This window comes from Stenella coeruleoalba (genome assembly GCF_951394435.1).
Source record: "Stenella coeruleoalba genome assembly, chromosome: 2".
Lineage (NCBI taxonomy): Eukaryota > Metazoa > Chordata > Mammalia > Artiodactyla > Delphinidae > Stenella > Stenella coeruleoalba.
Genome location: NC_137147.1, coordinates 136,073,101 through 137,226,533, shown reverse-complemented (window position 1 = coordinate 137,226,533; position 1,153,433 = coordinate 136,073,101). Strand labels below are relative to the sequence as shown.

Below are 1,153,433 nucleotides of genomic sequence, written 5' to 3'. Positions count from 1 at the left end.
CCCCGTGAAAGCCCTTTCTTCCTCAAAACCGAAACTAAATGACTGCTTCTTGGAGCCTCCCCAGGAACCTCTGTCAGAAGGTATTGCTCCCCTGTCCAGGGGCCATAGAATTGTATTTATCTTTCTATTTTAGTACGTTTTACAAACTGCCTGGCCCTGTGGTTAGTTTGAGACACAAACTAGCTGGAGCCGGCTTCCACTTGCTCTCAAGACCAGTTGGTTCTCTGCAACTCTCCCAAAGATGTCACACTGGCTCCTTGAAATTGGCCATGTGGGAATATTCATACCACGGGAACTGGCAAGTGCTGCACTAGAGCATTTTTTCCCTATGGAAAGCTGCTGGTTAGACATTCACCAGTGCACCCCAGTTTGGGTAGGTAGCCTTCTCTTCCACCCCGAAAATCGACTCACTGAGGTCAGCCTTACTCCCTTCCTCAAGCATCTAGCATGGTGCTTTGCTCAGAGCAGGCTGTTCACATCTAGATGATCAGCTTCTGGAAATGCAGTGTAAGCAGAGGGCCACCCAGGAATCCACTCATTCCCCAGCTATGAGCCCAGCCCACGCTCAGCCCCTGGCTGCGGGCTGTGCAATGCAGGTTTCTGCACTCTTAACAGAGAGACCGGGCCCCACCTGCTGAGAGTGAACAGGCAGGGCTTCATGGAAACAGGTGATGTCTAATCACCCTCGGCCTCCCTGGATCCCTAAATCTTACACAACAGAGAGGCTTCAGTGACTCCGGAAATGCCCCAGGCAGTTCAGGTCTTGGAAAATGCAAGGTGGATGGTTAAACCAGCCCAAGCAGCATTGATCATCAGCTTACTGGTGGGGTCCGAGGGTTCCATCCAGTTCCCTAAAGCACTGTCTGTACTTTTCAAGGGAGATTGCAAGCGACAGAGAGGAGGGGGAGAGGTGGACCTGGGAGATGCTCTCACAGGATCCCTGAGCCCCCAGGTGTGCGGCCGTGACCCGCAATGCGCCCAGGTCTGTGCAGGGTATGGGGGTAGGGGCAGGTCCTCAGAGAACCGACAGGCTCAGCCATGAGACCAAGCCACTCACACCACAAGACTGTACGGCCGTCCGCACTCGCGCCCAAGTGTGCCCTGGAAGCTCGTACAAGAGGCAGGGGCTGGGTCCCCACCCCCCTTTTCCCCACCCCAGTGCTCAGTCTGCAGGTCATTCTGAATCATGTGCATTGAAGAAATCAATCTGAGTTCTGGCCTTTTGCACTTAGTTTCCCCATACGGACAATGAGGTACCTGAGCTTCGTGGGCTCAGTGATGTCCCTCCCTCCGCATAAGGTTTGCCACCTTCTGTTTCTGGGTTTGAGCCAGCCCACAGCTCAGGAAAGACTGAGTGTGCAGGGGGTTGCCCCGCCCCCTGACCTGCCCCGCCCCCCGACCCTCCCTGCCTCCCTGGCTCTGCCCCAGTGCAAACCAGTGTCTGCTGCCTGGAGCTCACCCAGCTGGCTGGGAGCACCTCCAGTGCCTGCCTGTGGGGGCCGAGTGATGAGCACGAGATGAGAGGGAAACTCAGCACATGTCCGCACCGCCATCCCTCCCGCAGCTTCCTCGACTGGAAGGTCGTCAGAGGCACGTCAACACCCTGGCAGCTTCTCTTCTAGGCACACACGCAGAGAGAAGGCTGGGGGGCGCCTGGACCCTGCAGAGCCAGCCTGCGGTGGATGAGAGCCCAGTCACAGGAGGGGCACAAGCTGGCCTGCACCCCACCCAACAGTCTCCAGGTCTCTGGGGAGAAAGGGGGCAGAGAAATGTTTCTTACCGGAATTTTCTGCCTCCTAGACACTTCATAATTCGTCTCCTTTCCTCCTTATCATAACTCCATGGAGAGATGCTCTGCACTCATTTTTCAGATGAAGCTCAGTGAGATGCCATGTCTTGCCCAAGGTCACTCTGGCCTCCGGGACGAAGATCTTTATGGAAGACAGCTCAAAGGGACTGAGCACCACACTTTGACCAAACCTAGGAAGTAGGAACCACCCATACACTTGCTCACCACCCAGATTTTTACAGGAAAACAGTGGAGTCCGCCCCTCCTACCTCAACTAATTGTGCCACTTACCGGAGGGCCATACCATGCGGTGAGTTATGGGATATGATAAAGCCTTTGTCCTTGGTCTGGGGCAATGAGGAGGCTTTGGAGCTTTCAAATGTGTCCGTGTGGTGAGGAGGGGGCCAGTAAGTGGGGGAATGGCTTGGTGGTGCAGCGGTGGCCGCGGGAGACCCATTGGAAGCTGTTGCAGGGGTCTACACAAGAGATGATGATGCTTTAGAGGCGGGTGGTAACAGCAAGAGGCAGAGAAGCGGGCGCACTCCAGAGACACGAAATCAGCAAGGGTGGGCGATGCACTACAGGTGGGGGTGAGGGAGAGGGAAGTCGAGGATGGTTCCAGGTCCCACTCTGTGGAGACCTGGGTGGAGAAGACCTGATCTTGGGATCTGATTGATAAGACTGAGAAGACGTGCCCAAGACGTCCCAGCCAGCTTCAGTCCTGGACTCCTGGTCAGTTTCTGAACATGCAGCTCACACTGAGCAGAGCAGGGTCCGAGTGAGGGGCAGGGGGCGCTGCTTTCTCTTGGTCCCCCTAGTGAGACCCTAGAGACAGACCCAGGTCATCACGGTGTGCTCCACGCGCATTCCATAGTATCCCCCGCAGTCCATGGTGCACAGGGGTCCCGACAACATTTTTGAATTCTAATCTGTCTCTGGGAAGTTATGCCTCCTGGGAACTCAGATTCCATCTCTGTTTAAAGCATTCATACTGACGATAAAATGATATCAGGGATGCGAAAGATCTTTGGATAGTACCAAGCGTAAGTGAATACGAAGTGTTTTGATTACAAAGCGTGGGGTGGGGCTGAGATATGAAGATGAGAAGGAATAGTGTCACAGGTGGCAGTGGGGGTGGGAGCAGACACAGCCCAAGCGCAGGCCTGGGAAGGGGACAGGGCAAGGCCATTGAAAAGGAAAGGTGGGTAGACCAGCTAAGTGCTTTCATGTACATTCTCTTGCTACTCAAAGTTCACAGCATCCTTATTAAGGGAAATATCATTTCCTCATCTTTCAGATAAGGAAACAGGTGAACGCAGTGGGACAAGGTGTCCACGCTCACCAGTTCCTAAGTGGCCAAGCCAGCTCTTCTCACTCTCAAGCAGCCAAGCCCTCAACAGATGTAAAATTGCTTCCCAGAGTAAAAGCTAAAGGTGGCTTTTAGAGGATGCCAGCCTCGCCAGGAACTAGTTGAGGGGAGGAACTAGTTGAGGGGAGGACTTTTGAAGGTCAAGTCTAATAACCCAGGGCAATTCTGAGAAAGGAATTGGCCTTCCTTGAGTTGGGCCCCAGCAAATAAGTGTGCTCTCCTCATTTCAAAAGCCCGCGTCTCACAGAGGCAGTGGGCAGGCCAGAGGGGTGAGGTTCTGCGCACGTGACTCTCCTGCAGCCGCTCTGGAGGGGCAGTAGGCATGGAAGACGCTGTCTGCTGATCAGCTGCTCGGGCAACACTTAATTGCTTCCCTGAACCTGAAACATATCAAACTGCATAAATAAATGTGCTTTAAATTATTAATAAAGGCATTTACATCTGAAGCATGAAAATTAATTTAATTTCTTATGCTAAACTGGCTGGCATGGCATGTGATTTGAAGATTCAAAGACACAAAGGACAGGGAAGAAAATGATGGGAGTTGCGTTATCTTGGGCATTTTGCATTTAAGTTCCTAGAAAATAATAAAGAAAGAAGGAGAGGAAAGAAAGGATGGGAGGAAGTTCTCCTGCAGACCCAGATGAAAGCCACTTCAACACGAGAAGCAAGAACGGAGAAGCCACTTTTCCCTGGGGCTCCTGCATGTCGAAATGCCCTGGAAGATCCAGGGAGCCTGCGTTTCTGGGAAGGCTGAATTGCTTGGCTTTCGCAAGGGCAGACATAATTAAAGCTGAGGTTGGGATGGGTGCATCAGATGAACTTGGAAAGCAGGCTTGAAGCATCAGCTAATGCCTGTGTGCCTGGGGGGACGGCACCCGGGGACCCCCACCACCTGCCCACAGCTCACCCTGACACTGTCAGAGCACCATCCCTTCGGCTTCCAGAAGCAAGGTGGTACTCAAATAGCCCTGAGTCTGAACCCCAGCTCGGCCACTTACTAGCTGAATATCCTTGACCCAACTTCTCCTCTCTGAGCCTCAGTGTCTTCATCTGCAAAGTGGGTTAATAGTATCTATCTCACAGCATCTTGGTAAGGATGCAGCATGGCATTGGGGAATTGCTGAACCCTGAATCCAGGCATTATTAGGGCAAGTGATACTCCCACCCACGTTCTCAGTATTTTTGATATCCACTGATAATGCCCAGGTACTTTTATTTTGTAGGAGAGAGAGTAAAGGAGATGTTGGATTGGGGGCTTGGTCTGAGGAGAGAGCAGAGAAAGAGAGATGATATGGGACTTCTCATCCAGCCCCTGGGACTGGGTTGAGTTCTAAGATCTAGAAGCTGGAGAGTCAGAAGTCGAAAGGTTCTGTAAGACTGTGGGCAGAAACAGAGCTGCCCTGGGGCCCATGGAGGTGGAGAGGTGCACCCTCCTCTCCTCCGCCTGGAAGGTCTGTGTGCCAGTGTTCAGTGTCCTGGTGGAGGAAGGCGGCCCCCTCACAGACCAGGGGTCATGCTGGGTAGCGGCAGTGGCCACAGACATGGGGATTCAAGCGGAAGAGGAAGGGTGGGGTAGACACCGAGAGTGACGAGGCCCCCAGATACCCAGGGAACACTCAGATGGAGCAGCGGGGGCCAATGCGAGCAAATGCGCCAAGGTTTTCTAGTCACCGGCTGGGGGGCTGGGACACCTGGAATACATCTCTGAAATGCCTGTCATTAGGTCAGGCATACAGTAGGTGTCAATACAAGTCAGCTCCCTTCCCACTCCCCTTCGTTCCTGTCTTGTGCATTTATCGGGTGTTTATCTTTTCCCTTATCCAGTCTCCAGGGGAGTCAGGAGTTAGGGTTCTGTACTTTAAACCCCAAAGAGAACCAGGACAAATCCTAACGCACCGACCAACACTTACTAAAACACCAGCTAACGCTGAACTCTGCATTTTCCTTTTAGTAGTTGAGTCAGTGTTTTTACTTCTAATTCCCTTGAGCCCCAACCATCACCTTGTAAAGTAATATTCCCTACTTTACAGTAAGGGAAACTGAGACCCGAGGAAAGTGACCTGTCCAAGGTCATGCAGCTTGGAAACAAACCACAGAGCGGGGATTTAGCCTGTGGTGCTCTGACGGTGTGGAGAGGGTCAGGCTGAGCTGGGGCTAAATCCCAGCCCAGACTCTTAACGGTGGCCATCGCTGGCATGGGGTCAGCCCTTACCGAGTGCTGTGCACCACGCTAAAAGCTTTGCAAGCAACACCTGTACATCTTCACAAAAGCCCTATCACGGAAACACTCCTGTTATCCCTGCGTGTAGAAAGAACACTGCTTTGGAAAAGCTGTTTCCTTTCCTCTAGTCTAGTGAGTAGAAAGTCAGGATTCCAGCAGCTCAGGCCAGAGGCCATGCCTCTAACTACGAGGCATACTGCCTCTCACTTAACAAATTCTGCTTCCCCGTCTGTGGAACAGAACTGATGACACTGAACGCGCAGAGCTGCTGCGCGGACCAAAGTGGGCCACAGCGCCCGTAACACAGAGTGAGCTCTCAGAGGACGCGTGTTCCCCTTCCCAGGCCACGTGGCTTCCCAGACCCAAGCTGGGCCCAGAGGATGGAAATGAAAAGACAGACCCAAGACGGGTGACTGAGCAAGGAGTCCTCTGCTCCCCGGTGGGACGGGTGCCGGCCTCAGAGTTTGGTACCTGCCCAGGACCTGGGCATCTGCCTCAGCCCTGCCCTGGCTCTCTCTGCCTAGCAAGGGGTAAAAAGCACAGCTGGTCCTTTTTTCAACGATTTCCACTTTTGCTGCAATCAGTTAATGCCCGTATCCCGTTCTCTCTGCCGTGTGCTGTTTATTTCGCTATTTCTACCAGTAAAGGACACGGCTTAGTTGAAAGAATGGTGGCTGTAGCGTGAAAAGGGCCTGCATTCGAACCCTGTGGGGCCTTGGGCAGGTTACCGTGACTCTGGGCATGCCAGGTTCCTGCCTGGCAATGAAAGGCTCCCTTACCTAAGGTTACGGCTAGCTGCGCGTCGGGGCCGTGCCGTCATCGCCATGGCATCACTGCTGCTCCAGCGACTGCCCTGGATGCAGTCTCAAAGGCAGCACGATGGAACACAAAGGTCCCGTTTGCCGTGGGAATAGGTCTAAAAAAAAGGGGACACCTGCTCCAACTTTTTTTAGTAGTTTTCTTTCTCAGATATTAGCCTTCCTATTTGCCTTTGAAAACACTTCCAAATTGCAACACCGTAAAAAACGTTTCTTAACTAAAAATGTAAGTAATGCTTATTAAAGACAGTATGTTAGTTTAGGTTGAATGTACAATGCAGGAGGACATTATATTATCCAGCTTTAGATTTTATAGCAAACGGGGCCTCCTCTTGTAATCACAGTATGAAGTCATTGTATAGGACTTGAAGAATAGTTTTCTATTTTACAGTATAATAGAGGTTTACAGATGTTGCCTCTCTTACGGCACGCTTTTGGTCGCTGCTTTGATTTAGCCGTCATTGGGACGTTTGTTGGGGATGTCATCGTCAGTGACTGCATGACACAGTATAGTTGCTAAGAACAAATTGTTAAGAGAGCAGGGTATTTCTGAATCCCACATATTTTGTGCTGGGCTTGGGAGGAAACATCCCATTTATTCAGAAATTGCTTTCACCCCGAGTCAAGCATTCCACCTGGAGGACGGGAATAGCTGAGCTACACACTGGCTTCAGTACTGTCCTCTCTTCCTTTCTGGGTCCCCTCTCTGTCCCCAGGTGAGTGCCTCTGAGCCCCCTGAAATTGTATGTAAACCTGTATCGTTTTCTGGGAAAGTATAAAAGAGCAGGAACCAGACTCTCGCTCGTCCTGGCTGTGGCTGTCCTCAACCCCAAACTCCCACATCATGGTCCCGCCCTCAGCCTCCTGGTCCCCTTCCTCCTCTCAGCCCAAGAGCTCAGCTCATGGTTGGGCTGGGAGTCTGGCCAGACCTGATCCCTAGCTCCCCATACCACGTGGGCCTAAGCAAGTCTCCTCGTTTCCTCATCTGTAAGACAGGAATGAGCCGTCTACCCCTGGGGATGATGGGACACCGCTATACGATGTTGTGACAGTGATTTGTCCACTGTGAAGAGCCGTTGGTTATTATCATTATTCTATCTCAACTAGATGATCAGCAGACACTCATCTAATTGGATTCATTTCTCCTAAAATAGCCGTGATCCAAATGGAAGGAGGAGCACTTGGGTTTCAAAAGATGAAGTTGTAGGGCTTCCCTAGTGGCGCAGTGGTTGAAAGTCCACCTGCCGATGCAGGGGACGCGGGTTCGTGCCCCGGTCCGGGAAGATCCCACATGCCTCGGGGCGACTGGGCCCGTGAGCCATGGCCACTGAGCCTGCGCGTCCAGAGCCTGTGCTCCGCAACGGGAGAGGCCGCAACAGTGAGAGGCCCGCGTACCACAAAAAAAAAAAAAAAAAGATGAAGCTGTAGAGGAAGGAAGCTCTCTCCTCCTCCCCATTCCCACCTGCTTGCAGAGAATGGGATGCCTCTCCTCTCCCGCTTCGAGGTGAGCTGGGGAGGGGGCTTCCTGAGGGCACGCTGACCCGAGTGGTGAGCCCACCAGTCCTGGGCTGGATCTCGGCTGGGCAGGGGCACAGCAACCATGAGCCATTCCCTGCCCTTCACTTCCTGTGCTCGGGTGTGAGGGCCCCATGCTCCCTGCTCCCAAGGATGCCGGGCGCTCACCTGGCCTGTAACGTGCTGAGACTGGGCCTTTTTGGAACCGTGGCCCAGGGGTGCAAGCCACCCAGGTCAGACCCTGGAAGGAAAAAGGGGCAAGGGGCTCCTGAACTCCTAACATGCTTCTTACTGCGCCGACTATATCTCAAGTAGTAGAATGTCAGACCCTGACTTATTTATTTGTTCAATAAACATGTCCTAAGCAGTTACTACAAAGCCGTTTCTATGACAGTCCCTGGGAGTAGGGAGATCAGAGGAGGAAGAGAAGGAAAATCTCGACTAATGGTCTCATTTTCTCTCTCACATAAATTCTTCTCTGTTTGTGTCATACTGGGTTTCTGTTTCTCCCCAGCACACACACATCCTCTCTCTCTCCACACACACCCGTGCACGCACGCACACACATCTCACCCTCTGCTCTCCTGAGAGGCCCCCTGGCCGAGGCTGCGTTCTGGAAGCCAGAGGGAGCTCAGGGGGAAGAATAGGTCGATTCAGCGGGAAGAGCATCCTCCCCTCCCCCCGCCCCCTCTCCTCCCCCCTCCCCCCTCGGGCCTGCTCTGAGTTCCTCCCTGTGCCGGACCAGCCTCAGTGGCTCACCCAATCCTTGTTCTGCTGCACGTCAGTTTCTAAGATTCAGGAGAAGAAAAAGACAGAAAGGGAAGCGTGGGAAGCCCAGCTCGGGGCTGGGGCGGGGGGCGGCGGGCAGAGGGGAAGGGGCCCCCCCGGCTCGGCTCAGAGCAGAAGTTGCTGATGCGCTGTGGTCGCCTTGCGGTTCAGGCCCAGAGGCTCATGCAGGCGGCTGTGGGGAGCGTGATAACCGGCTAGCTGATTCGCAGAAGCTCTCAAGGTTTTGTAATAGAAGGTGAGAGCACAAAGCCGGAGATAGCAAGGTGCAGCGGTGACAGTGGAGGGCAGGCCCGAAACCCGCCACCCTCTGGCACGGGAGTGCAGGTGGGACCACCTCAGAGCAGAGGCCATGGATCCGCGTGGAAGAATTCACTTGTCCTTGACTGGGGTGAGGCTGTGACAAGAACAGAGATGAGCTCAGGCGGTCCCTTCCTGGGGGTCCACACATGTCTTGGGCCACAGGCCACCTGCCGCAGGGGTCTCCTCCCGTGCTTGCCATCTCAGTGTAGACATGACCCTGGCCTGGGCCGCAGCAGGACTGGTAAACGCACAGGGAACGGATGCCTGGGAGGGAGGGCCCGACAGGAGGCAAGGCCTAGTGCCTCAGACACCCTCAAAGTGCAGACAGAGCCACTGGGGCAAGGACCCACTGATGCTTCTTGGCCATGGGACCGTGTCCTTGTTCCTTACCGTGGCATTCAAGGTTGCCTCGCTCTGGGCCAGCCTACCTTTCCAGCACCATCTCCTTCCACTTGTCCCATGGACGTGGTTGTCCCCCCAGACCGTTTGCCTGGCACACCACATACCTAGCTCTTTGATGCCTCAGTGCCTTTGCACCCGCCAGTTCCTTTGCCCATAATGCTCTTCCCTCTCCTTCCTGCCTGGATGATCCCTCAGGAAACTGCTCAAGTGTTTCCTCCCCTGTGAAGACTTTCTTTGCCCCCCAGGGAAGAACTCACCCAGCCCCTCCACCAGGTGTGCCCATGCAGTCGTCTACTTTGCACACTCCTCCACCAAGACCATTTGTTTTCCTCTTGGTCTCTCCTCCAGGCTGTGAGGAGAGGGACTGTGTCTTAATTTACATTTCACTCCCAGACTCTAGGTCAGAGTCTGGCATTTGGTGGTCACCTGATATTGATGGATGGATGGTTAGATGCATGGATGGGAAGGATGAAGGGAGGATCCAGGCAGGTGCGCCTGGGTAGGGCAAGTACTTCAGAGCCCACTACCTCCAACTGAGGGACATCCTAGGACCTGTACTCAGGCTAGAGGCCTGGGGTCCTCTTTCTGCCAGAAAGCCCTCTCCTCATACTTGTCACACTGTCATGCCTTGAATCCCAAGTAAGTGCTTGAGGCCTGCAAAGTGGTTTGAACCCCAAAGCCTTCGAGGGCACCCTGGGAACCCAGCTTTCCCCTTAGAAATTCCCCAGAGGATGGCAGGCGCTTCCCCTCGGCACGTCCCAGCCTGCTCTGCACAGCGAAGGAGACAGGAGGGTTGATTGGCCGCAGGTCAGTGCCATTACTCACCCCCACCCAGGCCTGGCTACTGACTGCTGTGTCCCTCCCTCCCACACCCCTTAGAGTCCCCCTGCCCAGGACTGAAATCTCAGGGCCCCTCCCACGCCTTCGAGTGACCTCAGCGTCCAGCCCCAGCAAGAGGCTTCACCCCCAGAGGCATGAGCTTCTCAGAACAGACACCAGCCTTGCCCAGAGCAGATGGGCAGGGCCAGGAGGTGGGCAAAGGCCCACTACAACTGGCTTAAACCAGACTTGGCCGCTTTTACTCTGTCTGAGCAGTAGAGGAAGTGAGTGGCTCACACCGGGTGAGTTGGAGCGGTCAGCGGTGTCTGGAAGCATTTTCTACGGCTGGATCCACTTCTGAGCACAGGGGAGACACGGCCTACATCCTGTGGCCCCTCACGGGACAGGGCCCACCACCAGCCCGCAAGAGACACTCCAAAAGGCAGCCATCACCTCCTGTCTCCTCAGCCCAGACCTGGACCGACCTTGTTTGGTGGGGACCTTCAGAGGAGTGAGGGAGCTCTGTCAACTTTCCTGCCCTGGACACACAAGGGTTTCCAGAGAACTCTGTCCACCTCTGTGTCCCTTCTCTCGAGTTCTTCAGAGAACTATTTATGCTCCTGGCTTGTGGGCAGCCAGACTTGTGGTGGGTGTCCTCCCTTCTGGAATCTTCCATCTCCACCCTTCTCCATGAGCATCAAAGCCAGGCTGCTGCACCTCCAAGAAGGAGGTGCCCATGGCAGCCGGGGCCGTCAAGTCCTTGCCTGGTTTGCCCTGGGAGGCTCACGCTGCAAAGACACAGCCAGGCCTCTGCTGGGCCGCCCGCACAGGCCACCTCTCAGCCCTGCCTATTTTCCTGGACAGAAACAGGCCTTTCCTGCTCCTCTAACCCCATGAAGCCGAAATGCTCCTCAAAGAAGCAAATGAGAGGGGAAACCCAAACCAAAGACACCTACAGGGTGTCTCAGCTCTGGGGAGAAGGAGCTCAGCAGTGGACGTGAGTCCTGACCTCCTGTTTCCCGGCTGTGCCGTGTTTGGGCAAATCCCTCCTCTGAACCTCAGTTCCCTCCCCTGTAAGATGGTCATGAGCCCAGAAAGCCTGTGCTCAGGGTCTTTTGGAAGCCGTTGGTGAGATTTGGATTCTGAGCTTAGGAGGGATGGCACATAGTAGGTGTTCAACAGAGAACAATCCCCTTCCTGTCCCTTCATTGCCCACGTGGGTTTAGGGTCTCCACCTGGAGCACTCAGGCCCTGGGAGCCCACCCAGTGCTGAATCCCGGCTGGTTACGCCTTGGCAACTAATCTAGCCTGTGTGACGCACCCTCTCCTTTCGGTGATGTCGGCCCAGTCACGGTTGTCACATCGGAGGGCCGTCAGGGAGCTGCACGAGAGGACACAAGCAAAGCATTTAGTGCAGTGACTGGTATATAGTAAGTGCTCAACGAACGCTGGTGGCTGTGTGGTAATTTTTTTCCCACACACCGAAACCCAAGCACACGGCTCTCCTCCTTGATGCTAGAGTCACAGACACCGTGGCCCCGGGGGCCCAGGAAGAGCCAGGTGGGTGTGCTGCCCCAGCCCAAGCCCTCAGAAGCTGCTTCATCAACCACATCTCCCCACTGAATCAACATAACCTGTGGGTCAGGAACACCACCCCTCCTGGGGTCAGGTCAGGAAAGGTGCCGGTGAATTCACAGAACTGGAGAACATTTCCCTGCAAGCTCACCACCTGGGCCCAGGTGCACTGGGAGGTGTGTGGAGAGGCAAGCCTGCTCCGTGCGGCCGGCCCGTGGCCAGGGTACCTGGTGGGAAAGCAGAGGCTTGGAGCAGCAGCGGTGGAGCTGGGGGAAACCCAGAGACTGTTTCACAGCGGAGAAACCCAGGTTCAAGAGGGAAGTGAATGCACCGGTTCACTTGACTGCCGATGCTAGCTCACATCACTGCTTTTGCCACCTTCCCACAGGCCAGGACGCCAAGAGATCTTCCTTCATACTCAGACATTGTACAATTTTCATCGCTTTTGAAAAGGCATCGTTTTTATGGCTGACCTCTGACCATTTTGTTCCTCAACTTTTTGTTGTGATCAACTCTTCCGAGGTGAAATTCGCATAACATACCATTAACCATTTTAAAGCGTGCAATTCAGTGGTATTAAGAGCATTCACAATGCCGTGCAGCCACCAGCTCTCTCTACTTTCAAAACTTTTCATCACCCCATAAAACGCCCCGTCCCCATTAGATAACCCCTCTCCGCTCCTGCCCCCTCCTCCAGTCCCCTGGTAACCTCTAATCTGCTTTGAGTCTCTATGGATCTGCTGTTCTGGGTACATCATAAAAAAGGAATCATACAACATGTAGGTCCATCCACTTACAATAGGCATCAACGTTTCTTTCCTTTTATGGCTCAATCATATTCCATTGTATAGATATACTATTCATCCACGGAGGGACATTTGGATAGGTTCGTCATTTCTGAACGTACAGGAAGATTGAAAGAATAACGAATGAGCACCCATTTTCCCACACCCCTGACTCAGCAACAGGGTCTGGACCAGGGCAAGGCCAGTGAGGTGTTCTGGCATGACGCTGAAGGAGGGGCTCGCTTCTGGGGTCTGCAGGTGGAGGGTGGACCCTGAGAGGGGTTGCACCTGAGGCATCTCGCCAGCCTCATCCTAGTCTTGGGCCTGTTGGACCATTTTAATCTGTTGCCATACTTGCTTTATCCCGCTCTCTAAACAGTGGTGTTTGCTGAAAAGTTTGAAGATGGGTTATGGACCACATGACACTTCACTCCTCAGCGGCTCTGCTCGCATCTGCTCCCAAGGATGTTGTGGGTAGTAACAGATCCATTTCCCGCTGTGATTCCATGTCGCCTCCATCCCCCATCCATAGTCACATTTCCCAACTGCCACAAGTACGTCTTTAACAGATTTTTCGTTTGGTTGGTTGTTCGGTTTGTTTTTAGCAGGATCTGATGAAGCTTCCCACATGGGTCTCTTTCACAGTAAAATGGCCTGGGTTTCCCCCTCCACCCCATTGCACAGGCCATCTGAAGGGTCCAAACATTACAGTCTATTAGATGGCCCACACCGTGCATTTGCCTGATTGTTTTCTCTTGCTGTCATTTAACCCGTTCCTCTGTCCCCTGAAGGTCCCGTGGCCTGTGAGTTGGGGCTAAAGGTTAAACATTTTGGCAAGAATACTCCACAGGTGAGGTGTATTCTGCACACCGCCTCACATCGGGAGGCCTGTGATGCCAGGTGGTCCTACTACGAATGGACGATGCTAAGTTGATCAGTTGGATAAACACGTGGCCACCATAGCTCTCTGTTGTAATGGTCATTTTCCCTTTTTAATTACTAAGTAAGCCAGGGGGACTCTTAGCAGCTGCACAAGTATCCTGTTCCCCAACAACCCTTCTTCACCCACTGGTTTTTAGCACCTATGCACGATCCCTGCCCAAATCAAGAATGACACTGGACGTTGTGAAATGGTGACTTTCTAGCTTTATCATTCCTTCTGCAGTTCTCAGCTGGCATTCTTTTGTAAAGAAGAGCTTCCCACTTCCCCACACCTTCCCTCTTTCTCTTATACACACATACACACTGAATTGGTGGATTTTTCTATCTGTTTCATGTGAAATTTTAAGCAAATTTTATACTTGTTTAATTAATGATAGCCATTATTTTTTCTGATGCTCAGAAGCCCCAAATTTCACCAAAGGGATCCCTTCAAGTCTACTTCTTCTTTTTGACCTGACCCCACTGGTTTTTAAGCACATCCTTACTTCTTGGAACAAGAAGATGTCCGAGACTTACCCTGTACTTTCCTTTCCGCAGATCTGGAATCAGCCATTTCTCCAGAAAGGTTGAGTTCCTTTTGGTGGGCAGTGGTCTTAGAAATCAAGACTGGTGGACACTGGGTGGTCTCATTACTCCTGAGCTTCTTGCTTCTATGCTCTTTCAGTGGGCAGAGGTAGGAAAACTGAAATCAGTTTATAATATTACCAGTTCAAATTTAATAGTCGTTTTTCTTTCTTGACTCTTTTGTTGTTAATTTAATATTTGAATCTCTTTTCTCTTACACAGAAAATCTTGGTTTCTACTAGCATTAATATATGTACTTATTTGCTTTATGTTACGATGTTCATAAAACACTTGCAAAATTACCATACCATCGTTACTATTAACAGTAAATGTACTAAGTAAACTTAAGACTTCTTTGTAGTTTTATTTGTCCTTGGAATATATCCCACCACAGATGTATGGTCAAGGTGTATTTTTCAAGTTACTTGAAATAATTCTTTTTGCTGTACGGTTAGGCTCTCAAATTAATTTACAGTCAGGTTTATTTATTTATGTTTGTGAACTATTTGTGAGTTTTCTTTTTTCTCTGTATTTTAACTTGATTTAATTTTTTGAACATACAAACCATGTACACGGTTAAAAACACAAAACTATATTAAAAACCATGTTTGGAGCAGTTTCACTCCCACACCAATGCTCTCCACGCTGTTCCTACACCCCCAACCCATTAGTTTCTGGTTTATTCTTCTTGTGTTTTTTTATGTATGTGTGAGTGTACGTGTTCATATATACATACTGTTATTTTCCCTTCTTTCCTACAGAATTTATGTTAGGGTGCAGATGAGAGTCCATAGAGTTCTGGGAGAGAAAACAATTATAAAGGAGACAAATTTGCTTTTGAATCTCAGATCCACTCCCTGCTAGCTGTGTGGCTTGAGCTAGTCACATAACCTTTCTGAGCCTGTCTCCTTATCTGTGAAATGGAATAACAATCCCGACCTTGTATGGTTTGGGCTAGGATTAAGATCTTTGTCATATCACATTAAAAATTAAATTCTAGATAGAATAAGGAGTAAAATGTCAAAGACAGGGCTTCCCTGGTGGCACAGTGGTTGAGAGTCAGCCTGTTGATGCAGGGGACACGGGTTCATGCCCCGGTCCAGGAAGATCCCACGTGCTGCGGAGCGGCTGGGCCCGTGAGCCATGGCCGCTGAGCCTGCGCGTCCGGAGCCTGTGCTCAGGAACAGGAGAGGCCACAACAGTGAGAGGCCCGCGTAACGCAAAAAAAAAAAAAAAGTCAAAGACAAACTAAAAGAACATTTTAAAAGTATATATTTTTTTAATATTACACCTTTCTGTGCAGGACACAAGCCCCAGAATACAAAGAAGACTGAGGTTGCTTTATAAAGATGCAAAACAACTCAATGACAAAGAACACCCCAACCAATGTTAAAACACAAGTAACAGACAAGGCGAAAGTGTTTGCAATATATTTAAAACACATCAGGTACAACCACTTTGAAAAACTGCTAGGCAATTTATAATAGAGCTTAAACATACACCTACCCTGTGACCCAGTTATTCCATTCCTAGGTATTTACCCAAGAGAAATGAGAACATATGTCCACACAAGGACCTGTGTAAAAACATTCACAGACGCTTTATTCATAATAGATCCAAACTGGAAATGACCCTTATGTCTATCACCAGGACAATGGGTGACCGATGTGACAATGAGACACCACTCAGCAATTAACAGGAACCAACTACAGATACATGTAACAACATGGATGAGGCTCAAAAACAGTATGTTAAGCAAAAGAAGCCAGGCATGAAAGTGTTTATTTGTATGGTTCCATTACGGGAAGTTCGGGAAGAGTCAAATCTAATAGCCCATGATAGAAATCAGAACAACAGCTGCCCCTGCGGGTACTGACCGGGAAGGGGCCTGAGGGAACTTTCAGAAGCAAAGAGACGTTCTGCACCATGATGTGGGTGATGACTACCTGCGTGTGTACATTTGTCAGAACTCTTCAAAGTCTACCCTTAAAATATACATATTTTACTGTATGTAAAATATACCTCGATTAAAAAGACAGTGGATTAAACAGAGGATATATAAAGAGCTCCTAAAAATCACTAAGAAAAGGATAAGTACTATAGAAAAATGGGCAAAGACTATAAACAAACAGCTCATTATTAGAGAAATATTTATGTTCAGCTGACAAATGAAGAAGAGGCACTCAGCTTCACAAGGAAGCTAGGAAATGCGTGTTACAACAAGGTTATGTTTTTACCCATCAGGCTGACAGAAGTTTAAAAGATTAATAATATCAAATGTTGGCACGAAAAGAAATCAGGGAAACAATCACTCTTATGAACTATGAATTGGTGAAAGTTATTAAAAGACAACTGGGTAGTACCTATCAAAATTTAAAACATACATGCCCTTCGACCTAGCACTACAACTCCTGGAAATCTATACAAAAGAGGAATTATTGTAAATCACTATATTTCTGTACCGTGGAGTGAAGTAGTTCTATGCGTACCAATATGAAAGAACATATAACTAAATGAACAAAAGCACAATGCAGAATATACAGTATAGCATGATCCCATTTATACAAAAAACACCTAAGTGTATAACTACACGTATACACACACACACACACACACACACACACACACACACATATATATAAATGTACAGAGAGGGGACAGGAAATATTTGCTTTAAGTGCTGACAGGGTTATTTCTGGGGAAGGGTATCAGGGGTATTTGGTAAAGGAGAAGTTTCCCATATTGCACCGAATGTTTTTAGTACCATTTTTAAAGTAAAAGTGTATTTCTTTACTCTTGGTGCCATTGTGAAAACAAACATAAACTCTTTGATGCTAACTAAGGACTTATGAAGGAATCAATGAATGTATATACTTAGCCCTCTATAGATGTACAGCATCGTCCAAGGGGTGAAAGGACCCCACAGAAACGTGTCCCATTCAGATCTCTGTACATTCACCTTGTGATGAGCACGAGATGCTAGTCATGGAAATACAGTCCCTCCTGTCATCCAACAGGCACTGGAAAACATCCGACAACTGAAGTGTGTGTGTTCAAATGTATTCTTACAGGGGTGGTGGGCGTGAGGGCTGGGGTAGGGGGAATCCTTTCCCTGAACTTAATCACATAGGTTACCAACCCCTTACAGGACCCTGGCAGCCATGTGTGTTTTGAAGATCAAATTTGACGATTTTAGTCAGTGCTAGTGTACAGAGTCTGCTTGTTGTATAGTACTCCTGGCAGAGTCTGAGGCAGCACCTTATGGTCAAACACAAAACATTTCTGCAGCAAAATGCATGAATATTCATACCGAATATGAAGACCAGATAGCCACAGGTCAGTTCAAGTCAGATTATGCTGTCAAATGATTTTGTGCTAACTTGAAAAAAATCAATTTTTGGTGTTGGAGATCTGTCTGGATTTTGGAATTGTGGATAAGGGACTGTATTGCAAGTTCATCTCTAACTAAACCTTACTATTTTTTTTTTATTGAAGTGTAGTTGATTTAGTAAGCCTTTTAAAAGCAATTTCTGACAACGTAATGTCAGTGTGATGCGCCTGTAATTTTTTTTTTTTCCCTTTTTTTGGCCACGCTGCGCGGCATGCGGGATCTTAGTTCCCTGACCAGGGATCGAACCCACGCCCCCTGCATTGGAAGTGCGGAGTCTGAACCACTGGACCTCCAGGGAAGTCCCCTTTTTTTTTTCACACCTGTATTTTAATATCGTTCATCCTCTCATAACTCAATGGTCACCATCAAGTTAAGGAATTGTTGGCGCCCCTGTGGCTGGCCTTAGTCACGCCAAATAATTTCCATGTCTGACCCAACTGTATTAAGATTAGGGAACCTACTGTTCCTACAGTAGCTTTTGCACTTTTTCATTTTCTACTCACTTCTAGGAAATGATATAGGACAAAATCCTATAGCATAGTCACATTCACACACGACGCAGGGTGGACTGAACAGAAACACTACTCAAACCACACTCTTCCGTGTCCAGGCTCAGATCTTCATTCGTTAGTTGATGTGGGGAAATCCAAAGTCAGTACATGAATGTCGGCTCCAGCTCAGCTGGGTCTAACACAGAAAATTTCATATTGCCAGTTCTCATGGGAGTCAGGGCTTTGAATCTATGCTACCCATGTGATGCGAACTCCCAAGCCAGAAAACAGAAGTGGTACCAGGTTTATAGTGCCCCCTGGTGGCTAGAAGAAGCAAATACAAATCCTCTCTGGAGTAGTGTTCTCACTCAGATTTGCCAGAGAAAAACTACAAAAAAACCCGCCTCCGCACTCAAAGCAATGAGTCACCATAAGCAAGAGTCAGCAGAGACAACAAGCAACAGATTTCAACCAGAGTTTCTCAACCTCAGAGCTATTGACATTTGGGACCAGATAATTCTTTTCTGTGGGGTGCTACCCTGAGCATGTTTAGTAGAATACCTAGCCTCTACCCACTAGATGCCAAGAGTGTGGGTGCACGCACACACACACACACACACACACACACACACACATCTGTTTTGACCACCAAAAATGTCTCCAGACATTTCCAAATATCCCAAGGGAAAAATACTGCCCTCACTTGAAAACCACTGATTTAGATCCTCAAAGGCTTAAAATATTAGAATAATAAGATAGGTCATAAAATAACTATGTATGACATACTTAAAGACTTAAAAGATGGAACAGAGAAAAATGACCAAGGAATAAGAAACTACCAAAATTTACAGGCAGATGTTTATAAAGGCTCAAATAGAGCTTCTGGAAATGAAAAAATATAATCTTTGAAATTAAAAAATTCAATATCAGACACAGATAAAGAATTAATGAATTAGAATAGAGATTTAAAGAAATACCCCAACTGCATCAGAAGAGGAAAAAAAAACTGGAAAATGTGACAGAGAGGATAAAAGATAAGGAAAATATGATACAGAGGTTAAGCTACAACTAACTGGAACTCCAGAAGGAAAGAATAAAGAGAATGAGAGAGAGGCAATATTTGCAGAGATAAAGCCTGAGATTTTTTTCTGGGTACGTATATGCAGGAAGTCCTGAACATACCAAGCTGGATGAAAACGCAAGTTGTTATGAGCTGGATGTAGGAAAGCTGAGGACTGAGCCTCAAGGGCTCATTGTTGAAACTGGGGTACCACTCAAAGCCAAGGGTCCACAGGAGGGCCATACTGGCATCACTGGCACGAATGTGGGAGTCCTGCAAAGGGAGTAATCCTGTGGACAGTGACCTGAGCTTGGCCTTGAAAGGTGTTCATCCAATGTCGAATCAAGAGACTTTGATCTGAGCCCTTTATTTTACAGGACAACCCGGGAGATTAACAGGAGGTGGGATGTAGAAGGGCAGAGAGGAAATAGGAAAGCAAGGGAAAGAGCATAAGCAAAGGTTCAGAGGCAAGACTAAACACTTCATGAGCAAAGGACCAAAAGGAATACTGTTTGATGGATTGGGGATATTTAAGAGAGGAATTACAAAACTGATTGGACGGACACAGTGAAACTAGCCTGGGGAAGTCCCTTGAGAACTAAGTATCTGTGTTTAGACTTGAAACTGTAGGCCAGGGGTTGGCCAACTACAGCCTGTGGGCAAAGTCTGGCCGCTGCCTGTTTGTGTAAATAAAGTTTTATTGGAACACAGCACACCAGTTCATTTACCTATCGTCTCTGGCTGTTTTTGTACTACAACAGCCGAGATGAGTAGTTGCCACAGGCACCACCCCATTTGGCCTGCAAAGGCTAAAATATTTACTCTCTGGCTCTTAACAGAAAAAGTTTGCCGATCCCTGATCTAGGCAGGGGCAGCCAGGCGGTGAGGCCTTTCAGCCAATAACCAAGATTAAGAGGTTAAACCTGGAAGTGGCTGAAGAACTATGGTTTTGTAAGAAGAGGAGGGAGAAATGTCCCAACCTTTATCGACTTCCTGCTGAATGCCATCCCTCCTCCCATATTATTATTATTACTTCTCGTAACCACCCTGCCTAGAAGCTATTACTATTTTTTTTTTTCAGAGATGAGGAAAATGGGACCCAGAGAGGTTAAGTGATTTACCCAAGGTCAGCCGGTATTTCAGGCAGAGCTGAGATTTCATTTCAGGTTGGTCAGATTCCAAAGCTGATGCCCTTCCTACCACACCTCACTACCTTTCCAGGCACTGTGCATCCCCGACGGGGGGGGGACAGCCCCAGGCCGATGAACTGGCTACTGCGTGTCATACACAGCAACAGTTCAAACTGGGATGGTGGTGGTAAATATTTACCTCCTCTCTCGAAAACAGATCCAGGGGCCTACTCTGACCTGGGGTTGGTGGCGGGGGGGGGGGGGGGCACTGGCCCAGGGCTCCTCCAACAATTGCTCCCAACTTGTCCAGACATTGGCTCCACCCTGGCCCCCTCCATCCCATGCCTCCAGAGCCAATAGGCCAAGAATGCCTGTTGTACAACTTCCCTCCAGCCTCATCTCACAGCACGATGCTAAAGGCAGTTGGGCCATACGATAACATCTCCATACCTATGAAAAAACACGAGGGTTGGCGGCCCTGTGCCGTGCCACCCACAAGAGATGGCCCAGTTGATTTGCAGTGAAATTGCAACACAGCCTCTGCTCCTGCCCCAGCTGGATCCCAGGCCCTGGAGCAGAGCCCATCAGGGCTTGCTTCCACCCCCAGCCTGGCTCCTGTTTCTCCCATGACTAATCTGAATCCTCACCTGACAGCTACCGTGACCACTCTGTCCAGATAGGGCCTAACAGAACTGCTTTTCGGTTTTGCGGTCAAGCTGGTTCTTGAAATTTCCCCAGAGTTCCAGCACGGTTGAGTCTGTCTGTGGGGAACTGTAACTGGCTGCCCCTTAGAGTTGAGCTTGAGGTTGAGGATTTGAGAAGCCAAGAGAAAGAGGTTAGGAAAGTATGAATTCTACCCAAGGCCTTGGTTATCTATATTGTCGTGCGACATAATGGAAGTCCCTGCACTGGATCCCAGTGGATGGGTCTGTTCTTTGTCAGCTATCCCTTGGCCAGATACCATGCCAAATAATCTCTAACCCCCAGTGTGTCCATGAGGAAATGGGTGTAAACATAGGCAGACAACCTCCCCAGAGAAGATGGGAGGAACCCTGTGACCCCAGGCCTACTGACAGCCTCCAATGGGCAATTGCTATACTCTCCTACTCTCCTGTCTTGGGAAACAGAGATTTATGTCACCTCCAGGGACACTGGGCCCACACCTGCTTGTATGCTGAATTGCTGGCTGTCCCAGATGCAGAGGGACAGTGGGAAGTGAGAGACACCGGCCCAGGCTTATCCGGCCAGCCTTCCACAAACACAGCCTGTTGACCCCTTTGCTGTTAGCCACAATGTGTGCCCACAGGGGGTGCTAGAAGGAAAGGGATGGGGGAGCCAGGAGAGGAAAAGCGAGAAGAGGTTTAATGAGCATTTATTATGTGCCAAGCTCAGCACCGGGCACATACAGCATCATTACATTTATTCCTTATGTGGTGAAGTAGACATGATTTATTAGACTATACACGTGCATCCCTGAGACATAGCACAGCATAAATGTTAAGGACTGTGGAGGTAGCTCCTCCTGGATCCCAGCTCTGCCACTAACTGCCTGCGTGATCTCAGTTAACTCACCTAAAACATAGGGGTTAAAAAATGTGAATCACTGCGTGTGGTTGTTACAGTGATTAAATGAGATAATGTACATAAAGTACTTAGAATAATGCCCAATACACAGACAGTAAAATAGTTGTGTTAATTAACTGTGATTTTTAAAAAACTCATTATTCTTATTTTACTGTTGAGGAAATTGAGGCTCAGAGAGGAGCCGTGACCTGCCCAAGGTCACACAGCTAAAGAATGACAAATGCTGGGATTCACCTGCAGGTCTATCTGATGCCACTACCCCCCATTCGAAGATTCTGAGTCCATGAGGGTTGAGATATAAAGAGAAACTTGGGCGCCCTTGAGCCTCAGGGAAAGATGGCTACAAAGGCACCTGCCAGGGGCTGTGGCTGTCCTCAGGAAGGGAGTGAGTCAACCTCACAAGGTCATGGGGTGAGGTCCCCTGGGAGGGGCTCAAGGTTTCTCAGCACCCCCGGGGCCCAAAGGGAACCCAGGTGGGGAAATGGCTCTGGGTGACAGGAGTCTGCCCATCCCTGAAGGCCAACGAATGATTATGCAGAAAGAGTGGAGAAGAGAGCTCAGCCTCCCGGAGGGCAGGGCCAGTGATGGTGAAAGAGCCCCTGGCAACAGATAAACAGGAAGGCCTGTTGCCCACTACCAGACAGATGCACAGATGCACGAGCAGCCCTCACACGTGAATGGTGGTACCGAGGCATCACACAGCAGCTCGAGATCACAGCGGCAAAAGCCCCTTCAGCGGAGCATCCCTCCTCAACCGGTCCACGCCCAGCCACAAAGTGGGCCAGGCCTCTGGCACCTGGAGGTACACAGCCTTCCTGGGCACCCATTTCTCCAGCCATGAAATGCAGGTGATCAGACCCAGCTCCCAGGGCAGTTCTAAGGACTGAGGTTAGATTACAGTGTGAGTAACCTTCCCCAGTACACAGCTCATGACCCCCTGCTCCCCACTGCACCCCTGATGCTCCTGGCCAAACTGTCTCCCACTCTCTCAAAGAGCTGGACTCAAGATGGGTTTCTACCGAGCTTCTCAGACCAAGGTTCCTGGAGGGCAGAACTGTGCTTTTTCCTATTTAAAGCATCCCCACCCTCTCCCTAGCACTGTGTGTTGGCCCACGCCTGATGGAGAAAAATAGTTCAACTTAAACATCCCTGGACAGGTACAGCCACTAGCCTTGTCTCCAGTGTCCCTGGGGCCAATGAACGGTCTGAGCTACCTCAACAGAAAATCAATGGCTGCTCTAAAGGTCCTGCGTCTGCATCATCTGTGGTTACAGGCCAGCACCACTTGCGGAGGAGGTGGCACAAGGGATTCAGTCACTGACTAGGAGCCAGATCTGTGGCCTTTGAAAGCCTCACGGGCCAGCCGGAGCCTCTGATTCTGCGTTGTTGGACTTCTGCCTGCTTTACAAGCAGAGCCCAAAGCCTCCTTAATAAAATGTGCTATCTGCGTAATGAATGTATTTCTAGGGCATTCAAGTTCAAAGCCAGTACAATACTGGCAGGCAGGCAGGAGAAAAGAATGGGGAGACAGGATGGGAGCCGGGGACCCCCTGAGCCCAGCAGACGTGTTTACCAAAAAGGCCTCCTCATCGTGGGATCCCTGAGACCCAGCCCTACTGCCCAAGCAGGCTGGGCTGTGATCGCATCCAGCCCCCTCCTGAGGCCCGAGGCACACGGGGTGCGGGGCAGAGGGCTGCATCACGTGCACTCTTTGGATTCCATAATTGTTGCTCTGAAAATCTGTCAGAGGCTCTGAGGGGCACCAAGGCAGTTCTTTGGAAAACAAGCAGACGGCAGTGAAGGGAACCAAAGCCTCAATTACACTGGGGACAGAAGCCTTTGAAAAGAGATGGTTTAATGAAAAGGTGCTGTCAAGGGCTAACCGTGTGGAGGGCAGCCTGTCCTCAGCTACTTTTCTCCCTGTCCCCCCTGTCCCCACCTAGTCAGGAGCCAGCACTGCAGGCCCCAGGACTTCAGTGCCTGAGGAGTAACCCCTGCAGGGCTGGGAAGGAAGGAGCTGCAGGGCCAGGTGCACAGGCCAGCTTCCTGCGGGCCCTGCTTGTTGCCTGGAGTCTGTCCCCTTACCCAGCCTGTGACCTGGGTTCTGGACCTGTGGTCCCCCCTGATCAGACTGGGTGGTGACCCAGGCTTGGAGAAGACAATGCAGCCACAGTATTTTTCTGCAGTCTCGTTCATTGTTCGACCAAGGGGACTTTCAGTATATATTTAATCTTTATTGAGTAGTTACCTTGACAAGTAATTTCTAATTTAATCTTCAGACGATCCTTTGAGTTGCTTACTGTATGATTCCCATTTTACAGGTGGAACAACTGAGGCACGGGGAGGGGAAGCAACTTCTCCTCAGTCTCACAGCTAGTAAGCAACAGAGCAAGGATTTGAACCAGGCAGTCCGGCTTTAGAGCGACCGTCTCGCACTTTCCTCCTAGTTTAGCCCTCTCTAGTTCTGATACACTGTCTTGATCAGCCTTCCAGACTGATTCCTGACCCCACCTGTCACCCCCAGGTGCAGTCACGCCTGCTCCGGGGCTCTGCCTCTCTGTCTGCAACCCACTCTCCCCAACCAACACTGATCTTCTTCCTGGATCCGGGAGCTGCTGCCACCTACAGGCCTCGTGTGCAAAGACACCTGAGCTCTTAGAGGATCTCAGGGCAGAAGGGTGGCCCGGGGACCCAGTGCCTGCTGTGCTCTACCATGTGGCTAAGCGGTGGCACAGGGCTGAGAGCTTTAGTTCTGGAGAGTTCTGCATCTGGCCCCTTCTGCAATGACAATCTGGACCCCACAAGGAAAAGAAAGGGTGGTGGGCTCTACGGGGAGACATACACAGTGGTGGGAGATGAGCCCCCAGAGAAGCCTTTACCATCTGGGACGAGTCAGCCTCCTGGTGCAGTCCCGCCTAAAGACAGGAATTAATTGAGCTCAGAAAGAATATTTCCCATTTCTGTACTACCTTCCTTTTCTAGCTTGCTAAAGACTTTAATGACAGCACCATAATCCAGCCAGAGGAAATCCATGAAGCCGCGAATGTCCCCGTGCTTTAGAACTATGACGGACTCTTCTTTTCCAAGTAATCGGTAGGGTCTACATGGATTAGGGAGAGATCAAGAGAGCCAAGATCTATGGGGACAAACAGATTTAGAATCTGCAGCCAAAATTTAGACTGAGCAGCAAAGCCAGGCATTGTCTGCCAAGGGACGGGTCTAGTCCGGGAGGTTTTATTTCTAGACTTGCCACTGGCTTGCTGTACCAGCTGCAGAAGCCACCTCCCTGGGCCTCGGTGCTGATGCCGTATGTGAAGAGAGGAAGGGGGGAGGGGAAAGGGAATGAGAGGTAGGCACTGTGCAAGGTGCTTTACATCAGATACCTCCCAAGCCCCCAGGTGGCAAATATTATATCCCTGTTTTAAAAAGGAGGAAATGGACTCAGAAAGGTAAACCCAATGTCACACAGCTGGACTGCAAATCAGTGACAACAATGGTAACAATAATACCAGTATGATAATAATCATCAATGTTTATATAGTGTATGCTGTGTTCTGGGCAATATATTAACTTGTTTAGACCTCGCTAAAAACCATTAGGTAGGTATTGTTATCCCCATTTTACAGGTGAGGAAACTGAGAAAAGATCTGTAACTCCCACCTAGTGCCAGCAGCACCACCGTCCTTCCTCTTCGTGTCACAGAACTGCCATGAGGACCAGAGGTATTGGGGAGCAGAAACCATGTTCCTCCAGAAGAAAGGGGCCCCTGGGCCTGCCTTTGCTTCCTTCTTAGAGTGGGTCCCCCTCAGGCCATGACAGTCACTTAACCTCTGTTGATGAGTTGAAAGCCCAGGGGCTCACGCATGGTTATTATTATTTTTCCTGTGTCCCCAGAAAGCTGGAGTGAGTGGCCTCAGAGGTACAGAGCACAGCTGGGAAAAATCTTGGAAGAGAGGCGTGGAGAACAGATTTTGCCGTGAATGAGGAATGGATAAGTGAGTGGGGGAATAAATCTGAGATGGACGGTTGAGAATGGAAGGGTAGGAGAGGGAGGGAAAGACTCCTTAGCCAGGACCCAGGAGCTGGTCAGGGAACCCTCCAGTGCCTGAACACCTGTGCCTACCACCCCAGGACATGATCCTTCTCTCTGATCCCCTAAGAACTGGGATCTACAGGCCCAAGGTCAGGTTGGGCATAGCAGACACCTGAGGTAGGAGTAGGCAGACTGAATTTTGAGACCCACCTCTTCTACTTACTCCCTGTGTGGCCCTGGATGGTTACGTAACCTCTCTGAGCCTTAACCTCTTTCCTCACCTGTAAAAGGGAGATTACATCCTTGCCTTACAGAGATGATGTGTGAATTAAGCACGGTAATGTCCAGACGGTCCTAAGCACAGTAGTGACCAGCCTCCAGGAGAGCTCAGTAAACTTTGGCTACAATTATAAGCTGTTATAAAAGCACTTGGCATGGAGTAAATACTCCACAAATAAGCATCATACAAGTGTAAATAATTATTAATTATTATGATGACTAATCATCATTATTGTTGATGATGAACGTGAGAACTGCTGTCCAAATGCCAGCTCCCTCACTCAATCTGTCTGCAGAGAGTTTTCACTCCTCAACAACAAAGAAATGTTCACGGTCCCTTCACAGCCCCTGAGCAGCACAGCAGGGGCCGGTCTCACCCAGGCAGGTGATGTTCATCCAAACGCACCCCGTCTGTTAAGGTTGCTTATGATTTGCATCTACTTAGCTCCTCTGCCTCTGGGTTGTTAAATATTTTGGATAGCACCTAAACAGAGCACCCCTTTCCGATTCCTTGAGTCCTGGCTCATGTGCAACTAGGCAGACATGCACACAGAAAGTGACCCGAGGAAGTCCTGGTCAAGTTCCCAGAACTCTGCCTCTGGGGCAAGACAGGTAGGCAAGGAGCAGGCTCTCCTGAGCATACAAATCTCACCAGCATCCTGAAAAATGAATCGCAGCAAGGCCTGCAGAGGTACCGAGGGCCTAAGTCAGCACCCAGCATAGCAGAAACTCAATACATGGATGGTTGGATGGTTAAATGGATGGATGGATAGACGGATGGATGGATGGATGGATGGATGGATGGGAGGGAGTATATTAATCATGCCCTTTTACTTTCTGTCTTTCTGATGCTTTGACATCTGGGATTTTGCTGATCCTGGAGGGTCTGCAACTCCCAAGGCTAGTCAGTTCTTGGAGGTGGTCAACACACCTTCCATAGGCAAAACAACCAATCCCGAGGGCTTATCCCACCCAACTCCCCCTTCCCCTTCCCCCCAGCCACCTCCTTTATCAGGCTCTCACTCTTTGGGACACTATCTACCTTCCCTCTTCACCCCCCACCCCCCACCCCACTCCCGGCCCGGGGCCAGGTACCCGATTATTAGGGACAGTCCCTATGTCCCAGAGCACTGTTGAACTCATTCAAACTAGCCAATCCTGAACCATCTTACCTTGCCTCATCTGTTCCTTCCCTTGGTAACCACAGTAAAGACTCTAGCCCACATTTTTCCCTCACTCCTTCTGCCTCTGGACCAACACGGGTGCTTCCCTACGTAGCCCCTTGTGGCACGGCATGCCCCCCCTCTGGGGGACTCTGAGTAATAAACTACCTTTTCAATGGCAATCATCTTCTGATCTGTTGGCCTTACCATAGCTGAATAATAATAAAACCTACATTTTAGAACAGGGAGGGGGAAGGATAGAAGGAAGAAGGAAGGAAGGAAGGAAGAAATTAACCTGGGCCTCAAGTTTCTGTAGGAATGATCTGATCCACAACTCTGTTCTATGCTTTGAAAGAAGCCGCTTCCCCCAGCAGACTCTGGATGTGTTTGGGAGAATATCCCTCCACAGTGCCATAGGCCAGCAGTTATTATAACACACTACCTTTGGGGACAGACTTGGATTTGAATCATGACCCTGCTTTCCCCGGCTGTGAGACCTTGGATAACTGACTTAACCTCTCTTGACTCATTTCCTCAACTATTACATATACATAAAAATATATACATATTATAACATGCCTCATCTCACTCTAGCATCCAAGCATTTGGAAGGCAGGTACCTTGTGGTACCTTCCAGTAGATAGGTACCTTCCAGGACCCAGGACCCGGCTCAGAGCACGCATTCCGTAAATAATGAATATTATCACTTGGCTATTCTGCGAGTGCCATCTGATAGCAAGGTTGTGCAACTTCTTTACCCAGAAGCCCCCGTTTGGGTCTCTTGGTCTCAGCATCCCAGAAGGTGTTTCAACCTCTCTGCCCAGTCCTTGGCCCAGAGTCGGGGTTCATCAGGCAGAAGGCTTGCTGTGCTGTGTGAAGGAACTAGAGGGGCCCTGTACCCCACCACGTGCTTGGATTTCCACGACCCTGGACCCATGCTGACCCGCTTCCTGCAGAGATGCTGTGTGGCTTCCCCTGTTGATTTTTTTTTTTTTTTTTTTTTTTGCGGTACGCGGGCCTCTCACTGTCGTGGCCTCTCCCGTTGCGGAGCACAGGCTCCGGACGCGCAGGCTCAGCGGCCATGGCTCACGGGCCCAGCCGCTCCACGGCATGTGGGATCTTCCCGGACCGGGGCACGAACCCGTGCCCCCTGCATCGGCAGGCGGACTCTCAACCACTGCGCCACCAGGGAAGCCCTCCCCTGTTGATTTTAAAGTGAGGAGAGGCAGGACCTTTAAACTGGAATAGCATTTCCATTTCCCCATCTCCCCCGTACACCATCGCTCAGTAAAGATGGCTAATTTTAAAATGGCTGCTCTTATGATGGACGAGATTAATGGATCTTGACGAGCCGCCAGTATACCAACTGCTCCTGCAGCCATGATGAAAGCTAATAATGTAGAAAATTCTGCCAATTCCTTTAATTCATGAATATTTAAGCCTGTGAAAAATCTGTCAGATTATATCATTTTTTTCTGGTGATTTTCTGCCTAAGTACATTCGTGGCAGCCTGCCAGTTGCTCAAGAAACTTCAGCAGGAGGAAAATCATTTTTGTTGTTGTTGTTACTAGGGGTTGCGTCTTCCTGCTGAAAGTATCCCCCCTCCCCGTCCCAGGATAGAGTCAGGTTCCCTTGACCCAGCCAAAGGCAACCCCTGGGATTTTAACTCAGCAGGCATAGATTCTTCTAACCCAAAGGTTGGCAGGGACTTTTGAGAGCAGAGCCCATGGTTTTCAAATTGTGTTCCACGGTACCCAAGGGTTCCTCCAAGGGTCCCAGGGGATCCCTGGGAGGGGTTGGGCTAGAAATGCTGGGTGGATGGAGCTGTGGGATGCAATCCCCACTTCCACCCAGCAGTTCTGCTTTCTGCATTGAGGTTCCATGTAATACTTCCCCGGGAAGAAATGTAAAAGGGGTATGGAAACCATCGTTTGGCCCACCCCACCCCTCAAATAACAGATGGAGAAACTGAACCCTCCACAAGGGTAAGTAGTTTGTCCATATCACCGAGAACATGAGCAGTGGCACCTGAACTGCAGCCAGGGTCCCCAGCTCCAAGCCAGCTCGCTCTCCTTTCCAGCACCTTCTGGCCGACCTCTTGACTGCCCAGGACAGCCTATGTGGGGGAAGCAGGAAGCCCTGCTCGGGTGGGATGGCCACTGTGGATGGGGCTCTCGGAAGCCAAGATGTTTCCTCACAGAGACCAGAGAAAGACAATGAGCTCGGTTAGCAGCTTGGGAGGGAGGGCCAGGCCACTTCAGAGATTATCGTTCGGGGATTTGGCTGGAGGAAGGAGCGAGGTGCTTTTTATAGGGACTCCAGTTCCTCGTTTTGTTCCCCTCGGGTGATTCTCTGAAGAAAGCCGGCTCGAGTCAGCTGGCAGCCGGGTGAGGCCAAGGTGGCGGGGCTGCGATGGCCCCGGTTCGGCGCTTGCCCCAGCTGGTCACGTCCTCACCGGGGCAGCCCACACCCTGCCAGGAGCCCAGGTCAGCCTCCATCCAAAATCAACAAGTCTTTTGTGCTTCTCCTTTAGACACGGTGTCATTACAGCAGACATGCACTGGCGGCGAGTGGCGACCATGAGGCAACTTTTGAAGGATCTCAGATGCGCTTGGCGGCGGGTCCTGGAGAGCGGCGTGAGGAACCGCAGCCCCACTTGACCCGTGCCGGCCCCCAAAACAAGGGATTTTCAGAAGTCATGAGTGGTGTGTCGGCAGGGCATCCATGCCATGTCGTTCATCAGCTATTTCCTTGATAGCGGGTTGCGTTTTACCACCAAGACGACCGACTGACTCATGAGCCGGTTACTTAAAAAATAAATCAATACTTGAGGCCGGCTGTGCCCGCCGAGGAAAACATGTCAGGCTGCAGACAAAATGGGCCCCTGCTGCTTTCCCGGGTGGTTTCCGTTTTTTCCTCTTTTTGTCTTCTTGTTTGAAAACTATGAAAGTGAAACCACACACCTCGCCTCGGGAGCTGCTCTGTTCACAGGGCAGCCGGAGCAGATGGGTGGGGCCGAGGTTTCACCGCAGCATCAGCATCGCCCCTAGGCAGGTCCCTGGGTCCATCCACCGGGCTGGAACCCAGGCCCCGCTGTGCCCGGCTCTGAGCAAGGCCCAGCGCAGGGAGGTGGCCGAAATCTGACGTTAGGTGACCACAGCACGCGGCCCGGAACCCACTCAGGAGCGGCCGGCTTCATCCTCTCAACAGATTCAGGAGGAATAGAGCGATATCCTCGAGTTATAGGTGAGGAAATAAAGGCTTCTCGGTTTAAGATTCGTGCTCTGGTCCCATACGTAGTAAGGAGCAGAGTTGGGGTTCAAACCCAGATTTGTCTGATTCCAATGTCTTTCACCTTCCCGGGACTCATCGTATCACAAATATCTAACATTTTGAGTGAGGTCTGTGGGCTTGTTTCTAGTGTGATTAACACTGCCATAGCCCTTTGCCCCCCCACCAAGGCTGACATTTAAGCTTGGGAGGCACAGAGTCAAGGATGAATTAGACAATTGATGGTTTCACTGCGCTTGTGGTTAACACCCTCAAGCAGAAGTATGGGGTGTTTATGGCAGGGGACAGAGGGCCTGGCTTGGCCTGGCCTGAGCGGCCTGAGGCATGAGTAGGAATTAAGTGGGCAAAGCATTCCTGGCAGAGGGAAAGGAAAGAGCAAAGGCCCTGAGGCCAGGATGACAGTGTGCTGGGTGCTAATGGAAGGCCAGGGACCCTGAAGCACACAGAGTATGGAGGCCTTAAGGGTAGAAAACTTAGCAGGGCCCTTGAAGACCAAGAAAATAATTAGGGGCTTTATTCTAACAGCAAGGGGCAGCCACTGATGGGTTAAGTAGCAGCATAAATAGATCTGAGGTTTTTTGAAAGGATCCCCTTTGTTCTTTTATAAACAATAGGCTGAGGGGCAGGAGTGGGTGTGGGGAGAGTTGCTGAGAGACCAGAGATGCTGGTGGCTCTTGGTTTAGGGTCTGGCCAAGGGCACAGGCAGCTTCTCTCCCCATCATCTCACCTCACTGTGCCTCAAAGATGCTCGCAGGGCTCAATCAGCTAATAAAGGTCATCTCATGATCGGGGACTAATTTTATAGACGTGGAAGTGATGCTCAAAAGGGCGGAATGACGACCGCAGCCTGGCAGCCAACGAATGGCCCTCTGTTCTCTCAATCCCGTGCTGCTACCCATCTCAGCACCTCTCTGGCCTGGGAAGAGTCAGCTCCAGCTGGGGTTGGGGCGACTGCAAAAGCAGCACCTCCTTTCCTCTTCTCCCTCCTGTCTCCACACTAAGTCATTTTTATTGTTTGTTTTTTTTTGCGGTACGCGGGCCTCTCACTGTTGCGGCCTCTCCCGTTGCGGAGCACAGGCTCCGGACGCGCAGGCTCAGCGGCCATGGCTCACGGGCCCAGCCGCTCTGCAGCATGTGGGATCTTCCCGGACCGGGGCACGAACCCGTGTCCCCTGCATCGGCAGGCGGACTCTCAACCACTGCGCCACCAGGGAAGCCCTAAGTCATTCTTTTGAGCAGTCCCCTGTGTCCCCTTCAATAGGCTTTTGAAATCTGCTTAGCCAATTTTCATCAGTATTGAAAACTCTACTCTGGTTCAGGCCTCCCTGCCTTAGGCTAGCAGTTCCCTCCTCCAGGAGGGCCTCTCCGGGTCCTGCCTTACCCAGCTGGTGGTTTGTTGCCCAGTGGAGACCCAGTTTTGAGGAGGGCTCGGGAATCCTTCCCCAACTCCCACCTTCCCCTGCTCTGCTCACCCCAACCTCCTTCCCAAGGATGGATGAGTCCAGGGCAAAGGGACAGCTGCTGGCTCTCCTCCTCCTCCCTTGGTAGCTGGGCCAGACCCTCTGTCCTGGCCTAGAAGGCCTCAGGCTGGCTGGGCCTCTAGGTTTGGGGACAAGTGCCCTCTCCTGCCCTCTGTCTGACCCTCCCTCGACTGTTCCCACCCCCTTACAGGACAGAGCAAGGCTCAGATCTGGGCCCTAGTGTGGGTGAAAGGATTCCCAGAGCCCCATTCTGGGCCCGGGCACCAAGGTGCCAACTCTGTAACATGTCCCTTTGGCTGGCCTGCTCCTTTGCCATGAAGAGCCCTCGGGGCACTCGTGAGGAAGGGCAACATTTTGACCTAACACCATCCTCAGAGCACCGTAATCCTGCCACCATTTCGAACCCCCATCCTATAGATGGGGAAGTAGAGGTTCAGAGGGGCTAAGTAGCCCACTTGCTGCTAATCGGAAAACAGCAGATGAAATCAAGCCTGTTCCTTATAGGCTTCCTGGCTGGGTGCGGAGGAGGGAGAGAGGAACCCTGAGGGGCTCTGTCCCCATCAGCCGGCCCGTGGTGACACCCGCAGGACCCCAGCACACACCAGACCTACAGAGGCCTGGCATCCCATCCTAACAGCCAGCACGGGGCCAGGGTCTGGAGACTGGAGGGCCCATCATCGAGGTTCCTGCGGAGAGCCACCGTCAAGCCCCAGCAGCGGGTCACGCCCCCCAGCTCAGGGTCCTCAAGTCCCAATACCCCAGAGGGCATCAGTGTGAGAAGATGATGTGTGACTAACGTTTAGTTACTCCGCTCTCCTTGGCAGGGTTTTCAGAATCTTTCCCGTCAGCTCTGGACGGGAGCACCCCTGGCCCCCTTCCCTGCTGTCACCCCCTCCCCAGTCTCCCTCCCACCCTGGCACCCCAGCACCACTCAGAGAAGGTCTCTCTCTACCTTCCGACATCTGGGCAAACTTACTTACAAGACCGTGGTGGGAGGGACCACGGGCGGGATTTAGGCACCAGCAGGGCTCTGGCAGGGTAGCTGCCTCGCTCACCGAACAATGCCCCCACCGTGGGGCAGCAGGGGTTCCTGCGAGGCGGTTAATTGCCTCCAGGGCAAGGAGGCCAGGGTCTCCCCAGGGCCAAGAGGCCTCTCCCTCATCCCTGCTTCTCAGCCCACGTCCCCACCCTCACCCAAGCGCTGGGCGGGGGCTTTCACTTCCTGGCTCTGCTGGCTGAGGATGAAGAAGCTTCTAAACGTCTCTAAACATCACAACATAGGCCCTGTCTTCTCTTCCTACCTTACCTCCCGGAAGTCTTCCTTAATTCGTTTTATACTCCAGTCAACCTGAGTTAGTTGCCGTTCCCTAAATAGGCCGAGTTCTCTTACCCCGCTTCACCCTTGCACATACAATGTCCTCCATCCCACCCCACTCCCAACCATGTCGTCCGGGGACACTTCTCTCCGTGTCATGCGTGTTTCTAATGAAGTGCCACATGGGTTGGCATCTGTCCACTGACGTGATGGCGACCCCCACCAGACCAAGTTCCTTGAGGGCAGAACCATGCCTTTTCGTAGTTAGAAGCATCCCAGCTCTCTCTCTCTAGCTCTGTCTGCTGGCCCCAGTGGGTGCCCAATAAAGGAGGAAGGAAGCAAATGGAGGAAAAGGGGGAAGACTCTAGGGCTCACAGTCCTCATCTGGAAGACGGGATAAGTGCCTCTTTGTCAAGATTAGGGAAAAACTGAGACAACACATGCAAAGCGCAATGCCTAGGACACAGCAGACGCTTTGTAAATATTTGTGGACAAAATTAAGGCAGGAAGGAGGCAGTGCATGGTGTTCACAGGAAGAAGAAATTGGAGAGGAGGAAAACTGGAGGCAGAAGGGGAGAAAACGAATTCTTCATGGGCACCAACCACATACCAGGCACTGTTCCAGGCCCTAGGTATACTCAGTGGTGGAAAAAAACCACAAAAAACAATATTGCTGTACCCATGAACTTACAATCTAAAGGGAGACAGAGCACCATCTTTATCCCAGTGTGAGATGTGGGCATTGCCATTCTAAGACTTTATTTACTTCCCATGGCCTCCAAGATCAAGGCCAATCCCCTGAGCTTGCATTTGTATAGCAGGATAGATAGACTACGCTACGTAACAAACACCCCCCCAAATTTCAGTGGCTTACACAAGTTTATTTGTCATTCACACAAATCCACACGGGTCCAGACACGATCTCGCCTGTGTGGACCCTGTGTTCTGGGCTGCTCTGCCCCAGTAGCACCTCCATGTGTCACTGCCCATCTCTCTTCTGTTCAGGTTGGTAAGGTTGAAACCCCAACCTATACCAGAGCCCTTGACACCCACTCCCGTTCTTGTCCAACTGGCTGATACTGGTGGACCCTGCGATTCTGACATACTGAGCTAAGCTGTGCTGTAAGGTTTGGGGAGAGAGGAGGGAAGCAAGGTGCTTGCCGAGTTTCCTTCAGGACTCATCCTCTCCGCCTGAAAAATGGGCAGAATTGTTCTTGCTGCCTTGGACGGGGAGAAGGATGTCTCTTTCTGCCTCTGGAAAGAATCCACCAGCTAGAATCTTCACTCTCCCTGAAGACCAAGGGCAGCTGTAGGCTGTGAAACAGAGAGTGGAAAGAAATTGGTCTTGAGGTTGGAAGCCCTCAGCCCATGGCCACAACGTGTCAGCTGAAGGGGAAGCAAGCCATGGAGTTCAACATAAAGAAGAGGAAACGAAACCAGCTCATCTCCCTGGTTCCCTCCGTGCCACTGCATGTGCATTAGAGGATAAATCAGCTTGTACTCTTCATTTCTTTTCCTCTTGGAGGTAGTGGTAGGGCTGGGGGTGAGTAAGCCATATGGTTCCCCAATGTGGTCATGGTCAAGGTTACTGGACACTTGGTTCAGCCCCCTCCCTGGCCCGTGAGAATGAGTTCCGCATCCTCTCACACCTACCACATCCCGCCCCTGGCAATCCCCTCTTGGCTTTTGCTTCCCTCTCCCAAGTTCAAGTCAAAGCATGGTCGGCCCCTGCCCCCACCCCGCTGGCCCAGGCAGCCCCTAAACAGAGCACAGGGTACGGTCCGAAACCACATCTTGCAATGCGATACACTCCATCTGTGGAAAGACTGATGCAATTGTGGGTAAGAAGTCATTTCTGCTGATGAGAAAAACCACAGCCACCCAGTGGAGGTGAGAGGGCAATCCATCAGGGCCCTCAGGGCACACCCTGAGGAAAGGCACAACAGAGAGCCCTCAGGCTTCCCAGAGCAACCCAGTCACACCATGGCCGTGGGCCAGAGAACAGAACCCCGGTGCACGGCTGCCCACTTGCTGAGATGCAGCAGGTCCGGAGTCAGGAGGGAGGCAGGGCTGCTGGGAAGGGTGGGGTCGGTTCAAAGACACCAACTCTTCCGGGGACCCCCGGGTGATCCACCTTTCTCCTTGTACAATATAGAGGTGGATGTGTGAAGTTCTTGGAGGAGGCCAGGCAGCCGTGATAGGAAAAGTCTTCTCCGGGTGCCGGGTCTGGTGCCCGGACCAAAGATTGGAGCCACCTTGCTGCTCACCACACTGAACTGGAAGCATCTGTGTCTGCCTCTAGTGAATAAGCTCCTACAGCCTGGGCAGGTACCCAGAAACATACTGAGCTGCATCTGAAGTCCCAGGGACCAACAGCCTTCACGCTGCCATCTGGCTCCTCTGGCATGCCTGCTTTGGGTGCCTGACCTACTGCCCATTTCCAAGGGCCACAACGCCCAGCTCAGCCACCTGCCCCATGAACTCTGCCTGAGCTTGTCCCCCTGGCTATGAGGGATCAAGCCAGAGACTTCCCCTCTCTGGGCTGTAGCACCCAGTCCCTCCTCACAACCTGGTGCTTGCTTCCAGGAGCTGGCAAGGGATCGTGCGGTGCCTCGTGACAGTCCCGTACTGGGTTCTTTTCCTATATCTTCATCATGTCTCCACCTTCAACATAAGCCATTCTAGATAGGGGCCAGAGATGTTAGCCCAGCCCAGAAGCAACACCTCACTTCACCGGACCTTGACATACCCCTGTAAGGGAGGCATTATTACCCCATTCTACTGGAGAAAAAACTGAGGCTCAGAAGACAATATAACCCACAAGGACACCAGTAACTTGGGGTGGGAGGATGCAAACTCTCTTCAAACTCCCTGCTCAGAATTCTCTCCAGACCCCAGCCCACCTCACTCAACTTCCGTCGTGGGGTCTCTTGATGAGAACCAAAGAGGTGAGAAGCCCTCTAGGAAGTGTCAAGCAAAATGTAAGAGGAGAGAGCAGAGCAGTTCACCTTCCGAACCTGGAGGTCACAGACCCACAGTGCCAGGAGCCAAGTAAAACAAGTGCCACTGCCCCATCTTTACTGCCCTTACCCCCCAGGCTGGAGGGCCCCTCCAGCACCATTAAAGGCAGAGCTTAGCCATCAGTATGCAAGCCTGACCCCTGGTGGCCATAACCTTGAACTGCATGGCCGGCCAAGAAGGCCCAAGAGATCAAGGGGCTTGGCGCTCACAGTCAAGCCACAGATTGGGCCAAGTGCTGAGCCGCAGAGCGTATAGATCTGGCTACACCTCTCAGCCCTCTAGTCGGGGTGACTCTGGAACCCCAGGCGGCAGGGCCTTGGTAACCAAACCCCTCACATTGCCAGCTCTTGGGATGTGCTCATGAGTCATGAATCCCTCATTGACCTGGGAGGCAGATAGAGTCTTAGCCCCTTTCTACAGATGAATAAACTGAGGCCACAGCAGTGAAAGAAACTCCCTAACTCCAGTCAGGGAACCAAAGACAGATCCTACACGTGAACCCAGATTTTCTTTTCTTTCCTTCCTTCTTTCTTTCTTTTCTTTCTTTTCTTTTTGGTTGCGTTGGGTCTTCGTTGCTGAGTGCAGGCTTCCTCTACTTGTGGCAAGCGAGGGCTACTCTTCGTTGCAGTGCCCGGGCTTCTCATTGCGGTGGCTTCTCTTGCTGTGGAGCACAGGCTCTAGGCACAAGGTTTTCAGTAGTTGTGGCACGCGGACTCAGTAGTTGTGGCGCACGGGCTTAGTTGCTCCGCGGCATGTGGGATCTTCCCAGACCAGGGCTCAAACCCGTGTTCCCTGCATTGGCAGGCAGATTCTAAATGACTACACCATAAGGGAAGTCCCTGAACCCAGATTTTCTGATTTAAAAGGCCACCCCCTCCAATTTTCCTAAAATCTCCACCCTTTGGGTCACTAAAGGCAGGAAAGAGATGGGGGAACATGGCCTCTAGGACACCCACAGACACCAAATAGATTTATTTAAAATAAAATAAATGTATTTAAAATAAATGCCTTTATTCGAAATTAAAGAATTTATTTAAAATAAATGTACTTAAACACATTTATGTAAAATAAAACACCTGCAAGATAGCTTTCCACCTTCTCTTAATAGCCCATGAACTAGGACAGTTGATCTGATAAACTTCGGGCCCAGAGGGGGTGGACAAGACTAGGGTTGCCAGATTTAGCAAGTAAAAATATGAGATGTGCAGTTACATTTGAACTTCAGATAAACAATGAACGCACTATATGGGACATATTTATGCTAAAAAAAGTATTTGTTGTTTATCTGAAATTCAAATTTAATTGTATGTCCTCTATTTTATCTGGCGGTCCTAGACTAGGTGCTATTTGGGGATGGGAGAGAATGACAACTAGTTTGGGTGTTCCGGGAACAGCCTGGAGGCCTGTTAGCAGGGAAACGTGAGGAGGGGAGAGAAGGCAGTGAAGCTGGAGACCCAGGCAGGAAGATGGGAGCCAGGCTTTGAGCTGGGGAGTGACATGGTGATGCCTTTCTTTTCTTAAGGATTATTCTGACACCCACGTGGAATATAAGAAGGGGGAGCAGTAGGTCAGGGAGGGCTGGCAGGGATGCGGTTCACAGGGGCTTGCGTGGGAGGTGGAGGTTGTGGAAGTCGTAGGTTCTGGACGTATTCTGAAGCTGGAGCCCGCTGGAACCCCACACTCAGACTCTGCTCCCTTTGATCTGGTTTCTTCTCATCTTAGCTGTTCCCAATTCTGCCCCCTCAACCACACGCCCCTGACTTTCCAACCTCAGTCCTGACTTATGTTGTTTTCCTCCCCACGCTGTGTCCTTCTCACCCTGGTGTCATCTGATCGGGGTGTCCCTGCTCCTCGTTGGCAGGCAGGTCCACAGAGGGAAGGGGAAGGGAAGTCACTTTGTTGTTTTTCGTTCCCACTTCAAGGCCTCTGTGCCCCCCAAAGGACCCAGCCAAGTGGCCAATGTCCAGCTTTCCTGACAGAAGCCTGTCCCTCTGCACACGACCGAGAACCTAAGCAAGAAAGGCCCCTGCCAGCCCTCCCCTGGAAGCAGGAGGCCCAAGGGCCCCTGAAGAGGTTGTTGTTCACCCCTCATGTCTCAGGCAGGGTGAAGATACCAGCACTCCAGGCCCCCGACACTGCTCCTACCGACCCCGCTAAGTGCAGAACAACCCCCAGCTGCACTGCACACCTTTTCCCCTGAATTGAACCTCAGAAGGAGATGGAAGAAGACGGTCTTATGGCTTGAGGTCAGTAGTTTTCGAACTCATTCCCGAATGAGACCTTTGTGGAGGGGAAGGAGGGGCATCTCCAGGAATCGTCCCCCACGTCAGCCACATTCGTTCCATTGATACATGTTTTGTAAACTGGGGGTCCTGGTAAAATCCTTTTTTTAAGGGTCACCTATATGCACCTGAAATCCGTGGACGGTTCCACGTGGTGAGGCTTTGTTCTCTTGTATAAAGGCTTCCTGGGTTCAGCTTTCCCGGCACCGTATCACCTGAGCCCTGCTCCCTTAGCTTTTATTCCCGTCCTGCCATTCTCCCTGAGACTTTAAGTCCTGGTACTGCCTGACTCTGTCTCTGATGGGCTCCGTATCAGAATCCCTACAGCAGTCCCCTAACACCACCTTGGCTGCGGATTACACAGCCCATTTTACAGATGACATCACCGAGGCCCAGAGGCAGCAGAACCTGAACGGCATGCTGGGAGTCTGATTTTGGATGCTGGCCCTCGGTGGGCTCCCACTGTGGCCCCAACCCCCAGCTCCCTGCCAGGATCCCCATCCAGGGCACAAGAGTCCCAAGTCTTTGGATGGCCTGACTTCTGCTAGAAGGGTTTGCCTCGGAGCTGGGAGCTCCCTGGGGGCCATGCTCTAATCAGAGCAGCCCAGACTGGCCCATAGGGAAAAGAATGAGGTTTCTGGGGTCTTGGCCCTGGAGACCAAACATGTGTGACCTCCTCTCTGCAGCACCCAGGGGCCTGTTACATGGCAGGAGAGACATGCTGGGGGCCAGCTTCCAGCTGAGAGGGGTGCTCGGTCAATGCCAAGAGGAGACGTAAAGCCCTACGGACAGCAGCCTATTGAGAACCCACGCACACGTCCTGTGCTTCAACCACCAGGGATCCCACCCCACCACCCTGTGACCACCCTTCACCGGGCATCAGAATCAAAACCACAGATGCTCAGACGGCACCCTCTGAAGTTCAGTTGACACAGGGTGAGCCCTGGGCCTTGGGATTGTTTGAAAGCTGCCCAGGTGATTTTCTGGACAGCCAGGGTTGAGAACCACAAGCTGGTCCAGCTTCTCCCTTGGACCAGAGGGAGACAGAGGAGGAAACTGAGGCCCAGAGGGAAGAGCTGGTGACACCTTAGGACTAGGACCCAGGACCCAGGACCTAGGACTAGAACCCTGGAGCCAGGAGTCTTTGCACCCCAAACCAGTGCACCCCACAGTATGCAGGCCCGGGTTGGGACATGGGAAAAGGAACAGGGAGAATGCACACCCTGGTTACTGGCCCCAGCAGGAAACTCTGGCCTTCCCTCCCGTCCTCGTGCCAAGTCTTCCCTCTTGGATTCTTCTCTGTGAGTCAGACAGTGGAAAGGTGACCCTGGGTAGGCAAGCACAGCCGTTTCAGTTAGCAGTTAGCAGTTTTGAGCACTTACTGTATGCAGACACTCTTGCTAAATACTTTGCTGGCATTCTCATCTAGAGCAGCAGTCCCCACCATTTTTGGCCCCAGGAACCTCTTTCATGGAAGGCGATTTTTCCAAGGACCAGTGGGGAGGGGGGATGGCTCAGGTGATAACGCGAGCGACGGGGACCCACGGGGAGCGGCAGATGACGCTTCGCCGGCTCTCCTGCCACTCACTTCCTGCTGTGCGGCCCGGTTCCTAACAGGCTGCGAGACCGGTACTGATCTGTGGCCCAGGGGTTGGGGACCCCTGGTCTAGAAGATCTGCAGGTTTCTGGCCAGAACAGTTCCCCTTTCCCCAAGAGAAAAGTGCAAGCTGGTGTCCGTTGTTGGATGAATTGGGTAAAGAACCTGTGGTTTACGTATATAATGGAATATTATTCAGCCACAAAAAGGGACATCCTGCCATTTGCAATGACATGGTTGGATCTTGAGAGCATTATGCGAAGTGAAATAACTCGGATGGAGAAAGACCAATGCTGTACGATCTCACTTACATGTGAAACCTAAAAACATCGAACTCACAGAAACAGAGAGTAGACGGATGGCTATCAGGGCCTGAAGGGTGGAGTAAATAGGAAGAACTGGTCAACAGGTACAAACTTTCAGTTATAAGATGAATAATGCACAGCATGGTGACCACAGTCAATAATACTGTACTGTGTACTTGAAAGTGGCTAAGAGAGCAGATTTTAAATGTTGTCGCCGTAACCACGACAACGACAAAATGGTGCTTATGGGAGGGGAAAGACGTGTTAACTAACCTTATGGCGGTAAGCACCTTCTAATATATACGTGTATCAAATCATCATATTGTACGCTTGAAACTTACACACTATTATACATCAGTTATATCTCAGTAAAGCGAGGGGGGGAATGTAAGCTGGGTCTGCCCTACTTCAGTAGCCATGCCCTGCTTAACAAAATCCAAAAAGGCCTTGCTTGGAATTTCTGTCTGATCAGCAAAGAGCTTCCGTCCTTACTCAAGGCAGGCAGCTCCTGGTCCGACTCCAAGCCCGGCCCTGCCTGGCCTGAGCTCTGGAAAGCACGCAGCACAGAGCTGAGAGTCAGGACGTCTGAACTCTAGGCCAGGCTCTGCCATCGGGTGCCTGTGGGACAAGCCGTTCTCCTTCTCTGGGCCTCAGTTTCACCGTTCATAAAATGGGCGGGGTATCCATCCAGGATATGCAAATTTGTTCTGGGCAAAGCCCACGCTATCTTCACGTAAAACTGCACGTGGGACACACAGATTATCACGGACCCGGCAAAAGCAGCAATGAGGCTCTCAGGATAGACACATGTAGCCCTCTCTCCCCACTCACTCCCTGAGAAGCTCGCTGGAACTCCCCAAAGCTTCACTCTGCATGGCCAGTAAGGTCGCCTTTGGTTCTGTCACCTGGGATTGAGGGGGGACGGGGGTCAGGGGGAGATAGGGGTGGTGGTTAGGCATCTGAACAGCAGGGGCCGGCGTTCCTCTTTCCCAGAACAACCAGGGAAAGAAATTTCTTATCCATTTGGCATGACTCTTTGTAGCTAAGGAGGTAGCATGACAATTCAGGCCAGTGGCACTAGGGTAAGGGGAGGAGACATCGGGGGGCAGGTGGGGCCTGGCAGCACCCTCAGTTCCCATTCAACAGATTTCCCTTTCTCTGCAGTATGTGGGCCAGGGTGCCCCGCCCATAGATCCCCATGAATACGTGGGCTGTTTCCTAATCTGTGAAATGGGCACATCAGGGCTGTTAGGAGGATTGTAGAGAGCAGGCAGAGGGCTCAGAGCAGGGCCTAGCACGTCTCCAGCAGTGACTACTCGTTGCTGTGGGTTTCCGTGTTGCTATTTTGCTCCCTTGTGGTTTGTATGCTCCTTTGATTGGGTGGCGGCAGGGGAGAGTCATGTAATTCTTAGAGCTGGTGGAAACCTCATTTTAGAGATAAAGAAGGAAAGTGAGGCTCAGAGAAAGAAAAGGCCTTGCCCAAGTTCACGCGGTGAGTCAGAACCAAGCTGGGGCTCGGACCGAGGACTCCAGCCTCGGGGGAGCCCTCCCCGCCGGCAGAGCACACACGGCCGGTTTCCTCCTCAGCTCAGCCCAGCTGGCCTGTGTGGACTCGTCCTCCCACAGGCTCTCTGCCCATCAGCCGGTGGTGAAACCGCTGACCCCGGGGGCGGCTTCGGGTTCCCGAGGCCCCATCGGCCGCCCCCTCGGAGCATATACTCCCTTCCCTGCAGGACCAGGGCCTGTAATTGCAGTAACTGCCCCCCGGGGAAGGGGAGCCTGGGCTTCATCCACGCGAGTCAGGTTTCCAGGGCAGAAACCTCAGGCAGAGCCACATCGAACAGCCTCAGCCTCGTCACCCCTCCCCACAAACCACTTCCTGCCCCTTTCCTGGCACCAGCAGCCTGAGGCTCGTGGCAGCTGCACGGCCTCGGTCTCTGCTGCTCCACCGGTCCCAGCCCGCTGCAAACCCAGCCAACCTCCCACCCGCAGGCGGGGGCAGGAATCTACTTGTCCAGGTGGAGGGGCCGTGGGCTGGGTCACGGAGGCAGTGGGAAGTCCCACCGGGATAAGCTAAGCCCTGGCTGTTCATGAATCCTCAGTCACTGTGTGTAATTTGATTGTCCCGGCATCCTCCATGTCTCCCACCACAGAGGGAGGAGCAGAGATGCTGGGCTGGCCGCCCCCTGCCCATCCAACCAGGGGCCCAGCTATGCCCATTTCTCCACAGGAGGTTGTAGGAAGAACAGAAAGAGCACAGGCTTTGGAGGCAGACAGATCTGAGTTTGAATTCCAGCTTCATCATCGCCTGACTGTAACTTGATCAGGGCTTTACCTTTCTTAGCCGATGTTTTCCCACCTGTAAAATGGAGAGCATAGTATCACCTCTTCCAGATGTGTCAGGAGGAGTGACTGAGCTAATACACACAAAAGCCTACAGAGTACCCAGTACATAGTAGATGCTCAGTAAATACCGGCGTCCTTCCTCCACCACAGTGGTGCTGGTGAAATGATGACAGGCGGCACGGTGTTAGGAAGAGCCTCCAGTGGGAATCAAGAAACTGGATCCGGTCCTGGTGCTGCCTCTGACTTGCTGTGTGACCTTAGGCCAGCTGGACAAGCTTTCTGTTCCTCAGTTTTCTTGGGCATAAGTGTGGGGATGGGCCAGATGGTTGCTGAGGTCTCTCCCAGCTTTGACACACTTGGGGGCTTCATGCTGATAGGACAGTGACACAGGGGGAGAGGGAAGGTGAGTGGAATGTCATTATCACCATCATCAGAGAGATGGTGCAGTTTACGGGTGCAAGTGACACAGGGCTGGGGATGCAAGCTTGCTCCTATGGGCACAGGAGATGGCCCCCCAGGGACACAAGCACTAGGTGAGGAGACCATCCTGCACTCAGGACAGGTGGGCTCTGAGCACTTCCCTCCACCTGCCGCTCTCTGGAGTCAGACACGGTGGGCGGGGCACTGAGGATTCCAAGAAAAACTGAGGCTTGTCTCTGCCTTTAGGGAGCTCTGCCGGGCAAGGACAGACTTCCAGGAGATTTTGCTAGGGAGGACAGACTTCTCGACGCATGACCAATAACAGTGTTAACAATTATAAAAAGACATCATGACATTTATTCACTGCTCACCCCAGGTCACGCCCTGTGTTAAGCCCTTAATGGGCATCATCTCATGTAATCCTCCTGACAACCCCAGTGACGTCATTATTACCATGATTTCTACTCTGCAGTTGAAGGAAACAAAACGCAGAGAGATTATGTTCCCGGGCTCTGGGCTAAGCCGCGGAATGGGGATGAGCGGCAGGCTCAGGGTAGGGCCCCCCACAGAGCAGAGGTGTGAACCAGGTGCCAAGGGGACCCAGAGGAGAGGACCCCTCTTTCTGCTGAGGGTTGGGAAACGTGGCCCAGAGGTGGGGCATCTGAGTCAGGTGACATTACAAGCTCCCCTGTATCAGGCTTTTGCCAACATCATGCACTTCTCAGGCTTCAGGTGGGATTCCCATTCAGTCCACACTGCCCACCCATGTGACAGGTACTACTTTTATTCCTGTTAGACAGAGGCGCAGAGAGGTCAAGACCTTACCTGGGGCAGTGGGGAACAGGGGCCAAAGAGAGGGAGCCGCTTAGAGCAAGCATGCTCAGGAAAGAGCAGGTGTGGCTAAAGCCTTAGGTGCTGGGAACAGAGGCTAGACAGGTAGGCAAGGCCAGGTCCTAAGCCCCCCCCCACCAAACACACACACCTGGGCAAGAGGGAGCCCAGGTACTCACCTCACACTAGAACTTGATGTTCGAGCTTCGGGGCCTCCGCCTCCTGCAGTTTCCAAGGGGGTGGCCGTTACTCATCTTCTCTGTGACTTAACACACAAAGACTCTGAGTAAGCAGACAGATCATGGGGCCCCTAATCCCCTCACACCCAGAAAGCTGGGGAGAGGCTGCGGTGAGGGGTCTGGAATCTGTGCCCTCTGGGAAAGATGGGGAAACCTCATTCCACCCTCCTTCCCAAACCAGTAGAGCAAAATGCCAGCGTGATTCATATTTTGAAGACGCAGAGTAAACAAGGCCAGAGAAGAGATTAGGTCTTTGTTCCCTGGGATGAAAGACAGTTGGAAAAGCAGAGCTGAAAATGCTGAAACCCAGGGTTGGCAAACAGAAAATTAGTGGCAGATTAATTTCATTGCCTCACTGGGGAGTGGAATCTTGTACATTAAGTACAGGATTAAAGGGAGATTAATTTCCCGTCTCACCAGGCCTGGAGGGAATTCACAGGAGTTCTGTGCCTTTGGGGAGCCGGGAGATCAGTTCCAGTGGAGGGGCAGCCAGTTTTCTCCCGGGGGGTTGCGGGGTAGGGCAGGACAGGCTGTAGGGTCCCAGGCCCCTGACAGCTGAGAGGGAAGCACTAAGCTTTCAGAAAACTGGAGCCACTACAGTCATGACCCCTCTAGGTACCATTCCAATCCTGCAAAGTTCTGTTCAGATCCATTCCATCCTACTCACAAGCCCTCTGTGTATCCATTCTGTCCTTCCTTCCCTATAATAGTTAATCTTTATAAAGTGATTACTAAGTGCGAGCACTTTCCTTAGAATCAGTTGGTTTATCCTTGCAATAAACCCAAGGGGAATTGCTATTATTATCCCCATTTTACAGATAAGAAAACTGAGGCAGAGAGAAGCAAAGTGGTAGCGCTGGTAAGTAAGCAGAGCCGGGATTTGACTCCAGCCCGTCTGGAAACCAAGTCTGTGCTCTTCACTCCTGCCTCTCCAAACACAGGGTTTGCTTTGACGGAGCATGCCTGAACTACGTGGTGCTGTCTGGGCTATTCCTGGTCCCTGCCGCAGCGGCCAGTCTCAGAGTGAGCCCCGCCCTGCCCACATCCCTCACTCACACATGCACCATCAGATTCTGGCCAAATTGGAATCATCTCGGGCAAGGAAGGTCGTCGCTGGGCCTGATGCGGTGGCCCTGGGTTGCAGCTGCTACAGGTGGAGAGCAAGCCAGACCCAGCAGAGGGACCCACCCACCCACAGAGTCAAACCTGGCCAGGGGTGGGTGCTGCTGCTGCCCTCACTGCGGGGCGGGTGGGGTGGGACAGCCCAGGGCCAGCCAAACCGCAAATGGCTGCTCCAGCTGCTTCCTAGACCTGCGGTTAGGACATGGACCCAGAGAAGGCTGGTCTAAAGGAAGGAAGGACTATGGCCTGCCAGCTCACTGCAGCCCAAACCGCAGTGTGGCGAAGACAGGAAAGGTTTGATAAGACGCCCAGCTGGGAGCAGGGATGTATGAGTAGGTTCTGGAAGGACCTGTCTCTCAGCAATGGCAAATAGCCTTCAACTTACAGGTCAATGACAGTCAGTTGGTAGTGGCTGCCTAGAATTTACCCATGATGCCAAAGTCATACCCTGGCTCAGCAAGGAAGAGATCTGTGATTGATTAGCAATGTCTGCTATGGGTGCAGCATGACTGCAGCATATTAACCATCCTTGTTAGCGCCATCATATGGCACTCAGAACGCTTCCCAAACAGCTTCCTCTCCCACTCTTCTCCCATCCTTTTCACCTCTAGCCCCTCCCAAGTGATTAGGGTTGTCTGACCACATCCTTGAAAACAATACATTATTACACGCTCAGGCAGCCTTTGTATATCGTGTTCCCACTGCCTCCATCCTCACCTGCCTGATGTGCTCATTTTCATCCTTCAAATCTCTGTCCTGGCATTACTGCCCTAATCTCTACATTCATGGAGCTCATCACTTTCTCTTCTGTACATCACAATCAACAGAACTAACATTGCTGAATGACTCCCAGGTCCAGCACGGGGCCAAATTCATTCCACGCATCATCCTCACAACTCTTTAGACACGCTGCATTATGTCCTAAAACGATCCCGTTTTACAGATGAGGACCTGACACTGAATGATGTTAGGAACTTTCCCCAGGTCCCCCAGCTGGGCCGTGATGGAACCAAGATCTGAACCCAGCTTATCCAAATCCGGAGCCCAGATTTTAATCATCGTGCTGTGACCTGGCTATTGCCTTCTCTCACTAGATCACACCAAGGTGTAATCTTTTATTCACACATCTGTCTCCCTTTCTAAACAGTTCCTTCTTGGATGGCAGAGGCCATTTCTCTCTCCCATATCCTCCGCAGCTAGCTCAGGGCCCAGCACACAGGAGGCACTCTATACATGTTGGTTGAACTGGATCTGACAAAGTGGTGGAGGGCTTACTTATCCTGTCCCCTGCCTTGTGTCTGCCTCAATCCGCCTCCCCGGACTTGCCTCAGCCCTGCCTGTCTGATCCAGGCGGTGGGTGTTTAGTAGAGCCTAAGGGGGGCAGAGCCTCTGTGGTCTCTGCCAGGCTGGGCAGAAGCCCGAGTCTTTTTGATGTGGGTGATTTATCTCTTCAGAGAGATTATAAGCTCACGGTGGAAAAGGACAACGTATACGTCTTCCCTTTTCTTTTACTTTCTTTTCTTCCTATTTTTTGCTTCTTATTTATTGAGTGCTTCCATTGTATCAAGCTGGGGCTGGGTCCGAGGGAACATGTCCCCCTCTGGATGCAGTGTTATCAAAGTGGGCTCTGTGGACAATCTGGTTTAAAACACAGATTCCCTGACTCCCCCCAGCCCTTCACATTCTGATTCTGTAGGACCAGGGTAAAGCTCTGCACTGCCCAGCTTTGACAAGACATTTCTTTCTTTCTTTCTCTAAACATAAATGTATTTGTTTATTTATTTATTTTTGGCTGCATTGGGTCTTCATTGCTGCGCGTGGGCTTTCTCTAGTTGCGGCGAGTGGAGGCTACTCTTCGTTGCCGTGCACGGGCTTCTCATTGTGGTGGCTTCTCTTGTTGCGGAGCACGGGTTCCAGGCGCGTGGGCTTCAGTAGTTGTGCACGGGCTTAGTTGCTCCGCAGCATGTGGGATCTTTCCGGACCAGGGCTCAAACCCATGTCCCCTGCATTGGCAGGCAGATTCTTAACCACTGCACCACCAGGGAAGTTCCCTACAAGACATTTCTGATGCAGGGCCACCAGCAGCCACCGTGCGGTAGAAATCCCCAAGTTGTCATCCTAGCCATCAATGGTGCTGGCAGCTCAGTGATGACCTGAAGGTCTGGCTGTGCAGGGAAGGGGGTTCATTGGGTATCCTGGTCTTCCCACTGCCTACAAGAGGACTGAGGGTCCTAATTCCAGCTATTCCTCTTTCAGACAATTTAAACATCTCTTCCCTGGGGAATGCTCTCTGGTTCCTCAGGCTGGGTTCAATGCACCCTCACTTCTCCAATCATAGACGTGTCTCACTGTGATCGCCTGGTTATTTGTCTCACACCCACCCTAGACTATGAGCTCTTTGAGGGGAAAAGATTCTTCTTAACTGATTTTGTCTACCCAGAGTTTGTTGAATCATCACTGGTTTTTCCAGTCTTATGACTGAGAGATGATGCTGACTGGTGATTTAATTAGCAAGCATGCCTACCACCAACCGTGTTCAGAGCTCCCAGGAATGGTGGCGGTGATGCAGGCCTTGCAACCAGCTACTTCTGGGCTCCCCTCGAGGGTCTCGCTATCAGCGGTGTGACTTGGGATGAATAATATGCCTCTCTGAGCCTCCTGTAAGATGGAGGTAACTACATCTGTACCTCACAAGGCTGTGGGGAGGAACAGATGATAAAGCAACTCTAGGGGCCTGGGAATCCACCTACCCTGCCATGGCTGAGTCCCACCTCTTGTCCTGGGACCCTCCCAACTGGCCACGCGCCTGCCTGAATGTCCTCTTCCAGCAGGCTGTTCCTTGACGAGGCCAACCTGCCCCTGCCGGGCCCTAGTTAAGGCAGAGATTTTCTGTCCATGCTCTTAGATGAATCATCATTTCCTTAAGGCTGAAACATGTCTTTTCTAAGTTGTGGGCAGCACAGGACATGATTCCCCAAAAGGTCCCAAGCTTGATAAGCAGGCATTGGGCTTAGTGACACCTCTGCAACCTGGTCCCATGCCCTCCCGACGGGCCGCAGGAGAAGAGTGTTCTCTTCTCAGTATTTCCAGGTTCCCCTGGAAGAAGCACAGAGCCTTTATGCTAGGGAGCTTCCCAGGGCAACTGACACCCTGGGGTGCGGAGGCACGTTCCACTGCTGATTCACGTGATTTGAGGAGTGGTGTGGGCTCCTCCCAGGCATGGACACAGCAAAGGGAGACCCTGTTCCCCACCAGCAAGGGCAGACGTTCCCCTTCCTTCCACAGAGCTGTGGCGGGCATAGCAGACGGTACAGCAAAGTGAGATGCACAGAATTCAGAGGAGCATCGCTCTGGACAGAACTTATGGACAGGAACTAACATGTTGTGAGGACCTCCCGTGTGCCAGGCACGGGGCTGAGGCCGTTCATACACACCATTGTCTCCTTGACCCTTGGGCTGATCCTAAAAGGTAGCCTCGTTTTACAAATAAGGACACTGCGGTGTAGAGAATATAAGTGGCTTGAACCTGGTGCGTGAAAACTTAGCAAACATCCAAGATCCAGACCCCTCCAACTTTGACTCCAGATCCTTCTTCCCCCAGAGCACAGGGAAGGGTCTCAGTTCTCATGGGCTGGAATGTGGTCTTCCAGCTTCTTCCCAGACAAGCTCCATCCCACCCTCCCCCGAGTGGGTCTCACCCAGATCCAAGTGAGGAAAGTCTGAGTCCCCAAGCTAGCAGGCCAGGAGCCAGCATGTTCCAAACCCGACCCTGTCACCCAGAGGCTGTTAACAACTGCCACTCCTGCAGGAAGCCACGTATCAAGGTACTCACAGCCCAGGCCTTAGTGGCACAGGGACTCAGGTTTGAGTCCCAGCTCCTCTAGCCTCCAGCTGTGTGACTTTAGGTAAGTTACTTTCCCTCTCTGAGCATCCGTTTCCCCACTTGTGAAACTGGGAAAAGAATCTTTAGTTCAGAGGGTTGTACACATTAAATCAAATAAAGACTATACAAAGTATCTGGCACATAGGTAGGGCTCAATCAATGCTGTTTATTCTCATGAGTTCCTCGGAAGGTAACACGTCCTCAACAGGATGAAGCATCTGCCCCTTCAGCTGCTTCTGTTTTCCTCTAGTACCTTATCTCCCACCAGGAAAAGAGATCACTGAATATCTGCAGGCAGGAGAGAGAAAATAACTAAGGAGGACCTGGCTGCCTCTACACAGTAGGTTAAATTTTTATGAAATGAGAAAATTCTCTCACCCAGTTCCAAGTTCCTGGGCTTAATGAGCCCAGTCAGAAGGAAAACATTCACTGCTACCCTCGGGTGGGCACGTGGGCAGGAAAAGCAGGTAGTCCCTGGTGCCCGCCAGTCTCAGGCTCGCCTAAGGAGAAGAGAGCATTTCCTCTGTGATGTCAGGGGTCAGAGGTGAAAATATATTGAATTTTCTTACAACAGGGCTCACACTTAAATGTACTTCTAGGCTCTAGGAACAGTCGGGATTTGAAAAGCCAATGTATAAGAGCAATTCTACCAGGAGATCAGGAGGTATCAGCGATTCGAGGGCGAGGACCCAAGAGCATGTGTATAAATGCTTGAAAAAATCCCTGGAAGTTAGAGGCACCAGTAGCCTGCTTCAAATATCCTTGTGACCATTCGTCAGGCCAAGTCTTGACCATGTGCATCAGAGTGTCTTGAATCTCACAGATCCTGCCTCTGCAGACATGGCTTCTAAGATCAAACAAACGGCCTTTTGCAAAAACTTGCGAAAAACAGTTCCTTGTCTGAGGGCAGCAGGCGAATGGAGGCACTCGATGCCTGCAGGTGAGAGGCTGGCCAGCTCCTGCATTTCAGGGCCTCTTTGCCAAGGTCCCACTCCTGCCCTGGCCAGCCGATAAAGTCATCACAATGACCAGGTGTGTCTAGGGGGTGGGGTGCGGGCAGGTCGAGGAGAAGGAGCCCTATCCCCTGCTGCTACTTCAAGAGCTCGAGGCTCCCACAGACAAACAGCCCAGAGTTACCCCAACCCCTCCTAATGGAATCAGACTGGCTTCAGATTCGAGCTCTGCCACTGGCTGCGTGGCCTCAAGCAAGTCACTCAACCTCTCTAAGTCTCTGTTTCCTTCTCAGGCAAATGAGGAATATACAACTACCTCACTAGTCATCGACTGGATTAAATAATAATGAATGTGCCTGAGATATTGTTTGAGATCATGATCTGAAGTCTGTTATTATTTATAATAGATTCTCACCAAGGAGAAGGGGTTGGGCTGCCCATCCACTTCCTCCCCAAGGACCCACAGCTGCTGTCAGTGTACCCTCTAGGGGCTCTTCCCTCGTCACGACAGTCCTGTCCCCAATATCCACCTCACCTGGATGCCACCTGCACCCTCTGTCATCCCTTGGCCTCACCTCACCTTCAGAAAGCAAGTGAAACGTCCCAGCACCAGCTGGGTGTGCGGAAGGGAAAACTAGGACCTCCGTGGAAAAGACCAAATGGGGCTTTGGGAAGAATTACAGCTAAACTGGAAGAGACTCAGGACCTGGAGAAGAGGAGACCTTGGAAGTCAGGGCACAGCTGACTGGGGAGCAGCTGGGAAGTTCCAGTCCCAGCTCTGCCTAGACCCTGGGTAGAGTAAGGAGGAAGCAGTCAGTTAAGCTGCTGAATGAATGAAGGGAAGAAAGAGCCTCAGAGGTGGGGAGGGCAGGTCAAAAGGAGAAAGAAGAAAAACTGGCAAGCAGGAAGGGGGAGTGTCTAGAACAGGAAAGGAGATGAAAGGAGGGGGTACAGGCTCCCAGGGCGCCCACATGCCGGCCTGCATATCAACCTCAGGGAGGGCTGGCTAACCTGGAGGCCAGGAGGGGCTACTTTCCCTGGCCCGTCGTTCCAGCACCTTCTGCTCTGAATATTTGATGGCCTCACGGGAAGGGTAGCGCTTCCCAGGTCGGTAGCGCTTCCCAGCGAGAGGTGGACGTGGAGCCAGTAATGATTCCCCCTGGGTCCTCTCGAGCAATAGCCGTGCCTACATCTGCAGACCAGCTGGGCTCTCCCTCCTCGGCACGGCCCTCTCCATCCAAGCACTGCTGTGAATTCCAATTGAAGCCCACAACGTAAGAGCCGTGGGTCTCACACGGCTAGTGGCTGGAGCTGGGGCGCCCTGCTGCATGGCCTGGCCTCCATCCCACCTGGGCTCCTGCCAGACCCTCAGCCTCCTACTGAGTTCACCCAGCATTTTTCTCTGGGCAGAACAAGCTTCTGGAGAGGTCACAATGCTCACTCGTGCCAGGCGCTGGCATCTGACACCTCCATCATCTGGGAGACAGGCAGACAGACCCATTTTACAGGTGAGGAAAATGAGGTTCATAGATAGCAGCTTGCCCAAATCCGCACAGCGACTTGGGGCAGAAGCAGCACTTGAGCCCGTGATTCCCAAACCAGTGCTCTTTCCCACAACACCAACCGCTTCATATCAGTCTGTCATTTGTTTGCACCAAAAGGTGAAAAAGGAACAAAAAGGCAGAACAAGGAACAGGCTAGCAGTCTGGAAACACGGATCCTCCCAATGTCAAGTCCAAGGAGAGAATGGGCTATTTACTTGTCCCTACTTCCTATCCTTCAGGGTGGGCCACCTACATCCTCAGTTTACAGATGAGGAAACTGAGGCTCGAGGAGGTTAAAGAATTTGCCCCAAGCTTCGTCACAGCAGCCCTGTCCACAAGACACGCTCATTAGACTCCCTACCTGTCTCCTAGGCTTCACTGGGGACCCCACTGCTGTGCTCTTTGCTGAGAGGACACCAGAGGGAAAGATCTTGAGGTCCCTGACCTGGAAAAGCCGGCGGCATTAAGGAGGGCATAGAATAATATCACTCCCCGCAGGGAAGTTCCCTGATTCTCCCAGCCTGGGTCACAGCTCAGTTACACACTCTCTTTGTCCCCTGTGCTTTCCCTTCATGGCCTGAATCACAGGCCCCATGAGATGTTGGTGGGATTCTCCATTTGAAGTCTCTGTCCCTCTTCTAGAGCATGCAGGGCCCAGGTCCACCTGGCCCAGAACAGAGCCTGGCACACGGAGCTGCCCATAAACACTTAATCATGGAATGAGTGCATGGATGGATGGATGGACGGACAGACAAGCGACGGTTGAAGCAGGCAGTGGAATGGGAGGTCAGAGAATAGAGAGAGGGGAGTAGAAACTCAGAAGCCCAGGGGAAAGTGTAAAAGAGAAAGGTTCCTTGTATGTGTGGGTAGGGGAAAGGAGCAAAGCAGCGGCCAGTACCTAGAGCAGAGTTTACTGGAAAGAGACAAGCCCGCGGCCACACGGAAAGAACAGTCAGGAGACCAGGGTCAGTTTCCACTGTGTTTCCAACTTGCTGGCAACCTTGCTGGGGTCCTGATCCCCTCTAGGCCTCAGGCGTTTCTGCTGTAAACCCAGAGGGTGGGGTTGACCTCACTGAGGTCCCTTCTATTCCCAAAACCCCATGACTAGGCCCAGCAAACGGCTCTCAGAGCTTTCTCCCTCAGGCCCAAAGCCCCAGCCCCCAGGGGCCCTGAAACCCTGCTGGGACTGACCCTGAAGTGGCCACGTGTCTGCAGAAACCTATGATTTCCCCTAAATTACCCCAAGCCCACTTGAGGTCTCCAGGCCCAGCTGTGTCTTACTCACAGCCACAAAGCCTGACTCTTGACTCTGAGACTTTGGGCAAGTCACTGTGCGCCTCGGGGTCCCCATCTGTGACACGGGACAGGAGCTCTGTACCATCACCCACCCCCACCCCCAAGTACCTTGAGCTCGAGGAGAATGAGGTTTGTGCAAGAACTTCGGCTCAGTGAAGCTCTGGCTGCAAAGGTCTGACATTAGCATGGAGAAAGTTGTCTGAGCTGTCCTCCCCTCCCCGGGCCTCTCGTGCTCCCCTAAATGTCCTGTGCCCTGGGAGCCCCATCCCCTTCAATGATCCTAGTGTCAGTGACGGCGGCTCCAGTGTTACTTCTTTCCCTGGGTGTGTTAACGGAGGGAAATCCTCTGACAGCCAGATCCGGGCTCTCTAACGGGGCAGTTTCCTGCCAGGAGTGAAGGGAGCTGGCAGCACCAGAAGACATTCAGAAACCGTCATTCAAGCTGCCCACCGGGCCTGCTCCTGAGAAAGGCCCCGGGTCCAAATGTCCCCCCAGCAGGAGCATCTCCCCGAACACCAGCATCTGAACCTGAGCGGGGCTGTGCTGGGTGGTAGGAGAGGCAGAGCTAAGGTGCCCCAGTGCTTCTTGGACGCCTCTCATCCGCCCCTCACCGCACAGACAGGGTCTACCCGAGCGGTGGACGAGAGTCAGTCCCAAGCCCCCGACTCTTAACTGCACGTGCTGTCTTCCCAGCTGTTCCCCAGGTCACAGTGACGTGACTGTGGCAGAGGTGAGCAGCCCCGCTGAGTTCATCCACCTGCAGCAGGGGGGCTAAGAACCGGACCAGGCCCGCAGCCCGCCCTGGGGGGTTCAGGATGCCACGCCTCCATCAGGAGGGCTAAGATTTGGGAGCCCAGTTCAAGCTGTCTTCTATCTGGCTGCAGAACACCCCCATCCCTAATGAAGTGTCAGCCCCTTCACTTTCCAGCTCTCAGCTTCTCCCCCCAAACCCAGAAACCACGCCCTAGTTTGGCCTTGGACGCCAAAAGAGCAACCCCTGCTGGTGGCCAGATGTTTGCATCATCAGGCTCTGACGTTCAGACATCTTAGGGCCATCCGGGCAGCAAGATGGGCAGTGGGCACAGACAGAGGAAACTGGATGACCATCTATCCCTGACGCAGGTGGCAAAGTCCCAGAGGGAGAGCCCTGGTGCCCAGTCTTCAGGGGCCCTCCGGAAGTCCCCTAGCCCCGCCCTCCCCAGAACACTTTCTTCTGCTCAAATGAGGCTTTCGATGCCAAGGGCAGTACTTTTCCCGTCCTCACGCTCGTGCAGACTGACGTGAAGCTGAGTGATTCTGAAAGGCAGAGACCACTCAGGGCTACATGAGTAATCTAGGCCTTCCCTCTACTTCAGTCAAAATCCCCTTCCCTTGGGGACGGTAAGGCGGAGAACAATCTGATTGTCATGCACACTCAGGTGTGCTGACTATCGAGGGGGTGAGGAGAGGTGGGGAGGATTACTTTTTAGGTATCTTGCCGACCCCAAATAGAGGGAGGAATCTGAGGCAGTTCACCAACCCATGAAACCAGACCGGAAGGCAGTTAAAGGGAAGGGACAGGGGATTGGCAGGAGTTCCCCGACATCCCTGCCAGGGTAAGGACCTCCACAATCCATCAGGCATTTGGAAGGTTAATCCTAGAATTACAGCCCCTCAGAGTGGGAAGGACCTTACAGGCCAGGGGGACCCTTGGGGTATATGAATGCACGTACACCGACACGCATTCACCACTTTGGATGCAAACTGCTGAGGGAAGTCTGGGGAGGAGAGCTAGGCTGATGGAGAGCCCTGTGTCATACAACTCTCTCCTGCTGGAAATGCCCAAAGGGGCCTTGGAGAAACTCCAGAGAGTGCAGAGGGGTTGGCCTGCTGGACTCAGCCTTGGTGGGCGAGCTGTTCCGTCTCAACCAACAGAAAAATGCCACGAGAAGGAAATGGCAGCCGCTGGAGCCCGCAAAGAGGTGTGTGTACAGCAGCCCATAGCGGAGTCTGAAGATGTGTGTTGTAATAAAGGATGAATCATGAGACGATGATAAGCAAATTACAGGGGCAGAGCCACAAAGCAAATAGCCCTCTCTGCGCACTCCGTAAGGGTCCTACAACTCTGACTGAGGCCACGCGGAGCGGCGAGTCGGGGGTGAAAGACTGACATTCCGCCACACCCAAATGTTCGCCGCCACCAATCCCCCTCGGCCTATTGATGAGCGGCGCTGTGGGCCAGGCGCCTGTGCTGGGCATCGCAGGGCACCCAGCTATGACTCAGGTGGGGTCTGTCCCGCAGAAGGGGTGTTGCAGCCACATGCGCAAGCCTAAGTCAGCTCAGAACGCAAACGCGTGCCCTGGGATGCCAAGGACAGCGCTCTGCAGGTTGGTTATCCTCTACCGTTGGTGCAGACAGCACGGAGCTGCTGCGTATCAGACCTCCAGGCAGGGCCCGCCCACGGCGCGAGGCACTCACGTTATAAAAACCTGCCCGGCCAGGCTCTGAGAGGTGGATTTGAACAGAGGGGTAGGAGGATTGGTTGTTACTGAGCATGTAGCATGAGTAGGCACAGTAAATAAGGTATCTCGTTTACTCACAGTGGCCTGAGGAGGAAGGTATTAGCATCTCCAGTTTACTATGGAAGAACTAAGATTCAGAAAGGTTAAATGACTCACCAAAGCCACACAGCTAGAAACTGGTGTGACCTCAAAGCCCTTGGACAAGGGAGGGGGGGTGGAGGGAGCTGAGGTTAGAGTAGGTGGTGTCTGGGAGCCGGACTTCTAGCTGCCCCGCCCCCAGCCTCGTGCCGGCCCCGCCCACTCACAGCTTGCGCGCTCTCACACCGCTCCCACCCAGCACACGCGTTTAGGGCACAGGGGGCAGCCCGGCCCCACCAGGCGTGGGGCACGTTTGAATTCTTCCCCCACCAAGAGGCAAAGGAGGGAGAATCTGGCCCTTGGAGGTGCCTCCCCAACTCTTCCCTCACCTCCGCCAGTCTGCTGCAGCCTCCGCCTCCCCAAGGTCATAGACATCAAAGATTCATCAAAGCTGAGGCTCAGCAAAGTGTGTGCTTCACATCTCTAAATGTGCTTCTTCCCAGTGAAAAATTCAGTGGAAGACGCAGGGAGTTAAAGCGGGGCGGGGAACAGGTTCAGGAAGGAAGCAGGGAGGGAAGGAAAAGAAAAGAGAGCTACCTCTGAATTGTGGTTCTGCTGAGTCCACCCACGTTTACTGAGCATCTGCCTCAAGAAGGACCCTGAGCCAGGCACAAAGTCAGGGCTGTGGAATACAGTCGCACAGGCTGTGCACTGCACAGCTCCGGGGGATTCATTCCCAGAGCCAACAGAGGTGGTTCTGCAGAGGAAGCCGGCTGGCTCCTGTCCAGATGGTTTGGGAGTCGGGAGGCCTGGCTTCTGCTCTGCCACTCATTAGTCATCTAACATTCTCATGTCCAAACGGGGGGGGTTACAGTACTCACCCTTCTCACCTCCCAGTGTCCCAAGGAAGACATGCACTTTGTAAACTGTTGTGATAAAGAGAGAGAAAGCAGATAACTCCTCCTACAGAAAAGCCCAAACAATGGATTCGGGAATAAAGAGGAAGATGGGACCGCTTCCAGTTGGGGAGACTGGAAGGGTTGATATTTGATCCAGGTTGTAAAGAATGAGGAGGAGTTCTATAGGCAAAGCCAGTGGGATAAACCAGCAGCCCCGGCAGGGCCAGGCAGAGGGACAGTGTGGGCCAAGGCCTGGAGGTGGGAACGAACAGCTTGGGCAGAGGAAGGGAAGGTCTGGTTTGGCCTAGGACGAGGTGGCACAGGGAGTAGGGAGGGGGTGACATGGATTTAGTCTCCAATAAGTTGGCCAAAGACCCCAGGGTCACTGCAGGGAAGGCCTTGGGTGGCCCACAAGTGTGGTGAGGCGTCAGGAGCTTGTTCACCTCTGCCCCTCACCGATTTCATCACCTTAGATGAGTCACAGCCTCCCTCAAGCCTCAGTTTCCTCATCTGTAAAATGAGGATTTCAGACACAGTGATCTACAAGTTCCTCTTGTGGCTGATTTGGTCTGTACTTCCAGTTCTAAGAAGCTGTTTCTGTTGACCATGAGATGTCACAGGAAACTTAGATTGACAAGACATGCGCCTGGCTTTCCCATTTCCCAGAGGGCACCCCCATCCTTACCCCACACCCCCATTTCAAAATAGTCTCCTGTGACTGTGCTCCATGGACGTGAGCCTATCTGCAGTGACGCTACGCCTTCCTCCTCGCTGGAGACCAGGCTCAGCACGATTTCTGCTCCCCCCTGCAGACAAGCCAGGGGTCCCCACAGCTGGAACGGCCCCTGAGCCAGCAAACAGCCTTCACAGCCCTGACGTCATTGGCTCAGACCCAGGAACCCCCAGGGAGAGCAGCTGCACCCCACACACCACACACCCTGCACACCAGCATCCCCAGGCAGATCGGACCTGAAGTCTCCACTTCCTGGCCAGGCCTGATGGCCCTCGGTGAAAACCAGAGCAACCCCTATGAGCTGTTCTGTAACAGCTGACACCTGGGCAGGGCTAGTGGGCTTCCTGCTGCCGGGGCAAAACCCTCCCCTCCCCCATGGGAACTATGATGCTTTCTCAGCTCGACCCTGGGGGCAACACAGAGAAGTAGTGGCTTGTGGCTTGGGCCTTGGGGTCAGTGGTGTGAGTTGAGATTCTCAGTTCCACTCCTGGCTAGCTGGATGAGCTCGACCTTGAGCGACTTCCCTATCCTTTCTAAGTCTCCGTTTGCTCCCTCCCATAAAACAGGAAGAATATTGATAACATCTCTCTTCTAGGGTGATTGTGAAGATGAAATGTAATCTTTTTTTTTTTTTTTTTGCGGTACGCGGGCCTCTCACTGCTGTGGCCTCTCCCGTTGCGGAGCACAGGCTCCGGATGCGCAGGCTCAGCGGCCATGGCTCACGGGCCCAGCCGCTCCGCGGCACGTGGGATCTTCCCGGACCGGGACACAAACCCGTGTCCCCTGCATCGGCAGGCGGACTCCTAACCACTGCGCCACCAGGGAAGCCCGTAATCATCTTTTTAAGGTACCCTACCCAGGCGCCTTAAGGCCCTGAACATAATAAGGGTTGAATGGTAGAAGATGGAATTTGCTGGTGGGGTGTTCTCGGACCAAGTGGAGGGTTTGCCACATATCGAGTGGATCTCCAAGGTGAATCCTTCAAGGTGTGACTGGCGGGGGCCCGAAGTTACAGTGCTCTGTGCGTGGCTCCACAGCGCCCTCTTCCTACCAAGCAAGGCCACTACCACGGCCAGTGCAGCCCACAGACTTGAGCGCCCCCCAGTGGCCGCTCCTCTGCTCTCCTGGCACTGCGGCTTAGTTCCTGCAGCACTCTGAAGACTTCGGACAGCAGCCGGTGCCCTTTGTCCGGCCACAGAAAGATACAGCAGCCCAATTTCAATACCTCGCAGGCTTCTCAAGATTATAGTCCCCCCCAAATTAAAAGAGAGCGGTTTTCTACCTTGAGCATATGAGTTATGTTAGAAAATATGAAGAAACCAGATAAATGATTAAAAAAAAAAACCCACAATGGAGGGTGAGGGAAGTTAGGGTGGAGAAAGAAAAAAATAAAGTCTATTTTCCACAAGCTGCATTGCAGGGATGAAGTGAAGTGGAGAACAGGGAAATTTCAGTTCCTAGATCCACTCCTGCAGACTTCGTCTAAAGAAAGAAGAAGAAAGTCCTGCTGGGACAGGGAACTTCAAGCCACGGGGGGAATGCAGCCTGGCTGGCATGTTTGTGAGCAGAGGGGGCCCCAGGGAGGAATGCAGCTTATCCAGCCCCTCCTCTCAGGGATGGGCACCCACACCATCCCCCGCCCCTGGGATCTTAGCTGCCCTTTGTCAGTTGGCTGCAGCTGGCTCGGGGCCCTCCCTTTAGCGAGGTCAGCAAGTGCCTTTAAAGTCAGGATTTTAGAGCAACCCCCAAATGCTCGGGTGAGAATGACTGAGCGTTCCCTAAAATGAGGACGGGCAGATGCACACTCGACCTAAGAGTTCCGACAAGTAACCCAAATGCTTCCATCCTCCAGATTTCTAGGGTCACCTTTCCTTTAATAACCCCATAGCAGCAGTCCAAGCATTCATCTCCTGTGGCAGCGGGGGGCGCTGGGGGGTGGGAGACAGTATTTCCTGGGATTCTTCTCCATGGATTTCTAAGCCTCCCCGCGGAATACGAACATGTTCCTAGGACAGTCTGGCTGTTTCTTATTACTTGACCTCCCTGCCCCCAGACACAGCTCCACTCCAGGGGGGTCACTGCCTACCATCTCATAATTTGATTCTCCAGGCCACGGCACCCGCCATTCCCCTTGCTGTGTCATCTCAGTCCTGGACGCAATCCAGCATCTCCACCCTTGAACTCACCTAAGACCAAGCTGATATTTCAACACAATTTGACTGAAGGCTTAGGAGTGAGATCTGTACAACATGGAGACTAATTACAGCTGCTACCAGAAGTTGTTCATCTTAAAGCTCCTAATGAAAACCTGACCTACAGTCTGCCCGGCTCCTAGCAGGATTCCATGCAGAGGGGAACAGCCCCATCTCCAGAAGCCCCGGGAATCTCTAGGAGTCTGTAGACCTTGCAGTCCACTCATGTTGGCCACAGAGAGAGGAGAAAATCCTTCCCTCCCCAGTGCGAGGCCTGTGTCCTTTGCGGCCCTAGGACATTCCTTTCCTCCTAGAGAGATCCCAGGCCCTGCAGGTGTGGTCCGAACACCGGGGTCCAGACGTGACAATCAAAATGACTCCCGGTTTTCGGTGTCACCCTGTTTGGTGCAACAGCAGCTCAAGTCCAGTTCCACACACAGTCACCCCTACCCCTCCCCAATCTGCGGGCAAGAGGGTATGCGGCTCCCACGTCCATCTCGGCCTGATTCTTGGCTCCAGATATCTCGGGAGAAAATGTAAGAAGAGAGGACACGAACCCACTGTGAGAATATTGTAAATCCAGGTGTTGGATGGGGGAGTGGGGTGCAGGTAGGACCCTAACTCCACGGGACCAGACTCTCCTAACATACCAGGTACATTCTTAACAAAACACTGAACATCTCAGCCTGCAGACTCTGCCTCTGTTGCACTTCCCTCATGTTTCAGAGATTCCCCAAGGAAAATGGACAGGTACTTGCTGCCCCAAGGAAAAGGCTGCAACAAAGAGGTCACTCCCGGAACTGCCCAAGAGATGAATTCCAATCTCCACCTTAGACTGCTTCAAATGTTTACAGGTCCCCAGAGGAGTTTTCCAGCTCCAATTTTATTTTAAAATCCAGGCTCTACCAGGTACCCCATTAAATACATGGAGAATTGAGGAACCCCTCATCAAATGTAAGGAGAGAAGAGGCATTCCATCAAAATTCTCTTGTTCTTCATCATCTGGCTCCTTTTCAGTCAGGATTCTCCTCTGGAACCCTTTCTCTCAATAACCTATCATCTTTCTATCTATCTATCTATCTATCTATCCATTTATCTACCTACCTACCTATTACCCCATGACAGTCTTTGCTGAAATGGCCACGTTTTGCATCAAGAATTCGGAGGCACTGCAATCACTCACGGGTTAGTCTTTATTATTGTTTTTTTAACATACATACATTCATTTATTTATTTTGGCTGCGCCAGGTCTTAGTTGCGGCATTCAGGATCTTCGTTGTGGCATGTGGACTTCTCAGTTTTGGCATGCAGACTCTTAGTTGTGGCATGCATGCAGGATCTAGTTCCCCGACCAGGGATCGACCCCAGGCCGCCTGCATTGGGAGCGTGGAGTCTTACCCACTGGACCACCAGGGAAGTCCCACAGGTTAGTCTTTAAATTCTGAGTCTTGTCCTGCTGATTCCTACAGCACTCCCCCCTTCTGTTCCTATCACTTCCACAGACTTTAGTCAACTTCCGGAACTAGGATGATTTGCTTTTCTTCAAAGAAAGCATTGTGCCTTCTGCAAAATGTCTATTTCTTCTTTATTTGCATCACTTTATTAAATTTAGAATTTTTCATTTTTAAAAATTTGAAAAATACCAAAAAAAAAAAAAATACTCACTAGGAAAGAATAGTGTCCCATTCCCAACACCCAGAATTAAAAACACTGTTAACTTTTTGGCATAACTATGTTCAGGGTTTGCTACAACAGTAAACAGAAAAAAAATCATTGTATACTTTTTATTGTAAAAAATATACATATGTTCATTATGAAGAACTTAAGCAATGCAGAAAAGTACAAAGTTAGCTATCACCCAGAAATAACCATTATTAACATTAGGTAAACATCGTTGCAGATAACTTTCTCTGCATTATATGAAGAGAAAGCCAAATAATTGGATACATATGTAAAGAGAAAGTCAGAAATACTTTAATAAAAATGGGATGATACCATATATGCTATTTTAATTAAAAGTATTAAATTTAATTTTACATGAATTTATCAGCAGAAAAAGAAACTGAAATGAAACAGAAGAAATTATTGAACTTCGAATAAATGTTCTTTATCACAAAAAAAGTTTTTTTAAGATTCCTGTAAGGTTAACTAAAGAGATTATGAAAAAAGCATTATATATTGTAATCAATATTTTCTTAAACTACATGTTTGTATGATAAACAATATCAACTGATTCCCCACTCTGTATTTTCATATCTCCTTTGATTTTTCTATTTTTATTATATTATTTTAATAAGGTTTATGATTTCGTGTTTGATAACCATAACTCCCATAGTTGTTTGAAATTTTATTTATTTTTTATTATTTTTTTATTTTTTTTGCGGTACGCGGGCCTCTCACTGTTGTGGCCTCTCCCGTTGCGGAGCACAGGCTCTGGACGCGCAGGCTCAGCGGCCATGGCTCACGGGTGCAGCCGCTCCGTGGCATGTGGGATCCTCCCGGACCGGGGCACGAACCCGTGTCCCCTGCATCAGCAGGCGGACTCCCAACCACCGCGCCACCAGGGAAGCCCTGAAATTTTATTTTTAAATACATTTCTGGTCACCATCAGTCTTTCTTAATTCCTGAATCCTCTGCTTTTATTCATAACTTATTTGGCTGGATTTCCTTATCAAGTAGAGCCCACTAAGGGCTCACATCTGCTGTGCTCACGAGTTCTCTTACATTTGAGAACGTGTGTCTGCCTGGTCTTTGTACTTAAATGATAGCATGCCTGTGTATTACATTCTTAGATGACACTCTATTCCTCCCAGAGTGTTAGAGACATTATTTTATGGTCTTCGGGGATTGATGATTACGTTACAGAAAGATCACAGTCAGCCTGATTTCCTCCCCCTCCCCCCCCCATCATCTCACAACCCTTGTAGGTGATTTGCTTTTGCTTTCCTGATATCCAAAGATACTGTTTTCTTTATCCTGGAAGTTCAACAGCCCACCTAAGCTATGTTCAGCAATGAGTATTTATAATCACATCTTCCTGGAACAGCCTATGCTCTTTTGATCTGCAGGATTATTCCTTTCTTCATCACAGGGACGCTGTCTGGTCCATCTTTGAGGACATTCTCTTTATCCTTCATTGGGTTCTTGAATTCAGGCAACACCTGTTAAGATCATATTGGAGCATCTCCATCTCAGTTGATATCTAGTGACTCCGCTCTAATTGCTATAATCTCTTTCTCTTTTTCTTCTACCTCATTAAGCCCGTTCTCTGTGTCAGTAATCTCAATTTTGTCTATGTTCAACTGTGTCAGTTCCTTGCTGGCTCTTTCTAATTTATTTAGTATATGTGAAGATTTGGGTCCTCCATTTATTTCTGTAGCTTTGCAATCTCTCTCCCATTCTGTTATGCTCTCTTGTACCTTAGAGTTAGAATTTATGGATTTACGAAGCTGTTCTATATATGAAGCGTTAGTGGAGAATCCCCTTCTGTTTCATGAGTATCTTTTCCTCTAAGTTGGGTACTTTCCTCTCTTGGCTATAGCACGTTTGTGTAGTTGCTGTGTTTTCTGTTTATTTTCTTTCCTTTGGAGAGTTCTGGACTTCTTGTTGGCACTGATATAGTGACGGCGCTTCTCAGCGCTTTTTGCCACACCTGAGACCAGTTGGTTTGGTCTCCTGACTGAGGCTTGGGGAAAGCATTTCTGGCTACTTTTCGGAATCCTGAGGGATGGTGGAGGGTGCGAGGTGAGGGGGAGCTGAACTCAGGCAAGACACACTCTTGGTTAGAGTAGCTGGGTTCTGCTTTCTCTTCCAAAATTTGCTAAGTGGCCTGGCCCAGGGTTTTCTCCATCCGCTTTGAAGATGTGCTCCATCACCATGGGGAAGAGCTGAGCCATGGGTCTCCCCCGTAGTTAGGAACGTAGCCCTGAAGCCTTCATTTCTGTCGGGGGGGGGTCACCTCCCTCTCTACTGTCTCCAATTTCACATCCCTGAAGCTTTCCCACTACTCCCAAGATGGAAAAGGAAAAGGGGAAGGAAGCCCAGTCATTTTGCATCTCTCCAGATTGGAGGTCTTCTTGGGGAAAAAAAAAAATCTAGATTTTTATCTACTTAAAGAGAAGCCTCACTGTGCTGCATCTCTCCATCCCACTCCAGAATCTTCTTTTCTTGGCCATCAATACTAACATTCATGGGACCGGGACATGTCTTTCCTCATGTAGCTGCTGTCAATGATTGCTTGCTTATTGGAGTTTACAATTTTTAATTCATTTTTTTAAGTATTGCTGGAGGGAAATTCTGAGATTGGGCTTCCATTTCCCATATTCCCCAATCCCTCTAACAGTTTTTGTAGCTTTCCTAGTTTTAATAATAATAGTTAACACGCACCAAGTGTCTGTCATGTTCTAGACCCTGGACTAAGCTCTTTGTTATTCACTGCCTCACCAAATTCTCCCAACAGTGCTTTAAGGAAAGTATCATCAATTAGTCCCATTTTAAAGATGAGAAAACTAAGCCTTAAAAAGTTTAAATAATTTACCCAAAGTCACCAGCTAGTAGGTAAAGCCTGGACTGGCTAGCCATCAAACCTCAGCAGGGAGGTTAAAAGAATCCCCTTTATTTTGATCTCTCTGTGTCTGTACTGGGATGGCAAGAGACACTGCAGGCAGCCCGGGCTTTTATGTAAGAAAAAGAATAACGTTCAGGCTGATTATGACCTGGAATGACCCCCACCTTTTTTCTGAGTGACAGGAGAGCCTGTGATTCCTTGACATTTCCTGTGTCACAGTAAAATGTCCCTTGGGATGTAGCAGCTGGAGGGTTACTGAGTCATGGCCTCAGGCTGCGTGTATGTCTCCTCCTTCTTGATTTTTCTGGCTGGAATTTGGAAGCTTAGAGGCACAGCAATAGCTCAGCTTTGTCCTGAGAGCGGTTCCAAGTTTCAGAAGAGAGACTGGAATCTAAAAGTCTATAGCTGGGGTTATATCCCAGTGGTCCCACATCTAACCCAGAGTTACCTGGACTTTTCCACGAAAGTCAGTCTTGGGTGGAAATGAGTGGGTACTTTCAGAGGCTGCAGTATAACTGAAGGGTCCCTTCTAACTGTGAAAAGCTCCCAGATTTTCAACTAAAAAATTCATGGGGGGCTTCCCTGGTGGCGCAGTGGTTGAGAGTCCGCCTGTCGATGCAGGGGACGCAGGTTCGTGCCCCAGTCCGGGAAGATCCCACATGCCGCGGAGCAGCTGGGCCCGTGAGCCATGGCTGCTGAGCCTGCGCGTCCGGAGCCTGTGCTCCACAACGGGAGAGGCCACAACAGTGAGGGGCCCGCGTACCACACACACACAAAAAAAATTCATGGGAATTTTGCTTTCGACAGTTTGAGTTTATATTAAAATCTTCCAGGAAAATTGACCTAGCAGGAAAATATGTTATGCTCATTCTGCGGTTTGCTGCCCTGGCACTCTGCCTCTTGTGAGAGGGTGAAAACGTACCCCTCTCCACACCCATCTCAGCAGCTATGGGTCTTTGTGGTTTCTCAGTTCAGAATAGGAAAAACTTACTGTCTTAGTCAACTTGTGGAAGTGAACAAACAGGGGAGGATCGCTTGCCTGGAAGGTCTGCCTCTCCCAGCTCACCAGCCCCGGCCAACTGCCTGGACACACCAGCCGGGCCACACGCAGGGGAGCCAGCTGCTTCTCCCCAATGCGTCTCCCGCCATCACCTCAGAGCAAACAGGCTTTCCACAGATAATCCCCTACAGACTCCTGGAGTTGTCGCCCACATCCTCCAGCCCTAAGTCTTAAAGTCACCTACACAGCGGGAGGTGCTTTGAATTCGTTACCTTTAATCTCAGCAATGCTGCAAAACGGGTGTTTTTGTGCCCATCGTGCTGAGTAGGAAACTGAGATGAAGAGGCTTGCTTTCAGCCACACGGTCGGTGAGGGGCACAGCAAGATTCAAACGTGTGGAAGTCTTACCCCTCCCCGCCCCCCGTGAGAATCCTGCACCTGAGCGGGTGCAGAGGTGTGGGCTTTACCTCCTGGGAGCCTGAACAGCGGACAGTGTGAGGTACACTTAGAGTCGCCCCACCGCTGCCCTGAGGGTCACACTTGTGCACCTCCTCCTCTTTCCCTTAGGGTGAGATTTTTCCTATGAGAACTTCTGGTCTTCATGTAAATAGACCTCTAGTGGCCTGAGACCCCAGTCCCGCAGGCCAACCCTCTTTCTGTGGCCTTGCCCAGGATGGTTGCAGACTCACTGGGTAGCAGGGTCCTTTTCCATTGGTAAGTTCTCGTTGCCCTTTAGGGGGTTCCTCTATCCCCTTGCAGTCATCCTGGACTCCTAAACACCCCTTTACATCACTAGAAACTGTGCTGGTGCTACAAAAGCTACAAATGAGTGATGCAGCACTGGAGACCACACGGCAGGGTTGCAGACGCACACACACGCAATACACACATAATACACACACACACACACGCATGCACACACACTCTGAAAAGTTGAACAGCACTAGGGGCATCATTCGGCAGTCTGTGCTCAGAGCCCTGTGCATGATGCTGGGAAAGAGAAACAGAGGAGGGAGATAAGATGTATTTGGGGCGGGGGCTAATCAGGGAAGGCTCCAAGGAGGAGGTGAACTTAGAATTGAGCATGGGGGGTTCTATCAGTCTTACGTTGTGGTGAAAAGTGAAAGGAGAATGGGACGAGCCAAGGTGCAGAGCCATGAAGATGCTGGAAGCTGCATCTTCCAATTAGAGGAAGGGGAGAGGAGGGGATACCAGGCAGGGGGAGGTCAGCCTTGCATCTAGGGCTGCTGCTCCACTTCTCTGCATGCCCTGCTTCTCCTCACCCCCCACCCCACCCCAGCCACTAAGGGGCAGTGTAGTGGGCACCAGTGGGTGACTGCTTCAGGTCTCCCATTCTCTGGGAACAGCCCTTGATGGATGAAGGAGAGGGCTCCCAGGCTCATAAGGGTACTCCAAGACCTTTTGCCCCAGGCAAGGATGACACCCCTGTCTTCCATGCTGGGCCAATCAGACTCTCCGCTTAGAGTCTGATTAAAAAGGGAGAGATAGATTAAATAGATTAAAAAGGGAGATACAAGGGGATGGCTGGGGCAGAGGGAAGGTTCACCAGCTAGAGGCTGCAGGTCCCAGGAGCAGCCTGGCTCTGCCCTCCTCAAAGCAACTCGCCTTTGACTTCTGGAATGCCCCAGGTGTCTTCCAATGAAGTTTCTCATTTTGCTTCAGTCCACTAAAATCGGTTTCTGTTGCTTGCAATAAAAATAACCACAGTCGATACAGAGGGGAGGCGGGCAATTTTCTCATTGAGCATCCACGAGTGCTAGGAAAATTAACCACGTCATCTGTCTTCCTCCTCTCAATAACCACGTGTGGTAGGTACTATTATTCCTATTTTACAGATGAAGAAACAGGCTGGGCTCCCAAAGCCACCGTATAACGTGCCCAGGTGCAGCCTGGGAAGGAGTGCCGTTGATGACAACCCAACCTTGGTCTCTCTGATTGCAAAGGCTATTCTCTTTCCATTCTTCCACACTTCCTCGTGTCTCCCCACATCCATAAACCCAGGCCTGATGTTGATATTATCTTGAGGTCAAACCCAGTTCTCTTTGGAGAAACCAGTATCCTTTTTATTGTTATATTGGGGTAAAATACGCATAAAATTGATCATTATTGTTATGTTGCACATTCACAATGGGGTACAACCATCATCACTCTCTAGTTCCAGAACATTTTCATCATGCCAAAAGGAAACTCTATACCCACTGAGCAGTCACTCCCCATGTCTCCCTTCCCCCACCCCAACCTGGCAACCACTCGTCTACTTTCTGTCTCTAAGGATTTGCTGACTCTGGACTTTTCATGTAAATGGAATCATACAATACGTGGCATTTGTGTCTGGCTTTTTCTGCTTAGAATTAGGTTTTCAAGATTTATCCACATGGTAGCGAGTTTCATTACTTCATTCCTTTTCATGGTTGAATAATATTCCATTGCCTGGATATACCACATGCTATTTATCCATTCATCAGGTGATGGACATTAGGGCTGTCTCCAACTGTTGGCTATCGTGAATAATACTGCTCTGAACATTCACTTATCGGTTTTTGTTTGAACATCTGTTTTCGATTCTTTGGGGTCTATACCAGGAGTGGAATTGCTGGGTCCTATGGCAATTCTATGTTTAACTTAATGGGAAACCAATATAGTTTTATGTCTTTCTTCTCTTAAAAATTTCCAGAGCTTTCTCCCCAACAGCAAGGTACCATGGCAAAGGACAAAGAAAAGCAATATTCAGAGACAAGAAAGAAGCTTCCTATAAAATTTTGAAAAACAAAGAACCATTTCTATGACTGGCTGAAGGTTTACCAAGGGAAGGCACAACACTGAGTACTTTATGCAACTCTTTTGAATGCCCAGAACCTACAGGAGCAGAGTAAACTATGTTATCCCAACCTGGGACCTGGAAGGGGCTGGGAGGGTCCTCTGGCCAGGGACACGCAGCATCAACATTCATCTGGGTTCTCACCACCCTAGCAGAGTGGGAGCAGGAGGGGAGTGAGTGTAATGGCAAATTTGCATTTCAGTTCCCAAATACAAATTAAACCCAAAGTTGTCATCAAAGAAAAGATGAAGATGAGGATCAAAGTAATTCCACACTCCCAGAAACGGAGAGATTACAGAAAGTGAATTGAACACAATTTTAAAGAGATTTTGAAAGGTGTTAATGCAGGCTAATGCAGTTAATGAAGGTTAAAAAAATAAGTGCGGCTCAATTAGCATTTTCAGCTAGAAAAAGGAGAGCTTTTTGCACCTTCCCTTATATCAAAGTCTGGATTCTTCCTCTTATGAAAAGACAGCCTCCATTATTTTAAAAGGAAGAAGAGATTAAAAATAGATTTATGATAATTGCTTCATCCATAATAGTAACAATTTATTTTTCTGCTTCTAAACTCAGCCTCATAACATATGGTATATTCGGCTGCCCCCAAGCAGTCTTTGAAACAGCACTGTGAGAGGGTGAGGGTGAGCTTTGTAGAAATGATGATTAAGATCAAGGTTTCAACTTTCAGCTGGACTCTCCTCTTCTCTCGACATGATGGGAAGAAAAACGACCACAGACAGACCCACAAAGTCCTGGGTTTGATCTTTTGTCCAGTTTCCACTGCTGAATATCCATGTATGTGTAATAAACAAGAACCAAGCAATCGGCCCTCCAGCATCACTGGTGGTCAGGGAGTCTGCAAGGTGGTTTCCAGGGGGAGGCAAGGGCTGTAAGGACGTGGATGGTCTCCTGGCAGTTTCTCCGAAGACAAAATAAAGTCTGGGGAAGTAAAAGGCAGCAGCATGCCCCAGGTGGGTGGTTTTCTCCTGGAAGGGAGAGATGGGGGCATGGAGGTATGGTCAACCAGGAATACCAGGTGCATAGGGTGGAACCAGATGCCGGTAACAAAGGGCAGTGGGCCAGGCAGGAGGCAGAGGCCGGATCACACACAGTGGAGTCAGGGAGGTGCCCAAGCGATCTTCCAGTGTTACCAAAAGTGGAGTCCAGCTGCTCGCTGCTCTAAAGCCAATAAAGAGCAAGATTGGCAGAAAGGAAAATTTGCTTTATTTTGGAGGTCAGCAACTGGGGGTTGTGGGGGAAGGAGGGCAGACTCATGTATTTATATTAATTTGTCCCATGCTTTCCCATCCAGAAACTTCCACCTGTAGGACAAAATTATTTTTTTCACTTTTTCTGTTTCATATTCTTTTTTAAAATTGAAGTTATAGTTGATTTACAATATTATATTAGTTTCACGTGTACAGCATCGTGATTCAGTATTTTTACAGATTATGCTCCATTACAAGTTATTACAAGATAATGGCTATCATTCTCTGTGCTGTACAATATATTCTTGTTGCTTATCTATTTTATGTATAGTAGTTTGTATCTGCTAATCCCATACTCCTAATTTGTCCCTCTCCACTTCCCTCTCTTCATTTGCAGCCACTAGTTTTCTATGTCTGTGAGTCTGTTTCAGTTTCACATATACATTCATTTGTATTATTTTTTAAATTCCATCTATAAGGGATATCATACAGAATTTGTCTTTCTTTATCTGACTTATTGTCACTAAACAAAATATTCTCTAGGTCCATCCACTTTGCTACAAATGGCAGAATTTCATTCTTTTTTATGGCTGAGTAATATTCCATATATAGCACATCTTCTTTACCCACTTGTGTAGGACAAAATTATTACCATCATTTTTTCTCAACAAAAATATCTCCATTCTTTATACTTTCTCTCTCCAACAACACATATCCTACTTGCTGTACTTACTGAAATGCTTTCCTTATCATTTTTACATATTACAATGTTTAACCCCTAAAAGCCTTAACAAAACCAAGAAACAAGTAACTGAACGATTACATCAGCATTTTCTGATTGGCAAACTTAAGAACATATTCCATAACCTCTAAAAACATACATTTTTTATAGCATAATTTCTCTTTAATGTGGTACAAGATGTGTGTTTAAATAAATCCAAGCCCTCTTTCCTCTTTTTTTTTTCCCCTTGGGTTGAAATTTTACTAATTAACCCAAGGCTGAAGTCTCAGGCAAAGTGGGCTGTGTCTCTATTTCAAGGACATGATAAAGAGTTAACTTCAAGCTTTCTCCTAGGCATATTTTTATTTTTTCAGGGTCAGAATTCTGAAGAAAGTATTTTATCAAGCCCGCTTTCTCTAACTACACATGCAAAAAGAGCCAGTTTTGGAGTTTCAAATGAGTTTCATCTTAACCAATTTTTTCCCAGAGTCTAAAGAATACTGTTGTCATACAGTGTTAAAAAAAAATCATCTTTGGGGCTTCCCTGGTGGCGCAGTGGTTGAGAGTCCACCTGCTGATGCAGGGGACAGGGGTTCCTGCCCCGGTCCGGGAGGATCCCACATGCCGTGGAGCGGCTGGGCCCCGTGAGCCATGGCCGCTGAGCCTGCGCGTCCGGAGCCTGTGCTCTGCGACGGGAGAGGCCACAACAGTGAGAAGCCCATGTACCGCAAAATAATAATAATAAATAAATAAATAAATAAATAAATAAAGCATCTTTCTTTTTCTTTAGTCATGGTTTCATAGCTTAAATTTTTCTAATGAAATGAACCTGAATTGCCCATTTTACAAACGGCAACAAGAATACCAATCATACAAATGGAATATGCACTCACACACCAGAAGACAGAACTACCACAAATCCTCCTAGAGGATGATTGATAGAGTCCCAAACAAACACTTCCCCAACATGAATGGTCCTCAATGGCAGATAGAACCAGTTGGCAAAAAACAGGAAGGACCCCCAAAACAAATGGTTTCTGCAGCTGCTAGGAACATCCCCCCAAATCCCCTTCTCGGGGCCAGTAGCCACGAGCAGCGGGCTCATCACAGCCATCCCGGCCCATTGTCATGGCCAGTGGCTCTACTCTCTAAAACCCAGGCGAGCCAGATGCCGTAAGAGCGCAGCCGTCCCACGTTGGGCGCAAAAACTTGTTATCGAAAGTGGGGCTCTAGCTGCTCACCGCTCAAAGCCAATAAAGAGGAAAGGTCGGTGGAAAGGAAAGTTTGCTTTATTCTGGAGGTCGGCAACTGGGGAGGACGGCAGACTCATGTCCAAAGACTGACTCCCCGTCTGCTGGGGACCAAGTTAGGGAAGTGTAGTAACTCCCAACACAAAGGGCTTTAGGCCTCCCCAGGCATCAGAGACATGGGCATCAACCACAAGCAAACTCTTCTGGCGGGGCACCTGCCCCCTTAATAATATATCCTGGGCCCTGGAAAGAGAGAGGAACAAGGTGCATCTGTTCTTATGACACAGGGCTTAGGTTTTTTGGGGGGGAGGTGGGGGGTGGGAGGGGGTTCAAGATTTGGGTGAATGATTTTAGGTAGAAAAGAGGAAAAGTTTCAGAAGTGACTGAATCATGGTGCTGACTGGCCTTGGCCTGTCCCTAAGAACAAGCCAGTCTTTGAAAGCTAGTCTAATGTGAAAGGAGGCAAATGGCCTTCAATGCTGATTATTGGAGACACCTGGTCAGGGCACCGGGCTAAACTGGGGCTGTGGTTCTCAAAGTGGAATCCGGAGGACTCATTAGCAATGCAAATTCTCAGACCCCGCCCAGCTGAACCAGAAACCCTGTGGGAGGGGCCCAGTGGTCTGTGGTGATTCTGCTACAAGCTCCAGTCTGGGAAGCGCTGAACTAGAGAAAAGCGTGGTTCCAGCTGGGCCCTTGTCTGTGCGGGGTGGTGAGGGTCCAGGAGCCAGGGAGGCACTTAGAAGAGCTGTGGGAGCGGGCAGCGATCCTTCCCTCTAGTCTGGCCTTCAGGAGTCAAGAATAATGGTGGTGCTGATAACGGTGGTGATGAAGATGAAGATGGAGACCATCATAAGATGCTTCTGCTGTTGCCCATCTACTGAGCACTTACCGCTTGCTAAGTAGCATACGAGCACTTCTCATTCATTCCCTCACTATGAGACCCATTCTACAGATGAACAAACAAAGGCATGGAGAGATTATGTTTCTTACCCCCAGTTCACACAGCTAGCCAGGTGCAGAGCTGGGGTTTTTATGCAGGTCTGCCTCCCTCCAGAGTCCATAGTGCCATGAACCACCAAGTTATCCAGTTAGGTGTCTGCAAAGCTTTTAAAAACAATTGCTCAGTACAAACACTGTCAGGACTTCCCGAGTATCCACAGAGTGTGAGGTTCTAAGGGCAGGAGCCAGATGAAAAGAAAACTCTCCTCTGCTCTCCACCGCCAAGGAATTCCAGCACAAAGATTCTGCCTCCCACAAACAGATGCATCCTTGTCATTTGCAGATGTACTATTCTCGATTTGGGTTGTTTGCTGGCAACCCCTAAATTCCAAGGTCTGTAATCAGTGGCAGTTTTGCTGAGTCACACATTTAACTCCCAGGCCCTGCAAGGCCAGGGTGGAGGAAGAGACCACTGAGTGGGCGTGAACAAGAGCCTTGTTCGGGGCCCCTCTTGTCTCCTGTCCCTTGTTCTCTTCAGGTGCAAGGGCCACTGGACAGTGATGGAGACTTCGCTCCCTTTGGGGAAATGCCCCAGGAAGGAAGCCCGGAACTCGTGCTATGGTGATATTCATGACTACGCTTTGTGCTGGTGTCAGGATGCAGCCCTCCTAGGGTCTGCTGCTTTCTGCTAGTCTTTGCTTATGACAATAATAGTGTGTTTGAATTTATGCTTCTCTCCAGCTGCCCCCAGGCACAGAAAGCTGCCATGTGTCTCTTACCCTTCCCTGCCCCCGACTCCCAGCCCTAAGTTCTCCTGTCCTCACTCATTCCACCACGGTGGACATCACATCCACACCATCATATGTGCACACATGAGGCTATGAGCCACTCAGGGGCAGGCCTGGTCCCAACTGTCTTTGTTCCCCCGGCACCTAACACGTCAAGGGGCCACGGGAACGTGTTTGTTGAATGGATACATGCATCAATACTTGGTGGATTACAAACGAAAATAACACTTACCCTTACCCCTCCACTATGGTTTGACTGTGAGGAAAACTGAAGGCCAGAGAGGGTAAGTGACTTGCGCAAGGCCAAACGGTCCCTGGATCCCTTACTCCTGGTCCAGAGTTCTGCAAAGCATCAAGTCTGATACCTAGACTACAGGATAAACTCAATCCATTCTAATCTCTCCACCTGTGCCCCTTTGGCTGTGTGGTTTGGCAGCAGAGCTGAGGCAATTCCCTCTTTCCCTGGTACTCCTACACTTGAGGAGTTTACGTAAAGAACCTGTCTCTTACGGCATCTGTCCCATCTGCAGACAGAAGTCAGCACTCAGGCCTTCTATTTCGTTATCACAAGTGGATGGCCGAGCTATGCTTAAGGCATCAGTGGCTGAAGGAAATCAGTGAATGCAGAAGTGTGTTCCCGTACACCTCCAGTGGTGGGAAACTCCATTCCCTTTTTGGATAAGGCTAATGTTGACATTTCTCCAACTCGTTCTGCGTGTCCCCTCGCCTCATGGGTCCTGGTGGAGCCTCTGCAACCTCAGAGAACCCACGCGATCCCCCTGCCCACATGGCTCCCCCCAGTTTGAAGACCACCACTTTCACTGCAGCCAGAGTCCTGCAGAATATCGTATTCTTTCTGTTATTATCAGAGGCACTCTGGCTGGAAATGCTTCGCATGGTGGAGGGAAGACATGTTTCTGTTCTTTATTCATCTCCCAGGTTGGACTCCGAGCCCTCCCTTTACGCCATGTCTCTTTTCGGTTTCGGGTTCCCTGGGGCTGAGGTCTCTGCCTTCCCCTTAATGAAGTCCATATAGCATCCAGGCCTCCGTGGGGGCCTGGCACAGAGCTGGCCCCAGGCTCAGGGCACAGGCAGGGGAGCAGAGGAGTGTCTCAGGTTGGGGGGCAGGCCGCCTCCCCCCTGTGCCATGCAGACTTTGCAAATCACCCAAATAACTCTCTCCATCCAGGAGCCATGTCTTTGCTGGGGGAAGGGAGGTTTAAATTGGTAGCTTCCGAACATAACAAACTCGAGACCAGACAAAGGCTGCGGAACAGCCCCCGTGGGAACCCGCGGTTTTATGAGCCCGTCATATTTACTATTATCCAATGAGTCATCGGCAGCGTGTTTTCATTTTGAGGCTGCTGGACAAATAGGCTCTCATTGGAGCCACTCTTAATCCATTATTTATGCCCACTCTTTGTCCTCTCCAGCACAGCTCTGCAGACGGGAACCTCACTCTTCACCAGACGCGTTTGCTGGCCTAATGCGTATCCTTCATTTCAAGTGAAGCCCGTGGCGCTTAAAAATAGCAAACTAGGCAAACACTGATTATGAAATTTCTAGCTGATATTTCCCTTGCCTTTCATTAGGGAGAAGACTAGCATTAAGTGAACCCACAAGTCCAATGGGTAGAAATTGAGAATGCTGTGTTTATGACTTCTGCTGAGAACTGTTTCCTAGGAAGCTTATGTTGGTACTGGAACAACTGGGATCGACTATTTGAATCTACCTGTTGTGCCTAAGGATTGCTTTGCCAAAGCCCAGGAAGGAGGAACAGTTAGCTAATTAGTAAATCGTCCTCAGGTTTGCACTTATATTGGAAGAACAAATCACTTCGGAGTTTTCAGAATTGGCCTATATGTTTTGTGCCACGGGAAAGAAAACAGAAGGTTTATGAAATTTAAAGTGACTCATTGAATCAAAATTTGCGCTATGTTATTGGCCACTAATGACCCGTCACCTTGGCTAAACAAGGAAACGCTTTATTTTCTAAGCAGGAGGACGATTGGTGTCTAATTGTCCTGCTGTTGCCACTCAGAGGGCTGTGTCACCTGGATCAGGCAGAAGTCTGGCACCCTGGGGGAGGCAACTTGGAAACCCCTTGTCAGGTAACTACACAGGCCTGGAGGGGGATTGAGTGATGGGTGGAAATGTGAGTGGACGGCTGGTAACAAGAAAAGGTTCAGGAGGCAGGGCAGTGGATGGCGAAAAGGAAGCACATGCTAGGTCCAGTTGGATTCTCCCTGGAGTTTGAATCTGGACTAGAGCAACAAAAAGACTAAAAGTCATTGGCTCTCATTTGCACTAGCAGTAGTAGCAGCAATGGCAGCTTTTCAAGAACTGTCCTTTTATCAGTTCCCCCTGTTTCTGAGACCCATATGCCACCCCGTACATTGTCCTGGTTCCAGGCCCTCTGGGCTGGCTCTCCAGCCCTCCCTTCAATTCCATGAGCTCAGCCACATCTTTCCAATAAACTCCTTATGCTGACATTAGCCAAAGTGCTTTCTGTTGCTTGCACCCAAAACTCCCTAGCAGATAAGAGCTGAAAAATGAAAACAAGAGAAGAACAAATACCAAGATCAAAGGCCCAGTGATCCAGGGGGAGAGTTGAATCAGAGAAAGAGACACCAACCCAGAGCCCAGGGCATGTGAAATCAGAGGGAGCGCTCAAAGGACGGGTTACTGCATGCCTAGAAGCCCAGACATCATTCTGTCAGGTAGATGATACTGTTGCCAACATCTTAGATCCATGGATGGTAAACTGTGAGTCACTCCCAACCTTGAGTCTGAAAGGTGCCACATACAGAGTGACAGCTCTTAATCCACAAAGTGCTTATTCTAATTTTGACCAATGGTGGGAGGTCAGGTTAGAAAGATAAATACGCTTTCTGCCTAGGATGATTTGAGTGTCATTGGAAGACAACAGGGTGTTGGATTTGAATTACGTATTTATTCATTAAACAAACGTTAACTGAGCTCCTGTTCCCTGCAAATACCTGCTCTGGACACTAGGGGACAGCAAGGTGACTAAGTCACAGGTCCTGCTTATGAGCTTGAGGAAGGACAGTGTACACACAGCACTATCCAGTAGTGTGTGACACGTGCCAAGCGAACGGAACACACACGGAGCTCAGAAGAGAGGGATCCTTTGAGTTGAGAGGAGAGAGGAAAATGGTGGGAGAAGCTGGCATTGAAGCTGCTCCTTGAAGGAGAGGGAAGGTCTTGCTAACAGCAATTCCAGACACACAAAAGTGACAAGCGGGCTAATCTGGCTGGTGCACCCGCAGTCCCGCCGGGCAAGATGGGGAAAGTAGGCTGACATCAGATTGTGGAAGGCCAGGCTGGGAAGTCTGGATTTTACCTCTACTCAACAGGGAGCCAATAAGGGCTTAGAGCCAGAGAGGAACACGATCAAAGCAGTGATCTGCAGAGAATCTCCCGGCAGCAACCTGCAGAGCAGACAGGAGGTGGGGAGGATCTGAGCATAGCTCAACCTGCTTGGAGACTATTACAATAGTCCAAGCAGGACCCTTCACCTGAGACTAACGGCGGGAAGACAGAGGAAGACAGAGACGAAAACCCCTGACGATGGAAGGGTTCGAGAGGCCTGGCATTGGAGAGCAGGCAGGTGTGGAGGGAGAGGTTGAACCAAGGGGACCCACAGGGTTTTGACCAAGATAGCTGCTCAGTTCCATTCAAAACCCACACATTTCCTGAACACTTGCTATGTGCACAGCCTGGACTGGGGGTAGGAAGGGATTGGTGAGGCGTTAGTGTGGGAAAGGAAATGATGGGAAGGCCCAGGTCCTGGAGGGCCTGTGATACCATGCTAAGGAGCTGGGGCTGCTTCCTTAAGACCAGGGATTATCAAACTGTGCTCTGTGCATCCGAATCTCCCCTTTAGCAGCAGTGAGGGGACACTGTGCCTCTCAGTCCCCCCACTGCCAGTTTACTTGAGTGAAGTCTTGGGGGTAAGAGAAGGGAATGGCAGCCAGAGGAAGATGTACGACTGTTACTAGAAGTGGCTATGCCTGAAACCCTTAAGCCTTAAAAGGACAGTTCTTAAGCAGTGTAAACCCAACAGCGGATGGTGCCAAGCTGCATTTGCTTCAGAGCAAAATGGGCACCCTATCAGGTTTTACTCCAGATAAGACATTCATAAGAGTGTACAGTCCAAGGTCCCAAATCACACCCACGTAACACCCCTCACGAGGGGCCAGCACCCCAGTCAAGGCTGAGCTGTCCCTTTCACCATCTGCAGTGTGAAGGGTCAAAGCCAGGCCCACATGTCCCTTTGGCAGTCTTCACTTCCTGACTCCTGGGAACAAAACTCAGATAAGAACAGACAGACACACAGATACACACAAGCACCACCAAACACGTCCCTAGGAGAAATAATAATATACAAGTGGGGAACAGAGTCTCTCCAAATTCAGAGGGAGCAGTTTTCTTTAACTCCATAGGGAAGCAGTTGGGTCCCTTATACCCAAGCAGAGTACAAAACAGAACATTTAATACCAGCTTGAAACATCCTGTGATCGGGGCTTCCAGCAGAATGATGAGTGCCAGTGCTCTTGGCTTTCAGCAGCCCCTCCCAGACTCCGCCGTAGGCGACAACCACTTAGAGTCCCTAAAGTGGTGGTTCTAGTTCGGAAGAGTTTCCATGCACTTCCCATTGGTCACCTGGTAATAGAAGGTAAAGGTACTGAGTCTCAAAAAACGTGGAATAATCAAACACCAAAAGCAGGGCTGCGATTCAAACTCGTTCTGTCAACCAGTGGGCATTCGGCCTTCCTGGTGAAGGGCTGATTGGCACACGGTGAGTTGTTGAACATTGAAGATGGCCTTGATCTTGGGCGAGCGAGACATGTCTAATGTGAGATGCTCCATCAGTAATGAGATTACACAGGTAGAAACATGTTTCTGCCTAATACTTGGGACTTGGTGTCTAAGTCTTTCAGATTCAGTAGGTGGTCAACATTGGGTCTTGCAGCAGCTGGGCCTGGCTCCCTTGACCTTGTATGAGCCAGCCCAAATGAAACAGGCAAACGTATTCAGTATTGAGTGCCAACTCCACTGTGATGACCAGCAGCAGAGATCCGTATTAGCTCTCTCAAGCATATTTCCCTTGGCTCTATGTTGGAGGGAAATTCAGAACTGAGATCTTGAGTAGAAATGTGATTCCCCCTCACCATCTCAAAAAAAAAAAAATTGTGGGAGAAAAGCGAAGCAATCGTTTTTCATTTCATTTTCTCTGGTTATGAAGAAAGTGGGAGGGGAGGAGTCTGTGGACAAGAAAGGCCAGTTGATTGGCAGGATAGTTTCTTTCATTTCCAGGCTATAAACTCACTGGGGCCCAGATAGGTCAAGTGACTTGTCCAAGGTCACACAATTTGTGGGACCAGAATCCGGACCAGAATCCTGCTGCCTGACACTCAATAAATGATTCTTGCCTCCTTTCCACTTCCTGCATCATTATCTTGAAGACCATACATGCACACGCGCACACACACACCCACACACACACACACACACACACACACACACACACACACACAGCCTCTAAGAACAAATTAAGTAGACTCTGGGGTGACTTGTCATAGCATCAGTCACATCATCACAGGTGGGGAGTTCTTGAAAGGTTGTTAGCAAACTAATGAATTCTATAATGGCTGCTCAATAATTCCCAGGGTTAAGGTGAGCTCCCAGAACACACATTTTTCGCTTGAAGAAGATTGAATTAAAACCATGTGTGTGGTGACCTTGACAAGCTGTGAGCACTGCCCTTTTTTCTGAGAACATTTTCACTAGGAAGAACTCATGGAGATGGAAGGCCAAGGTTACCTGAGGAAGCAGACCTGGGGAAAACACCTGAATCAGGTGATTAAAGAGTGAGCACCATCTCCCATTCGGCACTAAGTCCCCAGCATCGCCAGGCCCACCACCGTGGTCCTAGGCAGTCAATAACAAGCTCTGAGTATCCACTGTGTGCAGGGCTCAGTCTTGCATACTGACAGAGGAAACAAAATTAGAAATATGGCGCCTGGACCCAAGAAGCTCTTGCTTTGGTTGGGCGACACGGTCCCTGTTTTGGGACACCTCCCGGGGAAGACAACGTTCCCTACCTTGGGAAGCTCTCAAATTCATTGAAGACATATGAACTTTTGAAGCTCCCGGTTGGGTGGAGAAGACAAGGACTGTGCCCTTGGGAAAGACCAACCCATGTGTTTGGACTGGAGGGAAGGGAAAAAGACAGCGCTTGCCCTTGGGGACCCTGCAGACTGATGGGAAGGATAGAGTTTCTGCTCTGATCAGGGAGGGGAGTGGCCCTTGGTCTCAGGGGAAGATAACTTCACTGGGGTCCCCTTCTCTAGTAGGGAGCTGGGTCCCAGAAAGTGATGCCCACACGTGTGCATCTGCCTGGTAGCATCTTGCCTGGAATAATCTCTTATATGGATGCCTATTACTATTAACGATTTTCTTCAAAATTCATAACCCAACTCAGAATACCACATTTAGCCTGGTCTCCACCTGTACCTGGCACCTGATTTATCCCAGCCCCACGAAGACTTCATCCATCAACCCATGGAGAAGCCAGCCTCTGGAGGGCAGGATACTGGGGCCTCATTCTCAGACACGCCACAAACTCTTTCATCCCAGGCAAGTGGCCCTAGTGCCTGGCAAGTCCAGGAGAGGATGGGCCACGATGAATTTTTCAGAGGCAGCAATGGAGATGGCCGTCCAGCCCTAGTCTCAAGAGGCCCAGAGCCGACAGGGGGAGAAGTCAAGGGGACCGTTAAAATTCACTTCTGTATTTTCACACTTTTTCTCATGTGACTCTTGCTTCCCAGGTCCTATCAGCCTTGGGGACCAGCGGTGATTCGAGTGAGAATCGCAGAGGTTTCTGGATTTGAGCTCCACCCAGTTCGCTTCCTGGGCTCCAGGTCCCGGGTCCTGCCTTCCCCAAAGGCCCGGATGACATGCCACCCATGACATGACATATTTCTGTTTCTCCAGCTCACAGCTCCTCTGCTACTGCCCTCACAAGTAGATGTGCCTCTTTCCACCAACCTTGACTAGTTGCTTCTACTGACTACAGCTCATTTCCAGGGCCCATGCTCAGCTTCCCAGGCCACTTTCCCTAGGAACTTAGAACAAGGCCCTCAAGGTGACTCAAAGGGCCCTTTGAGAAACACACTCACTGGCCAGTGTCAAACCTGAACTGGTCACCCACCCAGGGTGTCATGGACTTTGATTTTCTCCTATTTCAAGTTCAAGTCCCAGCTTTCAGGGGACCTGGTAACCTCTTCCTGGCCCCCAGGACATAGTGGAAAATTTCCATTTTGTTTGAAAGTCTCAGTTCCAGTGTAGACACAGCTGCTCCTGTGTTCCAGCATTTCTGAGAGGAGGTTTCCTGATTATACCCCGCACCATGACCACACTAGTTTATTTACTTTATCAAGAAATTGACTTTATTAAGAAGTACCGCCTGGAAAAAAATCAATAAACAATTCAATAAGTCAGAAAACGTAGCCTAATCACTGTGAGTTAAGGTTTATTGGGGGAAGAAAGTTGTTCTGACTTGTTGGATAATCTAAATTCTGGGACAGTTTTAAGTAAATACTGATTGGTAGCTCATGAGCAAATCCTACCCATCTCTGCTAACACAACAACGCATCAGGGTCTTCCGGGGCCAGCTTCCACGGAGAGCACACAGTTTCATGTTGCCCTTTTGGACTCAAATGCACAGTGACCACTGATTTGAACTGGGCTTTCTGAGTAGTGGGAGCAGGTTAAAGGTCTCTGGGATTTCAGAAAGATGGAAGAGGAAAAAAAGACTGAACTGGGAGTCGGAGGATTTGATGTCAAGCTGTGCATCTCCAAGGAAGTCATTTAATCTCTCGGTTTCTTCATCGATAAAATGAGGGAAATGATAATCATCTTGTGGATTATTCTAAGGTTTGTGAAAAGAGACATAAAAGGGTCAAACTAAAAGAGATGTCAGATGGAGCGTAGCCACGTCTTTCTCCTCCTGACAAAGTGTCTGTGATCACTGAAGTGATACATTTTGGGGAAGAAGAAGGAGGAGAAGGAATGGAAGAGGAGATAAAGAGGAGGCAGAGGGGGCTTCCCTGGTGGTGCAGTGGTTGAGGGTCCGCCTGCTGATGCAGGGGACGCGGGTTCATGCCGTGGTCCGGGAAGATCCCACATGCCACGGAGCGGCTGGGCCCGTGAGCCATGGCCGCTGAGCCTGCGCATCCGGAGCCTGTGCTCCACAACGGGAGAGGCCACGACAGTGAGAGGCCTGCGTACCGCAAAAAAAAAAGAGGAGGCAGAAGAGGTCTATCTCTACCAACACTGAAAATATGACGGAAGGAGAGGGGCGGGGAGAGAAGGAGCGAGGGAGGGTGAGTGGAGTTGGCTGACCAGAAATGTTGAGGAATTCCTGGAAAAGAGTAAGCAGAAGGGACTAAGTTAACAGAGGAACGAGTGCAGAGAAAAATCACAGTCCAAGAGACGAGGAGTCTCTTAAGAAACAAATAGAGATTCTTACGTGCAAATGTGAAGAGACAGCCAAGAACCACTGAACATCTGAGGAAAACCCACACTATAAAATAGAGGCCCTGAGCTCACAAAGATGGAATTGCATCCATAGAAGAAACAGAAGACAAATTTAGAATAATAACTAATATGTTCAGAAAGAGTCAAGATGATGACACGCATATACAGAATAAAAAGTTACAATGCAAAGCAGCAATTCTTGAACATGAAAAACATGATTATAAAAATTAAAATCAATTAATAATTCCAATTAATAAGTTGGATGGTGGAGTTGGCGAAGTCTCCCAGACACAGAGGGAATGGCCAGAGATGACTGGGGGCAGCGGGGTCCTTGGGGAGGGGTGTTCTGTCAATGCTGGTGGAACCTGAGAGGTGTTGTGGGAGAGGCACCCTGGCATTATGGAAATGATTCTTCCATCATCACACCAACACTACTTGTGAGAAGTCAAGCCCATTTCTGTGTGAAGTATGCAAGTGTAGCCTTCAGCCTAGTCCAAGTCAAAAATATTACATGTTCAGAATCAATGGAATCTGAGTTAGCCACATCTGAGTGCACAGAGCTCTCCAAGGACACACACACACACACACACACACACACACACACACACACACACACACACACTCGGCCAAACTCCTGAGCTTGCTGAGTGGAAGGCTTTCCTTCTGCAGATTCTAGAGCCCAATGCTCTCTTTGCACAGATGAGGAAACCGAGGCTCAGAGGGGCAGAACTGACCTCTCCCGGCTCCCTCCCTACCCATATACCTCGGTCCAGCCTTTCAGAAGACTCCTGGGAGTCCAAGTTCACAGGGAGGTGCGCGTGCATCTCCCTGGAGTCTGCCCTGCCACTACTTCTCCTTCCCTTTGGGTTGAAGCAAGCCCTGGGACCTCAGGCAGCAGTCTGGCCCCGTCGGCAGCTCTGGAGAGGAGGAGTCCTGAGAGCTGCCTTTATGTTTGGGCAGCAAAGGAAGAAGGAGACCAGCTGCTCCTGTTTCTGCCACGTGTCAGCTCTTCTCACGGGCCCCAGATAAGGGCTCTGCTTGTCTGTCAGGTGGCATCTGGACCCAGCTGGCTCTTATCATCCCTGACCCCGACTTCTTCAGTAGGTACACTTGCCCTTCAGATTTTAGTCCCCCTAGACCATCATCCAAGGCCCACTGTCTGATTGCTCCTCCCTTATTCTGTGGGTTCTTCCAGAGGAAGGAAGGAATCTAAAATCTATAAACCCCTCCTATGTGCCAGACCCTCTGCGGGGCATTTGACATACACCTTTTCTTTTCTTCTTCTTTTTATCGTGGTAAAATATATATAACAAAAATTACCATCCTAACCATTTTTAAGTGCACCATTCATTGGTATTAAATATAGTCACATTGTTAGGCAACCATCACCACCATCCATCCCCATGACTACAACTGAAACTCTAGACCTATGATACAATAACTCCCCATTCTCTACTTCCCTCAGCCCCTGGCAACCACCATTACACTTTCCGTCTTTTTTATTTTAGCTGCTTTTCATACCTCATGCAACTGGAATCATACGGTATTTGTCTTTTTATGATCTGTTTATTTCACTTAATCTAATGTCCTCGAGCTTCATCCATGTTGTAGCATATTGCAGAATTTCCTTCCTCTTTAAGACCGAATAATATTCCATTGCCCGATGTGCCACATTTTGTTTATCCAGTCATCCATCGCTGGACAATGAGATTGTTTCCACCTTTTGCCTATTGTGAATAACGCTGCTGTGAACATGGGTGTACAAATATCTCTTTGAGACTCTGCTTCCAATTCCTTTGGGTATATATCTAGAAGTGGAATTGCTGGATCATAGGGTAATTTTATCTTTAATTTTTCTGAGGAAACATCATACTCTTTTCCACAGTGGCTATACAATTTTACAATCCCATCAACAGTGCACAAGGGTTTCCTTTTCTCTACATCCTCACCAACACTTGTTTTCTGGTTTTTGATCATACTCAGAGCAACTATGTGATATAAGCATTCTTCCTCACATTTATACATGAGAGAATGAGTTCAGAGAGGTTAAGTAACAGATAGAAAGCCACACAGCCAACAGATGGGGAAGCCAGGATTCAAACCATGCCTCTCTGACTCCTTGTTCCTCCTGTCCTCAGGCCAGGAGTCTTCCAGTGAACTTTGAGTCTCATAAGACTTTTCTGGGAAAGAGCATTTTAATTGGGGTGACAAGTCACACAAATTTGGGACTTGGATTATCTAACTCCAGGTAGCAGGTAACTAATGGCCAAGTGGGGGCCTTGCCATGAGATTCTAAGCCACTTGATCAGCGAAGCTTCATGGAGAAGGCAGACTCAGCTTATTCCTAAAGGGCAGGCAGGCAGAATTTGGAGAGCCAGAGAGAAGGAAGGAAGGCTATTCCAGGCTTCCCAGGCAAGATTTTAAGTTGCCTTAAAAAGTAAAAGACGGTATCTCCATCTGCCTTTAAAGAGGGCCAGGGGTGTAGAATAATTTATATCAGGGAAAGATTACATTGTGGCCTGGATCCCTTTACTGACAGAGTCTGGTGGTAGAGCGGGAGCCACATGGAAAAACTGATCACGATGAAGGGAAACTGACATGTGAGAGCTTCTGCTGGTTCCTCCTCATGCTTTTGATTTACAGAAACGGGTCCCAGCCCAAGTAGAGGGTGGAGGGCCGAACACTGCTCTTCTTAATAAAGGAAAGGAATCCTGAACTTCTGGGGGCAGCCCAAGGGAGAGGAGTGGAAAGGGGAAGAGAACAAAAAGAGGGAGAGATGTGGGGAGGTCCCAAGGGAGTGAGGAGCCTGGAACCCAGGGGCAGATGGAGGGCCTGGGGGAGGACAGGTGGGGGAGGAGCGGCCTCGGACCTTCAGAGCAGCCATGAGTGACATCCAAGTTGAAGTTCACTGTGCTATGTGGTGACACAAATACACACCCATGATCCACCATGGAACAGGCAACAGCCTAAAGTTGGATTGCTGTAGGGATTCCAGGTGGAAGGGACCACACCACAGTTTTCCCATTATTCATGAAATGGGGACCTGCAGCAGTGTTATTTAAATAGCAAAAGCAGACCCCATACATGGGGGAGTTTGGGGACAGTCGAATGGCTCCCATACAGATTACAAAAGCAGAGAGAACAGTGGAGACAAACTGTATGAATGAGGTTGATGGCTTTTCATTCACAGGCAGAGCCTTATCCTCATCCAGCCGTGGTGGCTATTTTCATCTAATTTTATTCAGTAGGTCTGCGGCACCATTCCTGTGGCCTGGCAACTGTCACAGTCGCTTTTGAATAGCAGCTGAAGCTTGTACATCGACAGTGCTCTCTGGCAGCACTGTTCTGAGCACTTCAAGTATCAACTTAATCCTTGCCACCTCCCAATGACATAGCTTACTATGCTTATCCCCATTGTGCAGATGAAGAAACTGAGGCACAGAGAGGTTAGGTTACCTACCATGATTACATAATAAGGGGCATAGTTGAGATTCCACCCTTGATGGTCTGGCTCCAGAGTCCCACTCTTAATCATTTCATTATACTGCTTCTCTGTAGCTCTCCAGCTCCAGCCGCTGCTGCCTCTTTCCTTTGCTACTAGATGGAGGGACTAACTACTTGGAGAATAACAGTGGAAAACCCACAGACCCTCACGATTCATAAAGATTTAAATTTGTCATCAATCCAAAGGATAATATCAGGATAAGTGAGTGGACGAACCAAGGAAAAAGGTTCCAGCTCAGTAGAAGGAAGACCTTGCTAGCATGCTGAGTCATCCAGATGAATGCAGTCTCAAGAAGTAGTAAGCTCCCCGTCATCAGAGGGATGCAGGTGAGACTTCCCAACAGCTTGACGTGGATGCACACTTAGCTATGGGAGCTGGTAAGTTTCTCTCCAACTTGAGATTCTATGACTCCAGGAAATGTTCCTGATCTAGAAGAAATCACTCAGAAGGGTCAGACACCAGGGATCACAAGAATCCACAGGCTTCGAGTTACCCAGGGTTTGTTTTATTGTCCATTCCTGAAATCTCCTTCCTCTCTCCTTGTCCACTTGGTTAACTCCTACTCATCCTTTAGGGCCCAACGTGAATGACACCGCCTCCAGGAAGCCTTCCCTCCTCATTCCATTCCTACTAGGCATAGGGGTCACCCAGGATCTCCCCACTCTCTGCTTCTCTCAATTACCACGTCTTTCTGATTATAGGTCAGTCTCCCCCTGTAGACAATGAGCACCCAAGGGCAGAAACCAACCCCTATTTATGTCTCTAAATCCACAGCTCTCAGCTTGGGGAACGTAGTCAGCAGGATCAAGCCAATTCAGCAACTATGTCTTTACTACCAGTCTATTCTATTCTACTCTGGTTATCTGTGTTTACAGACAAGCCGTCTCTCTAGCACCGCCTCACTTCCCCCTTGAACACCAAGCTCCACTTTCTCTCTCCTGCCATCTGACCTGTGCACATTCATGGTTGGACAATGTCAGGGGCTCCCTCTTGGCTTAGTTCTCCCGGGTCCACATGAGGTGAGAGGTGGCCAGATTCCCAGCAGCGGAGCTCTTCAGCATCCCACAGCCGTGAGGGCTGGGAGCACCTTACTCATCTCATGCCTGTGGTGGGTGCTTGGACGCAGATTCCCCCTTAATGAAGGTCTTGCTGGGAGGGCTGTGGCAGGCAGGCTTCGGCAGTCAGAGGACAGCTGCACCAAGGTCACACCCCTTCCCCGGAGGACCATATCTGATGACTGATTGAAGTGGAGAAATGTGCATTAAAGAGTTATCATAAACACCTGTGGCTGCCCTCCTTCAAAGGCCTGCTGGCAAGGCTGGCCCTGGGCTGGCATCAGGGAACTTGGGTTTTGGAGGGTCCCCACCAATCCCTGATAAGAGTGGCTCCAAAAACAATATGCTTCATGCTGAACACCTGTCTTCCTCCTGCGAGTCGGGAATCGTGGTACGGGGCAGGCAGAGAGGCCTGTGCGGCCGGCCCTCCCCCCTCCTCCCGACAGAAGCCCTGGGCACTGAGTCTCCAATGAGCCTGCCTGGTTGGCAACACGTCACACGTGTTGTCACAGTTTGCTGCTGGAGGAATTAGGGCATCCTGTGTGACTCCACCCGGAGAGGGTTCTCGGAAGCTTGTGCCCGGTTTCCTCTGGACTTCCTCTGTATACTGTTCCGGGCTGGTTTTGCTTTGCGTCCTTTCGCTGTAATAAATCATTGCTGTGAGTACCACCGTATGCTGAGCCCTGGGAGTCCTCCCAGGGAGTCATCGAACGTGGGGGCCTCCAGCACCGGGTGTAAAAGGCCATTTTGGTTTCAGAGCTCTGTGAGAGTTGGACACACTCTCCCTCTGCTGCTTCTATCCCTCTCCTTCCAAGGATGTTGATCCCCAGGGCATTTCTAATTAATATCCTGACTGCTAAACTCTGTCTCAGAGCTTGCTTCCCTGGGAACCCAAACGTCAACAGATACAAATGCAGCATTTCAGGGCCTACAAGTCAGCAGGAATTTTGTTGTGTGTTAATTTCATCATCCCAACAACCCTATCAGGTTTTTCCAGAGGAGGAAATGGGAGCTGGGAGACGGAAGTGACTTGTCCAAGGTCACACAGCCAGTGAGCATTAGAGCTGGGATGGATCCCGGTCAGGATGTTTCTGAAGTCTGTGGCCTCTCCTGAACTAGGCTGCCTTTTACCTGTGGCTCTGAAGGTCCAGGATTCTTCCAGGCTCAAGGACCAGTGAGCAAGCATTCTCCAGTAAGATATTCCAAGAGGCATCTGGGAACCAGATCTGGGCAGCCATGAGTGGGAGAGAATTCCAGTCCCAGGAAAGGGGGCAGAATGCTTTCTCTCTCCCTGAAGGACTCTGAGGAAAGGATGAGTAAACAGAACTCCTGAAAGAGGGATAACTGGAATGCTCACACCCACCTGCCCGCACACCTGCACCCTCTGGCCAGGATCTCAGACCTCCTGGGCCTCAGAGCCTAGCCCTGGAGTCTGTGCAGAGGACACGAGTCACACAGGGACTCATCACCCATTGCAGCAGCCACGGGAACAGCCCAGAGAGTGACAGCGCTGAGAGGAACTTGGCTTCAGGCAGTAGAGAGGCTGCCACTCCGCAGAGGCAGCCAGGCCAGCTGTCGACTCCAGAGAAGATGGGGCTGCTGGGAGACGTGACAGACGGAGTCCCGGGGAGCTCGTGAACCCCATCTGTCCACGGCGGGTGGGGGAGAGCCGCCCCCCCAAGTGAGACATGGGTTACAAAACCAACCCTTCTAAAGGCCACACAGGGGCCCTGATGTCCAGCTCCGTTCCACAGAGGTCAGAGGCCCGAGGAGGTGTTTTGGGGTGCCCCAGGGTGCCACCCGCCTCCCTCTTCACAGAGAGCGGCTTCATCTCTGTGCTCTGTGTTACCGACAGGCCTGCCGATGGCGGGGATTTCTCAGTCCCCCAGTGGAACAGCACATGGAGCCGGGAGCTGCCCCAGGTCTGAGAAAGCTTTCACCCCCAGGGTCTTCCCTGTGCCGGCCTCCTGCTTTCAGGCCTCCATCCCCATTTCACACTGAGTCAACAGGAACACCACACGTAGCCCCTTTCCCCTGTTCCACAAAATACATAAGTACATAAGCAAACGCTTGCCCAGTTATTCAGATGCCCAGTTGAATTTACTGAAGCCCTTGGGGGAGTCCCACATCGCAGGCCTTACTGTCAGCGACTTAAAAAGCCCTCCTCCCTTTTCTGTCTCCTCCGATCCTGAAATTCACATGCAAATGTAAGGGACCCAGAAAAGACAAGACTATCTTAAAAAAGAAGAAACAAAGTGAAGGACTTAACACAGCTGATTTCAAAACTTATAGGGTGAAGGAAATGGGGAGATATGAGTCAAAGGACAAACTTCCAGTTATAAGATGAACAAGTTCTGGGCATCTAATGTACCGTATAGTTAACAATACTGTATTGTATAATTGAAAGTTGCTGAAAGATTAGATCTCAAATGTTTCCACCACACACACACTCACAAAAAGGTGATGGAGGCGTTAACTAAGCCCTATTGTGGTAATCATTTCACTATATATATATATATATATATATATATATATATATATACACGCATGTATCAAATCATCACGTTGTACACCTTAAACTTACACAAAGTTATATGTTGTGTATCAATAAAGCTGGAAACAATTATTTTAATTTTTAAGAAACTTATTACAAACCCACAGTAATCAGGACAGTTAGGTACCAGCATAAGGATAGACATATAGATCAATGGAACAGAATTGACAGTCCAAAAATAAACCCATACATCTATGGCCAATTAATTTCAACAAGGAAGCCAAGATGCGTCGATGAAGAAAGAAGAGTCGTTTCCACACATGATGCTGGAATACCTGTATACCATATTAGAACCCTTACACGTTGTTGCCGGGGATCCAAAATGGTACAGCCCCTGTGGAAAAGAGTTTGGTACTTCCTCAAAATGTTAAATATAGAGTTATCACATTTAATATTTCTTCATAAGCAGGAATGTTCTTGGGATAAATACCTGGGGATGTGACTGGGATGAAGCAGAAGTTGGAGGAAGAAGTAAAGCTGTGATGCTGGCCAGTGACAGGCCCTGGGCTGACCCTGTGGGAGCTCTGGAGCCGAAATGACCCATCAGAGTTGTCCTGCATTGGACCAAAATAACCGATCCTTATATGCCCTCCTTGATCAGTCATCAGATGGGGCATCCCCTCCAGAAGGGCATGACTGTGGGCGAGGCAGCCCTCCACAGCTAAGACAGCCCCCAAAGGTGGCCTGCCGACCACCTTCCCAGCAGCCGAGGCAAAGCCTTCGTTGATGGGGGTCTGGGTGGCATGTCTCCCTGCCCACCCTGCTGGGGGTGGAGGGATCCATTGCTGTGGAGCAGAAGCACCCAAAGCCCAGTGGAAGGGTGTGGGGTTTGGGAGGTGAGGGGGTCGGTGGCGGGGAAAGGTATAAGCAGTAAGGGAACAAAGACACGGCAATGACAGATGCCCGGAGACCTGCCCTGTGGAGGTGGTGCTGGGACACAGGGATGGGAGGCAAGCTGCTAACCGTCTCTGGGAGGCCTAAGGGGCCTCTGCTGTGAGCGGGTCAGCTGGTGCAGGGTTGGCACCTAAAAAAGGCTGGTGGGAGCTCTGCTGCGGGCTGGAGCCTCTGTGGTCACGGCATTGTGCACTCAGTGATCCCCAGTGCCGCAGTGAGGCTGCCAGGTGTGCTGGTTGGGAGTGTGTGGGGGGGAGAGGGGAGTGGGTCCTGCCTCTTTGGATGGAGTTGGTTAATCCATTCAGGGACGCTCTGAGCTATTTCCTGAGTAAATAACTCTCGGGCAGTTATGCACCTAAAAGCAGACCAAGTACGGGAGTGAACACAGTTTCAGAGGCGCTGCAGCAGCACGTCTCCCAGGAAAGGCTGGCAAAGCAAGGAGAAGCCCAGAGCACCGCAGGTGGGAAATGAACACTTGGGCTGCAGCCCAGGTGGTGCCAGTGATTAGCTGTGTGACTTGGGGCAAGTTCCCTGACTTATTTGGCTTTAGTCCTCCCCACGGTTAAATGAGAAGGAACCTAGATAGCCTCTCAGGGGCATCCAGCGCTAACCCACAGGACTCATCAGGAGTCCTGCTGAGGAGCCAACAGGAAACCAATCGGGAAGGTTCTAAGGCTCGTGCTCCCCTCCACCCAAAGGCCCCAAAGGGCAAGCCAGGGCTGCCCAGGGTGCTCACCACGTCTGGGCCCTCACACGCCACTGTGCCCACCCTCTCGGGCTCTAGCTGCAAATTGGTTCACATGAGGAACACGAGCCGCCCAAATCACTCATAGGATGGCTCGAGCAAAAGCAATTAAATGCTTTCTTAATTGCAGGATGGCAAGAGGTTAATGAGTTACTATAAAAACCAGTCCCTGCCATCTGGTGGCTGTCACCAAAGCCCACATGCAGGGAGGCGATCCCAATTTGTAAGACAGGACGACGGGATCACTCCAAGTCAGGAGAAGGGGTGCAACCTCGGGTGCCAAGGCTGGGGGCCCTAAGCAGCAGAGCCCAATGCGGCCCAGCCGGCCTCCAGACGTCCCCGGGCTGCACAGAGCTTCAAAACCAAGCTGGAGGGAAATCAGACAGGGAGCCAAAATCACTCATCAGCTCCAACACTGGTTTTCTCTGGGATTCGGCTCTAGCGAGGGACGGCCGACAGCCACTTGCTCAGCGCTAGCCAGGAGGAGAGGAGAGAAAAGCGACAGCTGAGAGAGAAGCCAGCCAAGGCGGAGGGAGGGACAGACAGAGGCAGGGATGCAGACCCTGCAAAGACAAAGAGATGCAAACCAGCCTGGACAGAAGGAGAGACAAAAGAGAAAGGATGAGCGCTGAGATGCCAGGAGGTGGAAAATGACAGTGACACAGACAGGCCGTGAATGTGAGAAGTGGATGAAAGGGCAGGTAATTTTCTAGAATCAGAGATAGGAAAGAACCTTTGAGGGTTTTGCTTTGTTCTGGGCAGACGTGTTCTCTCCAATATTCTGCAGCTCCCAGGAGTCAAGGAGAATGGCCCTTCTCCCTTGGAGGATGTGAAGAGGAGGCATTCAGGGGGATCAGCCTCCACTCTGCCCCTGACTAAAACACACACACACGTTTATACATGTGCACGTGCACACACACACACACACACACACACACACACACACACACTGATACACACCATCCCAGGCACAGCCAGTTCTCACTGGTCAGGAGCCACTTCTCCCCGTGTTGAGGAGGCCACGGGTCTCAGGCTGTCTCTCCTCTTAGCTCTGGTCCCAGAGGTTCCATTTGCAGCCCCAAGCCTGGCGGAAGCAGGTCTGGTTTTCTGGTACAAAGAAGAAGGAAGCCAGAGAGGCTACGTATCCCAAAGGCTGCAAAGCCAGTGATTTCCATGAGGCTAAACTCACTGCTGGCCCTCTCTGCCATCTTCTAGAAGTTGGCTGAGAAATAGAGAGATCACCCCTCACCTGTTCTTCTAGGGTCAGACTATTCTTCCAGGATGAGACCTTGAGACACTCACTTCCCAGGATTTTAGAAGTTTCCCCTCCCAGAGCAGGTTCTAACTGGCCACAGTAACAATATAGCAACCTGCTTGCAGTGAGAGGGTGGGACTCTCTCACTGAGAGTGAGTGGGATGTCACCCACTCCACCATCACTGCCCCCCGCCTTTGAGGACCACGGCAGCTTGCTCCTGAAGGCCAAGGTCTCAGCTTGAAACCAAGCCCCATGGCCCAAAGCAAAAACAAACAAATAGGGATCTGCAGCTGGAAGATTCCAGTATCTCCATTTTTCACAGTATCTTTTGTCCTTGATTTTCCCTTCTCCTCTCTCCCACTCCAGTGCCATTTGGCCGACACACAGAAGACTCTGTACCCGATGAACTAGAGACACAAGGAAGGTCTCGCTAATCCATCCATCTTACCAGAGGTTAGAGATTGCCCTAACATCTCTAGGGGAATTTAGGGACGGGATTGTTGGTGTTCCAGGGTAAAATTAGAGTTTGAAATTCCTTGTCTACACGTGGGATCCAACCAGCACAAGAGATGACCATCATTGTCTCTTTTATTTCCAGCAATAAACCAGAATCCTAAAGCTGTCTCTAGCTGACCCCACCTAGCCAGCTGGTGGGTCCTGTGAGGACTCATGTCACCCCCCCCTAAGTCTCCCAGCAGAGGTCTGCCAGGTCTATGAATCGGGTCTCCCTGATTCTGGTCTGGGCAGCAACCTGGGTCCACCAGCTGTACAGCCGCAGTGCCACTGGGTGACACCCAGGAGCCAGCAGGGCGTCAGCAGTAGTTCTGGGGAGTGATTTTTTTTTTTTTTTTTTTTTTTTTGCGGTACGCGGGCCTCTCACCGCTGTGGCCTCTCCCGTTGCGGAGCACAGGCTCCGGACACGCAGGCTCAGCGGCCATGGCTCACGGGCTCAGCCGCTCCGCGGCATGTGGGATCTTCCCGGACCGGGGCACGAACCCGTGTCCCCTGCATCGGCAGGCGGACTCTCAACCACTGCGCCACCAGGGAAGCCCTGGGGAGTGATTTTGCTTGTGGTTCTTCCTTTTGTCCCTGTGCCTTTAGAAGGTCCGAGTGTTCTTCTTCCTCGGGATTCTGTGAGCCACTCAATTGCTTTCCTGTTTCCAAAGAAAAAGAGTGGTCAGGCACACACACGAGAGAGACAGAGACACAAAGACAGTGACACAGAGACAAAGAGACAGAAAGAAACAAAGGATGAAAATACTCTAATCCTTGGAACTGTCGTTAAACCATAGGCACTGGTCTCTGTCCCTCTTCTGCTCCCTCTGGACTGAGCTTTCTGTCCTCAGCCACGCTCCTGGAGGCCCCATGAGTTCAGAGCCCAGTTTTGTCCCGTGGCTTCAAACCTTACCCCTCAGGCTGGAACAAATACCCAGTCCCTGCTCATTATCAAGCCACCCTCCTTCTACCCGCTGCCCACACCTCCTCTGACACAGAGAAACGTACACACACGTGTACACACCCCACACCCACCTCACACACAACTACTCTGGCTCGTGTTCCACTCTGCATTTTCCAAAAGGCATTGCTAGAAGGGGACGCATTCCATCCTCCAGCTCCTGGTCTGTTCGTGTTCAGCCCCCCTCAGGACTGCAGGGCCTCGGGCAGGGGAACCGGGAGGGAGCAGAGGGGGTCGGCATACAGAGTCTGAGCTGTTACGTGGAGACCAATCGAATGCAGCTCACGTCTACTCCATGATTTTAAACGATGGGAAATCAGCACTCCAAACATTGGACCCAAAGGTTTTTCTTTCACTTGCTACTCTGGAGGGGTAATTTTCATCCAGGTGTGGCATGTGCACAGCCAGGGACTCCTGCCAAGTCATCAGATGCCTCTGAACTCCTCTTGAGCCAACACCTAACTTTCTTCTTTTGGGCAAGCTGGGGCTCCTTTGTGAAGAAGGGTAACTCAATGTCACTTTGAATGAATGAATGAATCAGAGGAAAGAGCTCCCGTTAGAGGACTGATGGTGAACATTTCAGGGAATTTTAGAAAGCTCAGCCCTGTGAGAAAACCAACCACCAGAGGATACTCTAAAACAAAATACAAGCAAATACAAGGTTGAGGGAACATTCTGTGCGCACTCAGAATGTCAGGGAGCTCAGAGGAAAGGACAGATTGCTGTTGGAAGGTGACATCGAGATGTGTGTGTTTCCCCCAGGGCCGACTGCTGCGGTAACTTGCTCTGCGTAGCGGCCACTCCCTCCCTTACGACACCGTCCCAGTCAGCCGATCACAACTGCCCGGTCCATCTTGAAGCCTGTCGGCTATCTAGCACTGGCTGCTATGGACGTGACTCACTCCCTGAGATTCTCTGGGGCAGCAGTTGAGAACTTGGCTCTGGAGGGAAAAGCCTTGCGGTTTGAATCCTGGCTTCCCTGCTTGCCTTCTCTGGGCTCCAGTTTAAAATGGGAACAACAACAGCAACTCTAACAGTGTTCTTGCGAGGATTAGATAAATTGATCCATATGAAGGTGTATTAGTCCGGGTTCAGCCGAAGAAATAAAACCAGTAGGAGATATACACTAAGCGGTTTGTTGCAAGGAATTGGCTTATGTGATTGTGGGGCTGGCCGGGTGAGTCTGAAATCCACTTGGAGGCCGTCAGGAAGGGCCGGCTGGAACTGAGACGCCGGCTGAAGCTGCAGGCCCCAGGTGGAATTTCTTCTCCTTCAGGGAAGCCTCAGCTCTGCTCTTAAGACCTTTGAACTGATTGAATCAGGCCCACCCAGCTTGCCTAGGATCATCCCCTTTACTTAAAGTCACTGGTTTGGGACTTTAATGACATCTACCTTCACAGCAACACCTAAGTTAGCATTTGGTTGAATAACTGGAAACTCAGGCCTAGGCAGAGTGACATATAAAACTGCCCATCACAGAAGGGTGAGCACCGTGGCTGGCTCCTGGTAACCCATCACTCAAGAACATTCAGCTATTATTTTTTTTAGGATTCAAAAGCATCTACTATGAAGTTGACATGATGAGTCAAGCTTCCCCCCTCCATCTTACCTGACCCATAGCTTTCTCTTCCTCACTTCCAAATCTTCTTCCAAAGAAGGCTGAAGACTCACCCTAAGGAGTCAAAAGGAAGGTGACCCTCTTCTATTCATCCTCTCGGCAAACACTGCCTGGGCACGCTCTGTGCCAGCTCAGGTCCAGGAGCTGTACGTGCAGATGCAGGTACGAGTTAGTCCCTGCCCGCCTGAAGGCCTGGACGCAGCGACCCACCCTCCGTGGTTCCTCTCGTCTGGTCACGCACGCCCTGCCCGGCCTGTAGACCTCCTCTACAGCTGTCCTCCATCAGCACCTGACTAAAGGGGCAGACAGCAAGTCCAAACTCTGAACTATGCACCCACCCAGAGGGGCACTTTTTCTAAATCACTCTAAGAAGCCAAGAAGCTAGTGCATTTAACCACAGACATCAACAGAAGGGAGATGCTCCCCAGGGAGTCACATGCTATTTAACACAGGACACCCCAGTTCCCCGTCACAGGGCACACACATGATGCAGTGAAGAGCATGTCTCAGCCCCTCAGAGTATTTCCACTCCTATTCTGGTCTGCAGGCCCTTCTAAGCACCCACCTTGGTGGCCTCTGCCCTCTATTGATCATTTCCAGTTCCCCACACCCTACCTCCTCCAATTCCCAGAGAGGCCATGCTCTGTCCAGTGGCCACTGTGATCCCACTCCTTCATCCCAGGCCGAAGCTGCCCTGCTCCATGGCATGGTGACGGTGCCCACTAACCTAGGACAAACGTGTCCCAGGGCCATGGTTCTCCTGCCAGTCTACACTTGTCCAGTTCTCATCCGCCCTTGCAGAACCCATGATGGCCCAGAGAGCTCCCCCCACCCTTTCCAGGAGCTCAACTTTCTAGTTACATGAGGTTGGCAGAGTTAATTAACCTGTCTGAGCTTGAATTCCTCCTCTAAAAAATAGATATGATCATAAAACCCATTTCAAGGAGTTGTCATGAGAAGCAAGTGAAATAACATATGTGAAGTACCTGACACGTGGAACCCTGTCCATCTCCCGAATGCCCAGCCTCCCTGGCCAGCCCTTGCTGCCCACCCTCCCTCCAAGCTTACATGATATGGATCGGGTACATGAAGCCCACACTTAACCCACCTGATGTCATGGCATCCTAGCTCCGGCTCACCAGTCTCCAGGATACCACAGCATGGGGAGAAAGAGTATGTTTGCCTTCACATCTGCTGGGGAAGGCCTCCTACCCACAAGTGGAACCTGCAATAACATGAAGGGTTTGAACCGTCAGAGTTGTGATCAAAGGGAGACTGGGGAGTTTATGACAAGGAACTCATTTCATGAAAGAATGAGAAGCAGATGTAGCCTTTCCCCTTCCCCCCAACCTGTCCAGGACCCCAACAATATGGGCGGCAGTGCAGAGGACCCCAGCCTGTACTGAACCCCAGCACAGAGGAAGAACTCTGTCACCTGTCACACACTGTATCAATGTTAGTCCATATATTATAACTTAATTCCTCCCAGCTCCTGGGAAATGCAGCGCCTGGGGTGGACTGGGCTGGTTCTCTCCACCTGGCCTTGGAGAAACCTGCCTGTCCTCTAGAACAGGGGCATACCGGCCAAGGAACTTCCACAGGTGGGACCCTCAGGACCCCATCCCTCCTGCTGCAAGACCGACAAGGGGATCTAATGGCGGGCAGGTTTTGAAATCTCAGCCTTATGGAGATTTGGGGCTGGGTAATTCTTGGTCTATAGTATGTTTAGCAGCCTTCCTTGCCCACTCCTCCCTGGATTCCAGTAGCACCCACTCCCCAGTGGTAAGAACTAAAAGTGTCTTCAGACATTGCCAGATGTCCTCAGGAAGCAAAATCACCCCAGACAGAACCACAGAGCCCAAGTGCCTGCTGTGCCCTGGGTGCCCTTTTGAGTCAAGCAGCTGGAGGTCTTGTGACCCTGTGACTCTGGCCACCAGCAAATGGACAGGATCTCCGTCCTGGACCAGCTTCTGTGACATCACTTGGTTGGGTCAGGGCTCTTCAACTGCATGGTGACTCCCCACCCCTGACCAGGCTTGCTCTGGGTTTGGGGGATTGGAGTAGCATGTCATGGAAACAGGATGCTGGGAAGAAAACAAAGAGAAATAAATGCAGCAGGGACCACAGAGCAGGAGGTCCCAGCTTCCTGGAACCCATTAGATGACCAGTTCACTCTCTCAGCTCTATAATTCCACCTTTTCTACGACGATGACATACTACCTTTTAAATCATTTTTAAAGCCTTTATTTAAAGTAATTTATCTACTGCTAAATAATAACTATCAAAAGCTGTATTTCCCAAACTGGGATTTTTCATTACTGGTGTGAACAGGATATGTTATTTTTCAAGGATGTAGTTTTGTTACCAGACTGGGCCATTTTTATTTCATGCAAGTCAAGTGGGCATGGGTAATAAAATAAAAATAAAAACAGAAGGGAGCTAGTTATATTTTTTTTAATCCCACCGTTTTTTCAGAAGAAAATAAATCTGCCCCTTCAATCACTCCCACCAAATTAAACTTTCCATAATTATTGTAATGCAACATACATATAAATAGTACATATTATATATATAGTCACATGTATTTTCACCAAAATGTAGTTATGCTATATTTTTCTGCAACTTGCTTTATCACTTAACACAACTTTCATCAGTGACCCCTCCTTCCTGGTTGGTGTCTCAGGAACCTCACTGCCCGGTTCAAATATCAGCTCTGACTTTGCACAGCTGTGTGATCTTGTGGAGGTTAATAACCTCTCCGTGCCTCTTTTGCAACGTGTGGATGATGACAACATCATCTACTTTATGAAGACCTGAGTGAGTTAAACAAGGTCATGATGGGAAGCACTCAGAACAGTGCCCAGCAAATACTCAGAAAAATGTTACCTCCTGCTACACGGATCTACCTTCTTGTTAAGAGCTGAAGAGGATTCCACTACACAGATATACCATGCTCTGCCGTGGAAATTTAAATTTGTACAAATGTTTGCTCTTGTAAGCCATGGTACAATGAATGCCCTTGTACTTACATCTTTACTCATTCATGCCATGGTTTGGGAGGATAAATTCCTAGAGGAGAGATAGGGGGGTTATTCAGTAAGCGCATTTTAAGTTTATATATCTATTGAGATATTACCTTCAAAAAGGTTGTGAGGATTTTCATTCCTACCAACAGTGTGTGCGAGCTCGTTTCTTCACTCTCAGCAGTTCTGAAGGCTATCAATCTTTTTAATTGGGTAGGCAAAAATGAAAACAGTGCCACAATGTTGTTTGCATCCATATTTCTTTAATGATTAGTGAGATCAAACAATGTTTTTTCTTCCAGTTTTAGATATCAAATAATTAAAAATTTTTTCTTCTTTTAAACAATTTCTCATTCTAACTCCTCTTGCTATTTTAAGATGTTGGGGGTAAGAGTTTATTAATTAATTAATTAATTTTTGCTGTGTTGGGTCTTCGTTTCTGTGCGAGGGCTTTCTCTAGTTATGGCAAGCGGGGGCCACTCTTCATCACGGTGCGCGGGCCTCTCACTATCGCGGCCTCTCTTGTTGCGGAGCACAGACTCCAGACGCGCAGGCTCAGTAGTTGTGGCTCACGGGCCTAGTTGCTCCGTGGCATGTGGGATCCTCCCAGACCAGGGCTCGAACCCGTGTCCCCTGCATTAACAGGCAGACTCTCAACCACTGCGCCACCAGGGAAGCCCTAACATTTTTTTCTTCTTGAATGGACCATCTGTATAGTGTGTGTGTGTATGTGTGAATCCTGCATTTGTCCATCTATGTTGCTTCTGATTGATTTGGAGGAACACTTGCTATAGTATGGATATTTACAGTTTTCCTGCTAGGATGTATAGCAAATAGTTTCTCCCAGGCTGTCATTTATGTATTTATGTTTTATTTATGGTGCCTTTCATGGTACAGTTTTGTTTTGCTTTTTTAAATTTTTAGGTGGTCCAATATGCCAAATTTTTCTTTGTTGACTTCTGGATTTGGTGCCAGACTTAGAAAGGCCTTCCCCACCCCAAGACATAGAGATATAAGGATCGAGACTGAGATATATGACATATGCCCTCCACCTGGACTTGTAAGACTATATATGTGAGATTATCTGTAAAACTCTATTAGAAAAGGATGACAGCTCAGATTATAGGTAAAACGAAACAATCTTACATATACATAGTCCTATATTGCCTTTTAATTTGTTAGTACTGTATATTTGATGCACAAATCTTTAATCCATCTGGAATTTTTTACTGTAGTATGACGTAGGTACCTAATTTTATCCTCTTGCAAATGACTAGTGATTTGTGCCATGGTTCAAAGTGTCTTTGCCCTCCAAATGGCTCACCAGAAGGACTAAGGGTCTCTGAACCTGAGTCAGACTGGCCTGGAAGAAAAGGGGCTGGGAAAGGAGTGGTCTTCCCTCCCCTCTGCCCGTCCTCCCTCTACATATATCACCTCCCTCGGCAACAGCAGGTGTCACTGAGGCTCTTGAACTCAGAGAGCAGGGCCACGCAGGCGGGCTGCCAAGGGGGCCATGAACACTCCATCACTGAACACAGCATTAAGGGAATTATCAGAGCCTGAGCTATGGTTACCCCGGGACCCTAGTAACTTATGTGCCCAGAGAAATCATTTTCCTGGATGTTGCATTTTAGGCAGCAAGGAGGCTCCGGTGACCCTTATATCATCTGTTCCCAGGTTTCTGTGAATTTACACAGGCTGGCTCCCCACAGTAGAAAGAAATCTGATTACTGGTGGAATAACTTACAGGTAAGGGGACCTCCAGTGTGTGCCCACCCTGGCTGCAAATCCTCAGAGCTAGATTCCAAGGAAAGTGAACTGGTGCTCAGACCAGGACGCCTCGCAGGGCAGGCATCCTTCCTAACCTGGATGTGGGCAGGAGAGCAGGTGGGCTTTAGAAGAACGGCGGGTCATCAGGGCCCAGCGAATGGAAGGAACATTAAAATGCCTGGGTTCTTCCTTCTACTAACCACCAGGATGACTTTAGCCTCTTGTTTAACGTCTTTCTTCAGTTTCACTGTCCAAAAACATGGGTTAACATGGATTAAGCCACATCCAAGGGACCGTGCTATGAGTTTTAAACACAAGCCTCCAGTTTTCACAACAAGGATGAAAAGTGAGAATGAGTATTCTCACCTTACACATGTTGAAACAAGATCAGAGAGGTTCAGGAAATTTGCCCTTCTGGAGTTACCTCTCCAGAAGGTGGCAGAGCTAAAACTGAAACCCCCGGCGAGGCCCGCAGCTTGAGTGCCTTCCCAGCATCCATGTTCCCAGCTCAGAAGACACCGGAGGGTGTTCATAGAGAAAGCTTTTCCAGGCTTCCCACAGAGGCCATCTGGGGAGGTTCCTGGGGCTCTTCCCTCCCTTGGCTTTGGTGTGACCTTGGTCCTGGAGACACACGCACACTGAGTCAGCTGTGGCCTGGTCCACACAGCTTCTGGGCACTCGCTGCACACCAGAGCCCAGGTCCTTCTAGGGCTGTGTGTAAAGAAAGGAGGAAGCAGGCCTGCCCGAACCTGAGGGCTACACATCACGTGTGTACGTGGGCAAAAGTTAAATCACAAGCCAAATGTTACATCGGATATGATGCTCTATGCTCTCTCTACCTCAACAAAAATATCCTCATCATAACAAGACATAAAAAGTTAATGAAGTTGTGGCTTCTATATGACTGAAAGTCTTCCATCGAAGACAAATGAACTTAATTATCACTGTGTGCATCTGGCTGTTCCATTAATGGGCTGGTGATATTTGGATAAGTATTAAAATAAGGAGAGCCATAGCTCATGTATTATTTTATATTTATTTCTTTTATTTTTTGCCTTCACTTCAGCAAAATCTCCAAGTATGTTCATTTTCACAAAACATTATTCCATTGACAATAATCATCTAATAATTACAAAATAAAATGTATATACAAAGGGAATAACTGTGAATGTACTTTCATTTTTAAAATACCTTAAAATAAATGTAAAAATTGGAAAAATTATAATTCAATATGAGTTTAGTAAAAATTATTTCTCTTCTAAAATATTTTAAATTGCTACCAAAGTTACAAGGCAAAATATAAGTCATAATTAATGAATACAAACTATTTTAACCAAAGGTACTCAAAGAAAGCTGAAACTTTTTAATTTCTTGAAAATTTAGATATTAAATATTTTTATAAAAATAGAACAATTTGCAATTCTATGATTCAGGGTCCAGCTAGTTATCAGCGTAAGGACCTAACGTCACGCTTCACACATACGACGTCTGGAACTGCACATATATACAAATCTAAGAGTCATATGAATTGCTTACTGTAGTAAAATATGCTTCAGTGTCCATGCGCAAGTGTCGTGAACACTGTGTTCATTCTTATCTCCAGAACCAGGAATTGGAACATGAAGAGAAACAAGAAAATGAATGTCTGGCATGCCGAGAAACAATAATTTTCTATACAAGAATCTACTGCATTCAAGCTGAGAGGAAGGATGTGACAAGTTAATTAATTGGCCTTTCTCTTACCCAAGCACTTCTCCTGTTCAGATTCTCCGGCTCTCTGAGGTGGTACCTGCCTCTGACATTGTTGGAAGTGTATGGCATTCCACCTTCATGGGATTTGATGCGTTTTCCAGGACATAAGGCAAGAGATGTGCAGAAGGGTTTCCCGTGGGCCTAAATGGTGATAGTTATAAGGGTTGGTCTTTTAGGGTTACAGATTGCTGGGCCAGCCCTGAGCTCCAGATCCCAAGTATCAGAGGTGTGTGTGTGTGTGTGAGAGAGAGAGAGAGAGACAGAGAGAGAGAGAGAGAGAGAGAAAAAGAGAGATTCAGTGCCCTCCAAAGTATAAAGCCCAGAGCCAAGGCCCCTCTATTCGGGTTTCAGGGTGGTGCAGGAAAAAAAAAAAAAGGTTTGGAGGAGTCTCAGGATCCCAAAGACCGATCCCAGGAAGACTCACAGGACTCAACACACAGTCATATTCATGGCTATGATTTATACCTGCAAAAAGATACAATGAAAAATCATCAAAGACAAAGGGGCATGGGGCAACATCCAGATGCAAAGCTGGCCCAGCTTCCAAGAGTCTTGCCCCAGTGAAGTCACACAGGACACACCTCACTCCCCAGCAATGAGCTGTCCTGACACATGTGAAATGCTGTTTCCTAGGGAAGCTCATCAGAGACTCAGTGCCCATGATTCTTATTGGAGGAAGGAGGGAGGGAGTGCTGGCCACATAGGCACGTCTGTCTGCCATGTACCAAAATTCTGACTCCCGGGAGGAAGGCAGGTGTTCAGCATGAATCATACTGTTTGGACAGTTTAGGCAGAGTGAGCCACTCTTCCCAGGGAATGGGGAGAACCCTTCCCTAACCCAAGTTCCCCATTGCCAGCCAAGGGACAACTTTGCGAGCAGGCCTTCTAAGGAGAGCAGCCTCGGGCAGCTATAACTCTTTTCTCCACAGGAAGTAATTGAGGTGTGAAAGGTGGAGGAAAGGGAATCCTTTTCATTTGACCCACCCTTAAATTCCACTTAACGTGAAAGCTGGGACTGGCCTGAGCAGAGTGAGAGCTACCTCACAAGGTTAATCCAAGTAGCCACATGCAGTCTGAATGTGCTCATTTTCACTTGAAACAACACCCCCTTGCATACACACACCATAATTGATTATCCAGTCGCCTAGAAGATACTGACAGTATGACAGCATTTTTTAAAAAGCTCCTATTCAAGCATATCTAAATAACATACTGTTCAGGAAATTCATAGGTGGTTAAACTATTTTTAAATGTAAAGGAATTCAAGACAATTTTTCCCCGAGGAGGGGAGGGGAGGGAGGCAGGGATGGGAATCAGAGAGGAAGGTACACTCATTAGTAATGTTCTTAAGATGGGGGTAGGTTCATTTTATAATTATGGCTCATAATGTCACATGAAGTAAGGGATGAATACATATATTCTTTCACAGGTACCAAAAAATACATAGGAAAACATTTTAATTTTTAAAATTTACCATCTGGGGACTTCCCTGGTGGCGCAGTGGATAAGAATCTGCCTGCCAATGCAGGGGACATGGGTTCGAGCCCTGGTCTGGGAAGATCCCACATGATGCGGAGCAACTAAGCCCGTGAGCCACAACTACTGAGCCTGCGCTCTAGAGCCTGCGAGCCACAAATGCTGAAACTCAGGCACCTAGAGCCCGTACTCCGCAACAAGAGAAGCCACTGAAACAAGAGAAGCCCGTGCACCGCAACGAAGAGTAGCCCCCACTCGCCACAACTAGAGAAAGTCCGCCTGCAGCAACGAAGATCCAATGCAGCCAAAAATAAATAAAAATTAAATCTTTAAAATTTACCATCTAGGCAATGGTAAGGTGTCCTTTCTGACCATGGACGCATGTGAGGTGGAATTTTTAGTGCTGATCACTCAAAACTAAAAGACATTGTAATTTAACTGACATAGAAGCACACGGTCATATTAAATCAAATGACGTTAAGCTTAATATTCTCTTATTACTGACTGGTTGTAAGCCGTTCTGTTTTTCTCACTGAGGATCTTGTTTTTGTGAATCAACTTGATTTTTATTACTCTGCATTTCCTTGTTTATTTCCATTTTGGGGTAAATAATTGTTTGGTTTTCAGTATATTTATTTTTACAGTTACATTCTATTTATGATACCTGATATTGGTTTTCTATTTATGGTAAAGATGCAGTGTTTCCTTTCAAAATAAGTTTATACAAGCTAACATTTGAGATAAATTAAATACAAATGTTAATCAAATGACAGAATGAGTGGTATAGGGATGTAACAAAGGTCATCTAAGAGGTAAGTGAATGACACAGCTGGGAAAACATGGTACAATTAATTGACATCCAAGTATCTATCACCCAAGTTCTACTTTGTTAGGTTCTATGGGAGTCCAGAGAGTTACAAGGATGTGTGTGTATGTGTGTGTGTGTGTGTGTGTGTGTGTGTGTGTGTGTGATGATCTTTATTCTTAGATTCTTTTCCACCTGGAAAAGCAACACACACTGCTGTACCTAAGGAAACAGTTATCGGTGAGGTTTTTTTGTTTTTGTTTTTGCGGTACGCGGGCCTCTCACTGCTGCGGCCTCTCCCGTTACAGAGCACAGGCTCCGGACGTGCAGGCTCAGAGGCCATGGCTCACGGGCCCAGTCACTCCGCGACATGTGGGACCTTCCCGGACAGGGGCACGAACCCATGTCCCCTGCATCGGCAGGCGGACTCTCAACCACTGCGCCACCAGGGAAGCCCATCAGTGAGGTTTTAATGCCAGTGCCTGCGGGGGCCGCAGAGAACACTGAAAAGGGGAAAGCCCAAGGTTTTAAGACAGTAAGTGTGAAGTTATGAGTCAGACTGCCTTTTAAAATGCTTTCTAGACATTAGGCTATAAACATGCCCCTTACTTCCAAGGGCTGTGTACAAATCCATGCGCCTCCGGTTGGCACCACTAGTTTATTGTCCTAGATACACTTTTGCTTTCCTAAGGCAGGGAAATAGGGATCAACTTTAAAATCATAAACCAACAGCACAAGGCAGTACCTAATAGGGTCTGTCCCACTTCTGTATTATGTCAGGACTTGTGGAAAAAGGCCTTACCGAGAGGATTTGTCTCACCTGCCAATGGAAGCAGACAGTACTGTTTTAGCAGATCTGAACTGATTGTGTTGTCCTACCAGAGGTGGTGGGTGTGGACGGGCCATGCTTGGACGACACCAAGAAGAAACACCCTCAGGAAATGTGACCCACGAGTGATGCAGACCGCAGTCTTCTAACATTCTCACTTCCCCTATCCCACAACCCCCTCAAAGCCAATGGGCAGTAGAAATGACTGATGGGAAGCCTTAAATAAATAATTGTACATAACACTGCTGGGGACCAAGCAAAGGAGAATGATAGATGCCCTCAACAGCTACATCCCATCACCCAGACCCAAGGAGATGACCACTGAGAAGGTCAGACCCTAAACATAGAATTCTGAGGCAGACTGTATTACTGAAGCCATCTTAGTATCCAAGCAAATTGGAAATATATTTAGGAAGAATGAAAGGAAGCAATAAGAGACTTGTTCATTGACTTAACAAACCTTCACCGAGTCCCATCTAGCCCTAAATACCGGTATAAGTAAGTTAGCTTCAACTTAAGGGGCGCATAGAAATGGAAGAGGACAGGTATATAACAGTTACCAGTGTGATACAATGTGATGATCGTGCTATGTAATAATACCACATTCCAGGAGGGAAAGAGCCCGGATAAGGGTAGTTCACCCTGCAGGAGAATGGGTCTGAAAAGGATCATTAGTCTTAATGACTCTTGCTGCCTAGAACAGAGTCCAGCACATAGTAGATGCTCAATAAATATTTGCTGAAGTGTTGAATAGATAAGAAGCCTGTGATAGGCTAGATAATGGTCCCCCAAAATATCCACATCCGAATCCCTGGAACCCATGAATATCACCTTACTTGGTAAAAGGGATTTTGCAGAGATGATAAAGTTAAGGATTTTGAGATGGGGAGATTATTCTGGATTATCCAGACGTGCCCTAAGTATATCACAAGTGTCCCTGTAAGAGGGAGATCTGACACACAGGCAGACCCGGGGAAGACAATGTGACCACAGAGGCAAAAAGATTGACCACAGAGGCAAAAAGATTGACCACAGAGGCAGAGGAGTGATATGACCACAGGCTAAGAATGTCAGTGGCTACCAGGAGCTGGAAGAGGCAAGGAAAAGGATTCGCCCCTGGAGTCTCCCAAGGAAGCACAGTCCCACTGACACTTGGATTTAGGCCCATAAGACTCAATTCAGATTTCTGGTCTCCAAAACTGTAAGAGGACAACTTTCTGTGGTTTTAAGCCACCAAGTTCGTGGTAATTTGTTACAGCAGCCACAGGTAACTCATACAGCCACTGCTCCAAGAAGAAATTAAGGCCGAGGGAGCTGCAAAACTGTCTGGGCAACGCCAAGTACTTCGGAGAGCCTGGGGAATTTGAGCTGAGGCATCCTAAGATGCAAAAGGAGCCGGAGAAAGATGAGTCTGGCTTGGCTGTACAGGATGGATGGAAGACGGAGAGACCAGAGGCAGGGAACTCTGCCAAGAGGTTCTGGAGGCAGCTCAGCGTGCAAAGGAGATGAGAGCCAGGCCTCGGGGATTAGCAGTGGGGACGAGAGAAGGGGCGGGTACAAAAGAAATTTCAAAGGCAAAATTGATGGAGCTTAGTGAGAGACTGAATATAGCAGATGAAGGAGAAATTTCTTCCAGCTGTTAGAGCCAAGACTGGCAGAGAGGAGGAAATTGGAGCATAGGGGAGACATTTCTAAATGTTTCTAACAATAGCTAGTTCATCTCAAAACTATCCCAGTGCCATGATTTGAGCTACTCGTCCCGTCAAAGAAACAGCTAGGGGATCAACGCTCTTCATGGCTGGCCACCAGTGGCTGGAGGGGCATGCTATCGCCAGAGCTGCTTGTTACAAAGTATGGAAGAATTCCTTCCAGCCGACCTCCTGATCTCCCCTCAACCTAATGCCTCCCAACCCTAGATTTTCAGAGTGGGGCTGGGCAGGAGAACGGGATGGAAGGGAAGGAGGGAGGAGGAGAGAAGTGGAGGTGGAAGGGAAAAGTAGAGGAGATGACAAGAGCTCAGGTCAAGCACACCCACAGATATAATCCAGCTGCTGTCTTGCCAGGGGCACTGACTAGGGTCCAAACAAGCCATCAGAATGAGTTTTAAGCCCTCACAGCTCCATCAACAGGGCCCTGGTTCTCACTTGCTGCTCCTTCCATCCCTGAGGACCCTTGAAGTAAACAACCTTTTCACCAGAAATACAAGTGGATTCTGACACACTGGGAGGCTGCAGAGTATGGAGAAGCTGGTGGAGGGAGCAGGCCCTGGCTGGAGGAGAACATCTGATAGAGAACATCCCCTCAAACCGGAACTACCCAGAGCAGGGAGCGGGGCTCAGAAAAGGCAGTGAACCCAAGAAGCTCATCTCCAGAGATCGTGACTACAGCCAGGGAGGATATGAATAATAGCAGGGCTATTATAATAATGGCAGTGCCCCAAGCACTCAGAACCCACTCCCACCCTGTGATCCCCTGACTCCCACTGGGCAATTCTGCAGGTGCGTCAGCTACCTGTCCTGAGCAATTCTCCACTCAAGAAGGCCACGGCTCTCAAGTACCACTTTGTACAGAAGCCGTCAAGGCTCAGTGTTCATCTTGGCTTTGGGGGTGGGGATGGGGGAGGTGGAGAGAGAAAAGAGAGAGAGATTCCTGTGTTTATTTCTATCTTAATTATTGAGCATCTCCTGTGTGTCAGACACCTGTTAGATGCTTAGAATATTCAGTGAATAAAACAGGCCAAGGCCCTGTCCCCATGATGCTTATAAATATTACCAAAAAGCCTTTGAAAATAAGCCTGAGCAGAAACTTGAATCAGAACCAAATCTCCATATTTTCCAAAAGGATTGAACCGGCGAACGTGCAAATGTTCTCTGGACCAAACCAAGATTTCTTTCCATTTGAGTCTTTCTTCTCTTTGGGGGCTCAAGCAACCTACTGGATCACAGAAACTCACATGGCATGTCTCTTCCGACAAAGTCCCCAGAGGAAGTGCTACCATTACCGAGAAGTCAATTTAATTGCACTACTCTCCAGCAGTATTACTTTTTCCTTGCCCAAGCCTCTTCACGGGTTCATTCACTCATTTGACAATGATTTATCGAGGGCCCAGCACGTGCCAGGCGTGGACAAAGGGCTGGTAGTCCAGCAGGTGCACACCATCCATTAGCTCTCACTCCCTGCCTTGGCCACTGGGCAGGGCAGGAATGGCAGCCCTGGTCAGACAGTCAGAAAGCTGAAGGTCAGCCCACAGTAAGAACTGGCTCCAAGACCCAGGCTTGGCAAGTGGCAGAGCTGGAAAAATAGTCCCAGACCCCTGGTTCCTATTCTAACAGCTTCTCCCACACTCTACCCAGTTCCATCACTGAGAACCTGCCCAGCAGGCTTTTTCACTCCCATTTTACAGACAAAAAATGGAGGCATAAGAAATGTCAGAGCTTCCCTGGTGGCGCAGTGGTTGAGAGTCCGCCTGCCAATGCAGGGGACACGGGTTCGTGCCCCGGTCCGGGGAGATCCCACATGCCGCGGAGAGGCTGGGCCCAAGAAATATCAGAATTTATCCCAAGCTACACAGCTTGCCAGATCGAGGCATGAGTCCTGATCTCATGACTTCAACATTTTCTTTTCTCTTAATGTTGAACTGCTTCTCTTTGTTCCTGGTATCTTGTCCCCCGCCTCCCAAAAAATCACACACACACACACACACACACACAACCAAAAAATAATAATAATTAAGTTAAATTAAAAACAGAAATGTCTTTCCTGCTCTCTAGAATCGGGCGGCAGGCAACAGCCAAGCCTCCCGAGAACACTTAGTGATTTCCAGGGGAAATCTGACCATCACTAACATCCAAAGATACTGCAATGTTTTCAATTAGGGGGCTGAGTGCTCTGGCTTCGGAGGCGAGGGAAACAATGCAGAGTGCTCCAGGAGAGGAGGACTGACCTCTCTCAGAACCCGCTCTGTTCCCGGCTAATATGTCAATAGCCTCTTAAATGGAACGTTATGTGTCTGGGATTTTACTGTCAGACTCATCCTTTTTGGGTAGGGTTCAGGGTGGTTTTTTTTTTTTTTTTAATCTAAAGTTGATTGCCTCTCTCATTATCAAAGCCACCATCCATCTGTTTCCACTTTCTTAAGGGCTGCAGCAAGGAATTGAGCTGGAAATGTGTTTTTACTTGAGGTTTTAGGATTCCCCTCCTCCCGCCTTGTTGAGGGTTGTTCAAGTTTTAATGTTGTCACTGCAATATGATCTTCCAGTAGTGGGTGGCCCGGCTGCGCCATTTGAAACTAATTTACAGCTTCATCTGGGACTATCGTCACTTTAAATTAATTAACCAAAAAGTACCAAAAAATTATATGATGGGGGGAGGAGGGAAGGAAGGAGATGGGGGAGAGTTGAAAACAGTGAGAAAGGGCTCCTAAGCTTGGCTGGATACTGCCCTTGGGTACAAAGGGCAATCTTTACTTTCCTTCCAGCCCACCTTCTGAAACTAAAACACACACATACACCATAAAAAATCCAGTGTGTTGTCTTTTGAAAGGTTTCTTTGGGAAGATAAGAACTCTGTGTTGGCTTCCACAAAGCCAAGGCAAAGCTGTTATGAGGAAGAAAGGTAGGTAGGCCCGCCACCAGCTGATGGAAACTTCTGCAGCACACAAGGAACGCTGGAGATGAAAGGATGGTGGGAGTTGTGGACATGGGGTGGGGAAGGGTAGGCTTCAGGGGAGGGGGACAGGGCAGGGAGGGGGCATTCACCTCACCGCTCCCCAGGAGCAGTTCCTTCCCCTTCTGTAGGAGAAGGTCATCCGTTCCTCTCACATTCGATAAGTCTGTATTAACCCCTTATTATGTGGCAAGCACTGTGGGGAAGGAAGAGACTTCAAAAGGCTTATAGGATTCATTAAAGTGACAACCAGCATCTGTACGGCTCCTAGAAGTCTCACACGTTCTCACTTCAACCTCACCACAGCCCCGTGAAGCACGCATTATCAGTCCCTTTGATAAGGGAAAGAACCAAGGCTCAGAGAGGTCAAGAGGCTTGCCCCTGACCACACAGCTATGACGTGACAGAGCAAGAATCCAAACCAAGGTCTGTGGCGAAAACCTATGGTCGGGGATCATAAACGCAAAACAACGAGGACAGAAGGGACATTACATCGTCGGGTGCCTCCACACGAATAGGATCTGGAGTCCGCGGGCTCCTTACTTTTCTGCAGTCAAGTGTTCTGGCCCCCCTGCCATCTTGAGACTTGAGCTGGTGATGTGTCCAAACCAGGCGGCTCTTTGACCAGCTCTAGGGAGTTCTGGGCCCTCAACACCGTGTGAATCTGTTGATGACAAAACCAAGCACTTCATCTCTGGGCTCGATTTGACTTTTCCAAAGCTGAAACACGCAGAGTGTTTGAGCAGCAACAGATTATAATCTATCTGCTCTTCCAGGGCAACAAGTATCTGAAAGTAATTTGAGAGCCATTAACCGATGCTTGCATAATGCCTGGCTCACACCAAATACCAAAAAAAAACACTGGCTAGGATTGCTACTCCCCACATCCTCCCTCTTCCCCACCTCGAATCTCAGAGTTGGACAGACGAGACCTTAGATACAAAGGTTGGTCCTCAGTCCCACAAAAAAAATATGGATAGCTGTTACAGAATTAAGTAACCTACAGTAACACTTAGCACTCAGTGTATATAGTAAGGGCTGTTGCAGTACTTTAAGTGAAGGAAGTCTCAACACAGCCCTGTGAGGTTTTTGATTACCCCATTGGATGGACAGGGAATCTGAAATAAGGATGGGGGAGACATCCTTTTGCCCAAGAAATATCCAAACCCAGGCAGCTTGCCTCCCAGCAAGGCCTCTTAGCCATGATGCTATTTATCCTGCCCAAGTCCTCCCTACCATCCCGAGCAAGTGGTTATCTAGCTTTCCTTGAACACCTCTGCGATGGGGTGCTCACTACCTCCAGAAACAGCCTCTTGTTGCCTTTGAGGACAGTTCTGTTGGATAGAAATTACATCCTGATGTGGAGATGAAATTTCACTTCCTGCCATTTCTACCCATTGTTCCTGATTCTGACCAGATTCCCCCACGCCAGAATAACTTTAAACTCTTTCCTCAAACTTCATAGGCACAGGGGACTTATTAAAATGCAGATCTGTCTCTAGAGATCTGGGGTGGGGCCTGAGGTTCTGCGTTACTCACAAGCTCCCAAGTGATGGTGACACTGCTGGTCCAAGGATCACACTTGGAGGACAGAGGTCCTAGATGAAGAGCAGGGTCCAAACCAGCCTGCCACCTGTCTCTATAAACAACATTTGACTGCAGTACATCCACGCCCATCTGTTTACATATTGTCTCCAGCTGCTTCTGTGCTACAGCAGAGTTGAGCAATTGCGACAGAAACCGTAAGGCCCACAAAGCCTAAAATAGTTGGCCCTTTACATAAAAAGTGTGCCCACCCCTGCTCTAGAGGACCACCCTGCAGACCTGGAGGAACACTGCCCTGCCCCCTTCCCAGCTCATCTCAGGCCTCAAGTCCCCTCAGCATCGTGGTGTCTAACTCCCGAGCACATTCAGGTTGGTCGGAAGCCCACTGAAAGGAGAAGAATCACCCCAAATACTGATTGGCAGGAGTGGGCGGGGACCATTCACTCCCCGTTCCTGAGGTTCTATTCTCTGTTCCCCCTCCCCTCCCACACTCTCCACTGCTCCACAGACTCTCCTTGGGCTTTCTGCTTAATAATTGATACCAATTGCTGCTACCAATGTCGACTCTCCAGTGCATTAGGAATTCTGCACCCGGGCCGATGCGGATGCAGAACAGGCCTCCCCTTCCTGCGGGCAGTGGAGGGTCGCTGGGAGTGGCCAGAGATATCTGGCCATCCAGAGATGCATCTCAGAGCGAGAGGCCAGGGACCCAGGCCTGGGAGGTGACCAGAGGCCTATTCATTACCCCCAGGACCACAGCTCCCGTGACCTCAAGGCCTGTGCTCACTGCAGGGTCATCTCTGGTGACTGGGAATGGCTCAGAGGGGCCTCCTTGCAGCTCAACAAGGAAGCCTTAAAGACATGGCTCTTCTCTTAGCAAGGCAAGAACCCCTAAACAGGGCTGATTCAGGGCTGAAGAAAGTCCCTGCTATACCTCACACCTGCTTTTTAAAAATGCCTTTCCTTCTCTCAGCATTGTCCAAGAGAACTTTCTGTGATGAGGAAATCTACCCGTGCAGGCCAATATAGTCACTGTTAGCCACATGTGAAATATGTCTACTATAACTGAGGAACTATATTTTAATTTTAATTAAGTTAAATAGCCACACATGGCTAGTGCCTACTGTACTGGACAGTATAGTGTCCAGTTCATGTATCAAATTCATTAGAATTTTATCCCTTCAACTCTCTGGGGCCTAGTCAAAAATTTCCCTAGGGAGAAATTACATTTTGGAACCAGTAACTGGTTCCTCTGTATGAATCTGGGCACTGAGAATACTGGTTAATTTGGGGAGGCCAGAGAAAAGGGAGCTGGAGGTCACCAGGACCCAGAGAGGGAAGAGAAAGGGCAAGATCAGGCCAGTTAGAGACCAAAAAATACCCCAACTTTGCCAACTTGGGGCCCCGCTGGGACCTTGAAGGTGACCAAGTTTCTACTGACAAACGTGATACTTGATAAATGGAAGGAAGGAAGGATGAGAAGGAAAGAAGAAGAGATGGTGGACAGAGAACTGATTCATCGTGTCCTTAGCTGTCCTGGAAGCTAGTTTAAGAAATAAAATCATAGGGACTCCCCTGGTGGCACAGTGGTTAAGAATCCGCCTGCCAATGCAGGGGACATGGGTTCAAGCCCTGGTCCAGGAAGATCCCACATGCCGCGGAGCAACTAAGACTGTGGGTCACAAGTACTGAGCCTGCGCTCTAGCGCCTGTGAGCCACAACTACTGAAGCCCACACGCCACAACTACTGAAGCCCATGTGCCTAGAGCCCGTGCTCCGCAACAAGAGGAGCCACTGCAATGAGAAGCCTGCGCACCTCAACAAAGAGCAGCCCCAGCTCACTGCAACTAGAGAAAGCCTGTGCACAGCAATGAAGACCCAATGCAGCCAAAAGTAAATGAATAAATAAAAATTTTTTTACAAAAGGAAAGAAATACAATCATAACAGCTGAGACAACTGGAAAGCAACGAGGTCTTCATTTATGGCCGTGCTTTTTTTTTATTTTTTTTTTTCTTTTGCGCCGTGCTGCTCGCGGGATCTTAGTCCCCAGACCAGGGATGGAACCCAGGCCATGGCGGTGAAAGTGCTGAGTCCTAACCACTGGACCACCAGGGAACTCCTCAGTGCTTCTGAATAAAACAGAAATTCCAGTGGGGGTTGAAGAAAGCTTGGGAGGAGTGGGAGTCGGCTCAGGCCAGGCAACGGGTAGATTTAGTTTTGACTAAAGGAAAAGAAAAGTCACTCTTGGGCGGGAGGATGACTTGAGCAGACGGGCAAAAGCGGGCTTTGAAAGCAGCCTGGTTAAGCGGGCAACAGATCCCAGCCACCTGGGCAGGGTGACGGGCCAGCGGCAGGGAAAGGACTAAGGACGGATGGCGGCCGTGGAGCCAGACTTGGGGGCCTGGACAGCTCCAAGGCAGGAGTTTGGGCTTCCATCGTTTTCTTGCTTTCTGAGAAAGGAGGAGGAGTGGTCCAGGGTTCCTGCAGAGGTGTCTGAAAAGGCCACAGAAGCAATGCCAAGGGTCAAGGGTGGGAAGGAGCCAGTAGCTGGGCACAGTAGGTACTGGTACCATTCATGCAGGATGTGGGCTCTAACCGGCAAATGACACCTTCTCAGAGCTGCACTGCGGTCTGAGACACTTCCTGTCCAAGCCCTGTTCCTGCCCTCTCTCCTTTCACAGGTGTCACACCCCTGCCTGCTCCTCGGCCCTCATCCTCCACAGGTGTTTCCCCCAGTAAACTGTTTGCGCGTCTAATTCTACCTTGGGGTCTGCTTCTTGTAGGACCTGAAATAACAGAGTAAGAGACAGAGAATCCTATTCTCTCCTAAGAGACTATACTCGCCTTGAAGGTTGAAGCATCCCGCTAACCAAACAGCCCCTGACAATGTCTCCGGGACATAGGAAGTGCTCAGGACACACTTACAGCATGAATATGCATGGACCGCGGGGAAGGGGTCAGGCCACCAGAAGCTGGGGCATGGGAAAGCACGTCACACACTCTGCCTGGGCAAAGCCCAGTGACAGTGCCCAATGTCCTCCCCATCCTGTTCTCATCCCGCTCCCTTCTGGTAGTGACCCCCAAAGTTATGAGCAGTGTGAACACTCCTACATCAGAGTCCCTGGGGGAAGTGGGCCAAGCGTGCTCACATCTGAGACCCAGCCGCTTCACTTTTCTCAAATATGGGCACCAAATGTTTCAAACTTTTGATCCTGGAGCGATAACAGAACTGTGAGGAATGGGGAGAAGGGGAGGGAAACCGCAGAGAGGGGCCGAGTCCTTGGTAATGTTTTCCAGGGTTGGGGAAAGAGTGGGGGAGTAGAAAGGGCATCTGTCACCTCTAGTCCCTCCCCCGCCACAGCCTGCGTTGTTAGGAGTCAAGGCCGGCACAGGAGGCACGTCCACACACGTCATTTAGTCCCCAGGTTCACCCATTCCATCGTTTAAATCTGGGCTTTTCAACCTTGGCACTCACACCGTTTGGGGCCTCTTCATTTCTTGTTGGGGTTGGTGGGGCTGTCTTGTGCACTGTAGGGTGTTTAGCAGCATCCCTGGTCTCTCCCCACCAGGTGGCAGGACCACTCCCCACCCCCCAGCTGTGAGAGCCAAAAATGTCTCCAGATATTGCCAAATATCGCTTGAGGATCAAGATTATCCTGGTTGAGAACCACCGATTTAAATCAGCAGCAGAAATCCCACTTTGGACAGAATAAAATAAATTCGAGTCCTGTGGACTGTTTTTCTCCCCGTCAATCTCCCCACAGTAAGTGCTGTTTTCAGATCTTATCGGGTCTCTGCTAACCTGAAACTCCCAAAACGGCCCTTTCCCGACCAGGTCCAGGGGGTCCCCAGCCCCTCCCCAGACTCCGGGACCGTCTCTGTGTGTCCAGCCCCATCTTATCAAATCCCATTGGCCTGGCAGCCCAGCCGAGCCCAGCAGACAGCCACAGTGGGGCTGCCTGGCTAGAGAGTCTTCAGATTGTCTTAGTTATGTATGCCAGTGCTTTCTGGTGTGGCTCAATAATGTAGCTCTGCTTCCCCTCACTGCATTTAAAGGGAACTAATCCTAGTAGGGATTATGTTTGCTGCCCATCGCCGAACATCTCTTGATTTATTTATTCATTCAACAAATAGTTATTGAGTTCCTTCTAGATGGCAGGCAACGCGTTAGGAGCTAGGGATATAACCGTGAATCAGACAGGTACAGCCCTGCCCTTCCCAGTGCGGGGAGGTGTGGGCTCTGAATTCAGACCTCTGGGGTGTGAGTCCTGGCTCCACCATCTACTAACTGGCCGACCGTGGCACATTTTTGATGTAGGGCTCAATTCCTTCTCCAACATGGAGATAATGATGGTTCCCGCCTCAAAGGGAGGTGAAAATTAGATGGTGGGAGGCACAGAAAATGCTTAGCATGGGGCCTGGCACGTGTTAAGGTAAGAAAGAGCTCACTCTGTTGTAGGCGTTATCATTGTGATTATTCAAGACATTATACTCATGACGTTAGAGTCTGGTGGGAGAGACAGACAAATTTAAGCTACAATTATACAGAGTGTGAAAAGCGGCCTGAGAAAAAGATGCAGAGAACTCAGGTGGGAGGATCAGGTTCAGGGATGCTTCTGCCAGGAAGAAGTGCTGCCTAAGTTAAGACTTCAAGCTTAAGTAGAAATGAGCCAGGGAGAATGAGGAAGCGGGAAGTGCTGCAGGCAGAGGGAAAGGCCTGTGTTAAGGGCTCAGAGACCAGAGCTTGGGGGTGGGGACCCGAGTGCTCAGGAGGGCTGAAGGTGTAAGCTGGGGTTACACCCATCAGCCCTGTGGGCCATATCAAGGTGTTTGACTTGACCCTAGACCAATGGGAAGCCATGGGGAGTTTTCAGCAAAGCAGGGGCATGAGCAGATTGGATTGAGAAAGCTCACTCTGGCTGGAAGAAGGAGAAATGTGTGGAGGGACAAAGCTCCCAGTGAGAGGTGACGATGGCCTGGTTGGAGGAGTGACCGCAGGAATGGGAGGAGGTAGATGGGTTCCAAGTCCACAGAGCAGCAGACTTTGTGATCAGTACAGCTCCAAGCACGTGGTAGATGACCCATAAATACCTGAAGGACAAGTGAGTGAACAGGGTGCAATAATCAGGTCTTTGGGGGATCACGCTGAGCCCAGAAGGGCCCCCAGAAATTCCTGTAACATCCAGCCCAGGGGCAGCTTCAGGAAGCAGATTAGAAACAAAACTGAAAACGCCTTCCTCCCTGCCTAGTCTTCCCCCACTGGCAGCCACGAACTGTGCCGATGAAGAGAGGAGGGGCAGAGACAGAGAGAGAAAGGGAACGATTGTCAGGGCAGCCAGAGAAGAACAACAAAACACGGCCCGGCTAGAGGGGCTGCCATCTGTGGAGACGCTGAAGAAATTAGGTCCAGAGTCTGGAAGGGCAGGAGCTGAGAGGAACCAGATCAAAGGCTCCAGAGATCGGGCTGCAGGCACCCAGGGCTGGCTGATGACACATGAGCTCACGCAGGTAAAGCGCCTGGTATGCAAGGCGTTCTGCACGTGTTTGGGTTTCCAGGATGGAGAGCCCACAAGCCCGCCCCCCGCGGTGCAGAATGCCAGCTGGAAGCTTAAAACAGGTAGTCTGCAGCAACCACCAGAAAGAGCAAAGTTTTTTAAATATCGATTTTTAATTAGACAACTAATTCTCATAAAACTTTAAAACATTACAGATAAGGCCAAAGTCCCCGTGCACCAACCTCCGTTCTGCCTCCTCCCTCTCCTCTCCCCAAAGACGACCACCCCTCATTTTCCTGAGAATGCATCCTAGCCTCTTTCTATTTATTTACACGTCCACATAATGTGCCCAAAACAAGCTCATAATATTGTTTTGGAGGGAGTTTTATTTCCTTGCTTGCTGTTGTGGCTGTGAGTAGCTGTATCCTCCACCTACAATTTGCTTTCCTCATTCACAGCATGTCTGGAGACCTGCCCAGGTGGGTCCCCAGGGATCTGCCTCACCCTTCCTAATGGGAGCACTGTATGTATCATATATTATACTTGGTGGATTTGGCCTGTGGACACTTTAAACAAGGGGAGAAAATCCAAAACACCTCATCCTTTAAGGATAGTATGGGCTAAAACCGAGAAGTATCTGTTTTTTAGGACCTACTGTATAGCACAGAGAACTATAGTCCATATGTTGTAATAACCTATAATGGAAAACAATCTGAAAAAATATACATATACATATAAAACTGAATCACTTTGCTGTATACCTGAAACTAACACAACATTGTAAATTAACTACACTTCAATTTTTTTAATTATTAAAAAAACAAAAAAGTAGTATTAATAGTGCCTGTAGCTAGCACCAATAGAAATCAGATTATTTTCATGTCAGGTGATAGTTGTTAGAGATATCTCAAAACATAGTTTATATTCGTATCTAAAATTTCCATAGTTATTAGCCTGTCATGAAAGCTTGTTATTTAATAAACATACATTTTTATATAATTTTTTTTAAAGATTAAATCCCAAACAAACTATCTTCAAAAAACTCTGGACAAGGCCCAGAATGGTAGAGTCAGGAGGGGTCTCGAAGCTTCAAAGGAGCTGGGGCAAGTGTCCACCCTCCACAGTGAGAACCACATTTGGGGAACAGTTCAAATGGATGATTGAAAAGAGTTGCCATGGGTGAGAAGCTGGGCAGAGAAATTGCTTCCAGCCTTGTGTATGCTGGGCTTAACTGATACCACACCCAGCTGAGGTCTTAAAAGAAGATTCTCTCAGCCTTTCCTTGGGGTGGAATTCCAGCCCTACACTGGGGCCCAACCTGATTTCTGAGCTCAAGCACAGGGACCTCCTTCTAACGCGCTGGCAGAAGGGAAGATGAGGTGACCAGGAGTCAGTGGTTTCTGCAAATGTCTTCATCAGGCCACGCTGACCTGGCTCCTCACCCACAAGCACACAACCCACTCGCTTCTTGGAGAGGGAGGGGTCTTAGATCATTGTGGCTTCTATACTGGGTCCCTTCAGATCACACCCGAGTTTGGACGACAGCCCAGGCTAGATTCCGTAAGACACGTCAGGTCAGAGGGTAAAATCAATGCAAGGCCATGGATGCCGAGGTGAAGCCGCAGGGGCTCTTGACTGGCCCTACACACAGACAGCGAGGGTAGTCAGCGCACTCTCTCCCCGGTGATGCCTGATGTTCTGCACTACAGTTCCAGCACTTGCTAGAGGCCCTTTCCTTCATCTTCTTTTTCAAAACTAAACTGTCCTCCAACCCCACTAGCCTGAAATTCAACCACCTGGGTTGAACACCCAACACACCCATGTGGATGAGCTGGGCAGGATGAAGACCCACAGAGAGAGACCCAAGGAGATGCCAGGCCTGGGCTGCCACCTTGGCTTCAGGTCACTGACTTTGATACCTACAGTGGGTTGCAGGCTCGCAGGTGCACACTTTTCCCATTACATAAACGGGAGCCCAACAGTGCCCTGCCGACTTCCCAGGGCTACTGCCAGCTCAGCATGAGCTCTAGGTGTGCTGTCCAGATGCGCATGGGATGGGGGAGCTGGTAACATAACTCTGCACTAAGCCTCAGTTTTCTTATCCACAAAATGGAATAACAAGAGCCTCTACCTACCTCATAGATGGTTATGAATGATGTAGACGCTGCAGGAAGCACCCAATAAAAGGGAGGTGCTACTAATCATAACTGAAATAATAATGATGTATAACGTAGATTATGAGCATGAGAGTCTGAGGATTTAGCCTCCAAGCAGACAGAAGTTCACTGCCCCTGAAGATGCCAGGTTCTCGACTCAGCTCTTCTGGTAAGAGGGAGGCCCCACCCTGATGCCGGCCCTCCAAGCCTCCACTGCCCCAGCTTTATCTCAGTCCTCCCAAAGTCTCCTGACCTTGTGTGACCTGGGCGCTGCCATGACCAAGCTCAGCTGTAACTCACTCAGCTACCTCCACCCTGGACCTCAGGGTGGCCAAGAAACTGCACAGTGTGAGTGGTAGGGTGGCCCCCTCCCACCTGGTTAGTGCCCAGCATTTACAACAACAATGGGGTGACTGTCCTAAGGAGGCTCAGGGGCTTGCAGCTGGGGGTCCCCCAGAAACCTCAGGATGGTGGGCCAAGCAAGAGGGTAGAGCCTTTACGGCCCCTCCTTCGGTTGTGTTTAATTCTGTTGGCTCCCAGCCAGCACCCACCCGTGCCATATTCCCCTTTCCTCCTCCCTGAGGCCCCGCACCGCACCGGATGTCTGAATTTTATCTTGTCCCCGCTAAAGCCTGACATTGGAGCCTCTCTACCTCCCTTACGCTAAACTGAAATAACTTCCAGAAAAACTCACAAGTGACCCCGATCTCCTGCTGAAACGAGTGGCCTGATCTCAACTGTGTGGCGAAGGTGGGGTTGTGAGCAAGTCACCCCCAGAAGTTCAGAAGGTCGGAGCTCAAAGGCCAAGCCCTAGCCTTTCACTTACCAGATGAGAAAGCTGAGTCCCTAGAGAGCTAGCGCTCACATCACAGCTAGCAAGGGACCACGTGTCTTTTGACCCTCCCCCCCCCCAAGCAAAATAAACCCCATCTGGATACCTGCAGCATGCTTTTCAGCAAAACATGGCTATAAACCCGTTCGCAAGTCTGTCTTAGGTGGGATCCCTTGTGGCTGTGGCCTTTGATGAGAGTCATCTGGGCAGATTCCGCGTGAAACGTGGCCTTGGGGGTTCGGGTCAGCGGGAGGTGGCGCCTGGCAGAGCCCTGCGTTCCCCACCACACACCCGGAAAAGCGGGGCGGGGGGGGGCGGTGGTCCGGGATGGCGGGGCGGGGGCTCCACGCGCCCACAGACCCCGGCGGCCCCCTCTTCCTGCCGAGGTGTTCAGGTCTGCACTTCCGGCCATGAACGCGCTCGCCGGTCCTCGCTGCTCTGGAAATTCTGGGAATTTCCTTTGAAGTCTGGGAGCCCTTTCATTCGGGCGCCCTCTCCTCTAATTCCTGCCTAAGCGCTGCGGTTGGCCGAGCGGTCTCCGGCAGAGGAGACAGTCCCACCCCCAGGCCCCGCAGGCCGCTCTGCGTCTTTGCTCGGGTGCGCAGCGCCACCTGCGGACCGATCGCCGGTCCCTTTCTAGCCGAGGGTCTGGTCGATCAGCGGGGACCAGAGGCCCAACCGGCTTGGTGAGGGCTCAAGACAGCAGCCGGTCTCACAAGCACAGGGTTCAAGGGGTTCTGGGTTCGAGGCCAGCTGGACAACTTGAACTTAGGTCACCTGTGAGCGCCACTCCGTGCACAGATGGAGGACTCACTCAACTTCCTGAGCTGCTGGGAGGACCACAAGCAATTGAGCTTAGGTCTTGGGCAGTGCCTCGCCTCCTATCCCCCAGTCTTGCCACACCCCTCTTCCATGCCCACCACTCCCCCTCCCGAGACACCTCTGCCTCCCTGCAACCTCCCTCAGCGCTTACCAGTGCAGCCAAATCTAATTGCTGCTAAGCCTCAAAGCCCCCTCGGCAATCCTGAATGCCATCTCCCCAGGACAAGGACTCCCCTTCCTTCTAAGGTGACAGTCAAGCCAACACGACGGACAGAAAGGCACAGTCTGTGAGCTGAGCGAGCACTGACGTAGGAGTCAGGAAACTGGAATTCAGTAAACAGTCCTGTGACCTTGGATAATTCACTTACCCCTCTCAGGGCAATTTCCTCAACTTTGAAAAAGGGGAAGTTCTGTTTATATCTAAACATCTTGATTAAAGTTCTCTTTCCAGGGGCATCCCTGGTGGCACAGTGGGTAAGAATCCCCCTGCCAATGCAGGTGACACGGGTTCAAGCCCCAGTCCGGGAAGATCCCACGTGCCGCAGAGCAACAAAACCCATGTGCCACAACTACTGAGCCCACGAACCACAACTACTGAGCCCGCGTGCCACAACTACTGAAGCCCACGCGCCTAGAGCCAGTGTTCTGCAACAAGAGAAGCCACAGCAACGAGAAGCCCGCACACCACAACGAAGAGTAGCCCCGTCCCACTCCCTGACCCTCCTCCTGGGTTGGATTAGTACAGGGCACCACCACAAACTCATCCCCCGGACGACAGACCTGGGGAGGGGCAGCATGGGCTCTGCCCCTACATCTGAGAGTTTTCAGAGACCACCTCTACTCTCCATCCCTCCCACTGCACAGCCCTCCTTTCCCCCTTCATCCTGCCTACTTCTCTGCCTTCTGCTTGAGCAACCTGCCCGCCACAATGTGGCTGCCAGAATGGCCACCCAAAACACAGTTCTGACCAGGTCACTGCCCTGTGCAACACTCCAGTAGCTTCCAAGAGCCTTGAGGGTGCAGGCAAAGATCCACACACTAGCAGAGAGAGCCCTTGACTGTCTGATCCTGCTGCCGTCTCCAATTTCAGTCCTGTCCCTTCCCACCTTAGACCTGAGAGTCCCCTATGTGAACCTGCCTGTGATTCCCCCCACCACCAGCACTCCGCATCCCTCCACTTCACTTACAGGGACCCCTTTGCCAAAGTGGCCCCCTCCCTCAGCATAGCCATGTGACTAACTTCTGCTCTGGGCCTTCTCCCCCTCCCCAGCTAAGCTATCTTGTCTCTGTGCTCAGAGCCCCCGTACTTACTTCTACCACCTCCCCTAACCATGTGATGTTAAAATGTCATTCAGTGTTCTTGTTGTTCCAGTTAGGTGTCTGTCTTCCCCCTCTAAATCGTGAACTCCTCAGAGGCTGTCTTATTCATCTCCAAATAACCCAGGTGGCTCCTGGGATCTCCCAGCCCATTTAGCTCTAGTTTATATGAGCCTCGTGGAGGACACGGCTAATTGCCTACCCAATAGCCATTTTCTGAGCCCTCCTTAATGACAGAACCCTGATTTTGTTCAGGGAGGCAATATGCCCGACTGAAATAGTCTCCTTCCCAGACTCTCTTGCAGCTAAGCGTGACCATGTGACACGCCCCGAGCAGAAGTCACTGGATGGGGCTTCTAGGACAGCTTTTCAAAAGAGGACAGATTCATGCATCTGACCTTTTTTTCCTTCCCTTTTTCCTTTCCTGGAACATGGGCAAGATGTCTGCAGGAGAGCAGCTACCATGCAACCATGAGGACCGAAGCCACACAAGTAGAGCAGTAAGATAGAAGGAACCTGGGTCCTCCATGATAACCTTGAGACACTGTACCAAGTCCTTGTTTAAACCCCTCTTTGGAGGGTTTTCTCTAACTTGCAGCTGAATGCAATCATAACTGATACAAACTATTTCCTCACCCAAGAGAATGGGCTCACATTCTCATCATCGCCACTGAAATTCAGCTCCTACTCATTTTTCTTTTTCATCCTGGAGCCTGAAGTGACAAGCCACAGCCTTCCATTTTCGCAATTTCACAGTGGGAATTAGGTTAAGTGAAAATATTTTCAGTAAAGACACAGACAGGCTACATTGTAGCATCTCACATTTATTCAGACTAAAGAGTAGCGAGCCTCATTCTTAGAAGTCCTTCAGCCACTCCGCACCCCTAGGGAACATATTCTGATCACATCCATTCGTGTAGTCCCCAGCTTCACACCCTCTTGCCTCCTCTCCCCTCTTTCCCTCTCCTCTGATCTCCCCAGCCCTCGAATGAGCAAAAAACGAATTCTTCCACGTTCTCACTCACAGCAACTTAACTATCACCTCTGTGGCTTGGACTCCTATGAGCACCCTCACCTTCTGTCCCAGTGGCTTACCAAGCTATTATTCCAAAGCTATTTTTCCTCTCTAAGCTGAATTCTGTTAGTAGAGGTTAAGAGCACTAATTTTTCACTCTCACTACATTTATCTTTCCATCATGTTTCACACAATGTAGGGGCTCCATAGTGGGTTGAATTGATTGAAGGGAGCCCTGAGATACACACGCTGCAATACTCAACCACCTATTTTAAGAGGTGCCATGGCCTCTAACTCAAAGGAATAATTCTCCTGTGAAAAATGTCAGGCCACATAAAAGAAAAGATTGGTGCTAAGATCAGACAGGTAAAAGGCAGATAGCAGAGAGGCCCATCAACTGTCTGTCCCTGTGCAAGTCACACTCGGTCTCTGGGCTCAGGTTTCCCATGAAGAACTTAGAATGAAGTTAGAAGGAACTTTAAATCTCATCTTTAAAAAACTAAGAATGATATGAGACCCCTTTATATATTGGGGATATTTTTCCATTCCTTAGACTGTGCCCTTTTTTCTTGATTGATCTTGACAAATGTTTATTTTTAATCTTTTCAAAACACTTATTTGGGGGATTTTAAAAAATTACCTCCAGTTTATGTTTCTTTTCTCTTTCTTTGCTTATCTTTATTATCACTTTCCTATACTTTCTGCGTTTATTCTAACTTCTTAAGTTTGATGCTTGGCTCATTAATTCTTAGGCTTTCTTCATTTCTAGTATAAGTATTTTTAAGGCTATAAACTTCCCTATACATATTGCTTTGGCTGCATCATCATGTTTTGATATGTAATATTTTCATTAGTGTTCAATTCTAAGTATTTTCTAATTTATGATTTCTTTAACCCATGAGTTATGGAGAAGTGTTTCTTTTTTTAACTTCCAAAATAATGGGGGGGTTGTAGTTTCTTGCCATTATGATTGTTGATTTAATACTTAATTACATTGTGATTAGATAATGTTGTTTGTATGACAATAATCCTTTTGAAATTTATGAGGCTTACTCCATGGCCTTTCTTATAATTAATTTTCATAAATGTTCTATGTGTATTTGAAAAGAACGTGTGTTCTCTTTTTGTGTGCAAAAGTCATTACTTTTCTATTAGGTCAAAATTTGTGTTGTTCAAATATTCTATATCTTTGTTAATTTTTTATCTACTAGAAAAATCAGTTAATAATAGAGGGATGTTAAAAATCTACTTTGATCATAAATTTGTGGATTCTGTCCATTTTTGCCTTACATATTTTAAGGCTTTTTTTGGGGGGGGGTTCATGTCACTTGGAATTGTTACATCTTTCTGGTGAAGAATGTTCTATCATTATGTGATACTCTGCTTCTGTGAGTTACACTGTTTTCCTTAAATACTATTTTGTCTGACAGTAATATCACCACACCATTTCTTTTCTTTGGCTTAGTATTTTCCATGCTTTTACATTCAGCTTTTGTGTATCCTTATGTTTTAGGTATGTCTCTTGTAGACGGCACATAAATTTTGTATATTTAAGAAATAACTCTAAAAATCTTTGTCTTTTACCAAGAGGTTTTAAGCTACTTTATATTTATTGTGATATTTGACATATTTTAATTCATTTTACCTATCTTATTTTGTACTCTAAAAATGTACCACTCTGGCGTGGGATATTGATTGTGGGGGAGGCTATGTGTGTGCTGGGGGTAGGTATAGAGGATATCTGGGAACTATCTATCTGTACTTTCTGCTCAGTTTTACTGTGACTTCAAAACTTCTCTAAAAATTAAAGTCTATTTTTTAAAAGAAAAGGAAGGGAAAGAAAATGACAGGCCCAGATCAGGTAGCAATCAACTCAAAGTTCACTGTGAAAGTCACTGTGAGGGTCTCTGTGGAGACCCTCATCTCTTTTACGCACAAGGAAGGACTCCTGGGCTAAAACTCAAGTCCCAGATCTAATAGTAAATGTGGCAATGCTACCAAGAAGACAATTTTCCCATATCAAAGTCAAAGCCTTCATAGCAAGAGTGGGACCCTGAGATATGGAAGAGACGACATTGGGTGAACAAGCCTGAGAATGTTGAACCCCAGATGCCCTAAGTCCTCAGGGCAGAAGAAGCTCCCTTCTCTTCGCTAGAGAAGAGTGGCCTCCTGAGGCCTGAAGACCACGGATAAACCTTACCTGAGACAGACATCTCCCGAAATGATTCTTGGCTTTCTCAAGATCTTCCCGTACCATTACTTGTTGCCTTAGGCCAATAACCAGGGTCAGGATTCGGCACAGCCCAAGAAGAGAAAACAGTCCCTCCTCTGGGAGGAAACTGCTCACGCATTGGAGGAATGGCAGCACCTTGCTGCTGAACACCTGCAAGGATCATGAGACCATGTGTGGGAGTGGATCTTGAGAGTTTGGGCTCACTCTACTCAGCTAAAGATAAGGTTGAATATCTTTTCTATTTATTGACATGGGAACATGTCATAACTCAGAGTAAGTGTCTTGGCAAGAGCTTTGGAGCCAGCCCTAAGATACTGCTGAGGCCTTATTCAAGGCTGGACTCATTGATGGCCTATGGCCCAGGAGGTGGAGATGCTGGAATGTTTGGCGTGATATTGAGGAAGGGGTAGAATTCTCAGGAAGGTGGGGATGTTAGAATGGATGTATTATATAAAAGCACAGAGTTCACTTTGTTTCCTCAAAGCAACCAGAACCTCCCCTCATTATAAGGCAATAAAGATGGCACTGGAAAGGGGTTCTCCAGCATCTTTTAGAAGCTCATTGGTGGTGGGGGTAATTCTCTGCAGGACAGGGTTGAAAGTAGCAGATGCTGCCATGGACCTGGGATCCCTAGAATCCTTGTGGAGATGACAGGATTCCAGACAGGCTGATGCTAAGGAGAGCATTCAATCAACAGCAGCAAGGTGGACATAATTACTATAATAGGCAGCAAGGCTGGAGTGGCAATCAAGCCACCTTGACCTGTCGGGATCTTGGTGACTGCTAATTGGTCATGCTGTTCTGAGGGGCATGATAGATAGGCAGTGGACTAGGGTGTTATTTGACGTGTATAACAACAACAAAAAAAAACCCTGAAAAACAAAATACTAAGAGCTAGCAAGCAGAAGCTGCCACACTGGAATGCCGTGGTTCTGCATACAGTTTCCAGATCTAAGTCAGCTCACAGACCTGGGGCCCATGGATTGAAGAGGAGGCCAGATCTCCTTGAGAAAGGACCCAGTACTATGATCCCAAGTATATATGATAAACCATTTTCTGATCCCTTCCCAAAGAGTCCTGCAGTCAGTTCCTATGGTAACTGTGCAGGGAAAAGACTTTTCAAGGAATCTTGGACACAGGATCTGAGCTGACACTGAGAGCAGGGGAGCTGAAATGCCTCTGTGGTCGCCCAGGTAGAGTGGGGACTTATGTAAGGCAGGAACCACAGGATGGTAGTAGGCGTGGACCCTCTCAGATCACATCCTTGGTCTCCTCTACAAAGTGGTGATCGTGACAGCACTGGTCGCAGAACTGAGAGATCTAAATGACACGCTCACAAGTCCACATAATCATCTTGGCCAGTGATAAGTGCCCGATTATTTTACAGCTTAATAATAAGAAAACTGGTCCCTAAACCAATCATGGAAAAGCAGAAAAATAAACACAGTCTTCTCACCTAACCAGTCTTGGGTACTACCTGACACTGCAAGTTCCCCATGGGAAGGGGCCATGCCTTCTCCTCAACCTTTCTCAGTTTCTCCCAGTATCTCTGCTCTCCAGTTTAAGAGATTATTTCCCCATGGCATCAATGTGGAATGGAGCACACTTGACTAGGAATCAGGAGCCAGGGTCCTAACCCTGGTTCTTCCCCAGCCAGCGATGTGACCTTGGGAAAGTCCCTCACCCCATTCAAGTTCCCAGTGTAAAATAAGCAGGTGAATTGGATGCCCACCAAGGCCTTTTGTTCATCTCCAGGACCCATAGACTTATCAAGACCAAATTCCAATGCATACATCTTTGGGGCCTCAGCAGTTCAAGGAAACTAAATTGAGTTACAATGGTCTCCTCACAGAGACCTTCGAGTGACTGCCTAACACAAATGACCAACTCGTTTCTGCTGGTAGGTAGCCTTCCAAGTTCCCAGGTACACTCAGCACAGAGCTAAGGGGCCAATGTGACTTTTGCCTCGTGACAATCCGTGAAGCATCTGTTTCCCACTCTCACCTGCACCCTCGGGCACGCCACTCTTCTGCCATCCAGTCTCTGCTTTCTGCCATCTTTGAATTCTTCATGACCCCGAACCTGCCATTTGTATCCTCTTTGTGATGCTGTTTGCTGCCCAGGCAGGAGAGGAGATGGGAGGGAAGCAGGAAGCAGGATGGAGGCCCCGCGAGTCAGGCTCTCAATGGAGCCCGTGGGCTCCCTTTAATCAGAGACAGGCCAAAGCCTGGTTAGCCCAAGAATGCATACCTTAGGCAGATGTCTGCCTGCTGCTTCTAGAAAACTTTTATAGCAGCACTTTCTCCTCTCAGACTTTTGGCAGAGCTCTCACCATTTCTTCATATTAATAATGAAAAAAGAAAAACCCTCAACGAATGTGCAGTGAAATGAATCTGCAATTAATTTTAAATAAGCTTAAAATTCCATTGAAATGCCCTCCCTTAGTATTTTTATGGGAAATGGTTTTTGCTAGATATGCACACCATAAAGATCCCGAAACATACGATAGACAAAATCCTCTTAGGCATGCGAAAGGATAATTTGGTTTTTCTCAAAGCAACATTAAAAAAATAATAAATAAGGGATAGAAATAATCCAGCTTTTAAGGAAATATTAACCACTAACCTATAAACTATCCCCAAAAGCAATCTCTCTACTCAGGAAATTTAGCATATGGTTCTCTCCCAGCTTAACCCTTTTGCTTTTTCACATCTTTATGCATCTCTCCCTTAAGCCAAATCACGTAAAATTCCTCATCTCAAGAGGCCTAAGAAGGTCTTTTCTCGTGCATCCAAAATCAGCAACGACCCTAAGGCCAGAGGCTCCATCCTTCGCCAGGCTGGTCTGGCTGCAGGTCAGCCACACCCCAGCCAGGAGGGGCAGCCGCTCCAAGGCTCTGGGAAGCTTTCTTTTCCCCGGCCTCTGGGACATTTTCCAGATCCAGTTCCCAGACCCCTCACCCCTATCTGATCCCAGGCCAAAACTTGGCTCCAGTAATAACAAAGAGGCCCAGAAGATGAAAAGCTGAAGTCCTTTCCCCTCCAGTTGAAACCAGGTGTAATGTTGGCAGGGAGAGGTTCCAAGCTCCAGAGAGCCATATGAAGGCGCGCTAAGGCAATAACCTGAAAACGAGCCCCATGTGGGGCAAGATGCCCAGACCTTTCACTTATTTTGCTATAAATGAGTTTCCTGGGGCAAAACAATTTCTTCCTTCAAAGAAAATCATAGTCAAAGGCCGAGGAAAGGATGGGGAGAGGGGGGAAAGTGAAAGGGGAGGAGAGAGAGGCAGGAGGGAGGAGCCTCTGGGTGGATGGCCCAGGGCTTCCCAGAGAGCTCAACCAGGCCCCTACGAGGGATTGTAAACTCCCCCCTTGATGTTTGCCACGGGAGCCGCTCTAGGAGCTTTGTCCAGCCTTTGGGCTGATTCTATGTCCCTCAGCAGGGAGACAAGCCGTTGTGGTGGTTTGCCAGCCTCCCAGAGGGCTGGACCTCCTGCTGCAGGCTCCCAAGTGAGGTGTCAAAATCCCAGAGTAAAGCCTCGGGGGTGTGCAAACCGCAGGCTGAATTAGAAGGCTGCTCTCACCTTCTGCCTTGGTCACTCAGATGCAGGGACTTAAGAAGGCAACCTTCAGGCCTGCCTGCCAGGAAACCTTTGATCTTCTTTTATCATCTCAGGGTCACATGTATTTGGAGCTTTTGGACTTGACCACAAAATGAAAGCCAGACAGCATGCCAAGCTGCTTCCGCCGGGTCATTTAGAGTGGACAGCATTACAGGTTGAGCCAGAGCTGGTAGCCATCAGCCCAGGAAGGGATGTCTTATGCAGTGACCAGAAATGGAGACACGGAGGAGGGCAAAGGATCTTTACTGCCTTGGGTAACAGCTCATTCAGGTAGGGAAATATGGTCTGGCTGGAGGCTGCCACACTTCCCAAGATCTCAGCAGTCTCCTGGATCTGGAACCACCATGTGGAGCCCAGCACACTCAATGCCAGACCAACCACCATATCCCTCTGGTCAGTTTTACCTTTAACTGCAACTTGGAGAAGGCTGAATCCTCGCTCCAGCACATCCGTCCTACCAAGACGAAGGGAGGGGTTGAAGGATTCATTTGTCAACAGGTATTTATTGAGCACCTACTGTGTGCCTAGTATTGTTGCAAGCACTGGGGATATAACTGAGAAAGAAAAGGTTCTTTTCTCCAAGGAGTTGCTGCTTGGGGTACCAGAGTATGAATCCGCAGTCTTCAGAAATCATCCAACCTAACAACTCCCTTTGCCAAGGGGCCCCAAGGCCCAGAGAGTGGCAGGGCCTGCTCAGAGCTACCCAAAGCATGAACTGGGTCTCCTGCTCTCTAGAACAGTGTTCATTCTGCCACCCCACACTCTTACTCATCAATCTCACAAGGCTTTATGGATCATCTACTGTGAACCCAACCTGAGGACCCAGAAGACCCAAAGATAAGGCAGGAAGTGGGCTTCAGGATTTGAATCTCAGATCTGTCATTTAATATGTGACCCTGTGTGAGTCATTTAACTTCCCGAGCCTCCTCTATCAAGTGGCATCTGACAGCAACTAGCTCCCACTAGTGAAACTGTTATAAGACTTAGGGAGAAGGTTTGTCTACCTCCCATGGCTCAAGAACAGCTATGTAAATGCTGGACGCTATTACTAGGTCATGGCAACTGCCCTTCCCTCAAGTAGAGAGTCTAGATGAAAAGATAGAACATGGGCAATGTGGTTAGAATGCTGACACCCAGATGCGTGCCATGTGTCAAATGACTGGTGCAGAGGAGGGAAAGAGAATCCCATCCTTGACTTCCTGAAGGTGATGGGGCTTGGCCTGAGCACTAATGAATGGGTAAGATTTGGATCATTCTGAGCGGGCTGACTATTTCAGACTGGAAGGGGCCTTCGTGATCATGTCATCATTCATTTATTCTTTCACTTGTTCATTTGACAAATATTTATTGAGCAACAATTATGTGCCAGGCCCTGCTCTAAACATTAGAGGGATAATGGGAAATAAGATAGGTGATGTTCCTGCCTCCATGAAGTTTATATTCTAGAAGGGGAGACAGTCAACAAATTAGTAAACGTATAAATTAAAAAGAGAATTTAAGGAGTAGGTTGATATAACAGAGAAAAATAGGTAGGGAGGAGGCTTCTTTAGATAGGGAGGCCAGGGGAAATCTCTGTGATGCAGTGGGGTTTTTTTTGGAGGATGCAGTGACATCACTTGCTCAGGATATACCACTGAGAGGAAAAGAAAGCAAGGTATCAGGATGTCTTCTGGGTTTTGGGTTGAAGCAGTAGGATGATGATGCTGTGTTTTACTGAGATCCTGGGTTCTGTTTGGAGCATGCTCTTAGATATTCAGGTCAAGAAGGACACAGGGCTGGAGACACACAAATGGGACTCATCAAAATGGGAGATTAAAAGTTATGGGGCTGGGGGGCTTCCCTGGTGGCGCAGTGGTTGAGAATCTGCCTGCCAATGCAGGGGGCACGGGTTCGAGCCCTGGTCTAGGAAGATCCCACATGCCGCAGAGCAACTAGGCCCGTGAGCCACAACTACTGAGCCTGTGCGTCTGGAGCTCGTGCTCCGCAACAAGAGAGGCCGCGACAGTGAGAGGCCCGTGCACCGCGATGAAGAGTGGCCCCTGCTCGCTGCAACTAGAGAAAGCCCTCGCACAGAAACGAAGACCCAACACAGCCAAAAATAAATAAATAAATAATTTTTTTTTTTTTTTAAAAAAGCTATGGGGCTGGGAGAGATCACTAGGGAGAGGATAGAGAAAAAGCAGAGGACCCAGAATCAATGTCTGAAGCCCTTTGATATATAGAGGTCAGTTGAACAGAGAGACTGAGAAATATTGGACTCTGTGGAAGGATGAAAATTAGAATATGGTGGTATCAGAGAAGCTGTAGCTCATTCAGTTTCATTCCCACAGAGAAGCTGTGGCTCATTCAGTTTCATTCCCACCTCCTTGCAATGAGCCTTCCTGCCCACAAAGAGGATGGGAAGCCAAAGAATATTATACCCATGCTCCCCTCCAGCTCGGATCTGCATGTGACCTAGCTTTCTCCAAGCAGGTACACTAACTCACAGTTTGGAAGACGGGACATAGCACATATCTGTTGCACCTCCTGGCAAGCATGGCCATGCGGGCATTTGGTTTTTTGGAACAGTTGTAGCAGAGCGTCCTGGGAGTCCCTAACTTTGTGAGTGTTGAGAGGCAGGTATGGAGCATTCCTTCAGTTGGCATGGACTACAGCAGGGGCAAAATGGACCCAGTTGCAGCATCCCAGCCATGGCAGAGGCAGCAGCTCCTGTGACAGGCCAGTTCTTCAGTGTTCTTCTCAGAGGTGTTTCTGCTGGATCAGATGTGGAGGGTGACAGTCTCCAGCTGCCTCTCCAACCTTTCCAATGCTTTTATAAGCACTGGACTCTCCCTATTAAATCTCTTTCTGCCTAAGCTAGCTAGGGTGGATTCTGTCATCTGCAGTTGACCCTCAGATGAGTCAGAAGTAAAGGGAAGAAAGTATTTAATAAAGAAGGGAGTAGTCCACTATGCCAAACACTGCAGAGAGTTTAAGGTGAGAGTAGGAAAGCTTTTGGATTTGTCAGCATGAAAGTTATTGGTGACCTTGATGTGAACAATTTCAGTAGGAGGCAGAAGAATGAATGGGAAGTGTTGCATTGGAAAACACTCTTTTGAGAAGTCTGGCTGATAAGAGGAGATGAGATATGATGCAATAGCTGGAGGGAAATGCAGGCTCAAGGAGGAGTTTTTAAAGACCGGAGACCTTAGAGCATTTCACCTGCTGAAGAGATACTGTAGAAAGAGAGGAGATTAATCACACAGGGAAAAGAAAGGATTGTCCTTGAAGGTAAGGAAATAGGATCCAGAGTGTGTGGAAAGGCTGGCGTTGGAAAAGATGAAAGAATCTTCCTCCATTATAACAACCTCTTGGCATTCAAAAGATGGAGGGCAGACCAACTTGGCCCCAGAGTTTGTGCAGGGATCTGAAAGGGATAAAATAAGAGGAAGCTCAATTGTATAGAGCCTTGAATGCCAACCCTTGAATTTAGACTTCCTCCTGCAGACACTGGGTTTTGGGGCCAAATGCTTCCAGCCAGAGAAAATATCCGAGGAAGACCCAAATCAAGTCCACTGAAAGGAAAACCATTATCAGCCTAACTAACTGGGTACATTGCCAGTTGTTGGGCTGGCATCAGAACTGGGGTAGTGTTTTGAACTAAGAGCAGTATGATGGATAGAGCACCGATTTTAGGTTCAGATGGATCTGGGTTAGAATCCTACCCCTTAATAGATGTGACTTTGGGGAAGCTATTCAACTTTTCTGAGCTGCCTCTGTAAAATCGGAAGAATAATCATCCCCCTTGGAATGGATACTGTAAAGATTAGATGCTATTACATACCTTGCCTAGTACCTAGGAAGTGCTTAATGAATAGTAGCTGCTGGATCGGAATTCCTGGAAGAGGGGCCTGGAATCTGCATTTTTAATAAGTTCTGGGAGGTTATTCAAGTGTTGGTCCCTGGGGTCTTCAAAAACGCTTGTCTTGGGCTTTTCCTATGACCTGGAAGATAGTAGGAGCTCAGTAAGTATTTTGTTGAATGATTAGATAGATAGATAGGGGAGAAGGAAAAGAAGGAGAAAAAAGATGATGTCTTAGTCTGTTTAGGCTGCTATAACAAAATACCACTTATAAACAACAGAAATTTATTTCTCACCGTTTCGGAGGCTGCAAAGTCCAAGATCAAGGCACCAACATGGTCTGGTGAGGGCCCTTTCCTGGTTCATAGCCGGTGCCATTTTACTGTTTGAAAGGTGGAAGGAGCCAGGGATGTCTCTGGACCCTCTTTTATGGAGCACTAATCCCATTCATGAGGGCTCCACCCTCAAGACTTAAGCCCCTCCCAAAGGCCCCACCTCCTAATATCATCATCCTTGGAGGTTAGGATTTCAAAATATGAATGTGGGGCTTCCCTGGTGGCACAGTGGTTGAGAGTCCGCCTGCCGATGCAGGGGACACGGGTTCGTGCCCCGGTCCGGGAAGATCCCACATGCCGCGGAGCGGCTGGGCCCGTGAGCCATGGCCGCTGAGCCTGCGCGTCCGGAGCCTGTCCTCCGCAACGGGAGAGGCCACAGCAGTGAGAGGCCCGCATACCGGAAAAAAAATATATATATATATGAATGTGGTGGTGACACAAACATTTAGACCATGATAGGTAGGTAGGTAAGTAAGTAGATAGATAGACAGACAGATAGGGATGACAGAACAAACATAGATATAGGTAAATCGAACTGGCTGCAAAAATTTACCGTCTCAATTTGAAACATTAATATTTAGAACCTTCTTTATGAGATCTTGCCACTCTCCTGTAAATAACGAGGCCATAGTACATGAGTCATTTCCCTCTTTGGAGAAAAAACCCAAGGGAGGACCCCATAATCACACAAAATCCAACACCAGGCAAAGCCAAATGAGCCACAGACTAACTGCGCACAGACTTGTTATCTCCTAATAGGACAGTCGGGGTTTTCAGTGACATCCTTGCAAAGCTGATGTGTTTGAAACAAACATTTCATCTGGAAGCAGAACAATTCTGTTGGACCTAATTACATTGAATCCACTTCAGGATGGGATTTTGCCTCTCCATCCCCAAATATGCCAGAATGCAGAGCACACTCCCATGACCTGAGAGTTCTCTACCATGATCCCAGACCCCACCAAAGCCAGTGCTGACGCAGGCAGGAAGAATCACTTTAAAATTGGCCCCTTTGCAGGTTTTCACCAATGCCTTATCATTCACCTAATTTATTAGTGTCTGAAAACCAAGGCTTTGGAACTGTCCTAATTTCACTTCTTCCGGCCTGGCTGGCAAATCTCCTGAAGTTTAAATAAGCCAAAATTTAAGTGTGTGTGGGTGGATTGTGGGAGGGGGGCCGGAGATGATGAGGAAAGAAAGTCCAAGAAAAAAAATTGCCTGCCTGACATTTTCTTTCAGGAGAATCGTTTGTTATGCCATTAAAGCTCCCTCCCTCATCATTCTTGGTGAATGTCAGTTTGAATATTCAGCTTTTCATCAACCTTGATCTCTAGTTGATGCCTCTTCCTCCCTGCAGAGCAGGAATTTTGAAAGGTTAGAGGCAAAGAGCCTCAAAATCGTAGCCTATTAAAGGTTTGGAAGCCAGACTGCATTTCCTCCAGCTTCATCTCTTTGGGCAATTGGTAAGTGTCCCTGGCAGCTGAGCCTCGCTCTGTAAGAGCCCCAATGGCTACAATGGACTGTTTTGGTTTTTTTTTTTCCTATTTTTCAGTGAACATGACATTTTGAACCTGAAGCTGCGGTATTAATAAAGTCTGCATATGGAATGGAGATCTGAATGACCTGAAATTTACAGATTCAATTTGGGGCAGTAATTGCTCCTGCAGCTATTTTCTGCTGACTGCGTCAGAATGCCAAAGCATCTTAAGAAGGGTGGGGGACACCTTTAGGACAAGCTCAGACAAACTAGCTGGAGCGCTGTTGAGGCCTGGTAGAAAGCTTCAGAATATTTTTCAGTTTTTGTTTGAGCGTGGCAGCCCAGTGCGGTAGGAATTCCACCTGGCGTTGGAATCCTAGCATGCTCGTGGACTGGCTGTGTGACCTCGGGCCAGCTGCTTTAATCCCTCTGGACCTCAGTGTTCTTATCTGTAAGCTGGGTGGGAACGATGCCTGCTTCATGAGGGGAAGTGTGAGAAATACAAACCAGACCTCATAGGATGCCTAGCCCAAGGCCCTGACACATGGTTTCAGCTCAGTCCAAGTTCACTTCTCCCTCTCACCCTGGCCTAGGTCTCAGGGGGACGGGGCGGGGGAGGGGGGGGACGGGAACTGGAACAGGTTTTTCTCAGACATGCTCACTGCTCAGAGAGTTCTCTTCCCAAGGTTTTGTCCCTGCATAAATTCAACAAGCAAAGACTCCTTTGATGCTAGATAGAGGATACTCTGCGTCCTCACCCTTGGTTATAGCAAGTTCAATATCTGTCCCTTACTTTACATCAAGAGAGACAAAGGCATTGGAATTTAAATTCCTTTGAGTGCTACAAGATAACAATCAACACCTGCAAAAAGAACTGATACATTAATCTTTTAAAACTTGAGGGATTTTTTTTTTCTACACAGTAAATGAACACTGATCTATTTTTCTTCCCTGAAAAGACCTTCACATACACTGCTAAGACCTTGCTAGCATCCATCTAAACAGTGGGTATTTATTTTTAGGACACCATTATACATTTTGCTTAAGAAAAAGAAGCTCTAGAATTTCTGAAAATCTTTTTTTAGGCCATGCATAAAATTTCACGTGTGCTGCACCACGGGTTTCCCACTACCATCATACAAAAATATCCCCCCATTAGACGGTCCTCTGCCTAAAATTCCACCACTATGGATCCAGTCCTTTTGGGTTAAGCATTATCTTTCCATTTGGCTCCTGGGGAGTTAGGGAAACTAACAGCTGCTAATGACAGTATAGCAGGAGTAAAGCTCTACTCATAAACTTAAACATGCAAAAATATAATTATATTTCTTTTCCTCAACTCAAACTAATTCCAGACCCCTGACTCCTGAATCCTCCCACAGGTTCCCCCTGCCACCTGCCCATTCTCCTGTTTCTGGCCCCTCTCTCCAGGTCTTTCAGAAGTTCTGGCTTCTGATTCTAATAAGGCTTGGGTAGGATGTGGACCCTGACTAGTAGGTGTCTACCTCATTTGCCTGATCCAATCCCCTGGGGATAGGCCCTAGGTGGCTTCACATCCTCCCTAAGATAAGCAACACTATGGTGACCATCTCAGTCCCAGTGAGGTTCTCTGGCATTTGAGAGCAGGTGGCTAGGTGCTAGGGTACACATATGCCCAGTTCCGTTCTGCACTGCCAGATGGCCCTTTAAGACCTCTAGACTATAGAGATCATGGTTTCTGGTTCCCCATGGCCTCCCCAACATTTGGCATAACCTGGCTTTCCTATTTTTGTCAACTTGATGTGTGTAATGTGTATCTCATTTTGGCTTTATTTTTTCCTTTCTGTGATTACCAACGTTTCAGACACTTCACTAAATATTTCAGTGTAAATCTCCTACGAACAAGGACATTCTCCTACATAAACCATAATAAAATTCCCCCACTCAATAAATTTAACATTTATACACCACTAATGTCTGATTTAGGGTTCATATTCAACATTCCCCATTTGTCCCAATAATTTTTGACATCATAAAAAACACCTCCCAATCTGTCATCTCTTTATTAACATCATCTATGAAGATCATTTAACAAAATCTTTAATATTGATATCATCAAATGCATTAATTGTTCTCCCCAAGAAGAGAGGTTTTGAGGGTCCCATTTAAGAAGTTTTCGGCTATCAAGTTGCAAAGATGTATTTCAACAATTTCTTCTGTTAACTCTATAGCTTCACCTTTCAAATGTAGCTCTTAAATCTAAGTGGGGTTTACCTTTGTATAGGACAAGAAATAGGCATTCAACTCTTTTTTTCATAGAGTAAGTTTTTCCAATGCCATCTAAAAAAGTCTTCTCTTCCCCCAGGTATTTGTGGCACTCTGTCGCACACCATGCTCCCATGTCCAGGGGTCTGCTTCCAGGGTCCCTCTCCTTTCCACATATATCTATTTGCCCATTCCTGCACAGGAACTACCCATGGCTTTGCCATATGTTATCATATCTTTCTGTCTGAAAAATTGTGCTCTCTCTTTTTGCTCTTATTTTTCAAACTCGACAGCTATTTGGGGACTTTTATTCTTCTGCATCTATCTTAGATTATATTTTGTAAGTTCCACAAACATTCTGCCCATAGCCAGCCACCGTAATAACCTTGATACACAGCTGCCCTGACACTGAGTGGCAAAGTCACAAATGAAGGTTCTATCTCTGAAAAGTCATTTCATGTCATACCACAAAATGCCAACATGTATCTTGAAAGTAGACAAGTAAAAGCAAATGTTTGTGAAGTGCTTGTGAATCCCAATTCACAAGCGCGAATGTACAAGGAAGGACACTTTTTCTAACATTCTCGATACTGGCCTGAATTTCTCTTTGGAGCTCTGCAGGGGTAGTATACACTTAATTTCAGTTAATTAATTTCATCCCACTTTCTCTGGGGTGGTATTTGAGTTCCAAAGGACTTACAGAGAACCAAGGCTTCAAAGAGTGGGGAGATCTATTACATCATCAATATCATTAAGTCAGGGAAGCATCATTAAATGTCTATCGTCCCTCTACTCCTCAGTCAATGGTCTCCAAAAGTCCCTCCCTCCTCCTCTCTCGAGCTCCTGGCGATCATCCCGTGGTTGCACGATCCCACAAATCTATCTGTTAGGGTCTCAGCAAGGTTGATTCTCCTCTGCCTGGGACTGCTAACAGCTGCTTTTGTATTAGGATTCTCCAGAGAAATAGACAACAGGATGTGTGTGTGTATATAAAGAAAAACTTATTATAAGGAATTGGCTCACATAATTCTGGGGGCTGGCAAGTCCAAAATCTGCAGGCTGGGCTGGCAGGCTGGAGACCCAGGAGAGCAGATGTTCTAGTTCAGGTCCGAAGGCTGTCTGATGTAGAAATGGGAAGACATGGGCAGATGAAGTCCAAAGGCAGTGTGCTGGAGAATCCTCCCTTGCTTGGGGAAGACTTGTCTTTTTATTCTGTGCAGGCCTTCACCCGACTGGATGAGCCTACCCACATTTTGGAGGGCAATCTATTTTACTCCAAGTCCACCGATTTAAATGTTAATCTCATCCAAAACACCCCTACAGAAACGCTCAGAATAACGTCTGACCACAGATCTGGGTACTGTGGCCCAGCCAAGTTGACACATAAAATTAGACACCACGCTCTCCTTGATTAATGCTCTATTAATCAGTTTCCAGTCAGGTAATTCAACATAAAGTATTTATAATATTAATGAGGTATCCTTCACATGTCATAAAATTCCCCCTTTTAAAGTGTACAATTCAGTGGGTTTTAGCATATTCACAAGGTTGTGCAACCATCACCACTATCTAATTCCAGAAAATTTTCATCACCCCAAAGAGAAAACCCGTACCTATTAGCAGCCAATGAGAGGATTTAATAGAGGGAATTGGCTGGACGGCTATCAAAGGACTGAAAAGGCAGAAAAAGAACACTGATGTCATGCAAACATGTAACTGCAGGGAACAGCTACCACTCCTAGGACCGGGAGAACAAAGGGGAGAGATCAGAACTCAGCACCCTGGAAGAGGGGTCTCACAGAGCTGGGACTCAAATCTCTGAGGAGGGGGCGTGAGCTAATGCCATTGAACCACGAGAGCCCAGAGGGAAGGTCTAAGTTACCTCTGATGGGGTGTGATGGGTCGATTGCGGGATCATAGAGAAACACTGGAAACTGGACCCAACTCTGCTGCCAGGGTAACGCTGACAGCAACAGCAAATACACAGGAGTATGACCCTTCTCCATCCTCCTGTCTTCCGGTCTCCCTTTAGTGTTCCTTATCAGCGGGACCTGGCAGGGAGCTGTTGGCAACAAGGAAACTGAGTTGCAAAGTTACAGCTTCACCGTCATAAAGCAGAGTATAGAAGAGCTTTTAGGAGCAGAGAGATAACAGCTTATAATACCACATCTCTCAACTCTGCATAACCCCAGCCTAGGGAGGGGAAGGAAGACTTATCTGGAGTTTGGAGGACAGGGGTGGCAGAAGTCTTGCTTTTGCCCGTGATATTTTCTTCCTGTTGCAATGACTTTGGCACTATGTCCTCCCCCTGGTCCTAGGGCCTGTTAGCATGATTCCCAGAGACACCTGGGCATGGAGACTGGGCTGTTGTGGTGTGGGGAGGTGAAGGATGGCAAAAGAGACTGCATTTGTGCCCACGTGGACTGGATTATACCATATGTCCTTTGAGTCACGTAGCACATAGAGCCACCTGAGACTGATGAGAGCTTCTGGCTCAGGTGACGTGGTCCTGGCACATAATCACACTCACCCATATGCAGAACTGCACCAGTTTTAAACCTGGCATTACCCTCCTCGATGAAGCAGAGAAAGACAACAGCACCAGTCTTAGTAGATAGAACTGCACTTCTCTTCAGGACACAAAGCTGGCACAAATGGGGGCAGTCAAGCTTCAAAAAGGTCTGCTGCCACCCTCGCTCAGACATTATCATACACAAGTGTGAGCCTATTGCGTGGTCACCTCTGCCTGTCCCAAATAACGTTGCTAGTCTCTCCACTCTGTGTCCTGACTTCATGGCCTCCATCTGTTTACTTTAGATAAATAAACACTGTTTGATTTACCCACGTAATGCCTGTGTCCGGGTTTTCCTTTAATCCAAGTCCACTATTGACATTTGTCTATACAGTAGAGTGGTTGTGCAATTTTCCATTACCTGAAGAGCTTAAGTTTTGAAATGCAAAATGTCAGGGGGAAAAGTCTATTTTTTCTTTGCATTTTCGCTATCATCTCCTCCCCAGAAAGAATCAGCATAGAATGGCCTAGTTGCTTCAAAGTAGGTGGTAGAGTGGGAAAGAGACGTGTCGCGGTTGCTTTTTTTTTTTTTTGGGGTTTGATTTTGTAATATTACATACGTTCAGTTCACAAAACAAAAATGTACAGCTACAGAGTGAGCATCCACGTAGCCATAACCCAGGGCTAGAAGTGTCGCAAGCCCCCCAGAAGTCCCCATGTGCCCCCTCGATGACACTAGCATCAACCTGCCCTGCGGGTCATTGCTCTGCTGATTTCAGGGTTTGGAATGTGCCAGCTCGGCTAAACCGAAATTAGGCTTCCCAGAATCCCTGAGTTACCTGTAGAAGAAGTCAGGTACAGTTGTCCGCCTCTCCTACCCCCCCTATTTTTTCTTATATAGATTTGGAAGGTAGAAGTGAAACAGCAGCTGTTCCTTTCTGAAGGTCATCATGGTTAGATGTGGTGGCAGACATATGCAGGGGTCCCTCTGGACCCCAGCTTGTCCTCACTTTTCCCTGCCTGCTGAACCAAGAGCGACCCCTGCTGCAAACCCTCAGACCTGGCAGCCACACAGGGGCACTAGCGTTCTGGATTCAATTTGCTAAAATTTTGTTAAGAACTTTTGTATCTCTGTTCATAAGGGGTGTTTATCTAATTTTATTTTACTTTATTTTTGCAATATCTTGCATAGATTTTTGGTATGAGGGTTATGCTTACTTCAAAAATTTAGTCAGATAGTGGTCCCACATTCTTTATTTTCTAAGAGATTTCATATCAGATTGGTATTATTTTATTTCATCCTTAAATTTTTTATGGAATTTACCAGTAAAGATATTAGAGCCCAGAGTTTTATTTCCGGGAAGTTTTGTTGTTTTAACAACCAATCAATTTTATCTAATAGATACAGGGCTATTCTGAGTTTCTGTTTCATTTTGTGACATATCCTGTCAACTATATTTTTCAAGTTATGTGTCCATTTCATCTATGGCATTGATTTTTTTGGTATAAAGTTATTTATAACACCCCCTTACTTTTTAATGTCTGTGGTAATAATGCTTTATTTATTCTTGATATTAGTCATTCGTCTTCTCTCTGTATTTTCATGATCACCATAGCTAGGGATTGATTTACCAATTTTGTTAATCTTTTCAAGGAAACAACTTTTGACCTTGTTAATTTTTTGCGTTATTTGATCTTTTCTATATTAATTTGTGCATTTATCTTTTTTAAATTCTACTTACTTTGGGTTTACTTTGCCTCTCTTTTTTTGTTTTCCCTTAGCTTTTAAAGGATAAACTTGGGCATTTGTTTTGGACCTTTCATCTTTTCTGATATAAGCATTTAAATCTATACATTTCCCTCTAAACACTGGTTTAACTAAATCCACAAATTTAGTTATTGTATTTTCATTTTCATGCAGTTGGAAACTCTTTTTAATTTCCTTGGGATTTCTTCTTTGACCCAGGGATTTTATAGAACTACATTGTTTAATTTTGAATACGTAGGTGTTTTTCTAGATATCTTATTATTATTGATTTCTCATTTAATTCAATGTTGGTCAGAGAACATACTCTGAGAGCCCCAAATTCTGAATTTAGCTCTCATAAGTTCTGTTCTTCCTTAATACTCTTCACCATTATGTTAGCTGACTAAAGTCTTCGAGCAGATTTTTACAAATAATATTGTGTCTGGCTTTTCTTACTGTGCTAAGTGGGAGAGCTAATCCAAATTACCTAGTCCTTCATTATCAGGCATCACTATAGTTGCTTTTACAAACATGTATCATTCAGACTAAATCAATCATTTAGTGTCAAAGCTATGCCATAAATGCTTTTTGGTGGAATTTTTCTGCATGGAATAGACCATTGAAACATGAGTCAAATAAAGTTTGGGCCAAAGGTATTTTCTCCCTCTCCTAGTACAGCCTTCAGAATCAAACTTGGGCGATCTTTTTATTAGGACTTCCAACAGGTGCCCCGAATTGGGGTCCTCTGTCTCAACCATTTTTCACTGCCTATTCAGTTTACAAGAATGTCTCTGACATTTATTAGGTGGTAATTTCTGAGGAAGAAACTTCATTTCCCCTCTTCTTCTTCTATGCCTTGATCCCTGTTTAATCAACCTAAAAGTCTCATTCTGGACTGCTCTCCACCTCAACAATTAAAAACAATATTTTCTAGAAAATTCTACAATGCTCTAGCTAGTCTTCTGTTTTCCTCAAACTCCAATGTCATTGTTTGGCGGCGAGGATGGGGGGCGCAGGGGGGAGCTTATTCCCCCCTCATGTCTCATTCTGCATGGAGGGACACCATTCTTTGTAACACTTTTGGCCTCACTTAGATTGGAGCATTAGAAAAGAGAAAGTGGGCGTGTGCAGTCCAGACTCTTCTGCACTTTCTCTTGGGCACAGGTTGCCCTAAGGAAGCACATCTTCTGTTATACTCCTCCAAGAGCGAAAATTCCCAAGCCAATATTTCAGGTGGGTACATCTATCCAAATATGAGGTTAGAAAGCCCAAATATCAAGTTCAATCATAAAGGAGCTAGTTTGGTGTTTATATGCCTTATTCTCTTGCTGTATTTCTCAGGACATTCAGAAACTAGGGTAGGGTAGGAAGGTGTTACTTCCGAGGCTCTCCTGAACCCAGTAGATATGCTAATCAATTCTCTTCCTAAAGTGATCAGTCCATCCTTTGTTTAAAAAAGACGACATTCTCACGTTCTCAAACCTTCCATAGAGAGACTGTGGCTCTCCTGAAATGGTTCCTTGGTGCAGAGGCACTTGGATGTAACACATCCATGGGAAAGTTCTTCCACCTCGTGAATCAGCTCATCATATTGTTTTTTTTCATCACCACGAAAAAATGATTGTCTGGACTATCAAAAACTTCACACGGCCCTTGAATCCATCAAAGAGTTTTAACTAAAGGAGTCTTAATTGTGACAGAGAAGAAAGGTCAAAAGTGGCGGGGGGGCGGTGAAAATATGGGTAAGTTTCTCTAATGAAAGAAAAACAGTGCTCTTGAGTCTCCAGTGTGATGTGATGGAACAGAACTGAGCTCAAATTCCCGTTCTGTGACTTTGAGCAGATACTTGGCCTCTCTGAGTCCCAGTCCCCTCCCTTAGGAAAACAGACAAATAATGTCCATTTAGAGGGCTGTTAAATGAGGTAACATATTGGAAAGCTTGAAATGGAATGAGTACTCAATAATAGCAGTTGCTTTCTCCTTCCAAAAAAACCAACTGGATCAAATTTTCTTGATTATCTTAGAATGTCTTGGGGAAGATTCACAATAATACTGAAAACCAGAGAAATAGGAAGATGGGTAAAAGCAAAACAGACAAAACAAAACAACAGAGTTCAGAGAAGAAATGATTCAGTAAGGCAGCTTACATTTGTACAACTTAATACTTTGCCGAAGGGCTCCCCTAACTGTTATTTGATTTGAGCCTCGCAATAGCTCTATGAAATTGATGGGGCAAATACTACTGGGTCCATTTGAAACACGAGGATCTAAAGTTAAGAAATCGTACGTGATTGCTCATGGCTCTTCAATGTCCAATCTAGCACGTCTCTCCCATGGTACCCTCTACGTGTCACGGTTACTCTGAAATAAAGACCATATGATGCCACCCGTGTGCACATATGCACTTCTCAGAGTGCAAATCTCACATTCATTTTCTCATTTTGTCCTCACAACAAGGATTTCTGGATGTTTCACAGATGAGGAGCCCCAAGCTTCAGAGAGGCCAAGAAGCCAGCCCCAAGTCACACAGCTAACGCAGAGGCTGAACTCAGGCCTTCTGACATGGCCAGGGCTTCTGTGCTCATGGATTTTAATCACACGAAGGATAGCAAGGGCAATGGAGAGGTGGCTTCATGTCTGGGGTGAAAGCAGAGCAAGTGTTCTTCAGCCCGGGAGGAGGACCTTGCACAAGTGGCCCTGGCCCTCATGGTCACAGAGACTGGCACAGCCAGCATTCTGCCCAGGTCGTTTAATATAATCTGCAGCAATGGTGTGATTTATTGATGGCTTTCATTTCCCACTGGGACGGCATGAAAATAATCAGATGAATAATGAGCTCGTGAAGATGGATGCAGTCTGAGCCAGCTCCCACAGAAGGGAAATATATGCTGGGGTTCTGCCTGGAGCAGCGCAGGACGATGAATGTTTCTGCACAAAGCTGGGCCTCATTTGCTCCTTTGGCAGTGAGGCACTGCTCTCTACAGACACAGAGAGGCTTAAGAGGTAATAACACTGGCATTTCCCTGTTCCAGGAGTGGAGATGAGATGAGCAGTGATGGGCTCCAGGATGACAAAACAGCCTGAGCCTCATCCTTGGAGGATAAAAGCTGCATTTAACCCTGTGGTAGCTGGCAGGAAGGCCAGTCCCTCCGAGGTTTTCTAATGCATGGGTGCCTGCCCTACTTGATCACGAGCCATGGGCCTTTCCTGCTGGTGCAGCCATGCAGCTTTACTTATCTGTTGCTGATCACAAGCCACCCCAAAACTTAGGGGCTTCACGTAACAATCATTTTATTACTCACAATTCTGTGAGTCAGAATTTGGGTGGCTCAGGGGGAACGCTTATCTCTGCTCCCTGTTGTGTTGGCTGGAGTGGCCCACCTGGGGCTAGAGGATCCAAGGTGAGCCCACTCACATGTCTGGGGTCATGCTGTCTGCTGTCGGCTGGGGGCCTCAGTTCTCCTCCACACAGTCTTCCTCCAACAGGACAGCCTGGACTTTTTACGTGGCAGCTGGGTTCCAAGATCAAAAGTGAAACTTGCAAGTCCACTTGAGTCTGGACTTTGGAGTCCCAGAAAGTCACTTCTACACATTCTCCTTGTCAAAGCAAGACAAGGCATGAGGCCAGCTCAGATTCAAGGGGTGGAGAAATAGACTTCATCTCTGCATGTCACTGCAAAGGAGTGTGGACACAAGAGGTATGATTCCTTGGGGGTCATTGGGAACCAGACTCTGAGTTGGAGTTTAGTGAGTTAGAAGGATATTTAGGGCCTCTCCTCCAAGGAGAGCCCTTGGGATGGTCACCTGTGGAAGGGAGGGGGCAGAGGGAGATGCTGACCAGCAATCAGGTCCAAAGAGAGCCCCAGCCTATGCCACAGAAGCACTGAAGGTAAAATGGCCCTTCAGAGCTGTCCTGAGTTGGGAACGGTGGCCAGGAGTTCATACACCAAAATCGAAGGAGAGGGTGCCTTGGAAAGGGGCAAGACCTTGGGCAAGGCAGTCCCTAAAGGAGCTGACCCCTGGAGGCTGCCTGCCCACAGCACTCCCTGCATCTGGGAACAGGCCCTGCACTGAAGGGGTATCAGGACAGCCTTCGTGGTGCCCACCGACGTTCTACCAGGCTTGCCTTCCCCAAGAATCTATTTTCCTCCCAGCTTCCCACCACCCAAAGGACAAGGCAAGACACCTTGGACTCCCCTGGACCTTCCTCTCCCAATCTACCACCTCAGCATTCCCCTCCCCATTGTCCAGCATCTCCCTCCCTGCCCTCCATGGTGCCACTCTTACCTGGATGACTGAGACAACCTCCTACCAGGTTTCCTCCCTTCTGCCCTCTCCCCTTCAAAACCAATGTTTCTGCAGCAGCCAGAGTTGTCTTTCTAAGACAGAAATCGATCCCTGAGACTCTCTGGCTTAAAGCTCTTCCGAGATCCACACAACCTCAAGACCAAACCCTGGCTTCTCGACACGGCTTCCCAAGCCCAGCACATGGCCTGGCCACGGCTCCGGCCACTTCTCCCTTCACATTCCCCTGGACCCTCGGGAGCCCTGAGCACTCTCTTGTCTCTGTTCCATCTGCCTGTACACTCAGTCCTGTGTATCCCCCTTTCCTGCCTCCCTCATTCCCCGTCAGCCCACCCTTGGCTCACTCTTCAGCTAGCCATTTGGGCTGGCAGCCTTCCCAAGGTCCCAAGCCCGCCCCAAGTGTGTCAGGCGGCCTTCCTCACATTCCTGTGGCACTTCCGCTTCCCCATTTCAGCACTCTGCACACGGGTGCAGGTGTAGGTGCCCATGAAGTCTGCCTGTCTCCCCCTAGATGGTGAGCCCACCAGGGCCAGCCCTGTGTTCACTGCACCCCAATGAGGAGAGCACGGCATCATGCCGAGCTATATGCTCAGCACATCACAGGGGCTCAGTCACGTGTTCTCTGGGTTACTTGTGATCTGATACCTGAAGGGGTGACAAGAGGAAGGAAAAAGAGGGCTGCATCTGAGGTCCTGAATTAGACCAACCTCAGGAGATGAACGCCCTTGGGGGAGGAGGGAGAGCTGTTCTGGAAAACGGGCCTGACCTACCTCCTGTGCCTGGCCAGCCTCAGCCTGGCGTGGTGAGAGCCCCATCTCAGATGCGAGGTTGACCCAGGGCCATGGGAGCCTGAAGGACACCTGGCGACACCAGGCAAGCTGTGGAGGGCACCACTTCCCTTTAAGACAATATCCACATCTCTACTCCCTACTGGGCTTTTCCACATTGGCAAAGCCCGCAACAGTCTATCTTCCTCCCGCCCCAGAAAAATGCTGCCAACCCAGTGCAAGAGAACTGCCCAACATTTCTTGAGCTCTTACACTCTCCAGTACACTCTATAGGGATTATTATCCTTGTTTTTCAGGTTAGGTAATGGAGGCTCAGAGAACTTAAGTGACTCACCCAAGGTCCCTGCAATTAGTACATGGCAAATCTGGGATTTGAAACCAAGTCCTGTGTCCTCTGAACACCTGAGATTTTGCATGAGGCCCACAACCTGGAAGAGACAGAGCTAACACCTCAGAAGGTACCCACAACCAAAGAGGGATGGGGCCTTGGCAAACAGATCACAAAGTTCATAGTTCTAACCTCTGAGATCCACACTACCGTTCACAAACACAGGACTGGAAGGGACCTTGAAGGCTATCTTGTCTAACTACTCCATTTATATTTAATGGTACTTTGTGAGCTCTCAGGGCTACGGTTTTAAGATCCATCCATGTTTCTAAGTGAACATCTGGCCCATTGTTTTTAAGTGCTTCGAATGCTGCATCAACCCTGGTTTACTGCCCACCGCTGCGGGGATGGATGGCCAGATTACAGCTCACTGCACAGATTCCGCCACCCTCACCCAAAGTCATGGCTCTGTCTTAAAGGAGAGAAAACCAGGGCCACGGAATGCGGAGCGGCTGGCAGACATATTCGCCTGTCATAGCCACGTCTAGTTAGCTCCCTGGCAATCCCCGGGGGAAAGGCATTTTTCTCTCCTAATTTGTGCACATCCATTCTGGAAAGGGCTCTGAGTGACCTTGCTTGCATGTTCATACGCATGAGAATCCTGGGGCTGGGGCATTCTGATAGGCTGAGCCTGGTCATGAGACCACCCTGGTTTGGGGTGGGTGAAGCCATTCCTCACCTCCCAACAGGGGACATATATGACGGGGAAGGGACACTTAATTCTTCAAAGAGAAGAGCCGTCTTGGCAGAGAAAAACAGCAAGCGTCCCTGCCAGGCTGGGACACCAATGCTGGCCAGAGAGGCAGGGTCCCCTGTGAGGGTGGGGCACAGTGCACTTCTCCTAAGACGCAGGGGTGAGTGCGTGGCCCTAGGCTGCCCACTGAGAGGGGTGCATCTCCTGTGGTGTGCCGCCACACAGGGCAAAGAAGCCCGACCCAATGCCGCTGAGGTCCCTCTGAGGTGCTGAGCAGGGAGAAGCAGGACCCCCTGTTTACTGCACACCCCTCTCCCCACCTTGGTCCCAGGCAGAGCATGGAGATGGCGAGCCTTGGCTGACACCCTCACCGAGTTTGCACAGCAGCAGGCTCGGGGTGAAGAGGATCTCCAGACCCATAACGGAGATCCAGTCCACTAAATGTGGAGTTCAGGCCCTGCTGACAATGTAATCTCCCAGAACACAGAGGAAGGAGAGTGACTCCTTAATTCTGGTCCCCCAAAGCCTGGCTGTTGAAATGGACAAGAAAGGAACCTGAGGACATACAGTCAACCCGGAACATGGCTGAAGACTAGGTCTGTGCCCACATCCCACACTCTTTCCTGTGTCCTGGGAGCACCTGAGTCTTGGCATGAAGCCCAGGCAGGGCAAGCCACAGAGGCAGAGCTAATGCCTCGGAAAGTGCCCACAAACACCGAGGACGGGGATTTGGCGAATCGACCTCCAGCCTCCTTTCCCTTCTGTGGGGCAGCTCTGAGGCCGCTCTCCTGGGCCTCCCAGGGCTCCCACTGGGATTAAACTTTCCTTGCCCACAGTGGAAACGCGGGCATGATAACACACATTCCATGAGCTCCCTTCCTTTCTTGCCTCACTTCTCCACTCCCTTGCCCATGTCTCCTGGGATCACTTTTCAAAAAATGACCTACACTCAAATCCTTCTCATAGGTCTGTATCTGGAGGGACTCAAACTAAGATAATGTGATAAACGGGAAAGTAAATATGGAAACCTGGAGATGTAGTAGTAATAGAGTGGATAATCCTACTCTGGGTTTGGAGTCATATGTTCTGTGTTTAGTCTGTCTCTACTAGTATATAAATATTTAATATTAAAATGAGTGTTTATAGACTTTAGGAAGGAGATTTCAGGACAAGCAGAGCTGGAAACTCTAGAAACAGGAAGATGACTCAAGAAAGATGGGAGACTTTTACAAATTCTGAGAATACACAAATAATTCATTCCTCAGAGGCAAAAAGGGCAAAGGGCAAAAGAAGCCTCATGGCAGGCAGCAACAGAGGCTCCACCCCCAGCCTGTAAGCTGGGTGTTGGGAGAATGTGCTTAGGCTTGCGAATATCCCCAGGACAATAGAAGGGGCTTTGGTTAAGTAGTTTCTCGTGAATACGAAGAGGAAGGGACAAGCTGGTGCTTGTGGCAGAGTGGGCGGTTCACAGGTGACAGTGAGAAAGCAGAACTGCAAAACTCCCGTTTTACTCCTGTCTTTCCTACCAAGGCAAAGGTTTTGGAACTTAAACGGTGAAGACAGACTGAGTTAAGAGAAATCAACACACAACTAAAGTCCAGGCAGGCGCTGGGGCTTGACAGGGCTACAGGGCTGGTAGACCTGGTGAGCCTGAGCTTGGACTCCCAGCCGACCAATCTCCATGCTGAGGGCAGCTGTCAAGTAGTAACTGCGGGTGGGCTGCAGGGCTCTCTCCTTGGTCCCAGCATGTTCTCCACAAACATAATGATGCTCCTAGCACAGTGCTTGTCACAGAGAAGGCTCTAAACCAGTGGTTCTCTCCCCAGGACATTTACAAGGTCTAGAGACCCCACTAGGTTGTCACAACTGGGTGTGTGTGGTGCCACTGACATGCAGCGGTCAGAGGCCAGGGATGAGGGTAAGCCAGGGTCAGAGGCTTAACTTCCTGCAATGTGCAGGGCAGCCCTCAGCACAAAGAATTATCTGTTCCAACATGGCAATGGCGCCAAGGTTGGGAAACCCGGCTCCAGATGGATGATTGTTGAATGAATGAGGAGCTAGTGAGTGCCCACTTCATGCCCTGTGGATGTACAGAGGACTAAGACACAGTCTCTCCCCTCAAGGGTTTATACTCCAGTACAAGAGACAGAGGCAGGTGGCTGCATAACACAATGAAATGTGCTTTAATGGAGGGGATGGGAGAATAGAGATAAAAGAATCACCAATCCCACTAAGCAAAGGTGCCATGTGAGCTGGGCTTTGAAAGATGAAGCTTGGTCAGGACACAAGGTGGAGATAAAGGGTGAACAGAGGCATTACACGTGCCTGGTGTGTTGGGGACACCACAAGTAATCCAGTGTGACTGGAGTGCAGGGTTCTTAAGGAGGAATACTGGAGACCAGTGCCATGGGAGGGCGCCGATGCCATGGTGAGGTCCCTTGACTCTCTGTGTTACAGGCACAGGGTTAAGAAAGTTTTTAGGCAGATGGTAACGTGGTCAGAACGATCTCGTTAAAATAAGAATATATTCATTATCTCTATGGTTAAAAAAATCTTCTCTCATGTAAAGAATTAGTATAACATTAATCTCATTCATAAAGCCACCTGGATGATCTCACAAAAAACACAGTGGAATATTCTGGATCCTTCTAGAGGACACCAGAACCCTCTGTCCCGTCCACCCTCATCAATCCCTCCCTTTGCCCTGCATATGTGTCAGATTTTTTAAGTGTACAATTCAATAATTCTCAGTAAATTTACAGAGTTGTGTAACCATTACCGTAATCCAGTTTTAGGACATTTCTGTTACCTCAAAGAGTCCCATGTGGGCATTTGTAGTCAATCCCCATTCCCACCCCTGGCCCCAGGCAACCACTAATCTGCTTTATGTTTCTATACGTTTGCTATTTCTAGATGCTTCATATAAATGGAATCACAGAGTGTGTGGTCTTTTGCCTCTGGTTCCATTCACTCAGCATCATGTTTCCAGGTTCATCACATGGCAGCATGAATCAGCAGTGTGTTCTTTTTTATTGCTGAATGATATTCCAGTTGGACACCTGTTTCAAAGACGACGGTTCTAGAATGTAAGGTGGGTAGGAGGAGGAAGAAATAGAAGCCAGGGGACCAGCTAGGAGACCATGGTGGTTGTTCAGGCTGGAGACAAAGGAGGCCTGAGGTGGTGGAGTGGCAGTGGGCATGGAGAGAGGAAGGGATGGAGGTTACAGGGCCTGAAGACAACCTGCTCACGTGGGGCTGGATGGGGAACGTGAGAAGCCTGGGGGAGGTCTGGATTCCCACAGGGCTAAGGAAGGGGCAAGGGAGCTTGACAGCACCTCTGGGCAGATTCCTACCTGGCTGATGGGGCGGAGCGTTCACAGACCCAGTCAGCCCCGAGGACCCTCCAGGTGGCCTGCTGAGAGGCTGCCTTCTTGGGCCATTGGGATGAAGACATTGAGAACATGTCTGTCACTGTGCTGATGACACAAAGCTGTGAGGACCAGCAAATTTGGAATGACTCAATTCAAACAAATCTTGGCAGGCTCAAATGATGGGCCATGGCAGAATCTGGGCAGCTCTATGGTGGTTAAGACCTAAAACTACCAGTGGACTATGGTTTTCTGGATACATATCTGTCTTCCTGGCATGCTGTGAGCTTTGTAAGAACAAGGACAGTGCCTGGGGGTACAAGGAGGATCACATGAAAATGACCTCAGTAGCTGGCTATGGGGCTATGGTTTTTGGGGCCTCCTCTTCTCAGCTTCCTATGGGACCAGAAGCTCCTTTGCTCCAGCAAGAGGGTCTGTCCTGCCTGAAACTCCCACAGGTCCCCAGGTGAAAGGTGACTGCTTTCCTGGACCACTCCTCTAGTGTCCCTCCATCGGACTAACAAGCCCAGCATGCCTCTTCATGGGATGCTGAAAAGATGGGGACCTCATGTCTCTTCTTGCTGATCGTTACTTTGTGTGTTTCTCCCAATGAAGTCTGCTCCTTAACCCTTACTGTGTGTTGTGCAAGAATTTATGATACTATTTATCATAGTTGCAGCTAACAACACAATCGGGGTTTCTTCACCTTTGTATCCATGCGTCCCAACAGAGTGGCTGGCCCATGCTAAGTGTTTGGTAAATAGCTAATGGATGCCTGCCTTAAGAGCAATAGGTTCAGAATTCCAGGTGTTAAGCAAGGATCCTATCACTGTACTCTATTCATTATGCCCCAATTCCTGGAAACTGGAGATTCTGATAACATTTACTGTAATTTCTCATTTAAAAAGTAGCATATGCTCTCTGAGGCAGATTTGGAAACTATAAGCAATGTTAACTTTTTGACTGATTTCTCTCTCTCGATACAGAAGGATGTTCAGAATATTTATTCATTCATACATATATATAGGATACATACACACACGCCACAGATCTTTACTACATAATTGGTATCCTCTAAGCTTCAACTGAAAAACATCTTTCTGCCATTAAAACTCTTTGGAAACATCCTTTTTAATCAGGGCAGAATATTCCGTCACATGTGGGTTACATGATTTATTTGGCCATTTCCCTCTCGCTGCCCCTTTCGGTTGTTGTTGTGTCTGGGGGCCGGCTTTGGTGATCCCTAAGTCTGCATGTCCCACGTGGGGCTCAGGAGTCCTTCCGCAGGCACGTGATTCTGCTTCCCCCCTTTAGCCCACCTCTCTCAGTACCTGCAAACTCTCCTCTTCTGGTACCTTGCTCTGGGTTTACGTGCATCCTCACCCCTCCCCCTGCTCCTCAACCCAGAGGCCAGTTCTGCCCCAGTTCCCTGTTTTCCCCCCACCAGCTAGCGTCTAGGCCTCCACAGCCTCACGGTCCTGGAGGCCACAGCGGTGGTCGTTCCTGGCTCTCTCCTGCCATCTCCTGCCCACTCGCAACATCTCTGGTACTCTAGCTTAATTCCTACAATGCTGGGCCAATGGGGAAAGGCCAGGCCTAAACCAACATGACAACATTTAGTAGGTTTAATTGTAAAGTTCCTTACTTATTTGTTCTCAGCTATCTGCATAATAACACTATGAGGCCTGATTTAATTGCATCTGAAAACAGTCCTAGAGGCTTTACTTGGTAATAAGCCCCATAAGAATCAGTAATGGAATGTGAGTGTCAAAAAAAAAAAAAAAAAGAAAGGTAATGCCATTTTCTAGTCACCTTTATAGACTGTTTTTAGGCTCAGGATCACCAGGGGGATGTCTTGGGAAGGCAGATTTCGTTAAAATAAGGAAAAGGTTTTGTAAGAGGAGCTGTCCTCCAGTGAAATGAACTGGCAGTGACTGTTCATGTTCAAGAAAAGATGGGATCCCTTATGCCTCCAAGACTTCATTGCTACCCACACAAACTCATTACGCACTCTTCTTAAGTGACTGTGGAGAGACTGAACACCCACACCAGCAGTAGGAGGTGTGAGCTCTGGGTTTACAGGTGAACCTTCGCTGTGCACCTTGCTCCATGGAGTTACTGAGAGGCCTTCAAAGACTACATGAGGTGTGTGGTAGCTCCCTGAGGTGGGTCCTGGCCAGGCCCCGAGGCCAGCTTTTCACTGCTGCTGGACCATGGCACAGCAAGGCAGTATCCCGGCTCATGAAGTGGGGGGAGGAAGTGCCCTCCACTCTCCCTGACCACAGGCCCCACCCTGCCTTCCCATCGGTCCCGGGATGCTCTGCTGCTGTCACTGCACTGTCTGCACTCAAATAAGCCAGGGCAGCTCCAACAGACACTTGTCTGTTACTCATTCAACTCACGTTTCCGTCCTCTAGGCCTGCTGGGTAGATGGGTCTGCAGGGGTGGGTCATGAGTGCTTAAGGATCCATTTCCCTTGGGGAGAGGGAGCAAGAGAGGAAAGTCTTAAAGGGCCAACACAGAGGACACGTGAAAGGATGTGTGTGGCGGACAAGAGCAAGTGCAAAAGCAGGGGAGGCAGAGCGGCTTGGGATGGGGGTTGGAGACGAAAGCATTCAACACGGCAAGTAGCTTAGTCTGGCCGGGGCTGAGGTGCTGCAAAAAAGGGTGGGTGAGATGTGAAGCTGGAGAGGTAGGCGGGGCTCCAAATAAGAACAACCATACTAAGGAACTTGCATTTCAAACTGAAGGCCATGGGGAGCCATCATCAGAGAACAGTACGAAAAGCCTGAGAATTCAAGGACTATGCGGTGGGCGGTTCCTTCCACGCGCAATGACCAGCTGCAAGAAAGACTGAAAAGCTCTGATCCCTAAGCTCCTGATCTCATGGGCTCAGCTGGCCAGCAGTGACTGACCAGGCTTCATACAGCACTCTGCGGAGAGGGTGGTGTTTTGTCCTCGCTGAAACGCGTTTGGATTTGTTTAGCATGCCCATCACACTTCCGCCAGCACAACCGTCTGTGGACTCAACTTCTACACAGACTTGGCACCACAGACCACCTGGCTCCTAAGGAACCCATTTTTCTGCAAAATTAGGAAGTTGGTTGATAGACCTTATTCAAAGTTTTTACCATGTACCAAATCATTCAGGGGCACCTGGCTTTATAGAATGGTATAATCACCTATGGAAAACTCAAGTTATAGCGCCACTGGAGAGACAACACCTTTGAGGTTAGTGTATTGATCTACAGCACATGATATAGTCCTTGAACCAGCAACCAGGACACAGGGCCAGGAACCAAGCAGTGGATGTGGAGGTGCTTGCTTGTCACTTTCAGAACGAATGACTCACAAAATGTCTGCTTCCCATCCCTATAATTCTGTGCTCTGTCGGTTTACAGATTCTAATCTTGAGGGAAGAATGTTTCAGTCAGGAGACAAAAACAAAGGTTTCAAAGACTTGGCTATTTCACCTCCTCATACTACTGTGGTGTTGTAACATAGCTACTACGTAATTCAGGAAGAGGAAAGAATAGATGCACCCTAGAAGATCCCCTGGGACTTCTCTTGACACTGCAGCGATCAGTGGTAAAAACGAGTGAAACCTAGAATCGGTGACACCGAATTGTAGTATTTGCCCATTTCCTTAAAAACTCCTACTGTGGCCAATTTCAAGCTATCAATATGACATTACTACATGACGAACATGCAGTTAGGATAAAATGAACAGTAGCACACCATTATACGGTTTTCCTACCATACATACAAAAGACAGAAATAATCGCAAAAGGATGGACGATAGCAAAATAATTAGAAAGTGATGAGTTTGGGGTATTTATCACATTGTTTTTAATATAATTTATCGAATCGTGAGTTTATATAATCTAATTTTTAATAATGGCTTCTGTTTAACAAGTGGCCCAAAACATTGCTGAAAGTTGATTAACCCACTCTCAGGAGCCAGTACCAGATCGATCTAGCACACCACTGAGAAGTGACTCCCTAGAAAGTGTCATCAAGGGCTCAGACCCCTCAGAAATGAAGGTTTTGGTCACCTTTCCTGGTTAAATAATCCAGCTGAGGTTCTGGCTGAAGGCAAAGGGAATCTTAAATGTTGCAGGCGAGGGAAAGTCACAAACACCAATTCTGGCCTTGGGCCTACGTGCAAAAACTAAGACTTGAGCATCTATCCATATTTTCTTCCATTCCATTTATACATTTTTGAGTTTTCCATCATTTTTCTTGTCTTTCCTATCATTACCCCTGACTCTTGGGAGTAGTTAACTGTACAGTTTAGTTTCTTGGTCGGATCACAAAATTGTGACAAAACTAGAAGAGGAAGACATCCTCAGAGACCCTGGACTTGGGCTTGGAACTGGTTACAGTTCTTATGAGACACTGGGTTGACTCCCCTTGAGAAACAGATGAATGCATTTTTTTTATTATATGAGGGTTAGGACGGAGGAAGTTTCATTTTGTTGTATTTTGTTTTTGAAGCAAAAATGTGGAAAGAAGGAATATTACCGATACGGTAAAATTCCATAACACACCACCTCTTAATGCAAACCTGATATAGCACAAGTGGTGATTGCCTCAGTCCTCTGCCCAGCTCTGTGCTCAAAAAGAGGCAGGGTTAATTTGTTATCTTCTACTTCTGCAGCAGGCGTGAAAAATATGGAAGGAGGATGAAGCTAAGCAGGAGAAGAGCAGGCAACCCTGTACAGTAAAGTAGAGAGATGGACAGTGTACTCCTGCATCACTGGTTTTCTCCCCAGGTCAGGACAATGAGATGAGAACCAGCTAAGTAGGTAGGAGAGCTTCAGAATCACTGTAACTGTTCTGGAATCCCTGCCTGCTGCAGAATCCAGAATCATTCTCTTGATACTTAAGCTGGAGCTGACAGCTGCCCCAAACGGCACCATATGGCAGCTGGGACTTGGCCCTAATTGAATCAAGCACTGGGACTCTCAGAACTGCCATCCAGCTAGTTCTGCTGTCTCACCCAGATATTTAGTTTATTTCACGTTCACACATTCCACATTTTACAAGAGTTGGATTTGGGGGGAATTTACTCATAACTTTGCAACAGTGTTTTACAGTATTGGACACCAGAGGGAAGTTAGTGGATATTTGTATTTTGTTGGTTTGACTTTTGGCTTCCCAGAATTTGAAACCATTTCTATAATTGGGAAACTCCCCCTGCATGTGTCTTAGTATGACGTGGTGCTGATGATGCCCCAAACTCACTTACTCAGCCTCCGTCACAATTAGCACAATTAGGGGCAGCTAGGATGCAAACCTGCCTGGGATCTGGCTCTGAGGAATAGTAACAGTGGCTTCTCCACTGAACCAATTCTGCAACATGGTTTGGCTGCATAGCCTTCAAATTTTGTCTTTCCATCTTTCCAGTGATTCCATGAGCTTCCTAATACTTTTTTCAATAAATTACCTTTCTTCTTAAACCAGACAACTGTTCTTGTAACTAAAACCCTTGGTTGACATAATATAAATAATTTCTAAGGGGAAGTAGCAGAGTCTCATTCTAACTTTTGGACTAATGACACAGGAAGTAGGGCCACTCGCTAACAGAGTTCTGTGCACGTGGTGGGTTGAAATGAAATGATGAGCCATTTTGAGCAATTCTGGAATCCTTTTTGAATGAGTCTGCTTCCAGCATCAACTTGCTACTTCTTTGGTGAGCTCTTTGAATTCTCTGCCTTTAATCTCTCCTTTCATATGGCTTGTCTCCTAGCCACCATTGTAGAGGCTGGAGGGGAGCTCTTATAACCAATGTGGCTTGATTCTCCCCTGTATTTTTTCCTCTCTGTTAATATACATAAGCAAGGACTGACTCCTTAACACCAGTGGTGAGGGGTTTGTAGACATGCATGCAAGCACACATACAACACAACCAAACTTAGTGTCAGAAAAAACAACTCTGAAGTTCATAGTTCAGAGAAAGCAGTAAGAACATAATTGGTCCAAGTGCCAAGACAAACCAACAATTATCCTAGAAGTAGAATTTCATAAAACTTTTGTGCCAAGAAGTACTTTTGTAATAATCAAAGCATCTCTCTTTCAATTCAGGTCTAGATACTAAGGTTAAGTTACTTATCTGCAGTCACAGCCAATAATCAAGGGCATACTCGGGAGCCAGAGCGAAATTTTGCTTACATCTGTACATTTCACAAAACTTCATAAATTCTCATCATTAAATACATCCCGGGAGGGCCCACATATAATATCTAATGTGATTATATATATACACATACAGAGCATCTAGTAAGACGAAAAGACTTTCTATAGAAAGGCAAGTCCCAACTTCCAGCTGAGCCCACTAATTTCTAAAAGACACCCCTCACTTGATTTAAAGCTAATTTCTCCCCTCAAGACATTAACCTCTTCTCCTACACAGTGCATTTTAGAGGGATCTCAGCAGACTTCGCACTTTGGAAATTCTACTGTGCTCATTTTTCCATCATGCGCCCTGGCTTTTCCTGCTGACCATCACAGCCAAGGCGTAAACTGGGCAGACCAAGCTCTAGAATACACCCCCATCCAAATGCAGAAGAGAAAGGATATGGGCCGCTGCTCAATGTTTTCATTGTAACACAAAAGAACAGAAAAACTCTTTGATTCACTCAGGTTCTAAAGGTGCTGTCCTCTAGATTAAAGAAGGTGTAGCTCAAGGGAAAACACAGAAAACCCTAACAGATCGATGTTTTTCTTTGGACCTTAGGAAGCTCATAAGCCGACTTTGCAGCCCAAGTTTAGTTATGATATGAGGACATTACCCCCACCTTTTGCTTAACCCTCAATTTCCTAATGTAACTACTTTTACTTTGCCACATATATTTCTTATTTTTCTGAGGAACAAGGTGAATTTATTTTTACCATTTTAAAATTTTAAATAATTATAGAGTCACTGAAAATTTTAAAGATATTAGAGAGCTCTTGATTTTCATTTACCTAGTTTCCTCCAATGGTTGCACTTCACATAAATATAGTAAAGCATCAAAACCAGGAATTTGATATCAGTGCAATATGTGTGTAAAATTCTAGGTCATGTTCACGTGCTCATCACATTCGTGTAACTCTGTAACCTTCACTGCAGTCAAGATACAGAAGCATTCCATCACCAAAGATCTCCTTTGTCTATCCCTTTAAAGCCACACTCACTCCCCTCCCTCCACTAGCCCTAACCCCTGGCGACTGCTAATGTGTTCTCCATCGCTATAATTTTGCCATTTTGAAAACGTTATATAATCCACTATGCCCAACGCCTGGCAACCACTGATTTGTTCCCATTGCTATAATTTTGTCATTTTGGAAATGTTATATAAATGGGTTATGTAGTAAGCAAAGGCGAATATATTTTTGAAGTACAGTTATTTGTTCACTCATCTCTTTTTCTCTAGGTTATTTTAATTTTCTATTTTATTCATACATTCACTTATTCAAGTGGAAGACTCTGGGCTGGGGCAGCCACCGCTGGAGAGAGTTTTTTGAGCACCTCTACTGTCCAGTAGCTTATAAATGGTTTAGGAGATAAAGACCAATAAAACTGATTCTGAACTTCTGGCTTCCAGAACTGTGAGAGGATAAATACATGTTGTTTTAAGCCACTGCTTATGGTAACTTGTTACAGCAGCCCTAGGAAACTAATATACTCCCCAACACTAGGGCAGTGCCTTTCTGGCAAGTACTCAAGAAATGTTTGATGAACTTCTCTGAGTTCAGAATAAAAGGAAAAGCTCTTCCAAAAGGTAATTCCTGGAAGGCTTCATGGAAGTATGATTTGAGTTATTCCCTGAAGAACTGGGTGAATTATAATGGGAAGAAATGGAGTGAGAGATCATTTTAAGAGGTGGGAATAAGACGGGCAAAGCAAGGAGGCAGGCAAGCTTAGGACCATGAGGGCAATGACATCGGCCCAGTATGGCTGGGATAGAAGAATGCCCTTATGGGGAAAGGTGGGGAAGCACTGCAGTACAAATGCCCCGGTTCCCTCATTTATCAGTCTATGCGTGGGTTTTCATTGGCTTTCCTCCAATAGAACCAATCTTACCAATGTGGGGAACTTTTACAGATTATCCTTCTAAGACCTGTGCATAAGAAGTGGTATTCTGTGGTGTGCTGTCAAAAGCCAAGTGGGTTCTCTTGGATCCCCTGCCAGAAAGCTATCTGGAGCCTAGTAGGATAGAAAGAACATTTTCCCTCCCCTGGGAAATGGCTCCATGGATTACTGACCAACTGTTTACCATTGTCTTAGTTCCCATTCTATAATAGTTCTAGCTCACAAAGTCCACTCATCAGCTTAGTATAGATGTGGTAACTCACAGAGCAAACTGATGGGCTTGCCATCTGTCTCCAAGGACCCTAACACTCACTTCACTCACAGCATTCCAAAAGCAAATACAGTCAACTCTGCTGGATCCAGTATTCTGCTCAGGCTCTGTTAATGAGCACATCAGCACATCTGGAGCATAATGATAATTAGTGTTTGTGATGTTGCTGGTGATCCTGAGATACAATCAGGTCTTAACAGGCCCTATGAATTCTCAAAGGCCAGCCAAATTACTTCAATACACTTGCTTCTTTACCAAAATGCTATATTAACCAGAGCATTCCATTCCCTGCCCACATTAAAGAACAGAGTTTTCCATTTCCATAGGCAATTCCTAATTAATAGGTTCCCCTAAATCCCTGCCTATCTATCCAATATTATCTTTTATCTTTTATTTTTTCAAGAGTAATTGCAGGAAGATTTGGAACTTGAGAGAATATACAGACTTTTGAAGTGGAGCTAAGAGATAGGTAGGCCAATGGAACATAACGAAGATTAAAAAAATAGACCCAAATAGGAATTTAATACATTTTTGAGTGGAAAAAAATATTATTGCATTGAAGAAAAAAAGGTAATTGAATTAATTAGACAAACTGGATAGAAATATGGATAATACTTAAAGTGAATCTGTACCTCATGTGATAGCATTAAAAAAGTTCCAAATGGATTATGTAATATAAACAATATAATTAAAGAACTAGATAAAATATAGATCCATATGTTCAGAAAGAATGTTTAAGGTATGATATATCAATGCCAGAAACCACAAAAGATTGACAAATTTGAATACAAAATTTAAACTGGTGAATGAGAGAAAAAAACAAAGTTAAAGGGAAAAGTAAAATGAGAAGGAAAAAAATTGCAACCTATTTGGCAAAGAATTAACATTCTTTTGTAGGTGATTCTTAAATTTAATTGTAATTTAAATGTAATCTTAAATTAAAGGATTAAAAGAAATTCTTGCCCACAAAGTCCAATTCAATCAACCACTCTTAACCTCAGGCTCTTAAAACAAGGGTAGGAAGCCTATTTATTGGATTCCCTGGACAGAGAAGGAAGTAGCCCCCAAATTCTGTACTGTTATTGCTTTACAGGATAGTCTTCCTTGGAATGGACACATACAAGAGTACTGAAAAAGACACAACCAAGCATTAACTATGGTTATATCTAGGTTTGGAGGGGGTTGGAGGGGTGAATTATTTTTTTCTTTTTTCTGTCTGTATTTTCTAAAAGTTTTCAAATCGAATATACTTTGCTTTGGAAATAAGGGGAAATTTTTTTTTTAATCAGCCCTGGTTCTTAATGGCAAGCAATAAAACCCAATTCTGGCTGTTTTAAGTAAATAGGGGATTTACTTAAAACTGGATTAAAATTTTTTTAAAATAATAATAAAACAATGCACTGGGTAGCTCAATGAATTATAGAGAAGGTGGAAAACCAGGCTCAGGCCTGAGAGGACAGAAAAGTCTTCCAAATCACACTCCAAAGTCCGTCTGAGGAGAAAACAGCAGTTGTCCCATCAAGCATTAGATGCTAATCTTTGGGCCACTTCTATCCCTGCACCAAGAACTTGATCTTGGAGCAAACCCAACTGTCCCTGCAACCAGAAAGACAGACCAGTGCCACCTCTGCCTCTCACTGTCACTTAGTCCCCTAGTCAAAGTCAAGGGCACAGTTGGCAAAATGACCTGCCCTGGGTCATGTGCCTGCATCCCAGGACACCAGGGAAAAGCAAACACTTGGCATTTTCAGCCTCTGTAGTGGGCGGGTGTCTCTTCATCTCATGAAGACTCATAAGGCAGAGAATCCCCTAGACATAGAAAAGTGGTTCATATGCCGGTGGTCAAGGGAACAGTAATTGGCTACTACATAATACCTTCTAGAGATTTTCATCAAAAATAGAGAGGGAGGTAGGAATCTGAAAAGCAGAAGTACTTTAAAGGGAATTGTGATGGGGTGAGCATAACTCAGGCAGCCGTGATGCCTCCACATGTGGCAAATTATCTTCCTCTTCCTTAAAATAGGACTTTACCCCTTAATTTTATTATTATCTCTAAGATTATCTGCTAATTAATACATTATTGGAGGTTAAACATACCTTTTCACAGTAAAAATTCACTTACAGTAGTTAACATGTTATCAGTAATTTACAAATGAATTCATTTGGTCATACTGCTTTTTTAATCCCTGCCTCAGAAAGCTCCGCCATTTCCTATCTTGGAATAGAGGTGAGGGAGATCAAGGAAAATAGGAGTCTATGGTAGGCCTGTATAAGGGGGTGCAAAAATGGAGGATTTAGGGTGAGTGCATAGGAGGCCTGAAGGGACACAGGTAATGAATGCACAAAGAGAGCAGAAAGGAAGGCAAAAAATACCAGAGACAGACATCTACTTTAGAAATTTGTTTGAAATATCTGTTAACCAAGACTAAGGTGAGAGCCACCTGTCAGAATGGCCATCGTCAAAGAGTTTACAAATAACAAATGTTAGAGAGGGTGTGGAGAAAAGGGAACCCTCCTACATTGTTGGTGGGAATGTAAATTGGTGCAGCCCCTATGGAAAACATTACGGAGATCCTTTAAAAAACTTAAAATAGAGCTACCATATGATCCAGCAATCCCACTCCTGGGCATATATCCAGAAAAGATGAAAACTCTAATTCAAAAAGATACATGCACCCCAATGTTCATAATAGCACTATTTACAATAGTCAAGACATGGAAGGAACCCAAGTGTCCAACAGATGATTGGACTACTTTAAGATGTGGTATATATGTGTGTGTGTGTGTGTCTGTGTATATATATATATATACACAGACACATATATACAGTATGCTTAGTGAGAATATTATGCTTAGTGAAATAGGTCAAACAGAGAAAGACAAATACCGTTCGATATCACTTATACGTGGAATCTAGAAAATAATACAAATAAATCTATATACAGAAGAGAAACAGACTTACAGACACAGAAAACAAACTTGTGGTTACCAAAGCGGGGGAAAATTAGGGGTGTGGGATTAACAGATACAAACTACTATGTATTAAATAGATAAGCAACAAGGATTTACTGTATAGCACAGGGAATTATACCCAATGTCATGTAATAATCTATAAAGGAATATAATCTGCAAAAATACTGAATCACTAAGTTATTCACCTGAAACTAACACACGATTGTAAATCAACTGTACTACAATAAAAAAAAATAAGGTGAAAGAAAAAAGTGAATTCTTCCTCGTGGACCCAAATAGACCCAAAATGTGGACTATTCTTACTCTTAGTCACTGCATATTAGTCACCGCATTATTCCAAAATTTAAAAGTTATTTACAAAATAGCTTATGTTTCTTACCATCAAGTCCGATGGAAGCACTTAGGAAGATGCACCCTGTTTATCTCATGGCATGTGCCCCAAAGGGAGTTTTTACTCCGGTTTGAAATGATGTGCTGGACCCATGGGGGAAAGGCTGGCCGGCTTCACAACCAGGAATAACTGTGCTCTTCCTAATGGATGCTGTGCCTCACATATGTGATGTTCACTTCTTTGCATTGGCTGGTAGAAAGTAGAGTCAAATTGAGGCCAGTTCCAGAAAAGTAAGCAGAATATTACGGTATTCATGGCATGTTTTCTGGATCCCAAGCTGTTGCCTGCTTTTCCTATCCTTTTAGTATTTACCATTCCCCTCTCCCTCACCCATATTAAGAAGAAAATTGCGAGCCACCTTAAAATCTTTTTTGTAATGAGGTAGGGCAAAAATAATAAATATGCATATTGACATTTCCTTGGGAACCTAAAATGTAAATTCAAGGCACTAGTTCCTTACTCTGGTTAGACACCAGATCACAATTAAATCTTTCTCAAATTCTCTGTTGTCCTGGTAACTGCTCTCCACTTAGAGAACACAGAGGGTGAGATTGCCCAAAAGGGTCTGGAAGGAGAGCAAGAGCATATTAAGGGATTCTTTCTGATGTTCATAACCACACAACAAGCTGTGCCAGAATGGTAGCACAGAGCTGGAGACAAGCCCTCCTCAGGTTACTCCAGTTGCTGTGATGTATTCAGGCTTTGCTGCAGTTAAGTGGCTATGTACATTATAATAACAAGATTGGCTATGGCACACCAAAAATATTGACAATGAATAGTATTTTGGATAATCACAGATTGCAAATCCTCTTAAATGCATTCGACTCTAACAGATATATTTAGACTTAGATGAACAGTAGCTGGGGGAATTTCTTAAAGTGTCAATTGGTGTGAATGAATAAAGATGGCTTTAAAGGAGCTATACTGCTTAGGGATTAAGGCCAACTGGAAAAATTCACTTTCTCAGAACAAGCCTCCAAGCTCAAGAGAGCAGCCCCTCTTTATTTGATTGAGGCGTATACACTTCAATCCTTAGGACTTGTGCTGGCAACCCTGTGATTGTTCATCTCTCTCCATTTGTACAAAGAAGAGTTTTTAATTGTGCATGAGTGGGAACTTGCAACTCCTGTGAGACAATCTTTGTAGCAACAACAAAGAGGGGAAAAATTTTAAGTAGCAGTCATTTTTATTTTGGCTTAACAGATTTTAGCAGGAAGACTCTGAATATGAAGCGGCTTCATTTTTAAATCCTAAAGAGAATTTCTGAAACAGCCCATAAGGTGCCACTTTAGTTGAAGGCAATTAAAAAAATCCTAGAATAGCAAGAAAGAAAATCACAAAATTTGTTTGGACATTGTAGGGAAAAAAGTTACAAATTACATTAACTCCTTTCCTCCATCCTCCCTGAGTCTATTTGTTCTTAAACTCCTACATAAAATTCTTCCCCAGTTTTTGGAGGTGGGAATGGGACAGGAGGTACGATGCAAATAGTAAGAAAAGTTTATATTATTTAAGATATCGCTTGTCATGATTTAACTGCAACAATGTCAATTGTTATACGCACTTAATGAAAGGGATGGTGCAGACTTTTGGATGGTGCAGAATTTCTCCCCGTAGGTAAGTGGTTCTTCTCAAGAGTCAAATTCCAGTCCTTCCTTGACAATGTGGGCATCACTAGAAAAAGGTAGACGTTTATTAGTAGTCACTTCTCTCTAGGTCTTTTGTTTTCATAGTCCTTAAGGACCACTGGAGAAGGCATTTTCAAACTTAAATTCTTTACAAAGTTGAGCTACCTGGAAACTATTAGAAATGTGGTTCCTCAAAGTGAAATGTCAACAGAGGGTACCCAGCTACTTGGATTTCCTGCAGGTACCACTTTTAAAGTGGACTTCACCATATTCTTCCAGCCTGTAAGAAAGCTACTTAATGATGCATAAAACTAATTATTATTTAAAAAGATTAAATCTGAATGGTAGCTGTTCACAATGTGGAAAATCACACTTTTTCATGGCCTATTTTCTTTTAAAATGTATGCCCTTTTCCCATCCTTAGTGTGTTCTGTACATGTAAAAATAAATACTCTTCACAGCAGGACCTGGGCTCGGAGGCCTTAAAACCCAATAAAAGAGTCCTGTAGTTTAATGGTCCTTAAATGCTCGACATCTTTTTCACTTAATGTAAAATCCATCTGATCTTATAGCCATGACTGAATTACAGATATATAATTTTCTTCTATTAAATGTTAATCTTCTGACTTGGCAGAGCAATAGAAGCTCTAAATTATTAAGAAGGCAATAACCTCTCTAAACTCTTTCCTGAATTCAGAATATTCTGTTACCTTGAAAAAAAAATTGCAAACCTGTTTAAAATATAAAAATTGGGCTCATTAAGTAAACTTGATGCCAAATATCAATTATAAAGGGCATTGTTTTTATCGATGTCCCTTCTATTATTTCACTATATATATATATATGCACGTGATGTATGTATGTGTATACACACACACACTTATAACTGGAGAAGCAACCCTCACAAATCTTGGCTTTTTAAAATTTACATATGACATTTTTGTAACCTTCTCTTTTTGGTTGAATTCATTCATCATCAATGTTTGCTCATGCAGGCACAGATAATGAAAATGCCCTCTAACGCATAAATGATGCCACATGCTCTATTATGCTCAATACAAGCACTCTCACTGCCCAGGGAGTCTTATTGGAATGCCATCTTTGCTGCAGTTTCTTCTTTATTTTTTTCTTTAAATCTCTACATTCATGACTCTCATGAGCCAAAGGTCCATATATACTGTAAGAAACAGAAGCCACGTTAAGAAGCAGGTTAGTATTTACCTGGAGAGGCTAGTATAGACAGTCTTGTTTCAAACAGCCAAGACCAAAACACAGGGAAGAATTTAATTTCCAACAACAAAGTCTTAAATCCAGTTTAGTTGGAGACATCACTGAATGAAATGGGAGCTGAAATATGTATTTTCCATTTTACATTTTGTGCACGATATATTTTATGGTGCCATTTGCTTTTTTTCTCTTTCTGAAAATTACTCATAATAATTGTTTTTTTCCTCTCTGAAATTTATTCACAACATTTAGCAGCCAGGAATAAGGTCCAGGTTCTTCTTCCCCTGCCAGACATGTGCAACCACATTTTGCATGATTATCACAGGCAATTCTCTTTCAATCCTTATTTTGGTGCCAGAGGTACTGCCATGACTTTGATGCACAGAACTTGTAAGATGAAAAAGGATCACCACAAGGTTGCAGAATCTAGTGACGAGGAAAATAAAGAGGCAACAAGAAGCAGTTTTCTTCCACCATGGTGAAGCAGATGTCAAAAGAAGCTTGTAACCACTACTACTTCCCACTTGGCATTAGTGTAAGCAGGCACTGATGTATCTAGTCATCATGGACACCAAAAATTAATTTGAAACTCTTCCCTTTTCTTCTTTGAAACAAGTGGACTGAAAACATGAACCACATTCTCAGTAGATAAGAAGCTCGTGTATGAGAACAATATTTAGGTCCTTGTTAGAAGAAAACTGGATAACACTGGGGGAAGAAAGTGCTCATGTTCTAAAGCTACAAGATTTTTAAAGCAGCGATTATCCAATGCATTTAGAATAATAGAAAAATTTAAACTGTATAATGTTGGTTAGGGTCAAGAGGAAAGGTTTAAATAAAAAACAAGCTATAAGAAAGATTAAGCTAAATTCATCTGGAATTTTAGAATAGCACAGGTGTAGCTAGTGATTAGAGTCACTGTATTATTAAATTTTAAGATGTTCATTGCATTAATATTTGATTTTATTTTAATAGTTCTTTATAACACTGACCCTCTATCAAAAGGAATGAGATTTTCTGATGAAGCGGGAATGATAAGAAAAAAAAAACAAGCAACCAATAGTAATAAAGCTTTCAACAAAGGACTGCGCTCCAAAAGGAATTCAGTGATTCTTTCAGACAGCACTCACATCTTAGACAACTGATTTTCCTCTTGGCCTAAGTTCAGACTTCATAGTCTTCCTGAATACAGAATAGCAAAGAAACCAGCATCACCCATTGTGCATGTTCCATTTGTTAACTATCTAAGAAGCTTTCGCCTTCAGTGTTGTACATGCAAGCTCTGCCTTTGACCCAAAGGTGAGTGAATGAGAAAATGGGATTAATTCAAGGTTACTTGATATTGCATTCTACATAGCTAACTGAAAATGGGTGTCATCATCTATACTTTGCATTCTATCATTCTCTCCCCCAAATTCTCCAAAAATAGCAAATGGATTGGTTTACCGTGTAAATCTCTTACAAGATGTTCAAAACAATATTTCACAGAAAACATTTTATTGATGGTTGAAGACAAAATAAAACATATATAAACCCATATAGGGGTTCCCTTCCCACCCCTAATAAGGAAAATATAACACTGAAATGTAAGTATTCAGTTAAGAACTTCTCTACTCTAGAGCTTCAATAGGTGACCTAAAACTCATGACACAGAGCTCATGCTGAAGGAAAACATTAAATATAAAAATTAAAGAATCCAAACATTGTTTATTGTATATACCTACCTAAAGAATTCAAAAGAAATCCGTTTCTGACTTTTCGCTTCTGTTTCTATACTGAAGAAACACAATGGCTTATTCTTTGGTGGAATAAGTTATTGATATTTTGATGGTCCTTTGTCCTTGTTATTACACAAAAATGGGATCAAAAATCTGGTTCAGGATGCTCAAAGATTATTGCTAAGGCACATTTTGCAATTTAAAAAGCTTGGCTGCAATGATTCATTTGTTTAGTTTATTTGCTAACAGTCAAATTAGTCATTTTCAATCTGAACTGTAAATAAAATATTAATAAAATAACAAAACATATAAACTTTCCTTAATGAGATGTAGTTAATAAAAATGGTTGGTTATAATATTTACTATAAACATGCCCAATTTCATTATTTTCTTGCTATCTATATTCTTACAGTTTACAATGTTATTGCACTTTTGTCTAAAACCTTAAAGATCTGTCTTCTAAAATCAATTTTCTAATGCTAATTTTGCAAAAAAAAATGCATTTCACATTATTAATCTCATTAGTGCAATTTTCCTATAAATAAGTACAAAGCATTTGGAGGATGAATATATAATGAGTGCTTTGCTACTACAGTAGCAAATGTCAGAGTAATTACTAAAAAAAGTCTAACATTTTTGACACTTTGAAAAATCCAGTATACCATTTATCATAGTTCTCTTCATACTGTAAAAAGAAAAGTCATTACAAGTGAAAATTAAGATACCGCTGCGGAGATTATGAGGAAATTTTATTATAAATTCCTGATATATTCCACCCTTGCCTGTTCTTAGCCTAAATGTAATTTAGCACTGCAAACCATTTGTGAAAAGAAATTTATTTTAAAAGGCATAATACTTACTAGTGTAGAGAGAAAAAATATCTGTACCTCCAAAAGAAGTCAAAAGCACTCATTAAGTTACTTTAATAAAAATGGAACTTGGCCAGCCAAGTTACCATGCATTCCTTGAAACTGCATTAGGTCTCATGGCTTGACTGAACATCTGAAAGATCTCTTGATCCACTTAAAAGTTGCTACCAACCCAATTAATTTCTCTGGAAGAAAACTTTAATAATTATTTCAGCCTAATCCCTCTTCATATGGACCCACTCATATGACTCATGTTTTATTGAGTACTCAATCAATTAAAAATAAGTAGCCAATCCAAGGCAAAGTGTTATGTTGTTTATCTAATTGTAAAATTAACGTATAAAGAATATAAGATTTGAACTGATATTGAAAAACTCAGTAACGTATTTGTCTAAGTTAAAAACCTACTAATGGATCAAAATATACTTTATTTTAATTATACTAGCACCAGCAGGGAAAGCTGAGGGAAAGTGAGGTCCAGAAAGGCCATGGAGTTGCACACAGAATGCTCAGCACCAGCAGGGAAAGCCAGCATCGGCTGGTGGGTGCTGATGCTAGCACACAAGCCCTTGCCGCATCTGTATGATCTGGAGTAAGGCCGCCTGCACATCTTCATCCATGTGACCCTTGGGAGAAAGAAGAAAGGGGAGAAATATTTTATGTCATCTTCATTTACACACAAATTCTAAAGACAAGGGCTTTATAATAGAACCTTGTTGGTTGTGATTCACCAAATGCTAAATCCTCACCATCGTGGTGATATTCTAAAGGTTTTATTGGAAAACAGAGTAGAACTCTATCACAGAAATAGAGAAAATCAATTTAAAAGTAGTGCACATCAGTTGCTCTTAACATCTATTATCAGAGAAGAGACGGACAAACCTCTTTCTTTTTTTTACATAATGGCTCAGATGATAGGGGTAGCATAAGTTACAGATGAGCAAAGTAAACTAAAAGGAAATTTTTTTTTGCTTCTGCTGAGTTTTATTTTTTTTATTAGAAAAGTAACTAATGAAAAATACCCATATTTATCTTTTTTACATAAATAGGATCATATATATTATTTTGCAACTTGCCCTTTCACCTAGTTATTGCCTTAATTATTTTATTGATTGATTGGCCACACCACGCGGCTTGTGGGATCCTAGTTCCCCAACCAGGGATCGAACCCAGGTCCACGGCAGTGAAAGCCCGAGTCTTAACCACTGGACCGCCAGGGAATTCCCTGCCTTAATTATTTTAAATTGTTGTGTAATATTCCACTGTATGGATGTATCATAATTTCTTTATTCATCCTCCTAATGATGGGCACTTATGGGGTTTCCAATCTTTATGGGCAGATTCCTAGGGAAGAAATTGCTAGGCCAAAAAAGCAGACTCAATTTTTAAATTTTGCTAAGTACTACAAATATCCCTGTATAGAGATAATAACGATTTACACTCCCACCAGCAGGGTATAAATGCCCATTTCCCACAATGCCCTGGCCAATGCTACAGACTATCATCTTGTTTAAAATTTGCCCATCGCAGAATTGAAAAATGGTACCTCCTTGTTTATTTGCATTTCCTCCTTTACTGGTTAGGTTGAGACCTTTTTACATGAATGTTTATCCGCTTAAATTTAGAAAGAGACACTTTAAAGTTAAAAAGACGGCAAGAGGTTGATTAAATGCAAGTCAGTATGGTGGGCTTAAAACACCCCCCCTTCCCTTTTTCTTTGCTTGAGCACTTGAATGGGTTTCAGCATAACAGTTCCTATTAATATAAAAAGTTTTGCTTCCAAAATCTGTTTCTATAACAGCAGGATGTTTAAATTCCAAACATTAGCCATAGTTGACTAAACTGAATTTCTTAGTTAACTTTATGATGCCAGAAGGCAAGACTATTTCAGATGCCAATTGCTTTTGTTATGTTTCATTAGGAGTCAGTGGAAAATAATTTTGAATTTCAGAAGCATACATGAAAAAAAGTTGAAAGCCTTGTCAGTTTGCGGTCTTTCAGCAAGAGTATGCTGTTCCCCCCTTGGCCAGTATCAGAGCCAAGTGAGTTCCTCACCCTCACTAACACAGATCTTCTACACTTTTCTACTGTTTTCCCTCCAAAGAACTCCCCATTCTGCCGCCCGTCAATAGTTTTGAATAATTGCAATAATAATATACTTTCAAACCCCAGCTTATCGTCTATCTACTAAAAAGAAAGTAGCCAAAGATGCTTTATCATATCATTCATTCTTTTACATTGGTTTCCCCCTCATCTCCTATAGAAAAGGCAGGCTCTTTTATTTCAAGAATTTGATATCGCAAAATCTCTTCCTTTTTATTATTTAACCTAGTTTTTTCTTTCCTTTTTTTTTTAAATGATGATCTTCTCTGAAGTTTTCTCTCAACACCTTTTTTTTTTCAGTGTGGACACTTCAAATCCTAAACAATTTCTATTACATCTCACTTGCCATTCTAACATTGTCTCGATTGTCTTCCCCCCAGAATCTGAGAATTTTGGAGATGCTGATCACAGGGTTTCTAGAGCATTAAATATAAAATCCTTCATATGTTAAACATGTTTCTTAGTGTGATTTTTTTTAATAGCTTTCTCATTACACCCCCCAAAGAGGGCAATTCGTAGTCTTCTGCTTCACTGAGATTAAGGCTCAACAAATAAATATTATTGATATTCTAGCAGAACCACTTTTTTCTTAAATTATTAAAATTCTGTGCACATTTTACTTGTCATTTTTGCACTTTTTTGGTATTCTCTACCTTTCAAAGAAACACTCCTGAGCTACCAAGAAACAATGAAGTCCGTCCTACTCTCCTCTTTTAGCTAACAGACATGTGTGGATGTCAAGGCATCATCTCCAGCTAGCAATACCATTAACGTGTGCTGCCATCACATGTTGCCAAACTGTCTATAAAATGAATGACAAGCAGATGGAGACAACACTAAATTTAAGATGCTGTGTTGCCATACAGCTTTGTAAATTTCTCTGGGAGATAATGCAAGCCATGATTAAAAGAAACGATTTTAAAATAAGCATATGGGGGTTCAACTACTTTAAACATCAATGACTTTCACATAAATTTACTGGAAAATAAAAAATTATTTTCTCTGAAACAATATCCTAGCCAAAGGAGTAGTTCTTCTTTACCTGTGCAGCACTAAGAAGGTGTGTCCGATAAATTGCAATTACTTCTTGGTGCTGTCTGTCAGCATCCTACAAGTGTGGAAAGATGGACAGATCAGAATATCAGCATTCACATTTTCAACCACATGAAGGCTTGTGACAATGCTGTCCTCAGGCTTGATGCTTCTACACGGTAGTAGTACTATTTTTTTTTTTGCGGTACGCGGGCCTCTCACTGTTGTGGCCTCTACCGTTGCGGAGCACAGGCTCTGGACGCACAGGCTCAGCGGCCATGGCTCACGGGCCCAGCCGCTCCACGGCATGTGGGATCTTCCCGGACCAGGGCAGGAACTCGTGTCCCCTGCATCGGCAGGCGGACTCTCAACCACTGCGCCACCAGGGAAGCCCTACACGGTAGTATTATTAAAGTGCTCCTGCTACTTCTTAAAACAAACCACCTTGGACCCACCAGATGCAAAATTCCATTGCATAACAATAGTATAAACTTTTCTAAAGAATGTGTGGGAACATTCACAGTGAAAGCAATGCACTTACCCTAGGTAACATGAAATTATTGCCTGAGTTCATATCTAATGCCATGAATTACCCAAATACTTATCAATTTATGCTTTGGATTATTGCAGAAACTTCCCATCTCATCCTCTGTCTCTAGACTTTATTCCTTTTCATGCTTCCAAGACTGAGGTAGCTCTTTCCTCGCATCACTTTTGACTCAAAAACCTTGGGTGACACCTCATTAGATATAAGAGAGAAATCAAACTCATCAGCTTGATTCTCAACAGTCTCTACAACTTGACCTCAAACACAGCTCCCATGCCTAGCCAGGCTGAGCAGCCTTTTACTACCCCTGGGGCATGCCACTTGATTCCACCTCCATGCCTTCCTTCACACTATTTCCTTTGCCAGGGAGAGTCTCTATTTTCCTTCCACCTACCCGAACACCATCTATCTACAAGTTCCGGCCAGGTACTCCCTTCCTCTTTGAAACCAGCTCCCACCACATCAGTAATCTTTCCTTCCTGGGAATTCATATCACTTAGAATCTGGGATCATATTCTTAGTTCTATATTTGATATTTTTTGTCTCGTTATTTTACTTTTCATGGATCTATATTTTGCCTAACTGCCCAGAACTCCTTGGGGACAGGAACTGTACACTCTCTTTATCCCTGACAGTACTTAGCATAGTGCCATGAACATAATAAACATATTTCTGAATACTGAAGAGACTACCATATCCTTTCGATAAGATCCAAATCAGTAATACGTCATCATTAATCTGTAGGGCAACGGTGTCATAAAATGAACACTTTAAAAAATAACTTTCTTCTATTCAAAAATAACTCATGACAAACTTCTATAGAATAGGAAAATATTACCCAACAATTTACATTTGGTTGGGCTATGTTTTACTTAGCCCCATAGCTCATCCAATTAAAAAAGCAAACAAACAATCAGTTCATATTATCCTATTTTTATGGATGAGGAAGCCAAGGGTTAAGAGGAATGTTCCATGTCACTCTCTTTTAAGTGGCAGGGCTTAGAACTGAGATCCCAACTTCAGCTTCTTAATCCAGATGCTTTCTTTTAATATATAAAGGAGGTACATATCCATATAGGTATCTATATGAATATATATACACAGATGTTTTCTTTTAATATGTAAGGATATAATGTATAAAACCATAGGAATGCCTACCTTCATTCATAAGGATAAAAGACTATTAAAAAAACTTCCTTCAGTTTAGTGGACCAATATTTTAGAGAGTGTGCTACAGTTGGAAAGCTATCAGATTTGGAGTCAGCAAGTCCCAGGATTAAATCCTAGCTGTATGACCCCAGGCATATTTTCATCTTTGTTTCCTTAAGGATTAAATAGGGGGGATAAAACCTTGTAGGATTGTGAAGATCAAGTTTAAATATCAAGTATGTAAAATGTTTAGTGTAGTGCCTGGTATACAGTAAGCACACAAAAAATGATATTATATCATTAGTATAAGTAACTATTAGCAAAAATGATTACATTCTTGGATCTGAACATAGCCGAAGATCAATCTGGTTTCTAAATGAGATTTTACCAACAAACAAACGAGACCCTGCACAGATCAGCACGAAGCCCTACAGGCCCCGGTTACTCACCGCCAGCTGCTGCTGCAGGGACTTGACCTGGTGCTGCAGACTGCCAATCAGCTGACTCTGCCTCTTACTGGGACCCCTGCTCGCGCAGGTGAGCTGGGAAAGGCCACTGAGTGCTTGTTTTAGTCCTTCCACATCGCTGAGCAGTTCAGTTATCTTATAAAAAAACAAAGGAGTTGTGGGAGAAACATGTATTAGTCACTTATTCACTTACAATGAACATCTTTACACAGAACTCATTCCTTGAGACACAAAATTTATCTTTATATACCAGAAAGTTGAGGAATGAACGCTGTCAAGATTGTTATCAACAGTATGTGCAATATATAATTTCCTCTCAGTAAGGGCAAAACCTTTCATAGTTAAGAAAATTAAATGAAATCATAAATACATGTTTGGTATGTAGTATATGCTTAATAAATAGCGACAATTGTAAGTAGATATTAATAACTTGCTATTATAATTATACATTATATTCATAACTGACTTCCACAAAGCTGAGAGCACTAAAATTCTGGGTCATATGAGCAGACATGTCAGAAAGTCAGTACTTGTACCTGTCCACTGGGGAGGGCTGGGGCTGTGTCTGCTTTCACTTGTCACTACATCCCCAGCATTAAGCATAGTACCTTGCAGGTAGAAGGCATTTAATAATTATTTGTTGAATGGGTAAAACTGAACTCAATCTCCCTGATTTCTCATCTTCATAGTACATACTTTATTCAACTACCAGTACTGAAAATATTATTGAGCACCTATTCTGTAAATTGTACCATGAGAATGAATGATAAGATGGAAACATAAGTTATGAACCTGCTCTTAAAAACTAGTTGGAAAGGGCTTCCCTGGTGGCACAGTGGTTGAGAGTCCGCCTGCCGATGCAGGGGACACGGGTTCATGCCCCGGTCCGGGAAGATCCCACATGCCGCGGAGCGGCTGGGCCTGTGAGCCATGGCCGCTGGGCCTGCGCGTCCGGAGCCTGTGCTCCGCAACGGGAGAGGCCACAACAGTGAGAGGCCCACATACTGCAAAAAAAACTAGTTGGACAGACTAACCACATCATTTTTTTTAAAAATATTTATTTATTTGGCAGTGCCGGGTCTTAGTTGCGGCACACGGGTGGGATATTTAGTTGTGGCATGTGGGATCTAGTTCCCTGACCAGGGATTGAACCCAGGCCCCCTGCATTGGGAGCGTGGAGTGTTAACCACTGGACCACCAGGGAAGTCCCAACCACATCATTCTGACACGGTAATATATATGTTGTAAATGGATGGCAAAACCAAAATACAACATGCATTTTGGAAGAGGAACAGTTTACTGTAGGCTAGATTGGCCAATGAAGGCTTTAGGAAGGAGGGTTAAGTGATGAAGTGGGCATTAAGGAATGTAGAGGATTTAAGCAGGTAGAAAGGAGGGGCAAGATATTCTGTCTGTAGGAAGATATGGGGAAAGGATGTACAATGAGTTGGAGGGCTCAATTTACTGGTATGGGTGAGTGCCAAGATCAAGTCTGGTGAGCTCTGCAGCATCCTTAGTTTCTCACAGCCCAGAAACACAGTATTTTTTCCTCCTCTCCCTCACCATTCTTTAGGTACCTTAAAACCCACTGGGTTTTGACCATTCATTTTTGAGGCAAGTGAATCTTGAGTTTCCCCATCTTACCTCAATTCTTGGCTGTAGCAGTTGAGGAAACAAAAGGAAAACTACTTTTGATTTTTGTTTGTGTGACTTTACCTTTTTGTCAACTCCAATTCTTTTTTTTTTTTTTTTTTTTGCATACTCATAGTCAAACTAAAAAGGTGGCATTTAATGGTCACTTTGTTAATGCTTTTGTAAACTTGTCTTGTGGAGTGCTATGGTAAAGAGTCCTATTCTACTCTGGCAGTTCTGCTCTGGGGTTTCCAACACCAAGACATGCTTACCTAAAGTATTATTATTACCTTATTATCTTTAGCTTCGATCTGTTTGGCGGATTCCTGTATTCTTCTCTGTAACTCTGTGATTGTTGTTAAGGACTTATCGCATCGTTCCTGCTGATCCTTGATTTCTTGCTCAATGCTGAAATGGAGCAATTCCTTCTCATCTTTTGCAGACAGTTCCTTCTTTTTGGCATGCAAAACCTCCTCACATACTTCCTCATACTTCCTATTCAGATTGGCCAATTTTTCATTTAAGTTGGAAATCTGTGTCTCCAAATCACTTTTCGTTGCTTTATATTTAGACAAATCAACCACCTCCCTAGTCTCTAATTTTTTTAATGCTTGTTTCGTATTCTGAATCTCAGACTGGAGTTTGGAGACCTCTTTGGTTTTGTTTTGGCTCTCTTCTTCCTTTTCTCTCAAGCTAGCTTTTATGATTCCAACTTCTTTCTCAAATGCTTCCTTAATCTGCAGATGCTCTGCCAGGGGCACAGAGGAGTTCTTCTGATTCTCCAGCATCTGCCGCAGTTGGGTCACTGTCTGCTGCTCTTTCTCATAACACCTTTGCTTACTCTTCAGTTCTTCCTTAAGCATCTCAATTGTGCCATTAAGAGACTTTTTCAGGGCCTCAACCTGTTCCAGTGGAACATGCTGTTTCTGCAAAAGAGTTTGTGCTGCAAGCATCTCAGAGGTCTGCTTGGCATTTTCCTCCACCAGCTTCTCTTTCTCGTTCTTTACCTCTGTGTATTTCTGCAACAGGTCTTTTAACTGTCTGTTCAGCTCTTCTGTTTTTCTGCTTAATGCTCTTTCCATTTCATGAGAATTCTCAACAAGAACATTTTTATCCTTTAGATCCTTCTGAAGAGTGAGGATCTCCTTCTTTAACTTGTCGTTTTCTTGCTTGCACTTCTTGGCCTCTTCTTCGCTGATGTGATACTTTTGTGTCTGCTCGGATAACTGTTCTTTTAGTTCTTTCTCGGTAGCTTTAAATTTTCTCTCACACTCTTCAAAGCTGATAATTGGGGCATATTTTAGCTTGATGCATTCTTGTATTGTGTCAAGTTCCCTTTTCTGGGCCTCGATCTCGGCATGCAGTGTTACAATCTCCTCCTGGCCTTTTTTGTAGTTAGCCAATATTTCGGCACTGTTGTCCTGGACCTTCTTCATGCTCTTCCTCACAGCACTCATCTTTTCCTCGTGCTCTCTTAGGCTTATGTACTCAGCTTTTATTTGGTTCTGAGTGTTCTCCAGGTTTCTTTTTAATATTTCATTCTCATCTTTTATTTTCACAAATTCTTGATTTATATCTTCACACTTCTTCTTCACGTCTACTAATTCTCTGCTGGTTTTATCCAATGTGCTACTCAAAGCAGTTTTAATCTCTTCGTGGGTTTTCACTGGCACATACTGATTACTCATTATCTTTTTCAAGTCAGTGTTTTCAGATGTGAGCGAATATATTTTCTCTTGGTCATCACCACATTTTTTATCAAGTTCAGATAGCTGCTTCTTAAGTTCAACAATATTAGATTTCAGGGCCATTATCTCTTTTTCGTGTTTCTCTGGAGGTATGAACACAGTTTCCAGGTGGCTAACGTTCTTACTTAAACTGGCATTTTCCATCAGCAATTTCTCCATTTCCAACTTCTTTTCTGTGTATTTGTGTGTCACATCTGAAAGCTTTTTATTCAAATCATCAACAATTACATCACGTGACTTTTTCATTTCTTCACTTACTTTTAAAGGGACGTAATGATTTTTCATTTCAGTCGTTAAGTTATGCACTTGTTGGTTGAGGAGCTTATTATCCAGATAGACCTTTTCGATCTCCTTCTGTAGTGTCTGATTTTTCGACGTTAACTCACTGATTCTCTTCCCAAGTTCTCCTGACTTTTGCTCTAATCTGCTCTTGAGCTGCTCATGTTCTTCCGGCTTGACCTGCTGAGCCAGTTTGGCCTTCAAATTCTCAAGTTCTCTCTTTAACGGTCTAATTTCGCTAAGTGATCTTTCATATTCCCTTTCCATCTCTATTAATTTTTTTGCCTTCTCATTTACTTCATTTGACAACAAGCTCTTCATGTTTTCAAATTTCTCTGCCGGAATGGAAAGGGCCAGCTTGGATGACAAGTCCTTTAACTGGCCTTCCATCTCGGTGACCTTTCTCCCTCTCTTCTCTCGCTCCAGTTCACACATGCTCAATTCCTTCTGCAGTCGCTTAGTCTCTTCCATTAGCTTGCCTTCATCCCTCTTAAACTCTTCGACTAACATCTCATTTTGTTTGATTTGGTTTCTTAATTTCCCCACTTCTGCAGACGCACCTTCATATTTCACTTTCATGTCTTTCAACTGATCCTTCAGTTCTTCTGTCAGTCTGTGGTTCCCAGTAGCTGCGTCGCTTGTTAGGTGCTCTTTCAGGGCAAGAAAATGTGTCTGCATTTGTTTCACTTTACCTTCTGACTCATACATTCTCTTCTGAACATCTTTCAAGGCATCTTCTAGTTGCTTTATCTGCTCATCTGAATCCTCTTTGACCCTTTCACATTCCAATGCTAAGGCTTTGCACTCTGCCACCTTGTGAGCCAGTTCATTTTGGAGCTTGAGTCTGTCTTGTTTTGCAGAATCACAGAAAGTTCTCATTGCTTCTAATTCTTTCTTTAAAATTTCATTTTCTGAATATGAGGTTTGATTAGGTAAGGCCAGTTCTAGTGGTCTTAACATAGATCTGCTTTGCATATGGGCTGGCATACCTGTGGAAGTACACTGCAAAAATAATAATAATAAAATAAAATATCAATTCCAAAAGCCTAAAGAAGACACTTACTTACTTACCAAACTTATTTACCAAACTTACCATTGGTAATACCTACCCACACATGAATATCAACTTTATCAACATACATTTACTATTTCTATGTTTTATGGCATATAATGTGCTTAGAACTTCAAATTCTGAAGAAAGTCATCAGAACCCTTGAGTAAAAACAAGGCTTTCACAATTTTACATCTGCAAATAATTCCACAGAATATTATTTTCTAATAACATATATTGACTTCTAAGTTCCCTCAATGTTAACTCCAGTGTACTGTTGTTTAAATTATAAAAATATTACCAAAATAATCCTAGCTAGTATAAGAATTGTCAAGAGAATGATGTTAAGCAACTCACAAAATAGAAACACGTTTTCTTCTCTCAAAAAGAAAGATAAATTAGAACTTAGCCTACGATCTTACTACAAAGTTGGATTGACATCTTGTTTCCTCTATTACATGCTAACAAAAAGAAGTACAATTTAAGTTCTCATTGAAATATTTCATAAGTATCAGAACATATAACCATGAAAGATTAACTATTTCTATTTTTCCCCAGCCACCCTATTACAGTAAGGGCTCTTTTAAAGTCACGTGCTATGAGTAAAAAAGCCATGTGCTATGAGTACAACCCACTATTTTAATAGGCAGGTTTTACTGTTGTTCATTTCAATCCACACTGCCTTCCCATGGATGAAGAGGAAAATTCACAACATGGAATAATTTCTCAGCCTCAGTCTGCTTCTAATTATCTTTCAACTTACCAGTTATCTTTAGACTAAGACTACTATCATCTACCAACAAACTACTTACACAGCTTCACAATTTCCATACTTATTTTATTACAATCAAATATTTATCTTATGTTCTTAAATATTATTCAGTTGATTGACAATCAGTCTCTCAACTTACAATCTTAGAAGTTTCCAGCTTAGAGTGATCTTAGACATCATATAGGCTAATTCACTCTTCTACAGAAGAAAGTATGTAAAAAAACCTTTAAAAGACCAAATATTTATCAGTTCTGCAGTTCACAGAAGGTACTAAAAATGCAAACCTTGTATTTATTGGAAACTAAAAGTGAGGAGCAGTTAAACAAGTAAGAAAATCAGATAACACTCTGCCTTGGAAGCTTTATTTTGTGGTGAATTTCCAAAATATAGAATATATATTTGAATGCAAGGAACAATACATTTAAAAGTCAAGACAAATGCCTTTTGAATTATTCATACCTGTCTCCCCCTTTAATGGGCAAATATGAAGAGGTGACCAACTGCTGTTAAAGAATAGAGGGCTACTGTCAAAGACAATGAAATTGTAATTCAAATCTCTTATTTAAGTCACTGTCACCAAAAATACTCTAGAGGGCCCTAGACACAGCAATATCTGCTTTTATTAAACTCAAGACCACAAGGCCAACTTTTCTTTGATAATCAAAACCTTATTCAATGTACATATAGATGATAAATATACAATGCTCTTTTCCTCTTTTTAAAAAGGCACAATTATTTTTATAAATATATTTTAAAATAAAATATTACCTGTGAGTCTGTCATGTACATTTGACCTTGTTTAAGAAGCATATCTTCTTTTCCTAAATAAGTCCAAATAAATGATATCTTAAATATCCATATCAAAGAAGGCTAAGCATTAATTTGGTGTTATTATCTCCTTTATTATTCAAGTAAAAAAGAAGCATGAGTTACAACATAAAATTATCCTTGTTCTAAAATATCCATATTTTTCCTTATTATTCCTATATACATAAGGAAAGTATGTATATTCTTTTGAATAGATACTAAGTTGGTTTTTATATTTTATTTATTTATTTTTGGCTGTGTCAGGTCTTAGTCGCGGCACACGGGCTCTTCACTGCAGTAGTGGCAGCGTACGGGCTCAGTAGTTGCGGCGTACGGGCTCCAGAGAGCATGGGCTCTGTAGTTTGCAGCACGCGAGCTCTCTAGTTGAGGTGCGTGGGCTCAGTAGTTGCAGTGCGCGGGCTTAGTTGCCCCATGGCGTGTGGGATCTTAGTTCCCCAACCAGGGATCGAACCCACATCCCCTGCATTGGAAGGCGGATTCTTAACCACTGGACCACCAGGGAAGTCCCACTAAGTTAGTTTTTTGAATTATGTAAAATTGTTAGACTAAATAAGTTAAATGATTATTATGAAATATGTATATTAGTTAAAATAAAAATGGTGTTCTTTGCAATTTATAGGATAAATATTTCGATTGTAGTTAGCTAACGGATAATTTAATATTCAACAAGAAGCAAAAAATTAGATTTTTCTAGAGAAATTGTTTAAAATTGGAGAATAAACAAAAGGGAAAATTATGTATAGTCTTAAAGTAATAAATATTTATGGAACATCTAATTTTAAAATGCTTACCTGCATTGAGACTATATCCAAAGATTTCTCCAAATCAGAAAACTATGTTTACGTCTCTTTCCATAAAAAGCAGGCACCAAATATCACAAGATAAATGTCTAACATGCGACAAGGCAAATTTGGTAATGCGTACAATATACAATTTAAAAATCTAGGTCCTAAGGAAAATCAGAGCCTCAGTGATTACCAGATTTTATGTTAGAGACTACAGGAGTCATTTTAATCTCTTCCTAGTTCCATGTTGAGGTATAACACACAAGTAGTTGGATGAAGTTTTGCAGCAGGAATATCATATACAGTTAGACGAAATAAAGAGGCATAAACATTCTTTTTTTTGCTTGAACTGTGTGAACTGTAATGATAATCTTTACTTTTATACTTACTGTTACTGAAATGACTTCCCGATCCTAAATGATTGCTCTGAAATCAGAAGGACACATTAAAACATTTTAGGTGAATACTGCTTCATTTTGTTAAATTCTGTATCTATTTTAGCTCTAAATGATCCAGTCATTAAAACCACATTTTCAACATTCCTTGTTTCTCCTGGGTATTATTCTACTTGAACTCACAGAAAGGCAGAACACAGTTAGAGAGATCAGTTGGGAATAAACTACTTCACTCAGCATTTTAATAAAAGCAGCCAAGTATTTCAAGGAAAAACTTGACTGCTCAACAGAAAAAAAAAAAAAAACAAGCTCCAAATGAAATGAAACAACGTTGAATGCATACTCTCTGCTGTTTCTTTACTTCAAAGGAAGGAAATGCCACATTCACCTCTATAAACCAATTTACTTTACCACCTTTGGGGAGCACGAACCCTACCTCATCGCCTGTGAAACATTAGCCTAACCCCCTCTTTCAGAATTTATGGAACACCAATTACCTTTGAAGGTAAAAGGAGACAGAGAGCAGGAAATGAAACTGAGGCAAAGAGCTACATATAGTTCATAATAAATCCATCAATACATCAGTTAGGAAAAGGAGAATAATAGAGAAATTTTAGATACTCTGAGTTAAAATATATTTGGATTGCTCCTTATCCCAAGTAAGCCAGACACAAAGAACCTAACATAAATTAAAATACTATACTTTTGAGAGTAAAGGTATGCAGATGTACTTCATGTTTGTGTATCCGTCTATATTAGTACTAATAGCTATGTGTCAGACTCTGATAGGTGACCATGATAAAAACGGCCCACAGTTCCATAACTAAATTAATGTCCCATTAATACTTATTGCCCCAAGGGTATGGAAAAATATCTGTAAACTTAGGTAAGCTCTTTGTTCTAAGTAATATTTAATACTAGAGTCTGTAATAGGTAGTAAATGGGCTTATACATGAATGGGTAAGGGGAGGCCAAGGCACATAAGGAGTTCAAAAAACTTAGTTTGGGTTCATTACCTTGACTTGATGACTCAAATGAAAACAAATGCATGAGTTACAACATAAAATTAGCCTTGTTCTAAAATATCCATGTTTTCCCAAACCTGCTCTATAAGGAAAATGCCTACATATTAAGTATTACACGTAACACAGCAATTCTGTTGGCAGTTTATGAAGACTTTTAAGTATGTGAGATGATATGGTAGTAGATATTCAATATTTATAAATTATGATTCCTTAGTTTTTAAGGACTGCTCTCATAAATACTGGGTCACATATAAAGTGGACCCTGGAATTTTCTTTTTGAAGGTTATAAATAATTTCTAGTATAAAAATTCATCTGACTGGGGAAAATGCCCCCATTATATTGAGTGCAAAAACTTACAGAACAGGATAAATAATAAGACTACCTGTTGAATTCATGTACATAACACAAGTTATGTACAAACAAAGGTCTGAAAGGATGTCAGGTGCTAAGAGTGCTGGGCTTATAGGTGTGTTTATTTTCTACTTTTAGTTTAACTATATTTTTAAATTTTTCTGAAATAAATACATGTTGTTTTATAAGAAACAGTAAGTATTTTCCTATAGTTTATAATAACCTCATTCAAAGTTACAGACTTGTCTGAAGCTACAGAAAACCATCTATTCTTAAGACATGGGAGTCTACTCTTAGGAGAAAAATAACACAAAAACAGTACCCAATTATAGGTGTCAAACTTTGATGAATACTTCAAAGGCCCACATACACTTCTGTATCTTCTCCAGCTGAGTGTAAAACTAGTATTGTAGTTAGGGGCACAAACTGCCTGAGTTCAAGCTCTGGCTCTGACACTTACTCTTATTTATAAAACCCCGCACGGGTAAACTGCTTTTTGCCTCAGTCTCTTCACTTATGAAGTGGAGATAAAATGAAAACATACCATACCAAGTTGATGTGTTTATTAAATGCAGGTAAAGTGCACAAAGCAATTTCTGGCACACGGTTGGGGGTCATGAACTTGTTAGCTATCACTAGTTTCACTACTAACCTTAAAAAAAGTCTTCAAATGTGAAAAAAGATAGAAGGCCCTATACTAGACTGTTTTTTAGCTTATAAAACTGTTTCTAAATAATTTCAGAATTCAGTCTATAAATATAAACACAGGTTTTTGGTTGGTTTTTTTTTTAATGTATCAAGGCATAACTCACCTGCAATAAAGTACACAAGTATACAGTGCAATGAATTTTTGCATATGTATACTTTGTGTAATTACAACTCAGATCAAGATATAGAACTTGTCTAGCACGCCCAGAAGCTTCTTCATGCCCCGTCTTGGTCAGTAACCGGCCACCAAAGGGTGGCCTCTATTCTGACCTGTATTAGCATAGATTAGCTTTGTCTAGTTCTGCACTTCACAGAAAAGGAGTCAGGCAGTATGTGCTCTTCGTGTCTGATTTCTTTCATGCAACATTATGTCTTGAGATACATCCATGTCTTTACATTCTTTTTCATAGCTACACCCATATTTTAAAATTTACACACAAAAAATTTACTTTTGTTATGTACTTTGGAGTTATATTCCACAATAAAGATAAAAGACTCACATTGAATCAGCCACTCTCTTCAGTGACCCCAATGATGAACAACATTTATAAAATATATATTTTGGCCTTGCAGAACAAATCTATGCAGTTAAAAGTCTGGAGAGTGGTCACCCTTGGTGCAAGGAGCAAGCGTGAGGAGGCTTCTGGGTACTAGTTATGTGGTGTTTCCTGATCTGGGATGTTAGATTTGTGAAAATTCTTCAACTTATTCACTTTAACATGTTCTTTTTAATGTATATTGTATTTTGATTAAAAGTTTAAAGAAAACATAGTCTTGGGGGCTTCCCTGGTGGCGCAGCGGTTGAGAACCCGCCTGCCGATGCAGGGGACATGGGTTCGTGCCCCGGTCCGGGAAGATCCCACATGCCGCAGAGAGGCTGGGCCCGTGAGCCATAGCCGCTGGGCCTGCGCGTCCGGAGCCTGTGCCCCACAACGGGAGAGGCCACAACAGTGAGAGGCCCACATACCGCAAAAAAAACAAAACAAACAAACAAAAAAACATAGTCCTGGAAAAACTAAGAGCTAATTGAGCCAAGAAAAGATAAGTATATGATCTGAGCCTTATTAACACACTACTCTCACCAAACAAATCCATATATGCACAAGGTCATTTCTGAGATAATCCTGGGATTACTGCTTTTCACTTAAATGATGCTTTTTATTAACACCATCATAATCATTATAATTTTACAGGTAAAAGTATGTCTTGAAAAGGTAAAGATGACAAAGAGGAAGGCTGGGGAAGAGAAACTGGAACTGAACTAAATGTCAGTTTAGTCAATTTCAATGATCTCATTTAACCTTTAAAACAACTCTGTGGAAAAAAGGACAATCACCCCAATTTTGCCAAAGCAGCACAAAGCTCAGAGACTTTAAATAAATTGCCCGAGGTCACACTATAAAGAAGAGAGTGATAATTCAAATTCAAGCCTGACTTCAAGCCCTTTACCACGGCCCATTATGAGTTACATGAAATAAATTATTTAAGCTTTCTATACCTCAAAATACTTGAATCTATTTTTCAGAGCCTCAATAGCTCTTAGGCTTTCTTCATGTTGCTTTTCTTTAGCTGCCAAAAGGGACTTCAGCTTTTCTTTCTGAAATGGAAAGAAATAAATACAGAGCAAAATCACCCTGTGCTTGAAATTGTGTTAAAAATGTGTTTTAGAAAATGTGAATTAGAATTACTTTGAGGACTATAGTTAATGAATTCTCTAACCTGGTCAATTTTTTTTTTTAAAAAAACGGAACTTTTTTTTTTTTTTTGGCTGTGTTGGGTCTTTGTTGCCATGCGTGAGCTTTCTCTAGCTGCGGCGAGCGGGGGCTACTCTTCCTTGCGGTGTGCAGGCTTCTCATTGTAGTGGCTTCTCTTGTTGCGGAGCACGGGCTCTAGGTGCACAGGCTTCAGTAGTTGTGGCTCGCAGGCTCTAGAGCATAGGCTCAGTAGTTGTGGTGCACGGGCTTAGTTGCTCCGTGGCACGTGGGATCTTCCCAGGCCAGGGATTGAACCCGTGTCCCCTGCGTTGGCAGGTGGATTCTTAACCACTGTGCCACCAGGGAAGCCCTAACCTGGTCAATTTTTAACTATTAGTAGAGTTCAAAATTTGTAGAACTATACTAATAATATACACAAACAATATTATGAAAAATTCAAATTTCTGTGGTTTGTTTTAAATCTTATCATTTTCAGACATTTTCTCTATAATGCTTAGAATTTTATATCTTTTCATGAAAAGTTTCATAGAAAATGAGCCATTTAGAGGCTCATTTCAGTAACAAGAAAATGCCTACAATAACCCACGCCACTATACTCAACACATAATTTTACAGTCACACATAGGTTTTGTTTTTTCCTTTGAGCAATAACCAAAAAGAGAATTCTGTCTCCACGTCAGTTCAGGACTTAAACCTCTACTGCAATGTTATCTTCAATTTACACAACAATTTACAGCTTTAAAGTAAAACTTATCATCCTACCTCACTTTCCAGATCATCAGCAACCATTACTTCCTAAATTTAAAAAGAAGAAGAAATGTATTTTCACTCTTGAAAGTTTATGTTAAAAAGCATGAGCTTGGCAAATATCTTAAGACTGGTGCATGTCATTAAGATTGGGGATGAGACTGTGAGAAGAAAATGCCTATGTGCTACTACTTCTGTGCTCTACGTTGTCATTCATGCTTCTCACTAACCAGGTTCAGAAGCACTTTCGATTCTTCTGAGACCCCATCAGTTACTTAAAACTCTTACCTGTTCTTCCTCCTCATGTCTTCTGTCTACTTCTTCCTCTCTAATCCCACAACTCCAATCACAGTTCAGTCCTTTGTCATTACCACAGACCAACAGTGTTCTCTGTTCTTAGATCCGACCTTGTTTCATGTAAAGGTCCTAATAAGATATGACTTTCCACAGGGCAATGACCTGATTTTACCTCCTTTAGCACCTGGCACCATGACTAGCTGTGATGGGCCGTCATTAACAATTTGTTACCAATGATAATGACTCGTAGTAAAACAGTTCTGGATTTTTCTGGTATGACGCAGATTATTTACCTCATTCAGCTGTAGTTGTAAACCATTTACTTTATCCAATAATATTCTCTGTTCCTGCTGAATTTTTCTCAACCTCTCTTTCAGATCTTCATTTTCAATCTCCAGATCCTTAAATAGCAAAGATAACAGGTGCCAGACCAACTTTAAAGGAGCAATTCTTACGGAAGAAATTTCTAAAAGCAGTTCACTATCATAAACAGATATATACATATATAAAACAGCTTTAAGTATAAAGATACAATAATTTCAATAACATTCAAATAATTTAAAATCTATACATGAGAAATAACGCAGAAAATTATAGTTCTATGATAACTAATAAATACAACTATATACAAAGACAGCAAACCATCATGATTCTAATAAATAAGAAATAAAAGCATCATCTGGAAATAGAAAATAGCAGAAGAATATGTCATTTTAACTTTTGCCAAACACCTCTCAAATTTATGAGTTTAACAAAGCATAAGAATATCAATACTTCAGTGCTCTGATAAAACATTTAAGCCTCTAATTGAAGGCTACAGTTCACTTTCTTAACACTACATAGTAAACTATGAAAACACAAATAAAATGCTTTTGTTTTATCATATGGAAAAGTCTATTCAATTTATATTTTAATGGTATTTCAGTCATAAAATAAACCATTTAATTATGGCTCTTTTTCCAACACAATCCAAATAATAATTATTTTTTGAACACTTTGACGAACATAAAAGGTAAAAAGTGCTATGTGGTTACCAAAATTACTTTTCTTAATCAAAATAAAAAATATTTTAAGCAAAAGTTCAGATTTTGTTTATTTACATTGATAACCATCATTTTTATCACTATAATTAATTTTCTAAAAGGAATACAAATTTATGATTTATGGCCCCAAACAGATATATTTAAATCAACAAAAACTTACAGAAAGTTATTAAATTATTTACTTCCTAATATATATTAAAACAATACTTCTTGTAAGATAATACTGACTCAAACATTCATATCAAAAGTTAATTCTTTTAGAAGGAATTTGGCAAGAAAGTAGAATCACAAAACATAACAAGCTGCCCTTCCATCCCCTACTCATTTCCCCCGCATTTTTGCTTCCTTTCTTTTCCCCAACCCCACTACAAACAATGCTGGAATTCTTTGCAAAGGAAGATACCAATTTTTTTTTTCGTTTTACCTGAATGTTTTGATGCTCCCTCTGATCTGATTTCATATTTACTTCATCTAGCATCTGCGTCAAATTTCGCTTTGGTAAAACATAAGAAAACACAGGTTAGCAAGTATGAGAATATAGAAAAGTACATTTTCCTCAATAGGCAATACACCCAATTAGTGATTTTCAGTTTATCCAAGTTTAAATTTTGCTGTACAAAACACAAGGTGGCAGTGTTTCCACTTAAAACTCCAAATGGAAAGCATCTTTAAGGATACAGGTTTTAAATAAATCAAGTATAATCTATTTTTTAAATACTAAAAAAATAACAGAATTTAAAACCCCTACTGCTAAGTATTTATTTTAACCAAAGTCACCAAATTTTAAAAAGGAGAATTTGTACTAGAGGCAAAACTCACGTTGTACTATAAAGCATCAGCTACCATTCCCAAAAGAAGAATTTGCTGTTTAAAAAGAGGAGGCGGGGGGGAGTTACATTAATGTTGAGAGAAAATATGGAAATTACTTCTTTGAGTACTGATGAGATAAAATATCAAAGGGTGTGATAAGAAAGAGATAGACAATCCACTGACTAAAGCTATATAAAAGATTTCTAAATGACTTGGTTGGGTACATGATCTGTTTTTCTACACTTACTGCTTTGAAACTTTAATCCAGCTTAGAGATTTGCTTTAATAAAAGCACAATACAATCACTAAACAAGAGATAAAATAATTTTTTTGCCCAAATTGATCTTTAAATCTACACAATAATTTAGAAAGGTATTTCTTTCTTCCTTTTTGAGAGCTAAACAAACAAAACGTGAATGCTTTAATTTTCCAAGATAATTTTATGTTCCAAATTATTTGTTGACTCATGTGTTTAAACTATCATACTAATGAGCTTGGATTTAGAATTAGAGGAACAAGTTCCCATTAAGACGATGCTCTGTATCCACGATTTGGCCCAAACTACATGTCTAGCCTCATTCCTTCTACCAAAGGGCCGTTCTTGACGTGGAATCTGACCAGTCTCATCGTACATACCACTTTCAGCCCCTGCCTTCCCTTCTGGTCTCTGGTTCCTGTCACTCTGCCCCTCTACTGCCCCACGGGCATGTTAAACATGCTCCTTCATCAGGGGCTTGGTACTTGCCCTTCCCTCTGCCCTTGAGGCTTCACCCACAGAGCCGCTGGCTCCCTCCTCACTTCCTTCAGACCTCTGCTAGAATGTCAGTCACTTCCTGACCACACCATCTAAAATAGCTTCCCGCCCCCTCCCTCTTCATTCCCTAATCCTGTTCTGCCTGTCTTCAAAGCATCTGCCGCGGTGCTAAATACCCATCTGCTTACTGTTCATCTCTCTCACTGGGCTGGGAGCTCCATGAGGGCAGGAAATTTGAACACTGATATCCCCAGCACTTAGAACAGTAATGGGCATATAGTAAGTAACTGAATACATCTTATTTTTTAACCTATACTGTAGGCTTCTTGATAACAAGGATTCTATGTCCCTTAGTACACAAACAAATCCTATTTACAGCAGATATTTTAAAATGTATTTAATTAACAACTGAAACAAATGAGTTTTACTGTTCTTAGCAGAATATTAACTCCATGAATTCATTTAGATAATTCCTATTCATTTAGATACCATTCCCATATTAATATTCAATAATTCTTTCTTTTAAATACATGTATATTTCAGAAATAGTTTTTCTCTTAATATGTGTGAGATGCCTGGTATTGATATAAGAGGGCACATTTTATTTCCCTCTACACCCACTTAGGTTATCTGAGGAATGGGAGAAAAGTCTGAAACAGCTGCTCCAGATGGGAAAGAAAAGTGACAGCAGATATGACCCATGCAGGGACATATTACTTAATTGTGATGGACTGAAAAGGAAGCATGCTTTCATACAGCTTTCAAATTTAGGTGCGAGCTACAGAAATGATACAGAATGATGACAGGATGGCTCAGAAGGTACCTGATTACTTCTCTTCAGGGTTTGGAAGTGCTCAGGTCCCTCTCATTAGAGAAAAGCTGAAAGCCTGGAAGGGGACAGTCAGCAGAAGAGGAGAGCTGCCTACACTAGCTTTGGGTGAGATGGTTTAAGAGTGTGCAAAGCAACCCCACACACTTTAACTCGAAGAGATCAGGGGAAATGATTAGACATCTACTGAGACTGAGACACAAAACCAGGGTTAAATAGTGATTTGATAATAAACTTAGTGCAAGGTATGAATTATTTCACGTACTGTGTTTTTTTAAAAGTCAAATCCTCATTAAATTAAATACAGCAAAAAAAGAAAAAGAAAAAGAAATCAAAATGTTAACAGTGGCATTGAAATCACATATATAATCAGTTTTGAATTCTGTTTTCTTCATTTCTTATTGCTTGGAAGAATTTTCCCACATCAGGGGATATTCGACTCTGTTACTAAGGGAGAATAGGAGAAAACTGTCTAGGGTCTACCAAGCTAATATTCATCAACGAAGAAACTCAACAAGGTGCAATATTCCATACTTGAAAAGGCTGGATGTTCAAGACCAGCAATCAGGAGTCTACTTATTTCCCATTGGATGCATTCATTGTAATTAAGACCCATTGTCTCAAGCTGAGTGACAGTGTCTGGATAAAGCCTCAGGATCTCATGACCTAGGTTCTACATGGGCATGATTAACTGGGAAGAGAGAACGGCATGCATTTAAACTCAAAACAGTTATATATAACCATTACCCAGGTTTACTCAACACTTTACTTAAACTGCACAATATACATAATTTTTTAACCTGTTGTAAAGATGGTCCTTTCTTCCAAACTTCTCTCCCTGAAGATTTAAAGAGAGGGAAAGGGAGGAGAAAGAGGAACAGTGAAACAGCAGGTTAACTTGGGTAGATTTGCATTCACCAATTATGTAATTAAGTCAATATTAAAGAAATAAATTTTTAAGTTTCTTTTGAAGTTTACGACCTTACAGTTAAAACAACAATGAAATATCACTTTTGCCTATCTAATCGGCAAAGTATTTTTTTTTTCCTATGACAACATCCCTGTAGATGATATTCAATGCCAGGGAGGGGAGACAGGTGAAAAATACAAAATTTAAAACATCCTAAATTAGAAGGCAACTTTTCGATATATATTAAAAGCTTAAAAAAAAGTGCATAACCTGAAACCTCTTAATTCAATTTCTAGGAAGTTATCCTAAGGGTATAATAAAAATATGCTAAAATATTTATGCATAAGGACAGTCACTAAATGGTTATTTATATTAGTAAAAACTGTATAAACAACTTAAATGACACCTATAGAAAACTGCTTAATTAAATTAAACTTAGATGGAATTTTATGCATTGATAAAAATCATACTGTAGAAAAAATATTTATTTATGAGGGAAAAGTCTTCGAACTATATTACACAAAAAGTAAGCTACAGCTCACTACAGGTGACCTCAATTTTATGCAGAGAGAAGACTGGAAAGATATTCCTCAAAATGTTAGTAGAGGCTCCTCAGTGGTAGAATGAGTGGTTGATTTTACTTGCTGTGCTTTTCTGTGCTTTCCAATTTCTCTTTAATAAGCATACGAAAATACTTGGCACAAGTATTCAATAAATCTTACTTGAATATTTTAAATACATGTTTAAACAATGATTCTTTCTTTAAAACTTTTTAAGTACAAGAGCTTAAGCACTTCACCCCTCCTCATCAAAAAATACATATTAGCAAAACACTTTATTTGGCTCTTTCTTTTCAGTTCTTAAATTACTCCACAGTAGAGTAGGGTTGACTGGATAAACTGGACAATAAATGTAACACACACTGCCTCAGAACAAGTGACTATAATGTAAAACCGCAGAGCTGAGGCAGATGAACCAATACTGCTTATTGTAAGGAGTGTTTTGCCTCTTACGAACTGCAGCTCTACCACCTAAATCTTTAAAAGCTGCTCTTTATTAACTAGCACTTTTCTAGTGACAGAAAACTGCTGGTACCTTTGCTGGTATTTTCTGATGCAGTCTTCAGTAAGGTTAGAATGTCCAGATTGTCAGCAATTCTTGCATAGTAAGAACTATCATGGCCAAGGGCATCCAGCAAGGTTACATCAGCACCATTTCTGATTAAGACTTCTACTGCATCTTTGCAACCATACTCGCAACCTAGCATGAGAGCAGTCCTAGAAGGCAAGATGGAAGAATAAAAGACCTTGAGAAGGATCAAAAAAAAAATTTCAGAAATCTCTTTCAGAGGTCCCCTTCTTAAAGAACAGATATTACTTTAAAAAGCCACGTTGTTATAGACACAGATTTGACTTCATATTTTTACTCCATTGCATTTATAAAAAACATTTGTTTTGTGTCTTAGTTTGCAGAGCTAGCATTTTACATCTACCTACACACATCTGTTACTTCTACTACCAAATTAACCTCCTTTATTCCAGTCCTTCTATGTACTACAAGTTAATTGCCACAAAGATCTTCCACAACTGATACTGTCACCTTATCTGTGCAAAACCTACAATGATAAACCCAAGCTATTTAAATCACTTTGCAGGCCTTCCCGCGTCCCTCACGGCGGGCGGCAGCACAGAGTGGCACAGTCCTTTCCGAGGGTTCTCGGCCAACAGCTTCATCGTGGGCCCTGCTGCCGCCAACCCCACTCCTCGTTGGAGAGAAGATGGAGGGCCGGAACAGCGCCATCTCCGCCGGTACGTGCGGGGCCCTTTTCATTGGGTACTGCATTTACCTTGACCCCAAGAGATGGAGAGATCCTAACTTCAAGAACAGGCTGCAAGAACGAAGAAAGAAACAGAAGCCTGCCAAGGAGAGAACCAGACTTTCCAAGTTACCTAACCTTAAAGATGCTGAAGCCGTTCAGAAATTCTTCCTTGAAGAAATACAGCTTGCAAGAGTTACTAGCTCAAGGTGAATATGAGAAGGGTGTTGACCATCTGACAAATGCAATTGCTGTGTGTGGACGGCCACAGCAGTTACTGCAAGTGTTGCAGCAAACTCTTCCACCACCAGTGTTCCAGATGCTTCTGACTAAGCTCCCAACAATTAGAGAACTGTAAGTGCTCAGCGCTTGGCTGAAGATGATGTGGAATGAGAAACAAATGTCAATATAATAATCTCAATTTAAAAATATTTTAAAAATCTTAACTTGAAAGATGATCAGCTCTGGGGGAGTAAGGGCAAATAAGCTTGTTATGGACTGTCCTACACTCAAATCTACCAAAGTTAATTTTTACTTTGTGTAGATCCATTTGTCTGTTTTATTTATTTTCCCAGTGAAAAGTGTATTTTGTTAGAGAGGTTTTCATTTTATAAATACACTATCAGTTACTGAAAACAATAAAATAAATAAATCACTTTGTGAACTGAACCACATCATGCAAACGTCACCAATGAATCCCTTCTATTCCAAAACAAGAATCAGATTCCTGTTCCTGATTTCTCTCTTTAGAAGAGCCTTTCTTCTCCTACACACCTCCTTCACATTTTCACACTTAATTTTAAAATTTGCCTTCTCAAATAAATCTTCTTTTTTTGTTGTTGTACGCGGGCCTCTCACCGTTGTGGCCTCTCCCGTTGAGGAGCACAGGCTCCGGACGCGCAGGCTCAGCGGCCATGGCTCACGGGCCCAGTCGCTCCGCGGCATGTGGGATCCTCCCGGACCGGGGCACGAACCCGTGTCCCCTGCATCGGCAGGCGGACTCTCAACCACTGCGTCACCAGGGAAGCCCTCAAATAAACCTTCTTTGATTAACCCCATTATCATGGACCACTGGTTTATTCGGCCATGACAGAATCGTCAGCACTTAAACATTTAACAGTATGACTGGCAGATCATAATAATGCAACAATTAAATCATCATGGAAATTTAGAAGTACTCTAGAAATTCTCTATTTTTACTGCTGAGGCAACCAACACTTAATGAAATGAAGTGACTTATCCTATATATGATTCTGTCTTCAATTGTGAATATTGAATTTCATACGGAAACTGATTTTTGCCTTTATTTGATGTCTGTTCTATTCCTCTTTTATACTCCCCGGTAGTTGCTGGAATGCAGTTTTACATAAAACAGGCATTAACAAATTTTTTGTTATAAGGGAAAAAATGTTATAGGTAAGACAGGAAGAAAGAAAAGAAACTTGAATACAGAGTGTCAGAAACAGATTTTAATTTACCTTTAAAACCATTTGATATGTCGTCTAAATATAATACACATTGCCCTATCGCATTGGTTTTTTTGTGAAGTTCCAATGAAATAACACAAACATACTTGGAAAAATATAAGAGAAAGCATTGTATACGTGGATCAGCCAGATCACCCCTTTCTGATCCTAAAATTTATTTTTCAATCAAATTTTCTTAAACATGCTTGGAGCCAGATCACAGTATCACAAAAACAAAGTAATATAAAAAAAGCCACTTTCTTAAAAATCACATTAATGATTTAATTGCTTAAGAATTTCCTCCTTTGAGATGCCTGAACAATGAAAACAATCAGAGCTATAAAATCTGACATCCAAAGACTAATTATACTTATCTACTTCCAGTGAACTACAAACAATAGAATACGTGTTTAGAAGAATAAAAGTAACTGAAAAGAAACCAACAATTTTACCAGTAATCATCTATACAATCTCAGAAACTTGTCATAAATTACTGTAATGCTTCAACTGGTGGAAGGGATGTATTTCAGATACTTTGTTGTCAGAAACTCCGTGACTATAAACATCAGAATTATAATATAGCAAGCAGCATGATACACTAGACCCAGAAAAGAGGACAGAGAGAATTACAGATAGAAATTGTTAGTGCACACCAACTAAAATAACATCAAATACAGGTGCAGAAATAAATTAATGAAATCTGTACTGGGGTACAGAAATGAACTCAGTTTCAAAGAAGGAGGTGGCATTGTGCCCAGCAGAAAGGAGAGAAAACACCTTGAGAAAATCTACACTGAAACATGTCAAGCTCCAGGACACGCAAGAACTCCCTTACTCTCAAAAGATTCACTAATGAAGAAGTAGAGACTGTAAATGTCATTTTTTATTCTTCTTCCTTATTTGAGCCCATTTCATTAAAGATTATTTTATAAGCTCAAAATAACTAGGATATAATTACTCTTTTCTTCAGTTCTTTGACCTGAACACAGGCCATAATCACTGCCTGTATTTCGAGTTTACCCTGTCATCATCCCCCATTTCCCTCTCCCTCCTTCTTCAGCCAACTCTGAAGAGTAAGAAGAAGTGAGTGCTAATTCCAAGGAAGGGAGAACCACAGGGGATAGAAAGGCCAAGTCACAGCAGCAGAGCTTCAGGATCACTGTGCATCGAGCTGGTGTCTGGGGAGCCGTGATAAAAGAATTACCTGTTTTGTTTGTCTCTGGAATTAATATCCGCCCCTCTATCTATCAGCAGTTGACATATTGTTGGCCTACACATCTGAGTAGCCAGAACAAGTGGCGTCCGCCCATCCTAAGCAACAAGAAAAATAAGACAGCATTCAGACAACAAGTCTCCCAAAACATGAAAGTCAGAATACGTGAGTTGAAATGAGAATAAACATAAACTGACTTACTACATCTCTGGTATTCACTGAGGCCCCGTGGTCGCAGAGCAGCTGTATGCTAGAAGGACAGTCTGCCATAGCTTTGAGGAACAAAGGAAAATGATAAATGGTGAACATCTGTTGGTAGCACGTGGTGTTTTGCTAGACCCGTATAAGGCCTAAATTCTTCAATCCCTAAAGTACTAAACTTCACATCCTTCACTCTCAGTTTAGCATTATAAGCATTGATTTTTCTATCTGAAAATGGATTAGATAAGATCATTTTGTAAATTTTGTATAATTTATTAGGACCAAGGAACACTGTCACTCTTGCAGAGGACAAGAATATACTGCTGTGCTAAGGGTAACCACTGATAATGAAAATCACACTTAAACTTTCTATTTATAGTATATTTTAAAGTATGGCTATAACTTACTGAATCCTTGAAGTGTTAGTGCAGTTTTTTTAAAAGAATCACATACTTTTTTCTTTACAGAAGACCCACAGTAAATAAAGTATGATTCATACAGTTCATATTTCCTTTTCAAAACAGAAACTGCAATGTCTGCCCTTGATGCAAAAGCAGGGTCATTTTGCTAAAAATTATATTAGAAAATCACATGATGCCTCTTCTCTGATCAACACTAGAGTTCATATTTGTATCAGGAAAAAAGTGGTCAAATTCATAAAGTACGATTGTGTTTATACTTCCCACGAGTTTTTATAAAAGTTTTATAAGTTGATATTAGTTTATTTGCACAAAAAAGTACTAAGTCAGCGTTCTTTTTTTTTTTTTTTGGTGCAATAAAGTAAAACCAAACATACATTAAAAAATCAAGTCAATTTTTCATTTCTGATGTCTTTAATCCAGCAAGTCTTTTATATAAAATATATAATCAATCTTAAAAAAAAGATAAATTGAAACTGAATACATTAATTCAGGAATTATAAAATAACAACCATTCAGGCCCAATTAAAGATAAGAAGGAAAAAATGTAAAGCATAAAAAATTCCAGAGTTATACTATACTGAACAAATCAAGTCAGTATTAAAGGTGCGATGATGGAGAATGCCAGCCGTTCATCCTTGTTCCATGGTAATAAAACTGTGTTGGGCACAGGGTGGCTCACCTAGACCACAGTTCCCAGTCTCCTTTGCATGAAGGCATGACCACATGAGTTAGATCATGCCAATGGAGTCTGACATGAGGGACATGTGCTACCTTCTGAGTCTAGGGCTTTAAAAAGTGGTTATACATTCTTCCATAATCTTTCTCCTTCCTGCTAGCAGGATAACAGGTACCTATTATCAGCTTCAGCCTTAAAGATGAGGACAACACCCCCAGGCAATGGTAGAACTGCAAAATAGAAGAAATCTGGGTCCCTGAATGACTATATGAAGCAGAGGTACAAGCCAATCTGATCATTAGGGCTGTGACATGAAAGAAATAAATTCTCTGTGTGTGTGTGTGTGTTTAAAGCAAATGTTATTTTATTTTGTCACAGCAGTATAATCTTATCCCTAACCAAGACAAAAATTGCTATCAGGAGTCAGGTGCTGTTGTAACAGATACCTAAATTATACAGCACTGGTTTAGTGGTTGGGTACTAGGTGGTCAGTAAACATATTTCAGGCTAGAAACCTTGTGATTTTTCTCACACTGTGGCAAAACGTTTGATAGATCTATCATCTGTGCTAATTTACAAGGTACACTGTGTGACTATGGAGCCTTTCTAGGTGAAGCAATAGAAAAGAGCCCAAATTTTAGGGCATATTGGCGGCTGCTTACTGCTTCTAGTAAGAAAGAGATGAGGTCAACAAGAAAGAGATGAGGTCAAGCAAGAATTAGTTATGAACACAGTTGGAAGGGAATAGAGTTTCTAGATATTTGGGACCTCACAGGTATAGAGAAGCCAATTGTTTCTCTATACCAAACAGCAAGATATAAAACTATTGTTGGTCACAACTTTTCTCAAAGACAGCCCAATAAGGAAAAATGAAAAAAAAAACAAAAAAAACAGATCCAGTCCTGGAATAAAGATCAGATTGAGGATACTATATTCCCATCCAAGACTATTATTTCAGATGACTTTGAGGTGGCAGTATTAAAATGAACAAATGAACCTATTTACAAAACAGAAGTAGAGTCACGGATGTAGAAAACAAACTTATGGTTACCAGGGGACGGGGTTGGGGGGGATAAATTGGGAGATTGGGATTGACATAACACACTACTATATATAAACTAGATAACTAATAAGGACCTACTGTATAGCACAGGGAACTCTATTCAATACTCTGTAATGGCCTATATGGAAAAAGAATCTAAAACAGGAGTAGGTATGTGTATATGTATAAGTGATTCACTTCATTGTACACCTGAAACTAATACAACATTGTAAATCAACTATATTCCAATAAAATTTTTTAAAAACTCTGTAAATTAACCTAATGTTCTACACAGTACTGAACATTTTATAAATAAATTTTCTAAATTTTGGTTAAAAAAATAAAATAAAATGAGGTAGAGAATCATGAGTCCAGAAATAAAAACAAGAAATAAAGGAGGGTTAAGAACTTTATGTCCAGAAAATAAATGGTTCCTGACATATGAAAGTGGCTGGCAACAAATAGGCCAGAAACCTACCAAGGTTTTGAGGGAATGCACTACCCCAAAATCCAAAAGCCCAGTCAGCTAAAACTAATAACTCTTCCTGTGCTTAAGCTGCCTATATAGAGGGTATACTTTCCAACATCCAATTTACCTGTGATCTTGGAGGATAATGGACAAGAACCTTCCAGAAGGCAGAGCTAGGGCCCACAGAGGACAATAAGGGATTTCTCCTAGGAAACAAAACTGGGGGGCACCTGAAGGAGCTAACCAAGAAATTTACTCCAAGATCTCAGTTGAAAGCCTTTGCAAGTTTTGCTCAGCAGTATCTGAAACCTGCTGTTGAATAGTGACTGCTGTGTATTTCCCAGTTCTCCTGTTTCCAAAAGGGAGTCTTTATTTTACTTATCCTGTTCTTGCTGCATCACTATATTGTGAGGAGCAGGTCTCTTTTCTTTGAGTTTACAAACTGTTGGACCATGAAGAGCCATTTCAGAGCCAAAAATACACAAGTGCACATCACCCAGAAATCCCAGACTTTGAGGTGGCTTCAGTGACTGAATCGGTTATGTATCCTCTCCCTTGGGGTGGGGATAATGTTCTATGTGTGGAAAGTAGGGGCTGCAGGAATATCTGGAAGGCCAGAGGGCTGGACTGTGGCAATTGTTACCAAAATTTGTTCTCCCCTTCTTCTACAGTGTGGCAGCTCGGCCATGACTAGTTATCTTGAGATTACATTTCTGGGCCTCCTTTACAGATAAATACAACCAACTGACTTTGGTCTTATTGATGGATTATGAGTAGAGGGCTATTTACCACTTCCAAATCTGGGCCTCAGACTGTGGGCATGCGCTCCTCCTATTCTCCTTCCCTTTCCTGCCAGCTGGAACGCAGATATGACTACAACCCTGCTGCAATGACATTGCTGAGGAAGATACCAGAGGAAAGTGGAGCAACAAGATGGAAAGAATTCAGTTCATGAATGACCTCAAGTCACCTGCCAACCTATACCACTCCATTTTTTTTTTATAAGCAACTGATATTGGAGTTCTTTTACTACATCAACTTGGTCTTCATTCTAACTTCATCTGTATACCTACTGAACAAATATTAAAATTTCAATCTGTTAAGTTGTACCAGTTTTAAAAACAGGGATAATAAAATCTATAATATACAAAAAATTACACATACTTACTGTACATATTTTGATGAGTTTGGACAAACGCATACACTGTAATACCCTCACCACAATCAAGGTACTAAACATATGGATCACCTCCACAAATTTCCTTGTGTCCTTTTGTGTGTCTGTGTGTTTTTTGGGGTTTGTTTTTGGGGGGTTTTTTTGGTGAGAATACTAAGTACTCTATCCTCTTAATATATTTTAAAGTACACAATACCATATTGTTAATTATGTGCAATACGTTATTACATTATACAATAATTATATACAAGTTTTGTATAATAATTATACCTCAATTAAGCAGTAAAAAAAATAAAAACAACTAGAAAAAGTTGAACATTGAGTAAATGATATTGAAAACATTTTCAAATGCATTAGGTGTAATAATGGTATTACACTTAGGTTACAAAATAGAATCATTATCTTTCAGAGATAAAAGCTGAATTGTTTATGGATAAAATTATATGATGTCTTGGATTTGATTTAAAATATGCCAAGTAGAGGAGAATAATGGGTGGTGGTATAAATGAATCAAGATTAGCCATATGCTGACAACTGTCTCAGCTGGATGAGGGGTATAAGGTATTTTAATACGATAGTCTAACTTTATGTTTCAAATTTTCATTTTTAATAATTTTTAAAACATGATTATTAACATTTTAAAAACATGATTATTTTTAATTTTTAATAATTATAACATTTTTAATAATTTTTAAAACATGATTATTAATAAGGTTGGATGGATTAAAAAACAACTATGAGAAGGTGGTAGGAGAATAGAAATATCATGTGACATATATTCATACTTCATTAAGCAGCAAAATCATTTTAAAATTTCCATCAAACAATAAATTAGTGCTACAGAAATGAATTATAATTTTTTATGATTTTAAGTTTAATTTATAAATTTGTTTTGATGAACCCATAACTACACAAGCTTGATAAGTATATCACATATGAATCTAGGTCTATGTTTTTATTTATTTTTTAATTAATATTTTTGTTTATGTAAATAGTAATACAAAATTATCATAAAACTATAAAACTATAGAAACTCACAGGAGTCATTGTGAGGCTTAAATGACAATGTATGTAAAAATGTTCTGAAAATAATAGCACTCTATACCAAAATTTTAAAAAATGCATTGTGTGAGAGATTAAACTATCACAAAAATACATAAGATTTTTTTAAAAAGGAAGAAAATCAAAAGTATAAAAGTTTGAAGGAAATTTGAAGTATAATACATTTTTAACAGAGACTACTCTAATCCTCTAATCTACCAAGGATATTCCATATACATGAAAGGAAACAGTAGGTTTTGTTTTGTTTTGCTTTTCCTTTGAACACCTAGTTAACTAGGAATTTCAGTCTTAGAGGAGTCTGCCCAGGGGTCAGACTATCTTACATTCCAAAAATCCTTAAATATTTAACTTTTTTCTAATCATTTTCTTTAAGACACCTAAAGAATAATGCAGATAAATTTTGATATACAGTATGATTAATAAAATCTTTGAAATTACTAATATAAATCTCTTTTAAAATACAGCAAATTACAATGGTATGTAATTCAGCACTGACACCTCTAAATCAAAACAAGCACCATCACCATTAATTAAGAAGTTACTACATGCCAGGTACTATTCATGATTCAGTTATAACCACTACTGCAGTAGTGTTAGTAACTTCATTTTGCAGATGAGGAAAATGAGGTTCAGACATGTTAATGAGGTAAATATAGTTTTTAAGAAAGAGAAGTCTTCCTCATTCCCATTTCTCCTACCAGTTCCCAAGCAAACACATGGTACTTACAGCTCCTTGAGAGCAGGATTATGGTTTATTCATATTTGGACTTTCAGTATCTAGCAACCTGGCCTGTAAATACTGGCTGAATGATTCTTTTTAAGCCGTACAATCCAATAAATTTCAAATCTGAATAAATAAAAAATTCATAACATTCTGTTTCTCCATGAATTATACAAATATATTCATGTTAAAACTTTGAAATTAATTTAAATGCCCAGCCATTTTAACAAAGCTTTGTTTATGTCCAAGTGAAACCTTTGCTTATTACCTGCATCGTGAAGTGCAGTTCTTCCCTGCAGGTCTACATGTTCAGTGGGACAACTGTACTGTTTTAAAACACAGATATTTAGTAATCTAAGAAAGTTTTATTTCCAAGTTAAATATCGAGACTCAAATGAACAGCTGTTATTTAATCTTAAAAATATTGCATTTATCAAAAACTCTAAAGAGTACTAGACAAGCCATAAATATTTTGACATGCGACAAATATAATAACATTATACTGCGAATTTAACAGTATTCCAGTAAACAGGAAAACATATGGTACATTACAATCGCATGAAATATAGAAACTGTTATTGTTTGGGGTTTTTTTCCAGCAAGAATTAAAACTTGAACAATTGAATCAGAAAAAACAAATGAGTTCTGCTGTGAAACTTAGTGGCAAACATGTTTAAGGAAATGTGTGACTAGACCTTTCAACTGAAAACGTAATTTAGCCCAGTAGTTCACGGAATTTTGTGGTTGCCTGATTATAAGCTTAACTAATGATGTTATTACATAGTCTGAGTTATTGATGTTTATACAGAAATATATAGATCCTATGCTGTATCACTTCATTGCAAGTCATATACCAGATGACAGAAAATTCCAATCTCCAGCTAATGTCAACAGGAAGGTCAAGTCTTTGTTGTTTATTTTTAATACACTGAGTTATGCAATTCACTTCCCTCGGAGTCTTTGCTCTTTATTGTTCACATTCTTTCACAAATGATGGAAAAAATATTATGTAAGCTAATAGTCAAAGCTAGCCTACTATTTTCTTTGATCTCAAGTTCCAAAAACACATCTGTTATTTGCAGTCAAAATAATAAAGTCAAAGTATTAACCACTTTTACTACCTGTAGAAGTTTTTGTAGACACAGTGCATGCCCATACTTTGCAGCCAGGTGAAGAGCATTCCTCCCTAGAAAAGAAATAATTTAAAATATATGATAAGGGTCATTTTCTTCACATGTGAATTCTCCTTAGAAATGTGCTTCAGTTTTCCAAAATCAGTTGACAGACTACTTCATTTGTAGGCATGCTTTAAGTTTCTAAGATGTCTCACCCAGTTTCATATTTTAATTAGAGATAATGTACACACCAAAACAATGAAGGTGGGAAGAAAAACAAACTCATTACAGAGCAAGAATTTTGTCTTATTCACCACTGTATCTCCAATACCTGGAGCAGTTCCTGAAACAGAGTAAGTAATTAAATATTGCCATAGGAGAGAAGGGAGAGAAAGAGAAAGAAAAAAAAGGAATGGGGATAGGAGGGAGAGAAAGATAACTAGATTTCACGTAACATTTCTCAACAGGCAGTGTGGATACCAAAATGGAGAAAGGTTAAGAGATGTGAGTCAAAGAAAGGGTATTCTCTAACTAATTTTTATGCTTCAACTAAAATTCAAAGTTTACAGAGAGATTCTGTCTCTGAAAATCAGACAATTTTTTCAAATATGTGATTAAAATGTGCAAATTTAAAGGAAATGATGAGGGGAGCAGGGAAGAGGTCACCAGATAATCTGGAAGGTTAACTCTGAATACTGAAAAAGGTAATTTGCAGAGAACATTCTACCTCCAAACACTATTTCTCCTAATTGTACTTCTTCACACAAATATCTTTCTTGGATGGTGAAAACTACAAGGGTTTCACCAGACTATTCCAGCTTCCAATCTTTAATGCTCTTAATTTCCCTCTAACTTCACAAACTTCTCCAAACGTAATTGTACTTCACAAGTAGACCTTTCTGCTAGAAAAGTAATGTGTGTTCTGTTCATCCTGGATGAAGGAATAAATTGACTTTCAACTCTCATTCAGTTTTATATGCATGTAGATAGGTGAATACATTTTGCTGGGTCTGATCATTTCTGTGTAGCTAACAGGTTCTAGAGCAAAAGGCAGTGAGTCCAGACCTTTGAACAGGTAACATATTCAACCACTCCTAAACATCCTCTACAAATAAGTCAGATGTAACAATTTCAAATTTCAATTTGCTACTGGTCATGGACAAACTTTCTAGAAACATTTCACATCCTGAAAAGTGACTAGAATAACTGGTGCTTACATGAGAAGTAAGAGCATGGAGTGGATAGTGAGGATAGACACAGTGGCAACAGTCCCTGGTGTTTACCAAAACGCCACAGAAACTTGGTCACATTAAAATGTCAGGTCAGGGCTAAGGAAATACCAAATCCAGCCACTTGAGATAGGACAGCAAAAAATCATGGAAATATCACATCTAAAGCATATCACCCTGAATTATATCAAAGGCGCGTACCTGGCAAGACCTGGGTCACAAATACCTCAAAACCACACTAACTTGAAATCTGGTTATTTTCAATCTACTTTTATATTGCTAGCAAATAAAGGAGTTAAGATAAAATACATAAAGATTGTTTAATCAAATTTTTATCAAATATCCACATCTGGATTATAACAGACAATATAACAGCAAATGAGACAAGGTCCTTGTTCTCAGGAAAGGACAACTCTAAAGACAAACATAATTAAACCCATCAATAAATACATGACTAAACAACAGCAAAAACAAAAGACAAAATGGGTAAAGCAAGGTATGCCAGAATGCAGTATATGAAAAGACGTCGTCTGCTGAGCTTGGGAAAGCATTTGAGCTTCATCTGCACTGAAGGAGGGAGGGCAAAAGTCACTTAGATTGGCCACTAGGCCGAAATGTCCAGAGCAGAATGAACACAGACAAAAACAAGAAAGACACGTGTTTGAATTGGAATCAGCACAATAAGTAAAGTCTTATGAATTCTGAAATGGTATGGTTAATCCAAAATTTCTAAAAATAAATATTCTTCTGCATCAGTGGAAAACATATATATAAGTAACAACAGCTTTTTGTTCATTCAAAGGTGGCAAATAAATTGAGTTTCATCTTCAATTAAGGTAACTTTAGGTAAAGCTTTTCCTCACTAACTCATTTGTGATCTCTCTCTCTCTCCCCGCTTGCCTTCCATTTCCAAACACAATGTTGGTTAACAGTAATGTATTTATTTGTCCATACATGGAGTCATAGGATAAAAATTAAAGTTGTTAAGGACATTCTCTGCTCTATGTCAGCTCCCGTATTTAACTGAATAACAAAGTAGAAGTGCAGAGAAATAAGCTGCCACAGGTCTCAGAGAACTGAGAATGATTGTCCAGATGACAGAAAACTAAAACACTGAAGTAAAGCAATAGCTTTATTCAAATACTTAAAATCTATCTTGTGATGTGCAGACAAACTTATGCTGTAATATTTTAAAAGACAGACATAGGTATGACTAAGTTTAAGCAGAAGGCCTGGTAAGAGACAGACTTAAACTGTCTATTAGAAATAATTTTTATAAACATAGCTAGCTAAACACAGACCAGGTCTCCTCATGAGGCATAATGGTTAAAAACACAAACTCTGACTGCGACTCATCCACTGAAAGATCCCGGGTGAGTCGCTTAACAGTGCAGTGCCTTGCAGTCTCATTGGCTTGATGTGAGGATAAAATGAGTTAGTACGTGTAAAGCACTTAGCAGAGTAGCTAAGTCTATGTTAAATAAGTGTCACCTCTTCTTGTTATGATCACTACTGGTGATGTTGTTATTATGAGACAGTTAGTTCCTCAACACAAGAAATGTCCAACCAAAAACCAAATGACCTCAGGACAGTGAGAATTCATATACTGAATAGTATATGAGTATAAACTAAATGGCCCCTAAAGGTTCTTCAGAGTCTGAGATTTTAGAATCCTGTAGCACTACCAAGACCAGCCCTAGACCTCAGGTCTCCAGCTGCTCATCCATTCGGTCATCCTTTCTGCTACATCCCCAGTACTTGCCCTCTCCCCCAGAGCAATACCTCAGTTAATTAGAAACAGAAAGTTAAGGACTTCTCTTTGTAAATCACACTTAGCTCTGATTTAGAGCATTGGCAGTGGACAATGCTTGTCTTCTCTGTTTGTAACTGACTATGGAGGCAAACGTACCTGCGGTGTCACTGGTGGTAATATCAATTCCATGTATGAGGATGGCATTCAAACACTCAAGATTCCCCTTTGAGGCTACAACATGAAAGCTAAACAAAAAGAAAATACTTGTTATGCCATGGAAACTACTCAAGGTCAACTTAAATGTTACATAAATGTCACCTTATATTCAATACTCACATACATACACACACGTGTGAACATGCATTTTAAAGGCTACATTAGAACACCAATATATTTAATCCAAGAAAAAAGAAACCTATCTCATATTACTGAAAAACTCATTTTAATCCAAATTTACATTATTACCTCTATAGTTTATCATTTCAATAACAAAGGCACTGGTGTTTAGACCTTAATAAATGCACTGAAAAGTTTCTATCAGATTATTTTACTTAGTTTCAAATATACTGAAACCGCCAAAACAAATGAAGTTACAACGAAATGCTAAGGCCAAAGACAGATCAAAACACTTATCCATCTCTTTAGAATTATCATATTAAACCTGGCACAGAAAAGTCTTCAAAACAAGCTAAGCTACACTTGAAAGCCACAAAAGATCTGGCATCACCTTCTTCCTGAAGTACTACCACATTATTCTTCCTTTTACTCAGAGACCTGTACGACTGGTTCAAATTTCACACAAACAGAGTTGAACACGAAATAACTTTAAGCCATCAAGTACTCAAGATACATGATAAAATATCCCATTGTTTCTTTGATCATCTAATACTTTCTTAATCAATAAACATTTACAGAAATATTTTGTGTGCATTAAGAACTGACATTGTAAGTAAATACTGTAGGACTTGTTGGCAAAGGACATTGAACTCAGGTCCTAAACGAGTACCGTACCCATCGTGAAGTTGCCAGGAGGTAAAGGCTCAGCAAGGTGCCTGGATACAGACACACTTGGCAGCACACTCCCTGTCGGGGTCTTCCCTAACCATACCATTTGAAAATTTTACATTTCCCCATCCGCTGCAACCTTAGTACTCCTAGCTTCCCCATCCTGGCCTTCATTATTCTAAATATAATTACACATTTTCTAATACTATATATAAATTCAAGGTTTATTTTCTTTATGGTCTATTAATCTTTTCCTACTCAACTAACTAGATGAAAGCGGGAATTCTTGTCTGTTCTGTTTCCTATTATATTCCCAGAACCAATGAAAGTACCAGACAGATGATGCACCCTCAAATATCTGAATAACTGAATGCTTAGAGACAAAATCTGGAGATAGCTAGCAAATTCATTTCCAGATATTACAACACTAGTTATGCCTCTATTAGTATTATAAGGGATATAAATGCAAACTAGAGACTGAGCACTACTAAGTAAAGTAAACCAGGTTTGTGTAAAGTTTGAATTAGAGAGAAAGAGATGTTTCTGATAAAAGGAATATAGTGTTCTTAAAAGTCTGATAAGTTCTCCTTAAATTGCTATAAGGCTGAGGGTATCAATCTCTTTGCAACACTGAAGTGGGGAATTATACTATGCAATGCACCATGAGAACCTTTTGAGGAATGGTAATTTCCATCAAGCAAAGGTTTTTAGTCTTCCAACAATCTTGGGGATCTCATTTATTGTCTGCTTGTTTTCATTTCTTAGCTCACAAAATCTGAAAGACTTCTTTCTTCAAAATAACTCAACATTATACTGATGATGCACTTAAAAGGGCAGAAATCACAGCAAATCTACAATGCATTATTAATACTGTTGTGCTATAAATAGTAGATGTGCTTCAGAAAGAAGATATATCAATCATTAAATTGTATGCAGAGTTGCAAAGGAAATTTGGAAAACTGCTTTATAGAAATACTCTTTTTCAATTAAAAAAATCAACTTTAAGTTTTCGTTTTTTAAACAAGACAAGTACTTTTACTTCTATAATAGGAGATCCAGGTAATATGGACAGTCCCCACCTCTGAGGACAACTAGAAGAGCTTCATAAAAAATAATGCATCTGCTTGAAGGTGTCAGTAGGCTAACAAGACAGTGAAAAATTACTAGGCCAGTATGCAGGGAAGGACAGAGGCCCAGAGAGGTGAGCTTGGTATTTGGGGCTACTTTTTGTCTAGGAGCATTTGCTGATTCCAGAGAAAACAGCTGGGAGGCTGAACAGTACTTTTGACAGCCTGAGAGGATGGGGAGACAGGAATTGGAATCCATGGCTCTCCAAGTGGCAGTGAAGCTTCTTGGTGAACCTGCCCCATTTTGCCTGGGCAAAGGGCTACACCCTAGGAAAGAGGCAAACAGGAAGAAAACAGATCCTCGCAGTGACTATGGCTAGGCCTCAAATATTTCATTTTTGAAATTGGATAGAGGTCAAGAAGGACATGTTACTTTTGTCTTAAATTTCAAAAACTGAAAACCAAAAAAATCATTCAAAATAACATTATTTTTATAATTACAGAAAATATATTTGTAATATGTCTTATACTTGACTAAATATAAAATGCTTTAATTAAGAAAGAATACAGTTTGTGTGTGAGTAACAAAAGGAAAATATTTTATCCTATGAATCCCAGAAAGAATTCTACTTCCTACAGTGAAAACCTCAGAAACTAATACTACTCAAATATTTCACAAACTAAAGTTCATTGTTAATCAAATTACACCAGATTTTCATAATTCTGACCATTAATACAAATAATTTCCCTCAAAGTTGAACCTTAGATCAAAAAAACCTGAACAAAAACTCAAGTAATCATTCTTTCAAAACATTCAAAGCATGGACGGACAGAACTGAAGAAATTAGGTTTCACTGAAGATTTTCATCCCAAAGAAGATCCTTTTATCTTTTAACATCTTGGCATTTTGGAAAAAAAAAATGAAAAACAGTCAGTTTTAGATATTAAATTTTCACTATTTATACTGTGAGCCCTATAAATGGTTTAAAATTAGCAAAAATAGCAGCAGGACTCAAAATAACCAGTTTCTGTAGCTATCAAATTGCCTACTTGATAAAACTGAAACAGTATAAAAAAATTGGAACTTCTCAAACTTTATTGCTCTTATGAACAACTTAAAGTCATGCTTTGCTATTTTCACTATACTTAAATATCTAAGCATTCTAAGGTAGTGACCTACATCAAACATTAACTATCCACTTCTTAATATTCATTTCTATATTTAGTATCTGGTTTCCAGTTATAATAGTCTAAAAAAAAACTTACGCAAGTATAAGGCGGAGAGGAATTTTAGGAAACGAGACTTTTCACCTCTAATTTTGGAAGGTTTCCCAGATAAGGTTTTAACTGCTATATTTATAGAGGGTAGTAACAGAAGCTAGATCTACCCTTTAACCCAACTGCTCCCCATCCTCAACAGGAAGAGAAATGATAAAGACTGGGGAGAGGTGAGAGAAAAGATGCCTGGTTCATAAGCATGTAAAGTCCTCAGTAACAAAAGCAAAAGGGTAGGATCACTACCTGTATCTCCCTAAGTCACACTAGTCATTCTGCCTCCCTACTGCCTGAAACATTCTCATTTAAATTAATTACCCAAATATAAAAATGGATTGGGGGTTAAGAGGAAAAGGCAGTGTAATTTACAGAACTCTTCCAAGACAGAAAACTGGGGTTTACATCACAGACCTGTGACTTTTTTTTTTTTTTTTTTTTTTGGCTGCATTGGGTCTTCCTTGCTGCGTGTGGGCTTTCTGTAGTTGTGGCGAACGGGCTTTTCATTGCAGTGGCTTCTCTTGATGTGGAGCACGGGCTCTAGGTGCGCAGGCTTCAGTAGTTATAGCACGCAGGCTCAGTAGCTGTGGCTCGCGGGCTCTAGAGTGCAGGCTCAGTAGTTGTGGCTCACAGGCTTAGCTGCTCTGCGGCATGTGGGATCTTCCCGGACCAGGGCTCGAACCCGTGTCCCCTGCCTTGGCAGGTGGATTCTTAACTACTGCGCCATGAGGGAAGCCCAGACCTGTGACTTTTAATGAGACTAGACCAAGTTATTTAACCTCTGTAAACTTTTTCCTACTTTTTTCAAAGGGCCACTGAGAGGATCAAATATGATAAGGAGTATAAAAAAGCTTATAAACAAAATTGCACCGAATAAAAATGCACCAAATAACCCAAGCTATGGTTTGCCACAGCGTCCAAACAATTAGACCACTGGGTAGTATTTTAGTATTCTTTCTCTCACTTGAAAATCTTTCATATTGAGAACAATTATTAGTCCAAATTGTTTGAAAGTGATGTTGAAAGACTTTATAGTGTGGGTTTTGATAAAGGTTTTTTTAATTAAATGTTGATAACCATAATTCACAAATTTCATTTGTATCCCAAGGGTCTACCCAAATTTCCTTTAGGGAATTATCGTAATACTCACGCAGATCTGCCTTCCACATCTAGTTTGCCTGGATTGACCCCCTTTTTAGCAAGGATTGAGGACACTTTTTCTACATCTCCCCTTTCTGCTGCTTTCATCAATCGGTCATCATATTTGTTCCAATCTGCTGCTTGCTACAAAAAAGAAAAAAAGAATGTAAACATGGCATACTATATATATTAGTAAGACTTTCGAAAGAAGGGGAGAAAAAAAAAGAGAAGGGAAAGCAGTAATGTATAATACATCACTCAGTTACCAGCTGCACCCCAAATTTCCTTGTCCCTGCTGTTCCAACGTCACAAAAAGAACCTTTCCAAAACACCTGATGTACAAGAAATATTTTAATTATACTTTTGAGAAAAAGGATGTCTCTCATGTTTTCTGCCCTGTTTTCTTTGCCATCAGAGCAGAGAAAGATTGAACACCTACCCTGTTCCAGGCATGAATGACTCGAACGACCCTAGTAAACTAGAATTATCATCCTCACTTAACAGATGAGAAAAATCAAGACTCCAGGGACATTAAACGACTCAAGCAGCCAAGCTCAATCGAGATTTCTCATGACTTCAAAAATCAGTGTGCTCTTTTTTTTCCTATTCTGTAACTCATGCTTTCAGATTTGGCTCTGATTATCTCCCAAGACCCTTAGACACAGTGGAATTCTGCACACCTTTTAAGAACCCCACCACCACTACTCACTTAAAAGGCACTGTTTGAAATATAATTATGGAGACAAATTACACACACGTACACTCAAGAGAAAAAGCAATCCATTATGCTTATACGTTAGGATAAAAAGAAACTTCTACAAAGAATAAAATGAAAAAAAAAGACTCTAAAGTACTAACTACTTAAAAATCCTAAAATTACAGGATCACAGATGACTTTCATTTTCTTCCTTCTTTACATTCAACATATATTGCTTTTGTTAAAAAAGATTTTTTATTTCAACAAAAACAGTGCATGTGTATTTAAAAGGAAGCTCAAAGGCAATTTTTTTTATAGGAGAATGTATCACATGATGTATATTTTAATTATATCAAGGTTATCTTTAGCTTTGATTGGATAAAATATATTCAAGACATTCTGAAGCCAATAACTTCAACCTTTTCTTAGTAAGTAGAAATGTAGAACCCAGCACTAAAATATACATTATTTAAACAAGTAAGGTTTTAGCCTTTTAAAATTCTATACAGTAAACTTATTGCTAAATTCTTTGCTAAGTCCAGCATCATTTCTAGAACAAAAAAAGATGTACATATTTTTCACTTAACTTACAAAGCAATTCCTATATCCACAAACACCATAACAAATTTCTGGGTGGGGGTGGGGAATGAATCACTTAAATGAAGCATATCCTCTAAATGCTGGATCAGTATGATTATTTTATATCTACTATCCCCTCTAAACCAGAAAAAAAGAAAGCAACCAATTTTCTAGCTAAATAAGCAATGCATTCATTAAATACTTGAAGTGAAAAATATAAAAACTGAATATGAAAAAAGATAAATACATTAAAATGTTAACCCACCCCTGAAATCTGATTCAAGTACCTACACAGACTTCAGAATTGTTGTCGCTAGTCAAATTTGGAGATGAACCCACTTCTTTCTAACCTGAAAAGTTCAAACTACCAACTATGAGTAGTGGCTAAGCCCTACTCACTGGCTCAAAGTCTAAACTACATTTTAGGCATCCCCTTTCTTTAACTTTAAAACAAAACAATCAGTTTACTGACTCTAAATTGGGGAGTGGTAGTAGATGTAGGCTTTGTGTTTTCAAATGCCTAAGGGATTAAGTCACGTTTAGCGCACAAACGCTTGCTGTAAATTGATTAGTTTATCCTTTTAGTTAGAACAACTCAACTTTATTTCCAGGTAAAGTCCTGGTGGAGAAAGGAGCTATCTAAAACACTAAAACAATTGTAAAATCCAAAAGTAAGGCTCTTTAAAAGATAATTAAATGAGATTAAAGTCTCATATTATCCTGTGATTCTCAATTCTACTCCACTAAGCATTGTTTTCCATTTTGGTCCACTGTCAGTTAACAGAAATACTGCTCAATTATTAAGATTCTATTATATGCTTTTTAAACACAGAAAAAGAAACAAGAACTTTTGTTTTCGATCACTACCCCCAATCTGCTAATCAAATAAAGCAGAGAGAATATAATAGACAAAGAAACCAAAATTAATAAAACAGTACATTTTAAAAGAATACGGTTCAAAAAGCCTAGCCAAGACTCTTGTTACACTGGACTACAGGGATACCTACTCTGTTCTTAGGAGCACAAGAAAACCAACAGTTCATCATAGACAGGATTTAGTTTCTTGTTGCTAACAGCAAACTACTTCGCATTAAGTTACAAATCTCTGTAGCTCACAAAGCAAGCCCTCAGAGAAACGCCTAACAAGTGACTCGGTCCTTCCCGTTACAACTCTTCCTGTTCTGCAGTCTTCATGCTGGGCTACACTTAGCTTGGATCTCTAACGATATTTTCCTCGTCTTCAGAATCCTTCTCCGCCTTCATAACGCTTGAAAATTATCTTCCTTGCTGTGCAGCACTTGAGTAAGAGCAGCCCCCAAATCAGGTACTGTAACTCCTATTTGTTATTCTTTAGAAGCTGTCTTTCAAAGCTGTCCCTTTTCAGGGACTCCACTGGAAAACTTCAACTCTGCATCCTGCCGCCTCAACACTGCAACACAGACCAGCATCTGTGCACGATAAAGCTGTCCACATCCGAATCATCCCGTAAGCAGTGTGTAGGCTGTCTCCCATTGGTCAGGATCTATTTTAGATTCCATAGGCCTTGACAGCTGAGTGATAGATAGAGAAGAGCAGCTAAGAATATACTGTAAATTCATGCTTCTCCTCTGAGTAATAAACTTGAGGTCTGCTAGGGAAAAATGACTCAAACACATTGTAAAACATGCTTATTATATCAAAGCAACTTGCGTGACATCACGACAAAATTGTTAAGAGACAACTTAGGTTATTCCACAAAACAATATTTAAAACCAGTTTCAGTCTTAGGATCCTCTATCATGAAGTTATAATGACCTTGATAAACAGAATATAAAATTCTATTTTAAGCAAATGTGTCACACTTTAATTTAAGGAAACACACACACACAGAAACATTTTCAGATTTTCTCCGTTTTCCTTGTACCCCTATCAGTCTCGTTCAGCATACAACCAGGTTTCAGCTTACAACTGCTGCCAGTCTGTCTCCTAACATGTCAAATGAGAAGAGCCAGAGGCACTGCCAAGACATTAAATAGTCTGCATTATGATGAATACTTTTCAACAAATTTTAAATTTAACTCAGTACTCTTAATTTCCAAGTTTAGCACCCTGCCTAATATAACAAGTAAATATTTTATAAGTGGAATCAAATTATCTAGATTCAGGGATTTTAACAAAGAAATAAAACGATTAAATACTAGAGGAGACAAATGCATAAATCACTGAGCAAGATTGTAAATAAAACTCCATTTGGGGACAAAGCAAACAACCTCTCCACATTCTCCATGATGCTTAACATGCTTGTACCACAACATTCCTTACATTATCAAGGATGGTGACAAATGTCTACAAGCTCCAGGGTGTTCTGTACCTTCTAGTTCCCACAGTAGCACGAGAGTACTTTACACTTCCTCCAAAAAGGCAGATTTGGGAAATCATTTCATGGGAATGCTAAACATCCCAACACAACTGTTTATAGGAAGGAGGTAACTCTATACTATAGATCATGCTGCCAGTTAAAAGTTCTGTTACGAATTTCATCAAGAAATCCATTTCCTACTATTTAAATTTAAAATATTAGGTACATATTCTAATTATAAAATATATAAGATCATATACCATAATGTTTTATTTTTGAAACAATGATTTTTTTTTCCCCCAAATCACATTAGACATCACAATGGATTCTGGCTGGACCCAGTGACTCCACCCACTCCATTTCACCGGTCTTCAGAGGAAATCTGGGTGGGATAGAACTCAGGCCCTGTCCTTTGGTTAACAAAGCAAGCACATTCTTTCTATATATAGGACAGCAAAGGCAAAGGAAATAAAAAGACAGGGGGAGATCTGTAATGTATAATAAAAGCCATATATGGAGCTGTCTGTGCTAAGGCTCAGGAGATGGGATTTATGTGCCCTCCTATTCTGCGGATATCCAGAACCTCCCCAGCCTCTGTGACTTACTCTCTTGTCCCTACTCTCGCTCCTGCCTTCCCAGGTATTTCCCAAGAGCTCTAAGCAAATTCCCACCTCTGCTGTCCCCTGTGTCTGTAAGGTTCTTCCCTCACCTTCATTCTGGTTCTTCTTAAATATCACTGCGTTAGAGGGCTTCTCAAACCTCGGTATCTAAACAGTACCAGCCCCATTCTACCCTTGCCACTCTTTATCTTTCTGCCCTGTTTCACTTATCTTCATAATAGTTATCAGTATCTGCCCTTATAGCATATGTTTACCTGCTTATCAGCTTAATGCCTGTTTCTGGTATTTACTTCAAAAGAAATCAGAATAACCAGGGGGACAGATTGAATTCAACAGCACATTAAAAGGATTATACACCATGACTAAGTGGGATTTATTCTTGGAATGCAAGGACAGTGCATCACATGAAAATTGATCAACGTAATACACCACATTAACTGACTTAAGGACAAAAGTCCATGTAATGGACTTAAGGACAAAAGTCCAACTAATGTAGAAATATCATTAAATAAGATTTAAAATCTTTCATGATAAAAACACTCAAAAAACTGGAAATAGAAGGAAATTACCTCAACATAATATGGTAATATATGGGGGCTTCCTTGGCAGCACAGTGGTTGAGAATCTGTCTGCTAATGCAGGGGACACAGGTTCGAGCCCTGGTCTGGGAGGATCCCACATGCCACGAAGCAACTAGGCCCGTGAGCCACAACTACTGAGCCTGCGTGTCTGGAGCCTGTGCTCTGCAACAAGAGAGGCCGCGATAGTGAGAGGCCCGCGCGCCGCGATGAGGAGTGGCCCCCGCTTGCCGCAACTAGAGAAAGCCCTCGCACAGAAACAAAGACCCAACACAGCAAAAATAAATTAATTAATTAATAAACTCCTACCCCCAACATCTTTTTTAAAATAATAATAATAATGGTAATATATAAAAAGCACATAGCTAACATCATATCAATGGTGAAACACTTATCCTCTAAGACCAGGAACAAGATAAGGATTCTCACTCTCACCATTTTTATTCAACATAGTATTAGAAGTCCTACCCAGAACAATTAGACAAGAAAAGGAAATAAAAGGTATCCAAATTGGAAAGGAAGAGGTAAAATTATCTCTGTTTGCAGATGCCATGATGTTATACATAGAAAACCCTAAAAATTCCACAAGAAAAAGAAACTGTTAGAACTAATAAATGAATTCAGCACAGTTACAGGATACAAAATCAACACACGATAATCAATTGTGCTTCTATATACACTAACAATGAGCAATCCAGAAATAAAATTAAGAAAACAATTCCACTTACAATAGCATCAAAAATAATACAATAATGGGGATATATGTATACTTATAGCTGATTCACTTTGTTATACAGCAGAAACTAACACAACATTGTAAAGCAATTATACTCCAATAAAGATGTTAAAAACAAAACAAAAACACTAACTTGAAAAAAATAATAATAATACAATAACTAGGAATAAACCTAACCAAGGAAGTGAAAGACCTGTATACCAAAAACTACAAAACATTACTGAAAGAAATTAGAGAAGACACAAATAATAGAAAGACAGTTTGTGTTCAGCTTGGAAGACTTACTATTGTTAAATGTCAATACTACTTGAAGCAATCCACAGATTCAACACAATCTCTATCAAAATTCCAAAGGCATTTTTTTCAGAAATAGAAAAATCCAGCCTAAAATTCATACTGCCTTTCAGGGGAAACCAAATAGCCAAATAATCTTGAAAAAGAAAAACAAAGTTGGAGGTCTCACACTTCCTGATTTCAAAATATATTACAAAGCTACAGTAATCAAAACAGTATGGGGGGGGCTTCCCTGGTGGTGCAGTGGTTGAGAGTCTACCTGCCAATACAGGGGACACAGGTTTGTGCCCCGGTCCGGGAAGATCCCACGTGCCGCGGAGCAGCTAGGCCCGTGAGCCATGGCTGCTGAGCCTGTGCATCCGGAGCCTGTGCTCCGCAACGGGAGAGGCCACAACAGTGAAAGGCCCGCGTACCGCAAAAAAAACAAAACAAAAAAACAGTATGGTACTGGCATAGAGACTGATACTTAGATCAATGAAATAGAATAAAGAACCTAGAAATAAACCCTCACATATGTGGTCAAATGATCTTTGACAAGGGTGCGAAGACCACTCAATGGGGAAAGGACAGTCTCTTCAACAAATGGTGTTGAGGAAACTGGATATCCACATGCAAAAGAATGAAGTTGGGCCTTATCTTACACCATATAGAAAAACTAATTCAAAATGATTAAAGGCTAAATTTAAAGACCTAAATTTAACATCTAAATATAAAACTCCTAGAAGAAAATATAGGGGAAAAGCTTCATGACTTTGGATTTAACGATTCCTTAGATATGACACCAAAAGCACAGGCAACAAAAGCAAAAATAGACAAATGGGACTACATCAAACTTAAAAACTTCTGTACATCAAAGGACACAAACAACAGAGTGAAAAGGCAACCTAAAGAATGGGAGAAAACATTTCCAAATCATATATCTGATGAAGGTTTAATATGCAGAATATGTAAAGAACTGTAACTCAATTATAAAGAAACAAATAACCCAATTAAAAATGGGCAAAGGACTTGAACGGACATTTCTCCAAAGACGATATACAAATGACCAACAAGCATATAAAAAGATGCTCAGCATCATTAAATTAGAGAAATGCAAATCAAAATCATAATGAGATATCACTTCACACCCATTAGGATGGCTACTATCAAAAAAATAGAAATAGTAAGTGTTGACAAGGATGTGGAGAAACTGGAACCCTTGGGCACTGTTGGTGGGAATGAAAAATGGTGCAACCACTATGGAAAACAAGACGGAGGCTCCTCGAAAAATTAAAAATAGAACTACCATAAGATCCAGCAATCCCTTTTCTGGGTATATATCTGAATGAATTGAAAGTAGGGCCTCAAAGAGGTATTTGCACACCCATGTTCACTGCAGCATAATTCACAATAGCCAAGAGGTGGAAGCAACCCAAATATCCATTGATAGATGAATGGATAAACAAAATGCGGTATATACATGCAATGGAATATGAATCAGGCATAAAAAGGAAGGAAATTCTGTCACATGCTACACCATAGATGAATCTTTAGGACATTATGCTAAGTGAAATAAATCCCAGCCCCCCAAAGATAAACACTGTATGATTCCACTTATATGAGGTATCCAAAGTAGTCAAATTCATAGAAGCAAAATGTAGAATGGTGGTTACCATGGTCTGGGGAAAGAGGAAAACGGGGAGTTGTTGTTTAATGGATATAGCATTTCAGATTTGCAAGATGAAAACCTTCTGGTGATAATTTACACAACAATGTGCATATACTTAACACTACTGAAAGATTCACTTAAAAATGGTTAAGATGGTAAACTGTGTTTCTTTACCACAATTAAAAGTAAAAATAAAACAAAAGAAATGCAATCTCTCACAATATCATTAGCATGATTCATATCAATTAATAAACTTTTTAAAAACAAAATTAAGAGGGTGAGGATATACATGAAACAAGATTGGCCATAGGTTAATAACTGTTAAAGCTGAGTTACAGGCTCATTGGGGTTCATTATACTAAACTATTCTCTCAACTTCTGTATATTTCATGCACTTTTGATACATGGTCCAATAAATCTGATGTATAAACTTCTAAACTATATTACATGCTTATTACCAAGACCCTTCACTGATTCATTAATATGGCAGGAAATGCAGTATATATCCTTTCCACTCAGTCTTCTCTGGATTAAAATGAAGCTATTGTCATTCACAGCCATATACTTACAAGATGAGCCCTGTGCCATCGAATGAAAGCATTCTAAAAAGAAGCAGTAAGTTTTTTAAAAAAGCATTAATGTTTACCACATTTTATAATAAATATATTTCTATACTTCAGTACTGCACTGGTTTGAAAAGAAGATATTCATCAAACTCAGAATGCAGCAAGCCAACACATTTATGGTAAAAGTCAAAATACAGCTATTTCTAGAGAATAAATATAACATTCTAACACAAAGCAGTTATTTCACTAGGTAGAGCTAAATGGATGATAGCTTTAAACTCTAGATCACCATAAAGGAAATCACTTAAAAGTTCTGACAGTGATTCCCTCATGTTAGCATCAACTGCAAATTTGTAACTTTTTCAGAAATTAAATCATATTTTAAAAACTTTTAAAGTGATTCATCTTCAATGTAGAGAATCTATAATATATTTAATTTTACATATAAAAACATAAATGACCTATAATTCCACCATGCAGAAAAAAATTACCAAAAATTTTGTATATTAAGCTCAAATTTCTTCTCTGTTAAAAGGTTTAATCAAAATTTTTTAAACATAAATAAGTCCAACAGTTGTTTCATTTATGCAATATTTAGGATAGAAGGTCTCCTGAGAAGAACTTTATAGATGCAAATAAACAAGTAGACTTTAAAATATACGCAAATTCATATAAAGTACTTACATATTTAAGGGATGGACTCAACAGACCACAGCTAATATGATTTGAAGACCAGTTTTAGACTCAAGGCAATTTTGGATACATTATCCAAAAGAGAAATATACAGGATTACCACAAAACTTTCATAGAAAACTGCTTAAAACCAAGAAAAGTCATGCTAAAGAAAAGTATCTAATTCACAGATCTTCATCATTTTGGTGTCATAGACCCCAGTAAGATCTGATGAAAGCAATGGACCTTCTTTTAAAAATTATACATAAGCACAGAATCAGAAAAATTTACATTTATTTTCAGATTATTTCATTGACCTCCTCTCTACAAATATGGAGTCCATAAGCCCCAAGATCAAAAACCCCTAATATAGATAAGGAGAAGCAGCAAAAGAGCTTTGTCTTTTACATAATGTTTATAAAAGAAGTACTGAATAACTGCCAAAAGATGGGATATTTGTTCAGTAAAAATTTACTGAGCATCTATGTGTAAAGGGATATGAATACTTGACTCAACATTCAAATATACATGACCATTTGATATGTGCTACACCACACGTTAGGTGCTGGATATACCATAGGGAACAAAACATACATGAGACCTGGCCTCAGGCAACTCACAGGAATAAAACCCAGTTACTTTCTTTAACTGATCTCACAATATGAAAAAGACACAGATATATATGTAAACATGCACATAATCATAATACACTGCTATAATACCACATTAATTACATGTAAGCTATAGAAGTAGTTCAAAAGAGGGAAATCAGAAAAAAATTTGTAGAAAAAAATGACTAAACTATCTACTAAAAGATGAGTAGGGAGACAAGACCAGAGGCTGAACTCTGGATCTGACAAGATGGCTGGGCTACCCCTCAGGATTATCAAGGAAACCCAGCGTTTGCTGTCAGAACCAGTTCCCGCCCGGCATTAAAGCAGAACCAGATGAGAGCAACACCCGTTATTTTCATGTGGTCATTGCTGAGCCTCAGGATTCCCCTTTTGAGGAAGGGGCTTTTAAACTTGAACTATTCCTTCCAGAAGAATACCCAATGGCAGCCTCTAAAGTATGTTTCATGACCAAAATTGATCATCCTAATGTAGACGATTTGGGAAGAATATGTTTAGATATTTTGAAAGATCAGTGGTCCCCAGCACTGTAGATCTGCACAGATCCAGGCTTTGTGAAGTGCTCCCAATCCAGATGGTCCATTAGCAAATGATGTAGCGAAGCAGTGGAAGACCAATGAAGCCCAAGCCATAGAAGCAGCTAGAGCATGGACTAGGCTATATGCCATGAATAATATTTAAATCAATCCGATCGGCAAGTGTGCATCACTTCTCCAGTTCTGCCAAGACTTCTTCCTGTTTTGTTTGCATTCAATGGACACAGTTTTAGAAACATTACAGAATAAAAGCCCAGACATCTTCAGTCCTTTGATGATTAAATGCCCATCAGCAAATATGCCTTGTCCTGATTCACTGTTGTAAAGCATGAGCAGAGGCTAGAAGTATCATCTGGATTGTTGCGAAACATTTAAAAGCAATGGCCCCTTTCTGCTTTTACGCATTTCCCCCATCATGGTTTAAGTAGAAAGCACTGTGAATGAAGGTAGTTGTCAGGGTTAGCTGCAGGGGGATAGGTGTTTTTCTTTATTTTTTTTGGTGAGGGGGAAGTTAGTTTTATTTTAATTTTATGGGCTCCTTTCCCCCTTTTTTTGATGATCTACTTGCAGTGGTTAAAAGCAGCTAGCGAGTTCTTTAGAATATGCTCTCTAGCCAAGTCTAACTTTATTTAGATGCTGTAGATGGACAAGCATGATTGTTTGAACCAAAATGGGAACATTGAACAAACATCACAACCCTCACTTATAACACTGTGACTTTGCTGTCAAGTGTAGAATCCTCCCTTCAAGAAAAAGCTTGTAACCATTTTGTATGGCTTGTCTGGAAACTTCTGTAAATCTTATGTTTTAGCAAAATATTTTTTGTTATTCTAAAAATCAAAAATAATATAAAAATAAAAGATGAGTAGAGAAATCACCAGGTTTGAAATAGCACCACAAATTAGGAAACTAAACACAAATGTAGCCCTTTATGGTTTATGAAGCACTTCATATTCATGATATATCAATTTAAAAATCTATTCACATATGACTCCCATACACATTTGCAACCCAGACTTCTTTATCTCCAGGCCCATGTATTCAAATATCTTCTTGACAATTCTTCTTCAGTGTCTTAAAAGTGTCTCCATGTCCCGAACTATAAACATGTTCTTCCTCCTGAAATCTGATCCTATTCCAAGTTTCACTAACACAGTAAATGATACCATGATCCATCTAGTTGTACAAGACAGAAACCTAGAAATGAGTCTTGACACCTGACTCACCAAATCCCAGTGACTTTACCTCCCCATTATTACTCAAATCCACCAGCTCATCTCCAGGTCCATCGACATTACCCTACTTCAAGTTAGCACCATTCCTTACCAGGATGACTGCATTAATCTCCTAAACAGTCTGTCTATATTCATTCCAGCCCCTTCCCTTGGATTCTCCACACTGTAGCCAGAGTGATTTTCAAAATGAAAACCTAATCATACCACCACCACTACACCACTCCCTTCCAAATACCCTCTCCCACCTCGCTTAAAATCCTTCAGTAGTTTTCTGTTCTTGTAGGAGACAGACAAATTCCTTTATGATGTCTACAAATCCCTGAATGGTGTTACCCCTACTACCTCCCTCAGCCCCATCATATGAAATGCTAACAGTGTTTCTCATATTATATGTGCAGAAATTGAGTCACTAGGAGATTACGGGATTTCGTATAAGGCAATTGCAGTTAGTTGCAGAATGATTAGAGAATCCTATTGTTATGACTTGTTGTCCAGTCCTTTCCACTAATTAAGCTATTTCCATTTCTCAAATCATCTGAAAATAAATCTTTGATGTAAAAATGCAAGTATCTTTAAAAAATTTAAACATCATAAACTTAGCTGTCCTTTACAGCAAAAAAAGGGACAAAAATTTCCACATTTGCATATGCAAACTTTAATGAAGCACCTACTACATGTCATGCATGGCACTAGGGATACAGAAGTGAGTAAGACAGCCAAAGTCTCTCTCCTTTTTTAAACTACTTTATTAAAGTATCATTGACATGTAAAAAGCAGTACACATTTAATGTATACAACTCCATGAATTTGAGAATAAGTCTATTCCAGTGAAACCACCACCACCATCAAGGCCATAAACATATCAAAGTCTCTCTTCTAATGGAATTTGATGTTCTAAAGGAACAAAATAGGGTTAAACAACTAAGGAAAAAAAAAAAACTATCAGGTGAGAATTGGGAAGGAGATGCGATGGAATGCTGGGGATAGATTATTGGGTTGGGTAACCCAGAAACTTCTGAGAAGGTGATATTGAAGATGGTATCTGAGTGAAAAGGAAGAGCCAGCCTGAGATAATTTACATTTCAGAAGAGAACAAGCAATGAAGTGAGTTTGGCATGGTTGAAAGAAGGCCAGTTTAGCTGACTAATAATGAGTAAGAGGGATCACGGGATGAGGAGGGGGAGGGGGGCAGGCACTACCAGATCTAAAATGTGAGTTTCCCCAGTTTTGTCATCAAAATTTTTCAAAAGGGACTTATTCAGGAACTAAAGCAACTCTTCTTCATAAGGTTCTTTTGGCCACTTTAGAATCAAGTCTAAAAAAATAATTCATCCTAAAGTGCTACTTTTTTTCACTTCCAAGCATTTATATTGAACAATATACAGCTAAGTCTTAACTTGCCTTGAAATGTTTATAAGATTAATCAATTATCTTAACATAATAAATATCATAATGTACCTCACCCACCTCAGACCTGGAAACCTAAACAAACTTTGCAATGAACTACACTAAAAAAACCACCATAAAAGAGAAATAGCACCCCAAAAAACAGAATTTCACAATCACATCCTCAAGATAAGGCTCTTCAAGAAAAAGAACATAGAGGCAACTAAATAAAGTCTTCTCCCAGGGGAAAAAAATCCTAAATAAAAGCTAAACAACACATACATTTAGGCAAACCCCTAAATATCTAATTGAAACAAAGTACAACAGACTTCCACGGTATCCTACAATTATCACCATTCCTGTTACTAAACCCAAGACGAGCTCTGCCACAACTGAAAATGGAGCAAACAACAGAAAGCAAAGCTCATGAAGCATAAACATTCCTTGAAGATTAGGCTGCACAATTAAAAGCTGTTCTACAGTTCACTGGATTGATGACAGAAATATTTCCCCCATTCCATTTAGTCCAAAGATTATTTACTCTTCTTTCTTATATAACAGCAAATTAGAGCTTACATAATAGAAAAAGAAAAAAAAAAGAATGTTAAAATAAACCAGGGAGACAAAAGCTGCGCATCCACTGTCTTCTTGCCAGACCCCAGACTCTCTTCCCTTTCTGATTTTTCCTTATCCTTATTTAATTAGGCCCCATCTTATCCTCTCAAGCCTTCCACTGTGTGATCTGAAAGTACTATATAGTCAGGACTCAATGGAACAAATAGAGGAAAGGGAAAATTATACCCCATCAATCATTTTTCTGATTAAGATGTTAACAGGCTTAATCCTGCTTCACTGGATTTCTCTACATAAAAATGTCAAGCACAAAAAAAGACAACAATAATAATAACTATTATTACTACTTAATAAATCTAACATCTTAAGGACTGAAGGTGCTATGAAATCTAAAAAAACTTTAAACAACTGGAGTCAAAAAGACTCAGCACTGCTTTGATAAGATTTCCTAACCACCCGGTTTGATTCTATTCTAGTCTGTTGTATAAATACCAGACTGTCTACCCCTAACTATTGCAGGTATTTGCTCCTTTATTAGAACTGTCTAGGGACCCAAAAGAGGTTATTTAAAATAGACAGGAAATTGCCTCTCCAATTTTACTAAGCCATTTGTTTCATAATATTACTTATTTCACCCTTCCTCACCAGAAGAAGCATTAAATTCTAAAGTAAATATATAGAGAGATCTTAAACACAAAAAATTATAAATGTATATCATACAAGAATAGAGCTCTCAGGCTGGATAAATAAGATTTTGTTTAAGATTCCCTTTAAAATGTTAAGCAATTGGTTATCTGGGAGAAATTAAATATAAACTTTTTCCCTAGAAAATTTTAGAAAAAATGTATTCAAATTAGAATTCTTTAAATGCCTAAATGTCATGAGTGAAACTTTTTCAATATAAAGGTAAAAACAGAGAAGGGTCTATTATGCCTCCTACCCCACCTTACACACACCAATGAACAAAGTAATACCTCTGACGAGTTTTAACAAACATTTTGGCTAATGTTTGATATATATATATATCTCAAAACAGGAGGAAGCATTCTATGTTTATTCTTGATAAAGTAAAAAGCAAAACAGATACACTTAAAAAAGAGCCTCTGATGGGGTTTGACCACAGTGAAAAATAAGAGATATTTTTGTTTCTTTGGCTTTCTATTTTTTCTTGGCTTTGCAAAGAAACATTAGCTAAACAAAAATATGTTTGCTAGAACTCAAAAGACCCTTCAAGAATTGAACTAATAATAAATCTTACCCTACTAGCCAGTATTTTTAAAATTAAAAGTGGGAAATATAAAGATACGTACAAACAGAGGGTTATAAGAAAATATATGTTTTTGTAAACACATTAGAAGTTAACTGCTTTTTTTAAATTATGAAATGAATAATAGTTCTACACATATGCATAACTCTTCCCACACAGCTTTTTAAGCAGGATTTCCTTCCAGTGAGTCTTAATATATTTCTCCCATATTAAAAATACATGACCAAATTAATAATGAGAAAGAATGAATACTCTCATGATATTTAGGTATATAACAAGAAAAAACAGCATTTAAAATAAAGATTCAGTTTCAAACTTCTTTAAGAAATACTTGTTACACTATAAGAAGAACTCTCTAAGTCATATTGTTATTTCTACTTTCCAAATGGGGCATAAAGAAACTAAGGAATTTACAGTGTTGGACTGTGCAGCTACTATTAATTCCTTTCACTCCTGTAAGCCCACCCTTTGCTACATGACTTTGCCATGATTCCCATCAAAAGATGGCATTTATCTCCTCGTCCCGTAAATCTGGGCTGGACTTGTAACTTATTTTGACAAATAGAATGTGGCAGAAGTGACCCTGTAGAACTTTGAATCTAAGTCTCAAGAGACCTTATAGCTTGCCCTCTTGGGATGCTGCTGACACAGCGTAAACAAGTTAGTGATCCAGAGCATGAGAGAGCTTAAGGGAGAAAGAGCCCAGCCACCCAGTCATGAAATCTAGCATAAAGTGCCAGACACATCAGCGTGGCCAACTTAGACCACCCAGCACTATAGGCGCTACCAGATGACTTGGCAACCACATGAGTGACCCCAGACAAAACCAGTGGAACAACCATGCAGCAGAGCCCAGCCCAAATTGCTGACCTATGAAGTCAGCAACAAGTAAAATAGCTGTTGTTTTAAAACACTACATTTAAACCTAGGACTGTCTGAATCCGGGGCCTAGACTGTCTCTACTAACAAAAGCTGCAATTTACTATTTGGTTGGGAAACAAATACATCTTGTACTCTAACTCAATTTTACAGATACAAGAGCAATCAAATTAAAAAATAATAGTTTACTTTTTTTTAACCCATGATCTGAAAAAAGGTGATGAGCTGGGTACAGAAATACCTTTTTAACCATCTTAAAAGAAGGAAAATAGATACATACAATGAATTCTGCAATTGTAATAAATGAAGTTGATCAAATTTTATAGAAAAAATACTTTCTCTTCATTCCCAAAGATACACAAGTATTCATTTAAAAACTAACAGCATTCGTATATATTTTATCCATAAAAACTGAACTCAGCATGTGATCTAAAAATTCTGAATGTCTGTGCAATGAAACAATTAAGAAATTATTAAATTTTATGAATCTAATAAAATATGTGGCTTTCAACAAAACATTGCTACTGTAATGTTTAATAAGTATACATTCCTACTTGAATGGAAATACTGAACTAGGAGTGGACCGTAACAGAGCAAGGACTGCAAGCACCATTTCTATGTATTCTTTAAGGGTTGGCAAACATTTTCTGTAAAGGGCTAGATGGTAAGTATTTTAGGACTTGCAAGCCATGCAGTCTCTGTTGTAACTATTCAACTCTGCCACTGTAGAATGAAAACAGCCACAGATCATATACAAAAAAAAAAAAAAAAAAAAGTATTGCTGTGTTACAATAAAGCTTTATTTATATATATATATATAAAAAAAAAACAGGCAGTGGGCCACAGTTTGCCAACCCCTGTTTTAGATGCTCAAATATCTTCAGCCAAAATACATCTAGTTTATTAGTTGTGATCAAGCTAATTTGTTTGCTGCCTTAACACGAGACCTATTAGAAAGTACTCTCTGTATTCATACTCTACTCCCTGCAAAATAGCATTATGTATATATGAGGGTAAATTTTATATAACAACTTGGCTCTGCTATGATGACCAGTTGTTTGGTCAAACAGGAGTCTAGGTGTTGCTATGAAGGTATTTTGTAGATGTGATTAACATCTGAAATCAGCAAACCTGAAGTAAAGGAGATAACCCTTGATAATTTGGGGTAGGCCTCATCCAATTACTTGAAGACCTAAAGAGAAAAATCTAAAAATTCCCAGAGAAGAAGCAATCCTGCCTCATGACTGTAACACAGAAATCCTGCCTGAGTTCCTAGCCTGACGGCCTGCCTTACACATTTCAGATTTTTCAGCCCCATACCCATGTAAGCCAATTCCTTAAAGTAAATAAATCTCTCTCTTAGATATAGATATCTATGAGATACAAATATATAGGTATTTCCTATTAGTTCTATTTCTCTGGAGAACCCTGATTGATACAATATATTAAGGTAATATGACCTTAAATTTTAAAAAGGATATACTCTGATTTTTGTGCATTATCCAAAACTATGTGAGAAAGTTGTGGTAGACAGTATTATTATTTGAGATTATTCAATCCCCTACTTCCTTGCAAGATGATTATATATATACATCCACATGTAGATGTGTGACTTGTGCATATCTCACAGGGAAAGAATAGACGTCCCTGGGTTATTGATTTGGGGACTGCCCATGTCATATGTTTTGGCCAATAGAATATGAACAGATGTGATGTACATCACATCTAAGCAAAAACTTGAAGCAGCAACACAAATTTGGGCCAGCCTTCTTGCTTCAGTGCTTTGTCAAGAGATTTCATATAAGGGTTGTTCCTTCAGTCTTGGTTCTGGAGGGGAGTCACAGGCTATTTCTACAGAGCTGACTCACAGTCTACAACATAAAGTCAGTAGGAAATATAAGTTTGTTATTTTGAGAAACCACTGAAATGCGGAGGTAATTACTACAACAAAGCTGAACACTGTAGAAACTGGTACCAGAAGCAGGGTGCTACTTTCATCACCACCACCACCAAAAATAATAAAAGTATGTGATGTAGGCGTTGAGGCCAGTTGTTTGGTCAAACAGGAGTCCAGGCGTTGAGGCCAGGTGGCATACAGCAAGGAAACTGTAATGGCAAACCACATAGTGTAGTGGTAAATAAAACTGTTAGGTATAAAATATTAGACAACTTGGTGAAATGATTGGCCTCGTGATTGGCATCTAAGGTGGGAGAGGGGCAGTCTTGCAGGACTGAGTCCTTAACCTGTAAGGTCTGAGTTAATTCTGGGTAGTGGCAGAATTGAGTTACCTTATAGGACACCCAGTCGGTGCCCACAGAGAATTGGAGAATTGCTTGGTGTGGAAAAACCCACACATACTTGGGAGTGCAAAAGTATTCAGTAAGTTGTGAGTAAAGGAAACAAATGTTTTCCTTTCACCCAGTAAACCCTTTCAGTGGAACAAAAATGGCTTGGAGGGGAATTCCCCACAGGAAGAGACTAAGGATGTGGTCCCACAGAAGCCTGATCAGTTCAAGGTAATTGTATTGATGTCTAGAGAAAAATGCATATCTCAAAGAATTGAGGATATAGCTAGCGCATGGCACGTGGATCTGACTAAAATCAAATAGATAAGAAGACAAAAGACAACTTCCCAAACAATCCACAGACTGAGCTAAGGGTCTGTTACTCTTCTAGACCATCTTTGGGTGCCCAAATTTCTGTAGACAAGCAGGCCAGGAAAGCTGCTCAGCACTTACCTCATTCCCCAGCTAAGAAGGGTACACCCTCCAATACTCTGTTCCAATACGGATGAACATGGTATATCAAAGGAAATACCTCACGGAGGGCATAGCCCATGGCCACGGAAAACAGCGGACTAGAGCGCCTCACACAGGACCAAAACCAGGGCCTAATCAAGGAACATCCCCTAGTGCCAAGAAAAGGAGGCCTCACTCTATTTACCCAAGAATATTCTTACAATTGCCAAGGACAATTGTAGTGTGATTGCTATGTAACTCTATTCTTCCCCTTTCTTAACAGGAGGGTTTACTGTGGATAGCCTATCCCTGCTCCAACATTGTATGTTGGAGAGATGGAGGATGGAAGATAACTGGTCTCTGAGTCAAGAAAATCTACATACAGAAATGATGTAGAAACTCTAACGACTGAAAAAAATTCTTGGGGTATTTTTCTCGAGGAAGGGATAAATAAATCTAGTATGCAGAAGGGAAGAAAGTTAATATTTGTAATCAAGAGGACAGATTGTGGTAGATTATATTATTGTTCACTCTTTACCATGCCCATCCTTGGAAGAGGCTATACAGCCCTGCCCATTAATTTATAACTTGCCTATACCTCCAATGGGAACAATATTTGTCCCTGTGCCTCGCTAACTTTGAGCCTAGCCATGTGACATGCTTTGGCAGTCATGAAGCACTCCACACCTGAACAAAAGCTTTAAGAGGTACCACAAGTTTCAGCCGGCCCTCTGAGTTCTCAGTACCACGTAAATGGCAGGTCCAGACAGACGCTGCTCCTTCAGTCTGGGTCTTAGAATGAAAACATGTGGAGTAGAGCCCCTCTGCACAGGCAGCCCAGAGTCTATGTGTAATGTAATGTGGTTATAAGCCACCAAAATTTGGGGGTTATTTGTTGCTGTAGCAAAGTTGATTAATACAGAAATCAAATGAAGCAAAAGGTAAAAAGGGGAGGGATTCTGTGATGCGGAGCTATTATTTTGGTAGCTGAATATAGTGCAAGATGCCTGTGGTTATAGACTAGTGCAGTTAGTGAAGGAGCTATGTTTCTATAGCAGGTGGGGGTATGAGTAAATACAGATTACTAAAAGGATAAATAAGTTCAGTTTAGTTGTTGGAAGTGAGGTTGTGGCAAAAATAAAAATAAGGTTGCAAACCTGATAAATTAACATTTATTATTAATAATAAGCACTTCATATACACTTCACGTAGTCCTCAACTATAAGCAAAAAAGGCTGTTATTACCATCTTCATTTTCCATATAAAGAGAAACTTAGAGAAGTTTACTGACTTGCCAACGTTAAATAGCTACCAAGTGACAGTAAAAATTCAAATTCAAGACTATCTAATTCTAAACTTCAATTTTTTTCTATACCATGCTGGCAAAAAAAAGGGTACAGATTATTTAATAATCATTCCATAGAAGGGTTACCTTGGTTTTATACTTTTTACCAGTTCTACAAAATGGATGCGAGAGAAAGCCGATACCATTAACTCAGTTCTAAGTCTGAATCCTATTAAATAAATATATTATTCATAATGAATTTCTTCTTTTATACTCTAAGATGTTCTTATTAATGTGACAACCAAGATTCCAAAATAATACACCTTTTATTTCTACTGAATACATTTTCTTAAATTCAGACTACAGTAATTCAGAATTTTGAAGATTCAGATTAAGTGATGGCCTAAATTTACTTTGCTGATATGAAAAGGATTTCTCAAGTAAATCAATAATGCATTAAAATGATCGGTGATGCATTTTAGATTAAAGGAATATTTTAAACACTTTATAAACCATTTAATAGCCCTTACCTCACCCATATAAACAAAAAATAAGAGTTTTTTAATTTATATAACACAAACTCATGGTAGAAAAATTATACAAGACTAATACATATTCAAAACAAAAGCAGCAAAGACAACCTAGCAAAACCATCATTAAGGGATAATAACAACTTTATATTTTGTTACACATGCTTCCTCATTTTCAATACCTAGATATATATTTACTTTTAAATCAAAATACACACATTTCATTTAAATGGTTATTCTTAATATGCGTTCAATAGAATTGCTTACAAATGAATGTTCCTAACTTGGAGAATTCCAAAGTGTATTCAAATATCAGTCTTTCTGGCTCCCCCTGCTGGACACTAAGAGAAGCTTTTTATTATTATTATTCAATTCGTTTGAACACTCAATCTCAGAGAAGCACTAATTTATCATTATTAAAAACATCTTTGGGAACTTGTCTGAACGTACAGTTTGGCCAGAAAGAGTACAATGGTCTATTGTTGAGGGCACTCGCTCCTACTAGCCAACAGGGATTTGGCATCAGAAAATCCGGGACTAAGTCCCCAGTAAGTTCCCAGCTTGATTACTTATTTGCTAACGACCTTGGTCAAATTATTTATTCCTTCGGAGCTTCAATTTCCTCATCTGCCAAATGAAGGTAATATCAACCACCTCATTAGTCATAAGGATTAGAGTTAACAGAACAAGTGCAAAATAAGTGGCAGTTAAGTATTATGCTGCCACCACCACCACCAAGGAGCTGAGTTGTGGTTACACAGCATAACTCCTTAAGAATTACTACACAGCAATCAAATGCAAAGAGATTAACTTTTAAAATGTAAACTTAATGTATTTACACTCTTTTAATAACTTCCTGTTGCTCTCAAAACCAAATCCTTAACATGACCTCTAAGATTCTTCACAGTCTGGTCCCTACTGACCTCTGAAGTGTAATCTTGAAGCTGGATACTCTTCTCCCAGCCCTCTAATCTCTTTTCATAGTGAAGTTCTTCAAAAGTACCAGGTTCCCTCACAGAGTAACTGATTACAGCATTTCCTTCCTCTATGATACTTAAAAATAACTCATTTTTTTAGATCTCAGCTCAGCTTTTGCAGAGACACTTTCTCTGACTTCCCAGACCGAGTCAGACCTTCACTATTATGTATATTATGGTATACCTCTCCTTCACAGAGCTTATTACACAGTGCTGTAGCTTTATAGTTAAATGTGTTAGCACTGTAATACTGTCTCCCCGCCTTGTCTGTCTACAAGTTCCTCAAGATCAGGGAGTAGCACTCCGTATCCTCACAACCTAGCCACTTGACTGCATAGAGCAGGCACTTAAGTATCTGTTGAGTGACTGAATAAACAAATTAACAGATAACTGAAATCAAAGAATTCTTTCTAAACCTGACTACTTCACATACAAAGGTAGCCATATAAATATAAAGCAACATTGTGAATATTTTCCTTTGTATTACTTCTCAGGCAAGCTGCTCATAAAGTCTGTTCATAAAATCTGATACACAATAATACACAGAAATATCTTTAACACATATACTCAAAGAAAATGTTGTGCCTTTCAAAGAGAAGAATTTTTAAGAGCACAGAGACCTAAACATATGATAGTCCTTTAACACTATTTGATTTAAATTTTTTTAAAAAATTAATGTCTGTGACTTGCTTTTGTAACAAATATTCAGCTGAAAATTTGTCTGAAATTGAGTGTTTTACACTGTACTACAGAGTTTTACTTTTCAAGGGAATCTGTGGTTGCAAAATAGTAGAGCTAGCAATAACCAGCTAAAAGGTGTGCTTCGTGGCTTCTTTCACAAGTATGCATATTGTACTATTTTAAACCAACACACACCTCCAATTGCCTTAAAGAGTGAGAACTTTTTATAGATTTAACTCCTTCCTTAAATAGTAAGCATTCCCAAGTATACAGTAAATTTTGGCCCCAAATGGCTTTTCCTCTATTCATTTATACCAAAGCCAGAAAACAAGGAAAGCTCCAACCAAAAAAAGCAACAAGGTTTGCAACACATCTCCTAGACTCAAATCTTATTTGATAGAATATTTGATAAATTTATTTGATAGCTGTATTAGATAGAGTTTTGTCTTTATTTGGTGATTTTACCAAATCCTATGACTGCAAAATAGCAATTGTTATTTTATCCCCACGAGCTGCACTGTGATGTACAGAAAATCTAAAAATTTCCTATGTTATCATTTAATCAAAAAATAGAAACGAAGAGTGGGAGCACAACTGAAGTACCTATGAACATACTGGGATGAGAGCAGAGGTGCATTTAAGAGGGAAGGTTTTCAGGAATTCAGGTACTGACCATGCAGGAACAATCCAAGGAAGATGACAGGGACACCAAGTCATCAAAATACAACAGCTTTAAACATTTGAATGGTATGACTCATTCCCACTCTTCTGATGCTACCTTTACCAGGCAAGCTTCTGATAAACTTGCTTCACTATAGGGGTAGACTGGATGGAGGTACCCAGCCCACTAGTCAGCTGCTTAGTTCTCATTATACAATAATAAGATGACACTTAATACCTCAATGGACTTTCAGTGTTCCTCAGCTTCTTCTAATTCAATCAAGATTGAGTTTCTGCTTAAACAAGCCTAATGTGAATTTATCAAAGTGAGAAGGTATTTCCTGACAACAGGAAATTGGGTCTTCCCTAACAAAACTTTTAATTCAAACTTTTACAAGACATATAATACATGAGCAACACAGAGGAAAGTGTAAAAAACTGTGAATGGCACTGATTTTCTCGCTAGCTTAGAAGCATACTCTTTGCTGATCTTTTCATAATAAAACTAAATCTCTCCAAAATTCAGGTTTTAAAAGTACATACCCAATCATTCTCATTTACCTTGGCTTTAATTTTCTTCTGAACTAGAAATAAGATCACAGAGATCAGTACATTGAAAAGGCATGCAAACATTAATCTAGGTTGTAAGGGCACAATTTTAAGGAATAAACATTCAGAAAAATAATGGAAGGAAATAACCAAAGAGTTAAAAGCTACGGAATGTGGGATTAAAGAAGACTTGAATTCTTTATATTTTCTGTATTTTCTGAATTTTCAACAATGAATATTGTTCTATTCAAGCTTCTTTACTTGCAAGAAATAAAACACCCATGCAGTTGCCTTAAGAAAAATGGGATTTATCATAAAGATATACAAAGAGCTGCAAGAAAAATCTCACAGAAAACCATAGTTGAGCTGAGCCCTACAAAGTCTGGAGCTAGGGGTGGCCCTGGCATCAATTCTGTTCCAGGAACCTCAAGAAGATACTGAGAGGAGCTGCCCACCAATGCTCGGCCATATACGTTGTTCAATTCTAGTCCATCCATGTCTTCCACTCTCACTATCAGCCACAGACATGCTTCCTTTGCTTCCACCTTAAACTCCAAATTTCCTTCATTTTAAGCATAAGGCTGTGGTTAAGGTATAAGAGGGTTAGGAAACAGGCAGCTTTTGCTTACGGACTGAATTTTACTTTTTTAGATTATGAATTGAATACATACCCATGGTTTTTAGAAAGAGCCAACAGTATAGAGAAGGCAATATAAAAAGGAAAAGGTTCCCTCCTCTTTCCTGGCATTTGGGGCGGGGGAGTACCCTATAAAAGGAAAATTAATATTTATGTTTCTAAAAATTGTAAAAATATTATTTAACAAAGAGCAATATCCATAAAGTTTTTCCTCACTTTATTACATAAAGGATTGTACAATTAGAAGATGCACATAATCAAAACAAATAGGTTACTTTAAAATTATTTGACATAGCATCACATAGAAATAATATGAAGCACTATAAAACTGATTGGTTCCATTTTAAATAGATATTTTTTCTGAACTTTATTGTCCACAGAGCAGATAAATTTATATTGACAACCTATTTATAAATTATTTGAAATACTTCATCATGGTAGAAATATTTTCATTTCTAATACACTCTTCATCTGTCCTGCTCAGATTAAAGTGGCTAAAATGAATATAATTGAGAAAATGTTCTCAGAAACTAAAAACTCCAAATATACATTAAGGTAGTGACATTTAATTTACTGAATACCCTCAAACTGTCCTAGAACTTCTACTTGATATGGACAGCTATCTCAGATGGTGGTTTTCAAGTCTTTTTAATTTCAGAAACTTTCTTCAAAGAAGTCCTGAAATAAACAAAGAAGAGCAGTTTCTCTTTGAAGGTAGGGTCCCTTTACTGGCTGTATTCTTCCTTTGTCCTCTATCACCTAAAATACTCCACAGGGCAGCTCAGCCAGAATGTAGCAGGCAAGCGATCTGCACCAAAATGACCTGGTGCATGTGTTTATTCAACATGCAGAATGACACCACTCTAAATCTAAACCCATCCCTTAAAGTGTGGTCCAGGAATATCTTTGAGAACCCCACACTCCTGTACCCCTTAAACACAGGAAACTATTTTTAAGAGTTTAATGAAGAATTTGGTGTATACTTTTCCAATTAAAATAAAAATCTCCACTAACCAAACTAGGATTATACTAATAGGCTGTCCTCCAACTTGCTTTTTTCACATAATGTATCTTGGATATCTTGACATGTCACATATATGTAAATATGGAGATTTTTCACAATCTAAATGATAATTTCTAAAGATTTACAATTTTCTATAATCAGAGAAACGTTTTAAAAAGGAATGAATAACAAATGTTTCAGTTTTGCTATTTTTGTTATTTTGAGTACTTTGAATTGATTTTAGAATTTAATGTTGGGGATTATAATATTAATATTGTACTGGAAGATACCTTTATGGGACATACCCTCAGTTTGGTGTTTGGAAGTTAACTGGCAGATTTCTAAATTGGTTAATTAGTTTAATTATAGTTTTCATGTTTTGGAAATATTTAATAACTCTTAAAAGCAATTTTGAATTTTTCATATATTTTACATCAGTAAGTAGCTGTATATGAAGAATAATTTGAATTTGGCATGAATAAGTAGTTTTCAAATTAATTAGTACACTTTAAGTGTTATAGTCAAATTATAGCAAACTATTCTAACAATTGTATTTCACTACACAATTGGAATTAAGATATTTTGTATTGATTTTAATAAAATGGTGGCATATTCAACAGCTTTCAAATAATACTGTGTATTTGAGAAATTATGGAGCTTAGTTAAAATTCAATATCTTTATTATCATCCTAACAGAGGACTGTAGTTATTTGTATTGCAGCGATTATTCTAACTGGAGTTAATAAATGCTCATGCTTATAACCTCTTGCTGATGGTGACAGAGCTCATGACTTTGCTAAAGGCAGGGCTAGGCACTGTGTGTAATATGAGTTTCAGTTCACTGGTTCTCAAATGCTGCCTAGTGATACTCTCAGGCATTGTGAGAGGTATGAGGGTGGCTCATATCCATTACCATATTTTTCTGAGTTTCAAGGATGTTTAATGATGAGCAGGTCTGAGTTCTAGAACAGTTGTGGTGCTTTAAAATCATTACTGTTCTGAGCTGACAGACGAATTTGAATAGGTGGCTATCAGGGCTCAGAGTGTGAGAGTGTCTTGGAAGATTTTCTGTCCCTTTTGAGTGTAGCAGGACCCTATCTGGGAACCACTTCCATATTGTGAACAAATTAAGAAGAGCTGAACATTTCATCCGAAGTCTTATATAAAGTATATACACTGAAGAGAAAAATAACTGCGTTCTCTTGAGGTCAAAATCATAAACTTTATGTTACATTCTTTCTAATAAGTTTTATTCAGTTTTAAATTTGCACAGTATTTTTCTATATTTAAAAACACTTGCTAGGGCTTCCCTGGTGGCGCAGTGGTTGAGAGTCCGCCTGCCGATGCAGGGGACACGGGTTCGTGCCCCGGTCCGGAAGGATCCCACGTGCCGCAGAGCGGCTGGGCCCGTGAGCCATGGCCGCTGAGCCTGCGCATCCAGAGCCTGTGCTCCGCAACGGGAGAGGCCACAACAGTGAGAGGCCCGCGTACCACAAAAACAAAAAACACTTGCTAAATCTACATGTATACAATATAATTTTTTTAAATATAAGATGGTTAGTTATTTTTAAAAGAATATCTTTTGTACTTCAACCACAGCCTTTTACTTAAAATGTAAGAAATTTTTTAACAAAGAACAAGATCAGCCACAGTACTTAAACAGAAACCAAGCCACGTTCAGAGGTTCACTCCTACAAATAAATAATTTGCTTAGACTTTTCCAGTAATATAGATATAACACAGCCTCACACATTTTGTAATTTGTTATTCCCTGTTCACCTTTCTCCTGGAGTTATCCTTACTGTTTTGGGGGAAAGATGAGTTTTTAAATAGATCCATGAGTTCATTATTTTAAAAGGCCAATTTTTAAACATTTCATTATTTCTCAAGTGAGAGTATATGGAAAATGCAGAAGAAAGTTTTTAAATGGTCTACAATAAAATTAATTTATATTAATTAATGGCAATAAGAAGAACTATTATGGTTCTGTTTTGGGGGGTTGTTTTTGTTTTAGTTTCTGCATCCTGGACTATTAAATTAATCTACTAATTGGCCTCCCCACTTCTACCCTTGTCTCCCTTGTCTACTTGTAAGCTACATTCTACTCTTCACACAGCAGTCAGAATATTTTTTAAAACATAAGTCAGATCATGTCACTCCTTTGCTTAAAACCCTCTAGTAGTTAGTATTCTTGCCATAAATATTTAACCTGAAAGTAATTATTAGGAAGAAGTCAAGCAAACCCAAATCGTGGGATGTTCTGTAAAAGGCAAACAAACAAACAAAAAACTGGCCTACTGGACTCTTTAGATTGGGATCCAAACACAATCCAAAATCCTTACTAATATATGATCCAGACCCCCAAGAGATCACTGATAAAATTTCCTTCCACTTTCTCCCCTTCACTCACTTCACTGCAATCTTCATGGCCTCCCTTCATGGTCTTTGAATTATGAAGGCAGCAAATACAATCCCATCTCAAGGCTTTTTAACAAGACTTCTGCCTAGAATTATTAGTAATTAGAGGAAAAAGCAGACTCCATTCCCTCCAAAAATCTTACTGTATCACAATGTATCAGTTTTCTATTGCTGCAAAACCAAACCCAGAGATTTAAAATAGCTACCACGTATTATTGCTCATGAGTCTACATGTCAACTGGGCAGTTCTGCTGTGCTGGGTGAGACTGAGTAATCTTGGCTATGCATGTGTCTGCAGTCAAATGGCCCAGCTGGTTGGAGGCTGACTGGTCTAGAATGGCCTCTTTCCCATGTCTGGTGATTGGCTAGATGTCTGTTGGGACAATAGGAGCAACTGGTAACCAGCAGTCTAGCCAGGCAAGCGTGGGCTTGTTCACAAGAGAGAACAGAAGCATGAAAGACCTTTTGAGACCTAGGCTCAACATCATTTCCAACATATTCTATTGTCCAAAGTAGGGCACACGTACAACCTATATTCAAGAAGCAGGGAAATAGGCAAAGTCACATTGCAAAGCCTATGGATAAAGGGAAGGGTATAGAATGGGGCCACTTTGCAATCAATCTACCACATATCATGACAAGAGCACTATTTCAAAATGCTGGTACATCTAAGATGTGGGGGTGACGGGAATGAAAAATATAAAGGATGATAAAAACTATACTTTGTTATAAATCCTATAAAGCATGGTTTCTCAACCTTGGCACTATTCAAATTTTGCACCAGGTAAGTCTTTGTTGTGGAGGGTGTGTCCTATGCATTGCAGGACGTTTAGCAGCATCCCTGGCATCTACCCACTAGATGCCAGTAGTACGTCCCCAAGTTGTAATAACAAAAAGGTCTCCAGATATTGGCAAATGTCTCTCAGGGAACAAAAATCACTTGTAGTTGCGAACCACTGCTACAGAGGAATGAATTAAGGTAAAGACAACTTGGTCTTATTCTTGCCAATATAATCTAATTTTACTTTAAAAGGCCGTTCAAATGATTCTAAAATGCAAACTTTACTTACGGACATGTAAGATGTATACCAAATTCTTAACAGTTTACATATTAAAAATTCAAAACTTCATTGACAATACTTAGATTCCTGCTAATTTAACCAAAAATATTACCAGATTTTTGAAGTCAATATGAAAGACGTTAATTGTCAGAAGTTCAACTAAACTAACAGTACTGGCTCTAGGATTTGGTGTTGTACATATATAAACCCCAGATTGGTCTATTATTTCTATTTTTATAACAAATAAAAATAGAAATAATAGAAATAAAAGAAATGGTGGTGTTTCTCTCCCAACCCCCAAATATAAAACTCTGTCTCAAAACTATAGTTCATGTCCAATCCTCCTCTCTTCCCATTTCAAGGCAATGGCAATATACCTCCCAATTCCACCTCTGACTTTAGCACCAATTACAAATGTGAAACACGCCAAGAAAACCTCCGTAATAAATTACAGGAGTAGAAAGTCTCAATAAAAGAAGGAAGAAAACAACAAATCAGAACATTCCCTGGGCATATTGAAAACCTAGCAGTCATAGTCATGAAATATTTATTGATCTAAACTGTTTTCACAATACTTACGTTCATAAAATGCTATATACGAACCAAACTGCCTCAGATACATAAACTAAATATTCTCTAACTTACATTCATGTACAAATCTGTGATAGCTCTGGCCAAGTGAAGTCATATATACAAGAACCAATTTAAAGACACTTTCTGGATTCTCTGGGTGAAAAAATAATAGTCTCTCCTTCAGAGAAAAGAAAAGAAAATGGGATAACTTGCTAACACAGTGATGCACCAGTGAGCAGGGCTGCGACCAGGGAAAGGGGAGTGAAGTGCTTATGGCACAAATTTAAGGAAGGACTCACTCTAAGGGGCAGGCAATGAGCCAAAACATGAGGCAAGCACCTGCTGTTTTACTCTCACCTCCAGTCCATCAGGAATTGCACTTAACAGCAGAAACAGCACCCTGATTTCTGCATCCCCAAGGTCTGTCCTATACTAAACTTTGGCACTTACACCTTACTCATCATCTCTGTGACCCCTCAAAGAACCACAGGGCCTGCCTAATCTTCTAGTCTGACGGTACCAAACAAGGAACCGGGGAACCCAGCAGAAAGAGTCACCCACACGTATACAATTGGAACACTTAAGTTTTGAAGTTATGAAGGTTGGAAAAAAGAAGCATTCCAGGAGCTCCAAAACTCTGTTCTTTATAAAGTTGGCCTTGTGTTTAAAAGTGGTTTATAATTTTTAAGCATGCGTATTCACACTTTCAATGGAAATGTTATCATTTTCCACATCTTTTCCCAATTATTGCTATTTAACTGAATCAATGTCATCACCCAGGAACGCTGAAAAGCAATAGCATACCTTGTGGTTAACAATGTTAGTTTTAATAAAGCAGTTTCATACAAAAAATAAATATAGGATAGGGTTTCATCTTCATGATGCAATACTATTCTCTTCCTACTTATGGTCCTCTTCAATGCTACCGAAGAGCAGACACAGGAAGTTTATAAGTTAGAATCAACAAAAACCCTACATGATCACCTCACTGCATAAAACGAGACACTTCATTTGTTTTAGGAGTACACCCAAACACACCACCACACCCAGCAGTGTTTCTCAAGGGTCCTAAGTGGAGTTCCTTCCTCTTGTGACTCACCCTTTCCCACACTATGGAAACAGTTCAACAGCAGGAATGCAATTAGATCTAAGCAATTAGGAAAACTGCTGTCCCATCTCTTCAACAGTGCATAGAAAGAGCTCTGATTAGTAGAGCTTAACTTGTACGACCCCTTGCAATAAAGCTCTGTATTAAGGCTAAATCACTTCAAGTGGCTTGAAGACAAGTAATATTTGGAACAAGGCCTTTCACATCTTTATTTAAAAGCCATAAATAAGCAATTTAAATCTACCTTTCCTATGGCCATGTCTTGACCTCTACACGGAATCTCTTTTCCAAAACTGTGCAGGCCTGTGTGTTCCTCTCAACACAAGACAGCAAAAGCTTATTTCCAAAGCAAATTAGTGATGTGGTGAATGTTAAGGAACATAGGGGTTTCAGTTTATCACCAACAGGTTCTTTCTACCAATGATCTTAATTACATATATTTAATAATTAAGCCAAGGGAAAACACTCAGAAGCTTTTCACGTATAACACTTACCAGTAAGAGCCTTTCAGGGCTATGAACTTGCATGTTCTCAGTAATAAATTCCCAAATAAAATTAAGTTCATAGTTTTACATAAATAAGTGTATTAAAATTATGTTAATATAAATATATTTTAATTACAAAATTTAAAATCATAACAAAGAAATGGAAAATAAAATTTCATAATCGATAACTATGATCATCTTTGTATATCCCCCACTGGTCTTTTCCCATGTGAATTTTTACATGACTATTATCAGGTTGTACCTATATTTTTTATTCTGATTTTTTTCACTTATAAGATTTTCATATCTTCCATAGAATTTCTTCATATAGCAGTATAGACTATGGCAAAACAGTCCTGCATTTTCTACTGCCATGTAAAAATTACTACAAACTTAGAGGCTGAAAAACACTTATTTATGAGTTCACAGGTCAGAAGTCCAAGTGGGGTTGACCGGGTTCTTTGCTTAGGGTCTCTCAAGGCCAAAATCAAGGTGCCAGCCAGGCTGGTTCTCATCTGGGAAGAATTCACTCCCAGGCTCATTCAGGTTATTGGTAGAATTCCATTCCCTGCAGCTATAGGCCTGAGGTCCCTGTTTCCTTCATGGCTGTCAGCCCAGAGCCTCTCTCTCAGCTCCTCAAGGCCCCTCGCATTCCTTCTCACATGGCCCCATCCATCCTCAAGCCAGCAACAACATACCAAGTCCCTCCTGTCCTTCAAATCTCTCTGCCTTCCAATTCTGCTGCAACCCAGAGAAAAGTCTGTTTTTTAATTCTCATATGATTAGAATAGGTCCACCTGGATAATTTCCCTTTTGTCTAACTGGAATTCCAGTGGTTAGTAACCTTAAATTACATCTGCAAAATCTCATTTACCATGTAATATAACATAACCATGGGCACAGTATCTCATCAAATTCAAAGACCTGGAGATTAAAGTGGGAAATCAGGGAAGGCCATTTTTAGAATTCTGCCCACCACATCTCTGTCACAATAGAAAATGTATTTCTAACTGTGGATTATATAGTCAAAAAGCTTAAAGGTCATCTAGCCGCTGGGCTAGAAAACTTTAACATCCTTTCGAATCCTAAAATGCTAAAAAATCTAACATTTAAACATGTTAAGGAAATAAAGTGTAAGGTTATTTTAGTAAAGAAAATAAAATTATATGAATTTAAAAATTAGTTAAATTGAAAAAGGAGCTGAACTTTCCCCTAGTTTAAAAAAAAAAAAAGACATGTTTTTGCAAAATTGTCACCTTTTGGAGCCAATTTTCTAGTTACACCAAAAGGCGAAGCATGAATGTGGAAACAAAGGTTAGCACCAAATCATAATGCCTGGGTGAACCAGAAGCAAAGAACTCTGAAACCAGTGATAACTTCTATAGTACAAAACTCTAGGTTGATCCTTGCTATAAAGAGTAGAGGAGGGGACTTCCCTGGTGGCGCAGTGGTTAAGAATCTGCGTGCCAAGGCAGGGGACATGGGTTTGAGCCCTGGTCTGGGAAGATCCCACATGTCACAGAGCAACTAAGCCTGTGCACCAGAACTACTGAGCCCACGTGCCACAACTACTGAAGCCCACATGCCTAGAGCCTGTGCTCCTCAACAAGAGAAGCCACCGCAATGAGAAGCCCAGGCACCACCACGAAGAGTAGCCCCCGCTCACCGCAACTAGAGAAAGCCCGCGTGCAGCAACGAAGACCCAACGCAGCCAAAAATAAAAATTAATTAATTAATTAAAAAGAAAAAAAAGAGTAGAGGAGGTAAATGGGCCAAATGAAAAGCTAGCTCATAGACTGTCTATTCTACCCAAGGTTCATTATGGAAAACTAAGACTAAGGATACAACCCTGGGATCAGGCTGGCAAGGCATTTCAGAGTGATTCGGCCAGCTGAGTTTGGTATGAGATAGTCCCCATGCCCACCACATAAATCTAGCTAAAAAAAAAAAAAAAAGGAAAGGGGAGGGAAAGGAAGGAAGGAAGGAAGGAAGGAACCAAACCAAACTGAACCAAATCTGGCCTATAGAAGGTGCTAAATCAATATCTGTTGAATGAAAGTAGAATGTAATAGACCATAAATGTTTGTTAGCCTTCAGGAACTGCCCCCCTCTGGACAGAGAAGAGAGCTCTTTCTAAATCTCAGCTACTAATGGGCTAAACACTGCTAATAGCCTGCCAATAGGCTGACACTGGGTCCAAGGTGGGGCAATCTTCAAGGGGACTGGATAGCAGTTCCTGGGAGCGAAAGAAGAAAATGAGGGCAGACAATAAAAGTGCTAAGACCAAAAAAACGTCTGAGAAATAGGAGTGGAAGTGAAATTTTTAGTCTCAGAGTAACTGTAATTTATACAATGGCAAATATACAAGTAGATAGAATGTCCCTCAGCAGAATTCCAAAGACTTGTTCCCAGCAAAATAAGTGAGATTCTGCCTATTTGTATTAACCAGTGGAAAGAGTATATTGATAGCTATGAATGATACCACGGAATGAGAAGCTCATACAGTTGTAAATATAAAACACTAACTGTAGCTTCAACTGTATCAAACGCACACATAACGTCTTCCTCAGGTGGCAAAACACTCTAAATCAAGGGTTCTTATTCACCTCTGCTTACAATGATTATTAGCATAGCAAGTTAAGCTTTCAAAACTATTTTTCAAACAACATCATCAGAACTTTGAGCTATTCATCCAAATTGACTATGAATCAGTGTACTTTAAAACGAGGCTAAGTTGCTACCATAGGAAGATGGAGACAGTGTTCTCCCCGCCCCCCTTGTGAGTTATTACCTCCATTCTGGGACTGTACCTTCCCCACACTGCATCAGGCGCAGGGGACTTAGTGGGACTCGCTCAAGGCTAGCAGGCAAGGGCTCTGACCACTTGTCTGTTGACTGTGTGGCTGGCAAGTCACAACTTCTCTGGGTCTCAGGTGACCCATGTTTCTCTAATGGATGCCTCTTCTCCATCCCTTCCAGCATTGTTATGATTCAGGCCCTCACTAATCCTTGCCTACGGTAGTACACTCATAAACAATCTGCCCACCTCAAATCCATCCTGAACAGAGCGACCACGGTAATCCATCTAATAAAACACTTTTGATCATATGACTCGCCACTTCGGCATACACAGGACAAAGTCCAACACTTAACAGTGTAGCGTATTTTAAGCCATTCCAAGATGGCTTAACCCCAACCTCCCCTCCTGCCTACCTCCCCTTCAATCCCCTTGCCTATTATTTTGGTGGCAAAAAGGTAAGCTGACAATCCAATTGCCCCTTCCTCCAACTCTGACATTTCCCCTCTCCATGCCTCTGCTCTTGGTGTTCCCTCTGAAAGAAATTTCTTCTTTCCTGGATCACTCCTACCCACTTCTTTTAAGTTTCAGATCAAGAGCCTCATCCTGCAGACTGGTGGTGGCCAGGGGGCAGGGGAGTTGGGAAGCAACTGCTTAATGCATACAGCGTTTTCTTCTGGAGTAATAAAAGTTTTGGAACCAGACAGAGATGGTGCTTACACAATACTGTTAATATACTATATGCCACTGAATTGTTCACTTTAAAGTGATTACTTTTATGTTATATGAATCTCACCTCAATTTAAAAAAAAAAACAAAACTGCAGCAGCAGCTCCCCCTGCAAAAAAACCTTCACCAACTCCTCAGCCCCAGATTGGATCAGCACCTTGTACATTCCTCTATCACAGCAGTTATTACTTTATATTATCCATTTATAGAGCTCCCATACAGTATTTTGAGCCTCTTTATCTTCCTCATCTTCTCATCCCCCAGTGCTTAGCCTAGGCCCTCAAGAAATATTTTTTTTAATAAATAAAAAAAATAGAGATACCATTTACCTCCCTTGGGGCAAAAGGCTAGGGCAGATGATCTTTTGAAGATCTAGGTTATATAAAAGCCTATGAGAGAGCTTCCCTGGTGGCGCAGTGGTTAAGAATTCGCCTGCCCATGCAGGGGACATGGGTTCAAGCCCTGCTCCGCGAAGATCCCACATGCTGCGGAGCAACTAAGCCCATGCACCACAACTACTGAGCCTGCGCTGTAGAGCCCGCGAAGCCCGCGCACCACAACGACGAGTAGCCCCTGCTCACCACAACTAGAGAAAAGCCCACTCGCAGCAACGAAGACCCAACACAGCCAAAACCAAAATAAATAAAATAAAATTTTTTAAAAAGCCTATGAGATCATGTATTAATTGGAAAGAAAAAGATCAGGAAAGACTGCTATTCATCTGGTTATAAAGGATAAAAATGGAATGACCTCTGGTGAGATTTTTTTCAGTGAGTAATAGTAAGAACTAACATTTATTGAGCTAATTGCAATTATTAACCCCATTTTCCAAATAAGGAAACAAATATATTTAAGTAACTTGCCCAAGGTCATAAAGCTGGTTACTGGGAGCAGCAAGATTCAAGTCCAAGTCGTCCAGACTGCAGACCTTGACCCTTTAACACTAACACACCAACCTGCCCCTTCACACTGCTCCAGGCATAGTTTCAAGAGCTATGAACGGACAGTCTTTGGCCCACAGTGTGCCTTTTCTAAGACTGAGAAAACACTCCATTTTCCACATTTATCTACTTATCCATTGCCATGAATATTGTTTATATTTCATAGCGTTTTTAAAATACAGAATGTTAATTTTTTAAAAGAATCCAACAGTCAAAAAAAATAAAGGTGAATCATAAAGTAGATCTCCCATTAAAAAGACCTCTCACATGTCAGTCAGCAAGTGTTTATGGGCTATTCCTCATGTACACAGCAGAAAAGATCAGAGTATGCCAGCCTCACTAGAACCACACACAGAAAGACTTCCCCACTGTAGACTCATTTTCACGGTACCCCAACCTCTGCATAGGGTAAGTATCTTGTGGATAAGAAAACCACAGAATAACAAAAACCAGCTAGAAGAAAAATTACACATTCACTTTTTTAGTTGAGAAAGCATGATTGTTTTACGCCCTTCCCCCCACCTTTAAAAATGACACAATCTGGTAAGAAAAAAATTAACCAAAAGTCAATGAGATTTTTAAAAATATATTTGTGCATCTGAAAGGGAAAACTTTACTACAGAGGTAATGTCAAGCCTTGACAACATATCAATAAGGTCAATATTAAAAACATATCATTTCCCCCCACCCCAAAAAGCATATACCCTTTTAGACACACATGTATACACGCACACACACGTGTGCACGCACATACACACACACCCCTCTCCAGAGAGTAAGCCAACAATTCTTAGTTCTATTGGATTCTCAGGACTTACTTTACCCATACATCCTCCATCTAATGCTAAAACCAAGGATGATGGGATAATATACTGGGTGAACATACAAATATACACAACAACAAAAGGCAAAAGGGATACAATATGACAGTATCAATATCAAACAATGTAGAATTCAAGACAAAAGTTATAATGGGACAAATTGCAGATTTTTATAATCTCTAGTTACACTTTAAAAGAATATAAAGTAGCCAGGAAACTTAACGTATCAATTATCACAAAATTAAGTACATAAAGCAAAAACTGTTTGAAATATACAGGTGAGAGGACAGAAACACAACTATAGTGAAAGACACACTACTCTCAAAGCTACAATAGGCCCAAAACTAAAAAACTAGCAAAACTAAAGATATAAAGCTCTTAAAGATCAATATGAACAAGGCATCAACAGAAAAAATGGTCAAATAACACGAATAGACAATTCTTAAAACAAGAAGTGAAAGTGCCAATAAGCATAAAAATATCACCACACTCCCTAGAAATTAAAAACACAGATTAAAGCAAGAAATTTTTTGGTTCATAAATATGTTTTAAGTAATAGGATCCATTATTGGAAGGGTGTGTGGAATGCAACAATTTTATACACTGCTGGACGGGACACAAATTGGTTTTGAGACTTACCATAAAAGGCCTTCCTTTTGCCCAAACACCCCACCCCACAATTTTTTTGGTCTTTGGCTTAAGGTACAAATCCCATAGCTTTAAATTTTAAATTATATCAGTTCACAATGGTTAAGGACACGGGTTCCAGAGTCAAGCCACCTGGCTCTCCACTTATTAGCGATAGCACCTTGGGCAAGTCAATTATTTAACTGCCATCTATAAAATGATGGCAATAGTACCCACTTCTTAGGGTTGCTGTGAGGATTATGTGAGTTCATGTAGAGCACTTAGAACAACGCCTGGGACATACATGCTCAAAAAATATTGACTATTGGCACTTGGACTTCTTATAAGTTATTTCTATTTAAGTAAATTCACTAGCATTTACTGAGTTCTCCTAATGGGACATTTGTATCTGCTCAAGTCATTTCCAATTACTTGTAATTTTAAGTAAAAAGTTTCTTAGAATCAAATATGATTCAAAAAGACATACATATCATTACTGCGGCAGTAAGGTAATTAAATGCTGACTAAATAACAAAGAGGCACTATGAGATCTTTAAAAATAGCCTAACCTGTGGTTTATGATCTGGTGAATAGAATTACAATTGACTTGTTTTGTTCTTTATCTTCAACTATATTTTGTTTTCTACAATGAGCATGTATGACTTTTATGGGGGAAAAATAAGATTTTTAAAAACAACAGATAGCCATTTATCCTCACTGGTTCAGTCAGGCTACTCTCAGTCAATCTACTCTCTCTCAAGGGCACTTGCCAGTCTGATTCAATTATATAAATACAGTTCATCAAATCCCATCCTAGGTCAGAGCTTTAGTCACTCAACTGTATCAGTTCGTGTTTTACACTTCATTTTGGAGACTATACTATGTGGAAATAAATTAGTCCACATCAATAATATTCAGGATTCCTGAGAATAAAAAAAGCCCAACAGACAAAACTGTTTTTATAACTATAAACAAGTGAGTTTATTCTTGTGTTCTTGTGCTATATTTTTAAACCTGGAAGAGCTATTACTCTTTCTAACTATGTAAAAGCTATACAAAGCTTTTAATTGTTTTATGATTTAGGAAAAGGCAATATGCATGTATTAGCCTATCATTCTGCTTATAATTTCAGGAAGTACATTTCAACGATCTATTTGTAGGCAAATTGCCTACAGAAATCAATTTGACTTCTCTTGCATAGATAAGCTCATGCAGGTGGAAATTTTCAACAATCTGTTATATGCCTTATGTGAGGTTAGACAAATGCTTGCATAATCTGTAACAGGACAGTAAAGGTTTCCATATGATAGACATGAAACACAGAATACGTGAGTTATGTTTAAATCTAATATTCTGGGATCTAGATTTCTTCACCAAGGCTACAACCATAAGTTAAACAGGGTTAATGAGAACAAAATTTTGCTGGCTAATTTAGCTAATTCTAGGGGGGAGGGGATAAGACAGAAAATGAACTTGTTAAGTTATTAACAGGATAATTTCTGAAGATGAAACTTTACTAACTCCAGTCAGAGATCTCTCTAAATGACAGTTTAAACTTGTCAAGGAATTCAAAGTTTTAATTCAAGGTAAAAAACAAAAAGGAAAGAAAAATCTTCCTTTGACTATCCCCCCAAGCTGTCACCCTATAATTCCTTACTTTCACTGAAATTCTTGTCAATAACTCATCTGCACCATCCCTTACCAGAACACCAGTTTGTTTTCAAACCCGATGCTCCCACAATAGGCAATATCATTTCACAGCTCCACACCATTGTGCTCACTTCTCTTTTGCCTGCAGTGCCCTTCAAACTGTCTGTCTGGCCCAGGTTCAAGCTTCTCCTTTCTACCTTTATCCGTGACCCTACCCTACACATCTGTGCTCTCACAGCAATTTATACACACCTATTGATATATTATGGCTCTTAACATACTGTAATATTGTTATTTTATGTCTAGTTCTCTTAAAATTCATGAAGGCCATGACTTGATCTTTCTTATTATAGAAACTTTAGAACATATACAAAATAGTATCACAAAAGTAAATACAGTAGTATCATTACCCAACCACTACAATAATTATTAACTCACAACTAATCCTATTTCAACTATACCCCCCACTTACTTCTCCCACCCACCCACAGATTATTTTGAAGCAAATTCCAGACTTCACACCATTTCACCTGTAAATAGTATACTTTTAAATTGTTTCCCTGAAAGACAGACCTCTTTATAAACATGACCCCATTACTACCATTGTCACACTTAAATCTTTTAAAATAATAATTCCATAATATCAACACAAATCCAGTTGGCGTTTACATTTCCTCAATTGTCTTATAAACTTTTATTTTTACAATTATTTAATCAGGGTCAAATGAAGTCTACCATTGTGATTAGTTAATGTCTCCTAAATCTCTCTCAATATCTAGATTTCTCCTCCATTTTTTTTCTTCTTCTTATAATGTATTTTTGAAAAAACTAGGCCATTTGTTCTAGAGTTTCCCATGATTAGAATTTTGCTCATTGCATCCCCATGTTTCTCTGTCTTCTGTATTTTCTGTAAAATGGTGGTTAGCTCTAGAGGTCTGTCATATTCAGGTTTGGCTTTTTTGGCAAGACTGTTACTTAGTAGAAACGAATATTTCCATCAGGAGATAAATTATGTCCAACTGTCTTTTTTTTGAGACATTAGTAGCTACTCATAAATGACTGTCTGATTCTATAGCCATTAATTCATGGGGAGCTGTAAAATTGTGATATACTAATTCTATCGTCCCTTCTTCATCTATTAGCTGGGGTAAAATACCTGTTATAAAAAAGAAACTTCCCCTTATTGAGTATTTGGTTACCCTGAGAAAAAGCCCAAGTTTCATTCTTTCTCTTTATTTTCTGGATCTTAAAAGAACACATCAGTTCTTTATTATGAACTCAAAGATTTATTAAAGAATTCAGTCCAGTGCCACATTATCCTTATTGATGATCAAACAGGCCCCATCACTGGTCGCCTCTTCAAGTTGGCTCCCTCTCGAGTCCTGATCTTTGATAACTTCTTTGCCTTCTAGTGTGACAAAGGATGCCATGCTCATCTTGCACATTTTCTGCTCCCAACTTGGAATTATCCATTTCTTCAAAGATGACCTAATTATTAATTCAGTCTTGAGCCTAGTTCATGTGTGCCATAAATGTTTCCCAAACTAAACAAGGCAACTGCCTTATTATGAAACTAATGATTTTAAACTTGAAAAATGTGTATGATGCCCAATAAATAAATGCACAATCATTACTCCACTCTTATTAAAAGAAGTAATTAAAATGCTTAACTACTCATCATTTAAGTTCTTGGACTCATTATGTACTAAAAGACATACCAAAGCAACTCAACCCTTCTGATTTGGTATTATAATAAGGTTCAGCAATTAAAGTCAGCGTGATGACCTGGGCAAAACTGCTGCTGGGCTGAAATCCAGAAGTATAAAAAGAGGGCTTCTTTATTGTGATCTTCCTTCAAGAACCACGAGAAATACAACGCAGGGGTAACCCTAGGAAACTGTCTGAATAAAGCTTTAATTAAGGTAAACATTTTTAATTAAAGGTTGGCATCTTTAATGAAAATGAGTAAACACCGCTCAATTAAGTATCATGAGTTTAAACTAAACATAACTATTTGTGATCTTAATTTTCACATTACCACAAAATCATCAATATAAGAATAACAATAACATCCTTTCAAACACGCCCATATCCCTGAGTGGAAAACACAAATGCTTCATTCTCGAAATCACAACTAAAATCATATTTAATCCTTTATGCTTTCTAAATAATCTCAAACTTCTACTCTTGGTGGGAACCAAAAGAAGTTTTTTAAAGATTTTTCAGTTGTTATATTTGTAACTCTAAGTTCTTTTAGAAATACCGAAATTTTCTCAGGGTACTGAGACATTACGAAGATGCTTTAGAACATACTTGGTTGCTGATTTATAAAATTCATTGCCCCATTTTAACAGAAGCCTAAAGAAAGGGCAGCAAAAATAATCACTGAAGAACCTCCCAGGTCAGAGATTACCAGTATAGGTACAATTTAAAGTAGAACCCCCTTCTAAAATGTCTCCTTGCAATACTGCTTTGCAGTTTAATTACTACTCAAATTTCCTAATCTGAACTAGGTGAAAATGAAACAAGCCTATTCTCACTGTACATATAACTGTACACATAACTGACTGTATATATAATTGACTAGATCTGATATAGCATTTACAGTCATTTTTTTTTTTAAATTACCACTCTTACTTTTTTTTTTTTTTTTTTTGGCTGCGTTTGGGTCTCCGTTGCTGCACGTGGGCTTTCTCTAGTTGTGGCGAGTGGGAGCTACTCTTCATTGCGGTGTGCGGGTTTCTCATTGCAGTGGCTTCTCTTGTTGCAGAGCAGGCTTCAGTATGTGCAGTATGCGGGCTCAGTAGTTGCAGCTCACAGGCTCTAGAGCACAGGCTCAGTAGTTGTGGCACTCGGGCTTAGTTGCTCTGCGGCATGTAGGATTTTCCCGGACCAGGGATCGAATCCGTGACCCCTGCATTGGCAGGAGGATTCTCAACCACTGCGCCACCAAGGAAATCCCTGCAGTCATTTAATTATCCCTTTCAGAAACCCGAAGCTCCAATTTAGTAATTAAAAATAAATCTAACAACAAAAATTGTCTTATTTTATGATCAAAAGCTACAGCTATCTCCAGATTTAGCTAGTAAAGGACTCTCAAATATATTCTATGCACAACTCATAATTGTGAATTATATTTATTTATATGTGTATAAACACCCTCCCATTTAGTGAACTCTAAACTCATTGACATATTTATAACCACGGTACTACCCAGAATATTTGAAATGCCTTATATAACATATAACTATAATTTAGCATGTTAAGCTAATATGCTATATTTCACATATGATAATATCATAAAATATTTACATATCTCAGTCTATTTCTAATGTGTCTCCAGATAAGCTTAAATAAATACATGAAGAAAACTATTTATGAAATACACATTTTAACATTTTTTCTCAAAGTTGTACAAATCGTGATCATTTCCCTGATGATTAAATGAATGCTTTAAGATTCAAAATAGGTAGCCACGAGGGGAAAGTGGAAGAGAAAGAAGAAAGCAAGATGTATACCTCTTACCTTACACCAGAATAAATTCTATATGGATCAGAGAGTTAAATGTAAAAATGAAACAACGAACAAAAAACTAGATGAAACCAGGGAGATTTTTCTCTTTTTTTGCTTAATATTGTAGAGTGGAAAGGCTAAGATTTAACATAAACTTAAAAAGTCACAAAATAAAAGGTTGATAAATTTAATTGTACAAAAATAACTACACTCTGCATAGCAAAAGCCACCATAAACAAAGTCATACGACAAACAACCAATTAAGAAAAAACATTCATATTAAAAAGTATTAAAAAATCCCTCGTGGCGCAGTGGTTAAGAATCTGCCTGCCAACGCAGGGGACACGGGTTCGAGCCCTGGTCCAGGAAGATCCCATATGCCGCAGAGCAACTAAGCCTGTACACAACTACTGAGCCTGCGCTCTGGAGCCCATGCGCCACAACTACTGAGCTCGCGTGCCACAACTACTGAAGCTCGCGCGCCTAGAGCCTGTACTCTGCAACATGAGAAGCCCACGCACTGCAACAAAGAGTAGCCCCCGCTCACCGCAACTAGAGAAAGCCGGCGTGCAGCAACAAAGACCCAATGCAGCCAAAAATAAATTAATTAATTTAAAAAAATAAAAGGTTAACTTCCCTGATATAAAGTACATACAAATGAATAGGAAAGAAATCAACAACCAAATAGAAAAATGGAAAGGGTAAATGTTCACAGAAAAGAACATGGAAGGAGATTTTAAAAATATGAAAAGATACTCAACTTGACCCATAATAAAAGAAATACAAATTCAAACTATCCTGAGATACCATATTTACCTATCAGGCTGGCAAAACTTAAAAATCTGAGCGAACTTTAAAGAAAAGCATGGGAAGTGATAATTGCTCACATGTTGGGTACATGATGCACAGAGGAAATTTAACAACGTTCTTTAAAATTACATATGCACATATCTTTAACCCACCAATCCCACTTTTAGGAACTGATCCTACAAGTATGTATATACACACACACACACACACACACACACACACACTTGAAATATATACAGGTTTATTCATCATAGCATTTTTTATTATAGCAAAAGATTCGAATGGGGATGCTCTGAAAGGGCCTACATACTGGAGTTTAAAAAAATATATGGAACAGCGGGTACAATGTGTTACCATTTCTATAAAGGGTGAATACTTGTATTAATATTTGCTTGTATATGCTAAACTCTCTCTGGAGGGATATGCAACCAATTGATAACACCATTGGCCTCTGAGGAATGGTGGGGGGCAGGCAGAAAAACTGAAGGACACAGGTGGGAGAGGGGTTTTTTGCTGTAAATAATTTTGTTCCTTTTAAATATTAAGCCACTATGTTACCTATTCAAAAGCAAATAAATAAAATTTAAATATTTTTGAAGGCAAAAAGATTAAAAAAAAGATGCTCAGTCATAACAATACATACACATGTGACCAAATAGGACATTAGAGATTATGGTTTATAGACTGAAAAGCAGAAGGCATCTATTTCCCTTGTAAATGCATTGTACTCTATCAATGCTTGGTTTGGTTTTATTAGTCATCACACTCATTTATTTTCATTTGAATATTTTACAAAATTTATTTGAATATTTAACTAATACTGAGAGATGTTCACTTTTTCTAAGCAGGTAGATTCTATTTTTTTATATACCATATATTTCTCTTTATTTTTATGCCGTTATTTTAAGAAAAATAACAGAATGCTCAGTGTAACAAATGCTGAAGATTTAAGCTCAGAGAGATGCGCTTCATGTGCCAAATGTATAAAGTGCAAACTGGCATGCTGATAATACCAATAACAACTAAATACTCCGTATTTCTAGAAGAGGAAACAGGCTAAAATTAAGGTGTACAAACCTAGAAATGGGATGTGAATCCTTGTGCAAACCAAACGGGTATAATACTGTGAATAATCCTAGAAAAGTGTATCTTTAAAGCTGAAAACAACCTGCACTACAAAGAAGTTGTATCTTTAACTCAACTACCTATAGTGACCTCTGATATCGCTAAATGACGTTTCTGCCAATTATTTTATTTTAAAAAATAATGTTAAAGTAATCATTCCTTCTATGGGCTAATTAAACAATTTCATGCTTTATTAAACAATATCAAATCATCAAATATCATGCCATCTGAAGCTATCCCTTTTTTTTTCTTTGTTTTTTTCAGTTGGGAATTAAAGAGCCACGTTTCGCCACAATTTCCTTTAAGTCCAAGTAAAATCATCCTAGAAGTAGTCAGGTGGGGAGAAAGGCACAGTTCTGAATTCACTCAAAAGCCAAAGCAGATTAATTAGTATTCTCATAAAAAGCATATAATCATTGGGTAAAACCTATGTAAACTTATTAAGGTCCATTTTAATTACTCCAAATGGGCATTTTGAGCATTACATCTCGTTTACGTTTCTGACTCTTCCAAGACTTTTAAAATAACGTTTATTCTAATAATACAGAATGCTGGTGATATGGCCAACTCTTCTAACTTGCCAAATTATCTAAATCCCAACATCTGCAGTCAGGCTGTTTCTCAAGATTTCTGTTCTCCTGCCAACTTAAGAGAGGCCCTGAGAACTTCTTAGCGTGCACACTGAGGCCGGGCTGCAGATCTGCGCCGAATGGAGGTCTACACAGGTCTGTCCCACAGGTGAGACTTACACGGTCCCACAGGACAACCACCTTCACTTCCAGGGTCACCACCCATTGGGGGCGTTGTCTTTACAACTACGCTCGATTCCATCTGCCTCACTCAGAAATCAAACTTTCCCAGGGACCTCGCGACAGCGTCCAGGACACGACTTCCACCCAGCCCGGCAGCGCTCACCCACGGAAGGTCCGGAGTCCGGGCGGGGCGGCGCCAGGTCCATTGCCCTGTCCACCTGGACTGCGGGGCGCCAAGCCCCCGCCCGGCCCGCAGCTCCGGGGACAGAGGGGCGCCCGCCTGGGCCCCGTGGAATCGCGCCGAGTCAGAGCGCGCGTGGGATACGGGGGCCAGCCCGGGAGAAGGGAGGGGCTGGGGTCGCCGGGGAAGGGCCGGGATGGGGGACAACCCCGAAAACCGAATTGAGGAAGAGGGTGCGATCCAATCCCGAAGGCCAGGAGCTGGGAGACCCCGGGATGAGGGGCGGGAAAGGGATCCGTCGAGGCCCGGGGGCGGCGGTGGGCAGGGTCCCCAGGGTCTCCGGGCCGACGCGGAGCCCTGGCCAGAAGAGGGAGAAGGAGTCGCCGGGGCCGACCCAGCGGGACGCTCTGAGGCAAAGCCGAGCAGAGGAGGACTCCGCGGCTCGCGGGAGGGCAGCTCCGGGAGTCCGGGGCGCCCACGGGCCGCGGGACTCACCGCGCTGGCGGCGGCGGCGGCGCCGGACGACGCGGGGCCGGACGCGTCCTGCCTCCTCAGGCGGGACTTGAGGCTCTTCATGGCCAAGTCGTGGCAGTCCCTCTCCCGCTGAGCGCGGCGTGTCTGATCCGCGCGCGAACCTTAGAGTCTGAGGACTGCAAGCGCGCAGAGGAGGCGACAGCGCTGGCAGTCCGGGCCCCACCTGCCTGCCACCTGGGGGCCCCCGGCGTCTGTCGGCCCCTGGCGGCGGTCGGCCCAGGGCCTGCGGCGCGGCTCCCCTCCCACAGCCAATCCGCCTGCGACCGTGGCGGGGATGGGGCCGGCCCCGACCAATAGGAATCCTGGAAGGGGGAGGGACTTCCCTTTCAAACTTAATAACACCCTTCCTCTCCCTGCTGGAGAAAAAGTTTGGAACTTCTGATGGGGGAGTGGCAGAGGTGGGTGTCCAGCGGTCTGGAGAGACGCAAGAGGCAGGCTCCAGACCATCGGCGCCCGCCTACCTGGGTGATGGAGCCTCAGGTCTAGAGAGAGCATGGGGTCCAGCCTACACCAGCTCTCATCTTCCCGGACTCCCTTCCTCTTCCCACCCACGTGCTCTTTCCCAAGTAGAGTTCCCTTCCTTCCGTCTGATCCCAGAAAGCACTCCTGGTCACCCGCAGACACAACGGCTTTCAAGAGCAACTTCCCTTACATCTGAGGATGTTTTACTACACAGATCCCAGTATCTGGGAACAACCACGCACATCAGAAACTACAGAAAAAAAACCGCTTCTAAAGAATAACGTGCTGGTTGTACAGAAACACAAATAGTTAAGAACAGACTTTGAAAGATGTTATAGAAAAATCAAAGCACATGTCCGGTGCTCAATAATTATTTGTGGAGTCCATAAACCACTGCTTTGGAGGGAAAGAGATGGAAAATGGAGGGGGACAGCTTTAATTAAAAAATGGCCAAAGTGATATAAAAAGCTGTAAAAGAAAAAAATATTGCCCTTTCTTCAAAAAATTTTTTTGTTTCCTGTAGAAACACATTGCTGGTAAAAGCATACAGTGAAATTAATTCATCCTACCCAGAAATCTGGATTATTGAGAATTATTTAAGGGAAGGATGCGTAAACAGGCAAGTGAGCAACACCCAATAATTTGTTGTTACAGTGACATCTTCAAAAGTCTTCCTTGGAGTCAGTTTTTCCCAGCAAAATGTTTATTCTAGCATTCACCAATTTGAAAAGACAAACAATCCACTTTTCCGACTAGCAAAGTACTCTTTTTGTCTGAAAGGTCAGTTGCTTCTTTGAGTTTCCTTAGAATAACTCAAGGTTTTATTCAAATAGTGTAAGAAAGTTTCTAGAACTCTTTTAGAGAGACAGTATTTAAAGACTGTGTTAACCCTTAACAAAATAGTAAGTAACAATGAACTACTTGAGAAAATTAATAAATTTTCTCTTGATTAGTTCTAGGGAAGGAAATTTTCTTTGACTCCTCCTCCTTCCTCAAGATCCACAGCCATTCAGTTTTGTTGGCTCTTCATAGTATCTGTAGATGGCTAGTTCCTCTGTCCTCAGCTGCTACTGCAGATCCAAAATTATCTCATACCTGGATATTACAGAAACTTTCCAACCGGTCACCTGATATCTAGTCTCACCTCTCCTGTCACCAATAAACTACCAACCATCATCAAAAAATCTTACAAAATATTCCTCCCTTGCTCAAAAACCTTCAGCAGCTAATGAATAAAATTTACCTCCTTTACTTGGCATTTAAGGCTCAACAACATGAACCCAACCCTGTTCTCCAGCTGACACTCCAAGCAAATAACTCTTCAGCCCATTCCTCAAACATGGGTCTTGCCTTTTAATTTCCATGCCTTTATGCATGTTGATCCCTCCTCCAGTAATTTTCTTTCTGTCTACATTCATCTAACAAAATCCTACTCCCCTCCCCCAAGAATGGTGGAAGAGAGCACAAAGGGAGCTTCTAGAGTATTGCACTATTCTATCTGATTATATAACTAGTGTGCTGGTTACATAACTAATGTGTTCAGTTTGTGAAAATTCAGTTAGCCTATAGTCTTTATGATATGCACACTTTTTTTTGGGGGGGGGGTTTCACGGGCCTCTCACTGTTGTGGCCTCTCCCGTTGCGGAGCACAGGCTCTGGAAGCGCAGGCTCAGCGGCCATGGCTCACGGGCCTAGCTGCTCCATGGCATGTGGGATCTTCCCGGACCGGGGCACGAAGCTGTGTCCCCTGCATCCGCACTTTCAACCACTGTACCACCAGGGAAGCCCTGATATGTACACTTTTGTGTGTGTTATACTTTAATAAAAAATTTTTTTAATCATACATCCATTCCAAGTGCCCACCTCTCTAGTAGAGCCTTCTCTGATCACTCAACTGAAAGTGATCTCTCCATCCTCAGAATGATTACCTTGAACCTCTCAGATAATACTAATACATATGTTCTGAACAAGCATTATTTCACTGTTAGACTTCAAACTTCTTAAAACTAGGGAATAACTGATATATGTTTGAATTCCCTAGAGTGCTCAGCATGTACTAGGTGCTCAATAAATATTTCTGAATAGATTGATGCATTCTTCTTGGTTATTAGAGTGAATTATAGTTTGTTGTGTGTATTCATGTAACACTGGATTGGTACTTTCCCTGTGGTGAATACTGGGTATCTCCTGTAGCATCTAAGTTCTCATAGTCCTGGCCTCTTTTCAGTTGTTACTGGATAAAGCAAAGGAAGCAGACAGAGCCACAGTACAGCTTGCATCAGTTTCCAAAAATGTTTGGGCAAGTTATTTTTATGAACTGTCTGCACAATGTCCCCATGGTGTCTTGTGTTCAGTGGCCTTTGTGGATTTTTCCAGGCTAGAAACTTGATAGCTGATGTCTGCTTATTCCCATTTGAGAGCTGCTAAGTAAATAGCACTGGTTTGTATGTGCAGTACATCTTTTTTATATTGATCTGGAAGCTCCCCACATGAAGTAAACTCACTATTATTAGCATTCAGCCAGACAGGTTTTGTTTTTTAACTATTACCATTATTATTTATTTTTATCTTCCCTTCAGAGCAAAAGGCACTTATCAAATCTGGAAGGAATTTATTTGGTACCATGCTGAATCTATATGATTTTTTTTGTTAGTTTTGCTAACAAAACTAGTTTTGTTAGTTTTGCTTCTTTTGTTTTATAAGATATGAAACCCGGAAAGGAAATGCATCTTTAAAAATTATTTTAATAGGTTATACATGCACAATGTAAAGATTCTCAAATAATACAGAAGGGGAAAAGTGAGTCTCCTCACCGCCTCTATTCTTTGTCCCTGGCTGTCAAGGAACTTGTGTTCTAGACTGGGGTACAAAGCTAACATACACCGCTTAACTGGAGAGCAACTACTTACTGAGCTGTATGGTAGATAGCAGATGTGGGTGGTATTCAGGGAAGGAAAGATCAGGAAATTAGTCTGCATGAAGGGGGCGTACCCAAGGTTGGGAGGAGCTTCAGTGAGTGCACTGAGAAGGGACACCAAGATGACAAAGGATTCCCCCGGGGGCCAGCCATAGCAGATAAGAAAGCACCGTTGGGAGCTGCTCACTGATAATGATGTGATGATAATGTCAACAAGACGACAAAGACAAGATGAATTAGACACACAGAATCAAAAATTTACACTTAAAACGATCCCCTTTCAAGCAGGAAGATCTCCTTCAGACAATCTTCAGTTATGAATTTTATATCCAACGACTTCCCTCTTCATTTTCAGAACTTCCTGCCAGTCCTGGTAGCCCCAGGGAACCCAGCCAACAAAGTCAGTCAGTAATTCCATGGAGGATCCCAGAACATCAGTCATTCTCTGCCAGCCCAGATACCAAAGCAGATAGGTGGCAGAACCACATGTGGCCACGGGGTCCTGAGGAAAGACACCTCCACCTACAACTCATATGGCAGTCCCAGGAATGAAAGACCTGAGGCTGTTCTCACACCTTCTTCTGTTGCCACAGTCAAAACTAAAACACAATGCATAAGAGAGCTTTAAAAAAATAAATAGGTGATCTTTGGCACTAATTTTAAAACCATCTGTATTTCTAGTAAGCTCTCCAATGACTACATCCTGGAAAACTAGGGTGGGAGGAAGAAAAGTGGGAAGAAGAGATAGCTGCTTCCCTCTTACAGAAACTTCTTTAATCTCCCCCGCTGACGGTTGTTTTGTGCTCTGCTATAAGCAATCTTGAGCCTACCAATTACCTCCTGAAGACGGCTGCTTTCCATCTAACTCTCTTTCCTCCTTGGCATTTACAGACTGTCATTCACCTATGACACATCAAGTGTGTCATTAGCTTCAGTACTGAAAGAGGGAGAAGAAAAGCAGGGAGGGGCATGGTCAGGAACAAAACCAGATTTCCCTGACGTAATTGAGCTTACACCTAAAAGCTGCCGAGATACCCACAATTATTTCTCTGAATTCAGTTTTAATGTCAGAGAAGCCAACCCATTTCACTTCCTGAAAATTAACCTTTGTTATCAAGTTTTGATTACACAAAGTTCCAGAAATACCGTTGGCCTCACTTGAGACTGACAGCCCTCAGTGCTCATGGCAGAAGCTCTTGATTGCTCCTTTTATAACAGGCTACTCATCCTGGAACCCAGATAAACGCACAGCATTTGGTTCATGAATCAGTAACCATCTGACTTCCATAATGAACTTTCCTGGATTCCAGACCCTGGATTTTTCTTATCTTGGCCAGCACACCAGGATATGCACAAACAATGAGTCAAAAGACTTTCAAGCCTTCAGCACTGTCGAAGTGGAATAGAAAAGTTTCTTGCTTTTGAATTGAAAATATGGCAAATAAAGACAATCTCTACGGATTCTAAATGATAGTTTATGTGTCCTCCTTATAATTTTTCCCTTCCAAATCTCCAGGGGTCTTTTAAAATTCTGGCAAGGTATTATTAATACTTCTGAACGAATAATTACTAGTAAATTATGTGACTGGTATACCTTCAGTTACTCCATACCAATCTTTGCTACTCATCCTAATGAAAGGACATTCCAGACAGAATAAGTCAAGGTAAATCTCACTTTCAAATATGCTTGGATTTAATGCCCCAAACTTTATGATACATATTTAACAGTGATCTTACAGTAGCTTAAATTAAGATTACCATTGACTATAGTGGTTTAAGTTATGCTGAAAAGAAGGTCATAGGCAAAATATTGGATAAATAGATGTTCTAATAAAGTTATATGTAAACACAGCTTCTGTATATTATTATATTTTACATCATACAAGATTATATTATATTATTATTTATAAGTACTATTTATACTGATATTATTACTTATAAGTACTATGGACTTTCATAAAATATCTTCACAAATTAATTAAACACAAATTAATAAATCTTTATGTAAGTCCTAATTTTCATATAAAAAAATTGAACCCACATTAGTGTGGGTAACCTTGTATTTCAACAGATTAATCTTAAAAATCAATGTCGGGCTTCCCTGGTGGCGCAGTGGTTGAGAGTCCACCTGCCGATGCAGGGGATGCGGGTTCGTGCCCCGGTCCGGGAAGATCCCACATGCCGCGGAGCAGCTGGGCCCATGAGCCATGGCCGCTGAGCCCGCGCATCCGGAGCCTGTGCTCCGCAACAGGAGAGGCCACAACAGTGAGAGGCCCGCGTACCGCAAAAAAAAAAAAAAAAAAAAAAAAAAAAATCAATGTCATACAGGATTTCTGTATGTATGTATGTATGTATGCTTGGATTTGGTTAACAAAAGACTCAGACTTTTGCTTCCTGGATGAGAATAGCTTGCAAAAAATTTTCCTCTATGCACCTTCTTCAAAATTATTTGTACCAATGTTTAAATTATTATCAAAAATTAAAATTTAATTTTGTATCAAATTTCTCAGTAATACTTAATTACAATGATTATTTGAGAGAAAATTTTAAATTAAGGTACAATTCTTGTATACAGTGGCATTATTCCACACTGCATATAAGCCATGAGGGCTGTTTTAAAAGCATACTTTAACTATTCAAAGAGATTTGTCCACTATGATGTCCTCATGAATTAGCCATGTATATATTCTTTACACCATCAACATCGATTTAGTACAAGCATCAAAACATTCAGTAATAATGGATTGATGTATGCTCTCCCTATTGCTATTTTATGAATGCTATTGCTACAAGCAAAATATATAAAATAACTAATCAATTAAAATACCAACACATTCTGGACTTCAAAAGAGTTACATTTTAATTTTGTCATACTAGGGAGAAGCATTACCTATTATGCTCCATAAACTTCAGAACCATCCCCAGATCTAAACAACAATTAAGAACAGTTCCTTTGAACAGTTCCCTTAGGAGGGTGTGGTTCATGAATTAGCCTAAGATCAAGGCATAGCATTTTAAGCCTAAACTAAAAGGCATCTTTCTTCCACTCCTGAGACAGGAAGAGAATAACAAACTCTCAAGATGCAGCAGCTCTTCGGCTCATAACTCTGAAGTGACACTTGTCAAGTCAACAAATACAAATAAGCCTGACAACCCAGAGGGTTGGGCTCTGATTAGCCAAGTAAGTCCTAATTAAATTAACCTTAGGGAATCCACAAATATGAATCACAGCAAACCCCTAACAACAACAAAGCTCACACTACCACCTGAACCCTTATGGCCAGAAAGCTCCCATCCAATATCACATTGCTCCAAGTCAACACTAGATGTCAACCCTTTCAATGTTTTCATTTAAATCATACTTCTCTCCAAAAAAAAAACGGAGGTGACATAACAAATCTCACTACCATACTTCCCATAACAAAAGTAGGAAATAAACCAGAGGAAGGGACTGTTAGAACAACCACTATTGCTGTCCTGGGTTTGAAATTTGGCTTTCCACTTCCTAACAGCCAGGGCAAATCAAAAATGGAAACCATCAGTGACAGCTCTAATATGGGGAAAGGAAGAGGCACAGCAGGTTCTTCACAGAAGTTTTCCTGATGCTGCATTCTAGAATACATTTCTCATACGGGTGTGGCATTACATACAGGACAGTGAGCAGTGTAGCAGTCAATTTCTCACCTACATTTACCCTTGTAGTATTTAGAAATACCTTGTTCAGTGTCCAGAATGGTCACGCATTCACTCAGCAATTGTTGGTTAGTCACAGGTGATGTGTGAGGCAGTGCAGGGGAAACAAGGGAACAAGGTAGGTGAGGGGCTTTGCTGTCATGGAGCTTAATTCTCACAAGCATGGTGGAAGGGAGGAGACAATGTAAACACACAAATAAGTGACCAAGATAAATTCAAATAGTGGTATGTGAGGAAAACAGAAAGAGTCACGTGTTAGAGAACAAGAGAGGAGAGGCTACTGTAGAATGGGTGGTCAAGGAAGGTGTCTTGGAGAAGTGACTTTGAACTCAAGTCTGGAGGACTGAAGGGAGCCTTCCAAGTGTCTATGTGGAGGCAGAATACTACAGGCAGAGGAAACAGCAAATGCACAGGCCCTAAGTGGAGGTCCAACTTAGCAAGTTGAAGGAGCACATTGAAGACCAGCGTTACTGCAGCGTAAGGGGGGAAGTATAGGAGCAAGATGAGTTTGGAGAGGCAGGCTGGGGCCACAGCCTTGTGGGTCAAAGTAAGGATTTTGGATTGTTTTCTAACAGGAAGCTAGTTAAGGTTCTAATAGGAAGTTAATTAAGCAGGGGATGTTGGGATCTTATTTATATACCCCAAAGATCTTTCTGTTTCTACAGAAAAAACTGATCATAAATGACCAAGAGGGAAAGCAGAAGGGTATGAAGAGGATTGGGTTATAGTCTAGGGATAGAACTGACTTGCTAGTAGATTGGATACAGAGAGGATAATACCTTAGACAGCTAGGTGGACCGTGGTGCCATTGACTGAGTGGGAATGACTACAGGAGCTGTGTTTCAAAGGGGAAGTTAAGGGTTTTATTTTGGTCATGCTGGTTTGAACTTCCCATTGGGCGTCCAAGTGGGGCTATATCAAGTAGACAGCCTAAACAGCAACAGTGAAACTCATCGGAGAGGTGGGGCTGGAGACACAGATTTGGGAATCAAGGGCAAAGAAATAGACTTTAAGGCCATGGGACCAGATGAGCTCTGTTATGGAAGAGGGCCAAAGGCCAAGACATGGATACTGCAACATTTAGAAAACAAGCAGAGGAGAAGGCAAGGAGGAGGAGACTAAGAAGGAATGGCTAGAGAGCAGGCAGAAAACCAGAGGGTGGTGATGCAGCGGCCAAGAGAGGATGGTTTTTCAAAGTTCAGCCTTGCCAAGTAGCGCTGAAAGTTGGAGAAGCATGAAGACAGATGAGAGACCATTGGGTTTGGCGTCATGGACGGTACTAACAGCCTTGACAAACAGTTTCCCTCAGTTTGGGCTAAAGTAGGTTAAAGACAGAATGGAAGGTAATGGGGTGGAGACTATAATCAATGTGGTGTGAAGGGGAGCAGAGAAATGGGGATAGTAGCTGGAGGGTGACAAGAGGTCAGCAGAAGTCTTTTTAAGGTGGGAGCTACTAAAACATTTTTGTAAGCTGGGAGGAGAAGGATCCAGTAGAGGGGGAAGGATGGACGAAACAGAGAATGGGGATATTCATACAGATTAAGTCCTTGAGAAGGTAAAAAAGGGGTCTGATTCCTCACATAGAAGCTTGAATCCATCATCTGTAGTAACAGGAAGGAAGGCAGAAAATACAGGTACGGATATGTATAGGTTGGTATATTTAGCAGAAGGAAAAGAAGAAGGTCTCAACTGGGTTGCTTCTCTTTTCTCATGAATCATGATCATCAGTTAAAGGAAAGATGGGCAGTGAAGAAACAGGGCTTTCGGAAGTTTCAGGAGAAAGGAGAAAGTATTAAATAGCCAATATCTTTCAGTCTTACAACTCCAAAATATCAACTTGATCTTCCTGATCTAAGAGATCCTCAATGCTATTCTGGGAGTATGAAGATAAATACTCAACTAATCTCTTTCTACCAGCAAAGGGATCCACTCAGACAGGGACCACCAATATCTAAACCACCAAGCAGCAAATATTGGTTAATTTGTGTTCCTGAGCTGTATAGGGATCGGTCAAAATATTTGTCCACCAAAATACCACATCTTACCTTATTGTGTGTATGTACCTCACAGCACAAAGTGCTACTACTACTGTTACTACATGATAACTAAAATTTATTGAGATACTACCATGTACCAAGCACTGTGCCAAGTTCTTTACATGTGTTATTTCTTTAATACTCCCAACAACGAAGCGAGCAGCATGTACTATTATTATCTCAGTTTTATAAGTGATGAATCTGAAGTTTACAAAGGCTAAATTATGTCAATATGAGAGACCATGAAGTTGTCCAGGAGACGGGAAGGACAGAGAGTCAGCAATTACTAATCATGCCACGTAATTACAAAAGTAGTTTGTAAATAAATGTAAAACCAAATCCTAATCAGTTATTCATGCTTGTTAATAATTTGCCCATAGAGAAAAAAAAATCTATAAAACCAAAACTGAAATCAAAGACCTATACCTGTAGATGGATAGGATTCACTATAGAAAGTCACAATACTTCAGAAAGTCCAACACTGAAAAATGGGAATTTAGAAACCCCTGTTGACTCAGCAAAGTCTGTCAAAGAGACTGAAAGACTGAACCAGTGGTGTAATGTTGGTGATTTAACAGCTGGCATTGTTTTTTGGTGGGGGGAATCCTGGTTGGCAGTGATTGCCGGTCTCCATGGTATAAATACTCCCACCTCGGAGTTCAAGCTAGCATGGAGTTCAACCAGCTCGTAAAAATCCCTTAAAATTTACAAATCAGCTGTTATAGGTTAGCTCCAGCACATCACTGGAAAAAACTAGTAAGAGCCCTTCTGCCACCACCAGACCTCATGCTTCCTTGGGTACGTCTAGCAACGATAACTTTGAGATCTCAGAATTTCAATTGGTCTGACATTATAGGCCCTCTCCTATGGGCCAAATGAATGAATTAAAAAGAAAACTCTAGCCCTGAAGAATACTGATTCTAATGTATTTTTGATATTATGGTTAGGAATGGGCGCAAGAGACCATCTTGTTCCAGTGTTTGTCTTTTGTTCATATTTTCTCCCTTTTTTCCAAAATATTGAAATAATGAAGTGAATAAGATATAATCACATATAGAGATTCAGAGTGGTCACTTCCTGTGTTTCAACATCCCTGTGTAATTCCCGGCCTATGTTCTTAAAGCCGTAGTTATACGGCTTCCTCAAGTAAGTGCTGAGAAGTTGGTGTTGACTTACTGGATAATGTGACTGAGTTTTCTGTATGAAAACAATTCACACAGAGAGATTTAGCTTAATATCACCTTAAACAAAGGATTCATTGACCTTCTAGTTTCAGGTTTAAGACTATGAATATTCACCAGAGTGGTGCATTTATAAAGTCATGGGTGATTGTTATGTGAACTTTCAAAAGTATGTCTTCCCAGTTTCATTCCTGGTTCATGTCAGAACAAGTATGGTTTACAGTCCAGGGCTGAAACAAGACTCTAGGGTGGAATCAAGTTTTCTTTCAGACATGTTCCCCAGATTTTTATTTTTTGCCAATGTTCCTGATATTGTAGGAGCACTGCATTCTCTTGTCCACTTTAAACAAAAATCTAGTCAATGCTGTCCAAAATTGAGATGCTAAATACATATTTCAAAAAACAATTGAAATAGCAAACAGCATCATTAAAAACAGGAAAAATTAAGCAACGTGAGAGTTTGTGATTGAGAAAATGAATTAATTCAATACTACCTTTTTTTAAAGTTTTTTTGATGAGGACTATTTTTTTTTATAAATTTATTTATTTGGCTGCATTGGGTCTTCATTGCTGCGCGCGGACTTCCTCTAGCTGCGGGGAGCAGGGGCTACACTTTGTCACGGAGCGCGGGCTTTTCACTTCGGTGGTTTCTCTTTGCGGAGCTTGGGCTCTAGGTGCGTGGGCTTCAGTAGTTGTGGCTCACAGGCTTAGCTGCTCCGCGGCATGTGGGATCTTTCTGGACCAGGGCTCGAACCCGTGTCCCCTGCATTGGAGGCGGACTCTTAACCACTGCACCACCAGGGAAGTCCCTGATGTGGACCATTTTTAAAGTCTTTATTGAATTTGTTACAATATCACTTCTGTTTTATGTTTTGGTTTTTTGGCTGCAAGTCACGTGGGATCTTATCTCCCTGACCAGGGATCGAAACTGCACCCCTGCATTTGGAAGGTGAAGTCTTAACCGCTGGACTGCCACAGAAGTCCCTTATTGAGTACCTTTCAAGTGCCAGGCATTGTTCAGACTCCTTGAGATTAATCATTGTTCCTGAAGGACAAAGAACCGAAAGTGAGAAGTGCCCATGTGGCTGGAACAGAATGAAAAAGGGCAAGAGATGGATATGAACTGAGAGATGTAAGGTGGAGTGGAAAGCTACATCATGTACTTCCCAGAAGGATATTATAAGGGCTCCAGACTTTTCTCTGAGGGACATGGGAAACCTCATCGGGGCTTTGCAGTAATCCAAGTGAGAGGCAGTACTGACCAGACCAGGGTAGTAGCAGTAGAGAAGTGATCAGATTCTGGATATACTTTGAAGATTAAGCTGATAAAAATTTCTGATGAATTGATAGGAAAGACGAGAGAGCCAATTAGGAATTGGAGCAACTAGAAGTTGTCATCACTGAGGTGAGGAAGGCTGTGGGTGGACCAGGTTGTGGCACAGGGACTAGAGTGGAGTGAAAGCCAGGAGGTGGATTTAAGAGATTTTGGAGAAAGAATTAATAGCCTTTGATGACTGACTTGGATGTAGTGGGTGGAAGAGTGGAAAGTTAATGATGACTTCCTGGTTTTTAACTTGCACACCTGGGTGAAATAATGTTACATTTTATTGAAAGGGCACAGCAGGAGCAGCAACAAGTTTGTGAGGTAAGACAGTTTGCTCAGCTTGGGATATGTTGAGCTAGAGTTGCCTATACTGCATCCTTATCTAGTAGCACGGAGGCTATTCGGGTCTGGAGCTAAAGATAAAATCTCAGATGTTGTCAGCAAATATAAATGGTAATCTGAGTCACAGGAATAGATAAGAAGGCCCAGGAAGGGTGTAGAGTAAGCCAAGCCTAGGACAGAGCCTCAGGAATGGCAGCTTTTAGAGGACGGATGGAGAAACCTAGGCCAGCAAACTCTAGGGTCACAGAGGCCAAATGTCAGTAAATATTAAGTGCAAGTGATATAGACAGAAGCCAATAGCCACTTTCCTTCTGACATCCTTACGCAGAACACAGCTTGTGGAATGCTCAGAACACTTCTGAGCCACACCCCTGCCCAATCTTCACTCAGGAGAGAGCAAATAAACCTGAGGGGCTGGACACAGCAAGGCTGTGTTTGCACCGTTGATCACAATTATTCGGGACATTTATTTGCTTTTATATCTTGGTGTTTCAATGAAACAAGGTGCAGAGAAGTTGATTATTATAGCAGTAAATCCTCTCTACTAGCAAATGCTCAACCCATTGATATGAGAACCATGGGTTTAGCTACATGATGGGGAAGGTCTGTATAATGATGTTTCCACAAAGAGCTCACATGCGATCCAGTGACTCTTAGAGGTCCTGCATGCTGATCTCCATGGCGTCTGTACTACACGCATGACATATCTGTTGGCAACCGAATGGCTCAGTTCAAAGCTGAGGCTAGCAAATTTGGGGTCGAGGGATCGTTAGTCTGTTCCTCATCTGTAGCCACATCTTGGACTATTCCCTTTGCACTTAATGTACAACTTCTGTCCATGGTTCAACATTCTTCTCAAATCTGGCTGCCATCACAAATCCTTCCTTCCTTGACCGTTTCAGCCTATGGGTCGTGTTCCTTCCTATGAACTTTTATCACAGTTTCTTTGTGCATCTGGTTCTTGATGATATCTGGTTTGAGATTAACTTTACTCTTGATCTTATTTCACCTCTGAGTTATTTGCTGTCATTAGAAAGAATATGGAAGGCCTTGACATCTTCTATTCATTCCCCTGGAAGCTCACATCCACCACTGTCCTTGGCATAGGTAATAACTAATTACCCATTATATATATAATATAGACATATATCTAATCATATATAAACATGATTGTGTCATGTTTATAGTGTTAAGGTCAAAAGTCATCCTACTCAGGACCAGTTACAGTCTGAAGCAATTCGTTAATTATTGAGGAAGGCATAGAAAAATAAGCTAAGATCATGTCTAGGCCAGGTACAATACAACAGTTTCATTTATTTCTTACATTTTAATGTAAAATTCAACAAATCAAAGAATCGCACATTACATAGTGATGATGCGCCAGTTATTGAGTTATTGCTTCTCATCTCCAAATCTACCCTTCATTGCCCAGCAAACCAGACGCTGTAAACATTTCTCTTTACCTGATGGCATGATGTTAAGCTTTGTCAGTAGAGGGTTCTGGAGGGACACTGCAAAAAAGCAGGAGAAAGGGACTTCCTTTCCTGGTTCGGATGTGCTTTCTTTTCTTCTTACTCTTGTGGCTTTCCTGTAGCAGAGGAAGAGGGGCGGGGTTGGTGGAGGCATACTCACCTCAAGCCAGTTTCCGTGGCACCCTACAGGCACTTCTGTGAAGTTCCACGAGCACCTTAGCTGACTTTCCAGTGAGACCAGCAGCACTCCCATGGGCAGCTCCTCAACAAGTTTTTCAAGTGCTGCCAGCCCCAGCCTGTAATACCTCAATGAATTCCTGTGCCATTCACTGGGTTACAGCTATAAGGCTTTATCTCAGCCTCGGGAGTGGGGACTCCCCAAATTTGTCCCTTCCTTGGGTGCTCTGCCTCAGCCCTGGAGTAGGTCCTAGGCCGCTCCCTGTATCTGCTGTTCCAGTATTCTTCAAAGTTTGCTCTACCCCTGAGTTGCTAGTTCTCTGTTATGAGTTAATCATTCTTTATATTAAACCTCCCCTGTTAAACCTCCATGTGGTTTCTGTCTCCTACCCTGAATGACAAAGGTAGAAGGAGAGAGGATCATTTCATACAACTCCCTCACTTTATAGGTAAGGAGATTAGACCAGAGGGACCAGAAAAGTAAATGCCTTGCCCAAGTCACACAGCTAGTGAGCACTAGAATCAGAGGAAGTGACATCACCTAATAGTCCTTCAAGTAGTGATTTCACTCGACTAAACAGGCATAATGGATACAATGAGTGAGTGGATTAATGAATTAAGGCTCTGAGAACAAGGCTTTGTTGGGGTAGATCAGGAAAGAGAAAGTATAAAGGCCCAGGAGTCTTTGATAGTAATGAAGAAAGTTATCACTGAAACAAGAAAAGTACACAGTTAGGAGAGGCCAAGACCTCTTAGCAAAGAATTCGCTAATTGCTTCACAATGGAACAGGCTAAACCAATAGCTTGACTTCAGGCCACAGATGGCCAGCGGGTTGGCCGCAGTTTCTTCCTTTCTTTTTTTTTTTCACATCTTTATTTGAGTATAAATGCTTTATAATGTTGAGTTAGTTTCTGCTGTACAAGAAAGTGAATCAGCTATACGTATACATATATCCCCATATTCCCTCCCTCTTGAGCCTCCCTCCCACCCTCCGTATCCCATCCCTCTCGGTCATCACAAAGCATGAGTTGATCTCCTTGTGCTATGCAGCAGCTTCCCACTAGCCATCCATTTTACATTTGGTAGTGTGTATATGTCCATGCCACTCTCTCACTTCGCCCCAGCTTCCCCTTCCCCCTCCCCGCCCCCTGTGCCCTCAAGTGGGTTCTCTGCCTGCGTCTTTATTCCTGCCCTGCCACTAGGTTCATCAGTACCACTTTTAAAAATTCCATAACGCGTTAGCATATGGTATTTGTTTTTCTCTTTCTGGCTTACTTTACTCTGTATGACAGATTCTAGGTCCATCAACCTCACTACTAATAATTCCGTTTCATTCCTTTTTATGTGAGTAATATTCTATTGTATATATGTGCCACATCTTCTCTATCCATTCATCTGTCGATGGACATTTAGGCTGCTTCCATGTCCTGACTATTGTAAATAGTGCTGCAATGAACATTGTGGTGCATGTGTCTTTTTGAATTATGGTTTTCTCAAGGTATATGCTCAGTAGTGGGATTGCTGGGTCATATGGTAGTTCTATTTTCAGTTTTTTAAGGAACTTCCATACTGTTCTCCATAGTGGCTGTATCAATTTACATTCCCACCAACAGTGCAGGAGGGTTCCCTTTTCACGACACCCTCTCCAGCATTTATTGTTTCTAGATTTTTTGATGATGGCCATTCTGACTGGGGTGAGGTTATACCTCATTGTGGTTTTGATTTGTATTTCTCTAATGATTAGTGATGTTGAGCCCCTTTTCATGTATTTGTTGGCCATCTGTATGTGTTCTTTGGAGAAATGTCTATTTAGGTCTTCCGCCCATTTTTGGATTGGGTTGTTTGTTTTTTTGAAATTGAGCTGCATGAGCTGCTTGTATATTTTGGAGATTAATCCTTTGTCAGTTGCTTCGTTTGCAGATATTTTCTCCCATTCTGAGGGTTGTCTTTTCATCTTATTTATGGTTTCCTTTGCTGTGCAAAAGCTTTTAAGTCTCATTAGGTCCTATTTGTTTATTTTTGTTTTTATTTCCCTTACTCTAGGAGGTGGGTCAAAAAGGATCTTGCTGTGATTTATGTCATAGAGTGTTCTGCCTATGTTTTCCTCTAAGAGTTTTATAGTGTCTGGCATTACATGTAGGTCTTTAATCCATTCTGAGTTTATTTTTGTGTATGGTGTTAGGATGTGTTCCAATTTCTTCATTTTACATGTACCTGTCCAGTTTTCCCAGCACCACTTATTGAAGAGGCTGTCTTTTCTCAATTGTATATTCTTGTCTCCTTTATCAAAGGTAAGGTGACCATATGTGTGTGGGTTTATCTCTGGGCTTTCTAACCTTTCCATTGATCTATATTTCTGTTTTTGTGCCAATACCATATTGTCCTGATTACTGTAGCTTTGTAATATAGTCTGAAGTCAGGGACCTTGATTCCTCCAGCTCCGTTTTTCTTTCTTAAGTTTGTTTTGGATATTTGGGATATTTTGTGTTACCATACAAATTGTAACGTTTCTTGTTCCAGTTCTGTGAAAAATGCTTTGTAATTTGATAGGGATTGCACTGAACCTGTAGATTGCTTTGGGTAGTATAGTCATTTTCACAATATTGATTCTTCCAATACAGGAGCATGGTATATATCTCCATTTGTTTATGTTATCTTTGATTTCTTTCATCAGTGTTTTATAGTTTTTTGAGTACAGGTCTTTTGTCTCCTTAGGTAGGTTTATTCCTAGGTATTTTATTCTTTTTGTTGTGGCGGTAAATGGGATTATTTCCTTAATTTTTCTTTCTGATCTTTCATTGTTAGTGTGTGTATAAGAATGCAAGAGATTTCTGTGCATTAGTTTTGTATCCTGCAAACTTACCAAATTCATTGATTAGTTCTAGTAGTTTTCTGGTGGCATCTTTAGAATTTTCTATGTATAGTTTCATGTCATTGTCAAACAGTGACAGTTTTACTTCTTCTTTTCCAATTTATATTCTTTTTATTTCTTTTTCTTCTCTGATTTATGTGGCTAGGACTTCCAATACTATGCTGAATAATAGTGGTGAGTGTGGACATCCTTGTCTTATTGCTGATCTTAAAGGAAGTGCGTTCAGTTTTTCACCATTGAGAATGATGTTTGTTGTGGGTTTGTCATATATGGCTTTTATTATTTGAGGTAGGTTCCCTCTATGCCCAATTTCTGGAGAGCTATTATAAATGGGTGTTGAATTTTGTCAAAAACTTTTTCTGCAACTCTTGAGATGATCATATGGGTTTTATTCTTTAATCTGTTAATATGGTGTATCACATTGATTGTTTTGCATATATTGAAGAATCCTTGCATCCCTGGGATAATCCCACTTGATCATGGTTTATGATCTTTTTAATGTGTTGTTGGATTCTGTTTGCTAGTATTTTGTTGAGGATTTTTGGGTCTATGTTCATCAGTGATATTGGTCTATAATTTTCTTTTTTTGTGATATCTTTGTCTGTTTTTGGTATCAGGGTGATGGTGGCCTCCAACACGCTTGGGAGCGTTCCTCCCTTTGCAATTTTTTGGAAGAATTTGAGAAGGATAGGTGTTAGCTGTTCTCCAAATGTTTGATAGAATTCACCTGTGAAGCCGTCTGGCCCTGGACTTTTGTTTGTTGGAAGATTTTAAATTACAGATTCAATTTCATTATCTGTGATTGGTCTGTTTATAATATCTAATTCTTTCTGGTTCAATCTTGGAAAGTTGCACTTTCCAAGAATTTGTCCATTTCTTCCAAGTTGTCCATTTTATTGGCATAGAGTTGCCTGTAGTAGTCTCTTATGATCTTTTTTATTTCTGTGGTTTCAGTTGAAATCTCTCCTTTTGCATTTATAATTTTATTTTATTTTTTTAATTTATTTTTATTTTTAATTTTATTTTATATTTTTTGTGGTACACGGGCCTCTCACTGCTGTGGCCTCTCCCATTGTGGAGACAGGCTCCAGACGTGCAGGCTCAGCGGCCATGGCTCATGGGCCTAGCCACTCCGTGGCATGTGGGATCTTCCTGGACCAGGGCACGAACCCGTGTCCCCTGCATTGGCAGGCGGACTCTCAACCACTGCGCCACCAGGGAAGCCCCATTTCTAATTTTATTAATTTGCGTCCTCTCTCTTTTTTTCTTGATGAGTCTGGCTAAAGGTTTATCAATTTTGTTTATCTTCTCAAAGAACCAGCTTTTAGTTTATTGATCTTTGCTACTGTTTTCTTCATTTCTATTTCTTTTATTTCTGCTCTGATCTTTATGATTTCTTTCCTTCTACTAACTTTGGGTTTTCTTTGTTCTTCTTTTTCTAGTTGCTTTAGGTGTAAGGTTAGATTGTTTAGTTGAGATATCTCTTGTTTCTTGAGGTGAGCTTGAATTGCTATGAACTTCCCTCCTAGAACTGCTTTTGCTGTGTCCCATAGGTTTTGGATCATTGTATTTTCATTGTCATTTGTTTGTAGGTATATTTTTATTTCTTCTTTGATTTCTTCAGTGATCTCTTGGTTATTTAGCAATGCACTGTTTAGCCGCCATGTATTTGCGTTTTTTACATTTTTTTTCCTGTAATTGATTTCTAATCTCATAGCGTTGTGGTTGGAAAAGATGCTTGATGTGATTTTAATTTTCTTAAATTTTCAAGGCTTGATTTGTGACCCAAGATGTGACCTATTCTGGAGAACATTCTGTGTGCACTTGAGAAGAAAGTGTATCCTTCTGCTTTTGGGTGGCATGTCCTAAAAATATCTATTAAGTCTATCTGGTCTATTGTGTCATTTAAAGCTTGTGTTTCCTTATTTATTTTCTGTCTGGATGAACTGTCTATTGGTGTAGGTGCGATGTTAAAGTCCCCCACTATCATTGTGTTACTGGATGGTTGTTAGCATTTGCCTTATGTATTGAGGTGCTCCTCTGTTGGGTGCATAAATATTTATAATTGTTATGTTTTCTTCTTGGATTGATCCCTTGATCATTATGTAGTGTCCTTCCTTATCTCTTGTAACAGTCTTTATTTTAGAATCTATTTTATCTTATATGAGTATTGCTCCTCCAGCTTTCTTGTGATTTCCATTTGCATGGAATATCTTTTTCCATCCCCTCACTTTCAGTCTGTATGTGTCCCTAGGTCTGAAGTGGGTTTCTTGTAGACAGCATATATAAGGGTCCTGTTTTTGTATCCATTCAGCCAGTCTATATCCTTTGGTTGGAGCATTTAATCCATTTACCTTCAAGGTGATTATTGATATGTATGTTCCTATTATCATTTTCTTAATTGATTTGGATTTGTTTTTGTGGGTCTTTTTCATCACTTGTGTTTCCCACTTAGAGAAGCTCCTTTAGCATTTGTTGTAAAGTTGGTTTGGTGGTGTGAGTTCTTGTAGCTTTTGCTTGTCTGTAAAGCTTTTGATTTCTCCATTGAATCTGAATGAGATCCTTCCTGGGTAGAGTAATCTTGGTTGTACGTTTTTCCCTTTCTTCACTTTAAATATGTCCTGCCACTCCCTTCTGGCTTGCAGAGTTTCTGCTGAAAGATCAGCTGTTAACCTTATGGGGATTCCCTTGTATGTTATTTGTTGCTTTTCCCTTGCTGCTTTTAATATTTTTCTTTGTATTTAATTTTTGATAGTTTGTTTAATATGTGTCTCGACATGTTTCTCTTTGGGTTTACCCTATATGGCACTCTCTGAGCTTCCTGGACTTGATTATTTCCTTTCCCATGTTAGGGAAGTTTTCGACTATAATCTCTTCAAATATTTTCTCAGATCCTTTCTTTTTCTCTTCTTCTTCTGAGATTGCTATAATTCGAATGTTGGTGCATTTAACGTTGTCCCAGAAGTCTCTGAGACTGTCCTCAGTTCTTTTCAGTGTTTTTTCTTAATTCTGCTCCCCAGCAGTTATTTCCACCATTTTATCTTCCAGTTCACTTATCTGTTATTCTGTTATTATCAGTTATTCCGCTATTGATTCCTTCTAGAGTATTTTTAATTTCATTATTGTGTTGTTCATCACTGTTTGTTTGCTCTTTAGTTCTTTGAGATCCTTATTAAACGTTTCTTGTATTTTCTTCACTCTGTTGCTGAGATTTTGGATCATCTTTACTATCATTACTCTGAATTCTTTTTCAGGTAGGTTGCCTATTTCATCTTCATTCATTTGGTCTTGCTCCTTCATCTGTAACATATTTTTTGTTGTTTCAATTTTTTTTTTTTGATGGGTGGGGCTGTATTGCTGTCTTACTGGTTGCTTGGCCTGAGGCATCCAGCACTGGAGTTTACTGACAGTTGGGTGGAGCCAGGTCTTGGTGCTGAGATGAGGACCTCCAGGAGGCCTCACACAGATTAATATTCCCTGGGGTCTGAGGTTCTCTGTTAGTCCAGCAGTTTGGACTCGGGGCTCCCACCACAGGAGCTTGGGCCCAACCTCTGGCCTAGGAACCAAGATCCCAGAAGCCATGTGGTGTGGCAAAAAGAAAAGAAAAGAAACAAAGGAGCAGTACAATAACAGAATACAAAATGAAATTAAATTAAAATTAGAAAGATAAAAAATATATTAGGAAAAATAAAAATATAACTGAAACAACTGCAACAAGGTAAAACAAAACCACAACAGAATAAAGAGAAAAATAAAGGAGGGGGAGCAAACCAAAAGGAGCAGAACAAGAACAAAGTGTAAAGAATAAAATAAAATTAGAAAAATAAAAGATTTATTAGAAAAAATAAAAATATAAATGTATCAACAACAAGGTAAAACAGAACCCCAACCTAAAAGAAAAAAAAACACAAAGTGCTGGGGCTATGTTGGGCGGAGTTTAGGCGGGGGTGGGGCGGTGGCGGTGGAACTTAGGCAGGGGTGGGGTTTAGGGTGGGGCGGGACCTAGGCAGGGCTGCGGTGGAGGGGTGTGGTGGGGTGATGTTTAAGTGTGGGGCGGGGCCTCTGCTTAGGACCTGCACCGAAGGGGAGAGGCAGCACATCCAAAGGGGGGCTTCCAGAGTGTGGAGTTCCGGAGTTTGGCGGTAGGGCTCTGGGTGAGGGTGTGTGGGTGGGGTTCAGGCCAGTGCAGTTGGACGGAGGGGGTCTTCGAGTGTAGAGGTGGGGCCCTGGGTGGGGGTGTAGGGGCTGGGCTTGGGGTCTGCATGGCAGGAGGGAGGCTCTGAGGGCAGAGGATTAGGTCCGGGAGCCTGTTGGGACCTAAGTGGACAGGGAAAGCGCTGGCTGCGTTCCCTTCCGTTCCTCTGCCCACCTCCCCCAGGGTCTCCCACAAAGCCACTGGACCCCTATCCGTGGGTGTGTCCTGCTGGATGTTGGAATTCCTCCCCTCCCCCAGCTGCCCCTTAGGGGTGCCGGTCCCGTAAGTCTGGCATTTACTTTTGCTCCCCCTTCCCTCCCTCTCACTCCCTCAGGATCCAGGCGGCTGGAGGGGGGGCCTCAGTGGGCAGAGGATCAGGCCTGGGATCTCAGCAGGCGCTCTGGGGGCCCAGGTGGGCAGGGGAAATGGTGGCCATGCTCCCTTTTGATCCTCTGCCCTCCCAATGGTTCCCCCCTTCCTCCTGTGGGCGTGGCATCCCTTCCCCTCCCCCAGCCTCCCCTCAGGGGCGCCAGTCCTGTTCCACCTCCACTTCTCCTCCCCCTTCACTTTCCCCCATGCCCCATGTCCTACCCGATTGCTGGGGGTTCCTCTCGTCCCCTTAGGTGTCCATGGTCCCCCAACAGTGCATGGTAGGTGCCCTAGTTGTGCAGAGACGCGAATTTCGTGTCCGCCTAGTTTGCCATCTTGACTCTGCCCCTGAAGGTAATTTCTTAAGGGCATTTGCTTTCCAGGTTCCTGAGCCTGGGGCATCCTTGGCCAAAAGTCATGTCTGTGTATCCCAGTGCCCACCCACTGTCTTTTCAGATCACCCAGACTGTCTGAATATTCACCCGATGGTGACAGCTTCCTGGAAGGGTCCCAACCTAATTGGTTTGTGGTATCCTAGAGAAGGCAGCTGTCTATTGTGGGTGAACCCTAATGGCACTGGAGAGGGGCCCTCCAGAACCAGCCCCATCTCCCACTGACACTCATGAGATTCCCCACAATCCACAAAGCAATGGTTTGGATTTTGTAATTAATAGTTTGTCTTTTATAAGATGGTTTTGGCATAGTGGGTGCCAATACACAGTCTCTTTGAAGCATTGGCGGGGGTCCAGGAGTTGCTTCTAGTTTTTAAGTAGGGCATGTTTGGATAGCAAGAAAAGGAAGGCCTGTCTAGCATTGTGATTAGAATAAGAAGGTGGTAGGAAGGGTTAGCCTCAGGGAAACTTATTTTGTACAAGTTGTTTTGGCAAGTTCAGTAAAAGGGAGGGAATTCCAGGGGTAACAGGACAGAGTGGAAAGTACACTAGCCTTGAAGTCCAGCTCCCACATGCCAAGTCCCGGCTCTGCTACTAACTGGTTGTATGATCCTGGGCAAGTCACTTCACCATGGGAGCCTCAATACTCTCCACTATGAAAGGTTGAACAAAATGATTTCTGGACCCCAGCAACAACATTCTATGAGACTATGGGATTCAGAGGCTCCTGGAAGGAAATAGGAAAGCCCCCCTCCTCTTCATCCACTGCTCCCTTCAAGAAGTTGACTACTGTGTGTTGCAGAGTGAATATTATTCTTTAAAAGAATAAGGGTTTCACTTGTATCTATCTAGGAACAAATGGCCCAAAATGCTTTTTGTGCCCATTCATTCATTAAATTATGCTCTGAGCACCTTCCAGGGCTGAGGAAAGCCGGCAAGTCCAAATCATCTTTCAGGTTCACACTCAAAGCTCTCCTCTACAATGCTTTCCTGCTCACTGGCACACTTTCCTTCTTTTCTGTAGTCATAGCATTTAGCATCCGTTCAACTCATTTCATAATTCATCCTATAACCCATAGAATTTACCAGTTAAATTGTTACTTTATGTATCTCAAGCCTTGCTCTCACAGCCTTATTTCATTAATTCATTAATCCATTTATAGAGACATTTGTCATGTCTCTATAACTAGACTGTGAGAGCTCAAGGGTAGGAACTGGATCTTATGCTTTGTATCTCCCACAGAGTCAAGTTCAGTGTCCTGTTCACCGTTAGTGCTCAATGAATGATCCTTAACTGATTGGTTCATTAGCACTGTGGATGTACAAAGGCATGAAAGAGGAAGCTCTTGTCCTCAAGAAAGATTCAGTCTAAATGAAGGATACAGTCCAACCTGAAGAGTTACATGACAATGCAAGCAATATCCCTTGGCCTGTGATTCATTGTAATTAAATGCAGTAGGCCAGTGATTCCCAAACTTTGTACCTTGAATCCCTTGTAATTTATGGGTTGAATTGAGCATCAAAAATCCATATAAGATGGGCTTCCCTGGTGGCGCAGTGGTTGAGAGTCCGCCTGCTGATGCAGGGGACACGGGTTCGTGCCCCGGTCCGGGAAAATCCCACATGCCGCAGAGCGGCTAGGCCTGTGAGCCATGGACACTGAGCCTGCGCGTCCGGAGCCTGTGCTCCGCAACAGGAGAGGCCACAACAGTGAGAGGCCCGTGTACTGCAATAAAAAAAAAAAAAAAAAAATCCATATAAGATGACTCAGACACATCTCAGAAGGTGCATATATTTGCTGTTCAAATATATGTTATGATTGGCAAAATATATAGCTACTTAAAAGCCTGGGATTCTATGCTATCCTTTAGTCATCATGAATGTTTATAATAGGTTCTAAAAGAACAATTATTTTCATGTGGGTTATGAGAACATTTTGTTGAAGTTAAAAAAGAGAAATTATCATACCCAAATAGGGTTGTTCAAACCACTGGCATAGACAGCCAAAATTTAGAAAAGAAAATGAACATATTAGCCTAGGTGGGTCAAAGGATGTTTGTTTGTTTTTTTTCCTGAAAGAGATGAGATTTGAATTGATCCTTGAATAATGATTAAGTTTTTAACAGCAAGGGCATATCTGAGGTTCAACACATTTCACATGTCCCAATGTATATAAAAGAAGAAAGGCCACAAGACTCATACCTACATGCTAAAGTTCTCTCCATGACAGGTCATGATACTTCAAGAGCAGAAAGTACAGAGATGAACTGGAGCATAGGTGGATGTAGACCTCACGTTACTTAACTTAAAGAACATCCAGAAAATTAGCAAAGGCACGAGAAACCATTCACCTTAGCAATGTATACCAATCAATCAGACTTTAAAACTTACTTGTTTCCGATTATTTTTTAAGTGCATCTTCTAAGCACTGTAGACAACTGTACACATCCTCAAAAGTTAATGAGGGAAACGTGTACAAGGAATTATGTATACAGGATTGTACTGAAGTACAATGGCTTTTATTTGTCATCAAAAGTGGATGGAGAAATGGGTATTAGTCCAAGATTTTCCAACAAACTAGCTGTGAATCACTTCTTGGGCACAAGTCACATCATTTTTCTAGGCTTTGATCTGACATAATGAGGGGTTGGACCAAAGAATCTTTCAGGTCTCTTCCTGTTGGCATGTTTCTGCCTTTTGGTTGGTGACTGTGGTAGGAAGAGCCATCTGTCCGCAGGGGAGCTGGCTGGTCCCACTGCTCAGGCCTCTGTCCTAGGAGAAGTGGACAAGGGAGTTACCCAAAATGGTGAGCAGAGGAAAAGCAGATGACTTTCCCAACGCATCTGCAAAAAGTCCCGAAAGGCTCTCATTCTTACAGTAATCCTTTTGTGAAAGTTGTTCTCTTTGCAAGAGGTAGCACTTCACACTCTCCCTTTCTGACTTTTTCCTTTAGGTTAAAATTTGCCAGGGAGCCCGATTTCTTTCTTTCTTTCCTTGAACTTGGTTTCACTCACATCACAGCTGCTTGTTCACTCCCCTGCACTCTGGAAGGAGATCACATAAATTGACCTAGGTCTTTTGGAAAACTTTTCTGCATGAAGGATCACAGGCTTGAAAATATTCATAGCCCTTTATCTTATAATCCTAAGATAGCAATCTTAAGGAAGTAATTCTATAATAAATGTCATTAAACATTCAGGCATAAAGATGTTCATCATCAAGTTGTATAATTTATAATTGTAAAATATTAGAAGCAACCTCAGAAGAGGGGGATGGTTAAGCCGTAGATTATTGAAGCGATGAAATATTGTGTTGACAAATGGTCTTAAAGAGTTTGAAATAAAAACTTGGAGACTGCTTATTTTCCAAAGTGATAAGTGGAGAGAGTGGGAGACAAAATTGATTGTATGCTATGATTTTAACTCTGTAAACCAAAAAAATGAATAAAAAATATCCAAAAAAAAATCAAAATGTTAGCAGTGGTATTTCTGGAGGCTGGGATTCTTTCTGGCTCATATTCATCTATTTTTTTATCAATAAGCTTTTATTATTATCAGAATAAAAATATGATTCAAATATAAAGAAACAAAATGACAAAATATTAACAATGAAACCTCCTAATGAAGGGAATACGATTGTTATTTATTTTCTTCTTAATATTTTTCTGCATTTTCCAAGTTATATATTATTTATATAATCAAAGAAAAATAATTTAAGACAGCCCATGGTGCAGGAGACCCTCCCAGGATGATTCTCATGGGGCTCCTACACCAATTCCCTACCTCCACGGTGGCCCTGATGAAATGGTGGAGTACAGCTCATCAGCAGCTCAATGGCCTGCCAAAGTGACCCAGGCCAGAAGGTGCTCTACTGTGCTTGTCTCTAAATTTAGACTACAGGTGGCAGGAAGGACACAGGAGGAAGTATCAAGACCCAAGGGGGTGGCTGCTTAGCAAGTCTCAGAAACTTAAATCCGGGTTGTGCTGTTGAATGGAAACGGCACTTCCAAACTTCTTGGCCAACCAGTGCCGCTTGTTTATCCTGAGAACTGGAGGTGGACTCACCAGTCCACATGAATGCCCAGCCCATGCACCACCAGCAAGAGTCAGCCGAGGCCAGTTGCCAGCTGGACCAGTGACTCCATTAGAGATGTAGGGGTGTGCTCTGCCCCTTCCCTCTGCTGCTCTAAAGACAGGCAGACTCCACCTGCTGGGAGGTCAGACTCCCAGCAGATTCCAGGCTGGACAAAACCCAGGAAACAATCAGGAGTTCTGCCCTTCATCACAAACATCTGGCTCTGCAGTGGGAAGCACATTTGTCTTCCAGCTCTTCCACTAACTAGCTGGGGGACCTTGGACAAGTGGCATGATTTGTGCCTCAGTTTCCCCATTTGTCCTCGAGATGGGACCTGGCATATAGCTGATGCTTGATAAATGATGATAAAGGGTAAGATAGGGTGGGTCTCATCAAGCAGGCCCCTGGGGAATGCTCACGTCGGCTTCTCCCGCTTGAGAAGAGACATATGGTACGGCATTCCCTTGCCCTACCACACCCATACCCTGCTTACCTGAGACCAGTTCTCTTCTGTCCGAGGAGGCACTTTTCTGGCTTTCCTCTTGGTAGGCAGGCACAAAATGGACAACCCAGCCTACAATTAGGCATTACTCAGTCTTGTCTCCAGTGTCACCAGCCCAACTTCATTCAATACCTGTTCAAACACATGTTAAAGAAATAGGTAATAAGCAGAGCTGGAAACGTATGTGAAAGACCCAGTACTTGCCCTTACCAAGCTCACTGCTCAGCCAGAGGAGAGAGAACTAGTTATGATTGAAAGTGCTACGTATAAAGGAGAAGCCTGTACCAAGTGCTCCCTGGGGGCCTCGGATTGAGGGGATGGGGGAGGGGGATGGGAAGGGTGAGACAAATCTTCACCTTTTTTTTTTTTTTCGGTACGTGGGCCTCTCACTGTTGTGGCCTCTCCTGTTGTGGAGCACAGGCTCCGGATGCGCAGGCTCAGCGGCCTTGGCTCGTGGGCCCAGCCGCCCCGCGGCATGTGGGATCTTCCTGGACCGGGGCACGAACCCGCGTCCCCTGCATCGGCAGGCGGACTCGCAACCACTGCGCCACCAGGGAAACCCCAAATCTTCACCTTTGAAGGGATGCTGGAGGAGGAGCAATCTGCCTGACAAATGGTTCACAGTTGAATGAGAACTAAAGGAAGAGGACCTGGTGACGAGAAAGGGAAATTTTGCCTGTTCCAGGGATAGAGTGAAGAAAGCCGGGAGCAGGGAGTGGAGACCCTAAATGTCAGCAAGAGAGTGTGTGCTGTCGGGGAGAGGGGCTGGAGCACCTGTCCGGGGGGTCAGGCATGGGAGATGGTGCAGAGATGCTGTTAGGAAACCAGCGGAGGCTGAGGTGAGCCTCTGAGTTGTTATGGGGTTAAACAGAGACACACTGCAAGAAAGGTGCAGGGGGCAGAGGAATCCCGGGAAATAAGCCGCAGGACTCTTAAGAAATCCCAGGAAGAGCTTTGTTGTCACAGGCGGGGGGTTGGGGGGCTGGTCAAGAGCTAAGCTGGCAGGGGCCCGCCTAATGGCAGGGTTGGGGACAGCAGAGCTTCCACCACTGGTGGGCAGGGTAGCAGGAGCTGCTTTTCTCCATCTGGCTCACAATCTTGCTTCCTCTAACATATTTCTGTCCTCGTCGTAAGCGTGATGTTATTACGTTATCTTTAAAGATCTGGAAAGGCCCCCACCCCCATTTCCCACCAGCCCTACCCTGCTACACTGCCTCTGGTCACACACAGTGGAGTCCAGGCTTGAGCCAAGTGTAACCAGCCCACAACAGCCAAGAGGACCCCAGGGGACCTTAAACATAAAAGAAAAACGACAGCACATCAAGGCATTCCCAAGGGGCCAGCCAAGTGAATGTTGAACCCATGCACATTTCTCAAAGCATGCGAAGAGGGATAGGAGAGCTCCCCTTGGGTGGGCCTGAGGGAAAAGATAAACAGAAAGGAAAGTCAGCATTCAGGCGAGACGAATGCAGGGAAAATGTCAGAGCGCCCTGTGAGATGGAATAGTGTACCCACAGCTCTCTGTCACTTTGGATCCAAGGCTACAAGGGTCCCTGGTACCACAGGGGCTTCCTTTCAACTACTGGAGTAGAGACAGGGGCATGTCAGGAGCCAGCCCTGGTGACCAGTCCACCCTGGGAATTCAAGCAGAGGAGGGCGCATGGCGTCAACTGATGCCTGGGTTTTGTGGATGTAGAGGGCGAGTGTGTGTGTGTGTGTGTGTGTGTGTTTAAAATGGAGTTTGCCCACCTGCTGATCAGGCCCACCAGTAACAACTGCTCCAGCAGTTGGGGATTTGGGGGCTTCCTCTGAGCCCAGTGTAGCTTATTTAAGTTATCTGTCTGCTGGAACTTAGTTACAACGAAGGTTTAGTGGGATTCTTCCTGTGGCTGCTGTGGTTGAACAGAGATTCCTTTTAAATGAAATCTGAAGAGTAAGTCAAAATAAGCCCGGTGGGGCTTCCCTGGTGGCGCAGTGGTTGAGAGTCCGCCTGCCGATGCAGGGGATACGGGTTCGTGCCCCGGTCCCGGAAGATGCCACATGTCGCGAAGCGGCTGGGCCCGTGAGCCATGGCCGCTGAGCCTGCGCGTCCGGAGCCTGTGCTCTTCAACGGGAGAGGCCGCAACAGTGAGAGGCCCGCTTACCGCCCCCACCCCCCAAAAAAATAAAAAAATAAGGCCGGAAAACTAGGGATGAGTAACTCCAGGATGAAGCATGAGCTGGGCAGAGAGGATATCTATGTGGAGCACACAGGCCAGAGTCAAGGAGGCAGTGGCTTCCTCAGCCCTGAGCCAGGGTGTGGCATCCTGCCCTCTCCCCGTCCCACCACTGTTCTATATGGAGTGGGTCTTCTTTACAGAATTCTTGAGCATGATTGAACTTCAGTAATCATAGTCAAGCCCCCTTGTTTGTCAAAATACCATTTTTTTATTGCTTTCTTTTTCAAAAGCACCACTGCTCATTAGAGAAAAGTTAGAAAATAGAGACAAGTGAAAAGAAGAAATGGTAAAATACCCATAATCTCACCTACTTTGAACGATCACCAATAACACCATGTTAGATAAGTAAAGTATCCCCCTAGATAAATAAAGATTTCTTTTTACAATTTGTATAGCATTTTACACCATGTTTGATAATTAGAATACCCTCCTCAGGAAATATATATCTGTATATATGTTATTATATATAAGAAATATATATTGTACTATATATAATATATAAGGTACTATATGTATTATGTATAATATAATTATATACACACACACAAATGTATCTTTTTAAAGCAAAAATGGGTTCATCCTGTCTATACTGTTTTTGTGATTTTTTTCCCCCGTCTTTTACCTAACATTTTCTGTGGTTGTAGATACATTTCTCAACATCATTTTAATGCCTGCATACATTTCTATTACCTGAAGTACTAAGTTTATTTAACCAGTCCCCCGCTGCTAAACACTTAGGTTATTCCAACTTTTTCTCTGTTAATAACAGTGTTGTAAAGAACATTCATGCAGCTAAATATTTGCATAAATTCTTAATGCTTGTTTGTAATCCATTCCCAGAAGTCAAATTGCTTGCAGCTTCTTGATTTCCATATGTTAGGAAAATGAAACCCAGAGACCGGCCAAAAGTACTACAGAAAGAATAAAAGGTGGTGGGGTGGCAGAACAGACAACCCAGGACCAGAGCCCAGGCCTACCGGCTGTTTGCACTGTGCGAGATGAGGAAGGGACTCGCCAGATTCCTCTGACAGTTGGTGTCAGAGGATGGGGGCCAGCTGTGCAAATGGGGGATACAAATGTAGTACAACTTCTTGTCAAAGCAAAGGCTCTGAATTCAGAGTCATCTATGGGAGTTACTCATCTTCTAGAGACCCAGGTCTGGGGTGCTCTTGGGATGTGTGCTACATGTATCAGACCTGTCAGTATTTACCTCCCTGGATGCTGCATCTCCATCCCTTCTTTCTCTCCTGCTGGCCACCGGCAGGATGAATTGGGATATAAATGTTTTTTGAAGTTTTATAGGAATTTCCTTGCCTATTACACAGTGGATACTTCTCACTTAACATCTCTGCCCTGAATGTATTTGGAGGACAATTCAAAGGCCTCAGAACAGAAAAACAAATTTTCATATTTGTTAGAAAGCAGGGTAAGATTCCTCCCATCCACCACCCCCCACCCCACCCTCCTAGTACAATTTAAACTGAGCCACCTAGTGACTAAATCTGTAAACCAATGACCTTCCCCACTGAGGAGGGAGGTGGCTGGGTAGGGAAGGGGTGCTGGGTCAGGCAATAGAGGAATACAGGGGCGGGGCGGGGGTGGTGTAGAAGAAAGGAGAGGGCATGCAGTGAGTCGACAGAGGGTTAGCCTGGGAGTGAGCAGACTGGGCTCCAGCTCTGCCAGTGCTGTGTGGCTTTGAAGAAGTTGCTTTCCTACTCTGGTCCTGTTTCTTCATCAATTAACCAGGGGCACCAGACCCGATGAGTTCTAGTGTCCCTTTCTGCTTTAGCTGCTCCGCTGTTTTCCTCCCTCATTTGATAAAATGTGTTTAGTAACATGGTTTAGAGCATTCCTTTTGTGACTTCTGACAATCTTTTGTGTTTTCTGAATCTTATAGATGAGTATTGATCCTGCACTAATGCCATGGAAAGACTCCAAGGCAAACTTTGATGTTCTGATGCCGGTGTCAAAGTCCTTCAGTCACCTCTCCTATAGCAACAAGCTCTCGTTTCTAGTTGACCACGCCCCCTGTACTTAAAACCTAGCACACGGGGGCCCCTAGGAGCGAGGAATGTCCGCCTCACACATACTTGGATACTTCCCCACTTCTTCCTCCTTTCTGCAATGCCTTTGGGTCACCGGGGACTACAGAGTTGGCAGGGAGATTTCATCCAACATGGCAGCCTAATCAAGGGTTATACTGAAAAGAGCTCTAAGCCCCTCCCATTCTCAACCAGAAAGATCACCATGTCTGCCCTGAGGAAGGAACGTGGGGAGCAGTGGCATCACCATTTCTCACCCTCCCCGACCTTCTCTATGAAAACCAGCATGTTTGTTCCGGTTCCAGCTTTCCGAAGGGTTCCTGTGCTCCACGATGGAGATACAGAAAACCAGCTGTCTCAAGGAAGATGAGCTGAGGGGGAAGGAGGGGTTGTAAAGCAGGGCTGCATGGCACCCGAAGCCTGCTCACAGCTTGGAGGCAAGTTGTCTCCTATCACCTGTACACTTGACTTCCTCAAATTTTCTCCTCTTAGGTGGTGGCTTATCCTCTCCAAGCCTTCTCTTGATGTTCATTTAAAATTTTCTCCTGTATCACATTTTGCTTTGAGGAGGTAGGGTGGGTACTCACAGGGCGATTGGCTCCAGGCCTCTGTTTATCCATCAGGAGGATGCTGGCTGGATCATTTATGGCCCGGAAATTGGAACTTCAAAGAGAATCCGCTATCTTCTGGCAACAAAAGAGTTAGAAGCTGGCACACAGGGAAATGTTTGATATTTCCCCTCATTCTTTCCATGGGAATACAAAGTAAAGCAAGTTGAAAATGGCTATTAGTGGAACTGTAAGATGTGGAGTAGAAAACCCCAGCAGGGTTTGAAAGCAGACTTCTGAGACCCGGAAGGAGCAGGCAGCTCAGTTCGTGGCTGTGTGAGTACTGGACACGCCAAGATCTAGAATTGGGAAGCTGGAGCTATACTTTCAGCCTTGTCACTCACTGAGAAAGTCACTTCCCCTCTCTGGGACTCAGTTTCCCCATCTGTTATCTGCCCTGCCCACCTCAAAGGGTCTTGGGGATGATCTAATGAGAGAAAGGATGTGAACATGCATTGGAAAGAAGGCTCAAGAGCTATATAAAAGGAGGGAATGATTGTTTGTTTTCATAAGTGGAGTTGTCTCTTTGCCATCACTGCTGGAGAGCTGTTTGGACCATAAGTATTTGGCCTCTGAACTTTCCCTCTGGACCGGAGCAGCTGTGGGTGGCAGGAATGTGGGGAGGGAGGAAATATCAGAGTTAGCAAGCATGGGCCTCAGTCTAGGACTTGGCCAGGTTTCTAGGGGGAAAAAAAAGTCTCAAGTAGCTCTTTGTGGTCATGAAGAACACACTTATGTGATTGTTTTGAATGTTTTAGAGTCTGAAGAAAATCTTTAAGGGACATATCATAATGGACAACAATAAAGTTACTCATTGAACCAAGGCTGCACAAAACCACACGAAATGGGGAATAGAAGAAATTATCTAAACAATTCAACACTCCTTATCCTTCTAACATGTACACGCACGCAGGTGCAGAGACTATTTCATCCACCATGATTCAAATAGCAGTTTGAACTCTTCCCTCTTCGCACCTACTCAGAGCCTTTCCAGTCTTCAAAGTGCTTCTCAATTTCTTTGTCATTTTATACTCTGTGCCAAGCACAGTATCTGGCACTCAGTAAGTTTCTGATCAATGAAGTACCAACCAGTCTGGCGTATATGGTTACAGAAATGGCCCCCAATGAATCATGCCTCTCTGAATCCATGTCCTTGTGTAGGTTCTTCTACATTGACTCTAGGCTTGGCCACATGATTTGCTTTGGCACCAACAGGACCTTAGCAAACGTGATACAAACAGGGGCTTGAAAAACACATCAGAACGTGCACACCATATGAAGTAGCCTGTGCCAGGCTGCTGGAGACGCATGGCCAGTCACCAGCCAGCTCCAACTGCCATTCATGTGAGCGAGGCCGTTTTAGGCCCTCCATTCCCTATCAAGCCACCAGATGTCTGCAGCCAAAGTCAGCAGAATGCTTGCCCAGGTGAGCTCAGCCCCAGTTGTGGACCCATAGAATCATAAGAAAATATAACTGTAGTTTTAAGCCACTGAATTTTAGTGTTGGCATGTTATACAGTAACAGATAATTGAGATACTACTTCTTTGTAAAAAATATATATAGACACCTTTAGATTAGGAATGATAAATAGGTTACATCTCATCTATTAACTTTATTGATTCGTAGTGTTTTCCTGGAAGGCTGTGTTGAGAAGAATTTGAGGACAGCCTAACGGAAAAGAAAGCCAAGATTCCAGTAATGTGTGCAGAGAACATGGGCGGGAATAGTGGCAATATGTCTGGTTAGATTTGCCATCCTTGTTCCATATTATCAATCAGAGATCAATGAATAACGAAAGCAGAATAACCAAAGTTAAATGTTAAGTGGGCTAATTGGAAAGGGGATTTTCCAATGAATTAGGTAACATCTCCCTGGAGCAGTGATGAACTCAACCAGATATTATTGACATCACCAGCGAACACAGTTCTGTGACTAAGGAAAGCCACAACGTGGGACTCCAGCTGGTGACCCAGGTTTCCCGGGGGCAGTCACAAGTGGCTTTATTATGGCCACAGATCTCTTCATCAGCTTCATAGGCCCAGAAACACAGTCCTGCTAGTGCATCTGGAGCTGAGTGGGCTCTTGGGAAGAGATCTACAAGAACCACATTCATGGGATACTGACAGCAAAATAAAATGTGAGGACATTCCAAGGGTTCAACAAAGCTTATCTGCTCCCCAGACTAAATTAGTCATCAAAAAGGCTCAGTCCGGGCTTCCCTGGTGGCGCAGTGGTTGAGAGTCCGCCTGCCGATGCAGGGGACATGGGTTCGTGCCCTGGTCCGGGAAGATCCCACATGCCGCGGAGCGGCTGGGCCCGTGAGCCATGGCCGCTGAGCCTGCGCGTCTGGAGCCTGTGCTCCGCAACGGAAGAGGCCACAGCGGTGAGAGGCCCGCGTACTGCCAAAAAAAAAAAAAAAAAAAGTAAAAAAGACTCAGTGCCACGAAGAGGATGGAATGAGAGGAAAGGAAATGGGAAGGTTCAGAGCGAATATTTCACATGAGTCAGGAAAGGCGGATAAAATACCTCTTTCTGACAACAGTGCCCTCTCCGCAGCAGTAGGACAACCTCAGACCCTCAGGTCCAGTGCCTGTCTCCCTTGAGAATAACTGGGGGCACACTGGCCACTTGTAGACATTGATTCCTCTTGCAACATCTCTGCAGATCCCATTCCTTCTGAGAGACATGCTTCCCCAGACAAGTTAATATAACTGACGAAGCCATCGCTCCTTTTCTATTCAGAAGCACCTTCTGGGGATTCAACCTTAATTAGAGTTTGTTTTCCCAAGTTCCTAACTACCCATCGCCACCTTGATTTATAAGGCATCTTGCCCCTTCGAAGATTTTTATGTAATGCATTGATTTTGTCTGTCCATCCAACCATCCATCCATCCATCCATCCATCCAACCATCCACCCATCGTTTCACCGATTCATTCTGTAAATACTTAATATACACTCAGGTGCTGGGAGACACAAAGAGGAACAAGGCGTGGGCCCTTCAAGGAGTCACAAAGGTGAGAAAGGAGACAGGAATCCAGGTGGGAGACCAGTCTTAGACAAGTCCAGGGAAGACATGAAGATACTCTGACCAAGACTGAGCAGAGGTGATAGGGAAGATGGGGCAGATATCAGAGGAAGAGGGTGTTAAAGAGAGAAAATGGCAGGTGACTGCCTAGTGGGCAGGTAGTGAGGAGACCAGGGTAATAAAAATGATGGTTAACTACTAAGCATTATTAGTGTCATCATTATTATTATTAATAGCCAGTGTTTATTGAGCACATGAACCATGCCAGGTACTATTCTAAGCCCTTTCTATGCACAAATTCACTTAATACTCACAATCCAGAAAGACAGGATCTGTCATGATGTCCGTATTTCAGGTGAGGAGGCACAGAAAAATAAGTAACTTGTGCAAGGTGACACAGCTAGTAAGTGTCAGGGGTAGGATGACCCTCAGGTGACCAGTTCAGTGTCCACAAAGATAGGAAATATAGGAGGAAGATACACAGAAAAGTTTTAGAAATGCACAATTTAGGAGGCCTGGGACCATCCCAGTGGAAGCTCCCGTAGGGAGGTGTGTGAACAGGACAGAGGCCAAGGAGAGCGTCTGTGCTGGAAACATGAACTTAGACACCATCCGCGTCCACAAGCAGTGGTGGAAGCCATAGGTGTGGTGTGGAATGTCAAGGACAGGGCTGAGGTCAGGACCTGGGAGAGGCCCCAAGAGTGAGGGGGCATTTGGAGAAAGAGGAGCCTGGTGGGGAGTATGGGAAAAAATGATTAAGGAGGTAGGATATGAACCAGGAACGGGGGGGCATCACAGAGCGTGAGGGAGTGAAGAGTTTCAAAAAAGAGGCAATGCTTCCCTGAGTCCCAAGCCAGCAGGGAGCATATGAAGAGGCCTGAAAGCAGCCAGTAGATCGGACATTCAGGAGGTGTGACAACTAGCGACCTTGACAAGCACAGTTTCAGTGGCATGAACTCCAGCTCCCAAAGCACCCGGGTCAGTGGTTCTCAAACACTGGTGCAAAACAACCTCCCGGTAGTTTATTAAAATGCAGATTCCTGGGAACTACCCCTAGAGAGTTGGATTCAAAAAGCTTGAATTTGGGCCCCAGAGTCCCAATATTTAACAAGTCCCATCTCCCGACCTCTATTCCCTGGTGATTCTGAGATGGTTGATTCACAAGCACTATTTTGATAAGCACTGCCCTGAAGACACAAGCGTTTCTTTTCCCACCTGCCCCAGGTTCTGGCTTCCCGTTAAATGGGCCACAACCTCCTGTGAGAGATCAACGTTGTGAGTGACCAACCTTTGCAGTTCACACCTTCCCACAGGGGCCTTGCCCCACAGGCCCTTTGGCATAAATCATATTTCAACACTATAATTAGCAAAACGTTCATACAGACACACACACACACACACACACACACACACACATTCATGTGCACACACAGAATAGGAGAAAGGGAAACGTTTATCTCAGAGACTTATAAGCAAATAAATACACAGGACTAATTCAATGAAGGAGAGGAGGAAACTAGAACAATAAAAAAAGGATATGGTCAAATGAATCAAATACCACCAAAGAGAGCATATAAATGAAGTTATGGAAATTTATATTTACTCTTATAATACATTTTTATTTACTCTTAGGAAAAAAGAGCCAAAGGAACACAGAGGAAGGGGTAACAAATTCAGCTTGGAGGACTTGGTTAAGGCAGCCTTGAGAAAGTGACATTTGAGTTAGGCTTTGAAGGGTGAGTAAGAGTTCCCAAGGAAGAAAGGGAACAGAATTCCAGGCAGAGGAACAGCAAGTGTGAAAGTAGGGAGGTAGGAAGGAGCACAGTGTTTCCAGGAAAGATAAGAAGATTAGCGTGGCTGGGATAGAGGAAATAGGGTGGAGGGAGGGAAAAGCAGATGGAGTAACAGTGAACTAGGGTGGAAAGCTACCCTGGACCACCCACCCTTTGGAGGCTCTCTGATGCATGCTAAGGAATTTGTACTTGATCTTGGAAGAAATGGAGAGTCCGTGCGGTTTTGAAGCAGGGGTTCTGTCTTTTGTTTCCTGGAGCTGCGAATATCACAGTGGGGGAGCTGGCAGATCTCGTCCCTTCTGCCTACTATAGCGTCCAATAGAGGGGAGATCTCTATTAGAGACAGAATCCTGAATTCACATGGTACTTGCAGACAGAGCTTTTGAATTTGCTTCTCCTGAGCTGTGGAACCTGGAGACTATCATTTGGGAAATAAACCATGGGGAATGAGGAGGGAGAAACAGAGTGGGGAGAAAGTACCCTCGACTCCAATTCCCCAAATGGAAAAAAGAGAAGTATAACATCTCCTTGGCTAAACATGGATTTAAAATAATCACAGAAAATAAAGTTTCATTTTTGCAGGATGGGCTAGGGGAGGAGAACTAAAAATGATCAAAGAACAACAAAGTAGAAAAAACAAGCAGAGGAGGAAAGAATATAAAAACAGGAAGCCCTCCATGAGGTCATTAGCACAGGCCCCAGGGGCTGATTCTCTGGAGGTCATGGGGTGGGGTGGGGAGAGAGAAAGCTGGGGTACAGCCCTTTTCTCATAGCTGTGGGCTCTAGAACAGGCCAGACATGGGATCAATGCCAGACACCCCTGGGAAATTCCACAAAAGAATTATTTCTAAGTGGGCTGGGGGAGGAGTAATCTCAAAGCTGCCCACTGGGCCTTGGGGTGAAGTAGGAGGCAGCAGCTGAATTCAGGTCGGAAACTGAGCCCTGTGTCTGGGTCTCTGTGACTCTGGGCAAGGGTCTCTGCCTCTGTAGGTCTGTTTCCTCACCTGGGGTTTAATGTGATTGGCCAAGCCTCCATGCATGGTGGCTAAAGGGCACATTAAAATCCAGCTGTACACTTTGGGGTGAGCTGTGACCAGGAAAAGAGTGTTTTACTTTTCTAATTTACACTCAAGCGTCGTTCTGCCAGCCAAAGCCAGAGCCATAGGCCTGTGACCACCCAGAGAGGTACCTTTTTCTCATTCATACGTAGGTGCTTCATGGGCTGATGGTGGCCCTGAACGGGGGTGTGAATGGAGGTGCAGTGGGCTAGCTTGGAAAACTCGGCTAAGGCCTCCCCGTGGAGGGTCTTGGATGCCATGCTAAGGAACCTGGACTTAGTATTAAAGGAAATGGAAAGCAAATGTGCTCGAGCCCCCTGGCCTCCCACCAAGCTCTTTTCCTGGCCCTGCTCAGTGGAGAGGCTCTACCGAGGCTGTCACCCACCTCCTAACAGAGCAGCCTGCCTCAGCCACCGCGGAGTGAGCCCTGGGTTTGGGCATGACCTTCATTATGTCCCCTGTGATGGGAGGAGCTGAAACAGCCCCCGGACCCATGTCCACCCTGACCTGGACCCACTGAATTTGGCCCCACAGCTGCCCAGAGGGCCCAGCTACACACCCCGTAAGTACAAGAGAGTTAATGCCCCACAGGGTGAATTTTGACCAGAGAGAGACCCACAACAGGAGGAAGCAACCGAGAGATTCCTAACTCTTCTCCCCGACAGACCGTTCCACAGTGCCGTGGTTTCGTGTGGTCTCCTGGAAACATGCAGCATGGCTGAACCGTCCTTTGAATTCCTGTGGCGCCACAGCCAGCTCCATAATGGACCACTTTGCATTTATTCTGCTCTTTGTCTGCCCCACTTCCTCTATCTCTCAGTCTCAGCCGAGGGATTAACTCCCCTCCCCATAAAGCTTTACAAATATAAGCTTTGCCTCTTGTTTTTTAGAGAAAAAGGGCTAAGACCAGGGCTGGTGTCGGCCCTCTTGCTGACCCTGGCCAATGAGACCTTGCCAATTAGCATACGACTCTTCTTGCCCCTGAGTTGTTGGAACAAACTCATACTTGTTACAGCCATTTGGGCCGTAGAATCAAGAGGGCACGGAGTCAAACAGACTGGGGCTCAAATCCTGGCTTCAGCGCTCACTAGTTCCGTACATAAACTTGGGTGATGACTTCTTTGAGTCTTAGTTTCCTCTTGTGTGAGATGGAGATAATAAAACTTCATGGAGTTGGGGATGATTCAGTGAACTGAGATAAGGTATGCAGAATATTTAGCATATTGCTGGGCACATAGGATGAGCTCAGACAATGCTGTTTTTGTTGTAATGATTGGGACAATTGAAGAGTCGGCATCCAGGAGGCTTTTGAGTCAGTGCTCAGCAACAGCATCTGCAAGAGAGGGACGTACTCAGCCCGAGGGAGAGGCGTGCCTGTGACACCAGGCCTGTCTGGAAGACTTCCCAGACGGGACTCTGAGCATGGCGGTTCTCTGCTCTTTGAACATGGAGGGTGACATGAACATTAGTCCAAGTCCCCCCTCGCAATGTTTCCTCCACAGGCTGCACGTGCCCATTGGCTGCCCACTCTGACCTCGGCCCGGAGCATGTCCACCCCTCAGTGCTATTTCTGCTGCCGCCCCTGCCTCCATTTGATCCTCAGACAGGACAGACTTCTTGCCTGGCTTGTGTCCACTCTGGCCTTGGTCTTGGAGACAGAAGGCACGATTTGGCGGGAGGTGAGGCCCAGGGCAACCTAGGACAGGGGCCCACTGCGCACAGTCTCGGCAGCCTGCAGAAGCCTCTGATGCCAGCTCGGATGTCAGCAGCTCAACCTCAAGGTCACTGTCACTTTATACAGCAGTGCTGCTGCTGGGGTCCTGCGTCTACTTTCACTGCTCCACTGCTGAGTGGTAACAGACCACTGGTAGGGTGGGGAGAAGAGGGGAAGGCGCTTCCCCTCCTCCCTCACCCCGCTGTGTCTCTACACCTGTCCCCCGTCTGAAGCTGAGCACTTAGGTGTGAGGGAACAGAGACAGGCTGGAGGATGGGCTCCTACAGGTTTGGTTTTGTTCTGTTTCATTTTTTGATGATGGGGGAGCTTGCACATGGAAAGAGCCAGAAAGACAGAGACGTGAAAGTTGGTGGAGCAAAGACCCAGAGAACCCTGGGAGGGATCGAAGGCTCTGGAATCAGGACACAGGTGAAGAGCTTCTGGTCTCCATACGAGCCGGACACCTCTGCTCTCCGACGTCGGTGGGGGGGGTGTAGGGGTGCAGACATAAGCACATCCGTAGGAGGGAAGCTGGAAGTTGAGGAATTTCATGCTGCACGATCTCAATTTTCTCTGGGAACCAGGAGGCAAAGCCATCTACTGACAGGGGAGTTGAAGTAAGGGTGGAATTAGAGAGTAGTGGTGAAGATCTGGAATAGCCATCGCAGGGAAGGGACAGGATACTTTCTAGAGACATGTCAAAGGATGGCCCCGATGCCCTGAAGACTGTGAATTTACGATTTCCTCTTCAGCAGTATCCAGCAGTACAAAGATTTTAGTCGCCAGCAGGCCATCCCCGTGGTGTGCTGTCTGCCTCCTCTCCCCTCCAGGGTCAAGTGACTGGCTTTATGGACAGCGTGGGTACTGCCGGAGCAGATGGCCAGGTAGGGAGCCCTACCTCTCTGGCAGTGATTGACCGCCTGGAGCCCAGTGTCCCAGGAGGCAGCACGCAGCCAAGGCACGGTGGAGCCTCCCGTCGCCTGGAGTATACATGCTCTTTAGACACTAGGACCTAGATCTCAGCCTATCAATCAAACACTGCTCATGAGATGCCACTCCACTGCCTCTCCGAGGACCAGCAAGTAGACAAGAAATCCCACCAACCTTCCCTGGTGCCAAGGCCAGCTTGATTAAAAGGCGCTTGTCCAGAGGTTGTACTAATTGATGTCTAACTGATTGTATCTGTTTCCGCAGATTGTTGTTTCCCTGAAACTCCCCAGGCGGGTGGGTGAGGAGATCTAGGGACCAGGGTGACTTGGAAACATGTTTCCTGGAAGAGGATGTATTGGCAGAGCAACCGAACTGGGGCCACTTACTGACCTTATACGTAAAGTAGCTTAGTGCTCAGCCCTGGCCTACCTTCCCGAGATGCCACGAAGCACATAGATGTCAACCAAGGAGCTCAGCCTCTTAGGAGATGAGTCCTGTGAATCCATTGCGTTCTCACTTTTTTTAAACCACCTTGAATTTTGTTGATCTGCTTATCTAAAAGGATAAAGAACCAAAAACAAAAGCCTCCGCCCCCCCCCCCCCGCCCCCCACCCATATGCCCACACCTATGCTCCGTTTTTTATCTCTAGGTTCTGCTATTCATCCCTTTCTGTTTTGGCGGAGTTGAAACATTGTTCTACAGTGATCTTTCGTAGGTCGCCATCTCGTGGTAGAAGAGGGTAACTGCCCATTTATGCTCTTGAAATAACGAATTATTACAACAAGTACGGTATTTGTTGAGAGTCCACTCTCTATGAGGCGCTGTATGGTAACTGCAGTCATCTCTTTACATTAAAAATAAGAGTCCGCGTATGTGGTGGGAAACTTCCACTGGGGTGGATGATAACAGTCATTCCAGACCCTCCGTAACAGCTGCATCGGAGGAACCCGATACCTCACTCTCCACTCTATTTGAAATTTCACTGAGAATCTTGGATGCCCAAAGGAGCCTGATGGAACAAGGCTGCCTGGGGCTGCAGAATTCATTTCAGGCACAACAAAACGTGACCTCTTCCAGCTGTGATAATTTCCCATCCCTACACATCAGTGGTTCTCAGCCCTGCTGCACATCAGAATCACCTACAGGCTTTGACAAACAGTGATGCCCAGACCTCATTCCCAGAGATTCTGATTTAATAGTTCAGGGGTGAGGCACTGGTATTTTTAAAGCTCTCCAGGTGATTCTAATGCGCAGTCAGGATTGATAGATGCTATAAAAATTGGTAAGCACGGGTCAGGCATCACCCTTTTTATTGCTATTATAACTGGGAGAATGTCTCCCTTACATACACATGCCTTCCTCACTTGCCCCCAACTCAGAGAGGAATTGGGAGCAGCAGGGCCCCATCATCTAAGAGTTTCATCTGTCTCTCATATTACAAGGAATATTTCCCAAGTTTCTAGGGGAGATCTTTGAGAAGCTCCACAAGCTACTATTAAAAGGTATATGACCAATAGGCCCCTTTTCTTATTCTGGGCCAGACTAAGGGAGTACAATTTGAAAGAAGAATGGGTGGGGGAAGAGTTGAGCATAGAAGCATATTCCGGTCCCCAAAAGAATGTAAAGTAAAATTTCAAGGGGGCAGCCTTGCAAAGTACAGGAAGTTAGGGGAAAACAAGTCTTTCTTTTCTCCTTATGGGTCTAAAGTTACTCTATGCTATCCTGTGAATTAATGTTTGTCATTGGGAGGGTGTGTGTGTGCATCAACTCTTAGTCCACGGGTATTTGAAAAATAAAGAGGTCCATTTTCTTTTTTCTTTTCTTTTCTTTTTTTTTTTTTTGCGGTACGCGGGCCTCTCACTGTTGTGGCCTCTCCCGTTGCGGAGCACAGGCTCCGGACGCGCAGGCTCAGCAGCCATCGCTCACGGGCCCAGCCGCTCCGTGGCATGTGGGATCTTCCCGGACCAGGGCACGAACCCGTGTCCCCTGCATTGGCAGGCAGACTCTCAACCACTGCGCCACCAGGGAAGCCCCATCTTTTCTTCTTAATTTTTAAAAATTGATTGAAAAAATAAAACGTAATGGTACAAAAAGGTTGAAAGTAAAAGAATTTGAAAAGATATACTGTGCAAATATAAACCCAAAGGAAATTATATAATAACAGATACAGTAGACTTGAAAGCAAAAGCGTTTCTAGAAATAAACAAGGGCACTTCATATCAACAAGTCCAATTTACCAGGAAGTTTTAAATTTGTATGCACTTAACTTCAACTTACATAGAGCAACAGAGCTACAAGGAGAAAATAGACAAATTCACTCTCATAATAGGAGATTTAACGTACTGCTGTCGTTCACTGATGGAGGGTAAGGAGGTCCATTTTCAGGCCACGTTTTGGTGGAAGACCTTAAATAGGACCAGGTATGGGGTTCCCACATACCCCACAGCCTACCTGGCTCTGGAGGACTTGCAGAGCCCACGTACAGCTTGCACGATTTGGCCGAGCCATTCTGGATGGAATAACTAAGCCTTGGTTTAAACGAACTCCTGGGGAGTTGGGTTGGTGTGGAGATCCTTGTGGGACAGACCTGTCCCTATAGGTGGGAGGTGGTATTTCTTAAACATGGGAAGGGATGCATACCCCAGCGTGGGGAGGTTTGCAGAGGGAGGCTGTCTCTTCGAAAGGAAAGCAGATATAAGATCAAGGGAGCAAACTTGGGTTCTGGAGAGCCCGCATGGAAAGAGTTTCCTCCTATGAGACATTTAATTTCTTGGATTCTTTTCCAAGAAAAGTGGTATGGATGGCTGCTTAAAATTGTCTCTTTTATTTGTTGTAACTTTAGTATTTCCAACCTTTAGGAAAGCCTGAAACATTTATTTATTCCTGTTTGTGTGATAACATTGTGAAGAGAAAAGAGACGCATTCATCTGCCTTCCCCTGCACGTAGGCCGTTATTCAGGAAGCAGCAGGATGCTGGGGGCGCCTGCCCAGTGTTGACCTGAGTTGTGACCCACACAGAACTCAGAGTCACCAGGAAGAGAGCCGGACTCAGAGGGACAGAGGCCAGGGAAACTCAGACGTGGGAGAAGGGAGACAACCCTTACTTCTCTCCCAAATATAGAGGGAGGAAGGGGACGTTTAAGAAGGAAAACTATCATTTAGGTTGTACCATAAATTCCGTCATCACTGAGATAAAGGGGGAGAGAAGGATGGTTGACTGAGAGGGCTGATCCAGAGATGTGATTTTAACTTAATTGGTTTGGGGTAATAGCAGGACATTCAAGTAGAGACTTCCCACAGACATGAGGACATATATGGTAAATAGAAGGTGAAAAATTTAAGACCAAAAATAAAAATTGGACAGTTTAAGCAGTATGGAAATGTTCCAGGTATAAGAGGTTTTGGAGATATAGATCAAGTCGTAGCCCTTTATTTTCCACCTGAGGAAACTGAGACCCCAGGAGGGGCAAGGCTCACTGACATCTCCAAAGCTACAGTTATTTGACCTGAGATCCATGCCATGGACCCACCTCTCCTGACTCCCCGTTCACGTCTTGTTTTTGTTTGTTATTTTCCCAGGTGTCATCTTGGTCCTGGTCATTTTAACATCGACGCTGATGAACACATGAAAGGCAATGCGTTGGATGTTCTGGGGAACTCACTGACCAATTCTCCTTCATTGGGTTTTCTGGTGTTAATTAAAGGAAACTTTTATTTTCAGTTTTTTTAAAGTCTATTTTTGCCTTGTTTTGTTTTTAGTAATTACCAATGTTTGTGTAGGCAGAGAATTAAATCCCTTAGTCAGAGTCTCCTCTTTGTTTTCAGTATACACAAAGACTAGGATTGCGTGGGCAAAGTGTATCCAATGGTCACATTTAAAAGGGAATTTGAAATTGAGCCACAGAGCTTGGCTGTGGTCCTCACGCTAAGTGATTTCAAGAGGAGACATTCGCCCGTGACCAAGGTGACCAGGGCTTTGAAGAGGAGAATGAATCAGGAAAGAGGTGCACAAACAACCCAGGAACCAGATGAAATGCTTCCTTTGAATGGGAATTGCCTACCTTGGGCTAGCAGAAAGGGAGTCAGTGATTCTCAGAGCTCAGGCTTGAACCTCTCTCTCTCTCTCACACAGGATTAATGTCTGTATAGCCATTTTGTTGGCATTTGGGTTGGCATTTCTGCTGCCAGCCAGAGTCCAGCAAATAGACACCTCTGTTGGTGCTCAAGTATCATCTCTTTTCTGCGTTAAAAGAGAAGGCATTTCAGGTAGTGACTCATGGGCCTCTCAGTAGCCTCATTTTCCAGTGTTTTCTGAGGCCAGAGGTGCTAGCCCTTCCCGTGATGCACTGTGCTCCACGGTTGAGCCTCACTTGTCCATGAAGAGTCGAGATGGCATAAAGACGAGTTTCAGGATGTGTTCAAACTTGCCCCGAGTGGTGCGTTTATAGCAACAGGACCCAAGCGGTAAGCTGGCCATAAAGCTTCTGTGGTTTGGATTGGGTCACCCTGTACCTGGGACCCTCAAGAAAGCTTGGAGACACCACGTTTGTTTATTCTGCGGCAGAAAGCCAAGAAAACACATTGGAAGGAGCCCTGACCCTTCGTCATCAGAGTTAGCCAGACATGGAAATTCTCTGTAACCACAAGAAAAAAACACATTTTTAAATGCAAACTGCTTTCTTGTCCCACCCAGTCTTCAGTCTCAATGTTCCAATCATTTGGAACTCTCTTCTCAAAGAATGATTACTTTCCTCTTTAATTAATCTTCTTTTTTTTGAAATGAAAAATCCCTTTTCCCATTATTCACTGTTACAGATCCATTTTCCACCTAGCAGCCAGAACAGATTCCTTTCCAAGTCTTTCTATGGCTCTACATGGGCTGGCCCTGCCCTTTTCTCTGACGTCACTGTGTCTCCTCCCAGCCCTTAGCTCCAGCCACACTGGCCTTTGTTTATTTACTAAGCACTTCAGGCTTTCGGGACTGATAAGGATGGACTAGTTGGCATATACACTTGAAACCACGCATCAATAATTTTTATTATTTTTTTAAAATTTACATACAGTAAACTCCATTTTTGCCATTGTTCAGTCCTTTGAGGTTTTCCACATACATAGATCTTTGTAATCACCACTACAAACAGGATACCAAACAATGCCTACACCCAAAAGAATTCCCTCATGCTGCCCCCTTGTAGTCAGTTTCCGTCCCCACCCCATGGCAACCACTCATCTGTTCTTATACATTTGCCTTTTCCAGACTGTGATGTGAAGCACATCACGCAGTATATTATCCTTTGAAGCTGGCCTCTTTCACCTAGCATGATGCATCTGAGAGTCACACACGTTGTTGTGTTGTAGCAATAGCCCATTCCTTTTTTTTTTTTTTCGTGAGTAGCATTCCATTCATGGATGTATCACATTTTTTTAAAAATCCATTGGAGAATATCTGAGTAGTTTCCAGTTTGGGGCAATTATGAATAACGTTGCTATTAATGCTACTATTAAAAATTAATGTACAGGTCTTTGTGTGCATGTAAGTTTTCCCTTCTCTATAAAAAATAAATACCTACAGAGGAGATTGCTCAGTCAAAATGTAAATATATGTTTAATTTTTTAAGTTATTTTTAACTTTGTAAGAACATATCAAACTGCTATCTAGTGTCTGTCCTGTATCATATTGCATTCTCATCAGCCATGTATGAGAGTCCCATTTGCTCCATATCCTTGTCAGCATTTTGTATTATCAGAATTTTTATATTAGCCATTCTAATAGGTTATGTAAAGGTATTTCACTGTGGTTTTTAATTTACATTTCCCTGATGACTACTGATGTGAATAGCTGTTCATATATTTATTTGCCATCTGTATATCTTCTTTGGTGAGGTACATGTTCATCCTTTTGTCTGTTTTAAAAAATTGGGTTCTTTGCTTTCTGACTGTTGAGTTTTGAGAGTTCTTTGTATACTCTGGATACCAGTCCCTCTTAATGTGATGCACAAGGGATGAACAATCAGCTATGAAGTATTCTTGACAAAAAATTGAACCTGAGACTGACCAAGCCTCTAGCCAGAGCTGATACTAGGGGATGCCAAAAAAGTCAATGATCAAGATAAGCAACATTTTAATGCAATGCTTTTTAAAATAGAAATTAATGCAAAACATTTATGAACAAAATACCAAAAATTTACATAAAGACAGAATCAGAATTACTGGTTTTCCCTTTGCCCCAGGTTCCATCACGGCTCAGCTGTATTACTGATCTTGACCCTGGTCTAGAGTCTGCATCTAATGACCGTCTTACAGAAAACATGGGAATAGAAGAAAGGTTGAATGAATCTGGTATGTGAGAAACAATAGGATGATGATAAGTTTATTCAATAAATAAACTGCAAAACAAACAAACAAAACCCCTGGAGTGCCAGAGTGGTAGTTACACAGATGTGTTCACTTCACGAAACTTCAGCAAACTATAACCTTATATGTGTACTTTTCAACAGTCTGCTATATTACAGTAAAAGTCTTTTTTAAAAGATGGAAGAAAGGGCTTCCCTGGTGGCGCAGTGGTTGAGAGTCCGCCTGCCGATGCAGGGAACACGGGTTCGTGCCCCGGTCTGGGAAGATCCCACATACCGTGGAGCAGCTAGGCCCATGAGCCATGGCTGCTGAGCCTGCGCGTCCGGAGCCTGTGCTCCGAAACGGGAGAGGCTGCAACAGTGAGAGGCCCGCATACCGCAAAAAAAAAAAAAAAAAAGATGGAAGAAAAAGCACCTAAATTCAAACAGTTACTAAGTTTGGGTGATTTGATTATGGCTATATATATATATATATATTTAATTTTTATTCAAGTATGGTTAATTTACAATGTTGTGTTAGTTTCAGGTGCACAGCAAAGTGAATCAGTTATACATATACATATATCTACTCTTTTTTAGATTCTTTTCCCATATAGCATATTACAGAGTTTTGAGCAGAGTTCCCTGTGCTATACAGTAGGTCCTTATTAGTTATCCATATAATTTTATTTTTAATGTTGTTTCATAATGTTTAGTAATTGTTTTATAATTTTATAATAGTATGTTATATAATTTATATAACTATAATTACTATTAAAATGTCAGGTTATGTTGTATTCTCATATATTTATAATTTACACAATTTTTATGAATTATAACTTTATTTCAACAAAAGTTTAAAAAAAACCTTACCCAGCTCTGAATTACTAGAGATGCATACTGAACTATGTAGGGGTGAAGTGAATGAAATCTGGAATTTGTTTTAAAATATTTCAGAAAAAAAAGAGAAGAAAGGAAAAGGGCCAAATGAAATAAATGTGGGAAAAATTGATAATTGTTGAATCTGGGGAATGCATTAGAATCATTACACTCTACTTTTGTATTTGCTTGAAATGTTTTCATTACAAAAACAAAAAAAAATAACCTTGCCTTTCACCCTTAGCTGTCGTCATTTTCTACTCCATTACATTGTTTTATTTTTTCTAAACTATTATCTGAAAGTATCTTGTTTATTGGTGTATTGTCTCCCTCTTCCGAGAAGAATACAAGCACCATGAAAACAGGATGTACCTGAGCCATGTTCACTCCTTTACTCCCAGCAACTAAAACAGTTGAAAACAATGAACTTTACCAGCATCTTACTTCTAATATCATTTCTCAAACAGGTGATGCATTGTAGTTGACGGGTATTTTATTTTTGATATTATTTAAAGAATAAGATCTCAGGATAGCCTCACTTTTTGTCTCAAAGGGATCCCAGCTCTTCACATACATGTCCCAGCTCTTTTCTCCTTGGATGGAGGGCAAGATTTTGATGATGCAGAGACTACATCCCCTCCAGGAGTTCTTCACAATCATTTTATGGCCCCCAAATCTGGTTATTTGCCAATATGTAAAGGCTACAAACCCCAGCACTCTAATTTCACCGACTGTTACATTCCCTTGTGAAGTTGTTAAGATCAAAAATGTTGGGGTTTTATAGGCTCCATCTTCCTTACATTATTTTAAGGCTATAAACGAAGAACAGATGGTACACTCTATCAATCTTGCAATTACCAGCTTCTAATCAGTTCTCAAGGTCAAAGTCAGCTTCCCCATCTTGTGAAGGGGCTATGCAACTCAGAAGAAGTATGTTTCTCTTCCAAAATTTAGGTCCTTAAAAGTGAAAACACAGTTGACGTTTCTCTCATACTTTTTGTGCTTAAAACGAATCTATTTGTTGGTCTCATTTGTTTTCTCTTCTGGGTTGTGTGTTTGTGGACTTGTGGTATTAGAAGAATCACTTTTGGATAAAGAAAATATGCATGTTCCTAACAGTTACTGTCTGTTCTCTCTGAAGTCTGTCCAAGATGCCATTTAAAGACGCAAGTACATTTGTATAATTGAATTCATCTGGGTGCTTGTTCATTGGGTTGGCCCTTCAGAGTGTACTCCAGGTGCTTCAGGGTAGGACCATCACCCTCATTTTACGTTCAGGAGAGGCAGCCTGGGTAGTCTCTTGGTTCTGACTTCCAAAAATCTCTACTCCATCATTCCTAAATTCTTCCACATTGGTCCTAGGCACTCACGCTCCTTTTCAGATTCCTTGGTGGTTCAGAGCTCAGCAGTCCCCATTCTAGACTTAACCTTGCAAAACATGCTTTTCCATACTTTATGACGGGACGTATGGACACTCCAAGGTGGATTCCAGGGCCAGAGAATTTCAGGACAAGGTGAAGTTGTCAAACAGTGCTGAATTATAGAGCCCTTAGAATCTATATGGCCTACTTGGATGTTTGGAAACACTAAATTTATATTACAATGTACAATATTTTTAAGACTGAGGAAAATAAGTTTTTATTCAGTATCCATTCAACAATTATTTCCTGAGTTCCAGCCATGGGCAGATGCTATAAGAAGTGTTGAGATAGTGGCTCTTACCTCCTGGTTCATAATCCAGCAAAGAAATGGTGCATAAACAATCGCTATAATGCAAACTGATTAGTACTATATATAAGCCTTTCCCATCCTTCTTTGAATGAGTTTATGGCCGGGAGTTATAATGACGATGTATTTTGGGGAGCTATTTCCTTATGCTGGAGTACCTTCCACGTATTACAGTATCCCCTCTAATCCTCACAAGAACACTGATGTTGTAGGTATTATCATTCTCATTTTACAGGTGAGGAAACTGAAGCTTAGAGAGATGAGACAGGCCTCACAGTCTGACAAGTGGCAAGTCTGGTACTTAGGGTCGTTCTTGTTTCCCAATCATGGGAACATAAGCTGGACTCTGCAGGTACCAGGTTACGTTCCCTTTAGACAGGGCTGTGTCCCAATTTGGACACTAGAGGGAACTAAGAGAGCAAAGTAATGAGAAGAATTTGCCTCTGGGCGACCTCTCCGAACAGCCACAACAAATTGACCTACCCAAGTTCATCTCTGAAGGTGGATTAACTACAATTGCAATGGCGAGAAGGCAGATCTGAACCTACTGCACATTCCATTTACAGAAAAGGGCAAGGATCACTTAGGAGTCATCTTTCATCCGAAGCCCTTCAGCCCGCTGCTTCTTTTACCCATATTGGGGAATATTTGTGGAATTTCTTGATGTCTGTGTACAGTCACAACACATAACTCACTTGCTTCTGCTCATCCTATCGCTGATTCCAAACCAGGGCTGCTGTGCAAACAGCTGCTCAACTAGAAACTGGTCCAAGGGAAAGTAGCGCAGTTCACCGGTGGGTTGCATACACACTCCTGACACGCCCCCCACGACCCCGTTTATTCCAGCTCCCAGAGCAGTGAGTGGCTGGTATGGTCCCTGCTCCATTGGCTCCATTGGCAGCAACGCAAAGGACTGATCCATCCGCATGACCATCATCCTGAAATATGCTTCATGAGGAGGAAGTTCTCAGGCTGTCACTTACAGGATTACCTCTTCACTAAGCAGCATCAGACGGCTTTGGAAACAAGTCAACACTCCCTGCTGTTTCAATCCTTTCCTCCTTAGAGTTTTGCCATTAGTTTCTAGGTAGCTTTTCCAGCATGTTTTACAACTCATAGGGAATAGAATATGTAGCTGAAAACTACTGGAAAAAACGAATTCACGTTTTAGGGAAAGTATTTAAAAATAATCACTGACCTATGTGTCTTCAAAAAGTACTTTCTCATGTGCTTCAGTCCCACATGAGACTAACCGTGTTTGGTTAAAACCAAACAGAGCCTTTTCAACCCGGCCACACCCTGGGGTGATGCAATAGTAAACAAGATACAGGCACGGACATGCTTCTGGACATGAAGCTGGCCCGAAGCTCAGGCCACCCTACGGTCCAACAGACTGTGGATCAACGAGCTAATGTTCAGAGAGACTTCCCTCCAAGACGCACTCCATGGCAGGAATTTGAGACAGCTTGGCCCTTATTCTGTGTTTAGGAAAGGGGCAGCCAGCAATTTTTTTTTTAAAGTTAGGGAAGTTATGCAAACAGAACTCTGCTTTACTAAGATGGGTTTGGTGGCATGACGGGGGATAGATTAAAGATTAGGATTGAAGACAGGGAGGAGGGTGTATGGACGTAAGTAAGCACGCGGGGAGGAAAAGAACATGGAAGGAACATTTCAGGGCTGGAACTAACAGCTCCGAGTTGTTGATTGAATGTGGGAAAAAAGGAAGAAGGTATAAATATGACAACCTCACATTCTTTGAGCTTTTACTATGTGCAGGTTAGCAAGCAGTTTACAAAAATTAACTCATTTGATTCTGACAAATTAAATGAGGAATTATCATCGTCCACCTTTCCTGGGACAGGAAACTGCGGCACAGAGAGGCTAAGTCACTTGTCAGAGGTCACTAGGATTTGAACCCAGAGGGTCAAAGCCCAGAACCTCCATTCGTCACATACGCTACAAGGTCTCTTCTCCAGTCCGGGGGACACGGAGGACAGTGACGTCACTGGCTGAGATAGGAAGTCAGGAGCAGCAGGTGTGTGCTTGGGTGGGTCAGTGGGGGTGGGGGAGGGCAGACAAGGTGGCGTTTTGGATGTGTGCGGGATGTGGATGTTCTACCAGCGCCACAAGTGGAGATGGACAGCAGGCTTCCGGTCCCCACACGGAGAGGGAGCTGGTTTTCATTAAAAATAATGAAACATCTGTAAACAGGCTGTTGGCTAACTCTCCCAGTCAAACTATTCCAGAAAGTCCTGCTATGCTCACAGACAGGAATCCCATGCCCCAGCTAAAGGTCTGGCCAGAGATTTAGGAAGATCAGGTTCATCAGCAAGGTGCTCAGGGTCGCTGGGCTGCACCGAGGGCTACAAAGGAGACCACACCCCAGACTGGAATAAGGAGGAGGGATCAGTGTCTCTGAGACTCCCTCAATTTATCCCAAGTCCCCTCCTCATTCCAAGGAATCAGTGCTTCTCAACACTGCCCGCTCATCAGGATCACCCAAGGAGCTTTAAAAACCACCAATGCCCAGGCCACACCCCAGAACCAATTAAATCAGACTATGTCAGGGGGAGCATAGGCAGTTTTGGAAAGCTCTCTAGGTGACTCCCATGTGAGGCCCTAGTTAAGCACCAGAGCACAGAAGGAGGATTTGTCTTTGGAGATGACAGAGAGCAGGGTAATGACTAACATCTATAAAGTACTTTTCATTTCATAAGACACTTTCACATACATGGCCTTATGGCCTTATTTAAGGAGCATCTTACCATTATTCACTGGTTGGAAGGGGAAACCATGACTCACAAAGAGAAATGACTTGCTCAAGGCCAAACAGTTACTTACCAGAAAAGCCACGACTAGAATCCAGATCTGCTGACCTCAAGTTCAGGGTTCTTTCGTAAGGTCCCATGGGGCAGTGCCACGGACAGAAGGCCAAGCTCATCTGTATTCACATAGAAAGGTGAGAGTGTAGGTACTTTTTAAAGTAATTACGATCCACAGGAGAGGATCTTAAAATAGAGCTGCAGCTGTGTGCCAGGGTGTAAAGGGGTGGAACACCTGGAATGTAGCCAGGCCAGTAAGAGCTGGTGAAGCCCAGGTGTCCCATTGGCAAGTGGCTGTGGGAGGGACCAGGCAGGGGGTGAGTGGGACTGAGGGTAAGAGAGGGAGGCCCAGGGCAGGACCTGGAGTGGCACTGCCCAGGGTCAGAAGGCCTGGGCTCCAGATATAAGCCTTTGGGCCACCTACAGTTGTAGTGGTGGAAATAGCAAATCTGAGTAATTCCTGAAGGCTTTTACCAGTTTATAGGAATTCTTCTGGGACTTTAGGGGCACACTATCTTACTAACCAGATAATTTGTACAGAGCTGTACAGAGCTGCTAATTTGTACAGAGCTGTATAATTAAAAATACACTCTCTTTTCCCGTTTTCACAATGGCCTGAGGTATTATCCTACCTCAGCAGCTTCATGAGTAAAACTGGTACAATAATACCTCACAGGGACACTAAGAGGATAAATGAAAGAATGTGTCTAGCCAAATGCCTAGCACATAGAAGGTGCTGAATAAATATTAGTGCCATTTGGGGTTTCTTCTTTGTGGAATGTGGATGGTGAGGTTCCGCATTCTGAGACCCATCTGGTGTTCAGAGTGTGGGATCCAGAGCCAGACTGCTAGGTTCAAGCCCCACCAATCATCTAGCTTGTAAACCTCGGACAACTTAGTTACCCACACAAAGCTTCTGTTTCTTCCAGTGTGAAACAGAAATAACATGTGAACCTTCTTGTGTGGTGGTTGGGAGGATTAAATGAGATAATGCATGGAAAACTCTTAGCATAGTCCCTGGCATCCAATCACTGTTCAACAGTTATTAACGAATCCCATTAAACGTGACTTGCCTAAAATCCCCCAAGGTTCAAGCGGATAAGCGAACCCTGGAATCTAGGCCAGTACCGTTTCTGCTCCACCCAGGCAGCTTCCACTGAAATGGAGCTAACACTGATGGAGGGCCAGCTGCATCTCAGAAACTGACATCAAGGCAAAGCACTTCACAGGGATACGACGAGGCCAAGGGGGGCGGGTAACTCTCTTCAGGTCACAGAACTAGTAAGCTGGGGATATGGGAGTCAAACTGTCTGACCTCAAGTCCCACAACCATTGTCCATACCAGTGGCTCTCAGATTCTAGAGTGCATCAGAATCACCTGGAGGGCTTGCTAAAATCCAGATTCCAGGCCCTTCTCTCAGAGTTTTTCACTCAGTCTGCTGATGTAGGGCCTGAGAATTTGCATTCCTAACAAGTTCCCAGATGGTGTCAATGCTGCTGGTCCGGGGACCACATCTAGAGAACTTGGTCTATACTAAGCTGCCTTTGTTTGGTACGATTCCTTGTAATGAAAGACTGTGGTGCTCTAACATCTGCACAAGCTCTGCTGACCTCTCAGGCTGCCGGAAGCCCCAAGGAGAGCCCTGGGGCACACTCAAGAAATGTGTCCCTGTTAAGCTCCTCAGAGCCTCATGACACCACCCACAGCCTTGTCAGATGCACACAGATTTTGTCAGGCACAGTCTATGGGTTCAGAGCCAGAACTCCCAGTTAGGTGTTTTATTATTTATTCACTTGACAGGAAACATACATTTGGTGGTATAAAACACCATGCTACTGGCTTAACTAGTTGCTGTCGTACAACAGAACTCCTCTGGGCTTTCAAGAAGCCCTTGCATGGCCAACTGAGGATGGCTCAGTCACTGGAGAGAAGAACCCTGCCACGAAGAAGAGACCCACTGCCAGGCCCTCTCTGGGCAGCCTCTGCCCCACAGCCCTCCAGAGCCATTCACACACGTTGGGCATCATCAAAATAATGGTCATGCTGGGAGGAATGGGTGCTCTGAACTAGAAGAGGGTCTTAAAACCAGAGCATACCAGGCAATTCATATATATTACAAACATATAAATTAAGAGATCTACACGTATACAAAATCTTTCAATGGGACTTAATTTCACTCTATGTCATGCCAGGTATTTGTCAGAACCTTGAAAACAGAGGAGGTTTTCAATGGAGCTGGTAATAAAAATAGAAGGTATTTATACACAGGCCCTGCTCCTCTCGTGTCCACTGTGGAATCCTCTGGTGTTGTCAGGGCCTCTGGGCAACCTCAGCACCCCCACAGGTAGCCTATCTGCAGTCTGCATCTTCCGAGAGAGCAGGGGACTCGCTCTGGGGCTCTTCTCCTGCGTCCCCATCTCAGCCTGGCGGCGCCTCCGAACCCAGGGGCTGCCAGAGGGAGTGACGCTGCTGTCCGAGGAATAATCCATGCACTTGCGAAAGGTCTCAGGACTGGCGCTGGAGTTCGGCCTACCTTCTTCGGCCAGTGGGGATTTTCTGGAAACGCCTTTTCGTTGAGCCAAGGGGCTGCTCCAAGGACTTGAGCACGGGGAGGCATTCGGGCTCAGAAAGAGATTCTGGTGGCCAGAAGGGCTGAGCTTGTTGGCGACTGCATGGCGCCGGCCAGCCATAGGGGACGTGGGATTGCTCTCGGGGTCGGAGGAGCTGTTGGCGGAAGACTCATCCCCCACGTACTGAAGCTCCTCAACTCTCCTGTTTAGGGACTTGTTCAGGTGGATGCTCGACGTGGGTTCTTCATCCTGGTTCTTCTCTTTGGATGGTTTCTTTTTGGGTGGCTTCATACCAATCAGGACAGCTTTCATGCTCTCCCGGCCCTGAGATTCTGTGATCATGAACTCATGGGCTTTGATGGCCGCTTCCACCTCCTCGAACTCCACAATGGCGCACTCTTGGGTCCCCACCTGGCTGTACCGGCCGCTGATCCTCCGGATATCAGGAGGCAGCTCTCTCCCGGGTTTGAGGATTCGCACCGACGAGATGACTCCAAAGGTCCCGAAGAGCTTGAGCAGGTGTTCCATCACCTTCTCCTGCACCCTTCCATTCTTCTGGGGGGTGGCCAGGGCCCAGAGCTTAGGGGACAGGTAGAGGTCATAGACCAGGAGCATCTTGCTGGGGAGGTTCTCGCTGGGGAAGAGTGGGACAGGGGTGGTCCTCCTCACCTTCCGGTGGTCCTCATTCAACTCGAGGGTCACTGAGTACTTCAAGGCATGTGCTGTGGTTCTCCAGTCCCGTGTAAGGTGTTTTACCTGAAGAACACAGAGCAAATCAGAGATGGTACCTATTGTCCTTGTCCTCCTGGTGTCCTCTATAATCTCCCTCCCTCCTTTCCTTACCCCTGGAACATCAGTAACTAGAATTATACCCGGTATGTGCAGGCACTCAGAAACCTAGTGAGTGAACGAATACACTTTCTACAGTTACAAACAAGGCAGCACGGTTTAGAACAGTGCTGTCCGACAGATCTTTCCGAGCTATGGAAATATTTTATTCTGTGCAAGTTTAAAGGTTAAACCTGCAGGTTGTGGAACAAGGCTGTTGAAAACACAAATCCAGAGGCCACCTCTAACTGACAGTAAGACCTGAGAGTTATGCAGTCCCTCAGTACCTCAACTTCCTCATCTGTAAAATGAAGACATTAATAGTGTCTACCTCATAGAACTATCATGAGGACTAAATGAATAAAGAAATATATACAGATCTACCCCCAGACACACGTTTTACATATATAAAACTTAGGACAGTGTCCAGCTCACAGTGAGTACTCAACAAATACTATGTGCTATCATTATTTCAAATATTACAGGCTACCATTTTGACAGGATCTGGAGATTTTAACATTCAAATCCTTCTCTGAAGTGGTGCTTCCACATTTCTGCATTCAAGACACAGAAGGTGCCAAAAGATCTTTCAGTATCTCCTGAAGATGATGTGGGCTGTTTCAACTTGGAATTAAATGCAACTTGGGTGTCAAGGAGAATGATGAAACGGTCCCTCACTCCTCCTCCTTTAGTGGAAATTGTGCGTATCAATGTTGCAGTGCATGGAAGCTATATTTATACGGTAAAACAGTAATTTTCGAGAGGCCCACTTCTGGGGAAGGGAATGCCATGGAGAATGAGTCATCCCGAAGAAATGGTGGACGTGACTGGGTGGGTGGGTAACCTGAGCCAGGAATGGCGAGATCACCCGGAGCCAGTGCAGCTGCTCTGCAGAGGCACCCTGACCCAAACAGGAACTTGCCGGACCTCAGAAGGGAGGGCTCCCAAACAGGGCGGGGTGGGGGAGCCCTGGCAGAGCTCTGAGTAGTACCGGCAGGCTCCTGGAGAGAGGGCACTCTCCACTCTAGCCTGTGGCCTCTGGGTGAAACAGCCCAGACTGGGGCTTAGGGTATGGGAATCACAAGTCACCTACACACAGAATCAATGGGCTGATTACCGTGGCAGGAGCCAAGGGCAGAGAGAAGCAGGTCCAGGCTTGGAGAGTTGAACTGCAGGTGGACAGGGTCTATGAGGGATCCAGAAAGGGTGAAGAAGATGACCACAGGACAATGGCTCTGTGGGGGTGAAACATGGGGGGGCCTTCTCCATTGCCAGTCAAGGAGGGAGCACTCAGGAGAGCAGGGGAAGACTGGGCAAGGAGTGCCTGGAGGAAGGCCAGGGTGGCCTTACTCAGAGGGCCGGAGAAGCTGCTGGAAGGCCATGGCCAATCCAGAGAGAAGCAGGACCCAGTATCCACCGCCCAGAGCCAGGAGTCAGGGCCACTGGGAATCTCTCTTAGGTCTGAGCATCCCAGGCCTGGGTCTGTGAGCTTGGGGAAGGAGTGTTCAGGCACCACCTAGGAAGAGGAACCAGAGAGCTGCCATCTTTGTGCAATTACTAGAACTTGGTAAGATTTTCCAAAACTCTGTGATGGCCCTGGTCATGTATGTTTCCTATTATGATTAGCAGGAAACGCTTTAGAATGAAAAGGGTCTTTGCTATCATTTTGGAGGTGTTGGGGAGTCTGTGTCTACTCTGCAGCCAGTTTTCAACAGAGAACTCTCTGTTGAAAGATCCAGTAAGTGGCAACTTAAAAAGGAAAGAAAATTAGGCTCACTTTTAGGGTCCCTGGGGAGGAATAAAGGAATGTACAGGATGATTCCACTGGCTGCTCCATTTTGGGTTCCCCCACCAGCACTTTCATGTGAGGGCTTGCTCACTGTTCTCTGGACATGTGTGATACTGTGACTTATACTAAGAAATATATATATATGGTCTTCATCCCTGTTACTGGCACTGAGTTCCTAAAACGTTTGTAAGTTCCTGAGCGATAGAGCACAAGGAGCATCTTCTGCTCTAATGAGGCGACTCTGGGTGGGCTCCTGGATGGGACCAGCCATGATTTGAAGCTTGGAACTTTTAGCCCTGACATTCTCCAGAAAGGGGAGAGGGGCAGGAAATGGATGTAATAATATCCGTATTATTATTATTATATAATAAGATAATTATTATAATAATAATTGATCATTCTACATGACAAAGACTCCATAAAAATCCCAAAAGTTCAGGGTTCGAAGAGCTTCTAGGTTGGTGAACATATCCTAAGGAAGGTGTCACACCCCAACTTCATGGGGACAGAAGCTCCCACACTTGGGACCCTCCCAGACCTTGCCCTGTGCATCTCTGCGTCTGGTGGTTCCTCTGTATCCTTTATCATATCCTTTAATAAACTGGTAAATCTAATTAAGTCTTTTCCTGAGTTCTGTGAACAGCTGTAGCAAATAATCTAATCCAAGAGGGCGGAGGTCATGGGAACCTCGGATTTGTAGCCAAGTCAGACAGAAGTTGTGGATCCCTGGGGATCCCTTGTGACTGGCATCTAAAGTGTGGTGCAGAACCCTTAGCCTGTAGGGATCTGATGCTATCCCCAGGTAGACAGTGTCAGAATTGGGTTAAACTGTAAGACACCCAGCTGGGTGTCACAGAATTGCTTGGTATGGGCAAAAACCTCCCCCACATCTGGTGGCAGAAGTATTGTGAGGAAGAAGAGTAGGTTTTTCCTCTACAACATGAAATGCCCTTTCCCTTCTCCTGTACTTGAAAACTCCTACTCATCCTTCAAGATCCTATTTCAACGTCACTGCTTCCGGGAAGACTTCTCAATTCTCCAGGCAGGGTTAGTTGCTCTGATCAATTAGCTCCAAACAGTACTTTGTTCTTTCTATTGCAGTACTGTTGATGGTCATATTGTGATCCTTCACTGGTCTGTGCCCCTTATTGGACTTTGCCAGGGCACGGGGGAATGACATGTTCATTTTGTATATCCTGTGCCTAACACAGCACTCAGAATACAGAGCAAATATGTTTGATGAACGAATAAAGGAAAGAAATCAAGAGAAGAGGGCAGAGTATTCCAGCGGGCGAGGCAGAGAAGAGCTCCGGGAGGAAAGCTCTCCTCCAGTGTTCTCTGACAAAGAACACAGGCAACTTGGCTGGGACCCACTCGTTACACATCCTGTTATGCAACAGGCCACGTGGGCTTTTCCATTCTAGTAAATACACTTTCCCCAAGGGAGACACAGAGTTCTTACTCCAACTGGCCTGTTAACTCTTCAAGAAGCAGGGAATTCACAACCCAGTTGCTGGATCTATACAGCAGAGACATGCGGTAGATATCCCGCAACTCCATCCTATAGATGAGGATGTTGGCATTACACAGCAAAGAAGGCTGATGTCTTGGAGGAGGCTCATCTCCCAGAGCTCCTTCCTCCTCTTATTTATTCAACTTGGCAAATGAAGAGCTTTGATTTCAGATAATTCTAGGCTGGGTAGGTGTCTCTCAAGGTCACTGAGCCCCCTGTCCTGGCACAGCATCCTCCTGGCCACCCACTTGTCCGGCAAGAGTGCCTGAACTTTGCTAAGAACAAGTAATGTCATTTCATAACTGCCACCAGCTGAGACTTGTCCCAACACCCAGGACCCTTTTAATAGAGTGGGAGGATATTCTTAATAATGATCCTAAATCCCTTCTCTTGATCATTTTCCCCTTTTCCAGGGCTTGGAGGAAATAAAAAGTTGTTAGTCATCAGGTTTCAAGGGGGTAAAAAATATTGAGAACCACAACCCAAAGCACCTCTGAAATCCTCAAAGCGGCTTCTGAGAACGAAGCCTCACCTTTTTGAAGGATGTGAGTAGCTTGACACTCACATACCCCAGCTTGTTCCTCCTCACGTGCTTTAGCAGGAAGGCGTCCTTCTCCAGGTTTTCATCAGAAAAGTAGAATTCAATCTGATCCACCAGTTTCTTGATTAACTCCTCGTCCGGGGGCTGCCACTCCTGCTCCAGGTCTTCACGCTCGTTCTCGCCCCCACTTGTCGTGGCGCCACTGAGACCAGAAGGGGACACGAGGTGTTAGGGGTTGAACCGTAGCCCCCAAGTTTCATGTGTTGAAGTCCCGCCCCCCCATATGTCAGAGTGTGATGGTATTTGGAGAAAAGGTCTTGCAGATGTCATTAGTTAGAGATGAAGTCACCCCAGAGTAGGGTGGGCCCTAATCCACGCGCACACAGGGAGAACACCGCGTGAAGATGAAGGCAGAGGTTGGGGTGGTGCGGCAGAGGTCAAGGAATGTCTAAGATTGCCAGCCAGCAAACCATCAGAAGTTAGGGAACAGGCCTGGAACAGACCCTTCCCTAGCGCCTCAAGAGGGGGCAAGCCCCTGCTGACATCCTGATCTTCTCAGAGAGAGAGTCTCCTCGGAGAGGAGACTTCCAGCCTCCAGAACCATGAAGCAATAAATTTCTGTTGTTCTAAGCCACCCAGTTTGTGGCACTTTGTTACAGCAACCCTAGGAAACCGTAATGGGTCACATGTGAACTGGGCTCCTCGGAAGTGAGAATCACATGGCCACAAGGGGAGAGATTTTTTGCCCCCAACTAGCTAAGAAATCAAGCTTTCATTTTTTTAAATTTAATTTTATTTTTTTTATACAGTAGGTTCTTATTAGCCATCCATTTTATACACGTCAGTGTATACATGTCAATCCCAATCTCCCAATTCATCACCCCCCCACCCCACCCCCCGCTGCTTTCCCCTCTTGGTGTCCATACGTTTGTTCTCCTCTTCATCTGTGTCTCTATTTCTGCCCTGCAAACCGGTTCATCTGTACCATTTTTCTAGGCTCCACATATATGCGTTAATATACGATATTTGTTTTTCTCTTTCTGACTTACTTCACTCTGTATGACAGTCTCTAGATCTATCCACATCTCTACAAATGACCCAATTTCGTTCCTTTTTATGGTTGAGTAATATTCCATTGTATATATGCACCACTTCTTCTTTATCCATTCATCTGTCAATGGGTCAAGCTTTCATTTTTAACAAGAACAGAAGATCATTAAAAAAGAAAAACAACACCCTCTATTAACATTTATGTTGCTCTGCCATTGCCAAGATGCTTTTCACACATACTCCTATTCTCCCCTCCCCACAAATCGTTCTTGCCTCCGCACGTTCTTCAACTCCAGCAAAATTTTCACTGGCTCACAACCTTAAAAAAAAAGCAATTGTGTAAGAGTCCAAATGAGAAAAAAATCGAATATTCTGGCAGGAGAAAAAAAAACTAAATCTATCTCACAATTTTTCAATTTCAGAAATTACATTTAGCATAAAATACAGGTACTTGTAGATCTTAAAAATGAAGAGTTTTAGTTATTTGCCTGTAGAGAGTCTGGAAATGGTTTTTAAAATACCTTACTGATGTCAGAAGACAAATGCGTATGTACTAAAGGAAAAAAAAAAACAGTCTGAGAGACTAACTTTAAAAGTATGTTTCTTCAAAAGGCTTTTTAAAAATGGGATGATAAACTAAGGGAATATGTTAAGGCAGCCCATTAGATATAACAGGTCAAGTGCAATTTAAACAGTAGATAAGTTGAATATTTTAAAAGTCCCTAAAAGGTAGCTGTGGCAGACACCAGTCTGACTCACCCAACAGCTAACAGCAAACTCTTTCTTACTTGCCCTCCTTTACTACGGAGGTTATAAAAACTAAATGCTCACTTTCCCAGTCTCTCTTCCAGGTGGTAGCCATTTGTCATGTTATGGCCAATAACATACAAGTGAAAATCTCTTGGTCTTGGCCTTGCCCCTTCCCCTTTTATCTGTTTTGAGTGTGGATGTAATGGTTGGAGCTGTAGCAGCTATTTTATTACCATAAGGAAAAGGTCAGGAGAATCAGCTTGGCCTAATTTATTGACATTATTGGTTCTGATATTACTGAGTTGCTGAACCAACTACTATAACTACATACTTGCATAATTATGATTATTACATGAGAAAGATAAAATCCTATTTGTTTAATTCACTGTTATTTGGGTCTTCTACTACTTACAGCCGAATACTAGGATAGTAACGCTACACTGAGAAAAGAGGTGCTCAAAACACACCAAAGGAAAAGTGTCAGTGGGAAAATCAATGAAATGAAAAAGAAAATGCCAGATGGAAAGTACAAATTTTCACTTTATTACAGAAAGTGTACACCCTAGATAGTAGTTAAAATGGATAGGTTGAATATACCAGATGAAATAACTAAGAATGCATAGGAAATTCTGGGCCCAGCTGACAAGGGTGACAATGAATAGCAGGGGATGGGGTGAGGTGTGTGATAACGACCAGCGAAGAGTTTTGGGTGGACTCAGAGGCATAAGCAAAATGGCCCAACTTACTACAAATGGCTAGTATATCACAGGTGACCAGACCATTAAAGGGACTCACAGACCAATAAGTCCTACTTCCTAACCAGAGCAGTTGATGCCATCACTAAAAGTAAACTTACACACAAATAAAACATAATGGAAGGAAGATGATGCACTTTCTCACTTTCTCCAGTGCCTATTCTAGACCCTCCCATTCTTCCCAAGGTCAGCCACGGGAAGACTTTACTCCCTGCAGATGATTCTACCTCAGACTTGATTAAGAAAATCAAGTTCATCCAATCAGACTTGCCCAGACCTTCCTCAGACTTGTTCTGTGTGTCTGGACATCCACCAAAGAATTCATTTGCTATATCTGGGCACCTTTTCTCCATCTTGGTCTCTTGCCCCTGGCTGCAGGATGGGACACAGTTGATCACCTTCTTCTTGATATTCTCCCCCTGGGCTTACATGAGTTGTTCTTTTCTGGGTTTTCTTCCCATCTGACTGCCCTTTCAGGATCTTCTTCCTCCCCCATTTTGAAATGTAGGTATTTGCCAAGGATCTTTCCTTGGTTCTTTATCCCCTGGCAACCTCGACACTTCAGCCACTGGTTGGCTCATCTGATTCAAGTCTGCCTCTCCTCCTACTCCTCCATCCTGCTCTCACTCCTGAGTCCAGTCCTCAATTCCTAACTGCCTGCTGGACGTTTCCACATGGGTAGCCTGATACTGCTTCAATATCAATATGTCCAGAATCAAGCTGTCACCTTCTGCAGAACTCAGCCTCAGGTAGGACCAAAGCCTGGGCCTGTTTACCAAGAGACATTCTACCTGGGAACCTCATCTTCTTTTCACACAATCGCTCAGTGAATAATCCATAATGTGTTGGGAGGTGACTCTGTGTCAGTATTTGCACCTGGTGAGCAACTAACCAGAAATTCCAGAACAGGTGGGTAGTACTGGGAGGTGACAGAAAGCCTCTGTGTGAGTGCAGAGGTGAGCTTCTTGCCCCCAGAGGACCCCTCCCTCTGCATGGGTGCTGTCAGCAGCAACTGTACATCTCCCAAGGGGAATCTTGGAAGATCAGGAAAGCCTGTTTTATATAGGGGAGCCTGCGGCACTGTTTCCTGGTTCTTGTAACAGCCTTCGAACACAAAAGACCATGTATCCTTCACAAACATTAAAGAAGTTTGTATTCTTTTTTTTTTTTTTCCGGCACGTGGGCCTCTCACTGCTGTGGTCTCTCCCGTTGCGGAGCACAGGCTCCGGACGCGCAGGCTCAGCGGCCATGGCTCACGGGCCCAGCCACTCCGCGGCATGTGGGACCTTCCCGGACCGGGGCACGAACCCCTGTCCCCTGCATCGGCAGGCAGACTCTCAACCACTGCGCCACCAGGGAAGCCCGAAGTTTGTATTCTTTATATATGAACACTGACAACTTTTTGTCAATTACAACTTTCCTAAAATAACCACATTATCTTCCCTCCCATACTGTCCCACAAATGACTTTCCCTACACTCTCTTCTATGTGCTTAGACTCAAAACCTAAGATGCATTTTTCAGCCTTCTCTTTGCCCCCACATTGAGTCAGTTATCAAGTGCTGATTTTATTCTGCAGTGTCTCCCATCTGTTCTCTCTTTTCCATTCCAACTGTTCTCATTACTTCTCTCTTGGACCCTATTAATAGCTCATCAAAAAATAATTCTTAAAAATTAAAGTAATACATATACATAGAACCAACTGAAATAAAATAGTAGAAAACTTATAAAGAGAGCAACAATCCCCCTCTCCACTCCTCTTTCCTAGATGCAACCTCTATTCAACCATTTAATTCCTATGAGAGTTGCTGTATAGGTCTATGAAATAAGTTCATAGCTCTATATATCACTTGCCAATTTCCGAAATTCTTTGTTGATGTCCTATTATACAAAAGAAGGATTTGGGGTCACTGAAAAGCCTCTTCTTTCAACTTTTAAATTTTTATATTATTTTTGGTTTTTCTATTAGCCTTCTCTATGTGTTTTAAATAATATACTTAAAATTCTCTTTCTTATTCCAACATTAAAAAAAATTTCCCAATTCCTCACAACATATGATGTGCATATTATTACCCCTCCTTTTCCTTCAACTCTCCTTACATTTCCAACTTCCCAAATTTTATCAGATGTGCCTTTATTTCATTTTGTCATGGTTCATAATATTTACAAGTCTATTCTGGAACTACTATTTCATGCTTTGTCTATAGATAGATACTAAACTCTGAAAGTCAATCAGTTGTAGGTCATTATTATTACTATATAAACATTGGTCACTGCAGGGAGAAGGCATTTGCTAAGATTACAGTTCTCTTCTTAAAATACTGTCAGTTGACTGACCACTTGGACTGATCTTCTATGCCTATTATTTTCTATCACATTGTCTGTCTGTGCCTTTGTCTTTGATTTATATGTGAAGAGATTTCCTTGACATTATCTTCCAACCTTTTCCAGTGAATTTTTAAAATTTCAGTAATTATTTAGTCTTTAAAAATTCTTTTATGTCTTCAGATCGTTCCTTTTTAAGAGCATCCTGTTCTTATTCTGTGGATACACTATCTTAAATTCTCTCAGGGTACTAACTGGAGTATATATAATTTTTAACAGCCTCTTCTGTTTCCAACAGTGTTCCCTCTGTATCCTCTGGGGTTAGTTTTTCCATTTAATTTTCATGTCACTGATTTTCTTCACGTGGCTGGTAAACAGCCATCTTTTTCTTTTTAAAAATATTTTTAAAATAAACTCATTTTATAATAGTTTTAGATTTACAGAAAAGTTGTGAAAATAGCATAGAGTTCCCACATATCCCACACCAGAATTCTTCTATTATTAATAGCTTGCATTAGTATGGGACACTTAAGGAACTAGTATTAATACATTATCATTAGCTAAAGTCCATACTTTATTCAAATTTCCTTAGTTTTTACCTGATAGCCTTTTTCTGTTTCAGGATCCCATCCCACGTTACATTTATTCATTGTGTCTCTTTAGGCTCCTCTTTTCTCTTGGCTATGACACTTTCTCAGACTTTCCTTGTTTTCGATGACCTTGACAATGTTGAGCAGTACTGGTCAGGTATATTGTAGAATGTCCTTCAATTGGGATTTGTCTGATACTTTTTTCATGATTAGACTGGGGATATGAGTTTTTGGGAAGAGGACCACTGATGTAAATTTCCATTCTCATCGCATCATATAAAGGGCCCATTCTATCCAAAGACTGATAATTGTGGATGTTGACCCTGATCACCTGACTGAGGTAGTGTTTGTCATACGACTCCACCGGAAAGTGACTCCTTTCCCCCCCTTTCCATACGGTACACCTTGGAAGGAAGCCCACACATAAGGAGTAGGGAACTATGGCTCCATAGTTATTCATTCTGAAGAATGAAGTCTGGGTTGCTTTTTCTTGGTGGTTTGTGAGGGCCCCCTAGGAATATGTACCCTCCTATTGTTTTTCTTCCTTAGGTGGCTCTATATACATGGGTGGGGCATGCCAATTGGCAGGCTTCACTTCAGAGTGAACTGGAAGGGAACAATTAAGTAGGAGCCCTATATCAGGTACCAGCTCTACCTTAGCAGTCCTAGATCACCACTCAGTTCACTCAATTCCTTTAGGAAATAATCTTGTTTCTTTTTTCCCCTGGGAAGTAAAGGGTATATTGTTTACTACCTTTCATTGGCAGGTAGAGAGGCTGGGCAATTGTTCTAAAGGAAGAATTTAAATTACCTCTCAGATATTAGCATCCCTTTTCACTCTTGCCTCCTTTGCGTATTTCCCAACCACAGCCTTTCTAGGGTTCTTTCTTCCCACCTCCTGTCACTTCCTGTTGTATTTTGGGCTACAGTCTCTTCCGTTCTGTGCCTTATTACACGTTTTCAAGAACAGCTATAAAATGCCACTGCTCTGTCTTGATACTAATAATGTTTCCTATTTCCTATTAAATAAAATCCAAAATCCTTAGCTCTTTATTCAGATTCACTTAGAATGTGGCTGTAACCAGCTTCCAAATGCATTTCTATTTCCTTGCAGATCCTTTGCTCCAAGCAAATAAAGACATATAGTTCCCCATATCACAAGGTTTCTGGACTCTATGCCTTTGTGCATGCTGTTCCCATCTCCTTGAATACCTTGCCCCTCTCTCTCAGGTCCGAATCCTAGTCACACATCAAGGCCCATCTCAAACATAACTCTCCCAGGAAGGAAATCATGTCAACTTCTCCTAATACTTGCCTCTACTTGTATCAGAGCTACTTGTGTGCATACCTTATTAATGCCCTGAACTCTAAGTTCTGGGAGGGTAGGATTCATATTGGGTTCTTTCATTCTACCCAGAGCCTTGCACGTAGTAGGAATTTAAAAAGCATCACCAAGGTAAAGTGAATTGTTTCTGTATGGGCAAATCACACCTATCAGAATTCTTTTAGGGAGAAAATATGGTTCCTGGTGAATATGTTGCTAGTGGCCTTTCAAGAGGACTGTGAAAAAGTTTTACGTTTGTGTTACTGTTTTGCTTTAAATAAAGTATTATAAATTGGGAGCGATGATGAGTTCTTTTGTTATGACTGTAAACTTGCTAGAAATGGAAACAAAGCATAGAAATAAGGGGTACATTTTGAAACAGCTAATTGGGCTCCACAGACCAGTGTTGAAATATCTATTATATTTGTAAATGATTTGGAGAAATAAGGGCAGGATAAGATCTCCAAGGCTGCTTTTCTCATAAAATTTCAAGCTACTTTGGCTGTTAATTGAGTGGTTAATCAGATGATACCTTATGAAGGAAAATACCCAAACTAAAATGGTGGAGTAATGAGCTCCTCACTAAGACTTTCAGTACAGAAAAATTTTTGGACTCATCATCTATCCTTGCCAATGGTCTAATATATGTTGGTTGGGTCACCAAGACCAGGAAAATGATGGACAGCAACATGGAGGATAGTGAACACAAAGGAGAAAATAACATTTATGAAAAACACTAGGGTCCAGTACCATTGTGTGAAGTTTCTTTTGACTCGTCTCTAGAAAATGATAATGAATCTGAAAAGGTTCAAAAAGGCAACGAAATTGATAATGCAATATAAAAACATGAGGGAAGATTCAAAAAATAAAGGTTCAGGAGGACAGGTCGAAAACATATATAGGTATGTACCAACTCTGGAAAAGGTATCACGGGAACAACTACATAGCAAGTGTTGGCAAAGATGTGGAGTAAAGGGAACCCTCATGCACCACTGATGGGAATGTAAGTTGGTGCAGCCACTATGGAAAACAGTATGGAGATTCCTTAAAAATAGAACTACCATATGATCTAGAAATTCTATCCTGGGTATTTACTCGAAGAAAATGAAAATATTAATTAGAAAAGATATATCCACCCCTATGTTCACCACAGCATAATTTACAACAGCCAAGATATGGAAGCAACCTAAGTATCCATAAACAGATGGATGAATGGATAAAGAAGCTGTGGTTAGGTGCGTGTATATATATATTATATATATATATATATATATATTATATATATATATATATAATATATATATACATGCACACACACACATATACACACAATGGAATATTACTCAGCCATAAAAAAGAATGAAATCTTCTCATCTGCGACAACATGAATGGGCCTAGAGGGTATTATGCTAAATGAAATAAGTCAGACAGAGAATGACATATACTGTATGATTTCACTTATATGTAGAATCTAAAAAACAAATGAACAAACATAAGAAAACAGAAACAGAGAACAAACTGGCGGTTGCAGGGAAGTAGAGGGAGGAGACAGATGGGTGAGGGAGATTAAGAGGCACAAACTTCCAGCTGCAAAATAAATGAGTCACGGGTATGAAACGTCCAGTGTGGGGAATAGAGTCAAAAATTACATAATATCTTTGTATGGTGAGAGATGGTAACTGGACTTATCGTGGTGATCATTTTGAAGTGTACAGAAGTATCGAATCACTATGTTGTGTAACAGGAACTAACATAGTGTTGGAGGTTAATTATACTTCAAAAACAAACAAACAAAGTCAGAAAAAGAAATCAGATTTGTGGTTACCAGAGGTAGAGGATGGGGGAGAGGAGGAGGAATTGGATGAAGGTGGTCAAAAGGTACAAACTTCCAGTTATAAGATAAATAAGCACTAGGGAAATAATGTGCAACATGACACATATAATTAATACTGCTGTATGTTATATGAAAGATGTTAAGAGAGTAAAGCCTTAGAGTTCTCATCACAAGGAAAAAAATTTATTTTCTATTTCTTTAATTTTGTGTCTATATGAGATGATGGATGTTCACTAAACGTATTGCAATAATCATTTCATGATGCATGTAAGTCAAATCATTATTTTGTACAACTTACACTTATATAGCGCTGTAGTCAATTATATCTCAATAAAACTGGAAGAAAACAAAAATAAACTGAGGGGAAAAAAATAAACTGAGGGGGAAAAGGCAAGGAAGTGCTCATTTCTGTTTGCCTCTTTACGAGGGACTCTTGTTCAATCCCAGATGATCATGGAAAGCTCTATTTTACATATGAATGTCAGCTAATAAATGTACAAAGAATGATAAAATGAGGAAATCACCAATATGTAATCCCCGATGAACTGACTCAAGCAAAGATCATCAGTGGATGCTAACACCATTAGGTGAAATGTCGCTGGTGAAAGAATATTCTCGAGAAGACCAGATGTTACTTGTTAATCACAATGGAGGGATCACCTTACCCAAGAAAGTCAAATTTAGCATCACTAATGGTGTATGCTGCCTGGGTGATACAATAAGTTTATGGGAGTGCCCAAAGAGTCTTCTTGCCAAAATGTTTAACTGAATCTAATCAAGCCTTCTGCGCTAACTTGAGTTTACGGGAAACACATGGTACAAAGGAGCAAGTTAAGCTAGACGATGAGAACATAACCAGACCAGTTCAAACTGTGAAACATTCAACAAGACATCTGGGCTCTTATCTAAAATAGGAAAGCATTAAAAAAAAAGTGGGGATGCTCTAGATTAAAAGATTCTAAAGAGATATAATAGACAACTGTCTCGATCTGAGGTTCTGGTTTGAGGTGAAAAAGAAACAGCTGTAAAATACAATGTGGGACAATTGGGGGAAACATGAATGTGGAACTTGACTATTAGATTAGTTTAGGGATTATGTTAGGGAATTATTGTTAATTTTCTTAGTTGCAGTAGTAGTATTATGATTTTATAAGAAAATGTCATTATTAAGAGCTACAAAATGAAGTACTTAGGGTATAAGTCTTGTGTACAACATACTTTCAAATAGTTCAGGGGAAACCACGCACATTATACATCCATCAAACAAATATGGCAAAATACTAACAACTGTTTAGTCTAGATGGCAGGTATACAAATGCTCAGGTTACTAACTCTTTCACATTTTATGTCTGAAATTTTTTATGTTAAAAAGGTGAGAATAAAAGAAAAGACATCTTTTTAGTGGGCAAGATGGGGGTAAGACTAGAGAGATGGTGCTAGGTATTGAAGATACAGAGAAGATTAAGACAAGGTCTCTGCCTTCAAAGATCTCACTGTCTAGAAGAGGAGAAACACACAAATATTTCTACTTGATGGAGTGAGTGCTAGGAGAGAGACACACATTCATTCAACAAATATTTATAGAACACCCACTACGTGGCAGGTGCTGTGCTGGGCACTGAGGATGCAATGAAAACCAGGTAAGCGCGGTCCCTGAAGTCATGGAGCTCATATTCTTATGAGGGAGACAAAACTATAGAATTACAACTGTGGTGTGTACAGAGTACTACAGCAACACGAAGAAGAGAAAACAAACTTGGCTTTGGGGTAGGGACTGAGGATGGTGGGGAAGAGGCAGCGAAGTTTTAAGGCTACTAGAACTTAACCAGAGGGACCTGAGGTGGGAGCACAAAGACATGTGGACACAAAACAGCAACCTGTGTTCAGGGACCTAGTGGGGGTCAGCACTGGGGGAGCACGAATTGTTAAAACGGGCAGGGAAGGAAGCAATGGCTGAGGGACGATACGGGTGGATACCCATCTCAACCAGCGAATATGGGAACCTGGGCTTTCTCCTGCAGGCTCTGGGAGCCCAGAAGTGTCCACACAGGGTGGTGGCCGCTGCTGTGCCAGGCTGGCTCAAGCAGGGGACAGCGTGGCTCCTGTTCTTGGCTGCACTCTCCTTGTGCTCTGGATGTTTGCCCGCTGGGCTCTGTCAGCTCCACCACCCTGAAGAGCCCCAGGGATTTTTCTGGAGTCAACTCTATGCCAGTGGGCAGCAGGAAAGGCTTCAGACTGAATGCTCCATGAGACTCCAGCCCCTGGAGCTGGGAGAGAAGGGTGGCTCTGGGGTGAGAACCACCCCACGCCCGAAGAAAGGATCGTGTTCTTCTAGATCTCCATAGGGGTTCCCAAGAAATAAGTAGGGCTTTAATCCCTGCTAATGGTACAATCTCAAAATGTAGTACCCGGGATAGGGGACAGCTCTTTGCCACAGTTGCAGGCAAACAGATTCAGCAGAATAAGCCACTCTGGACTATTTTACATGACCTCTGAAATGATTTGACTAAGTGGCTGCCTTCTCAAGATTGTGAGATGTCAGTGACTCATTATTTTTATACTTTCAATACTCAGCACACAGGTGAGTGAATGAATGAATCAGACTTTACAGTAAAGTGCTGATATTATGTACTAATCTGTCATGTCACCTGCTGTTGCCCAGCTTTGCTGCACTAAACCACTGGGCTGGACTTTCCTGCTCAAATACCTCTATCTGAATGCCCTGAAATTCTGGGTCCTTAAATCTAGACCTCTTCCACTAGGGAAGGGTCAGGCAGTGAAGGGGAATGGCTCTAGACCCAGGATCCTCATGCCCTTGGGTTGAGTGTTCTCCCAATGAAGTAAATATATGCCTGCCAGGGAATAATCCTGCAGAGCTCTGGTAGCTCAGAGCATGTGCAAAGAGGACTCTTAATAGATGCCTCTTGGGATCTCCCATTATTTGCAAGTTCTGTCACTGCCCTACTCCTATTGCTAGGGATGCTCCATACTGCAGCTCCTTTCAACAGCAGGAAAAAAATCACAGTCCTTAAAGGCCTGGGTGTTAGTGGACACAAGAGTAAGGTCTCTCTCTGGCTGAAAATAAAGCTCAGGGCCCAGAGGTGAGCTTAGACAGGTGGTTTCTTGTGCTAGACTACCCATTACCCAGGAACCCAACGCCAAGGCAGCAAGATGATGATGCAAGCTTAGAAGTCAGACGGAGAAGGGGCATGAAAATGGGAATCCCCCAGCAGGGGAGGATGAAGCAGCAAGCCCTAAACTGATTCCAAATGGGGCAAATGAACTCTACACGGTGAAATCACTCCTCCTTGGATCCCCCAGCAGCAAGTGTCAGCTGTGCCTGGCCGGCCCCCCAACCCCACTTGGACTGATAAGCAGACAGGGAAATGATGGCAGTGAAGGCTAGGTGGGGCCACTCTCATGGGGAGGTGGGCCTGCTTCGGAAGTGGAGACTGGGTTGGGCTAGGCTTTTTGGAGGGTCTTTGGGTGAGCTCAGGGAAGGAGAGTCTGGGGAAGAGATGGCGAGGATGGTCCAGGAAGGACTTCCCCCTGGGTCCCAGAGCATGCCCACGTCTAGGCCCCTCAGATCCCCGCCGCCAGTTCCGAAAGCCTTGGTGGGGTTAAAGGCTGCGGACCCGGTCACCAGCAACCGCCAAAAGCCAGTTCTGACTCCGTGGGACGGCCCAGAGCAGCGTCACGGGGCCGGGGGGGGGGGGGGGTGTGTGGGGGGGAGACGACCCGCTATGCCCGCGGAGTTGTGCTCCCGCAACTGGGGTTCGGCCGGGACTCGGGGTCGGCGACTCCCACCTGGGCCAGGGCCCTGCCGCCGCGCTTACCTGTGCCCGCGGCTCGGCTCCTCCTCGCTGGCGCTGCCCCAGCCTGGGCTGAGGTACCGAGAGGGGTCCCCCGAGCCCCGCGCCTCCGCCCCCTCCTCCTCCTCCTCGTCCTCCAGCTCCTCTACGTCCTCGGCCTCCTGGATGGCGACGCGGATCTGCACCGCAGTCTCGGGCCCGGACAGCGCCTCCTCGCCGGGCTGGGCCATGGCTCGTGGGCCGGCCGGGTCTGCGGCGCCGCCGGGTCCCCGCGCCGCGAGGCCGAGCCAGCCGGGCGAGGACTGCTGCGACGAGGGGGCGGAGGCGACGCGAGCGGCTCTGCCCCGGAAGGACGGGGGTCGCGGCGCCCCGCCCCGCGCCGCCGTTGCCACCACCCCGACGGCCTACCGAGCGCCAGCGCAGACGGGGTCGCGTAGGGGGAAGGTGCCTTCCTCTGCTGTCCTCTCGCAGAGGCCTGTCCGGGACTGATTCCCCGACCCCCCGGTCCTAACAGTGCGCGCCCGATGCTCACACGGCCCAAGCCCGAGTGATGTGCCAGGGCTCCCTCCTCCCGCCCGCTCCTTTCCAGGCGGCCCCGAGGAGGGGAGGGGCGCGGCACATCTGACTTCACAGTTTGTGGATGACTCTGGGGGTGGCAGGCCCAGACAGCAGCTTAAGGGGCTTCTGTGCCCCCTTCGCGTTTCCCCTTCTGACTTGCACAGACGACCGAAACCTCCACCGTAGGTCAGTATGGCATAAGCACCCTCTACACTGTGCGTCTTGTGACGTCAGGGACTTGGCTCTTGCCGTGCCTCATTCTAGTGGTTCCCAGAGTGTGGTCCCCAGACCAACAGCACCAGCTTTACCTGCGAACTTGTTAGAATTGCACATTCTCAGGGCCCACGCAGACCTCCTGATTAAGAAGCTATGGTTCAGAACTTTGTGCTTTACCAAGCCCTCCAAGCGAAGCTGAGGTTCACTAAAGTTTGAAATCCACTGCCCTCTATGCCTCTTAGAATATGCCCTGCACATAGTAAGCATCCAAATATTTGTTGAATGAATAAAGGGAGCTACTGAAATGCCAGTATGTTTGAAACCCTGCCACCTTTTCACATTTAGCTTTATATTGAGTTCCATCTCAGCCCTTCAAATGTGACCCAGAAACCAGGGACAGGGGCATAGAAATGAAGAAAACTTCCATCTGCTTTCATGAAGCTCTTGATTTAGCGCCTTATGCGTAATCTGTTGTGTTAATTTGCCACAGTAGGGCTTCAAAAGAATGGAAACCTGGACCATCACCTTTTGGCTCAAGAAATGGGGTCTTGGAAATCAGCATCCTGGTAAAAGAACACCATGCACAGGGCTCTGGGCACCTGAGCTGGGCCAGGAGAGACCCAAGGGGGCAGTAAGGACAGCCCCTCTTTTTAAGGTTTGACTGGAATCTGTATCCCTTTCTTTTTCAGATCTCTCTTTTGAAAGAAGAGGTCCTAGAATGAGTAAGTGAAGGAAGAGGTACACCCTTGGTGTTCTGCCCTAGAACAGCTCACAGCCTGGAGTCTGAGCTACTAGGAGGAAGAGGCAAGAAGTCAAGAGGATCTGTACCTCCCTCCAGGGCTACGGTGATTATAGGACCTCTACACACCTGGTCCACCACTGCAATGAAGAGCAAGAGGAGAGAGATTTGTAAGCCCCTGCACGCCTCCTGATCTGATAACTTTAGTCCCTAAATTCACAAAACAATATGCATCATGTCATTTAAACTGTTGTGTGGCAAAAACTACAGGGATTATTATCCCTACCCAGGATAATGGCTCCATTGGTACCAGGTTTTAATTTACGTAGAATTCATGCATACCTTATATCAGGGTTTCCAATTGCCTGACCATAAGAGTCCCCTGGGGACTGTTCTGAAAATATAGACTCCTAGTCCCCTGTAGTTTGAAAACAGGCAAGTTGGTGGGTGAATCTGATCTGCGGAGGTGTTTTATTTGGTTGGAGTTTTGAAAAAATAAATTGAATTTATATGCCCTTAGATCCAAATATTTCTACCTATGCTGATTCTGGTATTATTTATTTCTGACTCCGTATAAAGGAATTTTGGATCTAGAAAGGATGTTATACACCATCCAGCCCTGAGCTCCTCCTGTTCTGGATTGGGTACCCTCAAGAGTACAAACCTTTCTGCCAGGGCCCCAGTGAGAGAATCAAATGCAAAATTTTCATGAAATTTTTAAGGCAACTTCACATTTGATTTGATTAGTTCTACCCACACACCTCATCATTTGTGTCATTGATGAAGGAACCAGGCCTTTTAAAGGGCCCTTCTGGTTTCCAGCTCCTTCCCACACTGCGCTGTGGCCAGGGAATGAGGCCGCTTCCGCTCAGGCCTGTGTTTAGCATCACTGCAGGGAGTCTGCATCAGTATGGAGATGATTAGCAAAGCCTCCTTCAACAAAGTCATGACCCACGGTTGGCCTCGTTCGCTTTCCCTGGAATCTTGAGAGCTCATTTTTATAGTAAACTCAAACTGGGACATGGCTTTTTTCCATAGTTTCTGAGTATAAAACAAAAGGAAAAACATTGACAAGGCATCAGGATGGCCTACGGTTAAGTTAAAGCAAAAACTCAACCCTGGAGACCGCTCCAATAACTGTAGGTGAAGGAGGCATTTTACTTACTCATTTGTTTAAGTACGTAACTGTGCTGGCCTCAATTTTGTAAAGCTGGCCTCAATTTTGTAAAGTAACTAAGACATGATCCATGAATACCAGGAGATGGAGGGAGCCTGGAAAAGAGAGGCTTCAATAAAAAGAATGTGTCCACTGCAATATATGTTGTAGCAGAAATCTGAACAAAGAGGCACAGCCTGTAAAAACATCACCAAGGATGTCTTGACACTTGTTAGAATAGCTTCCACCTAAGTAGCAGAGTATAGTAGAAAAAGCACCTGCTCTGGTATCAGATAGACCTGGAGTCAGACACCAGCCTTGCCACATCTTAGCTCCATAACCTCCTGTTGTTGTTTTCTTACCTGTAAAATGGTCTGAATGATCCTTACCTCATCAAGCTGGAGACGTGGATCAAATTAGATAGTTTGTGGAAAATGTCTAGTACAGCACTTGGCCTAGATTAAATGCTTGGTGTATGCTGGTGTACACTGTGATGTGGACTTCTAAGTACTTTCGTACCAGGAAAGGCTTAGCCTGTGTGGGGAACACAAACCCTCTAGCTGCTGCATTCCTCCATTGTAAATCAAGAAATTGGTATTTTTTTGTGTAAATACAAAAAACTTTATAAATTGAGGTAGCCTTTCAGGGCCAACTTAATTCTGCATACACTGACAAAACAGAACCTCTCTGGGTAGGAAATCAGCATCTTTCTACAGTTCATTTTTAGCTTCAATAAGAATCAAGATATCCATCCACAGATATGAGGTGTTTTATGAGACTTGTCCATTAATATACATTCTCCCTTGTTGAATAATATCAATCCCCAATAGCCACCTAACCAGAAACACATTTCCCAGAATGCTTTGCATATTGTTCTAATCATGTGACTACATTCTGGCCAATAAGATGGGAGCAAAATGTTTTCTCCCACTTCTGGGTTGTGCTTCTAGAAATGCAGATGTGTTTCCCTGGACTTTTTCCTTTGCCCATTGGCAGGAGCAACCATGTTGGCCCCAAGGATGGAAGCCACATGTTAAAGATGGCAGAGAGAAACCCTGGACTTATTTAGTGAACCATAATCTGGATCATCATTTGACAAAAAAAAGAAACTCACACCTTGCTTAACCCTCTATTTTGAGATATCTTTGTTACAGCAGCTTAGCTTGTATCCTAACCAATACGTGAGGATTTACTAATATTGGATGAAATAATGTATGGAAGCAACTAGCTCAGGGCTCAGGACATAGTAGCCACTCAATAAATTGGTGCTAAGTTTTAATTTAAAAAATTTGGTAGTATATATAAGTCCATGCCACCCTCTCACTTTGTCCCAGCTTACCCCAAATGTAAAATAGATAGCTAGTGGGAAGCAGCCACACAGCACAGGGAGATCAGCTCCGTGATTTGTGACCACCTAGAGGGGTGGGATAGGGAGGGTGGGAGGGAGACGCAAGAGGGAAGAGATACGGGGATAAATGTATATGTGGCATATTTATCAAATTGTTTCGGCACATATTTCAGAGAGACAGTGTTTAAGCTTTGCCTGCCATTTATGCCTTGTAGAAGACTAGTTTATCAAACTGATGGGGAGTGCAACACATTAAAAATAGATGGATTTTACTTGGGAGGAGGGAAGTGAGAGGAAGGCTAGTTCTAGGAGAGTGTTCAGAAATTTCAGGGGTAAAGGTGATTGGCAGAAGTGCCAAGAAGCATAAGTAGAGGCACTCATTGAGGGAAAGCCTGAAGAACTTGCACAAAGCTGGATCACACAGAGCAAGAGAGCCAGTTGTATTCTCTGGTCAGAGAGGTGAGAGCACCCCTGGTCCTCCAATTCTTAGGAAGACATACAGCAGCCAAAGCTTCAACCTGGTCGGGGTGGGAGTTCTATTAGGTCTGAGATTCTGTACACTAGTCTCACCTAGGGAGCTCTTAAAAAGTCTGATGTCCAGGCTGCACCCCCCTCAATTAAGTTCTGGAGGTGAGACCCAGGCATCAAAATCTTCCAAAGCTCCCAGTGATTCCGATATGTGGCAAAGGATAAGAACCTCTGCGTTAGATCTTTCAGGTTCATGTTCCCCAGACCCCCTCTGGAGACTGGCTACTGGGTCGCCTGATCTCCAGGTGCAAGTAAAGAGCCCAATTCAATCCCAGCAGTTTCCTAGAGTTTACTGAAAGACTAGGCGACACGAAGGCGAATTTCTCAAGTGATTTCTCTGCAAAAGCAGACTTCTAACCAGGTTGCTGCAAACCGTTGTGCAGGTTGTACATAGTACAAGGATGCTTGGTAAAAGGGAGGAGGGGACTGAAACAACAGCCTAAACTCCGCTCACCAAGCTGTCACCCTGGCCTTGAACTTGATGCAACCTGAAGGAGAAGAGGTGCCTATTTCTAATTCTCACGAAGGAGCTAAAGGGCTAATAGTGTCTCTGTTTCAGGCCTGCTTGAGGTAGAGACAAAGGGAGATTTAGGAACCATCTGCATTGGAATTACCTGGGATCTTACTAAAACACAGGTTCCTGGACCCTCATTCCAGATCTAATGAATTAGATCTCTGGGAAGGGGCTTAGAAATCTGTGTTTTAACAATATTCCAAGTGGTCTCCATCAAGCTGAAGTTGACGACCACTGGCCTAGTGTATGGGATGGTCTTTCAATAAAAATAAATCGAGCACCTCCTACATGCCAAGGATACAAGTGCAAATAAGATCCTGTCCCCTCCTCAAGCATCCTGATCCAGTGGGAGACACAAAGTGTGGGTCCCAGGAGGAGCCCAAGCTATGAGCTCTGCTGGGGTTCAGATAGGTCTGGCACATTCAGAGAACCAGTGAGCAGACCCAGAAGTCTCTATGAGAGGAAGCTCCTCCCAGGAGAATAGTCATCCCAGGGACACAGGAGCCAGGCACCGCAAGCCTGACCCACTAACAAAGCCTCCACTGTCCAAAAGGAGTGATTTGGAGGACCGCTTAGTGTCTGATGTATGTTTGCTCATGGCCCAAGGCCCTGTTACCCAACCCCTGTTTCCGCCCTGTGTTTATATGTCTGAGTTCCATGGAAAGCTGGGAACCTGTGCATTAAAACTGAAAGAGCTGTTTTTCTATAACCAATATAAACCATTTGGGCAGAAGGAAAATGACTCTGGGACCCTACTGACTGAACATACACATAAAGGGGGAGGCGTTCTTTGCCACTGCGCAGAACAACATCTCACAGCTTTGGCACCTCCTGTGCCCATCCTCAGCTGCAGGACGGAGACTGTGGTGCCTGGTGTACACAGCTGGGCCCAGGGGAGAGGGCACTGTCTAGCTGAGAAGTGCTGGGGCAGCAGAGAAGGGATGACCTACAGACACCAGGTGATGACTAGCTAGAATTGTCTGTGAACACATGTGAGACCTCTCCCCCTAGAGAGTTCCCACAGATACTTGGGGAGTCTTTGGGGGGGTGGGTGTGAGGATCATGTATTAATGGCATTAGTGGGCAAGAAGGGACAGGTGGCAGGAGATTCAGAAGATTGGCCTTTCCTTCATTATCATCCCCTTTGCAGAAGGAACTTAGTGCCCAGTCAGAGTGACTTCTAATCTGTAGCCCAAACCAAGCATGCACTCCAAGGAGCCCTGAGGCATGGGCACTGGCATGGGGCAGGGGTGTTGAGAGAGAAGGACGGACCCTGGGGTTCTGGAGGTGGGGAAGGTGTGCGTCATTTCCTTTGCCCAGTTTGGAAGGTCTAGCACATCCTGGCCCCTGCCCACTTTCCCACCCTTATCTCAGGTCACCCTGGCCCTAGGTCTCTGCTCCAACCATGTGGAACTTCTCTCAGTTGATTCCAAGGCACCAACACACTCTTTAGCTTCTGGTGCTTGAAGTACTAATTCTCCCCCCTTTTACAGGCCAACTCCTACTAATCTGTCAGTCAAAATGTCACTCACTCAGGTGGACCTTTCTGGAGTCACCAGTTTAGTGTCTAGGGCATTCAATGCAGCCCATAGACTCAGATGTGGAGAAAATGTAGCTCTTTGGGGTGATGGAAATTGAATCTCAGTTTTAGTTTGCACTCTTCCCATAGAAGACTTTTCGATCAAAATTCCACACTGTCATCTGGTCACCAGTCATCTGTTTTCCCAGGAATCTATCTACCAAAATGTCTATATCATCAGTCAGGGGTTCTCTTGGCTGCCTCAATGCCAAGCTTGCTGCTTCAAGGCCAAGACTGGAGCGTGGGGAACTTTGCTGGGTTCGCCATGATACTGTGGGCCTAGAATCAACACCACTGACACACAACCATTTTCCTCCTTTTTCTCTTGCTTCCATTCTAGAGGAATCATTTTCTGCTTCCCGGAGAAGTTACTCCCATCTCAAACCTTATTCTGCTCAATGGTTGCTAACTTCTTTCCCAAAACTTTTTATTATTTTCATAGATACAGAAAGGTTGAAAGAATAATTAAATGATCATCCTTATAAATTCTACTGGATTCAAAGATTGTTAATATTTTGCCATCATTGCTTCCTCACCTCTAAGTACTCCAGACTGTGTCTTCTAAAAATAAAGGCATACGCCTACATAACCACAACACCATGGTCACACCTAACAAAATTATCAGTATTTCCACAAAATCATCTAAAATCTAATTCATATTCGATTCCCCCCAAATGTTCCATTCCAATGATTTTTTATGCTTAAAAACAAAAACCAGTATCCAATTGAGTCACACATTGCATTTTCTCTTTATACCCTTCTAGAATATAGTTTTAATCTAGAATACTTTCTCTGCCTTTCTATGTTGTTGCTGTTGTTGCTTCATGAAGTTGACTTTTTTGAAGGATTCACGTCAGTTAACCTGAAAGACTAAGGCTTTTGTAAACAAAAGTCAAAGAACTCCGCTCCAAACTTTCCCTAAGGCAAGAAGTGAAACCAACCGTCCTGGTTTGCTCAGGATTGAGGGTTTTCTCTGACCATGGAATTTTGTGCCAAACCAAGAAAGTCCTGGACAAACCAGGATGAGCTGATCACCCTAGAGGCAAGGAGGCTCAGAACTGAATATATGTTTTAATGGTTGCAAGGTGCAGGATAAAACCCTAAACATAATAATAACCCAATGTTATGCAGCCACAGTTGATTGATAAAGGGTTTCATAAGCACCCTATGGTTATACTTTTACAACACTCATCATTTTTTGACTCTGTTTCATGTCTAATTTTTCAGTAGATAGTAAACTCCACGAAGGCAGGGACATGTATGTCTTTCTCATTACTCTAATCTCATTGTATCCCCAGATGCTCCAGCAGCTCCATTTCTCAGCTCCTGATACATAACAAGTGTTTATTAACTATTTGTTGAATGAAGAAATAATTTAATGATGCCAAGGTACTTCGCAATTGAATATATAAAGTAGAATTTAGCATATATTTTATGAATGCCCAGCGAAGACAACTTGAAACAGTAAGACTGCAGCCCTGGTTGGTAATCTCCATACCCCTAATCACCTAATAGTGTCAGGTTATGTTGCCTGGTGGCAACATAATAGTGTCAGGTTATGTTGCCTTAACAAGCATCCTGTGCAATTCCGGGTAAGACTCTGGAAGTTTACATAATCTTCAACGTCAGATTCAGACCTTAGCTTCTAAGTCCTCAGAGGCTTCATGCAGTGAGGGTACAGATAAAAGTAGGGGGTATCTGGGAATCTGGAGATACTTAACCCAATAATAAGCAGCACTGGCCCAAGTACTAGGGTCCTAAGGAAAAATCAGTTACACTGCAAGACAATTAAGTTAATTCAAGTAGAAATTAAAATAATAGTTCTACTCAGTCTTTGTCCCTTTCTCCAGAGTTGAACCCCTCAGGACCATTAAATGATTGGTCTCTGAGAGACCAAGAAGGAGGGGTTAGGGTTGGGAGGGCAGTTGAAATATGGTATAATTCTGGACCTGAACTTCTGGTGGACTTAAGGTCACGTCTGGCCTTTGGGAGTCTTCTGGCCTGGAGATTTGGTGACAGACTTGAAGTAGCACTGGATGAGTTGGAGGCTGATCTGAAGTAGAATCTTGAAGGCCCAGCGCCCTTGGACTGGCAAGTCCAAATGGAAGACACCACAGCTCAACGCATGCTCTCTCACTCCTTTCTCCCTCTCCAGAGGAAGGTCTGGTTGGGACCCAGGCTAACTCATAAAGGGATGACTTAGTGGCAAGAATCCTTAGTTTAGATGCTCACCAGAGAAAGAGGTGTGAGGGATGCTATGAAGTATCGACTAAAGACTGATAGACAAGAGTACTTAGAACAGAACTTCCTAACTGTGAAGGAATTTAGAAGTGCGTGATGAGATTTGTATTTTTAAGCACCAGCAGAGTACTTTTCATGTGTCCCTCACACTAAAGTGGGGGACAGAAGTACTGAGAAGACACCAAAGCACAGTGAAGGAGATAAAGAGAATGGCCATTTAAGGAGCAAATACTGTGTACTGTGCACATGACCTCGCTTACTCCTGGTAGCAATCCCAAGGAGGTGCTTCTCAGGGAAACAGGTTTAGCAAAATTAAGTGACTTTCTAAAGGTTACATGGCTGCGATGTGGCAGATGTAAAGAGTTATACCTGTACTGCCTGACTTCAAATCTACACCTTCCCCACTGTACTACCCTGCATTCTTCTGGAGATGCAATGGGACTAAGGCCTAAACAGTCTTAGAAATGGGGGAATTATTAAATCTGGGTGAAGAACACTCCCTACTGGGTATGCATCCAAACACGTGTAATAATGAGTTATTACACTGTTATAGCTTACATTTCAAGGTGAACATTTTTCTATATCGTTTAGCCCAAATGTGACACTGGAGGGAAGTTTTAAGCTAACTTACCCCAGATGCCATATTCTATTTGAAGGGCGCTGGAAAGACTCCCCCCCCCCCCCAACTTTCTCTACCACTCTTACCACACTGCCTGAAATCTTGGCATGCATTGTTTTTTTGTTTTTTTTTTGTTTTTTTTTTTTCCTGCGGTACCGGGCCTCTCACTGCTGTGGCCTCTCCCGTTGCGGAGCACAGGCTCCGGACATGCAGCCCCAGCGGCCATGGCCCACAGGCCCAGCTGCTCCGCGGCATGTGGGATCCTCCCGGACTGGGGCACGAACCCGTGTACCCTGCATTGGCAGCCGGACTCTCAACGCCTGCGCCACCAGGGAAGCCCCCGGCATGCATTGTTTTGAGATGAATACTGGGGTCATGGTGCTCAAAGACATTCTAAATGAACTAGTCTGATCCATAGGTCATAGCGCAAGGTGCTCCGTATTCCTCCTCTCTGTCACCTCTATTCTGATATGTTCCAGATGCTCCAGCAGCTCCATTTCTCAGTATTAGCTGTGAACTTGAGAGCACTGTGTTCTCTCTTCTCTTTGGTGTGATTGTCCTTCGCCCTTGGGGGAGGGGGAAGGGTGCTCATAGCCTGGAGGGTGGCCAGATTATTCCATTTTGCAATCTCCAGCCACAGCTGCTAGAGAAAACTTATATTGTGTTTTCATTCAGTGGGGAAAACATGTTTTGTTTTGCACTCTTGCGTAACCATGAAACATCGGGGGTAACTTAGCTAAAAACTTCCCTCCAGTGTCATGTTTGGGCTAAATGATATGGAAAAATGTTCATCTTGGACTGTAAGCTATAACAGTGTAATAAGGTGACTGGACCTGAATAGACACTTGACCCAAGGTGAACCTATCAGAGGCTCCAACTCAAAACTGGACTACCAAACCCAGAAACTGTGGTTAGGTAGCTGAGGGATATATATATATGTTAACTTAGGACTGGTGACCATCTCAGGCTGTGTGCAGGTAGAAGAGGCTGGTGCAGATCTGTAGCTCTACTGGTTATTACCATCTACAAGTTCAGAAGCTAAGCAGCTCGTGCACGCACACACAAATCCTCTTTAAAAAGCATGGGTGGGGAAAAGTTGTAAATATTAAACTGTAACACTTTTGTCCCTGTTACATTTCCAACAATCTCCCTTTTTTGCCTTGAGCTAATCAGACAGGGTCTTAAATTAACAGGTGACTTTTGTTTATTCATGCGTATTTGTTTTTCTTAATCTCCCACACTCAATGTATTGTTGCTTTTATTAACAGGAAACTAATATTAAAAGTAAAACACTGAGCTGCAGCTGGAAAAAAAATTATTTACTGGAATGTTTCCTAGTTGAGTACTCGCCCTCACCCCCAAACCTTCCTATTTTTGACATGCTGAGCTTCAGAAACTGAGAGGTTTTCTTTGGTTTCTTTCACTTTGGTTCAAAATCCAGGGGACAGTTTAAGTTTGGAATGTGTCCATGCAAAATTCTTGTCCTGTGCAGAGCGAAGCCCTGTCATTTCCCCCAGGATTCCAACAGCAAAGAGTGATGCTGAATCAAAGATGCAGAGTATGGTTTCCCCCGTTGATTTATAGACTCAAAGAATGGAAGGGGTGAGTCATCGGCAAATTGAATTGGGAGGCATTGTTGCAGAGCAGCCCCCACTTTGTCATAAAAATCCTGCTTCAATATCACCCTAGCTCCACTGTGGTTTTTCATTTTTAGAAATATGAGTGAATGCCATATAGTTAGTTACCGCATTTTCATGACACGTCAGATTCATGTGAAGTTGCATCAACCCCAAAGGGTAAAACAGTTCAGGACAGAACTATTTGGAATAAGCCTATTAGGTAATTCTTATCCCTCTCAAGGTCATCATATCCTCTTCCCCACTGGAAATCAAATTCTAACTAAAACATGATTGGAATTGGTTTTAAGAATTTTTAGATATGCCATAAAGTCTTTAAGGGGAGGACTACTTCTGTCATGTTTGATTTTATCCTCAGTTTGTTGTAATGAGCGAAAAAACATTCATATAGTGCTAGGAGATGAACCTAGGGGATGAGTACTCAGAAGTAACTTCCTGAGTGGTCCGGTTTGGGGATCTAGAATTGTGGTTTAGAAGCCTGGGAAGATGCTGGGGATCAAGTTGTGATACAATTTAAGGTTTCCCAAAGTGTGTGTATTCTACAAGGATGAGAAAATTTTCAAGAAGGAGAAAATTATTGCCACTTTAACAAAAGAGGAAATTCAGACAAGAGGAGTTCCATAAGCAGAATCCAAGAAAGATGTTGTGTCCATGAGGAGAGTAATTCTGATCTGAAACCATGGAGTGGATCTATGCCTAGAGAGAAAGGGGACCTTATTTCCCAAGAGATTCCAAGGCCTGAGAGAGAAACAACTCTTAACGATGGATTGCCAAGCAGAGGTAACCTAAGTCTAAACCTGCAGTTGACCCAATTTTAATACCAGTTGTACTCCGCTATTCCCTCACTGAGGTTAAACATCACATACAGTCAAAATAGCTAACTAAACCTATGATGATAGAAGAATAGAAGGATGAGGGTTAAGATGAGGAGGAAGAAGAAAATACGGATAGCCTTTTCCTTAGGGAACCTTTACCAGGATATATACATCAGGTGGTGTTTGTTGTCTAACATGCTACGCCACAATATAATGACTTAAAAACACAACCAATAATTTAGCTCACAATTCCACGGGTTGGCTGCGAAGTTCTTCTGTTTGGACAGTCTTGACTGATTCTACTGGACTTACTCAAGCTTCTCCAGTCAGCTGGCACGTTGGCAGTGGCTGGATGATCTAGGGTGGCCTCACTCAGGTGTCTGGCGTTTACAAGGCTCTTGGTAAGGGTCTGGTTTCTTCCGCACGTGGCCTCTCACCCTTGAGCAGGCTTGCCTGGGCTCATTCACACAGTAATGTTGAGGTTCCAAGCGCAGCAAGAGGACACGCCCAATACTCAAGGGCTTTCAAAGCCTCAGCTTGCAACACTTTTGCTAATGTCCCCTGGTGAAAGCGAGGCATACCGTCAAGCCAGATTCAAGGAGTGGACAAATACATTTTACCTCTTGATGAGAGTAGAAGAATTTATGGTCACTTAAAAAATCTACCACAACTAGAGAGTTGGGTTGGTAAAGAAATAAACCAATCAGCCCTTAGAACTTACAGAGAAAGTGTTGGGACATCAAGGAAAGAGTTATTGGGTATAGAAAATTTTCCATTTCCTGGGTGGTGTTAGCAAAACAGTACCTGAATGTCATTTAGTCCAACTAGGGAACACTCTGTTTAGGGATTACCCTGGGTTATGTCATCACAGAGCCCAACATAACTTTTGCGGCTCTGAATAGAACTACAAAACACCACCTTAGAACAGTCCTGGAGGTGTCCTAGATGTCTGTGATCTGTTCTGAAACTAACGAGTCAGGGACAACCTCCTTGGAATATCTGAAGACCCATCCCTACTCATTCAGGTGCGAAAGAGGACCTACTATTTCTTTTCAAGGGCAGGGATTAAGATCTAGGAGGTGCAAAGGGTAGATGGGTGAGTAGTAGTGATAGGGTAGGTTAGTCGTTTGAATGGAATCAGGAAAAGAAAGGATATGAATGGCAAGCCTGCTCCCAGAAGGAAGCAATCAAAATTTTTTTTTTTCAAAATTAATAATAAGTTGGAGTTTATGACCTAGAGGAAAGGTGAGGGAACGTTTAAAGGACAGGTGCAAGAAATCTGATAGTCTCTTGAAGCAACTGAATTTTTTTTAAGATGATGAGTTAGGTAAGATTCTAATCTCGGCTCTGCCACTAACTAGTTAGTTATATGACCGTGGACAAATCACCTTATTTGGTTTTCTCATTGACAAAATGAGCGATTTTGGCTGGATAATTTTTCCAAAGTTCTTTCCAGCTCTAACATCTTCATGGAAGCTAGACAAAGGATTGACATATATGTCAAGGAAATGAGGCTGTGTCGGGGGAATCCGCTTCAAAGAGCATTGGAACAGGTATTGAGGAAGATCTGAGACCTCTAGAGTTTTAAAAACAGGATAGATCCCTATCATTCGTTCAACAAATATTAACTGAGGATCTACTATATGCCAGACAGAGCAGTCAGTGAATGACACCACCCACCCCTGTGGAACTTACAGAATCACTTGGGCTTGATCAAATTATTTAAGAGAAAAAGTAGGATTTGTAAACACATCCAGCTTCATTATTCAATCATTTCTGATGAAGAATGGGATGGGGTTTGCCAGAAAATGGGGAGACTGGATTGCTGAGGCAATTGCAGGCAGGGATTACATCAGATAACTACTCTGATCTTTAATTTCTTCATCTGCAAAATAGAAAGGGCAGACTGGATCATCCCTAAGGTCTCATTCAGCTCCAAAATTCTGATTTGGCTGCCCAGCCATTCTTAGGTGCTTTAGCTCAGCAACCCCACCTAGTGTCACTGTGTGGAGTTAGTAGAAAACCTCCAATAGTCCTATTGACTGATGAGAGGCCACAAAAGAGACTGGACATAACTGAAGACGGGCTTGAGAATCAAGATGTAAGAGTAGAGGGTCGATGGTGATTACAAGTCATTGCCTATGACTGGGGCAGGGAGGACACTACCCGCAAAGGGGCAGAAGGAAGTGTTTGTGGGCTATGCAAGCGTTATATATCCTGATGTGATGAAAGTTACATTGGTACACACAGCTGTAGTTGTGTAAATCATACCTTTGTAAAGTTGACGAAAGAAAAAGGCAATACGGCTAATTACCAAATGACTAACACAAGCAATAAATTCTGTAGTTTTTTAAGGTAGGCTTCCCAGAATAGGCACAATAGGAATGGCCCTTGAGGAGAAATAGGATATAGATATGCTATATTTTTTGCATCCAGGCTGCTGCCATCTCCCTAGAATTTTTTCTCCTACTTTCTCAATGTCACTGCTTCATTATTCTTGGCATAGAAAGGGAAGAGGCAAGCGTCAAACGCGAGTTGGGTTGTTTGTTTGTTTTTGTTTTGCCAATTATCTGAAGAGCTAATTCCTGAATGCTCAGAAGTTGTTAATTCGATTAATAGATAATGCAGGCTTGTAAAATTTTCTTGGTCTCTCCTGCTTCTTGTTTTGGAGCAATACTGCCAGGTAAGTAATGAAGACATTGTGCCACAAGAGGGTTACAAGTTCTCCTTGAGGGATTCTACATCATGGCTTCAACTATCACTTTTATGTAAATGCCTCCCCAGGCTACATCTCCCTGCCTGACCACTCTAATTGCCTAAGAAACGCATCTGCTTTCCCCTTCCATTATCTTCTCAAACTCAACATTCAGTATTCATTTAGCAAATACAAGCATGCCAAACACCTATGCAAACCCCTTAGACCTTTAGAACAGTGCTTGGCACGTGGGAATACTAACGAAAGACAATCCTCACTTTCAAGTTTTATAGAGTCTAGTGGAGGGGGGAGAGCGGTAAACAGGGAGCAACGACTGATTTTCTTTTCTTTCTAGTTTTTTCTCTTTTCCAGAATTTCACACAAATGGAAACACTGAGTATGTACTTTTTTTGAGTCTGGGTTTTTTTCTCTCAGAATGTTTTCAAAATTCATCCATGGTGTTACATATATGTTTGTTCTCTTTTATTGCTGAGAGAATTTCATTGTTTGGATATACTACAATTTGTTTATCCATTTACTTGTTGATGAACATTTGGGTTGTTTTCAGGTTTTGACTCTTAAGAACATTTGTGTAAAAGTCTTTGGGTAGACATATATTTTATTTTCTCTTGGATATATACCTAGGAATGGAATTGCGTGGTTGAATGATTTGGGTGTCACCTTTATGAAAGTTGGCCAAACTGTTTTCCAAGGTGGTTGTGACATTTTATGTTCCCATTGGCCATGCATGAGAGTTCCAGTTGCTCTTTCTCTCTCCAACACTTGGTTATTATTCTAAATCCTTTGCACTTCCCTATCCTTTGCAAGTGGTATGGATTTTTTTTTTTTTGCTGCACTGCATGGCTTGAAGGATCTTAGTTTCTGACCAGGAATTGAACCCGGGCCCCCTGCAGTGGAAGCGTAGTCCTAACCACTGGACTGCCAGGGAAGTCCCATGTACGTTGTATGGATTTTTAAAACTTCACTTTCCAATTATTTACTACCAGTATATAGAAATACAGTTGATTTTTGTACTTTGACTTTATTAACTCAGTTATTGGTTCTAGTAGCTTTCCTGTAGATCCCACAGGCATTTCTATGTATATGATCATGTTATCTGTAGAAAAAAAAGATTTGTATCTTCCTTTTAAACTGTGTGTTTTCTTTTTCTTTTTGCCTTTATTGCACTAATTAGGATCTTTAGCACAACGTTGAATAGGAATATTGAAGAATGGATACCCTTGCCTTTTTCCTGATTTTATGGATAAAGCTTTCAGCCCTTGAACATTACCTGTGATGTTATAGGTATATACTTCACGGCTGCCATTCATCAGATTGAGAAAATAAATTCTCTCCTATTCTTAGTTTACTAAGAGTTTTTTTTTTTATCATGAATGGATATTGATTTTTGTCAAATGTTCTTTCTAAATCTAATGAGATGATCATATGATCTGTACCCTTTATTCTCTCTTAATGTGGTGAATTACACTGATTGATTTTTTTAAGGTAAAGCTAACCTTGCATTGTTGAGCTAAACTATACTTGGATGTGATGTATTATTCTTATAATATATTGCAGAATAGGTTTGCTAAAGGTTTGTTAAAGATATTTGCATCTATGTTCAACAAGGGATGTTGGTTTGTAATTTCTTTTCTTATAATGTTTTTGGCCAGTTTTGGTAATAGAGTGATCCTGAATTCATAACATGAAATGAAAAGTGTTCCCTAGTCCATTTATCTTGAGAGAGCTGTGTAACATTGGCATATTTTCTTGTGTTTGATAGAATTTCTAAGTGAAGTCATCTGGGCCTATAATTTTCTTTGTGAAAGAATTATAATTCAATTTCTTTAATAGCTATAGAGCTATTCAGATTTTCTGTTTCTTCTTGTGTCCATTTTGATAGCTTGTCTCTTTTCAGTTCTAGAACTTTCATCTGATTCTTTTTTTATAGCTTCTTTTTCCCTGCTGAGATTCCCCAACTCTTCATTCAGTACTGCTATATTTTCCTCCTTGAACATATTTATGATAGCTCCTTTAAAGTTTTTGCCTGGTAATCACAACTTCTGGTTATCATGGGGTTGGTTTCTTTTGATTCCTTTTTGTCTTTATTATGAGTCACACTTTCCAGTTTCTCCACATGACAACTAATTTTTAATTTTGCACTGGATATTCTGGATGATAAATTGTTATCTTCTTCCAAAGCATGATGGATTTTGTTCTAATGGCCAGTTAACTTGGCTGGACCCAAACTCCTGTTGCCACTGTGATGGATAGCAGCTAAGCTAAGGCTTCCAACTGCTGCTTTCTGCTGGGCCCCTTGAGGTCTCTCCACAAAACATATGTGTGTTTCAGTGATTAGTCAAGGATTTGGGTGGAGTTTGAAGCAGATTTTGGTCCCCCTCCCCAGTGGTTTCTCCTTTGCCATGACTTGCCCCATCACTTTTCATTCTGATAGCCCTTAATTTTCACCTTTGACTCCTCAAGCTAGTAAGACTGCAGCTTTCTGCTTGACTTCTACTGCCCGTCACAGCATGGAATGGGGAGTGTACTCAGGTGGAAAGGCGCATAGAGGACATCTCACCTACTGCAGTTCAACTCTTTCAAGGTTGACTTCATGGTCCTACCTTCTTTTGATGCTCCCCAGTCTCTCCAAAGTTGTCTGGTATATTTTTCCCCAGAATGTATACGTGTAATCCATGGGAGGATTAATCTGATACAAGCTTCTTTGCTACTAACAGAGTAGGAACTGCTCTACTTGTTTTCATGAAGAAATTTGGGGAGATTAAAAAAAAATCGACACCTTTCACCACTATCATCTTTCCAGAATTCCCATAGAGGAATACTTTTGACTGACCAAACTTTATATTCACACGCTCTTGACATATCTCTCTTCTCTCACGTAAGTCTAATGGTTTTATGTGTGTATCCAATTAAGCTTTTTAAGAATAAGAAATAAATACTGGCAGATTAGCCAGCCAAGTAATACATTTAAAAAAGAATTTAAGACCAGAATAAGATTAAAAAAATGTTTGACTGTGACCTCAAATGTCTCACATGGTATGGTCCTACACATCACTCCAATCTCATGTCTTATCATTCTCTGCCTAGTTCATTATCTCCAGCTACACCTAGCCTTCTTGCTACTCCTCAAATACCAGAGCACATGCTGTCCCTATCATCTGGAACGCTCTTCCCTGCGATCATTACATGGTTGCTCTTTCTGATCATTCATGTCTCTGATCATATATCATATCTTCAGAGAGGCCTTTTTATTTATTTATTTTGTGGTACGCGGGCCTCTCACCGTTGTGGCCTCTCCCGTTGCGGAGCACAGGCTCCGGACGCGCAGGCGCAGCGGCCATGACTCACGGGCCCAGCCGCTCCGTGGCATGTGGGATCTTCCCAGATCAGGGCATGAACCCACGTCCCCTGCGTTGGCAGGTGGACTCCCAACCACTGCGCCACCAGGGAAGCCCCAGAGAGGCCTTTTCTGATTACCCTCCCTAAAAGAGCACACACTCTCCCCCCACCCCAATTATGCTCTAACATCTTACTCTGCTTATTTTGTTCAAAGGACTAATCACTATCTGAGATTATTCATTCATTTCCTTATTTTTTGTCTGGCTCCCCACTAAAAGGTAAGCACCAAGAGGGCAGAATCTTTGTCTGTCTTGTTCACCAATGTATCCTTAGTGCCTAGGACAGTTGTCTGGCACAGAGTATGTTTAATAAGTATCTATTAAATAAATAAATGAAGAATAATATGGGAGACCCCCCCACCACTAAACTCATCTGGTAACAAAAGAAATTCAGAAAAACAAAAATATGTATGCAAAAAGTAAACAGTAATGTATAAACTATAAGTTCCCTATATTCAATTTAAAATAAAGCCACAGCTTTGGCACAGCAAAGGAAACTATCAACAAAACTAAAAGGCTGCCTACTTAATGGGAGAAGAGATTGGCAAATGATATCTCTGATATGGGGTTAATATCTAAAATATAAAAATAACTCATATAACTCAGCAACATCAAAAAACAAACAACCTGACTGAAAAATGGGCCAAGGATCTGAACATTTTTCCAAAGACATACAGATGACCAATAGGCACATGAAAAGATGCTCAATATCACTAATCAACAGGGAAATGCAAATCAAAACTACAATGAGATATCACCTCACACCTGTCATCATGGCTATTACCAAAAAGACAACAAATAACAAATATTGGTGAGGATGTGGAGAAAAGGGAACCTTCATGCACTGTTGATGGGAATGTAAATTGGTGCAGCCACTGTGGAGAACAATATGGAGATTCCTCAAAAAATTAAAAATAGAACTACCATATGATCCAGCAATTCTACTCTTGGCTATTTATCTGAAGAAAACAAAAACACTAATTAAAGAAGATATATGCACGCCTATATTCATTGCAGCATTATCCATTAATAGATGAATGAAGAAAATGTGGTACACACACACATACACACACAATGGATATGCTTGGCCATAAAAAAGAATGAAATCTTGCCATTTTCAGCAACATGGATAGACCTAGGGGGTATTATGCTAAGTGCAATAAATTAAACAGAGAAAGACAAATACTGTATGACTTCACTTATATGTGGAATCTAAAAATAAAACAAATGAACAAACATAACAAAACAGAAACAGAATTATAGATACAGAGAACAAACAGGTGGTTGCCAGAGGGGAGAATGTGGTGGGGGAAGGAGAGAACTGGGTGAGGGAGATTAAGAGGAACAAACTCCCAGTTGCAAAATAAGTCAAGGGTATGAAATGTATGGTGTGGGGAATACAGTCAATAATTACGTAATATCTTTGGTTTGGACAGATGGTAACTAGACTTATCCTGGTGATCATTTTGAAATATAGCGAAGTATGGAATCACTATGTTGAGTAACAGGAACTAACATAATGTTGGAGGTCAATTATACTTCAAAAACAAACAAAAAACACAGAAGAAGAGACCAGATTTGTGGTTATTGGAGGAGCCTGGCTAGGGGAGGGGGAATTGGATGCAGGTGGTCAAAAGGTACAAACTTTCACTTACCAGATAAATAAGTACTAGGGATACAGTGTACAACATGATAAATATAATTAGCACTGCTGTATGTTATACATGAAAGTTGTTAAGAGAGTAAATCCTAAGAGTTCTCATCACAAGGAAAAAATTTTTTCCTATTTCTTTAATTTTATATCTATATGAGCTGATGGATAATCCCTAAACTTACTGTGGTAAACATTTCATGATATATATGTCAAACATTATGCTTTACACCTTAAACTTATACAGTGCTATATGCCAAGTATATCTCAAGAAAACTGGAAAAAAAGCATTGACATGTTAAAAAAAATAGATAAAATAAAATAAAATAAAGCCAGTATTTCATTTTACTTTAGGGCAGTGAAACATTACACAATTCATTATAAAATCATCTGAATCAACCAACCAAATCTAAATTTTCAATTGATAGGAAAAATAAAATTAACTTATTAGTAAAAAAGGAACACAAAGTGCTGTTATGGCTGTCAAAGTTGTTTAACATATAGAAGTGAAGTAAACCCATGGCAGTGAAATTTGGGGATGAATGGGCATATAACATTCATTATGATTTGGATTAAGGAGATACACTGTTTCAGAGCTCAAGGGAAAACAGTTACCCCCCCACCCCCCTCCGATAACATTTAGTTCCAGAAGATTTATATGCTTAATTTTAAAACATAACATTCTCTTAAAACATCAAATAGTTATCTTAAATTCAAGCCAAACCAGCAATAATAATAATAATGCTATGTGTTTACGTAATCATTGTTCAGGCTTACAACTTCTATTAATACTTTATTTTATTGCTTTTTTTTTTTTTTTTTTTTTTTTAAAAGATCAACTTTAACTGGCTAATGTATTCCATAGATTGTAAAGAAATGAAGCTTTCATTAAATGCTTGCATTTACGATTCAGTTGGTGTGGAGAGATTTTCATTTCTGACCTAGATACTTCAAGTGGCTTGCTTCTGGGAAAAATAATAGGTAGTTAGACAACAACAACAACAGAAACCCATGTCCTAATTGGGTTTTCAGAATCCCTAAAATGTTTTATTTTCATATCCATTGTTTTGAAATTGTGTCACTAGGTTAAGAAAATAGTTTTCTAGGGTAAATCAGAATTTAATTGCTAGTTTGCAAGTGTCTGGTGTACATGTATTGCATTTCACTTCAACCAAAATATTTTAGGTTCTATTGCAATCCTAATAAATTGGGGACCCCAAGGTTTCAGTCTCTGAAGAATGTGGCATTTCAGAAAAACTGTTCAGTAGGCAGTCTTGTCTCTTCCTCCACATTAAAAAGGAAATCTGTTCTTGTATCTCTCAAAGGATATTACAGGGATCCAAATCAGAATCATCATATCCTTTTTTTACCTTCTCCCCATTCTTTACATTTTCTTATTCACAACTAACTACCCCTTCCCCATTGCCATGCACTCCCTACCTATACTCTCTCCCCAGTCTATATGATTTTTTTTTTTTAACATCTTTATTGGAGTATAATTGCTTTACAATGGTATGTTAGTTTCAGCTTCACAACAAAATGAATCAGTTATATATATACATATATTCCCATATCTCTTCCCGCTTGCGTCTCCCTCCCTCCCACCCTTCCTATCCCACCCCTCCAGGCGGTCACAAAGCACCGAGCTGATCTCCCTGTGCTATGCGGCTGCTTCCCACTAGCTATCTACCTTACGTTTGGTAGTGTATATATGTCCATGCCTCTTTATCGCTTTGTCACCGTTTACACTTCCCCCTCCCCATAGCCTCAAGTCCATTCTCTAGTAAGTCTGTGTCTTTATTCCTGTTTCACCCCTAGGTTTTTCATGACATTTTTTTTTTTTAAATTCCATATATATGTGTTAGCATACGGTATTTGTCTCTCTCTTTCTGACTTACTTCACTCTGTATGACAGACTCTAGGTCTATCCACCTCATTACAAATAGCTCAATTTCGTCTCTTTTTATGGCTGAGTAATATTCCATTGTATATATGTGCCACATCTTCTTTATCCATTCATCCGATGATGGACACTTAGGTTGTTTCCATCTCTGGGCTATTGTAAATAGAGCTGCAATGAACATTTTGGTACATGACTCTTTTTGAATTATGGTTTTCTCAGGGTATATGCCCAGTAGTGGGATTGCTGGGTCATATGGTAGTTCTATTTGTAGCTTTTTAAGGAACCTCCATACTGTTCTCCACAGTGGCTGTATCAATTTACATTCCCACCAACAGTGTAAGAGTGTTCCCTTTTCTCCACACCCTCTCCAGCATTTATTGTTTCTAGATTTTTTGATGATAGCCATTCTGACTGGTGTGAGATGATATCTCATTGTAGTTTTGATTTGCATTTCTCTCATGATTAGTGATGTTGAGCATTCTTTCATGTGTTTGTTGGCACTCTGTATATCTTCTTTGGAGAAATGTCTGTTTAGGTCTTCTGCCCATTTTTGGATTGGGTTGTTTGTTTTTTTGTTATTAAGCTGCATGAGCTGCTTATAAATTTTGGAGATCAATCCTTTGTCAGTTGCTTCATTTGCAAATATTTTCTCCCATTCTGAGGGTTGTCTTTTGGTCTTCTTTATGGTTTCCTTTGCTGCGCAAAAGCTTTTAAGTTTCATTAGGTCCCATTTGTTTACTCTTGTTTTTATTTCCATTACTCTAGGAGGTGGGTCAGAAAGAATCTTGCTGTGATTTATGTCATAGAGTGTTCTGCCTATGTTTTCCTCTAAGAGTTTGATAGTTTCTGGCCTTACATTTAGGTCTTTAATCCATTTTGAGCTTATTTTTGTGTATGGTGTTAGGGAGTGATCTAACTTCATACTTTTACATGTAGCTGTCCAGTTTTCCCAGCACCACTTATTGAATAGGCTGTCCTTTCTCCACGGTACATTTCTGCCTCCTTTGTCAAAGATAAGGTGACCATATGTGCGTGGGTTTATCTCTGGGCTTTCTATCCTGTTCCATTGATCTATCTTTCTGTTTTTGTGCCAGTACCATACCGTTTTGATAACTGTAGCTTTGTAGTATAATCTGAAGTCTGGGAGCCTGATTCCTCCAGTTCCTTCTTTCGTTCTCAAGATTGCTTTGGCTATTCGGGGTCTTTTGTGTTTCCATACAAATTGCAAAATTTTTTGTTCTAGTTCTGTGAAAAATGCCAGTGGTAGTTTGATAGGGATTGCATTGAATCTATAGATTGCTTTCGGTAGTAGAGTCATTTTCACAATGTTGATTCTTCCAATCCAAGAACATGGTATATCTCTCCATCTATTTGTATCATCTTTAATTTCTTTCATCAGTGTCTTATAATTTTCTGCATACAGATCTTTTGTCTCCTTAGGTAGGTTTATTCCTAGATATTTTATTCTTTTTGTTGCAATGGTAAATGGGAGTGTTTTCTTGATTTCACTTTCAGATTTTTCATCATTAGTATATAGGAATGCCAGAGATTTCTGTGCATTAATTTTGTATCCTGCCACTTTACCAAATTCATTGATTAGCTCTAGTAGTTTTCTGGTAGCATCTTTAGGGTTCTCTATGTATAGTATCATGTCATCTGCAAACAGTGACAGCTTTACTTCTTCTTTTCCGATTTGGATTCCTTTTATTTCCTTTTCTTCTCTGATTGCTGTGCCTAAAACTTCCAAAACTATGTTGAATAAGAGTGGTGAGAGTGGGCAACCTTGTCTTGTTCCTGATCTTAGTGGAAATGCTTTCAGTTTTTCACCATTGAGGATGATGTTTGCTGTGGGCTTGTCATATATGGCCTTTATTATGTTGAGGAAAGTTCCCTCTATGCCTACTTTCTGCAGGGTTTTTATCATAAATGGGTGTTGAATTTTGTCAAAAGCTTTCTCTGCATCTATTGAAATGATCATATGGTTTTTCTCCTTCAGTTTGTTAATATGGTTTATCACATTGATAGATTTGCGTATATTGAAGAATCCTTGCATTCCTGGAATAAACCCCACTTGATCATGGTGTATGATCCTTTTAATGTGCTGTTGGATTCTATTTGCTAGTATTTTGTTGAGGATTTTTGCATCTATGTTCATCAGTGATATTGGCCTGTAGTTTTCTTTCTTTGTGACATCCTTGTCTGGTTTTGGTATCAAGGTGATGGTGGCCTCGTAGAAGGAGTTTGGGAGTGTTCCTCCCTCTGCTATATTTTGGAAGAGTTTGAGAAGGATAGGTGTTAGTTCTTCTCTAAATGTTTGATAGAATTCGCCTGTGAAGCCATCTGGTCCTGGGCTTTTGTTTGTTGGAAGATTTTTAATCACAGTTTCAATTTCCGTGTTTGTGATTGGCCTGTTCATATTTTCTATTTCTTCCTGATTCAGTCTTGGCAGGTTGTGCATTTCTAAGAATTTGTCCATTTCTTCCAGATTGTCCATTTTATTGGCATAGAGTTGCTTGTAGTAATCTCTCATGATCTCTTTTATTTCTGCAGTGTCAGTTGTTACCTCTCCTTTTTCATTTCTAATTCTATTGATTTCAGTCTTCTCCCTTTTTTTCTTAATGAGTCTGGCTAGTGGTTTATCTATTTTGTTTATCTTCTCAAAGAACCAGCTTTTAGTTTTATTGATCTTTGCTATTGTTTCCTTCATTTCTTTTTCATTTATTTCAGATCTGATTTTTATGATTTCTTTCCTTCTGCTAGCTTTGGGGTTTTTTTGTTCTTCTTTCTCTAATTGCTTGAGGTGCAAGGTTAGGTTGTTTATTCGAGATGTTTCCTGCTTCTTAAGGTGGGCTTGTATTGCTATAAACTTCCCCCTTAGAACTGCTTTTGCTGCATCCCACAGGTTTTGGGTCGTTGTGTCTCCATTGTCATTTGTTTCTAGGTATTTTTTGATTTCCTCTTTGATTTCTTCAGTGATCACTTCATTATTAAGTAGTGTATTGTTTAGCCTCCATGTGTTTGTATTTTTTACAGATCTTTTCCTGTAATTGATATCTAGTCTCATGGCGTTGTGGTCAGAAAAGATACTTGATACAATTTCAATTTTCTTAAATTTACCAAGGCTTGATTTGTGACCCAAGATATGATCTATCCTGGAGAATGTTCCATGAGCACTTGAGAAAAATGTGTATTCTGTTGTTTTTGGATGGAATGTCCTATAAATATCAATTAACTCCATCTCGTTTAATGTATCATTTAAAGCTTGTGTTTCCTTATTTATTTTCATTTTGGATGATCTGTCCATTGGTGAAAGTGGGGTGTTAAAGTCCCCTACTATGAATGTGTTACTGTCGATTTCCCCTTTTATGGTTGTCAGTATTTGCCTTATGTATTGAGGTGCACCTATGTTGGGTGCATAAATATTTACAATTGTTATATCTTCCTCTTGGATCGATCCCTTGATCATTATGTAGTGTCCTTCTTTGTCTCTTCTAATAGTCTTTGTTTTAAAGTCTATTTTGTCTGATATGAGAATTGCTACTCCAGCTTTCTTTTGGTTTCCATTTGCATGAAATACCTTTTTCCATCCCCTTACTTTCAGTCTGTATGTGTCTCTAGGTCTGAAGTGGGTCTCTTGTAGACAGCAAATATATGGGTCTTGTTTTTGTATCCATTCAGCCAATCTGTGTCTTTTGGTGGGAGCATTTAGTCCATTTACATTTAAGGTAATTATCGATATGTGTGTTCCTATTCCCATTTTCTTAATTGTTTTGGGTTTGTTATTGTAGGTCCTTTCCTTCTTTGTGTTTCTTGCCTAGAGAATTTCCTTTAGCAGTTGTTGTAGAGCTGGTTTGGTGGTGCTGAACTCTCTCAGCTTTTGCTTGTCTGTAAAGGTTTTAATTTCTCCATCAAATCTGAATGAGATCCTTGCTGGGTAGAGTAATCTTGGTTGCAGGTTTTTCTCCTTCAACACTTTCAATATGTCCTGCCACTCCCTTCTGGCTTGCAGAGTTTCTGCTGAAAGATCAGCTGTTAACCTTATGGGGATTCCCTTGTGTGTTATTTGTTGTTTTTCCCTTGCTGCTTTTAATATGTTTTCTTTGTATTTAATTTTTGACAGTTTGATTAATATGTGTCTTGGCGTATTTCTCCTTGGATTTATCCTGTATGGGACTCTCTGTGCTTCCTGGACTTGATTAACGATTTCTTTTCCCATATTAGGGAAGTTTTCAACTATAATCTCTTCAAATATTTTCTCAGTCCCTTTCTTTTTCTCTTCTTCTTCTGGAACCCCTATAATTCGAATGTTGGTGCGTTTAATGTTGTCCCAGAGGTCTCTGAGACTGTCCTCAGTTCTTTTCATTCTTTTTTCTTTATTCTGCTCTGCAGTAGTTATTTCCACTATTTTATCTTCCAGGTCACTTATCCGTTCTTCTGCCTCAGTTATTCTGCTATTGATCCCATCTAGAGTACTTTTAATTTCATTTATTGTGTTGTTCATCGTTGCTTGCTTCATCTTTAGTTCTTCTAGGTCCTTGTTAACTGATTCTTGCAATTTGTCCATTCTATTGTCCATTCTATCTCCAAGATTTCGGATCAACCTTACTATCATTATTCTGAATTCTTTTTCAGGTAGACTGCGTATTTCCTCTTCATTTGTTAGGTCTGATGGGTTTTTATCTTGCTCCTTCATCTGCGGTGTGTTTTTCTGTCTTTTCATTTTGCTTATCTTACTGTGTTTGGGGTCTCCTTTTTTGCAGGCTGAAGGTTCGTAGTTCCTGTTGTTTTTTGTGTCTGTCCCCAGTGGCTAAGGTTGGTTCAGTGGGATGTGTAGGCTTCCTGGTGGAGGGTACTAGTGCCTGTGTTCTGGTGTATGAGGCTGGATCTTGTCTTTCTGGTGGGCAGGTCCACGTCTGGTGGTGTGTTTTGGGGTGTCTGTAGACTTACTATGATTTTGGGCAGCCTCTCTGCTAATGGGTGGGGTTGTGTTCCTGTCTTGCTAGCTGTTTGGCATAGGATGTCCAGCACTGTAGCTTGCTGGTCGTTGAGTGAAGCTGGGTGCTGGCGTTGAGATGGAGATCTCTCGGAGATTTTTGCTGTTTGATATTATGTGCAGCTGGGAGGCCTCTTGTGGACCAGTGTCCTGAAGTTGGCTCTCCCACCTCAGAGGCACAGCACTGAGTCCTGGCTGCAGCACCAAGAGCCTTTCATCCACAAGGCTCCTTAATTTGGGATGATTCGCTGTCTATTCAGGTATTCCACAGATTCAGGGTATATCAAGTTGATTGTGGAGCTTTAATCTGCTGCTTCTGAGGCTGCTGGGAGAGATTTCCCTTTCTCTTCTTTGTTCTGACAGTTCCCAGGGGCTCAGCTTTGGATTTGGCCCCGCCTGTGAGTGTAGATCGCCGGAGGGCGTCTGTTCTTTGCTCAGACAGGACGAGGTTAAAGGAGCCGCCGATTCGGAGGCTCTGGCTCACCCAGGCCGGGGGGTAGGGAGGGTCACGGAGTGCGGGGCGGGCCTGCAGCGGCAGAGGCCGGCGTGACGTTGCAGCCTGAGGCGCGCCGTGCGCTCTCCCGGGGAGCCGTCCCTGGATCCCGGGACCCTGGCAGTGGCGGGCTGCACAGGCTCCCCGGAAGGGCGCGTGGCTAGTGACCTGTGTTCGCACACAGGCCTCCTGGCGGCGGCAGCAGCGGCCTTAGCGTCCCATGTCCGTCTCTGGGCTCCGCACTCTTAGCCGTGGCTCGCGCCCGTCCCTGGAGCTCTCTCAAGCAGCGTTCTTAATCCCCTCTCCTCGTGCACCAGGAAACAAAGAGGGACGTAAAAATCTCTTGCCTCTTCGGCAGGTCCAGACCCCTCCCCGGACTCTCTCCTGGCCAGCCGCGGCGCACCAACGCCCTGCAGGCTGTGTTCACGCCGCCAACCTCAGTCCTCTCCCGGCGCTCCGACAAAAGCCGGAGCCTCAGCTCCCAGTCCCGCCCGCCCCGGCGGGCGAGCAGACAAGCCTCTCGGCTGGTGAGTGCCGGTCGGCCCGATCCTCTGCGCTGGAGTCTGTCCGCTTTGCCCTCCGCACCCCTGTTGCTGTGCTCTCCTCCGCGGCTCCCAAGCTCCCCCACTCCGCCTCCCGAATCTCCACCCGCGAAGGGGCTTCCTAGTGTGTGGACACTTTTCCTCCTTCACAGCTCTCTCCCGCTGGTGCAGGACCCGTCCCTATCCTTTTGTCTCTGTTTAGTTTTTTCTTTTGCCCTAACCAGGTACGTGGGGGGTTCCTTGCCTTTTGGGAGGTCTGAGGTCTTCTGCCAGCGTTCAGTAGGTGTTCTGTAGGAGTTGTTCCACGCGTAGATGTATTTCTGGTGTATCTGTCGAGAGGAAGGTGATCTCCGCGTCTTACTCTTCTGCCATCTTCCCGGAAGTCTCTATTTTATTGCTTTTTTAATTAAAATTATACTGTTCAAATTAAGTCAGACATGAAATTAGCTTTGGAAGAAAATCACTTTGGTGTATTATTTAAACCTTTGAGGATAAAATCCATGTAAGTTCTTCCAATCATGCAGAACTAACAGGACATGTGAGATGTAAAATGGACATTTATTTTTATTATTTCCAATCCAAGATCAGAGTTATCATAAGTTTCTCAGAAACTATTGTAATAAATTACTTCATGGTACCAAACTGCCATAGAAATTTTCCTGGTGAATGGCAGATGGGGCAGCTAAGTTTCACATGCTTATTTCCCAAAGTGGTATTGGCAGCGGAAAACCTAATTTCTAAAATGGGGATATGTTAGAAATGTAATACTTCTTTTTGCATGATGTTAATAACGTCTATCTAAATTAATCAAACTAATTAATTTGATGTAACAGGAACTGATGCAAACGGATTTCATTATAAAGGTAATCTAAGGATATGAAATTCTATCTCTATTTAAATTGATTCCCTTTGAAATTTTTCTGTAAATGACATAGCTTCACCAGAAATGCTCACAGGGACTGATTCATAGATGTAATAGTATTATAACTGGACAGACTAAAAAATAATAGAAATAATAGAAAATAATAATCAAGGATAAATGTCCTGGCTCTACCCTCAAATCATTTAGTCGTACCAGACCTAGCTGTGCTCAGTTATGCTCTTCACCTTCAAGTTACTTACAACAGTGACATTCTAACTCGTGAGTGTCAAGTAAGTCCCATATGAGCGTTGCTTCTGAACTAAGCTTAAATAGTCAATGCTTAATCTTGATCTGGCAATGCTGCTACTGTGGTTTTCTTTTATGACTTGATTTGCACCAAAAGTATAAAAAGAAAAAAGAAAAATAGGTGAAAGTGGGGGGTGGGGAGGTGTGGGCGGGACTACCTTTATTATCTTGACAGACAGGCAAATTTTTGCCTTAGAGCTAAACAAATTCTGCATACTCAACTGTCAAGTTATCTTGAGGTGAAAGATTTACAAGAGCAAAGAGATAATTATGTGAGCAAAGATTTGAAAACCTAGAGCACATCAAATCATTTGATGTTGCGCTAACAGGTCTCTTCTTTTACCTGTACAGCTATGTAAGACAAATCACTCTGTTCACTCTTGATATTCCAGTCCTCATCTGTTTCTGAGTCACTGGAGTAAGAGTCAAAGAGAGAGGACGTTCTAGACCACAATTCATCAGTCTGAGTAGTTGCATTACATAGTCGTGTTCCAAACACTTTCACTTTGGCCTGAATACCTGAAGGAGAATAAACACAATTACCTATGAGTTAGAATTTGCTTTTCATACACAAAAGTCCAATTCAATTGATCAATCAACTGAAAAGTCAAAACTTACCCACACTGTAGTGAGGGGGTCTCTTCAGAGATATTTGTGTACTGTTGTGCACTGGGCCTTCCTCACAGTGAGTAGGTACTGAAGTGACATCATTAGATAGATTATCAGCATGGACTTGTGTTTGTATAACTTGATTTTCATGTGCAATCTAAAAATATAAATCAGAGGAGAATTATACTGAAGGTAAGGCCTTCTTTATATGGTTTTATCTCCTAAAAGTTATAAACAGTGAAAGAGTATAGATAATACTTTTCAAGGTCACATATTAGGAAGGCTGGAATTTGAACCCAGGCAAGCTGGCTCCATAGTCCAAGTAGTTAAGAAGTCTGCCATACTGTCCTTTACTATTTCTAAGTCTATTTCTAAGCATTCTGGTCAAGCAGAAATCTATATGCTATTAAGCTATTTGCTGACAACCCACTGAATTTTCCCTAAATCAACAGCTGGAAGAGATAATACTACTAGTATTAGATGATTATAATAGTATTAAGTATATCATAGCAAAGCAGTAGCATCGTTCTAGAAAACCTAATCATCAGTCCTTTATACATGACAGAGAAATAATTTAAGATAATATGCTTTAATGTTTTTATGCTTTCCTGAGACAAGTTACAACGTGAAATGGAAATTTTGATTTATGGGAGAAGTAAGAGGTAGAAAGGAGGAGAATTTGGATATTCAGAAGGTAATGTAAGACTGAGTACCTGGAAATTATGTGGAAGAGGCTAAGAAAAGATATCTGGAAAATGTAAGAGGGTGTGTGGGAATAAAAAATAAGTGATAGAGAAATGAAAAAAAGTACTTTGTAATTTTACCTAGACCACTGAAAAAAAATTTTAGCAAGCATCCTTGGTTGCTGTAACACAGGCTATGAATGCCCAAGTTAAAGAAACTTTATGAAGAAACTTTTGTGAAGAGTCCCTTTGTAACATGAAGAATTACACCTAACATTTTTGAGGATTTAAATAAAAATTGAAGTCTTTATCTTTGTGTTTATAGTTATGATTAATTTTGACAGCTAATCTACTTCTACTTTTAAGCCAAGCATTATAAAGGTCTAGAATAAGTATATATTTCTTTACAAAACAGATGTACTCCTGATAAAATGGAGTTTTAGGAATTTATTCAGCCTTTAAAAAATAACTTTTGTTCCTTTTATAACAGTAATACATTGTATCACTGAGGAAAATTTGCACCATACAGAGAAGCAAAAAGAAAAAAAAATAAGCCGTAATCCCATCATTCATAGCTAACAACTTCATATTTTGGTATCATTTTTGTCTTTTTCTATGTATTTTTAAAAATTGGGAACATATGTTTTATAATCTTGTTTTCCTCTTTAATACATCATGTTTCTATGTTATTAAATATTCTACATATAATTTTTATGGCTGCATACAATCTATTGTACAGATATACTGTAATTTATTAAAACAATCCATAATATTAGAAATCTTTGAACAAAAATTTTTGTGTACATACACGATTACTTCTTTATATTAAAAATTTAACAAACAGAATTTCCAGATATGTATTAATCAACAAGAACCTGAAGCAAAAGAAAATTTTTAGAATGAGGCAGAGAAAGACCAAAGGATGAAGGCTATAGAAAAGGTCATAAGAGGTATAGCAGAAAAGACTAAAAAGCATAATATATAATATCAGTTGTAGTCCCAAAGGAAAAGAAAGAAAATGGGACAGAAACAATATTTGAACAAATAACATCTGAGAATTTACCAAAATGAATACAAGGCATTAAGACATGGTTTTACAAAAGTACTAAACATATTCACTAAAATAAAAACAAAGGAAACCATATCTTTGCATATTACAGTAAAACTGGAAAACAATGAGAAAAACTTAGGAGCCAGAGGAAAAAAAGATACATTGTCTTCAAAGGGGCAACCGTAAGACACAGTAAGGCTTAAACTCTTAAGGAAACACAAAGATTGAAATAAAAGGGTGTAAAAAAGATCTAATGTGCTAACACTAACCTACAGAAAGCTGGTGCTGCTCTATTGGTGCTATATAATAACACAGCTTCAAAATATATAACACAAAAATTGTTAGAAGACTAAATATGTAAATTAAAAACTAAGGTGGAAGATTTTTAACACACCTCTCTCAGTAACTAATAGGCAGGCAAAGATTCCATAGGGATATAAGAAATTTAAACAACATGATTAATAGACATATATGGAGAATTGTATCCAACTGCAGAACACACATTCACCTCAAGTACACATGGAACATTTATAAAAACTAACCTACGTTAGGCCTAATACAGTTTCAATAAATTTCAAAATAAACCCATATGCTGGGGCTTCTCTGGTGGTGCAGTGGTTGAGAGTCTGCCTGCCGATGCAGGGGACACAGGTTCGTGACCCGGTCCGGGAGGATCCCACATGCCACGGAGTGGCTGGACCCGTGAGCCATGGCCGCTAAGCCTGCGCGTCTGGAGCCTGTGCTCCGCAACGGGAGAGGCCACAACAGTGAGAGGCCCGCGTACCGCCAAAAAAAAAAAAAAAAAAACCCATATGCTGTATATTCTCTGGCCACAGTGTAACTGACCTAGAAGTCTATAACAAAAATATAACTACAAAATACCTGCATCTTTGGAAATTTTTAAATACACTTCTAAGTAACCCATGATAAAATTACAGTGGAAATTAGAAGATATTTTACACTAAATAATAATAAAAATATTCAAAATCTAAAACTTGTGGGATTCAGTTAATGTCACACTTAGAAGGGCATTTATAGTCTTAAATGTACATAATAGTATAGAAAAAATTAATTAGTCTTAATTTAGACTGCAATTTTAACACCATTCAAAAAATTATTTCACAAGATATTTCTAATGTATCTTCATTTCAGGAGTGTTCCCTCAAACAATAAACTCTACTGAATTCTACATTTGGGAAATAAGTATGTCAAACTTAGCTGTCCCATCTGCCATTCACTACGAAAATTCTGGAAATCAATGATCCAATTTGATACTCAAGAAGTTAAAGAAAGAATGGCAAATAAAAATTGAAAAAGTAGAGAGATGAGAGAGTGAACTGTAATGTAAACGACAATGGACTTTGAGTTATAACGATGTGTCAGTGTAGGCTCATCAGTTGTAACAAATGTACCACTCTGGTGGGGGATGTTGATAATGGAGAAGGCTATGCATGTGTGGGCGCAGGGGGTAATTGGGTAATCCATCTTCCCCTCAATTTTGCTGTGAACCTAAAACTTTTCTAAAAAAATAAAGCCTTAAAAAATTAAAGAAAAATACTGGAAATCTTTTAATATGCAGCTCAATGTTCATAGCAGCATTATTTAAAATAGCTAAGACATGGAAGCAACCTAAGGGTCCATCAACAGAAGAACGGATAAGGAAGATGTGGCATATAAATTACTCAGCCATAAAAAAGAATAAAATCTTGCCATTTGAAACAACATGAATGACCCTGAGGGTATTATTCTTAGGGAAATAAGTCAGACAGAGAAAGACAAATACTGTATATTTTCATTTATATGTGGAGCCTAAAAATAAAACAAATGAAGGAATATAACAAAACTGAAACAGACTCACAGATACAGAGAGCAGACCAGCAGTTACCAGTGGGGAGAGAGGTGGAGGGAGGGGCAAAATAGGGAGAGGGGATTAAGAGGTACAAACTATTGGGAATAACATAAATAAGATAAAGAGGGCGGACAGCAGAAGCAAGAAGAACTACAATCCTGCAGCCTGTGGAACAAAAATCACATTCACAGAAAGATAGACAAGATGAAAAGGCAGAGGGCTATGTACCAGATGAAAGAACAAGATAAAACCCCAGAAAAACAACTAAATGAAGTGGAGATAGGCAACCTTCCAGAAAAAGAATTCAGAATAATGATAGTAAAGATGATCCAGGACCTTAGAAAAAGAATGGAGGCAAAGATCGAGAAGGTGCAAGAAATGTTTAACAAAGATCTGGAAGAATTAAAGAAGAAACAAACAGAGATGAACAACACAATAACTGAAATGAAAAATACACTAGAAGGAATCAATAGCAGAATAACTGAGGCAGAAGAACAGATAAGTGACCTGGAAGACAGCATGGTGGAATTCACTGCTGTGGAACAGAATAAAGAAAAAAGAATGAAAAGAAATGAAGACAGCCTAAGAGACCTCTGGAACAACATTAAATGCAACAACATTCGCATTATAGGGGTCCCAGAAGGAGAAGAGAGAGAGAATGGACCCGAGAAAATATCTGAAGAGATCATAGTCGAAAACTTCCCTAACACGGGAAAGGAAATAGCCACCCAAGTCCAGGAAGCACAGCGAGTCCCATACAGGATAAACCCAAGGAGAAACATGCTGAGACACATAGTAATCAAATTGGCAAAAATTAAAGACAAAGAAAAGTTATTGAAAACAGAAAGGTAAAAATGACAACATACAAGGGAACTCCCATACGGTGAACAGCTGATTTCTCAGCAGAAACTCTACGAGCCAGAAGGGAGTGGCATGACATATTTAAAGTGATGAAAGGGAAGAACCTACAACCAAGATTACTCTACCTGGCAAGGATCTCAGTCAGATTCGATGGAGAAATCAAAAGCTTTACAGACAAGCAAAAGCTAAGAGATTTCAGCACCACCAAACCAGCTCTACAACAAATGCTAAAGGAACTTCTCCAAGTGGGAAACACAAGAGAAGAAAAGGACCTACAAAAACAAACCCAAGGGCTTCCCTGGTGGTGCAGTGGTTGAGAGTCTGCCTGCCGATGTAGGGGACGCAGGTTTGTGCCCTGTTCCGGGAAGATCTCACACGCTGTGGAGCGGCTGGGCCCGTAAGCCATGGCCGCTGGGCCTGCACGTCCGGAGCCTGTGCTCCGCAATGGGAGAGGCCATAGCAGTGAGAGGCTTGCATACCGCAAAAAAAAACCCCCAAAACAATTAAGAAAATGTTAATAAGAACATACATATCGATAATTATCTTAAACGTGAATGGATTAAATGCTCCAACCAAAGACACAGGCTCACTGAATGGATACAAAAACAAGACCCATATATATGCTGTCTACAAGAGACCCACTTCAGACCTAGGGACACATACAGACTGAAAGTGAGGGGACGGAAAAAGATATTCCATGCAAATGGAAATCAAAAGAAAGCTGGAGTAGCAATACTCATATCAGATAAAATAGACTTTAAAATAAAAAGTGTTACAAGAGACAAGGAAGGACACTACATAATGATCAAGGGATCAATCCAAGAAAAGATATAACAATTATAAATATATATGCACCCAACATAGGAGCACCTCAATACATAAGGCAACTGCTAACAGCTATAAAAGAGGAAATCGACAGCAACACAATAATAGTGGGGGACTTTAACACCTCACTTACACCAATGGACAGATCATCCAAACAGAAAATTAATAAGGAAAAACAAGCGTTAAATGACACAATAGACCAGATAGATTTAATTGATATTTATAGGACATTCCATCCAAAAACAGCAGATTACACTTTCGCCTCAAGTGCGCATGGAACATTCTCCAGGACAGATCACAACTTGGGTCACAAATCAAGCCTCAGTAAATTTAAGAAAATTAAAATCATATCAAGCATCTTTTCTGACCGCAACGCTATGGGATTAGAAATCAATTACAGGGGAAAAAACGTAAAAAACACAAACACATGGAGGCTAAACAATACGTTACTAAATAAACAAGAGATCACTGAAGAAATCAAAGGGAAATAAAAAAATACCTAGAGACAAATGACAATGAAAACACGATGTTCCAAAACCTATGGGATGCGGCAAAAGCAGTTCGAAGAGGCAAGTTCATAGCTATATGAGCCTACCTCAAGAAATAAGAAAAATCTCAAATAAACAATCTAACCTTACACCTGAAGGAACTAGAGAAAGAAGAACAAACAAAACCCAAAGTTAGCAGAAGGAAAGAAATCATAAAGATCAGAGAAGAAATAAATGAAATAGAAACAAAGAAAACAATAGCAAAGATCAATAAAACTACAAGCTGGTTCTTTGAGAAGAAAAACAAAATTGATAAACCATTAGCCAGATTCATCAAGAACAAGAGGGAGAGGACTCAAATCAATAAAATTAGAAATGAAAAAGGAGAAGTTACAACAGACACTGCAGAAATACAAAGCATCCTAAGAGACTACTACAAGTAACTCTATGCCAATAAAATGGACAACCTGGAAGAAATGGACAAATTCTTAGAAAGCTATAAGCTTCCAAGACTGAACTGGGAAGAAATAGAAAATATGAACAGACGAATCACAAGTAGTAAAATTGAAACTGTGATTAAAAATCTTCCAACAAACAAAGTCCAGTCAGGATGAACTAGAATGGGAACAGAGACACTGAGGCTATGCTGCTGGACTACAGAGGCTGAGATCATGAAGACTTATGAGGAGGACAATGAAATAAAGAGTAAGGGGCCAATATGAAAATAACTCTGAAAGAACAACCCAGAGGATTACACACGCTAATCAGTTTTAAAAGTTCAACTGCTTTTAATTTTTTTAGTAAACATAACCATATCAATAAATTAGCAACATTGGGCTTCCCTGGTGGTGCAGTGGTTAAGAATCCACCTGCCAATGCTGGGAACATGGGTTCAAGCCCTGGTCCAGGAAGATCCCACATGCTGCAGAGCAACTAAGCCCATGCACCACAACTACTGAGCTTGTGCTCTAGAGCCTGTGAACCACAACTACTGAGCCCACGTGCCACAACTACTGAAGCCCGCGTGCCTAGAGCCTGTGCTCCACAACAAGAGAAGCCACCACAATAAGAAGCCTGCACACAGCAACGAAGAGTAGCCCCCGCTCGCCGCAACTAGAAAAAGCCCGCGTGCAGCAATGAAGACCCAACACAGCCAAAATAAATAAATAAATAAATGTATTTAAAAAAACAAAAAAACAAAAAAAACAAAGTCCAGGACCAGATGGCTTCAAAGGTGAATTCTACCAAACACTTAGAGAATAGTTAACACCCATCCTTCTCAAACGCTTCCAAAAAATTGCAGAGGAAGGAACACTCCCAAACTCATTCTATGAGGCCACCATCACCCTGATACCAAAACCAAAGATACTACAAAAAAAGAAAATTACAGACCAATATCACTGATGAAGATAGATGCAAAAATCCTCAACAAAATACTAGCAAACAGAATCCAACAACACATTAAAAGGATCATACACCATGATCAAGTGGGATTTATCCCAGAGATGCAAGGATTCTTCAATATATGCAATTCAATCAATGTGATATACTATATTAACAAATTGAAGAAGAAAAACCATATGATCAACTCAATAGAAGCAGAAAAAGCTTTTGACAAAATTCAACACTCATTTATGATAAAAACTCTCCAGAAAGTGGGCATAGAGGAAACCTACCTCAACGTAATAAAGGCCATATATGACAAACCCACAGCAAACATCATTCTCAATGGTGAAAACCTGAAAGCATTTTCTCTAAACTCAGGAACAAGACAAGGATGTCCATTTTCACCACTATTATTCAACATAGTTTTGGAAGTCCTAGCCACGGCAATCAGAGAAGAGAAAGAAATAAAAGGAATACAAATTGGAAAAGAAGAAGTAAAACTGTCACTGTTTGCAGATGACATGACACTATACATAGAGAATCCTAAAGATGCCACCAGAAAACTACTAGAGCTAATCAATGAATTTGGTAAAGTTGCAGGATACAGAATTAATGCACAGAAATCCCTTACATTCCTATACACTAATGATGAAAAATCTGAAAGAGAAATGAAGGAAACACTCCCATTTACCATTGCAACAAAAAGAATAAAATACCTAGGAATAAACCTACCCAGGGAGACAAAAGACCTGTATGCAGAAAACTATAGACCCTGATGAAAGAAATTAAAGATGATACCAACAGATGGAGAGATATACCATGTTCTTGGATTGGAAGAATCAATATTGTGAAAATGACTATACTACCCAAAGCAATCTACAGATTCAATGCAATCCCTATCAAATTACCAATGGCATTTTTTACAGAACTAGAACGAAAAATCTTAAAATTTGTATGGAGACACAAAAGACCCCAAATAGCCAAAGCAGTCTTGAGGGAAAGAAACTGAGCTGGAGGAATCAGACTCCCTGACTTCAGACTATTCTACAAAGCTACAGTAATGAAGACAATATGGTACTGGCACAAAAACAGAAATATAGATGAGTGGAACAGGATAGACAGCCCAGAGATAAACCCATGCACCTATGGTCAACTAATCTATGACAGAGGAGGCAAGGATATACAATGGAGAAAAGACATTCTCTTCAGTAAGTGGTGCTGGGAAAACTGGACAGGTACATGTAAAAGAATGAAATTAGAACAATCCCTAACACCATATACAAAAATAAACTCCAAATGGATTAAAGACCTAAATGTAAGACTGGACACTATAAAACTCTTAGAGGAAAACATGGGATGAACACTCTTTGACATAAATCACAGCAAGATCTTTTTTGATCCACCTCCTAGAGTAATAGAAATAAAAACAAAAATAAACAAATGGGACCTAATAAAACTTTTGCTTCTGCACAGCAAAGCAAACTATAAACAAGACGAAAAGACAACCCTCAGAATGGGAGAAAATATTTGCAAATGAATCACGGATAAAGAATTAATCTCAAAAATATATAAACAGCTCATGCAGCTCAGTATTAAAAAAACAAACAATCCAATCAAAAAATGGGCAGAAGGTCTAAATAGACATTTCTCCAAAGAAGACCTACAGATGGCCAAGAGGCACACGAAAAGCTGCTCAACGTCACTAATTATTAGAGAAATGCAAATCAAAACTGCAATGAGGTATCACCTCACACCAGTTAGCATGGGCATCATCAGAAAATCTACAAACAATAAATGCTGGAGAGGGTGTGGGGAAAATGGAACCCTCTTGTACTGTTGGTGGGAATGTAAATTGATATAGCCACTATGGAGAACAGTATGGAGGTTCCTTAAAAAACTAAAAATAGAATTAACATATGACCCAGCAATCCCACTACTGGGCATAAACCCAGAGAAAACTATAATTCAAAAAGATATATGCATACCAATGTTCACTGCAGCACTATTTACAATAGCCAGGTCACGGAAACAACCTAAATGCCCATCAAATGGATAAAGAAGATGTGGTACATATATACAATGGAATATTAGTCAGCCATAAAAAGGAACGAAATTGGGTCATTTGTAGAGACGTGGATGGATCTAGAGACTGTCATACAGAGTGAAGTAAGTCAGAAAGAGAAAAACAAATATATGTGGATATATATGCATATATGTGGAACAGATAAACCAGCTGGCAGGGCAGAAATAGAGACACAGATGTAGAGAACAAACGTATGGACACCAAGGGGGAAAGCCGTGGGTGGTGGTGGTGGTGGTGTGATGAATTGGGAGATTGGGATTGACATGTATACACTGATGTGTAAAAAATGGAGGACTAATAAGAACCTGCTGTAAAAAAAACCAAATAAAATAAAATTCAAAAATAAATAAATAAATAAGATACAAGGATGTAATGTACAGCACAGGCAATACAGCCAATACTTCATAATAACTTTGTATGGAATCTAATCTATAAAAATATCGACTGTGTTCTACACCTAAAACTAATATAATATTGTAAGTCAATTATACTTCAATTAAAAAGTATACTAGGGGCTTCCCTGGTGGCGCAGTGGTTGAGAGTCCGCCTGCCAATGCAGGGGACATGGGTTCGTGCCCCAGTCCGGGAGGATCCCGCATGCCACGGAGCGGCTGGGCCCGTGAGCCGTGGCCGCTGAGACTGCGCGTCTGGAGCCTGTGCTCCACAACGGGAGAGGCCAAAACAGTGAAAGGCCCGCGTACCACAAAAAAAAAAAAAAAAAAAAAGAATACTAGAAGTCTGTTAAAGAATGTAAGCAGTTGGGCAAAATTTGAAATATTTGGTAATCCAATATTTCGTCTTCACATAAGCAAGTTAGTTATCCTTAAGGTCTCCTTTGTTTGAAATACACCTGAATATGTAAAGATAGCCTAGTGTTTAAGTGAAGTTTTCGCATTTTAACAAGTTTATTTAATGTGAAAACATATAGGAAAAGGTCTATGTTAATCATTTTAGCTCAGTAATGTATAAATCTAGTGTATCAATTAAAAATCAAAGCTGAACAAAATAATTTGAGGGGAAGAAATAATAATAGAAATAAAAATAAAATAATATCAGAGAGAAGACCAAAAGGCAGAGTTCACTCTTTGAAAACACTAATAAAAATCGATAAAAAGAATGAAAAACAAAAATTACTAACAGATCATAAAGAATTTTAAAAGACATTGTATCATGAACACTTTTGTGTCAATATGTTTAAAAATTTAGATTGAACTGACAAATTTTTCGAAAAATACAACTTATCAAAATGGATATAGAAACAGAAAAACTCTGAATAACCCCATAACTATTAAAGAAATTGAATCCATCATTAAAAAATCTTCTCATAAGGAAAACTCCAGGACTAGGTGTCTTTTTCAGTGAATTCCACAAAATATTAATATCAAATTTATTAGTGGACATATAACGCCAATTTATATAAACTCTTCCAGAGAATGATGAAAGAGGGGACAACTCCAAACTGGTCAGCATAATCTTGAAACCAAAACATGAAAAAGGCATTTCAAGAAAGAACAGGTATAGGGCCTTCCCTGGTGGCACAGTGGTTGAGAGTCCGCCTACCGATGCAGGGGACACGGGTTCGTACCCCGGTCCGGGAGGATCCCACATGCCGCGGAGCGGCTGGGCCCGTGAGCCATGGCCGCTGAGCCTGCGCGTCCGGAGCCTGTGCTCCGCAACGGGAGAGGCCACAGCAGTGAGAGGCCTGCGTATCGCAAAAAAAAAAAAAAAAAAAAAAAGAAAGAACAGGTATAGACCAATTTTGCCTATGAACACATATGCAAAAATTGTAAATAGACTGTTAACAAATCAAATTAAACAATACCTAAAGGAATAATACACCTTGGGCAAACTGGGTTTGCTTCAGCTATGCAAGTTTGACTCTATATGTCAAAAACAGGCAATAAAGTTCATGACATTAACAGAATATAAGCAAAATATGTGATCATTAATAGGTTCAGAAAAAGCATTTGAAAAAATTCAACATCATTTATGATTTAAATCTGTAGCCAAAATTTGGAATAGAGGGGAACATTTCTTTTTATGGTAAGAGCAGCTACCAAAAGAACTATAGCAAAAATCATATCAAATGGTGAAATATTAATGACTTTTCCTTTGAAAATAGGAATGAGAAAAGGATTCCCCATCACTTCTTCTGTTTCCCCCGCTGTACTGGAGGTTCTAGCTAGTGCAATAGGAAGAATAAGAAACAAAAGCATAAACATCAAAAACTATATGCATATACTTTTTATACATGTAGAAAGTCCAAAAGTATCTGCAAATTACCAGAATTAATAAATGAGTTTAACAAGGTTTCTGGTTACAAGGTCAACAAAAATCAATTTATCCACATACATTTATAGAAAATAAAATTTTAGATAATACTATTTATAATAGCAAAATCAAATAGGAACAAATCTAATGAAATTGTACAAGACCTCTATATAGAATGCCATAATGTTTTTAAGAGAAATGTAAAAACCCAAATAAATGGAGGGATACATTATGTTCATGGATTGGAAGAATCAGTATTGTCAATATGCTCTTTCTCCCTACATTCATTTAAAAATTCAATGCACTCTCAGTCAAAATCCCAACAGATAATTTGTGGAAATTGATGAACCAATCCTAAAATATATATGGAAATTTAAAGAGCCCCAAATAACCAAGACATCCATGAAGATGAACAAGGTAAGAGGAATTAATCAACTGGATATTAATTTTTGGGGGGGGGGGCTGTACAATGACCATGTGCTTTATTTCTTCTGCTCTGTGATTTTTTATTTCAATAGTAACTTCCATATAAAGTAAAACTACTTGATTACCTCAACTTTGGTTTAGATTAAGATCGCATAAAGAATTTTAGCAAGTACATTTAAACTAATACCATAAAACACAATCATTATTGAAAATAAGCATTTGTCAGAAAAATATGCCAACTGGATATTAATTCTTAACATAAGCTATAGTAAAGTATTGTGATAATGGTGTAAAGATAGGCAAACATAAATGGAACAGAATTTTAAAATGTCGAAACAGACTAATGTGTATATGAAAACTTGATTTATGACAAAGCTGACACTGCAGGACAATGAGGAAATGCTAGCCTTTTCAATAAAAGATGCTGAGTCAATTGGGTATCTATATGAGGAAAAAATGAAACAAACTCCACTTCATACACAAAAATCAATTCTGAATGGGTTGTAGATATGAATGTAAAGACTAAAAACAGTAAGTTTATGGAAAACAGCAAAGTAGCATGCTTTAAGCATTAAGTATACAGAAAAAGATGGTTAGGTTGGCCTACATTGAAATTAAGAACTAAGTACACAGAAAAAAAAAAAGAAAAGCTCAAGCTCAGTACATCAAAAGACACTATTAAGAGTGAAGAGGAGAAGGTAGTTAAAGCATATTTAACTGACAAAGGACTTGAAGACAGAATTTATTAAGAACTCTGTATCAACAAGAAAAAGACAATCCAACAGAAAAATCGGAATATCGCCAAAGAGGCTATCCAAATGTTCTATTAACATTTGAAAAGTTGTTCCCTTACTAATGTCATTTATGAAATGAGAAAGCAAAGTAAACCACCATTACACACCCTTCAAAAAACTCAATGTAAAAGACCGACAATCCAAGTGTAGGCAAGAATGTGAAACAACGTAAACTCTGATTATGCTTCTAGTAGTGTAAATTAGTACAACTATTTTAGAAGATTATCTGGTATTATTTACTGAAGTTTAATATAATACCATGTCCCAGAAATTCTAGGTATATATCATCAGAAACCTGTGCACATATGAAAACGACATGTAGAAGGATGTTTACAGCAGGATTACTTCTAATAGCCCCAAAATGATAACAACCCAAATGTCCAACAACAGAAGAGATAAAAAAATTGTTTGGTATATTCGTACAATAAACTGCTATATAGTAATGCAAACATATTACTGCTATATGCAACAATATGGATGAATCTTACAAATATAATGTTGAACAAAAAGGCCCGATGCAAGAAATGCCTACAGTACAATTCTACTTACATCAAATTCAAAAGAAAGTAAACTTGGTTGCCTTGAGGATGGAGGAGGAGCTAGGCTTGAGTTGCTAGTAATGTTCTAATTCTTTGACCTATAGTAGTTACACATGTTCAGTTTCTGATAATTTAATGATTTAAGCACTTTCCTGTATTTTGCTATATTTGAATTAAAGTTTAAAAAATACAGTTGGGTTAGAAAAACAAGGATGCAAAATTAACAGTTACGGAGAGACAATAATTCTAGCTATATGAAGCAAAATATCAGTGTATGGTGCTCATCAGAACCCCCTTTTTTCCTTGGAGGTGGCCCCTAATCTTTCCTCAAGCTCCCTAAAGATAGGCTACATTCATACTTCTATTTCTCTACATATAGCACAAAACACCCAAAACAGTGTTTACAATAGCGCCTCAATAAATATTGTAGAGTGACTGGAAATTTGCTGTTTAGTCAGTTGGTCTTGGAAAGAAAAACAGTGAGTGGGGGAAGGAGTGAAAGGTGGCACAAGTAAACTTTCTTAGAGATGCTAATGGGGTTCTCAATCCAGACCAGCTAAAAATTTATTGCTCTCAAGTCTAAATAAACTTTTTAAACTTTATATAAAGTACTATTATTAAAACCTACACATAGTTTCCTAATAACTCAGCATGTATATTAATGTAATATGGATTGTTAGAAGTGTTGGCTGGATATATTTACTAATTGGAAAACAGAGTTGGTATCTATTCTAGATTTCTCAATAGTTAGCCTTTGTTGTATTATAAGATCTTTGGTTGTTTTATTAGCCTGGCTTTTCTTCTCGCAATTTTTGATTAGATGGTAAAATTATGAGTGAGAAAAATGGTGTAAGGGTGTGTGTGGCACATGTTTAATATTTACCTCTTTTACTACATATTTATATATATCTATATATAGATGTACGTATATGGGCTTGGGTAAAGGTTGGCTAGGCAATGATGGTGGATAGATGGTTCAAGGAAGAGGCAGATGTCTTGACTGGTATACAGCTTGGTGAGAAGGGAAACTGGCAGAGAACTGAAATTCTATTGTACTAAAAAAACTGCTCTCCTAGTCACATAATCATTCCACAAATATTTATTGAATTCCTTAAATTTGCAAAATATTGTTCTAGTTGCTGGCAATACAATAGTGAACAAATCAGATAAGATCCCTACTCTCACAAAGCTTACATTCTAATGTGAGGACAAACATTAAGGAAATTATACAATTATGTCATGACAACTGTGATGAGTGCAACTGAAGTATATGTGCTAATGAAGTGTATGAAGAATGAGAATATATAATTAGGGAAGCAAAAGGGAAGGATGTTTGAGCATATTTTTAAAGTAAAAGGACTCAATTGATGATGATGGGAAATGGCAGGGGCATAATTCTGGGGCAGTACATGAAATAATGGAGAAAAGGCTTATTGGTAGGAAAGAATATAGTATGTTCAAAAATTGAAAAGATCAGCATGACTGGTACACAGTGAGCAATAAGGACAGTGGACTGGGATAGGATTGGTGTGGCAGGCAGGGGTAAATAGCATGCAGAGACTTGTAGGTTGTGTTAATAATATTATTCTTCATCCTAACAATTGCAGGGTGTCATTAAAGGGTCTTAAGCATCCACCCCAATGTAGGAAGCAGGTTGGTATGGCAGAAGAGTTTCTGTCTGGCAATTAGACCTAGAGAAAAGGCTCTTGAGGAAATTCACCTCCTGGACTGGCTTTCTTGTGCATAAATATTGAGTCTGAACTAGATGAGAACTTAGGTTTCCTTCAGCTCTAAAATTCAACGAATACCTCTATATATTCAAAGCCAAAATGTCAGTTACAAGTCACCTGACTTCTTGGTGAATTCTTCCTATCTCTAAAACTGAACACATTTTAGATCCAATTAAGAGTCATAATTTAATCTATGTTATGGTGATACGGCTGAAGTTTGACTAACTCAAAGAAGACTGGGAAGTCTTCTTTAAGATGGGAAGTGGGCAAGAAGGCAGTAGTGACCAGATGCAAAATAAGTGTAATCGATGCTTGTGAGTATCGAGGAAGTAGGCAGAAGAGAGCAAGATAGGAAAATTCAGCTCATTGGAACGATTTAATTTAAAGGCAGTCAGTCAAGAGGTAGTTTAGAAGTGGGAAGGGATTGTTTATCAGCAAGCCCCACCTTCATCAGCATCTCGTATCCCCCTTCCCCCGCCATTTTGATAGTATAATTGATAATTCCTCAAGCTTATGTAATACGGTATGCAGAAAGTTTCAAGCACCCCATTCCTTGAGATTGTCTCAAATTAAACACTTTCTATTTAAAAACTCAGGAGCGGAGAGTGAAGGCGACTATAATCTGAAGAACGAGAGAGAGAGACAGAGACAGAGAGAGAATGAGTGTGTTTTGGGGAAGAGGAGGTAGAAGAAACTATTAATTCCAGAGTGTTAATGCTAAATAGGCTCTTGGAGATCACTGAGTAAACAGAAACCTTCGAGGTGAGGTGACTTTCCCAAGACGACACTAAGTGGAGGAGCCTAGCCACAGACCCAGGGTCCTCCAACGACCCTCGGGGGACTCCTGGGTGGCCCTTTACCTGTGAAGCTTTAGCCCTCTTCCTGGCCCGGAGGAGTGTACAGCAGGCTGGCCCCGGGGCAGCCTCGGGCTGCCTGACTGCCTGGGGCTCTCCTCCTTTCTCGGGGCCGCCCGCTCCGTCTCCCTCGTCTTAACCCCTTAGATGCCGGGGAGGACACCCGGTGCAGGGTGGGCACGGCGCCCGCCACGAGCCTCAGGCGCTGGGAGAAGCGCAGGTTCTTCTGGATAACCGAAGAGACGTCAAAACAGGCGGGAGCAAAGTGGTCGGAGCAGATGACCGACCTGCCGTTGCCCTCGTACCAGTCGGGGCGGCGGCCCCGCACGAAGCGGTCCCACAGCAGCCGCACAGCCCGGTCCTTGGGGAAGCGGAACAGCGACTTCCCGGACGTGGAAGACGTCCTCCTCAGGCATGGCAGCTGACTCCGGGTTGGGAGATGAGGGCCCTCCGCACGGCCGAGCACCCCCTGAGCACACACCTGCCGCATTCAGCGTACGCCTTGTCTCCTTCCCCCACCTCCGGCCGGCGGAAGTGCCAAACTGCGGCCCCACCTGGGAAAGTATCCGGCTCTCGGAGATCCTCCTCCTCCCCGCAGCATCCCCTAAGAGCAGGTGGCCACAGGCAGAGGGATACAAATTTCGCGCGGGCCCAGCTGAGGTGAGCCGTAAAGAGGGACGGACCGGAAGTGGCGGTTGTCATAGCTACCGAGGTGGCCGGCCTCTTCCCCGTCTTATCCTCCTCTCCACACTCCCGCTCTGTTTTTATGAGGCCAGGAAAATAGAACTAGGAAGTGCTGACGTTTGGGGCCCCCCCAAATATAACCAGAGGCTCTAACGAGGGCATCGGCCAGTGCTTTGGTGGAGGACCAGACCGGAAATGGTAGTTTCCATGGTAACTCCTGAGCGGGTTGCCTGGGAGATGACCCCTTTCGCTCTCTCTGAATCTGTGCTGTAGCGTCACTTCTAAGGCAGATCTAACTGATCTTCTTGGACTGTCTCCTGCCATGATTCCCGGGAAATACCGCTCTGTTTCTGGACGGGCTGCGAGCAACGTAGGTTGGGTCTCCTACTATTTCTTCCCATTAGTAGCGTCCTTTCTGACTGGAGTCTTTGTCCTAGGTGATGGGCTGTATTATTGGGACCAGCACCTCTGAATCTACGCAAGCTATTGTTTGACCGAGGCTTGAGATTCCTGGACTGGACCAAGGCACTTGGAGGGTATTTAATATTGTGTGATGGGTATTCAAAGTCTTGTCCAGGATCTGGGCTTCCCAGAAGGTGGAGCTGGTCTGCTGTGAAAGGCTAAGCTTCATTTAAATTCCTTTAACCGGTCAATTCCTTTTTTTTTTTTTTTATTAAGAAAATACTAACTGGCACCGCCACCTCCTTCACCTGTCTCACTGAGCTATTTACTTAGACCTGAAATAGCAAGTGTCAAAAGCTTTAGGTGCTAAGTAGAGGGTTAAATTGCTGCAGACATTTTGGAAGATAAATCACAGTGAAACCTTTTAATTCTTAGTTGTGATTTTATTGTTTTCAGCGGGTCCCCAGAACATGATAATTTACCAGAAACAAGCAAAAAGGGAGCATTCTGTTTTATTCTAATTTTTTGTTATATCTTGGTGTACTATTTTGGGGAGGTGTGTGTGTGTGTATAAGTTAAGAGCATATTTTACGGTTTAATTTTTACATTGTAGGTGAACTGTGGGCTTCATCTGGTAATTCAAACATCATCGCTTCCTGAAAAAAACAAAGTAAGATTTAAGCAGATTTGTATTTAAATTGAATATAAATTGTTTTATATTCTGCAAAATAGCATGATTTAAAGAGCAGAGTCTAAATTGGAAAATTTAAGTATATTTACTTTGGTCACTAATCTAAAGGTAATTTTTATTTTCTGCCTACACAAAGCCAACTAGTGGTTACCAAAGAAGAGAAGGAAGGGGGAGGGGCAAATTAGGGGTATAGGATTAAGAGATACAAACTACTATGTATAAAATAGATAAGCAAGAAGGATATATTGTATACCTCAGGGAACTATAACCACTGTTTTGTTATAACTTTTAATGGAGTATAATCTGTAAAAGCACTGAATCTCAATGTCGTACACTTGAAACTAATATAATATTGTAAATCAACTATACATCAATTAAAAAAAATCAAACAAAACAAAACCAAAAATAAAAACCCACCTCTTTTAAAAATTGAATCTTATTTCATCCATTACAAGAGGTAAGGTGGGGTTTTTTTGACATCTAAACATTTCTTAAATCAGGACCCTTCTTAAAACTGATGGTACATCATTGTTTAATTGGGAAAGTTTTTCCTTCTTAGTAGTGGGTAAAATGATGGCATGTCTTACTACTGATGGAATCTTATAATAGATAAAATGTGATAATTTGGGGGCACATATCTAACATTCCAGAAAAAAACTGATTAGCAGTGGAAATATATTAGGCCAAATGCTATTTAGAAGTTAAGATTTGAACATGAGGTTCTTTTTCCCAGTTTGCCCATATTCTCCCTGGCATTTCCATAACTTCTGGCTTTTGATTTGATCTCTGAGATACTCGTGTTCTCCCCCCCAGCCCCAACCTCAGCTCTCAGATATACTCACCCACCTCCCACATAACTGTGTTTCAAGACACAACACAAGTTTTCCTTCTTTGACCGATTTGGACACCTCCAACTGGCACAACTCAGGTTTTTCCTAAAAAGTTGTTAAATAGGCGTCACTGAAGGAACTCTGAAGTGAAGGGCGGAATTTACAGATAAAAACCTGAGAAGGCTAAGGAGGGGCGTGAGGAAGGTGGATGGAAGGACGCCATTGGTCAAGGAGGCAGCTGTGGATTACATTATGTATCTGGAAATAAACACTTGGAAAATAGGCCATTTGATTATCTTGAATAAATAGTAGTTAGCTAGATTAATTGAAAATATTCTTTATTGTAATTGGACCTAATGGATTCCTTCCAAAGCTTTGCTGATTGATTTCATTGGACAAATCCTATTCCACTATTATACATAGTATGTTTCTAGGAACTATGTGCCTCATCCAGATTCTTTCCAAACCATTCATTTTCTCTTGTGTGGACATGTATTCTGAGAAAATACCTTAGCTCATATAATGCATAAGGATATAATGTAAATGCTATTATAATTTTTATAGTAGCATGAGAAACATCATAATTCTTTTATGATATGTATTTAGGGGTTTTGGTAGCTAATCATGAGAGGTTGTTTTGGTTTTGTTTTTCTCAGTCCTCCTATCAAATAATTTAAAATAAATTTAGAGAAAACCCTTCTTAGAAGGTTTAGATATATAATTTTATTATGTTATAATTATAATATATATATAATTATAATATGTTATAATTATATAATTATAGATATATAATTTTATTATGGACTGTTAAAGGAGTTCTAATGATAAGAACATTGTGATATTTTTTAACAGAATTTAGTTTCTATTGTATGTTTTTTGCTTTTCCTTTTGAAAAAATGATTCTTGTATTCACTGAATTGTGGTGAGAGTATGGAGGAATTGCAAGTAGCTCAGACTGGAGCCTGGTTTCATCTGACCTCATGAGACTGACTCTGATTTGTGTGTGTATGTGTGTGTGTGTGTGTGTGTGTGGTAAAATACACATCACATAAAATTTACCACTTTAACCATTTTAAATTGTACAAATCAGTGGTATTAAATACATTCACAATGTTGTGCAACCATCACCACTCTCTAGTTTCAGTTTTTATCACCCAAAAGGGAGTCCCTATACCATTAAGCAGTCTTTCATTCCACCTTCCCAACCCTCTTGGAAGCCACAAATCTGCCTTCTGTCTCTATAGATTTTTCTATTCTCAGTATTTCATAAATGGAATCACATAATATGTAACATTTTGTGCCTGGCTTTCTTCGCTTAGCATAATGTTTTCAAGGTTCATCTATGTTGTAACATATATTGGTTATTTTATGTTATTTTATAATTATATTCATTACTTTCTCCAAAAAATTTTTTTTCTTAAATAATGTTTTTTAGGTTGAATTCAAGCTAAATAAAGAAACGCCATCATTCCCTGGTCGACTTTTACAACATGATCTTGAAAGAAACTACTCAAGTAGGCAAGGTATTGTCAGAGAGCAGAGATTAGATATGGTTTATCTTCTTTAAGTAATATTGTTTAATAATGTTGAATTTCTAGATCCAAAGAGACTTGAATTAAAAATGACATCATTCATTGGTTACCAAATTGATTGGGAATTTGTTTAAATCAGAATTGATTTTATATACACAGCATAGTAGATTATTTCTAATACAGGAAAAGCTGTTGTGTTTTAGTTTGGGGTGGGTTCTGCACAAGAGAATGGGAAGGAATCTTCCAAATAATGTCTTAGAACTAGGAAAATAGCTAAATAGTGAGGGTAGGAGTATGGGAACACAGATCTTTAAGGAATAAGGAAACAGTGGAAAGAATGGAAAGTCAGGAGTAGAAAAGAAGCTACCTCTTTCCCTTACTAGCGCATATAATTATAGATATTTTATATCAAAGGCCTTAAACTTTTGTGTGCATCCCCCAAGATCTTGTTAGAAATGCAGATTCTTAGTGCTTCCCTTCCCTTGTGCCCGTCCCCATTCTGGTTTTGCAGGCCTTGGGTGGGATTTGGAAATGTGCGTTTTAGTAATGCCTCAAGTGATTCTGATGGATGTGGTTTGTGGACCACCTTTTGAAACACAGCCTCATATGATCTGGTTATATTTCTGAAATGTATTTTTCAATTCAAGGAGAAATTTTCTTTGGAAGATTTGAGTTGTTACTTGGTTGCCAACAACTGTTAGCTATCTGTAATGTGCTAGTGTTAAGCACTACAGAATCCTTACATACAGTACTGTCCCCATCTCCTAGGAGTTTATATGAGAGGGCTGATCAGTATAGGCCTCTCTAGATTGTTTATCTCACTACTGCATGAACATGTGGTGATTTTGAATATTTTATTAGTTTTCTTTTTTTGTTTTGTAACTTCTGGACTTTCCTCTTGGGCCCATCTAATCTGACATGACTTTTCTTTTTCCTATATCCTACACTCTTGTCTTGGTCAATTGCTGGACATGACCTCAACCTAACTGCTGTTCCACAGTGTAAGAAGCATGTGTCTTGCCTTTTTTGGTTCGATTCAGTACGCATCTACTGAGTGTGTACTGTGTGCCAGACACTGTATTAGGCACAGAGCTATAGATGTGAACCTGAAAATTCTCAAGTAGGAATTTTTTTTATGTTTGTATTGTGAATTTCCTTCACATTTTTGATAATAAATCTTGAATTTGTTTTCTAAAACTTAAATACTTTTCCCAAGGTATTCTTGAGTTAGAGGAGGAAGTTGGTAGACAGATTTGTGTATGTCTGGCTAGGCAAGTTTATTTAAGTGTTAAAGTATTGCTAGATATTTGCTAATGAGGAAATAGTATGGCGGCACTGAATTTTGTGAACCTGAAAGATAAATAAACTCTTGTACATAAATAATGACCCATAAAATACAGATTAATTCTTTAGGGAGAAATAAACCTATTTTTTACATTAAAAGATTTTATTCAAACTCATTCTCTGTGACATTTGTACCTGATTGTTTCCAAATGTGCCTCCTTCATAGTTCCAGTCAGTTTCATGCAAGGAAGGCCACACAGTGTGTAGCTGTTTTCTTGACTTTTGTACTCACTGTTCTTCTTCCAAAGGCACAAAACTTTGGAAAAATTGTAAGTAGCAGTTTATCAGGAAAAGTTGAGGAATCTCTATCTAGTAGACTGCATTCTGATACCCAATTATTATAATTAATTTCACCTCATCCTTATTTTTTCTATTTTTCAAAATTAATTGGACATATATAATTGCCTGTCACCATAAATTAACCAGTGGTACTCTCAGTCCAAAGTAAAGAAACTCTATGTTTTAGTTAGGCTACTTAGTCTAAAACTTGGTATGTGATTTTTTTAGGCTTTTTATATTAATGTTAAGTGTTAACCCCTGTATCCTTGAGATTTTGTAAGAGCCAGGGACTACTATACAGTAAAATCTCAGTTAACCAGACCTTAATTGATTAAATCCCTTAATTAAGAATTCTAAAATATGTCTATAGAGAGGAAGAGGCAGTGCTTGACTCTTAAGGTCATGATAAATCGTGAAAAATATAGAAACAGGATTTTGGTTACTAAAACAATCTCAAAGGTAAGGCTGAGTGGACACATATATGACCGTGTACTGTATTATCCATCCATCCAGCCAGCCATCTGTCCATCCCACTGCTCATCTCTCCATCCATCTTTCCGTCCATCCACTCACCCATCCATCTATCCATGTATCTAGGGTGCCGTGCAGTGAAGACTCTTACCAAACATAGACCATTATGCCTCTAAACACTTTGAGATCCTAATTATGAAAGAATTCATTCAGCATTTTTATACTAAAATGCAAGAATATATGATTTTCTTTTTTAAAAGAAATAATATATGTAAAATGGATTTCTGATTTACTCTTAATAATGGAAAATCAGTTAGTTAATTTACTGATTGCCTAGTGAATTTAGATTCTACAAAGAATATAAAGAATGTAAAATGAACTCCGTTTCTCAAGGAGCTTATAAATTTAATTGGGAAGACAAAAGCTACATATCTGGTGAATTAAATAGTGATATATGAAATCACCAATAACAGGAAATGCTTCCATTAAAATTTTGCCACATAGTAGTGCAGTTTATATGCAGGATGAAACATTCCACATATAATGTGGGTGTTTGATACACACATATTTGTATATATATGTGGGTGTTTATATATCCACATAAATATGTGAATGTTTCAATTGCAGGTCACTCTGGTTCCCAGTCATTTAGAGCAGCGCTCCCCAACCTTTTCGGCACCAGGGACCAGTTTTGTGGAAGACAGTTTTTCCACGGTTGAGGTCGGGGGTGGGGGCATGATTCAGGTGGTAACGGAAGCAGTGGTTCACATGGTAATGCAAGCTTTGCTCTCTTGCCCACTGCTCACCTCCTGCTGTGGGGCCCAGTTTCTAACAATTGAGGGTTGGGGACCCCTGATTTAGAGTATCTTGTTTGTGGATTTTAAGGCCTTTCTATCTAATCATTCTCATATCCTGCTATTTATTGTATAATGTATGTCATACTGATCGTGATAGTAAGCTCATCATGCAGATAGTGATTTTGACTTCTGTGTATGATAAGAGCTGAAAAGTGTGAGGATGAAATTCCTTTATTCACTGAAGTAAGTGAAATTGACTCCTTGATTATTGCCTCTATATCCCAAGTCTGATTAAATTTAAATCTGCCTTCTAAATTGAGGAATGGCTTGAAGCCTTAACAAAATAATTTTAAAAACCTAATTCTGATGCTAACAAGGGAAATCAAGGTTGTCTATTGTCTATTGTTTCAAGTTTTTCCTTTATCATATTTAGCTGACCAGATAATCCTTAATCAGTTAATCCTTACACTGGTTTTTGTTCTTTTAACCATCCAATTTTTGATTTCCAAATCAGTTTACTGACTCGTGGTTGCTTGGGTACCTTGTTAGCAACTGGTCATGTCACAAGACCAGTTCATTTATGAACATGATCTCAATTCTGAATGCTTGTACTCTAGAACATCATTATTAGTTATCTGATACTTCATGATATTCAGAAAAGTGGGATGTGAGCACTGATTATTTTGTTCAAGAAGTGAGGTATGTGATACTTTTGTTTATATCTTGCATACCTGGAGAAGTTAGCAAATACCACTGCTTTACATTTCTTTAGTATGATATATATGGAACTCGATTTTAAGATGGCTTCCCAAAGAATATGTTAGCTTCCTATATTTGGGCTCATCTTTTTGCTTTATTGGTCAGTTTAAGCAGTAGAATTCTGTGGTACCTTAAGTTCTCTTTTACTGCTTATCACTCCCATCAGCATCGATTGCTGCTTTTAGGAAATTTTCTCTTTGTAGAAGGAAATAGAGTTGATTTCTTCTGGTGTTCAAACTGGTACCTTTGACCCATTGCTCAAGTCTTACTTCATTTCTGGAACTTCCCAGCATCTTTTATTAACTATTCTACATTCTTCTAGGTCTTTAAAATGTATCTTAATATGCACCTCCCCCAAAACTCATCTGTGACCATCTTCTTTAAGTAAAAAATAACCAGACACATTTATGTGTGAAATTATAAATAGATATTGTTTTTTTATTCTGCATTTTGTGTATGTTTTTCTGTACAGTTTATTAATTTCATATATGTTTGTCCACTAGATTGAAAGCTACCTAATGGCAGGGGCAATATCTAACCAACAACCTATAAACCTCATAGGGGTGTCACATACCTTGTGGACCCTAACTACAAGCCTAACTACAAGTGTACAAGATTTATTGACATCCACTTTGGTCTCTGCAATATTCTCTACCAATAGTAGTTGAACATACAAAGAAAAATGGATGATGTGAGGTTTACATTTGTTATCCAAAACTACTTTCTCTGTATTTCCTGTAGCAAAGTCATGTATTGTGTAGCTTTGTGATAAATTTTTTGATATTTTGAACGAGATGGAAGAGTAATAAGCCCTTCACCTCGTAATAAATCATCCTACATCTCATCCACAACAAATGTGACAGAATTATGTGGGCTGAAAATGAAAACTACCATGGGCTCCTTATCAGCATTTGGAGATTCTTCCATTCAGACACCTTCAAAGTCCAGAATCCGGCTGGGCTGTCATAGTGCTGGCCCAAATGTATCTGGTAATGAGGGACTATCATCTCAGTTATAAGAGAGTTAAAATTTAGTATTAGGAGTCAGGTTATAAAGGGGATAAAGATAGCACTAGCGTAGTTCTATACTTTCAACCAATCTATAAGGCAAGAGAAAAATTATTTGGTATACACAGAACACATAGTTTTCGTTTGAGGAGGAAAGAAACGAGCTCAAGTTTAGTAACTAATTTCAAATATGGAGAGCTATGGAAGCTGTATTTTCTAAAAAGGATATTTGTAGGTGCCAGAGTTTTCCAAATATAAGGTGACTTATTTTCAAGATTTTAAAGGTTTTTCTTAATCAAGTAATTTGTATATCATTTTCAATAGGTGATCATATTAATTTGGTGAGCTCATCAATGCCATCATTTCCCATTCTCCAACGTTCTTCTGAAGAGAAAATTCTTTACTCAGACAGGTTGACCCTAGAAAGGTGAGGACAACTTACTTTTTTGACTAGATAATTTATAGACATGGTAAAAGATTTGAAAGGTAAAAAAGTCTCTCTCCCTCCTCTTATTTTCCTGCTATTTAGTTCTCCTACCTAGGTATAATCACTGTTACCAGCTTTTAAATTTATCCTTCCAAGGGTATGTGGAGAAATTTTATATCTATATAATGTAAAAGAGCTTGACTATACTCTAAAACAGTACTATAGGTAAAACTTCAAAATATAGTCCTCACATGGGCTTCTCTGCCCTATCCAGTTGAGTTCCCTTTTACCTCATTGGCTCACAGCCTCCTAATCTCTCCTTCGCTCACCCTGCTACAGCCATACCTGCCTCTTTATTGCTCCTTGAATACACCAAGCATGCTTAAACCTCAGGCCTTTTGCATTTGCTGTTCTCTCTGCCTGGAATGCTGTTCCACCACATATCTATAGACTCACTGTCTTTACCTCCTTCAGATCTTTACTCAAGTGTCGTCACCTAGGGATAGCCTTCCCTGGCCACCCTCTCCAAAGCTGTAACTCCTTCAACCCTGACTGTCCCCAGCCCCTTTCTCTGCTTTATTTTCCTTCTTAGCATTTATCACCCTCTAACATATTAAATATTTAACTTATTAAGTTTATTGTTTGTCTCCTCCCACTAGCATATAAGCTCCACAGACACTGGGAGCATTTAGTTCTGTATTTCCAGCACCTAGAACAGAACCTGGGACAAAATAAACTCTCAAAAAATTCTGAATGCATAAGTATGTTTAGGACTTGATCCCCATCTTTAAATCTAGGAAAGTATCAGCAGTAGAATGGTGGATGAAGGATTTCAGCCTTACCTTAGCACTATAACCAGCAGGGAAACTATCTCTGCTGTGCATACCTTTAGCTTAGCAGTGCATATCTGATAGCAAATGGTTAACCAAACTTCCTAGCTTAGCAATGCCTGAGCAGTGGATTGATGGCAAATGCACTTCTCTGGTTATGTGACATGGTTCTTTGAATCATCTCAACCTCTACTGCAGAAGGCAATTACATTGAGTATTGGATGATGTTAAGTTAATTTTACGTGAAATAATTAATGTTGGAGTTTTTTTAATGCAATTAGAATGAGACTTAATTTTAATAATTACCCTGGCCAAAGTATACTGGCTTTTATATGAGTGAATTACTCTTAGATCTACAATGCTTAGTTCATGGAGGCAAGAAGTGGTTCTATTTATCTTTTTCTCCTCACAACATGGGAGCATGAAGATACTACTATTAGTATTTGTAAGAGGAGGTAGACTGCTAAATCAGAACCTTATTAACTTTAAAAAATGTTTTCTAGGCAAAAGCTGACTGTATGTCCTATCATCGATGGGGAAGAACACCTTCGTCTGTTGAACTTTCAACACAATTTTATAACTCGGATCCAAAATATTTCTAATCTGCAGAGGCTAATATTCTTGGATTTATATGATAACCAGATTGAAGAAATTAGTGGGCTTTCTACTCTGAGATCCCTCCGTGTCCTTCTGTTGGGGAAAAACAGGTAATCTTTGCAGATCAGTTTTTTTTTTAAATTTTTTATTTTTTTAAAACATCTTTATTGGGGTATAATTACTTTACAATGGTGTGTTAGTTTCTGCTTTATAACAAAGTGAATCAGTTATACATATACATATGTTCCCATATCTCCTCTCTCTTGCGTCTCCCTCCCTCCCACCCTCCCTATCCCACCCCTCCAGGCTGTCACAAAGCACCGAGCCAATATCCCTGTGCCATGCGGCTGCTTCCCACTAGCTATCTACCTTACTACGTTTGTTAGTGTGTATATGTCCATGACTCTCTCTCGCCCCGTCACAGCTCACCCTTCCCCCTCCCCATAACCTCAAGTCCGTTCTCTAGGAGGTCTGCGTCTTTATTCCTGCCTTACCCCTAGGTTCTTCATGACATTTTTTTTCTTAAATTCCATATATATGTGTTAGCATACTGTATTTGTCTTTTTCTTTCAAGTTTTTGTTTGTTATACTTAGGACGAACATTGAATCCTATGGTGTTTAGATGGGAACTCAAAATTGAATAATACTTAAGAAACTAATAGACTAAAATTTTTGAAAGATTACTTAAATGGATTTAGATTCAGTCATAATTTGTTTTATGAGATTCAGTCTGACAATTATTCAAACCAAGTAACATTTATTAAGTGTATATTTTATTATTTCTATTGCTTTACAGTGCCATAACTTATGCGGAAGTAAATAGCAGACTTTGGCCTTTATGTTTGTTTTATTTTTTAATTTATTTTTTTATTGGAGTATAATTGCTTTACAATGGTGTGTTAGTTTCTGCTTTATAACAAAGTGAATCAGTTATTCATATACATATGCTCCCATATCTCTTCCCTCTTGCATCTCCCTTCCTCCCACCCTCCCTATCCCACCCCTCCAGGCGGTCACAAAGCACCGAGCTGATCTCCCTGTGCTGTGCGGCTGCTTCCCACTAGCTATCTATTTTACGTTTGGTAGTGTACACATGTCCATGCCACTCTCTCACCTGTCACAGCTCACCCCTCCCCCTCCCCATATCCTCAAGTCCATTCTCCAGTAGGTGTGTCTTTATTCCTGTCTTACCCCTAGGTTCTTCATGACATTTTTTTTTTCTTAAATTCCATATATATGTGTTAGCATACGGTATTTGTCTTTCTCTTTCTGACTTACTTCACTCTGTATGACAGACTCTAGGTCTATCCACCTCATTACAAATAGCTCAATTTCGTTTCTTTTTATGGCTGAGTAATATTCCATTGTATATATGTGCCACATCTTCTTTATCCATTCATCCGATGATGGGCACTTAGGTTCTTTCCATGTCCTGGCTATTGTAAATAGAGCTGCAATGAACATTTTGGTACATGACTCTTTTTGAATTATGGTTTTCTCAGGGTATATGCCCAGTAGTGGGATTGCTCAGTCATACGGTAGTTCTATTTGTATTTTTTTAAGGAACCTCCATACTGTTCTCCACAGTGGCTATATCAAGTTACATTCCCACCAACAGTGCAAGAGGGTTCCCTTTTCTCCACACCCTCTCCAGCATTTATTGTTTCTAGATTTTTTCATGATGGCCATTCTGACTGGTGTGAGATGATATCTCACTGTAGCTTTGATTTGCATTTCTCTAATGATTAATGATATTGAGCATTCTTTCATGTGTTTGTTGGCAGTCTGTATATCTTCTTTGGAGAAATGTCGATTTAGGTCTTCTGCCCATTTTTGGATTGGGTTGTTTGTTTTTTTGATATTGAACTGCATGAGCTGCTTATAAATTTTGGAGATTAATCCTTTGTCAGTTGCTTCATTTGCAAATATTTTCTCCCATTCTGAGGGTTGTCTTTGGTCTTGTTTATGGTTTCCTTTGCTGTGCAAAAGCTTTGAAGTTTCATTAGGTCTCATTTGTTTATTTTTGTTTTTATTTCCATTTCTCTAGGAGGTGGGCCAAAAAGGATCTTGCTGTGATTGATGTAATAGAGTGTTCTGCCTATGTTTTCCTCTAAGAGTTTTATAGTTTCTGGCCTTACATTTAGGTCTTTAACCCATTTTGAGCTTATATTTGTGTATGGTGTTAGGGAGTGATCTAATCTCATACTTTTACATGTACCTGTCCAGTTTTACCAGCACCACTTATTGAAGAGGATGTCCTTTCTCCACTGTACATTCCTGCTTCCTTTATCAAAGATAAGGTGACCATATGTGCGTGGGTTTATCTCTGGGCTTTCTATCCTGTTCCATTGATCTATCTTTCTGTTTTTGTGCCAGTACCATACTGTCTTGATTACTGCAGCTTTGTAGTACAGTCTGAAGTCAGGGAGCCTGATTCCTCCAGCTCCATTTTTCGTTTTCAAGATTGCTTTGGCTATTCGGGGTCTTTTGTGTTTCCATGCAAATTGTGAAATTTTGTGTTCTAGTTCTGTGAAAAATGCCAGTGGTAGTTTGATAGGGATTGCATTGAATCGGTAGACTGCTTTGGGTAGTAGAGTCATTTTCACAATGTTGATTCTTACAATCCAAGAACATGGTATATCTCTCCATCTATTTGTATCATCTTTAATTTCTTTCATCAGTGTCTTATAGTTTTCTGCATACAGGTCTTTTGTCTCCTTAGGTAGGTTTATTCCTAGATATTTTATTCTTTTTGTCGCAGTGGTAAATGGGAGTGTTTTCTTGATTTCACGTTCAGATTTTTCATCATTAGTGTATAGGAATGCCAGAGATTTCTGTGCATTAATTTTGTATCCTGCTACTTTACCAAATCATTGATTAGCTCTAGTAGTTTTCTGGTAGTGTGTTTAGGATTCTCTACGTACAGTATCATGTCATCTGCAAACAGTCACAGTTTTACTTCTTCTTTTCCGATTTGGATTCCTTTTATTTCTTTTTCTGCTCTGATCGCTGTGGCTAAAACTTCCAAAACTATGTTGAATAAGAGTGGTGAGAGTGGGCAACCTTGTCTTGTTCCTGATTTTAGAGGAAATGCTTTCAGTTTTTCACCATTGATGACGATGTTGGCTGTATCACGTTGATTGATTTGCGTATATTGAAGAATCCTTGCATTCCTGGGATAAACCCCACTTGATCATGGTGTATAATCCATTTAATGTGCTGTTGGATTCTGTTTGCTAGCATTTTGTTGAGGATTTTTGCATTTGTGTTCATCAGTGATATTTGCCTGTAGTTTTCTTTCTTTGTGACATCCTTGTCTGGTTTTGGTATCAGGGTGATGGTGGCCTCGTAGAATGAATTTGGGAGTGTTCCTCCTGCTGCTGTATGTTGGAAGAGTTTGAGAAGGATGGGTGTTAGCTCTTCTCTAAATGTTTGATAGAATTCGCCTGTGAAGCTATCTGGTCCTGGGCTTCTGTTTGTTGGAAGATTTTTAATCACAGTTTCAATTTCAGTGCTTGTGATTGGTCTGTTCATATTTTCTATTTCTTCCTGATTCAGTCTTGGCAGGTTGTGCATTTCTAAGAATTTGTCCATTTCTTCTAGGTTGTCCATTTTATTGGCATAGAGTTGCTTGTAGTAATCTCTCATGATCTTTTGTATTTCTGCAGTGTCAGTTGTTACTTCTCCTTTTTCATTTCTAATTCTATTGATTTGAGTCTTCTCCCTTTTTTTCTTGATGAGTCTGGCTAATGGTTCATCAATTTTGTTTATCTTCTCAAAGAACCAGCTTTTAGTTTTATTGATCTTTGCTATCGTTTCCTTCATTTCTTTTTCATTTATTTCTGATCTGATCTTTATGATTTTTTTCCTTCTGCTAACCTTAGGGTTTTTTTGTTCTTCTTTCTCTAATTGCTTTAGGTTCAAGGTTAGGTTGTTTATTCGAGATGTTTCCTGTTTCTTAAGGTAGGATTGTATTGCTATAAACTTCCCTCTTAGAAATGCTTTTGCTGCATCCCATAGACCTTGGGTTGTCGTGTCTCCATTGTCATTTGTTTCTAGGTATTTTTTGATTTCCTCTTTGATTTCTTCAGTGATCACTTCATTATTAAGTAGTGTATTGTTTAGCCTCCATGTGTTTGTATTTTTTACAGATCTTTTCCTGTAATTGATATCTAGTCTCATAGCATTGTGGTCGGAAAAGATACTTGATACAATTTCAATTTTCTTAAATTTACCAAGGCTTGACTTGTGACCCAAGATATGATCTATCCTGGAGAATGTTCCAAGAGCACTTGAGAAGAAAGTGTATTCTGTTGTTTTTGGATGGAATGTCCTATAAATATCGATTCAGTACATCTTGTTTAATGTATCATTTAAAGCTTGTGTTTCCTTATTTATTTTCATTTTGGATGATCTGTCCATTGGTGAAAGTGGGGTGTTAAAGTTCCCTACTATGATTGTGTTCCTGTCGATTTCCCCTTTTATGGCTGTTAGTATTTGCCTTATGTATTGAGGTGCTCCTATGTTGGGTGCATAAATATTTACAATTGTTATATCTTCTTCTTGGATCGATCCCTTGATCATTATGTAGTGTCCTTCTTTGTCTCTTCTAATAGTCTTTATTTTAAAGTATATTTTGTCTGATATGAGAGTTGCTACTCCAGCTTTCTTTTGTTTTCCATTTGTGTGAAATATCTTTTTCCATCCCCTTACTTTCAGTCTGTATGTGTCTCTAGGTCTGAAGTGGGTCTCTTGTAGACAGCAAATATATGGGTCTTGTTTTTGTATCCATTCAGCCAATCTGTGTCTTTTGGTGGGAGCATTTAGTCCATTTACATTTAAGATAATTATCGATATGTGTGTTCCTATTCCCATTTTCTTAATGTTTTGGGTTTGTTATTGTAGGTCTTTTCCTTCTCTTGTGTTTCTTGCCTAGAGAAGTTCCTTTAGCAGTCGTTGTAAAGCTGGTTAGGTGGTGATGAACTCTCTCAGCTTTTGCTTGTCTGTAAAGGTTTTACTTTCTCCATCAAATCTGAATGAGATCCTTGCTGGGTAGAGTAATCTTGATGGCAGGTTTTTCTCCTTCATCACTTTAAATATGTCCTGCCAGTCCCTTCTGGCTTGCAGAGTTTCTGCTGAAAGATCAGCTGTTAACCTTATGGGGATTCCCTTTTGTGTTATTTGTTGTTTTTCCCTTGCTGCTTTTAATATGTTTTCTTTGTATTTAACTTTTGATAGTTTGATTAATATGTGTCTTGGTGTATTTCTCCTTGGATTTATCCTGTATGGGACACTCTGTGCTTCCTGGACTTGATTAACTATTTCATTTCCCATATTAGGGAAGTTTCCAACTATAATCTCTTCAAATATTTTCTCAGTCCCTTTTTTTCTCTTCTTCTTCTGGAACCCCTATAATTCATATGTAGGTGCGTTTAATGTTGTCCCAGAGGTCTCTGAGACTGTCCTCAGTTCTTTTCATTCTTTTTTCTTTATTCTGCTCTGCAGTAGTTATTTCCACTATTTTATCTTCCAGGTCACTTATCTGTTCTTCTGCCTCAGTTATTCTGCTATTGATCCCATCTAGAGTATTTTTACTTTCATTTATTGTGTTGTTCATCGTTGTTTGTTTCATCTTTAGTTCTTCTAGGTCCTTGTTAAATGTTTCTTGCATTTTGTCTATTCTATTTCCAAGATTTTGGATCATCTTTACTATCATTATTCTGAATTTTTTTTCAGGTAGACTGCCTCTTTCCTCTTCATTTGTTAGGTCTGGTGGGTTTTTATCTTGCTCCTTCATCTGCTGTGTGTTTTTCTGTCTTCTCATTTTGCTTATTATACTGTGTTTGGTGTCTCCTTTTTGCAGGCTGCAGGTTTGTAGTTCCCGTTGTTTTTGGTGTCTGCCCCCAGTGGCTATGGTTGGTTCAGTGGGCTGTGTAGGCTTCCTGGTGGAGGAGAGTAGTGCCTGTGTTCTGGTGGATGAGGCTGGATCTTGTCTTTCTGGTGGGCAGGTCCACGTCTGGTGGTGTGTTTTGGGGTGTCTGTGGACTTATTATGATTTTAGGTAGCCTCTCTGCTAATGGGTGGGGTTGTGTTCCTGTCTTGCTAGTTGTTTGGCATAGGATGTCCAGCACTGTAGCTTGCTGGTCGTTGAGTGAAGCTGGGTGCTGGTGTTGAGGTGGAGATCTCTGGGAGATTTTCGCCGTTTGATATTATGTGGAGCTGGGAGGTCTCTTGTGGACCAGTGTCCTGAAGTTGGCTCTCCCACCTCAGAGGCACAGCACTGACTCCTGGCTGCAGCACTAAGAGCCTTTCATCCACACGGCTCAGAATAAAAGGGAGAAAAAGTAGAAAGAAAGAATTAGTAGAAGTAGAAAGAAAGAAAGGAGGGAGGGAGGGAGGGAGAGGGGAAGGAAGGAGGAAAAGAAAAAAAGAAAGAAGATAAAATAAAATAAAATTAAGATAAAATATAATAAAGTTGTTAAAATAAAAAAGTAATTATTAAGAAAAAAAGAAGAAAAAATTAAAAAAAAAATGGATGGAACCCTAGGACAAATGGTGGGAGCAAAGCTATACAGACATAATCTCATACAGAAGCATACACACTCACAAAAAGAGGAAAAGGGGAAAAAATCATAAATCTTGCTCTCAAAGTCCACCTCCTTAATTTGGGATGATTGGTTGTGTATTCATGTTTTCCACAGATGCAGGGTACATGAAGTTGATTGTGGAGCTTTAATCCGCTGCTTCTGAGGCTGCTGGGAGACATTTCCCTTTCTCTTCTTTGTTTTCACAGCTCCCGGGGCTCAGGTTTGGATTTGGCCCCGCCTCTGCATGTAGGTCGCCAGAGGGCGTCTGTTCTTCGCTCAGACAGGACGGGGTTAAAGGAGCCGCTGATTCGGGGACTCTGGCTCACTCAGGCCAGAGGGGGGAGGGGCACGGAGTGCGGGGCGGGCCTGTGGCGGCAGAGGCCGGCGTGACGTTGCATGACGTTCCAACAGCCTGAGGCGCGCCGTGCGTTCTCTCGGGAGTGACCCTGGATCCCGGGACCCTGGCAGTGGCAGGCTGCACAGGCTCCCCGGAAGGGGGGTGTGGATAGTGACCTTTGCTCACACACAGGCTTCTTGGTGGTGGCGGCAGCAGCGGCCTTAGCGTCTCATGCCCGTCTCTGGGGTCCGCACTTTTAGCCGCGGCTCGCGCCCGTTTCTGGAGCTCCTTTAAGCAGCGTTCTTAATCCCCTCTCATCGCGCACCAGGAAACAAAGAGGGAAGAAAAAGTCTCTTGCCTCTTCGGCAGGTCCAGACTTTTCCCTGGACTCCCTCCCGGCTAGCCATGGCGCACTAACCCCGCCACGGCGGTGAGCAGACAAGCCCCTCAGGCTGGTGAGTGCTGGTCGGCCCTGATCTTCTGTGCGGGAATCTCCCCGCTTTGCCCTCCGCAGCCCTGTTGCTGTGCTCTCCTCCGCGGCACCAAAGCTCCCCCCTCCGCCACCCGCAGTCTCCGCCCGGGAAGGGGCTTCTAGTGTGTGGAAACTTTTCCTCCTTCACAGCTAGCTCCCTCCCACTGGTGCAGGTCCCGTCCCTATCCTTTTGTCTCTGTTTATTCCTTTTTCTCTTGCCCTACCCAGGTACGTGGGGAGTTTCTTGCCTTTTGGTAGGTCTGAAGTCTTCTGCCAGCGTTCATTAGGTGTTCTGTAGCAGTTGTTCCACGTGTATATGTATTTCTGGTGTATCTGTGGGGAGGAAGGTGATCTCTGCGTCTTACTCCTCCGCCATCTTGAAGGTCTCCTCAAGAGCTCTTTTTGATAGGGTCATCTGGAAAGGCTGCTTCGAGAAGATATTTGAGCTAAGACTTGAATAACGTGAAGGAGTGAACCAACCATGTGAAGTTCTGGGGGAAGAACATTAAGGAAGAAGGAACAGCAAGGGTAAACGCCCCAGGCAGAAATGAATTTGTCAAGTTAGAGGTGGCAAGAAAGCTCCTGTGGCTGGAGCAGAGTGACTGGGTGCGCTGGAGTCTTGGTAGGAGATATGCTGGAGGAAGAGTCAGTAGCCAGAGAGTTTAGGGCCTTGAGGACTGAGGTAAGGAATTTAGGCTGTATTCTAAGGTGAAAGGAATTGCCTTGAATAAGTGCCTTGTGCTAAAGTTCCTAGAAGTAGAATTGTTCTTTCCTAGAGATAGGACTTTCAAGCTGACTTTGGGACATTTCCCCAATGGGACTGCATCTTTAACATTATAATTAAATCAATGAAAAAAAGGTTTTAATATATAATTTTATATAATTTCTCTCTATATATATTTCTATGTCTATCTGCCTGCCTATCTATCTAGAAAGAATAAATGAAAATGAGTTATGCCTTAGAGTTTTTGATTTACAATAGATGTGATACATCTGTATTTCTACTCTGCTTACTCTGATTTTCAGAATCAAGAAAATCTCAAATCTGGAGAACCTAAAAAGCTTAGATGTCTTGGACCTTCATGGAAATCAGGTATTGTTAAAGCCCTTTCATTTCTTTCTTATTTGAAAAAGCTCTAGGAAATTTCGTATGAAAGTTTTAAGAATTATACTTGTGTTGAATTTTTCCAAAGTTACTTTACTGATTCAGTGAGATTAGCTTTGGTATTAAGGTATTAAGCTCATTTATATAAGGTTTGGTAATTCCTCAGTGGTAAGTGACAGGTAAAACTTATAAAACATTTAGAATTCTTATAGTTATGACAATTTTGATTCTTATTTAGTCTTTTATTAACTTATAGCCGACCCCAACCCAAGAACTAGAATATTACTAATGATTTTCTTCTACTTAAGTGTTCCTTCTTTATTCCAAGACAACACTATTCTGGATTTCACATTTATCATTCTTTTATTGGTGTTTTTAGTTGGTTTGATCACATATATAAGTGTCTAAATAATGTATTGTTTAGTAGTATTGTCTTTTAATTTAAAAAAAAGGTGTCAAACTATATATTGTCATCAGTGTTTGCTTTCTGGATACAACATTATGTTACTGAGTTTCATCTATTTTGACTACATAGCTGTAGTTTATCTTTATTGTTGTATGTTCCATGGTTTGATTACACAGAAACCTTTTTCTCTGTTTTATTATTGATAGACATTTGGGTTGATTCCTTTTTGTTTGTTTGGGTTTTGTTTCCTATTAGGATAGTACTTCTAACAACATTCTTGTACATGTTTCTTCCATACATCATATGTACTCTAGGGTATATATAGAGGAGTGAAACTGATGGGTCACAGGTTATTTAAATGTGTAACTTTAAAAGTTAATGCCAAATTGTCTTCCAAAGTGATTGTACCAGTTTATACTCCCACCAGTAACACATAATAGATCCTGTTGCTTCACATCCTTTTCAACATTTGGAATTTTCAGACTTCTTAATTTTTGCCAATTGAATTGGTATAAAGTGGTGTCCCCTTATGGTTTTGATTTCTAATTCCCTGATTACTATATAACCTTGGATCATTATTCCATTTGATTAGTTTGTCTACCCATATATTTGTCTGTCTTAATTTCTCTGTCTGGTTTGTTATGTTCCCTCTCCTTATTCTTCTCTTGCGGAGCATCTTGGCTGTTTTTTAACCCTTTGCTCTTACATTTAAATTTTAGTCTTTGCAATATGAGTACTTATTTATAAATAGCTACATGAGCTACATACTCATGCAGAAGGTAAAACCTCTCCTGAGGTGGTAAGTGTACATGTTGGGGTGATCTGGGAGTCCCTGCCTGTTGAGAACAAATCTCCCACTTGCTGGGAGATTGGTCAGGTGTAAACCTCAGTGTGATCTCTTTAGGCCTTCTAATAGCTGTTAGTCCTAATTGTTTTGTTGAAAAGCTAATATAATTAATAAAACCTTGATAGATGTATTAGATAGGCCACATCTGCTAGGTTCTAATCTCATCCTAGCCCCATCTATATGTCTGCCTGTGTGTGCACTCAGACGGAGGAGTGTTGATGTCTGGGAATTGTCCAACTCTGCAGGCTGGTTAGTATCACTCTAGTCGAGGGAAAGTTACCCAGTTAGTTAGATGGTGGTGGAAGAGGAAGAAGAATTAGAGTCTTGTCAGTAAGAGAGCATCATATATAAAGGCACTGAGACTAAAAACAACATGATAAGTATGTTTTACTTCTGGAGAATTTAGCACATGTTGAGGGATGGTGAGAGATGAGGCAAGAGAGGTAGGTTTAAGGCCAGACTGTGGAAGGCTTTATATGCCATAGTAAGGAATTGCTATTTTATCTTTCTGTAACCCACTATTTTAAATGCCATTCATCAGTATAAGTGAAACATTTTATGGTAGCAATATTTTTCTTAAGTTTATTTTAAAATGTATATGTGAGAAATAAGATTTATGTGGTTTTTATATTATAATATACCTTTAAGAATTCATGGGCATTACCCAAGATCTATAAGAGCAACTGGTAAATGGATAATGTATTACTTGGTCTAAATATTAGACCAAGTCACCTTGTTACCTTGTTAGCTGACCTGTGTTATGTGTTAAATGAAAATCTGAGTCTTGTTTCAAATATTTAAATCCAATAAACAAAAATTTGGAGTATTTCAAAGCAAAGACAGTCTTGGTGACTAAAAAGTCAGGAGATAGACTATTCAAGTTGAAACAACATTGCAACTCTAAAAAAATAGCATCAGGTAGTTAAAAAACTAAAAGAAAATTAAGTGACTGTTTTTTGTGTTTTGAATTTACTCCATTGGAAATAAAAATGATACGTGATGTACATTGTGAAATGAAATATAATTGGTTTATGGATGTGAAAACATTGATAGGAATAGTGATAGTGTTCAAGAAACAGATTGGAGAATGTAAAGAGTTGAGGGGAGGTGAAACTGGAGACAGAGAACAGCTGAGAGACTAATTCAATAATCTTGGTGAGAAGTGATGGCAACTTAAAGTTGTAGCAATAGAGATATAACAAGGGGGCAGATTGGATAAATATTTAAAAAGTAAAAACATTAAGATTTAGCAATTGATTGTATGTGAGTAGTAAAGAATACAGAGGAATATGAGAGGTTGACTCTCAATTTATGACCTAGATTTTTTTTGTCTACCAGAAAATGTTCTCTTGGTAAACACTTGCTTTAACATGGACACAAATGTGCTTCAAAAAGAATCTTTTCTTTCAGTGACATCTTTTCCTTCAGGGAGAGCTGACTCCTTCTGTGGTTGCTTGCCTGGAAGCAGATGTCTTTCCTATTGCTGAGTAGGAAGGTTGTCTTTATCCAGATAGAGCAGTCTGGGTTACTAGTATACACATACATAAGACTGGAGTATCCAGCTTTCCTAGACATACTAAAAAGCTCTGCTGTCTACCTTGAGACTCTCTCTTATCAGTGTGACCCAAGATTAGGCTTTTGAACATTCCTATCATCTCTTCTTCTGGCTGTGAAATTTATTAACTGATCAAGAACGCTGCTCTCACCCTACACCACCTTTTTTCTGAAATTTCTGTCATTTGCTCTATGCCTGTGACTTTGTCCCTGGCTGCAACAAGTAACAGTCTATTCCATCAGAGATGCTGCACACAATTCTGACCTGTCTGATTGCAAACCAAGAAGCTGAACAATATCCCCAGTGATTTTTTTAAAATTACAGATTGATACCTATATATAAGAGTTAACAACGTTTCTTTTCAGAGTGACCAAACTAAAATGTAGGCATTCTAATTATATGTCCCACCAGGACCAAATAGAATTGGAGAAAGGTAGTTTTCTAAAAGAAATGTCCCAGGATTATTAGCAGAAGGCAGAATACACCATATACAGGTTATGTACCCCTTCATTCTGTATATTTATCTTTCTTGAGTTCAGAAAAGCTTTATGTATATGTATAAATTTATGTATATATTTACATATTGCTTTGCCATATACCTATCTCTATTTTTTTAGTATTTTAGTAGAATTTCTCAAGCTTATGCTGTTATTATTGATTTTCTACAGTGTCTATTTTACTTTTTGCTGATTCTATACATTTTAAATTCTGTCACCTATTTAGTTTTGAAATGTTTTTGTCTATGTCTTACTGTACAGTTCTGTAATCAGCAAATACTGATAACCTTGTTTCTTCTTTTACAGATTTTATTTTCATTTTACATTAGTTACACCAAAAATCTCAGGACAAATTTTAAAGCATGATCATATATTATCTTTATATATTATTGAATTTGTGATAAATATACTTAGGTTTCTCCTCTTGAATGTAGGTGAAATCTAGACGGTATTTCTCGAATATAAGAGAAGGTCCAAACAATATCATAGAAAACTGGATTATAAATCTTAAAAAAAAAGGTTATTTTAGCCAATATCTGCTTTGAAGTGTTAAATAGAAATTTTCAAATAATATTGTGATGGCAATACAGATGAGAAAATTAATCTTCAGTGATTGTGAAATTTGTTTTAATGTTCAGAAGAAAAGTGTTGTGTATAACTCATTGTTGCTTAAGCACATTACATTAAAAGGTTGAAGCCCTCTGCAAGAAGCCCTATTTCTGGGTCATGTAGAAACTCATCCCGTTGTGCTACGCTTGTTGTATTACAGTAGTGGGGCTGAAAATCATGTTGAGCTCTCATCATTTCATGGGCTATACCCTTTAACTTATCCTTACTTGTGCAACTCAAATTCCTCTGCTGCAGTCAGTGCTTATGTGCATGTGTATATTCCATAATTCAAGTCCACCATATTGTACCCTGCCTAAACATTATCTGTCTCCTCTCTTAAGCAGTTTCACTAATAAGGAATATCCATCCTCACCCTCTACTGGGGATCCTAGTTCCTTGAATCTTTTCCATTCAGACTCTTGATTGCTCTCAGGATCCTGCAGTATAAATGGAGAATTAACAAGGGGAACTTGGTATCATTCCTTTTCCTTGACTTTTCTCTCAAAAAAGTAGTCTGGTTTGATCCAAACATTGTGAGCTTATGCCTTGGGCTCACAGTTTCTATTTCACAGCTAGTACGTATATTTCTCTTTACCTTCATGGGACCGGGCACAGTGTTGGGCACTTAGAGATGCCCAAACAATGGACTTACTGATTATTTGATAAAATATACTTACCATGGTCAAATTATAAAATATGTTCTGTTAGTTAATCTTCACAAGTTAAGTAACTTCATAATATCTACAACAGAGGAAACTGGAAATAGATTTTGAAATGTCTTCATATAAACTTGTCACTGAATTCAATGACTGTGTCTTTTATTTTTATAACATGCACACCTGAGATTTATGCCTGCTAATCATCCCTTCCTCATTTTTTAACAGATTACCAAAATTGAAAATGTCAATCATTTGTGTGATTTGAGAGTTTTAAATCTTGCCAGGAACCTCTTAAGTCATGTTGATAATCTTAATGGGCTGGATTCACTAACTGAGCTTAACCTGCGACACAATCAAATCACTTTTGTGGTGAGTATTAACATGGAATCAATATGTGATTTCTGGCTTTTCTTTTAAGGGAATGAAATAAATGTTATAGCATTGCTTTCTGCAAAGTAAGAATCTAAAGTAATTTAGTTTTTTTCTGAATTTAAATTGCGGATATAATTGTTAAGCTTTATAATATTTTGATTTGGGAAGTGTTGTGGTGTTTTCCATTCTAAAAGATAAATGTAAAATTAGGAGCACAAATGTTATCAGTAAATGAATCAACTAGTGGTAAATGAATACTGAATCCTTTCCTGTGTTGTTATAGGAATAGAATTAATAAGAAAGAAGGTTATTGTTGACTGAAAGTTGATAACTTGTTGCACTGAGAGGGAAAAGGCACAGAGAGGAGTGGTTGAGGGCTTTGAAGACATGCATAAATATCATAATCTTTGCAGTTTTTCAAAGGCAGCTTGGTATGGTGGAAAGAGCATTGTTACATAGGATATGAGAGGCTAAGTGCAGGTCTCCTTCAGCTCTCATTATCTGTGTGACCTTGGGTAAATCACTTTAACTCTGTAAGCCTCAGATTACTTTAAAATGAGGACATAGGGCTAGATCATCTCTAGAGTCCTTTTTGGCTTGCTGGCTCTGAAGAAGGATATAAATATGGTAGAAAGCTGGCATGTGAGCAGAAGGAAGAGTTGGCATCGTGGAGACAAAACTATGGAAAGGCTACTCTGGAACTCTGAGGATGAACTTCATTAGATTTATAGTTTTATTCAAGTTTAGCAACTAAATAACAGCTTGATGCTCAGGTATTTTGAACTTGTGCATATATGAAGAGCTCTAGAAATACGACTTTCAGCTGTATGACATGATACAGGCCAAGAAGACATCTGAGGATTTATAAAAACATTTGTTCTTTTAACAAGTTTTCTTTGTTTACATGCAATAGAAAAACTACATTACGTTTTCTTTGGGTATCATTTAAGCACTTTTAAAGGTAAAATCTGATTCTTAACTTTTTCAAGACATTGAGTTCCTTAGTAAATAGTTAAATGTACTGTAAGTGGTACACTGGAAAAAGCTGGGAGACAGATGATGCCTTATCTCTAGGCCTCATTTTACAGATTGGTTTCATTTTGAAATTTTCCCAGAAAGTCTCAGCCAAGTAATGCTCATATCTTCTAGGAGGTTGGGATAATTTCAGAACCTTCTCTAAGACATGGATTTATCCCAGAACCTCTAAATTCTGCCAGCTCTTTCCCCAGATTGGATTTAAATATTGGAAATGGCTTGTTTATTTTAAAAGACACCCATATTAATCTGTTACATTGCTGTCTCTAGAACTGTTCAGACCGGACTTAATCTGTCCTAGGGACATTGGGTATGGTAACAATCCAAAAAGCTTTGGTAGAGTGGAGTACAAAAATCTATTGGCCTTAGCATATTCCTGTCTATGTTTTGTCTTTCATTTGGAAAATGTATTATACACATCCAGGAATTTGCTTACTGAATTTTCTATTGAGTGTTATGTCTGATCATTACTGTTTATAGATTAGGCAGCAGTAAACATGGAAAAGGAAATTGTCTTAATTTCTAAAAGTGAAAAAGATTTATTAAGTATACATATGGTATAATTATCATGATAATAAGTATCATGCATATTAATTGATTGGATATTGTTAATATATGTGTAAGAAAAGATCAGGAACTTTTCCAGCTCTATTTCTTTTTTTTTTTTTGTGGTACGCGGGCGTCTCACTGTTGTGGTCTCTCCCGCTGCGGAGCACAGGCTCCGAACGCGCAGGCTCAGCAGCCATGGCTCACGGGCCCAGCCGCTCTGCGGCATGTGGGATCCTCCTGGACCGGGGCACGAACCCATGTCTCCTGCATCGGCAGGCGGACTCTCAACTACTGCACCTCTAGGGAAGCCCTCTATTTCTTTTTTGAAGCATCCTTTTCCTAAAAGAGCCAAGAGACTTTTAAATCTGAGGATTCTTTTTTTTTTTTTTTAACTGTCTCTTCTTTTTTCCAGGGTCAGTTATCATACTAATTCTTTTTGCTTTTTTTTCTCTTATGGTTTTGATTTTCCTCAATAGCTGGTAATCCTTAAATGAAGGACTATGTTAAGGAGTGGCTGGCTCTCCTGTGCAGCTGAATAGGTCTTTTTAACCATAAAATCTCTCCCTAGAATGATCACTAGATTTGTGTAAGCTGTTGAATCCCACACATTGGCAGACCTCCCTTTAGCGTGAGTGAAAGGGAATAGGCAGCCTCACTGTGTAATGCCAAAATAAGAAAAACTACTTTGTGTATGTGTGTGGGTGTGGGTAAGAAGGACTTCAGTAACTTTTGTGCCAGCTGAAATTGCCATTCCTTTTCCCACTCTGGTTCTACTGTAGCAGTTATTAACCATCTCCATAGATAAAATACCCATGCTGTCCATCCTTCCTTGATACTGTTTGTTAGAGAACAGATCCTGAGGCTTTAGCTGAGGTTTTCTTCAGCCAGCTGCTCTTTACCCAATGCGTGTGTGCATGGAAGGGGTGGGAGTGGGCTGGGGTGGGGTGGGTTTGCTGGTGTTCCAGGAATGGCTGTTGAGTAGACATCTTTAATAACACATCTACTTGATTAGCCACAGTTACCCATAGTCCATGCCTGTTCTTTGTATGTACTGACTCTGAGCGTGGAAGATGGCATTCTTTTGGAAGGAATCACTGCATTTGCAGTGCAGCATCTCTCCTGCCAGTTCTGAGCCGCAGTTTTCTCTGTTCAGGGTTATCTCCAATAAGATCCTATCTGCTTTCCACCTTCCTGAAATTCATCAAAAATATTGATCTATTAATAGCTCTCTTGTTTAAATCATGTCCATGCTTTCACTCATTTTGTGTATTTTATGTTTGTTTCACCCACTGAATCTTGGGAAGGAGATGAAACAAAGGCATTATCTACTTTACCATCTTATCAGAAACCTTCTTCACTGGTATTTTCTATATAGAAAAGTCATTGTTTATTGTATTAAATTCACTGATCTTTTTCTTGGAAACTTTATAAATTTCTAGCCAAATGTCTTTTAAGTTTATATGGTATCTTTCCCTTTTAAAAAACTATGAAACATTTCAGACATTCCCAAAGAATAGGAAATAATATTACAAACATTTGTATGTCCACCAATGAACTTAATAAATAAAAACCTTTTAAATATATTTGAGGCCTACTATGTAACCCTCCTCCAACACATTCCCTCCCTCCTTTGCAGAGGTAACCACAGTTATGAATTTGGTGTTTATTCCTATGCATGTCTTTTTCCTTTTCCTGTATATATCCCTAAACAATCCCATATATATACCCCTAAACAATGAAATCATTATTTTGCATGCTTTTAAGTGTTCTGTAAATGATATCATCAAACTGTACATATCTTCTGTAAGTTACTTTTATTATGCTTTGAGATTTATCTATGTTGATACCTGTAGCTCCAGTTCACTAATTTCCATTGTTATATAGTATCCCACTGTGTGATTGTAACTAAATATTTATTCTTCTCTTTATGGACATTAATATTATTTCTAATTTTTTGTTGTTAAGAAGAAATAACATTTTTGTACATCTTTTTTGTGCATAATTATAACAATTTCTCCAGGACAGTGTCTTTCAGACATTTTTTACCCATAATCTATGGTAGTAAATAAAATTTACATTGAAACCCAGTAATTAAATACATATTTATATGAGTACATTATAAATAATGGAAACAAGCATTTCATGACTATACCTACCCTTACTGCAATCCATTCTGGTATATCCTAGTCTATTCTATCTCATTAAAAAATGTTGGTCTCACAAAAAGTTAGTCTCAATCTACTGAATTGATTTCTTGACGAATGAAAAATTAGTTGCAACCTGCATGTGAAAAATAATGCTCAGTGGTGGATACTTTGGAGAAGCATTGCTGGGTGCCAGGATTATGCACATCATTTCATTTTATCAGCTAGCACCACGTTTTTCTCAAAGTGGTTGTACCAAATTACATTCCCATCAGCATTACCCGAGGGTTCCTTTAACCTCACAACCTTAGTGACACTTGATGTTGTCAGACCTTTTCATTTCTGCCAGTCTTGTAACCATAAAATTGTATATATTATATTGAGATTTTAATTTTAATTTCCAATGAGATTGAATGCCTTTCATCTTTTTTTCATTTTTGATATTGAGATTGCCTCTTCTGCAAATAGCCTTATCCTTTGCCCACTGTAATAACTTTTTTCTTCTTTTTCATATTGATCTGTAGTATTTCTTTTGTTTCTGCTGTCTTTTGAGAAACAGAAGTAAAAATCATCAATAGTTTCCTTTATTGTTTCTTCTTTTTGTTTGAAAAATCCTTTCTTATGGGCTGAGGACATAAAGGTATTTTTCTGTGTTGTCTAACAAGAGTTTTAAAGTTATTCTTCACATAGAGGTGTTTCATCTATTTGGAATTCACTTTTGCTTGTGATGTGCAGTTGAAATCCAATTTCTTTTTTTTTTTTTTCTCATGGATTACCAATTGTCCCAGCACGTTTTATTGAAAAGTGAATTATTTTTGTTCTTCCCGCTCCCCTTGGCAGTATCTTAATTTAGCAAATTAAATATCCACACATGCATGGGTCTGTGCCTGGCCTCTCTGGTCTGTTTATTTGGTCTCTATCCATGTTCCAATATAACACTGTCGTAATAACTATAACTTTCTCTTATGTTCTAAGAGCTAGTAGAATGAGGTCCCCAATCTTCCTTTCCCTTTCCTTCCTTTCCCAGCCTTCCTTCCTTTAAAAAAAAATTATCTTGGTCTTTTCTTTTTCTGTATACACTCTGAAAATAGCATGTTAAGTTTCACGAATAACCCTACTGGTCTGTTTGATTGGACTATCTTTTAAATTGAAGACAGCTGACGTTTTTATGACATTGCAGGCTCAATATCATAATGTGAACATGGTATATTAATATGAATGGCATAGTATGACTAGAGCACATTTCTCAATTCATATGTCTCATCTGATGATTTTTATGCTTTTCTCCATAGAACACTTATTTGTTTTTTGTTAGATATCTTCCATATATCTTATACTTTTTTGTTGTCATTGTAAATTTTTTTGGTCAGAAATAGATTTCTTACTGTTATTAGTATATGGAACCACAGTTGGTTCATTGACCTTAAATCCAGAAACCTTGCTCAGACACTTAACAATTCTAATAATGTGTCTGTAGATTACCTTAGATTTTCTGGTTAGACAATTACAATTTTTTTTGAACAATGGTAGTTTTTCTTTAATCATTATATATTTTGTTTCTACTTATTTGATTGAGCTAGACTGAAGTTTGATTTAACCTTTAGTACAAAGTTGAATAAAGAAACAAAAGTGGTCATCCTTGCCTTATTCCTGATTTTAAAGGAAATGCGTCACTGTCTATGTTTGCTAACTGCCATTTATCAGTCTGAAGAAATTGTCCTCTATTTTTAGTTTGCTTAGAGTTTATATTATGAATGGTTGTTGGATTTTATTCAATAATTTTTCTACAATCCTTAGACTGATCATATGGATTCTTCTTTAATCTTAATTTTGAAAATTATATTACAAGATTTTTGTAATGATAAGTCATTCTAGCATTTTGGGTTGTTATGTATGTTATGGGCTATATAGCATACACATTCCTTTTTTGTTTGCTAATATTTGATTCACAATATTCACAACTATGTTAATAAATGATATTGGCCTGTAATTTCTTTTTATTGTTCTTTTCTGCTATCAAGGTCATACTGACCTCATAAAATAAGTTGAAGAGTGCTTCCTGTTTTAATATTCTGTGATTCCCTATTTTGATTTCCTGTTTGGTATAAATCTCAGCTTATATGAGATAAAGATGATCTGTTCCTTGAGTATTTTGGTAGAATTTTTCTTGTAAAATAGTCTGCATGGTTTTAAACCGTTGACTCAGTGTAATAGTGGACATCAGTTTTGATACGTTGTAGTTTCCTTTCATCTAAATTATTTTATTTTTTGACTGCTCTATCTATAGTCTTGTTCCTCTTGTGACTTCTAATAATGCTTATTTATACTTTCTTTTTTCTTGATCAGTATTGTCTGAAGTTTATCTTACTAGTAGTTTCAAAGAACCAGCTTTTAGCTTTCTTGAACCCCTCTTACAGCTTTTAAAAATATTATTTTTTTGACTTTTGTTCTTATCTTTCTTAGTTCCTCTATTTAAAAATTTTTCTCTCTAAAGTTTTGTGTTAGGTATTTGATACATTGGTTTTCAGTCTTTTTTATTTTTTGATGTAAGCATATAAGGCTATAAATTTCCCTCTAACTGCCACTTCAGCTTCTTCAAAGAAGTTTTGAAATTTAGTATTTTTATTATTATTTAGTTCTAAATATTTTTTCTAAGTTCCATTATTTCTTTGATCCAAGTGCATATTTAAAAGTGTATTTAAACTTTTTGATATGTATGGATTTATTACTCTTTTTTTGTCATTCTCTTCTAATTTAATTGCATTGTGGCCAGTGAATGTTGATTATATGTAATTGGTTTGTGTTAAGGTTTGCTTTATTGCCTAGTGTGCAGTTACTATTTATAGTCAATACTTACTATCAGTATATTTGCCTAGTACGTGGTCAGTATTGAAAGCTATGTTTCTAGGTGCTTACAAGATTTAAATTGATGTATCTTCCTGGTAGATTGTTTCTTTTATAATTATGTATTAACTGCCTTTATTACTAACTCCTTCATTTTGTAAGTATTTTATCAGCGTGGGCTACATGCCAAGCACCGTTCTAAGTATGTAGTATATATCATGAAGCTAACAATACTTCTTGACTTAACATTTATTTAGTCTAATGTTAATATCAGCTTTCTTTTGGTTGTTTTTTTCCTGGTATATGTTTTTGATCCCTTAACCTTTTTAAAATTTAAAATTTTGACATAATTTCAGAAACTGCTGCAGCAATAGTATAAAGAATTCCCAGTACCCTTCACTGAGAGTCCTTAAATGATAACATTTTAGTACATTTGCTTTATCCTCTCTCTTGATCATTCTCTTTTTTCCCTTCTCTTTATAACTACCAATCTCTCTCTCTATGTATATATTTTATACATATAAATATATGTGTATAAAATATATATATATATTTTTTCTGAACCATTTAAAAGTTGTAGACATAATGCTTCTTTATTTTCATATACTTTAGTGTGTATTTCCTAAAAACAAGGAATTCTTTTACATAACCATATTATCAAAATCAAGAAATTAACATTGATCTGATACTAATATCAGATCTATAGTTCCCATTCAGATTTTCCCAATTATCTCAGTAGTGTCCTTTATAGCAAAAGAAAATCCAAGATCATACATTGCATTCAGTTTGGTTTTTCTTTTCTTTTTTTTTTTGCGCGGTACGCGGTCCTCTCACTGTTGTGGCTTTTCCCGTTGCGGAGCACAGGCTCCGGATGCGCAGGCTCAGCGGCCATGGCTCACGGGCCCAGCCGCTCCGCGGCATGTGGGATCTTCTGGGACCGGGGCACGAACCCGTGTACCCTGCATCGGCAGGCGGACTCCCAACCACTGCGCCACCAGGGAAGCCCCGGTATTTCCAATTTTTGGCTTTAACAAATAAAGCTGCTATGAATATTCTTGTGGTCTTTTATTTATATATTTACTTTGGTGGACATATACTCATTTCTCTTACATAAATACGTAGGTGTATCATTACTGAGCCATGAGGTAGCTGGGTGTCTAAATTTATTAGAAACTGCTGAACAGTTTTATAAAGTGATTATACCATTTTACACTCCCACCAGCAATAAGTGAGAATTCTAATTGCTCCACATCCTTGCCAACATTTGACATTGACAGTCTTTATAAGTTTAGTGATACTATGATTTTCATTGTAGTTTTAATTTGCAGTTACTTAGTGACTAATGATACTGAGCATCTCTCCAATTACTTATTGGCCATCCTGGCATATCCCTTTGTGAAGTATCAGTTCAAGTCTTTTGCCCATTTAAAGAAAATGGGTTATCTTTTTATCCTTGCGTGTGGTGGATCTTTATTCTAGATTCAGTCCTTTGTTTTATATATGTATTGAATGTATTTTCTGCATGGCTTCCTTTTTGCTTTCTTAACAATGTTTTTGATATGTAAAAGCTTTAAATTTTAGTGACATACAATTTATCAATTTGTTTTCTTTTATCATTAGTGCCTTTTTTGTCTTGTCTAGAAAGTCTTTGCTTATCCCAATATCATAAATATGTTCTCCTCTGTTTTTTTCCAGAAGGCTTATAGTTTTACCTTCATTTTATGTCTGTCATCCACCTTTAATTAAATTTTGTGTATGGTGTGAGATGTAGAGGTCATGATTCATTTTTCCCAAATAGGGATGTCTGTTTGCTCCATTGCCTTTTATTCAAAAGACCTTGCTTTCCCCATTGAATTAAATTGGTTTCTTTTTCAAAATTGAGTTATAATCAAATGAGTCTTTTTCTGAACCTTCTGTTCTGTTACATCTATTTGTCTACCATTATGCCAAGACTATACTGTCTAATAACTTTAGCTTTATAATACATGGAGATATTTGGGGAGATCATTAATTTAATGAATTTAATTTGCTTAGATTTTATGTGTGAATAAGAATGATATTTGGTTAAAAGTATGGTTAAGTAAATCTAAAAGAGCTCTTTCAGTAATAATGAAATAAAAATTCAAAGTGATATTTTATTATTGGTTAATCATAAGTTTATTTTCACCAGGTGTTACATAAAATAATTGTGAGATGGTATCTTAGATTTGATTAAATACGGTAATTTTATTACCATACCTAATATTTGTGTTTTATGAATCTGCAGATTCATTTCTTTCACTAATTATGGGAACATTCTGAGCCTTTATATTTTCAAATATTGCCTTCTCCCACTTTCTCTTTTTCTACTTCTTACACACCTGCTAGACATGGTATGGACCTTCTTGTTCTAGTTTTGTTTCTTAAAATTTCCGTCATTCTTATTTTTCTCTGCTACATTTCTGCATGATTTTTACTTCTTTAATGCTATCTTTCAGTTCACTAACTTTCTCCTCAGTTTTGTCTAATCTGATTTTCAGTCCATCCATGAGTTTTTAATAATGACCATAATTTTTTGTTTCTAGAAGTTCTGCATGGATTAAAAAAGAAAAAAAAAGCCCAGATACCTTTATTTATAGCATCTTTTTTTCCTCATGTTTTGATTCATTTTATTTCTCTAATAATTTTAAACATAGATATTCCATAGTCTTTATCAAGTTATTATATTTTCTTAAGTTTTTGGTAATTCTACATTTGTTGCCTAAAATTTATGCTTACTCTTGCTCACAGTAATTTTTTCCCATAACTTGATCATTTGGGATCGTCCAAATGCCGTAAAATCTGAATTGAGTTTGTGTCTTTCCAGTGAGTTTTGCCAGGAGTGGTGGGGGCAAGAATGCTGGGGACCCTTTTTATGAGGAGTCTTGTTAGATCATGCATGTGATGTAAATTTGAACTAAAAATTCAGATGTGGAAAGGCCTATGATTGTGAAATTGAGACGTTTTCTATTTTTCCTCATAGCTGTTATATCTAGCTCTCTTAGATTATAAAGACTAGAAATCTCTTAGTCAGAGCATCAGTGCATGATTATTAATCTGGTTTTTAGTTCCTTTTTATTTGGGGGGAATTACAACAGTGTATAGAAGAAAATCAGCCTGAAAGAGTAGCTTGCAGCTAGATTGACTGATATCTATTGTCATGTAATGAGTAGTAAATAAATATAAAAAGTAGGTACACATATTAATGCCTTTGGATAATAGAGGCAGATAACGGACTTTTTCCATGGCAAATAAAAGTGTGATGAGTTGTTGATATGCCGGTTTACACATTATTCCTCATATAATATGTGTCTGTGTTACAAAGTGATGGCTATAGCAAGTAGTTATTTTGGAATTAATTTTATAAAGCTTTTTATAGAAAAGAATACTTTTTTCTTTGTTTTTTTTCAAACTTATTCAGTGCTTTGTTAATAAATCTGTTTTTACTTCTCAAAATTAAAATAATTACCCATACATATTTTAACTCTGACTTTTTTGTATAACAGAATAGATAACAAAATGAGAGTAGCTGTGATTTTATTATAGTCATCTTTGTGCTCCTTGATGAGTGCCAAAGCCTCTATCTCTTCACCCTTCTTCTTCCTTATTCCTCTGCAGGAGGCTGCTCTAAAAATAGCTCCAGTAATAGATGTTCTACACATAGTCAGATTGCTGAATCATTTAGTTCTTTTGTGAAGTTTAGGAATATGGAAAACTCTCTGAGTTGAGTAGGACAAGCATGTTTCTAAAACAGCAGGTCATTATTCTTTTGAAAAATAAAGAATTATAATCCTCTCATAATCTTGTAGTAAGTAATTTTTAAGGTATTTTTAAAGGATTATATTTTTTAAATATATAAAATGGTTTTGAGTCTTACTTTAAAACATATTTTGAATGTGATTCTGGAATCGTGTTTTGTTAAATATAATAAATTTGACACTAAGAGAAGGTTAACAGAGGAGCTATAAATATTCTCCTATATGTAAATACTTTATTTCATCTTCTTTTTCTTATCTTAGGTATGTTATTGCCTCTTTGCAATAGTTTCACTGCCTGTGAAATAGTTACCTCCAGAAAAGAATTTCTGGTAGTGTTTGATACTTGACAGTGAAATAAATGTGCTGACTTTTTCTCAGTTATGAGGATTTAGCTTTCTTAAATTATCTTTAACCCCTTATTTCTCCTTTCCCAATTATTCCAAAATAATTATATATATTTTTGATAAGCAGATTATTGAGTGCTGGCTTCCCCAAAGTGGCACCAGAATAACCTGCTGATAAAGAAAAACTGAGATTATTACTTATTGGCAAGAAGAGCACATTTCCCTGACATAGTCTTAGTCATGTCTTTAAGGGCTAAGGCAAGATATTGATTTTTGAGATTTCTTGGGGGTCTGGTTTAAGGTGGGTCTTTCAGTGCAGTGGCTTCAGATTGATGAATCTATGATATAATAGATTAGGATTGTCTGGCACAGCAAGATGAGCTTTTCAAAGTGAATATTGGACCATTATGTTAAATTTTTGTTTTCTCTGGCATTAATAACTGTCTCACTTCTTCCATTAATTGAAGGTTCTATTGAAGTACCATTAATTAATGTCCAAACTCCCCAAGAGAACTCTAAAATTCTTCTCTGTATTGGCAAAGATCTCAGGTAATCTATGTTTCATTTTCTCTCTTCAAAGATACCCCTTCTGGAGCCCTCCGTCCTCTGTCTCTAATGTAGGCTGTTTGCCCTTAGGCCTTCTATGGAGATGACTTCCTTGGATTTCTCTTGCCTCCCTCCAGTAGTGAATCAAATTTCTGGATCTTATGTTTCTACATCTTTGGTTTACTCTCATATTAGAGCAACCATCTTCTAGTAGCTTTCAGCAATCTTTTTTTTTTTTCTGTAAATAACTCGTGCATAGATAATTGATACGATCAATAGGATGTTTTCTTTTTGTCTATTGTAATGCTAGAAATTCCTTACAAAGTATATCTTAGAATTGCTAGAAAAATTACAGTTACAGTTTTCTTATAGGAATGAAATTTGGAACAACAAAAATTACTGTGGGTAATTATTTTGCTTTTTAAAGTTCTGGAGAGGCTATCTACTAAACTGGTTTTGGGGTATGTGTAGTTGAATTCTGATTTTTAGTTTTTCAACTTGTGAATATTTTTTATAGCTGTATCAGGTAATGAGAGTTAATAATTTTGAAAATTTGATAAAAACTTATGGTAAAATTTTGTTTCTTAAATGAAGATAAGTACAAAACACTATAATCAAATAAACTTAAAAACCCTTTTCTCACAATTTATACCTGATGTAATTTGAGTTTATATTTTAATAGCAAAAATATTATGTCTTGAAAGGCATCTGTGTGTCTGTAGTCTTTGAAGGTGGTAGGCTGGGGCTCAAAGAGACAAGTGTATTTTTTTTTAAGGTGCCTTGATTCAAAGGAGATTCCGACTACTGCTTCTCAGTTTCAACCAGTTAGATGTCAGCAAACAATGTTTATGCCCAGAAATATCTCACGTAGGTTCCAGAAAGAATTTAGGAGAAGAGGGATTCCTCAAACAGAGAAGGCTTTCAATCTGGCTGTGACTCTAAACTTCTAGAGACCAGATAGGAAGCAAGCTACCCTTTCCTTTGGAAATTAGGGCCCTGGAACAAAAAGAGGTAATCCAGCTCTCCTCCCCTCGCCCACTCTACTCTTATTCTGGGAATATCAGAGAGAGGTAGCTGGTGGAGATGATTCAAGAAGTTTGCCAATATATAGAGCCTATCACCCAGTGAGGCAAATTTGATTGTCTTACTGTTTTCTGAAGACTTATTCTTTGACCATGGTTGAAAAACTCTCAAAATCACTAACTCACATCTGTGGAACAGGCTTTTCAGGGGTGGGCCTGAGAATGGTAATGCCAAGTGAACGGTATACATAGCCAGTGTTTTGATCACTGGTAGTTGTATTTCTTTTACATGGATTAGGGTCTAAGGGGTTGAGAGAAGGTTGAAGAATGGTACACAAGGGAAGCTATGTGGGAGAATGTCTTAAGCCAGATTCATTTCTCCTACGTCCTCTCAAAAATCAGTGAGACGTGGCTCTGCCACAATTCTATCACTTTTATGGTTTCTTGGTATAACAAGCTTTTAAAAATAAATAAATGAACTGTTTATGGAAAAGCTGATCTTGTCTGTAATTTTAATGAATTGCCTGAATTTTTATTGGGTCTTGGAAATAATGGTAGTTTTAAAAGGGAGGAAGAAAAGGAGGGAGGAAAAAAGATGATGACTTATGCACAAACAGTAAAACAAGTTTTGATTGGGTTTAAATATTGGTCACAATAATATTTAAAATGTACATACTTTTATTAGCATCATTCAATCTCATATAACTAGGAATTATTTTAAACAATATTGCCCTTAAAAATGAAAAACATTTAATATGAAAGTAGCACTATGTGTAGTATTTTAAAGAGCAGAGCATTGGAAGTCAGGATGACTGGAATCTTGTCCTTCCTTGGCTTCTGTACATATGACAGTATGTGTCTTGGGTCACCTTTCCACCCCTCTTCCATGCTGCCCCTGTGACAACCTCAACTGTTTACTTTTTCTTATGTGAATAATATAGGTAATTACTAAGCTTCCTCTCAAGATTCTGGTATTCCAGAATATGTCATACTTTTCAGAAGGTTTGTGTCTTTTCGCTTACTAAAATTAGTAAAAAATCATTTGGGCCCAAATATTTCAATATTTGCTAAAGGTAACTATGTTTAAACAGCAGTGTTTTGCTCAGGGGTGCGGCACCTAAACAGAACAGCATAGATTTCCAATTGTAAGAGTCTCTGATTCTTGCTTAGATTGGAATTTGTCCTTAACGATGCCCTCCGTTGTCACTTATTATGATCTACTTTTAGTGTTACAGGGGAATTGTCAGTGTACTGGTTCACTTGTAACTGAGTGGTCTATTTCTGTGGGTTTGAGAATAGAGAGGTAAGTAGCTTTGAAATTCTCAGTACTGTTTGGAAAGCTGGTTGCATAAACTTAAAATTTAAAGCATTTGAGTAGCTTCTTTTTAGGAGTGAGGTTTAACAAATGTTTGGTCATACTGTATTTGTGCTACAGTTGAAATGCTGAAGTAGCATGTTGGCTCCTTTCCCAAAAGCATGCTCGAAGAGGCTAGCAGCAGCAGCATCTCCCTCTGTTCTCTTCAGTGCTTTTTACCTTGTGAGTGGTGCAGCTTGTTCTGCGGATGTACTGAAACCCTCCCATTTAATCTGCAGTGTAGAAGAATGGAGCTCCATCTCCAGTAGAAATCAGTGGTCTAGCAAGGTTGCAGTAAATAGAAATGACTATATATTTCAACAGCTGAGCAAGAAGACATTTTTTAATATTTTTCTTCTTTCAGCTGGTAAATTTTTACTTTCTGTTTCCTTCTAGAGAGATGTGGATAATTTGCCCTGCCTCCAACGTCTGTTTCTCAGCTTCAACAATATATCTACGTAAGTGGAAACTCCCAACTTGTCATTTATTAATAACTTGATTGTGTGGGTTCTAGTGCTTTAAATCAAGATTGTAAATACCTTGGAGTAATTTATTGGCATGTAAGATTTTAAGTTGGAAAATGATAGGGCTGTCTGTGACAAAGTTCTTTGTGGAAAAACAAAGCTCTTGTGTATATTAGTGACTCTGATGCTAAAATGATGAAATTCGTATAATGTGTTTTTTATAATTATACTTTAGAGTTGTTCCTTTGTAAAACATGTACGTGGAAACTTCAACATATATTTTGCTGTCCTTTGTTTGACGCTTAACTGCACTAGTCAGTTGAATTAGAATTTCTTTCATAAATTATCATGTACAATCTGTGTAGCTACTAAGCAATTTTGACATAGCAGGCTATGTTTGTCACTAAGCCACTTGCATATTAGGCCATAACTTCTAACTTGGTATCCCTACTTAGAGAACTAATGCAGCTAGAAGACTGTATATTAGAATATATAAATGTATAAGTTTTGTTTTCTAAAGATTTGAAGCATATCATCCTTTCTATTGTGATGACACATCGTTCAGTGTCAATATGGAAGATTTCAGAACTGGAGCTGAGACGGGCAGTCAGACTTTTCAATGCAGAAGGAGTAGCTACCCTTTCCTAATTCTCTCCTTCTCCTTCCCCTTTGCCCCTCAGTTCTTTAGTTTCACTTCAAGACTGTTCTCTGAACCTACTTTTATAGGAGGGTCAGAACTAAGTATAAAAGTGTTACGAGCACATCTTTTCCTGAGCTCTAGGTCTATGTTTCTGATTATGAAAAACCAGTTGAGCTTTTGCACATTTTCTGTTTGCTCTGTTTCCTATGTTAACCCCACATCCCTGTACTATATCTCCAAAAGGTAGAGATTAAATCTGGATGGTGAATTTTGCATATAGGCGTTGTTTCAAAGGAAATACCCATAATTATTCTCTTATTACGCTTCTAAAGTTTTCTGGAAAACTTTTAATATTCTCTTCAGGTTAGGTTGAAGGCTGTTCCAGGGCTTTCATTTTTTACTGATTGCTTTCTTTGTGTTTCTACATAGGCTTAGCCCTCTACCCTCCCCTAGTGCTTCCAGGTGATCTGCTTCTGAGGTCAAGTACATTTTCTGCTCTGTTCCTGTTGATGCCTGTGGCCCAGGAGATGGTATAGAGAATATATTGGATCTGGGAGGAGAGTGCAAGCCTTGAAAACATTTCCATGAGCTTTACTTAAGGCATAAATATCTCAGCTAGCTGGGAAAGTAGATGATCTGTAGTGATAATTATGGTATCCTCATGTCCCACGTGTCCTGCTATAGTCCTGACTTGATACAGTTGCCTAATTTTACAGTTCAGTGACCCAGGAATAACATACAAGAAGAGCAGAAATAGCGGTATATAAAGGTAAAAGTACCTTTTAGGACTTTCTCCGGATTACATAGTAGGGCTTTTTGGTTTTGACCAAGTTGTTGGATTCTTAGAGGTCCATTTGCATAAACTATTACCTGGTGGAAATTCAGAAAGTTCCAAAATGTGATGGCACCCTACTGCATTCAGAGAGCTTCAACTTGGGATAAATAGGTACCTATTTAATGGTAGGTTGACCATGGTCTTGGTGGACAGAACCATTTTTGTATGTTTTCCTGCAGATATTAGAACAGTGCATTTAGTTCTGCTAGTAGGCATGCAAGATATATTTAGAGAATGAATGACACATATCCACGTCTGTGTATCTGAATAGAACCAGTGCCTCTGGTCAAAATATCCCTCAGAGCATGAGGAGGACAGAGACACGAATAGGTAATTATAATACAGTGAGTTAAACTTAGTTGTGGTAATACGCAGAGATACTAGAAAATGTAAATCACTGTGGGGAAGGGAAGTAAAGGAAGCCTTCCTAGAAGGAGATGGTCCCTGGGCTGAGCTCTAAAGCTCACTTTACCTTTAGTAAAGTGAAGGGTATTTGGACATTCCAGGTAAGGGCGCAACCTGGGCAAAGTAGATGCAGAAAGCTCAGAGTGGACTCACTAGGTCCAACCTCTGGGCACCTGCAGTGAGATGCTTGCCCTTCTGCTCCCCTACCCCTATGCTAGCCTCAGGTCTTCCTCCAGCTCATGGAATGCTGGAGGGACCTGCCGAAGTACATTTTATAATAATTACCCTGAGAGAAATGTTCTGTGGCTAATCAAGAGGATTGGTTATATCTACTTCATTCTTCAGATGTGTTCATTTCATTATTCAGCTCTTCTGAGGTGCTGTTGTCTGCTTGATTTGTTTTGTTTTTCTTGGCTCTCATGATCTTAATTTCCAAGTAGTCTGCATTTTTTTCTCTAATGGCTTACTCTTGTTTTATGAATGAGATAAAGTTCTTTTTTAATTTCTAAAATTTATTTTTTTCCCGTTGCCTGTATTTGTTCTTTAAACTAAACAAAACAAAAATGCTGTCTTTCTTTTGTTCATTTGTTCTACGCTTATTTGGATGGCAGTTCTTATTTATAAATGAGAATCCGGATGAATTGTTTCCTCAACATAGGTTAGAAATATCACTGTGAATGCAAGTTATAAGGTCTCTGTCTGCAGAGGATATAGGAGGGAGGAGGAAGGATATCCACCCAGTTGGACTTTGCTTTATAATGTCCACAAGAAACTTGCCTTCTGGGAATGGGTGCTCCTTTTATGTCTTGGCCCAGATGCACTTACCCAAACAACTGCCCTTCTTCCCTCACCATTTTCAACCTGGGGACAATTCAGGAGTCAGCTGCTTTGAGGGTGAGAGGCTGGCAAATTGTTACCAAACCCTCCGATAATTACTGGACAACTGACCCACATCTGCTGGCAACGTTTTCTGCCTCTGATCCTAGGGAATATTCTGAGGTTCTGCAGGCAACATTTACTTAACAATGATCCTGTTCATTTCAGGTTTTACTCATTCCATCTGCTTTATATCTTCCAGAAATTCCTTAGTGTTCTGGTCTCCTGATGGAACTCTTCCTGGTTTTCTAGTATTGCTAAGGATATTTTCATACTTTTATGTTCAGTCATTTCAAAGAGATTTTGAGAGGGTGTAGAAAGGTAAGAGCATGTGCTCAGGCAGCCATTCTCATAACTGTCCTTACTTTGGTGATTTCCCCAAATAGGCTACACATAAAAATATCCTTGGAAGCTTTAAAAACACATAGTCCTTGGTTCACTGCTGGGTAACCTGCTCCAGTAGATTTGGAGTGGGGCCAGAGAGCTGTATGTTTTCAAGGCTTCTCAGAGAATTCTGATGTGCAGTTTGATGCTAGATTTGGGAACCACTGAGTTATGGCACCCCAAAATAAGAATATTTGTTAACTTGAAGATTACTATTTTATGTAAAATTTCCTTTCACAAGGAAAAGCTTTTAGACAAAAATATTTTTCAGGGGTAAATATGTACTACCCTCAGGAGGTAGTTTATGATCTGTAGCCAAAACCCAGGGTGTTTCATCTCTTTTCCACAGAGGCAATGCAGAGTTCTGCTCTTCATTACTAGGTTAAGTTGTAATTGATTCTTCTTTCCTGTCTCTCTTTTCTTTCATTCTCCAACGCAGAAAGTTTTTATGAGCTTTTTTTTTTTTTAAACAAAGGAAGATGCATTTATAATTCTAGTGCCTTCCTTGCCTAAAAGGGAATGGTTACTATTGCTTCCAGAACTGAGGGGATGTTAGTATCATTGGGAAAGGAGTCAAATACTCGCCAAGGTCAAGTATCAGATCAGGACTCTTAGTCTCATATATTCTTTTTTTGAATTGTGGTAAAATACTCATAAAAGTACCATCTTAACCATTTTAAAGTATACAGTGCAGTGGTGTTAAATACATTTACATCCTTGTGCAGCCAATCTTCTGTTGCGCAGAACTCTCTTCATCTTGCAAAACTGAAATGTAATACCCATTAAACAATAATTCTCCATCCCTCCCTCCCCAAGCCCCTGGCAACCACCATTCTACTTTCTGTCTCTATGAATTTGACTACTCTAGGTACCTCACATAAGTGGAATCATGCAGTATTTGTCTTTTTGTGACTGGCTCATTGCCACTTAGCACGATGTCCTCAAAGTTCATCCATGTTCTAGCATGTGTAAAAATTTCTTTCCTTTTTAAGGATGAATACTCATGTATGATCCTTGAGGTGGCATGGAACTAACTAGAAGAGGGAGCTGGCAGAATGAACCATGACTACCTCTTCATCCTCACTGTCTTCCCATAGTGCCCTATGAACTTGCCCTGTTCCACCGAACTGCCTTAAACATCATGCTCCCCCTTGCCCACTCAGTCTTTGCATCTACTGTGGCTTCTGACAATACATTTTTTCTATCCTCTGTCTGTCTGAATAACACCTGTGGATGCTTTAGATCTCAGGTTAAATGACACCAAGGGTTCTCAAACTTTAATATGCCTAAGGATCATCTGGAGAGCCTGCTAAAACGCCATGCTTGGGAACCCGTCTTCCATGGATTCGAATTCAGTAGTTTTAGATGGGGCTCAGGAATTTGTATCTTTAGCAAGTCGTGCAGCTGACTTAAAAATACCGTTGGTCTGTGATTTTCAGACTTTGAGTCAGAACCCATACAAGGATCCTAAAGTTGATTAGTCAATTTTAGTTCAAGACCAGAAAAATAAAAACAGAATAGAGAATATCAGTTTGTTAAGCATTGTAAGAGTGAACACTGTCTCATGAAAAAGTTACAGTTTTAATATACGTGGGTGTATCCATGCATGTGTGTGTGTGTGTGTGTGTGTGTGTGTGTGTGTGTGTGTATTATTTTACTGTAGATATTTGGGAACTGGGTTACATTGTAGATATATTTCTCACTATAGATTGGGTTTAAAACGTTTAAAAAATACTGTGGGGTCTTGCTACATGCTTTCATAGCTTCCTATATTTCTACTACTATTGCAGTGTTCATAATTAATTGTACCTTCATTTTAAATTATTCTCCCTGCTAGATTGTAAACTTGACTGAAGGCAGAGGAATGTCTGCTTTGCTCACTACAGTCTGTCTAGCATCTAGCACGTATGTGCTCTTAGTTGAAAATTTGTAACAGGAATTTAGTCCCTCAAATATAAAGATTTTTCTGTGTGGTCTTGTTTTGGAGGGCCCTCTTTCTTATCATTACTAAGTCTTTTGGACTGCTTAATGTCTGGGCATGTGAGGTTTAAAGGCTTAAGCAGTCAAAATTATTTTGGTAGTTGTTTCTGGCTTCCAGGTCAATATACTGATTTGCCAGTAAGGATCTTGCCAAGAACTTCTAGATATGAGACAAATCTATAGAAACTAAACCTTCCTGTTAGACAGTGGTGTATTAAGGGTAGGGTTGTTGATATGGTTTGTCCCAGGGTACAGGCAATATGGAGCTGCAGTATCTGCAGCAGTAGAGCATTTATATGGTCATTTATACTTCAAAAACAAATAGACAAACAAACCCAACGGAAGAGAGATCAGATTGGTGCTTAGCAGAGGCAGGGGGTGGAAGGAGGAGGAATTGGAGGAAGGCAGTCAAAGGTACAAACTTCCAGTTATGAGATAAATATGTACTAGGGATGTAATGTACAACAGTCTAACACTGCTATATGTTATATATGAAAGTTGTCAAGAGAGTAAATCCTAAGGGTTCTCATCACAAGGAAAATGTATATATATTTCTATTTCTTTATTTTTGTATCAATATGAGATGCTGGATGTTCACTAAACATCATTGCTGCTTCTTACCACTATGCACTGGAAATTTTAAACAGTACTCCTTCCTGCCAGTGTAGACCTCTTATATATCCTTCTTCCCCTAGTAAGACAATGGTATTTGGACTCTGCTTTCTCTTTATGATGGCATGGAGAATTTTAAACTAGGTTTCCATTTTCTTTTTTGAGGAAGGAATGCTTTTACACGTTGTCTAGTGACCTCTTTTAGTAATTATAGTATAACTAAAGGTCAGTGAACTACAAGCTTTGGGGTGTGACTTTTCCTTTATTACAGGGCAAAATTTTCAAAATTTTACTGAAAATGGCTCATTGTTTTACCTTTATCAGCAAGTCATTTTCTTTGCATTTTTCTCAAACTGTACTTCAACTTGGTAAGTCATTCTGTATGAATTATATATTCAGAAAAGAACCTATGTTAGGCGAGTCAGAGAAAGTCTAACTGCCTTGCAGTTATCTCTTTTAGTACTAGTTGATATTTGGAGGAGTGAATTATTTCACTGACCTTCAGAATGTATTGATATTTGTTATGAACTCAGGTTGTTACATAAAGTAGTCCTATAGTTGAGATGTAGGACAGTGTTGCTATGTCATTTTGGCTTGAAGGAAATTAATTTTCCTTAGTTCTAGTATCCAGCAAACTGTTAGAATACCTTCATTTTTTTTCCTTTGTGACTAAAATTAACAGGTAACCAACAGTATAGGAATCTTCTTGCTAACTGAATAAAACACAGGAAATCACCTATTGACAGATCTTTTCTGACCACCTACTAAGAGCTTTAAATTTGAGAAATGATTACATACTTATTGCGGAAATTTCGTTATCAGTATCCATTTAATTACTTAGCTTCTCCTGAGGTGTTTGCCTAATGGCTGACATGTGATTCACCTTCAGACAAACATTTAATTGCATTTTTCTAAATATGATGACCTTCATCTAAAGAGAACCTACAAGAGCAGATTCTAAAAACAGTTGTTTTTTTTTTTTTTAATCCATTGCTGTTTTACTCCTTTACCATGAGCAAAACCCCCAGACTGTGCTAAGGCATAGTCCCTTAGTGGCTGACGGTCAAGCCTAGCTGCAGCTCTTTAATTCTTTCAGAAGGAAAATAGGTGAGAAGATATGTCTCCACAACTAATGACAGATTTTTTTCTACTACGTCAGAACAGTAGACTTTGAGGTACGATAAATTTGTTTTATCATTCTCATAGTTGACGTAATTATTTGATCTAAATTTAATTTATTTAAAACATAGAAATTTTACTAAAATAATTTTTATATAATTCTATTATATACCTGATGCCAATATTACGTTATTACAGGCAACTTTTCCTTTTAGAGATCAAAAGTAGAAATTATTCTAAAATATAAAAATGTTTAAAATGGACCAACTTCATTTTCTTCATTGTTTTTAGGACATTCAGTTTATTAGATGACTGTGCAGTCTGTAATGCATTGCATTCTAATACAAATGCTTTGAATTTTTCTACACTAATTTAATTAGTTAATTTCCTCTGCCCTTGTTTTATTTTTGTAATCAAAATGACTTTTTATTTCTGTGAGTTTTAGGTGTTTGCTGATCTCCTGTTAGACTAGTAACTATGCAGATGGAATATGAACACAGTGATACTGTGTACTCTTGCCAAGTGGCAGTATTTATTATTGAAGACATTGGAGGTTTTTTTCTGATTTAAGGGAACTAGCATTACTGCTATTCACACAGTAAAATTGTAAGATTTGAAATTGTAAGATTATCCTGTTAAGTTCTGTAGATGAATGAGCATTAGAAATCAACAACTTTCTATGCCTTGTACATGTTTATAGTATTTTGTACAGTTATAAAATCTAAAAGTGTTTTGCGTTAAGCTGGATTTTAAAGTGTGTAGAATACATTTGCTTTATATCTTCTAGTTTACTCAGTTGAATATAGAATTTACTGTCAAGAGAAAATTACTGAAGTGACATGACAAAAGGTTAAAGGCTTCAGTCAGAGGTGTTGTCAGGGAGCACCTGAAAACCAGGTGACTGACTGCAGCAGGGTCAGAGCTTTTATAGGACATTTGGCAAGTTGAGTACGTAATCTTGTGGTTTACCCTACGAAGCAATTTTCAACTTTAACCTTCATTAGAGGTTGTGGATTATTCTAGTTTTCATGCCTCTTGCTTGAGGACTCACTAATCATTAGAATAGTATTTTTTGAGGACTGTTTTTGCAAGCCTTGTGGTTTATTGAAGAGTCAAAGTTATAGGGCATGGGTGGTAGATAATAAAAAGGAAAGAAAGGGGGGAATAGGTACGAGGCTATGGGGAAACTGGGGATCCTCTATCATATTTGTTTTATTCCTTTGGTGTTATCTTTGAAGGAGAGAAAGGCAGGAAAAACCTATTGGGTAGCAGTTACTTTTTATTGTTATTACAAGCCTATTTTATTATCTTTCTTTCTATCAGTATCTGTAGTCATGTAAAATATTAATTCTGTAGGTACAATAATTCATACAAGTGCTGTTATAGATTTTATTTATATCATTATGAAGGAACTTCACAGGAAGTTTTTTGGATATTCTTATTATAATCATAAAGTTTCATTTATGTAAGGGTAATTTATTTGTGTGTGTATGTGTGAGTTTTTCTAAAAGGAAGGATTCTTGAACTAAAATTAAACTAAGACCCTGTGAGCAGGCTGTTTGCACACATAGGCTCATACTGGGTTCACACATACATAGTTGAGAGGCTGACAGCTATTCATGGCAGTAAATTAACATTTTAAGGCACTGATGTGTCAAAGTCCCTTTTGGGTTTTACTAATGTGAAGGTTCTAGAAGTTGCAGACATTTTTGGTACATATTACTAAGGGGGAATTTTTTTTTTTTTTCTTTTTTTGCGTTACGCGGGCCTCTCACTGTTGTGGCCTCTCCCGTTGCGGAGCACAGGCTCCGGACGCACAGGTTCAGCGGCCATGGCTCACGGGCCTAGCCGCTCCGTGGCATGTGGGATCTTCCCGGACCGGGGCATGAACCCGTGTCCCCTGCATCGGCAGGCGGACTCTCAACAACTGCGCCACCAGGGAAGCCCTAAGGGGGAATTTTGAATCTTAAAATTACTCATGATTATATGTTATATTGGGAGATTGTTTCTAGGTGTTCAGAAACACAATTATGGTAAATTGAGACCAATGTGTGTTTTATGATTTCCTTTTTGTTTTGTTCTACAAATTCAAGGTATAAGTAGATTAAATCCGAAATGCATTTAGAAATAAACTTAACGTATATAGGTAACTTCCACTGGTGCTCTTCCTTGTACTTGTAGAAAATACTTCCAAAAGGGGTTTGAAGTATTTTGCAATAAAAGTCTCAAATACAGTGAACATAAGCATTTAAAACAAAGGTAAGTGACTGTAATATTCCCTTCTTGTCTTTGTCTTGTCATGTTATGTTTTGTTTTCATTGCAGTATAGTTGATTTACAATGTTAGTTTCAGGTATATGGCAAAGTGATTCGGTTCTCATGAAAATAGAAATTCTAAAAAAAAATGTTTACATATCTGTTATGGGTTAATTTACGTCCATTCCACCTCCCAACTCCCCCACCCCAACCCAAATTCCTGTGTTGATCTCTTAACCCCCAATACCTCAGAATGTGACCTTATTTGAAGATATGGTCTTTACAGAGGTAATCAAGTTAATAGGAAGACATTAGGGTGGACCCTAATCTAATAAGACTGATATCCTTATAAAAAGGGGAAATTTGGAGACAGGTATACAGGAAGAGTGCCATGTGAACATAAAAATGGCTATCTACAAGTCAAAGAGAAAGGCCTAGAACAGATCCTTCTCTCACAGCCCTCAGAAAGAAGCAACCCTGCCAACACCTTGATTTCAGACTTCTAGCCTCTAGAACTGTGAGATAATAAATTTCTGTTGTTTAAAAAAATAAAAATAAAAAATAAAACAAAGGTAAGTGAACAGATACTGAAAGGACTGAATAAACTGGTTAGTTAATTTCAGGAAAAAAACAAGGTTAAAATCAATCACGCCAAAACCCCAAGTATGTACTGCTAACCACAAAACTTTCAAATTTGATCTACTGGAGGAACTTTTGTTTATCCTTTATAAATCAGTTCAAACACTAAACAAGGAGAATTATTTTCTTTTTCTATTATCTCTACCATACCTCTTAGAGTACTATATATAATATCTGTTTTGATGTATATCCAGTTATAACTTAATCATAGTATCTGTCATATTTGGCACATAGTAGGCATGTAATTATTATTCTTTTAATTAATGAATAAATAAGACCAAAGTTTAAAGCTGATGTTTTTCAATATTTATAGATAATTTTTAACAGCCCGTTTCAGCATGTTATCTTATTTAGTTGTCTGAGGATTCAGTTTGCAGCTAATTCAGCATGGCTGTCCCCTGGGATATAAAATGCTAAGAAGTAAATAAAACAAGGAAGCTAAATTAAAATTATTTTATGGTACAGTTGGGTTATTAGAAACAACTGTCACAAGATCTTCCAGACTGAAAGCTTTCCTCAGTGATTTAAGGTTTCATTGGATTACTTTTTGAATATTTGAGTAGATTCAACGTTGTTCTTGGAGAAGAACTGAGACTGTGCTTCAGGTAGCTTCTAAATTATCTGATGCAAAGATAAGATAGCCCTCTTATATATAAATATAAACATATGCCGTTTTAAAGTCCTTGTCTACTAATTCCAACATTCCAACATCTGTCATATCTGGGACATTTATAGTGACCTGTTTTTCCTCTTTGATGTATGTATTAAGTTTTCTTGCTTTCTCATGTATCTGGCAATGTTTTATTGCATTCTTGGCATTGTGGATATTATGTTGTTGAGACTCTGTGTTTTGTTGTCTTAATTTAAAGATTGTTGAGTTTTGTTCTGTAAGGTAGTTAAACTACTGGAGAATCAAGTTGATGCTGTTGAGGCTTCTTTTCAGGCTTTTTTAGGGCAGGTCTAAAGTAATCTTATTCTACAAGTAGAGAAATAAGCTTTATATCTATATTTATTTTTTCCTGACAGTAAACACAAGGTTTCTACATCAAAGGCAGACTGATTAATACCTGCAGAATATCTTTGCACTGGTTTCCCATGCTCCATTTTTCCTCAAAGGGTTATGTGATGGGGCAGATGTCAGGTACATGTGCAGGGTGGGGAGTTTCTAGCACATCAGAGGAACCCAAAATTATTAGTTTTGGAGCTTATATAGGAGATGCTTGCACAGCTTCACCTCCTCCCCTCTGGAGAAGGAGAGAGAGACAGAGACACAGAGAGAGAGAGATGGGGAAGGCTTCTTGGTCAAATACCCTTTAGAATGTAACTGCTTAGTTCTGGGAGATAAACTTCTATGTCATTCCAGAGGTCTCTACCTATGCAATCACTTTTAAACCAGGTGCCAATTTTCTTTGCTCAGAAAGCCCTGCCCATGCAGAAATATGAACATCTTAACATTGCCCAATATAGAGCAGCCCAACAGCTAAGGCATAGCATTTCTGGGACCTCAACTGTATTCACTGTGTTTTCACTGTGGTCTCTTACTATTTCTGGTTGGACCTCCAGTGTCTCCCAGCTCTGTGTGGCCTATAGGTACACTTTTCATCTCATGGCCCCTTAATAGTTGTATTTTGGTAGGTTTCCCGGAGCCACCCTGTGTTGGTACATCTTAATATTCAGCCAAATACTTGAAAGACTTCTATGCAGATTTCTGGAGTTTCTTCTCTACACAACTCCTTATTCTCCACTACCCCCCACCTCAAATCCCAGCAGCCCCAGTGGACCCAAACTCTGACCTCTGTTTCATCCACCCAGTGAGACCTCTGTTCCTTTTTGACTCCCCTTCTCTGTGCTGTGATCTGGAAAGTGCCTCCAGGCAGAAAGCAAGACTAAAGTGGCCTTCATGTGTTTCTCTTCTCCAGTGATCAGCTCTATCCTGTCTGTTGTTCAATGCTTGCGTCTAATGTTTTGTCCAGTTTCATAGTTGTTTACGTTGGGAAATTGATCTGATACCATTACCATCATAGCCAAAACTGCAAGTTCCTTCTACTATATTTTCAGATTATCATGTTGTGTACCATCTTTGCCGTCTACCTGTCTGGTATTTAAAGGATATGAATTCCCTTTAAATTAACAATACTGTATTCCTGTATCTAAGAACCAGTGACTTAATCTAATCCTGAATTGGTAAATGTGCAGTTTCTGTGAAAAGCCTCCCTGATATTTAAATTAAACAATTAAGAAATGAGCTAAAAATCTATTGTAAAAATCCACTCCAGTATCATGTTATTTGTGCAGAAATCTCCATGCTCTGTCTTTATTACTTTATCTCCCTATAGAAATTCCTTCAAAATTTAGCATATTCTAATATTTTTTAAAGAGATTGAGGAAAGAACTAGTTAAACCAGAAGATTCTGGCTAGTGAAAGATACTACAATGGAGCACCGATTTTGTTATGGGTTAAAGTGAAAAGGGAGCACTATGAATGTATGATTAAATTATTGGGATACTTTTTCCTGTGCCCACACATTAAATATGTCTACATATAGTCATTCCTGAGTCCATGTCTGAGATTACAGGATCATGTCATTCTCAAAAGAAAAATATTTTCCTATTTGTGATAGAAAAATACATGTTATCTAAAATCTGTGTTAAATTATTTAGGAATACATTTATAAGAATTGTATGTTTCTATAAGACCTGCTGACTTTTGATGTTTGAAGGGTGATTGATAATCATACCCTTTCTCTTCTGCTCTAAGTTTTGAATCAATTGAAAAATACAGGAATCAGACAAATGGAGTATGAAATAGCAGAATGCAGTTTAGATATGCACCTACAATCAGGCTTCCTAATATATATCTCTCCTGGATTGGATTTTCAGCTCACTGGCAGAGGAATTGGAAAACTGAGATCTCCCTCTCTGGGAGGAGTGGAGCCAAAGAGAACTCTCCCATCCTGGAGACTGGGTGGCCTGAAAGAAAAATAAGAGAATACTATTATGGTATTCCGGTACTATTGTGTATGCACTTCTCCTTTTGAGAGTTTACCTCCTAGGAATTGTGTGTGTGTGTGTGTGTGTGTGTGTGTGTGTGTGTGTGTGTGTGTGTGTGAATAGGTTATCAGATGCGGTAAATTAGTTGCTTTCTCCATATTAGTTTTTAGTATTAAAGATGACTTTTATGAAGGGCTGAAACTTAGCTTGGTCAGGAAGGAAAATTATTGCCTGATCTTCATAGTCACTGAACTTCCAGTCAGGCCTTGGTTAAAGACTAGGGCATTTTCCCCTTTAAAAAAAATCTTGCTTATATCCAAGTAAGGGAGTTGGGGTTCTCTATAAATAGGGAGGATATTTCTGGATTCTTGCCTTGAAGGGAGGTGAGTCAGTTAGGCTTGTTTTTCCTGGACACCTAAAAAGATATCACAGTGGCTTAATTATATACTCCAAGGCACCTTAATGGGTAGTTCAGAACTGTTGACTAGCATCTGGGAATTATTTTTTGACAAAACGTCCTTCTTATGGTTTAAAAAGAAGTTGACAATGTCATTTGTTGACCCCATGTTAGAGACCATAGTTTTTAGTTTAGGAATCTCCTGGGAAGCACTGAATAATGTAAGCCAAATTAATAATATTTTTCTGCTAGTTCCTTTCATCTTGTCTTTGGGGTTTGGTTTTTTGCACTTCTGGGGTATTGGCTTGTGATTCTCCAAAATAACCCACTTGAGGGATTATGAGAGTGTTTTTCATAGCTGCATGGGATTAGGATGTAGGACTACCTTAGAGATATCCAGAGGATGGTAGCTAATAATTACTCCTCATCCTTCACATCCTCTACCATTTCATTAAAATGACTTCATCTCTTTCATTTAAAGAATTTAAAATTTCTTCCCAGTTGGTTTCTGAAGAACGTTGTTGATACATTTCTCTACATAAAACACCAAATAAGGCATTGTGGGGAGTGACAGAGGGTAAATATATGGCTTCTTTTTTCTATGAGTGTATAATCTAATGACAGAGAACACACAAAGACACAAACGTAAAACAAACCACCACTGCTGCCTATAGAAAAGCCAACAGCCCCAGAATCACAGTCTATCAGCTTAGAAGCTCTGATGTAAAGAGCACTTCTTCCCTGATAACTCTGGCTTTTTGCCAGGGAAAAAAACCTTTTTGGTTTTTTTTGGGGGGTTGTTTTTTTATTGAAATATAGTGTTACTGAAGTATGTTGTGTTAGTTTCTGGCGTACAGCAAAGTGATTCAGTTTTATATATATATATTCTTTTTCATATTCTTTTCCATTGTGATTTATTACAGGATATGGAATATAGTTCCCTGTGCCATACAGTAAGACACTGCTGTTAATCTATTTTATATACAGTAATTTGTATCTGCTAACCCCAAACTCCTACTTTATCCCTCCCCCACTCCCTTTCCCCTTTGGTAACCATAAGTATGTTTTCTATGTCTGTGAGTCTGTTTCTGTTTTGTAAATAAGTTCATTTATATCATATTTTAGATTCTACATATAAGTGATATCATATGGTATTTGTCTTTCTTTGTCTGACTTACTTCACTTAGTATGATGATCTCTGGGTCCATCCATGTTGCTGCAAATGGCATTATTTCATTCTTTTTTATGGCTGAGTAATATTCCATTATATATATATATATATATATATATATATATATATATATATATCTCACATCTTCTTTATTCATTCATCGTCAGTGGACATTTATGTTGCTTCCATGTCTTGGACATTGTAAATAGTGCTACTATGAACATTGGGGTGCATGTATCTTTTTGAATTAGAGTTTTCTCCATATACATGGCAAAAAGTTTTTGAAGAGCCCTAAAGTTCAAAAATGTGGTTCTGAACCAGTAGTATCAGCATCACTGGGAGCTCATGAGGAACCCAGAATCTCAAGCCCTACCCTAGACCTACTAGATCAGCATCATCATTTTTAAAAGATCCCTGGGTAATTCAAATGTGCATTATAGTCTGGGAAGCACTGTTACAGAGGATTCTGATTGTGCTTGTTTGTTATTTAGGTCAAGTGCCCAGTTGGAACTAGTCACCGTGGCCACAGGCATATAGGACATCCTAAATGCTCAAGGCTGGGACATATGTTCTCTATTCCCTAGCACAATATGCGTGGGATCAGTTTGTGGATTGGGTTTGCTACAGAAAAGAAGTGTTCTGTTACCAGGGGAAGCAGGGAGATAAGAGATATCTGACAAACTTATTTCCTCTTTCAGATCTTAGCTTACATTAATGTTAGGGCCATCTGTTTACTAGCCTGTTCACTTTGGGTCATTTCATCCCATTTCCTCTGTGTGAGTGTGTGTGTGTGTGTGCGTGCGTGTGTGTGTGTATGCGCAGGCACGCGTGCTACTCCCAATCTCCCTCACCTCACAGTACCATCTGTCTGGCTGACCTAGATATCACAGATTCTTGCTTCTTCCACAGCATGGTTCTTCTATCACCTCTCACTGTCATACTTATCAAATACATATGAATACTTTAGGATAAGCACACACAGACCTGTGCCTAAGTCTGAATTCACTTCCTTGTAGTCTTGGTAAGCATGTGTCCCTCACTTACTGTCTTTCCTCTTGCCACTGAGGAATTAATCCTTGGAGTCATGCCTTTTCAAGCTATGAATTGTTAAAATATATTTTTATTTACTAGAGGGAGGCATACTTTTAGCCCTCAGGAATTATAACACCTAGTGACTAACTTACAGGAAGTTTTATAACAGGGAAAGAGAAGGTTATAATCCTTTACTATTGTTATTTACAGTTGACCCTTGAACAACGCAGGGGTTAATCCGCTGATAATTATAGTCAGCTCTCCTTATCTGAGGTTCCTCTGTATCCTCGGATTCAATCAACTACATAGTACTACTGTGTAGTACTGAATTATTTACTACTGAAAAATATCTGCTTATAAGTGCACAGTTCACACTCACATTGTTCAAGGATCAACTATATTTTGATGTTCATATTTTCTTGGATTTGTTAAGCTGTCTCCTATTTTTTGATATGTCCTCCTTCTTTGAGCACTTTCTTACTTTCTGGCACAACTAAATGTTCCAGGCTCATCTTTTACAGGGGTTCTGATTCCTTTTAGTGGAAAACGGTATTTAGACATCAAGATTTGAGTGCCAGGTATGTTCATGGTTACTGGGATATCATTGCTTCTAGGCCTCCTCAGTGGATAGAATTAGGAAATGTGTGTGTGTGTGTGTGTGTTTCTGTGAGTTATATACATTTATCTGTTTGTCTATCTGTATACATTTAAAACTGTGGCTTTATACTGGCACCCTCATGAATTCAATAGTGAAACTTTCAATTACAGTTGAATTCCACAGGGCTTATGTTAAGTTTTTATATACCTTGATACTTGAAGGACAGTTTGTCTAAATATAAAATTCTTGGTTCATTCATTCTTTCCGTGAGTTTTTTAAAAAAATATATTGCTTTTGTTACTTTGCATTGTAAGTTGTGTTTAGAGCATCTGGTGCCAGTCTGATTTCAATTGTCATCTTTATGCTTAGAGGTCTTGAGGATTAAAAAAAAAATTTTTTTTTAAGTCTAACAGTTTTATTAGGATATGTTTTCAAATTCATCCTCCTGGTTCAGTTTTCCCAGGTACCTGTTGGTCCTTTTCAATATGTACATTTTGGTCTTTTCTCATTTCCAGAAAGTTTCCTTGGATTATACTTTTAAGTATTAGTTCTGTTCAATTGTTTTGTTTTTATCTTCACGATCTCCTATTACACATACTTGTTTTCTTCTTTGGTTTTCTTCTATTTCAACCACTTTACTTCTGATCCATTTTATTTCTTTGCCTTGTTTTCATTCTCTTGGTTGCTTTTTCTGGCTTTCTTCAATGTCCCTTAGTAAAATTTTATTTGGATCTAGTCTCCCTTGGGGACTTTGTGATTTCATCTTTGATTCTGCAATGATTTTGTCTTTTCCTTTCATTTCTTTCCTAAGTTCAATCAACTCTATTTTTATTTTTTCTTGTTATTGTCCATTTTTGCTTTTAATTTTTGAATTTTATATTCAAGGTGGTTTTTCATACCTCCAAATGCTTATTTGAGGGTAATTAATTCAGTGTGGAATATCATGTTATAGTTTTCTTGTTCTTCATATTTCTTTTCAAGGTGGGAGGGAATTTTCATCAGCTTAAGTGGGTTTGATTTTGTATTCTCAAAATACTTGGTATAGATTTAGTCTGTTTTTGCCAGTTTATTTTGTGAGTTTGGGTGATTTACAAGAATCTTAGGTCAAGGGTATCTTCTGTCAGTGTAGCAAAAGTACAGTGCGTGTGCGTGTGTGTGTGTGTGTGTGTGTGTGTGTGTGTGTTGGGGAGAAGGGATTGTGTATCTTCTTTCTAATCTTTATTTTTGGGGTTCTCTTTTGTCTTGCAAGCCTCTACATTTTCCCCTTTTGCCCCTTTGCCCATTTTCACCTTCACCATCCAATTTCCAAAGACCTCCTTTACCTTCCTTTCTATCATCTCAAGAGCAATGAATTTTTGAAGACTGCCACAGCTAATCATGTGCTCTTAAAAGTCCATTCCATGTAGCACATGCTCTGATCTAATGGCACTCTCCAATATTTTTGCACCTAGTGTGGACTTTCTCTTTCTGGTGGTGATTGTAAATTAGTTTTAGTGCCACTACTAGTTCCCCTTTTCTCTCTTGGACAGAGTTTTTTTCCAAAGTGTCCTTCTGTATTACCTACTTTTAGGTAATTTGATACTTGGACATTCTCTGTCTTTTTGTTATGTTATGGGCATTGGTTTTATGTGATTTGTCTGTTGTTCTTGTAGTTCTTATATTGTTTTTTGGAAGATGGACTGGGACATTCAGTTTATGGTCCTGTATTTGCCTCACATATATGTGTATACATGCATGTATGCATGTATATACTTATCTCTCCTATCAGAATGTAATTTCCTTAAGAGTAGAAATTCAGTTTTACTCATCCTTCTGTCCTTAGCAATAATCCCAGTGCCTGTCATACACAATGCCCTTTAAACCTTTCTTTTCCATATTAACAATTAAAACAAAATTGTAGTACAACATGTTACTCTGTTAATAAATTATCTATCCCTTTCCCAAAGGCTGCAGATAGCTAAAGGTTTGTAATATGAAGTGAAAACTCTTCTAACTGTGCAACTATGCCCATGTGAGCTAGATAACCAGCCCTGGGAGTTATTATTTGAGAACCTGAATATATAGAAATTGCCATGTTCCTCATGAGTGAAGGAATATGATTTATATAGTACTATAAGATGATGCTCTTCAGTTTAGAGGAGAGCCCCATGGTTCCTGAATGAATACATTATTGTTATTATTATTGTGACTTGACTATAAAATGAAATGAGAGATTTCAGGAATCTTTTGTTCAAATGAAGAGATAAGTAGCAGTGTTACATTATGCTACTGTAGTTTAAATTGGTTGGGAAGGTCAAAAGTGCTACAATGAATATTTAATGTTCTGATGAAATCTTAAGGGAAATGATGATGTATTCACCAATACCAGTTTCACACTGAACTCTTCCTTACAGTCATTCTGTCTGGATCATGTAGCAAATGAAATTTAATGTAACTGCCATTTGAATGAGAGATAGATACTTTTGGCAGTTCATGATTCAGAAAGAGAAGTAAGTGATGGATAGGGATATAGGGATCAAACCTAAGAATATACATAAAGACTTATATATATGAGTGCTATGGGCTGAAGCGTGTTCTCTCCCCACCCCCCCATGCATATGTTGAAGTCCTAATCCCTGGTACCTCAGAATATGACCTTATTTGGAGACAGGGCATTTAAAGAAGTAATTAAGGTAAAATGAGGTCATATGGGTGGGTCCTAATTCTGATAAGAATAGGACACCTCTGCACACACACACACACAGAAGAAAACCCATGTGTGTGAAGACGGGGATAAGATATGGCCATCTACAAGCCAAAGAGAGAGGCCTCAGAAAAAATAAACCCTGCTGACACCTTGATCTTGGACTTCTATCCTCCAGAACTATGAGAAAATGAATTTCTATTGTTTAAGCTACCCAGATTGTGGTACTTTGTTGATAACCCTACCAAACTAGTGCTACAAGGATACTCATTACAGAATTTTTTAATAGCAGTTCAAAATGGAAACAACATAGGTATCCAAGAGTGGAGGCACAGATTTATTCTTATTCAAGTTTACCTATCCTACCCCCTCTGGCAGTCTCTTTGATGGCAGCAAAAGACAGTAAGAATAGTCAACGATGCAGGCTGCCACCTTCATAAGTAACCCGAGCCAACTCATGAGAATTACCAGTAGAATGAGCACCACTATCTTTCAGTCTATGGTTTCCTCTATGCAGTGGATAGTGTAGCAAGGCCCCATGGATTAAAACATTAGTTTTATTTATGCTGATCATGAACATGCCAGAGAGAAAAAGAAGACAGGTACTATGCCTGGAAATTCTAAGCACACAGACTCAGTATATCACTTTTTACCAAAATGATTTCATTATTTGTTTTCTATACAAATTTCCTCCAGAACCTCCACTGAATTAAGATTTAAACTGCTCAGTTTATTCTTGTTTGTTATCCCTAATCTCAAATTGCTATGCCAAGACCAAAATATATTTGCTTATATCTGATTAAATATTTCTGGTTTTTGCCAACTAAACCTTACAATATAGTCCCCAAGATTCATTACCACAAACAAAAATCTTTCAAGGTTTATTTCTCATATATATTATTTCTTGTAATTTCTCTCCATTTTAATATAGCAGATTTGTTCCATAGATGACTAGAATTCAGCAGGTTAAAAAAATTAGGATATTCTAAAAACATTGAAATACTATGCATTCATTAAAATAATAATTTTAAAATAATGACATGCAAAAGTGTTAGTAGAATATTAAGGAAGCAGTATACAAAGCTATTGCATATAAAATGCTCTACATTTTGTATATCTATCTATCTATCTATCTATCTATCTATATATATATCTTTAGGAGGAAAGATTTTACATGGTTTTGGTTTTTTCCAAATTTTGTTTTTATACTTTTCCAAATTTCCTCACAAATTATGTATTACTTTTATAAGCAGAAAAAAAGGAAGGCAGAAAGGAACAGATATGGAGAAGAATGCTGATTTCATCTCATGGCCACACTTAAGATTTTTTGTTGCATAATTATGGAGTGAGGTGAGGTTTTCAAACAAAGTTTTTTTAATGCATGGACACTGATTCGGCCAGAATAGGTGCTAAACTGGATCTCTCTCAAGGCCCCTGCTATGTCAAAGGTTAATCTTTGTGCTGCCAAAATAATAGGAGGTACAGGGCACCTCAGGGCTGAGAGTGGAGCAGTGAGGAGGGGCATTTAGGTATTTTGAGAGTAGTGGTCTTTATCACCTGGCATGGAAGTATTTCAGAATTTTAACTAAGGCAGTTAGTTATACGAAGTGTATATCAGCCCTGCATGTACATCTCAATCTCTTTAATGGCTACATTTAATTTCATTGAATGGATTAATCTTAATTTATTTAATGAGTCCCTTATTGATGGTCATTTAGATAGTTTGCCATTTTTTGACATATTTGTGAACATGGGCCAGTATATCACAGTGTGACTTTGGAGAAGTCATCTTTCTCCTTAGAATTATGAATCCTTTCTTAATATTAGCAAGGAATTGTGAAGTTCACATTAGAAATCTGTAGTTTTAAGGGGATATTGAAGTTTACCTCAATGGTCTCAAACCTTGACTTTGCATTAGAATCACCTATAGAACTATTTGGAATTATTCATCTGTGACCTAGAGATTCTGATTTAGATCTGGATGGGTTCTAAGTATTTGTATTTTTCAATAAGCTGCTCCACAAATGATTCTGTTGCCCAGCCAGTATTAGCAGCTACTGAAATATAGAAGAATTAATATTTTAAAAGAGGACACGATTGTACGATTTGTCAATGTCTAACGTATTATAAGAAGCATTGGCGAAGATGTGGAGCTACTGAAGCTCTCATACCTGCTAGTGGGAGTGTAAATAGGTAAAATTTTGTAAAACTCTGGCAGTATCTATTAAGTTGAACTTAATAGGATACTTTATACTCAGCAGTTCTACTCCTAGGTTTATACTCCACAGAAAAGCTTAATATTCTTAGTTTCACTATTTATAATAACACCAGACTGCAAACAAGTGTCCACTAATAGTAGAATAGAGGAAGTAAATTGAATGCTATTTTTATATAATGGAATACTACCCAGCGATGTGAAATCATCAAACTACAGCTACATACAATGTGGATGAATCTCAAAAAAACAAAACATGTAGCAAGAGAAGCCGGATTCAAACAAATGCATATATACAATTTTATCTAAAACAGGCAAATCTGTATCTATAGTGTTAGAATTGGGAGAGTGGTTACCTTTGGGAGGTGTAATGACTGTAAGGGTACACAAAGGGAGGCATCAGGGTGTGGGTAATATTTTGATCTGGGTACTACTTACATGGGTATGTTCAGTTTGTGCAGAATCATCAGGTTGTGTACTTGTGATTTGTAGTCTTTCTATGTATTACATGTTGATAAAAAGTTCAAAAATATTGTAAAACCATCATTAGGAGGAAGTAACAAATAAAATTTTTTCATGATAGAATAATAGCTGTCCTTCCATTAACTGTAAAAGAGGAATTTGGTCTGCAGTGGTGTGCTGAGGCCAGCTTGTACTGGCTCACTAGACCAATTTAGGTGCATCTCCTCACCTCAGCAACATCATCTTCGTAGCTTAAAACTGGCCATGTTGGAAATATTTACACCATGGAATTGGCAAATGCTACATCAGGTGGTTGTTTTCTCAGAGAGCTGCTTACCTACTCAGTACTGAGTTTACATCTCGTTGTATGTGGAGATATTATTTAACCTGCTTTATAGCTCATGGCATTAGTAAACAATATAAAGGTCTAAAGTGGCTAAAATGATCATGCCTTTTAGAATTATCATTATCATATTTGAGACTGCAAAGAATCTTTTTTTCCTTCTGTAATTCACATATCAATCCAGTAAGAGGAAATATGTCATTAAGAACTTCCTTTGTCATTTTAAATTTGGTTGCAGTGTCACAAATTAGCATTACAAGAACATTATCAGGTCCTGAAATCTACCCTCAGTAATCAGAGTCATTGTGAATCACCTGAGACTGAAGCTATGTTGTTTTTTTTTCCATCTTACTGCTAGAAAATGATCATTGTAGCCTGGAGAAAGCTAACAGAATTGTCATCTGCAGTTGAGACACTCAACTCTGTGCTGGTGTCTTCTGTCAACCAGATGCATACAGACATAATAGATATTCTCTTTATTGAATCGTTGTCATGGCATTGTTGTGACAAAAGAGACAGTTTAACATTTTTCTCTATTCTGTTCAGCTCTTTAGGTCTCTGTGCTCTCCTTTTCACTTTCTTTTTGATTCTATCTATATCCACAGTCTTCTCTTTATTTCTCTCTGTTGTCACTTTAGCTTCTCAAATATTAAAATCTCTTAAATATTGTGATGAATGGTTAAACTACTAATAGTTTCCCCAAGGGAAATTTGGAGTTCTTTTTCATGCAGTGTGAAAATTTTTTTCCAGCATATTTTTGCTTTGTGACAAAAACATAGTGAGTTATTATTAGAAGGTATCTTGAGATTCTTTAGGACCATTCATTTCTAAGAACCCCCTACTACCATCATGTACTAAAAAGAATTCTAGTGACTAACATTAATTAACATGTATCAAACACGGATGGTTACTTGTTATGGAGCACCAAAAGAAACAGGAAAGTGAAAGAAAATGTATATGGAGAAAAAATATATATATGTATATATCTATACATATATATCGGGTTGGGCAAAAAGTTCGTTTGGCCAACCCAATACATACATGTATATATATATATGTATATCTATATATATGAAAAAATGCATGTTAGTTTTGCTTACTATAATGCTAAAACTGATTATGGGGTTCAACGGTTGTTAGCCTATTCCATTTTTAATAAAGTTCCCCATCATCTTTTCACCTAAGTATTTTAGTAGTTACTGATGATTGTTGTCTGAATCCATTACTTCTTTAGGGGTTACAAATGGTGATATTCTATCATTCTTCATTTTTTAAGCTATGTTTCTTCTATAAAGAAAACTTTTACTAGCTTTTTGGTTTGTGCAAGGAAAATAGGGTAAGTGTTTGATTCCCTTTATCTCTATCCACTGCCTTTGACTTTTTTACTTTAATTAAAAAATTTTTTTTGATCTCTAGAAGTTCTGTGCCTTTTCAGATCTTCTTGGAGTTTACTCACATTTTTAAACCTGTTTTTATTTCTTGGAATATATTATAATTTTTATATTCTGTTTGATGATCCCATTATATGAAGAAGTCATAGCCAGTTTGACAGTGTCACCTGTTGTTTCTGCTGGCTGTTAGAGTGTTTTATTTCCTTTTGAACTGTGAACCGTTTATTTATCTTGGTACCCATCTTTGGGAATTCTTGGGGTCTTGTATAAAGGTAGGTTTCTCCATGGATGAGTTTCATTTGTTTCTGTCAGATGCCTATGGACGTAAGAAGCCTTCGACCTCTTCAAAATATCAATTCTCCTCTTGAAACATTTTAGACCACGCATTTAGTGTGGATTCAGGTTGCAAATTGTGGTTTGTGGTTACAAGTAACCAGGGAAGAATTTTCCTCTAGTTCTTAGCCCCAGGTTTTGAGATAGGCAATATTCCTGGGGTAGTAGGTAGAAAAGTTTATAACTCACCCTATATTGAGACCCTAGCCCTTGCGGTCACAGGGTTATGGACAGGTCTCCAGTAGACTCTTCAACTTGGGTGGCCCCTGGGATTTGTCTTCTGTCCTCCAGCTTTGAAGATCATGTAAACCAGAGCTCAGGTTCATTAGGTTCAATAAGTACCCTCACAACAAAAAGGTCAGTTTCAACATTCTGCTTACCTCTCTGGCTTCCCACCTTTACTTTTTTTTTTGGCTTGCGTACTTCTTTTTTTTTTTCCGGTGCACGGGCCTCTCACTGCTGTGGCCTCTCCCGTTGCGGAGCACAGGCTCCGGACGCACAGGCCCAGTGGCCATGGCTCACGGGCCCAGCCACTCTGCGGCATGTGGGATCTTCCCGGACCAGGGCACGAACCTGTGCCCCCTGCATCGGCCGGTGGACTCCCAACCACTGCACCACCAGGGAAGCCCTTTTTTTTTTTTTTTTAACAGGTTATGGATGCATTCGAGAAGATTTTTAAAATATATTTTATGCATTTTTAGTTGTTTTTAGCAAGAGCCTCAGTCCACAAACTTAGTTCATCATTTTATCACAAATACAAACACTGTCATTATATGCTCTTTTCTTTAACTGTGCTTCATTCTTTAAGATATTAACTGTGCTTCATTCTTTAAGATATTATCTTATTGATCTTTCTAGTTATTTTATGTTTATTGTGTATATTTCAGTCCTTGTGAGCACACTTGATTTATTCTACTGTTCCATTTCATTTTAGCCTGCTAGACACATAGTAACTATTCAGTAAAATTCTCACTTATCAGTATAAAATAAGTGAGCTTTTCATTAAGATTATTCCAGAGTACTTGATACTTCATTGGTATGAAAGAGTAAAACCCCTTTTACTAGCATACCTATCTTACTTTTGGGGAGAACTTTCTAATTGGAGAAATTTGACTGGTATTTGGGAATTCTTAGTTAAATATCTATGTGGTATACATGCATCTATGGGAATTTTATATTTTCTCAGTATTTTATTAAGTAAGCATAAAATGGACTGAAATAGTTCATTTTCCTTTTGAGATGAAAGTTTTGATCAGTAGGGACAGATTGTTCCTCTATAGGTTCTTTAGCAGATAGGAAGCAGATGTGGCATTGGGTGGAGACCGCTAGGGGAAGAACAAATGTATGAGTAATCTGGAAAACGATTAAAGTCAAATTATGAGTTAAATGTCAGCCTTTGGACCAAAACTTTTCCATTCTCGGTACTTTGAAGAGACAAGCAACTGAGTGTTCTTAATAAAGGAGAGACTGTTCTTAAAAGCCAGTACCACCCCACTATACTTAGTGTTGTATTTACAAGTGTTTTTGTTTTTTAATAATCTGATTTAGACTTTCTTAGGTAGGATATAACCCTTCATTAGCCTGTATTTGTACTTAAGGAGTCTGGTTTTATTTGATTAGCGAATGTCTTTAAAATCATATGCACTTTGTGCATTTCTAGGAATGTCTGGCATGTTTACTGGTCAAATGCCTTGCAGATGGAAATGGAATTTTGTGAGGAATCTTCTGGATCAAATACGAATCTATTTTTACTTTAGTAAAACTATTCAAAGCATAAAGACTTCAGTCTGGGTGTAAATGCTAGCTGCTGATCTGGGAAGGGTTGCCAGGAAAGTACCTGCTAAGGATTGAAATGATTTTCCCATTCCTGGGGCCTTTTTTTTGGTTGTGCTTGAATTACAGACATAAACCAGATGGGCATCAACAGGTCTTCTAGATCTCTGAAGTGCTTCATGATGACTACATTCACTAGGCACAATGTTTTCTCCTGTATTCACTAATGTGCTTTATAGTATTTGAATTCAGTGAAGATACTGTTTAGTTTTGTGTTTAACAGCACCCATTTAGAAATTATTAGACTAATTCCATTCTCCAGGGGAATACTTGAGAGGTAGAGCTGGGGACAGTTATAATCATTTCAGTTTAAAATTATACCTGCAATAAGAAATAAATCATAGACTCTCTGCAGTCCAGCTTGTAAATAAATAATAAATAACAATAAAATTAGAATATATCTACAATGAATGAAGTTTTCCAGCTTCTCTGTGCTTCTGGACATATTTTTCCACTTTTCAGTGCATCTGCCTAATTAGTGACAGATATCAGGTCATAGTGGTCTTATCTGGTCATAGCTTACAGTTTAATTCTGTTCAGATATGCTGGGCCATTGAAGAAAAATGCTCTTCAACATAGAAGAGCTATGTTGCCTCTACTTCTCACATTAGTTAATATCTTAATGTTGAAATTAAGTTATACCATCCTGTGGTAGCTGGAGGAAAACGTAATGAAAGCCTTTTGGAAACATGTGCTAATAGCCACTGGCCACCAGTGTAGCATAGTGTTCCTCATAAAGGAGAGCTGATAGAGGAAAAGGTGATCTGTCAAACATGTAGCTTTAATACTTTAAGTTTCTTTGTAAATCAATTTATTGAGATATAATTTACATGTAATAAAATGCACCCATTTTATGTGTAAAGCTCAGTGAATCTTGACAAACTATACACCCTTGTAATCACCACCTCAGTCATTAACCCGAGAGAGAAACCTTCCAGATTCCTCTCTTCCTCACACCCAAATAATTACTAATCTCTGTTCATACTACACTCTGAATTTCTGTAGAACCTATTCCCTCCTCTTTACTCTCATAGCTACTACCTTAGATATGCTTGACCCTTACTTTTTTCACCTCTATTACTTACTGCAATCTACTGTATAACTGGTTTTTTAGTCTTTAACTCTTTTTTTTCCTTTATACCTTCCGTAATGTTACTAAGTTGTGATTATTCTAATCACATTAGCCCCCTACCTTGCTTAAAATCCCTTGATGACCCTTCACAGTTCCCATTCTCAGTCATCAGTTTCTAAGTAAGAGATTGGCTCATAGTGGCAACTGCCTTGATGACTTAATCAGTTATGAAATATGCATGGAGAAGCAGATTTGTGAAGGGAAGGTGATGAGTTAGTTCACTTAACAATGTGGAGGAGTAAAAGTTTGCCTTGTGTTTCAGTTTTAAAGTTATCAGAAGCATTTTATTTGATTCTAGCTTTACATAAAAAACTATGAGGGAAGGAGAAAAGCATCTTTCAAATGTTCATCTAAAACACCATAAACTGTTCTGAGATATTTTATATTGATGAAAAAAAGAATTTTATCAATGCTAGGTAGGAAAAATTACAATGTTTGTTCTTGTTTATTTATACTCAAAGCGATTATTAAGTCTAAATTCATGAACACTCATTTTATTTGCATATACTAGCCTTTTAAAAAGTGCCTTCCTTAATTCTCAACCACGTCTCAAAAACCATAATGTGTTTATGAATTATGAGATTTACCTTTTAGACTGGTAAAGATAAACTCTGAGGTAAAATAATTGATAGCAGAGTATCTCTACCTTGAATGGGAGGAAAACATAGAAGAAATACTTAAATATGACAATAAAAAAACATAATGAACTTTATTTTTGCTACAGATATCATCTCAACCTTAATTGTCAAGCATATAGGTTATTTTCTATACCATAAATATTCTATATCCTCTAGTTTTTCTTAACACAGAAAGATATTTAATATAGTTCCTAAATATAAATAAAGTAGTCCTAAAGTACTTTTAGGCCTGTTTACATTAGTTATTTCAATAGTCATTAAAGAGAGTGATTCTAATTTAAATGAGTTTTATCAGTCTGCTCTGGGGTATTATTTAGAAAAGTGATTATTCCCTTCTTTAAAAAATGAAAGTCCTCAAAAATTAAAAATAAAACTACCATGTGATCCAGCAGTTCTTCTTCTGGGTATTTATCTGGAGAAAATGAAAACAGTAACTAAAAAAGATACAGGCACCCCCATGTTCATTGCAGCATTATTTATAGTAGCCAAGATACGGAAACAACCTAAGTGTCCAATGATGGATAAATGGATAAAGAGAATGTGATACACACACACACACACACACACACACACACGCGCGCGCGCACAATGGAGTATTATTCAGCCATAAGAAAGAATGAGATCTTGCCATTTGCAACTGCATGGATGGACCTTGAGGGCATTATGCTAAGTGAAATAAGTCAGAGAAAGACAAATACCGTGTGATCTCACTTATATGTGAAATCTAAAATAAATAAATAAAATGAAATACCAAGCTCATATATATATAAAACAGATTAGGTAAGGGGTGGGTTAAATGGGTGAAGGGTGTCAAAAGTACAAACTTCCACTTATAGAATAAATAAGTCATGGGGATGTAATGTACAGCGTGTCAGCTATAGTTAATACTGTATTTCATATTTGAAGATTGCTAAGAGAATAGATCTTAAAAGTTCTCATCACAAGAAAAAATATTCTGTAACTATGTATGGTAATGGATGTTAACTGACTTAATCATGGTGAACATTTTGCAGTATATACCTATATTGAATCATGTGTATACCTGAAATTAATACAGTGTTGTATGTCACCTGTACCTCAATAAGAAAATGAAAGTCCTGATCAAAATCCCAGCAAGCAGATATTGACAAATGGATTCTAAAGTTTATATGGAAAAGCTAAGACCTAGAATAGCAACATGATACTGAAGGAGAACGAAGTTGGAGGACTGACACTAACCTATTTCAAGACTTACTATAAAGGTACAATAATCAGGGCAGCATGGTATTGGTGAAAGAATGGACACATATATCAATGGAGAAGAATAGAGGGTCCCAAAATAGACCCACACAAATATAGTCAAGCGATCTTTGACAAAGGAGCAAAGGCAATTCAATAGGGAAAGAATAGTCTTTTCTATAAATGGCACTGTAACAATTGGATATTCATATAAAATTGAATCTAGGCATAGACCTTATACCTGTTGCAAAATTAACTCAAAGTGGATCATACCTAAATATAAGACACAAGACTATGAAACTTTTAGAAGAAAACTTAAGAGAAAATCTAGGCAGTGTTGGGTTTAGCAAGTTTTTAGATACAACACCAAAAGCATGATCCAGGAAAAAGAAAATTGATAAGTTGGACATAGTTAAAATAAAAAACTTCTGCCTTGTGAAGTACTCAATTAAGAAAATGAAAAGGCAAGTCAGACTGGGAGAAATATTTGTAAAACATATATCTGATAAAAGACATATTCGTGATATGACCCAAAAAACCCTTAAAACTCAACAGCAAGGAAACAAAGAATCCAATTTAAAATGGGCCCAAGAGGGCTTCCCTAGCGGCGCCAGTGGCTGAGAGTCCGCCTGCCAATGTAGTGGACACGGGTTCGTGCCCCGGTCCGGGAGGATCCCACATGCCACGGAGTGGCCGGGCCCGTGAGCCATGGCCGCTGAGCCTGTGCATCCGGAGCCTGTGCTCCGCAACGGGAGAGGCCACAACAGTGAGAGGCCCGCGTACCGCGCAAAAAAAAAACCAAAAATGGGCCCAAGAGCTGAAAATTCAGAGAAGATATACCAGTGGCAAATATGCATATGAAAAAATGCTCAACATCTTTGTCATTTGGGAGTTGCCTATTAAAACAATGAGACCACTACAGACCTATTGGAATGACTAAAATTTAAAAAAAAACTGACAAATATGAAATGCTGATAAGAATGTAGAGCCAGTAGGAATGCAAGCTGGCACAGCCACTTTGGAAGACAGTTTGGTGGTTTCTTAGAAAGCTGAACATAGTCTTACTGTACAATCCAGCAATTGCACTACTGAGTGCAATTCAATACCCAATTGAGATGAAAATTTATGTTCACACAAAAACCTGCATATGAATATTTAAGCCGCTTTATTCATATCACTGAAAACCAGAAGTAACCAAGATGTCTTCAATAGGTGAATGGACAAACAAACTGTGGTACATATAGACAATGGAATATTATTACTCAGTGATTTTTTTAAAAAAATAGAAGCTATGAAGCCACGGAAAGATACAGATGAACCTTAATTGCATACTGCTAAGTGAAAGAAGTCAATCTGAAAAGGCTACAAATGATAATATATGATTCCAACTCTATGAAATTCTGGAAAAAACAAAACTATATAGACAGTGAAAAGATCAGTGGCTGCCAGAGATTCAGGGAGAGAGGAAGATGGTTAAATAGGGGATTTTTTAGGGCAATGGAACTATTTTGTATGATACTTTCTTGGTGGATACATGACATGATGCATTTGTCAAAACCCATAGTACTTTACAGCACAAAGAGTGAACTTTAATGTATGCATATTAAAAAAATAATTTAGTAGGTTGGAGGATCCCAGGAAGAAATGCATATAGACTGTGACAGGAAATTGTAACTGTATTTCAATTGCATGGAACAACCTTCTTGAAGGTGTGAGCAGGGAAGAGTGGGAGGGGAAGGTGCTGACCTAAGTAACTTTGGAAATGAATCTGTAAGACTAGATGCAAAAGGAATTACACATTATCATTATGCTTTTGTTAATAAAGTTATTTCCCATGGGGGTACAAATTGAAAATTCTGATACCACTATACATATATTCTGGAATTAATAATTAACTAAATGGATGAGAGATGGTGGGAGCCAGATTTCTCCTTGTTGGAGTAGGAATTTACAGATAAGTAAGGGAAAGAGGCTAGAATGATCCCTTTGGTAATAGATTAGAGTTGGAGACATCAATTTGAACTCATGGTTAGCTTAATGTAGACACAGATGGTTTCATAGAGAAATATCAATATGCGTATATGCACAGGTTGGTATACACACATATATTTCCTTGCTCTGTCATCAGAGGGCCTAAAAGAAATGACACCTAGTAGTAAATAGTATACCTAGCCACTAGATCTTTGTTTCTAATGCCATTCCCCAGTAAAGGGAATCATGGCTTCTTGAAGAAATGGCTGATTCTAGGACTGGGGTAGGAAATATATGAGTCTAGAGAATCTTATAATGCTAGAAAGTAAGGAAGTGCTTACAAAAACAAAAAATCCATGTTAATAGGGGTATGTCAAATGGACGTAGGAGCCAACTGAAAGAGGTCCAATGGCCAAAGCTGGAAGAATTTGAACAATAAAATAAGTAAACTAGTACTGGATTATAACCCAAAGAATGAAATGAAATGTCCATGAATCAAAACTGATATAAATAAATACACAGGGAAAAGACAAACTCCCTGGGAAGAAGAATTCCAAATAAATTATGTAGATACTGTGCCCTCAATGAGAGGAAACTGAACTTCTACTCCTTAAGTATGGGCTGTACATAATGACCATCTTCCAAAGAATTCAGTATGGAAAGAAGGGGAGGGAAGAGTAACTTTACATTGGAAACCTGCCAAACACTGTTTCAGTTAGGTGATCAAGGTCAACTTCAACAGTGATAAGTCATATTAGTTAATAGTATGTACCATAACCCTAATCTTATCATGAAAAAAATATCAGACAAATTTCAGTAGAGGGGCAGCCTACAGAATAACTGATCAGTACTCCTCAAAACTGTCAAGATTATCAAAAATAAGTAAAGTCTAAGAAAATGTCACAGCCAAGAGGAGCCTAAGGAGACATCACAACTAAATGTAATGTGGTATCCTGGATGGGATCTTGGAACAGAAAAAAGACATTGTGTAAAACCTAAAGAAATCTGGATAAAATACTGACTTGAGTTAGTAAGAATATATCAATATTAGTTCATTAATTATAAAAAATGTACTATACTAATACAAGATGTTAATAATAGGGGAAACTTGGTGTGGAGCATGTGGGAAGTCTGTACTATCTTCTCAATTTTACTGTAAATCTAAAACTGTTCTAAAAAATAATGTGTATGAAACAAAACAAAGTACTATTTGAAGGTCTCACCGTAATCCAGTGGTTTCTGTCTTTCCTGCAGTTTTGAGAGTGTTTGCTGCCTTGCTGATTCTACTTCTCTCTCAGACATCACTTTTGATGGCAATCCAATAGCTCAAGAGTCATGGTACAAGCACACTATCCTTCAGAATATGATGCAGCTGCGCCAGCTAGATATGAAGAGAATCACGGTGAGTGAGAACTCTTCTAAACTGCTCACCATACTGTTTTAGTTAGCATGGGTTAGAGTTGGGGTGCATAGTCTTTGCTTGAAATGCTTCTTATTTTTAATGAACTATGGCTTATCATGACTATATACTTCATAATTATAATGACAAGTTTTTTACCTCCTATCCGTATTCCCAATTTCATTGAATTAAATTCCTAACCTTTTTTTAAAACTAGTCATCATGCTTGTTTTTCATTCTTGCTTAATATCCAGCTAATAATTTACTTTGAAATAAATGAATAAGAATTTCGTTGACAAGTTATATAGTGTAATGGTTAAGAACATGGGTGCTGGAGCCAGACTGCTTGAGTCTGCATCCTGGCTTGACCATTTTCTAGTCATATGACCTTCGACAATTTACTTAACCTTTCTATCTAATTTTCCTCAAGGTAAAATGGGGATCATAATTATATTATGTCATAGGGTTGTTGTCAAGGTAAAATGAAGCATTAAACCTTAGAACAGTGTGAGGCTCCCAGGAAGCATAATATGGAGCTATTATTATTATTATTATTATTACTGTTACTATTGATGATATACCTCTCAAAGTAGCTATCTCTTTTTTTATTCATTCTGTCTCCATGGTAGACATTTTCTACACTTAGAAGTTTTGATATGGCTCCTGATCTAAGTGAAATGCCGCATGTAATAATACCCCTCCTTTTAGGTGTACAATGCACATGAGCATACTTTAGGCTCCAAGAAGTTCTGTAATAAAGAAACTTGCCTTAATTTGTTTCATTGCATCCCAAATTTATTTGAACATTTTATTATCTCAGAAAATATCTGTTAATGATCTCATTTTGATAATCTCTGACCCAGAAAAATATCCTAAACCTCCACTGTTTTCTTACTTCTAGACTCTGCTAATTTTGATGTGGATTCTTTTTTTTTTTTTTTTGCCACACCTCACGGCTTGTGGGATCTTAGCTCCCTGACCAGGGAATGAGCTTGTACCCTTGGCAGTGAAAGCTCGGAGTCCTGACTACTGCCAGGGAATTCTCTGATATGGATTCTGAGTGATCAGCTAGGTTTATTCAGTTGCCAGTTGACTCATTGCCTGTCCACTGGTTTCACACTGTGGGCCATTCACATTTCTACCTCAGCAATATTGTGGACATCTAAGGTGGCTAACAGACAAAGTGTTGGTGAGTTTGTAAATACCAGCAGTCTTCTGGGGTTCTACCTCTCTCTGTTCCAGCATAGAGGAAAGGGTCTTTGTCCTCTCAGTTTGTTTGGATCTATACTGGCAACTCTGTCTTGTACTTTTACCCTTATTTCCAGGTCTTTCTTAATTAAGCATCTTTGGTACTTCTAATTGATCTTCCTGATGAGGTTGCAAGGAACAGAGTGAGAAAAGAAGCTAACCAATTAAGTAAATTAGTAATTATATAGTATGTTTCTCATGTGAATTTATGCCAGTCTTGTCTACTCAACTAATGTACATAGTCCTTGAGAGCAGAAGCCATTCTTTGTCTTGCTTGCCTGATACATGCAGATGTTCTATACATGTTTATTTCCTTTCCTTCTCTATCTCACACGATGCTGAGAATGTAGTAATGTTCAGTAAAGCCTTGTTGGTTGAGTAAAGTTTACCTATTTCCATGCCTTAAATAAAGGAGAACAATACTGTCTATAATTACTGTCCTTGTACCTTGCCTAGGATGTGTTTGCTTGGTAAGGAAATGAGGAAAATCACCTGGGATGGGAACAGGGCCAGCTCTTCTGCTAATACAGAGCAGTAATCCTTGCACATCTTCTCTTCCACTGTTTAATTTTAGAAATTAAAAAAAATTTTAATGGAAATAATCTCAAAGTTACAGAAAAGTTATAAGTACAGGACAAAGGACTTTTGTTCCAGAACCATTTGAGAGTAAGCTGCTGACTCAATTCCCCAACCACCCTGAACACTTCAGTATGTATTTCTTGTGAGCAAAGACATTCTCTCGTGTAAACACAATATAACCAACAAAATCAGGAAATAAACATTGAATAATTGCTAGTGTCTAATCCTCACACCACATTCAAATTTTACCAGTTATATTAATAATGTTCTGTGGGGCAGAATGATCCAGTTTGGAATTATACGTTGCACAGAGGTACATTTTATTGTCATGTCTCTATTCTCACCATTTTTCAGGAACAGTTCCCTAGTCTTTCCTTGACTTTCATGACTTCGACATTTATGAAAATTATAGGTCAGTTATTCTGTAGAATGACCCTTAATTCGGGTTTTTTTTTTTTGCGGTACGCGGGCCTCTCACTGTTGTGGCCTCTCTCGTTGCGGAGCACAGGCTCCGGACGTGCAGGCTCAGCGGCCATGGCTCACGGGCCCAGCAACTCGGCGGCATGTGGGATCTTCCCGGACCGGGGCACGAACCTGTGTGCCCTGCATCAGCAGGCGGACTCTCAACCACTGCGCCACCAGGGAAGCCCATGACTGTTAATTATTTGTTATAGATTTCTGGCATAAATATCACAAGTGATTTTGCTTCCTCTCACTGCATCCTATCAAGTGATATGTAATTTATATTTATCTCTTTATTGATGTTGTTCACTTTAACATGTTGTCTGCCAGGCTTCTGCACGTGAAGTTATTCTTGTTCCCTTTTCTTTTGGTGTTCTGAGACTCAATTCCCAACGGGGTGGAGGCAGAGTTCCCCACAGCTTCAACGAGAAATTCTCAGAACACCATCTCAGTGTCTAAGAATTCAATTCAATTCTGACACTGTCTACCTGGGAGATAGCACCAGATTCCACAGCTTGAGGACTCAGTCCTGTAAGACTACACACGCACCCTTCTCCACCACACCCCCACCACCAGATGCCAGTAACAAGTCCAGGTTGTTAACTGTACTTCCAACCCCCTGGCTATAAATCAGAGGTTCCCACAACCCCCTGCCTCAGGTTCGATTAATTTGCAAGAGCAGCTTACAGAACTCAGAGAAACATTTTACTTACTAGGTCACCAGTTTATTGTAAAAGGATATAACTCAGGAACAGCCAGATGGAAAAGAGGGCAAGGTATGTGGGAAGGGACATGGAGCTTCTAAGCACACCACTCTCCCCAAATCTCTAGGTTTCACCAATCCCGAAGCTCTCTGAACCTGTCCCTTTGGAGTTTTTATGGAGGCTTCATTACATAGTCATGATTGATTATATCATCAGTCATTGGCATTTTCTTTTATAAATTTATTTATTTTATTTATTTATTTTTGGCTGTGTCGGGTCTTTGTTGCTGTGCGCGGGATTTCTCTAGTTGTGGCGAGCAGGGGCTACTCTTCATTGCGTTGCATGGGCTTCTCATTGCGGCAGCTTCTCTTGTTGTGGAGCACGGGCTCTAGGCACGCGGGCTTCAGTAGTTGTGGCACGTGGGCTCAGTAGTTGTGGCACGTGGGCTCAGTAGTTGTGGCTCACGGGCTCTAGAGCAGGCTCAGTAGTTGTGGCACACGGGCTTAGTTGCTCCGTGGCATGTGGGATCTTCCCAGACCAGGGCTCGAACCCGTATCCTCTACATTGGCAGGCGGATTCTTAACCACTGCGCCACCAGGGAAGCCCAGCCATTGGCAGTCGATTCAACCTCCAGCTCCTCTTCTCTCCCTGGAGGTCTGGGAGTGGGATGGAAAGTTCCAACCCTCTAATTGCCTGGTTGGTTCTCTTGGCAACCAGCCTCCATCCTTAGATGGGGTCCAAAGTCACCTCATTAACAAAACAAAAGACACCTCTATCACTCTCCACACTTAGGAAATTCCTAGGGTTTTGGGAGCTGTGAACCAGAAACTGGGATGAAGACCAAATATATATTTCTTATAATAAATCACAATATCACACCTTTGTAATTCCATACCCCATAAAAATTTCAATTTATTAACTTATTCATATCGGTATAGACTCATGGTGTTCTGTCTCACCTTTTGTTTATAGCTTTTTAGTAACTTTAGTTTGGAAAGAATGTACCTTTTAAAAGACTTTCTATTAATTTGCCAACATGGGCTAGTGTTGACAAACACTAGCCCATGAGCGAGCCACCTGTTTTTGTAAATAAAGTTGTGTTAGAACACAGTCATATCCATACATTTATATATTATTTATATCTGCTTTGATGCTATAGTGGCAGAATTGAACAGTTGTTAAAGAAACTATATGGCCTACAACCCTAAAATATTTACCACGTGGCTGGCAAATTTTGCTGATACCAGTTCTATAACTATTTTCTCTTCAAAGATATCTTTTGATTAAGTTTTATGTAATTTATCATATGGACATTCTAGCTGGGGTGGATTACACAAATATTTAATGAACTTCTATGCACTGGGGCTATGGTTCCCCAAACGGCATGCCAAGGATACTGCAGTGAACTCAGAGGGGCACTGTGGAATATTTATAATTTTCAAGCAAAACACAATGATATTTTATATCTGTGAGACACTGAGAAAATTACTAGCTTAAGGTAGTTTACCATTTCAACATTAGGTTGCAGTATATTTCTGTCTATGGCATTATATCCTGGCAAAGCTGACCTTTCAGTGGTTGCGATAAAAACAAATACCATGCCAAAATCAGTATAGAGCAGGAAATGAAGGTGACAGTGTCCAATCTAATTCTAATGTTTGAGAACTTGTGTAATGCCTTACAGACACACACATTTCATTAGTAAGTAATTGTGGTTATTCAAGAATGGTATTTTTTCTTTAATTTAATAGTATTATTTTTTCAAATGGCTACTAAGTTGCTAGAACATGAATACTTATTAAGTTGTTTACTAACTACTTAGAAACAGAGCTGTAACATATTTCTTTTGATCTAAAGTCACCATGAAAAAATTCCTGACACATTCTTAGGTACCCTGAACTGAAGTTTCTGCACTGGGGTATGTATTAGACTCTAGAGGTGACAAGATCAGAATCATAATTCAGACCCTCAAGTTGCTTACAGTCAAGTACAGAGGCAGGCATGCAGCCAGATTATAATGCAGAATGACAAGCTAGTTAGATGAGCTCGATCAATAGATATGTATGTGTTTATACACACACACACACACACACACACACGGCACGATGATATCAAAGAGCAAAGCCCACCTATGTCTACTGGAGAAACAGGAAATGTTCCAAAGGAGAAAATACTTGACTTGAGACTTGAAGAGGGGCAAAGAAGAAGGAGGATGTATCAGTGGAAAGTGTTCCAGGGAGAGAGAAGGCGTGCAAAATGCAGACGGGTGTGAGAATATGGCAACTGATAGCAGTTCATCATGGCTGAGCACTGACTGTACATGGGGGAGAAGAGCAAGAGGAAAAGGATGTATGACCAGCAAGGACTGGGTCATGAACGGCATTTTATGCCATAGGAAAGAGTTTAGATTTTTCTGTTGAACATAGGAAATCCTTAAAGAGTTTTAAGATACTTAAATTGGATTAGTCTATTGAAAAGTTTATCTGAGTAGCAGCCCAGAGGATGAATTGTGGAGGACAGGATGGGTGATAAAGTGAGAAGCAAGGAGGTTAGTCAGGGTAAGAGCTTCTGGGGGTCTGATCCAGAGGAATGGCAAGAGATAATATGATATCAAAAGATAATGTGACTTCCTGGCCTCAATTCCTATTTAGCTTTTGTTATCTCTGTTAAGAAGAATGGCTTTTAGTAAAGAGAAGAAATAAATATTAATAAAGTGAAAGTAAAACCTAGGATAGGTGAATAAAAAGTTTGAGTCCAGACCCATTTAGATCAGGGGCTGGCAAACTTTATCTGTAAAGGGCCTGTTAGTAAATATTTTAGGGTTTGGGGGCTATAGAGTCTGTGTTGAAAACTATTCAACTCTCTCATTGTGATGTGAAAGCAGGCATGGCCAATACATAAATGAGTGAGCATGGATCTGTTCCAATAAAACTTTATTTACAAAAAAAAAGGTGGCGTACTGGATTTGGCCTGTGGGGTAGAATTTGCCAATCTTCAATCTAGAGCAGTGGATAAGTGTAGTGAATAAATTGCTGGGCCTTTGAAAGTTATATCTGGGAAGCAGTATAGAATAGCAGAGTAGCTGAAAGATAAGATGAACTCATCTGTCTTTTTATCATGGAAAGAAAAAATATTGTGACAGTAAACTTAAATGTAGATTATGAAGGAAATCTAAATTGGATTATTAGAAGATAGGTTGTGAGTACTTAAGGAATTGATCAGCAGGAGGCAGCATTAGTTCACAGAAAACAATTTGTGCCCTACAAAATTAGGTTATTATTTTAGATATTATAAACAGACCCTCTCAGAAGAGTGCTATAGAGAGACAGTGTTTTGTTATTTAAGCAAAACATTGGACAGAGTCTTTTATGATAGCGTGTTGAGTAAGTTGTATGACAACATGGTTAAGTGGATTTGTGATTCAGGTATACCTACGGAACAGAAAGTAATGGATTAACGCCAGCCTGCAGAGAAATCTGTACTGGCATGCTATGAGGCTTTTTCCTCAAGCTTATTCTCTTCAACATTTTTGAATGTTGACTAGTTGAGAACATTTATATTATTCTGATAAAAATATGTAAATGACAAACTGGAAAAGTTAGAGATCCTGATGTACTGGTTGATCAAATCAGAATCCAAAAGTAGCTCAATAATCTAAAACAAGGTTTGGCAAACTACAGTCTGTGGGCCAAATCCATCCCACAGCCTGTTTTTTTCTTTTTACAGCTCTCAAGCTATGAATGGTTTTTATATTTGTGAAGCATTTTGAAAAAAGAAAAAGAATATGCAATAGGGATTTTATGTGGATCACAAAGCTTAAAATATTTACCATCTGGCCCTTTACAGGAAAAGTTTGCCGACTTCTAGTCTATAAATATAAGCAGAATTTAGCAAGATAAAAAATAGAGAAATAGAAAATTCTGGACTTTACTTCACAACAACAAACATAACAATTCTCAGCCAAATGCAGTGTTTTGGGACATGAGACTTAGCATATTTGAAAAAGACTTGCATTGGAATTGATAAGTTCAAATTGAGTTAATTATGAGATATGATTGTTAGAAGTTAATATGGTTTTAAACAATATTCATTTATAGAAATAGAGGATTCAGAAAAATGGACAATAGTCCCCTTTTTTTCTTTAATGGTCAAATTACACCTGAACTGTTAGTTTTAGAAGGGTGATCACAAACTGGAAGTATTTCCAGAGAACCTGGCACAATTCGTTGACAAAGGAGAAGATATTACAGTAGTCTTCAAATATTTTTACAACTGTCCAGAAAAGGAGAGAATAGACACATTTGGAGGGGCTAGAAGAAGGACCATTGTATAGAAAATTCCGCCTCCCAGAATTTTTTATTTCCAAGGCAGTATTTTGTGAATGCAGGTGCTATTCTCACAGTTCTGAAATGGACACAGTGTCTAAAGTTTTCACCTCAAACTCACATTTAGTTGGCTTCATATGAACTTGTTTACAATTTGCCTCCAAAAAATGCAGTAGCCTATCTGAGATAGAGGTGAGTTTCCTGTCGTGGTAGCCATTACTAAGGCTCACCTATGCCTTCTGGTTCTCCTCCTCTTTTTAACAGATGGAAAGATGATATTTCCCTTTCCCTTGGAGTAAACGTGGTCATGCAGCTTGCTTTGGCCAATGAAATGTGAGCAGAAGTAATGTACATAATTTTCAGACAGAAGCATTTAAAAGCTAAAGTGAGATTTTCCATGCTTTTCTCCCATGCAGTGGTCATTGTGGAATCATACATTGAGTCGAACATGCCATCAGGTCATAGCACCCAGGAATACTTAGCCACTACATGGAGAACAGTTGCAGTGTTCTTTGCATGATCAAGAAATAAAATTTTCTTATTATAAGCTAGTGTGAGTTTTAAAGTTGTTATGACAGCATAACCTAGCCGGTTCTGGCTCCCCTCCCCACCAAAGTATACTATAGCTATTATCCATGGGCCAGTAGAAGTCAGGTGACATGGCTTCTAATCTACATTCTGACATTAACTATGACCTGGGAAATCAGTTTTCTCTGTAAAAAAAAAAAAAAAGATTGAATGAAAAATATGGGCCATTCTCTTCTAGACAAAACTGTAATTTTAGATCTGTTTTAAGATTTAGTGTAGTCAAGGAAAACAATGTTTTGTATAACTATCTATTCTAAAGTATATGGGTAAAACCTCACATTGCCATTGTTTTTAAAATTCCACATAATAAATTGCTGCCTATATTAGGACTGCTATTATATATTTGCAGCAAAATGTCTTCTCATATAATATATGCATTGTTTTTGAGCCTCAATAAGCTGCTAACAATATATTCTAAGTTATTAAACATCTATTAAATCACTGCACTTCCTAATTAATTAGAAATCATTTCAGTATTGGGTCTTCACAACAAACTGAAGGAAGGAAAAAAGTGTATGTATATTTTTAGTCCCAGATAGATCTGTTTCTTTTGTTACGTAGAGGATATGGCTTTTGTGCCAGAAGTTGGACTATTATCTTGAAGATGCCAGAATTTTACAATTTTTTTCCTTCTTACCAACAGACTTATAGCTTATCTTTACAATTAGAGGTTTATTTTTGTTTCTACGTTTAGCTACTCTATAATTATTTGGGCTGAAATATAGTCATCAGATATATAAGTTTTTAAACACACTCAGTATTTGAATTGATTTGGCATATATCCAGTTTTCCTAGGTTTAGCTTTCCTTTTAAAGTCGTACTGCCTTTAATAGATGCTCAAATTCTTTTTGAAAATCTGATGAAATCATCTCTTAAGTATGTGTAGTACGTGATCCATACAGTTTCTAGTACTGTTTAAAACTGCTCTTTGAGTAACCAATCTGTTTCTAGTTCACATTCAATACATGAGTCAACAATTGAACATCAATATATTTTGTTCTTTTAAAAAGTTTTTTTCTGAAACAGGTTATACTTAATAGGTAACTAAATCAGCATTCACTGAGCAAAAGAGTTTAATATGCTTATTAATCCAGCTATTTTATAAAGCTAGTAATCAGGGTTCTGAATTTCATTTTTAGTTTATTTTTCCTCATTACCTCTATTCAGCCTTTAAATATGAAGAATAACTGTTTCCCAAATTGTAAAATATATTTTATTTATTTAAAATCTTTATTGCAGTATAATTACTTTACAATGGTGTGTTAGTTTCTGCTTTATAATAAAGTGAATCAGCTATACATATACATATATCCCCATATCTCCTCCCTCTTGCATCTCCCTCCCACCGTCCCTATCCCATCCCTCTAGGTGGGACAAAGCACCGAGCTGATCTCCCTGTGCTATGTGGCTGCTTCCCACTAGCTATATGTTTTACATTTGGTAGTATTTATAAGTCTATGCCACTCTCTCACTTTGTCCCAGCGTACCCTTCCCCCTCCCCATTTCCTCAAGTCCATTCTCTACATCTGCATGTTTATTCCTGTCCTGCCCCTAGGTTCTTTAGAACCTTTTTTTTTTTTTTACATTCCATATATATGTGTTAGCATACGATACTGGTTTTTCTCTTTCTGACTTACTTCACTCTGTATGACAGACTCTAGGTCCATCCACCTCACTACAAATAACTCAATTTCGTTTCATTTTAGGGCTGAGTAATATTCCATTGTATATATGTGCCACATCTTTATCCATTCAGCTGTCGAAGGACACTTAGGTTGCTTCCATATCCTGGCTGTTGTAACTAGAGCTGCAATGAACATTGTAGTACATGACTCTTTTTGAATTATGGTTTTCTCAGGGTATATGCCCAGTAGTGGGATTGCTGGGTCGTATGGTAGTTCTATTTTCAGTTTTTTAAGGAATATCCATACTGTTCTCCATAGTGGCTGTATCAATTTACATTCCCAACAAGAGTGCAAGAGGGTTCCCTTTTCTTCGCACCCTCTCCAGCATTTATTGTTTGTAGATTTTTTGACGATGGCCGTTCTGACTGGTGTGAAGTGAGACCTCATTGTAGTTTTGATTTGTATTTCTCTAATGATTAGTGATGTTGAGCACCCTTTCATATGTTTGTTGGAAATCTGTATGTCTTCTTTGGAGAAATGTCTGTTTAGGTCTTCGGCCCATTTTTGGATTGGGTTGTTTGTTCTTTTAGATATTGAGCTGCTTGTAAATTTTGGAAATTAGTCCTTTGTCAGTTGCTTCATTTGCAAATATTTTCTCCCATTCTGAGGGTTGTTTTTTCGTCTTGCTTATGGTTTCCTTTGCTGTGCAAAAGCTTTTAACTTTCATTAGGCCCCATTTGTCTATTTTTGCTTTTATTTCCATTTCTCTAGGAGGTGGGTCAAAAAGGATCTTACTGAGATTTATGTCATAGAGTGTTCTGCCTATGTTTTCCTCTAAGAGTTTTATAGTTTCTGGCCTTACATTTAGGTCTTTAATCCATTTTGAGCTTATATTTGTGTATGGTGTTAGGGAGTGATCTAATCTCATACTTTTACATGTACCTGTCCAGTTTGCCCAGCACCACTTATTGAAGAGGCTGTCTTTTCTCCATTATATATTCTTGCCTCCTTTATCAAAGATAAGGTGACCATATGTACGTGGGTTTATCTCTGGGCTTTCTGTCCTGTTCCATTGATCTATATTTCTGTTTTTGTGCCAGTACCATACTGTCTTGATTACTGTAGCTTTGTAGTATAGTCTGAAGTCAGGAAGCCTGATTCCTTCAGCTCCGTTTTTCTTTATCAAGAATGCTTTGGCTATTTGGGTCTTTTGTGTTTCCATACAAATTGTGCACTTTCTTCTTCTAGTTCTGTGAGAAATGCCACTGGTAGTTTGATAGGGATTGTATTGAGTCTGTAGATTGCTTTGGGTAGTAGAGTCATTTTCACAATGTTGATTCTTCCAATCCAAGAACATGATATATCTCTCCATCTATTTGTATCATCTTTAATTTCTTTCATCAGTGTCTTATAGTTTTCTGCATAATAGGTCTCTTGTCTCCCTAGGTAGAGGTTTATTCCTAGGTATTTTTTTCTTTTTGTTGCAGTGGTACATGGGAGTGTTTTCTTAATTTCACTTTCAGATTTTTCATCATTAGTGTATAGGAATGCAAGAGATTTCTGTGCATTACTTTTGTATCCTGCTACTTTACCAGATTCATTGACTAGCTCTAGTAGTTTTCTGGTAGCATCTTTAGGATTCTCTATGTATACTGTCATGTCATCTGCTAACAGTGACAACTTTACTTCTTCTTTTCCGATTTGGATTCCTTTTATTTATTTTTCTTCTCTGATTGCTGTGGCTAAAACTTCCAAAACTGTGTTGAATAATAGTGCTGAGACTGGACAGCCTTGTTTGTTCCTGATCTTAGTGGAAATGGTTTCAGTTTTTCACCATTGAGGACGATGTTGGCTGTGGGTTTGTCCCACGTGGCCTTTATTATGTTGAGGTAAGTTCCCTCTATGCCTACTTTCTTCAGAGTTTCTATCATAAATGGGTGTTGAATTTTGTCGAAAGCTTTCTCTGCATCTAATGAGATCATCATACAGTTTTTCTCCTTCAATTTGTTAATATGGTGTATCACATTGATATGCATATATTGAAGAATTCTTGCATTCCTGGGATAAACCCCACTTGATCATGGTGTATGATCCTTTTAATGTGCTGTTGGATTCTCTTTGATAGTATTTCGTTGAGGATTTTGCATCTATGTTCATCAGTGATATTGGCCTGTAGTTTTCTTTCTTTGTGACATCTTTATCTGGTTTTGGTATCAAGGTGATGCTGGCCTCGTAGAATGAATTTGGGAGTGTTTCTCCCTCTGCTATAATTTGGAAGAGTTTGAGAAGCATAGGTGTTAGCTCTTCTCTAAATGTTTGATAGAATTCACCTGTGAAGCCATCTGGCCCTGGGCTTTTGTTTGTTGGAAGATTACTAATCACAGTCTCAATTTCAGTGCTTGTGATTGGTCGGTTTATATTTTCTCTTTCTTCCTAGTTCAGTCTCAGAAGGTTGTGCTTCTCTGAGAATTTGTCCATTTCTTCCAGGTTGTCCACTTTATTAGCATATAGTTGCTTGTAGTTAGATCTCATGATCCTTTGTATTTCTGCAGTGTCTGTTGTTACTTCTCCTTTTTATTTCTAATTTTATTGATTTGAGTCTTCTCCCTTTTTTTCCTGTTGAGTCTGGCTAATGCTTTATCAATTTTGCTTCTCTACTCAAAGAACAAGCTTTTAGTTTTATTGATCTTTAATATTGTTTCCTTCATTTCTTTTTCATTTATTTCTGATCTGATCTTTATGATTTCCTTCCTTCTGCTAACTTTGGGGTTATTTTGTTCTCCTTTGTCTGATTGCTTTAGGTGTAAGATTAGGTTGGTTATTTGAGATGTTTCTTGTTTCCTGAGGTAGGATTGTATTGCTATAAACTTCCCTCTTAGAACTGCTTTTGCTGCATCCCATAGGTTTTGGATCGTCATGTTTTCATTGTCATTTGTTTCCAGAAATTTTTTGATTTCCTCTTTGATTTCTTCAGTGATCTCTTGGTTATTTAGTAGCATATTGTTTAGCCTCCATGTTTTTGTACTTTTTACAGATTTTTCCTGTAATTGATACCTAGTTGCATAGTGTTGTGGTCAGAATAGATACTTGATACGATTTCAATTTTCTTAAATTTACCGAGGCTTGATTTGTGATCCAAGATATGATCTATCCTGGAGAATGTTCCATGAGCACTTGAGAAGAAAGTGTATTCTGTTGTTTTTGGATGGAATGTCCTATAAATATCGATTCAGTACATCTTGTTTAATGTGTCATTTAAAGTATGTGTTTCCTTATTTATTTTTATTTTGGATGATCTGTCCATTGGTGAAAGTGGAGTGTTAAAGTTCTCTGCTATGATTGTGTTACTGTTGACTTCCCCTTTTATGGCTGTCAGCATTTGCCTTACATATTGAGGTGCTCCTATGTTGAATGCATAAACATTTAAAATTGTTATATCTTCTTCTTGGATTGATCCCTTGATCATTATGTAGTGTTCTTCTTTGTCTCTTGTAATAGTCTTTATTTTAAAGTCTATTTTGTCTGATATGAGATTTGCTACCTCAGCTATCTTTTGATTTCCACTTGCATGGAATATCTTTTTCCATCCCCTCACTTTCAGTCTGTATGTGTCACTAGGTCTGAAGTGGGTCGCTTGTAGACAGCATATATACGGGTCTTGTTTCTGTATCCATTCAGTCAGTCTATGTCTTGGTGGAAGCATTTAATCCATTTACATTTAAGATAATTATCGATATGTATGTTCCTATTCCCATTTACTTAATTGTTTTCGGTTTGTTATTGCAGGTCTTTTCCTTCTCTTGTGTTTCCTGCCTAGAGAAGTTCCTTTAGCATTTGTTGTAAAGCTGCTTTAGTGGTGCTGAATTCTCTTAGCTTTGCTTGTCTGTAAAGCTTTTAATTTTCTGCCGAATCTAAATGAGATTCTTGCTGGGTAGAGGCGTCTTGGTTGTAGGTTTTTCCCTTTCATCAAATATGTCCTGCCACGCCCTTCTGGCTTGCAGAGTTTCTACTGAAAGATCAGCTGTTAACCTAATGGGGATCCCCTTGTATGTTATTTGTTGTTTTTCCCTTTCTGCTTTTAATATTTTTTCTTTGTATTTAATTTTTCATAGTTTGATTAATATGTGTCTTGGCGTGTTTCTCCCTGGATTTATCCTGTATGGGACTCTCTGCGCTGCCTGGACTTGATTGACTATTTCCTTTCCCATATTAGGGAAGTTTTCGACTCTAATCTCTTCAGTTATTTCCTCAGTCCCTTTCTTTTTCTCCTCTTCTTCTGGGACCTCTATAATTCATATGTTGGTGTGTTTAATGTTGTCCCAGAAGTCTCTGAGACTCTCCTCAATTCTTTTCATCCTTTTATCTTTATTCTGCTCTGCGGTAATTTTTTCCAGTATTTTATCATCCAAGTCACTTATCTGTTCTTCTGCCTCAGTTATTCTGCTATTGATTCCTTGTAGAGAATTTTTAATTTCATTTATTGTGTTGTTCATCATTGTTTGTTTGCTCTTTAGTTCTTATAGGTCCTTGTTACACGTTTCTTGTATTTTCTCCATTCTATTTCCAAGATTTTAGATATCTTTACTATTATTATTACTCTGAATTGTTTTTCAGGTAGACTGCCTATTTACTCTTCTTTTGTTTGGTCTGTTGGGTTTTTACCTTGCTCCTTCATCTGCTGTGTGTTTCTCTGTCTTCTCCTCTTGCTTAACTTACTGTGTTTGGGGTCACCTTTTTGCAGGCTGCATGTTCATAGTTCCCGTTGTTTTTGGTGTCTACCCCCAGTGGCTAAGGTTGGTTCAGCGGTTTGTGTAGGCTTCCTGGTGGAGGAGACTAGTGCCTGTGTTCTGGTGGTTGAGGCTGGATTTTGTCTTTCTGGTGAGCAGGACTACGTCCGGTGCTGTGTTTTGGGGTGTCTGTGACTTTATTTTGATTTTAGGCAGCCTCTGTGTTAATGGGTGGGGTTGTGTTTCTGTCTTGCCAGTTATTTGGCACAGGGTTCCAGCACTGTAACTTACTGGTCGTTGAGTGGAGCTGGGTCTTAGTGTTGAGATGGAGATCTCTGGGAGAGCATTCTCCATTTGATATTTTGTGGAGTCAGGAGGTCTCTGGTAGACCAATGACCTGAACTCGGCTCTCCCACCTGAGAGGCACAGGCCTGACACCCTGCTGGAGCACCAAAACCCTGTCAGCCACACAGCTCAGAAAAGAAGGGAGAAAATAAGAAAGAAAGAAAGAAAAAATAACAAAGTTATTAAAATAAAAAATTATTATTAAAAATAAAAGAAAAAATTAAAATAGTGGAAAAGAGCAAAAAAAAGGAAAGGAAGAAAGAAGAGAGCAACCAAACCAAAAAACAAATCCACCAGTGATAACAAGCACTAAAAAGTATACTAATAAAAAAAGAAGGAAAAAAATAAAAACGGACAGATAGAATCCTAGGAGAAATGGTAAAAGGAGAGCTATACAGACAAAATCACACAAAGAAGCATACACATACACACTCATAAAAAGAGAAAAAGCAAAAAAAAAATATGTATATGTATATTAAAAAAAGAGGAAGAGAGCAACCCAATCAATAAACAAATATACCAATGATTATAAACTCTATATACTAAACTAAGAAAAACATAAAACCAAAAACAAATTAGATACAGAAGGCAAACCCCAAGTCTACAGTTGCTCCCAACGTCCACCCCCTCAATTATAGGATGATTCGTTGTCTATTCAGGTATTCCACAGATTCAGGGTACATCAAGTTGATTGTGGAGATTTAATCTGCTGCTCCTGAGGCTGTTGGGAGAAATTTCCCTTTCTCTTCTTTGTTTTCACAGCTCCTGGGGTTCAGCTTTGGTTTTGACCCTGCCTCTGTGTGTAGGTTGCCTGAGGGCATCTGTTCTTCTCTCAGACAGGACGGGGTTAAAGTAGCAGCTGACGAGGGGCTCTGGCTCACTCAGGCCAGGGGGTGGTTGGGGAACGGAGTGCAGGGCGAGCCTGTGGTGGCGGAGGCTGGCGTGATGTTGCAGCAGCCTGAGGCATGCCATGTGTTCTCCCGAGGAGGCTGTCCCTGGATCACAGGACCCTGGCATTGGCGGGCTGCACCGGCTCCTGGGAGGGGAGGTGTGGATAGTGACCTGTGCTTGCACACAGGCTTCTTGGTGGCTGCAGCAGCAGCCTTAGCATTTCATGCCCGTCTCTGGTGTCCGCGCTGATAGCCATGCCTTGCTCCCATCTCTGGAGCTCGTCTAGGCACTGTTCTGAATCCCCTCTCCTAGCGCACCCCGAAACAATGCTCTCTTGACTCTTGGGCAATTCCAGACATTTTCCTGGAGTCCCTCCCAGCTAGCTGTGGCACACTAGCCCCCTTCAGGCTGTGTTCACGCAGGCAACCCCGTCCTCTCCCTGGGATCTGACCTCTGAAGCCGTAGCCTCAGCTCCCAGCCCCCACACGCCCCTGCAGGTGAGCGGACAAGCCTCTGAGGCTGGTGAGTGCTGGTCGGCCCCCATCCTCTGTGTGGGAATCTCTCCGCTTTGCCCTCTGTACCCCTGTTGCTGCGCTCTCCTCCATGGCTCCAAAGCTTCCCCCCGGCCACCCCGGGCCTCCACCAGTGAAGGGGCTTTCCAATGTCTGGAAACTTTTCCTCCTTCACAGCCACCTCCCAGAGGTGCAGGTCCTGTCCCTATTCTTTTGTCTCTGTTTTTTCTTTTTTCTTTTGCCCTACCCAGGTACTTGGGGAGTTTCTTGCCTTTTGGGAAGTCTGAGGTCTTCTGCCAGCATTCAGTAGGTGTTCGGTAGGAGTTGTTCCACATGTAGTTGTATTTCTGATGTATTTATGGGGAGGAAGGTGATCTCCATGTCTTACTCCTCCACCATCTTGAAGGTCTCCGTCCGTAAAATATACTTTAAATTCATCAAAAATCACATAAATTTTCATTCCCTTTAAAACAACTAAATCATATGGCAGATTACTTCTAAATTTTGACCTCACTTTTTTCATCTCTCTAAAATCAGTAAGACACATTTAAATATATCCTAATTATAAAAATACAAACTGCATTTCTCACAAATGATTTCTGGCCCTGATCCTGGCTTTGTCACTAGCTGTGTGACCTTGTATAATTTACTAAACTTCTCAGAGTATTCATTTCCTCATTTCTAAAATTAGAGTTTTATGGGAGATGCATTCTACTTTCCTTTTTAACTCCATGATAGTTTCTCTTTGTGCATTTTTTATTTACTTCTTTAGTCTAGGTCTTTCTTTGTTTTCAGAAGCATTTGTAATGGCTCACACCCTAGAATACCTATTTGTGATCTCTTTGACCTTCCTTAATTCTAATATAATGTATATACTGATCAGGATAGGCTAGATTATATTACAGTAACAACTTCTCTAACCTCAGTGGATTAAATCCACAAAGTTTATTTCATGCTCATACTGTCAGTCTGCCCATAGTATGTGATCTGGGAACTTTACTCTGTGTTGTCCTCATTCCAGGACCAAGGCCTTCAAAGCACCCAACCTCTGGAGCTTTGCAAATTCTACAGTAGAGGTGAGAGAGAGAATAGCTATGTCATCATTGTCTGAAATGTTCCACCCAGAAGTAAACACATGTCACTTTTGTTCATATGACACTGGCCAAAGCAAGTCACATGACCTCACCTAACTTCAAAAGGGCATGAAGTGCTATCTCACAATGTGGCCAGGATGTGGGGAGACACAGGAATATTTGGCAAACAACTCTTATGACTATCCATTATATTTTAAATCAAATGTTAACTTCTGGTAGAAGTGTCAATTAGTACTACATTTATGGAGGGAAATTTGCAAACGTATCAAAAGGCCTAGAAATATGTCTACCACTTGATTTAGTAGTTTCAGTTTTAGGAAATTATTGAACAGATGTATAGAGATGTACATTCAATAATTCATTCCTTGAATATATGTTTATTGAATATCTACTATGTAATGGGGAGCTGACCTGGTCCATACCTTCGTGGAGCTATTTGCAGGAAAGGGGAGAGATAGTACCAGAAATAATTTAAATGAAACAGGTTAAGTGCTATGATTGGCAAGTATAGGCTAGTATGAAAGCATACAGGAAAATTTCTTCTGACCTGTTTTCCAGTTGGCTGATTCTCTCTTCAGCTGTATAAAATCTGCTCTTCAAACCACCTCCATTAAATTTTTCATATCAGTTTCTGTAATTTTTTATTTCTTAAAAAGTTCTGCTTCAAATGTACTGAATTACTTTTTAAATTTTCTATCACTGAAGATATTTTCAGGTTTGTCTTTTATGAAGAAATTATTTTCTCAAATTGTGACATTATTTTGAATGCCTACAAATCTTTTGGTAATAAAAATTAAAACTTACATGGTTATAATTTACTTTATTAAAATTTGCCAATATTCAGGGGGAAAAAAAACATGATCCAGATTGTGTATACAGATTGCAACATTTAAAACTTTGCTCATAGTATTGTAAGGTGATACAGAAATGATAATATTTGAGTTAGGGTGTTAGGATTATGACTGATTTTAAAAAATTTTTCTAAACTGTATAATGTTATTACAGTAATATTATTTCATAGTTTTTAGAATGGAAGAAATTAGACTGGCCAAATCAACTTAAAAACAAAGTAAAAGTAATGATGTTAATGGAGAATAATTTATTAATATCAATGGAGAGTTTTTAAAAGCTTTCACAGCTGTTTTGTCATTAAGAAAAACCTCTGATTTGCAACCATAAATTAAATAAAGATTGTTAAGAGTATAATTTTTATCCTTTTTACCTTCATGATAGCAAGTTTGTTAAGTCTCTCCATGTGGAACTACAGTACAAAGAAAAATTATAGAAGCCTGCTTCCCCTTTCTTTTTTCTCTTCTCATTCTTTTTTCTTTCTTTTATTAGTTAGGTTTATCTCACATCAAGAGTGTGGAGCAGAGTTAAGAATGTACAGGTTTCTTTTAGAATTAAGACGGAAGAAGAAAATAAAGAGGAACATACTAACTTTTTCTTTGAGGGCATATTTTCTATTAGCAAATAGTATGCCTCTCACAAAGAAAATCAGACTTGGAAAACTGAAGATATTTAGCATAAAAAAGGTTAAATACTTAATAATACTTTTTTACATTTTTCTTTTAGGAAGAAGAAAGGCGTATGGCATCTGTTGTAGCCAAAAAAGAGGAAGAGAAGAAGCGAGAAAGTCATAAGCAATCTTTGCTTAAGGTATTTTCTGTGATGTCTACATTCATATATGTGCACATGCACTCACACACAGTGAAGCTAGCTAGCTAATCAGCTAGAAAAGTAGTTTCCAAACTGTAAATTTTTCATTCCTATCAGTAGAGTGTTTTTAATAAACAAACACCCTTAAAACTTTTATAAGTCACTACCTATAAACAAACTTTTACTTCTGAAATACAAAATAATGTACATTATAAAACACATGCAAAAGATAGAAATTGTAAAAGAGATTAAAAATAAATATAACAGAAGTTATAATTTTTTCCACACCAGTATATCACCATGTGTATCCTCATGGCATGTGCATTTCATTTTGGAAACCGCTGTAGTAGACTGTCATCTTTAATGATATATTTTAATGAGCTCTGCTACATGTTTTTTTTTTAAATGATGGCTTTTTGCATTAAAAAAATGTCTCCATTAGCTTCTCTGATATAGAGGTGGTAAAGGTTTTGAGGAGTATAGGAATTAAAGGTTTTTTAAACTGGTTTTAAATTATTTAACATATCAGATGTTAAATTTCCTTAAAATGTTTTCTTTAAAAATATTTTATATTAACATAACAAAGTATAATAAATAAAGACAGCTTAAAGTTTATAGTTCTTATTATGATTCTACTATGTTCTGAAACTAAGGATATCACCCTGATTACCATTACTCGTTCTTGTCTTGTGTAGATGCTTTTCTTTTTAAAATTAAAATGGCATTCAGAATTTTTAAAAATGACTAATAGAGATACAAAGTTGTATCTTAGGGAACTTACTGGGGTGATGGAAATGTTATGAGTTAGCAGATAAACACATTTGTCAAAACTGATCAAAGAGTACACTTGAACGTGTGTATTTTACTCTATGAAAACTACTCCAAAATTAACAAACAAAACAAAACAAAACAAACTTGGTCCCAAGCCCTCTCAGCTCCAGGCTGCTACTTCAAAAGTAATTAGAACTGTTACTCAGTATGCTAAAATTTTCTCACCTGCTGTTATTGGTGATTTAACTCTATGGCTTCCAGTGTAAGTAGAACCTAGTATAGGCAACAAATTGCACTTGACTCCATCTTTGAACTGAACATTTTTTATTATATACCCATTTCAGCTGCTTGTAACCATCAGTATTTTTGGAAATATGCCATTAAATTTTTAGCTAACATGTTTTTTAGATGTTTGGAAAATATTTATGAAAACTTCAAAAAATACCTAATGCTTCTCTTGAAGTCGCCAAATAGGGCTCTTTAATTATGAGGGTTATTTAATTTTAAAAATTTTTAGTAAGAGGAAAAGTGTAGGAAATCAGGAATTCTAGCTCTAGCTCAGATTCAGGGTCATGATATCAAAGACCCTCAGCATTTACTGGAGATTGTTTCATGTGACAACACATATTGATCATTAAGAAAATGGGATGGGTGGTTATAGAGGGACAGGAAGAGTGTATGGACCTATATCTTCAGCCTTATTGCTTTTCTATCTTTCTATTTTCTTTTCAAACTTGGAAATGAATGGAAGTGATAGTTATGGGATATACTGGTGTGGTATTGCTTGGACTATAAAGAATAGACTCAAGTGGCAGAAGCTGAAAGTTGGCATCTTCTAAAATAATTGTCACTTTAACACAGACTTGGCAAATTGCCGTCTAGCTATAGTCGTGATTGTACTAATATATGCCAAATGCATCCATGATCTTTGAGCATGAAATTTTTGGGATGTACCCCCTTTTGCCTTACAGAATCTCTAGGCTTTCTTTTGCTTCTCTTTTTTTTGCTCCACAGACACCTAGAGCCCTTGTTTGGCCCCCTGGCCAACCAGCAATCCCCACCTGACCCCAGACTGCACTCTTGTTTTAAAATGTCTTCCCTTTTCTTGGCCTCAATGAAAATATCCATTTTCTTAGTCAACCTGGTGTTGATCTGATTTTAATAACCCAATTAAAGAAAGCTTAACTTTGGGATTGGGATAGGAAAGTGTTTGCGTTTTCAGAGTCTCTTGTTATAAATTTGTTAGCATACTCAGTGGTGTAAACTTTTGTGCCCTGTTTCTAAGCATCACTATATCTACCTCACTTAGAATATTTATTTTTGCTGACTCCAAGTCAGCCAGAAAACGAAATGCATGGAGCCAGCATGATAGCCATCCTCCATTTACTCGCTGCCCCTGCCTCTTTCAAAGTAGCCTTGGTACTGAGTAAAAATAGTGGTATTGCTTAGATTAAGAATTGGTTTGTCCCAGTCATCTGCAAATAACTGAAATAGAATTCTTTAAGGTAAGGTGCCTTTTTATCATAGATTTCGGGGGAAAATTTATAGTAGAATGGCAGATTCCTACTTGCTTTAGATAAGAAGGACATACATAAAATGTCAAAAAGGCTCAGAAGTATATACATATTAAGTATAACCCATTTAATTATATAAACAAATTTGAAATTCCGAGCAATAGAAAAAAGAACCCATGCTAGAAACATTTTTAAATGCAGAAATAGAACTTTTAAAATGTTTAGTTTTAATTAAGCTTTGTCACCACTTTTCATTCCTATCCAATGCCATTTCTACATCTAAAATTTTAGATAGGCAAAGAGGTGGAACTAAACATAAGTATTCTGCATGTGTGAATGCACTGAGGGAATGGGCAAAGAATCTTCCAAACAGCCTTCACTGGCTCCAAAGAGAGCAGGTGAATCAGTATCACACAGATGGTTTTTCACTGGATGATTGTTCTCTTAGTAAAGAGAAAAGGGAAAGTGTCCATTTTCAGCACTCTGATTTAATCAATATGCCATTTAAAAATTAACTTTTGATAATGGATAATCTAGGATGCTATTAGTTGTCTAGAAATATTTCAACCTAGTACAATTTCATTTAATAGTCTATATATGATTATTAATTTTCAGACATTGTAATTTATGCTGTGAAGCTTGGAACATTGATCAGTCTCTCTCCTTCCTCCCTTCCCCCCCAAAGTATTCCACCATATTTGCCATAATTATTGAATAGGAAAATTAAAATATCGTTAGTTTTTTCTTGCTGTGTTTAAACACAAAGGCATAATTTTCTGTCTAATTAAAACTTCACATAACGCTTGAATATATAAATTTCTGTCAAATTAAACTTTCAAATAGTGAATTTTCTTATCTCCAGTGGAAGTAATTATTGTTTTGCATATAATTTGTTAAGGATGATAGAGCATCGTTGAGATGGTTGATTGCATAGGTTAAATAAAGGCCACTTATACTGTGTTTTAGAATACATATTTGGTAGCTACTTTTAAGTAACAGACTCCTTTTAAAGGTGTGATAAGTAGTACAAACAATATGCTCCTTGGACTCTCGTGCTACAAAAATGGCATTATGTAATTCTTGTCCCAATGAACTTTTTCATAGGAGAAGAAAAGGTTAATAATTAACAACGTAGCTCGAAAGTGGGACTTGCAACAACATCGAATTACCAATATTGCTACAAACCAAGATGGAAAAGATTCAGACTCTCAGGACCACTGTCAGAACGATGGAAGCACCATCTCTGCATTTCCAGAGGAAACAGGGTATGCAATGGTATTCTTTCCAGATACTAGTATCTTTGGAGAACTGAATTTGGAGCAGAAACAGGAAAACATTTGACATATAATTATTTTAAGATAGTTTTCTTAAGAAAACCTACTGAAATTAGCAGTAGGTTTTAAAAGTTAAGGTGGAAATATTGAAAATATAAGCTGACCCCTAATTTAAAAACCCTTCAGTAGTTTCTTATTTTTCATAGGAATAAATCTAGATTACTTAATATAGCCTATGAGACCCTCTACCCACCTCACCTATTTTATCCCATACCATCAGCCACTTTATTCTTGTGCTGCAGCCTCAGTGATTTCCAGTTCAGTTACTTCCTACTTCAGAACCCTTCTCTTACAAACAGTTGTATTCTCCCCTGCCCTACTTTCCTCACCCTACCCTGGCTAACTACCACTCAGCCTGGAGGTCTTAAATTTAAACCTCACTTCCCCTGAAAAGCCTTCCCTAACGACTTCCCGGAGACTAGGCTAGATCAGATAACCTTTTTTTCTCCCAGTACTCTGCACTTGCCCTTGTTAGCACTTATCATGACCATAATTAAATAAATAGTGGGTAATTAGTTGTTTCATAACTGTCTTCCCCACTAGAATGTAAGCTTCTCAAGGAAAAGAATCCTGATTGTCTTAACCTCTGTTGTTTGCCCAGTAGCTATCACAAATCCTTACTCCTTAACTAGTAGTATTAAGCAATTCGGCATAAAATCTGAATAGTTACTCCAGTTCTGTTCTATAATATCTGTCTATTCCAGTGGCTCACAGCCTCTTTCTTCTATGACACATTGGTCAGATAACATATATCCCTTGATTTATGAGCAAATCTGAGGATGCTTTCTAGACTTGACATATTTCTCTTCCTCTCAAGAAGGCATACTAGAATCAAGTAAATAAGAGGAATATAAAGCATATATATTTTCATAGTTTATTTATAATTTAAAAACATATATATATAATTTAAAACCTAAAAATCAAAGATAGAATGCACTGCAGTTTTGTTTCACTTGATGCACAGTTATCTAATGACCAAACCAAATTCTGAAACACATTTCAAACTAAATATAATATAGCTTTTATTTCAAGTTTTCAGCCAGTATTCTTTAAGCTTTCCATATATGAAGAATGCGATAAAGTCATTTAAGAGGAATTAGAATAATATTTTGGAAGTTTACTGGAGTTAAAGAGTTTGACATATATTTTAAAGACAAATATACTTTTTTTTTTTTTTTTTTTTTTTTTGGTGTACGCGGGCCTCTCACTGTCGTGGCCTCTCCCGTTGCGGAGCACAGGCTCCAGATGCGCAGGCTCAGTGGCCATGGCTCACGGGCCCAGCTGCTCCACGGCATGTGGGGTCTTCCCGGACCGGGGCACGAACCCGTGTCCCCTGCATCGGCAGGCGGACTCTCAACCACTGCGCCACCAGGGAAGCCCGACAAATATACTTTTACAATTTTAGTTATAAGATTAATTTATATTGATCAGTGTACCTCCTTCAGCTCACTTGGGTATCCACATGGTAGAGTTTCTCAGATCTTTTAGCTAGAAAAATAAGGAAACAATTAAAATTCTAATTAAGTAATGATTTGTATAACAGATATATCACTTATATTGCCCTGGAGCTTTATTTAATATTTTTTAAATGTCAAAATGTAATTTTACTTGGCTAGAACTATACTTTATAAAATTAAAACTTTATATCATTGGGCTTTAGATTTATGAAATACTATACAAGTCAGTTCTATTTCTGATTTATCTTTTATTAAAAAATATATTTTTTATCTTCCTTAAGAAGGTTTCCTAGTACCAAGTTTATCCAAATGATCTTATAAATTTTATCCTAAAATTTTAATAAGGTTTTAAAATTACTCCTTTAATACATCAAATTTATTTTTATATATGGTGTTAGGTTAGAGTGTAACTTGATTTTATTTCAATTGACTAGTTAATTGTCTAATAGCATTCCTCAATTAAATTATTGTCTTTTTTAATGAGAATGCCATTTTCATGTTATAGTAGGTTCCCATAAATATTGGATATACTTCTGTACTCTCTATTCCATGTCACTAATCTACTTTTATGTCTTAATGCCAATACCAGACTCTTTTGATTATTGTCATTTTATACTAAGTTTTAATATCTAGTAAGGGAAATACGCTTTCACTATTCTTTTCAAAGTTTCAGTTCTTACACACTTGTTCTTACATATGAACTTTAAAATCATTTAATCTAAATGGAAATGTTAGAATCTTATTCAAATGGCATTTAAGTTGTTTATTTCAGTAGGATTAACATTCTTAAGATAATAAATCAGCACTTTAAAAATCATGGTATATCTCTCCATACTTTTCAGGTATACTAGGGAGCTAACTGGGGAAGTGTTGTGTTACTGAAGGAAAATCCTGAGGAAATAAAGGAGGTTATAGACCATGAAACTGTAGCAACTACAGTCTGAATTGAATTGAACTACAGTCTGAATTCCAGGAGCACAGAGTAGCAAGGTGTATAAGTAGAGAAGCTAAATGTCTTATAAAGAATAAGGAGATGAAGGATCAAGATGAAGGATCAAAGATAAGGGGGACTTCCCTGGTGGCGCAGTGGTTGAGAGTCTGCCTGCTGATGCAGGGGACATGGGTTCGTGCCCCGGTCCGGGAAGATCCCACATGCCGCGGAGCGGCTGGGCCCATGAGCCATGGCTGCTGAGCCTGCACGTCCGGAGCCTGTGCTCCGCAACGGGAGAGGCCACAGTGGGAGGCATGCGTACCTCAAAAAAAAAAAAAAAAAAAAAAGATAAAGAATTTAAAAATTCAAGTATAATGACGAAAGAAATGATGGACCATATGGTTAGGTTACTTTTTTTTAATTAATTGCTTTTTTATTATGGTAAGAACACATTATGAAATCTATCCTCTTAACACATTTTTAAGTGTACTATGCAGTATTAATAAATATAGGCACCACATTTTATGGCAGAGCTCTAAAGTGTAACAGAAACTTTATACCTATTAAAAACAACTCCCCATTTCTCGGTGCCTCCCCCAGCCCCTGACAACAACCACTGTAATCTTTTTTTTTTTAACGTCTTTATTAGAGTATAATTACTTTACAATGGTGTGTTAGTTTCTGCTTTATAACAAAGTGAATCAGTTATACATATACATATGTCCCCATATCTCTTCCCTCTTGCATCTCCCTCCCTCCCACCGTCCCTATCCCACCCCTTAGGTGGTCACAAAGCATCGAGCTGATCTACCTGTGCTATGTGGCTGCTTCCCACTAGCTATCTATTTTACGTTTGGTGGTGTACATGTGTCCATGCAACTCTTTCACTTTGTCCCAGCTTACCATTCCCCGTCCCCGTATCCTCAAGTCCATTCTCTAGTAGGTCTGCATCTTTATTCTCGTCTTGCCCCTAGGTTCTTCATGACCATTTTTTTTTTTTTTTTTAGATTCCATATATGTATGTTAGCATATGGTATTTGTTTTTCTCTTTCTGACTTACTTCACTCTATATGACAGACTCTAGGTCCATCCACCTCACTACAGATAACTCAATTTTGTTTCTTTTTATGGCTAACATTCCATTATATATATGTGCCACATCTTCTTTATCCATTTGTCTGTTGATGGACACTTAGGTTGCTTCCATGTTCTGGCTATTGTAAATAGAGCTGCAATGAACATTTTGGTACATGACTCTTTTTGAATTATGGTTTTCTCAGGGTAGATGCCCAGTAGTGGGATTGCTGGGTCGTATGGTAGTTTTATTTTTAGTTTTTTAAGGAACCTCCATACTGTTCTCCATAGTGGCTGCATCAATTTACATTCCTACCAACAGAGCAAGAGGGTTCCCTTTTCTCCACACGCTCTCCAGCATTTATTGTTTGTAGATTTTTTTTAACATCTTTATTGGAGTATAATTGCTTTACAATGGTGTGTTAGTTTCTGCTTTATAATAAAGTGAATCAGTTATACATATACACATGTTCCCATATCTCTTCCCTCCTGTGTCTCCCTCCCTCCCACCCTCCCTATCTCACCCCTCTAGGCGGTCACAAACCACCTAGCTGATCTCCCTGTGGTACGCGGCTGCTTCCCACTAGCTATCCACTTTACGCTTGGTAGTGTATATATGTCCATGCCACTCTCTCACCTCGTCACAGCCTACCCCTACCCCTCCTCATATCCTCAAGTCCATGCTCTAGTAGGTCTGTGTCTTTATTCCTGTCTTACCCCTAGGTTCTTCATGACCTTTTTTTTTTCTTACATTCCATATATATGTGTTAGCATACGGTATTTGTTTTTCTCTTTCTGACTTACTTCACTCTGTATGACAGACTCTAGGTCCATCCACCTCACCACAAATAACTCAATTTCGTTTCTTTTTATGGCTGAGTAATATTCCATTGTATATATGTGCCACATCTTCTTTATCCATTCATCTGTTGATGGACACTTAGGTTGCTTCCATGTCCTGGCTATTGTAAATAGAGCTGCAATGAACATTTTGGTACATGACTCTTTTTGAATTATGGTTTTCTCAGGGTATATGCCCAGTAGTGGGATTGCTGGGTCATATGGTAGTTTTATTTGTAGTTCTTTTAAGAAACCTCCATACTGTTCTCTGTAGTGGCTGTATCAATTTACATTCCCACCAACAGTGCAAGAGGGTTCCTTTTTCTCCACACCCTCTCCAGCATTTATTGTTTCGAGATTTTTTGATGATGGCCATTCTGACTGGTGTGAGATGATATCTCATTGTAGATTTGATTTGCATTTCTCTAATGATTAATGATGTTGAGCATTCTTTCTTGTGTTTGTTGGCAATCTGTGTATCTTCTTTGGAGAAATGTGTATATAGGTCTTCTGCCCATTTTTGGATTGGCGTATTTGTTTTTTGGATATTGAGCTGCATGAGCTGCTTGTAAGTATTGGAGATTAATCCTTTGTCAGTTGCTTCATTTGCAAATATTTTCTCCCATTCTGATGGTTCTCTTTTCGTCTTGTTTATGGTTTCCTTTGCTGTGCAAAAGCTTTTAAGTTTCATTAATTCCCACTTGTTTGTTTTTGTTTTTATTTCCATTTATCTAGGAGGTGGGTCAAAAAGGATCTTGCTGGAACTGTCATACAGTGTTCTGCCTATGTTTTCCTCTAAGAGTTTGATAGTGTCTGGCCTTACATTTAGGTCTTTAATCCATTTTGACTTTATTTTTGTGTATGCTGCTAGGGCGTGTTCTAATTTCATTTTTCTACATGTAGCTGTCCAGTTTTTCCAGCACCACTTTTTGAAGAGGCTGTCCTTTCTCCACTATAGATTCTTGTATCCTTTATCAAAGATAAGATGACCATATGTGTGTGGGTTTATCTCTGGGCTTTCTGTGCTGTTCCATTGATCTATCTTTCTGTTTTTGTGCCAATACCATACTGTCTTGATTACTGTAGCTTTGTAGTATAGTCTGAAGTCAGGGAGCCTGATTCCTCCAGCTCCGTTTTTCTTTCTCAAGATTGCTTTGACTATTCAGGGTCTTTTGTGTTTCCATATAAATTGTGAAATTTTTTGTTCTAGTTCTGTGAAAAATGCCAGTGGTAGTTTGATAGGGATTGTATTGAGTCTGTAGATTGCTTTGGGTAGTAGAGTCATTTTCACAATGTTGGTTCTTCCAATCCAAGAACATGGTATATCTCTCCATCTATTTGTATCATCTTTAATTTCTTTCATCAGTGTCTTGTAGTTTTCTGCATACAGGTCTTTTGTCTCCTTAGGTAAGTTTATTCCTAGGTATTTTTTTCTTTTTGTTGCAGTGGTAAATGGAAGTGTTTTCTTAATTTCACTTTCAGATTTTTCATCATTAGTGTATAAGAATGGCAGAGATTTCTGTGCATTAATTTTGTATCTTGCTACTTTACCAGATTCATTGACTAGCTCTAGTAGTTTTCCGGTAGCATCTATAGGATTTTCTATGTATAGTATCATGTCATCTGCAAACAGTGACAGCTTTACTTCTTCTTTTCCGATTTGGATTCCTTTTATTTTTTTTCTTCTCTGATTGCTGTGACTAAAACTTCCAAAACTATGTTGAATAAGAGTGGTGAGAGTGGGCAACCTTGTCTTCTTCCTGATCTTAGTGGAAATGGTTTCAGTTTTTCACCATTGAGGACGATATTGGCTGTGGGTTTATCCTATAAAGCCTTTATTATGTTGAGGTAAGTTCCCTCTATGCCTACTTTCTTCAGAGTTTCTATCATAAATGGGTGTTGAATTTTGTCGAAAGCTTTCTCTGCATCTATTGAGATGATCGTATGGTTTTTCTCCTTCAATTTGTTAATATGGTGTATCACATTGATTGATTTGCGTATATTGAAGAATCCGTGCATTCCTGGGATAAACCCCACTTGATCATGGTGTATGATCCTTTTAAGATGCTGTTGGATTCTGTTTGCTAGATTTTTGCATCTATGTTCATCAGTGATATTGGCCTGTAGTTTTCTTTCTTTGTGACGTCTTTGTCTGGTTTTGGTATCAAGGTGATGGTGGCCTCGTAGAATGAATTTGGGAGTGTTTCTCCCTCTGCTATATTTTGGAAGAGTTTGAGAAGCATAGGTGTTAATTCTTCTCTAAATGTTTGATAGAATTCGCCTGTTAAGCCATCCGGTCCTGGGCTTTTATTTGTTGGAAGATTTTTAATCATAGTGTCAATTTCAGTGCTTGTGATTGGTCTGTTCATATTTTCTGTTTATTCCTCGTTCAGTCTCAGAAAGTTGTGCTTTTCTAAGAATGTGTCCATTTCTTCCAGGTTGTCCATTTTATTGGCATAGAGTTGCTTGTAGTAATCACTCATGAACCTTTGTATTTCTGCAGTGTCTGTTGTTACTTCTCCTTTTTCATTTCTAATTCTATTTATTTGAATCTTCTCCCTTTTTTTCTTGATGAGTCTGGCTAATGTTTTATCAATTTTGTTTATCTTCTCAAGGAACCATCTTTTAGTTTTATTGATCTTTGCTATCGTTTGCTTCATTTCTTTTTCATTTATTTCTGATCTGATCTTTATGATTTCTTTCCTTCTGCTAACTTTTGGATTTTCTGTTCTTCTTTCTCTAATTGCTTTAGGTGTAAGGTTAGGTTGTTTATTTGAGATGTTTCCTGTTTCTTAAGGTAGGATTGTATTGCTATAAACTTCCCTCTTAGAACTGCTTTTGCTGCATCCCATAGGTTTTGGGTCGTCATATTTTCATTGTCATTTGATTCTAGGTATTTTTTTGATTTCCCCTTTGATTTCTTCAGTGATCTCTTGGTTATTGAGTAGTGTTGTTTAGCCTCCATGTGTTTGTATTTTTTACACATGTTTTTCCTGTAATTGATATTTAGTCTCATAGCATTGTGGTCAGAAAAGATACTTGATACAGTTTCAATTTTCTTAAATTTACCAAGGCTTGATTTGTGACCCAAGATATGATCTATCCTGGAGAATGTTCCATGAGCACTTGAGAAGAATGTGTATTCTGTTGTTTTTGGATGGAGTGTCCTATAAATATCAATTAAGTCCATATTATTTAATGTATCATTTAAAGCTTGTGTTTCCTTATTTATTTTCATTTTGGTTGATCTGTCCATTGGTGAAAGTGGGGTGTTAAAGTCCCCTACTATGATTGTGTTCCTGTCGATTTCCCCTTTTATGGCTGTTAGTATTTGCCTTATGTATTGAGGTGCTCCTGTGTTGCGTACATAAATATTTACAATTGTTATAGCTACTTCTGGATTGATTCCTTGATCATTATGTAGTGTCCTTCTTTGTCTCTTGTAATAGTCTTTATTTTAAAGTCTATTTTGTCTGATATGAGAATTGCTACTCCAGCTTTCTTTTGATTTCCATTAGCATGGAATATCTTTTTCCATCCCCTCAGTTTCAGTCTGTATGTGTCCATAGGTCTGAAGTGCATCTCTTGTAAACAGCATATATATGGGTCTTGTTTTTGTGTACATTCAGCCAATCTGTGTCTTTTGGTTGGAGCATTTAATCCATTTACATTTAAGATAATTATCGATATGTATGTACCTATTACCATTTTCTTAATTGTTTTGGGTTTGTTCTTGTAGGTCTTTTCCTTCTCTTGTGTTTCCTGCCTAGAGAAGTTTCTTTAGCACTTGTTGTAAAGCTGGTTTGGTAATGCTGAATTCTCTTAGCTTTTGCTGTAAAGCTTTTGTCTGTAAAGGTTTTTTAATTTCTCTGTCAAATCTGAATGAGATCCTTGCTGGGTCGAGTAAACTTGGTTGTAGGTTTTTCTCCTTCATCACTTTAAATATGTCCTGCCACTCCCTTCTGGCTTGCAGAGTTTCTGCTGAAAGATCAGCTGTTAACCTTATGGGGATTCCCTTGTGTGTTATTTGTTGTTTTTCCCTTACTGCTTTTAATGTTTTTTCTTTGTATTTATTTTTTGATAGTTTGATTAATATGTATCTTGGTGTGTTTCTCCTTGGATTTATCCTGTATGGGACTCTCTGTGCTTCCTGGACTTGATTAACTATTTCTTTTCCCATATTAGGGAAGTTTTCAACTATAATCTCTTCAAATATTTTCTCAGTCCCTTTCTTTTTCTCTTCTTCTTCTGGGACCCCTATAATTCAAATGTTGGTGTGTTTAATGTTGTCCCAGAGGTCTCTGAGACTGTCCTCAGTTCTTTTCATTTTTTTTTCTTTATTTTGCTCTGCAGTAGTTATTTCCACTATTTTATCTTCCAGGTCACTTTACCGTTCTTCTGCCTCAGTTATTCTGCTATTGATCCCTTGTAGAGAATTTTTAATTTCATTTATTGTGTTGTTCATCACTGTTTGTTTGCTCTTTAGTTCTTATAGGTCCTTGTTAAACGTTTCTTGTATTTTCTCCATTCTATTTCCGAGATTTTGGATCATCTTTACTATCATTATTCCTGAATTCTTTTTCAGGTAGACTGCCTATTTCCTCTTCATTTGTTTGGTCTGGTGGGTTTTTGCCTTCCTCCTTCATCTGCTGTGTTTTTCTCTGTCTTCTTATTTTGCTTAACTTACTGTGTTTGGGGTCTCCTTTTTCAGGCTGCAGGTTCGTAGTTCCCGTTGTTTTTGGTGTCTGTCGCCAGTGGCTAAGGTTGGCTCAGTTGGTTTTGTAGGCTTCCTGGTGGAGGGGACTAGTGCCTGTGTTCTGGTGGATGAGGCGGGATCTTGTCTTTCTGATGGGCTGGTCCACGTCTTGTCGTGTGTTTTTGGGTGTCTGTGGCCTTATTATGATTTTAGGCAGCCTCTCTGCTGATGGATGGGGTTGTGTTCCTGTCTTGCTAGTTGTTTGGCATAGGGTGTCCAGCACTGTAGCTTGCTGGTCGTTGAGGGATCTGGGTCTTGACATTCAGATGGAGATCTCTGGTAGATTTTCGCCGTATGACATTACGTGGAGCTGGGAGGTCTCTTGTGGACTGGTGTCCTAAACTTGGCTCTCCCACCTCAGAGGCACAGCCCTGATGCCTGGCTGGAGCACCAAGAGGGTCTAGGCTATTTTTTTTTTTTTTTTTTTTTTTTTTTTGGTACGCAGGCCTCTCACTATTGTGGCCTCTCCTGTTGCGGAGCACAGGCTCCGGACTCGCAGGCTTATCGGCCATGGCTCACGGTCCCAGCCACTCCGTGGCATGTGCGATCTTTCCGCACTGGGGCACGAACCTGTGTCCCCTGCATCGGCAGGCAGACTCTCAACCACTGCTCCACCAGGGAAGCCCCTAGGCTATTTTTAAAGAATTAAAAAGTAGAACATTGTCAAGAGATTGGGAGAAAATTTATTATTTCTGTGACTAGCAGTCTAAATGAATTTAAAGATAAGTACATAAAGCAAGAGAATTAATAGTCGGCTGGAATAGTGGGAATTTATGGTCAGATTTAAGTTTTTGAAGTTGAAGATTGTAGAGGTGGAATATATCTAAGTAATAACAACATAAGAGTAATTTGGCACCCATTGTGGCTGTGAGAATGGGTTGTTGGAGAAGAGTAGAAATCAATGAGAGGAGGAGAGGAGAGAAGATCAGCTGCCGTTATTATTGTAGACACTGAAGTTACAGATGATAGAACGGGTGTGGAACTAGTGGCCAGAGTATTCAACAGTGACCAGCCTTATCTCCTCCCCATCTCAGCCATGCATCCTATGCCCTTGTCACAGAGATGTTCACTGTTCACGTTTTACTAGCGTTGGCAGCTGCAGTGATTGTAGGAGTGTCTTTGTTTATTAATTCGTTCTTTTACCTGGCAAAACTATTTCTGATAGTTGGATTCTGACTATTAGGTGGACTGATAGGTGGACTCTAGGCTATTAATGTGACTTTCTTGACACTCTAAACTTTTTAAGCAACTTCTGTTCAAAAATTTTGTGGCCCTCTAAAATTTAAAATTTTAGAGTTCATTTTTATGGTCCCGAAAACAAACAGTTATTTCCAAGAGAAAGAAGAAGTATCTGCTAGTGAAAATTATTGTGACTTATAGTTACTGCCAAGAGTTTCAGAATTTTTATTAGGAGTTCCACAAAGAGGCTTTTTAAGCCAAGAGCACAAGGAAGAGTTTGGAAGAGATGGGAAAAGTGATGTGTGGGTTCAATGCAGAGGATTTGGAGAGCCGTAAGGTATCATTAGGAAAGAGGTCCACAGTTTCTGGCAAAAAATTTCTACTGATGTAAGTTCAGAGTGCCATAGAGACACAGTTACGTTTTCATGGTCTGGCCCTTTTTGATGATCTAAAAACTGTTAAATCAAGGAGACACAGATGATATTTATATATGAAGTCAGATAAATAAACCTTTAGAGATAGACAGTGAATTATTGGTAGAGACTATAATGCAAAATCAGTTACTTATAACTTCTAGTGGTTGTAGATAATTTTTTTCCAATTTAGTTTGTGGTTATCTGATGCCTGTAAAATCTGTTATATCAGAAAGGTAGAAATATTTCTAAAAATATTTCTAAAAGAGCTTATTGTACCTACATGAGGGGCTCTTAACCAGAGGATCCAGATTGACTTTTTGAACTTTAAGTTCTTATTTTGCTTGAACACTCCACACTTGTTGACATAGTTAATACTCATTGTTGATAGGCTCTTTGCATTGGCTTTCTTGATAGCACATTCACCTGATTTTCCTTTTACCTATGTGGCTACTCTTTTTAAAAATTTTTTATTTTTAATTATTTATTTAAAAAAATTTTATTGGAGTATAGTTGATTTACAATGTTGTGTTAGTTTCAGGTGTACAGCAAATTAAATCAGTTATACATATACATATATCCACTCGTTTTTAGATTCTTTTCCCATATAGGCCATTATAGAGTATTGAGTTCCCTGTGCTATACAGTAGGTCCTGATTAGTTACCTATTTTATATTTAGTAGTGTGTATATGTCAATCCCAATCTCCCAATTTATCCCTCCCTCCCCTTTCCGCCCTGGCAATGATAAGTTTGTTTTGACTGTGACTATATTTCTGCTTTGCAAATAAGTTCATTTGTACCATTTTTTTAGATTCCACATATAAGCGATATCATATGATATTTGTCCTTCTCTGTCTGACTTCACTCAATAAGACAATCTCTAGGTCCATCCATGTTGCTGCAAATGGTATTATTTCATTGTTTTTTAGGGTTGGGCTACTCTTTTTTTAAAGTATATCTTGCTGACTCCATTTCTATCAAATCTCTGAATGTATATCATTCTATTTCTTGATTTATAAGATTTAGATATACTTTTTGCTATAGTAGGTGAGGATTCAGCTCATTCACCTCTCTCCCCCCAACACTATATATCTATTATTATTTTATTGATAAGTTTTGTAGCGTGTAATGAAACCTCTATTTCTTATTCCCTCTGCTATAGATAGTAGCTCTGAAATCTGCAGTGGGCAAGATGAATCTATCCTTTTTACCTTTCTTCCCACCTTTTTATATTACAGTTTCTATCAACTATACTTTTCTAATTTCCCTTGCTATATATCTTCCTTGACCTATTGGTTGAGTGTATTGTTTAATTTCCACATACTTGTGAATTTTCCAGATTTCCTTCTGTTATTGATTTCTAGTTTCATTTCATAGTGTGAGTTCAAACTTTCAGAATTTATTGAGACTCATTTTGTGGCTTCTGTCCTGAAGAATGTTCCATGTGCACTTAAGAAGAATGCGTATTCTAATGTTGGGTAGAATCTTCTATATACATCTGTTATATCTAGTTGTTTTATAGTCTTCTTCAAGTCCTCTATTTCTTTTTGATCTGTCTAGATATTCCATCCATTATTGAAAGTAGGGTATTAAAGTCTCCAACTATTATTGTAGAACTATTTCTCCCTTCAGTTCTGTCAGTTTTTCCTTCATATATTTTGGGTGTTAAGTGCATATATGTTTATAATTTTTATGTGTTCTTGATGAATTGACCCTTTTATCAATATAAAATGTCCTTCTATGTCTCTTGCATGTCTCCTGTGACAATTTGTTATATAACATCTCTTTTGGTTACCATGTGCTTTGAATATCTTTTTCCTTCCTTTCAATTTCAATCTATTTGTGTCTTTTAATTTTGTAGAAAGCATATAGTTGAATCATTTTCTTAAAATCCATTCTGCCAATATCTGTCTTTTAGTTGGAGAATTTAATCTATCAGGTCCTAATGAGAAAGGTCTTCCTTCAGTCATTTTGCTATTTTTTTCTACTTGTATATCTTCTTTGTTCATCAATTCCTCCATTACTTTCTTCTTTTGTGTTTGATTTTTTAGTGTAACATTTTAATTCCCTTCTCATTCCTTTTACTCTGTATTTTGTAGTTTTTTTTTTAGTTGTTACCCTGAGGATTACAATTAACATCTTCATGTATAACATTTTAGTTTGCATTAGTACAAACTTAGTTGCAATAATATACAAACACTTTGCTCTTATATAGCTCCACTCCCCTCTATGTTGCTGTTATCACAAATTTCATCCTTATACATTGTGTGGACATTAACATAGATTTATAGTTATTATTTTATGCATTTGTCTATTAAATCTTATAGAAAAAAAGAGGAGTTACCAACCAAAAATACAGTAACACCAGCTTCTATATTTATCTGTGTAATTACCTTTTCCAGTATTCTTTATTTCTTCATGTGACTTTGAGTTATTGTCTAGGGTCCTTTCATTTCAATCTAAAGGACTTTTAGCATTTCTTAAAGGGCAGGTGTACTAGCAATGAACTCTCACAGTTTTTGTTTATCTAGAAATGTCTTAATTTCTCCCCGAGTTTTGAAGTACAGTTTTGCTGGATATAGAATTCTTGGTTAACAGGTTTTTTTTTTTCTTTCAACACTTTAGGTGTGTCATCCCACTGCCTTCTGCCTTGCTTGGTTTTTGATTAGAAATTGGCTGTTACTCTTATTGAGAATTCCTTTTACAAGACTAGTCATTTCTCTCTTGTTGCTTTCAGGAATCTCTCTTTGTCTTTGTCTTTCCACAGTTTGAGGTGATTGTTTAGGGTCCTCTCAGGTCTTTTCTGAGTGTAAGTGTGGACATAAGTGTTGCCCTCTAGATTCCCTGGAATACACAGGAGCTTCTCAAAGTCCCTCTTTCCCTAAGTATCTTCTTCCCCAGCCTTTTGTTTCTCAGTCTTTTTGATCTGTCTATGTTTGCCCATGTGGCAGCAGCTAAATATGTTTTTGCCTTTAAATAATTTTGAGGGCTTCCCTGGTGGTACAGTGTTTAAGAATCCGCCTGCCAATGCAGGGACAGATTGCTTCGTATTTGAGCCATGCCTTTCTTACATAATTTCTTTTTATCTGGGGTTTCTGATGGCCTGTTTTGTTGTGTTGTTTTTGTTTAACAAAGAAATTTGTGCTGCCTTTACCACATTCCAGTTTCTTTGAATTTCTTTTTTTGTCTTTTGAATGGAATCCACTCTTGTTGAAGCTTTCTATGTCCCTGACCTAATTTAGTCTCATTATTTCCTTTTGGACCATTGTTTACAGTTTATTATTTTACATCATATTACTAGTAGCCTTTGCTTTTTACTTGGATTATTTGTCTTTTTCATATCCTCAAGTACTTCTATCCTCTCAACCTCTAGATGGTAGAATTCCTCTGAGTTTGGTCCTGGGCCCTCTTTTCACTCTCTGCTTCCCCCCTAAACAATATCATATATTTCTTTGACTTTAAATGTCATTTATATTTTGAAGATACCAATATGTATTATCTCTTTTTTTATGGTTTACCCATTTGGATTGTGTTTAAGGGAAAAAATCTTTTACTACATTGAGATTATAAAAATATTCTCCCATTTTGTCTTCCTAAAGGTTTAAAATTTTGCCTATCATATTTTAGTCTTTATTACACTTGGAATTGATTTTTAAATTTGAGGCTGATGTCAAATTTGTTTTTCCTCTTAGGAATAACCAGTTGCCCCAGTGTTACTTATTGAGTATTCTTTCCTTTTCCCACTGAACTGCAATGCCCCTCTGACTGTTTTATTGGCAGTGGGAGGAGTAGGTAGTAGGGTACTTTTGCAGATCTTCAGTTAATGCCTCTTCCTCACTTCTCATTCCCATCTTCCATCATATCTCTGTTCTTTCCTTTCCAAAGTTCTACTGGGCAGCTTGGCTGTCATCTTTGTTCTTGTCTCCAGTTCATATTCAAAGTTATGGCTTCCTTTGTCCTTCTTCCTCACTCAAAATTCTTCACCTTCCAGCTTCCAGAAATTTGTTGAAACTTCTTGCTGAAGATTGTCTCCCCCTTTCCTTTTTACTTGTTATTGTGTGTGTATAACATTTCAATTACTTTAAGGGCCTTAGAGGGAGAGGTTTCAAACACATGTGCTCATTCTGTCTACTTTTTTATCTGAAAGCACAAAGTGAAACATTTTAAATATTAGAAGCTACATTCTCTGTAAGTCTTTAAAAATATAATTAAATTTCATCTCTTGGGAATGATATAAGCCTGGCTCTCTCTGAAGGTAGAAAGCTAGTCAGAGGGCCGCAAAGTCTCTTCCTTAGGGTTCCAATTTGTTTTTTAATACTTCATAAGATTTTCCATTTTCAACAATCTCATTTATAGTCTTTAGTATTTCATAATGCCAAAAAAGTGGCTAATTCTTGTGTTACAATGTCTGTGACCTTTGGCTTGTGGGTGTGTAACTAAATGCCTGGAAATAAGTATCCATGAAAAGATTACAGGCACATAAAGAGAAGAAATTCTGTAAAACTTTGGTATATCCCATTAATGATTTCACTGTTCACTGTACTTGGGACATATCTGTAGTAAAGTGACATACTACAGGTTTCTTTCCCTTGCCAGAAATGGGAAAGTACTTGGTGTAATGTTTTCTTTGCTTACATTGGATGCATGCAGTGAAGCTGGTTTATTTTTGGTCATTTCCTGTCTATGAACACTGTGGTATTTTAGCCAGCACTACTGTAATAAAATATAATGCATAAAATGAATTTCCACACCTATGAATGTTGTAATAGAAGTTCATAAAATATGTTATTATAGGAATCAGCACCACTTATTCACTGGGAAAAGAAACTTATGAAATATTTTAAGTCTTTCTGTTCTAGCCTCTTATAGAATGCATAAAGATTTTTTTAAAAACCTGTAGTCCTCTGAAATATTGTCTTTTTTATCCATATAGGCATTTAAGAGTATATTCTCCATTTAGCCTGGCTTCCAGGGACTCATGACTGTGTTGCATTAAGTTAATCACCCTGTCTTCGTGTCCTCTACTAATCAAGAATGCATGGAATAGTTTTCTGATTAATTCTTATATAAAGATTGAGTTGGATAAATGAACATTTGGACTTGGAATTAACCAGTAAAGATCTTGAAGAGAATTCCTATTTGATGGCAAACTGCCTACTGTTATATAAATAATACTTGAGTAGGGAAATATACATGGAAATGTATTGGGCTTCATGGAGAAACAAATTTTAAAGCATAGATCCTCCATAGAGGAATACCACATTTCTTAGAGCATAAATTTAAACTAGACAGGGGTAAAACCTAGACCAGGTGACTCCATCACCTAGTCTAAAACATTTGAATAACACTTGAATCCTCCCTCACCTTCCTTCCCGACAATCACTAAGTCCTATTTTATGATCTCTTAAATATCTGGTATATCTGTGTTCTCTCCTTTTATTAATAATTATCACTAAAATGTATTGAACTAAACACGGAGTATTGTTTAGAATATGATTTCTAGTCTTAATAACAACTCTGAAAAAATATGTATTATGATCAGCATTTTACATACAAGGAAACTGAAACTGCAAAGAAATTAAACAACTTGCTCCAAAAGTCATCTATTTATCACTGACAGATCTGGGGTTTGAACTAAGCTCTATCTGATTTTCTTGCCAATGCCTTTTCTACTGCATGATACCCTCTTTTTTGTTATGCCCTTATGTGGTCTAGTTGACACTATTGCACTGGTCTTCCTACTAATCTCTCTCCATTCAGTCTCTCCCTGCTGCATCCTCCACAAAGTTCACCAACTTATTATCTGTCTCAAGTAAGTCCTTGAGGGCAGGGAACATATCTTATTCATCTTTTTATCCCCAGCACCAGAACCTAGCTCCATGCATGGCACATTGGAGATGCTTAAAAACTTGCATTGAATATGGTTCTGTTATTTTTTATTTAAAAATCTTTTTCTGCTCCTCAACCTTATGGGATAAAATCTGACTTTTCAGCTTCTACTCCCCCATATGTTTAAGTGTTTAATTTCTATGTTTCAGTGTTCCATACATATTGAAATTGTTCTAAACTGAGTATGTTATATATAATTAGGCTTCTGTGCCTTTATTTATTCTATTTTTCTTACCTAAAGTGTGCTGCCTCCTTCTACTTCTGATGAAATTCTACTGTTCATCTTTCAAGGACCAGTTCAAATACTACGTCCTTTTTTTTTTTTTTTAAGGGCTTCAAATGCTTGGCTTTATTTATTTATTTTTGGCTGTGTTGGATCTTCATTTCTGTGCGAGGGCTTTCTCTAGTTGTGGCAAGCGGGGGCCACTCTTCATCGCGGTGTGCGGGCCTCTCATTGTCGCGGCCTCTCTTGTTGCGGAGCACAGGCTCCAGACGCGCAGGCTCAGTAGTTGTGACTCACGGGCCTAGTTGCTCTGCAGCATGTGGGATCTTCCCAGACCAGGGCTCGAACCTGTGTCCCCTGCATTAGCAGGCAGATTCTCAACCACTGCGCCACCAGGGAAGCCCCAAATACTACCTCCTTTTGAAACCTAACTTCTCCCCACTAGAAGAATTAATTGTTCTTCCTCTGCATTTCCATAGCATATTGCTTAAATATTCATTATATGACAATAAACATAAATATTATATTAGGATTAATGTATACATTTATCTTGCTTTCCACCCTCCATCCAGATTGGGAGCTCTTTAAGGACAAATAAGTATTAATTTATCTTTATATCCCCAAAGCCTACCACAATATCTGACATATAATAGGCTCTCCAGATTAACCTATTTGTTTAATGAGGTTGAGGTCATTTCAGTTTAGAAATTATACCCATGTGTTTATTAATTTAACTGCAGAGTATGATTAGAGCAGTTATATTTCTGGGAACATAGCCCAGTAAAAGTGAAGAGAGTTTTGATATATTTAAAAACTTGCACATGATTTCTATACTTGTTCTTATCAATTCAGATGAGTTGGTTGCCTGTGACAGAATTCTTAGGACAGTGCCCTGTGGGCTTTTAGCAAATGTTTGGTGAATAAGTGAATGAGGGAGCAAATGAAATAATATGTATGTATGTTTGATTAAAAAGATGTGGACATATCTATTAAGCACACAGGGAAAACTGGAAAGACAATCCCCAACATATAAACATGGGGAACAAACTTCCTAAGTTATTTTTTATGGAAATCAGAGCACACCTTCCCTGAGGAACAGATTCCTCTATTCCATATTGGCCAGAGTTTGAGGCTAACCTCAAGCCTCGTTCAGAAAATAACTGAAATGGGTTTGGTCTTGTATGACCTATTTAATAGGTGCTTTGTTTCCTATCTACAGCCCAGCAAACTTGCCATTTGTTGTTACTGAATGTCCATGGGAGGTCTATAAAAGTTAGAAATTACTTCTGCTTTGTTTTATAACTATACAACTGTTTTGCTGAGGCTAGGTTTGTTTATTTCACTTATTTTCCTGACAGTTTGCTTGACAAAACTTTAAAGAAAATAAATAATCCTTTTCTAATAATAGACATTTCATATTGTAGTTTATATTCTTAAACCTTTAATCATATGGGAAAAAGGTAAACAAGACACTTCCAAATAGATGATATAAAACAACACAACTTCTCAAAGGATTTATTCATGTTTCTGGCGCATAGCTGTGATTCAACTTCTTTTGTTGCACGTCATGACCATCAGGCATCACTACATCAACTAGCAAACCTTTTTCTTGCCTTGACTTTACTTCTTCATTATTGGTCTTTGCCTCATCTGCAGAAACCTTCTTACTAACCCTTAGCCCGTGACTATGTCACTGACTTGTCCCTTTGCTCAAACCACAGTTTATGATTGGAGCACCCTTCTTAAGAGTCAATAGATACTCATAAGAAACTTCATAATTGTCTCATTAATTCTTTGAAGAAATATTTATTGAGCACAACCTGTGCTAGGGAACTGTGCTAGGTGCTGGATCTACTATAGTGAATGTGACAAAGTGTGAGCCCTCAAGGATCACAATGTTTAGTAAGAGAGACAGAAAAGGAAACAGGTAATTGCAGTGCAGTGTGGTTAAGTGCTGTAATAGTGGTATATATTCTTTTCATTAAGCCCTCTTTATTTCAGTGGCATTGAAATGTAACTCCTATCCTTTATCCTATTCTAGAAATGATTATATGCTTTACATAGCTCAACACAAAGTTATCACACAGAGCACAATCGAAGGAACTCTTAATTCTCATCTTATTTTTGTTCTATATTATCAGCCATTACATTTATAGGATTATCATCTAAGATTATTCACACACCACTGCTCATTGAATGTTTGATTATTGTCATATAATAATCATTGTCTTGAGCACTAGTCTGGCAGAAATCAGTCCTTTTATATTTTCTCAGTTGCATATTCACTTAGAGTTGACTGATGTCATTACCCAGCTTCTTATTGTGTCAACAAATGTGTTACATGTTAACTGGTGCCTATGAAATAAGCATAGTAAGTCTAGTAAAGCATGATAAACCAACAGGGTGATGATTTGTCAGTCTTACTCCCAGCATCAGCATTATAAAACTTTTGTTGAAGATCTTTAATAATGCAGTCATTTACATTGTGAAAGGCCCATTGTGAAAAGCTCATAGATTCCAGAGCCCCAAAGCTGAAAAAATATAGTCAAAATTGTAAACACATAATTATGCTTGAGTATGAGAAGTAATGTATTGGAAGAGTGTACAAAATTCCATAGGAGCACAAAGGAGAGCAAAGCACTAATATATTTAGTAAGGGCAAATAAATACTGTCTGAGAGCAGAATTCCAGAACGAAAACCCATAGAACAAAAACCAAGCATCGACTGAGTTTTGAGATTGGGTAAAACAAATAGTTATGTTTCTATTCACAAAGTAGAAAATTTGAATTGGATCAAGCTATTTCTTTTCTTCTTCAAAGAGCTATCATTTAGGAAACCTTTTATAAAACATGTGGCTCTAACTGAAAATAATAACAATGATCATATTCAGTAGATATGTGAAGTTATTTTGTATCTGTATGTGTGTGTGTGTGTGTGTGTATATATATATATATATATACACACACACACACACATAGAGTCAGTAGTGGATTTTTTTATCATTTCTTATTTCAAAATGGGGAGGAAATCTTCATTGATTTTACTGCTTATAACTGTAATATATATACACTTGCAAAATTTCAAACAACATTGAAATATTCAAAAATAGAAAGTCAAAGTTACCCTTTAATCCAGCTTCTGAGAGAGAAATTATTCTTAGCAGTTATTATATAAATTCCCAAGTGTTTTATAAACGTAGTTTTATATTACATGGTTCTTACTATAGAAATATTATTTTGTAAAATACAGTTTTTTTTCAGCCAGACAGTGGAATACTTCATAGATCAGGAAAACCTATTTGTTTTCACATGCAAAGATATCTATGATATATTAAATGGATTGTTTTAAAACTATATAGAATATCAGTTATCTTTCATTGATATAAATAATTTGGGTTTAAAAGTGGTATTTTTGTTGTTCACATGTGCCTCTTTTTGAATTAAAGTACATGACTAGAAGAATACAAAACTTGTAGATATTCTATTGAAAATTAATCTTTGGTGCTCTGGGTTTAATTACTGAAATGAAAAAAAGTGAATATAAAATTTCAAATACCTTTCCAACAGGTCTTTATAATCTGTTATTTACTTTGCATGATAAGACTTTCATTTAAAATTATATATTGGGTTTTCCAGGTCTCTGGACTCAGGACTCACCAGTGCTTTACAAGGTCTATCTGTCACAGACACACACCTTGTCGAAGTGGATGGAGACACACTTTCCTTGTATGGCTCAGGAGCGCTGGAATGTCTGGATCGGAATTGGAGCGTGCAAACAGCAGGAATGGTGACAACAGTGTCCTTCACTTTCATAGAATTTGATGAAATCGTCCAAGTGCTTCCCAAATTGAAGATTAAGTTTCCTAATTCTTTGGTAAACATTTTCTTTTAGTTGTATGTTTGAATTCTTCTCAGTCATGACTTTTATATTCAGGCCAAAGACCTGTTTTACCTTTTATTTCTGCAGTTTCTATCTGGCAGGGAGACTAAGTTCTTGTGTTGATTTTCTGAATCTGGGATTTAAATTAGTATTCATAAATGGCCTTGCAGTCTTCTGTAAATATTGGAAATTATCTCTCTAGAAAATGCTTCTTTATGGAGTATAACGGGCTAATGTAATTTTATTCAAATTATATATTTCTACTTTGTAAAACTTTCAACAGGACCTCACCCAACTGTATATTATATATTCATTTATTGTACCTGGTATTAATGGGACATATATATTTACGTATAATTTTTACAGTAGTCCCCTAACAACACTTAAAATAACTTTAATGGCTCATTAAAATTACTTTGAGGGGGCTTCCCTGGTGGCGCAGTGGTTGAGAGTCCGCCTGCCGATGCAGGGGACACGGGTTTGCGCCCCGGTCCAGGAGGATCCCATGTGCCGAGGAGCTGTTGGGCCCGTGAGCCATGGCCGCTGAGCCGGTGCGTTCGGAGCCTGTGCTCCACAACGGGAGAGGCCACAGCGGTGAGAGGCCCGCGTACTGCAAAAAAAAAAAAAAAAAAAAAAATTACTTTGAGAAATTAGCCCTTTCCAATTATAGTATTATTGTACTATTTATTAGTGTGAATTTGCAGAAACTGTGATTTCCATGAATTCTTTCCTGAGTTTTTATTATCATTGTGTTTTTCTCTGTCAGCCAAGTGATTTCCCTCACCTACCCTTTATTAAGTGTTTTTTTTTTCTTTTGTTATATCATCCTCCCTAAAGAAGATAGAAGTGGAGATAATCTCGTATGTTTAGAAAAGATCATCCAAATTCACAGACAGAACACTTATATTAGCATTTCGGTTTTAGTGATTTTATTTTCTGGTAGCCAGTTTAAGTAGCCTACATAGTAATTAGCAAGATAAAAGTAATAATGGTTAACTAGTTCTTCTCAGAAGCTCTGTGTGAGCCCTGCATTTATAAAATTCTGAAATTTTTACTTCTGATCTTTCCTTTGTAGATTTCATCTCAGTGTAAAGCATATAAAATCATTGTAATACCTGGAAGAGTCTGAATTATTGTGTATTTATATAATTTTTAAGACTCTTAGGTTGTTAATAAATAGGGGGATGTCCTTTGCAGAAGGGAAATCACTTTGAATCCAATATTGGATGGATTAATGTATTCCATCAATAATTTTGCATTAGGTGGATTAAAGTTTATGTAAGTTTAATACATTCAGTTGGTTTAATGTAATTGGAAACATATTAGCTAAGCGTAAAGTTTACATTTATTTGGGGAATGATCAGTGAAGCTTTAATGTTAATGTTTTAAGATGGTTAAACTCAATATTCACCTCTTTTTTTGTTTTATTATTGTAGCACCTTAAATTCAAGGAAACAAATCTTGTAATGCTGCAGCAATTTAATGCACTAGCAGAACTCCGTCGAGTTGACCAGCTGACAGTTGATCCTCAAGGAAATCCAGTTGTCAATTTTACACTCTGGAAATATTATGTTCTGTTTAGACTGAGCCATTTTAATATGCAGAAAATAAATGGAACAGAGGTAAGCTAAACACGAAGTCAACTGTAGAATTAAAATATTCATTTTTAGGGGCTTCCCTGGTGGCGCAGTGGTTGAGAGTCCGCCTGCCGATGCAGGGGACACAGGTTTGTGCCCCAGTCCGGGAGGATCCCACATGCCGCGGAGCGGCTGGGCCCGTGAGCCATGGCCGCTGGGCCTGCGTGTCCAGAGCCTGTGCCCCGCAATGGGAGAGGCCACAACAGTGAGAGGCCCGTGTACTGCAAAAAAAAAAAAATTCCTTTTTAGAGGAAGTAGTCATAAAAATGGCCAGGAATTTATGTATAAAACCATGATAGAACTTTTGAGAAATAATGTTTTTCTAAAAAAAAAATCTTGACATTTAAAATGTTGAAAAGCTAAAACTATTTTATCTAAAAACTTCTAAGGTACTAGACAATTTTGAAAATAAAATAGTAACCAGATCATGGTGAATAGTAAATACTTTTTTGATAGTTTGTAAGTATTCAGAGAAGTAAAGTGTTGGTAGGATAATAGTTTAAAATAAAAAAAAAAAACACTTCTGTAAGTAATGTGATCTTTGTATTTTTCAGAGTGCTTTACAGACTGTCTGACATGCAGAATGGTATGGGGAAGTGATACTAAATGTCAATTAATAAGGATTGTGATAGGGGAAGGGAAGAATAACATGGAAAAAAAAGGATGTACATAGGGAAAGAAGCGTGATTTTAAAAAGAAGAGATGAGAAGGAGAAATAAGCAAGGAGGAAAGATAAAAGAAGATAAAGATGAGTGAAAAAGGAAGTAAAACAACCACAAGTCCATAAACGTCTGGACTGCTTTGTTAATAGTTTGTAGCAGATGCTTTTGGAATATCTGCATTGTGCCTGGAGCCTGAATAACTGGAAAATTATTAGTAAAGAGTTATTTTTCAGATTGATTCTGCTAAGCTTGTCTGAGGGTTAATCCCCCAGCTATCCAAAGATCACGTTGTCTTTAAATATTACTTTGGAAGAAAAGAGAGAAACTATGCTTCTTCCTCTACTGTGGAATTCCAGAACTGAATTTAAATAATCCTCTAAAGGAAAAAAATCTCTAATATGCTGTTAGTATTATTGTGATTATCTCTTAAAATTCAGACCTCCTTATTGTGAGATGAACTATAATCAACTTTGCTAGCATGGTGGTAATAGCAACCGTATTTCCCTGCAGCTGATACACTGTAAGTAACTCTAGCCTAAAATTCCAAAACCACAGCATACCATTAGGAGACTGGAGGTCTCTGGGTCATTGTACAAAAGCCATGTGAAATTTGTATCAACCATGGTAGGCCCATGACCACAATATCAGCCATCTGTTGAAGATGTAGGACAAACCTGGGACCTTCAGATGACTATTAATTTCTCCAGCTAGTTCTCAAGAGATTTGTTTCAGCTTTATGTACCCTCTTGGTACTTCCCCAGGGAGGCTGCAAGTCACTGGTCAGATCTAATAATTAATTCCAAAAGTTTCCAAAGCTAGCCTACACTGGAAGTAGAATAGTTATTTTTGCTATGGGTGAGTAATTCTCCCTCATTAATGGCCAAATCGTTATCTCAATTAACCCTAAATACTGTATTTACCCAAATATGGATCACTACTGGAGATGTAATAATTATTATAAAACCTTGAGATAGGAAGTAATAGTATAATATAATTGTATAAAATAGAGAAGAATGAGAAAGAACCAATGTAATTTATTCTGATTTAAAGTTCCGAAAATGTCAATGCCAGGGATATTTGACCCTTTAATAAAAACCTAAAATAAAACTGCTTATCTCATCCTTGACAATATATAATAATGTTATACTATATTTCTACTTCTCTTTGTATAAGAGAGAATGATATTGCTTGAGGAGACTTAAATTGAATTATGAGCATCAAGAGGAAAAGATCGAGTAGTGCCCGGCACTGGCCACTAGGTGACTATATTAGACCAAACAACTTAGTTGTCAGCTGAAGGACGGATTTCAGGGAGCAGCAGCCTCATTAACTATGAAAGTCTAGGGAAGGGAAGGGAAAGAGTCACTCTGCACTGATTCATGTGTATAAGATGCTTGTGAATTATGGATTTAGTTTCCAGAAATTCCTGTGTAGTGTATTATAGCTAGTGTAAAGAATAAAGTTTTTAAAAATGCAAAATTTAACTGTACCAGGGTTTCTCAACCTCAAATGCTCTGTTGAGATTTTGGATCAGATAATTCTTTATAGTGGGAACTGTCCTGTGCATTGTAGGACATTTAACAGCATCCCTGGCTTCCACCCACTAGATGCTAGTAACACCCCTCCACCAGGTGCAATAAACCAAAATCATCTCCAGACATTGCCAAATGTTCCCTAGGGGCCAAAATGGCCCCTGATTGGGAACCACTGCATTATATTGAGAATCTAATAGTATTTAAAATGCAAGCAACCTAACTTTATATTAAAAAATATGCCCAGATATTAATACAAGTCCTGCTTTTAGTAGTTTCTTGGTTAACATAGGAAGGAGCCCTCATGGGAGATATATCTGTGACAGATTATTCCTTGTGGGGAGAAAGGCGGACAAAATTTCAGAACGAATAGGAGTGCCTTTCCTAATCCAATGTTCATTCCTTCAGAAAGGGACAAAATTATCCTTTTAGGAACAAGGTATGAACAACACCTTGTCTTACCTTTGACACATTATTAAAGTCAATCTATTCCATTGACACTTGAGATTTCCCCCCCTAAATCATTCTACTCAAAGAAGCTATAGGATTTTTTTAAAAAATTCATTAAGAATTTAAGGTGTCTCAAGTATTATCCTTAGGAACCATGGCTTCTAAATCAGAGCTAACTCCTCACTTCCCAGCCATCATCCATCACCATGGGCCACATTTGTATCAATACATCTTCATTTTAATCAAGTGCAAGGAAGAAAGAGAAATATCAATGAGAACTCACTCTCCTCTTACAGCCCAGGAGAATGTATTTTTCTGGACTAAAAGAAAATATTTAATCTGGAAATTTCTATGGAATTATGTTAGTTATATCAAGCTAAGAGGCAATGTCATTTTTGACCCTTCTCCTTCATATCTCTTCAGGTGACGCAAAATGATATGATAATGGCTGAAAGGCTCTTTGGAATCCTAGCACATGTAGCATCTTCTGAATTACCCCAGTACCATCTGATTTCAATTCTGGGTGATGCCAGGTAACGTTTAATTTCTATAGTTTTTATAGAAGTACTGTTGCACTAGAAAAAGAAATATATTCCACACACCTCTTAATTGTGCTATTTATTCATCCCACAAACATCCTAAATTTGTTTTGTGTCTGGCCCTCTCCAAAGTGTTGGAGGTATAAAGATGAATAAGGCAAAGTTCTTGCCCTTGTGTGGCTTATAAGCTAATAAATTAACTTACTAGCTTATAAGCTAATAAGTTAAAGACATTTCAGATGCTATAAGATAAGAGAGGGCTGTAGGAGCATAGGAGACACTACACTTTGGAAAAACATTGGTGAAGGCTTCACAAAGGAGGTAACATTTTTCTAGTTCTTCAGGAATACATAGGAGTTTTTTCAGGTACAGGGTATGAGGGAAAGAGATCTGCAAAGGCACAAGGAATTGTAAATAGTTCAATATAATTGGAGCATAGGATGATTGCGAATTGTGATAGGAGATGAAGGTAGAAAGACTGATTGTGATCTGATTTTGAAGAGCCCAGAAATCCATGAAAAACAAAACTGAATACTGTGCTTTGTAATTAATTAAGTACAACAATCTGTGATTAGATTCATGTTCTAGAAAGGCTGCCATTTAAGAGGACAGAGATGGAAGGAATGGAGACCAATCAAGAGGCTAGTCTGTAGTCCAGGAGAGAGATTATAAGGGTCTGAACTAAGACAGAGTTGAGAAGAGGATAATTTGAAAAATACTTCGAAGGCGTGTACCTGACAGAAAACACTGACTGACAGGATGTGGCATAGATAGAAGGAGAAAAGTCAAAGATGGTGTGTTAGTCATGATTCAGTTATAGATAATTCACTCTGGCTAGAGTAAGGAGAAAACAGTTGATATATAAGAAATTAATTATCTACAGAATCATTGGAAGGAATAGGGAAGCCGTCTCTAGACTGGGCCTGGAAAGGATCTCAGAATGATACACAGAACCAGTCCACCAAGGAAACGGCTACCTTTGCTATAGTCTGGGAGCTGGGTGATCAGGGGGCTTGTCCTGACCTCGACCTCCAGAATCATACCACTTTTTACTTTGAGGATCAGGAACTTCCCCATTCCCCTCCCCAAAACTTGGCTCCAGAGCCATGCTACCCTACTACAATCTATACCAACAAAATGGGTATCCTGTGTGCTTACTTCCCCACTTAGTTCAATTCTGATTGCATTGGTGTGAGGAGAAAAGGAGCAGAGTTGTCTCTAAGAAATTATAACCAAAGCCAATCTTCAGGTAAATTTGCAGCCTGAGTTTATAATACATGCATAGTTTAAAATAATTTCAAAATTTAAACATTACTATCTCTAGATACCTGGTAAAAACAAATGCACCTTCTGTCTGGAGGAAGTTACTCTCATCCTATCTCAGATAATCCCCATGGATAATATTTAAGGACAATGACCAACACACAATGAAAAGAATTTTTTTTAAATAGCCAAGCACACAAGGAAATAAGGCACCATGTATAAGAACTAGCAGGAAAAAAATAGAAACAGACCCACAAATACTTTAGATTTGGCATTATCACTTATAGATTACAAAATGACTGTGCCTAATATATCAATATTTCATGGTATAAAAAACAAGGTTGAAAATACCTGGAGAAAGCAGGAAATTTTAAAAAAGTGATCTATCAGATTTGAAGGGAAACTAAAGGAACTTCTATAAATGAAAAATATAATAAGCATAATTATTAAAGCTTAATTAAGAGGTTTAACAACCAATTAGACACACCTGAAAAGAGAATCAGTAAACTGGGAAATAAACTAGAGAAGATTTTGCAAAATGCAGAACAAAGAAATATGGAAAAATGGTTAAGAAATTTGAAGATGGAGTGACTTAGAAGATTTAACATATGTTTGGAGTTTCAAAAAGACACAATAGAGAGCATGGGATAGAGATAACAGCAAAGAATTTTTTCAGAATTGATAAAATACACTAATCTACACATTAAATAAACTCATCGGTTCCAAATTTGTTAAATTAAAAGAAATCTACACCTAGTCACATCACAGAACACTGACTATAAAGTAAAAATTTTTCAACAACCAGGAAAAGAGAGGTTATCTTCAAAGGAGTGCACATCAACAGTTGACTTCATAACAGCAACAGTGGAAGCCAGAAGACAGGGTAATGAATGTGTTCAATATACTGAAGTAAATTAATTGCCAAGCTAGAATTCCATACAGGCAAAAAAGTCTTTTAAGAATGAAGGTGAAAGGGACTCCCCTGGTGTCACAGTGGTTAAGAATGCGTCTGCCAATGCAAGAGACACGGGTTCAAGCCCTGGTCTGGGAAGATCCCACATGCCGCGGAGCAACTAAGCCCATGCGCCACAACTACTGAGTCTGCTCTCTAGAGCCCACGAACCACAACTACCGAGCCCTCGTGTCACAACTACTGAAGCCTGCGCTCCTAGCGACCGTGCTTCGCAACAAGAGAAGCGCACTGCAACGAAGAGTAGCCCCTGCTCACGGCAAGTAGAGAAAGCCCACACATGGCAACAAAGACCCAACACAGCCAAAAAAAAACAATTTTTAATAAATAAATTAAAATAAAAACCTTAAAAAAATGAATGAAGGTGAAATAAAGACATTTTAAAACAAAATAATAAAAACAAAACTTAAGAGATTTCCCATCAGTATTCCTGCAGTAAATGATAAAGCCTATAATTAAGACAGAAAGAAACTGATCCCAGATAGAAATTCTGAGGTGCAGGAAGAGCTAAAGAGCAAGGAAAATACTAAATTTGTGGGATAAAACTAAATGAACATTGACTATATAAAGCAACAATAATAGTATTGTGAGATTTTAAAATGTAGAATTAAAATACACTACAATAGTAGTATATATATTGGGAGGGGTAGATGGAATTATAGTTTTCTAGGTCCTTGTATTATCTAGGATGAAGATATAGTAATTAAGTTTAAATATTAGTAAGTTAAGAGTGCATGTTGTAATTTCTTTGGTAACCAAAGAATAAAAGAGTATATAGCTTCCAAACTAGTAAGGTCAGGGCAGGGGTGAGAAGTGGGGAGAAGAAAAAAAGGAAAAGAAACATAGAATATTTGGTCAAAAAGAAAGAAAATAAAATGTTAGATTTAACCTAAATACTAGTATATCAGCAATTACACTTGTACCAAGACTCAGTGACTTAAAAACAAGAAACATTTTCCCACTGAGTCTATAGGTTAGCTGGGTGCTTCTTCTGCTCTCAGCTCTGGACCTCATGCATCTGCAGTCACCTGAGGGTTGGATAGGCAGCTCTGCAGAACTTCCCTAAGCTCTCTCACTTTTGGGGAGTCTGAGAAGTTGTAAGCTGGTCTATAAAGACCTTACTTAGGACAACTTGTTTCTGCTCCACATGGTCTTTCATATACCAGAAATCTTCCTGGGCTTGTTTTCACGGCAAAGGCAGGGTTTGAAGAGAGCGCAGAAACATGCAAGGCCCCTTGAAGCCTAGGCTAAGAACTGGTACACCATGATTTCCCACATTCTATTGGTCACAGTCACAGAGCAAGATTTAAGAGGCTCGGAGGTATACTTACCTAACTGTGAAATAATATTGTAAAGGGCATGGATTCAAGGGAGCCATTAATTATGACCGAATCTACCTCAATGATAAAATGCAGATGTACTAATTGTTCTGGTTAAAAGTCAAAGATTGTCAGACTCAATTTAAAAAAAAAGGAAGTTCAACTGTATGTTGTTGAAAAGAGACACATCTGAAACATAAGGTTACATAAGGTTTGAAAGTAAAAAAGTGGTAAAAGATAAACAACATCAATACTAACCAAATAAAAACAAAGTAACCATTGAGGACTAAATAAACTAAGGGTAAAAGCAACACTAGAAATAAAGAGGATCATTTCAAGTGATAACAGGTTCAGTTCGCCAGAAATATCAATTTGCTAATTTAATTTGTCTGCAACCTATAAACTTAGCCTTAAAAACTTATAAACCAAAAATTGACATTACTGCAAGCCCACAGCTGCAGTGGGAAGTTTTAATATACCTCTGATTAATTAATAGAAAAAGGATGTAAAATACTTGAACAACATGATTAACAAACTTGACTTAGCCATTTAGAGAACATTACCCAGAACAACTGCAGAACACAAATTCTTTTCAAGCATTACTATCCAGAAAGCAGATGTCAACAGATTCCAAAGGATTTACATGGACTATGCTCTCCATTCAAAATGCAATTAAACTTTAACTCAGTTACAAATGTTAGCTAGGAAATCCCCATGTATTTGGAAATTAATGCATTTCTAAATAAACTACAAGTTAAAGACAATTTTATAATGTAATTTTGAAACGACCTTGAACTGAAATGTAATAAAAAAATACCACATTTCAAAACTTGTGAGATCAAGTTACCGTGGTGCTAAATGGAAATATTTTAGCCCTGAAATGTGTACATTAGGAAAGAATAAAGACTGAAAATGAATGAGCTAAACATTTACCTAAAGAAGTTAGGAAAACAATAGCAAAATAATCCTGAAGCAAGTTAAAGAAAAGAAATAATGACATTAAAAACATAATTAATGAAAAATTGATTATTTGAAAAGACTAATAAAAGTGATGGATAATTTGTATATTGCTTTTGTAATTAAAAATCAATAAAATAAATGCAGATAAATACCTATATGTTACTTCTTCTTTTTAAGAGTGAGAAAATTATGCTACTGAAATATCCAGTAAAAGGGACTGATTATGTAAATTGATCTACATCACAATTGAATTTTATTCATTCATTAAAATATTAATTTTAATAACATAGAAAATGCTTATTATATACCATTAAGCAAAAACAGTATACAAAACTTGGATGTTTAGTATGATTTTTTTTTTACATCTTTATTGGAGTATAATTGCTTTACAATTATGATCTTAACTTTTCACAAAAATTTATAGAAAAAGCCTGCAAAGAAATATGTCTAAATGTGAACAATGTTAATGATTTACATAGATTTATATGCTATAGACTTATGGGTGATTTTACTCTATTTTTTTATACTTTTCAAAATGCGTACCCCTTATAATTTCTAAAACAGTTGTGTTATACTCTTAAATTGGGAAAAGGAAGACATTTTTAAAAGATATATTCCTTTTCTGCTCCCAATCTTCAGTTCACAGTTCATAGTAAAGTATTTATATCACTTCCCTGAGAGACACGCTAAGTGGTAGAAACCAGAAAGTGACCTTCATAAAGGATCTGAGTTGCAGTCCTCTGGAATTCTAGGCTTATGGGTCTGCAAGTGATGCTATGAGCACTGTTTCTGTTCTTCATAATCAAACGAAGCTTCCTGTTTCATTATTTACCTCCTAATAAGATCTTACCCTGATATGATAACAGTTAGAGGTTTTCGGATTTTTTGTGTTTTGTTTTTACCTAAACTTAAACCAGTATTCCATTCCATTTCTTTTTTATATATATAAATTTATTTATTTTATTTATTCATTTTTGGCTGCATTGGGTCTTCTTTGCTGCACACGGGCTTTCTCTAGTTGTGGTGAGCGGGGCCTACTCTTCATTGCAGTGCGTGTGCTTCTCATTGTGGTGGCTTCTCTTTTTGTGGAGCATGGGCTCTAGGCACATGGGCTTCGGTAGTTGTGGTGCACAGGCTCAGTAGTTGTGGCCCATGGGCTCTAGAGCTCAGGCTCAGTAGTTATGGTGCACGGGCTTTGTTGCTCCGCAGCATATGGGATCTTCCCAGACCAGACATCGAACCCATGTCCCCTGCATTGGCAGGCGGATTCTTAACCACTGCGGCACCAGGGGAGTCCCTCCATTCCATTTCTAGCTATGGGCAATACTACTGAGCTGCATAATAGAATTATGAACTGTTTGTGTGATTTATAAGATGTGTAACTAACATGTTTTATGGGATATAAAGACTTTGAAAGTTTGGTCTACTACATGTGTAATTAGGGTTGGTCTTCTGTGATTCTTTAAGTTTTTTTTTTTTTTTTTAGAGTTTTTTCACTTTAGAAATGCTTGAGACATGTTTTTGTTGATGATTGGTAGTTGTGAAACAAAAGAATTTGAGTTGTATAGCTTAATTAGTAGAGAGATTGGGGTAGTGAACTGACTTAAAAAAACTCAAACTCATAAAACAGATATTCAAAAAAGCATATGCTACCCTCTAAAGTCAACAAAAACTGGACATTTTTTCACAAATCACATAAGTAACTCTAAATCTCTTTACTGTCTTTCTACAGGAAGAAGCAATTCCGGTATCTTCTAGAAACGAAAGGGAAAAAACCTGGTATTGTCAATGAAGAAAATAATGATAGCAAGAGACTTGTGGGAGAAAGCACAAATCGTGCTACACTAAATTATACCACAAGAGACTTTTATAATGAAAAGCTAGAGGTAAAACTGTCATTATCTTTGGAAGCTATTGTCTGGATAAATCCCAAATGGCTTGAGACTTGGGAGTTGTACATTTCTCTCCTAATCAGTTCGGATAACCTTTTTTTGTCCTGGAATGTTAGCCAGCCTTATATACAGAGCTGGGGACAGTAGGCACCAAGGCATTGGGGAGAAGTAGAACCCATAGTTTCAATATATTTAAGCAGAAAAAAAAAAAAATGTTCAAAAGAAATAGGTACCAAAAATCTAGACCAAAGTAGGTCCAGATCTCTCTGAATTAAGAAAAGTGATATAGGCTTGCTCTGAGTACTTAACTAGCCTGTGCCGGACTGGCAGAGGACACAGCAGAACCTCCGTTTCTGTTCTCTTTGCCTAGGTCCTTGATGTTTTAATTCACTATTTTATTCTCCTACACCATTACCTTCTGTGTTCTTAGTCACATAATTTTAATCTATTCTGTTTCCACTGTAGCTATTTAGACAGAAAAGCTGGAACCAGTTCTTTATTCCTTTATGTATTCAGAAGTTTACTGAGGGAATATTGTGTTAGGGTGCTGCAGAACTACACAGAAGAAAACCATGCAGTACCTGCCTTGGTGGAACTCAGAGAAAGCTGAAGAAACAAGTCATCTAAATAACAATAGAAAGTTAAGATTCTACAAGAGATTTTGAGGGGACTAAGTGGTGTGTGTATATATATATATGGTGTGGGTATATATACGTATACACAAAATGGCCAAACATTTTTCAAATGTTTTATAACAGCTGTGAGATTCTTTATTCAAACCATATTGTAGCTGGAAACTCAGTATTTCAAAAGAAAGCAAACCAGCAGAGCTGTTCTTGTTGTAGATGGAGTTCAGAGCTTTATTTGATTGGATCTTCTATTCTTTTCCTTTCCCTCACCTCACCTCCAGTCCTGAAGCATCTTTTCTGGAACCCATAGGGCTCTAAGGATTATAGCTTGAAAAATACTTGAGAACTCAGTGCAACAGTATTTTTATAGCATCCTGAAAAATGTTCAGATTCTGCTTTAAATTTTTCTGGTGAAGAAAGGTTGCTGCTTCCTGAGGTAGCTGCATATCACTGAACAACTCTTAACAGTGAAGAAATTCTTACCCATGTTAAGCTGAAATCTGCCTCCTAATAACTTTAAGTTAGTGATCCTAGTAGTATTGCCTTATGTAGAAAAGAGAACAAGTCTTTCTTATGAAAACTCTTCAAATACTTGAAGTCAGTTCCTTGAAGTCCTCTCTATAGTCATACTTTCATTCATTCAAAAATCATTTGTTGAGCACTGATCGCACGTAATACTTGGGCTGTAAGAAGTCACTGTGCTTATCCTCATGGATCTCACATTCTAATGGGGGTGATAGACATGTGCAGGGATAAATGTAAATCACTACATCAAGAGAGTAGAAGAGGGATAGCTTATCTTGGTCAAGAGAGGCTTTCTAGAGAAGAAGCTTCCTGAAATCTTAAAGGATAAAATATAGCTATATGATAAAGGGAAAAGGGCATTTCTAGGAAATAGCACAGTATGAATAAAAGACATGGAAGCATAAATTAGATAAGAAGAGGGCCAGGAACTTTAAGCAGTTCACTGTTGTTGAAGCACAGAGACTGAGGTAGATGGTGTTAGAAGATGAGACTGGGAAGGTAGTAAGAGGGGAAAGAGATTGAATTTAATCCCTTGGCAAATAGGAGCTTCCTGATGTTGCAAAGAGGGAAAATGAAAGCCAAGCTGTCAGGATTATGAGTCCTGTCTTCCTGAAAGCAGTCAGTTCTAGGAGTCAAAAATTAATACTGATTTCAATAAAGGACATTTAGAAAAATATCAAAGAGCTGCTTGCAAAACAAGAACAGTTTCATAGAGAAATCTACCAACTCTTTAAGGAACAGACAATTCCAATAATTCTTGAATTGTTCAAGAGTATTAAAAAAGAGGAAAACTTTTTCACTTTTTAAAGTCAGACAGTGTAACATTGAATCCAAACCTTCCAGGACTGCACAGAAAAAGAAAAGCCAGACCAAATACCTAAGAATATTGATGATGCAAAAATCCTTAAAAAATTATATCAAGCAAAATACAGCAGAACATTAAATGAATAATGAAACATTACAGCCAAGTATGGTTTAGTCTAGGAATGTGAGAAATATTCGATATCAGTAAATTATTAATAGATCTAAGGTAAAAATTTGTGATTATTTCTATAGATATTCAAAAGGCATTTCATACAATTCAACATCTGACCTTAATTTTTTCAACTCAATAAATAGGATAATTAGAAATTGGATAGATAGCTGTAGTAATTAAGGCAGTATAGGAATAGATACATAGACCCATGGACGAAATAGCCAGAACTATCCCACGTATATAGGAAAACTTTATACAGATAGCAGGTATTGCAGACTAGTACAGACAGACTATCTAATAAATGCTACTGAGGAAATGGAATATCAAATCAGAAATAAATACAGACCCCCTACTGCACACCACACAAGAAAAATTAACTCCATATCAAATAACCCAAGTATGAAAAGCAAAACTTTAAAGTTCTCATTTAAAAAACAGATGAAACTATGACCTTGATTGGGTAGGCTATGATTTTCTAAAATCCCAAAGGTACAAACTAGAGGGGAAAAATTTGATAAATTTGGCAGTAGAAGTCATTTTTAGTCAAAACAGTGATCGTTTCAGTGGAGTCATATAAGCAGAGTCCTGATGAAAGTGGTTTGAGCAGTAAACAAGCAATCAAGAAGTAAAGACAGCGAACGCTGACTACTGTTTTGAGAAATATCAAAGGGAAAAGAAAAAACCTGAAGCCGCATAACATTATAGAAAGAATACTACACCATTAGGAGACCTGGATTTGAGCCCATGATTCCACCACTTATTTATTGCCTGAAAGACCTTGCCCATGTCCCTTAATCTCTTTCTATCGACTCACAACCTGGCATTCACCACTTCTTAAAAAATATTTAAATCACTGCAACACAAAGTGCTCATTGTCTCTCCTCTGTATATCCTGAGTTGTTAAAGGAATTACTTGAAGTAATTTTCTCACAAATCAGGGTAAGCAGACCCTTTCATTATACATATGACATGTATAATTCTGTTGCTTGGTAGTTGTTCATTCAACCTCCTGACTCATTCTAAAAAAGATTTAAGGGGCTTCCCTGGTGGCGCAGTGGTTGAGAATCTGCCTGCTAATGCAGGGGACACGGGTTCGAGCCCTGGTGTGGGAGGATCTCACATGCCACGGAGCAACTAGGCCCGTGAGCCACACCTACTGAGCCTGCGCGTCTGGAGCCTGTGCTCCACAACAAGAGAGGCCGCGACAGTGAGAGGCCTGTGCACCGCGATGAAGAGTGGCCCCCGCTTGCCACAACTAGAGAAAGCCCTCGCACAGAAATGAAGGCCCAACACAGCAAAAATAAATAAATAAATTAACTCCTACCCCCAACATCTTAAAAAAAAAAAAAAAAAAGATTTAAGATGGACGGAGAGCTGAAAGGGACTTTAAAGAATCCAGTCATGTTCTTAGACAGGTAAGGAAAACTGGAAACTTAGGTGAACTATTGAGGCTCACATGGTGAGATCCTGACTGAACTGCCTCTAGAACTCAGACCTTCTGATTCCTGACCTTGGCTTCCTTCACAGTATATCATGCTGTTTCCTGAAATCTTCTTGACCACCCCAGCACAAAGGGCTCTCGCTTCTTTGAACAATGATTGTATTTGCCATCTAAACATCTCATTCAGCACTTATTTACTGTTTCATTTCTTTCAGTTAAGCTTTTAACATGTGTAGGCCATTGTTAATCCCTGAATGGTGAGTGATTACATAGAGAAATCTTATATGTCATAGGAAAATTTCCAAAATATGCCTCTGTTAGAGGAAGTTAGTGACACTTGGGACTCACCATTAATTTATATTAATTAATCAAGAATCTAAAACATATTTCGTTGTTTTATAAATTGTAAAAATTTAGAAAAGGAAGAGAAATAGAAAAAAGGAGCAAAAAATACTCATTGTCTCAATACCCAAAGACAATCTTAATGACACTTCAGTATATTTTTTTATTAATTTTCTATACATTTTTGTAACTTTTAAATGAAAATTTCAAACATACAACAAAGTTGAAAGAATTTTACAGTAAACACCCAATACCCAAACCTAAATTCTACTCTTAGTATTGTACTGTACAGTGTACTTGCTTTGTCACTTATCTATGCATTTACCCATCCTCTATCCATCAACAGTCCACCTTATTTTTAAAATTTATTTTAAAGTAATTGCACACATTACCACACCTCTCCCTAAATAATTCAGCATGCAGATCATTAGAATTTAGTATTTCATATAGTTTCTTATTTTGAGGTAAAATTTATATACAATGAAATGTAAATCTTAGGAGTACAGTTGCTAAGTTTTGACAAATACATACACTTATGTAACCCAACCTCTATCAAAATTTCATTTTGTATTTTTCTTTTTCCACTTAACATTATAATGTAAGCATTTTCCTTGTGATTACAAATCTCTGTAGTGTGATTTTAATGGCAACATTTGTTGATATTTTAAATTTAACTATTTTAAAATTATTTTGGTGTTTTGATTTGAGTTGGAGGTTTCAGTATATCCTTTTCCAAGTAGTTAAACCTATTGACTCATTGACGTTTATTATTTCTTTCTTCCTCCATTTATGTGAATGGCCTCTTCTATAATTCTGATTATCTGATCTATTCCATTGATTTTTTTCCATATATATTATGACACTTTCCATCATCATGCCTAGATACTCAAAGTATCAACAGCCGAAATAAATGTTGAATTTTTGCATTAATCAAAATGGCTTTGTTTCAGCCTCTAGGATGATATCGAGGCCCAGTGCCCCAGTAGCCTCGGGCCCAAAACTTCCTCTGTTGTGTTTTGAACCCAGGTTTTTCATTTGCAGACTGCCAGACCCAGAAGTTGAGTGGGAACACTGTCTCTTCTGAAGGCCAAGTTCTGGGTCCCAGGCTTGTATATATGTCCTCTTCCTCCTCCTTGTACACTTTTCCCCAACTTTGTCCAAATGGTCTTGGCCACATAAGTCAGTGTAATGCATCACTACATGCTTTCCTAAAATACAGAGTGAATTCAGAGTATGGATATTTCAAATATGTATATGGATATTAACTGACCTCATACTAATTAAGAGTGTCAGCCTCAGTGCCCTGATATATTTACTACTAGAAGTCATGAATCTATGCATTCAGTTAATTTGTGCGAAGTAAACTACTTTCACTGAGAAAGGAGAAAGTCTGTTGATGAAGAAATAGTTGTTATGATCCAGTGATTCCAATAAAGAAACACTTTTCTTAACTGTAGTTTAAAAGCTTTATTTCCCCCCACAATTAGCAAATGGGTTTCACATTAGTTCACCTGGAAGTTTTCTTCCTACAGCTGCCAGGAAATTCATTTTTAACAGAGCTGTCCCACGGAGGTGGGAGTGGACTGGAGAGAAGTGAGCTCCCAGTTGCTGTCTTTACTCAAGCAGAGCTCTGTGTCCAGAGTGTCTAGGAAAGTCTTCCTGCTATGAGGGGTGGGGGTCAGAATAGATTATTTCAAGTTTCTCTGGTTCAGGTAATTGTTGCTTTGGTTTTGGGATTAATTATGATTGACTGTAAAATGTTCTTTTTTTTTAACAGGAAATAAAGGAAAAAAAGAAATTCTGCAAGATGTACATCGAGGATCTTGTGAAGGAAGCCACAGAAATCAACATGAAAAATGAGGCTTTGCAGAAGCTTTGGCCACAGATGTTCATTGAGCTTGTTAGGGACGCAGTCATGGAGATCCGCAATAAAAATTCCTATATGAAGCTTTGCCTACAGCAGATAACTGACCAAAAATAGAAATGGCTTTTAGTTACAGTTGATTTTTGCAGTTTTATGTTTTTGAAGGTTGAAAATATGCAGGTTAAACATGTTAAAACAGCAACAACGCTATCCTACAAATTAGAAAGACTAGCGTCAAAGCATTATTGCCTACTGTTCTTGTAGTTAAAGGTTAGGAAGAAAAGAAGGAAAGAGAGGGAAAGGGAGGAGTCATTTCCTGTGTATGTTGACCAAGCAATCTTTGGGAACTAAGCAGTCTTTAGAGATAGCCTGGGCCTTGAATGGGCCCCGCATCTTCAGCTCTTGCTTTTGACTGGTGCCCCTGCTATAGCCCAAAGCACGTAGTGTTTGCTCATGGTTCAGCATGAGTTGCTTCTATCTACTTTCAGCTGATAATTTTTAGTTACTTGCCTCTTTATTTTATGTCATTATTTCAAAGCCAAAAATATGTTCTTTTTTATGAGTGAAGAATAAACTTATTAATAAATTAGTTTAAAAGAAAATGTGTTTGCCTCCTTAATCTGGTCAGAATTGTCATATTTATTATGTTTCTCTTTAGCTGAGTGGGAGCCCTTCTCTTCACTTATATAGGAAGAGGCCTCATTATTCTAAAGATGCATCCTCAGGACACCAAAGGGGGTCCTGGGGGGTCACTATAGGCAGAAGATATGAAAATGAGTCAAAACTGGAGCAGGAAGAAAATGCTTTTTCTTAGGAGATCCTGAGTGTATGTAAAATGTGGTGACTAATCATTAAGTCTGCTTCTCTGAATGGTGTTTCTTTCTGTTGTTAGCTATTCTAAGGCTCTTTTTTTAGGTAGGCATGTATACCTGTACCTCAAAATTATTCGGGATTTATGAGTGAAAGTTTCTAATTTTTCTAATTCCAGTTGAAGGTCAAACAGGTAAATAAGATGTAAGCCAGGTGTTGTCATACTTCCTGCTGGTGAGGAGGGTGTTTGGAGCCCATTACCATAGCCAGAAGTGATACAACTTTAGAAACACAATCTTACAGGCCAATAACTAGGAATTCTCCTATTTGGTCACATTTTACCAGGCAACCCTATCACAGCAGGACCACCAGGATGTGGGAAAACGAGAACAGAAGTTACGGGACAACAAAGTCCTACGGAAATGCTCGGAAGGAAGTGAGGTAAGTTGCCTTTGCAGTTCTAAGAAAGGCCTACATCCTTAAGAGCTCGTGGTCACCCTCCCCCAAGAAGGAGTGCTGAAGTTTAGGAGGTTAGCATGATGTTTCAGAACGTAGCCTTTTTAAGTCTCACGGTCCTGGGTTTGCATCTCAGCACTTCAGCTCCCAGTTTAGTGACCCATCTGCACCTCAATTTCCTCATAATAGTACCTACCTCATAAGATTGTTCTGAGGATCAAATGAGATAATGCATTTAAAGCATTTATCATAATGCCTGGTGCAAAGCGACCACCCAGTAAAAGAAGCTGTTCTTCTTCTAGAAACAGGTCGAACCACAGAGTTGGTGCCCCAGGACAGGAAGAACTCAGTGTCTGCTGATAATCCTCTGTCTCTAAATTGAAACTTATGGACCATCTCTCATCTGTCTGGTAAAGGGTGATCTCTCCCGGGGTCTCTGTCTTATTTAGTAGAGAAATGAGACCTACCTTGAGGGTGATGTTGAGATGAGAAATAAGAATATCTTGTTCGTGGGCTTCTAGGAAATAGGAGAGGCAAGAACATGTGACTCCTCAGGCATGTGGGGAATGGTTGCTCGCTCAAGGCCAGGCACGTGAATGCCTGGCTGTTTCAGAAATGACCTGTCTAGCTTCCTGAATGCTGCCTCTCCTCCCCTAACCCTCCCACCCCTGATGCTAAAGAGACTTGACCCTCACATTCACATGAATTCTTGGCCCTCCGCAATCCTCCTGGGTATTTAAGGAACCGAAGGTCAGCGCACGCTGACTTGGCAGAAAGCCTACATGCACTGCTGCCTCTGCCCAGACCACCTGCTTCTGGCCTTCTCGTTCCTGAAACCAAACCTCCTTAATGCCCAAGCTTTAGTCACTTGGTCTCTCATCCCTTTGTACCTGAGCCCCCTCTTGACTACCCCCACTGCCTCATACCGATTGATGTCTACTACTTGAATCCTTATTTTGCCTGGTCCCAAACTCCCACTGGCTGTGTCCTCCCATATAATTCTTGTCCCTTGCAGCTAAGCTTCCTCCCAACCCATGCTTGCTGGAGTTGCTGGGTGAGAATTACGCCCAGATGAAAGGACAAGGGGACCTGGGTCTACTGTGGCTGGAATCAACTGAGGGCCCTATGTTGCTACTGGTGATCCCTGGAACAAGTTGTCATCTCTACTTGGTACTTTCCAGGATCTTTGGGAAGGGGGGCGAGATGCACAGCCCACAGTCTGAGACTCTCAAGGCTAGTATGTTCTGAAGGATTGCTTTTTTCCAAAAGGGATCTCGAGCAGAAACAGAATATCGCCTCAAAAGCAGAAATGTCCAGGCTGTGCCATCTGGCGAGATACTGTCCCCCATGTTCTGGTTCAGCAGTTAGGTTGTTACATGTGCTGTTACATCTGGGGATGGCTGCTAAGTGTGCTGTTGGAGCTGAGGCTAGCTAACTGTGCTACTGTCTGAGGACGGTGCTGGTATCAGCTCCCCACTTCCAGAACTTCACTCCACTAAAGGCCTGGCACGTGAGACAGTGAAACCTTACCCTGCTCCTGATCTACCCCTGACGAGGGCAGGGACTACAGTAGATTCATATTCTCCTCCACTGACTAATAATAATCATAACAACAACTAAGATTTATTGGGTGGCATCTTGCATTATTCTAAGGTCTTTACATGCATTGTCTCATTTAATCTCCCCACACTGTGATATACATGTGCTATTACCCCTATTTGAACATTAGAAAACTGAGGCTCGAGAGGTTAAAAACCTCACCCAAGGGTATTTCAGCCACTATATAGTAGGTAGGACCTGCATTCATAACCACTATTAGTCTTAAGCATCTGGCATCTGAGTAAAATAAATGAAAGAATGAAAAGAAAGGAAGGAAAGGAAAGGAAGAGAAAGGAAAGGAGAGAAGGACAAAAGAAGTGAAAAGAAGAACCTGGCTAGTTAGCAAGGCAAAAATGCAAAATAGAATACAGAGATACTGCTCAGGAGAGTATTAAGTTAAATCTTGAAGAACAAAGGTTAGTTTTCCTAACCTGCTTTTATGGGTCAGCTGGAGATGGAATGGTTACTGTTGCCAAGAAGTTCCGAGCCAAGTTTGAAACTTCATCGCGGTGACTGTGGTTAACCAGTATTGGTGGAATATTTGTTATCTTTGATCCTGATTTTCTACTTAGGTTTATGTTTTCCTGGCTCATTGTATGTCTCTTTTGTTACAAGCTACCTCAAATCCTTTCTGGAAAGAGGATAAGGATAAATAAATGAGCTAAAGTATACCCCAACTCCAAAGAATAAACTACTCCTATATTTTTGGGCAATGAAATACTTTACAGTTTCTCTTCAGGAGACAATGAAACTATTGATTCCTTACACCAGTCTCTCTAAGCTTGAGTTATCAGAGAGTTGACTTCTTTCTTCTCTTTGTTTATCTTGAAATATATCAACATGCAGAAATGCAGGTAGAATAGTATGTCAAATAAATACCCTGTATCCACCACCAAGCATAACAGATATTAATATTTTTCCACATTTGCTTCAGATTTTAAAAATAAAACATCACAAGTAGAAATGGAGCCTCTGTGTACCTCTTTCCCTAGAGGTACCACTATCCTGAATTTGATGCTTATCATTCATTCATGTTTTCATACGATTCCTATTTATGCATACATGCATAGGGATTTCATTGAATTGACTTATATTTTCATATTTTATACAAATAGTATCATGCAGTATGTATTTTTTGCATATTTTTTTCCCATTCAGTATTCTGTTTCTGAGCAGCTCTACCCAGAAACATAACTGATGGGAGTAATTCTACTTTCTTTTTTACTGCTGTTTGATATTTGGCTGTATGACCAATGCATGATTTATATATCCATTTTCTTGTTGGGGGGCATTGAGTGATTTCTGGTTTATAACTATTACACACAATGCTGCTTTGAATATATGTGCTCACATGTCTTGAGTTTTGGGGGTACACAATTGGCAGTGGAGTTTCTGGGTCATATGTACACATTCAACTGCATTAAATATTGTCAAATTGCTTTCTGAAGTCATTATCAGTTTACACTCCCACAAGCAGAGAATACAGTTGTTTCACATACTCAATGACAATTAGATTTTTTTTAAAAGTCTTTATTGAATTTGTTACAGTATTGCTTCTATTTTATGTTTTGGGTTTTTTAATTTTTTTTTTTGGTTGCGAGGCATGTAGAATTCTAGCTCCCCGATCAGGGATCGAACCCGCACCCCCTGCATTGGATGGTGAAGTCTTAACCACTGGACCACCAGGGAAGTCCCGACAATTAGATTTTAATTTTTGCAATCTGATGTGTTAACGTGAAGTATGTGTGTGTACTTGATGGTGGCTTTTGTGCCGAGAAGAGATTGTTCAAGACCTTTTTTTTAAAAAAATACTTTTATTGAAGTATAATTGCTTTACAATGGTGTGTTAGTTTCTGCTGTATCACAAAGTGAATCAGCTATACGGATATATATATCCCCATATCCCCTCCTTCTTGCGTCTCCCTCCAGTTCTCCCTATCCCACCCCTCTAGGTGGTCACAAAGCACCGAGCTGATCTCCCTGTGCTATGCAGCTGCTTCCCACTAGCTATCTATTTTACGTTTGGTAGTGTATATATGTCCATGCCACTCTCTCACTTCGTCCCAGCTTACCCTTCCCCCTCCCCATGTCCTCAAGTCCATTCTCTACATCTGCATCTTTATTCCTGTCCTGCCCCTGGGTTCTTCAGAACCACTTTTTTTTTTTTTTTAGATTCTATATATATGTGTTAGCATATGGTATTTGTTTTTCTCTTTCTGACTTACTTCACTCTGTATGACAGACTCTAGGTCCATCCACCTCACTACAAATAACTCAATTTCGTTTCTTTTTATGGCTGAGTAATATTCCATTGTATATATGTGCCACATCTTCTTTATCCATTCATCTGTCGATGGACACTTAGGTTGCTTCCATGCAAGACCTTTTTTTGAAGGTGAAATTTATATACAGTGAAATGCACTTAAGTGTAAAATCTGATTAATTTTGAAAATATCATCAACATCCAATTAAGATATAAAACATTTCAATCACTTGAGAAAAGTTCTTCTAGTCTATCCTTGCCCTCCCCATGAGCAATTATTTTTCTAATTTCGTTCACCATTGATTGATTTTGTCTCTTCTAGAACTTCCTGTAAATGGAACAATACAGTATGTACTCTTGTGTCAGGCTTCTTTTACCCAACATATGTTTTTGAGAATCACTCATATTGTTTTATGTATCAGAAATTGATAATTTTTTATTGCATAGTGTGAAGATACCACAATTTGTTTATCCATTCTATTGGGTTGTTTCTAACTTTGGGGCTATTATGAAGAAAGACATTTTGTACAAGTCTTTTGTTCAGTGGAACTACTGGGTCAAAGAATAGTTTTAAGTTGGACTTTATAAGGAATTGCCATACATGTTTTCAAAGTGTTTGTATAATTTTACACTCCCTCCAGCAATGTATAGAGAGTTCTAACTGCCCCACATGTTTGCCAACATTTGTTGTTGTGAGCCTTTATTATTTTTAACAATTCTAGTGTGGCTTTTTCAGCCATCTCATTGTTGCTTTAATTTTATTTTCTCTGATGTCTAATGATGTGTTTGGTTTTTTTAAATTTTATTTATTTATTTATTTTTGTCTGTGTTGGGTCTTCGTTTCTGTGCATGGGCTTTCTCTAGTTGTGGCGAGCGGGGGCCACTCTTCATCGCGGTGCGCGGGCCTCTCACTGTCGCGGCCTCTCTTGTTGCGGAGCACAAGCTCCAGACGCGCAGGCTCAGTAGTTGTGGCTCATGGGCCTAGTTGCTCCGCGGCATGTGGGATCTTCCCAGACCAGGGCTCGAACCTGTGTCCCCTGCATTGGCAGGCAGATTCTCAACCACTGTGCCACCAGGGAAGCCCCTCTAATGGTGTTAATCATGTTTTTATGTGCTTTTTAGTCATTTTTTATTTCTTCTTTTGTGAAGTAAATGTTCAGGTCTATTGCCCATTTTTAAAATTTGAATTGTCTTTTTATTATTGATTTGTATGGGTTCTATATTTGTTCTAGGTAAAATACTTCTGTTTTGAATTATGATAAAGTCAATTCATTGATTTTTCTTTTATGGCAAGTGCTTTTTGATGTTCTCTCTAAAATGGTTTGCCTGCCCAAGGTTTGCAAAGATATTCTCCTCTGTTTTCTTCCGGAGGCTTTATAGTTTTAACTATTACATTCAGTACTATTATCTTCCTTGAATTAATTTTTGTGAATACTGTGAAGTAGGGGTCAAACTTCATTTTCTTTTCCATATGGAAACCCAGTTGTTCCTGTATAACTTGGTACAGAAAAGTTCCTTTCTCCCATTGAATTGTCTTAGCAATTTATTGGAAAATCAATTGACTTGTATATGTGTGGGTCTCTTTCTAGACTTACTATTCTTTTCCATTTAAAAATTTTTACATGAATACCATACTGTCATGATTACTGTAGCTCTGTAGTAAGTCTTCAAATCATGTAATGTAGTTCTTTCAACTTTATTTTTATTTTACAAAATTGTTTTAGCTAGTCTAGGTCTTTGCATTTCCATATAAATTTTAAAATCAGGGGCTTCCCTGGTGGCGCAGTGGTTGAGAGTCCGCCTGCCGATGCAGCGGACACGGGTTCGTGCCCCGGTCCGGGAGGATCCCACATGCCGCGGAGCGGCTGGGCCTGTGAGCCATGGCCGCTGGGCCTGCGCGTCCGGGGCCTGTGCTCCTCAACGGGAGACGCCACAACAGTGAGAGGCCACAACAGTGGGAGGCCTGCGTACCGCAAAATAATAATAATAATAAAATCAGCTTGCCAATTTCTACAAAGAAAAAGATTTGGGGCATTTTTATTGGGATTATAGTGGCTCTATAGATGAATTGGGGAAGATAGATATCTTAATATATTGAATCTTCCAATGCATGGATATGAGATATCTCTTCATTTATTTAGATCACTTTTTCAGCAAAATTTTGTAAGTTTCAGTTTAAATTTTATTCTGAAATAAATTTATTTATGACTTTTTTATATTTTAAAGTTTCACTTCCAATTGTTTTTGCTAGTATATAGTAATACAATTTATTTTTATATATAGCTGATCCTCATTATTTGTAGATTCTGTATTTACAAATTCACCTATTTGCTAAAGGATATTTGTAACCCTGAAGTCAATACTCACAGTGCTTTCATGTTCATTCACAGACATGAGCAGGGTGATGAAAAATTTAAGTCAACCAACACACACCTCCCAGCTGAGGTCAGAAGGCAACATTCTGCCTTCTTGTTTTAGTTGTCATAATGTAAACAAGTGTCCTTTTCATGGTATATTTAGTGTCACATTTGTTGCATTTTTATCTTTTCTGTTGGTGATGTTGCTGTTTAAAATGTCCCCTAAGGTAGTGCTGAACTGCTCTCTGGTGTTCCTAAGCACAAGATGGTTGTGATGTGCCTAAGAAGAAAAATACATGTGTTAGATAAGCTTTGTTCAGGCATGAGTTATAATGCTGTTGGCCATGAGTTCAATGTTATTGAATCAACAATATATTTTTTAAAAGATGTCTTTAAACAAAAGCACGCATTAAAAAAAAAGGTTCCTATTGATTGACTGTCCAAAGTGTTTTACTCAGGTTCATGAGAACGTAACCCTGCATTTTTCCTAGGAGCAAATGTTAGTATTTGCTAATTCAGTGTTCACAACATCTTTATAGGATAAAACTTCAGCGAATAATGAGAATCTACTATATTGATCTTGTATCCTGTAACCATGCTCTCCTAATTTTGATAAATTCTTTTGTGGATTTCTTAGGATTTTCCAAAAATCATTTTGTCTTCAAATACAATGTTACATCTTCCTTTCCAGTTATTATACCCTCTATTTTTTTTCTTTCTTTATTGCACAGGCTAAGACTGCCAGCTCAATGTCTAAAAGAAATGGTAAGAGTGGTCATCATTGTTTTATTCCTAATCTTACAGTAAAAGTTCGATATTTCACTATAATAAGTTTAGCTGTAGGTTTACATAGATAGCCTTTGTCAGACAGGGGAAATTCCCATTTATTCCTAGTTTGCAGAAAGCTTTTTATCATAAATGAATATTGACTTTTGTAAAATATTTTTCTACATCTGTTGAAATAATCATATGACCCTTTTCCTTCATCCTGTTAATGTTATTGATTACACTGATTGATTCCCAAAGGTTAAATGAGCTTTGCATTATTACTAGGATAATATAATGATATCCTTTAACATATTACTAGATTTTATTTGCCAAAATTTGTTTAAAGGTGTCTGTGTCTATGTTTATTAGGAATACTGGTCTGTAATATTTTTCCTGTTGCATCTTTTTTAGGTTTTGGTATCAAGGTCAAGTTGGCCTCATAAAACTAGTGGGAAAGTGTTCCCATCTACTGTGTTTTCTGAAAAAAACAGAAGAAGAGCTATACCCTTTAAAATATATGCTAAATTTCCTTGTGATTTATTCTTTGACTTGGAGGTTATTTAGAAGTTTGTTGTTCAATTTCCAAGTATTTGGCCCATTATTTGAATAATAAAACTTTTCATGTCCTATTGATATGTGTGTGGTATCACCAGTATCAACATCTGAACCAAAGTTTGATTGAGGAGTCTATCTCAGTTTTGAAAGGTGACTATAACATCTGTATATCAATTTAGGTCAAAATTCTTAAGTATGTTGTTCAAATCATTTATCTTTTTTTTCCTGCTTACTCTATCGATTATTGAAAGACTCAAAATCTCTGACTAAGATTTTGGATTTATCCATTTCTCTTTGTATTCTATTATTTTTTTCTTTATGCATTTAAGGGCATGTTATTAAGTGTATAAAAATTAAAAACTTACATATATTACTAGTGAGATGATGTTTTTGACATTATGAGATAGCTCTTTTATCTCTAGAAATTCTTTGGCCTTAAAGTCTATTTTCTTCAATGTTAATATAGCTACATCAGCTTTCTTTTTTTACAATTTGAATGATATATTTTTGTATACTTTAATTTCAACCTTTCTATATCCTTATGTTTTAGGTGTGTTTCTTTTATTTATTTATTTATTTATTTATTTATTTATTTATTTTGCAGTACACAGGCCTCTCACTGTTGTGGCTTCTCCTGTTGCAGAGCAACAGGCTCCAGACCCACAGGCTCAGCGGCCATGGCTCACGGGCCCAGCTGCTCCACGGCATGTGGGATCTTCCCAGACCAGGGTACGAACCCATGTCCCCTGCATCGGCAGGTGGACTCTCAACCACTGCGCCACCAGGAAAGCCCAGGTGTGTTTCTTTTAAACAGCATATAATGTATATTTTTATCCAGTCTAACAATCCAGCCTTTTAAATGTGAACTTAGTTCTTTTGCATTTACTGTAATATAAAATTAACTGGGTTTAAATTAACCACCTCAATTTGTGCTTTTACTTATCCCACCTCTTCCATGTTTTATTTCATTCTGTTTTTTCATCCTTAATTGCTTCCTTTTGAATTATTGTGTATTATTGGATCTTAAATGATGGGTATTTTTTAACCATAATTTTCTCTATATGGATTTAGAAGTTATACACTCTTTCTATTTTTTGAATGACTTCCCTAGAACATGTATATATGATAGTTTTATAATGAACAATGAATTGAGAGTTAGAGGTAAAAGCACCACCAGTTCAATAAAATCCAAATTTTATATAGACTTAATCATGTACATTTGTCCTTCATATTCACACTTTTATATTTCATCTGTTCATGTCAAATCATCATTTTACACAGTTCCATATGCCCAGCACATTCATTTTCTCATTCTTTATTTACACTGGAATCAGCTCACTATTTAAATTTATATAATTTGCATTAATTTAGTATATACATCATTATTCTTGACCAATAAACCATTTTTTGTGAACTGTGGCTAAATACATTATAATAGAAATGAGAAATATGCAAATTAAGGAAACATTCATTCAACAAATATTTATTTGAGTACTTATGAGTATATTGAGTATATACCAGGCATTGTGCTGTAGCTCAGAATATAAAAGTGAGCAATAATAGATGTGGTCTCATAAAGCTCATAGTCAAGTAGACAGTACAGTGTGAATGGTGGGAAGCTACGTTAGCCCAGAGGAACTCTATTGACTGATTTTCAGCAGAAGACAACTGTTTGGAAGATGGATAATCTTTAAGAATAAAATATAGGAATATGTCTATACTTCTGTGAAAATAATTTTATGTTCTAAATTTGTGGAATATATATATATAGATATAGATAGATAGATAGATAGATAGCTAAACAATTTTTAAAGTATTTTTGACCTCTCTGAAACTACCAGATTATCTGCAGCCCACTCATTTAAACTGCTGGGGTCCAACAATGGTCTAGAGAAAGTGATTTGAAAAATATACACATAGATGTGTTTTTTAAATATCCCCCTCCAGCAGTGCAGCAGAATTTTGGTTGGTGGGATTAACTTCACTTCCTTGCTCCAGGGTTGAGCCTTGATTGACAAAAGCTGGTTAACATAGTCTCTTATCTCTTGCTACAGTCATTGTGCAGTGAATCAGATTTAAGCCAATCAACATATGGAATTTCTCTAGCATCAGTAATTGGTTCAGTAGGGCCAACCAGAGAGAAGTACAATTTTGTTTTGTTTTGTTTTGCTTTATGCTTTGAATGGTTGGGAATAAGAGAGTTGTCTCTCTCTTGTTCTCAATACAAGATATACAAATCTGAAGTCTGGAACTCTTGCAGCTCTTTAATATCGTAAAAGAAATCACCCACACCCAAAAGGGATTGCTGATAAATTAAAGAGGACTGGAAGAGTCCTGTTGGAACGATGCTTGAAGCCCTCTCTACTGCTGAACTTTTTCTCTGCTGACTGATGTCTGGGACCGCAGGAAGGAAGAGGCATAGGCTGGCATCTGGAACAATCTGAAGGATTATTGACCCATATGTCTGGTGATTGATGCTAGACTGGGACTTCCCTTGGGGCTGTCACCCACAACACCCACAAGTAGCTGATTAGGATTCCTCATAGCATGGCAGCTAGGTTCCAAGAGAAAGCATCCCAAGCTCTATCATCTTTTATGACTTAGCCTCAGAAGTTGCATAGCATCACTCTGAGATCAGAAATCACATTGATCCAGCTCTAATCTGGTGGAACATCAAAGTCACATTGTCAAGAAAAGCATGTGGAATGGGAAATAATGTTACATCCATTTTGAAAACTACAATTTGCCGCAATACCATGCTGTTTCTTGTTTCTAAAGCCTTAGATATTTTGCGACATTTTTTTCTACCTTCTTCACTGGCTAAACCATACTCAGCCTCCTCTGGTGAGAGGGCTCCCTATGAATGTACACACAGCACCCTGTATTTCTTTTATAGAGTTTACTTGTAATTTACCTGTCTGTCTCCTCCACCAGTCTGTAAGGTCCTTGTCTTCAAGTCTTCATTGCTGTAATCCAGCATATTTAGCAAAATATATGGATGAGTAATAAAGCTTTATCTTGCACTTTGTATAGCAAACCAGTTTCATTTAAACTGGTTTCTCATTTTTGAGACAGCCCTCAGCTTCAGACTTTTAATATCCTTACATCCTGCATTTTTAAGCCCTTTGCACTGACACCTCTATGCACCTTCCAGATACAAAGTTCAGATTTTTATAAGCCAGGCAAAGAACGTTCTAAGCCACCTCATGGTGGCCATGCCTGGCAACCAATTGTTCGGTCTTAGAAACATCACTACATGTGCACAGCAGAGCGAGTGGAAAAAGGAAAAAATATGTAACTCTGATACTAGTGATAAGAAGTAAAATCTCACAGGTACTATGATAGAGTCAAAGATGGAAATGATTAAAAATGACGAAAGTGCAATAAAGAACAAGAAAAGAACAAAATGGAAAGAACATGTACAAGATGCTGGAAATATCATCAAAGATGGAATCTAAAAGGTAGGATATTACTATGAATTTTTATCATTTTTTTAACTCTCTGAGACTGAAAGCCCCTCATAGTATATAAATTCTTCTGTTGAACTTTTGATTTTCTAGCAGATTTATAGGAATATACTGTACACTAAAAGAGTAGACTGCCTATCCTAAAAAATATGTGGCGCTCATAATGAGTTTACATCAACTCTGCAAGTCAAGTTTAACAGTGTATCCAGGCTGTGAACTTATGTTGAAGATGGCAACAGTAGGATATATGGTCCGGGAAGAAGATTTGAAGACTTAGATATACCTGTGCCTGACACAAGCAGAGGGTCATACTGGGTTCAGGATTGGCAAGACACTTTCTAAAATGTAAGCAAAGACCTACTGTCATTACTCTGGGCAATGTTTCTCGAGAAATGGCATAGGGAGGCCCACATCAGAATCACATTAGGGGGTCTTATAATTCAGATGCCTGTCCCCATCCCCTTTCCTCAGACCAAATCCCTGCGAGTGGATCCCTGCCTTTTTAACAGGCTCCCAGATAACTCTTATACATACCAAATTTTGGGACCAGTGCTTGGTAGATGCTGACGTTGGAGCCATGAGTCACTTGGCCTATCCCTGCAGGCTGGAAAGGAGTCCACTTTAGTCTCACCGCCATAAGAAAGTCAACCTGGGCAGACCCCAGACCCCAGGTGATATAAGCCCATATTAACAAGAAGAAAGGGTTCGCAACAAGAGAATGAGGAGAAGAATCCAAGGAAAGTTTTGGCCATCAGCTTTTAAAATGCTAACTTGATGCATTTTCAAATGTCTAAGGTCTCTGCCTTTCTCCCCTGGCTGACATTGGAATAGCAGAACTGGGTAGCCATTCTTCCAACAAATTTCTGTGAAGTGCTGGTCACGTGGTGTAGAGACTATTAAACTGGACTATGGGAAGGGACAAGTGGCTAGTGATGGAGCATTTTATGAAATTTTGATGCAGAGACTGAAGGCTTTAAGTATTTGTAAGAATCACACTTCTGGCCTCTGCGCTGTGGTGTAGCCGGCTGACAATGATGGAAATGGTGACAGAATAGGGTTGATCAACCATGCGTGGGGCAAGTGAGACCTTTGACTTTCAGCTAAACCCAGCACTGAATGTAAGAACGCAAAGATCTTCCAACTCATGAATTATGGGAAGTTAAATCTAGTAGCTGAGCTTACAAAGCCTAAGATGGCCAACAAGATGAACATGAAGATGCTGTAGGCAAACAATAAGTAACTTAGCCTAATGACCAATGCCCAAGCAAAACTGAGAATGGAAATATGTAGCTCCCCCACATAGAGCTTACTTCTTAATATGAGTTCAGCTAAAACCATTCAAATTCTGCTGGCTTTTTCCATCGGTGAGTCTGTGGCTTGTATTTATGGTCTGGGAAAGAAATAGTATGAGCGAGCTTCTCTCTACTTTTCTTTCTCATCCTGACCATTTTTCTTTCCTTTACTGTCCTCATGTCTCTCCCTGCTTCTCATATCTTGCTGTAAATCTTCTCTCAAAATTAATCATTTTTTCTATATCTGTCATTTATTTTTCTCCCTTTATTTTTTGTCTCAAATATTGCTGTAACCCTCTTGCTATCTTTCCTGCTCCATTCTCTCAGTACTCTCTCTTTCCCACACTTCTCATCACAAGAACACATCTCCCTCCCTCTCATTCCATTCACCTCTTCCTGTCCTTGTTTTTGTGTCTTTGTTTCTGAGTGTCTCCAGCCACTTGTCTGTGTATCTCAATCTTCCAAGACCTCTATGGCTATTTTTTAAAATCTCTGTGTTGATCTCAATCTCCATCAAATTATTCTCAGGAGTATTATGTGCCAAGAGAAGTGAGATATTCTGACAAGCGATGTCTAAGATCCTATGGCAAGAAGAAGAGAGACATGTTACATCCAGCTTATCTCCTACTAGACTGTGAATTCCTCAAAGCAGGGCTAGTGCTTAGACCATGTTAGGAGCATGTATATTTATAGAACTGTTGTTACTGGGGAGAAAGTCTTGGTATCAGGTGATACCAATTACTATAAGAAAAGTAGGGTACATCAATATAATAGCAAGAGTGAGGAGCTGTGGGGATGTATGTATATGTATAACTGATTCAATTTGTTATACAGCAGAAACTAACACACCATTGTAGAGAAATTATACTCCAATAAAGATGTTAAATATATAAATATATATATATATTTGAAAAATCACTGGAAACCATAGTTTATTTTTTAAAGTCGCATTTTCCAGTGCAAGTGGCTCTACAGCAGTGTTGAAACTTTTGCCCGTCTTTCATATGTGTCCTCCCATGCCCACTATTCTAATACTTTTTTCAATTAAAAAAATAAAACAGGACTGCCCAGAGAATAGATGGCTCTTTGTGCTGGGAAAGGGAAAAGAACGATCAGAATGAGACTGGAATATCCTGTTGCCACCAGAAAGCAAGAATCTGATTTTTTTTTTAATGTTAGGGTCAATATGAGAATGCCAAAGGACCCAATTTAAGGGTTCCCATTGACCAAGCTGCAACAATTTGAGCACAAAATATTATTGTTATTATGGTTACTTGGAGCAAGTTGAGCCCATGAAAGACCATGGATTCATAATATTTCTCAAAAGAGAAAAGTTAAAATAATGAGTACAAAAATACAGCTGTAATCAAAAAATGGATAACCAATTATGGATTTGCTTCTTGTTAATGGATTTTAACAAGCGGCTATTATTTATATATGGATATTTTGTTAATTATTGTTTTGTATAGAAATGCATAAATATATATGTGCATATTTGTTTCTGAGAAAAAAAAAGCTATGGAAATGAGCAAACCAATAATCTAGGGAAAAAACAGGAACTCTATCAAGAGGAGGACAGACTGGTTTTGTTGGTATGAGATTAACATATAATTTAGATGGAAAGAAAGTCCAACACTTAATCAGGATCAGTGATCACACAAAATTACCAAGTAGAAGAAAGGGTCAACAGGGTCTTCCAAAAAGATGAATTAGTCAAATGTCCCAAAGAGGAAGAAGCTACAACCCAGACCCAATGCCTCATCTTACAGGAAGTGAAACCACTAGATGGTCCTACTCATTTTAATAAAACACCAATAAGGAATACATATTTCTTTAAAAAGGTAACAGACCAAGTCAATATATCATACTGATAGGATATTGGGTTCTGTAACTCTGGCAAAGTGAGACTTTAAAAGTATGTTATTTCCTGAAAGACATCAGGTTTTAAAAAAATAAAACGCAAGTGAAGGTGTGACCTTAAAAATCATGTTGCAGTAAGGCCAGAAGTTATTGCAGCCTGATGATGTGTCTTGTACCCAGACCAAAAATGGATCAGCCAGTAATCCAGATTCTGCTGCCTTGGCTGGGCTGAGCACGGATACTTTTTCTTTGGGGTCTAGTAATATTACTCCACCCCTGGGAAGGAATAAAAATATATTACTAAAACCCTAGGAAGATATTAAAATAAGTATACTAATATCCCCTCAGAAGGTATAAAACAAGCACATAAATTATCAAAGAAATGAATAAGTCCATTGTTCTGAGGCTTTAGAATACATTCAAGTGTAAGTATAATAATAAGCTTTGTAGTCACTGCATTTGTGAAAGTTTTATATATTTGAAGTGTTCAAAAAATCAGCCATAATAAATCTGCAAATGCATTTTAAAAGATATAGGAGAAATTAATCAAACTATAGTCAGTTTAAAATTTCAAGATACTTTGTTTTAAAAATATTTTTTATTAGGTATATGAGTTCAGTAATTTGAACATTAAACAAAATACAAGTTTCTTGCTCCTGACAGGAAAATTTAGAAACCTGGGCTGTGAGGTCCCTTCCCCTAAATCATCCCAGAGGAAATTGGAAACCTTTCTTGCACATTAGAATTACCCAGGAAGCTTTAAAATCTATTGATAATCAGGGGCCCTCCTTGGACCATTTGTATCAGAATCTTCAGAAGCAGAATCTGGGCACTAGGGTATTTTAAATACTCCACAGTTCCAGCTAATATGCAGCCAGAGTTAAGGAATTAATAGAGGAGTTGAGAAGGCAGAGTCTGCGGAACTAACATCAAAACTTTGAAAAGGCCACAAGGAGACCAAAGACAGTTGTGAGTTGGTGTAGAAGCTCATGGCAGTCTGGGATGGGGACATAGTGGAGCAGTAGGTGTAGCTATGGCAGGTGAATTTTCTGTTACTTATCCCCTACGTTGATTTGGCGGGATGTTTTTCTGACCCCATCACTTCCATGGACTGGAAATTAGCAAGAGCAGACCGGTTATGCATATGGAGGGGATGGAAGGGTTGGGGAGATGGGGAGAATATCAGGGTAGCTTTAAGACCCTCCCAAGTTGAGAATCTGGTGAGAACACGTGTATAACATCTAGCTGCCCTACGGCATTTGCTTCCTCCTTCCCTTCCTCTCCATACCCTCAGTGACAATGGATTGCAACCTAAGAAGTTTATCTCCTCTTGGAGATAACCTTTTTCCCAGGAATTTAAGGAAGATTCTCTGAATGGAGGCAATGCCTGGTGAAGGAACTGGGAATGGAGTTGGTCTGCAGGTTCTGTGATGTGTGATGCTCTCATTCCTAGACTTCCCCAGCTTCCACAAATAGTCCCAAGGATCAATACCACACAGACTATATTCTCTGACCACAGTGCAATTATGTTAGAAATAAATTACAAAAGAATAATTATTGGGAGATGATTCTCCATAGGTCTCTTGTGTTTCTGTATGTCTTCTGAGCAGAGGCATTGTCAGCTTTTAATTACCTTTTCAAGGATGTTTATGTAACAAACAGCCTTGGAAAAAGATAGCATCTCCCTCCATGGCAGAGGGCAGGTGTGTTTGCTCTCTAGTAAAAAGAAGGTAATGTCTCCCTGTGGGGCAAAGATTGGGTAGGTTGGCTTATACCCCCTTATGAAAGATTGGAGTTTCCTAATCTCAGGGTCCTTCAACTGTGACTGAAACCTACTACAGGTGCAGCATCCTCCTGGACCCATATATGCATCACTCTTGTAGGACTTAGGAGGCAAGGGGAACCAATGAGAAAATGAAGTCATTTGTCTTTGATCCAGGAGTCTCATGTCTTCCGGCATTGTTTTTGAAACTGACTGGCTACCTTGGTACCTTACAAGCAGGTAAAATCCAAGATTCTTCACAGTTGTTGATAATAACTTTTTAAAATCCTTTAAGTCTAGAAATGAAATTGCATACAACTAAAGAATCTTTAAATTAAAAAGGAATTCATGAATATAATATAGAAAACAGAATAAACTGAAAGTATTTTAAGCCAAAATTTATGGACATAGCTAAAGCAATATTTAGAGGGAAATTTATAAATTTAAATACATGTATCAGGAATCAAGAAAGATTGAAAACTAATGAGCTGTTTAGTTCAAGAAGAAAAAAAATGGAAATTAGAGCAAAACTAAAGAAATCAGAAAGGAAGAAATATTAAGGGCAGAAATCAAAGTAAAGAATAAGAAAACAGTAATAATACAAGATATAGTAATAGTAACAACAAACGATACTGAAGATCAGTAAAATTAAAAGCTGATATTTAAATTTTTTTGAAAAGATAAGATGGTCTTCTGGGAAGAAAGAAAGAAAAAGATTGTATAAAGCAAAATGCAGAATGATAAAAAGGGAATAACTGCAGATGCATAAGACATTTAAAAATAATAAAAGAATATTGTGAAAACTATAGCCTAATATATTTGAAATTGTAGATGAAATAGATTTTGCTCTACATGGTAGTATTTAAATAACTCAGCAACAAGTAAAGCTTGGTGCTGGCTAATCAGGATGGGCACGTGCCAATCAGAAAGCATTCTGTCTGGTTGCCAGGCTGGTGTGTCCTGCCTGAATAACAACTCTGTATTTCTGAGATGAAAATTAAATTCCCAATTGGCCCAAGGAGAAATATAAATATCAAACAGGCCAGTAAGCATTAAAGAAGCAAAATGGTAATCAAAGATTTCCTTTTCCAAAAGGCTGCAGCCCAGAAAGTTTTTTAGATGAAAGCTTTACAAACTTGTAAGGAACAGGTAATTCCCTACTTCATGTATTCTCAAAGGGATCAAAATCCACTGGTTTGGGGAGAAGGGGAAAAATCTTAGGTATTAAAATACTGTGGTCCTCCAAAGGGTCACGGTTCATAAACAGATACACAGTGTTTCTATGGTATTAAAATTTCAAGGTGGGGGATTAGAAAAAAAAACATATCTAAAGAGGCTCCAGGGAGAGGGGGAGACTAATAAAAAAAAAAGAAATTGAGAAACACCCCCTAATTTTAGTCAAGAAGATAGAGAAAGAGCAAAAACTTCCAAAAGGCTAGTATAACTGAATACAAAACTGGATAAGAAATGCACACACACACATACACATGTATATATTTATATACACATATGTATGTATTTATATTTATAAGTGAAATGTCCCTCTGTAGATATACAGTCATGTTCAATTATGAAAATGCATGCAAAAATCCTCCATAAATATTCATTAAACTAATCCAACAATATTAAAACTATATCTCAGAACCAGATTTACCCTCCTGCCTTAAACAATGAGAAAAACTGGACAGGATATGTGGAGCAACTGCTTTAAGATATAGGATGATATGAAGATGAAGCCTGTGATTCCAGAGAGAAGGGAAACCAATGAGGTGAGTCCTCCCATCACTGTAGCTTTCTGCCTGGAGGTACATTCTGGAGAGCAGAGTGTGTAGGGCATTCCCAAGCAGAGCACAGTGTTCTCTCTGAGTTGAGGAGCAGAGATTGGAGTTCTGGGAGTCTGAGGGAGCTAGAAGCTGTGGAGGCAGAGTTCCATAGAGGAGAGAACTACAGGAAACCAGCTCAGTCTTTGGTTAATAGTAGGATGTGTAGACACAGAGTGAAACTCTTTTATATACATTTATGTACATCTATATACATTTATGTACATCTATACATTTATGTGCATATATGTAACCAGAATATTACTATTTGAAAGTAGATTGTGATAATTAGAGCTGTTTACTACACCTGCTAAAACAACTACTGTATACAAAACAAAGAGTTATAACTAATGTCCCCAAAGGAGAAGAAAATGGGTTCATAAGAATATTCAATTAATCCAAAGGAAGTCAATAAAATAGGAAAAAATTCCCAAATAACAGATGGAACAAATAGAAATCAAATAGTGAGGTAGAAGCATATGACTTATTGCATAAAGTACAAATTGTATAAGCACCAAATTAAAAGGCATAGATTGTCAGATTGGACAAAAAAACACCACCTAACTATATGCTGCCTACAAGCAATCCACTTTAAATATAAAGACACAATAGATTAAAAATAAAAGAATGGAAAAGAATACCAAGGTAACCCTGATCAAAATAAAGCTGGAGTGGCTATACTAATATCAAACAAAGTAGAAGTCATTGAAAATAATCTTAGCAGGGATAAAGAAGATTATCATTTAATAGTGATAAAAGGGTCATTTCATCGAAGGACATAACAATGTTTTTTGCACCAAGTAACAGAGGATCAGGATACATCAAGTAAAAAGCTAATGGACTTGAAAGGAGAAATTGGCAAGTTTACGATTACAATCAGAGATTTCAGCATCCTCTTTTAATAATTAATAGAACAAGTAGAAAATCTGTTTGGACATAGAAGACTTGAATAACACCATAAACCAAACCATAAAGGTAAACCATATTTATAGAACACTCCACCCAACAGCTACATAATACACATTCTTTTCAAGTGCTCAGGGAATATTGACTAAGACAATATTCTGGGATGTAAAACAAACCTCAATAAATTGAAAACAATTCAACTCATGCAAAATATGTTCTCTGACTACAAGGCAATTAAATTAGAAAACAAGAGAAAAATACCTGAAAAACCTCCAAGTATTTAGAAACTAATATACTTCTAAATAGCCCATGGATCAAAGAAGACATCAAAAGTGAAATCAGGAAGCATTTTGAACTGAATGAAAATGGAAACACAACATATCAAATATTGTAGGATGCTAGTAAATTAGTGCTTAGAATTTGTCGGAAAGGTATCAAATTAATGACCTGAGTTTCCACATTAAAAAAGTAGTAAAAATAGAGCAATTCAAGCTCGAAGAGAAAACCAATGTAACACTTGTTTTTTAAAAAAGTCAATAAAATTGATGAACCTCTAGTCATATTGATTAAGACAAAAAGAAGACACTAGGAGAAGGAAGTGATGTAATCACAGTTTCAACAGATATTTAAAGGATAAAAGGGAATATGATGAACAACTCTCCAGACATAAATTCAGCAACTTAAATGAAATGGACCAATTCCTTGAAAGACCCAGACAATGAAAGCTTATTCAAGAAGAAATAGATAACCCATATAGCCCTGTATCCATTAAAGAAACTGAATTTTTACTTCAAAGCCTTCCCACCAAAAAAACTTCATACTCAGATGACATCACTAGTTCTATCAAATATTTAAGAAAGAAAACTAATTTTAAATAAACTCTTCCAGAAAATTGAAAACACTTCCCAACTCAGACTTTAAGTTAACATTACTCTGATCCCCAAACCAAACAGACATTATAAGAAAGAAAATTACAATTCCAAATCCCTCAGGAACATAGATACCAAAATTCTTAACAATATTTTAGCAAATCACATCCACTGATACATGAAAAAATAATACATCATGACCAAGAGGATTTCATTCCAGGAATGTAGGGTTGGTTTAACATTTGAAAAATTAAACAGTGCAAATCACTATATTAAGGACTACAAGAGAAATATGAGATGATTATCTGAGGAGATACAGAAAAAGTACTTTGTGCCATCACTCCCAGCCTCCCCTGTGGCCCACGCACAAGGGCGGGAGAACATCAGGAGAGAGGATCTGTAACAGCTTTGCGAGTGAAGAGAGTCACCCCTCCATACAGACATCCAGATTGCTCCTAAAGCATTCTTGCCTCTGGGCTGGCTGCCGGGAGTGGACAGAGAGGCCTTCCCTTTGCCTAGTGATCAACAATTCCCAGACCTGCCTATGTGATGGCCCCCAGCTACTGCCTGATCCATCAGAGTTTTAACCCCCATCTTAGACTACTGGTTTCATCCTATGATCTTAGGGTATTAGGTGGCCAGGTGCTTCACCCAATCCACTCTCTACCAGTAACGGGAACTGACATGCCCACCACCCCTGAGGTACTGACCCCACCCCATTCCCTTGACGATGGTTAAGTGGTCAGTTTAGGGCTTTGCTACCACAGGTGAATATTGTTTACCATTCAACCCACGCTACCATTTTGTCATCCCTGTTGGATAAAAGTGAGTTTATATTTTCTTTTCTTTTTTTTCTATAAAACTCTTTGTTTCTATTCTTAGAATATTAAGTTGAAATTTTAAAATCGTGTTTATTCATTCTTTAAATATTTATTGAGTGACTATGTGGATAAGTTCTCCATGAATGTAATGTAAATATAGCCTCGCGGGATATTTTTTGTTTGTTTTGATTTGTTTTGTTGCCTTTTGGCCCTCTTTACCTATTTCTCCTAACCCTCACCCCTCGCCTCTGACAATCTCCAATCTGCTCTGCATATCTGTGAGCTTGGTTTTTTGTTTTTGTTTTCATTTCTGTTTAGATTCCACATATAAGAGATATCATGTGGTATTTGTTTTTCTCTGTCTGACTTATTTCACTTAGCATAATACCTTTGGGGTCCATCCATGTTATCCCAAATGGCAAGACTTCATAATTTTTTATGATTGAATAATACTCATTTTCTATCTATCTATCTATTTATCTATGTCATTTTCTTTATCTCTTCATCCATCAACGGACATTAAGTTGTTTCCATTCTTGGCTATTTTAAGTAATGCTGCAATGAACACATGGGTACATATATCTTCTCAAGTTAGGGTTTTCCTTTTCTTTGGATAAATACCCAAAAGTGGAGTTCCTGGATCTTATGGTAGTTCTATTTTTAATTTTTTGAGGAACCTCCATACTGTTTTCCATAGTGACTGCACCAATTTATATCCCCACCAACAATGCACAAGGGTTCCCTTTTCTCCACATTCTCACCAACTACTTATTTCTTATTTTTTATAATAGCTATTCTAACAGGTGTGAAGTGATATCTCACTGGTTTGATTTGCATTTCCCTTTGATTAGTGATATTGAGCATTGTTTCATATACCCATTGGCCATCTGTATGTCTTCTTTGGAAAAATATCTATTTAAGTCTTTTACCTATTTTTCAATCAGATTGTTTATTTTTTTTTTACTACTGAGTTGTATGAGTTCTTTATATATTTTGGATATTATCTTATCAGGTATATGATTTGCAAATATTTTCTCCCATTCAGTAGATTGTCTTCTCATTGTCCTTTACTGTGCAGAAGGTTTTTAGTTTGATATAGCTCCACTTGTTTATTTTTGCTTTTGTTTCTTCTGCATTTGGTGTCAGATTCAAAAAATCATTGCCAAGACCTATGTCAGGGAGCTTCCTGCCTTATATTTTATTTCCTATGTACTCTAAATAGGGCCAATAGCTTCTTGCTTTTACTCTCAAATCACCCATGATTTTTCTCATAATAATCTCCATACTTTAATATTTCCAGAGTCCCCTCTAACCCAAGTTTATTGTAAAGATAGTTTCTTCAATGAGGAGAGGGAGCCTGCTGGCAAGACTGTGGGAAAAGGACTACTGTTTTACACTATAAACCTTGGAAGCGCTATTTGACTTTTAAAACTGTATATATGTAATTCTTATATAAAATTAAATCAAAAAAGAAAAAGAAAAGGTCTAGAATGCTTGCTGTTCTTCTTCATCCTGGGCCTAATGCAGGCATCACTAATCTATAACAGTGCTCCTTTCTACTATCTCACAGCCTCACAGCCCTTCTCAACACAGTACTCCAGGCAGGCACTACCAGCCAGAGTTGACATGAAACCAGTTCTCCATTCCTGATCTTTTTCATTGGCTCTGCTTAGAGATTTTGCTTTTGCTTTTCTAGCTCTGAACCTTGTGCCTTTTCCAGAATGAATCCAAGCTTCAGCTCTCTGGTGTCACACACCACAGCCTAGGATGTAGACTGCTTCTAAACCAAGTCATGCCTCACTGCCAGGGAACCTTCTGTGGCCTCCCTGCTCAATGGGGAGGGGGAGTTAATAGCTATAGTGTACCAGAGCAGATTCATTTAAAGAGGTCCAAACAGCCAGAACCCCTAAGAGAAAACCCCCTTTGGGAATAGTGGGTGCGGTTGACTGGACATCTTATTGCTTCAGAGGTCTGCAGTCCCTTCTGTCAATCTGAATCACCCTCGGGACAGAGAGTGACTTCCTACCTTTCAATACTTTCCTCTCTAAGAAGAGTAGCAGCTTCCTACAACCCTTCCAACTGTGATTGGGTTACACCAGGTAGAGAGATCTTGTATTATATCCTCAGAGGGTGTGGTACAGGAAAATTACAGCAGTGAGAGCTGGTACTCCATGCTCCCACCCATTAGGAAGAGCACTGACTTTTTTTTTAATATTTTCCCTTGCAAATCTTCAGTCTCAGAAGCAGAACAATCAATCATATTGTCAACACAAATAGGCCTCATAAAATTCAAAGTTAAAGTTACCTCTGACAGTTTCCTCACCCATAAAACGAGCAGGGTAGACCAGATAATCTCTCAGGGTCTTTCCAGCTCTTATATCTAGTGACTTTAAGGCTTCAGTCAACAATATAAAATAAGAGTGGAAAGCAAAGGACTCCCTTTAAAAGTTAACACAGGTTCTGGAGAAAAAGAGGATTGGTTTGAAAGATAAGAAGCCAGAATGAATTCTGAAATGAAGTAGAACAATGAGAACGTGCTTGTAAAATGTATCACCACCCAAGTGCCTTCCAGTGGGCTCTGGATAACTTCCAGACTGGGTGATTACTGACTGATAAGAATCGTTCTTCATTAATGTAACCGTGATTTGTTGTGTTTGCCAAAGGTTGGAAGAAAATTGAGCCAAGAGCTGGAGGCCAGAAGTTCCCGCTCCTGCCCTACACATCTAGAATTCGCGTTTTTACATTTTCTACTACATTTCAAGGCAAGTAACTTTAATTTTGCTTCTCTGTCCTCTGTCACTGTGAAATACCACATCTCCATGGGAATAGAGGATGCCTTTAGCTTCAGCAAACCTGCTAAAATCCTTCTGGAATGTGATGTAGCAGGATTTGCCTTTCCGTTGGTGGAGGTTCGGGCGTGTACGAAAAGAGTTGCTTGTTTCCAGAATGCAAACTCTCCAAATGCAGAGATACAGGAGATCTCTCATGGAGGAAGCAGTGTCTTCAAAAATTAAAATGGAAAATCCTTAGGCAAGAAAAGCTTGTCTTAAGTTTGGCACAGAATTTGGGACCATTGCTTCGGGAGTCAATGACACCCAGATGGGAATGGAAGCCTCCAGGATGGATGAGGCAGCTCAGGGAGAACAAGTGTGTGCAGGGGGAAGGGATGACTTGGGAGAGGAGGCTGTGGGATGGGTACTATCTTGGGTCTGTTCCTAAGAGGCATGTTTTTCCAGCCTCTTCATGCCATCACACACCTCCACTTAGTAGAGTGTTGCATTTCTTTATTCACTTATTGAATTATACATTCTTTCACTTACTTACTTGCTCATTTATTCAAAAAGCATTTATTCAGCACCTACCATGTGCCAAATATTGTCTGAGTTCACGTGGAGGGATAGGACATGGTCCCTGCCCACCAGGGCTCACAGCCCAGGTTGAGGAGGTAGATAGATGCCACTCAGCATGGTCCATGCCACGGTGGGGTGAGCAGATGAGGTGGTGGGGGCATAGGAGAGGGGCAGCTAAGCCACCTTTGGGAGGGAGCTCAGCGAGCTTTTCAAAGGAGAGCCTACCTTATGGGTCCTGAAGGGCATGGTGTTGTTTGAAGGGTCCTGAATTGGTGAAGGTGTATTCTAGGCTCAGGGGGTAGCTTGCAGGCTGGCTCCGAGACAGGGAAGAGCACATGGGGCTTGAAGGTCTACAAGTGGTTCAGAGAGCTCGGATGAACTGACCACACACTTTGTGGGAAGCTGGAGCCCTCATCTTCACTGGAGGGTTTCCTGAGCCCCTCCTGCTAAGAAATCACCTTGTTTGTGCTGGCCATGTGAATTCATATGGTTTGATTGTATTTGACTCTGTGCGGTTGGGTTCAATGAAAGGTTCCTTCTTCGGAAGGAACATGTGGATTTTTGAACCGGAGGATAACTGAAGAAATTGTGCAGTAGTGGACAAGATGATTGATCGGTGAAGGGACTGAAGGGAGAGGCCCTCAGGAGAATCTGGCCGCCATCAGAGGCATTCAGAATGGCGCACACACAGTAGGGAAGGGAAGCAGTGTTAGCTTTTGTATCAGGCACCGGGAGAAATGCTATCGACAGGTTACCTCAGCTCCCCACAACCACCTAATGGAAGGGGTGTTACTGCACCCACTTTACAAATGAGGAAGCAGAGGTCTGAAGTTTGTCAAAGCCACTTGCCCTGCACCACTTTGAGAGGTTTGTCATGGTTTTCTGACTTAAGCAGAGACTGAATTAAGTCGGCAGAAGTAAGATCCATGTTGGGGGAAGAAGCGGCACAACTGAGTGTCTAGTTAGGTGTGAGCATCTCAGGAGACCTCGCATGAGCTGGAGGATGTGACAAGTAGTGGTGTCACATATACGGCAGGGAACTCAGGAGAGATGGTGGATTTTTAGCACACAGTTTCATCATTCTTCATTCTAACGATTCAATGGAAGATTTCACTAGAGATGCAGCAGCAAAAGCAAAGAAAAAGAGACAAAGATCTGTGCTATTATGGACCTTAGATTCTAGTGGGGAGGCAGATAAACAAGATAAATACATTTACACTAGAGTAGGGTAAATGGTGACATGCACTAAGGAGAGAAATAGAGGAAAGAAAGGAACACAGAAATGTCAGGATGGTTATATTTTGTTGAAGGAGTGACCAGGAAAGTAGCGTGTGAGTTAAGACCTGAAGAAATTGAAAGGTGAATGATGATGATATCTGGGGGAAAGCGTTTCTGGCAGAGGGACTAGCAAGTGTAGTCCCAATACTGGCTTTGAAGTCTGTTAGTTTCATGGTCACTCCAAGGATCTCTTGGAAACCGGTGGGAGGGTGCCCTGTCCCCTGTATGGTATTTTTATGAGGCATTTATTTTTCCTGCTAAAAATATCCTGTGCCTTTCTGAAGGTGGGGGAGAAGGGAGGGAAGTGGAATGGAAAAATTATTTCAGCATCTTGCTTGCAAATCTGCTCAGTGAACTGGAGTTTTTACCTACTGTGGGTTTGAGCACTTGCTTTCCATGCCCATTTCTGGATGTCCTCACTAACATATTCCAGCCCAGGCCCTTTCTGTTTTAATGAAAGAAAAGCAGTACAATCCCACCCACTCATCTTAGATACTCCCTCTGGATGGCCTGGTCAGTTTCCATTCCAGTAGATGGCATGAAGCTGAGTTCATGGAGCACAGAAAGTCTGAACATCTGTTTCTATGGGTCTAAATGATGTCATTTGTCCTGAAACACCCCCAGCCCCACACACAGCCCAGATTCTAAATTTGGAGGAAGAAAAAAACAGAAGGGGAATTCCTACCGGGCTAATGTTCTTGGATGTGGAAAGGCACCCAAATCTGGCTTCCATGAATGGACTGATTGAGCTAGGTAGACTCAAGAGGGTTAATCTCCCCTCACTGCTTCCCTAAACGCTGTCCTTTGAAAAAAGAAAAGAAAAATAAACTGGGAAAAGTCATTACTGTGTGAAATGGGGCTGGGGATTAGGATTTCCATGGGTCTAAGAGCAACTGAGTCATTACCATTGCACAGATTCAAGGTTGATTTCGGGGTGGCTGAGTTCATATATCTGAGAAACTGTCTAAAAAAAATTTCACTGTGACCCAGCCTGAGCCAGAGTAACAGCTTGCTTCAGAAAAGTGAAAATAAGTAAATAACGTCCCCACTGTAGAAAGAGGTGGGGTGGAGACTGAAGCATGGAGAAAGGAGGAAGCTATGTGAAGGGAGCCTTATGTGGCTCAGAAGGAACGGCTCCTCTCTGAGCTTCAGGGAAGTCCCTGAAACAGTTCTTCAGGGTGAGGGCTGTGACCCTTCCAGGTCTCAGAACCAGGACTTGGGATCCCCATGCTGGTCAGTTTGGGTTTAGAGAAGGATGAGAAAGGGATATTCTGTGAACGGTATTTAGCGTTCCAGGTCAGGTGGGCTGCTTTAAAGTCCAGTTCTGGAGGGGGTCACAGTGCACAGTGCTGGTAGAAGGCCAGGGCGGGAATGGGTGCGGGGTATAGCTTAGGTTCTGTGTTGCCAACTTGGGGCACTAGATTCTCGATGGCAGCAGCACATGGGGTCCTCCTGGTAGAAAACTATATCCACAGCATTATCTGGAGAAGTGCTTTATCTTAGCACTTTAAGAAGATAGCAAAAGATGTGTTTGAACCTATACTTTTGAATAAGAACTTTATGTTGTTACAGTATAGATAACGTAAGTTTAATTATATACGCCTGTGCAGAAGGGTTACCATAACAAGCCTGAGACTGCTGTCCTTAGAAAGGCCCACTTGTCATGTTGGCCCTTGGCTGGTGTGTGGGAACGTGGCCAGTAAACAGTTCCCAAGACTGACACAAAACTCACCCTAAATGATAAGGGTAGCTCACTGTGCCTGTCCTGTTTGTATAATGTGGTTTATTGTTGAACACGTGGTTTCCTTCTGGGAGTCTGGAATGTTGATACAATAGGGTGTCTGTATGACCAGCCCCCCAAAAAACCTTGGACGCTGAGTTTCTAATGAGCTTCCCTGATAGACAGCACTTCACATGTGTTATTACAACCTGTTGCTGGAGGAATTAAGCTTGTCCCATGCGACTCCACTGGGAGAGGACTCTTGGAAGCTTGCACCTGGTTTCCTCTGGACTTCTCATATGCCTTTTCCCTTTGCTGACTTGGTTCTGTATCCTTTCACTATAATAAATCATAGCCATGAGTGCGGCCATATGCTGACTTCTGTGCGTCCTCGCAAATCACTGAACCTGGAGGTGGTCTTGGGGACCCCCGCACAACACTAAACCATACCTACTGTAGGGCTGAGCTCTAAAATTAATGACCAAGCAGCTGCATAGCACAGGGAGATCAGCTCGGTGCTCTGTGACCACCTAGAGGGGTGGGACAGGGAGAGTGGTAGGGAGGCGCAAGAGGGAGGGGATATGGGGATATATGTATACATATAGCTGAGTCACTTTGTTATACAGCAGAAACTAACACAACACTGGAAAGCAATTATACTCCAATAAAGATGTTAAAAAATATTAACGACCAGCTTCCTCTGCACTAAAGAATTTGAAAAATTCTTCAGTTAGGTAGGGTCAAAGGAAGGTGTTGATTCCAGCCTGGATAATTCTGTTGACCTATTCTTGGTGACCCCTACTGTTCCTGTCCCGTGCCCTGTCTCACCGACTAATTGCTTCCCTGTACCAGGACCCTACCCCCATGTGCATGCTATTCTCAGTCTCTACTTACCTATCATGGAGCAGAGGCAGATCAGAGACAAGGAAGGAGTATTGGGATCTATCAGTGATTGCTGCTCAGAACTCCATGGGTGTTTGCAGTTCAACTCTTAAGCCAGCAGGAGAGTGACGATGATGCACTGGCCTACAGGTCCAGTTCAGGACAGACCCCTTCAGCAGGGCGTAGATGGGCTTGTCCCAAGTGTGCCTTTCTGACTGAGATTTTTCTAGATTCCAAGCTGACCTACTTTTACCTGGTTTCCACACACTTTTTCCTTAGATATGCTGATGCAATCAATTTATTAACACAGAGTCATGCACTGGCCTGTGGGCCTCAGCTTCTGTAAGGTGGCTTTTTCTGTCCATAACCCCATGTGTTGATTGGCTCTGAAAGACCAAACTCATCCAAGCTTGAGGGCACTCCTCACTCATGGTTCCTTCCTCCAGCTGCAGTTACCACCTTGTATGAAGAATTGCTTAGAAGCCTGCTGTCATTTCTGGACCATCCCACAGAGAAAAGCAAGTTTTCAGCTTGTATGTGCTGTTCAAGGTCTTAGAAAGCAACTTGCCATGTACCGCATTGTGGTTCCCAGACAGCCACTCATGTGTGGAGGCTTTCCTGGCAGGACGAGCCTATTTCTCCAGCATCATTCCCTTCTGCGGACATAGCCTACATCCGTGAGGATATGAGAAGGGGCCTTGGGAAGTACACAGGAGGCATACTGAGAGGAGGTCATTCTCAGAAGTCTGGAAGACGTGTTTATCTTATAGACTTTTGACTCCAAGGGCTGGTTTTCTACATTTCCTAGTCCTGATTTGCTTTGGAAGAAAATAATCCATGGGTCTGACAGGTCCCATAGAAGGCCAAAGAAAAGTGGAGCTCCTGGGTGTGGAGGTGAAGGGAATAAAGGAACAGAAGTGTCTTGGTGGCCGCAGGACCTAAGGGAGTGGTAGGAGAAGGAAAGAGAGATGTGCATGCATGAGGGGCCAGGAAGCCCTAAGAGCTTTTTGCTGATAGAAGTCTTATCGCCCCCACTGAACAGTGGAATAGGATCGAGGGACCACTCATGAGCATGGACCTTCATGGGTTGCTGTAGGTGGGTTCTTACAAGTAGCTTCAGATCCAAAAAGAGAAACCACTCAACGTGTTCCGCCTCTGCATGATGGATAGGCTGAGAGTAAGACTTTTGGCTAATGTGCTGCCCATCCTTCCAACATTACAAGCTTAGTAGGAAAATCGGAAAATCTCATTATTACCACTACAGGAAGTGCTAGATGATCAGAGGAGTATATTAGAACTCCCGACTTTCCTATCTGGCAGCTTTTCCTCATTGTTAACTTCAAAAGTCTCTTTATCTGAGGTGTTTGGGGTCAGAAGCCTTTAAGGAACCATGATGTGAAGAAGGTCTCCTTTCATATCTAGAGGATCTGCTCCCCATCTCCAATGACTGTGAGAAGAGACCCCATCATTTGCACTGACACACACTGGCTGTGCACCTGGGGTGGTTGGGAGAAGCCATAGAGTACTGACTAAGACACAACCTCTTCCTTCAGGGAGCTTGCCATCTAACATGGTAAGATCAGTAAGTAGGACTAAGAAGATGGCATATTATTGAACAGAGGACAAGTCGATGGACCAATCCCAGCCCACATTGGTGGAGGGTTCTATCCTTACACGTTTCCCATCTGCAGACAGATTTGCTCAGTAGACTGTGGGAGCTATATTCATTCCCCAGAATTAATGGCTTTCTGCACCATCTGTAAATATCTTTTTTTTTTTTTTTTTGCGGTACGCAGGCCTCTCACTGCCGCGGCCTCTCCCGTTGCGGAGCACAGGCTCCAGACATGCAGGCTTAGTGGCCATGGCTCACGGGCCCAGCCTCTCCGTGGCATGTGGGTTCCCCCCCCGGACCAGGGCACGAACCCGTGTCCCCCGCATCAGCAGGCGGACTCTCAACCACCGCGCCACCAGGGAAGCCCCTGTAAATATCTTTTAAGGAGGTCTTCAACAAGTGTATTTTAGTTTCTCGTAACTCAAGCCAATCCAACATTTATTAAGGCCTACAAGAATGGAAAAGAATGTGGTCTGTAACCTCAGGTCCCCTGGTTTTGCTTTCTTGAGATTGCCTCTGAACCCCAAATCACTGCTTGGCAGGCAGCACAAAACCTCCAGCCCCAGCTGACCCACTGAATAGGTGCTTAAGTTGAAATCTCAGAAACTTTCCAGAGGAAAAAAAACCAATTTCCCTAAGCATACAGAAATATTTCATGTAGCTGTATTTGCATACTCTGCATTTCTTCCTGTTGCAAAGGATGACCTGTCTCTGCCTCTGTCTCTGCCTCTGCCTCTGGCCAGGGCAACCCACCACCTGTTGACTGGGTCCTATCCCTTCTTTCCTTTCAAGGACTTTGCATCTTTCTCTGGTATCATTAACTTTCCCATTTCTAGCAGTTTATCCCATTGGCATATCAATATGTTGTAATGTCCCTTAAGATATTAAAAAATAAATAAATCTCTTCTCGACTTCCAGTTCTTTATCTATTTTTTTATTTATTTTGCTTTCTTTATAGGAAAACTCCTCAAAACAGCTGTTGCTCCTTTCTCTACTTCCCCTCTTCCTATTCTTTCTTTGACCCATTTCAGTCAGGCTCTAGTCTCCACGGTAATAATGAAGCCAGAATTCTCACAGAAAATGTGAAAACCAGCCCCAGTTGCACATTAGCAACTCTAATCTTGCTAAATGCACTGGTCATCTCTTATCTTCATATCAGTTGACCTCTCATTAGCATTTAATGCAGGAGGTCACTTCCTTCTTCTGGAAACCCTTTCTTTTCTTGAATTTGAGGTAGCCCATTCTCCTGGCTTACTTATACACTGATTACTCTTCCATGCCCCTTACTGGCTTCTCCTTCCCTTTCTTCCCTCTAAATGTCGGGGTGTTCTTGCGCTCAGTCATCAGACTTGTTCTCTATCTCCCCTCACTTTTAGGTGATCTTACCCAGTCTCGTGATTTTAAATACTGTTCATACTCTAAAGACCCCCAAACATGTTTCCAGCCCTGACCTCTCCCCTAAGCCAAATACCTTCTTAACACGCCCACTTGGACACCTGCTGGGCAGTTCATAGTTTGTATGTCCAAAATAGAACTCTGAATTTCCCACCAGAACCCCTCCTCATGCCTGTGTCTTTTCCAGTTCGCCCCTCTCTCAGTCAAGGGCACCACCATTTACCTAGATGCTCAGGCTCCAAGCCTATGAGTTGTAATTGAGTTTTCTCTTTACCCTACGTTCCACATCTAAACCATCAGTGAGTTTGGTTGGTTCCATCTGCATAATACATCCCGGATTCAACCCCTTCTCACCACTCTTACTGATGTCACCTGTCTGAGCCTCGCCCATCACTCTCTGGAGCCACTCGAATAGCCTCATAACTCATCTCTCTGCTTCCTCCCTTGCCATCCCTCCCCCAGTCTGTTCTCTTCATGGCCACCCAAGTGGATATTTTTAAAATTCAAATCAAATCATGTCAACCCCTGCTCAAAACTTAGAATGAAACCCAAGTCCTTACCATGGCTGCCTCTCACTCTCACTTCTCTCTCTTGCCCTCCTATTCTCACTACACCAACCTTCTTGCTTTTTCTCAACCCACTAACTTTATTCTCACCTCATGGCTTTCATATTTCCTATACCTGCTGCCTAGAATGCTGCCCAGGATCTTTTGCATTCTTACTTCTTCCCATTACGTAGATCTCAAGCACTTATTATTGCCTGATATTATAAGGTTTATTAATTTGTTTACTTGCTTATTGTCTGCCTCTAAATTTCATGGCGAGAATTGAGTCTGTCTTGTTCACCAGTGTGTCACTAGTACCTGAAATAGGGCCTGACACATGGAAGAGGCTCAAGAAGTGTTTGTTAAATGAGTGAGCAATAATGATAGCTAGAACTTATTGAGCATTTACTATGTACCAGATACTGTGATAAGGGCTTTACGTACTCATTTAACTCTCACAGCAACCCTTTGAGACTTTACTGGTATTTTACCCAGTTTTACAGATGAGGAAACTTCCGCGTAAAAAGATGAAGAAAACTTGCCTAAGGTTACACAACTACAAAGGGATGGAACTGGACCTTGAACCCAGCCTGGTCTCACTCCAAAGCTCCCGCTCCTAACCACTAGATTATATTGTCCCCAAGGAAAGCAGCTTCCCTACCAGTTAAAGTCCCAATGAAATCAATTTAAGGTCCCCTGCTTAAGAATTCTGCATGTGGGCACCATCAAGTGCTCCTTCCATTGTCTAATGGGGCTGAAAAGAGCCATGATTGCTTAGGAAAGAGTTGTGAGGACTCTCGGCCTCCAATTCTCCTGCCCTGCCCCTATAAATGGATTCCTATTTCAAATGTGGGGTAGAGGGTGGAGAAGGGGAGGAGTACAAGTGGGATGAGAGAGAAGCACTGTACTCCTGGAGGCCCAGGTTTCCAATCTTTGGAATCTAGGCTTTGACATGGGGCAAACTCCATGTGTTCTCCTGCTGTCTTAATTCTCCAGCTTCACTTTTGCTGCTCTCCCTTCTTCCTTCTCTGGACGAGAGGGTGGGACTTTCTTTAGGAGATGCTTCAGGTCCCCCAACCACAGCCCCTGGGTCTGCCCTAGAGTTCATTGGTAGACAGTTCCTCACAAGGAATGTTTTCCCAGGTCTCTGCCTAAGGACAATTTCCAGCCCAAGAATGTGCTTCGTTACCAGTAGGGGACAGGCCAGAGGTGCCAGGTGAATTATGTTCCACAGTTTCCCAGAGGGTCCCCAGCAGGACTGAGCCCCAGTTGCCCACAGTGGTAACACACTCATTAACACACCCGTCATCAGCTTTCCTTTCTTCCCTGTCTCACCTCCTGTCTCCCTCACATGCTTCCTGAGCTCACCCCCCAAGTAAGTTATAAGTGCTGGAATCCTCATCTCAGTGTCTACCTGACTCATGACAGACCACCTCTCCTAAAACTCTTGAGCAGAACAACATCCAGGAGTCAGTGGAAGAGTCAGCCCACCTCCCTCCAAATTTAAGTTAAATTACATTTCAATGAGCTGTACACTTCACAGCTTCTGCCATGATTTCATTTAATGTTTTGAATCATCCTGCAGTGCATACTGGTTGGGGAGTGTCAGCCCATTCCACACGTGTGAAAACCAAGGCTCAGAGAGGTGAATTAAATACCTGACTAAAGAGACTCCAGGTTAGCTGCCGCTCCCCCTTGGATGTTTGTGTAAAGATCCAATAAACTCCACTCTCTACCATACCCAGCAGAGCCTAGCCCTCAGTGGGTGTTCAACCCATGCAAGTTCTCTTTTCTCTTTTAACTTTTATTTTTCCAATAAAAGGTCTTAAACCATTTTGTCAATGGAGTTTGGCCCATATTTCAGAGTCAAAAAAAAAGAAAAATAGACATACCTCAAGCACTTCCTTCTCCTCGGTGAATATGAGCTCATGTTTCAGAAATTCCCACTGGAGTTCATCCCCTTCTTTCCACAGGCGAGGTTTCTGAATCAGCCCAAACTTGACTCTGGACAAGCTGCCCATTTCCAGGCTGGCATGTCAGCCTCTGCTGACTGCCACCTCTGACCTGACTCCAAGCTTCTTCTCAGGCTCCCAAAGGAGGCAAACACCTCGATTCTCTCAAGGGTTTAGGTTGGAGCAAATCAGCCTAGAGTGGGAGCTCGGGGCTCAAGCCGAAATGTGGGCTGGTTCCTGATCCTGGCGTGGAGCACGTCTCTCCTTCCAGCATGTCTTTGCTGTGGGTCTGGAGCCTGAGAAGTTGGTGTCTTTAATGAGCACACTCTGGAAATGTGTCAGCTATCTGATTACAGCTTCCTCAGAGGTGGAGCGGGCGCCCTGCCCGCTCCTGTGTTTCCCCCATGGCTCTTCCTTTGTTGTTCCACAATAAGGCCCATCTGCCGTAGCAATGCCTACAGCTAGTGACACCTTGCAGGGTGTTCCTTCTCAGCAGCGCAATGTTTCCTTAAAGAAACACACACCTTGAAGTGGAATTTCTGGAACGATTCTTGGATGGATGTTTTCCAGAGGAACCCTAGAATCGTGTGCAAATACCCTTTTATTTTCCAACATGGCAACAAATATTTCCCATCTTTCTTTTTAGTGTGGGGACTGGGCTCAATAAGTACTCAGGTGACACGTTTCTGGGTGGCAGAGGTGAATGAGGCCAAAACAACACCTGTTGGTTCTGGGTCATTTCTACCAGCACCAAGTGAATTATTATTTTAATATCCAGTGGAGATTACAAACTGAATCCCAGGGAAAAAAAGATGGAGATGAAAATTCTGGAGAGAGGGAATTTTAAGCTATGAGAATGGATGCAATCTCTGCAGAAGAGAAAAGAGAAAGGGGTAGAGAGTCATAGGCAGGAGGAGATAGGGCCTCAGGTAGCTTGATCATATAATTTGTTGCCCAAACTGGAACAACTTAGGGAGAGATAGGAGCCACTATTAATAATGACATTGGGAACTCAGATGTAAACCATAATTGTCTTCGGCATGTGAGGACATATGGTCACCCTAACACGAGGGTCACTTCTACTGAAGGGCTGGTGATGATTGACTTTGCCACAGCCCTGACACTTTCTTACATGACAGCAGGAAGTGGTGAAGAGGTGATCATCTGCTACAAGTCCAGAACATGAGTCCTTTCAGTAGGGTCTCCTGAGGGGGCCATTGTGAACTCTGGCAACTTGTCTTCCCTTGCGGCCTCTAGCCCTTCTCTCGTCCTCACATCCTTCCTTGGGGACAAGTGTGGTATGATGAGGATAGGACACAGATGTGAGTGTGCTCTCCAGATGCCTCAAGGGGGAAAACTGTAGCTATTGGGAAACTGATAGAATTGTCAAAAGAATATAATCAGCTACATAAATCGTTTAACCAAAGTCACAGTGCTGTGATAAAAATTAAAATTGTCTTCATATGCTATTAAAACTGATACCACATCCATATAATTCCCGTCTCCCTCCAATCTAATTGCAACATGCCTTTGTCCCTACTTGGTTTCTGACCCAGTCTCTTTATTCTAGGCCCTCATACTTCTTCTGGGACCTTGATCCATATATATATATATTTTTTGCAGTACACGGGCCTCTCACTGTTGTGGCCTCTCCCGTTGCGGAGCACAGGCTCCGGACGTGCAGGCTCAGTGGCCATGGCTCACGGGCCCAGCCGCTCCGCGGCATGTGGGATCTTCCCAGATCGGGGCACGAACCTGTGTCCTCTGCATCAGCAGGCGGACTCTCAACCACTGTGCCACCAGGGAAGCCCGATCCATATTTTAAAAAATCATCTGTTGACCCTGAGTCTCCCATTTTAACCTATATCTATAAGAGTATAGATGCAATATCTTCCATTCTCTCCCCCACCCCTTTTAATCCCTAACCTATAGGTTTTTCATCTGGATGTGCAGGCTCAGCAGCCATGGCTCACGGGCCCAGCCGCTCCGCGGCATGTGGGATCTTCCCAGACCGGGGCACGAACCCGTGCCTCTGCATCAGCAGGCAGACTCTCAACCACTGTGCCACCAGGGAAGCCCGATCCATATTTAAAAAAATCATCTGTTGACCCTGAGTCTCCCATTTTAACCTATATCTATAAGAGTATAGATGCAATATCTTCCATTCTCTCCCCCACCCCTTTTAATCCCTAACCTATAGGTTTTTTCATCCCCATTTTTTTTTTTCAGTGTTTCAGATTAGACTGAAGAGTTCTGACTTCATCTGAATAAGTGTGGTTCACAGTAGGCTCTGACTAGCTGAGCCATTTCTGAATGTCTGATTTCTAACAGAAGCCAACTTGTTCTCAGCAGTAACCAAAGTAGCAAACAGATTCCAAATTGGTCAAAATCAGTTTTTAACTGGTTCTAACCAGGTCAAAACCAACATTCCTGGTTCAAATTGGATAAACCCAGGTCAAGCAGGATAAAACATTCCAACTTAGGACAAATTAGATTCAGAGCAATTCATGATGATTGAGACCAGATGAGCCTGGTTCTAACTTGTCCTTACTGGGCCAGACCAACATGAATTGAGTCACAATGGTTCAGAAGGAGGAAACTGGATTCAGCCAGGTGACACTGCTTCGTATTAGGGAAAAAATAAATAAAAAATGATTTTTAGCAGAGCAAACAGATTCTAACTAAATTAAACCAGTTTAAAGTCACATTTGTTGGAAGGAAATCTAAAAAAGAGGGGATATATGTATATGTATAACTGGTTCACTTCGCTGTACAGCAGAAACTAACACAACATTGTAAAGCAACTATACTCCAATAAAAATTAAAAGATAAAATCACATTTGTCAAAGTAGCTTGATTCAAGTTGGATCAAATCAGCTCTGATTTCAGTAGTGTTGCCCTTGCTGATTAAAACCAGCTTTAGCCAGTTTAAACCAGATCTGGCACCATTGCTTAAAAAATATATTATTAACTATTTATGGAGGAAAAAAAGAGATGGATAGGTTATAGATGTCATTATACATTATATCTTATAATTTACCTTTTGCTTTCATAGATCATTAAGAGGTATATAAAATCCAAAGCAAGCTCTTTACTGATTCAGCAATCTGTAATGTCCATTCGTCTACAGATTTCTCTCAGCATTAAAATTATTTCTTACACTGTTGAATTTCCTAAGTTTTAATCAAGTTGAGGCAGGTTGTCTGCAAAAAAAAAATTTCCCCAGTCATCTAGAGAAGAGATTTCCTCAGTGAAAGTGAACTACATGACCAGGCTCTGACCTTTTCACTGGTCTTTTGGGAGAACGTCTTTTTTCATGGGGTCATTACCCAGATTTGAATTGCTTCATCAAAAGTAATTAATGAGGAGCTAGACCTACAACAGCAGACATTTTCAAAGAGAAATGATTTCTCCAGATCTGTGAGGACTCTGTCCCAAGGTGGTGCTGCTTTTATGGAAAATATGTTGACTCATGAACTGTTGAACCATCTTTCCATGATCTGAATATAGCTCTCTAATAAAAACCTTTTCATATTTTTTTCAAATAATTTCTGGATTAAATCATAATTTGATACTGATGGACAGTGCAAAAATGAATAAATTCAGAACTATGTTGGTGACCTAGGAGCCACCTGAACAGATACCTAATCATACTTATTTATCCAAATGGCAAACTAGTACAGAAGGAGAACAAAAGGGTGTCGAAACTGAATGAGAATACAAGTTATAATACAATTAATAGTAAAATTGAAGTGGAACGGTAATTTGTATGAACAACATTTTTAAAATGTATTTCAGAGACTGAAAGTAAATACTGGATTTTGTGTTTCAAAACCAGACACCTACAAACCTGCAGCCCTGGTCTGATCAGATCAAACTTGTTTCAACAATTCTATGCAAATGAATTTGTGCTCGATTCTTTAAGCTGCTTGCAATTGGATTAAAATGAGAACTGCCTTTTCATTTCAAAGTTTGCACTGCCCATGGTCCCACAGCGTCCTCTGGGAGGCTAGACTGTGAAGTTAGAAAATGCCTCTCCACTGCTATACTCTCACCATCCATCACATCTCCATTTGTTCCCTTGGGGAAGAGTTGTTTTGTGCAAAGGAGCCCCCAAATGATCCATGTGTACTTGAAAGGAATGTGTATTCTGCTGATGGGTGGAGGGGTCTACAAATATCAATTAGATTCCATTGGTTGATGGCATTGCTCAGTTCTTCTGTTTTTGCTGATTTTCTTTCTACTTCTACTATCACTTACAGAGAGAGGAGTTTTGAGGTCTTCAGCTCTAATTGTGGATTTGTCATTTCTCCATTTGGATCTATCAGTTTTTGTTTTTTGTATTCTGAAATTCTGTTGTGGGTACATATGCATTTGGGATTGCTCTGTCTTCTTTGTGAATTGGCTCTTTTATCATTATGCAATGTAGTTTTCCTTGTACAGTAAGTCCTCTACATATGCTCTGAGGCGCGTTCGTAAGTCCAATTTGTTCGTAAGTCCAACAAATTTAGCCTAGGTACCCAACTAACACAATCGGCTATATAGTACTGTACTGTAATAGGTTTACAAAATACTTTTCACAAAAATAATACATAAAGGGCTTCCCTGGTGGCGCAGTGGTTGAGAGTCCGCCTGCCGATGCAGGGAACACGGGTTCGTGCTCCGGTCCGGGAAGATCCCACATGCCGAGGAGCGGCTAGGCCCGTGAGCCATGGCCCCTGAGCCTGCGCGTCCGGAGCCTGTGCTCCGCAACGGGAAAGGCCACAACAGTGAGAGGCCCGCGTACCGCAAAAAAATAAAAATAAAGAAAACATTTTAAATCTTACAGTACAGTACTTTGCAAAGTACAGTAGTACAGTACAACAGCTGGCATAAAGGGGCTGACATCGAGTGAACAGGCAAGAAGCGTTACTGACTGGAGGGGGGAGAGGAGGTGGGAGACGGTAGAGCTGAAGGATCGTCAGCAATAGGAGACAGAGGGCAAGCTGCAATTTCACTCACGCCTGACAGTGATGGCACAGGTTCTGGTTCCTTGCTGGATTCAATTCTATCTACCCTCTTGGAAAAACGATCCAGTGATGTCTGGGTAGTAGCTCTTTTCTTGTCCTCAGTGAATGACACAGTAGCACTGGATTACATTCTGAATGGCTATTGCAACCTTCATGTATCATTCTATGTTTGGGTCCTGTGCCTCAAAAACTAACAGTGCCTCCTCAAATAAAGAAAATTCCCTTTCATTTCCTGAGTCGTGAATCTCTTCGGTTCTTCAGTTACTTCTTCTTCCTCTTGGCTCTCTTCGGCCTTTCTCTGGGCCTCCAATTCCATCAGGTCTTCATTAGTAAGCTCCTCATGTTGCACAGCAAGGAGTTCAGTGACAGCGTCCACTTGCAGATCTAGCTCCATCTTCTTGCTGAGGGTCACTAAGTTGCTGAAGACCTCTTGGGACTCTTCATCCACCTTCCCAAATCCACGAAAATCGTGAACAAACTGTGGGCAAAGATTCTTCCAAAGCACATTGAGGGTGAAGCCTGTAATGTCACGCCAAGCAAAGTCAATGTTTTTTATGGTCTTGTAGATGTTATAGTCCTTCCAAAATTGTCACAGGGTTGTTCCTGATCCATCTTTCACCTTTACTGCCTGATGAAAAGTGTAACGTAAATAATATTTCTTGAAAGTCGTTATAACTCTGTGGTCCATAAGCTGGATGAGCGACATAGTATTCGGTGGCAGATGCACTACTTTGATGTTGGGATGAAAGTCATCCATGAATGGGGTGTGGCCCAGAGCACTGTTGAGGAGCAAAAGAATGTTGAATAGGACATCTTTCTCCAAGTAATATTTCTCTACCTCAGGGATAAAGTGGTGGACAAACCAGTCCTGGAAAATGGCCTGTGTAACCCAAGCTTTGGGGTTGCTCTTCCACACAACAGGAAGAGAGCCCTTGGCTCTGTTTTTTTTGTTGTTGTTTTTTTGTTTCTTTGTTAACATCTTTATTGGAGTATAATTGCTTTACAATGGTGTGTTAGTTTCTGCTGTATAACAAAGTGATTCAGCTATACATATACATATATCCCCATATCTCCTCCCTCTTGTGTCTCCCTCCCTCCCACCCTCCCTATCCCATCCCTCTAGGTGGTCGCAAAGCACGGAGCTGATCTCCCTACGCTATGTGGCTGCTTCCCACTAGCTATCTATTTTACATTTGGTAGTGTATATATGTCCATGCCACTCTCTCACTTCGTGCCAGCTTACCCTTCCCCCTCCCTGTGACCTCAAGTCCATTCTCTACGTCTGCGTCTTTATTCCTGTCCTGCCCCTAGGTTCTTCAGAACCTTTTTTTTTTCTTTAGATTCCATATATATGTGTTAGCATACGGTATTTGTTTTTCTCTTTCTGACTTACTTCACTCTGTATGACAGACTCTAGGTCCATCCACCTCACTACAAATAACTCAATTTCGTTTCTTTTTATGGCTGAGTAATATTCCACTGTATATATGTGCCACATCTTCTTTATCCATTCATCTGTTGATGACACTTAGGTTGCTTCCATGTCCTGGCTATTGTAAATAGAGCTGCAATGAACATTGTGGTACATGACTCTTCTTGAATCATGCTTTTTCAGGGTATATGCCCAGTAGTGGGATTGCTGGCTCGTATGGTAGCTCTATTTCTACTTTTTTAAGGAACCTCCATACTGTTCTCCATAGTGGTGGTATCAATTTAAATTCCCACCAACAGTGTAAGAGGGTTCCCTTTTCTCAACACCCACTCCAAAATTTATGGTTTGTAGATTTTTTGATGATGGCCATTCTGACCGGTGTGAGGTGATACTTCATTGTAGTTTTGATTTGCATTTCTCTAATGATTAGTGATGTTGAGCATCCTTTCATATGTTTGTTGGAAATCTGTATATCTTCTTTGGAGAAATGTCTGTTTAAGTCTTCTGCCTATTTTTGGATTGGGTGGGTTGGTTGTTTTTTTTGATATTGAGCTGTTGTAAATTTTGGAGATTAATCCTTTGTCAGTTGCTTCATTTGCAAATATTTTCTCCAATCCTGAGGGTTGTCTTTTCATCTTGTTTATGGTTTCTTTTACTGTGCAAAAGCTTTTAAGTTTCATTAGGTCACATTTGTTTATTTTTATTTCCATTTCGCTAGGAGCTGGGTCAAAAAGGAGCTTGCTGTGACTGATACCATAGAGTGTTCTATGTTATCCTCTAAGAGTTTTACAGTGTCTGGCCTTAGATTTAGGTCTTTAATCCATTTTGAGTTTATTTTTGTGTATGGTGTTAGGGAGTGTCCTAATTTCATTCTTTTACATGTAGCTGTCCAGTTTTCCCAGCACCACTTGTTGAAGAGACTGTCTTTTCTCCATTGTATATTCTTGCCTCCTTTATCAAAAACAAGATGACCATGTGTATGTGGGTTTATCTCTGGGCTTTCTATCCTGTTCCATTGATCTATATTTCTGTTTTTGTGCCAATACCATACTGTCTTGATTACTGTAGCTTTGTAGTATAGTGTGAAGTCCTGGAGCTTGATTCCTCCAGATCCATTTTTCTTTCTCAAGATTGCTTTGGCTATTCAGGGTCTTTTGTGTTTCCATACAAATTGTGCAATTTCTTGTTCTAGTTCTGTGAAAAATGCCAGTGGTAGTTTGATATGGATTGCATTGAAACTGTAGATTGCTTTGGGTAGTATAGTCATTTTCACAATGTTGATCCTTCCAATCCAAGAACATGGTAAATCTCTCCATCTATTTATATCATCGTTAATTTCTTTTGTCAGTTTTCTGCATACAGGTCTTTTGTCTCCTTAGGTAGGTTTATTCCTGGGTATTTTATTCTTTTTGTTGCAATGGTAAACGGGAGTGTTTCCTTAATTTCTCTTTCGGATTTTCCGTCATTAGTGTTAGGAATGCAAGAGATTTTTGTGCATTACTTTTGTATCCTGCTACTTTACCAAATTCCTTGATTAGCTCTAGTAGTTTTCTGGTAGCATCTTTAGGATTCTTTATGTATAGTATCATGTCACCTGCAAACAGTGACAGCTTTACTTCTTTTCTGATTTTGATTCCTTTTATTTCTTTTCCTTCTCTGATTGCTCTGGCTAAAACTTCCAAAACTATGTTGAATAATAGTGGTGAGAGTGGACAACCTTGTCTTGTTCCTGATCTTAGAGGAAATGGTTTCAGTTTTTCACAACAGAGAATGATGTTTGCTGTGGGTTTGTCATATATGGCCTTTATTATGTTGAGGTAAGTTCCCTCTGTACCTACTTTCTGGAGGGATTTTTTTTTTAAATCACAAATGGGTGTTGAATTTTGTCAAAAGCTTTTTCTGCATCTATTGAGATGATCATATGGTTTTTCTCCTTCAGTTTGTGAATGTGGTTTATCACACTGATTAATTAGAGTACACTGAAGAATCCTTGCTTTTCTGGGATAAACCCCACTTGATCATGGTGTTTGATCCTTTTAATGTGCTGTTGGATTCTGTTTGCTAGTATTTTGTTGAGGATTTTTGCATCTATTTTCATCAGTGATATTGGCCTGTAGTGTTCTTTCTTTCTGACATCTTTGTCTGGTTTTGGTATCAGGGTGATGGTGGCCTCATGGAATGAGTTTGGGAGTGTTCGTCCCTCTGCTGTATTTTGGAAGAGTTTGAGAAGGATAGGTGTTAGCTCTTCTCTGAATGTTTGATAGAATTCGCCTGTGAAGCCATCTGGTCCTGGGGTTTTGTTTGTTGGAAGATTTTTAATCACAGTTTCAATTTCAGTACTTGTGATTGGTCTGTTTATATTTTCTATTTCTTCCTGGTTCAGTCTCAGAAGGATGTGCTTTTCTAAGAATGTGTACATTTCTTCCAGGCTGTCCAATTTATTGGCATATAGTTGCTTGTAGTAATCTCTCATGATCCTTTGTATTTCTGCAGTGTCAGTTGTTACTTCTCCTTTTTCATTTCTAATTCTATTGATTTGAGTCTTCTCCCTTTTTTTCTTGATGAGTCTGGCTAATGGTTCATCAATTTTGTTTATCTTCTTAAAGAACAGCCTTTTAGTTTTATTAATCTTTGCTATTGTTTCCTTCATTTCTTTTTCATTTATTTCTGATCTGATATTTATGATTTCTTTCCTTCTGCTAACTTTGGGGTTTTTTTGTTCTTCTTTCTCTAATTGCTACTTAGGTGTAAGGTTAGGTTGTTTATTTGAGATGTTTCTGGTTTCTTGAAGTAGGACTGTATTGCTATAAACTTCCCTCTTAGAACTGCTTTTGCTGCATCCCATAGGTTTTAGGTTATCATGTTTTCATTGTCATTTGTTTCTAGGTATTTTTTGATTTCCTCTTTGATTTCTTCAGTGATCTCTTGGTTATTTAGTAGTGTATTGTTTAGCTTCCATGTGTTTGTATTTTTTAGATTTTTTTCCTGTAATTGATATCTACTCTCATAGTGTTGTGTTTGGAAAAGGTACTTGATATGATTTCAATTTTCTTAAATTTCCCAAGGCTTGATTTGTGACCCAAGATATGATCTATCCTGGAGAATGTTCCATGAACACTTGAGAAGAAAGTGTATTCTGTTGTTTTTGGATGGAATGTCCCATAAATATCAATTAAGTTCATCTTGTTTAATGTATCATTTAAAGCTTGTGTTTCCTTACTTATTTTCAGTTTGGATGATCTGTCCATTGGTGAAAGTGGGGTGTTAAAGTCCCCTACTATGATTGTGTTACTGTTGATTTCCCCTTTTATGGCTGTTAGCATTTGCCTTATGTATTGAGGTGCTCCTATGTTGGTTGCATAAATATTTACAATTGTTATATCTTCTTCTTGGATTGATCCCTTGATTATTATGTAGTGTCCTTTTTTGTCTCTTGTAATAATCTTTATTTTAAAGTCTATTTTGTCTGATATGAGAATTGCTACTCCATCTTTCTTTTGATTTCCACTTGCATGGAATATCTTTTTCCATCCCCTCACTTTCAGTCTGTATGTGTCCCTAGGTCTGAAGTGGGTCTCTTGTATACAGCATATATACGGGTCTTGTTTTTGTATCCAGTTAGCCAGTCTATGTCTTTTGGATGGAGCATTTAATCCATTTACATTTAAGGTAATTATCGATTTGTATGTTCCTATTAACCATTTTCTTAATTGTTTTGGGTTTGTTCTTGTAGGTCTTTTCCTTGTCTTGTGTTTCCTGCCTAGAGAAGTTCATTTAGCATTTGTTGTAGAGCTGGTTTGGTGGTGCTGAATTCTCTTGGCTTTTGCTTATCTATAAAGTTTTTAATTTCTCCGTCAAATCTGAATGAGATCCTTGCTGGGTAGAGTAATCTTGGTTGTAGGTTTTTCCCTTTCATCACTCTAAATTTGTCCTGCCACTCCCTTCTGGCTTGCAGAGTTTCTGCTGAAAGATCAGCTGTTAACCTCATGGGGATTCCCTTGTATGTTATTTGTTGTTTTCCCTTGCTGCTTTTAATATTTTTTCTTTGTATTTCATTTTTGATAGTTTGATTAATATGTGTCTTGACGTGTTTCTCCTTGGATTTATCCTGTATGGGACTCTCTGTGCTTCCTGGACTTGATTGACTATTTCCTTTCCCATATTAGGGAAGTTTTCAACTATAATCTCTTCAAATATTTTCTCAGTCCCTTTCTTTTTCTCTTCTTCTTCTGGGAGCCCTATAATTTGAATGTTGGTGTGTTTAATGTTGTCCCAGAGGTCTCTGAGACTGCCCTCAATTCTTTTCATTCTTTTTTCTTTATTCTGCGCTGCAGTAGTTATTTCCACTATTTCATCTTCCAGCTCACTTTCCCATCTTCTGCTTCAGTTATTCTGCTACTGATTCCTTCTAGAGAATTTTTAGTTTCATTTTTGTGTTGTTCTTCATTGTCTGTTTGCTCTTTAGTTTTATAGGTCCTTGTTAAACGTTTTTTGTATTTTCTCCATTCTGTTTCCAACATTTTGGATCATCTTTACTATCATTACTCTGAATTCTTTTTCAGGTAGAATGCCTATTTCCTCTTCATTTGTTTGGTCTGGTGGGTTTTTGCCTTGCTCCTTCATCTGCTGTGTGTTTCTCTGTCTTCTCCTTTTGCTTAACTTAGTGTGTTTGGGGTCTCTTTTTTGCAGCCTGCAGGTTCGTACTTTCCATTGTTTTTCGTGTCTGCCCCCAGTGGCTAAGGTTGGTTCAGTGGGTTGTGTAGGCTTCCTGGTGGAGTGGACTGGTGCCTGTGTTATGGTGGATGAGGCTGGATATTGTCTTTCTGGTGCAGCCCAATTTTTAATGAAACAAACATGAACCCACGCATTTTGTGAAAATGTGGCTCCTTTCTTGTGTTGTAACACACAGTTCCAGGGTAGCATATTATCTTCTGGCTAAGTGAGGCCTCTTTGGGGTAATGGCAGATTGTTAAAGCTTCTCTCCCCTCCTGTTCTCCCAGATGGTGTGCTGCAGGCCGCATCTAGCATGTTATCTCCAGGCCTGGGTCTCTGTCCTAGGGAATGTACTGCGGATGTGCTGGGCTCACCCAGCATTTGTACCCCACCGGGGTCTCCCAGGAGTAAGGGTTAACTTTTAGGGTTTCTTTTAACCCGTTGCGATGGCCCCGTACTCCTAGGCTCTGGTTTTAAGGGCTCTTGGGTTCTCTGAATGATAAACTAAGTGAGGCTTCACCTTCATATCACTGGAAGCATTGCCACCAAACAACAGTTAGCCTATCCTCTGCTGCTTTATAGCCTGGCATCAACTTTTCCTCCTTACTGATGTAACTTCGGTCTGGCATCCTCTTCCAGTGCAGTCCTGTCTTATCCACATTAAAAACCTGCTCAGGTAAATACTCGCCTTCAACAGTAATTTCTCGAAGCATTTCAGGAAATTCCCGGGCAGTTACCATATCTGCACTCACTGCCTTGACACTTACTTTTACGTTGTGATTGTTGGCTCTAGCCTTGAACTGATGAAACCAGCCATGGCTGGCATTAAAAAATGTGCCCTCTGATTCTTCGCTGTGTTTCTTCAAGTCTTCATAAAGGCTTTTAGCTTTCTTTTGAATTGGCATTAAGCTGAGAGGGACTCGACGCTGATGCTGATTCTGCGTCCACACACTGAGAAGTTTCTCCATCTCCTCCATCTCTTTTCCATGCTTCTTCGATATTATTGTTGACATCATTGACACAGCAGACTTCACATGTTCCATGATCTTGTCCGTGTTCTTCAGAATCGTGCCGATGGTTGAACAATGCATGTTATAAGAACAAGCGATGTCTACCACCTTTTCCCCTCGCTCCACTCTCTCAATTATTTTCACTTTTGTTTCCATTGTTATCTCTTGGTACTTCTTAGCAGTACCAGCTACATCACCGCTGCTTTTACACTTGCTTCTGGATACCCTGGGCTTGAACTAAAGATACTGTACTACTGTACTCTATACAGTACTCTACAGTAAAGTACACAAAAGTACAACCACTTGTAGAGGATGCACTCATGTAACAATGTACACCAGACACGTGAACTAACTTACGTGACTGGACATGCAAATGCCCGTTTGTATCTTTGAAAGCTCGCAACTTGAAGGTTCGTATGTATGGGACTTACTGTACTAAAGTCAATACTTTAACTATTGTACTTTTCAGTTCCAAAATTTCCATTTCATTTGTTTTTATATCTTCCTTTTTTTTCCAGAGACCTTCTGTTTTTCTTTTGTTTCAGGAGTGCTTACCCTTACTTCTTTGAGCATAGTTACAATCACTGCTTTAAAAATCGTTGATTATTCTAACATCTGCATCTTCTCAGGGTTAATATCTGTTGATTTTCTCTTTCCTTGTTAGTTGAGACTTTCATGATTCTTCATATGCTGAGAAATTTTGGCCTATATCCTTGATATTTTGAAATATTTTGAGACTCTGAGCCTGGTTTAAATCTGGTTTAAAGAAACATTGGTTTTTTTTTTGTTTGCTTGTTTTTTTGAAGCAGGCAATTAACCGCGTTATATCCTGGCTGTAAGTTCCAACCTCTGTGGAACTGCCTCTGTGGGCTATGATTCCAATACCAGTTCTGTTTTCAAAGTGCAGCATTATTCGCATCAGTCCTGTGTGTGTGCCACCCAGTGGGCAGTCTTGGGGCAGAATCTTGGTCTAACCTGTAGTTCAGTTCTCTAAACCTGTGGTATGCTTTTTAAAGTCAGATCCATACGTGTTCAGCTTGGAGGTGAACCCAGGAGTTAATACATTAAGTTCATGGATTTCTTTGTTAATATCCCTATTCTCCATGGTCTTGCCCACACCTTTTGGCTCCTTGGAGCCTTCTTCCTCGTCCTTTAGCCAGCAGGCTTGGTCTATAGTTTGCTAGCTCTGCCACCTACTTCCTGTGACTGTTATTGTGTCTGGAGTCGAGTGGTAGGAGGACAGAGAGAGGAAAAAAAGGAATGGAGACTTGCTCACCTTCTTCTGATCACTGCTCCTCTGGTCAAACAGAATGGTTCTCCTTCCTCCCTCAGGGCTTTAGGTGCCTGCCCATCACCACTGCCACCACCCCCGCTCCCATCCCCACCACCACTGCTGCCTGTGGGAGAGGCTGAAAAGAAGGAAAAAAAGAAACAAAAACCAGAGGATTTCCCCTCTCTCTCTGACTCTTAGGAGTCCCCTTTCTTAGTTCTTGGACCAGAAACAGAGGACTCTCTTGGAGCTATTTCTGTCGGCCGCTGGGGCACACTTCTGAGTTTCTGGCTGCCTTTGAGTCCAGACTGGGCAACACTAGAGGAAAAAAATGGCAAACTCACTGCTGACTTAGTGGAACTTTGAATCCTGGTGTCCTTCCCCAATCTGCCTGCTACAATTTATGTTTCAGGGCCCTCAGAGAGCTACTCCCTCCATTCTGTCCAGGATTTATAGTTGCATTTAGTGTGCCCTTCCTCATTGCATCTTTTGTGGAATCAGCATCTCATTTAAATCATTGGTCTTTTGCTATGTGGAAAATTGTGTGTGTGTGTATATATATATATATATATATATATATATATATATATATATATATATATGTATATGTTACATTTTAAAATTTCATTGACCAGCAATAGCTCTTTATTATGGCCTTTGAAAGAATTAGGCAGTCCACGTCCTATTTTCTGAATCTACAATTAGACATTCCCCCCAAACACAAATTCTCAAAGGAACAAATTCACATTAAGACTGAACCACACCTTACCTGGCCTGTACAGTACTTTCAGTTGTTTTTCTTGTTTACATTCTCCCCTTTCACATTAACAGGAAGAAAAGAGAGTGTCCCAAGAGGCCATAAGAATTCTGAGATTTTAAGCCTAAGCGATTGGGAAGACAGCTGCCCTTCACCCAGATATGGAGCCTGGAATAAGGAGACAGCGGTTTTGGTTGTGGGAGGTGATGGTTCCCTCCGTCACACACTGACTTGAAGAGTCTGCTAGGATATCCAGGAAATGGAAGCCTGGAGTTGAGAAGTTATCACGGAAGGTGTGAGGAAGAAAACTACTAAGGCAAGAAAGGAGAGACAGGGACCACATACCGAGGTGACCTTAAACTTCCCACTGCCAAGGATGCCCCCTCCCCCCACCACAATGCAGGCCTCATTCTAAATTGCTGCTCTTCGAGACCCCTCCCACTACTGCGCCTGCTCATCCCTGAGCATCACTCAAGTCCCCAGAGCCTGTGAAATCTCCCTAGGCCTCTCCCCTTTTAGGACATCGATTGACCCTTTATCTGGAGCTTATTCAAAGGTAGACGGGATATGTTGGTCACCAAGGCAGAACTACTGGGGGAGATTTTTTAGGATTTTCCTGATTCTGCCCCTTGGTGGAGACAAGTAGTCTGGCTTAAGTTGCAGCTTTCTGTGGCCTGCCTGACCCGTGCCCAGAATTTACCCCTTAACTTGGGCTAATCAATACAATTACCTCTGAATAGTGAAATAGCAAGGCTTCTCGAGCACATTGCCACTGCCAACTTGTATCTACAAACACCATCACATTTTATTGTAACAACCACTGTTTTAGTCATGGTATACTAAGTTTTTCTGCATTAATAAACAAACCCAAATCTCAGTGGCTTAACACAGCAAAAGATGCTACACATCCAATAGGAGTGGTGGGTGCTCTGCTCCTCAGAGACCTCTGAGACCCAGGCTAAGCAAGGCAACATCTTAACCATAGCTTCTACAATCATGGCACCAGTGGGAAGGAAATGTGATTGGTAAACTGAAACTTAAAGCATCTGTTGTCTTTCCTCCCTCCCTTCCTCCCTCCCTCCCTCCCTCCCTCCCTCCCTTCCTCCCTTCCTTCCTCCCGTCCTTCTATTTTTCTTTCTCTCTATTTTTAAAATGAGAAGTCATATTCCATCGGCCAAAGAAAATCACATGGCCACATTTAACTTCAAGGGGACAGTGAAGTTAAATCTTCTCTTGCCCCTAAAGGGGAAATAGTAATGACTGCCCAAACCGTGCCCTCAAGAATTGTTGTCTTCTCTTTGGAGTTGAAAAACTCAGGCTCTATTAGGGCACTTTTCCAAAGTCACACCGTTAGTGAGTGAGCAGAGCAAGGACCCAGTTGCACACTTGTTTAGCTCAGATGTCTCCTCTTCAGGAAGTCATTTTATAGAAGGTGTTTCTTATTATCTTCAAGGGAACTTCAGCTGCTGACAAATGAAAAGCTTGACCCCCAATTTCACAAAGTTATTTTTTCTTTTTTGAAAAAGAATGATAAAAACAAAAGAACAAAAGAAAGAAAGAGAAAAAGAAAGAAATTGAAAAGAGAAGAAAAAATAAAAAGCAACCAGGGCTCTTGTCCACCTGCACCAGTATCTGATTGCATGTCAGGGTGATTTGGTTTCGTTCCCTCTGTGTGGTATTTTCCATTTGTAGGACTGGGTCAGAAGTTTGTATATTAGTCTACATGCTTGTTCTTGCTTACGTTTGTTCTCTGCTCGATCCCACACCCTTCATTCATCCTTGGAATGTTCCAGTGACAATGGAAAAACAGCAATATAGCTAGTCAGACAGAAGGGACTGACCATGGACACAGCCCACCTTCTCTCAGAATTCTAAGAGGGAAGGTAGAGGGCATGAGAGTGCACCCTACACATTTCCCCACTTGAGAGAAGTCAGCTGTGAGTGTTCAGTCTCACTCTGCAGATGAGAAAACTGAGGCTCAGAGAGGTGAAGACAATGTTCAAGGTCACATGGCTAGAAGCATGTTTTTCTGAATCGTAGCTTCAGACCACCCCACTCTGCAGCCTTCCATCTACTCTCATACTCATGGTACACCTGCCCTGAAATGTATTATGCCAGCTGATGCAGGGGTAGCTCTGCCTTGTCTAAAGACTTCCACCTTCACACGGCTTGCTCTTTGAAGGGCACAAGAGCAGGTGCAGTCCTTTCCCTTGGAGAAGTAGAGGTGAGGCAGCAACCCCACTGCTCAGGCTGCCGGCTCTGGAGGCAGTAGTCCTCCCAACACTTTAGAAGAAATGCTCCCCGCGCCTCCGGACTCTTCCTGAACAAACTTGAGATCCATAGATGAGTTCTAGAAAGAGGCAAGGCATGCGGAGTAGTAGAAATTTGTGTCCATACTGCAGGGCCGGGCCTCCAAACAAGCCCATGAGGGAGATCCAGCAGTGTTTTTGTTTTAACCCCAAAGAAGGAAGAACACCACTTGATTAGATTAAATGTGCTTTGAGTAGGGCCCGAAGTCCTCGGCTTTAATGTGTATGAGATCTGAAACTCAAGATGTTTTTAGTGGCTTTGAGAGCTGTTTCTGACGGCATGAGACCCCAGTTGTCTCCACGCATGAACTTACAAGGGGAAGGACGGCTCCCTGAAATAGCTCAAGGCCTGGCCCCCATGCGGTAATGGAAAGGGCACCAGCCCAGCACTTATCAGGGGTTGTTCTCAATCAAACACACACATACTCATAGTATGAATGTTTGCCACTCGTTATCTGCGTAAGAAGAAATGCCCTCTTCCGCCTCTAGAACTCCATGATTTGAAATAGGAAAAGGTGACCTTAGGAAGAAGCTGGCCACGGACATGGATCCTATAGCCTTTGGACTGACAGCTACTTCAAGGGGAACATCGGAGCCATTCCAGGGCTCACACACACAGCAGGCCTTCTCTCATCCCTCCCAAACAAATGAGCACAGCAGCTAAGTCAGTGAGTCTTAAAGCCTCAAGACACAGGCTGTGGGGAGTTTTCTCTTGAAGCCATAATGTGGCACTAGAGTTGTGTGGTAATTCTCTACATTGCAGGAATAAAAGAAGGCATTTCAAATGCAGCTTGAAATTTTTACAAAAGAAGTCACATGCTTCTCTGTGTATGTCATCTTTTCCCAGATGGATCCAAAATGAGCCACAGGATTTCCCTGTTGCAGAGTTTCTGAGAGAATAATAGATCTGACAGCTGGAAGGGGCTTCAGGAGTTGGTGTGAGCCCCTTTTCTTCCAACATGTATCAATATGTTCTTCCTATTTTCTCAATGAGGGGACTGCAGTTCTGAGGTTGGTGATTTTGATATCGACATGGCCAGCGAGTTATGCTGGCGTGGAGGTTGGGGGATACCTGCCTTCTCCTACTACGCTCAAGTGCTTCTTACAAGGAGAAGACGCCACCATCACGCAGAGAGTAGGAAACAGGAAACAGGAAAGAGAAAAAAAAGGAATGCAGGACCCATAGAAATCTTGGCAGCAAAGTCTGGCCAGATGTCACAAGTGGCACACAGTAGGTCTCTATATATTGACAATAGAGGCAAGACAAAGATGACTGGCAAAGTAGAGCAATGAACCTAGAGACTGTTTGACTTTGTGGTCTGTAGTGCCTGGGATTATGTACAAACCATATCTGGCCCGTGTTCATTGGATATGTGGTATCTCTGAGACTTTATAAAAATCAATTCATTCAACAAGAAAGCCAGTTTGATAAAAGAGGGAAAATTGCCAATGAGGCTAAGGTGACAGCAATTTCAGGCACCGTGTAAGCTGATTAGCCTCAAACAGAGACGCTGCTCTCTGTGCTGAGACCTGTAACCCTGCGGCCGTCTTGGAGACTTGTGGTGCCGGTCACGAGGGCAGCATGGGCAATGAGTGAAGGCCAAGACCTTATTAGGAGAGTCTCCCAGGAAGCAGGGTAAGGCAAACACAGGGCATTCCTTTAGAGTGATGGATTTGTTTTGTTTTGCATTTATTTTTGCATTACAAAAGAATTGTGAAATGATGTTTTTACATTACCTTTTTTTTTCTTTCTTTTTTTAATTAACCGAAGGATTTTTTTTTCTCCCCCTTTGGATAAACATAGATCTGGTCAGGCCAGCCCCTGCTTAAAACACCTCAGAGGCTTCCTCTTGCTCATTTGAAAATAACCCAGCTCACGAAAATGACGCTAAACATCACTGACCTTTAACAGATTTGCGCAGGACAGCTTTCCCTATCGATCATGAAATGATATGTTTTGGAATTGGTTGAGTAATAGCCACTACACTTGAGCTGCTCCCAACACTTCTTCCCCTCTGGGATCCCTGGACCTTCCCGAAATCCAGCATCTAGGGCAGCAGCGGGGCATCCAGCATCTAGGGCAGCAGGGGGGCCCCAGGACCCTGCCCCAGCCTGTGGCTTGTGTCTGTTCTGATGGGACATGCCTGTGCCTTTGTGGTTGTCAAAGGCTCGTTAACCCCTCCTGGAAGACTCAACGCAGTCAAATGTATCCCCCTGCCCCACTTCCTCCCTTTCTCTCCCTGAGCCCTGGCCACACAGCCCTTCTTTATTTTCCCCAGGTGCATCATGCTTCCCTCGGGGCCTTTGCAAGTGTGCTTCCTTCTGTCTAGAATAATCTCTCCCACCCTGTCCCCTTTTGACTTTGGTTAACGTTTCTCATCCTCCCTTCGATCATTCATAGTCAGCTTCAATAAGTATAGGTTGGATGGATGAATGAAAGAATGACCAATCATGTGTGAGAGGAGCAGGCACTAGCAAACGGCCTTCTTCCATCGCTCTCCATTGTCTTTGCCTAGTTAATCATCGCCAGAAGGAGAAAGGGAGCCTGTGGATCCGGAGGCTGTGATGTCCGCCTTCTACTTTGCTCCGCATTGCTGCTCCTGGACAGAAGCGGCTTCAACCTGGGTGATGCCTCTTAGCTGTGAGTATTACCGCTTGCAAAGAGGGGAAAGAGAAATAATCTAAATATTTGGGATTCCAAAAGTTGTCTTGTACCAGGTAACTTGAGGCTTCCTATCTCCTCTTTCTGGCCATGAGACAAGAAAGGGAATGAGAGTGAAGTACGAGAGGTAAGGGGAATTAGATAACCTGAACATAGCCTGAAGACTCCCTGAGGACACTTCATCGGAAACCGACATTCCATCGAGAAGTCATTTTACTGCTGTCCTCTGAGCTTGTGGTACAGCTATTCTCTTACAGGCCAAGTGGGGGCCAGCGCCAGGCAGGCCCTCGGGAGGAACCCGGTTTTTAGGTCCATACCCCAGATGCCCTGGAGGAGGAAGAGAAAGAAGTAAGTTAAGGAGGCAAGCAGGGGAGGGAAGGCTTCTTAACACTCACAGAAAGGTTCTCAGAAGCAGCTTAAAACTACATGTTTACCAGCTCGCGAGGGACTCTGTTGTGTCGTGGTGTTCTGTTTTGTTTTATTTTGTTTTGTTTAAATCACGCTTCCCTTATTTCCTTATTATTCACTGGGCACAAGCTTGCCTTGACTTTGCAGTCTACAAACGTTCACAACCAAGAAAATGAAGAGAACGATTTTGCATTATTCCCGGTACCCGGTACCTTGCTGGAGCCTGAAATTAGGGGTTGGACTACATGTCTGCTTCCCTTCCACCTCCAAATGTTAACAAAGAAGGGATAATGGAGGGGTTTTCTTCCCTGCTGGGACACAACCCCCAGAAATGCCAATTAGGATGAAAACATTAGTGTTTGTCAAGAGTAGAGAGCAGTATTTTTTCAAAGCGTAACTTCTGGAACTCTAGCCCCAAGAAATAGTCTGCTGGTAAAAGGATTCCTGGTCAGTACTTACTAGTGAAGTGCAGAAGCTGTGTTACTCATATGTTCCCCCCAAAAGGTCCGGTTGTCCCAAGCTGCCTTCCTGCAATCTGTTCACACTGGGCTCTCATTCCAGTCCCATATGCTCTGAAATCCCAGGAAGCCGCTCTCAGCAGTATGCCATCGGTCCCCCAACATTAGGAAGTCCTCACTAGTGCCGATGTTATGCTCCAGGCTGGGGACCCCCAGGAGGAATGGTGGGATGCTGGGCATGTGGTGCTGGGCAGGGGGCAGGCTTAGTGAGGTGGGGTGGTGGCAGTCTTGTGCAGGATGACCAGGTCATCTATCATAGCAACCTGGACAGTGGAGTGAAGGGGGCACTAATTATTCCTAATTATACGTGGCAGCAGGTGGAAACTAGGGCTGCCCTATATATGTGGAGCTGACAGAGGGGTTATGATTTTTGTTTCTCAGCTTAGGAGCCACTTCTACGGCCAATGGGCAGTGGTCACAGGAAAAAGCTTTCAGTTAACAATTAGAGGGGGCTTTGTAACAGAAAGTCTCCAACAACAGTGTGGGCTATTTTATGAGTAGTGAGCACCTTAACACTGTAGATATGCACGAGGGTAACTGACAACCTGCCCTCCAAGATGTTGTGTACAGAAGACACTGACATGCCAGGGAGCTGGATGACCGCGGGGTAGCCTGTGACTGGGATCTGAGGGACCCACCCTGCTTTGTCCTCTCTGCTAGAGAGGGTTAGTTGTTTATACGTGAGGACCAAATTCTGCCAGTCTGATGCATGCACACCCATACGCTTGGGTAAAAGTAGAAATGCAACAGGACTGAAAGATTTAAAACTTGCTGACTTTGTATAATTAATATTCTCTTGTGTCTACACAGAATGTAAATATCTCTGTTTAAAATGAGACTAGATTTCACAGTCTTGACTTTAAAAAAGAGAACACTCTGTGACATGTAAGCAAAACGTGGTCACAACTATTTGAACAAGTTTGAAGTAGATCAGAATCAGCTCTGAAAAGCCAGCTTAGGTCACTTGGATTAAGTTTGGTCAATAAAAATTGCACTCTGGTTATGTAAGATGTTCACATCAAGGGCAGAAGGGTGGGAATATAAGGGAATTCTTTGTACTATTTTTGCAACTTGTCTGTATGTCTAAAATTAGTTTTTAAAAAACTCCATATCCTTGGCTCCTAAGCCCTGCTTATACCATGGCCTGCCTGAAGAACTTCCCTCATCCTTTAAGGCTCAGCTCAGGCAGAACATCCCAGGATTTCCGATCCCCTCTCATGAGTTGGGGATCTGCAGATGCCCCAGTTACACCTACCACCTACCAGTACGATTTTCTATTCTGCACCTTTCTCGCCTTTCTCTGAGCGTCTTTTGGACTGGAATATTTTCTTCATTTTATATTTACCTCTGAGTACCAGGGCCCTACTCAGCACTCTGTACATATCTCTTCAATAAATTAATAAATCAATCCATTTTGAAGTTTTATTAGTTATTTTTTTCTTTTTAAAAATTGTGGTAAAATATACACTACATAATTTTAACCATTTGAAGTGTCCAATTCATTGGGACATTAAGTATATCCCAATGTTTTATAATTTTTCTATCATTTTAAATGGTCTAAACTGGTCAGAGCTGTTAGAGCCACTTAATCTGGACCCAAGGGACTCATGACACTCAGAATTCATTTCATCCCACTGTGCCACCAATCAAAATCTGTGTGAGCGAGTATGGAATTATTTCATCCTATTTGAACTAGCTTGAATCAGGGAGAACTGGCTCTGCCCAGGCTCCAGGCCAGTAGTCGGCACTCAAAGTTGGTGATTTTCTTTGGCCTAATCTCTTGGGTTGTCACTTTCTCTTTTGTTATTTTTTTTTTCCCTTGGAGGTATCTGCCCTGCTGCTCTCCTTTCTCCTCCCACATACCACACCCGTCCCTGGATCGGCCTGGCTCTGGGGCAGGGAGCTTACATTCTACTGCCACCTTCATTGTCCCACCCGTGCACCTGCACTTTCAAAACAACTCCTGCAGGCAGGCTTTGGAGGCAGTCATAATCAAACAGGCTGACTCATTTAGGGAGTCTACCTGTATCTGGACAACCTCTTCAAATATTTAAGGTCACCCTTACCCCCTCCTGGGAGAGGAGGGACATTTTCTCACAGTCATTCTATTTCCTACCTCACTAGTTTTAAACGCCTCCATTTGAATTGAAAGAATGTAGCACTGCATTAGGAACCAAGAAACTGGGCTCTAGTAATTTTCCGGCCATTAGCTAGCTGGGTAATTTTGGTCATGCCCTCCCTGGGACGATATTTGCCAGTTAGTAAAAAGAAGGGCTTGGATATACAGATCAAAGTTTGATTTTTATTATTACTGTTTTGCAGCAGGTTTTTTTTCTGTGTGTGGGGATACAGTATTACCCTAAGACAAGAAAAATGCTGAATCCCTCTGGCTGTCAGAAGCGAGTTTTCTCTCTCCCCCATGCTGTCTAACCCTAGTTAGAATGTGGAGGGCTCTTGTCCTTTGTCCCTTGCCTTTAGAAGGAGCCCAGTGAGTATTATCTTTTGTGTGAGTGTGCGCGTGTGACTGTGCGCCCCTTACAGGAGGGCTCTTCTGTCGCTGCCCTTATAGTCACTGCCTTCTTCTCCGCTCTTGTTTACAGCAAAAATTTTCTTGCTGGCTCCCTGCTTCAGCCTCATCCTCATCCTCTTGTAGCCAGAATGGTTGTCCCAAAACGCAAGGATGCCCCCATCCCTCCTGTGCCTCGGTCCTTCAATGGCTCCCACAAACCTCAGGATAAGATTAGCGCGGAATTCAAGGCCTTCCACCATCTGGCCTTAGTTTAATTACCTCCTGGTCTCACCCCTTTTTCCTCTTACTTGGCCAGCCCGGACCGCTCTTCCTTCCAGTCTCGCCACCCTCCTCCCTCCTTTCCTCGGTCTAGACTGTCCTCCCCTCTACGGATTGATGTCTGTCCGCTCTCACCCAGGGATCTGTGGCGTTCGTCCTCGTTAAGGGGCCCCTCTGGTGAGTGAGGGTGGGTTGGGGGCCGGTGCTTCCCGAGGCGGCCGCCAGGGGGCGTCAGGAGCGGCTCCAGATGACAGCAGGAGGCCGAGAGTGGGGGAGGGAGGAGGGACTGAGGGAGCGCGGATCCCGGCTCTCGGGATCGCAAACTCAGAGCCAGAGTTCTCCGCGCGCACCCGAGCCTCTGGCCGCCCGCGCAGCCCGACGCGGAACCCGGGCGCAGCGGGAGCCCGTGCAGGACGGGCGCGGGGCGGCGGCGGCAGCGGCCGTCCATGCGGCGCGCTCGGGGCTGCCCGGCGCCGGGAACCACGCGGGGGCGAGGCGAGGCGGCCACCGGCCGCTCCGGGACACGGACCGCCAGGTGAGCCGAGCTGCCCGCGCCGCGCGCCCTCTGCGCCCAGCCCGCGGGGTCACGACCCGGCCCGGCCGCTGCCAGCCTCTCGGGCCCCCTCAGGACCGCCGGGCGGGGTGGCGCGGGTGGCGGGGCGCAGTGGGTGTGTCGGGGGCGCCGAGGGGCTGCGTCCGAACCAGGCTGGGGGAGCCAGCGCGCGCCTAGTTCGTGCCGACGGCTGCGCCTCCTTCTGTCCTCTTCTTTTCCTGGGGGATTTGCTCCGTCCCAGCGCCAGCACTCACCCCTCCACCCTCCTACTTGGAAACTATAGGGACAGTCAACCTTGGCCGTCCTGGAGTCGGGGCCCCGAGCTCTCTTGGTTGCGGCAGTTGGGGACTGGCGAGTGAACACCCAGCCCGCGCGACCCCACGCTAGCCTCGCCAACCTCCTGCCCGGGGCCGGAGAGCTGGTCGAGTCTCGGTCGGCGCGCGTCAAGACCCAGCCTGGGGCCTCGGCCACATCGTTTTCTAGAAAGCCTCACATCTCTGTGTGTGTGTCTCAGCTAAACCGCTGCAACCTAGCGCCTCTGGGAGCCGGAGTGGATGGGCGGTTTCCGCCAACTCCGGACACTTCCTCAAGTGTAGCCCAAGTACCTGCAGTCCCCTTGGCGCGCTTGTAGAATTAGCTTTTACAGAACTAGCGCACACTGGAGCTATCTGGAAGTTAATATTTTTTTCTTTGAAATAACATCAGCCCTAAGTTGGGAAGAGGCTTTCAGGTCGTTCTCAGGCCCACTTAGCATCGGGAATTTGTGGGGTCTCCTTAAGCAGTCCACAGCCAGACCCGCGCCCCACCCCCCTGCGCGTGCCTCCACTGCTGCCTGGCGAGTGTGCGTGCCCGCCTCTCTTCCTGTCTCCTCAGTGACCCCCACCACGCAGCCCTTTGTCCCTTGGCAGGCAGTAAGTGAATCTGAAGCCTTGGTCCTGGGTAGCCAAAACGATCCTGTGATGCCTGTTGGAATTTGGAAAAAGAGACATAGAGACCTGAGAGAGGTCTGCGGAATCATCTCCTCCAACTGTCCTTTCGCAGCTGAAGGCATCCAGGTACAAAAGAGTCTAAAGATTTTTCAAAGATCACACAGCTCTTAAAACCTGTATAACCTGCGTATGTCTTCTGCTTCATTGATAAAAATGATGAAGTGGTTGGGCTTAATAGCACTTTATTGGGTCTCAAAATACAAAGAAGTAAACATTTTAAAAAGGTGATTTAAATACAGTGCTACTCAACTCCTATAGATTTTTGTTGGTACCATAGTTGAATTCCTTTAGAGAACAAAATCCTAGCCCTGAAATTAATGCAAGGAAGCAGACAGGAGTCCTGGGACTTTCCTATAAACCGTTGCAGGGCTGGAACAGGGATTTCCCAGAGGTCCCGGAAACAAGTTTGGGTGATCAGAATACTGGAGGCCCTAGTGAACAAGCAACTCGGGTGGCCTCTTGTGGGGAGGGCTGGCCAGATGAGCTTGTGTGGTCTCCTCCATGCCCAGCACCCAGCAGGGTGCCAGCTTGGTCTTATCTTCATTTCAGGCTTCCCTGCCATGTAGAAGTGGTTCCAGTTGGCTGTTAGGAAAAAATAAATAAAATACAGCCTAGAGTTTGCATAAGATCAGGATTGGATATTTTGACTCGGAGGGTTGTTGTTGACCTAGAAATGCTTATTGTGACTGTGATCAGTTATCCTAAAGAGAGTCTGGGTACTGATTGCCTATCCTTTTCCATCCCCCAACGTTTCTCTCCATGGTACCACCTTTCTCCCAGTTGGCTGGGAGTCTCTATGTTTGAGGGTACCAGACTCGGCATCCCAGCTCCCTCATTTATAGCTAATTCGTTACCAAGTCCCATCCACGTTCTTTTGTGGTATCCAGGAAATTATTTTCCTGTCTCCATTCCCTCTGCTCCCTCCTCAAACCATGTCCGCGTTACAGTAAGAGTCTCCCCTCTTGACTTCTGGCCACGAGTCCCTTTCTTCATTTTAATCCATCGTCTTTCATGCTGACAGATTAATATTCCTAAAATTCTGATTGCACCACATCACTTCTTTCAAAAAATCACAATGGCTCCCCAGCATTCACTTCTATTTAAATCTTCTCCAGCCAATATTTTTGGGGATCTGCTGTGTCAGGGAGTGTTACAACATGCTGAGGCTTAAACCAAGAGCAAGACAATATCCTTGCCCTTGATTCGTTGACAGGCTAGCAGATGATGTATAGCCACCTGGGAGAGAAAGAGATGTAAAGAAAGAACCACAAAACACAGCAAAACATTGGGAGTGTGCAAAACATCAAGGAGACACAGATGAGGGAGAAATATTTTCCTGCGTGGGAAGAGCTAGGAAAATTTCTGCTGGGCTTTGAAACATGGGGAGGAGTTCAAGGAGATGGGAAAGGCTGGAAGGAGGGGAAGCATGGCAGGCAAAGGGAAGAGCTTGAGCAAAGACCTAGAGATGTGAAAGTGTTCGTATGGACACGGTGGCATCAAGGCCATTCTTCGTCTGGATGTTTCAAACTTGCCTTAATTTGAGTCTACTTTTATTGATCCAAGAGCAGCCCAGCTCTTCCCTGCCTGAAATCCTTCACTCCACTTACCTGTTCTTTTTATCGTGGCCTTGTATGTCCCCTACCCAGCAGCTCAGAAATGCAGATTTCCCCTCTGCTGGTCTAAATTTTGCCAGGAAGTGGATCCCAGCCCTTCTTGCACATGCCCATCCCTCTCTTCCATGAACTCATTTTATGTGTTCCCCTGCATTCTTTGCACGGTCTCTGTATTCAGCCTGGACATGTCCTAGCGGGCAAGCCGCATCTCCCCAGCCACCCCAAAGTTTCTCCAGAGCAGCTCCTGGGTTTCTGTTCCTAGGGCCTCTCCCGGGCCGTGGGGCACAGTTCCAGCATGTTGCCAGCACCAGCGAACTTGAAAATGTGACTGGCTTTGACCTTCCATCCTACTTTTCCCTGCTTTCTCTTCTTCTCCCCACTTGTCCCACCTTTTATCTTTCTCTGTGTGTGTGTGCAGAGTTGTGATATTTATTTACATATGTGCAGATCTAAAGGTTGCACGTGTGTTTATCGACTGGCTTCTCTTTGAAGGTAATGGTTTAGAAATGCTGTGCCAATTGCTAACGCAGGGCCCAGGCTGCCACTGGGAGGGGAGCTTCAGTGCGAGGCTCTGCCTTGAGGCTGCTTTGCTGACTCTTGCCCTCTTTCAGGATCCCCCCTCTTTACTCCCCTCTGCTTGACCTGTGCGCTGATGCCGGGCCACCCCTCATCTTGGGCCAGATTTGCCTTCTTTTCTTTCTCCAACCCATCAAAACTGACTTCTCCGGTTTCTGGAGCCTTGCTGGCCTGATGAATTCTTTCAGGTCAAGTTTAATGAGCCCTGTGTGTGCTGGGCTTGATGCTTTCATCCTTCCAGCAACCTGTGACAGGAACAGTATCATCTGCATTTTATGAGGAAGGAAACTCCGCTTACGTGCCTGAGGTCAACAACTCAGGTTTGGAATCTGAGTCTTAGAACCCAGCTTCCTAAGTCTGGTGCTCTTTCCACTATATCCCCGTTTCCTGAAAGGGTTGTTTTCAGAACACCTGAATCAGAATTAGGATCTGGTGGGGAAAAAAAACAGATTCCAGGGTGGAGGCAGGACCTGGGAACGAGCATTTTAAAGACAGCCTCAGGTAATTCTGCACGGCTCAGGTTTGAGGACCACTGCCCTAGGCTGCCTTTACAATGAGGTTCTAATGACAGGTGGTGAGTTAATGAGCCACTGGATCCCAGGTAGCACAGTCCTTTTTAACAGAGGCCTTGACCTTGACTCTTAAGGAGTGAGCCATGGAGCAGAGCCCTCTTTTGGTCAAAGGGGTCTTCAGTTCAGTCCTGAAAGCATGCTCCGCACCTCTCCCCATCAGGCTCACTGTGAATGTATTTCTGGGCCTGAGCATGTGCTGAGGGAGAGGGACCAGGGTGGATTGGTTTGGAGACCCGAGTTGCCTGAGGTGACAGTAGACTGGGACTCCCCAAAGAGGGCTGAGCGTGTGGGCGTGGTGAGTCCCACCTCCTTCCCCAGAGTGGGGTCTGGTCACTGACACATCTCCTTCATTCTACAGGCCTTTATTTTGCACCATCCCGCCTCGAGGCTTGGTTTCCCCATCTGTAACAAAGGATGGCCACATCCTAGAGGGCTGGTGTAGGGACTGGTGCACAGGCACATGGGGCATTAAGCAAAGTGGGTGCCCGGTGTCAGTTTTCATCCCATTTAACTGCTCTGTACCCAGTCAGCGCTTGGCAGGCAGTTGGCGCTCAATATATGAGCTCTAGAAAAAGTACGTCGTCTCAGGCCCCCTCAGGTCCAGGGGGTTTGTGTGAAGGGCTGAATATTGCAACCTTAATTCAAACCCAGGAAATGAACAGCCCTAGCTGTGCAGTAATAATAGTGATGATGATGATGATGATAATGATCAAGAAGAATTATCCATTCAACATCCTCTTCCCTCTCCATTTCCTTCCTACAATTTCCCTTTAGTTTCCTCCAAGAAGGACCTAAGAAACAGGTAGGCAGCAGTTTGCTTTTATTGATGGTTACCTGGCCCGGGAGAGTGGTCCCTTTCTGCTTATCTCTTTTCCTTTTTCCCTAATCCTTTCCCTGAACGTACTGTGCATGCTGTCTTCTCCCATGAGCCTTACTCAAGCACATCACTGAGCAGTACCCCGGCAGCATTCTCCCTTAACCCCTCTCCTCTCGGGCCTGGTCCGGAGAGCCTGCTTACACTGCCCTTGTCCCAGAAGGGTGGTATCAGGCAGCCCAGGACCTGGGCTGGGCAACCCTCCCAGACAGCTGGCCGTCTGCCCTAGGGCTGGCCAGCAGCAAGGACCCAAATAATGAGTGATTATTGGGCGCCCCATCTAATCTCCTGCCAGGGGAAATGAAGGGCCAGCCGTGGGCTGGGGCTCGTCATGACCTGCTCCAGGTGGGCTTGGAATGCACCCAGCGCAGGATGGGGATTAAGGCTTGAAAGATGAGAGGAAATGAGATGTTAACCCTTTAGGTTGTGGCCCCCTGAGCCCCAACAGGGAAGTCACAAGGGAATTATCTGTAGGCATCTGATGAAAGGGGAGCTTGGCCTCTGATTTACGGCAGGGATGCAGCCACATGACTCTGAGGGGAGAGCAGCAGGGTGAGACAAGTGATGTCTTTGACTTCACCATTTTTCTTGGAGGCTCAGGTTAATTTCTTATGCAAATGGATATGCGGACTGCAGGGAGGCTGCTCTACCTGCTTCCTTCTTGGAAACCTTCTGATCATATCAGCACGTTACAAATTTGTAGATGCCAAACAGACTTTTCCTTCTGTAACACAGTGCCTCTGGTCCCTTGTCATTTCGAGGAGGATGGAGAAGGGAGTCTGGCACTGGCTGGACACCATCTTCGGTAGTGGGTCCACCTCCTTCCCCGGGTCAGGCAGCTGAGGGTGGGAGCCCTCCCGAGCCGGCTGCCTGAATTCAGGCCTTGACTCAGCCATGCTGGGGGGCCCTGAAGAGTTCCTTAACCTCTTGTGCTGTAAGTCTTCCCGTCTGTAAAATGGGCATAATAATACATACATACGTACTGTGGGTGAGAGTCATGAGAATGTAAAAAGCTTAAAACAGCCTCAGGCACGTGGATGCGCGTGTGAAGGTTAGCCATCACTTTTTTCTCGCTTCTCTGGGAAGGATGTAAGCAGCTTCTCTTCCACACCTCTCACATTTGCTTAGGGTGATTGATCTCGATTGTTTGACCTCTAACCCTCACATGCCTTGAATTCTGGTCCCTCTCGCCCCTCCCTTTGCTACTGGCTCCCTGGCCTTCAGCTGCCCTTTTGATTCCACTCCTTGCCCCCAGCCCCTGCCTCCACGCTTGGCGGCCAGAGCTGGTGGACTGCGAAGTGACACCTGCCTGGTCCTGTGGTGGCATGGCCCTTCCACACCAGCGCTGCCCACAGCCAGCCTTGCTGTGACCTGACAGCCCAGAGAAAAGTGGCTGAGAGTAGGGAGGGCAGCTGCCTTGAAAGCAAAATTAGGAGCCGTGGAGACAGTCTGACCTGGGTGCAAATCACAGCTCTGTCCCTTCTTCTGGTTTCTTTGAGCTCTGGTTGCTTCATCCTTGATTGATGCTAAGAATAGCAACACTTATCTAATGGTCGAGAGGGTCCCACCCGACAGTGGACGTGAGGCTCTTTGAGACTGTCAGTAGAGGCGGAGAGTTTATTGCTGGTTATAAGGTGAGTCTTGGGAGTGGAGCTGTGTGTCTTCAAGTTTTTAAGTCTTGTTACAGGGTATGCACTGACATCCTAATCGCTAGCTCTGTTTAGTGTCTTTTCCAGAACAGACAAGTACTCAGGTCCTGCTTGACTTTAGTGATGTTTTAGTCAAGGCCCAGGGTTTCATTCTATTTTTTTTATTTTTATTAATTTTTACTGGAGTATAGTTGATTTACAATGTTGTGTTAGTTTCTGCTGTCCAGCAATGTGAATCAGTTATACATATACATATATCCACTCTTGTTTAGATTTTTTTCCCATATAGGTCATTACAGAGTATTGAGTAGAGTTCCTGTGCTATACAGTAGGTTCTTATTAGTCCAGGGTTTCATTCTGCTTGCAGTTCAAAGGATCTTCTGGCCAACTAAGGGAGAGGGAACTGCTGTTTATGGAGCTCTGTGTCAGGTGCTGGGATTTACCTGCATGAAGTTATTTAATCCTCTCCACAATCCATGTAAGCTAGACAATATTCTTCTTGTTGTACAGCCTAGAAAACTGAGGCTCAGAGAGGTTAAGGAAATTACATGGGCTCACACAGCAAGTGGATGTCAGAGTGATATTTGAATTCCAAGTCATCCGCCTCCAGAATATGTGCTCTGGGGGAACTACTGGGCCAGTTAGTGCCTCATTATAATTATAACCCGCTGAGAAGTCTAACTGTAACCACTTAAAAGTCTAATTGTAACCCACTTGAAAATTTTAAAAATTGAGATTCACCATTTTAAAGTACACAATTCAGTGGTTTTTACGTTATTCACAAAGTTGTGCCACCCTCACCATGATCTAATTCCAGAATATTTTCAGCACCCCTAAAAGAAATTCTGTACCCATGAGAAGTCATTCCCCACTCCCTCCTCTCCCAGCCTGTGGAAACCATGACTCTACCTTCTGTCTCTATGGATTCTGGACATTTTATATAAATGGAGTCATTATAGTACATGGTCTTTTGTGACTGACTTCTTTCACTAAGAATAACGTTTCCAGGGTTTGTCCATGTTGAAGCATGTATCAGTGCTTCCTTCCTTTTTATTGCTGTGTAACCCACTGAAACTAAAAAGTAAGGCTGACTATTTTGCTTAGAGAAGGGGTGGAGTTACAATCGCAAAACAGATGTAGCACAAAGGGGGGCTCATTTTTTACTGTGGGCAGGTGTGAAAGAACCGTGACTATGGGGGCAGGTGGAGTGAGTACGGCTGCCTGAGTGTGTGGAGGCGGAGGCGGGAGGGAGGTTGGCTGGGTTCCCACGTCTGGGAGTAGCAGGGATGCCCAGCTTCTCTCCTCCAGGCACTCGTGCTGCCCTTGGCTTGTGCCACTGGCAAAGGCTATTGAGATGTGCCCTGGGTGCCATGGACCCCTGCCTGGGAGAGGTGGGCTGGAGGGCTTTGGAGCTGCCTTTGCCACAGTCTGCCTAGTTTCGGTACAGTGTAGACAGTTTAGCCCCTGCACAGTCTGCTGCATAGCTTTTAACTCCACATGGACCCCGGTGTCAAATGCTGTGTGCTGATGACGGCACTGATGATTTGCTTTTTAAGTTTCTAGATATAACACTTTATGTTTTTCTGATTACAAAGGTAAGATATATTTATTGCAGAAAACTTAGAAAATACAGAAAACACAAAGCAGAAAAATAAAAATCACCCATAATTTCCCAACCAATGATGACCATTATTTTCAATGTGTATCTTCCTGGTGTCTCTCTCTCTCACCCTGCCCACACACACTTTTATAAAATCGGTATTATGTTAAACATATTGTTTTGTTCACTACTTTTTCACTTAATAATTCATCATAAACATTTTCCTTCTGTACTAAATATTCGATATTCTTCAAAAACATGATTTTTTAAATGGCTGCAGTGTGTTTTTTTAAAATATTAATGTTTGACTTATGATAAAAACCCTCCAGAAAGTAGGCATAGAGGGAACTTACCTCAACATAATAAAGGCCATATATGACAAACCCACAGCCAACATCATTCTCAATGGTGAAAAACTGAAAGTATTTCCACTAAGACCAGGAACAAGACAAGGTTGCCCACTCTGACCACTCTTATTCAACATAGTTTTGGAAGTTTTAGCCACAGCAATCAGAGAAGGAAAAGAAATAAAAGGAATCCAAATCAGAAAAGAAGAAGTAAAGCTGTCACTGTTTGCAGATGACATGATACTATACATAGAGAATCCTAAAGATGCTACCAGAAAACTACTAGAGCTAATCAATGAATTTGGTAAAATAGCAGGATAAAAAATTAATGCACAGAAATCTCTGGCATTCCTATACACTAATGATGAAAAATCTGAAAGAGAAATTAAGGAAACACTCCCATGTACCACTGCAACAAAAAGAATAAAATACCTAGGAATAAACCTACCTAAGGAGACAAAAGACCTGTATGCAGAAAACTATAAGACACTGATGAAAGAAATTAAAGATGATACAAACAGATGGAGAGATATACCATGTTCTTGGATTGGAAGAATCAACATTGTGAAAATGACTATACTACCCAAAGCAATCTACAGATTCAATGCAATCCCTATCAAACTACCACTGGCATTTTTCACAGAACTAGAACAAGAAATTGCATAATTTGTATGGAAACACAAAAGACCCCGAATAACCAAAGCAATCTTGAGAAAGAAAAACGGAGCTGGAGGAATCAAGCTCCAGGACTTCACACTATACTACAAAGCTACAGTAATCAAGACAGTATGTTACTGGCACAAAAACAGAAAGATAGATCAATGGAACAGGATAGAAAGCCCAGAGATAAACCCACATACACATGGTCACCTTGTTTTTGATAAAGGAGGCAAGAATATACAATGGAGAAAAGACAGCCTCTTCAATAAGTGGTGCTGGGAAAACTGGACAGCTACATGTAAAAGAATGAAATTAGAACACTCCCTAACACCATACACAAAAATAAACTCAACATGGATTAAAGACCGAAATCTAAGGCCAGACACTGTAAAACTCTTAGAGGAAAACATAGGCAGAACACTCTATGACATAAATCACAGCAAGAGCCTTTTTGACCCACCTCCTAGAGAAATGGAAGTAAAACAAAAATAACAAATGAGACCTAATGAAACTTAAAAGCTTTTGCATAGCAAAGGAAACCATAAACAAGACCAAAAGACAACCCTCAGAATGGGAGAAAATATTTGCAAATGAAGCAACTGACAAAGGACTAATCTCCAAAATTTACAAGCAGTTCATGCAGCTCAATATCAAAAAAACAAATAACCCAATCCAAAAATGGGCAGAAGACCTAAATAGACATTTCTCCAAAGAAGACATACAGGTTGCCAGTAACACATGAAAGGATGCTCAACATCCCTAATCATTAGAGAAATGCAAATCAAAACTACAATGAGATATCATCTCACACCAGTCAGAATGGCCATCATCAAAAAATCTACAAGCAATAAATGCTGGAGAGGGTGTGGAGAAAAGGGAACCTTCTTGCACTGTTGGTGGGAATGTAAACTGATACAGCCACTATGGAGAACAGTATAGAGGTTCCTTAAAAAACTAAAAACAGAACTACCATACGACCCAGCAATCCCACTAGCAGGCATATACCCTGAGAAAACCATAATTCAGAAAGAGTCATGGGGCTTCCCTGGTGGCGCAGTGGTTGAGAGTCCGCCTGCGGATGCAGGGGACACGGGTTCGTGCCCCGGTCCGGGAGGATCCCACATGCCGCGGAGCGGCTGGGCCCTGTGAGCCATGGCTGCTGAGCCTGCGCGTCCGGAGCCTGTGCTCCGCAACGGGAGAGGCCCGCGTACTGCAAAAAAAAAAAAAAAGAGTCATGTACCACAATGTTCATTGCAGCTCTATTTACAATAGCCAGGACATGGAAGCAACCTAAGTGTCCATCGACAGATGAATGGATAAAGAAGATGTGGCACATATATACAATGGAATATTACTCAGCCATAAAAAGAAATGAAATTGAGTTATTTGTAGTGAGGTGGATGGACCTAGAGTCTGTCATACAGAGTGAAGTAAGTCAGAAAGAGAAAAACAAATACCGTATGCTAACACATATGTATGGAATCTAAAGAAAGAAAACAGGTTCTGAAGAACCTAGGGGCAGGACAGGAGTAAAGATGCAGATGTAGAGAATGGACTTGAGGACATGGGGAGGGGGAAGGGTAAGCTGGCATGAAGTGAGAGCGTGGCATGGACATATATACACTACCAAACGTAAAATAGATAGCTAGTGGGAAGCAGCCACATAGCACAGGGAGACCAGCTCAGTGCTTTGTGACCACCTAGAGGGGTGGGATAGAGAGGGTGGGAGGGAGACGCAAGAGGGAGGAAATATGGGGGTATATGTATATGTATAGCTGATTCACTTTGTTATACAGCAGAAACTAACACACCATTGTAAAGCAATTATACTCCAATAAAGATGTTAAAAAAATATTAATGTTTGCTTAAACAGTCCCCTGTTTTGGACATGTTGGTTTTTTCAGTTTTTCGATATTGTTTATAGATAAAACTGCTTCTTTTGTGCATTTTTTGTACATCTATTAATGCATAGCGCTCCTTCTGGGACAAAAGATATAAATACTCTTAAGGTATTTGATACATATTATCAAATTGGCCTTCCAGAAAGCTATATAATTCCACAACTGTGCTACATTTTAACTTGAGTTTTACTGTACATGTTGCTTTGCCGAAGTACGCCTCCATTCCCCTGTGCCTCCCTCCTCCCCTCCCTTCTCTGTACCCCCTGGCTCACCCCACCTATCAGCATAGTACTCTAATTGCTCATATTGTTTTCTCCTTGATATTTGCCTATATTTTAATTTATGCATGTCTTTTTCACCTAGTATGATTTTTATATTAACATTTCTCTTGACATAGTCGAGGTTCCCATTTTTAAGCTTAATGACCATTTCCATCATTTTGCCCCCATCATGGTTTCCTTAGCCATTCCCCATCCTCTGTTAGAGATCTAGGTGGTTTCTAGTTTCTTCCTCATCAAAAAATTAGTACTACCAACTTGAATGTTCAGTTTGCTCTTTTGTTTTTTGTTTTTCTGATCTCATGTTCCATTTTGGAAATTCAGTTCCTGGTCATGTAATTACTAGGTGCAAGGCAGGAGCTGTTCTAATAACATTAATGCTGCTGAGGGGCCTTCAGAGAAAAGGCACCTGGGAGGCCCAGGTGAGAGAACCCAGAAACAGAATGGACGCTCGTTTTGGCCTCCCTTTTCCCTTCCTTATTAGGTACTGTTCTTTCCTCGGGGGAACATGGGAGGAACTCAACACCTCACTCCTACAAGGGATATAAGAGGTGCTGCGAATTGGGACTTACCGAGTTCCATGCAGGGAAATTATGTCAGTGTTCGTACGGTGTCCACATATAAATGGCATCCTACGATAGGTGGTCTTTTGTGACTAGCTTCTTTCACTAAGCATAGTGAAGGGGGAGATCTTGGCGGCTTCTCAGATTGTGCAAATACGCTTTCGTGGTTCTGCGTGGGCCTCGCCTTGCGTCCATTCACCCTGCTTCCAGTACTTTCTGAGCCCCGGCCACGCATGGCAGCAGGACCCTCCGTCATAAATGGTGTGAGTTCCAGTCCTGACTTTGTCACTTAGTGCCTGTGAACAGCTTAACCTGTTCCAGCTTCAGTTTCCTCATTTGTGAAAAGGACTAATGATCACTGTACCTGCCGTCAGAGTGAGAGGAGACAGCGTTTATTCATTCCTCTCTTGAAACCAAGAGGCCTTCATGAGCGCTGGGACATCTGTCCGCCTTCAAGAGAAAGGAGCTGGCATTCCTGCCTTGGGGGGCACTTACAGCCTTGGAGGGGCCAGGCGGGGAGATGATGTGTGTGATAAAGGGAAGGCAGGGGCCCAGGAGAAGGGCATCAGCCTGACAGTGGTGGGAAGTCACAGCGACTTAAGAAGGGCCGCACGCTGACATGGGAAAGGGAGGGAGGACGCAGAAGCCTGTTTTACGGGAGGGCTGCGTTCTCGAAGACCTCACAGAATTCAGATCTCTCATCATTCAGACTGTGGTTTTCCCCAGAGGATAGATGTACAGAGCGTGCATGGGTGCGTGGTGCATTCTCAGAATGCATAATTTTGCTCGAAGTTGGCTTTTCACGCTGTCACTGTTATCACCAGCACTGCACAGAGGGCTCACTCATAAACGGCCCACTTGGTATCTCAGGACGGTTTGGCTTCCTCGATAGCCAAGCTGCCGATGGTGGTTGTTACTGTCATCATCACAGTGTGTTTTCAATCCAGCACCACCATTTGACAGACCGTCTAGATCAGAGGTCAGCAAACTTTTTTTGTGAAGGGCCAGTGAGTTAATATTTCAGCTTTGTAGGGTCTTTGTTGCAACTAATCAGCTCTGCCTTTGGAGCACAAAAGCAACCATAGATGATACAGAAAAGAATGGGCAGTAAAACCTTATTTACATGCGCTGCAATTTGAATTTCATATAATTTTCATGTCGTGAAATAGTATTCTTCTTTCAATATTTGTTCAGCCATTTGAAAATGTGACAAGAGCAGGCCGTGGGACAGGTCTGGCCCACTGGCCAGGGTTTGCTGACCCCTGGTCTAGATGACTATAATATTTGAAAATTGTTTTCAGTTGAGTGAATGTTAAAAAAAAATAAAAAGAGTGAATGTTAAAATAGCCCCGCAGTCAACAAAACCACTCATAGAAGTTCCAGTGATCGTAAGAGTATAGCTAAGTTCACAAGTTCTATCAAAAGACTGTGGGTTTTTATCAGCCTGGCCGATACCAATGTAGGCAAGTTATTCTAACGAATTTTAAAATTTACATCATATTGTTTTGAAATGCATCAAATGACTTTATTAATAGTTATCTCATTCTATGTTGTGGTTCAAATTGTATCCCATACCTTTGTTCGTTACTGTGTACCATCCTGGAATCTAACAACTCTGCCTGCCTCTAGACAGTCTGATGGCCTATGGTGAGGGGTTTGGAGCTTAATTCTGGCTGGAATTGTTGTTGTAGAAGCATGGGAAGGAGCACCAAGGCGTATGTCTGGCACATGGTGAATGTGGGATAGACTTTGTTCTCTCTTCTCCCTTTCTTTTCCTCCCCACCCAAATGTTCTGTATATTTGGTCAGCTCTAAAACATGCTGAGCCTCTTTGAAATTGTTACTTTGGTTCTTTCCACATGCAGTAAAGTCACTAACCTTTTTAAATGGAAACAAAAACAAAGGCTGTTAGAAAGCAGTTTCCCCTCCCGGGTCACCAGCTTTCCCTTGCTGGAGAATAAGCAGTGCTGTGCTGAGACCGCGACCAGGGCCAGAAGAGAGGCCCCAGGTCCAAGGCAGGCGCCTCCAGCTGGGTGCAGACCCAGCTCTCCAGCCAGGAGGGGGGCGTCTGGTCTGCTGGCTGCTCTGAGGTCCACAGCTCCTGGGTGTTTCTTGGTTTCAGAGATTCCAACGGTAGGAAAGCCAGGATCCTCTCCAGATGGGAGACCACCAGCCCCGAAGGTGACTGTGATGCTGTGGTTCTTGGCTCTCGAGTGTGCTTTTGCTGTGTGTGTTGGATGGAAGGCCCGTCTTGAGTAGACATGTGTTTGTGTTGTTCAGGGGGCTGATGTGCACAACCACGTGTGCTTTCTGGCCTGGGGTCTGGCAGGATGTGAAGAGAGGCAGCCACTATCCTTTGGCTGGTGAGATTTTGCACTGTTATGTTGGGGAAGGGGCTGGCATTCTTCCTGTGCTTTTGGAGCTCTTTGGTTTATAGACGAGTGGTCTTGGAGCCGAGGGCATGGACATTGAGTCCTGACTTTGCTACCGCTTTGCCATTTGATCTCCAGTACCCCATCCTACTCTGTCTCTGGGGTCACTAATTCCTCACTCCTGAATGAATGGTGATAGCCATTTCTGGGGGCCCATTTCTCAGCTGAGACATGTGGGGAGCCTGGACTTTCACTCCCATCCAGCAGCAGTAAGGCGTCCTTGCCCCTCCCTGCTGGGTGGTCAGAGGAGACCTAGTGGAGAGTCAGGACTCTTACCACCACCCAGTAGTAACGAGGCCATGCATCTCCTCCCACTCTCTGCCTTCGCCCAGTGGTGCCAGTGGAGGCCTTGTGAGGCACAATGATGTGGCCCTCCTGCCCCTCCCAGCCAGGGAAGTATCAGTGGAGACTTGTTGGGGAGCTGAAACCCCCTCCCCTGTCAGCAGTAATGATGAGCCCTCCTCCCCCCTTAGGAGGCCAAGTGGGGAACCTGGACTTCTATCCCCACCTAGCTGTGATCAGGTAGGATTCCCCTTCCTCAGCTGGAGCAGTGTCAGAGGAAGCCAGCTAAAATGGAAGGTTTAAGTAAGTTCTAGAGCCTCATAACGTAATACCTAAGATGTCCAGGTCTTAATTGAAAACCACTCGTCACACCAAGATGCGTGGAGATCTCAAGCTTAATGAGAAGAGACAACACTGAGGTGACAGGGAAGTGGCAATTATCTGACGAAGTTTTGAAGCAGTCATCATAAACATGCTTCAGTGAGCAGTTATGAACATGCTTGACACAAACGGGAAAAAAAATAGAAAGTCTCAGCAAAGAAACAAAAGGCATAAAGAAGAACCAAATGAAAATTTTAGAATGGAAAAAGACAGTAACCGAAACAAAATCACACTGGATGGGCTATACAGCAGAATGGAGATGACAAAGGAAAGAATCAGTGAATTTGAAGACATAACCATAAACATTCCCCCAATCTGAACGACAGAGAGAAAATAGACGAGAGGAAGAGAAAAAGAGCAGATCCTCAGGGGACCTGACATTTGGGTCTTTGAAATCCCAGTAGAGGGGAAAGAGGGTAGGACTGAAAAAGTTCTCAATAGACTAATTGCTGAAAACTCCCCAAGGTTAGGATGAGACACAAGCCTCCAATTCAAGAGCTTAGTAAGTTCTGAACAGGATAAACCCAAAGAAATCCATACTGAGATATCTCATGCTCAAACTTCCGAAAATAATTTTGAAAAAGAAGAAAGTAGGAGGAGTCAGTCTCCCAAGGTTTCAAGACTTATAGCCACAGTAATCAAGACCGTGTGGGGTTGACATAGGGACAGAAGAGAGAACCTAGAGGCGTGTCCATCTGATTTTTGGCAAAGGTGCTTAGGGAAATCAGAGAAACACTTACTGCAGTGATATGGATGGTGATTTGGAAGAGGCTGGTAGTAGATGGAGAGGAGAGGGGAGGGTTTACCTGAGAGACAGTTCCAAGCAAAGAATTGACAGCTGGCAAGAGATGAGGTCTTAGGGCTCATGGGAGGGGGAAATCACAGAAGCCCAGGCAGGCTTTGAGCTTTGTTCATTGGAAGAATAGTGATACCACCATCAAAGTAGGAAAGCTCGGCAGGAAGAGGACTTTGTGTGGAGCTGGTGACCAGGTCCTTTTATCATTAAGCATGTGTGGGCCATCAGCAGGAGGAAACTAGAAGTACAGGAAAACAGTCTGAATGAGAGGGTAGGCCTTGAGACGTTGGGGTTTTTTTTGCGGTACGCGGGCCTCTCACTGTTGTGGCTTCTCCCGTTGTGGAGCACAGGCTCCAGACGCGCAGGCTCAGCGGCCATGGCTCACGGGCCCAGCCGCTCCGCGGCATGTGGGATCTTCCCGGACTGGGGCACGAACCCGCGTCCCCTGCATCGGCAGGCGGACTCTCAACCACTGCGCCACCAGGGAAGCCCGAGACGTTGGGTTTTTGAGACCTCTGCATGAGATAATAATCAAAGAGGTCAGAGTGTAAGAGTGCTTACCCAGTGTACAGAGCTCATTAGTGGGGGATGGGTTGTGGTTGATATTTTTCTAGTCCTGGTTTGGGTCACAGGGGGAGCAGACAGAGGAGACCGGCAGGGAACAGACGCAAATGGCTGCTGACGATTGGGTTCAAGAAAAAGGGTACGGTAACGGTTTTATTCTTGCTAAACCCAATTGTCTTTTACTGTCCCCCTTGACCTTTGGGTGACCTTTGACTCCAGCGACTTGCCTCTCTTGGTTTCCTTGAAAATATTTCCTAATTCACAATCTGGCTGTCTGTTTTTCATTATCATAATCTTTTAATCATGGCACCCGATTTCAGCTTTACCTAATACCAGCCCATCACAGAGTTGTGTCAGGGAAATAAGACTAATTTGCTGGGGTTTTGCTTCCCTCTGTAAGGATATATGAGCCTTTCAGCCTACACCGCACAGCAGTGATTGTTACAAATCATTGACTAGATTTCTATCGCTTAAAAAAATAATGACATAACTCAAATGTCAATGCAGAAGCCCCAAGAGCCGAGCAGGAAAAGGCAAATCCTTCTCTCTGATGTTCAGAAGCGCCAAGGGCAGAGTATGTGGCCGGCTGATTTATGGTGGCCGAGGCACACGGAGCCGGGATGTGTTCTGGACGGGTAAGTGCATGGGCGCACTGAGATGATATGCTGGACTCAAGGCCAAAGCTGCTGTGGAGTGAACGGGGCAGAGCACAACCTCATATACAGCAGCTCCCCTGGCTCGGCCCAGGCTGCAGCCTGCATTGTGCAGCCGGTAAACGTGAACTCAAGCAGCTCTCCAGGAAATGTGTATGTGATGCAGTGTGTCAGGGGACCTGAGAGGCAGCTTAATGGAGTGCTGACACAAGCCAGGACTCGACAGCAGGGCTTGGGTTCCATCATGCTGCTGCCCTTTACTAGGGGCATATTGCTTCTGATGACCTCGGACACAGTGCTTCACTGCTCGCAGCCTGTTTCCTTCTGTGTAAAATGGATATGTCAGTAGCACCTACCTCGTAAAGTAATGTTTGAAGAGTGTTCAGCGCAGTCTGTCAGGTATTATACACTCAATAAAAATTAAAAGTCTGTAGTCTGATGTGGACATGGTGGGAGGAAGAGGAGGGTGGGACGAATTGGGAGATTAGGATTGACATATATACACTACCATGTGTAAAATGGATAGCTAGTAGGAACCTGCTATAAAGCACAGGGAGCTCACCTCGGTGCTCTGTGATGACCTAGATGGGTGGGATGGGAGGGTGGGGTGGGAGGGAGGTCCAAGAGGGAGGGGATATATGTATACATATAGCTGATTCACTTCACTGTACAGCAGAAACTAACACAACATTGTAAAGCAATTATACTGCAATAAAAAAAAAAAATCTCTAGTCTGAGCTTTGCCTCTAATTAGCTGCGATACTTTGCACCAGTCAGCTTATTTCATTGAGCAATCAGTTTATTCATCTGTGAATCATGATTACAAAATAATGGATTTGGAGAGTTGGGTTGGAAACTCCCAGTTTTTGTGTGCTTTGTGATTCTGTGATGAGATGTCAATCAGACAAGTCACAAAGGAAATGATAGATTTAAAGACAAAATAAAAACTTATTTGCGTAAAAGTTACAAGCAAAATTAAAAGACAAAAATCAAACTGAAAGAACTTGACAAAATAAGGGTCAGTGTCCTTAATATAGAAACAGCTTCTTAAAAATCAACAGAAAACATTATGAACTGTACTGAAAAACTGGCAAAAGAGATAAGAAATGCACAGAAGAGATAGTACACATGACTAATAAAAATGAAAAACGATTCCAACTTTACTAGTAATTGAAGCAATACAGTTAAAATGATTTACCTTTTTTTTTTTTTTTTGGCCTATTGTGACCAACACACTGAATGCCCACCCTGTACGAAACAAAGTTATTACTCAAAGGTTTCCTGCGAGTATGGACAGACCACATTTTCCACGCGCTCTTGCAGTTAGGTATGGCCATATGACTAATAGAATATGAGTGGCAGTGATTTGTTAACGGCTTCTCAAAGCTGTTAGCTCAATCCCCCATGCTTTCTCTTTTCCCTTGTTTGTTCACGGGCTGGAAAGTAGAAAAAAAAAACAGCTGAGGATTCCGAGGCTGTAGACAATGGTGGAGCCATTGTCCACCATTTCATCTGAGCCGACCCAGATGAAAAGAGACTGGGTCCCTGGATGCCTGCGTGCCTGTGTGGAGCAGTGCGCCCCTTCCAAGCCACATCAGACAATGAATTGAGCAAAAACTTTTTGTTGTGTTAAGGCTTTGAAACTCTAGGATGGTTTGTTGCAGCTCTTAGCCCACCCTAACTAATTATGGATCAAATTTAAAAAGATTATAATGCTAACCTTATTGGCAAGTATGTTTATTTCATCCGCTACAGTGGGATTTTAGGTGGGTATGCTCTTTTTGAAAACAGCCCATATGTAAGAAGGACCTTAAATAATGATACCTTTTGGCTTAGTGATTCTGGTTTTAGGAATCTACCGTAAGGATCTAAGCAGAGAAACAGATAAAGAATTTCCTATAAAGATACTCATCACAAATTCCAACAATAAGGGAACTACTTAGATATGTTATCCAGCTTCCATGGGGTGAACTATTATACAGTGATTAAATGAGATGTTTATGATTTAAAGTCAAAAATAGAATGCAAAACTGTGATTTTGTATATGTAGAATAGACAGATAATATAGCTAAGCATTAAGCATAGAAAAAAGACCAGAAGGAAGAACACCAAAAGCATTCAGAGTGGTTAACCTGGAATGTGAGGCTATGAGTAATTATAGCTCTCCTCTTTACGTTTTCCTGTAGTTTTCAATTTTTCCTCAATAAACATGTGCCATTGTATAGACAGTTTTTTTCTAAAAGACTATGCTGTTAGCTATGTTCCACCCAGCCTTGAAGTCTCACCTAGATCTATCTTGTGGATGAATTTAATGCTTGCTGTCTGTGAGTTTGTCTTTTAGTGTTAGTGCACGTGGCGTACCCACTTCCCCGACATGTGTGTGTGTGTACGTGTGTGTGGTGCATACACAGATGTACACAGGTGTTTGCCAGAGTGCCAAGAGGCCATTTGCAGATGGCAGGACCTTATATCATAAGGAGGGGAAGGTGGACCAGGAGGGGAGCTCAGCCTGAGCCAAAGCTGCCATTAGTCTTACGGCCACCTGCCTTTGACCAAAGTTCATCATCACCTTGGAGAAGGCCTGGGTAGCACATCAGAAAATCTGTGTCTCCTGTGCAGAGCTCGGGCTGTGGAAGTCTGATCGTGTTTCCTTTGATGAGTACAATCCAGGGATTACAAATCACTCTGAGGATGCTGGGGAGAGGTTGAGTCTGAGTGGGGAAGAAGGCTGGAGTCTGTCTCTAGGTATCTTCGATTCCTAGGTAGGGTGGCCTGCATCACATCACAGCTGTTTATTCGTGTGTCCAAGTAGGGCAGAGAAGGTCACTGATGGTGTTAATTTCAGAAACAATTAGCAGTCGCTACAAAACAGGAAAGTCTCTATTCAGATTGTGGGCTGGGCATCAGGACGTTGGAAATGTAGTATGGTCATGCTTGAAGAGAATGTCCTCCGAGTGAGATTGAATGTTAAGGTCTCTGTCATCACAGAACACCTGTTGGGCCCCCAGCTGCTGTTCTAGGCACCAGGAATATAAAAAATAAGTCTTTGAGAAGTTTTTACTCTTCTGCAGTGTCCTGTTTTGGGGAGGAAAGGAAAGCACAAACCATGATGATACACTGTGGCAGTTGCTAGGTTGGAGTTCTGCATATGAGACTTACACAGAAGTAAAGAAATTTAACCAGGTTTATCAAGTGCTGTAAATCAAGTGACTAAGGAATATTTGGAGAAGAGACAGCGCTCTTACTCCAAATGCATTTCTTCCTTCCATCTGCAGTATCATGTCATCCGAAATTGAAAAAGCAACTCTCTACAGAAGCAGGAACAAATGGCTCATTTATTGAAAATATCTTGCCTGCCTAATATTTCTACCCTTGACTGTTTTCCTTAGTTACCTGGGAAGCGTTTTTTAGGACTGAGAACAAATATACACCACATCAATGTTGATGACCATGAAAATGATGTAGTTTGCATTGAAATCCTTGACTAATCTGTGCTGATTACCTAGTTTCTCCAGGGAAGAAAGGAGAAGTAAGGTGTTTCCTTTAATGAGTTAGCAAAACCCACTGTAATGTATTTGCTTAATAGTATCTGGGGAGTTTTAAGATCTTCTTAACATTTTTACCTAATTCAGATTCTCTGGGTTTTCAGGATGCTCTGGGCAAGCCAGCCAGTTTGCAGAATGGAGGTTCAGTGGAAAGAAATGAGTTCTGTGGCTGGGTTTGAATGTGATGGGGAAAAAGGATGGGCTTTGCAAGGGGTAGGAGAAAAGACCAAATACTGAGAGCAGAGGGAGTGTCAGGAGAACACACCTCTGGCCTCAGGTCAGGAGGGGGAGACTGGAAAGGTGAGGGGGGTGGTGCTGGGGCTCCAAGGTCAGCTTTCCTGAATACCCTGCTGCCTGAGGCAGGATTTCCTGAAAGGGCTGTGGCGAGTGATGATGGCCAGCAGAGGGCTGGGGAGGGTCGGGCCCTCCGTGGAGGCAGCACACATCTGCCGTGGGCCGGTGCCTTCATTCTTTCTCCAGGGCAGTCTGTAGCCATTCACTGAACACCAGCAATAGAACCTAGAGAGAAATCAGACATGGGCCCGCTTCCTAGGAAGTAAAAGTCTATTGGAGACATGTGCTGTTCATCCTCCATTCATTCATCAAACTTTTATTGCAGGGCCACTCTGTACCAGGCAAAGATGAGTAAAGATGACAAGATGAATAAACTCATCCCTGGCCTTGAGAAGCTCCCCAGCCAGTGAGGGACAAGCGTAAACAGAACATAAGAGCGAGCGTGCCTGGTATCTGTTAAAAGAGATGATAATCCCTTCTCTTTTAAGCTTCTAGACCCTGTCCTGTACCTCCCATTGTTGTCTGGCAAATTTACCCACCGTATTGTTAATGGTGACTCTTTTGAGAAAGGATATTTCTTTCTCAAAAGAATAACGTAAGTGCTAATAACAAAAGTCCACTGTGCGATTTACTTCCTTGGACTGTTGGCATTCCTTTTGCCTGTACCAGCCATTGGGCACTCAGTCTAGGGTAATGTACCATTGTGAAAGAAATCTTCATTTATGTATTTTTGTATTTATTTGTCTGCCTCAGTAAGAGCGTAAGCTTCTCAACGGCAGGGATTCCCCCCCCCCCCCGCCCCCGTCATATGTAGTATCTGGCGCGAAGCTTCCTAACTCAATAGGTGTTGAAAGCTCATTAGCTGGTAACCTGATTGCCCCACATACAAATGTTCGAGGACTTCAGGATCACTGGTCCCAGCCCTGCAGGAGACATGGAACCACTCTGATGTGTTGCGACTTGAGGAACCCATTCAACGTATCCATTGAGACCTAGAGTGTTCCTTTATCTTTAAACGAGTACTCGAGATGGCACCTGGGAAAGGATGTAGACCAGCAGCAGACACAGGCTCTGTTTTGATCCTTTAAGCCAGCCCTGTTCGTACGTGGGTAGCAGGCAGTATCAAATGATGGTTAAGTGCATAAACTCTGGGCTCAGGCTGCCTGGGTTTGCATTGTGACTTTCCTACCTACTAGCTGGGTGACTTTGGAAACGTTATTTAACTTCTCTGTACCGCCATTTCTCAATGGTATCTCCTTCATGGGGTTGTTGTGAGGATAAAATGAGTTAATATAAAGCACTTAGGAAACCATCTGACACATGGTAAACACTCAGTAGATGTTTGCTCGAGTCCCCAGCTACATTATTATTATTCTTATCTGAAATAATAGGTTATTAAATTGCTCATCTCGGCTCACTTTGCTGTAGGTGATGTTCATGGCACAGTCAAGTCATGTCCTGAAATGTTTCATCTCCCAGCAAAGAGGTGAGGTACACCCAGTCCCCTTGGGGTAGCATCCATCCATCCATTCATTCATCTGTTGAGTGTCTAGCTATGATTCTCTACCAGGTGGGAGGTAGTGAGTCTAATAAAGTGAAAAGAGGGGAAGCCCTGTGGTTGGTGGTCTGTATTCAAGTCCAAGCCCTACCCTCCACCGATCGTGTGGCCTAAGTTTTGCTATGAGAATTAAATAACATGCTTATATCGCATATCAGGTGTGTAGTGTAGTAAAAGTTGATTCCTGACTTTCTTGACTTTTCTTCCACTTTCCTGTTAATGGAAGACAAAGGTAGGTTGGACGTACTGATGTTGGGGGCCGACATCCTGGTACTTTGGTCCACAGACAACTGGACCAATCAGGTGGGGGCTCTGCACACAGTGGGCTGGGGTTCTGAGAGACGATATTTCCGGGGGAGAAGCCTGTGCGTGACGGCGAGGAAGGCAGGAGGGGGATCTGGGGTCTGCAGTTGGGATGTGGCCACGAGGTGGTCTTTCTGAACCCAGACCTGAGAGGCTGATCAGACCCTTCTCTTTAGGGTGCACTGAAATCAGGGGGTGCCTTCCAGGGGTTCTGGTCAGACCAAGAGGAGAAGGGGCAGGAAGGATACTCAGGGGTGGCCTGTGGGAAAGGGGCAGCACAACAGAGCCAATGTCCAGGGCACAGTGGCCCCTTCTGGGGTCAGGGAAGCCAGCTCCTGCCCTGGGTTACATCTGTTGTGGCCCCTCTTTCCGGCCCCTCCATCCCAAGCCTTCGTGCCTCCTGTCATATCCTTCCTGTTCCCCAGGTGTGTGGGGACTGTGACTTTGGGCTGAACCAAATCAGGTGACTTGTCCAGCCTTCCTGCAGGGTCTTTGTGGAAAGGAGAGCCGGCGGGGCCTCCATCGGCCAGGGAACATATGTTTTAACAGAAACTAGATCGTTCGATTTTTTTGTTCACTGTCAAGAAAGGTTATAAATCAACAGGAGCAAACCCCCAAAGGTGACTCGCTCCACAGATAGCATGTTTACTCAATCCCCGGCGCTGTTGCCAAATGGATTTTCGGGAAACCTCACTTTCATCAGGTCCCTCCCTGCTCCAGAACCTACAAGGGCTCTTTCTTCCCCATCTCGTCAAAATTCTCCTGGCGCTTGCCAGGGCTTGGATAACGTGTCTTCGCCACATCTTCACAGTTTTACTCCTTCCTCACAGTGAGAATCCTGCAGTGCCTTCTGATCCTCCAGAGCCAGGGCTTTTAAACTTTTCTGACCGGTAGCCACAGTGAGACATACTCACTTAGCCTTACTGTGTGTGATAAATGCTGGTATTTTCCTTTTTGTTCTTTTCTATTTCATTAAAAAAAGTGCAGGTCATGACTCACGCAGTTGATTTCATGACAGACTAATGAGTTGTGACCCACAGGTTGAAAAGCAGAGCTGATTTAGCACATAGTAATCATGTTAGCACGTCCAAGCTCGTACTGTTCACTGCAGGACAGGCCAATCAATCGAGAGCCGAGCTGTTGGGGCAAGGAATAGCGACTTTATTCAGAAAGCCAGCAGACGAGAAGATGGTGGACTCGTGTCCCAAAGAACCATCTTACCCAGGTTTGGACGCTAGTTCCTTTTATAGAACAAAGAAAGGGAGGTGAGGAGGTAAAGGTGATAAGTTGTTAGCGATATTTCCTGGTTCCGGCCAGACTCCAGAGGGGTTGTGTTAATTTCTTTCTTCCTGCAGCCATTCACAGGTAGGCCTGGTCAGGAAGTTTCCTGTGAGCTAAACAAAGGTATTTTAACTTAACACTCAGGCATGGGAGGCAGGGTTCCTGGAGAATGGGCCATTATGTATACTTTAAGCTCTAGGCAACATCCCTTGAGTGATTAATTTGTAGAAAAAGCAATAGAATACAAAAGTTAAAGAAACAGATCCAACATGGAGTCAGATTTGTTCTTCCCTCTTACAATCATAGAGACCCAAGTGAATATCAGGAAGTAGCAGAGCTGCTACCAGCTCTTCCAGGACACGCTCATCAACGATTTCATAAGATAAAAGTGACCAGTCTAATCTGACAAGAAGTTGGTCAAAAAAACATTCAGGAGTAATGGCCTCCACAGATTTTTTTTTGATTGCACACCCCATCAGTAAAGAATGTTTGCGCATACAACGCTAATCTATGTTTGGTTATTTTTTTAACCTATCAATGTATGATGTGACCACATAAAACATACACTCAAAATATAAATTGTAAAAGGGTGACATAAAGATGAAAGGAACCATATTTTAAAGTGACATGCTAATTGTGATGGCTTCATGCTATCATCAGCAAATATCTGAAGGCAAAATACACAGAACCAGGTTCATGGTTATCAGCAGCGGTTGTAAATCTATTTTCAAACTGTTCTGATAATTTAACATGTTTTTCTGGTTGACTTCTTGTCAGATTTGGAAACCAGTGCTTTATAGCACACCGTCTTCCCTCAACGTTGCCCTTCCTTTCCTGACAAAACTAAAAAAGCTCAGTTAGCACCTCCTTTTGCTACCTCAGTCCACCAGAAATCTGGAGGGGGTGGGGGGAGTCCCCTTTGAGACGTCTTTCCCTTGCCCCCCTCACCCATTCATTTTCCACATTCTAGGGATTTCACTTCTCAGTAGGGGGTCAGCTCTTCCTGGGATTTCCTTTGATTGCTACATTCCACCAGGCTACTTCCTTCCTTCTTCCTCCCAGTTCCTCACGTGCCTTTACATGTGCGATTCCCTCTCCCTGGGATGCCCCCCTCCCTCTTCACCTGCCTGACTCCCGCTCACCCCTCAAGGCCCAGCATAAAGGTCTTCCTCAGAGAGACCTTCTCTGACTACTGCCCAGTATACTTTCTGAGGCACCTTGCACTTTCTTCTTGGCTTCCCTGGGTCTTATCACAATTTATTTTTATACTTATTTATGTTTCAGTTTCTTTAACATGTGTAGCCCTCTAGCATCTAGATTGTAGATTGTAATTTCCTTGAAGGCAGGGACCATGCCTGGTGTGTGTGTGTGTGTGTGTGTGTGTGTGTGTGTGTGTGTGTGTCTGTGTGTTTCTGTGTGTGTATCTAGCACCTAGGTCCTGTAGTTTCAATAAGTATCTGATATGCACAACAACCCTATGAGGTAGTTATAGACAGTATCCCCATTTTACAGATGAGGAAATTGAAAGCCAAAAGGGTTAATTGCCTAAGGTCACCTGCTTAATAAATGGAGGTACTGGTCTTAGATCCAGGTCTTTCAGATTACAATGTGTACACTCTTACCAAACACTTTGGATTGTTCTTTTGTAACCCACATAGGCTAAGGGCTGGTTTTCAGTCCCATCTTCCTTGCTGATACCTGACCAGCCCTCTCTAGTGATTCTCCTTCTCTTGAATTAGCTTGATTTATGCTCAGGGTCTCTGTATAGCACTATTTACCCTGCATTGTTCTGGATAACACCAACCTTTTCCCACACAATTCCATGTCCCTAAATCTTATCCATGTAAGCTAGGTTGTAAAGCAAGACTCTGCATTGCCTCATCTCTTGAATTCCATAGCACCTTGGAGAGGACCTGAGCACCCCACATGAGTAAATAATTACTGATTAGTTGATCATTATCAGGAGCTTGGCAAAGATCTCATCTGACTCCCAAGTTAAATCCCGTCTTTGTGCATATCCGCTTCGCGGCCAAGAGCAAGAAGACCGTGCCTCGGATTCAGAGGAGTTTTAACTGTTCCAATTTGCACTTGTTGGCCTTCTTCCTGGTGGATCTCAGTGTAACTTTTGGCTGAGACCCAAGAATTTAAGGGTCTTCAATACCATGAGTAATTTCATGAGTTGCTGATGGCTAATTAGGGGCGATTACATTCAAGAGGCTTGATTTTCTTACTAACCCCCAGAAAGGGCTGGTGGTAACTTTAAAAATCTTATTTCCCCCTACAAATGGACTTTTCTGATTCTCCTGACCGTCTTTTCGTAAGTCCTTGTAATTTATCCCCCATCTCCCGTTTCTAGTGAGAAGGAAATTTGCAGTCCTGAGAAGAATTTGGAAACCAATGATTTTGGAAAACTCTGGGGTTCAAGCCAGGGATTGAACCCAGGCCACCGCAGTGAAAGCGCCTAGCTCTAACCACGGACCACCAGGGAATTGTGCAGAGCTACTTTTAATTGAGCGTCCTCTGTTCCAGGCACTGGGCTAAGCGTATGACATGTGTCCATTCATTTAATCTTCATAATCTGCCACAGTTCTTTAGGCCATATTTTTTGAACAGTTTTATTGAGATGTAATTCACATACCATACACTTCTCCAATTTAATGTGTACAATTAAACTTTCTTTAGTGTATTCACAGGACTGTGCAATCATCTAAAATCACAATCTAATTTTAGAACATTTTTGTCACCCCAGGAGGACAAACCTCAGACCCTCGAATTAGCCCCTCCCCACCCTCCAGACCTTGGTAACCACTAATGTATTTTTTGTCTCTATAGATTTGCCTATTCTGGAAATTTCCTGTAAATGGAATCATATAATAAGTGGCCTTTTGCATCTGGCTTCTTTCACTTGTGTAATGTTTTCATGGTTCGTCTGTCTTGTAGCATGTATCCAGACATCATTTCTTTTTATGGTTAGGCTGTATTTTTACCCCTACTGTACAGTTGGAGAAACCAAGACACAGAGGTGAAATGACTTTCCTGTGGTCAAGTAGCCTTCAATGTGGATGAAGCAAGATTTCCAACGCACATTTGCCTAATGCCAACTCTGCTCTTAGCTTAGAATCTGAGGTAGTCATACTGATGGGAGTTTATTAAACATCTTCTATGGTTCAGTCACTGTGTTGAGTGTCCTGTAAATTTGTTACCTCATGTTCATACATAATCTGCTTTCATTTGGGCAATCTGGTAACCATAATTGGGCATAACTGGGCAATGGTATTTTTGTCCTAATGTCTTCCATTTGCTCACTTCCGGTTTAATTGGCCAACTTAAGCTGCAGAATCTTAGGCTCTAGAATCTTCCTAAGCAAACGATGCTAAAAATAGCATTGTTTTTCTTCTGTAGGAGTTGAGTGCCACCCCCATCTGCAGAAAATTGGCAACATCTCTGAGGAGCCCTTGCTTTTCCTGGGATACCCAGCATCATGGTTTCCTGTTTCCTGGAGTCTCTCAGGTAAGTGGAGAACCTTTTAAAAAGAGAACAGGGAAATAAGAAATTTGATATTTGAATTTTACTATATATTTCTTATAATAACTAGCCTTGAGGGCCTGCATCTCACAGATATTTTTTATATGCTGTGTACATATATGTAGTAAATTTGTTATTCACAAAGGCTGCTGAGGCCTGGGGAACTGTGTGCTACGGTGAGAGGTATTTTGGACTGAGATTCAAGTGACTTAGGTTCGATGTTGTGCTCTGCTATTTTTGCTGGGAAACATCTAGGACTCAGTTTTTGTTTTTTGTTTTTAAATAAAGATGTCACTGGATTGGTGGGTATTTATCATGGTTGTACAATAGAATCACCTGAAAAACTTTAGAAAATATTGTCCTCTGGCTGTATCCCCACAGACTGTGACTTAATTGATCGAGTGTATTTAGAAGGTGACCTCTCTGGTCCCTTCTGTTCAAAACATCTATGACACACCTGTATGTTTTATTTGATACAGATATCAACCATGCAAAGTAAGTAGAACAAGTAGTATCGTCTCTGTATGCAAATCAGAAAACCAGTGCTTAATTCCTGGTGCTCACTTCCTTCAGGGCAGAGTCAGGGAAAGGGCTTGGTGCTCTAGCATCGAGGCTGTTTTCAAACTTTCCTTAAGATGGTAGACCCCTTTAAAACTTCTTCAGTCAAAATCCTATGTAAAAATCTCAACATACAAATAGCCAACGGCAGCATTTATTAAGAGAAATTTATTTTAGATGTTTGAGTTTGTAATATTTACACATCATGAGATTAATGAGTCTGTTTGGATAAACATCAAAATTTGAAATCCGATTTATGGATGATGGCTTGTACATCAGTCTCAGCATCTAGTTTATTTTGCGACTGGTTTTAGCTGCATAGTATTAACAAAATCTTGATCCATGCAGGTAAGTAATGGCAATTGGTAACGGTTCTTCAATGCAGCTCATTTTGCAATCTCAGGATACTCTTTAAAGAAATTAATTCAGAATCTAGAAAGGGAAAAGAAGAACTTTTTGTTTCAAAGTTGAGTTGCTTAGGGAGGGTGAGAGGGAGGGAGACACACGAGGGAAGAGATTTGGGAACATATGTATATGTATAACTGATTCACTTTGTTATAAAGCAGAAACTAACACACCACTGTAAAGCAATTATACCCCAATGAAGATGTTAAAAAAAAATAATAATCAGCCCAAGTTCTTCATTCAAAAAAAAAACAAAATTGAGTCGCTAAGGATATCTTGTAGTTTTTTTTCCCCCCCTTAACTATATGTTAGTCCCAAATGCTCAGAACTTACACTGGAAAGTAAAACGGTCTGTAATATGTTATTATGACAGTGCCACATGTGATGGCCCAACCAGGGCTAGAACATTTGCCAGGCAGATGCTCTTAGACCCATGCCTGGCATTTCACTGAGTGTGGTGTGTGTGTGTGAGCTTAGTCTGTAAAGGCCTGTATAGTTTTACATGAATTGACATGTGCAGGCCTGCAGTCCAAAGACCCATGCAGAGCTATAAGCTTCTTCATCAATGACATAAACAAGTGTGTCAAAAAGAGTCAGAGAAGGCAGGAAAAGCTCCATCCTGAGGCTTCTGCAGAATCCAGCCATGAACAGAGCAGCCCAAGTCTCTTCAGGGTTAGTCTTTGCTATCTAATCTAAATTAGCATGGGTGCATTTTTTTTTAACCATAGTTTAAAACATAATTTAAAAGATATTTCAAGACATAAAATATGTATCCAGTTTGTGGAAGCTGCAACATACTGCTGCAAAACCACAGGGGAATGAGAAATGCAGTTGGACCACTGGGTCACTTTAGGACCACAGCATATTTGAACACCAGGACCCAATGGGAGACACAGAAGTGGAGGTCACAGTCATATATTGAATTGGATTGAAAAGAGCAGCAGATAAAGCCTAAGTTTCCCCATGTGGTAAGCAAGTGTAAATCTAGCTGCCATCAGAAAGGCCCCTACAAGTACTGAAGACCCTCAAAATTGTGGCCACCCAGGCTGTACAAGAAGGGCTTCATTTGAGAGAAGTCCCTTTTGCAAAGTTTTTTTTTTTTTCTTAATGCTTGGAATTTTAATTGATGCCCCTGCAGTTAATCTCTGTAATGATCTGTGATACGGAGGCCATCTCCCTTCAAGGGAGGCTTGGTGGGCTCACCTCCAAGCTGTGCATTATTTCAGAGAAATTGCCCACAGATTAGAAATTAGCAGGGTGGGAGTTGTTGAAAGCTAGATGTGGCCTTGCTACCCTCCGGGCAGAACTCTGGAAGTCTTGACAGGCCTCCAGGATGATGGTCCTGCTGAAGGGATTGTTTGAACAGAGCTACTCAGCAGGACGTTTCTCCAACAGTCCTGCTGTAAGGACTGGGGAAAGAAAATGTGAGTTATGAGGACGGGAGAGTCTTTGGGAGAGCTCAGCTGAAGATTTCCATCAGGTCTCTTTTTTCATAAGCCAGGTACTCATAAACCATTCTGCATTCTGTTTCTAGGGCCACGTAAATATATTTTAACCCGACAAAAACAAACAAACAAACAAAAACGAGAGTATCTTTTGTTTAAATGCCTTTCAAAATGTTCTGGGGTAAAGAGCTATGGTTACTTTAAAGGTGAGAGGTCTTTGATAAAATCGGTAGATGAGAAGCACACAGAGAAACACAAATATTAAGGGCTTTTTAATACTTATCAGGGCAACCAAATACATAAAGATTCATAGGAAAAGCTGGAGGATTTCTCTACCTATAGAGAAAACACCAGAGAAAAATTGGGAGTTAGTTGCCAAGAAAATCCCTGAGAGGAAAAAGCACTTAAGGGGATTCACAGTTCTGATATGCAGAGATTTCGTTTAAAAATCCCTCCCCAGTTCTTGCCAAGCCACAGGGAAACAGAAAGCCAGCCTCCCCGTCATTGAAAGAGATGGAGAAGCCCTGAGTATTAACATAGCAAGAGTGTCTCTGCCCTGCTCAGAATCTGTAGTAATCAAAAGAACCACGGTTAAACCCAGTAGCAGAAGAGACACTAAGATTTTAACTCTAGATGGAGCTGGTTAGCGAGTTGCCATTGAACCTTGGACAAGACTTGGATGCCGTGCAAAACTCAGGGCAGGCGAAATCCGTTTGGACCAAAGGATTGGTCAAGGCTAGATTAAGGTTTGTCACCTGTTACGAGTTAGAGAGGAAAAGGCACTAAGTAATACAGAAGTGTATATATTTCTTAAAGACTTGCTCCAAATTATTCACCTTTTTTTGGGTAGGCACAGTTACATCTGTGTGTGTTTTTTCAGTGCTTGAGTGGAAGGAAACTCAGTTTTCTCCCTAGAAGCAGTGTAACAAGTAAAGATGACCACCTACCATGGCCAGCCAACAAAGTCTCTTTAGAGCCAGTCTGCTTGGTCAGGGGCTCTTTCTTTACCTCATGGAGTACTTTTGTATAGTTGATACAAGTTATCTTTGAGATGAAAACACAGAGGAAAACAAAACTATTGAAAATGCCAAACAAGTGGTTAAAGTTGATTGCGGGGGTGGGGGGGTGATTCTTATTTTGAATAGTAGTTTTTGAAGAAATGCAGATGTAATTAGAGGGATTGTGGGGTTAGATGGTGATTTTTATGGCTCTTGTGAAGGAGAGTTCTGGATCATTTTACAGGTTGATGGCCCTAGGTCAAGTGTCTGGTTTTAGTCTTCTGAAAAGTAAGGCTTTTCTTTTCCTTGATACACACAGTAATATTACTGTAATGCCTGTCAGCTACTTCGCTGAGAAATACAACCAGAAGGGATTGAGGAAATGAGAAAGAGAAAGGCGGCTGTTCTTGGGGAACTGAAAAAGATCCTGAATACAAACAACAAGAAGGAAGGGGGTTCAGAAAGTTTACTTGTAAGTGTGAGAAAGAGAATGCCCAAAGTAGTGATAGCTGAGGAATGAAAACTGAGACTCCCCTCGGAGTAGAGAAATATGTGATAATTGGGAAGGGTCATGGGATCAATTAGAGTACCTATGCCAGTGATCAAGAAATGAGGTGGGGCTTCCCTGGTGGCGCAGTGGTTGAGAGTCCGCCTGCCGATGCAGGGGACACGGGTTTGTGCCCCAGTCCTGGAAGATCCCACATGCTGCGGAGCGGCTGGGCCCGTGAGCCATGGCCACTGAGCCTGTGCGTCTGGAGCCTGTTCTCTGCAGTGGGAGAGGCCACAGCAGTGAGAGGCCCGCATACCGCAAAAAAAAAAAAAGAAATGGGGTGAAGGAGGAGGAGAAATATGGGCAGGAAGAAAACAGGAAAGAGGAGGGTCAGGAGTGGGAGTGGGAGGGGCAGGAGTGGGAGGGGCAGGAGGGGGAGGGGAGGGGAGGGGAGGAGGGGGAAGAGAAGAGGCCAGGCTGGTATCCTAAGTATTGAACTTTAGGTGTCAATAAGGCAGGGCTGAGTTGGTGTAGCCCGCATCTAAACCACTATCCAGGTGATGCTTAATAAATATTTGTTGAATATTGAATGAATAAGTTAATAATTATCCTTCGTGTGAGAGAAAAAATGGAGAAGATTCTTCTTTCCTGATTAGGATCTTCAGTTAACTCTAAAAGTAGGTTAAAGCAGAAGATCATACAAATGATACAGACACACACCTTTAACAGTTTATTTTTAACTTAAAACACATGTCCGTTCACTCACCAAGTTTTTGATATGGGGGCCAAGGACTTTTCTTTGAGCGTGAACCCCTGATTGTCTTTCTTGCACAAACCACACCCGTAAGCATTATCTGAGGTTTCCATCTGGGTTTCTTTAAAGTGAAATGGGAATCTAAAGACATTTGCAAAGCAATCTGAGTATAGAATGATTCTGGATTTTTATTATTTTTGCCCCTAATCATTTACAGTTGTCTCATCCACACCTAATTTGCCAGTTTTTTTTTTTGTTTTTTTTGGCAACTTGCCTTTATTGAGTCTTTCCAAAGCATTCAGCTTCGTTTGTGTAGAAACAACTACCAACTACTCTTTCTTTTTGCATTCTGCTTCATGGACCTGTGTACTATTTGAATATTTTATGTAATTACAAAGCCCTGGCATCGTCAATTTTGGGACCATGGTTAAACTCCATATAAACACAACTCATCTGGTAGATGCAGAAGAGTACAAGTGTACCAAGGAAGAACCTGCTGGAATCTTTCGTGGGAAGCCCGGTAGGAGCCATCTGAATGGTAGGCATAGAGGCTAGCAGGAAATAAAATAGATTTTTGGAGGACTGCCCTGGCAAACCCACCCCTATAAAATGATGGCAGGCTTTCAGACAGTATTGATTTTTCTTTGTGCCTGGCACAGTCCTACACCTGGCTCTCATCCTCATCACTCAGAACTTGACTGTGGGATTTGCTAGAACCTTCTGTACCAAAAAGGGTTCAGTGGAGTCAAGGTGTGATCATTGAGCTGCCAACTACCTGTTCCTTGTATACTCGAGTGAATTTATATGACTCAGGTTAACATTGACACCCCTCTCACCCCGGGATCAGAATCAATGTCTCCAACTTGTAGAAACCCACCTTTTAGCATTGTCTTTTTCCTTCCCCAAGTTCTGTTTTTCCAACAGAGAATTCTGGGATGTACTTAGAAAACACTTTCCTGATGAAAGTGTCGGTCACAGCAGCACTTTGTATTTCTTGGTGACTGGCATTTCCTCTCTCTCATTTTTCTTTCTCCCCTCACTTCATTCTCTCCTTCCATTCTTTTATTCACTTGCTACTGATTAGCCCTGAGTTTGGACCAAGACGGCGCTGGTCATTCTGCTTGCTGCTAAGATGTATCAGAACTGTTTCCTCAAGAAGCCTACCATGGAGCAGGGGAATTTACCAAAGGGTCTTGTGTCTTAAAAAGCTGTGCTGTGGGGCTTCCCTGATGGCGCAGTGGTTGAGAATCTGCCTGCCAATGCAGGGGACACGGCTTCGAGCCTTGGTCTGGGAAGATCCCACATGCTGCGGAGCAACTAAGCCCATGTGCCACAACGACTGAACCTGTGCGTCTGGAGCCTGTGCCCCGCAACAGGAGAGGCTGCGATAGTGAGAGGCCCGCACACCGTGATGAAGAGTGGCCCCCACTCGCTGCAACTAGAGAAAGTCCTCGCATGGAAATGAAGACCCAACACAGCCAAAAATAAATAAAAATAAAAATAAAAAAAAAAAAAGCTGTGCTGTGACAGAACACCTCACTTTTCCAGAGACCCCAGTCCAGAAAACGCAAATGGCTGTGATAATTGAGAGCCTGGAAATAAGCAATAAAAACCAATATGCAATTAGAATAGGTGTCCGTAAGTCCATGCTCTAAAATGGAAACATTTACTCCCCGAAAGCCAGGCAGGCCTTTTCCCTGAGCCGGTTTGATCTTGGCCTCGCTGCAGCTTGGTTGTCTAACGGTTTCCGAGGCCAAGGCGGACCCGAAGGAAGCCGAGTTAAGAGGCGCGGGCTCATCTGTGGGAAGGTAAGCGAAGCCTGCCTGAGGGAGGGAGGAGCCGGCCAAGGGCCAACTGGATTCAGAAAGCCTCAGGCTTCCACGGTGCTCTCAGGCTGCTGTGCTCCAAGGCCGCCACCTTATGCTGCACAAATTGATTAATACTCACTCTGGTGACCCTGAGCCATCCAAACAAGGTTGCTTAAGCGCGGCATACTCTGTATGAGAAAGCAGGGCAAAGAAACAGAATGTAATTTTTTTTTTTTTTACTGTACGCGGGCCTCTCACTGTTGTGGCCTCTCCCGTTGCGGAGTACAGGCTCCGGACGCGCAGGCTCAGCGGCCATGGCTCACGGGCCCAGCCGTTCCGCGGCATGTGGGATCTTCCCGGACCGGGGCACGAACCCGCGTCCCCTGCATTGGCAGGCGGACTCTCAACCACTGCGCCACCAGGGAAGCCCTATAATTTTTTTTTAAGTTTGGGATTTCAATGGTAAGCTTCAATTATTTTAAAATTTAGACTGTTGTCTAGTGAGAGTGGATGCATGAAGTTTTACTGTATCCACTTATTTTCTGATTATTTTTTTGCAAGCAACGACAGAAAGTAAAACAGACAGAAAGTAAAACAGACGTGTGAAGCCACAGCCTTATACAGACTATACGTGTGAAGCCACAGCCTTATACAGGAAGAAAAGTGATGTAATAAAATGGCAAATGCTTGGTTTCAAGGTGTGTTGTGTCCTAGGCGGCCCCAGAGCACAGTGGTTAAGGGTCCAGGCCAAGAATCTGACTTTTGGCATTGAAATCAGGCTTTGCCACTCATTAGGTGTGTGTGCCCTTCAATAAATGACTCTTAGCCTTTCTGAGCCTCAAATTCCTCACCTGAAAAATGGGTATAATCAAAGTGTCTGATAGGATGGTTTTGACAATTAAATGAAATAATACTTGTAAGCGTTGAGATCAGTGGTAACCACGTAGTCTTCTGGCTAATGTCATTTGTAACCCATCTCCTTCTCTTGCTGCCTTTACCCTTTAACTGCTGTCAGAGGAAGGCAGAGGGTTGAGCTGAACACAGTAAAATGCACGCTTAGCAAAAATGTTTGATCCGCAGAGTGCAGGTGGAGATTTTTCACTTCGATGCTAAGATTTTGGCTCTCTTTTGTGAAGGTCAGTATAATTTTATTCGTGATCAGGTTGCTCCCAAAATATCTCTTGGGTTGTATTAACTGAAAAGGAAAAAAGTAAGGTTTTTATTTTTATTTTTTTTGCTCTTTTGCTTGTTTTGTGACTTAATATGCTCAAGTGGCATTGAATTCATTGAGATAATCCGAGGTACACAGAGGCTGTGACATGATCCACCCTCACTGGAGTCAAGGATGATTGGGGGAGGGGGGTGGGAAGGGGTTGGCCCAGGCGAATACACAAGGGCAGAGTCCCAGTTCCGTGATGTCAATCTTGTACCAAATTTCAGCGGGCATTATTTTCTACAGGAAATGAAATGTTAGAGTGTTTCAAATCTAGAACAGGGCTGGGTAAACGGCATAACTTTTGTTGTTGTTGTTGTTCTGATTGGTGTGAAACGTTGGGCTGCTTCTCCTGCAAGGTGAATCGGAAAGTCTCGCTAGAAATGTGGCTTCCGCCACCGCTTGGAGGGGAGAGAGTGATTTGTTTGCCAAAGGCCCTGGTAGCCTTCAATCTGTCAAAACGTTGCAAGCTGGGAGCAGTTTGCCAAAGCAAACTATCAAAGTGGAATAACACACGAGTCGCACACACACAGACACGCACATGCTCTCCCATTCCCCAAACATTAATTTCGAATTGGGTCAGGAGGAGCAAGAGTTTGGGCCAGATTGTCAGTGTTTTAAAGAGCTGTGGGCACAGCTATGGACTAGCAATTAGACAGGTACGTGCGAGCAGGCTGAGGTGTCCTAAAACGGAGTCTACAGAGTAGGGGTGGGAACCTTACAGCCCTTGGCTGAGTTTCATCTGGCCCCTGGGGTTATATATTGCTCTGGCTGGTGTGATTGCAGCCCAAAGAATAATTTCCCCTCTGGGGGAATTTATTCTATTCCATTCAGAGCAGAGCCCATTTACTAACTAACTTTTTTTTACTAACTATTCCAGCAAGAATTTTATTGGGTATCCCTATGCATTTTAGCCTCACTGGGGCCCAGCTTGATGAAGAGAAGAAGCATCTGAACATCTGAACATAACTTGCGTAGCATTTTTGCAACAAAAGCACCAACAAACATTCTGCTGCCAGACCTTGTGTAAATCCTATGGGGATGAATTTTTGGAAAGTCACGTAGAGACTCAAAAGCACACTGATTCTTATAAATCCCTCATAAAAGAGCTTTGCAAAGCTCCCAAAGTTACTTTGGACATTTTGAAATCCATTAATCCACTCTCTTTCCACTTATCTTGAAATTTCACAGGTCATAAGAGGATGAAGCCTCGTTCATTAAATCAATGCTCTTCCTATGTAGCAGATACTTTCTGAGGTGCTGGGAGATAAAGGAGTAACAAAACAGACTCCCTGATCTCATGGACCTTATATCCTAGTGGGCAGAGGAAGAAATTTAAGTGAATAAAGACATCCTATGTGAAATGGAAAGTGCTATGGAGAAAGAGAAGTAGGCTGGGCTGGGAGAGGAAGTCCTGTTTTATGTAGGGTCAGGGAAGCCTTATGGAGAAGAGACACCTTTGGGCGGACACCTGAATGTGGGGAGGGAAGGAGCTGTAACCATATCTGGGAGTAGAGTTGACCAGGCAACCCTGGAATGCAGTCCCTCCAAGACAACAGGAAACGTAGAATTTTCCCTTCTCCCATCTTTCACTCCCTCTCCCACTCCAAGTCCCCCGACTGTTATGGAAGTGCAGCCTGGGATGAGTGGTTATGCAAAACGGCTCCTGATTGCATTACACATATGTGGCTTAGGTGTGTGCCAAGAACTTTGAGGGGCTGAGATGTAACGCATTTCTGGAGCTGCTGTTTGTTTTCTTAACAAAACCACACCAATCTGGTTTTCTTTTTAAATGAGTAAACAGTGCCAGAATGTGTTACAAATGATTCAGATTTGTAGGCACGGCTTCATAAGGTGCTTTCCTGCGCATGAACTCATTTGAGGTAGGCAGGGCGGGTTCTATTATTCCCATGTTACAGATGAAGAAACTGAGATGTAGAGGTGCTTTGCCCAAGGTCATGTAACCAAGGAGCATAAGGTTGTATCCAGTAAGGATACAACTAGAAAAATAACTGTTCTTTTCCCATCACTGTGTTCACACCCACTCCTTTTGATACCCCTGCCCCGTGCCTGGAAGACAGCTTAGGCAGTTTTCTGGTCCATTGCAGGCTTAATGAGCAGTCTCTCTTTCAAGTATCAAAAGGCCCCAAAAGATGTGTGTATGTGAGGGAGGGGGTAGCTTTAATGGTTGAGTGCCCATCCTTCTAGAAGTTTTAGTTTTCCTTCAGTAGCTTTAGTTTTTGTTTTCCTTGAGTACCTTTTGGGTGAATCTAAGGCATCAGTAACTTCACCATCCAGGCGTGCACCCTTAGCCCCCTGTGTGCCGAGCAGCACAGATCCGTGTGCCTGTGCTTTGGACAGTACAGGGAGAGAACATTTCCATTGTTGTAGAAAGTTCTCTTGGACAGCACTGGCCTAGAGCCTCAGCAAGTTTTAAATCATTCTTTGATTCTTTTCACCACTAATTTTATATTTTTCTGAATAGATTCCTTACTTGGAAGGATTTCATGTACAGATATGCTACATTAAAAGAAAGTCTAGTCAGATATAAAATCTTCAGTCTCTCATCCAATTTAAAGCTTCTTTCTTCCCCCCATCCTGGGCCTGGTCTGGCCTCAGACCCCTGTAGTGGGAAGAGAGGGCTTGGCTGTTTCTTCACACTCCTAGTTCCCCTCTGTGCCCCGCTCCCTCTGGTCCTCATTAGTTCCTCCAGGACAGAGCAGGGGAGGGGACAGATAGCTGGGCAAAGAGGATCTCAATAGCATCGGTGCCTGCTGTCATCTGGTGTTGCTGTCCTGGCTTGGCCGGTGTTATGTTGTGGATTCTCCTCTCAGGGCCCTTTGGTTGGTCCTTTGGAGAACCTCCCCCTCACTGGGATCTCCTGTTGCTCATGCCCTGGTTCAGGCTGTGCGAGAACTGGCTGCCTCTTTATCCCGCCTCCCCCAGCTCCCGGGCCCCATGGGTACGCACCACACATCACCTGTCTTTTGGTGAGCGATCTGCATTGATGAGGTCCTTGCCAGAGGACCTGAGTCCTGCTTTCCATGGGAGAACCCCAGCTTTCCTTGCCCCTTTAAGCTCCAGGTATGTAGGCTGCTCCCACCCCAGCCCTCTCGCACTGCTCCGCCCTCCTAGACACTCCAGCCAGGTTTTGGCCTTTAAATACGTTTCAGGGGAAAATCAAGCACCGCTCCTTATACCCCAAACCCAGGGGGTCCAGATCAAGCTCTCGAATGGTAGCCCTCCTTGTTTGGCTGGGAAGAGTTCCAACTTTTCCTCCCCTAAGGGGAGTGGAGGGGCTGTGCTCAGCATTCCTGCATCCCTAGCAAACTTCTCCCATTCACCAGCCCACACCCCGCTCCTTGCTCAGCCTGAAGGTTTAGGGTGAGGGGCTGCGGGATAGGATGGGTGGGGGCAGAGGGAGGCACCTCTGTTTCTGGTCCTGAGTACACGGTGCAGCCCTTCTCTTTGGAACGTGTGTGTATGTCATCCCGTTGGTTCTTAGCTCTGGGACTTCAGTGCAACTCTAGGACGGCAACAAAAAGGATGCATGGAACACCTTGGTACATATCTCTTCCCCCTGCTTCTTGTCCCACCACACGGTCTTTAACCAGTCCGGCCACATCCATTCTGTGTGTTCTGCTAGGACCGGTCTCATTTTCAGGCACAGTGAGGGTTAGGGTGGAATTTAGGGTTCTCAGAGATGGTGGGAGCTTTTCTAGCTCCACAGGCCTTACCCCCCAGATTCAGACAGGTATTCCTCATGCCCGCCTCTACACAGTGAGTTTTCCTTTGGACAAGGGCATGTTTCACATCTCTCAGTTATGTTAGAGGCCTCAAAAAGGTTGAGAAGCACTGGGTTACCTAACTGCCCTCAGGGTTAAACCCTTAAAAGAAGGATTCAAGGGCTTCCCTGCTGGCGCAGTGGTTGAGACAGATGGGAATGGCGGAGTTGGGATTCTGGCCTCGATGTGTTTGAATCCAAAGCTTCACGCTCTCCCAGCATACCCTGCTGTCTCGGGGCCAGCTGGTTCCTATTTCTGCACCTTCTCTTTATTTGATGACAAGCCTTAATCAGGGCTGGTGACAGTGGGGCTTAACACAGCTAATCCCACCCATGGAGAACATATCTGACACTAAAAGCCCAAGGACGGGCAGAGGAATGGTTCCGAGGAAAGCCTGGAATGAGGGAGAGGAACTTACCTGGGAGAAGCTGCCCCCCCTTCTGGCCTGACCTTACCATCTCCACGAGGACCAAGCATGCACGAGCACTTACTCTGTGCCGGGGCACGGTGTGTTATCTGATACAGGCCTCCCCAGACCTCCAGCCAGCTTCTGTGGTATCCCCATCTTACAAGGGAGGAGACTGAGGCTCAAAGAGGTTAAATGTCCTGACTTGGAAACCTTGCCGGTAAGCGGTAAAGTGGGGTTTGATCCCAGGTCTGCCTCGTGCCACAGCCCCGCCCGCAGCTGTCTCCTCTCCTGCGGGGCCCTTTGCATCTTCACTGGGTCACATCCAGGGCCTGGGTTGCACTGTGCTCTCCCTTCCAGTGACGAGATGGAGATGCGCCTTCTGCTGGACACTGCTGCCTGGAACACACTCACAGCCCTGCCTGTTGCTGTTTTCTTTCTCAGTGTCCTGGGTTCCCTCCTGCTGCTTGGATTCCAGCTCGTCTGCCCACAGCCCTCCACTGAACACAGAAAGGTAAGCCACGGCCGTTCAGAGGCTTTCCTTCTCTGCCCGAGGGCCTGGGGTTGGACCAGTCATCACCGCCTTGAGCTTTGTTCTATTTGGAGTTGAGTCACCGCTGATTCTCAGAGGAAGCACCATTCGTAGGATGTTCACCAGTCTTCCTATCCTTCCGAAGTTCTTGATCTTCAAAATGAAGCTGGTGCCCAAAGTCAGTCTCTGATCCGAAAGCAGTGCTGGCTTTGTAGCCCGTGTCCATTAGAGTGGGGCGGTTAAGGAGAGATGAGCGAGCAGACTCTACCTCCCCTAGGGGTGGAGGAGCTTCGGCGGAGCCTTTACCCCCGCTAGGGGCACCTCAGGGGGATGTGTGTGGATGGTTAGAGACAGAGCTGCAGCTAAAGCTGAGGCTGTAGCCATGTAAGAGCGCCCCTCGGAGGGAGCCATCCATGATCTTCGGTTAGAAGGACACAGCAGCCAGCGGCCAGGCAGGGGGCGGGGAGCAGGGAAATAAGGACCCGGCCCTCTTTTACCTCCTCCCCTCCATCTCCTGCTGGTGACTCCCTAAACCTGAATCCAACCAAAGGACAGAAGACAGAAAACTCCCTTAATGCAGTGCCCAAAGGCCAGCCTCCTGGGCAACAGGGCTGGGTGGAGAAGGGTGGACAGAGCATCTGGAGGGACAAATGGACAGTAGCAGGCATGCTTCCCTTCAGGCTCTGTGTGTTTCATAGTAAAGGAATTATTCACTGCTGCCTAAACAAGCCCAATGCCGTCCTGCAACAGAGCACTTGTGTGATTAATATTTCCTGAGAAACAGATGCATGATATGACTTTGGGAGGGTCCCTAAAATCCCTTTCTCCTACCTAGGGACTCCTTATGTCTACAGGTAATGAAATGCAGATACTTCTGAGAGGACTGATAGGTCAGTCATTTGTATCTAACTGTGACTGAGTTGGTTGGAACCTTTCCTAGAGGGGCTTTTCATAGGAGAAGTCCAGGAGAGAAGGGGGGCAAGAAAAGAGTAGGTGTACAGGTTTGCCTAGATATGCACCTTCTTGGGAGAAGTTCTTGATGTTCTTGTCTGATTAGTCTGATTTATCTTAGGTCTGTGGATTATGTTCTGACTTTGTCTTTCTGGGCCAGACGTGAACCTGTATTGTGTCGTGTCCCCCATTAGGGTGTCAGCTCCATGAAGGTGGAATCTTACCTGTCTTGTTCACTCCCCAATTTCCACCTCCTGGAATACAGCCTGGCCTGTTGTAGGTGCTCAATAAAATACTTGCTGAAAGACTGACTGAATGAATGGAAAACCTGGCCAAGATCTAAGCATCATTTTGTTGGAGTCACTTGGCAATTTACACCCCTTTTACTGTACTGCATCATCCCCATTCATGATTTCAAGAGTCAGAGAGGACAACTATGATAGATTGAATGTTTGTGTCCTCCCTGCCCCCCAGGTTGGTGTGTTGAAACCTAAACCCCTATATGATGGTATTCGGAGGTGGGACCTTTGGGAGGTGATTAGGTGATGGAGTGGGGTCCTCATGAATGGGATTAGTGCCCTTGTTAGCGTTATGGGAGAGCTTGCTGCCCCACCATGCGAGGATGCAAGGAGAAGTCTGCACCCCGGAGGTCGGCACTGTGCTGGCACTCTGACCTCGGACATCTAGACTTCAGAACTGTGAGAAATCAATTTCTGTTCTGTATAAGCCACTCAGTCTATGATATTCTGTTTTAGCAGCTCAAACGGACTAAGACAAAAATCGGCACTGAGACGTGGTGGTGCTGCTATAACAAATACCTAAAACGTGGAAGGGGCATTGGAATTGGGTAATGGGTAGAGGCTGGAGGAGTTTTGAAGTGCATGTTAGAAAAAGCCTATGTTGCCATGAATGGACTTTTAAAGGCGATTCGGGTGAGAGCTGAGAAAGGAAAGAGGGGAGCTCAATCTTCCCAGAGAATACCTAAGCAATCCCGAATAAAATATTGGTAGAAATATAGAGGTTAAAGGCCATTCTGATGGGGTCTCAGATGGAAATGAGGAACACGTTATTGGAAACTGGAGGAAAGGCTGTGCTTGTTATAAAGTGGCAGAGAACTTGGCTTGTTCCTGTTCTGGTGTTTTGTGGCAGGTAGAACTTGCAAGTGATGAAATTAGATATTTAGCCAAAGAAATCTAAGCAAAGTGTTGAAGGAGTGACCTGGTTTCTCTTGACTGCTCATAGTAAAAAGTGAGAAGAGAAAAATGACTTAAAGATGGAACTGTTAACTGGAAAGGAAGCAGAACACAGAACTTAAAGATTTTGGAAAATCTTCAGCAGATCCGTATTGAAAAGATTGAGAAAGCCTGTCCAGGGAAGGATACTACGGGTGTGGTTGAGAGACTGTTTGATAAGGCAATTAGTCAGTTATCTTGACAGACGCCAGGAGCTATTTATTGTCCAGGACAGTGGAAGAATGCAAAGGGGGCTGCAGTGCCTTCCAGATCTGGCTCATCTCTGCATCACCTTGCTTGGTGGTTTCCACTCCCCACACTCACTCTGAGCTCCTCAGCTGCGCCAGGAGCTGCTCCAGTGGCCCGGGGAAGGGTGTGGGCTGTGCCCAGCAGAGCCTTGGGGGCATGACTGCCTCCACCCAGATTTCAAAGGACAAGGCTTGAGCCCAGGTCCCAGGACCCCAACCTTGGAGAACCACAGTGGGGGCAGGGCAGCCTGGAACTTTGGGGCCCCAACCCGTGCAGGTAGGACCATGGGCCCAGTGGGCCTGGAAGGCAGAGCATCGAGCCAAAGAGGATTATTCTTAAGCCTTTATGGAATTTCCCCGGGTGGGATTTGGACTTTCTTCTTTCCTCGTTCTCCCGTTTGGAATGGGAGTGTCTCTCCTGTGCCTGTCTTACCATTGTATTTTGGAAGCACATAACATGTTTGATGTCACATATTCACAGCTGGAGAGCAATCTGCTTCAGGAAGAATCATACCTTGAGTCTCACCTATATCTGATTTAGGTGACATTTAGATGAGACTCTGGGCCTAGAGTTTAATAATGATGCTGGAACCCGTTAAGACTTTCTGGGTTATGGGGATGGAATGAATGTATTTTGCTTGCAAGAAGGGTGTGAATTATGGGGGCCCAGGGATGGAATGCTATAGACCAAATGTGTCCCCGCAAATTCATTTGTTGAAACTTAATCCCCAGTGTGATGATATTTGGAGGTGGAGCCTTTGGGAGGTGATTAGGTCAGGAGGGGATAAATGCCCTTATAAAAAAGGTCCCAGAGGGATCTCTAACCTCCTCTGCTATGTGAGGACACAGGGAGAACATTGCTGTCAATGAACCAGGAAACAGGTTCTCCTCAGACACCAAATCCACAGGCCCCTTAATCTTGGACATCCCAGACTCCAAAATTGCGAAAAATAAATTTAAGTTTTCCATAAACCACACAGTCTGTAGTATTTTTGTTATAGCAGCTGGATCAGACTAAGACAGCTGTCTATTTTCATTATTATGTTGTATTATTTATTAGTGTTCAGGGTTAATCAGGGTTGTTAATCCTAATAGTTGAATCAATCTACCAGTGTTCTTTTTAGTTTTTGCTGTTATTCAAATAGACCATCATACCTGAAAATGTTTCATAAATGGTCAATTTACTTTGCTGTTTCTCTTAATTTTTCAAGTTAGCCTGAATGATATAAATGTAGCCTGAACAAAAGGTTCACAAAAAGTTATTGCCTCCATATTTCTTTCTTTTTCTTTTTTTTAATGATGTTTATTCTTTTTACCAAGCTGCACCATAATGTGCTTGGTAAGCCTCCATATTTCTTAAAGAAAGTATTTGTTCTGAGAAATTTTTAAAAATGATTTATGAATGACTTTAGAATGTTGAATCTAAAAATTGAGCAAAAAGTTTCACATCTTGGTGTATGGTTCCTCCTTGTCCAAATATTAAAAACTTTGCAGTAGAAAGTTAAATTAAATAAATTATTTTTTCAAAATAATGTATAGATTCCTTTACTTGGAAAACATGCATTTTAGGACAGTTCTTCAATATAATTATATACATTTTAGCTGCCAGGATCATTGTCATTGTCATTCACCCCAGAGAGGAAAAGACTCAGTGCTTTCTTGGGTGGTGAATTTCTTCTTGACATTCTATTGGAGCTCTGTGGAGCTGTGACTGTCATCCTGCCTGGCTATATCCCCCAAATCCTGGAGCACAAGCAGTACTGGCAGTGGTAGCATCCATTTATTTCTGCAACGTAAGAAATAAGGAGATACTTATTAAAACAGAGGTTGGAAATGTTTTTCCATAAATGACCAGTTGTGACTGTTTTAGGCTTTCTGGGCTACAAAGTCTCTGTCACAACTAGTCAGCTCTGCTTTTGTAGCACAAAAGCAGCAATAGATAACATGTAAATAAATGTACATGGCTGTGTTCCAATGAAACTTTATTTACAAAAAACTGGATTGGCCCCATGGCCCGCCATTTGCTAGGCAGTGCTCTAAAGTCGGGTAGAGAGAGGTTAACTGTAATTACTGTATATGTGTTTTGAAGTTGGAAATTGTCTCCTCCTGGACCTTAAGGAACACAAAGGATTTGAGAGAAAAAAAAAGTATATTTTTTCATTAAAACCTAAGAATTATGATTGCTATCCAATTGTTTTCATTACTTAGATAAATCATAATTGAATTCCTGCTGACTGTTTTGTGGCAAGGTCCACTCTCAATCTGTAGTAGAGAGCAGCAGCAAGAATTAGAAAACCATTTATGGTAAATTCTTAAGGGACAGCATTACTGATTTGTGCAAACTGTAGTTTAGTATGCGTATGAAAACTACCCTCTAAAATACATCTCTTTTTCTTTCTCATTTATTATAGCGTGTCCAACTTTAGCATATGGAAGCATTTCTACAGTGTAAGTTATTCTGAGGAAAAGACATAATTTGTAAATGCTGTCAAGTAAACTATGCATTTCTAAATGCTGCTTGGGTGACTGCATACATCTCAGTAAAAACTGTCCCATAATAGTGCAGGAAAAGAGGACTCGGGTGCAGAGTGTAAGTAGCCCGTCTGAGGTATTTCTATCCAGAAGTCTTTCTCTCACTTCTGCAACATGGATGGCATCAGAAAGGATTGCTCAGCCTCTGTTCTTGGTAGTTATTTAGTGACACGTGGCAAATGATTTCATTTAAGAAACTCCCTGTGGCTTCATTTGCTGATAAGGTAAGACCAAGAACAAAAAAATCTTGACCAAGACTTTAATAAAAACCATATGTTATTAGTACGGGAAAATATGTAGATTGCAAAAAGCTTTTAAGTTAACGAAACTGTTCTGTCTGCTTGACAGACATTCACTGAGCAAGTTGCTTTATAAGTCATAATGTGTATGGTCAACATAATCTATTTAGGAAAGAATCATGAAACATCGTATTTTATTCCTACAAATGGAAAAACATACATATAATTTAATCACAGCTGCTTAACTTGTTTTCTTTTTAAAGTTTACTTTTTAATTAAAAGTATGCATGTTTATTACAGAGAATTTAGAAAACAATGAAAAACAATGAAGAAGGAAATAAAAACTCACTCCTAGGGCCAGGAGCCAAAGAGAAGTGCTCTTCAATCTGTTATTTATAGAAACTTTAAAACAAGCAAACAAACTGAAAACACCCAGACACACTACAGAATGAAGGAAGGGTGAAGTCAAATATTTGTTTTGCTAACTGATTCGCAAGCCACACTGTGAATAGCAGGGGACCTTGTAATGGGTTTAGAGCCTACTATTACTGTGTGCAGCTATTGACCTCAAATTGCCTCTTGACAATGTCCTACAACTGGATGTTGAACAGAAGGCCTATAGAAGGACAAAAAGAAGTTTTAGGTAACATAAAATTTCTCATATTATTGCTCCTGTATTCAAGAAGGGAGAAAACAATAATGTTTCCAGAAGAAAATATATGAAAATATGCTGATGATTTGAGGTAGGCAAGGATTTCTTAAACAACACACCAAAAGAACTAACCATGAAAGAACGGGACTTCATTGAAATTGAGGACTTTTGTTTATCGAAATACACCATAAAGAGTGAAAAGATAAGCCTAGACAGGGTGAAGATATTCACAATAATATGTTTGACAAAAGATTCATACTCAGATTGTATAAAGAAACCACTAATCATTAAGAAAAAGTTAAGCAATTCAATTTTAAAATGGGCAAAAGACTTGCAAAGTCACTTCACGTAAGAGGGTATGCTAACGGTCAGTAAGCATATGAAAAGATGCTCAATCAAAATCATTAATTAAGTAAAGCATTAGTCCCTAGGGAAGTACAAGTTAAAATGAGACACCACCAGAATGGCTAAAATGAACAACACTGACAGTACCAAGTGCTGATGAAGATGTGGAGCAACAGGAACTTTCATACATGGCTGGTGGGAGGTTAAACAGTAAACCCCTTTGGCAGCATATCTTAAAGCTAAACATAGGCGCTTTTTTTTAACAACCTGGCTGTTCTACTCCTAAGTATTAATATTAACCCAAGAGTGATGAGTGCATGCCTCACCAAAACATACACATTAAAAACGTTCATAGAAGTTTATTTACAATTACTTAAAATTGGAAATAATCCAAAAGTCTATCAGCAAGAGAATGGATAAATAAATTATAATATGTCCATATAAGATAACATTAAAAAACAATTAAAAATTGGACGTCTGTTTCCAGCCAAGATGGACCAACAGGGATCGGATTTACTCTCCCATGTAGAATAAGAGCAAAATGGCCAAGATAGAGCAACAGGGACCAGATTTCCCCTAATCCTCTGACCTGAAACAACCAAAAGAACATAAAACCAAACAACATATATAAAGCAGTGTTTTTCAAAACACTGGACACCAGGCAACAAAAGACAGTGATCCCTCAGAGATGAGAAACCAATCAGTTGAATGTGAAAATTTCCCCAGCTAACTGCTGGGGAAATGGGAATACAGGCAGAACCTTTTGGCCTCCTTGAGTTAAGGAGATGGACTTAACAGTCCAGCAAGATCAAGATGGAGAGAGTCTGCAGGGCAGAGTACCAGAGAGGAGAGAACTACACAAAGGGAAGACTGCCAGAGATCTGCAGGACTTTCTCCTCAAGGATACAGTGCTGCACTGATCAACACATGGGTGAGGAAACAGCCTGAGGCCGGAAGAGAATTGTCAGACAGGATTAAAGGGAACAATGTCTGGTACTCACGCAGGAACAGGAACAGTGACTCTTCCCAGCAGCCAGGCTTTATAAACTCATAATCCAGGAGGCATTGGAGAGAATACTCAGGAAGCTCTTGCCTTGGTACTGCATTGCTCTGGATATGACAAACAAGTCATAAAAGCACTACTGAAAGGGTCAAACTGTTTCTAAATAACTTAGCTATCCTAGCACAAGTCTCAAGAATATAGGAATATGAAAATATCCAGCACCCAACAAGGTAAATTTTACCAACAAGGTAAAATTCAAGATGCCTGGCATTTAGTCAAAGATTACCAGGCATGCACAGAAGCAGAAAAACATTAGCATTATTCTCCATAATGAGGAGAACAGTCAATCAATTGAAACCAACTCAGAATGACACAGATGTTAGAATTTGAAAACAAGGATATTAAAAGTTATTAAAACTGTATTCCATATATTCAAAAAGTTACGTAGAGGTTTGGAAAATATAAAAAACACCCATGTCAAACTTCTCAAGATGAAAATGAAAAATACACTGGATGGGATTAATGGAAGATTAGACAGTGCAGAAAAAAAGAGAACTTGAAGATATAGCAATAGAAACTTTCCAAAAAGAATCTAAAAAAAATGAGGAGTATCAGTGACCTCCAGAACAACTTCAGGTGAATTTTTATATGTACAGTTGGAGTACCAAAAGGAGAAGAGGTGTGTGTTTGTGGGGGGGGTGACAGAAAAATATTTTTTAAAATATTAGGAAATGTTCCAAATTTGACTAAGACTATGAACCCAAGAATATCAACGAACTCCAAGCACTAGAAACATGAAGAAAATGGCACCCTTACACCATTATCAAACTGCTTAAAATTAGTGATAAAAAGAAAAATTTTAAAGCCCTTAGGGGAAAAAACATTACATCCACAGAAACAAAGATAAAGATGATAACAGATTCCTTGTCTGCTGTCACTCATGCAAGTGAAGCAATATCTTTAAAGTACTGAAAGAATACAACTGTCAACCTAGAATTCTATACCCAGAAAAAACAACTTTCAAAAAATGAAAGTAAAGATGTGTTCAAACATAAATGCTGTACCACACCTGTACCACAAAAATTGTTAAAGGAAATTCTTTAGGCAGAAGGATAATGATATCAGATAGAAATATAGACCTATACACACAATGAGATGAACCAGACATAATAACTGCGTGGATAAATATATAAGGTTTTGAAAAATTATTTAAATCTCTTTTAAAGATTGACTCCTTAAATGAAAACAATATAATGTGTTGTGGAGTTTATAACATATGTTTAAGTAAAATGTGTGGCAACAATAGTGTAAATGCCAGAAGAAGATAAATGGAAGTATAGTATTGTAAGGTTCTTATAATATATGTAAAACTGTATATTACTTGAAGGTAGACTGTGATAAGTTAAAGATGTATACTATAAACCTTGAAGTAACAATTCAAGAAACACAACAAAGAATTTTAGCTCAGAAGGAAATAAAATATCGTCATAAAAATACTCCAATAATTCAAAAAAAGGCAGAAATAGAAGGAAAAGAGATGGGACAACTAGAAAACAAATAGCAAGATGATAGACTTAAATATAATTATATTAATAATCACAGAAGCACCTCAACTAAAAGGCAGACTTTGACAGGTTGGATATAAAAAGCAAGACACTCAACTGTATGCTGTTTACAGGAAACACACTTCAACATAAAGACACAAATTAGGTTAAAAGTAAAAGGATGGAAAAAGATATACCATGTTAACACTAGTCAAAAGAAAGCTGGAGAGACTCTATTAATATCAGATACAGTAGATTTCAGAGCAAAGAGTATTACCAAGGATAAAAAAAGTCATTTCATAGTGGTAAAGGAGTCAATTCATCAGAGGACATAACAATCCTAAACATTTATGTACCTCATAATAGAGCTTCAAATTACTGAAGCAAAATCTGATATAGCTTCAAGGAGAAACAGAAAAGTCCACAATTACCGTCTGAGATTTTAATACTGCTTTCCTAATACTGGTAGAGCACATAGACAGAAAAATCAGTAAGAATGGAGAAGATTTGACTATGACCATCAATCAGCTTGATCAAATGGACATTTGTAGGACATTCGCCCAAACAAAATCTGATATGTATTCTTTTCAGGTGCATGAAGAACACTTACTAAGATAGATCATATTTGGGGCCATAAAGCAAGTCTCAATAGACAGGATTCAAGTCACTGACAGTTTATTCTCTGATCACTGTGGAATTAATTTAGCAATCAGTAAAAAAGATACCTGGAAAATTCCTAAACATTTGGAAATGAAATAAAACACTTCTAAATAATCCATGGGTCAAAGAAGAGATGAAAGAGAAATTAGGAAGTACTTTGACATGAATGAAATTGAAAACACAAAGTATCAGAAATTGTGGGAAGCTGCTAAAACAGCACACAGGGGGAAATTTATATAACTAAATACCTATAAAGACAAAAAAGGTCTCAAATCAGTGACCTCAGCTTCCATTGAGGAAGCAACTAGAAAAAGAATGATTAAACTCAAAGTAAGAAGAACGGAAATAATAAAGATCAAAGCAGAAACCTATAAGGTAGAAAGAGAAAAACCATAAAGGAAACCATTTATTCCAAAAGCTGGTTCTTTGAAAAGATCAATAAAATGGATAAATCTTGAACCAGAATCATCAGAGATAAAAAAATGAAGACACAAATTGTCATTATCATTATGTCATTATCAGCCTGTCATTATGTTACAGGCTGGTAACATCACCATAGATTCTGTAGATATTAACAGGATAATAAGGGAATATTCTTAATACTTTATTCTTATAAATTCAACAAGTTAAATGAAAAAGACAAATCATTTGAAAGATACAGACTACCAAAGCTCACTCAAAAAGAAATAGATAACCTGAATATTCCTATATTTATTAAAGAAATGGAATTTGTAGTTTAAAACCTTCCTGCAAAGAAAACTCCAGGTCCTGATGGCTTTACTAATGAATTCTTACAAGCATTTAAGGAAGAAATAATACTAATTTTACAGAAGCTCTTCCAGAAAAGGGAAGAGAAAGAAAACTTCCCAACTCATTATTCTATGAGAACAGCACTACATACCAGAGCCAAATAAAGATGTTACAAGATAAGAAAACTATAGGCGATTATTCATCATGAACAGAGATACAAAAGCTCTAATTAAAATTTTAGCAAATTAAATCCAACATTATAAGAAATGATAATACATCGTGAATAAGTGGGCTTCATTCCAGGCATAAGAGTTTGGTTCAACATTTAAAAATGAATTGATATATTTCATCATATTAACAAACTAAAAAAGAAAAACCATATGGCTACCTCATTAAATGCAGAAAAGTTCTGACAAAATCTGACATCCATTCCTGATAAAAGCTCTCAGCAAAGTAGGAATAAAAAGAAACTTGCTATAACCTGATAAAGGACATCTAGTAAAAACCTATAGCTAACCATACTTAATGGTGAAAGACTGAATGCTTTCCTTCTAAGCCGGAGAAAAAGACAGCAGTGTTTTCTCTCACCACTTCTACATGGTACTGGAAGTTCTAACCAATGCTGTCAGGCAATGAAAAGAAATAAAATGTATCCAAATTGGAAAGGAAGAAGTAAAGTTGTCTTTATTTTCAGACAGCAAAATTGTCTGTAGAAAATCTGATGAAATCTAAAAAAGACTATTAGAATAAGTGAGTTTAAGTAAATTATTGGATATAAGGTCAATATGCAAAGAGTCAATTGTATTTCTGTCAACTGCCAATGAGTAATAGAAAATTAAGTCAAAAAGAATATCATTTACAACAGCATGAAAAATATGAAATGCCTAGGGGTAAATTTGACAAAAGATGTGAAAGACCTATATGCTTATAACTATAAAACATTATTGAGAGAAATTAAAGAAGACTTAAATAAATGGAGAAATACATTGTGTTTATGAGTAAGAAACTCAATATTATTAAGATAACCATTCTCTCTAAATTGATATATAGATTTAACACAATTCCGATAAAATTCCCAGCAGACTTTTTGCAAAAATTAACAAACTCATTAAAAAACCTTTATGAAATGCAGGGGACCTAGAATAGCCAAAACAAATTTCAAAAAAAAGAACAAAATTCCAGGAGTTACACTACCTAATATTTGCATTATTATGAAACTACAGTAATAAAGATATCATATTATTGGCATCAAGGTAGATAAATAGTGGAACAGAATATAGACCCACAAATATATGGACAACTGAATTGTGGAAAAAGTGTGATGGTAATTCAGTGGAAAAAGGGTAATCTTTCAATAAATAATTCTGGGACAGTTGGATATCCACATGCAAAAGAGTGAACTTCAAACCATAGCGGGTACAATATGCAAACATTAACTCGAAATTGATCATAAATCTAAATGTAAAACCTAAATCCTTAAACCTTCTAGAAGGAAACAAAGGAGAAAATACTTGTGACTGGACTAGACAGATTTTATTTTTTAGATACAACATCAAACTCATGACCTATAAAAGAAAGAGTTGATTGATTAAATTTTATCAAAACTCCTAACTTCTGTTTTAGAACACTCTTAAGAGAATGAAAAGGCAAGCCACAGACTGAGAGAAAATATTTACAAATCATATACTGATAAAGGACTCGTATCCAGAATATATAAGGAACCCTCAAAACCCAATAATAAGGAAAAACAACCTGATACAAGAGTAAGCAAAAGATTTGAAATGATGCTTCACCAAAGAAGGTACATGGTTGGCAAATAAGCTCAGGAAAAGCTTTCAACATCATTAGTTATTAGGGAAATACAAATTAAAACTACGATGAGGGGCTTCCCTGGTGGCGCAGTGGTTGAGAGTCCGCCTGCCGATGCAGGGGACACGGGTTCGTGTCCCGGTCGGGGAGAATTCCACGTGCCGCGGAGCGGCTGGGCCCGTGAGCCATAGCCGCTGAGCCTGCGTGTCCGGAGCCTGTGCTCCGCGACGGGAGAGGCCACAACAGTGAGAGGCCCGCGTAACGCAAAAAAAAAAAAAAAAACTACGATGAGATATGGCTACACACCTACTAGAGTAGCTTAAATTTAAAAGACTGATTGAAAAAATAAAATAAAATAAAGTAAAAGACTGATTGTACCAAGTGCTGATGGCGACGTGGAGGAGCTGCCTCCCTCGTAGGCTGTTGGTGGGACTATAAAAATGGTAAACTATTCTGGAAAACAGTTTGGCAGTTAAAAAAAATTAAACATATACCTATCATATGAGCCAGCATTTACCCAAGAGAAAAGGAAATATATATCCACACAGAGACCTGTACATGAATATTCATAGTCGCTTTATTTGCCATAAACTGTAAACAACCCAAATGTCCATCAACAGGTGAATGGATGAACAAACTGTTGTCTGTCCACACAAAGAAATACTACTCAGCAGTAAAAAGAAAGAAACTATTGATACCTGCTACAACATGGATGAATCTCAAAATAATTATGCTGAGTGGAAGAATCTATACAAAAAAGTGGACTGTATTAATCCATTTATATAAACTTCTAGGAAATGTAAACTAATCTATAATGATGGAAAGAATATCTGTGTTTGTGGGGGATGGAGAAGGGGAGGAAGGGGAGATGACCAAGGGGTACAAAGACACCTTTGGGGCGATGGATATGTGCATTATCTTGATGATGGTGATGATGGTTTCATGGGTGAATACGTGTGAGCAATCTTATCCAATTGTACACTTCAAATATGTATAATTTATTGTGTGTCAGTTATACCTCAATAAAGTTGTTAAAGATAAACTACTCGTATAAGCAACAACTGAATAAATTTCACATGAATTCATTCAGTGAATTCACTGAGTACATTTTTCTTATTGACTCTAAGAAACTAGACACAAAATACCTACAGTATGAGTCCATTTGTATTTAGTTTGAGAACAGACAAAGCTAATATGTGGTGAAAATAAAATCAGAATAATTGATACCTATGAGGGGTGGGGCTGGGATTGACTAGTAAGAGGCATGAGGAAACCTTCCAGGATGTTGGAAATACTCTTGATCTTGACCTAGGTGCTGGTTTTTTAGGTCTTAAAAGTGTAAGGAGTCATACATTTAGAATGAGAATACTTTACGTACTTCATGTGTGTTGTACCTCAGTGAAGAAAAGGAAAGACCATGCAGTGCATTAAATGCCCGTACTGAAATGGCAATGAAAGTCTTTGGAGCAGTGTGGGATTGTCCTTTCAGAGTCACCAGGAAACAAAGATGCTCTTCAAAGAACAGCATAGGCGCATTCTCATTAGTGAGTGTCCAGCCACAGAACCCTTGCAGAATTGGAAGCTGACTCTAAAGCAGGCACTGTGTCTTTTCCAGCTGGTATTTGTCAGACCTTCTGTTTCTAATGGCATAAATATAACTGACTGCTTCTGAAAAATTAAGAGTATTTCTACAGATGAGAAATGAAGAAATTAAACTAAAAGGACCTTATTAAGGACTGGGAAGAATGTTAATGTTCATTAATTCATGCTGTGCCGAATCTCTTGGATTCAAATCCAGCAGCCGAGAAGTCAAATTTGCTTCTATTACTAATGGAGCAGCAAGCTTTGGACCGTATGTTCGGGAAAGCCCTTGACAATGTAGCAGAAAGAGAACATCTTCAGCTTTTATTTGGGACATAATGGGGAATTCCTGGCCTCTTAGCCTTTTTCTGGTTTAGGGCCAGGATTCCCTACCAGATCGCTGATTTTCTTCTGAGTGTGCTATTTGCCCATGGGTAGATGGCACAAAGTGGGACCCAGAATAAACCACTCTGCCTGGAACCCAGTTTTCACGTTGGCCAGTGCTTGCTGACTTCCTCAACAGCAGACCGGGTCTGCCTTCCCAGCCCCTTAGGACTTCTTTGCCTTCTCCAGCCTTGGCCGACTTAACTTGCATTGGGTTTTCATCCTCCCAGCCTTGTGGTATCTACCAGAGTCTTGGTCCCATTTATGCTGATGTCCACTGCCCGTGGCCAGTGCCAGGAAAACAGGAAGGAAGTCACAGCCATCCCCTTCCCAACACGGAGGCTCTGCCTTTGTTAATCCTCTGCTCTGCTTCAGATCCCTGCTTCTCTAGATTGTGAAAGGAGTTCTTATCTTGTGGGAAAACTCTAAATAAAGAAATGAAACATGAAAGACCTAGATAAACTTGGGTCACATATTCTATTTGTAGAAGTCTGTGAAGATGCTGAGGGACCATCAGAGGAAGCAGACACCAGGGTAACGTAAACTGGGAAAACTGAGGCAACCAGCCCACATTTTTAATGGCAAAAATGATATCCATTGAGTTTTGCGGGTTTTTTTAAAGATTTACTTATTTATTTTATTTATTTTTGGCTGCATTAGGTCTTAGTTGCGTCACGCAAGATCTTTGTTGTGGTGCGTGGGCTTCTCTCTAGTTGTAGTGTGCGGGTTTCCTCTTCTCTAGTTGTGGCGTGCAGGCCACAGGGCACGTGGACTCTGTAGTTGTGGCGCGTGGGCTCTGTAGTTTGCGGCACGTGGGCTAGAGTTGAGGCACGCAAGCTCAGTAGTTGTGGCGCGCAGGCTTAGTTGCCCCGCGGCATGTGGGATCTTAGTCCCCTGACCAGTAATCGAACCTGCGTCCCCTGCATTGTAAGGTGGATTCTTTACCACTGGACCACCAGGGAAGTCCCTCTGTTGAGTATTGAGTGTTCCTTCCCTATGACACCCTGTGCCCTGATCTCTTTAAAAAACTATTTTTGGTATTTAATTCGTACTAAGTTCAGGGGCAAAAAAAACCTTTGTTTTTCTACATCGTGAATATTTCTTTTGTTCTAAGTGATTTTCCTGCTTCACACAAACACACACAACCCAGTTTATAAATTCCTTCCTTTGGAAGTTTGTAGTTCCATTTGTAACAGTATTTAAAAATAAATACACTATAAATTTGTTATTATTGTCTGAACAAACTCAGCACTCGTATCTCACATGTGATCTTACTACAAACAAGCAGAGTTCTACAGAATAGATTTTTTGTGTGTGTTTTGACCCTAACAAAGTGACTTTGAGACTATAAATAGGTATAAGAAAAAACGACTATTTTATGTACTTAAATTTTTTTCTTGAGATTTCCATTCCCTCCCACACTTATACACACAAAACTCAAACCATAAAAAGGTGTGTTTAAAATAACTTCTAAATTCCCCACTATGTTATGTTTCCAGGCCAGATTACAGTTAAAACAAACTTTTGACAGACAGAATAACTTATCACTTAGGCCACAAATCTTGGTCTTTGGAAAAGAAAATGAATAGTACAGTCTTAAGGCCACTGTCCTTGTGTGTATGTTAGTGGCCCCCCTTCTCCTCCAAATGATGATGTTACCCGATTCTCGATGATGGAGGAATTTGGCAAGTGGAGTCTTCACATGCCAGCCGGCTTCCATCCCCTCCACAGGATGCTCACTTCTTGGGTAGTTTGGAGAAGTAGAGAAAAGTCAGTGTCCTTTTGTTCCTAATTTTATTCTGTTTGTATTGCTTCTCATATCTTTGATGCTTGTTTTTACTTACGGCCGAGTTCATCTTTTTTCCATTAACTCATCAGACACTTACCAAGTGCCTACTATGTGAATTTGGACTCTGAAGCCAGACTGCTGAGTTGATACCTGGCTCTGCTGCTTACTAATTCTGGACCTTGGGCAAGGTCCTGTGCCTCAGTTTTGTCATCTGTAAAATGCAGATGATGATAGCACTTATTGCATAGGTTGTTCTGAGGATTACGTGAGTTGTATATACAGAGTATAGGATGTTGTTGGACCTGGTAAGTCGTATGTAAGTGTCACTGTCATTGTTTGCTGTTGCTGTGGTGGCAGATGCCGGCTTTGAGCTACATGCTGTGTACCCAAACAGGCTGCTTCTCAAGGGGCCTGCCTTCTAATGTCACAGGCAGGATTTCTACCCAAGCCTCATGTATCTAGACCAGAGTTTCTCAGCCTTGGTACTATTGGTATTTTGGGCTGGATAATTCTTTGCTGTGGGACTGTTCTGTGCACTGTTAAAAGTTTAGCAGCATCTCTGGTCTCTACTCACTAGATGCCAGTAAGACGCTCCTTCAGTTGTGACCATGAAAAATGTCTCCAGACGTTGCCAGATGTTCCCTGGGAGACAAAATTGCCTGCAGTTGAGGACTACCTATTTAGCTGGGTAAATCCACCTGCAGAGGCAGCACTGTGGTTCCCCCTGCTTTCTAGGGAGACCCCTGGTTACCTGTGGTCATCTTCCCTCTGAGCTTGTTGTTGAAGATCCATGTTACGTTTTACAGGTGTCTCTTAACCACATGTTTGGAACCATAGGGACATTTCTGTTGTGACCACTGTGGCCTCCTTAGTAGGAGGGACTCCTTTTTAAAATAGCCTCCTTCTCAGTTTCTTGAGCTTCTTTAGAAAGAGGAAGGAGAGGGACCTCCCTGGTGTCCAGCGGTTAGGACTCTGTGCTTTCACTGCAGGGGGCACCGGTTCGATCCCTGGTCGGGGAACTAAGATCCCACATGCCGTGCAGCCAAAAAATAAAAATGAAAAGAGGAAAGAGAGAGACATAATCTTCCTAGCATTTCAGTTCAGGGCTCCCCGTGAAGGCAAGCCCCCTGGCCCTTTATAGCTTAAGGAATTTACTGCTTACCAGTATGGGGAACAAGCAGGGATCGCAGGACCACACATGGGGAATCTCACTGTGGGAGTTTGCGTGGCCGTGGTCCTCGATCCTTGCTGATGGCTAACATTGAGAGAATGCTCACCATGCGCCAGGCTCTGTGCTAAGCACATGGTGAGGATTCTTCCCATTCACCCTCGAAGGCAGATATTTTTATCCCTGTTTTATAGGTGGGGAAACCTCAGCTTAGAGATATTAAGACCGCAGCTGCCAAGTGGCAGAAGCAGGATTCAAACCCGGGCGACTGAATGCAAAGTGCTTAACCCCAGCGATGCTTGTTCTCAGCAGCATCTCCCTCTGGTCTCTAGAAAGCAGCAACTCACTTCTTGGGATGTCCCCTGTCTGTGCCCTAATTAGATTTCGGTTCCTAGAACCCATCCTGGTCGTATACAGCTGTCCATCAGTAACTTCAGGCTGACCTGAGATGTGATGGGAGTGATTTGATTTTGTTTTGTCTGCGTGGTGATAATGTCACAGCTGAGACCCGCCCTGTTCCCCGCCCCCATTTCTTGGCTCTGCCTATGCTAAAAACCAGACCATTTTCTTCCCTGTGTTTAGGCTCACTGTGTGCTTCTGCTAAATGACAAGGGTCGCTGTGGTGTAAACCAACCTTGTAAATTAGATTAGAACTTTTGAGCTAAGCCCTTCGGTCACAGAACTTACCCTGTTGGCACCAGGTGTCCTAATATCTAAATTTCCCTAAGACGAACCCCTTTAAAACTATCAATACTAATTCTGTAAGCAAAAAGTGATCCCTTTTAATATAGCTCCAGTTCTGCCCCAGGCACAGAACCTCACAGAGGCCCCAAATAAGAACTTAGTATTGAAAGAGAGTTATACCTAATTTCAAGGGCCTTTACTAGAATTTTATTGTATTGAATATTGTTCAAAATATGTTGCCCATTGAAGGTATGGTGTCTTTTTCCCCTAGTTTATGCTGACAGGTTATGGTTTGGACCATAAATCCATCTATGACCTTGGTTTCCTTTTGCTGAGGCCACATGGCTCTGCTTTACTTTTCCACTTTGTATTAAAACCCTTGGCTTTAAGATCATTGTCCTTATAGTTTTAGTAAAAGCATCAGCATCTGTAGAAAGCACTCAGAGAATGAAGGTCATAAAATGTCAGAGTGCAAAAGAATTATGTAGAATCTTTGCCTTAGAATAATTCTGAGTAGCAGCAAGAACATCTTGTTCTCTTTCTTTATTCTCCTCCCACGCCTTTTATGGGGACACTCCATGTCCATGCACAGAACCACAGGAGGAGGGCGTAGGGTTCAGTCTGGAATTAATCATCGATGTAAAAAAATGCAGGAGGTTTATTGAGCACTTGCTGTGTGCCAGGCACTATACAAGGTCCTGGGGATATGATGGTGAGGTACTGGCCTCTCGCTGGAGGAGCTCAGGGCCTCATGGGGGCGACAAAAATAAGCGATCACGGTGCAGTTGGGGAGATGCTATGATCGTGTCTGACCATTGAGTTTGGGATCACAGAGGAGAAGGGGGATGCTGATAGTGACACCTAACATTTACTGAGCACTTTTTACATGCTTGGCACTGTACTTTCTACACATTATCTATTTTTTTAATCCTCACAACAACTGTGTGAGGTAGAAGCTACTCTTATCCTCATTTTACAGATGGGGAAATTGAGGCTCAAAGAGAAATTCCCTAAGCTGAGTCTTAGAAGCCAAGTAGGAATTATCTAGGGGGAAGGAATGAGGAGGTGGAGATTCTGGAATGAGGGAAAAACAAGTACAAAAACACAGAGACGAATGGATGGGATGACCTCTTTGTATCAAGAGAGCATTGGGAGCTGGGGGTACACCATGTGGTTCTGCCCATGGTTAAGTGATTTCAACCTTTTGACTTGTTTTTTCATTGAAGAGCAACCTATGCTTCCTCAAGTAATGGGCCACTTAATTATGTAATGCACCCATGTGATGGGGGTGAACTCCTCACCCTTGAAGTGGTTGTTCAAGTGACTCTGATTTTAGGCTTGGGGGAAATAACAGCTGGGCCTCTCTGGGAAAGTCGTAGGGCTGGCAGGATCCCGGGGGGTATTGGGTTCTCAGGCTTCCAAGCTGGACTTCAGTGGACTTAGGCAACTCAACCTCTGTGACATTTGCTTTGTCCCTCAGATGCTCAAGTCTGTATCCCCAGAACCTACTGCACTTGTATAATCCATAAAATGGGGTTACCAGTGAAGGCAAGGCATTTCAGGTGATTAATTATGGCTCAGATGAAAGCCTTTAAACTATTTGGTGAAAGGCAAGGAATAAATAATCCCACTTCACAAGATTCCTTCATTAACTAGTCACCAGTGATCTGAGTCCTTATATGTAGAGCTGGAAGATGTTAGATGTACTAGGAAAACCGTCTTGGCCTCTGCTTCGTGCAATTTTAGTTCACAGCGGGTGGGTACAAATGAGAGCAAACCAGAGGTGGAATTTTTTTCCTTACAAGGAGCATGCCTAGTGGAAAAGCAGCCTTTTCAGCAGGGGAAGGCAGGTCGAGCAGGACAGCCCCTGGTTGTGCCTTGTCTGATGGCTTCTCCTTTGCAAGGGCTGCTCCCTGACATTGAGTTGGGGGAGGGTGATGATCGCATTGAAATATCTGCTCATAGGCAAGGCCCTGCCTTCCTCCACGCCCTCTCTCCTCCTCTAAAGACTTTCTGGAAAACAGAGCAAAAACAATGAGGCAACCCCAAGGGTTGATGAGAAGTGCATTCTCCGTGCAGCCCCGATTACCCTACGCCTTTGTCCCCGTGGACTCTGTGAAGGGTATGGCTGTCAGGTGTCGGTCCTCCCGGTGCAGGGTAATCTGCACTGATTGACTTGTCCATTGTCCTTCCCCTGGAGCTAAAAACAAAACAGGAAAGGCTGCTTGGTGGGGATAGAGGGGAGCTTGGTGGCCAAATGCTGTTGCTTTCCCGGCGTTGGACACAGGCTCATTCTCTCTGAGAAACTTACATCCAAAGGCAGTGACTTTGAAAGGACCGTGGCTGTGGAATTAGAGACAGATGCTTAGCTGGCCATGAGTAGATATTAAATTGTGTTAAACTATGCAAACCGCATTTCTCATGCAAGGCCTGTTTCAACCTTACATCAGCCCTTGGGCTGCATTTGCATCTCTATAGAGAAGGAAATAAAAGCAGCATGTCACTTACTCATTTCTATTCATAACTGTGAGCTGTTATTATTCTAGCTCATCTCCCCTACACAGCACGGGCCAGATTAATCTCTCTAAACCTCCATCAAGTGCTAGCTGCAAGCGTTTCACTTTATCAACTCCTGTTTATAAGACCCGGGAGCTGAGAAGGATGTAAGGAGACGTAAGATGGGACTAATTTTAAGGTCACCAGACATCCTGCTTCATCTGGGACAGTCCTTGTTTATGCCTGTTATCCTGATATAATTAGTAATAAGACCCCCTTCCACTCTCAGAAGTGATCCAGTTTTAACGATGAATTACATGGTCACCCTACTCATGCCTTTCAAGTGCTCATAAGCTAGAAGGGGCAGAAAGTATGAAGCGAAATAATTGCAGAACAAGGTAGACACTGGAGGAAGAGGGTCAGAGAAGGAAGGGAGCCACCCCAGGCCTGAGATTGACAGGGCTGCCTACGCCAGCCTAGGCTTCAAAGGATGAGGAAGACCCAGACAAAGGGGGAAGGAGGCATTGATGAAGATGGGGGAACAGCATGGGGAACGGTACGTGTTCAGGGTTCTCAAGGGGCCACAGAGATGGAGGTTTCTCCTGAGGAGAGGACAGAGTGGACCGGAGAGGTGGGAGGGATGCATCTGGAGGGCTTGAAAGGTAGCGGGGATCTTGTGCTTTACCTTGGAGCCTGCAGGAAGCCACAGGTAAGGGCATGAAAGGCTCAAGGTGAACAGGAGGATTAAACTGCACCCAGTCTAGCACTGGTCACCCAAGTACCAGCTGCAGATACAGGATTTGAATGGTGGAGGCTGTGCTCTCCGCCATGCCATTCTGCCTACCTGTCTCCCATGTCCCTCACGATTAACTAGGCAAATTAAAATTTTCCACACATGACAGCGTGAGGCAAATGGATGTTCTGGTGTCTTTGGCTTTCTTTAAGCAAAAGTCTCCAGCCAAGAGTTGACATGAGCTTGCTGTTTTAACATCATTTAAAATAATGATTTTAGCATGATTTTTTGACAGGAAAACGACCCAAAGCCTGAATTTACAGGAGCAGGCTGTGCAGTTAGGACAGGTAGGACCCTTCAGGGGGCCGTCAGGGAATGACTGGCTGTGGGGTGTTTCTGTGTTCCGTGGGGGTAATCATCTTCTTAGTAATTCTGCTCGACTGTAGTCAGAGGTAAGCTTCCACATGTGCAGCGAAGCTATTTGTTTCATCTGTGTCACTTCTATCTCGTCTCTTCATTCCTTTTTTTTTCTTTCTTTCAACTAAAACCATTTATCGGGTGCCCCAAACATGGCCAGACTCTAAGCTGGATGCCCTCGCTTCACTATCACAACCACCATGCAGTCCTCTGAGATCAGGGCCTGCCCATTTTACAGTTGAAGAAAGTGAGATTCTCAGAGGTTCAAAGAGCTCCTCACAACCCGAACCTATTTTCGTTTGCTGAGCTAGAGAGTCTAACTGTCACTTCCCAAGTCAATAATTTAAAAAGTCTCTTTGTTTGTGGAACGTGTGCCCTATGTGTTCATTAGAGGAAACCCCTTGGGGAGTAAGTGATTAACCTTGGTTGCCCAGCAGAATCACCTAGGAAGTTAAAAAAAAAAAAACCCACAAAAACTACTGATGCTGGGCTCCGTCCCCCACTCCTCAGCATGTCTGGAGGTGGGTCCTGCTCTTGGTAGCTTTGTAGCATCACCCCCGGTGCAGGCTGGGCTGGGAGAGGGTGGCCAGAGGCATCAGCGCTGTGCAGGCGCCTACTTAGCCAGATGCCATGAGGGCTTCTGACACCTGTCTGCAGATTCCCTTGCAGGGGACCCCCTTCTCTCTCCGCACCCCTTCCACGTACCTCTTTATTTTTCTGCCAAACAAAATAGAAGGGAAAGCAGTCAGAGGCCTGCTGACACCCATCAGCATCCTGGAGGTTCCCTGACAGGAGGCTGAAACAGGTGACAGCTGGTGACACTGTCCCAGAACAGCAGGAAGCTGTGTTTCCAGAGCAGCGCCAAAGGATCTGAGCTCTGGCAACAGTGTCTCTGCTCACTTCTGTGAATGTTGGGATGCACAGGGTACCACCAAGAGGAAGCACGTCTGCGTGGGGGCTCCCCAGCTCTCAGCCCTCTCCACTCAGTGCCAGGTTCCTAGTGCCACCTTCACCGAGACTTACTCCATCATAGCTGCCCGCTCATGCTTCACAAAAATTGCTTTTGCTTGAAGTCACCAGGGCCTCCTAAGCGGCACTTCTCATTCTCTCTGCTCTCCCTGAATCACCCGACGCGGTTGGCCACCTCTCCTCTCCTGGCATCCTAATAGTCCTGCCTCCTTTCTGTTCTTTCTCTATTTCCTTTACTGACGTCTTTGCCTTCTCTCGCCCGTCAATGGGAGCCTTTCCCCAATGCCGCCGTCTTTGTCCCTCAGCACTTCTCCGCACACTTTCTTTCTCTTGGGATTCTTTCCCCAGATCCAAGGCACTGACCTGACATACGCTGAGTCCCAGTCTCCCCATAGCGTCTATTCACGGAACTTCCTCTTGTGTTCACCAAATTGGCCCCGTCTCTGGGACCCTCTGTTTTTATTTCAGGCACCACTGTCTCTTCTGATTTCCCAGGCATGGGAGCTGAGCTGCGTTAAGCTCCGTTATCCGGTCAATACCCGTGTCTGGTCCACGTTTCCTTCCTGATGCCTCTCACGATGGCTGTTCTTGCCTGTGCCCCTGCTACCTTGCGCTGGGTTGTTGTGAGAACCTTCCAGGGAGCCAGCCACTTTCCAGTCTCACTCTACCCCCATCTACATGTCGCTCTCAGCGTCCTCCTTCTAATGTGCTTTTTCCTCTCCCAGCAAACATCTATGGATCTCGCGCCGAGTGCCTGGCATAGTGCTACGCGTGGTACATCTGTTATCAACCCGACGATGAGCTTATGAATCAGTAAACACTCTTATTTTCCCTCTTTTACCTGTGAGGAGGCAGATTTGGAGATGGTTGGGAACCATACATCCATCCAAGGCTCTTAACCAAGGACAAGTGGTGGAACAGAAATTCAGACTCGCTCTGGGCCTCTGAACCAGACTCCGTTGCCTCTCCCTTTGCCCGCAGCCCTCAGCAGTTGCCCAGCGCATGTAGAATAAACACTAAGCTCCTTGGACTGGCACACAGGCTTTTCCAGATCTGTCCTAGCCCGCCTTTGCAGTCTTCTCTTCTTTCATCCTTCCATGTAGGAGTTAGCTCCACTTGAACCGGTTTACTCCTGGGTCCCCGAGTCTCATCACTCTGTCCCTCTTCTAGGTTTTTGCCCAAATAGTTGGTGACATACCCCAGGGGCAATGCCATCCCTTGAGCTTGGTATTTTTGGCCTTCTCAAACCTTCTGAATTTCAAAAGCCTTTTTTGGTGTACTCTCTTGTGTTTTACATTCCTTTTGTTCATTTTAATGTGAAACTGCTGTGGACTCCTTTTCAGGTATTTCAGTGTTATTTTCCTGGATGGGTTATAAACCCTGGTGGATAGGACTGTGTCGTAAACTTAGTTCTGTGTCCTGAGTTCCCAGCGCTGCATCCTTGGATGCAGTGGTCCCTCAAGTCCGAGTTGATTATTTTGACTTCTGCTCTTGTCCATTACAGCGTCTTGTGCTGCACCATGTAAATGAGGCTGTGAGAGGCCGTCCCACCTCCAGGAGCTGTTCTGCTAAGGTGCCCTTGTCCACCTCTGGTCCTCTGCACAGCCGGAATCGCTTGTTAGATTAATTTTCCATCCTTCGTGGGAATCATTTTTCTTCATACGTTTTTGTCTTTAAAGTTTCAGTAAAATGGAGACTTGGCTGGACACCAGGGAAATTTAGGAGAGAAATGAGCAGTGGGACCTCCCCAGCCAAACCTGGCTGCAAACCGCTGACTGCACAGGAATACAAATGACTTCTAGCGGAATGGGCGGGACTCCTGGGGGACATACTGCCGGTCGTGCTTTTGATCAGGGGCTGGTGTTGGGAATCTGAGCACAGTTGTCCCTTGGTATCTTTGGTATCTGGTATCCACGGGGGATTGGTTCCAGAACCCCTTCGGATACCAAAACCCACGGATGCTCAAGTCCCTTATATAAAATGGCATAGTGTTTGCATATAACCTGTACACATCCTCCTGGATACTTTAGATCATCTCTAGATTACTTGTAACTAATACAATGTAAATGCTATGTAAATAGTTGTAAATACAATGTAAATGCTACGTAAATAGTTTCTGGCAGGTGGCAAGTTCAAGTTTTGCTTTTTGGAAATTTCTTGGACTTTTTTTTCAGATAGTTTTGATTCGAGGTTGGTTGAGGCAGTAGTTGAGGCGCTCACGATACAGAGGGCTGGCTGTATTAGTGCAGCCCTCCAATGGGCTCCCTACTCTGTACCTTCTGGGGTGAACTGGGTGTCCACAGTCAGAAGGGGTCACCTCTGCTTCAAATCTTGCCTCTTGCCAACGGGCACAAGTCGGCGTTTGGGTTGGCGTCTCATGACATGTCTTATACAGCATTATGTGAATAATAGTGGCATGCTGGGAAACAGAATGACTACAGCACGACAGTGAAATAAACAACTAGGTACGATTGGTACAATTCTGATGATTCATGACTTCTAGGATTTCTAGGTTCTTCCGCCGCCTGGATTATGGTTCTAGGCCAGTGTCAGAGAGTCAGGGTTACCTAAAGGAATAGCTGCTGGTGTTGGTAAGAACCCTGAAGTACTGTGAAGGTACCTATGAAGGACATACGAGGTCTATGTCCTGTTTCTTTCTTCCCTTTAATGGATGATGAAACGTGATCCCCACATCCCTTTTCCACAAGCTCAAGTTGCTTTTCTTGCCGCTGAGTAGCAGTCACCTCCTCTGGTTTAGCCCCAGCCAGCTTCCAGCAGTAGCAGCCACCTGCCACTGAGAAGCACAGCCCACCCATGGCCTCAGCACCAACAGCCACGTGGAAGGGTCTGGAAACAGTCTGCTGCTTCCACACTCTGGGCCTGGGGGATAAATTTAGGGAACATAGGGTACAGTTTCCCTATGACTCCATCCGGGTGGCCTGTTGCCTTACTGGGCCCCATTCCTGTTTGTCACTCATTTTCTTGCTGAAACCAAGGCTTGACCCTGAATGTAGGCCCTGTTTGGAGAGGCCCCACTAACCCAGTTCGATCCTACCAGTCCAAGGCTGCGTCTGCTTTTTAGTACCCTTTTAAGTGTCTCAAAACTTGTGCGTGCCTCTGCTTCCTGGACGCCAGCCATTCCTGGTCTCCTGTGGCATCCACTTCGGGGTGCTCACGTTTGCACTGTGAGATCCTAAGACCCGCTGCAGTGGCTTCACTGCAGAGGCATGGAAACCGTGGCTAGTCGTCACCTGGTGGGCTGTTACACCTGGATTCCCAACTGGAAATGCTGCTCTGGGGAGAGCTAGAGGCTTCCAGGGGTGCAGGAAGAGGAACGAAACAGCCCGGCATGCAGGAGCCCAGGAGGGGGCTGGAACCCTGTCTATCACCCTTCACCATGTGGGATGTGTCCTCCATGCTCTCACGGGGCACTGCTTTCTTCAATCCGTAAATATTTATTGACTAGTTTTATGTGCAAGGAATTGCATTACTTCATTGTAGAAGGTGGAAAAGCAGTAATGTTTGTGAATGTACCTAACAGTACTCAGTCCATGGGAGATGCCAAGAAATGTTAAAATCTTTAGGTATGTATATTCTACTGCGAAAGATAAAAAGACAGCTGAGCATTATTGAGTTCAGTGAAGGGCAGCGTCTCTGCTGGGATCCAGAGGGTTTGCGAAGGCAGAATTGGAAAGAGTCCAATAGATGGAGGCAGGCAGGGAGGACGTGTCTCTTGTCAACTGGAGTGTGTGTAGGGTGGAGGGCGATGGGGGACACTGGTGGCGGGGAAACTCATGGTAATAATAATAATAACAACCAATTATTGAGCATCCCCTAGGTACTAGGCTCTGTACGCATATGATTTCTATCTTACTCAACAACCTGACAGAGTACACTTAACTAATGAGGGAACTAAGACTTATCCATATTGAATAGCCCACCCAGAGTCACAGAGTTTGTAAACGGCAGAACCAGCATTTGAACTCAGGACTGCCTTTCAAAGCCCAGGCTGGAGTAGGTGAGGCGCTTTTATTATGAATTTGGGATTCAAATTAGGGGAGTTAAAATCAAATTGAAAAGAAGGGTCAGATGAAAGACATGACTGGAAGAATTAAGAAGACTTGACAACTGACCAGGTTCGAAGGGCAAAGGAGACTCAGGGAAAAATAACGGTTCCGTTTTGTAGCCTCGGATATTGGGAGAGAGGCAGTACAGCCACCCGACACCAAGTGTCATGAGGAGGAGGTGATCGTGAGCAGGTGAGGTGAGAAGGTATTGTGATGAGTTTCAGAAATGTGGCAATTGATGATATCACTTATATGTGGAATCTAAAACATAACGTAAATGAATGTATACGCAAAAAAGAAACAGACTCTCAGAGACATAGAAAACAAACTAGTGATTACGAAAGGGGAGAGGGAAGGGGGGAGGGGCAAATCAGGAGTAGGATATATTATATAACTATAGCCATTAATTTAAAAAAAAAAAAAGAAAGGAATGTGACAATCAAGGTAGCGGCAGACATGCCAGGTAGCAAGTCAGTCATCTTCTCTGACTCATGTTGTAGACAAACTGGGAACATGAATGAATAGGAACATGGAAAGGAGAAAGCCTCCTATGTTAGGGGTAGATTCTGGAAGAAGTTAGAATGAGGAATGGCAGTGGAAGTAGCTGTCAGAGAAGCAGGAAGAGGAACAAGGATGGCATCGTGGTGTGCATGGCAGAAACCAGCTACGGAGGTGGTCCCAAGTAAGTTGTCAAGGTGTCATACATGTCCGAGAAGGCAAGATGCATGCTCCTGCCTGAACTCGGGAGGGCTCAGTTCAACTCACCATGCACTCAGCAAGTGGCTTCCATAGGCCTGGCCTTGTATTTGGTGCAGAGAATAGAAAAAGGCAAGACCCTGCTCTTGACAGGCTCAGGAAACCTTGAAACGGACCTGAGTTGCAACGTGGCTCTTCCACTTAGCAAGATTGCTCTTCTCTGAACTTCTGTTTCCTTGTCTATAGAATGAGCGTACCCCCGAGCACGTACTGCTGCTGGGAACTGTTCTGGGATTCAGGACTGATGCATGTACAACACTCACCCAGTACCTGGAGCTTAATGGTGTGCTTGCTTGATCATGCTTGGAACTCATAATGACAAATAAGAGAATGAAGGGCAGTTTCTGAGGGTCTGCCTGCCAGACTCAGGGAAGCCTGCCTGCCTTGGGAAGGCATCCTCTCTTCAGTGGTTTGTGCTGTTCAGTCAATCAGGCCTGATTTCTGCTGCCTCATGTGGCTTTTCAGGACTGAAAAGAATCTCCTATTTCTAGAACTTCCCGTCCTTTAATGTGTTTTTTGGCCCAGATGTTCCAACAGAGCTCCCTTTCATTTTTCTTCCCCAAGTTCAGACAGAGACAGAGCCCCCTTCTGTTGGCTGGTGGTGTTCTCCCTGGCCACGCCCCAGGAAACATATGGAGTGCTCCGTGGCAGACGAGAGGGTCCCCAAGGGCTCTTGACAGCACAGATGAGCTGGATGTACCATGGGCCCAGTGGACTGGCCCTTTGTCCTCTGGGGGCCCGAGGGCTGCAGGTCTCTGTGTTTACCTGCTTGAGGGCCTTGCTGCCCCCAGCACAGCCTCGCTGGGGACTGGGAAGTGGGGAGGGGGCTAGGGGTATGGCTCTACGTCTGTTTGGCACTGTTGGGACACTGGGGTGTAGAGGCTGGAGGCGGGGGATTGATGCCACAAAGATAAGGGCTCCCGGAGGAATCCATGTGTGACCTAGAAGTTGGAGGATGTTGGGGGAGGGAGAGATCAAAGAGGGACAGGAAAGGCCAACAAGGTGCCCTGTGAGGCTGGCACAGGAAGGCTGCACTGCCCAAACACTGCTTCCTTCGCCAGCTCTTCCTGGTAGGCAGCTCTGTCCCTTTTCTTTGCTGTCAGTCACCCCGGGCCTATATCCAGGGCATGGAGAGTTTTGCGTGTCAGACTGGGAGGGCCTTCGGGGGTCACCCATCCCTTCTCCTCCCTCCTCCCCCGCAGTTGACTGTTGCCTCAGTTTCCCAGATGGTTGGAGGAATGGGTCACAGCTGGAGCTTTGGGCCTGGAGGGTAGAACGGGTCAGAAGGATGCTCACATCCAGGGTAAGAAACTTGCTAACCTTGCAGAGTCTCCCTCTTCTACCTGGCCAGGTATGCCCGGCACCGGAGAAGGCCAGCTGGGATATGTGGGCTCTAGGTTGAGTTAAATCTCTCGGCAATGCAGGTAGGGGCACACCACCATCCACCAAGACGGATGACCCAGGTGCCTTTAAATAAAAATTCGCTTACAGCCCGATCGTTCCAAGGGCCCTGCCTCACCCATTAATGAGTCAGAGCAACATTCCTTTTCATTCCGATTGAGCGATTCCAGTCTGGGTATCTTCCCTATTGAACCTCAGTAGTATCAACTTTAATCAACTGGCGTAAGCAGTTCCCCTATTAATAGATTCACTGGAAATCCCCTGATGTGTCATTTTATTTGTGACCTTGTTTAAAATGAACGCATACCAACATCCACTCGCCAGGTACCAAGAACCAAACTGACCTACCCAGGCTCTTTGCACAGGTGCCGCGAGATATTAGAGGCAGGGCCGGGGATACATCTCGGGGTCCCTCACATGTGCACTCCCACATTCCCATTCCCTTTGGACCTTTTCTTTTTGGACCTTTGCTCCCTCTCACTTTGTATCCCACCCCCTTCCTCCTCTCAGTCACGGTGCTGGTGCTCTGGGGTCCGGAGTCTTTTGCTCTACACAGGCCAGAGATGGAACTCTGCAAAGAGGAAGGCTGAGTCGTGTCAGGGTTTCCCTGGCTTACTCCCGAGCAGGGTTTTTCATCCTCAGCACCGTTGACATTTTGGGCCAGATAACTGTGAAGGTGCCTGGGGAGCAGAGGGTGGAGATGACTGTCTCATGGACTGTAGCATGCTGGCAGCATCTCTGGCCTCCACCCACTAGATACAAGTAGTGTCCCCCACACCCTCAAATGTGACAACCAAGAATGGGTCCAGGTACTCTCTAATGTCCCCCTGGTGGGCAGAATTGCCCCTGATTGAGACCATTGTTCTAGAAACAACAGCAGCCGTGAGTATTTCAGAGGCCTCTGGAGCTTTCCCCACGTTTCTCCTTCAGTCGGGAATTTTGGGGGGAACAAAGGGCATGTCCCAGCTCCCTCCACATTCCTGGGCCCAGCGCGCTCCTCCTTCATTTCTGTGGCTGTTCTTTCAACCAGAAACCCATCACTCTTCACATTGGTCTGTGGTTTGCTGAGTCCCTGTTGTCCCAGACAGGCTGGTCTGCAGAGTCCCCGACCTTGCGTGGCAGGTTGACTGGGGGCAGGGGTGGTGGAGAGAGCATGAGAAATCCTGGACTGGTGTCCTGGCTCAGCCTCTCGCTGGCCGTGTGACTTAGATCACCTTGTGTGGAATGTCAGCACTGGGTCCTGGCGAGCTTGTCATGTCATCCAACGGTATTATGGCCAGAGATGCTGCAAGGCCTGACTCCTGCCTGTGGGATTCCCGTGGGAGAGAGACCCCGGCAACAGTAGCAGGTGGGAGACAGAGCATGGTGTGTCCTGTTCTGATGCCTTAGTTATCTGCCTGAGGGGTTTTGTGCTAAACATCAAGTCCACAAAGCCATGCTTCGAAGGAACAACAGGGTTAAGTGTTTGAGAGTTTCATACTTGCAAGAATAACTTTTTTTTTTCTGTAAGAATTAATGAAGGGTTATTAGTGGTCGCAGAGTATATTTTGGTAAAATGTGTAGGCCATTGTTATCATGATCCATTGTTATCATCAATAAAGTACAAAATTGAAATAAGATGTGCAGCTCCCTTTACAGCCGCCTCCCTCAGAAGGAGGAGACGCCGTGTTGCTGGCAAACCTCAAGCAGGGCCGTGCCCACGTGGGGCAGCGCTGGCTTCTCCCGCGCCCCTGGCTGGCTTCCCTCGGGAATCTCACATGGCCACCATCCGTGTGATGGTGGCTGTGCTCATTTTTAATCATCCCCATTATATCCAATTTACAGTAAGAGTTATTTTGTGAGTAAAATGCCCGAAAACACTTTACGTGGGTCAGTGCCTAATGGCTCCCAGTGCAGAGTTCTGACAAAGCATAAGTGGATTATATCGTTTAGATGTGAGGCCTGCATAGAACCTTCTGTGTCTGTGAGCCCAAAGCAGTGACAGCACTCTCAAGAGCCTGTAAAGAAAGAGGTGGAGGACCCCATGCTGTGGAAGAAAGAGCCAGAGATGGAGGCTTTCAAAGTGGTACCTCTGCTTGCCAATAAATGTGGTCCAGGCAGCATAAGGGATTCTAACCAATTAGATTAATGACTCTCCTATGGATAAAAGGTTGATGCTGATCTCCCAGGATTGGGGTGTGGATTAAATGAATTTATACTAATGTAGTATTCTTACCCTCAAACACGTCGGGTCTCAAGCCTCAAACAGCTTGACAATCCAAAGGTGCCTCTGATTTCCCCGCACTGGAACTGCCCCGAAAGTGGCAGGATCCGCCTGCCCTCCCAGCGCTTCCTACGGCACCTTTGGTCTCCCACATAATCGACTGTGAGCTTTGTAAATAGCTGTGGTTTTTAATACAGTGATATTTCCTCTTCAGGGACTCTAGCCCCTGGTCTGATTTCAACAACTGCTAGCATGGTCCCAAAACGTGGTTCTTGTTTCTTCCTTGTCTAATGGAGAGAGTGTTTGCATTTGCACAGGGTTTTTAATGGGCTGTACGCTGTTGGCTCTGAGAGGGATTCTTGGTTCAGAGCCAGGGAGAGTTTAAATGTTTGGGGAAGCCTACACAAGTGCTGCAGAGGAGGCCCTTCCGGGGCTGTCCACATGACTCACATCCACAGGGTCAGGGAGACATCCTGGTTCCCCCAACACACGGGAGGAGCCCACCTCCGTGGGATGGGCACTGCTGGAGGGCTCTGTTCCTCACCTGAGCAAGGACTCTGCACCAGGTGATATTTTCTATGAATGTCTGGGGCAGAAGTTTCAGATCAAGCCAGAGACTGTTAAGAGGAACCCTTTTTTTTTTTTTACCATTCCAGAAACAGTGGTGGGAGCTTCCAATTTGACTGCCGCTGGTGGTCTAGACCATAGCGTTCTTGGGATGGAAATAATTTCCTGAGATTTTCTCTTTCAGGCAAGACCACACCTACGCCATCCCAGAAAGACAAGTCTGTTTTATTTTGAACTGCTCTGGGAAGGAGGCTTTGCGACCACCCTTGAACACCCTTAGAGTCTCTTTTTGTCTCTTTTGTCTGTGCTTTTGCCTTGTCACCTAAACCACTTTAGCTGAGGTCTGTTGACCTTTCTCTCTCTAGCACCATCCTTCGTGACCTTGAAGATCATTGTTTAGGACAGTTATCCCTCTATTACTTTTCTCTTTGCTAAATCATTTCAACTCCAGTACTTTTGGGTGGTGGCCAGTACGGTTTGGGGCTTCTCAAATGTCTCCCCCAAAATGTCCCACTAGAAGAGTGTGAATATTTGCACACACACGCACACGCACGTTCACAGTCATGCACAATACAGCCTTTGGAGTAGCCTGAAGTAGCCTGCTGAAGGCTTAACATTTCCTTGAAGTCTACTTTTATCTTTAAACATTCTTGGAAATGTGACATCATGTCCCCAAATACAACTGATTGTTTTAATTTTAAAACAATCCTTTAAATTACTTAACATCAGGAAAACATTTACATACACATACACCTGTTTTTTTTTAAACTCTGAGAAAATTGGCTGTTGGGGAAGATGCCACATCTTTTTTTTCTGGGATGTCTGGTGCACGGCTAACAAGCCCAGTTAGAGAAGGTTGGGGAGTGGACATCTTGGCTCCTGGAGCAGGTAGATCTGAGTTTCAGTTCTGACTGTATCACTTTCTAGAGCCTAAACTTAAGCAGAATATATTAGCTTCTCAGTTATAACAGAGGGATGGTATTTCCTACCTAGAAGGGTGTATTCATTCAGCAACCATTCAGCACCTACTACGTATGAGGCTCTGCTCTAGGGCCTGGCAATAGAGGTGAAAAAGAGACGCAAGGTCCTCACATATAAGGAGGCGTAGCTATTCCAGATGGGAGCAACAGACAATAAACAAACAAGCAAATAAGAGCACTTCAGACTGTATGAGGGAAGTGAAACAGGGCAATGCGATAGTGACTGTGTGTGTGTGTGTGTGTGTGTGTGTGTGTGTGTACATGTGTGCCCATATACACTTGCTACTTTAGATGATGTGGCCAGGGAAACATCTTTGAGGAGATGACATTTGAATTAAGGTCTGATTGGTGAGGCGGAGCCAGCTTTGAGAATTCAGTGAAGTAAATTAGTAAAGTGCCTGGCACATGGTAGGGCCTTAGTAGACATTAATTGCCTCTCTTTGTAGAAGAATCAAAGAAATGCTATTTAAACACAAAGAAACAAATTTTTTTTTTATAATATTCCTTTTCCTTTTCTTTTTTTTTTTTTTTAAACCCCACATTTGTTTATTTATTTATTTTTGCTGTGTTGGGTCTTCGTTTCTGCGCGAGGGCTTTCTCTAGTTGCGGCAAGCGGGGGCCACTCTTCATCGCGGTGCGTGGGCCTCTCACTGTCGCGGCCTCTCTTGTTGCGGAGCACAGGCTCCAGACACGCAGGATCAGTAGTTGTGGCTCACGGGCCCAGTTGCTCCGCGGCATGTGGGATCCTCCCAGACCAGGGCTCGAACCCATGTCCCCTGCATTAGCAGGCAGATTCTCAACCACTGCACCACCAAGGAAGCCCAAGAAACAGATTTTTACAGGTCATTGGATGTGATTGGAAGGATCTCAAAAGGGTAACCAAGGAATTCAACTGGACTTGGGAAATGATATGGTCAGAAAATTTGTTTGTGTCCCATATTATTGCACCTCTTTCAGGGATGGCTGCCCCTGGGTGTTCCTGAGTAAACAGGAGTTTTCTAATTGCATTTGCACATGGGCCCCCGATAATCAGCATCTTTTCCTTTGTTGAGAGGTTCCGATTTTCTGCTCACCTGCTCCCATGGAGCATGTAATAATATCTTTCCCTCCTTAATCAAATAATATCAGGTTTGAGTTGTAACCTGTTAACTCTACGGAGAGAACTGATATAAATATTATCTCCTTAAAGAGGCATTGTATTGTGCAAGAGAGGACATTTCCTAACATGTGCCAGTTCCTTCTCTAAAGTATTTTCCTTTGACCTATATAAATAAAAATAACCTAAGCTAACCATTGTATAGGACTTTATGGCCTATGAAGCTCTTTGGTACCCAGTACTTGGGCCTCATAGCATTCTTGAGAATTAAGAAGCAGGGGCAGAGAGAGGAGTCTGAGCTTTGGAATCAGCCCAGCCTGGGGTCAAATCCTGGCTCTGGGCGTCATCGTTTTTCTTTAAAATTAAAACAGTGTTTTATAAGCCAAGGACCCATAGCTCCCTGGAATCCTGGGTATATTCTTGGTGAACTGCAACTTAAATTAGGTTTTTTTAGTTGAGAATTTTCATTTTGATGAGAACCTAAAAGTATAAGTCTATTCTGGATAATGTGAATGACAGTTTATACCTCCATTTTAGTGAGAAAAGATTTTTACATTTTCTGGGGTGCCAATCTTCAAAGACCCTGTCCTGTAGAGATTCAGAACCATGTCCACCTTCAGCTGTATACACAAGTTCTGCCTTTTGTGACCCACATCATACTAGCTCACTCATAGTAAATACAGTGGTAAATAATAGTGAATTTTTTTCGTTAAGCAGCATTTAAATTTTTTTTCAGCCTTATAGATTGGCCCTTCTAAATGATGGATTGATGGTGTAAACAAGTTCATTTTTCAAAAGGAAAAAATAACAACTCAAATGATGGTCCATCCTGCTCAAATTTAAAAGAATCTAGTCAATAAGTGAAACTTCAAAGACTTAAGTATGTCCTACATCACACCCTACAATGTCTATTTAGCTTCATTAACTATCTATCACATTAAATTAATATTGTTAATTTGATTTTGTTGGTTGTTTTCAGTTTTGTACTTATTCCATTTGTAAGTAAGCATAAAAAATTTACACTTGGTTTTGTTTCACAACTTGGGGTATGAGACACATCAAAAAAGAAGTTATAACGGAATATAGGGAAGTGTGCGCAAAGTTCTGTGGATGCCTAAAGGACAGAGCAGCTATCCTTGCCTGGAGAGTTGGGGTAGTCTCTAAAGAGGGTGTTCTTCTTTCCAATAGGGTCTTGAAGAATGAGCAGGAATTGATCAGGTGAAGTAAGGGTGGGAGGTGAGGGAGGACTTTTGAGCCCAGTGGCATGTCATATAGAGGCACAGAGTGGTGTAAAGACTTGGGGTGGTTGAGTGAGAAGTTAAGAATAAGGAAGTGCTGGCAGGGGAGGCTGTAGGTCTGGGGAGAGGCCAAAGAGTGAAGGGCCTTGTGAGCCAGGCTGGGGGGACTAGGTGTAGTTCGGGGGGCAGAGGGGAGCTCCGGGAGGTCTATAGTCATGGGTCTTGGATGATGTGATTTTTAGGAATGTAATTCTGGAAGTGGGGGAAGGGGAGATTGGATGGATAGAGACGAGGTAAGAGCAAATGGGAGTGAGACCGTGACCCAACCACAGGCCGTGGGGATGGAGGAAATGGGACAGGGCCCAGGGATGTTTTTGAAGTCAGACTAGTAGGATTTTATGTCCAGTTGGATGAACCAGAAGATGGAGCAGGCATTCAGGTCCTGGTTAGGTGACGTACTGAGTATGAGAAGCCCATGCGTCATCCTGGTGAGTATGTCGAGTTGGTGATTTGGAATGTAAATCTGGTGCCTGGGAGAGAGTTTGGGGCTACCCATTAATAAGGGTGATATCAACATGAAAGATCATTGCTGATGCTACAGTATTTCCCTGTAAGAAGGGTTGGATGAGATTGGAAAACAAGAATGGAGCCCTAATATTTGAAGGGCAGGTAGAAGGGGAGAAGCCAGCAGACAGAAGAAGAACTACATAACAGAAGAGGAGAAGAGAGCTACAAACTTAGGAGGAAAACCAGGGCAAGATGGTGTCCTGGAGTCAAGGAGAGAGAACGTTTCAACAGGCAGGAGATAGCCAGGAGATCAAATACTGAGTGTATTACTTTCAAGAGATAGAACTGTCATTTAGGCACACGGAGGAAGGAAAACAATAGGGGCATCACAGATCACCACCCAAGTGGCTGAACAGCTGTGGCACATGCTGCTCTAGGGAGAGGAGGTGTTTGATGTTTCACAGAGCAAGAAACCAAGCAGTTGGTACATTCGTCATTCATTCATCCATGTGCTCATTCATGCATCCATCAAGTACTCTCTGAGGGCCTTACCAGGTGACAGACTCTGTAAGAGGTGCTGTTAGAGTAGATGGAAGACAAAGAGAAATAAGCATAATCCCTGCCTTGGAGGGCTCACGGTGTTATTGGGGAGATGGCTGTGTACACAGATAATTATCGTGCCAGGTGGTGAGTGCTACGGAGAGCGATGTGGGTAATGGCCCTGCAGCATGGGAGAGAGACCATTTGACCCGATTGGGAGAGGTCTTTGGAGCTGAGTAGGAGTTCCCAGGAAGAGGAGGAAGGGAGAGGTATTTGAAGCTATTTGAGCTTCAGCAGGGTGAAGGCAGGAGGGGAGAAGGGGCGTGGCCTGCTTCCCTACTTCATGCGTGCTGGGAGCACTGGGGGTGGGGCAGAGGGCTGGGGAGGAGTTGAAGCTGGAAAGGAAGGGTGAGGCCAGTTTATGAAAGGCTTAGAATGCCACGGCACGGAATCAGTTTGGATCTCATCTTCTGGAGAGTGAGAACTCAAGAGACATTGGTAAGCAAGAGAGTGACGCAATAGGGCTAGATTTCAAGAAAATAGCTGTGGTGGCACGAGGAGGCCTGAGTGGACAAGGGAAAGACTGAAGATGGGAATCCAGGTAGGGTCCCATCTCAGCCCGTGCTCAGGCTCCTTTATTCAGCAGAGTGTTTCCAGAGCATCTACTGTGTGCTCTGCTCTGCGCCAGATGCCGCCAAGTTCCAGGGAGTGCTTTCCAATTGCCTTCCTTATAGGGGCCTGCGGATCCCAGCTGCTTCCTGGGGAGCATTGGATATTGACTCAGATGCAGTTGGCCAAATCACCAGGCAGAATTCTCTGCTGGAAGGTTGCTGTTCCCCAAGTCAACCTCTGGGTCCAGAAGCCGGCACTCTTTATTGTGTGAATTACTCACTATTTTGACTGTCCTGGTTGGCTTGGGTTGAAGGTAGGGGATTGCTGTTGAGAGCATGAGGCCAAATGGACTCGCCACTGAACAAAAGAACACACCCAGGCACTGTGCACAGAGACATCTGCTTCTGTTTCCTGAGTAACTGCGCAGCAGCACAGGGCGGCCTCGGTACCCAGGCACATGCTCTGCGTTATTTTCTAGTTATAACCGAGGATGATTTCCATGTGGCTGGTGATGAAAGAGTCAGGTCCATTTCAGAAGGGGGAGTGTTTCCGATTATGTAGATCACATTCAAATATTTACCTCATTCCATCCTTTTGGCTGGGCCCTGCCTTTGAATATTGTGGAAAGGCATCCAGGGCTCCTTTGCACCGCCTTTAGGGAAGATCTTCTGTGCTTAAAGCCTGCTCTTTGCTGGCAGTGGGGACCCCTGGGCACAACCTGTGGGATTGCCTCTCAGTTGTGGTACTTGAAGCGAATCAGTACGTGGCAAGGAATGTCAGTGCTCTTCCAGGAAAAATCCGAGCCTGTTAGCACTGGAAGGGACCCCAGCCCTCATCAATCCCAACCGGCTCATTTTACTGATATGGAAACTGAGGTCCAGAGCCACAGACTGACTTGCCCCAAATCAGAAAGTGAGTAACAGCAGACTTGGGACCAGAACACAGGGGCCAGTCCAGGGTTTCCCACGAGCCTTCCCTTCCCTCTTCTTTCATCTTTCTGCGGTTCCTATTGCTGCTGTACTTCTTTTCTTAAAAGTACATTTCAAATGGAGTCTTCTTAGCATGGATCCCATGTTAGGTAGATATCGTTCTGTGAATGTTTTCCTGTCTCATATGATAAGCTCCAGGTTGGCCTCCACTTGAATGGCAGAAGTGGCAGGGGTAGGCCAAAAAGCAGGGAATTTGAGGGTGATAAAATAATGTGGCTAGAGCATTTGGGGATTCAGGAAGTAGCAGTATATGGTAAAGGTCCAAAGTCCAGAGGGTAAGCTCAGTTGAGCGCTTTCCTCTGAGTTTCACCTAGAGGTATCCGGGGGCCAGTGACTCTCAAACCAGAGGATGCATGCAAATCACTGGGGAAGCTTGTTTAAAATACATATTCCTGGGCCCCACCCCAGAGGTTTTTATTCCCTAGGTTTGGTGTGGGATCCAAGAATCTGCATGTCTCAGATAGACGTGAGGTTGATTACGTTGTGGGTACCTTGTGGGTCACACATGGAGAAACAACACAGGACTAGGGCTAGGAGGACGAGGGTATCTCTGTGTTCGTCTCCAGTGTTTGAGTCAGAGTATATACTCAGTACCATAGTGAGCGGATATAGTGGAGTTTGATGTATTTGAGATCATTTACTGTCAGGATTCACCAACTGGGAGGACACAGGTATTGAGAGAGGGCCTGAGGGCCTGGCAGACAGAGCTGGAATTGGCAGGGCAACCAGACTCACACTTGCTTAGCTTTTGGGTGACTGTATGTCAGTGGATTTTCCTCTAGGGCACATGCTTTAGCTCAGGCTTGCTATTTCTCTTTCCACACATCTCTCTCTCTCTACCTTAACCTCCACTCACTCCTCCCCCTGTTATGGCTTTGTGCAAACGCATCCTTTTAACTGTTCCTGAAATGCATTGGTGAACTCCCTTATATATAAACTACTTTGTGGGAGATTCTGACACAGTGGTCAAGGCTGAGCATGTTTCACTCCAGTCCAGTCTCCCGTATTTGTGAGATTCTCATATTCATTGTGCAGCTGCCGGCCTTGACATTATGCTGAGAGGAAAGATTAGGGGCTTTCGCAGTCTGTGTTGTGTCAGAGTCAAGATAGGTGGTTAAGATGTAAGGTTGAATTGGTGTCTCTGAGAAACCATCGTGGAGGTCCTTAATTGAGATCTGGTTTGAGTTTGGAGCTTCTTTATCAAGACGCACCACGTCCCCATGTTCCTGCACAGGTAACAAATGTCCTAGCTGAGCTGCCACTTCTGTGTGCCTGCTATCATGTGCTCTTGGAGTTCCAAAACTTTGCTCTCTGGGCTCAAACTCCAAGGTGTGTTTTTGTAATGTTTGCTTTAGGGTGTTGACTTGTTATGTGGCTAAAACGAAACCTCCTTTTCCCAGTCTCTTCTAGAATGAGACTTCAGAATGTCAGACTTTGCATGTGACTCGCTTTCTATGAAGAACAGATGGTGGGTTTAATTTTGTAGAAAGAAAATTAGAAATCAGTGAAATCTTACATGATTTCACATTAGTACCAAAACCAAATACATTGAAAACATTTAGAGCTGTTCCTAGCTAGCTATGGATTTACTGGTGGTGATGAGAAATTCCCAGAGCTTTCTGTGAGGACGACTACCACCAACTCTTGGTCTGTTCTGTGCCTCCCCCAACCCCCAGCAGTCTGTTCTGAATCTTTCTCCACTTAATCTATTTATTTTTATTTATTGAGCAAGCAATATCGTAACCATGACTGAACTTTTTTAAATTACAAGAAAACTAACCCGGGGACCAGCTTCAGGAACAGAGCGTATGTTTTCATTTTTCCACGTTCCCTTCCAGGCTTTGTTCACATGCTACAGAATCTTTACATTATTATAATCATGGTATAGTTACAAGTTTGTATTTGGCATTTTTCACTTAGTATTATATTACGGGACTCTTTCCGCATTGCTCTGTGTTATTCATGATTATGCTATTTCATTGAGTCATGAAGCTCCAGTGTATTTGACCACCCTTCTATTTTAGTCACATATGTTCGTCTTCCTTAAAAAGATGCTGATGGAATAAAACACAGCCACAATAGCTCAGATTGTTGCTTTTCCAACTCCTCTAAGCCCATTTGCTGTCTGTCCCTGTAATCCTCCTATTCACTTAGCCCATCATGTTTCATGGAGACCTTGGTTCTCTCGTTACGCTGACTGTGGTCAACTGTTGTCTCCATATGAATCCTCCAGCCCTGGACCCCCTTAATCCCAAGGCTTCTGCCAAGTCAGGACCACCTTTGGTCATTCCAGTCATTGCTTCCTCTCCAAGTCCTGTGCCAAAGGCAGACCCAGCTTATTTCACACTGTCTTTGTTACCACACTTTATCCATATATTTTAATATTTGCACTCATTTAGATACCATTTAGGGTTCTTCACTGCAAGCCACAGAAACTAACGTAAGCAATGGGAAATGTATTGGAACCAGCCTAGGAAGCAGGTGGGCATTGAGACACTCCAGAGAGCAGCAAGAATGGTCTCAGAGCATAAGCAGTGAGATCAGGACGAAGGACCCAAAGCCATTTGCAGTCTCTCAGCCACTTTACTGGCGATTCAAATTCCAGGGAGTGTTCTGTTGGCTCACATTGCTTACCTTGGCTTCAGCTGACAGACATTCCTATCACACTTCATCCAGTGTGGAGGGATGATTTCCTAGAGGACCCAGGGAAAGGGGAATGATTGCCAGGCTGCCCTACACACACATCCTACCATCAGTATACATTTACAAAAACATCCCTGCCTAACAGTAACTTTCATACAACAGGTTCCACAGTGTTGTTAGTTACAGCGTCCATCTCCAAACCCAAAATCTCTGGGGGATTTTAATCCCCACTCCAGTTCTACTACAACCTCTTCTTTTGCACGGCCCGAGTTAAATAGGGATGTGACTAACGTGATTCTCCTACTTCCTTGAATACCTTCCTTTTTTTCTGTTCCCTGGCTCATGCCCCACAGTGACTATTTAGAAAAGCATAATATCAAGCAGTCATTTTTCTACGAGGAAGGGGGCTTTTAGAAGGTTTGGAGGATTTTATCCAAAGTACACATTTCCCTTGATCCTAGGCAAGACATATTATAACCTCTGGGGAAAAGGCATGGCATGGTATGTGTACTTTGAAAAGTCTTCTCTTTTAGTTCTGTTATCTTGCGTCTACATCCACCCTGCCTCTGTTCTTTAAAACCTCCAGTGGAATGGAGAGAGCACCAATTTTATTTGAGGGCTGGATCTGCTTCTTACACATTATAAAACTTTTGATGGGTGATGTCAGTTCTTCCAGTGAAGGGACAAAATTAGAGGTCTTCTGTGCTCCTCCTCGGTGACTGGTAGTGTGTTTGACGCTTTACCTTATTACTTCATTTCATCTACCCAACAACACCATCAGAGCTGCATTACAGTCAATCCTTGGATATGTGGGGGATTGGTTCCAGGACCCCCAAGGATACCAAAACCTGCAGATGCTCAAGTCCCTTATATAAAATGTCATGGTATTTGTGTATAACCTATGCGCATCCTCCCATATACTTTAAATCATGTCTGGATTACTCATAATACCTAATACAATGTAAATGCTATATAAATAGTTCTAAACACAATGTAAATGTTATGTAAATAGTTGTCAAGTCAAGGCAAAATCAAGTTTCACTTTTTGGAACTCTGGTATTTTTTTTTTTCTTAATATTTTCAGTCCAAGGTTGGTTGAGTCTACAGATGTGGAACCCGCAGATACGGAGGGCCAACTGTATTTTCTTTCTTATGTGTATTTTCCAAACCCAGCCTTCATCCACTAGGGCACTCTGAACCTCAGTGACCATATCTGCAAAATGGAAGTAAAAATCCTTGAAATGAATCTTGTGAATATCAGACGGAGAGCTTACGTGAAACCAGTTCAGGCAAAGAAAGGAAATTTTTGCTCATCCTAATTACACCTTCTTTCTGTAATCTTCCAGTTCGTCTCTCTCCTTCTTTCAGTGGCAGATCTTACCTCTTTCCTAGAAGGCTGAAGCCATCCAATGTGAACTTCATCACCCACTCCTTCCCTTACAGCAGAATATTGCTTTTCATAACAGAAGATCAAATATCAATAATTATTTGTTTCAACCTAGTGATATCTGTAAATAGGTCTATTCTGTAATACTGTTCTACTTCTTGGTATTTTTTTCACTAATTAATATATTATGGAGGGTAGTCCAATTTAACAGGTATAAATCTATCAATACCTCATTCTAACAGGTAAGTTGTAATCCATTGCTTGGATGGATTAGATTTGGGAGGATTTAACCAAGCTCCTATTCATGGGCATTTAGGTTGTTTCCAGATTTTTTTGGTTTTGTTCTTACAAAAAGTAATGCAATAAAAGTTTTTCTATATACAGCGTCATGCACCGGTTTTGAGTGTACCTATAGGGTGACCTACTGAAAGTAGAGCTGCTGGTCTAAAGGGTATGTACATTTCAAATTTGGTAGGTATTGCAAAGTTCCCTCCAAGGAAGTGCCCCAGTTTAGACTCCCATCAGCAGGGAACATTCTTGCCATATCAGTATTGTCAAACTTTATAATCTTTGCTAATATAATAGAGATAAAATGGAATTCTGTTGTTTTCGTTTGCATTTATTTGATTATATGTGACGTTATACAGTTTTCATATATGTATTGTATTTATTTTCCTGCTGTACTAGTCAGCCTGGGCTGCTATAACAAAATACCGTTGACGGGGTGGCTTAAACCACAGGAATTATTTCTCACCGTTCTGGAGGCTGGGAAAAGTCCACGATCCAGGTCCTGGCAGATTTGATTCCACAGTGGGGACTCTTTTCTTGGATTCAAGATGGCTGGCTTTTCACTATGTCCTCACATGGTGGAGAAAGAGAGAGAGTTCTGGTCTTTCTTCCTCTTCTTATAAGGATACGAATCCCATCAGGGGGTCCCATCCACCCGACATCATCTAAACCTAATTAACTCCCAAATGCCCTCCCTCCACATACTATCACGTTGGGGTTAGGGCTTCAAGACGTGAACCTTGAGGGGACACAGACATTCAGTCCATAACAACTGTAAACTCCCCATTCAGAGTAGGTTCCCTTTGAACCTACTTCCATTGGGTTGTTTGTCTTTTTCTTGCTGATTTGTTAGGACTCTTTATAAATGAAAGAAATCAGCAGTTTGGGGGTCATTTGAGAAGTGCTTCGTGTTTTCTGCTTCAGTCGTTACATGTCGTGAGTGTCTTGGGGAAGGGACAACAGGCTGGCAGTTGACATGGCTTTGAGTTTCTATTATTTGTTGGTTTTTGTCTCTCAGCATGATTTATTCTTTGGTTTTGCTGTTTGTCACTGACTAACTGAGGTCCTGTGAGTTAGTCCTAATTTTAGGAATATTATGTCTCAGAACACTTGGAATTTTTCCCATCCTGCCTCACAGAAAACTCCATGACCATCAGAAAAGAGGGAGGGAGGAGGGTCACTAGGAGGACTGGGAAGGCGTAGAGGGCGGATGGGAGGTTGATGGAACTGGGAGGCTGACACACACAGCTCTCCTCCCTTCATTTTTCTTTGATATTTCTTCCTTTCTTTCTCTGCATTTCCCTCCTTCCTTCCTTTCTGTTTCTCTTTTTTTCCCCTGGCTATGTACTATAAAAATACAATTCTGAAGCATGGGGTTGGATTCCCACCATGGGGACTGAGATGGAATTTCAAGTCACTCACCATAATTCAACTTTATAAATTAGAGAATTCTTATGAATAGAATAGGATGGAATGTGGTTTCATGTTTTCCTTCCCTAGGGAGCCTGCCCAGTTTGGCAATAGGAAACTAAATTAAGGGTGGGATTAGTTCTAGGAAGTGGATTTTTAGGCTAGCTGCATGTCTGAGCCAGATATTATAGACAGTGCCCTAGTTATCTATGTTCATGAGCAATCAGGAAGTGGTGGGTAACTGAAGTCCCCAAATGTGCCAGAAACATACTTCTGCCTTTGTTTGTTTATCCTGAGTATTCTCCTACTAGACTATCAAAGTGGATTTATTACTACTCATTTTACTCTTCTGTTTTCCATCAACAACATAGGCAGGGAGGCAACATGCTGCATGAAAAAAAAAAATGCTAGAGTAGGTGTTAGGAGACCTCAATTTTAGTCCTGTCGGTGCCCCTCACTAGACTGAGACATGGGCAAGTTATACAGCTTCTCAGGGCCCCAGTTTCTTCCTGTAAAAGGGACAAAAATAACCAACCTCCCAGGATGGCTCAGGGGCCCTGTAAAGTGTGACCTGGAGCTCGTGGTGCCTATGTCATAGAGCCCGTCCCCACGCATGTGAGCTGTTTGCACAGTACCCGGCACAGAGAAGGAGCCCAACAAATGGCTGTCTGCTTTTCTTCCTTGTCCTGGAAGTACCAACAGATTGTATTAGTTTCCTAGGGCTGTCGTAGCAAATAACCACAAACTTGGTGGCTTAAAGCAACAGAAATTTATTCCCTCACAATTCTGAAGGCCTGAAGTTCAAAATCACGGTGTTGCCAGGGCTATGCTCCTTCCAGTAACTAGGGGAGAATCCTCCTTGCTTCTTTCAGCTTGCTGTGGCTCCCGGCCTGTGGCTGCAGCACCCCCGTCTCTGCCTCTCTGGTCACATGGCCTTCTCCTCTGTGTCTTCTAAGGACAACTTGTCATTGGATTTAAGGGCCACCCAGAAAGATGATCTCATCTCAAGACGCTTAACCTAATTACATCGACATTGACTCTTTTTCCAAATAAGGCCACATTTACAAGTTCTGGGGGTTAGGGTGTGGACATATACCTTTTGGGGAAGGCCACCATTCAGCCCACCACACACACTCTAGGGATTACTTTATATATCAAGACTATGGCCTGATTTTTTTTACAATCACCCAGAGAATCCACCATCGGTTTGATATTAATCAGGGTATGTCAGGGAGGAGAAAAAAGAACAAAAGCTTGGTTTTTGTTTGCTGTGTTTTGTTTTATATTTATAACCCTTCTCTCCTGGCTTCCCAATTTAGTAGTGATGAGTGGAGTGTATTTGCTATTTGTGCGCCCATCGTCCTGCCTGCTGCTCACATACTGGTGGTCAGGAAACTGCAGCCCTCCTGTCGCGGAACCTTCTGTCCTGCCCTCGCTCCACTGCATCTCCCACTGGCTCCACTCACATGACCCCTGACCTCTCGCCGCCCATAGACTGGCGCCCATAGACTGGCGGGCTGACATCCAGCTCTGGGCTTAAACCTCTGATGAGATGCTTGTTTGCTTCCTGGACTCCTCAGCTCTCTCACTCATCCTTCCAGTAGTCACTCCCTGAACCTTCAGGAACCCAGCTTAAGCTATCAAGGTCATGCAGAGACCCCTCTGTGCCCTGGAATGTATTGAAGGAAGGTGGCCCCAATTAAACAAGTCCCATGGCTTCAAGGTAACTGAGTACCTGGGGGCAAGGACTCTACCCTGGAGCTGAGCCTTGCAGGGCTTTTAGTGACTATAGTACTGTTCCAGTGGTGGCTTACTCTTTCTGAGCTCTCACCTCAGGCTCTTGGGGGGATTTCCTCATCCACACCACCCTCTGAAGTAATCTTAGCTCCATGTCTCATTCCCATGTGCTGTGAAGGAGTTCAGCCTTACTGGGTTTGTTCCACGCAAAGGGGAAGGCAATCCCTGTACCTTCTCACCTCTCAGGGGTATCGTGGGGACAGAGGAGTGTAACTGTGAAAGGTCTTCAAGCTCTTGGACCAAACGATGCTGATGAATCCCGATATCTAAAAAAAAAAAAAAAAAAAAAGCCAAGGTAATCTGGAGGCAATTATGCATGTCAGATGGAAGCCTGAGGTTCACTGAAAAACCCACATTTTTTTTTTGTATTTTATTTTATTTTTTATACAGCAGGTTCTTATTAGTTATCTATTTTATACATATTGGTGTATATATGTCAATCACAATCTCCCAATTTGTCCCATCACCACCACCACCCCCCCCTGCCACTTTCCCCCCTTGGTGTCCATACCTTTGTTCTCTACATCTCTGTCTCTGTTTCTGCCTTGCAAACCGGTTCATCTGTACCATTTTTCTAGATTCCACATATATGCGTTAATATACGATATTTGGAAAAACCCACATTTTTTAAGGAAAGTCATAGTGTTACTCGGTGTCCCAAGGGTAGGAAGGACATTCCAGGGGAAGGATCCAGAAGCGCTAGAGCAGCTGTCTGCTGGGGGGAGAGCACGCAGTGCTGGAGCTGCAGGTATTGGAGGCTGGGGAGACTCGAGTCCAAACTCTCCTGCAGCCACATGACTAGGGTAGTTAACAGGTCTGTGAACCTCAGGTGGGAAACCTCATCTCTGAAAGGTGAGAATGGTTGTAACCAGGGCTGCTGTGAGGACTAGAAATTACACGTGTTATCTGGTACCAAGTGGGTGCCTGAATAATTACAGCTCTTTTACCATGATTCTTCCTCTGAGGACTTCTCAAGCCCCACCCCACCCAGACAGGCAGCCAGTCCCCCCCGGGGAGCCTCCCTAGGCTTGTCCTAGCTACATAAAGCTCTTTGCTACTGGGCCAGGACATTCGTGCAACCTGGGGTGCTTTTCTCCTTGTCCTCAGGACCTAGCTCAACACTGGTTTATACCTGGTGCTCAGAGCCTGTCTGCATCATGAAGGAACACAGTGTACCCACGCTTAGCAACCTGCTTGGCATGGTAGATCTCTGTGAAATGACCAGTTAAGTGAATGGGGGTGTAGAGTCACCCTCGGGATAGAGCTTTAAAACTTTCTGATGTTGTTAATCTCCTGATTCATCTTGGAAGCAGGAAAGGTTATCATTATGAATTTAACAAGTACGTGTTTAGTGCCAGCTCTCTGCTTTGCACGTGGACATCCTGACTTAAATCTCTTTACAGCCCTGTGAAGTAGGTACGTACCATCCCTCTTTAGAACACAGAGCGCTTCAGAAACCTCCCAGTCACACTGATAGAAGAGGTGGCAGGGGTGTGACTTCAGGCATCTGGTTCTAGAGCAGGGAAACCCTGGAGTTGTGTTGCCTTTACTGCATGGAGACACTGGGACGTGGCCTCCTCAGCAGCTTAAGGGAAGCCCTGTCCTTCTAGCCTGGACCCGAAGGACCAGAAGGGTAAGCCTCAGTTAGGAGGTGAGGGTACCACACTGAGCTCTCCAAGGCCATGGCCCCCAAAGCCAGGACCACATACAATTTTGCTGAGCCCTATGCACTCCGGCCTTTGTGTGTCTCTTCCTTTATTAAAATATATGTATGTATACACACACACACACACACACACACACACACACACACACGTATATATGTGTGTCTATATGTATACACATATGCTATACATACTCATTCATTCTATTTTACGACTGCATCTGCGTCTGTATGAAGACGAGTATAACCCAGGCTGGATTCTATTTTGTTTCTCAGATTTTAACACAGGCCCTGTGCCAACTTGTGCCTAACGGATAAGCCTTTCGGGTTATCCAGAGCCTCTGAGAGTGAAGCAGGAGCGGATGTTGCGGACCCCTAACCGGCCTCTGTCTCCACAGGTCCCGCAGCGGATGGCGGTGGCCGAGGGCGCTCCCGAGGACGGCGGCGGCGGCGCCCCGGGCGTGTGGGGCGCCTGGGGCCCCTGGTCCGCCTGCTCGCGCAGCTGCAGCGGCGGCGTGATGGAGCAGACGCGACCCTGCCTGCCCGGCTTGTACCGCGCACGCGGCGGACCGCCGCCCGGAGCCCCCGCGCGCGCCTTCGCAGGCCACGTGGTGTCAGCCGTGCGTACGTCGGTGCCGCTTCACAGGAGCCGCGAGGAGCCACGCGCCCCCGCCAGCCTCAACTCCAGCCGCCAGGGTCCGGCGCAGCGAGGTAGCCGGCACCCGCAGGCCCGGGGCCGCGAACCCACGGCGGAGAGAAGGTACAGGCCCTCCCGGCCCCCGCGCACCCGCCCGCCACCATCCCTGTCCCTGTCCCTGCCCCAGCCCGGATGTGCCGCGCGCGCTTCTCTTCATCCTAGATTGCGCGGTTAATGCCTTGCTTCTGCCAGAGGGGGAGGAATTCTTGGCTCCACAGATCTCCTTCCATCCTTTGATTTATTTTGCAGCCTTTTAAAGCGTTGAGGCCACTCCCACCCCCTCTGTGATTCTGAATTGCCTTCTAAGTGAAGCTGAGTTTCAGAATGCCCTTAGGCTCAACCTTAGGGAGGCCCTGCGGAGGGTTGAAAGAAAGAGCTACCTGGAGCCGGGAGACGTCTGTCCTAGTGCTCTGCTAGTGTTGGGGGAAAGCGAGATTCCTGGCCGCAGGACGTGTGGATTTGAGCTGAGGACACAAAACAAGGGGCCTCTTAACCCAAGAGCTGACATGAGTTTGGAATCCTGGAACAAGTTAAGTGTCTGGAGTCTAACTTGCTCCCAGGCTGTAGGTTTCAGGATTCTATGAACTTTTATACAAAGTTTCTCCAAAGTATTTTGAGTGAACACACAACTTAGAGGATATGTCTAATTAAAGACCTGGACATATTTTGTAGTCTTAATAAAATATGAACTTCAGAAACGGCATACTGGCATCAGAATAGTTGTATAGCTCTCAAAAGCCTCGGGTGGCTAGGCTAGCATAAATATGCCAAAGTAGACAGTGCCCATGGAAAGGTAGGAATATAGAGGCTGGGAAGAGCTTGTCAGTGAATTAATCAACCAACATTGACAGATTATTCAGCATCCATTCAGCAGTATTTGTTGGGCGCCCGAAGTCCATGATAGATTCTGAGAGAATATTCATATGAAAGCAGTAACAATAACAACAAACATTTACAGGAAGAACAAAAAGTGTAAGCTATGCTCGCTGTGCTTAAGAAATACATAATTTAGTGGCTAAGCCCAGTTAATGCCCATCCCAAGCAGGGCACGAACATATCAGGTGGGCGGCCTTGCAGTTCAGACATTAGCACCGATGGCCACCCTTCCCCACTGTGGCTAACGCTGCCTGAATCCTTCTCAGCTGCCAGCCACCTGGAGGTGGAGAGGAGGTGCAACCCATCCACCCTTGCCAGCCACACACACTCTCTTGACCTGGTCATTGGGAGTTTGGAGAGAGAGGATCATTTCACAGAGAAGGTGCTTTGGCCGAATTCTGAATGATAAGTCAAATCTGAGTTGATAGAAGGGAGAGTTCTGAGGACTGGTGTGTCATGTCAGTGGGAGAATAAAAGAGAGACCAGCTGGGAGAGGATGATTCCTTCTTTCTCTCTTCCTGCATATAGACCTGAGGACCCTCCAACGTCGCTCTGGGACTGAGGGGCTGCTACTTCTAAAGCCAAGGGTTTGACATGTGTTTTCTCTCTTCATCCTGACCACAACCCCATAATAACATAGCTCCCCAGTCCCTTATCTGAAATGCTTATGGCCAGTGCATTTTAGAATTCAGAACTTTTCAGAGTTTAGAAAGGTAATGTTAGGGCATGTTTCACGTGTTAATGACATTCCTTCCGTGGCATGGGGCAGCATGCCATCATCAAACACCTTATTACTGCTGCAGTGAAACATACGAATGTTCACATCAGCTAGGATAAAATAAAAGACCATAAAAAGCTTTATGTCTGTTAAGGTGAGGTTTGCTGCCCAATTAGTTTTGCCACCAAACTGAGAAAAATGTAAGAAGAAAAGGAAAGACGAGGGACTTCCCAGGTGGTCCAGTGGTAAAGAATTCGCCTTCTAATGCAGGGGACGCGGGTTTGATCCCTGGTTGGGGCTCTAAGATCCCACATGCTGCGGGCATCTAAGCCCACACGCCGCAACTATTGAGCTCCTGCGCCTCAACTAGAGAGCCCGTGTGTTGCAAACTATAGAGCCCACACACCCTGGAGCCAGTGCGCCACAGCTAGAGAGAGAGAAAACCTGCACGCTGCAACTAGAGAGAAGCCCGAGTCCGCAACGAAGAGACCGCATGCTGTAAGGAAAGATCCTGCATGCCTCAACAAAGATCCCGTGTGCCACAACTAAGACCCGACACAGCCAAAAAGATAAGGAAAATAAATAAATTTAAAAAATAAATATTAAGAAAAAGAAAGACAAAAACTTGGTTTTCAAAACTTTTGGTTTCAGAATTGCAGATTTATAACAGCTAAAGTTTATTGAATGCCTATTCTGTACCAGGCACTGTTCTTGTCCCTTTGCACTGACAACCCTATGAGACAGATGCTAATATCATCCGCATTTTAGAGGTGAGGAAACAGAGGCCCAGAGAAGGGGAGTAACTTGCCCAAGGCCACACAGCTAGTCTGCGAAGAGTTAGGATTGGAACCCAGGCAGTCCTGGCTCTAAGGACCTAATGAAGTATTGTTACACGTGAGGCTCTAAGGCCCTAAGAGGTTAAATGACTGCTCAGATTCCTAGAGCCATGGGAAAGCTGAGATTTGAAGGTGCTGTTGATTCCCAGATCCCTGGAGTACTAGGGACTTCTCTTCCAGCCTCTGTGGTTGAGAACCAACCTAGGAGAGCTGCCTAGGGAACAGGCTCAAGTTGGCTGCAGGCCTGGGCTGCAGACATTCCAGCCCATGTGTTTTGGCAGCAGGAATTTTTTTTTCTTCTAACTTATTGACAAGGGGCCAGTTACTGTTTACTATGAAGTTCCTACAAGTTTCTATCATGCTCTTGTAATTTGACAGTTTTAGATGAAACACTCCAAATATTAGCCTGGAAGACCTGCACTGCTGACAAATGTCGAGCTCTTCCTGGCTGATGAAAATCACATTTGCTTATATTTATTAGTCATTAGGAACTTGCATAGTATATGTGACCCCAGAAGACATGTCAGTGTGTTCTCTGGATGGCTGTCTGCCCCACTCTCTGTTTCAGGTTTGAGATTTGAGGCGAAGGCTCTCGGGAACTTAGATGTTTAAGAAACTGTTAGGTTGTGATACTAGGCAACTGAAAACCTAATTGGAGCCAGATAACAAATAAAACAAAATAATTCAACCTTCTAACAAATATTTATTAAGCATCTACTATGTTGTAAGGCCCTGGACAGACAAAAAGGTATAAAAACCAGGTGAGGGATCCTCCAGGCTCTCTCTTACTGACAGGCTAGAGCAGCTGTTTGCAAACTTAACTATTTTTTGAAGCGTAAGAATCCTTTCTGCAAAATCAGCCATAGGTAGAGGCTCAGTCTGTCACACAGACAAAAGCTGAGCTGCTCTGGTGGAAGCCTCAGAGGCATTGCTATGGCAACCCAGGGTCTAGATCCAAATGCAGCAATGGTTTTCAACCTTGGTTGACCATCAGAATCCTTTGTCCATCTTTTAGAAGTCTTGACACCCTGGTCACATCCCAAGTGAACATCTGGATCTCTAAGGGTTGTGTTTGAAGATCTGTATAATTCCAATCCAGCCAAGGTTGGGAGCCATTGACGTGGAAGTACCTCTTTGGAACCTCAAGGTTCTGTGGAAAGTAATTTGGGAATCAGTCTTGTCCAGCAGAATTTTCCAGCTTTGGCGAGAATGTATCAGAGTCACTTGCAGTGGGGTGGGGAAGCTTGTTAAAAGTAGAGTTGCCCAGTCTCCACTATCTCCCCTGCCTGATGGGGATTCTGTTCAGTAGATTTGTACTGTGACCTGGGTAGCTTTATTTTAAATGATTCTGATACGCTCCAGAGTTTGAGAACCACTGCTCTAGAAGGTTGGAAAAGGCATGTGTGTAAATGCCTTCCGGATAAGGCAGGGGGCTGAAATAGTAATCGTAATGATAATGGCTACCGTTTTGGATCCGTCTCATGTACAGGCACTATGTCAAATGCACTGTAACGTTTACAGTTCACACAGCCCTATGAGGCCGATGCGGTTATTCACATTTTACAGGTGAGGAAGCAGACTCGGAGGAATGAAGTGACTCACTCAAGATCACCCACTTCAGAAGCAACAGAACCAGAGTTTGAAGTAGGTCTGTCAGAGTCCAGCACTAAAGTTCTTTTCTCTGAAATGAGTATTTTTGAAAAGGGTATTTTGAAAGTGAGGCTGCTCACTTCCAGCAGGTGTGGTCCGGAAAAGCTGCTCGGAGGTTGGATAGCTTGAGACACGTCTTGAAAAGTGGATGGGATTTGGTAGTCAAGGTTTAAAATGAACTGCATCTCTTCCTTGAGTTGTTCAGCTCTCTTACCCAGGGAAATCTTTGCATCTAGTCCTGGGTACCAGGGCAGTTCAAAAAAAATTGGAAGCCGTGGTCCTTGTCCTTGACAATGAGGTAGTGGATAAGTGGCAAACTCACAAAACACTACAAGGGCCAGAAAACAGTAGACATGTGGCCAGAGTTCAGGAAGATGGGAAATCTTTGTGGGACGGAACAGTCAGGGAATACTGCACAGAACAGGTAGGATTTGAACCTCACCTTGATGAATAAATAGAATTTACTTGGCTGGAATAGATCTGGAAACTTCTTGAGTCCACTTGCTCCCACATCACACTTTTGTCTCATTAAAACACGCACATTCACCCTCTAAAAAACCTTAGAAATCATGTCAGTACTGATTGAAGCTCTCCCAAGGATCCTAAAGTTATTTAACCTCTCTGAACCTCAGGGGCTTCATCTTTCAAATAAGGATAATAATACTATCTATCATATGGGATTGTTGAGTAATTAAATGAAATAATATATTGTCTGGTCCATAGTAGGTGCTCAATAAATTGTAGCTTTAATGCCATTATGAATTTAGAGGCTGAGCGGTAGCGTGTTGGAGAGTTCCAGTTAGAACTCTTATTCTGCAGGGAGGATCAGGTGGAGAACTAAGACCACAGAGGAAGACAGGGAGTCGGGAACTGAGGACTAGTCCAGGAGGGCAGGACTCTGGGCAGCACAGTCTGGGTGCAGCCAGGATCCCAGGGCCTGGGCACCCTTCCCTGTGCCCTTTCCTGATGTAGCCTGCTCGGAAAAGGCCTCCACAAAGGTGGCCTTCCCTGGGATTTCGTCAGAGCAGTGGCAGCCTGGGGAGGCTCAGGCCTGGGGGACTGCAGCCTGCAGGTCTTGGCCAGCAGATTCCAGAAGCATTGCACCAAGTCCTACCTCTCTCCATGTCCAGGGCTGTGTCCCTGGAATGGCTAAAGGGAGAGGGGTGGGCGGGGGAGGCATTTAGGTGAGTCGGGAAGCAGTGCAGCAACTCAGACCTGTGAAATTAAAGCCAGTCCTCAGTAGGAGAGGCTTCCCCCTCGATTTCTGGAAAAGGATATCCGCAGACTGGAGAGAGGCCCAAGGAGCCCCTGCTATGGTAGGACCTTCCCTCTCGTAACAGCAAAACCAAACAGATTTCCCGTTCCTGAAATGTCTAGTGACAGCGGCGCCCAAAGAGAGGTCCTGCTGCCCGGAGTTCAAGTACCTAAGCTTACAGAACCTGTTGTAAATACCTGCTGGCCAGTTTCATTCAGCTTCCACAAAGACAGGAAATGAGAGCAGCGTCCACTACTATTTGAGGACCACTTCAGGTACCTTTGTCATAGCTTTCGTTGCCAAAGAGCCCGCTAACAGGCAGACATTCCTCCCCGTGGGCTTCCTCGTGACCCAGTTTTCCTGATCATTATGCGTGTGAACCAGCTGGGGAATCTGGGGAATGGGATGCTTGATGGCTTTAATTCAGAGATGTTCAAGATAGGGAACGCCCTCCCGCAGTTGGCATTGCCAAGTCGAAAACTGTCATCTACTGGAGACCATTGTAGGAGCTGGGGGCTGGAAATTCACAGCTGTGAAAATCATGGTCATTGTTTCCATTGGGTGGAGTGTGTCATATCCCTCAGGTGTGAGAAAGAGGTTGTAAAGAGTGGGCTTCCCAGAGCCTCGGAGCAAGTAGAGTGAAGTTTCCTTTGGGAGGTAGTCTGGCTGGATCAGCCGTTCTGTTGCCCAGGCTGTGCAGACTGCTCTCAGCAGCAGTTTGTGGCCAGTTCTCAGTTATTTATTTTTTTTCTTTGAAATATTGGTCTTTATTTGTTGTCATTCTTTTAAGCAGACCTTCTGATGACAGGGGGCAACGGGAGCTAACCCATCCCAAGAGGCTGCACGTTGCATGACGGTGAAGAGCTCAGCCCTGGTGTTGACGGGTCTGGGTTCTCTGCCCAGTTCTGCCCCTTGCTTGCTGTGTGTCCTGCGGACACCGCTTAACTTTTCCCTGATGAGGATAATAACACACCTGCTTCGTTGGGTCGCTGTGAATTGGATAATTCATACGAAGTGTTTAGCATAGTGCAGGGGCTACTCATAAGCCCTCAGTAAAGGTGTCAGAATGCCTTCCACGTGTCAGGCCCATTGGCAGGCGTTTTGTTTTTTTTTTTTAGAAGATGTTGGGGGTAGGAGTTTATTAATTAATTAATTAATTTTTGCTGTGTTGGGTCTTCGTTTCTGTGCGAGGGCTTTCTCCAGTTGCAGCAAGCGGGGGCCACTCTTCATTGCGGTGCGCGGGCCTCTCACTATCGCGGCCTCTCTTGCTCCAGACGCGCAGGCTCAGTAGTTGTGGCTCACGGGCCTAGTTGCTCCGCGGCATGTGGGATCCTCCCAGACCAGGGCTCGAACCCGTGTCCCCTGCATTAGCAGGCAGATTCTCAACCACTGCGCCACCAGGGAAGCCCCGGCAGGCGTTTTATATGTGGCATTTTATCATATCTTCATCCCAGTTTTGTGTGGCAGACTTATATTGTTCCATTCGTGGTAGACAAACTCGAGGGTCGAAGAGAAAATGTCAAGTTCAGGGTCACACAGAAGGCAGGCAAGAGAATCAGGGTTTAAACCCATCTGTACTTACCATGTTCATCTCAGACTTGCCCTTCTAGAGGGCCGTTTTCAAAGTTAAAGGTAACACTCACGAATTAAGCTAAGTTTGATGAACTAATACTTCTCTGTTTGAGATGAAAAACAAAAATTTTATCCAATATTTACCCCATATATAACATGGACATAGATATAGATATAGATGATATAGATATAGTAACACTGAAACCGTCTCCACCATGAACTCCAAAGTCTGTGTGGGATCCCAGGAGAAATACCAGCTAGCCACAGTCAACATCTGGCCATGCAAAACTTTCACATGAAGGTATTTGCTTTTAAAGGCTGTCTCTGGATCACAGGGCTTAATTCATAGAGATGACCTGGGCATTACCTTGTTGTGTTTAGTTTTCATTTTAATTCAGTCAACGTTCCTTGTGTATTTGCTGTGACCCAGGCCCTGTGCTACACACAGACGGGATAGACAGATGAAGGATGTGGTTTTCAAGGACCTCCACGCCTAATAAGGAAACAGCTCAGGGATAAACACCAGAATGCAGTGTAGTGAGTATTCTACCTGTGGGGTGAGCAGAGGGCTGTGGGAACACAGAGGTGGAACTAATTCTTGGAGAATTAAGATGACTCGGTTGGTGGAAGTCCTTCCTTGCAGGGTGAGTTCGCATTACTCAGGGGGGAAAGAGGTGGGGAGTACTTGGTATGGATGGGAGATGGCAGTGGTTTGGTGACACAAGAGGAACAAGAAAGTCTCCTTGTCCTCAAGGAGTGCATGCTGGTGGGGTGGGAGAGGAAGACAAGCAAACAGACACTTAAAAGACCAAGTGCTCTCTTAAGAGAGATGCTCAGGGTGTGAGGAAGGAAGGGAGGGGAAGAAGGAGGACCAGGGAGCCAGAGAAGGCTTCACAGAAGCAGTGATGACTGAGCTGAGCTCTGAAGGATTTTAGCAGAGAGGAGGGCATTCCCCCAAAAAAACAAACTGCGAAGGCTGACCCCTGGAGGCATGGTGAGCCTATCATGTTCTGGAAGTTCTAAATGGTCCGATGGGACTGGAGCACAGGCTGTATAGGAAGGCGTGTGCAAGCGAGACCAGGAAAGTCCACAGGCTCCTTTCCAAGGAGGGATTAGTAAGCAGTCCTAAGGGGATTGAAATAGAATTTCTTCGAGAGAGGCAGTCCCGGTAAACATGGATAACCAGCACATTTTCATCTTAAAGCAAGATGATGTCTCCATTGTATAGTTGGTCTAAATCTCTTCTTAATGCCCTTGTGATTTTACAAGCATTTGGCTCTGCTACCCTTCTCCCCCAGCCCCGTCTCCGTAAAGCGCGTAAAGCTGGGGTTTACTGCCGGGGAAATTGGGCTTGAGCCTCTAGTTTTGCAGTAGGTCTTTTAGTTTCCTATTGATGCTGTAACACTGACCACAAAGTTGGTGGCTTAAAGCAGCCCACATTTATTCTCTTACAGTCTGGAAGTCTCTTACAGTCTAGGACTTCAGGGGAGGATGTGTTTCCTTCCCTTTTCCAGCTTGTGGAGTCGGCCTGCCTTCCTTGGCCCGAGGGCTTTTCCTCCCATCACTCCACCCTCGTGCCTCTGTCATCTCACCTCCTCTAACTCTTATCCACCCGATCTCCTCCTTATAAGGACCCTTGTGATTACATGGCACCCACTCAGATAATCCAGGATAATCTCCTCATTTCAAAATCCTTAATCACATCTGCAAAATCCCTTTGCCACTGAAGGTAACATTCCCGGGGTTCCGGGGATTAGGATGTGGGCATCTTGGGGTTGGGGATGGGGCAGCATTATCCAGACTACCATAGTGTACTTGCGTTTTGGGGGGTCTTAAAAATACCCTAGTAATAGGACAGTTTCTGTGCTAGCAGGACCACCAGCCATTTCCCCGCATCATGTCTGGTAATCGTCTATGGGAAATTCAGCAGTGCCGTTTCCCAGTAAAAAGGAGAGGAAAAACCACACATTCCCCCATTGCGCTCTTCTGTGCTCTGCTTTGGACATGCGGTGTTAATCAAGGACAGTGATAATGAAGTTAAAGATAATAGACGCCCAAGGCAGCTGGCGTAGGATAAAGAACTCTGTATTCCAGTCCAGAGTCCAGGGTCCAGTCCCCAGCTCTCACGAACACTTTGATCTTGGGGAAGTCACCTCATTTCTCTGAGCCTTAGTTTACATGTTTGTAAAACAAGGGAATTTTATCCATTCATTAAGGTCTCTTGCCTGATATTGATGTGTTATTGAGGTCCGATTGCTCTTTTAAATGCTCCCACCACCCTTCTGCCATCCCGAGTGATGGAAAGACGGTGGCTGGGAGACACAGCTCTCGGACCTGTTTTCCAACACGCTCTGGAATGCGACGGCTTTTCTTCTCTCTAGATGCATCCACATCGTCACCCTCTGTTCAGACTTCTGCCCCATCACATGAGTTTTTCTTAAAAGTGCTGTCCATATGTCTGACGTCCTCTTCTTGGTCTCCCCCTGGGCTTTGGCCCTTTTCTGTTGGAAGCACTGGTAGTTCTTGCCTTGGAAAAGCCCTGGGCTGGGAGTCATTAGACCCCACTTCCTGTCTCATGGCCATGATTTGCTAGCTGGATGACCTTTGGGAATCAATCTAATCTATAAAATCTGGATAATTATTTGTCCTCTGTCTTCCATAGAGGCCTGCTGAGAGGGTCAGATGAGGTAACAGCTGTAAAAGTACTTTTAAAATATAAGACACTGTTCAAAACCAACATGGCTTGATTATTTTATTATCATTGACCAGATCACCTTTGGGTTTTAGAGCCTTGAGTCTTTTTCTGTGATTTCTAGCCTATGCGTGTACATGCGTGTGTGTGTGTATGCATGTAGTGTATGTATGTGTGTGCATGTGTGTGTGTTTGCTTGAAAGGTCCTTTCATTTCGAAACGGGGCAGACAGGATCAGGCCTAGGTCACAGGCTGTCCCATCCTTCCCCACCTCCCCAGGGAGCTGTCTCTGGCTTGTGCGTAAGAATCATTTGTTTTCTTAGCTCCTCCTTTCCTGCCCACTTTCTTGGAGGCCATTTGCATTTCATCATTAATAACTCTGGAGCAATATGTTATTTCTGTCCTGAGGGGCCCTGGAGCCAAGTGGGCCCCTTCATGATGTTGGATAGCAAGTTTTGCTGTTAATTAAACTTCACAAGGCCACATGCCATTTTCTTGACCCTCCGTCGAAACCTAGCGAGTCTTGTTACATACAGGCAAGAAACCACATGGCAAGAGAAGGGAAAGCTTCGGCGTTGTCTGTGTTTCTCCTTGGAAAACCTCCCTGGTGATCCTTGGCAGTTAGCAGAGAAAGCAGGGACATCTGTTTGAAACGCATACTCTATATTTTTGTTGTTGTTTGTTTTCTGCCTGCAAGGAAAGTTTTGTTTCTTTACCTTCTTTTGAAGCAGGGTTTCTACTTAGTCCCTGAATTGTTTGACAAGAGGTTACCTGTTGATGCTAACCAGATAAATGGTGTTTTAATATGCTTCGGTTTCTAAATCTGAAACCTCAACGTTTGCAGCAGAGCCGGGCTCACTGGTGTGTACACTTCTGCCTGTAGGTTAGGAAAGGTTGGAGCCAGAGTTTAAGCTTGAGCGACTCTGCTTGCAGACAAGGCTCCAAAGAGCCCTTGTTCCTTTCTTGTGGCATTTCACTAAGTGTCAGAAGTGTTTCATTAGTTATCAGAACAACGATCACATTTGCCATAAGAATGCTGCATTGAACCTCCTCCAAGTCATTCATAACTCCGGGTTCCAGAAGAGAGATGATGGGCTCTGGAAAAAACCAGACAACAATATGTGTGCCCCAGTCGTAGTGAAGGCAACCATTTTTATAGCACCTACTGTGTGCCACATCAGTCGCATATGTATTTGAGCCTTAAGCAGCCCCATGTTGCAGTTGAGATCACTGAGCTGAGGTAGAAAAATCCCCAGCGTCCTGCTCCTGGAAGGGGCGGAGTGGATCTGAGTGCAGTGTCGCCTGACCGCAGCCTCCCCACTCTTCCTACTCCGAGCCTATAATGTGGTTCCAGGTAATTTACCAGGGAAAGAGTTTGGGGTACAAAAGCTGTGGCCTCACTGTTGGTTTTCATGGCAAAGTACTAACAGCCCCTCAAGGGCTTTTTGAGTCCTCACTTTCTCATCCATCCATAGACCCTTTCCTGGGCATAGCGTTCTTTTAGCTCATCTCTGTTAAGAGTAACAAGGGCAACCACAACCGATGTTTATTGAGGGTTTACTGTGTGTAACAGGCTGAGTGACAACCCCCCCACCACCCACCCAAAGGTATCAAGTCCTGTTCCCTGGAGCCTGAAAATGCTAACTTACCCAAAAAAAAAAAAAAAAAAAAAAAAAAAAAAAAAAGACTTTGCAGATGTAATGAAGGATCTTGAGATGGGGAGATTATCCTACATTATACAGGTGTAGGCCCTAAATGCAACCATGAGTGTCATTATAAGAGACAGGCAGAGAGGGATGTGACATCCAGACACACAGAGGAGAAGGGGATATGAAGACAGAAGAGAGAGAGATTTGAAGCTGCTGTTCTTGAAAATTGGAGTGACGGGGCCACAAGCCAAGGAATGCTGGCAGCCACCAGAAGCTGGAAGAGGCAAGAAAATAAGAGTCTCCCCTAGAGCCTCCTGAGGGAGCACAGCCCTGACAACAACTTCATTTCAGTCCATTGATACTGATTTTGAACTTCTGGCCTTCAGAACCATGAGAGAATAAATTTCTGCCGTTTTAAGCCACCAAGTTGGTGGTAGTCTGTACGGCAGCTACAGGAAACTAATGCACCATGTTGAAGGCTTTGAGCTAAACCTCTAAGAACTCTTCACGCGTAAAGTAATCCCTATTATCCTTTTTTTTTTTTTTTTTTTTGATACGAGAAGAACGCTGCACTTAGATGAAGTGATGAGCCTTGGGGCCCAGAGCTAGTAGGCTGTAGAACAGGGATTTGAACCAGAGCTTGGCTCTAAGCCTCTGCTTTTAATCACTGTGTTCTTCTCTCTTCCTGTCCCCTAGACTTATTTCTTGGCTAAATGCCCCCTACGTCAGGCCTAGGTCAAGATCAGACCTTGCCCCAGGAACTTCCTTTTCCTCTTTGCAGTCTGACTTCCAGGCATGCATTATTTTCTTTTTTCCCTCATGAATCTTTTTCTTATAAAAGCATTTAGTCCTCCGTGGGCCTTGTGGATCCAGCAGCAGTTAGCTAAGATTTCCTTTTCCTTGGTGATTAGAACACATGGGCTAGTGCTGAAAATGTTTTCTTTCTGGATTTGGAGGGAAACTAATTTCCCCCACCCTATTTTCCAATAAATGCTCATTCCAAACAGTCCTTCCCTGTAATCCTTCGTGAGTGGCATTTGTTATTTATAAGCTGTGCTCCCACTGCAGCTGTTTAAGCTCCTTAAGAGCTTACCATTTATTCATTCAGTAACATTTGTTAATATCCCAGTTATATACATTCACAGAGACTTTCTAGCTTGGAAGGTTGTTTAATATTTTTTAGACTCGGTTTCCTTAGGTATAAAATAGGAATAATGACCCACTTTACTGTTCGCAGGGTTAAATGGATAACATGCATAAAACATTTGGCAGGTGTTCAATAAATTACTGTGATCTGAATACTGAATTTATTTAAGTACACAGTGCCATTTTGGGGGATGGAGTAACATCTAGGACAAATCCCTTTTTCCTTCAATTAACTGAGGGTGACAGACTTGTACCTAAAAAACTTCCTCTAACACAAAGAAGAAAGTTATGCATCATTTTTCACACCCGACCGTTATAATTGAAATATTTCGTATTTATAATAAAGAAAAAATGAAGTGATATATGGCAAGTGGGTACACAGAAAGTGGTATGTGTAGAAGCTCAGATTGGGGAGACATTCAGAATATGAGAGAAATACCATTGCTTCCTCCATGGGCCTTTCACATAAAAGATGCTCAAGAAATGTAAGTTGCATTATCATCATTATTACTGTTGCATTAAGAAATTCAGCAGAACTTACGGAAAATAGTTCTTCAGTTTGCTTCAACCTGCTGGGGGCTCAGCCTCTGGGGCAGAGAGCACTGTTTGAGAGTCCCCAGGGGAGAGGGGTTAGGAGCTCACGTTTGCTTGGCACCTGCCTGGCCAGGCACCTTGCCCCACTCCAGTCTCATTTGGTTTCCCCTAAGCCCCTGAGTAATGCAGGGCCGCTCAGGTTCAGATCACAACACACACCAGCAACAGGTTTGATTCCCAAGGGGTCTCCTCTCAGTTACGCTGGAGAAATGAATGCATTTACTGTTCTTTCGTGCAAAGCCAGCGCCGTACCTCTCAGCCCCCGTTTGGCTGTCTGCCTCTGCAGTGACCTTCTGTGTCAAGGTGGCAGGCTGTGTGTCTCTCTCCTTGGGGACAGTGCAGCTGTCATGGTAACCACAATTCTGGAGCATCCACAAAGGCTAGGCCCTTTACCTTCATTATTTCATCAACACCCCCCCAATGGCCCTTATTCCACCCCTTGGGGCCCACACCGCACAAGGCACCTGAAGATCAGCCCTGGAAACCCAGGGTCACTCAGATGCGCAGTGGCACCGGTGAGCACTGTGGTGACTTGTTCTTAGGGATACTCGGCTGGCTTTCAGACACCATCCTTTAGACAAGGGGAGGCAGCCTGATGGCGAGGTCTACATCAAAGTCTATTTCATCTCCTGGGATCCTTGTCCCAGAAGAACTGGGTCTGTTCTGAAGGCTGTTTTATATTTGGGGGTGTGTGTGGGGACAGCGCTATGGTCCTTGCCTTCTGGGAGGCCAGCGGTTGGGTTGGGTCACTGAGGGTAGGGTGTTGAGGCTTGGCTTCCTGGTGCAAAGAGGGCCTTTTAAACTCAGAGTCTCTCCTTTCTGCTTTCTTCGCTAGATTGCTTGCCTCTTGAATCATTCGTCACTTGCCCCTGTGTCCTTCCTCCCTCTCTCCCTCCTGCCTCTCCCCCCCACCCTCAACCATGTATAAGCCTTTGAGATCCTTCTTCCCTGGAGGTTCAGAGCAAACCTATCAGCTGATTGTTACGCTGGTCTTGAGATCCAGACCTTGAATACTTTCCGGGGAGCAGATGTGGTTAAACCAGCTAATGCGTGTGACAGTGTGTACCACCCGGTCGACAGACAATCAAGAAAGCTTTTGTTTTCCTCATCTTAATTTTTATTTCCCTAAGTGGTCAGATTTTTGCCTCTTATCTTCTGCAGACACCAGAGAATTTATTGCCTGGAACAGCTCTGGCAGGACTTTCAGTCTTCTGAACTTCTAAGAAGACATATGCACTCAACCTAAACCATTTGCTCACAGCCTCTTTGAACTTAGCACATTCTATCCTCTCTCCCTTTGGCAGGTGATCACAATGGAACAGGGCAAGTGTTCGGAACACAGGGCTCTCGTTCCAGCTTTGAGCTGCAGACTCCTTTCGCTCCAGCTCGCCTTGGATCACGAGGCCCCCTGGTGAACGCAGGTTTCTGTTCTTCAGCTGCTGTTCCCTTCCATTCTCCCTCCCCTCGAATTTGAGCATTAAGGTCTCTCTAGGTGGCCACTGGCTACTGATTTTTAATTTCACCAGCTCCCTTTGCTTCCCACCCAGAAGTGTGGGGATGCCTTGACTTCTTGCTTATTGGAACTTAGAGCCTTTATATCTCTACCGATTGATCCATAGAGGTAACCTTTACTGACCCACTGGTAAGAAACGCTGAGCAATTAAGCTATGGTCTCTAACAGGTGCTATTTCAACATTCACAGAGTGCCTCTGGGTCAGACCCGCTGCTAATTTCACGGATTACACACACAGGAATAAGACACTGACAAGACCTGTCCCCAAAGACTAGAAAACTTGTGGGGAAGCCAGACCTTTTACTTACCAACGTTACCAAGATACAGTGTTAATGCCATTGGCAGAGGGGTGTGCAGACTGCAGAGAGCACTAACTGTGTGGGGACCACTTGGAGGAAGCATACAGGCGCTGATGTTTATTTTGGGCCTGGAAGGCTGTACCAGTTCAGAAGTCGGTAGGTAGAGTAGAATTCCAGGCCGGCCCTTAGAGGCACAAGAGCTCAGTGTGTTTGGGAAATGTTGAGTGATCCTTTATGCCTGGGAAGTGTAGGGTTGGCGGCAGGAGACGGGGGAGAGGATGAAGACTGGAGTTGAATTTGGGAAGAGAGACTGAGACCAGATGATGAAGGACTTAACGTGGCATCAAACCAAACGTGCCTTAAAACCATCTATGTTTGGACTTTATTTTCTAGGCAGAGATGAGCCATGAGTGTTTTTTGAAACAGAGGGTAATGACCAAGGGCTGTGTTTACGAAAACAAATCTGGTGGAAAGAGAAGTCAAAAGGGCATGAGGGTCCTGACCCTGACTTGGGTACCTCATGGATGGGGATGCTGTAGACAACCTGGGAATACGCACTGGGTGTTTGTCATCACTGTAAATACTGGATTGGATGTCACAGAACCAGTGCTATTCCTTACCTAGGCTATGTTGCCCAAGCACATCCAGACTCCAGAGAAGCTGGGCACAAGGCTGGTGATGGCCTTCGTTGATCTAAAATCCTCTGGGAGTGTATGACTTTTCAGTTATTGACAGTGACATTTCAGAAGAATATTCTCTCCCCTAACTATTTCTGTCCCTTCAGTCTTTGGGGATTACAGCTTCTTTATAAGTGGGTATTTTGTGTCCAATTGAAATGTCTGCATATTTAAGTATTAAGTTTTGTGACCTGTATTCTCTTTGTGACGTTGTGTATACAGCAGACAAAACCTTTAAGGAGAGTTCCGACTGGGGAATTTCTGCGTTGGCTTCTTAAGATCCTCCCCACATCCGTAAACAGCCACATTTAAAAAAAATTCAGTGGAACAACAGTTACGATCTCACCCAATAGATGGGACTTTTATTGCTACATAGAGGGATAATTCATGTATTGGAAATTAAACACAGAGAGTAAGGGGAAGGGGAGATTTTCCTTCCTTTGGCAATCATGGTTTGAGCCATTCCTTCATTTGTTATTTCAGTTTTTCAACAGTTATTGAACACATACTCTATGCGGGCCGTTGTACTAGGTTCTAAGGATATAAGACAAGTAAGACATACCCCCTGCTCTGAAGGAGCCTACAATCTGGTAAACTAAGGCAGACTAAAGAAATCGGCATAATAAAAGGTTGTTGTGCTGTGACAATTACATGGGGTCCAGTGGAAGGACAAAAGGGAAGGACATGGATGCAATGGAGTGAAGGGTTGAGCTGGGGTTCGGACCAGGAAAAGCTTCATGGGGGAATTAATGCTTCAGCTAAGTCCTAAAGAGCGAACAGATAGTTGTAGAAAATGGTGGTGGGGAAGGCAACCTGGAGGAGGAAACAGCATAGCCAGAGCATATGGAGAAATAAATTGGGTTGTTCTGTTGGGAAACTCCAAGAAGTGTAGTGTGGGTGGTCCACGCAGTACCCAGGGTGTGACGAGCCATGTGGTGCAGGCTGGGTGACTGAGCCACGATGTTTGAACTTAATATACAGGGGTGAGGAGAACAGAAGAGCCAGCCGGCTTCAGGGTATGGTGTGGTACTTGGGAGTGAAACAGAGCAGTGTGGCCCACAGACCAACAGCATCCCTTGGGAACTTGTAAGAAATGCAGATTCTCAGACCCTACCCCAAATCTCCTGAATCAGACTCTTTGCAGGTGGGGTTCAATGGTCTGTTTAGATAAGACTTGCAGGTGATTCTGATGCTTGTTCAAGCTTGAGGACTACTGAGAAGGAGAGTACAGGAAGAACTAGAAAGAGAACCCTTTTGTGTCGTGGGTGAAGATGATGAATTTGGGCTTGAATGTGTTGAGATGTCTGGGGGGATGTCTAGGTAGAGCAGTTAAAGTGTAGTCCGAGGACCCACAGCATCAGTGTCCTCTGGGAGATGGTTACAAGTGCAGAATCAGACCCCCACCCCCCGACCTCCTGAATCAGAAGCTGTAGTTTGACAAGATCCCCAGGTGACTTGCACGCACCTCACAGATGAGAAGCAGTGCTAGTCTAGAGATTAGTTGGGTCCATGGGATTGATGCTCAAAAGAGGGGTCTGGGCAGGCAGTAGACACGTGGGTGTTGTCAGTTTGTAGGTGACACACTGCAGGGTTTGTGTATAGAGCTGGGAAGAGGGAGGCTAGATGTGGTGTCTTTGCTGGAATCATCACACTGACTGGTCAGGATTAACATCACCAAGCTGCACAGCATCACACGTAATGAGCCCCTGGATGGTAGCCAGCCTGTTGTAAGAAAAGTGTTTTATGTGCTTCTTACCCTTTCCAAAATGCTATTTGCAGCCATTTTCTCAAGAAACAACAATTTCCCCAGACATCCATAGTAGGTCATTGGAAGAACTGGGACCGGAACCTGCTGTCAGAACACTTACTGCCTTGTTCTTGTCATTGTGGGGGAGGGAGGCTCTGCACTTACTAATGTCGTCAGGCTTGGGAATGTGAATGAGCGGGAAAAACTATCACGCATGATATGCTCATAGATCAATAAAAGTTTGTTAAAGGTTGTTGAAACAAATGATGGAAAATGAATGATCAAACTGCTTTCAGATTTGAAAAATGCATTCCTGTTGGTAACCTCAATTTGACCTTTACAACATCACTGTAAGTAGATAAGATGGGAATTATTCATGTTCCCATTTTAAAAAAATAACAGCTTTATTGATATAATTAATGTACCATAAAATTCACCATCTAGAGTGTATAATTCAGTGGTTTTTAGCATATTCGCAAGGTTGTGCAACCATCACCACTATCTAATTACAGAACATTTCCATCACCCCAAAAAGAAACCCGTACCCTTTAGCAGTCACTGCCTGTTCTCCCCTCCCCCGCCCCCAGCCCCTGGTAAGCGCTAATCTGCTTTCTGTCTCTATGAATTTGCTGTTTCTGGACATTTCATATAAATGGAATCATGCAATACGTAGCCTTTTGTGTCTGGCTCTTTTCACTCAGAATAGTGTTGAGGTTCATCAGTATTGTAATATATATCAGTACTTCATCTCTTTTACGGCTGAGTAGTAATCCAGTGTATGGATATGCTCTGTTTTGTTTATCCAATCATCAGGTGATAGGCATTTGGGTGGTTTCCATCTTGCGGCTATTACGAACAAAGCTGTTATGAACGTTCATGTACAAGTCTTTGCTTGGACATATGTTTCCACTTCTCTTGGGTATACACCTAGGATTGGAATTGCTGGGTCACACGGAAATACTGCATGTAACTTTTTGAGCAACTTCCAGATAGTTTTCCAAAGTGACTGCACTATTTTACGTTCCCACCAGGAATGCATGAGGGTTCCAGTTTCTCTGCATCCTCTCCCAACACTTGTTATTATTTGTTCCTTTTATTATAGCCATCCTAGTGGGTGTAACTCATTTAATAGGTAAGAAAATTGAGGGTACATTTTTTTGCCAGAGTTTCTGGAGCTAGTAAATGGCCAAGCTTGAACTTTTTAAAAAAAGAGCAAATACGTATATGAAGTGTGCTCTGTGCAAGGCATTATTTAAGTCCTTTGCTCTTAAGTCGTTTATGTTTTACAACAACCTGGAAGGAAGGCACTATTATCATCTTTATTTATAAATGCATGCAGGGCCAGGACTGGACCTGAGATGCAACATTTAAGGAGACATCACAACCCTGAGAGTGAGTGTCTCCTTAAATGTTGCATCCTAAGTGCTTCAAAAAGCCTAGTGACTGGGGCTTCCCTGGTGGCGCAGTGGTTGGGAGTCCGCCTGCTAATGCTAGGGGGTGCTGGTTCGTGTCCCGGTCCGGGAGAATCCCATGTGCCGCGGAGCGGCTGGGCCTGTGAGCCATGGCCGCTGAGCCTGAGCATCCAGAGCCTGTGCTCCGCAACGGGAGAGGCCACAGCAGTGAGAGGCCCGCGTACAGCCAAAAAAAAAAAAAAAAAGCCTAGTGACTGACCCAAATTTCACAATTACCAGGTGGCAGAGCTGGGATTCAGACTCAGGAAACCTGGTTTCAGAGTCCAAGTCTAACCACTATGCTTTACAAACATCCATGTCCTTGACTTCAAACCCAGGCCTTTTCCATTTCTTTCTCAAGACCTAACTTTCCAAAATTAGCTAGAACTTTGACAAATGGGATATCCCAAGTAAAATCCCAGAGATGGGTTACGGGGAGACTAAGCAGAACTAATCAACCTAACAGCCCCCAGGGCACCTACCGCGAGCACCCCTGGAAGGGTTAACTGGCTACACAGATCCTCTCGGCCACATCTGTGCTTATTATCCCAACTCCGCATAAATCTACCCAGTTCATGTCGGCTCCCTTGCAAGTGGCCAGATGGACTCTGTCCTGGTGGGAAAGAGGCCATTCTGAACCATCAGGATGATTAGCTCTGACCAGCCGGCTGTAAGGAAAACACACATTCTCCTGGCCAAGTGGGGATGAATCTGCGGCTTGTCCAAGTGTTCTGAGTCAAAGATTCAGAAGTCATCTCTCTCACAAGCACACCCTAACTGGCTGCTCCTTCTCTGTAGTCCGTTTATCAGAATTAACTGGCCATGTGTTTCTGACTCATCCTCTTTCCGATGGTGCTGCTGTTCGGGTGGGTTTTGAATGGTTCTCTGGTTTAGGCAGAGCCTCCCACAAGGCAGTGTGAGTACGAAAATATACAGGTGCACGTGTATCAGTTACCCCCTCAGGGGTGATGGGCAGCCTTTGGAAAGATGCTTACAGAAGTCATCAGCCAACCGTAGTAGGCTCTCCCTCTGCCTCCTCTGCTTTCCAATGGGTTCAGCACCTCTCACTGAGCTATAGCAGTGCAGCCCGGCCCAGACCAGCAGATTTTTGTATATGTCACACACTCAGAGGTTTTTAAAACAATTTTATAGCTGTCTTTCTCCATTAAGCATAATACATTTTATTGTTGAATTCTCACTCTTTTGTTTGGAATGTCAATTCTGTTCTTTGACTTTGTTCCTCAAGTCATGCTGGTGATGCTGGTCCAGAGTCGTTGGTCTGTGGACCAGCATCACCAGCATCACCTGGGAGCTTGTGGGAAACTCAGAATCCTGGGCCCCACCCCAGACCTCCTGAGTCAGAATCTGACTCTCTCAACACGATCCCTAGGCGATTCCTGTGCACATTCAGATTTGAGAAGCATCACTCTATGTGTGTTTATTTCCATATTACCTTCAGCTGGGAACTCCACCCAGTACTTTCTGTGAAGCTAGAATTTTTGTTAGGCTTTCAGATCTTTTAAAAAAAAAAAAAGGCAAACACACACAGAAATTCTTTCCTTCACTTTTTCATGATGTCATTCATTCATGTTACCTGGCCTGCCACAAGAAGTAAAAAGCAAATTACATCCAACATATATATATCTCTATATATTTATATAGATAGATATTTGTTTGTTTTAAGACTTTTTTGTTGTTGAATTTTAATCTAATTTCTTTCGAGATTGTTATCTTTCTGCAAGAATCTTTGCTAGCATTTCTTTTTTTTTTGACATATTTATTAGACTATAATTGCTTTACAATAGTGTGTTAGTTTCTTCTTTATAACAAAGTGAATCAGTTATACATATACATATATCCCCATATCTTGCGTCTCCCTTCCTCCCACCCTCCCTATCCCACCCCTCTAGGTGGTCACAAAGCACCGAGCTGATCTCCCTGCGCTATGCGGCTGCTTCCCACCAGTTATCAGTTTTACATTTGGTAGTGTATATATGTCGATGCCACTCTCTCACTTTGTCCCAGCTTACTCTTTCCCCTCCCCGTGTCCTCAGGTCCATTCTCTAGTAGGTCTGTGTCTTTATTCCCATCTTGCCCCTAGGTTCTTCATGACCTTTTTTTTTTAGATTCCATATATATGTGTTAGCATACGGTATTTGTTTTTCTCTTTCTGACTTAACTTCACTCTGTATGACAGACTCTAGGTCCGTCCACCTCACTACAAATAACTCAATTTCATCTCTTTTTATGGCTGAGTAATATTCCATTGTATATTTGTGCCACATCTTCTTTATCCATTCATCTGTTGATGGACCCTTAGGTTGCTTCCATGTCCTGGCTATTGTAAATAGAGCTGCAATGAACATTGTGGTACATGACTCTTTTTGAATTATGGTTTTCTCAGGGTAGATGCCCAGTAGTGGGATTGCTGGGTCACGTGGTAATTCTATTTTCAGTTTTTTAAGGAACCTCCATACTGTTCTCCATAGTGGCTGTATCAATTTACATTCCCAACAACAGTGCAACAGGGTTCCCTTTTCTCCACACCCGCTCCAGCATTTATTGTTTGTAGATTTTTTGATGATGGCCATTCTGACTGCTGTGAGGTGATACCTCATTGTAGTTTTGATTTGCATTTCTCTAATGATTAATGATGTTGAGCATTCTTTCGTGTGTTTGTTGGCAATCTGTATATCTTCTTTGGAGAAATGTCTATTTAGGTCTTCTGCCCGTTTTTGGATTGGGTTGTTTGTTTTTTGATATTGAGCTGCATGAGCTGCTTGTAAATTTTGGAGATTAATCCTTTGTCAGTTGCTTCATTTGCAAATATTTTCTCCCATTCTGAGGGTTGTCTTTTGGTCTTGTTTATGGTTTCCTTTGCTGTGCAAAAGCTTTTAAGTTTCATTAGGACCCATTTGTTTGTTTTTATTTCCATTTCTCTAGGAGGTGGGTCAAAAAGGATCTTGCTGTGATTGATGTAATAGAGTGTTCTGCCTATGTTTTCCTCTAAGAGTTTGATAGTGTCTGGCCTTACATTAAGATATTTAATCCATGTTGAGTTTATTTTTGTGTATGGTGCTAGGGAGTGTTCTAATTTCATTCATTTACATGTAGCTGTCCAGTTTTCCCCACACCACTTATTGAAGAGGCTGTCTTTTCTCCACTGTATATTCTTGCCTCCTTTATCACAGATAAGGTGACCATATGTGCATGGGTTTATCTCTGGGCTTTCTATCCTGTTCCATTGATCTATCTTTCTGTTTTTGTGCCAGTACCATACTGTCTTGATCACTGTAGCTTTGTAGTATAGTGTGAAGTCCAAGAGGTTGATTCCTCCAGCTCCGTTTTTCATTCTCAAGATTGCTTTGGCTATTCGGAGTCTTTTGTGTTTCTATACAAATTGTGAAATTTCTTGTTCTAGTTCTGTGAAAAATGCCACTGGTAGTTTGATAGGGATTGCATTGAATCTGTAGATTGCTTTGGGTAGTGTAGTCATTTTCACACTGTTGATTCTTCCAGTCCAAGAACATGGTATATCTCTCCATCTATTTGTATCATCTTTAATTTCTTTCATCAGTGTCTTACAGTTTTCTGCATAGAGGTCTTTTGTCTCCTTAGGTAGGTTTATTCCTAGGTATTTTATTCTTTCTGTTGCAATGATAAATGGGAGTGTTTCCTTAATTTCACTTTCAGATTTTTCATCATTTGGAAAAATGATGTATAGGAATGCAAGAGATTTCTGTGCATTAGTTTTGTATCCTGCTACTTTACCAAATTCATTGATTAGCTCTAGTAGTTTTCTGGTAGCATCTTTAGGATTCTCTATGTATAGTGTCATGTCATCTGCAAACAGTGACAGCTTTACTTCTTCTCTTCCAATTTGGATTCCTTTTATTTCTTTTTCTTCTCTGATTGCTGTGGCTAAAACTCTTGAAACTATGTTAAATAATAGTGCTGAGAGTGGACAACCTTGTCTTGTTCCTGATCTTAGTGGAAATGGTTTCAGTTTTTCACAATTGAGGACGATGTTGGCTGTGGGTTTGTCATATATGGACTTTATTATGTTGAGGCAAGTCCCCTCTATGCCTACTTTCTGCAGGGTTTTTATCATAAATGGGTGTTGAATTTTGTCGAAAGCTTTCTCTGCATCTATTGAGATGATCATATGGTTTTTCTCCTTCAATTTGTTAATATGGTGTATCACGTTGATTGATTTGCGTATATTGAAGAATCCTTGCATTCCTGGGATAAACCCCACTTGGTCATGGTGTATGATCCATTAATATGCTGTTGGATTTTGTTGAGGATTTTTGCATCTATGTTCGTCAGTGATATTGGCCTGTAGTTTTCTTTCTTTATGACATCCTTGTCTGGTTTTGGTATGAGGGTGATGGTGGCCTCATAGAATGAGTTTGGGAGTGTTCCTCCCTCTGCTATATTTTGGAAGAGTTTGAGAAGGATAGGTCTTAGCTCTTCTCTAAATGTTTGATAGAATTCACCTGTGAAGCCATCTGGTCCTGGGCTTTTGTTTGTTGGAAGACTTTTAATCACAATTTCAATTTCAGTGCTTGTGATTGGTCTGTTCATATTTTCTGTTTCTTCCTGATTCAGTTTCGGAACGTTGTGCATTTCTAAGAATTTGTCCATTTCTTCCTGGTTGTCCATTTTATTGGCACAGAGTTGCTTGTAGTAATCTCTCATGAACCTTTGTATTTCTACAGTGTCTGTTGTTACTTCTCCTTTTTCATTTCTAATTTTATTGATTTGAGTCTTCTCTCTTTTTTTCTTGATGATTCTGGCTAGTGGTTTATCAATATTGTTTATCTTCTTAAAGAACCAGCTTTTAGTTTTATTGATCTTTGCTATTGTTTCCTTCATTTCTTTTTCATTTATTTCTGATCTGATCTTTACGATTTCTTTCCTTCTGCTAACTTTGCGGGATTTTTATTCTTCTTTCTCTAATTGCTTTAGGTGTATGGTTACGTTGTTTATTTGAGATGTTTCTTGTTTATTGAGGTAGGATTGTATTGCTATAAACTTCCCTCTTAGAACTGCTTTTGCTGCATCCCATAGGTTTTGGGTCGTCGTGTTTTCATTGTCATTTGTTTCTAGGTATTTTTTGACTTCCTCTTTGATTTCTTCAGTGATCTCTTGGTTATTAAGTAGTGTTTTGCTTAGCCTCCACGTGTTTGTATTTTTTACAGATTTTTTTGCTGTAATTGATATCTAGTCTCATAGCGTTGTGGTCAGAAAGGATACTTGATACATTTTCAATATTCTTAAATTTACCAAGGCTTGATTTGTGACCCAAGATATGATCTATCGTGGAGAATGTTCCATGAGCACCTGAGAAGAAAGTGTGTTCTGTTGTTTCTGGGTGGAATGTCCTATAAATATCAATTAAGTTCATCTTGTTTAATGTATCATTTAAAGCTTGTGTTTCCTTATTTATTTTCATTTTGGATGATCTGTCCATTGGTGAAAGTGGGGTGTTAACGTTCCCTACTATGATTGGGTTACTGTTGATTTCCCCTTTTATGGCTGTTAGCATTTACCTTATGTACTGAGGTGCTCCTATGTTGGGTGCATAAATATTTACAATTGTTATATCTTCTTGGATTGATCCCTTGATCATTATGTAGTGTCCTCCTTGTATCTTGTAATAGTCTTTATTTTAAAGTCTGTTTTGTCTGATATGGGAATTGCTACTCCATCTTTCTTTTGATTTCCACTTGCATGGAATATCTTTTTCCATCCCCTCACTTTCAGTCTGTATGTGTCCCTAGGTCTGAAGTGGGTCTCTTGTAGGCAGGATAATATGGGTCTTGTTTTTATATCCATTCAGCCAATCTATGTCTTTTGATTGGAGCATTTAATCCATTTACATTTAAGGTAATTATCAATATGTATGTTCCTATTACCATTTTCTTAAGTTTTTTGGGTTTGTTATTGTAGGTCTTTTCCTTCTCTTGTGTTTCTTGCCTAGAGAAGTTCCTTTAGCATTTGTTGTAAAGCTGGTTTGGTGGTGCTGAATTCTCTTGGCTTTTGCTTGTCTGTAAAGGTTTTAATTTCTCTGTCAAATCTGAATGAGATCCTTGCTGGGTAGAGTAATCTTGGTTGTAGGTTTTTCCCTTTCCTCACTTTAACTATGTCCTGCCACACCCTCTGGCTTGCAGAGTTTCTGCTGAAAGATCAGCTGTTAACCTTATGGGGATTCCCTTGTATGTTATTTGTTGTTTTTCCCCTTCTGCTTTTAATATTTTTTCTTTGTATTTCATTTTTGATAGTTTGATTAATATGTGTCTTGGCGTGTTTCTCTTTGGATTTATCCTGTATGGGACTCTCTGTGCTTCCTGGACTTGATTAACTATTTCCTTTCCCATATTAGGGAAGTTTTCAACTATAATCTCTTCAAATATTTTCTCAGTCCCTTTCTTTTTTTCTTCTTCTTCTGGGACCCCTATAATTCAAATATTGGTGCGTTTAATGTTGTCCCTGAGGTCTCTGAGACTGTCCTCAATTCTTTTCATTCTTTTTTCTTTATTCTGCTCTGCAGTAGTTATTTCCACTATTTTATCTTCCAGGTCACTTATCCGTTCTTCTGCCTCAGTTATTCTGCTATTGATCCCTTCTAGAGAATTTTTAATTTCATTTATTGTTTTGTTCATCACTGTTTGTTTGCTCTTTAGTTCTAGGTCCTTGTTAAACGTTTCTTTTATTTTCTCCATTCTATTTCCAAGATTTTGGATCATCTTTACTATCATTATTCTCAATTCTTTTTTCAGGTAGACTGCCTATTTCTTCTTCATTTGTTAGGTCTGGTGGGTTTTTACCTTGCTCCTTCATCTGCTGTGTGTTTTTCTGTCTTCTCATTTTGCTTAACCTACTGTGTTTGGGGTCTCCTTTTCGCAGGCTACAGGTTCATAGTTCCCATTGTTTTTGGTGTCTGCCCCCAGTGGCTAAGGTTGGTTCAGTGGGTTGTGTAGGCTTCCTGGTGGAGGGGACTAGTGCCTGTGTTCTGGTCGATGGGGCTGGATTTTGTCTTTCTGGTGGGCAGGTCCACCTCTGGTGGTGTGTTTGGGGTGTCTGTGGACTTATTATGATTTTAGGCAGCCTCTCTGCTAATGGGTGGGGTTGTGTTCCTGTCTTGCTAGTTGTTTGGCATAGGGTGTCCAGTAATGTAGGTTGCTGGTCGTCGAGTGGATCTGGGTCTTGATGTTGAGATGGAGATCTCTGGGAGATTTTTGCCGTTTGATATTATGTGGAGCTGGGAGGTCTCTGGTGGACCAATGTCCTGAACTTGGCTCTCCTACCTCAGAGGCACAGCCCTGACTCCTGGCTAGAGCACCAAGAGCCTTTTGGGACATCTGAGGTCTTCTGCCAATGTTCAGTAGGTGTTCTGTAGGAGTTGTTCCACATGTAGATGTATTTCTGTTGTATCTGTGGGGAGGAAGGTGATCTCCATGTCTTACTCTTCCGCCATCTTGAAGCTCCTCCTAAAACCGACTTCTTAATTGCATCTCTCAAAGCAACATTCTGGATCCTCCCATCATTCATAGAGTCCTTAGTGTTGCCAAGATTAATTGAGAAATGCCTAAAGGCAAAATAAACACTAGCACAACTTAATACTTAACCGTATCAGCTAGGAATGACGGTGCAATTAATGATAAAGATGTTAATAATTAGTTGTGGTATGTTAAATGTTACGCTCAGTGGTTATGTAGAGTGAAGCAAGAATTTCCTCGTGAGGGCAGAAATTAATGTTTCACCCTGATTGCTATTTTAATGTGCTTATTTTAAAGGGGCCATCCTGTAGAAACTCTTGGGCACATTTCCAATTATACATAAATGTAGAATTAATTATTATGGAAGCATAAAATTTTAGAGCTGGAATGACCTTCGTGGTCATTTAATCCAGTTCAGTCATTTTACAAATAAGTAAGAGTTATATGTCTTACTTAAATCCTTCCACAGTGTTGGAACCTTGCTTCCCAACTCTCAGACCAGTGATGGTGAAACCTTCTCAGATCCCCACAGGCAGAAGGGGGAGGAACTCTGAGGCATTCTCTTGCCTCAGAATTCCTGACGCATTGCTTGTTGTATTGCTCCCAAGGCTGTTACCCCACCTTGTGTTATGTTCTAGTTACTTTCAGTTGTACGGTTGGGATCTTGGGAACCCTCTCTGATTCACTTTTATATTTCTTCGTCATTCCTAACTCTGTATTTTGCAAACAGTATTTTCACAATACATTTGTATGCAGTGGTGTGCTGGAGTTTTTTTCCCTGCTTGTTAGAGATGATTGTGTCTTCACATCGATAGCTTGAAATTGGCCATGGTGGGAGTACTTACACCGTGGAAATGGACAAATGGCACAAATCAGGGCTTTTTTCCCACTGGAAAGCCAGTTGTTGGAAATTTACATGCACACTTCTGTTTACATGATTGTCATAAAACCTCACAAGGCAGCTGGTCTTGACAAAACCTAAAGGTCCATACCAATGTGCAGACGACCATTTACTCATCGTTCCGCATGGGTTCCGCATTGTTCAGCCTCCTCCCATTTCATCAGGGGTTGAGTATGACCCAGAGCAAGTCTCGCCTCAGGACGGCATTGGTCTTTGGTTGCTTAGCTAGGTTCCATTTACCTGGAAAAGCTATTTGGGCATGAATGGTCATGGAAACAGGGTCTGAAATATCAGGTACAATTAAGTGAGAAACGCCCCCCCGCAAACTATTATCTGAAAAAGAGCGAACAGTACGTTACTCTGGCTGAAAGTACAATTCTATCTTTATTCTTCTCAAAAAACCTTCAGTGGCTCCCTACAACCTACAAAAACACCCAAACTCCCTGACATAAATCACATACTGGCCGCAGCTTACCGTTCTAACCTCATGTTCCACCAGTCACATCACCCACTGTTGATTCCCACCTTCATTCTACATGGCAGCCTCTGTAGAGCCTCTGTTCCAGCCTCCAGAATCTTCCCTTCTGCTGGAAAGCCCTCTTTTACCTCCTTGTTCTACTGTAGGCTCTCTCCCAGGCTTCTGTTCCTACCCAGTTCCCTCTCCCATGTATCAGAGCTTCTGGGTTAACAGAACATCCTCTCTTGTGTGTCTCTCTTTAGGAGCAGGACCCGAGGTCCCATCGGCCCCGGCATGTATGGCTATGGTAAGGCCCCATACATCTTACCACTGCAGACGGACTCTGCACACCTGCCACAGAGGCTTCGGAGGCAGAGGCCCTCATCCCGGAATTCCAGGTCCCAGGGGGCATCTGGCTCTAGCCATGGCTACAACCCTGCAGCCCACCGGGCCCCCCGACATGGACCTCTGTACCAGAGTGACAGTGGACCTCGTCCTGGACTGCAAGTCTCGGAGGGCTCCATCTACCAGCTGCCTTTGACCCATGACCAAGGCTTCCCTGAAGCCTCAAATCTCTTCCACAACCCAGAAACAAGCAGCAGCCCTGGCCTGGGGGCCCACAGAGCAGCTCAGAGCTTCTCCCAGCCTGCCCGATCTACAGCAATCTCCTGCATTGGGGCCTATCGGCAGTACAAGCTGTGCAACACAAATGTGAGTATACACCGCCTGAGAGTGGCCCTGGAAACAGCTGCTACTCTTATCTTTCTGCTGGTTGGCAGTAACCATGGTGGAAGGCAGAGAGGGCATGTTTTTTTAGGCCACGTGAATGCTCTTTTAGCTTCCCTCCCTTTCGTTTCTCTTCATGTGCTCTTCCCATATACTTTTCTTTTTTATAAGTTTATTACTTTATTAACTTATGGAGAACCTCTTGAATCACTTATTGACAATCACTATTGCTGCATACAGCAAAGAACCCTCACATTCTCAGTGGCTTTATATCAACAATATTTTTTCTTTGCTCGTGGGTCTGCGAGTCAAGTGCAGTTTGGCTGATTTAGGGCAACCAGTGGTGGTGTCAAAGATGTGGGAGTTTTGGGAGGTTTGACCAGCATGTGTATCATCCAGTAAGTTTCCTGGAGGCTCCCTGCTCTTCGAGGCATAAAGACTTTGGATATTGTATTGTGCAAAAGTCTGATAGTGAAAAATTGCTGAAGATTCTACAACTAATGATTCCACAGCAAAGCGAATTATAAATGGAAACTACATAAGATGACCAAATGTGTTTTTAAAAATAAATATCAGTTTAAAGACTTTATATAAAAGAGAGAGGAATGAGAATGTTTAAAGGTTAAACTTCCAAGTTACTATATTTTTCATTAATAATTTAATCTGCCTTAATAGTCTGTTACTGGGTAACAGGACAGCTGTTATATATTAGCTTCAATTTCCTCATTAAAAATATATTTCCTGCTGTAGAGTCCATAGAAATGACTTAATTTGTGATTTTAATAATTCCTCTGAATGCCTGGATTGCTTTTCAGCTTGTTCTTCCACTGACAGACTTCAGGAATTATTGATTTTTGTAAAGCAGTAATTTTCCTAAAGCCTAAAGTAATTTTCCTAAAGCCATCAGTCAACTAGTAAGTCTTAATTGAGCATCATTGCTTGTCTTGTAACGGACCAGGCTCCATGGAAGATAGAAGTCATATTATCTACCTCATGGAGTTGTTACGAGGATCAAATGAGGTGATGTTAAGAAAGTGCTTTATAAATTAAAAAAAAAATACTTGTGTCCATGATAAGACACCGTCCCTGTTCTGGAATATCCATTGCAATTTTTTAAAAATGAAATGAATTCATTTCTAATGTGGAATATATTCTCCCATTGACTAGTATGTGTCAGTTTTAAGGACCAAGTAATCCATAAAGAGAAGGGAAAAGAGAGAAGGCATTTGACATATATGTGGACCTGATAACTACTTAGCATTTCTTTCATTTAACCTACGTTTTTGAAGCATGCACTTTTTTCCAGACCTATGCTGCCAACAGCAGGGCTGTTTCTTCCCATATAAAAGCTGTGTCTTTTCCGGGTGCTGGATAACTCCACTACCGAGGAGATTGCATTGCAAGGAATATTTAAAAATTCTTGTGAATTCATGATGTCTGCACCATTTTGGACGTAGGTAAAACAATGTCTCACACATTTTCTTAGACAAAGAAGTAAATGTTGACAGAGGATTGTACAGGTTTAACTCCCTTCTTTTCACTGTAACATTCTGCATGCCATCACCCCAAGTCACATCCTACTTACCCTTATTGAGAGATAGCTTTCCTCAGAGGTCCCATTACTACATATCTTCTTTTTATAAGCCCATGGATTCTTGTGACTTGGGCCATGCCCCATGGACACTTTAAAACTCCCTGTGTTAGTGGTCCCCCAAACCACTCCTAGGTTTAATGATTTGCTAGGAAGACTCACGGGACTCAACATATAGTTGTATGCACAGTTATGATTTATTACAGTGAAAGGATACAGAGAAGAATCAGCAAAAAGAAAGGTGCATGGGGCCAAGTCCAGAGGAGAGCAGGCACAGTTTCCAAGAGTCCTGTCCCTGTGGAGTTGCACAGGATGTACTTCGTTCCCTCAGCAATGAGTTGTTACACACGTGAAGTGTTGTCTACCAGGGAAGCTCATTACAGATTCCATGGCCAAAGTTTATATTGGTGGCTAGTCACATAGGCACCCTTTGCCTGCTACATACTAAAGTTCCAGGTTCCCAAAAGGAAAGCAGGTGCTTAGCATAAAATATATTGCTTGTCCATTCATCTGATGATGGACACTTAGGTTGTTTCCATGTCCTGGCTATTGTAAATAGAGCTGCAATGAACATTTTGGTATGTGACTCTTTTTGAATTATGGTTTTCTCAGGGTATATGAATGGATAAAGAAGATGTGGCACATATATACAATGGAATATTACTCAGCCATAAAAAGAAACGAAATTGAGCTATATGTAATTAGGTGGATGGACCTAGAGTCTCTCATACAGAGTGAAGTAAGTCAGAAAGAGAAGAACAAATACTGTATGCTAACACATATATATGGAATTTAAGAAAAAAAATGTCAAGAAGAACCTAGGGGTAAGACAGGAATAAAGACACAGACCTACTAGAAAATGGACTTGAGGATATGGGGAGGGGGAAGGGTGAGCTGTGACAAAGTGAGAGAGTGGCATGGACATATATACACTACCAAACGTAAAATAGATAGCGAGTGGGAAGCAGCCGCATAGCAGAGGGAGATCAGCTCGGTGCTTTGTGACCACCTAGAGGGATGGGATGGGGAGGGTGGGAGGGAGGGAGACATAAGAGGGAAGAGATATGGGAACATATGTATAACTGATTCACTTTGTTATAAAGCAGAAACTAACACACCATTGTAAAGCAATTATACTCCAATAAAGGTGTAAAAAAAAAGTATATATATATATATATATATATATATATATATATATACATTGCTTGTACATATAGTTGGAGCATAATGAGTCACTCTTATCACTTAGGGAGTGGTGGAAACCCTTTTGAAACCCAAGTTCCCAGACATCAGCCAAGGACCAACCTTGAATCACGCCTTTCTAAGGAGAGTAATCTCAGTCTTCTGTGTTGTCTTATTTGCACATCCTCCACGTGGACCCATGTGCTCTAGCATCTCAGCATCAATGACCTTATGTAGACATGTACGTATCCTCCTCGATGTCCAAGTGAGGGGATGGCATGAGTCCCCCAATTATGTAAATCTTCCCACTCAAAAAGGAAAGAGGTGAAGGGTAATACTGTGAACAAGGAATGAAAGTTATCACTTATGTCCTCTTCAAAAATTAGAAAATAATGCCTACATTTCGAGTTCTCACCCAGTTATTATCTGGGAGAAGAAAACGAAGGGAAAGTAACCCAGGGTAGGTTGGAAATATCCACTGATTTCAGAACTTCATCCCTTTAACTAAGTGCCCAGTGTATCCCACCCCAGTTCTTGATGGAAGGCCCCCTTTCTAAAACTACCCCACAGTAAAGGGCTCAGTTCTGAGCTGTGAGGTCATGCTTATGACAGGTGGTCTGAATTAGGAGAAATGTTTTCGCAGCCTTGCAGATCTCCTCACTGGTCACAATCCCTCCCTCAACACAACAGAGAAGGTGCTAAAGGCAGCTACTTGTAGGTCGTAGCACTTGGTGCTGGAGCACTTAGTGAGGGGGAAGGAGCTCTGAGAGCACAGGGCAGGAGGCCACAGGGTTGAGGAAGCGAACAGTTGAGCTGGGCTTTCAAGGATGGCCCAAAAAGGGATAAGAGCATTTGGGGCCAAGGAAGCAGCTTAGTCAAGGACAAAAAAGCAGGGTTGTTTCAGGATCTTGGGTGCTGCAGTGCCTGCCAGGTGGTAGGGACCCTCCTTCCTTTCCCTCCTGCCTCCTTCTATCCACTTTAAATAATCCCGGTCTTAATGGGAAACTTATGCTTTCACATCTCAGAATACAGAATTATCACATGGTCTTGCTGGACTTTCATACATGAGATCGATGGGTGAGAAACATTTTAAACACAGTGAAAAATCAGAAAGCAATTCTAATCAACTGGTTTAATTGGATGTTAAGCCTGCAAGACAGTGTGGGACAGTGGGTTTGGGAGCTAAGTTGAGCTGGATACAAACCCCAGCTCCAACACGGGGAGCTGAGTGTCCTTGGACAAGTTACTTAACTCTTTGAGGATCATCTGTGAAGTGGGGAGAATAATAGTACCTGCTCCATAGGGTTGACACGAGGTTCAGATAAGGTCATGTGTAAAAGGAGCTTGGCATGTGCTGACACATTGTTAGTAAATAAACCGTTTGGACCTGGATAAGTGAACGTGGCTGAAGATAAGAATGGCGTAAGATGTCTGCATATCTGAACAGCTCCCAATTCCTAAGGGCTGAGTCATGGAACTGTGGATGAAATGGTCAGACTTGCTCAGAGTCCCCTTTTGTCCTTTGGGTTAGCTGTGGTTGAGAGTCCTTTCCCTTTGCCCAAGAATAAAACAAAATTGCTGAGAGACCCAGCATTTTCACTGTGATGTGGCTTTCAATGCAATCACCCTTGGATCATGTTTAAAGTGATAAAAGTCAGCCTATAGATAACTTCATGCCAATGAAGCCTTTATACCCTCAAATGTGCATATTTAATATTAAGCCCTACCTTGTGATGTCATCTAGGAATTTTAAGCATGCTAGTTTGTTTTAGGATTGTTCGGTTCATATAAGATGTCCTCTATGAAATAGTACTTCCGTATCAGTAATAAGTGCAGCACTAAAGATCCCTGAATGTAGACTTTAAAAATAAGGAAGGTTTTCTTTTTCCTTGCCTACAATGTGTATGAGGAAGTGAAGGTGATACACTCCAGTAAAAATAAAGTATCTGTGGTCTTTTAGAGCAGGCATCATCTTAGACGTCTACTAGTACGACAGTCCAGGTCACTCACTATTGCGGATTTTTGCTTGGAGTCCATAAGCACGGCACTGACATGGACTGAGTGGGGTCAGGGACGCTGAAAGTAGAGCAAGCTCTGAGCCTAAGCTCAAAGTCCAGCGGGAGAGAGAGACTCATAAATAGGTAATAACAAGCGCAGGGCACAGGCACCACTCTACATGCACTTTGAAATCTCCAGGTAGTGGAAATGAACCTGGCTTGGGTGGAGGCAGCAAAGGCCTCCTGCAGGCGATCCAGCAGAACGGAGAGTTTCCTAGGGAGAGGGAGTGACAGGGATCTGAGAGCCCCTTTGTGCTCCCGTAAGGGCTGAGGATCAAGAAAGGGCGCTTGGAGGACCTCTCAGTGGAATGAGATGCTTTTGCCATGAGCGGTGGCTTCACCTGCAAATATGTCTTCAGCAGTGAAGGGGCAACATAGGGGTGTCCATGGTTTATCCACAGCCCTGCACTTCCTCAGCTATGGCTAAAAATTATAAGTATTCAAGCAATCGAGGAAATAGATAAGTTTCTTCTTCATGGACTTTCATTGAAGGTTAAGACCTGGGAGCAAAAGAACTAGAGTCTTTATAGGGGTGACACAGGGGAAGGAGAAAACCAAACCACAATCCCTCCTGGTGCCCGTGGAGATGTAGTAAAGATACAGTTCTTTTCTACTAGCTGTTTCTGGGGTTTTGTATTATTTTTTGCAAAATACATGAACCAACCAAGACATCTTATGCCCTCTGTCCTGGAGACCTAGGTGTCTCGCTCCTGCCTTCTTCTCTTAAGCACTGTGAGTTCAGTGCTTCCTCCCCGGAGAGGGGACTGACACACAGGCTCCTTCTGGATCAGGGAGGTTGGAGGGAGTCACCAGGTGCAAGGCGGGGGCAAGCTTTCGAGTTTTTGAAGGGCTTTGCTGCCAAAGGAAAAATGATCCTGAACTTAGACTGAGTGCACTTAACGTTTCAAGGGGGAAAACCTCTGGGGCTAAAAAGCAGCTTTTAGCAAACAACGGCTGTGACGAGTTCTGGTATCAGTGACTCTCCAGTAAATTTCCCTGGGGTGGGACTGACTTCTGACAATGGATTTATCCATGTGGACTTGTTTCTGGCTCAAAATAAGTGAAAATGAAGGGAAGATATTGGACAAATCTCAAATACAGCTAAGCTCTCTTTAGGCAGATTCTAATTCTATCCCATTCCTAGTCTCATATGAAATGAGAGGAGCTGACAAACAACTTCCTGCATGCAGTTTACGGAGAAACTTAGCAAATGGGCCACGTCAAGAAGTCAGTGCAGTTCTTTAAGGTGTAAAACTTGACAGGAACTGTGGGACCGGTTAGCGGATGGACAGGTCATCTAACTAGAGGGCTCAACGTAGGTTTCTCCTATCGTGAGCTTGTCACCAGCCTCCTTATCTGGGAAATATATGCTAGTGTCAGTGCTTTTTGCCTTATTCTGCTTTCCATCTTCTCAGATCACTGGGAATTTTCCATAGAAATTTCTCTTATTGACTTTCATATGTATATGAAAATTAGCCTTACATATATATATATGAAATATGTATATGAATATTTTGTGAACATATACATATTAAATATGTTAAACATGTAAATATTAAATACAAATATTCAAATAAATTTCATATAGATATATTTCATATATATGAAATATAGATTATGAATCATACACATATATGTGAATTGTTCACAACTGTCACTTTTCATGATTATAAAAAGTAGTACAAATAGGAAGAAATATCACAGTGGTAGAGAGAGGTATATCCTAGTCTCTCTCCCAAGGTATAATCACAGTCAATCATTTAAAAGTTTTACTCTCATTCTCTCCATACATGTAAATAGTGTACCAACATCTCTGCTTCTTGATATATCAACTTAAAATTTTCTCTGACTCCTTACTCTGAAAGATGAAGAAATGATTCTCTTTCCTCCCACTCTGCTAGCCACATTTGATTTTCAGATATATTTTTATTATATATAGTATATTAACAGTTTTTATTGTCTTGATTTATCAATATTAGGAAGGATTGAGTCCCTCCTTATTTTGCAAGGTTAGAAATGTAGTACCCAGACAGTTCACCAAGTTCTTCTCATTGCATTATGTGTTTTGGTTTATGTTTTATTTGTTGTTGGGCTTTTTCATTTTTGTTTATTTTGTTTTGTTTTTTTACCTTGGCCTGTGAAATCCCTATGAGAGACTATTATGAGGGACTTTTCTCTGTATCCTCAATGCTTGCAACACCTGACACATAGTAGGGGCACAGTGACTATTTGCCTTTGAAGGAATTTCACATCCTGTCTCAGCAGATAGCAGAGGGGAAGAAACCAGTTTTATTAATGTGATCCCCAAAGTAGCCACTGAGAAATTTATGCTCCCTGGGGGAGTAGGAGCTTTGGATTTAAGTTTACGTTTTGCGACATACTTCCTGGTTAGTTAGAAAAAAAGATATTCTCTTTCAGACCTTCTTACAGGCATCGAGATACATTTATAATCTAAAGAGAGAGAAATAAACAAGCATTCCTGGGGTAAGCCTAGGTCTGTATAGACATGTGTACAGAGTATTTATTTATTTATTTTTATAAATTTATTTATTTTATTTATTTATTTTTGGCTGCATTGGGTCTTCGTTGCTGCACATGGGCTTTCTCTAGTTGTGGTGAGCGGGGGCTACTCTTTGTTGCGGTGCATGGGCTTCTCATTGCGGTGGCTTCTCTTGTTGCCGAGCACAGGCTCTAGGCACGCGGGCTTCAGTAGTTGTGGCTCACGGGCTTAGTTGCTCTGCGGCATGTGGGATCTTCCTGGACCAGGGCTCGAACTGCACTGGCAGGTGGGTTCTTAACCACTGCGCCACCTGGGAAGCCCTGTACAGAGTATTTAAAAAATAGGCTTCTCGCGGGTGAATGGATGGGCTTAGTTATAATAATATCCTTTGGGTCTTTGATGTATTTATTGAGTAAGAGAGAAACTCCTTTCTCTAGGAGAACAGTATGAACTTGGATAGGAAAAAAAAAAAAAGCGTTTGAGAACTAAGAAAACCTCAGTTATTTGTTTTTTGTTTTTTAAATCCAAAGCCTTTACCCAGCTCTTTTGGACAAACCAATTCACTGACTGTCTAGAGGGCCCTGGAAGTGGTAGGAGGTGGCAGAAGAGTTTTTGTGAGGTTGAGTTTGTTCCAAGTGACTTGAGAAAGCAGATATTAAACATATTTGAAAACTGTGCTGGATAACTTGTAAGAAATTGTGGTCCATGGTTATATGATTCTATATCATATAACAAGATGATGGGAAATGAAGCCCATCTTCCATCTGTAGAAGAGAAAAGAAGGGAATGTTTGCTCAGAACACCTACCTGTCGGGCACCTAACAGCTTCTGGAACTGCTCGATTCATCTTTGATGTCTTCTTAGATTCCAATTCAGCTAACATTTATTGAGCATTACTATGAGCTAGAAACTTTAATATATTACTAGTTTACTCCTCACAGAATTCCTCGGTTAGGGGGTGAGGGGAGTGGTGCACGGCTTGTTACTGAAATGCAGTCATTTAGGTTTAGAAGAGCAAACTGCTTTGCCCAAGGTCACATAGCCACTTTCTCATGGCAGTGCAGGGACATTTTCTAGATTTTTTTCTTTAGATTTTTTTTTCACTCTGGTGATGTTAAATACATCATGTGTTGCTATGGTAGCCGGTCTTTTGATTGAATCCAGAGCAATGCAAAGGGTAAAAACAAAAATGCATATTGGACCCAGGCAGACCCCAAGGTCGTGTTCCTTGGTGTCATCTTCATCGGGGATGATACTCTTCAGTCTCCTGGGGAACTGAAAGTAATTAATTACTGAAAGTTAATTGTGTGATCACCGACAGCGGCCTCTTGAGCAGTGAAGTTACGTGCGGGCGGGCAGTTGTCATCTCAGATTAACCAGGGTCACTAGAAACATAGTCAGAGTTTCCATAATACTCTTTGTGACTCATAGCAACTCCAGGCAGTTGTCTAGATGGAACTTTGGATAGGGCCTGAAGTGCTTTATCAGGATTCAGCTCATTATATTAAAGTAAATCTTTATTCTTCTTCCCATAAGAGACCAGTGGGAATATCCCTCCCTCTTTGTGGTGGAAAGGAGTCATTTGAAGGGAGGTTATCTCCCAGGGCCATTGCTTGGCTATAAAGCTCCGGTCTTAGCTGGCCCCATCCCGAATGAGCCTGATCTCTATCTACATGGCTTTTCCCTTGTTTCAGTTTTCTGGCCTGAAGATTATAAGAATCCGTGCCCATAGAAAGGATCAGCAGTCTGCAGGAAATCTGCCCAAAGCCAACTCACAGTGTAATATAGAGACAGTTACTGATAAGTGAGGGTGACTCAGTCTATGGCATCAGGAAACAACCCACTTAAAGTATAACAAATGTAAAATGATCTGTAACCTGGAAGTTTTAACTTCAGAGAGTCTGTTAAAATGAGAGGAGATCTTATACTGATAATAGTATAAATACAAACAGATGTAATCTACAAACGAGACATGAAACAGAAATTCCCCAGCCCTCCTTGGTTTTCATCCTCAATCCACGGCTCCCTGATCCTTGTTGCTGGGGTCACTTCAGTAGGCCTCAGAGGCTGAATCTGAACTTGTTCTCCAGTACGTCTCCTGACAATAGGCGAGAAGAAGTTTACGGCCCTCTTGTCTGAGGGCCCATTGCAAATTAACTTTGCTATCCACACGTTCTTGAGGGGCACTGTGGCATAGTGGTTACTGTCGTGGGTTCTAGGTTCAAATCCTGACTCCCCCTGTGGCCTTGGGCAGCTCATTTAACTTTTCTTTGCCTTGGCTTCCTCATCTGTAAAATGGATATAACAGTGGTTGTGCGGATTAAATGAGCAAATATACATAAATCATATGAGGGAGTGGCTGACATTGAGTAAGTATCAATAAAAGTTAGCTATTCTCAACACCATCGTCATCATTATCACCCCAGGCATCTGTGTTCCTCACCTGTACCATAATTCTGTCTCAGTAGCCCACTTCCGTATCTGGACTCTGTGAGGCTTGCATTTCTCTGGCCAGGTCTCTCTCCTCCCCAGGAAGTAGTGTCTTGCCTTTAACTGGCAGCTCACCCGGTGTCTTGTGGGTCCCTGCTCAGGGTCATGCACAGGGAGACCCCCATCTTCCAGAGCACCTTGTTACCTCCTGCTGCACCTTCCCATGCTAGGTGCTCGCTGGATACCATAGTCAATCTCTGGGCTCAGCTGCCTCTTAGCAACTGCAGGTGGATTTGCTGCTTCAGCACCTGATCCCTCACTGTGGGTCTGATGCCACGTTAGGCCCTCTGGCCTTAGGAGGTAACTGGGCCACACTCAAATATAAAGAACTTGTTGATGACCAGGGACAGGGTATCCTGAATGATGCGTCACAGGTAGCTAGTTGATTAGGCAGATGCTTATGGATATAATAAGAGCAACAGTCATTAGCATTAAAAACACTGATAAAAATGTTATCAGTGTTGAGCCCTTCCAGCTTTGCGTGACTGTGTGTTTGGAAGGGCTCAATACAGATATATTTTTATTACATAAATGTCATATATTTATTGTAGAGAAAGTAGACAATACAAATAAACCAAAACTTAATTGTAAAAAGAAAACTTCTATAACTCACCTTCCAGACATAACACTTTTAGTCTCTCTCTCTACACACACACACCCCACACACATAATCACTTTTTTCACTTAATGGATTGTGGACTGCTTTCCATGGCATGAAATATGCATTTATATCATCAAATATCGAGCAATTCAGAGTGATTCTGAAGGTGTGTTGTTTCGTGGTCCAGCCCATTGGCACTATGTTACGGATGGGTAGAAAGAGGTTAAACAGACTGGCTAAGTTTTTGTGGTCTGCAGCTTCTAATTCTGGTAATTGCCACTAGGTTAATTAGGGTGGCTTCTGGCTGGAGCCTCATTTAGAGCAGCTTGGCTTTATGTAGTTATTTGAGGAACGGGACCTTTGGCCCACTTGTTCTGGTCTCTTTCCATTACAAAAACCTGCCACCCACCCAGCAGCGGATCTGGAGTTTCTAGCGATGGCCGGGGTGGGTGGTCAGCATTCTAGGCTCTGTCTCTGTGACACCGTGGGACCTCTGGTAAGGTACGCCGCTTCACCACACCTCTGTTTCCTCATCTTTAAGTTAAAGGGGTTGGATTTGCTTTTCTTCTGCTCTTACACTGTGATTTCATGTTAAGTAATTTGGCGTGTGATTGAGGCTTGGGAGTGGCTCTTAATTGCGGCTGCCTAGTCTGGTGCCAGGCTGGCTGCACCAGAGGGAGCACTCCGAGTGTATATTCCTTAGCCTCTTGCCCACCCTCCACTGGGGCGAAGCCCGAGAATCTGTATTTTTAACACACCCCTTAGCGATTCGTTCTCATCGCAAGGATGGTACTTAACTCCCAAGCTGCCCAGCTGATCCCATCCTAGTCGAACTTCAGTTCTGGCCAAAGGGTTGTAACAAGCATCTTAACTCCAAATCCTTCACGGAGGCAGCTGGTAGTGCTGGAAGCCTACACGGTTCCGGCTTCAGGACCACCAGCAGCTTGGCTTCCAGAGCCCTTGGAGACAGCCTTCCCCAGCCTGTCAGCTTCTCACCCTTTGTCAGAGCCTAGCCGGCCCTGCCCATCCTTCCGGCCTTTTTCCCCACCAGTTTCCACCACGTTCTGCTTCACATGGTTTCTTGCTCCATATGGTTTGGCTCAGGCCGCAGCAGGGTTATGACCACCCTGAGTGTCTGTCCCAGCAGCCTCTCCAAGTGCCCTTGATCAAGCAGGGGATGTTTTTCCTTCCACCTGGTTTCATTTCTCCCTCTGTTCCCTCATCTTCCACGAGACCTGATGTTTCTGATACATACAGTAGATTTCTTTCTAAATCCTTCAGGACGTGAGCTATCATATTAGCAGTTTACTCCAGAGACTTCTATACAGAGCTTTTCATATTTAAGGGGCCAGATGCCTTTCCCGTCTGATTATTAAAACACCCCCTCACCACACACACACCTTACACTTAAGCAGAGTGTTGCTAGTTTTAAAGAGCTAGATCCTAGCTTTAAAGGAGAGATTGTGATCTTATTTCACATTTGCTCATATTTATCATTTATAAATGGGACTTCCCTGGTGGCGCAGTGGTTAAGAACCCGCCTGCCAATGAAGGGGACACGGGTTCGAGCCCTGGTCCGGGAAGATCCCACATGCCGCGGAGCAACTAAGCCCGTGCGCCACAACTACTGAAGCCCGCGCGCCTAGAGCCCGTGCTGTGCAACAAAAGAAGCCACTGCATTGAGAAGCAAAAATATATACAAATGAATTAATTTTTTTAAAAAGAGATATTTGTTAAAAAAAAAAAGAGAAAGAAAGAAAGAAACCGTCCTGCCAGATTTACTGAATAATAATCCTTGGAGGAGGGATCCAGGAGTTTGCATCTCCCAGGAGCTCTCTGGGTGGTTCTTTTGCATGTCGAAGGCTAGGAGCTCTTGCTTTAGACGGTGGAGAGAATTTAGACCAGAATTTAGACACAATGGGAGGACACTGAGAGAGAGCCTGGTGGGCACCAGACTTCTTGGGGTTCAATCCAGCCTCTGTCCTCACTGGCTGTGTGGCTGCTTCATGCCTCAGTTGGCTCACCTGTGAAAAAAAATCTAAAAATACCATATCAATCACATTGGTCATCGTGAAGATTAAGTTAGTTAATATGTGACATATGCTTAAAATAGTGCCTGCACCTAGGAAGAGCGCTGTACATGTTTGCTGTGAATATTATCCCACGCACAGGAATGGCACGAACAAAGTCAGACAGATGGAGATGGATGGCCTCTTTGAGGGAGGCGAGCAGACCACTTTGTCAGGAGCAGGTTTGGGTCGGTGGTTCTCAAATTATGGTATGGAGAAACAACACGGGGAGCATGTGAAAACTTTAGCGTCCTTCCAAAGTTTCTAATTTAGTAAACTTGGAATGAAGCCTTGGGATCTGCATTTAAAATTTTCGATACAGGTGATCAGCACATTTGTAGAACCCCAGGTTTCGGTGGAGGAGGACTGACATTTAACATTGGAGAGGTCTCCTGGGATTTGGCTGGGGCCATGAAGAGATATGGACGCTAATTGCATGTTTAATATCTGCTTTATTAGGTGTGTCCAGAAAGCAGTAGAAGTATCTGGGAGGTACAATGTGCATCCTACAACAACAAGCCGTTCATGGGCCGGTTTTATGAATGGGAACCGTTTGCAGAAGGTAAGAATAGCCCTAGCCCTGTGCACAGCAATTATTTTCTGTCTGTTCTCCAACCCTGTTGCCCTTTGGTTATTGCTGGAGGAATTGGTGTGATCCTGGCTAGAGTGACAATGAGGGAGAAAGTGTGACCCCCAGGGCAAGGGGGAGCCGGTAGGGGTCTTTACCAAAGGTAGGGGAGCTCAGGTGACACCTGGACCATCAGTCAGATGGATGAGGCATTGGCTGAAACAAGCAGTGTCTGATGCTGGCAGGATGAGTGAGACAGGACAGGGTTTGTGGAATGGGTTAGAGCGAGAGTTTCAAGCTAAGGTTGTGAGGAGTGAACAGGGATGGAGTTTCCCTTTTCCTTGGTTCCTGCTACAAGCGCTGGTGTGGTGGCTTAAGGGAGCACGTAGAGTTGTAGGGTTGACAGTTGTTTGGCTTTTGTGCTGGGGGAGCCTTGAATGCTTTTTCCAAAGATGAAGTGTGGTAGGTAGCCATTGCCCTTGGGACCAAGGTTCCTGCCTTTTCAAAATGATGGAAGATCTGATATTGGTAGAGCTTCTCAGTGCTGTTCTACATCTTGGAGTCACTTTCCTTTGTTGAAGCGCAGATGATAACATGGCTTTTGGGCTGAGAAGTGTTCAATTCTGAGATATATCTTCCCATCACAGAGAAAGTAGGCTCCAAAGTGGTGATGGGTCGAGCAAAACGTGTGGGGTTCAATACCGACAGCCATGCTGGCCAGAGGAGAGAGTGCAGCTGCCCTCAGTGTTCAGCTCAACGTCAGCCCAAGGCAGTGACTGGGGCAGCTGGGCTGGGCCACAACCCAGTGTGTGGAACACGGCTGTTATGTCCGAGCTCTGGAGAAATTGCCCTGGGGAGGGCTTGATAATGAGTTGTGCGGATTCCATTACAGAATCAATGTCCAAATGTGGAAGGTTGTGCCTAGATGTCAGCCCTTGAGGAGGAGAAGGCAGGATTGATGTCTGCTGTGAAATGGGATGCAGAATTATTCTTGTCTGTGCATTTTTCTCAGAGAAGAGTCTGTAGCCTTGTTTGGGTTCTCAAAGTGGTCTCATGACCACTGCCCACTAGAATTGCTGAAGAACCTTCTAGAAATACTGATGCCTGGGCACCACTCCCAGGGACTGTGATTTAATTGGTTTGGGGTGCAGCCTGGGCATGAGGATATTTTAAAGATCCCAAGTAATTCTAATGAGCAGCTGGGGTTGAGAACCTCTAATCCAAGAGGGAGGCAGGATTTCAGAAGAGCTGGTGACTCTGGCTTAAATTAAAGGCACAGAATCATGGGTGTTTCATAACCTGTGAAATATATTCTTGTGTCAGAACAACAGTACGTGTCAGTGAGCATTTTGTCTGAGCTGCACCCTTGCTTTATTGCTGGCTGTGGATAATAATAGCTGCTTTGCCGTGATTCACTGGGAAGAAAGGCGGATTCCTCCAGCCGTGCACTGTGCTCCCCATTGTTTCCCCTGGAGCTGGAGCCCCGTTGCCCAACCCTCTCTGCTTAGTTCAGGGAGGTCATCTGCCAGCCACCTGATCCTGTCAAGCCTGGTAGACTCAGGTCTAATGTCAAAAGCCCTTTGCCTCCCAGAAAGAAAACGTGTGCTAATATTTTCCCCTATTATCAATATTCCCTGTGGATGCCTGCTATCGTCTGGTTTATGTATGATTCTCCCTTTTCTGTTCTTTTGTTTGCCCTGTTGTGTGCTGGACTTTAATTGTGAGTCCTGGCGGGGGGAAGGGAGGAGGCTTTTTGAACATTTGATTTAACTTTTTATTTTGGAAAATTTCAAATGTATGTAAAAATAGAATAGTATAATCGTATAATAATAACCTATTTACCCGTCACTTAGTTTCAACAGTTATCAACTCATGGCTAATCTTTTTCATATATAACCCACCCACTCTTCCCCATCCAGATATGGGGAGCTATTTGAATTCACATTATATAGCATAATTCACTGGTGCATATATTAATTAGAACTCTTGGTTGTTAGTGACCGAAATCCAACCTACCTATATATAAACAAGAAAGATATTTTGTTGGTCATGTTACTGGGAAGTCCAAGAGGTGGGCTGGGATTCAGATATGGCTGCATTCCAGGGATTCAATAATATTAGGACCCTGCTTTTCTCTATCTTTCTCCATCTCTTGGGTCTGTTTACTTTCTTTTCAGGTGGATGGGCAGGCTTACATGGCTTTGAACTTGCAATCACAGTGAGAAAGACTCTGTCTTATCTAGTGCTGTGAGTTGAATTGTGTCCCACAAAAAAGATATGTTTAAGTCCTATCCCTGGTACCTATGAATTTGCTTATTTGGAAATAGGGTCTTTGCATGGTAATTAAGGTGCAAGTTAAGAAGAGGTCATACTGGATTAGGGTGGGCCCTTATCCAATATGACTGGTGCCCTTATAAAAAGAGAAGAGGCACAGAGGCACACATACAGGGAACACTCGGGCACAGAGACAGAGGGAAGATGGCCACGTGACGACCAAGGTGGAGATTAGAGTGATGGCAGCTACAAGTCAAGGAGCACCAAGGATTTCGGGAAAGCACCCGAAACCAGGGGAAGGCACAGAAAGGTTCTTCCCCAGAGATTGCAGAGGGAGTGGGGCCCCACCAACACCTTGATTTTGAATTTCCAGCCTCCAGGACTGTGAGAGAATATATTTATGTTGTTTTAAACCATCCAGTTTGTGGTAATTTGTTATGGCAGCCTAGGAAACTAGCATGCCTAGTGATGGTTTCAATCTCAGAAAAACCACCCTGTGATCTTGTTTGGATCATATCCCCATCCCTGGACCTGAGTTCACGGCCTGAGGGGGTCGTTGGGCTAACTCAGGTCATGTGACCACCGACCCTCTGGTGGGAAACACACATCCCAGCAAGCGGAGGTGGGGAAGAGGGGATGGTGACAGACAGAAAAACAGAATCTTCTACAGAAATTATTATCTACTTTTTGGCCATAAGCCCTGAAAGTTTGAAGAAGGCAATTAGAATCCTGGTATTTTACAAAGAAAAGAAAAATGCAGACTAGCAGCAGACTGAAGAAATCAGCTATCTTCTACAAAGTGTTCGTTACTTTGCCTAGAAAATTCAGCATTCTTTAAAAATATTTATTGACGTTAATATGTCTCACACGCCTAGAAGAGGATCCCATAGTCACCGAAGCTGCATTTACTTTGGCTTTCTTTAAACAATTCTTCTTGCTGCTAAGATTGTTTTCCTGATTTTGTCCTCTTTCCTCTTAAATGACTCCCAGGCTGACCAGTGGGAGGAAGACGCTGTTAATGTTTCTGCAGGGTGTTCATACTTTACGGCTGGATTTTGCATTGGGCTTTTGGTTTTGTTTGGAAGTCTACTGCTATTTGCACGTGCCTACTTAGGGAAACAGCTGCACTCATTCAGTCCAATGCCACACAGAATAGTAAAAGCAGAGTACACTGTCTGATAAACACATTAATTTCTCCACATGCTTCTTCTTAGGCTTTTAAATGCATTTCCTGGATATGGTGATCTGTCCTAAGATAATGCGTCTAGGAAGTTTTCTCATAGACCTAATACCGTAAAGACGATAGAAGTAGAATTTCAGTGCCTCTGCATCCCTGTTTACTCAGGACAGCGATAGTTCATGCCTGTCACCCTAGTCCCCCTTCGTTCAAAACCTCTTTGGACAATAAATTATATGGTCAACCTAACTATAATGGGAAAGTCTTCTTTAATAGGAAGACATTTTTTTAGGTGCATTGGGGAAAATTGTACCTGTTTTCACGACTAGAGTGTTGGGTCTGGGCGGCACTAGAATCTAGAGTTTTTCTGGGTCGCTGTGGGCTATTCAGCAGCAGGCATCAGTCTTAATCCATAAATCAGGGACAGCTTTGTATTGGAGTACTTGTAAGTGCACTGTGTGTCCTCAATAGCTGAACTAAATAGAGTGCAGATCTAGAAGCCAAAAGTGAGGCTGAGTCAGAAATTGGAGGTTGCTAAGTGGTCATGTGACCAGGGCCACTGTATCTGTCAGGCCTTAGTAGCTTATGCTGCAGGAACAAAGAGCCCCCAAATCCTAATGAACAAAGAGCCTCCAAATCCCTAATGACATGAACAAAAGTTTGTCTTATGCTTATGCTCCCTGTGTAATGTAGTAAGTATTCTTTTCATTCGGGGACCCAGGCTGATAGAAGCTGCACCTCAACTTCTGCTTCCACTGAAGCAGGGAAAGGGAGCAAGTGAATCACACATGGGTTCTTAAAGCTTCTACTGGAAGCGATCCCTGTTGTTTCTGCTCACATCTCATTGGCCACAGCAAGTGGCATGTCACACTGAACTTCAAGGGCAGCAGGGAGGTACCCATCCCACTGTGTGCTCAAAGGAGGAGAAATTGAATATCTGTGACCAGCCCTAATGACTAGCACAGGCAGCAACCTCCAACAGTGCCTTCCTTTTAAGGCCAGGAGACTTTTATTAGGCTGCTTGCAAGGAGAGTAGATTTTGCTCCAGGAAATATTAAAGGTGCCACATAGTCTCTAATAGCCACAGAGCCCTGAGCCACTGAGACCATTTCTTCTCCTTGACTAAAGCTCTGAGGGGCAGAGGTGGAATGTTGGCGCCCAGGTGCCCAGCTGTGCTGCTGACTCCCCCACCAGTTTGCCCTGGCACAGGTACTCCACTGGTGTGTGGGGCAAGGGCTGCCATAAACATGGACAGTATTATCCAAACTGTATGACATGAGGAAGGAAGGCTTAGGACCAAGTGCTGGTGAACCTGGGATTAGGATGCTCATGTTTTAATGAAGCACCTTCATTCATTCCTAGGTACCTGCAATTCTCCATCCTACAGCCCACCCCTCCTGCACAGACAGTTCATAGTCATCAGGGACCTTTCAGAGTGGACAGGGAAGGTCTAAGGGTAACGAGAGGAGTTTTCCAGTAATACCCACCGCAAGATCCATTCTCAAGCTCTCTTGTCCATGCCTAGGAATACCTGGCAAGACTAGACCATGATTGCTTACATATGAGTGTATTATTGAGGACAAAGCAAAATCCTGAGGGCAACCTCTTGTGAAAACAAAAGGGTGATTTGGGTTTTATGTATGTTGAGTTTGAATGAATGGTAGCGAGATGCCCAGCAGGAAGTTGGGGATGTTTAAGGGAGATACCTTAGGGTTGTAGACCTGTATTTGAAGTCATTGGCTTTGGTGTGATAATTAAAGCCACCGTGATGGATAAGACCTTCAGGAGAGTGTAGAATCATGAGGACAAAGGGATCCAGGAAGGAGCTTTGGATTATGCCCACTTTAAAAAGTAGGGGAAAGAGAGTCGACCATGAAAGGAGCCTGAGAGGAGGTGGCACCAAAGCATTATAATGCCTTATATCATCTCTTACAGTAATATAGTCTATTGTGGTTTATAAAGTTCTCTTATTACATACACCACAGTGGGGAACAAATGAGATCATAGAAATTGCTTGTATTTATTGAGCACTTACTACGTACCAGGCACAGCTCTAAATGCTACTCATTTACTCCTCACAACAGCCCTGTGAGGTGGGTACTATTTTCAGCCTCATTTTACAGAAGAAACAAAGTATATAATAGTTAACTAACTTGCCCAGGGTTATCCAGCTAGTAAGTGATAGAGCCAGGTTCTAAACTCAGAATCTGGCTGCAGGATCTCTACTCTCAATGTGTATGGAAGCCAGGAGAAAGATGTGTACAGTTGTGAGCATTTAAGACCAGTCTTTGGGTACCTGTTTTCCTCGTAAAAACTCTCTGAGTAATTAACATTTAAATTTTCTTAAAACAATGAAAGAAGGGGCAGTGGGGGAGAAGCAGTCATAACAGCTTAACACAGCAAGAGGTCAAGGAGAGAATGAGAACTGAGAAAAGAAGACTAGGATAGACGGTTGGGAAAACCACTGGAAAGAAATTAGAGAGGGTAGCTGGTGAATAGAGCTAGCTCGCTCTTTTAAAAATTGCCATGAAGAAGGCATATGGAGACTGTTTGCTAGTTTAAGGGGAAAGAGGAAGGTTTGTGTGGAATGGTAGAGAAATGAGCTTTCTGTAGATTGAGAGAATGAAACTTAGAAAGAAGAATAAAGGGTTAATAGAATGGTGCCTATGAACGTACTCTATCCTAGAAGAAAAGGTGGAAAATAGGCACTTTTTTTCCTCTTGGAAAAAGTATGTTATTGTTTCTCTGCATTCTGTTAGAGAAAGCTTCTTCACCATTAAATAAAAATGCATTTATTCGAGAGAAATGAAAGCAATCCTAGGTCCATAAAAAATATTTGTTTAAGAATGTTCACAGCAGCTTTTTCCATAAAAGCTCCAAACTGGAAACAACCCAACTATCCGTAAACAGGAGACTGAATAAACAAACTATGGTACCTTCATACAATGGAGTATTACTCAGCAATAAAAAAGACCGCTCTACTGATGCAGATAGCAATCTGGACGAACCTCAGAAACATTATGTTGAGCAAAACAAGCCAGATGTAAGAGTACATACTGTCTGATTCCTTTTATATTATGTTCTAAAGTAGGAGAAATTAGGCTAAGGTGATGGAAGTCAGAACAGTGTTTGCCTGTTTGGGTGTGGGGAAGGATTAGCTGGAAAGCGGCATGATAGAACTTTGTGGAGCGTTGGTAATGATCCAGATCGTGGTTGGCGTGGTTGTTACACAGGTGAATATAGCTGTCAAAACCCATCAACTGAATTCTTGTGATCTAGGCATTTTCTTGTATATAAATGATACTTTAAAAAGTCCATTAGATTCTCTTTCCTCCTCTCTGTCTTCATCTCTGTGTTCCTAAAAGTGAAATTTAGAACCAGTATAAATTTCACCATTATAGAACTATTCTAAGGCTTGCTGGTTTGCCCCTTTTTCTCTCATGCTTTTTTAAATACTCTTTATTACTGATCGTGGAGAAACAAGAGGATTTTAGGGAGAATGGACTCAGATGCAGAGTATCATTTTTGGAATCATTTAGGATCGATTGATCATAGGGCCTTGTTGGGCCTGGAAATCCTCAGGTAGGTCTGGAATCTGAGGAAGCAAAGCTGCACATCTGTATAAGTTAGCATTCTTTTTTTTTTTTCCTTGTAAGCAACAGACACCAATTTTGGCTAAGTCAAACGCAAAAGAATTTTATTGGAAGCATATGCAGTAGCTCCGAGAATCAACAGGAAGTGTGCAGGACCAAGCTGGGTGAAGGACAGAAACTGAGGAAGCTCTGGGGATCCAGGTGGACAGAACTGACGGTCTTACTTGTCTGCTGCTGCTGCTGCAGTGGATAAATTCCAACAGGTTTCTCCATCCAAGAGTCAAAACCCTGGAAATAAGAGCCCTATTGGCTTGCTACAGGCCACATGCCCACTCTTCGGCCAGGGGTAAAAGGGTGGGGGGGGGGGGTCCTGACTGACATTCCCAGCAAGACTACACACAGAGGGGGAGAATTAATTTCCAAAAAGGAAATCCTGGTGCTGAACCAAAAGAAGGAAGAATGGATCTTGAAGGGCCCCAAACGACCAATGTCCATGACAGAAACTCACAAGTCAGGATGCCCATCTGGTTTGTCAACTGTCCTTTCAGCAGTAGGCTCACAGGGCTTCTTGACACCTCTGAGGGATTATTGGAATTAGGATATTACGTTTGAGTATCACTCGTTTGTTCTCCTTGTGTTTATGTTTCTGCAGATTTCTACAGATAGGCCTCCTTATGCATGTATGGCATGTGACTGTGTGGGTCCCCTTTGCTTCCACACATTATCAGGCATAATTCAGGTTGACCAGTGTGCATTTATTTACACAGGGGCACAGGAGAGAGGCTGGTGTTCTGTGGTAACCTTTACCATCCCACTGCATCCTGTGTTGAGGATGATGACCTCAGGGGGAAGGGAACGGGGGTTAGTAATGGTTCTGTTCCTTCCCCCCGATTTCCGTAATCCTGGTCACCCTCCCGCTCCCCAGCGGGATTATCTACGTGAAGTACACCTAGAACACGTCTAGTTCTTGCATCCACACTGTGTTTCTCTGTGTATCTGAAGAGTATGAAAGATGTAGGGTGGAGCACACGGTGTCACCTCTGTGAGTCTCTTTTCCCTGGGAAATTTAGGATTTAGAAAGGGAAAGATTGTTCGAGGGAGAATATCGCCCCTGCTCTAAAGTATTCTGGAAGGTGTAAATGATTCGTGTAAAAGCGATTTCTTTCCTGGCGTTTGAACCAGCGTCCTTCTAAGTGATAGTAAAGAAAAGCCTCAGGGTATATTTCAACATCTAGTAAGCAGATTAGTCTAAATGTGAGTGATTTTGAGGATTGAAAACCAAGGGTAGAGCTTAAACCCATTGCAAAATACTAAATAATGAGACCCAATCCTGTCATTTCTGTCTTCTGAGAAGCTCAGCTTTCTTCAAAGACTGCCTCATCTTTGTGGTGTCAGGATGGGCAAGGTCAGATGTCACTACAGTGTTCCTATTCTACAGACGCAGGAACTGAGACTTCAGGTTGGATGGTTTGCTCCAAGTCGCAGGATAAAGTAGAAGGATCAGATTAAACAAGAAGTTACATAACCACAGCCTGCTGATTTCAGAGCAGTCATTTGCCTCAGGGGCTACCAAAGAATTTCTCTGTGCAACCAAGCTGTGACTAATTCGGTACCTTTAAAAACAAACAAATGTGGTTTGTTTTTGTTTTTTTTAACATCTTTATTGGAGTATAATTGCTTTACAATGGTGTGTTAGTTTCTGCTTTGTAGCAAAGTGAATCAGTTATACATATACATATGTCCCCATATCTCTTCCCTCTTGCATCTCCCTCCTCCCCACCCTCCCTATCCCACCACTCTAGGTGGTCACAAAGCACCGAGCTGATCTCCCTGTGCTATGCGGTTGCTTCCCACTAGTTATCTATTTTACGTTTGGTAGCGTATATATGTGCAAGCCACTCTCTCACTTTGTACATTGACTAAGACTTTTCCAGTAAAGCCTGGGGCTCTGTCTTAATCCCTTGTAGCACAGCTCTGTCACCCTCTGAGCAGAGGCCTCTGACTGTAAATTGGTAGAGCTGGGTCCCAAGGGAGTGGTCAGGACGTTTGGTTGCCCCTTGCATGAACATGGAGACATTAGTATGGGGCCAACATCAAGAGGTTTTTAGAGTTAGAGGCCTTAGGGCTAGAAAGTAATCAATGAAAATGCAATTTCTGTTTAAACTGTAAATCCAGCCCATCCTTTTGCATATTTATCAGAGATTCTCCCTCATCTGCATAGTCCCTCCCCAAAAGCTATTAAATAGCAACCATACCTGTCTGTATCTGCTTCTTAGAAATTCCATGAGTGAGAACATTCCATGAGTCAGTGGGACTTGTTTACAAAGGATTAAAGGAAAAATCTGATGTGTATCTGTGGTTGGGTGGGAAGAAGGGAGAGAGCATGCTTCAGCATTCCCAGGCAGTCTGCTTCACCTTCCTCCTCACCTTGCCTACACTTTGCAATAATGGCATTCTCATAATGCCACTATAATTCACCCTGGGATGATATTTGTTGCCTGGCTACCCTTTGGAGCCACATTGAATGAAACCTCCAGGTTCCCCCTTCAGATACTTGAAAGCAGCCGTCTTGTCACCCTAAATCTTATTTCACCAGCCTGCTGAACGTTTATTTCCTTCAGTTGATTCCTTATGGATTGGAGCATGCAACTTGTTTATCGTCTTGGCTATTCTCTTTAGAATCAGTACGTGAGTCATAACAAGCAGCTCTGGTTGAGCGTGGCTCTGATGTGCTGGGCTCGGGAGCAAGGAGTGTCACTGGGATTGATTAGTGATGTCTCGCTCAGGTGTGGGAAGGGAAAGGGCAGCCTCTTTTCTGTCTTTACAGTTTTTTTATATATATTTTAATCTTATTGGAGTAGAGTTGATTTACAATGTTGTGTTAGTTTCAGGTGTTCAGCAAAGTGATTCGGTTATACATATGCATATATTCATTCCTTTTTAGATTCTTTTCTCATATAGGTTATCACAGAGTATTGAATAGAGTTCCCAGTGCTATACAGTAGGTCCTTGTTGGTTTCTTATATATCGTAGCGTGTGTATGTTTACCCCAGGCTCCTGGTTTATCCACCCCCACCCCACCCCACCATGTTTCCCCTTTACTAACCTTAAGTTTGCTTTTGATATCTGTAAGTCTGTTTCTGTCTTTCACGTTGTGATGATATAGGTGCCAATTAACCCTGTTAGTTGTTTGAAAATTTGGGATGAGTTCCTATTTATTGACCAGAGATGAGACTCTTAAATGATTCACAAAGTTTGCCAAGCAGTACATAGGTCTTGCTTCAAATGCAAGTATAAAGCTTCTGATTTTAGAATACAGTAATCAAGGAAATGATGCAAATAAATATAAGGAACACATCATTGTACTAGTTATGTCTAAAATGTGTTCACATTTAAAATGTAAGTAAAAACCAAATAATGTATAACTGTTTGTAATTTTCCAAGAGAGGCCTTTTAGGATGGCTGAAATAGTCAGGGGAAGGCCTGCTTTCCCAGAGTGATCCTTTAAATTAAGGGTTCTTTCAGGGGCCCAGTGTATCTAGAGGTGGAGGGACTAACCCAAGGACAATTTCTAAAAACTGGATTGCCTGATACTGAAGTGTGCAATAGGTTTCTTTCTACCTTTGGAATTGTATTTCCCGTCTGCATCTGAGGCTGTGTCTACTGCAGCAAAACAAAATGAAGTAGTGGCAGGGACTTCCCTGGTGGTCCAGTGGGTAAGACTCTGTGCTTCCAGTGCAGGGGGCCCGGGTTCGATCCCTGGTCAGGGAACTAGATCCCGCGTGCATGCCGCAACTAAGAAATCCACATGCCACAGCTAAATAGCCTGCATGCTGCAGCTAAAACCTGGTGCAGCCCCCCCCCCCCAAAAAGAAAGAAAGTACAAGGCAAAATTTTTAAAAAATGAAGTAGTGGCAATGATTTATATTTGAATTATCCTGCTTCCAAACCCAGCTATTCTCAGCCTGAACTACAGAGAGCACTTGTCATCATGTCTTGAGTTCTCATGCATCATTATCACGCCTCTTTCCTGCAAACCTAGGTGACATGAGCAGCTAACTATTTGAGGTCCTTTGAACCCAAATACTTAGCAACAGAGTATATATTGAGATGTATGGTTTTCTTTAAGATTACTAATTGTGATACGTAGCCTGATATTATAAGGCTTTAGTTCACAACCATTTCTGTTCACATGGGAGACATTTCTGGATTGTTGCATTTCCCCTCTCTTTCTTGTTCTGTGACTGTCACAGCTCCATTCTCACCCATGATGGAAACCAGTGATCTTTGGATGGCCCACCGAAGGAGACGTACATTTCTGGCCCTTTCTGTGCTGGAACTAACATGGTGCAGGTTCTGTAGCTCCCCCGGGGCAAAGCAGAAGTACTCTATTATATGATTCATACTGTTCAGCTCACCCTTCTCTGGTTAGTGCTTAGTGTTTTTACTGGATTTTTCCATTCTCTCTTTTTGGGTTACCACATACACACATACACATACCACCACCACCACCAAAACCCCCTGTGAGGAAATCACTGTATAACTTTGTTGACAAACACGTGTGTGGATACGTTTAAATAGTTCAGAGGTAAAACAAGGAAAGGCCCTGTATAAATTCTGCTTTTGAACTAAAGACTAGATAGTGGTTTTGCAAATGTAAGTGATCGATAACTGATTAGCTTTGGAGCTGATCAACAGACTTTACAACTCAAGATTGTTATTTAGTAATGAATGACAAGAAAAGTTTAGGAAAGCAAAATTCTACATTGCACTCAGTTAATATTTTTCTTTTCAACCTTGTTGCAAACGGTTTTCATCGCGGAGGCATGGAGGAGAATGGTGAGTAGACACCGATTGGGAAGGGATTGCAATTGGGAGGGCTGAAATAGAGCAGGTTATGGGGGTGGAGAGAGCTGGGCGTTTCAGGGGTCAGAACCGCCAGGCAGACAAGCCTTGTCATGAGCTTGGTGAGGCCAGAGGTCACCAACAGACAGGGCAAGAGACTGGCAGGGCAAACCATAGATTTCACATGGTTACCCAATTCATTTTTGCTTTTAAGATTTTATCAAGTGAGCCATAATTTATTGGACTGAATCAAGTTTTGTTCAGGGGAGCGATTAAAGTTTGGGTTAATCCCTGGAAACAGCTTTCGTCTGAAGTCATGTTCCAGCAAACGATGTTTTTTTTAAAAAAAATATTGAGCAGCACATTAAAAATAGGTCAGATTTAAACAGGACAGTGGAGCTTTGGTTTGGGGGAAAACTTGCAGTCATTATTAAGAGATGTGTCTGTTGTGAGCATTAGGCCTGCCAGTCTTTAAGAAAGGGAGAAAGTGGAGGGGAGGGCTCTGACCCACCATGCAGTTCATGTAACCTCTTGATGCCAAAAATGAGAAAGGAGAAGCGTATCTGATACATACAGCCCAAATTCCATTTGTACTTAAGGTTACGTAAGTGCTCATCATGTAATAACTCTGGCCCTCGCCCAACGAGCGTGTAGATATTGGCAGCTTTGCATGCCTAATAGATCCCCATCAATCAGTCACGATGTCTTGTCCCACACCCAGTTGCTTGTTTGTTTAAGCTGGCTTTGGAGGTTGTATAAATAGCTTTAGCAACCTGCTGTCGCACTCCTGGTGATCAGTGGCACCTTCAAAAAATCCCTTGGCGTGTTCTTAGGACTCGAAGGAGTAGAACTTGACCCACTGATGTTTACCATGGTTATCAGTTTTCTTCCCTGTATGTTCTCGTGCATTCCAGGCAGGGAGCATGGAGGGGCCCCTGGGGTAACTGCTCCCACCCTGGCTCTCTGGACCTGCCAGGCCTCTGCCTTTCAGAATCAGCTAGTGTACTGTCCCACCTGATGGAGCCTGGCAAGGGCTGCCCAGGGACTGCCAAATGAAACTGTGCCTCAGGACTGGACAGGTGAATTCAAGTTCACACAGAAAAGAAAGGTGCACTTTTTCTCCTTAAAAAGTGAAAAAAAATAAAGATTGCTACAACATGTTGGCGTTGATTCAGGCAGCCACCTTTTGTTCTGTGTGAGGGATAGCCTTAGGGTAGCAGGAAGGACAGTGGACAGAGGACACAACCCCAGAGGTACCAGCTGCAGCTTCCTTGGACCACAGTAAGAAACAGCTTCCTCCCGTTGAGAAGATCCAGTGAGATGATGTGTATGTAGCATGTGTATAAAGGTTGTAAGTTCCACTATTGATGACCAGGTGCCTGCGTCCTCCAGGTGGAACCTGGAACAGTGAATAGTATGGTGCATATGCAGATGTCGGGAAAGGCATTCCAGGCAGAGGGAACAGCACAAGCCAAGGTGCAAGGGTGGAAAATACAGAATGTATTAGGAGAAATCAGGGAGTGTCCTTTGGTTGGAAGAAAGGGTGTTTAAAGGGAAGAAATGCAGGATAAGGTTGGGCTGGAAGTTTGGGGCCAGATTATGGAGGGCCTCAAATAGGAGGCTAAGGAAATTGGACTTCATTTTACAGGCAGTGAGGAGGTATTGGGGTTTTTTTAAAGCAGGGGAGTAACATGATCAGAGCTGAGCTTCAGGAAAATTAATCTGGCAGCAAAATGCTGCAAAACCTCTTTGGAACAAGAAGGGATATAAATAAATAAATAATTCGTAAATTTGGCAGAAGTGTTTTCAAATACGTTCTGAAATGTACATGCTATATATTTTGAAATGATAATATCTTTCTTCTTCGTTTTTTTTTTTTCTCACAGCAGCCAAATTCCTTTTTCATTCCCTCTCTTTTCTTTCTTTTCTGCGTTCCCTCCCTCACTCCCTCTTCCTTTGTTTCTTTCTCTCGCTCATTCACTCTGTCACTCCTTCTCTCCTGTCTGCCTTTCATGGTGGGTGTTGCTTTGGCGGGGGTGAAAACCGAGCCAGAGGTTGAGGGTTCCAGCACAGTGCTTCCAGGAGGTCCAGGCTTCTGGGGCCTCTGCGCCTGCTGTGACGGGGTCCCACTACCGAGGGCAGCAGAAACATCCAACCTTGATTGTCACCAACCCCGACCATACAAAATATAGGTATTTTGAATGAGCAGGCAAATTCCTGTAATTCATGTGGACAGTGTTTCTATAATCCAATTTTCTGGACTCATCACCAAAAGGTTCAGTCGACTTCTGTAACGCTTGGGTTAGGAAGAACAATGGCATTTCTATGGGTTTTATCGGTATGGCCTGTGTCCTTTGCTCAAGCAAATTTGATAAATGTGTTTAGACCCTAGGTGTTTCTAGATTTCACTTGCAGGTTTGTGACACTGTGCGAGATCCCCTGGCTGAGATATGAATCTGAAAAGTCTGCTTTGCAAGATGTGTGTCCGGAAAAGTGTCACTTAGCTTTATTTTTCTTCACTTATTTGTGCATTTGCAACAATGCTCATTAATTAGTTAGAAAAATTTTGCTTGTTTCTGTGAAAAATGGCAGTCAAGTGAGATATAAACCTATCATGAGATGTGAAAGTATGGTTAACTTGTAGGGTGTAGCATAAGGCTATAAACAGGAAACTCTCCGTGGATATTTGATTCCTGAAAAAGCTGGGAGCCTCTATAAATATTTTTCTGTTTGTGAATCTGGGAACTCAAGAAGGTTCCAGATATATGCCTCAGGAATGTCAAGAGTCTGCTGTAAATCCAAATTCACAAGACAGATAAATTATTGGATGACTATTCAGATTGCAAAACAATTTTTCATTTTATTAAATATTTACTCTTCATATTTACCCTAGAGAAGTTCTTTAAGGAAATATAGTTAGTATTTGATTACAGACATTCAATATATACAACTGTTTCTTTTTTGTTTTCTTTTTAGCATCTTTATCGGAGTATAATTGCTTTACAATGGTGTGTTAGTTTCTGCTTTATAACAAAGTGAATCAGCTATACATATACATTTATCCTCATATCTCCTCCCTCTTGTGTCTCCCTCCCACCCTCCCTATCCCACCCCTCTAGGTGGTCACAGAGCACTGAGCTGGTCTCCCTGCGCTATGTGGCTGCTTCCCACTAGCTATCTATTTTACATTTGGTAGTGTATATAAGTCCGTGCCACTCTCTCACTTCGTCCCAGCTTACCCTTCCCCCTCCCTATGTCCTCAGTCAATTCTCTATGTCTGCGTCTTTATTCCTGTCCTGCCCCTAGGTTCTTCAGAACCTTTTTTTTTTAGATTCCATATATATGTGTTACAATGGTATTTGGTATTTGTTTTTCTCTTTCTGACTTACTTCACTCTGTATGACAGACTCTAGGTCCATCCACCTCACTACAAATAACTCAATTTCATTTCTTTTTATGGCTGAGTAATATTCCATTGTATATATGTGCCACATCTTCTTTATCCATTCATCTGTCAGTGGACACTTAGGTTGATTCCATGTCCTGGCTATTGTAACTACAGCTGCAGTGAACATTGTGGTACATGACCTTTTTGAATTATGGTTTTCTCAGGGTATATGCCCAGTAGTGGGATTGCTGGCTTGTATGGTAGTTCCATTTCTACTTTTTTAAGGAACCTCCATACTGTTCTCCATAGTGGCTGTATCAATTTACATTCCCAACAACAGTGCAACAGGGTTCCCTTTTCTTCACACCCTCTCCAGCATTTATTGTTTGTAGATTTTTTGATGATGGCCATTCTGACTGGTGTGAAGTGATACCTCATTGTAGTTTTGATTTGTATTTCTCTAATGATTCGTGATGTTGAGCATCTGTTCATGTGTTTGTTGGCAATCTGTATATCTTCTTGGGAGAAATGTCTGTTTAGATCTTCTGCCCGTTTTTGGATTGGGTTGTTTGTTTTTTGATATTGAGCTGCATGAGCTGCTTGTAAATTTTGGAGATTAATCCTTTGTCAGTTGCTTCATTTGCAAATATTTTCCCCCATTCTGAGGGATGTCTTTTCATCTTGTTTATGGTTTCTTTTACTGTGCAAAAGCTTTTAAGTTTCATTAGGTCCCATTTGTTTATTTTTGCTTTTATTTCCATTGCTCTAGGAGGTGGGTCAAAAAGGATCTTGCTGTGATTTATGTCATAGAGTGTTCTGCCTATGTTTTCCTCTGAGACTTTTACAGAATCTTGCCTTACATTTAGGTCTTTAATCCATGTTGAGTTTATTTTTGTGTATGGTGTTAGGGAGTGTTCTAATTTCATACTTTTACATGTACCTGTCCAGTTTTCCCAGCACCACTTATTGAAGAGGCTGTCTTTTCTCCATTATATATTCTTGCCTCCTTTATCAAAGATAAGGTGACCATATGTACGTGGGTTTATCTCTGGGCTTTCTATCCTGTTCCATTGATCTATATTTCTGTTTTTATGCCAGTACCATACTGTCTTGATTACTGTAGCTTTGCAGTATAGTCTGAAATCAGGGAGCCTGATTCCTCCAGATCTGTTTTTCTTTCTCAAGATTGATTTGGCTATTCAGGGCCTTTTGTGTTTCCATACAAATTTTGCAATTTCTTGTTCTAGTTCTCTGAAAAATGCCATTGGTAGTTTGATAGGGATTGCATTGAATCTGTAGATTGCTTTGGGTAGTGTAGTCATTTACACAATGTTGATTCTTCCAATCCAAGAACATGGTATATCTCTCCATCTGTTTATATCATCTTTAATTTCTTTCATCAGTGTCTTACAGTTTTCTTCATACAGGTTTTTTGTCTCCTTAGGTAGGTTTATTCCTAGGTATTTTATTCTTTTTGTTGCAGTGGTAAATGGGAGTGTTTCCTTAATTTCTCTTTCAGATTTTTAGTAATTAGTGTATAGGAATGCAAGAGATTTCTGTGCATTACTTTTGTATCCTACTACTTTACCAAATTCATTGATTAGCTCTAGTAGTTTTCTGGTAGCATCTTTAGGATTCTCTATGTAGAGTATCATGTCATCTGCAAACAGTGACAGCTTAACTTTTTCTTTTCTGATTTGGATCCCTTTTCTTCTCTGATTGCTGTGGCTACAGCTTCCAAAACTATGTTGAATAATAGTGGTGAGAGTGGACAACCTTGTCTTGTTCCTGATCTTAGTGGAAATGGTTTCAGTTTTTCACCACTGAGAATGATGTTGGCTGTGGGTTTGTCATATATGGCCATTATTATGTTGAGGTAAAGTTCCCTCTATGCCTACTTTCTAGAGGGTTTTTATCATAAATGGGTGTTGAATTTTGTCAAAAGCTTTCTCTGCATCTATTGAGATGATCATATGGTTTTTCTCCAATTTGTTAATACTGTTTATCACATTGATTGATTTGTGTATATTGAAGAATCCTTGCATTCCTGGGATAAACCCCACTTGATCATGGTGTATGATCCTTTTAATGTGCTGTTGGATTCTGTTTGCTAGTATTTTGTTGAGGATTTTTACATCTATGTTCATCAGTGAGATTGGCCTGTAGTTTTCTTTCTTTGTGACATCTTTGTCTGGTTTTGGTATCAGGGTGATGGTGGCCTTGTAGAATGAGTTTGGGAGTGTTCCTTCCTCTGCTATATTTTGGAAGAGTTTGAGAAGGATAGGTGTTAGCTCTTCTCTAAACGTTTGATAGAATTCGCCTGTGAAGCCATGTGGTCCTGGGCTTTTGGTTGTTGGAAGATTTTTAATCACAGTTTCAATTTCAGTGCTTGTGATTGGTCTGTTCATATTTTCTGTTTCTTCCTGATTCAGTTTCAGAAAGTTGTGCTTTTCTAAGAATGTGTCCATTTCTTCCAGGTTGTCATTTTATTGGCATAGAGTTGCTTGTAGTAAGATCTCATGATCCTTTGTATTTCTGCAGTGTCAGTTGTTACTTCTCCTTTTTCATTTCTAATTCTGTTGATTTGAGTCTTCTCCCATTTTTTCTTGATGAGTCTGGCTAATGGTTTATCAATTTTGTTTATCTTCTCAAAGATCCAGCTTTTAGTTTTATTAATCTTTGCTATTGTTTCCTTCATTTCTTTTTCATTTATTTCTGATCTGCTCTTTATGATTTCTTTCCTCTGCTAACTTTGGGGTTTTTTTGTTCTTCTTTCTCTAATTGCTTTAGTTGTAAGGTTAGGTTATTTATTTGAGATGTTTCTTGTTTCTTGAGGAAGGATTATATTGCTATAAACTTCCCTCTTAGAACTGCTTTTGCTGCATCCCATAGGTTTTGGGTCATCATGTTTTCATTGTCATTTGTTTCTAGGTATTTTTTGACTTCCTCTTTGATTTCTTCAGTGATCTCTTGGTTATTTAGTAGTGTATTGTTTAGCCTCCATGTGTTTGTATTTTTTACAAATTTTTTCCTGTAATTGATATGCAGTCTCATAGCATTGTGGTCAGAAAAGATACTTGATATGATTTCAATTTTCTTAAATTTATTGAGGCTTGATTTGTGACCCAAGATGTGATCTATCGTGGAGAATGTTCCATGAGCACTTGAGAAGAAAGTGTATTCTGTTGTTTTGGGGTGGAATGTCCTGTAAATATCAATTAAGTCCATCTTGCTTAATGTATCATTTAAAGCTTGTGTTTCCGTATTTATTTTCATTTTGGATGATCTGTTCATTGGTGAAAGTGGGGTGTTAACGTCCCCTACTAGGATTGGGTTACTGTCTATTTCCCCTTTTTTGGCTGTTAGCATTTACCTTATGTATTGAGGTGCTCCTATGTTGGGTGCATAAATATTTACCATCTTATATCTTTTTCTTGGATTGCTCCCTTGATCATTATGTAGTGTCCTTCTTTGTCTCTTCTAATAGTCTTTATTTTAAAGTCTATTTTGTCTGATATGAGAATTGCTACTCCAGCTTTGTTTTGATTGCCACTTGCATGGAATATCTTTTTCCATCCCCTCAGTTTCAGTCCGTATGTATCCCTAGGTCTGAAGTGGGTGTCTTGTTGACAGCATATATACGGGTCTTGTTTGTATCCATTCAGCCAGTCTGTGTCTTTTGGTTGGAGCATTTAATCCATTTACATTTAAGGTAATTATCAATATGTATGTTCCTGTTACCATGTTCTTAATTGTTTTGGGTTATTGTAGTTCTTTTCCTTGTCTTGTGTTTCCTGCCTAGAGAAGTTCCTTTAGCATTTGTTGTAAAGGTGGTTTCGTGGTGCTGAATTCTCTTGGCTTTTACTTGTCTGTAAAGGTTTTAATTTCTGTGCCAAATCTGAAGGAGATCCTTGCTGGGTAGAGTAATCTTGGTTGTTGGTTTTCCCTTTCATCACTTTAACTATGTGCTGCCATTCCTTTCTGGCTTGCAGAGTTTCTGCTGAAAGATCAGCTGTTAACCCTATGGGGATTTCCTTGTATGTTATTTGTTGTTTTTCCCTTGCTGCTTTTAATATGTTTTCTTTGTATTTAATTTTTGATAGTTTGATTAATATGTGTCTTGGTGTGTTTCTCCTTGGATTTATCCTGTATGGGATTCTCTGAGCTTCCTGGACTTGATTAACTATTTCCTTTCCCATATTAAGGAAGTTTGCAACTGTGAGCTCTTCAAATATTTTCTCAGTCCTTTTCTTTTTCTCTTCTTCTTCTGAGACTCCTATAATTCGAATGTTGGTATGTTTAATGTTGTCCCAGAGGTCTCTGAGACTGTCCTCAATTCTTCTCATTCCTTTTTCTTTATTCTGCTCTGCGGTAGTTATTTCCACTGTGTTATCTTCCAGGTCACTTATCCGTTCTTCTGCCTCAGTTATTCTGCTATTGATTCCTTCTAGCGAATGTTTAATTTCATTTTGTGTTGTTCATCATTTTTTGTATGCTCTTTAGTTCCTCTAGGTCTTTGTTAAACGTTTCTTGTACTTTCTCCATTTTGTTTCCACGATTTTGGATCATCTTTACTATCATTACTCTGAATTCTTTTTCAGGTAGACTGCCTATTTCCTCTTCATTTGTTTGGTCTGGTGGGTTTTTGTCTTGCTCCTTCATCTGCTGCGTAGTTCTCTGTCTTCTCATTTTGCTTAACTTACTGTGTTTGGGGTCTCCTTTTCGCAGGCTGCAGGATCATAGTTCCTGTTGTTTTTGGTGTCTGCCCCCAGTGGCTGATATTGGTTCAGTGGGTTGTGTAGGCTTCCTGGTGGAGGGGACTCGTTCTTGTGTTCTGGTGGGTGAGGCTGGATCTTCTCTTGCTGGTGAGGTGGACCACGTCCGGTGGTGTGTTTTGAGCTATCTGTGACCTTATTATGATTTTAGCAGCCTCTCTGCTAATGGGTGGGGTTGTGTTCCTGTCTTGCTAGTTGTTTGGCATAGGATGTCCAGCACTGTATCTTGCTGGTTGTTGAGTGGAGCTGGGTCTTGGCATTGAAATGGAGATCTCTGGGTGATTTTTGCCGTTTGATATTACGTGGAGCTGGGAGGTCTCTGGTGGACCAATGTCCTGAATTGGGCTCTCCTACCTTAGAGGCACAGGCCTGACATCTGGCCAGAGCACCAAGACCCTGTCAGCCATGGCTCAGAGGAAAAGGGAGAAAAAAAGAAAGAAAGAAAGAAAAACATAAAGATATTAAAATAAAAAAATATTAAAAATTAAAAAATAATTTAAAAAAGAAAAAAAGGAAAGAAAGAAGAGAGCAACCAAACCAAAAAAGAAGTCCACCAATGATAGCAAGCACTAAAAACTGTACAAAGAAAAAAAAAATGGACAGACAGGACCCTAGGACAGATGGTAAAAGCAAAGCTTTACAGTCAAAATCACACAAAGAAGCATACACATACACACTCACAGAAAGAGAAAAAGGAAACAAACAAACAAACAAATATATATATATATATAAAAGGTAGAGAACAATACAAATCTACCAATGATAATAATCTCTAAATACTAAACTAAGATAAACATAAAACCAGGATCAAATTTGATGTAGAAAGCAAACCCCAAGTCTACAGTTGCTCCCAAAGTCCACCGCCTGAATTTTAGTATGAATTGTTGTCAATTCATGTATTCCACAGATTGAGGGTACATCAAGTTGATTGTGGAGATTTAATCCGCTGCTCCTGAGGCTGCTGGGAGAAATTTCCCTTTCTCTTCTTTGTTCGCACAACTCCCGGGGTTCAACTTTGGATTGGCCCCACCTCTGCATGTAGGTTGCCTGAGGGTGTCTGTTTTTCCGCTCAGACAGGATGGGGTTAAAGGAGTAGTTGATTAAGGAGCTCTGGCTCACTCAGGCCAGGGGGAAGGATGGGTACGGAATGCAGGGCGAGCCTGCGGCGGCAGAGGCCAGCGTGACATTGCACCAGCCTGAGGTGCACCACGTGTTCTCCCGCGTAAGTTGTCCCTGGATCACGCGACCCTGGCAGTGGCGGGCTGCACAGCCTCCCGGGAGGGGAGGTGTGGATAGTGACCTGTGCTTGCACACAGGCTTCTTGGTGGCTGCAGCAGCAGCCTTAGCGTCTCATGCCCGTCTCTGGGGTCGGTGCTGGTAGCCGCTGGAGCTCCTTTAGGCGGTGCTCTGAATCCCCTCTCCTCGCACCCTGAAACAGTGGTCTCTTGCCTCTTAGGCAGGTCCAGACTTTTACCCGGACTCCCTCCCGGCTAGCTGTGGCGCACTAGCCCCCTTCAGGCTGTGTTCACACAGCCAACCCCAGTCCTCTCCCTGGGATCTGACCTCCGAAGCCCTAGCCTCAGCTCCCAGCCCCCACCTGTCCCAGTGGGTGAGCAGACAAGCCTCTCAGGCTGGTGAGTGCTGGTCGGCACCGATCTTCTGTGTGGGTATTTCTCTGCTTTGCCCTCTGCACCCCTGTAGCTGCGGTCTCCTCCGTGGCTCTGAAGCTTCCTCCCACCACCACCCCCCATCTCTGCCAGTGAAGGGGCTTCCTAGTGTGTGGAAACTTTTCCTCCTTCACAGCTCCCTCCCAGAGGCACAGGTCCCCTCCCTATTCTTTTGTTTCTGTTTTTTCTTTTTTCTTTTGCCCTACCCAGCTACCTGGGGAGTTTCTTGCCTTTTGGGAAGTCTGAGGTCTTCTACCAGCGTTCAGTAGGTGTTCTGTAGGAGTTGTTCCACATGTAGATGTATTTCTGATGTATTTGTGGGGAGGAAGGTGATCTCCACGTCTTACTCCTCTGCCATCTTGAAGGTCTCTCCTATACAACTGTTTCTGAACAGTGGAATCCCCTTTTCATGGCATTAGGAAATTTTAAGATAATCATTTCTCCACTTGAAAAATTAATTTACATATATGAAAGGTACTCATTCAGTAATTATCAGTTTGTTTTTTAACCCCCCAAAATTTTGCATCATGAATGATTCTAATTTTCAAAGCTGCTTCATAACAAAGGTTCTTATTTGTTATACTCAGTCATAATCGTATCCAATAACCTTTGGTTTACACCCATATAAAATAGCCTTTAAAACTCTGATGTGTACCTGACTCTGCTGACCATAGGCCTCAGATTCTATATCAGTCAAATGGGGATACTAGTAGTATCCCCTCAAAGGTCTTTGAAGAACATTAAATGAAGTAATTCATGTACCTTGTGCCTAGTAATTGCTCAATAAATGTAAGCTATTATGTTATCACTATTATTACTATTTTACCAGTCCCCAAAACAAGATCAGTTAACTCAAGCTAAGCAGTATTTATTTCCAAATGAATGTTTTTTATTCAACTTTTATTCAGTATCTAAACTGTTATACATTTTACAAAATGAGAAAATGTGGGCTTCCCTGGTGGCGCAGTGGTTGGGAGTCAGCCTGCCGATGCAGGGGACATGGGTTCGTGCCCTGGTCCAGGAAGATCCCACATGCCGTGGAGCAGCTGGGCCCGTGAGCCATGGCCGCTGGCCCTGTGCGTCTGGAGCCTGTGCTCTGCAACGGGAGAGGCCACAGCAGTGAGAGGCCTGCGTACCACCAAAAAAAAAAAAAAAAAAAGTAGTAAATAGCTTTAACTCATCACAAAGATTGCTGTTACCATGGGAGATTTTTTGTGTTCTTTCTTTTTTTATTAATTTTTTTGGAGTATAGTTGCTTTACAATGTTGTGTTAGTTTCTGCTGTACAGCAAAGTGAATCAGCTATACATATACGTATATCCCCTCTTTTTTGGATTTCCTTCCCATTTAGGTCACCACAGAGCATTGAGTAGAGTTCCCTGTGCTATACAGTAGGTTCTCACTAGTTATCTATTTTAGTGTTGTTTCTTTTTAAATTGAGACTTCTAAATGGAGACTTTAGGAGAAAAAGACCTTTCTGTCCTGTTTGGATCTTTTATCTTAGAAAAGAGCAGCCCATTGGTCTCTTACCAGAATTTCACATTTTCGTTGGATTGAATTATGTCAGTATCATAATATTCTACTTAAACCAGAGGTACAGTGCTTCTGATGCCTTTTCTCTCAAGTGCATTTAATCCCAGAGCAGATTAGTGCGAACCCTGGGTATGTGGCCTCAAGTAACACAAAGAAAGGCTAGGAATGTCTGTACATTCTTACAAATGCATGAGGTTTTTCATTGTACATTATAACATATACATATTTGTCTTAGTAGAAAAATTAATTTATATTGCTTACCACTGAGGGAAAATGTGAGATGCTGTTGTTCAGTTATTTTTAAAAATTGGGTTGGTAAAAGAGTACTAATGCTGCATAATAATATGTTCTAGGTCCAGACAGCTTCTCCTTCTTTCCTGATGTTATAATATTTTGAAAACATAAACTCATACAAATAAGTGTTGGGGCATTGTATGTGGGAAGATGCCCAGAATTTTGCCAAAGAAGTGGTTTCATGCTGTATTTTCAGGCTCCTGAAAATTTCCCTAAGTATTTCTTCCTCTGAGAGACCAAGTTACTCCTATAATATGATGGACCCAAAGCGTTTTTGATTTCAGTAATGAGAAAAACTAGTGTTCTTTGTTTTGGCCATTAATATAAATAAACTGTCTCAAAGACATATAGTTCCTGGGGTCTGTGCTCTTCATATAAGTCAAAGTTTTTTATTGCAGCAGTCAGTTCTGCCTTGCAGTGGTGGGTTGAGGGATTTCAGCCATGAAAAAAAACCTTTCCCAAGGAAGTCAACTTGTGAATATCAAAATAATTCAATGTATCCAGGTCTTTACCCTTTATTTTGAGAACAGTTGCTCCTCCATTAAGAAAAACAACAATTCAATAGTCAGTTTAAGAACATTAGCTGAGATCTAGTCTTTCCTCCAGCAACAGCCAGTATTCAACGAGGTAATAGAGCAAGCTTTTGGATGCACTTTTTATTACAATGTGTCTAAAAAGTTTAGTAGTCAGACACTGTCCTTCTTTCCTTTTAAGGTGTGTTCTGTGTTGAAGCTACAGCAGTTCTGAGTGCACTCACCAGCCTCCATCCAGGCTGTCATTCTCAATTTTAGCCACTGTCTGTACGTTTTCAGAGATGTGAGCACCATTATGATTATGAGTGGAATGGAATGGAATTATCATACCTTACTAAAAATTACTTCATCAGATATTTCACAGCTAAACATTTTGCACATTAACAAGCCTTTACAACAATATTATAAACAGAAGCAGCAAAGACCATAAGTGGACTAATAGTTAATACTTCTCAACTGTCTGGAAAGTTTCTTAGATGCTCCTTTACTAGTCTCTGCTGAGTAGTTTAAAATGTGTTATTTGGTTGTAGTATTGATTTTTTTAGCCTATCTCTTTTTGATCCAAACCAGAAAAATTCATGTATACATATCAGGGCTTCACCAGATGTTCTCTTGACTGAACTTTATCTCCTAAGGTGTTTCTGAAACTAACCCTGAACAAAACTACAAGCAACTTAGGGCTTCACTAACTGTGTTTTCCAGTGGATTGTTCCAAATCCCAACTTTTCTCTTACATTGAAAAAGGTCCTAGTGGTTTTTCTTCAAAAGTTTGCATAATTTATTAATAAATATCATTGCATGAAACTTTTTTCATGCAGCTAATGCTCAGATTTTTTTCCCACCATAATAAAAAAAGTCAGGTTTAGGTTCATTTGTATATCTACGATGGTAAACTCTTTCTTTGATGTATACATAGAACGCATTTTTAAAAATTGACATTTACATATAGATGCATCCTATGCATTTTAGACAGATTGTGACCAGTTTGCTCTAAGTTGGGTTTGAGGTAATCCTATTATTATTGTTGTTGTTTTGCTATTGTTATCATTACTTGTTTTCAGTTTTATAGTGAAGAAATTTCAAAACTTGGCCTGATTTCAAATTATTTTGAATTTTGCCTATTATTGTCCACATTTTTGATTGTTTAAAGTTTATACTTCAAACTTCCACTTTTTAACAAATGGTTACCATTCCTAGCAGTATGCTGACTCCCGTTTGGGAAGGATCATACTTGAGTTAAACTCATAGTCACAAATAAATTAACACTAAAAATTGTGTGTACCTGGAAAATATACCAGAGAAAATGAAATACTTAGGAAGCAAAGGGAAAGTACAAGAGTAGCCTTTTGGGTGGTTGAATACAGCAGAGTCAGATGCTTGTATTTACAGAAGGAAATGGAAGAAAGTTCATCATCTTACAGAATACTGTGTTAATATTTAATATTTAGAAAAGTGTAATAGCATCCAAGAAAAACTGAAAATAATATGCTTATTATCCCATAGTGTTTTTATATAAGCCTACCGACCTAGATTTTTACCCATTGCACTATCTGTAATAAGCATTATGGGATAATATTAATGTCCTTACATTCTTCTTTGATATGCATGAGAATATTTTTAAATTTAAATGTTTTATATCCAGAGCAGTTCCAGACATTACCCGAAAAAACAATCAAACTTCACGTGGTGAAGAGAAATAGGAATATGTTCCTGGGAAACTGATAGATGTAGACTTTAAAAACAGCTTTGAGTGAGGCAACATAATATGTTCCACAAACATATTTTGTGGAAAATAATCTTGCACGATTTTGAAACTAGGACAAGCCTCCTGCCACACAGGAGTCAAGGACCACCATGGGGTCAAATGCCAAGAGGATGAACTTGCATATTTCAGATGCTTCATATTTTGCTTTTGATATTCTGAGCCGCTGGAGTCAGATACAGTTCTTCTTGGGTTGATAAACTGTGTTAGGAGACTTCAAGTTCAAGAAGGAATTTTTAACCCTTCTCCATTTAAAAATGAATGGCTTCTATGGCTAAGGGCTAATACAGTTCCTATGATACTTGGGGGAAAATTTGAGGAAGGAAACAACTCCTTTTCACATTTGTGCGATTTTATACAATATGTGCAGCATGCCCTGTTAGTACAGAGAGGCTACCTGCAGAGGATTCTGGGTGATACTTCCTGCAGCAAATGCCCTAGTTTATGCCCAATGAGACATGTAAAATGTTTAGAAAACAATGAATCTTACAATCCCACATAACTGTTTGCTTGGTATTTACTGAGTTCAAGCCTGCGTTTAGATGGTAATAAGGAATCAGTCCTCAGTGAACATTTAATGTGAAAAGAGATAAAGACAAATCAAAAACCTTCCTATCCTGTCGTTTTGATCTCTTTTTGAAAGAAGACATTCTGACCTCAGCGAGGAAACATCAGCTTGGAATGAATACCTGTTTGATTTGGCCGATGTGAATAACTATTCTTTCTGAGGCTCCAAGAAGTAAAAACATGGGACAGCCACTGAAATACACCTCAGAGTCATTCCCCCATTGTACAGATGGGGAAACTGAGGTCTGGAGGTGTCTAATGACCTTCTTGGGTCAAAGGGCGGGTGAGGGTTGGAATGGAGAGTCAAAATAAATACGTGGACTCCTCTCATCATCCCATCTCCTCCTGGTCAAGTCCAGTTGGAAGTCAAAGGGCAAGGACTCCCTCCTGAGACACAGAGCAGGTCAAAGAAAGGCGGAGAATGGGTCAAGGAAGGCAGGCAGAGAATGACACATTGATCACATCCATAATGAAGAACGTCCTTATGAATGCTGATTCAGCTCATTCAGTAAATCACAGTATCTTACTCATCACAACAGCATCTGCATACATTTGAAGCGGCACCTATGCACATGTGTGAGACTTACTATTTACACAATCTGCTGACAATACTTGGTGCAGTTTCTGTCTTCAGGTTCCCCTCACAGTTACACCAGGACCTTCCAGGGATCTGTGGTCTTCTGCATAAAGAAACAAAGAAAACACTTCCGGTGGGCAAATCCCCAGCTGGTGGAGGTTTCTATTTATTAGTACTGCTTTTTGAAAATGGGAGATGGGTCCTTCCTTGCCTCACGCCCCATACCGTTCCTCCTGAATAGAATAGTAGCTCTGCTTCTATTAGATTAAGATAGATACCAAGGCTGTGCCTTTGTGGGTTCCCTCTTAAGGTCCAATTTTCAAAGGAGCTAGTTAGGCAACTGTTAAGTAAGTATGGAGGACATTAAGTGGACCAATCAGTAATCTAATTATTATGGATAGAGTGTAGAGTTCTAAACTGCCTGATATTGCCTTAGCCTGACACCTTCTCAGCTCTTGTTTGGGGCTCATCGTTCATCACAGGACATGGCTTTGGCTTCCTCCTGACAGGGGAGAAATGACTGGAATTCACTTTCCTATTTTCCTAGCTGGATGATCCCTCCCTGATGAATAATCCAGAATGAAGTGATGGTGCCAGAGCATTGGGGGAGCACCCACACATATTGAACACCTCCTCACCCACCTTTTCCTAAAGCAGATATGCATCAAACGCCAAAGAATTTTTACCAGTTCTTTCTTTCCCGCAATAGATGGGATAGGGAGGAGGGTGTTGGAAGTTTTGCTCTGGATCAAACTGCCTCGGTCCCTGTACCACGTCCTCTTGGTAGTACTGATGGTGCAAGCTGTCGGTGACGGTGACCATGTGGTCTGTAACCTTAGGGGCAGGTGCTGGTTCATCATGTCCTCTGTTCCTGGCTGAGTAGCTTCCAAGCTGGCTCTCATGGAGATTGTGAGCTGCCTAATGTCCTTTAAATATATTTTCTGTTTAATCCAGCTAGGGTGGATTTGGTGTTTGCAATAGCACAATAGAGCACTTTTAAAATCCATGAATGATGCTGTCATTGGAAATTTTATTCTAAATCCCAGCTTTCATTTGTATGTCGTTTAGATTTTCTTCCCTTTTGTCCTATTAGTGTCTCTTTGGGACCTCCACAACTATCCACTTACTAGGTTACTTTTAAAAATGAGCTTGTTTACAATAACATCCAACACTTGGATAAGTTCTTTGCTTCCAGGAAGCTGAATGCATGGTAATTAGATTTATTTCAGGCTTTGATTACTAAGAAGAGCAGAGATACATCATTCACTAGTACTTAATTTAAAAAATATTTTGATTGTATAGATATCTCTTTTGGTCATAATATATAAATTAGTTACCTTTGAATCTTGTTTATAAGCCATGAAACACTTAATTGCATAAAAAGCTGTTGATTACAAATAAGTAGCCTTGTCATCACGTGTTACAGGTGGCAGGAAGGTTTGTCTCTACTGCCAATTCCAATTAAGTTACTTTTAACATGTATAATCACACCCTAATTGATCTATCTTGAAAATCTGGTTTCCTTTCTTTTTCCTTTTTTAAATTAACTTTTATTTATGAACATATGCATATAATTTAAAAATCAGATAGCCCTTAAAGGCTTATAATGAAAAACAGTATTCCCCCCAAATCCTATCCATTCCCCAGAGGCAACTGTCTTCAACTTCTTGAGCTGTTTCTTTTGGCATTTACCTCCATTTTTCTAGACATGTGAGTTATCCATTTTGAATATTCCTTCTTGACTTCTCGTAAGGTAACTGGATTTAGCATTCTTAAACCAATCACTCCCAGCCTTACTACTGCCCCCTCTCCCCACCTCCCCCCGCTCCCCCCTCCTCCAGCCTTCCCCGTGTAGTTGTAGCTGAACTTTTAAATGGTCATTGTTCATATAATTATGACCACGGAAATACTGTTCACTACAGTTCTTTCATACGTTACCATTATTTCTTTCTAAATAGTTCAATACATCTGTATTTGTCAGAATTCTCCAGAGAAACAGAAGCAATAGGATGTATGTATGTGTGTATATATGTATATATTTACTTATTTATTTGTTATAAGGAATTGGTTCACATGCTTTTTGGAAGCTGGCAAGTCCCAAGATCTGCAGTTGGCAAGCTGGAGACCCAGAAGAGCCAATGGTGTAGTTCCAGTCTGAAAGGCAATAGGCTTGAGGCCCAAGAAAAGCTGATATTTCCAGGGAAGAATTCTTTAATCTCCTGCCTGGGGAGGTGGACGTGTGACTGGTGTTCTGCGAGTCCCTCATCCCTCGCTTCTCTTCTCCACCATGTCTGCTTCCTGAGTCTGCAGCCCCTCCTCAGTTTCTCCCGAGAATAAACCTCTTGCCTGCTCAGAGCGGGAGATGGAGAATACAAAGTGGTCTGGCCTCATAAAGTCACAGTAATGCTGGTTTTTTTCATTTCCCTGTTGCCCGTCTTTCATGGAACTTATGCCTCCAAGGCCTGAGCTGCTGGGGTTGTCAAGCTGGTTGGCTTTGATCTCAGCAGATCCTTCACGGCGGATTCTGAGTTTAAAACGTGTACTCTATTACCAACTTTGCTGAAACCTTTGATTTGCTGATGTCTTCTTTCTGTTGCCTTTATCCTTGCGGGTTACAGTATTTTTAATTGCTTTACTGACACTTTAGTAGGGTTTTGGGAGGGAGAGGAAGTGAAGGCTGATAGTCACTCCTCCATGTTTAACTGGGTGTGAAAATCTTGGCTTTCTCTTCAGGCCTGAGAAGTGCCCGTGGAGCCCAGTTCCTCCCAGTGGCTGCCTGGGGACTGCGTGGGGGATTCTGGGGCCACCATGCATCCTGGGGTGGGGGCATTTGCAGCCCCTGTGCTGAGTGTTTGCCATCCCCATTTTAGATGTTTGTCCTCCTACCCTTTGCATTTCTTCCTATTTATCCTGCCTTAGTCCTTGCCCTCTTCTAGCTTCTCCTGTGCACATTTATGTTCTGCTGCTACTGCTGCTTACATTTTCAACAAGCCTTTCACACCTCTGTGAGCTAAATGCTCTCAGGTTAGGCTTTCTTTCTCCCGGCCTGAGCCTGCTCTGCTGTGGTAAGTGGGGAGCCGCCGTTTCTTTTGTCTTCTTGTCTGTCCCGAGTGACGTTTTACAAAGAATGCCTGTTAATCTCTGTCTAGTTCAGTTACCAGGAGCCAACTAGTCAGTGACACAAGCAGTTTCCTCCAAGAAGTCAGATTCCTCTTAGAGCTAATAAAGCAAAGAAAATGTGGCCTAAGCAAGCCGAGTTGAAGGGATCCCTTCTCACCTTCGCCTCCGCCACATCAACGTTCCTGTCTGATTGTCTGATCTCATAGGCTGAGAGCTCAGAATCCACTGAGATGGGTTCAGTTCAGGAGGTACCAGGGTTTACATTTTTCCTTCTCAGAAAGCATCTTGGCCTAAATGTTCCCCATTCTGCCACAGGCTTCCCGTCTCTCCCTAAGTGTCAAAGCTGCCATGACCATCTCGGTCCCTTACTATTCTTGGTCTGCAATGTCTATATTCACATCAGGGCTCTATGATTATCCATAATGTAAACGGCTGGCCCCAAAACGTATGGCCTGAGTTTATCCAAGGCCCAAACAATTACTAAACATTCCTTTTAGATAGAAGACAGATTTCTTTCCCTTGGCAAAGATTTTCTACTGAGATATATTACAGGATGTTTTACATTCTCTTGGTCTTGTAATAACACCACACCCAATCCAGTATTGATGCATTGGTGGCCACTCGGAAGGTTGTTATTTTTTAAATATATATTGTTCTCAGTCTGGGGCTGTCATATCTGTAAAGAAATACAAGCCTGTTTCCCCCTTTCCAGAGTTTTATGACACCTGGTGACTTGGATTAAGTCAGGATAAGACCAAGATCGGGGTGGGTTTGTGATGCCTGCATCAGAGAACTTGAAAGGGCCTGTGAGTGCCCTATAGGCTGGAAGGGATGCTCTAGTTGTGGCGTTTAGATAAGCAGATTGGGCTGGACATCTGTGGTTTCAGTTAGGCGGGAAGGAAATCATCTGGAGTCATCTCTTGCCTGGATTATTCAGTGTCTTCCCTACTGGGGTCACGGTGATCCTGGGAGCGTGATGTTATCAGCTCCGTTTACAGATGGATGAACACGATGAGACTCAGGGAGGTGGGATGACCTGCCCAGGGTCACCGTTAACTCTCAGGGCCAGGATTTGAACTCAGGCCTCCTGACTCCAAGTCTATGCCCTCCAGCTGCTTCCTGAGCCCCTTTCCTGGATCATTCAAGCAAAACAAGCCAGCTTCCTGCTCTTTGAGGGGGAAAAGGGTTTAGTGGGGACTGAATCATTAAAGTTGTATGTTCCCTTTGGTTCATTTCACCAGGTCATCCCCAGCTCTCTGTTTCCTTTTCCGTTGTCACAGATCAGAGGCATTCTGACTCTGTATAAATTCACTTTGTGACACTGGGTGAATCATTTCCCTCTCTGGGTTTCAGTTTCCATCGTAAGATAAGTGTATTGGAATTCAGTGGTTCTCACACCTACTGGTGCTTCAAAGTCATCCAGAGAGTTTTTTTTGTTTTTTTAAGAAACAGCTCTATTAAGGCATATTTTATGTATCATAAAATATAAAATTTACCTATTTCAAGTGTAAAAATTCAATGATTTTTAGTAAATTTACCCGATTGTGCAACCATCACCATAAATCAGTCTTAGAACATAGAATATATGCACTTTCTATCTCTGCAGACTTATCTTTTCTGAACATTTCATATGAATAGAATCATGCAACTTGTGGTCTCTTGCACTTGACTTCTTTCACTTAACATGTCTTTGCGGTTCATTAATGTATTATGTATCAACAGTTTGTTCCTTTTTGTTGTTCAATAGTATTCCGTTGTCCAGATATACCACATTTAGTCTATCTGTTCGTCAGTTTAGGGACACTTGGTCCAGGTGTTGGACTTAGCAGGTAGTGAATAATGCTGCTAAGAACATTCATGTAGAAGTTGTTGTGGGAATGTATGTTTTCATTTTTCTTGGGTACATACCTAGAAGTGGAATTGCTGGGTCGTACGGTAATTCTGTGTTTAACTTTTTAGAAAATTGCCAAATTGTTTTCTAAAGTGACTGTTCCATTTTACATTACCGTCAACAATGTATAAGGGTTCCCCTGGGGAGTTTTTTTAAAAATTCTAATTTCTGGGCCTAACTCCCCAGGGGTCTGGAGTGGGGCCCAGGAATTTGCATTTAACAAGCTTCCCAGGTGATCCAGATACATCTGCTCAGTGGTTGTGTGTTTGGACCCACTAAGACCAGGTGGTCTCCAAAGCCTCCCTGAGGCCAGTTGTTTCTATTAGCTTGTGCCTCTAGGGCAAGATGCGTATTCCTGCCAACTATTTCTTGGTGTTTGTCTTTGGATCAGAGAAGCAGTTATGCAGGGCGGGGTTGAGGGAGTTGGCCAAGTCGTATTCATAAATCCGTGCAGCACCTGTCCTTCATTATCCTCAACACGGGCCAAGGCTTTGTGTCCCTGGCTTCATAGACATAAAATTTTATCACAGCTTTTTATATGTTATCACACTGTAAAAGTACCATAAAATCAAAGGTCCAGTGTTCAGTGCCTCTGAAAGCATCCTCTTTCTTGAAGTTATAATCTTGGTTGCTGCCGTTTTAGTAACTTATTGAGAAGCTTCATCCCAACCTTGCCATTTATTAACTGTGACTGGTTTCTTAATGGCTCTGAGCCTCTGTTTCCTTGTCTGCAGAATGGGACTAATAATATTAACATCATGGAGTCTCTTGTGAGGATTAAGTGAGATAATATGAAATGTAACTAGGATGGGCCTTCGTCCTCTTTCTTGCCCTGTGCCCTGTTTCATTATTATACATATTTTCATGTGCTTGTTGGCCACTTGTATATCTCCCATTATTTCTTTAAAATTTTATTTTACTGTAGTCAAAACACAACATGAGATCTACCCTCTTAACAAAATTTTAAGTGTACAATATACTATTGTTAATTACAGAGACAGTGTTGTACAGCAGATCTCTAGGACTTATTCATCTTGCATAATTGAGACTTTATGCCCATTGATTAGTAACTCCCCATTTCCACTGCCCCAGCCCCTGGAAACCACCATTCTACTCTCTGATTCTATGAGTTTGACTAGTTTAGGTACCTCATATAAGCACAAACACTCAGTATTTGTCCTTTTATGACTGGCTTATCTCACTTAGCATAATGTCCTCAACGTTCATCCATGTTACCACATATTTCAGGATTTCCTTCTTTTTTTTAAAAGACTGAGTACGATTCCATGATTTACCACATTTTCTTTGTCCGTTCGTCCATCAATGGACATTTAGGTTGTTTCTACATTTTGGCTATTGTGACTGGTGCTCCAAGAACATGGGATTGCCAATATCTTTCAAGATCCTGATTTCGGTTCTTTTGAATACATTCCTAGAAGTAAGATTGCTGGATCATTGCTGGTCGTTCTATTTTAATTTTTGTAGAATCTCCCTATTGTTTTCCATAGCGGCTACACTATTTTGCATTCACTCCAACAGCATACAAGGGTTCCAGTTTCTTCACATTCTTGCCAACATTTGTTGTCTTTTGGTTTTTTTTGAAAATACCTATTCTAATTTTGTAATAACCTGTAAGGGAAAATAATCTGGAAGAAAATAGATATATATGTATGTCTAACTGAATCACTTTGCTGTACACCTGAAACTAACACAACATTGTAAATCAATTATACTTCAATAAATTTTATTTATTTATTTATTTATTTATTTATTTTTGGCTGTGTTGGGTCTTCGTTGCTGCGTCTGGGCTTTCTCTAGTTGTGGTGAGCAGGGGCTACTCTTCGTTGCGGTGCATGGGCTTCTTATTGCAGTGGCTTCTCTTGTTGTGGAGCATGGGCTCTAGGCACGTGGGCTTCAGTAGTTGTGGCACACGCGCTCAGTAGTTGTGGCTCGTGGGCTCTAGAGTGCAGGCTCAGTAGTTGTGGCGCATGGGCTTAGTTGCTCTGCAGCATGTGGGATCTTCTTGGATCAGGTCTCGAACCCATGTCTCCTGCATTGGCAGGTGGATTCTTAACCACTGCACCACCAGGGAAGTCCAAATACTTCAATAAAATTTAAAAAAAAAAAAAGAAAAAATGACTATTCTAACAGCTGTGAAGTGATATCTCATGTGGTTTTGATTGCATTTCCCTGATGATTAGTGGTATTGAGCATATTTTCATGTACCTGTTGGCTATCTGTATTGTCTTCTTTGTAGAAGTGTCAATTCATGTCTTTAGCCCATTTTTAAATTGGGTTATTAGGTTTTTTGCTATTGAGTTGTAAGAATTTCTTATATATTTTGGAAAGCGGTCCCTTATGTGATACAAGATTAGTGAATATGTTTCTCCCATTCTGTAGGTTGCCTTTTCACTCTTTTGTTTCCATTGCTGTACATAAGCTTTTTCATTTGATGTAGTCCCACTCTATTTTTGCTTTCATTGTCTATGCTTTTGATATCATATCCATGAAGTCATTGCCAGGACCAATGTCATGAACCTTTCCTCCTGTTTTCTTCTAGGAGTTTTATAGTTTCAGTTCTTCCATTTAACTTTTTAATTCACTTTGAGTTGATGTTTGTGTATGGTGTAAGATTAGGGTCCAATTTCATTTTTTTGAACGTGGATATTCAGTTTTCCTAATACTGTTGAAGAGACTATCTTTTCCCTACTATGTATTTTTGGCACCCTTGTTGAAGATAAGTTGACTATATATGTGTGGTTTGATTTCCAGGTTCTCTATTTTGTTCCTTTAGTCTATATGTCTATTTTTAAGCCTGTATCCTACTATTTTGATTACAGTAGCTTTGTAATATATTTTGAAATCAGGAGTGTGATGCCTCCAGTTTGTTCTTTCTCAAAACCATTTTGGCTGTTGAGGTCTTTTGTGGTTTCATATGAATTTTAGTACTTTAAAAAAATTCCTGTAAAAAATGCCATTGGGATTTTCATAGAGATTGCATTGAATCTGTAGATTTCTTAGGGTAGTGTGGACATTTTAACGATATTAAGTGTTCTAACCCATGAACACAGAATTTCTCTCCATTTGTTTTCTTTAATTTATTTCATGAATGTTTTATAGTTTTCAGTGTATAAGTCTTTCACTTCCTTAGTTAAGTTTATTCCTAAGTATTTTATTAATTTCTTTATTTACTGTGTGCTTGTAAATGAGATTGTTTTCCAATTTCCTTTTCAGGTAGTTCATTGTTAGTGTATGGAAATACAACTGATTTTTGTATATTGATTTTGTATCTTGAAATTTTATAAAATTTATTTATTAGTTCTAACAGTATTTTGTGGGATCTTTAGGGTTTTCCATATGTAAGATCATGTCATTTGCTAACAGAGACAATTTTACTTCTTCCTTTCCAGCTAGGATGCTTTTTTATTTCTTTTTCTTGTCTATTTGCTCTGGCTAGGACTTTTGGCACTATGTTGAATAGAAGTGGTGAGAGTGAGCATCCTTACCTTGTTCCTGATCTTAGAGGAAAAGCTTTCAGTTTTTTTTACCATTGAGTATGGTATTGGCTGTGCACTTTCCAAACATGGCCTTTATTATGTTGAGGTGAGTTCCTTCTATTACTAGCTTGTTAAGAGTTTTTATCATGAAAGGATGTTGAATTTTGTCAAATGTTTTTTCTGCATCTATTGAGATGGACGTGTGATTTTTATCCTTCATTTTGTTAATGTGGTATATCACATTATTTGATTATCATATATTGAACCATCCTTGCATCCCAAGGATAAATCTCACTTGGTCATGGTGTATGATCCTTTTAATGCTGCTACTATTTGGTGAGGATTTTTGCATCTATATTCATCAGAGTTGTTGGCCTGTAATTTTCTATTCTTATAGTATCTTTTTCCAGATTTCAGGGTAATGTTGGCCTCATAAAATATTTGGACATGTTCTTTTCTCTTCAGGTTGTTGGAAGAGTTTGAGAAGGATTAGTGTTAATTCTTCCTTAAATGTTTGGTAGAATTCACCAGTGAAGCCATCTGGTCCTGGGCTTTTCTTTGTTGGAAGGTTTTTGATTCTGATTCAATCTCCTTGCTAGTTATAGGTCTACTAGGACTTTCTATTTCCTCATGACTCAATCTTGATTTATGATTTTGGTGTCATATCTAGGAATCCATTGCCAAATCCAGGCACATAAAGATTTACCCCTATGTTTTCTTTTAAGTGTTTTATAGTTTTGCTCTTAAGTTTCAGGTCTTTGATCCATTTTGAATTAATTTTTATATATAGTGTGAGGTAGAGGTCAAACTTCATTCTCTTGTGTATGGCTATTCAGTTGTCCAAGCATCATTTGTTCAGTCAGTCTATTCTTTCCTCTTTGAATGATCTTGGTACTCTTGTCCAAAAATCAATTGACAGTAGATTCATAAAGGTTTATTTTTGGACTCTCAATTTTAGTCCATTGATCTATATGTCAATAATACCACACTGTCTTTGTTATCGTAGCTTTGTAGTAAGTTTTAAAATTGGGAAGTTTGGACTTCCCTGGTGGCGCAGTGGTTGAGAGTCCACCTACCGATGCAGGGGACACGGGTTCGTGCCCCGGTCCGGGAAGATCCCACATGCCGCGGAGCGGCTGGGCCCGTGAGCCATGGCCGCTGAGCCTGCGCGTCTGGAGCCTGTGCTCCGCAACGGGAGAGGCCACCACAGTGAGAGGCCCATGTACCGCAAAAAATAAATAAATAAATAAATAAAATAAAATAAAATTGGGAAGTTTGAGTGCTCCAATTTTGTTCTGTTTCAAGACCCTCTTCCGTTATTAACTGGCCTTCCTACTGTTCTGCAGTACCCACTTAAAACACATTTATTATTTTGCTACTGGACCAGGGTATCAGCTAAGTATAAGTATACTGTAAAATCACCTATACATGTCTGGCCTCACTGTTTTTTTTTTCACTTGATGAGGCTTCATTTCTTCTCTTCTAGGCTTACCTAGATATTCCCTCCTTCAGCGTGGCTAGCACTCTCTCTATCTTCAATCTGGAGTTTTATGGCTAATTTCTCTTTAAGCCCTTGGTCCAATGCTGACCTTTTATTTTAATCCCCTCCATGGTTGGAGAAGCAGAATTTTTGTTGTTGGGTCCCCAGGATGCCCTTCAGGCCTCAGCTCTCCTCTTGTGACCATCCAGCTCAGCTCAGGAGCCCTCTTGGTGTGTCTGAGACCCAGCTTGGCAGCTTCTACCTTCCTCACCTGCCCTGATATAGGTGCTCTTTGCCCAGAGTGGGCACCTCTGCATCAGATCTCAATGAGCCTCTTGGGTTTTATTATAATAGGGATTGTCATTTTTACTGTCATCACTCTTGCACCCTCCCATTTCATCAGCATGCATATCGTCTCCCCCAAAGAGATTAGGTGTCTTGTCCCAATTGGGAAGAGTTAAAACCCAGGATAGAACACTTGTCTCTTGATGTCAAGTCCAGTGACACTGCCTTCTTCCTAGGTGGCTGTGTTTTCTGTCTGTCTCTTGAGAAGAGCATGGATATTGAATTCAGACAAATGTAGATTTGATTCTAGCTCAGGCCCTTGCTATAATGGTGTGAAGTTGGGCACACTTCTTAAACCCTTTGAGCCTCAAATTATTCATCTGTGAAGTGGGGATAGCAGTTCTGACTTTACAGAATTAGTACTCAGATCAAATGAAATAAGGAATGAAAACCACCTAGCACAGTACCTGACACAGGTGCTGGATATCTTTCGAAGCCTCCAGTGTCGTTTACAATGATGCTTCCCATTGTGTGCAGTTTCCAGATTCCCACAGATTATTGCATTCCTTCTCAGATGGCTTTCAACTTGGGGACCACCCGGTCTGGTGCCAGACATCTCCATTGTCCCTTCCTTCTGCACCAGCCTGGTGCTCTCAGATTCTGCCCTGGCTTTTGTGAGTCTCTGGTCTGAGTTGTACTTCATCCTGCTGAGCTGGACAGCGCAATTGAGAAACACAGAGCAGAATGGTAATTAAAAAGAGGAGAGCTAGAGTTGGGTGACTTTTATGGAACTGTTTGAAATGTTTTACCATATTTTGAGGTTTTTAAAACTTAGGTCATCTTGTAGTTTTTGTTTTCAAATGCTTGGCTTCTTGATAGGGGCAAGCTAAGCATTGTGGATGCTTTGATATTCTTCAAATATTTGGTCCACTATTTAGAGAAGCTGTGCAGGGTGATGGGGAGAAGGAGGACCACTGGGGCAGCAGCTCCTTTGTTGTCCTGGGCATTTCACCTCTGGCCCCAAACTTGCATGCATCACTGAGCAAAATAAAAACAATGTGCTTAACAGGAATCACCTACCTGAGAAAGCATTTTGGTGACCGCCTACTGTCACTCAAGCATACATACCCCTTACGGTTGTCATGACTACCACAGGCCCCTTCATCAGAGGACTTTCAACCATTTACAGAGCCCTCTTTGAAAGGAGTTCTGGCAAATCCTATTTTCTTTCTCTAGTTAGGTTTTCCTTGTATTTTGGCATCTTGGCAGTTTCCCTGCTGGCCTGCCCCTTAATCTGGAACTGGAAGAGACCCTGACCTCTTAGAAAGCAAGTTCTGAAAAACACTGTAGCTGAGGACCCTGGGTAGGGGTGGGGGAATTGTATAGTAAGAGAAAATTGCTGAGCGTACATGCTCTCTAGACCCAGAAAGCCCTAAACTAATGGTCAACTCTCATACTACTAGGGATAAGGAATGGAATTTTCATAAATGTGACTTTTGAAGGTTATTAAAAAACCTGTGTGGAATATATTCTTACACTGCCTCCGTCTGGAACATCCTCATAAATTAGCATCCCTATTGTAAAATGAGGGCCGAGCTTTCATATAAAGAACAGTTTTCTATCTACAGATGTGTTCCCTCCAAATACCTAAAAACAACTTTTTCTCAAATATTATTTTTTTACACTGTCCTCAAGGATTCACTGCTCCTGCATGTTTTTTTGTTTTTTTGTGTTTTTTCCAAAAACTACCTGAGTTAACAGAAGGTCATAAACAGTACCTTTAACTGGGAATCAGAGGAGCATCTCTCCAAGATAAGGACCTTTGTCTAGAAGAGGCTTTCAGAGCTGCACAGGGATGGCTGGAAACTTGGGATGGTTTGATTAATGCTGATTATTAGGGATTGGTTTAGTTGTTATTTCTGGACCAGGTGCTGTATTCATAGAAGTTTCTTATCACTTTTCCTACTAAATCGCTCAGTCCTATCCTAGGCAGAGTTCGACTTTTTAAACCCCAAACACTTATCAATTTGCCAAAATTATCCATGAAGATACTAATCTAAGAGTTTAAAAGTACCAGTAAATATCTAGAGAGTATAATGTGTTCTTTTTGATTGCTTTGTCTGCTTTAAACTCTTCATGTAATGTCTGGCAGTAGAACAGTATATGAGAACTTAAGTTTCAAATTAAGAAATTACAAGCTACATAATAAAATAAACAGATTGTGTTGGCAAGTTCTAAGGGAGCATCAAAGTGCCTTGATAAACATCTTCTTCCCAAAGAACCAACTCCCAGCTTCTGAAACCACAGCCAGAGGACTCTTTTGCTCTGAGATTTTACCATTGTCCAAAACAATATCTGTTTAATTGGAAAAAACCCTTTTAGGACATAAGAATTTGCTAAAGGAGAAGATAAAATCTGGACAGTGCTTGTTTTATTTAAAATAATCTGTGCCTTTCCTGCAAGAAAAGGGAAACTTCTCTACCCGAAGGGCATTTTCCTCTAATTACCTAAAACTTGCTTCATTAAAGGTTGGGAGTTTTTGTTGTTTTTGTTTGTACTTTCTTAAACAGAAATAAGGACCGAAGGCAAAAGAGAAAAAAATCAGCTCTGATTCCATCACTCAGAAATAACTATTAATTTGTTCTATATGTTATTTAGCTTTTTTAACAAAAACTGAGATCATACTGTACATAATATTGCTTAGCCTGTCTTTCTGCACTTAAAAATGTATTGTAAACAGCTTTTTAGGCCAACAAGGAGAGGCTTAGATCATGATTTTTAGTGGCTTCAAGTATCCTATGTAATGGATGGATCATAATATATTTTATTAACCATCTATTGATTGCTATCTAAGTTGTTTGTAGGATACTACTATTTGAAACAATGCTTTAGTAAACATCTTTGAACACATACCTTTGTGTATTGGGGATAATCATTCTTTTCCATCTTTGCTGTTCTAAAAAAAATGGTATCTCTTAAATTCTTTCTGAGTACTTTTCCAGGTCTTCTGGCTATTTATATTTCTACTTTTATGAATTGTTTCTTGATGTTTTTTGCTAATGACAACTTCTCTTTAGATTTCTAGAAAACTTTTATTTGCCCTCATTTATAGGGGATAAAAGAAAAGCCTGGTTCTCCTTGGACTCTTTTACCTGGCTCTGAACTCTGGACCAGAGGTTCCTAAACATGATGGAACCCTGGAATCAATTTCCTGGGGATCTTTAAAAACTGCTGGAGCCTGGTTCCCAATTCCAGACATAGATTTAGTTGGGATGGGGTGGGACCACTGCCCTAGCCTAGATCAATCATCAAGCTTGCTTCCATAGTTATATATTTCCTTCCAGTTTGTCCCGTAAATATATTTATTTCACTCAGAGCATCTGTACATCTTTTATTCTGCATTTTAAAAAGTTTCATATTACATCACAAGCAGTTTTCCAGACTCCTTCTTTATTTAATAACCATCATTTTAGGCCCACACAATACTATTTTGAGTTAATTGACAATAACCTATTTTAAATGTATCCTACAAAGAGCATTTCAGTTGATTTTGCTAAAGAAGCCCCTGAGTATAATGGATGCAAACACTGACTCTGGTTTTAGACTGTCTGGATTTGACTTATTAACTCTATGACTGTATGACCTTGAGCAAGGTGCTTAACTTCTCTTGACCTCAGTTTCCCCGTCTATAAATGGGGATGATAAAATAGTACCTACTGCATATGATTGTTGTGATGGTTAAATGAGTGACTGTATATAAGTCATTTAGACAATATTTGTCTGTTAGTAAGTAATCAATAAGGGCCATAAAACATCTCTGAGAATAGCTCTTACAGCACATTATAAGATATGATATATATTTTTTTAATTTTATATTTTTTATATTTATATTTTATAAGATATATTTTTAAGCTGTCTATTATATCCTACTAATATGATTCCATTATAACTCCATTGTAATATGTGTTCCTATCCAGAAGGCCTGATTCCCCTCTATTTACTCTGCTTTTTTTCCAAGATTCTCTTTGCTGTCCTGGGCTGTCCTTTTTCCAGATGAACATTAGAGTGATTCTTGTGCTTTCTTTTGAGAAGTACTTTAGTATCTTTTTTATAATGATTTTCTCTGGGGTATCTGAAGATCTTCTCCAGTAATTTGAGTTTCAGGTTATAACTCCGAGTTTCTAACTTGAGTGTGTGCATCAAGGTAGTTGAACTCGTGTTCTGCTTGGATATTTGCCAGGTAACTATCCTCTCTTCTACTAGCCAGTGGAACTTGTTGGGAAGGAAGGAAACGTCACTCAGTCTTTTCAGTACGTGACATTAGAAAGATGGGGTGCTTTTCGATTCCTCCTGCCAGAGGATCTCGTTGGGGTCTGACTTCAGCTGCTTGATGCCCATGCTGGTGCCACAGCCAACTACAGGACTTTTTTTTTTTTTTTTTTTTTTTGCGGTACGCGGGCCCCTCTCTGTTGTGGCCTCTCCCGTTGCGGAGCACAGGCTCCAGATGCGCAGGCTCAGCGGCCATGGCTCATGGGCCCAGCCGCTCTGCGGCATGTGGGATCCTCCCGGACCGGGGCACGAACCGGTGTCCCCTGCATCGGCAGGCGGACTCTCAACCACTGCGCCACCAGGGAAGCCCCTAGGACATTTTGATTTTGTGCTCAGACAAGGACTAGAGGGTCTCTCTGGGAGAGCAAGGTTAGGGTTGGTTTATTTGGGGACATATTTCTGAAGACCGAGGTTTAAAGTAGTAGGTTCAAACCCGGAACATCTTTCTGCACCGTAAGAGGTGAGCTGCCAAGTATTGCTGTCGGAGTCTCCTTTCCCTGGCAGGGCTTTCAGTCCTTGTTTGGTGAGATTTCATGGGCCTGGGGCTACACAGAGATTCTCTTCCCCAGGTTGGAGAGAACACCAGAAGTGGCAGAGGGTGAGGGCTGGCAGAGCAGACCTGAGATCCAAATAGAGAAGCCAAACTCTGGTGACCCCAAGAGGGAAGGCCAGTAGGTCACCAGAACCACAGGGGCCGCAAACAGGCACTGCAGCCAGAACACATGGCTGGGAAGGCCATAGTCAGGGAGATGAGAAGAGCAGGGCCAGCAGATCCCATCCGACAGAGAGGCTCTGGTCTGCTCCAGAGAGCGGGTCCCATCTCTGGCATGGTGCACACCACCTGCAAAAGGGCCTGCTCACATCCTAGATCCAAGTGGGGTGGTTTGGGGGTGTCCATGGGGAGTAAGTAAGGCAGCAGGTAATGAAGATTTGGGGCTCCTACCCACACTTAGCCCAGTGGACACATCCCTTCTTTGGGCCAGCAGCACGTCTGGCATGTCATGATGTCAGTCACTTCCCCTCATCTGGGGAGATAGTACCTGTTTTCACTCCTTGCAGCACATGGCCCCCCAAGCTCTATGCCTTCTGGCTTCTCATTCAGCCCTTCTCCCACTACCACTCTGCAGGGTGCAGGGGCTCAGGGGGCCTGCCCGTCCCTGTGAAGCCTTGGTTTGGCCCCTAGAAGTGGCAGCCTGCGACCAGAGAACACCACATGCAGCTCTAGGTCTCCCAGCTTCTGACGTAACGTCTGCATCTGTGCATTGCGTGCCTCTCAAAACCCTTCGCCACTCTCATTCCAAAACTCCCTTGCCCAGGAGGAGACTCTGATGGGCCATGTCTGGGAGAAACCCCAGAATCTGTGTTTATAAAAGCTCCCCACGTGATTCTGGCAGTCAGTACATCTAGCTTCGGGTACCCACACGTTCCCTGTGCCAGCTGGGATGGTGGCCAAACCTCCAGGCAAGGCCCACATAGATTCCAATTAGGGAGCCGTAGGGCAGGAAGTGGGCAGTCAGCATGGGCTGAGTTCTTAGAGATCTCTGGCAGAGGCTGACGTCTGCTCTGGCTGAAGAGGCAATGGGGAGACAAATGATAAATGGGCTCTAAAGTTGTAAAGGATAATGTGATATGTGTTTGCTTATAAATGTGGACCTCACACAAGCCACTTCTGTGAGTAAAGCAGTACATTTGAGATGAGGTTTCTGCTTATTTGTTTTTGATTTTGTAGGAAGAACCAAGGTGGTGGGCCTGATAGAAATTGGTAGTGGGTCTCAAATGTGTCGCCTCTTCCAGAATCTTCCCTTTCAGGTTTTCCCATATTACTAATTATACCCCTTCTCTGGAGTCTTGCATTTAGTGACGTTCGTCTGGGTGATACTTCCTCCTAACTGGGTGCTGTGCTGGCCTTTGGGAGTCCTTGAGGAGGACGTTTTACTGGTGTTCTCGGTTAGTCCTAGCCTGACATTTTGCCTGGTGTGGTTACTCCAGGTAGTGTTTACCTAGAGAACACCACCAGGCATACGTAGGTCCTTTAACACTCTCTGGGTGTTAAAGACGCCTCTAAGTCGCTCCTCATGCCAGAAACCCCAGGCTGCTCCACTTTGGTCCCAAGGACCACTTTGCCTGGACCCAGAGCAGGCCCCTTTGGTTCCCTTTCCCTAGTCGGCCCTAGTTGTGACCTTCAGGATCAGAGGGCAAAAGTGGAGAAGGACGGGCTTCCCTGGTGGCGCAGTGGTTGAGAGTCCGCCTGCCGATGCAGGGGACACGGGTTCGTGCCCTGGTCCGGGAAGATCCCACACGCCGCGGAGCGGCTGGGCCCGTGAGCCATGGCCGCTGAGTCTGCGCGTCCGGAGCCTGTGCTCCTCAGGAGTGGCCGCAACAGTGAGAGGCCCACGTACCGAAAAAAAAAAAAAAAAAAAAAAGTGGAGAAGGACATGTCCCCCAAGGAAGGGCACTGAGGGTTGAAGAGCAGAGTGGGCCCAAGCTGCCCGTTGCATTTATTCCAGCTGTGGGTAGGGGGCCTCCCAAGGTGGCAGCCCATCCCAGAAACCACCCAGGATGTTGCACTTGCCCTGGTTGGAAAACTGAAAGGACTGAATCATGCAAAGGTCGGGGCCTCTCACTCTTTGTGAAACGTGAGAAAGCCTGTCCCATCTGCTATAACCTGCAGGGCCTTTGGTGGAGACTGTCTGGGTCACCCCTCACCGGGTGAGCCGTGAAGGGGAAGGGGGGAGCCTTGTGCTCCCTTCAGAGGTTGAATGGTGCTTTGACAATTGTTACTTCAGACCCTAAATCCTCTGGTTGGAGTTCAGGGGAGACATCACTTATTCTGAAATTTGCCACATAGAACATAGCACTTCTATTCCAGTGTATCCCAATTAATTCTATTTCCAGTATAGTTATAATGTACGGTATTATCCTGCATATTTAAAAATATGTTTGACAGTAAAATTTTCAGTCTTATCACTAAAATTTTGGCCCAAGTTCTCTTTCCTCCTTTCTGTCTCTTGCCCAATTTGAGGATTCTATCAATGTTTCCCCTCGGGATAACAGAAGAGCATTACCTAAGAACCTTGAAATTATTTTCCAAGAACTCAGGATTTGGAAGACGCCTAAAGGGCTTTCCAGTGTTCTCCAACCTTGTCCATGGGAAAAGGTATTCCATGTAAGAGATCCCTGCTAAAAAGAAGTAACCAAAATGCATATTTGCCGCATATCAGATAATTAATCTCCCTCACAGGCTTGTCGATTTATGCAAAAAGAGTGGTAGAATACAAAAGATCATTAGTCATCCTGGCACCATGGTCTCATGTTGTTATGAAATAAATATGCTTCCTAAATGGATCCAGATGCTATCAAATACATGCGTCCAGTAAAGACTATTTTCTCTCCTTGGCCTGGGCAATAAACACGAGGCTTGTTTGAAACACTTCTCTTCCATCAGTCGCCAATGGTCCTACACATATTCTTTTAACCTCTTTCCCTAACCGCTCTGCTGCTGGTGAAAGGTAGGCACGTGTTTTCTGATAAGGGTTCTGGGGAGAACCCTAAGGAGCTAGGAGACTTTTCCCCATGACCCAGAGCTGATAGATGATAAGGAAATGAAAATCATATAGCCAGTCATCTACCAATCCGGGACAAAACATTTTTCTCAAAGCACAAATTCAAAGCACGTCAAAGCACAAATTCCAACCCAAGACTGTACCAGTCCCCAGAGGACGGACTTGAGTCTTAGAGGACCCCCTGCAATCTGCCGTGTCAGGACGGAATGACAGAAAGATGGAGACAAATTCAATTACCATTAAACACCGGGTTCTTGACGTGGTGAGCTCTCTTCCCAAGACCACCCCCAGGAGTTGACTGCAGGGCTGGAAAGCAGAGGGGCCCATCATTGTGAGAGAGGATGGTGTTCGTAGTTGAGGGCAGTGGCTAACATGGCTTTGGAGCCAGACACATATCTTGTGACCTTCAAAGGTACTCTACCTCTCTGAGTTCATTTTCTTTATTTGTTAACTCTGAGTTGCCGGGAGGATTAATGAGGCTGTTATTATAAACTGCCCAGTAGCTAGGATGAGCCTAAGATGTGGTAGCTATCATGACCTTTATAACGACATTACCGCGGATGGAGACTCTGGTCATCCAGGAGAAGTATATGAGTATCAAAAAAGCTATTGACTCTAATAGCAGTGATGCTTACACGTGCTGCTAACCACAGGGCCTATTCTGCTAGGAAAGACCTCTCCTCACAGCCTAGGCTTGAAAACTCCGTGAGAGCCGTGATTTCCTCTGTATTGCTCACTGTGTATCTCCACTTACTAGAACAGTGCCTGGTGCATAGTGGGGCTCAATAAATATTCACTAGAACGGATGAGTAGATGTAGGTTAAAATTAGTTTTAATATATGGATAATTTCAGAATTAAAAATATACTGCTTTAAGGGGAAGAGAGCATTTACCTTTTGGAGAAGAGTTTCTCAAGAGAAGCATGTCGTTTTTGACCTTTGATTTATTGTGTTTACCCCTGCCCCCATGCAGCTGAGGTCTTGGCTGTCATCTATCTACACAAGGCTCTCTTCATTTCAGAAGATTGGTACTGACAACCAAGTCGCTGTGGCTTTCATGCCATTATTAGTATCATTTTTCTACATGATCATCTCTTTAGCCGAATTTTCTCTATCAGAACTAGGACTCAGGTTGTCAGAAAAAGCACAGTCCAGGCTTCTACTAACAAAAGCAAATGAAAGCTGTCCTTTAAATGAGCTCTTATGTCTTAATACGGATGACTAGATGTATGGAGGGTTTTCCTGCGGGATTCTTCTGTCAGGAGGGGTTTTGAATACAAAGTTGCTGAAAGTCCTATAGCTTTTCCCAGTCTTTAGAGAACATTGACCCTAAGAAAGTATCTGGGTGAGTTAGAAAGGATCATTTTAGTCATATGATCATTGCTCTTTTGAAAGGTTTGGTAAGAGTCAAGTTTATCGAGAAAGAGATTGAATGTCTGCCTTTGGGTAGGGAGCAAGGAGGACTTATTGGTGTGTTTGTTTGTTTTCAAAAGGTGGGTTTAGCTTTAAATGTACTTAATTGGAAATAAAGTTGGGATATTAAGGGAGAGCCATTCAGCAGAAGTTGGAAAAGTGAGAATGAAGAGTAAGATCGAGGCCAAGAATGGCAACAGAGGTAAGTCACTGCAGTAGGAGAATCAGGTGATGTGTGACTTTAGTTATGGCTGGGGCCCTGTCTTGGAAGCAGATTCTCATATAGGCTGAATTTTAGACTTGAGAATTTTAACAATGTACTGGTAAGATTTACCAATGAATACTTCTGTTTGTTATTTTTTTGCTCTGTACCACCAAGGATGATTTCTCTCTGGTGTGGAAAACTGTTGGTTGTCCCCAGAGAGTTTTACCCCCATTTCCAGACTAGTCCCTGCTTGAAAATGGCCCGCGAGTCTGCAGAAAGAAACATGAACTCAACACAAAAGTTACATTTTCACTGTTTCTTTTGTTTGTTTGTTTGTTTGTTTTTAATTTATGGCTGCATTGGGTCTTCATTGCTGCACGAGGGCTTTTCTCTAGTTGCGGCGAGCGGGGGCTGCTGTTCCTTGCCGTGCGCGGGCTTCTCATTGCAGTGGCTTCTCCTGTTGTGGAGCACAGGCTCTAGGTGCGCGGGCTTCAGTAGTTGTGGCACGTGGGCTCAGTAGTTGTGGCTCACGGGCTCTAGAGCACAGGCTCAGTAGTTGTGGCGCACAGGCTTAGTTGCTCCGTGGCATGTGGGATCTTCCCGGACCAGGGCTCGAACTCGTGTCCCTTGCATTGGCAGGCAGATTCTCAACCACTGCGCTACTTTAATCATGAGGTCTTGGAAGAGTCCTTCAGGTTTTAAAAATGTTTGACAACACTTATGAACATGGCTGTAGTTAAAGGAATCCAACCTTTATCCAGAGCTGAAACATTGTGGGATGTGTACAAAACAACTTTCATTTCGAAAGTTCACTTCTAAGTTTCATTCTTAAGTTGGATTCCTCTCTACTTTCCCAGCACCACATTTCTGTTCTATGGGGGAATTTAGGCCACTGCATCCTTATGAAAAACGTTTAGAGCAGGAATCGTATGATACCCTTGCATTACCTTGTACGATTTCAATGTGGTACCTTATTTTTGGTGATCATGTTGTAGCCCTTGTTATCTCTGAATGAGTTTTCCAAGGAAGGATTTTATTGAAATACATGATTAAATATTTCCATGATTGGCCCTGATTGATTGGCTGATATTTATATACTCCAAAGCTTATAGGGCATCTTGGGACACATATTTACTTTGGTTTTTGAACATCTAGTGTTTAAAGATTCTCTTTTTTTGTAATAACCCCAGAGTTTGTATTATAGCTTTTAAATAGATTTTTAAGAATAAAGGGCCATAGGAAGGAGAGAGATTTTTGAGAGCCCACTGAAAATTTCTGGGCTTAATTATCTTTTCCTTATGGTACCAGGGTGAAGAATAAGTAGAAGTGAGCTCATGAAAAAGTCTTTGTTTAACACCTTGGCTGGTAGAAATTACCTGTGTCAGAACTGGACCTTTCTACTTTTACTCTATCAATAGCTATCCTGTGAAGTTGTTGAAGGAGAAATAAGAGGTGCCTCTTAATACCTGTGCCAAATAATTTGTGCCAGCATCTCTTTGGTTTGCTGAGTCAGGCTTCTGCCAGGCTTGCAGGTGTAATCCAGAAGTGTTTAAGGGCGTGTCACATGCTTTACGGGGCTAAATAATAATATTGTATAATGGTCAGTCATACTCCCTCCTGAGGCCAGCTGCTTCTGCGTCAACTGTGTTCTTTCTCCTGTTGCCTTAATTTTGTAGTAAGTGTGCTGAAATTGAACAGAGAAAAAATAGCAATGTCAAAATAGGAGAGGAAACGGGTAGCCACTCGGGCAGCTCCCTTAAAGATGGGATGCTTGTCTGAACCCTACCTTATAGTCTGGTTCTCCCCTGCAGAATCAGACATTAGGTGTTAGGGATTTGAATTACATGAGCTTCAAATTATTAAGAGTAATAAATGCAACTATCAGGTGACGTAGAGACACATTAGCTGGTTCTCACATTCTTCTCCCTAGAGGAATATGTATAGGGGAAGCCAGTTATCATTCCAGATGAAGAGCAGTTATCATGATGTGATGTAATGGACATGAGCTGTTCGGCTGGACAAGGGTGACTTGAACATATGTTGCTAACTCAGCCCTCTGGCTTACAGTGTGTGACTTTGTGTAATCTTACTAAGTTTGTGGAACCCTAGTTTTCTTACTTGTAAAATAGAATAATAACCATCTATTCTACTGAATTGTGAGGATTACATGATGTAACGTGTAAGTGCCAAGCACCGTGGTAATTACTGATATTATAGTATTTTTATTTAAAGATCACTTGACCATTGAATGTGAGCAGAGGAAGTCTAAGAGGGCTTAAAGTCTTGGAGTCTGATGCTTCCTTTTTCATGATCAGAAAGCATGTGTCCAAAAAATAAAACACTCATCTGATTTGTCCAGGCCAAGCTCTCCCTGGGATATAGCTGGAGATAGTTCATGCTCCAGGGACTTACCCTCTTGAGAATCCAGACAGACAACCCCCTTCTAATAAGTAGTCCTTCTTCATATTATGAATTGCTTTTCAGAGGCCACCTTAAAAAATAAAGCTAGCCAAGTCTTTCTTACCTGTTTTGACAAACTTGCTGCCTTTTAAGGTGACTAATGATTAATGTGGATCTTACTTTTTGTATTGGTTCTACCAATTTATGCTCAGAACTGTACTTATAATAATAAAAATAGTAATTATAATATCTATCATTTATTGAACAATTATGTGTTTGCATTGTGCAAAATGCTTTGCAGGGATTATCTCATTTAATTCTTACAAAGAAATCTATGAGATAGATACTATCTTTATTCTCAGAGTGAGGAAAAGGAGACTCTTAGAGAGTTGAAATGACAGCTCTTAACTGGCAGAGCTGGTGTTATTACAAAGTTGCGCTGCCCCCAAGTTTGGGGGACACACCTGTTTTTGCCTTGTACATTGGTAGCTATATTTAGAAGGCATATCCAGTAGTAGTAATCAGGAGCTTTTTATGCTTTTATTTTATATTATTTTTATTTACATTAGAAAATTTCAAATGTAGAGAAAGGTGTAGAAAGTAATAAAACATGGTGTATTCACTACTAATATTGAATACAAGCCACCATTTTGCCATATTTTATACAAATTTTTAAAGATACAGAAATAACTAAAACGCATCTCATCAGCTGATACACCGAAGGCAATGAATATCCTTCTCTGCGTGTTTTTATGATTTGTGACTTATGTACGAACCTAAACAAAATATGTACTATTTCTTCAATGTGTTTTTAAAATGGTACCATGTTGTAGCTTACCTTTTGCAAGTTTTAGCTGAAATTTATTTTTGTTGATACATGCAGATCTAATTCACTCCTGCTGTATAATATTCTAGTGTGTAAGCACTTCACAATTTTTTTATCTTTTCTCACATCGATAGACATTTAGGCTGTTTTCATTTATTAACCCCTGCAGACAATGCCTCCTTATACACATGAGTGAAATGAACGTGCGCTAATCTTTTGTCAGCTATGTGTATTGCAATTGCTTTCTTCTAAACCAGGTATCAGCAAACTCTTTCTGTGTAGGGCCAGTTAGTAAATGCTTTAGTCGTTGCGGCCCGCTAAGTCTCTGTGGCAACTACTCAACTCTGTCATTCCAGCATGAAAGCAGCTGTAGACATAAACAAATGGGCAAGGCTGTATTCTAATAAAACTTTATTCACAAAAAAACAGGCAGAGGGCCAGATGATGGCCCACGGGTCATGGTTTGCTGACCCCTGTTCTAGATTATTGCAACTTTATGAAAGCTTTTGTTATACTGAATTTTTATTTGAATACAGTTGGGTTTTCCCAGTCTTTTCCTATTTGTTTCTGTTTTGGGGTTCTTTTCAAGATACTCTTCTCTTCTCTTTGTATTAAATACTTTGTCCTATTTGTACCTCTGAAAGCTTTAAAGTTTTGCATTTTATATTTAAGTTTTCAATTGGCCTGGAATTTATTTTCGTGTGATGTGAATGATGAATCTAATTTTAATTTTCTTTCTATGGAGGGGTTGTCCTAGCCATTTGTTGAATAGGCCATCTTTCCTTCACTGATTTGTCAAGCTGCCTCTGTCATATACCAAGTTGTTTAAAAATAACCCTTGTTAAATTCTGCAGAAGCAACAGTAAGCTGCTATGTATTGATTGCTACCCATGTGAAGAATTAAGCTAAGTTTGAGACCTTCTAGTTGGGCAAAATTTAAATATTCCTGGGAGAAACACCTTCTTAGGATTCTTGCCAGAGAAACACGATGTAATTAGTCAATCTCATGCCTGAGTATTGGTCAGGGTAGGCTCACTGCTATAGCAAGCAACCCCCAAATCTCAGTGACTTAACATAATTAGGATGTTATTTCTTGCTCACATCACACACCAGTGTGAGTGGGTGGTGGGTAGATGGGAGTGCTTGGTTCCACAAAGTTATTGAGGGACTTTAGCTCCTTCCACCTTATGGATCAATGTCCCTTGTTGGCCTTGGGGACCCTCAGTGGGTCCTCTGCCACAGGACTGTGTGGATGGAAGAGAGAAAGCATGTGAAGTTTTATGGGAGGTAGTGTACATGGCTTCTACCCATACTCCGTTGGCCAGAGCTCAGTCAAGTCACGTGGCTGCATCTGACTATGAGAGGTCCTGGGAGATGCTGCCTAGCTATGTGTTTAGGAAGAAGAAGAAATAAATTAGGTGGACATGGATAAATATAGGAGCCCACCTTCATTCAGATCCAGAAATGATTCATTATGAGAGCAGGACCATGTTTATTGCACTCCCCTGTCTCCCTAACACCTAGCACAGTGCCTGGCTTATGGAAAGGGTTCAGTGAAAACAAGAAAGAAAGAAAGAAAGAGAGAAAGAGAGAGAGAGAGAGAAAGAAAGGGAAAGAAAGAAAGAAAGAGAGAGAGAGAGAGAAAGGGAAAGAAAGAAAGAAAGAGAGAGAAAGAAAGAAAGAACGAAAGAAAGAGAAAGAAAGAAAGAGAAAGAGAAAGAAAGAGAGAGAAAGAAAGAAAGGGAAAGAAAGAGAAAGAGAAAGAAAGAAAGACAGAAAGGAAGAAAGAAAGAAAGAAAGAAAAAGAAAAGGGGACTGAAAGAAGGAGGAAGGGGAGGGAAGGAAGGAAGGAAGGAGGAATGGAAAAAAGGAGGGTAGGTTGACAAGAGAGTGAATGAATGAATGGGGAAGCCCAAGGCGTTACTGAGGTGATTGTCCCAGGCTTTTGTGGAATCTATAGGTCGAACACAGGTCTACCTTTATTGAGGGTGAGTGATACAGAACTGTGACTCTGCAGTGGCCTGGATGTCAACTGGCTCTTTAAATGCAGGAGACCCCAATCTAAGCCCATTGCTGGTAGGGATGGGGACACAGCATGCTTCGAGGCTTGGCTCCTAGAGGCCAAAGGACTGAGTAGAACCAATCCTGCAGATGCACGTCTTCAGTGCAGCTGCTGAGCAGAGCAGGACTCCCTGGGCCTAGGGCATGCGGGGCCCCCAGGGAGCAGCAGGAGGTGGCTGGAAGGTTTATGTTCCCAGCATCTCAGTGCAGTTCTCAGAAGACAGTGTAATGGGTGTCAGGGCCAAAATCTGGAGACCCTCATATAAGACTAGTTTTCCTGCCTGTTCTGGGAAAGCCCATGTCGGAAAAATACGCAAAGCACTGTACTTTGTAGTTATCAGTGAGACCTAATAAACCATTGCCAATTCTGACATTTCTATTTTCATGCAACACAAAATGAGCCATGGGAACTGCCATCCAAGGTCCCTCAGAAAGTGTTGGCAGAACCCGAAGTTTAAAAAGGATTGGGTGAGATGTAAATGTTTAGACAGATTAGATTGCTTAAGCGTTTGCTTTGTGTAAGAAGAGTCTGAATATATGTATATATGTATAGCTGATTCACTTTGTTATAAAGCAGAAACTAACACACCATTGTAAAGCAATTATACTCCAATAAAGATGTTAAACATAAAATAAAAGAATAGTTTGAATGAACTGCCGAGGGATTATTTTCAGGGTTGGGTATCGGTGTCTAAAATAGTCAATATGAAAGTGACTAACTCTCTGTTCCCTTTACCTGTGAAACAGATTTGTGATTGAGAGAATTAAAAGTGAGGAGTAGCCACAAAAGGAAAAAGGGTGTTTGTCCCTCGTGAACCCATCTCTGTGTACGTCAGGTGGAGTTCTTTGGAAGATAGTAAAATGTTCCCATTGGGGAAATGTGTTTTTCCTTAAGATTCCAAGGGTGAGGTTGCCTGTGAAGGAGGGTAGCAGAATAGTTGAGGATTAGGGATGACCTGGTTTCAAATCCTGGATCCACCACTTAAAACTGATATCTGACAAATTACTCAACCTCTTTGAACTTTTCCTTATCAGACAGCATGAGGGTAACCACAGTACCTATCTTCATCGGGTTCTTACAGTGTTAGATGAGACAAGCCACCTAAAGTGCTTGATTAGCAAAATGCCTGGTACTTGGTCAGTGCTCAGTAGATGTTAGTGTCTCTCACTATTGTTATTATCAAGAGAGGAAACAGTGGAGCTTAGAACGTATATACCCAGGAGTAGGGTACTTCTTGCCCCCAAATCCACCTGCCAGTGGCGTTTAGCGGGGTGGAGAGGGAGGAAAGATTCAGGAAGCGTGAAGTTGTGTGTTCCTAATCTGCTTGGGCCTCCCATGGGGGAAGTTGTTAGGGAGGCCCTTCACAGGAGGCATGCCATGAGCCAGAGGCAAGGCAGTGAATTTGGAAAGGCAAGGACTTGAAACAGCCAAGCCTCCTGGTCAACAGGACAGTCACCGTGGATGGCCACCAGCATGAAGGCTGAGGAGATCAGGTGTGCAGACAGACGGGGGAGTCAGGGAGTGGTGGGAGGGATGGGGGCAGGGTGGATGGAAGCAGGGCAGTTCAGTGTTCTCTGCACCTGGGCCTTTTGTTCCTGAGCCACAATGAGAGATGGAATCTTAATAAGAGTTGGAATTCTGGTCCAAGATGAAGGCTCCTGGAATAATCATCCTGATGGGAAAGGCCAAAGCTCTTGGGAGGCACTCAGGGTTTGGCCACAGAGTCACTGATGGGGCCAGAGTCGTTAAGGTCATTTGGACCAACACAAACACAGAGTCAAGGGCCCGTAGCTGAGGCTGGGGCTCAGCCCATCAGTATCAGAAGGACCCCAGAGACGGCAGAACCACACAGAATCACTTCCTTCTGGGGTAGAAGCCACTAAGGTCAAGATACTAGGGGCAATGAATCTGAGACTTAGGGCAGAAGGAAGACAGACATCCAGCTTAACTGGAAAAAGGTCAGATGATGTCAGGTGTGAACCTGGGAAGCAGGAGGCAGAGGGGCCTAAGTGTAGCCCATGGAGAGAGAGCGCTGAGCTGGGAGCTGGTACCCTACGTGCCAGTGGAATTATCCTAACTTGGTGTATGGCCTCAGACAAGCTGCTTTGTTTCTCAGCCTCAGTTTCCTCATCTGCAAAATGGGCGTGGCCATGCCCTGGGTCATAATGTCGGTTAGTGGCAGAATCTGAATTAGAGCCAGACCTTCAGGGGATCACAGTTAGCACTTGGGCCTGACTTTGGTGCTTGCAAAACCCTCTCTTAAGTGATCACATTTGTTGATATCTGGTCCAGGTCTGTTTTCAGCACACCATGGTCCTAACTGGTCTCTTTAGGACACTCTTGCTATGTCTGATCAAGGAAACAAGGAACACTAAAATACTGACATGAAACAAGGGTTCCAAAATCTCTAAAATATCCCAAAGTCCTTAAAATTTCTGGGAAATACTCTTTTACATTAATTCCAGAGTGAAAACACTCTTCCTTAAAGCATTCAAGAAAACAGAACACTGTTTCTTCCTCAACATTTTTCTTTGTCCTGGTCCCAGAGTGCCCTGTCGGTGGCACCCTGGTAGAAATCAGTTAGAGTGGCCCTGAACATGCATTTTGCTAAGCTGTTAATGAAAGCTTATTTGGCGAACAAGCAACAGACATGTGCTTCAACAAAGGTAAGCAAATTATTATAGGACTTCTCAAAGCTTTCACTCTACTTATGGGAATTATAAATTTTCAAAAGGAAGTTGCAGTAACCAGGCTTTACCAAAGGGTAAAGGGTCACGGAAGTTTTTTTTAAACTGGGCTTTTTTTTTAAACAGAAATCTCTCGACACTAACATTCTTAAGAAAGTGCTTTGGGAAATGCTGACTTAAGGATTCATGTTTGCTGAGCTCAGAGTTTGCTGAGTCACCCCTAGTGAACCCCAGTTCCCCCGAGCTGGCCTTTTAATGAGTCATCGTCCCAAATCAGGGTAAACTGGGTGAGGTCATTCTGTTGTCACCCATAATAACCACATCACAGTCTAATGGGAGAATTCCATAATGCCTTACATTTGGTATAAGACTGAAGTTCATAAAACACTTTTGTATATTCGGAAGGTACTAAGGACCACCAGCTAACCCAGACTGAAACAACCTCAAAATTGTTTGCTGAGTGTCTCTGTATTACAGCAACTCCCCTTCTCCCATGCTCTTTCCTTTACTTCTTTTCATGGGGATACCGCCTTCTAGAAAAAGGGACTCTCCTTTATATCACAAATTATTCCCCTTCTCAAAGGTCCCTGATATTACTAAGATTTAAAATAGGTCAACTCACATTTCTGGCCTTTTAATACAATGTGATCCATCTTGGATTAGTAAAGAGACAGACAACATGTAAAAGAGAAGATCTGAATAGCCACGGAAACCTATTCCTGGAATATCATTGAATGTTTTGCTCCACCACGTATCTTTCGTCAGCTTTTCAGAAAGTGTGAGACTCACACTGCTGGTGGTAGCGCATCCCTTACTTTAGGTGGAACCAAGAAACCCAATTACCTAACATTGAATCATAGAATGAGAAAGTCATCCTTTTTTAGTTCTTTTTCAACCCCACGATACATCTTTCTTTTTTTTTTTCTTTAACATTGAGAAAAATGTCTCAGTTGGGTGTTAGTTATCTCCAACAATTCTCAAACTGAGCTAGCCTCCGACAGTATTCACCGAAAATTTAATAACATCGTTTGGCTTTCTCTTGTATTTATTTTCTTGCGACCTTTCATGGATGGAAATTGATGTGGGTTTTCCACTTACATGGTAAGATGAAATCTCTTTTGAAAATAAATTTTTAAAAATTTGAAATTTTAGTCCATGAGATGGCAAAAATTGTGAAGGAAATGCTGTCATAACGGTTGCCAGGCCACCTTCCGAAGTTGACCCCACTCGATGAATTGACCCTCATCATTTTACAGATGAGTAAACTGAGACTTGGAGAGGTGAGATGACTTTGACTCAGTTATTTGACTGGACAGCCAGAGCTGGGACCAAGATCTTCGGCAGAACTCACCTCATCAGAACTTTTGTATCAGCTCTTTGTATTAAAACATAAGGTTAAAATAGTCTCTTAAAATAATTTTTCCTCTCCCCACAATATTTTGAAATCATATTCCAAGAATAGACTAGAACTAAATAAGGTCTTAAAATATTAAAAGCAGTTATGAATATAAAAGCACTGAAATCAATGTAATTACATTCTTAAAATGCTGTAACATCAGATGATAAGTTAAACTATTTAACCAAAAAACAGCTGAAACGACTTAAGACCTGTTAAAACAACAAATGGGCTAATGTGAGCAAAGTTGAAAAGAATCTTAAAATATTATAGTCAATTTAATAGGGGCCCCAAAATATTACTTAAAACCTTGAAAAGCAGCTAAAACAAATAAAAGCCAGAGTCAGCAATTGCAAATGTTAATAACAATCAAAATCCGCGAGAACCGAAGGGCAAATTTAGAACTAAGTAAAATGATAACATAGATTTCTTTTGGGGGTTTTAATATGGGTCAAATGAAGTTGAAATCAATCTCAGAGTATATTGAAATGCACCTACTAATAGTTTTAAAAAATTATTAATAGTTTTAAAAAATCCATTGCAGATCAAACATTGTTGTGGAATTCTGCCTGGAAGGGATAGGTGACTCTATAGGAACTTTGAAGAAATGTTCCCACGGTCTGCCTGAATTATACCTACTGGCTCACTTGCTGGAAAAGAGCATTTTCATGAGGTAAAGAGACTGGGAGGCTGAGATTATAGGTAGGCTGACTGGACAAACTCAGCCCTTGCTAGAGGATATTTGGTTATCAGAACCATCCAGGAAAAAGGGTCAAAAAAAGTGAGGAAATTTAATCCAAGGAGAAGATCAGAATAACTTAATGGGTTTGTTGAATCACTGTGATTTCCTCCTATTTTAAAATTTTCAACTCTGTCTATTTCACACAGTATTGGGGGGGGGTAGGCGGTAGTAGAATTCTGAAAACACAAATATATTAGCTGCCTATTGCTGCATAACAAATTAGCCCCAAACTGAGTGGCTTAAAAACAACGATAAATATTTATTATCTTACAAAATTTCTGTGGGTCAGGGATTCAGAAGTGGCTTGGTTGGGTGGTTGTGTTTGGTGTTGCTCATGAGGTGTCTGGGGCTAAAGTCATCTAAAGACTTGACTGGGGCGGGAGCATAAATGTCCAAAGCAGCTCACCTGCAGGGCTAGCGATTTGGCCTTGGCTGTTGGCAGGAGGCCTCAGTTCCTCTCCACCTGGGCCTTTCCACAGGGATGCTGAGAATCTTCCTGACATGGTTGCTGGCTTTCTTCAAAGCAGGCAATCAAAGAGGCAAGGTGGAAAGTACCACATCCTTAATGACCTAGTAATGGAAGTCATAGACTGTTTACCTTTGTCATCCTCGGTTGATTACACAGGCTGGTCCTGATCCGTGTGTGGGGAGACTACACAGAGTGGTGAATCACAGAAGGCATTGATCATTTGGGGGCCCCTTTGGAGGCTGACTACCACAGCAAAGGATTAAAGATCATGAAGAGAGTAGAGAAACCCCTGTTGTCCTGTGGTCAGCATTGCAGGAGCAGGAGACCTAAGAGATAGACAGGTGGTGACAGCTTAAAAGGAGAAAGAGTCAGCTGAACCCCAGTGAGGCCCGTTGGAAAGAAGATGATATTGTTCAGACAGCCAGTGAGCAATTAAGGGGGACCATAGCAGGAGAGGGGTGGGGAGTGGAGCCCATTCAGTTTTCTCAGATTTCCTGAATACTGGCTATAGAGCTTCTGACTGGTTTGGGTTCCAAGAAGGTCATCCTGAGCTGAAAGCTTTAGGTGCTGTAGCAGTTCCTTACAGTTAAGTTGAATGAGTGTCCCAAGGTTGCAAGAGAAAAGTTGGTTGATAGGAATAAAGATAAAAGATGAAGCAGCTGGACTTCCCCGGTGGCGCAGTGTTTAAGAATCCACCTGCCAATGCAGGGGACATGGGTTCCATCCCTGGTCCAGGGAGATCCCACATGCCACGGAGCAACTAAGCCCATGAACCACAACTACTGAGCCCACGTGCTGCAACTACTGAAACCTGTACGCCTAGAGGCTGTGCTCCGCAACAAGAGAAGCCACCAAACTGAGAAGCCCACGCACAGCAACGAAGAGTAGCCCCTGCTCGCCACAACTAGAGAAAGCCCACGCGCAGCAACAAAGACCCAATGCAGCCAAAAAACAAAAAGGAAAAGGATGAAGTAGCAAAAATCAAGGGCTGCCTATATGGCTCTGCTGCTGCCTTTGGTTTAGCACAAGGTTAATACAAGAATCTGACTCTTAGAAACACACACACAGAGCCCTTTTCCTCATAAAGAATATATTGATGATAGGAACTTTAGAAAATGCAGGTAAGCAAATAAAAGTAATCTGTAACCCCACTACTCTAAGAATACTACTGAAATTATGACTTTTGTTTCTTCCAGTGATAGTGAATTTCTCACTCTATCAGTGAGTATGTGTTTTACCAAAGCAGTGTTACGCCACTGTTACCTGCTTTTCTCCTGTAGCATCTTTAATGTCAACCCCTGTCGTGAATGATTCTTCTACAGCAGTGTTTCTTGGCCTTCTTTTCATTGCTGCTTCACTAAGGAGTCCTTTTAATACCACCATGAAATTTTAATACCACAGATACACTGTATATCTGATTATATATTATGGTTCTTGGGAGGGCTGCAAATAATTGCAATATCTAAGATTTTTTTTTTTACCTCCCAAGAACAAACGTTTGCCCCCTGTGACACTGCATGTACTATACCAACATTTTATATAGCTTTATGTTATTTCATTATATGAGTGTACAATAATTTATATAACCATCCACCATGACTAAAAACGTGGGGATTATTTCCAGGTTTTACTTGTTATACACAATGTTGTAACAAACTCCTCACACATGTCCAGGAATCGTTTCTCTCATCCATAGGAGTCAGACTCTTATCTGTAATCTCCAGGACGATTGCCTCCTTTCCCTTTGATTTCACGACCATGAATTTTCTCTCCATTCCTCAGGGCAATAGTCCCTGAGTACCAGGCTGTTGCCAGCCTATCCTGAGTCTGGTACTGGAGAGAGAGAGATGACTGAGAACCTATTTCTGTATGTGGAAGGAAGGAGGCAAATGTGAGGAGGAAAAGGAGGCAGGGAACTTTGACACCAAAAGAGGTCCTCAGTATGGTCTAAGGGGGTTCAAATGTAGGATATGTCGTAGCCCCCATCTTCCTTGGTACTCAAGTCAGAGCACAAGATCAGATGATTTGTGATTGCTGCAAACCTTGATTTCCACATCTGTACAGTGAGCTAGCAACACTGACTGCACAGGGATTTTTTTTTCCCAAACCTGTGCATTTGGGGCTCAGCTTCTGAAACGCCAAGCCCAGATCAGAGAGGAGTCCAAGGAAGTGCTAAATTAGAGCCCATTTGACTTCTGAGTATGACGTAAATTAAACAAAAGAATCTCCCCTGGATAGTTTGTCCAGGGGGCCACTGTGGGTGTATGATGACATCAAAGTCAGAAAGAAATAAAAATTTTTACTGGGAACTTTTTTCCTCTCACCCCTGAGTAATTCTAATGACATGCATGTAAAATACATTATGGCAAATCCTCTAACAATTTCCGCCTCAGTAATAAATGTTGCATTCTAGTAGAGCAAGAACATCTGCTTAATAATTTCATGGAACTGCTCTGCAAAGCTGCCGGGGTAGAATTTAGTCAGTTGGGTATAGCATGAAGCAGATGGCGTGGGAGAAAGGAAAGATGCATTTTGAACCCGGATTCAGCCACTGATGTGACCTGGGGCAGGTGATTTAACTTCTTCAAGCCTCAGTTTCCTCATCCACAAAGTGGAGATAATAAATGATATATACCATACAGGGTTGTTGTGAGGATTCTGTGAGTGAATGTGTGTCAAGGGCTTAATGTTAATACCCGATCCAGAGCCGATCTCTGGTCCAGTGTGAACACTCAATAAATGGCAGGTGATGATAATGGTGGTGATGATAATGGTGATGGTCATGATGGTGATGATGGTGGTGGTGATGGTGACGGTGGTGGTGGTGATGATGTTGATGGTGATGGTGGTACTTTTGGTGATAGTGATAATGACAATGGTGATGGTGGTGGTGGTGATTATGGGAAAGTGAAAAAATGTATTGCTAACATGGATCAGGAGTGATTTTCTGGTTGTATTGCAGCTGTAGCTGAGGTACAGAGTCAGGAAAAGAGAATAGTACTTTGGAGGAGGGGTGGGGTGGACAGAATGAAACTGTTTCAGAAGAGAGAAAGAATAGAAAGAACAGAGGTGTGGGAGGCCAACAGACCGAGCAGCATTTTGCCTCTAATCTTCTATAGGCTCTGTGATGTTCAGTCTCGGTGATTCTCGATTTTCCACCTGTGAAATGAGAACAGGACCTTCCCTTCAGGTTGTAGTGATGGCCAAAGGGGACAGTATGTGTGAAAGCAGCTGGTGGTGGGCAGGCCCAGTAAATGGTAGTTGTGTTCATGAAAAGGATATTCAATTAACAATTCGAACTCTCCAATGGACCACACGTTTTATTCCATTTCCTCTTTTTAATTGTTTTATGGTTGTCTTTTTTCCTCCTATGAAATGCATAAATTCCCATGCTTGTGGAGGGGCTCACACTGTCCTGCCACCCACATTTGTTTCAAACAGCTCCTGCCAGTCTAAATCTTAGCCTCCATCTACCACATTGTTGTCACCTCCCTCAGGAAGCCCTCCCTAACTGACCTGACCCGCCTAGAGGTTCCTTTCTTGGGACTTCTGAATCATGCATTTTATAAAACAGTTCACTAATGCTTTACTACGCTAAGTATGTATATTTATTTTATATATGTGTTTGTTTTGTCTCCCTAACAAATTAAAACTCTATGAAGTCAGGAACTCTGTTATATTTATTTTTTGAATATCATCTGCTTTCTTTTATCCAGATTCCCTCCCCTTAAAAATTCATTATGATTCAGAGCTGAACAGTTAATGGGCATTCGATAAATAAAGCTGTATTTGGATTTCTTTTTATAAATCCTGCTTTTTCTCTTGTCCTTTTTCTTCACTTCACTCCCCGTATCGTGTGCCTTCAAATATGCACAAATGCAACCTTTTATGTTTATATATTTAGTGACCCGCTTGTGAAAATAAACCTGTTACCATGTGGGGCCTGGGACACCTGATACCGTTTGAGCCTCAGAATATATTAATTAATTCAGTCATGTTGGTGAGAAAATGGTAATTTCTTAATTTAAGTAAGTGTACTGTAGCGAAGGCCGGTATCTTTCCCCACAAAGATACTGAAGTGAGGAATAGAACGAAAAGGAAAGCTACTCTCTTCACTGCCTCGCTGATTGGGCTGTGTGTCCTCTGTTCCCAAACCCCAAGGTGATCTGACTCTAAAAATGTTAAAAACCCTGGCTCAGAGGAGACCCCTCTGGACTAATGTTGAATCCGGCTGTGGGATCCACTGTGACCCCTCTTATTAGCAGTCTGTGTCACTGTATTTTTGTCCTTGTCTTTATTTCTCTTCTTTCTATTTCTTTCTCTTCTTTTTTAAAATTGAAGTATAGCTGATTTTCAAAATTGTGTTAGTTTCAGGAGTATAACAAAGTGATTCAGTGATATATATATATATATATGTATATGTGTATATATATATATGTATATGTATATATATATGTATTTTCAGATTCTTTTCCATTACAAGATATTACAAGATATTGATATAGTTTCCTGTGCTATACAGTAAATCCTTGTTGCTTATCTATTTTATATATAGTAGTGTGTATCTGTTAATCCCATACTCCTAATTTATCCCTCCCCCCTTCCTTTCCCCTTTGGTAACCATAAGTTTGTTTTCTATGTCTGTGAGTCTGTTTCTGTTTTGTAAATAAATTCATTTGTATTTTCTTTTCAGATTCCACATGTAAGTGATATTATATGATATTTGTCTTTGTCTGACTTCACTTAGTATGGTAATCTCTAGGTCCATCCATGTTGTTGCAAATGGCAATATTTCATTCTTTTTTATTGCCGAGTAATATTCCCTTGTATATATACATACACCACCTCTTCTTTATCCTTTCACCTGTCAATGGACATTTAGGTTGCTTCCATGTCTTGGCTCTTGTGAATAGTGCTGCTATGAATATTGGGGTGCCTGTATCTTTTCGATGTAGGGTTTTCATCTTTTCCGGATATTTGCCCAGGAGTGGGATTGCTGGATCATATGGTAGCTCTACTTTTAGTTTTTTGAGGAATCTCCATACTGTTTATTTCTTTTTCTTCTTAATTCAATCTTCAATCATATAATCTAGCCAGCTGTGTGGATGATAGTGGCCATTTGCGTGTTTCAATCTGCCTTTTATTGAAAGATGATGCAAGAACTTTTCATCTAATCCTCCTGAAAGTTATCAGTGACTGCATGCCTTAGTGGCAGGAAGGGAAAAGGGTAATTTCACATTATTTCACTTGTGGCTTTGCTCTCCCCTTCCTACCAAGAGTCAGTTTGGCCTGATGATTCTCTTCCTTATATTTACTCATTTGTTCATTCATTCAGCCAGTCTGCCTTTTAATAAATATTTAACCTTTGTCCACCAAGTGCCAGGTGCTATTCTGGGCTTTGGAAGTAGAACAGTGAATTACACTGATAATGCCCTGCTCTCCAGGAGCCAGCATTTTAGCAAGGGAGAGAAAACATGGTATGGCACGGACATTTTTTGATTGGAATTTTTTAAAAACCCTGACCCTTGGAAAAAGTCCACTTTCCATGGGCTCGTTAAATATGCTGAACCAGTTAGTGCTTCCGACTAGAGATCAGGGTTCAACAAACTTCAGTTCCATGACACAGAGCATTTGATTTTATGATGTATAAAATAAAAAAGTATGGCCCTCCGCGGATGTCACATCTGGTTTGTTCACTGTGTTCCCTAGAGGCAACGCGATGTCACGGAAAAAAAGCAAGACCAAGCTTTGTGGCTCCAGTCACTCAGGCTCACTGGGCCTCAGGTTCCCCATCTGTTAAACGGGAGGGGGGCGTTGGTTAGTATCTATGGTTCCCTTCCCATCTGCAGTCTGATGACTCTAGTCCTACAAGATCAAGATCTTTTTCCTAAAGAGCCGTTTGCCATCTTTTAGCTTCAGGCCCAGCCAGGGCATCTGAGAAATCCCGAGCCTTCGTTATGACATGTCACCATGAAAACGCTGGCTGCCCTCTGGACAGAACTCTGCTGATGCTGTGGCCCAAAGTTAAATTTAGATAAAAATCAATTAGGAGCTTAAAATATTCCCAGCTTTCCTGACAGGTCGTATCCATCATCATGGGAGGAAAAACAAGGAGCTGGCTGCCTGGCGATAGGGAGGGGGCCAGGCGAGTGTGAGCTCAGGCCTCGGCTGGAATCTCGCTGACTTGAAAGGCCAGAGCCATGTCCTGGGAAGTCAGAGGCAGACCGCGGAGGCTCGGGCCCGAGGAAAGTCCAACGGGAGAGAAAAGTGGCCAGTTGTCCAGGTGACCCACCCTGCCCGTAACTTCTGGAAGGTTCTTTCAGGGTCAGCATGAAACCCCGAAACTTCCTTTGCTGATTCCTTAACAACTTACTTTAAAGGGGATTCTTCAGCCAAAAAGCATTTTTTAACTCACTGGAAAGGTGATGATTGCATTGATCTGTCTCCTGGAAGACGCCATGTTGGCAGGCGGTATTGTGGGTCTGAGTGAGAACTGCAGCTCTGCTCCCAGTACTTGTGCAGCCCTGCCTGCCTGAGCCTCGGATTGTGCAATCGAGGTCATGCCGCTTACCTGGCAGGGCTGTGGTTACAATCACGTGGGGTTAATGTGTGCAAAGTCCTTGGTTTGGTAGCGAGCCCATTGTTAATGCTCAGTCAGTATTCAGGATCATTGCTAGCGTAATACTGCCCTCCTGGGCCGTGTGAATAGTGGCTGTGGCTGCCCCTGGGTGCCCACGGGAAGGACTTAGGGTGTATGGAGCCAGTCAGGCTCAGTTCCAACCTGTGCCCCACCCCACCTATATGACTATAGCTATATAACTTTTACTAAATTCATCTTTCTGAGTCTTTGTTCTCACTTCTCAGAAACGGGTAAGACACGGATTTCGTAAGGTTATTGTAAGGATTCCATGAGGTCATGTAATTAAAACACCAGGTACACAGTAGGTATTCAGAAAACACAGGGAATCATGCATTGTTTTGCGGGGTAGAGTAAGCTCCGACGGTAGACTGACTTTAAAACCCAGGCCTGACCGATTGTTAGTTGGGAGGCTTTGGGCAAGTTGCTTCACCACTCTGAACTTCAGTTTCTTCTTCTGTAAAGTAGAAATAATGATAGTACTGACTGTCTAGAGTTACTGTGAGGATTAGATGACATAATGCACGTAAATCAGTTAGCACAGTGTGTGGCACTCAGCAAAGCCCTCAGTAACCGTTAACCCTTTCCTTCCTGCCCTAAGTTCTTCCGGGACCCAGTTGAAGGCAGTGCTCAAGGCACTGTGTTCCTTCTGACCCAAAATACTGTTTTATAAACCCGCTCACTTTTTCTCTCTGTCTCTGCTGTGGCTGACCCTGGTCCACTGCTCTGTTGGCTGCCAAGAGTAAGAGAGAGGCTAGTTCCGTGAGTAACTTAAAAGACATCATCAGTTGACACATCAGAGGTGTGAATGGCATGGACACTAATTAGCCTGTTTACCAGCTGTCCCTGCAAGCTGGCCTTGGCGAGAGGCGAGGAGAGCCGTGCTCATTTGCTCTCCCACCTGTGAGTCTCCCGGGGTGTAGACAGAGAACTGAGCTCCCTTCTGCACTCCCCTCAGTGACCTTTGGCTGGCAAAGCTGTTTGTCTCCCCTTCCAGTCTTCTGCTACAGTCATCGAGACAGCGTTGATTGGTTTTCCTGTGGTGGTGTTTGGGCATCTCCCCCAGCCACCTAGGTGTTTGGCCTGCAGTGGTGACCGAGGGGTGGCTGCCCTTCCTCAGGCTCCTCCTGGCATTGGAGAAGCAGCTTTGAAACCTCCAACTGGGGCAGGCCGAGAATATTTGGATGCGGACACGTGAACCCCTGGTTTCATCTGAAGACGGTCGGGTCTCAGGCGGCCAGATCACTGGGAAGAAATGTGGCTTTGCATATGAACTCCACGTCTAGGGAGACTTGGAGTTATCAGTCTCAGCTGGCTCCGACTCAGAGCCGATTAACTTTTATGAAATGATTGTCTCCAAACACACTTACTAAATGCAAAAACCTGCTGTGGCTCCACGGGGCGGGGTGAACGGCAGAGGCGCGTTCTCTCTGGGATGGCTCTGATGCGGTCTGGCTCTGGAGCACGGCGGGGCGGGAGGCAGGATCCCAGATTCAGATGCTGAAAACCTAGGCTTTGGGCTTCCCTGGTGGCGCAGTGGTTGAGAGTCCGCCTGCCGATGCAGGGGACACGGGTTCGTGTCCCGGTCTGGGAAGATCCCACGTGCTGCGGTGCAGCTGGGCCCGTGAGCCATGGCCGCTGAGCCTGCGCGTCCGGAGCCTGTGCTCCGCAACGGGAGAGGCCACAGCAGTGAGAGTCCCGCGTACCGCAAAAAAAAAAAAAAAAAAATCACCTAGGCTTTGGTCTTGGCACACTGCTAATCAGTTGTGAGATTTGGGGTAAAGGCATCCAACTTCGCAGAAAACACCTTAGGCCCCGTCTCTGGGGCTCTTTGTGGAGGGTTGGGTGGTGTCTGTGTCATTTGGATTCCCAAATAGCTAATATCGAATTGCAGCTCTTTTCTCATCCCTTTTGTGACACTGGGCCAGTGCTTGTTTCTTGAAATTCAGCCTCCCCATCTGTAATACAGAGGTAATGAGATTCTGTTTGTCAGGATCTTACAAGAAGCAGAAACCAAGACAGGATTAAAGGGGCAAAGGTTTTATTAGGGGAAACGTGTGGGCTAGGAGAATGATCAGACAGCAATGCAGGTCTGTCCTCGATTGAAGGAGACAGGGAGGGAAGGTTGTGGGGAAGGATCCTAGATTTCCAAGGAAGACCATATCTGGGAGCCCTGGAGTCAAAGTTGGCTATCAGAGGATCCATGTCTCCCAGGAACACACTTGCCTCTGTACCCCTGCTGGGTTCAGCCATTGCCTCTGGGAAGCACAGCTCATTGCAGAGCCAGTGCTGCTGCAATGATGAATTTCAGAGCCCAGCAGCTGGGGCCCTCGGTCTGTTACACTCCCTGTAGTTGAAGGTCTGCAAAGGACATCGTTCTCAGAGGCGCCACAGATACCTACACTGCAGGTGGCTGGGAGGATAAGAGATCAAAGATGTAGAGAGCGGGACATCTTATTTTAAGGATGATGTATCTGTATGCATGGGTCCATGTGTGTACGGCAATTCTTGGCTGTAGGATATGGAGGGAAGAATGCCAGGCTTGGAATCAGGAGACCAGGGGCGGTGGGGAGGCAAGGACTTTACTTAAGGTCCTTCAAATTCCTGCCTTAATTTAATCATCCCCACAAACCCAGGGAAGCTGGGCACCTGAGGTTACAAAGGTAGAATGCAGCACGCCTGGGATCTGAACCCCAGTTCAAGTCTTGCGAGGTTAACATTTTATGACCCAGGGGCTGTCACAAGGTTAAGGCAGGGTTCCTTGTCCCTGAAGGCAGCTGGGTCTGTCTGTTTTGTCCATGCTGTGTAATCAATACCTGGAATCGGGCTTGGTACACAGAAGGCTCTCAAGTAAATATTTGAGTGATGAATCCATTGACTGCAGACTGTTAGTTTGGTGTCCAATCTAGCTCATCCAGATTCCATTTGAGCACCCCACCCCCGTTAGGCCTCCCTAACTGTGGTGCTTCTATGGGAAGACTGGGACGCTGGGCTGAGAAGGGCATCTTCCCTCTTTGCTGGCTGCAAGGTCGTGGTGGAGAGAGCCCCTGTGCATTGTGCTTTCTGCCTTCTGCTTGAAGAAGAGGGGTATAATGCAAGCTTTAACAACTCAACCCAAGAGAGTGGGCTTCCTTCCTTTGGAATCTCCAGGCTGAAATTGTGTCAGGAGGAGTTTACGGAGGTTCAGCTTTCAGATCAGGCATGCGTTCTGTGCAGTGGGTCCCAGCCCACCTAAAGCCCCCTCGTTGCTGCCCTTGTGACTGTTAATGTATCGTGGAAGTGGAGAATTGCCCATCAGGACTCCAAACAGCTGCCTATTTTATTTCCCATTTCTGATGTGTGGGCCTCTCAGATTTGAGCTTTCTCACCCTCAACATGCTCTAATTAGGTTGAGCCTTTGTTTTTTCTTGGCCAGTAGCCTTGTTGTTTTGGCATCTACAATTTTGGACAGGAAAAGTATGGATTTGAGTGGCTGGCCGCTGGTACACTGAGAAGGGCAGTGATATTAGAAGACAAGGCCATCAGGTGGGCCTTTTAATTCTCCTAAGAATCCACCAGACTAGGATACTAGAGGCTGTGCTTGTCATTAGAGACACATATGAAGTCTTTACTTAATACCCGACTTAGTGCTATTTCCCTCTCATTAGAGGTAACATTTGTGTCAAACATCTGATCTTTAAGGCAGTACCAAGCAGGTACTCTCTCTCTCTCTCTTTTTTTTTTTTTTTTTTTGCAGTACAGGGGCCTCTCACTGTTGTGGCCTCTCCTGTTGCGGAGCACAGGCTCTGGACGCGCAGGCTCAGCAGCCATGGCTCACGGGCCCAGCCACTCTGCGGCATGTGGGATCTTCCCGGACCGGGGCACGAACCCGTGTCCCCTGCATCGGCAGGCAGACTCTCAACCACTGCGCCACCAGGGAAGCCCCAAACCTCTCTCTCTTGTAGGGCTTGGTAGATGCTTGTGGACAAAGTGTGAACTTTAGATGACAAGATAATTCTACTGAAGGTTGTGGTTTCCTTCCCTCTCCTACTCTCCAGTCCTTTATCCTCAAGTCACATTTCTAGCCTGACTCTTTTATACCAGATATGTGGAACTCAGAGATGAGTAAGACACGATCTCTGCCCTCGAGAAACTCACAACCTCCCCGCCTGCTGTTTTTGGTGCTGGTTTGGTTAATGAAAGTATTTAAAGAAAGACCACTTTTAAGATTTAGAATTCACATTATGGAGGACTGTGTGATGAGATACATCCAGCAAACAGGGAAGCCAGAGCAGTATATCAAGAACCAGAACAGTCATCAACAGAGAACTTAGCTCCTTTCCACAAAATCATCCAAAACATGTTCACGTGGATCGTTTTTCTTCAGGATATATAATATGCGAAAAACAAAGAGAATTCTCTCCTTCTTGCAAATGGGCAGACAGAGTTAAAGGCCCTCTTCAAAATCCTCGCTTTGAAACCAATCCATGGTTTCTCTAGAACCGTTTCTCCAAGAGATAAACATTAGCAGCCTTTCTACGTGGATAGGTCATAGGAGAGAGTTGGGGCATTAAACATGAGAGTGTATATGCGAAGCATCTGGTACATTGCAAGGGTGCTTACTGAACATCCAGTAAAATTGGTAGCTCTCACTTTTTACTATTATTTTCATCATCATTCTTATCTTCTCACTCTACAGCTCTGGGAGCAGCTGGTGCAAGGCTGTCACCCAGGATCCAAGTCTGTGGCCAAATGCCATCCTATCAGGGCAAATGACTCAGCAGGCCAGGGTCTGACCCAAGCCCAAAAGAAGAAACACGACAGCTCTCCTGTCTCCAGTTCTTTGAAATGAAGCCTTTGACATCATCTGATTGCTGGATAGGGTTGTCAGCCTCACAGCTCTCAGAAATGTCATCAGATGTGGTAGGTGGAGGAAGGAAAATGTATGTTCTCCGTGGAAGCTGTGCTCTTCATCTGGGGCAAAGGTGGACCGTGTTGCCAAGTGTGCTGCTTTCTGAAGCTGCTTTTTCAGAGATATAATGTGGCTAAGTGACAGACTGGAACAGATGCGCCAGGGCTGCGCTGGATTTTAGAAAGGCCCTCCTCCTTGAGCAGAATTAATGGAGCTCAGGTCCTGGGAGGCTGAGAGCACTCTTGGCATGCAGCTGTCCTGTGTGGCTTGCGCTACACTCATCTGTGAAACATGTTGGATCTGAGAAATGAGTCTTGGATCCTGGGTCATGTTAGCGTCAGAATCATCTTTTATTAATTAAATGAGACAGTACATGTGAGGTGCTCAGCACACACACGCTGGCACACAGCTCACGTTCAGTAAACGCAAACACATCAGCACCAGCATCTTTTAGCCGAAGGCTCTTTGCTTAACTCAGCGTCGTTGGGTTCGGAGATGGTACTTCAATGAAACAGAACGAATGGAACGCAGTTTAGGAATCGAACGAAGTACCCCCTTCCTCATGAGGATTTTTGTATAATCCTCACCCTTTCGAACCTAGACTCCAGGGTGGCAAAGAGAATTAATCTGGTACCGTGGATTCTGGCTGTACTCCGTTTTGAGAAGAATTCTGGGGTCGATTTCAGGTTCAGAGGAAAAGGATATAGGGATTGATTAGTGATGTCTGTCATGAGTGTGGGAGAGGGGTGGAAGGGCATATGTGCCATGCTTTTACCGTCTCTAACCAAACAAAGGAAGCTCAAGGCCTGACCTCCTCCATCAAGATGAGTATGAGGCTCGTTTCTGAAGATGTTGCCATTCTGGCAAGCAGCTGAGACCTGAACAGCTGTTTGTCTTCCCGGTCATGTTTCTGGTTTCTGGCTGTTTGTCTTTTAACAAGAGGTCAGATACTGAGGGCTCCTCCACATCTGCAGGGAGTTTCCAGCAGAATTAGGATGTGTAAAATAAACCTACGAAATCAAAGCCCCAAGCAGATGCTGGAGATTGTTTCCCACTTGAGGTCATCCTTCTTCTTGGAAGGGCACGGGGGTGGGTTGTAAAGGAATGATGTGGAAGGCCAAACTTGAGGGGCTGGACTGCAGCAAAGCGCAATGAATTTTAAAAAATTCTCAAACTGGGGAGAAATCACCTCAGTGGATGGCCTTTCAATTTTAATTCGTTAGGGAGGGGCACTATAGTGACGGCTGCCATACCCCTATGTGTGAAACATGCATGCGCTCTCTCTTTCTCTCTCCCACAAATGCTCACACTTCTAGAACGTATTTAAACAGTTAAGTGATTTAGGGCAATAGTTTTTCAACTTTTAATATTACAGCCTTGGTCTGAGTGGTGTATCTCTCCATGATGCATGGAAAGGAGAGGCATCTAATAAATATATGAATACCCTTTTATTAGAAGTTTGTAATATTTTGTTGAATCTGAAATTCATTTAAACATAAAACAAATTCAAGTTACCGAACAGTTAAAATTTCTATTAGCAGTATTTGAAGCAAGGAATTCTTTACTTCGTCATTTTAACAAGTAAGGAAGAAAGTAAAGTGGTCATTCGGGTGTGTTGCTTTTCTTAAAGTTGACGATCAGTACGTGGAACAGTTGGTGTTACCACTAGTCATTAATTAAATTCCACATAGAACCATGTCTCCGTTTGTTTTAAAGTACCATATGTGCAGAGAAACAATAGATCTCACAGAATTAGACTTTTTTAAAAGGCATAAAGTATTAAATTTCTGTAAGACATGCGTTCAAAACCCTAATCTAGCAACTCATCATTTCTCTTCCTCAAAAGATTTTTTTTAAATTCATAACATATTTTCTCTTATTTGGTCATTCAGGTACAGTTTCTGAAGCAGCAAACAGATTGAACCGCAATCTAATTTTTTCTGTAGGAAGTGGGTGAAATTCTAAGAAGGATGCACACACCTGTCAAACCTGTCAAAATGAGCGAGGTGTTCACACCATCAGGGAAAATGCTATTTATTAAGGTCACCTGGAGGTGACTTGGGTCCTATTTAAGCATATGCCTTAGGGAAGCAAGGGCGTTATTTGCATGGGTACCATTTGCTGGAGGGCCTTTTGTTATCTGCCCAGCCCTTCCAGATCTTAGGACAGATCAGATTGTGTGTGCATACGTGTCTGTCTGGTGGGGAGGGGGAAGAGGCTAGGCAGAGGGCACCTGTGGATATGGATGTGACTGGAGGCAGCACTCAGTTGCTCTCTAGTTCTACCCATAAGAACTGCTCTAAAGCTGAGTGGCCATTTCCCAACCCAAGAGAGAACTGTAGGGCGTGGTTGTCCCTGAAGCTACCAAGCCTGAGGAATGGACGGTGGACCCAGCCTGGAGGCCCAGAGAACCTGGCGGCTGTGTTAGGGTCCAGGTGGGCGAGTACAGCCAGGCCCCATGGCCCCTGGTGGCCCTAAGAGGGAGGAGCAGGCTGAGCCCAAGGGAGCTGGGAGGAAACCTGGCCCTGGAGGGCCTGGCCCCGGTTATTCAGTGTCTGTCGCCCCAGGAACAAAACCACAAATACTTGCCGTGTGAGCTAAACCTTACAAGAATCAACTAGTTAACGGGTGAAGAGTCATCCTAAATAAGAACTGGATAAACTGGTCTGGCCTGATAAATAGCAAAAGGGTCTCCCAGCCAGGAATGGGGTGAGAGAGCCCTCGGACATTCTGCCCAGGCAGGCCATCCATGCAGCAAGTCTCTGTTCAACCCTGGAGGTCTCGGAAGCCTGGGCCCCGGGCCAGAGAGGCCCCAGCCAGGCTGGAAGATAAGGCTCTGCGTGTTGGGTGCCCCACACGGGCCTGATGGAGGGCTGAGACACCCGGAGACATGCCTGGAAGGCTTGAGGGTTAGTACAGTGACTCCCGTATGCAGCGTGATGTAGGCAGAATGCTCATTTGAAGGTCAGACTGAGTTCTAATCTGGACTCTTATTCACTAACTGACTGTGGTCCAGTCTCTGAGCCTTTCTCAACCTCAGCTCCCTCCCTGGATAAATAACTCAGGGCACTGACGACCTCCTTGAAGGATGGTGAGGATTAACAGAACTGTGTTAAACACAGTTTATCACCCAGCGGTACCCAGCAAAGGCTGGTGTCCACATTTCCCTTCCCAGTGCTGTTCTTAAACTCCCCCGTCCTCTCTCCTCAAATGCTATCACCTTATTTCCCCAAGAACTGGGTTCAAAGTATGGTTTTTAACATTGAAGGATCAGAAGTTCGGGCTTTGACTCCTAGCTTCCCTCCTTCGCTGAGCAACCTCGAGCCAGTCCTGCAATCTTGGTGTGCTTTGAAATGCCAGGATTCCCTGGTGATGGCTCCGGCCCTCCTGCCCTGACCTCTCCGAGCTCTCTGCAGTAGCGCAGGAGACTCCCAAAGGAGTCTGCTCACACGTTGCGCGATCAGCGTTCTTTGGACCTGTGTCTAAGCCAGCCTCGCACATCAGGGAGCTTCACGCCGCTCCAGTTCCTACTCACGTGTGGAACCTAGAATCAGGCCGTGAGGTAATGCCAAGAGTATGCGGACTGTATAAATTAATATGCTGATCTCCTCCACAGTGGGGTTCTTTCGGCTCTGATTTCTCCTTTTATGGTGTCTCTTTAGAGAAAGGCAGGGAGGTTAGGAGGCCGTTGACTGAGGAGTTAACACAGGCGCGTGCCTTTGGCTCGAGAGGGCTGGAGTTCAGCTTTTTGTTTCTGAGCAAATTCTGTTGTTCGGGTTTGCTTAATCGGTGATGGAAAACTGAGATTATTAGAAGGAAAAGGCACTCATAACCAGCCTCTTGCAGTAACCGACACTTCGTGGGAGGTAAGAGAAGAGGTAATGGGACAAAATAGAAAAGTAGTCCAACCTGAACCAGCAGAGTGGGCCTAGCGAAGGCTGCAGTCTCCAGTTTGGTGTGGCCAGAGCTGAGGCCAGAGTCCAGCCCCTGTCTGGAAACCAGGATCAGGCTTCTGGGGCTACCCGTCTGTCCTAGGGGTTACCCCTAGGCCTGTGTGGCCGGTGTTTATAGGAAAAGCTTCTTGCAGGCCAGTCACCCTGTGTCGCTCCAGCCGCTGGCCGTCTCTGAGGCTTGCCTCCTTCCAGCCCATCTTGTTCTGGTCTCATCCTGGATCCTGGATCTTTTTGTCAGCCTTGTTTTCAGCCCTTGAGATATCACCCCCTCTGTGCACTGAGCCCTGCTCTTCATAGCATTTTAGCATTCTTAGCATGTTTCATCTCCTTAAACTTCTTCCGTGTTCTGTGCTGTTTCTTGCTTTTTTTTTTCTTTTTGTTTTTTGCCTCTGCCTATGCAAACTCTTGCTTCTGCCTCCTTTTGATTTCTTTATTTTTTAACCCAGAAAATCTTCCATTCATCCTTCAAAACCCAGATTGAGTTTCATCACTCTTAGGAAATCTTCCTTGACCTTCTCAGATGTTTTATTATTTCCCCCCTGGGTTAGCATACATGTCCTGTTCAACTGATCACGGTGCATTATTTTATATTTAAGTGCCTTGTCCCTATCTAAAAATGTAACCTCATTAAAAATGAGAGCCATATGTTATTTATTATCAAGTAGGCATAAGGTATAGTGTGTAAGAGATGGATTACTTAGATTAAAATCCCAGCTACTACCGTTTGCAAGCTTTGTGACTTGAGACGCGTTCTCAACTTCCCTGTGCCTCAACTTCCTAATTTATAAAATGGGAACAGTTAACGAACCCACCTCCTAGGCATGTCGTGGGGATTAAATGGCAAAGATGTATAAAGCACATAATTGCTCAGCGTTGTGGTTGCCCTGTTTATTATTGTTGACGTTGATCTGATCTCTAGGCTCCGTTACAGCTGTGGCTCTTAGCATGGTCTCAGTAGATGTGTGCTGATCTGCTCTGTGTTATGAGTCCTGACCAGGCTGGGTTTGCTGAGGAAGGGCAGCTTGACCTGCCTGCTAAGGTACATGGTGGATTTGGCCCTTTGCTAGGATGGGTCTGCTATCCCTGCTTCATAGATGAGGAACCTGAGGCTCCGAGAAGTTAAGGGACTTGAGGAAGGACACTTTGAAGTCCAAGATATGGTAGCAGTCCTGGAACCCTAAGTGAGAGCTTGAACCAGAGAGTCTAACATGTCAGCCACCCTGAAGTTGAAAGGTTCTGGCCTCTCAAACTAAATCCTCAAGGGGATGAGCTAGAGGAACCAGGAGGTGTGGCCCTTTCCACGCGGCATGGGAAGCTCACCGTGCTGCCCGCCCTCTGGCTGGCCTTCGCCGTGGCGGCCTCCCGTTACCCTACCACCCAGTCTTTCCTTTGCAGGAGAGGTGGCCGGTGTTTGGGCCTTAATGAGCCTGCAGAGACTCTTCCATAAACTTTCCAAGGGCGTTCACTTGTGAAAATGGGACAGGAGGGCGTACACTGGGACCCGGGTTTCTAAGCTGTGGGTATCTAAATAATGACGTCACCATTTCTTCTGAGTGGGTCTCATTCTCTCTGTCTCCAGTTTCTTTTCATTTCTTTTCTTTTTTCTTTGTTTCCTTTCTTTTTTCTATCCTCTCTCCTCTTTCCTCTCCTTCCCTCCTTTCTTTCTTTCTATTTATTTCCACTTATGGGAATTTTATTATATTTCTTTTAAAATAATGACCTGAATGCCTTAATTTTTTTTCTAAAAGTAGCATGTGTCCAATGTAAAGAATTCAAACAATACAGATGAAAGCCAAGAAGAAAGTAAAAAAATCACTCCAGATTACACCACTGAGAATTAATTCTTGTTAACAGTGGGTGAACATAATTCCAGGCATCTCTGATGCATCACACACGCATGTACACACACACACAAACAGAAGCATGGATGTGTAGGTTGGTTGATGGATGTCCTGACAGAGAAACCAATACATCAATTGACTGAAATGCTTTTTATAAAAATGGGACAGCAGATGTTATTTAGCAACATCTGCTCAGTTCCATTTTCTTCCTGGAGTTTAAAAATAACGCAGCTGATGAGGTATTTTTTGTTTTTTATAAATTTATTTATTTATTTAGTTAGTTAGTTAGTTGTTTGTTTATTTTTGGCTGCATTGGGTCTTCACTGCTGTGCTCAGGGGCTACTCTTTGTTGCGGTGTGCGGACGTCTCATTGCAGTGGCTTCTCTTGTTGAGGAGCACGGGCTCTAGGCGCGCCGGCTTCAGTAGTTGTGGCGCGTGGGCTCAGTAGTTGTGGCTCATGGGCTCTAGAGCGCAGGCTCAGTAGTTATGGCACACGGGCTTAGTTGCTCCACAGCATGTGGGATCTTCCCGGACCAGGGCTGGAACCCATGTCCCCTGCATTGGCAGGTGGATTCTTAACCACTGCACCACCAGGGAAGTCCCTGATGCCTGATGAGGTTTTAAAGTATGCTTTGGGAAGCTGGAATGGAGAGGCCGTTTGTGTTGCAGAGACTGTTGTAGGAAGTGTGAACTATGCATTATGTACACGATGAATCTGATAAAGAAGTGGGGGTGTGTCCTGGGCTCAGGCCTGTGGTCCTCTCGCTGCAGACACTCTGGAGGACCCTGAGTCAGGGGGCGGCCTGAGAACAGGAGAGAAGAGACAACGGAAGTGCAATCTCAGCATCAGTGTCTCTCCTTCTCCGACCTCCCATTGAGCTGACCTCCACATGGTACAACATCTTCCACTCTCTAGACTCCCTCACCTGGCTCCCCATGTCTCCTTCTGCCCCTGCCCTGAGATGCTGGCAGGGACAGAGCCCACAGGGCTGCAGAGTGACCCCTGGGTGCAGCCCACAGTTGCAGCCTCTTTGGCTGACTCTCACATACTTTTCTCTGCTCTCAACACATGAGCGCTGTGCCAGGTCTTTGTGTTGGAGGGAGCCTAGCCCCAGTCATAAGCGGCATCTGAAGTGGCCTTCCCCACCCAGCATCACAGATGGGGGGCCCAGGACACCAACTAGATTCCCATTTCCTCATGGTGAATTTAACTCCTGGGATCTTTGATGTCAGGCCCGCCTAGACCCTCTGAGAAAGTCAGGTGCTGAGTCTCAGAAGGTGTTTGCCATCCTAGTTTGTTTGAGGCTCTCTGCTATCTCACCATCTACTTCTGCACCCAAAAGGATCTTCAGGGAAGTAACCTTTGCCACACCCTAAAAAGTTCCATTTTGTTCGTATGCCAGAGCCTTTGTGCCTGCTGTTATTTTATCATAACCAGGAGCGAAAATGATTTCTTCTCTGGACACAGCCCACCCCTAAATGCCCTGCCTTGGTCACTGTATGAGTTTCCTAGGACTGCTATAACAAACGACCACAGACTTGATGGCTTGAAACAAGAGAAATTTATTCTCTCATGGTTTCAGAGGGCAGAGTCTGAAATCGAGGTGTTGACAGGGTCGGTTCCTTCTGGGGGCCCTGCGGGAGAATTGTTCCGTGCCTCTCTGCTGGCTTCTGGTGGCTGTTAGTAATCCGTGGCTCTCCTTACCCTGCAGACACATCCCTCTACTCTCTGCCTCTTTCTTCACATGGCATTCTTTCTGGTGAGTCTGTGACTCTGATCTACCTCTACCTCCCTCTTATAAGGACACCTGCCCTTGGATTTAGGGTTACCCTAAATCCAGGCTGGTCTTATTTCAGGATCCTTACTTTCATCTGTAACGACCTTTTTTCCAAATAAAATCACATTCACAAGTTCCCAGGTTAGGATTTGGATCTATTGGTGGGTGGTGGGGCGCTCACTCTCTACTATTTAACACTCTACTCCCTCCTGATTATCAAGAAGCATTGGCCGTGTCTCCAAAACACGTGTGAGCTGCCTCTCCAGGCACATGTGCGAGGCGCTAGCTAGCTGGGTGCCCGCTTAAAAAACCTTCCCTGGTGGCGCAGTGGTTGAGAGTCCACCTGCCGATGCAGGGGACACGGGTTCGTGCCCCAGTCCGGGAATATCCCACATGCCGGGGAGCGGCTGGGCCTGTGAGCCATGGCCGCTGGGCCTGCGCGTCCAGAGCCTGTGCTCCGCAACGGGAGAGGCCACAACAGTGAGAGGCCCACGTACCGCAAAAAAAAAAAAAAGAAAAAAAAAAAGAAAGAAATGGTGTGGTATCAACGTCTATTTCTTAGTTCCAGCCAGTGAGAGCTACCCAGGTGGGAGATGCCCTTTAGGTGTGATGGCAGGAAAGTGAGCCAAGAATTCTGAGTATGGATGTAGCCATAAGGGAAAAGTGTGGGAAGAGAGGTGCAGATTGCACTAGGCGAAATATTCACGGGGGAGAGCGTGAGGCTTAAAGTCCAAAGAAGCCCGTTGGCAGGTTTCTTCATCTTTATCCTTGACCTTCCTTAGTCTAGACGGGGTCTGTGACATTGGCTATAAATATATATGTGACTTCTCATTTCTGTAAGGTACGTTTTTGTTCTGTTTCAGTGGGCTGTTTTATGTGTGCGTGCGTGCGTGTGTGCGTGTGTGTGTGTGTGTGTGTGTGTGTGTGTGTGTGTGTGTGTGTAGGGTGAAGGGAGGGACTGACTTCGAGTAAGGAGGAGTTGTACCCTAGCAGCCTGCCAATAGGAAGCGTATTTCATATGTTAGCAACTCCAGTCTCAGGCCAGAGGTGGTGGAGGATGGGAAGCTGAAATACAGGAGGCAATAATGCAGGGCCAAAGGTAGCTGAGCGGCCTATAGAAGAAGAGAGTCCTGAACTCTTTGATGAACCACTTTCTTCAAACAGGAGCGCTAATGCTACCTAATGGCAGATTTTTTTTTAACTTAAACAATTTTGAATTTGATAATAAATCACACATAAGAAATCTGGAGGTAGCTAGTTTGTGGGCTGGCTAATTTAGCAGCTCAACAGCATCAGTCTCTGGGATGGTTTCTCTGAGTTTCCAGTGGCTTTTCCCTATGTGCAGGATGACTGCCACAGCTCCAGGCATCAGCGTCAACACAAAAATGTCTACCTTAGGTGGAAGGGAAGAGATTTCCTGCACACTGTTCTGTCTTTTTGCTAGAGAAGAACATCTTTCTGAGATGTCTCCAAAGAGTTCCCATTACAGTCCATGGACTCCAAGTAGATAAACATGGTTTCTTTTTATTTTTTATGTTGAAACAGTCTCAAATTTACAGAAAAGATACAAATCCTGTACCCAGAATTATTTTTGTCCTGAACTATTTGAAAGTAAGTTGCCAGTGGCATGCACCATTACCCCTGCATGCTGTATTTCCTATAAACAGAGACATTCTCAGACATAATCACAGTTAAGTCCATCAAAATCAGCAAAGTAATATTGATATATTACTACTATCAAACATCATTCACATTTCATCAGTTGTCCCAAGAATATTCTCATCATCTTCTTCTATATAGAAAGTGTCTAGTTCAGAATCACATGTTATATTTAGTTGTTTTATCTCTTTGGTCTCCTTCAATCTGGAGTAATTTCTCAGTCTTCCCTGGACTTTCAGGGCCTTGACATATTTGAAGAGTGCAGGTCATTTACTATGTAGGATGGCCCTCGGTTTGGGTTCGTCTCATGATTAGATTAGATTAGATTTCTCATGATTAGATTCAGGTTGTACATTTTTAGCAGGAAAATCACAGAAGGGATGGTGTGTTCTTACTGTATCCTAGCAAGTGGTACATGATGTCCATTTGTTCCTTTATTCAGTCATTTATTTGTATCAGTATGGACACATGGATTTCTCTAAAAGAGAAATGGTTTATGATTTGTTACTACCATTCCTTATTTTTAGGCTCAAATTGTCCTAGGTTAGCCAGTGGGAGTCCTGTCAACTTGGGTCTTTTTTGACATGCCCCCGTCATTCTTTGAGCACTTCCTCACTCTCTGGCACAATAAGATATTCAAAGCTTATGTTGTGTTTTTCCAATCTATGCCTGGGAATCAGCCATTTTTCCAAGGAGACTTGGTTCACTTAAGTGGGGAATGGAAGTCAGAAGCCAAGATCTGGAAAATGGGTGTTCCTATTGCTACTGGGACATTGCTGCTCCCAGGCCCTCAAGGTGGACAAAGCTAGGCAATATGTACGTATATACATACATAGTTACATCCTATCAATCTATATTAATTTCTGTGTCCATATATATATAGAAAATTGTGAGTTCACACTCATATCTCAAGTTTCAATCCAGCATCATAAGGTTCATTCCAGTTTTCTCTCTTTCCATATTTGTAACTGTTTTCTCTGATGATGAGAAATCCAGCTCCCATTATGCTTTATATGTTTATTTGCTCAAGCACCTTACGTGTAATTAATTTTCCGTTGCTACCATTACCCCTGTCCTATGTAGATGTCCACTCAGGGCCAGATCACCCTCCCACATGAATGCCATCTTTCCCCCACTAGGGCTCTGACACCTTGCTCAGGCCACCACCAGATGGACATCTCCCTTGCTCAGCCCCCTAAACACACACTTTTAAAGGCAAAGAGTTTGACTTTATCAGGATCTACGTTTTCTGCATGTCTAAATCTACTCATTCAATCCTTTCTCCTTCCTTGATTGGTACCTTTAGTGCCCCACTAATGACCCTTCCCTAAGTGGGGATTCTGCTGGTCTTCCCTGGGCCCGAGGCAGCCTCAGGGGCTGGTTTCCTCTCCATAGTGTTTAAATATACCTGTACTGTCCAGTATGGTGGCCAATAGTCACATGTAACTTTTAAGTTTAAATTAATTAAAATTAAATAAAATTTAAAATCCAGGCTTCTTGGTTGTGCTAGCTGTTTTCTAAGTGCCCAATAGCCACAGGTGACTAGCAGTTACCATATTGGACAGTGTCGATATAGAACATTGCCACTGTCACAGAAAGTTCTATCGGACAGCTCTGTTATACACTGCATAAACCCACTCTTTTTTCCTCCTGATTTGACATTGATCCTTCCCTGACTGCTCTTCATCCCAACTCCAGCTTAATTTTTCATTTTCAGATGACCGGGTTGATCATCCAAACACTTGGCAGTCCTCCACGCTAACTAGCCTGGCTCCATACCCACGTGGTAACAGTTTCACTCATCTCACCCCTAAGTACTCATTCACAGTACCCATCAGTCCATCCATTGTCCCAGACTGTCCACAATATGTGGTCTGCACATGGAACAGAGTATTTGAAACTGAGACTGCCTTGGAAAGTCTTGGGCTTAGAGTTACAGTAGTTATAAAATGAGTGGAATCAAATTCCTGCTTGTCTGAGCTTTTGAAAAGCGTGCCTTTTAGGTTATCTGCGGGAACCTTGATTCTGTGTTGTCTTTTCAGTTCCTCAGTACCCAACCTTTGGCATAGGGTCTCCTCCTCCAGATCAGTGCTTCTCAAACTTTAGTATGCAGCAGAACCACATGGAAATGTAAAAATGCAGATGCTCTGATTCAGGAGGGCCTGAGATTCTGCCTTTTAATGAGCCCCAGTAGGTGCCGGTGTTGCTGGCCTGAGGACCACAGCAGCAGGTCCTGGATGTCTAAGATGCTTCATCCCAGAAGTGTTAACTCTCTTCTCGATTTTTCCTTTGTCTTCTCTCAGAACACCTGCTCAGCAAAACTTGATACCTAGGTGAATGTTGTCTTTCAGCAGAGATACCTCAAGAGTCTACACCCCGGTGATACCACCATTTCAGAAAACAGCTCAGAGCTTAGCTCTCGCTTGTGTTCAGAGACAGGCAGGGCCATAGAAGATGTAGTATCTCTGTTTTATAGTCACACCAATGTATAATGGCTGTTTTTGCCTTTAATTAAAATTTACACTTTCCTATACAGCCTTTTGCTTCAGATTTGGTTCCAAAAGATGAACACCTGTAACCACCAAGCTATTTAAAGGAATGCGCCACACGTTCTATAACTCCACGTAAATAAGGAGTATATAAGCATTTTGAGTAACAGTATCGTCTTTGGAATAAGTGCCAAGTCTCCAGGGGGAGCCCCTTGCAAAGGGGGCAGTGCTCTTATTTGGAGAGGAGGGTTTTCACCTTTTAATTATGAAATTCACTTTCCCTTACAAATGCATCGTGTACTGCAATCTCTATAGCTATCCGTTCTGGATTTCAGACATATATTCTCTTTTTCTGGATGATTCTCCTACCTGTGGCCTCAGATCTAGCTCATCCTCCAGGGCTGTGCCGCATGGATCAGTGGGGAAACCGGGACAGCAAAGTCAACCTAACCCGGGTTCAAATCCCATGTCAGGGGCTTCCCTGGTGGCTCAGTGGTTGAGAGTCCGCCTGCCGATGCAGGGGACACGGGTTCGTGCCCCGGTCCGGGAAGATCCCACATGCTGCGGAGCGGCTGGGCCCGTAGGCCATGGCCGCTGAGCCTGCGCGTCCGGAGCCTGTGCTCCGCAACGGGAGAGGCCACAACGGTGAGAGGTCCGCGTACCGCAAAAAAAAAAAAAAAAAAAAAATCCCATGTCAGTTCTTCTTAGCAGCAAGATCATAGACAAATTATTTAACTTCTCTGAATTTCAGTGTTTTAATTTAAAATGAGGCTTCTCTGACACTTGGGGGTTGAATTAAACATAGTGTATATGGAGGATAAATTGGATACAGAAGTGCCCAGCCCAGAAAAGCACCCAAAAATGTTGTTTCCCTTTTTCAGTTGTTTCTCTCTTTTGTTTTGACCCCTCTCTTGCTCAGTTCTTTCCTTCTTCATCCAGTCGTGCACATGTCTGCTATCGGGAAAGCAGTGACATGAACCTGCTCCTTTCTCTACACGCTATTCCATGTCCTGTCCTCCCTCCACTAACAGGTTCCTTGAAGACATGGCCACTGGCTGTTCTCATCACTTCCCTGTCTGCCTGGCCCCGAAAGCACGTGGCCTCGGCCTGGACAGTCCTGTATGTTCTCTGACCCGCTCCCTCTGGGAGCCAGCATCTCCATCTTTTCTTCACTCGATGGTACTTTCACAGGTAAAAGTGGGCCACACCCAGCACTGGTCAAAAATCACTGGGGCAAGAGGCGGATTGCTGAGCGATTAATCAAAGGATTCGTTTTTCTTTTTGTTTTGCTTTCATGTGTTTTGGAGAAATGGGATGAGGCTGTTGTGTGCGTACATTTGTGTTTGAAATAGGATGGGATCCTTACTCTTAGAGGTTTCGGGGGCTTTGTAACTGAGTGGGAGATGGAATGTGGGCCCAGCCAGGGTAGCTGATAAGCAGCTGGTCTCAGGAGGGAGGTTAGAGCAGGAGAGAGAGACACGGTATGTTTCTCCAGGAGCAGAGGTTTACAGCCCATTAATTTTAACGTAATGCAAATCGGTTTATGGAAGTGCTGACACACTGTTATTTAAAAAGCGTGAGTAGCATGATAATTAAATCTCCATCTATATTTTATTCTAACACATTTATAGTCTATCCTTGCCCAGCTGGTGTGATAGATTTCCAGTCTTATAACGGTATAAACTACAAAGTACCGAAAAAAGAAAAAAATAGTGAATTGTGAGGCCAAAACCACGGAGGAGGGGTGTATTAACTTGAGCTTCATTATTTTAAGCTGAACTTTGTTTTGTCCCTGAGTTTGATGACATTTACTCACCAAAAATATCCCAGAGTTATGCTTTCCAGTGTCTAACATGAGGGGATATTGGGGTCTGTTCAGTGTTTCTTTTCGGCACCTTCACTTTGAAGCGTGCATTCTTGGTGGGGAGCCGAGTGCCCCAGAATTCACACAGTCATTCCCTGCCGAGTGGAACGGGAGCAAGTTCTTTGCTGGGAATCAAGAGCCCTGAGCTCTGCTTTGGGGCTGCCGCTGACTCGTGAAGTGACTACCCCTCTGGGAGCCGAGGTGCTGTAACGTCTCGAGCGAACATTCTGTGACTCGAATTTTTCTTTTTCCTTCTTCCTCTCTTAAAATAAAAATCTCCCAACACTGCCATTAACACAACTCTGAAGTCAAATTTCTTCAGTTCCAAAACATTCAAGTAGAAAGAATGGCCAACAAGCTTGAGATGTCCATGGACGATTAGGAGGAAGGTGGGGAGGAGAGCCGGGGAGATAAGCTGAGACCTTGGGGGATGGGCAAATGGGAAAAAGAACAGAGTTGGTGACAAGAGTGTGCCACCCCCAGGTTTGGGAGTCTCCTCTTTATAAGTTGCAGGCAAAGCATGTGGACACACCTCTAACCTCTTCGTTGCATTAAGCCTGTCGGTAATTCTAAGAAACACCGCTGGGAGGATGGGTGGTTTTTATGACCTTTAAGCTGAGCTGATACGTGAGGCCACTCGGGTCCCTGTGTTCAAGGAGCATAATCAAACAAGTCTGACCACAAGCTGCGGTTGGAGCAGCTTTGCTTGTGCTCCAGCTGGGGTACCAATTACCTCTGTTTGGGAAATGCTTTCCAGGGCCAGCTGTGGTCTTGGGGTATCAGGTGAGTGGTTGGGGAGCCACTGGGGAGTAGTAGAAGTCCACGTATATACTCTGTAGGAAAAAGGCCCTGCATCACAATTAAATGTTGCATGGAAAATCAATCACAGGACGTGAGCGCTGCGCGAGGCATTAGAGAGCATCTGGCCCAAGCCTAGAGGCCCAGACTCAGCTAGTAAGGGGCAGGGCCAGTCGGCTACCTGATGCTGAGCTGAGCTTTCTGTGTTTCCCACTGTAACACGCTATATGTATGTCATTATTACAAAAAAAAAAAAAAAAAAATCCCTTCTTTAGGAAAAGTATGCATAAGTAATACAGACACATACAATAATAGGTCCTTAAACTCTATTGCTTCTGTTCGTTGATTTTACCCTCTAAATACTGTTTCTTCTCCCAACTTACAGATTTCATGAGACTTCTAATCTCGTTCCTTCTCCCAGCTGTTTGCTCTTAAATTCCTCCCTGTACCAAAACTAAACAACCTTTTATAACTTCAAAATAATATCTAAATGCTTCTCACATGTGCTCTTGCTCTCATTCTCTGGCTCGAGACTGCAGGCTCTTGGCCACAGCTATTTCTAGGTTCTCACCAGAGAGTGGAGACAGCATTTGCCTGGTCCCTCTCCTGGGCTGGTGAGGGTTTTCTCTGTGGCCAGATTGGCCTGGAAACAACATGGAAACATGTTGTCTGCAACATGTCTCCCAGCTTGGTCCATGCCTTTACTGCTGTCTCCTTACTCCCTTCCAGGAGCCATATTGGTTAAGAAGTCAATTACCAACTCATGGTAACTTGCCGACTCTGGTCTGCATTTAGGAAACCCATTGCTTTCTGCCATGTAGCTTTTCCACCCACAGTTCGCCAGCCTTTGGTTCTTTTTAAAACTTCTCAGTACATGTGTGCAGCTACCTGATAAAAGCCCCCTTTGAAGAATCATGACAGCCCTGCACTTCACCCTTTGGCATCCAAAGTGGCCCTATTACTTAAACAAAAGAAAAGATGACAGTGTTCCTTTATTTTTGGCAAGTTGGTGATTTGAATTCGTTGATACCTTCCTGGTCCTTTTTCTTTTTCTTTTTATTAAGCATCCTTTTCCAACCAGGAACATGTTGAATATTCATTTGGAAAGATAGAAACCTCCAGGACGGTCACTCCTGGTGTTACTGCTTCTATTACGTTCAGTCCTCAGCCAGGTTAAGGTTTGATGATCTGTCCACAAGGTAAACTTCTGACTGAAGACACATGGCCTGAGTTTATCCGAAGCCCTGATGGTTGCCAGCCATTCTTTCTGAGAAGCAGATGTGTTTCTTTCCCTTGATGATGGCTTCCTATGGAGATAAAATACAGGCTGTTTCACATAGTCATGGCTCCATAACAGAGTAGCAGGCGTTACTGTGTCTGCTGTGTCGGTTATGAATGGGGTTGAAAGGTATGGGTCTTTAAAAACCACGTAAATTGGAACATACTTGAACTTCACTAAAGCTTCTAGACACACTGGGACTTAGAAAGAGTTTGAGAGGATTTGCTAGTATAGTTGAGGTCATTCCAAAGAGTATTTCTTGAGAACTTCTGTGGTCTGCTAGGGATACAAATGTTAAAGACACGGGTCCTGTCCTCAGGAGTTCCGGGGAGCTCGAGATACCAGGAGAAAGAAGGGAATACTTGTAACCCAGTATCATATGTGCTATGATAGAAGTTGAGCAGCTATCCTAGCACTTTATGAGCCCCGTCCCCGAAAAGAAAAGGAATTCCAACCAGAGTTTGGGTGGGGGAGGGGTCATGGAAAGCTTAACTTTTAAGCTGGGTCTTTTTAAAAAACTTAAGATAGAATTGACATATAATATTATATAAGTTTCAGGTGTACAGCATAATGATTCGATATTTGTGAATATTGCAAAATGATCACCACAGTAAGTCTAGTTAACATCCATCACCACACATAGTTACATTCTTTTTTATTCCTTGTGATGAGAACTTTTAAGCTGGATCTTGGTGGAATTCTCCATGTGGACACTTCGATGGAAGGGCAGTCTAGGAGGAGGGAACAGCATGAGTGAAGGTCCAGAAACCTGAAAACTCTGGGAAATACTGTTTTCGTCTGTGGCTTGCCTAGATGTGGAGGAGGTAGGAGGTCAGGAGATGAGGCTATAAAGGCAGCTGTGGCCAGCTCTCCAAGGACCTCGCAGGCAGTAACTCCCATTTGTTCAACACCATCTTTGCTGAACACTCTGTGTTTGGTGCTTTATTTAGTTATCACAGTATGTCCATCAGACCCTTCTGATATCAACAGACACATGCCACATGAAGCAGAAGCAAGGTTTCTCTGTTTCCATCCAGGGATGTCACACCTAGAAGAGCAGTGGAGGATGAGGAAAACAAAATCTTCCTGGGACACAGCATCTTTAATTCGTTTGGGCCTGGTGCAATTTTTGACAATAAATAATCCAAGTCAATAAAGTGTCCAGTTATTCATTAGAAAGCACTTAATCTGTTTGCAGAACAATCCATGATGTGATACAGTTTTCAGTTTGCTTTCAAGAGGCAATTCAGAGCAGATGAGAAAGAGCACCTAAACCATGGTTTTATTTAAAATACTTCAAAGATGTTTTTTCTCTGTCTTTACAGGATATGTTTTTAAATTTGAGTTTTCTGACCCAGACGGAGTTACTGATGAGCTTCAGGGAGATCCAGGACGCCCTTTAAATTGCATACAAACGTTTTCTCTACCAATACATAGCTATGTCAGGTCCCATGGAGAAAGTCCATGCTTTTATACAATTTTAAAAAGGGTCTGTTAGTCCCCCAAATAATAGGAGCCGCCAGTGTACCTACAGAATGCAATGTCCCCAACACTTCTTCAAAGCCTGGATGATAAAATCTCAGCTTCTTTGCATTGAAGGCATAGATTTGAGCATCAGACAGACCTGAATTCAGATCCTGTCCCAATCCTTCGCTACTGGTGTGACTCAGCTTTCGTTTCCTCCTTTGTGGACATGGAAAGTTATATGGGAACAGATAATGAGATTCACACATGTGTAATAGGGAGAGCAAATGAGATTGCCAGGTGATTGAGGAGGGAAGGGGCTGAGGATGGAACCCTGGGGAGCATCAGGATCCAAGGGGCTGTCGAGAAAGGGGAGCCGATGAAGCAGGCTGAGAAGGAGAGGCCAGGGAGCCAGGACAGAAGTCAGAGAGGAAGAGGGTCCAGCAGGGAGGCATCAGAGTGGCCTTAGACTGATTGAGTTAGGTAAGGACTGAGGAGACACCTTTGTTTTTTTTTTTTAAAGCTATCTTTTTTTTTAATTAATTCTAATTTGTTTATTTATTTACTTTTGGCTGTGTTGGGTCTTCATTGCTGCACGCAGGTTTTCTCTAGTTGCAGCGAGCGAGGGCTACTCTTTGTTGCGGTGCACGGGCTTCTCATTGCAGTGGCTTTTCTTGTTTCGGACCATGGGCTCTAGGCACACGGGCTTCAGTAGTTGTGGCACGTGGCTCAGTAGTTGTGGCACATGGGCTTAGTTGCCTTGCAGCATGTGGGATCTTCCTGGACCAGGACTCGAACCCATGTCCCCTTCATTGGCAGGCGGATTCTTAACCACTGCGCCACCAGGGAAGTCCCGAGAAGACACCTTTGGTTCTTCATTTTAATCCCAGATTACACTTCTCAAAAGTGTGGCTCAGAGAGTACTTGATGAACTAAAGACCCCTCTATTATTAATGCAGCGTCAACTTACTGCATGCCTATTATGTGCTACACAAAGCCAGTGGTGTCCTGGAGCTTGCGGTCTCACCTTTAGAAACTTTAGGCTAACATGATTTCCGCCCCTGCAGTTGCTAATGAGCATTGAATGAGATGACCAGACAACATATTGGTCCACTGAGTGGCCATGGACAGGCCACAGGATCTCTCCAGGCCTAAGGGATAGGGACTAGATTATCTGTCAAGTTTCTCCAATCTACAGTGAATCCTACATCACTGCCCAGCCAAGACTGGGGCAGGAGGTGGTAATCAATGAATGCCTTTCACATATAGAACTCTGGTTATGCCCAGAGCACATCATCCTGTAGATGTCCCTCTGTCAACTTCATGGCCTTCTCGTTCTTCCTTGCAACTCCTGGGCCTGTGTGGTGTCTCTGCCCAAGTTTGGTGGGTGGATAAAGTATTGCAGGTGAGGAGTTTTTCCTCCCAGGGAATCCTGTTGTTTTCACACGAAACCAGTACCGGTGTTTTATAAAACAAAAATAACATTGCTGAACGCCCACCGTGAGCTAGGCCCTGTGCTAGCTTTTTTCATATACATGACCTTGTTTGGCGTGAGAGTCCTCTTTATGGAGATTTCAATGCACTGCAGATCAATTAATGTTTCAGATAAAGGTTTTCCTGGAGCAAAACCGCAAGCAATAGAAGAGTGACATAACATGCTAACTGCATAAGGTGAGGGTTAATCCTGGCCTCCTTACACCCAACTCACCAAGGACCTCTTCTTTATTTGAAATTGCCTTCCAAACCTGATGACTTTTGGAGCAAGACATGCTTTCTTCCAGCTGGTTGGAAATTTGCCTCTTGTGTGTGTGCACACATGTGTACACACACAAAATAGAGGCTCTAAATGAAGGTCTCGCAGTTGATTGCCCTAACTTCCCAGAGGTTTGTTTCTTGGTTTTGTTGCAAGTGTGCACCGGAAGCTCAAGTACCAGATTGTGTTGTTCAGTGGTGCCCTGAGAGGAGAGGAGGGATCCCCAGGTGAAGGGGACTATGCTGGGCTGGTCGGCAGTTGGGGGAGGAAGGAAGCTGCAGGCCCAGCCCCTGCTCAGCTGGGAATGTGCTCTTGGGCAGCCAGGTCTGGGCCTCGGGGAGCTGAGCTAGTGGACGGCAGGGCCCATGGAGGATGCTGGTGCACGACCGAGTTTCCATCAGTAGGACCCAGTGGCAAGTAGTAAGGCATGATGTAGTATTTTCTTCATGTGTCAAGAACGGAGTGTTCGCCTTTTCCAAGTTGTCTGTCAGTTTCTTCCACTTAGTTCTAATTCGTTTTTTCCCCAGAACATTCTATTCAGTTTCTTCTTCCAATGAGGTTGATGACTAGTCTCCACACATGGTTATTTCTGGGGCCCCAAAACCTTCCGTGAGCACCCAGAGCAAAGTGGCCATGCAGTCATTCCCTACCTGGTCCCCCCGCTCTGGTTCTCCCCATCAATCTCCATTTCATTCCAAAAAGGAGTTGGGGGAGCTCTTTGTTTGCTCATTTATTTATTGTCTTTCACTCCCTGGCCCCCACAGCAGAATGTAACTTGGTGAGACTGGAGCCCTAGCAGCCTCCTTTCCTTCTGTGTCCCCAGAGGCTAGAAGAAGTACTTGGTGCGTAGTAGGTGCTTAATGAAAATGTGTTGAATGAATGAACAGAAAGCAAAGGGAAGGAAAGTAAGAGAGGAAGCGAGGGAAGGAAGAAGGGATGGAGGAAAGAAGGAAGGAAACTTCAGCGGGGATACTAACTCTTCTTGTATTAAGCAAGCTGGGGTGGAGGAGGCCACGGTCATCAAAGCTCACGAGGGGTACCCTGCTCCCGGAGTGCGGCTCACCTACCCCCTTGGAGCTCACAGCACTCGCTGTCTTAAGCCAGATAGGAGTCTGCCGTGGCTGTTCCAGCACCAAGGGGGCCTGGAATGCCCTCACAGCTCGTTCTTTAAGGGGAGTTCTTTTCCCAGGACATTGGCAGCACTGTGCACCCAAAGACACCAAGGGACAGGGCCCAGGGAGGCAGTCAGGTCTAGCCTGGGGGAGAGCAGAGAGGGACAGGGGCTGCCCAGCTCAACCTCTGCTTCTCCCCATCTTACAAGTGTGAAAGATATTTTCTTTGTGCATTTGGGGTAAGAAGGGCACATCCATGTCTGTGCTTCCAGAGCTTAGTTGGTGCAGAGGACATGATGGCTGCCCCATCTGTGTCCTGCAGCATCTGGGCCAAGGACCACTCCTTCCCACATGCTCGTGCTCATTACTGTAGAGCTGGAGGAGAGAAAGCAAAGGAATGTCCCCTCGTCCTCACTCCCCACCTCCCACCCAAGTGCTTCCTGCTCGCAGTCCCTTGATGTGGTGGCTGCCACGCTTGGGACAGGCAGTGTGTGGTGGCACACCTTTGCTGCCGTGAGGACCCTGTTGCTGTCCCTGAGATTCCTCAGCTGGGAGGCTTGCGTTTCCTTGGCTACCACTCCCGGCCCGGGTGGGAGACGACATGCTCTTCGATGTGATTTTCAGCAAGTCGACCCGGTGGGACCCTGTGCAGGATGGCTTCTCCGAGAGGGCGTGAGCTGTACTGCCAAGTGCGGTGAGGGCGGCGGCCAGGTTTTGAGAAAGTATTTGAGGCATGGAGGCCGTGCAGGGCCCCATGCCCTTGCTCCCTCTCCCCTCCTGGCTCTTGGCCTGCAGTTTTAACATGGGCGGGGGCTGGATTAAGTGTCTTGGCAGAATCTAGCAACCGGAGTCCTTTCTGGCCGAGGATGGAGAGTGTACTTCAAGATCACATTCCAGATGCAGGGACGGAGATTTGGGAAGGATAAAGGAAAGAGAGTGACACAATTAAATGTGGCGAGAAATGGATTTTCCCTTTCTGCCACCTGAAAATAATTGAGTTATGTTATTTTGCAAAATTATCTGTTCGGGGGTTTTTCCTGGTCTCCGTCATACTACCGATTGCCTTACTGATTTGAAGAGGGGAGAAAAAAGCATTCATTTTGGTCCCGTGCTGTGGTTCCTACCAAATACCTCAAACTTGGGCCACATTCAAAGATGTGGCTCTGCTGTCTGTTAATACTGTGGAAACGAGAACCCAAGGCCTGGCCTTTCAGGGGAGGGGTGACCGGATCTCCTTTGGCTTCTCGCACTTATCCAGACAAGTGCCCATAGCATGGACTTCCCCCGGGTCTTCCCCTTCTCTGGGCTTTGAAGGGCTTAGTCACCTTTGGCTGGAGACCCTCAAAAGTGTCTGTCTCACCTCGTGGCGTCCTGGCAGAGTCCTCGTTCCCAGCTGTTCCTTAAATTCTGCTCCTTGCCTCTCTTGGTGGTGGCTTAAGGGAGAGTTCCCACATCAGGGTTGCCCTGACAGTGAAAGCTCTTCATTATCAGTCCAGGGAATATTTAGTAACTGTACTTTAATTGTAGCGTGTGATCAGGTGGAACTTCAGGCGTCTCTCCGGCTGAAATCCCGTTATATAGGTGTCCATTTAAAAGCAGCCACACCGGGTGACAGGAACAGGCATGGGACTTCCAAGAGCTTCAACTCTGGAGCCAGATTTCATAAATTCATATCCTTCCTTAGCCACTCATCAATGGGATGGCCTTGGACAAAGACGTGACTTCACCGTGCCTCAGTTTCCCCAGCTGTGAAATGGATGCAAAAATAGTATTTACCTCTGGTTGCTTGGAGGATTCAATGAAATCATGAACATAAAGTGCTGAGAACAGTGCCTGCTACTGCTCAGCTCATATTACTTAGCGTCAATGCCACTGTCATCATCATCTTCACTTACTATCTGGTGGCCTTTTGTAAGTTACTTTGATTCTCTGAGCCTTGGCTTCCTTACGTGTAAAATGGCTATAACGCTAATAGGATTGTCAAGAAGATTAAGAGAGAATGTATGCAAAGACATTAGCCCAGGGATTGACACCTAGTGAAAACTTGGCAAAAATGAGTTCCCTTGTACCTCTCCAGCACAGCCTGCTTCTGTGTAGCCTGCCAGCTATTTGGATGGAAGGATCCATTTTTTTATAGTGTGGCTGGCTGCGTATGGCAAGTATAGTCCTCGTCACTTGTTTTAATATGGTAGAAGTTAACATCCTCTTCAGTCTAAAAGTCAACTCCTTTTCCCATCCTCCAGTTCTCTCCTTTGCATCTTCTCTTCTGCTGTGCATCAGTCAGGCAATTCGTTTTGAGGGCCTTGTACATATCTAGGATAGTGGCAGGAGGCCCAGAGCTCACTGAAGGTGTGGGAGAATTTCTCCTTGGATGTCAAACTCAACACGCCTAATACTCTTTCCTGACCCCCATTGCGTCATTCATATCACCATTCTCCCATTAATCTTGAGTTACCTTTGATTCTTCCTCTGTTGTTATAAGACCTTCCATTCAGTAAAGGCCTACAGTCACCGTACTGTGTGTCTTTACTTTGTCATCTCATTGATTTTCACAGGAACCCTAGGTGGTAGGAGCTATAATCATCCCATTTTACAGATGAACAAACTGAGGCTTAGTGAGATTAAGAATTTTGCCAAAGGCCACTCAGTAGGAAATTAAGCTGGGATTGAAACCCGGGTGTGCGAGAATCCATCTTCTGCATTTCCCACTCTGTTATTTTGTGTCTGCTGGTTCCTTTATGTTTTGGCTATCTATTTCTATGTAACAAACCACTGAGCGGCTTAAAGCAACAACTTATTATTTTTTATTATTACCTCTCATTATTCTGAGTGACTGCACTCGGCTGGGTGATTCTTGCTCATTCTCTCCTGTACTTCCACTCAAATGGTGACCAAAGCGGGGGTCATCTAAACGTTCCTTCCCTCAAATATTTGACACCTGGGCTGGGAAGAGCTAGGGGCTGACCAGGCATCTCTTTCTCCCTGTGTGATCCCTCCGTGTGGCCAGCTTGCACTTTCTCACAGCATGGTGGTCTTAGAGCAGTCAGATTTCCTACATGGCAGCTGACTTTCCCCAGAGCAAGCGTTCTAAAAAATCCACTGGAAGCTGCAAGGCTTCTTACGACCTAGCTTTAGAAGTCCCAGACCTTCACTTGCCACCACATTTTATTGGTCAAGAAAGTTATAAGGCCAGTCCGGATTCAGTGGAATGAGTTATTAGGCTTGATCTTTTGTTATGAGAAGAGGCATGTGTGTGTAGTGAAAAAGGAATTGATGGTCGCCATCTTTATCTGATCAGCCACCCAGACCCATCAATGTTTTTGCTTTAAAAAAGTCCCTCTTAGCTGTTCTAGTCTTAAAAAAAATTTTTTTTAGTTGGAGAATAGTTGCTTTACAACATTGTGTTTCTACTGCACAGCAAAGTGAATCCGCTATACGTATACACATATCCCCTCTTTTTTGGATTTTCTTCCCATTTAGGTCACCGCAGAGCATTGAGAAGAGTTCCCTGTGCTATACAGTAGGTTCTCATTAGTTATCTATTTTATACGTAGTATCGATAGTGTATATATGTCAATCCTCATCTCCCAGTTCATCCCACCCCTCTTCCCCCCTTGGAGTCCATACATTTGTGGTCTACGTCTGTATCTTTATTTCTAGAAATGGTATAGATGATCTTATTAGCTGTTCTATTCTACTGCTACCACCTTTGTAGAGTTCTGTTTAGTTGGGCTTCATTTTTGGTTCACTACAACCGTCTCCTAACTGGGTTTTGACACTCTCCCCAGCTCCTAATCGACTGTGTACTTCAATAGCATACAAATCCTCATGAGGTGCCTCTTTCAACCATCGGTTCATATATTCATGGATCTAATGAGGACCTTAGAGTCATCCAGTCTCACCCTCTCATTTTACAGAGGAAGAAACCAAGACCCCAAGAGAGCATATTCAAAATCATATGGTTAATTTTTTATAGAGCTTCAGGTCAGTCAACACTTACAAACTGTCCTCCTTAGGCTAGAAGAACAAAGAGGGAGAAGACCCAGTTCCTGCCCTTGAAGAGACTATAGTTTAATAGGGGTGATGGGTACCTTAGAGATAATTTTAATGGAAGTTTGCACATGGTCCCATATGAGTACAGAGGAGAGGCATGTAACACAATTTGGGCTTCAGGGAAGATTTCTTCCCTGAAGAATTTCCTTGAACTGAATCTCCAAGTTTATAGAAAGAGTTATCTGAGCAAAGTAATGTGGGAGGATATCGGGACAGAGGGAATGGCCTGAGAGACAAAGGTAAGAGGTGGGAACTAGGGCAGGGTAGGTGGTAGCACAAGGTATTTGGTGTTTCTAGAGCATGAAGGGCCCTGGATGTCATACTAAGAGGCCTGGACTTGATGCTATAGGTAATGGGGAGCCACTGATGGGTAAGACCTACATGTGGTCCTTTAACATGTTCCACTTATCTGCGAAAGAGTTTAAAAGCTTACTTACTGCCTTACTTCTCTGTTCCCCGACTCCATCATGGCCGTGCTTGGATGGATTTTAAAGGGTCACTTCCCTCCCCCTTAAAAAGACCAATAGCCCAAAAGAAAATGAACCAAAAATATTTGAACATACAGTTCTTAGAGATGCAAATACAAATGACTTAACTATATGAAAAGATGCACAGCTTCGTTCATAATAAGGAAAGTGCAATTTTAAGCTACGTGGAGATACTATTTGTCATGTCTTAGAGCACCAAAGATCAAAAAGACTAATACCACCTGGTTTGGTGAGGGTATGGGCCTCCTCATACCTTGCTGGTAGAAGTATAATTTTGGTCCCCTCTCCGTGGAAAACGACTTGGTGATATCTATCAAAATTATAAATGCCTATATTATTTGACCTAGCAATTCTACTCAGTGTACAGTTATTCTTATGTTTAGAGGAAGCAAAAATGCACGTGATTATTGTAGCATTGTTTGTAATTGCAGAGGATTGGAAATAACCTAAATGTCGAGGAAAGAAAACTGGTCACATAAATTATAATCCATCCATATGAAGGAATGCTATGAAATTTTGAAAAAAGAGAATGAGAATTTCTGTATGTGCTGATCTGGATGGCTTGTCAAAATGAAGTATTGAAAAAAAAAAAAAAAAAAAAAAAAAAAATGAAGTATTGGGTGAAGAGAAAAAAATTGTAAAAAGAAAGTGGAAAAATAAATATACATACATATTTGCTCAAATATACATGAAATATCTCTGGAAGGAAACATATTATTGTTTATAATAATGAGTAACTGGGGAACAGAAGTAGGAGGAAAATATTTCATTGGTTACATTTTTGTACCTCTTGAATTTTGAACCATATGATTCTCTCTTTTTTTTTTAATGGAAAGGAGACAAAAGAAAAGCAAGAATTTCAAACAAGTAAACCATTAATACTGGGACCTTCTTCAGATCTAGAGTAGACTAAATACTCCATGGATCTCCTTCATTATATGGTCAATTAATGAGAGAGGAAACTTGGCCTAATCTTCCCAAATTAAAGACTATGAAAGTAAAATCTTAAAACAAAGCAAATATGACAAAATAGTAAAGTGAGTTGCGTTGAGCACACAAGTATTTCATACTGCCTTTCCGTATGCTTAGGGTTATTTTGCAGTAACAAAGAAAAATTGTGACAAGTAAATAAGTAGACAAATTAATAATTTGCATGGCATGGCTTTGGTGTTCTACTGTGAGATTACTGAAGTTCATTAGCCATTTTCAGCCATACTCAGTACTCCCATCTAAGTTTCATTTCTCCCCTAACCACTCCCATCCATGGAGACTCACTTTATTTTATTGTCATTTTTGTATTTTCATCTATGTATACTCATTACTTCCCTTCACGAGATTCTGAACTCTGTAGAGGGTGAAGATTGTGTCTAGTTGAGAAGTCAGCAAACTTTTTCTGTAAAAGGCCAGATAGTAAATATTTCAGGCTTTGAGGGCCAGATAGTCTCCGTCGTAACTACTCAATGCTGCCGTTCGTTACATCACAAAGACAGCCATAGTTAACGCACAAATGAATGCATTCCAATAAGATTTTATGTACAAAAGCAGGTGGTTAAGTCAGATTTAGCCTGAGGGCCATAGTTTGCTATTACCTAATTCCTAGTTTGCTAACATCGGATTTCTCTCTCTCCCTTTCCCTTGTCCCCCTGGCAAAGGGCTGAAATTCCTGATCTGTGTGCATGTGTGTTTGTGTACATATATGTGTGTATTTGTGGTCCCTGGGAAGGGAGGAACTGAAGAAGAAAGGAGAAAACATACTGTATTTCTAAATTAGTGAGGAATTCAGCCCAAGCATCTCAGGCAACAGTGTTAAGGAATAATTTTTTAGGAAAAGGTACAATCATGACACGCTTTCAAATATAAAATGAACATGTGTCGAAGATTTTATTTAACTCATTAACTAACGAGGGAACCAGTACAATGTTACAGCTAGTTCGAAGGAGAGAGCAAGCACACATAAAGGCCAACCGGCGTGCTGAAAGGAATTGGCTGTAGATGAAAAACTAGCCTCTGGGGAAGCAAGGGGCGTATAATTTGTGTCTCCACAAATGATAAAAACCATTTGCATTACTATCAGTTTTCTACCATTTATCGAGTTGTAAAAGAGCTCAGCTAAAGACTCTGAAAGGCACGGACCTATAAAATTAGGTCATCCAGAAAAGGTTATTAAACGATGCCTAATTTTACCAGAAAACATACTCAAAAATCTTTTTTTGTTCTTTCAAAGTTTTCCCCAGTTTCGTGTGATAGAAATAACATTCAGTAAAGTCATGGTACTCTAGATTATAGAAGATCTTGCAATCTAGGCATGCGGTTTTCAAACTCAGACAGTGATGGGCAGCTGCGGCAGATGCTTGAGCCTGTGGCATAGAAGGTACAGGAGGGAGATACACTTACCAGCAGTATTCTAGGTGAAGACTGATGTTTGACCAGTGAAAGTGAATGAAGTGGACAATTCCAGGGACCATTTCAGAAGAGGCAGCGTGGTGACATGGAATTGCACGGTACTGGAGTTAGAAAACTCACATTTGAGTCCAAGCACTTCACACCCCTCTGACATGGAGCAAGGCAGGGCCAGTTTGCTCATAACTGCTTAGGGGGTAATAACAGCTGCCTCACAGACCATTGTATCAAATGAGAAAGCACATACTTCACACTTACCACTTTGCCTGGCCCCAGCAGTTTGGTATACTGTTATGGTATAACGTTAATTTCCCACCTTCCATCCAAGGTGCTCGCTAGACACTAACTTGTGTGCCCTGGGCAAGTAGCTTCAGCAGCCTGAGCTTTGGTTTCTTTATCTGTTCAAATGCAGAAAATGATAACCTACCTCTCAGATTCGCTAAAAGAACTGGCAGGTAGTGGTTCCAGAAAATACTAGTTTCCCTTTGGGGGTTCAGGAAGTTCTAACAGAGATGACCACCAAGCCAAGTCTGGATGGATGAGTAGATGTTTTTGCATGTCAGCATTTCCAGATTTTGTAACATTTCCCAGCACGATAATTAGTGTTTTTGCAGCTCAGTTTTGTTTATTTCCGTCACATCATTTTAGACCATTTGTGTTTTCTTTCTGGCCATCACACGGCACCGCATTTTAAAGCGCGTTATGGTAGGGGCATGTGTTTTGGTCGTAGCAAGTACAAAACGGTATGAAATTGCTTGCAGCTTATTTGGGGATGGATTATAAATGGAACATATATTGTACACGTGAATTCATGGTTATGTAAAGCCCTGTTAAATTGCACTTTGGGGGGACAGCCCTAATCACAAATATTGTCACCCATGGCTTCCACCTAAACAATAAAATGTCTTAGGAATTCTGTTATTTGGGCACCGAAAGTACATATCCCAGAAAAGAAATACAAAAAGTATCAGATCGTTGGAAATAAAGCTCACTTAACTTGTAGTTCATAAAATTGTGTTTGTTTCTCTCCCTACCCATGTGTGTGTGTGTGTGTGTAGGGGTCTGTGTGTGTGTGTGTGTGTGTGGAGAGAGAGAGAGAGAGAGCAAGCCCACCAGCCATGACCCACTTGATTAATCGGGTGGGCGCTGCTTAAGGAATTTGCATGAGGATTTCCAGGGGAAGCAGAGAACGCTCTAGCTCTCACTTTCCTGGCTTGCCTTCTGGCTGTCAATCTTCTGTACCTCACATCACTGTTGCTGATGTAACAGTAACAAGGCCGCCAAAGTGGTGGTTCAGGCAGGACTCCAGACAAGGAGCCTTAACCCCAAGGGCACTGTCTCCACTCCATCAAGCTCTCTTTCTGCCTGCCTGGGATTCCTACCCTATCTTCCTTGAGCTGTGGTTGCCCTAACTCTCCCCTTCTAGTAAAAAGCCTCCTTCCATCCTTTTCCTATCTCTCAGAATCCCTCTATCATTTATTTCCCTTTCTCAGCGATAGCCTTCAACAGCACAATCTGCTGAAACTTCAGAGATATATGGGGGAGCGGGGAGGGGGACAAGGAAGAGATTTTATAAACTGAAAGGAGGTTTTGGGCTGCCTTTGGAGCCCTTGGTATTCCAGCATCCTGAATGGAGATGGATGGAATGGAGATATAACTTGTAAGTGCAGCCAGTAAATTGAACAAGAAATTCATGGGATGTAATTACAAGCAACTTTTCTTTTTCTCTCACTGCCCTTTTTTTTTTTTTTTTTTTTTTTTGCGGTACGCGGGCCTCTCACTGTTGTGGCCTCTCCCATTGCGGAGCACAGGCTCCGGACGTGCAGGCTCAGCAGCCATGGCTCACGGGCCCAGGCGCTCCGCGGCATGTGGGATCTTCCCGGACCAGGGCACGAACCCGTGTCCCCTGCATCAGCAGGCGGACTCTCAACCACTGCGCCACCAGGGAAGCTCTCACTGCCCTTTTGAAAGTATTTCAGTAGAAGTTCTTCCACTGCCGTTGATTGAAAACTCAGGCAGTCCCATGACTTTTCTCATCACTCTCAGGTAATATAAATTCCTTGGACCACTGGAAGTTGACCACATAGTCTCAATTTAGTTTTTAAGTGACCAGTCTATGTAATCATTTCCAACTTGTTTTAAAGTTAGATCTGCTCCCCTTTCTAAATTAGAAGCTGATGCAGGTGAGAAGAGGGTGAGTTTCCTTTTTGCTCTGCTTTCACACATCCTTGCTTATAACTGTGACCAGTGTTGCTGGCTCTGCTGGGTATATGGACTGGGAAGGAGAAAAGGCAGGAAAGCTCTGACTTGACAAGTCCTGTTGTAAGGTGTCCTCACTGGGTGGGCCTGGAAGGTCTATAGAGCCAACTATTTCCCTCATGGATTTTTCTGTGGGCTCTTTTGAGACACTTACTGGGAACATTGACCTATATGTTCCCTGACACACATGTTGCATTTTCCTCCAGCTAGCTCTCCTTTCCTCAGCTTTCAGACCCATTCGGTTGGGCTTCAGTCACTTTCCCATGGAATCCTCTTAGGTGGGATTTAAATAGATCCAGACTCACTCTCTCCCCAGTATACCTTCTGATCCACAAGGAGCTCTTACAGAACATCTGCCCTGACGCTCTCTAGGAGAACGGTGCTCAACAGACACTCCTCCTTTGCTGGTACCAATAGAGCATCTAATCTTTTAGATTTTCCAGGCGGGAATTAGACCCACTGCTCCGTGTCCCAGTAATTATAAGGAGACCAAATCAAACCCTCCAATGATCTCACTGAAGTTCCTTTCTCTCAACCTGAAGAAGAGCCCCACCTTTTCCCTTGGGGAGGGAGAAATGCCAGCACAACTCTCTCCAAAGATATCCTCTCTTAAGCTCCATTTTCTCAAAACTATTCTATGCTCACTGTGAGTAAGGGATTCAAGTCATGTATTCACCCTTCAACTTTGAAATTTTGTGTTGTGTTCCCTTCCAAGTGTTGCATCCACTGTCTTCCTATTTTAGCTGAAAAGGGGACAGAACAGGCCCGTTTTAGCATCCAGTTACACAAGCTTGGCCTTAGAGCCGGCATCACATTTGTTGTCTATGCTAGACCCCTTTTCATATTATCTCTTTTAATCCTTGTCACAAACTCTTTCTTGAGAGAAGGAAATTGAGGATTATATGATTTGTCCAAGAGTGTTCAGGTAGTGTTAGGGCTAGACTTGGCAACAATTCTTCGAAATAGTTAATAATTTTGGTTCTGATTGCCTCTTTAATCAAAAGAGTTATTTCAAGGAATGTCCCTAACTTGCAAGTGGATAAATTAAAAAGAAGTCTTCTAGAATCAGTTTCTAGTTTTATGCTTTGTTTCTTTTGGGAGCAGAAATAGAGCCCTGAGTTCTAACTTTTAGACTGTAGTGAGGTTTGTATGGTGGCCTAATACATTGGCAGTTTTTGTAACTGTTCCATGGATATTCGAAGATTATGTATTTGCTTTTTCGTTGCTGGATAGAGTTCTGTGGCTTTCTCTTCTCTTGGCTTCTAGTTCAGGGTCTTACACACAGGAGATCCCAGAGACTGAACGAAGCCATTTTGGAGTGCTTATGACCAACACAGCAAATTTTCATTGAAAACATTAGCATACCCGAGACTCAACTACATTTTTGTTACCTCATTCTCAAGAAAGCAGGAGGTCTCTTCTAGATCCATAAGATCTGGTGGGGAGGCGTTCTCCACTTCTAAAACAACTTTGGATGGTGAGGCAGGACATGTGAGTTTTGGGCCCGACTCTGCCACTGACTTGCCCCTGGGTTGCATTGCCTCCCCATGAAACACGGCAGTCGGGGCAGATGTTCTCATGGTCAATTCTGCTTCTCAAAGTCTCAGACCCTGCACAGTGGGCCTCTGGCTTTCCATCCTCAGGGTCATAGGCAGTTCATGAAGCAGGGTGTTCCCATCGCAAATGAGTGTTTCTTGGAGAAAGCATTTTGCACAGGCAAGTGCTACACACTGGTCCCTGGGAATTGCAAAATCATTATTTAAAAAGTGCTGGAACTGCTGGTCTGCAATCAGTTGTAAAATCACTGGGGTAACCCTTTCCTCAGTTTGTTATATGAACGCTGGACCAAGTTCAATGACAAACTAGGTCAGAGGGCAGACCTGGAATGATATGCAGAATCCTGGCTTGTGTTTTCCTTGTCTAGAACAGCTGTACATGGCCTGGGTGATGTGTGTACTCCCTGAAGGGGATGCAAGCACATGTTTCCAGCGCTCACTGCTGTACTGTTTCTTCCCGGATGCCCTTGACTGTGGGGTAGGTGAAGCTCTCAAAAGGGGGAAGTGGAGGGCGTGTAACTGTCTGTGCAAAACACATGGGTCGTTTTCTTCATTTCAAATGTCCCCTTGAAACTGTATCTTAATTATTTCATTCATTTTCCATCTGTTGAGCATTTAATACGTGTCAGGTTGTGCTATCTTCTGCAGAGACAAAGACGGAATAGAGACCAGAAGAGTTTAATGGATATCTGTCACTTCTTATCCCACCCAAAGTAAGGCATGAGCTAACCACATTCTAAATAAGAATAAATGGGTGTGGTGAGATAGGGGATGTGGTAAGAAAATATCCATCTAACTTTCCAAATCAGAAAGGGACAGTTTTGGGGAGACGGTGGCCGCGTCTACTCATTCAATGGTCAGAGAAAGCTGCCTTGATCTCATCAGAGCACTGAGGCCTCCCTCCAGCTTCCTCAGAGGCTGCTTTGGGGAATGAAGCTTGTGGGTGAGCAATGGCCCTGACCCTCAAACTTTGAATTCTAATAATAAGGTTGTTTGCAGGAATGAGCTCAGCCTAATCACTTGAAATTAAGACAGCAAAGGAAAACGCCCCATCTCTGTTTATAAACGTGGAAAACAATTTTCGAGACAGCTATTACTGAAGCAAGAGACTGTTCACAGATGGTGGCTTGGGCTGGGAGTGGACACAAAGGCTAGGATGATGGGCCATTAATCACCGTCTGCAGATATGCTGCCAGTTGTAAGCGGCATACCGGGCTGAGGCAGGGTTTAGTAGGGCTTGGTGGTGAGCCCCCTGTCCTGCAGGTAATTAGAGAAATCCTCACAGCCACAGAAAGCACCAAATCGCAGGGGGGATTTCAGCCAAACCCACATGTCCTCACATTCCCCACTCCTCCTCTCCCGTGCCTTCCCAAATACAGAACAACTCCAGCCTGTTGCAAAAGTATGCATTCCATCAATGAATAAAAACGTCCACGTCTGCTAGAGCCCAGCATCCTAAGGAATGCTTGAGTGGATTAAAGATCAGCTCTTCATCCAGGTTGGTTACTGTCTAGACGTGGAGATAAGGTGGAGTGTGTGTGTGTGTGTGTGTGTGTGTGTGTGTATGTGTGTGTGTGCAAAAGGTAAACAACCCCAGGCAATACGTAAGTTTCTTCCCCCCCTTCCAGACTACCTTCTCCACATCCTTCAGGTCCAGCTCAGGTTCACGTTCCCCTGAGCAGCCTTCTCTGATCTTCTAAGACTGGGTGAGGTGCTCTGTGTGTTTCCACCGCTGCCTGTGCTTTCCCTGTCACAGGACCTCTCACACTGAATTGTAATTGACTATAAAATTCTTTGTGACTTGTGGGAACAGGGACTTTGCCTCTCTGTTACTCCCAGCACGATACATGTTTGTTGATAGATAGTATACACAGTGTTGATAACGTAGCAAGTGTGCTCAGGGTGAAGAGCAGGGCAGGGACCAAGAGGAGACTGCCACAGCTATCCAGGCTTGATGGGGCCCTGGGTGTGGGAGTGGAAAGAAACTGACATGTGAACGAAACACTGGAGACATTCCCAAGGGGGAATGAGTTATGCTGGATGGGCGACTTCATGCAGGAACTAAGGGCCATGTTTTGAAGCTATGTGACTGGAATAACGGCAAACCTGCCACGAAACAGGCAGTCCAGTGGGGAAGAACAGAAGTGGGAGGAAGTTGAGAGCTTGAGTTTAGCTATGAAGTGAGTTTGCGGTGAAGTCAGGATGTCCCAGTGGGAATGCTGTGCAGGCATATGGAGAGCCAGGGCCACAGGTTGTGTGCAGATTGGGATGAACAGGCATGTGGGTGCTCTCCATCCCGGTAAACAGATGAAGAGGGGAGAGTGGAGAAGGAGATTCAGACTCTGAGGCATGACCTTCGGAGAATGCCTGTCCGGGGTGGAGGAAGAAGAACCAGGGGAGGAACAGCCCAGGAGGAGGGCAACCTGGAGACTGCAGTGCTAGGAATGCAAAGGGACAGGAGAGCACTGAGGGAGGGCTGGTGGTCTGCAGTGTAAATCTGCAGAGAGGACAAGGAAAGAGAACAGACCTGATGAGTATACCTGTGGGTTGATGGACAACACCCAGAGTGCTGTGGGCCATTTGATGTCAGGACAGCTATTTGGTACCTAAACTAACAGTGTATTGCCAGGGAAATCCTTTTGTGGACAAGGTTACAGCTCAAACTTGCTGGGCCTGAGAACTTTGTAAGGGAGAGAAGTCATTCTTTAGATTCCTTGTGATCTAACTTGTGATCACTGCTTGCCCCCTTCCCAATTCCCTAACACACACACAAACACACGCAATCCCGCCACTTTCTGTCAGTGACTCTTCTGAAGCCAACATGAAAGTAGCAGAACATAAATAGTTCTACCATTTGCCACCACCTCATAGGCTTGGTTATTCAAGGCTAGTCACATAGATGCCTGAAAGAAATCATCTGCCTTGCACAGTTGTTCAGGCTGTGCACTGAACAGGTTACTGCATCTCCAGGGTCAGTGTTTACACTGTAGGTATCTTTTTGAATTTTATTTTATTTATTTTTTTATACAGCAGGTTCTTATTAGTCAGCAATTTTATACACATCAGTGTATACATGTCAATCCCAATCTCCCAATTCATCACACCACCACTCCACCCCCAACTTTCCCCCCTTGGTGTCCATATGTTTGTTCCCTACATCTGTGTCTCAATTTCTGCCCTGCAAACCGGTTCATCTGTACCATTTTTCTAGGTTCCACATATATGCGTTAATATAAGATATTTGTTTTTCTCTTTCTGACTTACTTCACTCTCTATGACAATCTCTGGATCCATCCACGTCTCTACAAATGACCCAATTTCGTTCCTTTTTATGGCTGAGTAATATTCCATTGTATATATGTACCACATCTTCTTTATCCATTTAGTCTGTCCATGGGCATTTAGGTTACTTCCATGACCTGGCTATTGTAAATAGTGCTGCAATGAACATTTGGGTGCATGTGTCTTTTTGAATTATGGTTTTCTCTGGGTATATATGCCCAGTAGTGGGATTGATGGGTCATATGGTAATTCTATTTTTAGTTTTTTAAGGAACCTCCATACTGTTCTCCATAGTGGCTGTATCAATTTACATTCCCACCAACAGTGCAAGAGGGTTCCCTTTTCTCCACACCCTCTCCAGCATTTGTTTTTTGTAGATTTTCTGATGATGCCCATTCTAACTGGTGTGAGGTGATACCTCATTGTAGTTTTGATTTGCATTTCTCTAATAATTAGTGATGTTAAGCAGTTTTTCATGTGCTTCTTGGCCATCTGTATGTCTTCTTTGGAGAAATGTCTATTTAGGTCTTCTGCCCATTTTTGGATTGGGTTGTTTGGTTTTTTCATATTGAGCTGCATGAGCTGTTTATATATTTTGGAGATTAGTCCTTTGTCCATTGATTCATTTGCAAATATTTTCTCCCATCCTGAGGCTTGTCTTTTCGTCTTGTTTGTAGTTTCCTTTGCTGTGCAAAAACTTTTAAGTTTCATTAGGTCCCATTTGTTTATTTTTGTTTTTATTTCCATTACTCTAGGAGGTGGATCAAAAATGGTCTTTCGGTGATTTATGTCAAATAGTGTTCTTCCTATGTTTTTCTTTAAGAGTTTTATAGTGTCAGGTCTTACATTTAGGTCTCTAATCCATTATGAATTTATTTTTGTGTATGGTGTTAGGGAGTGTTCTAATTTCATTATTTTACATGTAGCTGTCCAGTTTTCCCTGCACCACTTTTTGAAGAGACTTTCATTTCTCCATTGTATATCCTTGCCTCGTTTGTCATAGATTAGTTGACCATAGGTGCATGGGTTTATCTCTGAGCTTTCTTTCTTGTTCCATTGATCTATATTTCTGTTTTTGTGCCAGTACCATATTGTCTTCATTACTGTAGCTTTGTAGTATAGTCTGAAGTCCAGGAGTCTGATTCCTCCTGCTCCATTTTTTTCCCTCAAGACCGCTTTGGTTATTTGGGGTCTTTTGTTTCTTCATACAAATTTTAAGGTTTTTTTTCCTAGTTCTGTAAAAAATGCCATTAGTAATTTGATAGGGATTGCATTGAATCTGTAGATTGCTTTGGGTAGTATAGTCATTTTCACAATATTGATTCTTCCGATCCAAGAACATGGTGTATCTCTCCATCTGTTTGTATCATCTTTAATTTCTTTCATCAGTGTCTTATAGTTTTCTGCGTACAGGTCTTTTGTCTCCCTAGGTAGGTTTATTCCTAGGTATTTTATTCTCTTTTTGCAGTGGCAAATGGGAGTGTTTCCTTAATAACACTTTCAGATTTTTCATCATTAGTGTATAGGAATGCAAGAGATTTCTGTGCATTAAGTTTGTATCCTGCAACTTTACCAAATTCATTGATTAGCTCTAGTAATTCTCTGATGGCAGCTTTAGGATTCTGTATGTATAGTATCATGTCATCTGCAGTGACAGTTTTACTTCTTCTTTTCCAATTTTGATTCCTTTTATTTCTTTTTCTTCTCTGATTGCTGTGGCTAGGACTTCCAGAACTCTGTTGAATAATAGTGGCGAGAGTGGACAACCTTGTCTTGTTCCTGATCTTAGAGGAAATGCTTTCAGTTTTTCACCATTGAGAATGATGTTTCCTGTGGGTTTGTCGTATATGGCCTTTATTATGTTGAGGTAGGTTCCCTCTATGCCCACTTTTCTGGAGAGTTTTTATCATAAATGGGTGTTGAATTTGGTCAAGGCTTTTTCTACATCTATTGAGATGATCATATGGTTTTTCTTCTTCAGTTTGTTAATATGGTGTATCACATTGATTGATTTGCATATATTGAAGAATCCTTGAATCCCTGGGATAAATCCCACTTGATCATGGTGTATGATCCTTTTAATGTGTTGTTGGATTCTGTTTGCTAGTATTTTGTTGAGGATTTTTGCATCTATATTCATCAGTGATATTCGTCTGTAATTTTCTTTTTTTGTAGTATCTTTGTCTGGTTTTGGTATCAGGGTGATGGTGGCCTCATAGAATGAGTGTTTGGGAGTGTTCCTTCCTCTGCAATTTTTTGGAACAGTTTGAGAAGGATGGGTGTTAGCTCTTCTCTAAATGTTTGATAGAATTCACCTGTGAAGCCATCTGGTCCTGGACTTCTGTTTGTTGGAAGATTTATTTATTTATTTGGCTGCATTGGGTCTTCGTTGCTGCACACAGGCTTTCTCTAGTTGCGGCGAGCGGGGGCTACTCTTCGTTGCGGTGTGCAAGCTTCTCATAGTGGTGGATTCTCTTGTGGACCATGGGCTCTAGGCACGTGAGCTTCAGTAGTTGTGGCACGCAGGCTCAGTAGTTGTGGTGCACGGGCTTAGATGCTTCGTGGCATGTGGGATCTTCCCAGACCAGGGCTCGAACCCGTGTCCCCTGCATTGGCAGGCAGATTCTTAACCATTGCACCACCAGGGAAGTCCCTGTTGGAAGATTTTTAATCACAGCTTCAATTTCATTACTTGTGAGTGGTCTGTTCATATTTTCTATTTCTTCCTGGTTCAGTCTTGGAAGCTTATACCTTTCTAAGAATTTTTCCATTTCTTCCAGGTTGTCCATTTTATTGGCATAGAGTTGCTTGTAGTAGTCTCTTAGGATGCTTTGTATTTCTGCAGTGTTTGTTGTAACTACTCCTTTTTCATTACGAATTTTATTGATTTGAGTCCTCTCCCTCGTTTTCTTGATGAGTCTGGCTAATGGTGTATCAATTTTGTTTATCTTCTCAAAGAACCAGCTTTTAGTTTTATTGATCTTTGCAATTGTTTTCTTTGTTTCTATTTCATTTATTTCTGCTCTGATCTTTATGGTTTCTTTCCTTCTACTAACTTTGGGTTTTGTTTGTTCTTCTTTCTCTAGTTCCTTTAGGTGTAAGGTTAGATTGTTTATTTGAGATGTTTGTTGTTTCTTGAGGTAGGATTGTATTGCTATAAACTTCCCTCTTAGAACTGCTTTTGCTGCATCCCATAGGTTTTGGATTGTCATGTTTTCATTGTCATTTGTCTCTAGGTATTTTTTGATTTCCTCTTTGATTTCTTCAGTGATCTTCTGGTTATTTAGTAACATTGTTTAGTCTCCATGTGTTTGTGTTTTTTACGTTTTTTCCCCTGTAATTGATTTCTAATCTCATAGCATTGTGCAGAAAAGATGCTTGATATGATTTCAATTTTCTTAAATTTACTGAGGCTTGATTTGTGACCCAAGATGTGATCTATCCTGGAGAATGTTCCATGTGCACTTGAGGAAAAAGTGTAATCTGCTGTTTTTCGATGGAATGTCCTATAAATATTAATTAAATCTATCTGGTGTATTGTGTCATTTAAAGCTTCTGTTTCCTTATTTATTTTCATTTCGGATGATCTGTCCGTTAGTATAAGTGAGGTGTTAAAGTCCCCCACCATTGTTGTGTTACTGTCGATTTCCTCTTTTATAGCTGTTAGCAGTTGCTTTATGTATTGAGGTGCTCCTATGTTGGGTGCATATATATTTATAATTGTTCTGTCTTCTTCTTGGATTGATCCCTTGATCATTATGTAGTGTCCTTCCTTGTCTCTTGTAACATTCTTTATTTTAAAGTCTATTTTATCTGATATGAGTATTACAACTCCAGCTTTCTTTGATTTCCATTTGCATGCAATATCTTTTTCCATCCCCTCACTTTCAGTCTGTATGGGTCACTAGGTCTGAAGTGGGTCTCTTGTAGACAGCATATATATGTGTCTTGTATTTGTATCCATTCAGCGAGCCTGTGTCTTTTAGTTGGAGCATTTAATCCTTCCATGTTTAAGGTAGTTATTGATATGTATGTTCCTATTACCGTTTTCTTAATTGTTTGGGGGTTTTTTTTGTAGGTCCTTTCCTTCTCTTGTATTTCCCACTTAGAGAAGTTCCTTTAGCATTTATTGTAGAGCTGGTTTGGTGGTGCTGAATTCTCTTAGCTTTTGCTTGTCTGTAAAGCTTTTGATTTCTCCGTCGAATCTGAATGAGATCCTTGCCAGGTAGAGTAATCTTGGTTGTAGCTTCTTCCCTTTCATCACTTTAAATGTGTCATGCCACTCCCTTCTGGCTTGTAGTGTTTCTGCTGAGAAATCAGCCGTTAACCTTATGGGAGTTCCCTTGTATGTTATTTGCCGTTTTTCCCTTGTTGCTTTCAATAATTTTTCTTTGCCTTTAATTTTTGTCAATTTGATTACTATGTGTCTCGACATGTTTCTCCTTGGGTTTATCCTGCCTGGGACTCTCTGCGCTTCCTGGGCTTGGGTGGCTATTTCCTTTCCCAGGTTAGGGAAGTTTTCGACTATAACCTCTTCAAATATTTTCTCAGGTCTTTTTTCTCTCTCTTCTCCTTCTGGTACCCCTATAATGCGAATATTGTTGCATTTAATGTTGTCCCAGAGGTCTCTTAGGCTGTCTTCTCTTCCTTTCATTCTTTTTTCTTTATTCTGTTCCACAGCAGTGAATTCCACCATCTGTCTTCCAGGTTGCTTATCCATTCTTCTCCCTCAGTTATTCTGCTATTGATTCCTTCTAGTGTATTTTTCATTTCAGTTATTGTATTCTTCCTCTCTGTTTGTTTGTCCTTTAATTCTTCTAGGTCTTTGTTAAACGTTTCTTGCATCTTCTTGATCTTTGCCTCCATTCTTTTTCTGAGGTCCTGGATCTGAGGTCCTTCACTGTCATTATTCTGAATTCTTTTTCTGGAAGGTGCCTACCTCTACTTCATTTAGTTGTTTTTCTGGGGTTTTATCTTGTTCTTTCATGTGGTACATAGCCCTCTGCCCTTTCATCTTGTCTATCTTTCTGTGAATGTGGTTTTTGTTCCACAGGCTGCAGGATTGTGGTTCTTCTTGCTTCTGCTGTCTGCCCTCTGGTGGATGAGGCTATCTAAGAGGCTTGTGCAAGTTTCCTCTGTCGGTATCTTTATTGTTTTGATTTTCTTCATATTTTGATTATGACTCTGTTGACTCAAAAGATGAATGATTTGCATATTTACTGTGACAACTTTCCAGCAGATGGCCAAAAGTGGCTTTTTCTAATGGTATCAATACATTATGACGATTTTCTATCAGGCGGAAGTAAAGTGTGTTGAGGAAGGGACATGTATTCTAATTCTTATAAAGGCACCATGAAGGTGACCTGGAGAGCTCACATCAGATGAACAAGGGGCCAGAACTTTGGCAAGTAGATCATTAGCCATCTGCTCTCCATATGTGGAGGGACCATTAGAACGGGCTCTGGTTGGCCCATTTCAATTTGACAAGCACTTATTGAATACCTGTTGTGTGAGAGGACCTCTGTCTAGGCTACTAGGATGAGAAGACCAGGTTCCATCATCCTCAAGGAACTCCTAATCTAAGTGCAGGCATGAGTAGAAAAACAACATAGTGCAATAATCATAGGTATAAAGTGCTGGGGGCTGGAACTCAGTCCTGCCACATCCACTGTTCCACTCCATTATGCTCTTGCTTTTAATGGAATAAGCTTACATACTAGCCATTAATTAAAGCATCAGTTTTATGATCTTTTATTGTAAGTCACTGCTTAATAAACCTAATTCTTTCTTCTAGGCAAAAGAAGATAACATGTTTTAAACCAGTTGTTGAGATCAAAGTTATTTAGACCTTCTACCCCCTGGATTAGGCAGCTGTGGAGAGAGAGACAGAAAGAGAGAGAAGGCGTTTTTCTTTAGCTTTTCTCATTTTCTCCTTCTCAGGTACATTTTAGCAGATGGTCTTGGAGGACAAGGAAAGGCCTGCCTTTCTGTTCAGCTCTACAGTTCTAAGTTCTCTTTAGGTAGACGGAGGAGGGTTGGGTCCTCTTGGGCTTATCTGACTCCCGTTTTCTTTTCTTTTTTTTTTTTTTCGGTACACAGGCCTCTCACTGCTGTGCCCTCTCCCGTTGCGGAGCACAGGCTCCGGACGTGCAGGCTCAGCGGCTATGGCTTACAGGCCTAGCTGCTCTGTGGCATGTGGGATCTTCCCAGACCGGGGCACGAACCCGTGTCCCCTGCATTGGCAGGCGGACTCTCAACCACTGCGCCACCAGGAAAGCCCCCGTTTTCTTATAATCAGGTATTCTCGTAGCTAACTTGTCCTTCACCAGCTCTCCTAAGAGAAGGACAAGATCCGCCTAGCTTTTATTTCCTTGCCAACCTCTGACTCTCAAGTTTGTCGTCTTTGAGAGGCTGCTGAAGCAGGTGGCTTCTTTACTTGCCTGGGCCTCTTTTTCCTCTGACCATCATAAATTGCATGGACTTAAGGGATCAGTCCCACTTCCTTACTGTACAAATAAAGAGATGGAAGCCCAGAAAGCTGCTCAGGTTCTGGCTGGGAGTTTAATACCAGGAAGCAATAATTTATAAATAGAATTGTATGTTGTTTACTTTAAAGAAAGGAATGGCAGAATGGAGACTAAACTAAAGGCGTGGAGGAATTGATTCCGAAAAGTGATGCTAATGATGAAACAGAAAGGACAGAGAAGTAGTCGTGTACACAGGCAATGTGCACTTGTATTTCCTGGGGCTAATCACTGAGTGGGTGCCTGGCCAAGGTGGAATCCACAGAAACGTACAGAAGAGCAAGAGACTTGAAGGCACCAGAAACAAGAGAGGGGCAACCACAGCCTTGTCCTCACGGCCCAAATGTTTGTGTGTTTATTTATTTTTAAAAATCAAAGACAAAACAGGCAGTTATTGAACAGTTTTGCCCAGCCAAATAAAGGAGCTCATGCTGTGAAAAGCTAAGATCATAGTTCAAAGGAATGCCAGCCCGGGGTCGGGGGGGGGGGGGGGGGGGGGGGGCGGGGAGGAGGGTGGGGCGGGCGGGTGGGCGGGGAGGGTTGTACGGGAACCACTGACCTCCAGGTAAACAATATCCAGCCTCAGAGAAGGGTTTCTGGACTAACCTAAGGATGTACAGTTCTAAAGAAAGACTGATGGGGACCTGCGCAAACCGTGGGGAGGGGAGTGAGCAGGGGTAAGGAGAGGTCCTGCAAATGCCACAGGGATGAAGACCATTGGAGGCCTCGGAAATAAGGGAAAAAGCCAGATGTTTCACATAACAAGGCAAGGCTTATGAACGAGAAAGTGGGAATGTAAGTTTGACCTAGATTTATAGGACAGTCAAACTAACATTATCTGCCTTTAATGCAGACATCTAACTTTCCAGCAGATGGAGATGTTACCATGTGAAAGAGAAGTTTGACAGGTGGGCACAGCCCCAGCCTTCCTACTTTCCAGAACGGGATGGCTTGTTTGTTAGGAGAGAGACACAGAGAGTCTGCAATATGTAGACTCCGATCACTAAGTAAATAACACTTTTTAAGAGAAAATGTGGACGTTCCCTCGGTTCCAAATTCAGAGGTCAGCTTTTAAAATGACGAAAGTCTTCCCCAGTTATTTCCTTCTCTATTTGGAAGAACTTGGAGAAAATCAATTGTTTTCCAAGCTTTGTGTTTGGAAACCAGAGGCTGAAAAGGGTTCTATTTGCCTTCTAATCAACATACATTTGCATTATAGTACTTGCTACTTTAGGAGTGGAGGTTTCAGGGTTTTCTGTTTTTGTTGTCTTTTCTTTTTTTCCTGGGCCCTGGAGATTCCCTTGCAGCCGTGGGCATGGGGGTCAAGTTGTTTTCACAGCTTGCTTGCGTTTTGTTTTAGGCTTCTGAGGACTTGGGCAGGATGCTTTTATCACCCGTTTGAAGAATTGAATAGCTGTGCACTGCAAGCTAGCTGCTAGGCATAACTCATTAACATTAAAAAAAAAAAACCTGTCTGAGTGCCTATAGAATGGGCTCTTTTTGACGGACAGTGTTGTCTGGGTGATCTCAGGTGTTAGAGAAGCATTTTCAGATCTGCTCAGGATGCTGTTGGTTGGTGATTGTCTCTAAATCAAGGAAGTGGTACCCACGAATCAGGGCTTATATAGGGGTTAATATGGCCTTAGGTGTAATGGGGATAATGTTTTATCTCCCCCAAAGTCTTTTTCCTAATGAGTTTTTTAAAAAGAACTCAAAATTCATTCAAATACGTTTTCAGGAAAACTGTAATATGTTCTCTTCTTTTAGATTTTTAGTCTTAGAATAAATTCCAGGAGGGGGATGAGTAGATCAGTGGGTATGAATTATGTCACCTGATATCTGCCTTATTTTCCCAAAAGTATTGGACCAATTATACAAAGATATCACTCTCACCCGGAACTTGCTTTATGTGCCATCAATTTAAAAAAAAAGAAAACAAGACATCTTTTTGTTAATTATAAGTATATGCGGCAAAGGCTTAGAAGTAAATATTATGGTCAGGTCAGGGAATTTCAGGCATGTAGCTCAGAATTCTGGTCTGCACAGCTTAGGAGAAGCATCTTACAGATTTTCTTCTCAGCCCAGAACCCCTTTTCCACATTCCTCTAAGTTCAAGCAAAGGTTACCCTCCCTTGGCCAGGGGACCTCTTGCTGCCTGCCAGCCGGGAAGTCTGGGTCTTCTTTTGATCTTCTATTTTTTTCTCAACCCAGAGCTATTTAATCTCTCTGGGGAGAGGCAGAGACATTTGTTATTTGGCCATCAACAGTTAACTGCTTTTGTGGTTTACACACATAAACAGAAGACAAATCAAAACTGCACTCAGGGTATCACACATTCCCAGTAAAATCTGAGACTTTAACAAGAACCTACTTTACCTTGTTTCGCATAAATCATCCCTCGGATTTGTCCACAAAGAGCAATCAATTTGTGTTTTTAACACTCTCGAGGGGTTCTTACAATTCTGTCATAGAGCTGCTTGGTTCATTCCACTTTAGCCTTTTAGTGACTCATTAATTTGCTCACCAAACCCATATGGAGTACCCAGTATGTGCCAGGCCCTTTAAGGAGGAGAATGCGGGTGAAAGCGATGGAAATGTATCCCAAGTAATGGGGAATGAAGCAACCTTCACCCATGCTTTGCTGGTTTGGAGTCAGTAATGTCATCTTTGCAAAGGACAGCTGATGCCCACTTCACTTGACGAGAGCAGACAGCAAATCTCTGTGGGGCAGCCTGGTCTGCTGGATCATGCCAGCTATTGGAATTTGACCACCAATTTTAGGTATTGTTTCATTGGAGTGTTGATTTGACCGTTGGAATATAATGGAAGGAATGTAAAGACTCTAGTTCCATTTTTTCAAATTTGTAGCAAAATACACATAACAAAATTTACCATCTAAACTGTTTTTAAGTATACAGTTCAGTAGTGTTAAGTACATTCACATTGTTGTGCATCCAATCTCCAGAACTCTTTTATTCTTACAAAACTGAAACTCTGTACCCATTGAATAATGGCTCCTCATTTTACCCTCCCCCTAACTCTGGCCACCACGATTTTACTTTCTGTCTCTAAGAATTTGACTACTCCAGGTGCCTCATATAAGTGGTACCATACAGTGTCTTCTTGTAAGTGGCTTATTTCATGCAGCATAATGTCTGAAGATACATCCATGTTGTAGCACATGTCAGGATTCCCTTCCTTTTTAGTGCTGAATAATACTCCATCATAAGTATATACCACATTTTGTTTGTTCATTCATCTGTCGATGGATACTTGGGTTACTTCCACTTTTTTGGCTCTTGTAAACATTGCTGTTACTGTTGTAGGAAAAAAATGAGGTGTAAGAGGATGGGCCCAATGGAATCTAGGCCAAAGGTTTAAAAGAGCTTATATTACATTCCCTCTCTGTTTATGTTATCTAGTTTGATTTTCATGGGACTATCTGTTTTTGGTGAAATCTTTGTATGGCTTTAACTGGACAAGGAAAACAGGGAAGAGTAGAGAGGACTTGGAAATATGGTTAGAACTATTGGAAGATTTCTGGATTGCAGAGAGAGCTATGGAAACTTTGACTTTCATAGGTCTACAAGGTTGAATCCAGCTTTGCATCTCACATCTCCCTCTGTCTACTCTGTCACATAACCTTCCCCTGACCTCCAGCACTCTGAACCCACAGAAAACCCTTGAGTGTCCTTGATCTAAACATGTGCTTGCCCGTTTGTCACAGTGCCCTGCGTTTACTATGTTGAATGATCCAGGAAGTTTTCCTGGAGCCTGATCTGCCTAGTACAGTGAAGAGGAGAGTAGAGGATAAGCTGGATTACTCAGTCAAAAAGATCACATCCTTGTATCTCAAATCTATTGGGCATTTAAAGAGAATTCTCTTTTTCTGGCCCCCTCCCCCAGGTTTTTAGGTAATTATGGCTGGCTAAATCTTTCCAAAGGAATCCAGAGCATGGGGCTATGGCTACACAGTCAAGGTGAAGTAGGGGACTGGGTCTAGGAAAAGAACCAATAATCCCACAAAGGTATACTGGCTGTGACTAGGTACTGTTGGGAGTATGGGGAGAGGTGCCTTCTTTCCAGGCATCCCGGTCTGTCACATGCTTTTCATTGAGGCAGAGTATGCTTGTCGATGGGAACTTCTGCTGAAGGAAAAGAATAGCGAGTCCCTCACTAAGACCTATATTTGTCAGTGGCTGAGGGTTGAACTGCAGGGGAAGCTGGCCCTTCAGAACACAGCCGACTCGCAGAAGAAGGATTAAAACCGTTTCTCTATACAGATAACAAAATGAACCTTTCAGGTGGCTATTTGCAAGAACCATAAAGAGAAAGAAAATAGAATAATGAGACTTAAACAGCGTTCCCAAGGTTTGGCTACCGAGCAGCTGGAGTCCTGAAGTGCAGCCAAAACACCATGGGACGGCTCTCCCTACTCCTCTTCCAGGCTTATTTTAACTTGGCCACGCTGTTTCGGCAATTATCAAAGCATATGCAAAGAACAGGCAGCTCCGCAGAGCTTTGAAGACAGCCTAACGTCAGTTAACTACCTACTGACAAGGGAATACTTTTAATAAAATAAAGCCTTGAAACTAGGGGGGACTACCACCTAGCGCATCTTTTTACCTCCAGCCTGCAAGGGTTGCCACATTTCAATAAAGTCAGGTATTTCCATGTCTGCAGTTCTTAATAAAGCTTCCAAACACTGACTTCATCACTTCCCTGGGCATCTAGTTTCAGGAGAGAAGAAAGGAAGTGAACAAATATTTGCACCTGTGCTTTTACAAGCATTCTCTTATTTGATTCTCAGACAAGACTGTGAGATAAGCATTGGCATACCCATTTGAACAGATAAGGAAAGCAAGGTTCATAGACATAATTAGTCCAATGACACAAGCTTAGTAAGTGGCAGAACTCAGATTCAAACCTAGGAAAGGACAGAACAGAGCCACGCTCTTTCTCTTTCCCTTTTATGCCTTTCAGTGGATTCGTGAATGCTAGGTGGTTTGTCTAAAGGTCTAACCAGCATCTTTTCTGCTGCATTTCTTTAGATACATTTTTTTTTTTTTTTTGCGGTACGCGGGCGTCTCACTGCTGTGGCCTCTCCCGTTGCGGAGCACAGGCTCCGGACGCGCAAGCTCAGCGGCCACGGCTCACGGGCCCAGCCGCTCCACGGCATGTGGGATCTTCCCAGACCGGGGAACGAACCCGTATCCCCTGCATCAGCAGACGGACTCTCAACCACTGCGCCACCAGGGAAGCCCTAGATACAATTTTTAAATTGCATTTTGAAGGTGCTAATGGACCCTGAAGGCCTTGGCTAGGGAGCCACAATGCTGGCAGCAGCTAGTTCTGCAAAACGGCTTTGGGTCTCTGAGATTGAAAGGAAGGCTGCACCTCATTTAACTCAATGGCCACCATCCAAATCGTCCCAACAGTCAAGAAGTGGGCTGCTTTTCATGCCTCTTCTGTACACATCCTTTGTTTTTCCTTTTTGTCTTTGCCCATCTTCTCCCCCAGATATCACAAAACACTGTTTCAGCCTGAGGTTTCAATTAGGTTCTGGCGTGATGAGCTCATGCCACGCTTTGTGTGGTCACGGCAAGAACATCCTTCCCGGTGCTTTCTTAGAGAGGGAGCCGGGGCTGCTGAATTCCCTTTTCATGCCTCCACAAGGGAGCCTCCGTTTCTCATTTGTCCAAATCCTTGTTTGTCTTCGGGAAGTGAAATGCTTGCATTTGATTGTGATTGGGATGGATTGACGTCTTTTCAAGTCCTGTGGAGGAATGAAAGCCAAGCTTACTCAGAGGGATTACGCCCCTGCTTTCAGTCGGGTTGAATGTTGCATTCGTTTGGTAAATAGTGGTGGAGGGTCCCACCCCTGCCCTTTTCTCTGGGTGGTTGTGCATATTTGGACAGAACGTGTTCTGCCTGCAGAGAAGACCCGAAAAAAGTCTCTTAGCAAATAACTAGGACCTGAAAGGGACAAACGAGGCTGGCTGGTGAGGCCTTTCAGTGTCACAGTTCCCATCTTAAGGTTAAAAATGATCCCTTTCCACACTTGTCATGTCAATTCCATGGGCCACCATGCAAGAGTAAATTCACCAAGCCAGCAAGGAGGAGAGCCTTCTTGGTTCCTGGCTCTTATAGAGCTTCCGGAAAAAGGCAGGAGTCTAGCTGGTCAAAGCAGCCACTGGCTGGGGTTGTTTGTGTCTGTCCCGTGTTTGTGCATGTGCAAGTGGCCTCTGCTCTGTCTGTCTGGCTGTTTATTTTGTTTGGAAAGCTCCTGGCTGTCTGGGACCGTCTCTATTCATCCCCCTCTGTACAGAGGCATGTAAATGAGCTTGTTAATTCAATCAAACAATTGATTAGGCTGTTGTTTTAATGTGCTCAGCGCTGTCCTAGGCACAGCAGGAGGGCATGAAAGATGCCTCAGTGGGGTCTTTATCTGTGACCTTGAGCAGCTCCGGAGCCTTTCTGAGCCTCCTGTTCTTGTCTGTGGAGCTAGAAGGTCAGACTACCTGATTTCTAGGACTCTTCCTGCTCTGAGGTTCTCTGTTTGAGGTCATGAGAGATGGAAAGAACTGAAGCCAGCTAAAATATAAGACCTGTTGTGGTAGAGAATACAAATGGGTTATGTAGAAAAATATGTCCTTTGGTTGTATCCAGCGTAAGGTTGCTAGAAAATAAAGAACGTCCAGTTAAATTTGAATTTCAGATAAACAAATCATTGTTTAATGTATTTAGCCTACGTATGTCCCATACAACATATCTTATGCATCTGAAAAATGTAACTGGGCATTCTGCACTTTATCTGGCAACCCCGATCCAGAGAGATCATGAGAACTGTGGACTTAAAGAAGGGTCACCTCTCCAGGCTCACTCCTCTCCAGGCTGTCTCTCCAGCCACACTGGCCTTCTTTCCACTCCTCCTACCACAGGGCCTTTGCACAGGCTGGTACCACTGCTTGAGATGGCTTACTCTCCATCCCCTCTCTCATAAAACTAATTCATTCTTCAGATTTCAGTTCAAAAGTCACTTCCTCAGTAAAGCCTTTCCTGATACCCTAGACAGAGTGTATTTCTCTGTTCTATATTCCCTGGGAGACTCTGCCTTCACAGCACTTGTCACAGTTTTTATGTTTGTGTATTTCACAATCATATGCTGGAGGTAGGGTTTGTGTTGGTAGATTGGAATGTCAAGGACATTCTGGAGAGGTGAACAAAAGAAATAGAGCCACAGAGGTGAGAATGCCCACGGTGTGTTTCCAGAACAATGAAGAGAGTAGTCGAGTCGTTAGTTAGTGAAAGACCCACTTGTAGAGAACAATGTCCTCGAACCCCGTCTTAGGGTCTGGACATAGATTTTCTGAGGAGAGTGACGAACTCGGGATGGCTGCAAGAGGAGTGGTAATGCGACGAAAGTCTTTCTTCAGCGGGTTTTATGAAGCCCCAGAAGGGAAAGCTGAGTCCAAGCTTAGCTGGGGCTCCTTGAAGTTCTCCCCTGAATTCTGAGAATTTGTCATACTAAGCCATCCAAACTTCCTTCCTGCTGAAACCTTCTTTTTCTAGTGTCTTATCAGGTCTGCTCTTAAATGTTTAGAAGAGAGAGCCTTTGTTAGAACCACTGCTTGCTACGTGGATTTGCCGCATCTGCCCACGCATTCATGCAATAAGCTTTACCACCTTATGGATCAGCGCATGTTGTGTTCTTATCACTGGTGATTGCTTTGGCCTGGCGCCAACAGACTCTGGAAGATACATGTGTGCACACACACTTATATACATGAACACACTTATACACGTAATGCACACGTAAATAAGGACACATATACACACGAATATATGCACACAGGCATTCCTACACGCAGATACATGCAACATGCATACATACTACACACATGTAAACATACCCACATACCCACACATATACACACATACCTATACATATATATTTTTTTTACTACGATAATGGCAGGAGATGGGAAGTCAAGCCACCCTCCTCTGGGTGTTGCCTGCAGAGATGGTGTCATTTCCTCTGCCTCTGAGCTTCTCTGGCCTCTGAGGCTTTTACTTTACATGGAAGTTGGTACCAGAGTTCCCTTCCCCAGCTTCCTTCTCGGAGCTCTCAACCGCCTCAGTCCTTAACAAGAAAAACCCCGGCCACATTGTTTTGCTGGAGGATATGTATATATGCCGTATTTTAATATATCCACATCCACTCAGATAGATATATATTTTTCCATAAGAAACTGGTTATGACCTCCCACTTCTGTTGAAGCTGTCAAGCTGCTTTCCTGACAGTTGGCCAAACTGGCTTTCTACTGACAGAACCCCTTTCACACTTTCATTTTTTTATTAAATGTAACATTTTAAGATGTAGCACTCCATGTCACACAGCTTGAAGAGTTTTGAACAGCAGGATCTTTTTCCATAATGGTATTTGTTTTCAGTCACTTTTTCCAGCTTTGGATTTACTATGACATGAGAGAAAAAGAACACACTTCAGAAGAAAGGTTGGGTAACTCGGACAAAGTTGGCTTAACCAATTCCCGTGAAATTACGTGTCTAGGAACTTTCTCCAAATGGGAAGCTACTGCTGTTCCACGTTCTGCTATGTGGAAAAGTGCAAGGAATGCTAGCCGCGGTGCTTCGTAGAACTCAAGACAAGTGTGTTCATTCTTTCTACGAGAATGATGGTCTTGCATGCCCTGGGCTGCCGATCTGCCTCGGCAGCCTCATCTCAGCTCATCTTCCCTTGCTCTCTACTTCCGCCATGGAGGATGTCTCTCACCCCTCGAACGGGCCATGTGCGGTGATGAGCTTGCCTGAGCCTCAGGGCCCTCATCCTCCAGGGGTGAGGATTAGCTGAGTCAATGTACATAAAGAGTCTGGCACATAGTAGGTGCTCAGTAAGCAGTAGACATAAAAATTGTAAAAGGCAGGAAGAGGTTAGGCAGCCGGAGGCAAACGCAGATGCTAAAGAAAGAGAAGTTCCTTTTCCCTCTCCGTTTCCTGCACAGTATGGACCGTACCTGCCAGCTCAGAAGGGAACTTCCTCCTTGAATGGCCTCTTGATTACAGTCTCCACTGGCTGGCTCGCATGTATAAAACTGTAACCTTTGATTTAGTTAGCTGAACATCATTTTGTGTGTCAGCTTTGGCAGTGCATTCCCAGGGTGTCAACTAGTGGTCTGGTTGCTGGATGGGTCTCCTTTCCCCATCCTGGTTCAGTAGTACCAATTAGAAGAATGGTTCTCAAAGTGTGGTTCCTGGACCAGCAGCATTAACATCACCTGGGAACCTGTTAGAAAGGCAGATGCTGGGTTTGCCAAGAATCAGAAACCTAATGAATCAGAAACTCTGGGGCTGGAGTCCATCAGTCCGTGTTCTAATGAAACCTCAAAGTGATTCTGAGTACACTAAAGTTTGAGAACCACCATTAAAGTGTTACCTACTAGAAATGTGTGTAAGTGTGAGCAGTGCTAAGAGGAATTTAACATCTATGCAACATTGAGCCAATGGTTTTTCAGAATTTAAAAAAGGCATTTTGTGTACTGTTTTTCGTCCAGATCTCCAAGTCTGTGAAGACTGTCAATTAAATAAGATTCAAAGTTTAAATTATATAGTTGCAGTGCGGGATGGAAGGTTAGGGGTATTATTGTCCATAATTGATAAGCTGTATGCTTTTGTATTTAAGTTTTTATAATGGAATGCACGCCCAAACAATTTCCTTTTCAGAACAGGAAAAGCTAAGAATTAATCCTGCCCCTCTTCTCTACTTTTTCAAACAGTTTTCTAATTCCAGAGAAGAGTCTGGGCTCTTAGAAGCATCCTCCTCATCTTATTTTCCGTAGCTTTGTCCTGGAAAATGCAGTCTGGGGGAAAGCAGTTTATATAGTAATCATCTGCGTCTAGTGCAGAATTTGGAGTCCAAGGGCAGGCAGATCCTTCATCATAAACAGGAGGATTAGCATGTAGATAATGTAGTTGGCAGAGGTGAAGCTCGGCATGGCTATGGCTATAGCTCTGGCTGCCCTGCATTATTCACCCCCAAGCAAATGCTGCAAACTCCGTGCCCATTGCTAGGACTTTGGGCAAATACCTTTTTATTTTATATAAACGCTGCATACACAGTTAAGACAGTGCATCCACATGTTTCTAATTCGTTTACACTTCACTCATCAGCATGTGTTGGGTGAGCACCCTGCCACGTCTGAGTTTTATGAGCTCCGTTTACGAGGCTGCTTTTCTTGAACAGGGATATCACATATTCTACCAAAAAAATGGAACTTGAGCCTGGGAAATGAGGGCTTCAGTGTTAAACTTGGAGTGAACTTGTGAAGTTTGAATGGATCCGAAACTAAGCACAGATGTTATCCATTCTCAATAGTCTCACGTATTTATTCACAGAATGTCTCTCCTCTTTTCTTACCTGAAATTTTCTCTCTACTTAAGGGAAGGCAAAAGAATGTGCATTTGTGGGGAAAGCTTGAACCTCATTTCCTGCCACTTTGAGGCGTCTCCCTCTTGCCTACTAAGAGATAATGCAAGCCTTGGTAGTAGCAAAGCTGGCTAAAATCTAGAACCTTCAGCAACGTGTTGCTTTCTTGGAAAACAACATTTTTGCTCTCCCACTTATGCTGAGTTCCTGAAAAGACAGCAAGGAGTTTTATAGTTTTGTGTTAATTTTGAATAGAGATGGAAAGGACCTACCACTGAAAGAAACTGTACAGGATTCCATTTCTCAGAACCCAAATTGTTGGAGTTATTTTTAAAATTCTTTTTAAAATTAATTTTTATTGTTTAAGTTACCCATGCATGTATCTTACAGAGTCAAATCATTCTACAAACTTTGCCCCCTCCAGTATTTCTTCCTCCCCAATAATTTTAGCTGTTCTTTTGATATTGACTTTCTTATCTCTGAATAATGTTTATATCATTACTTCTGGATTTTTCAGTTTCAGGTACTTTCTGTTGAAGGTGACGATGTAGCCCTCTTTCATCATCCTCTCCCTCCACCTCACCACACATACACACTTCCCATCCCACACACTGTCAATGTAATTATGTTGTAATTTTGGTTAGATTAATAACCATTGCTTACAGTATGCCTATGTGCATGCGCTTCGCAGCTGAGCCATGTTAGTGTACTAGGTCAGATCTCCAGGATGCTAATCCTGAGAAAGAGATTTGTGCCCAGTGTTTATTAGGCAGTGATTCTGGAACTATGCCTGTGAGGGGTGTGAGATGCAGGAATGAACAGCCCTGAGCTGGAAATTACCCCAAACTAAGACGGGATGGGCCATTGTACAACCACATGGACCCGTCCTTGGACAGGGGCTATCCCCGGGAAGGAGGTTGGTGAGGCAGCTCCCTTAGGCTGGGGGCAAGTTCCAGAAAGACACAGCTGTGAGCTAACAGCAGGCAAAACTCCCAGCTGCTGGGAGAATCCTGACTTGGATTGGGATGGTAATGGTAGACAATCTGAGCACCCTAACACCCTGGTCCTGGGCACTTGATGGGCTCCTTCAATCTGGAAACAGAAATTTTCTTGTTATTTATGTGATGATTTCTTGGGGATCTAGGAAGCTAACTGCTGCTGCTGCTGCTTTTTTAAAAAATAACAGCTTTATTGAGATAAAATTCACATACCATAAAAGCCACCAATTTAAACAGTACAATTTAGCAGCTTTTAGTATAGAGTCATACAACCATCACCATTATATAATTTCAGAACATTTTCATCACCCCAGGAAGAAAGTCCGTACCCATTAGTAGTCACTCCACACTCTCGCCTCCCTCCAGCCCCTGGCAACCACTCATCTACTTTCTACCTCTATATGTTTGCCTATTCTGAATATTTGATATAAATGTAATTATACAATATGTGACTTTTTGTGACTGGCTTTTTTCTCTTAGCATAATGTTTTCCAGGTGCCTCCGTGTTGTAGCATATATCAGGGCTTCACTCCTTTCTTTTGTCACGTCATATTTCCTGTATGGATATACCACATCATGTTTATCCATTCATCACTTGGACGCTTGGATTGTTTCTACTTTTTAGCTATTATGAATAACGCTGCTATGAATTTTCATATACAAGTTTTTGTGAAGATGTGTGTTTTCATTTCTCACTGGTATATTCCTAGAAGTGGAATTGCTGGCTCATATGGTAACTCTACATTTAACATTCTGAGGAACTCTCAAATGTATTCCAAGGAAGCTGTTTCATCTTACAATAATATCAGCATTGTAAGAGGGTTCTAATTTCTCTACATCTTTGCCAGTGTTCTTATTGGCTTTTTTTTTTTTTCAGCCATCCTGTGTGTGAAGTGGTATCTCGTGGTTTCAATTTGTATTTCCCTAATGACTAATGATATTGAGCATCTTTTCATGTGCTTATTAGCCATTTGTATATCTTCCTCAGAGAAATGTCTATTTAAGTCCTTTTTTAATTGGAATCTCTTTTTATCTTTTAGTTATAAAAGTTCTTCATCGATTCTGGATACAAGTCCCTTATCTGGTATATGATTTGCAAAAGTTTTGTCTCATTCAGTGGGTTGCCATCTCATTTTCTCAATAGACTTCTGTGATAAAGTCCAATTTATCTTGTTTTTTCTTTTGTCACTTGTCCCTTTGATGTCATATCATCTAAGAAACCATTGATAATCCAAAATCATGAAGATTTGTGCCTATGCTTCCTTCTAGAAATTTTATAGTTTTAGCTTTTACATTTAGGTTGATGATCCATTTTGAGTTAATTGTTATATATGCTGTGAGACAGGGGTCCAGCTTCATTCTTTTGCATGTAGATGTGCAAACTTGTCCCAACACCATTTGTTGCAAAGACTATTCTTTCCTCATTGAATTATCTTGGCACCCTTGTCAAAAATCAATTGACCATAAATATAAGGGTTTATTTCTGGACTCTCAGGTCTGTTCCACTGATTTGTGGTCTAGTCTGTGATAATATCACACTGTCTTCATTACTGTAGTTTTGTAGTAAGTTTCAAAATCAGGAAGCATGAGTCCTCCGACTTTGTTTTTCTTTTTCAAAGTTATTTTGGCTATTCTTGGTTCCTTGTATTTTCATATAAATTTTAGGATCAGCTTGTCAGTTTCTGCAAAAAGAGACAGCTGATATTTTGATTAGGGTTGCACTGAATCTGTAGATCAATTTTGGGGAGTATTGCCCTCTTAACAATATTGTCTTTCGATCCATGAACGTGGAATTTCTTTCCATTTATTTAGATCTTCCTTAGTTTCTTTCAACAGTGTCTTGTATTTTTCAATGTGTAAGTCTTACACTTCTTTTGTTAAATTTGTTCCTAAGTGTTTTCTTCTTTTTGATGCTATTGTAAATGCTATTTTTACAATAAAAAATAATGCTATTATTTTAAGGTTGTTTTATTGATAGTGTATAGAAATATAATTGATTTTTGCATATTGATCTTATATCCTGTAACTTTGATGAACTTGTTTATTGGTGCACTTAAAATTTTTTCCGTACACAAGGTCATGTCATCTGTGAATACAGATAGATACTTTTACTTCTTTCTTTTCAATCTGGATGCCTTTTCTTTTTCTTGTCTATTTTGCCCTGGCTAGAAGCTTGTTTTGTTTTTTGTTTTTGTTTGCTTTTTGTTTCTCTGAAATCAGTAGTAATGTCCCCTCTCTGTTCCTAATTTTAGTATTTTGAGTCTTCTCTCTTTTATTCTTGGTTAGTCTATCTAAAAGTTTGTCAATTTTTTTCCCTTTAAAAAAAGCCAACTTCAGTTTCATTGATTTTCTCTGTTGTCTCTCCCTTCTGTGTTTAATTTATTTCCATTCTAGTTTCCTTCTTCCTGTTGGCTTTGAGTTTAGTTTGCTCTTCTTTTTTCAATACTTAAGGTGGGAGATTAAGTTATTGATTTGAGATCTTTTTTAACATAGGTGTTTATAGCTATAAATTTCCCTCTAAGCACAACTATAACTGCATCCCATAAGTTTTTGTATGATGTGTTTTAATTTTTATTAATCTCAAAGTTTTTTCTAATTTCCCCTGAGTTTTTTTTCTTAATCAGTTATTTAGAAGTATGTTGTTTAATTTCCACATATTTTTGAAATTCCTAAATTTCTTTCTGCTATTTATGCCTAATTTCATTCCATTGTGATCAGTAAGCATACTTTGTATGATTTCACTCCTCTTAAATTTATTAAAGCTTGTTTTGTGATCTAACATTTGTTCCCTCCTGGAGAATGTTTCATGTGTACCTGAGAGGAATGTGTATTCTACTCTTCTTGGGTGGAAGGTTCTGTAGATATCTACTGGCTCTAGTTGTTCTATCCATTATTGAAAGTGGAGTATCAACGTTTCAAACTATTATTGTTGCATTGTCTGTTTCTCCTTTCAATTCTGTCAGTTTTTGCTTCATGTATTTTGGGGCTTCATTGTTTGTCTTCCTGATGGATTTTATAATTGTAAAATGCTCTTATTTGTCTTTGGTAAAAATGTTTGTCTGGAAGTCTGTTTGGTCTGATATTAGTATAGCCACTCCAGCTTTTTCCAATGTTCTCTTTGCTTTTATGAAGGAGCTGATTTTCAAAGGCTTTTAGCTAACCATTCTGGAAAGTAGAACCCCTGACGAATTCTTAAATACGCTTATAGATAATTTTTCTGTTTTTAGGCCTGCTTTCTCCCCTATTTCCAAAGTTGCCTTCTGGAGATGGTACAATACTAGGTAGCTTCATTGCTTCAATTCCTGCTTAAGATCCATTTGCTTGGGTCTGTCTGCTAAGTCATTTCCATGGATCCTTCTGCTTCCCACCTTCCAAAATTTTATAACTGTTAGCTCTTTTTCTATATCCTTTGTCCTTTATCACTTAAAAATGTCTTTCCTCTTAGATCAATGGATTTTCCAATTAAAGAGTTCAATGAGTGATTTAAACATTTAACCTGTGTTTGAGGGTAAACCCTTTAGCTGTTCGTCACTTTATTCTAAGCAACCTGAATTTTCTTGTATATTCTCCAGAATTTTAAAAAATGATCAGAGGGCTGTTTTACTATCAGGGATCCAGGCAATATCCTAAATTAAAAAATAGTGCTTGTATTAACTTTTAAATTTAGGCATGGAATTTGAACATCTTAGATTCAATGTAAGAATAATCAGCTGCTTCCAGGTCTATTCACTACTTGATTTTTCATAGAGCAGTTGTTCCCAAACTTGACCATGCACTAGAATCACCCAGAGGACGTCAAAATACAGGTTTCCAGGCTCCATCCCCAGGGTTTCTGATTTAGGAGTTGGAAGTGAGGCCCAAGAATTTGCATTTTCAACAAGTTCCCAGGTGATGCTGATCCTTCTGGTCCTGGGACTACACTGAGAGTCACTACCTCTGTGGTGTGTGGAATGTAAAGGTATTCCCTGTGGGGGTGGGGAGGACTTTTAGGAAGCAGATGAGAGCAGAGAGGGAGAGCAGTAAGAGGGAGATAAGCGCGGAGGAGAAGGATGTGCCCACTTGCTCTTATCCTGTTGTTCTAGCTTGTGCTCTCCTGTTTTGTCCCCTCTCTCTGCAAGGAGGAAACCATGACAAAATCTGCTTAGAGAAGAGGCTCTTGACATCAGAATTGTAATTCTATTCAAGGGGAGAAAAAAGGAGTGAAGTGACCATCCATGAAAAACATTAAACTGTAGCCCTGCAGATTTTTTTTTTTTTTTTTTTTTTTTTTGTAGTATGCAGGCCTCTCACTGTTGTGGCCTCTCCCATTGCGGAGCACAGGCTCCGGACTCGCAGGGTCAGCGGCCATGGCTCACGGGCCCAGCCACTCCGCGGCAACTGGGATCCTCCCGGACCGGGGCACGAACCTGTGTCCCCTGCATCGGCAGGCGGACTCTCAACCACTGCGCCACCAGGGAAGCCCGCTAATGTAATTTTATGAGATGCTCTACATGCAATATTGCTAAGGCAGCAGGATTCTGGGCAATTTTGTCAGGTAGTCACTTGTCCCCAGGTTTCAGTTATCTCCTAGGATCCCCCTTTTCCTTGTTGCAAGTCTGAGAAGGCAGGGACACTGCCTAAGCCACATAGGCAGAGGGTCAGACCTAGTAGCTGGTTTGGGCCACAGGTAGAAGAAACCCAGACTTAAGGCCATTCCTCTAGATTATTTTCATGTAGCCATTTGCTGTCATTGTCTCATGTTCAGCCATCTTTCTTTGTTCTCAGAATGTTCTTCCATAGTATGGTTGCAAATATTGAGGGTTAAAGCTGTAGCTGCCAGTGACAGTATTCCAAAGGATAGAGGTAATTGGGAGGAAGCCCAGAGAAGTGAGAACTCAAAACCCTTGCCCTCTGTGAGGCTGCCTTTCAGACCCTTTTATTACAAAATGCAATGCACCTGGATAGTTCCTGCTGTCACTTCCCAAAGTAAGGAGCTGGGAGAGAGGAAACGGGGCCTGGATACATAGATGGCATGAGAAAGCAGGTTGTAGGAGACTAGTTTTCCCTCTAACTTGTCACTTCCTTTCTTAGGCCTGGTGTGTGTGTGTGTGTAGTGTGTGTGTGTGTGTGTGTGTGTGTGTGTGTGTGTGTGTTTAATCCATAAAATGACGGTTTGGTTTCAGACATTCCCAAAGGTGCTTCGTCTCTGGTAATCTTTGACTTTTCCAAGATCACCTCTTATATCTTTTGGGCAGCCAGTGTAGGAAATCAAGTCTCTTGACTTCTCCAGTAGAGCTCAGAGTACACAGAAGATTCAATCTTCCCTAAACCATGTGGTCCCAGAGGTTGCCTGTGATTTCCTGTTAGCGGTTTTCAATGGCTTTGGAGTAGAAGGAAGTTCGTTGCTATGACAGTCAGGCAGCCACACTGGGGAAAGTATGATGTATTGTGTTGTGTAGGAAAAAGTTAGTATTATCCAATGCAGTAATCAGATTTTCAGACAAAGGCATGACCCTGGAACATGCTATTTATGGCTGAACATAGCATTAGTCTTGTCTCCAAAAGCAGTTAAACAAAATCAGTGTGTACTTGGCATGTCTTTCTCCCTTGGATATGGAAATATATCTCACCTGAACATTCTTCTCATTCTTATTTTGGAAGCAACTAGATTGCTCTGAAAATATTAGTTGTAGCAGTAATTAATTTAGCATTTATTGAGCACCAGGCTTTGTGCTGGTGAAGTACTTTTTGTGAAGTAACAAAAATATAAAGAAACACCCCGAGGTAGGGGAATCTATCTAGTGGGGAGAGAGGAGAGAAAGGCAAAAACAAAAACAAAACAAAACAAAACCCAAAGGCCAATATTCATTTATCTATCCCTCCTTTTATTCCTCAGGGATTTATTGAGCATTCGCTATGTGCCCAGCTCTCTACTGAGTGTTGGGGATATAAAAGTGAATAAGATAGACACATCTCTGTGGTCCCTCAAAGCCATGCTTCAAATGAAGTTTGTTTAACCTTATAGTAGAGGAGGCTGGGTCAGCCTGTGATGGATGGACGTATAGAGTAGATCAGGATCTGTGGAGGGCTTCCCAGAGGGGGTGATCTGGGAACTAAAGCAAAGTAGAAACAGGTACGAGCCAGAGGAGCAGTGAAACAATGGCTGGACAGAGGAAGTGCTTAATTGGGGATAGAATGCAGATTTAAGGAGGAACAGGAGGAAATGAGACTATAAAGGTAGGCAAGGTTCAGCTCCTGAAAGATGTTTTATCCCTTGCTGAGGACTTTGGACTCCAAACTAAGGTGATAGGGAAACCACTTAAATATCTGGTAATGGAGGAATTATTACAGGAAACTCAGCCATTTAAAAGAACATAAAATGATATAATTGTATAGATTTCAAATAATAAAAAGTAGAACATAAATATTGTGTGCTCACTGTGATTGCTGATTTATACGATATAATTTTGACTATGTTAAAGCATGGGAGGATGTCTAAAAGGGGAGTCTATTATTTGCATTGTGAGATTCTTTAAGAATTCCTTTACAGTATTCACTAGCATCGAATCTCTACTATGTGCCTGTAGATCAAGATATAACCCCTTCTCTCTACCGTCAAATAGAGAGAGAGATCTAATAACTTTCACGCATTTTAAAAGGTGTGTGACTATGAGATGTCCAGAATAGGCAATCCATAGAGACAAAGAATAGATTTGGTGGTTGCCAAGGTCTCGCGGTGAGGAGAGAATTGGGAGTGACAGCTAGCAGGTCCAGCATTTCCTTTTTGGGGCGATAGAAATGTTCTGGAATTAGTTCACGGGGATGGTTGTACAACACTGTGAATATGCTAAAAACCACTGAAATGCACACTTTGGTTAAAATGGTTAATTTTATGTTATGTGAATTTTATCTCAATAAAAAATATAGAAAAAAATAAAGATGCTTATTGATTATTGGGTTGTGTTTTTCTTTTTCGGTAGCCAAGGGCAATCGGAAGTGTGAGCTGAACTGCCAGGCAATGGGCTACCGCTTCTACGTACGGCAGGCGGAGAAGGTCATTGATGGTACCCCCTGTGACCAGAACGGCACGGCCATCTGCGTGTCTGGGCAGTGCAAGGTAAGTGCCCCTGGACTGGCGTATCTGGAGTGGGTCTCGGGTGTTTGATCTGTGCCTGCCGACTGCACTGTTCCCCAGGCTGTGGCGTGCTTCCTCCCCACATGTTATGGTCCCCTCCACTCCAAACCATAAGCTCTGGGAGAATTGCGTAAGACAGGGCGGCTTGTTTTGCTCCGTGTTTTCGATCTTTGGGAGTTGCCAAGTCTCACTCTGGCATTTCAGTTATTAAGTGACTTATGCATGTTTATATCACGTGCGTCGTAAGAAACTCAGCGACCTTTCCTTGTTGGATCCAAAGCTTCTTCCTTCCCTCTGAAGTGGAGGTTATGAAAAGGGCACTGCTGGATCAGTCAAGAAGCAGTTGAAGTCATCAGGGTGGCATTTTAAGGGCATGGCATATTTTATCTTGCCTCCCACCAGCTGGGGCCAGCTTCCAAATGAAAGTTGTCTAGTGCCTTTATAGCTGAAGTTGTACTTTCAACAGGAAGTTTTTAGCCTCCTTGTACTTCTGAAGTCTGTTCCAGGAACTCCCCGCCCTGCATTCTGCAAACATTCTGGTCTGTAGAGAATCCCTGTGGGATGCTCCCCTTTGACAGAAAGCACCATGTGGTTAAAAATAGGTGCCCCAGAGGAGATGGTACCAATGCCACAGCCACATTAATTGGAGCCTGGATGTCGACCCTCCTTTCATCTATAAATGTAAGAGTGGAGGTCTGACTCTAGCAGGTAAATGACTCTTTGGAGCCCAGACTAAGATTCTATCTTAATTAACAGTTGCTGGCAGGACTGAGTTTCATCAAAGGAAGAGCTCTTTGGCTGTCACGTCTGAAAGTTCCTGTTCTACTTTCAACGTAAATTGCCGCTGTGTTTAGTATTAGAGCTATTTGAGTATGATTTATAAGCACCCCCTTCCCCTTCCAGCCTTTTTCTTAATGAGGTTTTAAATAGGATACAAAATAATTTATCAAAGCAGTCTGGATATTCTCGGATTGTGAATAAAGGAAGGAAAAAGCTGTCATTTGATACCCGATGCATGTGAGGTTGTCTTCGGATGAGCAAGAAACCCCCAGAACATTGATGCAGTACAAGAGAGGTAGGGAGTATGATGGGAAGCACGCTGAAGGCTGGGACCTATCTGGCCTCCAATTTCTGCTCGTTTGGAAAAAAGTGGGTTTCACGCATCCCCTCTATCCTTACTGTCCTCAGATAATACCCAAAGGAGTTCCGTTAGTGTTTTGTGGTTTCCGGCTCAACTAGTCCCTGCTTCTAAATGCTACTGAACCAGAAATAAGGCACCTTTTAGCAACCTAGCTTTTTCTTTCAGATCCTGAATCAACTGTTCTATTTCCTGAATACAGGTGCACACTGCTGGGAGGTGGTGTAGTTTAGTGGTTAAAAACATGCCCTCTGAAGTCAGACTGCTTGGGTGTTCAATTCCTACCTCTTCCACGATTGACTGTGTGACCTTGTACAAGTGCCGTAAGCTCTCTGTGCGTGTACATCATTTGCAACAGGAGGAGGATGGTACCTGCTTCCTGCATTGTAGTGAGGAGTCACGAGCCAATACACATAAGGTCCTCATAACAGGTCTGCCACTTAGTAAACATGCTGGCTTTTCTCAGTATTATGTTTGCTTATATGCCCACATACGTCCTGTTGTATATGAGTTTTCTATGCGAAAGTATTTCCTTTTTTTTTTTTGCAGATTGTAGATTTGTGAGATTCACATTATCTTTTGAGGCAGTGTTCTTACACTGTAGTGTGACTCCCAGGGGGACGGCAGACTCTACATTGGTAGGTCTAGGGAAGGGCCTGAGTGGTCTGTTTCTTAAACTTTAATACTGTATCTTATTTGACCTAGTGTATCCAAATTATTATCACTTCAACATGTAATCCATATAAAAATTAGTAATGACACATCGTTACATTCTTTTTCCTGTTAATTCTTCAAAATCTGGTGTGTATGTTACTTCTTTCAGTGCAACTCAGACTAGCCACGTTTCATATGCTCCGTAGGCACATGGGAAAAGGTGCTAAACCTCACAGGTAATCAGGGAAACTCACCAGATTGCCCCAAAGTTAAAGGTCTGACAATGACAAGTATTGGCAAGGATACGGAGGACTCTTTTTTTTTTAACTTTTTATTTTATTTTGGAGTAGAGTTGAGTAGTCTGTTTTTCCAACAAGCTCCCATGTGACTGCTGGTCCGTGGATCATACTTTGAGTAGCAAAATCTTAAAGGACACAGTGATTAACATACAGTTCACAAAGAACCAGAACTGTAAATATACAGGGGTGAGATGAGTTGGAAGGAAGAGGAAATGTGGTCTCTTTCCACTGGGGGAGCTTGTTTTCTTAGTGTTACATTAAGTGCCTCTAAGCTGATGATACGAAAGGAAAACACACACTTATAAGGACATGGGTATGGATTCGTACAAATTGATGAAAACCAGTGGTGTAGGACAACACAGTTTGAAGATGATAATTGCCGAAAGACTGAGACAGACACTCCCCAGGATGTGAGTAGATGAATAGGAATTCGATGTTACAAGGACAACTTTGATATTACTTCGTATTTGTTCTCTGTGCATTTGCCTGAAATTCGTTCATTGACGTTGTTGGAACCACTGACTGTCGCGTCCTCTTTAGAACTTCAGTCTAAATAATCAGAAGTACATTTGCTTCCCAGGCTGAAGTTCTGTTTAGTTTGCAACTTTCAAAGGGTAAAGTGCCCTTTTCTGAATATTTGATCGGAAGCCCAGAATGCAAGTTGCTATCTCTGCCTCGCTGACCTGTGGCTGAGAGAGCTGTCACTCTCTGACAGGAGCGTCTACGTCTGAAAGAGCTCCAGAAATCCTCTGCTGGATACAGAGAGTTGAAAGCAAACCCGGGCCTGCCACAAAAGTTAATGAAAAGTGACAAGCATTAAATAAGAGTACGAGCTAAACCTACACAAGAGTAGCTGAGGGAGAAGGGCGTCCTCCTGACACCAAGCCACTTCCAAAGCACCCCAGGCCCACCCAGAGCAAGCTGGAACGCTCTGTTCCAGCTCCTGGCAGAGCTCTCCCTGGCCAGCCTGTGTTTACCCTGTTGCTGGAGCTCCACTGGGGTTTTAGATCCAAGAGTTGGAAGAGGGGCTGTAAGAATGCAGAAACCCTTGAGCTCAGGGCTGGAGAACATAGGAATTCCTCGCCAGTCCCTCAGAACTGGGTAACACTTCCTTTCTTTTTTTTTTTTTTTTTTTTTGCTGTACGCGGGCCTCTCACTGTTGTGGCCTCTCCCGTTGCGCAGGCTCAGCGGCCATGGCTCACGGGCCCAGCCGCTCCGCGGCATGTGGTATCTTCCCGGACAAGGGCACGAACCCGCTTCCCCTACATCGACAGGCGGACTCCCAACCACTGCGCCGCCAGGGAAGCCTTAACACTTCCTTTCTTGACAGGGAATGAAGCGTCCTAAATGTTGGCCTCAGACTAAGGACTGCATATTGATAGCCAGGCTTTGAAGGGAGAGAACTCTAGCCCTGACTTGTCCTAAATCAAGAGGGTGTATCTGAAGCCCACAGAGATTCTGCCTTCCTCACCTTAAACTCATCCCTCTAGACATCAGATAGGAACATCTGGCCCGTCTTCAGAGAAGTCTCTGCCCCACCCAGTCATGATTGTCATCGATGGGAATGAAACAGCATTTATGTCTGATTAACAGAGAGCACAGTAACCATTTCTATCATTAAGCATCACATTAAGTGTGCTATGAGTTTTTTTTCCTTGATCTCAGTTTCAAGCTCTGCAAAATTCTGGATTTTCATAGTTTGCTAATGTACATATTATTTTTGCTGACAACTTAATGCAAACAGATGGAACTTTGCCTTCAGAGGTATAGCAGCCATTCGAAAGAACAGGGTCCCTTGGATTAAAAAAAAAAAAAAAAAAAGCACAAAAAACAACCTTAGCTCCCTGGAGACCAGCCTTTCAGAAACCTCAGGCTTTCAAACTTGAATGATCCTGAAAGAGTCAGACTCACCCCAAGACCTACGCTCCCTCCCACCAGAAAAAAATCCCTGATGGTGGAGAAACTGTCCTTGAGTAAGTGCCTTGAAATAATAGGCTGACGCGAAACCTCCACGCAGGAAGGCGTTGAAGCTAATGCACACAGCAAGGAGTTGCTTCTGAGTGTTTACCCTGCGCCAGACACTGTGATGTGTGCTGTTCATACAGAAGGAGGCCTTAAGCCATTTGTCTTCACAATAACTCAGTCATTATTAGTCCCCATTTTACAGAGAACTGTTATGGAGGCAAAATGAGTTGGATAATATTGGCTTTTTAGGGTGAATTGTTAATCAGAGCAGAAAGAGTCATTTAAATGTGATAGGCGGAAACTCTTGTGCTTTAGGGATCTCCCCTATTCTGATTTTATTTTCCTCACTGCGTCTTTCCAAAACAAACTGTCTTTCTAAAACACATTAGGATATGCCTCTCTTTTGCCTAAACTCCACCTGTGGCTCCCCATTGCCTGTGGAATAAAGTCCAGGCCCTGCATTGTCTGTCTCCTGCCAGGCCTCCTGGGGCCCCGGTGCTGGCTGGGCTGGGATGTGTTGCTCCCTGAGCCAGGGGGCCTGCAGGGTTGTGCCTCCACAAGAATGAACACACTGTCTGGCGGCCTGGAGAGCCGTTCCACCTCCACTCTTGGGCCACCCGGTGGACTCGGCTCAAAAGCCACTGGCTGACCCCACTGAGCACTGTTTCTGTTCTTGTTCCCGCTTCTTGTGATTACTTGTTCCCATCACCACGGCCTACCACCCATCCAGGCCAGGAGCAGTTCCAGGCGCTTTGCTTTTGAATAGGTACTTAAAATAAATGTGTAAATGAATTGAGGTACTCGGTGACTTAATCTGTTGCATTTCAGCAAATGAAATTAGTCTTGAATCCAACACAGAGCTTTCTCTTTTGGCTGGGATGGGTAGTTGAGGGCTGATAACACAAGGACATGAAGCCCCCTTGGCTGAATCCCCGGAACCCAAGGCTTTGAAGGTCAGGGAGAATTCCTGGCGCCTCCCCAGGCTCCGGTCTTGTTTTTAATTTTATTCACGCTGAATTTCTTGAGTCCGGAGGAGCTAACGACAGGAAGAAGCTAAGCAAGGGTGAGAGCGCAGTCTCCCATGGTGCCTTCTGTTGAGGGAAAAGACCCCCTTCTGCCACCCACCTGCCCTCTTCATTCCTGGTCAGCCAGCACCTTCCATGCGAGGCCCCCCATCCACGCCCTTCACCGCTCAACGGGGGCTTTCATACCTCCTCTCCCAGCCGGGTCCCTGCTCGACTTCGACCAGGGCACATCAGCAGACATTTTCATATTTATTCAGTAAATTAAAGCAAGGTAACTCTTTCCACATGTTCAGAGATAAGCTCTGGACCAGCACGTTGCCGTGACTGGGAAGGATGACATGATGGACGTGTACATCTATGTGCGCCTGTGAGTTCAGTTCCTCCATCCTCTATAAACTGCTGTTGTGCTCTCCTGAACCAAACAACCCTGTTCATTTCTCTGCCCATTTGCCCTAAGTTGCTTTTTTTTTTCTCTTTTGGTTACTGGCTTTATCGTGTGGGCTTTGCTTAGAGTTCTGTTCTTACTTGAATGAAACCAAGAGAGTCATTGCCTTGAGTAAAGTGTTCTTGCCTGTGCCAGACATGTGCATGAGTCTAGCCTTGAAATAGGGTGGAGAGCTTTTACTTTGCTTGAATTTTGAGCTTATGTGACACTTGGTGGGCTCCCTGTTGCATCCCCACCCCAAGCAAACCGTGTTCTAAAAGTACTTTCTGCTTGTATTAAAATGCTTATCATGTTATGTTACAGTTATTTGGACATGTGTCTGAGCTCCTAAAGCAGAGGGAGTGTTATACATATTTGTATTCTCAGTGCTTAAGGTATTAAGATTATTCAATAAATTGAATCAGTTTGAAAAATGTGTACATGAACGAACCAAAGAACAAATTAGAAATTGGCTTTCCTAACCCCTTTTCCTAAAAATGATCAGGAACAGGATTAACTAAGCATTAAAATTTTAGAGCCCAAGCCCTGCCTGATTGTTCTCAGGGCCTCTTGAAATCTTAAACAGAAACCTAAAGTGAACTTGATGAAATTGGCCTGATTCTATGTACTTCTTTTCCATGATCTATGATTTTTCTCATTTTCAAACATTGGGACCACTACCTAACAAAACTCAGTTTGGATTTCTTAATATGTACTTATGAATTATTAACTAATCATTCATCAATAACCCAAGCGATACACATCATTAACTCAACAAATAGTCTTAACTGCTCCCAGCCATACACTGTGCTAGGCATTGGAGATTTAAAAATGGGAAAGTTTAACAAGGTTCCTACCCACATTGAGCTTAATTTAATGGAGAAAGTAATAAAGAGAAAAAGTCGGTTAACAAACAAAAGAATGACAAATTTTGATGAGCACTTTGAAGTTAATAGTGAACTGAAATAGTGAACAGTGGTGAGAGCACATGTTAGACGGGGTGTCAGGGGAAGGTCTCCGAGGCGAGCAGGGGTCGGGAGAACAAGTGGAGGCTGCACTACCGGCCGTGCAGGTCCAGGGACTGGAGAACATGTGTGCCAGGTCTCCAGGCAGGACCCAGTACCTATGTGGTGCTCAGGAGCTGATAGATACCAAGGTGATCATTTTGTGTTTTCTTCTGCTCTCTGCCCTTGGGTGAGTCTGGTCTCCCCCTGATGGTGCCATTCTTCTTTCCTCCAAGATACTCACACATCTTCCTGGGTGCATGCTGGCTTTAGCAGTAGAAAGCCCTCCATTGGGTCATTCTCTAAGCCGAGCAAGATTGCCCTGGAAACTGGATGATATAATGGGTCGAGAACAGGTTTGGGGGTCAGCCAGGATCTCTAATATCAAAACAGATGAGAGAGGGCGTGCTTAGGTAAGATTGGGGTAGGATGTCCGGAACCTCCAACCTGCCCTTCCTGGTGGTCTGTCCTATACCAGAGTGTCAGAAGAGAGAGAATTTTAGGGTTCCTTTCCCCTGGTCTTCTGAAGGAAGGGGCAGCCTTCCGCCAAAGGAGACTTAAAGAGCTCTTCTATCCAATTGGCAGGAGTGCTGACAGGTACTTGTAACTGAGAAATGAGAGGAAGCTTCAGCAAAGTCCCCTGGGCCAGACAAATAGTCCACCTTTGCCCCAGTCCATCTCTATTCCTGCCCTGAACCAAACACAGGCTAGAAGCACTGCCTGAGTATGACCTGTTATGATACAGACGCTACAGTTATGCAACGCTCATTGTATATAAGCTCATCTGCAGATACTTTTCCACAAGGCATGTAATAAAAATTTCAGGGATGCAGAAAACTGTATTGCATGTGGAAACCCCAAGGCAGTGTCTATTCAGACTAACAAAGCCAAGGAGAGCAGTCCCCCACCCCTTTCCCTTTGGCCCCTGTTCACATTCTTGCTGAGTCAGCTCATGTTCTTCACTGATGATATTGACAGAGGATCAGACTTTAAAAAAAAAACCAAGTAGCCTGCTTAGCCTGATGATGACTTTGGTAGAGCCTGAAAGCCCATCACCCTGACACTAAGTTTGGGCATCTTTTTATAAGTCAGGTCAAACCAAGGAGTGAGTAGCACTGCTAGTGTGTTAGAAGAGCTTCAGAAAAGAATCCTGAGGTGTTGTGCACCTAGGTAGAAATAGATATTTGAGGGCAACAGTGCCAGAGGAAACACATGTTTTATTTTCTATTTGTAATAGATAAGAATATATTACATGACTCCATTATCAAAAAATGTGATCCCCTGTCTCCATCCACCCAGTTTCCCATTCCCCAACAGGAAATAACCACTCTCTGATAGTTCCTTTTTTAAGGCAGATGCTTTCACGCACTTACCAGCCCATTCGTATTATATTATTTTCCCTTCGTCTTGGCAAATATGGTCTGGACCTTGCTTTTCTTTTTTCTTTTAAAAATTATTTTTTTATTTATCTGTTTGTTTATTTTATTGAAGTATAGTTGATTTACGATGTTGTGTTAGTTTCTACTGTACAGCAAAGCAATTCGGTTATACATATATATATTCTTTTTTTAATTGGAGTGTAATTGCTTTACAGTGCTGTGTTAGTTTCTGCTGTACAACGAAGTGAACCAGCTATATGTATACATATATCCCCTCCGTCTTGGACCTCTGTCCCACCCCACACCCCCATCCCAGAGGTCATCACAGAGCACCGAGCTGAGCTCCCTGTGCTACACCGCAGGTTTCCACTAGCTATATCTGTTATGGTTTATCACAGGATATGAATATAATTCCCTGTGCTCTACAGTAGGACTTGTTGTTTATCCTTTCTCTATATAGTAGTTTGCATCTGCTGATCCCAAACTCCCAATCCATCCCTCCCTCCCCCCACAAGCTACCACATGGACCTTGCTTTTCTTACTTAACATATCTTGGAGAACTTTCCATTTTAATATCTAAAGCACAGCCCCCTTCATTCGACAGTGGCATGGTACTGCACTATATGAACTAACCGTAATTTATTTAACCGTGATGCACGTTCAGGTCGTATCCAATCTTTCACCGTTACCAGCAGTGCTGCAATGAATACTCCCGTGAGTGAATCATTTTATGTTTGCCTGTATCTGTAGGATAAAGTCTTAGAAGTGAGTCAAGAGTCCATATGTATTTGTGATTTTAATGCCCAGTGGGTGGCAAATTGCTCTCCAGAGTGGTTGAAACAACTCACCCTTGGACCAGCAATGTCTGAGGGTAGTGTGTTGTCCAACATTTGGATTTTTGCCAATCTGATAAGTGAAAAATTGTATCTCGGGTAGTTTTCATTTGCTTTTATTTTGAGTGAGGTTGTGCATCTTTTCCTATGTTTAAGATCCCTTCAGGGCTTGGAGTAGGATGCGTGTGAGGTGCCTTGGATGCAGAATTTAAGGAGGCACTGAATAAAATGAAATTCTCAGGGTCTCCTTAAATGTTGTCCCTTAGGCACCTCACCTGTCCCGCTCCAGTCCCAGCCCTGCACCGCACCTTGATCTCCTGACCTGGGAACCATTTATATTCCTCTCCTGTGATCTGTTTTTCTATTGGGTTATTGATCATCCTCTTAATTTGTAGGATCTTTTCATACATGAAAGAATTTTTTATGCTATAAATTGCAAAAGCCTTTTTTCTTCAAATAGCCTGTTGACTTATGCCTTTGCTCATGCAGTTTTATTTATTTTTTTTTGCCAGGCAGAAGTTTTACATTTTTTAAATGGTGAATTTAGTAATTTTCTCTTGTCTGATTCTAGATTTTGTGTCATGGAAAGTCTTTCTGCACTTTGAAGTTAAAAAATTTCTTCTGTGTCTTCTTTCAGTAATTTATAACTGTATGCTCTTACATTTTTACATTTCATATTAATCCATTTGGAATTTATTCTAGTGTATCATATGAGGTATGGATTCAATTTTACTTTGTTTCAGATGACTACACAGTTATGCCTTTATCGTGATTGAATAAATCTTTCCCCCACTATTTTGGGGTTCCCTCTTTATTACCGTATGTATGCATGTATGCATGTATATACGTAGATACGTATTTTGGGCTTTCTAGTATATTCCATCAGTCTGTATGTCTATTCATAAATGAGTACCAGAACGTACACTTTGAAAGAGAAATAAAGTGGACTGGCATTTAAACTTATGAAAGGTAAGTTTGCTCTTTGCTTGGAGCTAATGCACTCATGGCCTTCAAATGGAAACGTTTGTTTATCATTTGGAAAAGCCATCTGCATTTAGGGGCCTTAGTAAGCCTTCATATTTACAATACATTCTTACTTGATTGAAAAACGTATGTTCCGTGACTTTTAGGACTGGAATAGCAGAAGTTACCATCATGAAAAGTACTCCAGATGGCGAAACCATGGCAAGAAAAAAGGAATCAGATTTATTAAGATTCATTGAAAAGCACAGAATAAAAGTTCTAGCAGCTACTTGCTTTTAGAATAAACTGGGTTTGACGGGGGAAAAAATGCTGTCCCTAAGAGCAACTCAGCTCTTGGGGTCCCATCTTCTGTCATTCAATAAATAGGAATATCTTCTACAAATTTTATTTGATATGTTTATGGATCCTATCAATTTCTGAACGTTTAACAACTCATCTCCTGATGGTTAGAAATTTACTATTTTCCCACTTATTTCTCCTGTGTTTTATTTTCAGCATAATGCTATTATGCTGAAATTAATACCTGGTCTCCTAACCAGATATTGAGAGGGTGCCAGGAGAAAAGATTCTTTCTTGCCCTACCGCCAAAATCAGTCAAATTGGACTAAGGAAGGAAGATGAGTAGTGGCCCATGATTGTCAAGGGACTGAATATAATCATGTGAGTTAAAAGCCCTTGGATTCAAATTTTGGTTTCCAGATACCAGCCTTGTTTTCTCAAAACTGTACTTGACAAAACCTCGAAGTATGTTTGTCTCCCTTATGAGAGCTATGATGAGCTTTTCCTGGGTGAAAGATTTTTGGATGCTTTGGGTTTCAAGTCACTTTCTAAAAGCCCAATCTAAAGATCTCACACATGCAATGGGAGGTTGCAATTCCTGGTCTTCCAGTGGTGCTTGATATGATTTTATTATTATTTCTCACTTGGGGAAAAATAGGCTTTTTTTTTTTAAGCCCCTCAAAGTGAGCCTAGAGAACATGCAGTATTTTTAATGAAAGTCTGTCTTATTGCTGTGTTCCAGTTTTTATAGATTAAGTAGCACAATACCACGTAAATGTGATTTTAATAATTCTTGGTGATGACTTTTCCCCTGGTACTACTTTATGAAGGGTGGTTGTGTAGAACCGGTTAACAGTGACATCTAGTGTCCAGTATTGAAATTACATGTCTTTTGGGGAAGCATGGAATTTGTAGCAACGTGGATGGATTTAGAGATGAGCATACTAAGTGAAGTAAGTCAGAAAGAGAAAGACAAATACCATGTGATATCATTCATATGTGGAATCTAAAATATGACACAAATGAACCTATTTAGGAAACAGAAACAGACTCACAGACATAGAGAACAGACTTGTGGTTGGCAAGGCGGGGTGGGTGGGAGAGAGATGGATTGGGAGCTGGGGGTTAACAGATGCAAACTATTATGTATGGAGTGGATGGGCAACAAGGTACTACTATATAGCACACTGTATAGCATCAGTGTCCTGTGATGAACCATAATGGAAAAGAATAAAAAAGAATGTGTATATATATATATATATATATATATATATATATATATATGACTGAATCACTTTACTGTGCAGCAGAAATTAACACAACATTGTAAATCAGCTATACTTCAATAAAAAAAAAGAAATGTTGGTGGAAGTGATGAACAGGAGAGGGAGAGGAGAGAAGTGGAACAGAGGGAGAACACAAGTGTAGCAACTTGGTCACTGAATCTAGGGGAAGGGCGTGTGGATGTTAATGGAACTCTTCTTGCAACTTTTTCTTTAGGTTTGTAATCCTTCAAAATACAAATTGGAGGAGAGAAAAATGAAAGATTTGCCCTGTTTTCATTTTTGCATTCAAAGCATTTCTTTTGGGGAAGACAGGACCCATCTGCTGTGTTTCCCCCTTCCTCACCTGGCCTCCCTAGGCTGCTCTGACTGCTCATAAATACTTTTTGTGTCCAAAGGGAAAAGCTGTCCTCTGCCCACAAGTCTCTACCTGACTTGTCTCTGCTCAACCGGGGTTCCACCTGTAATTAAGAGAAAAATAGGTTCCTCTCTTTCTAGATATAAACACTTAATGTTGCTTGGAAGCCACAACATATTTCGGAATTGGGGATGAGGAGGAATAACGTTAAATTTTGCAAAGAGGAAGCGTTGAAACAACCCCTTGAAAATGCTTGTTCATTTCAGAAGCAAGCAAACAACAACTGTACGTTTTCACTTCTGGCTCCCCCTGCTGGGCATTTGCAGAACTGCGGCATCCCAGATCACTGGTAAATTCCTTGTGCTGTACTTTTGAAAGGCATGAAAGGTGCCACGTTCAAAGCTATATCCCATCCCATTCCCTTCTGCATCAAGCATTGCTTGAATCTTTAAGCTCTGTACTGAATTAAAGCAGAATGGGCAAATCTCATTTCAAAACGAAAGCCGCATAGCAAACGCTCTTCAAGTGCTTCTTTTTTTTTTTTTTTAAATAAATTTATTTATTTATTTTTGGCTGCATTGGGTCTGTTGTTGGGTCTTCGTTGCTGTGCGCGAGCTTTCCCCAGTTGCGGCGAGTGGGGTCTACTCTTCATTGCAATGCGCGGGCCTCTCATTGCGGTGGCCTCTCTGTTGCAGAGCTTGGGCTCTAAGCGCGTGGGCTCCAGTAGTTGTGGCAGTCAGGCTCAGTAGTTGTGGCTCACGGGCTCTAGAGCGCAGGTTCAGTAATTGTGGCGCACGGGCTTAGTTGCTCCGCGGCATGTGGGATCTTCCCGGACTAGGGCTCGAACCCATGTCCCCCTGCATTGGCAGGCGGATTCTTAACCACAACGCCATCAGGGAAGTACCTCTTCAAGTGCTTCTATTTTATTTTTTAGAAGAAAGGGCCTGAGGCCAATCCTAGAAGTAAAGACTGTCACACATCCCTTCTGTTACGTGGGTTGCTTCAAGATCAGATGCTTTTTCTTGATTGAAAATCTGCCTCTCCTAAGGCTGAGGGTACTTTCTGAGATAACAGACCTTTAGTCAACAATTTTTTTTAATTCCTAAGAAATAGAATTTTCCAGCAATGGAATGGCCCTTTTCATGTGGTATACTGCCTTCCCAATCAAAAATGGTGTGAATGCCTGTTAAATGTGTGGTGAACGGGGCGGGGGGGTGGGTGGGCAGGCAGGCACATAGAAAGATGCACAGGCAGAGCATGGACAAACTGATGCACTGGTGCTGGAGAACAGATGTCTAAATTGAGTGCAGTCTTTCCATCTAAGATATTGCAAATCCGCCATTCTAAAGTATTAAATGGAGAGTTAAAACACTGAATCAATCTGAAGTGTCTTAGACTGATACCACCTCTTCTGTGACCACAAGTGACATTCCTAACTTGTCTAGTCTTTTACCAATTTAATTGTTGGTCAGAGACAGAAATTTACCAAGAGAATCAATGTGTCCTCTGTAGCTAGGCCTCTTTTGGGAGCTCCAGACTCATACTAATTCACTATTATGCATTTCTACCTGGAAATGTTCAACTTGATCAAATCTGAACTCAGTGTGTTTCCCTCCCTCCTTGTTCATGTTCATGTCTCTGATTTTGGCAAGTGGCACCTCCATTCTGCTGGTTTCCCAAAGCCAGACCAGCCGGATGCCTTCCTCATTCTCGCCTCCCCACATCCAGTGGGGACCCAGTTCTGTCCATTCTACATCCTCGAAGTCTCCTGTGTCTGCCCCTTTCTTGCCTCCTTGAAGCCATTGCCTCATTTCAGGTCTTCAATCATTTGAACCATTGCAGGGGTCTCCGAACTGGTCTTCCTGCCTCTTTTGTTGTTTTCTTTCATGGAAGTTGAGCTTTCACTTCGCTGCCAGAGGGATTTTAAAATAGAAATCAGAGTAAATTTACTCTCTTTCTTCTGTGCCCATGATCCCCACCCCTACAGTCCACAGACAAAGTCCAGACTCCTAGCATGGCATTCAGTATGCACCACGATGTAGTCCCCACCTACCTCTCCACTCCGAAAGCACTTACCCCAGCCATACCAAACCAGCTAGAGCTCTCTGAATAGGCCACGCCTCTGTTTTATGCTTTGCCCCTCCTTCTTCTGCCTGGAGTGTCTCTTCTTCCCTATACAAATGGCAAATAGCCGTACACCAGGCAAGACTGAGTTTAGGAGTCATTACCTCTATACACTGTTACTCTTGGTCCCAGGAGAGGATGGATACCTCTCCCAGTTGTGCTCCAAATAGACTTCTATCAAGACACCTGTAATTCACTGCTGCCTTTTTGATTTACATGTCTGCCTCTCCACGGATGCCCAGAAACACCTTGAACCAGTGACCAACCTTGTCTTTCTCATCTTTAATCCTCCATTGACTAGCACAGTGAGTCAGCACATGGTACTTACTTTGTTCAACCAGCCATGAGATTTTTCAATGCTGTTCATTTAGAGCTACTGTTACATGATCTATGCATTCTTCACCAGCTCTTACCTGGGTATCTCCTGACCTCACAATCACATTTACAGCAGGACCCGCAGTGTCCATGTTCCACTTGATCAGCAGGAGGTTCTCTCTTTTCTCAGATGATCCTCCCAGTCATTTCAATGGTGCTATCAAGTAGGCAGCTGGATATCCAAGCCTGAGGTTCAAGGATTGGCCGGCATCATTGTTCTGGCTGACCGGAAAGAGGTGATGGTTTAGTTTTCGGACTAAAAGGCTCAGAAAGTTCTTTTCAAGGTTACAGGATTCAAATGTTACCCATGAAAGTGCATAGGCTCCTTACAATTTTGTGCTTTTCTTGTACATAACAACATGAAGCATGGGGGAAGTTTGACTGAGTTCATTCTTGGAAATGAGTCCCTACTTTACCCCCTTTAGCAACTACATGCAGGATGGCTCCGCCTAGATGTCCAACAAAGACCTCAGGATAATTAAAATGGAATGTTTCTTCTCTTTCCCCCCCAAAGGAAATAACCTTACCATCATAGATGCTCTCTCCTGTATCTCCGTGAGTAGCATCCAGCTAGTTATCCAGGCCAGAAATATGAATGTCATCTTCAATTCCTTTTTCCTTCCCCCCACGACGTCCAGTGGTGATTCAGGTCCCAAGGAAACTGCCTCAGTAAGTTTCTGTATTTTGCTCCCTTTCTTCAAGTCTTCATCATCGCTGGTGTAGGTAAGTAAAGCAACCATTGTCATGATCTTCCCGTCTCTGGCATTGCCCCTCCTTATACAGAATTACCAGTGTCATCTGCTGAAAAATTTCAGTAGCTCTTTCAGGGTCTTTAGGTCTCTGCTTAATTGTGCAGTGTCATTTCATCACACTACTCTTTCACCTTAGATGGGTAATACTAATACTTCTAGATCTTAAAACAGGTCATCTTCTGTCATATCTCTCGTTTCTTTAGTACACGCTGCTGCTTCTATCTAGAGTGCCTTCAGAGCAGGATGTTTTTGGCTGCAGGTAGCAAAAAAATCCAGTCCAAAAGACTTAAACACTAAGAGGATTTATTAACTCACATAGCATAAACCTGGGTACCTGGTGGTTCTAGGCTTGATTAAGATGGCAAGTCGGTGATGCCACCGAGGACAAGGTTCTCTTCATCTTTCCACCCTGCCAAACTCTGTGTGGCCTCCTCAGGGTTACTTCCCTCATTTTCAGGACATCTGCCATGCGTCTAAGCATTGCGGGCAGACGTGAGGTCCAGCAGAAGAAAGAAGAGTTCATTCTTCCTTCTTCTTCGAAGAATGAATAAAGCTTTTCTAGACACCCTCACAGCAGAATTCGCCTCCTGTCTCATCAGAACCAAGAGTCTCGTGCCCCTCCTAAACCAATCACCAGCAAAGGGATTTAACAAAGTCACGAAAGGGAGAGGAAGGGAGGGAGGGAGGGAGAGAGGGAAAGACATTGGAATGAAAGCCAAGGCATGTCAGCATGGAGGAAGGGAAAGCACCTGTTGGGTTGGCAAACAACTGTGTCTGCTGTAGCCCTCTTTCCCCTTCTTTAGCAGGTTAATTTTACCAGGCTAATTCTGAATACTCAACTAAGGAGTCGTCTTGCGGGGACATTTCTCTGACCACCTCCCTTCCTTCCAGTGCCTTCTGATGAGTTACACTGCGATAGAACCTATCCCACCAGACCACAAGTGCCTCGTGGTTAATTAGTACCTGGCATAGTTACTGTTACGTGGTTACAGGCATGTACTCTAATATTTGTTGAGTAAGTAAATGAATGGCAAAACCTGAGTTGTTGTGTCAGTCAGGAATGACTTTCTGCTTATAACAGAAATACAACAATAGTGATTTAACCAAAGAAAGGTGTGTTTTTCCCACGGAACAACAACTCCAGAGGAAGAGGCCCTAGGCCAATGAAGATGCTCTTGTCAAGGACCGAGACACCTTCTGGCGCCTTAGCATGTGACCACATGTCCTCATGAGCACCAGGTGACCATTCTGCCCCACTGAGTTCCACGTTCCAGGCAAGAAGAAGGGCCGAGGGGGCTTGTCAGCCAAGTCTGTGTCTTTTCCTCAAACAATAGCTTTCTCAGCAGCAACACCTAGTTGACTTCTGGTTACATCCCATTAGCTAAACCTGGATCTGGTCTTCCGGGGACGTTGCCAACATCGCCAACCCGTTGTCAGGGTTCTGTTAGGAAGAAGGGGAGGCGGGAGAATGTGCATGAGCTTAGGTAGTGCCTGCCGTAGTCACCTCCAAAGGGTCTCAAGATAATTTATTCTTTACTTATTGTCCCACCTGCCAGCTTGAAACAAAATAGCAGAGCCATTCAAAGCAGTCACACGGAAGTACCGTGTTATATCCTGGAACTGGGCCTTGTAAGAAGGATTTATATCACACTATCCAACAGCCTCACTGAGAATATTGAGAAGGTAGTGTGGAGAGAACCGAGGCCCAGAAAGATGTCGTTTGCCCAAGTTTGATGAGAAATTAGGTGGTAGAGATTGTTTGCGAGTAACCTATCCTTATCTCCCTTAACATGCTGGGCATTTAGTGATTTCAGGGCATATGATCCTGGGGTAATGGAAATTAAATTTATTAACTTCTTTTTCCAGTCTTACATAACAAAGTCTTCAAAAGCAAAAAGTGTATCTGTATGATTTTCTAGGTATCATGCTCAGTATCGAGTCATGTAATGAGGATCTTCATGTAATCCTTGCTTCCTGCTCTCTCTGCAAGGGCTCCTAGAAAGATCTATGAAAGAACAGTGCAGGACCGACTGTGGCCTGCAGTTACCTCCATTCACACCTAGGTGGCGCTCATACATCAAAAGGGAAACGGATGACTGATAATAGCAACCGCCTGGTAGGAACTGACAGACTCTTGGATCAAGGTGGTGAAAAGTTAAATGTAGGTGGCTTTCAGGCACGGCTGGGTGAATGGATTGGTTAAAGGAGAGGTGGTGAAAACTGGAGCCTGGCTGTAAACACGTTTGATGATTACATAGAACTCTCCTTGCCTTCTGTTCATTCTCCTTCAAATCCCAGGTCCCTCCTGGGCCAGCCACAGCAGGGAAGCCCAGAAACTGGCTGGCCGGTCTCACCTGCGTGTGCCTACCTGACCAGGGGCAGCCCCAGCACTGCCTCAGAGGACGCAAGGGAGCCTATTCACTTCGGTCACAGACTCTAAGGTGGTCATCACAGAGGAGACTAGGTGGCCAGGCCCTGTCTTCACTATTCAAATGGAGAAGGCTTATATGTTGGGTTGAGTTAGCAACTAGGTGATTGGCTTTTAAACTACTCTTGTAGACATAAACACACATGTCCTTATTCAGTACCGCTGGTGTCAAACTCTTGTGTTACTGACTTAACTAAATTACCTGGGGGTATATTGGACACTGTTTCTATGTGGTAGCACAGTAGCGTGGTGAAGAACATGGGCTTTAGAGTTAGAAGGAGCCGGGTTCTAGTCTAGGCTCTATCACCTACTACTCTGTGGCCTTGGGTAAGATTAATTAGCCTTTCCTCTCAGAGAATCTACTTCCCAGAGTCACTGTGAGGACTGAGTGAGATAATTTTGTGTGAACCACCTAGCACAGTACCTGCTACACTGTGAGTGCTAGAAAAACTTAGCTACTAGTATTGCCATAATCCAAATTCATGAAAGTCACAAAGGACAGTGATGTCTATTCTGTTTTCCCATTCTATACAGGCATTTTATAATCAGTTTAACTTGAGTTGTAAAAAGTGCTGAGAGCAAAATCAATAGTATTTGACTGTAAAATCTATTACTAGGTTCAAGTTAAACCAGCATTTTAGAAATAAGTAGATTTAATTAGGGGGAAATTGATTTGCAACATAAATTCAGACCCCAGGCTACTAGAAAACAAAAAGCAGGTATAACCTGCTTTTAACCAGTTTAACCCCAACTGGTATCTGTAAGATTTGCTGGCCAAAGTTAATGCCTAGTTCTCTGGGTAGCTTTCACCACAGATGTATAGTAGGGTTTGAGACACTTAGGAAAAAAATGTTCACTTTAAACGTAGGACAAGAAACTATTCTCCATATTAAAGCAACATGGCAATGCAAAGGGATGGATCAGGGCTCTGATGTAGAATGGCCATCCACGGTGGACACGGATGGCCCTAAGGGAGGTGTGAGGTGCAGATCTGGATGGAATCAAAAGAAGGGACAGAGGAAGGAAGGTGTTGGTGTTGGACAGATATTTCAGTCCAGCGATGTGTGTTCGAACACTTGAAGGGGATGGCAGACCTGTCTCTAAACCAGGTCAGATCGGGTCATTGTAGCTAATGACTTGGGTAGCTGCCTGTCCCTCTGGTCTCACATGTTCCACTAACTGGTTGGCGTTTCTGCCTGGAGGAGACATGGGCTCGGGAGAAGAGTGCAGACTCACCCCGTTGGTGCCCTGTGACTGTGGGCCAGAGTGAAAGTAATGCAGGCAGCTGAAGATCTCTTGTCTTGCCTTCTTTTCACCTGGGATAGCTGAGCCTGTTCAGAGAGGGTTGGAAGAGAGAGAACAGGGAACAAACCCAAAGCACATTGAACTTAGGCTCAGAAAATTCAAGTTCACACGCAGCTTCCCTCTCTTACAAGCTGTGTGCCCATCGACAAGTTGCTCCCACTCTCTGATCTTCCGTTTTCTCATCTGCAAAATGGAAATAGCAAAGCTTACAGCACCCAAGATAACGAGACACGTATAAAGTAAACAGCCACAAAGGGGAGCTTGTGGAGGTGTGACTTTGTTCATAACCGAGTTCAACTTGTTCACAAGGCCCCGTTTCCACTAAGTAGACAGAGTTGCCGGGGCTGGGGAGGGGGTGGCATTTAATCTTGTCAGTTAAAGTTGGTCATTTCTGCTTTAGAAATCTCTTCTGGACTAACTCAGTGTCTTTGGGAAAAATTCTCTATCTCTCAGAGTTCCTCCCTCTTTCTCGAGGGTCCCTTCTCTGACCCTGTTCTCCTGGGGAGGGTCGAGGTGAAAGAGGACATGTACAAAGCCTGGTGGTGCTGGGGGCCGAGGCTTTGGCCCCCTGTGGGCCTTCCTGCTAGCTCCTGCTGACTGGTATACTGGAGTCCATATTGCCTGGTCTTTGGGTGTCCCCTCCATCCTCACTGCATCTGCTCCAATAGCAGTGGATGGAACTGTGGCACAATTGAGGGCTGGTGGACTCCAGTCTTCCCTCACGCCCATTTTGGCCCCTGATGCTCCCAGGCCCCCCTCCCTGCCCCTGAGGCTCCCAGTTCTGGATCATCCACCTCATGCCTCAACTCCTCCTGCAGCCACACCTCTGGCCTGGGCGGTGGGGGGGTGGGGGTGGTGCATCTCAGCTCCTTTCTCTGCCTAGACCCACCACAACACTGTTTCTTCTCTCCTGCAGCTTTCCTGTGTTGCTGGGGACACAGGGAGGGGGTCTCCCAGTTCCCATTTTCCCATGTGGGAAGGTCGACACACATCCCCTTGGCTTTGGGTTCCCAACTATTTCTGGAGGTTTCTATTCCCACCTCCAGTGTTTCTACCCTGGGCTGGATGTGGGGGTGGTGGGGCTGCATGTGGTGAAGGAACAGGTCCCACACTTGAAACTTTAGCCCCCCCGCCCCGCCCTTCTCCCAGCTTTCAAGGGCATTTATGCCTGTTCTAGACTGAATTTTTGCCCCCTTTCCCTAACTTGCGTGTGTTGAAGCCCTAACCCTAATGCGATGGTATTTGGAGATGGGTCCTTTGGGAGGTAATTAAGTTTAGGTGAGGTCATGAGGGTGGAGCCCCCATAGTGGGATTAGTGCCTTTATAAGAAGAGACCCCAGAGGGCCCTCCCTCTCTCTCTCTCTTTCTCTCTTTCACTTTCCCCTTCTTGCTCTCTCTTTACACAAACACATGGAGGAAAGGCCATGTGAGGTCATAGCAAGAAGTTGGCATCTGCAAGCCACGAAGAGAGTCCTCACCAGAAATCAACTCTGTGGGACCTTGATCTGGGATTTCTACCCTCCAGAACTGTGAGAAAATACATGTCTGTTGTTTAAGCCACCTGGTGTGTGGTGTTTTGCTGTGGCAGGGGGAGCTAAGACAGCCCCTGCCCCCACTGTGGCAAGACACTGCCCATGCAAAAGCTTGCCCTGTCATTTCCAGTCACAGCCTGTGCTCAGACCCAGCTTGGGGTGATCTTGCAGGTCAAGCCCTTTCAAAATTCAAAACTAAACTCTCTCGCACCGAAGCATCTAGCTCTTGCAAGTCAAAGGCCTTTCTGTCTGACATGGGCTTAAGGAACTGACCTATGGTCTCCACTGTGCCTCAGTGGATGGAGGGCCGTGGAACAACTTGGTGTTACCGACCACAAGTGAGCAGTACATTGGATAATGGTTGTAAATACTCTTGGGGGATATGAGCAGATGTGAAATTGTTTAGTACTGTGCCTGGTACACAGTTGGTGCCCAGTGAATGTTTCCTACATTTTGACATTGAGTAACGGCTGTGAACTTGAGTATCCTAAAAAATAAAGCTGAACTACATTAAAACGATGGTTTTCTGCCTGTTAGCAGCTTTGTTCCCTGGAGGCATGATATTCAGACCTGGCGGGATGTGGTTGTGTGCAGTTGTGAAGATGTTCTGATGAGCATCTAATGGGTAGTACATCAGAAAATCCAATGTGGTGGTCATTGCCTTCTTGTGTCATGACCATCATGGCCACCTACTGGCAGCCCCCAGAGGTGAGGAGCCCCAGGCTGGAGAGCATGGTTTATTTGTTGCAAATGAACCTTGGTGTCCATGGTGGGTGAAACGTACATTTAAAACCGCTCTTCCCTCTCGTGCTCTTCTAGGAAAGAAATGGGGTGGGGGGAGGGAGGAATAAAACTTCACGTTTAAGTCAAACAAGGCTGTTCCTGTACATTGATGTAACTGGATCCCTTTGAAAAGGAGGGTGGGATCATCCCTGGCCTGGGTCTTGGAGCCTGGCTGCCAAAGAAAGAGGCAGCCTGGCCCCTCTCCCAGCTGTGGGGCTCCGGGGCTGCGGAGCCCGAGGCCCCATGTGTGACACCTCGTTCTTGAGATACTCTAATTTATAGTTAACGCCTTTTAAGCAAACAAGAGGGAGAAAAAAAAATCTGGTTCATATTATGGCAACTTGCAATGAAGAGAAGTCTGGGAGTTCAAAGAAAAATGTCCCAGGAAAAGCACAGCCCGTTAAAATTCATTCTAAGTGGTCCAGACGGTAATTGGAAAGAAGCCTTTCTCAGTGCGAGGTTGGCAGCCTGGTCCCCCTCCCTCCAATCGTTTCTCCCTGACACGAGGTCATTCCAAAGAGGAACAAAATTAACAAGGATCGGTTACTAAGACAGGCTAAATTGACTGAAGAAATAAAAACTCCAGAGCTCAGTTGAAAGGATCAAGACGGGAGGGGAAAGTACACTCTCCTTCCAAAGCCAGAATCCACTTTGGTTTGACTTGAGGGTCACAGAAGCTTCTTCTCCCTTCCCACACTCACCTTTGCCGTCCAGAAAAACCCCTCTCACCTGCTGATCCTCTGGGGCTTGATTTTCTACCAGCAGTAAGTTCCTAACTGGATTCTCCGAGCCAAGGCATCTTTTGTGGCTCTAAGTGCTTGCTGGAGGTCTGCGGGGCAGGAGGGATGAGAGCCAGAAGAAAGCAGAACTTTGCTTCACCCGCTTCTCCCCACCTCTGCCCTACGTTGAAGCCTTGGGCCTCTCCAGGCTGGAAGGTTTTCATATTTGATGTAGCGGTGGCACCAGGATGACTAAATCAGAAGGGCTTGGGGTGGCAGAATGGTTGGAAGGCAGTGTTAGGGGGCTCATCTATAGCTGTTGCTTACTGAGAAGCCTACCGTTTGGACTCGGACTATCTGCTGAGTTGGTGGTGTGGTGCGTGGGTGGGGTTTGAAGGAGAGCATGGCGGAGGTAACATTGTTCATCCCCGCCAGCTCTCCCATTGGCCCTGCTACTTCATGAAAGGGGGAGGCCCACCTCTTAATAAACAGCCATTATTCAACCCTCCGGGGCAGCCTGTCCCTTCCGGCAAGTCCATATGCCGTCAGCCCCATGCCCAGCATTGGGTATTCGTTCCTTTGACCTAAGGAATTGGCCTGTAATCAAATGCTCTTGTCCCTCCCCGGGCTGACACCCCTGCCTAGTGGGAAAGTGAATTGATGGATGTAATCCGTTCCAGATGAACCCCAATTTGGTTGAGAGGTAGGGGGCAGGAATTAGGAGCACTGAGGAAGGGGGCAGAAATTTGACACAGTCGATGCCGAAAGGGAGGTGGGAGGTGTCAGAGACAAAATTGCCCTTTTCACCTCGGGGTGGCCCTGGATTGCAGCAAGAAGGAGCACCGTTCTTTGCGCTTTACCCCACAGTTCTCGTGGGTCCTATTGTTTTTTTGAGCAACAGAGGCCACTGATGCCTGCCTGTTTCATCCAGGTCAGTTTCCTCTCTTTCTGAGCCTGCCGTAGAGTCAAGGGTCAAGCTCAGCCCAGTTTGACCCGCTGACTTTTTAGACTGAGCCCCTTTTGTAAACAAAGTCAGGCTTTTCCTCCCTTAATTAGAATTCCCTAGTATGAATGGCAGTGTTATTTGGTGGTATTTGGTTTGGGTATGAGGAAAGGACTTTTCTCTTCCTTTCTTTTCCTTTTGTGGTTTGCTTTTAGATTACTTAAGTAAATAGAGGAAAATGTCCCCAGGTAAGCATCAAGGAGTGCCAAGGCAGCATGCCATGTTTATTCATATATTTTCCACCCTGTGTATTCCTCTTCACCTCGGTTTCTAAGGCAATCTTATGCCTTTCTTTTTCCTGCGTAATTTCTTCCATTTCCAGAAAACGTTTTTGCCAGTAGCTAAAAGGAGCTGCCTTTAAGTATCAGTGAGATAGTGGAAATGTTGAAATGCTCATGCTTGCTGAAATAAAAAGAGCTAGCATTGTTTCATGCATTGTGGAGATGAGTGAAGCCCTCTGCTAAGCACAGTACCTGCCCATCTCAACCAATCCCCAAGCAATGTGACTAGGTAGGTTCTGTCACAATCCTCAGTTTACCCATGGAGACCTGATGCACACAACAGTGTGACCGAGGTCTTATCTCCGGTTGGTGGCTGAGTCAGGAGTCACACTTCATCTGAGGGGCTTCTGAGTCCGAGAACCCCATCCGGGGGCCGCACTGCTTCCTTCTCAACAAGGCCTTGTTAGAATTTGAAAGAGTTGGGGCAGAATGGGGAGGTGAAGCAGATGAGGAACTTCCATGAGTATCCTTTAGACAAGGATGAAGGCCCCGCGGGTGGAGAATTCCATCCCAGCCTATGAAGGAGCTGGCCTCGGAATGATGGTGGTGCTGGTGTTTCCAACCTGTACATTCAGCCTGAGGTTAAGAAGCAGAGGTTCATCACCTGAAATAAAATCCAGACTCCTCGCTGTGGACTACAGGTTCTCTAGACTCTGGCCCCTCCCCACTGCTCTACTCTTCTCTCTGCTACTCTCACTTAGCATCTGCCACCTCACCCTTCTTGTTCTTGGGTCTTGCCAAACTCATCCCAGCTCAGGGGCTTGACACTTGCCGTGACATCTGCCTGGAGCACCCGACCCTGGGATCGTCGCCGGGCTCATTCCTTCGCTTCTTTCACATTCCTCTGGGAGGATCCTCCTCTAACCAGACTAGCTCCACCCTGTCTCTACCGCCATACTCTCCTCCCTTGAATGGCTTATTTTCTCCATAGCACCATTGCCGGAGACGACAGTATTTATTTAGTTATATGTTCGTGGCCTGCCGTCCCCACCAGAATGTGAGCCCCACAGATGCAGGGCCTTTGTCCACCTTGCTCACTGCTGGGTTCCCTGCAGCATGACAGTGCGTGGCACATATGTGTTGAACGAGCAGATGAATTCACGGAGTCTGTGGCATCTGCCATTATCAGAATCTCTATCAGCTGATTTCTGGGCTTTTCCAGTTCTAGGATAAATTATTAAAAATGACACAACCCTGTGAAAATGTAATCTTATTATAATAGATCTCTTTTACATATGCATTAGTTTAGTTCTTTAATGGCCATGGGTAAGTTGTTCTAATTGATATCAATATTTCTGTTTCATGGATGGTAAAAACAAGCTCAGAGAAATGCATTGACTTGCCCAAAACCATATAAGCTTTGAACAAGAATTTTATCATATAAATACATGTGGAAATTTGATTTGTGTATCTATTGTTACAGAGTAGAAAGAGCCTAGGATTTGGAGTCAAAAGTATTTTATATTTTGTATTAGTTTGCATTTTAGCACGTGTATCACAATACTATCTCAGACAACAGACTTCCCTTTCTAAGCATCAGTGTTCTTATTGTAAATGAGGATAATAAATTTTTAAAAATAGGACTTCATTCACCAGACTACCTGTGACAGCATATTTAGTATTTAGTAGAGTCCAGCATACCTGTTAGGCACACAGTAAATATTGGTTGACTTATACACACCTATTTCCTCACCTGTAAAATACTATACCCACCTCTCGGGGTTGTTATTAAGCTCAAATAAAGTAAGGTGTCAAAAGTACTTCATGAACTATAAAAAGCATAATGCAAATGTTAACTGATTATATTATTGGCATGTTTCAAAACACTGGACATCCTAGAACTTTCTAAAAGAGAAATAAGTGTAATGAAAATATTCTTTTCATCCTTAGACATAACTGGAAAAACCATTCAAGGCATTTATGTTACCGAGAGAGAGTCCTTCTTATCCTGTGCGGTTTCCACAACTTTACTGTTTACTCTTTTTCAAAAAAACAATTTTATTTATTTATTTATTTTTGGCCGCGTTGGGTCTTCGTTGCTGCACGCGGGCTTTCTCTAGTTGTGGCGAGCGGGGGCTACTCTTTGTTGCAGTGCGCAGGCTTCTCATTGCGGTGGCTTCTGTCATTGCGGAGCACGGGCTCTAGGCGCACGGGCTTCAGTAGTTGTGGCACACGGGCTTAGTTGCTCCGCGGCATGTGGGATCTTCCCGGACCAGGGCTCGAACCCGTGTCCCCTGCATTGGCAGGCGGATTCTCTTTTTTTTTTTAATTAATTAATTTTAATTATTTATTTTTGACTGCATTGGGTTTTCGTTGCTGCGCACGGGCTTCTCATTGTGGTGGCTTCTCTTGTTGCAGAGCACGGGCTCTAGGAGCACAGGCTTCAGTAGTTGTGGCACGCAGGCTCAGTAGTTGTGGCTTGCGGGCTCTAGAGCGCAGGCTCAGCAGTTGTGGCGCATGGGCTTAGTTGCTCCGCGGCATGTGGGATCTTCCTGGACCAGAGGACCAGGGCTTAAACCTGTGTCCCCTGGATTGGCAGGCGGATTCTTAACCACTGTGCCACCAGGGAAGTCCCATTTATGGTTTACTCTTATGCACAGAATTTTTAAAAGAAGCTTCAAAAAACTTGACTCTGTTATTCCTTTACAGTGGTACTAAGTGTAGATAGTGCTTTCACAAGTTTTGTTATTTGCTGGAAGCATGGGAACTTCTCTGCTTGAATCCTTGCCTATGCTGCCATCAATGTTTTACATGTTATTTGAAAAGAGTTGGAACTTATCTTTGAGGGAACTGGAAGGGGTACTTAAGACAGCTTTCTCATGAATCCCTAACTGTAACTTTGTCAATTCTCTTTGAATCTTCAGTACTAGTCAGCCTTTTCATTTCTTCTTGTTTTCTGTCTGGTTAACGTGCTTCTGAGCTAGTCACTCAGCAAAGCACACCAGTGCTGTCACAGGTGGGAGTTGTAGTCTACTCACCTTGCTTGGTTCAAGGTAGACGGAAACATTTCTCCTGTAAGTTTTCTTCAAAAAGCGTTATCTCTTACCGTAAAATAGAATATACGAAGCAAGGGTTATTTAGATTCCTTTTTAATTTGAAAATTTCAAAAAGATACACATATATCTTCCAAGTAACACACATAATCCTTGAACTGCAGCAAAATATAAATAAAATAAGAAGTGAATACATGTAAACTGAGTTATATCATAACTAATGTTATTTCAGAATAACATTTCAGCTTTGTGAAGGAGTAGCCCATTGTGAGTAACTCTGAACTAGAGAGTAGCAAATGAATTGATAAATCCTAAGGAGGTATTATTAGGCCAGTAAGCTTTACACTTTTTAATCTTCTGCATTATGTTTCCTCTTACAGCCTCGATAGTGAGTCTTCCACAGACTGGGTCTACATCTTGTCCCCTGCCACACTCAGAAATACCTTTTGTGGCCCTGGAGGGACCAACACTCTCTACCTCTGGCCCCGTCTCCAAGTTTCTACCCATGAGACGTGCCATGGCCCCTTTTCATGTTTCTCTGGAGCTGTTCCCCTCTCTCCCCCTTGATTCAATACTGATGGTAATTTTCTTTCTCAAGCACATTCCCTGAGGATCCCCTAAGGGAATGGCTAAGAGGTTGAAACCTAGGCCAGTTGTTCAGAGCCAATGCATGCTAATAAAAGAAATAAATCATCTACCAGCATTCAAAAATATATAGGTAGATAAGCAAGAGGAGAAGAAATACAAGCCGCCTGTTTTTTTAAAGCATGCCTTTGGTCCCAGATAACTCCAGGAGTAGATTAAATGGTATATTAAAAGGCACTTACGTATCATGCCTGCTCTCGCAGAATTAATGGATCGGAGTACATTCCACACGGAGTTTATTATGCCTGCCAGCAGGGCTGGATGGCATGTGGACATATTTGCACATTGTGGAAACAGTAGCTTGGTTTATGACAGCTCAAGTCCTGAGTTCACATCAGAATCTGACAGTTATGCCCATGACTCTATGGGATCTGATTTATCCTGGACCATTTAAAGTCAGCAGATACTTTTTGCTATCTGAGTCCTGCCCTTTCTGTCCCTGGGCTGGTGGCTGTCTCCTTAGCAAAAATAGAAAAGGGCTACCTTGTGACAATGGGGAATGATCCCTGTTTGAACACAGTTCAGCCACCTTTAGTGTTTAAGGCCAAGGTCATTTTTTTTTCATGATGGTGTCTAGTCATTGCCACCCAGCTAGATGGGACTGGAAGTTACCAGATCACAGTTTGCTTAACTAATCATTCATTGACCAGGGCAGTCAGTCCTGGGAAGACCAAATAAAATCTGTGTCTTCTCTATAGTTTCCTACATCCTCATTTTATACATGTTGGCCCCCTTAGTGAGGTCCCTACTATTTAACCACTAAAAAGAAAAATGGAGATTTACTAATTGTAGCTCAGTATTAACTATCCTGTGTTAGTTATCTCTTGCTGTGTAACAAATTACTCCAAAACTTAGTCACCTAAAAATAATAATCAACACTTATTTTCCCACAAAGGTTCTGTGGGTCAGGAATTCAGGAGCAGCTTAACTGGATGGTTCTGATTCAGGGGCTCTCGTGAGGTGGCAGTCAAGATGTTAGCTGGGTCATCCTGCTGCCATCTAAAGTCTTGACTTGGGCTAGAAGATCTGCTTCCAAGATGGCTTACGCACATGAGTAGTAAGTTGGTACTGGCTATTGGTAGGAGGCCTCAGTTCCTCATGGATGAGTCTCTACAGGGCTGCTTGAGTGTCTTTACAATATGGCGGCTGGCTTCCCCAGATGATCCAAGAAAGTACAAAGTAGAAGCCCCAGTGCATTTTATGACCTAGCCTCAGAAGCCGCACTTCATCATTTCTGTAATATCTTAGTGGTTACACAGATTAGCCTCACTCAGTATGCAAGGGAACTACAAAAAGGCATGAATACCAGTTGGCCGGGATTATTGGAGGCCATCTTAATGGGGGCTACCACACTCTCTATAGCCCTTCAGAATTTGAATCCCCTGTAGTAGAAAATTCTAATAGTGTTATTTCAAATAAAGAGCCAAAGGTGCTCTTGGGATCTGTAGGTTCCATCAGTATTAAATATGGCTACCAAACAGTGTCAATATTATATGTATTCCTGTTAAAAGAAAGATTCAATTCCAAACATCTGATTTGATGTTTGTTAAGAAACAAAACAGTCCAGAAAAGTCAGGGTTAGAGTCCACTTTTGATCACACTTCCAAACAGGATTTTCTTCTACCATGATGAAGCCATATGGGCACTATCAGTTTTCTTTTCTTCCCCAGTGTTTGCATTGAGGAAAGTTAAACAAACAAATCAGAACTGAACCCTTTCACAAAGTTACCATTGTCATGGATTGCCATCCTGGAGTGCAGGCCAGTTCCTTTTGTTAGCTGCTGCTTTGAAATCTATAGCCAAGATTGCTTGGCACAAAGTTTTGCATGTTGGCAAGCCAACCCCAGTGAATTGGAAGTGCATTCAGAGCTAAAGGAATAAGACCAGAAGCATTGTAGAATCATTTCTCTGATAGCCTCATGGTTGGACAGAATCTGCAAGACCCTCCAGGCCAAACTTCCGATGTATGCAGGTATATATTCTGAAATACTAAAGATGTGTAGTTGATCATCCTGCTTCTGCTTTAATATCTTAAGTAAGAAAAAGCTTAAGCTACCACTCCCTTTAATTGTCAAAGAGTTCTAATTTGCTGCTTAAGCCACATTTTTATCTCTGTGTATCTTCTGACCATTGACCTTCCCCCCCACTAACCCCCAGAACAAAACCAAATGTGAAATTACTTCAGATATTTGAAAACCACTCTCCTGTGGGTCTCCTTAGTCTTTTCCAGGTTAAATATTCCATGTTTGTTTAGCCTCCACATCCCTTGCCATCTTAGTTTCAAGGTCCATCTGAAAACGTGGTGTCCATTCATTTGTGCGACCAAGAATTTGTTGAATTCTGTCTGTTGGCAAGGCACTGTGTCAGTCCAGATGTCTGAAAAACACAGAGTTGAGTGGAGCTGTTTCTTCCAGTTAACTTAGATGTTATGTTTCTGTTGATGTCACCAAAGATTACATTAGTTTTTTTGTAGCCATGTCAAACTATTGGATTATTTTGGGCTGTGATCAACTAAAATGATCAGTTTTTGTTGAAGGGAACTCTTCTCAGTTCTTGTCTTCCCAGCCCTGTAATTGATATTTTAATTTTTTGAATCTAAATGAAAGACTTCACGTTTATCTCTATCCAGTTACATCTCATTGGTCCAGCTCATCATTCCAGTCCATCAAAGTTGTGTTGATATTTGCTGACTCTTAGATCTTGACTTCATTGTATTAGTATTTCTTGCAGCTTTGTGTATTCATCTGCAGTTTTGCTCAGCATTTCTTCTCTCTTTGCATCCAAGTCACTCCTAGTAATGGGGAGTAGAATAGGACCAGTGACAGAGTCATTTCGTGGGTCATTAGGCCCCTCCCTTCCCCCTTCCACCCCCTCTTTGCAAATAGATTTTCAGCCAACTATGAGTTGCCCCAATTATACTGTCATCTGGTCTGCATTTCTCCATCTTGTCCACAAGAATTTCCTGAGAGACTTTGCCAAATGCCTTGATTAATCAACACATGCTGGGTCTCTGACATTCCCAGTTGTCAGTTGTAGTGACCTGCTTCTTGCTCCAGAGGCAGAAAGGGAACGGGGCAAGCTGGGAATGGTTCTGTCTTCTACTCCAACTCCCTAACCACCAAAGTCCTGGCTCAAGCTAGGGGACTGCCAAGTTCATGAAGATGTATCTATTGACTGACCCCTTGATCTGACCCTTTAGAACCAAGACATACCTTGTTGCTTAAAAGTATTATAACCTTGAATCAGAACCCAAGTCTCTTCATTCCTGATCAGCGGTTCTTTCTAGCTATCTTGGGTTCACGTCACTCTCCCCTTTTGACCTCATTTGTCTGTTCTCTACCTTGCTTTGATCCTCAGGTTCATGGGTTTTCATAATTCAAATCACCAAATATTATGAGTACTTAGTGTACGTCCCTGTACAAGATATGGCCATGCCATGTCAATACTTTTTAATGCACCCTACACAACTCCCCAAACAACAGTCCATAACAAGCCACCCTGGTCAGCTCTGCTCCACCTTAGGAAGTCCTGCAAACTCACACCTGTCCTCACCATCCTAGGTGTCCAGCCTTATGTGTTAGGATCTGTGATTTCTCCATTATTTTTGGCTTCATGCCCTGCCATGCCCACTGTCTTTGGGTCTTAGATTTGGTAACTAGGTTCAGACAGTCTACTCCGGCTCAGACCTTGTTTCCCACCAGCGTGTGACTTCTGTTGGATCAAGCACTGTAGGCAGGATGCATATTGCCCTGCCCCACCCTGGAACCTCCATCACAGAACTTGCCCTTTACCTGTCAGAAAGATTAGAAAGACAGTGGGCAGAAAAATAGATGGAAAAACTGGGTTCCAGTTCCCAGTCCAGTACTGATAATCCAGTACAGTTTATTGCCTGTTAGTTTTAGATAAAGCATACTTTTGCAGGAGAGGGGTGCTGATTTGTAGTAATGAGACCCAACCATCATTCTTGGTGATAAGAATGAAAAGGTACCCACCATCAAGGGTCACAATTCAAGTAACTGTGTTACCCACAGTCTGTCTCTTCTAAAGTCTGTAGGACCTTTAAGTTGTGAACAACATACTCAATAAGTTTGCCCTAATTTTTTCATGGAAAATATAGAGCTTTGGTGCTTTTTTCTGGGACACACTCATGTCTTAGCATAGAGTCATAGTCTCATCTGGACATTTTCCTCTCTAAAGCTTAAGCTTTTAACCCTCTAGATCAGAAATTCCTCTGCCATCTTTTCTCCAGTTTGGGGAGATATACATTGTTTCTTTTTATTCCTTTATTTTAGAGTTTTTGTTTTTCCTAATTTTATTGAGATATAATTGACATTTAACATATGTTTAAGATGTACAACATGATTTGATATATGTACGTATTGTGAAATGATCCCAATAAGTTAACATCCATCACATCACATACTTACAAATATTTTCCTTGTGATGTATATATTTTTAAGATATAATCTCTTAGAAACTTTCAAGTATACAATACAGTATTGTTAATTATATTCAACATGCTGTACATTACATCCCCAGAACTTATTAATCTTATAACTGGAAGTTTGTACTTTCTGATCACCTTCACCCATTTCCCCCATTCCCTACCCCCTGCCTCTGCCAACTACCAATCTGTTCTCTGTTTCTATGAGTTCAGTGCTTTTTAGATTCCACATATAAGTGAGATCATACAGTATTTGTCTTTCTTTGTCTGATTAATTTCATTTATCGTAATGCCCTCAAGGTCTATCCATGTTGTCTCAGTGGTAGGATTTCCTTCTTTTTATGGCTGAATAACATTCCCTTTTATACATATGCCACATTTTCTTTGTCGATTCATCCATCGATAGACACTTAGGTTGTTTCCATGTCTTGGCTATTGTAAATAGTGCTGCAGTGAACATGGGGGTGCAGATATCTCTTTGAGGTAGTGATTTCAGTTCCTTCGGGGTTATACCCAGAAGTGGAATTGCTGGATCATATGGTACTTCTATTTTTAATTTTTTGAGGAACCTCTATACTGTTTTCCTTAGTTGCTGCACCAACCTACATTCCCACCAACAGTTCATAAGAGTTCTCTTTAATTTACTTTCTCACCAACACTTGTTTTCTCTTGTCTTTTGGATGTTAGCCATTCTAATAGGTGTGAGATGATATCTCACTGTGGTTTGGATTTGCATTTTCCTGATGACGAGTGATGGTCAACATCTGTTCATGTACCTGTTGGCCACTGGTATGTCTTCTTTGGAAAAATGTCGATTCAGTTTCTCTGCTTGTTTTTTAATTGGGGTGTTTGGTTTTTTTGCTATTGAGTTATATTATTTCTTTATATATTTTGGATATTCGCCCGTTATCAGATATATGATTTGCAAATATTTTCTCCCATTCTGTAGGTTCCCTTTTCATTTTGTTGATGGTTTGCTTTGCTGTGCAGAAGCTTTTTAGTTTGGTGTAGCCCCACTTGTTTAGCAAGCCCCAACTTGCTTTTGTTGCCTTTATTTTGGGGGTCAAATCTAAAAAATCATTACGAACATGGATGTTAAGGAGCTTACTCCCTATATGTTTTCCTAGGAGTGAGATGTACACTGTTTCTGCCCAAGAAGTCATAGAATCCTTATTTGTAAACCCTGCCTAGGTAGCCAGCTACCAATTTCCCATGTATTCCATGATCTTCCAAATCTATGGCCTTCAGTTGGAGTAAGAGCTGAAAACATCACCTCTTTCCTTAAATCAGAGGTCCCCAACCTTTTTGGCACCAGGGACCCGTTTAACGGAAGACAGTTTTCCCACGGATTCGGGGGCTGGGCGGTGGGATGTGTCTCAGGCAGTAATGTGAGCGATGGGGCGTGACAGGCAGATGAAGCTCCGCTCACTCGCCCGCCGCTCACCTCCTGCTGTGTGACCCCGTTTCTAACAGGCTGCGGACTGGTACAGGTCCACGGCCCAGGGGTTGGGGACCCCTGCAAATCTTTAATTCCCTACTTAGGAAAGTGAATATATGCATTTTTAACATCAATTTATATCCCCTAAATGATAAGTGAGAATGAATGTTTAAAACTTTCCAGATTAAGTAAAATTTGTACTTGTGTGTGGCCCTTACCTGAGTTATTTATTCCCTGGTGAGTGAGTGACAATAGAACTCAAGCCCCTGGCTCTCCCACTAAACACTAGGAAATCGGAGCTTTTAGCCTCTGAAATTCTTTAATAAATGAGCCTGTTTCTACTCATTTTCAGATGTATTAATCTACTCTAACATTTCACTGTGAAGAAAACAAGGTTTTTATTAATTGAAGCGGGATCTCCCACCGGATGTTCGGTGTGATTGGCTGCATCATTGCATAATAGTAATAAACGAATGAGCCCCCTTTGAATTCAGCAGTTCAGGCTCCTACCGTATCTTGGCTGTGGTTCCGTAGTTTGACACTTGTGCTGCAGTTAATTAGGGTGACTGTTGAGAGGTAGACAGGGGCAGAGAAAACGCAGGATTTAAAAGCTGTCCCTGCTACCTTTTGGGGAGTTTTAAGTCCTTTCTACATTATAAAGCTAAATGATAGATTTATGCTTCATTTTCTCCCTGGCCTCCCTCTTTGGCTTCAGATTTAATGAGCACAAAGGAAAGGGGATTCATTATTTAAAGTCTGGGTGACGCATTTAAATTTAAGATGTGTATTTACCTAGACTTTTTATTCCTGCAACCCAAGTTACCTACATATAAATCAAACTTCATCAGTTACATGGTCGGTATTCATCTCCCCAGTTGGGAAAAGCTTAATCTAATAGGTTATTTCCCAATACTTGCTTTGTTGCTTTCTTATTTGTGACGCATATAGTATCAGCTGGAGGAGGGAGGAAACTGGAAAGAATGCTTCGGTCACTATACATGGGTTTTTAAATAGGGGCAAATAAGAGAATGCCTGTTCACAGTGCTTATTGGCAATTCCTTGGGGGGTCGGTGCTAACGTTTTCTGTGACAACAGAGTGAGAAGTCTAGAAAGCAGGGCCCAGGATGAAATTGATGCAGGGAAGAGGGCCTGACCTACCCTTCCTTGAGAATTCTGAAGGATATTTCTTCTTCCTCTTCCAGCCTTTCTTCTCCTCTTCTACTTTAAACACAGGGAATAGAGGCCTGAGGAGGAGAAGCCGGACCAGGGAAACAAGGTCAGACTGGATATGCCGTAGACCCTCACTGCCCACCTGCTCCCCAGGCCCCCCAATCCGAGGCCCCATCATGCTTTAAAAGGTCCTTTCCTTTATCTGCCAGACCTCCTTCTCTGGCCCCGTGGAAGAAGCCTCTAGGTAGCCTCTCCCTAAGTTCCATTCTTCATCCCTCAAGTGTGTGTTCCCCTCTCTGGATCTCTCTCAAATGCTGTTCTCCTCCCTCCCCTGGTAGAGGCCATCATTACCTCCTGCTTAGATTGCTGCAGTGACTTGGAAATTGCTCCCCTGCATCATGCTGACTCGTCCCTGACCCTCTTTCTGTGTTGCAGCCAAGGCTGTCTTTCCAGAAGCCAATGCCAATCTCGAGCTCCTCTGGTTAAATCTGGAGGGACTTCATCCTTGTGGCCCTGAAGATGAAACCTCCACCCCCTAACAAATCTCCAAAGCGGTTCATGACCTGACCTCTGCTATCTCCCGTTCCTCCCCTCTTGCCCTGCTAAGCTCTATTCCAGATACACTGGACTGGACATGAGCTCTCGTGCCTCTGGGGCTAGTGCCTCAAGGTCCTCTGGGCTCAGCTGAGACAGACTTCCTTACCCAGACCCTTAATCAAGTGTCCCCTCTCAGGTATTGCTTCACATTTATAACCAGAGCCCCAAGTTTCCCCTCCAAGAAACCCTATTAAATTCTAGGAAAGGCCTAGAAGCTCCAAAGCATTTCCCATGATTTCCAGAGACTTCCCGGGCTTGCTTTTTCATGCTTCTCTCTGCCTCTTCACTTCAATATCTTCTTGTGCTACCTTGGTTTCTGTCCTCATTAGTCAAGCCCCCAAATCCATTTCCTGCAGAAATCCACACGGTATGAGTTGACTTTCATGAATTGACTATCTTTACTGAAGACTGAGGTGAATTTAACAAGTGATTGGTCATATGTCCCTTCACTGGCTCAACCCTCATTCCACTGTCTTTTTCTTATTCCCCTTTACATTAAGTTCAACTCTAATAGAAATAATAATAATAATTGCAGTGATCTAAAGGAGTTTATTTCCGTCTCACATTGAAGAATCCGAGAGTGGCAGGGCAGTTTTGTTGTCCTCAGTATGAGTCCTTCTTTCATTTTATTTCTTCATACTTGGCTTCTATTCCTGAGGTCACCTCACTATCTAAAATGACTGCTGCAGCTCCAGCCATTACTCATACATTCCAGCCAGCAAGAAGGGCATGCACTCTTCCTTTAAGAATATTTCCCAGAAGTTGCACAGACCACTTCTGCCTCCACCCTATTGGCCAGAAGTTAGTCATATGGCCACACCTCATTACAAAGTAAGTTGGGAAATGTAGTCTTTATCTGGGCAGACATGTGTCCAGTTAAAACCTAGGGGTTCTATGAGTATGGAAGAAAGGGAGAATAAATACTGGGGGGGCATCCCATAAACCTATAACACCTATAACAATAAACGCCCATCCACTTTTCTTGTCTTGCCTAGTTTGATGTATGGTCAGGTTTCCTCCAAGCTTCGAATTTGACCCAGGAACTTGTTTGGGTATATTTCCCAAACACCTACAGCTTACTTCCAAAGAGGGTGCTGCTGAAAAAAATTTTTTCTCCATCTTATAAACCATGCTGACTTCTCTGTGTCCTGCATTGCTCAGACCCCCTGTGGTTGTCATGGGTCTTTACCAGTGGGGTTCCTTGGGTTGCACACATAGGCCTGGTCTGCACACATACGTAACAGTTTCAGTCGACTCAGGTCACAGTTTCAGATTTACCAGTTCTCAGAATGCAACAGCAAATTCACAGGTCAACAGCCATGGGGAACAGTAAAAGAACAATGTGAGAATGTCCTTGGTATGGCTCCCTCATAGCCACCAGGTCCACGGACACACACTAATGTCTGGGTTCAAGGCCGAGAAGCTACCCACCAACTTCTTCTGATAGCTCCCTTCTAGGGAGGCGAGGCACAGGTGATATTTATCTACTAAACAGCACCCATATGAATACATTTAGCTGGATACGTATTCAACTTATGCTCAACACATCTGCATCAAATATATCTTTGGAAGACTGCCCTTTTTGGGGAGGAAAGCAGGAAATTCATAATCTGGTTATCTCCCTCCCCATGTTCTCCACAACACTGGTCTTGCTCACTCTTGACTCCTTTTCCAGTGTTTCACGTGGTGCCTGACATAGAATAGGCTTTCAATAAGTATTTGTTTAAAGAATGGATGAAAGAACACCACATGCTAAAGGATGAAGATGCAAAGATAACTGAAACATGGTCTTTATCCTCAGAGCTCAAAATCTAGTGGGCGAAGCCAAACTTAAGCAATCATATTATAGAGAAAAGTATACAGTGTAACCACATGCACAGCGTTGAAGTAGCACAGAGGAGATGTCTGAGCTGGATTTCGTCGTATGAATACGAGTTTGCTAGGCCCATGGAGGTAGAGAAACCAACTTGTACAAGGGTCTAAAGGGACAAAACAACCTTACATGTTCAGGCAATAAGTATGAGAGGTCCCCTAACTTAAAGACCTTATAGTTTTGTTTAAGTAGCTTTTTGTAAAACTAAACTTTTCCTCTTTTTTCCTAGAAGTGATTCATAATTACTACTGAGTTATCAAAGTTCAGAGCTTTGATTTAGAACGATGATTTGCATCCAAATGTTATAGAACAGGATCTGGTCATTTGTTAGCGTTCTATCCACTCCCCGCCTGGGAGCACCAGTAAAACTGAAAATGTTGCTTTCTTTCCTAGATGTTGAGCCAAGTGAATGCTACACTTCAGTCATTTCAATATAAAGGTCTTTTAAAACCCCATCAATAACCACAACTAGAAAACAGCAACAACAATTGCTAATATTTACATGGCAGAGTGCCAGGTGCTGTTCTAAGCATTTTATATGTATTGACTCATTTAATTTTTATAATAACCTTATAAGGTAGGTGCTAGTATTAGCCCCATTTCATTGATGAGGAAGCCAAGTCACCAAGATTTAGTGACTCGCTCAAGGTCACTCAAGCGACTGAGTTAGGATGTTAAACTCTGACACAGTTCAAAAGTTTTACAGTGTATTTAAAGTTATCAGGCTGTTTCTTTTATTATTTTACTTTTTGAGCTTTTTCTGCTAGGCAAAGAAGTTTTTTTATGAGGAAAACCAGAAAGAACTTGCTGGGTTTTAGATAACCCCTTGGGCCCTGACATCTCGGGAACATTCCCTCGCCTCCCTGTGCTGTGGGCCCCTCTCCAGCATGGCTTCCCTCTCTGGCTACTCCCTCTGTGGCTGGTCCCCTCCTCTGCTCCCCATGCCAGCTACTCTGAACATGAGCACCGGCCCTCTGCATGGGAAGATTCAGAACTGATCACTAGAGCAAGCAGGTCCATGGAACAGTTTCTAGAACGTTTTTACAGGAGGCCCTGCCTCCCTCTGAGACTGGGAATGTACTTAATCCTTTCCGTTTCATCCCTTGAGAGCAGGGTATACCACTCTCACCTCTTCAGTGGCCCTTTTTGCACACCCAGGCAGCTCTGAGGTAGAAGACTGGGTCTGCAGTGTGCAGTGTGCCCCTCTGAGGCCGTCTGGCCCACTGCCCCCCCGTTCCCCCCCTCTGGCCTGGCCCATGCCCCTTTGTATCACCTCAGTCAGATGTTTGCCTTTTGCAACCTAAGGGAGAAGTATAGTCAAGTGGCCGGGAGCAAGGATGGTCTGCTCAGACACGCCGGGGTTCAAATCCTGGCTCAGGCATCATACTAAGTATGTCACCTTAGGCAAGTCCTCCAAACTTGTTATTCCTCAATTTCCTAATGTATAAAATGAGAGTGATGATACCTTCCTGGCAGTGTTGTCATGAGGATTCAAGTAAGATGATCCCTAGTCCTCAGTAGCAACGGCTCTCAGAGGCTGTCCATACAGTGTCAGAGCCTGGGCTCTGGAGTCCCACAGTGGGTTTGAATCCCAGCTTGGCCACCGTCTAACTGTGTGACCAGTGACTTTGTGACTTCTCCTCCTCTGTAACATGGGGCTAATAGTAGTACCCACCTTATTAGATTGTTGTAAAGATTTCATGCTTATCATATGGTGAAGTACTCAGTGGGCTGTCTGGCACATATTGGGTGTTCAGTAAATACTAACTACTACTGTTTGTCACTTACCATCATCATTACCACCAGTTGAAGTTAACCCATTCTGGATGAATGATCTATAGTGGCTGCGAAAAGGCTCATCTGAGTGGGGATCCTTTCCAGCACCGCTCAGACTGTCCCTGTAAGCCTTACTCCTGCTCTCCCTCCAAGTCCCCAGTTAGAATCTCCCCAGCTGAAGGTTTCTTTGCTTTTCTTAGTGGACAGTGGCTTGCCTACCCTAACGGGCAGGGTTCCACAGCAGACAAACTAGGAATTTCTCCCTGAGGAGTCTTCATTCCAAGATGAATGTTCCAGAACACTCATCTTTCTCTCAGTGCATCTTTGGAAGTCCTGCTCGCTGACCTGCTTGGAAACTGGAATCTTGATTTTCAGAAAGGTTGATTTCACAGGAGGTTGGCTGTATGTTATTCTCATAAAGCACATGTCATCTTAATTGAAACTGTGTGAGTGGTAAACTTTGCATTCTAAATTTAGAAAAGCGGCACTGGGAGGGAATGTAACCTTTGAAACAGTGGAGGAGACAGTGTGAGTTGTTTTATGTAACTCTGGTGGGAAGGATACCTGGGTCGTGCCGGCTGACAGCTGTTATTGGTGAGGTCTTTCTGAATAGCGCGTTTTTAGGGTTTTTTTTTTTTTTGGTTTTTCTGATGTTACCCAGTCTTTTTGCAATTTTTATTGACCATATGCAGCTTTGTGAATCTTAACCTGTTTTACTTCGTTCAGTACTATTTTAAGAGCCACAGCCTTTTTTCTGGACCATGTCCCAACTGGGACTCTACAGACTAGATCACTCAGAGTTGTTATTGTTTCTGAGTCTTCAAATCCACAAGGTGACCTGTTGGTAAATTATTCTTCTCTCTAATAATAGTAATAGCCTCAGCACTAATCCCTGGCATGCTCATGTCGTTGTAACAAGGTGGTCTCACCTCTCTCTTCTCAGCCCTACGTACAGAAGAGAGGCAGGGAGCATTCCCGTCCCATTGCCACTGCTCCTGGTGGGTGGAGGAGTGGTGTCAAGGACCCTGCCCCCTGTTTTGGGAGGCTGTTGACAGTGAGGGACTTGGAGCCTAGAGGAGTCTGAATGGGGCCAGCAAAATCCCCATGCATGTGCATGCCGCCACCAGTGGAGGGCGCTCATCAGAAAGCAACCAGCCCAGTGCAGCATCACCTGGGACTTTCTTACTTAGCAGCCCAGGCTATTCCAGACCAGTTCAGTTGGAACTTCTAGGGCTGGGGCCTGTGTGGTAGTTTTCAAAGCTTCCCAGGTGGTTCAGATGTGCATCCAGGCTGAGACCCACCCTACTGAGGTCCCTCTGGTGATGAGCCTTGCTGGGCAGTCTCTTGTTGCTGACTCCTCATGAGGTTCTCTGGTTAGGCTCACCCGCTGCCCCTCTGACCTCCTCTGGGGTCAGGCTTTGCCCACTCAAGGAATCCTAGTGCCCCAGGGGCAGAAGTAGCCACAGTTCATAGCCTCTTGTGCCCTTACAGAGATATTCTGCAGTATTTGTACACAAAGGGCAGCATCACAGTACACCCTGTTCGACATTGGCTGCTTTATTCTTGTTCCTGACGGCAGAGTTCTCCATGGCTTCATGCAACCAGTCTGCTTTGTGCCAGATACTTTCCTCTTGCCCCTCCAGACCCTTTGGCTGCCCTTTCCATCCCGCTGTCTGCCTGCAGGAGGCGCTATATGGATTGTATCATCAGGCCTCCCTCCTCCTGGTTTCCCATTGGGTTCAGCCAGGGGGAAGCTCAACGTGAGACAGGAAGGCGAGAGGAGAGTGAGGTTGGGGTATTTATTCCCTTGCCTCACTTCTTACTTCTTAGGTGCTTTTTTCTACATGACCGTTGCCTTTCGGGTTTCAGCAATCTCTCCCTCCTCTTGTCCCGTTGGGCCAAGGGGCCTCTCCTTCACTCTTATGTCCTAAGTTAGTACACTATGCAAGTGATCCTCAAAGTGACTGGTGGACCAGCAGAATCAGCATCACCTGGAAACTTAGAAGTGTAGACTCCCAGGCCAGCCCCAGACCTAGTGATTCAGACACTCTGGGGACAGGGGTCCAGCAGTGTGTGTTTTAACAAGTCCTCTGGGTGATTCTGATGCACAGTTAAGTTTGAGAACCACTGCCCTAAGCCTTCTTGTTTTGCCTTACCCACAACTTTGCTAATAATCCCTCTATTAAGCCCTCCTCAGATTGTCACGATTTGAACCTGCCATCTGTTTCCCTGCCTGATGTACCTGTTGACATACATTTAGGTTCGCTGTTCCACACAGTTGTGATCTTTGTTTATAGATCTCTGCACATATATATGAGCTTATAAGTAGAATAAATTCCTTCAAATAGCATAGAATGTGTATTTTAAATTTCAACGGCTATTGCCAAATTTGTTCCCCCAAAAGGTGGTCCCAGTTTGCTATTTTCTAAACTGGTCTCCGGTTATTTCACATTGTAGTACCTCTTCCAGTGGATATTAATTGACCAGATAGCGGCAGTGTGTCAGGGTCATACTTCTCAGACTTGGGCGCACACAGGTGATCACCTGCGGATCTCGTTAAATGCAGATTCTGATTTGGGAGGTCTGGGGTGGGGCCTGAGAGTCTGCATTTTTAACAAGTTCCCAGGTGATCCAGGTCTGTGCTGGTCCTGACTAACAAGGAGTTAGAGAGTAAGCATAAAGTAATGGCTAAGAAATAGGCTTTGGGTTTAAATCCCCAATCAACCACATACTATGACTTTTGGCAAGTTTCTTAATCTCCTTGAGCCTCAGTTTCTTCATCAATAAAATGGGGATCGGATCATGGGTTTTATGATGATCAAATAAGGTCACACCTGTATATAAAGTGCTTAGCAAAGGGCTTGCCACATCCCTGACATTCCACAGATGGGAGCTCAGATTCTTCTTTGCCCCACGTTCTGTCTGTTGCTGATACTTAGGTGCCCATAACCCCCTCAAACAGCTTCCAGTGTCCCAGACTGGCAGCTTCTTCAGAAGGTTCTGCTTCAAGTCAGCCCCCAGATCCTAAGCGATAGCTGGAACCCAGTACTATTCTGATTTAGCATCTTTAGAGGGGAGCTCGTGACCAAGTCACCGCCAAACCCTCTGCTGAGCCATTGTTCCACTGGTTCAAGAAACGTTGGAGACGTTCGCTTTTAGTAAAGTGAGCCTTAGCGAGCACCAGCTGCCCCAGCAGTCTCCCAGGCAGACATCTAAATCCATCTTTTTCTTTAGAATGATCTTAATCCTAATGAAAACCTTTAGGAAAGGCTCTAATCCTTCTTTTCTTTTGGATGAGCTTAAGGGAGCCCCCCCAGTGGCATCCTCCCATTTGGAGCGGAAGGTAGAGCGCCTGAATCACTCCCAGCGATATCTAAACTCAGCTTTCTAGGGAACTTGGCCATATGCAATCTTGCCTGCAGATACCACTCATAGCCCGTGGGGATATATATGCAAATTGTCCCCTAAAATAGCGCAGTTCACCCAGGTAAACATGTAAATCATTTGTAATACAGATCCTGGTTTACAAACATTTCAAAAACCAGAGCCATGAGCTCATGGCATTGAGAAGAGCGCTCAGACCTGCACGGGGCCAGCCAGAGCCAGCTGCCCAAGAGTGTGTCCCTGACGGGCTTGCCTCATTCTTCTGTGTAATGTGGAGTTGGAGTAAGAGCATGAACAGACAGCCAGGAAAACTGCGAGCATGTGTGGAAATGGCTTTGAAGTTGCCCAGAGGAGTCCAGAAGTGGAGGAAGTGGATGTGCTGCACCACAGGCCCCGGGTCTTGAATTCATTTTCCCCACACTGCCCGCAGCTCTTGTGCCAGGAGGATGAACGGACGGGCGGATAGCAAGAGACACTTGAAAGTTCCGTGAGGGGTATGGAGGCCACATTGGGAGCCTCACGCTGCAAGTTACAGAAAAAGAAATAAAAGCTGCTGCTTCCGTTACTTCTTGAGCAGCTCTCTTATCTGTGGGTCCTCGGCCCCTTCCGTTTTCGCCCCATTAGCTGGGTCCGCTCATCCTCCACTGTCGTGCTGGTGATTCTCCAGTCTTCATCACTAGCCCAGATCTCCCTCCCAATCTCCTGCCCTGCGTCTCAAGCTGAACGTCCCTCCAGAGCCCCACCATCAGCCCTAAGGCCGCTCTCCAAACCTGCTCCTCTTTCTCTGTTTCCCACTCCCAAGTAAGGCTTCACGTGAAGACAGTGTGCTGCAGCTTAAAAAATGATTACCAACAGTCATTCTGTCCCTGGATCAGGTGCAGTGCAGCAGAGTTGTGTGACCAGATCAAAGTGCTCTGGTCCCCAAGGAAGAGGGCTTACACTCTCAGCCTGCTTTGAGGGCTGTTGTTAAAAACGGCCCCATGAAGCCGCTAGCTGGCTTTGTGCAGTGTTTTCTTGAAGATGTTGTTCATCACATTCCACAGCAGCCTCTTAATGAGGACCCAGGGAAGAGATTTCCCTCAGGTTTAGCTGAGTAGAATTAGCTGTCTTTGTACTGAGCAATCAGCCTACTCTGGTCCTGTGAATCCTGTGTCATATTGCTGATCACAGCAGAAAGTTCAGAGCTTACCTCTAGCAAGTGCATGAGAAGGTATATTGTGTGTTGTGGGCTAACTCCACTCCTGGCTTTGTTATGTCTTCATCTACTTATTTTAATTTATGTGATCTTGTATTATAACATACATTTATTTAAGATTGGATTTGAAATATAAAGGATTATACCTTCCATTCTCATATTTTTATAAATGAACATGCACATACGGTGTCTATAGAGAGAGATTTATTAAGTAGAAAGAGGCAGCTTTTAGTGGAGAACCTGATTTGGTGGATTCTTTCCCAACGATGTACTGAATAGTAACAAAATCAAAGTAACAGCATTTTTAGTAACCTGTTATAAAATAGTGCAGCACTGTGAGGAGAGATTTAGGTCTTGGACTTCAATTGGAGAGAATGTCAGTTGTAGGTAGCAACCAAAATTCAAGTCCCTTTTATGTGGCTTAAAGCACACACACTCACTCTAATTATGTAACATGTAATAAAAATATTGGGGACCATTTTCTGATAATGGGAGGTCCCTGGCAACCAACTGACTGTTTGCAAGGGACATGAACCATATGGACTTTCTTCCAGACACTGGGCAGTGTGGCAAAGTGCTCCGAGACCTGTCCTTCCCGTGCTTCCCTAAAGGGCCATTAGAGAAAGGGACTATTTGCTGGTTAACAGAGATGAAAGTTTCTGTCATTTTCCTGCAAGTGAACAGGTCTTTAATATTTCCTGAAACTACAGGTCTGCTTCATGTCTTGTAACTGAAACAACTATAATCCTTAACACCAGAGAGCAGTGGGCCCCCAGTAGTACAATGGCAGTCCAAGGGAGCAAAAACACCTGCAGAAAAATTAGGCAGGACATTTTTTGCAAGCCATGTCTGGCATCTGTAAATGCTAGCTGATCGCTGGCAGGTTTTTTTGTTTTTTTTCTTTTGTTTTAGTCAAATGTTTGCAATGACATGCTGTACCTGAGTGAGGTATTTGATGGAGATATTGCACACGAATTCCCAGGAGATTTAAATACCATTCTCCACATCCATTTGTCAGTGTTATTTATCATGTTCACAGCTTCTGTTTCTGATGCCAAATCTTAGTCCTTTTAATTGGGTAAGCTTTCTTTTTCCCTGACACTAATGAACTTACTTTTATTAGAGTCTGCCCTTTCCCAATCATTGCTTCTGGATTTGGGGTTCCACGGACAGATCAAGGGCAAATCATCAAGTTAGAGGTGGGAGAGAAGGTCAACCTTACCTTTGGGAAACCATATGAAGACTAATTTACAGATATGCTACTCAGAATCTGAAGCAAAGGCTTTTTATCAGTTGAGGTAGGAGATGGACAAATTTGAGACAGGTTGGGCTGTTTTTAGTACTCTGATGGGAATTTGGTTTAATTTTTGAAGCACATTTCAAACTTTAGCTGCCAAATTTTTAAAAAACATACCTCTAACTCTCTAGGAGAATAAAACTTTTTTCCTCTGGAAGGCCAATAATACCTGACAAATTATATCCAGAATTCTGTACAAGCTTTAATTGATTTTCTAAATGAAGTAACTTTATTGTTTTAATTCTGACTTAAAATTGCTATAAGTTTATTTTTGATACAAAAAAATCAGATGTTCATAAAAAAGAAAGTGAAAATATTTATATTCTTACCACTCAGAGAGAAACACTGCTAACATTTGGTATATTTCTTTTCAGGCTCTTTCCTATACATGTAAACACATATATGTATATATATTTTGTATAAGAAAGGATTCATGCTATACATAAAATATTTATAACTTGCTTTTTTCTTAATATATTTTAGATACTTTCCATGTCAGTATGTACATAGGTCACTATCATTAATAATAATGACTATCGGGACTTGCCTGGCGATCCAGTGGTTAAGACTCAACAGGGCACGGGTTTGATCCCGGGTCGGGGAACTAAGATTCTGCATGCCGTGTGGCGCAGCCAAATAATAATAATAATAATAATAAATAATAATAATAATAATAGTGACTGTTGAATGCTCCATTATATGTATCGCAATTTATTAAATTCCTTAGTTTTTGATATTTAGGTTGTGTATCAGTCATCTATGGTCATAATAATGCTGTGTAACAGACAACCACAAAATCTCAATGCCCTGTAGAAATAAGCATTACTTCTTACTCATGAGTTTACAGACTGCCTGCGGTGGCACTGGTGGTACATAATGAGGTAGATGGGGAGGCTCTGATCCATGAGTCTGTCATTCCCCCTCGTGGGATCTTCTCACACTGATGCCAGCTAGTGTTGTATATTTTCTCATAGTGACGACAAACGTGCAAGGGTGAAAACCCAATTGCACAAATGCTTGTCAAGCCTTGGGTTGCATCCTGGTCATGAATATTTCATTCGCCAAAGAAAATCACTGGTCCAGCCTGAATTCAGGGGGCAGGAAGTACACTGGGTCCACAGAGAGGGACATAGGAAGAGTATATATTTTCAAACATGAATCTAATATACCACATTGGCTTCATTTTTCACTATTGGAAGCACTGCCGTGAACACTCCTATGCTTACAGTTGGCACACATGATTGATTTTTTTTTAGGATAAATTCATAGAAGTGAAAATTGGTCAGGGGTCAAAGTACATATAAAGTTTTGATTTTTATACCTGTGACCAGACTGCCTTTGTTAGACTTGTTTACAAACAAAACTGTTGTCTAGGAATGATTTTTTTTACTGATGTTTGTGAGATTGTTTTGGGGAGAGGAGAAAGGAGGATATTCACTAAGCCAAAAAACAACAACAAAATATCTGTACTTGATTGAGAGAAAAAAAGCTCCAATGATGACAAATTTTGCCTTTAAATATAACCTTTAGACTTTGTGAAATAAGAAGCCCCAGTTAGATCCAGGGCAAGGTAATCTGATGACTTTGGAATATCGTATTGTTAAACTGATATGGAAAGTACTGAAAGATATCTATAACTTCTAAGTATATTATAGAATTTGAGTTATTCCTTTATATATGTATATACATATATATGTATATATATATTTTCTTGGGGTTTCTAGCGATTCTTTGAAAATGCATCCTTTTAGCTTTTAACACCAGAAAAGTGGCCCAGAACCATGGGTGCCCTTCCCAAAGTCCTACATCAACATGGGGTTTAAAAAAAATGATCCCATAGCCAGGAGATGGAAGCAACTTAAGTGTCCATCATCGGATGAATGGATAAAAAAGATGTGGCACATATATACAATGGAATATTACTCAGCCATAAAAAGAAACGAAATTGAGTTATTTGTAGCGAGGTGGATGGACCTAGAGTCTGTCATATAGAGTGAAGTAAGTCAGAAAGAGAAAGACAAATACTGTATACTAACACATATATATGGAATCTAAGGGGAAAAAATATCATGAAGAACCTAGCAGTAAGACAGTAATAAAGACACAGACCTACTAGAGAATGGACTTGAGGATATGGGGAGGGGGAAGGGTAAGCTGTGAGAAGGTGAGAGAGTGGCATGGACATATATATACACTACCAAACGTAAAATAGATAGCTAGTGGGAAGCAGCCGCATAGCACAGGGAGATCAGCTCGGTGCTTTGTGACCACCTAGAGGGGTGGGATAGGGAGGGTGGGAGGGAGGGAGACGCAAGAGGGAAGAGATATGGGAACATACATATATGTATAACTGATTCACTTTGTTATAAAGCAGAAACTAACACACCATTGCAAAGCAATTATACTCCAATAAAGATGTAAAAAAAAAAAAAGACACATGCAGCACCCCCCCCAAAAAAAATTGCAAAAATAAATAAATAAAAGAGGTCATGGGTTTCTGACAAAAGGTTTGGTCCTGGTTGATATGCAATCTGTTTGAATTCACTTAAGATTTCCCATCTTCTCTGAAACAGACGTCTGGCCAGTGGCCTCTGCTCTCCTGACTCTTGCTGACCTGCTCAATGACCTTCACCAAACGTTTAAACCAATCTGTACCTTCGCGTTTGCCATTTCTCCACTGTTTTCCCCAGCTCCACTAGAAGCTAGCGTTTCCAGATTTGGAAGAAAGAGGGCAGGGCTGGGGAAGGGTGTCTTATGAGTAACCACCGCTGCCCCTCCTGCTATCCTCATTAATATTAATGGCTTTTTCTAGGCCTCATTGGCTCAACATATATATTTTTTTTTCTGCCATTATTCAGCTGACCTGATTCTCATCAGCACAGTGTGGAGCCCTAGATGAGGAACCGGAAGACACAGGTTCTAGGCCAAGGTCTCCATCTCTGGACCTCAGATCCTTTTCCCTAAGCTGACATGGTTGAACTGGAAACCCTCTAAGGGATTTCTCTGTGATTCATTTCCCTCCTTGGGCAGAGTTACAGTTCACCATCATTGACTAATTTTGGCTCAAAATTATTGTGGTTCAGTGGTAGGAGGGGAACTTATTGCAAATTCATCTTTAAAATGTTTTGAGATCATTAACAGAAAATTGAGCTCACCGTTGCTTCTGGAGCATTTGATTTTACCAACCTTGCCAGGCGGAGGGAGTCCTGAGTAAAGTGGAATTTGGAGTCAGAAGTGCCTGGAGATCCCAGACTCCTCCTCTTCCCACCTTCTATGAAGGGGAGACCACAGCCCAGGTCCAAGGTCGCCCCACTTTTAAGAACAAAACAGAGCATACAACTGTGTTTTCTATATTATTTTATGATTACTTTCATAAAATGACAAATCTTTATTAATATATATATTTATATATATATATATATTTTTTTTTTTTTTTTTTTTTTGCGGTACGCGGGCCTCTCACTGTTGTGGCCTCTCCCGTTGCGGAGCACAGGCTCCGGACGCGCAGGCTCAGCGGCCATGGCTCACGGGCCCAGCCACTCCGCGGCACGTGGGATCTTCCCGGACCGGGGTACGAACCAGTGTCCCCGGCATCGGCAGGCGGACTCTCAACCACTGCGCCACCAGGGAAGCCCTATTAATATATATTTTAGTGTTATTCCTATACAATTAGTGACCATGTGTATCAGCAATGCATACCATTTTCTTTGTGGTGGAGCTCAGTTACTACTACAGTTCAGTGATAAGTTCTTTTTTCAGCCTGTGGAAATAATTACATTGTCAAATACCACTTCACGATTAAAAACTTTTCTAACCAGGAATAGCTTCCCTTTCACAGTAATTACTTGTGGCAAGTATCCTTTTTTTTAGAAAATAAACGCTGAACAAACTGAAGTCAGATCATTTTTTCCTCTCCTGCTAAAATAATTGCATGAGTAAGAGGTGATTCCAGTTTGGGGGATATTTGTAGTTTTATATATTGCATGGCATTCAGTCTTCAGCACCCTTAGATACCCTGCTCTGCAGCTTGAAATGTTTCACTTTCTCAGAGTCAGGGCTGAAATGGATACATCTTCCTTTAAAATCAGCTCTCTTTAATTCTTCCTTCCTGGGTGATATTAAGCCCTCGATTTTTACACATTTTTCTTTAGCAGTTGTAGCTTCTCCTCCTTTACTATTTTGAGGTTCCAAATCCAGTTCCAGTTATGCGACCTTGGGGAAGTTAAACTCAGGCTCAGTTTAAAAAACTGGGAATAATGATTTTACCCCACAGGCTAGTTGTGGGAATTATATGAGAAATTTACATTTTAGGAGAGTGGCTGGTACATAATTAGCTCAGTCAGTGTTCATTCTCCCACTTACTATTGATTTTCTATTTTGGCTTATGGCATACAGGTGGTGCTCACATCCTACCGTGAGCATTGGAGCCAGTTGCCTACCTCCCTGATACAAAGCTTCCTTTCTAGTTTTTGTTTTTATTTTTTCCTATTCTTTCCTCTATTTCTATAAACATTTTAGAAAGGGTTTTTAAAAGTCTCTTTCAGACTGGCCTCTTGTCTGCTATTCCTGGGTGTGAATTCCCTTGTTTATTTTGACTGCTAATGCCAGCTCATGGTTGGATATTTCTCCCATGCTTTGCAATTTTGGAGTGGAGCTGGTTCCGCAGGAATCGTTTTCCCTGAACAACCCATTTGTCCTGTGTTCAAGAGCAGTACCTATGGGAAGATTTTGAATTTACCTTTCTGGGGTGCTACAGATTTCTCCATGGGCCGTGTTTTATGTTAACTTCTGTTTTTCAAGACAACACCAATTGAGTGGTTTCCCACTGGTTCATAAAACTTTCCGTTTATGCTGAGAAAACCCCTCAGGTCCTGCTTCTTTTCTGCCTAGGAGGCGGTTGGCTATAGTCTCAATTGTGGACAGTTTTAAAATTGTATTCGTGTCTCATCCCTGCAGCGTTTATTAGGGTCTGGTACCACTGCAAGACTTTCAGCTTTATGCCAGCATGACATCCTGACTTTCAGTTTCCTCTTTATTTCTTTTTCTTTTTTTTTTTTTTTACATCTTTATTAGAGTATAATTGCTTTACAGGGGTGTGTTAGTTTCTGCTTTATAACAAAGTGAGTCAGTTATACATATACATATGTTCCCATATCTCTTTCCTCTTGCGTCTCCCTCCCTCCCACCCTCCCTATGCCACCCCTCTAGGTGGTCACAAAGCACCGAGCTGATCTCCCTGTGCTATATGGCTGCTTCCCACTAGCTATCTATTTTACGTTCGGTAGTGTATATATGTCCATGCCTCTCTCTCACTTTGTCACAGCTTACCCTTCCCCCTCCCCATATCCTCAAGTCCATTCTCTAGTAGGTCTGTGTCTTTATTCCCATCTTACCCCTAGGTTCTTCATGACATTTTTTTTCTTAGATTCCATATATATGTGTTAGCATACGGTATTTGTTTTTCTCTTTCTGACTTACTTCACTCTGTATGACAGACTCTGGGTCCATCCACCTCACTACAAATAACTCAGTTTCGTTTCTTTTTATGGCTGAGTGATATTCCATTGTATATATGTGCCACACCTTCTTTATCCATTCATCCGATGATGGACACTTAGGTTGCTTCCATGTCCTGGCTATTGTAAATAGTGCTGCAATGAACATTGTGCTACATGACTCTTTTTGAATTACGGTTTTCTCAGGGTATATGCCCAGTAGTGGGATGCAATCCTCTTTATTTCTGATGCCTCAAGATTTCCCTTTCTTATTCTGAATGTGGCTGTGTGGGATTTTGTGTATATATGTATTTTATCCAATTTAACAGTGTGTTTGGAGCAGGAAGATCAGCTTTTTGCATCAGTTCAGCTCCCTGTAATCAGGTGAGAAGTTCTCACCTGGGTACTGAAATGAGTGGGTACTGAAATGAGTGGCTTTTGGTAACAGTTGCTGACTGGTTGTCAGACTCACTATTCTATGGAAACTGCTTTCTTGAAGGTCAGCAGTAACCTCTTTGTTGCTAAATCTAGTTGCCTTTTCTGAGTCTCAGTATACATAGATTTTTGGGAGTATTTTTATAGTAATTGCAAGAAATTGTCAACCAGAATATGAGGTCACAAGTAATGTGGTAAAGAACAATTCTTGTTTGTCTTATGGTTGCAATCCTCCTGAAGCCCACACAGAATCTTGTACGTAAGATATTTGTCTAGTTCCAAGGAGGTAAAACCATTGATACTTACATTAAGATCATGTTAAATGTACACAATCCAAGAACACGGCATGACTTTACATTGCTCAAGTGTTCTCTTGGAACTTTCAGAAATATTTTAAATATTTTTATAAGTAACTTTTGCACTTCTTAATTTATGTGTATTTTAATCTTTTTTATTGCTGTTGTAAATGGAAGCTTTTTTTCCCCATTATATCTTCAGTCTGGTTATTATTTGTAAATATGAAAGTTATTTAATTCTGTATAATTTTTCTACTTTATTATCTTCCTAAATTATTTTATTATTTCAGTAGTTTTAATTTTTTTTTCCTTTTGGATGTTCGAAGTATGTAGCCGTATCACCTGCAAGTAGTGGTAGTTTTGCCTCCTTCTAATCAATATTTTTAGCCCTAATTTCTTTTTCTTGTCTAATTATATAGGCTACTACTTCTGGTACAGTTAAATCCTTGTATCTTTGTCTTGTTCTTGACTTTACTGAAGATGCTTCTTGTATTTCTTTCTTTAGCATGATGCAGGCTCTTGGGCAGGGGTAGATTTACTGTTAAGGGAGCATTCTTATACCATTGAGTATTTTAATAAAAATAGATGTTGAATTATGCTTTTTCTTCTTAAACTTATTAATATGTAAATTGTATTAACATATCTCCTGATATTAACTTGTCTCTATTCCTGGCATAAACCCCACCTGGTTAGGATGCATTGTTCTTTGAATATTCTGGACTCTGTTTGTGTTGTGACTTCTTCAGATTTGTTAAGTGGAGCACAGGGTGCTGGATAGTGAGCACCGTTCAACAACAGATCACAAGAGAAATTGAAATAGAGAAGTTAATTACTCACAGGTCCTGGAGGAAGTACACAGCATACCTTGAGGGGCCACATGGGAAGGTCAACGCACAGTGCAGACAGTGAGAGGCAGGACCTGGGGCACATGCCTTTATTAGGATCTGTGGGTAGAGTGCTTTGGGGTTCCCAGGCTGGGGCCTGATTTGTTGATTCAGACCAGAGGAGTGGGTTTTTGGTATGCCCCACAAGGGTCTTATCTAAGGGGCTCAAAAGGCATACAGGCCCTGGGAGATTGTTGATCACAGGGGCTATTGGGGAAGTCATATCAGGAACTTACATTTGTGTGTGAATGCAGCTGCTGTCTAGGGCATGTGCTTGCATTAGGGGGGGCTAGTGTCAGTTTAAGGTCCATGAAAGCTGCTTAGCAGAACAAAATAGATGCTGAAGCAGTAATATCACAGAGTAGCTTAGCTAACCTCTCAACACTTTGTTAATATTTTATTTAGGATTTATGCATCAATATTCATAAGAGATGGTCTGTGACTTTATTTGTGAAATCTTTGTTGCATTTAGTTATTGCTCACAGCAGAAAATTTGGAAGTATTCATTCTATTTCTGTGTTCTAGAATAGTTTAAATTACATTGGAACTACCTATTCTTTGAAATTTGGTGGAAATCCTATATGAAACCAGCTGGATCTGGTACGTTTTAGGAGATGAGGCTCTTTGTCAACTCTCGTCATTTTTTTTCCCCCATGGAAACTTGTCTGTTTAGATTATCTCTTTTTCTGAAGTCAGTTTATGTAAATTATGTTATCTTCAAAAATTGTTCATTCGTCTAGGTTTTCAAATGTATTTATTTTGAGTTTAGCAAAGTAGTCTTTTATGGTTCTTTTAGTTTGCTTAGATTTTTTTTTTTTTTTTTGCGGTACGCGGGCCTCTCACTGTTGTGGCCTCTCCCGTTGCGGAGCACAGGCTCTGGTTGCACAGGCTCAGCGGCCATAGCTCACGGGCCCAGCCACTCCATGGCATGTGGGATCTTCCCAGACCAGGGCACGAACCCCTGTCCCCTGCATTGGCAGGCGGACTCTCAACCACTGCGCCACCAGGGAAGCCCTGCTTAGATTTTGTAGTTATTTCCTTCTAACATTTCTTACTTATATATTTACTATTTCCTCCTTTTTCCTGATTAAGTTTTAGCTAGCAGATTAACTGTCTTTCTCCCAAAAAAAGCTTTTAGTTCTATTTATTCTGCTATTTTCTAGCTCACTAATACCTGCTTTTATTTCTATTAATCTCTTTCTTCTGCTTCTCTTCAGTTTATTTTCCCTTTTCTAACTTATAATGCTCAAATTTGTTGTTGTCTTAGATATACAGTTAAGTGTATTCAGAGTGCCCTACGAGTCCTTTTGCTGCAGTTTCCCCAGTCATCTTTTGGTGGGCTGTAGTGCATCTTCTAGAAATTTCCACAGAAAACTCATGGGGTCAGTGTTCCCTGAGTTCTTGCATATTAAAAGGTATTGTCCTATGAAGAGGTGATCAAGGACTATGCAATCAAAAAATATAGGGAAAGAAGATATTTAGAGGTGGGGCATTATAGAAGAGGGGTTTTATAGAGGTGGATCAAGCAGATAGTTGCCGTTTTTAGAAACATATTATTTTTCTGGATTTTGGTGGTGTGTGTGGAATTTATCAGCTTAAAAATTTACATGTATTACCCTATCTTTGCTCATTCTAAATAAATACATTTGTGCATAATTCTGTATTTAAAATGTATTGTTTATCTTTAAAAGGGTCCCCCAAATTGTATAAGCTTCAAGCCCACAGCACTGGATCTACTTCTGACTGCTGCCCGGCTCACCCCCATCTGCAAACCCTCTCTTACAGATAACGTCTCTACCTTAGTCCCCTGAGTGTGTCCATCACCCTCCAGAAGTGCATTATTTTTAGGACTCTATGAGCTCTGCTGTGCCTAAACTGTCTCTCCTCCTCTTCTTTATACTTCCTCCTCTGGAGCTCCAGAGAAAATTTGTTTGCCTTTTGTATCCCTTTAGAAAGTTGATGTATGTTTCTTGGTTCTGCCAGAAATGGAAGATGGTATGTTTTTTCCTTTTATCCTCATTTTTGGACTATTTCCACAAGCAGGAGGGGGAGAATGCTGACTTATGCAACTATATTCACACGAGAAGTCCATTTCTGTCACTTTAAACATTTCTTTCTATTTTAAAAATAAAGTACATATACGTTATAGAAAATTCAGATCCTGAGAAGTATAAAAAAGAAAATTAAAACCATCACTGTTAAAATCCTTGTGTATTTCTTTCTAATCCTTTTTCCATGCTTACATATTTTCTTTCCCTTAAAAAACTGGGCTCATTCTAAACCTGCATGATAAAAAAATCTTGTTTTTTTTTTCACATAAGCATTTTCCCAAATCACTAAAAGGAAAAAAAGGGTTGTAAAACCTGCATAAAATAAATTATATCATCATTTCCATGTTGTAAGCATTAGGTGATTCTATATTTTCTATTATTATAAATTGTACTATACAGGTTGGAAAACTATGGTTCATGGGCCAAATCCAGCCTGTGGCTACCTGTTTTTATAAATAAAGTTTTTTTGGAACACAGCCATGTCCATTCCACTATGTATTGTTTGTGACTGGTTTCTCCCTGCAGTGGTAGAGTTGAGTACCCACAGAGACTGACTGGCCTGTGAAGCCTAAAATATATGCTCTCTGACCCTTTATAGAAAGTTCCCTACCCTGTTGTACTGCAGTGAACATCTTTCCATGTTCATTTTTTATATACATGTCTATGTATATACGTGTTTATTTTCTCAACATAAATTCCTAGAAAGGGAGCTATTTTGATCAAAGGGGTATGGACATCTTTATGACACTTGACAAATTGTCCACCAGAAAAGTTTCACTTTTCTGTAAGATCCACGCTTACATAACTAGAAGATGAAAGTTTGCCCTTATCCCCACACCCTTGAACAGCACCGGGCATGATCATATTTTGTAACAAATTCTGTAAGTTGATGAAAGGTGTCTTATTTTCATTTGCCTACCTTTGGTTACTAGTGAGGTGGAACGTTTCTTCGTAACTGTCACTACCGTTTCATTTCTGAACCGCCTGTTCACCTCCTTTGCACGTTTTCCTGTTGGAGTGTTTGCTCTTTCTTCGTGACCTGTTAGACGTATTTAAGCGTTACGGATATTATACATGTGATGCTTTGGATGTTGGCAGCTTTGCTTTTTCTCAAAATAATGTGCTCTCAGTATCCATAGCAAGAATAGATGGTGTACCCTGAGTCTGAAGTCATATGTCAGTTCTTTCCAGCTTAGGTTTTCTTTAGAAGGAAAGTACATGTGTGTGGGAAAGCTAAGGACCTGGCTTCCCTGAACCTAAGAGAAAGAAAGCTTCCAGAAAAGAAACCTAGCAGTTTAGGAAGCAAACACCTTTTTCCTTTCTTTTCTCAGGCCCGGAGTTAACCCAGGGTCTTCTTCAAAGCGGAAAAGCGCCCCCCTGCCATTGTTCCTGTATAAGACTCTAAAGCAATGCCGTACTCATGGAGCCTGGTAGAAGGAATGGATGTGTGTGGCAGTCATTATTGCTGAAGCGTGCCACGTTGAAACCCTTTGCTCTCCATGAAATATCGGTTTTATGTTTTTCAGAAACCGTTTAATGAACTGTTTAAAAAAGGGTTAATTCCTATAGTGTGGAAAGTAGTCCCTTGAAAAGCCACAGCAGCCATCACACTTTCCAAATAAAATGTTGTGAATTCTGGTGGGCGTCTTGGCTGGGAGAAGGCAGCAAGAAGATGCTTCAGAACCACATGGTTGTCCCTCATGTCTTAAAATAAACAGACCTGCTTGGGTTACTCAGAGTAAAATGGTTTGGGAAGACCTTCTCCGGTTGGCATGGAAGCACACACGCTAAGCCAGCTTGCCCCTCGTTGCCCTCTCTGTGCTCTGGGATAATGAGGTGATAGCAGGTTTTTCGAGCCAGCTGGAGGGTCTAACGTTTAACTGTGGGACTGCCGGTGGCCTCTTCTGAAGTTTGGCTGGCAAATCAGGGCTCCATCCCTGTACCTCTCACTCTTATATTTCTTTGATTGTTTATAATATTTTATAATTTCCCCTGAGTTAGGAGTGGAGCCCTCTCAAACGTAATAATAATGTATAATGTATTGAACCCCACAGGTTCAATGAGCTTCCTTCGTGTGATCTTTATCCTCTGTGAGGAAAATGTAGCTGACCGTTCTCCCATTTTACAGCTGAGTAAACTGAGGCTCCAAAAAGCTTGATGGGTTCTTGTGTGTGAGTCATACGACTAATGTGCATCAACATGTGTGTATGAACCTGGGCTTTATTATCACTCCAGGAACTCCATACACTTCAATGTGGACAAAAAACACAATTGGATTGCCCTGAAAGTGCCGGCGCAAACTCTCTTTGTCTTGGGGATAGCAGCTTCTTTCACCCAGAAGGGAAATATTTATCCCGCTCACACTATGTACCGTCCATTCTGGGAGGTGTTTTACATGCAGTATATTGAATCGGTCATAGGCACCCTGTGAAGGAGGGGCTATTGCCATCGTTAGAGCTGGGGAAAGGGAGGCTCAGAGTGGTTACCTTGCCCAGGAGCACATCAGAGGTTGCGCCGGGTGTGAACCCCGCCCCGTGCAGCCCGGCTACTTGGTGTTGTGCTGGCCTGCATGAGGCTCAGGTTGTGAGTGGTGGCGAGGGCGCGGCTGTACCTGGCAGCCTCGACCCAGCCCTTCCTAGTTCCCAGCACTGCTCTCGGGTAGCATCTGAGTGATGGAACACCCAGGTGTAATCCAACTTTAATTTGATTAAAGACTGCAAAGGTCAATTTCATAAGGAAATTATGCATACCAATATGGGGAGGTGTTTTTTTTTTTTTTTGGCGGTACGCGGGCCTCTCACTGTTGTGGCCTCTCCCGTTGCGGAGCACAGGCTCCGGACGCGCAGGCTCAGCGGCCATGGCTCACGGGCCCAGCCGCTCCGTGGCATGTGGGACCTTCCCAGACCAGGGTATGAACCCGTGTCCCCAACATCGGCAGGCAGACTCTCAACCACTGTGCCACCAGGGAAGCCCCTTTGTTTTTTTAAATTTATTTTATTTATTTATTTTTGGCTGTGTTGGGTCTTTGTTGCTGCGTGCGGGCTTTCTCTATTTGCGGCGAGCAGGGGCCGCTCTTCGCAGCGGTGCGTGGGCCTCTCATTGCGGTGGCTTCTGTTGTTGCGGAGCACGGGCTCTAGGCGCTCAGGCTTCAGTAGTTGTAGGACATAGGGTCAGTAGTTGTGGCTCATGGGCTCCGGAGTGCAGGCTCAGTAGTTATGGCGCATGGGCTCAGCTGCTCCGCAGCATGTGGGATCCTCCGAGACCAGGGCTTGAATCCGTGTCCTCTGCATTGGCAGGCGGATTCCCAACCACTGTGCCACCAGGGAAGCCCTATGGGGAGGTTTGTAAATTACACATGAACCTTTGTAAATGAAAAAATTTAGGTAAAACTTTTTTCAGTTTACACCTACTGTTTTTATTTGCAAACTAAACTTGTTGGGAGGAGGATTTTTTTTTTTTTTAAATTACAGTGAAATAAATGAACACCAACATAAAACGAAAGGATTGGGTTCCTCTCTGTCCCCATTTTTTCCTTTCTAACCCCACCTTCCAAGCTGGGAAACCTTGTGCCCTAAACGCGCGCGTCAGAGGGCCCAAGTCATGATCAGCCCTAGAGTCTCGAGAATTCCAAAGGCTGGCACAAAGCACAGGCAGCTTCCAGATCCAACAGGACACGGATTTTTAATTAAATATTTTCAAAAGCTTTCAAGCAGCCTAAGTCTGTATTATACAAAGTTTCCTCTTTACTCTTCCATATTCTGACCCCCTCCCCCATCACCACCACATCATGGATCCCCAAAGAAACACTGTCTGGATCCTTGCCCATTAGAAAATTCACTATTTTTCTTTTAAGTTCTGTTTCAGTTCAGGAAGAAGAGTGGCTTTATAAACCATTACCAAATCAAAGCCCCATCAGAGGAGGACAGAAGCCCCCATACATTGGGATGAATTATTTTTGGTTCTTGATTTTATGCCAGTGCTAGTGAAATTTCACAGCTGGTTATTAAAAAATCCTGGGGTCCGGGTTTTGTGCTATTTATGTCACAAGAAACAGGAGAAATAAAATACCCTAAAGATATGAAAATATTTTGTAAATTGACATATTTGGGGCATATGTTTCTCTTTCAGGGCCTAGGAAGTGATTTATGTGCTCTGATGAAGTGCTGGTAGAAAGACCTCCACTGAATCCCCGCTTAATGGTCCACGCACCTTCCAAACTATTGATACAGCTGACCTGACTAAGGCCTGTGGCGGGTGAGAGGAGGGAGACTGAGGAAATGGGGACAATTTATTGCCTTTCAGAAAGAAATGGTGCGAGTGACCTAAGTCACAGTTTCCTCTAAAGGTGGAAACTGCTAACAATTCAAGTTGACAACTGCCGATGGAAACCCAGCTTTGCTTTTCTCCCTATAAACTTGAATCGTTGGGTTATTTGAGAGAATGAAGAAATGGAGTGCCCCCCTCGTACTGCTTGGATCACTTCCAGCCCTACCCGCAAATGCAAAGATCCAGACACCAAAGTCCCTTTTCTAGACATGAAGATGGCCCACAAGCCAGCCCCTCCCAGAGCAGACGTATGTCTCCATAGAGGAATGGGCTTCAAATGTCTTATTGTGATTACCTAATGGTTCCCAGTATCCAGTCCTCTGAGAATAACACTCTAAACTAAAATACGAAAAGTGTAGTTTCTCTTTGTCAGTTAGAAATATGCTATAGGAGAAAAGGAATCATTTTTTTCTTTGCTCAGGAGCTCTGACACCCAACAAATCAAACAGGACATGCCCAAGCTGCTGGGTCAAGAAAACTGCAGACTGCGGAGGTTGGGAAGGATTAAAATGAGGGTCAATATTATTATCGTTGTAATGAAAAGGATTTGGGTTTAGAAACTTCCCATGTGGGCTGTAAAGGAGGAAGTCTAAAGCTATATTTCACAGACACATCTCACTGCCCCCCAGGGACACTCCCAAGTACCCAGTCCATCTTATTCTTAGCTTCTCCATGAGGCTTCCCGTCAGGAAAAGAGCGTGCATCTCATTTAAGCCCATGGTAGAGTCACTAGAGGGGCTGATTACAGCTTCAGGCTTTGGAAACATTCAGGACAGGCCCTCCTCCGTCTGTCTCAGGACAGTCAGCTGAGACTCACACTCATTTCTTTCCTACGCAGTAAAGCACCAGCTCAGGTGCTGGCCCGCCTGGAAGCAGAGGCTTCTTTCTTGGAGGGAATGGTGGATCACAGCTAAGTACCATCCTTTGGTTTCTTAAGTTACAGATCAGTTTGGAACCTCACTTGTCCTGCATGAATCTATTCCTTGATTAAGCTGAACTGAGATCGTTTAACGATGTTAGTGAGATCCGTCTGTAACTTACATGAACTACAGCTTTTGCATCCTAATGTTACCTCATGGTATAAAAAAGATACGTTTTTGATATTAAAATTGACTTAGTGTACAATAGAAAGCTGTCGGTTTGAAGCATTACATTAATTAGGATTAGAATCTGCTGCACAAACAGAAGACTCAAAATAACCACGGTAGAGTCCCAAAGGGGCTTTTCTTTTTCTTTCACTTGAAAGAAGTCGCAGTGAGGATCCTAAATTCCTCTGCTGTTTTGTTCTGTCCCCTCAGTATGCAGCTTTCATCCAGGTTGCCTCAGGGTCCAAGGGGCTGCAGGAGCTCCTGTCAACAGAAACGCATTCCAGGCAACAAGATGAAGGAAGGAGAGAAAGACAAAAAGTGGACTACTGCTTGTTCCCCTGTTAGGGAACTTTTCCAGGAACTCGCCCTACAACTTCCACTGACATCTCATTGTACACCCCTGGCAGCAAGAGAGGGTAGAAACTATAATCATTTAGTTGGGCTCCCTGATGCATGGACTAAAACCAGGGTCTGTCCTAAGGAAAAATGAGAGAACGAGTAAGCGTGTCTACCACAAGCAGTACTAGAGAAAGTAGAAGACTGTGGCACAGCCCCTGTCCCCTTTCCTCTTGGGGTGGCAGCAGCTGAAAATGAGAGAAACCACTCTGGGAGCATTTTCTAGAAGCTTTGTGCCCTGAGCAAAGTGATGAATTAATTAACAAACAGAGAAGGAAATACATGAGCACTGGGCATACTCTAGACTTTTCCATCCAAGAAATGAAAATGCCAGTACTGCCGTTGCTCTCTAGCCCCCAAAGAGTATTTTGCAAAAGGAAGGATGTTTTACAGATTCTGAAGTTGTTGTACCCCAAAGTAGATCTTTCTGCAGTAAAGACGTAATTATACAAATTTGAATATTTTTCAAAATGCTCTGTTAATAAGGAGAAGAGAAAGGGAGTATGGCCATGTGTATGAAGGTATATATGTGCATGAGATAATATATATGCATATAAGAAGTATATAAAAAATACATTTAATTAAATTCATCTTATAGTGCTTACTACATTGCGTCCTTGTTCGAGGGGTCTTGTCTACAGACATAAAGTTTAATCTCTTAAGACTGAATTTCCCTGGGGAGAAGCATTACTTGCTAAGCAATCCTCACTGGGTTATAAGACCCCCAGGCTACTGCAGTCTTTGCAATTGTGTTTTCTCTGTTACTCAACATACAATTGTCCATCTTTGAATACAACTACGGAACTGTAAAGATTTCTCTTTGTAGAATAGGCAGAATGGTCTTTTAATGCCATGGTCTAGTAAAAAAAAAAAATTGGTTTCAGTGACCTGAAAAGTAAAATATTGCTTCAGGGTCATCAACGCAATGCACTTGGTGGATAGAATGTCTGGTACATGCCAATGGAATTTTCAAACGGAGGAATTAAACATGTTTGGGTTAAAATTATATTTAAAGGGAACTGAATTCTTTGCAAGGGAAGAGTCGAGTGTAGGTTGATTCTTCTAATGATTTAGGCACTTGTCCTAACTGGGGGTGGCATGAAGCCAACATGAGTTGGTGATAGAAATCTAACACTTGAATTTAATGACTGAGTAACTTTTAACTAATAGAAACCCTGCTGTTGGATTATGTTACTCAAAACAATATTAAGTTTTGTAACACTGTCTAATCAGAAAGAATCCATGGAAATAATCCATATAATATCGTCATTTATCATGCTTTATGGGGGAAACTACTCATTCTTCTGGAGAAAGCTGATTATTTCTCATCTAATTAAAACGCTAACATTTTAGGGGCCATTGCAAGTTGACACCCACCAAACCTTCCTGCTGTGTGCAAGTGTCTTAAATGTATTTTAGAATATTTAAAATTTTTTCACCCCAGTTGTGCTTGTTATTAATATCTTACTGATACATAAGAGTTGGGGAAAAGTATTTTATTGTTTCTCGTTCTCTTTTTTTTTTAATCCCATGGCTGCCTCTCCTAACGTCCCTCATCCTTAGGGTTTCTGTAGAATCATTCCTTCCTCTCACTGCCATGACCACGTCCTCAGTCCAGGCTTCACTGCTGGTTTCCTAGATGTGGAAGTAGCCACCATGGCTGCTCCCTCTGCCTCTGTTTCTACCTTTTCCATTGATCCTGTACAGAGCAGCTGGATTCATCTTCTGATGACATGACTTAGGCCATCTAATCACCAAGCTCAAGAACATCTATTAGTATTGAGTTGAGGCCAGATGAAGCGCTGTAGCTTGGCACTGATCGAGCGCATCCTACTTGTCCCACCCTGTCTTTCATTATTTTCAGACATAAACCCTTCACCTTGGTCTAATTGGTCCCATTCCTGGTGCTCAGAGTTGCTGTTCCCTCTTTGCAGTTTTGCTTCACACTATCTTCTCTACCGAGGATGCGTCTCTTTACTGAGTATGATCCTTCCCTCAAGGCCCAGGAGGAAGCCCATCCTTTGCTTTGACTACCCGTGGAGCAGTGGTCTCTCCAACACCACGTTTTCAAAGCACATATTGTCCCTGATACTATGTCACGTAAGATACCATGTACTAGGTTTTCCTTACATTTATGCTCTAAGCAACTTCAAAGCCAGGCTTATATATCTTAGAGGCTTAGCACAATTCTTTATGTATAATAATAAGATTGTTGTTGATGATGAAAGGGTATGAAATTATCACCAAAGCTAGGGGTTTTTCTTTCTTTCTTTTTTCTTTTGGAGGAGGTAGGAAGAATGAAAGAAAGCAATTAACACATACGTGGTACTTTCACTCTATCAAACACTTTCTACGTATGATTATTCTTAGTACAAACTCATGAGGTAAGTGTTGGTCTCCTTATTTTGCAAAGAAAGAAACTGAAACTCACATTTAATAACTTCGGTTATTAAAGGTTCATGCGATGAGTCCATGGCAGAGTCTGGGTGTCTGACTTCCAAACCTGTGTTTTGTTTATTCTCATTCTCAGCTTCAGTCTCTTCTGCATTTCTCCCCTCGCTTTGTCTCTCTTCCCCTCCATGATGGTGTTTTCCACCTCTGCCAATGTGAGCTGTTGACTGCCTTCCTACCAGGGCTAGGTAATGCCAAGGTCAGAATTAGCCATCCTTTGGCAAGTGTATTTCATCATGGCAAGGGAATTTCATGGCTGAACTGATGGAATAATCCAGTGTGCTCTGGCTTAATTCAGTAACCTTGTGAGTCTCTTTTGATCAGCTAACAGTTGAAGGCAGATATGAATTTAAATTTAGAGCAAATAACTCTTTCCATCCTGACACCCTTGTGAAACTCCAGGACCATTTTCGTTTTGGTGTCATTGAGTTATCTTTATGCCTTCCCTTATCCTATCTCTGCCTCCTCTGTTTAGTACATGTTACATAATTTCTGCCACCAAAGAGAGAGCAAATCACACAGAGGACACACCTACTTAACTATGCTTAAGATCTGCCCAGGAATGTGGAACATGTTTAAATATAAAGCTGAGAATGAGGGCTTTGACATTGATTGATTTTAGAAATAAAGTAGGACTAATCCACAATACCGATCTCATAGAGAACTATTTTCACAAAATTCCAGAACATTTGTGGGAACTGGACCTTAATTAGAGCCCCATTGTACAGGGATAAGTAGCATGATGCTTAGAGTTGATAGCGCTACTGAAAGGAATGGCACATAATCAGGGCAAGCTGGTACATTTAGATATCACAGATGTTTAGAACTGCTTTTATATAATACAGGGTCAGTCCAGAAAGCATTGAAAAATACACCTCAACACTTTTTATGGGCTATTGAAATTAACCAGGAGTACAAAAGTTCAGCAAAATTAGGGTGGGGGAATGAATGAAAACAATGGGATATGCTTCTTTGTGAACTTCTGTGGAAAACAATTTAGAGGTCACCATGGATCACAGATGAACAGGAACACAATATCTTATCCAAAAGCAAGCACAAAGGATGTTTGAACAATTATAGAATCTATTAAAAATCTTCCAACTTAACGTTAACTGTGGACAACAATAATGTATCAAGTTTTATGCTTCACAAGTTAGAGAAATGAAACTTGAAGGAGTTCATGAAACAGCTGACTTGAAAAATAATAGATTGGATCATCATATATTATATATTGAATAGAGGCAAGAGGTTCTACAGAAGATAATTTCAGGCTCCTGTCCATCTTTAGATAGAAAAAGGCTAGAAAACGTTGTAAGTAAGAGTTGGAGAAAGACAACAAATCATTTAAATGAAGTCTTTGTGGCATATGGTCAAATACTGGATCCTCACTACTGACCCTACACATGCTGTTGCTTCAGTCCTCGTGTGTGCCAGGTGCCACATCAGAGGCCGTCATCTGACTCAGGGAATTTGCAGTCAAGTGTACTTACATACTGTTGAACTTGTATAGTATATACTGTATATCCATGTATATCATATGGGTATAGATATATGGTATATACTATATACATATACACATACATATACACAGTATATATACTAACATGTATAGTATATATAAGTGAACTGATACAGTGTAAGAATAGCACAGGATACCAAATACTATAGGAGATGTAAACTAAACCCCACCCAACCTGCTAGGGGAGAGCCCTCCAATAAGGGTGCTTTTCTTTTTCTTTTTTTCTAGTTTTTATTGGAGTATAATTGATTTACAATGTTATGTTAGTTTCAGGTGTACAGCAAAGTGAATCAGTTATACATATTCATATATCCACTCTTTTTTAGATTCTTTTCCCATACAGGCCATTACAGAGCATTGAGTAGAGTTCCCTGTGGTATACAGCAGGTCCTTATTAGTTATCTATTTTATATATAGTACTGAGTATATGTCAATCCCAATCTTCCAATTTATCCCTCCCCACCTCCTTTCCTCCCTGGTAACCATAAGTTTGTTTTCTACATCTGTGACTCTGTTTCTGTTTTGTAAGTTCCTTTTACATATTTTTAGATTCCACATATAAGCGATATCATATTTGTCTTTCTTTTCAAGTGTTACTGAAAATCAGGCAAAACAGAGCCCCAGAACCAGTTCTCTTGTAAGATCCACACCAGGTTTATGGAGGGCCCGGCTTCTGTCTTTTCACATGAAACCTTATCCTTGAACCTGGCCTTTCCATGGAGCTGTTCTGCCTGGGGATCCTGAACCCACCCATTAGGAGCTTGTCTGGTCCACAAGTGAAAACAAAACAAGGCAAACCCCCAGCTTGGCTGGGACCCATACACGCTAGGAGCTGCTGCAGCAAAGGGGGTCTGGGCAACACCTCTCTGCTGACCTCCCGACTCCCCACCCCCCTGCCACCAGAGTGTCACCCTCCAGGGTCGTGGCCTAATTTGTTTGCTCTTGAGCCCTGAATTGAGAGTTCTGATGGACAGTCAGCACAGTAAAGCCAAAAGAAGCACCAATTTCACTCCTGGAGCCAACCCTCCCATCTTTTTCAATAGATGAAAATCATGCACAAAACAGGAAAATGGAACCATTGTCTGTGCTGTAATTTTCTAACTCAAGTGACCATGAAGAACCAGTTCATACTGGCACTTATTATGCAGACAGCCTTTGGAACCCTGTTACTCAGTAAATTATGATTTTAGAGGGTATATAGCATGGTGGGAGGAGAGAGGTGGAAAAGAATGGTGGAAAATTAAGGCTTTTCAAATAACAGGGCAAATCATACCTTTCAGATTCAGCAAGGCCCCTGGGACATGCCCTTGTTCTATGATGAGCAAGTAATGAAGAATTTCATCTTTCTTTATCTTGATGACTTGAGGGCTGGGACTCTAAGTCAACAGGGAATCTTGAGGGGTAGCTCAGAGCCTGGCTTATTATAGGACCTTCAATATATGTGTGTTGAATGAATGCACAAGGGAATGAATGAATATATGCATGCAACGTTATGGAAGCTGAGACAGTTAAAGGTGAGGATGGTCACCTCTGTTGATTTACACAGAAGAACTGATGAAAGATTAAAGGACTTCTTAATTAAGTCAGATGACTTCAGAAGAAACAATTTTAGAAGCATTAAAAACTAAAGCCACATACTCCTCTCACAAAGTATGCAAATAACTATAGAAGGTGGAAAAAAGAAAAGATACAAAGTGGAGCCAGTGGCTAAAGCCCCAACTACAAGGAATTTGAGAATAACATATTGTTTGGATTAATTTTTTTAAACAAAGTTTTTATTTTGGAATAAATTTAAATTTACCCAAAAATTGCAAAGATAGTTCAGAGAATTCCTGCGTACTGCTGTAGCCAGTTTCATTTTTGCCTAATGTTAACGTGGTAAATTACCAAGGTACATTTGTCAAAACTAAGAAGCCAACACTGTTCAGACACAGTGTCAGGAGCTGGTCCCTGCCTACTGGGACATCGCTATTAACTAAACTCTAGACTCTAATCAGATCACCAGTTTTTCCATTATCGTCCTTCTGTTCCAGGGTCCAAGCCAGGATCCCACATCACGTTAGATCATCACATCTCCTTAGTCTCCTTTGGTCTGTGACAATTTCTGTCTTTTCTGGTTTTCGTGCGCTTGACATTTTTTGACAGTTTTGAGGTGTGTGGTCAGGTATGTTGTAGAACATCCCTAAAAAATGGGTTTGTCTGAGATTTGCTCATGGTTAGACTGGGGTTACGGGTTTGGGAATATCCCAGTAGTCCACAAGCTGACTACCACAAAGGTGAAGTGCCCTTCTGGACATGTCATATCAGGGGGCACATGACATCACTTAGGGATATTAATCTTGATTAATTTTTTGGACCACAGTTCTTGCCTTTACCCCAACATGGTCCCATCCTATGGCCAACCTCCCACCCTTCCAGGCTCACACTAAGTAGCATGGAGTCTCCTTTCAGACATCCTCAGAACCCTGTTCCTTTGTACCGTAACTGAGGCCCCGTTCCCACACGTACTCTCTTTTGCTTTAGCAGCAATGAACTCTCCCTTTATGGATGTTTGTTGAGTATCTGTTTAAACATTATCAAAGAGAGTGAATGAAACAGACATGCACTTAAAGACGTTCTTAGGGCTTGAGGAAGGAGATGAAAGCACTGAAATGCAAAATGAGATATAAGCAAAGAACAAGATAGGAGAAAGATGGCAGCCAAAAGTAGACAGCCAAATCAACAAGAGCAAAATTTGTGATGAAAATAGCAAATACAAAATGGAATAGTGGTCAAAAGCAAGTTTAAAAAAATCAGAAGTTACCAACTTTAAAATTTTGCAGGACTTCCTTGGTGGTACAGTGGCTAAGACTCTGCACTCCTGATGCAGGGGGCCCTGGTTTGATCCCTGGTCAGGGAACTAGATCCCACATGCGTGCTGCAACTAAGAAGTCCGCATGCCACAACTAAGACCCGGTGCAGCCTAAATAAATAAATATTTTTTAAATTTTGCAAAAGTAGAGGAAACTTAAGTCGTTCGGGTTTGTAGGGACCAAAACATAGACAAAAAAATGTTTCAAGTAGGTAAGGCAAATTTTAATGAAAAGCAAAATAATATAGTTATCTGATCTTACAAAAGGAAAATACTGCAATCTGGAGAGTGCAAGAACCTTTTGGCAACACTTAAGTGATAGTAGCTATCAGCTTGAGCTTAACGAAGGGGTCTGAGGAGGACTGTACCGAAGGCTTAAATTTGGGCCTGTTTTCTTTGTATAAACAGAGTCATTTTGTTTTGAGAGGCAAACAGCAAAGGAATTTTAAATCCTTTTTTAACAATTTAACTTGGTAAATAGTTTTTGTTTATTTTTGAGGAAAAAATGCATGAACATGTTTTCTAAATGTGGCTCATGCCCACGATGTCATATTAAATTTTTTCTTTCACTCAGGAATTTATTGTGCATATTCTCTGTTCAGACACAGTATCAGGAGTTGGTTCCTGCTCCCAGGGACTTCTGGTCTAGTTAGTATATGCTCATTTTATTCCTTACCTCTCATTTGCATTTTTGCTGGTTTCGAGCTTAGGAGTCAAATCTCTTTTGCAGGCAGGGTTTTGGTTTTGCTTTCTCCTTCTGTAGCCCAGGCTATGCACCATGTCATTTAGGAAAGTGTATTACACATCAGGATGAGTGACCTGTTTCAGCACCTCTCTCCTACCCCCTGCCCAGGTTAAGTACTGGATTGTTGATGCTCTCACTCTCACTTCTTGCCAACCAAGCTCAGGTTTTTTGCAAGTGACCTGCCTTGTCCAGCCTTTCGTATCATCCAGCACAAGTGCCACACACTGGGCATTCCGTCCCAAATAAGAATGTCAACACAAGGTTATGAAAATCCGTGTAATCCACACAAAACTATGTAACGCATTAAACCTTCAGGTTGCATATAGGAAACAAAGATCCTACTATATTCCACAAGTCCCATTATTTTTTAGTTTTTTCAATTCCATCACTTATGGTTGCTTGAAGAGCAAGTTGTCTTTCTCAGCCTGAACTGGCCCAAGGCCTCTGCCATGGCTGGACCTTTCTGCCAGCCTTATAGGGTTTGTGTTCTAGGCTCATCTGTCAGGTGCTGTTCTGTTCTAACTTCTGTTCATGTCACGTTGCTTAGTTCACAAATACCTGGTAAAAGGAGGAATGCTATCCATATACCATGTAAGTTAAGTTGATTCATCTGTGATTTTCTAAGGTAGAATAACAGAAGTAGAATTACAAACTTCAACAGCTTCAACAGGACAACAAAACAAAGCAAAACAAAACAATACCTCAGTAGGGTGCTGCATAGACTAGAGCCTTTACAGATGTATCTTAAGCAAATTAAAAATGAGTGCAGTCAGGGAGATCAGCTAGGTGCTTTGTGACAACCTAGAGGGGTGGGATAGGGAGCGTGGGAGGGAGACGCAAGAGGGGAGGAGATATGGGGATATATGTATATCTATAGCTGATTCACTTTGTTATAAAGCAGAAACTAACACACCATTGTAAAGCAATTACACTCCAATAAAGATGTTAAAAAAAAAAAAAAATGAGTGCAGGAACTTCCCTGGCGGTCCCGTGGCTAAAACTCTGCACTTCCAAGGCAGGGGGTGTGGGTTCGATCCCTGGTCGGGGAACTAAGATCCCACATGCTGCATGGCGTGGCCAAAAAGTTAAAAAAAAAAAAAAAATGAGTGTCTACCAAGGGCTCCAGCCTCCAGAAGAAACACACCTCCTGCCTTTTGGGGCTGTAGGGCTGCAGTTAGTTGTGCTTCCTGCTGTGCCTTTAATGGCTACCCTGTGGATCAGAGCTCTGCTTCATCATCTTGACTCAGCACCTGCAAGCCAGTGCTGCCACTCTTTTGTCTTTGTACATTTTTAGTATTCCCTGAGGTCGACTCCAGAACTCTAAACTTCCTGCTTGGGGTGTTAAATTATATCCCAGGAACCAATTATTGTTTTTGCCTGGCTTCTGGTTACAAAGTTGCACAGGTTTTAAATGGTTGGCCCTTAGTTTTCCCAAAAACTCTACATTTTTAGGGCACTATTTTGCAGAACACAAGGTTTTTCAGGGGTCCATGTTGAAAGGCCTATACTCATCTTTGTTTTTCTTTCAACCACACTCAGATCTTTTCCCTTTGATATGTTCTTAGCTGGGGACACTGCTCCTTCCATAGTCCCAAAGTTTGAAAGGTGGGGGCTGAGGAGAAGAGGGGCAGAGTCACATAGTTACTAGCAGTTGCCTCAATGTATTGCCACTGCAAACTCCATTCCCTCTAGACCCCAAACTCCATGAAGACAAAGACCAAATCTTTGGTCTCCACATCCCTCATGCCTGCAGAAAAGCCTAGACTCAGAGTTGGAATGTTAACTCGAATTGTCTGTAACAGGTGTCAGAAAGCCAGATGCCCTCCCCAAATACACTCCCCATGGAAGCAGGGCCAGAATTATACTGCAAGACTTTTAGGGGTAAACCCCATGATGCTCCAAGGGGCCCACTCTAATTCAACTAAGCAAATTGACCAATACCTCAATTAGATCTTCTAATAACTTGTATTGGGCTTTTCTCCTGAAACAAGGAAGAGCAAAGTCATTGCTACCAAAAAGTAAAATAAAAAGTACAATGGTGCAATAATGTCATTCGAAAATAATAGTGGGTGAAGAGAGAGATAAGTGTATGACTGAGAAAGACGTGTTGCATGGGTTGTGAACATGGCTAAGGGAGCGGGAGGACCCCTTAATAATCCAGTGAATTGGGAACTGTCTAGACAAGTAATTCAGATACCTCAGGCTGAAGCCAACCCTTCAGGAGTTTGTGCCAAAGCCCAACCTCAGTCCTGCCTACTGGAGTCCCAGGGTTTTGTTTTGCCCTGGGTTAAGCCACATCGCAGTTGGCTGCCAACTATTAACAATGAGTGACTTACCATAAGAAGCTCATGCCTAAGGGAATTCTCCCTCCTGTCCACTGTAGTAAGGGGCCGGTGAGCTAAAAGGCAAAGAACTACTTACCCCAAGTTCAGAGGGTCATGGTTACCTTGGCCAGACCCTCCATACCCCACCTTGCCCTGCTACCCCTCACAGATCCCTAGAGGAGAAGGCATAAGACATAACACTGGAAATCAGAGGGCTTGCATTCCAGCTCTGCCGAGGACCTGCTGGGAATCTGGGGGAGGTCATTTAACCTGTCTGCTTCTTAGTTCCTCATCTGTGAAGTGAAGGGGCTGAATGAGAACATTGTATTTTTTTCTGAGTAGAGAAGTGATAGAGCACATTTTCATTGTTGTAAAACATGGAAAAATATCATGCATATGTAAAGTATTTTTAGAGATTATAAATACAATTTGGGATCCTGTTTCTTCCCCTAATGTTATATGAAACACTTCTCCATTCATTAAAATAATTACGTGTCATTATTAAAATTTCACAACCATTGGGTTTCCAAAATGCCTTGCAGCTCAACCATTTTAGGATTCTTTGAGTGATGATACAAAGAAAAGGGATGAAACTTTATTTAAAAGAATGCCTTGGGAGGACATTCAAGATGGTAGAGGAGTAAGACATGGAGATCACATTCCTCCCCACAGATACATCAAAAATACATCTACATATGGAAAAACTCCTACAAAACACCTACCGAATGCTGGCAGAAGACCTCAGACTTCCCCAAAGCCGTGTGGCTTACAGGGTCTTGATGCTCCAGCCAGGTGTCAGGCCTGAGCCTCCAAGGTAAGAGAGTCAAGTTCAGGATATTGGACCACCAGAGACCTCCCAGCCCCACATAATATCAATCAGCAAGAGCTCTCCCAGAGATTTCCGTCTCAACGCTAAGACCTAGCTCCACTCAACAACCAGCAAGCTCCAGTGCGGAACACCCCATGCCAAACAACTACCAAGACAGGAACACAACTCCACCCATTAGCAGAGAGGCTGCCTAAAATCATAATAAGTTCACAGACACCCCAAAACACACCAATGTACGTGGTCCTGCCCACCAGAAAGACAAGATCCAGCGTCATCCACCAGAATACAGGCACCAGTCCCCTCCACCAGGGAGCATGCACAACCCACTGAACCAACCTTAGCCACTGGTGGCAGACACAAAAAACAACGGGAACCCGCAGCCTGCAAAAAGGAGACCCCAACACAGTAAGTTAAGCAAAATGAGAAGACAGAGAACTACGCAGCAGATGAATGAGCAAGGTAAAAACCCACCAGACCAAACAAATGAAGAGGAAATAGGCAGTCTACCTGAAAAATAATTCAGAGTAATGATAGTAAAGATGATCCAAAATCTTGGAAATAGAATGGAGAAAATACAAGAAATGTTTAACAAGGACCTAGAAGAACTAAAGAGCAAACAGACAATGAGGAACAACACAAAAAATGAAATTAAAAATTCTCTAGAAGGAATCAATAGCAGAATAACTGAGGCAGAAGAACAGATAAGTGACCTGGGAAGATAAAATAGTGGAAATAACTACCGCACAGCAGAATAAAGAAAAAAGAATGAAAAGAATTGAGGACAGTCTCAGAGACCTCTGGAACAACATTAAATGCACCAACATTCGAATTATAGGGGTCCAGAAGAAGAGAAAAAGAAAGGGACTGAGAAAATATTTGAAGAGATTATAGTTGAAAACTTCCATAATATGGGAAATGAAATAGTCAATCAAGGCCAGGAAACACAGAGAGTCCCATACAGGATAAATCCAAGGAGAAACACACCAAGACACATGTTAATCAAACTATCAAAAATTAAATGAAAAGCAAAAGTATTAAAAGCAGCAAGGGAAAAACAACAAATAACATACAAGGGGATCCCCATAAGGTTAACAGCTGATCTTTCAGCAGAAACTCTGCAAGCCAGAAGGGAACAACAGGACATATTTAAAGTGAGGAAAGGGAAAAACCTACAACCAAGATTACTCTACCCAGCAAGGATCTCATTCAGATTCGACGGAGAAATTAAAACCTTTACAGACAAGCAAAAGCCAAGAGAATTCAGCACCACCAAACCAGCTTTACAACAACTGCTAAAGGAACTTCTCTAGGCAGGAAACACAAGAGAAGGAAAAGACCTACAATAACAAACCCAAAACAATTAAGAAAATGGGAATAGGAACATACATATCGATAACTACCTTAAATGTAAATGGATTAAATGCTCCAACCAAAACACATAGACTAGTAGAATGGATACAAAAACAAGACCCATATATATGCTGTCTACAAGAGACCCACTTCAGACCTAGGGACACATACAGACTGAAAGTGAGGGGATGGAAAAAGATATTCCATGCAAATGGAAATCAAAAGAAAGCTGGAGTAGCAATTCTCATATCAGACTAAATAGACTTTAAAATAAAGACTATTATAAAAGACAAAGAAGGACACTACATAATGATCAAGGGATCAATCCAAGGAGAAGATATAACAATTGTATATATTTATGCACCCATCATAGGAGCACCTCAATACATAAGGCGAATGCTAACAGCCATAAAAGGAGAAATTGACAGTAACACAATCATAGTAGGGGACGTTAACACCTCACTTTCACCAATGGACAGATAATCCAAAATGAAAATAAATAAGGAAACACAAGCTTTAAATGATACATTAAACAAGATGTACTTAATTGATATTTATAGGACATTCCATCCAAAAGCAACAGAATACATTTTCTTCTCAAGTGCTCTTGGAACATTCTCCAGGATAGATAATATCTTGGGTCACAAATCAACCCTTGGTAAATTTAAGAAAACTGAAATTGTATCAAGTATCTTTTCTGACCACAACACTATGAGACTAGATATCAGTTACAGGAAAAAAACTGTAAAAAAATGCAAACACATAGAGGCTAAACAATATGCTAATAAATAACCACAAGATCACTGAAGAAATCAAAGAGGAAATCAGAAAATACCTAGAAACAAATGACAATGAAATCACGATGACCCAAAACCTATGGGATGCAACAAAAGCAGTTCTAAGAGGGATGTTTATAGCCATACAATCCTACTGCAAGAAACAAGAAAAATCTCAAATAAACCTAACCTTACACCTAAAGCAATTAGAGAAAGTAGAACAAAATAACCCCAAATTTAGCAGAAGGAAAGAAATCATAAAGATCAGATGAGAAATAAGTGAAAAAGAAATGAAGGAAACGATAGCAAAGATAGTAAAACTGAAAGCTGGTTCTTTGAGAAGATAAACAAAGTTGATAAACCATTAGCCAGACTCATCAAGAAAAAAGGGGAGAAGTCTCAAATCAACAGAATTAGAAATGAAAAAGGAGAAGTAACAACTGACACTGCAGAAATACAAAGGTTCATGAGATATTACTACAAGCAACTATATGCCGATAATATGGACAACCTGGAAGAAAAAGAAGGCATAGAGGGAACTTACCTCAACATAATAAAGACCATGTATGACAAACCCAGAGCCAACATCGTTCTCAATGTGAAAAATTGAAACCATTTCCACTAAGATCAGGAACAAGACAATGTTGCCCATTCTCACCACTATTATTCAACATAGTTTTGGAAGTATTAGCCACAGCAATCAGAGAAGAAAAATAAATAAAAGGAATCCAAATTAGAAAAGAAGAAGTAAAACTGTCACTCTTTGCAGTTGACATAATACTATACATAGAGAATCCTCAAGATGCTACCAGAAAACTACTAGCACTAATCAATGAATTTGGTAAAGTAGCAGGATACAAAATTAATGCACAGAAATCTCCTGCATTCCTATAGACTAATGATGAAATATCTGAAAGAGAAATTAAGGAAACACTCCCATTTACCAATGCAATAAAAAGAATAAAATACCTAGGAATAAACCTACCTAAGGAGACAAATTTTTTCTGTATGCAGAAAACTATAAGACACTGATGAAAGAAATTAAAGATGATACAAACAGATGGAGAGATATACCATGTTCTTGGATTGGAAAAATCAACATTGTGTAAATGACTATACTACCAAAAGCAATCTACAGATTCAATGCAATCCCTGTCAAACTACCAATGACATTGTTCACAGAACTAGAACAAAAAATTTCACAATTTGTATGGAAGCACAAAAGAAATCTTGAGAAAGAAAAACAGAGCTGGAGGAATCAGGCTCTCTGACTTCAGACTATACTACAAATCTACAGTGATCAAGACAGTATGGTACTGGCACGAAGACAGAAATATAGATCAATGGAATAGGATAGAAGCCCAGAGATAAACCCACACACATATGGTCACCTTATCTTTGATAAAGGAGGCAAGAAAAACAATGGAGAAAAGACAGCCTCTTCAATAAGTGGTGCAAGGATAACTGGGCAGCTACATGTAAAAGAATGAAATTAGAACACTCCCTCACACCATATACAAAAATAAACTCAAAATGTATTAAAGACCTAAAGGTAAGGCTACACACTGTAAAACTTTTAGAGGAAAACATAGGCAGAACACTCTATGACATAAATCACAGCAAGATCCTTTTTGAGCCACCTCCTAGTGAAATGGAAATAAAAACAAAAATAAACAAATGGGACCTAATGAAAGTTAAAAGCTTTTGCACAGCAAAGGAAACCATAAACAAGATGAAAAGACAACCCTCAGAGTTAAAAAAAATATTTGCAAACAAAGCATCTAACAAAGGATTAATCTCCAAAATATACAAGCAGCTTATGCAGCTCAGTATCAAAAAAACAAAAAACCCAATCCAAAAATGGGTGCAAGACCTAAATAGACATTTCTCCAAAGAAGATATACAGATGGCCAACAAACACATGAAAGGATGTTCAACATCACTAATCATTAGAGAAATGCAAATCAAAACTACAATGGGGTATCACCTCACACCAGTCAGAGTGGCCATCATCAAAAAATCTACAAGCAATAAATGCTGGAGAAGGTGTGGAGAAAAGGGAACCCTCTTGTACTGTTGGTGGGAATGTAAATTGATACAGCCACTGTGGAGAACATTATGGAGGTTCCTTAAAAAACTAAAAATAGAACTACCATATGACCCAGCAATTCCACTACTGGGTATATCCCCTGAGAAAACCATAATTCAAAAAGAGTCATGTACCACAATCTTCATTGCAGCACTATTTACAATCGCCAGGACATGGAAGCAACCTAAGTGCCCATCGGCAGATGAATGGATAAAGAAGATCCATTGTATATATTTGTGGCACATATATACAATGGAATATTACTCAGCCATAAAAAGAATCGAAATTGAGTTATTTGCAGTGAGGTGGATGGACCTAGAGTCTGTCATACAGAGTGAAGTAAGTCAGAAAGAGAAAAACAAATACCGTATGCTAACACATATATATGGAATCTAAAAAAAAAAAAATGGTTCTGGAAAACGTAGGGGCAGGACAGGAATAAAGACGCAGACGTAGAGAATGGACTTGAGGACACGGGGAGGGGGAAGGGTAAGCTGGGACGAAGTGAGAGTGTGGCATGGACATATATACACTGCTAAATGTAAAATAGATAGCTAGTGGGAAGCAGCCACATAGCACAGGCAGATCAGCTTGGTGCTTTGTGACCATCTAGAGGGGTGGGATAGGGAGGGTGGGAAGGAGATGCAAGAGGGAGGGGATATGGGGATATATGTGTACATATAGCTGATTCACTTTGTGATACAGCAGAAACTAACACACCATTGTAAAGCAATTATACTCCAATAAAGATGTTAAAAATATATAAATAAACAAATAAAAGAATGCTTTCTAAGAGAGATGGTAGCATCTTTGGCTACCATGTTGTGGGAACTGTGGAGCATAATCTAATCATGTTACTCTTGGGACACAGTCCTCTATGGGTCTCTCGTGGTCTCACATGTCTTCCTGAGTATGCCAAGAATATGAGGCCATGACTGCTTTTTACCTGAGCCATTTTTCAGAGTTGTGTTTTCGGCAAGCAACCCTGAGGAATGAGCTAAGATCTACCTCTAGAACGAAGAGGAGGCTTGCTTATTGCTGGCTGTAAAAGCAGTGCATCCCCCAAGCTCAGTGTTCCTCCGCTGCAGTGCAAACCCACTACATGTGCAACATCTGGACCCCTCTGCATTGGCCTCAAGGACTTGGGGAAAAAGGTAGCTGATCTAAATACTGATGTCCATGCTGCTCGCTGTGCTGTGACTAATGAAGTCTTTAGTCTCTGACCCAGGGGGTCTCATATCTTCTGCCAGCAATAGATTAACTCATTAACTTATGAGTGGGGTCAAATCAACCCTCAGAGAAAACAATAATTACATGTTAGTTAAACGATGACAGTTGAGCAGCAAGGACATTTAGACTCCAAGAAGGAAGGCATCTTGCTTAACTTTACACAGCTGATGATGGCAGAGCTAGAAATCAAACCTGAGTCTATCGGATTCCAAACCCCATATATTTTATTGGTTGCTTTCACCATATCAGACACCATACTGAATCCTCTAGTCAGTAGAAACCATTTCGTATGAAATTAACTGAGAACTTCAAATGGATTCTTCATTAAGAAAAATAGCTGATCTTACTTAGATGTTAAGTCTGAAGTGACTTTCCCTGGAAAAGCTTACCAAATGTTACCTCTTTGGAGGGTTCGTCTACCAAGCTACACCACTGGTTTATTTAGATTAAATGAAAGCATTTAAGTCTGGTTGTTGTGGTGTTTTTTTGGTTTTAAAAAGAATTTTTTATCCAGCAGGCTCCAGTTCATAAATATTATGAATATTCCTGCAAATGAAATAAACACAGTAGGAATCATTCTAATACCCATGTTGGCAGAAGTTATAAGCTTTCCACACTGGAGTGAAAAAAAGGTCATGAGTAACCCTAGTGACATGTGTCACTGCTATGCTGGGGCAAGAGATCTCTTTTGGGGGTTTTGGAGGGGGAGTTAATTAATTAATTAATTTATGGCTGCATTGGGTCTTAGTTGCTGTGCTCAGGCTTTTCTCTAGTTGCGGCGAGTGGGGGCTACTCTTTGTTGCAGTGCGCGGGCTTCTCATTGCAGTGGCTTCTCTTGTTGTGGAGCATGAGCTCTAGGTGCACGGGCTTCAGTAGTTGTGGCATGCAAGCTCAGTAGTTGTGGCGCCCGGGCTTAGTTGCTCTGCGGCATGTGGGATCTTCCCAGACCAGGGCTCAAACCCATGTCCCCTGCATTGGCAGGTGGATTCTCAACCACTGCGCCACCAGGGAAGCCCCAAGAGACCTGTTTTTAAGACTTTTTTTTTTAAAGCAGATTTAGGCTCCCAGAAACATTGAGAGGAAGGAACAGAGATTTCTCACATCCCCCTGCCCCTACACATGCATAGCCTCCCCCTTTAACAACATCCCTTACCAAAGTAGTACATTTGTCACAACTGATGAACCTACAATGACATGTCATTATCACCCAAAGTCCATAGTTTATATTAGTGTTTGCTTCAAGAGACTTTTTATTGATTAAAAACAGAATATCGCTTATTGACAGAAAATCCTTATGTTGCTAGAACAGCCAGTGAGCTTGCTAAAAGTACTCTCTGCAGTGTCTGGTATCTAGGAAACATTCAGTAATTGGTAGATATTGTGATTAGATGCTTGGTAAATGCCTTCTCAGTGAATGACAGTTATTTCTTCATCCCTTCATGTGTTCCATAAGTGCACTGGTGATACAGCAGTGAACAAGACAGATGTTCCTGCCCTCATGGAGCTTATGTTCTAGAGCAGGGGTCCCCAGCCCCCAGACCACAGACCGGTAGCAGTCCGTGGCCTGTTAGGAACCAGGCCACACAGCCGAAGGTGAGTGGCAGGTGAGCGAGCGAAGCTTCATCTGTATTTACAGCCGCTCCCCATCACTAGCATTACTGCCTGAGCTCTGCCTCCTGTCAGATCAGCGGTGGCATTAGATTCTCATAGGAGCGCGAACCCTACTTGAACTGCGCATGCGAGGGATCTAGGTTGCACACTCCTTATGAGAATCTAATGCCTGATGGTGATCTGAGGTGGAGCTGAGACGGTGATGCTAGCGGCTGCAAATACAGATTATCGTGAGCAGAGAGGTTTGACTGCACAGAGACCATAGTAAGTCAGTTGCTTGCAGACTCATATCAAAACCCTATCAGTGAGTGGCAAGTGAAAACAAGCTCAGGACTCCCACTGATTCTGTATTATGGTGAGTTGTATAATTATTTCATTACATATTACAATGTAATAATAGTAGAAATAAAGTGCACAATACATGTAATGTATTTGAATCATCCCGAAACCATCCCCTCCCCACCCCCCCAGTCCATGGAAAAATTGTCTTCCACAAAACCAGTCCCTGGTGCCAAAAAGGTTGGGGACTGCTATTCTAGAGGGGAGACTGATAATGAACAGATACACAAATCTAGAATGTCAGTGATGATAACGGCTCTGAAAAACGTTAAATGGAAAGAAGAGGCTAGAGAGACATAGTGTGGGTGGGGCTCTTTTAGATTATGTGGTCAGGGGAGGTCTTTGCACGGAGATGACATTTGAGTAGAAACCTGAGTAAGATATGGGAGCAACAGTGGGAAGATGTGGGTAATGCTACCTGGATTACAAATAGACGTGAGAGTCACATAAAAAGGTTCCTTCGCAGCCCAGCCTCACTGTGGCCTCTCTGTGGAACTCAACTCACTGGTAGCCTGTGGGTAATCCTTATGCATAGAGACAGCAAACAGAGCCTTTGGCATTGTGAATGGATGACCAGAGGGCTCATCATTTACTGCAGGTGGCCATGATAGAAGTAGAAATTTTTATTTTTATTTAAACTGAGCAAACATTGGTGTTTCTCACAGGCCAGGCTCTGATCCCAGAGGCTGAGTGTGATTGTGCTTGGTGGTGTGACTGAGCTGTGTTTTGTTCTCAGGATTGTGGGGAGAGCAGTGTGAATGGGGATAAGGAGAAATAAAAATCATGGCTTCTGTTTCCAGTGGAGCCAATCAGATGGATAAGATGCCAGACCATGGGAAGCAGGGAAACAATGAGGAAAGGGAAAGAGAGTTGTTCTGGTTATGGGCTGTTTATGGACCTGGTGTCCAGGTTGGTCTCAATGGGCATTTTTGTGGACATTTGGTATTGGTCCAAGACAGGGGTCGGAGACACCAGCCTCTTTCTCTCAGCTTTTGGCTTAAAAGGACTTAAAGAAGAAGAATAGATTCTCTTCCCTTCTTAGCTAAAGTTGGGCATAAAGGTGGGAGGATTAAAGAGACTTTTTGAAGACGTGGGTCTTCTCATTGAGTTGAATAACATAAATTTTATTGTCATTTTTTCTTCCTCCCCGGAAAAAGAAAAAAAGATTTACTTCCATTGCAAATATTTAAGCATTTGTAGGGTTCACTTTCACAAAAGAGTTAAAACGTGGGAAAACCAAACATTCCCCCCTTCACTGCTTTCATTTTGGCTTTTGCTTAATTTTGTAACATTAATTCTTTGATCCTTCCAACCATAAATCATTTAAGTGACTTTGATTAAATAACTGCTTAACTTCCAAAATTCTTTGGATAATGACTATGTTTCTTGTCATATTCCGTACAATTATAATGAGGTTTTCCATAGCAGGTTCAAATGCCAACGCACCTGGACTCCTCCTGGCGTGCCATGATTTAAGGCAAGTTATTTCATCTCTCAAAGCTTAGCTGTAGCATTGGTAAGAAAAGTTTGGTATTTAATATACATCCCCCCATGGAGAAGGTGTCGGAAATTTTATTCAGTTAGTGTTTATAAAGGATCTTTATTGGAGACCCCAGGGAGGGTGATGCTTTAATATGCAATAGGAAATCTGCTCTTTGGACCATCTAACCGATGTTATATAACGACTTGTGTTTTGGCTCCACATTTCCTACTGAGACTTTCTTCTGGCTTCTCTGGAGACTGAGTTTTGCTGTTTTCCCAGTGGCTAAGAAATCAGGGGTGTGGCTGCAAGTTGAACACATGCCCAGCATGGTCTTCCTTTGGTGTGGACGCCCCGATTGTGTCTGCATAGGATCAGCAACCAGTGTCTCTAGAGGGTATATGCAGATCTGTGAAATGCAGGACCCCTAGCTCAGCTCACAAGGTTTTATCCAAAATTCTAGCAAATTACTCTTAATTTTGCTCACCTTACAGCTTTATGAGCAATACCGGTTGACTCCCACTGACATTTATGAGTTGCTGTGTTACAAAGGTTGAGCCATTTCAGTCTGTTGAGGTTTTCCTGTGACCCCTACGTTTACCGTAACTATTAAAGACGACAGTAAAACGTATATAATGGACATGGTTCAAATATTTCCCACTGCTTCTGCAATGATTATTTCTCTCCAAGAACAGGAGACTAGTGAAATGTGGGCTTAAGGAGAGACAGCAACAAAAACCATGGGTTTTCAAGTTTAAGCTAATATTTAACATAGGATAAAGACTACTGGTAAATATTGATTTATCTTCCCTCCTATTCCCCTAGGGGCTTAATCTCACAGTACAGAACATTAAACAATTGTTTATTATTCCAGCAGTATTATAAAAACGATATTGGAATTCTTTTCCTTCTTTCTTTCATTCCTTTTTTTTTTAAGAAATAAAAAGCATCCAGTATCCCTGAAGGGCAGAGCAACCGCATATGAGACAAACGACACACCCATATAGGAATAGGCCTCGCTGGACTCTGTCCTTCACAGGCCTCTGCTTTTCTTCCTGGCCTGGATTCTTACCCGCAACAATACTTGAAAGAGTTCTTTTAACTCTAGGCTTTAAAGAGAGCAGAAAGGATTGGTGGTAAATGATTGACCCCCCGGGAGCCAGCTGAGTCATCCAGAGCAGCGCTGTCTGATAGGAACGCTTGGAGATGATGGATATGTTCTGTATCTGTCATCACTGTGTGGTTACCATGGACCACACGTGGCTACTGAACCCTTGAAATGGGGCTGGTGCAACTGAGGAACTGAATTTTCAATTTTGTTTCTTTTTGAATTTAAGTAGCCACATGTGGCTAGTGACTACCACATTAAACAGCACAGATTTATAGGTTCTCAAGAGGTAACTTAATAGTACATATACTCCCACATACGTACAATAAAAATGGAACTGAAATGCAGGAGTGGTTCAGATGTTACCTTGAACCCCACTTCCCCTGGAGAATGGCACATCCTGGGACAGTCTGGCCCTCCCTGTGCGGTTGAACTTTGTCCCTGCCTCTCTTCTGTATTCCACCTTGCCTGCTCTTTTTTGAATATTTAACAACTTGATTGAGATGTAAGTCACGTACCATATAACTCATGTTTTGAAGGTGTACAGTTCAGTAGTTTGTCCTATATTCACGAGGCTGTGCAACCATCACCCCTATCAATTTCATAACATTTTCATTACCCCAAATAGAAAGCCTGTACCCATTAGCAATCACTCCCCACTTCTTCCCAAACTCTCACCCCCCAAGCCCTGGCAACCACCCATCTACTTTCTGTCTCTATAGATTTTCCTACTTTGGACATTTCCTATAGATAGCATACAATATATGCTCTTTTTTGTCTGGCTTCTTTCACCGAGCATAATGTTTCCAAAGTTCATCCATGTTGTAGCATGTGTCAGTACTTCATCCCTTTTTGTTGCTGAATAATATTCCATTGTGTGGATGTGCCAATTTGTTTATCCATTCACCAGTTGATGGCCATTGGGTTGTTTTTGCTTTTTGGTCATTATGAACACAGGTGCTATGAATAGTCGGGTGGACGTTTTTGTGTGAATGTATGTTTTCATCCCTCTTAGGTATATACCCACGAATGAAATTGCTGGTTTCACATGGTAACTCTATGTTTAGCCTTTCGTGGAACTGTCGGACTGTTTTCCAAAACAAGCGCACCATTTAACATTCCCATCAGCAATGTGTGAGGGTTCCAGTTTCTCTACATCCTTGCTAACACTTGCTATTATCTGTCTTCTTTATTATAGCCATCCTAGAAGGTGTGTGAAGGTATCTCATTGGAGTTTTATTTGCATTTCCTGATAGTCAGCAACTCTTTGCCCCCGTCCATTCACAATTATGTAGGTCCTTGCCACAGGTAGGTTTGCCCCGAGAATGCAGGTTTGCAAGAAAAGAGCAAGTTCCATTGGTGCTGCTTTGGAAATAACAGAAGTTACTTCTGTGGCACAGTTACAGACTGAAACCGGGGGTAATCGTGTTCAACTGTTTCATGCCCAACTAGATGTTGAATATATTTATACTTTTTTGGGATCAGATTCCTACGCAGGACTTCTTCCCCTCAAAACAGTCTCTGTAAGTAAAAGTGGCTTGAGCCAATCCTAGGGGAATGTTTTTTAAAATTTCCTATTACAAAAGAATTTCCCCATAAGTCCTTTCTCAAACAGGCACAGAATATTCTAAGATCACCTTCAAATTGTCATGGTTTAAATGATGCAGAGCAAGAATCAAAATGCTGACACAGACTGGAAGTGGAAAGATAGAAGTCCAGGTGTGGAAGGCCTTGACAGGCAGGGTGAGTGGTCTGCCTGCAGAAGCCACACTGCCCTCTGCTGCCTTGCATTCAGGGTGTCATGCATCCATTTCTTTACCAAGTATTGAGTGCTTCCATGTGCCAGACACAGCTCTCGGGAAAAAACAGTGAGCAGAACGGGCCTGGTCTTTGTTTTCACGAGGTCAGGCTGATATTAGTCAAACAGTCAAACCAGCCAGAGTTGGGAAGGCACAGTACAGGGCACTCTGTGACTGAGGCCATCTATGGCTTGCTTGTTTGATTTCTTTCCATGCTCTCAGATAGTACCTCAGTGGGAGATTCGCCATCCGGGCGTGACTTACCTAGGTGTCGTTTCTTTTTTTTATGGTTAAGTAGTCGATACTTTATTTCTTTCCTTTCACTTTCTCTCTCTCTTTTTAAAACATTCTTTTTAGCTAATGTAATTTCTATAACTGAGTTTTTTAGCATCTTGAGAGGTTAAAAGTTTGAAGAAATAAGTTTCTGTTGATACTCTTCCCTGTCTTTCTGTCATATTTCTACTTACCCTTCCATGCACTGCTTGAATACTACTTTTCTGTGAAATATCACCATCACTGTCAGTCCAGATGGCCTCCAGGGATAAGTATTCCATTTCTCCCCTGAACTTCTGTAGCACCTTGTACCTGCATTATAACACTTGCCATGTTGTAGAAGGAAAGTTCTTTACCTGTTGGCTTTCCTCACCACTCAGTGAGCATCTCAGAGTAAGGTTTTGTGTATGAGTCTTGTTTATATTTTCAGCTACAAGCACAGCAACTCACATCTAGCAGGTGATCTGTAAATGCTGAATAATGAATGAATGAATGAACAAACATACAGAAGAGTCAAAAAATCACATGAACCCGGATTCTTTCTTCTAGCTAGGAATAATCTGTCACTGAAACAGCAAAGAATTGTCAACTCTTGTGATCCCTGCTTATTATTATCTATTGATAATTTAATTTAATAGGGAAAAATATAAGTACAGTTTCATATTGGAAAATTTATTTTTAAAACAACAGAAACTGGATGGGGAAAGATGATAAGGAGTCAGCTGTTGAAGACTTTTAATGCTAAAGCAAATTTATTCTGGGAAACAGAATCCACCTCTTACCACACAGAGCATCCTGACAGTATTATTTCTTGGGTAAGGAATGAGGAACCAAGTCTAGCAGACCATGGGCACACCCAGATATGCAGGGAATAAAGTAAGCTGGACCCGGGACAGAACCGAGGGCCTGAAGTCACATAAACAAACCAGAGTACAAGCACCTTTTGACCCTTGGAATAAAAGCAAGACCACGAGTCAGAGCCTGGAGGGCAGGCAGGAAGCTGGGCTAAGGACAGGATTCAGGAAAAGCAACAAGTCACACAAGAAAATAAAAACATAAATCTTAGTTGCAGGAAGCTCAAAACCCAGTATTTCAGGAAAAAGAAAGGCAGTTAGAGATCAGAGCAAATAAATTGATCCAAAATCTAAGCAGAGTCTAGGGAATAATAATGGTGACACAAGCTGATGGAGAAGCAGTGTGAAGGAAGACAGAGAATCAAGAGGATCGGGGGTAAAGTATACATCCTTCCAACACTGCCAGAGGCTTCCCAAGGTAGTGAGGCAGAGCTAAGAGCTTCCTGCCATCTCTGTACATGAGGATGTACCATCCTCGCAACGCTTTTAGCTCCAGCTATCCTGTTCCTTACAAAGAGAAGAATTGTGACTTCCATTAAGAAAAGCTATCCACCAGGCTTCCCTGGTGGCGCAGTGGTTGAGAGTCCGCCTGCCAATGCGGGGGACGCGGGTTCGTGCCCCCGTCCGGGGGGATCCCACATGCCGCGGAGCAGCTCGGCCCGTGAGCCATGGCCACTGAGCCTGCGCATCCGGAGCCTGTGCTCCGCGGCGGGAGAGGCCATAGCAGTGAGAGGCCCGCGTACCGCAAAAAAAAAAAAAAAAAAAAAAGAAAGGCTACCCTTAATTATAGACTGTCACAGCATTGTCTAATTTGCTCTTAACCTTGAATGTCTGAGGTAGGTAGGAACGTACTTTTAAAACCATTTTACGTGACCATGGCCTTGTATCCAGAATACATAAAGAACTCAATCCTAATAAGACTAACAACCTATTAAAATGGGCAAAAGGCTTAAACTGACACTTAGCAAAAGATGATACATGAATGGCCAATAATTACATGAAGACGCTCAACATTTTTAGTTGTTAGGAACATGCAGGTTAAATCTCCCATGCACTACCAGGAATACCACTTCACTGGCAGTACCTCGTATTGGTGAGAATGAAAGACGAATCTTCATCCATTGCTGAGGGGCGCAACCACTTGGGAGAACTGATCCAGCAATTCCATGCCTAGGTATTTACCAAAGAGAAATCAAAATGTGTGTACACACAAACACACACACACACACACACACACATACACACACCTGCACACACATAGGAGTTGAATAGGAGTGTTAATATCACCTCTATTCATAACAGCCCCAAACTGGAAACAACCCAAACATCCATCAGTAAGTGAATGGATAAACAAATTGAGGGATGTTCATGCAATGGATATATTCAACAACAAAAAGAAACAAACTACTGATGCTCACAACCACATGGACATATTTCAGAAACATTACATTGATCAAAAGAAATCAGACACAATCTGCAAGATTCCATTCTATGTGGTTCTAGGACATGTGGGACTAGGCTGTGGTAATGGAAATCTGAAAGTAGATGCTTCAGTTTAGAGGCGGGGCAGGGAGGAACTTTCAGGGGTAATGGAAATGTTCTATATTTTGATTCAAGTGGTGGATACACGAGTGTAAATATCTGTACTATTTGTAAACGTTTGTCAAAACTCAGTGAACTGTACATCTAAGAGACGTGCATTTTGTAATGCGTAAATTGTACCTTTACAAAAGAGGAAAGTCGGGTTCGAGAGAAGATACTTGCTTAAAGTGGGGCAGCAAATAAATGGCAGAGTCAATACTTGAACTCAGGCTAACTGATGTCAGAGTGAGGGCCCCTTTGGCTACATCATTCTCTCAGCCTAGAAGGAAGGTGAGGAAGAGCAGAAGGGAGGCTCCCTTGTACCAGGGGAAGGAAGAACAGTAGTCACAGAGGTCACATTTCTGTCTTAGGCATAAGGCTCATAGTGGTGCCTGTGATGGAAAGAGCCAATTCCATCCGGCCACCTGCGAGTAATTAGGAGGGCTTGAAAGACATTGGCGCAGAGATAAGCATCATCATCTGATTCATGGAACCTGCCAGTAGAGAAAGTATTAAGGTTATTCTTTTGCTGGTATCCACCTTCAGTAGTAAATAATAAATGTGTTTCATTTTTAAGACCTTTCTAAAGCTCTTCATGAATTAATACATTTCCATTGCAAAACGTAGAAAAATAGAAAAAATTAAAACTTCCTAGGGCCTATTGTCCAATGTTAGTCTCAGATATGTTTTTATTGTTCGCTAATAAATAAAAAGACTTCAGCTTAACAAAAACAGGATGATACTAAATGTGCTGTTTTACAATGTGCTTTTTAAACAACATATCATGAACATTTCTCTCTGTTAGAGGATATAAATAGATATCCTTTCTATTGAATACATAACATTCCATGGATGGCTACATCCCAATTTGTTTAACCAAGCCTTGCTGTTACATATTCAAGTTGTTTCCAGTTTTCTGCTGCTACCTACTAACCTCCTGCAAGAGAAAATCTTGTAAGTGATGTTGGCTCACTTTCTTAGTTATTTCTTCAGGGAAAGTTCCTAGAAGTGGAACTTCTGGGACAAAATTGAGGTTTGGACATCTTTAAGACATTTAATTCATATTGTCCTTTTTTACTTTTATTTTTTTGGCTGCGTTGGGTCTTCACTGCACGTGGGCTTTCTCTAGTTGGCAGTGAGCGGAGGCTACTCTTTGTTGCAGTGGGCGGGCTTCTGACTGCAGTGGCTCCTCTTGTTGCGGAGCACAGGCTCGAGGCACGCAGGCTTCAGTAGTTGTAGCACATGGGCTTAGTAGTTGTGGCTTGTGGGCTCTAGAGCGCAGGCTCAGTAGTTGTGGCACCGGGGCTCAGTAGCTGTGGCTCGCAGGCTCTAGAGCGCAGGCTCAGTAGTTGTGGTGCACGGGCTTAGTTGCTCTGCGGCATGTGGGATCTTCCCGGACCAGGGATCGAACCTGCGTCCCCTGCATTGGCAGGTGGATTCTTAACCACTGTGCCACCAGGGATGTCCCCATTTTTTCTTCTTAGAATTCACCAGCAATGAATGAATGAGTCACCTTGTGTCACCCTAATGCATAGACTGTAACTTTGGTCCCCACCTTAGGTACCACCTCTTCATGGGTTAGAAATTAACCTTTGATGTTGTCTAGCTCCATCTCCCAAGCAATGCCTGAATCCTCTTTTGGATTCCTCTAGTTTGAAATGAAAAATATTTCTTTTAAAATGTTAATTTGAGAATATGATTGGTATTTCAACGTAGTAGAAAAATTGGGAGAGTTAGAAGGAGAAGTGATCCTGGGGTCAGAGTACCTTGGTTTCAGGGCTGGCTGTATCTTCATCTGTGGCTGTGTGTTACATCTGGCACATCACTTGCCTACTCTGCCTGGGCCTCAGTGGCCCCATCTCTAAGATACAGGGTTGAGGAGGATCCCATCTTTACTTTGCCTTCAGTTATGACATTCTGTAAATCTTTGCCGATTTAAAGCATTCCTCTCTAAGGTTGGGCTTGTAAATTGCGAGTGTCAGGCCTTTAAAATGCAGCTAGTGTGGGAAAGGAAAAACCCCAGCAGCTAGTTTGCTGCTGGATCAGAATTCTGTGTTCTTTGTGAAGTAATAAATTGTGTCTTGGCTCCCGGATTATTCCGGGTTGCCTTGGGTTTTGCGGAAGTGGCTTTTTCAGGAATTGTTCCCATTGCCGGAAAGTGGGTGTTAATTTGTGCCTTGGCTGTTTTTCAGGGCACAGTCTGGCAAAATCCCGGCAGCTTTTTCAGAGGATCAGCAGATGCCATGACCTGGTTGTTGTCCTTCCGGCAGGATGACACACACTCTACATGAATAACCCAAAACAGACACATATAAGAGACCTAGGCTTTATCATGGACCACTTATCCTGGCCTCTGAAGTGTTTTCTAGACCCAATGGAAACACTCTGATCAACATACCACAGGAAACAGGGTAGCCAAAAGCATAGTATTGGTCAGTATTCCTTAATAAAGATCTCCATCTGTGATCCATGAAATGGGGTCCAGGCGGTCTCCTGGAAGAGGAGATGAAGCTAGGGATAGTGAGGAAGGAATAACATTGAGTAACATTTGTATTTGGTGCTCTACAGTTTGCAGCCTATGCGGACCTACTGTATTTTTTTAATGAAAATTTATTTTTTAATAGACCTCTAAAAAATAGTCTTATTGAGATATAATTCGTATACCATACAATCCGCCCAATAAAAGTATACAATTCAGTGCTTTTTAGTGTATTCACAGATCTGTATAACCACAGTCAATTTAAAAAAAATTTTCATCACCTCAAAAAAACCTTCTATTCCCTTAGCTGTCATCTCCTTATCCTACCCATCTCCCAGCCCTAAGCAACCACAAATCTATTTTCTTTATAGATTTCCGTTCCCTGGGAATGGAATCATATAATATGTGGTCTTTTTTTAACATCTTTATTGGTGTATAATTGCTTTACAATGTTGTATTAGTTTCTGCTGTATAACAGAGTGAATCAGCTATATTTATACATATATCCCCATATCCCCTTCCTTTTGTGCCTCTCTCCCACCCTCCCTATCCCACCTCTCTAGGTGGTCACAAAGCACCGAGCTGATCTCCCTGTGCTATGTGGCTGCTTCCCACTAGCTATCTATTTTACATTTGGTAGTGTATATATGTCAAGGCTACTCTCTCACTTTGTCCCACCTTATCCTTACCTCTCCCCATGTCCTCAAGTCTATTCTCTACGTCTGCGTCTTTATACCTGTCCTGCCCCTAGGTTCATCAGAACCATTTTTTTTAGATTCCATATATGTGTGTTAGCATAGGGTATTTGCTTTTCTCTTTCTGACTTCACACTGATGAAAGAAATTAAAGATGATACAAACAGATGGAGAGATATACCATGTTCTTGGATTGGAAAAATCAACATTGTGAAAATGACTATACTACCCAAAGCAACCTACAGATTCAATGCAATCCCTATCAAACTACCAATGGCATTGTTCACAGAACTAGAACAAAAACTTTCACAATTTCTGTGGAAACACAAAAGACCCTGAATAGCCAAAGCAATCTTGAGAAAGAAAAACAGAGCTGGAGGAATCAGGCTCCCTGACTTCAGACTATACTACAAAGCTACAGTAATCAACAGTGTGGTACTGGCACAAAGACAGAAATATAGATCAATGGAACAAGATAGAAGCCCAGAGATAAGCCCACGCACATATGGTCACCTTATCTTTGATAAAGGAGGCAAGAAAAACAATGGAGAAAAGACAGCCTCTTCAATAAGTGGTGCTGGGAAAACTGGACAGCTACATGTAAAAGAATGAAATTAGAACACTCCCTAGCACCATATACAAAAATAAACTCAAAATGGATTAAAGACCTAAAGGTAAGGCTAGACACTATAAAACTCTTAGAGGAAAACATAGGCAGAACACTCTATGACATCAATCACAGCAAGATCCTTTTTGACCCACCTCCTAGAGAAATGGAAATAAAAACAAAAATAAACAAATGGGACCTAATGAAACTTAAAAGCTTTTGCACAGCAAAGGAAACCATAAACAAGATGAAAAGACAACCCTCAGAATGGGAGAAGATATTTGCAAACGAAGCAACTAATAAAGGATTAATCTCCAAAATATACAAGCAGCTCATGCAGCTCAATATCAAAAAAACAAAAAACCCAATCCAAAACTGGGTGCAAGACCTAAATAGACATTTCTCCAAAGAAGATATACAGATGGCCAACAAACACATGAAAGGATGCTTAACATCACTAATCATTAGAGAAATGCAAATCAAAACCACAATGAGGTATCACCTCACACTAGTCAGAGTGGCCGTCATCAAAAAATCTACAAACAATAAATGCTGGAGAGGGTGTGGAGAAAAGGGAACCCTCTTGTACTGTTGGCGGGAATGTAAATTGATACAGCCACTATGGAGGACATTATGGATGTTCCTTAAAAAACTAAAAGTAGAATTACCATACGACCCAGCAATCCCACTACTGGGCATATACCCTGAGAAAACCGTAATTCAAAAAGACACATGTACCACAGTGTTCCCTGCAGCGCTATTTACAATAGCCAGGACATGGAAGCAACCTAAGTGTCCATCGACAGATATATATGTGTGGCACATATATACAATGGAACATTACTCAGCCATAAAAAGGAATGAAACTGAGTTATTTGTAGTGAGGTGGATTGACCTAGAGTCTGACCTACCTTACTTATTCCACACGGCATCTCTGGTATCCCTTCATTGTCATTTTGCCCTGATTTACCCAGAAAGCAAATGCAAGAGCTGGCGTAGTGGTAGCCAGTGGCACAATTGCTTCTACAAGCAGAGAGCTTGGCTTGAAGTCCCCCAAGTCTCTGCTTTCTTGGCAGATTTTTGAGGTCACACTCCTTCCTCTTCTATCTTACTCTTCTATGGCAATAGCTGAAAAACAACTCTTCTTTCTTGCTCTGTGAGTCCACAGGAACAAGTCGAAGTCAACTGCCCATCTTAGTATGATGTGCTTAGAAGACACTGTCTAGTCTAGTATTTCCCAGACTTTAGTCATTTAGCCTTCACGATTTATGCCATGTTCATGTACCTCGTGTACTATTATTTACTTAATACTCGTCTTCAAATAAATATGCTATTTCATTTTTTCTTATTCTAAGCAATACGATATCTGTGAAATCATCAGTTGGACATACCGGCTATAGTTCTCTAATATACCTTAAAAAATTACATAGCTATTAAACATTTTAAATAGTTATTTGTGTATTTCACTTTTACCCCCTTTGTTATACACACCATACTCTGAGAAATTCATTAAAATTAAATAAAATTTAAAATTCAGTTCCTTGGTTGAATTAGCCACATTTTAAATGCACAGTAGCCACTGTGGCTACCATGTTGAACAAGGCAGAGAGCAGCTCTATCATCCCAGAAAGTTGTAGTAAATGGCTCTGCTTAAGGTTTGCCCAGGGCATGTTGACTGCTTTCATTGGCTAAAGCTAAACCAGTATAAGGTAAGATTACCAAAAGAATTGTGACTAATGATTACTTTAGAAAATGCTAGCAAAAATGTCCTCTCTCTCAGTCCGTCTCTCTCCCTTCCATGTGTGTCTGAGTGTGTCCTCTGCTTTCCTGCTTCTCCTCCTCTTGCTCCACCTGTGTTTGTCCTAGCTCACTTTCTTTTTTCTTAATTGAAGTCTAGTTAATTTACAATGTTAAGTTAGTTTCAAGTGTACAGCAGAGTGATTCATTTATACACATATATACATTTTCATATTTTTTTCCATTATACGTATTACAAGATATTGAATATAGTTCACTGTGCTATATAGTAAGACCTTGTTGCTTACCTATTTTATATATAGTAGTGTATATATATTAATCCCAAACTCCTAATTTCTCTCTCCCCCACCCCTCCCTGCTATTCTCTTTGGTAACCCTAAGTTTGTTTTCTGTGTCTGTGAGTCTATCTCTGTTTTGTAAATAAGTTCATTTGTATCATTTTTTTAGATTACACATATAAGTGATGTCATTTGATATTTGTCTTTGAGTTACTTTGCCTAATATGATCATCTCTAGGTCCATCCATATTGCTGCAAATGGCATTATTTCATTCTTTTTTAGAGCTGAGTAGTATTCCATCTTCTTTATCCATCTTCTTTTTTTTTTTTTTTTTTTTTTTTTGCGGTACATGGGCCTCTCACTATTGTGGCCTCTCCCGTTGCGGAGTGCAGGGTCCGGACGCGCTCAGCAGGCATGGCTTACGGGTCCAGCTGCTCCGCGCCATGTGGGATCTTCCCGGACCGGGGCACGAACCCGTGTCCCCTGCATCGGCAGGCGGACTCCCAACCACTGCGCCACCAGGGAAACCCTATCCATCTTCTTTACCCATTCATCTGTCAGTGGACGTTTACGTTGCTTCCATGTCTTGACTGTTATAGATAGTGCTGCTGTGAATATTCCTAGCTCACTTTCATTCTTGCCCTTAGTCCTTTCTCTCCCTTTCTGCCTATGTTCCTTTTACCTTCTCACCCCAAAATCTCCCTAATTCAAAATGCGAAGGTATTTGGATTTTGTTTTTTAAATTATTCTTCAACTACAATAATTTCAGGCCAGAGGACATTCTCAGTTGTAACTTGTGTAAGGGATACCTTCTAGCAGAATTCCTTAGGAATGTGGTCAGTGGTACACTGGACATCTCTACTTGGAAGTCCCCCTGACATCTCAAGGTCAGGATGCCTAAGACTGAGCCGTTTCCCACTCAAACCCCTGCCTGCCCCTCGCTGATGTAACCATACCAAACTACTTGCTTTACCTACTGCTCATACAAAGCCACCTTTAAAAGAACAAGAGGATTTTTGATCATGCTTCTCTTCAGGCCCATGGAAGAGAGGCCCAAAGCTCCCTCTTTGGCACTGGTTACCTTTATTGAGCAGGCAAAAAGCCAGGAATTGCCTAGAAGACTTGATGCAACTTCTTTTGAAATAAAAAGTGACCCTGCTAGCGCTTAGAAAGCCTCTGGAGGATCCCCAGAGGGAGGAAAGTGCTGTATAGACATATGTATGCTTTGTCTGTTGGCCATGAACGTTGAGGAGTAGAACAGACCAGACCGACCCCTCTCTCCTTATTTTAATTAACCAGAGACCCCAGACAGGAAAGTAGAGGAGAAGTTGGATCCAAGAGCTCTCAGAAGAGCAGGATGCACTAGGGAACATATATGCATTGTTTGCATGAACTAGACCCTTCCTTAGGAGAACAAAGTTGAAAGTTTCCCATGCTCCTTGCAGGAAAATGTGTTCTTTTTTTGCCATTCTAAATGCATTCAATTAGGCTATGGAAATTTTAGTTCCTCTTGCTAATTTATACAAGGAGTTATGATACCTTGGGATCTTCATCTGTCAGCTTTAAAACCTTAAATATGGCATTGATTAGTCTCAGGAAGGTGATGTGATGATCTGCTCTCTTTCTCAGACAAAGAGAGGCAGTTGCCCAAAATGGGAAGTCCCTACTTGGGTGGGAATGATAGAAACTTCCTTCTGGCTGGGTTCTGTTCTGCTCCGCTCTGAAAAAGAGAAACAGATCCAAGTTTAACTAACCTTAATCTTACTAAGGTTTAGGGTCTGTGTTGTCCTCTGGATAATAATAACTATAACAACTATTTGTTGAGTGCTTGGAATTTTCCCAGCAGTGTGTTAGGTGCTGTAGACGCAATCTCATTAATCCTCATCACAACCGTGATGGTGGGGACCACCGCTACCATCCCCCCCATATTTTAGTTTGAGGAATTTGAGTTTGGGAGAGGTAAATAATTTGTCAGAGCTCATACAGCCAATACGTGGCAGAGCTCAAATGCAAACGTGGGTCTGTCCAATGCCAGAGCTCTGTTTTCTTTGGACCCTGTAGTTTTGTGTCTGTTTTTTCTTGAAGTGTTTATTGATGGTTACTATGGGCCAGGCACTATTCTAGGCTCAAAGAGAGATCTCTGATCATATGTATCTTATATCCTAGAGAGAAAAGATAGGAAAAGAATAAGTTAAAAAAGAATCTAGATCATTTCAGATGCCGGTAATGCCATAAAAACAATAGATGGAGTAAAGTGATAGTGAACGTGGGACTGCTTATGTTGGGAGCTCTTTGAAGGATTTTCTGAGATGGCCTTTGAACTCAGACCTGAATAATATGAAGGATTATGCAGCTATTGAGGGCAATGGAAACAGCAAGTGCAAAGGCCCCGGGGGTGAGAGTGAGTGCCCTGTGTTTCAGGAACAACTAAAAAGCCCATTTTTCTATGTGGCCATTGTGGGTGAGTGATACAAGGTCAGACATGTAGGCAGGTTTTGGGTTTTGTTCCAGGTATAACAGGAAGCCACAGAAGGGTTCTAAGCAGAAGAGGCATCTGATCTGAATTAAGTTTTTGAAAGATCCCTCTGGTTTCTGTGTGGAGAATAGTAGGTACAGGAGCAAGACAGGGAGTAGGGGAAATGGTTAAAAGAACATGAACTTCAGGGGGGCTGGAGGTTTTTGAAGAAGATGCAGCCTTGGCTTTGGAAACCGCCAAAGGGGTGAGGGCAAGAGAGTACATACCATCATCTAGGCCCTGAGATACTCGAGGTGTGAGGAGGGAGCCTCAGGGGCCAGCCAGGTCCAGTTCGTAGGCAAAAGGGAAGGGGACATTTAGAAAAGAAAATGAAGGGAATTCCCTGACGGTCCAGTGGGTAGGACTCCGCACTTCTGCTGCAGGGGACATGGGTTCAATCCCTGGTTGGGGAACTAAGATCCCGCAAGCCGCACAGAGCGTTCCAAAAAATAAATAAATAAAATTTTTTTAAAAAACGGGAGAAGAAGATGAAGCTATAGGGAGTCTGCTTCAGTGTCAGTGCTGGCAAATCATAGTAATAACAGCTAGTTTTCTTGAGCATGGAGTGTGTGTCTGGGGGTATTCTGAGTGCTTTTCTTGAAATAACTTCTTTAGTCCTCTCAGTAACCTATTTTTTGTGTGTGTGTGTGTGTGTGGCTGCGTTGGGTCTTTGTTGCCAAGCGCGGGCTTTTCTCTAGTTGCCACGAGCCGGGGCTACTCTTTGTCGCCGTGCTTGGGCTTCTCATTGCGGTGGCTTCTCTTGTTGCAGAGCACGGGCTCTAGGCACGCGGGCTTCAGTAGTTGTGGCACGTGGGCTCAGTAGTTGTGGCACACGGGCTTAGTTGCTCCGTGGCATGTGGTATCTTCCCGGACCAGGGCTCGAACCTGTGTGCCCTGCATTGGCAGGCGGATTCTTAACTATTCTGCCACCAGAGAAGCCCTCCCCCCCCGATGCTGTTATTAGCCCCATTTTACACAGGAAACTGAGACACAGAATAGTTAAGAAACTTGCAGCTACTATGTGATATGAGTACTACTAAGTGGGTTGACAGGTTCTTAACTTTAGAAGTCAGAGTGGTAAGGTTTGGGGCTGTCAGAGAGAGTTGGAAAGTGACCTAACTAAGGGCAGGGCAGACTGGTCTGGAGATGAGACCCAGATGACAAAGGGGATCTGGGAGGGAGTGATGAAGGTAAACAAGTTTGTCCCATGATGCCACTCATCCTGACTGACTCTAGAAGGAGGTTCCTGATCACTGCAAACTGGAAGCGTGGAGCCCTGAGTGATGCTCCTTCGGGCAGCTTCCTGTGGGTCGGGTGAGCCAGGGCCCCCTCCCTGGGAATGCTTTCTTAGGCAGCTTGTGGGAGAAGAGCAGTTTCATCTAAACAAGACAGTGTCTTGACTTCTTTTATCCCACTGCTCTTGGGTGGGAGAATGCTCACATTTACACATTTCTGAGATGTTTTACGGTGACTCTCATTTGGAGATAATAATCACTTACTATGATTAATTAGGTACTTACTATGTTTTAAAGTTCTATGCTGAGCACTTGATGTATATTATTCCTTCAGTAAACACAAGAATCTTGTGATATAGCTACTAGCCTTGCTCTCCTTTTTCTGATGGACTAACTGAGCTCTAGATGGGTTACATAACTTGCCCAAAGTCACAGTGAGTGATGGACCTGAGATTTGAATCCTAACGATCTGGTACCAGAGGTTAATCCTCAATCACTCTGGTACAAGTGAGGAACGTATGTCTGCTGGGTTGAGGGGTAGTGCTTCCTGAGAAGTCTTTTAAACCCCCCCAAAATGACTGAATGTAGCAAAACAAAGTTGGAAGAGAGGTCTTGGGAGTGAACAGCCAAGGTGTTCCTTGACCACATTGATTTTGAAATGTCGGTAGACCAACTACCAAGATCAGGGAGCAACCTGAAGGTGGTGGACTTGAGGGAAACATGGGTTGGAAGGGAAATTTATATGAATAGAGAGAAAAAAATTATTGCTTTACTTACTTGTCTTCCACCACTAAGTATAAAAGTGACACTACTCAAATAGTACTCCCCCCCTTTTTTAAATAAATTTATCTACTTTATTTTTTATTTATTTTTGGCTGCATTGGGTCTTTGTTGCTGCACGCAGGCTTTCTCTAGTTGCAGTGAGCGGGGGCTACTCTTCGTTGCAGTGCGCGGGCTTCTCATTGCAGTGGTTTCTCTTGTTGCGGAGCACGGGCTCTAGGCACGCGGGCTTCAGTAGTTGTGGCTCCCAGGCTCTATAGTGCAGGCTCAGTAGTTGTGAGGCTTAGTTGCTCCATGGCATGTGGGATCTTCCCAGACCAAGGCTCAAACCCGTGTCCCCTGCATTGGCAGGTGGATTCTTAACCACTGTGCCACCAGGGAAGCCCTTTTCCCCCCTTTTAATTCCACTAAATGAACACCTAAAAAGCTGTCTACTTCCCCACCCTCCCCACAAGACAAGTAGTGGGATTATGAATACAGTTTGGTAAGGTATTTTAGTTTTCCATGATTTTTTAAAGAAAATAAATACGCAGGTTATTTTAAGAGGAAATCATTTAAATAAATGAGATAAGATTCTTTAGGCATCATATTTAACTGATTCCATTTCATCATTTAAAAAAATATATTTTCTTTGTCTCTCATCTATTCCTATCCAAAGACATGGGTGGATAATCTGATCTCAGTTTTCTTAGGCTCCGTGATCTTGACAAAGTCATTTTTAATCGTATGTCTGACTTTCTCTAACTTGAAAATACCTAGACTCACAGGACGACTGAACTTCTGTGGAAGGGCCATGAGCTTCTCTGCCAAAAGGCCGTGAATAAGGAGATGGCCTCTTAGATAGATCTCAGTCCTTCATCTGTATTCTAAAAGAGTTTATTAACCTGTAAATCAATTTGTTTTCTTTTGATTCACCTGGTGGACAAGCAATCCCAGAATCTTTATTTCCTTTCTGTGTGCCTCCTGGAATATATAATTGAACAACCGTGTATCTCTGAGTGGAACCAAAAGGTTTGAGTGGCAGAGTTTATGGACGCCTCTCTTCAAATGCTATTCAGTGAGAGAGCAGGCATTGTGGTGGTACATCTGAGAGGTAAAAAGAAAGATCTAGTAAGTTCCAAAGCTGGAGATTTCAGAGCCAGCAACTTAATGAGACTCCTGTCTGTAACCTGGAGCAGGGGCAGCCAAGCCTTCAGGAAGGCTTTCTTGCACGACAGCCTCACCCATGGAAGCACCACCACGCGACGACCACACTTTGTTGTCTGACCACGTGATGGGAACAGAAGCGTCAACACTTTGGGGTACATTGGCTCAGGTTGCTTCGTTTTTGGAGATGAGTATAAGGATGTGATGACTATTCATTTCCTATGACTGCTATAACAAATTACCACACACTTCGTGCCTTAAAACGACAGAAATGTAATCTCTCACAGTTCTGGAGACCAGACATCCAAAATCAAGGTGTCATCAGGGCTGCACCCCTTTTAAAGGCTCTAGGGGAAAATTAATCCTCCCCTCTTCCAGCTCCTGGTGATGCCTTGGCTTGCGGCTCCATCACTCCAATCTCTGCCTCTGTTTTCACATGGCCTTCTCCTCCTCTCTCTGCCTCTTTCCTCTGTGTGTCTCTTATAGGACACTTGTCATTGTATTTAGGGCCCACCCGGATCATCCAAAATGATTTCATCTTGAGATCCTTCATTTAATGACATCTGCAAAAACCCTTTTTCCAAATAACGTCATATCAGGGAGGAAAAATATCTTTTCCTTCTAAGTTCTTGGCTGGGATCCCTGTAACAAAAGACAGATTAACAAGAGAGAATCATTCACATTTATTTAATATAATATATTAAATATAAAATAATATAATATATATATTATATATAATATAAATATATATTAAATATAATATATATATTATTATATATAATATGATATAATAAATATATATTAAATATATTTATTTAATATAAGTTTTACATGACACGGCAGCCTTTAATGAAACGAAGACCCAAAGAGACAGTTAAACCCGAGCGTCTGTATACTAGGTTTAGTGACGAATGGAGAGTTGTGGGGAAATGCGATAGGACAGAAACGGGTCTGAGCTGAGAGTAGGAAACTGTGGGAAACTTAGCAGCCGTGTGCATTTAGATTCTTCCTGGCGTCTCTCCATCTTTAAGATAAAGGTGCATCTTTCCTCCATGTATAAGGAGGGCACCTCTCACATGAGGGTCTTGTGACCTGCCTCAGGGAAGATCAGAGAGTCCTTCCTGCACTTGCCATTTCTCAGATCCCTTTAGCCTAAAATATGCCAAGGTGCTATATTTAGGGGTAGCATGTCCTGAACTGCATTATCTGCAGTCACAGGTTCTGGGGATTAGTACCTGGACATGTCTGTTGGGGAAACACAATTCAACCCATTACACAGACTTTGATGTATTAAGAAGATAGTCTGACAAGGAGAGTAGGATGGTGAGGGTGGGTGAGACACTAGCCTCCCTGGCTGCTCTGGCCTTAGTCCAGGACTGAGGAAATGAGGAACTGGACGGGGGAGGGAGCATGGGAGTAAAGCAGAGGAGGTGGAATCAGGAGACATTTGATGAAAGAATTAGCCAGGACTAGATCACTGCACGTGTGGTGAATAAGGGAAAGCTTTAATTTGGCACTAAAGCATGTTTCCCAAAAATGTGCGCTGTAGACTATACTGGGTCTTGGAATGTCAGTAGGTATTATGTGTGGGAAGTGGTTCTATAGACGGACGCCTCTGGGAAACACTGGATCAAACAGGGTTGAACCGGCTTCTCTGCAGTGCTTCTCTAAGCCTTTGGCGTGCTTATGTGGTTCCCTACAGGGAGCTTCTGGGGGACAGCCTTTCCCAAACTTATGAACTGTGGACCTGTTTTACCTAGATTATCTTGAAGAACAAATGATCCACACACCTCTAGAAAGTATTGCTCTTAGGCTCCTCATCCACTGAGACAGGGATGAGGGAGAAAAGAAAATGTGAAGGTTAGGAGGATGGAATTCTTTCTATAAGAATAGCCACAGAGACTGACAGCAGTTGGCAGAAGCCACTTGAAAGCTTGCACAGCCCTCTTTGACTTGAATAGTCTGTGGGACTATCCTGTGGTTTGGGTTCTTCTTTCTCTGGTACTTTCTTCTCCATAGAAGAAGCTTTCGCTTTAAGAGGAGGTGTGGCACATCAGTTTCAACCATTGTGACAACACTGATCCATTGGATGGCAATGCTCATGCTGCCTGGAGTAGGATGCCTGGAAGAGTGCTGCAAATGATTAGTGATGTCTGCCATGAGCACAGGAGGAGGGTGGGGATGAGATTTGAGCCCCTCTTGCTTTATACCCTGAAGAACTGCCTTTCCCACCCTGCCCCACCCTCCCTCTCCATGCGTGAAAGGGGCCATCCAAGAGCGCAACTGAAGCTCCCACCACCACAGTAATCCTGGACCCTCCTATCTTTAGCACTCCCTGCCCCATGTAGAGAAGAATGGTTGGTACCAATGACAGAAATATAGACATCAATTTTGCAATGAATAGTTTAAAAAAAAAAAAAAGTAAATGTTTACTGAGCTCTTCGTATGCATCAGACACCACATTAAGTGTTTTACATGCAATATCTCATTTCATTCTCACGACAGCCCTAAGGGACAGGTAACATCAATGATCAGATTTTATATATGGGAACACGAGGCACATAGAAATTAAGTTACTTGCCCAAGGACGCATAGCTGGTGTGTCGTACAGCCAGAATTTGACTCCAAGCAGTCTAATGTTAAAACTAACGTTCATAACCACTAGATTTGAATTTAATTGTAGATGTTTTAGAGTTCAAATGTTGGTAAGACTTGCAGATGGAAATATGCAGAAGGCAGTGGAGGATATAGAATTGGATAAAGTCAGGCCTGGGCTTAGAGCCATCCGGGCAGATGGTGGTTGAAAATTGCCCATGGATACATTTATTCAAACTATGAGGTCAAGAGTTGGTTGTAAGATTTACAATGCAGAAGGGACTCCATGCAAAGATTTTATGTATTAAAATGTTTTTAATTTTCCCAAGCAATGAGTTAGAAATAACTGGCTACTGTTATCACAATCCATGGACAGAACGTTCCAACTGTGAGGAAACAGGACCCAGACACAGAAGTCTATATCCTAAATCATGCTGAAAAGTCAGAATCAGTTGGGAGTTTTGAGAAGCAGAGAAATCTCACTGGTCCCATAAGTGCAGTAGAAAACCATGGTCCTCAGTGAAAGCCAGTGAGGAGATCTGATAGACCACGGCTCTGCCTTGACATCTCACCACAGACTCAGTACCCTCCCCATTCCCTGGAGCCCCTAGGGCACAGCACTGCATCTCATTTTGTCCAGAAGCTCCTAACACCAGGCACAATGCAGACACCCAAGAAATAGTCGCTGAGCCGAGGAAATGAGAACCAACCATGTTCGGCTACATTCTGCTCCTGGACACATTATCCAATATTAAAGTGTTTTCACTGATCCATCACTACGCCATTGCAGATGCCTGAATTTGTCCACATGTACTGGGGACAAAGCCGCGATAAATTGCTACCTACTTGCCCTGAGTTTCATTTTGTTCTGATTCATTGCCTACTTCAGAGACCTGCTAAAATCACAGTTTATGGACTCTACATCCTGGTGGTTCCCAGAGAGAAATGAACCTAGATTCCAGGGAATGCAGATGTCTTCAAACTTGCAGCGAGCTTCCAGCCTCCCTGCAAAGGTCTCTTAAGCCCCTAAGTATTTCCTCTCTTAAATCACACATCACTGGCACAGGCAGAATATTTGTTAGGAGACAGTCGCTTAAAGGTCTACGGAGTAGACAGAAATGCTGTCGTTCTTGGCAATTTTATTGTATTGTTCTTAGGTTTAATTTAGTGATTCTTTTTTTAAAGTTGTGTTTGGTTTTTTTCTGTTCCTGAAAGAAACTCCTTCTTCAGTGCTGCATTTGAAACATGATGTTGAATCTCTCTTGGCATGTTTATGAGCTGGGTGAAGGACTCTGTATGTGAAAGGGAGCTTAATATTTCACTTGTGCAAATGTCGTGACTTTTATCTGACACATTTCGAATTAGGTGATGTGAATCCCTACAGCCGGTGATATGGGTTACTGCATCGCTGTGGCACCCGGGGTGCTGCCAAATTTTGATCTGGATGTAATGGATTTATTTTTGCTTCAACCTAGAATAGATTCTCTTATAGCGTCTGGCAGGTGGTGTGTTGAAGCGAACAGGTTATGGGAGGTGGCGCAGAGTGAGGCACAGTTTTCTGCGCCACATCAGGTTAGCACATACGGAAAATGGCCGTTTATTGAAATATGCAAACGCTTCTCGTGAATATAAAAAAGCATGTGGTCAGGGCAGCAAACAGTTTTTCTCGAATGGGGGGGGCGACGAAAGTGAATAATGTTACACAACTGTGGGAAGTTTTTGGAACTTCCTGAAGCCTTTTTTGTTGTTGTTGTTGTTGTTGTTGTTGTCTTTGCGGTACACGGGCCTCTCACTGTTGTGGCCTCTCCCGTTGTGGAGCACAGGCTCCGGACGCGCAGGCTCAGCGGCCATGGCTCACGGGCCCAGCCGCTCCGCGGCACGTGGGATCTTCCCGGACCGGGGCACGAACCCGTGTCCCCTGCATCGGCAGGCGGACTGCCAGCCACTGCGCCACCAGGGAAGCCCCACCTTTTTTTTTTTTATAACCAGTGTTCACCTTTAAAGTCCTTCAAGTGTACAGCCCAAAATTTGAGTACCTGAAATCGTGCTATAGGCACACACAAAAACGTTACAGACCACTGATCTATTCCCAATGACATCAGTTAAGGCTCTGATACACACACTCACACTCACACACACACTTCAGTTCACATTTATGATTCTTCTTTTGAATGTTATTCAACTTTTGCTGCATTTCTTCATGGACATTATTCCGATTTTGTTGATTTCCACCCATGTTTCTGTGTATACTGTCATATTTTGCCTGAGATATCCTAGGTCCAAGCCTAGGAAAATTGCCTTACGTAAGAATGAAGAATACCTTGAAATCTCTTGCTCTCAGATATGTACCCAACTTTCCAAAGTGATTATTACTGGAAACCACAAAAGTTGAAACTGGAGCACAGCTAACTTGGAAAATCCCCTCATCCCTCCACCTTTGCCATTGTCAGGGTCAGTGATTAGGATTCGAGGCAAGTGCTCCCGCCCATGTGTCGCGCGTGTCATTGTGGTAGACAGGGCTCCTTGACTCTGAGAGTTGTGGCCCTTAAGAACGTCAGGAGCTGCCCCAGAGAGCGATTGTCAAGAACTTCCCGTTCCGGGCACCCCCTCGTGTCACGTAAGAGTGCTTGGCTCTGTGGGAAGCAGTGATATGAAGGAAAAGTATTTGGACTCAGCACCCAAACTGGGGTCCACTTCTTAATACTACTGCGACCTTGGCAGAGCTGTCTACTCTTGTGAGCCTCAGCCTTCTCATCTGGAAAGTGGAAATAAAACTCCTTTCTCTAGACAAATACTGTATGTTACCACTTATAAGTGGAATCTAAAAAGTAAACCAAACAAATGAACAGAACAGAACAGAAACAGACTGACAGAGAACAAACGAGTGGTTACCAGCGGGGAGAGGGAAGAAGAGAAGGGCAAGGTAGGGGTAGGGGATTAAGAGGTACAAACTACTATGTACAAACACTAGACAAGGATATATTGTACAGCACAGGGAATATAGCCAGTATTTTATGACGACTTTAAAGGGAGTATTATCTATAAAAATACTGACTCACTATGTTGTACACCTGAAACTAATATAATATTGTAAATCAACTATACTTCAACAAAAAAAGTCTTCTCCACAAATATTAGTAAAAAGCTTTAGCCATGTGAGTGGGTAACCTTACCTTGTTCTGTCTGCCAGGGACACAATTTGGATTCAACTGCTATTTATAAACTAGTGAGTTTTGTATTGTTGTACCTGATTCATGGCTAAAGTTTTGGAACAAAAACTATAGGGTGTCTGTGTCTGTCTGTGTGTTTATGCATGTCTATGGATATGTTATGTATATGTGATTTTTTTACCTCCACAGGGTATTGCCAAAATTATTTATAAAAGAGCTCTCTACCTAATTGGCTTGAAGAAAAGTAAGCTTTAATATCAATCGTATATTTATGTAAAACTCAAACAGTTTCCTTTCATCTGCTAAAATGAGAAGATGAAACTTCATCTTGGATTATTGGTCTGTCCTACATGAGATGGTGAAAGGTTTTTCTTTACCTTCTAAGTAATCAGCCAAGAAAGATTCCGTGTTTTATCAAAATGGTTTTCCTGTGCCTCATGTCTTCTTTAAGAGGTCTTCGATTATTTAAGAAAACTGAGTCTCCACTATTAAAAGAGCGAAGATTTTCACAACCAAGTAGCTTTCAAAAAATTCCTTTCTCCGTTGTTATTAAAAGTAAATAACATCATGTCTGTCAAGCGCCAGCATAGAGTAGGCAGTTGATAAACGTTCGTTTCCTCGCCTCCCTGCACCTCATAATTTAAGCAATAACTCCCTCTGCAGCTTCTGTTTCTGAAACTGAAATATCTGAGCATTAACTGGTGGGATGATGAGACAGGCTTCTTCAGTGAATTCCTCAGATTTCCTGGATGGACTGAGATGAAGCAAAGGCAGGGGGAAATCTAGATCTAAAACAGACATGAAAGAAGTCTGGGCTATCCAGGGTCACCTTACTACAAATATACATCACATGCTTTTACAACACGGGTAACGGCGATGAACCCTCCCCTTCAGAAGATCCTGACTGCTATAGGCCAGACCTGTGATCCTTCTCTCTTGGGCCCACAGCCAGGTCATATTTCCTAGCCTTCCTGCAGTTGGATGTGGCCAGTGGAAGGTGAGAATCCTCCACTTTCTCCCCTCCTCGTCCGCCAGGTGGATGTCGATGTCCAGGGTGACCCTGAACGGCATGTGCTGAATCAGGCAGAGCCTCGGGCAGCCTGGATCTCTTAAGTGGCCACGTAGAGCAGAGCACCGCCTGCCCTACCATCTGTCCCACCATCTGGACTTTACCCAAATAAGAAATAAACTCTTAATGAAGCCATTAAAACCTCAAGGTTTATCTGTTACAGCAGCTACCACTACCTTAACTAATGAACCTGGTAAAACACGAGGTGAATTTTTTAAACTTTCTCCTTGTGCTAGCACTTGACACTTTTCTGAAGATGACTGCGCCATTTTGTATTTTGTTCCTATGGGAAAACAAATTTCATGATTGCTTAAAAACTAACTATGTGGTCTATCTACTCAAAAATATGCTGTGTATATTGATGATAAGAAGTATGGCAGAAGGTTCTCTGTCAGCAAGAAGTCCCTTTGATTTTTTTTTTGCCTAACAGTTTCCGCTGAAAGCCAGGGTTAGTGATTAACTACTTTTATTGTGTTTTAAATTAGATTAAACATTCCTGATGCCAGGTGCTGGGCTGACAAGGGAGAGCTCAGTAAAACAGGAGAAATAGAAGTGATTATTAGAAATTCAGAAATTAGAAACCTAAAGACATTTCTCAGGTATTCTCTATACTTGTATGTTTTCTTAAACAAACTATACTGAAAATAATTGTACCTTTCCCAGTCTTCAGCTTCATCAACCGTAAAATGAGGGATACTTAATCCATGGGATCTGAGGATTAAATGCGGCTCATGTCTCCCTCCCTGCCTAATGCCTGGCACAATAAACGTTAAATAACGCACACAGTAACTGTTGAAACCTTGACCTCTTTCTTAATGATTTGGTTTATTGGATTTTGCTTTGGAATTATGCTTAAGAACACGAGTTACACCCTCAGAGACTTGTAAACTCTCTGGCTGCTTACCTCAACGTCAGTTGGTGCTAAATAGCAGTGGTTTTAGTTACGGTATCTACTTTTACAATTTATATTGGCTTCTTCTTACTACTTTTTACTGGTAGCTACAGCCTTGAAGTTACCTTCGTCAAATCCTTTTTATGGGAAGAAGAAAATAAAACACCCCGGTAGAAATTATTACTAAAAAATGAACAAGCTCTATATCCAAGCTGGGGGAGATACCCCAGGCAGAGCCGATTACCAGCCTTCAGAGGGCTGTTTCAACGGCTTGGGGGTCCGTTACATTCAACGCCAAGATTGTTGCTGGTTCCAGCAGGTTGAGGTTAACAGAAGTCAGAACTCCCTGCCTAGGTATGGCCTTGCTGCACTTTCAGCTTTTATGTCGGGAGGAAGGAGAGAGGAAAGAGAGGTAAAATGTGAAATAAGATTGGGGATTGAAGGTGGAAATCTGGTTGAGGGTAAGAAGTAACTTTGGTTGCTCTTCTGTGTACACATCAGAAGTTTGAGAAACCCAGCCCTTAAAGCACCTGTTCTGATATACATTCTCACCAGCCTTATGTCGGACTACCCGCTTTTCTGAACTCTTGCCAATAGTGGGTATTTCCATTCACAAAAACTCTTTTCCAGTGTATCAGGTGAACGTGGTATGATGTTATTTGGTTTTGGAATTCTTTGGTCACCCCTGATGTTCAATTGCTTTTCATCTTCCATTTTCGTATTGCATTTGTACATCTTCATTTGTGAGTTTACTATTTCATGGTCTTTCCCATTTTTATTGTTATAGTCACCATTTTTTTTCTAAATGAAGATAATTTTGTTTTTCTTACTACATTTATTCCTCTGCTGCTCATTGTAGGAAAAAATAACTAAAATTTTAAAAACAAGAATGTGATTCATCTTTTGTGTTTGCCCCAAACAGAATTAAGGATGCCATATTATGGTCTACTTTTTAAAAACAGCTTTATTAACAGTAATGCACATATACTAGTCACTCATTTAAAGTATATAATGCCATATTTTTAGTATATTCAGAGTCATACAACCATCACCACAATCTAGTTTTTAGAAAGTTTCATCACCCCAAAAAGAAATACTACCCATTTCTTCTCACCCTCCTCAGGCCTAAGAAACTACTAATATACTTTCTGTCTCTATAAATTTGCCTATCCTACACATCTTATATTAATGGAATCAGTTAATAAGTGGACTTTTGTGACTGGGTTCTTTTACTTAACATAATATTTTCGAGGGCCATCATGTTGTAGCATGTATTAGCATTTCATCTCTTTATTGCCAAATACTATGATATTGTTTGGGTATTTTTATTCATTCATCAGGTGATAAACATTTGAGTTGTTTCCACACTTTGGCTATTATGAATAATGCTGCTGTGAGCATCGATCCAATGAAAGCATTGTGTGGACATATGTTTTCACTTCTCTTAGGTGTATAACTAGGATTGGAATTGCTGGATCATGTGGTAATTCTACATTTAACTTTATAGTGCAGCTGCCAGATTGTTTTCCAAAGCAGCTGCACCATTTTACATTTACCTCCAGTAGTGTGTGAGGGTTTTGATTTTTCCACATCCTCACCGACATTTGTTATTACCTGTATTTCTGATTAGCTGATAAGAAGTGGTGTCTTATTGTAGTTTTGATTTGCATTTCCCTGATGACTAATGATGTTGACCATCTTTTCATGTGCTTATTGGGCATTTGTATATTTTGGGGGGGAAAATGTCTGTTCAAGTCCTTTGCCTACTTTATAATTGGGTTGTGTTTTTTTTGTTATTAAGTTTAGGAATATTTTATATATTCTGGATATAAGTCCCGTATCAGATATACGATTTGTAAATATTTTCACCCAACCTGTGGTTTGTGTTTATCATGAGCAGCACAAAAGTCTTCAATTTCAATGAAGTCTCACTTATTTCCTCCTTTGTCACTTGTGTTTTTGGTGTCTTATCTAAGAAACTGTCACCTAACCCGAGGTCATGAAGTTGCTCCTATGTTTCTTCTAGGAGTTTTACAGTTTTAGCTCTTACACTTAGATCTATATATTAGTGTCTATGGCTGCTGTAAACTAACACAAACAGGAGCTCAAAATAACGCAAATTGATTTTCATACAGTTCTGGAGGTCAGAAGTCTGAAATGGGTCTCACTAGGCTAAAATCAAGGTGTTAGCAGGCTGCATTCCTTGTGGAGGTGCTAGAGAAGAATTCCTATTTTGTTCCCTTTTCCACCGTCTAGAGACTGTCCACATTCATTGGCTCATGGCTCCCTTTTATCTTCAAAGCCAGCAATGGCAAGTTGAGTTCTTCTCACACCAAATTACAGTCAGCCCTCAGTATTCATTGGTTCTGCATCTGTGAATTCAACCAACTGAAGATAGAAAATATTTGGGGAAAAAAATTCCAGAAAGTTCCAAAAAAGCAAAACTGGAATTTGCCACATGCCAGTAACTATTTACATAGCATTTACATTGTATTAGGTGTTATAAGTAATCTAGAGATGACTTAAAGTATACAGGAGGATGTGCATAGGTTATATGCAAATACTATGCCATTTTATATGAGGGACTTGTGCATCCACAGATTTCGGTATCCACGGGGTTCTGGAACCAGTCCTCCCAGGATACCGAGGGAAGGACAACTGTACTCTTGATTTCCTCTTCTGCCTCACTTTTCCACATTTAAGGAACTTTATGATTACACTGGGCCCACCTGGATAGTCAAGATACTATTCCTATTTTAAAGTAATCTGATTAGCCACCTTAATTCCATTTGTTATCTTAATTACCCTCTGCCATGTAATGCAACGTATTCGAAGATTCTGAAGATTAGAACATGGACATCTTTGAGGGACTATTATTCTGCCTGTCATAGACTGTAATCCATCTTGGGTTAATTTTTGTGTGTGGTGTGTGGTAGAGGTCCAGCTTCAATCTTCTGCCTGTGGACATCTAGTTATCCCAGCACTATTTGTTGAGAAGACTCTTCTTCCATTTAAGTGGCCTACTTTTGTCTTCAAACAATATAATATCAAAATGTACCCATATCAATAAATATATGACATAGTTACTTTAAATGATTGGATGGGATTTCACTTTTTGGATATACCTTACTTTATTTAGCAACTTTGCTATTGGACATTGCTTTTGGCCTTTCCCTATTAAAATAGACATTATCTGATTTATGGGTTTTTAAAAATATATTATGGACACAAACCCTTTTCCTTTATAGATGTTGTAAATTACCTTTGAAATTGGTCACTTCTTTTCACCATCCTGGTTTAAGCTCTTATCCCTTTCAGCTGGACTCCAGCCAGAATCTTCTCACTGGTCTCCCAGCCTCCACTGTTGCCTCTCTTCAGCCCTTTCTCTATAAACAGAGTAACCTTTGCAAAATGCAATTCTAGTCATGTAACTGCTGCCTCTGCTTTTAAAACAGATTCTCATTAAAAAAAGGATGGAACTCTTTATTGTGGCTCCTCCCTTTGTCTTCAGCCTAATCTGATGCTGTGCTCCCACTCGCCCACTCTCTCTGCATCCACACCTGCTTCCTCTCAGGTCCTTGTGAAAGCCATTGTTGCTCCTGTCACAAGCCAATCTCCCTAATGAGGACAAGCCTCTTATATCACCACATATCTTTTCTTTGCAGCCCTTTTCACGTTGCAATTTTTAATTTACTTATTGGGTTTCATTAATGTTGGCCTCCTGCACCAGACAGCAAGCTCCACAAAGATAGGAATTGAGTCTGCTTTTGCTGATCCCTGTCTCTCCAAGTCCCAGCACATGATAAATACTGATATTTTAAGTTATTTACTAGTGAAATACATTTTCTACTGTGTATTTGACTTTAAATTATGTTAATGATATGTACATTTTTGATTTACAAAATCTTAAAAGTACATATAAATCTTTCTTCTATGATTCCTGCCTTTGTTAGAACTATGCTTAAAAGTCCTCCCCCACTCCAAGAATACAGAAATATTGACCTTTTTTTTTTTTTACTGCTTTCAAACTTCTGTTGTTTGCATTAAAATCTTCAGTCGACCTGCAGTTTATTTTTAGCATATGGTATAATTTATGGAAATAACTATTTACTTCCCAAATAGCCATTTTCCTAACACTTTTCCATCCTTTCCTTGCAGATCTGTAGTGATTCATTGCTTGCACCCTAAATCCTTTTCCATGTTTAGTTATGTAAATAATGTCTATTCTTACACTGGTAGTATTTGCCACTGTTTTCATTATTATAGCTTTATGCTATGTTTTAGTATCTGACAGTCACATTTTCTAAGAAAATATGTTTTTAATAAAATAATACTTTCAAGTTATACAATTTGAATTAAGGTTACCAGACAGCGGACTGTTGAGTAGAGCAACACAAATCCTTGAGCCCCACCCTCAGAGTCTCTGAGTCAGTAGGTCTGGAGTGGGGCCCAAGTATTTACATCTCTAGCAAGTTTTCTGATGATGGTGATGCTGCTGGTCCAGGGACCACAATTTGAGAACCTCTGCCTTAGGGTAAATAATTGAAATAAAGAATGTGGTCAACATGAGAATGGTCTTGATGTCTGCATTCATTCCCTGGTGTCCTCTCAGACTTAGGATGAGCCTACCCCCTGTACTTTGTGTGAGCATCTCCCTGACCGTGTCTCTGGCCCTGCTCCTGCCTCAAATTCAAAGGTGAGCCAAGAAGCATAGCCCTCCTTTCAGGGACCCTGCAAGGCACTCAGCCGCCGAATAGCACAGGTGCCCTACTGGTTACAAGAGTCGAGCTTTGGCCCCTCATAAGCAGAAACTAGAGAAAGTGAAGGACCTGTGACTCCCTTTGCTGGGGAGCTTCTCATGATTTTCCTTATGTTTAAGGGGAATAGAGCTGAGAACTCCCCTTTGCTTTCCGCATTCCCACTTCCTTGGCTATTTAATGGCTCCATGGTCCACACAAAGGAAGAGTTAATTACTAACATCTGCTCCCGGACCAATAGCCAACTTCTTGACAAAGATTTTGTTTCCACCTAGTCCATACAATGTAAGCATATTTAAGGAAATCAAAGTAGTTTGACCTGTTTAGCCGTATAGTATATACCTCTGTGGAGAAAGTGGCATCTTACTTCTTCCTTCATAAAGGGATGGACATTCTTTGCAGGAAATAAAATGGCCTTAAAGGTGCTATTTGCATGTTTTCCCTGTTTTTTGTTACTCATATTTCTCCCACTCACTTATATTTTCTCTATCTAGGTCACACAAAAGTTAGGTTGGAAATTGTCTCCATTTCCTGGAGGGATTCAGTTTCTGGAAATTTCTCCTTTTCATTTTTTACTTCGTAGTATCTAAAATGTGCCATTAGAAGACCTCTCCTCCCATCACAAGCAGACGAGAGTTTCCTATAGGACACTTTCTTGCATTCATTCCCTAATTCAATGCACACTGAATGAGGCAACGTGTGGAGCCATGGGAACACAGAAAGATACATCTCCTGTCATCAAGGCCTCACTCTCTACTGATGAAGGCAGATACATTAGCTAACAATTACAATAAATATTGCACTGGAGGAAATCAGAGGATGCCTGGGGACAAAGGCCCAGGGCACTGCCCTCAGCTTGGTTAGGAGGCCGTCAAGGCATAACACCCAGGAAGGGTGACATTTAAGTGAATCATTGATGGAGGGGGTTTGTGTATGTATTTATTTATTTCTATTATTAACTGTTATTATTACCTCATTTTTATTTACTTTTGGAATAGCAATATACTCGCATGTTTGACAATTCAGTTAATATGAAAGGGATATAGAAGTGCTGCCCCAGAGAAATACGTGATTTAAAATTTTTCTAGTAGCTGCATTTTAAAAAGCAAAACAAAACAAGTTGTGTAATACCATACTTTATTTAAACCAACATATATGAAATTATCATTCCAACATCTAATCAGCAAAAAAACATATTAGTGTGAGATATCTTACATTCTTTTTTCATACCAGGTCTTCCCACTGGACAAAGTATAGTTTACATTTATAACACATCACAATTTGGAAAAGCCACATTTCAAGGGCTCAATAACCACACGTGACTAAGTGGCTACATAGTCATAAGTTTCAACCCCATTTCTGCCCTGAAGCTACTGAGTTCCCCTCCCTAGAAGCGGGCACTGTGGGCAGCCTCAGGTGTGTTCTTCTGCAGATAGTTATTATGTCTACCAGCAATTATAAACACATATTCACAAATAATAGGATAATAATTACACAGTTGTGCATCCTACTTTTTTTCACTGAGTAAATCTTGAAGATGTTTCATTATATGGGACGCAAGCTCAATCTCTTTCCTGCTGCCGAGTATCCTATTTTTCATTTAGTCCTTATCGATGGACTTGTAGGTGGTTTCCAGTATTCGGTGCTTATGTGAGCTGGATTTTCAGAGGCAGAGGGCAACAGGTACTAACCCACTGAGGATGAGGGAATGATATTCTAGAGAGACTGTCATGAAGGAAGGCACGGGGCACAAGGACACATGGCATTTAGGGATAATTTCTTGTGGCTCAAGACATCTGGACGGTAGAGTGTGTGTGAACAGAAAAGAGGATGAGGAAGCTGGAAGGGCAGGAAGAGACCAGATTATAAACAGCCTCGCCAGTGTCATATTAAGGAGTTTGGACTTCATCCATAATGGAGAGTAATCAAAAGGTTTTCAGAAGCAGGGAAGAATTAATAGATGATTGAATTAATAAATAAATGGGGCAGGAGGGAGCAGTCTTCCATACGGATGAATTCTGATTAATAGATGTAGATGGGAAACAGAAAATAGCCATTTAGAGGACTACAGTAATAACTGCTGCAGGCAAGATCTACCTATGAATATTCAAATTAGTGGATGAAACTTTGAGAAACAGAATACTTGCGTAGCCTCAAAGTATTTCCCCCAAAATATGTATTAATTATTGTGATGGTTTTAACATATGTCCAAATATTCTTTGATACTCCCTCTCCAGGAAGTGGAGCTTAATTCCACTGGACTTGCTCACTCACTTCTAATGAATAAGGTATGGAAAAGGAAAAATAGTAACTTTACAGTGGACAAACCTGGCAGACACCACCTCAACCAAGTGATCAAGGTCAACATCACTAGGCATGTTGATATAGGGTGCCTCTGACAAATGAGATGAGGAGGGCACTTCACCTCTGTGGTATACTTCCTCAAAACCCATAACCAGGTCTAATTATGAGAAAACATCAGATAAACCCAAATTGAGGGACATTCTACAAAAAAGCTAATCAATATTCTTCAAAAGTGTCAAGGTCATAAAAAACAAAGACTGAGAATCTGTCACATACCAGAAAAGACCAAAGAGATGTGGAATCCTGGGCTGGGCTCCTGGAACGTTCAAAGGACATTGGGGGAAAACTGGGGAAATATGACTGAAGTCTTTATTTTAGTTAATATCATTGTACCAGTGTGAATGTCTTATGGTACCTTTACCTTTCGTAAAGGTACCATAGCCGTTTAAGATGTTAACATTAGAAGGAGCTGGGTGAAGATATACCATGATACTCTGTACTATCTTTGCAAACGTTCTATAAATATAAAATTATTTCAAAATAAAAGTTTAAAAAAAAAGAATCAGGGGAGTGACATGATTAGATTCGCATTTTAGAAGAATCCCAGTGGTTGCAGTGGGGAAGAAGTTTGGAAGGGGAAAGACTAGAGTAGGGAGCTTACAAGGTCTTGCTACAAAAAGTCAGGAAGGGATAGTGGAGGCCCAAATGGGGGCAGAGGCATCAGGAATCTGGGGCAATGGACAGATTGGAGAGAGCTCTAGAAGGAAACTCAATCAGATCTGGTGATGGTTTGGTAAGGAAGTACGAGAACTCAAGATAACACCCAGGGGCTTCCCTGGTGCAATGGGGAGCGATGGGGAGCGGCAGATTAAGCTTCGCTCGCTAGCCCGCTGCTCATCTCCTGCTGGGCGGCCCGGTTCCTAACTGGGGGTTGGGGACCCCTGATCTATACAGTGGAATATTATTCAACCTTAAAAAGGAATGAAGTTGTGATGCATCCTACAACATGGATGAAACTTGAAAATATCATGCTAAGTAAAATGTCAGCTACGAAAGGACAAATATATGATTCCACTTAGTTGAGCAGCCGAGAGCAGTCCAATTCATAAAGACAGAAAGGTGAATAAAGGTTACCCGGAGTCGGGAGGAGGGAGAATTGAGGAGTTATTATTTACTGAATACAGAGTTTCTGTTTGGGATGATGAAAAAGTTCTGGAAACGGATAGTGGTGATGGTGGTACAACATTGTGAATATACTAAAATGCCTCTGAATTATACACTTAAAAATGGTTAAAGTGGTAACATTTTATGCTGTGTGTATTTTACCACAATATTAAAAAAAAAATAATAGAAGGCCATGGTTAATGCTGCAAAGAAGCCAAATAAGATAAGCTCTGAAGAATTATCCTTTGCAGTCTGTGCCATGGAGGCCATTGGTGTTATTTCCAGAGCCCTTACAGTGGAGAAAAGGTGTTAAAAATCAGATTGCAGTGGGTTGAAGGACGATGGGGAAGCGTGTGGACCAGGCATTGGCAAACTCTGGCCAAATCTGGCCCGCTACCTGTTTCTGTAAATAAAGTTGTCCCGGAACACAGCCCACCCCTTCCTGTATGTATTGCCTTCGGTTGCTCTTGTGCTACCCCAGCAGAGCTGAGTTGCTGCCACAGAACGCATGTGATCTGCAAAGCTGCAAATACTTATTATCTGGCCCTTTACAGAAAGCTCCCCAACCCCCGGACTAGACAAGACCCCTGGTCTTTCAAGAAGTTTGGTTTTGTTAGACAATTCCTGCGTTTCTGGTGAGGTTATTGAGTAGATGACAGTGCCTCTTCAGTCACCTAGCGTAACAGACCCCATGCTAAGCAATAATAGTAATGAATAAGAAAGAGAAAGCAGAGGAGGAAGGGGAAGAGAAGAAGTTCATTCCTTCCTTTCTCTAACGAGATATTATCTTCACCATTACCTTCTGTCTCTTACACCCCTGGAAAAAGGGATTGAAAGTCCCTTCACCCAACCGCCAAAAAAACTCCCCACTAGTAGATTGTCACATGACTGGTGATAATAAACGTTCCGAAGTGGCTACAAACTGCAGTTTCGTTTAAAGTTTCCTCATTAATGCAAGAAGGTGCCCACTACCTGAGGTTTTTCAAGTGTTTATTAATTTACTTTCTGGCACTGAGTGCCAATACTTATTCAGATCAAAGAGAAAGCCGATGTCTTTAGCACTTACTGTGTATCCGGAACTATGCCGAGTTTTGTGCCTAGGTGACCTCACTGATAATCATCAAAACCCAGCAGATGGCCTTTCCCCATTTGACTTGTGGAACGGCTGAGGCTCACTGTAAGCTTTAGCATGACCTGCTCCCCAGCCTGCTCCTGTGCTCCCTCTGTCCATAAGCCCCACTTTGATGGTCAATGTGATTCTGCCCAGAGGTATGGCTCTAAAACCATCCTGCTTTCATGCACTCTGCCAGTGTCATCTAATACCTGGGTTTCACTTGTTCCCACCTTACCATTTATTTTTATATCGTCTGCAATAATTCCTCAAGCTCTTGGTTAGACACAGAGACCCAGTGAGGCGGCAGGAGGGGGTTATAGTGGCTTCCTCAGTTCCCATCTATTCATGTCCTGGTGATCGGCACGTAAACACATAGCAGTCAAACGCATAGTGGGACTTCTTTCCTCTTCGAGGCTGCCCTTGATAGCACAGCCTGTGACTGCCTAGATTTCTGCTGCCATCAAATCAGAACTAAAAGGGAACTCGGAGGTCATCGACCCAACCCTTGACTGTACCACTGAGAAAACCAGCCGAGGAGCAGAGAGGGTTAGCAACTTATCCAGGCACACACAGCTTGTCAGTAGCAGATCCTGGACTAGGAAGGCCCCAGTTGTTCCAGCTCCCAGCCTAGGGCTTATCCTGCTTCAGTTCACTGCCTCCTGCCTGCCTCAGTTGATGAAGCAGGGGCCGTCTGCCTGCCTGTGGAGTGCTTACCTTGGAGCCCTTTTCATGAATGAGACCAGATGCGGAACTCCACATTGATCATTTCTGTCCCTCCCCTTTCTGCTTTCGGTTAAAGGCAGCCCCCCAGCTCCCAGCTGGCTCCTGTCCCCTCCCCCAGCTGGGAGAAGTTATTACATGAAGAGATCAGCTTACCAGTTTTCTTCCGAGCAGAGGCTGAGCTCGGAGCTCCGGGTAGTACAGTGAGGGAGAGCCGAGGGAAGCAGCGCGGTGCCTAGCGGAACTCCGGGGCTGGAATCCCGAGACACAAGTGCATCTGCTAGCTGTTAGCACTTGGCAGACGGACTTCTCCTCTAGGGTAGTTCTAACGTTGGGTAATAATGTTTGTCAGCTACCTGATATTAACATTGCTCCACGTTCAAACAGCAGTGTTAGCAAGACCTGGGGGAGAGGTAAGCCAAATAAAATATCTTGTCAGAAGTTGTATTTTCGTCAGCATTATATTTCCTCTTCTATCTACCAAGAGGGATCAAGGAAGGGGTTTTTATGGTGTGTAAAGAGTCATGCTTGATTTTGCTTTTTTAGGCTTGCCTTGCCTTTTCTTACAGGAAGACTTCTTTTCTTCTTGAAAAATCCTGTAATTTCTAAAATCTTCTTCTGGTACAGCTGCCACACCAGGGCATTGGCATGGTCTTGGTGACAGATGCCTGGAGCATGTACGTTTCTAGTTCTGCTGTTGCAAAAAAAAAAAAAATGTACATGTCAGATTCCAGTAGAGACTATTACCTGTTGCGAATTTTTCTCCAGTATTGCATATGCATGCTAGAGGGTGCATACTAGAGGAATTGCTTTTCTTTGCTGCTTTTGCATTACATTTTCCTCCTTTTTTGCTTTGATGTGCTTGGGAAAAAAACTGTGTTTAACTTTGTATCATAGGTTTGAAGAAGGGTAGTGATACATAACAGGGCTCAGAGTGTCCCAGCTCTACTGATCTACCATAGAAGGGAGGCATGTTTAAGACCCATGAGGATGATTTATTCTTATTGGTTTAGCTCATATGTTTGCTGGATACATTTTTGAACATCATAAATGCCTGTAGGAGCCAGTCTTTGACACAGCGATTGGAAGGGATGATCATATGGGCTGGAGAGGGAAGCATGTAGGTGTATCCACCCTCACCTGCAAATAAGCCTGCAACAAATTTACCTCGTCCACTGCTTTTACTCCTTATTCTGATGAAAAGTCTTGGAGACTGATGGCTGAGTAATGAAAGGACAGCCTTTTGCCTGAATCTATCTTCCTCTTTGAAAAGCCAAGTGAAAAGTGTATCTCCTAGAAAGGCCACTGGGCCACTTCACAGCTCTGCCTTTTGTTAGCATTGTGGGGATGGAGCAGGCTCTGAAAGCCTCCTGTAATGACTTTCCCTTTTCTAAGAGGAGTGGGAGTGAGCTGCTCCCAAATCCGGGCTGCAAGGCAAGCTATGGTTGCAGCAGGCTCTTTACTCTGTTCAAAGCAGACATGGTACAGAGGCGTGCAGCAATGGGTCATTTGTTCTAGGCTTTTAGCCTATTAGTTACCCATGTCTTCTGCTCTGCAGATATTTTCTGGGCCTGTTGGGTGGGGGGAGGCGGGGTCTTGAATGGGAGCTGGAGGAACTGAATGGGTTAGTGATGCGGAGGCAGAAAGCAGACCCTTACCCTCTAGTTGCAGTTGAAGTTCGCAACTTCCCTGTTGATTTTTTAGTGGAGTAAATGACAAATGGGCCGGCCTGACTCAGCCTGGAGCACTTAAGCATGTGAGAGGAGAGCTCATATGGAAAATATTTCTATCACCGCTGCATACGCATATGGTCTGGGGAGACCCCCATACAGAGCAAATCACAGCGCTCCAACAGCCCCTCAGTGGCGTGCCAATTACTCTTATTAACAGCGGGGCCAAGGGCAGGCTCCAGTTACCTGCACACAGCTGGCTCCCAGGGAAGGCCACTCTGCAATGCGTGTGCTTCAAGCCTTGTGTCACATGCGGTGAGGCCAGTGGCTCTGTTTCACTTTACAGTCAGCACAGCAGATGAAAACTTCAAGGGGATTACACGGGCTCATCCAAATCTTGACTGTTCAGGCGGCACTTAGCACTCAGGAGAGGAAGGCAGAACTTCTGTCTTTTGAATTAAAGTGTGTGTGTGTGTGTGTGCGTGTGTGTGTGTGTGTGTGTGCGTGCTTAATACTCAGAAAAGCCAATCAGAGGTGATGAATGCCTGCTGTCTCTTCCTTTGTTCTACCCTGCTATGCTAAATAAAGACCCTCCTGTGCCTTTTCCTCTTTTCTTTCTAGTTTACCTTCCTTCTGTGTGTGTGTGTGTGTGTGTGTGTGTGTGTGTGTGTGCGCGCGCCGCTGCAAAGCCTTGGCTCCATAACTACTCTGCTCCTAGAAAACTGTACAATTAAGATTCCTTTCCCCTTGTTGGAAATGAAACGATGAGGAAGAACATGAGTATGAACTGCTCCCCTTCCCTCCTTAAAAAGAATGTCGTTTATATGGAGCTTTGGAGAATGTGGCATTTCTTTATAAGAGCCTCTTTTTTTATAACCAGGTTACTTACAAAACGCACCCGTAAACATGTGGTGTCACCCAGATTTTCATTTTCTCGGCCAGCCGGTTTTCTTGCAGGTTTTAATTACCTTCCCTTTAGATGTTTATGAAAACACATGAGGAAAAAGAAGGAAGGGGAAGAGAGTGTCATACACCTCGTGGTGTTTGGCTGGCTGTGTTCTCAGTGTGGATGGACGCCAAGCAGCAAACTCTGACCAGGAGCTCACAGACTCGGTTTTCTAGGGTGTGAGGTCCTTCCAGATAACCAGGGGCTGACAGGTGGTGGGAAGAAGGGGTGAGATTCAAAGCAAGTCTTATTTAGCGTCCTGTTGCTGGCACTGTTGCGTTGGTGACTGTCAACCACGGACAGAACAACCCAGTATGGGGTCGGTGCATGGGTTGGAGAACAAACACAGAGAACGACTGTTCCCTCTTTCGTTTTCTGGTTGCAGGAGCATTAAACTAAGAACGCTGAGGCCCCTCGAATGCTTTTGCCGTTGTCACAATAGGACAGCATTGGTGTTCACTTGTACAGACTGTGTGCATCCCTTGAAAGAATGTAAAGGAGCGTGAATCAGGCTGGACCTTGGGTGCATTTTTCAGTGTGGGAAGCGTGCCAGGATCCAGTTTCTTTGCAGGATGCAAGAGAATGGTGTGTGGGGATGTGTATGTACATTTCCTGAACTTGGACTTACCTTCTCAGATAAGACCAATGCGATACAGTTATATGTGCAGAGGGGGTGGCAGAGGCAACTGGAAACCTATATAGTTGGTACACTGTGGTGAGACAGATTCCTAGAAGTGAACCAAAAAGACGTTTATTTTAATTTTGATGAAGCAATTTGGCAAAACGTATCAAAATTAAAAATAAATATCTCAGCTGCTAACAGGTACGGGCTATCTTTTGTGGTGATGAAAATGTTTCCAAGTTAGTGGTAACGGTTGCACAATCTTGTGATTGTACTGAATCGTACCTTTTAAAAGAGCAAATTTGATGGCATGTGAATAATATCTCAACTTATTTAATTAAAAATAAGAAGTATCTCTTTGACGCAGCTTTTCCATTTCTAATACTTTATCAAATAGATCTACTCTGAATGTGCAAAATGCCCTGTAAACCATTTTCCACTGTGTAGCTGTTACAACAACCTAAATGCCCGTCAGTGGGGGACAGATGCACCCAAAGTCCAGCCGGACTCTCAGTCCTTTACATTCTTTCAGGGGATGCACACAGCCTGTGCAAGTGGACACCAATGCTGTCCTGTTGTGACAAGGGCAAGGGCATTCTAGGGACCTAGAGTGGACCTAGCATTAAACCTCTTAGTTTAATGCTCCTGCAGCCAGAAAATGAAAGAAGGGATAGCCCTTCTCTGTTTGTTTTCAAACCCGTGCACCGACCCCATACTGGGTTGTTCTGTCCTTGGTTGACAATCATCACCAAGGTGTTCAGAAAGAATGGGGTCGCTCTACGCGCACTGATACGAAATGACCACCAGGATATGTAGTTAGGTAAGAAAAGAACAATGTGTATAAAATGCTACGATTTTTGTGAAATGTGTTAACATATTTGTCCATCCTCTCTCTGGAAGGATATATGAGAAAATGAGGGGAAAAATAGAGTGGCTGGGGAAGGAGAGCCGGTGAGACTTATAATTTACTATATACCTTTGGTACCTTTTGAATTGTGTACAGTGAGCATGTCTTATCAGTTAAAAAATAATAATAAAATGCTTGATGTAATAATAAATCACTTAGTAATAAAATATGTGATATAATAGATAACATCCTCAACAATTGCTCATAGCAGGTGTCAAGGTGAAGTGTTTATGACTTAATAGGCTTGACACAAGTTCAGCTCAATGAAGTGATTCCTTGAGGGCTAAAATGATGTTCTTTACGTGGCGCATTCATTCAGTTAACACCTACTTAAAACCCCTGTTTTCTCATTTTACAATGAGGATAACAACAGTAGCTATTTTAAGGGTGGTTGGAAGGATTACCACCAACCAACAGACTCACAGATATGGAGGACAGACTAGTGGTTACCAGTGGGGAGAAAGAACGGAGAGGGGCAAGATAGAGGCATAGGATTAAGAGGTTCCAACTACTATGCCAAAATAAATAAGCTATAGGGATATATTGTAGAGCACAGGGAATGTAGCCTATAACTATAAATGGGGTATAATCTTAAAAAATTGTGAATTACTGTGTTGTACACCTGAAATTTATATAATATTGTAAATCAACTATACCTCAATTTAAAAAAAAAGATTTTTAAAATGTGATAATAGGACTTCCCTGGTGGCGCAGTGGTTGAGAGCCCGCCTGCCGATGCAGGGAACACGGGTTCGTGCCCCGGTCCGGGAGGATCCCACATGCCGTGGAGCGGCTGGGCCCGTGAGCCGTGGCCGCTGAGCCTGCGCGTCCGGAGCCTGTGCTCCGCAACGGGAGAGGCCCCAGCAGTGAGAGGCCCGCGTACCGCAAAAAAAACAAACAAAACAAAACAAACAAACAAACAAAAATTGTGATAATATGTGTAGAGCTCTTAGCTTGGTGTGTCAGGCACAGAGTAAACAGCACTTATTGGCTATTACTACAATTACTATTGCAAATGCTACCAGAGTGTGCCACCTCGGTGCTGAAAAGAGGAAGGTAAAAAAATAAGGTCTTTGTCTTTGATGAGCTTATACTTTAAAAGGGGCACAGGGGCTTCCCTGGTGGCGCAGTGGATGAGAGTCCGCCTGCCGATGCAGGGGACACGGGTTCGTGCCCCGGTCCGGGGGGGATCCCACATGCCGCGGAGCGGCTGGGCCCGTGAGCCATGGCCGCTGAGCCTGCGCATCCGGAGCCTGTGCTCCGCAACGGTAGAGGCCACAACAGTGAGAGGCCCGCATACCGCAAAAAAAAAAAAGGGGGGGGGGGCGTCACAGAGTGCAAACAATTAATGATTATGCAATAAGAAGCTCTCTTTAATTGCAAGAGCAGCGGCAAAGAAGCAGTGAAATCTGCCTAAGAAAGTGAAGAAAGATTCCACAGACAATGTCAATTTGAAAAACTCAGTGTTTTGCGTTGGGGCTCTTCAAGACAACCCCCAGGTTCAGTGATTCACAGTGATTCTATAAATCAGCATATACTTGCACTTACAGCTGTAAATTAGCACAGTGACAGGATACAAGAAAACCAACAAAGAAGAAGGTGCATGGGGTGAAGCTGGGGGGAAACCGGACGAAAGTTCCAATGAAGTAGAGTCACACAGGGCCCACTTCATTCCCCCAGCAATGTGTTATGACAACATGTGTGAAGTATTGCCAACCAGGGAAGCTTGTAGACACTCAGCACCTCAGGTTTTTGTTGGGGGCTGGCCACGCAGGCACTCTCTGCCTGCCATGTACCAACATTGCAGACTCCCGAAGGGAAACAGCTATTCAGCATAAACCGAATTGTTCATACAGTACATGCAAGTGAGCCACTCTTACCGGTTCTGGGAATGGTGAGCACCCTCCCAAAATCCAAGTTCCCAGACACCAGCCAATGGCCAACCTCATAAGCGGGTGTTTTTTTTGGCTGTGTTGGGTCTTCGTTGCTGCACGCGGGCTTTCTCTAGTTGCAGCGAGCAGGGGCTGCTCTTCGACGCGGTGCACGGGCTTCTCATTGTGGTGGTTTCTCTTGTTGCGGAGCACGGGCTCTAGGCGTGTGGGCTTCAGTAGTTGTGGCACCTGGGCTCAGTAGTTGTGGTGCACGGGCTTAGTTGCTCCGTGGCATGTGGCATCTTCCCGGACCAGAGCTCGAGCCCATGTCCCCTGCGTTGGCAGGCAGATTCTTAACTGCTGCGCCACCAGGGAAGCCCCATAAGCAGGTATTTTTAAAGGAGAGTAGTCAGGTCTGCTATGTTAACTCCTCTGCACAGATAGGTAGGCAACTTAAGGGGAAAAATAGGGAGGGAGCACGTTCCAGGCAGAGGGAAAAGATATGTAGAGACCCAGAAATAAGAAAGAACATGGCATACTCTGGAAGCAGTTCAGATTACACAATCATATTGTGAGGGATGTGTCAGGAGAAGGTTTGTCAGTCACCTGGATCCCGAGGGTTGGAGGTTTTTTCTGTGCCTTTGGAAGTTCCAGAAATTCTATATCTACAGTCTTAAGATTATATTTTTATGACATCATTTAGATTACCATTGTGGAACATTTTCTTGGTCATAGATTATTGAAATTATTTCCTAAGGGTTAAAGTAAGTGAAACAGTGAAGGTAGGGTTGTTTTGTAAGTGGTGACAGACTTTAGAAGTAGCTTGCCATCATTATTAGTCCCTGGAGTGTTATTTGTGGCAAATAGGAATGAAGGGTCAATGTTATGCCCTGAGTGACTGATTCTTTGTGCACAATTCTCAGTGGCTCCACCATTCTTTCACCTTCTTATGAATACAATTTTCAAAACCAACTATGTGGAACTACCTTGATAATATAAGATCTGAGTTTGAACCTTGGGTCTACCATGTTGAGCCATACAACTTTTGACATTTTTAATTGTTTTTTTCTTTAATTATGAAAGCTGTTGTTATTGTGAAACAAGTTCAAGCAATAAAGAAATGCAAAGAGTAAACAATTAAAGTTCCTCTTTACCCTCACTTCCTACCCTATCCCTCTTCCCTCCCTGGATGAAACCATCAGTAACAATTTGGCATTTGTCCTTCTAGAACCATTCCTACACATTCACAACCATAAGGGTGTGTGTATATGTGGATGTGTGTGTCTATGAGTATAGGTGTATATATGCCTAAGACTTGCAAATAATGACAGTTTTGCTTCTTCTCTGATACCTGGTGCCTCTTGTTTCTACCCTTATCTAATGCAACTGCTAGGATTCCCAGGATACAATGTTGAATTAGCGCAATGAAAATGAACATTCTTGTCTTCTTCTAGACTTAAATGGGAAAGCTTCTAATATTTCATCACTAAGTGTGATGCCTGCCAATTGTTTTAGGTAGATAAATTTTATCTAGTTGCAATTTCCCTTCTATGTTTTTGTTGAAAATGGTTGTTGAATTTTATCAAACCCTGTTTGCCTTCATGAAATGCTGATATGGAATTCTCCTTTAATCTACTTAGATAAGGAATTCTATTAATAGATTTCTTAACGTTGGGTTCTCTTTGCATTCCTGGAACTTAACTTTCTTAATCATAGCGATTTATTCATTAAATTTGCTGATGGATTTGATTTGTGAATATCTTATTTTGAAATTTGTCTTTTTTTATAAAAATGAGTACTATTGGTTCATGGCTCTCTTTTATTGGGCTAGGTGGGGTTTTGCTAGTTTTGTAAAGTAAATTCAAAAGTTTCTCATACTTTAGCGTGCTTTGAAATAGTTTAAACAACAGAGGAATTAGCCTTTTCTTGAAGGTCTGTTGAACTTAGTCATGAAACCAGCCCTTGTGTGGAGTGATAGTCTCTGAGTACCTTCTTTACCTTCTCTTTTATTTCTAAAAAATGTGTAATATTTAATATATATGATAATATATATAATATATAAGCAAGTTATAAAGCAAAATAATAAAACAGACACCTATGAGCCCACCACCCAACTAAAGAAATAAAACATTTTCAATACTGTATGCTGCTCCTAATTTTGTCCCCCTCACTTCTCTCCCTCAGAGAGAAACACCATCCTGAATTTTATGATTATCGTTTCTTTGCTTTTTTAAAAATAATTTTATCACATACGTATGTATCTTTAAAGAATATATTGTTTGATTTTGTTTGGTTTTGAATTACACAGACATGGTATCTTGATTCTTTTTATTCAACTTGATTTTTTATTCAACAGGCGGATGCACATAACTATATCTCATTTATTTTCACTGATCCGTAGCATCCTTCTATGTGAATATACCATATTTTTTTTACTGTTGATGGATACTTAGGTTCTTTCAAGGTTTGTTTTTATTTATTATTTTATTATACATGATACTGCTGTGAACATTTTGGAACATATCTCTTCACATGTATGTTCAAGGATTCCTTTAGAATGTATACCTAGGAGTTGAGTTACTGGGTCATAGAGTATGTGTTTGTTTAACTCTACAGTAGAATGTCAAATTGATTTCTAAAGGGTTCCATCAATTTTCACTCCCACTAGCAGTGTTTAAGGGTTCTCAGTTATCTATCTCCTTGTCAATGTTTGGCACTATCAGACAGGCTAATTTTTGCTGATACATTAGGTATAAAACATTATTAGTGTATGTGAATTGACACTTCTCTTTTCACGAACTCTTGCAATATAGTATAATTTTTACATGTGTTCAAGTTCTTCACATTTTGTCTTCCATGAAATGCCAGTTCATGACTATTTTCTGATTTTAAATTTGGTGCTTTTTTTCACCACTGACGTAAAAGTTCTTTATGTATTTTGAATATGAATCCTCTGCTTGTTATTCCATGAACTATTTCCTCCAGCTTGTGCCTTGTATGTTTTTTTTTAATTCTTTTTTTTGGCTGCGCTGCTCGGCATGAGGGATCCTAGTTCCCCAATCAGGGATTGAACCCACACCCCCTGCACTGGGAGCACAGAGTCTTAACCACTAGACCACCAGGGTAGTCCCTGTGCCTTGTATTTAAATGTTTATAGTCTTTTGATAAACAGAAGCCTTCAGTTTTAGTGTATTTGAATTTACCAGTTTTCTTTCTTTGTGTTAACACTTTCTATGTCTTGTTTAAGAAAGTATTGAGCCCATGTCTTTATTCCTGTTTCACCCCTAGGTTTTTCATGACATTTTTTTTTTCTTAAATTCCATATATATGTGTTAGCATACGGTATTTGTCTCTCTCTTTCTGACTTACTTCACTCTGTATGACAGACTCTAGGTCTATCCACCTCATTACAAATAGCTCAATTTCATCTCTTTTTATGGCTGAGTAATATTCCATTGTATATATGTGCCACATCTTCTTTATCCATTCATCCGATGATGGACACTTAGGTTGTTTCCATCTCTGGGCTATTGTAAATAGAGCTGCAATGAACATTTTGGTACATGACTCTTTTTGAATTATGGTTTTCTCAGGGTATATGCCCAGTAGTGGGATTGCCCGAGGTTATGGAGTTATTATCCTATGTTCTTTTCTAAAATTATTGAAGTTTTGCATTTCACATTTATGTCTTTAATACACTTAGAATTGATTTGCCTGCTTAGTGTGGAGAAGGGATCTATTTTTTTTTTCTCATATTGGTAATCAGTTGTTGCAGGACCATTTATTGAAATCTCTGTACCTTATTCTTACTTTGGGGGAGTGTCTCAGTTATTCTTAGACATTCTTTATGAAATTTGAAGTTAACTCATCAATTTTCCTTGAAAAATCCTTTAGAAAATTTTATCAGAACTGTATTGAATCTGTAGATCAATATAAAAGCACTAACATCATCCCAATATTGAGCCCTTATATCCATGAACATACTCTAAACCTTACATTTATTTAAATCGTCTTTGAACTTTTTCAATAAGGTTTTATAATTTTCTACATAAAGGTCTTGTACACTTTTAATTTTAGATTTATTCCTACCTACCTTATTATATTTTTGTTACTGTAAATTACGTTTATTTTTTAAATTATTTTTAAAATTTTGCTAATGCCTAGAAATGCAACCAGGCAACTTGCTAAACTCTTGTTTATTTAAATCAATTGTCTGTAGGAACCTTTGTGATTTCTTTTTTTTTTTATTTTAACATCTTTATTGGAGTATAATTGCTTTACAATGGTGTGTTAGTTTCTGCTGTATAACAAAGTGAATCAGCTATACATATACATACATCCCCATATCTTCTCCCTCTTGTGTCTCCCTCCCACCCACCCTATCCCACCTCTCTAGGTGGACACAAAGCACCGAGATGATCTCCCCATGCTATGCGGCTGCTTCCCGCTAGCTATCTATTTTACATTTGGTAGTGTATATATGTCCATGCCACTCTCTCACTTCGTCCCAACTTACCCTTCCCCCTCCCCGTGTCCTCAAGTCCATTCTCTATGTTTGCATCTTTAACCTTTGTGATTTCTAAGTACATAATCATGTCATCTGTGAATAATGACTTTGAATAATGACCATTTGGGGTTTTTTTCCTTTTTCAATTCTTTTACCTTTTGTTTCTTCTTATTTTTATTGCACTGGCTGGAACCTCCAATAAAATGTTGAATAGAGGCAGTGCTATTTTGTTTCTGATTTAAAGGGAATGCTTCTAACATTTTGCCATTAAAAATGAAGTTTGTTGAAAGTATTTGGTTGTATTGGGTTGATAAATTCTCTTATATTTGTTAAGAGATTTATTCTTTAATCATGAATAGGTATTGAATTTTATCTAAGGCATTGCCTCTGTCTATTGAGATGATCATGTGGTTTTCTTTAATCTGTCTAATTGCAGAAATAGGCATTATAATGTTAAACCATCCTTGCATTCCAGGGATAAATCTGACTTGGTTATGACATATTTTGATTTTTATTAAATTAATTCTACATGTGACTATTTTGTCTAGAGGATTTTTAAAAATCTGTATTCAAGAGTATTGAATTGTATTAAATGGTTGTAGGAAAATTAAACTTTCCTATTTCTTCTTGGATAATGTTTGAAAGTTATATATGTCTAGGAATTTGTCCATTTCATTTAAGTTATCCAGTTTTTTAACATAAACATGCTCATTATATCCTCTAATTATCTTTTCAGATGCTGCAGATGTCCTTAGTTTTTTCCTAACATTGTTCCTTTATGACTTCCATTTTATTGACCATTCTCACCAGAGATCTGTCAATTTTATTAACCTTTACAAAAAAATCAACTTTTGGCTTTGTTGACCCTCTGTACTGAAGCTTTGTTTTCTATCCTTTTTAGTTCTGCCCTTCCTCTTACTTCTACTTTCTTTGAATTTATTCATTTGATTTTTTTCTTTATTTCTTTAGCTCCTTAAATTTATGTTTAGCTCATTAATTTTCAGCCTTTAATCTGTTCTAATATAAGCATTAAAGATGGTATTTTTTTCCTTGAAATATCACTTCTGTTGCTTCCTTAAGTTTTGACATATAGTATTTTTATTATCCAGTTTTAGTGGTTTTTAAAATTGTCATTATGATTTTTTTGACCCATGCCTTATTTAATTACATTTTCACAAGTATGACCCATGCTCATTTATAACTTGATTGCATGGTGGTCAGAGAATGTGGTATCTGTAATACTTATTCTTTTAAATTAGCTGACATTTGCTTTATGGCCTCACATGTGGACAGTCTTTGTAAACATTCTAAGTGTGCTTGAGGAAAATGTTCATTCTTGATAACTGGGTACAGGGACTATTTATATATGTATTCAATCAAGATTGCAGATTGAATTTTTCAAGTCTGTATCTTTGCTAATGTTTGCCTGCTTCATCTATCAATATCTGAAAGAGACATGTTGAAATCTCTCACCAGCCGCTCTGTTGGCCTGTGGAGGGGATGGGGCATGACTGACCTCACTGTTCTTCAGGGAGTCCTGTCCTTGATATTAATGACCACTCTTGCTCAATGGCCCCTCCTGCTCATTGTACCTGTGGTTTCTGTGTTTAGAATTTTTCCATCTCAGCAATAGTCTGCTTTAGTAGTTTTTTTCTGCTGTGGTTTTTTGCCAACATAAACTTTCTAATACTCAGAAATTCCTCAAAAACTGTTTATCTGCTGATTGTATCCTTACTTCTTTTGTAGTTGTTTGTACAACATGTGTATCTTTTCTGCCATCTGAATGGAATTTTGGAAAGAAAATAGAAAAACAAATACTTTTGCTCAGTCTACCATCTTGACCTTTGTAAGATACATTTTTATCCTTTCTTCTTTTCCTCCTTTTCCTTTTTCTCCCAACATGTGTTTATTGGGCAAAGAATTTTTCTAGACCTCTGTTTCCTCATCTATAAAATGGGGATAATAGTAATATGCATCTCAATGCCATATAAGGAACATTAATAAGGTAACGTCCATGTAGGTGCTTTGCAAACTGTAAAGATCTATACAAATGCAAACTATGACCTTTAGCACCTTTCCTTAACTTTCCTTTCCCTTTGTATAGCTAATGTTATAAAGCAGCTCAGCTACATTAGAGAAAAGAAAAGTGATTCATTGTGGTTGGCATATCATGAGAGCCTCAAACAAAATTTTATTTGCCACTCTTTGAGAAAATTACTCGCCAAGAAACTATTGGGTGCCTTATTAGAAAGTCACAAGTTTGATAAATGGAAATGTTTATTCAGTCTAAAAACTAATGCCATAGTGGGTGTCCTTTCCCCCTATTTTCTTGTATTGTGTTGTTGGCATGCATACTCAAATTAGGCATTTCTTCTTTAAAAATATTTTTTTTTTTACTTAAAATACTTATTTGCTGATTCAGCATATTATATAAATTTATTTACTTTAGCTTAGAAAGTTAATATGAACTGACAGAAAGAATGCTAAAATTTCAACCCAGGCATATTTAAAAGACAGAATGAGTAATTGATGTAAAAGACCAAGTGGTTTGTATTAGAATGTACTGAAATCTGCCTATCTACAATTATTTTTTTCCACATTCCTGTGTTGCACCACGGCAAAATAAACAACTCTCAATTAAATTCAACAGCTCTGTATTGAGTGCTATTTCGTGTATGAGGTTTGTGCTAAGTGCTCTGGGATTCATAAGGAAGTGAGAACCACCTCTACCCCACTGTCCTCTAAAGGTGGGCATGAACAGTTAGGTTAGTTAAAGCTAACATGTAAATGACTAATAAACATATTACACCCTATTGTGAGGATGAAGACCAGCCTTATGGAAAAAATAGTATTGAGATGAGATTGAAGAATGCTTAAGCATTCTATAGACAGATAATGGAGGAAGCCATTCCCAGCCTCAGGAACGATGTGAATAAAGAAAGGTCTTAAACTGGGAAAGGTAAGGGCATATTTAGACAATGGCAAATAATAATTTTTTTTTTTTCGTTCCCTTTGGCTAGAATGTCAAGTACATGTACGTAGTGGGAGACAATGTATGCAAGACAGCTTGGGGACATATTGTACACAATACAATTCCAGCCTTAAAGAAAGGATTGAGGCTTTCTTTGTGGTCAAATATTACAATTTTTGTAAATGTTCCATGGCAGCTTGTAAAGATATACTTTACATTTTTATTATAAATATAGATGTATATAATACGTGTGCATTCTTCCATGTAATTATATCATTCCTTCCCTCTGTGTGGGTATGTTCTTATATTTCTTAAGTTCTACTAGAAGTAACTAAAACTAAATGATTTATTAAATATGTTCCAACTTTAAAATTCTTTCAATCTAGAAGTGACCACTAAACTACAAATGCATATTGTGAACCCCTGAATAGCATTACTGTCTTTAGTAGAATGGAGAAGACCCATGGGCTTTGAGGCACGTGGGCCTGAGCTTGAATCTCCAGTCCTGCACATTCTGAACTGGGCAGGGTCCCTAAGCATCTTTTCTCTCATCTTTAAAACGGGGAGGATTGTGTCAACATCATAGTTTTCGTGAAGATTAAGGAGGTAATTTCCATAGAGTGTTTGGTACACAGCCGATGCTTGGTGGATGGCAGTTATCCTGGTTGTAAACATATTTGATCTCTCAAGCCTGATGGAAAAGGATTCTTCAGTAAAGCTTCAAGGAGATATTTGTCAAATTAAAGCAGAATATAAAGTGAGAGGAAGGAGAGGGAGTGAACGTGGATTTGGGGGGAGCGTCCATGGGAATAAAAAGAGAAGATCCTAGAGAGGGGAGGTTTATGGTCAAGACACCGCAATGTGGCCCCAAATTTCTCAACCAAATATTATGGAGGCAAAGGCTGTGACTGAGAGAGAAAGGAGAAGAAAATATCTAGGATGCTTTAAGATGGGAAGGTACGGATGGCCCATTGAAAGGCGAGAAAGAGCAAAACTAGGATTCTTAAAGCTAGAACAAGTCAGCCACACCTTCCCTGTGGATGAAGGAGGGGGCTAGGAGGTCACTGTGGTTTTCCCAGAAAAAGGGTGGATAAAAAACACTGTCTTCCCTAGAGCCAAAAAGTGGTGTTAAACACCAAATTCCAATCTCTTAAGTCATTATTTGAGAAGGAACCTTAGAGATAATCCAGTCCAACCCATTAATTTTGCATAGGAGGAAAATGAATCTTTTAGAGGTTATGTGGCTTTCCCAAGAACCACACAGTTGCTCAACCCAGAGCTGGAGGGTGAATGGTCTAGAAGCAACATAATCACTACGGGCCTAGTTGTAGCATCTGAAACCTTTGGGCGAGTGAAAGCTTGGGGGTAACTTGAAAGACAGTGGTTGTGGCTTTAAATCTTTTTGGCTGCAGCAGTTAAACCAGATGCATTAAATGTGTTCATAGCTATTTGTCAGAGACCTCAGCTGTATACAGTTTGTTCCCCAAGTATGCTGACCCGTGGGATGGTTAGATTTTTGCATCAACCCTCTAAGTCTGCTGGAAGGTGGTGGGGAGGGAGGAGAAAGGGTGGAATCCAGGTCTCCACTGCATTCAGCAACACATTATTTTTGAAGGGCCTGCTATGTGCCAGGCACTGTTCTGAGTGGTTGGCATACATCAGTGAATCAACCAGACAAAGGTGCTGACCTCACATTCTAGCTTTCTCGCTCCAGAAGTGTAGCAGAAAAGCAGGACGTGGATGTGCTGCAGCTCCCATTTCATCACACCTCCCGTTCCCCGCTCATTCGCAGTCTCACGCTTCCACGACACCCCTACCATACCATCTTTGGTCCTAGAGCGCCCTCTGCTATGACACATAACATAACATCAAGCCTTGGATCTGGTTGGACCTCCATTGCTCTCTTACTAGTTTCCCCCATGAGCAGCTGGTCTCAGGGTGAGCCCATAAGCTCCGGAGGCTGGAAAACCACCCCTACCTCCCGCCTCATCCTGTGGTACACAGTGCTGGACCCCAGGTGCACGCAGGTGGCATACATTTATAGAGCCTTCCCATTAAGACTGGAGCAGAAAAGCTGCGTCATGACTGATGAGGACACCCTTCCAAGACGAGAAGTCCGCAGAGTCTTGTGGGGGACCCACTCGCAAGACTACTCCAGGAACCTTCCCTGTGAGGTACAGGTAGTGAAGACCCAGTTAGTGCACTGGGGGCAGCTCCTTTGGAACCATATCCTCTAAGTGCTCTGGAAAACCCATTCAAAGGGAATTGCAATCCCAAATGCCACTGAAAACATCTCAGAACTATGAGTAAGCACTGTGGGATTGTCAGATGAAGGGGGACCTCTAATCATGAAGCATTTTGATGATTAACAGGATTCTAAGGCAAGACTTGAAGCCAGATACACACCATAATGCTTAAGCCAAATAGCAGTTTGGCTCTTACACCTGAGAAACAAAGCACACTGGAATAGAAAGGTAGTCCATCTTTTTAAAGGTCCACTTATTTTTACTGGGTTCAAATAACCTAATTCTAAGTACTTACATGGCCTCTGATTTCCATGTTTCATAGCCTGTCTGTCAGTAACCTCAATAGAGGTGGCTTTGTCTGGCCTCAAAGAAGGTTGTTATCCAACCAGGACTCCCTACTTCCCGGTTACTGTTTCCATCTCCCATAAATGTATCCAGCTGATAGTAAAGCCTTAAGCCCAAGTGGCAAATGTGTATCAAGGCCGCCACCATTCACCAGCTCCCAGGGCTGTAGCTTGACGTGCAGGTCTAAGGCAACCCTGACTTTTAGTGATGGGATGTGCTGGAAGTGATGGGAGAGATCTTATCACTCTAGTTTCTGCTCCAGGACTCTCTTGCAAGTTTCATTGGAAACAAGCATTGAATTTGAAGAGGGAACAACAGACAGATTTTCCTGGACCTGAATGAACCTCTGAGACCACAGGACATAAATTACTGGGGTACAGTAACAAGAGGAAAGACATCATCCTGTGATTTATTGACAAGGGAAGAAAAGCAAAGGAGTCATTAAGGTTTAGATGTCCTCAGACAGCTTCCGAGGTGCTCGGGACACAAGTGTGACGATGGCAGACAGAAGTAACTCTTTATGGCCACACAAAGGACTCAGTCCTCTGCTTTCCCAGGGGCACTAGAATGGAAACAGACCAAAGACCCAAAAAGGCTCTTCAAGTGCATTTGGCTCAGTGTCCCTCGATTTTTAGTTATGGGAAATCTGAGGTTCCGGGAGAGGAATAACTTGATAAGGTCACAGCTAGTACTTAAAGAAAAGTAATGAGTAAACCATTTCATTTGGTTTTGTTTTAGACATTTTTTTTTGCTGAAATTTAATAGTGAATTCAAGTACCCTTCAGGCATTGTTATTCTGTAACAGTGCACCATTTGAATGTTGTGTGTGTTTTCTCTTTATACGAATTTAATCAAATAAAAATGCAAACTAGCTTTGAAATAGCCATGAGTAAAAATATCCACTTTCTGAGTCAAAATACCCACTTTCTGAGGGTTGAGAAGTGGTCAGAGGTGTCCGTGCATTTCTTTAATTCAGGGTCGGCCAACATTCCCACACCAGTATTTAGGAAGCATCCACTTTGTGCTCAGATGCTCAGGCCAGCAGAGCTCTCTGTGATGGGGATTATTATCCCATTTTTAGATGAGAAAACTGAGCTAGACAGATAAGGAACATTCTGACTGTAACTTGTTAAAGGCTGTAGGACTTCTCTTAGTTCCTCAGCCACGCTGGGTGATACATCCCACCCTGAGTTTCTGTAGTACAGACCCTGATCTCTCAGACCGTTTTGCCACATAATTCCCCATTCCTTCCTACACTGCAACCAGATTTTGTGGGTTATCATTGACTCACTGTGCCTCCAGAGAGCCCTGTCATTTCCTCTCTTGGTCTCTAAACTGTCCTCTTAGCTCTCGGGCCTCCCTTTCTCCCTCCTCATGCCCTTCCCACTTCCTTGGTCATCACATGGACAGATGTGACGGCTGCTACAGACCCTAGCTCTTCTCTCCTCAGGGCCACCTCCCCATCTCCAACCCTGAAGGCTTCTGCTCAACAGACTGGGATGCTCTGAAAAACACCTCAGCAGAGAGCACTGTGATTTTCTTTCTCCCTAAAAGCTTAAACTCATGTAGGTATGGCATATTTTACGTCAAGGAGTCTTAGAACCGGAGGGGACCAATAGACCAGCCCTCTCTTGTTAGAGATTAGGAATCTGCAGGCCAGATAAAGTTATTGGCTCCACTTTATTGGCTTCAATGCTAAAAGTTAGTTCTATCAAGTGGACCCCTCACCCCGAGCAGTGAGCAGGTGGCCGTGGCATTGATTATGTGAAACTGTCCGTGGCTGTGCTGGACGTCCTTATACGAGGCAGCAAGTGGCAATCATCATTGTGTTTACTACATTTCACTAGATCTCACAGCATCTAGGTCTTGGTTTGGGTTCCCCCAGACACCGACTCTGAGCCAAAGATCCTAGTGCAAGTGGTTCACTTGGCAGGTGGTCACAGGATACCCCAGTAGAGAGTGGGGAGGTAAGGCATGGAGGGAGGCACTCAGTCCAGGTGTGTTGTCAAGCCAGTGACCATGTGGGCACCTGGGGCTCCATCTGGATGGGGGTCTCTGAGAGTCATTGTAGCACATACCTCAGAATTATTCAACAGAGGAGCAAGGAAGCTGGCATATGTGCCCACCTACTTGGCCTCATCTTTTTAAGGACCTACAAGAGGAAGTACATCAGCCATCAGAAGCAGGAACACCAGGACACCTGATCTGTGTGTGTGTGTGTGTGTTTGACTTACAAACACTGATTTTGATGACCCATCATGCTTGCTTCTCAGTCTTTGCAATTTGGAAGCTCAGAACCAATTTATAACCCACCTCTAGCTATTGGATGAGACCTTATGGGAATATAACCCTGGTACCAACCTTACCTTTTTATTTCCCTTCTCTCATTTATTTTCCTTCTGCCCCAGTTTCTTTGTATATTTATTCTTACCCTATTTGTGCATGCCTTTAAAAGTCTCCTGGAATCTCCGTGTTGGTATAAGTTGGGGACAAATAAATACAAAACCAGGTTATTGCAGTTGAAAGAGACAAATCTGGGACTGCCAGGCTGCTGCCTGGTCTCTAGCTTTGCCTAAAGATTTTTTATCTGGGCTTCCTGGTCTTCACTCAGAGGTCTTGACTGCACGGGGAACCACAGAATTCTTACACATGCATCAAGTGTGTAGTGAGTCACCAGAGAACTGCAGATAAAGGAAAATGCATGTGTTCTTCGAAGTGGCTGCAGAAACAGTGCTATAAAATAGGAGACTCCTGCATCACATGGGTAACGTGACCAGGGTTCCTGAAGGCCAAATCAGAGCCCACGAGTCTCAGTTTTGCTGAATCAGGATTCAGCACCCTTTTGATAACATGGAAAATAGAAAAATAAATGAAGGCAAGTACTAGCAGAAGCGCCCTCCAGAACTTTAATAGCTGTGATCTTACCTCTGTTTTTTTAGGCTAATATTTAAAACATTTCCTCCCATGCATGATTTTTTGCTTAATATTATTTACTACTTGTCTGTACGGTATACAGCAAATTTCCTTTAATGAGTATGTATTACTCCTAAATGGAGAGAAGATGAAGAGGCATTTCCTCTCATAAGAATATATTTTAATCATGACATCCCCTTAAATATCTTGGTTTTCTAAAAAATACGTGTTTTGCTAAAAGCATCCAAGGCAAAATGTGGCCTGCTGGTCAGATATCCAAGGTTTGGGTTGTTTTCTCTGCTGGTCAGAAGCCCTGAAGAAATGAAGATTCTGTCCTCTGATATTCATGGATGTGAGTACGGACCCATGCTAATCTTTCTTTGCCATTTGGTTTCACGTTTCAAGGAAAATATTAAGCCAGATGTCACAGTTAAGAGGAGCGGGGAAGAGGGACAGAGGGGAAGGAAGGAAGGAAGGAAGGGAGGGAGGGAGGGAGGGAGGGAGGGAGGGAGGGAGGTTGGTTGCAAACCTGGACTCCACTCTTGTTTCTTTTTCTTTTGTTCAGCAGTCAAGAATGTGAATTGAGCATCTCTCAAAAGTTATCTATTTATGACTCCTTTATTCTAAAAAGTGTTGAAAACAACCATAAAAAGTTTATAGTGAATGTAACATACACGGTAACAAGTAAGGGAGGAAAATGGAGCAAAGGGAAAACTTAGCATACAAAAACTAAGAGAAGGATAAAAACTAGTGTCTAAAAGCCATTCCATTAAGTCCCGCCGAGTATGGGTCAGAAATTTTACTCTGCACTTCATAGTAGCCAAAGCAAAGAAGGAAACACAATCAAATATGTGACTCATAGGCCGGGGGAGAAAAACGTAATCCATTTTGGATGGGGTACTGAGCTAAGTATTTTGGAGAACATATACAAAGGAGACAAGAGATATTAGCCCTTGGGCTCAAGGAGTCAGTGCCACTACTTACGAGGACAAATAATAATACTAGCTACCATCAACTGGGTGCTTCTTCTATGCCAAGCCCAATCCCAGCCAATGTACTCGTGGCACAAGAATACCATGCATTAAGTACAGCTGCTTATATTTGTGAAAGTAGAATTTGTGGTTTATAAAAGGCTTTCCCATTTGTATTTACTTAATTACTCAAAATAACCCTTTGAGATATTGGCCAGGAAGACATTGTTTTTTCCACGAGGAAGGCAAGGTCACATAGCTAATAATTCGTGGACCTGGCATGCAAATCCAGATTTTTCTAATAGACCGTTTCCACTACTTTGTGATCTAGGAGGCAAAACTGTAGTGATGGAAATAGGATAGTTGGCTCTAGGATCTTAGGCTGAGTTTGTGTGTCTACTCCCAGGCCCACCATAAACAGGCTGTGGGGTTATTGAGAAAGTCCCTTTTCTTCTGGGAGCAGCAGTGTCTTCAACTGGAAAATTAGAAGGTTGATGACTGTCCAGGCAGATTCATTCCAGCTGCCACAGCCTGTTCATCTCTGGGTTTCTATGGCTCCAGGCGGTTTCCCAGACTACACTCCAGGGTGTTCCTAGTCATTTTCGCATTAGCAGTTGCTCTGTGGTACAGCTTGGCTGTGCCTCTGTGGGCCGTTTAACCTTCATCATTGTCCCAGCCTGCTTGGGGGCCGAGCTGGACTTGCAAGCTGCATGTTAAAGGCTGAGAGAAGCCAGAACTCCCTTTAAGCCTGAGGTGTCCCACGGGGTGTTTCCACGGCATCACCAGGACAGGTTTTGTTGTTGCTGATTGATGCTTCATCTTCCACACATCTTCTGGGAAGATTCAAGGTGGAAAGTTCCTGAAGTTGAATCCAGACCTAGTAAAGAACTCACTTTTTTTTTCCCCCTTTCCTGTTTAAGCCTCTTCTGAGCCCAAAGATCCCATGTACACATCTTGGATTCTTACAAGTTAGAAGTGTCTCCGTGGAGGGCTTCCCTGGAGGCTAGAATGTTGTGTGTTAGTTTCCTGTGCCCAAATAAATAAACCCTGTCCTAAGCTGTAGGCTCCAGGTTTGCTTCTGGCATCCCTTTGCCTCAAAGTTTCTGTATTGAATAAAACAGAAATGTTTAGCAAATCCCAAGAAATTCCTTGTTTAATGGAAAAAAGAGATCCCTGAGTTTATATTTCAAAATGTGATTTCCATGTTCCTACCATATTAAGGCAAGTTCACCTCACCAAATCCCCAGATGTCTGGTATGCTTTTCTAAAAATGCCTGTATTTAGCCCCTAGAATGCATTTCGAGTACCTATTGTGGACAGGATTCTCCTCTGAGCCCTGTAGGAGATAGAGTCCCCAAGTGAGACTCAAACCCCACCTTATAATTTCGTTGTAAAGATTGCATTAGAATCTATAGGAAGTGTCAGCTCTAGCCTGCAGACCAGCTTCCTCCCTACATGTTGATCACCTCTACTATGCAATATAGCATCTTCACGTGGCCACCTGTCCTCCTTCCTGATGATGGTAAGTTTAGCTCTGGGACTGGCCACAAATAGCTTATCTCACTAGCTAAGATGCCATCTAGCACCTGCCTTGGCAATTTCTCTACGAGTTGTATTTTCTTTCTTCCAGTCTCTTTGAAGAGTGGGTTTTTTTCACTTGCTTCTTGTTTCTGCCAACCCTAAACTGCCCTCCCTCCTAAAATGTTTGTCTTTTTTCCTAAAAGTAATTTATATTTATTGTTGAAAGAGAAAGAGAGACAGAAACAGAAAGAGACAGCATGCAGAGAGAAACTTAGAAAAAGATAATAAAGAAAATATAATCCCACCACAGCAAATTTACTGCTGTTAATATTTTAGATTTCCAAAAGGATGATTGCCTCTGGTTATTTATCCTCAACCCTTGCCAATTATGTGAATTTCGAGTTGGGGGATAATAACTATATTATATAGTGAGCAGTTTTCCTCTATCATTAGATCGTCTTCAAAACCTTATTTGTTAATAGCTGCACAACATTCAGTTGTACGGGTGAAGCTGTCATTTTACCCATTTCCTTTGTGCTGGACTTGTAGATGGTTTCCACCTTTTAACTTCAAACCCACCCATAAGGTGGTAGCTGTAGCTTGGTAGCCACTTACAGAGTGTATAGCTCACGTCTGGCACTGGGGATAAAGGAAGAAAAGGCACTGGCTTCGCCCCCAGGGAGAGGGGTTGTGAGCACTGTTTCTGGGCGTGTATCATGTCTACTAACATGATACTTAATATTAGGGGCCCTCCCTTGTAGCACAACAGAGTCTGAAAGGGCTTGCTGAGTCATCTAATGCTATGATATTCAGTATAATCTCAGAGTTATGTATATTTCATGATTTTCTAAGTCTGAAAAGTGATTTTCGGGGTGGCGGTGGGGAGAAAGCTCCCTAAGAGAAGTTGACCCTTGAGCTACTTCTTGAAGGGCAAAGTGACAAGGAGGAAGGAGGAAAGGTTGGGGGGTGAGGGTGGGAGAGGTCATTCCAGGAAAGGCAAACAATGCCGAGAAAGGGAGCTTGGGCGGAGTTGGATATGCGCCGGGGCTTTGTTCTGGCCTGAATTTCGGATGCATGACAGGGGCTGCCACTGGAGATGTTTGCAGGGGACATGTGCTGAGAGGCTCTTGATGCCCCACAAGGGGAGCACTTCAACCAAAAGCTTGGTGAACTGCTGAGGGTTACAGATAGAGGTCTGAGCTTGGCGGACGTGCAGGACGTACAGGATGTCTAGGAGAGTCACTGTAGCATCCGATGCGGGGACAGGAGACCTGGGGGTTTCTGGGGAGACGTAGCAGGTGAGGACTCTGAGCCTCCTGGGCACAGGAATTGTGACTTTTCTTTATCGCTGCCTGGCACATGATGGGTGCTCAGTATTTTGTTACATCTGAAAGAGGCTGTTACAAGATTCCAGCAGGAATGCTGAAGGTGGTGGCGTTGAGAAGGGTAGGGTGGGGTCCCGTTAGAAAGCCATTTAGGGAGGGACGTGGATGAGATTTACTGACCGTAAAGCCAAGGATCCCAACAGACCTTATTTTTCAGCCCTGAACAAAAACTAGAATGTGGCTTTTGAAAAGGTATTTGACTTCAGGAACCAATAGGCCAATGGAATGTTTCTAGACCTTTTGAAACTCTAATCTCTGCTTTGTGAATTACATAGTTTGGTTCTATTCGGTGGGTCCCTTTTTCCCCAAAAATGTCACCTGTGAAATAAGTTAAACACCACACTGTCTTAATACAAAAATATTTCCTCAAACCCACTGTATAAATTAATTACTCTTTAGGCAATAGAATAATCTAACTTTCCTTATACAAGGTACTCCATTCACACGTTCTACATTGCTGTTGGGGTAGGTGATGAATCAACTGTTTCTGAAGGATTGTGAGCGACAATAAATGTCAGTCTGAGCTCTGGTTGATTTCCTGCAGTCTCCCTAGTTGTGACTTCATTTGGTAACTTAATACTAATTGTGCCACTTTGATTACCTTTGATTTTCACTGCATTCCCAGCACGTGCTAGAGTACCTGGAACAAGCCGGGTGCCTAGTAAATGTCTTTTGAGTGGAGGAGGACTCTGAGTCCTTTAAAAATGCTCCTCTGGGGAATTTTGGGCTTCCCTGGTGGCGCAGTGGTTGAGAGTCCGCCTGCCGATGCAGGGGACACGGGTTCGTGCCCCGGTCCAGGAAGATCCCACATGCCGCGGAACGGCTGGGCCCGTGAGCCATAGCCGCTGAGCCTGCGCATCCGGAGCCTGTGCTCCACAACGGGAGAGGCCACAACAGTGAGAGGCCCGCGAACCGCAAAAAAAAAAAAAAAAAAATGCTCCTCTGGGGAATTTTAGAGACGTCAGAGAGCACTGCAGTTCAGGGGGACATTCACTTAAGAGGTGAAACCAGAATTTGGTCCTTGATACAGTGACACAGACTTGCTCTAACCCCTTGATCCCACTACTTTGGAGGCACTCAGTGAATATTAGCTCCCTGAGCAACCCTGCCGGAGCAATGTCTGGTGCTAAGCCACAGCCATCAGTTCAAGCTTGTGCCTCAGGCAATAATGCAACTTTTCTTGCATGCATTCAGCTTTTATTGAGCACCCGCAGTGTGCCAACACAATAGTAGACATTCATCGTGTTCCTTGGATTCCAAAGAGATTTCTCCTTTTGAACCTTGCGACCACCCTGGTAGATATTATCGTCCCCTTTTGCAGATAAGCAAAATGAGGTTGGAAACACTAAAGTTACTCATCCAAGGTGGTATAATCAAAGGGGAAGCTGGCTGTCTCACCTCCCTCTTCATGGTACCAGAAACTGGTTTCTGGCTCTCCTTTTACCAGCTAAGTAAGCAGTGGGGGCTATGAAGTAGGGTGTCAGGATGTCAGAGGGTTTGAAGGCTCCTTGCCTTTCTGCTTTGTGACCCTGAGCAGTTCCTTCCTCTCTCTGGCCCTCAGTTTATAGTGCCCAGGTGAGAGGTGATGAACTGAGGGGCACCAGAACAGATGGAGAGGAGCAGCTGGACACAAGAATGTTAACGGGAAAATCACCTGGACGTGATGATCGATGCAATGTAAGGCAGGAAGGAGTGGCTTAAAATAACAGCCATTTATTATTGTTCCTGAGTCTGCAGGTCAGTTGGGGTGTTTCTGCCAATGTGGGCCGTGCATGGCTGACCTTGGCTGGGCTGCAACTGTGGTTGGTCAGGAGCTGGCTGATCTAAGAGAGCCTCACACACATGTCTGACAGTTGCCTGGCTATCCACCGGGGTGACAAGGGTGAATGGAGCACGGATCTCTCATTCTCTACAGGCTAACCCAAGCTTGTTCATGTGTCAGGGTTGGAATTCCAAGAGTATGAGCAGAAACATGCAAGACCTTCAAGGGAATAAGGAGATAGACTCCATCTCTTCATGGGGAGGAGCTGCAAAAACACATTGCCACGGGCTTGGCTACAGAGAAACGTGAACAAGTGCAGCCATAGTGATTGCCTGAAGCTGATATAATCGATCCGTTTCCCTAGAGGCCCCAGAATAGCTTCAGACTAAGCCAGACTGGCAGAAGCTGCATAGCTGAACCGTAGCATTATAGCCCTCAGTAGAATTACCTGTACTAACAGGGCTTTAGTGATGCATCAGTCTGTACACAAGGGAAGTTACAGGAAACTTGGACTCTTCAACTCATTGTCTTATTTACTCCCAGTTTGTTGTTGAAGACATTGTGCATTTTAGTACACAGTGGAGAGGTTCCTGACTTGTCTCCATACTAGGCACGCCTGGGTTTCTCTAGAGCTGGGCTGGGTTTTGTTTGTTTGTTTTTGTTTTTGCTTTTTTGCAGTACGCGGGCCTCTCACTGTTGTGGCCTCTCCTGTAGTGGCGCACAGGCTCCGGACGCGCAGGCTCAGCGGCCATGGCTCACAGGCTCAGCCGCTCCGCGGCATGTGGGATCTTCCTGGACCGGGGCACGAACCCGTGTCCCCCGCATCGGCAGGCAGACTCTCAACCAGTGCGCCACCAGGGAAGCCCTGGGCTGTTTTTTAATCTTACAAATTTGTGATTCATGAAGTGAATGGATTTCTCTCTCCAACTGTCTACTAGAAAGTTTAGAGCTGAATAGTGACCCACTACTAACAAACATGGAGACCCTGTGACATATATTTTGGTACTGATTTCACTTTCAGCTCCCTTATATTGTTCCTTTTAACAGGTCTCCTCCCTACTTACTTTAAATCTTATTTTGTTTGATTGCATTGTATATTTGTGTAAGTGGTTACGTTTTGAATAAAGTAAACGATAAAAAAAATGACTGAATGAATAAGCAAGCAGAATGCCTTCATATACCCAGCAATGTACTGAAAATCAGTGTGTTTTTTATTATTGTTTGTTTATTTTCAATAAGTTGTTTTTGAAGTCCCACCTTGAGAACTGGAATTTCATACTTTGAAACTTTACAGCTTCTAAATTTTATTTGGAAAGACTGCAGTTACCCTTCTCACCACTAGGTGACACTCTGTCATTATCTAGGTGGATAATAGCTGTACGGACTCTGCTGTAAGGACTGTGGGATATTTATGCGCGACCACTCTAAAGCATAAAACCCATGTCTCTTTTATATAGGGTTGGGTGTACAAATATTTGGCAATGGAATGGAAAAGGTTGAGGGCATGGTACCCTGTATGTGGGCTAGCCCCTGCCTGCAAGATGCTTACAATCAAGGCCAGAGGTTTCCTAACCCTCCTAAACGCAGTTTTCAGTGGCCCTGAGCAAAATGTAAATGAAAACTAGTGTAGAGAACCTTACATGAAGCTAAATATATTGTTGTTGTTGTTGTTTTGCGGTACACGGGGCTCTCACTGTTGTGGCCTCTCCCGTTGCGGAGTACAGGCTCCGGACGCGCAGGCTCAGCCGCCATGGCTCACGGGCCCAGCCGCTCCGCGGCATGTAGGATCTTCCTGGACCGGGGCACGAACCCGTGTCCCCTGCATCAGCAGGCGGACTCTCAACCACTGCGCCACCAGGGGAGCCCTCTTTTCTTTTTTTAATTAATTTATTTTTGGCTGTGTTGGGTCTTCGTTGCTGCGTGCGGGCTTTCTCTAGTTACAGCGAGCGGGGGCTACTCTTCGTTGCGGTGTGCAGGCGTCTTATTGCGGTGGCTTCTCTTGTTGCGGAGCATGAGCTCTAGGCACGCAGGCTTCAGTAGTTATGGCACACAGGCTCAGTAGTTGTGGCGCACGGGCTTAGTTGCTCCACGGCATATGGGATCTTCCTGGACCAGGGCTCGAACCCGTGTCCCCTGCACTGGCAGGCGGTTTCTTAACCACTGTGCCACCAGGGAAGTCCCTAAATATAATCATTTTTAAAAGTTCTCTTTTTCTCTGAGATTTTGCTTTTCTACTTTTTTGGTATTAAAATGTCTTTTATGAAATGATAGTAAGAATAAATGGAAGACAGTGTTTTTTTCTTTTTGTAAAAAAATGTTTCTACTTGACAATAAAAGGGGAACAAATCCATAGAGACGTCAGAGTTCTTTGGGGGAATTAAAAAATTTTGGCCCACAAGATCCAAAATTCTGGAAAATGTGCAGTTGTATAAGAAAGGAAACCAATACCGAAATAGTTAATATAATCCTTCTCAGTACATTTGTATATATCAGGCCCTTCACAGAAAATATGATCTTATATCACTTACAGTCCAGCTCCTATTATAAACCGTGTTTTTTTTAAAAAGGTGGTATTTAGGAAACAGTCTAAGGAATATTCTCCTTCCTCCCCTCCAGCTGGGAATTCTAAATCCACCCTTTAAGCATGTTAGAATACTTGGCCTCAATAATTACATTCCACTGTCATGTTCTTAGCTTTTATAGAGATCAAAAGATGAAACAACCTATTAAAACTCTGTTTCTGCCTTTGTTTTATTTTAAAGCTATTATTAAGGACACCTTCGCTTATATTACCCAGTAGACTTTAAAGTTCCGTATAAGGAAGTTTTAGGGTCCTTTCTAATGTTCTGTGGATCTATCTTTTCTTCTCCTTTCAGATAACAAGATAGCATGTTACCTTTTTGCCTTCGCTGAGAGTGGCCCCGGTTCAGATTTTATGCTCAACCAGAACAATTTTGTTTACCCTTAAGAGTGATAACATTTTCTGTTTCCTGGTTTCTTCTTCTATGTTTATCAACCTTGTAATGTCTTTTATTATAAACCCTCCAAAACCTATGTTGGAGTGATATACAAATACTTCCAAAATAGAAATAGATTTCTTTATATAATAAATGGTATATTTTGGAAAGTACTGAGTTCTTCAATGTAAACTGTGAATGCCTCCAGAATATGTTCCAGGACTGTCCTAACAAAAAACCTTTAGTATTCTCGTATTCAAAATCATTTCACATATTTAAACCTTCTTTCCTAGACTAGAATAGAATCCCTGTTGTGGGAAGAAACTTTGTTTTGAATCCCTCATAGTTTCTAGATCAATGCCACGACATAAGAAGTACTCAGTGAATACTTGCTGACTGACTAATCCACTGATCTGTGTGTTCTGGGAGAATCAGAAAAGCTTTCCTAGAAGGGGTGCAAGGGAATGCACAGAAGGCATGACATTCACCTCCCTAATCCTTGGCTACTCTAATGTTAAACGTGATGGCTAAGGTCTCTTTTTTTCTTTTCTTTTTTTTTTTTAACATCTTTATTGGAGTATAATTGCTTTACAATGGTGTGTTAGTTTCTGCTTTATAACAAAGTGAATCAGTTATACATATACATATATCCCCATATCTCTTCCCTCTTGCGTCTCCCTCCCTCCCACCCTCATGGCTAAGGATTCTAACGTTCTGGGACTTTACAGTTGTTAAGTAGGACAGGAGACTGTGGAAGGTGGTGAATGACAGTTTTCAGATTCATGGGGGCAGAAGTAAATGTGGTATTGTGGAGACACTTTCAGGATGGAGGAACGTTTTGTAAACTGTAAAGTGCAGTGAAATTACGCCTCTTTGGTTTACAACCATTTGGCTTTCACTGCGTCCCCCTGATTTAGCTCTGAGAGGGCTGTCCTGGTATTGATGAAAACCAGTTTGGACTGGTGCCCCTTGTGAGCAGCGGGGTGGCCTCCAGGTGGCCATCTGGGCGGTGGTGCAGGTCACACCAACATCTGGCTGGGCACGCTCCTTTCAGATGACTCGTGGTTTGCTGGTTGTAGCAGGGATGCTGTTTCATCATGGTGGCAACTTGGTCATCCGCACTGTGTTCATTGATTCTTTGTGACTTTACTATTTTTTTAATTAAAGGTCGAATTATTTAAACTTTCAGTATAAAATACACGTTTTGTTTTTTTAGTATAAAGTATACAGGGGGTCATAGCCTAAGGAGAACAGGTAAATGGCTATTAGATAGACTAACTAATAAAGAGAAAACACTTGGTTGGGTTATATCACCATACCGATGTTGTCTAGTAAAGTAGTCAAGACCATTTTAGTGATATTTGGTGCTGTCTTTACGTACATTGATTTAATTTGGGGTTCTGGACTGCACTAACTTTTTTCTTATGAAATTAGTGGTAATTATGTTTTCAGTTTAAGGTAATTTGCCTTCATAAAGTGGGGATAAACTGAATTTAGGTAAGGGGATATTCTGTTATTCCTTTTGTATTCTCCTTCAGATCTGGTTCTTTGCAGATGTCCAATACCTGCTATTGTTAAGTTGCTAGAGGCTGGCTGGAATTTCAGAGAGTATTACCTAGAGCTAGCATGTCCTTCTGAAGAGGGACCCATGCCTGTTCTCATGATGATCTGACTATTGCAAATCTATGGAGTTTCTGTTGAGGAAAGGAATTAGAAATACCTCTCGGTAAACAAGTCCCCAAAAGAAGGAAAGCACACATGTGAAAAGTAATAGTAATTCAACTATCAGACGTGACCTGGTTCAGGAGGTTTGTTATTTTAGCAAAGTAGCTTCACCCAGAAAAGATTGCTGCTACACTCTTAAAGGATGATTCCAATCTACTCTGCAGTAATTGGTAGATACCTCTCAGATTACTTCCTTTATCTCTCCCTACCCTCAACCTTGGTTTTTATTTTCCATTCATAACATTTAAAGGATCTGAGCCACCATAATTTGCCAGGTAAAACGACGGCAACAAGAGACACCAATTTCACAGAGAAATAGATAGAAAACCTAGGTAGTAAGTAAATCTGCCAAATTCTATGTATAACTAGTTTTCTATTACTTTGTAACAAAATACCACGAACTCAGTGGCTTAAAACAACACAGATGTATTATTTCATAGTTTCTATATTATATATGGGATGCATACATTATATTAATTCATATACATCATCATCATCATCTCTGTAGGTATGAAGTCTGGGCACAGCATGGCTAGGTTGTTTTTTTTTTTTTTTTGCTGTACGCGGGCCTCTCACTGTTGTGGCCTCTCCCGTTGCAGAGCACAGCCTCCGGACACGCAGGCTCAGTGGCCATGGCTCACGGGCCCAGCCACTCCGCAGCATATGGGATCTTCCCGGACCGGGGCACGAGCCCGTGTCCCCTGCATCGGCAGGCGGACTCTCAACCACTGCGCCACCAGGGGAGCCCCATAGCTAGGTTTTTTGTTCAAGGTCTCCCTGGGCTGAGATCAGGGTGTTCCCAGGGCTGCCATCCTCACCTGGATGGAGTCTGGAGTGATGTTCCAAGCTCCCTGCTTGTTGGCAGAATTCATTCCTGAGGTCCCTGTTTCCTTGCGGCTATCAGCTGGGGTCACTGAGCTCTGGGAGGCTGCCTACTTTTCCTCGCCATGTGATCTCTCCATCTTCAAGCCAGAAACAGCACGACAAATACTTGTGTTTCAAATCTGCAGCCAACCAGTTTAAAAACTTTCTGCTTTTAAAAGGCTCGTGTGATTAAGCCAGGCCACGCAGATAACCTCCCTATCTTAAGGTTAACTGTGCCATTTAACATAACGTAATCATGGGCGTGAAACCCATCACATTGGCAGTCCTGGAGAGCGTCCAGGGCATGAGGCTCATCTTAGAATTCTGCTTAGCCCTGAGGAAAACTGCTTATCAGAACCAACAGGTATCATGCCTGCTGTGGAGAATATAAAATGCCTATAAGTCCTTTTCTGCCCCTTCACAGTTTGCAAAGTACTTCCACAACTGTGATCTCATTGCCTCTCAAAAAAAATAAAGAAGAAGAAGCTCTACCACCTTTTCATTTTATATGCGAGGAAACTGGAGCTCAGAGAGGTTATAAGATTAGCCCAAGGTAAAAAACCCAGTGACTTGCAGCTGGGCCTTCTGAGTCACGGATGAGATACTCTGCTCTAAGATGGGAACTTTGACTGTGACATATTTCCAACCCTCAAGAATTTTGTCATTTGGAAGACGATGGGAGCCAATGCAGAAAGCAGTTACAGATTAAGGAGTAAACATCCTAGTGGTGTTTTTAACACAGCTTAAGTTGAAGGGCAGTGTGAGACTGGGGTAGCTTTTGATACTTGATGGGGAGATGGGCACAGGTATGCAGAGGGCAGGAAGAAGGGGACACAGTCTGAGTAAAGGCAGGAACAAGCAGGGGGAGGGGGGAAACCTGTCAAAGTGTTAATGACCTGTCAGAGACCCAGGAATTTGCGGTAAGGCGTGTTAGATGTTAGGGAACTGTTGTGTTTGTTTAGCTGGAGAGTGATTTAAAAGAGCAGTGTTTTAACGGGGAGTTGAAGGTACACATAGCCTTCCATCCACTCAGCAATTCCATACCTGGGTATATACCCTAGACCCATATATGGATCATGAAATCAGTTTGGTGGGTTTTGAACAGCATTTAAAATATAGAATAGGATGGAATGAAATATACTAAAGGACAGAGGATGCAATAAGGGTAATAAGTATTGTTTCTAGAAGCAGTTCCATTGTGTGTAAGTATGTGGACATATTTGGTGTTTTGTGTAGCATATACTGTGATATAACATATATTTCTTACTGGGGGTTGCAGTCAAAAAAGTTCAAAAAAGACTGCCCAGAGAAACTCCTGCAGATGTGTACATAAGGACAGTAATGTTGGTAACAGCACTGTTTATAATCGCCAATAATAGGAAACCCCCTTGATGTTCATCCTCAGGAGAATAGATAAGTTGTGGATTATGCGTATAATGAGGTACAGAGTAACACTTAAAAAGAAAGAAACTAGAGACACATCATCATAGACAAAAAACATCAAAGTTGGGCTTCCCTGGTGGCGCAGTGGTTGAGAGTCCGCCTGCCGATGCGGGGGACGCGGGTTCGTGCCCTGGTCCGGGAAGATCCCACATGCTGCGGAGCAGCCGGGTCCATGAGCCATGGCCACTGAGCCTGCGCATCCGGAGCCTGTGCTCCACAATGGGAGAAGCCACAACAGTGAGAGGCCCACGTACCACAAAAAAAAAAAAAAAAAAAATCAAAGCTGAAAGAGAAAAACAAGGTCTCTGAATTATAAATGTATTATATCATTATATAGACCTTAAAAACATTCAAAACAATGAAATACATTATTTATGGAGGAATATAAACATGCCTGAGTGTGATAACAGCAAATTTGAGGGTAGTGGTTATGGCTGATGAAGGAGAGAGGGGAATGGCATCAGAGAGAGGGACTTTCCCCTCCATCTGTTTGTGTTAAATTGGGTGATGGGAGCGCAAGTGTTTGTGATAACATTCCTTATATTTGTCTGCAGGCTCGAAAAATTCTGTAGTACATTTGCTTAGAACAGAACCGCAGGATAATTCATGAGCCAGCACTGGGCAGAGACTGACTTGGAGACTTGCAATAGTATAGCTTTAAAGGCAATGGTCCTGGACTGGGCTGCTGACAAGAATAGGCTGTTCTCATACAGTCGTATGTGTGATAGCGGTGATAATCATACCCTATATTTTTGGATGGGCTTTTCAAAATAGAAAAACACTTCTACAGACATCTGCTCATGTTATGGTCACCAGATAGGCAGGTGACCTCAGAAAACTGAAATTTAGAGAAATGAAATGACTTGGATGAGACAAGACAATAAGGAGTAGTGAAGTGCGGAATTGAATCCAGTCTGCCCATGATTTTTTGGTCTTTCAAGACATATATACACTAATATGTATAAAATATATAACTAATAAGAACCTGCTGTATAAAAATAAATAAAATAAAATTCAAAAAAAAAAAAGCCTAGCGTATTAGGTCCACCTTTGACTAAAGTCCAAGTGTTGTTCTTTAAGTCTCTGGTTTTCACTTATATGTGTCACAAACATGATATAGAGACTGTGATTGTGGAGACATCGTCAGCTCTCATGAAGCAAGACCATTGCTGTAACTCACTCATGTCTTCAAGATGTAGGAGCAGATCCTCACCTGGGCTTCCCTTCTTGGTCATGGGGCACATTCCCTGTGTGACCCATGACACTGAAAGGGAGAATTCAAGGGCAAATACCTGGTAGATTCTTGCTGGCCGAGTTTCGGAGGATGTCAGAGGGCAGCTAGTAGGGGAATGAGGCCTGGTACAACCTTCTGCAGGGATGTTTGCAACCAGCCTATGTGTGTCTAGAGATGCTTAGACTGGAGCCAGATGTTCTCCCTAGCAAAAAAAGAAAAAAACAAAAAGGCAACAAACCCAGACATCTTCCATAGACTAGGAACTAACAAACAAAAACGTGGGTGTGTAACAAAAAGGCAGCAGGTAACTGTGAATGACATTGTTCAGATGTGGTTTCACTCCATAAGTAACAGAAGAAAAGACAAAAACAAATGTTTCTGGGTCTAAAGTGTAGGTTCCATGTCAGGTTTTGATGAACCCATTATTCTCATGTAATTTTCCCAATAACCCTCTGAGGCAGGTGATAATATCCTTCAGTGTAAAGACTGGGAAACAAGAGCTAAGGCATTAGCTGGTCTTCCCAGGGTCACTGGCTAGTAAGTGACGTAGCCAGGATTTGAAGTCGGGTTTTGCCCCATAGCTCACAGTGTTTCCTCTATATCATGCAGTCATAAAATTGATAGGGAAAAAGAAAACACGTTTATAAGCCAACATGTGGTGACCATGGAAAGAAGTAGATTTGGGGGGTGGGGCTGGAATACCGGAAGAGGAAATTTAGACCTTTGGGCTGGGAAACTAGCCTAGGTTCTTGAGCAGACGACTGTCCAGGTGAATGCTCTGTTCTGGCACGTTCCATCCAGCAGTGAAGCACACGGTGGGCAGGAGCTACAGGCAGCAGGGGCAGAGAGCAGAGGGGCGCTCCTGGCGGTCCCCCAGTGCCCCACTGGCCCTACTGAACAGCCACATGCCCTGCTATCCCAGGAGTTGAGCAGGTACCTCCCTGTAGAGGTGCAGCAAGGAGATGTCTGTCTGGGACCACAAGTCGGAACGCAGAACACATTTTCCCACGAAAAGCATGTCCTCCTTGGTATTGGGTTCCAGCCTGCAGAACAGTGACAGAATCCATCGTGGACTAGACTGGCTTTTATGGGCAGGTCTGGGAGCCCAGTCACCACATATCACATACATTCTGTAGGAAAATGTGTTCACAGTTCAGCTTTCAAGTGGCCATTTGGAACATAGCCTGCCTTAAGCTGAGGATGGCCTACCTTGGAAGAATGCTGAGGTTTGAGGTGTTAAGCGTCTGGGTTCCAGTGTTGCAGGAGGGAGGGGATGGGGAGTGACATTTAGTGGGCACTCACAGGTACCCAGGGCTGTGCTGGGGGTTCTGTGTAACCTCTTATCTTGTTCCAGCTGTAGTTCAGTAGGAGCATCCTCATTTTTGTGCAGGGGATCAGACTCTCAGAAAGGTTAATTAACTTTTCCAAGGGTTTACAGCTAGGGAGAATTGAGGTCTATAGTTCGAGTTCTTTCCAGAAAGAGATCAAATCACTTAATCGGAGGTTCTCTTCCTTCCCCAGCCTTGCCCCTTACCATCATTGTGATAAGAGGAACCCATACGAAAGCCGCATGGGGGCCTTTTAAAAACACACTAAGGGGCTTCCCTGGTGGCACCGTGGTTGGGAGTCCGCCTGCCGATGCAGGGGACACGGGTTCGTGCCCCGGTCTGGGAAGATCCCACATGCCGCGGAGCGGCTGGGCCCGTGAGCCATGGCCGCTGAGCCTGCGCCTCCGGAGCCTGTGCTCCGCAGTGGGAGAGGCCACAGCAGTGAGAGGCCCGCGTACCGCAAAAAAAAAAAAAAAAAAAAAAACATAAAAACACTAAGTTGCTGGAGGCTGTGTGACATGGGCAGGATGGTAACACCCCTCATAGCTGCTCCTGCCCTTTCCCGGACCCACTGTCTCATCTCCCTTTCTCTTCTCTGTGTCTGGTTGGAAATTCTTGCTGTCAAATCAGTGGCTGTTTATAGCCACTAAGAGAGGAGGCCAATGGGAAAGGGGGCAGAGGGGAGGGCGCGCAAGGACAGGAGGGAGCTGAGCTGGGAGGTGTAGGGGCAGAAGTATGTGAGTTCCGTGGGGGGCTAAGCACATAGTATGGGGTGTCTTTTCCTGCCAGGTGCCTCCCTCTGCACCCTTTGCCTCACAGCCCAGGCACCCACTGGACTGCTGCCACCATTTGCTCCAGTCCATTCCCAAGCCTGCATGGATCTCTTTCAAGCTAGGGCTTCTGCTTCTCTGTGAGCCAGCTTCTGCCCTAGCCCAGGAGGATCCAACCTGACTCAGGTGTGACCAGGTGATTCAGACTTCCCGAATCCAAAAGTTCCCCACACTGCCTTCGGTGGAGACCTTGGGCCTCTCCCTCGGCACTGAGAGCAGACACGTGAAGGCAATGCTCCAGGTCACTCGTACTCTTGCCTCTATTTTCACAGCAAGCATTCACTCACTGCCTACAATATGTCAGACTTCAGGATATGCTGGGGCATAAAGGAAAATAAGATATAGCCTTGGTCTGGAGGAATTAACAGTCGAGAGAGAGAGATGTAAACGAAGTATGTTGTATGCCTGAAGAAGGCACAAAAAGCTTGGGAGCAGAGATGAGTTAGTATCTGAGTGTCCCTGGGATTAGGGACTTGGGGACGCCTTCTCTGAGGTGGTGACATCTGAGCTGGGCATTCAAGAAGGAGGAAGCATTAACCAGGTATGTACGGGGCTGGGCAGTCCCCATGGTGGGAATTGAGTGGCAGAGCATGGAGGCCAGGGATGAACTGAGTTTGGAAAGTCAAGTGATGTTGTTACTAAACTAAAGGTATGAGCTTCTTCTCTCTTTAATCAGACTGGGATTGGAAGCTGTGCGGTGGTACTTCTGTGTAGATACTGGGTGATGCTGGAAAGCCACTATGGGCAGGAAGCCTTGGAAGTCAGACACTGTGAATACTAAAAATTTGTTTTAATAAGCAATTTAGTTAGAGCTTGGGAAATTCGAAAGGCCTAAAATTGCATGTATGTATATGCCAGTCCAAAGGAAGAAGCTAGCATCCTTTAGCAGTTATTGTATTCCCACAGCCCTGTTAGTAATTAATTAAAGAACATCCTCCCCTGAATTATTAGAGCAGAAGAATCCCCTCACCCCATCATCGCAAGGTCTGCTAGCTCAACACCATCCATTTAAAGATGGCAGGTACTGTTATACCCATTCTACAGATAAGGAAACCAAGACCCAGAGAGGCTAAGGTCATCCTGAGTGGCAGAGAAGGGTTTCTGTCTGTGTTTGCATAACTGCATATTTTGGTTTCAATGAGAAATGGTACAGCTTTCTGGCGTGACTGTTTCAGCATCTCCTAACCTTAATGTCAGGACATGAGTCCTTCTGTCTAACCTCATCATTACTTTTCTTTCCCAGCAAAGCTTCTGTTTTGGTTTTTTTGTTTTTCAATCACAACCAGAATGTCCTTGAGGTATTCCTTGTTTGTATTTTTGTTTCTTATGAGTATTCATTCCATCCTTTATTAAAAACATGTCTTTAGAGAAATCTCTGAGTAAAAGGCAACTTTCTATTTCGCCGACTGGTTTGAAGGGACAGTGGCCTTCCACAAATGACATGGTGCGTGCCACCCCTCTGTGGGTAGAGATGTAGTCAAAATCATGACATCATTGTGGCTTTCTCCCTTTCTCTTTTTTCCAAGTACAAACACAAGGTAATTATCTAAAGACTCTTATATGAAAAAAGGAACATCTTCTACGCAGTTCCAGAAGTAGCCATCTGTTTCTCTAACCCAATAAATGCAGTAAGCGTCCACCTCCCAGGAGGTGCTGTAAGAGCTTATGGCTGAGAGTTTTGTATTTTGTGAACAGTGAGTTACCACTCAGATTGTCCTTAGCAACCCAAGACTTGTTCCATGGGAACAAACTAAGATACTTAGTTTTATCTAGTTACTCCAGATCAAGACGCTTGTTGGGCCTCTTTGAATTCTAAAGGTTCCTGGTGTTGAAGAGGCCCAGGGTGATCCTTGCATGGACAGTGCCCTTCAGGCTCCATTTGGCCAACCTGTTCGTGATGGGACCATTGTCTGTCTGTTTCCTGTTGTGCATGGTGGGGTGAGAACCCTGTAGACTTCCTACCTGAGGAATGATGTCCTGTTTGAGGAGCGCAGAAGCAGAGCGAGGTGGAAGGGTGATGGTGGTTTGCTGGGCCTTGGGTTGACCCTGGCCCTCCTGGCTTGGAATGCCATTGTTTAAGAGCTGCAGCCAGAGATGGGGTGGGGACGAAGGAAAGCCGCCAAGAGACACTGAAGCCGTAAGCTTTAGGGAACGAAGCTGGGTGAGGCAAAGAGGAACTATTGCTAAACCAAAATATTTGACTAGATTTCACTTTTTTCCTTCAGTCCAAATTCTTTGCTTGAAAGTTTAGCTTTGAAGTTGTTTCTTTTCTTAATGTTCCAACAATATTGTTCTTTTAATCTTGTTTTTTTGGGTGGAATGTAGACTCTTTAGATTATTTCTAAATCATAGCATCAAATTTCTCAAATTCCTGGGTATGCTTTCAGTCATAGGCCTTCTTTGGTGCGACCCAGAATCTTCTTTCTCAAACAGGCAAGAATGTGTAAAAGCAGCCTGGCTAAAACCGACAGTGGATCTTCAGTGTCTGGTATTTTGCAGATTTTCAGAGAGATGCTAAATGGATTATATATTCTTATAACCTGCGCAGCTCTTTCTGACGTCTTGATACAGAATACTTACGCCAGTTCTTCCGATAGACAACACACACTGTAAAGAGCATCATGATACAAGTCATTAGAATTATAATAAGATTTATAGAGAAAAGGTTTTTCACCAAAAAGCATGTTTAACAAGAGAACACAGCTTTTTTATTTTACTTGGAAAAACAAGATGAGACGTTCCCTCGTCAAATGACTGAGCTTTGATGGATTCATTTCCCTTGCATACTGTACCCACTTCTCTTCCAAGTCACTGGATAGCACTTACGGGTTTTTAACAAGCTCAACATCCCATGTGAGAAAAGTCTCTTCCATCCACGGCCTCCTGGGATTGGAAAGTAGATCCCACCACCCAACCCCCAAGCACAGCTTCTGAGCCCCCAGGGTTGTACAGTGCATCTCATCAGGGTAGCGCCTGTGTCAGCCCCAAAGGAAGTGGGTTCAGGCACCCCCTTGAATTGCTTTTCATTTCTCCCTCATACATTTAGCGAGTGCCTGCTCTGAGCCAGATCCTGTGCTGGACCCCAGGATCACCCAGATGAATTAACCATGATTCAAGGTGCTCCCAGGGGAGAGAGAAGTGCTCATCGGTACAAGCTAAGCTGAGTAAGGAGGACAGCAACAGAGAGAGAGAGAGGAAGGGTTGTATCGGAGGGTAGGGTCACCAGGGTTGGCAGAGCCAGTCACTGTTAGCTTAGACCTTGGAAGACGGGTGAGCGTTGGTCAGGTAAGATGAACAAGAGGGGCCTTCCAGGCCAGGGAAACAAGAACAAAAATCAAGGGCAGACAGTATTCAACCCATGATACGTTTGGAAAATGCCAGCGTGGCTGATGAGGCTACATCAGGAGACTTGAGAAGTCAGCCAGGATATACCCCAAAGCCAAGAGTTTGACCTTTAATCTGAAGGCATTGATGGGAATTGAGAAGAGGAGGGCCTGCATGTATACATGGTATCAAGTATAAACACACTAGAGGATTCCTTGGAAAGACCAGGATTTGACAAAAGGTTGGGGAGAAGTTTCATTATCTTGCTGAGTCTATTTTCCCCCTGCCCTACTGCACTCCTCCTCTCCCCCAGGCTTTGTGCTGGAGTCTTCTACGCACAGCCAAGGACTCAGGGCTGTTGACAGTAACTAAGATAGTCTTTTTTTTTTTTGCCGTACGCGGGCCTCTCACTGTCGTGGCCTCTCCCGTTGCGGAGCATAGGCTCCGGATGCGCAGGCTCAGCGGCCATGGCTCACGGGCCCAGCCGCTCTGCGGCATGTGGGATCCTCCCGGACCGGGGCACAAACCCGTGTCCCCTGCATCGGCAGGCGGACTCTCAACCACTGCGCCACCAGGGAAGTCCCTAAGATAGTCTTTTGAGGCAGAAACCAGCAGGCCTCACAGATTTGTGTCTGAGAGAACCTCACCGCATCCCTGAGGAGCTCATGTTTTCCCACCAAGCCTTCTCTGTAATCCATGTCGTTGCTAATTGAATTGTTCATATTCTTCAAGGCAGCGGAAGCCCCAGGCTAGTGCCAAGAATGGCATTTCCATAATTAAACTCGCAGGTGGGAGAAGGAATCTCCTTCCTAGGTTCTTAATTTAGTACTACTGCACAAGAGATTAGTCCTACTGAAGGCTGCTTTTCACTCTCAATACCCCCCAGCCACATAATGTATGCATGATCCAGAAAAACCGTACTATTCTGAATATGCTTCTGAAAGAACCATTTTAGTTTATAATATTTAAAATGAGAACAGGGCTTAGGCAATTTCCACCATACTTGTGTTAGCTGTGGGAGGTTCAAGAACAGAGCTGGGTTCGAATCCCTCCCCACCTCTGACAAACCAGATAACCTCGGATGACAATTATCTCACAAGATTGCTTAGTACTTAAAGAGATCTAATAAAGAATGCTCTTTCAGTTTCCCTGAAAAGTTGTTTTTTACAGACTGATGAAGGTATGTGTCACCTATGTCAGGAGCAACCCAGGGAAAGTTCCACCTACTTTGTGACTCCTTTTTTAACTACTCATACTTGCTCTGACCTTTTTATATTCTCTGAACCCCACTTGCACTCACAGTCAATATTTACAGTTGGGACCGCTTGAAAACCTTAGTAAAATCCTAAATGATGCTGGGTACAAGTATTTATTTCATGTGGCTTAGTTTTGTCTCCCAAACTAAATGGTAAACCTTTGAGATCAGGGGGCATGTATTATATTTCTTTGAATGCAGCCCTCTGACTCTAGCATGGTGCAATGCTGGTTACACGGTATGTACGAGATAAATACTTGATTGATGGATTTGCTGTGGCTTTTCCCATCCAAGTGGAAATATGGATGTTTGTCGCCTGAGGAGGATCCAAGTCCTCTGAGCTGACGTCACACATGGAACTCACTTTCCATCAGTATATTCACTCACATTGTCACATGCCAACCGGACACTGACGGAGCCCCTGCCATGCCAGACCCTTTCCATACACGTTATAATGTCTTCTCTTAGTGCCAAAATTTGAGGCTCAGACTTAACGCAAGCTGTTCACTGTTCTGACCAGAGCCCGGTCACCTGCGAGGTCATGGAAATGCTGTGGAGTGTCTCAAGGGTAGAAAGGACCTAAAACCAGGAACCCTGCCCAACGCAAGGTAATTAGACTCCATCAATCTGGTGGCATGCACCACCTCTCCCCGCCCCCTCAAGGTCCCGCTCCATTTGCTTCATAAAACCTGATGAGCACTTTTTTTTTTTAAGTAAGAGCTCTTCCATTCTGCCACTCAGCTGCTACGGTGGCTGCTGGCTGCGGCCCTGAGGAATGTGTGTGCACTCAAGGGCAAATGTCATCTCCCTGCATTGTGCGGGGAGCTCGCTTTGCGCCTAAAGACCGGGAGCTGCATAAAGCCCCAATGTCTTCCCCACAATGCACCCCAGTATGCAAAGTTCCTTTTCAGCGGCAGAGCCACAGATCTCGCTGAGATGCACTTTGACTCTCTGTCTTCCTGTAAGCGCTCACGTCTCAAATTCTGAACCATCCAGGCTTGGTTAGTGTCATCTTTCTGTTATGACTCCATCTAGGGAAAACCTATTTAATTTCCCTTCCGAAGTGACTGATATGAGCACCAAAAGCTTTTTTTTTCTTTAAAGATTGAAACAGCAATTAAGATTTTATAACACTGTGACCTTGGGAAAATGCCACTAATTAGCTACAGTCAATTCTGTGGATTCGAGAGTATTCTGTGCAAGACTGCCACTCACACGGAAAGTTCTGTCTGGATTTCCCAGCCTTGTCCTCTTCCTGGAATGCTTGTCTCCTAGTCTTCCAATGGTCAAATCACTTCACCATCATCACTTCTCTAGCTCAGGTATCACCTCCTCCAGGAAGCCTTCCCTGATTTCGCTTTTCTTCTGAATTCCCATAGGGCTTTGTTTCCTCTTCTCTTGGAACTCTTCATTTTTTTCTTGGTCTCGTCTTAATAAGAGCATATGTTACTTGTATTCTTCTCTAAGATCCTTGAGAAAAGAATGTGTCTTCTTAATCATTATTCTTCCCATAATACTTAATAAAGTGCCTTACACATACATGACACTTTCTAAATATTTGGTGTGTGGGCATAGAAAAGGAATTATTGGAAATTATTTGAATGAATTGTAGTTAACCATTTTTTGTTTTGTTGTTTTTTTTAGTTTTATTCAGATAAAATTGACATATAACATTGTATTTGTTGAAGGTATACAGCATAAAGATTTGTTATGTGTGTGTACTGAAAAATGATTACCAGTCAGTTTAGTTAACATCCATCACCTCACGTAGTTACAGTTTTTTTTTTCTTGTGATGAAGAACTTTTAGGATCTACTCTCTTAGCAACTTTCAAGTATACAATACAGTATTGTTAAGTGCATAACATCCCCAGGATTTATTTGTCTTATAACTGGAAGTTTGTTCCCATACTCAACCATTTTTAATGACCTCCACAATCAGTTCCTAAGAATGTTGTCTGATGAGGATGATAGTGATGATGGTGATGATAACTAAAATAGTAAGAGTGGCCATCATTCATTGAACAGTTGCTGCATTCTACATGCTACAAAGTAACAGCACTTTACATGTTACTACACTCATCTTAATAATGAGGAAATGTGGTTTTAGAGAGAGCAAATAACATGCCCAAAGCCAGGATGAATAAATGATAGAAGTGAGATTTGAAACCAGCTCCATTTGACAACAGAGCAAGAGCCATGAACTGTTGTGTTATCCTAAAGAGTATCATTAAAGAGCGATTTCTGCTGCGTGTAAGAGCAGTCTCTTTCCCTTTATTCCCTCAAGGCTTGGGCTAGGGCAGTGGGGATAATTGATGCATTTGTGAAATCAAGCTAGAATGAAAGCATTTCGCAGCTTAGAAAGAGCATTACAGGTCGTCTACGCTTATCCCAGCTCCAGCGATTGCCCCCCTGGTCTCCACAGTGCTTCCAGAACAAGGGAATGGAAAACTGGGTGAGCATCCCCAGGCGGCCAGACTTTGGGAGGCATTGTCACGGACCTGCCAAGCCTTTTTTCATGTTGGCTACTTTATAAATGACTATAATTGCACCAGGCTTTGGTGGAAGACTTTGAGCCTAATAAAAATGTCAAACTCATTAAGAAGGTTTCCAAGACCAAATAAACTCTGAAGAGGCTGTAATCTTTGATGGCTGTAAATTTGCAAATCACAAGAATGTGGAAAAATATAACTGCCATGTACAGAGCTACTGAAATGTCACTGTTTATTGCTTCAACATCATCTCGTAATGGCGGTTTGGTTGCAAGATCAGAAATCTCTCCTGAAAAAACTGTAGCACTCTTTTTCTTTATTGTAACAAAGCAGCTGTGTGTATGAGCTGTCCTGGATGTGTCACAAAGCAAAATCTAGAATAAACACAAGTTTGATTAGCCTGGAGTCATGGCCCAGATCTCATTATGTTGGAAATGTTTAAAGTCAGGCCGAAGGGCTTTTTTTTCTGTCTTCAGGGTAGCTTAGGAAAACCATGGGAAAAACAGAAGTTACACTGGAGAAGGTTTCACAAGTAGGGGTAGAATTTCAGCTGGATCTTCAATATTGGGTTTGGAGAGGCAGTGATCTAGGAGACAAAAATGAGCTGAGGGGCAAGAGCAGAGTGTAAGGTTGAGGATGGTGATAAAGATGATGGGTTGAGTGGAGCTAAGGGTTTCATACGGGGGACTCTGAAGGGTTTAGCAATTTATTAAAGTCCTCTTAGATGCCAACACTGAGCTAGAGGCTTAGCAATCCTCACGTTAGTCCTATAAGGTAAGTGTTATATTCAACTTAGAGTTAATTAAAACTGAGGCTAATGCAAATCCATAGGGGACAGAAAGCAGACTGGTGGTCGTCAGGGGCTGGGAGAGAGGAAAACAGGAAGTGATTGTTAATGGATACAGGGTTTCTTTTTGGGGTGATGAGTGTTCTGGAATTGGATCATTGTGATATTTGTACAACTTTGTGAATATACTATTGAATTATCTACTTTAAAAAGGGTGAACTCTATGGTACCTGAACTGTTTCTCAAAAATAATAATAGTGAGGGGCAAAAAACTGAGGAACAAAGAGATCGAGTGACATTCCCAGGGTCATGAAGCTGGTGGTCAATCGGCAAACCGGGATTTGAAGCCAGTGCTTCCTGGCCCCAAAGCTTGTGGTCTTCCCCCTAGACCATGCTGTCTTCTGTCCTTTCAGGACCTGTGAAGTCTTAGCCATGAAGTTGGTCACAGAGTTTGGTCAATGAGTAAAACGTATTTTTACAAATGCAATGATGCTGTCTGACAGATACAATGTAAAACCTAGTGGGTCATGAGACACATAGTAAAGTTTCTAGTAGGAAGGAACACACCAGATACTGCCTTTGAAGAGAGCAAGACCCATTCTGGACTCCACCTGAGGTCAAGACGGGGGATGCCGGGGTGCTGGCTCCCAGGGTTCATTGACCAACTGAGCCTCATGATGGAATATTTTTGTGCACACAGCTTGTGGGCTGTGACAGGTGAGGTCTGCAGGAGGGGATCATATTATGAAAGACTTGAAATGCCCTCCTCTCTGGTGGGGAAATTTTAATTCGGGGCAGTGGGCAGTGGTGCCTTAGGGCTATAATTGTTGTTGGAAGGTTCTTCTGGCAGTGTACAAAGGGTGAGTTAGGATGAAGACAGAGTGGGTCAGGGAGGCCAACTGTAATCATCCAGGCATGAGTTAAGGAGGGTTTAGTTCAAGGTTTTGGTACTAGAAATGGAGAGGAGGAATGAATCGGGGTAAGATTTAGAAAAACTGGATAATAGCCTCAGCCACAGATGGAGAAGGAACAGTTACAGAACTATCCTAAGCTTCTCTTCTTCTTAACTCCAGGTTTTGCACCTGGAAGGCTGGAAACCCGAAGGTGCTAGGGATAGAAACGACCTAGAAAGGAGGCTTAGTTTGAGGAGAACATAACGAAGTAAGTTTGCAGCCTATTGAGTTTGGGGTAATGACACTGGAACATTGGCACAAGAGTTGTGCTAACTCCCTGCCCAGGCCCTCATCCCAGACAGATGCAGCCTTTTCCTTCCTTGCACTTTAGGAAAGTAAGGTCTGATTGATGTGCCAGTGAGAAATATGAAAGAGTAATAATATAAAATGCAATCCGATGCATTTTATAATCCAATAATATAAAATGCAATCCAATGCATTTTATAATCCAATAATATAAAATGCAATCCAATGCATTTTCATAATGCTTTGTAATCTACAGACTATTTTGGCATCTTTTTTTCTACTTAATGTGACACAGTTTTATCGTAATTCTTCCACAATGGAGAATTTGCCCTGCACAAAACTACAGTTGGATTTATTATGGCCTTCCATTCAGCAGTATGAGTGACAGAGGGAGTTCAAGAGGAAGAATCAGAAAGACCCTGAATATTTGGATGCAAGACGAGACACTCCCACCAGTGCCTGGTGGAATGTGTGTTATCTGCATCCAGTGAAACAAATACCCCATTCAAACTTAGGGGAGCTCCAGGAAAGCAAGGAGCTCCAGGAGCTCCACCACAAACAAGTGCTAAGAAAATGTATGTGTATTAACCGGTGTCAATTATTTACCGTTTCAAGGTATATAAATGTCCATTGTAATAGAAAAAGACGGTGGAATGGTGTCTTTAAGTGCTGAAAGAAAAAACACTGTCAACCTAGAATTCTATATCCAGTGAAAATATTCTGTAGAAATGATGGAAAAAGAAATGCTATGGAGAAGAATAAAACAAGAAATGTCGGTAAGAAGTGCAGGAGTGGGGTCTCAGTTTTAAGTAGAATGGTCAAGGAGGACCTTTCTGGGAATGTGACGGTTGTTCAGAGACCAGAAGGCGAGGGGGCGAGCCATGTAAACAAACGGGAGAAGAAGTTATAACAAGCAGAAAAAGCCCTGAGAAGATGCATGTCTGACATGTTTAAATAACAGCAAGGAAACCAGTGTGGCTGAGGAGAAGAATCAAGGAAGAAAAGAGAAGGGGATGACGTCATAGAGCTGACAGGGAACCAGACTGTGTAGAGGATTATGGGAAGGCTATATATATCTCTTGTTGGCCTGGGACAATCCAAATGTATACTTAGTGTCCCGATATTATTTTATTAAAAACATGTCCTGGTTTGGATGAGAAACTTTATGGTAACCCTAAGTATAGGTCATTTAAAAACTTTGGCCTTTATGCATATTGAGATTGGAACCTCTGGAGGTTTTGACCCATGATCTGGCTGTAACATGAGCGTCAGACTATCATGGGGAGAATAGATGCTAAGCGGGCAAAACTGAAAAGAGGACGCCAATTAGTTAACTATTGAACAATCCCAGGTGAGAGGTGAGGGTGTCTTGGGTCACAGGGCGGTAGAGGTGATGAGAAGTGTCTGGATCCTGGAAGTATTTTGAAGGGAGAGTGGCATACCTCTTGCAGGGTGTGAGAGAAAAAGGGTTGTTAGAGGGTGACATCGAGGATTCTGGTCTGAACAATGGGAAGGATGGCGTAGCCCACAGCCGAGATGGGGAACGGATTTGGGAGAGGAGATCAGGAACTAGATTTTGGATTGTGAAGTTTGTGGTGTCTGTTGGACAGCTAAGTGGAGATGTTGGAGCCGTGGGTACAAAAGTCAGAGGTTCGGGGAGAGCTTCAGACTGGAATATAAATGTGATATTTAATACCAAGAGACTAGATGAACTTGGCAAGTATAGAGGAGAGAAGATGGTCAAAGAACTGAGCCCTAGGATGCTACAATGTTCGTAGTCTGTGAAATAGGGAGGAGAGCAAATAAGACTGAGAAGCAGCCACCAGGAAGTTCGGAATAAAACTAGGAGAGAGTGCAGTGCCAGAAGCCAACTGAGGGCAGTATTCTAGGGAGGAAGGAGTAAATCATTTGGGTCAAACGTTCCTGTTGGGTACGGTAAGATGAGGACTCAGAATTAGTATCAAGGCAGTCACGGGTAACCTTGACGATGGGAATGTCTGTACCTAGTGAGGGCAGAAGCCTGACTGCAGCAAGTTCAAGAGAAAATGCTGTCTCTGTTTTTCTGGGGGCAGGTTTTCCTTTCATTTTGTTTTTTGTTGTTTTCTTTTCCACACTCTGCTTGGTTGGTCTTTGTGAAAAGCAAAAGACAAAGGAAGTTTCTCCAATATACTTTATTGGAGAAACTAATATACTTTGCGCAGTGGCTGGGCAGAGAGACCACAGAAGCTATATGGTTTTCTGTTGCCATCATCCGGCTCCTTTTGGGGTTGGGGGCATTTTGCAGCAGCACGATAGCTCATTTTATGTTCCTTGTCACTTAAGCTTCTGCGGCAAAGGGAATGCAATTTGGGAGCTGCAAACTCCAGCAAGGAGACGGGATCAACAGCTCAAAGAACAAGACCTCCCAGAAATAACATATTTCTAGGGGCAATTGTAATGTGGTTGTCCTTAAAATTGGGAGACGAAATCTGAAAACATTTCTGAGGGGAAAAAAGGCAGGGCTGGATGACAGCTTGGCTTTGGGGGATGAATTAGGGGAGAAGAAAAAATTTGTCAAACCTTTTGGGTGAGCCAAAAGCTTAGCAGTGCTGAGCAGAAATGTGTTAGTAGAAAAAGAGGGGCCAGCTGGGGCAACGCAGTACGTTCAATTTGGGACTTTGCAGGAGATACAAATGGAGGTGATCTAGCACTGGCTAGAAACCGACACCAGACAGTCAGAATGGCTAAATGGGGATCCAGGGGCCCCTGACTGGGAAGTGGCAGAGGAAGTCCTGTTTCATAGGAGAGGTGGGATTTAGGAGACATTGAAAAGGTTGGAGAAAGTCAGGTTGACCGTCTTGGGAAGAAGTGGTAATGGGGAAAGTCACAGGCAGGTGGTCCAGCTGGCAAGGTGGCTCAAAGGTGAGGAAGGAGGGCATTTTGGCATTTGTAAATGACAAGGACCTTGAGAGGTGACTTGTGAGTTAAGGTGCTGGAATAAGAGTCTCTCGCTTCTGTACTCAGTGACTCACTGCTAAGACCCAGGCATCATGCCCAGCACTGAGAATTCAGAGGTGAGCCAGGTACAGTGTGTGTACTTGCTGTAGTCACCCTCTGTGTTGTGGTGAAACAGCAGTGTGTGCTCAACACAGCACAAAGCATAAGAGTTGTAATCAAGGCATGACGAGGTGGAACCTTACCCACCCCGAGTCTCAGTGCAGGTGTGCAGATAGAGTCATACTGAATAGGGTTTAACTAGGTCTGGGGAGGAGAGACCTGTAACTTTTTCCAACACGGACAAATACTAGGGTGTGTGGAAAAGCGTGAAAGGTCCTGGGAGGTACAGGGAGTTCAGAAGTATGGAAGGGCCTGGAGTCCAGAGGAAAGCAGGAAATAAGGTAGGAAATTGACGAGGGCAGATCAGCAGCCACTTAGTAAGAATGCTAAGGGACTGGAGGGGGGGAGGGGACTCACACTTAAGTACCTATCGTATAGCAGGCCCTTTGTTAAGGCTTTCATATTTTTAAGTTTAGTTGTGACCTTTCAATTTTTTTAAAAAAATATACTCGTTGTAGAAAAATTGTAAAACACAAAAAGAAAGAAGACAATAGCCCATCCTGATATACTTCTTCCTGGCATTTTTATATAATGTCTCCATCCTTTAATCACGTAGCATTTTAAAGGGGATCTCCCACATTATTAAAAATTCTTTATAAAAATCATCTTAAGCAGTATCTAATATTCCATCCTGTGAATGCACAGTAATTTATTTAATCATTCTCCTAGCACTGTGTATTTGGGTTGTTTCCAGTTTTACATAAATATAAATAAAGCTGTGATCACCATCCTTGTAGGTCAGTCTTTGACCTTGTTTTTGATTATGCCTTCACAGTTAGTTCCCATAACTGGAATGACAGGGTCAAAGGGCATGAGCATTTTCAGCCTCTTGATCCTTGTTGCCAAATGGCTTTCCAAAAACTCCTTCCAATCTGTGTTTCAACTGGCAGCATTTCACTGCATACTCTCCAAAAATGAACACTGTAATTTAAAATTTGATATCACTTAATCCTTATGATATTCTCATGACATGAGTATTATCCCCAATTTACAGATAAGAAACTGAGGTCAACAGGTTACTTCACCAGCTCCGAGTCACATAGCTAGGAAGGCACAGAGACAGACCCCACACGGGGTTTGGCTCAGAATTCGAGAGCTGCATTGCTCTCTCCCTGGACAGCTAAAGGATCCCACTGGAGGGTTTTAAATCCAGAGAGTGACATGAAGGACAAGGTCTTCTTGGCCTGCTCTTCTTAGCCCTGGCTTGTATATTGGTGATGGGTCTAAAGAAGATTAACTACCAGCTGACACGAGAGAACCCTTTTTTGTTCTTTGGGATTTATGAGCCAAAGACCGATTATATGGAGAGGGGCGAAAAGAACAGAAAATGTAATGTAGGTTATTAATGTTAATAGGTAACATATATATGAGTTCATACAAATTAGTTAACAAATGTGACCCACTGCAGTAATTTCTAAACAGTGTTGTATAGTTAATAATTGTGGAAGGGGTCATTTCACTAGGAATTAAGTTGAGCTGTTCTCAGCTCGGCCACGTCTCTGAAACCTCCCACATCTCTTCAGCTTTTCAGCCTGAAGGTCAGAGACATGACATCCAGGTCCAGGGTCACCTCAGGGTTTAGCTCAGGCTCTGGCCAGATTAGCCACATGGGTTTGATTTGGTCTCTTGAAAGATCCACATTGGCCAATAGTCTCTCTTGGCCACACATAGGGAGTGTAAGAAAAATAACAATCAGAACTACCATTTATTGAGTGCTTACTGTATGCCAGAGACATAGAGAAAATGAACTCCCTTGGGCACATTTGGGACCCAATAAGCAAACCAAATTAAAGACAGACTCCCTGGCATGGAATCCAAGACTGTCATCAGCAATAAAGAAGTGAAAACTGTTTGCAAGAGGGATTTAGATAATCTGTTTTAGAGCACATTGAATCATGCATAGTCCTTCCCTAACTTAAAGAATACACTGGTATTAAACAGGAGAAAGCGGGACTTCCCTGGTGGTCCAGTGCGTAAGACTCTGCGCTCCCAGTGCGGGGGGCCCAGGTTCGATCCTGGTCTGGGAACTAGATCCCACATGCCACAACTAAAAAAAAAAAAAAAAGATCCTGCATGCTGCTACGAAGACCCGGTGCAGCCAAAACAAATAAATAAGTATTAAAAAATATATAGGAGAAAGCATCAGATTGACAAGCAATTGATAGTGGCAACCACTCACGCGTCCCGAAGGAAATGAATGCTGCAGAGAGGAAGGAACCGCGTGGCACTCTGCCTGTTGGGATGTGTCACCCCCGCTGCAGGGCCCCTCCATCCACCTTCTACCCTGTCCTATCTTCCAGCCCTTCGTTTTCTGTCCCTTGCTCCTGTTAGTAAGAGAAACACCACATTTCATAAGCGTGTGTGAACTGCGGAGATCCACTATCATCCAGAAAATGCCACCTTTAGGAAGGCACTGGGTCAGACTGAAGGGAATGCTAATTTTTTCACAACAGAACTCCTGTGAGAACAAGGCTCAAATCAGCAAGGACTGCCCTTGTAGAAACAGTCTGTCTCGCCACAGGAGGGAGATTACAATGGGGGCGGGGTTCCACTTAGTAGGGATGGATGTGTGGGACCTTCCGGGTTCCAGTAACTTACTCTCTGTGCTCAAGTGTAAACTCAGGTGATTTATATACATTCATTTACATATTTACTGGAAGATCCTCGTACATTAATACACTCTCTTTCCCCAGATTGAATAAAATGCGGTCTTTATACTTCTTTGCTTATGTAAGAAGAGGTAGCACTCTGACAGTCATTCCTCAAATATAAGTTGGAGGCAAACAGAGCACAGAGCAGACAGGGCAGTCATATGATGGCAGTGGGGGACTAGAGGGGTGCCTAGTACATGCCAGGGATGGCATGTACGTATACTTACATCCACATGTGTAATTATGTATGCATTTGTGTGTATGTGTGTGTATGTGTGTGTGTAGAAGGAGAAAGACAGACTGGGGTGTGGAGGGGGTTACGTGAATGAACACCATGCTGACCTCTATTCTTAGCATACGACTATTTGCGGAGGCCTTGGCAGTTTTTAATGTGCCTTTAGTTGCCTTAATAGAAAAAGCATTGCACTTATGGCTGCCTGGGCCCAAACCTCAGTTATGCCACCTTACCAGCTGTGCCATCAGTAAATAGGAGAAGTGTCAGCGGTAGCCAGTTCCAGTCAGTAGGTTACACATTTCCCTTCTGTATCCCTGACCCTTTCAGTATCCTAATATTGCTGTACTGATCTCCTGTTTCCTGTGTCTGGCATTTGGAGAGTCCTGGGGTTTTCACTGGAATATTAAAGTATTGCCGTTTCCTCCTAGACATACATTAAGGGCGGTCCCAGGCTAGCCTTTTCCATTTCATGCTGCCTGCTTCCCACTGCCAGTGTTTCCTATGGAAGCTACCGCCCCTCAGAAGCCCTGTGCCCATCCGCAGACGCGGAAGCTCAGCACGCCTCCTCTTTTCTCAGTGAGCACCCTGCAGACACCTGCTCTGTGCTGGGGACCCTTAGGAGGTCACAGTCTAGACATAGAAGAGACGATCAATAACAACTAACCATTGTATAATATGACAGGTGAGCAATTAATGTTATGTGCAGGAGAGAGAGAAGGATTAACCCAGCTTGGGGAGGTCAGAGAAGGCTTCAGAGGAAATGACATTTCAGTTGGAACTTGAGGGATGATTTTTGTTTGGCAGGCCAATGAGGACAATTAAGGCAGAGCCTACAGCATGATAGGATTAAGGGACAGGGAATAGTCTGGAATACCTGGATCAGGGCGGGGGGGGGGGGTGTGCTGGTTGAGCATGTAAGTTGTGGAATGGGAAATGGCTATAAATAAGGTTGGAAGATTAGGCAGGGGTCAGGTCTTGCAGGCTTGGAGCTGAGCAGAATTTGAGCAAGTGCTCTTTGCACCGAGAACTGCTGCTGTATAGAGGCATTTAAGTCAGTGCGCGTACCATTCGTAGCTAAGGCATTTGGGGGCCCAGAGTCCTGGGTCACTTGAAAGACATCCCCTGTTAGCCAGTTCTGTGGAAATGGACAACCCTCAAAGACTTGGGAAACACTAGCTGTGTGGTCAGGGAGGAGCCAGAAGGCCTGGGAGACCTTTGGAATAGGGTCATGAATGACCAGTATCTTTGTGCTTTTGTCAGTTTAATCACTAAAGGGGAATTCAAGCCTTTTGTAGAAGAGGTAATGAGGCTTTCTAAGGTTGGATGAGCTCACAGTTTCAACTAATCACCCCGCAGTGGGGCTGATGCCAGGCTTCTTCTGCAAACTTCTTTGTAAGATGGCTCCTTGGATTGAAGGATTTCTGAAAACAGATAATTCATAGAGGAAATGGTTTCACAGAGATGGAGGATCTGGGATTCAAAGGGCAGACAGCAGGAGGGCAGAATGGCATCCCAGGCTCTGTGAGGTTACTTGGATTGCTGTGTATGTACCGTACAAGGTTGTCCATGGCTGTTTTCACCCGTGAAAAGGAGCAGGTTCCGTGGCTGCAGCTGTTGACAGAGACAAGAGGGATATGCAGCTGCTTAAACTTTTGACACATGGCTGTGGGACTGGAATGGGAGGCCACTCAACTTCCTCTCATGTCTTCTTTGCCTTCTGAATTCTGCAGTTGAAAGGCTCACACTCAGACAGAGGCCCCAGCTGTGAAATTAATTCCCAACAGAGTCAATGCATTGATAAGTCTCGAAGGCTCCATCCAGGGCACTCCAATGAGCTTAGAGCAAGGGCGATGACTGTCGGCACCTTCCTGAAATTTCTGATTGTTGCTAAATGTGACTGAAGTCAGAATGCTATTGCCATCAGTAGGAAAGAGTTCGCAAAGTCACAAATGGTGCTTTTGATAATAATTCTATCTTGAAGGGTATTGTTTATTTGATAAAAGCCTTTGTCACTTGGTCACATGAATAACCAAGGTAAAGGCTTTGCGGAGTCTGCTTCCTTAAGGAAAAAGCATTGTGAAATTCACCTTGACTTACGGAAAAGCAAATGCGTTTTCATTTGCTAATGGCCAGTCTCAGGCATAGTGTTTGCATAAGCAGAGCTGATGAAGAGCAACCTTTCCCAAAGTGTGTTCCGACACCTTTAGTCCTTTGAGAGTCCTGCGCAGGAAAGGGTTTATATGAGAGTAAATCCAAGAAATGCTGTGTGTTATAGGCTCCTCTTGGAGATTCACGAGGCCCACTGGCATAGTAAAGCCACTGAGGAAACCTGGTTGACTTTGTACAATTTAGCATTTCCCAAACTTGTTTTCCGTGGAGCCATTGTTTTGGGGTTTTTTTTTTTTTTCCTATTTTTAACATCCTTTAAAATCCTGCATATTCAGAACGACTTTAGGAAATGCTGCTTTGGATAACTAAGACATAAATAGGAGTAGGATTTATTGATTTAAATTGTCTTTGCTCACTTTTGATCATGTTGAGCCAGTTCATCATTAGCCTGGAGATATTTATCGAGCCACATATATAAAATGAGTCACAGTCTCTCTCTCCAGACCCCTCTTCCTTATCTGGATCCTCTCATGTTCATAACTCCCCACATCCACCCAAGCAAAACTGGCCTGACCATGTCAATTTTCCTCTACACCCTGTTTATGAAGCTATATCCGTACCAACTGTTGTGCTCAGAAGGGTTCTTCTGTCCGCATATGGGATCATATCCCATGTCAACCACTAAATCCATGCAGAACCTCTGTACTCTAATAAACCAGTCCTGCTTAGGTGGAATGTAGTATCACATTTGGGCCCAGTTCCCAGCTGACCAATATGCCTCCTTTTTTGTGGAGTGTAAGCTTGGAGTATGTGTAACTGATATCCACCTATGGTCTGAAAGGAGATTTGCTGCATGTTGACGAGACTGTAAACTCACTGAATAAATAGACCCTTTTCCCTGTCCTCCCCTCGCTGCAGGGTATGTTTATTAATTCAACTTTTAACCACAGAAGCCAGCTCCAGACATGGAGGCTTTATGGTTAGAGCTGGGTCATCAGAATGGTGGCATAGCAACGCTCGCTCCCTAAAGGACCTTATCTTCTTTTAAAAAACTCAGCTACTCTGTTTCGGCTAAATATTTATCTGTCTTCCCCAAATAAATATTTGCCAGTGTTTGAGAGAACTCTACCCACTTCTTGTACTTCCTTGCCACCATTTACTTTGTGCTGTTGCCCATCCCAGTCTGGATTCAGCCACCTTTACTCCTGAGGACACACTGGTAACTGCCTAATTATCATGTCCACTTGGCATTGTCACGGCTTTATTTTTTCCACCTCCTCAAAGTCTTCTTGAGGACCTATTCTCCTGACTTATAGGATGCTGAATTCTCCTTGTTCTCACATGCCCTTGAAGTCAGCCCTTCGAGTCTCTGTCTTCTGCGCGGAATACTTCCATCCATTTAACTCATTTATCTCCAACGACCTAAGGTTGCTGCCCCCACCTCTGATTCTTTTGGAATACTGCAGGGAATAAACAAGTAAACTGAACCTGTTACTTCCTCCAAATATTTCTGTTTCTCTAAATGAAATCATAAATTTCCCAGGTCAATTGAATTTAAAACATTAGGGTTATCTTTGACTTCCCTGTCTCCCTGACCTCCTGTGACATTTGTGACCGTGTCATAAATTTGGAGGCACGAGGGCATGTCTGTGAAAGATATTTATTTCTTCCGTTTCCTGCTCAAATAAACAGAATGTATTTAATCCATTTTATTTTATGCTGGGAAGTTGTCCTGCTCTCTAACGTCCTCATACATTAGTTCAAAATTCCCTGGCTGCGTTCCTATGTATGTTATTGTCATCTAAAAGTTGTATGTGTTTTATCGGAGCCCTCTCTTTATTTACAGTTCTGGTGGCTGCCTTCTGGTGAATAGTCCTGGCTGTTAATGATTTTGTAAGCCTAGATCAGAGGTTTTACTCACTGCCTGGCTCAACCTTGTACGGAATTTTTGGAAATAAGGGGAAGAGTGAAATTTCGTTCCTTTTTCATAAAGCATCATCTCACTGTACAGGAAAGCCATAAATCTGAAAGGTTTAAATAACAGTTTCTGAAAATATTTAATTAAATCAGAAATGCTTACTTGGAAGACATACTTCAAGTATAGGAAGAGAGGGAGAGGTTAGTGTTGGTGAGAGTCAGTGTGGGACATTTCAAAAAAAGGTAAGACTTTGAGTGGAGATGAAGAATATGTAATATTTGAAGAGAGCAGTAACTGGAGACAAGGAACTCAGGGACTATTTCTTCCTCCTTTTAAAATGGAGAGAGGCAACGAGCTAGACCTGGCAGGGGAAGAAGCACACCACGTGAGTATAGGTGAACCCCCTACCCCAGCAGTTCACGTTTACTGAGACTGACTCTAGGCTGGGTGCTTTCACAACCAGAAGATGAGGCCTGCACGTGAGGAGTCTCCACCAGCTCGGGATAGGAAGATGCCACCCTTCCTACCAAACCACCGCCCTCAGTTCAAAAACAGGACCCGAGAAAGGACTGGCCTTTGGAGCAGTTCTTAGATTACACTACCTTCGATGTAAATCAACTTGTACAGATTTGCTTTTGCAAATGAAAACAGTGGGCCGGTGTTTTATAGCTCTCGACTTCTGCCCTCAGCCTTCTTCGCTTTTCCCTTTTAAATATAAATGGAAAAATGGAAACGAGGTTTCCATGATGCACAGAATCTCTATTTTCAGAAAAGATAAACAGGATCTCCTGGTCAGAGACTCCGAAGAGAAATATGGCTCCCAAAGGGATGGAGGACAACATAAATGAAAATGTTGCTAGATAGGTAAGTGAATTAGTAAAATGAGACAACCAAACCAAACCTCTAAACTCAACTCACTTTACCATTGAAAGAAACACCATGGAAAGAAAATGAGAACCAGGGAAAGGAGGGAACCTTCCAAAGAAACCCATGAAGCCGTCTCTAGAGATCTCACGAGCCGGGGTTTCCAAAAGTTTGGTCACGTGCGTGAAAGGGGATCACACACCCAGATGAACACACACAGCAGTGAAACGTAGGAAAACAGGGTCAGGAAGGCCAAGGCTGGAGTCAACCAGGACTCTTGAAAAAAGGGCCTCTAGATCATTTGGATGTCTTGTTGGCCTGTAGGTAAGCAAGGCATCAGAAACAGTGGTCAGGGTAATATATGCATTTAAGGTACAGGAATCCTGGGTTTGGGGCCCAGCAAGCAGCCTCATTTCCACAGGTGTCCGGTCAATAGTTCACTGTTGAGCTACTGACGGGTGCTCTCATTTCCTAATAATGTGACACCGGACATGTTACTGGGCCTGTTTTCCCAGCTGTAAATGAGGATAAAAATACCTCATCAGATCGCTATGAGGATTAGAAAGGATTGAAGGAGTATATATGAGATATATGTAACATGTACTTTATACTGAGTGAATGTTCAATAAAAACGGAAGCTGTTGGGGCTTCCCTGGTGGCGCAGTGGTTGAGGGTCCGCCTGCCGATGCAGGGGACACGGGTTCGTGCCCCAGTCCGGGAAGATCCCACATGCCGCGGGGCGGCTGGGCCCGTGAGCCATGGCCGCTGAGCCTGCGCGTCCGGAGACTGTGCTCTGCAATGGGAGAGGCCACAACAGTGAGAGGCCCGCGTACCGCAAAACAAAAACAAAAACAAAAAAAAAACGGAAGCTGCTCTTTCTCTTCGTCATCATCACCATCCTTTAGGGCAAGTAGGAACAGAGTGCAGGGTCAGGCCTACTCCTTAGGATCCCAAGAATAATGTTATTAAATAGCAAAGAGAAACAAGGGCTGTTCCTACGTGGATTCTGTGTTTTCCTGGGTGGACATTGCTCCTTATGTGAGAAAAAGAGGCACCTGCAGCCCAGGGTAAGTGAGGAGGTAGGGCTCTTGAGATGAATTTGGGTTTCTGGCCAATCCTAATTGTTTGTGGATTGACCCCAGAACCCCAGGGAGAGATACTCCTTCAGTGTGGATGAATGTGTGTTCCCATGGCAGCTTGCTCCTGGGCTATTGTAACCTTCTCATCACTTACGTGACTCTCCCCACTGGATAGAGGCTCCGCAAGGGCAGAGATTGTGTCTCATTCACTGCCATTCCCAGCTCCCAGTACAGCCTCTGGCCCAGAAGAGACACACAATACAAACGTGCCATTTAAATGTGCCAAGACTAGAGATAGACAAATGTCTACATTTTCAAAATGAAGAAGGGTAAAATTTGGGAACTACAAATATCTAAGCTTGATGGTAGTTCCCCCCCACACACCAAAAAAAAATCTGGAAATAGCTGGTTTGAAAATCTGCAGTTCATCTAGAAATGGTCTGGAAATTTGAGCTGACTTTCTTTAAAAACCACTAGTGCAATGAAAAGATGTTAAAAGCGAAATCTAATTATATGTTGCATTACTAGAAATATAGGGTCCTGAGTAACCATAGTCCTCTTGTGAATTGCTGGTCAGACCACATTATGTTCTGTTCCGAGCAGCTCGCTTTCAGAAGGGCTCTGATAATCTCTAGATTATCAGAGGGAGGGTGTCCAGGACCAGTCACTGGAGTCCCTATCAAATAAGTACAGTTGAGAGAGCTGGCGTTGGTTTAACCTGGAGAATATTGGTGGAGGTAAGCAGGAGGAGGCAGCAATGCCATCTTCAAAGCTCTGGAAAATAGGTGCAGATCTCCTTTGTTCTACTTACAAAGGCAGAACTGGGACCAATGGGTAGAAGTAATAAGGGGCCTGTATTTAATCCACCATTAAGAAGAATTTCCTAGAAAATAGAATTGTGCTGCCCCCAGACACAAAGAGCAAATGTTCCACAGAAGTGCCTGGATAACCTGTTCAGGGAAGGTGTACATGGGATTCCTGCATTGAGCAAGAGGTTTGAACTGGGTGGTCTTCAACACCAAGAATTCATGATGGTGAATTAATCATGAATAGGATTGGCTCTCTGCAAGGAACCTTTCCAGATGAGGGCCACTGTGCAGCAAAGCCCCTTGGAGGCTCCATTCACATTATTTTCCAGGTCAGCTGCTCACAGTAACCCATATCTGTCATAGGGATTCAAAGAGTTTAGCAATTAGTTTAAAGCAACTTCCTACCTGTCACCAGGGAGTGGCCAATCTATAATTAATTCTAGTTTTTAAAAGATAATTAGTAGTTTAGAACATTGATTCACATCACATCATGTGATATCATGGCAAATGTCAGCAGAAGTTTCTAGTGATAAATCAACTAACATGAACTCCAATCTGAGAGTTCTTGAATTCCTCAAATTCCCTATCTCAAATTCCTCTCCTCCAGTTGTTTTTAGAACATTTAATAGCAATCTTCTACTTTTAAAATAGAATCACATAAAAGCCAGAAATAAATTAATGGAAGTACTTAAAATTAGACTATAATCTTTTTCTTAAATTATTTTAGTTTAAATTTTTTCCACCATCATTTAGGTTTCACTTCTACTTTTATTAGTAATTTCTTATTGTCTGCCCCTTTTCTTCTTCTTCCTGCCTTTCATTTCCTTTCATCTTCTTTTCCTCTAAAAATTTATATATATATTTTTTTGAATTTTATTTTATTTTTTTATACAGCAGGTTCTTATTAGTCATCCATTTTATACACATCAGTGTATACATGTCAATCCCAATCACCCAATTCATGACACCACCACCCCCCAGCCACTTTCCCCCCTTGGTGTCCATACGTTAGTTCTCTACATCTGTGTCTCAATTTCTGCCCTACAAACCGATACATCTGTACCATTTTTCTAGGTTCCACATACATGCGTTAATATATGATATTTGTTTTTCTCTTTCTGACTTACTTCACTCTCTATGACAGTCTCTAGATCCATCCACATCTCTACAAATGACCCAGTTTCGTTCCTTTTATGGCTGAGTAATATTCCATTGTATATATGTACCACCTCTTCTTTATCCATTAGTCTGTCCATGGACATTTAGGTTGCTTCCATGACCTGGCTGTTGTAAATAGTGCTGCAGTGAATATTGGGGTGCATGTGTCTTTTTGAATTATGGTTTTCTCTGGGTATATGTCCAGTAGTGGGATTGCTGGGTCATATGGTAATTCTACTTTTAGTTTTTTAAGGAATCTCCATACTGTTCTCCATAGTGGCTGTATCAATTTACATTCCCACCAACAGTGCAAGAGGGTTCCCTTTTCTCCACACCCTCTCCAGCATTTGTTGTTTGTAGATTTTCTGATGATGCCCATTCTAACTGGTGTGAGGTGATACCTCATTGTAGTTTTGATTTGCATTTCTCTAATAATTAGTGATGTTTAGCAGCTTTTCATGTGCTTCTTGGCCATCTGTATATCTTCTTTGGAGAAATGTCTATTTAGGCCTTCTGCCCATTTTTGGATTGGGTTGTTTGTTTTTTTCATATTGAGCTGCATGAGCTGTTTATATATTTTGGAGATTAATCCTTTGTCCGTTGATTCGTTTGCAAATATTTTCTCCCATTTTGAGGGTTGTCTTTTTGTGTTGTTTATGGCTTCCTTTGCTGTGCAAAAGCTTTTAAGTTTCGTTAGGTCTCATTTGTTTATTTTTGTTTTTATTTTCATTGCTCTAGGAGGTGGGTCAAAAAAGATCTTGCTGTGATTTATGTCAAAGGGCGTTTTTCCTATGTTTTCCTCTAAGAGTTTTATAGTGTTTGGTCTTACATTTAGGTCTTTAATCAGTTCTGAGTTTATTTTTGTGTATCGTGTTAGGGAGTGTTCTAATTTCATTCTTTTACATGTAGCTGTCCATTTTCTTTTTCTCCATTGTATATCCTTGCCTCCTTTGTCATGGATTAGTTGACCATAGGTGCATGGGTTTATCTCTGGGCTTTCTATCTTGTTCCATTGATCTATATTTCTGTTTTTGTGTCAGTACCATATTGTCTTGATTACTGTAGCTTTGTAGTACAGTTTGAAGTCAGAGAGTCTGATTCCTCAGCTCCATTTTTCTTCCCACAAGACTGCTTTGGCTATTCAGGGCCTTTTGTGTCTCTATACAAATTTTAAGATTTTTGTTCTAGTTCCATAAAAAATGCCATTGGTAATTCGATAGGGATTGCATTGAATCTGTAGATTGCTTTGGGTAGTATAGTCATTTTCACAATATTGATTCTTCCAGTCCAAGAACATAGTATATCTCTCCATCTGTTGCTATCATCCTTAATTTCATTCATCAGTGTCTTATAGTTTTCTGCATGCAGGTCTTTTGTCTCCCTTGGTAGGTTTATTCCTAGGTATTTTATTCATTTTTTTGCAGTGGTAAATGGGAGTGTTTCCTTATTTTCTCTTTCAGATTTTTCATCATTAGTGTATAGGAATGCAAGAGATTTCTGTGCATTAATTTGTAACCTGCAACTTTACCAAATTCGTTGATTACTTCTAGTAGTTTTCTGGTGGCATCTTTAGGATTCTTTATGTATAGTATCATGTCATCTGCAAACAGTGACAGTTTTACTTCTTCTTTTCCAATTTGTATTGATTTTATTTCTTTTTCTTCTCTGATTGCCATGGCTAGGACTTTCAAAACTATGTTGAATAATAGTGGTGAGAGTGGACATCCTTGTCTCATTCCTGATCTTAGAGGAAATGGTTTCAGTTTTTCACTATTGAGGATGATGTTTGCTGTGAGTTTGTCATATATGGCCTTTATTATGTTGAGGTAGGTTCCCTCTATGCCCACTTTATGGAGAGTTTTTATCAGAGATCGGTGTTGAACTTTGTTAAAAGCTTTTTCTGCATTTATTGAGATGATCATATGGTTTTTATTCTTCAATTTGTTAATATGGTGTATCACATTGATTGATTTGTATATATTGAAGAATCCTTGCATCCCTGGGATAATCCCACTTGATCTTGGTGTATGATTCCTTTAAAGTGTTGTTGGATTCTGTTTGCTAGTATTTTGTTGAGGAATTTTGCATCTATATTCACTAGTGATATTGGTCTGTAATTTTCTTTTGTTTTGTAGTATCTTTGTCTGGTTTTGGTATCGGTGATGGTGGCCTCATAGAATGAGTTTGGGAGTGTTCCTTCCTCTGCAATTTTTTGGAAGAGTTTGAGAAGGATGGGTGTTAGCTCTTCTCTAAATGTTTGATAAAATTCACCTGTGAAGCCATCTAGTCCTGGACTTTTGTTTGTTGGAAGATTTTAAACCACAGTTTCAATTTCATTACTTGTGATTGGTCTGTTCATATTTTCTCTTTCTTCCTGGTTCAGTCTTGGAAGGTTATACCTTTCTAAGAATTTGTACATTTCTTCCAGGTTGTCCATTTTATTGGCATAGAGTTGCTTGTAGTAGTCTCTTGGGATGCTTTGTATTTCTGCAGTGTCGGTTGTGACTTCTCCTTTTTCATTTCTAATTTTATTGATTTGAGTCCTCTCCCTCTTTTTCTTGATGAGTCTGGCTCATGGTGTATCAATTTTGTTTATCTTCTCAAAGAACAAGCTTTTGGTTTTATTGATCTTTGGTATTGTTTTCTTTGTTTCTATTTCATTTCTTTCTGCTCTGATCTTTATGATTTCTTTCCTTCTGCTAACTTTGGGTTTTGTTTGTTCTTCTTTCTCTAGTTCCTTTAGGTGTAAGGTTAGATTGTTTATTTGAGATTTTTCTTGTTTCTTGAGGTAGGCTTGTATAGCTATAAACTTGCCTCTTCGAACTGCTTTTGCCGCATCCCAGAGGTTTTGGATCATAGTGATTTCATTGTCATTTGTGTCTAGGTATTTTTTGATTTCCTCTTTGGTTTCTTCAGTCATCTCCTGGTTATTTAGTAACGTATTGTTTAGCCTCCATGTGTTTGTGCTTTTTACGGTTTTTTTCCCTGTAATTGATTTCTAATCTCATAGCGTTGTGGTCAGAAAACATGCTTGATATGATGTCAATTTTCTTAAATTTACTGAGGCTTGATTTGTGACCCAAGATGTGATCTATCCTAGAGAATGTTCTGTGTGCACTTGAGAAGAAAGTGTAATGTGCTGTTTTGAGATGGAATGTCCTATAAATATCAATTAAATCTATCAGGTCTATTGTGTCTTTTATAGTTTGTGTCTCCTTATTAATTTTTTGTTTGGACGATCTGTCCACTGGTGTAAGTGAGGTGTTAAAGTCCCCCACTATGATTGTGTTACTGTTGATTTCCTCTTGTATAGCTGTTAGCAGTTGCCTTAATGTATTGAAGTGCTCCTATGTTGGGTGCATATATATTTATAATTGTTATATCTTCTTCTTGGATTGATCCCTTGATCATTATGTAGTGTCCTTCCTTGTCTCTTGTAACATTCTTTATTTTAAAGTCTATTTTATCTGTTATGAGTATTGCTACTCCAGCTTTCTTTTGATTTCCATTTGCATGGAATATCTTCTTCCATCCCCTCACTTTCAGTCTGTATGTGTCCCTAGGTCTGAAGTGGGTCTCTTGTAGACAGCATATTTATGGGTCTTGTTTTTGTATCCATTCAGTGAGCCTGTGTCTTTTGGTCAGAGCATTTAATCCATTCATGTTTAAGGTAATTATCAATATGTATGTTCTTATTACCATTTTCTTAATTATTTCGTGTTTGTTTTTGTAGGTCCTTTTCTTCTCTTATGTTTCCCACTTAGAGAAGTTCCTTTAGCATTTGTTGTAGAGCTGGTTTGGTGGTGCTGAATTCTCTTAGCTTTTACTCGTCTGTAAAGCTTTTGATTTCTCCATCGAATCTGAATGAGATCCTTGCTAGGTAGAGTAATCTTGGTTGTAGGTTCTTCCCTTTCATCACTTTAAGTATATCATGCCACTCCCTTCTGGCTTGTAGAGTTTCTGCTGAGAAATCAGCTGTTAACCTATGGGAGTTCCCTTGTATGTTGTTTGTCATTTTTTCCTTGCTGCTTTCAATAATTTTTCTTTGTCTTTAATTTTTGCCAATTTGATTACTATGTGTCTCAGTCTGTTTCTCCTTGTGTTTATCCTGTATGGGACTCTCTGCGCTTCCTGGACTCTGGTGCCTATTTTCTTTCTCAGGTTAGGGAAGTTTTCGACTATAATCTCTTCAAATATTTTCTCGGGTCCTTTCTCTCTCTCTTCTCCTTCTGGGACCCCTATAATGTGAATGTTGTTGCATTTAATGTTGTCCCAGAGGTCTCTTAGGCTGTCTTCATTTCTTTTCATTCTTTTTTCTTTATTCTGTTCCACAGCAGTGAATTCCACCATTCTGTCTTCCAGGTCACTTATCCGTTCTCCTGCCTCAGTTATTCAGCTATTGATTCCTTCAAGTGTATTTTTCTTTTCAGTTATCTCTATTGTTTGTTCTTTAATTCTTCTAGATCTTTGTTAAACACTTCTTGCATCTTCTGAGTCTTTGCCTCCATTCTTTTTCCAATGTCCTGGATCATCTTCCCTATCATTCTGAATTCTTTTAGTGGAAGGTTGCCTATCTCCACTTCATTTAGTTGATTTTCTGGGGTTTTATCTTGTTCCTTCGTCGGGTACATAGCCCTCTGCCTTTTCATCTTGTCTATCTTTCTGTGAATGTGGTTTTTGTAGAAGTGGATCCTTTAAATACCAGAAAACCAGAGCTGCTCTGGAGCTGCTGGGAGAGCACTGCAGGAGCTTGAAGACCCTGGGGTTTGCAAAGGATCTTGCTGTTACCTTGCTTTACTTGTTCATCACCCTTGGAGATGTTTGCCTTATTACAGGAAGTTTATTTCTTGGTTTATGACAGTTAGCCACTTTTAAGACTATTTCCAATTGAGGGAGAGGACTTGTTTGGTCTGGTAATATCGAGGCAACTGGTGAATACGGCTCTCAATCAGAATCTGACGGAATTTAGCATCTTTATCCTTTCTGTTTCTCTCGAGATGCTTTCGAACAGCAACAGCTTCTTAATTAAATGATAGAGATCCTCAGAAAGATCAGGAGCAAGTCCTTTGGGCTTAAGCATTCTCAAGATTTTATTGCCTGTCACAAAACGTACTTGTGCAACACCATGTGCGTCTCTCAGGATCATACCGATTTGCGAGGGACTCAGGCCATTCTTGGACAGTTTGTAGATCTGCTCCTTCACGTTGTCAGACGTCAGCTTCAGCCAGGTGGGGACGCTGTGGCGGGAGGGCAGAGCCGACTGGGACAGGCCCTTCCCGGGAGCATGCGTGCGACCAAATTTATATTTTTTAAACTTTCCCAGGACTCAATTAATATCACTTAAGAAAATTTTTGTGGGACCAGTGAAGTCTTGGGGCTGCTGCATTTAATACTCAGCCGAACCCTGGAAACCCAATCTGTAGCCAAACATTTGGCTTTGGTTTAGAGGCAGAAGTCGAAAAGGGGAACTGATATGCAGGTGTGGTACAAAGCTGGTCTTAAAAATACAGATGTTATTACCTCTGGGCCCTAGGGACCTGGAACAAAATGCAGCGAGCCACCCCCAGAGGTGAAACAATGGTCATAAAATGGTTTCTCGATTCATGAGTTTTGCTGAGCTGTCTCTTTGCAACCTTTAGTGACTATTTAATAACACTAACAGCTCTTTGAGCTAAATTGCTAACATTTGGGGAGCAAGGTTATGTAAAACAAAATTGAATTATGAAAACAATTTTCCAGTTAGCTCTGGCATTTCTTTATTTCTGTTTATCTTTGTCCTCAAAGGAGCCATTTACCAGTTCCTACCCGGCAGGCATGAGCTGATGTCCACAGACCCCAAACAATCAGCACACACCTCTAAACAACAAGCGTTCTTATTTTCCATCTCTGGTCCTAGCCCAAAGTTTGGAAGTACATTCAGTCATGGAAAGCTCTAAAACCAAAGAAGTACCCAAAGTAGTCTTTTGAAGAAAATTATGATGCCTATTTAACCTCACTTAAATTTTCATAAGACTCTCTTAGCCTAGTACTGTTGGAGGTTGTCTTACTTAGCTGTAGAAACTGTGTGTATTGATACCTGAAACTTAAAAACAGAGGCACTTTCTAGTAAAACCGAAAGCACGCACGCCATAAAAGCAAGCAGTTCCACTTCTAGGTATATACTTCAGGGCAACTCTTCCACATGTGCCCTCTTAACAGCAGTTAAAATGAATAAACCAGATGCACATGTGTCCACGCGGATAGCTCTCAAGAACACAGGGTGAAGAAAGCAAATTACTAAAGATACATTACCATTATGGAAATATTTGAATTAAAAACACAAAACAGGGCTTCCCCGGTGGCGCAGTGGTTGAGAGTCCACCTGCCGATGCAGGAGACACGGGTTTGTGCCCCGGTCCGGGAGGATCCCGCATGCCGCGGAGCGGCTGGACCCGTGAGCCATGGCCGCTGAGCCTGCGCGTCCGGAGCCTGTGCTCCGCAACGGGATAGGCCACGACAGTGAGAGGCCCGCGTAACGGAAAAAAAAAAAAAACACAAAAACACAAAACAGACACTATAAGAGCATGGATGTACCCCAGCTTCAGAGACTGCCTCTGGGGAGAAGATGCAAGTAGGGAGGGATACCAAAGCCTCCTCAACATTATCCGTAATGTTGTGTTTCCCTAAGAAAGAAAATATCTAAAGCAAATTTAACACAAAATTAATTTACTGAGTACTTGGTATTATTTTCTATGCCTTTCTGCATCTTTACACATTTTTTTGATTTTTTTAATTGAATGAACAATTCTTTACATTCTCTAGTGATTTACAGTTTTCAAAGGTTTCACACATGCATCTTTATGCATTTTACAAATTAAACATAAAGCCCAAACCAGGATTGAGACAAAAAGAGTGGATGCACTGTCTAGCACCCAGGAGGGTTTCTCTCCAAACCCAGCAAAGCAAGGATAGTTGGCATCTGGTAAAACAAGCTGAGGCCCCAGTCTTCCTGAAGACAGAAGTACCGGCAAGTTGTATTCAAACGAATTCATCCTTTCTCTTTCAGCAGCCTGCTCTTAAAACTCCATAAAAGCTTGTTGTTTAATGACTTAACTTCCTGGTCACATTCTTCTTGCCTGGCACAAATTTTTAATCCCACCCGGTGACACTATAAATCGAAATTTCCATTGCTGCTATTCATTCTGTTCCTTTGTGGCTCAAGTTCCTCTTTTCTCTGTTCATTATATTCAAATGCATACACCCAAACGGGACCTATAGGTGGATGGCACAGCTTGCTCTCTATTCCACATAGAACTTTATTTAATACATGGAAATAAATAGCTACAGGTGGAGAGAGGTCTGATTGACAGTAACAATTCATTTTTCCAACTAATTCAGTTAACACCTGATTGGAAATCCTGACCAAGGTTTGAAGTTCTGTCAATGTTACTTAATATCGCTTCTGTTCAGCCAGTATCTATTCAACATCTTCTCTGTCAAGGGTGACCAGCCTATAAGACTGGAATTACATGCAGCTCTTTAGAAAATCATTGGCAGTCCCAGAAGGCAGTTTGAAGAAAAATATACAATGCACTGTCCGTTGCATCGATGCTGTGAATAAAGGCCTTTAAGAGTCCTGAGAGGGAGGCAGGGAGGAACCAGTGCAGTGTTTGGGATCAGACAAGTGGAGCTCTGGATGGCAGCTCTGCCATGATACCCCTGGTGAGCCCTTGGAAAAGTTACTTAACATCTCTGATCTTCTATTTTCTCATCCAAAACATGAGGTTAGTAATACCTACCTTCTGGGATGGCTAAGAACTGAGTGAGGACTTCCCTGGTGGCGCGGTGTTTAAGAATCCACCTGCCAATGCAGGTTTCGAGCCCTGGTCTGGGAGGATCCCACATGCCGTGGAGCAACAAAGGCCGTGTGCCACAACTACTGAGCCTGTGTTCTAGAGCCCACGAGCCACAGATATTGAGCCCACATGCCACAACTACTGAAGCCTGCACGCCTAGCGTCTGTGCTCCGCAACAAGAGAAGCCACCGCAATGGGAAGCCCACGCACCACAACGAAGAGTAGCCCCCACTCACCGCAACTAGAGAAAGCCCACGTGCAGCAATGAAGACCCAATGCAGCCCCCAAAAATTAAATAAATAAATAAATACAAAAGAACTGAGTGACATAAGTAATGTACAATGCTTCATACAGTGCCTGACATAGTGTAGGTATTTGAAAGCATAGTTGTAGTTTCCTCTTCCTTATTCCTGATGCAAGACACAGGGAGAGACAGGTAAATGCTGCACATTATCTATGAAGATATGATTTGCATGTAACGCATCAACATGAAAAAATATTGGTCCAGCTTTGGTTAGATTGCCATAGCAAGGTTTTGCCTAGGGGATTGTAACCGTCCATATGCCCTTTACCAAACAGAGGTCATCTTCTCGCATGATAATTTGTCATCAGGAGGGCATCAGGATTAGCTCATTGTGAAGCAACGCTTCTGATAATTGTGGTATCAAAAAACACAATTAGATTTTTGAATTCTGTGTGTAACCTTGCATAAGCTTGAAGTGAAACCTTGGGTGGATAAAGGTGATGTAAATGAATGTTGCACAAACTGTGTTTGTGATACTTTTTGTAGTACTTTAGGAAACATTACACGTTCTCATAAGCTCTTGATATCGCTCTAATTAGGAGGGAAAATGCTGTTAATGAGAACAGTCATAAATTTTTAGCATATAATTACAAGAGCAGCCTATGGATATAATCACTTAAATAACTTTGTGGTGATTTGTGCCACCGCATTTTATTTTAAAAAATTTTATTAAAGTAAGTGCATTTTTCTAAAAAAAATTTGAAATGGCTGTGTATATCCCATGTCATCCCTCCAGCCTGGACTCACTGCCCTAGTGACCACTTTTACTGGGGTGAGGGTTGAAAAGGTTAACAACCAGCAGGTCAGTTTCAGGTTGGGAGTCCAACCTATTTTCCATTCTCCCCATCAGCTACCCCCTATTATGTCATCTTGAGCAAATAACTTCCTAGCTCTGAATCTCTTGGTCTTTAAAAATGGGGATGTAGGATGTTAGACGAAATGATTTCTGGATTCCTCTGCTTCAGAATTCTGCATGTTCACGACTTCTTGTTTTTTGCATGTATGATTGCACACTAAAATGACCATGTGTTTTCAACTGTAAAATGCACATTTTTTTTCACATTTTAACATCCAAAAAATTACAACTGATGGTAACTTAGATTGCTGTGAAACACAGTGTTAAATACAGGAGAAGTACTGATAATAAGTACTATTTTATCAGAAGTTTCTACAGGAACATGGAAAATTACTGTCAAAATACTGACTAAAAATGAAAATGAGAATGTACAATTCTTGTAACTTAATGGAGATTTTTAACATAAAAACAACCCAGAAGATGTAAGGACAATTGTCCCAGGGGAGGGATTGGTTTGGGTGTCCCTGAAGGTCCCTTTCGGCCCAGAGATGCTCTGACACACTAACTTTGTTTCACTTACTTGGTTATTTTGTGCACTCATTAAGTATAGAGCAGTTTGGAAAAAATAGAAGATGGTTTATGGGAATGACATAGTAATATTGTACCTATTAAATAATTACACGTAAATTTCCATTGAAGTGTTAAATTACTGATATTCTGATCAGCTGATTGTTCCTAGAGCTGTCACACATTGATTATCTTCAGATAAATATGTTTGGACACTGAAACTGCAGTGAAAATAATTTCATATTTGTTGATGGCTTCAAAGGTTCTTTGGATTCTTGTAGAAACTCGAGTTAATTGCTATGAGCACAGTGCTGTATAACAGAAAATATTTTTTACTTGTGCTCTAGATAAATGGAACTTCCATGTTAATTCTTACCCTAGTAATAGAGGAAATATTACTTTATTATAACTGCTAATGATTTGGGTTGCTGTTGAGCTTATATGCATAAAGGGAAGTGATTATTACTTATGGACGACTTGTTTCTTGATTTCTCAAGCCTTCGTAATAATTACAATGCATGTTGTTATAGTCAGTCTCACTGCGGCTCTTAGCATGAATTCATGAGAATTGAAGCAGTTTTGAACCTGACTATAGCAGGAACAAAGCCCAGAGCTGTGGTGCGGTTGATCTTGGAGGAGCTCCTTAGAAAGTGGTTCCAACGCCAAAATCTGGGATCAGTTATCCAAAGAGCCATATTTGAGGGCTGGGTTTGATTTCTGGGTTTCCCTAATTGACAGTAGAAATCTCAATTTATCACATGTGCCATGAATTTGTTAGTCTGAAGGAATTAATCAAAATCCTGTTTCTGTAAACATTTTTATTGATTCATCATTTCTGAAATCATGCAGTTTATGAGTTGGTCCTATTTTGGGTAATAGCAATTACTTATGAAAGCTGCTAGATAGTTTCTGTCAAGTTTAATTAAACCTTTTCTGCTGGGAGACAGACTTTTTCAAGAGTTTGTGAACTGCCGACTGTTGATACCATGTCCCAAATATTACTAATAAAATGGAATCTCTACCAGTAAAAATAAGTTGGAGGCATCAAACCTCCAAATCTGGAAGCCACTTGACTTCTTTTAGACAAATTCCATATGTCTCATTACCTCATCGCGGCTCAGCATTTGGTCTTGTGTGTTGTTTGTGGGTGGGGGTCACTTTTTTTTAAACCTTTTTTTCTTTTTTGAGATGTCCACTCTATTTTTTAGTACTATCCTTTTGTAAATTTTAATGATGTGAAAGCACCTAAGGACTGATGGAGATGCTCAGAATAGCAACCTTTGTAGTCTGTCCTGACGACAAGCTTATCAAGGGAGATTTTTTGACTCATTTATGAAATCGGAGGAAAATTTAGAACTTTAAGGCTGCCTTTGACTATACAGTATCAGAAATGTGGGAGGATGTTAGGACAGAGGTAGCTATTGACTTAGAGAGGAAGTTTAATTGATGGGGTCCACTTTGATCTGGGCAGGTTTGGATTGATTAAAAAAAAAAAAGGGAAAGTAATTCAGACTGAGCAATGGTTCAAAGACAATGAAGAAGAGTTTTCTCCATTGGAAAAATGGTTGGATGACTACAGAAGAGTCAGTTTTTAAAGGTCTTGGTAATCAGGAGTCCCTGAAGAATTTTGAGTGGAGAAGTGATATAATGAAAGCAACGTTAAAAGAAAATAATTCAGGGCTTCCCTGGTGGCGCAGTGGTTGAGAGTCTGCCTGCCGATGTACGGGACACGGGTTTGTACCCCGGTCCGGGAGGATCCCACATGCCGCGGAGCGGCTGGGCCCGTGAGCCATGGCCGCTGAGCCTGCACGTCCGGAGCCTGTGCTCTGCGACGGGAGAGGCCGCGGCAGTGGGAGGCCCGCATACCGCAAAAATAATAATAATAATAATAATTCAGTGGCATTGGATAGAATTGGAGGGAAAGAGTAAGGTGAAGGAAAACTAAGAGGCAGGAAGACCAGTTTCTATTATAACAATCAAGGAGTAAAGTGATGATTAAAGTAATAATAACTAAGGTCACCAGAGTGGTGCCAGTGTTATGCCATTCATAACAACAAAGCTACCATTAATTGAATGCTTATTATGTGCCAGGCATAGTACTAAGTGCTTTACATAGAGTATATCATTTAATCATCATCACAACAACGTTATGAGATAAGTACTATTATTCATCCCATTTTGCAGATGAAGAAACTGAGACTTCGAAAAATTAAATGATTTCCCCTAATTGGTAGCGTGATCCCCTAATTGGTAGAGTGAAGATGTAAGCCTAAGTTATCTGACAGCTGAACCCATGTTATAAAAGAGAAACGTTAGAAGTATTTGAAAGGTAGAAATGAAAAATAGCCAATATATATTTTGCTTAGCACTGTACTTGATATTATAGCATCTTAAAGTAGTTAAGACCAAATATTTTATCATAAGAGTTTAAAATCTAACCAGAAAATCAAGTTGTAACATGAACCAAACAGATGTCATAGGTTGGATTCCTCAGGAAATAGCCTTTGAGATTTGTGTGCAGAAGGTTTATCAGGAAGAGTGCTTGGGGAAAATATCCCACGAAAGGTGAGGGATGCAGGAACGGGCAGATGCAACAGAGACCTCAACTGATCTTATAGGGAGTTCTGGAGCTGGAATGGCCCTTCAGAGTTGCCCCGATAAAGGCAAGGAGGCCAGGCCTTTGTACCCCTCCATCAAGCAATCAGTGGATGCTGGCTGCCCGCAGGAAGGGAGGGTAACCTTTGAACGAAGCAGCTTCCTTCTCCTGAAGACAGGTCCTGGGAAGGGACTCAGCTATGTCCTCAAGCCTGAAGGCAATCTGGACAACATACTACAGCATCCACTGCAACAAAATATAAGAACATACTTATATTTTTAAAACTGTCTACTCTTTAATATAAACCCCTTAAGTCACATTTGGGGGGAATATTTTCCTTTCAAAGTACTATTTTGGTGGGGAGGAGACACCTAATAAATCTATCAGTGCATTTCTTTGCTATAGAGTGGTGGCTTTAGTTCTTGAGGAAAATAATCAATATGGAAGGCATTTGGTGTGTGGCTTAATTGAAACACTGTGTTTTGGACCCATTTGGTGTTAATCCAACACTGTTTTCACACCTGCCCTCTTTTTATGATGCCTTTTTCAAGTGGAAGTCTAGTGTGGCTTTCTTGCTTCAGACTAAAGGAAGGACATAGACTGTCATCACTGGCCGGGAATCCAAATCATACGGTGTCGTGAAGTCATCCTTCACGTCCATCAAAAAGACCCTGACAGGCTTGCCTGCAGGGAAGAGCTGTGTAAATAATGTCTTGGGCCAAAGTCACCCAGGGGACACTCCATTATACCACAGCTGATCTTGACAAATATTAGGCACAAACACACAAAATACATACATACCTGGACTTCACCTCCCAGAGAATCTGATTCCTGGTGGCTGGAGTGGGATCCAGGAATGCTTATTTTGTAACAGCCTCTAAGATTCACCAGAGTTCAAGAACCCCTTTCCAGTGAGCCAGTGGAGGCCTTTGATAAATCAGTCTATTCTATGGGAGTCTTTGAGGATGATGTCACCAATTGGATATGTTGGGGCTCTCCAAAAGGCTGAATCTCAGAAAGAAAGATCTTCTTAGAGGAAGTGGGGAGTACCATCTAGAAGAAAGAAAGAAGTTGAAAAACTCTGCACTCAAAAGAGCAAGAGAACACAGGACAGAATTGGGAACTAGAAGTAGAGATAGGGATGATGAAAAATCTCTAAGATTCAGAGATCTTTTTGAAGTTCCTCTTGTTTATTTTTGTTATCCATTGCTCTTAAATGAAGATGATCCTTGTGTTTTTTTTTTTAAACATCTTTATTGGGGTGTAATTGCTTTACAATGGTGTGTTAGTTTCTGCTTTATAACAAAGTGAATCAGTTATACATATACATATGTTCCCATATCTCTTCCCTCTTGCGCCTCCCTCCCTCCCACCCTCCCTATCCCACCCCTCCAGGCAGTCACAAAGCACCGAGCTGATGATCCTTGTGTTTATCTTGAGGGATAGCAAGTAAGCGGGAGCATATAAGCAGGGATCTGCCTTATTTATTCATGCAATAAACCTTAGTTGAGCAGTTACTATATTCCAAGCACTGTGCAAATGTCAGCAGTGCACAGACAGGAAGATTCAACCTCTGCCTTCAGGAGCTCACAGCCTGAGGGAGCGGACTGAGACTGACAGATAATAGAGCACAAACACAGAGAGGCACAGGAACTGGGAGAGCACAGACAGCTGGTCCCTAAGCCCTCCTCTGAGAGTCAGGGAGAGCTCCCTGGAGGAGGTCTAGACGACTCTCCAGGATTGGAAATGCATAAGTCAAATGTGGTTTTTTCATCCATAATTGTGTCACATATTTCCACCTACTTAGATCTTCTTTGTTATCCTTTAAGAGGATTTTTATACGTTTTCCATAAAGATCTTTTGTCTTTGAACTTAATTCTTAAATAATTCATCATCTTTGATGCTATTGTGAAGAGTATGTTATTTTATATTCTTTTTTTGGTGGTTCATTGTTGGTTATAGAGAAGTACAATTGACCTTGACGTAGTATCTTGTATCGTGCAACCTCACAGTACCCTGTGACTAATTCTAAGAGTGTTTGGATTTCCTTGGGTTTTCTATGTAGATAAACATACCATCTGCAGACAAAGGCAGTCTTGTCTCATCTTTTCCAGTCTTTATATTTCTTATTTCCTTTCTCTGTGTTACTGCACTGGCCAGGATATCCATAAAGAAAGAGCAGCAGTAATTTGGGCATCTCTGTCTTCTACCAGACGCTAAAAGGAATATGTCTTACTTTTCTCCTTTGAGAGTGATGTTTTCTGTGGGTAGGTTTTGGTAGATTACCATTTTCAGGTTTAGGAAGCACCCTTCTACTTCTAAGTTTTTCTAGGAATGCTTTATCTTAAATACGAATTGGACTTTAACAAATGCTTTATTTAAATAGCGTCTTTTGAGATGCCCATATGATTTTTATTCTTTAGTACCAACGATGGAATGAATTACATTGGTATATTTATCAGATTGTACCATCCTTACGTTCTGAGATAAAATCACTTGAATATAATTATTACCATTTTAATACACTACTGGATTACATTAGCTAACATTTAATTCAAGATTGTGGCATGTTAAAGTAGGGAACATTGGCTTATTGTTTTCTTTCTTTTCACTGTTCTTATCCAGCTTTGGAATCAAAGCTATTCTAATGTCATTAAATAAAATGGGAAGCTTTCCTTCTTTTTCTGTACTCAGGAACAACTTGTAAAGTGGGGATTATCTGTTCCTGGAACATTTGATAGAACTTACAAAACCGTCTAGGCCCAGTGTTCTGGGGGAGGAAGGTGAAGCATACGAAGGTTCTTTATTACTATATCAATGACCATGAGGGCTGGCAGATGTGAAGGAGTCACTATGGGTCCCAGAACCAGCCATCGCCAGTCACAGCGGGCTGGCTACCCTGGGAACCAGAGGAACCAAACTCCTGTGAGCTGGGGCTGCAATCGACATATCTCGAATGAGGAACGTGTACAGAAAGGCTGCTTGAGCAGCTGCCTACAGGATGGATTTTATTGGGGATGGGGACAGGGGACATAAGTAAACAAAGAGAAACTTCCAGGGAGGCTGATGCAACAGTCTAGGTGTGGGATGTGGGGTGGCGTGGGGCCCGGATGAGGAAAAGGCAAGTCTATGAACATCGCAAAGGAATAACTGGGAAGCCCTGAGCATCTTCTTCTGGATCCTCTCCTCTAGAGCTGAGCTTCTCAAACTGTCCTCACACACAAGTAAGAAATGATGGTACAACGAGGGAGGTGATAAGAGTTAAGAAGAAGTGAAAACATGGACATGTGATGGGGAGTGCTGGGGACACGCGATGGGGAGGATGCCTTCACTTAGATCAGGAAGGGTGACAATAGCGTGGCCTGAACGACAGGCGTCATCCCTTGAGGACTACGGAGGGAGCACAGAGGCAGCGGGACATCCGGGGAAGGCCCTCAGGTCCCTCGCACCCTCTGTCTTGAAGCAGGACCTGTAACACTTCCAGCTCGTTCAGCAGTGCTTGATGTGACGTGTTCGGGTCTCCTCCCCTGTCTGGCCACTCTCCCTGGACGAGGCCCCGTTTGTCACAGTTCCCGCTGAGACAGGGCCCGGAGATCTGAAGCCAGGTGTCCAGCTGCAGGCTGGCTGGGCAGAGAGAGCTGGTTTAGGACACTTCTGTTCATGTAGGTGGAGCTTCCATTAGTTTTCTGGCAGTTCCACAGCATTGTTTATTCATATCGAGCCAGCCTGGTGACAGACTGGACACACAGGCTGACAGAGCGAGAAAAGTCAGGGTATTTCAAGGGTTTGGGGCAGGAAAACAGTAAGTTAGACACGTAACCAAACCCCACGATAACTGTTTTGGTTTAGGCTCACTCCACTGGATTATAAAAGTGACTTGTTTATCTTTCCATCTCAAGTGCCTACAACAGTCTCCAGGTCTCTGTGGGCACCCCATAAATATTAGTTGAACCACTGGATGACTAACCCTATTTCCCTCACTGCCAGCCCCATTCTTGTTTCCCAGGGAAGCCTGTCTGATGCCTCAGTAGGACAAGCAGTGGCTGTGAGTCAAAGTAGAGACATCCCAAATGTGCATGGACATCAGGGGACATCTCTTTTTCTCAGTTTTCTCATCTGAGAAGTATAGTCATCAAATTCATTTATAATCAAGGACATCAGGATCATCTATACTCTCAATGCAGGCAGACCTCGTTTTATTGCACTTTGCCTTATTTTGCTTCGCAGATATTGCTTGTTCGCTTGTTTATTTATTTATTTTACAAATCGAAGGTTGTGGCAACCCCGTGTTGTCAGGTGATGATTTGCATTTTTTAGCAATCACGTATTTTTTTAAAAAACATACTGCCATTGCACACTTAATAGACTACAGTACAGTGTAAATGTAACTTTTATATGTGCTGGGAAACCAAAACATTAGTGTGACTCGCTTTATGGTGATATTTACTTTATTTCCGTGGTTGTGAACTAATCGCACTATATCTCCACGGTATGCCCACAGAGACCTGGAGACTGTTCTAGGCACTTGAGATGGAAAGATAAACAAGTCACTTTTATAATCCGGTAGAGTGAGCCTAAACCAAAAGAGTTATCGTGGGGTTTGGTTACGTGTCTAACTTACTGTTTTCCTGCCCCAAACCCTTGAAATACCCTGACTTTTCTCGCTCTGTCAGCCTGTGTGTCCAGTCTGTCACCAGGCTGGCTCGATATGAATAAACAATGCTGTGGAACTGCCAGAAAACTAATGGAAGCTCCACCTACATGAACAGAAGTGTCCTAAACCAGCTCTCTCTGCCCAGCCAGCCTGCAGCTGGACACCTGGCTTCAGATCTCCGGGCCCTGTCTCAGCGGGAACTGTGACAAACGGGGCCTCGTCCAGGGAGAGTGGCCAGACAGGGGAGGAGACCCGAACACGTCACATCAAGCACTGCTGAACGAGCTGGAAGTGTTACAGGTCCTGCTTCAAGACAGAGGGTGCGAGGGACCTGAGGGCCTTCCCCGGATGTCCCGCTGCCTCTGTGCTCCCTCCGTAGTCCTCAAGGGATGACGCCTGTCGTTCAGGCCACGCTATTGTCACCCTTCCTGATCTAAGTGAAGGCATCCTCCCCATCGCGTGTCCCCAGCACTCCCCATCACATGTCCATGTTTTCACTTCTTCTTAACTCTTATCACCTCCCTCGTTGTACCATCATTTCTTACTTGTGTGTGAGGACAGTTTGAGAAGCTCAGCTCTAGAGGAGAGGATCCAGAAGAAGATGCTCAGGGCTTCCCAGTTATTCCTTTGCGATGTTCATAGACTTGCCTTTTCCTCATCCGGGCCCCACGCCACCCCACATCCCACACCTAGACTGTTGCATCAGCCTCCCTGGAAGTTTCTCTTTGTTTACTTATGTCCCCTGTCCCCATCCCCAATAAAATCCATCCTGTAGGCAGCTGCTCAAGCAGCCTTTCTGTACACGTTCCTCATTCGAGATATGTCGATTGCAGCCCCAGCTCACAGGAGTTTGGTTCCTCTGGTTCCCAGGGTAGCCAGCCCGCTGTGACTGGCGATGGCTGGTTCTGGGACCCACAGTGGCTCCTTCACATCCGCCAGCCCTCATGGTCATGCCCGCTCTGCGCTCCGAGAGGGGCCCTCATCCCTCTTAACCGGCTTTCCTTCTTCTGCCTCAAGTTGAAATCGCTCAATAAAAAGGGAAACAGTTTCCAAGCATGAAGCTTATGTCCATGTAAGCTGGCTCTCCAGCACTTTCGTTTTTTCTTAAAAGTTGTTCCTGTCTAACCACGTTCTAAAATTCCCCCAATAAAAAAGAAAACAAACAGACAAAAAAAAAAAAAACCCTCCTTTAATCAATGCTTGCTTAAGTAGTGCTTCAGACAAGCACTTCTTAGGCGAATGGATGCGAGGATTTTCCAGGGAGGGACAGGGAGATGTGAAATTGGCACAGAGCTCTGTTCCGTCTCCTTTGATCTTTAATTCGAGCCATTCCAGGCCGAGCTCAGTACACTCTGAAAACACACTTTGTGATTAAAAAATGGGCGGTACACCAGCCGAAACATTTGTTTATATTTTACCTCCAATTTCAGCGTTCTTGTTTCTTGTCATGCTTTCCTTGAGAATTTTCTTCATGTAATTAAAGAGGTGTGAGCGCTCTGAGCATGACTGTGAATAGGATACGAAGTGCAGCTTCCTCCCCTGAAGACAGAGCAGGGTTTCTCCCCACCTTCTCAGGCACAACGTCCATAAGGATATGGCAAAAACAACCTTCGCTGTAACGTTTCCAGAACGGTAATAACAGGCAGGCTGTCCAGGAAAGAAGGAGCCTCACAAAGACAGAGGCCTTCCAAAGAGGGCCTCTCACAGCCCCGGGGAGCCCCTCACAGGTGCGAGGGTGTTTGAATGCACCCGTGTGTGTCTCTAGTTCCGTTAGAGAGGGGTTTCTCAACAGTGGCACTATTCACATTTTGGACCAATAATTATGGCTGTGGGGCTGTCCTGTGCATTGTAGGATGTCTAACAGCATCCCTGGCCTCCACCGACTGTACAATCAAAAATGTCTCCAGACATTTCTAAATGTTCCCTGAGGAAAGAAAAAACCGCCCCACAACCCCCATTTGAGAACTGCTGCTTTGGATGGACTTGGAAAGGAATCCTTCTAAGAGGCAGCGTTTATGGGACCCAGAATAGTGAGTCACCTGAGACACTTCAACAAATGACCATGGCCAGGCCCGTGCCAGACCAAGTCAGAGTCTTGGGGGAAAGACCCAGGCATCAATGGCTTTAAAAGGCCCCCAGGTGATTCTAGTAGACACTCAGTGTTGAGAAAGAGAGAACTTTGAAAAGAGGGACTATTTCATGACCTCCATCAAAGGACTAAGAAGAAGACATGGACCTTAGAACATCGCCATTTCATTAATAATTGCAGTCAGAAAGGAAAGACCAAGAAGGACAAATGACCAGCTTAAGCTCTTGTGTTTGCTCTTTTTTTCTTCCTTAGTGGTTAGAAGAACCTTGAAATGAAGAAGCCCTGTGCTGGGAAGGGTCAGGGAGACCCAGTTACACCCCACAGCCAGGCTGTGAGAGAGGAGGAATCCTAAAAGGGTAGAACGTGTCTTGGAGATACTAAAAAGAAAAGTCAGCTGAGCCTCTGAGGCCTCAGGGAAGAGGGAAAGAGGGAGAGACAGACCAGGAGGGGAAGCAGCCCTGAGGCTTAGAAGTCATACCTTCCTGGCCACTTGGTTCCAATTAACCGAGGGTTAGGAAATGGCTTCAGCAGTGCTGGCTTAGGGGTCTTGTGATGTTCCTCCATGTTCCTCTGTGGTAACATAAGTCCTATATTAAAGGGATAAGAAAAACAGTGGGATGCTTTCGTGTCAGACTTCCAGGTTTCAGTTCAGGATGCTACCATCCCATCTCATAGCCTAAGCTAGAAATCCTCCTGTCGTTTTGCACTCAGATTTCTACTGAGGCAGAGAGATTAAGAGCATGGAGTCACTAGAGTTGTGTTCAGTTCTTGAGTCCATGTCTTACTAGTGGAGAGATCTTAAGAGAAGTAGGCTGCTGGACCTACCTGGGCCTCAGTTTTCCATCTGTAAAATGGGGATAATCATCATGTCTATCTCACAAAGCTGGTAAGAGAATTGAATGAGATAATCCATGAAAAGCATTAAGTACAGTGCTCGCTAAATATTAGCTACTCTCATTATTTATTCTTTGGCCACAACATCCAGTGGGTCAAGAAGTTCTGTTACCTGTTCCGTGGAAATGTCTTTTGAAAATATGGCCCCCAGCTTCCCATCTTTGTTGGTATTACCTGAGTTCTGTGTCACCAGTCACACCCCCTAAGTTTACCTTGCTGTGTCATGAAGCTGACATCTCTCCAGGTGTTACTAGGGTCATGTGACTCCTGATTAAAATTTCCAGAGGTCCTCTGGACCAACAGCGTGAAATCCAGAAGCCCTGTGGGCAGAATCTACTTCTTTGGACCCCCTGTGGTCTCCCAGTGTGTCAGAATTGTTAGTTTTGGTTCCCACCACCAAAGAGCCTGGACTGGCTTACTTTGCTTGGGTTTTAAAGGTCTGTATGTTTTCAAGTCACTCTAAGTATTGGTCGAATGAACTCCCCATCCACAGTTTACATGTCTTGGACTGAAGTGTTGCACACTTTTTTCCTGTTATGTTTTAAATATAAAGTTTTGTTTTCCCAGCAAGTGCTGTCAGTGATTTGGAAATATTGCCTGGTCCTGGTTAATTTCTTTTCTGCATCTCATGTAGGGTCTTGTTTACTTACATTAATAAAAAGACTGTACAAACAGTTTACATGTGAAATTTTCTCCTGGGGGCACAGAGGCCAACGATAGGGGCTAATTCATGAGTGAGGAGAAGTTGAACTCTAGGTCCTTTCAGCTCTTGTCTGACCTATTGCTGCAACAAACCTCCTAATTACTATGACAGACCTTGTCTAAGGCAGTTATTTTATTACAGGTCTCCCCAGTTTGGCACCTTAGCTAACAATTTGTCCTTTTTGGGGGGGGGATCAAGATGAGACAGGAAAGAAAAGAGTTCCTAAAGGAAAAAAGCAACTAAAAGACAAACTGCTCCAAAATCAAACTCTTTGGAATTCCTAGGCATTGGTTGACGCTCAACAGGAAAATTGCTTCCAGGAATATTTCGTCACATTGCCCCCAAATTTAGATTCTTCAGATTCTTATTCTAAGTCAGCCCCCATCTATTGGGTGTACAAATAAGCATCCCCACTTGTGAGAATGACTCCACTGCTTGAAGACAGGGGTAACTGGGGAAAGATGGTGACTTGAAATCAAGAGCAGTATTTCTCTTGAAGGGATAAATTTTGATTCCTTGAACATGCACCTCCCCTGGGTGTTGGTATAGATTATTAATATGTCCTCCTATTAGTTCTTTTTCCTGCTGGGTTATAATTATCAATGATGTTATAATTATCAATGATCAATGATTGTGAACTTCTTTGTCTATTTCCCTCCACTAGACTGGGAAGCAAATGACCAGAAAGGAAAGTCAGCATAGCATAAGGGGTAAGGGCATGAGATCTGACAATGGAAAGCCTATTCTCGTCCTAATTCTGCTGCTTACTGGCTCCCTTGGGGAGCTTGGGGAAAGTTATCTGATTGCCCTCCCACTCAAAATTCAGTTTTGTCATCTGTCAAATGAAATAATAATAGTAGCCACTTCACTGGGTTATTCTGAGGGATATGTGGGATCATATAAGTAGAGCACCTGGCACCCAGCCCGTGTCAGTTGCTGCAGTGACAAGGAGGAGGGTTTTTATAAGTTCCTTGAGAACACGGAGTGTTCTGTGTGCATCGCCAGCTTCTAGATCCGTATCTGGAAATGAAAGTGTCTGAAATGAATGAATGAATGTCATACTCACATGTTCAGGTCTCTGCTGTCTTCAGTATAAGTATTTAGGGAGGTGTGAGCACATCCACAACCCAATGACACACCCGGTACTTTGGCCACAGCTGGACAAGTGACATTTTTAAATCCTTATGTGATTTGGGAGAAGGCGTCTCCCCCAGGGTAATCAGTCACATGGCAGATGTGGACAGAGAAGAATTGTAGCTTGGGAACTAACTCATTGAGGAGATGGGAGGAGCAAGTTAGAGATAGGTTGATCAGAAATGAGAGGAAAAAACTGGCCTCAGAGGTGAAGGGAAGAGTTTCTTTTTTCTTTTTTTTTTTTTCTTTTTTTTTTTTTTGCGGTACGCAGGCCTCTCCCGTTGCGGAGCACAGGCTCCGGACGCGCAGGCTCAGCGGCCATGGCTCACGGGCCCAGCCGCTCCGCGGGATGTGGGATCCTCCCGGACCGGGGCACAGACCCGTATCCCCTGCATCGGCAGGCGGACTCTCAACCACTGCGCCACCAGGGAAGCCCGGGAAGAGTTTCTTGAAGGCAGCGATGCTCCTCTGTCCCCAGAGTGGCAGCAAGGTCAAAGGGAAGCCCAGTCCACGTAAACTGTACTAACACTCATTTGGGCACCCAGTTTTGTTACAGTTGCATGACCCCACAATTTCATTGTTCTCTTCTGATTAGCAGTGAAGAGCCTTTCCACACTGCCACAAATGGAAGCTATTCTAATGGCTCTCAGCTGGGCTGTGGTTTTGCTTGCCATTGTTTGCACACAAAAGCCTGATCCCATTAAGATGGTCAGATATTTCCTGCCATAGCATGGCCTCCTGCTCACAAACATTTGATGCTATTTAAAGCCTCTTCTCTGCAAATATGCTTTGGTCACATTTGTGTAGTGCCCATTAATTAAGGCCAGATTTGAAGCTCTCACAGCTGTCACTTCTATTAACTGGCTTCAGGGAATGTAGGACTTCATTTTTCCAGGAGATAATTTGGACATCAGAGAAAAGCCAAGAGATCCTCGAATCCCTGTAGCACTTACCTTAACTTCCCTGTAGCACTTACCTTAACTTCTAATGAAAAAGCCTCTTAGACAAAAAGGGACACAAAGACCCTTTCACAGAAACCATCAACACTCCTTGCCAAGTGGAAGATTTATTGGGTGGGAACACACACACACACACACACACACACAGGCTTTATTTGAGGCACCCTGGAAAATGAAAAGCTATCTGGGAAAAGTAATCATGTGAGAAGATGGTCTTGAAGATAGCAGCTGGGTTTTCTGTGAAAGTAAAAATGGACCAATTGACAACTGTGAGTCTGCTGGAAGGCTGAAAGAATGGTCTATTTTCTCCTATATCTATCTTTCTCTAAAGGAAACACATCGTGGATTGGTTGGAACACATGATCTTCTGGTTACCAAATGCTTTAATTAATAGGGAGTCAAAAACATATTGTACAAAGATTGCCAATTATCAAAGAAAGAAAATACTATTCTTTCCCAGCAGCATGATTTGGAACAGGAACATGGTGGCAGAGGTGATACTAAAAAAAAGAAAATCACAATCATAATAAAAAGGGAGTTTATGTTTATTAGGTCCTTAATCTGTGGCACCTTCAATGTATGCATTTTCATGAATTATCTCATTTGACTCTTGAAAACCTATGAGGTAGGCACTATGATGCGTCCATTTCATAGATGAGGAAATTACAGTTTTGCAAGCTTAAGAAACTTACCAAGGTCATCCAGCTGGGAAATGACAGAGTCAGAACTCAGATCTCAGTGAGGTCTGTCTGTCTGTCCTGAAGCTCTTGCTCATCGCCTTCTGTTATCCTGGTTCAATGGAAAGTACGTGGGCTTTGGAGGCAGACCAGAGTTTTGTCCAGGTCTGTCATGTGATCATCAACAAATTGATTAACTTTTCTGAAACTGTCCTTCAACTCAAGTAAAATGGGAAAAAAATAATAGCTGCCTCATAGTTAGTATAAAAATTAATGAAATAAGGATAAATGAAGGACAGAGATAGTCAACAGATGTCAGTACCTCCTCCTTTTCCTCCATTTTATTTCATTCCAGTTATTTCTTATTTCCATCCCTGGACTGAAGCTCCCACCATCTTCTGCTACATTGTCCCTGCATTCTTGGCTTCTTGGCTCTCTATCATGGGTGGGGACCAGCACAAAGAAATCTTTCTTTGCTTAGCTCTTCCTAGCAATCCTGCAGCTGTGCCTTCAACTCCCCTGACCCCCACCGGTCCCCCAGGAATCACAGGCTCCCACCTCTCTCCTCAATTCCCATGACATCCCAGAACCACAGGAGGACCTGTGAGGTGAGAGACCTGCAAGTTTGATTACTGGCCCAGCATTCCCTTCTATTCAGGAATTTCTCACATTTAAGCAGGTTCCTAAGAGCTCTGCGTGACATCTGTTTTCACCCTCAAAACTGCTTTCTAGATTCAGATTTTATTTCTTCGAGAAACTTGGGCATTCCTGCCTTAGTATGGTTTCTGAATTTCCTGGTTGAGTAAAAAAAGAGAAAAGACAATAATTAGCAGAATGCTTTTCAAATATAATCCATGGACTTTAGCTGGAAAACACAGACACCTAAAGAACTTGTTAAGATTGTGGTCTTTTGCATTAGGAATTCAGGTGAGAATGAGTAGATGAATTTACTGATAGCAACAGAATAAATAGAAAACAGAGAGTGAACAATTCTCTTGAGAGAACACCCACTGTTAGGAGGTAGTAGGGAATCAGTGATCAGTGCTAGTTTCAAGTCTGATTAACTCTTTTTAAGCATTGTTTACAGACCTTTAACTTCTTGTTTACTTTCAGAACACCTGTTTCTGAAGTTTTAGATGAAAACTAAAGTTCCTTTACTAGCAAATTCTTTAAAAGATTGGCTTTCACAGTATGGAGAACAGTATGGAGGTTCCTTAAAAAACTAAAAATAGAATTACCATATGACCCAGCAATCCCTCTACTGGGCATATACCCAGAGAAAACCACAATTCAAAAAGACACATGCACCCCAATGTTCATTGCAGCACTATTTACAATAGCCAGGTCATGGAAGCAACCTAAATGCCCATCGACAGACGAATGGATAAAGATAATGTGGTACATATATACAGTGGAATATTACTCAGCCATAAAAAGGAACGAAATTGGGTCATTTGTTGAGACGTGGATGGATCTAGAGACTGTCATACAGAGTGAAGTAAGTCAGAAAGAGAAAAACAAATATCGTATATTAACGCATGTGTGTGGAACCTAGAAAAATGGTACAGATGAACCGGTTTGCAGGGCAGAAGTTGAGACACAGATGTAGAGAACAAATGTATGGACACCAAGGTGGGGAAAGCTGTGGGGGGGTGGGGATGGTGGTGTGATGAATTGGGCGATTGGGATTGACATGTATACACTGATGTGTATAAAATTGATGACTAATAAAAACAAAAGAGAGATTGGCTTTCAGAAAACATCCTGGGCTGTATAGATTGAGAAAGTACAGTCAAGAACTGAGCCTTTGGCCCCTCTCCCTGCCAGCCCATGTTAAATATTTGCAAACACGAATCTAAAGAGTATTAAGAATCGAACTGAGACTTTGGAAGCCCACAGTTAGGAAACAAGTAGAGGAAATGAAGAAAGGAGAGCATGGAGGGCCAAGGTGGGTGCAAAGGCAGAGAATAATGCAAGAGGTGAGGCGTGAGCAGTGCTCTTGGGAATGAATGAGAACTGAGAAGACCCCATTTGATACAGGGTAAAATGAAGTCATTAGCATCTTCAAGGGAGAAAATCTCAGTAACTAGCAAGGGTGGGAATCCGTGGCTAAAGGTTAAGAGACATGATTGTTTGAAAGTTGGTGCTTGTTTGAGATATTTGGTAGTGAGAGGATAATGGCCAAAAGTGGAGGCAGCACCAGACTTGGGGCAGCAGTGAAGGTCAGGATTGTCAATGTGTAATTTCTAGTTTTTTGCAGGACATGGTTATTCTTGTGTATTCTTGTATCATGTTGAGTTGATAGTATGCAGTGGGGACAAATGAATGCAGGATTCTCCGGGCTGTATTTTCAGAAGGCTGAAGGCCATTTGGTTACTTGTGGACCTCTGTTTTACTCTGGCTTTGTGTGATACACAGAAGTTGTGATGAAATGTCTTGTAGATTCCTTACAGCGACCTTCATGGAGCTTTCCAAACTATATCTCATAAACCAGAAGCGCCAAGTTAAAGTCTGAACCCTAGGAGACTAAAAGTATACATGAAAATCATGAACTGCATGTGGAATTGGCAAGTAGCATTCTGTGTCTATTAACAGTTTGTCTTTTCTATATAATAAAGAAAAAATCTTTTTCAGCAATTTCAACTACTCCATTTCAAACTTTATTATTCTCATAGTCATAGTAATTTAAATCTATGATATAGCAATGCAATAGCACACTCTCTATCAGGCATTAGAAAGAAAGAATTCAGAACATAGTTTGACCTACCAGATATTAGAAATTAGTATAATCTAGTCTTTGTCACCTAGCATGAAATTCTACATAATTTTTTGGCTGTAGGTTTAACAACTTAACCAGACTTTGTAAACTGTAATTTTGAAGTAAATCCTGGTGACTTGCATGGGGGATGGGAGAGAGTTCCACTAAGCCAGATATAACTCAGGAGTGACCTCCACTGAAGCTAAGAAAGTATCTCTTTGACATAAACACCTCATTTGCAATACAGAAGCAAAAATGCACTAAACCACAAAATTTCACTCCATGTGGACCTAGGCTCTAATTTCTTCGTTGTCCGAATGAGACATTCTGTAAACTGAAAAGGAAGCCGAGTTGCAGCCATAAAATTTTACTTAATTCAAGAATTATTATCACTTAGTACGTGATAATAGTTCTGAAAGGCATACAGAGCTAAATTTTGTATGTTCTTTGCTCAAGACACTTAGATGTAACTTGAACACAAGGTCGATGATAATGTTGGGATTTAAATATTCTAAAAGACTTCCAGTTAACTTAAAATGTTCATCGACAAAGAATTATGATCTTTATCTTGTGGCTTTATGTAATCCTGACCTACTGCCAGTATATCCCTGGGGATTCTCATCTGCTAATTCTTATAGGATGGTCTAGGTCAATTACAGGTAACCCATTTAGCAAAAAGAACAAGCCAGAAAAGCATTAAAATATATTCAGGTATATTTTTTCTTATTCAAAATAAAGTTTCCTTTAGTGTCAGGAAGAATAATACATCTCATAATGTATATTCCTGGCCTTTCTCAGTAGAAACATGTCAAGAAAAAAATGGTACTCTTTTTTAGCCACCAAATAGTAATATTTGGGGAAGATTTGAAAAGCAGTGAAAAAAAAAAAAAAGCAAGTTTCTAGTCTAGTGTAGTGAAGTTAGAGGGCAGACAATAGCAAAACCTGGTGGCTAATTTATGGCAAGAGGGCCAGGGTTTGCCTGGTCTTGAATTTTCCATTGTTAGGTTGATTTCCCTGATACAAGTTGAGGCCACCAAACCAGGTGACTCCTTCAGAGCCGAGAGCAGAAGGACAGCATGACACAGAGACCCAAGTTGTGCTGAATATGATTTAGACGTTCCAGGCGTTCCCCAAACTGCCGTTGATCTCTTGTTTATTTTGCTCGCAGATATCATCCCCCGGGCTAGACACTAAGCCCATTGAGAGCAGAGACGTGACACACCCCACTTTTGATTTTTCTAGAGGATTGTGTCAATGCTGGGCGCGTGATAGGTGTTTAATTAATTCTTCGATAATATAGTAACTCACCTGATGATTTAAACCTTTCTTTCCAGATGCTTCCATCCTCAGTCCATTCTGACTTTTGATGTTGAGCATACTTAAGATTTATTGAGTGCCTACTATGTTCCAGGCTCAGTGCTAAGTCCTTTATACAGATTGTGACCTCCGATCCTCACAGCAATCTTATGAGGCAGGCATTCACTGAGACTCCATTTTGGGACCAGTAACGTGATAAGGTCTTTCTGTACAATCCCCCTGTTGGTCCCAGTCCTGCCTCTTGGGACCACGAAGAGGACATCTTTCTTCCATGTGACAAAGCCTCCAATATTTAGAGCCATCTAGCATGTCTGTCTTCTTTTCTTCCTGTTAAACACTCCAGATCTTTATACTGTAATTGTTAACAACAATCACAAACTCTTATTCCAAGTACTGTGAGAAATGCTTTCCTCTTGTGGCTTTAAATTACTATAATTTTTTAATTTAAGCACCTTGCCTGAGGTCACACAGCCAGAGTGGCCAACAGGATTGGAACCCCAGGAGAGCATGATTCCAAAGACAGAGTTTCCAGTTATTACTCAGTGTCATTGCTATTTAATAGAAATATTATCTTTTTTCACAGTATAAAATTTCTTATGTCATCTTTTTAATAGAAGAGTGAAAAGGGCAAATACTTTGTCATAGAAAGAAGATTCGCAAAAGGGGTATTTTCAAGCCCCTGTTTTCTCTGGAAAACCAAATGCTAGAAAAGGTCTGATACTGAAAATATATTTTTGATACTGTACATCAGTAAAGTTATTCTAGATCATTCATCTTTGGAGCTGGAAATCTAGGGCTTTTCTTGCACCAGAGTCTCATCCCATAGTCCTGACAAAGAGGGGATAATGTTGAGGAAAAGGACTGTTTTAGGCAAAAACGTCAAACCAAATGGAAAATATTAGAAAGGAAGTGGGACAGGCCAGTGTCCAAAGGTCTCCAGAGATCAGAGCTTGGAGCACTGGTGGAAGGTACACAAGAGAGTGGTTTCCAAAGGGAGGATTTGTTACAAGTCAGAGTCTTTCAGGGATGAACGGCAGGTGGGGAGCTCCCTGACAGTGGGAGAGGGTCAAACAAACAGATAGAGAGGGTTCTTGCCAAGAAGGGAAATGTCTTACAAAGTTAGGGTCACCAGGCACCCATGAGGTCATCAGGAGAGGTAGTGAGAGTTGGAGTTAACAGCCCATGTTCTGGGACCAGACTGCCCAGGTTACATTCTAGCTCAATAGCTTGCTAATCTAGGACAATTTTCTCAACCTCCCTGTGCCTCAGTTTTCTCATCTCTAAAACGGAATTAATATCATCTACCTCTTGGGGTGTTGGGAAAATTCAATGTGTTAATTTATGTAAGGCATTTTATAAAAATAAGTGCTATGCTTGTGCTAAATTATCTAATCTTATAGTCTTCACTTTTTAGCAGCCATGCTCTTTTTTCCAAACAAAGTGGTATGAGAGATCCTAATCATAACATAAATTTTTAAAAACTCGATGTGTTGTGTTAGTATTAATTTTAATTAAAACATTGGCATCTAACTGTTATAATAGCAATTAGTGAGCATGTGGCTCTTTCGTTGAGTAGAAATTTTAGCGCTTAGAATATGGAAAATGATTTTAGATGCCTGAGCATTCAGTTTATTTCTGAATTTTCTTTTAGCTTACAGTTCTTGAGGCATTCCTGATTAAGACAGACAACAAATTGCAAATTGTAGACAGGCGATCTCTTTGATTAAAAATGGGAGCAGTCTGTCCTGAGGGCTGCCTAAGAATGAGTTAATACAGCAGTGTCCAGTGTGTTATAATTAGGCATATACAATGGTTAAAAAGGATGTTTATCAAGTTCTTCCTATTTTACAGACATGTTTTAAAGATTATGAAAACATTAAAATACAACCGTAGAATAGCTTGAAAGCCTATTTAGTCTAGCACACACGTTTTATCAGTGAAATTAGCCCCAGTGACCTGTCCAGGGTCTCAGCAGGGAACAGTAGTTCCTAGGCTGACACGCGTGTGGATCTTGGCCCCTTAAGTTACCTCCTTCGACCTTGGTTAGACCAGATGACTTCTATGGTTTCTTCCGCTCTAAGTCTGTGATTCTAGCATTCTTTATGTAGTGGGAATACTTGGTAATAAGACTGATTTTACTATGATAAGCCGCCTCCTCCTCCTATGGGTTGGACCATTTTGTTCTTCTCTATATTACAAAAATCTGTTAGGAAAAGAAATTCAAAGTTATATTTTTTGAAAAGGACATCCTTTGCTGAAAATCCATTTTATTATTGTTCCTACCCACTTTAGTGATGTTTGTATAAAATAGAGAACTGTGGTTTTCTACAGCAAGGAGAGATAGTGGGGTATTTGCTAACACTCACTGGCAACGGCAAGGTCCAAATTTACGAAGAAATCCAAATTTGCTTTTCATGGCCAGCTAGGTCAATGCCCTATGCCACCCTTGTTTGTGTTCTGTTCCCTGACATTTTAGCTTTTATTAAAAAAAGAAAAAAAAAAACCTGGTTCAATTTGTCGATGACTTTGAACGACAGCAGAGAGGAAGACACACATCCTCGTCTATGCTGATGATATTGTTTTCCAGCCATCCTAAGAAGCAGATAAGTCATTCTGCTAGTTACCATCTGAATGGCCTTGTGTCAACAATGTCACTATTCCCAACTTATTTGAGGCAAAGATTTTTCCGGTGTTCAGGTAGACACTTCAATAACTCTGGAGCACTCCAGTTCACTTCTCATCTCAGGGGTAAAATCTTAGTTAACCACTCAAAATCAATGTTCTACCAAAGCACCTATTAAGTTATAGGTTTATAGCCTTCCTCTGCTCAAGATCTCTAGAAGTTTCTGTACCTTAAAAAGAGCAGGCTGTTTCCTATCTTACTTAAAATACAAGCTGAGCAAATTGAATCTACAGGGATTTCTTTGTAGTCCTCAAACATATAGAATACAGTCTCAACGAGGGTGACCTTAGGCCTCAAAAGGTAAGCCCCAGGATTGCTAGGATGACTCAAATACACTCAGAGAAAAGGTGGTCTTGGAGAAATCCTGGTCTATAAGCTCGTGATGCCATGATTTTAGCTTCCCTTTCCACTCACTAGTCAAAAGAGAACATTCTGGAGGCTTAAGGCAGAGTGCGTCTAATAGGAAATAGAGGCTGTCCAAAAGATTTAAAGACCCTTGGGTCTGTACTGGAGAGAAAGCCTCCATCAGATCCTTTTGTTACAACAGGAAAAAGTGGTTGGGAAAATTTTTCGTGCCAGGGCTTCAGGCAACACATGGAGACAATGGATAAGAGAGAACCCAAAGATTCTGAGAAATTGCAGCTTTCCCATGACTATAAAAAGCAAGTCCAACACAATATTAAGAGACTCCCTTCCGTGAACTATCAGGAAAGAGCAGGCAGTCAGAAGCCATTTTTCTCTCCGTCACTGTCAACCCCAGGCTGCATGTCCTCATCCAGAGGACGCTTGCCTTTGTGGGCACTGCATTCACCCATTTCCAGAGCTGTTCTCACTCCCTCTCTTGTAGCTTCTGCTTTTCCCCCTTAGTGTGTGCTGTTCACCGCTGTGTTCAGTGTCTCAGTCACTATTCACCTCGCCTGTTTGGCTTCCACCCTATCATTCTGTTTCTAAGAGTTTGAGCCAGATAGCTGTGGGTTCGTGGCCTGACCCTCAGCTATATGACCTCTTTCCTTCTCTATTAAAATGGAAGTAAATATTGTCACCTTACTAGATTCTCAACAAGTACCAGTTTCCTTTCTTTCCGTTGCTTTTCTTGGCATCCATCAGCACCTCTATGGACTCCTTTGAATAATGAGAACCTGCCTTTCTTACAGGGTCCAGAGAGTCCATCAATTGTCAAAACTGAATTTTTGACTCTTTTTGACTTTGGCTCTGGTTCTCTTTTAACTAGGGTTGCTTTTACTCTGCCAGAGAAATGCTTTTCTTTTTACTTCCATATTTGCTGCCATTCCACATTCCTTGAAGTATACGCAGTCCGGCTGTTCTCTAGCTAAGTAACATTTCAAGGTAGCTATTGTTTAAGCTAGGAATGAATATCATTTGTTTGTATTTCTTTGAATTTGCCCTCTATGTTATCTTTAACTTGACTTTAAATAAAACATAATATGTATTGAGTTCCTCCCCTGTGTCAGATGCTTTTTACAAACTTTGTCTCCGTTTATTATCACAAAACCAACCCAACAGATTAGAGCAGAATTCATAATTAGCATTGCTAATTAATAGCTACTGTCACTTTAACAAAGTATTTTTGCTGTCAAAGTGGAATGATGCTGGATCATTTTCAAAATTTCTACTTTCACTCAGTTATCACACCTGGGGTAAAGCTCACTCTTGAGCTACTATAGCCCCAGGCACTCCTTTCCACCTGGAATCAGGAACTTAAATATAGGCATAATGCCTGGGAGAAAATAATCATCTTGTTTAAGTGACAACTGACATCAGGAAGCCTTTTGAGCCAGAGGACTGACATGATGACAGCTGTATTTTGGGAAGATAAATTTCACAGCCACATGCAGGATAGATTACCTGAAATCACAACATTAGCCTTTCTTACGCTTATACGTCTGGGGGGCATGACTTAAAAGCTCATAAGTATGATCTGTTTAAAGAAGGGGCTGGTGAAAATTAAGAATTTCAGGGTTCCACGAAAGATGGTGAAGAATCAACGTTTATCCAACTGGTTTGCATGTCCTAAATATTTACGTACACAAGTGCATATAGGTCATGCAGTCACTCGGAAGCCATGTGTGGGTATCCTATCTGCCGTTGCCCTACCTACCTTAAAGTTGGTTTAAAGTTGCAGAAGAAGGGTTAAAGTTGCAGAAGAAGGGAAGTTTTCTGCAAGCGTGAGAATTATTCATCTGGCTGCCACCTGAATTATTGTTATGGAACACATTGAGTTTGACAGATAACCCTGTTCTTAGACATCCTTCAAAAGAAGCGTGAAGGAGCCTTCGTGTTTAAATATTTCAGCCAAATTTCTTCCTTCTGAGCATGATGGAACACAATGTCTTTCTTTCTTTTTTTTTTTTTAATTTTGTTTATTTATTTTTGGCTGCGTTGGGTCTTCCTTGCTGTGTGCAGGCTTTCTCTCGTTGCGGCGAGCGGGGACTACTCTTCGTTGCGGTGCGCGGGCTTCTCATTGTGGTGGCTTCTTTTGTTGTGGGGCACGGGCTCTAGGCGTGCGGGCTTCAGTAGTTGTGGCACGCGGGCTGAGTAGTTGTGGCATGTGGGCTCAGTAGTTGCGGCGCATGGGCTTTGTTGCTCCACAGCATGTGGGATCTTCCCGGACCAGGGCTCGAACCTGTGTCCCTGCATTGGCAAGCAGATTCTTAACCACTGCGCCACCAGGGAAGCCCCTTTATTTCTTAATGAAATAAATATTCACATTGGATGCACCTATGGTTAGGAGAGGGAATAAGAAGGAATTATCTTTATTTGATGTCTTGGTCAGTCTAGCCCTAAAGAGCAAGCTCTTGGATTGGGTAATGATATCTCTCATGGAACGATGTTTGTCCTTGAGTCATAAATATTTCCCAGCTTGGTGCACCAACAGTTTCCATTCCCAGCAAGACAAATGAGAAAGCTAGTTACTATTTCAATAAATAAGTTTGGACCTATGAATTTGTTATGAAAGAAAGGATGGTGTTATAGATGTCCCCTCCCTTAGGTGAATGAGTGCTGCATGAGGGGAAAGAGACAGCATGGGACTTTGGGGCGGGACAAGAGAACAAAGAGAAGCTATAGGAAGGAGATGCAGAAACAGTTCAGTCAGCCCTTGTGGGAGTCCTCAGACCGTAAGTAGCACTCCGTGAAAAGGTCTTGGGAAAAGCCAGAGAGCAGCCCTAGAGATAGAACAATAAGAGGGAATTAGCCTTATTTGATTTCTTGGACATTCTAGCCCTCGGTATACGTAGCCCTTGGCCGGCCATCTACCAGGTTCTGTTCTTAAGGTAAAGAAAGATTTCCACTGGGCTAAGGGACTATGCCAGAAAGAGCCAGAAGTTCCTTCATTCAAACCCACCATCACCACCTCTGTGTTACACATTACTTATCTTCTGTGAGCTTCGATAAAGTAGGGATAGTCAAGATAATTAAACAGGATAACATGTTAGGTGCCTAGCACGTGGCCAGTACCCTACCCATGACAGCTATCAAATATATATGTGGGGCTTCCTACTGCCTGAATCCCTGGGAGTTGCTTGAATCCCTATTTGCATCTGTTTTCCACCTACAGTCCATCTAAGACAGTGCTTCAACGTGCCTGAGCTGTGAGCCCCACCCACAGCTTCCCTTGCTCTGTTTCTGAAATGAACATAACCTCTTTACAACGTCTGAGGCTTTCCATAACTGGTCTCTAAGACAAACCAGGAAAGACTAACAAAACAAGCAAACCCACACTTTTTAAAAAAAAATAGAGAGGTAACAAAGTTATAAGAAAATCTCTGTAATTCTTGATCCCCATTGTCCCAGAATGTTACTGAAATGCAAATAGATCATAGCAGTTTGCCGTTACAGCCCTGGCTTGGAACACCACTTGAGAATCGTGTGTAAATAGAAGTGGGGTTTCTGTGGACAGTGCAAACAGAACAACCTCCTCTGTTAGAGTAGAAATGTGTGTGCCTGGTGTGAGAGTAAGGATTCCCATGGCCATGCCCAGGGACAGGCCATTGAAGGGAGGCAGGTGCACCCTCAAGGAGAAGGAAAGCATGCCAACATTTTTCCAGCCCCAAGTCCAAGCCGGTTCTGAACTAGGTGCCTTCATCTGCATGTTTTCATTCAATCTTCACAACAGATTTGAGAAACTATATTTCAATACCCTTGCTTTACAGGGAAGGAAACTAAGGCTCAGAAAGATGATGTCATCTGCAGGAATACATTAGGGATGCTCTTAGGCGGGCATCCCTGTGTCTAGAAGAAAAACTTTTGAAGATGTGGGAGCACAGAAGAGAAATTCTTATTTCAGATTATGGAAATGAAGAGGGGTTAAAGGAACCTAAACCGGGAATTTTAAAGGCAGGAAAATAGGCATAACGGAGATGTTATGTTAAGTCTTCAGTGAAGACTTGGGAAGTCTGGGAACAAAGAGAGGTTTAAATCACAGCAAACACACTTCAGATTCAAGGTCAGTGTTAACAATGCTCCCAGCCACTCAGGGCTTCTCATTGACCCTCCACAATCTCGTAACTTCTCTCCTCCTTCTCTTTTCTGTCCCTTTGTTCTGTCTCCAGCTCTGGAAGCAAAACCAGACTCTTCTCCTATTTAGCTATATATCAGTTTAGCCATTATCTCTTGTTGCCTTGATTTCTGCTGACCCCCAGGCCTCAGGGTCCCACCTCCCAGCCCATGCAGTTTATCCAAGTATTTTCACAGAGACAGTTTGCTTTCCAAAAGGAGTCGCTATTCTAGCTGGTAGACAAAACCTTTTTCACATGGTTACAGGGATGTAAGAAGAAGAAAGAAAAGAACATAGACCATTTAAGTGAGGAAACATTAAAACCCTGCCTCAGAGGAGCAGGGGGACATCATAGCGTCATGAAAAGGAGTCTCTAGCCTGTAGCCTCTAGAGAGAGGAAGTCCTCTCTCTGCCACCCTGGAGAAATCACTTCCCCTCCTGAGACTTTGTTCTTCATCCCTGGAGCAAGGGGCTGGGTCTCCCAGAGCCCTTCCTGCTGTCCAGTACTGGGATTCTCAAGAGACTCTGTTTAGGAATGTGTGTCTTGCCTCCACCCAGTCCCTATTAAAAATATCACAGAGAAAAGCTTCCCAAAGGCATTATTTCTTTTTAATTTTTAACCTAGAGGGTGATGGTGTTGTGTTGTCTTTGTTTTGACCGGGTGGGAGAATTGGTTGGGCAACTTGGGAAAAGTAGAAAGAACTGGGAGCAAACAAAAAGTGATCCAGAAAGTCAAATTATCTCAGATAGCACAGGAGTCACCTGAAGATGCTACTCAAATGTAGGCTCCGATTCATTAAGCCTGCAGTGGGCCCCAGGGTTTCTAACGAGCTCTCAGATGATGCCTATGCTTCTGGTCCGTGGGCCACACTTTGGGTAACAGTGGGGCTAGAGAAGGTCAAATAGTGCTTATTATTCTTGATTTTTAAAAAAGAAAATCAGAAGAGAGGAGTGAAAAATATAGTTTGGAAGGATTCCTATCCAAAAAGCTAAAATTTAAAAAATGTTTAGGGCTTCCCTGGTGGCGCAGTGGTTGGGAGTCTGCCTGCCGATGCAGGGGACACGAGTTCGTGCCCCGGTCCGGGAGGATCCCACATGCCGCGGAGCGGCTAGGCCCGTGAGCCATGGCCTCTGAGCCTGCGCGTCTGGAGCCTGTGCTCCATTGGAAAAAAAAAAAAAATGTTTAGTGTTCTAGAGGAAAGTTCCAATGAAAGAGGGAGAGAGAATTAATATGACTAAATTTAATGAATGAATTAGTGATTATCAAGATGTACACTCAGACCCTCGCTGTAAGATGACTCCATCCAAGGCCTACTTCCCTAGGAAAGCTTCTGCCTGAAACAGGCAACACTACTAATCTTCCAGATTCCAAAGTCACGGACCTCCAAGTCTTCCTTACTTCACGTTCAGTAGACCATCCTTCATCACTCTGTTGGTCATTCCTCCAGCCTAACGTTGGTGTGCCCTTGCCCTCTGTTCTAACTCCATCTCTCTGGTCCAGGCCACCGTCCCTCTGTGCCCATTTTAATGTAGTTGTCTGTGTGCTTCTCAATCTCTTGTCTGTTCCATCTCTAACCCACTGCCTGTGTCTGCCAAGCGTCTTCCGACAACAGCGTTTCAGTGTGTCCTTCCCCCACTCAAGAGTCTTGGGATTCGAGCCCTCGTGCTTTGGTAGCCAGCTTTTCTTCTCATCTCCTGTCCCTCACCCACTAACCCACCCACCCAGCCAGTCTTCTCAACCATCCCTGAAGAGATCACCCAGTGACATCGAAAAAGCCCATGTAGCCCCCAAAGTTTAACTCACACAGCTTTTTAAGCACTTTCTTGAACATTTTGGAAATAAAAGTCCTGACTATCCCACCCACGTCTTGAAATGCTCCACAAAAACATTTTGAGAAATGAACATCACATCTTAACAACATGGCAGCAACTTGCACATAAGAGCACGGTAAATATAGTCACCCTGAAGTTCTGAGTCTACCCTTCTTATGTTTCTCGACTATCGTTCCTTTTAATGTTTACCCACTGTTTCATGTCCCTAAACTAGTTGCTTATGTGAGGACCCTTTTACAAAGGCTTGTAGGTGCCACCTTGTGGAGAAAAATGCAAACAGGCAGGTCTAGAGATAGGCTGTGAGTCAAGGAAATGACAAGGAGAAGCACGAGCCTCCCTCTTTGCTGGTCCCTGGATTCCCCCCCAGTCCTCCAAGGGCCTTTTGATTGGACCTGTGGATCCCGGCTGTCTGCACCCAGGAGGCCGTGTAAATTGGGCCAGTGTGCAAGCAGCCTCCATCCTAGAGCACAGTTCATCCGCCCAACTCGCTCTTGCCTTTTTGCTAGTAATCCGGCTTCCAGAACTTTGCCCTGTAGAGTGTAGACAAGTATCTCTCTGCTCCTTTCTGCAAGAAACTTCCTAACCCTGACCCCTTGGCTGCCCAGACCACAGCTCCTCACAGACCCATCCCTCCTGAGGCCCTACAGAGTGCAGATACAATCTGACCAAATACTTTAAACAGAATTCTCTTTAAACAGAGAATTTACCAGTCAGCCTTACATTTTAAAAGTAAAGTGGAAGTCCAGAGGTTTCTACTATTCCGTACAGAAATATGGACACCTTACTTTTATAATAGAGCCGTTGTCCTTGTTGTAATTCATTCATGCCCCGCCCCCAGCCATTTCAGTCCATCAGGAAGGAAGATCATGAAAGCGAAGCACTGAAATTTTAGAGTCTGGAATCCCCCTACTCTCCAGGGAAAGACGATCCTGGTGGGAAGAGGGGTGGTAATTCTCTCACTGCGTATCAAATGTTTCCCTCTCAGGACTACTTCCCTCAGATTTGTAAATACTCATATAGTTGATTCTCACCCAATTTTATCCTAGGAGAGCACCAACATTTTCTTCCAGTGGAATCACTTGGTAAGGTGCTATTCTCTAATGAAATAAGATGAGGTACTGAAAAGGGACAGCCGTAAGCTTCATTAAAACCAGATTGCCAGTTTCACAATTACCTTCTTTAAGGAAGCCAAAATACCTTTTATCGCATGGACCATTTCTTCCCTCCAAATGAATGACATTGTCAGTTTGTTTCCCGTTGATTCCTGTTTCCGATTTAATTTTGTCCTACATGAAGCAAACTCCTCTGACTTTAGACATGGCAGGATTCTTCACATCAGGGCTGTATCTTTTTTTTTTCCCCAGACACAATTTAGCACCAGAAGAGACTTAGAGATGATCCAGTTCAAGAAGCAAGTTGGTTCCTATCATTTTGATCTCTTGATTCCTCAAGCAGCTGCTACTTCATTCAACACTTACTATGCACCTACTGTATACCAGGCACTGTGCTCTTTCCAGTACATAACCCTGCTCATAATGAAGTTTAGCCAAAAGGCAAGATTCAAGAGCTCTAGAAGGCTACTGGCTAGCCTGACAACAGTGGGGAAGTGTTTTTTAAAACTGGATAATTAAGTATTCTGTGCTCATCAGCTTCTGACACTTACAGATGACTGTTTTTGCACTTCTAGGAAATTGCCATCGTTTTAAAGCTTTTTTTCCAGGGGATCTGTGCTCCTAGGTGTTCCGTGAGCTGTGGAATAAACTAGAGCAGTGCTTCTCAACCGGGGGTGGTTTTGTTCCCAAAGGGACATTTGGCAATGTCCAGAGACATTTCTGTTTGTCATACTGAGGGGGAGGGTTGCTACTGGCATCCAGTGGGTAGAAGCCAGGGGTACTGCTAACCATCCTACAATGCAGAAGACAATCCCCACAACCAAGAACTATCTAGGCCAAATTGGCACTAGAGCCGCAGTTGAGAAACCGTGGCCGTGAGGGAGAAGAGCCAGCAGGAAGGTGAGACGCGGGCTTCCGAACCCTGCCAGCCCCTCTTCAACCAGAACAGTTCTGCTTTTCTCATTTTACGTATTGGAGTTCTCTCTGTTTCTGCATGAGGTTTTGTTTGAAAAGTATGTGTTTTCTGCTTAAGGAAAAGAAGAAAACGACTGAGGTAGAAGGTAACTCTTTGCCTTCCGTATTATAGTTGAGACACATTGGGACGGATCAAGTGGGCAGCGGGATGAGGGCCAGTCAGGGGCAGACTGGAGCCTTCACCCTGAGCCTCGGCCTTGTCTGTGCAGGGCTCTGCATGCCTCCCTCTGAACATACACATGCCATATTGAAAGATGGCGTCGTGTCTGCCTTTTGATTTAAACCAGGGGTTGGCTTTTTTTTTTTTTTCTGTAAATCACTAAATCATACGTATTTTAGGCTTTGTGGGCCATACTATCTCTGTTGCAACTACTCAACTCTGCTGTTATAACACAAAAGCAGCTCTGGACAGTGAGTAAACTGTAAGTAATGGACATGTTTGTGTTCCAATAAATCTTTATTTATAAAAACAGGTGATGGGCCAGATACGGCCTGTGGGCAGCAGTTTGCTGACCCCCGATTTAGACCATAAGGAGGAACCGTGTTGGTTTTACCTTCATGTCTCCCCTGCCTAACACCGTATTGGCACATAGTACAGGCTCCTCAGGAAACATTTACCAAACTATATTGAGGGTCAGTCGTGCTGGCACAAGTGCTAGAAGATTTTCGTGAGAAAAACAACTGGAAAAAGATTCCTCCCGTGTTTCCCAGAGGATTTCTGTATAGTGTTTAACTATTTCCCTATGTTGGACATTTAGGACGTTTCCATGTTTTCATTAATAATAATACTGTGATGAGCTCCTTCATAGAGAAATTGTTGGCCTCATTTCTTATAATTTCCTTAGTGTAAATTCCTAGAAGGATTCTTGGGTCAGACAGTATATATTGCTAAATAGCTTTCCAGGAAGGTGGTATTGATCTACATTCCTGACCGTAATAAGAGGGAGATACTTATCATAGGCAAAAGATTGCTTTCAACAGGGTGTCATGAATAAAAGTTTGGGCATCCATGTGTATTTCCATGAATTAGCTCACCATAAATGTAAGTAAATTGGTGTTAGCGACTAATCATTTTAATAATAACGTTCTCCCACACTGTTGGGAAAGCACGGTTATTAAGGCACATTGTTTTACCTGTCGGTGTCTTCTAACCAACCAGTTGAGTTTACCCTATCTGATGTGTTTACTGAGCACACACAGAAACATCTGCTTCCCATTAGGGAATCAGAAGCTCCACTATCTGCACGCCTGGCACCAGCCTACCCTGCCATGATGTACAGAGGCCTCCTCCCTGTGAAATTCACCACCAAATATGTCATCCAGCTTGCTCATTTCCCACAGGAAATTTCATTTAGGTTAATTTTGGCATACAATTGGAGGCAATTCTTGAGCAATTTCTCCTGTGTTGGCTTACAACCTATAAAATTTTCCTACAACATGTTGCAAAAATCACTGGAAGAGTATAAGGATATATGATAGTTGTCCAATTGCCTTTGTAACCACAAGAAATATCTCTTTTGAACGACAGTACATGGTGAGCGAAAAAAAAAAAAGAGAGAGAGAGATGAAGTATAGATCAGGGGCCAGGGACCAGATGTTTGTTCTGTCCTTTATCACTCAATGCTATTGGAGAAGTAAGGGTGCAAAGGAGCCATGTAAGCTGTCTTACCTTTATGGAGAACTTGGCCCTTTCTTAGCACTTCACGCTTTTCTGAATTTCTCCAAATGAAGAAGAGAATATCTGCAACTGAGAAGTAATAGAAAGTGCTATAGAAATAAGAGTGAGTCTGAACACTTATATAAGGATGGGGTTTACTTTAAAATGGATAGATTCCAGCTGAAATCAAGTCTATGAAGACAATGATAAGCCCAGAGTTGACTGAGAAGCCACTCTATCCAGCATCCTGCTAAATGCCTTCTGTGTTTACCTCACCTGATCCTCCCAATAGTGCTATGAGGTACCGCCCCAGCCACAGATCAACTGAGGCTCAGAATGGCTGATCAACAGCACTTTGGTGGTGCCTCTGAAAGAGTTTAGAGACACAGACCAGCACTGTTAAGTCAACCCCATCAGAGACCAGTTGACCAGACTTCTGATCTGCAAACCAGAATTCAGGTCAGATTCATTTCTGAGCACCGTCCCCTGAAAGATCTGGATGGTGGTGGAAATGTTTTCGGCACCAAGCCCAGAGAGAAGCAAGCCACCCAGCACCACACATAAGTCAGGGACTGAGCCAGGACTATGCTCCGGGTTTCCTGATTCCCAGTGCAACATTCTTTCCCTCGTGCCGAACTGCTTTTCCTGCTAAATGACGTCAGCTCCACTTATCAACTTCTACCTCCATGTTTTAGAGGAGAATACCGGCTGCTTTAAAGAAAGCAACAAAGCACAGGAAGCTATAGATGTGATAAAATTGTATAGACCTATACACCAAGAGAAAGTGCAGGTAAAAAATGGCAAAATCCAAATAAGGTTTATCCTTGAGTTAATATGTTATACTGATGTCCATGATACGCATGGTTTTGACAACATGCTGTGCTAATGTGAGATACTGTCATTGGAGGAGCCTGGGTGATGGGTCACTGAAATGCTCTGTACTGTTTTTGTAACTTCTTGTGAGTCTTAAACTATCTCAAAATTATAAGTTATAACAGTGAGAAAGTTATGTGACAGTAATGTGATGGAAAGATGAGCTAAAATATTTATTCACTTCCTGTGTGTATAATGGTAAAACAGGCAACGTGAGAGAGATACAAAATGTGCTTGGTGCTTCATAATGCTGGAAGAGGAGAATGCCAGAGTCACTTCTGGACCAAGCTCTCACAGTCACTATAGTAACAGTGCTTTGAACTTGCTCCTCTGCACCTAGGTTACAGCCACCATCCTCTCCTTCGACAAAGCTAGAACCTTCAGTGTGACCTCTGATCCTTTGGAGGGGGGCAGTTTTTGCATAATGGTTACAAAAATGGGATTTGTGGTCAAATCCAGCCCCACCTCTTATTAGCAGCATAGCCTTGGGCCAGTTACCTAACCTCTCTCTGAAGTCTTAGTTTCCTAGTTTTTCAGCAATAGCACAGATTGCTTTTAAGATTAAATGAGAAAACTACATATTCAGAGGACCTGGAATACGACAAAGACTGTACATGTTAGGTTTGATGATGCTGAGGGGGGGTAGGAGGAAGACAATGATCTGAGTTCCCTTCTACCTCACAAAGGCCTGTCCGTTTTGCTTCCTAAGCATCTTTCAAATCCTCTTCATGCCATCATCATTCCCCTAGTTCAGACTGGGCTCTTGCCACATTCTGCAGACTTATGCACCCCATTGTTAATTATCAGCTTTCTAAAAGAGAATTGATCTGGCCCAGCATGACATAGAGAATGCAGGGACTCCTCGTTGCCCAATAGCATGTGATTTTCTGCATGTGTGTCTAATCTGGGATTCAAATTCGCAGAGTCAGGACCCGTGTCAGAGTCAGCCTGGGATTTCCCAGATTTCGCCCAGTGCAGTCACTCGACAACATTAGTGATAAAATGTGCGTTTACGTGTTTAGCTCTTGCCATGGTTGATCCTTCTTGCGCTTCAGATTCTAGCCCAAAGGTCACTTCCTTAGCCATGCCCTCCCTGCCTGGACTCCAAGTCCAAATTTTCCCTCATTATATCATCTGATCTTCATAATAGCCCCATGCCAGAGAAGGGACAGTTGTCAGATATGTAATTTACCTATGCCCTCAGTGCTAAAAATAAAGGTCTTGAAAGCACGTCGTCTGCCCAGTTCGCGTTATGGGGTTGTCCCTCCTGCTTTGCGAACTGCATGTGGGACATTTTGCAACTCCATAGCAACTGAGCCTCTCGAAGCCCCTGGCTAGGCACTAGAACACTAGAAGGGTGCTCTGTTAGCCTTTTGTCACCCCTCAAGGAAGGTTCACACACTCCTTGTTCTGACTTCTCTCTTAAGGAGTGAACCCTGGATGCTCAGAGTCCAGAGATGGGCTTTGAGGAGGCAGGATGTTACCTTCAGTTCTTGGCGTCACTTGTGCAGCCACTTGCGTCCTTGAAGCCAACCTCCAGGCTCTTAGACATCTACCAGGAAGAACGGCTGCAGCCCTCCCTCCCCATCGTCTAGATTCATCCTGAGTGGCAGTGTGGTGCAGGAAATCTGGTGTGGGATCCATTGGAATGTGCAGAGCATTTGAATATAGTGTCTATTTCCAAGATAAAATGTTGTTTTGTCTGTGTGTGTGGTTGTCTGAAGCAATCCACGTCTGTGTAATTTCCGTGTGATCTCATCCCATTCTAACTGGGCTGCGGGCTGAGGATTCATGCAAAGTCAGTCCCTGTCTTCGGAGGTTCTTGTTCATTCCTGAAATATCCCATACACCCCACTGACAAGAGAAAGACTCACTGGACTGCCTGCTCTCCCCTCTCTAAGACCCACTCCTCGCTACAGCTAAAGTTATCACCTGAAAAACAAATCTGAGGATGGCCCCCGCCTTCTTCAGTGGTTGTTGATATGATAGAATAAAATTCCGATTCTTCACCCTGGCAAACAAGATCCTTAACGGATTCAGCTAAATTCTCCAGCCTCCTTTCATCCTCAGCAGCAAACCTACACTTCAACCATGGCTGTCTATGAGCATGCTTTCCTACGTCCTCAGTGTTCTTTCCTACTTCTGTGCCTTGGTACACATTGTTGCCTTTACCTGGAGTGCCCCAAGGGAATGAGCTCCATCTGGGTTAAGTTGAGGCCAGGGGTAGCAAGAATGGATCATGTAGTGGGGAAGGGAAGAAGTTAAGATTCTGCTAGACAGGGCAGGGTGTGAGTGCTATCAGCTTTTCTGTTCATCTTCCCCTTCAGTGAGAATCAGAGGCATCTCCATTCAGTTAGAATCTTTCTTTAGCAACGTGGGATCTACTTTCCCAAACTTCTGCTGATGGTGGCCTTTTTGTTTGTTTGTTTCAAAGCAAAGGAGAACCCGGAGCAGTGGTGCAGGCTAGAAACCACGCACAGAAGGCGTTTTCCTTGTTTTTCTGCTAAAACGTGCGCAGGGCGAGGGCAAGAAATATTTGAGGGAGGAGAAATTCATAGCAAACGTGGCACTTTGAAAAGCTAATTGGATGTGGAGGAACATGTTGAGATGATGTTCTGTTATTGTCAGAAATAATGTTTTACAGAGAAGCTATTTGTGAAGAGAGACCAGTTATTGTCAATGAACTAATGTGCACTCAGGAATATGGAAATAATAATGCAGATGTACAGTGCCTGCAGAAAGATGTCAGTCAAACAAGAAGTCGGAGGGGAAAGAAGGAAAACCTTTTGATCTGACTCTGCCTGTAGGATTTGGCCTGTAGGACCCACATGAACAGACCCAGGATTGTTTAACAAAATCAAAAGTGGACTTTGAATGGTTTGCTGAGCACTTTGCCCCTGAGGTGGGGTCTGACGATTGCTCTTAGAATTCCAGAACCAACACAAACCTCTGATTCAGCAGACATGTGTCTCAAGTTGTAAAATACCATTCTGATTTCAAGTATCATTTCCTATCCCCGTAAACCAGTGAAATAATCCTGTCATCCCGATATTTCATTGTCCAAACTATAATCAGCTCACTTCTATCTGCCAACAGAAGTGTGACAGAATCTTCTCTGTTCAGACCACATGTCCCAACTTTAAATTCAGGATACACGAATGTGAGTCCTAGGGACTCAGCTGCAGACATGCAAAAGGATTCTGTGAAGACCATTCCATTCGGTCCTAAGGTTAAATTGCCTAAGAAACACATGAATAGGGAGGGGGAAGATAAAGCAAAAAGATCTTGGGATGAATAATGAGAAGATTCATTGGGGAGGAAACGCAGGAAGGTCAGAGTTCCTTTAAACACTGATGTATCCCGTTATTTAGATGCGTCTCATCCAGTTTGCCGATGTTTCTGGTCCTTGCTTCCCTGTACCCTTCTGCCCTGGGAGAAATGCTTTAGACGAGCCAAGCAAAAGTCCCAACGGCTCAGCTTTTCAGAGTCACAGTGACCAGTGGGGACCCAGACCTCAACCAATTTGATTTAATTTCCTAAGAAACAGGGCCTGAGAACACTACTGTTGGGGGTACTTGGCTAAGTGTTCGTATCATCTGTCGTTTAGGACAGAAGACTTGAGGACAAACTCCAGTTTTAAGTCCCAAAAAACTTCCAACAAGGGGATGGATTTTCAGGACAACTTCACTGTCCAACCTGTTTAATAAATATCCAGTCCCCACACCCTCCTTATGTATTTTCTCTGTGTTATTTTTCTCCTGATTACCAAGGGTGCTTGTTTTACTTACTTATTTACTGATGTGGCTTCCGCTTCACCCCTAGAACGCACATTTCACACATAACCTAGGAAGGAAGTTCCTTGCCCAGAGTAGGTGCTCAGTGGAAATCCGTTGAGCCAAGGGAAGAATGAACTTGCTTATCTACAGGATCTGGATGGGGCAAGGAGGAAGTTCAGGTCGAGACCCACCAACAGATCTTCAGTCATTCCCTCTCCCCTTCCTCCCTGGGATGCTCCTGACATATGCTACAAGAGTCTCTTGTTTTCCACCTCTTTGCAGAGCATTGGCTGTGATGACTACCTAGGCTCCGACAAAGTCGTGGACAAATGCGGGGTGTGCGGAGGCGATAACACGGGCTGTCAGGTTGTGTCGGGCGTGTTTAAGCATGCCCTCACCAGCCTGGGCTACCACCGAGTTGTTGAGATTCCTCAAGGAGCCACAAAAATCAACATCACCGAGATGTACAAGAGCAACAACTATTTGGGTAAGCTTGATCTTTTTCCAGAGGAAACCAGCTGTCCCTACAAGATGATTTATTCCTTCCAGGACTGTGACACGGCAGTGTCCAGAGGTCCTTGGACCTGTACAAGGTGCCACTGGGGAACGCCAAAGCACTACCTGGCCTCCCCTTGAAATGATATGGAGAAAGTAAAAAAGTCCTTCTTGCGAGGAAATGTTTAATATCTACATATTTAAACCGGTCTTTCTTCCTTCCAAGAGAAACAAGGCTATGAAATCAGGAATGGCCTAAATTGTTTCTCTGAAATAGGGGAGGCTCTTTGAAATGCCAAGAGATCTGCCAGTCTTTTTCTGTTGGAATTTCAGGGGCACAGGGGCAGTTGGTGATCCTGTCCGGTCTCTCACTCTGCAGGGGTCTAAAGCAAAAGCCATTTTTCTCTTCTTTCTGCTTCATCAGCCTGGGGCAACAGTATGTGTGTGTCTTTGGAAGAGCTGCAGAACCCGTCAGCGATCATTTTGGGCAATATCTTCAATGTTGGGAGACCATTTGTAACCCATTTTCCCACAAAAGAAGATCTTTGTTGATTCTTCCTTCTCTGTTTCTGGCTGATTTTATGCAAAGCAAATCAGGTCCTGCAAGTTAATTTTTAGCAATTCTAATTCATGTAAACATGGACAAATCAGTTAACAAATGGTATAAGGAAAGCAATTTCTTAAAAACATTTAATGAACAGCAATATACATTTTTTATTTTTTTGATTATTTATTTAACAGAAATTTAAATAGCACAGACTATATGCTAGGCACTATTCTCAGTGCTTTACAGGTATTAAATCATTGAACCCTCTCAACAACCCTAGGAGATGGGAGCTATTCCCCTCCCCATTTCATACATAAGGAGACAGGCACAGGGCGATCATGTAACTTGACAAGGTCACACAGCAAGGAAGAGGTGGAGCTGGGATTCAAAGCCAGGCAGTCTATCTCCAAGCGTGGTAGTCTACCAAGAGATAACACCCATGAGCAATTCTGGTACACCATTGGCCATGCAGCAGTCAATGGCTGCAACAACTGAGAGATCATTAATTTTATAAATTCGAGTACCAGGACCACCCCAGAAGACAACTCAAGAACTCTAGATTCTGAAGCTCTTCCATCTTTGTCTGGGCAAATGCATCCAAAATTAGCTTCACTTGGTTTTATTGGTGAGAGGAGGAAGGGATGGCCGATGGGACTCTGAAACAAACCCAATTAATAGTGGAAAGCTATTACATTTGCTCTGGCAAACCCAGGAGCCACCAAAGTGGCAATAAGGCTAGTTTCCCCCTGAGTTGTTTGTGTGTTATTTTTATTTGCAGAAAAAAAAAATGGTCTTTTTGATTCCTTTCTTTTGTACTATTAAAAGAGCAAATCTTCACAAACATCCTGTTCCTAGAATGGAAAATGTTCTTTTGAGGGATTGCTTTAAGTGTGACTGTGTTCAAATGCACCAGCAAACAATGCCACTTTTTGTGAGCTTTGCGTAGTTTTTAGTAATTTCCCTGGCTCGAATTAGTTCTATTCAGTAAGTGGCTTTTAAGCTGTGCCTTCCGAAGGCAAAATAGATAATCTGGGTGATTACCCACCAGATGTCTGAGTGGAAACTGCTCTCAGAGCCTCAGTGTTTTCATCTAGAATATGGGAATAAGAATCTGGACCTTACAAGTATTCATGAGAATCCATAGAATAACAGATATTCAGGACCCCACCGAGCCCCTGGCACTTATTAGCAGTTGACAAATGTTCAATCTCTTTCTTTTGTCTCAGAGACCTTGTCAGTATGTCAAAGCTTCGTGGAATACAAATTTCCTAATTCCCTGAAATTCCCTAAAAAAGATGAAGAGGAGGCAGAGGAGGATGGAAGTACCCAGAATCAATGGAAGGGTGATTCCGAAAATCATGTTCAACTTCTTATGCCCAGTGACCAGTGGGGTGCATGAGAAGTCCAGAGTCCATGACAGTATGACGTGACGCCATGTGGCCAGAGTGGGGAGAGTAGAGATAGAAGAACAGGCGAGCGTGAAAGGAGTTTCCAGAAGTGATGAACAGGGCCTCCTGTTTAGGGCACTTAAGCATCACTTGGGATGTAACATCACCCAGAAGGCTCTTCTTTTTTTTTTTCTTCTTTCCTTCTGTTATTGAGATTTAATTCGCCTACCATAAAATTCATTCTTTTAAAGCGCACAGTGGATGGGATGGTCTTTTTCTCATCACAGGTGTTCTCTTCCCCTATTCCACTTAATCCTATGAAATTTCCTGTTCTGGGAAGTCTATATATGTTCAAAGTTAAACTGCATGCAATTGTTTGAGATTATGTGTAAGCTATTAGAGCACAGGTCTATCAAGCTATTTTTGAACTTTCCAATGACTGTATTTCACATTATACATTTTCAAACATTGAAACATTTTTCTTTCTTTTTTTTTCTTGTCTTGAAACATTTTTCAAAGAGGTATGTAGTAGGGTTCTCCACAATCTTCCAGGTCATGATAAAAGTTTTGGTTTTCTTACCTTGTGATTTCTGGCTATGTAACCTGTATTTTGTACAAAAATTTGACTTGATGCACAAAACTTAGTTGGCTGTCTGCGTACACTTGTTCTGCAGAATACACAATGTAGAGGAAATGAATAGTTCGAATGTGTGTCATTGCTTTTTAAAAATGCACACCTTTAACAAGTTTTTTCAGTTGCCCTATTGTTTCCCTGAATGGCCTTTGGGTTATTAGTAATAAAAATCAAATTTGCCTTGTGAAATACTTGGAATTGTTAAAATGACTGACTCTCCAAACCTGACAGAGATAAAGTAGATTTCTATGAAAACAGAAGGACTTGTATTATTAGTGCTGGAGAAGGTGGTTTAATCACCTCATTTTTAAAGGTTTGTTTAAAACCCACAATATTTAAATGACTTATTCTAGGCTATTTGCTTAGTTAATAATAGTAGTCATGCTACATGTGTAGTACTTTAGTCTCCAAGTGTTTTTACATGCATGGTCTTCTGACTTTTAAAAATGGACATTCTTTCCTTTGCTTGCTTCAAAAAAGATCTGGAGTTATTTACTAAAGATGCAATTATTGAGTTAGTATGTGAAAATTGAAATTTAAAAATCAAAAACTTTGGAAAAATATCTGTTCAGGCCTTTTGCCCATTTTTAATTGGGTTGTTTGGTCTTTCTGATACTGAGTTGTATGAGCTATTTATATATTTTGGATATTAACCCCTTATTGGTCATATCATTTGCAAATATTTTCTCCCATTCAATAGGTTGTCCTTTTGTTTTGTTGATGGTTTCCTTTGCTGTGCAAAAGCTTGTAAGTTTAATTAGGTCCCATTTGTTTATTTTTGCTTTTGTTTCCTTTGCCTTAGGAGACAGATTCAAAAAAATATTGCTACAATTTGTGTCAAAGAGTGTTCTGCCTATGTTTTCTTCTAGGAGTTTTATGGTTTCCAGTCCTACATTTAGGTCTTTATTGAAGAGACTATCCTTTTCCCATTGTATATTCTTGTCTCCTTTGTCATAGATTAATTGACCATAAGTGTATGGGTTTATTTCTCTGCTCTCTTTTCTGTTCCATTGATCTATGTGTCTGTTCTTGTGCCAGTACCATACTGTTTTGATGACTGTAGTATTTTGGTTTTGGGGTTTTTTTTTTTGCTGTACGCGGGCCTCTCACTGTTGTGGCCTCTCCCGTTGTGGAGCACAGGCTCCCGACACGCAGGCTCAGCGGCCATGGCTCACGGGCCTAGCCGCTCTGCGGCATGTGGGATCATCCCAGACCGGGGCACGAACCCGTGTCCCCTGCAACAGCAGGCGGACTCTCAACCACTGCGCCACCAGGGAAGCCTGATGACTGTAGTTTTACAGTATAATCTGAAGTCAAAGAGTGTGATGCCTCCAGCTGTTTTTTTTTTTCTCAAGATTGGTTTGGCTATTCTTGGTCTTTTGTGGTTCTACATAAATTTTAGTAGTATTTGTTCTAGTTCTGTGAAAAATGTCATGGAGAAGACATAGAGATGGCCAAAAGACACATGAAAAGATACTCAACATTACTAATCATCAGAGAAATGCAAATCAAAACCACAATGAGTTATCACCTCACACCTGTCAAAATGGTTATCATCAAAAAGACCACAAATAACAAATTTTTGCAAGGATATGAAGAAAAGGGAACCCTCCTACACTGTTGGTGGGAATGTAAATTGATGCAGCCACTGTGGAAAACAGTATGGAGCATCCTCAAAAAACTAAAAATAGAGCTACCATATGATCCAGCAATCCCACTCCTGGGTATATATCGGAAGAAGAGGATAATACTAAAAGTTATACGCACCCTAATGTTCACAACAGCATTACTTACAGTAGCCAAGATATGGAAGCAACTTAAATGTCCGTCAACAGATGAATGGATAAAGAACATGTGGTACAAAAAATGGGATATTACTCAGCCATAAAAAAAAGAATAAAATCTTGCAATTTGCAACAACATGGAACGGGAGGGTATTATGCTTAGTGAAATAAGTCAGACAGAGAAAGACAAAGACTGTATGTTATCACTTATCTGTGGAACCTAAAAAATGAAACAAATATATGTGGAATCTAGAAAAATGGTTCAGATGAACCAATTTGCAGGGCAGAAATAGAAACACAGACGTAGGGAATGGATGTGAGGGGTGATGGGGAGGGTGGGATGAAATGGAAGATTAGGTTTGACATAAATACACTACCATGTGTAAAATAGATAGCTAGTGGGAATCTGCTGTATAGCACAGGGAGTTAGCTCAGTGCTCTGTGATGACCTAGATGGGTGGGATGGTGGGGGAGGGAGGTCCAAGAGGCAGGGCATATATGTATACATATAGCTGATTCACTTTATTGTACAGCAGAAACTAACACAACATTGTAAAGCAATTATATGCCAATTAAAAAAAATGAATGAATGTGACAAAACAGAAACAGACTTACAGATATAGAGAACAAACTAGTGGTTACCAATGGGGAGAGGGAAGGGGGAGGGACAAGATAGGGGTATGGGATCAAGAGATACAAACTACTATGTATAAAATAAAAAAGCAACAAGGATATATTGTACAGCACAGGGAATATAGCCAATATTTTATAATAACTTTAAATGGAGTATAATCTATAAAAATATTGAATCAGTATGTTGAACATGTGAAACATATAATATTGTAAATCAACTATATTTCAATTTTAAAAAATCAAAAACTTCACAGAAGAAAGAGGCATATATACCAAAAGCCTTGGCTAATATGTAAATAGCGATGGAGCATTCAACCTGACTCTTGAGTTTATGGCTTTCTTTGGTTTGGCCATCAAGAACTGGACCTGCTGGACTCAGATTCTGAAAGCCTGAGTTCTGGCCCTGGCCCTGCTGTAACTCACAAGGGGTTCTGGCCCATGTGTAGCTGGGAAGACAGGCCAGCTCAGCACCTCGTGATGCGTACTATTTCTCTGAGCAACGCTGAAGAAATCACGACGTTTAATGATACACAGATTTCAGGAGATAGGATGTTTATCTGTCTCATTTTAGGTTGGAAACCAATGAAGTTCTGCAGAAATGAGCTCCACTTTTCAGTGTTTATTTGAATTTTTCACTTGCTCCAAAATATAGACTAGCTGGTAGATTATAGGTTCCTAGATCTTTTTTTTTTTCGTGGAAAATACTTTAGAACCAGTGTATCTATTGTAAACTATGTAGTCTCCTTTTCCACTTGAATTATTCTGAACCCTGCTCTTTGGAAATAAAAAGTTAAATCTAATTTTATTAAAATGATTGACATTTTATATTACTTGCCTCTTCCTTAATAAGATGTTGTGAAATTATTTTAGCTGAAATATCAAAGTTTGGCATAGTTCAGCCAGCTCAATTTACTAATGTCATTATGTAACAGTTAAGAAATCAGACATAAAAGCATACCAAGCAAAAATTGATTCTACAGGACATGTTGTACCTGCCAACATGTTTACACTGTCATAGAGCTTTAGACTTAGAAGGGATTCTTTTTGTTTTTGAAGATTTATAAACTTTTAAAAATAAACTGGCAGACTTCCCTAGTGGCGCAATGGTTAAGAATCCGCCTGCCAATTCAGGGAACATGGGTTCAAGCCCTGGTCCAGGAAGATCTCACGTGCCGCGGAGCAACTGAGCCCGTGCACCGCAATTACTGAGCCTGCGCTCTAGAGCCCGAGAGCCACAACTACTGACCCCGCGTGCCACAACTACTGAAGCCTGCGTGCTTAGAGCCCGTGCTCTACAACAGGAGAAGCCACCACAATGAGAAGCCCGCACACCGCAACGAAGAGTAGCCCCCACTCGCCACAACTAGAGAAAGCCCACACGCAGCAACAAAGACCCAACACAGCCAAAAATAAATAAATTTTTTTTAAAAATTCAAATAAACTGGCAATACCTTTAAGCACGCTTTCTTAAAAGTTTTAAACAATGAAAGTAGTGGTCAGCATTTTAAAAATCAAGTATCATGGATCATCTGTAATTTGCAAGCCTTTAATTTGTTAGTTGAGCAGCTTTCTATGTGGGAAAGACTAGAGTATTTAAATAATATGATGCCTCACATCTGTATGATGATTAATTCCAAAGATTTAGTCACATGCATTGTAAAAAATTTGAACAATACAGATGATATAGAGCAAAAAGATGAAATTCTTCTTCCATGCCAACCTCACACTTGATCCACTGGTTTCAAGTGTAAAGATGGAGATAAAGGACCACTCTTAACACATCAGTGTATAACCCTCCAGTCCTTTGTGGAAATACAAATAAATATATATTTTCTAAAATTCATGTTACTATATACACTTTCTGCAATGTGCTCCTTTATTTTAATGTTATATCATGATAACTTTTCATAGCAATGCATATAATAAGCTAATTCATTATTTTTGAGTAAAGAATATTCCATACAACAGATGTAACCTAATTTATTTAAGCATTTTCCTACTGAGGAATGTTGAGACTGGCTCCAGTTTTCTAATATTGCAAATAATACTTTCGATTTGTGGTTCAAGATGGCAGACTGCATACATGAGTTTTTCTTCCCTTCCTCCCAAGGTTCATCAAAATGACACTAAAGGAATAAGAGAAGGTATAACCTACAACCACCAAAAAAACTGGGGGGGGGGACATCTATTACATGATTTTAACAAATTTCTGGAACAAATTCTCAAGAGTAGGTGGAGGAAATTTCACTAATAGAGCAAAGGAAATCACAGCCTAGGTAGCAGAGGGGACTGTGATAAAGGGGGGTTGGCCTGCATGCAGAACCCCATGAGCCTGTGAGTCTGGGGGACAGCAGGTAAAATGGAAGGTGGGAAGGGAGAATGGAGCTGAAAAACAGGGAAACAGTGAAAAAACTTGTATGTGAGCAGGCAGCCCCCACACACACGTTCAGAATGCTGGCACTAACTTCCTCATTCAAAAGGGCGTGGCTGAGAGGATTGGTGCTCCAAGACCTCAGTATTCATTCTGGAATTGGAAGAAGGAGCTGCTGAGTGACTGGTACCCCATCTCTTAGAACCTGGCCTGTTAATAAGCTCAGCCAATGTGTACAGAGTTCTCAGGCAGCCTTCCCACCACTTTTGTCTTAAATATCAACGGATGATTGAAAATAACATGAATGGACAACCAAGGATCACTAGACGTTTTTAAAAGCCTGAAAGAGAAAACCCAAGATAAATAACAGAAAAAGATGTTTCTAGAAGAAACAGCAAATTCTTGGAGAAGAAAACTTGAAGAATGGTTCTTTAACAAGTAGTGCTTCCATGAATATCCTAATATGTATCCTTTCATACTTACATAAATATTTCTATAGGATAGACTCCTAGAAATAGAATTTACAGGTCAAATGGAATGAACACTTAAAATTCTGAAAGATAAAGCAAAATTCCTCTCCACGTTTAGTTGTACCCATTTATACCCCCACCAAAAGTTCATGAAAGAACCGTTTCTCCACACCTTTACCAACACTAAATATTATGAATGTACTTAATTTTTAGTATACCTTTTTAATTTACATTTCCCTGACCACTCATTTTTGTTATTTGTACTCCTTCTATGAATTTGCTAAGAATTGTGTTTGTAGTTTTCTTGCTGATTTTAAGAACTCATATATGTTATGAATAATAACCGTTCTCTTCATGTATGTTTATTCATCTTTATCTTGTGTTTCAACTCTGTTTATGATATCTATTGCTCTGTGGAGAAACTTTTAGTCTTTTTTTAGTCAAATCTATCAATCATCTTTTTATGGCTAGTGGATTTTGTCTAACACAGGAAGACCTGCCCACCTCCAACATTATAAAATTATTCTCTAATATTTTCTCCTATTACTTTTATAATCTCTTTTTATATTTAAATGTTTAATCCATCTGGAATTAATTTTTGTGTGCAGTATGAGGTAGGGATCTGTCTTTTTCCTAATAGACAGTATTGTCCCAATAATGCTTATTAAATTTCCCTCACTAATTTGAAGTGACACCTCTACCATATATTTTAAATTTAAATATCTGTAGATATACCTGTGAATTCTCAGTTCAGGTCTATTGATCTATCTGTCTCCTCCTCCTTTAGTACCATTTTTTTTCATTACTGTAATTTCATATGCTTTAAGTTTTTGTAGGTCAACTCTCTGACTCTTCCCAAACGCTTTGTTTTTTCCTAAATTTTCTTGGGTCTTCTTGTACATTTGTTCTACATACACTTTACAAATCAATTTGTCAAAATCTATAAAACTTCTGTTGAGATTTTAATTGAAAGTGCAATAAACTTACAGACTAACTTGAAGAAGAAAAATTTGTCTTCACAATATTGACTTTTTTGATTCCAGAGCATAGTAGAGCTCCTTGTTTTATGTTCTTTAATAAAATGTCTTTACCTAGACTTTGCTTATGCTTTATTAGGTTTATGCTATAGTTTTTCCTAATACGGGATAAGATTTTTATTCCATTATATTTCCAATTACTCGTGCTAATGCATATTAAATCAGTTTATTTATTTATTTTGTACCTGTACACCTTGCTAGACTCTTTTAACAATTCTAATAGAATTGTTTTTCAGTTATTTAACATGGATTTTCTAGGTGGAAAATCGTGTGATATCTGTAGATAATATTAATGTTATCTTCCCTTGAAGTATTCTACCTCCTATTTCTTTCATATGTTGTTGCACTTAGAGACTCAGACCTCTAAAAATTTTTGGAATAATCATATTGATAGTGGACTTCTTTATCATGTTTCTGACAATGGGAATGCTTCTAACAGATGTTTGCTGAAGATTCTGATAGATACCTCTTATCAAAGTAAGGAATTTTCTTTACATAACTAACTTTTAAGAATTTTTATTGTAATTTGCCCTTGTTTTTGTTTTTGCTCCAGTGACTGATTATCCTTAGTTGTCAATTTACATTTATAAAGTTAATGAATATTTGTTTATTATAGGTATATTAAGTGGTTTCCTTCAGTTACTGCAGTAGACTGAATGCTCACATCCTTCCCAGATTCATTTGTTGAAACCTCCAAGGTGGTGGTATTGGGAGGTGAGGCCTTTGGGAGATGATTAGGTCATGAGGGCAGAACCTTCATGAATGGGATTAGTGCCCTTATAAAAGAGGCCCCAGAGAGATCCCTGACCCCTTTCTGCCATGGGAGGTTACAGGGAAAAGAGTCATCTAGGAAGTAGGCTCTCATCAGTCACTGAACCTACCAACACCTTTATCTTATACTTCCCAGCCCCCAAAACTGTGAGAAATAAATTTCTATTGTGTACAAGCGACCCAGTCTGTGATCTATTGCTCTAGTGACCCAAACAGACTAAGACACTTACCTTTCCTTAAAATGGAACAAACCTCAGTATGCTGTCAGTCTGCTGTCTGAGAGGTTTCCTCTGAGTGTGTATGGGCAAGTGGCAACACGGAGTAGATACAAAACCACTACCTCCTAGAGGTATGCAAGGATTCAATAGGATAACATACAGCTTCTAGCATGGCAAGGGCTTAATTCATAGTTTCCCTTTCTTATCTCAAGGTTCCAATATTTATCAATGGCTGCTTAACAAAACTCTGCTTTTCCTTGTAATGGCTAAATAGAAAACAGCCTTCTCTTCCACCCATTGCCAGAAGCCTCTAGGATTATGCTGGCTCAAGTGTAAACATTTGTACCTTTCTTCTTAGACATCAAAAGCCTACCTGATTTAAATTTTTTTTTTTTTTTTTAGGGTTGTCTGTCTTTACATCATTTTTTTTTTTAACATCTTTATTGGGGTATAATTGCTTTACAATGGTGTGTTAGTTTCTGCTTTATAACAAAGTGAATCAGTTATACATATACATATGTTCCCATATCTCTTCCCTCCTGATTTAAATTAATTGCTCTATTTATGTGTCCTTCTGCCCCACCACCCACCAACTGTCTCTCTAGGAGTAATTCCTTCTTCCCAGCAGAACAAAGAAAGAAACACAAGTGAACCCGTGTGTTCAGCATCTCCCCTGTGATGACCTCATTCTAATCAGAAAATGGTCTCTTTTATTTTTTTTTTTTTTCTTTTTTTTCTTTTTTTTTTTTTTTTTGTGGTACGCGAGCCTCTCACTGTTGTGGCCTCTCCCGTTGCGGAGCACAGGCTCCGGACGCGCGGGCCCAGCGGCCATGGCTCACGAGCCCAGCCGCTCCGCGGCATGTGGGATCTTCCCGGACCGGGGCACGAACCCGTGTCCCCTGCATCGGCAGGCGGACTCACAATCTCTGCGCCACCAGGGAAGCCCAGAAAATGGTTTCTTTTAAACCCGCAGACATAGAAAACAAATTTACGGTTACCAAAGGGGAAAGGTGGGGGGAGGGATAAAGTGGAGTTTGGGATTAACAGATACACACTACTGTATCTAAAATAGATAAACAACAAGATTAGCACAGAGAACTCTACTCAATATTCTGTGATAACCTATAAGGGAAAAGAATCTGAAAATGAATAGATATATACCTGAATCACTGTGCTGTACACCTGCAATTAACACGACATTATAAATCAATCTGCAGTCCTTGCTTGCTCTCTTAATACATGGCAGAAGAATAAAAGACAGATAGATAAAAGGAAAAGCAAAGAGAGATTTTTCCTTTGGACTCCCATAGGACTTTGATCATATCTCCAGTTTGGCACTCACCATATTTTATTTTATTGTAATTTATCTATTGTAATTTGTCTGTGTACCCCTTGAAGACAAACAGTCCAGACTTAGACACTCCTTCCCTCGAGTACCTTCCAGGCGCCAGCAACTGGGATGAGTAGTGGGGATACAGAAATCAAGGCAGGCCTTGGCTCTCCTGAAGCCATTTTGGGGGTCTATGCTCAGGCATCCTTAGCCCACCTTGATCACGAGACCTCACTTACGGTACTGGGGTCGTGTGTTACTCGTAGACTGTAGGAATCCTGGGTCTGCCTACTTCGTGTAATGCAGCACTCTCACAGTGGTGGTGGGCTGGCAGGGTCCTATCAGGATCTGCATTTAGAGCTGAGGCTGCTGGGCTCAGCCTGGCTGAGGGACCTGCTGAGGGGAACAGTTCATGAGTGGTGGAGTCAGGTCTCAGATCCAGGCTCAGTCCTTGTTCATGACCTACGTATACACTCGTGGCCATTGGCAGGAAAAACATAGCTGGGGCATGGAGGAGGACCTGTGCCTTCTCTGCCCCCCTCCCTATCACCATGAGAAGAAAAATATGTCCTAATTCCTCACAGCCTTTTGTCCCCTCCACACTGTTCCATCCCTGCCCCCCACTGTTCCTTCAAACTTGCCGACAATCATTTGGCCTACCCTCATGTTGGAAATCCTTGGGCTAGCTTGCCAGAGTTATGTCTTAGTCACTGGACTTTCACCATCTGCCTCAACAGCGTTCTTCTGAAGCTAGCGTCTAAAAGAACGTTCAGCTCTTAAAAAGTGTGGAGCATTTTGGAGAAATGAAACACCGTGTGGTTTTTTTTCTCCTTTTAAAAAAATTGTGGTAAAATATATATAAACGTAAAATTTATGTTTTTAACAGTTTTAACTGTATTCTTCAGTGGCATTAAGTACATTCATGATGTTGTCCAACTACCACCACTATCGGAACTTTTCTATCATCCCCAAAACTGTACCTAATACACAATAATTCTCCATTTTCCCCTCTTTCAAACCCCCGGTAACCTCTATTCTATTTTATGTCTCATGAATTTGCCTATTCTAGGTACCTCATACAAGTGGAATCATACAGTATTTGTCCTTTTGTGTCTGGACTATTTCACTTAGCATAATGTTGTCAAGGTTCATCCATGTTGTAGCATGTGTCAGAAATTAATTCCTTTTTATGTATCGACCACATTTTTGTATCCACTCATCTGTTGATGGACATTTGGGTCGTTTCCACCTTTTGTCTATAGTGAATAATGCTGCTGTATAGGTATCTGTTTAGTCCCTGCTTTCATTTCTTTTGTGTATATACCTAGGAGTGGAATTGCTGGGCCATGTGATAATTCTGTGTTTAACTTTCTGAGGAATTGCACAACTATTTTCCACAGTGGCTGCACCATTTTCTATCCCCACTAGCTACGCATGAGGGTTCCAGGTTCTCCACATCCTTACCAACACTTCAAGCGTGTTTTTAAAAGGGTATTTAAGCAGGTGATACAACAGGGCCTGCTTTCAAGCATCAGGAAAGGCTGCTGAGATGGGCTTCGTGACCCTTCTCGGTTACCTGTTACAGGTAGTGGCAGCCCCAGGAAACATCTCAGAGTGATATCCTGATTCGCGGCCGGAGGTTCCTCATCAATGCTGGCACACGAGAGAGGGTGATCCTTGAGCATTTGGTTTTTTACTTGGATTCAGTTCTTGCCTTCTCTTCAGCAACAGGCTTTTATGATTCCTGTCTAAAACCAAGTCTTTGCCAAAGATCCCGTGCCAGAGAGACAGTGGAAAGATGCTGTTATTTGTTTGAGCACTGCTAGACTTAATTTTTCATTACATACTTTCCACCTGGTGTCTGACAGCACTCCTCCCTTTGATTTAGGAAAGCTCTGATGTCCTCGCGTCTGTTTACATGGGCTTTCTTTTTACTTTTACAGTTGCTCTGCCTTGAAGAGCTTTCAGAGACACCGGAACCAATTCTGCCCCACCTGCTTATGCTCCTTGTGTTTTCACATTTTCTGCTTTTTAGTTAGCACCTAGTTGCCTGGAAATGTAAGACTGAGTTTGCCTCTTTGTACTTGGATTTGCCTTTTGTTTTGTGGGGAGGAGTTAAGCTGAGATTTGCCTTTGTTTTTAATTATATCATCTGTCTCAGACATACGCAAAGCACCCACACCTGCTTTTCTGCACTAATGGGATGCTTTCCTCAAATGCAGGAAACAGCTGTCGAGCAGGCTGGGTCTTAGATTTTTATGGAAGTGGCTTGACAGCCCTGTCCCTTCAGGGAGAATAACATTATCTCCCAGCAGCACCTGCAGACAGCATCTTCAGCAGGGCTGCTAATCGCTCCCAGGTCTCCTACCTGGATTAGGGTAATAGCTCAGAACCCATTATCTGTGCGTCCAGCATCGATAAAGCTGTCCTCAATCCATCCACTCCCTAACCCACTCGGAAGTGCCTCTAAGCCTTCCCTCTTTGAAGCAAAGTTTGGCTTTTTGCAGTGTGTTAGATCACTGAGCTTCCACATTAGGGAATTAATACAAGTTAAGCCTCAAGAAGAGATCTCTAAGGTTTAAACGACATTTAGTAAATACAGTTGACTTAAGGAAAGAAGCAACAGCCGAGAAAAACCATAACTTCCAGACTTTCTTAACCAGCAGCTGAGGCTGCCCATGCTTTGCTGCTCCATTGTCAGTGCTGTCTTCGGAAGGTCCCCTACTTTCTCTCAAGAGTTAAAGCTTCGGAAATGGGAAATCTGCCTTCTAGGGTGGCCCCCCTCTTCCCTGCAGGAGAAACTGAGCACGCTTTTCCCTTCTCGCATTAAGCAGTGCTCCGGTCAGATTCTGCTCTTCCTTTAAACATTTAATTCTTGCTAATAAATCCCTGAAGGGGTGAGCTTTAGAAGATAAAGTTCTTTTCTGCTGCTAGTTGTGGGCTGCCTCTGTTAGCTCCCATCCAACTGTTATAGCCAAGCTTCAACAGCTCTTGAAAGGACTTTCGGCATCTCCTAATTCTACTCTATCCTTTTCCCAAGCCAGACACTATTCCTTGAATTAGAATCATATACATGTCAGTGTGGGAGAAGTCTACTTCTTCTGTCTGAATTGAGTCGACATTCATGTCCTTAGGAAATATACATAGCCCTACTCCTCCAGCTTCCTTTGTGCCGGATAGTCACACGAATGTTTATTTTGCTTTACGGGCAAAATTCGTCTCCTTGATCAGTATCTGTTTCTTCCTTAATCTAGTAGTTCTACAATCTGATTAAGTAAAACATTGCTCTTCATCTGACTTGATATTCCTACAAAATAATTAAGCATTTTAATGAATATCTATAAAGCACACCCCCTCTGTGCAATGCAATACAGAGATGTGAAGCTGTGGTCCCTGCCCCCGAGGCATTTACAGTCTGTTTGAGAATCCTTTGAAGACTTTGATAAAGAGACCCAGCATGGGCTTCCCTGGTTGGCGCAGTGGTTGAGAGTCTGCCTGCCAATGCAGAGGACACGGGTTCGTGCCCCGGTCCGGGAAGGTCCCACATGCCGCGGAGCGGCTGAGCCTGTGAGCCACGGCCGCTGAGCCTGCGTGTCCGGAGCCTGTGCTCCGCAACGGGAGAGGCCACAGCAGTGAGAGGCCCGCGTACCGCAAAAAAAAAAAAAAAGAGAGAGAGACTCAGCACTACGGAAGTGCAAAGGATGGAGACATTACTTCTAACAGAATAATCTGAGGAGGAACATGGAGAGATGCTGTTTAAACTGGGCTTTTAGTACAAGGGTTGGCAACCTGTTCTGGGAAAGGGCCATTTAGTAAATATTTTATGCTTTGCAAGACATTTGGTCTCAGGTGCAACTTCTCTGCCATCATAGCGAGAAAACAACCATAGGCAATAGGTGTTTGAGGAGGCATGGTTCTGTTCCAATAAAACTTGATTTACAAAAAAGGCAGTTGCCAGTGTAGCGCTCCATGCTGTAGTTTGCCAACCCCTGTTTTAGAGGATGGGTAGGCCTTTATCAGAAGAAACAGGGAAAAGAACATTTCAGTCCAAAGGAGCAGCATGAGCTAAGGTTCAGAGAAGGAGGTAATGTGAGACGTGTCTGGACACAGTGTCTTCTAAGAAAGTGAGGGTGACATTGAATTTGAGGCTGCAACTGTAGGATAAGGCCAGATCGTGGAAGACCTTTCATCCCAGACTCCATCCTTTGGATTAATGTTTGAGCAGTGGTCAGCCACTGAAGATGTGGGGCTAGAGGAGGGTTGTGACAGGATCATGCCTCTGCTCTAAAGGTATTTGGGGGGGCAGCAGGAGGGAAGGAAGGGAACGGAGAGCAAGCATTTCAGAAAGGTCAGGTCTGTACCAAGAGCCATAGGACAGGAACTGACTAGTAAACAAAGATATTGGTGTGTGTATCAGTGGGCTCCATGACTCCAAACAATAAACTGAACCTTAGAAGACCAGAGCTTATGTATGTGTGTCTTTAATCAATGACTGTAAGTGTCTCATTATACAAAAACATACTGTCCACCAAAGCATTGCTAGATCCTGGAATGATAAAGTGCATTTGGCATTTTGAGATGATCTGGAGCAAATGAGAGTAGAAGGCACTGATGAGTAATTTCAGGAATTGGAAATTTAAGTGGTCGATCCTACTTATAAAAAGGAGAGCAGGGGGCTTCCCTGGTGGCGCAGTGGTTGAGAGTCCGCCTGCCAATGCAGGGGGCGCGGGTTCGTGCCCTGGTCCGGGAAGATCCCACGTGCCGCGGAGCAGTTGGGCCCGTGAGCTGTGGCCGCTGGGCCTGCGCGTCGGGAGCCTGTGCTCCGCAACGGGAGAGGCCACAACAGCGAGAGGCCCGCATACCGCAAAAAAAAAAAAAAAAAAAAAAAGGAGAGCGGGAACAATATACAAAGGGAAATATAAGTTGCATTTGAGAGAAGCTAAGTCTCTAAAGCAGCTCTCTTGAAACAGCCCAGACTTTCCTTCCTTGTTGGTGAGTTCTAGGGACACCAAAGCCGAATGGTATGCTGTTGACCCATGGCAATGACCTAATCCTCACAGCAAGTTCCCATGGGGCAGCAGAGATCCTGTCCCCATCCTTCATTAAGGCTTTGCTTAAACAGAATTCCTCTATTTTTAATGATCCCTCACAAGTCATATATTCCATAAATCCCCAAAATTGCTGCAAGAAGACCAATACTAACCCTTAAGATAAAATTTTGTTAGTTCGGTGGAAATCTGTTCATAAAGAAAAAGGAACTAAGCAACTAACTTAAGATTTCTTCTGAATGAATACTCCACATTATGGTTAGTCTTTCCTTTACTTACAAACATGTGAATGGCTAAGACTAACTTGGAATTTTCAGAAACATTCGTAGTTGCCGGTTTCACCGGCAAAAGTACCCAAAGTACAAAGTCGCAAACATTTCAATACGAGCAGAATTGTGCAGGTTGTGAAATGCAACTTTCTGGCTCGGTGGCCTTTAGTCAGTTACTTGACCTCTCCATATATCATTTTCTTTATCTGTAAAATGAATGGACAATAACGTTTATCTCCTAGGACTTTTGGGAAAATTAAGTTAGATACTACCAGTAAATCACACATCACAGGGACTGGCACAGCATACTTATTCAACAAGTATCAGATGTTATTATTGCTATGTTTATTGTTGTTACTATTATACAAACTAGTCCAGAAGTATATGGTTATATATTTGCGCTTTGAGATTTTTCTGGACAAGAAATACCCTTCCACAAGCAAAGACTTTTTTTCTAACGATACCAAAAGCCAAGAGTGAAATCAAAGTCTTATGGCATATGCTTTTATAATTGACAGTGAACTAGATCTTAAGGGCTGTTTGGATTGTATCCCCCCCATGTGATGTCCCTCATGGAGCTCATTGGCTTGAGGTGTTACTAAGATGTTCATAGATGCAGTCAGAAGTTGAGCAACACTTATATTTAAGGTCTGGGCAGGGATCAAGGATTGGGCTTTTAAATTATTTATTTATTTATTTTTGGCTACGTTGGGTCTTTGTTGCTGCACACGGGCTTTCTCTAGTTTTGGCGAGCAGGGCCTGCTCTTCCTTGCGGTGCATGGGCTTCTCATTGCAGTGGCTTCTCTTGACGCGGAACATGGGCTCTAGGCGCGCGGCCTTCAGTAGCTGTGGCACGTGGGCTCAGTAGTTGTGGCGCACGGGCTTAGTTCCCGGACCAGGGCTCAAACCGTGTCCCCTGCATTGGCAGGCGGATTCTTAACCACTGTGCCAGCAGGGAAGTCCCAAGGATTGGGCTTTTAGATGTTCTGCTTTTAGTATGAATACTGACTTTCTATTTTGTGATGTGTTTTTTAAAATGTTCAGCCATGTCTCAGAGACCCACAGAACAGTGAAATGTCTGCTGTGAGCATAGGGAACTCTCATAGAAACATAAACCCTCAGTGCTGGTCAGCATGGGGAATCTCAGAGCTGCTGTGACACAGATCCCTCGTGGAGGGATGCAGACATGTTTCAACCCAAGGTCCTTATGGACCTGCTTAATTGATTACAATGAGATAAGTTTAGCTTTTCACCACAGACCTTTATTCCCTCTTCTCAAAACACAAATGGAGAAGAAATGCCTGTTTAAGGATGGAAAGCCTGACCTCTGGCCAGAACCATCAGCTGGCCTAGTACTTATTTTTTGTTAAATAAGCTTCTTATTGAAGCATTAAGTGTAAATATATAGGAAAAGTCCTCAGTTCAGATTTGTACAGCTTTGATGAATTTTCACAAAGTGAACACACACTCGTGTAACTAGTACCCAGATCAAGAAATAGAACTTTATTGGTGTTCCAGGAGTACCCTGCCCCCAGTCACCTCCAAAGGAACCACTACCTTTACTGTTAACACCATAGATTAGTTTTGTCTGTTTTTTTTAAAGCCTTATATAAATATGGAATAATACAGCATATGCTCTTTTATGTCTGGCTTGGGGGCATAGGGGTCTAAACATTTTTACACTTAACTTGGAGAATAGTATAAAATGTGATTATAGATTTTTCCCCTAATATTTAGCCAATTTTCCAACCCAACATTTTGGATAATTTATTTATTTAACATTGGAATGTTTAGAATGTGCTCCATCCTCGTATTTATCCTAGGTCTATTTCATGGCTGCTTGCTCTGTTCCATTTATCTGTCAAATAAACTCCATACCACATTTTGACTGTTGCAGCTTTAAAATGTGTTTTAATATTTAGCATGGCAAGTCTCCCCTCTTTTGCTTCTTTTTTAACACCATTTAAGATAATCTGGGGTGTTTGTATTCCAGGTGAATTTTGGGACCATTTTGTCACATTCCAAAAAAAATACTATTGGTGTTTTCTTGTGATTTTGTTAAATCCACTTGATAAACATGTATTGAGCACTTACTGTGTGCCAGGCTCTGTTCTAGGCGCTGGGAATACTGCAGAGAAGAAGGGCACACCCCTGGCCTGATGACAGTTACTTTCTAGTGGGGGAGATGGGAGACAAAAAAGCAAAAAGATCATTTCAGATGGAGATATGTGCTATAAAAAAAGAAAACAGGGGAAGTGGAGAACGAGTGGCTGGCTAGAGGAGCAGGGTGCTCTCTGAGTTCAGTGGTCAGAAAAGATCTCTCAGAGGAGTTGACACTTGAATTGGAACCTGCATCCTGTCTAGAATGTACCAGATCTATATATCAATTTGAGAGTAACAGACATAATTAAAACATCCAGCCTAAGAATGTAGCATTTATTTCCATTTATTCAAATAGTTTACATCTGCCGGTAAAATTTTGATATTTCTCATGTAGATTCTCTGCATTTCTTGTGAAGGTTGGTCTTAGGTATTTAACTGTGTTTTGCTGTGGTATGATGATGATGATGACGATGATGGAGAATGAAATCTGTTCCTGTCTTTTCTTCAGATTGTTATTATCAGTATATAGGAAAGCTATGGATTTCTTACATTTACTGGCCACTTTGTGAACTTCTGTTAATGCTGAGTATTTTCAATTGGTCCTCATGATTTTCTAATGATATAATCATATCAGATAGAAATAATGATCATGTTGCCTTCTTCTTTCCAGCAGTCATACCTCGATTTCTTTTTCATGATATAGTACCAAAAGTTTACAAAAACTCCTAAAACAACTGTTAGTGAGTGATTGCAGGCATCCTTCACCTATCTCTGACTTTCATGCGAATACCTCTAATTTTCGCTATCATGAAAGACAAATGTATGCTCAATAAATATTTTAAATTAATGTATGATGACATGCTTATTATCAGGTTGAGAAAGTCTGTTTCTAATTTTATAATTTTTTTTTACCAGGATGAGTTTTAGATGTCATTTCTGGCAGCCATTTAAATTATTTTTTCCTAAAAATTTCCTATATTAAATCATTCCTGCATTCCTGGCATACAACCTTCTTCATCTTGCTCAGGGATTCTTTTACTCTTCTGTTGAATTCAGTTTGCTGGTACCTTACTTAGGACTTTTAAAATCTATAATTCATCAGTGAGACTGGCCTATTGCTTTCATTTTGTGCCACTTCTCTGAAGCTTAGGTTAGGTTAGCCTTCCAATTTTTCTATTCTCTGGAAAGGTTTATAACATTACCTAGTCCTTTAGGTTTTGATGGAAACGCACCAATAAAAAACATCTGGCTCTGGAATCTTTCTAAAAGACATTATTTTTGGTAACTCTTAAACATTCGTTTACAGTTACTAGTCTATCATGAGTTTCTTTTGTTCATCTTAAGTCAATTTGGTAATTTTTTCATATAGCTTTTTCATGGAGAGCTTCGAATGTCATAGTATAGAATTACATGTAGAATTCACCCATTATTTAAATGTCCTCTGATGTATTGTCTATTTTTAGTTGTGATACAGTTTGAGTGGCTTTATGGCTTTTTTCTCTATCAAGGGTTGCTTATTTAAAAAGTACAAGCTTCCAGTTATCGAATAAATAAGTCGTGAGGAGGTAACGTACAGCATGGTGGCTGTAATGCCTGGTACATCTGAAAAGTGGCTTACTCTTTACCTGCTGACCATGTTAAAGGAAAACTCTACCAGCACACAGATGAACAGTAATCAGGACAATGAATAGTCACATACTGTGCCTATTAACAAGTACCAAAGCTGGACTCATTCCTCGTTCCAAAATTTAGTTGAGAAAAGTTTCATAGTCAATTATGAGCATAGTGCTAGATGGTGGCTAGTAAGCCCTAGGGAATAAAAATTAATCTACCAACTTCTTCCTAGGCGTTCATTTTCTGTAATTGCTTGTTCTTTAGAACTATTTAGTCCACCTCTTAATGTTTGTTATGGTCTGCTGTTTTAAATAAGAATTTTATTTTATATGAAAATTTATGCTGATATGCTTTAATTTTTCAAAGTTGTGGGATCTTGGCTGTTTGGGCCAGAAAGCCATAAGCAGGGTATCATTGCTTCCTTTTCTTATTTTTTTTTGCGGTACGCGGGCCTCTCTCTATTGTGGCCTCTCCCGTTGCGGAGCACAGGCTCCGGACGCGCAGGCTCAGCGGCCATGGCTCACGGGCCCAGCTGCTCCGCGGCATGTGGGATCTTCCCGGACCGGGGCACGAACCCGTGTCCCCTGCATGGGCAGGCAGACTCTCAACCACTGTGCCACCTGGGAAGCCCCATTGCTTCCTTTTGACAGCACTTTCTGTTTAGGAAAAGTCCATCAGAGGACAATGAGCTTGCAAACTAACCTTAAAAACTAACATCTCAGAAACTGATCTGTGTCAACCATCAATCGGTCAAAAATATTGGAGTGCTTATATACAAGTTACGCTTATTCATTCACTTTTCTTTCATTTATTCACTCATTCAACAGACGTTTATTGAGAGTCTGTTACAAGCCAAGTCTGTTTTAGGCTACAGTTACGACTTCAGTTACAGCTTCTAGTAAATGTTTGTTTTGTTCACATGTGCTTGTAAGTATTCTATATAATTATTTCTTCTACCTTCCCTTTTGATAATAAAAGCTCCTTGAGTGAAAATCTGGATTTTCCCTTTTCTTCATAATGCTCCACAATTCCCAACTGGATACTCCACACGGAAAAAAGTGCTTAGCTCATGACTTTGATTTACTGACTGGTGGGAAGCCTTTATAATCCAGTCTTCTGTCTTAAGGCCTATCCAGAATTCCTCCCTTAATTTTCCTATCATTCCCAAAGGTTGCAAAGAACATTTTCCTTTAAGGGTTTGTGTAGAATTACCAGGACCCAGACTTCACCCTAAAGATGAGTGTATTTGCATACTCAAATGAAGTGATCCTGAGGTAATATTCTGAATTGCGTCCTAACTTTTAAAGAGGCTCCATAGTGCATCTGACTCATAAAACTGAAAAGTAAAACGTTAATGTCTAAAAGTGTTATTCCAGTTAATAAAACCTGTTCCCAGCCTTTCATAATCACTTCCAGCCCAGTCAACAAGCTTATTAGCAGAAATAATGGAGGGGAAAGGGAAATTAAAACTTTTATAATTAAAAAGAATAGTGCTTTTATTAAGTTACCTGTTTGTTACCCACAGTTGTTGGGTTGTTTTTTTTTTTCTTTTTGTGAGCTGCCTATAATTTTTAAAAACCTACTTTTGAGGGCAAAATGTTAACATCTTGGAATACTCATTCCCCATCCGTTATTATTTATTTATTTTTAGTCATTCACTTTGACATTTCCATTCCCATTTGTGATGTTCCAGAACGCCACGCATCTGACTCTTCTCGGGAGCAGGACCGTTTACCTGCTTCCTATCCACCTCCACCCACGAGATAACACACATGAAAGTCTTTTGTCCACCGTTGGGTGTCAGGCAAGTGCCAGGGATCCTCTGCTCTGAAGCTCTGCCCATTAGGACCTGCAGGGATCTTCAGTTTACTTCTTTGTCCCTGAGATTCTGATAGAGAAACAGTAGGTCTAAAATGTGACCCCAAAATAACAATCTTCCTGCTGGAAGTTTCTACAAAGTGTTTTTAACCCTCAAACAGCATTTTTTCCTCTTGGTATCCTCACGTGGGTGCGTGTAGTCAGACCAAGGATGGATTTCGGAGCTGGTGTGCCCTTCCGGCTCTGGAAGTCACCAGCTGGTTTCTCAGGGGGCTCCACACCTCTGGGCTTCTGGAAGCAGCATCCAGAAAGGGGCAGTGGAGAGAGTCTCGGACTTGGAGCCTCAGTCAATCTTTGAATTCCGTGCCCACCACTGGGCAGCTCTGTGATCTTGGGCATATACTGTGAACTCTGTGAATCTCCTTCTCCTGACATATAAAGTAGGGATGACAGAAATGAGATAGTTGTATAAAGCTGCCTCCAGATACGAAATAAGCTTCGTTTTCTTGCCTCTGCTCTCAGAATTATCATAAAGTCACTGACTTCCTGAGCCAGCAAGGAGAGCCAAGAGCATCCAGGCTTCCCAATGAGAGAGTTATGTGGCCTGAGCACCAGGAGCCTGGGCCATCCTCCAACCCCTGCCTTGGGCAAGCTCTGTTACCTGGGGTGAGTCTCTGTGACTCACCTGTTTTCTGATCCATAAAGTGGAGCTAATACTGTCATCCTCGTTGAGGTCGTGAGTGTCTATAAAAGGACTAGCATCTCATCTGGACCAGGGAAGGGATTCTCCAGCTGTTATTTCCCTCCAGGTTGGGTTCAGAGTCCAGAATCCTATCTGGAGCTCTCTGGACCACTCTCCCCAGCTTCCCTGAACACAGACAGAGGCAGAGTGACTTCCTCACGGGGCAGGCTCTTCCACCCCAAACAGTTCTGCTTGCTCAAAAGTACTTTCTATTTAACCCAAATCTGCTTCTTCAAACTTCCCACCCGTAATCCATGAAATGGAATATATGCCCCAAGCCTTTCTCCAGTTAAGGTGTTTTTTTTTTAATCCCAATGAAATCAGGTTCAATTAAGCATCGAAGTCAATCTTAAAAGGAAAAATTAAAAGCCAGCCAGAGGGATCTTTGCAGAAGACCATCCTTGCCCTTCATCTTGGCCCTGGTGGTGTAAATGGTTTTGTGATGAATGGGCAGTTACTTCTGTGTGTTCTCTGAGCCTCCCATTTTCAAGACTACTTGGTGGAACTGTCCTCTTCGGATTCCCTCTCTGGAACTGCTGAGCATCAGTTCACAATCCTTGCTGAGAAGCTGGGGTCCCAGAGGAGCTGTAGCTCCAACTCCCCCTCTCTTACGATGGTGCTAGAGTCTATATTTCTAGATTTTCACAAAGTCACTTAGCAGGGTGGGAGCCAGGGGTCAGCACCCATGTCAGAGGGGGACATGGGGACTTGAGTGCCGCCATCAGCCAGCTTCAAGTAAAATTGCGAGGAGGCAAAGTCATGTTGATACTCCCTGTGGTAAGCAGAATAATGCTCTCCCCCAAAGAATGTTCACATCCTATTCCCTGGAACCTGTAAACATATTAAGTTACATGGCAGAGGGGAATTATGGTTGCAGATGGAATTAAAGTTTCTAATTAAAACCTTGTGATGGGGAGATTATCCAGGTAGGTCCGATGTAATCACAAGCGTTCTTGTAAGTGGAAGGGGAAGGCAGAAAAGTTGTAGTCAGAGAGAAATTTGAAGATGCTTCACGGCGGTTTTGATGGTGGAGGTAGGGCCACGAGCCAAGGAGTGCAATGAAGATGGCTCTAGGAAATGGCAAAGGAACACGTAATCTCCCCTAGAATTTCTATAAAGGGACATCTGCCAACACCTTGATTTTAGTCCAGTGAAACCCATTTCAGATTTCTGACCTCAGGAACTGCAAGAGAATAAATGTGTGATGCCTTAAGCCACCAAGTTTATGGTAATTTGTTACAGCAGCAGCAGGGAACTAATACACCCCCCTTCTTTCATTATCCTGCTTCCCGCTGTGGGTGTATCGTTCTTCACTGTCACCTGCCTGGAGACCGCGACTGCTAAGGTGTTAACTCATCATTAAGAGGCAACTTGCCTGGAGAGGAAAGAGCACAGACTTTGGATCCAGGCAGGACTGGATTGAGTTCCAGTGCTGTCACTTCCTGGTTGCACAGCCTCAAATTGCTTCATGGCCTTTATTATCCTCATCTATGAAATGGGCATCATGAAAGGATTAAACTGCAGAAGGTTCTCCTTGTGGAGTACCCGGCACCTAGTGGACTCTCAGCATGTGGCCTCTTTTACTAATGACTCTGGGAAGCGTTTCTCTTTATTTAGAGTGTAGGAGATCAATGTTCTCTCCTCTGTACAGCACTGGGGAGCCTGGCTCCAGGGATTCCTAGTGATACCACTGGAGGTAGTTGGACTCTCGCAGCTGGACACTCTCTTCTGCAAGGACAGCTAATACGTGAAGACTTGGCACGGCACATCTCTTTGGATGTCAAAACCAACCAGCCATCAAGATTCCCAAAGATCACACCAGCCAGGTGAAAGCCTTGAGTAACCAAAAACAGCAGTGTGGTGGGGCTAGAAAGTTTAACCTTTCCACGAGGGACCACAAAATTCCAGCTGGGACGTTCACCAAAAGTAACAAGAAATCACACGGGCGTGTTCTCTATTTGAGTGACCAGAGCCTCTGTAGGGCCAATTTTTCATATAATTTTAAGAGGAAAAAATACCAGGACATTGATATATACAAATGAGGGTTCCAGAACATTCAGGCACAAACTGATAAAAGACACATGGGGATAGATGCAAATGGAAGAGAACATTTGAGTCTAATTTTGATTTTTCCATTATTCTAAACTGAATCGCTGTTACGGGTTTCAAGAATTATAGAGATTATGAGGTCATCTTACTGGAATTTTACTCCCAGACCATCCTTCAAGACAGTTCAGGACTTTTCTTTTTTTTTTTCCCCCTTTTTACTTTGCTGGATGCCAAGGGGATTTAGCTAGACAAAAGCTGTATTTTATGGCAGGACACATATTCTTCCACTGGAGATTTTTTTCATTCACTGGGTTGTAAGATTTAGCTCTGCAGTATGCTGGGAGCTACCAGTGAGCTGGAGGTCAGGAGCCGGCCATGGTGAACTCAGCTCAGGTATCAGAGCCAGTCTTTCCAGCTGGCCACCCCTTAGTCTCCTGGTCTCCTCTTCTGTGCTTGGGGGATTGGACGGGAACATCCCTGAGTTCACGTGTTGCTCTGACATCTGAGGGTGTCTTAAAGAAGCAGCAGGAGAAAGTGGGAAGGGGAGGAAGGGCACCGAGGGGCCTGCAGGTAAGAGTCACCGGCTCTATTGCTGGCAGTAAGAAATCCTGCTCCAACACCCTGGTATCTGGTGGGACTCACGTTCCAGTGAAGACAATTTGGCAAATGCTGACCTGGGTGATATTTAATATTTAAAAGGATCTTTGAAGTCATTGAGTCAACTTTATTTACAAGTCACTATCCTGGAATTATAATTCCATAAAACTTCCGACTGGGCCAAGAATATAAACGTCAGGAAGAGAGAGCAGTGTCCTAAACGGGTAATGAGAGTGAATCCAAAACTGGTTTTGAGGGCTTCCCTGGTGGCGCAGTGGTTGAGAGCCTGCCTGCCCATGCAGGGGACACAGTTCGTGCCCTGGTCCGGGAAGATCCCACATGCCGCGGAGCGGCTGGACCCGTGAGCCATGGCCACTGAGCCTGCGCGTCCGGAGCCTATGCTCCGCAATGGGAGAGGCTGCAACAGTGAGAGGCCCGTGTACCGCAAAAAAAAAAAACAACAAAACAAAACCTGATTTTGAAGAGACACAAAAGTATCTCAAATTTCTGGCTGTGGTTCTAGACATTTAGTTTGTTTGTAGACTGAATCAACCATGATGTTAACTCACTATTACTTTCAGGATATGGGGATGGTGGAGGGAAGTCCAGCCTATGGAAAAGGAAAATCAGGAAAACCTCTTAGTAGATAGATATTTCTCATTGCTACCAAAGGATTGGAAGGTGGAAAACATCCCTTAGCAGGAAGTATTTGTGGGGTGGTCCAGACGTGTTCTCTGGTGGGGCAGCAGGACAAGGAAATCCAACTTCCATGATCTGTCTCCTTGTGTCCACTGGCAACAAAAGATCTTGAACTGGAGGGAGAGGTGGAGGAACAAAGCTTGGGTTGAAGGTGGGACTCTGAGAAGAGGGCAATGGGAAGAGCTTTCAGATGAAGCTTGATCCTTGGTGAAGAAGCTGAGAAGGACTCTTGAAAAGCCATCAGCCACTGAATGGATTTTCACTTATGTTCTAGTGACTTTATCCTTCTTGCATTATCACAAGCAATTCATCTCTGAATGTTTAGATCTCTCCTCTGTCTGTTCTTTCTTTGTATTTTATTTTCCCCCACAATAGAGATTTCCATCTGGTTAGCTTTTCATCAGTTGCCTCCAGATCACTGTTTCTGATGACTTTTAATAAAAGTCTGATGTCCTTTAAGCATGACTTCGGGTCATCACATTTTCTTTTAACATGATTAAGCTTTTCAAGAATTATGCGTTTTCCTTCAATTTGTTCAACATGTTTCCTAGCGGCTTATTTTTCCCTTCCTCTCTATGGTTTAACCGAAATTTGTATTGAAATAATTGTGGATTCACATGCAGTTGTAAGAAATAATACAAATATTATTTCAGGTTTTAACTAAGTGAAAACTTCTGCTCCCAAACAAAGGAGCCGTTAAAAACTTTTTAAAAAGTCTAATGACTGCTGCCCATATTATTGTGTCCCAAGAAAAAGTGCAGATATCCTGAACTTAGGTTTTCAGGATGTGCTACCATAAGTGTGTATAACTTCGTCAGGAGAAGCCTGAAGCACAAACCTGAGGACGTCCATAGCCCCGTCCTCGTGCCAAGGACCACCCCCAGTAGACCCCGCAGGACCACAGCAAACCACACAGAACACCCACGGCATCCACCTGGGGCCCAGGTGCACCTGGCGGCCAGGAAAGCCCATAAGTGGAGCCAGTCAAGAGAGGAAGAGGGCTTCCCTACTGGCGCAGTGGTTGAGAGTCCGCCTGCCGATACAGGGGACACCGGTTCGTGCCCCGATCCGGGAAGATCCCACATGCCGCGGAGCGACTGGGCCCGTGAGCCATGGCCGCTGAGCCTGCGCGTCCGGAGCCTGTGCTCCGCAACGGCAGAGGCCACAACACTGAGAGGCCCGTGTACCGCAAAAAAAAAAAAAAAATTGGAGAGAGGCAGAAAGATACAATATAAAACGAGTATGTGCATGGAAATGGCCAGGTACCCTTGTCTCTTAATTTAAACTTTTCCTTTGGTGCCTCTTGAGTTCATATCCCATTCACTATCCTCATATCTCCCTTCTTCCAAAATCCCATGGAACACGTGTATATCTTTTTTTTTTTAACATCTTTATTGGAGTATAATTGCTTTACAGTGTTGTGTTAGTTTCTGCTGTATAACAAAGTGAATCAGCTATATGCATATGTATATCCCTATATCTTTTATTTTTTAATTATTTATTTATTTATGGCTGTGCTGGGTCTTCGTTTCTGTGCGAGGGCTTTCTCCAGTTGTGGCAAGCGGGGGCCACTCTTCATCGCGGTGCGCGGTCCTCTCACTATCGCGGCCTCTCTTTTTGCGGAGCACAGGCTCCAGACGCGCAGGCTCAGTAGTTGTGGCTCACGGGCCTAGTTGCTCCACGGCATGTGGGATCTTCCCAGACCAGGGCTCGAACCTGTGTCCCCTGCATGGGCAGGCAGATTCTCAACCACTGCGCCACCAGGGAAGCCCTATCCCTATATCTTAATGAGTTATTACAAAGTAAAGAACTAGAAACCTGCCAGTCACTAGAAGCCCCTCCACATGCCCTGTCCCAAGCTCTGCTCCCTCCCTCCTCCTCCTAACTTGTAGAGAAATCACCTCCTTGCATTTATTTATAATTTTATAGCCCAAATGGTCATCCTTGGATGACCATGGTTCAGTCATGGTTCAGTCTTGCCCACTTGCAATTAGGTCCTTTAAACCTCTCTTCACCTACAGATTCTCTCTTCTCTTCTTTTCTTTATGAGTTACCTGTTGAGGACGCAGGGTCATTGATCCTCATGTAACCCGTGGTGGTGAGTTTTGCTGATTGCAGAGTCACAGTGCAGTTTAGTATGTTCCTCTGTCCTCTCTATTTTCTGCCAATTGGCAGTTGGATTGGAGGCTAGATGAGAGTCAGGTACAGTCCCCCAAGTGAGACATTAGTCCATATGTTGATATCTCTAGAGGAGATCGAGGTCAGTAAAGAGGTTGGAAGACTGCAGCTTCTCGCCTTCAGAGACCCCCTCCAACCCCACTCCTGAGTCTGCTGTCCACCCTTGGCATTCCAGGAGAGGGGCCCGCCTAGACATGGAATGTCCTTATCCCAAAAGAAGGCAGACCCACAGCTCTGTGAAGGCAGGGGACAGTCTCACAAAAGGAAGATCGGGCCTGTGCTATCCCTCCTGCCATCCCGGGGCCCCCTCATGAAGGGAGAGGTGGTGGCGACCACAACAGAAGCAGTGAGAAGGTGGCCTGACCCCCACCCTGCCCTAGGGTCACAGCCCCAAGTCTGGGAACAGCTTCAGCCCCTCACACTCAGGAGCCAGCACACATGCTACCTTCCTCTTCCTTCACAAGGGAGAAGAATAGCTTTGGAACCAAGTTCAAATCCCTGCTTTGCACCTTGGTAGCTCTGTGACCTTGGGCAAGTTACTTGGCCTGTCTGAGCCTCTGCTTCTTCATCTGTACAGTGCAGCTAATAACGCCTACCTGGAGACTTTATGAAGAGTAAACATGATAATGTGTGCATATTGTGCAAGTTACTTAACTTCTCTATAAAATCTGAGTCATAGAGGTACCTACCTGATAAGGTGGTTATGGTAATTAAATGAGTCATTACAGATAGAGCATTTATCATACAAGGTGCATAGTAAGTCTGCAATAAATGTGAGCTCGTTTTACTGTTGTTACGTAAGGTATAATACATGGTCTATTGAAAAGCTCTATTATGGTAGCAATGATCATTTAAAAGAAGAACACAGGGGCTTCCAGGTAGCTGAAAATAAGGACAGCAGCTGGGTGCCCATCTCCCAATATTTCTTCCACAAACAAGCTAGAACATCAAGAAAGGGGAAAAGAAAGTGCACAAAAATCACACCCTTGGCATAACTTGAGGCCAGAAAATGCCCAAACGTTAAAGTAACTGCAATTAAAAAGAAAAAGAACACCACGGCCCAGCACACAAAGGTGCACACGTCCTCCCACCTCACCTGCATCCCCACTGCATGGCCGGGGGAAGCAGAGACGCGCCGAGAATCTGCAGGGGAGGGAGAAGAAGGCTTCAGATTGATCTAAAACAGCACCTGGTAGAATTAAGTCTGCTCTAAGCCTGAAAATACTAACCCAGGTGTCCAGGGAATCTCCGGGGGAGTCACAAGTACAAGTGTCTTGAACGGGCAGTCTACGCAACACACAGCTTTCAGGGGAGGAGAACAGGTGAGGAAGGGAGAAGTGTGATGGGGTGGAAAAGAGGGAGGGAAATAAAGGGGGAAAATAGGGTGGCCACTGTTAAGGGCACACAGATACCAATTATTATGTGGAAAGGGGAAGTATGAGAAGAGCTGTGTCCAGGAGAATTCCAGAAGGAATCTTAAGTTGGAGAGCTTCAAAAGGGGAAATGGGAAAATTAAGTGGAGGAGCTGCCCCAAAGTGTGGGATGGTAGAGCAGAAGCGGGGTGTGGAGGACAGTGACACGAAATGAGGAAGAGGTGCATGACATCAGGGAGCCGGGAGCCAGCCAGTGGAAGGTGGAATGTGCTGGAATGCCAGCTTCGTTAAGCAAACTTGGAATTCATTTCAGGAAAATGAGGGGAAACACCTGCTCAAGGGAAGTGGGCACAGAGACACAAAGACATAAACACACCCGTTCTGCAAGCTGCCTGGGCCAGAGGATCCCAGGGCCCACAGGCAAGGGGAGATGGGGGTGGGGAGCGCCTCCGAGGGCTCTGCCGTAAAGAAAGAGTGTGGTTTTGGACCCAGATGAAAGGAGAGAGGGAGAAAGTGATGATTCTGGCACCATAGACTAGGAATGCTGTAGAATTCAGGTCACCGAGTCTAAAATGTACCATATAAAGTGAAAAAAGGAAGATAGAGCCACCTTCATAACACCTGATTAACACTTAGGGTTTTGCAAATTATGGTGTTCGCAAAATCTGCATTTGTGTTCTGTGTGTGTTGGGGGAGATATTATTGGATATTTGTAAAACGTCACGTCTTTCCAGTTACAAAATGTGAATTCATTTTTGTGGCACAAGACGTGGGGGCCTCCTCTTTGAAGTTTTAAAAAAGCTAGATAGCTAGTATTTTCTCTAGAATATGTACAGAACAGGGCCTTGGGTGGAAATGTGAGTTTTTCTTATTTTTATGGCAGTGAAACTTTTATAGATGAAATTTTGCCCAGAACCCCCAATTCAGATTGTGGATAAGACACAGGGCATTTCTCTCACAGAATAGGGGGTCGAGGACCTGTAGCCTCATCGGCTCAGCCCCTCCCTCACTCTGCAGAGTCCTTCATATTCCACTCAGGACCTTAGGGCTCTGTGACACACACTTTGAAAACTATCGGATGCAGCCACGTCCTGCATACACTGTGGTAGATATGAGAGACATACAATTAAATAGGTATCGTACCCTGCCCTTGGAGAACTCAGAGTCTAGAGGGGAGACAGGAGATTAAACAGCTCTCTGGAACACAATGCTGAAGTAGAATCAGAGAGAGAACAATCAACTCTTCCCAGAGGGTGTGCAGAGGAGAGAAAGAAGGCTTATAGAAGGCCTTCAAGGGAGCTGCCTCTGAGCTGGATTGTGAAGAATAAATCAAGTTCTCCAGGTGAGACTAGAGAGAGAGCTTTGAAGGCAAAGAGAATAAACTGTAAACCCATGAAAGTATAAATGTGCACAGAATGTTCTGGAAATGCTATTCCAGAACACAGGATGATGTAAAGGGTAATGGGAAATGAGACTGGAAAGCCTGGGTGAAGTGAATTAGGAAGGCCAGGAGCAAAAAGGGAGGAAGGGGACCTTGCCAATGAGATTTGCCAAATTGACTTGAAGGATCCATGAGGTGGCAGGATTACAGACTGGTCATCCTCACAGGATTCAAGATGACATTTGGAATCATAATCTCTTGTGAGACCTTCCCTAAACTCCAGGGTTGTGAAATGTTTCCTTTGGGAACAGCAAAGCTGGATACATAGATAGTTTTCGTAGCTAAGAATGTATATACTGTAACTTGTCTGTCTTCTGATCTGTTATTTTTCTCCAGCTTTCAAAGCAAAGTTTCTGCCAATATTTTATTCCAGTATTTAGTAATGTTATTAGCTGTTAGTGTCTATTAGCTTCTCTCTTTTTGAAAATAACATTGTCATTCCCTTTGTTTCTCTGTTTCGGACATTTCACATTTCACTTGATAGGTTCAGCCTACGGTTTGCCAAAGCCACCTTCAAACTGGGTCTATGCCCAAGCCTTACAGCTAGACATACTGCACTTTCATCGGGGCCTTCCAGGCCTGAAAGCACCAAACAGATCAGGAATTGGTTAAGAGGTGGCAGGTCCAGCATTCTGGAGGGTTTTCCATGTTAATATAACAATCTTTGTTGTTTCTAATGGAAAATCCCATTAGAAAGGCATGTTGGGGAGGGAATTGTCACTTAATTTCAAAAACCCAAATAATTCTGGGAATAAAAAAGATAGCCAATATTAGGAAATCTGTTACTACACCAATATATTAAATGAAAAAGTATTTTAATAGATGCTAAAAAGTCACTTGATGACATTTGCCACCCAGTTTGTATTTGAATTCACTCATTCATTCCCTCTTAATAAGCTAGGGATCCCTTAATTTGATAAAGAATGTCTATTGGAATCCGATAGTATTCATCGTACTTAATGGTGAAACTTGAAAAGCAATCCTGTTTCAGAGAAATAGCAGGGATACCTACTATCACTGTGAAGATTCTAACCAATGAAGTAAGATGAGAAAAATAAACAAGGTATAAATATTGGGGGAAAAGAGAGAAAACTCTCCTTACTTGCATATTACATTACTTTTTACCAATTAAATTATTGACAATTCATGTAAAGTTCATTAGACCTAATCATATGTTCATTACAGATAAATTCAAAAGTCACTAGCTTTCCTAAACATAAGCAATAACCATATGGAACATGTAATTTTTAAAAGACACCATTCAATAAAGCAACAAAAGTTTTACATATTTAGGAATAAATGAAGCAATAAACAGACAAGAGCCATATTAAGAAAACTGTGAAACTTTACTGAAGTATATGTAAGTAAATTTAAATAAATTTAAGAATGTACCATATTTATGTCTGACAACTCCATATTAAAGAGTCATCAATTTCCCCCAAATTAATCCACAAATTCAATTTTTTAAAAACCTCAATATTCCAGTAGAATTTTAAAAATAATCACCTAACTGATTCATCTGGAAGAACAAATGTGCAAGAATAACCAAAAATCTTTGAATAAAGATGAAGTGAGAACATGTCCTACCAGATATCAAAATACTGTAAGCCTACAGCACTTAAAACAGTGTGGAACAGACACAGGGATACCAAAGTGATTGCAGTGAAATGAAATAGTCTAGAAAAAGACTGTGTATATAAAAACATAGTATATGATAAAAGATGCATTTATTTTTAAATTTTATTTTATTTATATTTTTATACAGCAGGTTCTTATTAGTCATCAATTTTATACACATCAGTGTATACATGTCAATCCCAATCATCCAATTCATCACACCACCATCCCCAACCCCCTGCGGCTTTCCCCCCTTCATTTTTCTCTACATCTGTGTCTCAACTTCTGCCCTGCAAACCAGTTCCTCTGTACCATTTTTTTTTTTTTTTTTTTTTTTTGTGGTACGCAGGCCTCTCACTGCTGTGGCCTCTCCCGTTGCGGAGCACAGGCTCCCGACGCGCAGGCTCAGCGGCCATGGCTCATGGGCCCCGCCGCTCCGTGGCATATGGGATCTTCCCAGACAGGGGCACGAACCCGTGTCCCCTGCATCGGCAGGCGGACTCTCAACCACTGCGCCACCAGGGAAGCCCCGTGTACCATTTTTCTAGGTTCCACATACATGCGTTAATATACAATATTTGTTTTTCTCGTTCTGACTTACTTCACTCTGTATGACAGTCTGTAGATCCATCCACATCTCAACAAATGACCCAATTTCGTTCCTTTGTATGGCTGAGTAATATTCCATTGTATATATGTACCGCATCTTTTTTTTTTTTTTAAAGAAGATGTTGGGGGTAGTAGTTTATTAATTAATTTATTTATTTTTGCTGTGTTGGGTCTCGTTTCTGTGCGAGGGCTTTCTCTAGTTGTGGCAAGCGGGGGCCACTCTTCATCGCGGTGCATGGGCCTCTCATTATTGCGGCCTCTCTTGTTGCGGAGCACAGGCTCCAGATGTGCAGGCTCAGTAGTTGTGGCTCACGGGCCTAGTTGCTCTGCGGCATGTAGGATACTCCCAGACCAGGGCTCGAACCCATGTCCCCTGCATTAGCAGGCAGATTCGCAACCACTGTGCCACCAGGGAAGCCCGTACCACATCTTCTTTATCCACTCGTCTGTCCATGGGCATTTAGGTTACTTCCATGATCTGGCTATTGTAAATAGTGCTGCAATGAACATGTGTCTTTTTGAATTATGGTTTTCTCTGGGTATATGCCCAGTAGTGGGATTGCTGGGTCATATGGTAATTCTACATTCAGTTTTTTAAGGAACCTCCATACTGTTCTCCATAGTAGCTGTATCAATTTACATTCCCACCAACAGTGCAAGAGGGTTCCCTTTTCTCCACACCCTCTCCAGCATTTCTTGTTTGTAGATTTTCTGATGATGCCCATTCTAACTGGTGTGAGGTGATACCTCATTGTAGTTTTGATTTGCATTTCTCTAATAATTAGTGATGTTCAGCAGCTTTTCATGAGCTTCGTGGCCATCTGTATGTCTTCTTTGGAGAAATGTCTATTTAGGTCTTCTGCCCATTTTTGGATTGGGTTGTTTGTTTCTTTAATATTCAGCTGCATGAGCTGTTTATATATTTTGGGGATTAATCCTTTGTCCGTTGATTCATTTGCAAATATTTTCTCCCATTCTGAGGGTTGTCTTTTTGTCTTGTTTGTGGTTTCCATGCTGTGCAAAAGCTTTTAAGTTTCATTAGGTCCCATTTGTTTATTTTTGTTTTTATTTCCATTACTCTAGGAGGTGGATCAAAAAAAATCTTGCTGTGATTTATGTCAAAGAGTGTTCTTCCTATGTTTTCCTCTAAGAGTTTTATAGTGTCCAGTCTTACATTTAGGTCTCTAATCCATTTTCAGTTTATTTTTGTGTATGGTGTTAGGGAGTGTTCTAATTTCATTCTTTTACATGTAGCTGTCCAGTTTTCCCAACACCACTTATTGAAGAGACTGTCTTTTCTCCATTGTATATCCTCGCCTCCTTTGTCGTAGATTAGTTGACCATAGGTGTCTGTGTTTATCTCTGGGCTTTCTATCTTGTTCCATTGATCCATGTTTCTGTTTTTGTGCCAGTACCATATTATCTTGATTACTGTAGCTTTGTAGTATAGTCTGAAGTCAGGGAGTCTGATTCCTCCCACTCCATTTTTTTCCCTCAAGACTGCTTTGGCTATTCGGGGTCTTTTGTGTCTCCATACAAATTTTAAGATTTTTTGGTTCTAGTTCCGTAAAAAATGTCAATGGTAATTTGCTAGGGATTGCATTGAATCTGTAGATTGCTTTGGGTAGTATAGTCATTTTCACAATATTGATTCTTCCAATCCAAGAACATGGTATATCTCTCCATCTGTTGGTATCATCTTTAATTTCTTTCATCAGTGTCTTATAGTTTTCTACATACAGGTCTTTTGTCTCCCTAGGTAGGTTTATTCCTAGGTATTTTATTCTTTTTGTTGCAGTGGTAAATGGGAGTGTTTCCTTCATTTCTCTTTCAGATATTTCATCATTAGTCTATAGGAATGCAGGAGATTTCTGTGCATTAATTTTGTATCCTGCAACTTTACCAAATTCATTGATTAGTGCTAGTAGTTTTCTGGTGGCATTTTTAGGATTCTCTATGTATAGTATCATGTCACCTGCAAACAGTGACAGTTTTACTTCTTCTTTTCCAATTTGTATTCATTTTATTTCTTTTTCTTCTCTGATTGCCGTGACTAGGACTTCCAAAACTATGTTGAATAATAGTGGTGAGAGTGGATATCCTTGTCTTGTTGCTGATCTTAGAGGAAATGCTTTCAGTTTTTCACCACTGAGAATGATGTTTGCTGTGGGTTTGTCGTATATGGCCTTTATTATGTTGAGGTAAGTTCCCTCTGTGCCCACTTTCTGGAGAGTTTTTATCATAAGTGGGTGTTGAATTTTGTCAAAAGCTTTTTCTGCATCGATTGAGATGATCATATAGTTTTTATTCTTCAATTTGTTAATATGATATATCACATTGATTGATTTGCATATATTGAAGAATCCTTGCATCCCTGGGATAAATCTCACGTGATCATGTTGTGTGATCCTTTTAATGTGTTCTTGGATTCTGTCTGCTAGTATTTTGTTGAGGATTTTTGCATCTATATTCATCAGTGACATTGGTCTGTAATTTTCTTTTTTGTAGTATCTTTTTCTGGTTTTCGTATCAGGGTGATGGTGGCCCCATAGAATGAGTTTGGGAGTGTTCCTTCCTCTGCAATTTTTTGGAAGAGTTTGAGAAGGATGGGTGTTAGCTCTTCTCTAAATGTTTGATAGAATTCACCTGTGAAGCCATCTAGTCCTGGACTTTTGTTTGTTGGAAGATTTTTAATCACAGTTTCAATTTCATTACTTGTGATTGGTCTGTTCATATTTTCTCTTTCTTCCTGGTTCAGTCTTGGAAGGTTATACCTTTCTAAGAATTTGTCCATTTCTTGCAGGTTGTCCATTTTATTGGCATAGAGTTGCTTGTAGTAGTCTCTTAGGATGCTTTGTATTTCCGTGTTGTCTGTTGTAACTTCTCCTTTTTCATTTCTAATTTTATTGATTTGAGTCCTCTCCCTCTTTTTCTTGATGAGTCTGGCTAATGGTGTATCAATTTTGTTTATCTTCTCAAAGAACAAGCTTTTGGTTTTATTGATCTTTGGTATTGTTTTCTTTGTTTCTATTTCATTTCTTTCTGCTCTGATCTTTATGATTTCTTTCCTTCTGCTAACTTTGGGTTTTGTTTGTTCTCCTTTCTCTACTTCCTTTAGGTGTAAGGTTAGATTCTTTATTTGAGGTTTTTCTTTGTTTCTTGAGGTAGGCTTGTATAGCTATAAACTTCCCTGTTAGAACTGCTTTTGCTGCATCCCATAGGTTTTGGATTGTCGTGTTTTCATTGTCATTTGTCTCTAGGTATTTTTTGATTTCCTCTTTGATTTATTCAGTGATCTCCTGGTTGTTTAGTAACGTATTGTTTAGCCTCCATGTGTTTGTGTTTTTTACGTTTTTTCCCGTGTAATTCATTTCTAATCTTATAGTGTTGTGGTCAGAAAAGATGCTTGATATGATGTCAATTTTCTTAAATTTACTGAGGCTTGATTTGTGACCCAAGATGTGATCTATCCTGGAGAATGTTCTGTGTGCACTTGAGAAGAAAGTGTAATCTGGTGTTTTGGGATGGAATGTCCTATAAATATCAATTAAATCTATCTAGTCTATTGTGTCATTTAAAGCTTCTGTTTCCTTATTTATTTTCATTTTGTATGATCTGTCTGTTGGTGAAAGTGAGGTGTTAAAGTCCCCCACTCTTATTGTGGTACTGTTGATTTCCTCTTTTATAGCTGTTAGCAGTTGCCTTATATATTGAGGTGCACCTTTTTCGGGTGCATATATATTTATAATTGTTCTATCTTCTTCTTGGATTGCTCCCTTGATCATTATGTAGTGTCCTTCCTTGTCTCTTGTAACATTCTTTATTTTAAAGTGTATTTAATCTGATATGAGTATTGCTTCTCCAGCTTTCTTTTGATTTCCATTTGCATGGAATATCTTTTTACATCCCCTCACTTTCAGTCTGTATGTGTCCCTATGTCTGAAGTGGGTCTCTTGTAGACAGCATATATATGGGTCTTGTTTTTGTATCCATTCAGTGAGCCTGTGTCTTTTGGTTGGAGCATTTAATCCATTCACGTTTAAGGTAATTATCGATATGTATGTTCCTATGACCATTTTCTTAATTGTTTTGGGTTTATTTTTGTAGGTCCTTTTCTTCTTTTGTGTTTCCCACTTAGAAAAGTGCCTTTAGCATTTGTTGTAGAGCTAGTTTGGTGGTGCTGACTTCTCTTAGCTTTTGCTTGTGTGTAAACTTTTGATTTCCTCATCAAACCTGAATGAGATCCTTGCCAGGTAGAGTAATCTTGGTTGTAGGTTCTTCCCTTTCATCACTTTAAGTATATCATGCCACTCCCTTCTGGCTTGTAGAGTTTCTGCTGAGAAATCAGCTGTTAACCTTATGGGAGTTCACTTGTATATTATTTGTCATTTTTCCCTTGCTGCTTTCAGTAATTTTTCTTTGTCTTTAATTTTGCCAATTTGATTACTCTGTGTCTCAGCATGTTTCTCCTTGGGTTTATCCTGTATGGGACTCTCTGCACTTCCTGGACTCTGGTGCCTATTTCCTTTCTCAGGTTAGGGAAGTTTTCGACTATAATCTCTTCAAATATTTTCTCGGGTCCTTTCTCTCTCTCTTCTCCTTCTGGGACCCCATAATGTGAATGTTGTTGCATTTCATGTTGTCCCAGAGGTCACTTAGGCCGTCTTCATTTCTTTTCATTTTTTTTCTTTATTCTATTCCTCAGCAGTGAATTCCACCATTCTGTCTTCCAGGTCTCTTATCCATTCTTCTGCCTCAGTTATTCTGCTATTGATTCCTTCTAGTGTAGTTTTCATTTCAGTTATTATATTGTTCATCTCTGTTTGTTTGTTCTTTACTTCTTGTAGTTCTTTGTTAAACATTTATTGCATCTTCTCGATCTTTGCCTCCATTCTTTTTCTGGAGTCCTGGATCATCTTCACTATCATTATTCTGAATTCTTTTTCTGGAAGGTTGCCTATCTCTACTTCATTTAGTTGTTTTTCTGGGGTTTTATCTTGTTCCTTCATCTGCTACATGGCCCTCTGCCTTTTCATCTTGTCTATCTTTCTGTGAATGTGGTTTTTGTTCCACAGGCTGCAGGATTGTAGTTCTTTTTGCTTCTCAAAAGATGCATTTTAAATAATGGAAGCAAACTGGGACAATTCAATAATCAGCATGGTATAATTAGTTATCATTATGGGGGAAAAATAAAATTAGATTTCTGTGTTACAACCTATACCAATATAAAAACTATAAACATACCAGAAGAAAATACAGGAAAATAAAATGAATAAAAATACCTGGGGAAAATATCTGGAAATCATGTGGTGAGTAGAAACTTTCTAACAAGATGATAAATGCTTTTGGCCTTGGTAAGCATTAATAAGATTTAGAATTTTGATTTAATAAAATTAGAGGCTTCCCTATATCTAAAGACTCTATTAAAGACAAATGATCGACTGAAAGATAATAGTTTTGAACATATAACAAAGGGCTAGTGACTAATATTTGAAAAAAAACAATTCACTAAGAAAAGATAAAAGAACCCAATGTAAAACAGGCAAATGATGTAAGCAAGTAATTCCCGGCGGGGGGAAACATGCCAATGATCTAAAAATATATGAAGAGATATTTAACCCCACCAGTAATCAGTAGTAGATTATAGAAATAAATGTTGGTAAAAATATGGTATGCGAAGGGAGGCAAAAACAGTTGGCAACTCTCATTAAGTGCTGTAAGTATATAATATCCCATGGTATACAATTCCACTCCTGACTGTTTATCCTACCAATATACTCCTTCCACTTCTTACTTTTAAGACTTTTAATTTTTTTAATGATCATGAATAACTTCTGTGACGTTAAAAAAAAATTCAAATTGTTCTGATGGAAATTAAAACTGCCAGAGGTAACACTGCTGTACAATCAACTCTGAAAAATGCCTTTGGACCAGATGTACACTGCCTGGCCTCTTCCCTGACAAAGGTATTCTGAACCAACCAACCAACAGTCTTCAAACACTCGGCTGTCGGCAAATCACTCAGTGACTTTCCTCGCGGTGTCAGGCTTTCCCACCGGGTTGCTCTACCTGCTGCTCAGAAGGCTTCACTGAAGGTGTTGCCTCATCCAGGGTCTCCCAACACCATTGTAACTGCAGCCTGGAGTGTTGTAACAGGACCCGGAAGAGGCCACCACCAAGTCTCTGGAGCTCGTCATCATATTTAAACTCCTGGTTCACTGATTCATTTTACCATTTCAAATTCATTATTTTAATTAAATTTAATCCTTTAAGAGAATTTTTCACCTAAAGGGACCTTGGAAATCTTTTTGCTCAGTCCTAGCATTTTAGGGATGAGGAATCAGCCCAGAGAAAGAGCCTTCATAAATTGTATTAGATTTAACACCCATAATTTAGAGGCTCAGCCTTGTAAGTTAGTTTCTTGGCTCTTATGAAAGCCACCTCCAGCCCTTTTGCTACCACTTGTCATCCTCCTGCCCGTCCACTTCCAGAAGGGGAACCATTTTCTCTTCTCTTCACGAGGACAAAAGTCATCAGCCAGACCTCCCGTCGTTTCTTCAAACCAAGTTCTTCTGACCTTTGGGCCTGTGCACATGCTGTTCCCTCTTTCCTGGATGCATTTCCCTGCTTTTTGCAAGGCTGGCTCCATACCACACTCAGACACCTCCTCAGAGAGGCCTTCCCTGACCTGGTGTAAATTAAATCCTCACCCCATCATTGTCCCTTTCAGCAACCTGTTTCCCTCTAAGAAGGCAGATTCCATGTCCCTCCTGTGTGTCCTTAGTGCCCAGCATGACAGGACACATAGTAGGTGCTCAAAAGGAGTTTGTTAAGTGAATGAATGAGCAAATCTAACAGCTACTTTTAAAAGGTTTCTGGTCCCCACTCTTATGTAATTGTCTCCTTATCTAGTCCATTAAATGTGTATTAGCATGTAATTTTTTGTAAGCAAAAACATGATACAGCTTTATTATTTTAATTTGTGTAGATTACAAGGGAGGTTGAACCTATTTCCATTAGCTTGTGTCATTTGCTCAGCTGTCCGTCAGCATCTGACTCTTTTACTCAGTTATTCCTGGGTCAGTGAGGTGGGAACCCGTGAGTGGTTGTAACCTGAGGCACGTGGCAAAGAAAAGGGATGGATTTCACCTAGGTCTTAAGTTGCACCAGGGAGGGCCTCAGGGGCTCTGTGCTCTCATGGACACCTAAAGCCAGCCCCACCCTTTGACCTCTCTCCACAGAAGATAGCTCATCTGCGCCTGCAGTGCATGCATGCATTCATTCATTCATTCAATGACTATTTCATGGTTGCCTACTCTATTACGAGGAGGATGTAAAGAAGAAGAAAAAGAACTAGACATGGGCTTTTCCCTCCAAGAGTGTGCGGCCACTTAATCTAATGGCGAAGGTAAGAAGTAATCAGTGATAAATCCCTAAAAGAAATATATAAAGTGATACAGGAATCCAGAGGAGGAGACATGACTTCCAGTTTGGGTGCAGCAGAGAGGGAGTCAGGGAAAATTTGGGAAGGAGGCGAAACTACCATGAATCTTGAAGGTTAAATAGGCTGTGGACATGCAGACATGGTGAGAATCACAAAGCTTTAGAGATTGTCCCTTATTGTGCATATGAGGACACAGACCCAGGCTGGTAGGAGCGGGTCTGGAAACTTAGCCATTACCTAAATGCAGCATCTGTCCACACAGTGCCCTCCTCACCCAGCACACAGTGCGGGCCAGTGCCTGGAGGCTTGGAAGTTCTGACTGTGGATGGTGGAATGGGGATCACAGTTTGCTTGGAAAATAGGATTTTGTAACTGATTAGACACCAGGGGTAAAGAAAGAGCTGGGGAAGAGCAGAGGTTTCCAGCCCGATGACTGGGAGGACACCTGGGCCAGTGAACAGGCAAAGCAGGGCTGGGAGAGATCATGGGGTGTTTGCTTTGGGACATGTTGAACTTGGGGGGCATGGGGCATGTTTATGAAAGGTACAGAGTAAAGTTCTGGCAGGCCTTGGAAACCTGGTGCTGGAGTGCAAGAAGGAGACAGGACCAAAGATATAAATTGCAGGTCATCTCTTCAAAGTGGAGAACTGGAGTTGTCGTGGGGGTGGGAGGAAGGCAACAGAATGGAAGGGAAGTAAAAGCCAACCAAAGAGGGATTCCCTGGTTGCACCATGGTTAAGAATATGCCTGCCAATGTAGCGGACATGGGTTCGATCCCTGGTCCGGGAAGATCCCACATGCCGCAGAGCAGCTAAGCCCGTGCACCACAACTACTGAGCCTGCGCTCTAGAGCCCACGAGCCACAACTACTGAGCCCACGTGCCACAACTACTGAAGCCCGCACGCCTAGAGCCCGTGCTCCACAACAAGAGAAGCCACCGCAGTGAGAAGCCTGCGCACCGCAACGAAGAGTAGCCCCCACTCGCCGCAACTAGAGAAGGCCCACATGCAGCAATGAAGATCCAACTCAGCAAAAAATAAATAATAAATAAATAAATTTGTTTTCTAAAAAAAAGCCAACCAAAGACTGCAGCCACAGCTCCCTTTGGACAGGAGAAGGTAGAGGAGGAGCAGAGGTGCACAGAGATAGGCAGGAGTCATGGGATGCAGCAGCCTGGAGGTGAGGGATGAGAGAGATGCACTGGGGAGCAGTCTACGTCCCAGTAAAAAAGGGTTAACATTCCATAGGCAGGAGGCCTGAGCAGAGAGGCAGCTGGATCTAGCCACTAGACTGTTGCTCCTGACCTTTGCAGGTGCAAGTCAGCCAGAGTAAATGTTATTTAGGAAGTTTGACAGTGCAGAGGAGGAGGGAGATTAAGGGGTGCCAGGGCTGAGGCAAGATGTGGTGTTTCTTTTCTTCTTGAAGGCTAGGGTAGACTTAAACATGTTTCTTGGAAAATGGAGAGGAGCTGGCAGAGAGAGAGGGAGATAAGAGTTGGAGGGGAGAAGGAATGCTTGCTGGCGGGTGATCTTGAAGGAGGCAGGAGGGATTAAGGTCAAGGACATGGCCCATTGACAGTTGGAATGGAAGTCTCTGAGCTGAGGTGGGAGGGCCGGGCTGGGGTGAGCACTGAAGCTCCCGGATGGAGTCAGTCATGCAGGAAGAAGAAAAACAAAGGGCCAAGGCTTGAACATTGGGAGAAACCCAAAGGTCAAGGTCAGATAGGCACCAAGAAGAGGACAGCTGGGAAACACAGTCATGATGTCCAGAGGCCCAGACAAGTCAGTCCATGGTACCCAGCCCCTAAGATGGGGCTAAAGGAAGAGGACCAACAAGGATAACGTTTGCTTTGGAGACAGGTTAGAATGATACAGCTCAAGTCCGTTAAGCCACATAAACACATGCAAGATTTCTCTGCTTGCACTGGACTTCAACTTCCAAATATTTTAATTAAACCAATATGTGAGTATTGAAGATATCGAAAGAACATTATTAATGTGAGAATCAGGCAACTACCCACTTGATCCTTTTAAGTCATTTCCTCATTTAGGTCTAATCTGAGTAACAAACATTCCTGTAGCTCCACGATAATGTTCCCGGATTTAAAATCACAGCTTGGTTTTTTACCCCCTCAGGGACTTATTTCTTATCTCATGGGTCTTTTTGAAATAAGCAGTTATCAGATCAACCTTTAGCTCACTGGCCTTGGGTTGAATAGGTAATTTTTCCCCTGAATCATAGGCTCCTAAGAATTCAGGCCAAAATTCCAGGCTGGCTTTAAGCAATAAATACTGTAATTAACTTCTAACCAGGCAAGCTAACATTTTGCTTGGAGAAAGCATCGTTTTTGCAAACAAATGCCTCTTAAATTAAAACAATTTCGTGGCTTCTTTTTCCAGCATGTTACTTTACAGGGCTTGGGAATAACCAGTGGTTCATGTGAGAGCATGTTCTTAGACATTTTTAAAATCCAGTGTTCTCTGGTTATCATCTGTCCAGCCAAGGAAGATGCACTATCTTCTAGGGGTCTGTTGTCCCTAACAGAGTTCTTCTCCATCTGAACTGTTGGGCAGGTTCTATGGAAGAACCCTACCGAGCCTGGTTAGATGTGACTTCCATCCTGCCCAAAAGACAGGGCAGAAGTCGAGCCCAGGGCTGTAGCAGGTTGGTACGGACATCTGTGACTGAGTGTTACCAAGGGGAGGGGGGAGGGGGCCGTGGGAGGAGTATCTTATCATGGTGATAATAAAAAGCATCGACTGCTAGACAGTCGTTACCATTTTTAAATCCTCTACAATGAACCTCCTTATTCCCTGTACTCAGGACAGACCTCGCCCCGCTGCCCAGACAATGAATATCACACTGTCTTTAGTTCAGTCAATGAACTAGGTGAAATTAAGACCCAAAGTAGTGTCAGCAATGGGAGTCTGAAATCAGCAAGTCCCGAGAATATTCCAAATGTGCAACTAGAAAACCAAAGCCCAGGGTCAGAGCTGAGCTGGAAACTAAAAGGGTATATAATTCAGGTGTCGGTTGTTAGGAGGGATTTTTTTTAAGTCCTAGGGCAAACCCAAGCCAGGAGCCAAAAGGAGAATAAAGCACCCCATGTATACGCAGGAAGGGATCCCTCGTGAGATGAATTACGAATTTTTGCCAAACAGGTTGCCACTGTCTGACCTGGTTTTTGTGATTGGGTTCAGCCATGCACATGGCGGCCTTTCTCCAAGGAGGTTTTAAAGTAACCACATAATTTCTGTCAGCATTCAGAGTGAGGGGCGTGTAATGTGGCCTGAAACCTGGCCTTATTTTCTCAACACTGTGGCAGAGACTCCTGTCCTGTGGTTACGGTGCCGCACACACACAGTGCAGAGAGCTTGGGTGGCCCTGGAACACGGCCACGTAGAGCAGCGGCAACAACCAGAGGTCTATATTCCCTGAGGTCCTGTCCCTGGCCTGCCATGGACATTCAGTTACGTGGGAGGTGGTGTGACATAGTGTAGGAATTTAAATATGGAAGCAAGAGCCTTACATTCCACCCCCAGCTCTGCTACTTGCTAACCTCGTGGTTTGGGGCACAATTCTGCTTTATTTTAAAACGAGCTTCCTCACCTGAATAATGGGATTGGAATAAGAACAGCTGAGGAGGAGGAGTAATTGAAATAAGGTGTGTGAATTTCCTCTGCAAACTGTAAAAGGCTAAGGGATGTAAGAGCGAATTGTCTCCAGGCTCTGCTGATTTGGTTTTCCGGTTGTCATTAGGCCTTGGCCAGTAATTTTTAATTCGTATCCAAATTCAAGGGGGGAAAGGAATTGATGGAAATCATCAATTCCATCCCAGCACAGTGCACTCACTCCAGAGGAGGTACCTCACTTTCAGAGAAATACAGACCAGCCGGATCACATTGCTGCTGGAGGAGACATCCAGGGAGCGCTGGGATATTCATTGGAAGGGGAAAACTCTGCGAGGAAGGTGAAAGCTGTCTCTGGATTTTAAACATAAAGGTTCTTATGTGGAAGACAGATTTGAATTTTTACACGTGTCTTCAACAGGACTAGGTAACACTTCTAAGGTACAGATTTCAGCTCATGTAAGGCTACGGTTCCCAAACTTTGCTGCAAATTAGAATCACCTAGGAAACTGTGAAATCACCCATGGCCCCGGCTGTACCCCAAACCCATTCTATCAGAATCTCTAGGGGTGGGGCCCAGCCATCAGTATTTTTTAAACCTCTCCAGGTGATTTCAATGGGGAGCCAAGTTAGAGAAGCACTGATCTACAGAAAGACTGATGGCATCAGAACTAAGCAAAAAAGTGAACTGCTAGAGACATGGAGATTCCGTGCCATTGAAGCTGCTCAGACCCAGTCTGGGTGTCACGTAGTTGTGATGAATGCTAGCCTTCCGTGGACGGTTAGACTGAAGTTCACCGACCTCAAGTTCCCACCCATCCTGAGAGGCTGAGTCAATGCTCTGAGGTGGAGGTTTTCAAATTTCTTTAATAGTTCCAAGGAACTATTTGTTCAAATAAAATATTTAAAACAAAAGAAGAAGGAGGTGGCTTCCTCCCCACCTCACCCCTACACACACCAAGTCCATTCTACCCCCTTCTCCATGATGACCCGTGAGGACACTGTGGAAATCTAGAAAGTTAATGAAAAGCTCTAGGACTCCAGGGAACACAGCTTTTAAAACCACTAATTGAAGGGAAGGGAAATAGGATTTCCACAGAAATGAATTTTGTATTCAGCCATCTGTAGTTGGAATCCTGATTGTTTGGATGAATAGAAGTAGCAAATCCCAAATGGAGAAAAGCCAACATAAATGGCCATGGACTGAAACTCTTTGTTAGTTGGGAACATGAACAGCATCAAGCCAGTCTGTGGTTCATCCAGTGCCTTAAAAATTAGACCCAGGTCTACTTCTGCTTATTATCTTGGTGCCACATGTAGGATATAAGAGCCACTTCCTCCAGGTCACCATGGTGTTTCCAAAGGGAAGAATGCTTACATATTATTTACTGACACTTCCCTGGCTTTGCAGTCATATATTGAGTGTTCTTCCTGAATGAGCTCTGTCGTTATGTCCTGCAATGTGCAAAGCATGTCTTGAACCCAGGTGTTGTCATTTCCAACATTTTTTTGCAATTTCATGGCACCTTCTGTGCCACACAGACTCTAGCTTCTGTACCAAAGCCATAACTTACATGTATGGCAGCCTAGTAACAGAGAAAGGAATAGGAGGTGAGAGCAAATAAGCCGAGTCCTAGTTCTGCTATTAGCCAGCTGTGTGAATACAGACAAGTCACCTAACTTACCAGTTTCCTCTCCTCAAAAATGGAAATCATAATACCTGCTACCTATTTCATAGGATTATCGTGAGGTTAAAAAAAGCCAAGGTCATCCTCTTGAGTTATATGAACTATGCGTGATTATTGAAAGCAAAAATAACACTGGGAGGATTTCAATGTATGTAGATGTAATACATATGGCAAATATATCAATAATATAAATAGGGGAGTGTAAAAGGACCTATATGTTTTTAAGACTTTATGTTTTATTTGAAGTGGTAAATATTAACATTAAACTGTGACAAATGAGGTTTGTGTATTATAATCCTTAGGTAACAACTAAAAACAGTACAAGAGCTATGAACAAAAAGCCAATAGATAAATTATACGGAATACTAAAAATTATTCAAATCCAAAAGAAGGAAGGGAAAGAGAGAACAGAGGAACAAAAGACAGAGGAGACAAACAGAACAGAATAATTATGCTAAATGTAGATATTGTCCAGCTGGGTTTTTTTTTAAAGACCCAATGATATGCTCTCTGTGAGAAACCTACTCTAAATTTAATGATAAAAATAGATTAAACTAATAGGATAAAAAAAAAGATATGCCATGGAAATACTAAACAAAAGAAAGCTGTGTTATAATTACACGAAGTAAACTTCAGAACAAGGAAAAATTACTAGGCACAAAGAGAGAACTTACATAATAATAAAGACGAAATTAACAAGAAAACATAGCAGTCATAAATGTGTATATATCTAAACAGCAAAGTCCCAAAATACATAAAGCTAAAACCGATAGCACTGAAGGACAAATCCACAATTATACTTGGAGACTTTAGTGTGACTGTCAAGATAATTAATAGAACAAGAAGACAACTTGATCTAATCAACATTTATACAACAGTCCACCCAGCAGCAGCAGAAATACACACTCTTTCCAAGTGCACATGGAACAGTTAGCAAGATAAACTGTATTCTGAGCCATAAGATAGACCTTAACAAATTTAATATAGTGATAATCATATAAAATAAGCTTTTTTTCCGACCATGATGGGAATTTAACTAGAAATCAGTAATCAAAAGAGATCTGGAGGGCTTCCCTGGTGGCGCAGTGGTTGAGAGTCCGCCTGCCGATGCAGGGGACATGGGTTCGTGCCCCGGTCTGGGAAGATCCCACATGCCCCGCGGCTGGGCCCGTGAGCCATGGCCGCTGAGGCTGCGCGTCCGGAGCCTGTGCTCCGCAACGGGAGAGGCCACAACAGTGAGAGGCCCGCGTACCGCAAAAAAAAAAAAAAAAAAGATGGAAATTTTCCAAATATTTGAAGTTTAACAAAACATGGAAATAAAATGACAAAAATTTCACGTGAACTTAGAAAATATTTTGAACTGAATGAAAGTGAAAATACAACATGTTGAAACTTGTGGGATGTAGCTAAAGCAGTACTTAGAGGAAATTTATAGTGTTACATGCTTATATTGGAAAAGAAGAAAGATTCCAAATCAGTAATTTAATCTTAAACCTTGAGAAAGTAGGCAAAGAAGAGCAAATGAAACCCAAAGCAAGCAGAAGGGAGAAAATAATCAAGATAAGAGCAGAAATCAGTGAAATTGAAAATAGGAAAACAATTGAGGAAATCAATGTGCTTATATACAACCTGTATATTTCTTTGGTAAGGTCTCTGTTCAAATCCTTCCCCCAATTTCTAAGTGGATTTTTGTTTTCTTACTGTTGAATTTCAAGAGTTCTTTATATATCTTAGATATAGAATAAATACAGAGTCTTTCACAAAGCAAACCTTTTTTTTTTTTTTTTTTTGCGGTACGCGGACCTCTCACTGCTGTGGCCTCTCCCGTTGCGGAGCACAGGCTCTGGACGCGCAGGCTCAGCGGCCATGGCTCACGGGCCCAGCCACTCCGTGGCATGTGGGATCTTCCCGGACCAGGGCACGAACCCATGTCCCTGCATCGGCAGGCGGACTCTCAACCACTGTGCCACCAGAGAAGCCCCAAAACACCCATTTCTGGGCCCCACTCGCAGGGATTCAAGTTCAGGAGGTCTGATATGGGGCCTGAGAGTTTGCATTTCTAACAAGTTCTCTGATGCTGCTGCTGTTGACTCAGGATTCACACTTTGAGAACCATGGCTCTAGCTCTGTGCTGCCCTAACTGGACCCCATCATCACTTGGTGCTCAATACCCCAAGTGCAGGAACAGTGCCCAAATGGGGTTGATTCCATTCTGAGCTCCACCTTGCATTCCTTAACCCAATTTGGAAAGGGAATTAAATCAGAGAAGTAAAAAAAGATAAATCTGCTATATTTTTGAAATCTGAATTGAGTGAATACCTCCAGGGAAAAGAACAGGTCTATCTCCCCTAAGAGAAGGGTTGAAAAGCAAAAAAGATAAGGAAGCAATTAGAGAGGTATAATGAAGAATGGCTGAATGTTGATAATTCCTGAAGCTTGATGACAGCTACATGAGAATTTATTATCCTGCTTTGTTTACTCCTAATATTATATGTTTGACATTTTCCATTTTTTAAAAAGTTCTTTTTAAGTAAACTGAGATTATAAAATAGAGGAGCCTAGCAGAAGATGGATGTGTGTTAGAGGAAATTTAAATGATATTTTCAAATTCTCAGGATGATTTAGAGATAAATCCACTTCACCAGTGCTTCTTAGACTTTCCTTTAAGCCCCTAGTACTGAGGAATGTTAATACTTACCTGACACTAACAAGGTAGCCCAAGGTTGTTCTACTGCCAAGTCCAAATTTCTTTGAAATTTTGTGTTTTATCTCCCAAATGTGGTTTTGCATCCTAGTTAGTATCCATTTGGTTTCATCTAAAAATGTTTTAAATTATCATCATGGGAAAATGTTTCTTACCTGTTCACCTAATGGATGGACAAGCTGCCATCATTAGCTGTATAACCCTTATAACTCCAAAGACTTAAGTGGTTCGGTCTCAGGGGAGTATCAAGTGCAAGAACAATAGCTCAACAAAGTAATTCAATAGAAATTTCTTTCCTTGTGTTTGCTTTCAGAGGACATTGAAATTGATATGCATTTATCGCTCAGTGTTCTCATACTCAGACAACAAAAGAGTTTGGGTTCATTTGTGTCTCTGCAATAAAACTCTTATATTACATTACATCTAAGTACATCCTATGCTTTTTAGATTAACTTCTGCCATTACCAATTCACTAGTAAGGATTGAATTAGTACCATCATCTTGGAACCCTCAGCAAAAAAGTAGTGTGTATGTGTTAATCCCAAACTCCTAATTTACCTCTCCCCTCCACCGGAAGAATCTGAAAAAGAATGTGTCTGTATGTGTATACATATATATATTATATACACATAACTGTATCACTTTGCTGTACACTTGAAACTAACACAACATTTTTTTTTAGTGTTTTTGGTTTGGCCACACCGCGCGGCACGCAGAACTTCCCCAACCAGGGACCTAGCTGGTGCCCCCTGCAGTGGAAGCACAGAGTCTTAACCACTGGACCGCCATGGAAGTCCAACAACATTGTAAATTAACTATATTTCAGCAAAAAGTCTTTTAAAAAAGAAGAGAATAAAAGAGGTGAAAATGCTATTAGACTGGTTGTTTGGAATTTCCCACAAGATCTTGCACCTTTTCATTGGATTCAAGTTTATGCTTGAATCTTAAAAACAGTTTTGTTGGAAAAAGAGTAACATATATATTATACACACACATATGTATCACATTAGTGTAGGTGCTGGTTAGGACAGGCAGGGGGTGATGTCAGTGAGAATCCAGTGTGAAGGGGAAAATAAAATAAGACAAGAGAGGTAGGCCTTGTACAGCAAAAATGTCCTGAGCTGACGAGACTGATTAATTCAACTTTCTGCTCCTGAGGTTAAAAAAAATCTTGGGAGCTTAGATGCAGCATTTAGAATAGTAAAACAATCAAGATAGCCATTGACTGAGCCTCAAAAAAAAACAGGGCATGGACACTAAGATTAGGATTAAGAGGTTAGAAGCAAGAGAGAGCAGCTCTTGAATAGGACCCTCAGGATGAGAAGGGGATGCTAGCTTTATTCGACAACGTCTACTGAGTGTCCTTTTGTCACATACTAAATAAGACAGGGCTCCTGCCCTATGAAAAGTCACAGTAGGATTTTTTTAAATCTCAGGTACAAATTACCGACATTTTCCATACTCGATTGAAGAAGACAAGGGGGCTGTGCAAGATGGTTGAAGGCAGGGTCAAATCACACAAGACATTGATTGTGAATCAGGGGAGGGTGGGCTTTATCCTTTAGGCATGGGGGTATTTTACAAAGATCAATCTAGGGTAGAATGCAGGGAGAGCCATTATCAGACTTCTGCCGTGGTCCAGGGGTGAGGCAAACCAAACTTGAATGTGGGGAGGGAACTAGGCAGGAGGAGAAAGGAGAGAGAAAAACAGGGAAAAACCAAAGATGATTGCCAAAACTTGAATCTGAGTAGTGGGAGAATCATTCTTTTTTAAAAGGAGGAGGAGTTAGGAAGCAAGTTCATTTAGGGTGAGAAAGATATCGGGTTTATCTCTAGATGAACTGAGCTATAATGAGACCTGTTAGAGTAACTAGGCTCCTGGAATTCCTTCTAAAGGGCAGGGAGTTCCCCCTGCTCCTGGGGAGTAGACAGTTCAGCCTAGAGAAGAGAGGTGGCCCCGGATGGCTGCAGTGGCAGAGCTGGGGCTGCCCATGAGGCATGGTGGATGCTCAGAAACTGTGGTGATCATGAACTTTGGGGCCTTTCCTATTCAGCATCCAGTGTTCTCTCCTAAAACCAGATCTCAGCTGTCCCTCTCCTGATCAAAAACCTTTCATGGCTCCCCAGTGCCCACCATCCAGCCCTCACAGTCTGCCCACAGCATTCACTTCCCACCTCACCTCCAGGGGCTCTTACTCCACACCCCGCCCTGCTCTACTCCAGCCCCCACCACCCCATGATGCCCCTTCTCTAACCGCACCAGACTGTCCCCCACCCCTCCAAGGTCAGGCCTCTTCTGGCCTCTGCCTTTGTCCATGGCCTTCTCTGTTCTCCGCTGAATTCCTCCCCCTACCCCGCCATCCTCTGCCTGGTGAACTGCTTCTCACCCTGCAAATTCCTGCTCAGACACCACCAACACCCCCTGCTGTGATCCTCTGCACCCCATGGAAATTTTACCAGTCTCTCTATTCACGTCATATTAGTATGTGTCTAAGCTCCCAAAGTTGTGGGCTGTGTCTTACCTTTACAGCCCCCCAGTACCTCTTTGCTTAGCTTATTATCTTACTTAAACCATAGATGGGATCTATTTCATACAACATTATTTGGGGCTTAAAAATACACAAACTTGGGCTTCCCTGGTGGCGCAGTGGTTGAGTGTCCGCTTGCCGATGCAGGGGGCGCGGGTTTGTGCCCCGGCCTGGGAGGATCCCACGTGCCACGGAGCGGCTGGGCCCGTGAGCCATGGCCGCTGGGCCTGTGCGTCCAGAGCCTGTGCTCCACAAGGGGAGAGGCCGCGGCGGTGGGAGGCCCGTGTACCGAAAAAAAAAAAAAATACACAAACTTTCTTTATAGTTAGTAAGCATTCAAAGGAAATTTGGAGTCAAAATAAATCAAATGTTAATATTGTAAAGAATGAGAATGAGCTGTCCTTAGCCATAATTCAGCAAGTAAATAACAGAGTTGGCAGTTCCCTTTATTCAAACCCCTCACAGCCTGTAATCACACAGTGCCAAAGAGAAAGCCAGCCTTCTTTCTCTGATACTCTGATTTTCAGTCCAAATGTCTTACATCATGTTGTAGAAAATCACACAGGTTCAATTCTTTCCAAACTCAAAATGCCAAAGTAATCTGAACTGAAAAAAATCAGTGTGATATGTGTGTATATTTGTTTAACAGAAACCATAATCTGGACATTTTATCAGACTGGACCTGGATCTACCCAAAGAGAGATGTTGCGCTTTTTTTGGTCATTTTTTTTCAACAGAATTTTTAGGCATCACTGCATGCATTTACCGTTTTGACCAGGAGGAATGGAGGACATTTTTGAGATTGAAATTCTTAAACAGGAGCATCTAGATAAAAGCAGGACTTTAAGGAGATTTCAGGAGCCTCTTATCTGAACTCCAAAGTTAAAATAAGATAGATCGGAACAATACAAGGACTTCCCTGGTGGTCCAGTGGTTAAGAATCCGCCTTCCAATGCAGGGGATGCGGGTTTGATCTCTGGTCGGGGAACTCAGATCCCACATGCCGCAGGGCAGCTAAGCTCACGCACCACAACTACAGAGCCGGTGTGCCGCAACTACAGATCCCACATGCTCTGGAGCCCACGCGCCACAACTACAGAGGAGCCCGTGTGCCCCAACGAAAAGCCCGCATGCCACAATGAAAGTTCCCACATGCCGCAACGAAAAGACCCGACGCAGCCAAAAAAAAAACAAAAAAGGAACAATACACCTCATAATTTACTTCTATCCAATAAGCATTTATTAAGTGCCAAGCGAAAGCTAAGTAGTGGGGCAAACATGTACATGTCACAGTATCTGCCTTTAAAGCACTCACCTTCTATCAAGCGAGGCAGGTATATACACATATAGTTCAGGGAAATAAACTTAATAATAGAAACCAGCCATAACATATATTTATGTATAGATGCTACTTCTTTCAAAGTTGCATCGACGTTGCACTCTAAGCCTTCTTCATACTCAGATCCTAAAACTTTCTTTGCACCACTTTTGGTCTTTCGCAGCTCTGTAGAGCATCACAGTGACAGAATGTTTTGTGTGATCTGTGCACATGGTCTCCCTACAGCATGTTTTTCTAATTAATTTTTATTGGAGTATCGTTGATTTACAATGTTGTGTTAGTTTCTGGTGTACAGCAAAGTGAATCAGTTATACATATACATATATCCACTCTTTTTTAGATTCTTTTCCCATATAGGTCATTACAGAGTACCAAGTAGAGTTCCCTGTGCTATACAGTAGGTCCTTATTAGTTATCTATTTTATATATAGTGGTGTGTACATGTCAATCCCAATCTCCCACTTTATCCCTTTCCCCCCAGTAACCATAAGTTCGTTTTTTACTGATACATCTGTGACTCTATTTCTGTTTTCTAAATAAGTTCATTTGTACCATTTTTTGAGATTCCACATATAAGTGATATCATATGGTGTCTGATTTACTTCACTCAGTATGACAATCTCTTACCTATCAGTAGATGTTCAGAGCACAGTAGAGAATACCGGGGCTTTGTCTGAACTTCTTGTTTGATTATACACGCTGTTTCCCCTTCATCACATTATGTATTTCTAGAAGTTATCCACTGAAAGTTAGCTCAAAGCTTTAGAAAAATAGATGGGGAGCAACACACTTGTGGTTCAGGATGCAGGAAACAGTGGCACCTACTTCTGCTTTGGAAATTCTGTTACCTAATCCAGTCCTGGCTGTACATTAGTATCACCTGGGAGCTTTTAAATCACTAGCTGTGCAAGCTGTACCTCAACCAATTAAATCCAAATCAATGGGAGATGCGACCCAGGTGTGAGTATCTGGGGGAGAAGGAGTCATCTTGTGGTTTTTTTTGGTTTTTTTTGGTTTTTTTGTGGTACGCGGGCCTCTCACTGTTGTGGCCTCTCCAGCTGCGGAGCACAGGCTCCAGACACGCAGGCTCAGCGGCCATGGCTCACGGGCCCAGCCGCTCCGCGGCATGTGGGATCTTCCCGGACCGGGGCACGAACCCGTGTCCCCTGCATCAGCAGGCGGACTCTCAACCACTACGCCACCTGGGAAGCCCGTCATCTTGTTTTTTTTAAAAAAAAAAGTTTTTATGTGGAAATAATTTGAATTCAAATTAATGAATAAATGTTGAAAAAGTTAAAATAGTACAGAGAACCCCTGTATTTACTTATTCAGAGTCGCCTATATTTTTTCCTTCTGAACCATTTGAGGGTAAGTTACATGTACCACAGCCCTTTATCTACAAGTACCCCAGTTTCAGTGAGTATTTGCTAAGAATGAGAATACTGTCTTACATAACCACAGGATAGCCTGCAACTTCACACATTTACATTGACACAACATTTACAAGAACTAGAACAAAAAATTTCACAATTTGTATGGAAACACAAAAGACCCCGAATAGCCAAAGCAATCTTGAGAACTAAAAACGGAGCTGGAGGAATCAGGCTCCCTGACTTCAGACTATACTATAAAGCTACAGTAATCAAGACAGTATGGTACTGGCACAAAAACAGAAAGATAGATCAATGGAACAGGATAGAAAGCCCAGAGATAAACCCACGCACATATGGTCACCTTATCTTTGATAAAGGAGGCAGGAATGTACAGTGGAGAAAGGACAGCCTCTTCAATAAGTGGTGCTGGGAAAACTGGACAGGTACATGTAAAAGTACGAGATTAGATCACTCCCTAACACCATACACAAAAATAAGCTCAAAATGGATTAAAGACCTAAATGTAAGGCCAGAAACTATCAAACTCTTAGAGGAAAACATAGGCAGGACACTCTATGACATCAATCACAGCAAGATCCTTTTTGACCCACCTCCTAGAGAAATGGAAATAAAAACAAAAATAAACAAATGGGACCTAATGAAACTTCAAAGCTTTTGCACAGCAAAGGAAACCATAAATAAGACCAAAAGACAGCCCTCAGAATGGGAGAAGATATTTGCAAACGAAGCAACTGACAAAGGATTAATCTCCAAAATTTACAAGCAGCTCATGCAGCTCAATAACAAAAAAACAAACAACCCAATCCAAAAATGGGCAGAAGACCTAAATAGACATTTCTCCAAAGAAGATATACAGCTGCCAACAAACACATGAAAGAATGCTCAACATCATTAATCATTAGAGAAATGCAAATCAAAACTACAATGAGATATCATCTCACACCAGTCAGAATGGCCATCATCAAAAAATCTAGAAACAATAAATGCTGGAGAGGGTGTGGAGAAAAGGGAACACTCTTGCATTGCTGGTGGGAGTGTGAATTGGTACAGCCACTATGGAGAACAGCATGGAGGTTCCTTAAAACACTACAAATAGAACTACCATATGACCCAGCAATCCCACTACTGGGCATATACCCTGAGAAAACCATAATTCAAAAAGAGTCATGTACCAAAATGTTCATTGCAGCTCTATTTACAATAGCCAGGAGATGGAAACAACCTAAGTGTCCATCGACAGATGAATGGATAAAGAAGATGTGGCACATGTATACAATGGAATATTACTCAGCCATAAAAAGAAACGAAATTGAGCTATTTGTAATGAGGTGGATGGACCTAGAGTCTGTCATACAGAGTGAAGTAAGTCAGAAAGAGAAAGACAAATACCGTATGCTAACACATATATATGGAATTTAAGAAAAAAAATCATGAATATGGGGTAAGACAGGAATAAAGACACAGACCTACTGGAGAACGGACTTGAGGATATGGGGAGGGGAAGGGTGAGCTGTGACAAAGCGAGAGAGAGGCATGGACATATATACACTACCAAACGTAAGGTAGATAGCTAGTGGGAAGCAGCCGCATAGCACAGGGAGATCAGCTCGGTGCTTTGTGACCGCCTGGAGGGGTGGGATGGGGAGGGTGGGAGGGAGGGAGACGCAAGAGGGAAGAGATATGGGAACATATGTATATGTATAACTGATTCAGTTTGTTATAAAGCAGAAACCAACACACCACTGTAAAGCAGTTATACCCCAATAAAGATAAAATTTACCAGTATTTAATTTACCATCCATACTCCAGTTTTGTCAGTTCACCTAATAATGTCCTTTACAGCACTTTTCTTCCTCCAGTTCAGGAGCAAATCTAGGCTAGGTACTGCATTCATTTGACATTTCTCCCTCTCCTCATTTAATCTCTAATGTTTCCACAGACTTTGTCTTTTATCATATTGACATTTTTTAAGAATACAGTCCCCCACCCTTAAAAAAATTTAAGTGTTCCTCGCTGTCTGATGTTTCTCGTGACTAGATTAAAGTTAAACACTCTCAGCTGAACCCTGGGTTAGGGGTGGTACGCCCTTTGCAAGGTACCACGTCAGGAGATACACAGTGTCTACCTTTTCTCACTGGTGCTGTTAATTTTGATCACCTGGTAAAGTGTTGCCCAGTTTCTTCACTGGATAATTACTCTTTCTTTTTCTCCCTTGCAACTAATATGCAGTCTGAGGGGCTGAAAAGACCACTGGAATATATTGCTCCACATCAAAATTTCTCCCCAAGGTTTAGTGTGTGTTGATGATTTCTGGCTGATCCAATCTTTACCATGACGATTGCAAAATGATTTTCCAACTCCAGCACTCTCTCTATATTTACCAGTCGGCCCTTGAAATTTTTCATAAGCAAGAGCCCTCCCTTCTCCCCCATGTATTTATCTACTTATTATTGGTATGAGCTTATGAATTTCCTTTTCTTTCAGTAATTTGTAATTTGTTACCATACTTATTTGGGTGCTCAAACTGTCTCAGATGTGGCCAATAGGAGCTTCTTCAAGGTGACTCCTATGTCCTTGTGACATGTCCCCATCATCTTTGTGAACACTTCCAGGCTTATCTTATACCTACCGTGCCCTATCCCTGGAACTAGTCATTTCTCCAAATAAGGGTGCCTTTTCATGGGGAATGGTATTAGAGACCAAGATTAAGGTGCAGGGTATGCTTATTGCTAGTGGGGTGTCTCTGCTTCTTAACCCTCTTAGCAGACAGAGCTAGGAGATATATGCATGTATGTATACATATGCAAACACATAACAAAAATACACATACTTGCGTACATATACATATATACGGTGTACATAAAAACATGCACATATACCTACATATCCATGATTTCAAAATTATGAATTCACACTGATATCTTAAATTTAAATCCATGCCCCACAGTGTTCTGTGTTGCCTTCCCCCATTCCGTATTTGTATGCCTCCTTTTCCACGGTGAGATCCCCGGCTCCCAACAAGAAGTCCAGCCACTTTGGGAAAATGTTTGGCAGTGCCTACTGCAACTAAGTATACCTATGCCTTTAACACAGCAATTCTACTTCTGGGTATATTCCCAACAGAAATGAGAACTTATGTCCACCAAAAACATACAAGAATGTTTTATAGCAGCTTTACCGAAAGGAGCCAAAACTGGAAACACCCCAAAGTCAATCAACAATAGAAAAGTAAATCATGGCATATTTATATGATACTAAATTGCTATGAAAAAGAATGAACTACTGATAAATGCAACAAAGTGGATGAGTCTCATGGGCATCAAGTTAAGTAAAAGATGTCCGATGCAAAAGAATATGTATGTTATTATTCCATTTATATGAAATTCATAAACAGGGAAACTGTGGCTCCAGACAGCAGAGTAGTGGCAACATTTGAGACTTACGAGGATGGGGTAAAGACTCTGTGGGGACCGGAAGGAGCCTTGTGGGGGGCTGGAATGTTCTGTATTTTATCCAGGTAGTAGTAACACAGGCGTAATACAAATATTTAAAAAATCAAGCTATAAACTTATCATTTAAATACTTTACTATATGTGAGTTATATCCTATTTTTTTAATTTAATACAGCTATAAATTGGGCTGCCAATGCAATTAACTCAACTGAAATGACTGAATCGGACCAAATTCACATGTGTTCAGGAAATGACAACTCTATCAGAACTTAATCATCTGCCTGACAACTACTGCTTTTCTGTTGTAATACACATCCAGTGTCAGTAATGGGAAAATGGGGGAAAAAATTGTGCATCAAAGGATTTAACAGTACAGTACGTGGGCTTACTCAGTGTCTTGATATAATTTTTTGTTGAGTTGAATTGGACTGTCTTCTACACACACACCCCAAGGGTTAATCACAATCCAAACCCTTAATGGTTTATGCTTTGTGTGTAAAGTCACGCGATGATAGGTGTCCTCTGGGATTGCTTACTGGTAACTTGAAATCCATGGAAAAGTCAGCTCTGGGAATCCTAAATGCTCGAAGACAGGGTAGGAGAGTGCTATGGAGAGAGCTTCAGGGATAGGGTGGAAGGAACATAGGTGTCAACCCCCAGACTGGACCTTTTGGTCCCCTCCTCTCAGTGTGGGCCCTTTTGCCCAGGCAAAGCCAGTATATGAGAAGTGAAACCATTTCTCCCTCGACTGAGAATCCTTCTCTTTTGATCAGGACTCAAAAATAAGAGAGGAGGGCAGGAAGGTGTGTAGTGCTTCTCCAACTTTAAATGTACCACAACCGCCTGGAGGGCTTGCGAAACCTGAATTCTGGACCTCACCCACGTTTCTGATTCAGCCGGCCTGAAGCTACATTATCTACCAGCTTCCGGGGATGCTGGTCCAAGGACCACACTTTGAGGATTACTGGTGTAATTGCATGAATGTGGAATTAGAGCATCAACGTCCAAGTCCTAAATGCTACCGAACAGTCTGTGACCTTGAGCAAACAACTTAATCTCTCTGAACCTATTTCCTCATCTGTATGATAAGGATAATACGTGTCCTGCTTGCCCTATAGGATTGGCATTCATATTATGAGTTCATTTGTGTTTTGAAAACCATAATCACTAGACCAGATGTTCTCCACTTTCATGTGCCATGGACTCCCTTGGCAGTCTATGGATACCTTCTCAGAATAATGTTTTTAAATCCATAAAATAAGATACAGAAAGATCCAAAGGAAACCAGTTATACCTAATTATCAAAACACTTCAGAAAACCAATTTTTACTATACATAGTAACATGCTCCTTTAACATTAAAATAGGCGATCTCATGGAGGGTCTAATAACTATTGTAATTCTAAAATAGTGATGAGTTATTTAACAATATTTCATAATATCTGTAACATCCATAATGTCTTGTGAATAGACAAGTGATTTCTATTGGTGACAAAGCCACAGCACTGCTAATACTGTTACGGTTTGTTGCCTACAGTTATAATAGAAGGAATGCTAAATTTCTCTTGGAAGCTGGTGAAAATAAAGATGTAATTGACAGACCCCTCCATGGTGGTAGTATGAAGTGAATAGTTGTGCTCCATTTTCAGGGTCTCTAGATTAGCTGAAATATTCTGAGACTCAGTTGGGATCATGCCCATATGTGGGCTTCTGTGGAAGCTCATAGACCAGACCGAAAATGGCGGGACTCCAAACCTTCAGCGACATCACGGCAGTGGCCAGTGACGTCTGACCCCTTCACCCTTAAGTTTGTTGCGCTGCTTCCCTAACAGCTTCTAAGAATGGGTGAAACATTAAGAAGCTTGGAATTTTGTTAATAGGAGGAACTTAAGCTTCGTTTCCAAGGGAAGAAACAGACATCTAGATCACAGTGATCTGTTTGCTGTAAGGAAACCACCTTCTTTATTTGATTTTGGAAGCCAGGGTTTGGGTCATCAACAGTGGGCATTAAGATGGTGGGATAAGGCTTCCCTGGTGGCGCAGTGGTTAAGAATCTGCCTGCCAGTGGAGGGGACACGGGTTCGAGCCCTAGTCTGGGAAGATCCCACATGCCGCGGAGCAACTAAGCCCATGCATCGCAACTACTGAAGCCCGCACGCCTAGAGCCCTTGCTCCTCAACAAGAGAAGCCACCACAATGAGAAGCCCGCGCACCACAAGGAAGAGTAGGCCCCGCTCACTGCAACTACAGAAAGCCCCCCACATGCAGCAACAAAGACCCAATGCAGCCAAAAATAAATAAATAAAAATAAAATAAAATAAGATGGTGGGATAAGGTATATGAGAAGCAGGGCTTGGACATATTAGCAATTCCTATACGAACCTTGGAGAAAGGCATTATTGGTGCAGATAGTTTAGGCCAAATATATATGCTCAGCGTCGTCAACTAAAACTGGAATAAAACCCAAATGTCTAACAAGAATAGAGATTTCCTCTTATTGACATAGTTGTGAAGTTGCCTTTCGAATAGGCTTTGCCAAAGCTAGATCTTTAGTGAACACACTCATTAGCAAGAACCATGAGTCACCTGCACCTTTTTGTGGGCTAGCTCTGGACACCATTAATAGCTCTGGAACTGCTTACAGGCACAGAAATTGTAGATGCAGCTGTTTTCAATATGCAAGGCCAGGCCAGATGGGGGCTAGTTTTGGAGCTATTTCAGAAGCTAACCTGTGGGCATATGGAATCAGGACCATGTTTACTAAAAATCTGATGTGGCTTTTTTTTTTTAATGCTTTGCTATTATATGATTAAAGATTCATCTAAACCTTTAGAGGGAATGTACAGGTAATAGTAGTGGATGGTAAAAAGATTCAGGATCCCAATGTTTCATTTCCTGGGGGGCCTTTGATGCTCTCTCCCATACAGTACTTCAAGTGTTCTTTAATGGACTTTTTGGTTTCCAGATAATAACCTCTTCTACAATACTGCCATTAAAAGCAATAAAATCTTAGCCAAAACCTACCTTAATTCTGAGCTCCTGATGCTCTGAATGGTCTTTTAAGGAGAAGCTGTAAAAAAAAAAAGGGAAAATCTTTATATCCCTTAGTAGTATTTCTGTAGTACCTTGTCCTTTATATTAATTAAAAATTTTAAGCTTTAAAGAAAGTAATATATGCATATGGTAAAAAAAAATTTAAATGGTAGTAAAAAGATATAAAATGGGAAATAAATGTCCCCCTTCTAATCTCCCATCCCAACCTAAACCCCGGTTCCTGTCCCCAAATGTTAACAGTTTTAGAACCATCTTTCCCTGAAATGTTTTCTGTGTGTGTCTACATGTTCTATGTATATGTTTTTATTTAAAAGCATATCACAGGGACTTCCCTGGCGGTCCAGTGGTTAAGACTCTACGCTTCCACTGCAGGGGGCGCGGGTTCGACCCCTGATCAGGGAACTAAGATCCCACATGCCCACTGTGCGGCCAAAATGAAAAATATTCAAGTAAGAAAAAGAAAATTTTTTTTAATGTATCACAGAGTTCTTTTCATACCCACGTACACAGACCTGCCTCATCATTTTTAGGGCCACATGATATTCCATTGCATGATTATCCAGGGTGACAATTTACATAAGCAACCCTCTACTAATGGATATTTAGGTTGGCCTTAGTTTTTCTCAAGTTAAAACAGTCTGCAGAGACTATCCTTATTAAAAACACTTTTGTATACTTAGAAGGATAGCCCTCAAGTAGTTTCCTAGAAGTACAATGCTCACGTCAAGAGGATGGGCATTTAAACATCCTCTTGACCTGAGAACAGATTGTAACCAAACTGCCCTCCAAGGTTGAATCGGTTTACATTCCCACCAGCAACGTCATGGGTGCTTGCTTGTTTGTGTACATGTCAATTCTGGCAGTATTAAATTTTTTAAACATTTGCTGATCTGGTGGGTCAAGAATATTACATTGTGGTTCTGACTTGCATTTCTTAAATTATAAGTAAGGTGGAGCATCTTTTCATTTGCTTGTGGAATTTGTATTTGGTTTTCTGTGCATTGCCTACTTATCATTCTTTGCCTGTCTTTCTTTTGAGCTGTTGCCTTTTTCTACTAGATATTTTTGCATTCCGTAAGTATTAAGTTCCTACTACATGGTGAGCAGTATGCTGGGCACTAGAGCTCACCATTGTTGGTGAGGAAACACCACTGTCTTTGCCCTTTGGGAGCTTACAATACTGGGACACAAACATTAACCAAGTCACGCTCTGAATGGGTGTATGTACAGACTGAGTTAAGTGCCCTGAAGGAAAGGCTCTTGCATCTCTTAGAGCATGTGAGAAGAGAGAGACCTGGACTGAGGGTAGAAGAAGATTACCTGAAGTAGCTGACATCTAAAGAATAAATAGGATTTGTGGTTAGGGAAAGCATTTCTGGAAGAAGGAACAGCATTTTGGAGGGAATGTGATGTATCAGATGAGCTAAAAGAAGGCCAGGGATCAGAGCACAGAGAGTAGAATAACAGTGACACAAGATGAGGCTGGACTACATCACCTGGGCCCTGACCCCATTGATGATTGAGGGGTTCTTCTCCTAGAGAAATAGAAAGTATTGAAGGATTTTGAGCCACAGTTGGTTATCAAATCTGCATTCTGAAAAGATCACTCTGGCTGAAAAGAAGGTAAACAGGAAGACCAGTCAGAAGGTTTTTGAGTTAGTCCATATGAAATCTGATGGTACCTTGGCCCTGGATTATGACAGTGGACATGAAGAGAAGTAGATGAGGGCTTCCCTGGTGGCGCAGTGGTTGAGAGTCCGCCTGCCGATGCAGGGGACATGGGTTCGTGTCCCGGTCCGGGAAGATCCCACATGCTGCGGAGCGGCTAGGCCCGTGAGCCATGGCCGCTGAGCCTGTGCGTCCGGAGCCTGTGCTCCGCAACGGGAGAGGCCACAACAGTGAGAGGCCCGTGTACCGCAAAAAAAAAAAAAAAAAAAGAAGTAGATGAGTTCAAGAAATATGGAGAAGGTCAAATAAAATGTGATGATGGATGGCATATAAGGGATAAGGAAGGGAGGAAGTGTCCAGGATGATTCCTAGGTTCCTAATTAGATGGATGGTGGTACCATTTACTGAAATAAGAACCACCATATGATCCAGCAGTTCTACTCCTGGGTATACATCAAAAAAAAACTAAAACATTAATTCAAAAAGATGAATGCACATAGCAGCACTATTAACAATAGCCAAGATATGGAAGCAAACCAAGTGCCCGTCAACAGATGAATGGATAAAGATGTGAGATATATATGTATATATATTATATATTCCATTACATATATAAATATATTATTACTCAGCCATAAAAAGAATGAAATTCTTCCATTTGCAGCAACATGAATGGAGTTAGAGAATATTATGCTAAGTGTAATACGTAGGACAGAGAAAAACACTATATGATGTCAGTTATATGTGGAGTCTAAAAAAATAATATAAATGAATGTATATGCAAAACAGAAATGGACTCACAGACATAGAAAACAAACTAGAGGTTACCAAAGGGGAGAGGAAAGAGAGTATAATATGTAAAAATACTAAATCATTATGCCATAAACCTGAAATTAATATAATATTGTAAATAAACTATACTTCAGTTAAAAAAAAGAAATACTGGAAGAGGTCAAGGATGAATTCAGGCTTACACAACACATCTGAGTGAAGCTGTCAAATAGCTAATTAGATATAAAAGTCTGGGACCAGGGAGTTCCCTCGTGGTCCAGTGGTTAGGACTCCGCACTCTCACTGCTGATGGCCTGGGTTCAATCCCTGGTCAGGGAACTAAAATCCCATAAGCCTGGGACCGGAGGAAAAGTCTGGATTGGAGACATAAATATGGAAGTCACTGGAATATAGTAATTAAAGCCATGGGCAAAGATGCAATCACCCATGAAAGGAGTACAGCACCCAAATCAGCTCTGCTCTGAAGCCTTAAGGAACACTAACATTCAATGGCCGAGTAGAGAAAGATGAGACAAAAAAAGAAAGAACAGATGAGCAGCCCGAGAGCAGGAGGAAAACCAGCTGAGCGAGGTGTCCCAGAAACCAGTGAAAGAAGGTTTCAAATAGAATGGAGCAGCCAGTAGTGCCAAATGCTGCTGAGACATCTAATAAGAGGAAGGCTGGAAAATGCCCATTGGAATGGGCAACATGGAGGTCCTGGTGACGTTCATTTGAATTGTTACAGTGAAATAATGGGGGCAGGAGTCAGACTGGAGATGATTGAGAAATGAATGGGAAGTGAAAACACGGAGACACCATATGGACCCCTCTCAAGAAGTGTGGTTTTGAGAGAAAACAGCCCCAAACCTATTCATCCTCAGTCTCTACTCTTGACCCTTCCTTGCCACTCAGTAAGCTGAAGTGATTTTCTAATTTGGTATTTGATGTTCCACAGCTGTGGTCTCCCAGGAGCCATGGCAACAAGCCAGCCAGGGATAGCGTCTGCAGGGGAGGCCGCCTCAACCCTGGGGGCTCTTCCACCTCTCAGAGCAGCTTCTGACTCTGCAGGCCTGGGAAGGCCCATTGTAGAAAGCGCTGCTGAAACTGGCTTTAAGAAACAAAGAGTCCTTACATTTTAGAGACACCTACTGAAAACTGTAAGGATAAACAGTGTCTGGGATTTGCAAAGTGAAAAAAGCTAAGCCAGGAGTTGATAATTATTGAAGCTGGGTGATGGGATGGGTACATGGAGGTTTACTATACTGTTCTCACTACTTTCGTTTATGTGTAAATTTTTTTCAAAATACATTGTAAAAAAATTAAGTTTAGTAACTATGTAAATTGAAAGTACGCGGAGCCAGTGACTGTCACAGGCCCACTGTTGACCATGCCACTTAAAATGGGATCTCCTTTAAATCCAATTTGCCATTCGCTTGTGGGTTTCAAGGTACCAAATGTCTAAGGGAGTCAAGTCTGCTCTCAGATGCTGCCCTTTCTTCTCTCAATAACTCTAACACCTTGTTCCTTGCCCCTCTTCTCCGTTCTTACCTCCCTCCTGAGTCCACTGTTATTGGACTCCAAATAGCAGTTCTGTCACTTGTCTTCATGAACTTGAACAACTTCCTTCTCAGACTTGAACCATGTTCTGAAAGATGAGGATGCACATCCGCTTAGCAATGTTGTGAAGATGAATTCTGACAGTGTATGTGGGAGTAGGTACATAGCTACACCCTCAAAAGTCCACAGAAGTCAGATAATACACATGAATGAAGATGACCAAGTAGGAGAAAGTCCTGTGACCCTTTTAGCCTGTCTTTAGCTTTGCCACTTTTAGTAGACATACCAGTAGGAAGAATTTTAAGAAATTTTCTATTCTATAAGGAAAATATTAATTCAGCATGATCATAAATGGAATAAATAATCTATATTCATAAATAAATGGGTAATAAACTGAGACTTAGCCTCAGTGTTGGGGATCACTAGGGAGCAGTGGGGAGTAGGGCAAGCCAGAGCACGCAGGCCCCATCTAATAGAGGCAGTCCTCCTCAGCTCCATGACTCTGCCATGAGAGAATGTGGAGCCAAGGTTAACATGTCTTCTTGTTTTACAAGAGAAGCTAGAACTCTAAAATTTTTATGTGAGATCTCCCAATTCTTAAATTTGGTTTCAATTATTTACAAAAAAAGAACACTACAATGGCTAAACTAATTCCATTTGTGGGCCAAAAGCAGCTCATGAGCTGCCAGTGTGCAACCTCTCACCTAGATAATGGGATAGGACACAGGTTCCCTTCCCCGCCCCCTTATCTTCCACCTCTAACTTTCTCCTTTCTCTCATTTTCCACATTCTTCTCTCCTAACCACGCCCACCCTTCCTTTCTAGACTAAGTCCAAGTGGTAGAAGGGATTGAAGTGGGTTGAAGAAGTGATGAAGCCCGAAGGGCTGTGATCTAGATGCCTCATCCTGTTCCAGGGCCTAGGCCAGTGCCCTGCACATAGTCGATCATAATGACAAACCCGATGAATGAATAAGGCAGCAAGTAGGGGGCAGTCAGTTTCTTGTGCACACCTGGGCTTACCTGAGGACTCTCATTTTTCTCAACAGCCTTGCGAAGTCGTTCTGGCCGCTCCATCATCAACGGGAACTGGGCAATTGACCGGCCTGGAAAATATGAAGGAGGAGGGACCATGTTCACATACAAGCGACCAAATGAGATTTCGAGCACTGCCGGAGAGTCCTTTTTGGCCGAAGGTCCCACTAATGAGATCTTGGATGTCTATGTGAGTTTGAACTCTTGGCCTGGATTTTGTATCTTCTTGCTTCTCACGACCACACTTAGAACAAATAAACAACAAATATTGCCCTTGCTCAGTAAGACCGTTTGAGCGGCGCCTTTTGGGGTGCCCTTACATGCTTGGCATTCCTCTCTGCCCCTCACCTCCGAATGTACCTAGCTCATAGAAACCTTAAACTCTCCCAGATGCTTATTACCCTCAGCGTTTATTGAGCCAGTAAAACCAATTTTACTTGTTGAACCAAATCAGAGGCAAAACATACCCTTTATTTCATGAGCATTGGCTCTCCTCCAGGCACTTTCCTCCTGTGCTAATTTGGCGTGTTTTCTTTTTACGGCAAAAGAAAGCAAGACGAGACCACTCACAGTTCCCAGCCCTCTTCAAATTCTATTAAAGCAAGTGAAGAAACAAGAACTCCAGAGTACTCCAGATGACACAATAAAGCTTGGAGTAACAATATAGAGATTTACCAGTCGTTCCCTGCTTCGCAGAAGACAGAACTTTGATTTCTTTGACAAGAAACTAAAGTATTAAGTTGCCCCGGAGTTAAAAATGGTCCTTATTTTTTAAAAGAAACCACTAGACTCCAATCTTCTTAAAAAGATCAGGAAATAAAAGGGGACCGGAAATAAAAGCTCAAAATCACGTTTTGATAAAAAAGAATTCGCTCACCCATAGATATGTATTCTCTCACCATCTCCAAAGCCATGCTGGTCTACTTGATATTTGCCGAGTTCGAATTTTATAAATATGACTTGTCTAACTATACAGTTACATGTTCATTCCCTTTGGGCCTGGTGGCTCATGGACTAGAAACTACAAAGGAAGTCTTGTTATAGCTCATTCTGAATACTTTTTTATAGACTGTCCAGCTGGTGTTGGTCTCCGGGTAAGTTTCGAATGGCATTAGGGGTAAAAACTCAGGTTGTTAAAGGCCCACTATGGGTGGTCTGGGTTGTGGTGGCCAGTAATAATTTCATAAATGGGACAAGGTTTGCACTGGCAGAATGTTCACACAGAAGAGGCACAGTAGAGGGGGGAAGGCTTTCCGGCCCCAGAATGACTGTTGGATTGTGTGAAAAGAGAAGTGAGGGGACTAGGAGTAGACAGCAAGGACCTGTGGTCACACCACCGTGTCCCTCGGGGGTTCTCTGGTCCCCGCCATGGTTCCTGGATGTAGGGGGCCCAGGGGTTCTCATGTCCGCCTTCTGTTGGGTGATTTCTAGACGGGAGGCCACGTTTCACACGTAGGGAAGGGGTAAAGGCTGATGGTGTAACTGGGTAGAATAGACACCCTCATGGACCAAACAGGACCCACCCATGCAGGAGTGACTCAGAGAATGCCTGTAGCTAACAGGACCTCAGAGATCAACTGGATTCTCACCTCCTGCTTCTCCAGATGAAGAAATCGAAAACCATGAGATTGAGGGACTTGCTCTAGGTGACCCAGCGGGTAAAGAGGAGACCCCCTTCGTAAAGCAGTAGAGACAGAAATATCACAGCGTGACCTGTCTCCTTGCCTGGCTCGTATTTTCACTGCAGATTTGCATTCCGCGGCTGCATTTAACCCACCACCCTGCTTCCCTCCAGGAAAGCCATGAGCACAAAGGATTTTGTGCTCCAAAGCCAATAGGGAGGGATTTATTCTGCTGAGCCGTGCTGGTTTGTTTCGCGTACTTGTCCCGGACAATGTTTCATTGCTGACTTCCACAGCCCTATGCAGCTTTTGTCATGGGTCCCTGAGAGAGAATAGGACCCAAGGAGACTTATTGCCCTTATACCTGTCTTCCTCACCTTATCTCTCTGTGGTTCTGGAACTTTCCATGGATGAGAGGGGATGGGACCCAGAGAGTCAATGAGGGAGAGGGTTGGGTCAGACCCTTCCTGAGTCAGCCTCCGGGGCCAGGTAGAGGACTTGGGAGGAACCTGGGGGATCTCGGGGCGACGCTGCCAGAGGTCTGGCCCTTCCTTACATGACCCTGTCTCGCCACCTAGTGTTCAAACGGGTTCTCTGTAGTGAAAACTTAAGTGTCTATTTTGGATATTTTGGGGGCCATGAGGAAAATCTAAGCAATGGTAGAGGATGGTTGGGAGCCGACAGAAAGATTCCCTACCATTGCTCCCATCTTCCTGTTTAAAATTTATAAAATCTTGACTTTCAACCTAGTTTTCTTCTTATTCTCTCAAAGACTACGTTCTTCATTCTTCAAAAGCAGATAGCAAAAAGCCATCTGGAAATAGCTTTCGTTTAGTGTGTCACCAGTCCGCTAATATTATTAGATGTAAATCAGTCCACTCATTTATAGTTAGTGCCACTTACACCATTGAGCCCAAAGCCAGCAGGAAGGGGATATGCATGTGTGCCAGTGCAGTGACATTGACCTTTGTGTCGTCAGATGATACACCAGCAGCCTAACCCAGGAGTCCACTACGAGTACGTAATCATGGGGAACAATGCCATCAGCCCACAGGTGCTGCCTCACAGGAGACCAGGTAAAATTTCTGGTTTTGCTGCCGGTCACTCCGGATCATTTCCTTTTAACGCCCTTTCTCTCTTCTTCTTGTGTATCTGCCCTCTGTCTCTTGGTCAACACAGAGAAAACCCATGGACACATATTTCAGAGTCAATGGGCCTTGATATCAGAGGATGCCTCACCATTTGCCTGGGCCTTCACTGATAAGAGTGTTTCATTCACTTGACTCAAAAATGAAGTGAACATTCTCAGTCTGTCTTTCCAGTTCAACATTTTGAAATGTCTTTTATATTAGTTTCCTATCACTGCTCTAACAAATGACTTTAAACTCAGGAGCATAAAGCAACACAAATTCACTGTCTTATAGTTCCGGAGGTCAGAAGTGCAAAATGGGTTTTGCTGGGCGGGAATCATGGTGTTGGCAGGCTGTGCTCCCTGTGCAGGCTCTGGGAAAGAATCAGTTTCCTTACCTTTTTCAGCAGAGGCCACCTGCGTTTCTTGGTTCATGGCCCCTTCCTCCGTCTTCAAAGTCAGCTGAATAGCACCTTCAAATCTCTCTCTGCCTCTGACCCTCTTCTTCTGTCATCTCTCCTTCTCCTGCCTCTTTCTTATAAGGACCCTTCCGATTACACTGAGCTCAGCCAGATAATTCAGGATAATCTCTCCATCTCAAAATCCAGGATAACTTAATCGCATCTGCAAAATCCCTTTTGCAGTATAAAATAACACATCCCAGGTTCCAGATATTAGGACACAGGCATCTTCAGAGGGCCATTATTCTGTCCACCACATGCCTTTTCTCTTGGTCCCCTTCTGCTTCTGCTAACACAGCTTTCACCTGTAAGAAAAGAACAATGAATTCACACCTAACAATCCACCTCTTCCCTGTGGGCTCCGCTGACAGAGCCAGCAGCTTTGCTTGCCTCTGCTGGGTATAGCACAGCCCCTGGCTGATATTTCTTTACCGAATGGTGACGGAGCCCACCACCCAAATGGAGACTGTCTTTTCCATCTTTCAGACAGAAGGGTCTGCAGAAATATTAATACGAATCGCTCATAATCACTCACACGCAGAGTCCTCGCTATGTGCCAGACACTGCTGGGCCCTTCACATAGACTAACTCATCAAATTCTCACAACTGTGCTCAGAGGGAGGTACTGTTATTAGCCCCATTTTAAGAGTAAGGAAATGGAAGCTTAGAGAGATTGAGTTACTTGCCCAGGTCCCACAGTGACCTCAGGTCAGCCTGGGTCACTAGCCCCTGCGCTTATTACACTGCCTACAGGTGACCTGGTCCAATACCTGTCCTAGGAAGTGAGGGGACAGATGTGAGACCTGGCCGTACGTCCTTCTCTGGGCTGCCCATTGGATAACCAGGTTATCTGATTGTTACAGGTCGGGGAGGAGCCACCCGGCACGTGGGGTGCATGTGTTGTCCAAACTCCAAGTCAGCACGCTCAGCCTGAAAGAATTTTTAAGCCATTTCCAGGAGCAATATACAGTCTGAGAAACCAAGTTCAGATGGGGAAAGATTGAGATTACTGATGCTGATTTATAAGGACAGTTGGACAGACTATTTGAAATCATATAGGATGATGACGAGTCTCAGCTAATGGGTAGCGTGTGGTTCTGGGATCAGCTGCCGGGGCCAGGGCAGGCCAGGAGGGGTCAGCTGTAAAGAGTTGGTGAGGAGAGGCAATCTGGACCAGGCTTCATCCACCGTATCAGTGGAGTCAGGAGGCCAGAGCTTGAATTCAATTCTGCCACTTTCTTGCTGTGCGCCCTCAGGCAAGTCAGTAACTTCTCTGAACACATTCACTGTCTACAAAATAGAGAGGGAAAAAATACACTCAAAGGTTTTATGTGGGAGGGGGAAGGTATTGAATAAATTAGGTGTCCATCCTAGCACAGTGCCCGGTACCTATAAGGTACATAAAAGATTCTAAAATGTTTTATCTGATAGCATCTTGGACAGTTTCCTTTATATCAGTATGCTGGTCTTGATTCTATTAGTTTCATTTGCATATAATATTTTAAACTATGAAGTATTATAAGTAGCCAACTAAATAAGAAAGTGCTGCTGAAAGAGTAGAGAAAGCTCTAAGGTTTAACTGCATTTTATAGTAACCTCAGGATTTGCCTCCTTATTTTATATTAAACTAATGAATGCTTGAACACTATTCAATCAAAACGGAAATATGTAAAGTAAAACGCGACTACTCCACGACTGCCAAAACTTAGAAGCATCCAAGATGTCTTTCAGTAGGTGAATTTGGATAAAGGAACTGTGGTATATCCAGGCAATGGAATATTATCCAGTGTTAAAAAGAAATGAGCTATCAAGCCATGAAAGGACACGTAGGAATCTTAACTACATGTTACTAAGTGAAAGAAGCCAGTCTGAAAAGTCTGCATATCGTATGATTCCAAGTATGTATGTACGGTATTCTGGAAAAGACAAAACTATGGAGACATTAAACAGATCGGTGGTTACCAGGGATTAGAGGGGAGGGAGGGATGGATAGGCAGAGCACAGAGGATTTTCGGGCAGTGAAACTATTCTGTGTGATACTACAATGGTCGATAGATGTCACACATTTGTCACAACCCACAGAATGTACAACACCAAGAGTGAACCCTAGTGTAAACTATGGACGCTGGATGATAAGGATGTGTCAGTGTAGGCTCATCAGTTATCACAAACGTACCACTCTGGTGTGGGATGTTGATGGTGGAGGCTGTGCATGTGTGGGGCAGGAGAGATACGGGAACTTTCTAGACTTGCCACTTGATTTTGCTGCGAACCTAAACTGCTCTAATTAATATACGTATTTTATATTATATATATATGTCTATTTTTTAAAAAAGCAGTATTCCCAACCTCAGCCCTCTCCCAGCTTCCCAGAGGGAATCTCTCTTTACAATTTGGTTGGGACCCTACCCAGCCCTTTCCGTACGTATACAAACATGTATGTGGCCAGTTTCAATATTTGTCTACAATATAAGTGTGCCAGGAACATCACATGCCAGTCTTTTCCATAAGCCAACATAAATCTAACCTCAATTTGAAACTTCTCTGAAACTGGTAGAATAACTCAATCTCAGTCAATCTGGGGGCTCCCACACACACCCCAGATAGAGGAAAGATACCTGTCTGGCAGGTCTGTGGTGCTCAGGAAACCCAAGACCTCAAACACCTGCCACTCCTCACTTTGGAGATCTCTCTCTCTCTCTGTCTCTCTGTCTCTGAGAAAGCGCTCTCTCCACTTTTCCCTCCTCCTTTCCCTGGGCTGGCCCCTCTGGGACCTGTTATCCTTACTGGGAGCTCAGGCTTTCCCTGTGGGAAGGAAGAGCTGTTAACTTCCTGCACCTTTCACTTTCACTCCTGCAAAAATCTCAGACAAGAAAATCTAAGAACTTGGCCACTTGGACTAAGAGAGGAGGAGGCACAGAGATAAAGAACAAAACACAAATTAATCTCTCAAGGGCTTCCCTGGTGGTCCAGTGGTTAAAACTCTGCTCTTCTGGGCTTCCCTGGTGGCGCAGTAGTTGGGAGTCCGCCTGCCAATGCAGGGGACACGGGTTCGTGCCCCGGTCCGGGAAGATCCCACATGCCGCAGAGCGGCTGGGCCCGTGAGCCATGGCTGCTGAGCCTGCGCGTCCGGAGCTTCTAATGCAGGGATCATGGGTTTGATCCCCAGTCAGGGAACTATGATCCCACATGCTGCAAAATGTGGCCAAAAAAAAAAAAAATTAGTCTCTCAAAAAGTGTCCAGCCACATCTGTGTATGTGTATACAAACTGAATTGCTGCTGTGCTCTTTTCTTTCACTAAACAACCTATGGGTCATATCTCCATGTCACAACATGTATTCACTTCATTCTTTTAAAAAATAGCATAATATTTCATTCTTGGTTGTAGTATAATTTATTTGAACCACTACCACTGGTAGACATTTAAGTTCACTTTACTGTTTTGCTGTTTCAAATTAGGAACCATACTTATACATACCGCTTTATATAAAAGAATGCGAATATTTGTATGACAATTGTCCTGGAAACTGAATCCCTAGGTCAAAAGGTATGTGCATTTAAAATTTAGAGAGATATTGCCAAGTTGCCCTCCAAAACTTTGCGTGTATTTGCAGGCTCACCCAGTGTGCAAAAGTGTGTTTTCCTGCACCTTCAGCGAGGGGTTTAGGGATTTAAGGGTTTCCAAAGTTTATTGTTAGGTAAATAGAGTTGCTGTTGTTAGTTGCTTTCTCGTGTAGTTCTTTAATTAGGAAGGAAGCTGAGCGTTGTTGTGTGACTTTTGACTGTGTGTATTTCTTCTCATGTGAAAAGAAATTGCCTCTCCCTGTGCCTTGCCCACTTTCCCTACTGTGATGTTCATCTTTTTCTTATTCATTTTTAATAATGTTTTTAATATTAGGGAAATTAACATCTGCCTCTTTTAAATATATGTGCTCTGAATTAGAAATGATCTCATGCTACCTAATTTCTAATGTTGGAGCCATCGCCTCTTTACAACTCACCGTCCAAACCCATCTTCTGTGGTGTGTGCACTTGCCTCTCCTAGGGGAGCCCTTCAACGGCCAGCTGGTACCGGAAGGGGGGAACCAGCAGGAGGGAGAAGGGAAAGAGGGGGACGAAGAGAAGGCAGACGTGCACGGCGGGGCACCTGAAATATTCACCTCGGAATCAGCACAGACCTTCCCGGTCAGGCATCCTGATAGATTCTCTCCCCACCGGCCGGACAATGTGGTACCACCAGCACCACAGACCCCACGGCGGAGCCGGGATCACAACTGGAAACAGCTGGGGACAACGGAGTGCTCGACAACCTGCGGGAAAGGTGAGCTCATGTGCGGGCTAGGAGGGTCTCTGCAGATCCCCGAGCAGGAGTGGGGAACATGCAGGTAGGCCCCAGGCACGTGGCAAAGCTTCCCCTCCTTGAGCCTGACTGTGAGATTGCTGGTTAGTGTGAGGCTGTGTTGGGGGTTCCCAAAGACCACCCTCAGGCTCGGTGATCCACCCGAAGGACTTAGAAAACTCAGAAAACCTGCCGTGCTCATGGTTACAAGTTGTAACAGTGAAAGGCTACAGATTGGCATCAGCAAAGGGAGAAGCACGTGTGACAAAGTCCAGGACACACCAGGCGCCAGCCTCCAGGTATCCCCTCCCAGTAGAGTGGCACGGGGATGCACTTGGTTCTCTCAACAATATTGTATATGAGCCGAGTATTGCCAACCAGAGAAGCTCACTCCAGCTTTGGTGTCCAGGGGATTTATTGGGGTTCAATCACATAGGCCTGTAGCTCCCACATTAGCTACTCAGCCTTTAGCACCCCAGAGGTCAAACGAATACAACATGGCCTAAGGCCTCAGGCACGCACAGACAGGCATTCACAGAAATCACATTGTTGTCATAAACTAGCTTGTCAAACTGACAGAGCGCAACCCAAGATCTCTGGCATAGAAAAACTCTTATCAGCAGAATATCCCAAGGGCTCTGAGGTTGTCTCCAGCCTTGGTCAAGGACCAGTCCTGAATACAGGTCTCTCTTTGGAATATGCAGGGTCTGAGCAACCCAGGCCTGCTGAGTTAACCCTTTCCCGCACAGTGTGTTCATTAATAATCAGAGAATACACTCACCTAGTTCAAGATTTACAAGCTGCCGTACGAGTCAAGGTTGTGCAACACTTACACAAATGCCATTCAAAAGTCATTCTCAGGGCTTCCCTGGTGGCGCAGTGGTTGAGAGTCCGCCTGCCGATGCAGGGGACACGGGCCTGTGCCCCGGTCCGGGAGGATCCCACATCCCGCGGAGCGGCTGGGCCCGTGAGCCATGGCCGCTGAGCCTGCGCGTTTGGAGCCTGTGCTCCACAATGGAAGAGGCCGCAACAGTGAGAGGCCCGCATACCGCAAAAAAAAAAACAAAAAAAAGTCATTCTCAGGGCGTCCCTGGTGGCGCCGTGGTTGAGAGTCCGCCTGCCGATGCAGGGGACACGGGTTCGTGCCCCGGTCCGGAAGGATCCCACATCCCGCGGAGCGACTGGGCCCGTGAGCCATGGCCGCTGAGCCTGCGCGTCCGGAGCCTGCGCTCCACAATGGGAGGGGCCGCAACAGTGAGAGGCCCGCGTACCGCAAAAAAAAAAAAAAAAAAAAAAAAAAGTCATTCTCAGATCTAAGGATTTCAGAAAAAAAGAATGCTTTGGGAGCTTGCAGTGTTAGTTAGCTAGCTTTTACACTCCACAGCTCCATTCTTCCTCCTCAGTAAATTCTTAATCCTGTATTTGTCCCATTATCTTAAGACCAATCAACTCAGAACACCTGCAGCAAGGCTGTAGCCTAACAAAGTCAGTTTATGTAGCAAAGGGGACCACACACCAGTGGGAGCATAGGGCATCTCTCCAACGGCAAGAAAAGATCCACTAATAGGATTTAGGGGGAAAGATGGAGTCTAGGTGAAATTTAAATAAAGCAGGGTTGTGGACTTCCCTGGTGGCGCAGTGGTTAAGAATCCACCTGCCAATGCAAGGGATATGGGTTCGAGCCCTGGTCTGGGAATATCCCACATGCCACGGAGCAACTAAGCCCGAGTGCCACAACTACTGAGCCTGCACTCTAGAGCCCGTGAGCCACAACTACAGAGCCCTCATGCCACAACTACTGAAGCCCGCCCGCCTAGAGCCCGTGCTCCACAACAAGAGAAGCCACTGCAGTGAGAAGCCTGCACACCACAACGAAGAGCAGCCCCTGCTCGCCGCAACTAGAGAAAGCCCGCGTGCAGCAACGAAGACCCAACGCAGCCAAAAATAAAATAAATAAATTTATAAAAATAAATAAATAAAGCGGCAGAGTTATGATAGGCTTGAAGCAAAGCCTGGCTGTGTGTAAAAGGGTCAGTATCCGTCTGGACTGTGATGTGGACTCATGGTCCTGTGTCCTTGAACACTCCAAGGCAAGATAGATGTGGGATGTGGTGTCCAGAAACCCCTGACCTGATGTTCTGCACCTGGGTTGGAAATTGATGCTGCTTTTCTGTTCCAGGTGCCTTAGATCCTCACTGCAAGGATATGTATAACTGTGCAGTCATGATTTCCTTCACATACATGGCGATAGCCTCCTGCTTGTAGTAAAGTGCTATTTGTGACTGTTAAACACCTGTTCTTCGAGGGCAGGTTACCATAGAAACAGAGGCTGTATCCCTGAGGAGTTTCTGCCACTGGGAAACATACCTCCAGCGTATTGGTTTGGGGAATTTTTTTCCTTTTCTTCAAGAGACGTGCGTCTGAGAGTACAAAACTTGGAAACGATGGTATAATCAACACATGGAAAAATCTTTCACGACCACCTTTAACACTTTTATCTTTTTCATAAGAGCGCTGACTTAGTGGCTTTTGAGGATCGAATTGAAGTCTTTGGTTCCTCTTGGGGTCTGGAGCCCTTCCTGCCTGGAATCTTTGCTGGTTCCATGATGGCTTCATAACTGGAGTGCTGATTTATGGAGGTTTTATTGTGCTTATACTTAATTCTTGCACAGAGAATGTGAACTGGAGAGTCATTGTGCCAACTTCTCTTATAAGCCTTATGAGGGAGAGTTAAATGCCTGTTAAGTGTGTCTTAAAAGAGGCAGAAAGCTAGAGATAATTATGCATTAAGGCCAAAATCAGTTTAGTGAGGATCTGTCCATGACGCCATAGAGGTAAGCAGTGTGAAATGAAATGTACTTGACATAGGAGCCCAGGATCAAAAGGTTGTTTTTTTTTTTTTTGCGGTACGTGGGCCTCTCACTGCTGTGGCCTCTCCCGTTGCAGAGCACAGGCTCCGGACGTGCAGGCCCAGTGGCCATGGCTCACGGGCCCAGCCACTCCGTGGCATGTGGGATCTTCCCGGACCGGGGCACGAACCCGTGTCCCCTGCATCAGCAGGCGGACTCTCAACCACTGTGCCACCAGGGAAGCCCCCAAAAAATATTTTGATAGTGCTGAAATAGTCTACCATTTAGGTAGTGGTGTGATGCCTGCTAACTGAAAGAGATACACTCAGAACTAAGTGAGATCAGGTGAAAACAGATATACTCAGAACTAGGTGAAAACTAGGGGAAAGGATAAAGATTGTTGTCATGTGGTTTGATATCAAGGGTGGCATGTGTAGAAGAGTTTCCTCCATTTCATGTCTTTAAAGACAGCCTGGCCCAGCTTTTCCAGTAGGATGAGATGTAGGCCTGTCTGGAGACCATAAGGCATTGCATTGTGGACACAGTGGGACAAGGACAAGAGCATGTGCCATTTGCCACGCAGCCTGCGTGCTGCTCACCCAGCCTTGTGTTCACTGGACTCATCCAGGTGGTCATTCAACAGTCTGTATCTGTTCTGTACCAGGCATGGTGGAGGGACCCCTTCGCTCCCTCTAAGGTTGGCTCCCAGCCAGCGATGGCCTCAGAGATGTCAGGGCAGGGAGGCAGTGTGGATGCACAAGACATTTAGCTCATCTCATGGCTGTCAGTGGTAGTGACAAGTGTGCCGTGACCAAGAAATTCTGAGCCTGCCAGGGCTGTCCATCTCTTTTCTGCACAACCCAAGTCCACTTGCCTCGTGATCTCATCATTTTCCCCACACAAACCCTCTCCCAAACTCTCCTCCAGCCCTTCCTGACAACACTCACCAGACCACACATTTCTGTGCCTCGCAGATTAAAATTCCAGCATCATGATAGCATGATCACGGGGGGGAGCCCTGTCACTGGTGTACAAGAGAGGCCCATACTCTGTCCAGTCACTGCCCGGACCTCTGTTTATCTGGTCAAGCTCCTGGCTTGGCCCAGTTGATCCCTTACGTTCCAAGACTAGAGTTATTTAATTTTTTCTTTCTTCTTATTTTGTCCATCTCTCCACAATGCCTCACTGCCCTCTACACGGTCCCCTGAATTCACTGACTTACCTCCTTTAATGTCCACTGATTACCTGTGGTACAGTCCCCCCTCCAACGTAACATACTTCTGTTTAGATCAACACGTTGAACGTACAGCCCAACCAAACTGATCCCAGATTGTTCCTGCTGCCTGAAGCCCAGCGAGCACCCGACCTCCCCACCCCATTCTTGCTGGCCAGCACTTAGAGGGCTAATTGTGTGGCATGCTTGGACAATGAAGAGGTGGCCAGGTACCATTCTGAGTGATAGTCTCCCTTTCTGCAGAAATATAAACTGACCCAGAGAAAGAAACCTTTTCGGTCATTGGAGTCAAGAACTATAGATCTAGTGTTTTCCCACCACCGGAGACAGAAAGAGTACCTCTGAGTTTGTGTCCTTGGCTAAACGCTGGAACTGGACCAGGGGGAAGGCAGGCAGTGGCCAAAGTGCACACAGCCCCAAACAGGACCCATCTTTCCAAGGCACAGAGCATTCCTAGGGTAACTTGTATCCTTTCAGCTAAAGATACTCAATCCCCCCCTCATTAGTGCCAAGCAGTTGGGGTAGTTACTTTTGCCTTCCGAGCCACAAACGTGTAAGTAGAAAAGTTAAACCCGCATGGTCTGATGGGAAAGGGATGGGCTGAATAATAAAATTTTTACTTAAGCCCTTATTAACTGCATCCCAATGAGTATCCTGGAAGCTGTGAACTGAATCTTATTCATCTTTGTAACTCAGCACAATGTCCTTAATGTTTATTGAATTTCATTAAAAATCTCTTCTTAATGGAAGCAGATATGTTACCGGACAAAATTTAATTCCACAAAAGTTTATGCTTCCTATTAATTTTATAGCCAGTACTGCTTTTTTTTTAACATCTTTATTGGAGTATAATTGTTTTACAATGGTGTGTTAGTTTCTGCTGTATAACAAAGTGACTCAGCTATACATATACATACATCCCCATATCTCCTCCCTCTTGCGTCTCCCTCCCATCCTCCCTATCCCACCCCTCTAGGTGGTCACAAAGCACGGAGCTGATCTCCCTGTGCTATGCGTAGTACTGCTTTTTACTCAGCTAATAATTATGCTTAATTGGAACATTATTTTAAAATAATGGTCTCAAGTTATAGCTGCATTGTAAATGTTTACACCCATAGTAGTTTAAACAAACGATTGTTTCTGATTCAAAACTGTCTTACAAATTGTCATGTTTTTTACAAGAACTACCTTCTGGCTCGGTGTGTCCCACAAAATCAGCTTAAAGAAGCATTGGAACACTTCGTGGCTACTGAAATATTTAGAGACACATTCAAAGTTATCCCTCTAGTTACAATTAAAATTATAGCAAGTTGAAGTTGAGAAACTCTAAATGCCTGGCCAATTAGCAACAGAACTGAGACAAAGCTGTAGGCTAAATGCCCGTGTTCTACCCAGCAGGACTCAGCTACTGGCCTAGACTGGGGCCGGGGGTGGGTGGAGTGGGTGCACAGTCATTTATGTAAAAGCATCTTACACTCCAGACGCTCGGGTTGCGCCTTCCCCCAGTTACGGTTCTTTGTAAACACCCAGTAGTAATACTTCAGTGCTGCCACCAGGGGGTAGCAGAGAGAGAGAGAGGCAGGCCGAATTGAATCAGTTTTGGTTTTGTTTTTTCCAGTTGAGAGCTAGAAAATTTCACTGAACAAACTTTGACTGTTTCTCTAAAATAGATTATGCCTTATTAAGTATGAAACATGAGGCTGTGCATTTAAAACATACAAAAAAAACTTAGGCAGTCAGTATTTTTTTTTAGCAAAGTAACAAAAACAAATGTTAGAACGCTGATAAATATTCACTCAACAAACTTTTATGGAGCACTTACTCCCCTGCTGTACTGGGGTTACAGGGTTGAGCAAGCACCAGTCCTGTCCCCTAGAAACTCACCATCTCATAGGAGGCAGGCATACACTCAAGTAACCAAAATTCCACTGGATCAGTCCTTTACTGGGGGAATGTGTAAAATGATTTACAAAGGCGAAGCCAGCTGCTTTTCTAGCCTCTCTTGAATCTTCTTACTTCTCTGCCCCAACCTGACTGTTGCTTCAACATACCTGGCTCTTGCAGGCCAGTTTGCCATGCACTTTTGTTCCAGTTCCACGGCCTGGACAGAGCCCCCCTCCAAGACACACGTGTGCACAGCTATCCAAAACCAACCCTCTCTCTGCAAAACCCTCTCTCTTTCATGTCTGCGGAAAGTTATTATTTGTGTTCATTTTATAGTCATTCCCCTGCCTATCGATCTTTCTTGTTGTCTTGAACTCTTAGGGGAATTGTTTTTATCTGCCTCTGAACAAGTTCAAACCATGTCCACAAATAGATTATAAGGCCTTTGAGGGCAGGAACTATTCCTGCTCTTCTTTGCCCCGGACGGTGCCTAGGAAAGCCCTTGTGCAGGAGCTGCGTGTAAACTCAGGAACGGAGGAGTGTGTGTGCGTGAATCGTTCTGTTGCTGAGGCTTTTCTTCTTCAGCATCCGGATCTCTGCGCATCTGTGTTCATAGCCCAGCATTAGAGTGTGTTCTCCTTGTCCCTGCAGGATCGCAGTACCCTATTTTTCGCTGTGTGAACAGAAACACTCACGAAGAGGTTCCTGAGAGCTACTGTGACTCGAGCATGAAGCCGACCCCGGAGGAGGAACCCTGCAACATCTTCCCTTGCCCAGCCTTGTAAGAGGGCCTCTGCCTGTTTTCAGCCCACTTCTAGTTGCTTGTGCATAGGACCCTAGTAGTAGATGTAATCTAATTTTTAAATCAGCCTACATCTGATTCAGAAACAGGAGACTTAGTCTGTGCATAAAATGCAATCTGTTTAGCAAGTGCACCTGGCTTTCAGGATTCACACAGGAGCTCACAGCCTTTAACTGCTCAGCACACTCCCAGGAAGCCTTTGGTGAACTGGAGAAATTAGGTTTTAGCTGGCAAGGAAAACAAAGAGGGGAGCAAGGAGTTACAATGCAGTAACAGTGCAGTCAGTGCAGTCAGTGCTCAGGCGAGCTGTGTACAGAGAGAGACTAATGTAAGTCACAAATACATCTGCTTGGGGAGTGTCTCAGGAGAGGTCTTGGTTCAGTTATTGAATAATAAATAGGACACTTTTAGAAGAACAAGGAGAGAAAGCCCTAAAAGGGGTCAAAACATAATTCTCAAACTAATAAGAACATAATTCTCATCCGAAGACATAGTGCCCATGTGCCGATGTCTTATTTAAGGAAATGACAAAGCAGGATAACAGAGGAGAATATGTGAAACTGACATGTAAATAGTTCATGAAAAATAACAAAGGTTGGAAGAAGATTTCTAAGTTAGTTCCAAAGTGGGTTAATGTTCTGCAGGGTAATAAAACTCATCTTTGGAGTTATTTTTCTGACGAGATAAAAATCTTTTGTACCTTCTTGGTTTTCTATAATTTTACGGAATCTGGGCCCTAATCACTGGGAAAGAGAATATGGAACAGAGCCACATTCTTTATGGAGTCAGACGGCCTTAGGCAGACTGCCAGGCATTGCTCTGGGCTGGGGATCACCCATAACAACTCTGACGCTTCTTTGTAAGTTGGCTTGGCCAACTTCTGTGTAAGATGCTCTCTTCCTGTTGACTGAAGTGACTGGTCCCTCTCGATCTCTCGTTCCTGAGCTAGCTGGGACATCGGGGAGTGGTCTGAGTGCAGCAAAACCTGTGGCCTGGGCATGCAGCACCGCCAGGTTCTGTGTCGCCAGGTGTATGCCAACCGCAGCCTGACGGTACAGCCCTACCGCTGCCAGCACCTGGAGAAGCCCGAGACCACCAGCACCTGCCAGCTCAAGATCTGCAGCGAGTGGCAGATCCGGACGGACTGGACCTCGGTACGCAGCAGGCCAGCCTGCTCTGGAGCTCCCCCTCCAAGACCTACCACCACCCTCCTGCCTCCCCACTCCAAGACCTGACGTGGGAGAACCCTGGATTCTCCAGGAGGACCCCTCCTGTGGGGTTCTGGAAGGACTATTCTGCAAACCATAAGATGTGCCGATAGGGCCATCCTGTCATCCTGATAGACTTAAGGGCCAACTTTCAGGGTGAGCCCATGGCAGCCGTGTGCACACAGGTGACCTCTCTCTCCTGTGTCACGGTGGAGTGAAGGCTTGCAAAGGCTGCTAGAGCCAACTCCTCCTTCCAATCGTGCTCTCCCATTTTATAGATGGCAAAACTGAGGCCCAGAGGATCAAAGTAGGCGAGACATCCAAGGTGATCTTAGAGAGAAGGCATGTGATGTTTTCAGGCTGGGATCCTCCCCAGGTAGCATCGCTTAAGAGGGGACCCGGCAACCCAGGGGTCTCGCCCCACCCCGTCCTCTGCTCAGGTGGCGGGTAACGAGGACGAGGGCACCCTGACCAGAGGGAACCTCAGAGCTGGCATTGCCCGGTGCGCTGATGTGCGCTTGCTGTGTTTTAGTGCTCGGTGCCCTGCGGAGTGGGGCAGAGGACCCGCGATGTGAAGTGTGTGAGTAACATCGGGGACGTGGTCGATGACGAGGAATGCAACATGAAACTCCGGCCCAACGACATTGAGAACTGCGACATGGGACCCTGCGCCAAGAGCTGGTTCCTGACGGAGTGGAGCGAGAGGGTGAGCGTGCCGGACGGCGGGCGGGTGGGACCAAGGCTGCTGGTCTGATGGGCAGGAGCCGTGCACCACGACGTGCCCCAAACCACACAGAGACGAATCGCTAGCTTGGAATCCCAAAGGTGATTTCTGACTTTGGGGAAAAACCCAGAGGCGAACTACTGTAGGCTTTCTATCCTTCTATGAAGACTGATGGCCTCCAAGATCGAGATGTGGGTATGAAAGAATTCATTTAATTCTCCTTAGCACGTCACACGAATATTAAATAATGAAATTCTAAATAAAGCGAGGGATTACATCACAACTTTCCTACATCTTGGGCATGCCTGGCATAGAACAGGCACTCAGCAAATGACAGGCCCCCTTCCCTGCTTCTTACAGACTCAAAACCAATCCCACCATTCCCCTCCCCAGTAGCGCAGCCGCCTTAGGGTCCCTGGTGTCAGGTGTCAAGGATGAACTCCAAGGTGTATATAGTTCATCATTAACCTACCAGTTACCTGTATACAAGGGAAGCCATTAAGAAATTGAATTCATCTATCAAAGACAAAAATAAGAGTTATATCAGAAGAGAGAGGGATTCTGGAGTTGGATGGTGGTGTTGGTCACACAACAACATGAATGTACTTAATGCCACTGACTTGTACTCTTAAAAAATGAGTAATATGGTAAATTTTATGTTATGCGTATTTTACCATAATTTAAAAAAAATGTTAGGGAAAAATACTAAGCAAAATTCGAGGATGTACGCTGGGGTGAAGGAGCGAGCGGGGAAGGAGATAAGGAGTTTTGCCTGCCTTTTCTTGTGGAAGATGTTGATTGGCTGGCAGTAGGCATATTCTGACCAGCGCAGCTGGACTGCTCATCAGATGAACAGTTTCTGGGTTTCTGGATTCTTCAGAAGACCTTGGAGGTTTAACTGGGATGGAGACATTAGTGGCTGCCTCTGTCCTTAGTGCCTCCCTCCCAATTAGGCCAGGTCTGCACCATTTCCCTTAGCAGAATCCCTCAAGGTGCTTCCAAACTGTAATGTGCCTACAAACCCCTGGAAACCTTGTGCAGACTCTGAGTCATCCTGCCAGGCATGTGTCCCTGTACCAGCCGTCCAGGTGAGCATGGGTCACACAGATAGCAGGGATATTAACACTGATGTGTCCAGTTCCCAGGCCCAGCTCTCCCTTTATATCAGGCCACCTCCCAATACTCCCATAGCTGTGGCCCTCGGGGACTGGAGCCATCGGCCTTAGTATCAGGCAGCAATGTCTGTGACAGACTTCCGCCGTCCCTTCCCAGACCAGTCCAGACTCAGCTACTAGCAGGCAGATGGTGTGCCCGCGTTTTCACGCCCTCACTCTTCTGCTGCTGAATAGATTTTCGAAATCGAAAGCCAAAACAGTAGTCTGACAAGTGTAAGTGTGTTCATCACAGCCGTGGGACGGGCTATTTGGAAAGAAGACCGTCCCTGAAAATCTAGGACAGGGTGCCATACTGATATCCCGTAATGGAGGAAAGCGCGCCTGACAAGTGGTCAGAGGTTTCCAGGGGAAAGAGGTGGTAGGGAAACGCGGTGTCGTTCGCATCCTCTGAGAGTGGCTTCAGAACCTGCGGGGAGGCCTCCCCTCTAAGGCGCCCCTTGCTGTCTCGCAGTGCTCGGCAGAGTGTGGGGCTGGAGTGCGGACACGCTCGGTGGTGTGCATGACCAACCATGTCAGCAGCCTGCCGCTGGAGGGCTGCGGGAACAACCGGCCAGTGGAGGCCACCCCGTGTGACAACGGGCCCTGCACGGGCGAGGTGGAGTGGTTTGCGGGAAGCTGGAGTCAGGTGAGTGGCCGGAACCGGGTGTGTCTGTCCGTCCCCTGACCTGTTTCTGGGTCAGGGAATAGGGCTCGGTGTATCCCAGGGCTGCCGGGTGGGTTTGCACCCCAGCTGTGCTACCCATGACCCTGGAGAAGCTACTTATGCTCTTGGAGCCTCATTCTGTCAACAGTAGTTATTCCTGATTAATTTGTGAAGACCCTGTCTCCAAACAAGGTCAGATGCTGAGGTACGGAGGTTACGATTTAAACATATGAACTCTCGGGGGACACAGTTCAACCCATAACTAGTATATAGTTCTGTCATTATTGACAAACATTACTGTCATGTTACTACCACCACGATCAAGATATAGAACAGTTCCATTGCCCACCAAAATTCTCCTGTGCCTTTGTGGTCAACTTTTTCCTTCAAACCTGGCACCTGGCATCCACTCGTCTGTTTCTGTCCTCATAATTTTGCATTTTCCAAAATTTCATATTACTGTATATAACAGTATGTAGCCTTTTGAGTCAGCTTCCTTTTGCTTATATGTAATACACATGCGTTTGAGATTTATTCACATTGTTCCATACATCAATAGTTCATTAGGTTTGTGGCTGAGTAGTGTTCCATTGTATGGGCATACTACACTTGTTGATTCCCAAGTTGAGGGACACTTCAGTGTTTGGTGATTTTGAATAAAGCCATTTTAACTTTCATGTACAGTTTTTTATGGGTGCATAAGTTTTCATTTCACCTGGGTCAATGCCTAGGAGTGGAATTGCTGAGTTGTGTAGTAAATGGTTTTTTAATTTAATACAGAGCTCCAAGCTCTTCCAGAGTGGCTGTACCCTTTTGTATTCCTGTGAGTAATGTCTAAAAGTTCCAGTTCCTCTGTATCATCAGATCATGGTATTGTCTGAGTTGTTTTTGTTTTTGTTTCTTTTTTGCCATTTTAACAGATATTGGTGATATCTCAAAAAAAAAAACCCAGGAGTTATTGAGCACCTACTATGTGCTCTTCTCTCTAAGCCCTTAGGATACATCATTGAGCAAAACAAATATCCCTGCCCTCAGGAAGCTTATGGTCCAGCATGGTTTCCTTGTCTACAAAATGCCAATAATGAAGCACATTATGAGGTTACTTTTAGAAGAAATGAAGTAATGTGTACAAAGTATGTAGTGCAGTGCCTGACATACAATAAACACACAATAAATTGTAGCTTCTAGCACTATTATTGTTAATAAAGTCAGCTGTGTCTGTATTTGAGTGTCAAAAGCAGAAATAGATATGATCCAGCAGTCCCACTTCTGGGTATATATACAAAAGAAAGAAAATCATTATCTGGGAGAGATATCTGCACTGCCCAGCCCCCCGCCATGTTCATAGTATTGTTCACAATAGCCAAGGTATGGAAATAATCTAAGTGTCTGTCGACAGATGAATGGATAAAGAAAATGTGGTATTTGTTCATCATGGAATATTATTCAGCCGTTAAAAAGGCAGGAAATCCTACCATTAGCAACAACATGGATGGACTTGGAGGGCATTATGCTAAGTGAAATAAACCAGACACAGAAAAGCAAATACTGCATGGTATCACTATATGTGATATCTGAAAAAAAGGTCAAACTCAGGAAAACAGAGTTGAATGATGGTTGCCAGGGGCTGGGGGTGGGGGATATAGGAAGAGGTTGGTAAAGGGTTCAAACTTTCAGTTATAAGATGAATAAGTTCTGGGGATCTAATGTATAACATGGTGACTATAGTAGATAATACTGTATTGTATACTGAAATTTACTAAGCGAGTAGAACTTAAGTGTTGTCACGTATACACACAAAAAAGGTAAATATGCTAAGTGATGGATGTGTTAACTTGACTGTAAGAATCCTTTTGCAGTGCACATGTATACCATACCATCGTGTGCATACTTTCAATATATTACAATTTTATTTGTCAGTTATATCTCAACAAAGCTGGGGGAACGAAGCAGAAACAGAAAAAGTTAAGTTTGTTCATTATGAAGAACCAATAATACCAAAAGCCTCAAAAAAGTAACTTAATTGATTAATTAATTTTTCCTTAGGGTTCCAAAATTGAACATGAACCCCCTAAAATCATTCCCTCTTTGCCCCGTTATGATTACCATCGGTATTTTGAGTTCTCGGGCCATTTAGTATTTGGCTCCCGGGGCTGGTTCTCCAAAGACTTTCTGGCTGATGACCATGATTTACACATTATCTGGACCTCTGGCTCCATATAGAATTTTATTTCTTTTAAGTAGCTTTAAAAACAGACCCTGAAAAGAAATGGACTGCCTTGTCCTTGTAAATCAACACAACCCCTTTGGAAAGCAGTTTGGCAATAAAAGTCAAGAACCATAAAAACGTTCATTTGCCTTCACCCAATCACCCCACTCCTGGGGATTCATTTTAAGGAAATAATTAGCAGGAGAAAAAACAGTTTTTTCAACAGAGATGTTCATGATAGCATGATGGTTAGGGATATTATGGTATATCGTAACTCATTAAGATACGTAACAAGAACAATGATAATTAGGAAGATGTGGGAAATACATATAATATAAAGGCAAGTGAAAAACAGAATATGAAAGTATATGAACCCTATCTCAACCACTTCAAAGTATAGTTTTTTATATAAACAACATGGGCAAGTGTTTTCTTCTCAAATTTCCTTAATATTTTTATAATACAAAGTGTAAAATATTTAAAAATTCAGAAAAGAAAGAATTCAAGTACTTCCAGTGCTACCCAAGTCAGTATCAGAGTTAGACATACTTGATAACGGATCCCAGTTCTGCATCGCCTTAGTTCTCTGAGTTGGGGCAGGTAATTTAACCTCTCTGAGCCTGTTTCCTCATCCAAATATGAGGATAATGATATCAAGTTTTTAGAGTTGCTATTGGGTTTTCATTAGACACTGTATATAAAAGGGTAATTGCTGAGCTTCCCTGGTGGCGCGGTGGTTGAGAGTCCGCCTGCCGATGCAGGGGACATGGGTTCATGTCCCGGTCCGGGAAGATCCCACATGCCACAGAGCGGCTGGGCCCGTGAGCCATGGCCGCTGAGCCTGCGCGTCCGGAGCCTGTGCTCTGCAATGGGAGAGGCCACAACAGTGAGAGGCCCGCGTACCACAAAAAATAATAATAATAATAATAAAGAAATAAAAATAAAAGGGTCATTGCTTAGGACGTGGGGAGTACTTAATAAATATTAGTTCCCTTTCTCCATGTTTATTATTTTTTCTGCCAGTGTTTCTATCTCATTGTTGGTAGCAAAACACCTAGGATCTACACCCCAAAGATAATTCAGAAGCAGACTGTGTATGGGACACTAATTACACCAAGTATTCATGGAAACTGAGGCAATGGGAAGAGTCCTGTGTGAAATCGTAATACTGGATCATAACAGCCTTCGCTCAGAGAAGATAAACAGTGCAGTTCGACTCACACGTCCACCAATGTCTGAGGAAGAAGAAAGGGGAGCAGGATTCAGGTCTTTTTTTTTTTTTTTGCGGTACGCGGGCCTCTCACTGTTGTGGTCTCTCCCGTTGCGGAGCACAGGCTCCGGACGCGCAGGCCCGGCGGACATGGCCCACGGGCCCAGCCGCTCCGCGGCATGTGGGATCCTCCCGGACCGGGGCACGAACCCGCGTCCCCTGCATCGGCAGGCAGACTCTCAACCACTGCGCCACCAGGGAAGCCCGATTCAGGTCTTTTTGACCTGTGGGTGTCCTATTGACTCCAGACCTACTCAGAGAACTGAGAGTCGCATGAATCCTGGTGAAGGCAGCATTTATCTCTGCTAAGATTAGAAACATGGGATTTATTGCCTGTCATCCAAAGGGTCAGGACATGATTGATTGTGGACAAGGTTTTCGTTCTGAATTTATAAGACTATCAGAGCCTGCTGGCACCTCCCTGCCCTGGGAATTTGATATTATCCCCAAAGAAAATGAAATAGAGCATGCTTATGTGTTGAAAGAAAGTCTTAAACATTAACTGACTTCAGGATATAAAAATAAATGTTCCTTCCAGACACGTGGTTTGAATGAGAGTTGGCCTCTTGAACACCCCACTGGCCCGGTCACAGTGATTAGTCCAGGATGGACATGTGACCCAAACCGAGCCAAATGGAGTCCTTTCCTGGGACTTTTCACGTGGACTTAGGGGAAGAGACTCCCTGGGAAGTTGTGAGCACAGGTGCTAGCAGTGGTCCTGTTGAGGCCGGTGGAGAAGCCAGCCCAAGAGAATGAGACCTGTCAGGCTTGGGGAGTCTTTTTCTACTCTGGAGACAAAGTAGCCCAACTCTTATTCCTAAGTCATTCCACCAGGTCTATTATTCATGCGCAGATGCTTTCTTTCTTCCCTGTCAATTCTGGGTTTACTTCACCCTTAGATTGTCTTAGTTCTTGCGGGGGACTGGGGGGGATGGTTCTTTCACAGTCTTTAGCTATTAAGAGCAGCCTTCTTGTCTGCCCCTGTGTCTGGATCACATTTACTCTCTAACATCTGAGCAGACAGTCCCAAAACTAAGAAGCCTTGTAGTTTTCTGGATGTCTGTGAAGATGGAAGAAAGAAGGCACAAAGTGGAAATTGCTGATGGAGATGTTTACTATGCCCTGTGTGAATAATCCATTGTCTGTTGCCTTGGGTTTGGGGTACTTTTGCTGGGTAGTGACGTGGGTTTTTCCACTCTGTTTTTATTTCACCATGTGCCTGCATACAGCAGCAAGGATAATGTTGAGTTTCAGCTGTAGACATGTTTACAGGCTATTCATAAAGGCAAGAGCTTCTTTAAAGTCTTTAAAAGTATATAGATCACAGCTTGTAAAATTTTCTAATCAAAAGGTATTAAGAGTATACCAAACATAAATAAAAAACATTTTACAAAGTAATAGATACTAAATGGAATAACTTATAGGCGGTTACATGCATCGTATTTCCATAACCTAACACAATGAACCAAGACGTGTCATTATCTGACTGGCTTCTTCGTGGCCGCAACCGCAGCGAGCTTCAGCTCCAAGTAAGAAGCCAGGGGATTGGACTCCGCGGACAAAGCCTTCCTGCTGGCTGCCCTGTTGGGAGCGGAGGGCTGACCAGGGGACATTGTCCCAAGCCTGTGGTCTTCTCAGCTTTGTGTGTCCCAAAGAATTTTAATGTAGCCCTTCATCCAGAGGCATGCAGACTCTGGGAAATGAAATCATTCCCAGTTCCCTCCCCTAAAAGACCAGCAGATAAACTAGAATGTTAGTTCATTGTTTTACAGTGAGAGGGGTCAGGAGTCTACCAGACAAAACCAAACTGACTGGCTGGTATGTTCTGTGGGAAAGCCTACGGGACACTATCTCACTCACATTTCACTGAGGGTGCCAGGATCTCAACAGCAGAGAACTCAGGGCACCCACTCTCCATTCCAGACACAGAAGTGTTAGGAAACCTGGAATCTGTGTGCAACTTTTCCTCCAGAAGTGTTTTCCGGGCACCCTCGGGCTCTTCCTCACTGAATCAATGATGGTAAGCTCTGGTAAACATCGCTCAATGGATGGCAGTTCTCGTCCCCTTTCCGTCACGTGGCACCCATCTTTCTCTGCTTCTTTCTCCAGTGTTCCGTCGAGTGTGGGAGCGGGACCCAACAGAGGGAGGTGATTTGTGTTAGGAAGAACGCTGACACCTTTGAAGTGCTGGAACCCTATGAATGTTCCTTCCTGGAGAGACCCCCCAGCCAGCAATCCTGCCACCTCAAGCCCTGCGGAGCCAAATGGTTTAACACAGAATGGAGCATGGTAAGTCCCGGTGCTTTTGGTAGAGGTTGTGTTGGTACATCATTATGCTTCCCCCCTCCCCCCGCACTGTTGAGCCGCCTACTGGGTACCAGGCACTGGGCTCAGCCCTCGAGTAGATTCCCTGCAGCAATCAGCTCTACTTGGTCACAGCCAGGGTGCCCTGGACTCAGCCTGCTTGGCGGGGAGTGGGGAGCCTGAGACTGAGACAATCTTGATTTCTAAACTATAGAGGCCATAAAATAGTGACTCTCAAATTTTTGTGTGCATAAGAATCAGAGGGGATCTGTTTGAAATGGCTGATTCTGGGTCCAAAGTGGCCAAGGAATTTGCTCCTTAGGTGAGTTGGCTACAGGTGTAACCAACATTTTGAGAAATACTGCTGCAGAAGTTTGATGGCTGAAAGGATTCAGGGATGCTGTTGAGAATACATCATGAAGTGATCTTGTTATAAATCCCACTGGAGGAATTTCTGTCAGGCCTCCATACCTGTGTGTGTGTGTGTGTGTGTGTGTGTGTGTGTGTGTGTGTGTGTGTGTGTGTTGTACACTTTTTTAAAAATCCTGTAGACAATATGGATTATGGGACTGATCCTGTTTTTCTCTTTGAATTGGCTACTAGGAAACTCAGAGCCAAAACTGTGGCCCATCTCTGAGAGAGAGTTTATCAGAATATACAAAGTGACTTATAGGTGCTAATGTTCTCCGGCTTCTCTTTCTCTTTCCTACTTTTATCTTCTTTTTACCCCAGTTTCCTCACTTATTTTTTGTCTTGTGGCCCTCTTGTGTATTTCTTAAGCCATCTCAAATCCTTTTTTGTACGGAAGGAGGGTAAATGAAGAAAGACAGAGCTACAGAGAGACAGAGTGAATAGAGAACTAGGTTAGTAAGGAATGAAATGGAAAAGGATGGAAACAGTGATAAAGTTCTTTTTTTTTTTCAAGTGAAAGAGTTTATTGTTAAGAAACTTCCTAAAACAGAAAAATTCCTGAGGTCATCGTTCCCAGTGACCATTTCACATGACTTGGACACAAGGGGGCCAGTGTTCGTTCTGCTTTTTGTCAGGGAAGATCGTCAAGCAGTGGCTGTAGGTGACTCCAGAGTAGAGGCCAGAGCCTTCCTCAAAATCATTCAAAGGTGATCAAAGGGATTTTCTTATAAAATATGTGGATAAAAGCTGAGAATTCTGTTTTCAGACAGTGTATGGCAGCCATTTGGGTGTGTGGTGAACCACACCTTGGGTGCAAATGGGCATAAAGGAGGTGTTGAGTTTCAAAGATGTTTCGCCAACTTCTGGGAACTACCATTTTATTATTTTGATATTGACCAAGGCCCTTGAGAAAGCAGGAACAGATCACTATTTTCTTCTGCCATTCTGCTTAGAGAGTCTAGAAAGGGCCAAACTCACCAGGCCACGTCAAAGGCCACCAACTCCAAAGACACCTGCCTTGCCTGGGAACAACCCAGATGTCCCTCAGCAGGTCAGTGGATAAACAAAATGCAGTGCGTCCAAACAATGGGGTACCACTCAGCAGCAAGAACGAATGAACTGATACCTCCCACGACTTGGAGGAACTTCAGATGCATTTTGCTAAATGAAAGAAAGAGCCCCCCAAAAACTGTATGTTGTATGATTACATTTACATAATATTCTGCAAAAGGAAAAACTATAGGCACAGAGACCAGATCAGTGATTGCCAGAGGATGGAGCAGGGTGAATCTCACTACAAAGGGACAACACAAGAGGATTCGTTGTGTGTGATGAAAGTTCTGTCTTGTTTGCAGTGGGAGATACATGACTCTCTGAATTTGTCAAAACTCAGAACTGTGCACCACAAAAACTGAATTTTTCTGCATGTAAATTTAAAAATAAATAAGTGAACTGAAACTAATATGAAATATATAGTTACTATAGTAGCAAAGATGATGGAAGCAAGACATTTTTTAATTTACCTTGTTTTATAAATTTTGAGTTTGGAACTAAGTAAATATTTTATATAATTATAAAACAGGGACTTCCCTGGTGGTGCAGTGGTTAAGAATCCTCCTGCCAACGCAGGGGACACAGGTTCGAGCCCTAGTCCAGGAGGATGCCACATGCCGCAGAGCAGCTAAGCCCGTGCGCCACAACTACTGAGCCTGCGCTCTAGAGCCCACGTGCCACAACTACTGAAGCCCACGTGTCTAGAGCCCATGCTCCACAGCAAGAGAAGCCACCGCAATGAGAAGCCCACGCACCACAATGAAGAGTAGCCCCTGCTCGCCACAACTAAAGAAAGCCCACGCACAGCAACGAAGACCCAACACAGCCAAAAAAAAAAAATTTTTTTAACAAAATTATTCTTTTAAAAAAATAAATCCCTAAAAATGGAAAATGCAATGAAACAAATTAACCTAAATATGTATGCAGTTGGTGGCATCAGCACCCTTGCATGTGGCTGTAAACCATAGTAATTTGACTATCCATCCCTAAGGACAAAAAGGACTGCAGAAAAATGTTTGTAGTGTTTGCAATAATCACATTTTTAGTGATAGCTGGTGTCCTGTGTTCTGAGATGATTGGTTGTATAATGGGTGATAACGTAAATGAATAATCTACTTTATGGTACTGTGATAATATATGTACCAGTAAATATGCTAGTGTGATAGGAGAGCTCTATTATCCCCAGTATCCTTGAGAAATAGGATTCTTAACTAAGGAGAAAGAAGATACAGACCAAAAGTAGAAGAGATTTAAGTGAAAATCCTGTTGTCCTGAATTTGACTTAGAAATATCAGTATGAACTCACAAATTAATTTATCTTAAAAACTTTTTTCCCTGTTTTATCCACTGAAAGAGCCTGGAAACAATGACCAACCCAGTAGCAAACGGCATGCCTATCCGCCAGAATACGGTTTCAAAATGCCACTCCCCACTACAAGGAGCCAAGAATTCTTAGAGAAATGGCTGATTCCAGGTCTGTGACTGTTATAGGTATAAATTAGATCGGGATGTCTTTTCATACCAGGTAGCAAGGAGAGTCTCAAAGACGAGTTCATGTCCAAAGGGCTCAAGAACCAACTTTTGGGCTCCTGATAGCCATTGATGGGGCATCAGTGAAAATAATAACTGATAGCCATTGATGGGGCATCAGTAAAAATAATAACTACCGGGCTTCCCTGGTGGCGCAGTGGTTGAGAGTCCGCCTGCCGATGCAGGGGACACGGGTTCGTGCCCCGGTCTGTGAAGATCCCACATGCCGCAGAGCGGCTGGGCCCGTGAGCCATGGCCGCTGAGCCTGCGCGTCCAGAGCCTGTGCTCCGCAACGGGAGAGGCCACAACAGTGAGAGGCCCGCGTACCGCAAACAAACAAACAAAAAATAATTATAACTACCATGGATTTAATGAAATACATCACATATGTTTAAATCCATCCATCTATAATAAGTTTGTAATGATAAAAAAAACTAATTAGAAGTTCCACCATTGGAGGATGCTAGGGGAACCAACTCATTATTCTGAAAACTGATAAATAAAAGAAAATAGTCAAGAATTTACCCTGTCTCTCCTAAACAAGCCATACCACTGGGTAACCAGAGAGTAAATATATGTGAGGAAGGGGTAGGGATTCTTTGGATTCTCAGCTTATAAAAGAAGAAGAGGTGTTAGGATATTATCACCATTTTTCAACCCCACATGAACTAATGGATCTGCTCACCAGTGGCTGCTGGCCCCCTCCAAAGAGAGACAACCATACACATCCTATGAAGCAGTCTCACGACAAAAAATCAAATCTGCACCTGTTAAGGCCTCTTCTGGATCCAGTTTCCAATTTGCAGGAAATGCGGAAGACAGAGGAACATGTCAAACAGTACCATGGGGATGCAGTCAGCAAAATCCTGACTATGGGAAACTCTACAGGACAAATGACTCAGTTCCTCCAACAAATAAATTATAAGGGAGAAGAAACACCGGGGAGGGGAACCCGTGGATTAAGGGTCGTAAAAGGCACGTCAACCAGCTGCAATATACAGACCTGATCCCCCCCAAAAAAAACTCTGTTAAAAAAATTGAGATTCACAAGGCAAATGGAAATAGGAACACTGAATATATCTTTGAAGATAAGGAACTATTGTTGATTTCTAGGTGTAATAATGGTATCGTGGTAATTTTTTAAGAGTCTTTGTTTTTTAGAGCTACAGACAGAAATATTATGGAAGAAGTGATATGATATCTAGATTTGCTTCAAAATAATGGACCTGGGTGGGTACAGACGAGACGTGGCTAGCCATGAGTGGATGCGTGTTGAAGCTGGTTGCTAGGTGCAGGGGAGTTTAATACTCTGTCTCCTTTGGTAGATGTCTGAAATTTTCTAATATCTGTCTTCTCCCGTGTGCTGAGCTAATGGGCTATCAAGAAATCTAACTTTCTTCCTTTCCCCGGGCAGTGTTCCAAGAGCTGCCAGGGAGGCTTCCGCGTCCGGGAAGTGCGCTGTCTGTCTGATGAGATGACCCTCAGTAATCTCTGTGACCCTCAGTTGAAACCAGAAGAGAAAGAATCTTGTAACCCTCAGGACTGCGTCCCTGAAGTTGGTAAGTAGGGAGTCCTATCTTGGAGTAAAATATTCATCTTTCTCAAGCTCCGTCCTGTTCTCTGGTATGAAAATGCCAGATTCATCTCCGTCTCTCTGTGACCTTGTGCCTAGTCATGGAGTTGAAGGGGGTCAGCATCCTTTGGGTATATATTTCATAGTTTAATAACACAGATGGCAATCCAAGCCACCCATCAACAGATAAACTTACATGGGAATTGATTAAAACAGCAATGCACTCAGAGATTTGGTTCCAGCATCCTTATGGCCAAAGTAGATAGATTTCAACTGCATGTTTAAAGATGAAGAAAAAAATATAAGCTCTCAGCCCACACTCACACCTCCCATCAGTAATAAACAGCAGGACCGGGATGAAGAGCCACACCCACCGCCCTTCCTCCTTCCCTAAGTCCAGGCTGCCCCTCGTGCTCAGAGAGTCTTTTCTGTTCTCCTCTGCTACAGATGAAAACTGCAAGGACAGGTACTACAACTGCAACGTGGTGGTCCAGGCCAGGCTCTGCGTCTACAACTACTACAAGACCGCCTGCTGCGTCTCCTGCACGCGCGTGGCCAACAGGCACTCGGGCTTCCTGGGGAGCAGATAACACCCCGCTCCGCAACCGTGGGCAGGTCAGGGAGTCTGTGAGCAGTGGGACTGGCTGACTGCTGCCCCTCCTGGGGGCTCCCTGGCCTGTGGAGCTGCCAGCCAACTTAGTCAGCACCCCACCTTCATAAAGTGTACACACGGTGCCCAGGAGCAAGGCCACAGTTGTCCTTTGAGCATCACCGTGAACTGCTGACCCCTCCTTCAGAGACCTGGCACCTGCGCTCTCTGCAGACCGAGCGGTGGGGACTGCGTGCAGCTCTCGGCCGACTCCCGTCCTGGCACTTTCTAAGTCAGCAGTCAGGCCCTGTCTGGGCACTGCCTAGCCCCAGTGCTGCTGGCCTTTCTAATACCAGCGCCCCTTGGAGAATCAGAGGAGACAGTCCCCCCACCCCAGAGCCCCCCTAAGCCTTGCTAGGATGCCTGCATCCCTCTGTTACCTCAGCCCGCCTGTGCCTATTTTTACTCTCAAAGACATTAGGCTCTTTTCCAGCCTTGTGACACAGATATCTCATGCCAGTTTAGAGCTTTATTGCTTTGCAGGTGTATTCAGAGATATTAGCTCATTAGCGGCTGTGAGCACAGCGCTCCAGAATGGGAGTCAGGGAATGAATCTTGTCCCCATTTTACTGACAAGGAAACTGAGACTGAACTTAGGTAACCTACCTGCCACGTTAGCAGGTAATTGACCCATTCAGTGACAGAGCTGAGTCCTGACCCCAGTCCTCTGACCACAAAGCCGTCACCCCGAGGCCTGTCCAGAAGGCTTAGGTCTGCAGTATGTGGCTTCATTTCAGACCTAGAGGCTGAGAAGTTTCCCATTCAGCAAACAAAGCCCAGACCTTTGAATTCTTTCCTCGGGCCAAAAATCAAGTCTTTATCTCCTGTGCTCAGTTGTTTCAGGAGTCTGTTTCTTTTTTCCCTTCCCCCACAAAGTCACAGGTCCTGGTGACAGGACTCCGCACAGTTTCTTAAACCCCATCCTTAATGGAACTGTGCCATGAGGTAAGAAAGCCATTGGGGTAGAAAGGTGATTGCCTGAAATTCTGATTCCTCTCCCCAGTGGTACATGCCGCCCATGGAATCCTACATTGTGGACCCTTTGGCCTTTTGTCTCCCAGAGCAGATTTCCAGAGCACACAGCTCTGTCCCCTGGGCTCTCATCCCTTCCTCAGCCATCTCTTCTGGGTCCTTTCCCACACATCACCCAGTGGAAAGTCTAACCAACCTGTCCCAGCAAAAGCCCTATATTTATATTAGAAAGAGTCTCCTTTGGGTCTTTCTGGTTTGTTTTGCAGATGTCTCTCTGTGACTTTTCATCCCTCCCTTCCCCCATGACTCACAACCCATATTCCCCCTCCCAGATGTGAGCACTAAGATCTATATTAATGCAGCCAGCCTGGGAAAAGGGGCTGTGAACTCCTCCACGATGGCCCCAGCGGCAGGGTCTTCCCTGATTCACTTCACATAACTCTGTAGTTCCCGAGGCCTGTGGCTGGAAGGGGAATGCAGTGCATATGAAAGATGAGCTATCTGAAGAATCAGTGAGGATAAAGAAGGGGGGACGTGTATATATATATATATATATATATATATATATATATATATATATATATATATTCTTACACCCACTAAGAAAAATAATCAGGCTGAACAAATTGGAAGCGTATAGAAAATTTATCTATTTAGTACTATGGTCCTGGGCGTATTTCCCTTTCAAAATAAGCATTTGCTTTGAAATTCATAGCAACTGAGTTTCTCCCGTGAGCCCTTTAACCCAAAAATCTGCTAATTTGGTGATGATTTGCAGCTTTTGGAAGAAGTATCACCAGCTCAGTCTTGCACACTCCCTTAGGTTCCCACTATCCTTGAGCTTTCAGAAATTCTATTTGGCCTTTTTATGTGACCTTCTCTTTCTGGAGAGCCCCAGCCATCATTTCCCCCAAAGCACCCTATCTCTCCTGATCCTTACGTAACTCATGCAATAAGCAGCAGGACAGAGGCCCAGATTCCTGGGCCCACCAAGCAAAGACAGACCAGAGAGGCCAAGCATATGGCTGGTTTCCATCCAGCACCCACTTTTTCCCTCTCGCCACTTGCCTTTGCTTCTCGTCCCAAGGGAGGGTTTCCTTTATGCAACTGCTCTCAGATGTTGCTGTACAAGCCAGTCATTTGAAGGATTCTTTGGAGGAAGCTTTCTTTACCTGCTGGAGGACAGAGCAAGATCAATGGGTGGAAGAGCAGAAAGGCTGATTTCAGCTCAGATTGTGGGAAAACCTTCTAGCCATCCAGGCTGCCCAGTGCAACAAAGGTATGGTGTCCTAATGAGTGAGCTCTCCAGCCTAAAAGAGATTTCTCCACCAAGTGGGAGGTGAGCATCCTGGGTCCTTCCAACTCAGGATTCTCACGACTGGGCTGGGTGACGGCTTTGTCTCTTTGACATCCAGCAGTGTCCTGTGGCTCCTAAATGTCACCTAAAAGTTATTTAAAGGGACAGTGGTCCTCTCATGAGAACGGCCATCCTGCCAGTTGTGGAATTGGATAGGAGCAAATAAATCAACCCCATGTCTTCAGGGGAAAGAAGTACTGAAACTAGGGGTCTTTTTTCTCTTGCAACAAATAGTTGAGTTAATCTTGGAATTCATTTATGTCTGGAAAGCTTATAAATTGCTAGATGAGGGCTTTTATCAGCTTGACTTGGAAATCCAATTTTTACTAATCTCCTTGTTTCTTATATCAACGTCTAAATGCCTTTGTTCTTAGCACAACACACATGATAATGTCCTTTAGTATTTTCAGTGACAATGTTCCTTTCTCCCTCCAGAGATGCCTCTTTCTCATTTTCTTGTCCCCTTATCTCATCCTCTCCTTCCCATGACCCACCATCTCCGTCTCAGTCCTCTGCCTTGTCCCTTAACTGGCTATGATGCAGAAATGAAATTTACATTTTAATACAGCTTTTTTTTTCTGTGTACCAGATTGCCTCAGTCCCTGCTCTGAATTTTGAAATTAGATAAATTAAAACTGTTCTGTGTTTTTCTCACAAAAAAATCAACAAAACTGCAAACAGAAATAGTTTGCTTTTTTTTTTACTATCACTTATTAGAAAAGAAAAGTGTGCCTCTTGCAGCCTAGGCAAAAGCCATTCAGTGCAGCCCATTCTCCCCATCTCACGTAGACTCGCCTTTCTCCCCTTAGAAAAGGAACAGCATAAGAAATAGGGCATTTAAAAAAAAAAAAAAAAAAATCTTGTAAACTTGGCCACTAGATGGCGTCAGTTCATTTCATTAACGGCGTGTACAGTGCCCCCTGCTTGCGAGCTGGTGGGGAAGCCAGATGAGCAGGGCCAATGCCCGCCCTAGAGGAGGTGCAGTGTGACAGAAGCGCTCAGAACTGTCCCCATCTGTCCCGTTGCCTTAATTCTCTGACCCAGGGCTCTTGGAGTGTGTATCGTTTACTCACCCTCAAAGTGTTTAGCATTCAACACTCTTTCCTTTAAAAAGAATGACCTTCCAGAGGGATGAAAATGAGGGACACTGGCTTCATTTCTTTTTGTCAAGCTGTGTGGCAGGGAGAGAAACCCAGATGTTACTAGTAACTTTCTAAACCAGTGGCTCTCTTTTTCTTTAATATAGCCACTTTAGAATTTGAATATCTGCTTTCTAATGTCAAAGACACAAATATCAGTGGTAAAAAGAAACATGACTTCCCTTGAAACAGGCTGAATAGTCAAACCTGAGGGAACCTCTATCAGCCTGGCAGGTGGAGGCCAACATTTGATCCTGCCATATGAAACACTCTTTACGTGGCTTAGATGGGAAATTAGACACCTTCCTGATGAAATTGGTGGATGCCAAGAAGCTGGAGAGGTAACGCTTGAATGACACGTTCTAGTACCAAAAAAAGTCTGGGAGACTAGAACGAAACCTGGGATCTTCAAAATTCACCAGGAAGCAACATAAAGTCCCACCTTTGGATTAAAACAGAAAACAATGCAAGTACAAGGTGGAGGAGATGCAAGAGTTACAGTGGATGAAGTTCAATGTGAGTCAAGAAAGTGGGATGGAACTACCCCCAAACACACACACACACACACACACACACACCACACACACACACCACACACACACACACCACACACACCACACACACACCACACACACACCACACACACACACACCACACACACCACACACACACACACACCACACACACACCACACACACCACACACACACACCACACACACACACACACACACACCACACACACACACCACACACACCACACACACACCACACACACACACACACACACCACACGACATTTAGGCTACATAAGGAGAAAATGTTGGTGAACCGTATTTGTGATTGTTGGAAACTTTAAAAAGAATACTGGTAACATACAACATTCAGATAAGCACGCCCAATCCTGACGAGGGGCGCAGACTCTGAGAAGCAGTGGAAAGGACTTCATGAGAATGTTTAGCCCGGAGGAGAGCCATCCTAGGACCAGAAGGTAAAAGCTGCAGGGAGACACATGTTACTTCTTACAGAAGAACCACCTTTCTACAAGCGAGAGCCTTCAGAAGGTAGAGCGCTCTGTGGTTGGTGGGGACTGACCCGTCCCTGGAGGTCTCAGCAGAGGCTTAATGGCCATCTGTCATGGATGCTGAAGGGAGGATTCGAGCACGCAGCTGGGGCAACAGGACTTTTAAGATTCTCTCCAATCTGGACTTTGGTGACTCTGTAAGTAGAACAGCTTCTAGTGATTCACCTGGTCTGGGATGGCAAGTACACGGCACACGTACTTCCCGTTTCTACCGTTTTGAACCCAGTGGCGCACCCCTCTCCAGGGCTGAACGTGGCCTCATACCTCGGAGAACCACTAGCCAATTGGTCAGAGCTGCCCTGTCTGGTCCTGCTTCATAGATGAGTAACCAATTGTCCCGATGGCTAGTTCCCTGCCCAGGGCCACACACCTTGATGGGGGCAGAACCTCGACTAGACTAGCACCCTTTGAATACCATCTCACTTTCTCCACTCACTTCACTTTCTTGCGCCTTTGCTGGAGCTATGTCATTCTCTCCCCTCTCAACCACACTCCTGGTTCTTTCTATGCGGTGGGTAACAGTGGGAGACTGCCATCTTGCTGAGGAAAAGTGACCCCCACAGGGTGGGATTCTCCAGCCAGCTTTCTTAGCATCTTCCAGACGTTGAGCCCCTTGCCTCAGTGAGAGAGAAGCCATTCTGTTACGTAATTTCCACCTTGACCCCCAGATCCCCACCATTCAGTTTGATGGAAGGATATACTTTGTTATAACTTATTATTTTGTCCTTTGTAAATACAAGATGTTTATAGGAAATGTGTATTCTGAACTCTACCGGCAGAATGAGTCACTACACCAAAATAGTTCTATTATTTAGAATATGTTAATTTTAAAGGGATCTAATAGGTATTTATTTACATATTCGATCCACATTTGTGTAAAATTATTTGATACTACTAACCCAGCTTCCTGGAAAGTTGCTGCACGTGATGTCTTATTCCAAGTCCATAGTTACAGTTTAGCATACTGATTAGCCAAATTCCTGGGTTTTAAGATCGAATATAAACGACTCTGCTTTTCGACTCATTCAGGTGTTTTTACCCCTTGGATTATACCTGAAACAGGTCTCTCTGGATTGCCACCTTTCCACCTTGAATATCATATTTGCTCATGTAATCTGCCATCTCCTCATCCTCAAACATTTGAAGAAGGAATTGGGAGGGTCTTTTTCATCCCTTCTCTTTGTCTTGCCTCGTTCCTTAGAATCACCAGCAGGAAGTTGTTCGGGAGGCTGGCTTAGAGCTGTGACGGAGGCAGGGTCCCCTGGCAAGGGCAGGGAGGGGTGTAAGGGAGGTGATGCCTTCACTGCTCTGACCACGCCTCCAGGGCCCCCGCTGGACGCTGCTGGGTGGGAGCTCTGGGTTGTCAACTGCACAGCCAGGAGCGAGGAACCCACAGAATACCCCATCCACCCCAAGTCACCCGTACGGTGTCAATTACTGCTTAAAGAGGCGGAGGCGAATTAGATGAGTAAATAATCCTTTCAGCAAAAATGACAACTATTTTTGTGTATGACTAATTTATTTTTATTATTGTAAAAATACAATAAACTGGTTTTAAAAAGTCAGCTTTGTTAACACGTCTGTGCTTTCTCGGGCCTTATTCCATTTCTACTCACGTCGCTTCGCACAGCCCTCTAAAAAGAAGAGCCGAGCCCTTTAGAGATCGGTTGGTCTGTGGGACTTTGGCTCTGGGGGTGCCTGGACCCCTAAGAAGACAGGGAGTGCAGGACGTCAGTCTGCTGGTACACTGGTCCTCGCTGAGGAGCTTAAGATAAAATATTCAGGCATGTGCACTTCTACAGGATTTCAGTTTTGTTTTGTTTTGTTTTACAGGATTGCACTTTTACAGGTATTTCTTTAAACCTCCCCCAGGAGGCAGAAGGTGTTGGGACCCACTGTGCTGATTCCTGCGGCTCCATCCCTCAACTGGAATACAACTTCTTCCAACTCTCCTCAGGCTGACTTTACCTTGGGCTCGAGCTTAGCAGAGTGTTTGACAAAATCTTTCGGGTTCTCTTGATGCCTAATAACGTGAAATACGACTTGGGTCATAAAGCCCATTGAAAGTCACCCTGGATGAGAGAGTCTCTAGTCGAGTGCCTACAGGCTCCGTCCTTGACGCTGACTGCCCTGCAGCAGCATCGTCAGTAACTCTCAGAAAAGTATTATTATGCCTCAGATGTGCGTCCCATCCCTCCCATCCACCTTTTCTGCCTGGAAAATCTTCATTTACTCTTTTTTTTTTATTGCGGTAAAATTCACTTAACAAAATTCACTGTTTTCATCATTTTAAAGTGTGAACCTGCATCAGTCTCTCCGGCCGCTGGGCTCCACCGCTTCCCCGCTGTCCACTTCAGCTTCCTGCCGCCCTCCCGTCTCCTGCATGCCCGTCCGACCCCCAGTGGCACTAACGTGGTCTCCTCAGGGCGCTCTCCCAGCAGAGCAGTGGCCGCCCAGGCGGCGAGATCCACGGTCTGGCAGAGGAAAACCGCCAGCTGCAGAGAGGAGCGCAGGCCGCACGACCCCAGCCGGCACTGGGGGGATGTGGCGATTCTAAACAGAGGATTCACCGGGGCTCAAAGTCGGCCCGGTTCCAGTATTGGTTATGAGTCTTCTGTTCGTCGCTTCTGTATTTATGTTGCACATTTGCGGCAAGTACACGCGTTCATAGATTCAGCTCCATCCATCTATCTGTCATCTGAAGAAGAAAGGAAAAAACCCCAACATATCTTGGACCAAAAGCATGGTGATTTTCTGTTCATGAGAAAGGAAGTTTTCTGTAAGCTGTTTTACAGGGAACTTAATGAGAATTGATTTTAAGGAATCAATTTTTTTTCTATGGCTCATAAACTTTTTAATTCATAAAAAAGTGTGAAATTCAGTGGTATTTAGTACAGTGTGGTGCAACACTTGCCAGAACGTTTTCGTTACCCCCAAATTCCATTTATTCTTCAGCACCCAAGTCAGAAGTCTACCATGTGCCGGACACTGTGCTGAGAACCTCACACATGCTGTCTTATTAAATCTTCCCAGCAGACCCAGGGAGTTGGAATGTTGCCCCCTTCTAGAAACGAGAACGTTGAGACTCAGAGAGGTTTCGTGTCCAGCTAACACTTGGTGGCACTAGGATTCTACTGTCAGCTTCCCCTAGAGGCCGGCCTGTGTCTTTCCCATGTCCATCTCCCCAGGGCCTGGCGTGTCACATGGTCTCAGCATATATTAGTTCCAGTCTCTCTCTCCACATGGATTCCAATCAAGGACATTAATTGCCCAAGGACTGGATGGGGTGTTTGGCTGTTGATGAGAAAGTGCAGTGCTGTTTAGTTTACCCACGCTCAGCACGACAGTGTGAGCGGAGGCTGCATTTGAAGATGTACAGCTGCCCCTGAGAGGGAGGCCACAAGCCCCTGTTCAGGGGTCAGACCCAAGCTGGACCCCTCGGTCTCCAGTTCTGGGAATAACACATCGTATTTAGTTGGCCACCAGGAAAGAGCCCAGAGGATCAGGATGGTGACTGGGATGGTGACTGGGATGGGGGAGGGAGGATCTGGAGGGGTAACTGTCTTCAGCCATCTCCAGGCATCTCTAGGGACAGACAACAAGATCTACCTCCAGCATATCAGAAAGAGAAGGGCCCGCGAGTCAGACTTGGTTCAAAAATAACACGTTCCTGTAATAGACTCAGCGACAGTGACCCTCAAGTAAAGAGTGATCAACGATATGCAGAATCTTTAAAAAAAAAAAAAAAGATACAAATGAACTTATTTACACAACAGAAACGGAGACTTAGAGAATGAATTTATGGTCACCAGGGGGGAAGGGTGGGGGAAGGGATAGATTGGGAGTTTGGGATTGACATGTACACACTGCTATGTTTAAAATGGATAACCAACAAGGACCTATGTTAAAAAAAATTTTAATTAAATGAGTAAATAAATAAGAGTGATCAGGAACATTTGGGCAGAGGGAAAATTTGAACATGACCTGTACTTAAGATGACACAACTGAATCCACGTAAAACTTCTTGGATGTGAAGGTGGGGTTTGGTCGGGCAGGAGTACACGCTGTGGCAGTCCTGGGGATGAAGGTCACAAGGTCTGCAATTTACTTTCACATGGGGCGTCAGTAAAATTGTGTGTGTGTGCACGTGTATGTGGAGAGAGAGAAAGAATACGTGCAAATAAGGTAAAATGCACTTTGCTGAATATTAGTGAATATATAGTGAAGGGTATGTAGTGTTCGTTACATTATTCTTCTCTGAGGTTTGAGATTTTCTAAAGTAAAAAGTTGGAGGGAATAAAGTACAAAAAGAGGACAGGGGAAGGGAAACTAATATTTTTGGCAGCAGCCAGAGCCAGTCCTGGGTGATGCTTATCATCACTGAGGCTGGGAAACCCTAACTTATTGAGCACCTACTATGTGCCAGGTGTCCTCTAGGTCCTTTTACATCATTTAATCTTCAAGACAACACCTTCAAAGGAAACACTTCATTTTGTGGCCATTTTATGGATAAATAAATTGAGATGCAAAGAGAATACAGCTGGGAAAACCAGGTCTCAGCCAGATGAGGAAATATTTTGATCACACAGGTCCTAAGTGGCTGAGGAAGTCGAACACATATCTGTCTAGTCTCAAAGCGTGTGCTTGTTCCTCTGCGTGGCACTGCCTCTCCACAAGAACTTCATAAATCCATGTGCAAGACAAAAACTCCCTAGAAAACTAACTTAACCCAGAACTTACTCCCTGAGCAAGTAATACACATTACAGCAGATGTTGTTGTTGATCATGGTGGCCTCACAAAGATTCCCATGCTCGAGGTGGAGTGCCCGACAACAGTGGGCAGCACACTTCTATGATATGTACACACATAGACACACACAGAGACACACAAAGACACAGACACAGGGACACACACACAGACACACAAAGACAGACACACACAGAGGCACAGACACACACAGAGACACACACAGACACATACACACACACACACAGACGCAGACACACAGACACACACATACCACTGCTTCAAGGAGACACCTCTACTTCTCTGTCCTGCTTTCATATGTGGATTCCAAAAACGTGTTCTTCAGAGCCCAGAGTCAACCCTGTTTGGAGGCTGGCCAGGTGGGAGGGGGAACAAGAGCAGTGGGACCCAAAGGATCAAATGTGCTTGAACTTGATACCAGTATCAGCCTCTGCCTCGCTCTACCGGTCAAAGCCGATCACAGGGAAGGCAAATCCGCAGATCCCTCCGCCTGCTCCTGCCCTCTGAGCTCTGTCTCCTCAGATCCCAGGCATTCTCCCTCGGGATTCACTGTGCATCGCCAGGCTTTGAGCCTCCCCAGTTGTGACAACCATTCACGCACTCGTTCCTGTGTCCGATGCTCTGCTAGCACTGAATACGCAGCAGCGCAGCCGGAAGACTGCCCTCGGAGCTTACGTTCTAAGCAAGGATGTAGACAACTCGCGTGTGCTCGGCACGTCAGGCGGTGGTGTGTGTTGGGGCAAACAGCCGAGCTGAGAAGGTGGAGGGGCAGTGGTGGAGACGGGCAAGGGGTGTGACTTTAAATAGGATGGTTGGGGCGAGGGAGAAGCCGGCCACGTGGATAGCTGGGTAAGGGTGCCGGGCGAGGAGCGTGCCGGAGTCGAGCCCCCATGGCGCACACAGGGTGTTCAGGAGCACTGGGGGAGCGGGGCAGCACGGGAGAAGATAAGGTCAGACCCTGGGAGCCAGGGACAGGCTGTGGATTCACCGTGAGACAGAGGAGAGGCCAGCCGGGGATCTGGGCAGAGGGGTGACAGGATCCGAGTAAGGCCAGCAGCCGGACGTGAGCTGCCATTTCTGCCCTTGCAGGAGCTGTGCCCCAGACACGTATTTTCCTGGGTTAAACCACGGACCTTGGAGGCAAGCTGAGAAATACCATCTCAATGAAAATGTTGATTTATGAAACTCCACTCAGTACAAGGTAACAAGAGCCATAAAGCCCTTCAACTTTCACTTAATAATTCCATGCCTGGGAATTCATCCTGAGGAGAGAATTTAATAAAACAATGTTTTCCCAGAGTGTCTTCAATAACAATTCTTTTCATTTTGTGGTTTCATGTTAATAATAATCTTTTTTAAATTGGCATGAACATGTCATTGTAAGAGCTGTGTGACTGTAATGAGATTGAACATTCACCTATGCTTAGAAATTTTGCTTTATCTTCACCTTTTAAAAATTATAAAAAGCACTGCCATTAAAATAATTGTGCATTAAAAAAATATAGGCACGGGACTTCCCTGGTGGCGCAGTGGTTAAGAATCCGCCTGCCAATGCAGGGGACACGGGTTCCAGCCCTGGTCCAGGAAGATCCCACATGCCGCAGAGCCACTAAGCCCGTGGGCCACAACTACTGAGCCTGCGCTCTAGAGCCCGCGTGCCACAACTACTGAAGCCCACGTGCCTACAGCTCGTGCTCTGCAACAAGAGAAGCCACTGCAATGAGAAGCCCGCGCACTGCAGCGAAGAGTAGCCCCCGCTCGCCGCAACTAGAGAAGGCCCGCGTGCAGCAACAGAGACCCAACACAGACAAAAAAAAAAAAAAAATATATATATATATATATATATATATATATGCATGAACCTATACACCACGTCTGGTTGACCACCTTACGGCCCAACAAGGCCTTTTGTTTCCAGCCCTGGAACCAGGTAGTGTTACATTAATTGTCATGGGCGAGCTAATACGTGAAGAATGGAGTTGAATTCAGCAGTACAAGGTTTATTCATGCCAAGCAAAGGCCAAATTATGTCACAGACTTGCTGTTTGAAGCACGGATCCACAGTAGGGTGGGTAGACAAGAGTGGTGAGTTACTTGTCATTAATGCCAAACCCACAGGAATTTCCACCATGCATTTCCACCATGCATCCATGCTGTGAGTGGCAAGTGAGTTTCAACAAAGCATTATCTATCGTATCAGTGATGTTGCCTTTAATTCTGTTTGTTCTGAAATCGTGTTTTTACTTAATTGGCAGTTTCATTTTGATTATGTAGTTCTGTAAGAGTTATAATCCCTCTACTTAGATTCATTTTTGTAACATTGTAATTAAGCATTATTTAATTCAACATCCCAGGTGAGTGAAACAATTATTTTCCTTTACAAGTTGTCTGAAGTTACTCAGGCATGAGCAACATTGGAATAACCAGTAGCTTGAAGCATCAGACAATTGAAAACAGCTGTTCCAATGCTGATCCGCTGATCACCTACTCAGGAAGGACTGGCTGCTCCTTGGCTGCAGGAGGGGCCTGGGAGAGCAATCTAGGTATCATTACCTGCCCCAGCCTATTCATGAAGGTCCCCAGGTCACCAGGGCTTCTCTACAAGCAGGCCCTGACAGATTGGTCCAGCAAGGATTCAGGAACATTCAGTTCATTTATGCTGGTGGTGACCACACTCTGGGGGAAACAACAGGCAGGTCTGGGTCCAGAAAGTTCTCCAGCTCCCAGGCTCAGGGCACCCACCCTTTATCATCACTCAGGCTCTCTCCCAGGTGATCTCAGTCATCATCTTCTGGGCAACCTCCTTCCACCACCTTTCCATCTTCCCTGCTCTCCCAGCAGCAAGAAGTCAACATCCCAGTCTCTTTTGCTCCATCCCGACTCTGTGCCGAATGTCTGCTGAGTGAGACGTCCTCTGGGACCACGTATGTTTGCCTAAACCTGTTGCTTTCATACTTTCTTTTCCTACCCGTAAAGTATAATGTGACAAATATTCCTAAGTCTTAATTCAGTAAATGTCCTTCCAGCTCAATGCTCCCCAAACCCTAGTAATCTGGGGCTTGAGGCAATCACCTCTAAAATACAGAAAAGCTGAATTCTAGCCAAAAACTAGAGACAGCTCTAACCATTTTGACAAATCATGTCAACAGTTCTTACGGGAATAGGAAATCCTCCTCACAGAAGAACATATCTTTTAATGCCAAGCTGGCATTCACTGATGCAATTCAACGAATTCAACATCCATTCCATTCAGCATCCATTTCCTGGATATTTATGATACGTCAGGAGCTCCAATATCTCAGAACAAAACCTTGCAGAGACTCTTGTCATGGGGCGAGGGAGACTCCAAAGAGCGATACTCTTTGATGTTTTGGTAGAAAAACAAATCTATGAGCTAAACACTGGGTAACTTTGCCAGGATTCGTCACTAAAATAGTTTAAATCTTCTGCTTGAATTTGCAATGGATGGACTTTTTTTCCTTTTCTGTAGTTTCTAAGGAGAAATTCCCAAATCTCTTGTGCTAGAATTTGGGGAGTGAAACAGTCCCTGGAGTAGACAAAGCTTTGCTCATGGAGTAACGTCTCTATCTTGTGGCCATTCTGGGTATTGAGAGTAGATTAATCTCCCTCTAATTCTGTGACTTGGTACAACCATGGATCGAAGATCTGGGAGAGAACTTGAGAGGTCCTCTAATTCAGTCCCCTGCCTCCACACAGGTAAGGTTTCTTGGCTCCATTATTTTTTTACTGTAACAGCCCAGAGAGGTTATGAGGCTCAGCCAAGGTCACACAGCTATTAAGCACCTTACCTGATAGTCCTGCAATCCTCTTGTCACTTTTTTGGAAGAGGAAATCTTTCTTCAAACAAAATCCTACCAATTATAAAACAGACAAACACAGAGGTGTTCTGGTTGAAGTGGAGATGGGCTACCCCTGCCAGCCCCTTTCCTCAGCAAACTTTGAAAAACGTTTTCTTATATCAGGGGCTGCTCCCCTGGTAAATCAATGTGGAAACATTACTGTAGAAACCTGGGAAAGATCCCTAGGAAAATAGCATTCCATCCTGAGGTAGTTTATTATTTGAACAGTTTTCTACTCTGGCCGGATAAAACCCTTTTATTAAAGCACATTCTCTTTCTATCACGATTATCCACAACTCTTCATTTTTACTTCTCCCCAGAGGATCTCTAGGTTGACTTGTTTTCAACTGCAAGTAAATGGTTTAAACCTCCTATGACAGAATCAGTGGCCACACTGGCCGTGGGTGTGAGGGCAGCAGGAATGCATGTGGGCTTGCTCCACACCAGGCCCTGGGCCAGGCTCTGGCACGTGAGCAGAGCAGTCTGAAGCAGTGAGATGATTCTATTGGAGGCAAGAGCAGAGGGCGGGGCGTGAGGAAAGAGCAGCAAATTCTGCTGGGGAATGAGGGGAAGCTTTCTTTTACCCATTCAGTCAGTGGTTCAATAAATAATTATCAGGCTCCTTCTCTGTGTCAATCCTTTCCACGAGATGGAGATTTCCGATCTCAGCCGTCTCCTGGTTGTAGTTGGAGACGGGCAATAACAATGAAACAAAGAGGTGAATAAGATAGCTTCTGATCATAACTGGGATGTGGGGAGAAATGATAGCGTTCTGACCTGAGGGGAGACATTGGGGCCTAGTCCTGAGGTGTGAGGAAGAGGTGGCTAGGGGAGGAGGATCCTGGGGCAATCCTGTTGGTAAGCCAACAGTGGGTATCCCAAGTGAGAGAAATCAGAGAAAGGAAGATACTGCCGGATATCACTTATACGTGGAAGCTAAAAAGCCAAACTTGTAGAAACAGAGAGTAAAATGGTGCTTTCCAGGGGCTTGGGGGTGAAGGAAAAGGGGAGATGTTAGTCAAAGAGTACAAACTTCCGGTTTTTGGGTTTTTTTGCTGGAATCTTTAATAAGCAAATCCAAGACATTGAATCACTTCTCTGGTAAATACCTCAGAATATGATTCTAACAGTTATAAAGATTGTCTTTTATTAAACATAACCACAATACCATTTTCAGAACAAACCAAATTAAAAACAATTACTTAATGTATTATAAATGTGTGTATTTGTCTGTAAACATTTTATTTTCAAAATAATTTCGGAACTCCAGAATCCTTATTTTAAATTTCAATGTCTTATTCGGGAGTCTCACCTTAAGATTGTGTCTGGGAGTAAAATAATAGGTCAACAGACTTAAAAGTTACCATTGGATGGAGATTATTAAATAAATAAGTAACTAGGTAAATAAATAAATAAAGAATTGACCATTCTTTATGCTGAAGAAACAGTATAACAATATGAGATCAGTAAAATCATAATGCTAATTTATTTTAAAGACTATTTTTCCATTAAATATATTTTAATAAACATTTTATAATTTAATAATTCTATTAAATAACATTATTTACTTTTATTAAATAAAAATAATTTTTATTAAATATATTAAATTTAATTTCATATATATCAACCAGAATGCCTCTGACTTAACAGAATTAGTTTTGGTTTTGTATACAAATACCATAGTGTTTGTAGTATTTTGTACCTTGCTATTTCATCAGAACATTTTTCCATATAATCCCCTTTCAGTGGCAGAAAAAGTAGCCATCTGGGAAATGTGTCATAATTTATTAACTGAAAAAAATATATTTAGCTATTTCCAATGCCTGGTGACTGAAAACGACATCTCATATCATGGTGTAGTAAATGACATCTCATATCATGGTGTAGTGTCTGTGTAAGAAACTCCATTAAAGAACAGGTCTTTCAAACCCCTTTGAAGATAACGGAGCAGGAACAGCATATGTGAAGCCCGCGTTCTGGGGAGGAGTTTGCTGTACTCAGGGATGCAGGAGACCTTTGTGGCCAGAGCATGGAGCCGGGGCAAGATTGCAGCCCAGGCTGAAAAGATGGGCAGCAGCCAGTCCACGCCGGGACCCTTCCTGTACCATTCACCTTAGGGAGAATTGCTTTGAGTATATGCATTTTCTAAAATGTCATCCTAAAAAACATATCCTCCATCTCTGTGGAGAGGCACTGGATTTTTGCTACCTTAATTTACTGTCTTCACTAAATTAATAAATGGAGCTAATAAGGAATGTCATTAAACATAGCTAACTTCAATAGCAGAAGTCAGGAAGGAAAGTAGGCCAAATGTGACATGTGAACATTGCTCATCTAAACAGTTCAATTTGGGCAATTTCTTTACGCCCACGCAGTTGTCAGGATATTGTCTGGATCTTCAAGAAAAAACTGCAGTAGACACAGGCAGAGCTGGAGTCTTTGTGGCGACATCTCAGTTAGCCCTCCACAGTCACGAGACAGATTCTCACCACGCACACACACACGCGCGCGCACACACACACACACTCACACCTATAGGTAATTCCCAGTCATACATGGTGCAGCACCAGAGCCCTTCCCTTAAAAGCAAACATAGAAAACAAAGGTTCCTACAGAGTAATCGTTTCACTTTTCTCTATAAGTGATATTGTAGCTTGAGTCTAAGAATCTGCATTTTGTAGAAAAACTGAGAAAAGAAATGCCAACTCAAAGTCACTTTCCATAGCCTAGAATATCTGCTTTATGCTTTTAATCTACCTGGAGACAGAATGTGTCTGGAGGAGATTTTCTTTATTAAACGTATGAAGGTGATATTTTAATACGGTATTCCCATTTTTTTTTCTCCCTACCCTTGGGCAGATACATTCTCCTAAAATAACCAGCTTATCTGCCTGGGTTTGAATCCCAGCTCTGTCTCCTACTAGCTGTGTGACTTTGGGGAAGTCACTAAACCTCTCTGTGAAAGGAGGATAATAATGATAATGTCTATCTGATAGTGTTGTGAGGATTAAGAGAATTCATGCATATAAACACATAGAACTGTGTCCGGCATGTAACAGTTTCTTAAGCAAATATTTCCAATTATTATTATCATTCGAGGTCGTATTTATTTCAAATTAGCTCATCTTTTTTAAAAAAGACACAAAAAAACTTTATCTTAATTACAATTATGACACATGTTCATTATTAAACATTCAAACAACACAGAAAAATATAAAGCAAATAAAAGAGTCAAATTCTCCTTCAGAGAAAACTGCCGAGTTTGAGCATCCTCGCAGACAGTTCCTGAGTCTGTATACACACGACACTGACACCGGAGATAATGTTACATGCCTGATGGCCTGGGGCGCCTCCAGGACATCTGTCATGGGAAGTGCTTCCTGCATCTGTGAAAACAGATTGGTGACCTGTCTCCAGGAAAGCAGGAAATAACACGGCTCAGGCCAGTGGTTCTCCACCAAGGGCAAGTCTGCCCCTCAAGGGGACATTTGACAATGTCTGAAGACATTTTTGGTTGTCACCATTGGAAAGAAGGGGATGCCACTGGCATCTAGTGGGTAGAGGCCAGGGAAGCTGCTGAACATCCTACAGTGCACAGGACAGCCTCCATGACAAAGAATTATCTGGCTCAAAATGTCAGCCATATCTGGGAAAATATGTATACATATAACTGATTCACTTTGTTATACAGCAGAAACTAACACACCATTGTAAAGCAATTATACTCCAATAAAGAAATTAAAAAAATAAATTTAAAAAAATGTCAGCCGTGCCCAAGTTGAAAAACCCTGCTTTTTTTTTTTTAACATCTTTATTGGAGTGTAATTGCTTTACAATGGTGTGTTAGTTTCTGCTGTATAACAAAGTGAATCAGCTATATGTATACATATATCCCCATATCCCCTCCCTCTTGCATCTCCCTCCCACCCTCCCTATCCCACCCCTCTAGGTGGTCACAGAGCACCGAGCTGATCTCCCTGTGCTATGTGGCTGCTTCCCACTAGCTATCTATTTTGCATTTGGTAGTGTATATATGTCCATGCCACTCTCTCACTTCGTCCCAGCTTCCCTTACCCCTCCCTGTGTCCTCAAGTCCATCATACAGAGTGAAGTAAGTCAGAAAGAGGAAAACCCTGCTTTTAGGTTGTTTCATTTCTAGGAGATAATAAATATTATAACCCGGAGGGTCAGCCAGCTAGAATACACTGGTATGGTTGTGCCTGTAGTTGAACTTAACATACCTCCTTACTGGTTTTCAAAGAGCTCCCGTCCCAGCCGGCCCTCACTGCCCCAGCCCCTCCCTGATCTGCAGAGCTTCCCGGGGTCCAGCACTAAAGGGTTGACACCAGGCGCAGCAAAAGGAAGGGGCGCGTCCAGGACCAGGCCTCCATCTCTGCGGCTGCAGCTGTTCTGATTAGCCAAGGCCCGGCCTGAGCCGCTGCAAGAGATTTGGGCCTTCCCCTTGGGTAACGTGGGAGAGAAACCCAGAACATGAGAAGCTTTTCATTCACACACATTGAAACACAGAACCATTTCTTCATAAATATTTCCTCTGATTATTATTATTATTGGTAATATTTACTTCAAATTAGCTCTTTTTTAAAAACTGAAAAGACCTTTGCTTTAGCCTGATTAAATGGTAACACATGTTCACTATTAAACATTCAAAGGAAACAAAATTTTCTGAGTGTGGTGAGAATTTCTGCTGGTCGTAGCTCTGCTAAAGGGTGGAGAAGCCCACCTCTCCGAGCACCGGGGAGAAGGAGAGGTTAAAACAGACGTCGTGGGCTTCTCTGGTGGCGCAGTGGTTGAGAGTTCGCCTGCCGATGCAGGGGACACGGGTTTGTGCCCCGGTCTGGGAAGATCCCACATGCCACGGAGCGGCTGGGCCCGTAAGCCATGGCCGCTGAGCCTGCGTATCCGGAGCCTGTGCTCTGCAACGGGAGAGGCCACAGCAGTGAGAGGCCCGCGTACGGCAAAAAAAACCCAACAAAACAAAACAGACGTCGTTCACTGTCAGTCATCACGACATGGAGGGCCATGGAGGAGGGGAGTCTCCCCACAGGTCCCCAGCATGCAGCAGCAGATCGGATGTGTCCTGCACGGCCTGCCTTTTGCCTACTTATCCTCGGATGGGGCTGGGAGCCTCTCCTGTTCCTCTCAGACCTTTGAAACGATTCTAGGAGAGAGACTTCAGCAGCCAAGAGCTGGGAAACTGCGCAGGGAATATCTGATTATTTCTAAGTGTTATCTTGAAGAGGAGATAAAGAGGCTTTGTTGAGAAACTTTCCTGCTGGTGTCGGCCCCTTGGAGTCCTGAACCTTCCACTCACTGCTCTAGAAAAAGAAACTATTAAGTACTTCAGGTCCTGCCGAGGAGAAAAAGAGTCCCGTGATCTGTGGCCAGAAATTCCTCTGAGACACATGAAATCAAACTTTGCGTGCTGTTTTGCAGCTGGATTGAGGTTGAAATACTGTGGTCGCATTTCCCTGGAAATGAACTTGGGAGCAATGGCTGCATAGCATTCCACTGTAGGGATGGAGCATACTTTATTTACCCAGTTGTCTGCAGATGGATGTTTTACTAAAATCACTACAGAGAACAGCCATATAATTAAATCTTTGTGAGAGAGTTTCCTAGAAGTGGAATTGCTGGGTCCTGAGCTCCAGAGCCCATGCCCTCGTCACTAGCTATCCTTTCTCAGAGATAGCGAAGACCCTCGGATGGGGAAAAAAGAGAATTTTAAAGAAATCCCAAAAGACATGTTCCCACATGCTCTGAACAAGGTTTGCCCCAAACCAGAAGCCCGTGGCTGCCACAATGACAGCCACACCACCCAGCCTAAGCAGGCCGACCGGCAGCTGGGTCATCCCAGGAACCACTGTCTCCCCCCGATGGTGGAGCCCAGTGCTTCTCTGAGGTCTGGAACCTGATGACACCAGGGATGACAGGCCCCAGACAGGCTGGAGCAGGCGGCTTTACCTGGTAGGGTCTTCAAGGTCCGGAGGGAAGTCAGTTCTGCAGGCTTCATCGTGAACCCATCTCCCCACCCGCACCCGCCCCCCAGCCCCCCTCCACCTGGTCCCAGACTTCCAGGGAGTCAGAAGGAAGTTGCTGACCTGTCCCCTGGGGGAATAATTGTATTAGTGATAAGGTGGCCTCTGGCGGCTTTGTCAGCAGATTCAAGGCTTTGGGCTGAGTAATCCTTTGGTGTCTGCCCCAGCAGCTGGTGGTCACAGATCGGGAGAGACCGCCCCCCCCCCCGTCCCCCGGTCCCCCCCACCCCGTCCCCCGGCCCGGCTGGGCTGTCATCTTTTTCCCCAGCACGGTCACAGCTCTGGCTGGGCCTGAACTGCCAGAGAACCGAGGGCCAGGATGAGAAAGGAGCTCGGCTGGAGAGCCAGCAATGACATAGAGAGCCAACATAATAAAGTCAAAACCAACAGTGTAAGAACAAGCAGGTCAAACACTGTCAGTGTCTTTTATTCTAATGGATTTATTTATTTTTTATTCTATACCCACTCCAGAATACCAGGAAAAGAAGGACAAGTTAAAAATGGACTTCTGTCCGTTAAGTGTCTTGTGATCCACGTGCCCAGCTGGCCTGAAACCTGAACCTGACCTTGGAATCTCCCACTGACTGAGGAGAGAAAGTTGACCTGGCATGAGGTCAACATTAAGGACAATATCTGGCCCTGGAGGTGCCTCTAGAAAGAGAGCAGTCGGGGCAGACTACCTGGAGGAGGTGAGCCCTGAACAGGCCTTGAAGGATGGGATTAATTGTGCAGGGAGAGCAGGAGGGGCAGGGCAGCTCAGATGGAGAACAGCAGAGAAAAGACCCTCCAGGGGAAAGAAGTCCCCTCCTTCTCCGCTTCCTCACTCAGCTCTCCCCTCGAAACCTCCTCCCCATGCCTTGAACTCCTTCCGCGGTCCTTCCCATGCACTTGCTCAGAGGAACCGAGCCTTGGAGCAATCCTGGTGTCCACCTCCTCCTCCCAGCCTCTGCCACCCTGCTGGGGGCTCCAAGGAAAATCCTATACCTGCCCAGACTGTCACCGTCTTTATTCTCAGCTGGGACTCAGAGCTTCCCCCAGAGTCCCTCCCTGAGTCCCTTCCCCAGCGTGGCTGCTTCAGACCTCACCTGTGCAAGGTGTTCCCCCCAGCCTCTGCCTTCCGGCCCGGCTCCCTCTCACCTTGGACTGTGCTAACGCCTGCGGTGTCACCTCCTCTGATCCCACCACAACCCCCCCCCCCCCCCGGGGGCACTAGCCTACATAGTTTAGAGAGGAGACAAAGAGAGAGGCAGAATCATTTGCTCACACAGCCAGGAAGATGTAAAACCAGGATCCGAGAGGAGGTCCGCTGACCCGGAGCCTGCCCTAAGCCCTGGGTTCTCTCATTCCTTCCCAGCGACCCCTCTCCAGGCCAAAGCCATCCCTCTACCTCTGCCCTGTACCCCCCAGGCTTGCTTCAGGGATCCAGTATTCGATTCACACCCCGTCTCCAGCTTTACTCTCTCTCCCCCTGCCTCTTTCTCCTCTGTGTCTCCCATTATAAAAGGAACTTCGGTTCTCAAATATTTTTCTTTTAATATCTCCCTCCACAGGAAAAAAATAAATAAATAAAAAATAAAACTTTCTTCAGTGTCACCCTTCCTACAAACCCCTTAGCTCTGTCTCCTTCTACTCTCAGCCCAGGGCTCTGCTTCCAGGTCCTCCCCACCAGCACCACCAACCCAGGGCCATCTGCTGTCCCTTCGTGTGGAATGACTCTGGCCAAAGGCGCCAGCTACCTCCTGTTGCTAAAGCCTAGCAGAGCGACTGCTCAGACTCTTCTTGGAGTGCACCGTGGTACAAAGCGGGAGTCTGGGAATCAGACACAAGTTTGAAACCCCCATCTCCATCCCCAACCTCCTCCACCACTCTGTAGCTGTGTGGCCTGAAGGGAATTGCTTAACCTCTCTGAGACTCAATTTCCTGATCTGTGAGTTGAGGGTAATAATGATAACTCTTTATAGGGATGCTGTGAGGCTTGGATATATTGCCAGCATTTGTGGAAGCACTCTTCTTGCTTACTTTCTCATCCTTATTATTGGGGATACAAACGACCTCAAAGGACACTTGACCTGGTGGATGCCTCCATCCTTGAATCCTCCCCCAGCCTTTGCTCCCATGACCCACGCCATCCCGATTTTCCCTCTTAGCTCCTCTGCCAGCGGATCCCCCTCAGCCCAGGCTTCCAGGACTAGAGGCCGTCAGCTCAGCCTTGGGCACTTTCCTACCGCACAGGGTGCCCCAGGCTGTCTCTCAATCCCGGGGCTTCAGGGAGCATCTCTTTGCGGAGAAGTTGGGGATGGGTTGGTTGGGGGCGTGTGGAGTTGGTCCGGGGGTATCTGTGGGTGGAAGCTCGGGGCAGAGACGGAGGCAAGGATCTGATGTGAAGTGGTCGTGGAAGCCGCAAAGGTGTGCAAGTTTACCCAAGCGGGGAGAGTGGAAAGGTCTGCTGGGGCCCTGGAGGTGCTCAGGAGTTCAGAGCGGGAGGAAGACAGTTAAGATAGTTCCAGAAGAATGGAAGAGATGAGCTTCGGGAAGGAGGGATGGGTCAATCGAGTTCAAGGAGACGCCCTTGGATTTGGAGGTTAGCTGGAGCAAGACACCTTGGCCATGGAAGGTCCCGAGGGCCTGCCCATCAGCAGAGTGGTGAGGGCGAGGACAGAGGCAGAGAAGCCCAGGTGAGGGGCCTCAGCTCAGTGGCCTCGATCTTCTGAGGCCCCAGAAAGCGGATTACCCTGCAAAGCCCCTCAAGCTGACTTTCCAAATCCCCAGTAGTGCTTCTCTGTCACAGGGAGGGTTAACCCCACTTACAGAAGGGCGCTGCACCGCCCCCTCTGTCCCCTTAACTCCATGATTCCTTCCAGAAGTTTCACACTGTCCCTCCTCTCCCTCAGGCTCTAAGGCTGGGCCAAGCCCTGCCCCAGGCTCACCCAGAGGTGAGCCCAGTTCTGCTGAGGATGTGTGGTCCCCTCCAGACCAACATGGGCCTTTCTGCGGCGGCCTGGGCGTGGGGTGGGAATGGGGATGGGGGCCAAGGGGTCGGGAAAGGAATGGCTGTTTGCCAAGGCTTCCTCTGGGATCTTCTCCACAGCCCTGAGAGGCAATCAGAATAACAGCCCCCATCATTTATTACATGCCTACTAAGTGCTAAGTGCCAGGCCCTGGAATGCTTTGAGGATCATCTGACTTAGCTTCCCCAGCTACCCTCCAAGGCAGGTACTTCTGTCACCCCTTTTTACTGGAGACTGAAGCTCAGACGGGTTAAAGCACTTGCTCAGGGACGTGTGGCTGGCTGTGAGGGAGCAGGGATTTGAACTTGGGTCTGTCTTGGCTGTCTCCAACCACCCTCGGGGTCAAAGGAAACACAAACGCCTCCTCCCACCTCCCCAGCTCAGAACCGTCACTGGGTTCGAGCTGGGAAGACTGGATCTGGGGACACTAAGGGACCAGCCTGCCTGGGACTGTGAGGACAAGTCAGGGAAGGGCTGGGAGGCCGCCTGAGAGCCCGTAGCCAGGCTCAGGGGCTGTGTCCTCACCCCCTCCAGTCCTGCAGGAGACCCTCCACGGGGGGCCCAGACCCCACCTGCAAGGCGGCCTCAGACCCTACCTTGGACCCATTTCCACATGCGATGGGAGCTGCCTCTGTGCTGGGCGTCTGGGGGCTGCTAGCCTTCCAGGAGTGCCCCGACCCTCAAATCCTGGGCCCCAAGCCATCCCTTATGAAGGGATTAGGTGAGAAGCGCCGGGGCAGAGAGCAGTGCCCACAGTGAGCACCCTGTATGTGGAGCCACACCCAGGCACACACACATCTCGGCCACACACTTGTCCCCAGACCCCTACGGTCCCGGGGCCAGTGGAGTCCACACCTCCCTCCACGATTTGATCAGCTTGAGAGCACAGGGACCCGGAGACGCTGAGCATCCTGGGAGCCGGTGTGGGCGCAGCAGGCCCGAGCGGCTCCCGGGGGCACCTTGGTAATGCTGCAGGTGTGGCTGGTTGATCCCCTGCGGAGACAGTAAAGATTAAGAGGATCATAAGCTGCCTCCAGTGCTGCCCCGGGAGAAATCCCCCCAAGCCAGAGCTGCTGCTCTGAGGGGAAGTTGGGGCAGCTCCTGAGTTTAGACAGAGGGGCCAGGAGGCAGGAGCACAGAGAGGAGCGACAAGGAGACAGAGACAGAGGGAGAAGTAGAGATAGACAAGAGACGGGGGCACCGACAGAGAGACAGAGGATCAGAGAGGGAGGCAGAGGCTGGGCCCGGCTCAGCGATCCTGAGGCCTCTTAGGCAGGAAGGCTGGGACCAGCCAGGACCAGGCCGACAGCGCCCATGAGCTCCAACATGGCTGCGGCGGCGCCAACAGCTGTGCCTGCCTCCAGGAAGGAGTCTCCAGGCAGGTGGGGCCTGGGGGAGGAGCTGACAGGTATGGCTTTCCTGGACGTAGGAGGGTCTGGACCCTTGGAGAGTGGAGTGTGGGTCAGAGGTTTGCAGGGACCGTGAAAGGAGCCGGAGCGACTCAGACCGAGCCCCAAGGACTGTGGGCAAGTGTGAGGGAACCTGCTGGCAAACCCAGAATCCTAGAAACATGGGGATCAGACAGGACAGCTGAGCGGATGGGGGAGGAAAGGAGAGAGAAGGGCCCTCAGGGGGTGGGAGCAGAGGTCCGTAGCAGTGGTGCCAAGATTGCTTTTTTGCATGAAGGAGCCTGAAGCCACCTGCAGAGAGAGGGAACGGGAGGTGGGGCAGAGAGTGTCCTCTTGTTGAGAACTGGCCATGGAGAGAGAAGGGGGAGGAGGAGGGCTGAGGGGGTGTGATACGCGAGACACTCTTCCAGATGGGAGAGACACAGGCGTGTCTAAAGGTGGGTGGACGCTGAGGACGAGGAAGCAAGGAGGGCGTAGGGGCCCCTGAGGAGACGGGAGGGGGGATGTGAGCAGCCCTGGGCCAGTCCCCACCCAGCGCGGCTGCCCCTCAGGCGCAGGGCCCTCGCTCCAGTGCCGCGTGTGTGGGGACAGCAGCAGCGGGAAGCACTACGGCATCTACGCCTGCAACGGCTGCAGCGGCTTCTTCAAGAGGAGCGTGAGGCGGCGGCTCATCTACAGGTGAGGCGGGGCAGCGCCCCGCCGCCCTCCAGCCCCTGAAGGGGCCTGGGAGGGACGGAGGACATTCAGGGAAGAAGGAGCTGTGGCAAACATGTCCGAAACCCCCGGCCCAGGGCCTGGGCGGGACCCTGACTCCCTGGGGGGGTTCCCCTCCGCCCACAGGTGCCAGGTGGGGGCAGGGATGTGCCCGGTGGACAAGGCCCACCGCAACCAGTGCCAGGCCTGCCGGCTGAAGAAGTGCTTGCAGGCGGGCATGAACCAGGACGGTGAGTCGGGAGACCACCCGGAGAGGCGTGGCGGAAGAGAAGGGGGCGTGCGACCCGTGGGGCGTCCTAACCCTCCCTGTCTCCCCAGCCGTGCAGAATGAGCGCCAGCCACGAAGCACCGCCCAGGTCCGAATGGACCGCGTGGAGTCAGACACGGAGCCCTGGCTGGAGCCCCTGGCGGCTCCCCCGACCCCAGCGGGGCCTAGCCCGCGGGGCCCTACACCTGTGTCTGCAGCCAGAGCCCTGGGGCCCCGGGCCCTCACACCTCCAGGCCACCACCACTTCATGGCCAGCCTGATAACGGCCGAAACCTGCACTAAGCTGGAGCCGGAGGATGGTAAGTGGGAGGAGAGCTGAGCTCCCGGGTCCTGCCTTCATCCCACACCTGGGCCCCTGAGGAGCCCCTGCCGCCTACCTCGGAGCAGGGGCTGATGCACAGCCTCCTCCTCCAACAGCTGATGAGAATATTGATGTCACCAGCAATGACCCCGAGTTCCCCTCGTCCCCATACTCCTCCTCCTCCCCCTGGGGCCTGGACAGCATCCATGAGACGTCAGCTCGCCTCCTCTTCATGGCTGTCAAGTGGGCCAAGAACCTGCCCGTGTTCTCCAACCTGCCCTTCCGGGATCAGGTATACCCGTCAGGGGGCTCACAAGAGTCGGCCGGGCTGGGGGCACATACCTCCTTGTGCAGGTGATGATTGGCGGTGCATGTGGCTTGGGGATGGTGACGGCTGGGGACACCCATGCCTCAGAGTCAGTGATGGTCAGGGACACCAGTCTCAGGGATCTGACTCTCTGGGCAGCAATGATGGTCAGGGTCATCACCCAGGGGAAAGTGATGGCCAGGGACACACAGGGACCAGGGATTTGAAGACAGTGTCTGTGCCCCTCTGGGTCTTCTTTCCTCCTAGACAAGCCCTCGGGCCCTACAGATGCTCTGTTTGTCACAGGGTGGTCTGCACACCCTAAACAGCATCAGTGGGCAAACCTGGGCTCCCTTGGAACACAAATGCCCCTGACTTCAGGGCTTGCATTTCAGCCCTGCCTCTTCTCCGCTAGACCAGCCCTCTGGGCTTCTCATGAGCGAGGGGACCTGTCATGACAGATCCAGGAAGAGAGGCACACTGAGAATCTGAGTCCTCAGCCAGTGGCTTGGATGAAGCAGCTCAGAAGCCAGGCTGAGGATGCCTAACTTAGGATGCTGGTGGGGAGTCCCTGAGGCTACCCAGCTTCTCACAGCTCCAGGATTTCCTGTGTGTCCCACTTGCAGCTTTGGATGGAGCCCACAGAGTATCTTGACGCTGAGGCATCTGGGCCAGATGGTGCCAAGTCCCAGAGCTCTGGAGCCCTGGTTGATGTCAGGCAGAGGTCAGAATGTTCTGGGCACCCGGGACCAGCCCTTCGTTTCCTAGGACACCCGAGAAGGTGGCAGAGGTTCCAGGCTGAGCCAGAGGAGCTGTGTATCAGTCATAACCCTCGCCCTCTCTCTGGGCACAGGTGATCCTGCTGGAAGAGGCATGGAGTGAACTCTTCCTCCTCGGAGCCATCCAGTGGTCTCTGCCCCTGGACAGCTGCCCCCTGCTGGCCCCGCCTGAGGCCTCTGCTGGTGGCAGCTCTCAGGGCCGGCTGGCACTGGCCAGTGCAGAGACTCGAATCCTGCAGGAAACCATTTCAAGGTTCCGGGCACTGGCGGTGGACCCCACGGAGTTCGCCTGCATGAAGGCCCTGGTCCTCTTCAAACCAGGTAGCTGAGTCTTTGCCCAAGCCTTAGAGGAGAGTGGTTGGGGGTGAAGAAAGGGACTTCTGGTGACTTCCTTCTGCCTCTCACTTTCCCTCCATGGCCCCACATAGACGCAGATGTGTGCAGACTTCTTCCCTGGGGGCAGGAGGGGATGGATGGCTGCAGGGCTGGGCTCACGCCTCCTGAGGCCCTGGCTGACTGTGACGGGGGAGGAGGGGCTGAGAGAGAAGCTCACTGCTGCCGCTTCTCTCCAGAAACGCGGGGCCTGAAGGATCCTGAGCATGTGGAGGCCTTGCAGGACCAGTCCCAGGTGATGCTGAGCCAGCACAGCAAGGCCCACCATCCCAGCCAGCCTGTGAGGTGACCCGCGCACGTGCCTCCCTGCCCATCTCTCCCTTCATCTCGCCATCCCCCTGCCCACCTCTCTGACACCATCTCAGGGCTGCACTGTTTAGACGGCACAAGGGTCTCAGTACAACCGGCCCGTGGCTGACACCTACTGAGTGCCAGGCACAGCACCAGGCCCGGGAGTAGGGACCAAAATGTGCATAAGGCAAACTTGCTGTCTCCTAGGGGTGCCCAGCACAGTGACCACGCTGCAGTTGAGGGCTGGTCTTGAGGGCTGCATGTGTCTGCAGGAGACAGAGACCCACTGGGAGATGGGGTGCCAAGCAGAGCTGGAGGCAGGGCTGGACTTGGAGGAAGGATAAGGTCTATAAGGAGAGAAATCATCATTCACCAAGGTGGGGAGAGAGAGAGAGGCGAATATGCATGTGTTCTTAGGTCAGGAGCCCAGTTTGGAAGGTATAAGAGATCGCTGCCACTGAGAAGGTGGCAGGCTAAGCCAGAATGGCTCTCTGGCATCAGCCTGTGCAGGCCAGCCAAAGGCCAAATCTGATCTGCTAGGCAGAGAGGAGCCACTGCAGGCTTTTGAGCGGGAGAGTGTTGTACACAGAGCTGGGCTTCATGCAGGGGCGTGGCAGTGAGTACAGAGCATCCAACCAGGGAGGGAAGCAGACATTGCCATGATCCAGGGGAGCCGTGGAGTTTCTGCTCTTTGGGAGTGGAAAGGCAATGACAGATGTGGGAGCCACTGGGAGATGGGATGGGTCAGACTTGGCACTTGAGTGGATATAAGGAACGAGGGGAAGAAGAGCTATTTGGGAGACGAGGTAGTCAAGAAATAAAAAGGAAAGTCAGGAGGAAAAGAGTTTTGAGGGAACATGAGGCCTGTTGGAGGTGCAGCGGGACATCTGACAGGGATGCATTTGCACAAGCCGTGTGCATGGACAATAGCCCTGCCCTGGCTGGGTTTGGAGGACAGTGGCTGCCAGCTGAGACTGTGATTGCAGCGATAGTGGGGCAGGAGCCAGTGCTCTGGGACTGCCCGGCTCGCCCCGGCACCAGCAGATCCAACGGAGCTTCAGCAAGATTGGACCACTTGGACTCCAGGCACCTATTGGCTATTTTAGACCATATTTTCTGCATTCTCTTGGGCCCCCAGCAGTTCTCTCTGAAGACGTAAGCTAACACGGGCACCCTCGAATCCCCTGTAATCTGAGAAATCATCTAAAGAAGAGGTAATTTTCTTTTAGAAAGAGTCAAAGGTATAAGGACTATACCCATCACACAGAAAGATTTCTGCTATTGGTGAGCATAGGTAGAACGTGTCCCTAAGGCTCAACACAGCACCCTAAGAACAGTCATCACAGACATTCAGGCACCAGCGGCCCTCCTTCACCAGGTTTCTGTTGGGCTCAGCTCCCAGAGATGTCTGGGCATATTGGTTTTGTGTCAAATTTCAAAATTCTGATTAACACTTCCTTTGCCACTCCTACTGGAGTTGGTTCAGTATCAACTACAGGCAGAAACTGAGTGCTGAGCAAGTGATTTGGGGTTCTCTAAGCCAGCGTGTTTCAGTTTTTAAAAACTGCAACACCCAGGAAGAAATGCAATTTCCATCATAACCCAATAACACACAGACCCTGAAACAAAGTTCCCCCAAATAATACCTGCCCTCACTTTGAATGATTTACTCTGATATTTCTGTTTAAATTATTTAAATTGTTTATTGTTTAAAAAGGCTGGTTGTGACCCACTTCTGGCAGTTTGAAAAACAATTTCTCTACTTGGCTTTATAGTTACTCCTTCCTGACACTGATTAGATCAGAAAAGCAGAAGGGAGGGTTGCCCGACTGCTCAGTGCCACCAGCTTGGCTCTTACAAGAGAAAGAAAGCCCTTGGTTTGGAAAAACAGGTTCAGTAGGTCATTGGGAGGTGGAAAGACTTCCTGTAGACCTCCGTGGTAGAAGCTGAGTGTGGAGCTGCCCCAATTTGATGTGGCCTCCTTGACACTGGGCACTGACCCCAGCTGTCAGTCCTCCCACCCAAGGAGGGTCTAATGCCCCTCCCCGTCTCTTGGAGCTTCACCATCCACGTTCTCAGCACTGGGGACCCCTGCCTTGGCAAATGCTTCTTATTTAAAACTACAATTACTCCTTTTCTGGATGAGTATCTCAGCCACAAAAATTAAGTTTCGATTGCAGAACATTTTCACTAATGGCTAGCTACTCTATCATCCTAGGTGGCTTACAGAGGGCAATTTATATATATATATATATATATATATATATGTGTGTGTGTGTGTGTATATATATATATATGTTTTGGCCGTGCCACGCGGCTTGTGGGATCTTAGTTCCCCAACCAGGGATTGAACCCAGGCCGCATGAGTGAAAGCGCCAAGTCCTAACCACTTGACCCCCAGGAAATTCCCAGGAATTTATATTCTTATTCAAATATATATGGTATTAATCATCATGTAATTATAATCATTATATTCAGTTAATAATATATTCACATGTACTATTAATATAAATAACTTCTCGGGCTTCCCTGGTGGCGCAGTGGTTGAGAGTCCGCCTGCCGATGCAGGGGACACGGGTTCGTGTCCCGGTCTGGGAAGATCCCACATGCCGCGGAACGGCTGGGCCCATGAACCATGGCTGCTGAGCCTGTGTGTCCGGAGCCTGTGCTCTGCAACGGGCAAAAAAAAAAAAAAAAAATATATATATATATATATATATATATATATATATATATATATATATATATATAACTTCTCACTTTATAATCTTTACACATAATAAACGATATTTATTCACTATTTTCATCACACTCCTCAACTAAAGATTGGAGGAGGGCCACAGTGGGTCAGGGGTAGGTGAATGGGGCCTTTCCTCTAAGCTCCTCCTTACTCGCCCTGGGCGCCAGTCATCTCCCCTCTCCTTCCCCTTCTGCCTCTCCTGGGATGGCACTGTCCCTAGGACTCGGGCTCAGAAGCTGATAACCAAACTGATGGTGTCCTCTATCCTGTTCAGGTTTGGGAAACTGCTCCTGCTCCTACCGGCTTTGAGGTTTATTACTTCTGAACGTGTTGAGCTCCTCTTTTTCCGCAAGACCATAGGAAATACTCCAATGGAGAAGCTCCTTTGTGATATGTTCAAAAACTAGTGGAGGTGGAAATAAAATGGGTGCAACCACTTTGGAAAACAATCTACTGAAGCTAAACATCTGCCTGCCCTTTGATTCAGCAACTGTACCCGTAGGTATGTGTACCTAGCAGAAATGTTCACCAAAAGATAGGACAAGAATGTTCATAGCAGCTTTTTTCATAATAGCTCCAAACTGTACAATGACAATAGGATGGATTAATAAATTGTGGTACATTCATAAAATGGAAAACAGCAATAAAAAGGAATGAACCATCAATATTATGTGGCAACATGGATACATTTCACAGATGTAAACGTTGAACAAAAGCATCCAGGCACCAGTTCTGCTTATACAAAGTTCAAGAACAGGCAAGACTAACCAATGGTGGTAGAAGCTGGAATAGTGGTTACCTCCGCGGCGGGGGTTGGGGTTGATTGGAAAGGGGCCTGAGGGAGCTTTCTGATGTGCTACAAATGTTCTTTATTTTGATCCGGGTGGTGGTTTCGTAAATTTATCCATTCATAAAAATTAATTGAGCCATGCACTTAAGATTTGTGCAATTTACTGTATTGTTAGACCTCAAAAAAAAAAAAAGTGAAAAAACAAAAACAGGAAGACAATGTGGCCAAGGTTCTCCCTTTGAAGACGCTGAAAGAGTGAGTACAGGGTCTCGAATTCCATCTGGTTTTGCCACTCCGAGTCATAGTCCAGGTGCCACAAAGCCAAGCCCAGTGAAAAATCTCCCAGAGGATTCAACAACCCAGCTTCTCTCTAGATGGCATCCCACCACCCCATGGCTTCTCCCCATCTTTCTCTTCCTCATCCTTCCTCACCTCTCCGTAAACAAAGGTGAGCTCCATGCAACTCGACTCAAGGCAGCCACAGGCACTTTTTGTGAAGGGGAATCTCCATCACTTCTTTTTTTTTTTTTAAATAAATTTATTTATTTAATTTTGGCTGCGTTGGGTCTTCATTGCTGCGCGAGGGCTTTCTCTAGTTGCGGCGAGCGGGGGCTACTATTCATTGCGGTGCGTGGGCATCTCATCGTGGCGGCTTCTCTGGTTATGGAGCAGGGGCTGTAGGTGTGCGGGCTTCAGCTTCAGTAGTTGTGGCACGCAGGCTCAGTAGTTGTGGCACAAGGGCTTAGTTGCTCTACAGCATGTGGGATCTTCCTGAACC

At 42.6% G+C, this 1,153,433-nt stretch overlaps 7 protein-coding genes, 1 long non-coding RNA gene and 3 pseudogenes across 30 annotated transcripts; 6 read left to right on the top strand and 5 right to left on the bottom strand.

Moving 5' to 3' along the window:
- Positions 1-92,141: 92,141 nt before the first annotated feature.
- Positions 92,142-96,345, bottom strand: LOC307182676. Its single transcript, XR_013827230.1, has 3 exons — positions 95,424-96,345; positions 94,307-94,459; positions 92,142-92,395 (listed from the first exon to the last, which is right to left on the bottom strand). It is a non-coding gene; the product is annotated as an uncharacterized lncRNA (long non-coding RNA).
- Positions 96,346-137,509: 41,164 nt separating this feature from the next.
- On the bottom strand, positions 137,510-277,900 carry UACA (uveal autoantigen with coiled-coil domains and ankyrin repeats). 6 transcript variants are annotated; one of them, XR_013826951.1, is made up of 23 exons: positions 209,634-209,687; positions 207,361-207,494; positions 203,023-203,111; positions 199,891-199,955; positions 199,038-199,095; positions 193,201-193,271; positions 192,991-193,097; positions 189,600-189,781; positions 188,395-188,432; positions 185,626-185,694; positions 184,452-184,559; positions 183,877-183,909; positions 182,898-182,996; positions 179,309-179,345; positions 178,075-178,127; positions 173,747-176,485; positions 171,807-171,959; positions 169,672-169,737; positions 165,664-167,152; positions 165,070-165,121; positions 162,649-162,758; positions 161,073-161,273; positions 137,510-137,632 (listed from the first exon to the last, which is right to left on the bottom strand). XR_013826951.1 is itself a non-coding variant. In XM_079912096.1 (20 exons), exons 3-20 carry the CDS (start codon positions 207,456-207,458, stop codon positions 167,081-167,083), a joined length of 4,137 nt encoding a protein of 1,378 aa, XP_079768222.1. In that variant the 5' UTR covers positions 207,459-207,494; positions 265,191-265,315; positions 277,773-277,900; the 3' UTR covers positions 165,143-167,080. The 6 variants fall into 6 exon arrangements, 4 of the variants coding, with proteins under 4 accessions (XP_079768222.1, XP_079768219.1, XP_079768220.1 ...); XR_013826952.1 differs by lacking the exon at positions 165,070-165,121 and having other exon boundaries at positions 162,649-164,365; XM_079912096.1 differs by lacking the exons at positions 137,510-137,632; positions 161,073-161,273; positions 162,649-162,758; positions 165,070-165,121; positions 209,634-209,687 and adding exons at positions 265,191-265,315; positions 277,773-277,900 and having other exon boundaries at positions 165,143-167,152.
- LOC307182180 (mitochondrial import receptor subunit TOM20 homolog) lies at positions 190,210-190,713 on the top strand (annotated as a pseudogene). The gene has a single exon. The product of its transcript is annotated as a mitochondrial import receptor subunit TOM20 homolog (transcript).
- On the top strand, positions 216,940-218,000 carry LOC307181884 (ubiquitin-conjugating enzyme E2 N-like; annotated as a pseudogene). Its single transcript has one exon. The product of its transcript is annotated as a ubiquitin-conjugating enzyme E2 N-like (transcript).
- A 26,397-nt stretch (positions 277,901-304,297) lies between the features above and the next one.
- On the bottom strand, positions 304,298-323,340 carry LARP6 (La ribonucleoprotein 6, translational regulator). Its single transcript, XM_079912097.1, has 3 exons — positions 322,641-323,340; positions 310,169-310,379; positions 304,298-306,262 (listed from the first exon to the last, which is right to left on the bottom strand). The coding sequence occupies exons 1-3, from the start codon at positions 322,844-322,846 to the stop codon at positions 305,195-305,197; spliced, it is 1,485 nt and encodes a 494-aa protein (XP_079768223.1). The 5' UTR covers positions 322,847-323,340; the 3' UTR covers positions 304,298-305,194.
- Positions 323,341-350,684: 27,344 nt separating this feature from the next.
- On the bottom strand, positions 350,685-368,621 carry THAP10 (THAP domain containing 10). Its single transcript, XM_079913143.1, is given in 4 exon segments — positions 350,685-351,949; positions 352,049-352,196; positions 367,886-368,014; positions 368,016-368,621. Coding segments are annotated over 4 exon segments (828 nt in total). The 5' UTR covers positions 368,370-368,621; the 3' UTR covers positions 350,685-351,752.
- A 33-nt stretch (positions 368,622-368,654) lies between these two features.
- LRRC49 (leucine rich repeat containing 49) lies at positions 368,655-498,242 on the top strand (the record flags this gene model as incomplete). Of its 6 annotated transcripts, none has more annotated exons than XM_079914112.1 (17): positions 368,655-368,933; positions 369,579-369,635; positions 371,922-372,014; positions 376,456-376,657; positions 377,000-377,102; positions 378,436-378,639; positions 386,952-387,018; positions 391,829-391,972; positions 405,986-406,047; positions 437,461-437,608; positions 456,281-456,364; positions 459,754-459,914; positions 480,383-480,620; positions 482,063-482,248; positions 485,331-485,440; positions 491,691-491,844; positions 497,541-498,242. In XM_079914112.1, the coding sequence occupies 17 exons, from the start codon at positions 368,886-368,888 to the stop codon at positions 497,742-497,744; spliced, it is 2,265 nt and encodes a 754-aa protein (XP_079770238.1). In that variant the 3' UTR covers positions 497,745-498,242. The 6 variants fall into 6 exon arrangements, with proteins under 6 accessions (XP_079770238.1, XP_079770234.1, XP_079770235.1 ...); XM_079914109.1 differs by lacking the exon at positions 376,456-376,657 and adding an exon at positions 369,001-369,099 and having other exon boundaries at positions 368,855-368,933; positions 371,922-372,009; XM_079914108.1 differs by lacking the exon at positions 376,456-376,657 and having other exon boundaries at positions 371,922-372,009.
- A 120-nt stretch (positions 498,243-498,362) lies between these two features.
- Positions 498,363-1,128,536, top strand: THSD4 (thrombospondin type 1 domain containing 4). 10 transcript variants are annotated; one of them, XM_079915163.1, is made up of 25 exons: positions 498,363-498,878; positions 505,844-505,877; positions 507,040-507,230; positions 514,938-515,056; positions 516,459-516,585; positions 521,896-521,994; positions 546,232-546,450; positions 550,983-551,107; positions 582,508-582,615; positions 594,937-595,006; positions 641,753-642,114; positions 669,853-670,300; positions 683,265-683,367; positions 811,203-811,339; positions 1,027,538-1,027,742; positions 1,093,366-1,093,541; positions 1,095,953-1,096,049; positions 1,100,610-1,100,885; positions 1,107,522-1,107,651; positions 1,108,622-1,108,826; positions 1,109,413-1,109,586; positions 1,111,231-1,111,404; positions 1,117,011-1,117,190; positions 1,121,614-1,121,758; positions 1,122,220-1,128,536. In XM_079915163.1, the coding sequence occupies exons 9-25, from the start codon at positions 582,587-582,589 to the stop codon at positions 1,122,360-1,122,362; spliced, it is 3,054 nt and encodes a 1,017-aa protein (XP_079771289.1). In that variant the 5' UTR covers positions 498,363-498,878; positions 505,844-505,877; positions 507,040-507,230; positions 514,938-515,056; positions 516,459-516,585; positions 521,896-521,994; positions 546,232-546,450; positions 550,983-551,107; positions 582,508-582,586; the 3' UTR covers positions 1,122,363-1,128,536. The 10 variants fall into 10 exon arrangements, with proteins under 10 accessions (XP_079771289.1, XP_079771285.1, XP_079771290.1 ...); XM_079915159.1 differs by having other exon boundaries at positions 514,896-515,056; XM_079915164.1 differs by having other exon boundaries at positions 514,896-515,056; positions 521,896-521,998; positions 546,236-546,450.
- LOC307181859 (small ribosomal subunit protein uS15-like) lies at positions 987,293-1,000,251 on the bottom strand (the record flags this gene model as incomplete). Its single annotated transcript, XM_079912758.1, is given in 3 exon segments — positions 987,293-987,564; positions 987,567-987,861; positions 1,000,144-1,000,251. Coding segments are annotated over 3 exon segments (543 nt in total). The 3' UTR covers positions 987,293-987,424.
- Positions 1,125,630-1,129,642, top strand: LOC307182381 (protein transport protein Sec61 subunit beta-like; annotated as a pseudogene). Its single transcript has 4 exons — positions 1,125,630-1,125,684; positions 1,126,176-1,126,230; positions 1,128,805-1,128,820; positions 1,129,267-1,129,642. The product of its transcript is annotated as a protein transport protein Sec61 subunit beta-like (transcript).
- Positions 1,129,643-1,145,965: 16,323 nt separating this feature from the next.
- Positions 1,145,966-1,152,272, top strand: NR2E3 (nuclear receptor subfamily 2 group E member 3; the record flags this gene model as incomplete). Its single annotated transcript, XM_079913179.1, has 8 exons — positions 1,145,966-1,146,071; positions 1,146,624-1,146,750; positions 1,146,913-1,147,016; positions 1,147,105-1,147,353; positions 1,147,472-1,147,647; positions 1,148,516-1,148,762; positions 1,149,014-1,149,119; positions 1,152,140-1,152,272. Exons 1-8 carry the CDS (start codon positions 1,145,978-1,145,980, stop codon positions 1,152,270-1,152,272), a joined length of 1,236 nt encoding a protein of 411 aa, XP_079769305.1. The 5' UTR covers positions 1,145,966-1,145,977.
- Positions 1,152,273-1,153,433: the final 1,161 nt, after the last annotated feature.

Excerpts from the sequence above, each read along its gene's own strand:
- UACA (XM_079912093.1), bottom strand. The coding sequence starts at position 251,814 with ATGAAGAGCCTCAAGTCCCGCCTGAGGAGGCAGGACGCGTCCGGCCCC. Across the intron at positions 188,433-189,599 it reads ATCAGAAAATACCAGCAAAG|GGAGAGAAGTTTGGAAGAAA; the intron begins GTACCAGCAGTT and ends TTAAATCTTCAG. Across the intron at positions 184,560-185,625 it reads GGGAGCATCAAAACATTCAG|GATCTGGAGATTGAAAATGA; the intron begins GTAAAACGAAAA and ends TTGCTATTTAAG.
- LARP6 (XM_079912097.1), bottom strand. The coding sequence starts at position 322,846 with ATGGCCCAGCCCGGCGAGGAGGCGCTGTCCGGGCCCGAGACTGCGGTG. Across the intron at positions 310,380-322,640 it reads GAGCCGAGCCGCGGGCACAG|TGGCGCCACGACAAGTGGGG; the intron begins GTAAGCGCGGCG and ends TTCTGGTCTCAG. Across the intron at positions 306,263-310,168 it reads TACTCACATCCTTCAAAAAG|GTAAAACACCTTACACGGGA; the intron begins GTGAGGCTTCGT and ends TGTGTTCTTCAG.
- THSD4 (XM_079915165.1), top strand. The coding sequence starts at position 582,587 with ATGGTTTCCTGTTTCCTGGAGTCTCTCAG. Across the intron at positions 1,096,050-1,100,609 it reads GCTGCCTCACAGGAGACCAG|GGGAGCCCTTCAACGGCCAG; the intron begins GTAAAATTTCTG and ends TGCCTCTCCTAG. Across the intron at positions 1,107,652-1,108,621 it reads ATCTTCCCTTGCCCAGCCTT|CTGGGACATCGGGGAGTGGT; the intron begins GTAAGAGGGCCT and ends TTCCTGAGCTAG.